The 1,153,433-nt window shown below is 46.0% G+C and overlaps 2 protein-coding genes across 4 annotated transcripts in view; both read left to right on the top strand.

The window, feature by feature from the left end:
* LOC138259678 (cytochrome P450 2G1-like) overlaps nucleotides 1-376,341 on the top strand; it is a 406,140-nt gene extending 29,799 nt beyond the window's left edge. For 2 of the 3 annotated variants that reach the window (XM_069207555.1, XM_069207552.1), the window contains exons 3-9: nucleotides 92,201-92,350; nucleotides 101,664-101,824; nucleotides 201,146-201,322; nucleotides 231,125-231,266; nucleotides 320,927-321,114; nucleotides 326,355-326,496; nucleotides 374,258-376,341. In XM_069207555.1, the coding sequence (XP_069063656.1) occupies nucleotides 92,201-92,350; nucleotides 101,664-101,824; nucleotides 201,146-201,322; nucleotides 231,125-231,266; nucleotides 320,927-321,114; nucleotides 326,355-326,496; nucleotides 374,258-374,439 (1,142 nt within the window). In that variant the 3' untranslated portion in view covers nucleotides 374,440-376,341. The remainder of the gene's footprint in view (nucleotides 1-92,200; nucleotides 92,351-101,663; nucleotides 101,825-201,145; nucleotides 201,323-231,124; nucleotides 231,267-320,926; nucleotides 321,115-326,354; nucleotides 326,497-374,257) is intronic. The other variant, XM_069207554.1, reaches the window with a different exon arrangement.
* Nucleotides 376,342-455,160: 78,819 nt separating this feature from the next.
* LOC138259677 (cytochrome P450 2A4-like) lies at nucleotides 455,161-944,279 on the top strand. The gene is made up of 9 exons (XM_069207551.1): nucleotides 455,161-455,358; nucleotides 572,804-572,966; nucleotides 574,363-574,509; nucleotides 689,193-689,353; nucleotides 701,251-701,427; nucleotides 714,533-714,674; nucleotides 733,511-733,698; nucleotides 794,106-794,247; nucleotides 942,384-944,279. The coding sequence occupies exons 1-9, from the start codon at nucleotides 455,185-455,187 to the stop codon at nucleotides 942,578-942,580; spliced, it is 1,491 nt and encodes a 496-aa protein (XP_069063652.1). The 5' UTR covers nucleotides 455,161-455,184; the 3' UTR covers nucleotides 942,581-944,279.
* The last annotated feature ends 209,154 nt before the right edge of the window (nucleotides 944,280-1,153,433 follow it).

Raw genomic sequence — 1,153,433 nt, 5'->3', positions numbered from 1 at the left:
CAATACTGGTTGACCAAATCTCCTAAATAACCACAATTTAATTAAAGCTTGGACCACTGCACATTCTAAAGTTACAGTACAAATCAATAGCCAGAATACCTGTACAAATGAAATGGCATACATTTAGATTCAGCAAAGAAAAGACATCAACTGTTGTTAATATTTAGCATGCATCGTCAGTGAGTATCATAACTAACCTGATTGGAATATCATGTTTGGGCTTTATGCAAAACAATTTAGTCAACACCAATTTTGGAAAACATCTAACTATGGCTCTATCAAAAGTAGAGGTTGGTACCTAAGGACGAAAGCAAATAAACATAAGAATCAGTAAAATCGTCTTATACCTTGCCTCACTATGGTTCAGCAAGCGGTAACAGTCTTCGTCAATTGGACATCTTGTTCGGTCAGCAAAGCATCGGAATTCAACATTAAAGTTCAATATAGAACTGTCTCAAGAATAGACATAACAGAATGTTGCTACTAGGCAACAAAGTTAAGGAAAGTTAAGCACGTCTCCTCTTGGGACGGTCAAGAAAATAATGGCGTACCTCCTCTCTGTGCAGTCTGGCTAACTTAGATTCCCTAAAACTACTTCCCATGTTGCTATTGATCAAAGAATCGTATGTCAAGCTAAGTCCAATGAAAGTAGAACCTCAAATCTAAGAATTTACTAAACCCAGTGTTCACATGTCAATGATTGGCTCCTCCTCTCCTATTCCAGTCGTTGTGCTCGTCATGTATCAATATTGTATCGGATCATACTCCAGTCAGTGCTTCCATTGTCCGCTCCTAGGAACCTTGCGTTTAAACACTAAGGGGCATATTTATACTCCGTTTGCGCCGACTGTGCGTCCAAAATTTGGACGCACAATCAGCGCAAACGTTGCCCCGTATTTAAACTTTGACGCCCGAGCCCGCGGACGACAGAATTCCGCCGTGTGCGTCAGTTTTTGGATGCGGCAACCTGCCCTGCGTTAATTATATGCAAGGTAGGCGTTCCCGTCCAAAAAATGGCTTAAACGTCTGTGCGTCATATTTATGCTTTCGGGCAAAAATGACGCACGGCCGGGAGGCGGAGCCAGAAAATGACGCACAGCCCGATTTGCGTAAAAAAATAACGCCTGGGTCAGGGCAGGCGTTAAAATAGGCAAACACACCTGCATTTAATCAGAACACACAGAACAAACAGCAGAGCAGCAGACCAGCAACAGGGAGCCATGGAGGTCATTCTAATCCAGCATGCACACAGACGCAGAGCCCAGCAGCAACAACAGCAGCTACAACAACACCAGCAGGGACCCCAAAGGCAGCGCAGAAGGCAGGAGAGGATATTCTGCCCAAGGACAACCCTTCAGGGCCTCAGGGAACACAACATCATACAGAGGTACCGGTTGAACTGGCAGGCCATTCAGCAGCTGCTGCGAAATATCGAACATCAGTTGGCCCCCACTTTGGTGACACCCCACACCATACCAACAGAAACAAAGCTGCTTGCCGTACTTCACATGCTGGCAAGTGGCTCATTTCAAACAACTGGTGCCCTGGTAGGCGGAATATCACAACCATCATTCTCCGCATTTCTGCCCAAAGTACTGGATGCCGTCATTGGACTGACACCCCGCCACATCTGCTTCCCTAACACACTGCAGAAGCAGCAGGAAACTAAACAGGGGTTCTATGCAATCAGTGGCTTCCCACACGTCCTTGGTGCAATCAACTGCACACATGTACGCCTTGTGCCACCTGCTGCAACTGAAAATCTCTACCGCAACAGGTAGCACACACATTCCATCAACGTGCAGGCCATTGTCGATCATCAAGGAATGTTCACCAACATCGTGGCTAAATATCCTCGGAGTGTACATGACTCATACATCTTCCGTCACTGCACCATCAACCAACACTTCCAGGATGGACGGTATGGCAATGGACTACTTGTTGGTAAGTACAAAAACCTACTTATATACACACTGCACAGCAACCCTCTAGGACACACAACACATACACCACAACAGCAACATGTCAACAGGAACACACTGAGGTCCTGACATCACTAGCCATGTTTCTTAGGTCACCATTGAACCTGTCACACATTGTAATTTACTGTACAGCCTAATGTTAAGACATTAATGAGTGTGGTTGCCGAAATGTCACCTTGCAAATTGTAAGTGTCCCAATGACCTTTACATTAATACATTGCATAAGTCTAAAGGTATGGGATGTCCAGGGTACTTTGATATGAACGTGTTAACAACACTTTCAATTTTAACTGTACATGGAACTATCATCTCACCCCAAGTGAAGACACACAGACACCTGTATCACAAGTCACAATGCTAGGGAGGGCACACTGTACTGAAAATCCCAAAACATAGTGATGACAAACGGTTAGCAGACAAACACTTGCTCAGCCAAGGAAACAACACAATGCAGATTGTATAGCCTACAAGTATAGGATGTCACATCAGTACACAAAAGAGTCACAGACAACACAAGACAACTACTGCCATTAAAGGTCTTTTCAATAGTGCTAGCTACATCAACATGATCCCATTCATTTTCTCTTGCAGCTGATCAGGGGTATGGCATCCAGCCATGGATAATGACACCATTTGGCAACCCGAGTACAGCTGCAGAGCGTGCATACAACGACGCCCATAAGAGGACTCGCAGCATTGTCGAGCGGACCTTTGGCATCCTCAAGTCAAGGTTCCGCTGCCTTGACATCACTGGTGGTAGCCTACTATATTCCCCCAAGATGGTCTGCAAGATCATAGTAACATGTTCCATCCTGCACAACATTTGCATCAAAAGGAACATTCCCCTCCTGGAACCAGACCCATACATGCCTGAAGACGAGGAAGAGGAGGATGCTGCCCTGCAACATGAGGGGGAACAACCAAACACGGCTGCTGGAGTGCGTAGGCGCCAACACATTGTGAACAATTTTTTAAAAATATTATCACCATCACCACTTAATGAACTATTGTAAATAAACACTGATAAGAAACACCACATCATGGTCTGGCTAATCATTTCTGCACACCTTTAGCTCTAAATATCAGAAGAAGAGTGTCGCCTCATGGAGCATTGATGATATAACAATCAGGACACAGAAAATACCACTACAAATGTGATGCCTATCATACAACGGTCACATACACACACAATGTAAATGACTGACATCCTGTACAGTTCACCTTTGAAGGGCAATAGCTGAGGACCACACCTATTACACACATACATGTTGGAAACATGGTTCATCGCAGCATATGGCACACAACTAAAACACCATCACTCAACTAGGGGAAAACAGGCCTCATACATCAGGCAGTTGACATGCTTTTGCATCAGGAACAGGAATGTATGACCAGACCCTTGGCAGCAGTAACTCCAACTACATACAATCTTTGCAAAGACTCTCTGTCACTAGATTTACACATAAGCAGAACATACACAGCACAAGTGCCACACATATGACAAGAATCCAGCACATCACATCCCATCTGCATGTCAGCCCTTTTCTAAAAACATGACACACCCAAGCGCCTGGTCACACCCCACCTGTCTGAAGAGGTCCCTGGAATACAAATATGTGTACCCTGAGATTCCCTCATGTACAAACACACACTAACAAGAGTCATCCAGTGTGCCACACCCTTTCCTATGGTATACCATTGTCATAGTACTATCTGACTGCATGGAAGTCAGCTCAAATAATACACTGGCTTGGAGTTTTTAAGGCCTGGTATCACCTGTAGATTGCTTCCCGTGTGAAAGGTACTGTAGGCCATTGAAAGCAATTCTCATCCGACAGGACTTGTGAGACACTGATGGAGGCCACACCAGTGATGCACACCACCCAAATTTACATGCACTGTCCCTGCTGATGCCTCCTACAGCATAGATGTAGTCATTTTGACAATTACACCGTTAAGCATTGCTACTAATGTTGCCGAGTAACACTGTATCTGGGTTCATGTGTCACCTTCAGAACAACACAGTACATGCACAGTTTGACATGTCAACTGTCTACTGCTCCCTCTGACCAGTCTTAGTCAGACCACTGATCATGTCAATTGTGAAAGAGCTGGATCCTGATTGACCCTGCATCCTGTCAGCCTGACCGGCACCTGTCCGTGGGTCACCCTAAAGATACCCGGTGGCCACATATGGACCACACTTGCTGTTCAAAACCTCTCTTTCCTCAGAGGATAATTTGTCATTTGCCTCATCAAAGTATACTCAAATACATTGTGTTGCATCATCTGACTTTTATTGGTATCATATTTGTTACATTGCCCTTGAATAGCTACATCATGGCCCATCCGTTGTCTGGGCATCATTAATGCCTAAACTACAAAATGTGACAGTGTACCTGGGCCATAGCCTTTGATGGTGTACGTGGCCTCCAGCAGAACCAGCAACCTTAGATAATGTCCATGAAAAGTCGACACATTTGAGGACCCTGACAGTTCACACACTGAGTAACATTGTCCAAATAATAGAGATGGCTCGTGTGTGGTGAATTCCGGCCATATTATTCTGCACAGAGGCTATGATGTTCCCAGATGCATTTCCATCCACAGAGGCCAACTTGAGTACAAATGTTGCAATGACACATGCCGGATCCTGACACCTGAGACATTCTCTCACTCAGCACACCAAGATTGCCCAGTTGAAAGTCTCATTACACGTCTTCAGTGACAGGGTGGGACCATCCACGTGTAGGTTACCATGTCCTCAATGACTTTACTCACATTTATCTCCAAAGGATACTCATTAGATACACGATTAGCTGCCACTAACTCATGATGAGACCTGGACGTAACAGTGACAACATACACCTTAACAGTTGATACAGGATCAACATTGGACCACACTCATGTACATGTACCATCCAATCACCAAAGTGGTTGCAAGCAGCCTATCACAGTAGTGTCCCAATTGTAACCTAGCATGAAGATTGAAACATGCCACTAAACCAGGTAATGCATAAAGGGCCACATACATCAAAAACCTATTTGCATTTATGACATAAGGAACTTTGAGATCAATGCTAAATGGTATGTCAGAATTCTCTAAAGAAGTAATAGGGCAAACTTCAAATGGGCAAATGGTATTACAGATTTGCAAAAAGAGAATCATGCTCAATTTGCATCTATGGGCCTGCTGCCAATGGTTTAGCATTACTGAAATTGGGAAAACCGTTGATTAATTCGCAAGTCAGGAACAGCAAATCCCAGGGTGCTGGGGGCCTAAGTCCCCCTCTGTTGCACCCCAATTAAACACTTTTTACGGACATGTGAAGCATACACATGCTTAAGGGGCATGTGTGCGCTACATGTCTATAGTGAAACATATTTTAGCTACAGTAACTCGTAATTAGCACATGGTTACCCCCAAAAATTGTTTAGGCATCAATTGCATTACCTAAATGGCCATTTTGCAATTTGGAATAGCTTGATACATGTGCTCACAAATTAGCTAATAAAGACATCCTGTTAGCTCTTTCATATTTGGAAAGTCGCAATCAGCAATTATCTACATGTGTGCGCAATTATGAGCAATCTCCATTTTGGCCAATCATTACTATTGCACTGTGAATACCTTCCATACATCCTGTAAGGCACATTTGCTTTCGCTAACCCCAGTATTTATCATTTAGCACCGTTTGGTAAAGGAAAATGTCATGTCTCATTTGGACATATAAAATACATATTTGTCATTATGCGTCATATTTTCACGCATACAGCTTGTGCGTCATATTTTTTGACGCACAGGAGTGCAAATAATGCTGAATCAAAATATTTTTAATAATTGGTAAATAATATTTGGATGCGGCTTAATTTTCACCTCTGGAAGTGTAAGTTATGCCGCAACCAAATATTATTTACCAATTATTAAAAATATTTGGATTCATCATTATTTGCACTCCTGTGCATCCAAAAATATGACGCACAAGCTGTATGCGTGAAAATATGATGCATAATGGAAAAAAACTGCGGCCATGTTATGCAGGATGTGATGTAATAGGATATCCTGTTTACAGATTCTGTACAGTGGGTGTACTTTCACTTTCACTTTGCAGTCTGTGATTATTCTAGACTGTGTGGCTGTGTGCAGAGTGTTGTCCTGTGATTGTGTGCTTTTGTGTCCAGAGTGCCATCTTACTTGTTGTTTTGTCATTAATATATTGTTGTAGAATACTGTCTGAGTGTGTGTTGTTTACATTTGTCCAGTCCAGGGTTGTATTTATTGTCTGTGGGAGTCTGTTGTGGGTACTGTTATATAGGGGATAGTTGGGCTCTTCTATTTGTTAAGTTTACTTTGTATTTCCTTACTCCAACTTTCCCCATTTTCCCCTTTCTTCTTTTGTTACCACTACATTTTCCCCTTTTCTGTGCATAAATGTCGGGTAGGCCACGTCTTTCCAGAATGGGTGAGGAGGAATTGGGGGGGTTCATATGGCTGGTGTGCCATTTCCTCCCACTGATGCTGGGGGTAGGGTGATACAGGGGTATCACACTGAGGCACGAAAAGTCCGGTGGGGGAAGGTGCGCCATCACTTGGTGCGTCTTTATGGGAGCCAACGCAATGAGCATCAACTGAAGCACCGCTGGGCTGACCTGATCTCCAGGGAGCAAGATCTGCTGGACCACCTGGGAATCATGAATGGTGGCCATGTTGGTGAGTACAGATCATGTAAATGTGCACAATTAAAAGCTGTGTAGTGACATGAGATGATTGGTACACAATCTGCCAGATAAGTAGCTGACTGTGTGTAATGCTGAGGAAACATACAGGGTAATTGATGCACTATGTGAAGGATGACAAATGCTAGCAGTCAGGCAGCTCATGTTTTGCACACTTACAGGTTGCTTGTTGCTGAATGTAATTTAGTGCCGCCTTTGTGTCAGACAAGCGAAACAATAATGAGGCAATCAGGACTCTACAGGTCACAATTGCTAGTGAAGTATGGATGTACTAACATCATACCTGCATATGTTGACGCTATAGCTAGACTGACATTGGAAGCCCTACATGATGCAGAAAATGAGTATTGCCTTCACGTCAATTGATGATATCAATGTGGCCCAGACATATGTCTCATGTGTGTCTGGTGAGTGTGTAAGGAAAGTGTTCACGGAAGTGATATGCCTGTTAGGGATTAATGTGCTCCTTCATATTTTATTGATACATGCCAGATCTGAACATGAACCATATTTGGAAAGTCAGGTGCCCTCAGCTAACATCTTAGACAGGTTTTTTTTGTTTCTTGTGCCAAAATCCGATTAGGGATGGCAGTCCAAAGGTATGGACTAGGGTACAAACATCTATGTTTGGTGCCAATCACCATTGTTGGGACACATCAATTTATGAAACTTTTACAACATGAGGTATTGCCAAAGTCCCTGCCCCTCTGTACCATGTACCTATCTGTCACAAATGTGTCATGACCACATAGGCTGTTTGACAGGTCATGCAGTCCTCAAGTAACCAGCCTTTGGATGTCTCTCTTGGATGCACATGATGAGAAGAATACACACCAATATTCTTTCTGCTCACTAATGGAGGTGCATGTTTGCCACCACATGACAGTCAGGGCCACTGCATGTGTGTAGAAGTGTGTGTAACTGTAGCAGGAGACCCATCCTATGTAAATGTTGGCCATGAAATATTCCATGCAGTATGAGCATGTCTGAAAGTGTTTCATTACCCATGTCAGCTTACACATTGTATTTTTATTTGAAATTGTTTGTCACTGCACTGATTCTGAGCATATTCTTCCTTCCATGCTTTACAGGTGGACCTGCACTGTAAACAGTGGGAGAGGTGGCTCATTTTGAGGACCCCGACACCTACAGTGAGTGTTGACATGTGTATTATGTTCTGTGTTTGCTGGTGATGTGTGATGGACTCCTGTGTGTTTAACACATTGCAAGGTGTGATGCGCTGCCAAATCATTAGTCTTGTTCCATTAGTGGGATTTCAGTTCTTATAATATTTTGAGTTGACCAATGCTTATCCATTTGTCTGATCTTGGGTTTGTAGGCCATTCCTGTTGGGCCCGCTGTGAGAACTGGGGTGAGTCATGTGGAATACACTAGTTACAATAAGAGTTGCACTGGGACTCGTCTCGGACTAAGTCTGCATGTCAGACTGACATTCTCCCAGATAGCTTATGCAAATGGCTTTTCTGAAGACTGCTGCTTCCCTATTAACTGATGCACTGAGTACACTGTAGGTTGAACCTTCTGGGAGCATGTACTTCCACAAGTTGTACTACAAGTGTGTGGAACTAGAGTGCAAAGGCCTAGGTGTGCATGCTATTCATGTTCATGAGTGTTCTTGCTCCTCTGTGTCTGTTGAAAATTATGCCTCACTGGAAGTATGTGATGTTGACCTAGGTTAGTACATTCTGACATGTGTGGGCTTTGGATAGAGCAAGGTTTAGCTGACTCTATTTTGTTGATAGCCCTTACCGGTGGTGTGTGTGTAGAGCCAAAAATATGTTGAGCTTTCTATACACTCCTGGGTGTGCATGTAGTTTGGAATTGTTTGTTGTTCTTCCCCCCCCCCTTCAAACACAGGCATGGGTTTGTGAATAGGGTACCTAGGACTGAAGCAACCAGTATGTTACACATACTTGTGACTATTTGAAAATTTGTTTTGAACCTAGTGTACACACTCAGGTATGGCACATGAGTACTGTACTAGCAAATCCCATTACAAATCACAGACCTTGAGGTTTGTGATTATCATCGCATACACTGACATATGTAGTCCAGGCAATAGGCGGAGGAGGTGCAGCATGATTGTTAGCTGACAACTGTCAGTACTTTGATGACAAGTTATTGCCAGTTGTTACCCATCATGTAGATTTTGTATGTGCTATGTGTGAGATGACCTTTGTATGCAGGGTTTCCATTTACTTCCTCTGAGACTTTCAATGATCTGTATGGTGATATGAGCTGTTACAAGTACAGTAGATGTATTGTCAGATTGACCACTTGTGCTATTCCACACAATGCAGTTCCTATGGTAAATAGTTGCCCTTTGTCTTCACAGCTGCAAACATGGCACCCGCCCAGAAGCATGAATTTGAGAGGCGGGCCATGAGGTACAGACACATCCTGCAGGTGCAGTCGGGGTTCCGAAGGATGGCCCGTACATACCAGTCTGATCGGGCCTCCGGGGCATGGTGGGCTTCACCACAGGGTGGCCCAAGGTTGCCCACTACAGCCACCACCACCACAACTACCGGTTCTCCCCAGGTGGCCCCACCCACAGCGGGGACAGTTGTCCCTACATCTGCAGCATACCCAGGCCCCAACAGTGTGACAGCTGCAGGACAGTCCAGTGGGCTAGGCTCCACACGGCCACAGAGCACCTCGGCCGGGACACAAACGGCACCAGCACCAACAATCGATCCTGCGGCATTCCCGGCTTTGGAACATAAGATGGACAGAGTTCTTAAGAAGGTGAACAATCTTAGCCAGGATGTCAGCTACATCAAGAAGTGGGTCAAATCGATCAGGCGGACCCTCCGGAGGGCCAACCTCTAGGAATAACTTTTTTCTATGGACATAATTCCCTCCCCTTCCTCCTCTTTCCTTGTTCTCATGATTAGTGGGCTTGGGGGATTAGTGTTAGGTTAGTATAGGTTGTTAGTTTAGTTAGTGTTAGGGAGGGGTTTGGGGGGTCCTGATTCTTTCTACTTTTCCTTATTAAGTGTGTGGGTGGGTGGGTGGGTGGGGGGCAATGTTGGGGTTCCTGTGTGTTTGAAAAAAAGAAAAAAAAAGAAAAATTAAAAAATATAAGAAAAAAAAGAAAAAAATATAAGATTGTTTAGGATAGTATAGTATGTGTGTAGGTTAGTGTGTGTTGTCCTCCATGTGTCCTGTCTCATAATGGTGGGTGGGGGGTTGATGTTTAGAACAATTCGTTATATGTGAAGAGTAAGTTTAGCTTAGGTTAGTTAGGGACAGTTGTGGGTAATGAGTAGTCAGGTTAGATTAGGGTAGGTATGACTTTTCCCTTAGTTGCCTCTGGTGTGATTAGTTTTGAATAAATATATCGATAACTCTTTACATTATGTGTTAACTGCTACTTGATCATGGTCTTGGCATCAGTGTAGATGATTGTTGTTCTATGACATTTGTGTCCTAAGCTACAAACAAATATAAACTGAGGTGTAAAATGGCAGCTACCCCAGTGCTACCTTAGTAAGAATCCACCATTTGTTAGAACCACCAATCGGAGTTGACATGGATCACAAAGGATTTTTGTCGATGAGTATGTTTTCTACATCACAAAGCGTGCTTGCAGACTTGGTATTGTGGGGACAGTTTTAGGTCTGACTGCAGTGTGATGTTCAGGGACACCTTCGAAGATGAGGTCTTGTTAACACTCTTGTCTTCTTGTATTCATAACTGACATAGATCATTTGTGTCAATATTCAGCATGATTACCTATTTGGTTGTTAACTCAGAAAGATTGATTCATGCTCTGTTTTGTAGTGTTTGCTTAGATTAGACTGCACAGTTCAATGTGTTAGTATTGCATGGTGACAACATTTATCAGCCACTATTAGTTGACTTTGATATCTCTTGAGGAAGAATGATTCTGTCCAACACAGCATGATGGTGTGTGGTTTCTCACTTCATCAGTTATTCTCATCAGGATGGGCAGGCTATGGTGCAATCCTGGCCACTGTGCAGATGGTTCTGACTACATGATGTCAGAACAGTTGTATTGTCAAGCTACATGATTGGCACACAGGCACCTTTGTGTTATCTACTGCACAGTTGATGTGTCAAATTACACAGAGACATATTTGTTGTGCAAGTGCGATTTATTGATAGGTGCTGTAGTGCAATATGTACATTGTCCATGTTTGCTGAGTCCGTTCTAGTGAAATCTTACATGGTGATCCTACAGAAGGGGTGTAGGTAATGCTACTGACATGCTGGGGTGATGTTACAGACAGTGCAGAGGGACAGGATTTGCCGATTAGTAGGAGAGAGACATTAACTGGGCATGCTGACAAGTTATACAGTGGTTAGCAGAATAGTCATTGAGTATAGTTGTTGTAAGACTGGCATTTGACAAAACGTTGGACCTTGGTCAAAGTAGGCCATGGTGCAGGAACTAGTGCTTCCGGGTACTCTTCCGTGTGAATGTGATCTGTTCCATGTCTTCTTCTTCTGATGTGTGTGTTGCCTGCTTCGTCCTTGTTGTTGTTGGTTGTGAAGGGGCAACACACACCTCAGTGTTAGAAGACGTGGAGTCAGACATCCCGGTCGCTGCTCCCTGTGAAGGTCTTAAGGGCAGTACTGCAGCAAGGAGGGTCTGCTGGTTTTTGAGAATAGCAGCCACATCACGATGGTAGGCAGCCAGGTCGGCCCTGAGGGAGTCATGATTGCAGTCGTGCATGCAGTGGAATGTTTGGGGTGCGAGGTGTTGTGGCAACTCCCTTACTGCAGTGGTGAATTCCTTGACAGTTTCTTGTAGTCCTTGCCGTATGGATGTTAGGGCTTGCATAGCTGCTGCCTGATCTGCAGATGACATCATGCACGAACGCACCCCCTCAAGGCTGGCTGCCATAGTTTGCATCCCCACCCGCACCTCCTTGGCCAGCTCCCGCTGTACTCCAACTACAGTTCTCTCAAAGCTGGTGCCAGTGTCGTCTGAGTCCTCAGCTGATTTGGAGCTGGCAGGTCTTGCAATTGGGGTGGTGGGTGGATCCTCTGCGATGGTTGCTTGTTCTGTGCTCCTCCTTGTGACTGAAGGTGGGGTCTGGAGGCTTTCAAGGAGCTTTTGGATGATCTCCTGGGGAATGTTTATCGGCTCGTCATCCATGTCATCAGGGAAATCTGGGACAGGCATATCGGCAGGAGATCCATCTTCCTCTGCAATGAAACAGGGTACTATTAGTGTGTCTGTGTTATGACATTTTTGACGTGACGTGACGTGCCTGCCTTTTGATGAATTCACTTTGTGTTCTTGTTTTGTATTTATATCTGCAGTCCTTCAGATGGGCATTGTTTCAGGCCTATGGCCCACCTGTGTGTCACATGTATGTTATTGAGTTATCTGACTTGTCAGCCTCATCGCCTCTAGGTGTTGATTTACACAAAATAGAGAATTGCCACCTTCTTGTCCTACTCGACCCTCCGTGTATATCCATTTTCATGGTGAGGCCTTTCACTGGCTGTAGGTGTTCTGATGGCCCTGGCAGCATACTTAACTATTAGGACTTGCCCCAATCCCTGATCTTTCACATCGACTTAATTGTACTTGACATGTAGCATATCCTATGCATGGCAATGTTATGATGTGATATAGATGTTGACATTGTTAATGTGTCCTGCTGATGTTGGGTAATGTGTGTTACATTGGATTGCCCTGATAGTCTTATCGGTGTCTTATTTCGTCCTCTGACTGTGCAGGTGTATTTCAGTGACCAGTTCCATGTGTCCCCTCCTCAATGCTGTTGTCTGAGCAGTATGACATTTGTGATGTTGCCTTGTTAGCCAGGCACGGGATGGACCCTGACATATGCAGCATGGGTGTGTCCTTAGTGCTGTGTCACTCCTATTGTTGTTTACATTGGCTGATGTTTGTGACACCTATGGGCATTGACATATGAGTGTACTGGGGCCTTTGTCTTGTTTCAGGAGATTGTTGCAGATGTCATCCTCACCCCCTAATTTAGGTATGTATGTTCCATGGGGAGGTTACTGCCATTGGCTACTTGAGCTGCACACAGAGCAGAGGAGGTAGTGGCAACTGTTGTTGCAGTTACATTGCAGTTGTCGGTTTGGCTGGAGGATTGCTAATAGGGCCCTAGTTAATGTAGGAGATATGTTGGCTGACGAGTGCCAAGATGTAAGTTTGACGTAGTGGCCTTCCCTCCTGTCGAGGCTTTCCCTTTGCTCCATCGTTGGCATGACAGCATGCCCCCATGGGACTGTTGTTGGTGTAGTGTAATGTTGTGCCCCAGCTTATGTTTGTGCAGGCCATGCCCCCATGCAGTGCCCCTTTACCCATGCCACTCCATGTATATGATTACTTACATGCAATGTGTAGTAGGTATTTTTGCATTATAATTCGACCATGCGACTTACCCTGCATGTGCGTTGTCTCCTGGTAGTCTGCGCTGTCCTGTCCTTGAATCCCTGTGACGATCCCCTCAGGGATGACGGCTGCGACTATCTCCTCCATGTGGTCCAGGGCCTCCTGGTGTGCTGGACTCCCACCTCCAGTCTGCAGTGCTGCCTTCCTGTTCCTGGCCATCTTTTCCTTGGTCCTGCGTTTGCAGTCATGCCAGCGTTTCTTACACTCAGTGACTGTTCTGCATACTTCAGCCACACTGTTAATCTTGTCAACAATTTGTTGCCATATGGCCTTTCTCCTGCTGATTGGCAACTTTGAGGTGATAAACAGTTGGTGCTGGTGTTCCGTCACCTCTTTAACCAGGATTTCCTGCTCCTCTGCACTGAAGCGACACTTTCTTTTCTTTCTATAAGTGTCCTGGTTCTTGTATGGATCGTCCTGGCTGGTTCCTGGTCTGCTGTCATCTTCCTGGGGTCTGTAGTGGCATATGGGATCCATTTTGGCTCTCCTCTGGTGCACTTGCAGTGTTCGCGTTTTTTTTTTATGCTATTGCGCCAAAAAACGGCGCATATCTGGGTTGCGGTGTCGTAAATCAACCCACAGTCATTTCCGCTGCGTTAACGTCGTTTTCCTTTACGACTTGACGCCGCGGTGTGCGTCAAAAATAATGACTCCCACCTTTTGATTGCGCCGCCATGCGTCAAAGTATAAATATGACGCCCGCACGGCACACAAAATGTCGTTAGCCGGCGGTAAATTTTTTGACGCAAAACTGCGCCACCGCAGTTTTGCGTCAAAAAGTATAAAGTATAAGTATAAATATAAATATGGGCCTAAGGGGCATATTTATACTCTGCTTGCGCCGAATGTGCTGGTGTTCCGTCACCACATTCAGCGCAAACCCTGCCCCATATTTATACTTTGACACCCGACCCCACGGACGTCAAAATCCCACCATGTGCGTCATTTTTTAGAAGGGAGAACCAGCCTTGCGTTAATTATATGCAAGGTAGGCGTTCCCTTCCAAAAAATGACTTGAAGGCCTGTGCGCCATATTTATACTCTGGCGTCATTTTGACACACAGGAGGGGGTGGGCCTTAAAAAATGGCGCCCAGCCTGATGGGCGCCGTTTTTTAACGCCTGGGTCAGGCCAGGCGTTAAGGGACCTGTGGGCTCAGAAGGAGCCCAGAGGTGCCCTCCCCTGCCCCCAGGGACACCCCCTGCCACCCTTGCCCACCCCAGGAGGACACCCAAGGATGGAGGGACCCATCCGAGGGAAGGAAAGGTAAGTTCTGGTAAGTATTTTTTTTTTTTTTTTTTAAGTGGAATAGGGGGGCCTGATTTGGGCCCCCCTACATGCCACTATCCCCAATGGCCATGCCCAGGGGACAGAAGTCCCCTGGGCATGGCCATTGGGCCAGGGGGCATGACTCCTGTTTTTGCTATGACAGGAGTCATGTCAATGGAGGTTGGCCGTCAAAAAAAATGGCGCAAGTCTGCTGTGAGGCCTGATTTTTGCCTCAGACCTGACTTGCACCATTTTTTGACGCACAACCCCCATTTTCCCATACGCCGGCGCTGCCTGGTGTGAGTCATGTTTTTTTGACTCGTACCAGCCCGCAGCGCCGGCTAACGTCATTCCATAAATAAGGCGGGCGCATGGCGCGTTGGAATGGCGTTAGCCGGCGGTAAAAATGTTGACGCACAACTGCATTGGCGCAGTTGTGCGTCAAAAAGTATAAATATGGCCCTAAATTATACAAAGTATCTATAGCTAGTACAATGTTTTCTAGCATGCAGTTCTCATGGGAAAGAATTTCAGCTACTAGCATTTGGTCAACACAGTGGAAAATCACAATTTAATTCCCTAAGAAGCCATTTTAGAATTCATCTAAGCAATGCAATTTGACATGAGGCCGTGCAACTAGGCTAAAGATCTCGCTAAATTAAGGCATATGAATAATAAAGCAAATACATAATACGTAAGCAATAATATGACATACTACTACATTAATCCAAATATAAGCTCAACATTCTACATTAATAAGCTGCTAATAAGTACACTTTGTGATTATTGGTGGTCACTCAAGTAGGCACATTATCAAACAGGTTTATACATTTTCTATGTTCACTCATTTTCTATGCAGGTTCAATATTTAGAATACATAAATATTTATAAGTAAAATTTGAGCGCTAACAATCCCTCCTCTGATGACTAAATATGTCATCACACTTAAATCTTCCCACATAAATTATTGCTTCAGCTAAAATTTATCAATTTTATCCCTTTTAATCTTCATTCCATCCTTGAATTTTCCCTAAACAAATTTTCCCTTTTCATTTCTTCCGTCCTCTGATCATTTTTCAATTTCCTTGATTTAAACACATGATACACTCCACCTATTTCCCATGCTCCAATTAGGCAAATCACAATAATCAATATCGCTTGTATTATTTTCATTATTATTTATTTCTTAAGGTTGCTGAGTCAATTTGCCACTGAAGCAAATCCCTTACCAACTTTCTCCCAAACACCTGGTTCTTTCAGCTCTTTCAAATCAGTACTATCATTAGTCAGATTAGTAAGTGAGCTTCTACTTTCTTTGCTATTATCAGGAATATAGGAACAGCAATGCTTTGAATTTAGCATTTTGCAAACTCCGCCATCTTTTACTAAAAGAATGCCTAACGAGAGGCGGCTCTGAAGAGTCATATATCTTAGCGCAGCCATTTCTGTATCCATTAGGATCATGGCTCCTGAAAAATTTGTCATTGTGTTATCCACAGTAGTAGACAACTTTCCAATCTTTATAGAATTCAGAACAACTTCCACTGAAGGAATCCAAATCCTTCACACCACTACTACTATACTAGAGGGGGACTCTCGCTTTTGTTTAATGTGATGTAACAGTCATTTTCTGTATTATTTTCAAGTCATCAAGCTGAAATATCTTTGGGAAAACTATCCCCAAGTAACATGTGCCATACCAGCCTCTTCGAAGATGGTAATAAGCATTTAACCCACATAAATTCCAGGAATCGCTGGATCCTGTCCATTCAACATAAATGTCCATTTACTCTGAAACAAAAACACGTCTACATTCACTCGTTCCCATAAACAACGTATCAGTACTAGATTTAGGCCTATATATGCAAAGCTTTCCTACGTGTTGCGCATCTAAAGCTAACCTCCCTTGTGTTTTTGTTTCACTAAATGCATAATAATTTCTAAATGTTCTTTTCTCTAAACCCTTTTCTAATTTCTCCTTTAACATCTTTCTCCTGTCATCTGTCTGATCTAAAAAGCTCTTTTCCAGTAGTGTAAGCAAGCATGTCCTATTGTTTTTGTGCACATAGGCCGTGCCAAAGGTTAATGTAGGTTCAAAGAATCCTCTCACTAATTCTATAGTGTTCTGCTTAGCTACTCCACTGAGGTATTTAATTATAGGAACAAATAAAAACATAACGTCAAAATTGGAGTAGAAATACTGGATGTACTCCTGGTTATAGAATCTTGTTAGTAACAGACTACAACTTATCCCATAAGTGAGGGGCAAACTATGATAAGTAACTCCCTCCCTCTTAGACTGATGAAGGAATCTGCGTGCAAACATAACAACTTCTCGCATCCATCGTCTCAACATACTCTCTCAACAAGCGATAGAAAACATTAGAAGAAAGTTCTCCTTGTGCATTATCCACGTGTAGATACGTCTCATCTAACCTGAACCTTTCTATTTCTGTGAGTGTGGTAGTTGTCTCTAAAGCTAAAGTATGACTCTCGCCAAGAACAGTCATTCCCACAATCAGGCACAATATCACGCATACAATTGCCAAACCAATACCCCAGTATTTACAACACGTATTCTTCCTACCCTGCTGACTAATGTTACTCATGATCTGTAAAGAATCAGAAAGTAGAAGAGAAAAATAATAACTATCCAGCAAAAATCAAAAACAAAATCTTCAATCTTCTTTCAGCAATTATTTACAGCATTCAGTCTTACTTCCAGGATCCTTTTGTCAAAAATTGGAAAATTTGGCAAAAATCGGTTTAGCAGCTTGTCAAATCAAGTTATTTTGTCAAATCAGGTTGTCAAAAGCCTTTTCCGGTTACTTTCAATAGACTCTTTTTCTTTGCACGTCTTTCAGCGTATAGTTTCAACAATTCAGTTCATTTGTTACTTTCAAGTGCCAAAATATTGACCTGAAATGTCTTGATCAAAATAAAAAGACCAAAATTCTCTTTGCCATTCACTTGTTGTTGCATACCCCCATTCAGGACCAGCGTACCTTCCACTTGCAATTCTCTTTCTTTTCAACTTTCGATCCCTGTTTCGCTCTCCTTCACTAAGATCCTCCCTCCTTGTCATCTCCCCTTCCTCCTCAATAATCGTCACTGCAACTGCTTCTCTTCTCTTTTCTTGTGTCTCTGGTCACTTATCTCCTTTCAATGGGCATTTCGTCAATGCTCTTTTCAGTATCAAACTTGTAACATCTTTTTGCTCTGCAGGATTTTCTCTTGACCGACCTGCAACAGGTTCAGGAGGAGTCAGACCACAGTGTCTTTGATCCACATTAATTCCTTCCCCCTTGGAGTCTGTTGTTTGCTCTGTTTGTCTCTCAAGATCCTCAACTTCTGGGAGAGCCCTCCTCTGACTAGATTCTCCTGTCGCCTCAATTGAGATTGGCTCACTTTCACTCTCCTGTAGTATAGGAAAGTACCATCTTGCCTGGCATGTTACCCCATTTTTATTTGTATGTATGTTTGTTTTTGCCTGTGTCACTAGGATCCTGCTAGCCAGGACCCAAGTGCTCATAAAGTGTGCCCTGCATGTGTTCCCTGTGTGGTGCCTAACTGTATCACCGAGGCTAAGCTAACCAGAACCTCAGTGTTTATGCTCTCTCTGCTTTTAAAATTGTCACTTCAGGCTAGTGACTCATTTTACCAATTCTGATTGGCACACTGGAGCACCCTTATAATTCCCTAGTATATGGTACCTAGGAACCCAGGGTATTGGGGTTCCAGGAGATCCCTATAGGGTGCAGCATTTCTTTTGCCACCCACAGGGAGCTCAGACAATTCTTACACAGGACTGCCACTGCAGCCTGAGTGAAATAAGGTCCACATTATTTCACAGCCATTTTACACTGCACTTAAGTAACTTACATGTCACCTATATGTCTAACCCCCACATAGTGAAGGTCAGGTGCAAAGGTACTAAGAGTGAGGGCCCCCTGGCACCAGCCAAGGTGCCCCCACATTGTTCAGGGCAATTTCCCCGGACTTTGTGAGTGCGGGGGCACCATTACACGCGTGCACTACATATAGGTCAATACCTATATGTAGCGTCACAATGGTAACTCGGAACATGGCCATGTAACATGTCTAGGGTCATGGAATTGTCACCCCAATACCATTCTGGTATTCGTGGGACAATTCCATGCATCTCCGGGGCTCCAGCATAGAGCCCGAGTACTGCCAAACTAACTATCTGGGTTTTTCTCTGCGGCTACCGCTGCTGCCAACCCTCAGACAGGTTTCTGCCCCCCTGGGGCCTGGGCAGCCCAGTCCCAGGAAGGCAGAACAAAGGATTTCCTCTGAGAGAGGGTGTTACACCCTCTCCCTTTGGATTAGGTGTTAAGGTCCTGAGAGGAGTAGCCTCTCCTGGCTTCTGGAAATGCTTTGATGGACACAGATGGTGCCCTCCTTGCATAAGCCAGTCTACACCGGTTCAGGGATGCCCCCAACCCTGCTCTGGCGTGAAACTGGACAAAGGAAAGGGGAGTGACCAGTCTCCTGACCAGCATCTCTCCAGGGGAGGTGCCCAGAGCTCCTCCAGTGTGCCCCAGACCTCTGTCATCTTGAATACAGAGGTATGAGGACACAATGGACACCTCTGAGTGGCCAGTGCCAGCAGGTGACGTCAGAGACCCCTCCTGATAGGTGCTTACCTCTCTCTGTAGCCAATCCTCCTCTGAGGGCTTTTTAGGGTCTCTTCTTTGGGTTTCTCATCAGATAACGAATGCCAGAGCTCACCAGAGTTCCTCTGCACTTCTCTCTTCGACTTCTGCCAAGGATCGACCGCTGACTGCTCCAGGACGCCTGCAAAACTGCAACAAAGTAGCAAGAAGACTACCAGCAACATTGTGGTGCCTCATCCTGCCGGCTTTCTCGAATTTTTCCTGGTGGTGCATGCTCTGAGGGCTGTCTGCCTTCACCCTGCACTGGAAGCCAAGAAGAAATCTCCTGTGGGTCAACGGAATCTTCCCCCTGCCAACGCAGGCACCAAACTTCTGCATCACCAGTCCTCTGGGTCCCCTCTCATCCTGACGAGCATGGTCCCTGGAACACAGGAGCTGGGTCCAAGTGTCCCTGACAGTCCAGTGGCCCTTCTGTCCAGATTTGGTGGACGTAAGTCATTGCATCCCCATGTCAGACAGTAATCCTGTTTACTGCATGAACTGCAGCTCCTAGGGCTTCTGTGCACTTTTGCAAGACTTCCTTTGTTCACAGCATGGCCCAGGTCCCCAGCACTCCATCTTGCATTGCCCAACTCGCTGAGTTGGACTCTGACTTTGTGGGACCCTCTTTTGTTGTGCTAAGATGACCGGCAACCTTCTGGTCCTTCCTGGGCCCTGGCAGCACCCAAAATCCTTAACAGTGACTCTTGCAGCTAGCAAGGCTTGTTTGCAATCTTTCTGCGTAGAAACAACTTTGCCTCCTCCAGCACGCCATGGGACATTCTCTGACCAAAGGAGAAGATCCTGGCACCGTCTGTTGTTGCAGAATCTTTGGCTTCTTCCACCCGGAGGCAGCCCTTTTGCACCTTCATCCGAGGTTTAGTGGGCTCCTGCCCCCGCTGGACACTGCTGTGACTCTTGGACTTGGTCGCCTTCCTTTGCAGGTCCTCAGGTCCAGGAATCCGTCTTCAGTGCTTTGCAGTCAGTTGTTGTCTTTGCAGAATCCCCTATCTCGACTTTACTGTCTTTCTGGGGTAGCAGGGTAAATTTACTCCTACTTTTCAGGGTCTTGGGTGGGGTATATTGGACACCCTTAGTGTTTTCTTACACTCCCAGCGACCCTCTATGCACTACACTAGGCCTGGGGTCCATTTGTGGTTCGCATTCCACTTTTGGAGTATATGGTTTGTGTTGCCCCTAGGCCTATTGTCTCCTATTGCATTCTATTGTGTTCTACAGTGTTTGCACTACTTTCCTAACTGTTTACTTACCTGATTTTGGTTTGTGTGTATATTTTGCGTATATTACTTACCTCCTATGGGAGTATATCCTCTGAGATACTTTTGGCATACTGACACTAAAATAAAGTACCTTTATTTTTAGTAACTCTGGTATTGTGTTTTCTTATGAGATAGTGCTAATTGATATAAGTGGTATAGTAGGAGCTTTGCATGTCTTCTAGTTCAGCCTAAGCTGCTCTGCTATAGCTACCTCTATCAGCCTAAGCTGCTAGAACAGTACTAATCTACTCATAAGGGATAACTGGACCTGGCACAAGGTGTAAGTACCACAAGGTACCCTCTATAAGCCAGGTCAGCCTCCTACATATAGGTCTTCTCCTTCATCTCTAACAGGAGTGGCTGAACCGTTCTCAATTTGCTCAGATCCGGTTTCAGTTCCTCTTTCTCCTCTTTCTGGCTCTGAGGTTGGTCTGGTCATTGTTGGTACTTCAACAACTCCTCTTCATTGTCCACAGAACATGCCACATTTCTCGTTTGGCTTGTGTGGATCCAATTCAGTACTCCAGTGCTTTTCATAGCTGTGGTTTTGATCAAAACTACCTGGAAAGGGCCTTTTCACCAAGGCTCAAAACATGTCTTACTCACATGTTTTCTGATCACAACCCAGTCACCGGCTCTCAGGTTGTGTCCTTGATCTTGAGATAGTTGCAGTTTGGTAGCTTCCACCTAATGAGAGAAAGAGCGAACCACATCAGCCAGACCCTTGCAGTAGTCCAACACCATATCATCTGTTATGTTCATAAGAGCATTTGCCGGAACCGCTGGCAGCCTCATTGCTTTGCTCATGAGGATCTCATGCGGTGACAACCTGTCTTCCTATCAGGTGTGTTTCTCATTGTAATCAGAACTAACAGTGCGTCAGGCCATTTCAGTTTAGTAGATGCACAAATTTTCACTATTCTTGATTTCAGGGTACCATTCATCTGTTCCACAAGTCCTAATGCTTCAGGGAAGTAACTAAAATGCAACTTCTGCTCGATGTTTAAGGCTGAACATAGTAAGTTAACTATTTCATTGTTGAAGCGACTCCCTCTATCTGATTCTAAAGAGATTTGAAAACCAAAAAGTGGTATCAGTTCCCTAAGCAGTAATCTCGCTACTGTGAGACTGTCATTTCTTCATGTAGGGTAAGCTTTAATCCAATGAATAAAAATGCAAACAATCACCAACACGTATCTCAATCCTCCAGTGTAGGAGGTCGGCCTGGTTTGCAGTGGGTACCAAAGGTGCTTACACCTTATTAGTGAACTATAGTCAGTGTCTAGAAGCCAGGCTGTCTAGAGGAAGCTGTAGGCAGAGCAGCCAAGGTTGAACTAGGAGACGTGCAAACCTCTTGCAATACCACTGTAGTCACACAGTACTTACACACATGAAAGACAATACTCAGTGTAACAAAAATACAGATACTTTATTTTAGTCACACCATGCCAAAAATACTTTGTGGGCTATACTCTCTTAGGAGGTAAGTAAAACACACAATATATACACTAGTAACCAGAAACAGGTAAGTACACAGTAGGAAAATAGTGCAAATAGTGACCATATGTTGCAATGGGCCTAGGTAGAACACAAACCACATATTAAAATAGTGGAATGTGAAAGTCGGTTTCTCACCTAGGCAAGTGTTCTGTGTAGAGGGGTGCTGGGAGTGTAAGAAGACACCAAAGGTAAGGAGAATACCCACCCCCAGAGCCCATGAAAGCAGAAGTAAAACAGAGCAAGTTTCCTGAAACACACTAGAAGTCATGATAGAAGATAATGCAAGAACCAAAAGGGACTTCAAGACACCAACAATGGATTCCTGGACCTGAAGACCTGTGGAAGAAGGGGACCAAGAAGCACTGAAGAGTCCAAGAAGAACAGGAGGCCCTGCTAACCCAGATGAAGGTGCAAGAATGGAACCACCGGAGAGAAGACAAAGTCAGTATTGCACCAAAGAAGACAGATGCGGGGTCCTGGTTGGTGCAGAAGATGTCCAGCCGGATGGATGAATGCAGTCTGGTTTGTGTCACTGGATTCCGCCAACAAGCATTGGCACCCGCAAAGCTCGTAGTTAGTGGAAATTGACGCTGCCCGGGACTAGGTGGGACCTGGTGGCCTCTACCCAGGTGGGGGAGACAGAGGGGGCTCACAGCAACTCAGAGAGCCCTCAGAAGACCAGGCAGCATGCATAGGAATCCCACAGCATGGGGACAAAGGCGGTGAAAATGGAGGCCCACGCGGAATGACACAAAGGATTCCCATGCCGCTGGAGACCCACTCAGGAAGCTGTGAATCACAGGATGGAGTGCTGGAGGCAAAAGCTGTGCTGTGCAAGAAGAACATTGTGGAAGTCGTACACAAGCCTTAGCAACTGCAAGTCACGAGGTGCATGGGGGTACTGTCTTGCATGGGGAGGCAAGCTCTTACCTCCACCAAAGTTGGACAGCAGGACAGTAGGACTGCCTGAGTCACTTTAGTCCACCACCCATGTTGCTGGATCCACACCTGTCATCAGGAGAGGGGGTCCAAGCCACCAGTTGTCACTGCAGAGAGGTGCCTGTCGAAGATGGGAAGTAACTCTGTCATTCCACAGGAGATTCCTTCAGTTCTTCTGGTGCAGACTGAAGATAGGCAGTCCTCGGAGGATGCACAACCTGGAAACTGTTGCTAGCAGGAGCTGAAGTTACAGGGTTGCAGAAGTCGTCTTTGCTTCTTTGTTGCAGTTTTGTAGAGTTCCTAAGGCAGCCAGCGATTGATCCGTCATTAGAAGATGAAGTAAAATATGCAGAGGATTCCTGCTGAAGTCTTGCAATTCGAATCTTTACACCCAGAGGAGAGACCCTAAATAGCCCTGAGAGGGGGCTTGGGCACCTAACCAGGAGGGGTCTCTGACATCACCTGCTTACACTGGTCACTCAGATGCTCCCAGAGTGCCCCACCACCTGGGAATCCAAGATGGCAAAACCCAGGAACACTCTGGTGGAGCTCTGGGCACCACCCCTGGGCTGATGATGGACAGGGGAGTGGTCACTCCCCTTTCCTTTGTCCAATTTCACGCCAGAGCAGGGGCTGTGGGTCCCTGAACCAGTGTAGACTGGATTATGCAAGGAGGGCACCATCTGTGCCCTTCAAAGCATTTCCAGAGGCTCTGGGAGGCTACCCCTGCCATGCCTGTAACACATATTTCCAAAGAAAGAGGGTGGAACACCCCTCTCCCAAAGAAATGCATTGTTCTACCTCCCTGGGATTGGGTTGTCTAAGCCCTAGGAGGGCAGAAGCCTGTCTGTGAGGTGGCAGCAGCTGGGGCTGCAGGGAAACCCTCAGAAGACTGGTTTGACAGTACTGGGGGTCCATGGTGGAGCCCCCATAGTGCATGGGGTTGTAAAACCAATACTGGAATCAGTATTGGGGTACGATTGCCAGTTGTTGGACACCTTACATGGCCATATTCGGAGTTACCATTGTGAAGCTAAATATAGGTATTGACCTATATGTAGTGCACTCGTAAAATGGCATCCCCGTACTCATGAAGTCTGGGAAAATGGGCCTGGACTATGTGGGAGCACCTCTGCTAGTGCAGGGGTGCCCTCACACACGTACTTAGCACCCAGCCTTCAGGGATGGAGGACCTGATATATAGTTGACTTATAAGTGACATGGTGCAGTGTCTATGGCTGTGAAATAGTGCATGCACTATTTCACACAGGCTGTAATGACAGTCCTGTAGAAGCCTTTGCATTTGCTCCCTATGGGTGGCAAAAGAAATGCTGCAGGCAATAGGGATCCCCTGAAACCCTAATGCCCTGGGTACCTAGGTACCGTATACTAGGGACTTATGAGGGGGGACCAGTATGCCAATTTGGAGTGAAATACTGAGTTACCGGTATGTAGTGACAAATTTAGAAACAGAGAGAGCATGAGCACTGGGGTTCTGATTAGCAGGACTCCAGTGACAATTTAGGAAATAGTGAAACACACTGACAAGCAGGCCATAAACCATAAGCACTGGGGTCTTGACTAGCAGGATCCCAGTGACACAGTGAAAAACACACTGGCATCAGGCAGAAATTGGGGGTCGCATTCCAAAAAGAGGGTACTTTCCTACAGAGACTTTACACTTCGATAGCACTTTATTGTGGCCATTTCTCTTGTGTCCACTTCTTTCACTCAAATCTCTGCTTTGTGCAGTGTAGGCCTTTTCAACTTCATTTTAAAGAAAATATTTTGAGTTATTGGAACAGTTTGATTAGCCGAAATCTATACTTTTGTGGGTCAGAGACATTTTGACCCTATTTAAAGGTTTTTCTTTTGAGGCACGGTGCCTGTTGGACCTGGCCCTCTCTACAGGCTCACCCCTAAAATGTTTGCCTTCCTCCTAATTTATTTCTGAAGTCATTGTTGTGGGCCTTGGGGCTCTGTGCACTTTACCACTGCTAACCAGAGCCAAGGAGCTTGTGCTCACTGTAGGAGGCTGGCCTGGCTTGTAGTGGGTACCAGAGGTATTTACACCTTGTGCCAGGTCCAGTTATCCCTTATTAGTGTAGAAGAGGTGTTTCTAGCAGCTTAGGTTGATAGGAGGTAGCTATGGCAAATCAGCTTAGGCTGAACTAGGAGACATGTAAAGCTCCTACTATACCACTGGTGTCATATGCACAATATCATAAGAAAACCCAATACACAGAGTTACTAAAAATAAAGGTACTTTATTTTTATGACAATATGCCAAAAGTATCTCAGTGAGTACCCTCAGTATGAGGATAAGTTATATACACAAGATATATGTACACACACCAAAATTAGGTAAGTAATAGCAAGAAAAGTAATGCAAACAGTGTAGAATTACAATAGATTGCAATAGGAGCACATAGGTATAGGGGCAACACGAACCATATACTCCAAAAGTGGAATGCGAACCCCGAATTGACCCCAGACCTATGTGACCTTGTAGAGGGTCCATGGGCTGTAAGAAAACAGTGAGGGTTAGAAAAATAGCCCACCCCAAGACCCTGAAAGGTAGGTATAAAGTGCACCTACTACCCCCAGAGAGCACAGAAGTCGTGATAGGGGGATTCTGCAGGAAGAACAAACACCAGCAATGCAACAACAGTGGATTTCTGGACCTGAGTACCTGTAAGACAAGGGGGCCAAGTCCAATAGTCGCGACAGTGTCAAGAGTGGGCAGGAGCCCAGGAAATGCCAGCTGAGGGTACAAGGAAGCTGCCATCTGTTGGAAGAAGCTTGGAGTTCTGCAAGAAAGAAGTGGACTAGGAACTTCTCCTTTGGAGGATACATGTTTCACGTTGCGATGAAGCTTGCAGATGTGTTCCCACACAGAAAGACTGCAAACAAGCCTTGCTAGCTGCAAGGGTTATGGTAAAGGTTTTTGGGTGCTGCTGTGGCCCAGGAGGGACCTAGATGTCGCCACGTGGAGGAGGAGACAGAGGGGGCGCCCAGCAACTTAGGGAGCCCTCACAAAAGCAGGCAACACATGTAAAAGTACCTGAACCGGCACTTGCAAGGAAAGTGAACTGGAGTCCACGCAAAGTCACAAAAGGGAGTCCCACGACACCGGAGGACAACTCAGAAGATTGTACACTGCAGGAAGGAGTGCCAGGGACCCAGGCTTGGCTGTGCATGAAGGAAATCCTGGAAGAGTGCACAGGAGCCGGAGCAGCTGCAAATCACGCGGTACCCAGCAATGCAGTCTAGCGTGGGGAGGCAAGGACTTACCTCCACCAAACTTGGACTAAAGAGTCACTGGACTGTGCGAGTCACTTGGAAAGAGTTGCTGAGTTCCAGGGACCACACTTGTTGTGCTGAGAGGGGACCCAGAGGACCAGTGATGCAGTCTTTTGGTGCCTGCATTAGCAGGGGGAAGATTCCGTCGACCCACAGGAGATTTCTTCGGAGCTTCTGGTGCAGGGTGAAGGCAGGCTACCCCCAGAGCATGCCCCACCTGGAAACAGTCGAGAAAGCCAGCAGGATTAGGCTCTACAATGTTGCTGGTAGTCATCTTGCTGAGCAGCCAGAGGTCGATCCTTTGCTAGAAGGTGAAGAAGGAGATGCAGAGGAACTCTGGTGAGCTCTTGCATTCATCTGAAGAATTCCCCAAAGTAGAGACCCTAAATAGCCAGAAAAGGAGGTTTGACTACCAGGTTAGGAGGATTGGCTACCAAGAGAGGTAAGAGCCTATCAGAAGGAGCCTCTGACGTCACCTGATGGCACTGGCCACTCAGAGCAGTCCAGTGTGCCCCCAACACCTCTGTTTCCAAGATGGCAGAGGTCTGGGACACACTGGAGGAGCTCTTGGCACCTCCCCTGGGAGGTGCAGGTCAGGGGAGTGCTCACTCCCCTTTCCTTTGTCCAGTTTCGCGCCAGAGCAGGGATGGGGGATCCCTGAACTGTTGTAGACTGGCTTATGCAGAGATGGGCACCATTTGTGCCCATCAAAGCATTTCCAGAGGCTGGGGGAGGCTACTCCTCCCCAGCCTTCACACCTATTTCCAAAGGGAGAGGGTGTAACACCCTCTCTCAAAGGAAATCCTTTGTTCTGCCTTCCTGGGCCAGGGATGCCTGGACCCCAGGAGGGCAGAAACCTGTCTGAGGGGTTGGCAGCAGCAGCAGCTGCAATGGAGACCCTGGAAAGGCAGTTTGGCAGTACCCGGGTACTGTGCTAGGAACCCGGGGGATCATGGAATTGTCCCCCCAATACCAGAATGGCTTTGGGGGTGACAATTCCATGATCTTAGACATGTTACATGGCCATGTTCGGAGTTACCATTGTGACGCTATACATAGGTAGTGACCTATGTATAGTGCACGCGTGTAATGGTGTCCCCGCACTCACAAAGTGCGGGGAATTTGCCCTGAACGATGTGGGGGCACCTTGGCTAGTGCCAGGGTGCCCACACACTAAGTAACTTTGCACCCAACCTTCACCAGGTGAAGGTTAGACATATAGGTGACGTATAAGTTACTTAAGTGCAGTGGTAAATGGCTGTGAAATAACGTGGACATCATTTCACTCAGGCTGCACTGGCAGGCCTGTGTAAGAATTGTCAGAGCTCCCTATTGGTAGCAAAAGAAATGCTGCAGCCCATAGTATTCTCCTGGAACACCATTACCCTGTGTACCTCAGTACCATATACTAGGGAATTATATGGGTGTACCAGTATGCCAATGTGAATTGGTAAATTTAGTCACCAGCCTGTTAGTGACAAATTTGGAAAGCAGAGAGAGCATAACCACTGAGGTTCTGGTTAGCGGAGCCTCAGTGAGACAGTTAGGCATCACACAGGGAACACATACAGGGCACATACTTATGAGCACTGGGGCCCTGCCTGGCAGGGTCCCAGTGACACATAGACTAAAATAACATATATACAGTGAAATATGGGGTAACATGCCAGGCAAGATGTTACTTTCCTACACTCACTCCCCTAGACATGGTTTGATTTGCATATACCTAATTAGCATATTTATATTACATAGAAGTCCCTTGTAGCATGGTATACTATAAACCAAGAGACTGTAAATTAAGCCCTACGAGTGGACCTGCAGGACTTATTTTGCAACCCACTTAGGTAGCACCTTAAAACATGTCCCAGGCCTGCCATTTCAGCCTGAATGCAGTGTCACATTGCCATGTCCACTTGATATTTAAAACTGCTTGCCTAGCCATAAACTCCCCTTTTATCGATTATGTCACCCCTAATGTGGGCCTTAGGTAGCCCATAGGGCATGGTGCTGTGTAATTAAAGGGTGGGTCATGTACATTTACATTTTGCATGTCCTGCTGGTGAAAAACTCCCAAATTTGGTTTTCACTACTGTGAAGTCTATCCCTCTGATAGGATAACATTGGAGATTCATTATTACCTCTAATAAGCTGTTATTCCTAATAGAGGGGAGGAAGATATATAGTCCCTCATTATGTCATTGGGGGAAAATGCCGCCTACCGCCACGGTGACGGCTTCCAACATTCCGTCGCCGTGGCTACCGACTGTCCATGCCATTATGACGGTAGACAGATTTCTGCCAGAAGACTGGCGGAATTCTGTCAACGGTCATGGCGGCGGACGGCGGTAAGGTGGCGCTGCTGCCAGCAGCAGTGCCACTCCAGCAAAACACTGCCTTCTGTATCATGTTCCATGATATGGCCTTGTGGTGTTTTGCTGGTGGACGCTGCTGCTGGCAGAAGCGCTGCTTCCCGTGTCCTGCCGGACCCCCCGCATGCAGGTAAGTCGGGTGCTCCAACAGGAGAGGGGGTTGGGGGGGTGTTGTGTGCATGTGTGGGGGTATGTGTGACTGTGTGTGAATGCATGCATGCATGTGTGATGCGTGTGTGCATGAGTGGGTGTGAGTGTACGTGCATGTTGTGAAGTGAGATTGCGTGTGTGCCTTGATGTATTGACGTGAGTATTGCTGTGAGTGTGTGTGAATGTATGAATGTGTAGGTGAATGTGTGTATGTATGTGCGTGTACATGTGTAAATGTGCAGGGGGGTCAGGAGGGGGAGGGGGAGGGTGGGGGAGGCCTCTTGGGTGAGGGAAGGGGAGTGGAAGAGACCCCTATTAATGCCGGGGAAGGAATTCCTCGGAACTGATAGTGCCTACTGCCATGGTTTCAGTGGCGGTACAGAAACCATTGAAACCATGGCGGTGGGCGGAGTCAAAATGCCATGGGCGGCCTAGTGATGGCCGCCGGGCTGGAGCCTGTAGTCTCCAGCTCGGCGGTCGTTACTGCTGTGGCGGTCGGAGTGGTACATTGGGGGAAATAGTGGAGGTAGGTACCGCCATCCTGTTGGCAGTAATGCTTCCACTATACCACTGACCGCCGGGTTTGTAATGACCCCCATAATGTTTGATACCTACTTAATTGCAACTCTCTTTAATGGTAAAGTCAGATTTTTCCTTACAATTTTGAAAATGCCACTTTTAGAAAGTATGCATTTTCCTTCCTTTAGCCCTTTGTTCCTGAAGTTTGTCTTGGGGCAGACCACTGGGTGTAGCTAAAAGCTAGACTTTTTGAATTCCTCCCAGACAGTCATTCAATAGACGAATTAGGTGTGCTTTAACGAGCCATCATCTTGCAGAATGGGGGCGGAGCTGAGCACAGCCCCAGTTGCAGCTGGTTAGCCTGTGTCTTGTCTCACATGAAAGACCTAACAACCCTGTTTTGTCACTGCAGCCAGCTTGGAGCCAGGGCAGGTGATTTGGGAAATTCCATTCTAGAAGAAAGGCACCAGTGTATGAAAATAGCACTGTTAGCTCCACTCTTCAGTTCACTACTGGACCTGCGGAAGGACTCTCAGAGGGCTACATACTGCTATGACCTGCTGTGCACACTGCCAGACTGATGTTGTACCTGGATGAACTGCTTTGCTGCCTGTAGCCTGTCTTGAACCCTCAGAGGTCAGCCCTGCTGTTGAGCCCTGATTTACCCCTGCATTCATGACTACCAGAAGTCACTCCAAGGGCTAGTTTTCTGCCTCCAGTTGAGAGACACAGGGAAATAAGAGTCTCCCACCATCTTGAAAAAGCCTGAGTGAGTCCTGAACCCCCAAGAGGTATCCCACCAGTCCTGGTCCCTTGGTTGTTGTGCTAAAAATACCCAGATGTCCAATTGGCTAAACTGAGGACGCAACCAAAATTTAGCCAAAAAGTGATCAGAGAACAAGGAGGAGACATGGACCAACCTGCTAGCCTACCCCCCTGAAGTGCATTGAAAGTAGGATTGACTTTTCAGCTTCTCCTGCTACATTCACAGCAAATCTATTCCAGCAGTCCTTCGACAAAGGGTATCCGACCTTGTAGATCTGTTATCAGTTACAGCCCTCTGCTTCATCCTGCAGGAGATTTTTGACTTACATTTCAGCACCTAAGTCTGAAGGTAAAGCTCTTCACCTCTGCCCCAATCAACAGCCATCTGACAATGCGCTCCCTCCTCATACACTTCTGCAGCCATGCCCCGATGAATGTCTACCTTCTAAGACATTTTTCTTCAAAAATGTTTTTAAGTCCGAAGGTAAGCGCTGGCCAGGCCCAGTCCACGTCTTGTACCAAGTATGCCCCATCACGGTTGTCCTTAACTTTTGACTTTGACCCTCTCTCGTTTGACTAGATGTCTGCGGTTGGCACTCTGATCTTTTAGGTGCTAGATTTTACTCAAACACTTCAAAAAATCATAACTCTGATTCTTCTTATTGGATTTATATCCTTTGGTGTCAAATAATTTATTAAAATGTACTCTATATTTCAAAATTGGTTTTGGATTTTTCTTGTGTTGTGGTTTCACTTTATTACTGTTTGTGTGCTGCATAAATACTTTACATTGCCTCTAGGTTAAGCCTGACTGCTTTTGTGTGCCAAGCTACCTAGGATAAAGCACAGGTTAATTTAGAGACTTTTTGTGGTTCACCCTGCAAGGGACTGTGGCTGTTGCTTGAGCAGGACTCATACACCAGTCAACCAACAACCCAATTTCTCACAATACTAATTAGGTATATGCCAATCAAACCATTCTAAGGGACTTATCAGAAGCGCATTAGCACTGGTTAGCAGTAGTGAGTGCACAGAGTCCTAACGTCAAATTAAAAGGACTTCAGAAAACAAATTGGAGGAGGAAGGCAAAACATTTGGGAGTGAACCTTCAGAGAGGGCCAGGTCCAACACGACTCATCTTCAGCCTAAAGCCAGGGAGAGTATTCTATACCTTGTTGAACTCCCCTATTTAGGTGATAGGACATGGACACTGGCCCTCTACTGCAGAGGCCTGTGCCAGTTTCATGCCCTTCTGATCTCAGTTGGAAACCTTGTCTACATTCTCCTGAGCCAATGAACTGACCCGTTGGGAGCCCTTCATCTCACATGTGGCCCTCATCTGTGCAGCATCTAACCCTAACTTGATCACAGATGTATCCCAGTGGACAGGTAGTACCACCATGACCAACAAAATGATGTGGACAAAAATCCAACTAGTAGAACTGGAGATATGAATTGTTTAAGTTTAAGGTTCAAAATATTGTCTAAAACATAAGAGCTTGGACATCTGGTTGTGCGAAACACATCCCCCTGCCGTATTGGCAATCTACGCCCTACCTTTGGGTGACATAGGTAATAAAAGGGACATTTAAGGTTTGGCAAGGTGGTTTAAATGTCAAGTCTACATGGCAGCGTGACACTGCATTCAGGCTGCCATGGCAGGCCTGGACAAGTTTTAGAGGGCTACCTAGGTGGGTGGCACAAAACGTGTTGCAGGCCCAATGGTAGAATTTCATTTACAGGCCATGAGTATATTGTATACCACTGTACAAGTGACTTACAAGTAAATTATATATGCCAATTAGGTATGTGCCAATCAAACAATGTTTAGGGCAGTGAGCACAAGCATGTTAGCACTGGTTAGCAAAGATAAAATGCACATAGGTCTAAGGTCAACAGAAGCAAAAACTGGTAAAAAGTGGAGGCAAGTAAGCAAAATGTTTAGGGAAAGACCACCCTAAGGCTGACATGTCAAACAAGCTCATTTAATTTACATATAAGTCCATTGTGGCTTGGTTTACCATACACCCAGGGACAGTAAATTAAATGTTACAACTGGACCTGTAGCACGTATTGTGCCACCCACTTTAGTAGCACCTTAAAACCTGTCTCAGACCTGCCATCACAGCCTGAATTTAGTGCCTCTCTGCCATGTCAGCTCTGATCTTCTACGTGCTAGATTTCACTTAAACACTTGCAAAGTGCATAACACAGGTTTTACTGATTGATGGATGTCGTTTTGGTGTCAAATAATTGTTTAAAATGTACTCAATTTTTCTAAGTTGGTCTGGAATATTTCGTGTGTTGTGGTTTCATTTTATTACTGTTTGTGTGCTGCATAAATACTTTAGACATTGCCTCTAACGTATGTCTGACTGCTTTCTGTGCTTAGCAACCTAGGGCTAAGCCACAGGTTAATTTAGTTACATTTTGTGACTCACCGATATCGCAATATGTGCAATCCCAGATTTCTCCTCTACCATACAAAAAGACAGATTCAAGTGTTGGATGGAGGGGGAATGTAGGGCAATTTCAGATTTGTTCCATCAAGCAGAGACAAAATCCATTGATAAATGCAGAAAAGACAAGGCTTTGACAGAAAAGGGTAGAAAGTAATACTTTCAAATATAACATTGGATTTTGCACTCCTCAATCAAGCAGGGTCTACCTCTATGGCACTAACTCTAATGAAATTGAAAAATGTGTTACAACTCATTTGGGCACCCAGGTAACGATCTCAGGTTTGCGCATACAGGAAACTTCAAATGGGAGTCCAAGTGTGGTGGGCAAAGAGACCTCAGCAGACAGATTCTCAAGGAAGACTGGAATTGGGTGTGGTAAACCATTTGCAAAGAATATAGAGGTATCCTTCATTGAGAGGCTGCATTTAAACTGTTATTTCAATGACATTTTGTGTGTCTGACACCTGGTGGAGATGCAATACTGAAAAGGGCACAATGTTGCACATCTAGTGAGACTAACCCTGCATAGATACTCACTGAAAAGAGCCATGAGTCGGGAAATACCAGCTGACTCTAGTGTCATAGTTTTGGCCCACCAGCGAGACCACGTTAAATTGAACAATTTAAGCAAATCAGCTTTGCTACGGTACACTCTGGTGGTGGCTAGAATCATGATAGTCACCTATTGGGAAAAGAAAAATGCACTGAGTGTGGAACAGTGGTTTGGAAAGCTCTGGCAGCTCTTGGCTTTCAAGAAATGACTTTAATCACACCAAGAAGACATTCACAAATATATGGTCCCCATTGCTGTAAAATCTTTCCAAGACAGACCATCAGCAATTTCAGCTGCCTAGGCTAAGAGCTTTACAGAGGTTTTCTTGATGCAATATTCACATAATTGAAAAATAAGCAGGGAGAGTTACCTGTGAATGAAAAGTGTATAGAAATGTTTGCTCTACACTACTGTGCTATTTTGTTTTTCACTGTATTTGAAATTTCAATAAAAAGATTTGAGTGAAAAAAACTTGAGTGCTCATTGGGGGAGAAGACGTTGTCATGATGGTGTTGGTGAGATATTCTGTGATACTTGTTGATGGATGTTTAGTGGCTTTGGGTAGTGTCTGAGGACTATGGGGCATATTTATACTCCGTTTGCGCAGAATGGGCGTCAAAACTTTTGACGCACATTCAGCGCAAACTTTGCCCCATATTTAAACCCTGACGCCCGATCCGGCGCACAAGGAAAATGGCGCTATGTGCGTCAGTTTCTGGAAGCGGCACCCCGCCCTGCGTTAATGACATGCAGGGTAGGCGTTCCCGTCCAAAAACCGACGCACACAGCGGTGCGTCGTATTTATGCTTCCGGGCAAAAATGACTCCCGCGCGGCAGGCGGCGCAAGAAAATGACGCAAAGCACGAATATCGTGAAATTTTAACGCCTGGGTCAGGGCAGGCGTTAAAATGGGGCAAACACACCTGTACTTAATCAGAACACACAGAACAAACAACAGAGCAGCAGAGCAGCAGAGCAGCAACAGGGAGACATGGAGGTGCTTTTTCTTCAGCGGGCACGTAGACGCAGAGCCCTGCAGCAACAACAGCAGCTACAACAACAACAGCAGGGACCCCAAAGACAGCGCAGAAGGCAGGAGAGGATATTCCGCCCAAGAACAACCCTGCATGGCCTCAGGGAACGAGACATCATCCAGAGGTACCGGTTGAACTGGCAGGCCATTCAGCAGCTGCTGACAAATATTGAACAGCAGTTGGCCCCCACTTTAGTGACTCCCCGCACTATCCCAACTGAAACAAAGCTGCTTGCCGTACTTCACATGCTGGCAAGTGGCTCGTTTCAGACAACTGGTGCCCTGGTTGGTGGAATATCACAACCATCTTTCTCCGCATTCCTGCCTAAAGTACTGGATGCCATCATTCGCCTGACACCCCGCCACATCTGCTTCCCTAACACACTGCAGATGCAGCAGGAAACTAAACAGGGGTTCTACGCCATCAGTGGCTTCCTGCACGTCCTTGGTGCAATCGACTGCTCACACGTACGCCTTGTGCCACCTGCTGCGACTGAACACCTCTACCGCAACAGGAAGCACACACATTCAATCAACGTGCAGGCCATAGTCGATCACCAAGGACTGATCAGCAACATTGTGGCTAAATATCCTGGGAGTGTACATGACGCATTCATCTTCCGTCACTGCACCATCAACCAACACTTCCAGGATGGACGGTATGGCAATGGACTACGTGTTGGTAAGGACAAAAATCTAACTCATATACACACTGCTCAGAAACCCTCTAGGATAAACAACACATACACCACAATAGCAACACCTAGCCAGGAACACACTGAGGTACTAACATCACTAGCCATGTTTCACAAGTCACCATTGAACCTCTCACACATTGGAATTTACTCTAAAGCTTAGTATGAAGACATTAATGACTGTGGTTGCTTAAATGTCACCTTGCAAATTGGAAGTCTCACAATAACCTGTACACTAATACAATGCATAAGTTTAAAGGTATGGGATGGCCTGGGTATGTTCATATGAACGTTTCCAATACACTTTCAAGGTTTCAACTCTACATGGAACTATCATTACACCCCCAGTGAGGACACACGGACACCTGTATCACAAGTCACAATGCAAGGGAGGGCACACTGTACTGGAGAAACCAATACATCCTGCTGACAAACAGTTAGCCAACAAACACTTGCTCAGCCAAGGAAAAAAAATCAATGCAAAAGTTTTCACCAACAACCATAGGTTGTCACATTAGTACACAAAATAGTCACAGACAACACAACACAACTACTGCCATCAAAGATACGTACAACAGTGCCTCCTACATCTAATTGATACCATTCTGTGTTTCTCTTTCAGCTGATCAGGGGTATGGCATCCAGCCTTGGATAATGACACCATATGGGAACCCAAATACTGCTGCTGAGCGGGCATACAATGACGCCCACAAGAGGACACGCAGCATTGTGGAGCGGACCTTTGGGATCCTAAAGTCAAGGTTCCGCTGCCTTGACATAACTGGCGGTAGCCTACTCTATTCCCCAGAGATGGTCTGTAAGATCATACTCACTTGTGCCATATTACACAATATTTGTGTAAAAAGGAACATTCCCCTCCTTGAACCAGACCCAGACATGCCTGAGGATGACGAAGAGGAGGATGCTGGCCTGCAACAGGAGGGGGAACAACCTAACATGGCAGCAGGAGTGCGTAGGCGCCAACAGCTTGTCAATAATTTTTTTTCTTAATATATTATAATAACTTGTATTCCACACTTGTAAATAAACACAGATAACCAACACCACATCATGCTTTGGCCTATGCATTTCTGACCACCTTTATTTTGAAATCGCTGAAGAAGAATGTCGTCTCATTGAGCAAGAATGCTATAACAGTCATCACACCAAAAATAAACGTCACAACTGTATGCACAGAGGGTAGGATGTGACATGATACATTACCATACACAGAGCCCAACAGGAGTACAAATGTGGCAATTACACATGCCGGATCCAAACACCTGAAACAGTCTCTCATCCAGCCCAAAATCTGAGATCATTTGAAAGTCACATCACACGTGTTCAGAGACAGGGTGGGACCATCCATGTGTACGTGACCATGTCATCAATGGCTTCTCTCAAGTGTGTGATATGAGCAATACACAATTGGAACAACATCAGCTGCCACTAACTCAGGAGGAGACCTTGAAGTCACAGTGACAACATACACCCAGACAGGGGATAGTGGATCCACATTCCAACACACATGTACACATATGTCATACAATCAACCTAATATTTGAAAGTATACCATCACAGTTGTGTCCCAGTTTGAACCTAGCAGGAAGAATGTAACATGCCACTAAACCAGTTTATGCAGAAAGGGACACAGACAACAACAAAATTATTCTCATTATCACATCGGGAACGCTGAGAGTCTTGCAAACATAGTCATTGGAAAATGGTATGCAAGTTTGCTCCAATTCATCATTACTGCAAACGTTATATGTGCTAATGAGATGAATGAATGGTCAACAGTCATTCATACCATATGGCCTTTCATTAGCCTGCTGCTGCAGGTTTGCCATGATATAATAAATATACTCAATGGATACAGTAGCTATTCTGGATGGTCAAATCCTAGGGTGCTGGGGGCGTAAGTCCACCTCTACCGCCCCCAAAACATACAAGAATCTTGTACTTGTGAACTAAACACATGCATAAGGCACATGTATGGGCTACATGTCAAAAGTCCAACACAAATCTGAAACACAAAATCATAATGGGACATGGTTAGCCCCATAAAAACTGGAAGTGACTATTGCACTCCCTGTTAGGACTACAGATAAAAGCATCACCATCATAATTGTGGACACATTTTGGAGAAGGAATACATCATGGTATCCCATCCATCATTTCAAAATAGCCATCAGCAATTACTCCAAATATGTTGACAAATAAGGTCAATACATTAGTTAACGTATCCAAAACATTACAGTGTGAATGCCTTCTATACATACAACAACGGACATGTGTCATATCCAAACACAAATGTGTATCACATAGCACCGTTTGAGCATGACAAATCACCTTTCCAAAGTTAAAAACATGAAGACATAAGGAAAAATTTGCTCCAAATTCTATGCATACAGCATGGGCGTCATAATTTGTTCACGTACATGAGTGCACAGAATGCAGAGTCAAATATAAATGTATCCAAAAGTGTCACATATTTAGCCATCAAAGTATAATTTACATCATAATTTTTTTTGACTCAGCATCATGTGCACTACTGTACGTGGAAAAAAATGACGCCCATGATGTATGCGTGGTAAAATTGACACAACATGGACAATATGTTGGTCATCTCATGTACATTAAAAATTATTAATATTCATATCATATTTTTTGACTCAGCATCATGTGCACTACTGTACGTGGAAAAAAATGACGCCCATGATGTATGCGTGGTAAAATTGACGCAACATGGACAATATGTTGGTCATCTCATGTACATTAAAAATTATTAATATTCATATCATATTTTTTGACTCAGCATCATGTGCACTACTGTACGTGGAAAAAAATGACGCCCATGATGTATGCGTGGTAAAATTGACGCAACATGGACAATATGTTGGTCATCTCATGTACATTAAAAATTATTAATATTCATATCATATTTTTTGACTCGGCATCATGTGCAATGTAATGCGTCAAAAAAAAATTACGCACAATTGTGTATGCGTGAAAATATGACGCATAACGGGAAAATAAAAACGCCGGCCATTTTATGCAGGAAGTGATGTAATAGGATATCCTGTTTACAAAATCTGTACTGGGAGTTAACTTTCACTTTCACTTTGCAGTCTCAGATTTTTCTAGACTGTGTGGTTGTGTGAAAGGTGTTGTCCTGTGTTTTACTGCTTTTGTGTCCTGTGTCCCTTGTATTTTGTCTTTTTGTCAATCTATTCTTGTTGTATAACATTGTCTCAGTCTGTTTAGTCTTGTTTTGTCTATTCCTGTGATTGTTTGTATTGTCTGTGGGAGTCTGTTGTGGGTAGCATAGTTTGGGGGGTTAGTTGGGCTATTTTTCTCCTTTTTCATTTTCTTTCACACCTCTACCTTTCCCCATTTCCCACTTTTACTTTCTTATTTCATTTGTCCATTTTTCTAGCTGTCAATATGTCAGGTAGGCCTCGCCTGTCCAGGATGGGTGAAGATGAATTGGGGGGGTTTATATGGCTAGTTAGCCATTTCCTCCCACTGATGCTGGAGGCTGGGGGCCGTGTGATACAGGGGTATCACACGGAGGCTAGGAAAATCCGGTGGGAGAAGGTGCGCCATCACCTGGTCCGGGTCTACTGGAGCATGCGAAATGTCCATCAATTGAAGCACCGCTGGGCAGATCTGATCACCAGGGAACAGGACCTGCTGGACCACCTGGGACTCAGGATTGGTGGCCATGTTGGTGAGTACAAATCAATTACATGGGAATAATAGAACTCTGTGTGGAACATGTGATGATTGTTAGCCAATCTGCTAAATAAGTAGCTGACTGTGTGTAATGCTAGGGAAACCTAGGCCCATGTTTATACACATATATCCCCATTTTTGCAACACATTTTCATGCAATAACAGCAGCAAATTGCAACATCTATCTGTATTTTGCTAATTAGCCCCCTCTCTGCGTCACAAAATGATGCAAATGATGCGCTACAAAGGTATCCATATGTGCCCTAATGTGTATTTGTTGCAGAATGTGTATGAAGACCAATGCTACCAGTCCGATGGCTCATTTTTGCAACACATACTAGATGCCTGTAGCTGTATGTAATGTAGTGTTGCATTTGTGTCAGACAAGCAACACGTGAACGGCTCTATTTGTACTCTAGTGGTTATAATGGCCAGTGAGTAAGTCATGTAGAAACCACATACCTACATATGTAGACGCCATAGCTAGACAGAAAATTAGAAACACATGATGATGCTATACATGTGTGTTGCCTTCACGTCACATGAAGTTAGTTATGTTGTCCACACATATGTCACATGTGTGTGTGGTTGCTGTGTGTTGAACATGTCCACCTAGCCTGTTTGATTGTGAGTGGTCATGCAGTCCTCATGGAACCAGTTTTGGAATGTCTCTCTGGGATGCACATGCTGAGATGTATGGATAACATTATTGTTGGGGCATACTAATGGAGGGTTAACTTGGACGACACATGACTGTCCTGGCCACTGCATGTGTGTAGTAGGGTGTGTCACTGTAGCAGGAGACTCATCCAATGATAATGTTGAATACAAAGTCATCCATGCAGTATGTGCATGTGGGAAAGTCTATCATTACCATGTCATATTCACACAGTGTCATTGTAACAGAAATTATTTGTCAGTTCACCCAGTCTGAGTATATTCTTCCTTTCATGCTTTACAGGTGGACCAGCCCCGTACACCGTGGGAGAGGTGGCACATTTTGACGACCCCGATACCTACAGTGAGTGTCGCCTGAGTGCTATTTTCATTGTTTGGTAATGAAGCATGATGGATTACTGTGTGTTCAAGAGAATTCATGATTTGATGCGCTCGCCGTTCATTGGCATTGTTGTTTTAGTGTGATATCAAATAGGACTTATGTTTCTGTAAAGCAATACCTAGCCATCTCTCAGATTGAGGGGCTGTAGGTCATTCCAGTTGTGCGGCAATGGGGAATGGGATGACTCATTTGGAATACACTGGTCAATGTTAGACTTGGTCAGGGACTTGCCATGAACTGAGTCTGCATATCGGACTGACAGTCTCCCAGATAGCTTAGGCACATGGCTCTGATGACAAGTGCTTCTTCCTAGTTGAGGATGGACTGTGTACACTGTAGGTCGGATCTTCCGGGGGCATGTACTTCCACAAGGTGAACTAGAAGTGTGTGTGACTTGAGTGCAATGGCCTAGGTGTTCTGTCGAATCATGAGAATGGGTGTTCTACCTCCTCTGTGTGTGTTGTAAAACATGCCTCACTGATAGTATGTCATGTTGGCCTAAGTCATATCATTTTGACATGTGTGGACCTGGGATGTGACAATGTTTGGCTGACTACAACGTGTTGCTAGCCCTTCATAGGTGTGGTGTGTGAAGGCACATACTTGTTGAACTTTCTATACACTCCTGGGTGTGCATTGAACATGGGATTGTTGGTTGTTCTTCCCACACCACCCACAAAGACTGGGATGTTACTGTGAAACAGGGTACCTAGGACTGTAGCAACCAGTATGTTACACGTACTTGACACCTTTTGTGACTTGAGTTAGTACCTAGGGCCAGATGTAGCAAACTGTGTACACGTTGCAAATGGCATAAATTTCTGTTTGTGAGTTGCAAACGTCTGTTTCCTATTCCGAAATGTATTTGGTGGTCATGAACATATTAGCTAAATGCTTTTCAAAATGCTAAATATAAAGGGATTTTCCAGACCTACTTGCAACTCAAAGTGGTAGTCAATCCCATTTGCAACCGAGTACGTGGTTTCAAAGTGAGTCGCAGTTATCATCCACTTGAAGTGGATGGTAACCCACTTGCTAACTGGAAGGGGTCCCCATTGTAACCCTTCACCTTTGTGAGTGGACCGAAAAAATCCTGTACAAAACAGCCAGTGGTCTAAGGGACCACTAATTACCGTGAAATATTCCAAGATTGAAGTTGTTGTGATTTTTTACTAATTGCAGCTCATTTTCCTTTCAGGTAAACGGCCTACACTTGGGGATAAATAACCTGCTTTATTTAAAAGCAGTCACGTCCATGGAGGTCTGCTGTTCCCAGCAGGCCTCCATCCCCGTGTGTGCCCATAGTCGCTAAGGTGGCGCAACTTGGAACCCACATCATTGATGTTCATGAGGTGGGTCTTAGCGACCCCATAGCGACTTGCAGACGGTGTCAGAGACACCGTTCTTCATTGCAAATTGCTAGTTGCATTTTCCAAATTCCTGCATCTGGCCCCTAGTGTTGACATTTGATTCTGGCCCATGGGTTCAATCTTAGCACACAACTAATTCCAAATGCCATTGAGTGAGGAGTGTGATTGTTATCACATAGAATGACATATGTAGTGAAGTCAGTATGCAGAAGAGGTGCAGCCCTGATGTCAAATGCCTTAGGTATGATTTGGATGAGTAGTTTAGGGTGATGTCATCCATCATGTAGAGACATGGATATGCTAGGTGTGATATGCCCTTATGTATGCATGTTTCACATGTACTTCCTCTGAGCCTTTCCGTGAACTATGTTGTGACAATTGCTGCAACCAATACATATCTAGTAATGGACAAATGACCCATTGTGGTATTCCACCCAATGCAAATCCAAAGCTAAATATTTGCCTTTTCTTTTCACAGCTGCAAACCTGAGTGCCGCAGATCGCAACCATTTTGAGCGCCGTGCAATGAGATACAGGCACATCCTGCAGATGCAGTGTGGGTATCGGAGGATGGCCCGCAAGTACCATTCAGATCGGGCCTCCGGGGCGTGGTGGGCCACACCACAGGCTCCCCCTACAGTGCCACCAACAACCACCGACACCACATCCACCAGGTCTGCCCAAGTGGACCCAGCAACGGACCAAGCATCTTCCTCCAGACCTGGACCCAGCCGTGTGGTGGTAGCAGGACTGTCCCGTGGCCACACAACTCCTGCCACAACATCCACCTCCGCCGGCACGCAAACCAGCACAGACCCTCCTGTCGACTCAGCTGCCTTCCTGGCATTGTCCCGAAAATTGGACAAGTTGGTTAAAAAGGTGGACAACCTGAGGGAGGACATGAGTTATGTGAAAAAGAAGGTCCGCTCCATCAGGCGCACACTACGGAGGGCAAATCTGTAGTACTTTTGCCCTCCTGAACTTTTACCCCTCCCCTCTCACCTCTTTCCTATTTTATACTGTTAGTTGGGTTTTGGGGGTTAGTTATAGGATAAGTATAGGTAATTAGCTTAGTTAGTGTTAGGGAAGAGGGTGGGGGGTCCTTATTCTTTCTATCTTATATTTTTGTGTGGGTGGGTGGGTGGGGGGCAATGTTGGGATTCCTGTTTAAAAAAAAAAAAATTATTAAAAAAAATTACCAAAAAAATATATGTTTGTTTAGGATAGTATAGTATGTGTGTAGGTTAGTAAGTGTTGTCCTGCATGTGTCTTGTCTCATAATGATGGGTGGGGGGTTGATGTTTAGATCGCTTCGTTACATGTGTAGAGTAAGTTTAGCTTAGGTTAGTTAGGGACAGTTGTGGGTTAGTAGTAGTCAGGTTAGATTAGTGTAGGTTTACCTTTCCCTTAGTTGCCTCTTTTATTACTTCATTGAAATAAAAATTTTGTTAACCCTTTACATGATGCGTTAGGTGCTACATTATCATGGCCTTAACATCAGTGTAGCAGAATGTTTTAGTATGACATTTGTGTCCTATGCTCGCTATCCCCTGGATATTGAGGTTTAACATGCCAGCTACCCGTGTGCTAACTTGGTAAGTATCCACCATGTGGGAGACCCACCATTGGTAGTGTGCATTGATCATCAAGGTTTTGGGTTGGCATGTATCCTACTTCACAAAGAGTGCTTCCAGACTTGTTATTGTGGGTAAATAGATAGGTCGGACAGCAGTGTGAAGTTCATGGAGATCTTTGTAGATGAGGAGTTGTTCACACTCTTGTCTTGTTGCTGTCATTGCTGACCTACATCATGTGTGTACTGATTCAGCATGACTTTCCTTCATGGAAGTATACTCCGTAAGGGTGATTGATGCAGTGTAATTTGTTAATGATTCCTTACATTTTACAGCATTATTTCTTATTTAAGTATTGCATGGTGCCTACATTTCTCAGCCACCATTAGTTGTCTAGAATAGCTATAGATGGTGCATCATTCTGTCCAACACAGCATGATTGTGTGTGCTTAGTCCCTTCATCAGTTGTTTTCCTCAGTATAGTAAGGCTATAATGCATTCCTGGCCACTGCACAGATGTTTCAGTATACATGAAATCAGGACAGTAGTATAGAGAATCAACATGGTTGCCACACAGCCACTTTGGAGTTATGTACTGCACAGTTGAAGTGTGAAATAACACAGAGACACAATAGGTGTGCAAGTGATATTTATTTATAGGTGCTGTAGTGCAAAATGTCCATTCACAATGTTAGCTGAGTCCGTTCTGGTGCATTCTTACATGGTGATCCTACAGACGGGGTGTGGATGATGCTCCTGACATGCGGGGGTGATGTCACAGACAGTGCAGAGGGACAGGAATTGCCAAATAGTAGGAGAGAGACATTCACTGGCAATGGGGACAAGTCATACAGTGGATTGCCAAACAGTCATTGAGTGTAGTTGTAGTGAGACTGGCATTTGTCAAAACGTAGGACGTTGGTCAGAGTAGGCCATGGTGCAGGGACTAGGGCTTCCGGGTACTCTTGCGTGTGAATGTTATCTGTTCCATGTCTTCTTCTTCTGATGTGTGTGTTGCCTGGTATGTCCTTGTTGTTGTTGGTTGTGAAGGGGCAACACACACCTCAGTGTTAGAAGACATGGAGGCAGACATCCAGGGGGCTACTCCCTGTCGAGTTATGAAGGGCAGTACTGCAGCAAGGAGGGCCTGCTGGTTTTTCAGAATGGCAGCCACATCACGATGGTAGGCAGCCAGGTCGGCCCTGAGGGGTTCTATGTTGCATTCGTGCACACGTTGACTGGCTTGCAGTTGGAGTTGTTGTGTCAACTGGATGACAGCTGTGCAGATTTCCTTCTGTGTTTTTAATAGTTCCTCCAAGAGCGATGTTCGGGCTTGCATTGCAGCAGCTAGATCAGCAGTTGACAACATGCACGAACGCACCCCCTCAAGGCTGGCTGCCATAGTTTGCATCCCCACCCGCACCTCCTTGGCCAGATCCCGCTGGACCCCAACGACAGTTTTTTCAAAGCTGGTGCCAGTGTCGTCAGAGTCCTCAGCTGTGTTGGAGCTGGCAGGTCTTACAATTGGGGTGGCGGGAGGTTCTCCTGTGGTGGCTGCTTCTTCTGTGCTCCTCCTTGTGACTGAAGGTGGGGTTTGGAGGCTTTCAAGGACCATTTGAATGGTCTCTTGTGGGAGGTTTATGGGCTCGTCATCCATGTCATCAGGGAACTCATGGACAGGCATATCGGCAGGAGATCCGTGTTCCTCTGCAATGAAACAGGGTACAATTAGTGTGTCTGTGTTGTGACAATTTTGCACTAAAATACAAGCCTTGGGATGCCTTAACTTTGTGCTCTGTGTTTGTCTTGGTATCTGCTGTCCGTCATAGGGCATTGTTGTAGGCCTATGGCCCACCTGTGTGTCACATGTATGATATGGAGCTATCAGACATGTCTGCCAGATCGCCTCTAGGTGTTGCTTTGTAATTATATAGGAATATGCGTGTTTTTGTCCTACTCCTCCCTCGGTGTTTAACTATTGTTATGGAGGGACATTTTGTTGGGTGGGCTCTCATTATCCTACATGTGATTACTGGCTTTCTAGGCAGCAGGATAGCTAATGGTGTGGGGGACTAAGTCTGACCCACTTGTAATTAACTCTGTCACCCTGATATTTCATTTTGCTCAGACTAACTAGCAGTGCCTCTGGTCTCCCACATCAAAGGAATGTTTAGACATCCGAGCGCATGACATCTTTGGAACTTCTCAAGCAAGTCGTGGTCACTCAGATCCTACACAATTATGTCTTTTCCGGTATGTTACCATACACAAATGACATAGACAGTATTAGTTTAATATGAGGTTTCATTGTACAACTGAGTTGTAGAAATTTAGGTGTGAGCCACAATAACCCAAACAATACACACTGTTAGAATTGAAATAGTCCGCAGGAGAGTAATACATTAGTACACAGCTATCATGGTGCCTAACAGTTTCTACTCTCCCTCTGCTTGTTCTATGTATAGCACAGCATGTTAAGTTTGGAGCTTGCCTGTCTGAATCACAGGGGAGACATCATCCCTCATATCAGAGGAATGGGCTGTGATCTGGTTGTGCATCAGCAGCAAGGCAGGCAGCATCTAGTTGTGTTTCTCTGTTTGGAAACTCCCTCTTGCATATCTTGGGACAAGGAAGTGATTTTATAAGTCATATGTCATCGTGATGACAAAGTTTCCCTACGCAGGAATGCCAAACCTTAACCCCTACCACATCTATCAGCAACATACCAGACTGTATCCTTGACTGGGGCACAGAGTGAATATGTTCAGGCAAACTCCAGTGCAGAAGTAGGCAAAACAGTGTGATTTGACTAATTGACAACACCTTAGGACTGGCTATTTGCTAAATTAACTGATAGGAAGGGCAATGAGAATCATTTAGTGCAAAGTGCTCTGAGGCTCTTAGATGTGAGCAAATGAGTATAAGTACATTCGGGGTAAGATGCACAAAGGCCTCCAGCCTGAGGCTAATGCGCAAAGTATACCTTACACTTGCCACAATACACTTTGACTGACTGTGGGTGTTGTGACTGCCCTGCCAGCACACTTGCCTCTCAGGCCCTGCCCCATACACTTTTTATTCACATTGCACGAACTGTACATGTTACGTGGCATTACCTATGCATGTCAATGTTAGGATGTGGTATGGATGTAAACATTGTTGATGTTTGAAGATGATGTTGGGTCATGTGTGTCTTACTGGATTGGCCTGTTTATCGTATGAATGTCCTATTTGTTTGTCCGACTTTGCAGGTGTGTTTCAGTGACCAGTTGCCTGTGTCCCCTTGTAGGAAAGTCCTTTTTTTTTTGCCTGATCACCCCCACTCTTTCTGGATAGGTACTGGTGGTTACTGACTCTTGGCTGTGCCCTGGGTACTGCTTACCAGTCCCAGGGCCAGTGCTCTGTGTAAAATGGATATGCAAATTAGGCTAATTATAATTGGCTAAGTTAACCTACCTATAAGTCCCTAGTATATGGTAGGGCATGTAGGTTTAGGGACCACAGCATAGGTGGTGCACACCTAGGTGCATTGCTGAGGTGCCCAGTGTCATTTTAAAAGCAAGCCTGCCTTGCTGGCTGCTTTTAAATTTAAATTATATGCAAATTCGACTTTGGAATTAAAGGTACTTCCAAAGTCTTAAACTACCTTATTTTTACATATAAGTCACCCCTAAGGTGTGCCCTATGTGCCCCTAGGGCTGGGTGCCATGTAACTATAAGCAGGGACTTTATAAAAATAGATTTATAAGCCCTGGTGAGGTAAAAACAGCCAAATTCGTTTTTCCCTCATTGAAGTAAATGGCCTTCATAGGCTAGAATGGGCAGACTTTATTTAAAATTTTAAAGTCTCCTTAAATGTTACATACCAAGAATTTGGTATCAAATTGATTGTTATAATAAATCCCACAACTTCCAGTTGTTGGATTTAATATAACTAGTGCAGGTAAAAAGTTTAGACTTTACCTAAAAAGTTGCCAATTTCAGCCCTGCATTGTTTTTGCTGCTGTGCTCTGATTGGCCAGCCTGCAGCAGCTTCTGCCAGGCTACTTTAATGAGGTGTGAAGTGGCCTGACTTCACACAAAGGAATGTGCTTGGGGGAGAGAATCTCCCCTCAGCAGATGGTGAGGCAGGAAGGGGGAGGGCTGCCAAACTGGTCTTCAAAGGCAGAGAAGGACATCTGGAGCACCCAGCAACACCCCCACATCCTGCAACCCCAGACAGCTAGGTGCCCCCTTGATTAGATTAGGAGAGGGCAGGAGAGGGGTGTGTTTATGATTTTTAGCCACACCAGTGGGTGGGCTCAGCCAGATCTCTCCTCCAAAAATCAGATTCATGCATTTTGGATTTTTAGAGACTGTTGCCTTCTGGGATGGATTTTTGCCACACTTCTCAGGAAGTGGTCATCACAGGGGGACGACCCTGTCCCTGATTGGAGGACCAGGGCCCCCCTGCTTTTCACCCAGGAGCAAGGATAAAACTGGCAGACCTGCACCCACGCCTCAGATCCCCACCAAATTTCAAGAAGAAAGAACTACAAGGAGAAGAAGGACTGCCCTGCTGGACCCCTGGCCTGCACCTGGACCCTGCACTCAGAAAGACTGCACCAGCTGCACACTTGGGCTTCACCACAAGAAGGACTTTGCCTGGCTTCCACTGGTTCAAGGAGGGACTCCCTGTTTGCTACAGGTGAAAAATTGCTAACCAGAGTCCCCTGCACCAACTCCTGAAAAAGTGACCAGCTGACCACTGTCCAGTGGCCAAAAAGGAGTTTGCGCCAGGTGCATTCTGGGAGTTGAAGTCCGCACTTCCCAAGGACCATCACAGAACTTCTGGACCCTTGGGGTGAGCTGTGGACCCCAAAAGAAGCTTAAAAGAACATCTGGGTGAAGCCCCAGAAGTTTGGAAAAGATTGGAGAAATTTTGGAAAAAAGCTCCATAAAGTGACCGACCCGACGCGGAAATTCTAGCCGGCTTGCCTCAACCGCGACCCGGCCTGACTTCGTGGTTCGTCCCGGTAAAGAAAAACATCCAAAAAAGAGACTAAGTCCGAACGTAAAAAGTTGACCGGGACCTTCCAGCCATCGTATCCGAGAAGGGCTCCACGGACGTCGGATCAAGATCCAGGTTTACCCCGGTCGAAGGATTTTCATCTCGAAAAAACGACTAAGTCCGAAGGTAAAAATCACCACCGAGGAAACCGACTTCGCGTATCCGGACAAGGGCTCCAGGAGGTCGGATCCAACTGGCAGGTTCGTCCCGGTGAAGAAAAACTTCAAAATAAAGACTAAGTCAGAAGGTAACTTTTTAACCGAGGCTTCCCGCGACCTGTAGCCGAGCAGGGCTCCATCGCGGTCGGCCTGAAAGTTTGACTTTGTCCCGGTCCTGGTGCAACCAGATGACCCGATTGGCGCTTTTTGTTTCTATGCGCTAGAAAATAATAATACTTTAAAAATTCATATCTCCGGTTCCCCTGAACCGATTTTAATCGTTTTTGTGTCATTTTAAAGATAAAAATATAAGCTATTTTTATAAATTGGTTTTGGATTTTTAAACTGTTTCCTGTGTTTTATTTAATTACTGTTTTGTGATATTTGAATGCTTTACACTTTGTCTCCTAAGTTAAGCCTTAACGCTCGATGCCAAGCTACCAAGGGTAGAGCTGGGATTAATTTACTGAGACCTAACTGTACTTTTGTGGAGGTTTGTGGCTTGTTGCTAGGTGTAGGTACCTACCTGCCCTACCAGTAACCCATTTTCCAACATAATTGGAAGCAGCGACGGGATCCTGTACTTGTGTTCAATATCACGTTACAGTTTTAGATAAAACAAATTAAAAATCCTTTAAATTGTCCTAGTGCAAAAATTGTTTTTAATTTTTAATTTTTTTTTTTTTTTTTAAATTAATTTGGATTAATTTCAATTATTGAATTTTTGTAATTTTTTCTAAATTCTTGTTTCCAATTTTTGCAAAAAAGTTTTTGTTGACACAAAACTAGGGAACCATGGAGCTTGATCTGGCTAGCCTACCCACACTGACAGTAGTCCAGCTTAGGGGGTTGTGTATTGAGAGGGGGTTGCCTGCAACCCCTGATCTCAGGAAGCAAATCCTGATTAAATCCCTGACAGCATGGGCTGAGGCCCAAGAGGTAGAGACAGAGGAAGCTCCAGAGGAGGAAGAAAAAGAGCAAGATGCTAACTCTAACCACTCAGGGGAGGGAAGGCATCAGACCCCAAGTGAGGAAGAGGAGGAACGGTCCTCACTGGATACAGTCACTAGGCGCAGACCCAAAGCTAGTGGTAGGAAGAGGGTCCTTTCAGGAGAAGAGAACCCATCCATCAGGGAAAGAGAGCTGGAAGCCCAGCTAGCCTACATAGCTTTGGAAGCAGATAAGCTTGCCCTAGAAAAGAAAAAGTGGGCAAGCAAAGAAAAAAAAGATGGAAGCAGCGAGAAAGAAACTGAGGTGTCCCTGGGTGGGGGTTTTGCCCCCAGATTACCCAAAGGGGTGGTTCCTGCCTATGTGGAGGGGGATGACATAGATAAGTGGCTGGGGGCCTTTGAGAGGGCCCTCCAGATGAGGAAAGTCAAGCCTCAGTACTGGGGTTCACTCCTTTGGGAGTTAGTTCCCAACTCTGGGAGGGATAGGCTCCTAACCATGAGTGGGGAGGATGCAGACTCATACCCCAGTATGAAGGGTTGCTTGACTAAAAAGTTTGGTCTAACCCCAGAGCAGTATAGGCTTAAGTTTAGGGACACCCAAAAGACAAGCACCCAGTCCTGGGTGGACTTTGTGGACATTTCAGTAAAAGCACTGGAGGGCTGGATACAGGGCAACAGGGTAAGTACCTTTGAGGGGCTGTACAATTTGATTATGAGGGAGCACCTTCTAACTAATTGTGTCCAAGAGAGGCTCCGCCAGTATCTAGTAGACTCTAGGTTGACCAACCCCAGAGAGCTGGGGGAGGCAGCAGATGACTGGTTAAGAACTAGAGTTAACCAGAGACCCCCAGGGGGTGATCAGAAAAAGGGAGGACATGGTTCTTCTCAGGGGAAGAACCAAGGGAAAGATGACAAAAAACCCAAAGAGTCCTCACAAGAGTCCCCAAAAACTTCTCAGGGAGGGGGAGCCCCGAGCCAATTCACTTTTAAAGGGAAAGGGTATCAGGGAAAGAATTATGACCCTGCTAAGGCAGGAAAGTTTCAGGAGCTTGCTAAGGCCGGCAAGTGTTTTGACTGTTATCAGCCAGGACATAAGAGAGGAGATGCTATCTGCACCAAGAAGCCCCCCACTGGTGGGCAATCCCAGGGGATTGCTAGTGTAGGGTTGGGGGTGGAAGTTGGCCCAGGGGTGGAATCAGGGTACACTGAAGTCACCTTAGTATCCGTGGGTGGGGTGGACATTGCAACTATGGCCACCTTACCTCCCATCATGCAGAGGTATAGGCAGAGGCCTAAAGTCAATGGGACTGAAGTGGAAGCTCTGAGAGATACAGGAGCCAGTGTGACAATGGTCACAGAAAAGCTGGTTTCTCCAGAGCAGGTCTTACCTGGTGTCTTCCACCAGGTGACTTATGCAGATAGCAGAACCAAACTCCATCCCATGGCTATGGTGAGTCTGGAATGGGGAGGTGTGACTGGCCCTAAAAAAGTAGCTGTAGCTCCTGCCCTCCCAGTAGAGTGTCTACTGGGAAATGATCTTGAAGCATCTGAATGGTCAGAAGTGGAGAGAAGGGTCCATGCACAGATGCTGGACCTCCCTGAATGGGTGTGTGCTGTGACCAGGTCACAGGCAGCACAACAGGGAAATGCTGGACACTTGGACCCTGGAACAATGGGCCAAGCCTCCAAGAAGAAGAGAAAGGGCACTGGGTCTGGCTTACCAGCCCCAACAAGTACAGAGGGTCAGGAAGAATCCAACCCTGAGGGGGAGGATCTGAACTCTGAGGGAGGGACACCTTCCCTGCAAACTCTGCCTGACTTGGCAGAACTGCAAGGGGCGGGTGGGCCCACCAGAGAAGATTTGTGCCAGGGACAAAGAGAGTGTCCCACTCTTGAGGGCCTGAGGCAGACTGCTGCCAGGCAAGAACAAGGGGATACCAGTGGTACCCACAAGGTTTACTGGGAGGATGGAGTTCTCTACACTGAGGCTAGGACCCTCAAAGAAGGGGCTACTAGGAGAGTAGTGGTCCCCCAAAAGTATAGAGAATTCCTCCTTACCTTAAGCCATGATATCCCCTTAGCTGGTCATTTGGGACAGACCAAGACCTGGAACAGGCTGGTCAACCATTTTTTTTGGCCTGAAATGTCAGAAAAAGTCAGGGAGTTTTGCAGCTCCTGTGTCACCTGTCAAGCCAGTGGCAAGACAGGGGGCAAGCCAAAGGCTCCCTTAATTCCACTGCCAGTGGTTGGGACTCCCTTTGAGAGGGTGGGGATTGACATTGTTGGTCCCCTAGACCCACCAACTGCTTCAGGTAACAGGTACATTGTGGTGGTAGTGGACCATGCCACCAGGTACCCTGAGGCAATACCCCTCCGGACAATCACTGCACCCACAGTGGCTAGGGCCGTACTTGGTGTGTTCACCAGAGTGGGATTCCCAAAGGAGGTGGTCTCAGATAGGGGCACAAACTTTATGTCAGCCTATCTGAAAGCCATGTGGGAGGAGTGTGGTGTTACTTATAAGTTCAGCACACCCTACCATCCACAGACCAATGGTCTGGTGGAAAGATTCAATAAGACCCTGAAGGGCATGATCATGGGTTTGTCTGACAAACTCAGGAGGAGATGGGATGTCCTCCTCCCATGCCTGCTGTTTGCCTACAGGGAGGTGCCACAGAAGGGGGTTGGATTCAGCCCCTTTGAGTTACTGTTTGGGCACCCTGTAAGAGGCCCATTGTGCTTGGTGAGAGAGTCTTGGGAAAAGCCTCTCAAGGAATCCAAGGAGAATGTGCTGGATTATGTACTAGGCCTGCGGTCTCGCATGGCTGAGTATATGAAGAAGGCAAGCAGAAACCTGGAGGCCAGTCAGGAGCTCATGAAGCTCTGGCATGATCAAAAGGCTACCATGCCTGAGTATCACCCAGGACAGCTGGTGTGGGTTTTGGAGCCCATGGCTCCTAGGGCACTACAGGCCAAATGGACTGGGCCCTATCCAATCCTAGAGAAAAAAGGTGAGGTCACCTACTTGGTGGACCTTGGCACCCCCAGGAATCCTCACAGGATCCTGCATGTTAATAGGATGAAACCCCACCAGGACAGGGCAGACATGACCATGCTGATGGTCACTGATGAAGGGAAGGAGGAGGAGGGTGAACCTCTGCCAGACCTCCTGTCCTCAAAGGAAAAAGATGGGTCAGTGGAGGGAGTGGTACTCTCTCCCAAACTGACAGGTCAGCAACAACAAGACTGTAAGCAAGTCTTGGGACAGTTTGCTAGTCTGTTCTCCCTGACCCCTGGACTCACCAATTGGTGTGTCCATGATGTTGACACTGGTGACAGCTTGCCTGTCAAGAACAAGCTGTACAGGCTGTCTGACCAGGTCAAGGCCAACATCAAAGCTGAAGTGGCTAAGATGTTGGACCTGAAGGTAATTGAGCCCTCTGATAGTCCTTGGTCCAGTCCAGTGGTACTGGTACCCAAAGCTAATCCCCAAGGTGGGAAGAAAGAATTAAGATTCTGTGTGGACTACAGAGGTCTAAATGCAGTCACTAGGACTGATGCTCACCCCATACCTAGAGCTGATGAGCTCATTGACAGGTTGGGGGCTGCCAAATTCCTGAGCACATTTGATCTGACCTCAGGATATTGGCAGATTGCCTTAAGTCCAAGAGCTAAGGAGAGGTCAGCATTTTCCACACCAGAGGGCCACTTTCAGTTCAAGGTGATGCCCTTTGGCATGAAAAATGCTCCTGCCACCTTCCAACGGTTGGTGAATAGAGTCCTATCTGGGTTGGAATCTTTTAGTGCAGCTTATCTGGATGATATAGCTGTATTTAGTTCCACCTGGAGGGACCACCTGGTCCACCTGAAGGAAGTACTTCAGGCCCTGCTTCAAGCAGGCCTGACTATCAAGGCAAGCAAGTGCCAGATAGGGCAAAGTTCTGTTGTGTACCTGGGCCACCTTGTTGGTGGACGCCATGTACAACCTCTCCAGCCCAAGATCCAGACTATCCTGGATTGGGAGGCTCCAAAAACCCAGACTCAGGTCAGGGCCTTTCTTGGCCTGACTGGGTATTACAGGAGGTTTGTTCAAAATTTGGGGACCATAGTGGCCCCTCTAACTGAGCTTACCTCCAAGAAACAACCCAAGAAGGTCATTTGGACCCCAGAGTGTCAAAAAGCTTTTGACACCCTAAAACAGGCTATGTGTTCAGCACCAGTGTTACTGGCCCCTGACTATAGCAAGGAATTTGTAGTGCAAACAGATGCTTCAGAGGAAGGGATTGGGGCAGTGTTAGCACAAGTTAATGAAGAGGGCCATGATCACCCAGTTGCCTTCATCAGCAGGCGACTACTCCCCAGAGAGAAAAAATGGAGTGCCATTGAGAGGGAGGCCTTTGCTGTGGTTTGGTCCCTGAAGAAGTTGAGGCCTTACTTGTTTGGCACTCACTTCCGTGTACAAACTGACCACAGACCTCTCAGATGGTTGATGCAGATGAGGGGGGAGAACCCTAAACTGTTAAGATGGTCCATTTCCCTACAGGGGATGGACTTCACAGTGGAGCACAGACCTGGGACTGCTCATGCCAATGCAGATGGCCTTTCCAGGTTTTTCCACTTAGCTGATGAGGACTACCAGGGTGTAGGTTAGTACCCATCACATTTCATCTGGGGGGGGGCAGTGTAGGAAAGTCCTTTTTTTTTTGCCTGATCACCCCCACTCTTTCTGGATAGGTACTGGTGGTTACTGACTCTTGGCTGTGCCCTGGGTACTGCTTACCAGTCCCAGGGCCAGTGCTCTGTGTAAAATGGATATGCAAATTAGGCTAATTATAATTGGCTAAGTTAACCTACCTATAAGTCCCTAGTATATGGTAGGGCATGTAGGTTTAGGGACCACAGCATAGGTGGTGCACACCTAGGTGCATTGCTGAGGTGCCCAGTGTCATTTTAAAAGCAAGCCTGCCTTGCTGGCTGCTTTTAAATTTAAATTATATGCAAATTCGACTTTGGAATTAAAGGTACTTCCAAAGTCTTAAACTACCTTATTTTTACATATAAGTCACCCTTAAGGTGTGCCCTATGTGCCCCTAGCGCTGGGTGCCATGTAACTATAAGCAGGGACTTTATAAAAATAGATTTATAAGCCCTGGTGAGGTAAAAACAGCCAAATTCGTTTTTCCCTCATTGAAGTAAATGGCCTTCATAGGCTAGAATGGGCAGACTTTATTTAAAATTTTAAAGTCTCCTTAAATGTTACATACCAAGAATTTGGTATCAAATTGATTGTTATAATAAATCCCACAACTTCCAGTTGTTGGATTTAATATAACTAGTGCAGGTAAAAAGTTTAGACTTTACCTAAAAAGTTGCCAATTTCAGCCCTGCATTGTTTTTGCTGCTGTGCTCTGATTGGCCAGCCTGCAGCAGCTTCTGCCAGGCTACTTTAATGAGGTGTGAAGTGGCCTGACTTCACACAAAGGAATGTGCTTGGGGGAGAGAATCTCCCCTCAGCAGATGGTGAGGCAGGAAGGGGGAGGGCTGCCAAACTGGTCTTCAAAGGCAGAGAAGGACATCTGGAGAACCCAGCAACACCCCCACATCCTGCAACCCCAGACAGCTAGGTGCCCCCTTGATTAGATTAGGAGAGGGCAGGAGAGGGGTGTGTTTATGATTTTTAGCCACACCAGTGGGTGGGCTCAGCCAGATCTCTCCTCCAAAAATCAGATTCATCCATTTTGGATTTTTAGAGACTGTTGCCTTCTGGGATGGATTTTTACCACACTTCTCAGGAAGTGGTCATCACAGGGGGACGACCCTGTCCCTGATTGGAGGACCAGGGCCCCCCTGCTTTTCACCCAGGAGCAAGGATAAAACTGGCAGACCTGCACCCACGCCTCAGATCCCCACCAAATTTCAAGAAGAAAGAACTACAAGGAGAAGAAGGACTGCCCTGCTGGACCCCTGGCCTGCACCTGGACCCTGCACTCAGAAAGACTGCACCAGCTGCACACTTGGGCTTCACCACAAGAAGGACTTTGCCTGGCTTCCACTGGTTCAAGGAGGGACTCCCTGTTTGCTACAGGTGAAAAATTGCTAACCAGAGTCCCCTGCACCAACTCCTGAAAAAGTGACCAGCTGACCACTGTCCAGTGGCCAAAAAGGAGTTTGCGCCAGGTGCATTCTGGGAGTTGAAGTCCGCACTTCCCAAGGACCATCACAGAACTTCTGGACCCTTGGGGTGAGCTGTGGACCCCAAAAGAAGCTTAAAAGAACATCTGGGTGAAGCCCCAGAAGTTTGGAAAAGATTGGAGAAATTTTGGAAAAAAGCTCCATAAAGTGACCGACCCGACGCGGAAATTCTAGCCGGCTTGCCTCAACCGCGACCCGGCCTGACTTCGTGGTTCGTCCCGGTAAAGAAAAACATCCAAAAAAGAGACTAAGTCCGAACGTAAAAAGTTGACCGGGACCTTCCAGCCATCGTATCCGAGAAGGGCTCCACGGACGTCGGATCAAGATCCAGGTTTACCCCGGTCGAAGGATTTTCATCTCGAAAAAACGACTAAGTCCGAAGGTAAAAATCACCACCGAGGAAACCGACTTCGCGTATCCGGACAAGGGCTCCAGGAGGTCGGATCCAACTGGCAGGTTCGTCCCGGTGAAGAAAAACTTCAAAATAAAGACTAAGTCAGAAGGTAACTTTTTAACCGAGGCTTCCCGCGACCTGTAGCCGAGCAGGGCTCCATCGCGGTCGGCCTGAAAGTTTGACTTTGTCCCGGTCCTGGTGCAACCAGATGACCCGATTGGCGCTTTTTGTTTCTATGCGCTAGAAAATAATAATACTTTAAAAATTCATATCTCCGGTTCCCCTGAACCGATTTTAATCGTTTTTGTGTCATTTTAAAGATAAAAATATAAGCTATTTTTATAAATTGGTTTTGGATTTTTAAACTGTTTCCTGTGTTTTATTTAATTACTGTTTTGTGATATTTGAATGCTTTACACTTTGTCTCCTAAGTTAAGCCTTAACGCTCGATGCCAAGCTACCAAGGGTAGAGCTGGGATTAATTTACTGAGACCTAACTGTACTTTTGTGGAGGTTTGTGGCTTGTTGCTAGGTGTAGGTACCTACCTGCCCTACCAGTAACCCATTTTCCAACACCCCTCCTCAATGTTGTTGTCTGAGCAGTATGACATTAGTGATGTAGCCTTGTTAGCCAGGCACGTGAGGGACCGTGACGTATGCAGCATGTGTGTGTCGTTAGTGCTGTGTGGCTCCTATTGCTGTTTACTTAGGCTTATGTTTGTGTCAGGTATGGACATTCGGCATTTGAGTGTACTGGTGCCTTTGTCTTATTTCTATGAATAGTTGCGGATGTCATCCTCACACCCTAATTTAGGTATGTATGTTCCATGGGGAGGTTCCTGCCATTTGGTACTATAGCTGCACAGAGATGAGAGGTGTTATTGTCAACTGTTGTGGCAGTTACATTGCAGTTGTTGTTTTGGCTACTGCATTACTGATAGGGACCTAGTTGATGTAGGATAGATTTTGCAATACAAGTGCCTGGATGTGGATTTGTGTTAGTGGCCTCCCCACCTGTCGCTGCTTTCCCTTGGCTCTATTGTTGTCATTACAGGATGTCCCCATGGGACTGTTGTTGTTGCTGTATTTTGTCGTGCCCCAGCTTCGGTCTGTGCTGGGCATGCCCCCCTGCCGTGCCCCTTTACCCATGCCACTTCATATATGTGCTGACTTACATGCATTGTGTAGTAGGTATCCCCCCCTGCTTACAGTCCCCATTATTGCATTTGAATTCCCCATGCGACTTACCCTGCATGTGCGTTGTGTCGTGGTAGTCTGCGCTGTCCAGTCCTTGAATCCCTGTGACGATCTCCTCCGGGATGACGGCTGCGACCATCTCCTCCATGCGGTCCAGGGCCTCCTGTTGTGCTGGACTCCCCCCTCCAGTCTACATTGCTGCCTTCCTGTTCCTGGCCATTTTCTCTTTTGTCCTACGTTTGCAGTCATGCCAGCGTTTCTTACACTCAGTGACTGCGCGGCGTTCTTCAGCCACACTGTTGATCTTGTCCACTATTTGTTTCCATATGGCCTCTCTCCTACTGAGTGGCAATTTAGAGGAGATGAAAAGTTGGTGCTGGTGTTCCGTCACCTCTTTCACCAGGATTTCCTGCTCCTCTTCACTGAAGCGACTCTTTCTTTTTTCTTTTAAAATGTCCTGGTTCCTGTATGGATCCTCCTGGCTGGTTCCTGGTCTGCTCTCATCCTCCTGGGGTCTGTTGTGGCATCTGGGATCCATTTTGGGTCTCCTCTGCTGACAGGGCAGTTTTCGCGCAAAAATGTAACGCAATAGCGTGAAAAAACCCAGTGCTTTACGAATTGCGCTGTCGTAAATCGACCCACAGTGATGTGCGTCGCCTTTACGTTAGTTTCCTTTACGACAGACCGACGCTGTGTGCGTCACGAAATAATGACTCCCACCTGTTGCTTGCGCCGCCGTACGTCAAAGTATAAATTTGACGCCCGCACGGCGCTTCAAAATGGTGTTAGACGGCGCAAATTTTTTTGACGCATAACTGTGTTGGCGCAGTTTTGCGTCAAAAAGTATAAATATGGCCCTATATGTTTCTGTTAATAATAACGTGCATTATTGTGCACGTTGGTAGAAAAGTGCTTGTGTTAATGTGTGTTGTCAGACCCTGTGTTATTAATCTGGGAGGGTGGCAGCCTTATCAAATTAATAAACATAATCTAACTGTTGGAAAATGGGTTATTGGTAGGGCAGGTAGGTACCTACACCTAGCAACAAGCCACTAACCTCCACATAGGTACAGTTAGGTCTCAGTAAATTAATCCCAGCTCAACCCTTGGTAGCTTGGCAACGAGCGTCAAGGCTTAACTTAGGAGACAAAGTGTAAAGCATTCAAATATCACAAAACAGTAATTAAATAAAACACAGGAAACAGTTTAAAAATCCAAAACCAATTTATAAAAATAGTTTATATTTTTATCTTTAAAATGACACAAAAACAATTAAAATCAGTTCAGGGGAACCGGAGATATGAATTTTTAAAGAATTATTACTTTTCTAGCGCTTAGAAACAAAAAGCGCCAATCGGGTCATCTGGTTGCACCTCGACCGGGGCAAAGTCAAACTTTCAGGCCGACCGCGATGGAGCCCTGCTCGGCTACAGGTCGCGGGAGGCCTCGGTTAAAAAGTTACCTTCTGACTTAGTCTTTATTTTGAAGTTTTTCTTCACCGGGACGAACCTGCCAGTTGAATCCGACCTCCTGGAGCCCTTGTCCGGATACGCGATGTGGGTTTCCTCAGTGGAGACTTTTACCTTCGGACTTAGTCGTTTTTTCGAGATGAAAATCCTTCGACCGGGGTAAACCTGGATCTTGATCCGACGTCCATGGAGCCCTTCTCGGATACGATGGCTGGGAGGTCCCGGTCAACTTTTTACGTTCGGACTTAGTCTCTTTTTTGGATGTTTTTCTTTACCGGGACGAACCACGAAGTCAGGCCGGGTCGCGGTTGAGGCAAGCCGGCTAGAATTTCCGTGGCGGGTCGGTCCCTCTCTGGAGCTTTTTTTCAATAATTCTCATATCTTTTCCAAACTTCTGGGGCTTCACCCAGATGTTCTTTTAAGGTTCTTTTGGGGAGCATAGCTCACCCCAAGGGTCCAGAAGTTCTGTGATGGTCCTTGGGGGGTGCGGACTTCAACTCCCAGAATGCACCTGGCGCAAACTCCTTTTTGGCCACTGGACAGTGGTCAGCTGGTCGCTTTCTTCAGGAGTTGGTGCAGGGGACTCTGGTTTAGCAATTTTTCACCTGTAGCAAACAGGGAGTCCCTCCTTGAACCAGTTGAAGCCAGGCAAAGTCCTTCTTGTGGTGAAGCCCAAGTGTGCAGCTGGTGCAGTCCTTCTGAGTGCAGGGTCCAGGTGCAGGCCAGGGGTCCAGCAGGGTAGTCCTTCTTCTTCTTTAGTTCCTTTCTTGTTGAATTCTGGAGGGGATCTGAGGCGTGGGTGCAGGTCTGCCAGTTTTATCCTTGCTCCTGGGTGAAAAGCAGGGGGGCCCTGGTTCTCCAATCAGGGACAGGGTCGTCCCCCTGTGATGACCACTTCCTGGGAAGTGTGGCAAAAATCCATCCCAGAAGGCAACAGTCTCTAAAAATCCAACATGGATGAATCTGATTTTTGGAGGTTACATCTGGCTGAGCCCACCCACTGGTGTGGCTAAAAATCATAAACACACCCCTCTCCTGCCCTTTCCTAATCTAATCAAGGGGGCACCTAGCTGTCTGGGGTTGCAGGATGTGGGGGTGTTGCTGGGTGCTCCAGATGTCCTTCTCTGCCTTTGAAGACCAGTTTGGCAGCCCTCCCCCTTCCTGCCTCACCATCTGCTGAGGGGAGATTCTCTCCCCCAAGCACATTCCTTTGTGTGAAGCCAGGCCACTTCACACCTAATCAAGGCAGCCTGGCAGAAGCTGTTGCAGGCTGGCCAATCAGAGCACAGCAGCAAAAACAATGCAGAGCTGAAATTGGCAACTTTTTAGGTAAAGTCTAAACTTTTTACCTGAACTAGTTATATTAAATCCAACAACTGGAAGTTGTAGGATTTATTACAACAATTAATTTGATACCAAATTCTTGGTGTGTAACATTTAAGGAGACTTTAAAATTTAAAATAAAGTCTGCCCATTCTAGCCTATGAAGGCCATTTACTTCAATGAGGGAAAAACGAATTTGGCTGTTTTTACCTCACCAGGGCTTATAAATCTATTTTTATAAAGTCCCTGCTTATAGTTACATGGCACCCAGCCCTAGGGGCACATAGGGCACACCTTAGGGGTGACTTATATGTAAAAATAAGGTAGTTTAAGACTTTGGAAGTACCTTTAATTCCAAAGTCGAATTTGCATATAACATTAATTTAAAAGCAGCCAGCAAGGCAGGCTTGCTTTTAAAATGACACTGGGCACCTCAGCAATGCACCTAGGTGTGCACCACCTATGCTGTGGTCCCTAAACCTACATGCCCTACCATATACTAGGGACTTATAGGTAGGTTAAATTAGCCAATTATAATTAGCCTAATTTGCATATCCATTTTACACAGAGCACAGGCCCTGGGACTGGTTAGCAGTACCCAGGGCACCATCAGAGTCAGGAAAACACCAGCATAAAGTGGAAAATGGGGGCAAAAAGTTAGGGGGCCTCTGCAATCAGCCCTGTTTTCCCACACAACCCCCCCCCCCAGCCCACACGCCCAGGAGACTCAGCCCAACCCTGGGAGAGTCTTCCTGGCTTGTTAGGCGAGGAAGACAGTGAAGAAAACTGGCTGTCCCTTTGCAGTGCCTACTCTGCCTTACATCCTCCTGTCAGGGTCACTCCCTCTGGGTAGTGAAGCCATCCCAACAGTAAAAGGACCCAATTCAAACTGAAACTTCCCTCTAGGGGGTCTTCCTCCTCTCTCTCTGCCAACTTGGGTAGTGAGGTGCCCACCTCCCCTACTCCAAACTTTGCTAGGGCAACACCTAGCTTACCCAAAGAGGTCACCCAACACTTGAGCAACCCCACCATGACCAATAGGGTCAGGGGGCCTACTTTGCTATTGGCCCTGGGGTCTGCCTCCCAGGCCAAGTACAGTGCTGCCAGGAAGGCTAGCACCCAGCAGAGGCTACTGACAGCTATCAGTACCCAGAACCACACCCTAAGCTCTCCACTGACAGGTGGCTGAGCTGCTTTAGGGGCATCTTTAGGGGCCTGGCACCCCTCTTGCTGTCTAGAGTGGGGGGCTACCACCTCCTGTGGCAGACACCCTCCTTCCACTCTCCCTTCTGTCAGTGCAGGGGCAACACCTTGCATCTGGACAGCTGCCTGACTACTCAGGACTTCCTTGGGGTCAGGTGAGGCTTCACCAGTGCCAACTCTGGGCTCCCCCCCCTACTGGGGCAGAAGGCCCTTGGTCCCTGGAACTCTCTTTAAGAGTGGCCTACCCTTCCTTTTCTTCTTTCCTTTTCTTGGGGACCCCTGTCTCTTAGCTGTAGGGACTGACTCCCCAGGACTTTGGGTTGGGGGGCGCGCTGGGCGACCACCCCATCTGTGACCAGACTCACCTCTGGGAGGTCATTGCCCAGGATACAATCTAGGGGGAGGTCAGCACTGACTACCACCCTAATCCAGTCAAGGATACCCTCCCTCTCTAGGGGCACTATGGCTACAGGTTTGGAGGTGACCTCCCCTGTGGCTATCCTGACTTTCTTTGTCTTTCCTGGGACATACATGTCTGGCGTCACTAACCGGTCACTCACTATAGTGTGACTGGCACAGGTGTCCCTCAGGCCAGTGGTAGGGATCCCATTCACTTGAATGTGGTGGAAGTGCCTACTCCCACCCTCAGGGATCACCAGCTTACCATCTGGTCCTGTCTCCCAGCACAATGCTAGGAGGACTTCATCTTCTGAGGAATCCTCCTCTATGGCTACACTGGACAGCCCAATGCTAACCACCTTCTTTGGACAGGCTGCATCTCCTCTGAAGTGACCTGTCTGCTGACAGTCAAAGCAAGCCCTACTGTCCAAGAGCTTTTTTAACCCTGGGTCTCCCTGTCTCTGCTTGTCAGAGTGGGAGTGGGATTTACTCTCCTCCTTCTTAGGGTTCTGGGGTACAGAGGGAGTCTCTGTGGTGGGCTTACCACCTCCCTCCTTAGGTTTTTGGGGACCTGTCCCCCCCTTCTTGGAGTCTCCCCCCTGGGACTTGACAACCACCCTGGTTCTCAACCACTCATCAGCTGCCTCCCCTAGCTCTCTAGGGTTGGTCTGCTTAGAGTCCACTAGATGCTGGCGTAACCTTTCTTGGATACAATTCGTCAAGATGTGCTCTCTCATGATCAGATTGTATAACCCCTCATAAGTATCTACTTTGTTACCAATAATCCAGCCCTCTAGTGCCTTTAGTGAAATGTCCACAAAGTCAACCCAAGACTGGGTACTGACCTTCTTTGTGTCCCTGAACTTCATTCTATATTGCTCTGGGTTCAGACCAAACTTCTTGGCTAAGCACCTCTTCATACTAGGGTATGAATCTGCCTCCTCCCCCCTTAAGGTCAGAAGCCTATCCCTCCCTGAGTTGGGGACCAACTCCCACAAAAGGGAACCCCAGTATTGAGGCTTAACCCTTCTCATTTGGAGTGCCCTCTCAAAGGCCCCCAGCCACTTATCTATGTCATCCCCCTCTACATAAGCAGGAACCACCCCCTTGGGTAATCTGGGGCAAACTCCCCCACCCATGGACACCTCAGCTTCTTTATCGCTGCTTCCATCTCTTTTCTCTTTGTATGCCCACTTTTTCTTTTCTAGGGCCAGCTTCTCTGCTTCCAAAGCTATGTATGCTAGCTGGGCCTCCAGCTCTCTTTCTCTGATGGATGGGTTCTCTCCTCCTGAAAGGACCCCCTTCCCACCACTAGCTTTGGATCTTCCCCTAGTGACTGTATTTACTGAGGACCGTTCTTCCTCATCCTCACTTGGGCTCAGATGCCTTCCCTCCCCTGAGTGGTTAGAGCTTGCATCCTCCCTTCTTTCTCCCTCCTCTGGAGCTTCTTCTGACTCTACCTCTTGGGCCTCAGCCCATGCTGTCAGGGATGTGATCAGGATTTGCTTCCTGAGATCAGTGGTTGCAGGCAACCCTCTTTCAATACACAACCCCCTAAGCTGGACTACTGTCAGTGTGGGTAGGCTAGCCAGATCAAGCTCCATGGTTCCCTAGTTTTGTGTCAACAAAAACTTTTTGCAAAAATTGGAAACAAGAATTTAGAAAAATTACAAAAATTCAATAATTGAAATTAATCCAAATTAAAAATTAAAAACAATTTTTGCACTAGGACAATTTAAAGGATTTTTAATTTGTTTTACCTAAAACTGTAACGTGATATTGAACACAAGTACAGGATCCCGTCGCTGCTTCCAATTATGTTGGAAAATGGGTTATTGGTAGGGCAGGTAGGTACCTACACCTAGCAACAAGCCACTAACCTCCACATAGGTACAGTTAGGTCTCAGTAAATTAATCCCAGCTCAACCCTTGGTAGCTTGGCAACGAGCGTCAAGGCTTAACTTAGGAGACAAAGTGTAAAGCATTCAAATATCACAAAACAGTAATTAAATAAAACACAGGAAACAGTTTAAAAATCCAAAACCAATTTATAAAAATAGTTTATATTTTTATCTTTAAAATGACACAAAAACGATTAAAATCGGTTCAGGGGAACCGGAGATATGAATTTTTAAAGAATTATTACTTTTCTAGCGCTTAGAAACAAAAAGCGCCAATCGGGTCATCTGGTTGCACCTCGACCGGGGCAAAGTCAAACTTTCAGGCCGACCGCGATGGAGCCCTGCTCGGCTACAGGTCGCAGGAGGCCTCGGTTAAAAAGTTACCTTCTGACTTAGTCTTTATTTTGAAGTTTTTCTTCACCGGGACGAACCTGCCAGTTGAATCCGACCTCTTGGAGCCCTTGTCCGGATACGCGATGTGGGTTTCCTCGGTGGAGACTTTTACCTTCATACTTAGTCGTTTTTTCGAGATGAAAATCCTTCGACCGGGGTAAACCTGGATCTTGATCTGACGTCCATGGAGCCCTTCTCGGATACGATGGCTGGGAGGTCCCGGTCAACTTTTCACGTTCGGACTTAGTCTCTTTTTTGGATGTTTTTCTTTACCGGGACGAACCACGAAGTCAGGCTGGGTCGCGGTTGAGGCAAGCCGGCTAGAATTTCCGCGGCGGGTCGGTCCCTCTCTGGAGCTTTTTTCCAAAAATTCTCAAATCTTTTCCAAACTTCTGGGGCTTCACCCAGATGTTCTTTTAAGGTTCTTTTGGGGTCCACAGCTCACCCCAAGGGTCCAGAAGTTCTGTGATGGTCCTTGGGGGGTGCGGACTTCAACTCCCAGAATGCACCTGGCGCAAACTCCTTTTTGGCCACTGGACAGTGGTCAGCTGGTCGCTTTCTTCAGGAGTTGGTGCAGGGGACTCTGGTTTAGCAATTTTTCACCTGTAGCAAACAGGGAGTCCCTCCTTGAAACAGTTGAAGCCAGGCAAAGTCCTTCTTGTGGTGAAGCCCAAGTGTGCAGCTGGTGCAGTCCTTCTGAGTGCAGGGTCCAGGTGCAGGCCAGGGGTCCAGCAGGGCAGTCCTTCTTCTTCTTTAGTTCCTTTCTTGTTGAATTCTGGAGGGGATCTGAGGCGTGGGTGCAGATCTGCCAGTTTTATCCTTGCTCCTGGGTGAAAAGCAGGGGGGCCCTGGTTCTCCAATCAGGGACAGGGTAGTCTCCCTGTGATGACCACTTCCTGGGAAGTGTGGCAAAAATCCATCCCAGAAGGCAACAGTCTCTAAAAATCCAACATGGATGAATCTGATTTTTGGAGGTTACATCTGGCTGAGCCCACCCACTGGTGTGGCTAAAAATCATAAACACACCCCTCTCCTGCCCTCTCCTAATCTAATCAAGGGGGCACCTAGCTGTCTGGGGTTGCAGGATGTGGGGGTGTTGCTGGGTGCTCCAGATGTCCTTCTCTGCCTTTGAAGACCAGTTTGGCAGCCCTCCCCCTTCCTGCCTCACCATCTGCTGAGGGGAGATTCTCTCCCACAAGCACATTCCTTTGTGTGAAGCCAGGCCACTTCACACCTAATCAAGGCAGCCTGGCTGAAGCTGCTGCAGGCTGGCCAATCAGAGCACAGCAGCAAAAACAATGCAGAGCTGAAATTGGCAACTTTTTAGGTAAAGTCTAAACTTTTTACCTGAACTAGTTATATTAAATCCAACAACTGGAAGTTGTAGGATTTATTACAACAATTAATTTGATACCAAATTCTTGGTATGTAACATTTAAGGAGACTTTAAAATTTAAAATAAAGTCTGCCCATTCTAGCCTATGTAGGCCATTTACTTCAATGAGGGAAAAACGAATTTGGCTGTTTTTACCTCACCAGGGCTTATAAATCTATTTTTATAAAGTCCCTGCTTATAGTTACATGGCACCCAGCCCTAGGGGCACATAGGGCACACCTTAGGGGTGACTTATATGTAAAAATAAGGTAGTTTAAGACTTTGGAAGTACCTTTAATTCCAAAGTCGAATTTGCATATAACTTTAATTTAAAAGCAGCCAGCAAGGCAGGCTTGCTTTTAAAATGACACTGGGCACCTCAGCAATGCACCTAGGTGTGCACCACCTATGCTGTGGTCCCTAAACCTACATGCCCTACCATATACTAGGGACTTATAGGTAGGTTAACTTAGCCAATTATAATTAGCCTAATTTGCATATCCATTTTACACAGAGCACAGGCCCTGGGACTGGTTAGCAGTACCCAGGGCACCATCAGAGTCAGGAAAACACCAGCATAAAGTGGAAAATGGGGGCAAAAAGTTAGGGGGCCTCTGCAATCAGCCCTGTTTTCCCACACTAACTTAGCCAGAACACAGTTCCCACAAGACCTCTGCTCAGCAGCTGGCAGCTCTGGAAAAGCAACAAGCAATCCTCAGAGAAGTGGGCTAAGTTAAAGAAGCATTAACAATTTTAAAGCAATGAAAACAATGCAATAAAATGCAGTAGAGACAAATGTAATGATCAAAAAGAGACCCGAATCATCAAAGTCAAACAAGCATAAATGAAGATATGATTTTTTACATTTCAGGGCAAAAAACACCTAGAAAAAGTAAAGTCCTTTTCAGAAATAATAGTTCACAGTGCAGTCTGACCTGCGCTAAAACCACTCACTTATTTAGCTCAGATATTATCCCTTCTGTGAAAGTCCAAACTGGTTCTCCCTCCTGCTGAGGTTCATATCAATGGGTCCCTGGGTATTGTGGGAGTGAACAAAAGCAGCCCAACCTGACATCTCCAAGTCACAAGAGGTAAAGATAATTCTGCACTTATAGTGGATCCTATTTAGTTTTAATAGGAACCAGGAGTTTAGCTTAGCCTTCTGGCTTGCAGGGCTGTGCCCTGTCACCTAGTGATTTTTAACCTACTTAGCTTACTCTGTCTTAGCCTATTTATTTAATTATTTCTTTCAAAATGGTTTCTGTTTTTACAGTTAGTGAAATATTTTGATTGTATGTTATCAATACCACTCTGTGAAGGCATCACTATCAGCGTCAAAGTTAAGTGAGATGTATAGATATTCATATCATGTCCCTTTCCCACTTATGTGTGACATGAACATAATGTACTTTTGGAGGGCATTGTATATATAACTGCTGCGTCAAGCATGCCTTCTTATCTATTGTTTGGTAACATACCTGCGTCAGAGGTCCTACAAGATCTGTATAAATACATCTCACGCAGACAATGTTATCAGAGAGATTCCTACCAGATGCTATTGACTCCATCTGTGCTGCACATCGCCTTGATACAGACCCAGCCTTTGTGTCACCACGGAGTCTGATCTAGAGACTACATATCAAGGTAACAAGGATTGGGGTCACTACTAATGGACCTGGTACTGGCAGATTAGGTTTATCACACCTAGCTCTTGTTAGGTTAGAGATTAGGTTCTCCATGCTAGTGTTTTAGGGATATTTTACATTTCATGTTTATTGCAAGATGGGTGGGGACTTTGTACTCACAACTCTCATCTTCACATTTCTGCTTCTTGCATCGTTCATTATCCTAATCATTGCTGCTCGTGCATTTTACAGTAGATTGCAGTCTTTTTAATAAACCAAACCTATTGAAGACTTTCCTGCATCTCTCTTTTTCCCTGTGTGTGACTGTGACTTATTACTAATGTGAGAACATCACGTTCTACAGTCCATGCGTAAAGGCTGCTGGAAATCACCTTTGACTGTTTGGGTTTTTCGTGAGGTACTGCTTGTGAGCCGAGAGTGTGGTCCAACAGTTGAGACCTATTGTAGGAGTGACTCATTCACCTACAAACAAAAGTTCTGTCATCCCTAAACCAGCAGTCACGCCTAGGAGCGAGAGTCCAACTACGACACACTTTATTATGCCAGCTGTTTCAGTTTACTCTTAGATGGCTAATCCCTTCTAAGTGGCCAGGTGTTGACAATGTCCTGCCATCCTAGGCCTAGGGGCCAGACTATAGTGCTCTGTAGGGCAAAGGCATTAATTCCAGTGAGAAACGTATTGGCCTCTGGGGGTGAAATGAGTGGTGCAACTGGTTTGAGGCCATTTTTTATTACAGGCAGCATAAAGAATATATTTTAATAGAGTCATTGATAAGCAACATGCCACCTTGGATATAGAGAAACACATATTTGAGACGCTGACATGGCTTACCAATATAGATGAAGCCTCAGAGGGAGAAGAAGCTGGAGCTGGAGCTGGAGCTGGAGCTGGAGAAAGTCAAGGCTAAGAATAAAGACGAAGAAGCTCGCTCACAGAGTTGGAACTTGTGCAACAAGGGGGTACCTGAGACCACCACCAGGAGGCGAGTGGAAGATTATGACTGACTTCAACATGAGGATCCTTCAATATGCTTCTTTCCAGACTTTACCCGAACAGTGCAAGAAACCCCTAGGCAACCCAACCCCGCCAAGAAGAAATTGCGAGAATTGTCCATTCAAAACACCATGCTATACCCCGCCAGATTAAAGTTCACCTTCAAAGGCAAGCCAAGGATATTCACCTCCTCAGAAGAAGATAACTCCTTCGTAGAAAACCTGGCATGGAAAACCGGAAGGAGAGGGTGAAATTCCCTGGGTTCCCCATTTAATAACTTAAATAACGTGGAGAGAAGACTTATGACTTTTAAGAGCATAGGGGATTTAACCAATATGGATACCTATACTCTCCTTACTTGTACATTATATTTTATAGGTGCCCACAAAGCTCTCTGTTGCTGTGAATTTTGAGAATGTAAAGACCGGATAAGTGAACAAGGCTCTCAAGGTCACAACTATTTACGAGAAGACGGCTTGAGATGTGATCGCTTATGCTAACCATAAGCTTTTCTTACTGGCAGATCAGGCCAGATTATGGACTTTAAATTTCTCCTTTGGCCACCCCTAAGGGAGAAACTAACAACTGTAAGTGTTTGACTGCAGTTTCATTAGTTGGTAATATGTTTTGGTTATTTTCATTACGCAGGGGTAGTCATCAAGGAGTTTGGAATCAATGTGGGTTGTAGGACGGGGGGGGGGGGGGGCTATTGAATATAGGCGACCTACGGCTAAAAATGCCAAAGCGTCACATATATGGCTTATATATTTCTAAAGTATGCACAGATCAAACCGAGATAATAGTGATTGTTCAGGATTAGATCATGCCCCTGACGACCTCACGTCCTATAAAATAAAACTTGCAGCATGGAATATGTGAGGGATAAATGACTATCGCAAAGCCAGGCTGGTACTGGCATACTCTAATAGCCACACTATAGGTATCACCTTAATCGAATAAACTCACGTTGCTAACTCGGGGATTCGCAAGTTTACTACCAACTGCTGTGCATACTCATATTTCTCCTCTTCAAGGGGGATAGCAGGTGGGTCCTGCGTGGGGTGCTGTTCAGGCTGCTGGAGACCAAAACGGACGAGCAACGGTGATTTCTACTAGTCAAGGGCCTACTGAGCACAGCCCATATTACTTTGGTGAATGTATGTGGTCCAAACCCAGATGAGCCCGACTATTGGTCCAAACCCAATGAGCCCGACTATTGGTCCAAACCCAGATGAGTCTGATTATTTCACTAAAGTTGGGAAGTGGCTTGCGGATGTTGATCTGCGCACTATAATATAGGTTGGGGAATTTAATACCATATTGTCGTCTGAGTTGAATAGTACTGGCTTCAGCTTGGGGAGGCCAAGCCATGCACGTGATGAAATACACAACATTACTAGACAATTTGAGCTAGTAGACGTGTTTCATACTCTACAGCCAATAACCAGAAACTATTAATTTTACTCTGCAGTGCATAGGTCTCAGTCTAGGATTGACCTCTGGCTGAGCTCCACACATATTGTGGGCTGAATCGAATCTGTATCATATTTGCCTTGACCACACTCAGGCCATTTCCCATTCACCCTTATGCTCATTGACCCCACAGATACCTTTTTACAGGCCTTATGGAGGTTGCGGACCACTGAATTGTTGGATTCAATCTTGAAGGATGAAATTCGACAAGCAATTAAAAAGTATGTTGAGCTAAATCAGGGGTCGATGGGTACTATTGTTTCACTATGGGATCATTCAAGACCATTACAAGATGGGAATACATGTCAAAAAGTGATGATATACTTAAATCAATTTTGACCAAATTAAAAAGGTTAGAAGAGGAAATCAAGATTCTGTGGCAGGAAAAGATAGTCTGCCAGAACCCTACCCTACTGAATGAATTGTACTTAAAGTGGATGGAATACATGAGACTGAGGGCTCAGAGGTAAACATTTTAGGTAAATGTGCAGCCCCTAAAGGTACGGGGAGAGACAGCAGTCGAGTCTCATGCTGCCAGGGCACTTTTGACTAGCACGGGCAACCATTGACATAATAAAGATAAAGGCACCAGTCGGGACACTACACGCTGGCCACGCTGGATGTACTAAAGGACTTTACTAGATATTATGCGGAGTTATACGCAGCAGGGATTCTAACATCCCAAACTGGCATTTGCGAACATCTTAATAGGGAGACCCCAGCTTGGCTTGAACTGCAACAACACGAACCACTATTTGCTCACATCACCAGACAAGATATGCGCAATAGCTCCTCCCCTGGTAGTGATGGGATGCCTAGAAGTTTAAAAACAAATGTGCAGAAGAGCTAGCTCCAGTTCTCCTGAGGGAATATGATAAGACTTTCAAGCATTGTGAGCTACCCCGACATTAACGGAGGCTGTTGTAATTACTCTTCTAATACCAGGCAAACCACCTCATCTATGTGAATCCTACCAACCATTTGTATTAATTACATTTGAAATAAGACCATAGCCAAAATCATCAATAATAGACTGCTTTTGTTACTCCCTAACCTGATTCAACCTGACCAGTCAGGAATTATGCCCAGGCTATCAACATAAAACAACCTCTGTACGCTAGTCCTTCTAACCCATCAGCTAGACACCAATATCCAAGCCGTCCCAGCCTGTTTAATTACATGTAGCAAAAGTGTTTGATTACATAGCATGGCCCTCTCTCCCACAAATGCTTGAGAGGATGAGCAGGACACTGGTGAAATGGATTTCCGTGCTATATATGTAACCTACGGCGAGAATAGGAGTTAATGCCATGGTATTTCGACAAATACTAACCAATAGCGAAATTAGGTGGGACTGCCCCCACAGTCCGCCTATTTTTTCACCAGTATATTAAGGGAATATCAACACTACAAGGGAATTCAGTTTGGTGCATGTAAGATAATACTATCAATGTGAACAGATGATATACGGCTATTAGTGAGTGATCCAGAAACTAACTTGAGCTCTATCACTAAAGAAATTGCGAAAGACGCGGTATGGTCAGCTTTGCAAATTAATCAGAATAAATCATTGCTGATGCTACAGACCAGGTGTACACAAGCCCCTGTACTGAACTTCCATTAAAGTGGCAAGTAGAACATACTCGAAATTTAGGCATTCAAAATCACTGGGACATTGGGGTCATTCTAAGGAAAAACTATGGGAACTGTATGACTAACATTTCCTTTCTTGTTGAGAAATGGATTAAACTACCATTGACAATGGCAGGCAGAATTTCCTTGTGAAAACGATACTCTACTATGTCTCTTTCAAAATATCTCCATCCCACTAACCAAAGCCTTCTTTGAAGAGCTTCAAATGCCAATGATTCAAATGGCATGGGTTGGACAAAAATCTTGAATTGGCTGGGTTATATTACAATGTAGATTTTCTTAGTTATCATGAAGGAAAGTCTTAATTTTATTAAGACATGGAGGTGAGTATTATGCTTCTCAAATCTTGCTTTATTTGAATAGCAACAGTCAAGAACGTTGGATAAACTACAAGTCCCATGAGGCTCAGCAAACAATAAGCCAATTGGATTAAAACACTAAAACTAACATAGTCCAATCAGACCTCTAGAACCCATATAAAACCTACCTTGACTGTGAACACGCCTCTTTTTTGAGTGCAAAGTCATGTAGAAATATGAAACAGGCAAAATGAGAAACACAATGTTAATAGCTAACATAAAGATAAACATGTCTTGAGAAAAGTAAAAAATTCTGAAACTCAGAACAGGCAACTGTGTGTTGGTATGGAAAAGGATTGGAGATCCTGATGACAAGGAAGTGAACTCATTGACATTGGGAAAACGCACAGGTATCCTATGTGGAAGATGATATTGACGGAGTAGACGCTGTAAGGAAAGGAAAACAACATGAGCAACATAACTGTGGTGGAGGGATAATACTCGCCTCCATGTCTTCACTAAAATTAAGACTTTCCTTCATGATTACTGCAAAAAATCTACATTTTAATTAGCTTTTTCCTTTTTTTATGCTTGTTCAAAGCATAGTTATTACTACACAAGAAACAGTCTGAACAGCTTTGCAGTAGAAGGTATGAAAAGTACCTGATCTCAGAATGTCCTCCTGATGAGAAACCGCCCAAAAGGCTTTGGCTGCCATGAAACCCCTAAAAGAGTAAGCACAATAATGGAAGTGTCTGTCACAACCAGGGACATAACCCACCTAACCCAACAGGCAATGGTTGAGCAAGCAACTGGCTCTAGGCATCCTTGTGGAAACAAGGAGTCGAGTGTCTCTGGACGTTCTGAGCTTTTTGGATGTTTGTTCATATGTTTTTAAGCAATTACCCACACATAATATAGGTTGATTTTGAAAGTGTGGGTAAAACATTGTAGTTAGATTTGTTTTTGTGCATTTTCCTATGTAAAAAACAACACCTATAGGAGTGAAAATATGTGAGGTACAATCCAAAGCCTTTACATCAGAAATGAGTTTAATGGATATTACACTAAACAACATTGTTGACATGGCAGAAATAATTTTGAGGGAAAGAGAAACATTATTGGGCCAAGACAAAAATGGTAAAACCAAATTAACAACCCACAACAGAATGTACTTATGAAGAGGAGAATTAGAAAATATTACTCTCATTAACAGACAACACACAAGGATGTTTTCCTAAAGGTTTTCCATTGACATGGAAATGGTTTGCTGAAAATGCTGAACAATATAGAATAACTGTGCAATAGCTCTTGCCCTCACTGGGCTAGTGAAGCTAAGAAATGTACAATTAGGATGATATCTGCTGAAAAGGGATCAATAGATTTTTCCACACACAAGCCCGGCCAAACTGACCAGGCTGACCTGTAGGCCTTGCTAGTACCTGGAGACCAGGATTTGTTGATATATTCTGCAGCTTCTGACAAAATGTTTGGATTAGATTGAGATGACCTTTTACCTTCCAAGCTGAAAGGGTGAGACTGATGTCTAGCACATGATTGTGTCTGCGTCCCTCTGGGTCCGGAAGGAGACTGGGAAAGTAGGGCAACAGACCAGGGAAATCTGTTGATAGCTCCAGAAGAGGACGGTACCATAACATTGATTGCCTAAAAAGAACCTATATGACTAGAGTTGTTTGCTGCTGTCTCAGTTGGGCTAACACCCTGTTGATCATAAAGAAAGGAGGGAAAGCATAGTTGATCCCCTGATACCAGTGGTGAAGAAAATCATCTGTTGCAAGAGCCAACGGATCTGGTCGCCAACTGTAAAATTGTGAAAGCTAAGAATGGAGTCTGGGGGCAAATAACTCTATCTGAAAAGGTCCCCACTTGTGCCAAAGTTTCCTGAAACTAGAGGGATGGAGTCTCAAATTACAGGTTTCATGTAGCTAATGTGAGTTCCAATCTGTGACTGAATTGAGAGCACATGGAAGAAATTCCACTCGGGCAGATTTATTGTGATTGAGATAAAACTCCCAAAAACATTTTGGCATTCTGCTAGAGGATTGGACTTTTTGCCTCTGAGATGGTTGACATATCATACCAATGTGAGAATGTCCATGCATAGAAGAATGGGGAATTTTATCCTGTTTTTTTCTAAACTTTGGATTGCAAAGCAGCCTGCAAGCACCTCTAAACAATCTATATGCAATTTTGACTCCTGAAAAGACCAGTACCTCCAGTTGGGATCTGACAACACTGGGCGCCCCAGCCTGACGGACTTGTATTTGATTCTAAGACAAGATCTGGGTCCCAAGCAAAATTAGTCCTGCCATTCCAGGCACCTAAATGTTCTTCCTGAGATTTGTGATCTAAAGTGATGGTGTCGGAATAGGCTAGGCATTTATGAAGACAGAGTAGAGTTCTATAGTGAAGAGGTCCCGGGAAGATAGCCTGAATTGATGAAGACAGAAGACCTGCAATCCTTGCAGGAGCTCTGAGACAAATGGAAGACATTTGAAGAGTATGGGTGATTTCTGTTTTGTTCGACTTGATTTTGGCAAATGGAGAGTTGCATGCTCCAAATTGAATAAGAAACCCAGAAATTCCATCTGTTTGGAGGAAGTTAGGATTAGGATGTCAATAACCAAATCCAAATCATGTAGTAGAGAACAAGTGCTCTGAAGCTGAGACTTAGGGGACTGGAAGTTCCAGCTCATAGGAAGAATGTCATCTAAATATTTAATTAACCAGATACTCTGAGATCTGTGATGGGGATTACCGACTTTATGATCTTTGTGAAGCACCAAGGTGCAGAAGATATACCAAAAGGAAGGGTGGAAAGCTTTCCCTTGCCACTGAAATTGAAGATACTTCCCGAAATCTGTCTGAATAGGAATTGTGAGAAATGTGTCCTGTAAATCTAACCGGACCATCCAGTCATTTTGTAATAAAGAATTTCTGAGATGATTAATAGTTGAATCTTGAAATTATGATATACGAAAAATGGGTTGAAATCTCTTAGATTTATGAGAGTTCTCATGTTCTTGTTTTTCTTCTGAACTAAGAATAAAGGGGCTGAGGAAACCCGAATGAAGAAGAAGAGTTTTTTAATTGCCTGTCTTTGTAGAAGAGTTACATTGTCTTCGGAGACCAAGCAAGTCATTTCCATTGAAAACGTTATTGGGGGCAGGAAGATCACTCTGAAAAGGAATTTCTTAAAGCTCTATAGAATACCCTTGGACTGCTTTTAAGACCAAAGGATCTGTTGTAAGAAAAATCTTAAACAACCCCCTACAATATGAAACCCAGAAGGAAGACTTATCTGCTGGGTTTGCACCTCTGTGAGTCCTTGGTCCGTGACAGAGAAACCCTCTGCCTCTTTGGGGATAGAATTAAAGCCTAAATTCCTCGTAGTTGTTAGTTGTAGTTGTAGTTGGAGCCTCTGAAGTTTTGATTTCTGTAGGAACAGCCAGCAAAACAGGTCCTGCTTCTCCCGGCTCTAGCAAAAACCTGATTGTAGGAAAGTACCATATTGCCTGGCATGTTACCCCCATTTTCACTCTATGTATGTTTGTTTTTGCCCTTGTAAAAATGGGATCCTGCTAGGCAGGACCCCAGTGCCCATAATGTTTGCCCTGTATGTGTTCCCTGTGTGGTGCCTAACTGTATCACTGAGGCTCTGCTAACCAGAACCTCAGTGTTTATGCTCTCTCTGCTTTGTAAAATTGTCACTGCAGGCTGGTGACTAATTTTACGAATTCTCATTGGCACATTGGTACACCCATATAATGCCCTTGTATATGGTACGTAGGTACCCAGGGTATTGGGGTTCCAGGAGATCCCTATGGGCTGCAGCATTTCTTTTGCCAACCATAGGGAGCTCAGACAATTCTTAAACAGGACTGCCACTGCAGCCTGAGTAAAATAACATCCATGTTATTTCACAGCCATTTTTCACTGCACATATGTAACTTATAAGTCACCTATATGTCTAACGCTCACTTGGTGAAGGTTAGGTACCAAGTTACTTAGTGTGTGGGCACCCTGGCACTAGCCAAGGTGCCCCCACATCGTTCAGGGCAAATTCCCCAACTTTATGAGTGCGGGGACACCATTACACGTGTGCACTACAGAGAGGTTACTACCTATGTGTAGCTTCACAATGGTAACTCCGAACATGGCCATGTAACATGTCTAAGATCATGGAATTGTCACCCCAGTGACATTCTGGTATTGGGGGGACAATTCCATGATCCCCCGGGTCTCTAGCACAGAACCTGTGTACTGCCAAACTGCCTTTCCGGGGTTTCTACTGCAGCTGCTGCTGCTGCCAACCCCTCAGACAGGATTCTGCCCTCCTGAGGTCTGGGCAGCCCAGTCCCAGGAAGGCAGAACAAAGGATTTCCTCTGAGAGAGGGTGTAACACCCTCTCCCTTTGGAAATAGGTGTGAAGGGCTGGGGAGGAGTAGCCTCCCCCAGCCTCTGGAAATGCTTTGATGGGCACAGATGGTGCCCATCTCTGCATAAGCCAGTCTACACCGGTTCAGGAATCCCCCAGCCCTGCTCTGGCACGAAACTGGACAAAGGAAAGGGGAGTGACCACTCCCCTAACCAGTACCTCCCAGGGGAGGTGCCCAGAGCTCCTACAGTGTGTCCCAGACTTCTGCCATCTTGGATTCAGATGTGTTGGGGGCACACTGGACTGCTCTGAGTGTCCAGTGCCAGCAGGTGACGTCAGAGACCCCTCCTGATAGGTTCTTACCTCTCTTGGTAGCCAAACCTCCTTTCTTGGTAGCCAAACCTCCTTTTCTAGCTATTTAGGGTCTCTCCTCTGGGCTATTCCTCAGATAACGAATGCAAGAGCTCACCAGAGTTCCTCTGCACTTCCCTCTTTGACTTCTGCCAAGGATTGACCGCTGACTGCTCCAGGACACCTGCAAAATCGCAACAAAGTAGCAAGACAACTACTGCCGCGCCTCATCCTGCAAGCTTTCTCGACTGTTTCCTGGTGGTGCATGCTCTGAGGGCTGTCTACCTTTACGCTGCACTGGAAGCCAAAAAGAAATCTCCCGTGGGTCGACGGAATCTTTCCCCTGCTAACGCAGGCACCAAAAGACTGCATCACCGGTCCACTGGGTCCCCTCTCATCCTGACAAGCCTGGTCCCTGGAACACAGGAGCTGGGTCCAAGTGTCTCCCACAGTCCAGTGGCCCTTCTGTCCAAATTTGGTGGCGGTAAGTCATTGCCTCCCCACGCCAGACAGCAAACCTGTGTACTGCGTGATTTGCAGCTGCTCTGGCTTCTGAGCACTTCTCCAAGGATTCCTTTGTGCACAGCCTAGTTGGGTCCCCAGCACTCTGTCCTGCAGTGCTCAACCCGCTGAGTTGGACTCCAACGTCGCGGGACCCTCCTTTTGTGACTCTGAGTTCACAGAACTTCCAAGTGCCTGCTCTGGTACTTCTGCGGGTGCTGCTTGCTTCTGGAGGGGCTCTCTGAGTTGCTGAGTGCCCCCCCTGTCTCCTCCTCCAAGGGGCGACATCCTGGTCCTTCCTGGTCCCCAGTAGCACCCAAAAACCTCTACTGCGACCCTTGCAGCTAGCAAGGCTTGTTTTCGGAATTTCTGTGTGGAAACACTTCTGCAACACCCGGCATGCAGTGGGACATCTTCCTTCCAAAGGAGAGGTTCTTAGCCCTTTTCGTTGTTCTAGAATCTTTGGCTTCTTCCACCCAGAGGCAGCCCTTTTGCACCTTCATCTGGGGTTTCCTGGGCTCTTGCCCCCGCGGACCCTATTGTGACTCTTGGACTTGGTCCCCTTCCTTTTCAGGTTCTCAGGTCCAAGAATCTGTCTTCAGTGTTTTGCTGGTGCTTGTAGTTCTTGCAGAATCTCTCTATCACGACTATTGTGTCTTTCTGGGGTGGTGGGGTAACTTTACTCCAACTTTTCAGGGTCTTGGGGTGGGGTATTTTGGACACCATTACTGTTTTCTCACAGTCCCAGCGACCCTCTACAATCTCCCATAGGTCTGAGGTCCATTCGTGATTCGCAATCCACTTTTGGAGTATATGGTTTGTGTTTCCCCTAGATCTATGTTCACCTATTGCATCCTATTGTGATTCTACATTGTTTGCACTACTTTTCTTACTGTTACTTACCTGTTTTGGGTTTGTGTACATATAATTTGTGTATATTACTTACCTCCTAAGTGAGGGTATTCTATGAGATACTTTTGCCATATTGTCACTAAAATAAAGTACCTTTATTTTTAGTAACTCTGAGTATTGTGTTTTCTCATGATATTGTGCGATATGATATAAGTGGTATAGTAGGAGCTTTGCATGTCTCCTAGTTCAGTCTAAGCTGCTTTGCCATAGCTACCTTCTATCAGCCTAAGCTGCTAGAAACACCTCTATTCTACTAATAAGGTATAACTGGACCTGGCAAAGGGTGTAAGTACCACAAGGTACCCACTATGAGCCAGGCCAGCCTCCTACACTGATGAGCAAAACATTTTTGAAAGACTGTTGGGCTTTTTCCAGGGAAGCAAAAGCAGTAACTTAGGGCCAGATGTATCAAGGTTTTTTGCATTCGCAAACGGTGCTAATGCCCGTTTGCGAATGCAAAAAGCCAGTTCATAATGTATGGAGGAGATTCTGAACACAATTTTAAGGAATCGCAAAAATAGCGATTCCTCAAAATTGCGACCCTGTTTAGAGAGTCGCAAATTGTGAGAAATAAGAAATCGCAAATAAGGATTCCTTACTTGCGATTTCTTAGCACATGTATGAAGCCATTCCTAAATGCGATTTGAGCATTTAGGAATCGTTATTTACCACCAGGTTGAACCGGGTGGTAACCATGTGCAAAATTCAAAAATGCATTTAAAATGCATTTTTAAAAGGTACATGTAAAGCACACATGCCTTTTTGGCATGTGTGCACCTTACATGTCCCACATTTTTTTGGGGGGTGCAGCAGTGGGGGCTTTAGGCCCCCAGCACCCTGGGGTTTTGCATTTCCAAAATTGCGATTTCTGGTTAAGAAATCGCAAAAAATTCACAGACATGGGCCAATAGGCCCATAGGTGAGAATGGGGACAGGTTCTCTATTTGCGATTCGGTAATAGCATTTGCGATTTTTAAGAAATCGCTATTACAGAATCGCAAAAATCATACATACCTTTTTGTATTTCTTAAAAATCGCTATTTGAGAATCGCAAATCAGTTGCATGATACATCTGGCCCATATTTCCTTAGTTCTTTGATAAACGAATAACCAAACACTGCTTTGATTCCAGGATCCATAGTAGCCAAGTTTGCCAATTTTGGGTCTAGTTTTAAAACAAGTCCTTTTCTTCTCTTATGAGTGATAGTGGAATTGATGTTCCGCAATAAAAAATCACATGGACAATTTCTCAGCATCATCAAACACGTTTTGTAATATGGCTGTTTCCGCAAACGTCTAAGCTGCATGAGAGGGTACCCACCTTGTCCAGCATTTTACCCTGGCAGGTCACCCAGGCTTTATGAAATTTGGAAAAGAAATTCAACATATTTGGATTGATAGAAGGAATCACAGTAAAAATGGAAGGCAGCAATGGTCCGAGGCATTCAGATTTTAATTTAGCCCCAATTTGCTTCTCTAAAGGTAAATGTAGGTGACTGGATATGTACTCCCTAACGTGGTGAGAAGAAAGCCATTCTGTGGAGTTGGAATGACAAATTATTTTAAGTTCAAACATGGGCTTACCATCTTAATCCAAAACTGTCTGTGAGTTCAAAAGGATGACTTTGAGTGTACCTTCCTTTTCTTTTGTTTGGGTCTCAGCCTATTATCATCAGTATCAGCATAAAACTACTCATTGTCAGTATCCTGAATTTCTGAAATTACGATGTTTTAGTTGTGTTTTTTTTTTATTTGAGTTTGACATCATCCCCTGCATAATAGGAGGCCATGGAGGAAAGTTGTCCTATACCATCTGTGAGAAACTCTCACTGGCCAACAGCACATTTTGTTTTTTTAATAGGCATCTTTTCCACCATGGAAAATGAAGAGTCTTTGGAAAAGAAGATGCTTTAGCTGTCATAGCTTTGCGCTTTCTGCATTCTCCTGAAGAATGGGCAAATTTTCTGATTTAACATTTATAACAGTGTTCTCAATATTGTTTTAAATTTTGTGAGAGAATTGGATACAACCTGATTGGCAGAGAATTGAATAAACCCCTTTAAATTATTATGAAAATCCTCTCCATCACCATCCTCTTAAAAAATGCAGACATATTGTTTGTATCCTTGATAGAAGAAATGTTGAAGAAAAGCTTGAACAAAAAGCTTGAAAAACACAGCTGTAGCTGCAATTATAGCCACAGAGGGGTTAATATTGAAGATGTAGAAGGGGACGACCTTCCCACTCAGAAGTAGGTAGTCCTTGAAGAAATCAGGAAGAGACTGAAGTAGGATATGACTCCTAAGGTGTCGTCCAGAGCACCAGCATCAGTGAGAGACCGTCTGGGGCCACAGAGCAGCGGGAAAGAGGCCGGAATGAGCCATGAGCTGAAACATGCTCCTAAGAGAAATATCGGTAGCAGGATGAGGAGGAACCGCCTTACTGTTGCCATGCATCGCGCTGAACGAGCAGTTGAACTGTCAAAGTGAGAGGAGAGAGCATGGACTCTTGCACACTGGGCAAGAAGCAGGGAGCAAAGAAATTGGTGGTGAAGAAGAGCAATAGAGCGTTTAGGCAAAATGCCAATGAAAACTAGAAGTCCACAAACAATATAAATGTGAATAAAACAATACTGGCAAATTATAACACTTACCTTGACTGCGAGTAGCAAGAAAAGAGTACTGTTCGCAGTCAAGATAGATATGATATGGGTTCTGGAAGTCTGATTGGACAGTGTTAGTTCTAATGTTTTACTCCCATTGGCTTATTGTTTGCTAAGCCTCATGGGACTTTTAGTTTATCCAGCGTTCTTGACTGCTGATATTCAAATAAAGCATGATTTGAGAAGCATAATATGAACCTCTGACCTTACTATAAGATTGATATATGAGCTTGGTTGATGATCTGCCCCCAATTTTGAACTTTATTATCTTGCAGCTCAGGCACTGTTTGCACGACTGACCCCCACCCTACTAGAAGGGGACCACAATGGGACTTGGAGGTGGAGCTGGCAGCCCTTACCTGCATTGTCCCTCCTCTGAAATACATACAACCAGTTGCACAACATGGGTTTGGTCCAAACTAGCCACTATAAACAGAATATATGAACTGTGTTCTCCACATTTGTTATTAATCAACCATCATTACTGCTATCAACTAATGAAGTAGAACTGATTAAGCAGCTTTTGCACTAGGGGTTGGAAACTGTTATGGTTTCATGCACTGTAATTCACTGTGCAGTCGTGTGGGGTTCTAGGGATGGTGAGGTAATAGGTGGAATCCTGTGATGTGGCATTCCACGGTGGACGGTTGAGAGAAGGACGAAGGTGGAAGAGGAGATGAAGATTCATGGGCTACCTAAGGGTGGATGTTTGTTGTACTAGAAGGTATTTATCTACAATAAAATTATTGGAAAAATACATCTTGTCATTGGCGACAAGCTACGAACATCCACCGTTTTCCAAGATTCCACGCGTTGTATATTTATTGTCCTTTTCTGGAGTGTCAAGCGCTGCATCAAAGGAAACAAAGGACACAACTACAACAGAGTTCTCAAGTATGATCTCTTGGGTTTTTCATGAGCCGAAATGCTGTTTTAGAAGACGTGTTCATTTTTCAAAGTAACGCTGTTTCTGATTTACACGTGTAAAACCTTTGCGTATTTGTGGATACAAGCGGATACAAGCGGCAAGCATTTGTCGATGAGAGTTGGCTTTGACGCTTATGCTGCGAGTGAGAAGTTCACGTTTAATCTTCAGAAGAGTTTAATCTGAACCTGTGAGACTACAACTCTAGATTGTACCATTAGTGTACACGCGCTTGACGATCGTGTTGCAACGCTCTTGGCACTGTGTGCGCCTGAATTTCCGATTTCCGTAGTCTAACATACGCTGCAGGAACGCGTATTTCTACGTATGAGTACCTTGAGCAGTTTACCTCGTTCTTGAAAGTGAACCTGTATCAGCACTACCGATCCCGATATTTCTCACAGGAAGTAAGGAAAAAAAAAAACGGAAGGACAATAAAGAGCCAACAACTAGACTGCTGACCTACTTTGAACTATGGAACCCAAACAAGTTTATTAGACAATGTATAAAGAGCTAATAACTAGAGTGCTGACCTATTTTGAACTGTGTTAAGATTCTTAGTCAACGAATATAGTTAAACTATCTTAACTTCTTATATATTTATTACCCCTTATCAACACACATTATGTCGCAGCATTCTCCTCTCAGCATGTCTCAACCACCTCAATTTTTGTCGGAACGCGGTGAACCTGTTTTGCCATGGAAGAAATGGATAAACTTATTTGACTCTTACTTGATCGGTATTGGTGGAGAGAAATTCTCACCAGCAAGAAAACAGTGAATTTTATTGCACAATTTGGGGATTGAGGGACGTAATATTTATGATAGCCTTGATTTTATAAACATTGGTTCTGCTGAAGGTGAACCAAGAGATGTTTATGAAATGTCTCTCATGATGCTTAAAAAACATTTTGATGGTCGCATCAACGTTGTTATGGAAAGACACAATTTTTTATGAGACATCAAGTGAAAGATGAGAGAGTTGGAAATTATATTGCATCACTTAAAACATTGGCTCAGACGTGTGACTTTGCAAATTTAACTGAATCTTTAATACGTGATCAGTTGGTTTATTGCACAAACAGTCCTAGAGTTCAAGAAAAGTTGTTGGCCAAGAATCCTTTGCTAAATGATGCTGTTATAATTGCTGAGAGTATTGAACATGCCATTCTTTGGGTTAAGGAAATAAAAGATGTGGGTCCTATTACTGGTACTCATATAGACTCTGGACAAACAGCTATGTCAGCTGTGATTTCAACTTCAGATGGCATTTGTGAGAATGAGTTAGTACATAAAATTGATGAAAAGATGAGAATCAGTAATGATGTACAGAGAGATTCTAAAATTAGATGTTTTAAGTGTGGAAATGGTGGTCATTTGGCTAACAATCCTAAGTGTTTTGCAAGGAATGTTAATTGCAGGAAGTGTGGGAAGAAAGGACACTTAGCGAAGGTTTGCAGAAGTTCTAAGATAAATATGGTTGGGGAGCCTGTTGATAGTCAGCAAATTGTATTGTGTATTAATAACACGGACACTGTGGATTTGCAATCTAAGGAAATTACATGTGATAAACTTGTTATGCCAAAATGTGATATCGACATTGGGGAGAGAACTGTTTCAGTACTTGCTGATTCTGGATTCCCTTTTACATTGATAGGTGACAGGAATTGGGAAATAATTTTTGGAGACGATAACATCAAATTGATTCCACCTGATATTGCTCCTATTGGGTATGGTGGACAGAAAATGTATTTATTTGGTTACTCCATAATGTCAATTAAATTTAAAGGGCGTGAGACCGTAGGAAAGGTTTATGTTGCTAAGCGTGACAATATTCTTTTGGGGTGGCGTCATCAAAGAGATTTGGGAATAATTTTGAATCCAAATGCTCCTGACCAGGTTCTTTCGGTTTCCAATATGGGTGATGTTGAGGTGTTTGCCACTGAGTTTCCTGAAGTTTTTTGTGACAAATTAGGCTTACTAAAGAATTTTAAACATAAGATCATTTTGAAATCAAGTGCCAAACCGATTGTATACAAAGTAAGGAAAGTTCCCCATTTGATGTTACAACCATTACAGGAAGAACTCATTAGATTGTTGGATTTAGGAGTCATAGAAGAAATTGATTCTTCTGAATGGTTGGTCCCCATAGTTTTGGTCCCTAAAGACAATGGTAAAAAAATAAGATTATGTGTTGACCTTAGCGGTCTTAATCAGTCTATACAGTATGGGTGGACTGTCAATCATTACCAAATATCAGTGAAACTTTGACTTTGCTGAATGGTGCTAAAGTGTTCAGTGTCATGGATCTATCAGCTGCTTATCACCAGATTATGCTTCAAGAGGAGTCAAGACGTCTTACCTCTTTTGTTACTCCTTTGGGAGCGTTCAGATTTCTGAGGATGCCTTTTGGGCTGGCCTCAGCTGCTGCTTGTTTTCAGAGAGTGATGAGAGAGGTACTCAAAGGTCTTGATTCAGTCTTGTTTTTTCAAGATGATATACTTGTATATGGTGAAGATACAGTTATGCATGATGTTGTTCTAAGAACTGTGCTTGATAGACTAAGAAGTAATGGTTTGACTTTGAAGAGGGAAAAATGTTTGTTTAGAGTTAGCACAGTCTCATTCCTTGGTCACACTATGAGGGTCATTCTGACCCTGGCGGGTGGCGGACGCCAAATGGCCGCTAAATGGCCGCTCCGCGGTCAGAAGACCGCGGAGGCCATTCTGACTTTCCCGCTGGGCAGCCATGGAGATTCAGCCCATGCAGGGGAAATCCGGCGGGAAACCGCCGGATTCCCTTTTCTGACCTTTAACGCCGCGGTCAGAATGGGCTGGGAAGCACCGCCAGCCTGTTGGCGGTGCTTCCGTGGTCGTCGACTGCCAGGGTCAGAATGACCCCCTATATCTGGAGATGGCATTAAACCCAAGTTAGAATTGGCCAAATCGATTTTGTCTGCACCAACACCTACTAATAAAGATCAAGTTAGGTCATTTCTTGGTCTTGCAGAGTATTACTCGAAGTTTGTTACGAACTTTGCATGTGTTGTTCAACCTATTAGAATTGTTTTAAAGAAAGGTGTACAAATTGAATGGTCTCCAGAATGTGATGAAGCATTTAAGGCAGTAAAGGAAGACATTGGCAAAATGCCTACGTTAGGTCACTTTGATGTTAAACGCAAAACTATTTTATCTACTAATGTCAGCCTAAAGGGTTTGGGTGCTGTACTCTCTCAACTGGTTGATGGAGAGGAGAGAGTGGTTGCTTTTGCCTCACGTTCCCTTAGGGGAGCGGAAGAACGCTATTCGGTAATAGAGCGCGAAGCACTGGCTTGGACATGGGCGATTAACCATTTCAAGTTTTATCTGTGGGGTTTACCATTTACCCTCAGAAGTGACCATAGACCTTTAGTACAATTGTTTGCATGCAGGAATAATGAGAACACCACACCTAGGATTAGGCGTTGGGTTGAGAGTTTACTGGATTTCAACTTTTCACTGGAGTATTATCCGGGGAAAAAAAATATTACTGCAGATTTTCTTTCTAGAATGGCAGTGATGGATTGTGGTATTGAGGAGCCTACTCCTATATCATGGATTAAAGAGACTGCTCTTGATGCAGAAGAATGGAGTGAGGAATGCAGCAAGGATATTGTTTGTAGTACGGTGATGAACTATGTGGTGCAAGGGTGGCCGTGTTTGAATGAATGTTTGGTAGAAGTTGGTGCGTTCTGGGGTGTTAAAGATGAACTTTGCATCATAGAAGGGAATTTGTACAGGGGATATAGATTAGTTCCACCTATTGGTTTGCATGGGAAATTAATCAATTTGGCCCATGATGGACACTTGGGTAAGAATCTTACCAAAGCTAGTCTTAGAAAGCACTATTGGAGGCCGTGATTAGACAAGCAAGTTGAAGCAGTTGTTAAGGATTGTGTGCAATGTGCTAGTAATGATAAATCTAAAGTGGTACGAACTGCTCCTTTGTCTCCTTTACCGGTTCCGGACGAGCCATGGGTCAAATTAGGCTTAGATTTAGTTGGACCTTTTTAGTTGTTACCGCCTGGTGAGAGGTTTGTAATTGTTCTTGTTGATTACACCTCAAAATGGGTTACTGCTAGCTGTGTAAGTTCCATCACTACAAAGAATGTGATTGAGTTTTTGACTGAAGGTTTTGCGTGTGAGGGCATTCCCAAGATTGTTGTTACAGATAATGGAGTGCAATTTACTTCTTTGGAAATGAGGACATTTCTTAAGGATTTGGCAATTTCTCATCACCGTACTGCTTTATATGCTCCTCAAGCCAATGGTTTGGTGGAGAAGATGAATCAGTTGGTGAGAGCAAGTGTTCAGGTGGCACTTGAGCATAGATTGCCGTTGAAGAGTGTTTTAAGAGAAAGGTTATGGGCTCATAGGAATGCACCTAATGTTATCACAGGAATGTCTCCTTTCCGCATTTTGAAGGGCAGATTGGCAGGTTCCAAGTTGAATCCTTCATGGTTGCATTCTGGATCCCAGAAATTAGAAGATGTACCTGATTTTAAGTCTGTCCGGGCCAGAATTGTTGAGAACCAAAATAGGTGTAAGAAGAGATTTGATGGAAGGATGCGTGTAAAACAAAGGATTTGGTCTAAAGGAGATTTGGTGTATATTAAAAAGCCTGTTTGGTGTCATAAAGGTGTTTCTAAATTTTCTGGACCTAAGAAATTTGTGGAAATAAAAAAAATGTGGTTGTTCTTGAGGATGGAGAAGTTTGGAGTATGTCTCATCTTGCCAAGTGTCTTAATGCAAGGGAATTGAAGGACTCATTTCAACCCGATCCAAATGTGTGTGAGAAAACCAATTGAAGTTGAGGCGGAGTGTAAGGAACAGAGTTTATCCAAAGCATCTCTCAGATTTTGTGAAATATTAGGAAAATTGCATTTTTGTGTAAATGTTTTACACCTTGAAAATGTTATTATGTTCATTGTTTTTATAATGCATACATTGTTGTATTAATTTGCCTATCAAGGTTCTTTATGTAAATGTTGTACTATAGTTATTCTCTTTTACAATGTTTTCTATTGTAATTTATTTAATGGGTTGTAAAGGGGGAGATGTGTTATGGTTTCATGCACTGTAATTCACTGTGCGGTCGTGTGGGGTTCTAGTGATGGTGAGGTAATAGGTGGAATCCTGTGATGTGGCATTCCACGGTGGACGGTTGAGAGAAGAACAAAGATGGAAGAGGAGATGAAGATTCATGGGCTACCTAAGTGTGGATGTTTGTTGTACTAGAAGTTATTTACCTACAATAAAAGTATTGGAAAAATACATCTTGTCAGAAACCTTGGGCTCCATCTTTATTAATAGCCTTCATAATAATTGCAGAGTTTTAACATGACATGACACTGTTCCCAATCCCTTGGAGGTCTTGACATACCAGTGCCTTAGGCATTCACTGAATGAGTTTTACCACAGCTGGCCGTCAGATCCCCCCCACTTGGTAACCCTAGCTCTGCCAAAATAATCACAGCATATACAATAGTATTGTAAAAAGAGATAAGAATAGTGCCTTAGATAGGAAAAGTAAATGGGACATTGGTTCGGGCACCATAGAAAGAATGAACAGTGGTTGTATAGTTGCTGGAAAATCAGACTTCTCGCCCGATGGAAATCATGTACTTATTCATTCAATTGAAATATATCCACCAAGCATATTATATATCAGCTGCCATGCTGCGCTTTGGTCTGTCTGCGGACGGAAACTGCGGGGGATAAAAAGCCCCAGACACAGACTTTCTGCATATGGCCTGGGCTTGCCAGGCAATTAATACATTTTGGCAGAGATTGCTCAGCGAACTTAAACTAATCATCTTTATGAACTTAAGGCAAATCCCTTCGTGGCCCTATTGGGTTTGATAAATAACTCATTTACACGTATAATAAACAGGCTATGATGATGCTTATGCTGGGAAAGCAGAGAGTTGCTATGCATTGGAAGGCTTATAGGTGCTCCTCGCTGTGCATCATGGTCCGAGATCTCCCTACTTGTTCTACACAGCTGAAACATATGGAACTATGCGACTTGAGACAGCTATATTCAAGGATATTTGGGGCCCATTACACACTTATCTTTAAACTACTAGTGTAAGGTTATGAAACTCAGCTTCGCTAAAGTATTATTATTTCTGCTACACTATAACTTGTACCCCCAACTCAACCATACACCTGTTGCACTTTTGAGGCATGCACTCTTACCCAATTGTTTTTGCTGTCTCTGCATCATTGTTATACATATTGAACTGAATGCTGATATTAGGTGAGTTTCTGGGTCCCCTGTACTTGTTATAAAACGTGTATAAGCATTTTAAAAAACTTTTTTTTTATAAATTAAGTCTTCCACTAAATTTATCAAACTCTGATCTCACAATTAAGTTAGCTTTAGAAAACGTTTTAAAATAATTTTGTATGATTTTGCTACCATTTGTCAGGCCGATTCCTGGAGATTGTAGACTGGATCCTACTTAGTGAAAAGAGCTTTGGTGTCTGAAGTCAATGTGAGGACACCTATTTCTAATATGCAGAGTGCCACTTTTCCATACTAGGCACTCTGTCACTTGAGATCACAAGAACACTTTAGGAATGGCTTACTCAAATATAGAAATAGTCACTAAAATCTTTTAAAAATGCAGTCCAACCAGAGCACAGTGGTATTCCTGGCAGACATATATTTTGTCAGATATATGTGGGTGGTGGTGTAAATTCACATTGCAGCCCCCAATATTCATAATATGTCATGGGTGCATTTTCTGCACCATTAAATATAGCACTACAGGAAATTGAACAAAGTCAAAAATGGTAATCCAGTACAAAGTACATGTTTTGATGGAAGCATTGGTGCTATACCACTGTTTAGCAGTGATTTAGTACACGGAAACGCACTATCAGCAAAAAAGGTCAGGGAAAATGGAGGAGAGGGACGGGATAAAACTGGTACCTTTACCTACAGATGTTTACAAAAATACTTTTGAGAGGTAAACTTGGTGTTTGCTGCTATGTAAGTGGACTGTTGGTATTTCATTTTTCAACGTTTATAGCTTTCAGTGTGGTGGGTGGAGTCATACGGTTTTGTCAACAGACATGCCAACCAGTGTAATGAATATGGTGCATCCAAGCTCCATGATAATCATAGCTGTTGTGGGGAGGAGGGGGAGCTAGTGGCAGATTTACATGATCAGTAGGTGAGGAGTCTAAGGCCCATATGTATACTTTTTGACGCAAACCAGTGGCGGCGCTGGTTTGCTTCAAAAAATGTACTGCCGGCTAATGCCATTCCTACACACCATGCGGGCGCCTTATTTAAGGATTGACGTTAGCCGGCGCTGCGGGCTGGTCAGGGTAAAAAATAATGATTCAAACCAGGCAGCGCGGTGTTGGGGTTAAATGGGGGTTGTGCGTCAAAAAATTATTAGCAAAGACAGGAGTCATGCGCCTTGCCCCATTGCCCAATGGCCATGCCCAGGGGACCTCTGTCTCCTGGGCATGGCCATTGGCCACAGTGGCATGTAGGGGGGCCTAGGCCCCCATGCCACTTAAAAAAATTAAAAAATAATACTTACCTCAACTTACCTGTACTTACCTGGTATGGGTCCCCCCATTCATGGGTGTCCTCCTGGGGTGGGTGAGAATGGCAGGGGGTGTCTCTGGGGGCAGGGAAGGGCAACTCTGGACTGCTTCCGTGGTCTGAGACGATGGAAGTGAGCCCACAGGTCCCTTAACGTCTGCCCTCACCCAGGCGTTAAAAAACGGCGCACATCAGGCTGTGCGCCATTTTTTACGGCCTGCCCCCTCCTGTGCATCAAAATGACGCAGGAGTATTAATAAGGCACACAGGCCTTAAAGTAATTTTTTGGACGGGAATGCCTACCTTGCATGTCATTAACCCGAGGCGGTTTCCCACATCCTAAAAATGATGCACACTGAGGTTTTTTGACATCCGCGGGGTCGGTCGTCATAGTTTAAATATGGGGAAAGGTTTGCGCCGAACGTGCGTCAAAATTTGGCGCAAACAGAGTATAAATATGTCCCTAAGTGCACTACGGCCTGCAAACCTCGCACAGGTGAAGAAAACAAAGAGACATACACGGAAATATAATTCTTTTGCGCTGATTAACCCTTATCACCAACAGAGAATGAGCTGGATGTCAAGTGCACTGAACTTAACCTTTTGTTGTGAGTCATGTGGTCAGTTGGCCTGCCGAATGAATTTCCCACCTTTATGGAGGTTGCTCAATTATTTTTTAGAGCACCAATAACCTGAATTACATCCATTTCTAGGCACTGCCTTTGGTTTCAGATAAGAGGCCTAAAACAGAGAGGGATTTTGAGGTCATTCTCTGGGTCCGCAGTACATGTTACTTGGCATATGTCCATGGTGGCTACTGAAGGTTACCATCTGTGATAATTACTAGACAGTATTGTATGTTACTATATGTTGTTGAAATAGCAACCTAAAAATACTACATCCACCACATCACCTATCACTAGGCCATTGAGGTACGTAGATATTTATTATCTCTAACTCTACACAGAGTTACCTAGATCAACCTTGCAAAGTAGTGGTAAGGTTGACAAAAATGAATATAACATCAATATTTTGACCTCAAACGTGTGATAAAGTGGATTCAATATTTTTGTAAGTTAATATTTTGACTTCAAACATGGCAGAACTCTCAGGATAATGTCTTTGGTCATTGCTGTCCTTTACCATTGGTGTCCTAGGGTCTAAGGTACTATTCTATTCCAAATGGAAAACCAAGGTATAACCCTTCTACAGTTGACTCTACAATTGCTGTGATATAAATAAGTCAAGGGCTGCTTACTTTATGGACTATTAAATAAATACCTAGTTTCTTTTTTCAGTTATCCGTTTTCCAGTAGACTATGGGTTAGATTTATGAGCCCCTAGAACCACTTTTGCACTTCCATAGCATAATTTTTTTTAATGCTAAGGCGGCGCTGAAGTGGCATTTGTATGCAGGGGGGGCGTTCCCCCATTAGGGGGGACTGAAAAAAAGGTGCAAGAAAATCTCAGAGATTTCTTTGTGCCATTTTTTATGGCACTTTTAACACCTGCTCAGAGCAGGAGTTAAAAGGGGTTTTGCATTGTTTCTAATGGGTCCCTATGTACTCTGCAGGAGTAGCGCCAACATTTTGGCGCACCTCCTGCAGAGTACATCAATAGTGTAAACAAATGACACTATTGTCCCCTATCCTACGCCATGGTGCACTGTATTTTAAATATAGCGCACACATGTTGGCAGTAGGGGGCACTAAGGGGCGCAAGGAAAGTGGCGCCTCGTTAGGTGCAGCACCACTTTCCTTAAATCTGCCCCTATATTTATGAATTTTGCAAGCACAGGATTCTATTCACATATATTACAATTTAATCATAAATGAATGGTCCACAACCCTTGCAGAGGGTTCTTAGTTACACATCTTAGCCGCATTTCTTTTAGAATGCCAGTCAAGAGGTTGCTAGAACAATGTGGATATGAAAGCCAGTAGTAATTAAGGGCCAGATGTAGGTACAAAACAATTTGCGACTTGCAAATTGCGAGTCCTTCCGACTCGCAAATTGCAACTTGCAAACTGGTATGCAGAAAGGTGTCTCAGACACCTACTGCGACTCGCTATGAGGTCGCAAAGACCCACCTCATGAATATTTATTAGGTGGGTCGCAGTTTGCAACCCCATAGCGAGTCTAGGCACTCACGGGGATGGTGGCCTGCTGGAGACAGCAGACCACCATGTCCGTGACTGCTTTTAAATGAAGCAGTTTTTTTTTTCTCTTTGCAGCCCGTTTTCCTTAAAGGAAAACAAGCTGCAAAAAGAAAAAATACCTTAACCTTTTTGTTTCGGTTTTTTCAGAGTAGGCAGTGGTCCATAGGACCACTGCCTGCTCTGAAAAATATTTTTGTGAGCATTCATAAAGGGGAAGGGGTCCCATGGGGACCCCTTCCCTTTTGCGAATGAGTTACCATCCACTTCAAGTGGATGGTAACTGCGAGTTGGTTTGCGACCGGTTTCGCGGTCACAAAGCAACTCTACATCGTGATGCGGTCGCAAATAGGAAGGGAACACCCCTTCCTATTTGCGAGTCGGAATCACATTGTGCAAGTCGGTAACGACTCAAAATGTGATTCTGCATCCCGTTCAGCCTTTTGCGCCTCGCAAACTGCGTTTTTAGCAGTTTGCGAGGCGCAAAAGGCTTCCTACATCTGTCCCTAAGTCACTTCTAGAGAAGATTTGACAATAACTGCCAATTAAGCTCACAAGTGTTTATAACTACTTGATATTCAGAAGCAAAAAGCATTTGAAAATTTGGTGGTAGCTCTCTGAGCACCAAGGAGAATTACTGAATGGAGAATCTAAGAACAATGGTGAATGCTTCATACTATTTGATAGTTCTTAGATACTTCATTGCACATGCAACACATATGGTCAAATCATGATGGCTTTTGCTGGCTTTGGGAATATTTCTGTGAGGTAGTGCTTTATTTTCTAGAGAGTACATCTCGGAAACAGGGAACAAGATTTACCTCTTTCTGTTTCTGAGGTGCTGTCTAAAATAATGTACTAACAAAGCAAATATGTGTTAAATGAACTGACCTTTAAGCACTGTTAGGTGCATAAAATAGGTGCTCGACTTTGCCCTGCGGCAGCACAGTTCACCTTGATACGGCCGTGACTTTCATTCCTAGGATTACCCTACAAAAAGTGAGTCATGTTAATACAAATTATGTGGTATTTTTTCAGATGCAGGCGGCAACATAAAAGAGATGTTTAATAGGTTTAAGTTGTTAAATAAATGATTAGGAAAGAAACCGCGAGCATAGCCACATGCAAATCAGCAGTAAGAAAACATAAGGGACCGATTCACCATTTGATTGTATTGGAACTGCATTTATACTGCTTTCTAAGCCTTAAGAGATGTTGAGGTTCTTTATGGCAGTTAGCACTCTGCTCTGTAGCCCAAAGTCAGGGTTAATTTAGTGATTCTGAATTACTATTGTACATTTGTTGGTATTGAATTAGTCTTGTGTTCTAAGGAAACTGAAGGCTTTCCTCAGTTTTAACTGAGGATGTATAAAGTTAATAGGCATTAGGTGTAATTCTTAGTCTGAGTTTATACTGGTGGAAAAATTGGGGGGGAGTAAATATGGAGAAGGGCGTTAGATATTATGGGATAGCAAGGAGAGTTTAGAACAGAACGAGAAATTGTGATGTAGGGAAGCAGGATGGTTAGAAAGGTTTTGATATTGAAGGAATGGTTACTCAGAAAAAGGGTTGATAATTTGTAAGGATGAGGCATGGTTAGTTTCCTGCAGTTTAGTGGAGAGCAAGGCAGCAGGCATGTGAAAGGGTAGGGTAAACGCAGAGACACTAAAGCATGCACAGTATGGAGTGTAAGGAGAGTAACATTGAAGCTGAAAGGCAGGAGAGAGAAAAATCCCAAGCTATCAGTCAGGCTAATTTGTATGCAGTTTTTTTTTTCCAAATGGAGTCTGAGGCAGTTAATTGCAAAGATATTGAATACTATTGAAATGTTTTGGCTTTATTGTTTTTAGGGTACTGAGTCCTGTGTCATGTTAGGATAATAGGTTGTCTAGATTTGTTGAAAGTTTGAGCGTAGGCAATCATTGGGGTTTGCATTGATGGTACCATTACGTGTTTGTTTGATACGGATGCATGAGTGTTTCAAGGAGAATCTGGTTCTCCCTGATATGAGGTGCTCTTTGTTAAGGGATTTACTTAAGTAAATGGGAAAGTGTGGATTACATTGGGAATGACCAGGTCTTAACCATTCTCCTGATTACTAAGTGATCCTCAGTGGTTCCGATCTTTGAAGGTAGGGAAGTCTTATGGCATAAACCGAGAAAAAAGTGCCACCAATGGTTTTCACTCTGTGGTGTAAATGTTCTTTTCTTTACTGTTTAGGAGTCATTTTAAGTTCTGGAGAGCACTGGGCTCAGTTGCGACGATTTAGTCTCACAGCCTTAAAAGATTTCGGTATGGGAAAGAGAAGCATTCAAGAGCGCATCACTGAGGAGGCTGAGTTCCTGGCCGAAGATCTCAGGAGCAGAAAAGGTTTGTCAACAGGTGCAATTCACAGGCAATCACTCTATGCCCACAATACAATTAGATTAAATTCGCCAGGGCATCACATATACACTGGTGATGAGGCTATCCTAGTGGAACACTTTCTAGGGCATGGCTTGGTCAAATGTACGTGAATATAGGTTGTCCTTACTTTCATGTACCATGTAATTTGAAACGATTTGCGCAGTAGAGAATACAGAGTTGTTATGCAATTCATAGTCTGTGTAGAATGTGCAGGATGTTCCTGATTCTTTCTTGAAGTCGGGAAAATAATACAGTGAAATATGGAAAGTTTTACCTTATCTGTAAGTAGACTATAGGCCTTATTTGGAAATTGCTATCTCCCAGGGACAAGGTGCATGTGCTCCTGCGTTTTACATCCCTATTGCCATTCACATTATAAAAGTTAGTGCCATAGTGGTGTGGAGTGGAGTAGAGTGGCGTAGGAGCAGTGGCACAGTGGTGCAGAGTACAGTGCAGTTGTTTAGAGTGCATTGGCATAGAATGCAGTGGTTTAGAGTGCAGTGGCATGGAGTGGAATGGGCAGAGTAAAGTGGCTTAGAGTGCAGTGAAATAGAGTGGTATACTATAGAGTGGCAGAGAGTGCAGTAGTATAGAGGGGTGCAGTGGCATAGAGTGCAGAGTAGACTCGCGTGGCAGAGAATGCAGTGGTGTAGAGTGGAGTAGTGTAGAGTAGTGTAGTGCAGAGTAGAGTCTAGTGCTGTAGAGTGCAGTTGCGTAGAATGGCGAGATGCAGAGTAGAGTGGCATAGAGTGCAGTGGCATAGAATGCAGTAGTACAGAGTAGATTGGTGTACAGTACAGTGGCGGAGAGTGCAGTGTTGCAGAGTAGAGTGTCAGTGCAGTAATGAAGAGTAGAGTGGCATGGAGAGCAGTGGTGTAGAGTACAGTGGTGCAGAGTAGAGGGCAGTAGCGTTCAGTGCAGTTGTTTAGAGTGCATTGGTGCAGAGTGCAGTGGCATAGAGTGGCTTGGGGTAGAGTAGCATAGAGTGCAGTGGAGTGGAGTGGCATAGAGTGCAGAGTAGATTCACGTGGCATAGAGTGCAGTAGCATAGAGTGGCGCAGAGTGGAGTATTGTAGAGTGGTGCAGTGCAGAGTAGAGTATAGTGCCTAGTGTGCAGTGGCATAGAGTGCAGTAATACACAGTGCAGTGGCATAGAGTGCAGTAGCATAGAATGCAGTAGTACAGTGTAGAGTGGTGTAGAGTGTAGTGTTGCAGAGTAGAGTGTTAGTGCAATGGTGTAGACTTGAACAGAGAACAGTCGCAGAGAGTACAGTGGTGAAGAGTAAAGAGCAGTGGCATACAGTGCAGTTGTTTAGAATGCACTGGCGTAGAGTGCAGGTGCATAGAGTGGCATGGGACAGAGTAGAGTGACATAGAGTGTATTGGTGCAGAATGTAGTAGTACAGAGTACAGAGTAGAGTGGTGTAGAATATAGTGGCGGCCAATGCAGTATTGCAGAATAGAGTGTCAGTGTTCAGTGGCATAGAGTGCATTGAACTACATTGCAGTGGTCGGAGTGGCATAGAGTGCAGTGGCATAGAATAGATTGTTTCAGAGTAGGGTGCAATTGCATAGAGTGGAGAGGTGCAGGGTAGAGTGCAGTGGCATAGAATGCAGTGGCACAGAGTGCAGTGGTGTAAGGTACATTGTTTCACAGTAGAGTGAAGTAGCGTAGAGTGGAGATGTGCAGGGTAGAGTGGAGTTGCATAGAGAGGCATAGAGTGTGATGGCATAGAGTAAAGTGGTGTAGAGTGCCATGGCATAGAGTGCAGAGTAGATTAGAGTGACATAAAGTGTATTGATGTAGAGTGCATTGGCATAGAGTAGAGTGGTACAGAGTAGAGTAGAGAGGCATAGTGTGAAGTAGCATAGAGCGCAGTGGCATAATGTGGAGTGGTTCAGAATGGAGGCGAGTGCAGTGCAGTGCCATGGAGTGGTATAAAGTGGAGTGATACAGAGTAGGGTGCAGTGGTGTGGAGTGGTGCAGAGCAGAGTGGAGTGGAGCATGCACGGTGTGGTAACACACTGCCATTACAGACAACACATTTTTGATTGAAATGCCATTACATTTGCACAGACATACAGTTTTTCAAATCAAACTATACTGCGCACAGATGATGATGTGTGGAAATTACATTACCTAATGCAATGATTTGTTTTAATCATATAAAGGAATTTGGTTCCAGAACAGTTCTGAATTGACAAAAATGTGCTTCATTTGTACTCCTAATTCTGATATATTTTGAAGTTTATTTAAATGTTGTCATGTGATAGAAAAAACTCTTTCCTAACCCCAGTATCCAGCAAGAATGATGCATAAATCCTCTCACTTTGAAGGCAGAGTCAAGTCGCAATTTGGTATGCAGAAAGGTGTCTCAGACACCTTCTGCAACTCGCAATGGGGTCGCAAAGACCCACCTCATTAATATTAATGAGGTGGGTCGCAGTTTGCGACCCCATTGCGAGTATGGGCACTCACGGGGATGGTGGCCTGCTGGAGACAGCAGGCCACGATGTCCATGACTGCTTTTTAATAAAGCAGTTGTTTTTTTTCTAAGTGCAGCCCGTTTTCCTTAAAGGTAAACGAGCTGCACTTTGAAAAAAAAAAACGAAACCTTTAGTTTCGGATTTTTTCAGGGCAGGTTGTGGTCCATTGGACCACTGCCTGCTCTGAAAAAATATATTTTTTACCAGTCACAAAGGGGAAGGGGTCCCATGGGGACCCCTTCCCATTTGCGACTTGGTTACCATCCACTTCAAGTGGATGGTAACTGCGAAAGCGGTCGCAAATTGAATTGAATTGCATTGCGAGTCGCAAATAGGAAGGGAGCACCCCTTCCTATTTGCGAGTCGGAAATGCATTTTGTGAGTCGGATACGACTCGCAAAATGCATTTCTGTATACCGTGAGGCTTTTGCGACTCGCAAACGGCGTTCTCCGCCGCTTGCGACTCGCAAACGCTTTGCTACATCTGGCCCTAAGTTCCCACCAAAGGCAGAGCCTGACATTTGACTTCGTTCTTTGAATGCACAGCAAATGTCATGAGATAAGAACAAGATTTGCAGCCCTGTTTACAGAAAGGAAGCACTCAAAGGATACTGTAAATAAGGTTTGGGCAAGGGAAGGGACGGACTCAAGCTGCATAGCCTAAAACAAATAAAGCCAGCAAATTGAAAGCAACAAAATGTGAGTTACAAACCACAAGGACAATGTCAAGCAATGGGCGGAATGCATTTCCAAGGAAGCTCTATGTATGTACTTATAGTAACAGCCGTGGGATACTTTGTGGGTAAAGTCCAGTATTTTAGTCCAGTCCTTATCTTGCAGAGGTTTGGCCACATCAATCACCCAGGTAGTATGACGAGAAGACCTGGAGTGGTTTCCATGTTTCAGGAAAGGTCTGTACACCAATTCTATCAGTTTGCCACCAGTTCCTATGGTCTAGAGCTTTTGGCACACCTCTTTTAGGGTTAGTGCTAGGTGGCAGACATAAAATAGGGCATTTAATGATTATTTAAAGTGGTTGTACGTAAGGAGTTGGCCGGGGTGAAGATGGTAGTCTGCCACAAGAGTTTGGAAATTTAGTAGCTTGCTGTCCAGAAACAAATCCCCCAATTTTAAGACACTTGTAGCATGCCAATGATGGAGTTGCTCTGAGCACAGCCGTCCTGTGCTAGTGGGAAGGCTTAGAAAAGATAGTGCAGGAGCACAGGGTTTCGTCGTGTCAGTGAGTTTACAGGTTCTAGCAAGGCAAGAGAAAGCTGTGCATGATAACCCCGGATGGTGGTCTGTAGAATGGTCAGTAGGAAACAATGAGCAGTGCATTAAGCCTTTATTAAAAGTCTTTACTGATAAACCCGATCTCATGCAGGGAGGTGAGTAGAAATCTAGTGAGCCACCCATTGGTCCTGTCCAGCTGAATAATAGCATTCTAAGTCCAGAAGACCTAATCCACCCGTAGGCACAGGTAGCTTTACAGTGGAACGAGCTACCCGACGGCGCCACAGCGACCAAATCAGATGTGTGGCATGTCTGAAGAAGGAATGAAGGATGAGCAGGAGAAGGTTTGCAAAATAATACTATCATTGGGGTAGCACACCGTCTTCACTGGTGCCACGTGGCACACTACAGAAAGAAGAGAAGACCAAAAAGCAAACTGGGTTTAGAGGGACCGTGATGCACTGCAGAGATTTCCATCCTGCAAATCAGTGGGCGAATGGTAGATATTAATCACTAGGTATCAAAAGGAAACTGGTTCCCAGTTCAATCTGAGATCTAACTATGTATAAAGGGGAAAACAGTCCCATATGTTAAAGAAACACATTTTAACATTTTTACTTTTTGTTTGTGCAATTTACATCCCAAATATTTAGAAGATTCTGTATGTACTTGATGCTTAGGGATAACCCAGATCACTAGTTTGGCTTTTGCTCAGTTTCAAAACCATTTAAAGACATGGACAAAGTGGGCAATTGCCTTGCACAACCTTGCAAGTGGTCTGGCCCCTGCTTACCCTTCACAAACAAGAACAGCGGACCATTGCACCAGAAGAGTTTGCCAAGATGGATGGGTGTTGCTTGTCCAACCACTTGACAGTGCTGCTTCTGTTTCTCTCATGTGTGCAGAGACAACTCCCCAGGTACCCAATACCTTCCGATAGTCTTGGTGGACCTATAATGTCTGATTTTAGGAATTGTCCCACCTTGTTCTTCTCTTCCTTATTTATCCAGTTCTTAGCAACAACCTTTTGAATCACTTGCTGTGGATCTCCCATTTGATCTCGCTTTCATCCTCTTTTATTATCTTTGATTGGTAGTCTGGGCTCCCATTTCTGAGATAAATGTAGAGTCTCAGACATACACTCTAGTGCTGTGAGACTACAGACAAATTGTGGGTACCTCACATCCTGACATTAGGTGTGAGACTGTCGCCCACACCATCTGCCCTGCCACATTAGTCCATGGGTGGTTGGGGTGAGCCAGGTATTTTTGTTTAATTTGTTTAAGCTAGCATAAGGCTAATTACCTTAATGTTTCCCAAACTGTTTGCAGAGGTTTTAAAATGTCCAGAAACATAATGAAACATTTGCTGTTTCTTTCCCTTCAAGAAATACTGGGTAGATTTGGGTAGGGGTGATGGCCTTGACACAGTGTTGAAGGGCATTAATTTACTACTGAATAAGGACGTAATATGACACTTGAATGTAGCATACCAGGAGGCAATCACAAAAAGACCACAGTGAATAACTAGTGCTATGTTAAAAAAGATTTAAATATACACTGACAACATAGAGAGGCATGGCCTCTCTTGGGTGTGTCTTTAAAACTGACATTTGTTCCTGAATTTTTGTCCTGAATTTTGACCCTTTGTCCTGAATTTTTGTCCTGAATTCTTTACAGTCCTTCCCAGAATTTGGCTCAATGTCATGTTGTCACCCTAATGCTAGTTCAGCTCATTCTGTAACAGGATGTTGAGGGCAAGCATTAAACACATGTGCAATCTCAATAGGCATTCTCTTATTTGCCTGGAGATGTAGGCTAATGCAAATGAAGAATACCTTTGCCCTTGTGCCATTACTGTGACTGGACTGATCCCATGGGAGTATTACTTATGCTGATTTACATTTGGCTGGTGCCTGTCTAAAGTGACACAGTGGGTAAGAAGATAATTGACTTGATTGTAGACAAAGCAATTAACAGTGGCTGTGATTAATTAAAGAATTTGACCCCATACTCTAATGTTTTCTAACTGACCGAGGTGCAGAGGCAAACTTACTCTTCAGAGGCGTACTTAGTAAAGAGAGGAAGATGTAGCCAAATGGCCATTGGTGCCAACTTTAGAACTGAGGAACCAGGTTCAAATTCCAGCCTCCGCTTAAAATCCAGTGATTCTGGGTAAATCACTTAGGGCCAGATGTAGCAATATACAATTTTCAGACCGACTCGCAATTTGCAACTCGTAAAATTGTATGCAGAAAGGTGTCTCAGGCACCTTCTGCGACTCGCTATGGGGTCGCAAAGACCCACCTCATGAATATTCATGAGGTGGGTTGCATTTTGCGAACCCATAGCGAGTCCATGCACTCACAGGGATGGTGGCCTGCTGAAGACAGCAGACCTCCATGTCTGTGACTGCTTTTATAATAAAGCAGTTTTTTTTTTCTTTTTGCAGCCCGTTTTCCTAAAAGGAAAACGAGTTGAAAAAAGAAAAACTTCCGAAAACATTTGGTTTAGTTTTTTTCAGAGTAGGCAGTGGCCCATAGGACCACTGCCTGCTCTGAATTTTTTTTTTTTTCGGCATTCACAAAAGGGAACTGGTCCCATGGGGACCCCTTCCCTTTTGCGAATGAGTTACCACCCTCTTCATGTGGGTGGTAACTGCGAGTTGGTTTGCGACCGCATTCGCGGTCACAAAGCAACTCATCAGGGCGATGCGGTCGCAAATAGGAACCGACTCGCAATTTGAGGTTGTGCATCACGTTCGGCCTTTTGCATGCCTCAAACTGCGTTTTTCGCAGTTTGCGACATGCAAAAGGCTTCCTACATCTGGCCCTAAGTGTCTCATTTAGAGTTTGGAGGATGGGATGCATCATTCACAAATTTGATTAAAAGTTAATTATATCCTATGATACTTACATGGCAGACAGGATATTCATCACGTTTGTGACACAGTTACACATCTGTCCAACACTAAATTGAATCACTAATCTCTCCTTATACAAAAGTAAATAAATAAAAATGTGTTAAGAAATCTTGTGCTCATATAAAGCACTTCAGTGGCCTTGAGCAAAACCCATGCCATGTAAAACTGCAACAATAAATAAGCAGAGCACATTCCGTGTGCCCCCATGGGCATCATTTGGGAGTGGCACCAGGGAGGTGACAAGCATCCCTCCAAAGGAGTGTGGAGACGAAGACTGCATCAACCTATAGGTTACTGGCACCGTTTTCAAAATCAGTTAGTCTCTACCGGAGATGGCAGACAGACCACCAGTTTGAAATGCCCATTCAATTTATTGCTGCAGCAATGTTCTCAGCAAAGGCAGGATGTCTTTTTGCACTGTCTTTCACTTTGCCGAGCAGATCACTTAAGTGTGCACCCAGGCATGGAGCAAGAAAATGGGACCAGTAACTAAAACAGCCTATAGAGTTGTTGTGACGAGGTTTCTCCCTTTAAGGCAGCCAGATGAAATTGCTTTATTGATCGATGTTTATTGTCGTCTAGCACTTCCTTTTCTATATGAATTATGTTATTCGTCTTGGTTGAGTGAAAATAAACAGATGTCCACTTCACACAAAGTTTCAACCTATATTAGAATATGCTTATTTATTACGTATGTGTTTCTTTTTGTTTCTTCACATGTGTGTATGCCACATGAAGCTGCTTTAAAGTGTATAATGAGAGAAAATACATTATACTGCCATCTAGGAAGTCTATCTCGGGAGAGTGGATGGAGCCAAAGACGAAGGAGAAAGTATCTGAATAGTGCTCTCCCTCACCTGTGCCGGTTTGATGGGCACTTGGTGTATGGTAGGATAGTTTGCTCTTCCCAATTCAGCGTTTTCTATTTAAAGACTTTATTTAAAAAATGAAAATAGGCCACTTAATGTTTCGTGGAACTGAATGTGCTAAAGAACACACATAATGCTGATTTGCCACCCTATCTAATATCTATTTAAAGTTTAATATTACCCTAGAACTACTGTGTGAGAAACCAAGCAGAGACTAAGCAAATTCCACTGCTCTAGGGGCAAACATTAAGTTTTGCCTGCGAATATTTGAACTGCTGTATTCAGTGGCAGCTGCCACTGAAAGGGGGTGGTGGGGTGGGGGAATAAAGAAAATAAAAAATAAAAAAAGAACACTTACCTTTTTCGTCAGGAGACAGGCTCTGGCTCTCCTCTGTCCTCCTCTTCCTGACTGCTGGCAGCACACAAGCTCCCAGACTTCCCTAAGCCTATCATGGCACTGCTGTCACCAGCATGACAGCAGCGGCGTGATTGGTCTGAGCAGCCTGGTTCGGCGCTCAGGCAGGGAGTGATAGCCTGTGCATGTTCCCCTCCAGGCTGTGTAATACAGCGGGGCAGAGAAATGCTAAGTGTGCATGTCTGTTTGGCCAGCCCAACACGGCCTGTCAAAGGGCCATGGGCACCTATGGTGCACATACCCCTCCTCCTTGTGACACACCCAGCCCCAGCACACCCTATTCTGGAGTTCAGTGAAAAATAAGATGATAATAACATTGCGTTGTTATCATTTTATTTTTCCTTTTTCTGCACCTCTCAAAGCAGGAGGCGATGCTCCTCTGCCTTAGGGGAGGAGCCGCCGCCTCCCTGTATTTGCAGCTGAAAGATGCAAATAACAATTCTTTAATGTTCCCGCTGGTGGATTCCTAGTGTTCTAGATTCAAGTTTTTATATCTGAATGCAAGACATGTTGGCCTTTGTATTTGCAAATGTAGTTTGCTCTAAGTGGTTTCATGAGATGCACATCCTACCATATTTATCAATCTTTAATAGCTTGTTCGATGATAAAAAAGGTGGTGGGAAAGCCTATTCTGGTAATTTTGTCTTGGAGAATAATTCAAAGTTTGGAGGAGATACCCACTTACTGCCAGTGTAGCAAAAACACAACATTTGCTGTGCCTGCCATCGGTGGAATGACACATTTTGAGTACTTTTATGTGTGGAGTGTGATATTTTCTCCTGAAGAGGCTCTTGCCAGGAAGGCCGTAAATGGACTCCGTGGTGCTGCTCCTTGCAATCCTTCTCATCACTGATGAGAGTCTTGAAAATGATCCATTTCAATAACCGACATGCAAAATGTCTTTGCTGCATTCCCATGGTGAGGGGGGATTAGTGGTACATTTTTCAAAAACAAGCTCCGACTTTGGGAGTTCTTTTTTTTTTAAATGTAAGACTTTGGAAAATGTTTCGAAAACTGACAGGAACCACCATGGCAACAGTTATTTGCAGTGTGTAGAAATACAGTAGAGACGTCCGTGGGATCGCCAGACATCTCTACATTTGGTGGACGGGATGTCTGTTAGCGCAACAAAGTAAAGTTCTCTTTCATGCTGGTGGACATTAAACCGTCCTTCAAACTTTAGTTCATGGCCTAAGTCAGGAAATTATTTTCCACAAATGAGAACTGCAGTGTCACAGATTTCTATAAAATGTCAATCCATAGTGTATGTTTTTTGTACAATAAACTCCCACACTTAAACAGTAGCTTTGATTGTGCCTGTCATTCAACATTCTCTTTTCTATTGACCCAGGAACATTGTTTGACCCCACAACAATCCTCACCCTTGCTTTCTCAAACATCATCTACTCCATCGTGTTCAATGAACGCTTTGACTACCAAGACAAGGAAAGCGCTGAATTAGTCAAAACGGCTAGTGAAATCTTTGAACACGTGAGCTCTCGCTGGGGGCAGGTAAGAAAGACTTTATAAATTCACATAAATATTACTTGTTTGTTTTTTTGAAATGTCAGCTTAAAAAAATCACCCGAAGGCAGCAATATTAGATACTTTAATAGCAGCACAACCATGTGATTTAGGTGGCCCTGTTTTGTTTAGAATCCAAATTATTTCACCTGTTTCATTTAAACTGTTATGTTTCAGTATACTCCACAAGGACTTCTGTAGGAGGCTGGCCAGGTTTGTGGTGGGTACCTAAGGTACTTACACCTTACACCTTATACCAGGCCCAGTTATCCCTTTTTAGTGAAATGTAGTCAGTGTTCTAGCAGCTTAGGCTGTCTAGAGGTAGCTGTAACAGAGAAGCTTAGGATGAACTAGGAGACATGCAAAGCTCTTGCAATACGACTATAGTTACACAGTACTTATACAAAATAAAAGACAATACTCAGTGTTACCAAAAATAAAGGTACTTTTTTTCAGTGACACAAGGCCAAATATATCTTAGAGGAAATACTCCTTATGGAGGTAAGTATTCTATACACTAGTAAACAGTAAGTAAATAGTTATAGAATAGTGCAGGCAGTAGAAAATACAATAGATTGCAATGGTCCTAGGGCCAACACAAACCATGTACTAAAATAGTGGAATGCGAATCACGAATTCCCCCCTAGGCAAGTGTAGTGTGTAGAGGGGCACTGGGAGTGTAGGAAAACACCAAAGGTAAGTAAAGTACCCCACCCAGAGCCCAGGAAAGCAGTAGTAAAGTACAGCAAGTTTCACCGGGACACACTACAAGTCGTGATAAGAGATTTTGCAAGCAACAAACAATGAATTCCTGGACCTGAAGACCGGTGGAGAGAGGAGACCAAGCCCAGAAGTCGAAGAAGAGTCCAGGAAGGACAGGAGCACCTACCAACTTAGAAGATGGTGCAAAAGTGGATTCTCTGGTAAGAAGAACAGTACAGAAGAGCACCAAAGAAGATGGCTGCGGGTTTCTGCTTGGTGCAGGTAATGTCCCTCGTCAAGTTGTTGGATGCAGCTGTTTGCGTTGCTGGATTCCGCCAACAAGCCTTGGTTCAAGCAAGTACGCAGTTTGCGTCAAAGAGGAACTGCCTGGACCCAGGAGGGACCTGGGGGTCTCATCTCGGACTGAGGAAATAGAGGGGGCTATCAGCACTTCAGAGAGCCCTCAGAAGACCAGGCAGCACCCATGGGAGTCCCAGAACACGGGACAAAGAAGATGCAAAGCGGGGTAATCCCAGCACTACACTGGAGGGTCCCATGCTGCCAGAGAACAAGTCAGGGGGCTGTGTGTTGCAGAATGGAGTGCTGGGTACCTGGGCTACACTGTGCATGAAGAACATTTGGAAGAAGTGCACAGAAGCCCAAGGAGCTTCAGAAGAGGCAGTGCACAGGGGCACTGTCGCAGCAGGGGGAGGCAAGCTCTCACCTTCACCAAATTTGTACAGCTGGACCTTTGGACAGTCTGGGTCACTTTGGTCCACCACCTGTGTTCAAGGGAGCATGCTCGTTGTCAGGAGAGGTGTCCCAGGGGACTGGTAGTTGTCGCAGAAGGGTGCCTGCAGAAGCAGGGAAGTGACTCTGTCACTCCACTGGAGATTCCTTCGGTTCTTCTGGTGCAGGGTGAAGACAGGCAGTCCTAAGAGTGTGCAGACCTCGGAAACTGTTTCAAAAGCTGGCTGGAGCTGAAGTTGCAGGACACAAGAGTTGTCCTGGATACTTTGTTGCAGTTACAACGGTTCCTGGAGCAGTCTGTGGTTGATCCGATGGTCAGAAGCTGAAGCAGAGGATGCAGAGGAATCCTGGAGGAATCTTGCAAACCGAATCTGAGGAAACACCCAGAGGAGAGACCCTAAATAGCCCTGAGAGGGGATTGGCTACCTACCCAGGTATGCACCTATCAGGAGGGGTCTGTGATGTCACCTGCTGGCACTGGCCACTCAGAGGTCTTCAGAGGGCCCCCACACCTTGGAATCCAAGAGGCTAAAACAAGGGACACTCTGGAGGAGCTCTGGGCTCTGGGGTGGTGATGAACAGGGGAGTGGTCACTCCCCTTTCCTTTGTCCATTTTCGTGCCAGAGCAGGGATTGGGGGTCCCTGAACCAGTGTAGACTGGCTTATGCAAGGAGGGCACCATCTGTTCCCTTCAAAGCATTTCCAAAGGCTCTGGGAGGCTACCCTTCCCAAGCCTGTAACACCTATTTCCAAAGGGAGAGGGTGTAACACCACCCTCCCAAAGGAAATGCATTGTTCTGCCTTTCTGGGATTGAGCTGCTCAGTCCCCAGGAGAGTAGAAACCTGTATGTGAGGTGGCAGCAGCTGGGACTGCAGTGGAAACATCAGAGAGCTGGTTTGGCAGTACTGGGGGTCCATGGTGGAGCCCCCAGGGTGCCTGGGATTGCCCCCCCCAATACCAGATTCGGAATGGGGGGACAATTCCATGATTTTAGACACCTCACATGGCTATATTCGGAGTTACCATTGTGAAGCTACATATATGTATTGGCATATATGTAATCCACGTGTATAATGGTATCCCCGCACTCACAAATTCTGGGGAATTGGCCCTGGACAATGTGGGAGCACCTTTGCTAGTGCAAGAGTGCCCTCACACACAGTAACTTTGCAGCTAGCCTCCAGTAAATGTAGGTTAGACATATAGGTGACTTATAAGTTACCTTAGTGCAGTGAAAATAAATGGCAGTAAAATAGTGTGTGCACTATTTCACACAGGCTGTAGTGGCAGTCCTGAAGAAAAGTTTGTCTGAGCTCCTTATAGGTGGCAAAATAAATGCTGCAGCCCATTAGGATCTCCTGGAACCCCAATGCCCTGGGTACCTAGTACCATATACTAGGGACTTATAAGAGGGGTCCAGTGTGCCAGTCAGAATTGGAATATGGAGTCAATAAACTATAGTGACAAATTTGGTAAGTAGAGACAGCATAAGGAGTGGAGTTCTGGTTAGCAGAACTTCAGTGACACAGTTAAGCATACTGACAGCACACATAGGCCACAAACTATGAAAACTGGTTTCCTGGCTAGCAGGACCCTAGTGAGACAGGCGAAACACGTTGCCAAATAGGGTTTTAACTAAGAGCACTGGGGTCTGGGCTAGCAGGATCCCAGTGAGACGGTAAAAACACACTGATAGACACTCACAAACAGGCCAGAAATGGGGGTAAACATGCTAAAAAGAGGCTACTTTCTCACAACTTCTGTAATGCTCTAAGGTAATGGAATACACTTCTACCCACTGGCACCCAGTGGTACACCAGCCCTGCACAAATGCAAATCGAAACTTGTTTTCTTCCACTAGCCTACATGCACACCAGCAGTCAAACAATAAGACTACCTCAACAACATTAATCAACCTGACAACTAGGTAACTGAAATGTATTTACATCAAACCAATGCCAGTAATACAGACAAACCTTTTACATATACCAATCAAAACTCATTCTTAGTCTTATGCCACGAGCAAGAAGTTAGAATAACCAGTCTAAGCATCTTGATCATGAGTTGAAATTAGTCTAATGTTTTTAGAATCCCTCCAACCAGTTGTTCCAGGGTACGAGCCACAAACACAATTGTAAATCTGTATGTTCACGTAAACATCCTAGCAAACACAAACACATTTGTGGTCTGTCTCTTTCCCCTCTCCCTACACAAGTACGCCCATCATAAAAAGGATTCATTTTCTTATTCATGAAAATATAAGCCAGAGTATAAATAACAGAGAGAGCGGGAGAGAGAAAGAGAGAGAGAGCGAGAGTGAGAGAGGAGGTCAGTTGGAAAGTGTGTGAGTCACTCCACAAGTCTGCAACCTTCTTCTTAGCAGTAACCATAACCTCTTGTTAGTACTTGACTTTCAGGGTAGTTTCACAGACCAGGACATCTGGGGCACTCCTTTGCCCTCTGACAATATTTTCCATTATACGACAGGATATGTTTTGCGGTAGGGGGTGCCGCGGGGCCCCTGGGGGTCCCTGCAGTGCCCATGCCAATGGCATGGGCACTGCAGGGGCCCCTGTAAGAGGGCCCCACAAAGTATTTCAGTGTCTGCTTTGCAGACACTGAAATACGCGACGGGTGCAACTGCACCCGTCGCACCCCTGCAACTACGCCGGCTCAATTCTGAGCCGGCGTCCACGTTGCAGGGGCATTTCCGCTGGGCCGGCGGGCGCTCTTTTGGAGAGCGCCCGCCGGCCCAGCGGAAATGTTTGAATGGCCGCCGCGGTCTTTTGACCGCGGTGCGGTCATTTGTCGGCGGTACCTTGGCGGACGGCCTCCGCCGTCCGCCAAGGTCTGAATGACCCCCTATGCTCTCTGCCAGCTCCCTCATGTCTGGTTTAAAAGGGCTGGCACAGGACCCAGCATTTCTTTTCTTTCCCACCCATGGTTAGCACAGGTGACTTGCTGTGCTGTACCACTGTGCTCCCGACAGACATGTGCATGGGGTGCGGAGGAGGCACAGGTCAATGCTCCTGGGGCTCTGTGTAGGAGGCTGGCCTGGCTTGTAGTGGCTTCCAATGGTACTTACACCTTGTGCCAGGTCCAGTTATCCCTTATTAGTAGAGTAGTAGTGTTCTAGCAGCTTTGGCTGATAGAGGTAGCTATAGCAGAGCAGCCAAGGCTGGACTAAGGGCCAGATGTAGGTAGGTTTCCGTTTGCGAGTTGCAAATTACGAGTCCCAGCGACTCGCAATTTGCAACTCACAAAAGGAAATGCAGAAAGGTGTCTCAGACACCTTCTGCAACTCGCTATGGGGTCGCAAAGACCCACCTCATGAATATTCATGAGGTGGGTCGCAGTTTGCGACCCCATAGCGAGTCTAGGCACTCACGGGGATGGTGGCCTGCTGGAGACAGCAGACCACCATGTCCATGACTGCTTTCTGAATAAAGCAGTTTTTTTCTTTTCTTTTTGCAGCCCGTTTTCCTTAAAGGAAAACAAGCTGCAAACAGAAAAAATACTGAAACCATTAGTTTCGTTTTTTTCAGAGTAGGCAGTGGTCCATAGGACCACTGCCTGCTCTGAAAAAATATTTTTTGGGGCATCCACAAAGGGGAAGGGGTCCCATGGGGACCCCTTCCCGTTTGCGAATGAGTTACCATCCACTTCAAGTGGATGGTAACTGTGAGTTGATTTGCGACCGCTTTCGCGGTCACAAATCAACTCTACATCGCGATGCGGTCACAAATAGGAAGGGAACACCCCTTCCTATTTGTGAGTCGGAATCACATTTTGCGAGTCGGTACCGACTCGCAAAATGTGTTTCTGCATCGCGTGAGGCCTTTTGCGCCTCGCAAACGGCGTTTTTCGCCGTTTGCAAGCACAAAAGGCTACCTACATCTGGCCCCAGGAGACTTGCAAAGCTCATGCAATACCACTTACATCATATAGGTACTATACCAGACAATATTGAGTGTTACCAAAAAGAAAGATACTTTATTTTAGTGACAATATGCCAAAAGTATCTCAGAGGATATACTCCCTTAGGAGGCAAGTAAAATGCACAAAATATACACAGAAAACCAAATCAGGTAAGTAAAACAGTCAGAAAGTAGTGCAAACACTGTGGAATACAATAGGATGCAATAGGCCTAGGGGCAACACAAACCATATAATAAGAAAGTTGAATGTGAACCACAAATGGACCCCTAGGCTAGTGTAGTGTGTAGAGGGTCGCTGGGAGTGTAAGAAAACACTAAGGATGTCCAAGATACCCCACCCCAAGACCCTGGAAAGTAGGAGTAAAGTACTACTATTTCCACAGAAACACACTGGAGTCGTGATAATGGATTTTGCAAAGACCACAACAGACTGCAAAGCACTGAAGACGGATTCGTGGACCTGAGGACCTGCAAAGAAAAGGGACTAAGTCCAAAAGTCGCGAAAGTCTCCAGGGGGGACAGGAGCCCACTAAACCCCGGATGAAAGTGCCAAATGGCTGCTTCCAGATGGAAGAAGCTGAAGATTCTGCAAAAATGAAAGGTGCTAGGAACTTCTCCTTGGTGCAGAAGATGTCCCACGGCATGCTAGAGGATGCAGAGTTCTTTTCTTGGCAAAAAACTGTAAACAAGCCTTGCTAGCTGCAGGAGTCATGGTTGAGGTTGAAGAAAAAGGGTGCTGCCCGGGCCCAGGAAGGACCAGGATGTCGCCACTTGGGAGAGGAGACAGGAGGGGCCCTCAGCAAAGTAGAGAGCCCATGCACAAGAAGGTAGCGCCCGTAGAAGTCCTTGAACATGGGTTCAAGTAGTCTGAACACAACGGTCATCTCAACACTGCAAAAGGAGGTCCCACGACACCGGAGATCAACTCAGGGAGCTGAGCATCCCAGGACAGAGTGCTGGGGACCGAGGCTCAGCTGTGCATGCAGGATTTTGTAGAAATGTGCACAGAAGCCCTTGTAGCTGCAGATCACGCGGTGCACAGGATTACTGTCTGGAGAGGGGAGGCCATTCTTACCTCCTCCAAATTTGGACAGTTGGACCACTGGACAGTCTGGGTCACTTGGGTCCACCACTTGTGTTCCAGGGGCCACGCTCGTTACGATGAGGGGGGTGCCAGAGTACCGGTGAAGCTGAAGTTTGATACCTGCTGGAGCAGGGGGAAGATTCCGTCGACCCACTGGAGATTTCTTCATGGCTTCCAGTGCAGGGTGAAGGCAGGCAGCCCCCAGAGCATGCACCACCAGGAAACAGTCAAGAAAGCCGGTAGGATTAGGCATTACAATGTTGCTGGTAGTCTTCTTGCTACTTTGTAGCAGTTTTGCAGGCGTCCTGGAGCAGTCAGCAGCTGATCCTTGGCAGAAGTCGAAGAGAGAGCTGCAGAGGAACTCTGGTGAATTCTTGCAAGTCGTTATCTGAGGAAAAGCCCACTGGAGAGACCCAAAAAAGCCCTCAGAGGAGGATTGGCCACCTAGTCAGGTAAGCACCTATCAGGAGGGGTCTCTGATGTCACCTGCTGGCACTGGCCACTCAGAGGCCTCCAGAGTGCCCTTACACCTCTGGAAACAAGATGGCAGAGGTCTGAGACACACTGGAGGAGCTCTGGGCACCACCCTCCTGGGGTGGTGATGGACAGGGGAGTGGTCACTCCCCTTTCCTTTGTCCACTTGCGTGCCAGAGCAGGGACTGGGGGTTCCCTAAACCGGTGTCGACTGGCTTATGCAAGGAGGGCACCATATGTGCCCTTCTGAGCATTTCCAACGGCTGGGAGAGGCTACCCCTCCCCAGCCTTTAACACCTGTTTCCAAAGGGAGAGGGTGTAACACCCTCTCTAAGAGGAAATTCTTTGTTCTGCCTCCCTGGGACTGGGCTGCCCAGACCCCAAGAGGGCAGAACCCTGTCTGTGGGGTGGCAGCAGCAGTAGCTGCAGAGAAAACTCCAGAGAGCTGGTTTGGCTGTACCCGGGGTCCATAGTGGAGCCCTGGGGATGCATGGAATTGGCTCCCCAATACCAGATTTGGCATGGGGGGAAATTCCATGATCGTAGACATGTTACATTGTCATGTTCGGAGTTACCATTGTGAAGCTACATATAGGTATTGACCTATATGTAATGCACACGTGTAATGGTGTCCTCGCAATCACAAAGTCCGGGGAAATGGCCCTGAACTATGTGGGGGGCACCTTTGCTAGTGCAAGGGTGCCCGCACACTAAGGGCCATATTTATACTTTTTGATGCAAACTAGCACCAGTGCGTCCCCTGGGCATGGTCAGTGGGCATAGTGGCAAGTAGCACCAGCTCTCTGATGCTTGCACTGCAGCTACAGCTGCTGCCACCTCACCGACAGGGTTCTGCCCTCCTGGTGTCTGAGCAGCTTACTCCCAGGAAGGCAGAACAAAGCATTTCCTCTGAGAGCAGGGTGTTACACCCTCTCCCTTTGGAAATAGGTGTTACAGGCTGGGGAGGGGTAGCCTCCTCCAGCATCTGGAAATGCTTTGAAGGGCACAGATGGTGCCCTCCTTACATAAACCAGTCAACACTGGTTCAGGGATGCCTTTTCCGCTGCTCTGGCATGAAACTGGACAAAGGAAAGAGGAGTGACCACTCCCCTGTCCATCACCACACCAGGGGTGGGGCCCAGAGCTCATCCAGTGTGTCCCGGACTTCAGCCATCTTCCTGTGCAAGGTGTGGGGCACTCTGGAGGGCTCTGAGTGGCCAGTACCAGCAGATGATGTCAGAGACCCCTCCTGATAGGTCTGTAGTGAATCCTAGTTCGTTTTAATGAGATAGCAGGCGTTAGCTTAGCCGCTGGCTTGTAGACTCGTGCCCCCGTCACCTAGTGACTTTTAACCCACTTAGCTTGCTCTGTTTTAGCCCATTTAATTATCTATTTCTTCTAAGATGGCTGACTTGTTTATAGTTAGGCCACTTGTTATGAGTTTCATTATCAGTGTCACCGCGCCAAGGCGTCAAGATCAAGCACAAAAGACAAACAAACAGTAGGTGTTCACACTTAGAGATTTTCCCTCTCTATACTTTTGAGGGATTGTTGATATTAATTGCCGTCCCAAGCATGCCTGTTACCTATTGTTTTAGAATACACCTACATCAGGGGACCTTGTAGATCTGTACAAATACATCACACTTTAGACAGATAATCAGAGGGATTCCGACCAGAGGGCATCGCCACCATCGCTGATACCGATGCTGAGTCATCTTGACACTGACCCAGTCTTCGTGTCCCTGCGGAGTCTGAGATAGAGAACTCATTCCAAGGTAACAAGGGTTGGGGGCTCCTCTCATGGATATGGCTTTGGTAGATTAGGTTTAGCAAACTCAGCGCTCTCCTTTAGGTAGGAGGTTAGGCCTATTTTCATTAGGGTATTAGGGCATATTCCATCTTATATATATATATCTCTTTCATGTATTACAAAATGGTGGTGGTCTGCATAACAATGACTCTCTTCTTCACAATATTGTTACTTGCTATATTTATTATCCTAATCATTCCAGTTCATGCAACTTATCGCAAATTGCAGTTATGTTAAATAAAAACTATTATAACTTCACTGCATCTGTGTTATTGCCTTTGTTTGTATGAGACATAATATATCTGTGAGAAAAGGGTAATCTTCATTTAACCACGACATTCCCTGAGATATCTTGTTTTCGAGTCCATGCGTAAACGACTGCCATAAATCACCTTTTACTATAGTGTTCCTGGTGAGGTACTGTCAGTGAGCCAGTAAGGTTGGGACAACAGTTGCGACTTGTTGTAGGAAAGACTCAGTCACCTACAAACAAAAGTACTGTCATCCTTAGACCAGCAGTCTTGCTCAGAGCAAGAATCCACACTACGACAGGTCCATACCTGATAAGGTAGCCTACCCCCTCTCAGGGCTATTTAGGGTCTCTCCTGTGGGTTCTTTTTCAGATTCTGCTTGCAAGTTTCCTTCAGGACTCCTCTGCAACAACTTCAGCATCCTCTGACCTCAGATCAACCGCAGCCTGCTCCAAGAAACGCTGTAACTGCAACAAAGTGTCTACAAGAGATACTTTTCTTCAGCAACCTCAGCCCCAAGTCAACAACTGCAACAGTTTTGACGGTGTGCACACTCTGAGGACTCCCTGTCTTCATCCTGCACCAGAGGGGTGAAGAAATTTCCTGTGGAGTGACGGAGTCACTCCCCTGCTCCAAGCAGGTCACCTTCCAAGATGACGACCGGTACCCTTGGACTCCTCTCACACCGACAGCCTGCTCCTAAGAACACAGAGGGTGGACAACATCGACATAGACTGTCCTGAGGTCCTGCTGACGCAATTTGGAGGAGGTGAGACCTTGCCTTCCTGAGAGCGAGAGTACCCCTGTGTACTGCGTCTTCTTCACCTCCTGAGGCCTCTGGTCACTGTTTGCAAAATTCCTTCGAGCACAGACTAGCCCAGGTCCCTGCACTCAATCCTGTGACGCTCAACTCGCTGAGTTGTTCTCCGGCAGCGTGGGTCTGTGCTGCATCAAATAGGTTTTGCACCTCCTTTGGACACAGACCCTGTGACTCCTAAGTGTTCTGGCTGGTATCCTGAGGGCTCTCTAAAGTGCTGAGAGTCCCCTCTTCCACCTAACACAGAGTTGAGGCCCCAGGTCCCTCCTAGGTCCAACCAGTGCCATTTCGATACAAAATGCACTTTTGCTGTAGCCAAGGCTTGTTGATGACTCCCAACACGAAATCACATCTGCAACGATCTTCACATTGTGGGACATCCTTTGCATCATGCAGGAACCCATTGGCATCTTCCTAGGGTGCATTCCTGCAGTCTTCGACTAGCCGGGGACTCTTCTTTTGCACCCTCTTCTGGGTTGGCAGGGCCTCCTGTCCTTCCTGGAGCTTCTTTCGACTTCTGGACTTGGTCCCCTTCCTTTTAAGGTCTTCAGGTCCAGGAATCCAGCAGTTGTTCTTTGCAGACTTGGTTGGCTGCTGTAAAATCCCAGTCACGAGGTGTAGTGTATCCTAAGGAAACTTGCAGTACTTTACTCCTGATTTTCGGGGCTCTGGGGTGGGGTAATTTACTTACCTTTACTGGATTCTTACTCTCCCAGCGATTCTGCACACACTACACTTGTCCAGGGGGGAATTTCTGATTCGCTTTCCACTTTCTTAGTATATGGTTTGTGTTGCCCCTAGACGTATTTTCTCCCATCGCATTCTACAGCATTTCCTATTGTTTGCATTGTTCTATGACTATTTACTTGTCTAATTTTGGTGACTATTGTATATATTGAGTATAATACTTAACAGCAGAAGGAGTATTGTCTCTAAGATATTTTTGGTGCTTTGTCACCCAAATAAATATCTTTATTTTTGGTAACACTGAGTATTTTCTTTACTTGTGTATAAGTACTGTGTAACTATAAGTGGTAATGCATGAGCTTTGCGTGTCTCCTAGTTCAGCCTGAGCTGCTCTGCTATAGCTACCTCTATCAGCCTAAGCTGCTAGAACACTACTACTTCACTAATAAGGGACAACTGGACCTGGTATAAGGTGTAAGTACCCAAGGTACCCACTACAAACCAGGCCAGCCTCCTACATTGGTGGTGCAGCGGTGGGATAAGTACTTGCAATTGCTTTACCACTTTGTTACCTGTGCTTTTCACAAGAAAAGCTTGCTGCAATACTTAGAGCATACATATTATATACCTAGAAACAATTTTCTAACTTTCTTAAAAGTTCTTTAAACTTTGCAAAAAACGTTTTTTCTTTCAATATATCTTCCATAGATGCTACTCCTAGAGTTGTGAAAACAACATATGAAAATCTTAACTTTAAACGTTTGAGGGGACTCTGTATTGAAAGAAATTTAGGGATTGGGAAGAACCCCAATAAGGAGTTCCTCTTAAATCTTTTCCTCCAAGATGACCAGGGACCACATCAGACAGGGGAAGAGGTAGAGGATGACTCCAACCAGGAAGGCTCAGAGGAGCAAGATGGCAATCCTGGGGAGGGTCCTTCCACAGACCTATCTGTCAATAAGCCCCCTCGTATAACTGGTAGTGGGAAGGGTTCACACACAAGTAGGGCTCCCTTTACCCCTAGAGGGCAGGTGGCTCCTATTAGAGATAGGTCTGCCTCTGCACACTCTCATGCTACCTCTGTTTCAGAGGCTTCACATAATTCTAACCCTGAGGAACAGTCCCTACATAGAGAACTCAGAAAGCTGAGGTTAGTGGAGGCCAGACTGAGGCCAATGCAGCAACAGTTGGCCTTAGACAGGGAATCCCTGGGTGTGGAGAAAGAGAGGTCGGGTTTGGGGTTAGTTCCCCATGGTACCAGTAGCAGTTTTAGAAATAGAAATGTTAGGGAACCTTCATTTGATTCTAGAAATCTGCACAAAGTTGTACGTCCTTACAAGGATGGTGATGACATCATAGAGTGGTTTGCTGCACTTGAGAGGGCCTGTAAAGTTCAGAGGACCTCTCATGTACAGTGGGCTGGTATGCTTTTGTTATCCTTCTCTGGCAAGGGGAGAGACAGACTTCTTATTGTTAGAGAGGAGGATACAGATAATTACCAAGTTCTTAAAAATGCATTCTTGGATGGTCTGGGCTTAACCACTGAACAGTATACACTTCAGGGAGACCAGAAAGGAGTCATCACAGGACTGGATAGACTTTGTAGACTGTTCAGTGAAGGCCCTTGAAGTTTGGTTACATGGCAGTAAGGTGACTGATTATGAAAGCCTATATAACTTGATTCTGAGAGAGCATATCTTGAATAAGTGTGTGTCTGACTTGTTGCATAATTTCTTGTGGACTCAGATCTGACCTCTCCTCAAAAATTGGGAAAGAAGGCAGACAAATGGGTCAGAACAAGGGTGAACAGAAAGGTTCATACAGGGAGCGACAAGGATGGCAAGAAGAGGGATGGTAAGTCATATGACAACGGTGGGGACAAAGATAAAAAATCATCAGAGTATTCATCATGCCCACAAAAATCCTCTTGGGGTGGTGGGTCTAAATCCTCTTCTCACAAAGATAAACACCTTGATGTTATGTGTGTAGAGTCAAAGGCCATTGGGCAACTGACAGTCATTGTCCAAAGAAAAACACCAAACCTCCCACCACCAAAACCCCAACTGCAACCACTAGTGCCCCTAGTAATAGCAGTGGTGGTGGGAAAACACTACTAATACCCAATCTAAGGGTGTAGCTGGGCTCATCATTGGTAAAGTAGTTGGGGCTGGTCTAGTTAGGGAGATCACTGAGGCTGTTTTAGTCTCTGATGGTGGCATTGACCCAGCCACTTTAGTTGCTTGTTCCCTTAACATGGATAAGTACAAGCAGCTACCACTGAGTAATGGTGTTCAGGTTGAGGCCTGCAGGGACACAGGTGCCAGTGTCACAATTGTGATGGACAAACTGGTTGCACCTGAGCAACACCTACTTGGTCACCAGTACCAAGTGACAGACGCCCATAGCAACACTGTAAGCCACCGTAGAAGGCTGGCCTAGCTTATAGTGGGTACCTTGTGGTACTTACACGCTGTGCCAGGTCCAGTTATCCCTTGTTAGTAGAATAGAGGTGTTTCTAGCAGCTTAGGCTGATAGAAGGTAGCTATGGCAAAGCAGCTTAGGCTGAACTAGGAGAAATGCAAAGCTCCTACGATACCACTTATATCATATAGCACAATATCATAAGAAAACACAATGCTCAGAGTTACTAAAAATAAAGGTACTTTATTTTTATGACAATATGCCACAAGTTATCTCAGTGAGTACCCTCAGTTAGAAGGTAAGTAATATACACAAGTTATATGTACACAAACCCAAAACAGGTAAGTAATAGTAAGAACAGTAATGCAAATAGTGTAGAATTACAATGGGATGCAATAGGTGAACATAGGTCTAGGGGCAACACAAACCATATACTCCAAAAGTGGAATGCGAATCACGAATGGACCACAGACCTATGGGAGATTGTAGAGGGTCGCTGGGAGTGTAAGAAAACAGTCAGGGTGTCCAAGATACCCCACCACAAGACCCTGAAAAGTAGGAGTAAAGTTCCCCTACTACCCCAATAGGACACAATAGTCGTGATAGGGGGATTCTGCAAGAACCACAAACACCAGCAAAGCACTGAAGATGGATTCCTGGACCTGAGGACCTGCAAGGCAAGGGGACCAAATCCAAGAGTCGCGATAGTGTCCGGGGGGGGCAGGAGCCCAGGAAACCCCGGATGAAGGTGCAAACAGGCTGCCTCTGGGTTGAAGAAGCCAAGGATTCTGCAACAACGAAAAGGACTATGAACTTCTCCTTTGGAATGAAGATGTCCCAAGGTGTGTTAGATGTTGCAGAAGTGTTTCCACACAGAAATACCGCAAACAAGCCTTGCTAGCTGCAAGGGTCTCAATAGAGGTTTTTGGGTGCTGCTGGGGACCAGGAAGGACCAGGATGTTGCCCCTTGGAGGAGGAGACAGAGGGGGGGGACACTCAGCAACTTATAGAGACCACACAGAAGCAGGCAGCACCCGCAGAAGTACCAGAGCAGGCACTTAGAAGATTTGTGAACCTGAGTCAACTCAGAGTCACAAAGGAGGGTCCCATGATGTCGGAGTCCAACTCAGAGGGTTGAGCGCTACAGGACAGAGTGCTGGGGACCCAGGCTTGGCTGTGCACCAAGGAATCCTTGGAGAAGTGCACAGAAGCTGGAGCAGCTGCAAATCAAGCAGTTCACAGGTTTGCAGTCTAGCGTGGTGAGGCAAGAAATTACCTACACCAAACTTGGACTGAACGATCACTGGACTGTGGGGGTCACTGAGATATAGCTCCTGTGTTCCAGGGAGCACGTTCGTCGAGATGAGAAGGGACCCAGAGGACTGGTGATGCAGAATTTTGGTGCCTGCGTTAGCAGGGGGAAGACTCTGTCAACCCACTGGAGATTTCTTCGGGATTTCCAGTGCAGGGTGAAGGCAGACAACCCGCAGAGCATGCACCACCAGGAAGCAGTCGAGAAAGCCGGCAGGATTAGGCTCTACAATGTTGCTGCTAGTCGTCTTGCTACTTTGTTGCGGTTTTGTAGGCGTCCTGGAGCAGTCAGCGGTCGATCCTTGGCAAAAGTCAAAGAGGGAAGTGCAGAGAAACTCTGGTGAGCTCTTGCATTCCTTATCTGAAGAATACCACAGAGGAGAGACCCTAAATAGCCAGAAAAGGAGGTTTGGCTACCAAGAAAGGAGGCTTGGCTACCAAGAGAGGTAAGAACCTTTCAGGATGGGTCTCTGACGTCACCTGCTGGCACTGGCCACTCAGAGCAGTCCAGTGTGCCCCTAACACCTCTGAATCCAAGATGGCAGAGGTCTGGGACACACTGGAGGAGCTCTGGACACCTCCCCGGGGAGGTACTGGTCAGGGGAGTGGTCACTCCCCTTTCCTTTGTCCAGTTTTGTGCCAGAGCAGGGCTGGGGGATCCCTGAACCGGTGTAGACTGGCTTATGCAATGATGGGCACCATGTGTGCCCATCATAGCATTTCCTGTGGCTGGGGGAGGCTACTCCTCCCCAGTCCTTCACACCTATTTCCAAAGGGAGAGGGTGTAACACCCTCTCACAGAGGAAATCCTTTGTTCTGCTTTCCTGGGCCGGGGCTGCCCAGACCCCAGGAGGGCAGAATCCTGTCTGAGGGGTTGGCAGTAGCAGCAGCTGCAGTGGAAACCCCAGAAAGGCAGTTTGGCAGTACCCGGGGTCTGTGCTAGAGACCCGGGGGATCATGGAATTGTCCCCCCAATACCAAACTGGTATTGGGGTGACAATTCTATGATCTTAGACATGTTACATGGCCATGTTCGGAGTTACCATTGTGACGCTACACATAGGTAGTGACCTATGTGCAGTGCACACGTGTAATGGTCTCCCTGCACTCACAAAGTTCGAGGAAATTGCCCTGAACAATGTGGGGGCACCTTGGCTAGTGCCAGGGTGCCCACACACTAAGTAACTTGCCACCCAACCTTCACCAAGTGAGGGTTAGACATATAGGTGACTTATAAGTTACTTATGTGCAGTGAAAAATGGCTGTGAAATAACGTGGACGTTATTTCACTCAGGCTGCAGTGGCAGGCCTGTGTAAGAATTGTCTGAACTCCCTATGGGTGGCAAAAGAAATGCAGCTCATAGGGATCTCCTGGAACCCCAATGCCCTGGGTACCTAAGTACCATATACAAGGGAATTATATGGGTGTACCAGTGTGTCAATGAGAATTGGTAAAATTAGTCACTAGCCTGCAGTGACACATTTAGAAAGCAGAGATAGCATAAACACTGAGGTTCTGGTTAGCAGAGTCTCAGTGATACAGTTAGGCACCACACAGGGAACACATAGAGGCCACAAACTTATGAGCACTGGGGTCGTGGCTAGCAGGATCCCAGTGACACATATGAAACACACTGACAACATAGGGTTTTCACTATGAGCACTGGGCCCTGGCTAGCAGGATCTCAGTGAGACAGTAAAAACACCCTGACATATACTTACAAACAGGCCAAAAGTGGGGGTAACAAGGGTAGAAAGAGGCTACCTTCCTACACAGTGCCACTGCGCTAAGGCGCCACTATCAAGTGACAAAGATAAACAAACTGTAGGTATTCACATTTGGTACTTTCCCTCTTCACGCCTTCAAGGGAATTGTTTACATAAATTTCTGTCCCAAGCATGTCTTGCTATCTATTGTTTGGGAACAGACCTACGTCAGGGGTCCGAGTAGATCTGTGTAAATGCACCTCACTTAGACAGATAGTCAGAGGGATTCCAACCAGATGCCATCACTGCTATCGATGCAGCACATCACCTCGACGCTGACCCAGTTTTTATGTCCCTATGGAGTCAGAGCTAAAGACCTCATTCCAAGGTAAGGGGGGCTCTTCTCATGGACATGGGATTGGCAGATTAGGTTTAATACACCTAGCTCTCTTTTGGGTTAGATATTGGGTTCATCAGGCTAGGGTATTAGGACATATTTCACATCTCATGTCACTTCATGTTCTTACAAGATGGTGGGGGTCTTTGTATTAATGACTTTCGTCTTTACTATTCTGTTTCTTGCATTGTTCATTATCCTTATCATTGCAGCCCATGCAACTTATTCTAGATTGCAGTTTTGTTAATAAAACCTATTGAAAACTTTACTGCATCTCCTTCATTGCCTGTGTTTGATGGAGACATGTTGGTAATGTGAGAAAGGGGTCATCTCCGTTAAACCACAACACTCCCTGAGATATTGCACTCTTGAGTCCATGCGTAAAGGCTGACACAAATCACCTTTTACTGTTTGGGTTTTTGGTGAGGTGCTGCTTGTGAGCCGGGAGGGTTGGGATGACAGTTGTGACTTGTTGTAGAATAGGCATAGTTGCCTGCAAACATAAGTACTGTCATCCTTAAACCAGCAGTCTTGCCTAGAGCAAGAGTCAAACTATGACAATGCAGTCACTCACTCAGGCATACATGCACTCACTCACTTACCAATACATACAATGACAGACTCACTCACTCACACATATATATGCAATCATGCACTCTCTCAGTGACCTGTACAGCCAGTAATGCATCGACTCACTCACTTGCTCACTCTATAGAGCCATTCATGCACCTACTCACTCATATATATATATATATACACTCATACATTCACTTAGTCACCTATACATGCACTCATACACTCACTCACTTACCCATGCATACACTCATAGGCTCACTCACTCATACATACTTTCACTTATGCACTAAGGCAACCACTCATATACACACTCATGCACTCACTCACTCATACATGGACTTGTGCACTCACTTACTCACCCAAACATGCACTAATTCACTTATTGTTGCACTCATATATACACTCACACAGTCAGTAAATCACCCATGCACCACTCATACACTCAGTCACTAACCCGTACAATAGTCATACACTCACTCACCCACCCAGCACTGATACACTCAGTCACAAATACAAACACTTGCACTTAGTCACCTATACATGCTCTCATGCACTCACTTATTCAACCATAAATGCTCTTGTGCACTCACTTAGTGACCCATACATGCACCCATTCACTCACTCTCCCATAGAACCAGTCATGTACCCACTTACCCAATACATGCATTCATGTGCCCACTCAGTGCTCCATACAGGCACTCCTGCAAACAATTACTCACCCATACATGCACACTATCACTCAATCACTTTCACATATATGCACTCATACACTCATTCACCCATCAATATGTACACTTATGTACTCACCCAATAACCTATACACAGACATATGCAGTCACTCACTCACCCATACAACAACGTATGCACTCACTTACCCACAAATGCACTGATGCACTCACTCACTTATACATGCAGTGATGCACTTACTCACTGGTAAATGCACTCATGCACTCACTTAGTCACCCATACAGTCTGTAATGTATCCACTCACTCATTCAATAGAGCTATTCATACACCCACCCACTCACTCATCCATACATACCCTCATACATTCAATTACCCATATATCTACTTAAAGTCGCGCTCACTTATGCATACATGCACTCATGTACTCTCTCTCACCCATACATGCACTTATGCACCCAGTGAATCACTCATACACATACTAATGCATTCACTCACTCACTCACCTATACATGCACTCACTCAGTCACACATATGTGCACTTATGTGCTCACTTACTCACTCACCCGTACTTGCACTCACACAATCAGTAAATCACCCATACACCACTCATACACTCAGACACTCCCGTACAATAGTCATACACTCACTCAGTCAGCCACACAGCACGATACACACAGTCACAAATGCACACAGTTGCACTCAGTCACCTATGAGTGCACTTATACACTCACTCATTCACCTATACATGATCTTGTTCTGTCACCCATACATGCACCCATGCACTCACTAACTCATACATACATTCAAACACTCACGCACATACAGTATACAACAAGTCATGAACCAAATCACTCACTCAATAGAGCATTCATACGGGCAGTCACTGCTCCATACATGCACTCATAAGACAGTTACTCATAAATGCATTTATGCACTCACTCACTTACCCATACCATGCACTCATACACTCACTCAATCACCCGTACACCACTCATACATTCACTTAGTCACCCATACAGCACTCATGCACTCAGTCATCCATACACCACCCTTACACTCACTCACTCCTACATGCACACATTCACTCACTTCATCACCAGTAGTCACTCACTTTTCTTTACATGCATTCATACACACAGTCAATTACTCATCCACTAATTATGCATTCTGTTACTCACTGACACACTACTGATACATTCATTCAGTATTCAATAATATTAATAAGGTGAAGAATTTTTGTTATTTAGGTATGCATGTGAGCTCTTCCATGTCATGGAATACTCACCTTAATTTTAAGACCCAGCAAATGGCAAGGAATATCAAATCGATTTTCCGTTTTACTCGTAAATTGGGTCGTAGACCTCCCTCTCAGATCATACGCTCAATAACTCCAAGTGTGTTTCAGCAGCCCTATATGGGGCAGGTGTTTGGGGCTACAATAAAGTACCCACTCTCCAAAGCGTTGAAAATACATTTATGCGTAGGTTGCTGATGGTACCCAAGTGCATAGCAAACACCATTAGCCACTAGGAGGTGGGTCAATCTTTATTAGAGGATATGGTCTCTATTGCCCCTCTCATGCTGTTTGATTAGATGTTGGATGAATCCAGCTGCAAGTCTTGTGCAGGATTGTATTTCTGAATGTTTACAGTTGGCCAATTCAAATAGGATTCCCTGGCTCACATATCTGCGAAAATCCTTTGAAAAGCTGGGGCTTAGGTATATGTTTGAAGAACCTCAATCGTTAACCTCAAATTCAAGGTCACTTTTGAAACTACGTCACTCTGAGTATATTTCAGATTTAAGATTTTATAGTTCTCTGAAACTGAAATCTTTTGATTTCTATATTCAGATTGTTACGGCCTCACACATGGAACCCTATTTGACTTGGTTCTCATGTCCTAAAATATATTCTCTTTTAACTTTTTTAGATTGAATTTGATTCATTTTAAGGTGGCCTTTCCTAAACAGTGTATTTGGCAAAAAGACATTCCACCTTGCCCTTGTGATCTAAGATCAAAGCAGAGTACTTCTCATTTTTTTATTTTCTGTTCTCTTTATGCCACCCCTAGAAATGTTTTTATTCTACCTATTTTACGTAAATTAAGACCCATTCAATATAAGGAAGCTTTGTTATACTTTCAGAAACTGCCAGAAATTCAAATCTGTTGTCATGTATTACATTTTATAAGATCCTCTATTGCTATTAGGAACCAATATTATTATTTTGTAAATTATGTACGTTGTTTCCCATATTTCTTTTTTAAATTTTATATGATTATAATAGTTTTTGTTTTTTTACATGGACCAAGGATTTTTATCATTTTTAGGTTACCAATTTTTTTTTCCTGATATTACATTTTAATGTATTTTGATATCAGTAAATGTTTTGTATAAGAATTTTTGTAAATTTGCACATCTCTATGCGGCATCAAACCACACTTTGGGCCGCCCGCCAAAACTTAAACCGCCAATTGGCCGCTCTGCGGTCAAAAGACCGCGGAGGCCATTCTGACTTTCCCGCTGGGCCGGCGGGCGCCCGCCAAAGGAGCACCCGCCGGCATAGCGGGAAAGGACCTGCAACACAGAAGCCGGCTCCGAATGGAGCCGGCGGTGTTGCAGGTGTGCGACGGGTGCAGTTGCACCCGTCGTGCTTTTCACTGTCTGCTAAGCAGACAGTGAAAAGCATACTGGGGCCCTGTTAGGGGGCCCCTGCACTGCCCATGCAAGTGGCATGGGCAGAGCAGGGGCCCCCAGGGGCCCCAGGACACCCGTTCCCGCCATCCCGCCAGAAACAGGCTGGCGGGAAGGGGGTCGGAATCCCCATGGCGGCGGTGTTTGCAACGCCGCCATGGAGGATTCTCCCAGCCGGGGCTAATCCGGCGGGAAACCGCCGGACCCGGTTTTCTGACCGCGGCTGTCGGAATGGGCACTGAAGCACCGCCAGCCTGTTGGCGGTGCTTCCGTTGCCTGCGTAGGAATGAGGGCCTTAGTATATCTCTCTCCTGTTTGTAAAGGGGAATCTGGATTAGATGAATTTGGGCTGTTTAGTTAATTTATCCTATGGTATCTGAGTTGTGTCTTTTAAATTATTTCTCATCCTGTTGTTCTGTAATATGTGACTCTGGGGGTCATTCTGACTTCGGCGGGCGGCGGACGCCGCCCGCCGAAGTTCCCCCGTCAAAATACCGCTCCGCGGTCCAAAGACCGCTGACGGTATTTTGAGGTTTGCCCTGGGCTGGCGGGCGGCCGCCAAAAGGCTGCCCGCCAGCCCAGGGCAAACCAACCTTCCCACGAGGACGCCGGCTCCGAATGGAGCCGGCGTAGTGGGAAGGTGCGACGGGTGCAGTGGCACCCGTCGCGTATTTCAGTGTCTGCACAGCAGACACTGAAATACTTTGCGGGGCCCTCTTACGGGGGCCCCTGCAGTGCCCATGCCATTGGCATGGGCACTGCAGGGGCCCCCAGGGGCCCCGCGGCACCCCCTACCGCCATCCTGTTCATGGCGGGTTTCCCGCCATGAACAGGATGGCGGTAGGGGGTGTCTGAATCCCCATGGCGGCGGAGCGCGCTCCGCCGCCATGGAGGATTCAACAGGGCAGGGGAAAACCGGCGGGAGACCGCCGGTTTTCCTTGTCTGACCGCGGCCGAACCGCCGCGGTCAGAATGCCCTGCGGGGCACCGCCGGTCTGTCGGCGGTGCTACCGCCGACCCTGGCCCCGGCGGTCCATGACCGCCGGGGTCAGAATGACCCCCTCTGTTTGTACTTTTATGGCAATTGCCGAATAAAGATGTTTTTTTTTAACTTACTTTTGACATTCATTCAGTCATCAATTCATCTCTCATATATTCTTTCACTCATTCACACAGAATAGGCATACTTCTAGCCTTGTGCTTATTGAATCATTCATTACTCCTCTTTAAATATAAACACACACATACATTATCTTGTTTTTAACCATTAAAGGTGGTTCTAAAAATAACTTTTCTTTTTAATTTTGGAACTGCTTTTTATTTTTTTAAATTTTCCTACAGTTTTTAACTTTTTTGTGTTTTTCGTGTCATCAAAATGGCATAAAACTTGAAAAAGCTCTCTCAACAAAAAGAAAGAACTCCAAAAACACTGGAGTGAATTATGAATAAAACAAAAAAAATAACAAGTGGTGTTTGTCACTGCCACCAAAATCAGGTCAAAGGATAGCTCTCCAATTGGGAGGCTAGCACTACACTTCAAACAGTTAGGCCTATATTTATACTCTGCTTGCGCCGGATTTGTGTCTTTTTTTAAGCAAATTTGGTGCAAAACTAAGACCATATTTATACTTTGTGTGTCATTTTCTGGATGTGTGAAACCGCCTTGCTTTAATGACATGCAAACTAGGCGTTCCCGTCCAAAAAATGACTTACACACCTGTGCGCCATACTTAGCCATCCGGGCAAAAATGGCGCACGGCTGGTAGGCGGAGCCTGGAAATTACATAAATCCCAATTTCCGTCAAAAATTAACACCTCGGTCAGGGCAGGCGTTAAGGGACCTGTGGGCTCATTTCCATGGTGGGAGACCATGGAAGCACGCAGGGACACCCCTGCCACACTGGCCCACCCCTGGAGGACACCCATGGATGGGGGGACCCATCCACGGTGAGTGCAGGTAAGTATATATATATATATTTTTTTAGAGTGCCAAAGGGGGTCCTAACTTGGGCCCCCCTACATGCCACTGTGCCCAATGGCCATGCCCAGGGGACAGAAGTCCCCTGGGCTTGGCCATAGGGCAGGGGGGCATGACTCCTGTCTTTGCTAAGACAGGAGTCATTTCCATGGGGGTTGTGCGTCAACAAATGACACAAGTCAGGTTGGAGCCAATATTTTTTACTCTAACCTGACTTTCACCATTCTTTGACGCACAACCCCCAGTCTTCCCTTCGCCTCCGCTGCCCGGTTTGAGTCATTTATTTTGACGTAAACCAGGCCGCAGCACCGGCTAAAGTCTTGCCATAAACAAGGCGCCCGGCTGGCACCTTGGAATGGCTTTAGTCGGCGGTAAACTTTTTGACGCAAATCTGCCCTGACGCTGAATTGCGTCAAAAAGTATAAATATGGGCCTAAGTTCCAGCATCACACAGCTCAGGGTGGTGATCAGGCCTTTGTGACTGGACCTCTCTGGACACTTTCTTTCCAGGAGCAGCTACTGTCTGACTAGAAGATGTACCTTCACCAGCTCAAGTAGACTTTGCCCTCTCAAGGTGTCTTTGATGGTACGTTCTTAGGTGGTAAAGCATGCTGGTCGTCCCCCATGAATAATTTTTCTAAGTCCCTCTTGAGAGGGTTTTATCGCACAAAGTGAATTTGACTAGTTTTGCAACAGTTTTACTTTCACCAGAAGGGATTGTGAAGAAATCCCATGCTAGGCTCTGCTCACGTGGTGGTGGCCTTTCTTCACCAGACTCCTCTTGCTTTTCCACAAGGCAGCTGGTGGTGGTTGTTCTGAAAGCACCTGCACTTCTTCCTCTTCTGTCTCCTAGAGCACCTCACAATTTGTATTCCCTCCACTTGCCATTTTGGTAAACAATAAGAGCAAAAAGAGTTCAATCCTGCTAACAAAACATAACTTAATGCTACAGAACCTTCATGAACAGGTGGGTACTTCACTTAAAACTGTATGAAAAATGTCTCCTCTAATAATAAAATTTGTTTTAAGATCATATGATAATCTTGACGACGTTGGTCGCCGTGACAGCACGCAAAATTCTCTTGGAAAGTGGATTATAATAAAAACAATTACAAAACATTAGTTTTCATTTTACATTAGAGAACAGCTGTTCTCAAACATCATGTTCAATATGTATAAATAACAGTTTTACACTTTCAAAAACACCCAGTATCCGCAACTTAATCGCGAAACCAGAACAAACGTATCCGCATGTTCGCGATCATCGCAAATAGGAAAATCATGTTAAAAAACATTTCTGATCACTGTTGTTTCCGTTCTCCTTGTTTCTTACCAATTCTTTGAGCCACTCTGTGTATTTATTAAAGGTTATTTACTTTGTGCCTTTTTCTTACTGTTTAATCATTTTATATTCCTCTTTAATGATTTTTATTACATTCCCTAACCTCTGTTTACATTTGTCTTTACATTTGTTATATATACTTCTACATCTCTACTAGTCTTCTAACTCTTTCTTGTTGTCATTATTTACACATATCTAAATTTTTTATCTTGTAGTTAATCATTACAGCTCTTTGTTACTCATTATGTATAGTCTATTTCAGTGTTGCTACTCATTTGTTCTCTTCTCTTTCGATGCTTGTTCCCATTTTCTGCTGATTTGTTTACTTCTACTTGTACCTCTATTTCAGTGCTTGCTTCCTCTTTCTACCTTGTATCTGTATTGTACTGATTCCTTGCCCTCTGTTTCTCCATTTCTCATCTCACATTGCACTTTCATATATATCCTTTGAGTCAATTTCCTCCTGACTTGGTCTGCCTGTTTGACTCTCTCTGACGTCTCTTTACATCTGTTTCTAGACGTGTCTTTTTGGTTTGCTTATTGTCTTCTTCTTCACCATTCTTCTGTGTTTCTTTCATGTATTTTGTAATTTTCTTCTTGTGTTAATGGTGATAGCTTAACTTATGTTTTTTGTCTTTCCACACTTTTTTTACACTCTGCTTCTGCATTTCTACACATTTTCTGGTCCTTAACTGCACTCCATTAATATATCTCTACTCATTTTGTAACTTCTGCTTCTGACTTTTATCTCATTTTACCTTTGTTTTTTAAATTCACTAAGTGAGTGAATTGCGCACTTATGAATTCAATCAAACACGTCTTAACTTACATACACAGTTACACAGTCTTTTGTACCCTCATAAATCCACAGAAACACTCATACACATTTTGATATACTACCTCAGATGCTGAGACAACCATAGAGAGACTAACGCTCATCTTCTACCTTTTTAGATTAATAAATACAATTCACAACAGCACACGCAATGTCTAATAAAACCAAAGGTTACAGGTACTTTATATTTGGGAAATGTATTTAAAAATAACCTTAGAAATTCACTGCAAAAAATAGAGGTTACATGGAAATTAAAGTTAGGAAATATAATTTAAAAAAACATATAAAATCAGCAAAAAACAAAGGTCACAGGAAGGCTATAACTGGAAAATGTATTTTAAAAACTTTAGAAACTCACTGAAAAAGCTAAAGATTACAGGGACTTTATAATTAGGAAATAGAATTTAAAAAAACATAGAAATTCACATAAAAAAACAAAGGTTGTCAGAAATACAGAATGTTAGCAAGCTAGTTGTTCATTAGAATACTGTGGGAAGGCGGCAGAGGTTAGGGGCACAGACTTGGATAATTGAGGGCATGGAGGAGGGTGCAGAGGCCACAAATTTAGCACCCTGGGTAGGTGGGAGGGGCAATGGCAGCACAATGCATCATGTAGGGCAGGGGAAAGGTGGCAGGGTCAACAAACCAACCATGCGCGCAGGCAAGAGAAGCTGTGGCAATATAACAGACCATTGAGGACAGTAGAAAGAGGCAGTGGCAGTACAACCATACATGCCAACAGACCTGATTCAGGTAGTGGACTCTCAATGTTTTAAAGCCAAAAAGAGCTTTATTTTATCTGCCTCCTACCTAAAATCTCCTCTTTTTCAATGTTAGTCAACAGGGAAATCAATTCCCTAGGGTTTTGTTTTCAAAACCCCCCTCTTACCAAGTTCAAAATGCTGGCAAGTATGGTACATTGGATCACGGAGGGCAGGAGGAATGAGGTAGGGACATGGACTTGGATAACAAAGGATGGGAAAGAGATGGGCAAGCTCACCAAAATTACCTTATAGTGTAGGGATCAGGTGTTTCAGCAGCACAATCAATCACACAGGGCAAGCGGGATGGCAGTGCAGCACAACGGACCATGGAGCACAATAGGGAGGGGACTGGGCCATGTACATGGTCAATGGAGAGCAGAGAGGAAAGAGGCAAGGACAGCAAGCTGATCATACAGGATGGACAGGCGAGACAGTTGCAGCATAACGGACCATGAAGGGCAGAAGGGAGGGGGCAATGAAAGCACAATGGACCATGCAGGAGGGAGGGGACTGGTGCATGGTCGCAGACAACTGAGGATAGGGAGGAGGTGAATGGGGGAATGGGGTAGCAAGCTAACCGTTCAGGGTAGACGGAAAGGGCAGTGGCAGAAAAACAGCTACACAGTGCTGTAATGAGGGGTCAGGGGCACGGACATGTACAATGGATGGTAAGGAGGAGGGCGGGAGAAGCAGCAAGCTTTATAGTTAGGTTCTGAATTCACATGCACAAAACCATAGAAATTCAGCTGTTACAGATAGTTATTTCAAGTAACTATAACTCATGCCCCAAGATAACTATAACTCGTGCCCTCACCTTGTACAGCTAATTGCCCCAGATATTACATCACTCATGACATCTTCTATGACATCATTGTTAATATCACTGTAACATTTGCAGTAAAATTATTGATGAGAAAACTGTGCTTGGTGAGGGTGTGAGTTGTCACTACCTTAAGGCACGAGTTATAGTTACTTGTAAATTCAGAACCTTACACTAACGTCCCTATAACCTTCTTTCTTTTCAGTGAATTTACAGATAGTTGTCAGTAGTTTTAAAGCTTATGTTTTACAGAAAGGATGTAATGAGGTCCGGGAATTATTTCTGGTAATACACAGTGCTGTTTTTATTTGCAGGCTACTTAGCCTCCCTAAACAAATAAAAAAAGTTAAATAAAACTTTTTGTGTTTTTTCAGTGCTAGTTAGAACACTTTCCTAATGACAGTGTTGCTCTTAGAACATGATCAGCACATCTGCCAAGCTCACTCTTGCAAACACATCCTTGATGCAAGTATATACTGATAAATCCTCCCTAGTCTGTGAAAATAAGCTTTAAAAAATGCAGAACCCTATCAGCAAAATGGTACACTGTTCCACATTCACTTTAATGCATCACTGAATGTATTAACAACAGCTATCACAATAATGAAGAGGCCACTTTACCTGAAAAGATCAAGTTCCAGAACTACGAAGAGATTGCTGGACTGTTAGGCCAGACAATGATTGAGGTCTCCCATAGGCCATCGGCTCAGTGAGTAAACAGCATATAATACTAACGTTATGAGAAAAAGAGAGGATAGAATCATAACACGTTGGTAAACTTAAAAGTCGCAAATGCGCCTATTGAATTAATGGGCTTCCAACATTGAGTTAAAATAGAAGAGGATGACGCTTTCAGAAGGATATCACCATAGCATTCAAACATCAAGATGCACTAGGTATGTTCAAAAGTTCCAGCCATCAATGTTAAAAATCAATGAAAGCAATCAGAAAAGAGAACAGCACACAACATAGGCCATAGAGAATGAGGGGTTGGTGACCGAGCTGGAAGGGCAGAAATATAATGGCAAGAAGTAGCAGAATTTAGGAGGCTGGCCTGGTTTGTAGTGGGTACCTTGGGTACTTACACCTTACACCAGGTCCAGTTATCCCTTTTTAGTGAAATGCAGTAGTGTTCTAGCAGCTTAGGCTGTTAGAGGTAGCTCTAGCAGAGCAGCTTAGGCTGAACTAGGAGACATGCAAAGCTCCTGCAATACCACTTATAGTTACACAGTACTTATACACAAGTAAAGACAATACTCAGTGTTACCAAAAATAAAGGTAGTTTATTTGGATGACTGTAGGAAAGAACCATCTTGCCTGGCATGTTACCCCATATTTCACTGTATGTATGTTGTTTTAGCCCTTGTGTCAGTGGGATCCTACCAGGCAGGACCCAAGTGCTCATAGTCTGTGCCCTGTATGTGTTCCCTGTGTGGTGCCTAACTGTATCACTGAGACTCTGCTAACCAGAACCTCAGTGTTTATGCTCTCTCTGCTTTCTAAATTTGTCACTGCAGGCTATTGACAAAATGTACCAATTCTCATTGGCACACTGGTACACCCATATAATTCCCTTGTATATGGTACTGAGACACCCAGGGTATTGGGGTTCCAGAGAGATCCCTAGGGGCTGCAGCATTTCTTTTGCCACCCACAGGGAACTCTAACAACTCTTACACAGGCCTGCCACTGCAGCCTGAGTGAAATAACATACACGTTATTTCACAGCCATTTTTCACTGCACATAAGTAACTTACAAGTCACCTATATGTCTAACCTTCACCTGGTGAAGGTTGGGTGCCAAGTTACTTAGTGTGTGGGCACCCTGGCACTAGCCAAGGTGCCCCCACATTGTTCAGGGCAAATTCCCCGGATTTTGTGAGTGCGGGGACACCATTATACATGTGCACTATACATAGGTCACTACCTATGTATAGCATCACAATGGTAACTCCGAACATGGCCATGTAACATGTCTAAGATCACGGAATTGTCACCCCAATACCATTCTGGTATTGGGGGGACAATTCCGTGATCCCCAGGGTCTCTAGCACAGAACCTGGGTCCTGCCAAACTGCCTTTCCGGGGTTTCCACTGCAGCTGCTGCTGCTGCCAACCCCTCAGACAGGTTTCTGCCCTCCTGGAGTCCAGGCAGCCCTGGCCCAGGAAGGCAGAACAAAGTATTTCCTCTGAGAGAGGGTGTTACACCCTCTCCCTTTGGAAATAGGTGTGAAGGGCTGGGGAGTAGTAGCTTCCCCCAGCCTCTGGAAATGCTTTGATGGGCACAGATGGTGCCCATCTCTGCAAAAGCCAGTCTACACCCGTTCAGAGATCCCCCAACCCTGCTCTGGTGCGAAACTGGACAAAGGAAAGGGGAGTGACCACTCCCCTGACCTGCACCTCCCAGGGGAGGTGCCCAGAGCTTCTCCAGTGTGTCTCAGACCTCTGCCATCTTGGAAACAGAGGTGTTTGTGGCACACTGGGCTGCTCTGAGTGGCCAGTGCCAGCAGGTGACGTCAGAGGCTCCTTCTGATAGGCTCTTACCTCTCTTGGTAGCCAATCCTCCTTCCTAGGTAGCCAAACCTCCTTTTCTGGCTATTTAGGGTCTCTGCTTTGGGGATCTCACAAGATAACAAATGCAAGAGCTCATCAGAGTTCCTCTGCATCTCCCTCTTCACCTTCTGCCAAAGGATCGACCGCTGACTGCTCAGGACGCCTGAAAAACCACAGCAAAGTAGCAAGACGACTACTAGCAACCTTGTATCGCTTCATCCTGCCGCCTTTCTCAACTGTTTCCAGGTGGTGCATGCTCTGGGGGTAGCCTGCCTCCTCCCTGCACCAGGAGCTCTGAAGAAATCTCCCATGGGTCGACAGAATCTTCCCCCTGCAACCTCAGGTACCAAAAGACTGCATCACTGGTCCTCTAGGTCCCCTCTCAGCATGACGAGCGTGGTCCCTGGAACTCAGCAACTCTGTCCAAGTGACTCCCACAGTCCAGTGACTCTTCAGTCCAAGTTTGGTGGAGGTAAGTCCTTGCCTCCCCACGGTAGACTGCATTGCTGGGTACCGTGTGATTTGCAGCTGCTCCGGCTCCTGTGCACTATTCCAGGATTTCCTTTGTGCACAGCCAAGCCTGGTTCCCCGGCACTCTAACCTGCAGTGCACAACCTTCTGAGTTGTCCTCCGGCGTCGTGGGACTCCCTTTTGTGACTTCACATGGACTCCAGTTCACTATTCTTCCAAGTGCCTGTTCAGGTACTTCTGTGGGTGCTGCCTGCTTCTGTGAGGGCTCCCTGACTTGCTAGGTGCCCCCTCTGTCTCCTTATCCAAGTGGCGACATCCTGGTCCCTCCTGGTCCACAGCAGCATCCAAAAACCTTAATCGCAATCCTTGCAACTAGCAAGGCTTGTTTGCGGTCTTTCTGTGTGGGAACACCTCTGCAAGCTTCATCGCGACATGGGACATTAATCCTCCGAAGGGGAAGTTCCTAGTCCTCTTCTTTCTTGCAGAACTCCAAGCTTCTTCCAACAGGTGGCAGCTTCCTTGCACCCTCAGCTGGCATCTCCTGGGCTCCTGCCCACTCTCTACACTGTCGCGACTATTGGACTTGGTACCCTTGCTTTGCAGGTCCTCAGCTCCAGGAATCAATTTTCAGTGCATTGCTGGTGTTTGTTGTTCTTGCAGAATCCCCCTATCACGACTATTGTGCTCTTTTGGGGTAGCACTCTATCTTGTGACCCTCAACTCGCTGAGTTGTTATCCGGTGGCGTGGGACCTTCCTTTGTAATGCTGCAGCAACCTCAATTTGCTCCTTCTTTGTCCCTGTGTTCTGGGACCTCCGTGGGTGCTGCCTGGTCCTCTGTGGGTTCCCTCCAGTGTTGGGAGCCCCCTCTGCCTCCTCAGTCTGAGTTGAGGCCCCCAGGTCCCTCCTGGGTCCAGGCAGTGCCATTTTGATGCAATCAGTGACATTGCTTGAACCAAGGCTTGTTGGATGAATCCAGCACTGCAACTCACCTGCATCCAACATCTGTATGTGGGACATCCTTTGCATCATGCAGGAACCCGCAGCCATCTTCTTTGGTGCTCTTCTGCAGGCTTCTTCCAACCGGAGAATCCTCTTTTGCACCATCTTCTAGGTTCACAGGGGCTCCTGTCCTTCCTGGAATCTTCTGAGACTTCTGGACTTGGTCTCCTCTCTTTACAGGTCTTCAGGTCCAGGAATCCACCATTTGTTGCTTGCAGTCTTGCTTGGTTCTTGCAATAACGACTTGTAGTGTGTCCTAAGGAAACTTGCAGTACTTTACTTCTACTTTCCTGGGCTCTGGGGTAGGGTATTTTACTCACCTTTGTGGTATTGTTACTCCCCCAGCAATTCTCTACACACTACACTTGTCTAGGGGGGAATTTGTGATTTGCATTCCACTTACTTAGTATATGGGTTGTGTTGCCCCAAGACCTATTTTCTCCCACTGCATTCTATAGCATTTCCTATTGTTTGCACTATCCTATGTCTAATTACTTACCTTATCTTGGTGTCCAGTGTATATATTGTGTATAATACTTACCTCCAGAAGGAGTATTGCCTCTAAGATATTTTTGGCCTTGTGTCACTGTAGGAGGCTGGCCTGGCTTATAGTGGGTACCATGTGGTACTTACACCCTGTGCCAGGTCCAGTTATCCCTTATTAGTAAAATAGAGGTGTTTCTAGCAGCTTAGGCTGATAGAAGGTAGCTATGGCAAAGCAGCTTAGGCTGAACTAGGAGACATGCAAAGCTCCTACTATACCACTTATATCATATGCACAATATCATAAGAAAACACAATACACAGAGTTACTAAAAATAAAGGTACTTTATTTTAATGACAATATGCAACAAGTATTTCAGTGAATACCCTCAGCAAGAAGGTAAGTAATATACACAAGTTATATGTACACAAACCCAAAACAGGTAAGTAAGAGTCAGAAAAGTAATGCAAACAGTGTAGAATTACAAACCTATGGGAGCTTGTAGATGGTCGCTGGGACTGTAAGAAAACAGCCAGGGTGTCCAAGATACCCCACCCCAAGACCCTGAAAATTAGGAGTAAAGTTACCCTACTACCCCAGAAAGACAGTATAGTCGAGACAGGGTATTCTGCAAGAACCACAACCACCAGCAAAACACTGAAGACGGATTCCTGGACCTGAGGACCTATAAAGGAAGGGGACCAAGTCCAAGAGTCACGCAAGTGTCCAGGGGGGCAGGAGCCCACTAAACCCCAGATGAAGGTGCAAAAGGGCTGCCTCCGGGTGGAAGAAGCCAAAGATTATGCAACAATAGAAGGGGCCAGGAACCCCCCATCTTTTCAGGCTCTGGCCTCCTCTTGGATGGCAGCCAGTTTCCCTGGCCATTCCGTCCCCCCTCCAACCTCCTCTACCCCTTTCAGCACCCCACTCCCTTCACCCGTCCAAAGCACACTATCAGACTCGCTTACAGGAACATCAACACACAAGAAGCACACTTCCAAACACAAGCACCACACCTCCAACCACAAGAATTCACACAGCCAACAGACACCTGCACACACAACAACGCCCACTTCCCCCAGTGTTCCCGCCTCTTCCGCCTCCCTGTCTGTCCCCTCTACATCCACACCCTCATGCACTGTACCTTCACTCACTGTTACTTCTCCTCTTCCTGCACTCACCACAATAGCAGACAGCCATACATGCAACCCATACACCACACCTGCACTCACCACCTCTACTGTAGTTGACACATACATCCACACTAGCTGTCTGTCTTCTCCCACTGTGTCCACCCGCCACCTCCCAAAACACTCAAACGCACCAAGACACCAACTCATCAGACATCCACCACACTACAGCATACTGAGCAGTCACCTGCACCCACTACACGTACACCTACACCCCATACATCAATTCCCTCTGCCTCCACTCCCACCCCCTCATCCACGCCAACCCCAATTGCTCCCAAGAAACTTTTCCTCTCCCGTGGAGACCTGTTTCAATCCACTGGCCCACCCCCTCTTGTCCCAAAACGTGCCCACCTCCTTGCCCTTTCCGCTCCTTCCACATCACAGCCCACCCCGGTCCAGCCTTCCCATTCCTGTGCCCCTTCTTGGTGAAGAAGAAGGCCTGCTCAGAGCCTAAGGCATCCAGTTCCACCCGAGCCAAACAGCCCCCACCCCCTTCAAAGGAGAAGCCCACCCCCCCACCCTCCTCACGGAAGTCTAAGTCCCACCCCCATCGGAAATCCCCACCCCCCACCCCCTTCCTTGAGGTGCCTGGATCCACATATGGTGCCCCGTTCAGGGGAGTACCCAGCACTTGTGGGAGTCAGGTGTGGCCAGTTGTGGCCAAGGACCATTAGTTTTTTAAGGACTGGCCATTGGCCCTGTTGGCACTTTTTTGCTTAGTGAGCTACAAATTAAAGTTTCTGTGTGGCCTCTATTTGGGCTGCACGCAGTTCCACCCTGGTGTTTGTTTTTATTTTTTATTGGTGTGGAGCTATTCCATGTACTATGGTCAAGTTGCAGTGGCCTTCAGTCGGGTAGGTCCCTCTTGGTGTGGGGTGTCTGACTTGTGCTGCTGGGAAGGCTTGGGGGGGTGTTGCAGAGTGGGTGGAGTGGGTGGGTATGTAACTTTGCCCTTTCCTCCCTTGTGTCGTAGGTTGCGGTACTTACCGTCGTCGTCTTCGTCGGCAGTCTCGGTCGTGTAGATATATGGCAAGGAGAAAGGCTGGCATGATCAGCAGCTCTCTGTCCATGGCTGCCGCTGCACGTTTTGTGGAACTCCGGTGAGTCTTTCCTTCTATTTGTGTCTTTTCTGCCTGGCTTTGTGTGGCGGTGGTTCCCGCCCCGGAACTGGCGGCGGAATGGTGGTTCATAATTTGATGGGCGGGTTGGGCCTTTCCGGCGGTCTGTGGGCGGACTCTACCGTCATCAGCGGGACTCCTTTCCTGGCGGTGGGTGGTGCGCGGGATGCGTGTGTTTCGTTTGGTTCATTATTTGGCGGTCCGGCCCGCTCCTCTGTTGGTGGTTTCTATCACCACCGCCGGCGGAACGGAATGGACCGCCATATTCATAATGAGGGCCAAAGCCTCTAATATATCTAGGTAGTTAATCAGTCTAGGGACACAAGCTCTTTTGGTTTAGAGAGTCTTCTCATTTATGAAAAAACTGTCCTTTAACACAATAATACAGAGCTGTTCTCCCCGTGGAGCAAAATCTAGCAAAATATACAATTTCAGTAAAAAAATATTTTTAATTTCAAGCGATGCCATTTCATATTACCCAGGCAATCTATATAAATATTTTGGAAGGTGATGTCTTTCTTTTGCTGGTGTGGATTCGTACTGCATTATTGAAGAATAATTTGTTGTATTGCACTTTGGTTTTTTTGTTTTGTTTTGTTTTAACTATTTTGCTGTGCACGTAAAAGTTAATGTTACTGTTACATGACCAAACCTCCAATATACCTAGGGTCACATTTATCAACATTGTGAGTCACCCTTGTCCCACACTAGGCAAAGCTGTGTGACACACACCTAGATTCAGAGTTACCAAGCTATGCAAGGCCACCTTGAGTGGCCCTGTGTTGCTTGACAAATCTGGAGAAATGCAAGGCAGCAAAGTCACTGCTTTGTGTTCCACTACATTGTGCTGAATGGGTGGAGTGTGGGTGTTTCCACGCATCCACACATGTATTCTGACGCATTCCCACATTTGCCAATATTGATAGACCTGGGAATGTGTCAGAAGTGTATACCTTTCCACCAGAGGTTCAGCGAAGAGAAATATCTTTATTAGAAAGAGGAAAATGGCTTACAGGGTTGTTTTTGTGCAGGAGGGGGCTCCTTCCTGCACAAAACAATCCTGCCTACCTTGCACCATTGCGCAAGGCAGCCATCATTGGCACAAGGCAGAAGGTTGTGGCCCAGCCCAAGGAGAGAACAGAGATGCACCATAAATAAGGTTCGTTCCTGCCCTCTCCCTTTCAATCATCACAGCAAAATGTATTTCTGTACTGCGTGAAACATTGTTAAATCATCGACCTTATGTACTAAGAGATGTAGTTAGTTAATCATGTGAAGGACACCAGCTATGTTGGCTTAGAGATTACTCCTAGAGCAAAATGTATAAAAATTAACAATTTCTGTCATTTATACTTTTTGATGCAAAACGGTGCAAAGTTTGGCGCTGGCTTGCGCCATTTCTCAACACCACCCATGTGTCATATCAATACTATGATGCACGATGGTGCTAAGAAAAGTTTAGAGTCAAAACTTTTGAAGTAAACCCTTGTGCCCTGTCATAAGGCAAACTGACGTCAATGCTGCAAAATTGTCTCTAACCCGTTTTGCGGGAAGTAAACATGTCGCAAACAGATTTGCCCCACTTTAACACCGCATTTGCATCAACTTTAGATGCACAAGCAGAAAAGAGTGAAATTTAAAGGGAAGATGAAAACAGCAGGCCAGGAGAGACCCCAGGGTGACCCCATACATCCAGGAACCAGCCAGGAGGATACACAGAAGTCCCAGGAGAAGGAAAAGAAAAAATGCAAGTATTGGTTCAGTGAGGAGGAACATGACATCCTTGTCAGAGAGGTTATGGAGCACCAACACCAGCTCTTCATCACCTCCAAATTGCCAATTGGTAAAAGAGACGCTATCTGACAGCAAATAGTAGAGAAAATAAACAGTGTGGCAGAGGTGAAGCGGACTGTCACGGAGTGCAAGAAGCAGTGGCATGATTGTAAGCTTAGAACTAAAGAGAAAATGGCCAGGAACAGAAAGGCAGCACTGCAAACTGGAGGTGGAGGTCCAGCACCACAGGAGGACCTGGATGAGATGGAGGAAATGGTTGCAGCGGACATCCCAGAAGAGCTGGTCATAGAAATACAAGGACAGGACAGTGCAGACTTTCAATAACCACCACAAATGCAGTGTAAGTTGCATGGGGAAGATAACTGCCAATTTTGCTACTGCCAGAAGGGGGAGGCATATAGGACACACTCCATTCATGCTAAAGGACTGCAGAGGGACACATTGCCCGTGAATCAAGGTGCACTATTTACACATAAGCAACACATGTATACACGGCTTGGTTGTGCAAGGCACCACAACATATACACAACCTGAACATACGTCAATCACCAGGGTTACACATCAATATGTACATATGCAGCACATTGGATGGAAGGCACGTCTAATTACTGTGCCTGTGTCATCACAAAACCTCTTGCAAGTAGTTAAACCTACTCTTCCTACACAACTGAGACATCAGAGACGATGAAGAAAGTCAATACCACTCCTGGGGTTACGTCATGGTGATGTCTCTTGCAGAAACACTTCGCTACTGCAAATCCCATTGCCAAAACACGTCTGCTGCATCTTACAGTGCACAGTAGAATGGCACCTTAGCTAACATTACTTGTACATGCACAGGAAGCAACACCACACAGCACATTAACAAGACATCCCCACAAGGCAGCCACTTCATCATCATGCTGCATCAATGCCTGTCTGGGTGCAGGGAGAACTAATCAGATGCTGGGGGAATTGCAGGGTGGTCCTGTATCACAGTAAACATGGCACTACCCTGCGTAACTAACCTGGAGCAGTGTTGGGCCACACATGTTGATGCTGATCAGAACTGTGGCACTAGAGAAGAATTTGCACTACAGATTGCAATCTGTAGAACACAACACATATAGGCTGACCCCACAACAACTCTGACACAACCATGTGAGCCACATAGGAATGGGAACACAATCACACAAACACAACATATGGTGTATGTCTGTGAACATCATGGTACGTATTATCACATTGATGGGTAAGGGATGGCGCGTGGAGAAGTCTGGCGGTGGTAAGACTGTCAGTGCGGTCTTCCCTCCGCGATTCACATTATGAGTTTCACGGTGGGATGGTGGGTGGAAATCTGTGTCCTCAAGTCAGCTCTTTGTGGAAGTTACCACAACATTGTTGCTGGATCAAATAGAGCCAGCGCCAATCTTGGGGTATATTGGGTGACGACAGCACATGCTGCACTTGTCACTGCAAATCAGGAAGGGCCTGGGCATAGGGGGCCCTGCATGCCCATGCCAGGTGCATGGGCAGTGCAGGGGCACCTAGGAGCACACCACACCACATTACCACCAACCTGTGCTTGACGGTTGGACTGCCATGCAAAGGCTGGTGGAAAAGCAGGATCATAATCTGGAGGGTAGCGCTGATCGTAAAGCTGTGCTGGTGTCACAAGACAGGTGGCATTGCCAGTCTGTTGGCTGGCAGCAACCTGCCAGGGCATTGGCCCGTGGGGCTTTCCCCACAATCAAAATGTGCCAGTTCCACCTGTGCTGTTGGCGGTGGTCATATTGCCAGTGGCAGACTGGTGGTCATAGGACTGCCAGACTTGTAATGAGGGTCCATGTGTGCACTAATACAGCTAGCTGCAATATCTCCATCAAACTAGCTAGAGGCCCTGATCAAAGTTGAAAATAAGTCAACTAGCTATGTCCATAATTTAGTGGCATCAGGCACTGTCGTACAAAATGCTGTTCATTTCAATAAAGGGTACCCATGCCGGCCATCCCTGGGTCCACCCCTGTTCCAGTGGTAAATTAGCTGCCCTTTCACAATGCTGCATCGCTTGCACCATAATGCAAGCTTGGCTGTGTTGAGGGGGGGATCATAGTTGTGTAGGAACACTTTCCAGTACAACCAGAAACTGAAATGGCAATATGCTAGGTCCACGTGTGCTGTGGAATGCCGCACACATACATAAACTTAAACATGATGAGCAATCAAAGTAAACTTCAACATTGTGCATTGGTAACGCCATCCGTGGGGTGGTGTAAGATATTGGTGCCGCCTCAGGTGTATGAAAACACGTAAAACTAGGACAGGGGCAAAATGCAATGTGTGTTGGTGTGGCTTGACGCAACAGCCATTGCAAGATCCTCCCCTGCAAGCTGATGCATGGGAAGGGGCCATAATAACAAGGTGGTGTCAAGCCACTATAAGGGAATACATCACACCTTGCAAATATGATGCGGCCTATTGCGCCACCTGAGCTTCCCTTTACGGGGAATGCTGATAAATAGGACCCATAATGTATAAGAACTATGTTTGGTTTGTAAGTTGTCACTGAGCCTCCAATAGCAATTCAATGATATGTCCTATCAACTGCTACAACATAGAAAGATTGATTTTACACCATCTCATTGCAGAGGATGATAGCTCTCCTGCTGATCTTCCTGTCCTGGAGTTCACCGATGACCTGGATGGCCAGCTAACAACCATCAGCCAACAGCCTCTCCAGGATATCCTGGGATCACTCCAGACACCACCTCCAGGTGCAAGGAAGAAAATCAATGTTGCAATCTCCCCAGATTACCCACCCAACACCCAAAATATACTACCTGCCAGTACAAACACAGCTCAGGACTCTGAGGACCCAGAGACAAGCTTCAAGAGGACAGTGGTAGGAGCCCAGCGGGAGCTGGCCAAGCAGGTGTGGGTGGGCATTGAGACAGTGGAAGGCAGACCAGAGGGAGTTGAGAGAAAGTAGCCCCTTTCTAGCATGGTTATCCCTATTTCTGGCCTGTTTGTCATTGTGTTATTACTGCCTTACTGGGATCCTGCTGGTCAGGACACCAGTGCTCATAGTTTGTGGCCTACATGTCAGTATGTTGTACTGTTTTGTAAGTATGCTTAACTGTGTACTGGAGTCCTGCTAACCAGAATTCCAGTGCTTATGCTTTCCCTGGTTCCAAATTTGTACTTATATACTGGTAACCCAGTATTCCACTCCAAATTGGCATACTGGATTCCTCCCCCCTTATAAGTCCCTAGTATATGGTACCTATTTACCCAGGGCATTGGGGTTCCAGGAGATCCTTATGGACTGCAGCACTTTTTTTGCCACCCATAAGGAGCTCATACAAACACTTCTTCAAGACTGCCATTGCAGCCTGAGTGAAGTAGTGTAAGCACTATTTCAGAGCCATTATTACTGCACAAGGTAACTTATAAGTCACCTATATCTCTTACCTTCAGTTCCTGAAGGCCAGGTGCAAAGTTACTGTGTGTGAGTGCAACCCTGCACTAGCAAAGGTGCCCCCACGTTATCCAGGACCAATGTCCCGGACTTTCTGAATGCGGGGACGCCATTATAAGTGTGCACTGCATATAGGTCAATATATATATGTAGCTTCACAATGGAAACCCTGAACATGGCCATGTGAGGTGTCTAAGATTGTGAAATTGTACACCCAATCTGATTCTGGTATTGGGGGGCCAATTCCATGCACCCTGGGGGCTCCACCATTGACCCCCAGTACTGCCAAACCTGCTCTCTGAGCCCCAGCTGCTGTCACCTCACCAACAGATTTATACCCTCCTGGGGCTTGAGCAGCTCAATCCCAGGAAGGCAGAACAATGTTTCCTTTGGGACAGGGGTGTCACACCCTCTCCCTTTGGAAATAGGTGTTACAGTCATGGGAGGGGTATCCTCCCAGAGCCTCTGGAAATGCTTTGAAGGTCACAAATGGTGCCCTCCTTGCATTACCCAGTCTACACCGGTTCAGGGACCCCCCGTCCCTGCTCTGGCGCAAAACTGGACAAAGGAAAGGGGAGTGGCCACTCCCCTGTTCTGTCCACCACTACCCCAGGGGTGGTGCCCAGAGCTCCTCCAGAGTGTCTCTGGGTTCTGCCATCTTGTTTTCAAGATGGTCCTGGAACTCTGGGAGCACCTGAGTGGCCAGTGCCAGCCGGTGACGTCAGAGACCCCTCCTGATAGGTGCTTTCCTGGTTAGGTGACCAATCCCTCTCAGGGCTATTTAGGGTCTCTCCTCTGGGCGTTCCTCCGATTCGGTTTTGTAAGATTCCAGCAGGACTCCTCTGCAACCTCTGCTTCACCTTTGACCATCAGATCAACTGCAGAACTTCTCCAGGAACTCTACAACTGCAACAAAGTATCCAAGAAGACTACTGCAACTCTGTAACTCCAGCTCCTGCCAGCAACTGCAACAGTTTTCAGGTTGTGCACCCTCTGAGGACTTCCTGTCTTCATCCTGCACTAGAAGGACCGAAGGAATCTCCCATGGAGTGATGAAGTCACTTTTCTGCTTCAGCAGGCATCTCTCTGCAGCGACAACTCTTACTCTGGGACTCCTCTCCTGTCAATGAGCGTGATCCCTGGAACAAAGGTGGTAGACCGAAGTGATCCTGACTGTCCAAAGTTCCAGCTGTCAAAATTTAGTGGAGGTAAGGGCTTGCCTCCCCGAGCCAGACAGTACCCCTGTGCACCATGTGTTTTGCAGCTCCTAGGGCTTCAGTGCACATCTCCAAGACATCCTTCGTGCACAGCGTAGCCCAGGTCCCCAGCACTCTATCCAGTGACGCTCAGCTCCCTCAGTTTTTCTTCGGTGGTATGGGATCTCTTTGTGTAGTGCTGTGATGATGGTGATTTGCAACTCCTTTGTCCCCATGTCCTGGGACTCCTGTAGGTGCCACCTGGTCGTATGAGGGCTCTCTGAATTGCTGAGAGCCCCCTCTGTCTCCTCAGTCTGAGTTGAGACCCCCAGGTCCATCTTGGGCCAGGTAGCGCTTTCTCTCACCAACCACGACATTTGCGTGAGCCAAGGCGTGTTTGCGAAATCCAACAATGAAAAACCGCCTGCATCCAACGACTCGACATGTGACATCTTTTGCACCAAGCAAGAACTGGCAACTGTCTTCTTTGGTGCATTTCTGACTTTTTCTTCCAACTGGAGAATTCACTTTTGCACCTTCTTCCGGGTTAGCAGGGGCTCCTGTTCTTCCTGGACTGTTAATCTGTTCTTGGACTTGGTCTCCTCTCTTCATCTTCACAGGTCTTCAGGTCCAGGAATCCATCACTGGCATCTTGCGGTCTTGCTTTGTTTTTGCATAATACTTCATCACAACTCCTGCTTTGTTCTGAGAAAACTTGATGTACTTTACTCCTGTTTTCCTGGGCTCTGGGGAGGGGTACTTTACTTACCTTTGGTGTTTTCTTACACTCCCAGCTCCCCTCTACACACTACTCTTGCAGAGGTGGGGAACCGACTTTCGCATTCCACTATTTTAGTGTATGGTTTGTGTTGCCCCTAGGCCCATTCTAGCCTATGGAGATTTTCACTATTTGCATTATTTTGTGACTGTGTACTTACCTGATTTTGATTACTAGTGTATATTTTATGTGTATTGCTTACCTCCTAAGGGAGTAAGGGCCAGATGTAGGAAACAGTTTGCGAGTCGCAAACGGCAAAATTTGCCGTTTGCGAGTCGCAAACCGGAGTTTCCTATGCAGAAATGCATTTTGCGAGTCAGACCCAATCGCAAAATGCATTTCCGACTCGCAAATAGGAAGGGGTGTTCCCTTCCTATTTGCGAGTCTGAGTGGTATGCAATACCATTTGCGACCGCGTACGCGGTCGCAAATCGTATCGCGGTTACCATCCACTTCAAGTGGATGGAACCCACTCGCAAATTGGAAGGGGTCCCCATGGGACCCCTTCCACTTTGTGAATGGACCCAAAAATATTTTTTCAGGGCAGGGAGTGGTCCCAGGGACCACTCCCTGCCCTGAAAAAATACCGAAACTAAAGGTTTCGTTTTTTTTTTTAAGTGCAGCTCGTTTTCCTTTAAGGAAAACGGGCTACACTTAAAAAAAAAAAAACTGCTTTATTGAAAGCAGTCACGAACATGGAGGTCTGCTGACTACAGCAGGCCTCCATGTTTGCGAGTGCCTATACTCGCTATGGGGCTGCAATTTGCGACCCACCTCATGAATATTCATGAGGTGGGTCATTGCGAACCCATAGCGAGTCGCAGTCGGTGTCTGAGACACCGTACTGCATTGCAAATTGCGACTTGCAATTTGCGAGTCGGATGGACTCGCAAATTGCAAGTTGCAATTTGCAATATTGCTACATCTGGCCCTATATTCTCTAAGATATTTTTGGCCTTGTGTCACAAAAGTTAAGGACCTTTATTTTTGGTAACACTGAGTATTGTCTTTCTTGTGTGTAAGTACTGTGTGACAACAGTGGTATTGCTAGAGCTTTGCATTTCTCCTAGTTCAGCCTTGGCTGCTCTGCCTACAGCTTCCTCTAGACAGCCTTACTTCTAGACACTGCCTACATTTTACTAATAAGGTTTAACTGGACCTGGTCTAAGGTGTAACTACTACAGGGACCCACTACAAACCAGGCCAGCCTCCTACAGGAGTGCACACATGAACATACAGCTGCCATCCAAGGCCATCCAAGGCATACCCCTCCCACTGCGTGGAGTCGCGCAGTGTCTGGTGGACATAGCTGATGCCATGAGGGAGAAGCCACAACAACTGCCCTCCCAAACTGGCAGCAGCATGATAGAGAACAAGCTGGACACCATTCAACGCGAAGTGGCCTCCCCCAAGGAAGACATGGCTGCATACCACCAGGATGTTGCAGCCATTTTAAAAAATCAGCAGTTCCTCTATGCTGCAGTGATGCCATATGTCAAACCACAAATGGCAGCTGTCTGGAGTTTTGACTCCACAACTTCAACCTCTCTAGTGTGTGTGGCCCCCTCTACCGCTCCACCACTACCAATGGCACCAAAGCCACCACACACATCAGAGGATAAAGATGTGGAACAAATTACTTTTACACTGAAAAGTACCCGGTAGCACCAAGGGTAGTTTTCGCCTTAGTTCTTGGCTGAAAGATCATGCCAGTGTTGCCACAGCAGGATATGTGCACTCTTCACCCACCCACTGTTGACCTCTCTGCTATGGACTGTCAGTGTCTCCCACTTACCAATTGGCAATTTTTGTTACTCCACACTTATCAACACTACTCTGAAGCATGTCTCATGACATGTTCCTCAACCCTGAACTTGTATCGTGTCACAAGTATCTGGATTTCACAAATGGGGTCACTGACCTGGATATTGTAAATATCTCACTACCACAATTTCACAGGTAAACAAACAACTTGAACACATTTAGTATATCTGCGTCTATTGTGATCCATAGACTCAGCTAAATGATTGTAAAGTGTGAATCCATGTCATTGGACACAGAGGGGCATATTTATACTCTGTTTGCGCTGGAATTGCGTCGTTTTTTTTGACGCAATTCCGACGCAAAACTAACTCCATATTTATACTTTGGCGTTGGAAGCGTCTAGCGCCAAAGTCCATGGAATTTGCGTCATTTTTTAGCGTGGACACCTACTTTGCGTTAATGATATGCAAGGTAGGCGTTCCCGTCTAAAAAATTGACTCCGAGGCATGTGCGCCGTATTTACACTCCTGGGCAAATTTCACGCCCGGGAGTGGGAGGGTAAAAAAAAATGACGTCCAGCCGCTTTTTTAGCGCCTGGTCAGGGCAGGCGTTAAGGGACCTGTGGGCTCGGAAGGAGCCCAGAGGTGCCCTCCCCTGCCCCCAGGGACACCCCCTGCCACCCTTGCCCACCCCAGGAGGACACCCAAGGCTGGAGGGACCCATCCCAGGGACATTAAGGTAACTTCAGGTAAGTTTTTTTTTGTTTTTTTTTATGTGGCATAGGGGGGCCTGATTTGTGCCCCCCTACATGCCACTATGCCCAATGACCATGCCCAGGGGACAGAAGTCCCCAGGGCATGGCCATTGGGCAAGGGGGCATGACTCCTGTCTTTGCTAAGACAGGAGTCCTTTCAATGGGGGTTGGGAGTCGAAAAAAATGGCGCAAATCGGGTTGAGGCGATAATTTTGCCTCAGCCTGACTTGCCCCATTTTTTGGCGCCCAAGCTCCATATTCCCCTACGCCGGCGCTGCCTGGTGTACGTCATTTTTTTTCACGCCCACCAGGCAGCGCCGGCGGCTAACGCCGGCTAACGTCATTGCATAAATACAGCGCCCGCATGGCGCTTCAGAATGGCGTTAGCCGGCGCTCATTTTTTTGACGCAAAACTGCATTAGTGCAGTTTTGCGTCAAAAAGTATAAATATGGCCCAGAGTATCACTACATGAGTGCAGGACTGTGGGGGCACAAAGCTACATACAGGGATGCTAACATGACAAATGTGTATGTGGGTCTCATCACCTACAAGCAATTCATTGAGTATATTATAAATGAAGGACACATATATGGTTTCCTCATCATATACAGTAGGTATGGCTGAAAAGCAAGTCTAGGGCAAAATCATCACCTGGGAGTACCAGAAGAACTCATTGATGTGATACAGTGGTGGCTAACCTCATTAGTAATGGCCACTGGTCAGTCTTGCAGGATAGAGTTCCAATTGTGACTGCTGTCAGATGTGTCACAGTTCCAAGCATTGTTGCTTCAGGACCCCGACACTGACAGATGAATTACCAGACTTACCTGTCCAATACAAAGTTTACATAGTCATCATGAATGGTGGGTATACCGGATGACAGAATCATGGACTAGTAGATGTGATGCTGCAGTCAATATGATAGCTCTGTTGTCAATAGGGGTAGCACATGGTAAATGAATGTTTTTGAAGGCAAGAAGGATTTCCTGGGCCTTTTCCCCACTTTGCCCAGTGCACTCCTGGGGAAAACCCTGAGGCTCACACTAATTACACAAACTATGCAATTATAATAAGATATTATTATTAAAATGATCTTCCTAAAAACTACTAAAACCTACCCTATCCTAAACTGACCTATACTAACTATACCTATCATACAACTACATCTTTCTAAACTATGTTAAACTTAACTTACACATACAACACCACACTTTAAACATTGGCCCCTCACCCCCTTAAGAAACAAGAAACAAGTAGGACAAAAATTACTACAACTACACATGTACAAACTAGTCCTGTATCCAAAACAAATATATATATATATATATTTTTTTTTCATATATAAACCCACTCATAAAAACATAAGAATAGTAACCCACCCCCCAACTACACTTATCCTAACTAATGGCTACACTACACTAACCGACCACTAATTACATAAAACCCAAACTGAGATATGATACAACTTTAAAAGGGAGGAGAAGTGTAGGAGGATGGCCTGGTTTGTACTGGGTACCTTGGGTACTTACACCTTATGCTAGGTCCAGTTACCCCCTTATTAGTGAAGAAGTAGTGTTCTAGCAGCTTAGGCTGATAGAGGTAGCTATAGCAGAGCAGCTTAGGCTGAACTAGGAGACATGCACAGCTCATGAAATACCACTTATAGTTATACAGTACTTATACACAAGTAAAGACAATATACAGTGTTACCAAAAATAAAGGTATTTATTTGGGTGACTCAGTACCAAAAATATCTTAGAGACAATACTTCTTCTGGAGGTAAGTATTATACACAATATAAACATTAGACACCATAATTAGACAAATAAATAGTCATAAAACAATGCAAACAGTAGGAAATCCTATAGAATGCAATGGGAGAAAATAGGTCTACAGGCAAACATCCCATATACTAAGACAGTGCAATGCGAATCACAAATTCCCCTCTAGACAAGTGTAGTGTGTGCAGAATCACTGGGAGAGTGAGAATAAGGTAAAGGTAAGTAAATTACCCCATCCCAGAGTCCAGAAAAGCAGAAGTAAAGTACTGCAAGTTTCCTTAGGACACAGTACACCTTGTTTTGGGGATTTTGAAGCAGCCAACCAAGTCTGCAAAGAACAACTGTTGGATTATTGGACCTGAAGACCTGCAAAGGAAAGGGATCAAGTCCAGAAGTCGAAAGAAGTTCCAGGAAGGACAGGAGCCCCTGCCAACCCAGAAGAGGGCACAAAAGAAGAGTCCCTGGTTAGTCAAAGACTGCAGGAATTCACCCTAGGAAGATGCCAGCGGGTTCCTTCATGATGCAAAAGATGTCCCACGGCGTGAAGATCGTTGCAGATGAGATTTTGTGTTGGAAGGCACCAACAAGCCTTGGCTATGACAAAAGTGTGTTTTGCATCAAAATTGTGCTGGATGGATCGGGAGGAACATGGGGGCCTCAACTCTGTGTGAGGAGGAAGAGGGGGCTCTCAGCATTTTAGAGAGCCCTCAGGATACCAGCCAGAACCCCTAGGAGTCACAGAGTTTGGGTTCAAAGGAGGTGCAAAACGCAGTTGATGCAGCACAACAAAAGAAGGTCTCACGTCACAGGAAAACAACTCAGCAAGTTGGGCATTGCAGGATGGAGTGCTGGGCATTTGTGCCAGGCTGTGCATAAAGGAATTTTGCAAAGAGTGCACAGAGGCCTCAGGAGGCAAAGAAGATGCAGTTCACAGGGGCATCATCGCTCTCAGGGAAGGCAAGGTCTTACCTCCTCCAAATTGCATCAGCAGGACCTCAGGACAGTTTACGTCGATGATGTCTACCCTGTGTGGCCTTAGGAGCACATTCGTCACTGTGAGAGGAGTCCCAGGGTACCAGTCATCGTCTTGGAAGGTGCCTGCTTGGAGCAGGGGAGTGACTCCATCACTCCACGGGAGATTTCTTCAGTCCTTCTGGTGCAGGATGAAGACAGGGAGTCCCCAGAGCATGCACACCGTGGAAACTGTTGCAGTTGCTGACTTGGAGCTGAGGTTGCTGAAGAAACGTGTTTCTTGTAGACACTTTGTTGCAGTTACAGCATTTCTTGGAGCAGGCTGCGGTTGATCCGAGGTCAGAAGAGTCTGAAGTTGTTGCAGAGGATTCCTGAAGAAAACTTGCAAGCAGAATCTGGAGAGAACCCATAGGAGAGACCCTAAATAGCCCTGAGAGTGGGATTGGGTACCTTATCAGGTATAGACATATCAGGAGGGGTCTCTGACATCACCTGCTGGCACTGGCCACTCAGAGCCCTCCAGAGTGCCCCCACGCCTTGCAAAGCAAGATGGCTAAAGTCTGGGACACACTGGAGGAGCTCTGGGCACCACCTCTGGGGTGGTGATGGACAGGGGAGTTGTCACTCCCCTTTCCTTTGTCCAGTTTCACTCCAGAGCAGGGGAGAAGGGGTCCCTGAACCGGTGTAGACTGGTTTATGCAAGGAGGGCACCATCTGTGCCCTTCAAAGCATTCCCATAGGCTGGGAGAGGCTACCCCTCCCAGCCTGTAACACCTATTTCCAAAGGGAGAGGGTGTAACACCCTGCTTTCAGAGGAAATGCTTTGTTCTGCCTTCCTGGGACTGGGCTGTCCAGACCCCAGGGGGGCAGAACCCTGTCTGTGAGGTGGCAGCAGCTGTAGCTGCAGTGCAAGCCTCAGAGAGGTGGTTTGGAATTACTGGGGGTCCATGGTGGAGCCCCCAGGATGCATGGAATTGGCTTCCCAATACCAGATTTGGAATGGGGGACAATTCCATGATCTTAGACAAGTTACATGGCTATATTCAGAGTTACCATTGTGAAGCTACATATAGGTATTGACCGATATGTTGTGCACGCGTGTTGTGGCATCCCCGCACTCACAAAGTCAGGGGAAATGGCCCTGAACTATTTGGGGGCACCTTTGCTAGTGCAAGGGTACCGTCACACTTAGTAACTTTGCACATAACCTTCAGCAAGTGAAGGTTAGACATATAGCTGACTTATAAGTTACTTAAGTGCAGTGAAAATGGCTGTGAAATAGTGAGTGCACTATTTCAAGCAGGCTGCATTGGCAGTTCTGAGTAATGGTTTGTCCGAGCTCCCTATTGGTGGCAAAAGAAATGCTGCAGCCCATATGGATCTCCTGGAACCCCAATGTCCTGGGTTCCTAGGTACCATATACTAGGGACTTATAATGGGGGTCCAGTGTGCCAATTGAAATTGGTAAATGAAGTCACTGGCCTACAGTGACAAATTTAAAAGCAGAGAGAGCATAAGCACTGAGATTCAGATTAGCAGAGCCTCAGTGACACAGTTAGGCACCACACAGGCATACACAGAAGGCCATATATAGGAGGACTGGGGTCCTGACCAGCAGGATCCCAGTGAGACAGGCAAAAACATAATGACATACAGGTAGAAATTGGGGGTAACATGCCAAGGAAGATGGTACTTTCCTACAGGAAGGAACTGGGAGGTAGTCCATTGCTGTACAAGTTCATTTCCTGGACTACTTGACCTTCTTCTTTATGTACTTTAACAGTTTGCAGTCCCCTGCCAATTCTTCTTCCAACTTGTCTAAGTTCCTGAGGATCAGGTTGATGTCCCGACGAAGGTCAAGTTCAAATCGGGATGGCCCAGTGGCTGGTGGTGGCAAAAGTGGTGTTTGTGTTGCAATTGGTGCTACAGATGGTGATGGGGTGGGTGCAGCTGGGTTGATATGCCTGCTCCATCCTTTGTCTTGGGTGGCTGAGTGGGTCCCCTGTGTAGGAATGCTCACCATTCCCCAGAAGCTTTTTCAGCCCAGAAACGGCGTGCCATGCAGCAGTATCCTATGTGCACCTCCAGGATGTGGCAGTTGCGTTCGGATTTCCAGTTGAACTGGCGCCTTTAATCATTGGTCATGTTGGTGTAGGAAAGTACCATCTTGCCTGCCATGTTACCCCCATTTTTACTGTATGTATGTTTGTTTTTGCCTTTGTCACTGGGATCCTGCTAGCCAGGGCCTCAGTGCTCATAAAATATGCCCTCTATGTGTTCCCTGTGTGGTGCCTAACTGTATCACTGAGGCTCAGCTAACCAGAACCTCAGTATTTATGCTCTCTCTGCTTTTAAAATTGTCACTGCAGGCTAGTGACTAATTTTGCCAATTCTCATTGGCACACTGGAACACCCTTATAATTCCCTTGTATATGGTACCTAGGTACCCAAGGAATTGGGGTTCCAGGAGATCCCTATGGGCTGCAGCAATTCTTTTGCCACCCATAGGGAGCTCTGACAATACTTTGACAGGACTGCCACTGCAGCCTGAGTGAAATAACGTCCACGTTATTTCACAGCCTTTTTACACTGCACTTAAGTAACTTATAAGTCACCTATAGGTCCAACCCTCACTTGGTGAAGGTTAGGTGCAAAGTTACTTAGTGTGTTGGCACCCTGACACTAGCCAATGTGCCCCCACATTGCTCAGGGCAAATTCCCAGGACTTTCTGAGTGCGGGGACACCATTACACGCGTGCACTACATATAGGTCAATACCTATATGTAGCGTCACAATGGTAACTCCGAACATGGCCATGTAACATGTCTAGGATCATGGAATTGTCACCCCAATACCATTCTGGTATTGGGGGGACAATTCCATGCATCCCCGGGTCTCCAGCATAGAGCCCGGGTACTGCCAAACTAACTTTCTGGGGTCTCCTCTGCAGCTACCGCTGATGCCAACCCCTCAGACAGGTTTCTGCCCCCCTGGGGCCTGGGCAGCCCAGTCCCAGTTCCAGGAAGGCAGAACAAAGGATTTCCTCTGAGAGAGGGTGTTAGACCCTCTCCTTTTGGAAATAGGTGTGAATGGCTGGGGAGGAGCAGCCTCCCCAAGCCTCTGGAAATGCTTTGATGGGCACAGAAGGTGCCCATGTCTGCATAAGCCACTCTACACCGGTTCAGGGAATACCCCAGCCCTGCTCTGGTGCGAAACTGGACAAAGGAAAGGGGAGTGACCACTCCCCTGACCAGCACCTCCCAGGGGAGGTGCCCAGAGCTCCTCCAGTGTGTCCCAGACCTCTGCCATCTTGGATGCAGAGGTGTGAGGGCACAATGGACAGCTCTGAGTGGCCAGTGCCAGCAGGTGACGTCAGAGACCCCTCCTGATAGGTGCTTACCTTTCTCTGTAGCCACTCCTCCTCTGTGGGCTATTTAGGGTCTCTCCTGTGGGTATCTCACCAGATAACTAATGCAAGAGCTCACCAGAGTTCCTCTGCACTTCCCTCTATGACTTCTGCCAAGGATCGACCGCTGACTGTTTCAGGACGCCTGCATAACCGCAACAAAGTAGCAAGAAGACTACCAGCAACATTATAGCCCCTCATCCTGACGGCTTTCTCAACTGTTTCCTGGTGGTGCATGCTCTGAGGACTGTCTGCCTTCACCCTGCACTGGAAGCCAAGAAGAAATCTCCTGTGGGTCAACGGAATCTTCCCCCTGCCAACGCAGGCACCAAACCTCTGCATCACTGGTCCTCTGGGTCCCCTCTCATCCTGACGAGCCTGGTCCCTGGAACACAGGAGCTGGGTCCAAGTGTCTTCGACAGTCCAGTGGCCCTTCTGTCCAAATTTGGTGGAGGTAAGTCCTTGCCTCCCCACGCCAGACAGTAATCCTGTGTACTGCGTGAACTGAAGCTGCTCGGGCTTCTGTGCCCTTTTTCAAGACTTCCTTTGTGCACAGCCTAGCCCAGGTCCCCAGCACTTAGTCCTGCATTGCCCAACTCGCTGAGTTGGACTCCAAAGTCGTGGGACTCTCTTTTGTTGTTCTGAGTCGACGGTCATCCTCAGATCTTCTAAGTGCACGTTCAGGTGCTTCTGCGGGTGCTGCCTGCTTCTACATGGGCTCTACGTATTGCTGATCGCCCCCTCTGTCTTCTCCTCCAAGGGGCGACCTCCTGGTCCTTCCTGGGCCCTGGCAGCACCCAAAACCCTCAACCATGACTTTTGCAGCTAGCAAGGCTTGTTTGCAGTCTTTCTACATGGAAACACCTCTGCTTCCTCCAGCGTGCCGTGAGTTATCTTCTGACCAAAGGAGAAGTTCCTGGCACCTTCCTTTGTTGCTGAATCTTTGGCTTCTTCCACCCAGAGGCAGCCCTTTTGCACCTTCATCTGGGGTTTAGTGGGCTCCTGCCCCCCCTGGAGACTTGCGTGTCTCTTGGACTTGGTCCCCTTCCTTTACAGGTCCTGAGGTCCAGGAATCCGTCTTCAGTGTTTTGCAGTCAGTTGTTGTCCTTGCAGAATCCCCTATCTCGACTTTACTGTCTCTCTGGGGTAGTAGAGTAGCTTTACTCCTACTTTTCAGGGTCTTGGGGTGGGGTATCTTGGACACCCTTAATGTTTTATTACACTCCCAGCGACCCTCTACATACTACAATAGGCCTGGGGTCCATTCGTGGTTTGCATTCCACTTTTGGAGTATATGGTTTGTGTTGCCCCTAGGCCCATTTCTCCCTATTGCATTCTATTGTGTTCTACAGTGTTTACACTACTTTTCTAACTGTTACTTCCCTGATTTTGGTTTGTGTGTATATATTTTGTGTATAGTACTTACCTCCTAAGGGAGTATATACTCTGAGATACTTTTGGCATATTGTCACTAAAATAAAGTACCTTTATTTTTAGTAACTCTGAATATTGTGTTTTCTTATGATATAGTGCTGAGTGATGTAAGTGGTATAGTAGGAGCTTTGCATGTCTCCTAGTTCAGCCTAAGCTGCTCTGTTATAGCTACCTCTATTAGCCTAAGCTGCTAGAACACCTCTAATCTACTAATAAGGGATAACTGGACCTGGCACAAGTGTAAGTACCACAAGGTACCCACTATAAGCCAGGCCAGCCTCCTACAGTTGGCAGCTGTAAAATGAGGACAAGCAACCATCAGTATCAGCATTGGGTGGAGTATGTACAGATTTGTAACTTGCACTGCTACAGCTGATTACACATGCAGTCCTAAACACATTCCTCATAAAAAGGATTTGCTCCTCATCTGCATCTATATCCAACCATACATCACCAGTATCTTGCACATCAGCGGGATGACGTAAATCTATTGTAAATCAAGAGGGGCCACAGCTGATAGGGACTAACAATGGACTGCTCAAAATCACTCACATCTATACTGTGAGCAACACGTCTCAACAAGTTTGGATTTCCTGTCTCCCTGCACAGAAGGGAGGTTGGACATACAATCCATCAGCTCAACACCCCTTGTGATGCACCAAGGCCTGAGCACTCATCATGGGGTGAAGGAGTAGGTCAATTGTCAGGGGGCTGCTAACTAAAAAGCTGATATTCTATGTTGTAGTACATCTACATTCATGTGTCCCGGCGCAAAACGTGGCCTAAGCTCACATTGCTAGGGTCCAGCTGCATTTGCCATGCTGTGGCCAAATGTACAACTGATGCTATCTTGCCATGAGAGAGGTTCGGCAAACCCTGACCTGCACATCACTGTTGTCAGGACCTGACAGCACTGGAGCCCCCTCCCTGTGCCATGCAGTCCTACATGTGTTAAATAGCGCACACATGGTGGCTGTGTCGATGCCCTGAAGGCCACAGTATTTGTGTCACAGCTTTGGTGCTGCAACTGTATCCAGTAGTGTCTTACATCATTACCAGGTGCATGTCAGATATCCTCACAGCACCAGCTACACACACAGCATTGCTTTCTTATGCATCTGTGATGTGACCTACATCAGTCACAATTTAAAGGGCTCACATATCGTTTAATTCTTCTTTGAACTCGTTTCCACTTCATCAATATTTTCCATAGAATTAAAATTTTCATCAAAGAAATCACATCTTCGCCCATCCCGCCAACACGTGTTTCGTCTAGGGAGTGCCCATTGACTTCTTCAGGACTACCTATAATAACATTTAAATTTGATATAAATTAACATATGTTGTTGGTAACTTATTAACTACCCTCAACCACTTTAATAGATCTCTCATTAAACATGCTTAGATGTGGCAACCGTTAGAATCAAAATCCAACATTTATGGAAATGTGCCCTTATCAACTGTGATCATAGTTCACATTTATTATTGACCCAAATTAATTATTTGCCAACTGGAGTCTCTCATGTTAGTCCCAACTGATCGTGTTCTTGTGAGAAATTTGTGAAATAAGTATTAAGAAATATGTGGACTATGTAGTGTTTATAAAGAGGTGCCCACCAAATGAATGATCCATAATGTGTGATGAAGGTGTCAGAGTATCCCTATTGCACACCTGTGCACAAGCTCGCTCACCCAATGCATACCTGCAATTTCAAAGACTCAATGTATTTCCTCTTGGTTCTCGACAATTTTATTTGTTAAAACGTCCCCGTTTTCGGATGCCGGTAATTAGCATTCACCCGGCGTATCCTGTCAATAGATAAAAGTTAATGGTTCTCATGTACTTCAAAAGTTTAACAAAAGTTGAAATGTGACACGCAAAGAAAGAATTTTATCGTACATTATCCTGAGTTTCTCAAAAGTCTTACCTCACATCGAGCATCTAGCCGCAAGTACGTCGAAAACGCTAGTGGAGAAAGCCGTTGTTTCCTATGGCCGCCAGGGGATTCTGACCCACTTCCCGCCAGCCTGTTTCTGGCGGTTTACACTGCCAGGAAGAGGCTGACGGGAACGGGTGTCCTGGGTCCCCTGGGGGCCCCTCACTGCCCAAGCCCCTGGCATGGGCAGTGCAGGGGCCCCCTAACAGGGCCCCAGTCTGCTTTTCACTGTCTGCCTAGCAGACAGTGAAAAGCGCGACGGGTGCAACTGCACCCGTCGCACACCTGCAACACAGCCGGCTCAATTCAGAGCTGGCTTCAATGTTGCAGGCCCCCTTCCCGCTGGCCCAGCGGGAAGGTCGGAATGCCGCCAGCAGTCTTTTGACCGCGGAGCGGTCAAATGGCGGTTCCCGCCAGGTGGAGGGTGACCGCCGCCCGCCGGGGTCAGAATGAACCCCTGAGTCTTTGAAATTGCAGGTATGCATTGGGTGAGCGAGCTTGTGCACAGGTGTGCAATAGGGATACTCTGACACCTTCATCACACATTATGGATCATTCATTTGGTGGGCACCTCTTTATAAACACTACATAGTCCACATATTTCTTAATACTTATTTCACAAATTTCTCACAAGAACACGATCAGTTGGGACTAACATGAGAGACTCCAGTTGGCAAATAATTAATTTGGGTCAATAATAAATGTGAACTATGATCACAGTTGATAAGGGCACATTTCCATAAATGTTGGATTTTGATTCTATTGGTTGCCACATCTAAGCATGTTTAATGAGAGATCTATTAAAGTGGTTGAGGGTAGTTAATAAGTTACCAACAACATATGTTAATTTATATCAAATTTAAACCTCAGTTATCGTATAGGGCTCAATTGGGGGTGTAGTCCTAACATAGCAGCACCGGTGATTTTTATAAGCACAAATATTGTGATATAGAGCACCAGGTACTCCTTATCACCCCTACTTATATAGGTTTTCACACTTAAAGGGCTGCTGCATCATATTGGTTACACTGCTGACATCTGGTGTTAGGAGATTAATAGACTTTAACCTGAAACATTTTGAGTGGAGTTGTCCACACATTATGTACACTGATTACTGCAGTTCTGGACAATATGACTCCACTACCTCATCATCTCTGGAGGGAACTGTGGCACCTGTGGTGTGTATATGTTTCCTACTGCATCCCCCTAGAGAATAATGCAGTAGGAACCCTACATCTGTGCCATCTTGTCAACAAGTGTGAGCTAAGTGTGGGACACACTGCTGATTATGATGCTGTAACAAGGTTGTTTACAACAGGCATGTACATATAGAGCTGGCCTATGACCTATGATGGCAGATATCCATGAATATAAGGTCAGCCATTACTATTCCTTTTACACACAGTTCCATGCCAGCACACATTGCCCTTAGAACTACATGCAAGCCACCCTCATTGCACAACCCCACAACATACATGTTGGGAATGTGAAGGAGCACTATGCTTATGGACAATTGACAGCAACAGCAACACCCATTGCACACTCCTTCCACGCAAAGTACTGCATGGGAAGGGCCCGTATTGACAAGTTAATGTAAAGCCACAAATAGGGGGTTATTACAACTTTGGAGGAGGTGTTAATCCATCCCAAAAGTGATGGTAAAGTGACGGATATACCACCAGCCGTATTACGAGTCCATTATATCATATGGAACTCGTAATATGGCTGGTGGTATATCCGTCACTTTACTGCCACTTTTGGGACGGATTAACACCTCCTCCAAAGTTGTAATAACCCCCATAGTGTCCTAAGCCCACCTTGTATACATTGTGCACGTTATAGCATCCCCGGAGCCTCACAAATATTTAAGCTCTGGTGGTGCTTCGGCCACTTACACATGCCCCATGACGTCATTATCCATCCTCCTATGATTTCTGATCATTGGTCCAGAAAACTACATCACTCATTGCATTCCACACTTCTGACTGACTCACATCAAGCCCTGGAGTAGCTGATATGAGACACAATATGACACATCCTGGATGCATCGGGGTCTTCAAATCTCACCACCTCTCCGATGGTGTATGTGGCAGGTCCACCTGTAAGACATGAATGTTAAACATTGCTTAGTAGAAATCCTAGTGAATGCAAATGGACAACATAGTTCAGTGTAAACTTGTTAGGATGTGTGAGGAAGTCATCCTAATGGAAGACCAGTAGATATGACAGATTTTAAGATCTCTCAATCATACATACTCTCTGATGAGGTAGACCCACACATCTACAAACCATCCCTGTCCATGACACTCCTGTGGTGCATTTCGCTGCACCATGTCTACATGGCATTGCCATGCAGCTGTCTGTTAGCACAACACCTCCATGACGATTTGGGACAGCTTGAACGTGGATATCCCATCTGAAGGCCATCCTAAGGGTGTAGCAGTGGCTGGCCCATTATCACAACCATAGCAGGTCAGCCTGCATCAGATGTGGTATACATCTATGTCATGATCACAGCAAACTGATAAACTGCTACCCTGGGGTTGTATGGGTTTTCCAAGGTGTTGAGAATTGACATTAAACATCCTTCAGTGAATTAAGTGAAATGTGTGCACACTCACAAGACAGTCACACTATGAAAAATGCAATGGCAGTGGACTTGTGAAGACAGTTGTAACTACCTGCACATTGACTGATCTGAAACATGGATGTATTGCCAATGGTGTGTGCCCTGTCATTGTTGCCAGGGTATACCATTGTTGAACCCGTGAGGGATGAGTACATGGGAATTGGAATATGGCTCAACACAGACACACTTGCTCAGTGGTCAGGTGATGCATCAGGTGTTGCAGGTCAGTGAGTGATGTGCCAATGATAGAGCTGAAGCAGTGCAGCCCCATACTGTCTGTGAGGAGCAGTAGGCCAGTGGAATAGACCCAGCACATGTGTGTGGTCATGGACACCGTATAGGCTGACCCTGATAAACAATGCACAGGTCAAATGGAACTGCCAGTGGTCTGAATCCAGTGCATGGTTAGGCTCCCTAACATGGCCTTGCATAATGACATTAAAAGGCCTATAGGACAACAGTATTGCAGCACCTATTGTATCTATATTTTCCTTGTGGGCCTTAGTGCACCCCTTACTCACATCCATGTGTGTGCATAGTCATAATCAAGTCACAGCATGATGGCAGTGTGGTCCAACATCATGTATACACGTGAAGGCCAAATGATGCACTCAGCAGGTGATGCTACAGATCATGGAAACTTCTGCTGAGTACATAGGGGCCCCTCTCAAGCATATTTATGCCAGAATTTCACACCTTCACTCAGCAGCCCTACAGTGTGTTTGGAATTCATACATAGGAAAATTTGTGGTGACTCTGTAGTTTGGAGTTTGGCCTCCCTAACTATTTTTCACATACCCTTTCATGCCTGTTTCATGGCACAGGCGTCATTCCAGCTGTTTATTTAAAAATGTAACTGTGCATGCATCACTACACTTGGGGCCATATATATAAAAGTGGCACAGCACTTGTTGAAGTGTGGCCCCTAGCGCACTCCTGATACCACCATGTGTGTGCCGTCTCCAATAGACTGCCCACCATGGTAGTAGTTAGGGGCAGTAGGGTCAAAATTGTTTGGCAGTAGTCTGGCGCTTTGCAGGATTAGTGTCAGACTTTTTTTCCCTAGTCCTGCTAATCATGATGGGAGCAAAGAGCAGGCGTTATGAAATCTACCAAAAATGGGGTGCATCAATCTCATTGACTTCTTTTTTCTTAATTTGGAGGCCCCTTTCCACCAGAATGCCCCCCTTGCAAACATTGTAGCTGGCATAGCCATGATTTGTGCCAAGACTTCCCAAAGTGGTGCAATGCATGCATTGCGCCACTTTCTAAAGACTACATGGGGTAAATGGCAGGTTAATGCCGCCTTACCATCAATAATATGACACTATGGCAGCACAAAGGTTGCTCTAGGGGCTCTTATATATGCCCCTTCATGATGGTTATGCAGGGTTCATCATACATGTGTCCTATATTGGCTGAATTGTTCTACATTTGAACTGCAGGCCTCAACTGGCACAGTGACTCTTCATACAGGTTGCATAGAACATGTTCACTTATCTGCAATTGTCAGTCAAATGCTAAATGCAGCCGATTGTCTGCAAATGGGAGACTTCCCAACAGTTTCGCCGATTTTTACTCTCAAATGATCCAGCAGATCCTGCTCCCTTGCCACCAGATAGGCGCATAGATGCTGGATCTGGTGCTCATTGCATTCTGTCTTGAAAATTCTTGACAGGTGGTATACGACCTTGCCCCACTGCAGCCACCTTGCCTCTATGGGATAGCCCAGGATCACCAGGCCACCCAGTTGCAGCATCAGGGACAGGTAATGGGCCACCAACCATATGAAAACCCCCAGTTCACCAGACAACATTCTCCCCATCCTTCCCTTCCCTGACATTTCAAAAAGGGAAAGAATGTCACCCAAAATAATATAAGAAAGGAAACGTGAACCAAACACCTAGCCCAAACTCCCCAACCTACCCAAACAACTAAACTACGCTAGACAGACACCCCGCAATACAATGACAAAAACAGTATACTATCAATACAATTACAAGTAAATAGACAATTCAGACACCAAAAACACAGGACATAGCACAAGGGACCCAACAAGACCTCCAAGCACACTACAAATCGACCAGCACCTCCAAAACACAACCACACACAGTCACCAGGGAACAGGCTGTGAAGTGAAACTGAAACTACACTTACTGTACCATGCTTGCAGGCAGGATATCCTGGTACACCCGTTCCTGGGTGTGTGCGTTGCGTTTTTAACGTCATGCATGTTGCTTTTTTAACACATGAGAGTCATACTTCAATTTTTCTCAATGGTGCTCTGAGAGTAGTGGTAATGTTGAATTGCCGCTCAGGGCCCAGGTATTATTTTCTCAACGTTGCTGTGTGGTGTTGATGCACTTGCATCATATTTTTTTACGTGTATCTGAATATTGTTATTTATTTCCATTGTAGTCCCTGAATGCACCCTGACTCATTTCACATGTTACATGGACTGTTCTATTATGTGGTATATGTTTTTTGGCTACATGTGCAGGTCTGTGCATGAATATCATTATGTTGTCATTGGTATGTGCAACCAATACGTGTATTCATGACTCAGCTGTAGGCACTCACTCTTACTTTATTCATATGTGCTTATGTCCTACACTGCGTCCACATGTATGTTGGCACAGGTGTGCTATGTGTCTACATATGTGTATAACTAGTGAGTAGCAGGCGTAGTACATAGTTATGTTTGTGAGCAATATATGTCTACATACCTACAAACATATTTGTATGTAGGCCCTGTGTCAAACACATGCTAAGACATGTGTCATTCATTACATTTTGGACTCAGAGTATGCAGTGGACTGGGATTGCATTGACATCACGTACCCCCTATCAAGTTGAGTGAGCATGTGTGTCTACTCACTGGTTACTTATCATATTTAACTAGTTATAGGTCAGCTACACATGTGCCATGGAGTTTCCCATGCATCTTAGTTGCTGCAGATGTTATGGACACGTGTGTTGGTGAACAATTTTACATGCCATGTGTCTGTATAGACATGTGTTGTGTCATTTGTGTCATACATCACGGCATTGCTGTGTCAAGGGGATGTGTAAGCTCACATTGACATCTTCCTGCATAGACAGAAGTTGTCTTTTTTACTATTGCCTGTGTAGTCACATCACTGGCACCTATGTTCCGTATGTCACTACACAATTGATGAGAATATTTTTACTGTCACAGGTTTTGTGACACCTATGCCATTATTTTGCTGCTAGGTTAGCTTTTGTACTGAATCCATTCACATTACCATGGCTGGCCTGTGATGGTGGTACATGTGTGCAGAGATCTTTGGGATATGTGTGTCTACCTCCAAATGTATTTTCAGATCTGCCAACATCATGTTAGTCATGACTGTCACATACAGTGTAGTACCACTGTGTTGCAGTGTGGCATAGTTGGCAGGCTTACCCATCTTCATCAACGTGTGAGTTTGTGTGGCAACACAAACACATGATTGCATGTGAAGGTGTAGGTTAATGGTGTGCCACTTCACTGTGCCCCTTGTCCCAATGCATCAAGCATCTGACATTATCATGCGTTGATGTTGTCAGAGCAGTGGTGCATGGGTTTATTGAGCTGGGATCGCTACCATTTATAATAGCTAGTTTCCAGCCTGTGCACACTCCCTAGTAGATGGAGACATGCACAAATGTAGTCATACAGACCTGGTTGTAATGAATTCCAATGCAGTACTTGATGTCAGCCTTCTCTGCTCAGGTACAGAGGTCATGTGCTTAGACATGTAGGACATGTATGGATGTTTTGGAGTCCAAAGTTGTGTCCATGTTCAGCCTGCTTAGGGGTTGTAAACTGTTGTGATGTAAAGGTTGGACAAATGACATAGTACAGATGGAGTTGTATGTGACTATCTCCTGTTCTGGTACCATGCGAAGGGGAAATACCCTGGTATGTAGTGGCAAACATGTCAGGGTCATGTACTAACGTGCCCACCCTCTCTGTGCATCAGTTAAAGTTAAAGTTTGACATGTAGACATTGGGTTCTTAAAGTGTCTGTTTTGGTGTTTGGTCATTATCCCTTTTTTTCTGCCATAACTGGTGAGGTATGTTGTGTCCTCCATTGCTCCAAGTTTTTTGTCTGCTACCACCTTGTACACATCTACAGCAACATTGTCAGGTGATATAGTGACAGGATACAACATGTGACTTGTGTAATGTGGACATATTCCCTTCTCCTACAACTGTCAACTGTCAATGTCCCATTGGCGATATTAGTGAGATGTAATGAGTGCCAGGCATGTTACACATGCCACAGCACTTGAGTAGTCCCCACGCGACATGGCGTGTTGAATCAGCAAGAATTTGTGACAGAGCTGTACATCCACATCCACCGTTGAACATGGCAATGCAATTCTCACCGCATGCCACAACCTAGTTGACTCTTACCATGACTGACTGATATTGAGGTGTATTAACTTCTTAGTGCTGTATTTATCCTTTGCCAGATGCTAACAACATGGCTGTGTCTAATCCCACTCAGTGTGATGCGGGTCACTGACAGTATAGGACAATGCTGTACATGTTCACACATGCCACACATGATTGTGATATTGGAGGCCAGTACATGTATGAGCTGTTTAGTTACATTTTGTAGCATTCAGTGGATCTGTCATGTAAGTGACAATGAGTGGTTTGTATTGATATGTGCTGTGTAATGTTGTTATACGGGACATACTGTGTAGACATGCAGACACAGGTCAATCATTGTGGATAATAGCATACCTTTTGCTACTTAGGATGGACACCCATACATTTGTCTTCGTATATTTCTCATTATTGGCAGTAGGCATGTGCGAATCAAGCCAATTTGTGTGACAGGTGTGCCTCCAATGTAGACACGGTGTATTACACACTCTGCATACATTCCAGCCAGACTATCATTTGGCTGATGAATTCTCCCATTAAAAACCATAGACCATACATCATTTACATGTTTGTTTATGGATTCAACACCCCTAGTGCTTTATGTCACTGACAAGCCATTGGCCATTCCCCAGGCAATATATTTTTGTGCCATACATAATTTACAGTCCTCTGTGTGTCAGGGATGTGGTTGATTGCAGTGCCAAAACATATTCCTATGGACACACTATGCAGGCTCAGCTTCCAACATTGACTAAATTCCATTGGCAATTACTGAAGAAGCATTAATATCTATAATGTCCCCTCCTTGACACACATGTATGGTACAGGCAAAGGTACAATCACACAGAGTAGTGGCAGTGTTCAGTTCTAACATTACTTAACATCCATTTCTTGACAGCCCTTACCTCATGTGTGACCCCTTGCGTGCAACCTGTTAGGCATGGTGTTGTGGTGGTGAATGGCCTATGAAATTACACATTGCCCACATGATGTAACAATATATGCAGTGGTGCATGGATCTTGGCCTTCAGGAGCCACATGCCAGGGATTTGGGTGTCACTGATATGTGAGATGGAGTCTGTAGAACCCCCTACATAACCAAAGATGTGTGTATCATACGTGTTGCTTTGGTGTTTCTGACACACTCTCTGTGGTTAGATTCACATTCCAATGGTATATGTATTAGACAATGATTAGGCCAAGGAATATGTTGTTAAACAAAATTTATTGGATGTATTTACAAAGTACTTTTTTGGTTGACTAGGTATAAAAGTTCTCAACAATAGTCTGCCTCCTGTGAACCCCTGCCGCTGTGTTTGTTTGTTCCCCCTCAAGGTCCTCAGCCCCATCAGCCTCCTTCTCCTCATTGTGGACATCTACTTGTCCATCCCAGGGAACATTGTTTCTGACACACATACCAGTATAATCTTGCATACCAGCTGGGGAGCATATAGGAGACTTGCTCCTGTCATGTCCAGGCACCTAAACCTGGATTTGAGAAGACCAAAGGTCCTCTCTACCACATTGCGTGTCTTCCGCTGTGCCTCATTGTAGGCACGATGTTCATTGGTTGTTGGATTTGGAAATGGGGCCATGACCCACGGCTGTATGCCATAACCTTGGTCAGCTGCAAAGATAAGAGGAAGAAATTAGTGAAGAGTTGAGAGGGATCTGGTATATTCCATGGCAGTAGATGGTTGCAGTTTGAGTGGTGAATCAGAGGTGATTGTGGTGTGTGTATGTTCCAGGTCTTGTAATAAGGTTCAATTTGACTGTGTTGATGTACATGACATTCTTGAGTACTGACTCAAGGATCTGTATATGACCATCAGGATTCCAATACGTATGCTCATCATGTATGTAACATGTTTTGTGTAGTGTGTTTTAGTAGCAGTGTCCTTCTATAAGACAGAGGCTACCACCTCCTTGCAGCACAGATGTGTAGCCAGCATAGTTGCCCTACAAAGCCAGCCTATTCCATCATTGTTGACATGTGGCATTACTCATGCAGTACAAAACTTAGTGGGCCTTAGTGGCAGATGGTGGTTGCGTCAACCATCTTGGCTCTTATTACAAATCTGGCGGTCTCAAGAATGGCAAGCTCACAGTGGCAGTTGGACCACCACATTATGACCGTGGTGGACTCACCACGGTTGGGCCGCCAACATTTCCAGGTTACCACCATCCAGCTGCTTGGCAGTCCTAGCCATCTTAATCCGCCAGGGCAATGCTGCAAGCAGCACTGCCCTCTGGATTTTGACTCCCAAATCTGCCAGCTGGCAAAATGGGGGTGTCAGGTGCCCCCTGGAGTCCCCTTCACCGGCCATGCACTTGGCATGGGCAGTGTGAGGCCCCCATGGACAAACCTGTAGCGCTTTCCAATGCACGAATTACATGCTGTAGAAAGCACAACCAGTGCTGCTGCACCAGCCCCAATGCCACATTGCAGCGGGATCAATTACGAACCGGCTGCCCTGTTTTGGCCCTCTTCCCAACTGGGCTGTCAGATGGAAACATTTTTTCCACCCACAGGCCCAGCAATGAACTCCTAATAGGGCCGGCAGGGTTTAGACCACCATGGTAGTCCAACAGCTGTGGTAGTTTGCCAAGCAGCCTCCTCCTGACAACAAACTCATAATGAGTGTCCAGGTGTCCAAGGGTGTGTATCACGTATTAGTATGATGATCACATTTGGTACAGGTGTATGTCCTAGCTTCTTAGTAATTGGATTTTCAGCCAGACTTACTACACATGCAAAGTGCAGACCTTGGGAGGGGACCCAACTATGTTTATGAAGTGTCACTTAATACAGTGCATGTATGGTTAGTCATGTCCTCCATACTCCTACAGGGGCCTACTATGTACATTACAGCTACATTACAGTTTAGCAGTGAATCAGCACCCTTGTGTATTATTGTTAGTCTACAGTAAAGGCATGATGGTGTTAGGGGGAGCTAAGTGGGTCATGTGAGGTGTCAGTTGAGTAGTTGTGGCACCATTTCTCATGATTCTGCCCCATTGTCTTTAATACTGGCATACATTAGTCTTCCCATGTGTGCAATACAATGCATTCGACAGATGTATGTGCAGTCTACAGGTATGTTAGACATGTGTAGATGGGATGTAGTTCTTGTTGGCACCACTTGGGTGGCACTTGATGTAGATTGTGCCTGAGGCTTGCACAACATGAATGAGGTGGGGATGTGCTAAGATGTGACTTTCTTTACATGCCCATGCCATTGGCCATTGACATGGTGGAGTTATTGTTGGTTTGGTCTAATGTGTGGGAAGTATACTTAGTAGTCAACCAGTGGACACTTGTAGTGGTTTGTGGTCTTCTTCTGTATTCAAAGGGGACAGAGCTCTACCTGTCCTTCACGTGGTGTTGCTGTAAGTTTGTGGCTGTGTCTGGTACATGTGAGTGCCTGCGTTTGTGATGTCCAATCATTGCGGTATCTGCAGCATGTTGCATATGTGTTGTTGCCAGCACAACTGCTGTCCCATGCCCATGCCTCTTTGTTGTGGTGTATATGTTATTTGTCCTACAGGGTTAGTGTGTTGTGTGTGTGTTGATTGGTTGGTGGACTTACCAACAAGTAGGCCATTGCCATATTGTCCATCCTGGAACAGCTCGTTGATGGTGGAGTGCCGGAATATGTAAGCATCACGGATGCTGCCGGGGTACTTGGCCGAGATGTCCGTAAAGAACCCACTGTGGTCCACAATGGTCTACACATTAATGGAATGTGTGTGCTTACGGTTCATGTATAGGTGTTCCATAGCTGCAGGTGGCACCAGTTGTACATGGGTGCAGTCCATTGCACCCAGCACATGCCGAAACCCAGCAACTAGATAGAATCCTTGCTTGTCTTGCTTGCTGCAGTTGCTGGGTGTTTGGGAAGCAGATGTGGTGGGGTGTGAGGCAGATGATGGCATCCAGAACCTTAGGCAGGAAAACTGATGTGGATGGCTGGGAGACACCAGCCACTAGTGCCTCTGTTATATGAAAGGATCCAGAAGCCAGCATGTGCAGAACAGTGAGGAGCTTTGTGATGGGTGGTATGCTGTAAGGAGTTTGCAGCCTTGCTGTAATGTTAGGTGCAATCTGGTTCAGCAGGCATAGAATGGACTCCCAGTTGAGACGGTAAGTCCTGATGATGTCTTGCTCCCTGTGGCCAAGAAGGGTTGCCCTCTGCTGAAGTGTCCTCTCCTGCCTTCTGCGTTGCCTTTGTTGGTGCTGTGGTGGTGTTTTGGGTTGCTGTTGTGGAGGTGGAGGGAGCAACTGTCGTTGTGGACGTCTGCGGTCTGTGCCTAGTTGGAGCAGTATGACTTCCATGTTGCCCTGGAGGTAGCAAATGTTCCTTCTGTGATTTTTCCTTAAGTAGTGGTGTATGTGCCTCATTTTAATGCATGGTCAGAACCATGCTTTAAAATTTGATGCAAAACGTGGTTAATGTTATTTTTTGGGTCCACTTCCCACCCATGCGTCATTTTAGCACTGGGGATAAATATGGTGCTAAAGGCTTAGAGTAATTTTTTGGACGGGAGCACCTACCTTGCATCTCATTGATGCACAGTAAGTTCATGCGTCTGAAAAATTAAGTTAACTCATATATTTTTATGATAGACGTTTCTATCATCAAGATATAAATATGGAGTTAAGTTTGAGCCAAATTTGCATTTAAAAAAATGACGCAGATTTGGCCAAATAGAGTATAAATATGCCTCTCACTGTATGGACCGTTTACTAACATGCCATACATAAATTTTCACTATCATTTTTAAAACAATGCCCTTGATTTTAATAACTGATAGTTTGATGTCACTGAAAAAAGTGTTGACTGCATTCATTATTGCCCATTATAATCATGCTCCTGTGAGGCTGGCAAGCACTTTGTCATCGGGATACTATAAGAATGGAAATGAATTGTCATGTAATTTAAGTTAAAAATAACTGCTGAGTTTAAGTATGAACCAAGGACCAAGGTATGTAAATTAATTAGCAGCCAAGCAAGCACACACCCCTGCTTTAGGCCACAATTAATGTAGGTCTTTTGTGAAATAAATAGATCTGCCTGTGACCACCTTAACCCATTAGATAGATAGATGGTTTTATATATATATATATATATATATATATATATATATACACATAAACATATATATTCACTGAAAAAAACAAAGGTTATAGGGACGTTATAGTTAGGTTTTGAATTTACTCATACAAAACCATAGAAATTCAGCAGTTATAGTTCTTTCAAGTAACTATAACTCACAACCTTGCCATGCACAGTTTTCTTATCAATAATGTTATTGCAAACATTGCTGTGATATCAAAGGTGCCATAAAAGATCTCATCAATGACATATGTGGAGTAATTAGCTGCTCATGGCAAATATTTTTGATTTAATTTTGTGGCCGGAGTTGCGGTGGAGTCGCGGAGCTGCCATAAAATCCAAAAAAAATGCCTGCGCTTCATTTTTATAAAGCCCCCGGATAGGCCAAGTTCAGGGGGCATTTGATTAAAAATACTGGGGGCTCTTGGCCCCCTCCCACTGCCCCTGGGACCTCCACCTGCCCAAGGCAAAATTTAAATCATGTGCTGTACATGCGGCTTGGGGATCACCAGCTCCCAAGGGTGACTTTTTTTTTGGTGTGCAGGAGGCCCATCAACCTCTCCCTCAGCCCGGGGACCGCAAACTCCCCGGGGCTTTAATTACTTACTAACCAGCGGGGACATCTGCCCCCCACTGACCCAAGGATAGCCACCTCCTGAGGGCTTTAGCAGTATCTAGTGTGGGGGTGCATGCCTCCCCGCTGCCCCGGGGAGCACCTCCTCCCAGGGTCATAGATTAACAAATAGTGAAGGGTACCCATTTTGGATCCCCTTTAGCCCCGGGAACCACCACCTCCTTGGGCGCTATGATTGTTCGAGGTGGGCAACGCAGCCCCACTCATGGAGCCACAGATGGCCCTGGGGACCGCCACCCCCTCCCCAGGCCGACTCCTGCTATGTCCCGGGGTGCCGCAGGCCAAGTCTTGCTGGCAACCTCCACTGCGCACAGGCAAAGGCCGTGTATGGTGCAAGGGTGGTTGCTTATAGGAGGTTGGCCTCGGGTCTGTGGCCAACCACCACCGGACGGTGGTTGGAGTAACATGCAGTAATGAGAATTACTGTATGTTAAAAAAACTATAGATACTCACTGAAAAAAACAAAGGTTACAGGGGCATTATAGATAGGCTCACATTTTAAACTTACAAAACAATAGAAATTCACCAGTTAAAATTAGAGTTGCCTCAAGTAACTATCATTTGTGCCCTAAGGTAACTATAACTCACCCCATCGCAATGCACTGCTAATGACCCCACAAATTACGGCACTCATTAAATTTTTTATGAAAAAGCTGTGCATGTCAGGGGAGTGATGGTTGGCTCCAGGACATAGCTGTTTGCTCTGACGTGGCAGGAGCTTTGACAGCCCTCGAAAAATCAGAGCAAACAGCAGAAAGTGAAGCTTCCATTTGTTTCCCTGCAAATATGTGTGCTACTTAAAGCAGCTCCCTGCTTGTGAGAGCAATGCTATCTCACGTAGGAAATGGGGAGCCAGATAGGACCGTTGGGGGCTTGCGGCTCCCACCGCGGCCCTGTCACACACACACAATCTCTCTCTCTCTCTCTCATCCATCCCATAATCATAATGGGATGGAAGAGAGAGAGAGAGAGATTGTCATTGGAACGGACTCCATAAAGATGTTGCGGCAGACTAGCAAGATGTTTGATACGAATGTTAATTACATTTGGATGCAGAGTGGAACATAGTCACTTCTGGCCTAATGGTCAAGGTCTTCTGCTGTCACTCAGTAGGCTGAACGTTCAAGTCCTAGTATCGCTTGGCACTGTGTTTGTTTATTCATTAGTGTTTTGACTGTTAAACCTTCCTAGTGATGGAACATTCATGTCTCCTTCCAATCACATGCATGAGCTGGCTGTCATAGGTATGTCTGGAAGTAACATGGTAAGAAGTCACCTCTGGCCTAAAGGTTAAGGTCAAAGACCCTCACACTGAAAATTGAGGGTTCTACTCCAGGTGTGTCCGTGGTCATTTTACTTCTTTAATTTCTTTTAAACTTCAGAAGTTTAAGGTTCATACTGAAAGGTGATCTCATGCGTTTACTGCTCTCCCTTTCTTTACCTCTTAAATTCTCTCTGTCAATGTTTTTATCTTAATTTCTCTTCCTCTCTCTTCCTCTTTCAAATTTTAACTGTGTCTCTCTCTTTCTCTTCCATCTCCAAAACATTTTGCTTTTCAATGAGTCCAGAAATATCACATTTTAAGTATATCATTCATGAAAGCCTAAATCTCTCTCTCTCTCTATCTCTCACCTTCTCTCTCTCTCTCTCCCAGCTTTGGGTGGTTAGTGGGGTTGGCCCCAGGGACTGGCCACTGGCTAGGCCCTGCCTCCAACTGCCGCCGTGCATAGGCAAAGGCTGTGTGCAGCTGTGGTTGGATTAACGTATATTAATGAAAATTACTTTATGTAAGAAAACAAAACATAGAAATGCACTGAAAAAAACAAAGGTTACAGGGATGTTAAAGTTAGAAAATAGAGATTAAAAAAACACAGAAAAAAAACAAAGACTGTATGTATGTTATAGTTAGGCTTGCATTTTAACCGTACAAAACCATTGAAATTCACCTGTTATAGTTAGAGTTATCTCAAGTAACTATAACTCGTGCTCTAATGTAACTGTAACTCATGCCCTCGCCAGGCACTGCTAATTACCCCACAAACTACAACACTCATGACATCTTTGATAACATTATTGATAATATCAATGTAATATGTGCAGTAACATTTTTTACGAAAAATCTGTGCATGACAGAGGGGCGAGTTATTGTTACTTAGGGACAGGTTTATGGAAAGTCTCGCTGCACCAAGTGCAGCACCACTTTTACTGCACCCTCTAGCACCTGCCTACCACAACCATGTGAGCGCTGTATTTAAAATACAGCGCACCATGGCGCAGGGTAGGGGCCAATAGTGTCATTTTTCATGATGCTATTTATGTACTCTGCAGAGCTTTCAGTAATGAAAAAAGTTATAAACAAATACAATTTTTATCACAGTTTTTGCATTTGTCTTAGTGATATTCCATTTTTCCTATTTTTTTGTGTCTTCAAAGCACTTTCAGTTTGTGGTAGAAAGAGATGTAAAAACCAGGGGTGAACCTGGGAAATTATACATTTCTGAAATTCGAAATTCAGCCAGGGGTTATTTGTGAAGATCATTCATGGGTTTCTTGAAGAAACTAATAGTTGAAATAGAAAAAAATGGAAAGAAAAAATTGGAACAGATATTTCATCTGTAATTTTTTGCCCCATTGGACTATTTATAAAAGTAGTGTAACATTATGTCCATCAGACCCTTCTAATCGCAGAGACATATAATGTTTGTGGGATGCCTAAAAGCTTGCAATTTGCAGAGCCAACAACTGAGCTGCAGCTATATGATTGTATGTCGACCAGGCATGTTACTCCTCGGAAACCCGCAATCTCATCTGTGGAGTGACTCAAGGTTCATAGCTCAGCCCCACCCTCTTCAACCCTTGCATGATCTCTCTGACCATCATCATCTGTGCACACAACATTAATATCCTCACCTATGCCGATGACATGCAACTCTTACTTTCCCACTCAGACAGACCCACAACATAAGAAACAAGTTCCCCACCTCCATGACTGAAGTTTCTAACAGGATTGAAGCCAATTGTCTCAAGCTCATCATTGACAAGAAAGAAGTAGTTATCTCAGGCAAGGACACCTCACCATGGGACTCCAATTCATGGTCGGCACCCATGCCCAGAACCCAGGCCAATTAATATTCATTGAGAACAAATTGGACGTGACCACATGAGTCAACGCTGTCACTGAATCCTGATTCCACACCCTGAAGGTGCAAAGGAAGATCTTCAATTGGCACCCAAGTAACACTAGAAAAACTGACTCATGCCTTAGACACCACCAAGCTGGACTACAGGAACACACTCTAAGCCAGGAATACAAAGCAACTCACTAGAAGACAACAAACCTTCCAGAACTCTGTAGCCAGACTCATCATCAAACTACCACACAGAACTCACATCACACCACACCTTAGGGAGCTGCACTGCTTCCCCATACAATAGACTCTCATTTCACACTCCTTACACACACATCTCAGGTACTACACAACTTAGACCCTACCTACCTGAACAGTTACATCTCCTTCCACAAACCATCCAGCCACCTCTGCTCCACACGGCTCCTACTTGCACACATTTCACACATACACAGTACCAGATCGGGAGAACAGGCGTTCCATTATATAACTTTTATAGCACAGATCTGCCTCCCATTCCTCATCAGTGCCTCCTCCTCTCTTCTTGAATTCTGCAAGAAGCTGAAAACCTAGCTTTTCAATTAAAAAATCTAACATAGGCATGGCTAGGCACATATATGTGTTCAACACCGAAATAGCCACAAGGGCGATGCAGCATTTACAAAATCAAAATGGTGTGGCTGAGCCTACTGCCTGCAACAGGAATAGATAAAACCTGTGACTCTATGAGGTCAATACACTAATTTGCAAGGTCCCTGCTTTGATCAAAACCTGTTGCGGGCAATATGCAGAGCCACGCAAGTGTACACTTGCATTCAAAGCAATCCTGTAAAGCAGGTCTAACATCTGTAGATTATTAAACCAGCATCATAGGTGCTACAGTGTTATCCAATATGCCTCAAAAGAGCGAATCCAGACTAAAACTTTGAGATTAAGATATTACCATCAGACTATGTTTTCATATTATTTTCAAGCAAAACACATAGGGGCATATTTATACTCTGTTTGTACCGAATTAGTGTCATTTTTTTTACTCTAATTCAGTGCAAAACTAACTCCATATTTATACTTTGGTGCTAGACCCCTCTAGCGCCAAATTTATGGAGTTAAAGTCATATTTTGAAAGTGGAGACCTCCCTTGCCTTAATGAGATGCAAGGTAGGCGTTCCCATGCATAAAATGACACTATGGCCTTAACGCCATATTTAGGGGCATATTTATACTCTGCAGCATATTTATACTTTGTTTGCACCGAATTAGTGTCATTTTTTTTACTCTAATTCGGTGCAAATCTAACTCCATATTTATACTTTGGTGCTAGACCCGTCTAGCACCAAGGCCCTGATTTATACTTTTTTTGCGCTGCATTAACGTCATTTTTTGGCGCAAACGTGGCTCAAACTTACCAAATATTGGCCCTTATTTATACTTTTTGCTGCAAAACTGCACTAACTCAGTTTTGCACCAAAAAGTTTAGCACCGGCTTGCACCATTTCTGTGCACCAGCCGGGCACCATATTTATGGAATGGTGCAAGTCGGTGCAAAGGGTAGGCTAGAGTAAAAAAAATGACTTTAGTCGGGTGGGGCTGGCAGTATAGAAGAAGAGGGTTTAGCACCAAAAAATGACTTTTGGCAGGTTAGAGTCAAATAAATGACTCTAACCAGATTAGCGTCATTTTATGGTGCTAAACCTACCCTGCCACATGACTCCTGCCTTAGAAAAGGCAGGAGTCATGCCCACCACCCCAATGGCCAGCACAGAGGACAGGGGTCACCTGGGCATGGCCATTGCACCCTGTGCCATGTATGGGGGCCCATTTCAGGGCCCCCCTATGGCACTTAAAAAAAAAAAAAAATTAAATGCAAACTTACCTGTACTTACCTGGGATAGGGTCCCCCATCCTCCGCAGTCCCTCTGGTGTGGGAGGGGGTGCCCCTGGGGCCTGGGGAGGGCACCTGTGGGCTTATTCCATGGTGTTCCACCATGGAAATAGGCCCACAGGTCCCCTAACGCCTGCCCTGACCCAGGCTTTAAAAAATGGGGCAAAGCAGGCTTTGCCCCATTTTTTGACCCCTCCTCCCTCCCTTGCACCATTTTTGCATGGGAGTATAAATATGGCGTTAAGGCCATAGAGTCATTTTTTACACGGGAACGCCTACCTTGCATCTCATTAAGGCAAGGTAGGTTTCCACTTCCAAAAAATGACTTTAACTCCATAACTTTGGCGCTAGATGGGTCTAGCACCAAAGTATAAATATGGAGTTAGTTTTGCACTGAATTAGAGTTAAAAAAAAATGACGCTAATTCAGTGCAAACAGAGTATAAATAAGCCCCTTAGCGTCAAAAAATGATGCTAATCTGGTCAGAATCATTTATTTTGATACAAACCTGCCTAATGTCATATTTTTTTAAGCTAGCCTACCCTTTGCACAAGCTTGCACCATTCCATAAATATGGTGTCCAGCTGGTGCTAAAAAATGGTGCAAGCCAGTGCAAAACTTTTTGGTGCAAAACTGCGTTAGTGCAGTTTTGCATCAAAAAGTATAAATAAGGCCCATAGACTTTGGCTTTTATATCCAGTAATGTGATCATTTGACAGTTATTTGGAATCGTAGGTTCACTTTTTTGGAACAAATGGCCCCTAAATGGAACCCTTCTGTGAATCAGAGATAGCTGATGAGTCTAGCCATGACCTGTATAATGGTATTAAATAGTGAAATCAAAATGTGCTTTATTTAAACAGTGCAGTTGGCAGACAGGGCATGGGGTCCCAGTGCCTCTTCTATCAGTTGTACTTTAACTAGTATTTAATATGTGATAGCCACCATTGCTTTGCAAGGCAGTACTCAGAGAATTACTGTGCTCTCACTCTTTATATCTATGACTGATATATGGCATTGCCAGAGTTCCACTACAGTGCACTTCAACAGTTGTTTAATAGCTCCAAGTGTATTGACAAATTTCCAAAATCTGGGATAGTGGTGCCACTTTCAGATCTCAAACAGATTAATCAATTTTTTTGCATAATATTCATTTTTAGCTGCATCCACTATTTTTTGTATTGCTTTTATGAGGGCAGTCTGTATCAGATCTCCCTCTGCTGATGCTTACTTTATTAATTCCCTCTGTCTTCTGTTCATTATGCATAATTTTCATCTTAAGTTACCTATAACTTAGCTGAAAGTACTTTAGTCAGTTAAATTTTTTTAAACTTTGGCCTTGGTAATAAATGACATAGGCCCTCATTACAACTTTGGCGGGCAGCAGAGGCCGCCCGCCAAAGTTGCACGTCGTGAATACCGCACCGCGGTCGGAAGACCGCGGCGGGTATTCAGAGTTTTCCCCTGGGCTGGCGGGCGGCCGCCGAAAGGCCGCCCGCCAGCCCAGGGGAAAACGACCTTCCCACCATGAAGCCGGCTCGTAATCGAGCCGGCGGAGTGGGAAGGTGCGACGGGTGCTACTGCACCCGTCGCGTATTTCACTGTCTGCTATGCAGACAGTGAAATATATTTTGGGGCCCTCCTACGGGGGCCCCTGCAGTGCCCATGCCGTTGGCATGGGCACTGCAGGGGCCCCCAGGGGCCCCGCGACTCCCCCTCCCGCCATCCGGTTCCTGGCGGGAGAACCGCCAGGAACTGGATGGCGGGAGGGGGAGTCGGAATCCCCAAGCCGGCGCAGCAAGCTGCGCCGGCTTGGAGGATTCCTTGGGGGCAGCGGGAAACCGGCAGGAGACCGCCGGTTTCCCTTCTCTGACCGCGGCTAAGCCGCCGCGGTCAGAATGCCCCGCGGGGCACCGCCGGCCTGTCGGCGGTGCTCCCGCGTGCCGCGGCCCTGGCGGTTCTATACCGCCAGGGTCGTAATGAGGGCCATAGTGACTAAAGTAGACTATTGACAACTTCTCCCAAAACTATGGGTGTGTTGAGCTCACATATTTTGACTCAGTGGGATTCATTGGAGTTACATAACAAATTCATAAGATTCTGTGGAATTCTGTCAAAGGGCAGAAGTAGGCATGCTTTGCTACTTGTGCTGTGATTTAGCGATGGTAGCGTATTCAACACACAAAAAATCAGCTTGAACAAGACCACACAGTGTGCCAAATGGCACAGCTATTGGAGTTGATTTTAGTGCCACTCAAGCAGATTTTCTACTCGACTGGCAGCCTTCTGACCATGAACGGTCGCAACATCCCTTGTTAGAAAAATCTTGCCAGATATCCTCCTAGTGACTGAAAATTGAGCTAGGAGATGCCAAATCTTGCTTGTGCACACCAACTTACAGATATGGAGCTGTATACATGAAAATGTTTCACCATGAGGCAATTTGTTGAATTTGGCCGGAACTCTGTGTTATAATAGTAACGCAAAGTCACTAAAATTCTTCCAGTTCTGTGGGTGGAACTGAATACTCTACCCACCCTTACCCAAAACAATCACAACCAGATGTCAGACTCCTTCTCCCACCAAATGCTGGTTGCCATTTGTTAAAAATAATTCAGTGTCTCTATAGGTGAGGGTCATTCAATTTATTTATTTTTCACAGCCCCTGCAAGTCAGCCACAGATAATAGTTACGGCGGGAAGCGCATTGCTGGTGCCGGGGGCGGAGCCACTTATCTCAGGGCAGGAGCCCTTTAAAATATTCATTGCGCTCCCGCCGTCGCGGGAAGCGCATTGCTGGTGCCTGGGACGGCGCCACTTATCTCAGGGCAGGAGCCCTTTAAAAGATTCATTGCGCTTCCGCCGTCGCGGGAAGCGCATTGATGGTGCTGGGGGCGGAGCCACTTATCTCAGGGCAGGAGCCCTTTAAAAGATTCATCGCGCTCCCGCCGTCGCAGGAAGCGCATTGCTGGTGCCGGGGGCGGAGCCACTCATCTCAGGACAGGAGCCCTTTAAAAGATTCATTGCGCTCCCGCCGTCGAGGGACACGCGCGGGCGGCGCCCGGGCAAAGCCCGGGCCAAGGGCAGGCCCGTCCTTCGCCTGTCAGCGCCCGGAAGAGGCTGGGCTGGGCCATACCCCTTAATCTTTTGGTTTTTGTGCTGCGTCGACCAGCGGGGACCTACGGTGCTGAGTAAGTTTCCTTCTTTTATCTCTTCCCCATTCTCTATTCAGCATGGGAAAACGCAAGGTTCGCTCTAGTCCTGACCTGGCTACAGCCAAATCCAAAAGCTCTAAATCTAACAGGGCAATGCAATTCCACTCCAATTGCGTTTCTAGAGAAATTGATAACTTAATTGAGGAAGTGGAATCCATCCTCAAAGAAAAAGAGGGCAACGCCTGTAAGAAACTGAAATCAGGATCCTTACTTCCATTTCTAACGACTAGCTCCATTAAACCTACTGACATTCAGCCAAAGAAAACTTTAGCCCAAGTTGCTGACACTCCCAGCACGTCTGGTCTGGCTAATTCCTCGCTTTCGCCTGGCACTAGTCCTAATTTGGACGTATACCAGTCTGTTCCCATTGTCAATGGGATTCCATGCACAAATCGGTTTACGGTCTTGGACCATCCAGAATTTGCAAGTGCCATACAGCCTTCGCTCCCTGTGCCTGTGGCTTTTAAACCCACTTTTGATCTTCCTAGTGATGATGTCTTAGCTCTGGTATCCAGTCTAAAGTGTGAAGTCGGGGAATTGAAGAGTCTCTTATTTGAGGTCCTTAAATTACTCAAAAAACCTGACCTAACTCCTCAGTTTATCCCGAACTCAGCCACTGTACAGGCTTCTCGGCCATTGCCTCCTGTTGCTCTGCCAGTTGACTCCCCATTGCCACGGGAAACGGTCAAGGGTTCTAGTTATAGTCATCATCATGGAAATCACTTGACTTCTGCTCAAGTGAATGTGCCATTCTTTCCTCTTAATCCGGGCCAATTGGTGGCCCATTCTACTCATACGCCCAATCGAAACTGCATCGACATGTGTAACGTCCCTCGACTTCCATCTCATACGAGGGAAGACACTTCTCTTATTAACAAGGTGTTGTATTGGATTCGTCACACTAGGGGCTGTGGCTCTATCATCCACACGGACATTGCCTTTGCGTCTCATGTGCGAGGCCCTGGTGGGCGTGACACTATCAAACTTCATCTTGCCAGCCCCGCTTTAGTTAAAGGGATCTTGCAGATGGAAGTTCGTAATTTATCAAGATCTGACTCTGATATTTTTTTTAGAGAAAGTTTGCCTGCTATGGGTCACAAGATCTCGTCCTTGCGTCCACCTGGAGCCATCCCAATTCCCCGAATTGTCTCTGTTTCAACTGTCTCCCCTGGCTTGTTGCCTTTTCCAGGCGACGGGGCTGCTATGGTCTGCAACAATAAAGGTACCTTGATACAAGACCCCGTCACCACAGGGGATACATCGGATGTGGATTGACTATGTCATTCTAATTCTTGCAAACATAATGTTACACATGTCTGGGCAACAACACTTACAAGATCTCCACTCGGTCTGGGTGACAATACTATAAGGGCTTTACCCTGCACCATTAATGGGACTTCAAACTCTGCTCTCGATGCCGACTCCTGTATGTCAGCTTGTAGTATTACAAAAAGGAAAATATTGTCTTGGAATGTGGCTGGCATCAAGAGCAAATTATCTGATCCAGACTGGGGGGCTTATGTCGAATCTTTTTCCATATTTATGTTTCAGGAAACTTGGGCTATGGATTGTGCGTATAGGCAAGGCTATTGTTGTTTCACTAAAAAGGCGACTCCGTCCACCAGGGGAAGGGCGATTGTGGGTCTATGTACGTGGGTCAAGTTGACTGAAGTGGGCAGGGTAAAGGAAATCACTATTGACTCCTGTGACATCCTTGCAATAGCAATATGGCCTATCACAGGCACTCCGGTGTTATGTATTAACATTTATAATAGGCAAGGTCCATCTAACCACCAGTCTGGTACTATTCATCTGTTGCACAAATTTTTAACCGATCTTTATTCTAAATATAGTGTTATTATTGCAGGTGACCTCAATGCCCAAATTGAATTCGATTCAGATTTTGTCGAGTCTACCCAGGCCGAAAATGAAGTATGGAATCTTCCCCCGCTTTCAATCCAACCAGTGTCATGTACTCCTCCCCTTAGGGTCATGCAGATAATAGACCTTGTAGTAACTCATGGCCTGCGTTTTGGAAATGGACGTTTTTTAAGTGACAACTCTAGACCCACCTTCTACAGAGGACACTACAGCAGCACTCTGGATTACGTTATTTTTGATCTACAAGTTTGGCACTTTATAATCAATGTTGAGGTTGGTTCTCGGTACACTAGCGACCATGCCCCCTTACAAACTGAATTTAATGCAACCCTTTTTTCAGGGCTCACTCCACCTTATGTTCTGGATGCTCCCAATGATTGGCTGGAATTACCCAGCAATAGGCGTGTGGTGAGATGGTCTTCGTTTTTTTATTCTAACCTGCTTAATGACAAGCTTTATGACCTAGTCTCTTGCCACCAGCTTTTTGATGACTCTATTGTTTTATCTCCCTCAGATGTTATGTCCTCTCATGCGACTCTTTTTTTGGATCTCAAGGAGCTTTTTACTAAAACCCCCTCAACTCAAAACAACTCCTCCTTGCCCATTTGTAAGTGGTTTGATAAGGAGTGTCGGGAGGCTAGGAGCCTTTTGTCCAAAGCTCTAAAGCTAAAGAGCCGGGATGCTATCATACACGCAAGAAGGAACTATGCTTCTATTTGTAAGTCATCTAAACTTAAATATGAAGATAAATTGTGGGAGTATCTGCTGGAGGCAGCTAGTGCCTGTGATCTTAAACTTTTTTGGACCCTGGTCTCACGTAGAGACCCCGCCCTTCCATCTACCCCTGAATGTCATATTGATGCAGAATCCTGGCTCTCCCATTTTCGGGAACTTTATGGGTCTTGCCCCATTCTGAACAACTCTCCTATTGATTCTTCACTGTGCTTTTCCCCTATGCCACCCTTTACCCTAAAAGAAACTGAGTTGGCAATCCGTGCTCAACGAACAGGGAAGGCTCCCGGCTTAGACAGTGTCCCTTCGGACCTGTATAAATCAGATTTATCTATTTGGACCCGGTACATTAATAGGCTATCGAATACTGTTTTGATAACTCGTTCTTACCCAGATACGTGGAAGGTGGCTATTATCGTCCCTATACATAAAAAAGGAGATAAGAGCTCCCCTGGGAACTACAGACCGATTAGTCTATTAGATAACCTGCAAAAAATATCCTCTTTCCAGTTGTTGTCCAGATTAAAACACTGGATAACAAAAAATCAGGTTTTAAGCCATCTCCAGGCTGGTTTCTGGGAAAAGGTCAGTACCATCGATCAGGTCTTCCGATTCACTACCATCAAGTGGAAGACCGTAGACGCCGACAAAGGCCATTTATTTGTGGCCTTTGTCGATTTGAAATCTGCGTTTGACCTTGTCCCGCGTGCCAAGCTCTGGGAGGTCTTGAGCAACATTGGACTCCCGGGTTCTTTGATTAATGTTATCCAAGATCTTTACTCTGACAATTATGCCAGAGTGCGCTGGGGTTTGGCTGGTAGGTTGACCCCAGCTTTTTCTACAATGCGAGGTGTGAGGCAGGGGTGCGTTCTCGCACCCACCCTATTCCTATTGTTTATTAACGCTTGCATCCCATACCTGTTAGATTGCTATGGTGATGCCCCGAATTTGGGTGGCCAGAAGTTCCCCTGTCTACTGTTCGCAGACAACACCCTGTTACTCTCGCGAACTGCCATGGGCCTTTCCAGATTGCTATCATGATTTTTGGAGTTTTGCAAAGACCATGGGTTGGAAATCAACTCAGCAAAAACAAAGTATATGGTCTTTGGGGACAGTAGGTGCAAAATGAAGAGACCAGTATACCTAGATGGTGCTCCCTTGGAATGAGTGGGCACCTTTGACTATTTAGGTATCAAACTGGAAGACTCACATCTTTGGCATGCACACCGCCAGAAATCTCTATTGTGCTTGAAGCAAAGGGCGGGTGGCATTGTAAGATTCGCTTCTAGATCTCCCAAGTTTGCAATGTCTCCCGCCCTTGAAATATATAAATCCCAAGCCCGCGGGGGCCTTATATGTTGCTGAACTTTGGGGCCATTGTAACCTGGTGGATTTGGAAAGGGCGGAAAATCAATTTCTGAAATCATTGTTAAAAGTTCCTTCTAGCACTCCATCTCTGCCCATCCGTATGGATCTAAATCTTTTTTCTATTTCACAGATTGCTGCTTTAAGGCCCTTGCTCTATTGGATCCGGCTCTGGATAACAGATGCCCTGTCTCCATTTCGTTGTGGGCTTCTCAAACTGGTGGGCAGTAACACTATCAGTAAAACGAAATGGTGTACTTATGTCAAAGATTCCTTATTCCATCTAGGTTTTGGGTCCTATTGGTCAGACCCTTCTTCTATTCCTAAAAATGCTGTGCAGCTATTGAAGGATGCTTTCTGGCACAACGCTCAGATTGTGCAATTTACTGAGATTGTTCCGTTGTCAATGTGCGATAATTATTTATCACTCAAATGCTACTATGAATTTGAGCCTTATATGGATATAGCATTATCTCCATTTGCGCGAGCTCTTTTTGTTAGACTCAGAATAGGTTCCCTCCCCTTGTGTTCCCTAACGTACAATTGGCATTGTTCTACTAATAGTTCCAAGCTCTGCCCGATGGGCTGCCAACGTGAACAGTCTATTTCACATGTTCTCTATTATTGTCACGCATATCGCAAACAAAGAGCTTGCTGGATTATCCCGCTCTGCAAATCTATAGGCGCCAGGTCTCATTTGTTTGCTGAGAGAATTTTTAAATCTGATCCATCTCCCGAGGTAGTTTTACCGGTGGCAAAATTCCTCGAATCAATCAAGCGCCTTAGACTAGCAATTTTAAAGAAGAAGACTGGATAGCTAATTTTAAGATCTGTGTATGCACTTTAATTGACCTTTTGATGTCTGATTTTAGTATTTAATTTTTAATATTAAGATACTGTTTTATTGCATTATTGAATTCCCATGGGCATAGGGAATAGGGTCCTTGTAGTGTGGTACACTCTAAATTTAGGAGATATATATTGTGATCATTCTGTTCGAATTTTAATTTTCTACTATCTCTTTTACATTTTTACTGTCTTTATATTTTTAAGTGTTTTACCAATTTCCAAAATTAACAATTTATGATGCTTGTATTGTACTTTTATGGTATGTTTTTACTTACCAAAATAAAGTTAAATGAATACTGGGATTGTTTTTGTTTGAGGTCTGAAGGTAGGTGGCAAAGGTAGGTTCTCACTCTCTGTCTGCATGGGGAAGTACCAAACTGTGGAGGAGCAGTTGTACATAATATAATCAAGCACTGTATTTCTTTGAGAGGAGGCATGTTTTAATTGAGAGGTGAGCTTAGGGGAAACAACCATTAACAATTAATACATGGGGAGTATAGATAATAGCTGCACTCCTAACATTTCAGTGTATATTTCTGGACTATAGGGAAATGGGTTGTCCCAAATTAGGCTTAATTGGTCAAACCAATTATCATATTGTGATGTCATAGGAGTACGGTTACAGCTCACAGCTAAAAATAATGCAATGTCCAGAAAAGCCTCACAGAACTTTTGAAATATTAGGCACAGTTTGTTGGTTAAGGCTTTTCTTAATTTCAGTTGTTGGTCAATGTAAATGTTTTATTCCCATGGGTTCTCACCAAGGCTTCCAGAGATTTGACCAACAATATAGAAATAGAATTGTTAGGTGGAGAGGGAGAGGAGAAATGTCTGGACGGTATATTTGAGATTAAGAGAGCAGGGTCACTAATTGTATTTCCCTTTTGTTTGTATGTGATGCTGGCAAAAAGAAACCTTCAAATCTCTACCAAAGCATATTATGTTTGGCCCAAGTCTCCTGCAGACAAATTACATCATATTTCGGAAAGAATCCAGGCAGTAATGGTTCTTAAAGATGTAAATAAAGCTTCCTATATTCATGACAATATTTTACATGTTGTCACCTTTCTTGGGAGAGATGTTTGTGGCTGTAACGAGTGGATCCACAAATGGGCGATCAAAGATTAAACCCATTTCCAATCCGAGGCGTCGCTCCAGGAACTGTTGTTTGTTATTGTTTGATGAGCCTCGTTCACCTCATGGAATGAGGCTAAATTTAATTTAAATCACTAGTCCCTACCATCTTATTACTTGACCCAACTTTCCTTTAAAAAATTTAGTTAAAATGTTTATATTTAGTGAACCTGTTTTTTATCGCGCCCCCCTCCCACATTTATTTGCTTAACCATAAAGGGAGAAAGATATTTTGCATAGGAAACTACTTGTATTTCAATAATCCAATTTAATATGCAATATTTGTAGTGAACAACTTTAGTTGGTTCTCTAAAAAAAAACAAATTATTTTATTATTCATCTTTTATTTAGCATTCGTTGATGTAATAAATATCATAATTAATCAGATATTTGAATTAGTTACTGGTAGAAAATGAAATGATGTTAGCCCTCTTCACTGTACCTTGTTGGGCCTGGTGACTCAACACACAATTGGGAATGGAATAAGAATTAACTTTGAATGAAACTTTCTTGCTCTCATGGCCCGTACAATGTAAGGTATCAGTAGTAATCTGTAAAGAGTCAACAATAGTGATGATTACAGGCTGATGTTCTTTCTTAGCTGAGTTAGCCTGGAATAAACAAGCGATCATTAAACATAGCTGAGCTGCACCTTGGTTAATAATAGATTATGTGGGATTGCAGTGCAATGTGGATCAATCATGAGTGGATGTGAATGGAGCTAGTATCCTGATCGATATAAAGCATAAAATACTCTTTGGAACATTGCCTAGGGTTTTAGATGGACCCGTTCTCTTTGGTTTGAGTTGTCTCTGTAAGATGAAAAGAGCGGAATGCAGGTTTAATTTGTCACTTGTTAGTTGCTGGGTGGGACTCTTGTGTGCACTGCTCAGTGAAACCCATGGGCAATACTCTTAAATACGTTTGACAAATACTGCACTAAACAGACACAATTCTCCATCACCTCAGGTGAATCTGGTGTCAACAAATCTGCTATTTAGTAGTACCTGTGACAAGTTTAAACCATAGGATAGTTTTTTTAAAGTCTCATTCCTTTAACAGGCACAGGTCCAAAAGAGTTTAAAAAAGAGACCTTCTTATCAGTTGCATAAGCTTTTTAATGTTTATCAATTTCTCCTCAATAAAGGGAGGCCCTGTGGAAAAAAGAGTCTTCATAGGCCCATTATTGTGGAACACATGGTATCTGAAGGGCAGGGTAAGGGAGCTACCATCTTTCCCTCACCTGACATAGTTTCCTGAAAGTTATTGTGCATTATGGTTGAATATTGACTGACCAATGCCCTACAGGTTCCCCTTGCCATCTCCCTCAGGCTCCATGTTGCTTTCCCCACAAACATTGATTTTCTTTGGTGCTGTCCCAAAAGTGTTTTTGAGGGTTTTACCCATCACACTAGTACCTGTTGATGACTGACATTTAAAATCATCTACTGGAGAAAAAAGCATGTGTGGCAGGGCCTTTAATGCTACCCTTCAATGGAATATCAATAAAAAAGTCAGGTTTTGCTCACTTAATGCAACATGGGATGCAACAATTGTCAACTTGTCAGATTGCCAAGGCAAGTGCCCGAACTGCTGCAGCCAGTAAGTTGTTGGGAATAATAATTAGATCTGGATAAGTGAAAAATTGAGAGGAAGACAATGAAGGATATCATTTCATGGCCTAGATGTAGTATTGGTGAACACTAAATTTAAAAGAAGCACTACTCCAATCACAGCAGTGCTACTTTTAAACATGACTTGACTTGATTTTCTTCACAGTCCCGTCAATGCCTCTAGAAAAGGTGGCAGCGGGCTTAAAGATGGAACATGTAGAACAAGAGGTAGGTTGAAATAGTTTAAACTTAAATTTGGTGTTGGCCTGGATCTCAGGGAAACTCATTCCAAAGAAGAAGATCAGGAAGTTAGAGAGAGGAGAATCTGGATACTGCACAAGGTGCTTTGGGTTTGAAGAGTAAGTTTTGTTTGGCTTTCCATACATATCTGGCGGGTTTGTAGCATATCACCATCTTTGTAACACTGGTTACCATGCTCTGTCTTGTTTGCTTAATAATCGCAGCTCATGTTTTTTTGTGCAAGAAAAAGGCTCTTGCAATAAATGCTCTAAATTACATTTTCACATTTTTCTTGTGTCTCGCCTTGGGTACTCTAAGCGACAATAAAAGTGTAGATCTGTTTCCATGATTTACTTGGGAATCTGATTAGTTATGTTTGAGGTTGTGAAACCCACTTGGTACCCTGGTTTGTTTAGGGGTTTAGATGGGGCCCTGTGAACTAGCTAGGGACCACATCAACATTTGCCGATGGTATATTGTGAGAAGGTAGCCTCTTTCTAGCCTTGTTACCCCCACTTTTGGCCTGTTTGTGAGTGTATGTCAGGGTGTTTGTCACTGTTTTCACTGTCTCACTGGGATCCTGATAGCCAGGCCTCAGTGCTCATAGTGAAAACACTATGTTTTCAGTATGGTTGTTATGTGTCACTGGGATCCTGCTGGTCAGGACCCCAGTGCTCATAGGTTTGTGGCCTATATGTATGTGTCACTGGGACCCTGTCACACAGGGCCCCAGTGCTCATAGGTGTGCATGTATATGTTCCCTGTGTGGTGCCTAACTGTCTCACTGAGGCTCTGCTAACCAGAACCTCAGTGGTTATGCTCTCTCATTACTTTCAAATTGTCACTAACAGGCTAGTGACCAATTTTACCAATTTACATTGGCTTACTGGAACTCCCTTATAATTCCCTAGTATATGGTACTGAGGTACCCAGGGTATTGGGGTTCCAGGAGATCCCTATGGGCTGCAGCATTTCTTTTGCCACCCATAGGGAGCTCTGACAATTCTTACAAAGGCCTGCCACTGCAGCCTGAGTGAAATAACGTCCACGTTATTTCACAGCCATTTTACACTGCACTTAAGTAACTTATAAGTCACCTATATGTCTAACCTTTACCTGGTAAAGGTTAGGTGCAAAGTTACTTAGTGTGAGGGCACCCTGGCACTAGCCAAGGTGCCCCCACATTGTTCAGAGCCAATTCCCTGAACTTTGTGAGTGCGGGGACACCATTTCACGCGTGCACTACATATAGGTCACTACCTATATGTAGCTTCACAATGGTAACTCCGAATATGGCCATGTAACATGTCTATGATCATGGAATTGCCCCCTCTATGCCATCCTGGCATAGTTGGCACAATCCCATGATCCCAGTGGTCTGTAGCACAGACCCTGGTACTGCCAAACTGCCCTTCCTGGGGTTTCACTGCAGCTGCTGCTGCTGCCAACCCCTCAGACAGGCATCTGCCCTCCTGGGGTCCAGCCAGGCCTGGCCCAGGATGGCAGAACAAAGAACTTCCTCTGAGAGAGGGTGTGACACCCTCTCCCTTTGGAAAATGGTGTGAAGGCAGGGGAGGAGTAGCCTCCCCCAGCCTCTGGAAATGCTTTGTTGGGCACAGATGTGCCCAATTCTGCATAAGCCAGTCTACACCGGTTCAGGGACCCCTTAGCCCCTGCTCTGGCGCGAAACTGGACAAAGGAAAGGGGAGTGACCACTCCCCTGACCTGCACCTCCCCTGGGAGGTGTCCAGAGCTCCTCCAGTGTGCTCCAGACCTCTGCCATCTTGGAAACAGAGGTGCTGCTGGCACACTGGACTGCTCTGAGTGGCCAGTGCCACCAGGTGACGTCAGAGACTCCTTGTGATAGGCTCCTTCAGGTGTTAGTAGCCTTTCCTCTCTCCTAGGTAGCCAAACCCTCTTTTCTGGCTATTTAGGGTCTCTGTCTCTGGGGAAACTTTAGATAACGAATGCATGAGCTCAGCCGAGTTCCTCTGCATCTCCCTCTTCACCTTCTGATAAGGAATCGACCGCTGACCGCGCTGGAAGCCTGCAAACCTGCAACATAGTAGCAAAGACGACTACTGCAACTCTGTAACGCTGATCCTGCCGCCTTCTCGACTGTTTTCCTGCTTGTGCATGCTGTGGGGGAAGTCTGCCTCCTCTCTGCACCAGAAGCTCCGAAGAAATCTCCCGTGGGTCGACGGAATCGTCCCCCTGCAACCGCAGGCACCAAAAAGCTGCATTACCGGTCCCTTGGGTCTCCTCTCAGCACGACGAGCGAGGTCCCTCGAATCCAGCGACACCGTCCAAGTGACCCCCACAGTCCAGTGACTCTTCAGCCCAAGTTTGGTGGAGGTAAGTCCTTGCCTCACCTCGCTGGGCTGCATTGCTGGGAACCGCGACTTTGCAAGCTTCTCCGGCCCCTGTGCACTTCCGGCGGAAATCCTTCGTGCACAGCCAAGCCTGGGTCCACGGCACTCTAACCTGCATTGCACGACTTTCTAAGTTGGTCTCCGGCGACGTGGGACTCCTTTGTGCAACTTCGGCGAGCACCACTTCACGCATCCTCGTAGTGCCTGTTTCTGGCACTTCTCCGGGTGCTACCTGCTTTAGTGAGGGCTCTTTGTCTTGCTCGACGTCCCCTCTCTCTGCAGGTCCAATTTGCGACCTCCTGGTCCCTCCTGGGCCCCAGCAGCGTCCAAAAACGCCAAACGCACGATTTGCGTGTAGCAAGGCTTGTTGGCGTCCATCCGGCGGGAAAACACTTCTGCACGACTCTCCAAGGCGTGGGGGATCCATCCTCCAAAGGGAAAGTCTCTAGCCCTTGTCGTTCTTGCAGTATTCACAGTTCTTCAGCCTAGTAAGAGCTTCTTTGCACCAACCGCTGGCATTTCTTGGGCATCTGCCCATCTCCGAGCTGCTTGTGACTTTTGGACTTGGTCCCCTTGTTCCACAGGTACCCTCAGTCAGGAATCCATCGTTGTTGCATTGCTGATTTGTGTTTTCCTTGCATTCTCCCTCTAACACGACTATTTTGTCCTTAGGGGAACTTTAGTGCACTTTGCACTCACTTTTCAGGGTCTTGGGGAGGGTTATTTTTCTAACTCTCACTATTTTCTAATAGTCCCAGCGACCCTCTACAAGGTCACATAGGTTTGGGGTCCATTCGTGGTTCGCATTCCACTTCTGGAGTATATGGTTTGTGTTGCCCCTATCCCTATGTTTCCCCATTGCATCCTATTGTAACTATACATTGTTTGCACTGTTTTCTAAGACTATACTGCATATTTTTGCTATTGTGTATATATATCTTGTGTATATTTCCTATCCTCTCACTGAGGGTACACTCTAAGATACTTTGGCATATTGTCATAAAAATAAAGTACCTTTATTTTTAGTATAACTGTGTATTGTGTTTTCTTATGATATTGTGCATATGACACTAAGTGGTACTGTAGTAGCTTCACACGTCTCCTAGTTCAGCCTGAGCTGCTTTGCTAAGCTACCATTATCTATCAGCCTAAGCTGCTAGACACCCTATACACTAATAAGGGATAACTGGGCCTGGTGCAAGGTGCAAGTACCCCTTGGTACTCACTACAAGCCAGTCCAGCCTCCTACATTGGTTGTGCAGCGGTGGGATAAGTGCTTTGAGACTACTTACCACTCTTGTCATTGTACTTTTCATAAGAGAAAAATATACAAAACAAGGTCAGTGTATATACACATAGCCAAAAAGTTTTGCATTTCCTCTTTTCACTCTTTTCTAAGTGCTGAAAAGTACTTCTAAACTTTCAAAAAGTTCTTAAAAGTTTAAAAAGTTTTTTCTGTCTTTCCAAAAAGTTCTGAAAACTTTTTTCTCTTTTTCTATCACTTTAACTCTCTCTGAAAATGTCTGGCACAGGAAAAAATGTTGAACTGTCCAATCTTGCATATGATCACCTTAGCTGGAAAGGAGCAAGGAGTCTCTGCATAGAGAGAGGTTTGAGTGTAGGGAATAATCCTTCCTTAGAACTGTTAATTAACATGCTTAGAGTACAGGATAAGGCCATAAGTGCCCAATCTGGTGAAAAAGTAGCTAATGGTTCTCAATCTGATCCAGGGACTCCCCCAGGAAAAGGTTCAGGAAAGAAACTTCTCAGCCTGCCCATTACTAGACAGTCTAGCATAGTTGGTACAGAGGTTGAATCACATCATACTGATGATGTGCTCTCACATTATGCTGGTAGCCAAGCTGTTAGGGTGCCCCTTATAAGGGACAGGTCTCCTTCTGTTCATTCCCATCATACCTCTGTATCTAGAAATGTCCCTCCCACCCACCCTGATGACAGATTGTTAGAAAGGGAGCTCAATAGATTGAGAGTGGAGCAAACCAGACTGAAGCTCAAGAAGCAACAGCTGGATTTGGATAGACAGTCTTTAGAAATAGAGAGGGAAAGACAGAAGATGGGTTTAGATACCCATGGTGGCAGCAGCAGTATTCCCCATAGTCATCCTGCAAAAGAGCATGATTCCAGGAATCTGCATAAGATAGTTCCCCCTTACAAGGAGGGGGATGACATTAACAAGTGGTTTGCTGCACTTGAGAGGGCCTGTGCTGTACAGGATGTCCCTCAAAAGCAGTGGGCTGCTATCCTATGGCTATCATTTACTGGAAAAGGTAGGGATAGGCTCCTTACTGTAAAAGAAAATGATGCTAACAATTTCCAAGTTCTTAAGAATGCACTCCTGGATGGTTATGGCTTAACCACTGAACAGTACAGGATAAAGTTCAGAGATACCAAAAAGGAGTCTTCACAAGACTGGGTTGATTTCATTGACCAGGCAGTGAAGGCCTTGGAGGGGTGGTTACATGGCAGTAAAGTTACTGATTATGACAGCCTGTATAACTTGATCCTGAGAGAGCATATTCTTAATAATTGTGTGTCTGATTTGTTGCACCAGTACCTGGTAGACTCTGATCTGACCTCTCCCCAAGAATTGGGAAAGAAGGCAGACAAATGGGTCAGAACAAGGGTGAACAGAAAAGTTCATACAGGGGGTGACAAAGATGGCAATAAGAAGAAAGATGGTGAAAAATCTCAAGATAAGCATGGGGATAAGGGTAAAACCAAAGATCCCACTTCAAATCTTAAACACTCTTCAGAGGGTGGGGATAAAACAAATTCTTCCTCTTCTTCCCAACCTGCACACATTAAAAAGCCTTGGTGCTTTGTGTGTAAAAACAGAGGCCATAGGCCAGGGGATAAGTCCTGTCCAGGTAAACCCCCTGAGCCTACCACCACTAATACATCAAGCTCTAGTGCCCCTAGCAGTAATGGTACTAGTGGTGGGACTGCTGGCAACAGTCAAGCAAAGGGTGTAGTTGGGTTCACTTATGGGTCCATAGTGGAAACTGATGTCATCAGTCCCAAGACAGTTTCTGTCACACCTAGTGGCACTGGCCTTGCCACACTGGCTGCTTGTCCCCTTACAATGGATAAGTACAAGCAGACAGTTACAATAAATGGTGTTGAGGCCTTGGCCTACAGGGACACAGGTGCCAGTTTCACTTTGGTGACTGAAAACCTAGTGCACCCTGATCAACACATCATTGGACAACAGTATAAGATTATTGATGTCCATAACTCCACTAAGTTTCTTCCCTTAGCTATAATTCAGTTTAGTTGGGGTGGAGTTACTGGCCCTAAGCAGGTGGTGGTATCACCTAGCTTACCTGTAGACTGTCTCTTAGGTAATGACCTAGAGGCCTCAGGTTGGGCTGATGTAGAGTTTTATGCCCATGCAGCCATGCTGGGCATCCCTGAGGAATTGCTCCCTCTCATTTCTACTGAAATGAAAAAGCAAAGGAGAGAAGGCCTGAAAACTCAGGAACCCTCTCCATCAACAGGTAAAAAGGGTATCACAGTATCCCCTAACCACCCTACCATTCAGGATACCATTCCTGTGGTGGGAGAAACCTCTCCTGGGGTGGCACCTGTTCCAAGGGAATCATCAGTTGGCAAAACTGTACTCCCTGAGGTGGAAGTACCTCTCTGTGGGATAACTAACATTGGTGAGAAAAAGAGCACCATTTTAGTTAACATGGAGCATCCCTCCAACCCTCCCAGAGAAACTTTAGTGCAGAAACTCTGCACTGCCTCACAACGCTTAGGACAGCATCCCTGCCCTAGTGTGGAGCTGATAGGACAGCATCCCTGCCCTGCTCCAACCCAAGAGAAACAGCATCCCTGTTCTCTCTTCCAGCCATATGGACAAAGTTTTTGCCCAGCTATGGCTTTTCTGAGACAGCATCCCTGTCTGGCATTTCCATCACTACAAATAGGTTCAGTGGACAATTCCCACTGCTCTAAACTAAATCTTACTGATAGAAACTCTGAAAATACATCTTCACATTGTTGCTTAGCTAAAAAACTTCAAACAGGGTGGTTTACATCCTCACAGGGAAGTAACCATATAGTGGATGATAAAGGGAGTAACCAGTCTATTGCAGAGCTACTCTCTACTTATCACCACTTAGACAATAAAGTCTCAACTGGCCAAGGTTAGCCTTATTGTCCTTCGTTTGGGGGGGGGTTGTGTGAGAAGGTAGCCTCTTTCTAGCCTTGTTACCCCCACTTTTGGCCTGTTTGTGAGTGTATGTCAGGGTGTTTGTCACTGTTTTCACTGTCTCACTGGGATCCTGATAGCCAGGCCTCAGTGCTCATAGTGAAAACACTATGTTTTCAGTATGGTTGTTATGTGTCACTGGGATCCTGCTGGTCAGGACCCCAGTGCTCATAGGTTTGTGGCCTATATGTATGTGTCACTGGGACCCTGTCACACAGGGCCCCAGTGCTCATAGGTGTGCATGTATATGTTCCCTGTGTGGTGCCTAACTGTCTCACTGAGGCTCTGCTAACCAGAACCTCAGTGGTTATGCTCTCTCATTACTTTCAAATTGTCACTAACAGGCTATTGACCAATTTTACCAATTTACATTGGCTTACTGGAACTCCCTTATAATTCCCTAGTATATGGTACTGAGGTACCCAGGGTATTGGGGTTCCAGGAGATCCCTATGGGCTGCAGCATTTCTTTTGCCACCCATAGGGAGCTCTGACAATTCTTACACAGGCCTGCCACTGCAGCCTGAGTGAAATAACGTCCACGTTATTTCACAGCCATTTTACACTGCACTTAAGTAACTTATAAGTCACCTATATGTCTAACCTTTACCTGGTAAAGGTTAGGTGCAAAGTTACTTAGTGTGAGGGCACCCTAGCACTAGCCAAGGTGCCCCCACATTGTTCAGAGCCAATTCCCTGAACTTTGTGAGTGCGGGGACACCATTTCACGCGTGCACTACATATAGGTCACTACCTATATGTAGCTTCACAATGGTAACTCCGAATATGGCCATGTAACATGTCTATGATCATGGAATTGCCCCCTCTATGCCATCCTGGCATAGTTGGCACAATCCCATGATCCCAGTGGTCTGTAGCACAGACCCTGGTACTGCCAAACTGCCCTTCCTGGGGTTTCACTGCAGCTGCTGCTGCTGCCAACCCCTCAGACAGGCATCTGCCCTCCTGGGGTCCAGCCAGGCCTGGCCCAGGATGGCAGAACAAAGAACTTCCTCTGAGAGAGGGTGTGACACCCTCTCCCTTTGGAAAATGGTGTGAAGGCAGGGGAGGAGTAGCCTCCCCCAGCCTCTGGAAATGCTTTGTTGGGCACAGATGTGCCCAATTCTGCATAAGCCAGTCTACACCGGTTCAGGGACCCCTTAGCCCCTGCTCTGGCGCGAAACTGGACAAAGGAAAGGGGAGTGACCACTCCCCTGACCTGCACCTCCCCTGGGAGGTGTCCAGAGCTCCTCCAGTGTGCTCCAGACCTCTGCCATCTTGGAAACAGAGGTGCTGCTGGCACACTGGACTGCTCTGAGTGGCCAGTGCCACCAGGTGACGTCAGAGACTCCTTGTGATAGGCTCCTTCAGGTGTTAGTAGCCTTTCCTCTCTCCTAGGTAGCCAAACCCTCTTTTCTGGCTATTTAGGGTCTCTGTCTCTGGGGAAACTTTAGATAACGAATGCATGAGCTCAGCCGAGTTCCTCTGCATCTCCCTCTTCACCTTCTGATAAGGAATCGACCGCTGACCGCGCTGGAAGCCTGCAAACCTGCAACATAGTAGCAAAGACGACTACTGCAACTCTGTAACGCTGATCCTGCCGCCTTCTCGACTGTTTTCCTGCTTGTGCATGCTGTGGGGGTAGTCTGCCTCCTCTCTGCACCAGAAGCTCCGAAGAAATCTCCCGTGGGTCGACGGAATCGTCCCCCTGCAACCGCAGGCACCAAAAAGCTGCATTACCGGTCCCTTGGGTCTCCTCTCAGCACGACGAGCGAGGTCCCTCGAATCCAGCGACACCGTCCAAGTGACCCCCACAGTCCAGTGACTCTTCAGCCCAAGTTTGGTGGAGGTAAGTCCTTGCCTCACCTCGCTGGGCTGCATTGCTGGGAACCGCGACTTTGCAAGCTTCTCCGGCCCCTGTGCACTTCCGGCGGAAATCCTTCGTGCACAGCCAAGCCTGGGTCCACGGCACTTTAACCTGCATTGCACGACTTTCTAAGTTGGTCTCCGGCGACGTGGGACTCCTTTGTGCAACTTCGGCGAGCACCATTTCACGCATCCTCGTAGTGCCTGTTTCTGGCACTTCTCCGGGTGCTACCTGCTTCAGTGAGGGCTCTTTGTCTTGCTCGACGTCCCCTCTCTCTGCAGGTCCAATTTGCGACCTCCTGGTCCCTCCTGGGCCCCAGCAGCGTCCAAAAACGCCAAACGCACGATTTGCGTGTAGCAAGGCTTGTTGGCGTTCATCCGGCGGGAAAACACTTTTGCACGACTCTCCAAGGCGTGGGGGATCCATCCTCCAAAGGGGAAGTCTCTAGCCCTTGTCGTTCCTGCAGTATTCACAGTTCTTCAGCCTAGTAAGAGCTTCTTTGCACCAACCGCTGGCATTTCTTGGGCATCTGCCCATCTCCGAGCTGCTTGTGACTTTTGGACTTGGTCCCCTTGTTCCACAGGTACCCTCAGTCAGGAATCCATCGTTGTTGCATTGCTGATTTGTGTTTTCCTTGCATTCTCCCTCTAACACGACTATTTTGTCCTTAGGGGAACTTTAGTGCACTTTGCACTCACTTTTCAGGGTCTTGGGGAGGGTTATTTTTCTAACTCTCACTATTTTCTAATAGTCCCAGCGACCCTCTATAAGGTCACATAGGTTTGGGGTCCATTCGTGGTTCGCATTCCACTTCTGGAGTATATGGTTTGTGTTGCCCCTATCCCTATGTTTCCCCATTGCATCCTATTGTAACTATACATTGTTTGCACTGTTTTCTAAGACTATACTGCATATTTTTGCTATTGTGTATATATATCTTGTGTATATTTCCTATCCTCTCACTGAGGGTACACTCTAAGATACTTTGGCATATTGTCATAAAAATAAAGTACCTTTATTTTTAGTATAACTGTGTATTGTGTTTTCTTATGATATTGTGCATATGACACTAAGTGGTACTGTAGTAGCTTCACACGTCTCCTAGTTCAGCCTGAGCTGCTTTGCTAAGCTACCATTATCTATCAGCCTAAGCTGCTAGACACCCTATACACTAATAAGGGATAACTGGGCCTGGTGCAAGGTGCAAGTACCCCTTGGTACTCACTACAAGCCAGTCCAGCCTCCTACTTATATGTGGGCTGAGTCCCTATTCCCTGACATTTATGTTGACCAGATACACATCCCTACTTGATTCCTAGTAATCATATCGTGAAGGTGATAGGAAAAGCTAAAGCAAATAATGCTACCAAAGATTGTAATGTCTAGGAGAATAAGAGTTGGCCTAGCTCTGACTGAGCCTACTAGCAGAGGGTTATAAGGTGACCTGTCAGACCCCCATATCACTTAGAAGGAGCAGACTGATAAATATAAGGAAAACTATTGCAAATCAGTGTCTATGATACCAATGAGAATGAAGTAAGTAATGTAGGGGACTCAACAGTGGCAAATGCTGCAAATAGAACATTAGGAATGATGGCAAAATAGAGGTGAATGCGGCAAGCAGAGGATATATTGTTGCCAACATGAGAAAGTACTGTTTCAATTGAGTGACCAGTGTGGGACCTTAAATGGAATAGATTTAAGGGGTTGTTGAAAGATGTATAGGTTATTGAAAGGTTAAAACAAAAACAGGTGTTATAATACCTTGATGAAGAATGTGTTTTGGGATCCTGAGCAATGGTTCAAAGTATAGGTAAGGGCAGCATTAGTTATTTCGTTAACATTTTAAAAAGTCCACTTGAGAGGAATTACAGAATAGGGTGAAGAATCATGAGAGGCAGAGCTATGGATTTAATTGACTATGTCCCAAAACCGTAAGGTAGGGCTCATGAAGTGTTAGAGGATATTTTTATGAGGATGTGCTCAATAGGGAAAGTAGGAGGTCACTGACAATAGAAGGGTGCACATTGGGGAGTTGAAGGGAATGAAAGATGGGTGTGATGGAGCAATAAGCAATGTCAGGAGGGTTTCACTACTTAAAAGGTCCAATATGTCAGATATGTAGATGAGAAATATGCTGGTTACATAGTGGATTATCCATTAACTCCATCTAATTTTGTGAAGGATCCAACTATCATGAATATTATGGGGGTCATTACGACCCTGGCGGTCGGTGGTAAAGCGGTGGTAAGACCGCAAATAGGCCAGCGAAAAAAAAAATTTGAATTATGGTCATCCGCCACTTCACCATTCCGACCGCCATGGTGGTGAAGACCGCTGGGCTGGAGATTGCGGTCTCCAGCCCGGCGGTCGTCACTAGACCGCCGACGGTATCAGGACCCTGCATACTGCCATGGATCTCGGGTGGTTGGGAACCGCCATGAGATCAATGGCGGTAGGCACTATCAGTGCCAGGGAATTCCTTCCCTGGCACTGATAGGGGTCTCACCCACCCCTCGCCACCTCCCACGAATCCTCCAACCACGCCCCCCACCCCCCTGTCACCCCCCAAATGTGGCACAGCCCCCCGCCCCACCCGACCCCGAACATGCACATATACACACCCCTACATGCACACACCCCCAACATGCACATTTACACACCCCTACACACACACATACACCCCGACAACACATACCGGCACACATACAAACAGACATGCACACCGTCCGACCCGCAGACATTTCCCATACACGCATACACTCACTCACTCACCCCCTCTACACTCTCACACGCACACCCCCATGCACGCACACAACACACAACACCACCCCACCCCCTTCCCTAACAGACGATCAACTTACCTTGTCTGTTGATCCTCTGGGAGGGGATGGGATCCATAGGGACAGCTCTGCCACCAGAACACCGTCACCAGAACACCGCCACACAGAATCGTGGGACGTGATTCAGCGGGCGGTGTTCTGTTTACGTGGGGGTGGAGGTTGAGCAACCTCCACTTTCCCGCCGTCCGCCAGTATGGCTGCTGGCGGCTTTCCGTACGAAAAAGGACGGCGGTCTGCCAGCGGTCATAATTCGCAGCGGGAGACCGCCACCACTGGCGGTCTTTAGCACGGCGGTACCTCGGCGGTCTTCAGAAAAGACCACCGATGTCGTAATGACCGCCTATGTCTTTTCTCCCCAGGGGATTTCTCTTTTTTGAATTACATGTGCTAATCATTCAATCAAAAGTAAATACATGTGATTAATGGAATGCACACATGGTGGTTTATGGTGTTCTGTTAACGAACATGATAAATATGCTTGAATATATTTGCAGCATTTAATTTAGAAGAAGCAGACTGCCTTGTTTTAAACTATTTGCTATTGATTTCTTGCTAACTACCTGTGTCATGTATTGTTGTCAAAAGGACACATCCATGCAGAATGAAAATAAAGAAAAGGGCATCAGGGCGCTTTTTGATGTTTTTCAAAAACTTTGAAATAATGTTGAAATGTTATACAAGCGAATTGCAAGTAGTGAGGGGTTCGGAGTGAACCTTGACTCCACCAGACAACACCGGAGAACGAGGCACTTAGCATTTGTTTACTGAGTGTATAAGTGTTACTGGACTGGCACGACAAGAATAGCAAGCATTCCAATTATCTTGAAAGCAAGCCTTATTATTTAAACAGGTGTGTGGGCTTAAACCATTTCCAAAAATGTAAATAGGCTTTTATTTCTTGCCCTGCTAGGAATAGCTTAGTACTTAAAGAAGCAGCATGGGGAAGAATTTATATAAACATATAACAACAATTATATGTGAATTTTTCCTTTTATATAAATAAGTATTGCTGATTGTAGGAAAGTACCCTCTTTTGGCATGTTACCCCTAATTTCTGCCTGATGTCAGTGTGTTTTTGACTGTGTCACTGGGATCCTGCTAGTCAGGACCCCAGTGCTCATGCTCTCTCTGTTTCTGAATTTGTTACTACATACTGGTAAGATAGTATTTCACTCCAAATTGGCATACTGGACCCCCCTTATAAGTCCCTAGTATGTGGTACCTAGGTACCCAGGGCATTGAGGTTCTAGGAGATCCTTATGGGCTTCAGCATTTCATTTGCCGCCTATAGGTAGCCCATGCAAAGGCTTATACAGGACTGCCATTGCAGCCTGCGTGAATTAGTGCATGCTCTATTTCACAGCTATTTTCACTGCACCAGGTCACTTATAAGTCACCTACCTATCAGGTCTTCAAACCCTGAAGGCTGGGTGAAAAGTACCTGTGTGTGAGGGCACCCCTGCACTAGAAGAGGTGCCCCCACGTCGTCCAGGCCCATTTTCTCGGACTTCGTGAGTATGGGGACGTCATTTTAAGTGTGCACTGGACATAGGTCAATACCTATGTACAGCTTCACAATGGTAACTCCGAATATGGCCAAGTAAGGTGTCTAACAACTGGGAATTGTGCCTCAATACTGATTCTGGTATTGGTTACACAATCCCATGCACTCTGGGTGCTCCACAGTGGACCCCCTTACTGCCATACCAGCCATCTGAGGTTTTCCAGGCAGCCCTAGCTGCAGCCACCTCACAGACAGGTGTCTGCTCTCCTGGGGCTTGAGCAGCTCAATCCCAGGAAGGCAGAACAATGCATTTCCTTTAGGAGAGGGGTGTTACACCCTCTCCCTTCGGAAATAGGTGTTACAGGCATTGGAGGTATAGCCTCCCAGAGCCTCTGGAAATGCTTGGAAGGGCAAAGATAGTACCCTCCTGCATAATCCAGTCTACACCGGTTCAGGGACCCCCAGTCCCTGCTCTGGTGCACAACTTGACAGAGGTAAAGGGAGTGACCACTCCCCTGTCCATGACCACCCCAGAGCTTCTCCAGTGTGTCCATGGGTTTAGCCATCTTGGATTCCAAGGTGGCGGGGCACTCTGGGAGCATCTGAGTGGCCAGTGCCAGCAGGTGACTTCAGAGGCCTCTCCTGAAAGGACTGTAAGGAAATGCCTCCTTGGCATGGTTACCCCCTGACCTTTTGCCTTTGCTGATGCCAAGTTATGATTTGAAAGTGTGCTGAGGCCTGCTAATCAGGCCCCAGCACCAGTGTTCTTTCCCTAACCTGTACCTTTGTCTCCACAATTGGCACACCCTGGCATCCAGGTAAGTCCCTTGTAACTGGTACCCCTGGTACCAAGGGCCCTGATGCCAGGGAAGGTCTCTAAGGGCTGCAGCAAGTCTTATGCCACCCTGGGGACCCCTCACTCAGCACAGACACACTGCTTGCCAGCTTGTGTGTGCTGGTGGGGAGAAAATGACTAAGTCGACATGGCACTCCCTCAGGGTGCCATGCCAACCTCACACTGCCTATGGCATAGATAAGTCACCCCTCTAGCAGGCCTTATAGCCCTAAGGTAGGGTGCACTATACCATAGGTGAGGGCATAGGTGCATGAGCACTCTGCCCCTACAGTGTCTAAGCAAAACCTTAGACATTGTAAGTGCAGGGTAGCCATAACAGTATATGGTCTGGGAGTCTGTCAAACATGAACTCCACAGCACTATAATGGCTACACTGAAAACTGGGAAGTTTGGTATCAAACATCTCAGCACAATAGATGCCAGTGTACATTTTATTGTGAAATACACCCAGAGGGCATCTTAGAGATGCCCCCTGAAAACCTACCCGACTTCCAGTGTGGGCTGACTAGTTTTACCAGCCTGCCACACACCATACATGTTGCTGGCCACATGGGGAGTGTGCCTTTGTCACTCTGGGGCTAGGAACAAAGCCTGTACTGGGTGGAGGTGCTTCTCACCTCCCCCTGCAGGAACTGTAACACCTGACTGTGAGCCTCAAAGGCTCACCCCCTTTGTTACAGCGCCACAGGGCATCCCAGCTAGTGGAGATGCCCGCCCCCTCCGGCCATGGCCCCACTTTTGGCGGTAAGGCAGGAGGAGATAATGAGTAAAACAAGGAGGAGTCACTGGCCAGTCAGGACAACCCCTAAGGTGTCCTGAGCTGAGGTGACTCTGACTTTTAGAAATCCTCCATTTTGCAGATGGAGGATTCCCCCAATAGGATTAGGGATGTGCCCCCCTCCCCTCAGGGAGGAGGCACAAAGAGGGTGTAGCCACCCTCAGGGCTAGTAGCCATTGGCTACTAACCTCCCAGACCTAAACACACCCCTAAATTGGGGATTTAGGGGCCCCCAGAACTAGGAAGATAGATTCCTGCAACCTGAAGACGAAGAAGGACTGCTGAACTGAAGCCCTGCAGAGAAGACGGAGACACCAACTGCTTTGGCCCCAGCCCTACCGGCCTGTCTCCCCACTTCAAGAAAAACTGCAACAGCGACGCGTCCCCCAGGGTCCAGCGACCTCTGAAGCCTCAGAGGACTGCCCTGCATCTAAAAGGACCAAGAACTCCTGAGGACAGTGGCCCTGTTCCACAAAGACTGAAACTTGCAACAAAGAAACAACTTTTAAAGACCACACATTTCCCACCGGAAGCGTGAGACTTTCCACTCTGCACCCGACACTCCTGGCTCGACCTGCGGAAAACCAACACTACAGGGAGGACTCCCCGGCGACTGCGAGCCTGTGAGTAGCCATAGTTGACCCCCCTGAGCCCCCACAGCAACGTCTGCAGAGGGAATCCAGAAGCTTCCCCTAACCGCGACTGCCAGCTTCAAAGAACCCAACGCCTGGTAAAGACAATGCACCCGCAGCCCCCAGGACCTGAAGGATCTGACCTCCAGTGCAGGAGCGATCCCCAGGTGGCTCTCTCCCTTGCCCAGGTGGTGGCTACCCCAAGGAGCCCCCCCTTGTCTGCCTGCTTCGCTGAAGAGACCCCTGGGTCTCCCATTGAAACCAATTGTAAACCCGACGCCTGTTTGCACTCTGCATCCGGCCGCCCCTGTGCCGCTGCAGGTGTACTTTCTGTGCTGACTTGTGTTCCCCCGGTGCCCTACAAAACCCCCCTGGTCTGCCCTCCCAAGTCGCGGGTACTTACCTGCTGGCAGACTGGAACCAGGGCACCCCCTTTTCTATTGAAGCCTATGTGTTTTGGGCACCACTTTGAACTCTGCACCTGGCCGGCCCTGAGCTGCTGGTGTGGTAACTTTGGGGTTGCCCTGAACCCCCAACGGTCGGCTACCTTGGATCCAACTTTGAACCCTGTTGGTGCTTTACTTACCTGCAAAACCAACCCAGACCTACCTCCCCCAGGAACTGTTGAATTTTGCAGTGTCCAATTTTAAAATAGTTTATTGCCATTTTTGCCAAAACTGTACATGCTATTGTGATGATTCAAAGTTCCTAAGATACCTGAGTGAAATACCTTTCATTTAAAGTATTGTTTGTAAATCTTGAACCTGTGGTTCTTAAAATAAACTAAGAAAATATATTTTTCTATAAAAAAAAACGATTGGCCTGGAATTGTCTTTGAGTGTGTGTTCCTCATTTATTGCCTGTGTGTGTACAACAAATGCTTAACACTACCCTCTGATAAGCCTACTGCTCGACCACGCTACCACAAAATAGAGCATTAGAATTATCTCTTTTTGCCACTATCTTACCTCTAAGGGGAACCCTTGGACTCCGTGCATGCTATTTCTTACTTTGAAATAGTACATACAGAGCCAACTTCCAACAGTGACCAATTCTTCTCTCAGGGCTATTTAGGGTCTCTCCTGTGGGTGTTTCTTCAAATTCGGATTGCAAGACTCCTGCAGGAATCCTCTGCATTCTTTACTTTATCTTCTACCCACGGATCAACTGCTGTCTGCTCCAGGAACTCTATAAAACTGCAACAAAGAAGCAAAGATTACTTCTGCAACATTGTATCTTCAGCTGCCGCCAGCAACTGCAACAGTTTCCAGGTTGTGCATCCTCTGAGGACTGCCTGTCTTCAGCCTGCAGCAGAAGAACCAAAGGAATGTCCCGTGGAGTGAGGGAGTCACTTCCCTGCTTCAGCAGGCACCCCTCTGCAGCGATGACTTGTGGATTGGGTCCCCTCTCCAGACGACAGGCATCGATCCAGCCACACGGGTGGTAGACTAAAGTGACTCTGACAGTCCCAACGTCCAGCTGTCCAACTTTGGTGGAGGTAATAGCTTGCCTCTCCACGCAAGACAGTACCCCCGTGCACCGCAGTTGCCAAGGCTTGTGTGCGGAATCCAGCATCGCAAACCAGACTGCATTCATCCATACAGTGTGGGACATCTTCTGCACAAACCAGGAACCCGAATCTGTCTTCTTTGGAGCAATACTGACTTTGTCTTCTCACTGGTGGTTCTTCTTTTGCACCTTCATCAGGGTTATCGGGGCTCCTGTTCTCCCTGGACTCTTCAGTTCTTCTTGGACTCAGTCCCCTTCTTCCTCAGGTCTTCAGGTCCAAGAATCCATTGTTGGTGTCTTGCAGTCTCGTCTGGTTATGCATTATCTTCTATCACGACTTCTAGTGTGTTTTAGGAAACTTGCTGTGTTTTACTCCTGCTTTCCTGAGCTCTGGGGGGGGTATATTACTTACCTTTGTTGCTTTCTTACACTCCCAGCGCCCGTCTACACACTACACTCACCTATGTGGGAAAGCAACTTTCGCATTCCACTATTTTAGTATATGGTTTGTGTCTCCCCTAGGCCCATTGCAAACTATTGTAATTTTCACTATTTGCACTGTTTTCCTACTGTGTACTTACCTGTTTTTGGTTACTAGTGTATATATTGTGTAATTTACTTACCTCCTAAAGGGGTATAGCCTCCAAAGTATTTTTTTTTCTTTCATGTGTGTGAGTACTGTGTAATTACAGTGGTATTGCAAGTGCTTTGCATGTCTCCTAGTTCAGCCTTCGCTGCTCTGCCTACAGCTACCTCTAAACAGCCTGGCTTCTAGACACAGACTACATTTCACTAATAAGGCATAACTGGACCTGTTAGAAGGTGTAAGTACCTTTGGTACCCACTACAAACCAAGCCAGCCTCCTACACTGATGGCATTTTGTTTGTCTTTACTGTAGTAACAATCCACATTGTGCACACTAGAATACAGTGTGGATTTTAAAATGCTTCTTTAAAGTTTGTTGTTCATTTTCTATTGCAGTGGTTCCCAACCTTTTGACTTATGTGGACCCCCACTTCATCATTACTGGCACCCGGGGACCCCTAATGAATCATTGTTGGAATATGGGGACCCCCCCAACTGTCATTACTGAATGCTGGGGACCTAATCTGTTTATATTTCTTATATTTCTAAGAAGTCACGGACCCCCTGAGGAGGCTTTGCGGACCCCCAGGGGTCCCAAGACCACAAGTTGGGAACCACTGTTCTCCAGTGTGCTATTCACTAATGAAAGAGAGTTTGGGGTTCCAATAGGTATCCCTGAAATATCTCTTGGGATTGACTGTTACCTGAAACATATTTCACCCAGATAATTCTCAGTAGAGTGTATGATTGTTGCAGTCTTACATGCTTTCCATCTCAAGTTGGCACATTGTCTGAGTCCATAGTTTCAGGGGTCTAGAAAGAACTCTGACTCCCTATTGAGTTTATGAAGCATAATTACCTCTGTCATAAAGCATTTTAGTTGCCAACCCTCTAACATTTTCTGGAGTATACCTGTTGTTTTCCCTCTGTAGACCTCTATATGAACCAAAAGAAGGCTCAAGCCTACTTCTTTGATATATGTCAATAGAACATAAACCAAAATATTAATTGTACCTTGTATTTTATTTGTTTGTTTTTAGAACAGCTCCTTTTCTCAAAAGCTAATACCATGGGCATCAAAATATGTGACGCCTTTTAACTTATGGTTCTCTCAATAAAACTATAGTTCTATTTCTCACATGTTATTGTCACCATTTTTCCAGATGCTGGACATATTTCCAACGCTCATGAAATACATACCTGGACGCCACCAAAAAATAATTCCACTCTTCCTTCAGCGTCAAGACTTCATTGCAGAGAAAGTGAAAAAGCACCAGCAAACTTTAGACCTAACTTCTCCTCATGACTATATTGACTGCTTTCTCATCCAGATGGAGAAGGTTTGAAAGTATTCCTCAGGATGCAATCATTGATGTTTTTTTCTGTTCCAATATGCAACTTATATTCTGGGGTGAAATGCTGTATTTCTTTACTGCAAAACTGAAGATGTGAGATAGTTACCCGAGGGTCAATTCATGATGATATAACTTATTTTTAATCAGACTGAAAATAACTGTGAAATAAGGGAAAAGAAGAAAACTGGATCAAATCACAACCAAGTGATATATGAAAGTTCTTTCATAAAAAGTGACAGAGCTATACTTAAACCTTATTGAGGTAATAACAAAGTGTCAGGTGAAAATGATTGACCCAGAGGGCCTGATTCAGAGTTTATCAAACACGTCACTTGTTAATAACTTGACAGAATATCCCATCCGTGTTTCTATGGGTGCCATTGCATATAATGCACGTTTTTGACGATGTATCCGTACCCCAAACTAAAAATCAGGCATAATCTTATTAGCCATTAGGATTAATGAGGGAAAGGAAGGGACAGAGTGCAGGTAAATAAGTCTTTGCCACAGTCCAATGCATAAGTTAAGAAATGAATTCTAGGAAACATTCACTCTACATGGAAATCCAAGCAACATCCTATGTGCTTCAGCCATATTTTGCCTCATCTTTCTAGTGTGCAGTGGGCTAAGGAAGCAAATGCAGACACCACTCCTACTTAGGGGAACGTACTGGGACAAAAAACGCTGATGAAAGGAAATTCTTCAGCAGCCCTTCTTAATCAGTAGGACTTTATTAGCATAGTTTCATTTCTATCACTGTTTAGCTATTCTTCCTATTTACATTGAAAAAGCAATTATACTCCCGAGCGGCTTGCAGGGCTTTGTTGGGGGTGGTACGGGGAGGTGGGGGGGTGTGGGGGCAAATTCCTAAAACAAAAGAAAAATCAAATCACTTACCTGCTTGGCTCCTGCGCCGTGCTGCTCCTCTCCTGTTGCTGCAGTCAGGCACAGGTTCCCAGCCTTCCCTGCGGCCAATCCTGACACTGCTAAGAGCAACATCAGGATTGGCTGGGAGTGCCCAGCCAGGGTGCTCCCAGGCAGGCTGGGAGCCTGTGCATGCTCTCTCCAGCCCAGAAAATATGTTGCCGAGATGGCCGGCCAAACATACATGTGCAGTAAAGGGAGTGCACAGTGCACTCCCCTCATCTTGTCATCCCCATTACCCCGCCCCTTTAACGAATGAAAAGATAATAAACATGGTTTCTTTTATTTTTGTTTGTTAAAGGTACCTTTCAACTGCTGCTGCTGGCAGGGGGGCGATGCTCCTCCACCCTAACGGAGGAGCCGCGCCTGATTATATGAACATTAGCTCTTACCATGCCATATTTTTACCAGTTTGCTTGAATGGTATCAAATGTGACAGCGTGAAAATGTGCCCTATTGATTTTTTGCTTTAGCCCCGTTAACTACCTATACGTTCCTCCAATATTTTGTTTCAGCATTGTAGGAGGCTGGCCTGCCTTATAGTGGGTACCTTGTGGTACTTACACCTTGTGTCAGGTACAGTTATCCCTTATTAGTAGATTAGTAGTGTTCTAATAGCTTAGGCTGATAGAGGTAGCTATAGCAGAGCAGCTTAGGCTGAACTAGGAGACATGCAAAGCTCCTACTATACCACTTATATCATATAGGACTATATCACAAGAAAACACAATAATCAGAGTTACTAAAAATAAAGGTACTTTATTTTAGTGACAATATGCCAAAAGTGGGTTCTCCCAGGTCTGTGTTCCACTGTAGGGATATGGACCACCTCAACAATTTAGGGTTTTCACCTTTCATTTGTTTTAGCCAAAGTAGAGGTTTGTGGTCTGTCTGAACACTAAAGTGAGTACCAAACAGGTATGGTCTCAACTTTTTCAGTGCCCAGACCACAGCAAAGGCCTCCCTCTCTATGGTAGACCAACACTTTTCTCTAGGGGTCAACCTCCTACTGATATAAGCAACAGGTTGATCCTGGCCCTCAGTATTAAGCTGTGATAGCACTGCCCCAACCCCCAATTCAGAAGCATCAGTCTGGACTATGAACGTTTTGGAGTAGCCAGGGCTTTTTAGGACAGGTGCAGAGCACATGGCCTGTTTGAGCTCCTCAAAAGCTTTTTATCAGCTAGCTGTCCACAATATCTTTTTAGGCATCTTCTTACAAGTGAGGTCAGTAAGAGGAGCTGCAATGGAGCTATAATTCTTAATAAACCTAATATAGTACCCTGTGAGGCCTAGAAAGGCTCTCACCTGGGTTTGAGTAGTAGGGGGAGCCCATTCTATAATGGTCTGGACCTTCCCCTGCAGTGGTGCAATCTGTTCCCCACCTACCAGGTGGCCCAGTTAAACCACTTTCCCCTGCCCTATCTGGCACTTTGAGGCCTGGATAGTGAGGCCTGCCTTTTGCAGGGCCTCCCAAACTTTCCACAGATGGACCTGGTGATCCTCCCAGGTGGAGCTAGAGACAGCTATATCGTCCAGATATGCTGCACTGAAAGCTTCCAACCCTTACAGGACTGTGTTCACCAACCTTTGAAAAGTGGCAGGTGCATTCTTCAGACCAAAGGGCATCATAGTGAATTGATAGTGCCCTCCAATGGTTGAAAATGCAGTCTTGGATTTAGCATCTTCTGATAATTTAATCTGCCAATACCCTGCAGTTAAATCAAAAGTGCTCAGATACTTGGCAGAAGCCAGTGTATTTATCAGCTCATCTGCCCTGGGTATAGGGTGAGCATCTGTCTTGGTTACTTGGTTGAGCACTCTATAGTCAATACAAAACCTCATCTCTCTTTTACCATCCGTACTGTGGGGTTTTGGCACAAGCATCACCATGGGCTTTCTGAAGGCTCAATCACTCCTAAATCTAACATTTTCTGAACCTCTTGTTTTATGCAGTCCCTGACATGGTCAGGCTGCCTATAAATCTTACTTTTGACAGGTAAACTGTCTCCAGTGTTGACTGTATGCTCACACCAAGTAGTTGTACCTGGTATCAGTGAGAAGAGTTCAGAAAACTGACTTAAGAGATTTACACAGTTGTCCTTCAGCTCTGCAGAAAGGTAATCTGCAAGTACTACTCCCTCCACTAAGCCATCAGCTTCAGTGGTGGAGAAGAGATCAGGGAGAGGGTCACTCTCTTCTTCCTGTCCCTCATCAGTTGCCATGAGCACGGTGAGATCAGCCCTGTCATAGTAGGGTTTTAAGCGGCTGACATGGAGCACTCTAAGGGGACTCCTGGCAGTGCCCAGGTCTACCAAGTAGGTAACCTCATCCTTTTTCTCAACAATTAGATGGGGTCCACTCCATTTGCCTTGTAATGCTCTTGAGGCTACAGGCTCCAATGCCTACACCTTCTGGTACTGGGTCAGGACAGCCTTCTGGTCATGCCATTGCTTTTGCAGATCCTGGCTGGCCTGAAGGTTTTCACTGGCCTTTTTCAAGTACATAATCCACAATGTCCTGTTTAGGAGCTTTTAAAGGTTGTTCCCAACCCTCCTTCACAAGTGGAAGGGGACCTCTCACAGGGTGCCCAAAGAGGAGTTCAAAGGGGTTAAAGCCCACTCCTTTTTGGGATACCTCCCTGTAAGCAAAAAGGAGGCAAGGTAACAGGACAATTCCATCTCTTTCTGAGTTTCTCAGGGAGTCCCATTATCATACCTTTGAGAGTTTTATGAAACCTCTCAACCAGACCATTTGTTTGTGTATGGTAAGGAGTAGTGAACTTGTATGTTACACCACACTTCTTCCACATTGCTTTGAGGTATGCAGACATGAAGTTACTACCCATGTCCGACACCACTTCCTTAGGGAAGTCCACCCTGGAAAAGATTCCCAGGAGGGCCTTTGCCACTGCAGGAGCTGTAGTGGTCCTTAAGGGGATAGCTTCAGGATACCTAGTGGCATGGTCCACTATCACAAGGATAAACCTATTGCCTAAAGCTGTAGGAGGGTGAAGGGGGCCAACTATATCAACCCCTACCCTTTCAAAGGGCACCCCAACCACAGGAAGTGGAATTAAGGGGGCCTTTGGAGTGCCACCAGTCTTGCCACTGGCTTGGCAGGTCACACAAGAGCAACAAAACTCTTTAGTGTCCTCTGACATTTGAGGCCAGTGAAACAAGCCTGTCCCAAGTTTTACTTTGGCCCAAATGCCCAGCCAAAGGAATGTCATGTGCCAAGGTAAGAAGAAACTATCTGTATTGCAAAGGGATGACCAATCTCCTGGCAGCTCCAGGTTTAGGGCCCCTTGATTCAGTATACAGGAGGTTGTCTTCCCAATACACCTTATGGCTCTCACTGACATCTCCATTCTGCTGTTTGACAGCTTGCTGTCTCAAACCCTCTAGTGTGGGACAGGTCTGCTGTGCCACACTCAGTTCTTCCCTAGCAGGCCCCCCACACCCAAAAGCTCAGCAGTGTCTGCTGCCAGCTCATCTGGTGTAGGATCTGCACAGGTAGAGGATTCCTCTTCATCAAAAGGGGAATCTTCTGGTGAGGGAGGGATAGTGGGCAAGGATTTACACTTCCTACCCCTAGCTTTTGGGAGCACTTGGTTCATTGTTCCAGGATCCAAGTTTCCCTGTCCTTTTTGCTTTTGGGCCTGAGCCCTTCTCAAAGCAAAAATATGCGCAGGAATGCCCAGCATTGCTCGATGAGCCTAAAACTCCACTTCAGCCCAAGCTGATGTCTCCAAATCATTGCCTAGAAAGCAATCTACAGGTAATTCAGTGGCTACCACAACTTTCTTTGGACCAGTAACCCCCCACCAGTTGAGATTCACAACAGCCATGGGGTGGCTAAGTGTGTTATTGTGAGCATCAGTCACTTGGTACTGCTGACCAAGTAGGTGTTGATCAGGGTGAACCAGTTTCTCTATAACCATAGTTACACTGGCTCCTGTGTCCCTGTAGGCCTCAACCTCAACACTAATAATTAGGGGTAGTTGCTTGTACTTACCCACATTAAGGGGACAAGCAACCAAGGTGGCAATGTCAATACCACCATCAGAGACTAAAACAGCCTCTGTGGTCTCCCTAACAAGACCAACCCCAACTACACTGCCAATAGTGAGCCCAGCTACACCCGTGGATTGGCTATTTGTAGAAGACTTCCCACCACCACTGCTATTACTAGGGGCACGAGAGGTTGCAGTTGGGGGTGTGGTAGTGGAAGCCTTGGTGTTTTTCTTTGGGCAAGTGGCATCACTTGCCCAATGGCCTTTTACTTTACATATATAACACCATGGCTTTTTCTGATTGTGAGGAGAGATTTTGGACCCACCACACCCAGAGGATTTTGGTGGGCCTGATGAAGACTCAGAATAATTGTTCTCTTTGTCTCCACCCTTGTCAGAAGACTTACCATCCTTCTTCTTGCCATCCTTGTCACCCCCTGTATGAACGTTTCTGTTCACTCTTGTTCTGACCCATTTGTCTGCCTTCTTTCCCAGTTCTTGGGGAGAGGTCAGATCTGAGTCTACCAAGTACTGGTGCAACAAATCAGACACACAATTGTTCAAACTATGCTCTCTCAGGATTAGATTATACAGGTTTTCATAGTCAGTCACCTTATTGCCATGTAACCAACCATCCAAGGCCTTCCCTGAACAGTCTACAAAGTCTGTCCAGCCTTGAGAGTTCTCTTTCCTGGTGTCTCTGAACTTAATCCTGTATTGTTCAGTGGTTAAGCCAAATCCATCCAATAGTACATCCTTCAAAACTTTGTAATTGTTAGCATAACTTTCTCTGACAGTAAGGAGCCTATCCCTACCCTTACCAGTGAAAGATACCCACAAGATAGCAGCCCACTGCCTTTGAGGGACCAACTGTACCATACAGGCCCTCTCAAGTGCAGCAAACACTTGTTAATGTCACCCCCTCCTTGTAAGGGGGGACTATCTTATGCAGGTTTCTGGAATCTTGCTCTCTAACAGGATTGCTATCAAAAACATTGCTGCTGCCACCATGGGGAACTAACCCCAACCTCTGCCTTTCCCTTTCCACATCCAGAGATTCCCTGTCTAAGGCCAGCTGCTGCTGTTTAAGCTTCAGCAGCCTGGCCTCTTCTAACCTCAGCTTTCTGAATTCCCTTTCCATTAAGTTATCCTCAGGGTGGGAGGCTTGGGAATTGTGAGACACAGAAGAAATATGGGAATTGGCAGAGAGAGACCTGTCCCTAACTGGCTGGTCTCTAGTAACTTGGACTTTAGGAGTGAAAGGTGCCCTACTAGTGTGTGACCCCCTCCCACTGCCAGTGTCACTAGATGGCCTGTTAGCTGATTGGACCTTGGAAGAACCCTCCCCAGCATCCTCAGGAGACTCCTCTGAGTCTGGATGGGTACCCCCCTCCTCCACCTCTTGATCCTGGGATGGGCCAGGCTGGTTCTGGTCACTTTCTAGGAGAAGGCTAAGGAGAAGATATTTTGTAAGATTCTTACCAATTACTAAACCTCTTTCAATGCAGAGACCCCTCAAGCTTTTAAAGTTTAAATTCATATATGTTGCCTGGACAACTGTGGGAGTAAGCTTTACTGCAGACATGACAGAAAAGGTTTAAGACAGCGAGAGAAAAACTTTTTTGGAACTTTTAAAAGAACTGTGAAAAACTTTATCAAACTTTATCAAACTTTTGAAAGTTTTCAGAAACTTTTTAGGAAGGTTTAGAGAAGGAAAGTAAAACTGTTTAGGTCACTGTGTACATTCTGAAGTATTTGATATATGTTTTTCTTATGAAAAGCACCAATGACAGAGTGGTAAAGCAGTTACAAGTACTTATCCCACCGCTACACCACCAATGTAGGAGGCTGGCTTGTCTTATAGTGGGTACCTTGTGGTACATATACCTTGTGCCAGGTCCAGTTATCCCCTATTAGTACATTAGTAGTGTTCTAGCAGCTTAGGCTGATAGACGTAGCTATAGCAGAGCAGCTTAGGCTGAACTAGGAGACATGCAAAGCTCCTACTAAACCACTTATATCATATAGCATAATATCACAGGAAAACACAATACTCAGAGTTACTAAAAATAAAGGTACTTTATTTTAGTGACAATATGCCAAAAGTATCTCAGAGGATATACTCCCTTAGGAGGTAAGTAATATACACAAAATATACACACAAACAAAAATCAGGTAAGTAAAACACTTAGAAAAGTAGTGCAAACACTGTAGAACACAATAGAATGCAATAGGAGAAAATAGGCCTGGGACAACACAAACCATATACACCAAAAGTGGAATGCAAACCACGAATGGACCCCAGGCCTAGTGTAGTGTGTAGAGGGTTGCTGGGAGTGTAATAAAACACTAAGGGTGTCCAAGATACCCCACCCCAAGACCCTGAAAAGTAGGAGTAAAGTTACCCTACTACCGCAGAAAGACAGTAAAGTCGAGATAGGGGATTCTGCAAAGACAACAACTGACTGCAAAGCACTGAAGACGGATTCCTGGACCTGAGGACCTGCAAAGGAGGGGGACCAAGTTCAAGAGTCACGCAAGTGTTCAGGGGGGGCAGGAGCCCACTAAACCGCGGATGAAGGTGCAAAACGGCTGCCTCCGGGTGGAATAAGCTAAAGATTCTGCAACAACAGAAGGTGGCAGGAACTTCTCCTTTGGTCAGAAGATGTCCCACGGCGTGCTGGAGGATGCAGAGTTGTTTCGACACAAAAAGACTCAAACAAGCCTTGTTAGCTGCAAGAGTCGTGGTTGAAGATTTTGGGTGCTGCCAGGGCCCAGGAAAGACCAGGAGGTCGTCCCCTTGGAGGAGGAGACAGAGGGGGTGCTCAGCATTAGAGAGCCCACACAGAAGCAGGCAGCACCTGCAGAAGCACCTGAACAGGCATTAAGAAAATCTGCACACGGCAGTCGTCTCAGCACAACAAAAGAGGGTCCCACGAAGCCGGAGTCCAACTCAGCGATTTGGGCAATGCAGGACGGAGTGCTGGGGGCATGGGCTGTGCTGTGCACAAAGGAAGTCTTGCAAAAGTGCACAGAAGCCCTAGCAGCTGCAGTTCATGCAGTACACAGGATTACTGTCTGGCGTGGGGAGGCAAGGACTTACCTCCACCAAATTTGGACAGAAGGACCACTGGATGTTTGGGGTCACTTGGATCCAGATCCTGTGTTCCAGGTACCACGCTTGTCAAGATGAGAGGGGAACCAGTGGACCGGTGATGCAGAAGTTTGGTGCCTGCGTTAGGAGGGGGAAGATTCCGTTGACCCACGGGAGATTTCTTCTCAGCTTCCAGTGCAGGGTGAAGGCAGACAGTTCTCAAAGCATGCACCACCAGGAAACAGTCGAGAAAGCCGTCAGGATTAGGTGCTACAATGTTGCTGGTAGTCTTCTTGCTATTCTGTTGTGGTTTTGCAGGCATCCTGGAGCAGTAAGCGGTCGATCCTTGGCAGAAGTCAAAGAGAGAAGTGCAGAGGAACTCTGGTGAGCTCTTCCATTTGTTATCTGAAGAGACACCCACAGGAGAGACCCTAAATAGTCCTCAGAGGAGGATTGGCTACCTAGCCAGTTAAGAGCCTATCAGGAGGGGTCTCTGGGGTCACCTTCTGGCACTGGCCACTCAGAGGTCTCCATTGTGCCCTCACACCTCTGCATTCAAGATGGCAGAGGTCTGGGACACACTGGAGGTGCTCTGGGCACCACCCATGGGGTGGTGATGGACAGGGGAGTGGTCACTCCCCTTTCCTTTGTCCAGTTTTGCACCAGAGAAGGGGCTGGGGGCTCCCTGAACCAGTGCAGACTGGCTTATGCAAGGAGGGCACCATCTGTGCCCTTCAAAGCATTTCCAGAGGCCGGGGGAGGCTACTCCTCCCTAGCCCTTAACACCTATTTCCAAAGGGAGAGGGTGTAACACCCTCTCTCAGAGGAAATCCTTTGTTCTGCCTTCCTGGGACTGGGCTTCCCAGAATGGTATTGGGGGGACAATTCCATGATCTTAGACATGTTACATGGTCATCTTCAGAGTTACCATTGTGACGTTACACATAGGTATTGACCTATATGTAGTTCACAGCTGTAATGGTGTCCCCGCACTCACAGAGTCTGGTGAAATTGCCCTGAACAATGTGGGGGCACCTTGGCTAGTGCCAGGATTCCCTCACACTTAGTAACTTTGCACCTAACCTTCACTAAGTGAGGGTTAGACATATAGGTGACTTATATGCTACCTAAGTGCAGTGTAAAATGGCTGTGAAATAACGTGGACGTTATTTCACTCAGGCTGCAGTGGCAGTCCTGTGTAATAATTGTCTGAGCTCCCTATAGGTGGCAAAAGAATTGCTGCAGCCCATAGGGATCTCCTGGAACCCCAATACCCTGGGTACCTAGGTACCATATACTAGGGAATTATAAGGGTGTTCCAGTGTGCCAACCAGAACTGGTAAAATTAGTCACTAGCCTGCAGTGACAATTTTAAAAGCAGAGAGAGCATAAACACTGAGGTTCTGGTTAGCAGAGCCTCAGTGATACAGTTAGGCACCTCACAAGGAACACATACAGGGCACAATTTATGAGCACTGGGGTCCTGACTAGCAGGATCACAGTGACACAGGGAAAAACAAACATACTTACAAGTAAAAATGGGGGTAACATGACTAGCAAGATGGTACTTTCCTACAGGCATCACAAATTGAAAACCATACCTAATACATCTGTGTTAGAAATGGGGTCTTTGGTTGACAGTCAGGTTACCCCCTGTTCAAGCAAGGACCCTCACTCTAGTCAGGGTAAAAGAGAATCACCCTCAGCTAACCCCTGCTTACCCCCTTGATAGCTTGGCAGAGCAGTAGGCTTAACTTCAGAGCGCTAGGTGTAAAGTATTTGTACCAACACACACAGTAACTTCATGAAAACACTACAAAATGACACAACACCGGTTTAGAAAAATAGGAAATATTTATCTAAACAAAACAAGACCAAAACGACAAAAATCCGACATACACAAGTCAAGTTATGAATTTTTAAAGATTAAACTCAAAAATAGCGCTTAGAAACAAAAATGCTTCAATGAGATGTTAACACGGCGTCGTGACGGAGTCCTTCCCAACAAGCCGACACCAGCGGCGCCGGACACGGAGTCGTGTAGACCCCCAAGTACAGTACCTTTGGTGAAGAATGAAAACAAGCTGGTGCGCGAAGTCGGGAATCGCGGCGTCCTTGCGAAACGTTGAATCCGTGCACTTCGAGCGGCGTCGGTCACGATGTGGTGCGGCGACTTCCACGGAGTCGGGGACTTCAGCGGGGCTGCTGCGGCGTCAGGCCTGCGAAGAGCGTCGCGTTCCAGCGAAGGTCACGCCGTCAGGTGCAGGCGGCGTTACCGGATTCAGCAGCGGCGTCGGTCCGAAGTCGTCCGAAGTCGAGTTCCTTGGATTTACACCAGCTTTCCTTTCAAGGGCCCAGGGACTGGATAGGGCACCACTTGTCGGGGCAGGAGTCTCTCCAGAGACTCCAGGTGCTGGCAGAGAGAAGTCTTTGCTGTCCCTGAGACTTCAAACAACAGGAGGCAAGCTCTAACTCAAGCCCTTGGAGATTTCTTCACAAGATGGAAGGCACACAAAGTCAAGTCTTTGCCCTCTTACTCTGGCAGAAGCAGCACTGCAGGAAAGCTCCACAAAGCACAGTCACAGGCAGGGCAGCACTTCTTCCTCAGCTATCAGCTCTTCTCCAGGCAGAGGTTCCTCTTGGTTCCAGAAGTGTTTCTAAAGTCTGTAGATTTGGGTGCCCTTCTTATACCCATTTTAGTCTTTGAAGTCACCTTTCTTCAAAGGGGACTCACACCTACTTGTGAAATCCTGCCTTGCCCAGGTAAGGCATCAGACACACAGCAGGGGGTTGGAGCTGGCATTGTCAGAGGCAGGCACAGTCCTTTCAGATGAGAGTGACCACTCCACCCCTCCCTCCTAGCAGAGATGGTTAATCAGGAAATGCAGGTTACACCCCAGCCCCCTTTGTGTCACTGTCTAGTGCGAGGTGAAAAACAACCCAACTGTCAAACTGACCCAGACAGGGAATCCACAAACAAGGCAGAGTCACAAAATGGTTTAAGCAAGAAAATGCTCACTTTCTAAAAGTGTCATTTTCAAACGAACAATCTCAAAATCAACTTTACTAAAAGATGTATTTTTAAATTGTGAGTTTAGGGACCCCAAACTCCACATCTCCATCTACTCTCTAGGGGAATCTACGCTTTAATCATATTTAAAGGTAGCCCCCATATTATCCATATTATCCTATGAGAGAGACAGTCCTTGCAACAGTGAAAAACGAATTTAACAATATTTCACTGTCAGGACATATAAACCACATTACTATGGGCCTGATTCTGACCCTGGCTGCCGGTGACCGCCAGGGTCACCGGCCACGGGAGCACCGCCGACAGGCTGGCGGTGCTCCGAAGGGCATTCTGACCGCGGCGGTTCAGCCGCGGTCAGAAAGGGTAAACCGGCGGTCACCCGCCGGTTTACCGCTGCCCTTCTGAATCCTCCATGGCGGCGGAGCGCGCTCCGCCGCCATGGGGATTCAGACACCCCCTACCGCCATCCTGTTCATGGCGGGAAACCCGCCATAAACAGGATGGCGGTAGGGGGTGCCGCGGGGCCCCTGGGGGCCCCTGCAGTGCCCATGCTGTGAGAAGGTAGCCTCTTTCTAGCCTTGTTACCCCCACTTTTGGCCTGTTTGTGAGTGTATGTCAGGGTGTTTGTCACTGTTTTCACTGTCTCACTGGGATCCTGATAGCCAGGCCTCAGTGCTCATAGTGAAAACACCATGTTTTCAGTATGGTTGTTATGTGTTACTGGGATCCTGCTGGTCAGGACCCCAGTGCTCATAGGTTTGTGGCCTATATGTATGTGTCACTGGGACCCTGTCACACAGGGCCCCAGTGCTCATAGGTGTGCATGTATATGTTCCCTGTGTGGTGCCTAACTGTCTCACTGAGGCTCTGCTAACCAGAACCTCAGTGGTTATGCTCTCTCATTACTTTCAAATTGTCACTAACAGGCTAGTGACCAATTTTACCAATTTACATTGGCTTACTGGAACACCCTTATAATTCCCTAGTATATGGTACTGAGGTACCCAGGGTATTGGGGTTCCAGGAGATCCCTATGGGCTGCAGCATTTCTTTTGCCACCCATAGGGAGCTCTGGCAATTCTTACACAGGCCTGCCACTGCAGCCTGAGTGAAATAACGTCCACGTTATTTCACAGCCATTTTACACTGCACTTAAGTAACTTATAAGTCACCTATATGTCTAACCTTTACCTGGTAAAGGTTAGGTGCAAAGTTACTTAGTGTGAGGGCACCCTGGCACTAGCCAAGGTGCCCCCACATTGTTCAGAGCCAATTCACTGAACTTTGTGAGTGCGGGGACACCATTACACGCGTGCACTACATATAGGTCACTACCTATATGTAGCTTCACCATGGTAACTCCGAATATGGCCATGTAACATGTCTATGATCATGGAATTGACCCCTCTATGCCATCCTGGCATTGTTGGTACAATTCCATGATCCCAGTGGTCTGTAGCACAGACCCTGGTACTGCCAGACTGCCCTTCCTGGGGTTTCACTGCAGCTGCTGCTGCTACCAACCCCTCAGACAGGCAGCTGCCCTCCTGGGGTCCAGCCAGGCCTGGCCCAGGATGGCAGAACAAAGAACTTCCTCTGAGAGAGGGTGTGACATCCTCTCCCTTTGGAAAATGGTGTGAAGGCAGGGGAGGAGTAGCCTCCCCCAGCCTCTGGAAATGCTTTGTTGGGCACAGATGTGCCCAATTCTGCATAAGCCAGTCTACACCGGTTCAGGGACCCCTTAGCCCCTGCTCTGGCGCGAAACTGGACAAAGGAAAGGGGAGTGACCACTCCCCTGACCTGCACCTCCCCTGGGAGGTGTCCAGAGCTCCTCCAGTGTGCTCCAGACCTCTGCCATCTTGGAAACAGAGGTGCTGCTGGCACACTGGACTGCTCTGAGTGGCCAGTGCCACCAGGTGACGTCAGAGACTCCTTGTGATAGGCTCCTTCAGGTGTTAGTAGCCTTTCCTCTCTCCTAGGTAGCCAAACCCTCTTTTCTGGCTATTTAGGGTCTCTGTCTCTGGGGAAACTTCAGATAACGAATGCATGAGCTCAGCCGAGTTCCTCTGCATCTCCCTCTTCACCTTCTGATAAGGAATCGACCGCTGACCGCGCTGGAAGCCTGCAAACCTGCAACATAGTAGCAAAGACGACTACTGCAACTCTGTAACGCTGATCCTGCCGCCTTCTCGACTGTTTTCCTGCTTGTGCATGCTGTGGGGGTAGCCTGCCTCCTCTCTGCACCAGAAGCTCCGAAGAAATCTCCCGTGGGTCGACGGAATCTTCCCCCTGCAACCGCAGGCACCAAAAAGCTGCATTTCCGGTCCCTTGGGTCTCCTCTCAGCACGACGAGCGAGGTCCCTCGAATCCAGCGACGCTGTCCAAGTGACCCCCACAGTCCAGTGACTCTTCAGCCCAAGTTTGGTGGAGGTAAGTCCTTGCCTCACCTCGCTGGGCTGCATTGCTGGGAACCGTGACTTTGCAAGCTACTCCCGCCCCTGTGCACTTCCGGCGGAAATCCTTCGTGCACAGCCAAGCCTGGGTCCACGGCACTCTAACCTGCATTGCACGACTTTCTAAGTTGGTCTCCGGCGACGTGGGACTCCTTTGTGCAACTTCGGCGAGCACCGTTTCACGCATCCTCGTAGTGCCTGTTTCTGGCACTTCTCCGGGTGCTACCTGCTTCAGTGAGGGCTCTTTGTCTTGCTCGACGTCCCTTCCCTCTGCAGATCTAATTTGCGACCTCCTGGTCCCTCCTGGGCCCCAGCAGCGTCCAAAAACGCCAAACGCATGATTTGCGTGTAGCAAGGCTTGTTGGCGTCCATCCGGCGGAAAAACACTTCTGCACGACTCTCCAAGGCGTGGGGGATCCATTCTCCAAAGGGGAAGTCTCTAGCCCTTGTCGTTCCTGCAGTATTCACAGTTCTTCAGCCTAGTAAGAGCTTCTTTGCACCAACCGCTGGCATTTCTTGGGCATCTGCCCATCTCCGAGCTGCTTGTGACTTTTGGACTTGGTCCCCTTGTTCCACAGGTACCCTCAGACAGGAATCCATCGTTGTTGCATTGCTGATTTGTGTTTTCCTTGCATTTTCCCTCTAACACGACTATTTTGTCCTTAGGGGAACTTTAGTGCACTTTGCACTCACTTTTCAGGGTCTTGGGGAGGGTTATTTTTCTAACTCTCACTATTTTCTGATAGTCCCAGCGACCCTCTACAAGGTCACATAGGTTTGGGGTCCATTCGTGGTTCACATTCCACTTTTGGAGTATATGGTTTGTGTTGCCCCTATCCCTATGTTTCCCCATTGCATCCTATTGTAACTATACATTGTTTGCACTGTTTTCTAAGACTATACTGCATATTTTTGCTATTGTGTATATATATCTTGTGTATATTTCCTATCCTCTCACTGAGGGTACACTCTAAGATACTTTGGCATATTGTCATAAAAATAAAGTACCTTTATTTTTAGTATAACTGTGTATTGTGTTTTCTTATGATATTGTGCATATGACACTAAGTGGTACTGTAGTAGCTTCACACGTCTCCTAGTTCAGCCTGAGCTGCTTTGCTAAGCTACCATTATCTATCAGCCTAAGCTGCTAGACACCCTATACACTAATAAGGGATAACTGGGCCTGGTGCAAGGTGCAAGTACTCCTTGGTACTCACTACAAGCCAGTCCAGCCTCCTACATTGGTTGTGCAGCGGTGGGATAAGTGCTTTGAGACTACTTACCACTCTTGTCATTGTACTTTTCATAAGAGAAAAATATACAAAACAAGGTCAGTGTATATACACATAGCCAAAAAGTTTTGCATTTCCTCTTTTCACTCTTTTCTAAGTGCTGAAAAGTACTTCTAAACTTTCAAAAAGTTCTTAAAAGTTTAAAAAGTTTTTTCTGTCTTTCCAAAAAGTTCTGAAAACTTTTTTCTCTTTGTCTATCCCTTTAACTCTCTCTAAAAAATGTCTGGCACAGGCCAAAAAGTTGAACTGTCCAAACTTGCATATGATCACCTTAGCTGGAAAGGAGCAAGGAGTCTCTGCATAGAGAGAGGTTTGAGTGTAGGGAAGAATCCTTCCTTAGAACTGTTAATTAATATGCTTAGAGTACAGGATAAGGCCATAAGTGCCCAATCTGTAGAAAAAGTAGCTAATGGTTCTCAATCTGATCCAGGGACTCCCCCAGGAAAAGGTTCAGGAAAGAAACTTCTCAGCCTGCCCATTACTAGACAGTCTAGCATAGTTGGTACAGAGGTTGAATCACATCATACTGATGATGTGCTCTCACATTATGCTGGTAGCCAAGCTGTTAGGGTGCCCTTGGTAAGGGACAGGTCTCCTTCTGTTCATTCCCATCATACCTCTGTATCTAGAAATGTCCCTCCCACCCACCCTGATGACAGATTGTTAGAAAGGGAGCTCAATAGATTGAGAGTGGAGCAAACCAGACTGAAGCTCAAGAAGCAACAGCTGGATTTGGATAGACAGTCTTTAGAAATAGAGAGGGAAAGACAGAAGATGGGTTTAGATACCCATGGTGGCAGCAGCAGTATTCCCCATAGTCATCCTGCAAAAGAGCATGATTCCAGGAATCTGCATAAGATAGTTCCCCCTTACAAGGAGGGGGATGACATTAACAAGTGGTTTGCTGCACTTGAGAGGGCCTGTGCTGTACAGGATGTCCCTCAAAAGCAGTGGGCTGCTATCCTATGGCTATCATTTACTGGAAAGGGTAGGGATAGACTCCTTACTGTGAAAGAAAGTGATGCCAATAATTTTACAGTTCTTAAGAATGCACTCCTGGATGGTTATGGCTTAACCACTGAACAGTACAGGATAAAGTTCAGAGAGACCAAAAAGGAGTCTTCACAAGACTGGGTTGATTTCATTGACCATTCAGTGAAGGCCTTGGAGGGGTGGTTACATGGCAGTAAAGTTACTGATTATGAAAGCCTGTATAACACAATCCTGAGAGAGCATATACTTAATAATTGTGTGTCTGATTTGTTGCACCAGTACCTGGTAGACTCTGATCTGACCTCTCCCCAAGAATTGGGAAAGAAGGCAGACAAATGGGTCAGAACAAGGGTGAACAGAAAAGTTCATACAGGGGGTGACAAAGATGGCAATAAGAAGAAAGATGGTGAAAAATCTCAAGATAAGCATGGGGATAAGGGTAAAACCAAAGATCCCACTTCAAATCTTAAACACTCTTCAGAGGGTGGGGATAAAACAAATTCTTCCTCTTCTTCCCAACCTGCACACATTAAAAAGCCTTGGTGCTTTGTGTGTAAAAACAGAGGCCATAGGCCAGGGGATAAGTCCTGTCCAGGTAAACCTCCTGAGCCTACCACCACTAATACATCAAGCTCTAGTGCCCCTAGCAGTAGTGGTACTAGTGGTGGGACTGCTGGCAACAGTCAAGCAAAGGGTGTAGTTGGGTTCACTTATGGGTCCATAGTGGAAACTGATGTAATCAGTCCCAAGACAGTTTCTGTCACACCTAGTGGCATTGGCCTTGCCACACTGGCTGCTTGTCCCCTTACAATGGATAAGTACAGGCAGACAGTTTCAATAAATGGTGTTGAGGCCTTGGCCTACAGGGACACAGGTGCCAGTTTCACTTTGGTGACTGAAAACCTAGTGCCTCCTGAACAACACATCATTGGACAACAGTATAAGATTATTGATGTCCATAACTCCACTAAGTTTCTTCCCTTAGCTATAATTCAGTTTAGTTGGGGTGGAGTTACTGGCCCTAAGCAGGTGGTGGTATCACCTAGCTTACCTGTAGACTGTCTCTTAGGTAATGACCTAGAGGCCTCAGGTTGGGCTGATGTAGAGTTTTATGCCCATGCAGCCATGCTGGGCATCCCTGAGGAATTGTTCCCTCTCATTTCTACTGAAATGAAAAAGCAAAGGAGAGAAGGCCTGAAAACTCAGGATCCCTCTCCATCAACAGGTAAAAAGGGTATCACAGTATCCCCTAACCACCCTACCATTCAGGATACCATTCCTGTGGTGGGAGAAACCTCTCCTGGGGTGGCACCTGTTCCAAGGGAATCATCAGCTGGCATAGCTGGACTCCCTGAGGTAGAAGTACCTCTCTGTGGGATAACTAACATTGGTGACAAAAAGAGCACCATTTTAGTTAACATGGAGCATCCCTCCAACCCTCCCAGAGAAACTTTAGTGCAGAAACTCTGCACTGCCTCACAACACTTAGGACAGCATCCCTGCCCTAGTGTGGAGCGGATAGGACAGCATCCCTGCCCTGCTCCAACCCAAGAGAAACAGCATCCCTGTTCTCTCTTCCAGCCATATGGACAAAGTTTTTGCCCAGCTATGGCTTTTCTGAGACAGCATCCCTGTCTGGCATTTCCATCACTACAAATAGGTTCAGTGGACAATTCCCACTGCTCTAAACTAAAACTTACTGATAGAAACTCTGAAAATACATCTTCACATTGTTACTTAGCTAAAAAACTTCAAACAGGGTGGTTTACATCCCCACAGGGAAGTAACCATATAGTGGATGATAAAGGGAGTAACCAGTCTATTGCAGAGCTACTCTCTACTTATCACCACTTAGACAATAAAGTCTCAACTGGCCAAGGTTAGCCTTATTGTCCTTCGTTTGGGGGGGGGGTTGTGTGAGAAGGTAGCCTCTTTCTAGCCTTGTTACCCCCACTTTTGGCCTGTTTGTGAGTGTATGTCAGGGTGTTTGTCACTGTTTTCACTGTCTCACTGGGATCCTGATAGCCAGGCCTCAGTGCTCATAGTGAAAACACCATGTTTTCAGTATGGTTGTTATGTGTTACTGGGATCCTGCTGGTCAGGACCCCAGTGCTCATAGGTTTGTGGCCTATATGTATGTGTCACTGGGACCCTGTCACACAGGGCCCCAGTGCTCATAGGTGTGCATGTATATGTTCCCTGTGTGGTGCCTAACTGTCTCACTGAGGCTCTGCTAACCAGAACCTCAGTGGTTATGCTCTCTCATTACTTTCAAATTGTCACTAACAGGCTAGTGACCAATTTTACCAATTTACATTGGCTTACTGGAACACCCTTATAATTCCCTAGTATATGGTACTGAGGTACCCAGGGTATTGGGGTTCCAGGAGATCCCTATGGGCTGCAGCATTTCTTTTGCCACCCATAGGGAGCTCTGGCAATTCTTACACAGGCCTGCCACTGCAGCCTGAGTGAAATAACGTCCACGTTATTTCACAGCCATTTTACACTGCACTTAAGTAACTTATAAGTCACCTATATGTCTAACCTTTACCTGGTAAAGGTTAGGTGCAAAGTTACTTAGTGTGAGGGCACCCTGGCACTAGCCAAGGTGCCCCCACATTGTTCAGAGCCAATTCACTGAACTTTGTGAGTGCGGGGACACCATTACACGCGTGCACTACATATAGGTCACTACCTATATGTAGCTTCACCATGGTAACTCCGAATATGGCCATGTAACATGTCTATGATCATGGAATTGACCCCTCTATGCCATCCTGGCATTGTTGGTACAATTCCATGATCCCAGTGGTCTGTAGCACAGACCCTGGTACTGCCAGACTGCCCTTCCTGGGGTTTCACTGCAGCTGCTGCTGCTACCAACCCCTCAGACAGGCAGCTGCCCTCCTGGGGTCCAGCCAGGCCTGGCCCAGGATGGCAGAACAAAGAACTTCCTCTGAGAGAGGGTGTGACATCCTCTCCCTTTGGAAAATGGTGTGAAGGCAGGGGAGGAGTAGCCTCCCCCAGCCTCTGGAAATGCTTTGTTGGGCACAGATGTGCCCAATTCTGCATAAGCCAGTCTACACCGGTTCAGGGACCCCTTAGCCCCTGCTCTGGCGCGAAACTGGACAAAGGAAAGGGGAGTGACCACTCCCCTGACCTGCACCTCCCCTGGGAGGTGTCCAGAGCTCCTCCAGTGTGCTCCAGACCTCTGCCATCTTGGAAACAGAGGTGCTGCTGGCACACTGGACTGCTCTGAGTGGCCAGTGCCACCAGGTGACGTCAGAGACTCCTTGTGATAGGCTCCTTCAGGTGTTAGTAGCCTTTCCTCTCTCCTAGGTAGCCAAACCCTCTTTTCTGGCTATTTAGGGTCTCTGTCTCTGGGGAAACTTCAGATAACGAATGCATGAGCTCAGCCGAGTTCCTCTGCATCTCCCTCTTCACCTTCTGATAAGGAATCGACCGCTGACCGCGCTGGAAGCCTGCAAACCTGCAACATAGTAGCAAAGACGACTACTGCAACTCTGTAACGCTGATCCTGCCGCCTTCTCGACTGTTTTCCTGCTTGTGCATGCTGTGGGGGTAGCCTGCCTCCTCTCTGCACCAGAAGCTCCGAAGAAATCTCCCGTGGGTCGACGGAATCTTCCCCCTGCAACCGCAGGCACCAAAAAGCTGCATTTCCGGTCCCTTGGGTCTCCTCTCAGCACGACGAGCGAGGTCCCTCGAATCCAGCGACGCTGTCCAAGTGACCCCCACAGTCCAGTGACTCTTCAGCCCAAGTTTGGTGGAGGTAAGTCCTTGCCTCACCTCGCTGGGCTGCATTGCTGGGAACCGTGACTTTGCAAGCTACTCCCGCCCCTGTGCACTTCCGGCGGAAATCCTTCGTGCACAGCCAAGCCTGGGTCCACGGCACTCTAACCTGCATTGCACGACTTTCTAAGTTGGTCTCCGGCGACGTGGGACTCCTTTGTGCAACTTCGGCGAGCACCGTTTCACGCATCCTCGTAGTGCCTGTTTCTGGCACTTCTCCGGGTGCTACCTGCTTCAGTGAGGGCTCTTTGTCTTGCTCGACGTCCCTTCCCTCTGCAGATCTAATTTGCGACCTCCTGGTCCCTCCTGGGCCCCAGCAGCGTCCAAAAACGCCAAACGCATGATTTGCGTGTAGCAAGGCTTGTTGGCGTCCATCCGGCGGGAAAACACTTCTGCACGACTCTCCAAGGCGTGGGGGATCCATCCTCCAAAGGGGAAGTCTCTAGCCCTTGTCGTTCCTGCAGTATTCACAGTTCTTCAGCCTAGTAAGAGCTTCTTTGCACCAACCGCTGGCATTTCTTGGGCATCTGCCCATCTCCGAGCTGCTTGTGACTTTTGGACTTGGTCCCCTTGTTCCACAGGTACCCTCAGACAGGAATCAATCGTTGTTGCATTGCTGATTTGTGTTTTCCTTGCATTTTCCCTCTAACACGACTATTTTGTCCTTAGGGGAACTTTAGTGCACTTTGCACTCACTTTTCAGGGTCTTGGGGAGGGTTATTTTTCTAACTCTCACTATTTTCTGATAGTCCCAGCGACCCTCTACAAGGTCACATAGGTTTGGGGTCCATTCGTGGTTCACATTCCACTTTTGGAGTATATGGTTTGTGTTGCCCCTATCCCTATGTTTCCCCATTGCATCCTATTGTAACTATACATTGTTTGCACTGTTTTCTAAGACTATACTGCATATTTTTGCTATTGTGTATATATATCTTGTGTATATTTCCTATCCTCTCACTGAGGGTACACTCTAAGATACTTTGGCATATTGTCATAAAAATAAAGTACCTTTATTTTTAGTATAACTGTGTATTGTGTTTTCTTATGATATTGTGCATATGACACTAAGTGGTACTGTAGTAGCTTCACACGTCTCCTAGTTCAGCCTGAGCTGCTTTGCTAAGCTACCATTATCTATCAGCCTAAGCTGCTAGACACCCTATACACTAATAAGGGATAACTGGGCCTGGTGCAAGGTGCAAGTACTCCTTGGTACTCACTACAAGCCAGTCCAGCCTCCTACACATGCCAATGGCATGGGCACTGCAGGGGCCCCCGTAAGAGGGCCCCGCAAAGTATTTCAGTGTCTGCTATGCAGACACTGAAATACGCGACGGGTGCCACTGGGCAAATCTCAGAATCACCGCAGCGGTCTTTCGACCGCGGTGCGGTGTTCTGACGGGGTTACTTTGGCGGGCGGCCTCTGCCGCCCGCCAAAGTAAGAATGACCCCCTATATGTCCTACCTTAACCATACACTGCACCCTGCCCTTGGGGCTACCTAGGGCCTACCTTAGGGGTGCCTTACATATAAGAAAAGGGAAGGTTTAGGCCTGGCAAGTGGGTACACTTGCCAAGTCGAATTTACAGAGTAAAAATACACACACAGACACTGCAGTGACAGGTCTGAGACATGATTACAGGCCCACTAGTAACATTTGATTTACAGGCCCTGGGCACCTCTAGTGCACTTTACTAGGAACTTAACAGTAAAACAAATATGCCAATCATGGAGAACCAATTACATACATATTTTAAACAGGAGCCCTTGCACTTTAGCACTGGTTAGCGGCGGTAAAGTGCCCAGAGTAACAAAAACAGTAAAATCAGAGTCCAGCACACATCAACAACCTGGGGAACAGAGGCAAAAAGTTAAGGGAGACCACGCCAAGGATGAAAAGTCTAACATGTGTCCCCCCCCAGCTAAAAGTGGGGAGCAACTACCCAACCTCATGGGAGTTCTCATCACTACGGCGGAAGAACCTGGACAGACCATCAGCATTGGTGTGCTCTGTACCAGGACGGTGTTCCACCATAAAGTACATCCCCTGTAGGGAAATGGACCACCTCAACAGTTTTGGATTCTCATCCCTCATCTGCATTAACCATCTGAGGGGCCTGTGGTCGGTCTGAACTCGGAAGTGAGTCCCAAACAAGTAGGGTCTTAGCTTCTTCAGTGCCCAAACCACAGCAAATGCTTCACGTTCTATGGCACTCCACCTACGTTCCCTGGGTAGTAACCTCCTGCTAATGAAGGCTACGTGTTGATCTAGGCCCTCTTCATTAAGCTGTGAGAGTACTGCTCCAATACCATGCTCTGAGGCGTCTGTTTGCACTACAAACTCCTTGGAGTAGTCAGGTGTCTTCAGCACAGGTGCTGTGCACATGGCAGCCTTCAGGGCATCAAAAGCGCTCTGGCAAGCCTCTGTCCAGATCATTTTCTTGGGTTGCTTCTTAGAAGTCAACTCAGTTAAGGGGGTAACAATGGTACCATATCCCTTAACAAACCTCCTGTAATATCCTGTGAGACCTAAAAAGGCTCTCACTTCAGTCTGGGGCTTGGGAGGCTCCCAAGCCAGAATCGTGTCAATCTTAGGCTGTAGGAGTGCCACCTGGCCACTCCCCACCTGGTGTCCTAAGTACACCACAGAACCCTGCCCTATTTGGCACTTGCCCGCCTTAATAGTGAGGCCTGCCTTCTGCAGGGCCTCTAACACTCTCCAGAGGTGTTGCAGGTGTTCCTCCCATGTGGAACTAAACACAGCAATGTCATCCAGGTAGGCAGCACTGAACTCATCCAGTCCTGCCAACACCTGGTTGACCAACCTCTGAAAGGTGGCAGGGGCATTCTTCATCCTAAAGGGCATCACGTTGAAGTGGAAGTGCCCATCTGGGGTAGAGAATGCTGACCTCTCCTTTGCCCCCTCAGTTAAGGCAATCTGCCAGTACCCAGATGTTAAATCAAACGTACTGAGGTACTTGGCAGCTCCTAACCGATCAATGAGCTCATCAGCTCGGGGGATGGGGTGTGCGTCAGTCTTGCTGACTGCATTGAGACCCCGGTAGTCCACACAGAACCTAAGTTCTGGAGTGGCACCAGGAGCAGCAGCCTTTGGGACCAATACCACTGGGCTGGCCCAAGGACTGCTGGAGTGCTCAATAACCCCTAGGGTTAACATTTTGGAGACTTCCTCCTTAATGCAAGCCCTGACCCTGTCAGTCACTCTGTAAACCTTATGTTTAACAGGTGTACTGTCCCCATTGTCCACATCATGTGTGCACAGGTGTGTGACTCCTGGGATCAGGGAAAACAGCGAGGCGAACTGTCCCAACACGTGGCGACAGTCCCTCTGCTGTTCCTCAGTCAGGGAGGGGGAGAGGATCACTCCCTCCACAGACCCATCTTTCTCTCCTGCAGACAGGAGGTCAGGAAGAGGCTCACTCTCTTCCTCCACCCCGTCATCTGTCGCTAGGAGCATGGATAGCTCAGTTCGCTCAAAGTGTGGTTTGAGGCGGTTGACATGTAGGACCCTCAAAGGGTTCCTGGGGGATTGCAAGTCTACCAGATAGGTGACCTCGCTCTTTCTTTCCACCACCTCAAAAGGCCCAGTCCACTTATCTTGGAGAGCCCTAGGCTCCACTGGTGCCATGACCCACACTTTTTGTCCAGGCTGAAACTCAACCAGAGTGGCATTCTGGTCGTACCACCGTTTCATATCCTCCTGGCTTGCTTCCAGGTTCTCCTGAGCGAGACTCCTGAAGCGGGCAGTCTGGTTTCTTAGTGCCAGCATGTAGCTAAATACATCCTGGGGTGGTTTACTAGGAGCTTTCTCCAAAGCCTCCTTCACCAGACTGAGCGGTCCCCTCACAGGGTGGCCATAGATGAGCTCAAAGGGGCTAAAGCCAAGTCCCTTTTGAGGCACCTCCCTGTAAGCGAACAGAAGGCATGGCAAGAGGACGTCCCATTTACGCCTCAAGGGCTCTGACAGGTCCTGAATCATGCCTTTCAAGGTGCGGTTGAATCTCTCAACCAGACCATTACTTTGGGGGTGGTAAGGTGTGGTGAACTTGTACGTTACCCCACACACCTTCCACAGAGACTTCATATAAGTGGATATGAAGTTTGTACCTCTATCGGATACCACTTCCTTGGGGAACCCCATGCGGGTAAAAACTCCCATCAAGGCACGTCCCACCACAGGGGCAGTGACCGTCCTTAGAGGAATGGCTTCTGGGTACCGAGTGGCATGGTCCACCAAGACCAGGATGAACCTGTTGCCCATGGCTGTCTTGGGATCCAGAGGCCCCACAATGTCAATTCCTACCCTTTCAAAGGGAGTACTGACTACAGGTAAAGGTTGGAGGGGAGCTTTGCATTTCCCCCCACTCTTGCCACTTGCCTGACAAGTCTGACAAGACCTACAATAAGCAGCTGACTGCTTGTGCATCAAGTGCCAGTAAAAGTGGGAGACAAGCCTCTTATAGGTCTTGTCCTGCCCTAGATGTCCTGCCAAAGGCACATCATGAGCCAAACCCAGTAGGAAGGCCCTGAAGCACTGGGGTACCACCAGCATACGAGCTGACCTAGGCTCAGGAACCTTAGGCTCACTATACAGGAGGCCATCCTCCCAATATATCAGGTGAGTACCTGGTGCCTCGCTAGCCGCCTGGGGTGCAGCCTGCTGCCGCAGCCCCTCAAGAGTAGGGCACTCCTTCTGCGCTGTGAAGAATGCTTCCCTGGTGGGTCCCCCTTCCTGCTGCCACTGTGACAGCTCAGGGACCTCCCCCAGTTCAGCCACCTGCTCCCCTGTAGGTTCCGGGGCATCACCCTCAGGGTCCGCCTCCTCCCGGACCGTGGGAACCTCGGGCCGGTTTCCCGCACCCCCTGCCCTTCCTCTTCTTGGCGGTCCCCTGGGCCACTGTTTCAGGCTCCAGGGGCTCTTGACTACCCTGATTGGCTGCCATAGACCGGGTGGATACGCATACCCACCCAGGCAGACCCAACATCTCCAAGTGAGACCTGTGTTCCACCTCCTTCCAAGGGGAATCCTCCAGGTCGTTACTTAGCAAACAATCAACAGGCATGGTTGGACTCACAGCTACTTTCCAGGCACCTGAGACCCCCCCCCATTCAAAGGGAACCTGTGCCACTCTGCAGAGGCGCTCAGAGTTGTCTACCGCAACTACTTGGGGAAGTACCCGGGGATCAATCTGCTCCTCAGACACCAGGTGACTCCTCACTGTAGTCACACTGGCTCCTGTGTCTCTCAGAGCCTCCACCCTCTGTCCATTGATGGTCACCCATTGCCTGTACTTCTTAGTGTTATCAGGCACTAGGTTTCTCTGGACCATCTCACTGTCCCCTAGTGAGACAAGGGTCATTTCTGCTGGTTCCCACCCACCTGAAACCAACTCCTCTCCAAGCGCTACACTGGCCAAACCCTGGGACGGTGCACCAGTGGGTGCCGGTGTACTTTTGGGGCATTTGGGGTCCCCCCTCACATGACCCACCTGGTCACATGCATAGCACTTACGTGGGGGACCACCTGCCACTGGCTTCCCTTTGGACAACCATGGCTTCTTTCCACTGGGGGGTTTGGAATCCTTACCCTGGGAATCAGTTTGGGGCCCTTTAGAGAACTCCCCCTGTTTGCCCTTACTCCCCCCTTTCTTTTGAGAGGGACCCTGCCCACCCTTGGCGTGGTCTCCCCCATACCTCTTTTGGACCCTGGTGCTCTCCCAGCGGTCCGCTTCCTGTGCAAGCGTCCTGGGGTCAGTCAGCTTGCTGTCAATGAGGTGCTGGCGCAGCTCTGGAAAACATAAACTGTACAAGTGCTCCCAAGCAATTAAATTGTAAAGCCCCTCATACTTGTTTACCTTACTGCCCTTCACCCAACCATCCAGTGACCTGCAAAAAGAATCAACACATTCCAACCATGTTTGGGATTCCTTTCTCTTGTAGGATCTAATCTTCTCCTTGTACTGCTCAGGGGTGAGACCATACCGGGTGAGTAAGGCCTCCTTCATGACAGGGTAGGTGAGATCCTGAGCATCCCCTAAGGCTGTCAGTGTGTCCCTCCCCTCTGCCTCAAAATGATTCCACAGGGCTGCCCCCCAATGAGCTTCAGGGACCAGGTTCATGTGGGAGCTGACTCATAACCCTTGAACCACAAGTAGATATCATCCTCCCTCTTATAATCCCTCACAAGGTCTTTTGGGATGTGTACCCTTCTCTCAGGCTGCACTGTAGGATTGCTGCCACCATCTCTACTGGACTGGCTTCTATGATCCATCTCTCTCAAGCTAAGCTCATGAGCCATTGCTAACTTCCTCTCCTCAAGGGCTAGCCTCCTCTGCTCCAATTGGTACTCTCTTTCTGCCTGTCTGTCCTGTAACTCCTCAGGTGTCAGACCCTTGGATGAGACACTGCTACCTGCCCTGGAGACCTTCTCCCTGGACATAACAGGCCCACCCACAATACCATTGTGTACTGAACACTCTTCCTCATCCTCCTCATCTCCCTCATCCTCTGTGTGCCCTTCAGTGCTCTTGGCTGTCACCCAGGCCCTCAGCGCCTTTTGCAGCTCCTCCTTCCAGGATGAGCTCTTAATGGGACAGTCAAAACTTTTACAGAACTGCTTCAACTGAGCTTTGGTATAACTCTCCAATTTCTCAAGGTCAAAGTCAGCTCCAACTGATGCATCTCCAAGTAGAGACATGATGAAAGGTAAAAAGAGTGCAAAGTTCCAAATGCAGAAACAAGTTCCCAAATGAAGTTCCAGAAAAGTCAATCACAGGATCAGCGAAAAAAGAAACTGAATGCAGAGCAAAAACAGTCCAAATAGAAAAAAACAAAAATCAACAGACTAGTAGTATGTGGTCACGTAGTGGTCTGAACTCAAACAGTAGTGTACACTTAATTACTGTATGTCAAGTACAAATACAAGTCCAAATCCCAACCGCTGATCACCAATGTTAGAAATGGGGTCTTTGGTTGACAGTCAGGTTACCCCCTGTTCAAGCAAGGACCCTCACTCTAGTCAGGGTAAAAGAGAATCACCCTCAGCTAACCCCTGCTTACCCCCTTGATAGCTTGGCAGAGCAGTAGGCTTAACTTCAGAGTGCTAGGTGTAAAGTATTTGTACCAACACACACAGTAACTTCATGAAAACACTACAAAATGACACAACACTTGTTTAGAAAAATAGGAAATATTTATCTAAACAAAACAAGACCAAAATGACAAAAATCCGACATACACAAGTCAAGTTATGAATTTTTAAAGATTAAACTCAAAAATAGCGCTTGGAAACAAAAATGCTTCAATGAGATGTTAACACGGCGTCGTGACGGAGTCGTTCCCAACAAGCCGACACCAGCGGCGCCGGACACGGAGTCGTGTAGACCCCCAAGTACAGTACCTTTGGTGAAGAATGAAAACAAGCCCATGCGCGAAGTCAGGAATCGCGGCGTCTGTGCGAAACGTTGAATCCGTGCACTTCGAGCGGCGTCGGTCATGACGTGGTGCGGCGACTTCCACGGAGTCGCGGACTTCAGCAGGGCTGCTGCGGCGTCAGGCCTGCGAAGAGCATCGCGTTCCAGCGAAGGTCACGGCGTCAGGTGCAGGCGACGTTACCGGATTCAGCAACGGCGGCGGTCCGAAGTCGTCCGAAGTCGATTTCCTTGGATTTCCACCACCTTTCCTTTCAAGGGCCCAGGGACTGGATATGGCACCACTTGTCGGGGCAGGAGTCTCTCCAGAGACTCCAGGTGCTGGCAGAGAGAAGTCTTTGCTGTCCCTGAGACTTCAAACAACAGGAGGCAAGCTCTAACTCAAGCCCTTGGAGATTTCTTCACAAGATGGAAGGCACACAAAGTCCAGTCTTTGCCCTCTTACTCTGGCAGAAGCAGCACTGCAGGAAAGCTCCACAAAGCACAGTCACAGGCAGGGCAGCACTTCTTCCTCAGCTATCAGCTCTTCTCCAGGCAGAGGTTCCTCTTGGTTCCAGAAGTGTTTCTAAAGTCTGTAGATTTGGGTGCCCTTCTTATACCCATTTTAGTCTTTGAAGTCGCCTTTCTTCAAAGGGGACTCACACCTACTTGTGAAATCCTGCCTTGCCCAGGCAAGGCATCAGACACACAGCAGGGGGTTGGAGCCGGCATTGTCAGAGGCAGGCACAGTCCTTTCAGATGAGAGTGACCACTCCACCCCTCCCTCCTAGCAGAGATGGCTAATCAGGAAATGCAGGTTACACCCCAGCCCCCTTTGTGTCACTGTCTAGTGCGAGGTGAAAAACAACCCAACTGTCAAACTGACCCAGACAGGGAATCCACAAACAAGGCAGAGTCGCAAAATGGTTTAAGCAAGAAAATGCTCACTTTCTAAAAGTGTCATTTTCAAACGCACAATCTCAAACCAACTTTACTAAAAGATGTATTTTTAAATTGTGAGTTCAGGGACCCCAAACTCCACATGTCCATCTACTCTCTAGGGGAATCTACGCTTTAATCATATTTAAAGGTAGCCCCCATATTATCCTATGAGAGAGACAGTCCTTGCAAAAGTGAAAAATGAATTTAACAATATTTCACTGTCAGGACATATAAACCTCATTACTATATGTCCTACCTTAACCATACACTGCACCCTGCCCTTGGGGCTACCTAGGGCCTACCTTAGGGGTGCCTTACATGTAAGAAAAGGGAAGGTTTAGGCCTGGCAAGTGGGTACACTTGCCAAGTCGAATTTACAGAGTAAAAATACACACACAGACACTGCAGTGGCAGGTCTGAGACATGATTATAGGGTTACTTGTGTGGGTGGCACTACCAGTGCTGCAGGCCCACTAGTAACATTTGATTTACAGGCCCTGGGCACCTCTAGTGCACTTTACTAGGGACTTAACAGTAAAACGAATATGCCAATCATGGAGAACCAATTACGTACATATTTTAAACAGGAGCCCTTGCACTTTAGCACTGGTTAGCAGCAGTAAAGTGCCCAGAGTAACAAAAAAAGTAAAATCAGAGTCCAGCACACATCAACAACCTGGGGAACAGAGGCAAAAAGTTAAGGGAGACCACGCCAAGGATGAAAAGTCTAACAATCTGCTACCAGCTTTTGTGGGAGCACATGTAAATCATGAAGCCAAAATGGCTGGCCTCTGATTTCTAAAATGGATCTATTTGTATAGCTATGAATATGTGTTATTCTTCTCATTTGGCTGCTTGAGGCACCATTGTAAACAAACTACAATCCGCATGAGGTATCATTCATTTTGTTTGGGACATCATCAGTATATTCATCTTCTAAGTTTGTTTACAATTCTTAATTTTTGTTTTTACCAAGCAGTTCATGTTCACACAACTTTGCGAACCTTGGGCCTTCAGCCATGTCTTTCTGTCCAAATTCTCTCCTCCTTATCCTTCATGACAATCAATCTACCAGATTTCTACTGAGCTTTACAGTCAGCCTTCCACCACTACTGCCTATTCTGCATGATTTCAAGATCTTCAACTTTGCAAAACTGATCCTAATTTGAAACTTCTTATTTTCTCTTGTGACCCTCCCACAATAGAAATCAAATCAAGGCTCCTATCTATCTATCTATCTATCTATCTATCTATCTATCTATCTATCTATCTATCTATCTATCATTATGTATATATACATATGTATATATATGTATATATACATATGTATAAATATATGTATGTATATATATATGTATGTATATATATATACATATATATATATACATATATATATATATATATATATATATATATATATATATATATATATATATATATATATATATATATATGTATAAAGCCTCTTTTTGCATGATACTCAGATGCCCATTCCCTACCAGCTCAATCACCCATAAATCTGGGTCATCAATTGGCTATAAACATGCCTGAAGAAACTGGTTCCGATGACTCTTTTTCTTTGAACCATTTTTTTATACATTTTCTTTAAGAAGAGCTTTCAGGGAATTGATTAAACCAATCTGGTGAACGCCGCTATTGGGAAAAAATATTTTTCTGTGTCAGCTCTATTTGAAATAAACGCTATGTGGCTGTGAGAAAATACTCATTGTATAGATTCAGTATATTAGGCAGCCACCAGTTTTTGTTTCTTATTTGTAACTCTTTTTTTTACAGGAAAAGAACAACCTTGCATCAGTGTTTAACATGAAGAACCTGTTGACGTCAGTAGAAAACCTGTTCTTTGCTGGCACAGAGACAGCCAGCACAACTATAAGAAGTGGACTTTTGGTTCTATTGAAGTACCCAGAAATCGAAGGTAGTAGCAATATTCGTGTCATCTTTCACTATTAAATAACAGAGCTGCATTAAGTGTATAGATTTCTAACATGGGATTTTAAAAAAAAGATTCAACTTAAAGTTCATGGATACATTTTTCCATCACGTAAATGGTGCTCTAAGAAAATACAAGAGAGGAAAAAATAGTATACCTAGTAATCAAATTAGAGTAAAAAAGATGATGCATAGGATAGAGGAAGTTGACCAAGCAAAAACATTAAGGGCCATATGTAAAAACACATTTTCCCATAGACACAGAATAGATAAAACCGTTTGGTACATCTGGCCCTAAGCCTCATAATATTCTAGTTGGGACGCTATCCTTACAGAAAGGTAAAGCAAATAACAACAATTTTTGCAGATCATTTATAGCTTTTCGTGTATTTTCTAGATGCTATGTTTCATGTCATTAGTTGTAGTTCTTTAATTTGGTCATATTCTGTCCGACTGAGGAGCCTATATGCACATCCTAAAATAACTAACCAGGTATCTAAAACACACTGCTTAGTCTATATTTAAAAGAAAATGACAGAGCGCGATGCTGCGCCAAAATTGGCAGCACCGCACTCCGTCATTTTCACAACGCAGGGATGCACCGTATTTAATTGAACACTGTGTGGTCCACTGCGCTGGTGATAAATTGAGCTGCATAGCGCCAACGCAGACTTGCTCCATCGTGCATGGATGTCTGCGTTGAGGAGTTTGATTGTTTATGTGTGGGAAGGTGTCCCTTCCTGCACATAAACAATCACTAATAGCACTTTGGCACTCCTTGTGTGCTGCAGAATGCAGCACACACAGAATTGCCAAAACATCATTTTGAAATGATTGTTTATGTGCAGGAAGGGGCACCTTCCTGCACATAGATAGTCATGTCTGGAAAAAGCAAAAAACAAGGAGAAATAAAAGTATAAATCTCGTAAATCTGAGGCACCGTCAAAATGCAATGGGTGTTGCTTTGGCACGCCCACAGCAACACCCATTGCATGCCCCTTCCCCTTAAAGGGATGCATATGAAGGGACCATATTTACAAGGTGGCGTTAAGCCACAAAAAGTGCCTTAACGCTACCTTGTAAATACGGCAAAGGGCATAGTGCTACCAGAGCATCACTAAATGTGACGAACCGGTGGCAATAGGGGCTCTTAAATATGCCCCTATGAGTGCACAACAAACGTTTCCTAAGGGTAAGGTTCCAGTGGTAAACAAATCCCTTAAATACAGACCAGCAAACTACGAATACTAAAATCAAAATCTCTCTTGGCCTTTAGCAAATCACAGAATTGTATCTGGTTATTTAAAGTTAGGCTTCTGCCTTTGTCAATGGTGTATACAGGGTTGTAAATCAGGGGTACAGACTTGATGATGCATATAATGTTTCAACCATAGGCTTTATCACAACAATTTCTCAACTATACATTTCACCAAACTATGGGTTTTTACACATATTCCCCTACAAAATTTAGCATTTAAATCAGAATGAATAGTTCTTGTGTTTGAAAGTGCGTCATTAGTTGTGTTGCCTACACAAGTAATTGGTCTGCACACGACCACCACTGGGAACCAAACACCCCATTGTAGCGCTTGACTCTCATAGGGTAGCGTTGCAGAGCAGTCCAAAGCTCACTCAAGGGAGGTGGTGTGGGCTAGTAATCGCCATTCACAGGCACAGAAGAATAACACTCAATAACTGATTGTCCAGTTTATGCTTTAACTTTTGATAAAGTAAAAGTACATTTATTTCACACACACTACTCAATACCATGCACGCAACAATTTACAAAAATACACAACTTGATGGAATTACTCTTGGATGACATAGTGTAATCTCTCATGTTTTCCCCGAGGGGAAATATAATCCAACAACCCATCTGGCAAAACCATCCCCGGTATCCAAATGCGACATGTGACGGTAGTGTAAAGTGAGTGCACCTAAATATGGCTATTAAGGGGCATATTTATACTCCGTTTGCGCCGAATTTGCGTCGTTTTTTCGACACAAATTCGACGCAAAACTAACTCCATATTTATACTTTGGCGTTAGACGCGTCTAGCGCCAAAGTTCATGGAGTTAGCGTCATTTTTTTGCGTGAACACCTTCCTTGCGTTAATGATATGCAAGGTAGGCGTTCCCGTCTTAAAAAATGACTGCGATGCATATGCGTCGTATTTATACTCCCGGGCAAAAATGACGCCCGGGAGTGGGCGGGACTAAAAAACCTGCATTTGTGCCGGATTTTAGCGCCTGGGTCAGGGCAGGCGTTAAGGGACCTGTGGGCTCAGAATGAGCCCAGAGGTGCCCTCCCAAGCCCCCAGGGACACCCCCTGCCACCCTTGCCCACCCCAGTGGGACACCCAAGGATGGAGGGACCCACCCCAGGGAAGAAAAGGTAAGTTGTGGTAAGTATTTTTTTTAAAACAATTTGTGGCATATGGGGGCCTGATTTGTGCCCCCCCCTACTTGCCACTATGCCCAATGACCATGCCCAGGGGACATAAGTCACCTGGGCATGGCCATTGGGCAAGGGGGCATGACTCCTGTCTTTGCTAAGACAGGAGTCATGTTAATGGCGTCTGGGCGCCCAAAAAAAATGGCGCAAATCGGGTTAAGACGATTTTTTTGCCTCAGCCTGACTTGCCCCATTTTGGGATGCCCAAACGCCATTTTTCCCTACGCCGGCGCTGCCTGGTGTACGTCGTTTTTTTTCACGCACACCTGGCAGCGCCGGTCGGCTAACGCCATTCAATAAATACGGCGCCCGCATGGCGCTTCAGAATGGCGTTAGCCGGCGCTAATTTTTTGGGCGCAAAACTGCGTTAGCGCAGTTTTGCGTCAAAAAGTATAAATATGGCCCTAAATACATTTACTTTGCAAAGAGGTGGATGTCAGTTTCATTACTCAAATCAGCATCAACAAGGAACATGTAGAAACATGTTTAAGCTACTTAAAGTTTAGGATTACTTTTGGATTGCTCTTGATTAACATTCAGATTACTCTTGAATAACATTGTGTAATACCATCTGACCCCCTTAAAGGACACAGTCTCACAAGCAAAGAACAAAAGTCCACTCAAGCTTGTGCTTCATCTTGCGTTGGAACCCTTGGGGGGGGAGGGGGTTACAGTTCTTTTGTCCCACCCAACCTAGGGTGAGACCACAAACTGCATTGGTGGAAGGCTGCACTGCTCCTGCAGTTCCCCCGGTCCATGGGCACTTGTTTGGTGGTGGCCCCATCTTCCTAGGGGCCTAAACTAATCCTGTTGCCCCGCAAGGCATTATGGGGAGGGACTCATATGTAATGAGTGGCTCTCCCGCTGTGCTGGGGAGAGACGTGATGCCGCCAGCGTTGATGTACTGCCTTGGGGGTGCCCGGTCCCACCCGGACACCCCCACACCAGGTATGTGCTTCCCTCATGGGGGGGGGCACAGGGAGCCCACCCCTAGCCGCCCCACTGGCTCCCTGCACGCCCTGCACACCCAGCACCTCCATTGACTGCCACAGGAGCTGGCCATTCCTGTGGTGCCTGCCCGCTCCTGCAGGCAGATGCGTGCAGTGGCTGTGGCCAGACTGGCCACCTCGGGGGGTGTGATGGCACTCCCCCTCCTCCTTTGCATCTTCGGGCCCCATCACATTAAGGCTGGTTCACCGAAATGTGGAAAATTACAACACAAATGAAAAGAAATGTATGTAGAGTACACTAAAGCATTGATATGAGTTCTTGACCCGCAAATTGATATGCAAGGACAATTCAATGAGTCTTCTACAATGTGTCAAATATATGTTTCATTTCATACACACTCCCTTTCAAACAATAAAGATTTAAATTTATCCTAACTAATTTCAAAGTTACTATTTGGAATTCCAATTGACTTAAAATGCCTTAGCAGGGCACAACCCATGGGGTATGCATCACTGCAATGCACACAGTCCCTGGCGTAAATATTAGACTGATTCAGATGAGAAGTCCATTGTTTAACTTTTACTCATGTTACTTTTTAAATGGTACGATGGAATAATTAATCAGCAGTTTTCATGTGTGAAGGTTGACTTAAAAATGAACGGCCATAGAGAAGAAAATAAAATGTGGGATAAGTGGAATAAAAATGTATGATTTTATGATGAATGTACACACCTAAAAAACAATAAGAAAACAGGAAATATAAAGTTCTTCTAGAACAACTCCGAACTCTGTGCAGTAAGAAGAGAGTATAAACGTTTAATAACAAACAAGAAACAGACTCACCATAATAAATGTTGGTAAACTATTCACAAAGTATTTGAGTCACAGAATATCACAAAATGTTGGGACCTGGCACAACATGGGAAAGAGAAGGATTAGGGGATGCTGAGGTGCTTGGTAGGGAAAGAAACATATGTGACATATTTGGAGAGAACCTATAACAATGAGTTCACAAACATGCAACATGCAGATACTCTTAATAAAGAAAAATAGCTAATGGGACAGTTCTCTCTAGGGGATATAAAATAGACCATAACATAATTAAAATTGACAAGAATGGCCAGCACCAATAGTTTACCAGCAATAGTTATTAAAACAAATGAAGTTTGGGGTCTAAGTTGTTTGGCTTACTATTCAAGAACATTTTAAAGACAGGAATTGTCCCTTATAGTTAGAAGGGTGCAGTTATCAAACCAATTTACACAAAAGGTGATTTGTTATGCCACCAAAATTATATGCAGACTAACACTTTTTCACATGGGAGGAAAAAAGTCTCTAAAATTGTTGTGGGAATTCTGAAAAAGTGCACAGAGATTAAAATAATGGCCCATAGCCCAAAAATCTTTGAAGTTAAAAGGAAATTTGCATTGCTTCTTTGTAGACTTTCGCTCGACAGTCGATTCAGTAGACGGCGTACTGCTCTGGGAAACATTAAGAGATTATGAGATACCAGTTGTTCTCCTGATATTATGAGAAGTGCATAAAGAAAACTGGGCACCAATGGAAATAAATATTCAAGGTGCAATCTCACATAGAATACAAATCAAGAATGGTTTAAAGCAAGGATGTGTTATAGCTCCACTTTTAATTTCAATATTGTTAGCAGTTTTACCTAAACTCTTAGTAACAGCAAATAGTTTTAGCCCAAAAATGAATGGTACACATATCAGTTGCCTCCTATATGCAGATGATTTGGTCATTATGGACATGACAGAAATCAACCTGCAGAGAAAACTAGACATGTTTTCAAAATACTGTAAAAAGAAAAAAATGATCATAAATCTGGACAAAAGTAAAGTTCTGCCTTTCAGAAAAAGGAAATCGAAAGCTAGGTGGTACCTAGACAAGTTAGAAGTGAAGGTTGTTAACCGGTATAACTATTTAGGGATGTGGTTTGGGTAACGATTGTAAAATAAAGGCCATATTGATGCACTACAGGCAAAGGCACTCAAATCTGTTAGTGGACTTAAGACATTTAGCAAAGAGTAAGGAGGGTCTTCTTATGGCCCTATCTTGGCAGACTTTCAAGCAATGATCCATCCTCAATTCCAAAAGGGTGTTTAGGTGCTCATTCTAACTGGTAATATCTCTTGGGATCTTAGGAGGATAGATGTTTTAAAATTATTTGTCCTTACTACCCTCCACCATAATCCAAGTCATAAGTGTGGAAGCAGGCCTAACTGCATGGAGTTACCTAGCCTTTGCTAAGGTGAGCAGATTATGGAATCATATAGAGCAGGGAAGCTACTTAAAACTCTCTATTCTATGTCGAAAGGAGATTGTGCATAGTGAATTAATGGGCTAAATCGGTTAGAAAAATGCATTTTGGAATCTGTAATACATCTTCAATAATAGTAAATGTAAATCAAATACCAAGGGTTAGCAAAGGTTAACTCTGGATATTAATGAAAGACTTCCAGGGAAAATTAAATGAGATATGTGGAAGGCAAGAGACCCATTCAACTCATTACACAGTCTTGATGAATACTGAAGAATTTCCTTACTTAGGTACCATCCTCAACAAAGCCCTAAGACTTGCACTGTTAAAATTATGATACAGCATGTACCCGGTTTTGTCTGGCTTCACTCTTAGAGAGTTATTTGAGATGGGAATAATATGTGGAACTGTGGTTTGAACATGAAATGTAATGCCAGTCATGTTTTTATTGAGACTTTTGAGACCAATACTAATGAAATATGGAGTTGGGGACAGGAGGTAAGTAGCTATCTTTTAAATGGATAAAAGGTACCTTGAGGTTACATGAACACATTGGAGATTCTTGTTGTGGTATCATAAATATCATGCATGCTAAGGCCCTCAAGGTCCTCTGTGGACTCTAGATAGGAAGTTCATAATCGGATGGGAGGCGTTAAGATGTGGTTACAAAAGTTCTGACAAAATGCATGCTGTTGCAGAGCTCCGTGTATGGTGTGTTGATTTTACATGCTCCCGGTCTGGAACGATGATACAACTGGCGATGAGGATGAGATACATGCCTTGAAGAAACAAATCTGCTCTCCCAGAGAGTTTGCAAAAGTGCAGCAAACTGCTTGTGTGTGCTACCTGCACCCCAAAATCGATGCAAAGGGATCTGTGATTAGTGTATGTGGAGTTAAAGCCCCACTCCAGCCCATTCACAGTCATTCAAGAAGATGAAGACCCTGCAGAGGAGCACATTCAAAAGCCTGCTAAAAACCTGTTGGTAAGGCTGAAAAAAGAAATACTACGCTCCGCCATAACTCAGAGCCATCATCAATACAAAGCAAATGCTAAAGCAATAGTGACTAGGTAGGAAAACAGAAACTGACTTACCGGCACACAAGTGAAGTGCTATCAGACCTCAAAAATAGGGCGTGCTGGCCAGGCCCAAGCACCGTAGGTAGTGTGGAGATGTTGCCAGTCCTGCTTTTTAAGATGAACGCTGATTGAACAGCACATTACTCTTGATGTCAAAAGAAAGAAGTGAAAAGTACGATGCAGCTACATTCCTGTAGCTACCACCTTGTTTGAGACCTAATGAGTCAGAACATTGGTACCTGGTGAAATTAATGCATTGAAACATTCAATGGCTTCATGAATGCCCTAGGAGATGACAATAAAAAGAAAACAATATTATTTATATTTGCTTTTGATGGAGTGAAAGAAGTGCTAAAGAAAGCCGATGCAACATCAGACCAAAAGATAAAGGATGTCAAGTGCAATCCGATGCCAAATGTCGACTGCGAAAGGTACAATATCAACCAAGCACAACAACAAGCTGTTGAAATGATGGATGAATTTGTTGAGAGACTTGATGCACTTCTCAAACACTGTAAGTTCAATGAATTTAATGATAAAGAAGCCACACGCCTCTGAGTCATTGATCGGCACCTTTTAGATTCCATCAGAAGACGCATATTGAAAGAGCCACTCAGTTTGGAGAAAATGATAATGGCTGCAAGGGCAGAAGAGCAAGCATATTGACAAGTCTCTAATATGGAAGCAGGAACAGCGTGTAATGAATCAGCATTCATCATGAGAAGCAAGCAAAAGCAAAAAAACACATGCACACAAGTTGATACCTCAGAAGAAAAAAAAGTTATTCTTACGATGTTGGGTTTTATTTCCCCATGAAGGTAAATGTCCAGTCATAGGACAGACGTGCAAAGGAAGCAGGAAAGAAAATCACTTCATAAACAGTCTGCAAAGCAAAAGAGAAACCAAATGTATCACACCAAGAAGAAGAAATGGCTGCCAGACGGTTGCAGAAGCATTCTCGCCAGGCTCACAGGGCCAAAAGGAAACACCAGTTACGACAAGAAGAAACCAAGCACAGTTGATCATCGGCAAGTTAATTGCGAAAAGGCTCTGTAACTTCATTATCAAGCACTAATGAAGAACAGATGTGCGATGATGATGCCGACTAAGGGACGACATGCACATGCAGGATTAGTTGCTTGCAAAGAAGCTCAAAAGTCATGAGAGAATCACAAAACGAAGCAACAAAATTCATTTGGTTATTGTTCTAAAATCACATTAAAACAGTTGCCCCAAAAACCTTCTTTATAGACAGTGGTGAGTCCATTGACATAATGCAAGAAGAGAAAATCAACAACTTTTCTCCTTTGCTATGCCTTACTTCATCAAACGCGAAGGTATACACGTGGGCTGCTTCACAACCATTACAGAGTCAAGGGACTTTTGCGACACAAAACAACTTCAGTGCTAGCAACAATTCATATTCTTCAAGGAGCTTCAAGTGCATGCTTGCTTAGCTTTGTTGTTTCATGGGCTAGAAAGACTCAAAAAGATGAATGTGCAACTTCATATTGATAAGGACATTCACCCTGTTGCTCAATGGCTTTGAAGAGTCACTTTTCACTTACGCTGAGAAAGAACAAAAAACACTGTTAAAACATGGCTTCATTGAATGCTCTACTAGTCCTGTAAGGTGGGTTTCACCCTTAGTCATGGTGCCAAAAAAGGAAAGTGGAGGTGCGGGGTGGGTTTGTATTAATATGCGCTGGCAATCAAGAGATAAAGGTATCCTAGTCCCCACATAGCAGACATGTAGGTAAATTGCTACTTTTTCTACTCATGTTAGTTTGTTCGGATAAATATAACTGAGTTTTGCAGTAGCTTCAGCTGCAAAGACATTTCAGGATGTTATTCACCAAATTATTCAAGCTGTTACGAATGCTTTCAGTTACAGTGATGACATACTGACATGGCTCTTAACCAAGTGTGTCAATAACTTGCTGTTGCAGGTCTCACTCTGAATGCAGCAAAGTGTGAGTTTTTACAAAATCAAATTTATATTCTTTGGGTACATATTCTTTGATGGGTGATGACTCCTTACCTGGATAAGGTGTAAGCACTGTCATCTACCTGCCCCCCCACAAGATGTAACCATGCTATGATACTTCTTAGACATGGCCAGTTATTGCTTAAGGTACATTTGTGACTTTGCTATAGTGAGTGTCCCATTGAGGGACTTAACAAAATAGAATGTCCCATTTCAGTGGTGTCAGGAATGCAATCACAGTTTCAAAGAAGTAAAAATTGAGACTGGAAATGCAACTGAAATGGCCAATTTTGACCCCAATCTTCATATATAGATCACAGTAGATGCGAGCCCGCTGGGGCTGGGGGCAATCCTTGCTCAGCACAATGGCCATCCCAATGCCTAGAGCCACATTATAGACTATGCTAGTAAAAGCTTGTTTGAAACAGAATGTGCCTATTCTTAGCCGCAGAAGGAGAGTCTGGCTGTAGAGCGGGCCTACAAACATTTTCATGTGTTTTTATAAAGGAAATGTTTCACTATCATCACTGACCACCAGGCATTGCTCAATATTTTTGGAAATCCAAAAGCTAAAATAGCCCCTCACATCGACAGGTGGAGGTTGCTAATACAAGACTATGACTAAGTGCACACATACCGGGTAAAGACAAAAACCTGGCAGATTATTTTTCATGAGTGACTTTGCATCGCCACAATTTGACATCCACAGAGGCTGAAGAGTGTCTCAGTTTCATTGTGAGTTCCAGCACGCCAGCAGTTTTAGCCATTGAACAGATTATTGCTGCTACCAAAGCAGATAAGGACATGCTTATCCTCAAAGACCTCATTACAACTTTGAAGACAAGAGTTCGACCTTTTGCTGATGATGCTGAATTCTAAATATTTTAAAATGTACAGGATTAGCTATCCGACACTCAAGAGGATATCATATTGAGAGGCTTAAGAATGGTCATACCTCAGAGCCTGAGACAACAAGTCATTGAGCTAGCCCATGAAGGACATGGTGGTATTGTAGCCACCAAAAGAGCCCTAAGAGACCGAGTGTGGTTCCCTTGCCTAGTCAAACAAGTTGAGAGAGAGTTAAAAGCATACCATCTTTGTAACTGTTTATCCGCCAAAGTGACACAGCATCCAGTGATAATGTCTGACCGTCCTGTGCCTGCCTGGAAGAGAGTTGCAGTTGATTTCTTTGTGCCTCTAGAAAATTGTCATCATCTCATGGTAGTCATTGAGAATACTTGTGTTTTCCTTTGGTGGAAGACTTATCATCGATAACTTGTGATAAAGACTTCAAGAGACTTGATGAAATCTTTGCAGCAGGGGTTATCCCTGCTTTTCCCAAATCTGACAGTGGCCTGCCTTTCAATAGCAAAGAATTCAAGAAGTTTCTTGATCGATTTAATGTTAAGAACCAAAAGAGTACATCTCCATGGCCCCAAAACAATGGTGTTGGTGAAGGATTTATGGGCCCCTCAAGAGGGTAATTTAATGGATGTCAGTGGACGGAATCAATCTAAATCAAGCCCTGTTCCCAGCACTTTGAGCCTATCAATTAACTCCTCACTCCACAACTGATGGGAGTTTTGCCACCTTGCTATTTGGGAGAGCCATCAGAACCAAAATACTACAATAGACTTTGAACTGATCAGTGAATGTCAATAAAGTTCATGTCACGGACAAGTCTCAAAAGTGCCAGATGAAAACATATGCCAATCAGTGCCAATGTGCCCAGGAAATAGTATTTTAGAAAAGGGATGTGGTACTGGTTAACCAGAAACTGAAGCATAAAACAGTCACTCCATTTGCAGTTGACCATTGGAGGGCTGTGACGTGCAAAGGACACATGGTGACAGCGCATTGTCTGGAAAAATCCATCACCTCGAACTCGTTGCACATTACAACACCTACCTCGATGTACGTCAACTCCTGGAATCACAAGCAGGCAACTCCGTCTGAACGTCCAGATCGCACATCTGAGCCTTTGCCCTCAATGCATGATGATGGTGCATCTCAACTACATCATATCACCAGATCCAGAAAACTAGTTCACACGCCTCAATGGCTAATTGAGGAAATGTAATGCTAATGGTGTTCGTGCCTTTTTTTTAACAAGGTGGGGTGTAGTGTCTTTGATATCATGCACGCTGTGGCCCTTGAGATCCTGGGTGGATTCTAGACAGGATTTACGTAATCGGATGGGAGGCGTTAAGTTGGAATTAAAAAAGTTATGACACAATGCGTATAGTGCATGATAGTAAGTGAAAGAATAAGGACATCTGTTGAAGAGCTCTGTGCATTGCATGTTCATTTACATTATCCTGGGCAGTGTAGAATGTTACACTTACTAGCATGAAAGAAGTTTTAAAGGATTTTTTTGGAGTATGAGAAAAGTTAACTTAATTCATTACTTCTATCAATTGTTAGTTGTATCAAATTCAATGTATATTTATATTATTTGTTTTAATATTGAAATTGTTTAATGGCTAAGGCCATAAACATATTAGTTGACTGACCGAAATAATCATTGGTTAAGTATCAGTTTTCTTTTAAAAGTGCAGATCACTGAGTAAGTTTTTTTGTTGTTGTATAATTCTCTACTGACTCTAAAGAGTTTAGGAATTACTGCCAGAATTTTTAGGATTTCAAAACTGGAAGGATTCCTATGGTGAAGCAAGCCATTTTGGAAGTCCCTGCTATATAGTTGAGTACCATCAGTATGTTGGTGTAAGTTCATACTATTGGACAAGCTGATTAACCAAGGTTTTTTTTAAATGTTAAAATGTGACAGAGAAAGGATAGTAGTGCTTTAGTTGTAAAAGAATGAGTGTTGGTTACCAAAATTCTGCTCGGAGACTAGTGTCCAGTGCTATTAAATATCAGTGCTTCAAAAACCAAGGCTGCATACCTTTGAATCCATACCATGCCTTTAATCATTTAGGGGGTCATTCTGACCCTGGCGGTAAATACCGCCAGGGCGGGGGTTGGCGGTAGCACCGCCAACAGGCTGGCGGTGCTCCGCCGGGCATTCTGACCGCGGCGGTACAGCCGCGGCCAGAAGCGGAAAGCCGGCGTTGTACCGCCGACTTTCCGCTGCCCATGGGAATCCGCCTGCGCCGCCATGGGGATTCTGACACCCCATACCGCCATCCTGTTCCTGGCGGGTCGCCCGCCAGGAACAGGATGGCGGTATGGGGTGTCGTGGGGCCCATGGGGGCCCCTGCAGTGCCCATGCCAATGGCATGGGCACTGCAGGGGCCCCCGTAAGAGGGCCCCACAAGGAATTTCAGTGTCTGCTTTGCAGACACTGAAATTCGCGACAGGTGCAACTGCACCCGTCGCACCTTCCCACTCCGCCGGCTCCATTCGGAGCCGGCTTCCTCGTGGGAAGGGGGTTTCCCACTGGGCTGGCGGGCGGACTTTTGGCGGTCGCCCGCCAGCCCAGTGGGAAACCCAGAATGACCGCCGCGGTCTTTTGACCGCGGGACGGTCTTCTGGCGGTTCCCGCTTGGCGGGCGGCTCCCGCCGCCCACCAAGCTTAGAATCAGGCCCTTAATCTCATATTTGAGGGTTCCTGCTTTCTCCCACTGTGGCATTTTTTTCATCTTTCTTTTTCTGAAAAATCACTGCTGGTCCCCAAAAATGGCGGACCCAACTGGGAACTAACCGCTCAAGTTAAGGACTGAAGAACTGGAATCTGAAATTTTCAATTTGGTGGATTTTGAGTCTCAAGTTTTGATATGGTTCTGTGGGAAGAATAAAAGACTCATGACATTCCATGATTTTTTCTTAAGACACAAAACTCCTATGTAGGTCCACATGACATAATACAGTAATAAACAAAGATACAAAATAGGTAATAAATCCAAAAAATGAAAAAAGGAGAAATAATATAAACCTCCAAGGATTTACAAATATCAACTCAAATGACAATAATATTCCTGTGTAAAATGACAACACACTAACACAGCAAGAGAATAAAATATATACCTGCAGCTGTGTGCATACAAGCACAAGAATATATCATCGAGCAACATAGTAAGAATAATATAAAAGATAAATCACATGACACTAAAAGCAATATGCACACACTTAGGGCCAGATGTAGCAAAGGGTTTGCGCCGCGCAAACAGCGAAAATCGCTGTTTGCGAGGCGCAAAAGCCTCTTTGCTATTCAGAAATGCATATTGCGAGTCGGGACCGACTCGCAATATGCATTTCAGAATCACAAATAGGAAGGGGTGTTCCCTTCCTATTTGCGATTCGGAGTGGAATGCAATTCCATTTGCGACCGCATATGCGGTCGCAAATGGAGTCGCAGTTACCATCCACTTGAAGTGGATGGGAACCCACTCGCAAATTGGAAGGGGTCCCCATGGGACCCCTTCCACTTTGTGAATGGACCCACAAATATTTTTTCAGGGCAGGGAGTGGTCCAATGGACCACTCCCTGCCCTGAAAAAATACCGAAACTAAAGGTTTCGGTTTTATTTTTAAGTGCAGCTCGTTTTCCTTTAAGGAAAACGGGATACACTTAAAAAAAAAAAAACTGCTTTATTTAAAGCAGTCACGAACATGGAGGTCTGCTGACGACAGCAGGCCTCCATGTTTGCGAGTACCTAGACTCGCTATGGGGCCGCAATTAGCGACCCACCTCATGAATATTAATGAGGTGGGTCATTGCGACCCCATATCGAGTCGCAGTCGGTGTCTGAGACACCGTACTGCATACCAATTTGAGAGTTGCAAATTGCGAGTCGCAGGGACTCCCAATTTGCAAGTCGCAAATTGGCGTTTTGCTACATCTGGCCCTATCTTTCTTCACACGCCTTCGCCCCACCCCCTCTCCCTTCTATGTTGGTAATGTTGCCAAAAAGACATGCGGCAGTGGGCGATTATGTTTGTTGCCCTCCACGCTGCTGAAGGGCCACCTGTTGTCCCTCCTTGTCCTTTGAGCCATCAACAAAACATGGATGTTTAAAGCTCCACTGAGCGCGCCAGCAACAAGCAAGAGCTTCACATGGCCGGCAGCGAGTCGAGCTCCCAGCTGCTTGAGGCCTGACGCTATTTGGAATACGTTGGGGGGGACCGCATTCCACATCGCAACGCTCCCTGACACTTGTAAATAAGAGCAGGCGGTGTTCAGCCATAAATCTGAATTAAAGCTAGGGGATGGAGCGCCGAGCCCTGGTCTGATGCGGGTTACTCCTGTCCTTGTCCTGCAGCTCTCCCACCCCCACCCCCACCCTAACTTCGACACTCGCCATCAACAAAACAAAACGTATTTTCTGCCTGGTCTGGGCAGGGCACAGCAGATTTCCTGAAAACTGCAAGAACGGGTGAAGCCAAGGTTAGCCTCCCCTCCCTTCCACGCACGATAATTTAGGAGAGATTAGGGGCCAGATGTAGCAAACAGATTGCGAGTCGTTTGCGAGGCGCAAATGCCTCTTTGCTATGTAGAAACGCATTTTGCGAGTCGGATCCGACTCGCAAAATGCATTTCCGACTCGCAAATAGGAAGGGGTGTTCCCTTCCTATTTGCGACTCGCAATACTATTCATTTTCATTTGCGGCCGCGAAAGCGGTCGCAAATGAAAGTGCAGTTACCATCCACTTGAAGTGGATGGTAACCCAGGCGCAAATGGGAAGGGGTCCCAATGGACCACTACCTGCCCTGAAAAATACCGAAACTAAAGGTTTCGGTTTTTTTCTAAGTGCAGCTCGTTTTCCTTTAAGGAAAACGGGCTGCAGATAGAAAAAAAAAAAAAACTGCTTTATTAAAAAGCAGTTACGGACATGGTGGTCTGCTGTCTCCAGCAGGCCACCATCCCCGTGAGTGCCCCTACTCGCAATGGGGTCGCAAACTGCGACCCACCTCATTAATATTAATGAGGTGGGTCTTTGCGACCCCATTGCGAGTTGCAGAAGGTGTCTGAGACACCTTTCTGCATTCCAAATTGCGACTTGCAATTTGCGAGTCGCAGGGACTCGCAAATTGCAAGTCGCAATTTGGAATCATCCTCCATCTGGACCTTATTCACAACCACACAAAGGAGAACTCCAAAAAGGAATTAAAAGAACCATATCATACTAGAAGGCTAACCAATAACCTCATTTTCAAGTCTCTAAAAAGTGCAACATGCATAGTGCAGTATGTAGAGCGCAAATGGCGTTAGATGCATTCTTAAATGAGCAAACTTAACATACAATCTTAGCATAGCAGCATACTTAAACAAAGATAAGATACCAGTAATTATATGATTATTGCCCAGACTCATCCCCTGATTGGCTTATTCAAAAGAGATATTGCATTAGCTTTACACCCCTTCATAGGCTACACCGGAGCCCAAAGGGAAATTCTTCAAAAATTGGGCCCCAAAAGATAGTCAAAAAAGATTTACAAAATTGATAGAGATGATTGCATGTCATTTCACTCAGAGGAGACAGTACACATTTGAGAGCCTCCCAAGCAGAATGTACATTATATTTAATAAACATGGGCCTTAAAAAATGTCGATGTACATTCCGCAACCCAGAACACACAAATAATATGTGGTTGTGATCCTGACATATAGCTGACACAACTCACATTTTCTATCCCTTTTAGGAATTTTATCCCAGAGGCCCGGAAGCAACCCGTTGGTGTATCAGATCCAATCTCAGCAGTAGGATCAATCTTCTGATCCCATGGGACATATTCCATGATAAAGAAGGCTGGTGTTTATTTCCTAGAGTACTCTGGGACACCGTCTGATTGCTCTGATTTGCCTGACTCAAGGAGACATCTCTGGTAAAACTTATTTTGAGCAAAGAGCCCTTCATTAAGTTTTTCAAAGCGGCCTTAAGCATATAAAAATCTATTTTCAAAATACTCTCAAAAATGTCATTAGCCTGCCTAAAAGACATAAAGATCGTGCTACGTTCTTTCAACTGGAGAAAAATGTTGACCCTCAAAGCTGCCCATAGTGTTCTCTCCTCCCCACACAGAAGAGAGTTCCCCCACCTCAAGACGGCAGCAGCGACATGGCAAAAGAACATAATAAACCAAATTCCAAGCGCATCACGTGGGGGGCAGCGAAAGTATTCAAACTGCACAGCTGAGGAAAAATTCGACCCTCAGTCCCCTCAAAAGAGTGCCAATAACAAATATCAACCGCTTCACACGAGTAATACAAGGAAGGGAGGGATTGGGGCCCTATAAAAAGACAGGAAATGCCCAAAATGATGGTTCCCATACGTTTTATAAAATCTGAGCAAGGCATTATCCTGCAAAAGGGCCCTTTTAGTATAAAACGTCATGTGATTCAAATCGCACCTGTTCTTGGAGCAAACGTTTCCCAAGATATAGATATAAGTTCACTGTTTCAAGTTTATCATTACCCATGTAACATTTCAGATTCCTCTTCAATCCAAAACCATTCATTCTAAAGATCAAATCTTTGCTTTTGGCCATCAGCATACCTTGTCAATGCAACAAGACGACATTGCAAGCCCATGGGAGTAAGATCCATTATGGCTACATTGTCAGCATAAAGTATTGGCCATTGCACCAATTCAGGGAGGGTCGCCTCTCACTTGGTTAAGAGCGCCTGGAAGATCAAAAATGTAAAAGGAAAACAAAAAAGGGCCAAACAGAAAGCCTTGCCTAAAACCATTATGTTTTTTAACCTTACAGGGTGAACCCTGCATCTCTCCCATCAAGATTTGACACCAAGGCCCATATTTATGAAAAGTTTGTGCCGCCTTTGCCTCATTGTTTTTTTTTTACACAAAAGCGGTGCAAACCTACCACCATATTAATATTTTGACGCTGGCATCAGTTGGCATTTCTTTCCAAAAAATGACGCTAGCCCTCCAGTGCAACATTTACCCCCGACGCAAAAAAGACTCACAGAAAGGAAGAGAACCCAAAACATTATGCAAAAGCCAATTTGCATCAAATGTTACCGCTTGGTCAGACCAGGCGTTCAAAAGAGGCCCACACACCACCACTTAGGGAAAACAGACAGAAGAAGCATTGGCAACCTCCAGGACAACATGGAATTGTTATTGCTCCAGCTTGGCACAGACATCTGCGATGACAACAGGTCCCCCCCCCACCACCACTGCAGCAACCCCAAACACTACTACAGCAGCCACAACAGCCACAAAGGCAGTGCAGAAGGAGAGAGAGGATATTTTGACAGCATATAACCATCCTTGGGCTCAGTAAACAAGATGTTATCAGGAATTACCGTCTGTACGGGTCCATAGTATGTCTGCTGCACCACATTGCGCCAAACTCCTCACTGTCCTCCATATGCTGGCGTCCGGATCTTTTCCGACAATGGGTGCAGAAGTGTCTGGTATCTCCCTGCCATCCTTTTCGGTATTCCTTCAAAAAGTTCTGGATGCAGAAATGCACCTCACACCCCACCACATCTGCTTCCCCAACACTCAATAACTGCAGCAGGAGACCAAGAAAGGTTTCTATCTAATTGCTGGGTTCCCGCATGTTATGGGTGCAATGTACTGCACCCATGTCCAACTGGTGCCACATGCAGCAACAGAACACCTGTACAGAAACCACAAGCACACTCATTCCATAAATGTGCAGGCCATTGTGGACCACCGTGGGATCTTCTCAAACATCCTTGCCAAATACCCCGGCAGGGCACATAATGCCTACATATTCCAGCATTCCACCATCAACGAGCAGTTCCAGGATGGGCAATATGGAAATGGCCTACTTGTAGGCAAGCCACCATACCAATCAGTACACAGACAGCACACCTACCATGTAGGACAAACAAGACATACACCACACTAAACAAACATAGGCAGGGGAACACATTTGTACAGGCAACAACACATATGCCACATGCCACACTACACGGCAATCATTGGACATCACACACACATATACACCCACATGTACAACAAAAACAGCCACAACCTGACTGGCACACCATATGAGGACAGGTGGAGCTATGTTCCCTTTGCATACAGATCTGGGCCCAAACCACTACAAGTGTCCACTGGTTGACACCTAAATACAGATCTAACACATAATATACCTAATAATGTATAGCTCAGCAATGTGAATGGCATAAGCATGTCAATGTAACGAATGTCACACATAAGCACAGCCCCACATCAGTCATGGGGTTCAAGCATCTGGCAGTACCATTATCAAATGCCACCCAAGTGTTGCCATGACCAACTACATATCACCTACAAATACCTGACATACTGGTAGTGTGCACATTCATCTGTCTGCTGCATTGTGTGGCACACATAGGAATACAACATTACCTGCCATGAAAGACCATGGGGCAGAATGAAGAAAAGTCATGCAGCACCTAGTCCAGTGCCACCTCACATGCACCCCTTAGCATCCCCTAATACCACCATTTGTGTGCTGTATACAAGAAATTGACCGCCATGGTACAGAGTTTGTGCAATACTATAAAGATCATGGATGCCATACTAGGACTCTGCAGGAGTATAGAGGACATACCTGATCTTTCATGCACCGTGCATAGGGACCCATGTAAAAGAATAATGTGCCCCCTAACAACTCCAGCAATGTGCATGTGTTGAAAGTGTCTGGGAAAAATCATGTATAGGGATTCCACTGTTCAACTTTTGTTCATCCTCCTATTGTGTGATTCACATCCTAGTACACTTGATGGCTGGCACAACCCTCATCTGCCACAAAGGGTCACTATGTGTCGCACTGCATGCATAGTGCCACATTTCAACATGGAGGCCAGAGTTTGGCTTTGTAGGGCTACCATGGTGTCCCTACATATGACACCACTGTGGCGCAAGGAGGTGGAAGTTTGCACCAACAATAGGACACTGGCACAAATATGGACCATACAACACATATTTGCAATGGCTGAAACATCAGTTTGGATTTAATATTATAATCCCCGGGTCCCTGAGCCACAACCCAAGAAGCAAGTCTGAGTCACCACTCCACCTAAAACTAACAACTGCCAAGGTACAAACCAAACCACTATCAAGCATTACCAAGACATCTTCTCTCATTTATTTGCAGCCAACCAATGTTACGGCATACAGCCATGAGTGTTGACTCCGTTTGGCAATCCCACAATGGTGGAAGAGCATGCATATAATGAGGAGCACAATGTTGTGGAGAGGACATTTGGGCTTCTGAAGTCAAGGTTCAGGTGCCTGGCCCTGACAGGAGGAAGCCTGTTGTATGTTCTACCACTGGTATGTAAGATGATACTAGTATGTGCAATCTTGCATAATATATGTATACAGACCAATGTTCCCTTTGATGAACAGGTAGATGTCCCCGAAGAGGAGGAGGATGACAATGGTGCAGCACATTTGGATGGGGAACTACAAAACACTGCTGCAGTAGTTCACAGGAGAATTCAAATTGTACAGAACTTCTACACATAGTCACTGCACAAATATAATCACTTTGTAAATATCACCAGTAGATTACTTGGCACCTGAATCTCCATGTTCTACTCATTCTCCACTATATGTACCATTGAAATGTAACTCGTACCTCAGAGAGCAGGAAAGAAACACAACAGTTGCAAGTATGGTTGCAACATAGTTTGTGATGTAAGAGGGTCTAGTGCCTCCAGGTCACACCTCAGTGTCACATAACTCACAGGCATGTGTCTCTTGAAGGCCTGGGTCCATGCTCCACAAAATATAAAGTCCTGTTAAGTGGGCAATGTGCAAACTCCTAGCCCTTTCCCCACATCATCGCCACACCTGGCAGGGTGTATGCAAGGGGGGGGAAAAAGGTAGGGGATGTTATCAAATGGTGTGTAAGTAATGTAGGAACTGAACAGTGGCACATCTCAGGCGGATCACTGCTACGCCAGCACTGTGCATGTGTGGCAAGGGGGGACACCATTAATAACTATGGACCTTCATTTACTGTTCAGGATTAGTAACCAACGCTGGAGCCAGAGCCTGCACTGTATATTAATGGGCTTATGTCCTGGCACTGGCATTGGCCCAACCCTGCTACATGGTGCGCAGTACCTAACTTATGGCATACAATCTTCGACTGTGTAGCGCGCTATGGATTGCCAGACAACCTAAGCAGCAATGTGTGCTGAACCACTATCCAAATATATGGCCCATTGTCAGGATTTAAGAATAAAATTGGACAATGCACCACCAAATTAATGTCTGGGTGGAATGTAGGCAGAGTGTGTTCCACTCCGTATGTACATTCTGTACACACTTGTCAAATAAATCTGCTGTCTTGAAACATGCCTGCATGCCTATCTAATTAAGATATACATGTGAAGACTGATGTACAGGTGTATGGCCTAGGTAGGAAAGGGTTTGCAATTGCCAACAATGGGTGACATGTGTCAGTAAGGTAAACTAGTATAGTCTGTATTACACCATCACACAGCACATATCAATACACACCACTCATTGTCACTCACATGGCAGACCAAGAGAAAGTTACCAACAGTAAAAAAAATCCCTAATATGTCTAGGTCTCCAACATGCCAATCAGGTGTGTCCAAACATGTCACAGACCCATCTAAAAATGAATGGAACTGGAAGTAGACAGAGATGTTGCATTTGGCTAATAAAAAAAAACAGCACTGAGATGATTTCACACACTAACATCATACACTCATTGGAAGAGTGACTTAGGTTGTGGAATGCAGAAATAAATGCATACCCATGTTCAACGAATGATGGCTGGACAGCTGAGAGATACCCACAGATACTTGGAGAGACAACATGGAAGTTCACTTGGAGACGACTCAAGTGCTGTGGCAGGTGTTATGTTGTGTGTGTGGAAGTCATGTAATCTCACAAAGCCAGGCAATGGGACGGTAACTATCATGTAGCCAGTAATAGAATATGTGTACACCTACAATTTACACAAGTCACACGTTGCATCCTGTACATGTATAACAGGACAATGTTGCTGTAGAAGATGTGTACAAAGTGTAAGCAGGCTAAAGTTTGGCAGCAATGTAGGACACAATCTATTCCTGACAAGTTATGTGGTAAAAGGTGGAGAAGGTACACACATTGACCAATATTGACTGTGTAACACATCAATGTCAACATGTGATCACCCAACATATGTACAGACAGGATGGCTAGGCCAGTACATAACCAACTCATGTTTGACACTACAATAACCTGTCAGTTGCCCATCACATACCAACATGACAGGAGGCAATGACAAATTACACCATCTGTCCCCTGGCACGTTCCTAAATTAGAAGTTACAACAGAGATACAACCCCTAACCATGCCAAATGAGACATATCGTCCACATGCAAGTAGGCAGTCCTCAGTACATGATAGGGGAAGGCTTACATCAAGTACCCCAGAGGAAGAATTATATCCCAGTCCTTTTGACTACAATGGTACATGTGTCTGTCTGCAGGGGGCAGTGCATTGTTCTGCTGGACAGGGATCTCGCCTCTTATGAAGAGGCGAGATCCCTGTCAAAAACACCCTAACACCACTACTCAGGCTACATAGACTATTGACATTGTCAGGGGCCTGATGCATGTGTAGAGTGGATTGAGAAGTGTGGAGCTCTGTGAACCTGTGCCTAAACATGAAACCATGGGTCTGTGAGGGCATAAAAACTCTCACAGTAGTGATGATGAGTAAGCTGCCATCTTTGTCAGACTGCAACACTACTTCACAGTGGTATGCCATTGTATGTGACAGTCATAACAAACATGATGAGATTGATTGTGAATACCTAGTTGGTGGCATGCACACAAATGCCAGATATCTCTACACACGTGTATCACTTAAATGGCACAGGCCTGGTAATGTGTATTGAAGTCTGAACAAAAGGCAACTTTCCACTAATTTAAGTGCAAATGTATCACAAGATCATTGACAGAATAAAATGACCTTCACATGTTTTCCAACATACGGAAACATAGGTGGCACTGATATGACTACACAAACATTTGTCAAAGTCCAACATGTGTCCATGCAGGAAGATAGATATGTGAGGGTTCATGTCCCATGAACACACCACTGTGGTCATATGTTACTGAAGTGCCACTACACATGTCTTTCTACGCCACAGCACATACCAACCTTCATTGACACATGTGTGTACACCATCCCCTGCAACTAAGATGCACGGGAACTAAATGTCACACGTGTAACAGAGTATGATGTAGGCTGAACCCAACAACACACCAAAGAGTGCACACACATGCATTCACCTTGCCTGAGTTAACGTTATTTCAACCCAGCCGTAGTCCACTGCATCCTCTGAGTACAGTTTGTCATGGCTGTCACATGCTTTACTATGTATTGGACATAGCCCATCATATCTATTGTGTTGTTGTTATAAGTACATTTGTAAATCAGACATTACAATGTGATATACCCACAAATATGTGTTAGAACACATATGTACACTAAGAGTACACATGTGCTGACATCTATGTGGACACGGTCTAGCTACACATGCACATATGCACACAGTATCAGTCATCGTATGCATCACACACATATACAAACATATAGGTAAAACGTACTGATGTCACCATCAAGATATGAACGGACATGCACACACATAGCCATACCATACTACTACATAAATGCATAGCCCCTGTGACATGGTATGTGAATCTGGGTGCACTGTAAGCCTTTCAAGATAATTTCCACATATTTTCCGTCATGCTTCAAAACATTTTGACGCAAACAGCTGAATTCCATACTCCGCAAGCCCAGAAAAATGACGCTTGATCCCTGCACCTCAATCGCACAGCATCACACACATATACAAACATATAGGTAAAACGTACTGATGTCACCATCAAGATATGAACGGACATGCACACACATAGCCATACCATACTACTACATAAATGCATAGCCCCTGTGACATGGTATGTGAATCTGGGTGCACTGTAAGCCTTTCAAGATAATTTCCACATATTTTCCGTCATGCTTCAAAACATTTTGACGCAAACAGCTGAATTCCATACTCCGCAAGCCCAGAAAAATGACGCTTGATCCCTGCACATCAATCGCACAGCTACAGGCCTTGTCAGGCTGTATGGGAGGAATACCACAAATGACCATCATGGGTAAAAAATGTAGATGCAAACGCCAAAACTTCATCTTTTCCTATGCAAAAAATGGCGCCTAGCCCCTGAGCATTAATTGCAAGTCCACAGGACTTGTCAGGCATAATGGGGAAAATTTGACACATGACCGTCATGCGTAAAAAAAACCAACACATATCTGAAAACGTGAGGCACAGGCCCAGGAAGTGATGAAACAGGACATCCTGTCTGCATACATGGTACAGTGAGTTAAATTTTACTTCATAGTGTTATTGTCTGTGACTGTGCGAGGGTGTGCGGAGCTGGTATTGTTGATGGTTTTTAGAGTGTTTTTCTGCTGTGCCCTGTTTCTGTTGTGTCATATTTGTCTTTTCATCAGTCTTTTGTAGTGTTTTGTACTGTATCTGTCACTGTATTTTGGGGTGTTTTCTAGGGGTAGTATAGTTTGTTGGATATTTGGGGTAGCCAGGGTAGGTTTATATTTACTTTATTTATGTGCTGTTGCATTTACAGTATACAAAAACTGCATTATGTCTGGGAAAGGGAGGATGTCAAAGATGACGGCTGATGAACTGGGAGGCTTTATATGGCTCATGCAGCATTACCTACCAATGATGCTGGTTTTGGGCGGGTGCACTATCCAGGGCTACCCCACAAAGGCTAGGAAGCTGGGGTGGGCCTAGATGCTCCACCAACTAACCAGAATTTTTGGAGGAGGACGCAATGACCACCAATTGAAACACTGTTGGGCTGACCTGGTCTCAAGGGAGCAAGACCTACTGGATCACCTAGGTATTCAGATTGGTGGAGCAGGTGGTAAGTATCCCATTTGCATAGCAACACCATTATTTGCATATGAATGACAGGCGAAGAGAATGTCAAATGCAGCATGTTTTCTCAAGGGATCTAGACAGGTTGTTTTGGGCCTGTATTAAGAGACCCAGCGCCACCTTAGGGCTGTCATTGTGATTTTCATTATTGAAGCAGAGCCTGGGCAGAAGTGCCATCTTCCCTGCACCATAATAACAAAGTGGTGCAATGCATGCATGCAGTTTAGACCAGCACAACATGAGGCTTGCCCCAGGCATCATGTATGGGAGGGGGGCCCTACCCCTGTATAGGGGCTAAATTACATGGGTCTGGGAAATATGATAGTTTTCCTATTTCCATATTTCCTGCACTTCGAATGGCTGCTCAGTACAGGTCTTAAAAGGGGGCATTTCATTGTATATGATGGGCCCCTATGTACTCAGCAGAAATGGTGCTAATCTTTTTACTGCTACTCATGCTGAGTACATAATTTGCATCCATATAAATTGACACAATTGCCACCTCCTGCACCATGCTGTGGCATATGTTTCATAAGGCACACACATGGAGGGGAAAGGGGTGCACTGAGGCCCACAAGGGCTGTAGTGTTGTACTTGGTGCAGCACCACTTTCCTTAAATCTGCCCCTTTGTGTCATTGGCCAACGCCATTTAAGGTAGCTTGTCTATGCACTCCATCCACACTTACTAGCACTTTCCTCTTCCTGTACATTGTGTATCACATACACCCCAAAATGTGTCTATTACCATACACACATGTGCTGAATTTGTACCACAGTCCAGCTGCGTCTTACAGACAGTATGGGGAAGGCCTGCATCTGCAGCAGCACTAGTACATTACTCAGAAACCTGCACCAAGATAGGCATCTTCGGATCACAGAGCAGAGGTGTCTGTATTGAGGGGAATGTCTATGCGCATGTTGGTATCCCTTCCTAGAGAATAAATTGTATACCATGGCAGCAATGGCTGGCCACACAGCATTGCAAGACATCAGTAATGTCATTCAGTTAATGTGTAGGTAGGATCAACTAAATGAAAATAAGTAAAGTGTCATGGCATAGTAGCTCAAGTGTGTGTGACTTGTTATGGCGCACACGTATTAGAAACAAGAAACAAGGATGTATCAATGCATTCCTCAATACTTTGTAATACCCACACCACCCCTGGGCAGTTGTCCATCTTCTAGCAGTGATAATGAGTTAGATGTCTTCAAAATCTGGGCAGGGTCAAAAGCTATGGGTGTCACAATGGGATGTGCACTGCAACAACAATTGCATGCCCCTCAGATGCAGACTACTATGTTATGCAGCCCCATATAGTCATAGAGGTGGAAAGCAACAAAACACCTGCTTGAAAATTCCATGTATGTATGGTGTTGTTAAATACACCACAGGAGTGTCAGGGAAAGTGATGCTTTGTAGGTGCCAGGGTCTCCATTATCTGACCCTATGTCTGACTTATAGATTGTAGATGTTTGACAGTTGTTCTGGTCTACCACTAGGTTGACTTGCTCATTCAGCTTCACAAGTTGATTTTAGAACTGTTGCCCATGCACAGAAATGTCCAAATATCACAAAGCTATGTTTTCTTTTCATGTATTGCAGGTGGGCCTCCACCCGACAGCAGTAGAGAGGTGTCCAGATTTGAAGACCCGAATGCTGCCAGTAACTGCACCTTGTGCGTCACTTGTGGCATTAAAGGGTTTGCTGTGAGGCAGTCATATGTGTGCAATGCAATGATTAAAAGTGTTGTGTGACCAATGCTATGAAATCATCTGAATTAGGAGGTCGATATCATGTGCGGGGTGCTCCGCTCCGCTTGTGGAGCTAACAGAGTTTTTGGAACTCACCCAGTGCCTGCTGCAGCCCAGTTGGGCTGCACAGTGCAAGCGCAGTCTGCACTTTCGCTGTGCAGCCCATAACTGGGCTGTAGCGCGCACTGGAGTAGAGGACAGAGGCAGCCGCTGGAGAGGAGGACCCCCCGGGAAGGCCCAGGTAAGTCCCCTACTCCCTCCTCCTCCTTTTTTGGTCATTGTTTGTGCACACTGGTGCACAAACAAGGACTGAAATGGCAGCTTTCTTTCACTTCCTATGGCCCTGGCCTGAATTCAGGCCAGGGCCGTAGGCAGTGAAAGCTGCTGTTTCGGTCCTCTTGTGCACCAGCCTGTCCTGTGTGCACTGCATATGGAACAGGCTGGTGCACAAGAGGCCTAAAACGGCAGGCTTCACTGCCAAGGCCCTCTCCTAATTGTCCACAATCTCTGAAGCACTAAGGAGCGTTGGGCCTGGCTGACCAGGCCCGACCCTGCTTAGCGCTTCTGAGATCAGGCACATTCAGGACTCTGGGGGTCACGGAACGCATCCTCCGCAGAATCCCACAGAATTTTCTTTCAACTCTGCAGAATTCCGCCAAGTCGGACTCCGTGAACTCATCCAGGCCGTGTGGCAACATGTGCTGCTATGGAATTGTGGGCGTTAGGAAATGGAAAGCATGCTCACACATACATTGATGTCAATCATGATAGGTGTCAGAGCTGCTGATTATGTGATTGCCTTTTGCCAACAATGTTTTCACAGCACTTTTGTCAGCACTGTGTTCCACACGTAGCTTACAGTTATTCACAAAATGGTACAGATGAAGGTAATATATAGAGGTCTCTAGGGGGCTTATGTAGAAGACACTTGCACCACTAGTGCCTCAGTACTGTTCAGATTTAAATTGAGGCTGCAGTCATGCAAGAAGCCATATTGTGCTGGGCAACTCAGCAGAGTACACAATTAGGATACAACTCAACTCCAGATGGTTGCGGGAAATGTCTATGGATTGTAGCAAGCTAGATCTCAGCAGATTTACCAACATAGTCACATGTGTTACATGTCCACATAACATGCATGCTGAGTGTGTACCTGGTACTTCGGTGATGTCTGATATGCATGTGCACATGTGATTCAATAGATAGGAATACTGTAGATGCACCCACTGCAGTACCAATCTTACTTTGGGGCACCCATAGAGCCACCATGTGTGTGCCGCACTACATATGTTGCACAACATAGCACAAGGTAGGGTGCCATAGTTATGAAAACTGTAGACAACTTTGATGTGCTGTTCAGGCTTTGCCCAAACTATATTGGAACTTTTCATTAATTGTAAATTTGGGCACATCATGAGCAAAGTTGTGCCCCCTTGTAAGGTATGCTCAGAGCAAGTCTTAACCCAGGACTCATGAATGAAGCTTTATCTAACCTTAAAATAGCCTGTGGGAAGTTTACAGCCCCCCTATCAGATGACCCCTACCTTGCATCCATGATGCATAGGCAAGGCTTGATGTGGCACCAGGGGTGACAAAGTGGTGTATTGCATACCAAGCGATGCATATTGATAATGGCACCGGGAATCTAGATTTGTTGGACCACTTGATCCTCATTAGTTCGTTAACACAAATGTTGAGCAAGGAGGCAGTAGTCCACTCACCTCTGGGCCCTGATGGTCAACAATGGACAGCTGTTATCCCAGTGGCATGTACATGATACGGGAGATGGCTGGTAGGAAATAGTTATAGATTATGAGTCATTCATTGTTGTGGAATGTGTGGTGGACTGCATGTGTCATCTGGGGGTCCTGTGTACATTGCACGTCTGTCCTACATCCACCTAATGCTGCATTTAATGCTTTATTCTCCTCATAATTCAGCTGCCAATAAGACCCCAGCAGAACAACATGCTTTCCACAAGTGGGCAGAGAGGTACAAGTACATATTGGAGGTGAATTCTGGGTACCAAAGGATGGAGAGGAGATTTCAGAAAGAAAAGGACACAGGGACATGGCGTGCATTCTCTCATGGGGGACTTCTGCAATAGTCACAAACAAAGCAGGTCACATTAGGAAATAAATCTGGGGTTCAGGGGGCCTCAGCGGGTCCTTCACATCAGCTGCACCTGTCTCAAGCCAGGCACCCTTACAGCCATCTGCTCCAGTCACAACATCAAACTTTGAGTCTGACTAGAGACGGGACATGGCTGCCATGATGAAGAGATTGGAACGGCTGGAAAAGTAGAATGCCAAAAATCCCAAGTTGCTAAAGTACTTTGAAAAAAATGTGAAGTATCAGTGCCACAACTTTTCAGTTCCTTCCCTCTCCCTTTTACAGTTATTAGATATTTATAGTGGGTTTTAGGTGGGTAGTGTTAGGTTAATGAAATAGTGTGGGGTGGGCATAGGTTAGAGTAAGTATAGTTTGGGGGTGGGTTTTAGTGGAGTTTCTATTTTGGAGGGTTTGGGTGGGGGTTTATGTTGGGGATTATATGTATAAAAAAATAATAAACTTTAAGAAATATATATTTGTTTAGGACATAATGTAGGTTAGTACATGTGTGGGCTTAGTTTATGTTGTCCTACTTGTATCTTGTCTCTTAAAGGGGGTGGGGGGACAATGTTTAGCGTGTGGTGTTACATGTGTAAGATTAGCTTAGAATAAGTTAGGTAGGTGTAGGTGTAAGTTAAGATAAGTTAGTTTAGTGTAGGGTAGTTTTTAGGATAGGCTCAGACATGAAGTTTTACATATTTTAAAATAACGCCTGTCTTTATTGGACTATTTTTCTCCATGTTGATTGAGTGTCAGGGTGTTCTCATGTGTGCGCTGGCCAAGTAGGAGGAATGGCTAAGGGTATGCTTCCTGTCTTTATTTCCATGGATTAACATGGGCATCCCCTATGACCAAGGAGCTGTCAGATTGGCTGCTAAATAACATCAACTAGTCAATACATGCGTCATCTACAGTTCCAGCCATTCACATTGTGTATGTATACGTTATCTTGGACAGGTAAGTATGGAACTTCAACTTTCATTGATGGGGTCTAGCAGTATCATTGTTGGAACGTGTGGCACATATGACAATAGCCAAATCTGGGACTGTATCCTGCAACACCTACAGCTGCCCGTCACTGATTAGATTATCCTCTTCTGAACCACATATGCTAGTTGTACTGGTGTTCCCATCTGGGTAAATTCCCATAGACTTGGTTCAAACACATACATCCCAAATGTCAACTTCCAAGGATTTCTGTTCAATACATGTATTGTTGACTCTGTAAGTTGGTTGTAGCCCACAACACCATCATTCACCTTTTTCATGTAAGGATCCTAGTGTGTGGCTTTGTGTCTGACAGTAATGCACTCATGTAATTATGCTCTATACTCATTGACATGGCTCCACATAATGCATTCATTTAGCTGAGTTGATGGATCACAGTAAATATAGAAATGTTACATGTGAACAAGGTGCTTTATTTACAGGTGCACGTGTATTTTCCAATGCTTTACAATGTCTAGTTCCCAGACCCCATGAGAGTTTGTTAGCCATTTGTTGTACAAAGTGAGTCTAGGGGTGGGGTACGTAATGAGACATGTTTAGGAGAAGTGTGCATTAGTAAGGAGGTGTCCAAATTGCTATTAGGTAAGATTTGAAACAATGACAGTAGATAGCAGACAAGTCAACAGTGGTTGAGTGAAGAGGGCATATTGGTTGCTGTCACAATGCTGGCATGCTCATAAGCACAGAATTAAGGAGATACTGTCCATGTGGCACAGACTGGTGCTATTGGGTGGTTTTACTTATGAATGTTGTTCCTTCCACATCTTCATCCTCTGATGTGTGTGGTTCCTCCTCTGTCATGGGTGGTGCTGTTGTTGAGGTTGAGGAGGCTACACATACATCATGGGATAGAGATGTGGAGACAAAGGTCCCTGCAGCTCCCATTTGTGGGAACACATAAGGCATCACTGCAGCAAGGAGGAACTGCTGATTTCCCAACACTGCTGCAACATCACGGTGGTAGGCAGCCATGTTTTCTCTGAAGGGATACCACTTCCCACTGTATGTACTCCATGATATCCTGTATAGCCCCTAGTCTGTTGTCTATCATGCTGCTGCCACTTTGTGAAGGCAATTGTTGAAACATCTGCCTCATGACAGCAGCAATGTCGGCCAGGGACTGATGGAGTCCATGTAGTGGGGAGTGGGTGCCTTTGATGGCAGCTGAGTTGTCCTAATTTAACTGAGGCACCTCTGCACTCCCTCTAGGCTGCCTGCCATGGCCTCCATCCCCACCCACATCTGTTTGGCCAGCTCCCGCTGGACTCCTACTACTGTCCTCTGGAAGGTGATGTCTGGTTCCTCGGAGTCCAGGGCTGTGTCATGACTGGCTGGTGCTGTGTGTTGGCAGCTGGGTGGTTCATGTGGAGACCCTGTAATGCTGTGTGCCCTCCCTGTGACTGGAGGTGGTACCTGGAGAAAACCTAGGACATCCCGGAGAGTCTCTGCATAGATGATCAGGAGCTGGTCCTCCATGTCATCTGTAAACTCCAGGACAGGCATCATCCTCTGCAATGAGATAGTGAAATGTCATTCTTGGATAGTGAAAGCTGTTGACATGGAACATCATTTGCTTGTTACTGGAGGCTCAGTGACATGTTACAGACCTAAGATTGTAGTTGTATATTATGTGCAACATTGTGCATCACACCTGGGACAAGCTCACAAGGTATTTTGGAGCATATTTAGGAGCCTATAGTGCACTGGAGCAACTCTTTTTGTGACGCTCCGGTGACACAATGCCCTGCAGCGGATTTACAAGGTGGCACTAAGCGACTTATTGTGGCTTAACGCCACCTTGTAAAAAGGGCCCCTTCACACGCAGCACATTGCGTGTTAGGGGCGTGCAATGGATGTTTCTGATGGCGTGCCACAGCAACACCCATTTCATTTTGACAGTGCCTCAGATTTACGAGTTTTAGTAAACCAGAGGCATTGACAACATATAACACCACCCCAGGGGTGGCATTGGCATGGCACAACAAAGTTAAATGCCATCTTTTCTCTTCTCTTTTTTACTTTTACTATGTGTGCTGCATTTTGCAACACACATAGACAGAGCTAAGGGCCTTTTATGAATGTTTGTGGGCAGAAAGCTGTCCCTCCTGCAAAAAAACAATCCCCCTCTCAATGCAGCCATCCTTGCACTATGGTGGAAGGGTTGCTGCGTTGGCCCACATCAGCTAATTTACTGCTGGGAGTAACACAGGGGTGTCTCGTATTTTAGTAAATACTGCGCATCCTTGAGTTTTACAAATGATGGTGCAAACGCTGCCAAATTTGAGGAAGCGCGGCACACCATCATTTACCATTCCATTTGGCCTTTTGTGCCTTGATCCCAGACCACCTACTTCCTTGTAGCGCTCCTTGTCCCTGCCACTGATACAATGGTGGCATGTAACTAGCCTTCCTATTCACCATTGTGGAGTTTCCAGAGTAGTGCAATGTGTGCTGTCACTCTTTTGGTGCGATGATGCATTGGCACCATGGATGATGGGACTAGTGCAGCATAGCACAGGTAGGTCCATTGCATACAATGCTTTTGTTATATTCTCATCTGCTTATAGAAGGTCCCACACAAGTGCTAATTGGAAGAGACAGTGCAACCATTATGGATTTTCTGCCTGTAGGAGGTTGGCCTGGCTTATAGTGGGTACCTTGTGGCACATACACCTTGTGCCAGGTCCAGGTTTCCCTTATTAGTAGAATGGAGGTTTTCTAGCAGCTTAGTCTGATAGAGGTACCTATAGCAGAGCAGCTTAGGCTGAACTAGGAGACATGCAAAGCTCCTACTATACCACTTATATCATATAGCACTATATCATGAGAAAACACAATACTCAGAGTTACTAAAAATAAAGGTACTTTATTTTAGTGACAATATGCCAAAAGTATCTCAGAGGATATACTCCCTTAGGAGGTAAGTAAAATGCACAAACTATATAGACACAAACCAAAATCAGGTAAGTAACAGTTAGAAAAGCAGTGCAAACAATGTAGTACACAATAGAATGCAATAGGAAGAAATAGGCCTGGGGCAACACAAACCATATACTCCAAAAGTGGAATGCGAACCACAAATGGACCCCAGGCCTAGTGTAGTGTGTAGAGGGTCGCTGGGAGTGTAATAAAACACTAAGGGTGTCCAAGATACCCCACCCCAAGACCCTGAAAAGTAGGAGTAAGTTTACCCCACTACCCCAGAAAGACAGTAAAGTTGAGAGAGGGGATTCTGCAAGGACAACAACTGACTGCAAAACACTGAAGACGGATTCCTGGACCTGAGGACCTGTAAAGGAAGGGGACCAAGTCCAAGAGTCATGCAAGTGTCTGGGGGGGCAGGAGCCCACTAAACCCCCAGATGAAGGTGCAAAAGGGCTGCCGCCGGGTGGAAGAAGCCAAAGATTCTGCAACAATGGAAGGTGCCAGGAAATTCTCCTTTGGTCAGAAGATATCCCACGGCGTGCTGGAGGATGCAGAGTTGTTTCCATGCAGAAAGACCGCAAACAAACCTTGCTAGCTGCAAGAGTCGCGGTTGAGGATTTTGGGTGCTGCCAGGGCCCAGGAAGGACCAGGAGGTCACCCCTTGGAGGAGGAGACGGAGGGGGTGCTCAGCAACACAGAGAGCCCACGCAGAAGCAGGCAGCACCCGCAGAAGCACCTGAACAGGCACTTAGAAGATCTGAGGACAGCGGTCGACTCAGAGTCACAAAAGAGGGTCCCACGATGTGCAGGACGGAGCGCTAGGGACCTAGGCTAGGCTGTGCATTAAGGAAGTCTTGGAAAAGTGCACAGAAGCCCGAGAAGCTGCAGTTCAGGCAGTACACAGGATTAATTTCTGGCATGGGGAGGCAAGGACTTACCTGCACCAAATTTGGACAGAAGCGCCACTGGACTGTCAAAGATACTTGGACCCAGCTCCTGTGATCCAGGGACCACGCTCGTCAGGATGAAAGGGGACCCAGAGGACCGGTGATGCAGAAGTTTGGTACCTGCGTTAGCAGGAGGAAGATTCTGTCGACCCACGGGAGATTTCTTCTTGGCTTCCAGTGCAGAGTGAAGGCAGACATCCCTCAGAGCACGCACCACCAGGAAACAGTCGAGAAAGCCGGCAGGATGAGGAGCTACAATGTTGCTGGTAGTCTTCTTGCTACTTTGTTGCTGTTATGCACGCGTCCTGGAGCAGTCAGCGGTCTTTCCTTGGCAGAAGTCGAAGAGGGAAGTGCAGAGGAACTCTGGTGAGCTCTTGCATTTGTTATCTGTGAGATACCCACAGGAGAGACCCTAAATAGTCCACAGAGGAGGATTGGCAACTGAGAAAGGTAGGCACCTATCAGGAGGGGTCTCTGACGTCACCTGCTGGCACTGGCCACTCAGAGCTGTCCATTGTGCCCTCACACCTCTGCATCCAAGATGGCAGAGGTCTGGGACACACTGGAGGAGATCTGGGCACCTCCCCTGAGGGGTGCTGGTCAGGGGAGTGGTCACTCCATTTTCCTTTGTCCAGTTTTGCGCCAGAGCAGTGCTGGGGGGATCCCTGAGCCGGTGTGGACTGGCTAATGCAAGGAGGTCACCATTTGTGCCCTTCAAAGCATTTCCAGAGGCCAGGAGAGGCTACCCCTCCCAGACCCTTCACACCTATTTCCAAAGGGAAAGGGTGTAACACTCTCTCTCAGAAGAAATCCTTTGTTCTGCCTTCCTTGGACCAGGCTGCCCAGGCCCCAGGGGGGCAAAAACCTGTCTGAGGGGTTGGCGGGAAGTTAGTTTGGCAGTACCCGGGCTCTATGATGGAGACCCAGGGATGCATGGAATGGTATTGGGGGTGACACTTCCATGATCCTAGACATGTTACATGGCCATGTTCGGAGTTACCATTGTGACGCTACATTTAGGTGGTGACCTATATGTAGTGCACGTGTGTAATGGCGTCCCGGCACTCACAACGTCGGGGGAATTTGCCTCGAACAATGTGGGGGCACCTTGGCTAGTGCCAGGGTGCCCACACACTAAGTAACTTTGCACCTAACCTTCACCAAGTGAGGGTTAGACATATAGGTGACTTATAAGTTACTTAAGTGCAGTGTAAAATGGCTGTGAAATAACGTGGATGTTATTTCACTCAGGCTGCAGTGGCAGTCCTGTGTAAGAATTGTCTGAGCTCCCTATGGGTGGCAAAATAAATGCTGTAGCCCATAGGGATCTCCTGGAACCCCAATACCCTGGGTACCTAGGTACCATATACAAGGGAATTATAAGGGTGTTCCAGTGTGCCAATGAGAATTGGTAAAATTAGTCCCTAGCCTGCAGTGACAATTTTAAAAGCAGAGAGAGCATAAACACTGAGGTTCTGGTTAGCAGAGCCTCAGTGATACAGTTAGGCATCACACAGGGAACACATACAGGGCATACTTTATGAGCACTGGGGTCCTGACTAGCAGGATCCCAGTGACACATAGGCAAAAACAAACATACATACAGTAAAAATGGGGGTATCATGCCAGGCAAGATGGTACTTTCCTACACTCCCCCATTAGATTGTCCCTCTCTAAATTTGCAACGTTTTCTTGCACATAACATATCAGCAACAGGCATGTGTTGGAGTAAGGATGTTGAATGTGGATCAATGCATGCATTTTTTGACTTTGTTGATGTGGCACAAGGGGCACACGTGGACTACTATTTGAATGATGGTACAGTTGCATTACGGTCTAATGACATTGTGCCGGTAGTGCAACATTGATGCCACTTATACCAGTTCTTACACATGTTGATTGTGCCATTAAGCAGTACACCAACCATTCACACTACGCACTCTATCTTGTCAGATTGCGAGATTGCAGCTACTTGTAAAGCTGCATACATGATGTTCACAGACATGCCCCATGTGTTGTGTGTGTTGACTTTTTTGTCCATTCCCAAATGGCGCATGGAGTAGTGTGAGAGTTGTTTTTGGTTCACCCTGTGCGGTTTGCATTCCACAAGTTGCACACTTTAGGCCTGATTCTTTCACAAGTGACAGAGCTCAGTACAGCAGCAATATGTGTTACATGATGCTACACAGTTTAGAAAAGCAGGAATGTGCCATGTTTACTGGAATACGATACACCCCTGCAATTCCCCCTGCGTGTGCGCAGATTTGTTCTCCCTGCACCAACGAAGGCATTGTTGCAGCATGATGAAGGGGTGTCTGCATTGAGGGGATACATTGTTTATGTGCAGGGAGGTGTCTCTTCCTGCACAATTACAAGCTATTTTTGAAAGATGGTATTTCAATGTGTGCTGCAGGATTCAGCACATATGAGAAGGGCAATGACACAAGGAGGAAGGGAAGCATTTTGCTCTGTTACGCAATCCTGACACCTCCCCTGGGACGGTATTGACTTCAGGCTCAGTCACTGATGTATAAGTTGTGTTGGATCAGAGGTTATGACAATATGCATTGGGTGTTGTCGTGGCACAGCCACAGCCAAACTAATCGCACGTCACTACCAGAATATTTTTCAACTACCATTTGGGGGAACTGCAATATTATCCAATGTTCTATGGTTCCTCCTAAAGCCAGCTCTTTCCACACAATATTCTGATCATGAGCACACTGCTGTAAATAACAGAGTATGCTCTTGGCAAATAATTTGCCAGAGGCATCCAACAGAACCATCTGTCTAAAACTTGCTGGGGAGTTTTTGGGACCTTTCTTGTACAGCACTACCTTTCCATGACAAAGGAATTTTCCCAGAGTAGTACTAAAAAATAAATAATGGGGCAAGAAACAAACCTCAAGCTACAGCCTCCTTTTTAAGAACCATGATGGGGACCTCGTCTGGCCGCAAACCACTATAGGCGATGGCATTCTTTATAAACTGGCTATCTCATCCACGAAGGGGGCACCGTACATTAGAAGGAAATCCTCATCCATACAAATATTCCAGGGCAAGTCTATCTCAATATTACTCTCAATCAACTGGGAAATATAATTCACTCAAGTATTTTCAGCAATCGGAATTGCCTGCACCTTCACCCTCGAGTCACAATATTTGGTGATCAGACGCCAATACTTCCAGGAATCTTTAGCCCTTGTGGCCTCTCTTAAATTAATCCCTTTTTGATCACAAACCATTCTACTTCAAGACATTTACGCTGGGTTCTTAACCGTTCTAATCAGTCAATTTCACACTTGCGGCCCAAGGAAAACATTAAGGGGCATACTTATAATGCCCTAGTGCTACCTTTCACCACAATAACATCATTATTTTTTACGTTGATGTGGTCCATCAACACTGAAATCTCCACGCCGTATTTACAGAATGGCGCAATGCATGCATTGTGCCACTCTGTAACCCTTTGCGCTACATTATGCCTGCGCCAGGCACAGTGCATGTAAAGGGGGCATTCCCCCGTTAGGGGAGCCGGAAAAAATGGAGTTAGGAAATCTCTGAGATTTCCTTTTGCCATTTTTTACAACACTTTTAACGTCTGCTCAAGAGCAGGCTTTAAAAGGGGGCATCCTTTCTCTAGAATGGGTCTCTCTGTACTCTCTAGGAATATTTTGGTTCTATCTCTGCATAGTACATCAATAGCGTAATGAGAAATGACGCTATTGCCCCCTACCCTGCGCCATGGTGGATAGTATTTTAAATACGGCACACACATGGTGGCAGTTTGGGGGTGCTAAGGGGTGCAGGGAAAGTGGTGCTGCACTTGGTGCAGCGCACCTTTCAATAAATTTCCCCCCAAATGCTGTTTTGGTATTAATGGATTTATTGCCAGATTTAACTCCTTTAATGGGGATTTACACTTTTTCAACACTCAAACACGAAGGGAAAACATTCCCCACTACCATCACCCAGAAAAGCCAACTTCAAACATACACACAAACTTGAGGGGTGAATATAAACTACATGCTTTCAATTAATGACTGGGATTCCGAATCTGTGCATCGCAGCACCCAAAGTGCACCATCAAAACTAGCCTGGGGTGCCAGAAACAGATACAAACTGGCACTGTTATGACATAAGTCCAAAATTTTTACCAAGAAGAACGAAGGGGCACACATTCCTTGTTATCTCATGCCTATCACAGCAATGGATGTAATCTGTAAAAGATGTACCTAGTAGGTGGCAGGATGGACATACAAATGTATGAGAAACAAAGGTGGTGGCTCTTTTTCTGAACATAATGGCACTAATTCACATAGTAATTTGAATTGCAAAGAATTTACAATGGGGTGGTAAATCGTTTTACTCCCAGAGAATATTACGTCACACATTTTTTAAAAACATGTTTTATTGGTTTTCAATGAAGCAAAAGGCCCGGCTTGGCTCATATTTACATCATCATTTACGTACATAGGGAAAGGTAGCAGTATCATGAGTATACATTTCAAACTAGGTAGACATAATCTTATTATTGTATCCACTACAATTGACCTTCAGCAACCATCAACAAGAACAACCCCCACCCATCCCTTCCTCCCTCTCTCGATTTCATCTAATGTAAGATTTTAGAACGGTTGTATCTCACATGGGTCCCAGGCTGCACAGTGTGTTCGGTGTCCAAGTGACATTCATGATAGTTCCATTAGGATCCAACTGGAGTGAGGATAGGAAAGCCAGCGATTCCCTACTCCCAGAAAGGAAACCCCAAGCTAGTATGAGCCATGGCCAGGTAAAAATTATTAAGGTGATACTGTATTATCACCCCCAAAGTGAACTCCAAAGTCAGCTATTATGGCATCCCATGCTTTTGTGTTTTCCAGGCACCCAATCCCCCTATTTACCTCCCTTAATAACACTTCATTCTCTATTGTTGCCAATTTTTCCAATTCTCAGTGCCATCTCGACAGCTGGGGCCCTCTGCTGTTTTCCAAAAATCGTTTTTTCACTCTTCGCTAGTAGGAAAGCCAAGTCCTGAAACTTACTGGTAACTTTTTCAAAGCGTGAAAGAACCAACTCAACAGCCAGTGCCCAAGCGTACATAGGATGTTCTCATCTAGTACAGTAGCCAGTTGCTCTGTGATCCCCTGCGATATTGATGCAGCTGAGGGCAGCTCCCGAACATGTGGAGCAGCCACACCCCATTCTCTCCACATCTGGGATAGCCTGCCTCCGCCCCCCGAAAGTATTGCTGTATGGGCTCAGGAGTCAAATATGCTCTTTGTAGCACGTTGAAATTAATCAATTTCAAAGAAGCGTTTCGTGAGGCATTGGGCATTCTATCAAGTACTGTGCCCCAGGCTGCCTCTGATACCGGGGTACCCAAATCGTCCCCCCAATTATCCTTCAATTTTTCAAGCGCTCGGCAGCAATCTCCCCCTATGGTCTTGTACAGACCAGATACTACTTTAATAGTACCTGAGGAGACGGTCATATATCTACAACTGCCGATCATTGGCAGCTCAACTGTACCATTTCTCCAATGGTGACGAATTGCCGTGGTAATCGCTCTATACAAGAGAAAGTGCCCCATAGGGGTGTCATAGTCCACCCTAAGATCCTCATATATGAGCAATTCCACATCCCTATTGTCAGGATCTTACAGAGGATCCTTGTTGACAAAGCTCTAATGGCCAGTGTAGTGTCAACCAAAATCAAAAGTAGGAAACAAGTAGGAAAACAAACAAACTGGAAAAAGAACTGGCATTGCTGGAAACTCAAGATGGCTGCCAGCTCAGTTTTCTCTGCAGCGCACTAGTTGTTCTCTCCTCCAAGCACAAATGGAATGTGAAGCACGCGCTATCTAAAGAATGTGCACTTCACTGAAGATTTTCCTCAGAGAACAGCCTCCTCCAGAGCCTCAGTCAGGAAAGCTAGTTAAGGTAGAGGTGCCATTATTTTAGCATTGTTTTAGTGTCTCAGTTTTAGAATTCTTGTGCCAGCAGCCTGGATTAGAAAGGTAAACATTTAGGGCCAGATGTACCATCACGGCCCATTGCGATTTGGTAATAGCGATTTTTAAGAAATCGCTATTACCGACTCGCAAAGGGCCATGTATCACATTTGCGAATCGGTAAGAGCGATTTCTTAAAAATCGCAAATGCTATTACCAAATCGCAAATTGCGCTACCGGCCCCATTCGCAGCTATGGGCCTGTCGCAATTTTAGCCATTTCTACTTTGTGGTCTGCGAATGCCTTTCATGCATTGCAGACCACTATTTTGCACTCGCAAACGGCCGAATTTACCGTTTGCGAGTGCAAAATATTTTCATACATCTTTTTTCCATTGAGTCAGGAAGGTCTTTCCACTGTGTTTTCTTTTTTAATGCCTTCCTTTCTTTCTGTTTTGATAAAAATTGTACCTCGAGTGGTTCAATGCTAGACATAACCTTTAAACCATAAATTCCCAGGAAACAAAAACTTGTCTGTCAGAGAGAGAGTTTCTAGTAAACAGAACATTATTTCCTTCATGGCATTTAAGTGAACTGGCTTGACCTTGAATTCAACAATTACTCTCAATTTAGCAGTGTGCTTTTAACATTCAGTTCATCCAAAGGTCAGCAGTTTTCAAGAGATAAGAAAAGGAAATTAAAACTACAGAATCTGTGAAGATAAAGTTATACTCTTTTCTCATGGGCCTTGTTCTTTGTGGAGATGGTAAGTACTTCCTATACGAAAAAGACAATTAATGAAAGCTCAATATATATTTATATATTAAAAGGAACAGAAAACCAGTTGGCAAGTTGTGAACAATTCTGAGTAAAAAAGCAAAGGAGTGGAACAAGAAGGTTATCAATATAGACAGGAGTACAATCATCAACTTTCTAAAACAACATCTAATTCTTATAAATAACATCATACACATAGAAGAAGAGCAATAGCGTTAGTCATATTAGGTATGTAAAAGTTGTAGAGTTTTTAAACAAAAAGTTTAATTAGCAAAATAGGTAATGACTGTGAGAAAGTAGCCTCTCTCTAGCATGGTTACCCACATGTTTGGCCTGTTGGTGAGTGTTTGTCAGTTTGTTTTTACTGTCTCATTGGGATCCTGCTAGCCAGGGCCCCAGTGCTCATAGTTAAAACACTATTTGTAAGTGTGTTTTGCCTGTCTCACTAGGATGCTGCTAGCCAGGACCCCAGTGTTCATAGTTTGTGGTCTATGTGTGTTGTCAGTGTGCTTAACTGTGTCACTGAAGTTTTGCAACCACAACTTCAGTGCTTATGCTCTCTCTACTTAACAAAGTTGTCGCTACACTTAAGTTACTCTGAATTCCAATTTTGATTGGCACACTGGACCCCCCTTATAAGTCCCTAGTATATGGTACCTAGGTACCCAGGGCATTGGGGTTCCAGAAGATCCTTATGGGCTGCAGCTTTTCTTTTGCCACACATAAGGAGCTCATACAAACCTTTCATCAGGACTGCCACTGTAGCCTGAGTGAAATAGTGCACACACTATTTCACAGCCATTTTCACTGCACTCAGGTAACTTACAAGTCACCTATATGTCTAACCTTAATTTACTGATGGCTAGGTGCAAAGTTACTGTGTGTGAGGGCACCCTTGCACTGGCAAAGGTGCCCCCATGTTGTTCAGGGCCGATTCCCCAGACCTCGTGAGTGCGGGGACACCATTATAAGCGTGCACTACATGTATGTCAATACATATATGTAGCTTCACAATGGTAAGTCCGAATATGGCCATGAGTGGTGTCTAAGATCATGGAATTGTCCCCTCAATCCAAATCTGGTATTGGGGGGCCAATCCCATGCACGCTGGGGGCTCCACCATGGACCCCAAGTATTGCCAAACTAGCTCTCTGGAGTTTCCACTGCAGCACCAGCTGCTGCCACCTCACAGACAGGTTTCTGCCCTCTTGGGGACTGAGCAGCTGAATCCCAGGAAGGCAGAAAAATGCATTTCCTTTGGGAGGAGGGTGTTGCACCCTCTCCCTTTGGAAATAGCTGTTACAGGCTTGGGAGAGGTAGCCTCCCAGGGCCTCTACAAATGTTTTAAAGGGCACAAACGGTGCAGTCCTTGCATAATCCAGTCTACACCAGTTCAGGGACCACCAGTCCCTGCTCTGGCGTGAAACTGGACAAAGGACAGGTGAGTGCCACTCCCCTGTCCATCACCACCCCAGGGGTGGTGCCCAGAGCTCCTCCAGGGAGTCCCTGGCATTAGCCATCTTGGATTCCAAGGTGTGGAGACCCTCTGGAGACCTCTGAGTGGCCAGTGCCAGCAGGTGACGTCAGAGACCCCTCCTGATAGGTGCATACCTAGGTAGGTAGCCAATCCCCCTCTCAGGGCTATTTAGGGTCTTTCCTCTGGGTGTTTCCTCAGATTCGGTTTGCAATATTCCTCCAGGACTCCTCTGCATCCTCTGCTTCAACTTCTGACCGTCGGCTGAACCGTAGACTGCTCCAGGAACCGCTGTAATTGCAACAAAGTATCCAGGACGACTCCTGTTATCTGCAACTTCAGCTGCAGCCAGCATTTGCAACCGTTTCCAAGGTGTGCATGCTCTGAGGACTGCCTGTCTTCACACTGCACCAATAGAAGCACAGAAATCTCCCATGGAGTGACAGAGTAACTTCCCAGCTTTTTGCAGGCACCCTTCTGCGATGACAACCTGTACTCTGGGACTCCTCTCCTGATGACGAGTATGCTCTCTGGAACACAGGTGGTGGACCGAAGTGATCCAGACAGCCCAAAGGTCCAGGTGTCCAAATTTGGAGGAGGTAAGAGCTTGCTTCCCCATGCTGTGACAGTACCCCTGTGCACTACGTCTTCTGCAGCTTCTTGGGCTTCTGTGCAATTCTTCCAAGAATCCTTTGAGCACAGCATAGCCCAGGTCCCCAGCACTCCATCCTGCGATGCACAGCTCCCTGAGTTGTTCTCCGGTGGCGTGGGGCCTTCCAGTGTAGTGCTGCGATGACTGCACTTTGCATCTTCTTTGTCCCCATGTTCTGGGACTCTCATTGGTGCTGCCTGGTCTTCTGAGGGCTCTCTGAAGTGCTGAGAGCCCCCTCTGTTTCCTCAGTCTGAGTTGACACCCCCAGTTCCCTCCTGAGTCCAGGCAGCTTCTTTTTGATGCAAACCGCGGACTTGCTTGAACCAAGGCTTGTTGACGGAATCTAGTGGCGCAAACAGCTTGCATCCAACAACTCGACATGGGACATCACCTGCACCAAGCAGGAACCCACAACCATATGCTTTGTTGCTCTTCTGTTCTTTTCTTCTGACGAGAGAATCCACTTTTGCACCTTCTTCGAAGCTGGCAGGGGCTCCTGTCCTTCCTGGACTCTTCTTCAACTTCTGGACTTGGTCTCCTCTCTCCACAGGTCTTCAGGTCCAGGAATCCATTGTTTGTTGCATGCAGTCTTATTTGGTTCTTGCAAAATCTCTTAACACAACTTGTAGTGTGTTCTGAGGAAACTTTCTGTACTTTACTCTTGCTTTCCTGGGCTCTGGATTGGGGTACTTACTTACCTTTGGTGTTTTCCTACACTCCCAGCGCCCCTCTACACAATACACTTGTCTAGGGAAGAATTTGTTATTCACATTCCACTATTTTAGTATATGGTTTGTGTTGTGTTGCCACTAGGCCTATTGCATCCTATTGTATTTTCTACTGTTTGCACTATTCTATGACTATTTACTTACCTGATTTTGGTTACTAGTGTATATATTGTGTATAATTCTTACCTCCAGAAGGAGTATTGCCTCTAAGATATTTTTCACCTTGTGTCACTAAAATGGAGAACCTTTATTTTTGGTAACACTGAGCATTATCTTTTATTGTGTATAAGTACTGTGCAACTATTGCAGGAGCTTTGCGTGTCTTCTAGTTCAGCCTAAGCTGCTCAGCTACAGCTACCTCTAGACAGCCTAAGCTGCTAGAACACTGCCTACATTTCACTAAAAAGGGATAACTGGACCTGGTATAAGGAGGAAGTACCTTAGGTATCCACTACAAACCGGGCCACCCTCCTACAATGAATGTGATAATGGTTGTTTTTCTTTTGCAGATCCTAAAACTCCACAAATAAGAAAACTAATTAGCAGTATTACACACTCTTTACATAGAAGATAGAAAACACATAGAAGAGAAGGAACCAGTGGCTATAAGGCTGTCTCTTCTTGTCTTCCCCATCCCGTTTCCCCCCTTAGAGTGCTTCTGTTGTTCAGTTTCATTTGAGATGAGGCAGTGCTCTCGGATGGGAATTGGGAACAGTCTTCGCATCTGCTCCAGTGCAAGCAATTGGTAAGAGCCTTCTGACAGAGTGAAGTGCCCATGTTGTTAACGTGCACTTAAGCAGAATGGCAGAAAGATTAGACTTTAAAAATCTAGAAGAAATCTTGGAATGTATCCAAAAGGAGTTAGTGACAGTGAGGAAAGATAACAAAACCTTGAGACAAGAGATTGTACTTTCCAGAAGAGAAATCTCTGAGTTAACAGCAAGGATAAATGGGATAATGTCAGGGCCTAGTTCAAAAACTCCTTTATTAGAAGCTTGTAGTTCAACTGCAAGATTCACATCACCCACATCCACACAAGTCATTCACTCCTTATCTCCTGTTATACCCTTAGCATCCCCTAAGCGTTTTAGTAGGGACCCTCAAAAGGCTCAAATATTTTCTAACACAATGTTTCCTGCACTTTTATGTGTTGTTCAATGATTTTCCCAGATGCACAGTCTTGAGTAGCCTTTATTTTGCCATATCTTAGTGGTGATGCAGCATCTTTGTCCATGCCTTTGGTGACTTGAGATGACCCAATCTTATACAACTTTGAGGAATCTAAGAAAGAGTTTCTCTGAATTTTAGACAGAAGAAAGGCCTCACAAGCAACTGATAATGAGCTTCTAGAGTTGAAGCAAGGAAACAGAGAGCTAGTAGCCTACCTGGCCCAATTTAATAAACTGTTAGTGTAAACAGAGTGGCCAGAAAATGAAAGAACAGCAGTCTTTTACTGAGGTCTAAAGCATTAATTAAAAGATGCATTAGCACAAATACGTAATAGACCAACTGGAATCTCAGTATTAGTGGATTTGGTATTGGATATAGATTTTCAGCAGAATGAGAGGAGAGGAGAAAAGAAATGGGAATTCTGTTCGAGTGTACCAAGGTTTGATAGAATGAAAACGGAAAATACAAAAATGACAGAAAGCTCATCAGGTGTGGAGCCAATGTAAATAGGCACAATCCGAGGACCACTATCTAAAGAAGAAAAGGAGGAACAGAGGAAGAATAATCTATGCTTAAATTGTGGAGTAAGTTGGTATTTTCTGAAAGCCTGCCCAAAGAAGCCTAAGTTACTTTTAAAGGAAAACTTGCAGCACCACCAGTAAGAGGAGTTGGACTGGTGAGTGCAGATCAGGAAACAACTCCAAGAAACCATCAGTTAGCAAACACATTGCAGGCATCATCACCTCATCTAGTCCTTTCAGTGACATTAGAGTTTTGACACTTTGACCCTGATTTATACTTTTTGGTGCAAAACTGCACCAACTCAGTTTTGCACCAAAAAGTTTTGCACCGGCTGTAGGAGGCTTGCCTGGCTTATAGTGGGTACCCTGTGGTACTTACACCCTGTGCCAGGTCCAATTATCCCTTCTTAGTAGAATAGAGGTGTTCCTAGCAGCTTAGGCTGATAGAAGGTAGCTATGGCAAAGCAGCTTAAGCTGAACTAGGAGACATTCAAAGCTCCTACTATACCACTTATATCATATGCACAATATCAAAAGAAAACACAATACACAGAGTTACTAAAAATAAAGGTACTTTATTTTTATGACAATATGCCACAAGTATCTCAGTGAGTACCCTCAATAAGAAGGTAAGTAATGTACACAAGTTATATGTACACAAACCCAAAACAGGTAAGTAAGAGTCAGAAAAGTAATGCAAACAGTGTAGAATTACAATAGGTTGCAATTTGCAGACATAGGTCTAGGGGCAACACAAACCATATACTCCAAAAGTGGAATGCGAATCACGAATGGACCCCAGACCTATGGGAGTTTGTAGAGGGTTGCTGGGAATGTAAGAAACAGTCAGGGTGTCCAAGATACCCCACCCCAAGACCCTGAAAAGTGGGAGTAAAGTACACCTACTACCCCAAAAGAGCATAATAGTCGTGATAGGGGGATTCTGCAAGAACAACAAACACCAGCAAGGCACTGAAGGTGGATTCCTGTACCTGAAGACCTGCAAGGGAAGGGGACCAAGTTCAAGAGTCGCGATAGTGTCCAGGGGGGACAGGAGCCCAGAAAACCCTGGATGAAGGTGCAAAGAAGCTGTCTCTGGGTGGAAGAAGTTTGGAGTTCTGCAACAACGAATAGGACTAGGAACTTCTCCTTCTGATGGAAGATGTGCCACGTGGCGATTAAGGTTGCAGAAGTGTTCCCACACAGAAATACCGCAAACAAGCCTTGCTAGCTGCAAGTGTTGCAGTAGAGGTTTTTGGGTGCTGCTGGGGTCCAGGAAGGACCAGAATGTCGCCCCTTGGAGGAGGAGACAGAGGGGGCGTTCAGCAACTCAGAGAGCCCCCAAAGAAGCAGGCAGCACCTGCAGAAGAACCGGAGCAGGCACTTGGAAGTTCTGTGAACTCAGAGTCACAAAAGGAGGGTCCCACAACGTCGGAGTCCAACTCAGCGGGTTGAGCACTGCAGGACGGAGTGCTGGGGACACAGGTTAGGTTGTACACAAAGAAATCCTTGGAGAAGTGCACAGAAGCCGGAGCAGCTGCAAGTCACACAGCACACAGGTTTTCTGTCTGGCGTGGGGAGGCAAGGACTTACCTCCACCAAATTTGGACAGAAGGGCCACTGGACTGTGGGAGACACTTGGACCCAGCTCCTGTGTTCCAGGGACCACGCTCGTCAGGATGAGAGGGGACCCAGAGGACCGGTGATGCAGTCTTTTGGTGCCTGCGTTAGCAGGGGGAATATTCCGTCAACCCACAGGAGATTTCTTCTTGTCTTCCAGTGCAGGGTGAAGGCAGACAGCCCTCAGAGCATGCACCACCAGGAAACAGTCGAGAAAGCCGGCAGGATGAGGTGCTACAATGTTGCTGATAGTCTTCTTGCTACTTTGCTGCAGTTTTGCAGGCGTTCTGGAGCATTCAGCAGTCGATCCTTGGCAGAAGTCGAAGACGGAAGTGCAGAGGAACTCTGGTAAGCTCTTGCATTCGTTATCTGAGGAATAGCCCAGAGGAGAGACCCTAAGTATCCCAAAAAGGAGGACTGGCTACTGAGAAAGGAGGCTTGGCTACTGAGAGAGGTAAGCACCTATCAGGAGGGGTCTCTGACATCACCTGCAGGCACCGGCCACTCAGAGCTGTCCATTGTGCCCCAACACCTCTGAATCCAAGATGGTAGAGGTCTGGGACACACTGGAGGAGCTCTGGGCACCTCCCCTGGGAGGTACTTGTCAGGGGAGTGGTCACTCCCCTTTCCTTTGTCCAGTTTCGCACCAGAGCAGGGCTGGGGGATCACTGAACCGGTGTAGAATGTGTTATGCAGAGATGGGCACCATCTGTGCCCATCAAAGCATTTCCAGAGGCTACTCCTCCACAGCCCTTCACACCTATTTCCAAAGGGAGAGGGTGTAACACCCTCTCTCAGAGGAAATCCTTTGTTCTGCCTTCTTGGGACTGGGCCGCCCAGACCCCAGGAGGGCAGCCCAGGCTATTTAGGGTCTCTGCTTTGGGGATCTCACCAGATAACGAATGCAAGACCTCATCAGAGTTCCTCTGCATCTCCCTCTTCACCTTCTGCTAAAGGATCGACTGCTGACTGCTCAGGACACCTGCAAAACCGCAACCAATTAGAAAGGCGACTACTAGCAACCTTGTATCGCTTCATCCTGCCGGCTTTCTCCACTGTTTCCAGGTGGTGCATGCTCTGGGGGTAGCCTGCCTCCTCTCTGCACCAGGAGCTCTGAAGAAATCTCCCGTGGGTCGATGGAATCTTCCCCCTGCAACCGCAGGCACCAAAAGACTGCATCACCGGTTTTCTGGGTCCCCTCTCAGCACGACGAGCGTGGTCCCTGGAAATCAGCAACTCTGTCTAAGTGACTCCCACAGTCCAGTGACTCTTCAGTCAAAGTTTGGTGGAGGTAAGTCATTGCCTCCCCACGCTAGACTGCATTGCTGGGTACCATGTGATTTGCAGCTGCACCGGATCCTGTGCACTCTTCCAGGATTTCCTTTGTGCACAGCCAAGCCTGGGTCCCTGACACTCCTTCCTGCAGTGCACAACCTTCTGAGTTGTCCTCCGGCGCCTTGGGACTCCCCTTTGTGACTTTGTGTGAACTCCAGTTCACTCTTCTTCCAAGTGCCTGTTCAGGTACTTCTGTGGGTGCTGCCTGCTTCTGTGAGGGCTCCCTGACTTGCTGGGCGCCCCCTCTGTCTCCTCATCCAAGTGGCAACATTCTGGTCCCTCCTGGGCCACAGCAGCATCCAAAAACCCTAACCGTATCCTTGCAGCTAGCAAGGCTTGTTTGCGGTCTTTCTGTGTGGGAACACCTCTGCAAGCTTCTTCACGACGTGGTACATCTATCCTCCGAAGGGGAAGTTCCTAGTCCTCTTCGTTCTTGCAGAACTCCAAGCTTCTTCCAACAGGTGGCAGCTTCCTTGCACCCTTAGCTAGCATTTCCTGTGCTCCTGCCCACACTCGACACTGTCGCGACTATTGGACTTGATCCCCTTGTCTTACAGGTACTCAGGTCCGGAAATCCACTGTTGTTGCATTGAAGGTGTTTGTTCTTCCTGCAGAATCCCCCTTCCACGACTTCTGTGCTCTCTGGGGGTAGTAGGTGCACTTTACACCTACCTTTCAGGGTCTTGGGGTGGGCTATTTTTCTAACCCTCACTGTATTCTTACAGCCCCAGCGACCCTCTAGAAGCTCACATAGGTTTGGGGTCCATTCGTGGTTTGCATTCCACTTTTGGAGTATATGGTTTGTGTTGCCCCTATATCTATGTGCTCCTATTGCAATCTACTGTAACTCTACATTGCTTGCATTACTTCCTTTTGCTATTACCTGCATAATTTTGATTTGTGTACATATATCTTGTGTACGGCCAATGCCACCAGGTGTGACAGAAACTGTCTTGGGACTGATTACCCCATTTTCTATGATGGACCCATAAGTGAACCCAACTACACCCTTATATTGACTGTTGCCAGCAGTCCCACCACTATTACCACTACTTCTAGGGGCACTAGAGTTTGATGTATTAGTGGTGGTAGGCTCAGGGGGTTTACCCAGGCAGGACTTATCCCCTGGCCTATGGCCTTTATTTTTACACACATAGCACCAAGGCTTTTTAATGTGTGTGGGTTGTGAAGAAGAGGATGAAGATGATTTGTCCCTACCCCCTGAAGAGTGTTTAGGATTTGAAGAAGGATCTTTCGTTTTACCCTTATCCCCATGCTTATCCTGAGATTTCTCACCATCTTTCTTCTTGCCATCCTTGTCACCTCCTGTATGAACCTTTTTGTTCACTCTTGTTCTGACCCATTTGTCTGCCTTCTTTCCCAATTCTTGGGGAGAGGTCAGATCTGAGTCTACCAAGTACTGGTGCAACAAATCAGACACAAAACTGTTAAGAATATGCTCTCTCAGGATCAGATTATACAAGCTTTCATAGTCAGTCACCTTACTGCCATGCAACCAAACCTCCAAGGCCTTCACGGAACAGTCTACAAAGTCTGTCCAGTCTTGAGAGCACTCTTTTCTGGTGTCTCTGAACTTAATCCTGTTTTGTTCAGTGGTTAAGCCAAATCCATCCAAGAGTGCAACCTTCAAAACTTTGTAATTATTAGCATCACTTTCTCTGACAGTAAGGAGCCTATCCCTACTCTTACCAGTGAAAGATAGGCACAAGATAGCAGCCCACTGCCTTTGAGGGACCAACTGTACCATACAGGCCCTCTCAAGTGCAGCAAACCACTTGTTAATGTCATCCCCCTCCTTGTAAGGGGGGACTATCTAATGCAGGTTTCTGGAATCTTGCTCTCTAACAAGATTGCTATCAGAAACACTGCTGCTGCCATCATGGGGAACTAACCCCAATCTATGTCTTTCCCTCTCTACATCCAGGGATTCCCTGTCTAAGGCCAGCTGCTGCTGTTTAAGCTTCAGCCTGGCCTCTTCCAACCTCAGCTTTCTGAGTTCCCTTTCCATTAAGTTATCCTCAGGGTGGGAGGCTTGGGAATGTTTAGATACACAGGAGATTTGGGAATTGGCAGAGAGAGACCTGTCCCTAACTGGCTGGACCCTAGTAACCTGGTCTTTAGGAGTAAAAGATGCCCTACTAATGTGTCACCCTCTCCCACTACCAGTGTCACTAGGTGGCCTGCTAGATGGCAGGTCTTTGTAAGAACCCTCCCCAATCTCTTTAGGGAACTCCTCTGAGTCTGACTGGGCACCCTCCCTTCCTACCTCCTGTCCCTGGGATGGACCAGACTGGTTCTGGTCATTCTCTAGGAGAAGGTTGAAGAAAAAGTATTTGGTAGGATTCAGACCAATGCTTCAACCTCTTTCTATGCAGAAACCACTCAAACTTTTAAAGTTTAAACTCTCATAGGTTGCCTGAACAATTTTGGGAGTGAGATCTAATGCAGACATGATAGAAAAGGTTTAGGAAAGAGAGAGAAAAAGTTTTAGAACTTTTGAAAGTACAGAGAAAAATACTTGTTCAAACTTTTTGAAAACCTTCAAAAGTTTTCAGAACTTTTCATAAACTTTTTAGAAAGTTTTAGAGCAGAACAGTAAACTGTCTTAGTTCAATGTGTAAATATTGAAATATTTGGTATATGTTTTTCTCATGAAAAGTACCAATGACAAAGTGGTAGAGCAGTTACAAGTACTTATCCCACTGCTGCACCACCAATGTAGGAGGCTGGCCTGGCTTATAGTGGGAACCTTGTGGTACTTACACCTTGTGCCAGGTCTAGTTATCCCTTATTAGTAGAATAGAGGTGTTCCAGCAGCTTAGGCTGATAGAGGTAGCTATGGCAGAGCAGCTTAGGCTGACCTAGGAGACATGCAAAGCTCCTATTATACCAATTACATCATATAGCACTTTATCATAAGAAAACACAATACTCAGAGTTACTAAAAATAAAGGTACTTTATTTTAGTGACAATATGCCAAAAGTATATCAGAGGATATACTCCCTCAGGAAGTAAGTAATATACACAAATTATATGCACACAAACCAAAATCAGGTAAGTAACAGTTAGAAGAGTAGTGCAAACAATGTAGAACACAATAGAATGCAATAGGGAGAAATAGGCCTAGGGGCAACACAAACCATATACTCCAAAAGTCGAATGCGAACCACAAATGGACCCCAGGCCTAGTGTAGTGTGTAGAGGGTCGCTTGGAGTGTAAGAAAACACTAAGGGTGTCCAAGATACCCCACCCCAAGACCCTGAAAAGTAGAAGTAAAGTTACCTTACTACCCCAGAAAGACAATAAAGTCGAGATAGGGGATTCTGCAAGGACAACAACTGACTGCAAAACACTGAAGACGGATTCCTGGACCTCAGGACCTGTAAAGGAAAGGACCAAGTCCAAGAGTCACGCAAGTATCCGGGGGAGGGGCAGGAGCCCACAAAACCCCGGATGAAAGTGCAAAAGGGCTGCCTCGGGTGGGAGAAGCCAAAGATTCTGCAACAACGAAGGTGCCAGGAACTTCTCCTTTGGTCAGAAGATGTCCCACCGCGTGCTGGAGGATGCAGAGTTGTTTCCACTCAGAAAGACCGCAAACAAGCCTTGCTAGCTGCCAGGGCCCAGGAAGGACCAGGAGGTCGCCCCTTGGAGGAGGAGACAGGGGGGGGGCTCAGCAACACAGAGGACCCACGCAGAAGCAGACAGCACCCGCAGAAGCACCTGAACAGGCGTTCAGAAGATCTGAGCACAACGGTTGACTCAGCACAGCAAAAGGGAGTCCTACGAAGTCGGAGTCCAACTCAGCGAGTGGGGCAATGCAGGACGGAGTGCTGGGGACCTGGGCTAGGCTGTGCACAAAGGAAGTCTTGCAAAAGTGCACAGAAGCCCTAGAAGCTGCAGTTCACGCAGTACACAGGATTATTGTATGGCGTGGGGAGGCAAGGACTTACCTCCACCAAATTTGGACAGAAGGGCCACTAGACTGTTGGGGACACTTGAATCCAACTCCTGTGTTCCAGGGACCACGCTCGTCAAGATGAGAGGGGACCCAGTGGACCGGTGATGCAGAAGTTTGGTGCCTGCATTGGCAGGTGGAAGATTCCGTCGACCCACGGGAGATTTCTTCTTGGCTTCCAGTGCAGGGTGAAGGCAGACAGCCCTCAGAGCGTGCACCACCAGGAAACAGTCGAGAAGGCCGGCAGGAAGAGGCGCTACAATGTTGCTGGTAGTCTTCTTGCCACTTTGTTGCGGTTTTGCAGGCGTCCTGGAGCAGTCAGTGGTTGATCCTTGGCAGAGGTTGAAGAGGGAAGTGCAGAGAAATGCTGGTGAGCTCTTGCATTCGTTATGTGGTGAGATACCCAATGGAGATACCCTAAATAGCCCTCGGAGGAGGATTGGCTACAGAGAAAGGTGAGCACCTATCAGGAGGGGTCTCTGACTTCACCTGCTGGCACTGGCCACTCAGAGGTGTCCATTGTGCCCTCACACCTCTTCGTCCAAGATGGCAGAGGTCTGGGACACACTGGAGGAGCTCTGGGCACCTCCCCTGGGAGGTGCTGGTCAGGGGAGTGGTCACTCTCCTTTCCTTTGTCCAGTTTCGCGCCAGAGCAGGGCTGGGGGATCCCTGAACCAGTGTTTACTGGCTTATGCAAGGAGGGCACCATCTGTGCCCTTCAAAACATTTCCAGAGGTCAGGAGAGGCTATTCCTCTCAGGTGTTTCACACCTATTTCCAAAGGGAGAGGGTGTAACACCCTCTCTCAGATGAAATCCTTTGTTCTGCCTTCCTGGGACTGGGCTGCCCAGGCCCCAGGGGGGCAGAAACTTGTCTGAGGGTTGGCAGCAGCGGTATCTGCAGAGAAAACCCCGGAAAGTTAGTTTGGCAGTACCCGGGCTTTATGCTGGAGACCAGGGAATGCATGGAATTGTCCCCCCAATACCAGAATGGTACTGTGGGACAATTCCATGATCTTAGACATGTTACCTGGCCATGTTCGGAGTTACCATGGTGACGCTACATATAGGTATTGCACGCGTGTAATGGTGTCCCCACACTCAGAAAGTCTGGGGAAATTGCCCTGAACAATGTGGGGGCACCTTGGCTAGTGCCAGGGTGTCCTCACACTAAGTAACTTTGCACCTAACCTTCACTAAGTGAATGTTAGACATATAGGTGACTTAGAAGTTACTTAACTGTAGTGTAAAATGGCTGAGAAATAAAGTGGACGTTATTACACTCAGGCTGCAGTGGCAGTCCTGTGTAAGAATTGTCTGAGCTCCCTATGGGTGGCAAAAGAAATTCTGCTGCCCATAGGGATCTCCTGGAACCCCAAACCCCTGGGTACCTCAGTACCATATACTAGGGAATTATAAGGGTGTTCCAGTGTGCCAATCAGAATTGGTCAAATTAGTCACTAGCCTGCAGTGACAATTTCAAAAGCAGAGAGAGCATAAACACTGAGGTTCTGGTTAGTAGAGCCTCAGTGATACAGTTAGGCACCACACAGGGAACACATACAGAGCACACTTTATGAGCACTGGGGTCCTGGCTAGCAGGATCCCAGTGACACAGGCAACAACATACATGTATACAGTAAAAATCAGGGTAACATGCCAGGCAAGATGGTACTTTCCTACAAATGGGATGTCCTCCTGCCATGCCTCCTTTTGCCTACAGAGAGGTACCCAAAAATAAGTGTGCTACAGCCCCTTTGAACTCCTTTTTGGTGACCCTTTAAGTGTTCCACTTGGACTTGTCAAAGAGGGGTGGGAACAATCCTATAAGCCCCCTAAACAAGACATTGTGGATCATGTGCTTGGCCTGAGATCTAGAATGGCTGAGTACATGAAAAAGGCCACTAAAATCCTTCAGGCCAGCCAAGAGCTTCAAAGGCGATGGCATGACCAGGAGGCTGTCCTGACTGAGTACCACCCTGGACAGAAGGTGTGGGTATTGGAGCCGGTGACACCAAGAGTACTCCAAGACAAATGGAGTGGTCCATATCTCATATTGGAAAAGAAGGGTAAGGTCACTTATCTGGTGAACCCAGGCACTCCAAGAAGTCCCCTAAAGGTACTCATGTGAAGCACCTGAAACCTTACTATGATAGGGCAGACTTGACCCTACTCATGGCCACTGATGAGGGGCAGGAAGAAGAGAGTGACCCTCTCCCTGACCTCTTCTCCAACACCGCAGCTGATGGCTTAGTGGAGGGGGTTGTCCTTGCAGACTGCCTTACAGCAGAGCAAAAGGAGGACTGCAAGAACCTCCTAGGCCAATTTTCTGAACTCTTTTTATTCACACCTGGTCAGACTACTCGGAGTGCACATACTAATGGTACTGGAGACAGTTTGCCTGACAAAATTAAGATCTATAGGCAGTCTGACCATGTCAGAGACTGTTAAATCGGAGGTTCAGAAGATGTTGGATGTAGGAGTAATTGAGCACTCAGACAGCCCCTGGGCCAGCCCAGTGGTGCTTGTCCCCAAACCTCATACTCAAAATGGAAAAAGGGAAATGAGGTTTTGTGTAGAGTACAGAGGGCTCAATACAGTTACGAAAAATAGATGCCCACCCTATATCCAAGGCAGATGAGCTGATAGATACGCTGGCATATGCCAAGTATCTGAGCACCTTTAACTTGACTGCAGGGTATTGGCAAATCAAGCTATCAGAGGATGCTAAACCAAAAACAGCATTTTCAACCATTGGAGGGCATTATCAATTTACAGTTATGCCCTTTGGTGTGAAAAATACACCTGCCACTTTGCAAAAGCTGGTGAATACAGTCCTCCAAGGTCTGAAAGCATTCAGTGCAGCATATCTAGATGATATTGCTGTATTTAGCTCCACCTGGGATGACCACCTGTTCCACATATGGAAAGTGTTAGAGGCCCTGCAAAAGGCAGGCCTCACTATCAAGGCTTCTAAATGCCAGATAGGGCAGGGAAAAGTGGTTTATCTGGGACACCTAGTTAGAGAGAACAGACTGAACCACTACAGGGGAAGATCCAGACTATTTTAGAATGGGCTCCCCCTACTACTCAGACCCAGGTCAGAGCCTTTCTTAGTCTCACTGGGTATTACAGGAGGTTCATTAAGAACTATGGCTCCATTGTTGCCGCTCTTAATGACCTTACCTCTAAGAAAATGCCCAATAAGGTATTATGGACAGCCAGCTGTCAAAAAGCTTTTGAGGAGCTTAAGCAGGCTATGTGTACTGCACCGGTCCTAAAAAGCCCAAATTACTCTAAAAAGTTAATTGTCCAGACAGATGCTTCTGAACTGGGGGTTGAGGCAGTGTATCACAACTAAACTCAGAGGGCCAGGATCAACCTGTTGCTTTTATCAGTAGTAGGTTGACCCCTAGAGAAAAGCATTGGTCAGCCATAGAGAGGGAGGCCTTTGTTGTGGTCTTGGCCCTGAAGAAGCTGAGACCATACTTATTTGGGACTCATTACAAAGTTCAGACAGACCACACACCTCTGTTACAGTTAAAACAGATGAAAGGAGAAAACCCTAAATTGTTGAGGTGGTTCATTTCCCTACAGGGGATGGACTTTACAGTGGAACAGAGACCTTGGAGAAACCACTCCAATGCAGATGGACTCTCCAGATATTTCCACTTAGAAAATGAAGACTCATATGGGCAAGGTTAGCCACCTCACAGACAGGCTTCTGCCCTCCTGGGGCTTGAGCAGCTCAATCCCAGGAAGACAGAACAATGCACTTCCTTTAGGAGAGGGGTGTTACACCCTATCCCTTTGGAAATAGGTGTTACAGGCATGGGAGGGGTATCCTTCCAGAGCCTCTGGAAATGCTTTGAAGGGCACAAATGGTGCCCTCCTTGCGTAATCCATTCTACACTGGTTGAGGGACCACCAGTCCCTGCTCTGGCATGAAACTGGACAAAGGAAAGGGGAGTGACCACTCCTCTGTGCATCAACACCCCTGGGTTGGTGCCCAGAGCTCCTCCAGAGTATCCCTGGGTTCTGCCATTTTGTTTTTAGGATGGTCAGGGAACTCTAGGAGCATCGGAGAGGCCAGTACCAGCAGATGACGTGAGGGACCCCTCCTGATATGTGCTTACGTGGTTAGATGAGCAATCCCCATCTCAGGGCTATTTAGGGTCTCTTCTCTGGGTGGTATCTCAGATTCGGATTGTAGACTCAAGCAGGAATCCTCTGCAACCTCTGCTTCACCTTCTACCATCGGATCAACCACAGAACTGCTCCAGGAACTCTACAACTGCAACAAAGTATCCAAGAAGGCTACTGCAACTCTGTAACTTCAGCTCCTGCCAGCAACTGCAACAGTTTCCAGGTCTTGTATGCTCCAAGGACTGCCTGTCTTCATCCTGCACCAGAAGGACCGAAGCAATCTGCCATGGAGTGAGGGAGTCTCTTTGCAGCAATGACCGGTACTTTGGGTTCCCTCTCCTATCAACGAGCGTGGATTCTTGAACACAGGCGGTAGACCAAAGTGACTCTGATTGCCCAAAGGTCCAACTTTCCAAATTTGGTGGAGGTAAGAGGTTGCCTCCCTGAGCCAGACAGTACCCCTGTACACTGTATGTTTTGTAGCTCGTAGGGCCTGTGCGCTTCTCCAAGGAATCCTTCATGCACAGTGTAGTCCAGGTCCCCAGCACTCTATCCTGTGACGCTCAGCTCCCTGAGTTGTTCTCTGGCGGCGTGGGATCTCTTTGTGTAGTGCTGCAATGACCGCCATTTGCAACTCATTTGTCCCCATGTCCTGGGACTCCTGTGGGTGCTGCCTCGTCTTCTGAGGGCTCTCTGAGGGCTCTCTGTCTCCTCAGTCCGAGTTGAGACCCCCAGGTCCCTCCTGGGTCCAGGTAGTGCCTTTTCCCGCCAAACACGTCTTTTGCGTAAGCCAAGGCTTGTTGGCAGAGTCCAACGACGAAAAACAGCCTGCAGCCATCTATTCAACGTGGGGCATCTCTTGCACCAATCAGGAACCCACAGCTTTCTTCTTTGGTGCATCTCTGACTTTTTCTTCCAACCGGAGGTTTCTTCTTTTACACTTTCATCCGGGGTAGCATGGGCTCCTGTTACTCCTGGACTCTTCAACTGATCTTGGACTTGGGCTCCTCTCTCCGCAGGTCTTCAGGTCTAGGAATCAATTGTTGGTGTCTTGCAGTCTTGCTTGGTTTTTGCATTATTCTTTATCACGACTTCTAGTGTGTTCTGAGGAAACTTGCTGCACTTTACTCCTGCTTCACTGGGCTCTGGGGTGGGGTACTTTACTTACCTTTGGTGTTTTCTTACACTCCCAGCGCCCCTCTACACACTACTCTTGCCTAGGTGGGAGACCGACATTCGCATTCCACTATTTCAGTATATGGTTTGTGTTACCCCTAGGCCCATTGTAACCTGTGGTGATTTTCACTATTTGCACTATTTTATGACTGGTTACTTGGCTGATTTTGGTTACTAGTGCATATTTTATGTATAATACTTACCTTCATAGGAAATATAGCCTCTGAGACATTTTTGGCCTTGTGTCACTAACATAAAGTACCTTTATTTTTGGTAACACTGAGTATTGTCTTTCTTGTGTGTAAGTACTGTGTGACTACAGTGGTATTGCAAGAGCTTTGCATGTCTCCTAGTTCAGCCTTGGCTGCTCTGCCTACAGCTACCTCTAGACAGCCTGGCTTCTAGACACTGCCTACATTTCACTAATAAGGGATAAATGGCCCTGCTATAAGGTGTAAGTACCTTAGGTACCCACTCACTACAATCCAGGCCAGCCTCCTACATTGAAACCATGGCTTAAGGTAATCTTTCAGTTAAGAGTTTTAAACAATACTATGAACACTATTTGAAAAATATAAGGCTGTCGCCATCCACTGTTTTGCTGTGGCTGAAAGAATTACTTTTTAATAGAGCACAAAATTCCATTTTGAGAAGTGGCTTTGCCTAAATTAATTTTAAATTTAGTGTCCTGTCTGTAGGTAAAAATGTTTGTGAACTAGCTGGAATGGGTTTTAGACATAGAGGTTGGGGGCTCTGTTCCCTTCTTGTCCAAGATAAAGTCAGAGTTTATATAGTAGCTTCATCAGCTTCATCCCAATAATTTTCAGGGAGAAAAATGGAAGGTTTACAGAGGCTGGGTTTACATCTCCCCACCTGCCAAAAAAAAAGTAACATAGTTCGGAGCCCCGGCCAACAGCCAATAGGTAAAGGGAGCCATGGGTCAAAAATATTTGGGAACCACTGAGTTAATCATATTCTTGAGCAAGTTCACCACCCCTCATCTAGCAAGGCCCCTTTCAGAGCTCCTTGCCTTAAGGGTGAATGCAAAACAGCCACTTGCAATCAAACTTTGTACATGACCAGATTTCTTGCAGGCACATAATCAGGGGATTAAACAATTTAAGGAAATTCAATTTACCCTCATCTTGCCCCAGCCCAGCCACATTCCAAGACATACGTAGTTCATCGATGCTACCTCAAAAGCTGATTGATCCTAGTTGGAGGGCAGCCATTGTTCAAACCACCTGCCACCCAGCCCCAATCTGAGGGCTCGTACTTTAAAACAGTAGCTCAGAAATAAGGTTTGGGGCCCGCCACCACAGTGATTACTCAGCCCTCTTGCCCTAGAGATATAATTATATCTTTGGGATTCCCATATCTAAAACTAAAATCTGACTCCACTGATTCGATCACCATTGGCTTGGATACCCTTGAACTGTTTGACTGTTGTAATGGGGATTCAGGGCACTGGGCAACCGGGACAACATCAATCCCTCACTTTAAAAAAAATACTCACAATTCTGAACTATCAAATGTGCAATAGCAAAGGAGCCAAACGTGACTCTGGAAAATGGAAATGGACTAGGTGAATGAACTGTAACATTGGTAATATCACCACTTTTTACCAACTTTAAAGCATCAATCTAAAAAAAAAAAATAAGGCTAAAACTTATACTTACCAGAAGAAATGCATTGTCAAATAGGAAGATAAAATGTCAGAAGACAATGCTCTCCATTCCACCAAGAAATAACCTCCAGGGATCCATGATCTTAATTTCTCCCATACAGCAGGTTTAGGCCCAATAAAGCCCTTTTTTATCCCTCCAAAAGTGTGAACATTCAACGCAGGACCACCCATCTGATGTACTAATATCACTGTGACCTGACTACGGGAGGAGTACCCCACTACCTAGTCACCCCCCCCCCCACACTGAGAGGCCCCAGCAGGATCCACATACTAGAGATTCTGGCCTTCATTATGACATTCGCGATAAATGCCACTTACCGCCACGCTGACTGCTGCCAACATACTGCCACGCGGTGGATATCCGTTCACCATATTATGACACACACACTAATCCATCACTATTCAGCCACACACACAAATCCGCCACAGCAAAGGTCAGTGATAAACTGGTGGTATCAAAACCCACACTGTTATGCCAACAGAACTACACCCACCCACGAATCACGACGACGGACATTCAATGGTGGTACATACTGCTGCGCTCAAAACACACACACATACAAAACAAAATTACATTGGTCAATTTAAATAACACACCCCTGTCACCCATACACACACCACACCCACACACATCACTATAAAACACACACCCACATTACCTACAACCCTTTACAAACAACAATTACTGGCAGGAGATTGACACCACGACCACAGACAAAACCAGAGCCGCACACTACCTACACCTATACACCACCCACACACCCCTCATCACACAGCCCAACACATCACCCTACACACCCTCACCTACACACCTCACACAACACCCATGGCACCACAAAGACACCCCAGATTCTCAGAGGAGGAGCTAAGGGTCATGGTGGAGGAAATCATCAGGGTAGAGCCACAACTATTTGGAGCATAGGTGCAGAAGATATTGATAGCTAGGAAGATGGAGCTATAGCGGAGAATTGTGGACAGGGTCAACGCCGTGGGACAGCACCCAAGAACCAGGGACGACATCAGGAAGAGGTGGAACGACCTACGGGGGAAGGTATGTTCCATTGCAGCAAGACATCAACTTGCTGTACAGAGGACTGGCGGTGGACCTCCACCTCCCCCCCCACAACTAACAACATGGGAGGAGCAAGTCTTGGCAATCATGCATCCTGAGGGCCTGGCCAGAGTAGAAGGAGAACTGGACTCTGGTAAGTCAACTCTATACTACTACTACCCCCCTACCTGCATGCCATCACATACCCCACCCTCACGCCCAGCACTCCACCACTTCCCACACACCCCATCACCACATCTCACTCATCCCAATGCCAATCCCTGCAGTGCATGGACACCACTCACAGACCAGCACCTACACCTATCAACAAAGCATGCACACTAGAGAGAATCAGCTACCTGGCCACATACCAACTTACACAGCTGAAAGCCGCCAGGGCAAATACAACCAAAGAGGGCAAGCCACAGATGCACAATATGTCAGACACAGAAACTATAACACAGCATTTACATCCCTACAGGTATCCCAGCCAATGTCAGTGGAGAGGAGGTGCCAGCAATATCCAGTACCCCCACAGAAGAGGCCCACAGTGATGACAGCAACTCTGGTCATCTGGATGACCAGCCTGGCCCATCAGGGACCTCTGGACAGTCGGTTACCCAAGCCCAGTCACAGACAACCACAGAGCCTTCCCCATCTGGAAACACCACCACAGCACCCACCCAGCGTACCCACACCTCTGTCCCCAGGACACGTCAATCAGCAGTGTGTCCACTGCTACAGGGACCCCAGGGCACACCTCAAACCCATGACAATCAGGGACCTGGGGACAGAGGCACAGGACAACAGGGAAACTGGGAAGAGTGCTGTGCGCCAGGGGGAGGACAAGCCCAGGGAACCGACTCTCCAGGAGGCACTTGCAGAGATCCTGGGAGCATATCAACATTCCCAGGACACGATGGGCCAGGTATTGGACAATGAGCAGGAGAACAGGTGGCTGCAGGAGGGACAGTACCATCAACAGCACCCTGGTCTCCATAGCAGGGGTGCTAGCAGACATGGCCAACATTATGAGGGAGGCACTCTCACAACAGCAGGCCCCTGCCATTTGCCAGACACCTGAACTGCCTTCCACCTCTACTGCCGCTGGTGGCCAGGAGGCCCTGCCACAGGACTCACAGGCCACCAGCACCCCTCCCCCTGCACAAGTAGAACCAACCCTCATACGTTCCCTGCGATCCAGACAGAAGTCAGAGGCTATTGCCAAGATCCCCGCCAGGAAATTAGACTCTCCTGATTGTAACCCTTGTGTCCCACTCTGTCACCCTGTCCACCTTGAACTGCCATTGCTCCCTTTCCTATGTCCCCTTGGACAATGCACCTGTGCTACAAACAGACTGGAACAATACCCTGAAATTTCCTCGGTCATCACCCCATTCCATTGCAATTGCCTCTCAATATCTTAGCACTTAAATAAACACCCTTGAAACAAATAGAAGCATGGAGTATGTCACATTGTTTAAGTATGTATACGTTTAACCATGTACAAACATTGCAATTCAACTGTACAGTAAATGAGCACATATGAAAGACCTGTAGTTGGCTGCAGTGATCACACCAGGAGCTATTGTGAGGCACCGACATCTGTAAAATGAATTGCTAAAGGGTACAGTAAGTGCGCATAGAAGTGGTAAATAACAGCATGCCTGTGCCACTTTTTTTTAAAATAATGACAATGAAATGTGAGGTAACACTGTCTTACCTGTGTGCCATTGGATATATTGTCTGATCACTGCTGTTCTGTTGTCCTTATCCTCATCCTCTGCCTCCTCATCCTCACTATCCACAGGGTCCACTGCTGCCACACGGGCATCTCCAGCCTCCTCCTCCTTCAGAAATAGTACATGGCGTCTCAGGGCAAGGTTGTGCAACATGCAGCATGCCCCTAGTATCTGGCAGACTTTCTTGGGAGAGTAGCACAGGGATCCACCTGTCACATGGAGGCACCGAAACCTGGCCTTCAGGAGGCCAAAGATCCTTTCAATTATACTTCAGGTTCACCCATGTGCCTCATTATAACATGTTCTGCCCTTGTCCTGGCATTCCTCACAGGTGTCAGTAGCCATGATATGTTGGGGTAACCAGAGTCACCCTCAAATATTGAGGGACAACATTTAGCCACACACTATCCCATATGGCCCACACCATACCCCAACATCTACTGGGTGGGAACCAGGGCTCACCTATTAGCCACACCTTGTCCCTCTGTAGTTGGGCTATCACATTTGGGATGCTGCTATTCCTCAGGACAAAGGCATCATGCACCGACCCAGGATACTTAGCATTGACATAGGAGATGTACTGGTCCACCAAGCACACCATCTGGACATTTATTGAGTGAAAACTCCTGCGATTTCTTTACACCTGTTCATTTTGACGGGGGGACAAATGCAATATGTGTTCCATCAATCGCACCAATTATGATGGGATATGTAGAAGTCAGCCTTCACTGTGGCCAAATCTTCCACCTGGGAAATACAATGTAGCTGCACATGTGTTTAATCAGGGCAGACAACAGTCTGGTCAGCACAATTGAGAACATTGGCTGTGACATTCCTGCTGCCAAGCCCACTGTCACTTGGAAAGAACCAGTTGCCAGGAAATGGAGAACTGATAGAACTTGCACCAGAGTGGGGATCCCAGTTGGGTGACTGATAGAAGATATCAGGTCAGGCTCCAATTGGGCACACAGCTCTGTGACTGTGGCCCTGCCAAGTCTATTGGTGAGGATGATGTGCCTGTCCTCCATTGTTGCCAAGTCCACCAGGGGTCTGTACACGGGGGTATGTCTCCATCTCCTATTCATCCACAGCGGTAGGAATCTAAGGGACAAAAGAGTGAGTAGTCGGTCACAAACTGAACAATGGGGCTACAACAGTACAGTGCATGCTGTCAAATTGTAATGGGTCAGTGAAAATTGTCCTGTATGTCCAAAATTAAATAGTGACGCAGTAATTATCCAGGGCCCCCACCCCATGAAATGGCGTCCGCCTGTCCTGAGTGCAGGGACAGGTGGAAGTGAGGTAATTCTGCTGATGATGTGCGCTGTTGCGGGAGGCGGTCGGGATCCGCTGTGCAACTCCTCATTGGTTATAATTGGGCCCTATGGGTTACAGTGGCCAATGGTGATGTACGCTGGTGGTGACGGTATGCACTGCCGCAGAAGTGACTGCCATTTTCTATCTAATTCCTCACTTGCTACCTGACCTTCAACAGGAGAGGACCTATACTGCATGTGCTGCTGTGACCTGTGTCTGGAACCTACCATGGCCCATGTGACTGGGAAAAGGGCCTCTGCCTTCACTTCGGCGGAGTTGGAGAGACTGGTGGATGGGGTCCTACCCCAGTACGGACTGCTGTATGGGTCTCCAGACCAACAGGTGAGTATACTGTGGGCACAATGCACATGACATGAATGCATGGAGTGGGGTGTGAAGGCATCATGTAAGGGAGGTGGGTGGATGTCCTCTGGGTGGCGTACAGGTTGTGTGCTGGGCCATGTGTGTGTAAATTGTTATGTGAATGGGTATGGTGGGCCATAAGTTTAACAGGCAGGACTGTCTGACTAATACTATTTCCCTGTATGTATTCCCTCTGCTGGTCAGCGCCCACCAAAAGAAGGCTATATGGCGTGCCATCGCCAAGGAAGTGCGGACCCTGGGGGTCTACGGCAGGCGGAGCACCCACTGTTGGAAACGGTGGGAGGACCTGAGACGCTGGGCACGGAAGACGGCGGAGGCCCAGCTGGGGATGGCCTCCCAACGCGGAAGGGGTGCCAGGCGAACCCTGACCCCCCTGATGGCCTGCATGCTGGCGGTGGCCTATCCTGAGCTGGATGGGCGCTTGAGGGCATCACAGCAGCCACAAGGGGGTGAGTACAGTGCCCATCATTATAACTTATGCATGGTAGGGTGGTATCCGGGTGGGGGGTGTGTGTCAGTGGTGCCCCCTAGGCCAGGCCTGACATTGCAGCATAGGTCCCCTGGTTTCAAAGGTCAAGAAGGGATAGTCCTGCTACCTTGCTCGTAGGCATCCACTACTGGTCAAGGCTGCGTGTGTCCCAGGTGTGCTGGATTTGGCGGTGTGTGCCCCTCACCATGCCTTTTTGGCTAGTAATACCACTGGTAGTGCAAGGCATAGTGCTTAGGCCTGTCCCCTGTGTGTGAGTGTGCTGGGTACGTCAACGGTGGTGTTGGTGCAGCCATTGACCAAGTGTACCCTTTGTCTCTCCCCCCTTTTTGTTTTGTCACCCTGTCCTTATGTGCATTAGCATCATTTGGAGGTAGAGCAGAGGCACCGGCGATGGAGGGAGCTGCATCCCACAGGACCCAGGAGGCAGAGTCCACCGACGCTGAGGGGACCAGTGGGACAGAGGGGGAGGGGAGCACCACGGCGGAGACAGGAGTGGACAGTTCATACTCTGATACCTCCTCCGATGGAAGCTCGCTGGTGGTGGCGGACACCTCTGACCACCCCAGCTACAGGTACCAATGCCACCCCCCTACCAGCACCGCCCTCCCAGCAGCCCCTCATCGAGTTGCCCGTGCCCACTCACCCAGGAGGGTGGGCATCTCTATCGCCCAAGGCACCTCAGGCCATGCCCCAGTGAGCCCTGCTGCCCTGAGCGAGGAGGCTATTGACCTCCTGAGATCCATCTCTGTAGGGCAGTCAACCATTGTGAATGCCATCCAGGGGCTGGCAGCCCAGATTAAACAGACTAATGCATTCCTGGAGGGCTTTCTCACTGGCTTGGCAGCCCAACAGAGATCAATCCAGGCTCTGGCCTCCTCTCTGATGGCAGCCATTGTCCCTGTTTCCACCCTCCCCTCTCCAACTCACTCTTCCCAATCTCATTCCCCTCAACCCCAACATATCCCAAGAACACAGGCAGACAAGCATGTACACAAGACAATACACAAGAGTGGCACAGGCAAACACAAGCACCACACGTCATCCCACAGGCACAGACACAAACACCATCCAGAAGCAGACATACCAACAACCACAATTTCCACTGTCTTCCCATCCTCCCCGTCCTCCACCTCCCACCAGCTCCGTCTACACTCACACCTGCATGCACTACAGCCTCATCCCCTACCAGCATCACCACTACACCTAGCAGAACACACACCTCACTGGCAGACACCTCCACAACAGCCATGCACACATCCCCTGTGTCCTCTCCCACCGTGTATGTCCCCCCTCCTAAAGTACACAAACACAAGCACTCAGACACCCAACAGCCATCCACCTCACAATAGCATCCAGCCCATGCACCTGCACCCAAAATCAGCAGACATAAACCTCCTACAACCACTCCCTCTTCCCCCACTCCCATTTCTTCTCAGTCTTCCTACCCCAATGTCCCTAAAAAGCTTTTCCTATCCACCATTGACCTCTTCCCTCCCCCTACCCCCCATCCTGCACATCTGCCCAGGCTATCACGAAACCAGCCAAGCACCTCAGCCACCCAATCCCCGAGACCACTAGTCACCACACCCACTTGTGGTGGGAAAGGATCCAGGGCACATGTCCTGAGGGTGAAGGAGCCTGCACCAGGTAGCCTCAAGGGTAAGGAGCCTGCCCCAGCTGCTGTCAGGAAAAGCAAGGATCCTGCCCCAGCTGCTGCAAGGAAAAGCAAGGAGCCTGCCTCAGCTGCTGCCAGGAAGACCAAGGAGCCTGCCCCAGCGGGTGCCAGGAAGTTCCAGGAGCCAGCCCCAGCTGCTGCCAGCAAGACCAAGGAGCCTGCCCCAGAGGCCTCCAGCAAGGCCAAGGATCCAGCACCAGCAGGCAGGAAGGGCCCGGGGCAGGATCTCTGACGGAGTCCCCACCACCAACCATGGTTGTGGAACCATCCGAGGCTGCAGGGGATGGGCTGGAGCTTCCCTCCACCAGCAACAGCACCACCACCACCAGTCGGCAGCCATCCAAGGCTGCTTGGGATGGGCTGGAGGTTCCCCCCAGCAGCAGCAGCACCACCACCAGGAGGCAGCAGCACCACCAGTGGGCAGCCATCTGAGGCTGCAGGGGATGGGCTGGAGCTCCCCCCCACCAGCAGCAGCAGCACCACCACCACCAGTGGGCAGCCATCTGAGGCTGCAGGGGATGGGCTGGAGCCTCCCCCCACCAGTGGCTGCAACAGCACCACTTCCACCACTGAGCAGCCGTCACCACCGGCAGACGGTATGTAGTCCTGCCTCCATGGGCTGCTGTGTGGCCTGCTCTTTGAAAATCCTGTGGGTATGACACTCACCTGAGAGACTTTGGCCTTGCACTCCCCAGATCAAGAGCACAGGGCACACTGCCCCCTCCAGAACCGGTGGGTAAGACACCCACCAATCCCAGCCTCCCCAGAATCAAGAGCACAGGGCACAATGCCCCCTCCAGAACCAGTGGGGAAGACACCCACTTGAGAGACTATGGCTTTGCGCTCCCCAGGATCAGGCACAGGGCATGTTGTCCCCTTCAGAGCATGTGGGCAAGTCACCCACTTGAGAGACTGTGGCCTTGCAATCCACAGGATCAGGCACAGGGCATGTTGTCCCCTCCAGAGCATGTGGGAATGTCACCCACTTGAAAGACTGTGGCCTTGCACTCCCCAGGATCAAGCACAGGGCATGTTGCCCCCTCCAGAGCATGTGGGCTAGTTACCCACTTGAGAGACTGTGGCCTTGCACTCCCCAGGATCAAGCACAGGGCATGTTGCCCCCTCCAGAGCATGTGGGCAAGTCACCCACTTGATAGACTGTGGCCTTACACTCCCCAGGATAATGCACAGGGCATGTTGCCCCCTCCAGAACCAGTGGTGTTGTTCCATCTCCTGGCTGAGGTGCCCCCCCATCTCCGTCCCCCTGAGGTGCCTGCCTATTTACCAACTTATGCCCCTGCAGTGTTCTCTCCGTGTTGATGCAGGTGACAAGTGGAGCCTTGGACTTTGCCCTGTGGCCATGTGGGCCACGTAAACTGAGGACTGGGCAGTGTCCCTTAAACTGTACATTTGTAAATATCTGTAAAATTGGCTAAGTTATTTTTATACTGTGTTGATCTTATACACTCAATTTAGTAAATTCCTTTTGTCCTTGCATTATTCAGCCGATTTAGGGGGGTTAACTTGTATTCTTGTGCATTTTGTTGTGTGTATGGTGTTGGGGTGTGTGTGTGTGTTGTGCGTGTCATTGCCCTGTTCCTACCTCCCTTATGTGCTGGGCAGCTGTACTCACCATCGTTGTATTCACCGTCGTTGGTGTTCGTGGTGGAGCAGCACGTAGAAGAGCATGGGGAAGAAGTACAGCTCGGGCTCCATGGTGGTGTGGTTGTTGCCTGTGTCTCCAATGGTGAGTCGTTCTACTTCTGTGCTCTGTTTCCGCCAGGCTTTTGATGTAATCGGTACAGCCCCGGAAAAGGTGGCAGATTACAGGGTCTTAATATGGTGGGCGGAACATTGACTTCCGCCTGGCTGTAGGCGGCTACCGCTGTGGTGCCTGTTGTTTCCACCCTGGCGGTCGGTGTGGTAAAGTGGCTGTCTATCTGAGATCTTTCCGCCATGGTCATAATTTGGTGGTATTACTGGCACTTTAGCACCAACCGCCAGGTTTGTAATGAGGGCCTCTGTGTACTAATTGTGAACCAGGCACTGCCTTCCGGAAAAGGTTTCATCAAGCAGTTATTTTGGTTTCTGTTTAGGGAATCTTCTAGTTCTTTTATTTTTCCTTCTCGTGGACAAACCCTTCTGACTCTTTACAGAGGACTCTGCCTTACACATCATTAGAGTCCTAATAGGCTCAACACTAGGCTCAAGAACAATCTGATCTTCTGCAAATACTGTACTGATAATTACAGATTTCCCTTCCTACCCCACTTCTGACTGCAGGGCAGATTCATTTCATTTCACATTTTTTTAGTACCCTTTTTAAGGCCTTTTTGAATGTTGTGAGTAACTCTGCCTCAGCTTTACCTAAGGAGGAACACTTTTCCAAATCCCAAAGCAACACGTTTAAACATAGCTGTTCATTATCAAAATCATTTTCATGTTTGCAAACTGACATACAGCGTCATGGAATACTAGCTTGAACTGAAGCACCTTTTAACCCTTGGGGCCAACCATGTTAAACTTTTGTTTTACATAGTTATCCTTCGAAGGGATCTTGATAGAATTTGATACTGATTTTGACATAGATGGGCCACGATTGTTTACAATTTACACTTCAAGCAGAACTGCAGACATTATTTCCAAAGCATGATCAGAACTTCACACTTTTTTCCCCAATAAAGGCAATATGGAATTTAAAATCGTTTTAATCCAAAATAGTTTATCAGATGGAACACTCTCCCCTCCATTGTCTGTATTCAGTTGCTTACTAAGCAAAACATGTAATGATCTAGTTCAGAGAGTGAGCCCTTCAAGGGAGGAGAACTACAAAACAAAGGAGGTAAAGATGGGCACAGGTAACAAGGGGGGGGTAAGTTAGCTAAATCCCCTTCATCCAACATATTTTGGGAGGAAACCCCCTTGTCTACTATATTCTTATCAATATCAATGTCTGGGAGAGTAAAGTCTTCACCAATCACCACCTCTTTACAGTAAGATTAGGTCACAACATCACCGTTTCACTTCTCTGATGCTCTTCTGAAGCTTGGACTACACAAAGCCCCTCAGAGTAACCAACTCCCACGGATTAATATGGTGGACAGCTGTCTCTCAATACACTGTTGGGGGGATTGAAGCGTATGGATTAGGCATCTAACAGTGACTCCTCTACAGATGCTAACAGAATGTTGGAAGGTGAGGGGGGCATACCCACCAAAACATTGCACTCCAATAAAGACACTCTGTCCTCAGCGGCCTTCTCAAGAAGACCATGGACCAAAGGAGAAGACAAATTCAAGGCTGGTAAGAGAGTAGGGCCATGACAATGCTAACAGAATGCTACATGGGCCACTTTGGGCATTTTCCATAAGAACCCAGTAATAACAGAGTAAGAAGGAGTTGCTGAGTACTTCTAGCACAGTGGGTAAACTTCTTTACTATTGTTTTTTTTAGAAGGAGAAGGAATTACTCGACCAGAGTGCAATTTCTTCAAAGTCTTCATCGAAGACTCAAAAGCACTCAGCAACTACGTCTACTATACAAGGGCCAAAAAGCACAATAGTACTAGTCCCATTAGGTCTTAATCCCTTTCCAAAAAACTGGACAATCCGAGGGCAACAGGTCACACCCAAATCCGGGCACCCAGGAGGCCAAAAATGATACCAATCAAAGCAGTCAATTACAACCTTAAAATGTGTGTGCAAAAAGCAGGCTCGACACAAAGAGGCACAAAACTGGATCGACCTACTGCCGACCTCCTCCGCACCACCTATGGGGTCTGTGGCCTAAGCCACAACAGCACACTAATAGGCAACAGTAGCACAAAATCACAAAGTTCAATGCCCAGGACCTCCACCTCCTTGGCCTGCCCACACTATTGCCTGACACCTGTCTCCAACCTTACGAAATGGTAACAGAAAATTTAACAAAAATATATGGTTCAGTGTCCAAAGTCAATTGAGGCCACTCTAAGGGGCTGCTCTACTTCCAGGCTATTAAGGCACAAAATCAAAGTGCCCGGATCCCCTCCACTGCCTCTACCTATCAGCATTACACTGCTGCCTGCCACCAGTCTCCGGACTTACAAGGTGAAAACATGGAGGAATTTTATAAAAATATGAGGTCCGATATCATTTGGCTCCCTTTGGTGACCCAGTGTGCTTTTGAGCTTAATTACTGCTGAGTTAAAAAAAAGAACGTCATCCTTTTTTCCCTGTTAGAAAAGGGGGGGAAAGGAGAGGCTGACGTGGGGGCTGGAGCTCACCCTTGGCCCCAAGGTACACCCGACCCAAACGGGGCAGCTTCCATGACTAAGGGGCTCTACAAAGTGTGAGGGCACCAACCTCTACTCCCTCCTCTGCTGGCCGGGTACTCTCTCTTCCCCTTAACTTCCAGTCTAAGCTCCAGAAATCAAGCAAACCAGACAGCTGCCTTTTAAACACGCTCAGCTTTTATTTCCATCCACACTTGGCATTTCACTTGGTCTTTCCTTGATGTTTCCCCAATGACTCCGCAGGCCGCCAACCTGCAGCACCCGCAAGCCGTCAGAAATTTGGCAAAAAGAAGCAGCAGAGGAACCTGGTAAAGGGGCTGCCACTCACCCCGCTTTCTACTTGCATAAGTTCTTGTGAGGGGCAGGCTTTAGCCCTATTGAGCTTGGTCGTACACATCTTTATTGCTCTACGTGTAACTGCAACTCAACATTCTAACATATAATCTGTTCACCGTGCCCAAGACATGTAAAACCAAGCTCAATAGAGCTGAAGCCGGTTAATGCCAATGCCCAGGTAGCAGATAGCAGGCGTCAGGCAGTGGGCGGTGTGTATTGGGAGACTGGTGACTAGAGGCGGCCAGGTTACTCCTGGGGGCCTCACTCCCTCACCATATCGTCTGCAGCTGTGGCTGTCTGCTCAGCCAAGCTGCAGCTCCCTGCCGGCTCCTCCGCTCGCCGATTCGCCTTCACCTTCACTCTGCCATGCTCCTGCTCTGTGAGTACATATGGCACACTCATGGATCCAAGATCGCTCTGGGATTTGGGTTGGGTAGTAGAAGACTCGATTCACAAGGGATAACATCCTGAATGATAAACAGAACTTTCATTAGAATGTTTGAAAATGGATGGGGTGCAGTGTGTGTGTTGTCACGTGAGGGCTGAGTTTAGAGGGACTGAGTACTGTATAGAATTGACTCATCGACTGAGGCCTGAAAGTGATTTAACTGGTCATTTTTTTGCGTTTCTGGGTGGGAATTTTTTTCTCTAAATCAAAAAGACTGCATTTGTGTGTTGGTAAAGTTTCCTCCAATTAATGAAAGTTAATGTGCTCTCTTTGTTATCATAAGATCAGGGCTGCTTTTAGGGGGGTGCGACTGGTGAGGCTGCATCAGGCGCTGACCTGGAACGGTGGGTGCTGACCTGGGGGGAGTGAGGTGTTGAGAAATAACTTTTAATTTTAAAAAGACTGTTGCAGAGTTCCTTTTGCATCCAGCTTTCAGGCAGCCATAAAAGTGCCAAGAAATCTCTTGTGCTTAATGTTCCTGCAATTGAGAGAGATCACAGTTTTGTCTGGTGGCAGTTTTCACGCCAGAAACTCGTTCAGAGAGTTACCATACCTGCTGAAAGGAACATATCTATATTTTATGTGGTTGCTGAGTCAATTAGTAAGGCCAGGATTTACCTGTGCTTTAAAACAAATTAAATGTATGTGAGACGGGGCTATGGAGAGATGAGGGGCACTTTTGCCGGGTTGTAGTGAAGGAATCCGAGGAGTAAGTCATTGGAGAGGGGCACCAAACAAGACTTTTGCACCAATCGCAACCACCGCATAAGCTAGCCTTGCATGCGATAATGTGTTTTCTTTATTTGAGATGCAGCATGAGCTTATCAAAGATATTACTTTTCATGCCATTTTAAAATAAATTGTGCATAAATATTATTTTTAAGTAATGTTTATGTGTGCAACAACATTAATTGTTGCTAGAACTCTAATGGGCTTTGTAGAGGGATAAAAAGGCTGGGGAATGTGGAGAAAAGTAGAATGATTTCTAAACTGAAACTCAATATCCCCAACCCTTGGCCCATATTTGTTTCCTGCATGTCTTCTTGTATAGTAGAGAAAGGCATTTAGGGCTGGAGTAGAACATCTGCAGATAAAAGTTGCATAACTAAACATTTTCCTAACCCACTGTGCAAATTACATGTGGTAGCAATGTGCTTGCAAATTTGTTATTACAAAGATATGTATATTTTCTCCATGTTAGAATATTTAGGAGCATATTTAAGAGCCTCTAGCACCTCCTTGCACCACATTAGCGTCATTTTTTCTGATGCTAATGTGGCCCATTATTATTGACAGTGGTGCATCGATAAACATTACGCCTGAGAAAAATACAACAAAGTGTCTCCAGTACCCGTCTCACACTGTCAAAGACTAAAATGTATACATTGGCTGCATTAATGCCTTTAAAGAGTCAAGGTTTATTCATAGCTATTATGAGACACAAAGGTCAAAAGTACAAGCACCCAATCACGTACTTCAAGGTACTTCATCAAATGCCTGCTTACTCAATTTCAGTACTGCTGCAGATATGGGACTGATTTCTGTGAATTACAACATGAATGCTTATCATGAAATAGTAAGTCCGTTCCCATTATTATTCCATGGGCTGGGAAAACTTAAGACCATGAACGTGAAACTACATATCAATGAGAACGTTCGTCCTGCTGCCCAAAGACACAGAAGAATTGCATTTCATCTACAAGAAGCTGGTTCGAAAGAGCTTGAGACATTACTAAAGACTGATATCATTCAGTGATCAACTGGTCCAACTCTGTGGGTTTCACCCATAGTGGTAGTGCCCAAAAAGGACAGTGAAGAAGCTGTTTGCATCTGTGTTGATATGCCTCAAGCTAACATGGCTATTGAAAGAGAACAACATCCTGGTCCCCAGATAACACAGCTAAATGGTGCCAAAATCTTCTCTCTCATTTACTTGAATAAAGGGTTTCATCAATTGGAACTTGAAGAAAGTTGCAGGTACATTACCATTTTCTCTACTTAGTTTCAGTGTGTCATCAGCTGCAGAACTTTTTCAAGATGTCATTCAATGTATCACACAACCTGTCATGAATCAATTACAGTGATGACATGTTTGTTTTCAGAGCTACCCAAAAGGAACATGATAAAGCTCTTACACAAGTGTGTCATTTACTTGCTGATGCAAGTTTAACTCTGAATCCTGAAAAATGTGAGTTTAAGAAAACAAAACTTAAATTCTTAGGCCATATCTTTTCGGATGGGGGTATAACAACAAATCCAGCTAAAGTACAAGCTTTAGCTGGATTTCAGCCGCCAACTCCCCATAAGATGTTAGCACATTACGTTCCTTAGCATGGCCAGTTACTGTTTCTGATACATATATGACTTTGCCACAGTAAGTGCCTCCTTTAGAGACTTAACAAAAGAAATGCTTCAAGTTTTAAGAAACTCACATATGCACTTGAGAATGCCACTGAAATGGCCTACTTTGATTCAAAGCTTCATACAGAGGTTGTTGTTGACGCAAGCCGAATCCAATTAGATGCTATCCTTCTCCAACTCAGTGGACAGCCAAATTCTTGAAGCCATATTGTGGAATATGCAAGCAGAAGTTTGTCACAAACTGAACATGCCTATTCACAACCTGAAAAAGAAAGTTTAGCAGTGACTTGGGCTTGTGAACATTTACATGTGTTCTTATATGGAAAACCTTTCACTCTTGTAACTGGTCAACAAGCATTGCTTTCCATTTACGGCAATCCAAAAGCCAAGATGCCTCCTAGAATTTAGCATTGGGGTTTGTGACTTCAGGAATATGACTACACAATTGCGCATTATCCTGGGAAACATCAAAACGCTACTGACTACTTTTCACAAGTGCCAATACACTGTCATGGTACTCGTTCCAAAGTTGTTGCAGCCTACATTAACTTCATTGGAAAGGCCAATACCATTGCTGCTATTTGTTTGGAACAAATTATTGCTGCATTGTGTAAAGACAGTGACTTGTTGATGCTGAAAGACATTATTGAACATCAATTCAGGAAACAGCAGACTTGACCTCTCACACATGACAGCGAATATCAAAAATTCAAAAATTAAAGATGAACTGTCCGTTACGCAAAAAGGTATTTTTATGAGGTTCAAGAACTATCATATCAGAGAGCCTAAGATAACAAGTAATTGAAGTGGCACACAAAGGACATAGTGGAATAGTTGCCATGAAAAAGCTCTACGAGACAGATTTCGGGTTCCTTATTTCAATGCAAGAGTTGAAAAAGAGTTGAAGGCCTGTCATTTGTGCAAAGCTTATCTCCCAAAATCACTCAACATACCTTGAACATGTTGGATTTACCATAACATGTATCAGAGAGATTTGCTGTTGAACTCTTTGGGCCTCTTGACAATGATAATCACCCGATGGTGATCATCAATGTATTCTTCCTTTTTCCACTAGTAGGAGATCTCACACCTATGACTCAAAAAAGAGTCATTGAGAAGCAAGATGCAATTTTTCCAATGAGGTTTGTTCCTTCAGTTCTGATGTCTGATAATGGCCTGTCTTTCAACAGTCAAGAATTCAGAGATTTTCTTGATCACCTCAATGTGAAGCATCAGAAAAGCACACCTCTTTGGCCACAAGCAAATAGTGTTGTTGAACTCTTTATAAACACACTCAAAAAGACCTCCTGGTGAATCTTGCTATGAAGTCAGCGTGCCCTGCTACTCTTCAAGCTTCTCATTCAACGACAGGTGTAGCCCTTCCCCCCTGATGTTCAGGAGAGTCATGATGTTACCACAATGTACCAACCGAAGATCTACAACACATGGTGAACTTCGTCGAACGGACCTGTATCATTAACAAAAGATGAAAGAGTATACCGACTAGCGTAGATCTGCCATGGACATTGTTATCAATGAAGGAGGTTGAGTATTGATGCAGCAACAGAGAGCATGCTAATCTGAGGCTCCATTGGATGCTGAACCTTTCGAAGTAATAACTATCAAAGGACATATGGTGACTGCTCAACATCATTGCAAGTGCATTACATGAGATTCTCCACACTTCAAGGCATCTGCCTTCTCATTCACCAGCTCCTGATGTAAGAGACTGGCTCAATTGAGACTGGCTCGATTGAACCTGTAGAAAGCACTGTGACTGCAGCTGTCCCTACATCACCTGTGCCAGTCATGGACTACTCTCTTCTCTCTTCCCATCCTCATAGGACATGATCTGGGGGTGTGGTGAGAGCTCCATGATGACTTATTGAGGAGTTGTAATATGTATATATCTGTATCTGTAAAAAATTGTTCTCTTTACTGAACAAGGGGGAGATGTAGTGTATTGTGAGTTAGCAATGTGAAGCCCCTTTTGGTTCCAGATGGGCTCCATAGAACTGTCACTAAGGCCCAAATTTATACTTTTTCTGCGCCACATTTGTGTCATTTTTCAATCCAAAAGCGGCGCAAACTTAGAAAATACAATTGTATTTTGTAAGTTTGCACTGCTTTTATGTAAAAAAGTAGCGCAAATGTGCCGCTAAAGAAGTATAAATATGGGCCTAAGTGTTCGGGTGTGGTGAATAGATTTCCTGCTAAAATGCTGATATTGCGGTTACTAGCAGAGCAATAAAGACGTGTAAGACCCAACTTTGTGTATGGTGCAATCAGTTACGAGTACCCAGGCTGGGGAGGATTCTACAGTCTGGATTCACACAACTTTCAAAGGAACAGGAAGACTTCTTTGTATTCATCTTCAGGAAGTTAGCTAATTCCAGTAGATCAACCAGTATCCTCTGCTCCTTGCACAAAGAAGAAAGATTGATTCCTCATCTCTAACTCCTGTGTTCTGAGCGCACCAGGGAGCCTAGCAAAATCAACACTTGGATGTTCAGACTGCCATCTGCCTCAAATCCAGATATGAAGTGGACAGTATAGGATGCTTCTCATGCCAGATTGCCATTAAACTGTTTAGGGCAGCTTTGGGGTTCCACAGTCAGTTGACCTAGGTCCAGCTGTCACTGTCTCTAAATTATGATGGCTTTGTAGGTAGCTAAGAACATAAGCTTTGACTTTGAGGATGCTCTCTACACCCAAATTAAGAAAGGATGGGCCAGAGACATCACTCTTTGGATGCCCCATTAAAGGAGTGGAAATGTGCTCCAGGGTGGAGGAAAAGTTTAGCAGCTGTAACCACATTGCTGCCTTGAAGAATGTCCACCTGAAAAGATTACTAAGATTGAAGGCAGCAGCATGAGGGAAAACATGATGCACTGGTAAAGTCAGTAAAATATATTATTCATGTACCTTTTGAGGGTTCATCCTCAACACTGAATAAGGAGGATGCAAACACATGTGATTCTTTAAACTCAGAGCTGGCAAGGTTGGCATTTCCTTTCCCTTTACATTGTGAAGAAAGATGATACAGAGTTTCTACAGATGCTTACCTAGTTTACTATCATGAAAACTGAACTACCACACTGAATCAGTATATGAAACAGAAATACAATTGTATTTCATTTTAGGAAAATATAGCAACCATCTGTGCATTTTAACCTTAGATGATGAGGTGCCCTACAATAACTGTACTGAATCTTTTTTTGAGGTGTCAGGTACTTTGTCCATAAACCTTCACAACTTTTTCCACAAAAGGCATTGAGGCAATTTTTTTTTATTTTCCAGTGTGTTTTAGATTCCAAAGGTACCCAGGGTTTGTGGACTTCCCTGGAGGGAAAAGAGAAAAAAGGCAAAACCTAGCACAATTTTGGGGGGTTTGCAAACATGGAAAAAAGTGCTGCGCAAAAAATATTTTTCTTTTTTTTGAAAATTGCATCAAAATGGTTCCTGCTCTAAGATCACCTTTTTGCCTCCTTTTAGGAAGAAGCAGAGTTGTACAAAATATTTTTACAACGATCTTTACATTTTTCTAAATAGTAGTCGATTTTGCTAATTTTGTTGCTTTGACCTTCCTGTAGTTTATGGTGAAAACCGGTGTGAAACTCATGGATGAACATGGACTACTATACATTTCAGAAAAGTTAAAAAAAAAAAAAATCAGCCTGGGGTCGTTTCTGTACATTGGTCATGGGTGTTCATGTAAATTATGTCCATCAGGTGCTTATTGTTGCAGGGATATATAGTTTATGGTGGTTGTCAAAAAGCACTCCATACCCGGAAAAACAAGTGAGCTGCAGCTTATAATGATTTTTCATTGCATACCACCCATACATCAATTTTTATGGTACAATCTAATGAATAAAAACGTACATCCACTTATATTACGCTTGTATGTGATTTTATTGCATAAAAGCAGTGCAATAAAAGCCTGCCTTTCACAGTAAATCGTGAATATGGGAACAAAATTAACATTTGCCTGTGAAATACAGACGCCATCATCGTAATGACAGCCCTCAAACTGGTACGCATAGCTTGTGGAAGAGGGAAAACAGCACCACTACTCCATTTTTGTGAGTAAAAGGCTGCTTTATTGGAACCAGGTGCACTCACAAAACAAATACCCTGGCTTCCAGCCTCACAAAACTAAATACCTCACTATACATAGACTTACCTAACCGAAACACTCCCCCCTTCACTACTCTACCCTCCCCCCTCCCTTCCCTTTAACTTGCAGTTCGTTAATCCAGTCATCCTTTTGTAGCACTTTCCTCTTTGACTCCGTCTATTACCTTAATAGTCAGTTGCTGCTGTCTAACCATTGAACCTGCAAGTCTTTAATGACTCTGGAAACAGCGGTAGTGACGTCAGGTGCAGTAAACATTCTCTCTAAATAACATATTGCTTTTTCAGATAAATTATTAAAAGTCTATTATTCAATTTTAGCAGCTGTAATATAGCCGTGTCGCCAAATCCACTACTGGTGGCCTAATTTGCTTCTCATTGTGATTAATTCCTCACTGTACCATTTATTAGCCTGTGACTAGGTTTAGTATCTTGCACCAATAAGCCATTGGATCGTCTTACCTGTTTATTATGTACACTGTTCTAGGAGCTGATTAGGATCATTTATAGTATCTCTTTTAGCTATTTCATCCACTATTGAGGCTAATCTGTTACATCCATATCGCCACAATTCTTAGATGGCTTCCGTAGAATTTTCTTTTAATTTACTTATGTTCCTGCAGATAATGCATATTCCAACCAAAAGGGATAGTAAAATCGTTTATCCAAGAGACAGAAAAAGCTGGGTTACTAATACATCACAGCAAACCACATCCAACATATGGCCAAATTTCTGTGTTGGGGGATATCTCAGGTAAATTAAGATTAAACAACATTAATGTCTCTAACCTCGAACTGATACGCATCCACAGGATCATCAAAATGCAACTTAAGATCGCCCAGTAGTATATTACATACGTCCACAGATAGTAAAGAACTCCAAAGAGCACTCAAGTGATCAGCGGCCAGGGAACGACTGGGAGGTGTACAGCAAATAGCGAATGGTTAACTCTCATTGGGCCAGATATACAAGAAATTGACGCAGTGCGGAGCTGCAACAAAATCATCCATGCTGCACCAACTTTGAAATGCAGGGATGCACTGTATTTACAAGAATACGGCACAGTCCTGAGTTTCCACCTTCACCGGCGCTAAATTAGGCTACCTGTGCCGCCCCAGTCATCCTTGCACCATAGTGCAAGGGTGTCTGCATTGAAGGAAGTGATTGTTTATGTGCAGGAAGGTGTCCCTCTACAGTGGTGATTTGACACTTCTATGTGTGCTACAGAATGCAGCACACATAGAAGTACCAAAGCGTCATTTTTTAATGATTGTTTATGTGCACAAAGAAACACCTTCCTGCACATAAACAATCATCCATGGTATTTTTCTTCTTCTATGTGTGCTGCAGAACGCAGCACACATAGAAAAAGCAAAAAACAAGGAGGAATAGAAGTATTCCCCCTCTTTTACCATGCTTACGCCAACCCTGGGGTGGAATTAGGTTTTAGTGCTGCCACAGATTTACGATTTCTCTTAAATCTGGGACAGCATCAAAAGCAATGGGTGTTGCGATGATACGCCCACTGCAAAACCCATTACACACCCCTCTGATGCAGAAAACTGTGTCGGACTGACCCATATTTACAAGGAGGCATAAAGCCACAAAACATGGCATTATTCCTCCTTATAAGTATGGAGAAGTGGTTAGCGCCACCGGAGCATCGCAAAAATTTACTCTCCGGTGGAGATAGGGCCCTGTAAATCTGACCTATTGAGTAGACTAGTTCAGACCACTAATACTTCGACTTTCACATAGCTCAGTACATGTTTTGCAACTCATGGCATTCAGCAGCGTGCCTGCAATTTTGATATTTTTAATTTCTTTTAATGGCCACTCTGCTGGCCCCACTTTTTCCTGATTCAAGAAATCCTTTCTACCTATTGCATTCATGCTTGCGTGATTAGCGAAGTATACTAAAAGTCTATTTATTTTGTTACTATTCTGAGCATCCTCATTTGCATTGCCTTAGCGTTACTCAGTTTGACACAAGTGCAACGTAATCCTTAAGCCAAAGTTACCAAGCCACACAAGCCCAACTTGCGTGTGCCTGTTACTCTTCGCTGCGAAGGTGTTACATGGGTGGAGAGTGGATGTTCCAGCGGTTGTTCCCATGCATCCACCCATTTATTTTGCCCTGTCAGTAAAAGTTTGCCCCTCTCAGTGTCTCACAGTTAAGCCACCAGCCGTGTCTGCATGCACTTTAAGTAGATAGTCTTGTTACAAGTAACACACATAGTATCATCAAAATTATATGTTCTTCTTAATATATACTACCATGTGCCCCTGCTAACATATCCAACTGCTGTGCACCTTATTATTTTTCCGTAATGGGCACAGACCTGTCAGAGTGAGCTATGCAACTTTCAGTGCTCTTCTTCATCACTACACCAAGAGTCTCCTGAAAACACATCACCCTGACCTCCAAAAATGCACATCGCTAAGAGTTGAATCTTCCGGTGCCCACCCTCTTTAGATGCATCAACCAGTGATCTCCTGAGGCTAAGCAAAAATAATCAACCATGACACATTACCCTATGCCCCCCATTTTACATCACCAGGCATCTCCTTGTCGCACATCTCTTTAACCCTCACTCGCTTGTGCAACATCTGTTTTGTGCTCTGTTGATGCTTTGTTTCTGTGACACCTGTTATGTTGTGGTGGGTCATCCCATCTGCAACACCATGGGAGGGGAGTTGTATGTTGTACCCCGCCCTGTCTGGACATTATGGTAATGGGCATGACGGCAGCAGGGGAATGTAATAAAAGGGCTGGGGACTCAGACATCGTGGCCAGAAAGTAATTGCATGTGAGTGTCTTTAAGTTATGCCGCACAGTGCTACACAAGCGGGCCACATCAAAATACTCAACAAATTGACGACGAGGAAGGTAGGTGCATCAGCTTGCACCGCCTGACCTGCCACGCTTACCCTGCAGCAGAATGCAGTTCACTGACACAGCCCATGTCCTTTACCACAATTTCCATTCTTCTGCCGGAGAGCAATAACTGCTGCTCCTGGCCATGCTCAAGACACCAGTGAGAGCAGATGGTCATGCCCCAAAGGTGGGCTGCTCCACCCATTGGCGGCCAGGGTGACTGATCTGTCGCTCCCAGCCACACTCAAAACACTGGTGTGAGCAGCTACTGGTGCCATGAAGGCAGTCTGCTCCACCCATCGGCAGCCCTTGGGGACAAGTCTTCAGCAACCCAGTGAGGCCCAAAAACAACAACAAAAAACACCAGCATGCAGGCCACGGCCATCTCTCATGGCTGCGGCCCCGCCCACTAAAAGACTCGGCACGAGGTGGCTCCATTCTCAGGAGAGCACGTTGGTATCCCTTGTTTTCCTTCACAGCCTACAAACGCCGTTAGACAGAATGCTGCTCCTCCTTCTCCAGGAAGCTTGGCACTGAGCCCTTCTCTTCAGCCTGCAGTAAGCCTTCTACCTAAAGAAAAATAAAGAAAACAAAAGAGAATAAAGAAAGTGATAGCACAACAAGTACAGAGATGACTAAGGGGGTCATTCTGACCCTGGCGGTCCAAGACCGCCAGGGCTATAATGACCAAAAGCACCACCAACAGGCTGGCGGTGCTTTCTTCCCTATTCCGACCGTGGAGGTACCGCTGCGGTCGCACCGCCAGGGCCGGCGGTTTTCTGCCATTTCTGCCCCGGCGGTGATAATCCGCCAGGGCAGCCCTGGGGATTATGACCCCCTTACCGCCAGCCTGTTTCTGGTGGTGCTTGGGTGTCCTGGGGCCCCTGGGGGTCCCTGCACTGCCCATGCCACTGGCATGGGCAGTGCAGATGCCCCCTAACAGGGCCCCGGCCAGCTTTTCACTGTCTGCATAGCAGACAGTGAAAAGCGCGACGGGTGCAACTGCACCCGTCGCACGGCCACAACACCACCGGCTCCATTAGAAGCCGGCTCCTGTGTTGCGGCCTCATTCCCGCTGGGCCAAGCAAAACTTGGTTTGCGCCCGCCGGCCCAGCGGGAATGTTGGAATGGGGGCCGCGTGAGTGCGACCGGGTCGGAATGACCCCCTAAGTCACCACAAACTGTGAGTCGGGCCCCTGACATACACTGTGCAATGAAATTACAGCTAGTGAATGTGAATAAAAATGTGTACTAACATGGAGACTTACATGAGCAATAAAATCAGACCTTTAGATTGAAGCCTCCCACCTGCTGCCTACCACTTGCTGAGCACTTCCTGAGTTAAATTGGTGCTTACTGTGACATATATGCGTAGGTGTCCAGTCATCAAACAAACAAATAGGTTCAAAGAGAAGCCGAGCGTGAACCTGGGACCACTGCGTTTGGTTCTGCAGTGGTACTGGACACATTCCTGCTAATCACTGATTAGTACCCAAATGGCTTTCATTCCAGCCCTTCATAGTGGAAGGTGCCCCGTCGGCACAGGCAGCTCAAAGGAAAGACTTGTATAAAGGCTAGAAAACTATTTTGCAGCAGTGGCATTAGACAATGACAGACAACACCCTATGCCCCTACATCTAGGGGACACCACAATTCACAAGCTAGGAAAGTCAGTGTTGGAGGAAGGTCTACACTTCATATACCAGTCACTGAAGAGGTCCCTTAACTGTGCACTTCAAACTTCTTGCAAACACTGACTATAAGCGGTTCCTGCCGCATCAAGCCAGACAACTTCCTGAAGAGTCCATGGACACCTTATATTCAAGATTAGAGGAACTTGCAAGCATGCTTACGTTGCCTGATGAGGATGATGAAATCCATGAGTAGTTTATACAGGGATGTGCCTCGGTCAAGTTGAGAGAAAATATCCTGCAGGTGCCAGGAATGTCCATGGCCAATATTCTTACTATGGGGCGATCAAAGGAACTCTCAAAGGTGTGCGCTGCACACATGGAAGCAGCCCTACAACAGCAAGTAAAAACAGAACCAGTCAACACAGTGACGTTGGTGGGGACAGACAAGAAAAATACTCATCAAAAGCCCTCCACAAGGTCAAGGGCATGTTACATGTGCAGAGGACCATACTCTCATCAAGAGCCATGCCCTGACAAAGGAAAAAGGTGCTCTCACTGCAACAAACTGAATCACTTCGCCATGTATGCCACTCATCTGCACATCAAAAAACACGAGAGCCCCGGACGATGAGGACGACATGGATGATGATAACTATATAGAAGGAACAGTACACATCATGCAGGCCAAGCAGCCCGGAGGACACCCTGACGACACATACCAAACTTCTCCATACTTTTCTCGGGCCACCAGATACCAGCTCTGATCGATATCAGAGTTTCCATAAACATTCTGGTGCAATCAGTACTATAAACTCTCCAGATACTGCCAAATCTGTGTCCCACCACTTCCCAAGGTTACACCTTTGGGTCGTCCACACCACTACCACTGGTGGGAGTATTCACAAAGGAAATCTCACACGAGTTACAGTCAGCATGTGCTAATGTATATGTGACCAAGACTGGGTCCGGAATGCTGCTGAGCTGCCGGATGGTGGGCTCAATCTTGTCTCCTTCAGTGTACTCCTAGGGAATGTAGGCAATTTGCTGGCCGAATTCTCACAACAATTTGAAGGCATTGGTTGTGTGAAGGACTGCCTTATACATCTATACATTGACAAATCGATCCAGTCGCTTGCACTAAAACACCACCATGTGGCATTCTGCCTACGACTGAAAGTGGAAGATGAGCTGAGGAAACTGGAGCAGGCAGACATCATCAAGCAGGTGGAGGGCCCAAAACCCTGGGTATCTCCGATTGTAGTCACTCGCAAACCCAAACAGCCTTGTGAGGTCAGAATCTGCATCAACATGTTCCTGCCTAACCTTGTCATCCAGCGTGAGTGACACCTAATGCCTACGGTCAAGGACATCCTTGCCTAAGTAAGTGGATCGAGTTGGTTCTCCAAAATGGATTTACCGGCTGGGTGCCAACAGCTGCTGATGGCTCCGGAGTTAAGGGCCATTACAAACTTTTCCCCTCATGTTGGTCTGAGAATATATACGCGCCTCAGTTTCGGAGTATCAAGTGTGGCAGAAGTCTTTCAGGACACCATTCAGGGAGTCCTGACTGGACTGCAAGGGCTCATCACATCAGAGATGGCATCCTTTTACATGTTTTTACCACTGAGATACAGCTTGACTGTTTGAAGGCAATGTTCAAGCGACTACAGGAGAGTGGGTTCACTCTACACCAGGAAAATTATGCTTTTCTACAAAAGGAAATTGCTTTTATCGGCTATTAGTTCTCAGAGAATGAAGTTTTGTCGGTTCTGGAAAACGTTCAGAACATTCAATCAGCTCCAGCACCCACTGATGTGTCAGATGTCTGCAGTTTCCTGGTGACGGTCACGTACTGTGGGCAATTTATTCGAAACCACCCCACTTTGAGAACTGACCAAAACTAGTACAGTTTCGGAATCGGACGTTTCAAGCCACCAAAAATGCTACCTTAGTTTATTTTTACAATAACAAGGAATCAGAATTATCAGTGGACAAGAGCCCTATTGGCCGTGGGGGAGTTCAGAAATAAGATGATGGTGAGTGGATTCTGGTAGCGTATTCCAGCCGCGTGCTCACAGACACAAAACAGAGGTACACCCACATCAAAAAAGAGGCCATTGCAGTACACCGGGGCTGCTGCCATTTTTACTTATATCTTTATAGCCAGCCATTCACCGTTCACACAGCTCACAAGCCTCTCATACCCCCTTTCACTGGTTCTTCATCCAAACCATCTCCCAGGATCGAGACGTGGATCCTGCAACTTCAAAACTACCACTTTGTACTGGTGTATCGACCAGGGTCTCAGAACCCAGCTGACTATTTGTCCCAGCATGCAAGACCAACAACGATTAGTGAGACATTTGATGATGAAGATGTGGAAAAATATGTGCAGCTGGTGTTGGAGCAGTCAAGGTCTCAGCCCATCTCCATGGATGACATCAGTGCAGCAACCAAATCTGATGATTGCCTTCAGCTGGTCATATCAGCCATTGCCTCTGGAAATTGGCACCTCCTCACGCACAGTGGGCCTTCTAGGACCGATGAAGCTCACCTTATACTATCCTCAATACACAAAGTCAGGTAGGAACTGGCCACTTCCCCCAAAGGATGTCCCCTGCAGGGTGGTAGACCTGGCCCACTCCTCACACCAAGGAGTCGTGAAGACAAAATAAAGACTTCTGTTCAAAGTGTGGTTCCCTGGATTGGATAATCAAGTTGAACGCACAGTAAGATAATGCTTTATGTGTCAAGCTGTGGGTCCGGCTGAACCGCCTGAACCACTCATCACAGAATCTATTCCTTCAGTCCCCTGGTACAGGGTCACCACATGCTGATTGTAATCAATGATTTTTCAAAGTATCCTGAAGTGGAGATTCTGGACTCCAAAACTGCATCTCAGACCATTCCACCTTAGAGTGTTGGCTCCTCAGACTGTTGGACGAGCTCAGGACAGACAATGGTCCCCCTTTCTCTTGTCAGGAATTTGCTGAATATTTGGCCTCCAAAGGTGTCAGTCATTGAAAAATCACTCCTCATGGGCCACAGACCAATGGTGAGGCAGAACTCTTCATGAGAACACTTAACAGAGTACTGAGAATCTCCTTGGCCAATAATCAGAGTGTAGAGTGCACATTATATACTTTCCATCGTGAACACAGACTCACCCCCTCATGCTACCACTGGAATATTTCCCAGTACATTGTGCATGAACTGGCTGGTGGGGGACACAATTCCCCATGCAGGAGAACCCTCCAAGATCATAAACAAGGCAGCTTTGGCACTGCTGAGGCATGGAGCCAAACATGATTGCATCTCAAGGAGACAGGCCAAGCAATGTCAGGTCTACACTAGTAATTTGGATCTTGTGAAGAACCGACACCCAGGGAGAAAGTTTATGTTGCCATTTAAAAAATAACCATGGAGAGTGAGTGTGTAGGAAGGTAGCTTCTTTCTAGCCTTGTTACCCCCACTTTTGGCCTGTTTGTGAGTACATGTCAGGGTGTTTTCACTGTCTCACTGGGATCCTGCTAGCCAGGGCCCAGTGCTCATAGTGAAAACCCTATGTTGTCAGTGTGTTTGTTATGTGTCACTGGGATCCTGCTAGCCAGGACCCCAGTGCTCATAAGTTTCTGGCCTGTATGTTTTCCCTGTGTGGTGCCTAACTGTATCACTGAGGCTCGGCTAACCAGAACCTCAGTGTTTATGCTCTCTCTGCTTTCTAAACTTGTCACTGCAGGCTAGTGACTACATTTACCAATTCTCATTGGCACACTGGTACACCCATATAATTCCCTTGTATATGGTACTTAGGTACCCAGGGTATTGGGGTTCCAGGAGATCCCTATGGGCTGCAGCATTTCTTTTGCCACCCATAGGGAGCTCAGACAATTCTTACACAGGCCTGCCACTGCAGCCTGAGTGAAATAACGTCCACGTTATTTCACAGCCATTTTTCACTGCACATAAGTAACTTATGAGTCACCTATATGTCTAACCTTCACCTGGTGAAGGTTGGATGCCAAGTTACTTAGTGTGTGGGCACCCTGGCACTAGCCAAGGTGCCCCCACATCGTTCAGGGAAAATTCCACAGACTTTGTGAGTGCGGGACACCATTACACGCGTGCACTATACATAGGTCACTAGCTATGTATAGCGTCATCATGGTAACTCCGATCATGGCCATGTAACATGTCTAAGATCATGGAATTGTCCCCCCAATACCATTCTGGTATTGGGGGGACAATTCCATGATCCCCCGGGTCTCTAGCACAGAACCCGGGTACTGCCAAACTGCCTTTCCGGGGTCTCCACTGCAGGTGCTGCTGCTGCCAACCCCTCAGACAGGATTCTGCCCTCCTGGGGTTCAGGCAGCCCTGGCCCAGGAAGGCAGAACAAAGGATTTCCTCTGAGAGAGGATGTTACACCCTCTCCCTTTGGAAATAGGTGCCTCTGGAAAAGCTTTGATGGGCACAGATGGTGCCCATCTCTGCATAAGCCAGTCTACACCGGTTCAGGGATCCCCCAGCCCTTCTCTGGCGTGAAACTGGACAAAGGAAAGGGGAGTGACCACTCCCCTGACCCGTACCTCCCAGGGGAGGTGCCCAGAGCTCCTCCTGTGTGTCCCAGACCACTGCCATCTTGGATACAGAGGTGTTGGGGGCACACTGGACTGCTCTGAGTGGCCAGTGCCAGCAGGTGACGTCAGAGACCCCCTCTGATAGGCTCTTACCTTTCTTGGTAGCCAGTCCTCCTTTCTTGGTAGCCAAACCTCATTTTCTGGCTATTTAGGGTCTCTCCTCTGGGGTATTCCTCAGATAACGAATGCAAGAGCTCACCAGAATTCCTCTGCATCTCCCTCTTCGACTTCTAACAAGGATCGACCGCTGACTGCTCCAGGACACCTGCAAAACCGCAACAAAGTGGCAAGATGACTACCAGCAACATTGTAGCACCTCATCCTGCCGGTTTTCTCAACTGTTTCCTGGTGGTGCATGCTCTGAGGGTCACCTGCCTTCACCCTGCACTGGAAGCCAAGAAGAAATCTCCCCTGGGTCAACGGAATCTTCCCCCTGCTAGCGCAGGCACCAAAAGACTGCATCACCGGTCCTCTGGGTCCCCTCTCATCTTGACCAGCGTGGTCCCTGGAACACAGGAACTCTATCCCAGTGACTCCCACAGTCAAGTGATCCTTCAGTCTAAGTTTGGTAGAGGTAAGTCCTTGCCTCCCCACGCTAGACTGCAAACCTGTGTACTGCGTGATTTGCAGCTGCTCCAGTTCTTGTGCACTCTTCCAGGATTTCCTTTGTGCACAGTCTAGCCTGGGTCCCCAGCACTCCGTCCTGCAGCGCTCAACCCTCTGAGTTGGCCTCTGGCGTCGTGGGACCCTCCTTTGTGACTCTGAGCCAGCTCCAGTTCACAAATCTTTTAAGTGCCTGTTTGGGTACTTCTGTGGGTGCTGCCTGCTTTTTTGGGGGCTCTCTGAGTTGCTGAGTGCCCCCTCTGTCTCCTCCTCCAAGGGGTGACATCCTGGTCCTTCCTGGTCCCCAGTAGCACCCAAAAACCTTTACGGCAACCCTTGCAGGTAGCAAGGCTTGTTTGTGGTATTTCTGCATGGGAACACTTCTGCAACCTTCATCGCGACACGGGACATCTTCCACCCAAAGGAGAAGTTCCTAGTCCTCTTTGTTGTTGCAGAACTCCAAGCTTCTTCCACCCAGAGGCAGCTTCCTAGCACCTTCATCTGGGGTTTTCTGGGCTCCTGCCCCCCCTGGACACTATCGCGACTCTTGGACTTGGTCCCCTTGCTTTGCAGGTCCTCAGGTCTAGGAATCCACCTTCAGTGCCTTGCTGGTGTTTGTTGTTCTTGCAGAATCCTCCTATTACGACTATTGTGCCCTTTTGGGGTAGTAGGTGTACTTTACTCCTACTTTTCAGGGTCTTGGGGTGGGGTATCTTGGACACCCTGACTGTTTTCTTACAGTACCAGCAACCCTCTACAAGCTCCCATAGGTCTGGGGTCCATTCGTGATTCGCATTCCACTTTAGGAGTATATGGTTTGTGTTGCCCCTAGACCTATGTCTGCCTATTGCAACCTATCGTAATTCTACACTGTTTGCATTACTTTTCTGACTCTTACTTACCTGTTTTGGGTTTGTGTATATATAACTTGTGCATATTACTTACCTTCTTACTGAAGGTACTCACTGAGATACTTGTGGCATAATGTCATAAAAATAAAGTACCTTTATTTTTAGTAACTCTGTGTATTGTGTTTTCTTATGATATTGTGCACATGATATAGTAGGAGTTTTGCATGACTCCTAGTTCAGCCTAAGCTGCTTTGCCATAGCTACCTTCTATCAGTCTAAGCTGCTAGAAACACCTCTATTCTACTAATAAGGGTTAACTGGACTTGGCACAGGGTGTAAGTACCACAGGGTACCCCGTATAAGCCAGGCCAGCCTCCTACATTGGTGGTGCAGCGATGGGATAAGTACTTGTAACTGCTTTCCCAATTTGTCATTTTGTAATTTTCATAAGGGAATCATATACAAAACAGTTCAGTGTATGTACACTTAACCCAAAAAGTTTACTTTTCTATCCTAAAACTTTTTACAAAGTTCTGAAAAGTTTCTTAAAACTTCTAAATGTTTTCTAAAAGTTAGAAAGTGTTTTTCTCTGTGCTTTCAAAAAGTTCTAAAACTTTTTCTCTCTTCTCACTATCCTTAATCCTATACTATCATGTCTGATGTAGATTCCACTCTCAAAACTGTTAATGCAACCTATGAGAGTTTGAACTACAAGAGTTTAAGGGGTCTCTGTCTGGATAAAGGTTTTTGTATAGGAAAGAACCCTACGAAAGAGTTTCTCTTTAATATGCTTATTGTGGATGACCAGAACCAGTCTGGACCATCAAATGAGATATTAGAAAAGGGAGAAGCTTCCCAGTCTGATTCAGAGGAGTCCCCTGAAGAAGCTGGGGAGGGTTCTGACAAAGGTCTGCCCCCTAGCAGGGCACCTAGTGATGCTGGTAGTGAGAAAGGTTCCCATCACAGTAGGGCATCCTTTTTCCCTAGAGGCCAGGTTACCAGGGTCCAGACAGTTAGGGACAGGCCCCCTCTGTAACTTTTCAGATTTCATCTGTGTCAAAGCATTTCCAACCCACCCACCCTGAGGATAACTTGTTAGAAAGGGAACTCAAAATGTTGAGGGTTGAAGAGACCAGACTGAAGCTTAAAGAGCAACAGCTCGCCTTAGATAGGGAATCCCTAGACATTGAGAGGGAAAGACAGAGGTTGGGGTTAGTTCCCCATGGTGACAGCAGTATTCCTGATAGCAATCCTGTTAGAGAGCAAGATTCCAGGAATCTGCACAAGATAGTCACCCCTTACAAGGAGGGGGATGACTTTAATAAGTGGTTTGCTGCACTTGAGAGGGCCTGTATGGTACAGTTGGTCCCTCAAAGGCAGTGGGCTGCTATTTTGTGGCTATCTTTCACTGGAAAGGGTAGGGATAGTCTCCTTACTGTTAGAGAAAGTGAAGCCAATAACTACAAAGTTTTGAAAGATGCACTCTTGGATGGATTTGGCTTAACCACTGAACAATACAGGATTAAGTTCAAAGACACCAGAAAAGAGTCTTCTCAAGACTGGACAGACTTTGTGGACTGTTCAGTGAAGGCCTTGGAAGGGTGGTTGCACGGCAGTAACGTTTCTGACTATAAAAGCCTGTACAATCTTATTCTGAGAGAGCATATTCTTAACAATTGTGTGTCCGATTTGTTACACCAGTACTTGATAGACTCAGATCTGACCTCTCCCCAAGAATTGGGAAAGAAGGCAGACAAATGGGTCAGAACAAGAGTGAACAGAAAAGTTCATACAGGAGGTGACAAGGATGGGATAAGGGATAACTGGACCTGGCACAGGGAGTAAGTACCACAGGGTACCCGCTATAAGCCAGGCCAGCCTCTTACAGAGTGCCATGAAAGGAACTATGGTCACGGCCTGGAAGGTGTTGAAACAATGTCAAGGAACATCTCATTCTTAAAACTGTACCGGCTGCCTGATCTTGAGACAAGGGATATTGACAGTACGCAAAAGAATGGTTAGTGTGAAAATAATGAGGACAGTGTAAGTGACCTGCATGTAGGGGGTACCAGAATCACAACCTTTATCACATGGGGAAGTGGATAGCCAACACAAGCCAAAAGTGTCACCTGAGATGTCATAGGGTGGTCGGAGTGAGGAGGCTGACTGTCAAGGTAGTGAAACAGTGAGAGATGACCCAGGGTCTCGGAGACAGGGCATGGAGAGATACAATTTGCGTCCTCGGCCAGCGACATCTACGAAGTTAAAGATTTTGTACTGAAATGAGCACAGTCATATTTCTTATTACAGTTAATTATTGCCACAGAACCTATGCAGCCCATGGGTTTTGTCATGATGGCAGTAATTAGACAACCACCTAGCTAGGTGCTTTGTTTATACAGAACTTGTATTTTAAGGTCCAGAAAAGCCCCCCACCCCCAACGTTTTGTTTTGGAATGTTTTTGTTTTGTGGTGTGTCAGCTAATCTGGAGCACCACGGGAGGGGAGTTGTATGTTGTACCCTGCCTCATCTAGACATTATGGTAATGGCCATGACGGAGGCAGGGGCCTTGTGACTAGGACCTCGTGGCCAGAACGTAACCGCATGTGAGTGTGTTTATGTTATGCTGTGCAATGTTACACAATCAGGCAATATCACAATACTCAACAACACCCTTGTTAAAGGTTAGGTATGACTGTTGGTCTGTTTGCATTGTTCCATACATGTGTATCTGTGTGCATAATTGCCTTCACCTCTTTGGACTTCGTGAAAATGTGTTTCTGCAGATGTGTAGGGATGTATGCATGTGTATGATCTAAGTGTACCATTACATTGTGTGCCTCTTTGTACTTGTACCACACTACAGTGGCATAACAAAGACCCCTGCAACCCCCACAGTGCTGGGGGCCACCTCAGCACAGTATCCTGGCCTGAGAACTCTTGAGTGAGTATTGCCTTCATGTACTTTGCAGGGGAGCCCCCTTCAGTTTCGTTACACCACTGACACACTAAAGCCACACCAATCAACTTTACCAGTGTGGTCTTTGGTTGAGGAATTCCCCCACTTTTGTGGCTAAAGTACTACCAGGAGATAAATGTCTTTAATAGGGATTCAGTGAAGGTTTTCTCAGATCATCATCGCCTAATTTAACTTGTTAGTTGAGATTTGCTAAATTGAGGCAAATTTGTTTTGTTTTTTTACTTTCATGTTCATCCTCCAGAAAAGATTCATGAGGAGATTGATCGTGTGATTGGCCCGAACCGCTCCGCGGTCTATGAGGACAGGAGCCAGATGCCTTATACAGAGGCTGTGCTCCATGAAATGCAGAGATTTGCTGACGTTCTTCCAATGAACCTCCCGCACCAGGTGATGCAAGACATTACCTTTCGGGGTTACTTTATTCCTAAGGTAAGGATTAGTGTTATGTGTTCTCATTTGTTTTATATCCATTCCATAAAATGCAAAATCCAATGGCACTCTTAAAGTAATGATGCATGTCACATCTGCTTGTTGGGTATACATAACTCTGCCTTCAAAATTAAAAATCAATTCAAAAGCAGCTTTATTCGACTTTCTTAAAACGAAATCATAAAAGCAAACAGAACAAAAACTGCATTCATATTATCACAAAAGTGTTAAAACTCGAGTTAAAAATCGATTTTACATTTTGCTACAAATCATTCAGGCTTTTCCTTATTCGATCACAGAGCATAACAAGCAAGCAAACTTACAGCAAATTGCTAAGGAGTCAAGTTCTTGTCGACAATGTCTAAAATTCTCCTCCCGAAGGCTAGGTTAAATATAGCGCATACATGGCAAGACATAAAAGGGACAAAAAAACATGAAGTGCAAGGTGCATTGAACCGAGAGGCCACCACAAGGACAGTTTTTTTAAAGTTGTAGACCAATCATTAATTGAAGGAAAACTAATTAACCACTAAACTATGTCAAGCTTAAAATGTGTTGAAACACACCTGTGGCGAGAGTTATGAACGTGGCTGTTCCCCTTCTCTGATCAGTGCCAGTTGATTCATAATGACACTAGATTTGGCCATTTTCCTAAGGCACCTTTGGTCGCTAAAATAGGATAATGATAGTTTTTTTTAAATCTTTTCTTCCAACGTTAGATGAAACATCAGGCATGTCAAAGAATTCAGGGTGCCCGAGATTTGCATACAAGGGTTTCACAAAACTGAGCCATTGGAAGATACCATAAAAAAGTTACCTTTATACAGTCAGCCAAAATCATGAGATTCAAGGCAGTGAAAAAACTGGTCCAAATCTCGTGCCACAGTAGTGAGGGTTGGATATTGATCAGGTCGACTAAGAAAGGTGCTCTTAATTCAGTGTGGCTGACATAGCTAGAGCAGCAACTGGGGAAAGCCAAGAGATTCCTAAAGAAAGCATTCTCTAGATTCTGGAGTCCATGGATGCACATTAGGAATTATAGATTGTTAACATTTCTCTGACCGGTTTGGCCCAAGCTTTTTAGGAAACTTAAATAGAGCACAGATAGATTTATTAAAATACTGTGACCTAGACAGGAGTCCATGAGCCACGTTCATTAAATAAAATACCAAGGTAGAAAAGGGTTGAAGTAACACTTAATTTGACATTATCAGTTCTAAAATCACTGCACTTTTGCTTAAGCCTGCCTCATTTCAAAAGTTTCCCCTATGTTGATAGATAGGCCAAGATCAGTCATAAAGGTTGCAAACCCGCTGAGTAGCTGTTGCAGACCCTGAGGGGTACGAGATAGAAGCACATTATCATCAGTTTAAAGCAAACAAGGTATGGGTCCGCTAACGACCTGAGGGTCACAACAAATATTACACAAGGTGGCCTCCAAGCTATTAACATATAGTGTAAATAAGAGCGGTGCCAAGACACAACCTTGCCTTACCCCCGCCCTAATTTAGAAGTGCTAGTGCAAGCTCCTTTGGTACCATATTGTACTCTGGCCTTACCATTGGAATATAGTGCTCCAAGAAAAGCAGTGATCTGGGGGTCCACTCCCAGGGTCTTCACTCCCAGGGTCTGCAAGTAAATCAATAATTTGTGATGTATGACACTATTGAAAGCACTTTCAAGATCTACAAAAGCTAAAAACAGTCTCCCCCATTCATAGCCATATATTTGCTGATAAGTACATTTAAATTAAGACTATGCTCAGTGGTCCCTAAGCCTTTCCAAAAACCGTATTGGGTATTGGAAAGTACATTATTGTGTTCTTCCCACTCCCTCAACCAGCTCAGTAAAATGTTTCCAATCACCTTGTTTGCAGAATCAAGGAGTGAGGTAGGGCAGTAGCAGGCAGGATCTGAGCGGTCACTCTTCTTAAAAAACTGGAACTATCATGGCCTCTGACCAAGTGGCAATAAAACCAGCATGACAAAAGGTCTGCAGTACTCCAGTAATAATAGGGCCCCACAGTAAAATATTGGTTTTAAATAAGTTGATCGGAATTCCATCCCGATCCGGGGCTTTACCGCCCTTGCTATCCATGACTGTCCTAATGACTTTGTCCAAAGTAAAGTTTAGACAGCTGAAGTCAGAGTACACTCTGCCCAAAGAGATGGTATCAGAGACTAGAAGACAACAAGATTGAGTTAGAACACATCCTGGAAAAATGGGTAACCCATTTCATTTTATTGATTGCTACCTCAGGCTAGGTGTTAACTCATCCTAAGATGGGGACCATTTATGACCTTCCAGAAAGCGCAGATATCCCTAGATGCACTAGCTTCAATCAAAGAATTCCAAGCCTCAGTTCCTAGTTTCTTTCTTCTATTATTCAGGGCTATCTTGTATGTTGATGTATATCATCTTACTTCCAAAGGACAAAATATGCAGGGCTAATAGCTGTCTACGTGTTCATGAACAATTGGTATCAAACAAACAGGACTTTTTTATTTATTAGTTTTAATTGGTGGTTTGGTGAGGGCTGTTTTGATACTATTTGATATTATTAAAAAAGCAAATCTAACATCATTTTCCACGGAGGAAATATCAAAATATGTCTCAAAAGCATCCTTGTGGAAAGTAACTACTTTTACAAAAAAGTTATCTGATTTCACCCAGGAGCCTTTGAACAAACCTTTTGAGTTTCAAGCAGTCAGTTAGAGGTTCCGCTTAGGTGTCACGACTTCTAAGCTCCAACATGAGTAATATGGACTGGGAAAAATGGTCACATGTCTGGTATGTTTTAAAGTCCACTAAAATAGGTTGACAATTATTAGATGACAAGCTGAAATCAATGATGGAAGAGTAACCTCCCTGGCAAAAGGTGGGTTTAAACGGAACACATGGGTAACACAATTCATTGGAAAAGCCAAGGTTGAATTTCAGCAGTAGAATATTCAGCAACAAACCATACCTGCAATGAGTAAAATAAGTTAAATCATCATTATGAAAATTAGTCATGCCACGGATTGATCTGTCTGGATGAGGACAAAGACGGATGTGAAAATTGCCACCCCATACCAAATAAAAATCCTTCCTCTCTTTGCTGCAGATTTTTTCTAGATCTAATTCAAACTGCAGCAGGACCGAGTTAATATTAGAGAAAGGTATATTTTGATAAATATTAACAACAAATAGGCTGATATTAGAATGAATATCACAGGCAATAACCAATTAGTAGTATGAAGAAGAGTCAAAACTAACAATGTTGTAGGGGAAACAGTTGGACCCGGGCTATGGGCATGCCAGCTAAATCCAGGGTGGCTGTTGAATGAAAGGTCTTAAAGCCATTTAAATGAATATGGTCCAAGGACCATGTCTCCTGAAAACAGAGAAACAGAAAATGTGACACAAATTCCATCCAAGGAGAAAAAAGCAGCTTGGCACATAGGCCCTCCACATTCCTAAAAAGAATGTTGTAATCAGGAGGCTGTTCAGTAGTTGATGACTCTACGATGACAGCTGGAAATTAGGATCAGTAAGAACTGCAAGAGTGGCTGCAAGTGAATTAAATCAAAGTATAACAGATTTAAAGCCTAAAACAGAATTATGTTAAATTAACCAGTTTTACTTAAGAACAAATACCACACAAAATTGCAGTTTCATGCCACCCTTATCTCTCCCTCTCTCTCACCAGCTTCAAAGAGTCATTGATAAAAAAAGAGAAAACAGTATTTTTTTTTAATGACCTACCAGCAGTAGTGCTGGGACAATTTTTTTCACTACGGTAGGAAAGTGAACAATCTGTGTTAGGGTGCAGCAAAGCACAGCAAGTGACTTGTTTTTAAGGGAGGGATAAACAATATAGCAAATTCCATACAGCATCCTACGATTGTTAGCCCACTGCACATCAGCTGCAGGAAGCTTTAGCATGCCCATCAGAAATAAACAAAACTCTTTGCTTCAACGTTTTTCAATAGTAGACTTATCCCCCACCTAGCAAGACAAGGAACATTAGTGGTATCACTCATCCTAAATATGGCTAGAGGACAAAATTATCTCCATTGAGAAAACTGAACTTGGGTAAAAAAGACATAATGACCTAAGAAATATAGTGATACAATAATTCACAGCCATCACAAAACAACAAGACGTATCAACTAACTCTTATTAAAGTTCAAGGACAAGATGAAGGAAGCAGTTTTATGATTTCAAACACTCAAGTCGCCGACTGCAAAAATTATTTTTTCAATAAACCAATCTCATCTTAGCAGTTGGTAAACTTTAACCTTAAAATGGGATTGCGACCCATAATAATTCAGTGCTTGCAAGACGCACTCAAAGGGTATGTGATGTATCAATGTTTTGATACCATACACTGGTCACAAAACATAGAAAGAATTACTGACTTTTAATGCAGTGGCGATCGCGGAGGGAAAAGGACAGGGCGGCGCATGGCGGGGTGGCGACCCAAAAAAAAAAAGTATAATAAAAAAAGTTTTAAACTTACCTGCCATGCCGCTCCGGTCCTCGGTCCTCCACTGCAGGCACAGACTCCCAGCCTGCCCTGTATCCAATCCTAACGCTGCTTTCATGCTGCCTGCAGCATGAAAGCAGCTTTAGAACTGGACCGCGCCCAGACAGGGTGCTCCAAGGCAGAGTGGAAATCTCTGCCTGCTCTCTCCAACCCAGCAATGCAGTGCCGGGTTGGAGAGAGCCTAGTGCACATATGTGTTTGGCCGGGCAGAGACGGCCGTCCAGAACACTGAGGGGGAATGCTGTGCACTCCCCCTCCGTCCCTGACATCACCCATGCCCCTGCCCCTTTTACAAGAAAACAATAATAAACATAGCTTTTTTACCTGTTTTTTTGTAGCCCCCTTGAGGAACAAGGGCTGTATCTAGTCCAAAATGTGTCCTGTTTATGAAATGGAGTACCTCAGTCACTTTCAGGCCACCACTCGTTCATTTGTAGGTAATCAATGGCGATCACAAATACCGACCTAGCTGGTTAATATTCTTTAGGCAGGTTGCTTTGAGACCCCTTGCACAAGGGAATTTTTACAATGTGGCCTATTATTACATAGGTCAAGCGCAAACTGCATCCCTGCTCACAAATCAGTTGGGGTGTAATTTGTACATCCTGGTTTGTGAACAGAGTAGTGCATTCCTCAAGCCTGTAGAGAGGGAGAAGAAAAACATTGGTACTATTTTAAAATGGTGACTTTTACTCATTTCATATTCTAGGGAACTGATGTGATGCCTCTGCTTTGCTCTGTGTTACGAGATTCAAAGGTCTATAAGGACCCAGAAAATTTCCATCCTGAACACTTCTTGGATGAAAATGGTGGTTTTAAGAAGAACAGAGCATTTATGCCATTCTCTGCAGGTAACATTTATTTTCCTGCCCATAATAAATGAAATGTGTGGTCACTGTAGTACAGGATATTGAAGAGCAATACAATGTACAAAAACAATACAGAAACACAGCAAGATGAAACAGTTAACTCTCTTGGGAAATGCAACATAAAGCATAATGAGAAAAAAAAGAGGGACAAAATCACTGACACATGTTCCCTTAACGTTTTTAACATTCATTGTTTGCAAATCAGTCCATGGTTTGGCATTAATGTTAAGGGCATGGAGATAGGGCCAGTTCTAACACCATACAACAGATAACTGCCTTTCCTGTAAGCACATATATCTCACTTTGAGCTTGACTCGGATATTTGGATAAACTTAGCAAGAGAAATCAGAACCCTGCTTGTCTTTTGGAACAATTTATTGGGGAACAAATTTAGCAGCTCCACTTCTGGAGGGGGTAGTGATCTGCAGCCAGGGCCTGGGGTGTCACAGTGGTGGAGGTTAAGGTGACAAGGCTCACAGCATAATATAAATATCTCAAGATTAGAATTATGACACTTACCATTACCGAAGACAAGGCACCAAGTTACACATGTTTGTATTCACTCCTACTGTGCGACAAATGGGAAAGGGTGGGGTCTATGAGTTTGAATGATGGATGGCTGCCCTCATGCAAGATGAAGACTCCAACATCGAAAACCATGATGCTAAAAGCGTCACTGGCCTACAGTGGATACCAATATAGCCCACAATGGAAACTAAGGGCTTTTGAAAGCTAAGAGTCATGAGACACAGTGAAGAAAAGTTGATTCACTGCCTGGCTTCCGTCTCCTACTTCAAAGCATGGCAGGGCAGGCAGGCAGCCTAGGAATGACAGCCCAGAGTTAGACACATTGATTTGTTTGGAAATACAATCATATCTCCAAACAAACTGATCTATTTAATATTTTTTAATGTAGCTGTGCAGGAATTTCAGAGTGGCGCACCCCCTCATCCCTAAAGGAGAAACCGTTCCTGATCTTTTCATAAAAAACATGAGTGATTACATGGGAGTGCCCATGTTCCATACACAGTGCAACTCCTTGACTCAAGTAGCACCAAAAAGTGCATAGCTTTACTTTGCGTTGTTAGGGATACTTTCAAGCACAAAAGAGCAAATCCCAATTCAACACCAACATCACTTTCTTGGTGCAAATTCAGCACAAAATTTTAGTAAAGATGAACCCTTGATTTCTAAGTTTTGAGCTTACTAGTGTCTTAGAAAGTTGAAGGATTGGAGCAATTGTATGTTTCCACTGTAGACACTGGTGAATGTTATTTGTCACTGTAACTTGATAGGATTTTGTGAGGTCACAAAATTGTGTAGTAATGAAAAACAAAGGAAAATAATAACTGTGGAAAATGGCCATTTTTGCAGGAAAAGCCCCAAACTTTTCGGCTTCTGACCTCCTGTTCATGACCCTGTGCTGAATTTTGATTTTGCTGGCTTTAGGACTCCAGGCACTTTACCACTGCTGACCAGTGCTAACTTGCAAGTGCACTCTATCTAAATGGTATTGGTGATCGGTTTATCCATGATTGCCATATTTGATGTACTAGTAAGTCTCTAGTATAGTGCACCAAGTGTACCCAGGGCTGTAACTCAAATGCTACTGGTGTGCCACCCACATGAGTAGCCCTGTAAACATGTCTCAGGCCTCCCATTGCAGTTTATGCATTCAGTTTTAAACTGCCATTTCGACCTGACAAGTGCACCTACTTGCCCGGCCCAACCCTTCCCTTTTACTACATGTAGTTCACCCCTAAGGTAGGCCCAAGGCAGCCCTAAGGGCAGGGTAAAGTGTATTTGTGTACTTAAAAGGCAGGACATGTACTGGTGTAGTTGTACTTATCCTGACAGTGAAATGCAGCTGAATCAGTTTTTCACAATTGCAAGGCCTATCTCTCCCATAGGACAACATGTGGATTGCCTTGAAATATCTTTCAAGTGTAGTTTCCTATTGGGAGCAGATTGAGATGTGGAGTTTGGAGTCTCTGAACTCACAATTAAAATTTTTATTTTTGGGGAAAGTTGTTTTTTAAATTGTAAGTATGAAAATGCAGTTTTTAGAAACTGGGCATTTTCTTGCTTAACCATTCTGTGCCTTTGCCTGGCTGTGGCATATATGTCTGGGTCAGGATGACAGTTGGGCTGGTTGTGGATTCACTCTAGACAGTTGCACAAAGGGAGCTGGGTTGTGCCCTGCATATCCTGATGGGTCTCCCTGGTCTAGAGTGGTGGGAGTAGCTGGCACTTGCACCTGAATAGGGCTGTGCCTGTACTTACACAAAGCAGTCTCCACCCCCCTGGAGTGTGCCTGGGGTCAGGGCAGGAAAGGCAGGGTCTTGTGCACTACAAAGACTTTTCTTTGAAGTTTGCCTACTTCAAAGGCAGAAATGGTTATAAGTACTGGACCTCTGACCCCACAAAGTTAAAACACTTCTGGACTGAGGATATTCTGTCAAGAAGAAGAGCTGGATGCCATGGGCGGAACTGCCACTCTGCCAGTTGCTTTGTTGTGCTGGCCTGCTGCTTCTATCCTGGGAGTGAAAGCACTATGCCTTGCTTTCTACATCCTGCTTTCCAAGGCTCTCCAAGGGCTTGAACTGAGCTTGCCTCCTGATAGAAGTCCCAGGGACATCAAAGACTTCATCTGCCAGAGCCTGGACTCTTCTTTTGATGGGTGGTCATTACAACCCTGGCGGTCGGTGTTAAAGCGGCGGTAAAACCGCCAACAGGCCGGCGGTAAAAAAAATGGAATTACGACCGTGGCGGAAACTGCCAACATAGACAACCACTTTAACATTCCGACCGCCAAGGCGGTACAAACAAACAACGTGGCGGTAACCGCCAACAGACAAGCGGAGGACAATGTACCGCCCACAGAATTACAACAGTCCAATCCGTCACCTTTTCGGGGCAGATTCACAGCGCACAAAAACACGGCGGAAACAGGACTTGGGACGGAAAACGCTCACCTCTACACATCCCACGAGGAACCAGGACGCATGGAACCGGAACTTCAGATTCCTCCAGCCTTTATCTTCCTGCTCCTCTACCTGGAGCACGAACGCCAGCGGCGAAGACCACGGTGAGTACTGCACCTACGACACAGGGAAGGGGGGAGGGAAAAAACAGTGACACACACACTCAACACCCAACACCCCCACCCCCACCCTCACTCACTACAACACACACACTAATACAGCATCATACATCACAGTTACATCCCCCAATCCCCCCGGAAGAATGCAAGGACCAAAGGAAATGAGTTGAATAATTGTAATATATTAAAATGCAGTAATCAAAAATATATACAAATATAAAGATATGTACACTATAAACAATTATATACACCAAGAACACAAGTCCAAGGGCTTCCACCATCATAGTCCGTGGACCACTGGGCCCAAAAGGCATGGCCGAGGCCCACACTCAATACCCGAACAAGACGGAGAGAACACTGCAAGGGCATCAGATAGAAATAAAACAGGCACCTCAGGGGGAAAGGAAGGGGGGGCACCTCAGCCGGATGAGTGCACAACGCCAGATCCACGAGGGGGCTCCATGCCCACTGTTCAATCCTGGGGAGTGCAAAGCCACAGTCTCTCAAGTCTTTACGGTGGGTGGTTTGCCCACTGTTCAATCCTGGGGAGTGCAAAGCCACAGTCTCTCAAGTCTTTACAGTGGGTGGTTTGCCCACTGTGCAATCCTGGGGAGTGCAAAGCCACAGTCTCTCAAGTGGATAACAGTCTCCACTGGTTTTGGAGGGGGCTTTGTGCCCAGAGTGGTTCATCCTGCCAGGGACTGAGGTAGTGGATGTGATACTCCACTGGTTCTGGAGGGGGCTTTGTGCCCAGAGTGCTTCATCCTGCCAAGGACTGAGGTAGGGGATGTGATACTCCACTGGCTCTGGAGGGGGCTTTGTGCCCAAAGTGCTTCATCCTGCCCGTGGCGGCCTCAGTAGCATTGTAATCATTGGCGCTCACTGTCCTGCGGTCTTGTCCTGGCGGTCTTGTCCTGGGCAGCGGGGCTGCTAGTGGCGGTCTTGTCCTGGGGAGCGGGGCTGCTGGTGGCAGTCTTGTCCTGGGCAGCGGGGCTGCTGCTGGCGGTCTTGTCCTGGGCAGCGGGGTTGCTGGTGGCGGTCTTGTCCTGGGCAGCGGGGCTGCTGCTGGCGGTCTTGTCCTGGTCAGTGGGGTTGCTGGTGGCGGTCTTGTCCTGGCAGTCTTGTCCTGGGCAGCGGGGCTGCTGGTGGCGGTCTTGTCCTAGGCAGCGGGGCTGCTGGTGGCGGTCTTGTCCTGGGCAGCGGGGCTGCTGGTGGCGGTCTTGTCCTGGGCAGCGAGGCTGGTGGCGGTCTTGTCCTGGGCAGCGGGGCTGGTGGCGGTTCTGTCCGCCGTGCTGATCTTCCCAGACTTGCCGGTTTTACTGTGCCCCTTCCCCACTTTGGATGGTGTCACAGCTGTCTCCAAACTCCCAACTGTACCCCTGGGAGCGGCTTTGGTGGCTTGTTTCTTTCCCCTCTCCTGCCGGGCACTGGCCAACTTTTTATGCTTTACAGGTGGGGGACTGTCCGTGCTCTGGCTCCTTGCCACACTGGCTGCTCTGCTGCCTGGTGCACTCCAGAATCCTGTGAGTACTGGCACCACTGGTCCCGCCGATGTTGTGGCTGAGGTGCTAGGTTGGGACCTGGAGAGTCAGGCCCTAGGAGACTGAAGGGGTGGGGGAGGTGAGGGAAAGAGGTCAAACTTGGACAGGAAAAGTTTCTTAGGAACACTGGGACGGGTAGCTGGAGTGGGTCTGAGAGTGGAGGAAGAGGTAGTGGTTGTACGTTTGGTGACTTTGGGTGAAGGTGCATGGGCTGTAGGCTGTCATGAGGTGGATGGCTGTTGGGTGGGTGTGTGGCTGCGTTTGTATACCTTGGGAGGTGGCCTCACAGACACACTGGGAGAGGACACAGGGGATGTGTGAATGGTAGTTGGGGTGGTGACTGCACGTGAGCGGGGTGTGGTGATGGGTGTGCAGGTGATGGACATGGTGGCTGAGGATGTAGTGCATGCAGGTGTGAGTGGAGATGAGACAGGGAGGGAGGAGGGAGACGAGGAGGAGGGGGACACAGTGGAGGCAGTGGATGTTGGTGTGTCTGCATGTGTATGATGCTTGCGTGAGTGCCTGTGGGATGTGTGGTGCTTATGTTTGCCAGAGCTTCCCTTGTGTGTTGAGGTGTGCGCATACTGGGCTGATGGTGTGCTTGGGATAGGCTGAGGTACAGGGGTGTGGGTCTGGGTGGAGGAAGTAGGAGGGGGAGGCTAGAGACAGGGACAATGGCTGCCATCAGTGCTGAGGCTAGAGTCTGAAAAGCTCGCTGAAGGGCTGCCTGACCAGAGTGAATGCCGTCCAAGTATGCATTGGTTTGTTGCAACTGCCTCTCCACACCCTGGATGGCATTCAAAATGGTAGACTGCCCAACAGTGAGGGACCTGAGGAGGTCAATGGCCTCCTCACTGAGGGCAGCAGGGGTGACAGGGGCAGGGGCTGAGGTGCCTGGGGCGAAGGTGATGCCCACCCTCCTGGGTGAGCGGGCACGGGGCACACGCTGAGGGGCTGCTGGGAGGGCGTTGCTGGTAGGTGGGTGGCGGCTGTACCTGTAGATGCAAGGGAGCTCCCATCAGAGTAGGAGTCTGTATCGTTGGTGTCAGCTCCTGTCCCTGCCGTGGAGCTCCCCTCGCCCTCCGTCCCACTGGTGAATTCAGACTCCATAGTGTCGCCCTCCAGGGCCATGTGGGATGCAGCTCCCTCCTGCTCTGGTGCCGCTGCTCCTCCGCCTGATGATGCTATTGCACACAAGAACAGGGAGACCACAAAAAGGGGGGGAAGACAGGAGAAAGACATGTTGAGTGCATGCAATACCACTACCGTTGGCGGATACTACAGACACAGATGCCCCCTGCACTACGCCGCGCACTTGGAGTCCACTATTCAATCCCAGGGACATGGGTTACAAGGCTATGCCCGATTTCTGCACACATGGGTGTCACAGGAGCCTGACTAGGTGTAGTTGGAACTGTACACAGGTGGGGTGGGGTGCCATAGGGCCTGCCATAAGAAGGGTCCTTGCCTACTAAACTCACCCTGGCCTAGGGGAACCCACAGCCCACCTCCCCCACCCAAACACCTAAAATGTGCGCTGAATCAGCAGAATGAGAGTGTATTCACCCCCTTGTGTCTGCTGTGATGCCCTCAAGTGCCCATCCAACTCCGGGTACGCCACCGCCAGGATCCTGAACATCAGGGGGGTCATGGTGCGATGGGCACCCCTCCCACGTTGGGAGGCCATCCCCAGCTGGGCCTCCGCCGTCTTCTTGCTCCAGCGGCTAATGCCCTCCCATCTTTTCCTGCAGTGGGTGCTCCATTTGTGGTATACCCCCAGGGTCCGGACTTCCTTGGCGATGGCACGCCAAATGTCCTTCTTCTGGTGGGTGCTGACCTACAGGAATTGTACAGGGGAAGAAGAGAAGTAATTACCATCTGCACCGTCACTGTCATTGGCCCGCATCTCTACCCTTGCCATTACGTAAATGCACTCACCGTTGTTTCATGCACGCCTCATTCTCACCCCCGTATCTTTCATCCACACTACTCCACACAGGCATTGCCCATACAGCATGCTCACAGTGTACTTACATGTTTGTCTGGAGGATCGTAGAGTAGCGTGTACTGGGGGAGGACCCCATCCACGAGTTTCTCCAACTCCTCTGTGCTGAAGGCAGGGGCCCTTTCCCCAGACACATGAGCCATCGTCGCTTCCAGACACAGATCGCACCAGCACTTGCAGTGTAGGTCCTCTCCTGTCGAAGATCAGGTATCAAGTGATTGAACAGAGAGAAAATGGTGGTCACGTCCGCGGTGGTGCGGACCAATGTTAACCAATGCAGGATTGCGCCGCGGTCTTCGTTCGCCTACCGTGACGGTGTACAGCGCCAGCGTAGTTACCTCATATCCCCCTGTCCCACTTTACAGGTCAGGCAGCCGCCATTTAATGGGCCCACATGGCATTTATTTGGACTGCGTCACACATATCTAGACCTTGCCTAAACACTCATACAGACAAATTTCGATTTGCTAATATTTTCAGAGTAAGCTGTGTTTACGTACCTCATAGTTGGTTGACTCGCTGTTCTCCTCCATAGGCACCGTCCGCTGGGGCAGGTGAGGAGATGGCGCCATCCTCCGGTGTACAGACCGCTGGTGGACCTGTCGACAATGGAGGAAAGAAGTTTGATCATCACCTACAGGTTTGACCGTGCCACAATCCAGGAACTCTGTACCCAGTTGGAGCCTGACCTGATGTCAGCAATCCGCCATCTCACAGGAATCCCCCCTCAAGTGCAGGTGCTATCAGTGCTCCATTTCCTGACAAGTGAGTCTTTTCAAACTACAGTGGCCATAGCATCAGGGATGTTCCAGCATATGTTTTCCAACGTGTTGTCCAGAGTGTTGTCTGCCCTGCTGAAACACATGCGAAGCTACATCGTATTCCCTCAGATGGAGGATTTGCCTACAGTGAAAGGTGATTTCTATGCCCTGGGACATATCCCCAACATCATATGTGTCATTGATGGGACACATGTGGCCTTGGTCCCCCCCCCGCAGGAGTGAACAGGTGTACAGAAACCGGAAGAGTTTCCATTCCATGAATGTGCAGATGATGTGTTTGGCAGACCAGTACATCTCCCATGTTAATACTAAATTCCCTGGCTCAGTGCATGACGCCGACATTCTGCGGAATAGCAGCATCCCTTATGTGATGGGGCAACTCCAGAGGCACTGTGTGTGGCTATTAGGTGAGGACATGGGCCCAATACAGTGGGAATAGTTGTCTGGGTCTGTGGATGTCCCTATGAGTTAGTGTGTGTCTAACAGTTGTCCCTCGCCATTTGCAGGTGACTCTGGTTACCCCAACCTGCCATGGCTACTGACCCCAGTGAGGAATCCCAGGACAAGGGCAGAGGAACGCTACAATGAGGCCCATGGGCGAACTAGGAGGTTTATAGAGAGGACCTTCAGCCTCCTGAAGGCCAGGTTCCGGTGCCTCCATATGACAGGTGGATCCCTATTCTACTCACCAAAGAAGGTATGCCAGATAATTGTGGCCTGCTGTATGCTTCACAATTTGGCTTAGCGACGACAGGTGCCTTTTCTGCAGGAGAATGGTCCAGATGGAGGTCTCGTGGAAGCTGTGGAGCCTGTGGACAGTGAAGACGAGGAAGCAGAAGAAGAGGACATAGACAACAGGAACACGGTGATCCTGCAATACTTCCAGTGAGACACAGGTAAGAAGACAACACTGCCTGCTACATCTGATCTAATTCTACTACCTCTCTACTGTCTGTCATTTACACCCAGTGTATGGTCACTGAGTTGTCACTTTCCCTTACGATTTCACAGATGTGTGAAATCTGCTTTGTTTCCTCATGGACTAGAGCTGTGTGACATAGGTATGTTGACATTACATTTGATCTAGCATTTTGCCACTGTAATTGCTAATACACTATTTCAAAATCACAGACAGACTCCTGATTGTTTTGTGATTTAAGGGTGTTTATTTAAGTGCTCAACATTGGAGGGGGTTGTAAAATGGTGAGGGGTGATGGTGGATGAATGTCCATGGCAGATACAAGTCTATTAGTCTCCAAGGTGCATTGCCCAAAGGGGCATAGGAAGTGGACCTGGGGCAGTTTAAGGATGGACAGGGTGACAAGGTGGGACATAAGGATAACAATCAGGGTGGTCTCATTTCTTGGCGGGGGTCGTGGCATTGTTCACTGTCTTTGTCCTGGATCTCAGGACCGTTTGCGTGGTGGTTCTCCCTCTGCAGGGGGTAGGGTGCTGGTGTGGTGGTACTGTGGCGGGGCCTCCTGTCCACTAGCGCCGGCGGAGGTGGTGGGCAGTTCATCATTGAGGCTAGTGTCAGGGGCTCCTTGTTGTGCCACAGTGTCCCTCCTGGTGTTGACAAGTTCTTTCAGCACCCCTACAATGGTGCCCAGGGTGGAATTGATGGATTTGAGTTCCTCCCTGAACCCCAAATACTGTTCCTCCTGCAGCCGCTGGGTCTCCTGAAACTTGGCCAGTGCCGTTGCCATCGTCTCCTGGGAATGGTGGTAGGCTCCCATGATGTTGGAGAGGGCCTCGTGGAGAGTGGGTTCCCTGGGCCTGTCCCCCGTCACACAGGAGCCCTCCCAGTTCCCCTGTGTTCCTGGGCCTATGTCCCCTGAACTGTGTGCCCACTGCCACTGCCCCCAGGTCTCTGTTGTTGTTGGGGTGATGGTTTGGCCTGGGCTCCCTGTAGTGGTGGACACATTGCTGCTTGACGTGTCCTCGGGACAGAGGTCTGGGCCCGCTGGGTGGGTGCTGTGCTGGTGTTTCCAGAGGGGGAAGCTCTGTAGTGGCTTGTGCCAGTGTGAGGGTAACCGACTGTCCTGAGGTCCCAGATGGGCTGGGCTGGTCATCTAGATCCAGTTGGACAGAGCTGATGTCATCACTGTGGGCCTCTTCTGTGGGTGGGGTGGACATATCTGGACCCTCCTGTCCGGTGACTTTGGGTAGGGGAACTGCAGGGGTGTAAAAGCATGATTATTGCATCTGTGTGTGGCATGGTGTGCAATGGGTGGGTGACCGTGTACCCCAGTGCTTGCATTCCTGTGTAGGACCTTGTGTGATGATGGTTATGGTGGTGTATGGGTATGTGCAGTGGCCATGCTTTGGTGATGGGTGTCCATGCTTTGGTGTTGCATGCAGGGCTTGGGTTTGGGATGTGTGGTTTGTGATATTGGGACATGTGTGAGGAGTTGGAGTGATGGGGGTGAGGGCGAGGGTGGGGGTATGTGATGGCTAGCAGGTTGGGTGGGGGATGAAATAGTGAGAGATTGGACTTACCAGAGTCCATTCCTCCAGCTACTTCTGCGAGGCCATCAGGATGCAGCATAGCCAAGACCTGCTCCTCCCATGTAGTGAGTTCTGGAGGAGGAGGTGTGGGTCCGCTACCAGTCCTCTGAACCGCGATGTGGTGTCTTGAGACCACGGAACGCACCTTCCCCGTAGGTCGTTCCACCTCTTCCTGATGTCATCCCTAGTTCTTGGGTGCAGTCCCACTGTGTTGACCCTGTCCACGATTTTTCGCCATGGCTCCATCTTCCTAGCTATGGTGGTGTGCTGCACCTGTGATCCGAATAGCTGTGGCTCTACCCGGATGATTTCCTCCACCATGACCCTGAGCTCCTCCTCAGAGAACCTGGTGTGTCTTTGCAGTGCCATGGGGTGGTGTGGGTGATGTGTGGGGTGGTGTGTGTTGTGATGTGTGGGGTGATATGTAGAGGTGTGTTGTGTGAGGTGCATGGATGTTATGTGAGTGAAGGTGTTGTGTGCCTGTGGATGCTAGTGTTGTTGATGGTGGTGTCTCTCTCTGCCCTTCTTTCGGAATTTTTGGTCGTATGGGTTTGTGGGTATTGTGAGTGTGTGTTTTATATTGTTTTGGGTGTGTGGGAGTGGTATGTGTATGTGTATCAGGTGTGTGTATTTCCATTTGTCCAAAGTGGATGTGTTTTGTAAGTGTATGTGTATTTTGAGCGCTGTGGTGTGTACCGCCAATGGAATACCGCGGTTGAAAGACCGCCGCGTGGACTCGTGGGTCATGATAGTGTGGGCGTATTCCTGTTGGCGTGACTGTGTCAGTTTTGTTATTGCCAGTTTATCACTGACCTTTGGTGTGGCGGACTTGTGTGGGTGTCTAGATTTTGGCGGATTCCGGGCTTTGGGTCATAATGACCGTGCCGGTATTCCGTGGCCGCGGCGGTGTGTTGGCGCTCTTCTGCACGGCAGTAAGCAGGATTTACCGCCAATGTTGTAATGATGGCCAAAATGTCTTCTGCATCTTCAAAACACAGTTAAGCACTATTGACTTTGGCAAAGTACATGTTGCATGCACATTTCTCTGCATTCACATAATAGGCACCTTACCTAACTTGTGGTAAAAAGTGCACAGCATAAAATATATTCAGTGTATACTTTACCATCCTTCTCCAGATGATGCCACATAATCAATGTGATACAGGGTAGCTTGTTTTTTGTTTGCTGGCATGGCTCGGCATGCTCTCATATTCTAGTGCTAATAAAGGAGTATTGTGGGTCATATCTTAACAATGGGAAGGATCAGCAGGAGAGGGCCAACTTTCTAGGACTGAGTGAGGCTAGCCTGAGACATTGTGTCACGGCCTGGGTGAAAAACTCTGTTCTGCTCACCAAGTTTGTGGAATTTGGCAACTCCACGTTCCACGGAGAACATAGAACTACTGATAGACTCTGCACTCTGCAGCGGAGCAGAGTTTTTCCCCCATTGGTGCGCACTTTGGCCCTCATTACAACCCTGGCGGTCGGTGATAAAGCGGCGGTAATACTGCCAACACGCCGGCGGTAATAAATATGAAATTATGACCACGGCGGAAACCGCTCAGACAGACAGCCACTTTAACACACTGACCACCAGGGCGAAATCAACAGGCACAACGGCGGTAACCGCATACAGCCAGGCAGAAGACAATGTTCTGCCCACTGTATTATGATACACCAATCCGCCATCTTTTCCGGGGCAGTACCAATGACATCAAAAGCCTGGCAGAAACACTGCACAGAAGAGAAACAACTCACCTTTGGACACTCCAGGAAGAACCATGCCGCCATGGAGCCCGAGTTGCATGTGTTCCCCATGCTCTTCTACCTTCTGGTCCACTATGAACACCAATGCCGGCGAAGACAACCTCGGTGAGTACTGCCGCCTAGCACACAGGGGAGGGGGGAGGAAAAAGAGAATGACACACACACACAAAACCCCCACCCCCAATACCATACACACAAGTAGATGCAGTAACATTACATATTCACCCCATAACCCTCAGGAATAATGCAAGGACAATATGAATTGATTAAAGTGAGTGTAATAAGATAAAATACTATAAATATGTGCATCCAAATCAACAAGTATATACATATTTACAAATGTAGGGACACTGCCCAGCCCTCAATGTTCGTGGGCCACAGGGCCACATCACATAGTCCAAGGCCCAACCTCACTCCTGCAACAACACAGAGAGAACACTGCAGGGGCATCAGGTCGAAAATAGACAGGCACCTCAGGGGGATGGGGAATGGGGGGGAACCTCAGCCGGAAGATGGTACAACGCCACTGGTCCTGGAGAGGGCAACATGCCCATTACTCTGTCCTAGGGAGTGCAAGGCCACAGTCTCTCAAGTGGGTGACCTGCCCACTGGCTCTTGGGGGGGGGGGCAACATGCCCTGTGCTTGGTCCTGGGGAGTGCAAGGCCACAGTCTCTCAAGTGGGTGATTTGCCCACTGGTTCTGGAGGGGGCATTGTGCCCAGTGAGCTTCATCCTGTGGAGGATGGTGTGAGTGGATGGCTTCTTCAACTGGTTCTGGAGGGAGCATTGTGCCCAGTGAGCTTCATCCTGTGGAGGATGGGGTGAGTGGATGGCTTCTTCCACTTGTTCTGGAGGGGGCATTGTGCAAAGTGAGCTTCATCCTGTGGAGGATGGGGTGAGTGGATGATTCTTCCACTGGTTCTGGAGGGGACATTGTGCCCTGTGATGCAGATCTTGGGGAGTGCAAGGTCACAGTCTCACAGCTGGGTGTCAGACCCACAGGATTTTCTGGGACCAGACCGCACAACAGCCCATGGAGGCAGGACTACATGCTGTCTGCCGGCGGTGACAGCTGCACAGTAGTGGTAGTGTTGGTGCTGCTGGTGGAGGTGGCAGTGGTGGGGGGAGGCTCCAGCCCTTCCCCTGCAGCCTCGAACAGCTGCCCACTGGGGCTGCTGCTGCTGGTGGCGGTGCTGGCAGTGGTGGGGGGAGGCACCAGCCCATCCCCTGCAGCCTCGGATGGCAGCCCACTGGGGCTGCTTCTGCTGGTGGCGGTGTTGGTGGCGGTGCTGGAAGTGGTGGGGGGAGGCTCCAGCCCATCCCCTGCAGCCTCGGACGGCTGCCCACTGGGGCTGCTGCTGCTGGTGGCGGTACAGGTGGTGGTGCTGGCAGTGGTGAGGGAAGGTTCAAACCCATCCCCTGCAGCCTCAGATGGCTGCCCACTGTTGCTGCTGCTGCTGGCAGTGGTGCAGGTGGCGGTGCTGGCAGTGCTGGGGGGAGGCTCCAGCCCATCCCCTGCAGCCTCAGATGGCTGCCCACTGGGGCTGCTGCTGGTGGCGGTGCAGGTGGCGGTGCTGGCAGTGGTGGGGGGAGGCTCCAGCCCATCCCCTGCAGCCTCGGACAGCTGCCCACTGGGGCTGGTGGTGGCGGTGCTTGCAGTGGTGGGGGGAGGCTCGAACCCATCCCCTGCAGCCTCGGACGGCTGCCCACTATTGCTGCTGCTGGTGGCAGTGGTGCTGGTGGCGGTGCAGGTGGCGGTACTGGCAGTGGTGGGGGAGGCTCCCCTTCCCTCGGACGGCTGCACCACTATAGTTGGTGGTGGGGGCTCCAACTGAGTCCCTGCACCAGGCTCCTTGCCTCTACTGCCTGCTGTTGCAGGCCCCTTGCCCCTCCTTCCTGCAGCTGGTGCTGCCTCCTTGCCCTTCCGTCCTGCAGCTGGGGCTGCCTCCTTGCCCTTCCGTCCTACAGCTGGGGCTGCCTCCTTACCCTTTTGTCCTGCAGCTGGTGCTGCCTCCTTGCCCTTCTGCCCTGCAGCTGGTGCTGCCTCCTTGCCCTTCCATCCTGCAGCTGGGGCTGACTTCTTGCCCTTACTCAACGCACTCGTGGCTGGCATCCTATCCGTATGCCTGGCTGGTGGACAGGATCCTTTCCCACCTGGAGCAGTTGGGGACACTACTGTGCCCGTGGACTCTGTGGGTGAGGTGCTTGCCTGGGTTTTGGCCGCCCTGGCCTGACGTGAGGGACGGGGGATAGGGAAGAGGTCAATGGTGGAGAGGAAAAGCTTCTTAGGGACATTGGGGCGGGAAGAGGGAGATGGTTTGGGAGTGGAGGAAGAGGGAGTGGTGCTAGGAGGTGTCTGTCTGCTGTGTTTGGGTGCAGGTGCATGGGCTGGATGCTGTTGTAAGGTGGATGGCTGTTGGGTGTCTGAGTGCTTGCATTTTTGTACTTTGGGAGGAGGGGGCACAGACACAGTGGGAGAGGACACAGGGGACGTGTGCATGGAAGTGGGGGTGGTGACTGCCAGTGAGGGGCGTGTGCTGTTAGGTGTGCTGGTGATGGGTGTAGTGGATGAGGATGTAGTGCATGCAGGTGTGAATGGAGACGAAACTGGGAGGGAGGTGGAGGAGGAGGAGGAGGGGGCCACTGTGGAGGCAGTGGATATTGGTATGTCTGCTTCTGGATGGTGTTTGTGTGAGTGCCTGTGGGATGAAGTGTGGTGCTTGTGTTTGCCATTTCCACTCTTGTGTGTTGACCTGGGTGCATGCTGGTCTGACTGTGTGCTTGGGATAGGTTGGGATTGAGGGATATGGGATTGGGAAGAGGACGTTGGAGAGGGGAGGCTGGAAACAGAGACAATAGCTGCCATCAGAGAGGAGGCCAGAGCCTGGATTGATCTATGTTGGGGCGCCAAGCCAGTGTGAATGCCCTCCAGGAATGCATTTGTCTGTTGCATTTGAGGTGCAATCCCCTGGATGGCATTCATAATGGTTGACTGCTCAACAGAGATGGATCGCAGGAGGTCAATAGGCTCCTCACTCAGGGCAACAGGGCCAACTGGGGCAGGGCCTGAGGTGTCTAGGGCGAAGGAGATGCCCACCCTCCTGGGTGAGCGGGCATGGGAAACTCGCTAAGGGGCTGCTGGGAGGGCGGTGCTGGTACAAGGGTGGCGGCTGTACCTGAAGCTGGGGTGGTTCCAGAAGTGTCCATCACCACCAAGGAGCTCCCCATCGGAGGAGGTATCCATGTCTGAACTGTCCCCTCCTGTCCCCTCCTGTCTCCTCAGTGGTGCTCCCCTCGCCCTCCGTCCCACTGGTACCCTCACCTTCGGTGAATTCGGCCTCCTGGGTCCTTTAGGGTGCAGCTCCCTCCATCGCCGGTGCCTCTGCTCCTCCGCAAGATGATGCTAATGCACATAAGGACAGGGTGACAAAACAAAAAAGGGGGGGAAGACACAAAGGATACACTTGGTCAATGGTACCAACAACACCACCGTTGGCATACAGGACACACTCACACACAGGGAACAGCCCTACGCGCTAGGCAATGCACTACCAGTCACAATGGTAGTCAACAGGCCATAGATAGGGACACCTAACACCAATTGCAGCATACCTGAGACCCACAGACCCCTGCCCAGTAGTGGATGCCTACTAGCTTGGTTGGAATACTTTCACATCAGAACCCTGCCCACCATGGGACCTACCCTGCAATGCCAGGCCTAGCCTAGGGGCACCAACTGGGCCCACTACCCCCACTCGGATACCACCTCACCAGGTGCAAGTTGTATATTGGGGCACTGTACTCACCCCCTTGTGGCTGCTGTGATGCCCCCAAGTGCCCATCCAGCTCCGGATAGGCCACCGCTAGTATGTGGACCATGAGGGGGATATTCAGGGTTCGACGGGCACCCCTTCCTCGTTGGGAGGCCATCCCCAGCTGGGCCTCCGCGGCCTTCTGTGCTCAGCATCTCAGGTCCTCCCACCATTTCCGACAGCGGGTGCTCTGCCTGCTGTAGACCCCCAGGGTCCACATGTCCTTGGCGATGGCACGCCATAAACCCTTCTTTTGATGGGCGCTGACCTGCAGGGAAATAGACACAGTGAAAGGAATTAGTCCGGCAGTCCTACCTGTTACACTCATGGCCCACCATGCCCCTTCCCATCCCCATTAGCACAGACATGGCCGACAATACATGCTGCACGCTGCCCAGGGCCCATTCACCACCCACCCCCTACTTGAGGCCTTCACACACAGCACTCCATGCATTCACGCACCATGCATTGTACTCACTTTGTACTCAGTTAGTATGGAAGCCCATACAGCATTCGGTACTGGGGTAGGACCCCATTCACCAGTCGCACCAACTCCGCCGAGGTGAAGGCAGGGGCCCTTTCCCTAGTCACGCTAGCCATGGTCAGTTCCAGACAAAGGTCACAGCAATACATGCAGTGTAGGTCCTCTCCTGTTGAAGGTCGGGTAGCAAGTGAGGAATTAGATGGAAAATGGCAGTGACGCCCACAGCAGTGCATACTGTCACCGCCGGCATACATCACTATTGGCCATTGTACCCCATAGGGCCCAATGTTAACCAATGAGGAGTTGCACGGCGGTTCTCGACTGCCTCCCGCAACGGTGCACAACGTCAGCGGAATTACCTCATTTCCACCTGTCCCTCCACACAGGACAGGCGGTCGCCATTTCGGAGGGGGGGGCAGGCCATGGATCCTAACTGTGTCACATTACACAAATTCACCATTTGGACATCTCCAACACAATAGTGTTACAATCACAATATGCATTGAACTGTAGTGGTTGGAATTAAGAGATAATGACCAGGTGCTCACTATTTTACCCCATAATTTGCAACCGCTGCGGATGAATAGGAGATAGAGATGGTGGACTTGGCAACAATGGAGGACAGGCACATTATGCTCACCTATAGACTTGACAGGGCCACAATCACGGAGCTGTGTGCCCAATTGGAGACTGACCTAATTTCTGCTACCCGTCATCCCACCAGCAACCACCCTCTTGTGCAAGTGCTATCAGTGCTCCATTTCCTGGCAACTGGCTCCTTCCAAGTGACAGTGGGCTTGGCAGCAGGAATGCCTCAGCCAATGTTCTCAATAGTGCTGACCACAGTGTTGCCTGCCCTGATTGAACACATGTGCAGCTACATCGTTTTCCCCCAGGTGGAGGATTTGGGGCCATAGTGAAAGCTGATTTCTATGCAATGGGACATATCCCCAACATAATGTGTGGGGCCATTGATGAAACACATATTGAATTTGTCCCCCCGGGCAAAATGAACAGGTGTTCAGAAATCGAAAGAGCTTTCACTCCATGAATGTGCAGATGGTGTGCCTGGCGGACCAGTACATTTCCCACGTCAATGCAAAGTATTGTGGGTCTGTGCATGATGCCTTTATCCTGAGGAATAGCAGCATCCCAAATGTGATGGCTCAACTCCAGAGGCACAGGGTGTGGCTAATAGGTGAGCCCTGGTTCCCACCTAGTATATGTTGGTGTATAAGTATGGTGTAGGCCCTAACGGTTAGTGTGTGGTTAACAGTTGTCCCTCAATATTTGCAGGTGACTCTGGTTACCCCAACCTCTCAAGGCTGTGAGGAATGCCAGGACAAGGGCAGAGGAACATTACAATTAGAAGAATTATAGAGAGGACCTTTGGCCTCCTGAAGGCCAGGTTTCGTTGCCTCCATCTAACAGGTGGATCCCTGTGCTACTCACCCAAGAAGGTCTGCCAGATCATCGTGGCATGCTGTATGTTGCACAACCTTACCTCGAGATGGCATGTGCCTTTTCTGCAGGAGGAGGAGGCTGGAGATGGCCGTGTGGCAGCAGTGGACCCTGTGGACAGTGACAAAGAGGAGGCAGAGGAAGAGGATGTGGACAACAGAACTACACTAATTCAACAGTACTTCCACTTACACATAGGTAAGACACTGTAACTTCACCTTCCATTGCAGTTTTGTGTTGGACATTGGACATGGCAGCCTGAATTTCCTATTTCCATGGCCACTTACTGTACCCTTTGGCATCTCTATTTTCAGATCTGTGTGCCCCACTCTGGCTCCTGGTGTGTTTACCGATGCCCAATATAGGTCATACCTATGTAAATATTATGGTACATTTGAACTGTACTGTTTACAGTTTGTTAAAATAATACATATTTCAAATAATTGACAGACTCCATACTTGTAATAGTTCCAAGGGTGTTTATTTCAGTGCTGAAAAGTAAATGGGGATATGCAATTGCAGGAGGCTGGCCTGGTTTGTAGTGGGTACCAAGGGGTCCTTACACTCTGTACCAGGTCCAGTTATCCCTTATCGGTTTAGAAGAGGTGTTTCTAGCAGCTTAGGCTGATAGAAGGTAGCTATAGCAGAGCAGCTTAGGCTGAACTAGGAGACATGCAAAGCTCCTACTATACCACTGGAGTCATATGTACAATATCATAAGAAAACACAATACACAGATATACTAAAAATAAAGAAACTTTATTTTTATGACAATATGCCAAAAGTATCTCAGTGAGTACCCTCAGTATGAGGATGCGAAATATACACAAGATATATGTACACAATACCAAAAATATGCAGTAATAGCAAAAGGAAGTAATGCAAGCAATGTAAAGTTACAGTAGATTGCAATAGGAGCACATAGGTATAGGGGCAACACAAACCATATACTCCAAAAGTGGAATGCGAACCACAAATGGACCACAAACCTATGTGAGCTTGTAGAGGGTCGCTGGGACTATAAGAAAACAGTGAGGGTTAGAAAAATAGCCCACCCCAAGACCCTGAAAAGTAGGTGTAAAGTGCACCTATAACCCCCAGAGAGCACAGAGGTCGTGATAGGGGGTTTCTGCAAGGAAGACCAACACCAGCAAAGCAACAACAGTGGATTTCCGGACCTGAGTACCTGTGAAACAAGGGGACCAAGTCCAAGAGTCGCGACAATGTTGAGAGTGGGAAGATGCCCAGGAAATGCCAGCTGAGGGTGCAAAGAAGCTGCCACCGGATGGTAGAAGCTGTGGATTCTGCAAGAACGAAGAGGGCTAGAAACTTCCCCTTTGGAGGATGGATGTCCCACGTCGTGAAAAAGCTTGCAGAGGTGTTCCCATGCAGAAAGACCGCAAACAAGCCTTGCTAGCTGCAAGGATCGCAGTTAGGGTTTTTGGATGCTGCTGTGGCCCAGGAGGGACCAGGATGTTGACACTTGGATGAGGAGACAGAGGGGTGCCCAGCAAGTCAGGGAGCCCTTACAGAAGCAGGCAGCACCCGCAGAAGTACCAGAACAGGCACTTGGAAGAGGAGTGAACCGAAGTCCAACCGAAGTCAGAAAAGGGAGTCCCACGATGCCGGAGGACTACTCAGGAGGTTGTGCACTGCAGGTTAGAGTGCCAAGGACCCAGGCTTGGCTGTGCACGAAGGAAATCCTGGAAGAGTGCACAGGAGCCGGAGCGGCTGCAAATCACGCGGTACCCAGCAATGTAGTCTAGCGTGGGGAGGCAAGGACTTACCTACACCAAACTTGGACTGAAGAGTTACTGGACTGTGGGAGTCACTTGGACAGAGTTGCTGAGTTCCAGGGACCACACTCGTCATGCTGAGAGGGGACCCAGAGGACTGGTGATGCAGTCTTTTGTTGCCTGCGGTTGCAGGGGGAGGATTCCGACGTCCCACAGGAGATTTCTTCAGAGCTTCTGGTGCAAGAAGGAGGCAGGCTACCCCCAGAGCATGCACCACCTGGAAACAGGCGAGAAAGCGGCAGGATCAGCGATACAAGGTTGCAGTAGTCGTCTTTGCTACTTTGTTGCGGTTTTTGCAGACGTCCTGAGCAGTCAGCGGTCGATCCTTTGGCAGAAGGTGAAGAGAGAGATGCAGAGGAACTCGGATGAGCACTTGCATTTGTTATCTAAAGAATTCCCCAAAGCAAAGACCCTAAATAGCCAGAAAAGGAGATTTGGCTACCTAGGAAGGGGGATAGGCTAGTAACACAGGTAAAGAGCCTATCAGAAAGTCTCTGACGTCACCTGATGGCACTGGCCACTCAGAGCAGTCCAGTGTGCCAGCAGCACCTCTGTTTCCAAGATGGCAGAGGTCTGGAGCACACTGGAGGAGCTCTGGGCACCTCCCCTGGGAGGTGCAGGTCAGGGGAGTGGTCACTCCCCTTTCCTTTGTCCAGTTTCGCGCCAGAGCAGGGCTGGGGGATCCCTGAACCGGTGTAGACTGGCTTATGCAGAGATGGGCACCATCTGTGCCCATCAGAGCATTCCCAGAGGCTGGGGGAGGCTACTCCTCCCCAGCCCTGACACCTTTTTTCAAAGGGAGAGGGTGTAACACCCTCTCTCTGAGGACGTCCTTTGTTCTGCCTTCCTGGGCCAAGCCTGGCTGGACCCCAGGAGGGCAGAAACCTGTCTGAGGGGTTGGCAGCACCAGCAGCTGCAGTGAAACCCCGGGAAAGGTAGTTTGGCAGTACCCGGGTCTGTGCTAGAGACTCGGGGGATAATGGAATTTTCATGGAATTTTCTCCCCAATGCCAGAATGGCATTGGGGTGACAATTCCATGATCTTAGACATGTTACATGGCCATGTTCGGAGTTACCATTGTGACGCTATACATAGGTAGTGACCTATGTATAGTTCACGTGTGAAATGGTGTCCCCGCACTCACAAAGTCCGGGGACTTTGCCTTGAACGATGTGGGGGCACCTTGGCTAGTGCCAGGGTGCCCACACACTAAGTAACTTAGCACCCAACCTTCACCAGTTGAAGGTTAGACATATAGGTGACTTATAAGTTACTTAAGTGCAGTGGTAAATGGCTGTGAAATAACGTGGACGTTATTTCACTCAGGCTGCAGTGGCAGGTCTGTGTAAGAATTGTCAGAGCTCTCTATGGGTGGCGAAAGAAATGCTGCAGCCCATAGGGATCTCCTGGAACCCCAATACCCTGGGTACCTCAGTACCATAGATTAGGGAATTATAAGGGTGTTCCAGTATGCCAATGTGAATTGATGGAATTGGTCACTAGCCTGTTAGTGACAATTTAGAAAGCAGAGAGAGCATAACCCCTGAGGTTCTGGTTAGCAGAGCCTCAGTGAGACAGTTAGTCATCACACAGGGAACACATACAGGGCACACTTATGAGCACTGGGGCCCTGGCTGGCAGGGTCCCAGTGACACATACACTAAAACAACATATATACAGTGAAATATGGGGGTAACATGCCAGGCAAGATGGTACTTTCCCACAGCAATGGGCTGGGTTGATGATGGAGGAAAGTCCAGGATAGAGTCCAGTCTATTTGTATCACAGGTGCATTGTCCAGGGAGCCATAGGAAGTGGAGCAATGGCAGTTCAAGATGGACGGGGTGACACAGTGGGACATAAGGGTGACAATCAGGTGAGTCTTATTTCCTGGCGGGGGTCTTGGCAATGTTCTCTGCCTTCTGCCTGGATCACAGGGACAGTTTGCGGGGCGGTTCTCGATCTGCAGGGGGTGGGGTGCTGGTGGCCTGTTGTTCCTATGGCAGGGCCTCCTGTCCACTAGCGTCAGCGGAGGTGGAGGGCTGTTCTTTGGTGTGGCTGGTGTCAGGGGCCCGTTGGTGTGCCACTGCCTCCCTCATGATGTTGACCATGTCTGCCAGCACCCCTGCAATGGTGACCAGGGCGGTGTGGGTGTCCCTCAGGTCCTCCCTGATCCCCGGGTGTTGTCCCTCCTGCAGCCACATGGTCTCCTGCAACGTGGCCAGTATCTGGCCCATGGTCTCCTGGGAATGGTGGTATGCTCCCAGGATGTTGATGAGTGCCTCGTGGAGAGTCGGTGCCTTGGGCCTGTCCTCCCCCTGTCACACAGCAGTCCTCCCAGCTTCCCTGTAGTCATGTGCCTCTGTCCCCTGAACCGTTTGCCCACTGCCACTGACCCCAGGTCCCTGATCGTCCTGTGTTTGTGGGTTTGCCTGGGGTCCCTGTGGTGGTGGACACACTGCTGACGGACGTGTCCTGGGGACAGAGGTATGGGCACGCTGGGTGGGTGCTGTGGTGGGGTTTCCTGAGGGTGGAGGCTCTGTGGTGGGTTGGGAATGTGCCTGGGTAACCAACTGTCCAGAGGTCCCTGATGGGCCAGGTTGGTCATCCTGATCCAGGCGTGCAGAGGTGCTGTCATCACTGTGGGCCTCTTCTGTGGGGGGGGGACTGGAGGTGACATTGAGTGGGGGTCCTGTGGGGATGCAGTGTTTTTTTTCTGCGTGTGCCATCTTGTGCATGGGTATGTTTCCCTCTATGGTTGTTATTACCAAGGCAGCTTTGGCTTGAGTGAGTTGTGATTCGGTTGGCTAAGTGATTGTCACTAGTGTGCATGCTGTTGTGATGTGTGTTCATACAGGTATGTGATGGGGGTCCATGCATTGGTGTTGCATGCAGGGCTTGGTATTGGGATGGGTGGGTTGTGAGGGTGGGGTATATGTGAGGTGGTGGGGTGATGGTGGCTAGGGTAGGTCTTTGTGGTGACATGCAGGTAGGGTGGGGGATAAAGTAGTAAAGATTTGACTTACCAGAGTCTAGTCCTCCTCCTACTCCTGCCAGGCCCTCAGGATGCAGTATTGCCAAGACTTGCCCCTCCCATGTTGTTAGTTGTGGGGGAGGAGGTTGGGGTCCACCGCCAGTCCTCTGTACTGCTATTTGGTGTCTTGCTACCAAGGAACACACCTTCCCCCATAGGTCGTTCCAACTCTTCCTGATGTCATCCCTTCTTCTGGGATGCTGTCCCACGGCATTGACCCTGTCCACGACTCTCCACCATAGCTCCATCTTCCTTGCAATGGACGTCTGCTGCAGCTGTGATCCGAGTAGCTGTGGCTCTACGCGAATGATTTCCTCCACCATGACCTTTAGCTCCTCCTCTGTGAACCTGGGGTGTATTTTTGGTGCCATGGGTGTAGTGTGAGTGGTGTGTGTGAGGGTGTGTGGGGTGATGTGTTGGGGTGTGTGCTGTGAGGTGCGTGGATGGTGTATGGGTAATGGTGTTTTGTGGGACAGATTCATTGGGTGCTCCTGGCTCGTCTCTCTCTCACTTGCCAAAATCTTTGGGTCGTAAAGGGTTGTGGGTAGTGTGTGTGTGTGTGTTTTATAGTGGTGTGGGTGTGGTGTGTGTATGTGTGTCAGGTGTGTGTATTTTGATTTGTCCAATGTGGTGTAGTTTTGTTAGTGTGTGTGTATTTTGAGCGCAGTGGTATGTACCACCAATGGTTTACCACGGTTGAATGACCGCCGCGGTGATTTGTGGGTCATGAGGCTGTGGGCGTATTTCTGTTGGCGTAACGTGTGGGTTTTGGTACCACCATTTTATCACTGACCTTTGGGGTGGCGGACTTGCATGGGTGTCTGTATAGTGGCAGATTTCTATGTGTGGGTCATAATACCCATAGCGGTATACCGCTGGGGTCACTGTATGTTGGCGGCAGTCAGCATGGCTGTAAGCAGCACTTACCGCCAATGTCATAATGAGGGCCAAACATTACATCTGTTCCACAATTTGTGACCCACGGTACAAGCAATTACTGACCACTTTCATTCCTTTTTCTGATGGGGATGTTTCAACCTACAGGACATGGATTGCTGAGCAAGCCAGCGAGCTAGAAAATGAACGGCTGGGAATTAGAGGTCCACTCATGGTTCTAGGGTACAGCCTACAACTTCCATACAGCCTACGAACAGTGCTTTTGGCCCACAGCAGCTAAAACCAACACCTGCAACAACAAAAGGAACAGGAACACCAGCCCCCAAATCTGCATTTGACTGGTTTCTAAAGGCAGGGCTTAAATCCACTGCAGAGGCAAAGGCAAATGAGGTTGTGCAAGGTGGAGCACCAATGACTATTGAGAGGATGGTCCAGGCATACCTGGATGACCAAACAGAGGTCTATCTGGATCAAAACCCATTGGTGTATTGGTATAGGAAGAGGTGCCAATGGCCAGTGCTCAGCAGGCTGTCAATAAAGTATCTGGCTTGCCCTGCAGCCAGTGTATCTGCTGAGCATGTGTTCAGTGAAGCTGGTGCAGTTGTCACGTGAGAAGGGCCAGTCTCTCGCCCCAAAACATCAAGAGATTGACCATGATCAAAATGAATCAGCACTTTATGCCCTCAAATTACAGCATACCTGAAGTACAGCAGAAGGTGGAGGAGAATGATTAGTCAGACTCAGGTCATCGGAGTGTGTTAGCTGACCAACTTATGGGCAAACCACCAGAGTTTGAAGATGAACTCTATTTGCCTGACTACTGAGTAGACCTGGGCCACCGTAGAACTTTCTTCTTTCAATCAACAAACTGCTTAGAGAAAAAAAAGGATATAGCTAGTTGGGGGAACATTATTATTTTGTTTGTGTCTCACTGACTAATGAACCGCCACCATTTTAGACACAAATATGGCCACATTGGAGTTGGACCAGTGTGCAGTGAAGAAGTCCCCCTGCCCACCCCCAAAATCCCTTCAAGGACATTGGAGAGACAATGCCTGCCTCCATCCCGTGCCTAGCTTTCCTTTTATCCCCTAGAAGGACTGCACCAGATATTTGATTTACAACTTACTGGCCAATGTGTGTTTTGTTTTGTGAATCAAAGAGGTTCAGCAATGTACCACCATGCTTGATTGGAACAGGTAAGCAATGCTATGCCCCAACAAGGGATATGAGTGATTCTTGATTCAATCTTGAGGTGGTTCAAGTCATGTGGTGGCAGATAGTGAAAGTGGATGTTTATTGTTTAACTATAATTATTACATTTGATTGTGTTTGTTTAGTGATTGGTTCACAATGTTGGTGGCCTAATGGGTGATCATATTTTTTCCTTCCCCCTTGACACTTAGCTAGATTTATTTGCCAGTTTCTCACTGCTTTGTTTTCTGGTTCACATTCCTCAAAGACCTGACCAGTACATTTAGCTAACAAACACAAATCTAGTCTACACAAAAAAACTGCTCAATATTTGTCTTGTTGTTAAACAGAGCTCTGCATTACAGGTCGCTCTATCTCACTTGGGTTGGGAGACTGGAACCTTCGGGAGGAGTTGGTACAGAGTTAGACATAATCTTTATTCAGATTCAGGAGAATGATGGAAAGACTCAGAGTACGAATTGACAACTTCAACAACTGCCAGAAGAAGGAAGTTATCAACTTCATGGAAATCAACATCGATGAGGCCTACTCAACACTGTGGACTGGTGAGAAGTGCATTGATTACTTGATTTGGAAAATTAAATGCTGCTGCATATGTGTGCTGGCTGGCTCAATTTTGAAACTATGTGGTTGGGTGGAGGGCCTGTTGTAGGTAACTGGAGGAGAAAGACATGTGATGGATGATATCACATCATCACATAATGCATGTGCTCTAGGCTAAATGCTATTATAAGGATGATGATGATCCTGACAGTTGTGAGTTTGATCATTCTGATCTACATGAAGCCACTTGTCTGTGATTGTTGGTTGTTGTAATTGCTCTCACTTAATTGATCTCACATCAGTCATGAAATGAATGATTGCAAAGGACTCAGCTCTTGCTCTGCTTCCTGGGAGTCTTCTTGGTAAACAACTCCTCATGAAGCTTACCTTCCTTTCTATCCATCTTGATTCTAAAATATCATGATAATCATTTTTGTTTACCTTTAGAATCCACAGGCCTTCTCTTCTCCTGAACAAAAGACAAAAGCACCATAACACTCATGCTTACCTTATTGGACCGCTTCAGCCAGGCAGGCACTCAAGATTGATGGGGCAATCCAATAGGAATGCAGATACACTACCAAATTTGGAACTAGAGACTAGTATAATTTTTCTTTTAATATTCTTTTAATAATCTTTTTTAGAACTGTGTGTGTTAGCTTCACTCCAACATTATTTTTATTTACTATTTTGCAAACCTAGGTGACAGAACATTTAGATATATATTATAATAATGTTGGTCTCTCTGGGGCTGATGGAATGTTTGCAATCCATTTAAGTTAACTGTGTCATACTCATTCAGTTCTATTCCTCCCACAACAGGCTGCTGATCATTGCTCAGGTGAATATTGTGTTTGTCTTGTGTTTGTTTTTAGTAACACCTTTCCCTAAATCATTGTTCCCATCCATTCATCAAATCCAGCATCCTTGTGCCCCGGGCTGTGCGATTAATTGAGGTGTGACTTAATAATGTACACCATTAATTAATCATACACTTGGTGGTTCGAATGTGGTGGAAGCAACACCAACTCCATGTGCAGGATCTTCATTTGAGTTAACCTAGGTGGGAGTGGGACCTCGCTTCCGATGCCTACACTGTTAGTGTGCTACCATGCTACTACTACCACCACCATGGCACCTTCGAAAATTATACAGCCCTCACTTTGTCTATTCAGATAAGAGAACTATGGAGCATTGTTGTACTTTTAGGCAACATAAAAGGCAATAGCAAATCTCCCCCCCCCCACTCCTCACAGTCAAAAATAGTTTCAGGCTACAGTGCAGATACTAAGAGAGTAGTAGGACAAGGGTACCTAATCGCATAACTAATTGTTATACACTACCAGCAGATTTTTAAAACATGCTGCGCTAATAGGCAGCAATGCAAAGTAAAACTGCCCCAAAAAAGATTTGAGGCATAAGTCACATTAAAAACATATTTATTAACCCTAACAAGAAGAATATAAACCATCCACAACTAGCCCACCCCTCTCCCCAAGCAAATTTCCCTGTCCCCAACCAATGTCCAAAAAAACTCTACTGTCCATGAATAAAAGAAAACAAAGTCCACTAGTCCCAGACCCGGTCCCAAAAACCCATTCCCACCCTCTCCACCCACAACAAGTCCCACCAACCAAAACAAAGGTTAAAGAAGGGGCAGAAGAGGGCACTAAGAGTTGTTTGAGGATCCTCTGCATGTGTGCCTGCCTGGCTTATATTTGCGCTAGCCTTCAAAGGATGCAGCACCTAAAAGCGGTGACAGGGGTGGGGAGGTGACAGCAGTGATGTAATGGCGGGTGGTGGCTGCCAACGAACTGTGGCACTGGTGTTGAGAGTGAGATGCTGGGGGTGCTGGGTGCCTCCTCCTCCTCCTCCAGGACCACCAGCCTCTGATATTCAGCCCTGATGGCCTCCAGCTTCTGCTGCCACGGCCGGGCTGCTATAAACAATGCTCTGTGCAAAACACTTGTTTAAAACCATGTAGTAGCTCAGTAGGAGTACATTTTCTTGTCACCTCAGGCCATTCGATTTTGATGTGATTAGGGTCACAGCCATTATGCACTATGGAGTACAAGTATTCTTCCCTCTCCTGATATGCTAAATTAATGGAGGCATGCTAGCTCAGCTAGCGCCCTAGCTGTACTTTTTACTGTCTGCCGCTGAGACAGCTGTAATAGACAATTATCTTATTCCAATGGCCCTGTTCTTCTCCAAAATACCTTTCAATTTTACCCTGACTACAAGGCAGATGAATACCAGGAATGATACATGCCAAGTACCATAATAAAATGAATCATGCAGACATCCTGTCTGCTGTAAGTAGACGGTAGGAAAAGTGATGTACTGCAGTATAGGGATAGGATTAAGGAAGCGGATGTATAGATTGTATTTGGCACGTTCGTCACAGACTATCCCATCCACAAAAGTCAAGTCACTTACTTAGTTCCACTTTACTCCATGTCCTCATCACCCTCTTCCACAACACTTTGTAATAATCACTTTTTCCCAACAAAATACATTGGGTTGGCAGCAAGGAAAGGAATCTTAACTTACTCTACTGCAGGGTAAATTAGATGGGATTATGCTTGGTAGGCAGAGTAGACGCTTTACTGATCAATTCATCATCATCTTCATGTGCCTAAGGTTTGCTTAGTAGTGTGAGTCACTGTGGTGTGTGGTTATCAAATGTTGAAAGGGAAATCTTTGAACAGACGTAAATCCGTTATGGAAGTCATAATGAAATATATCACTTGGCTAGAAAAATGTGGCGCAAGCAAAGAATGGATTTTTCAAATTATTCGGAAGGCTGGGACAGAACTTAAAAAAGATTAAAGGAGTGAAGTACTATTAACTGACTGAGGTAGTGGGCCCTGTGATGGAAGGGAAACACACCTTCCTTTTGCAATGTCATGTATTAAAAACTTTGAACATAAATGACACATTAAATTAATTGAACCTGACGCACATTGAACAACCAGCATTGCAGTGCTGAGTCTGCTGAATTGAACCATGCAGCTGTTAGTTCATCATGGGTGGCATTGGTGAAATGCCATAGGTGGGGATGGAGGTGAAGATTAATGATGATGGGATACATATTATCTGCCTCGCTTGAAAAATACTGTGAGTCAAGGGAATAGCCATAAATACCACCCAACCGTTTGGTCAAAGCTTCGATAAAACCATTCAAAGCAAGTAAAGTAGGTGAGAAGAACACCCCTGTCCAGAAGAGCTGCCTTGTTTCTTCATTCCAACCATTGATCCATTCATCATTGCATTGTTCTTCTAGTATTCCTATTCTTCACCCTTGGCTTCGATACACATCATTTAAGCTTTACATTCTTTCATCCATTCTTTCACCATTAAAAAGCATCAAAATTCCAAACATGGCTCTCAATGAACCTTTCACCAATATCCATTTACCCAATACCCACCCATGCATCCTTTCACCCATTCACCCACACAAGATCCAAGCCTCCAGTGGATTCCTTCCACCCATCCAGGCAGAAATCCTTTGACCCATACCCTTTCACCCACCTGGGCAGGCATCCGTTCACCAGTATACCCTTTCATCCATCCTTCACACCCACCCATGCATCACCCACCTACATGATTGTTATGCACCCTTTTGCCTAACCAAAAACTTTTTGTAATGGAGGGCCAGACATGTTGATAAATCTGAGTTTTTGAAGAGAAAAAAAGGTGTAAGAATTGGTCCATTTAGGACGCATGGTCTTAGGTTGGCAAATGCAATGGGGCCGTCCTCCTCATACTTCCAACCATGGTGCACGTTCATCAACTGCTGCTATACTATAATAATAATAATATAATACATACACAACATTGGAGGGTCCAATTACATGACCATATCCAAACACTTCATTTTTTACTGATTGAGCTAGAGTAAGAAAAAGAAAGCCTTCTCAACAAACATGTATATAATACCTTACTTGGACATGCAATATTCACAGTAGAGTACATAGGTTCTCTGAGCCTTACAGTACCAGCAGTTCACAATATAGAAAGTTTATTGACAAAGCCGAAGAAAGGAAGCTAGTACATACAGACTAGAACAGACAGACAGTTTGAAGTAAAATAGAGAAACTTGAAATATAGAAAATAAGTAAATAGGATAATGCAGGAATAAGAGAAATTTAGGAAACAGACAAATCGGAGAGGAGTTGGAAAAAGTTAGGAGACAGGCACAGTAAAAAGGTAAAAATATAATTCTAAATGTGGAGCGGTAAAAGTTAGGGAAATAAATATTAATATTAACTACAAGAGGACTTACTGGGGCTCGCAGAGCCATCTGCCCTGACACTTGGAGGGCATGTCCAGCTTCCTCACCCGCCTGACCAGCACTCTTCTTGCCCCTGAATGATGAATGATGTAAGAAATAAAGAAAAAAAAAAGATTAGTGGTACAGTTGATAGTAATCTCTCCAAAACATTTTTTGAAATGCCTGTATGATATTAGTATTGTGGACCATCCTACTCCAAATTTTTTAACCCTATTTCAAATTTCCTAAACTACATTTTGGAATTACTAATAAATTGCAATGAATGATTTTTGTTTCTCATCTAATTTTCAATCTCTTAACACCCTTTGAAGGGCCAACTTAATTTGCATTTTTTAATGCATAGATGGATGGATGCATGCAGAACTACATATCACCAGGAAATTGCTTGGCACTGTACGAGCTAGAAAAATAAAGGCACAGAGAAGTGAGAGAACGTGCTTTTGCTAATTCACTAATACTAATATCACTATCTTAGTGCCAGGACAGAAGAGGAGTCTCTGCATTATTTTCTTAATAAATCAGACCAAGTGAGCACCAACAACAAGTTTAGGCAGCGCTGAGCACCTGTCTAGATGACAATCACATAATATTTGTAACATAAGGTTTACTAACCTGCGTGTGGGCCACATGCTTGGTACTTAGGAAAAAATATTAGCATAGAACACAACTAATAATTAATTATTACTCACTGAGCCCTGGAATCTCCACACCTAGCAGGTCGAGAAGGTCCAGCAGGTCCACCTCCTGATCCAGGATTTTGGCCCCCAGTGCATAACTTAAAAAGTACAAAAGTCACGAAAAGACTCAAACGAAATTTGAACAAAACATAAAATATAAAAAAGTGTAGGATTGAAGAGATTGAAAAGAGATAAAAGTAGGCCCCAGCACCATAAAAAAGCAAAAATCAAGATGGCCACTCCTATGTGAACCGCGTGGTACCATTTGCGTGACATTCCAGTGCGAGAACGGACTACAGGATGCCAGTGATGTTAAAAGAACGGGCGTGGAAAGAAATTCCGCCCCCTCCCGTAACTCAGCGTAGCCAAGCAGAGTTTCTTTGTCACTTCGCATAGCTCCACGTAGCACGACTAGGCGAACTCCACCCAGGTCTTATTGCGACAAGCCTTAAGAAAGGTATGCTTGCAAGACTCAGCAAACATGCATGTTCTACTACTGTTAAAATTTGATTTTGGGTCATATCTCTGAAATAAGAAGGGTTGGAAGAATGGCATCAAACACCCAGGAACCAGCAAGGCGAGCCTAACCCATTATTGCCACCATTAGGCCAATATTTATACTTTTTGATGCAAAACTGCGCAAACGCAGTTTTGCGTCAAAGAGTATAGTACCGGCTTGTGTCATTCGCTACATTTATGTAATCCCGTAAACCGGCGCAAAGGGTGGGCTAACGTCTGGGAAAATGACATTAGCCGGGTGGGGGTGGCGGTATGGTGGAAGGAGGTTTTGCACCAAAAAATAACGCTAGGCTGGTTAGAGGCAAAAAAATGCCTTTAACCAGCCTGTCATCATTCCCTGACGCAAAACTATCCATACCACATGACACCTGTCTTATAAAAGCCCAGTGGCCAGCACAGGGGACAAGGGTCCCCTGGGCATGGCCATTGCACACAGTGACATGGAGGGGGGGCCATTTCAGGGCCCCCAAAGGCACTTTAATTTTTTTTTAAATACTTACCTCTACTTACATGGGATGGAGTCCCCCCCATCCTCTGGTGTGGGTGGGGGTGTTCCTGGGGCTTGGGTTGGGCACCTGTGAGCTCTTTCCATGGTGTTTGACCATGGAAGTGTGTCCACAGGTCCCCTAATGCCTGCTCTGACCCAGGTGTTAAATAATGGCGCTTACCAGGCTTAGCGCCATTATTTAGGCCTGCTTCTCACACGTGTAGCATTTTTGCACAGGAAGATAAATACAACACTAGGGGCTTAGAGTCATTTTTCGGACGAGAATGCCTACCTTGCATCTAATTGACGCTAGCTGGCTTCACATATCCAAAAAACGACTTTAACTCCAATATTTTGATGCTAGACGGGTCTAACGTCAAAATATCAATATGGAGTTAAGTTTGCGCTGAGTTAGTGTAAAAAACAAATTATGCTAATTCAGCGCAAAGAAAGTATAAATATGCCCTTAACGCGGCAGGGTATGCTGGCAGGGTTCAGCACGTGCATTGTCTAGTGCTGATAAGAGCAGGCGTGGTCATACATCTGCAATACAAAGGGTCAGCATGATGGGACAGAGGGCCCAGAAATCACCAAGGCTAACAACCAACCTTAAAGTATTACAGGGTAGTTCTGAATTTTACCTGCAATGTGCCTGTATGGCCCTCATTGAATGAACAAGGTAGGCAAAGGCTCTGCATTCCTAGAGCAGAGCTAAGTTGCAGTGCCTTATAGAGTAGACTCATTCAACATATTCTGCTGGCTGGAGTCAGAATTTAGAGGGGTCTAATTTTGAGTTGTCCAGGACTGTATATAACATATATTGGCTACTATTGATTGAGTTCAAAGGCCTTTTGCTAGATGTGAAAGGAGAATAAATGGGTTGGAGGGGGTACAGTGGGAATAGAACCAACAAAAGTGGTTGGAAGGGAATGCAAACTTTACTGTGGCTCAAAGTCAAGTGTATTAATAAATAAAAATCAACTACATTGCATACAATTCATTACAATCATATGAAAATATATCAAATACACATATCATTAAATAATGTATTTAAAGATATGTATGCAGAGACATGAAAATAACCCCCCCACCTCAGACCATAAAGATCGATTAGACGCACCTCTTACGAATGCACCAAGCCATAAACATGAACCTAGATACGGCAAAAACAATTGGTTGCTGAAGATTGTTTTTCAAAATTCTAAGCACCTTTAGATGTTGCATTATACCTAGGATTCTACATAATGCGACCAACCATTTAGACCTTGGGTGCTTACAGGCTTTGCAAAAGAAAAAAAGGTGAGCCTCTGTTTCGTCCACCAGACATCATGCAGGGCAGAGCATACTTGATCCATTGCTGCCTTTCCCCCACTTGTTAGTCAGCGTACAAAGGGGCAGAGATCCATGTCTGAGCTGTAGATACAGCTTTCTTGCTAACACCAGCTGCACCTCATCTAAAAAGGATTGAAATCCATGTTAATCCTTAAAATCGAAGAGTGATAAAACCAACCTCAGAGTTCGTCGAATGTACAGACAAATTAAAGAGCTTATACGGCATGGCTAAATCATTCTTTGAAATCGTTTGGCAAGCCACCTCAGACTGCTCCCACAAGCTAGCCCTGCCCATGCTTTTCAAAGTATCCCTAGTGTGCCGACGCCACTGCAATTTTCTAGCACTTAAAGGGCTAATAATCTCCTCCAACCCCTTTCTATAAGACATTGATTCAGGGATAACCCATACTCTTCTTCAGAAGAGGAGAGGCCTCAGGCCCAATTCCTCTACAATCGACCTGAAACCCAGATCAAGCCTCAGGGGTGTTAGTGGAGTACTCAGGGGAAGATTTAATAGTTGTTTAAAAAATACATTCTCTACCTTTGAAATAATGCTAGTCCTTTTATGCCCCCACAATTCCGCCCCATACATAACCGCCCCAAGGTTTGGGACCTATATAGGTTGCACACCGGACTGACTGACAAAGTATGAGCCTTTAAAGGCTCTCACCAGACCACTGGTAAAGTGAGCCAATTTAAGTTTTTGTTTGTCGATGTGCAATAAACAGTCCATGTGCTCATTTAATCAAATTTCCAAATAATCAAACACCTTGACCCTATCCAAAGGAACTCCGTTTATTTTGGGGGCTGGCCTGGTAGATGGTGAGGGATTGAAGACCATGTACTTAGTTTTTCCAACATTGATTTCCAGCCCCCTCACCCGATAAAAGTCATCAGATCTATCTAGAATCCTTTGTAGGCCCATCGGGGACTTTGAGAACAGCAGAGTGTCATCTGTGAACATCAACGCAGGAACCTTAAGTGAGGCTAATCTAGATGCGTTGCTGGTAACGTTAATCAGGGCTTCAATCAACCTACTGATGCACAGTGAAAATGATGTAGGGGCCAAAACACAACCCTGCCTGACACCATTTCTGACAGGAAAGGGTTCACTCACTCAAGTCACTTTATTCGGTAAGAACATTTTCAACCATAAGAACATAAATAAACAACACACAAAAACAATTAAAAAGACAATTACATTCAAAATTACAATACTCATTTGATAAATCCATAAAAGAATAAAAATGTATATAAACACTAGCAAAAATTAAAAGTTAACACTATTCCTCCAAGTTATAGCTCTGTTTAAAAAGGAACCTATCCCTTGCCACACCAACACATTAGAAGTCATACACAACCACATAAAGGCTGGGCGGTATTGCACAAAACCCCTGTCCCTCAGAAGAGGGACTAAATAGCGTTTCCTAAAAGGTGCATAAAACTCACAAAACATGGTAAAATGAATTAAGGTCTGTGGGGCTACACAATCACACGGACACAATTTTTATGGAATGTTGGTCAAGCTGCCCTAGCGGAAAACACAAATTACTTCTACTTGCTCCCAGACAGAATTGCGTGATAAGGGTCCTTTCCCATACATTTGTAACCTCCTGGAGGTAGGTCTCTGGACCCACCACCACCTTTATCATCATAAAGTCCCTCACTGATTTTTTCCTTAACTCTACCTCCTCCCTCTTGGCCCCTAGAATTTTTAGGAAGTTCTCCTTCACCCACCATCTGTCCAAGCTGGTTACACCCTCTGGTGCATCAAATATATCTGCACACCTCACAACACTGGCTACCTTCCTTATATAAGCCAGCCAGGGAATTTCCTTTGCGTGATCGCATAGCAGACAATCCTGCAGGATTTCCCTGTTGAGGGATGCAAACTCATTAGTCCAGATTGAAATCCACAATAGAAGGGGAGCTATTTTAATGGCATCTTCTATAAAATCCAGATCCAGCTCAACATGCAAGCAAAACCCAAGAATACTTTGGCCCACCCCTAGTAACCTTCTACAAAACCGATTTTCCTCAATCGCAGGGGCCCTATTATTCGTATAGCCCCAAAGTGGGGCCCCATACATCAGAAATGGCAGGCATTTACGCCTATAGACCTCACGCAAGGGCTTAATAGGTTCATTGCCCACCCTGGCAGCAAACTCAAACGTGGCACCGGCAGTGGAGTTAAAAATCCTCCCACTCGTAGCGATACATGGTTTCCAGGAGCTCTTATCATCAAAGTTCACCCCTAGGTAAGGGAAATCCTGTACTTTACCAATTACCGGCTCCTTTATTTGCAGCGCACCCACCCTACTCAATGGCTTACCAAAAACCATAAAATGTGATTTGCTGCAATTTATCTCTAAGTCTAGGGCTGACATAAATATTTCATAATCTTTAACTGCCTCACATAGTCCATTCACGGTGTGGGCCGTAAGAACTGCATCGTCAGCGTAGATCAGTACTGGAATACTTTTGCCATTGATTTTGGGAGTGTCCTTACATCTTTCAGCTAAAAAATCATACAACCCATTAGTATATAATAAAAAAAGGAGAGGGGCCAAAATACACTCCTTTCGCATGCCCCTGTTTAGTTCAAACAATTCAGAGCTTTTCCCATGCTTCCCAACCCTCACATTTGCATTGGTTCCTGAATGGAGATAACGAAGCAGCTCCAGAATGTGGGAATCCATGCCCAACCGGGTTAGCCGGGACAGGAGCTTGCTACGATTAACTTTATCAAAGGCACAACTTAAATCCATAAAAGCGAGATACAGGGTACCCCTCTTAGCTTGTGTATATTTGCCAGTCAGCAGAAGCAGGTTTAGGCACTGCTCTAAAGTGCCCAACCCTTCCCTAAAGCCGTACTGAACCCTACTCAAAATTGTATTTTCAGACATCCACTCCTCAATTCGTCTTACGATAATCCGACCCAAAATTTTTGCTGAGGAATCAAATAGTGAGATCGGAAGGTACGACTTCGGGTCATTACAATTGCCCTTTTTATAGACAGGTACTATACAAGCCGACCTCCAAGTAGCCGGGATTCCTACACTAACTGCTGCTTTGAGGATATTTAGCAAGAAAGAAGCCCAAAGCTGTGGGCAATATTTGTATATATCCACAGGGACAGTATCAGGGCCTGGGGCTTTATGACTAGCGCTACGTTGCAGCGCCTCCTATACCTCCTCAAGGTTAAATCTAATGGCTAAGTCAGGGGAGTATCCGTGCCAATTGCCCTTTTGGTCTCCTATAAGGCCCCCCGAATAGATCCCACAAAAGTGTGCCACCCAAGTCTCAGGGGTGATATTACAGCCCAAATCCTCAGTGGTTTCTGTCTCAAAAGAGCCCCTGTTGACCACCTTCCAGAACACGCCTGGGTTCTTATATAACGATGCTCGTTCCAGATCCTCCCAGACCCGCTCCTTAAGATGTTGTTTCCTGGCCCCCAAGACAGATTTATAAAGTTCCCTTGCATCTCTCACAAGAGCTGTGTCTCTCGGTTTTTCCTTTAATGCTTTCCTCAGAGATTTCTTAGCCTCATAGCAGGACTTACTGAACCAACCACCCTGTTGCTTACACAAAGGCTGGACAGCTACGGTCATCCCTTCTTTAATAGCCTTGTTAACTTTAGATATGGCATCCATCACTTCCCCTGCACTGGAGGAGTCTGGCAAGAGAGTGCCTAAAATCAGATTAAAAGTTTTTCCTACCACCTTCTCTGTTACTTGCTGAATGTTTACCTGTTTCCAGCCAAGTTGTCTACCCTGATCTTTGGGTCTCACCAGGACTGGCCCACCCCACACTGATTTCCACATTATCTCGGGAAAATTAAAAGAATTCCTAAGGGGATTATGATCACTAAAATACTGCACTACTACTTCACCATCCTTAAACATGTTCCTTATAGGTGGGGAAACAAAATATAGTCAATTGTTGTTCCAGCCCCCCTACCTACAAATGTAGGGGCCTGAAGTGCACCCACCGCTTCCAGGTCACAGATGTTCAAAAGACCCACCTCCTTAGACCCTTGATCAGGGCCCCACCCCTCACATCGTGTGATCCCTCATCTGAGTGTATCTCATGATCCTGCTCAAAAGGGTTCATTGTGGTGCTGTAGCTCCCTAGTTTAGCATTAAAATCCCCTGCCACCACAGCACAAAACTCCAGCCCAAATCCCTCCAATCTAAACTTCAATTTCTGCAAGACAGAAAAAAGGACCACTATTTGGCAACCAGAGTCCAAAACGGCATTGTAAAAGTTAACCAATACAATATTAAATTTATTTGAGAAAACTACCCATGTGACTAAGAAGCCCTGATGTTTACAGGTAATTTGATAGGCTCTCGCTATTTTGGAAAATCAAATTAGGGTGAGTAGGCCCCCTTTAGGGCGACCACCTTGAGACTTTACGGCTGGGACTGCAAATCTTTGAAAACCATCCCACTCAGCCAACCCATCCGACCAGGTATCTTGAAGTAGGATGAAATCATAGTGTGCCACAAACTTCAGCCAATTGCTGTCAGAAAGCTTAGAATCATACCCTGCTACATTCCAGGAAATAAGGCAACACTTCGCATATGAACCATCCCGACCTTCAGTGATCAGGGCATTTAAAGGAGATTCCATCACACCCCCTTCGTATCTCTGCACATAGTGTCAATCGACCCTCTCCAAGTCTGGGGAGGTAGAAAAATCATGACTCATACTATTTGGCTGTAAGGCACCCTGCCCTGGGTTAGAATTCCTAATTGAGATAACATCACTCAACTTAGTATGATTATAGAAAAAACCCAAAGGGATCATACCAATCTTACTCTTCAGCTTGAGTGCCAAACGTTGTGACAAAAGGATCCTCTGGGCCAGACCTGGATATCTACAACTTACAATTACACAATCCCCATTACCATCCTTTGCCCAATGCTCTACCCAGTCAATTCTTCTGACGAACAGAATATCCTCAAAATCCCTTCTAACAAAATCACAGTTTTTACTCAGCCAATGACAGATATTATTCTTCATTTGGGCAGTGGATTCGCTAATGCCCAACGCTAAGGGGGGAACATCGGTAAGCACCACCACATAGGGTGCACAGGCTGGAGGAAGCTCTAAACAGACAAGTGGGGGCCCTTTCCCCAAACATTGTTTTTAATTTTGAGTCTCACTTCTATCTTGTACCACTCCCACTTTGTCCATATACCTGTTACTAAGTGTCTGACCATCCACCCTCCCTTGGTTTATCCCAGCGGTTGCTGAGAAGACACCCGTAGCAGTTTCCACACAGTGTCCAGCAGCCCTCAGAATGGGACAGCTTAGACGTTGTTGGGTCTCTCTCAACCAGGGGCGAGGATTTTCCTCTTGTTGAAGCACCCCCTCCGTTAAACTCCTTTAACACCTGGTGTCCAAGAGGCTCCCTGTAACGGAAGCCAACCTTGGCCTCTCTTTACCGCTCATCCGGGAAACTGCAGTTTCAACACCTGCAGTGTCTCCACAACCAGGGCCAAACAGGACTCAATCATGACCTTAAGTTTTGCCAATAGATTTTCCGAACAGGGACCTGGGCATTGATCCACAGAACCCAGGGAAGTCGAGTTAGGGTTTGCGGATGGGGGCAATTTAGTTCTTTTCCCCAAGTTTTTTTTTAGTCTTGTTCTTTTCAAAGGGGGGCTGCCACTACCAGGAGGAGAAGCCATCAGAAGCCTCTTGCTCCTTCTTATACCTCCCTCCAGGCCCTTTGTCCCTGGTGCCCCTGAGGCCCCTGTTTCTACTTGCACTGGCGTTTTGGGTAGATCCCCTTGGCCAATCTTAGGGTGTCCGTCCTCCACCTCAAAGATCCCCAGATTCCCATCTTCTGTGGAAACTTGTTGCCAGTCACCCCTCTCCAATGAGAGTCTCCTCTCTGCCAGGTCGATCTCCCTCGTAACTAACCCAACAGCATGCACAAGAAAGGAATCCAATGTTGAATTTGTTTTCCCCTTTTCCCCTATGCTCTGGTCCCCACTCAACAATGTCCTTCTCCTGCCCATCCTCACAAATTACCACCGGGGGCCTCTCAGGACTGTCACAAAGTCAGACAGCACCCACAAGGTAGATTTCTACTAACTCAGAAGAAAGGACTTCTCTCCACCCTGAGGATTAGGCTAGAAAAAGAATTGTGCACAAAATCCATATGACGTCTTAAGTCTTAAACCGAACACTTACCCCCTATGCCGGGACTAAAAGGGGTGGCCCAGCCCGGCCTCTTCCGGCCAATGACGGGCAAGGGACGGGCCTGCCCTTTGTCCCGGGCTTTGCCCGGGCTCGTCCAGTGCAGCGGTACTGTGGTGGCGCATTAACAGCGCTTCCTGACTCCGGTTCCGCCCCCTCCTTACAGGCCTTCTGGGACACAGAGTCCCGTAGCTGGATATGCACGTCCCGCGCAGTGGTACTGTGGCGGTGCTTTAACAGCTCTTCCTGACTCCGGCTCCTCCCCCTCCTTGCAGGCCTCCTGGGACACAGAGTCCCATGGCTGGATATGAGCGAAAGGGTTCAGTAAGTTCTCCCAATTTACCAAACCAAACCTGGGCAAAGTTCCCTTCAAGGAGACTCCGTATGATGCTACACAAATTGGTAGGGACCACCATGCTAACCAAAACCTGCTATAGGGTGTCTCTTGGAACCAGATCAAATGCTGCCAGTAGATCCATATATATTACATAGAGACTGGCACCCTCCAACACCACCGTTTTCCAATAAATAAGTTGGAGACAAAATACTTGGTCAATTGTGGTGGTGCATTGCCTAATCCCAGCCTGAAGGGGACTAAGAACATTATTTGCTTCCATTCAACCCTTCGGTCTCCCTAAAACCACTTGTGCAAACAGCTTTTGCATTGTATCAATTAAGCTGATAGGTCTATTGTTCACTGGGAGTAATGGGGAGCCTTTTTTTATAGATAGGTATTATTTCAGCACCAGCCCACGATGGTGGAATGGTCATCCCTCCAAATATCATTAAAACCAACCCCAAGATAAGGTGCCCGAATTTTGGGTACAGAACAATATAAATCCTCTAGAATTTTACCTAGGCCAGGAGCCTTTCCAGGAGCAATTCTAATAATGGAGTTACGCACCTCCTCAATAGCAATCATAGGACAGGCCTCTTGCTTTTCGGGGGTTGACGCTTCACCTACACTTTTACCCAAGAAATTGTCACCATTGGATTGGAGGTCATACAGGGACCGAAAGTGCTCGGACCAATGTTCCGCAGAGCTGTTGTTCTCAATAAAGACCCTGGACTCTTGATTCCTTGAGGCAACAATCCTCCAAAATGTTTTGAAGTACTTATCACTCACAGCAAACTGCACAGACTCCCATCTTTGAGTTACCCACTCTCTCATTGCAGAGGCTAAGCTACTTTTATAGTGGCTTCTGGCAGTTTGTACTAATCCAGAATCTTTCACTCTAATAGCCTTTAAAAGATTCATTTTTGTCAGGCTGCACTGCTTGTTAAACCATGTGGCAGGGGTTTTCCTAGTCCTACCCTCCTGGAATTCTACAAAAAAACAAATTTCTAATTTCCCCAACAAACTTTCTGTATATGGACGTGACACTGCACCACTGGTTAGTGCTCACCTGCACATCATCGATCTTACCTAGCTTTTCCAAGGCCAAGCCAATAGCAACATAAAGCTGGCTAGAGGATTTAGGGGACCAGGCAATTTAATTCCACTTGATTCTACACCTGATAGGTGCCAACATAAGCCTGGCATCCAGTGTAGATGCTCCTTCAGTATCACCCCTCTGACATGGGATCCCAAATTCAAGTGAAAGTGCGTTGTGATCACTATCATGCCTCATGATAATTTTCATGACGTATATCCACAATTTGACATCGACAAAAATATAGGCTATCAATGAGGTCCTACCTAATCGATTGTACATGTGAGACCCATGCCTGTCAGATTTAGTGCGCCCATTGCATGTACGTATAGAGTTATTCAATGCAAGCGCATTAATTGGTAAACCCAAAGGGGTACGCTTCTTCACTAGAGGGGTCTTCAACAAATACAAATTCATCTGCGCAGACACTAAGAGGCACAAAGCAACACTTAAAATCTCCTCCAATCACTTTAAAAGCTCTCTCTTGAAGTTGGGATAAAAAGTCAGACAAAATCTCCACCACCAAGGACTCTAGGCCAGTACTAAATGGCCTGGAATAAACATTGATCATAAACAAATCAATGGTTCCCAAAGAAGTGGGTGAGTGACATAAAGCATCCCTATTGACTGTCTCCATAATCCTGACTGAGCAGCCCAAGAAAGAGGCTACCCCTGGGTTCTCCTCAGATTCTGCTTGCAAGTTTCCTTCAGGAATCCTCTGCAACTACTACTTCATCCTCTGACCTCAGATCAACCGCAGCCTGCTCCAGGAACCGCTGTAACAGCAACAAAGTATCCACAAGGGATACTTTTCCTCTGCAACGTCAGCTCTAGATAGCAACTGCAACAGTTTCCACGGTGTGCACACTCTGAAGACTCCCTGTCTTCATCCTGCACCAGAAGGACTGAAGAAATCTCCTGTGGGGTGACGGAGTCACTCCCCTGCTCAAGCAGGCACCTTCCAAGATGACGACTGGTACCCTTGGACTCCTCTCACAGTGAAAAGCGTGCTCCTAAGGACACAGAGGGTGGGCCCCATCGACATAGACTGTCCTGAGGTCCTGCTGACACAATTTGGAGGAGGTAAGCCCTTGCCTTCGCTGAGAGCAATGGTACCCCTGTATACTGCATCTTCTTCAACTCCTGAGGCCTCTGTGCACTATTTGCAAAATTCCTTAATTCACAGCCTGGCCCACATCCCCAGCACACCATCCTGTGACGCTCAACTTGCTGAGTTGTTCTTCGGCGGCGGCGGACCTTCCTTTGTTGTGCTGCACCAACCGCGTTTTGCACCTCCTTTGTACCTGTTTCTTGGGACCCTTGTGGGTGCTGCCTGGCATCCTGAGGGCTCTCTAAAGTGCTGAGAGCCCCCTCTTCCTCCTCACACAGAGTTGAGGCCCACAGGCCCCTCCTAGGTGCAGCCAGTGCCATTCGGACGCAAAACACATATTTGTCGTAACCAAGGCTTGTTGGCGACTTCCAACACAAAATCACATCTGCATCCATCTTCACATCATGGGACATCTTCTGCAACATGCAGGAACACGCTGGCATCTTCCTAGGGTGCATTCCTGCAGTCTTCATCCAACTGGGGACTCATCTTTTGCACCCTCTTCTGGGTTGGCAGGGGCTCCTGCCCTTCCTGGAACTTCTTTTGACTTCTGGACTTGCTCCCCTTCTTTTGCAGGTCTTCAGGTCCAGGAATCCAGCAGTTGTTGTTTGCAGACTTGGTTTGTAACTGCAATATCCCAATCACGAGGTGTAGTGTGTCCTAAGGAAACTTGCAGTACTTTACTCTTGCTTTTCTGGGCTCCGGGGTGGGTTAATTTACTTACCTTTACTGTATTCTTACTCTCCCAGCAATTCTGTACACACTACACTTGTCTAGGGGAGAATTCGTGATTCGCATTCCACTTTCTTAGTATATAGTTTGTGTTGCCCCTAGACCTATTTTCTCTTGCATTCTATAGCATTTCCTATTGTTTGCACTATCCTATGTCTAATTACGTACCTTATTTTGGTGTCTAGTGTATACATTGTGTATAATACTTACCTCCAGAAGGAGTATTGCCTCTAAACTATTTTTGGTACTGTGTCACCCAAATAAACTACCTTTATTTTTTATAACACTGTGTATTGTCTTTACTTGTGTATTAGTACTGTGTAACTATAAGTGGTATTGCATGAGCTTTGCATGTCTCCTAGTTCAGCCTAAGTTGCTCTGCTATAGCTACCTCTATCAGCCTAAGCTGCTAGAACACTACTACTTCACTAATAAGGGATGACTGGACCTGGTATAAGGTGTAAGTACCCAAGGTACCCACTACAAACCAGGCCAGCCTCCTACAATATAGAGTTACTTGGGGCCATCTCTGGCATGTTAATTTGAGACATCGGCCCTACAATCATAACCATCAGATCCCTTGCTGCTTTGAATACCAAGAACATCCCATTTGAGAAAAACTACTATTCGCTTGACTATCCATATCTTACTCCGGAGAAGAATCATTCCTCAAAGCCATGCCAAGCAACTCTTCTGGTGTATCTATTATCGAATAACCCTTGCATCCAAATATACCATTCTCAAAGTGGACCTCGTTAATAGGACCGCATAAGCAACTCCGTATCTGAGAGTCATTGAGCCTCAATGCTTGCCCATTGCTACAGGGTTTGAGAAAGGATTTGGAAAAACCTTGAGCTTCATGTTCCCCAACAGCCCTATGTCAATCCACCTCCTCCAAAGTATCAGAGGTATTAGCAATAGTTGCCCTAACACTGTGACCATTATAGTCCTGTGTCACAGTGTTATGTTAGTGGGCAGTAGAATTCCACATATTAGGGGCTTGTCTTCCGGGTGTAACAAAGTAGGAGGGTTTGTAAAAATAGCCCAGTGGTAAAATCATTATACGCGAGCTGGCACTTTGGGCATAAGGTTCTCTTTGCAAGAGGATATGAGCTATTTGGGCATTTCACACAATCGTCTAAACGATCATTTGGGCTTTTGCCTATTCAACTTACTCTTGTGGTAAGAAGTATATTACCTGCCAAGGTGGGGGAGGATTCCCATAGCGCAAAAACCAGTGTAAGCATTTGTTGATTAGTTCTTCCTGCGATTCCCTCTGTCCCAACTTGAGCTCGGGAACCCCAGAGAGCACCACAACATAAAGATACGAGGAAGGGGGATAAGGTAATCACAGGAAACCTCAAACTATCATCAGTGACAGAAGCTGAAACTTCCACTGCCTCACTAAGTGAATAATTTATTCTCCCCAGATTCTGACTTGAACTTGGTCCATCCCTGTGCAACCCTGTTGACCTTAAACAATCATCATTCATAGCTTGACTGTTAGAAATGAGGGTCCCTGGTTGGGAGTCAGTCTGCACTCTGTCCAAGCAGGGACTCTCACTCTAGACAGGGTAGTGGAGATACACACCTAGGATAACCCCTGCTCACCATCTTGGTAGCGTGGCACAAACAGTCAGGCTAATCTCAGAGGCAATGTGTAAAGTATTTGTACCAACATTCACAGTAATATAGTGAAAACACTACAAAATGGATGCCACACTAGTTTAGAAAAATAGGTAGTATTTATCTAAATCATACAAGACCAAAACGACAAACATCCAACATACACAAGTCAAAATATGAATTTTCAATAGAATAAGAGTCTTACTCTAAAGAAAACAATGGAAAGGTTGTTGTTACACAAAGTACTTGGTTAGTGTAAAAAAATAAAGCCGGGGTGTCCTTACTCCAAGTGAGGCTGTGTGTCGTTTCTTCTCCGGTTGGGTCGGCGAGGCATCGTTTTTCTCCCCCCCATGAAAGCAATGCGTCGATTTCTGGACAGGGCACCTCAGATCCGCACAGGTTCAAAATGACTTTGAAGACCAGGGATGATACATGAGAAATCCGGTCGCACGGTGTTGGAAAAACACGCTGCGTGGGGTTTGCGTAATTATCAGCAGCCACAAGCAGCACTAGGGCATTAGCCTTATGATTACTAAATCTGATAGCCTCCTCTCCCCTCAAGCCCTTCTGATTTTGCACTGACTTGGATTTCATCTTCTTCAATATATTGGTATCGACACTCCTAAGTTTGGGCAGAGGGTGCAGGGAAATCCTAAGTGCACCTCCTGTCACCAAATGTGATTAGACAACCTTCTTTGGCCTCAGGCCCGCCGGGAACTGTAGTTTAGTGCCCCTCAGCAGCAGCACAGCATCCTACGCAGTGCATGTGTCGAAATCCTTAAGTGCGCCTCCTCCTGCGAAATGTGATCAGGCAACCTCCTCTGGCCTAAGGCTTGCCGGGATCTGTAGTTTAGGGCCCCTCAGCAGCAGTACAGCGTCCTGCACAGCGGGTTTTGGAAATACCTTAAGTGCACCTCTTGGCACCAAATGAGATCAGGCGACCTCCTTCGGACTCAGGCCTCCCAGAAACTGTACACTATCATCAAGTGGGGGTGTATTCTTCGGGGAGAATTGGCGCACCAAGTGTCGTACACTATATTTGTTACAAACCAACTATCTGCAATGGTGCACTGCAGTGGGGAATACACCCAAAACCCCAACAATAAATGGACTAGTCCATCAATTAAGTCAAAATCTAAGCTGCGGCACTCTTTGAACTCATGTAAATTAACAGTAGTGTTACTCACAACCTCCTATAGTTTCAGATGCTGTACAGCCATGCAATATAATTAGACTAGAGAAAGGTAATAATTTATAGATTATCAAAACTCAAATATTCACACTTGATATCATAATTGACCCAAATGTTCATTCATTAACTTCTGCAATAGAATCTGTGGGGTTGCAACAAAATATATTTTTCCAATGTTATTCAATGCACTTAAATCAAAGCAAAATTCCTCTCCTAAATTACATTGCTCATTATCATAATCCCCCGTCAGCACCATTACAATTCCCAGTCAAAAATAAAATACATTGAATCCAGATACTAGTCCTCTATTAGTCTGTTTTCATCAATGAGTTTTTCAGTATTAATCCATCACTTCCATTCGAAAAAGGTTAGTTTGTTTTCCATCCTTGTTCATAATGACGTCACAGCCCATTGATGAAAGCAGACTAATAGAGGACTACTATTTGAATAAAATATATTTTGTTGCAACCCCACAGATTCTATTGCAGAAGTTAATGAATGAACATTTGGGTCAATTATGACTTCAAGTGTGAATATTTGTGTTTTGTTAATCTATAAATTATTACCTTTCTCTAGTCGTATTATATTGCATGGCTGTACAGCATCTGAAACTATAGGAGATTGTGAGTAACACTACTGTTAATTTACATGAGTTCAACGACTCCCAGAAGCTGTAGTTTAGGGCCCTCAAGCAGCAGCACAAGGAAGGGAAGTTAAATTGTGGATGCATATATAAAAATTGTTTTAATAAGGCTCACAGATCAGAGTACAACAGTGCTTCGATTAAGCACACTGAGATCTATCAAAGTAATCCCAACTTGCTATCCTAGCTGAAATAACTGAAACAGAGTACGTCTCCTGTCACTACATCATATGTTTTTTGTACCCTGAAATGCTATTCACTAGTAACAATGAAAGTTGAAGCACTTCTGGGACGATACCTTATTACATAAACTAGAAAAAACAAGGGTCTCCGGGTTCCACAAAAAGGACTGGATGAACATGGAGGGCTGGGGACAGTAGGGTAACACAAATCAAGTCAATTTGCATTTTTGCTCTCTGGGCAACAGCCTATAAAGCACTTCATCTCTCACACTTGCATGTGCAGGGTGCCCCCTAGCTGGGATCTGAGCTACAAACAACTAGAGCTTGTCTGACTGGTGCTCGCTTGTCTTTGAAAGCCTTCAAGAATCTAAAAGCGGTTTGGGCGTGAATGCCTGCTCAAATATTGGCTTTCTTCAGTATAGCAGGAGTAGGTGGAATCTGGCTCTTTTAATGTTTGAGTAGTTGCTGCATCGTTTGCCAGCCTTGATTGCCCTTCCGCATCCTTCCTCCTTCATAGAGAGTATTTGTTCAGTAGCAGACAGTATAAAATGACCTAAATTAAATGCATTAAATGGTGCAAGGCTACTGTTTTGTCACTAATTCCCATTCTTGCCTTTTTGGCCTCCTCTAATCATTTGAGTTATCTGACTGAGTCTGGTGCATGTCACTGTATGGATTACAGGGTCTTCTCTGATTACCCCCATTTCGATGTATGGGTACACAGCATGCTACTGCCCCCGCAGCTATGTGGATTAGTCATTATTCTAATAGTAATTTGTGTGTCTATCTCTCACACACTCATCCATCACACGACTAGGAGCTGAGTCTCATTACATTATAACCCCACCTCTGTGGTCATCACGCACAACATTGAAATACGTCCCATATAGGCTCAAAACTAAAACAACACCCTCCCAATGACACATTGTACAATGTGTAGCTTGTTGTCTCTGTGGGAGAGCGTTTCAGCTCTCCATATAGCAGGGGTGGGCCTCAAGTGATCCCGGTGGCGGGGGGCACCAGGCTCTGGCCAGAAGAAGCATTACACAGATAACAGTGTTTTGATTAAATCAGAAACATGTTATTGCATTTTTAAAAAGGTAACAGTACTTAACTACAATGTTTAAATACGTCTAGACATATTTAAACATTGCCATCTTTATAAAATATTTGTGAACAATTATGAGGGGAGACCCAATGATTATTTTTCAACTGGGGACGTGGCAGTAAAAAGTTTGGAGATATAGAAATATATATATAGAGAGAGAGAGAGAGAGAGAGAGAGAGAGAGAGAGAGAGAGAGAGAGAGAGAGAGAGAGAGAGAGAGAGAGAGAGAGAGAGAGAGAGAGAGAGAGAGAGAGAGAGAGAGAGAGAGAGAGAGAGAGAGAGAGAGAGATAGCAATATAGAAATAGTAAGCTCTGTGCAAATGCTACAATATAATAAAGTACAACTGAAACATACAAACTACCCTAAACAAGTTGATACAAAAATATCGAAAGTGACTAGCAGTAGCAAGACAGAGTTTGTCTTTTTAAGGTAACACTAATATACATTACGAAAGAGTACCCTGTTCCCAAACCCTCGGTCCACCTGCCTCATTTAGAGATGGGCAGACTTTAGGTTTTCCGTTGATGGAGAACCTGTTGGTACCCCTGACGGAATGATTCTTCCAATGGCCCAACAGAGTAGGAGCTGTCAGAGGAAGGACATTACATAACAAGTGAAGGGTATACATAGTGCATAATGAAATGGAGGTTGACTAAGTACTGTTAACTTATCTTTGCCGATCCAAGCTTGCTTTTTTGACTTCTACACTTCAGGCTCCAAATTACTTTGTAAATACTAGGGGCATGCGAAATCTGTCTAATTTGCATAATTGCACTACATTTTGAGAAAATGATGTGGAATAAGGCGAAATACAACATCGGCTTATGACAATATAGTTCAGAGTGAAGTGTATTCTGACATCCATTTTGGACACAGGATGCATTTTGAACTGAAAAAATTGTGCAACCACAGGCACAGCAAACAGCAGCTTCTCGTGCTCGTTGTTCACGTTGTTCCAGTGTGCTTGTGCAATAATGTTGCCGCAAATATAATTATGCAATTCGGCATGGTCGCTTAATTTGGGAATTTTGTGTAAATAGTGTAATGCGAAATTACGACATTGCGTTATTACACCTTGGATTTTGCGAGAATACGCTGTCATAAAAGAGACATCACCTAGCCCTAGGACATAAATACATGAGTAATACAACCAGATTATTATTCTCTGCCTGATTCAGTTTATCAGTCATAATCCTGCAAGCAACCATCTTGACTGCTCACGTACCTCTATTTTCTCCTTAGGAAAACGATTATGTCTTGGAGATGTTATGGCTAAAATGGAACTCTTTCTGTTTCTCGTCGCGATCCTCCAGAACTTCAGTCTTCATTCTCCTGTCGATCCAAAAGATATTGATATCAATCCAAGAATGACGGGCTTTGCAAACCAACCATTGCCTTACGAGATCTCTTTCGTCCCTCGCTAAAGAAACCGACACAAGTCAAAAACGCCTTAAGGATCGGCCAGTTGGTCGACTGTATTATGACATCCAAACTAGTTGATTAGTGCTGCGTTATTTTATTAATCTCCCGAATAGGCCAGATGATTTAAAGTGCACCAATACCTTGTAATTTTGCACTTATTTTGGGCCCTATCACACTAGGGCTGGGAAAATGTGTAGCTACAATTGCACTAGCGATCAATGCGAAAACAACATTTTAACTGATTTCCCACTGTGAAAACAAGATTTTGTACTAGCTGGTTGTTGAAAATGTCATCTTAAATCTAGACCCAGGGAAACTGGTACAAAGCTGAATTTACTATTATTGGTACAGTTTACATAATCGGGTTCACGTTATTCATCAGGCAGACCTTGATTTAGGCCCTCCTTACAAGCGGCTCAGTTTTATGTGTGATTGGCATCGCACGCAATTAAGACCGACAGCAGGGTACACAGAATCTATTGCGGAAGATAATTATGGCCTAATACGATGGATGTTTGTCCCTTTAAAGGGGCATAAAAGGAAACTTATTGAAACAAAAACAGCACGCCCCAATACATAACATGTATTTTTTACTTGAAAAATATCTGCACCTCTGACCTGCCAAAAGTTATCTAGTGGGGTGGGGGGATTGGCCGGGGCAGTTTTTTTAATCACACCCTTGTACCCAGCAAAACACATAGGGGGTAATTACGACTCCCGCCGGACGCGGTGACCGCGCGCCTGGCGGGAGCCGCCAAAATACCGTACCGCGGTCGCAAGACCGCGGCGGGTATTTTCAGTTTTCCCCTGGGCTGGCGGGCGGCCGCCAAAAGGCCGCCCGCCAGCCCAGGGGAAAACGACCTTCCCACGATGAAGCCGGCTCGTAATCGAGCCGGCGGAGTGGGAAGGTGCGACGGGTGCTGTAGCACCCGTCGCGTATTTCACTGTCTGCAATGCAGACAGTGAAATACTGAGCGGGGCCCTCTTACGGGGGCCCCTGCAGTGCCCATGCCATTGGCATGGGCACTGCAGGGGCCCCCAGGGGCCCCGCGACACCCCCTACCGCTATCCTGTTCCTGGCGGGCGAACCGCCAGGAACAGGATGGCGGTAGGGGGTGTCAGAATCCCCTCGGCGGCGCAGCAAGCTGCGCCGCCTTGGAGGATTCAATGGGGCAGCGGGAAACTGGCGGGAGACCGCCAGTTTCCCTCTTCTGACCGCGGCCAAAGCGCCGCGGTCAGAATGCCCTGCGGGGCACCGCCAGGCTGTCGGCGGTGCTCCCGCCGACCGCGGGCCTGGCGGTCATAGACCGCCAGGCTCGTAATGAGGGCCATAATTCTGATATGGTCTATTACAGGAATTACCGCCCATATCAGATGATATCAGGGCACTCCTAATAAGAACCAGTTGGTAATATGACCAGCAGACAGTATCACACCTTTTTCAAAACTAGACCATAAAACGTTATGTTCCCAACACCGAATCAAAACAAAACATCACATATCCAATTTTTTTAATTAAGAAATGTACAATATATTGCACAAGCTTGAGATCCTGTCTGTTCACTGCTCAATATAATGAAGTAATGCTACACTTGGGCAAAGATTTACAGTGAATGGGTTACAAAATAATTGAGAATGATTTCTGCAAGCAAGAAAGTGAGTGTATATAATGTTAGAACACATTACTTCCTGTGTATTTCTTGAAAACGCCTTATTACTGCTTGAGTGTGTTACTAATAGCTTTCCACTTAAACTATAAACCCTGTGGTATGCAATATATTTTTTATCACAATGTTGCAACAACGTTATCGCGAAAAGTCTCTGCAGTGATGCTACATCACTTTGTGGTTACCGATGGCACAACACTGCTTACAATCTTGAAATATTAAAAACATTAAAAACTGCTTCATACTTTAAGGCATTAATATGTTCAACAGCTACTCTAATGTGCAAAATTTACAGTGCAACAACTTCAGGTCCTTTAAAGTGTGTGCCTGTCCAGTGTCATGCACAGCAGCAGCATCAACTTTGGAAAAAAATACTCTAACCAGGCTTCGGAAAAAACCCACAGCTGTAAGCTACAATCAGTCATATAGAAATATCTGCAGACAGGACTTTAAGGGACAAGAAAAAACTGGGGGCTCTCTTAAAAGGGAACATGTGAAATACATTTCTGTGATTTTCATACTGTGCCATCCGACTGGTATTTTAGTTTTTCTCTGAGATGTTGCGCATCCAGATGTATAAACCAGCTGACATACACCTAAAACCCTAAAACCTGTCTGCATGATTGGCTTTTTCAATGGTTGTTAGTTGTTTAAGATAACTTAGTAACATCAATGATTTCTTATAAATAATTAACATTGGAGATATTTCAATTCTGAAATTGTGAGACTGTGAATTAAATATGAGTGAGGCCTGTGCAAGGAGTATTGGCCTTCAGTTATCTGTGCTTTATTTAGATATCCATGCCCTTTTCACTGCTTATCTCATGTATCTGCACATTTTTAACTCTCTTTCCTCTTCAGCACCCTCTTTGCACTCTACCCCAAAAGCAAGTGCTCGCATTTCTCTTATCTTACCACACACAAGCATACACTGCACTCACTCACTCACATTCAAGCACTGTATTTCTTTTTTGCTTTTGCCTTGTAGATATTTTGACATGTATGTGTCCCCTTAACACACAAAGCTGAAAATTATCCAGGAATGTAGTTCCGAGACAGTCATAATGAAGGCCATGGTCTCCAACTTAACTGAAACATCATAGAGAAGAAAATAGGACACTGCATGGAATAATCTATCTTGGCGCATGGGGGCATGGAAACACATGGAGCATTAACCTTCAGACTTGATGAATGCCACAACGTTAATGTGAGAATATTGCAAACCATTGAAAAATCTTAACTGTATTTTAATATCTATAATGATCAGCTTGGAAAAAGATATGGACAATAATGCAGACCTATCAATGCAACGTAGATAAAAATGCGATCCAACTTCTCTACAAATCTTGACCTGTCAACATTGAACCAAAGCATGCTTGTTTTCGCGTTAAGTAGAGCACACAGAAATGCGTCAATAAAGCCTAAATCTTCAATCCCTAGATAAAAACACATGAAATCATCCACATATATAGATCACGCACTGCTACATTGGAAACACTGTCTGGTATGTGATAAAGCACCTCTGCTCCTAACAGAGGAGCACAACATTAAAATCTCATATGATGCTGAAACAAACAGCATTTTAATGGCCGTTTGAAAAGGAAAAGAATGAGGCCCTTTTAAGGACCTCATTCTGAATGCCACGGTAATCCCGATAAGACTGATAAATGAAGTTGCCGCCCATTCTGAATAACAATTAAAGCCAACACATCGCAGGTGTGGCGCTTCTACCCCAAACTGCATGGGAAATTGTTAGCAAAAACACATACAGGAATCGGTATGGGAACACCAAATTTACAGAATGTTTAATTCTAAAGCTCTTGGTGTTTGTTACAGGTCATAATTTAAACAAACGTTGGCACCACAGTATAAAAAAGGATTTTCAGCGCTCATTTGTTTTTTAAATCACTCCTTGGATAGATGTCACTTTCATTTAGCGGCCTGATGCCGCGTCCATGCTGAAAATGGGTCCGGGCACAAAAAAAATGGACAACCAGTGCATCGTTCACAAAATGAAAGCGCTGAAATGCAACAGAGTGATCGTACTGTTCAAAAGGCACTAAAAGACAAAAAAAGGCAAAGATAATGCACAGCAGGAGACATGAAGCTGCCCACGCACACACAACAAAGATGTTTTGTTGATTGCCTGCACAGTGCTTAATGCTTGTGTCCAGTGGGATAGGCCAGCAGCCCCTCATCTGATCCACGCTTGAGAGTGTTTACCCCCACTGGAGGGAAGACAGAAAGAGAAAGGGTGAATGAGTCAATAAGGCGCTGTTTTCCACGACGAAGTCTGCTCTGAGATGCATGCAGCTAATTAAAGTGCACACAATCATTTTTTTTAATATTCAAACTTGCAACTGATTTCGGTTTTGAGCTGGGCCAGGTTGAGTGTTTGAATGTATATAGAAAAATGAGATTCTCCCATTTTAAAGGGTGCACATTTTTAAATGATTCAGTTAAGTACAAAGAACACGGAGTGGTGATGCTACGAATTACACAATCACATGTCTAATTAAACAATAGTACATACCAACAGTGTTCCACAAATCTGTCCAGGGTCACACCAAGTGTGCGCTGTGATTTGGGATTTTGTCACATAAAACACGCCATGCAATACATGCTCCAATGTACAAGAAGAGAAACGTGTGAACAAAACAATATTGTCTAAAACAGTGCGGTAGTGAGCAGCTGAAGGGAGGCGTCTGATTGGCAACAAGCAGACCAGGAAGGCCAGCAAAGAGCAGAAGAGGGAAGGACATGGATATCAAGGAGAGGGGGCAATCTATGCTTTAGTAGTACCTCTAGGTACATGGCAGGCTACACATACCAGAGCAAGCGGGGGTGAACTCAGGAACTACACTCACTGTCAGGTCTTTCCCTCAGGACTGAACATGCAGTCGCAGCATTTATCTTTGCCTCAGGCCTCGGGCTCCACTGCAGTCTGATCATGACTGACTCCAGCATGCCGCAAGTTGAATGATCTCAACTCACCTTGCTCCCTCAGGTCCGGTCCCACCTCCATTACTCCAGCAGCGTGAGGATTGGCTGGGGAAGGGGCTGCCAATGCTCATTTGGAACATAGGGGACTGTGGTAACAATCCCCTGGCTTCTACATTGCAGATCCTGGCGAGGGTTCAAGTGTTCATGTTGGGCTGGTCGGAACAAGGCACCCGTCCAAACTGACATGCGCATTTCACCTCAAGGAGACCAGGCACCTGCCAATCAGTAAGTAGGCTTGGAACGGAGGCTCCCCACCACATGTAACTTCTTTGCCCTGGCATGCCGCGCACTGCTGACTGCACACACATGGTTATTGTTATTGTTCTCTTAGATTCACTGTGTGTGGTGTTCCAAGTCCAAAGAAGAGCACCATTACAGCCTAGGGACATCCTGGCATTACCAAAATATAAGGAGGCAGTTTTTCAAAACGTTTATGCTGCTCTAAGGTCTTGCAAAGTGGCAAAAAGCCCTGAAATCGTATTTTTACTGCAGAAAAGTAACTTTTAGTGAAATTAGCGCATTACACTACTTTATGCGGCTTCACCTCATAAAGCATTACATTGGTGGTATTTAGGTATTCAAGAGCAAGCACTGAAATGATTTGAAACAAGCTCTAACTAATAAACTTGTTAGACTGATCTTTGCATACAAAATAGCACAACCTTGAGGCAAGCTCAAAGTTGGTGAATTTAAATATAGTTATTTGTCCAAATGGTTCACATATTACATGTACGCTGAACTGTGAAGCACACATCGAATGTGTGAACTGTTTTAAAATTTGTATACTTCCCAATAACAAAGCAAGCATTTGCAATGCAATAGGTCTTGCATTTGCTTGAGTTGGAGCTATTGGTATTGTTAATTCATAACTGGACTTTTCTTGCCACATAAATTGGTCAACCCTGCCTCATAATTTCAAATTTTACTGCCATAAAATTCCAGTGACCCTGATTCTTCCACTATCTTTAGCAAAAAAGAAAATGTTGACATGTAGCATCCTAATTTAAATCTGCCATACTAATTCTAATAGAATACCACTTTCACCACCCCACCATCAGAGTTGCTGACTGGATAACACAATCCCCCCAAAAAAAGCCACAGAGGAGAAATAAACAAGAAGGGTCACCCAAACATTTTAAGAGTGTTCAAACAGTCATCGCGTAACAAAGATGTTAAGTTTGCCTGAATCATGATCATATCTGTAATAAGGAGAGCTCATTAAAACATGTACAATTATCATATAAACCTTTATCTGAAATTAACTTTTGGCATTAGACTGTAATGCCCAAAACATCCCCTAGAGAGCACCATAACAAAAATATCATTTGGAAGAAACATGGTCATGTAACCATTTTGTTAGCCCCTAGAGGGCATAACCCATGAAAAAAACAGAAGTAATGCAGTGTAACCACATACCCAGCCCCTGGAGGGCGTTTTTAGGTCTAGCAGGCCTACTGCAATGATATTACAAATAAGGTCTTTAAAAAAAAACTTCTCTTAGCTGTAAAACAAAGGTTCTAGCCATGAGAAAGCTTAAAAGACACAGAATGGTAGGAGGGGGTTATTATTTTGGGGTCCACCCTAACATAGTATGGGGACCCAGAGATGATGTAGACAGAGCGTTTTGAAGGTGATTCCATTGTCCCAGGACCACCACAAGCTGAGTTATGAGCAAAAATGTTTTGTAAAAGTAATGCCGTACAAAGCATTATGGAATACGTTTTTGTGCCTCACATATTATAGAGTGTTGACAGCAATTCTCAGAACAGCTCCTAGAGAACACCACAATAAAAATAGCATTTGGAAGAAACATGGTCATGTAACCATACAGTCAGCCCTAAGAGAGCATAACCACATGAACAAAAAATGGAAAAAGTAATGCAATGCAACCACATATGTAGCCACTAAAGGGTATAGTGCATTACACATTTCAAGGCTAGCAGACCTATTATAATAATTTTACAAACAAGACCAATTAAACATACCTTCTCTCAACTGTAAAATATAAGTTCCAGCTATGAGCAAACTTAAAACGATGATAAATGGTGGTAGGGGTTATTATTTTGGAGTCCCCAGTAACATAGTGTGGGGACCCAGAGACTACAAAGAGCACATTGTAGTCAATGCTTTGAAGGTGGTCCCATTGACCTAGGACCACCACAGGTTGAGTTATGAGCAGAAATGTTTTGTAAAAATAATGCCCTGCATTATGAGGCAAGTTTCTGTGTTGCGAATATTTTAGTATGTTGATATGACTGCAATGTTTAGAACAGTCCCTAGAGGAGACCACAATTAAAATAGCGTTTGCAAGAAATATGGCCATGTAACTATATAGTTAGCCCCTAGAGGGCATAACCACACAAAACGAAAATGGCAGAAAGTAATGCACTGTCTCCATATATTTACCCCATAGAAAATGTAGTACATTACACATTTTCAGGGCTGAAAAGCCTACTGCAACAATATTACAAACAAAACCTTTAAAACGTTAACTGCTCTCAGCTGTAAAATAAAAGTTCCACCCAAGAAAGCTTAAAAATACACTGACTGGTGGGAGGGGTTATTAATTTGGGGTCCCCACTGTGGGAAAGTAGCCTCATTCTAGCATGGTTACCCCCATTTTTGGCCTGTTTGTCAGTGTGTTTTGACTGTGTCACTGGGATCCTGCTAGTCAGGATGACATTGCTTATGGTTTGTGCCCTACATGCCAGTATGTTTCACTGTTTTTTGTCAGTGTGATTGACTGTGTCACTGGAGTCCTGATAATCAGAACTCCAGTGCTTATGCTCTCTCTGGTTTCAAATTTGTACATACATACTGGTAACCCAGTATTCCACTTGAAATTGGCATACTGGACCCCCCCTTATAAATCCCTAGTATATGGTACCTAGGTACCCAGGGCATTGGGGTTCTAGGAGATCCTTTTGGGCTGCAGCATTTCTTTTGCCACCTATAAGGAGCTCATACAAACACTCTTTCAGGATTGCCACTGCAGCCGGAGTGAAATAGTGTACGCACTTTTTCACAGCCATTTTCACTGCACCAGGTCACTTATAAGTCATCTATATGTCTAACCTTCAGACACTGATGGCTAAGTGCAAAGTAACTGTATGTGAGGGCACCCCTGCACTAGCAGAGATGCCCCCATGGCGTCCAGACCCATTTTCACAGACTTCGTGAGTGCAGGGACGCCATTTTAAGTGTGCACTATACACAGGTCAATACCTAGGTGTAGCTTCACAATGGTAAATCCGAATATGGCCATGTAAGGTGTATAACAGCTGGGAATTGTACCACAATACTGACTCTAGTATTGGTTGCACAGCCCATGCACTCTGGGGGCTCCACAGTGGACCCCCAGTACTGACATACCAACCTTCTGAGGTTTTCACTGCAGCCACAGCTGCTGCCCCCATACAGACAGGCTTTTGCCCTCCGGGGGCTTAAGCAGCTCAGTCCCAGGAAGGCAGAACAATGCATTTCCTTTAGGAGAGGGGTGTTACACCCTCTCCCTTTGGAAATAGGTGATACAGGCTTGGGAGGGGTATCCTCTCAGAGCCTCTGGAACTGTTTTGAAGGGCAGTGATAGTACCCTCCTTGCATAATGCAGTCTACACCGGTTCAGGGACCCCCAGTCCCTGCTCTGGCGCGAAACTGGACAAAGGAAAAGTGAGTGACCACATCCCTGTCCATCACCACCCCAAGGGTGGTACCCAGAGCTCCTCCAGAGTGTCCCTGGGTTCTGCCATCTGGCTGGTCAGGGAACTCTGGGAGCATCTGAGTGGCCAGTGCCAGCAGGTGATGTCAGAGACCTCTCCTGATATGTCCTTACCGGGTTAGGTGACCAATCCCTCTCTCAGGGCTATTTAGGGTCTCTCCTCTGGGTGTTTCCTCAGATTTGGATTGCAAGACTCCAGAAGGAATTCTCTGCATCCTTTACTTCATCTTCTACCAACGGATCAACTGCTGACTGCTCCAGGAACTCTACAAAACTGCAACAAAGAAGCTAAGACAACTTCTGCAACACTGTAACTTCAAATCCTGCCAGCAACTGCAACAGTTTCCAGGTTGTGCATCCTCCGAGGACTCCCTGTCTTCAGCCTTCACCAGAAGAACTGAAGAATTCTTCCGTGGAGTGACAGAGGCACCTCTCCGCAGCGACGACTGGTGGCTTTGGTCCCCTCTCCAGATGACAGGCACGGATCTAGAAACACAGGTGGTGGGCTTAAGTGACTCCGACATCCCCAACGTCCAGCTGTCCAACTTTGGTGGAGGTAAGAGCTTGCCTCCTCACGCAAGACAGTGCCCCCATGCACCACGTGACTTGCAGTTGCCAAGGCTTGTGTGCGACCTTCCAAGAAGTTCTTCATGCACAGCACAGCTTGGGCCCCCAGCACTCCATCCTATGATGCACAGCTTCCTGAGTGGTTCTTCGCCAGCGTGGGAATCCGTTGTGCTGTGCTGCTTGGGCCTCCAATTGCACCTCCTTTGTTCCTGTGGTGTGGGACTCCTGTGCATGATGGCTGCTCTTCTGAGGGCTCACTGAGTTGCTGAGAGCCCCCTCTGTCTCCCCCTCTTGGGTAGAGGACACCAGGTCCCACCAGGTCCCAGGCAGCTCCATTTTCCGCTAACCGCAAGCTTTGCGGATGCCAAGGCTTGGTGGCGGAATCCAGTGACGCAAACCAGACCGCATTCATCCATCCGGCGTGGGACATCTTCTGCACCAATCAGGAACCCGCATCTGACTTCTTTGGTGCAATACTGATGATGTCTTCTCACTGGTGGTTTTTAGCACCTTCATCCGGGTTAGCAGGGGCTCCTGTTCCCCTGGACTCTTCAGTGCTTCTTAGACTTGTTCCCCTTCTTCCACAGGTCTTCAGGTCCAGGAATCCACTGTTGGTGTCTTGCAGTCTCTTCTGGTTCTAAGCATTATTTTCTATCGCGATTTCTAGTATGTTTCAGAAAACTTGCTGTATTTGACTCCTGCTTTCCTGGGCTCTGGGATGGGGTATTTTACTTACCTTTGGTGTTTTCTTACACTTCCAGCGCCCCTCTACACACTACACTTGCCTAGGTGTGAAACTGACTTTCTAATTCCACTATTTTAGTGTATGGTTTGTGTTCCCCCTATGCCCTTTGCAACCTATTGTGATTTTCACTATTTGTACTGTTTCCCTACTGTGTACTTACCTGTTTTTGGTTACTTGTGTATATATTGTGCAATTTACCTACCTCCTAAGGGAGTGTAGTTTCCAAAGTACTTTTGGGATTGTGTGACTAAAATAATGTACCTTTATTTTTGTAACACTGAGTAATGTCTTTCATGTGTATAAGTACTGTGTGACTACAGTGGTATTGCAAGAGCTTTGCATGTCACCAAGTTCAGCCTTGGCTGCTCTGCCTACAGCTACCTCTAGACAGCCTGGCTTCCAGACACAGACTACATTTCACTAATAAGGGATAATTGGACCTGGTGTAAGTACCTTTGGCACCCACTAAAACCAGGCCAGCCTCCTACACCCACTAACCTAGTGTGGGGACCCAGAGATGATCTAAAGAGAAAGAGGGTGTCATGCTGACTATTTTGGTAGTGGTTCAATCGTCCTAGGACCACCACAGGCTGAGTTATGAGCAACAATGTTTTGTAAAAGTAATACTTTCCAAAGCATTATGGGGTGATTTCCCGGCGTGCAGTGAATATTGTATTATCGGCTCTCCCACTGTACTGGGAGAGCCGCTTTCGCTTTTAGGATTTCTGTTTTAAACAAAGCATACAAATTTCAAGTGTTTTAGGGGAGAGCCATAAGAAATTAATCTAATTAGGTAACTGTGAACAATGTGACAAGCGCTCCAATACCGCAGATCGAGTTAAAGCTGTTGTGCCTGTTTGAGCTGTGAGCACCATCGCCGCCATGCAGCGCGAAGGGGAGAGACAAAAGAAAAAAAATAGTTCATCCACGCTGAAGTATATGGGCAGTCATGCAATAATCCCTATAATAGGCAGTTTGCAAGGCAAGGCAAAGAAAGCCTCAAGGCTAGACAAACGTAAAGCATTTACCAAAGACATTAAGTGATTTTTGAAAGGCAGGCCCAAGAACGAATTAAAGTGTTGGACATGAGATGGGTGTGGTTAAAAGCCCACGATACTTACAACAGGTCAAAGTGCTTGCTCGCTCGACCTAAAAGGGAGGTGCATGAGAGGAAAGACCAACTTACATCCTCCCTAAGCAATATCGAACAAATCTCAACTGTGAGGCTCCAAAAAAGAATCCTAAGTGATCACACTTGGGCCTCAGGACTTGTCACTAAACTGATGTGAACCCTACAGAATTTCCTAGGCTGAACTAAATGCAAATTGGAAAAAAATAAAATTAACTAAAGCTATCCGAATTAATTTTAATATCATTAGATGTCCTTGTTAAGATTAAAAACAGAGAGTAGAATCCTAGGAGGAGTAGTGTTCCCTGAGTTCAATTGAAGGTCCACATGTTTCTTGACTATGTATACCTGCCTGGCAATTCTCCAGCACCCAAATCAGTGTAATTCCTCATCTCCCTAATTTGAGACCCCAATATTGTATTATTGATACTCACCCACAATTTAACATTCATGACTGGGTTTCCTAATTAGAAGCATACTGGTCATACTTGTATAACGTCATTGTATGAGGCTGGCCTGGCTTATAGTGGGTACAAGATGGTACTTACACCTTGTGCCAGGTCAAGTTATCCCTTATTAGAAGATTAGTAGTGTTCTGGCACGTTAGGCTGATAGAGGTAGCTATAGCAGAGCAGCTTACGCTGAACTAGGAGACATGCAAAGCTCCTACTATACCACTTATATCATATAGCACTATATCATAAGAAACACAATACTCAGAGTTACTAAAAAGAAAAGGTACTTTATTTTAGTGACAATATGCCAAAAGTATCTCAGAGGATATACTCCCTTAGGAGGTAAGTAAAATACACAAAATAAACACACAGACCAAAATCAGGTAAGTAAAACACTTAGAAAAGTAGTGCAAACACTGTGACGCCAGCCCTAGTGTAGTGTGTAGAGGGTCGCTGGGAGTGTAAGAAAACACTAAGGGTGTCCAAGATTCCCCACTCCAAGACCCTGAAAAGTAGGAGTAAAGTTACCCTGCTACCCCAGAAAGACAGTAAAGTCGAGATAGGGGATTCTGCAAAGACAACAAGTGACTGCAAAGCACTGAAGATGGATTCCTGGACCTGAGGACCAGTAAAGGAAGAGGACCAAGTCCAAGAGTCACACAAGTGTCCAGGGGGGCAAGAGCCCACTAAACCCTGGATGAAAGTGCAAAAGGGCTACCTCTGTGTGGAAGAAGCCAAAGATTCTGCAACAACGGAAGATGCCAGGGACTTCTCCTTACACAGAAGATGTCCCATGGCGTGCTGGAGGATGCAGAGTTGTTTCCATGCAGAAAGACTGCAAACAAGCCTTGCTAGCTGCAAGAGTTGCAGCTGAAGGTTTTGGGTGCTGCCAGGACCCAGGAAAGACAAGCAGGTTGCCCCTTGGAGGAGGAGACAGAGGGGGCGCTCAGCAACAGAAAGAGCCCCCACAGAAGCAGGCAGCACCTGCAGAAGTACCTGAACAGGTGTTCAAGAAATCTGAGCACGGTGCTCATCTCAGCACAACAAAAGAGGGTCCCACGAAGTCGGAGGTCAACTTTGAGCAATGCAGGACGGAGTGCTGGGGACCTGGGCTGTGCTATGCACGAAGGAAGTCTTGCAAAAGTGCACAGAAGCCCGAGCAGCTGCAGATCACACAGTCCACAGGATCACTGTCTGGCGTGGGGAGGCAAGTACTTACCTCCACCAAATTTGGACAGAAGGACCACTGAACTGTCGGGGTCACTTGGATCCAGGGACCATGCTCATCAAGATGAGAGGGGACCCAGTGGACTGTTGATGCAGAAGTTTGGTGCCTGCGTTAGCAGGGGGAAGATTCCATCGACCCACAGGAGATTTCTTCTTGGCTTCCAGTGCAGGCTGAAGGTAGACAGCCCTCAGAGCATGCATCACCAGGAAACAGTCAAGAAAGCCGGCAGGATTAGGCACTACAAACTTGCTAGTAGTCATCTTGCCACTTTGTTGTGGTTTTGCAGGCGTCCTGGAGCAGTCAGGGGTCGATCCTTGGCAGAAGTTGAAGAGAGAAGTGCAGAGGAACTCTGATGAGCTCTTGCATTCGTTATCTGATGAGAAGCCCACAGGAGTGACCCTAAATAGCCCTCCGAGGAGGATTGGCTACCTAACCAGGTAAGAGCCTATCAGGAGGGGTCTCTGACGTCACCTGCTGGCACTGGCCACTCAGAGGTTTTCATTGTGCCCTCACACCTCTGCATTCAAGATGGCAGAGGTCTGGGACACACTGGAGGAGCTCTGGGCACCACCCCTGGGGTGGTGATGGACAAGGGAGTGGTCACTCCCCTTTCCTTTGTCCAGTTTCGCACCAGAGCAGGGGCTGGGGGATCCCTGAACTGGTGTAGACTGGTTTATGCAAGGAGGGCACCATCTGTGCCCTTCAAAGCATTTCCAGAGGCCAGGAGAGGCTACTCCTCGCAGGCCCTTAACACCTATTTCCAAAGGGAGAGGGTGTTACACCCTCTCTCAGAGGAAATCCTTTGTTCTGCCTTCCTGGGACTGGGCTGCCCAGGCCCCAGGGGGGTAGAAACCTGTCTGAGGGTTGGCAGCAGCAGTAGCTGCAGAGAAAACCCCAGAGAGCTACTTTGGCAGTACCCGGGGTCCTTGCTGGAGCCCTGGGGATGCATGGGATTGGCACCCCAATACCAGATTTGGCTTGAGAGGTCAGTTCCATGATCTTAGACATGTTACATGGCCATGTTCGGAGTTACCATTGTGAAGCTACACATAGATATTGACCTATATGAAGTTCACACGTGTAATGCTGTCCCTGTACTCACAAAGTCCAGGGAAATTGCCCTGAACAATATGGGGTCACCTTGGCTAGTGCCAGGGTGGCCTCAAACTTAGTAACTTTGCACCTAACCTTTACTAAGTGAGGGTTAGACATATAGGTGACTTATAAGTTACTTAAGTGCAGTGTAAAATGGCTGTGAAATAACGTGGACGTAATTTCACTCAGGCTGCAGTGGCAGTCCTGTGTAAGAATTTTCTGAGCTCCCTATGGGTGGCAAAATAAATGCTGTAGCCCATAGGGAATACCCTGGGTATCTAGGTACCATATATAAGGGAATTATAAGGGTGTTCCAGTGTGCCAATGAGAATTGGTAAAATTAGTCACTAGCCTGCAGTGACAATTTTAAAAGCAGAGAGAGCATAAACACTGTGGTTCTGGTTAGCAGAGCCTCAGTGATACAGTTAGGCACCAGACAGGGGACACATACAGGGCACAACTTATGAGCACTGGGGTCCTGGCTAGCAGGATCCCTGTGACACAGGCAAAAACAAACATACATACAAGTAAAAAATGGGGGTAACATGCCAGGCAAAATGGTACTTTCCTACAGTCATAACGTTTCATATTAAAGTACTGTTATTACAACTGCTTGTGGCCTGTAAGGACAAATAAAACATGAAAAATAGCCATAAGTCATAAGCATATTGTTGTAATAGAGATGATGACCTTCTATTTTAAATAATCCTTTGTGACAGTCATAAATAGTAGCACACCTCTCATCTCTTCATGCAAGCGCTTACTTTATGTGAGCATAAACACAGCACACCGTAATACCCCCACACACCATAACACCCTACACAAAATGTCTTAAAAAGTGTCTTCCAAATTTATTGGCTAGACTGTTTGACTTAGCCATCACCCACTTAAACGGGCCTTAACTTTATATGGAGATGAAAGTTCCAACATGTTGAGGCATTTGAGGGTAGTTTATACAGTTTAGGTGGATTTACCCACCTACCCAAAACATGTTGGCAGAACGGTTCCATTAAAACACACAATAAGAAGCACTTACTTGCCAGCATCAGAATTCCCTCGGTTGACCAACCCCTCTTCATGGACTCGAAAGTGAATATCTGTATTGCATGTCAGGACCGGAGGCTTGGGATCATGTTTCTCCTTCTTTGCTGTTTATTATTGCAAAACTTACAGCAGCCAGTCAAATAAAACCTTTTTATTGAACCCCATTTCGCATAAATCCCAACATGATATCACAGGGCATATTTATACTCTCTTTGCGCCGGAATTGCGTTGACGCAAATCCGACGCAAAGATAACTCCATATTTATACTTTGGCGTTAGACCCGTCTAGCGCCAAAGATCTTGGAGTTTGCGTCATTTTTTAGCGTGGACACCTACCTTGCGTTAATGATATGCAAGGTAGGCGTTCCCGTCTAAAAAATGACTCCAAGGCATGTGCGCCTTATTAAAACTCCCGTGCAAAAATGACGCAAGGGAGTGGGCGGGTCCCAAAAAATGACGTCCAGCCACTTTAGCGTCATTTTTTAACGCCTGGTCAGGGCAGGCGTTAAGGGACCTGTGGGCTCGGAAGGAGCCAAGAGGTGCCCTCCCATGCCCCCAGGGACACCCCCTGCCACCCTTGCCCACCCCAGGAGGACACCCAAGGATGGAGGGACCCATCCCAGGTAACTTAAGGTAAGTTCAGGTAAGTAATTTTTTGAAAAAAAAATTGTGGCATAGGTTGGCCTGATTTGTGCCCCCCTACATGCCACTATGCCCAATGACCGTGCCCAGGGGACATAAGTCCCCTGGGCATGGCCATTGGGCAAGGGGGCATGACTCCTGTCTGTGCTAAGACAGGAGTCATTTCAATGGGGGTTGGAAGTAAAAAAAAATGGCGCAAATCGGGTTGAGGCCAATATTTTGCCTCAGCCCTGACTTGCCCCATTTTTTGACGCCCAAGCTCCATTTTCTCCTACGCCGGCGCTGCCTGGTGTGGGTCATTTTTTTTTTACGCACACCAGTCAGCTGCGCCGGCTAACGTCATTCCATAAATAAGGCGCCCGCATGGCGCTTTGGAATGGCGTTAGCCGGCGTTAACCTTTTTGACGCACAACTGCGTTGGCGCAGTTGTGCGTCAAAAAGTATAAATATGGCCCCACGTCTCTTGCACCAGTCATGGTGCGTCTGGCCATACAAAACATATCAGCGGCATTTTAGGTTTCTCTTTTTTTGATGCTTCTTCGACAGCTCAGCAATTTTTTGCCTACTCTTATTGTCATTATAATCTTTTTGCCTACACTTATATTCATTATAATCTTGACTTTCCCCGCTCTATATTGCATGAGCGAGTCCCTACTCTTGTTGTGGCTGTGATATTTGGTACCCGCAGGGGGTGCTAGGAGGCGGGGAGGCAGAGTGCTTCAGCACGAGGATCTGCCACTACTCTCTCAATCTTCTTTCCTATATGCGCCCAACGCACAACAGGATCCCCGAACTGGATCCCGAACTGGATCTGGTAATGTGAGCTACTTGACAATTTTAAATCCAGTTTGGTGACACCACAGCGGAAGGCAAAGGGAGAATGGACTCCGATGGGGGAGTTTACAGATATATCCGAACTGGGGGTTCGTAGAGTGAAGGAGGTGTGGTATTTTTTTTGTTTATTAATTCTTTATTGATTAAGCATAGATACAAAAGTACTCAACGGCAGAATCTGCAAAATAATAGGACATCACAGCATGGTGCATTGTATGTAGGTAACTAACTAAGACAAGAGGGGAAATGGGAGAGAGAAGTGGAGAAGGATAGCGATGGGGGAGCTGCGCCTGGTCAAAGATCATTAGTTGGGATCGCTGGTGTGTGCGTGGAGTCTCGATGTTTGAGGTGAGGGAGTGGGTGTCTCCCAGTCAATAGGGTGTTGTAGAGCAGCAAAATAGTAGGGCAGTGGAGTCATATGGATTGGTATGGTGTAGTATAGTATAATTTGGAATAGTATGGAAGAATGTAAAGTAATATGGAATAATATGGCTGCTCTGAAAGGTTGTGTAGGGCCAGTACGGGTTTGTAAGGTGGGAGGAGAGGAGAGAGAGAAGAGGGGAAGGAGATGAAGTATCAGAGATCCGTCAACTGCGCATATCAGACAGTAAGAGTGACACTGTGTGTACTTTGACAGGGATCTTCCTGAGGGAATGGTGCCAATACCTGCAAGAATATTGCTGTCTGATCCTGTAGGTTATGAATGACACGTTTATGGGCTGCTGTCTGGATCATTGCCACCAGCCAGTCGTCCGATGAGGGTGGAGTAGGGGACCGCCACTGCAAAGAATGCAGATTTTAGCGGTAGCAGTTGTTTGTGCAGGAGGTGCTTTTGGGGATGGGAAAGGTCTGTGGAGTCTCCTGTATCATGGAGGAGTGTTAGAATGTGTGTCAGGGACATTGTCAATAGTATCATATTCTTCAGGATGGTCCCAACTGTTTGCCAGAAAGGTTGGACCGTGGGGCATTCGCAAAGTATGTGGGTTAGGTGACAACAGGAGGGTGGGTATCTCCAGCAATTTGCAGGCGGCAGCAGGCCTGCCCTTTGCAGTTTAGCTGAGGTCCTGTGCCAGTCATGGAGCATCTTAAAAACACAGAAATTCATTGAGCTTCCCGTGTGCCCCTGTCCAGAGCTTCCATGATGGCAGACCAGGTCTCCTCCTCTATGTCAGCCTGGAGTCGGATCTGCCTTTTGGTATGCAGATTGGAGAGAAAGGATTGTGATTAAAGATGGCAAGTTAGGAGTTCATAAAAGCCTGACATTAGGTAATTAAAGCTGCCCCGTGTCCTAAAGGAGGACCCTACTGGGGAGGCTTGCAGGGTCCACGGTCTTGGTTCCAGGCCCTGCAGTAAGCAATGTTGCAACTGGAGACTCTGCCATTGCTGGTAGGGCAGTAGGCCAAAGTCTTCCTGTAATTGTCCAAATAGTTTGAGATCCCAATCGGCCAGGACTTCATCTAGACAGATGATCCCCGCTGTGTGCCATTGGTCCCATTGAAGGGTCTTCCCTTCAAAGCATAGGCTACTATTATCCCATAAGGGGGCACATTTGTGTAGGCGTGGGGGTACACCAAGGAGTTGGTGAGCTTTACTCCAGGCTTTGTGCATGGCAAGGAGTATTGGGTTTTTAAGGTGCGAATGGGAACCGGTCTTCCTTATATAAAGACCCGAGGCCGGGACCGCATGAAAGGATTAATTGTTCAGTGATGGCCTACTGGGGTTGGTCCATTGTTCCAGGCAGAAGGTATGACAGCTGTGAGAGGTGGAGGGCCAGGGCGTAGTGTTTCATCAAAGAGAGCCCCAAGCCCCTACAGTGAACAGTGAGCTAAGAGTTTGGCGTGGCCCAGGCTTGGTCAAGAGGAAGCCCCATATAAAGGTTTATATCTGCACGTGAATGTGATGTAGCATCGATAAAAAAACTTGGAGGGGGATCAAGCCAAACACATACGTAAAACATGGAAGTGTGACCAGTCTCACTGCTTGAATCCTGCCCCACATGGAGAGCCCCAGGTGCTACCATTTGGCAAAGTCTGTCACCATGCGGGCAAGGTTGTCAGCAATCATGCGCTCTAAGCCCTGGTTGACTAAGACTCCTAGATAGTTGAGGTGAGATGGTACCCACCGGAAGGGTTAATCCTGCACAGTAGCTCATGTGGTGATAGGGGCAGGACTTCAGTCTTGCATCATTTCACCTTATCGCCAGACAGAACTGCAAAATTGTCAATGATCTCCATTAAGGCTGGCAGTGAGCGGGGCAGGTCCGTCAATGTTAAGAGAATGTCATCCACATAGAAATAAATCTTGGACTCTCCTCCCTAAAGGGGTATCCCTGTTAGATTTGGTGAATGGCGAATCATAGCCGCCAGGGTTTCCAATGCTAGTAACAATAGAGGTGGCGAAAGTGGGCAACCCTGTTGGGTTGCCCACTGGATCAGAAATTGATCAGCTAGGAAGCCTCTGCAGTTGACCTGATAAATGGGATTGTCGTACAACAAGCGTACCTAAGCAATAAACTGCTCTCCAATTCCAAATCTCCATAAGGCTAAAAGAGATATTCCATTCAATGCAGTAAAATGCCTTTTCAGCATCAAGGGACAGGGCCAAGGCTTCTTCCGGATTATCCTTAGCAGCCCATAGAGCATGGGCTAGGGTGCAGAGATGATTCCTAGAGGTGCGCCCTAGTACAAGTCTCACTTGCGTATTGTCTTTCAAGGATGGGAAAACTTTGCTCAGGTGTGCCACCAGTACACTGGCAAGTATCTTAATGTCCAAATTAGGGAGTGAGATTGGCATGCAGTTACCGCACTGGAGGGAATCTCTCCCCAGTTTGGGAATAACTGCAACTACTGCCCTGTTCGAAATTGAGCATAAGGAGCATGACTACTAGGCCTCTTGAAATGCAAGCATGAAGGGTATCCACTATCTCCTCTTTTGCCCATTTATAAAACTCCGCAGGGAAGCCACCTCCCAATCAGAGCTTTGTGGTATGGCAGCCTAGATATCGCCTGTGTTATTAATTTGATCTTGCTAATTTCGCCATCCAGGAGGGTTCGTCCCACGTGCTTCAGGTGGGGGAAATGTACACTGTCCAGCAAGGCTTCCATACTGTCAGTGTCAGCTATTGATTCAGGGGTGTATAATGTCTTACAGAAAGTTCCAAATTCATTGACTATTTCGTGTGGTCTGGTAATGACCCTGCCGCCTGAAGAATGGATGTGGGGAACCGTTTGTGCATCTTCAAGCTATCGTAGTTGCGCTGCTAAAAGACGCCCAGCCTTCTCACCTTGTTCGTAGTGGCTTCCTTTGACGCATTGCAGTGCATATTCCACTTTGGATGTATATAAAGTGTTAGGGGCCACACATGCCGTTTCTAGTCAGCATCATACTGGGGGTGACAGGTTTGTCGTATACTGATGGGTAAGGGAGGTTATGTCACTCTCCAGCTCTTTATGGCGGGCTGCACTGTGTATAGTTGTGGGAGGCTGGCCTGGTTTGTAGTGGGTACCAAAGGTACTTACACCTTATACCAGTTCTAGTTATCCCATACTAGTGAAATGTAGTCAGTGTCTTGAAGCCAGGCTGTCTAGAGTGAGCTGTAGGCAGAGCAGCCAAGGCTGAACAAGGAGATATGCAAAGCTCTTGCAATACCACTGTAGCCACACAGTACTCACACACATGAAAGACAATACTCAGTGTTACAAAACTAAAGGTACTTTATTTTAGTGACACAAGTACAAAAATACTTTGGAGACTATACTCCCTTAGGAGGTAAGTAAATTACACAATATAAACACTAGCAACCAAAAACAGGTAAGTAAATAGTCAGAAAAAAGTACAAACTGAAAATCACAATAGGTTGCAAAGGGCGTTGGGGGAACACAAACCATATACTAAAATAGTGGAATGTGAAAGTTGGTCTCCCACCTAGGCAAATATAGTGTGTAGAGGGGAACCTGGAGTGTAAGAAAAAAACAAAGGTAAGTAATAGACCCCACCCCAGAGCCCTGGAAAACAGGGGTAAATCACAGTAAGTTTCCTAAAACACTCAAGAAGTCATGATAGAAGATTATGCAAGAACCAGAAGAGACTACAAGACACCAACAATGGATTCCTGGAGCTGAACACCTGTGGAAGAAGGGGGACGCAGTACAAGAAGCACTGAAGAGTCCAGGGAGAACAGGACCCCCTGCTAACCTGGATGAAGGTGCAAAAGAAGAATCACCGGTGAGATGACAAAGTCAGTATTGCACCAAAGAAGACAGATGCGGGTTCCTGGTTGATGCAGAAGATGGCTCACGCAGAAACGATGAATGCAGTCTGGTTTGCAGCACTGGTTTCCGCCAACAAGCTTTGGCACACACAAAGCTTGCGGTTAGCAGAAAATGGGGCTGCCCAGGACCAGAAGGGACCTGGTGGCCTCAACCCTGGAAGGGGAGACAGAGGGGGCTTTAAGCCACTCAGAGAGCCCTCAGAAGACCAGACAGCATGTACAGGAGTCCCACAGCATGGGGATAAAGAAGGTGCAAATGGCGGCCCAAACAGCATGACACAAAGGATTCCCATGCCGCCGGAGAACCACTCAAGAAGCTGTGTGTCGCAGCATGGAGTGCTGGGAGCCTAAGCTGTGCTCTGCACGAAGAACTTCTTGAAAGGTCGCACACAGGCCTTGCCAACTGCAAGTCACGCGGTGCACAGGGGTACTGTCTTGTGTGGGAAGGCAACCTCTTACCTCCGCCAAAGTTGGACAGCTGGACGCTGGGACTGTTGGAGTCACTTTAGTCACTTTAGTCCACCACCCATGTTGCAGAGAGGTGCCTGCAGAAGCACTTACCTTCTTAGGTTCTTCTGGAAACAGTTGCAGTTGCCGGCAGGAGCTGAAGATACAATATTGCAGAAGTCATCTTAGCTTCTTTGCTGCAGTTTTGTAGAGTTCCTGGAGCGGTCAGCGGTTGATCCGTTGGTAGAAGATGAAGTAAAGGATGCAGAGGATTCCTGCTGGAGTCTTGCAATCCGAATCTGAAGAAACACCCAGAGGAGAGACCCTAAATAGCCCTGAGAGGGGGATTGGTCACCTAACCAGGTAAGGACCTATCAGGAGGGGTCTTTAACGTCACCTGCTGGCACTGGCCACTCAGATGCTCTCAGAGTGCACCACCCCCTTGGAATTCAAGATGACAAAACCCAGGGACACTCTGGAGGAGCTCTGGGCACCACCCCTGGGCTGATGATGGACAGGGGAGTGGCCACTCCCCTTTCCTTTGTCCGGTTTCGCACCAGAGCAAGGACTGCGGGTCCCTGAGCCAGGGTAGACTGGATTATGCAAGGAGGGCACCATCTGTGCCCTTCAAAGCACTTCCAAAGGTTCTAGGAGGATAGCCCTCCCATGCCTGTAACACCTATTACCAAAGGGAGAGGGTGTAACACCCCTCTTCTAAAGGAAATGCGTTGTTCTGCCTTCCTGGGATTGAGCTGCTCAAGCCCCAGGAGGGCAGAAGCCTGTCTGTGAGGTGGCAGCAGCTGGGGCTGCCTAGAAAATCTCAGAAGGCTGGTATGGCAGTACTGGGGGTCCACTGTGGAGCCCCCAGAGTGCATGGGATTATGCAACCTATACTGGAATCTGTATTGTGGTACAATTCCCAGTTGTTAGACACCTTACATGGCCATATTGGGGTTACCATTGTGAAGCTGGACATAGGTATTGACCTATGTCCAGTGCACGCGTAAAATGGCATACCTGCACTCACGAAGTCCAGGAAAATGGGCCTGGACAACGTGGGGGTACCTCTGCTGGTGCAGGGGTGCCCTCACAAACAGGTACTTTGTACCCAGCCTTCAGGGTTGGAAGACCTGATATGTAGGTGACTTACAAGTGACCTGGTGCAGGGAAAATGCCTGTGAAATAGTGTATGCACTATTTCACACAGGCTGCAATGGCAGTCCTGGAGAAGCCTTTGCATGGGCTCCCTATGAGTGGCAAAAGAAATGCTGCAGTCTATAGGGATACCCTGGAACCCCAATGCCCGTCTACCTAGGTACCATATACTAGGGACTTATAAAGGGGGAATAGTATGCCAATTTGGAGTGAAATACTGAGTTACCAGTATGTGGTAACACATTTGGAAACAGAGAGATCATGAGCACTGTGGTCCTAATTAGGAGGACTCCAGTGACAATTTCGAAAACAGTGAAACACACTGACAAGCAGGCCATAAACCATAAGCACTGGCATCCTGACCAGCAGGATCCCAGTGGCACAGTGAAAACGCACTAAGATCAGGCAGAAATTGGTAGTAACATGCCAAAAGAGGGTACTTTCCTACAATAGTGCATATCGCTGCATCTTGCATCATCTGCCCCCGAATGGTTGCCTTCGCAGCTGCCCAGAGTACTCTTTGGGATGCCACTGAGCCCTTGTTATCCTCCATGTAAGTAGAAACATGGGAGCACAGGAGTGATTCTCCCTGAGGGGTACAGTACCCATGTATGGCTAGGTGCCATGGTTTTTGGCCCGGTGAGACAAGGCCCACCTCTATGGTGAATAGGACAGGGGCATGATAAGATAGACCTGCCTCCAGTATTCAGGAGTCCTGACCTTGTACCACCGCTCCCTGTGAAACCAGAAAGTAATCTAGCCGTGACTGAATGCCATGAGCCAGGGAGAGGAAGGTATATTCTCTGTCCGTGTGATGGGGAGCCTCCAATGGTCCACCAATCCATGGTCTTCCATCAAGTCTCCAAATATGGCCCTATCAGAGATGTTGTCCATGTCTAGGGGCCCAGTCCTATCCAGAATGGCATCCTGAGTGATGTTCCAGTCTCCACGTATCAAATACAGTGAGGCCCCCATCTCTGTCATGAGTGGATTGAGATAAAAGAGAAAGGTGTGTTTGGAGCCCGAAGGAGCATACACCGAGCCCAAACTGTAGGAGGCTGGCCTGGCTTGTAGTGGGTACCAGAGGTACTTACACCTTGTGCCAGGTCCAGTTATACCTTATTAGTGTAGAAGAGGTGTTTCTAGCAGCTTAGGCTGATAGAAGGTAGCTATGGCAAAGCAGCTTAGGCTGAACTAGGAGACATGTAAAGCTCCTACTATACCACTGGTGTCATATGCACAATATCATAAGAAAACACAATACACAGATATACTAAAAATAAAGGTACTTTATTTTTATGACAATATGCCAAAAAGTACCTCAGTGAGTACCCTCAGTATGAGGATAAGAAATATACACAAGATATATGTACACAAACCAAAATTATGCAGGTTATAGCAAGAAAAGTAATGCAAGCAGTATAAAGTTACAATAGATTGCAATAGGAGCACATAGGTATAGGGGCAACACAAACCATATACTCCGAAAGTGGAATGCGAACCACGAATGGACCCCAAACCTATGTGAGCTTGGAGAGGGTCGCTGGGACTGTAAGAAAACAGTGAGGGTTGGAAAAATAGCCAGCCCAAGACCCTGAAAGGTAGGTGTAAAGTGCACCTATAACCCCCAGAGAGCACTGAAGTCGTGATAGGGGGATTCTACAAGGAAAACAAACACCAGCAATGCAACAGCAGTGGATTTCCGTACCTGAGTACCTGTAAGACAAGGGGACCAAGTCCAAGAGTCGCAACAGTGTCGAGAGTGGGCAGGAGCCCAGGAAATGCCAGCTGAGGGTGCAAGGAAGCTGCCACCAGATGGAAGAAGCTTGGTGTTTTGCAAGAACGAAGAGGACTAGGAACTTCCCCTTTGGAGGATGGATGTCCCACGTTGTGAAGAAGCTTGCAGAGGTATTCCCACACAGAAAGACTGCAAACAAGCCTTGCTAGCTGCAAGGGTTGTGGTTAGGGTTTTTGGATGCTGCTGTGGCCCAGGAGGGACCAGGATGTCGCCACTTGGATGAGAAGACAGAGGGGGCGCCCAGCAAGTCAGGGAGCACTCACAGAAGCAGGCAGCACCCGGAGAAGTACCTGAACAGGCACTTAGAAGAAAAGTGAACCGGAGTCCACCCGAAGTCACAAAAGGGAGTCCCACGACGCCGGAGGACAACTCAGAAGGTTGTGCACTGCAGGTTAGAGTGTCAGGGACCCAGGCTTGGCTGTGCATGAAGGAAATCCTGGAAGAGTACACAGAAGCCGGAGCAGCTGCAAATCACGTGGTACCCAGCAATGCAGTCTAGCGTAGGGAGGCAAGGACTTACCTCCACCAAACTTGGACTGAAGAGTCACTGGACTGTGGGAGTCACTTGGACAGAGTTGCTGAGTTCCAGGGACCACGCTCGTCATGCTGAGAGGGGACCCAGAGGACCCGTGATGCAGTCTTTTGTTGCCTGCGGTTGCAGGGGGAAGATTCCGTCAACCCACGGGAGATTTCTTCAGAGCTCCTGGTGCAGAGAGGAGGCAGGCTACCCCCAGAGCATGCACTACCTGGAAACAGTCGAGAAAGCCGGCAGGATGAAGCGATACAAGGTTGCTAGTAGTCGTCTTGCTACTTTGTTGCGGTTTTGCAGGCGTCCTGAGCAGTCAGCGTCGATCCTTTGGCAGAAGGTGAAGAGGGAGATGCAGAGGAACTCTGGGGAGCTCTTGCATTAGTTATCTGAAGAATTCCCTAAAGCAGAGACCCTAAATAGCCAGAAAAGGAGGTTTGGCTACCCAGGAAGGAGGATTGGCTACCAAGAGAGGTGAGAGCCTATCAGAAGGAGCCTCTGACGTCACCTGCTGGCACTGGCCACTCAGAGCAGTCCAGTGTGCCACAGACACCTCTGTTTCCAAGATGGCAGAGGTCTGGGACACACTGGAGGAGCTCTGGGCACATCCCCTGGGAGGTGCAGGTCAGGGGAGTGGTCACTCCCCTTTCCTTTGTCCAGTTTTGCGCCAGAGCAGGGCTGGGGGATCCCTAAACCGGTGAGGACTGGCTTATGCTGAGATGGGCACCATCTGTGCCCATCAAAGCATTTCCAGAGGCTGGGGGAGGCTACTCCTTCCCATCCTTCACACCTATTTCCAAAGGGAGAGGGTGTTACACCCTCTCTCAGAGGAAATCCTTTGTTCTGCCTTCCTGGGCCAGGGCTTCCTGGACCCCAGGAGGGCAAAAACCTGTCTGAGGGGTTGGCAGCAGCAGCAGCAGCAGCTGCAGTGGAGACCCCGGAAAGGCAGTTTGGCAGTACCCGGGTTCTGTGCTAGAGACCCGGGGGATCATGGAATTGTCCCCCCAATGCCAGAATGGCATTGGGGTGACAATTCCATGATCTTAGACATGTTACATGGCCATGTTCAGAGTTACCATTGTGACGCTATACATAGGTAGTGACCTATGTATAGTGCACGTGTGTAATGGTGTCCCCGCACTCACAAAGTCCGGGGAATTTGCCCTGAATGATGTGGGGGCACCTTGGCTAGTGCCAGGATGCCCACACACTAAGTAACTTTGCACCCAACCTTCACCAGGTGAAGGTTAGAGTTATAGGTGACTTATAAGTTAATTAAGTGCAGTGGTAAATGGCTGTGAAATGACGTGGACCTTATTTCACTCAGGCTGCACTGGCAGGCCTGTGTAAGAATTGTCAGATCTTCCTATGGGTGGCAAAAGAAATGCTGCAGCCCACAGGGATCTCCTGCAACCCCAGTACCCTGGGTACCTCTGTAATATATACTAGGGGATTATATGGGTGTACCAGTATGCCAATGTGAATTGGTGAAATTGGTCACTAGCCTGTTAGTGACAATTTGGAAAGCAGAGAGAGCATAACCACTGAGGTTCTGGTTAGCAGAGCCTCAGTGAGACAGTTAGGCATCACACAGGGAACACATACAGGGCACATACTTATGAGCACTGGGGCCCTGCCTTGGCAGGGTCCCAGTGACACATAGACTAAAACAACATATATACAGTGAAATATGGGGGTAACATGCCAGGCAAGATGGTACTTTCCTACACTCAGTGACACAGTTAGTCACTACACAGGGACACACATTCAGGCCACAAACTATGAGCACTGGGGCGCTGGCTCGCAGGATCCCAGTGAGACAGGCAAAACAAAGTGACATACAAGTAAAAATGGGGGCAACATGCCAGGTAAGATGGTACTTTCCTACAATGACTTTGGTTGGCTTTCTTTCTGTCTGGCAAGGAAAGCCCTCCGCACCCTAGAATTCCCGTCTGGCCCCACCCACTGCCCTTTTGACTAGGCTGGCAGCAAAGAGCCTCAGCAGAGATCTTCTGAAAAGAACACAGTTCTTTCAGCTAAATGGAGCATGCTGTCTGGAATCTGCTTGTGTAGAATTGTATTATTGTTGCTTTGTTTTTTTTCATGAAAGCTGAAAACAGACTGCACTCTAGCCTTCTTGAGACTTTGAACGGCCTATTCTAAGGACACAGACATAATTTATGATTGGGGACATTGATGAGGGTTGTATAACAGATTTAGTGTGGGGGCCTTGACAACTTTTATTTTGTAACTGATAACGGTGATAGAACTTCACTATCCTCCGCTTGTTTATTTTTTGTACTAATAGTGATTACACAATTCAGTGCTAGGATTACTTTATGTGTGAGCTTATTTGCTTTTGGTTTTGCAATTCATTTAATGTTAATAGTGATTTTGCAATTCAGTGCCAGGAATACTCTGTATGTGAGTTGTCTTGCTTTTGGTTTTGCAACTCGTTTTATGTTGGAGTTTTACCATAGAAAACCTAATGCGAAAGTGCAGATCCACGAAATAGACTTGCAGAACTTCCTAATTTGTTTAGAGACATCCAGATATTGTCACCTTTTGTATATATTAATCCACGAGAAGAGAGAGAGGGCCAAGTTGCTGATATTACCAGGTTAATGTGCTGTGATAACCAAATTAGACAAAATTAATGAGGTAAGTGCATGCCTTTTTGAATGCTGTTTAATGAGAGCAGTGCATGCTTTATTGAATGTTGTGAAACAGTCTCTTAATAGCACATAGCTTCACCAATACCATAATTCATCACAGAAAGGCAGCTTCCAGGGGCTCCACTTTCAGTCATCCATAATCCGTAGAACCACACCTGGCTATACCGGGTGAAAAGGAGTGTAGTGTTCTTTCTCTCTTCTTCCAAATCCCCTTCCCTTTTGGGGCGCCTGCTGGGGCTCCTGGTGCAATCAGAAGCACCAAGAGGTCCCTCAGGAGGTCGGGAGAACAGACATCGCCCCTGCAGACAGCCTGGTTTTTAGGTTAGTGGCCGCGCCACAAGATATGGAAAGTAAAGTTGGGAAAAAGATGAAAAAGGGGGAAATACAAGCATTGTCCTCATTGTCAAGTTAGTCATTTAAGAATCAGCCGAAATTCTTTTGTCAGGGTAGAAGGCACTATAGATAGGGCAAGTATAATTTGGCAGGAGACAGATTTTTCAGCAGGGGAGTGCAGGGACCTTTTTAGTGGTCAAAGGTGGATTTGCTCTGATCAAACCCAGCTCACTTGGTGGGTAGCATTTGTCACCAGGAAAAACACAGGCATAGATACCGAGAATTTTCAAACAGATTGTTCAGACAGGTTGGGTGTAGGGGGTTGTCTCCCAGGCACTTTAAGTTTACATGTGGGAGTTTTTACAGTCTGAACTGTGATGATATCTCCTCTCTATATGATATAGGTGAGATTCTGTTGGATTTTCCTCCCAACATTGTGACGGGGAGGGGACTTCAATGTTTGCTTGTATGCAGCCTTATATAATCACAAAGGCAGTTGCAGGGCACACTAAAGAAAGAAAGTCTCTGAGGAACTTCATGTTAATTTTAATCTTTGCTACGTGTCTTAAGAAGGCTGGGGTTACAAGAATACACTTTCTTGAATAATAAATGTAAGAGCTTTGCCAGGATTGATTTCTTAATGGATAAGGCATTTCTTAATAAAGTTAAGGAGGTTAGAAACATCCCGGTACAAGGTTTAGATCACGCAGCAGTAAGGTTTAGGGGTGAGTTTTCCTAACGTTCAGTCTAGCTGTAGGTTGAGGCTGGATAGGCTACTGTTGTTGGACTCTGGTATAATACATATGGTATTATTTTAGCATTACTCTTGGTCAACCCCACTGAGGATAGTTTGGGATTCATACAAGGCAGTGGCCCAAGAAATCCTGCGCAAGCAGGGTCTATTAAGTTGTGGAAGCTGAAGCTATGGGAAGAGGATAAGATATATTTGCAAGAGATAGGGGCAATGGAAAAAGATCTGGGGTGTCCTCCGCGGAAGTAGGGGTGGAGGTAGTCCAAAGGATGCTAGCTGAGAGATGAGCATCCTATATTCGGATTACCAAGAGCAAGATCAGAGCAAGATGGTATGCTAGCAAGCTGATCCACTTTGACTATGGAGACAGTAGTGGTAAGCTGTTGGCTTGGAAGGCAAGATTGGACAGAGGCCAGAATTATATGAAGAGTTTGATAGTGACAGGTAATGGCAAGATATCAGAAGAAGGGGATGAGATTGCGGAGTGCTTTCACAAAACGTTGGAAGATCTATAGACAGAGAAAAGCACTTTTAGGACAACAGATGCTAGGGAATGGCTAGCGGGGACACAGTTACCGGCCCTGTCCAACATCGAACAACAAGACATTAGGGAGAACATCACAGGGGAGGAAATTATTTTTAAAACTGATAAATCCCAAAATGAGAAGCAGCAGGACTGGACACTCTCCTGGGGGAATTTTATAAGAGTATGAAAGAAATAATAGTACCAGTATGGAAGGAGTTGTTTAATCTACTATTAGTTGTAGGCTCAGAAATTCTCCCATCCTGGGATGGCGCCTGACAGCCTTGTTCCTCAAACCAAATAAAGACCCACAAGAAAGCGGATTTATATCTCCTTAGTCTTAGTAAATTTTGATTTTAAACTTTTGGCTGGCATTCTAGCTAGTAGGCTCTCCCTAATCATTGGCAAGGTAGAAGATCTAGATTAGAAGGGTTTTGTGCCGGTTGGGGATCTGCATGATTTAACACACAAGTTGATACATGCAATTAATATGGCAATGGTGAATTTAAACCCATTAGCTAGTGTTACCATTGGCACTGCAAAGACATTCAACAGGGTGTGTGGTCTTATCTGTGGAAGATCTTACTGGCTTTCAGACTCTCGTCAGATTTCATTGTTGCAATAAAGGCTCTTTATACGGCAGTGGAAGTTCAGATTTTGGTCAAAAAATGGCTGACAAGAAATGTTAATATCTCAAGGGGAACATGTCAATGTTGCCCGCAGGCTTCCCTACTTTTTGATGTATATATAGAGCTGTTAGTGCAGGCCTTTAAGGCAGATGAGGTAATTGGACATTTTGAATCACAGAAGTTAAATATTAAGTTGAGCCTCTATGTAGATGTTATCATTTTGTAAACAAGGGATCCATGGAAAACAGTGGAATGTATGGAGGATACAACTCAAACGTTTGGGGCCTTTTTGGTCCACTCAATAAATAAGGAAAAAACAGAGTTGATTTTGTGGAATATAGCAAGTACATGCGGTTTACCAAGAACAGATCAGGTTGATAAGTTACTGGAGCTAAACTGTTTTGCATAGGTTGGAAGAGATGCCAGAGTATAATTTGAGGAGGGTGAGGAAGGAAATTGAGGCACTGTTATCTAGATGGACCCAACTCCCTTTGACCCTTTATGGTAGCGCAAATTAAGAGAAGATAACAAGCCTCCCTAAGTTGCCTTATCATTTTGACAATATTCCACCCCCCTTTTCTAAAGGCAGTCTAGATACCATCCAAGGGGTGACAGAGAGCTTTACATGGGCCTCTAAAAGTTCCAGACTCAGTTGGAAGAAACTGAGGAGAGAGCTGGTTAGGGAAGGGATGGCATTGCCAGATGTCTCCCTCTACTTTCTCACCTTTCAATTTAGAGACAGCAGAATGATTCTGGCGAGCCCGAATGATTCAAGCAGGAAAAGACCATATGCCAGACTGTTGAATTCAATTAGGCACAATGATTTCCTATGTAAGTTTGGTGACCGGAAGTATTTAAAAAAAGTTTTGTTGAAAGTATTGATTGGCTTTGGAATCGCACACTATACAAAGTTTGCCCCAGTCTGGAGTTCTCCAGGTACGCCCTCTTTTTTGATGGATAAGCTGAGTATCCTGCTCATTAGTCTGGGTATTAATAGATGGGGTTAACTGCGGAAAGGCATTGTGGTAATCTCATGGGAAGAGTGAAGGGCAGAAACCAAGGGCACACTGTTGTGGTTCAAATACTTGCAACTGGCTTTTTGGAGGTCTGGGCATGAATGGGATGGAACGGATGGATGGAAATTCGAGAACAGGTTACAGGACACAAAGACAATAAAAAAGGAAATCTCTGTTTGTTATTGAGAGTTGGTGAAGGCTGATGATGAGAGATATAACATAGCTGTCTATCCTTGGGATAGATATTAGCCGGTTGATGAACATCCCGATATTTGTCAATCTTCTTTACACTTCCTTTATTCTATTGTTAATCAGAACTGCTCAGGAAAAAACATATTTTTATATGGCATAGGATATATCTTACCCTGAAGAAACAGGCAAAATTTGCTGTAGGTACCCCACCTTGTTGTAATAAGTGCGGAATGGAAATGGCGGATGATATCCCTATGTTTGGGTTAGCTTTTGGGAAAGTGTGATGAGGATGGTTTCTGGAGTTTTGGGAGAATAAATCATAGGATGCCCTCCCTGATTTTGTTTGATATAAATATTCAACCAGGCTTGTGCATATCACACAGACAGAAATGTCTGCTCTCCTATCTCATTCTGTTGGCAAGGAGAGAGATCTGTATTAATAGGCTGAAGCCCACCTTACCCGCTCTTGAAATCTGGGTGAAATCAGTGGATAGAGTCTGTAGACTGGACTTGGACTGCAAGAGTAGCAGTAGGATGAAAGATTTTTGGTCAGCTTACATTCAATGGAGAGACAGCAATTCCAACATTCTGTCATGCTATGATTAAGCTTAATTCGCTGATGTGAAGTGATGCATGTGGGCTCTTCTGTCACATCCACTTTTTGTGTCTCGCCCACTTCTAAGATTTGGTAGTGATAATGGCAGACTGTTAATGGACAACTTTTGGTGTGGCACAATGGGTTTGTTGGCATGTGAGGACAAAACAATATTAATTATATGTACATTATGTAATACTGATTGATTTTAGTTATATTTTAGGTGTTGTTGCTAGGTTTGTAGGGGTATAGGGTGGGAAGATTATTATGGGATAATGAATTACCAATTAATAATTCATTAATTGTTGAATTGATTTTTAATTATGTAAATTGTTTATTAATCATGTATTTTAGTCATATTTTAAGTGTTGGCTGCTAAGTTTGTCGCGATGATGGGAAGTTAATTAATCATTAATTAACAATTATTCATTTATTAGTAAATATTTAATGTATTACCAATTATGTACATTATGTAATACTGATTTATTTTAGTTATCTTTTAGTTGTTGGTTGCTAGGTTTGTAGGGGTTATAGGGTGGGAAGGTTACTAACTCATAAATTATTAATTTGCTAATAATTTTTTTATATATTAATTATATAAATTGTGCATTATTTACACAGTTTAGTGATATTTTAGGTGTGGGCTGCAGGGTTTGTAGGGGTGTAGGTTGGGAAGGTAATTAAATAATAATTATGTAGTTGATTATCAATTATGTAATTTGTGATACACATATTTGGTAATATTTAAATACTTGTAATTGATAATTTTGGAATTATATATATATATATATATATATATATATATATATATATATATATCAGAAGAAAAACCCGACTTATCGAGGCTCATGTGCGGTGGTCTTGACATGGGATCGGGAATCCCATCAATATTAAAGCAATATATCTCACCCAATTAGGACAAGAAATCAAGACACAAAAACGGACTGTTCCAAAATATATTAAAGGAAAGAAAATTGGTCCTCCTCCCAACGCGTTTCAGCCGTAGCCTTGTTCACGGATGGGGGAATACTACATACAACAGACATAAATACAAATACATAGACACAAAAGAAGGACTTAAATCAACATACAAATGTATATCCAAGTACAAGAATGAGCACCATCTTGTAACGGTTACATAAACCATAGTATCAAAAGTATATCCATACTATAATGTAGTTACCTTAAATATATACAACTGCTGCAAGTTACATGTTCAATTCCTCAATTATTAACTGTGTAACCTTAGATATTGTACTTGACAATCCTACTATATTTCATATCTCTAACAAATTTAAATATGGTGAAATCACAAACCCCCACATAAAACTTCCTATCAAAAATTAGAACCAATAGTTTTTTTGCAAAGCTAATACATGAATATCAAAAAAAGAGCTCGAAAAGAAAACAAAAATTCCAGTAAATAGCCATTTAACTGCCAAGATGAGTATTCATCTCTTCACTTAAATTTAACCCATTGGGAGACAGAGTCATAAATTTAATGATGTATTTTGATTCAAGAACCCGTAACATCTTCTGTCTATCACCACCTCGTGAATTAAGTTTGATCTGGTCACAGACCAGATATGTAAGTTGTTTTTCATCACCTTGATGTACTTCATGAAAGTGTCGTGCTACAGGGTAATTGCGATCAAAATTACGTATGGCTCTTACATGCTCCAGCATTCTCTTTTTTGCTTTATGGATTGTACTGCCCACATATATTTTATTACATGGACAACGTAGGCAGTATACACAGAAATCTGTGTTACATGTAAAGAAACCCTTGATGGCATATTCACCTTGACCAGCACCCCATATTACATTTTTAGAATCCTTACTGTATTTACAGGCTTTACATTGATGACAACAGTAAAATCCTGAGATTACAGAACTCACACTCTCAGACTTAGTGCTACTAAGTACCATATTGGGGATAAGATTGTCTCTAAGTGACCTGCCCTTACGGAAAGTTAGTGCAGGACTATTGCACACATATTCCTGTAAATCTGGGTCTGTTTGAAGGATATGCCAGCTTCTGGTAAGTGCTCGCCTCAAATTAAATGTTTGATTGGAATAGGTCGTAATAAACCTAATCTTCTCATCAGATGTTTTATTTTGTTGTGCATGATATAGTATTTCTGATCTTACTACTCCCTCAACTTTCTGTACAGCTTGTCGAATTGTGTTATCATTATAACCTCTTTCACTAAATCTTGCACACATAACCCTACATTCTTGTTGATACTTTTCATCAGTGCAACATATGCGTCTTGCTCTTAGGAGTTCACCATATGGTATACTTCTAATCAAATTAGAAGGATGAGCACTTTTAGCATTTAACAGGCTGTTACCTACTGTTTTTTTTCCTATAGAGTCTGGTCTGTACCACATTATTTTCAACACTTACTTCAACATCAAGGAACTGGATAGATTTACTGCTATGTTGCTCACTCAGTTTGAGATTATACTGGTTATCATTTAAAGTCGTCACAAAGCTGAGTGCCGAATCAACATCACCTCTGCAGATGATGAAAATATCGTCTATATATCGGCACCACAGCACCACATTGTCATCATAGTTGGCTATATTGGAGGACACCTGGTCCTCCCACCAACCCATGAATAAATTTGCGTAGCTCGGGGCAAAGCATGTACCCATCGCAGTTCCCTGGATCTGCTTATATATTTGGTTGTCAAATAGAAAGAAATTATTGGTAAGACAGTACCATATCATGTCACAAATCATTTCAGTGTGCATGAGGTACGATAAAGATCTTGCTCTCAAATAATGTCTAACTGCTTTGAGGCCCAATTCGTGTTGTATACAGGTATATAAACTGGTTACATCCAAGGTCAGAAATAGGAAATCTTCCTCCCAACCCAAACCATCCATCATCCTTACAAATTGTGTGGTATCCTTCACATAGGAAGGTAGGCACTCAACAAAAGTTCTGAGAAAGAAATCAATATATCGTGAAGTGTTTTCCAACAGTGAATCAATTGCTGACGCAATCAGTCTACCAGGAGGATTTTGTTTGTCTTTATGCAATTTAGGCAAGAGGTATAATACTGGGATTTTCGGATGATCACATTTTAAAAAACGATATTCATCCCATTCCAATAGACCCCTATCTCTCCAATCAACTAGTTTCCCATGATATTGAAGACTGGACATTTTCAACTCTACCTGATTAGCATAGACATAACAATTGTGATCACTCAACTGGCGTATTCCTTCCCCCAAATATTGCATCTTACTGAGAACTACTACATTGTCCCCTTTATCAGATTGCCGGATAACAATATCTGGGTCTTTCCTCAAGCTGTTCAAAGCTATCTTTTGTTTTTTGGAAAGATTGTCATATTCAACATTTTTAGAACCATATCTCATTTTTTTGAATTGGCTTATCATATCTTTCTCAAATACTTGAATAGCTTCATTCTGAATAGCAGGTAAGATGATGGATTTTGGTCTAAATGGGCTAGGGCATGACAGCTCTGTTTCTATACCCACATTAAGTAAATTTACATATGGATCATCATGCGCAATGGTACTATCATCCAACACAGACAATGTATGTAACAAATCAATGTCCGAAATACACAATTTACTGATATTATTGGTTCTTTCCGAACCGGTTTCAGCCGTTACTTTGTTTTTGTACCATTTCTTCAACTTTAATTTCCTTGTAAAATGAAAGAGGTCGATCCGGGTCTGTACATAATCAAAATTATTAGTGGGACAGAAAGCCAGGCCTAGGGCTAGGAGACTTTGCTCCTCATTAGTTAATATTCTATTGGACAGATTAACTACAGTCATTGTGGAACTCTGCGTGCTCTTGTAGTCATTGCTGTTGTTGTAAGAGCTTCTTTTCTTTCTTCGTGCCTTCGCTGCACAGTTCCTCTTCCTCTGCCTCTCTGTCCCCGTCCCCTGCCCCTGGGTTGGAAATCCTTCCTTTGTTCTGTCCTTCCTTGATTTAAAAGGCGAAACTGCTTTAAAAAATGAGATCTACTAGTACTGGTATCCACATCCAGATTTTTCTCAGCTGTAATCTCTGGTACATCTGAAAGATTCTCATCAGATACATCACTTTCCTCTGTCAATCCCAAATTCATATCTGGGCTGCCTACAGCAGCCACAGGTGTCGGATCCTTATAATCTTCTGTGTACATGTGATCGTATTTATGATGGAAGGTGAGGATCCTCCCTGACTGATAATCTTTAAAATCACGTATTAATTTTCTCTGTTTTTTCATAGTAATCTCTTCCTCAAATTTGGAAAGTTTTTTATCCAAGTTACCCTTCACTTACTCATAGGCACTTTGCGATACCACAGTAAGAATAGATTTGATGGTTTTATCAATCTCCTCCATGATTTTTCCCCGGTCTCTCGATGCATACTTAATCAAAATCCTCATCATATTGAGGGTGCTAGTTTTAGAGTTTTCAGCCCATTCCTCCAATAATTCCGGGTCAGGATCTTCATACGAGGGAATTGTATAAATACGCAAGCCTCTTGGAACACGTTCAACCTCAATGTATTGTTGAAGGGACTCAATCTCCCACCATTATGAAAGTTCTTTCCTCATGAGTTTCTCCAATTTATCATACATGAGTTGTATTTGTAAACCTGAGCCAGCATTAGATCCCCCTTGTGCGTAAAAAACAACCTACTGGATTTTTCTTTTCTTAGAGCTTCTAATGAGGAGGCCATTATTCTTTTTGAATTGCCAGGTCTGGATTTACAGGAATATGTGTGCAATAGTCCTGCACTAACTTTCCGTAAGGGCAGGTCACTTAGAGACAATCTTAGCCCCAATATGGTACTTAGTAGCACTAAGTCTGAGAGTGTGAGTTCTGTAATCTCAGGATTTTACTGTTGTCATCAATGTAAAGCCTGTAAATACAGTAAGGATTCTAAAAATGTAATATGGGGTGCTGGTCAAGGTGAATATGCCATCAAGGGTTTCTTTACATGTAACACAGATTTCTGTGTATACTGCCTACGTTGTCCATGTAATAAAATATATGTGGGCAGTACAATCCATAAAGCAAAAAAGAGAATGCTGGAGCATGTAAGAGCCATACGTAATTTTGACTGCAATTACCCTGTAGCACGACACTTTCATGAAGTACATCAAGGTGATGAAAAACAACTTACATATCTGGTCTGTGACCAGATCAAACTTAATTCACGAGGTGGTGATAGACAGAAGATGTTACGGGTTCTTGAATCAAAATACATCATTAAATTTATGACTCTGTCTCCCAATGGGTTAAATTTAAGTGAAGAGATGAATACTCATCTTGGCAGTTAAATGGCTATTTACTGGAATTTTTGTTTTCTTTTCGAGCTCTTTTTTTGATATTCATGTATTAGCTTTGCAAAAAAACTATTGGTTCTAATTTTTGATAGGAAGTTTTATGTGGGGGTTTGTGATTTCACCATATTTAAATTTGTTAGAGATATGAAATATAGTAGGATTGTCAAGTACAATATCTAAGGTTACACAGTTAATAATTGAGGAATTGAACATGTAACTTGCAGCAGTTGTATATATTTAAGGTAATTACATTATAGTATGGATATACTTTTGATACTATGGTTTATGTAACCGTTACAAGATGGTGCTCATTCTTGTACTTGGATATACATTTGTATGTTGATTTAAGTCCTTCTTTTGTGTCTATGTATTTGTATTTATGTCTGTTGTATGTAGTATTCCCCCATCCGTGAACAAGGCTACGGCTGAAACGCGTTGGGAGGAGGACCAATTTTCTTTCCTTTAATATATTTTGAAACAGTCCGTTTTTGTGTCTTGATTTCTTGTCCTAATTGGGTGAGATATATTGCTTTAATATATATATATATATATATATATATATGATAGTACGTGAGCAAGGCTACGCCTGAAACGCGTTGTACTGGGAGGATGTATTGGTGAATGCATTGTGAAATATATATATATATATATATATATAGATTAATAATATTTGCATTCATAATTTTATATTTTTTCCTAAATTAATAGGATTATTCAAATATGTAACGTGTTTGAAGTGAAGTGATTTCCCTACTGTTGCTTAGACTGGAATGGGAATGGTAAATGTTTCCGCTGTGAAGTCCAAAATACTAAATCTTACCCCTCTGAAGTCCAACCCTTTTTCCTACTGCTGTGCTGTTTGGAGTGGGAATGATAAATGTAACCCCTCCGAAGACCTACAATTTCCCCACCATTGCACTATTGCATAAACTTGAGTGGGAATAGTATATTCCCAGACTCTAATAGTGAAATATATATTTAATTATTTTATTTTTTATTTTTTTGAAATGTTATAATATTTGTTTGCATTTAATTTTTTTTAATTTTTTCTTAAAATGTAGAATGTTTTTTGTAAATGTTTTTAATTGTTTTATATTTTGATTTGGAAATTTAGTTATTGTTTTGTAATTGAACTGTTCATATTTTTATGTTTCAATTAAAACAAAATGATAAATGATATATATATATATACATATATATATATATATATATATATATATATATATATATATATATATATATATATGTACACATATATATTTATATCTCATGTCCATTAATTTGCAGGCTTTCCTGGCCACTTGATAGCGGCCGACCACGGATGGGGTTGCAAACTCCCAATTATCAGAATGATCATCATCTCTGGATCCTTTAGCAAAGATAGAATTATGTACCTTTGTTTTTAAATGTTTTAACAGTGTGGGCTTGTATTTTTATGCCATGTAACTTACATAAATCACTGCTGGCAAGGAGGTTTGGACTACAGCTGTTTTTTCATAAGTCCCCGGACCATGGGGGGCTTCTGAAGAAGAGCCTATGGTTTAAGATATGTATCATTCCATGTTGGGTCCCAGAAACCCACATAAATATACTCCTCACATCTTCCAGTCAGAAATACCCTGGAAACCACCTTGCTGCAATGCGTATTTTATTCACCCAGTTCAGTCCAAACTGACGCGTTTCAGCAGTAGTCTTGATCACGCTAGTTTGAGACAGGAAATTACGCGATACATGCGTATGAGTGTAGAACTAACATCAAAAACGGACTAAGCCAAAAAAATTGTAACCACAACACTGTTAATGGTCGCCATGTTATAAACATTAAATTTGCAACTATAATACTGAGCATTGCACATCGTATCAGTAATATTTCTGCAAAACTGTGCCGGTGTATACAGCTAGTCACATAAATCAATCTAATATACAATGTCTCACACACTGCCCTACTGATAAACCGGCATTTACAACAGTCTCAATTTGAAGTGGAACGTATCCACAGATTCCACCTGCAAGATGAACGTAATCATTTTTTTAAACCCCTTCTGTGCAGCGGACGTAATGGTTATGTCCTGCGCCACAGTGCTCCTGTGCCGAGGACGCAACCATTACGTCCTCGGCCTGGAGCTTCCCTCCCACCCCCCCCAAGGCAGGGATGGAAGGGGAAGCCCTTCCCCTTCTGCCCCGACCCCCCCAGTGACGTCTGATGACGTCAACGCGCATTTGCGTGCTGACCTCATCGGAGGCCACTTTCCCATCGTGCTGGAAGCTCAGCTTTCAGCGTGATCGGAAGAGAAATGCTAGGCATTTCTCTTCCAATCATGTGATGGGGACCTGAGAGGCTTCAAAGGGAAGAAAAGGAATTTCCTTCCCTTTGAAGTCTCTCAGAGCATTTCAAAAGCGATCCGGCTTTTGAAATGCCCAATAGACACCAGGGATTAATTTTTCTATGGAAACTGGCAGGAGGGGTGCGACCCCTTGGGCAAGGGTTGCTCCCCAGGTCGGCAATATTTTTCAAGGCCTTTTCTGCCCTTGGGGGCAGAATCCACTAGGCGCCAGGGATCATTTTTTTTTTGTTGGGGAGCCACCCCTTAGGCAAGGGTTGCTCCCTAGGGGGCAAATTATATTTAGGCCATTTCTGGCCCCCTTGGGGGCAGACTGGCTAGACACCAGGGAGTTTTTTTTGTTTTTTACGCCAAATTCACGGAAGGGAACTGACCCCTTAGGTAAGGGTCGCTCCCCGGGGGTGGCAAATTTATCTTAGGCCATTTATGCCCCCCTTGGGGGAAGATCGGCCTATTGTTATTAGGCCGATCTGCCCACAGGGGGGGGCAAAAACCTCGAGGCACCAGGGATAAATTGTTTTTTTTTTTGTTTGTTTGTTTTGTTTTTTAGAGGTGGGGAGCGACCCTTTATTTTAGGCCATTTGCAAATTTATTTTAGCCTTTTCTGCCCCCCCCCCGGGGGAAGATCGGCCTATTGTTATTAGGCCGATCTGCCCCCGGGGGGCTGAAACCTCTTGGCGTCAGGGATTTTTTTTTTTAGGGGGGGTTCTTTTTTTTAGAGGTGGAGAGCGACCCCTTAGTCAAGGGTCACTCCCGTGGGGGGCACATTGTATTTATACCATTTCTGCCCCCCTTAGAGGCAGATCGGGCGATTTTTGTTAGGCCATCTGCCCTCAACGGGGGCAAAAACCACCAGGCACCAGGGATCTTTTTTTTTGGGCCAATTTCACGCAAGAGGAGCAACCCTTGGGCAAGCGTTGCTCCCCGGAGGAGGGGGGGCAAATTTATTTTAGGCCTTTTCTACCCCCGGGGGCAGATAGGCCTATTGTTATTAGGCCGATCTGCCCCCAGGTGTGGCAGAAACCTCTAGGCGCCAGGGATACAAAAAAATTGGGTTTTTCTTTTTTTGTTTTGTTTTTTAGAGGTGGGGAGCGACCACTTAGTCAAGGGTCACTCCCATGAGGGGCAAATTGTATTTAGACCATTTCTGCCCCGCTTAGGGGCAGATCAGCTGATTTTTGTTAGGTCAATCTGCCCCGAAGGGGGCAGAAACCACTTAGGCACCAGGGGTTGGTGTGTGTATGTATGTGTGTGTTTTCTTTAGGGGGGCAGCCCCTTGGGTAAGGGTCGCTCCCCATGGGGGCACATTACTGTTGGCTATATCTGTCCCCCTTGGAGGCAGATGGGCCTATTTTTGGAAGGCCCATATGCCCCCAAGGGGGGGGGGGGGCTGAAAGCCAACCAGAGGCCAGGGAATGTTTTTTTCAAAAATAAGAGGGTGGAGGTATGGCCATACCCCCACCCCAAATAAATGGGGCCAAAGTTGTTCTGCCCACCAGTGGGCTGATGGGCCAATTAACCCTGATCCACACCTGGGGGGCAGAAAGCCTACTAGATGCTAGGGAATAAAAAAAATATATATATATATATATATTGGGGTGGTGGCTACAAACCAATATGGGCCTGGTTATGCCCCCACCCAACTGAAGGGGGTAACAGTCTTTCAACTCTCCCCCGCACTCTAAAACATCTTATCCCACAGCAAGCAAGAAGACATTTGATTATTTTGGGTTTTATGTTTTACATTTGGGCCATGAGAGCTTGGCTAACTCTCAAAATCGTACCACTTGGAATGGTGAGGGCTGCACTTTATGGACTTTGGGACGAAGCCATGTAGAAAAATCCACAAGACCTAGACACATCTGAAAACTAAACATCTGGGTGATTCCAGGGTGGTGTGTTTCACATGCACCCAGCACCATTTTCATACCCACAATCCCCTGCAAACCTCCAACTTTGCTGGAAATCACATATTTTTCCCACATTTTTATGATGGAACCTTCCGGAATCTGCAGGAATCCACAAAATTCCTACCACCCAACATTGTCTCATCTATACCGATAAAAATGCTGCTGCACTTGTCAGCCTAAAAATGTTTTTTTTGCAAACTGCCCTTTTGGACCCCCTTTGGCTCCCCCTCAATATTGACATGTTTTTGGCTCTTCCCTTTCACAAGCACTTGGCCAACCTACACAAATGAGGCATCATTTTTACCGGGAGACTGTGGGGAACATTAGGTGGTATGAACTTTGTCCCACTGCGGTGATCCCACGCAGAAATGTGGGGAAAATTTGATTTTTTTTTGCTAAATTTGAGGTTTGCTGAGGATTCTGGGTAAGAAAACATTGGGGGATCCACGCAAGTCAGATCTCACTGGATTCCCTCGGGGTCTAGTTTTCAGAAATGTCTGGGTTTGGTAGGTTTCCCTAGAAGGCTGCAGAGCCCACAACCAAAAACGCAGGTGCCCCCCGCAAAAACAGGTAGTTTTGTATTTCATAATTTTGATGCGTCCAGATAGTGTTTTGGGGCATTTCCTTTCGCGGGCAGTAGGCCCACCCACAAAAGTGAGGTATAATTTTTATCCGTAGATTCGGGGGAACGCTAGGTGGAAGGAAATTTGTGGCTCCTCTCTGATTCCAGAACTTTCTGTCACCGAAATGAGAGGAAAAAGTGTTTTTTTGGCCAAATTTTGAGGTTTGCAAAGGATTCTGGGTAACAGAACTTGGTCAGAGTCCCACACGTCGCCCCATCTTGGATTCCCCTTGGTGTCTAGTTTTCAGAACTGCGCAGGTTTGCTAGGCTTCCCTAGGTGCCGGCTGAGCTAGAGTCCAAAATCCACAGCTAGGTGCTTTGCAAAAAACAGCTCTGTTTTCTTTGTGAAAATGTGATGTGTCCATGTTGTGTTTTGGGGCTTTTTCCTTTGCGGGCGCTAGGCCTAGCCCCACAAGTGAGGTACCATTTTTATCGTCAGACATGGGGAAACACAGAATAGCAAAACAATTGTTATTGCCCCTTGTCTTTCATTTTTTTCTTCCAAATGTAAGACAGTGTGTAAAAAAGACGTCTATTTGAGAAATGCCCTGTAATTCACATGCTAGTATTGGCACCCCGGAATTCAGAAATGTGAAAATAACCACTGCTTCTCAACACCTTATCTTGTGGCCATTTTGGAAATACAAAGGTTTTTTTGATACCTATTTTTCATTTTTATTTCAGCAAATGAATTGCTGTATATCCGGTGTAGAATGAAAACCCATTGCAAGGTGCAACTCATTTTTTGGCTCTTGGTACCTAGGGTTCACGATGAACCTACAAGCCCTATATATCCCCGCAACCAGAAGAGTCCACCTGACGTAACAGTATATTGCTTTCAAAAATCTGACATTGCAGGAAAAAGTTACAGAGTAAAACGTGGAGAAAAATGGCTGGTTTTTACCTCAATTTCAATATTCTTTTATTTAAGCTGTTATTTCTGTAGGAAACACTTGTAGAATCTACACAAATGACCCCTTGCTGAATTCAGAATGTTGTTTCCTTTTCAGAAATGTTTAGCTTTCTGGAATCCAGCAATGGTTTCTCACCCATTTCGGTCACTAACGGGAAGGAGGCGAAAAGCACAAAAAATAGTAAAAATGGGGTATATCCCAGTAAAATGTCAAAATTGTGTTGAAAAATTGGGTTTTCTAATTCAAGTCTGCCTGTTCCTGAAAGCTGGGAAGATGGTGATTTTACCACTGCAAACCCTTTGTTGATGCCATTTTCAGGGGAAAAAACACGAGCCTTCTTCTGCAGCCCTTTTTCCCTATATTTTTAAAAAAACAAACTTTTTGCTGTATTTTGGCTAATTTCTTGGTCTCCTTCAGGGGAACCCACAAAATCTGGGTACCTGTAGAGTCCCTAGGATGTTGGAAAAAAAGGACGCAAATTTGGCGTGGCTAGATTATGTGAACAAAAAGTTATGACGGCCTAAGCATGAACTGCCCCCAATAGCCAAAAAAAGGCTCCGCTCAGGAGGAGAAAAGGCCTGGCAGCAAAGGGGTTAATATCGGACACTCAGAATGTATTGTGTTCATTCACCATGATGATAATACTGATTAAATACACTTTGAAATAACGTAAAAAGTTGCTTGAAGAACATGACAGAGTTAGTCAAGAACAGACTCTGATGTCAAAAGGAGCACATGGGGAATTTAGATCTCAACTTGAAGAGCGCCTTACGAAGTGCGAGGAAGAAATTACTGCTAAGAAATAACACACATTTCTGAGAGATTTCTATGATTACCAAGCAGGAAGAACATTAACTTTTCACAAGAAATATGATCATCTGTTTATGTATACCATCCCGATCAGTGCTTAATTTGTAAATAAAAACGTGGCGGTGCTCAAAGCCCTCCTCTTAAACACACGCTGCTGCAATTAAATGTGTGAACGCGGAATACTGAGGCAGGGTAATCCTGAAGCCGTCTCGGGCCTCTTTAATCCATTTACAGCCACTCCCTGCCCCTCCAGCCCCTCCAGATCACACTTGCAGCTGTCTTCTTTCTCCCATTGTGACGCTTTTTCGTTTTTCTCGTCCTCCGTCTTTCCCATGTGTATCTTTTGCTCGCAGTAAATGCTTGAGAGAGAAAAATAAGTGTCGGCCCTCAAAAATAAGTGTTGGTACTCCGCACTGGAAACAAAAACACAAATTAAGCACTGGGTCCCATGCTCTAAACAAAGCCAGTATGGTTCAGCACCTGTCAGTAGACCCCGATGAAAGTGATGCTTCGGATAGCAATATTTCTGATGTATCGGTGACGATGTTGAATCAAGGTCCACAGGCTAATACTAGTACCAACAAGAGTAATCGTTTTTTAAGACAACTTCAATTGTTAAATTTGGAAAGGACAGAACAGCAGGGGAAGAGGTTGAGGTGCAAGGAAGAGCTAAAGAAAACACCAAGACAAGAGCAAAAAAAAAAGAAAGAACAATGCCTGTGGGAATGTCAACAAGGGCAAGAAAAATTCAGAAATGAATTTTTTTAATGTGTCTGAACGTGAGTTGACCAAGGGTGAAGTTGATCTCTTGGCATTAGGATTATTGCTGTGTCCTTTCAGTAACCTTGATTATGTTCAAACATGAATTGACCTGTAAAAAATGGGATTCCTGGCTAGGTAGGGTAGGCACCTCAGCTGGGCGGGGACCACCACTGTAGTCAGGGTAAGGGAGCTACCAACCCAAGATAACTCGCTCTCACCCCCTTGGTAGCTTGGCATGAACAGTCAGGCTTATCCCAGAGGTAATGTGTAAAGCGTTTGCACAATACTCACACCAGTGACACAATAAATACACCACAAAGGAAATGCTACAACAAGTTATATGAAAATAAACTGTGTTGCACATAATCATTAGACCAAACACAACAAGAATCAGTAATACTCTGCTACACAAGAAGTTTTCAGAACATCACTGTAAGTACCATCTGTCTTGGCATGTTACCCCCATTTTTACCTGTATGTCAGTATGTTTTGCCTGTCTCACTGGGTTCCTGCTGGTCAGGACCCCAGTGCTCATAGTTTATGGCCTAATGGGTGTGTCTGTATAGTGCTTGACTGTGTCACTGAGGCTCTGCTAATCAGAACCTCAGTGCTTATGCTCTCTCTGCTTTTAAATTTGTCACTATAGGCGAGTGACTTAATTTACCAATTTCAGTTGGCACACTAGACCACCCTTATAAGTCCCTAGTATATGGTACCTAGGTACCCAGGGCATTGGGGTTTCCGAGATCCTTATGGGCTGCAGCATTTCTTTTGCCACCTATGAGGAGCTCAGACAAACCCTTCCACAGGCCTGTGTAGGAAAGTACCATCTTGCCTGGCATGTTACCCCATATTTCACTGTATATATGTTGTTTTAGTTGTATGTGTCACTGGGACCCTGCCAGCCAGGGCCCCAGTGCTCATAAGTGTGCCCTGTATGTGTTACCTGTGTTATGACTAACTGTCTCACTGAGGCTCTGCTATCCAGAACCTCAATGGTTATGCTCTCTCATTTCTTTCCAAATTGTCACTAACAGGCTAGTGACTAATTTTACCAATTTACATTGGCATACTGGAACACCCTTATAATTCCCTAGTATATGGTACTGAGGTACCCAGGGCATTGGGGTTCCAGGAGATCCCTATAGGCTGCAGCATTTCTTTTGCCACCCATAGGGAGCTCTGGCAATTCTTACACAGGCCTGCCACTGCAGCCTGAGTGAAATAATGTCCACGTTATTTCACAGCCATTTACCACTGCACTTAAGTAACTTATAAGTCACCTATATGTCTAACCTTTACCTGGTAAAGGTTGGGTGCTAAGTTACTTAGTGTGTGGGCACCCTGGCACTAGCCAAGGTGCCCCCACATTGTGCAGGGCAAATTCCCCGGACTTTGTGAGTGCGGCGACACCATTACACGTGTGCACTATACATAGGTCACTACCTATGTATAGCTTCACAATGGTAACTCCGAATATGGCCATGTAACATGTCTATGATCATGGAATTGCCCCCTCAATGCCATCCTGGCATTGTTGGCACAATCCCATGATCCCACAGGTCTCTAGCACAGACCCGGGTACTGCCAAACTGCCTTTTCAGGGGTTTCACTGCAGCTGCTGCTGCTGCCAACCCCTCAGACAGGTTTCTGCCCTCCTGGGGTCCAGCCAGGCTTGGCCCAGGAAGGCAGAACAAAGGACTTCCTCAGAGAGAGGGTGTTACACCCTCTCCCTTTGGAAAAAGGTGTTAAGGCAGGGGAAGAGTAGCCTCCCCCAGCCTCTGGAAATGTTTTCATGGGCACAGATGGTGCCCATTTCTGCATAAGCCAGTCTACACTGGTTCAGGGACCCCTCAGCCCTGCTCTGGCGCGAAACTGGACAAAGGAAAGGGGAGTGACCACTCCCCTGACCTGCACCTCCCCTGGGAGGTGCCCAGAGCTCCTCCAGTGTGCTCCAGACCTCTGCCATCTTGGAAACAGAGGTGCTGCTGGCACACTGGACTGCTCTGAGTGGCCAGGGCCAGCAGGTGATGTCAGAGACTCCTTCTGATAGGCTCCTTCGGGTGTTGCTAGCCTATCCTCTCTCCTAAGTAGCCAAACCCACTTTTCTGGCTATTTAGGGTCTCTGCTTTGGGAAATTCCTTAGATAACGAATGCAAGAGCTCATCGGAGTTCCTCTGCATCTCTATCTTCACCTTCTGCCAAGGAATCGACTGCTGACCGTGCTGGAAGCCTGCAAAACTGCAACAAAGTAGCAAAGATGACCACTGCGACCTTGTAACGCTGATCCTGCCGCCTTCTCGACTGTTTTCCTGGTGGTGCATGCTGTGGGGGTAGTCTGCCTCCTCTCTGCACTAGAATCTCCGAAGAAATCTCCCGTGGGTCGACGGAATCTTCCCCCGCAACCGCAGGCACCAAAGAACTGCATTACCGGTCCTCTGGGTCTCCTTTCAGCACGACGAGCGAGGTCCCTTGAACTCAGCAACTCTGTCCAAGTGACTCCCACAGTCCAGTGACTCTTCAGTCCAAGTTTGGTGGAGGTAAGTCCTTGCCTCCCCACGCCAGACTGCATTGCTGGGAACCGCGTCTTTTGCAGCTACTCCGGCTCCTGTGCACTTTTCCAGGATTTCCTTTGTGCACAGCCAAGCCTGGGTCCACGGCACTCTAACCTGCATTGCACGGCCTCCTGAGTTGCCCTCCGGCGGCGTGGGACTCTCTTGTGCAACTTCGGGTGAGCACCGTTTCACTCCACTTCGTAGTGCCTGTTCCGGCACTTCTGCAGGTGCTGCTTGCTTCTGAGAGGGCTCCTTGTCTTGCTGGGTGCCCCCTCTGTCCCCTCACGCAATTGGCGACATCCTGGTCCCTCCTGGGCCACAGCAGCATCCAAAAACCCTAACCGCGATCTTTGCAGCTAGCAAGGCTTGTTTGTGGTCTTTCTGCGGGAAAACACTTTTGCACAACTCTTCACGACGTGGGACATCCATCCTCCAAAGGGGAAGTTTCTAGCCCTTGTCGTTCTTGCAGAATCCTCAGCTTCTACCATCCGGTGGCAGCTTCTTTGCACCCACAGCTGGCATTTCCTGGGCATCTGCCCACGCCCGACTTGATCGTGACTTTTTGACTTGGTCCCCTTGTTCCACAGGTACTCTCGTCTGGAAATCCATCGTTGTTGCATTGCTGGTGTTGGTCTTTCCTGCAGAATTCCCCTATCACGACTTATGTGCTCTTTGGGGAACTTCAGTGCACTTTGCACTGTTTTCTTACAGTCCCAGCGACCCTCTACAAGGTCAAATAGGTTTGGGGTCCATTCGTGGTTCGCATTCCACTTCTAGAGTATATGGTTTGTGTTGCCCCTATCCCTATGTGCCCCCATTGCATTCTATTGTGACTATACATTGTTTGCACTGTTTTCTATTGCTATTACTGCATATTTTGGTATTGTGTACATATATCTTGTGTATATTTGCTATCCTCATACTGAGGGTACTCACTGAGATACTTTGGCATATTGTCATAAAAATAAAGTACCTTTATTTTGAGTATATCTGTGTATTGTGTTTTCTTATGATATTGTGCATTTGACACTAGTGGTACTGTAGGAGCTTCACTCGTCTCCTAGTTCAGCCTAAGCTGCTCTGCTAAGCTACCTTTTCTATCAGCCTAAGCTGCTAGACACCCCTCTACACTAATAAGGGATACCTGGGCCTGGTGCAAGGTGTAAGTACCCCTTGGTACTCACTACAAGCCAGTCCAGCCCCCTACAGCCTGCCATTGCAACTTGCGTGAAATAGTGCACACACTCTTTCACAGCCATTTTCACTGAACTTAAGTAACTTATAAGTCACCAATATGTCTACACTTTATTTACTGAAGGTTAGGTGCAAAGTTACTAAGTGTGAGGGCACCCTTGCACTAGCAAAGGTGCCCCCACATAGTTCAGGGCCAACTCCCGGGCCTTTGTGAGTGTGGGGATGCCATTACATGTGTGCACTACATATAGGTCAATACCTATATATAGCTTCACAATGGTAACTTCGAATATGGCCATGTAAGGTGTCTAAGATCATGGAATTGTCCCCCCATTCCAAATCTGGTATTGGGGAAGCAATTCCATGCTTTCTGGGGCTCCACTGTAAACCCCCAGTACTGTCAAACCAGCTCTCTGAGGCTTGCACTGCAGCTACAGCTGCTGCCACCTCACAGACAGGGTTCTGCCCTCCTGGGGTCTGAGCACCTCAGTCCCAGGAAGGCAGAACAAAGCATTTCCTTGGGGAGCAGGGTGTTACACCCTCTCCCTTAGGAAATAGGTGTTACAGGCTGGGGAGGGGTAGCCTCCCCCAGCCTCTGGAAATGCTTTGAAGGGCACAGATAGTGTCCTCCTTACATAAGCCAGTGTACACCGGTTCAGGGATCCCCAGTCCCTGCTCTGGTGTGAAACTGGACAAAGGAAAGGGGAGTGACCACTCCTCTGTCCATCACTACCCCAGTGGTGGTGCCCAGAGCTCCTCCAGTGTGTCCCAGACTTCAGCCATCTTGTTTTCCAAGATATGGGGACACTCTGGAGGCCTCTGAGTGGCCGGTGCCAGCAGGTGATGTCAGAGACCTCTCCTGATAGGTCCATACCTGATAAGGTAGCCAATCCCCCTCTCAGGGCTATTTAGGGTCTCTCCTGTGGGTTTCTCTTCAGATTCTGCTTGCAAGTTTCCATCAGGATTCTTCTACAACTACTACTTCACCCTCTGACCTCGGATTGACTGCAGACTGCTTCAGGAACCGCTGTAACTGCAACAAAGTATCCAGAAGGGCTGTGCGTGTGCATGTTCTGGGGACTCCCTGTCTTCACCCTGCACCAGAAGGATCGAAGAAATCTCCTGTGAAGTGACAGAGTCACTTCCCTGCTTATGCAGGCACCTTCTAAGTCAACGACCGGTTCTCTTGGACCCCTCTCCTGGCACGTGCCTGCTCCTTGGAACAGAGGTGGTGGACCCCTTCGACACAGACTGTCCTGAGGTCCTGCGGTCCCAATTTGGAGGAGGTAAGACCTTGACTTTCCTGAGAACAGCAGTACCCTTGTACACCACATCTTCTTCACCTCCTGAAGCCTCTGTGCACTATTTGCTAAATTCCTTCGTGCACAGCCTGGCCCAGGTCCCCAGCACGCTATCCTGTGATGCTCAACTTGCTGAGTTAAACTCCAGCGGCGTGGGACCCTCCTTTGTAGTGCTGCACCAATTGCACTTTGCACCTCCTTTATCCCCGTGTTCTGCGACTCCCATGGGTGCTGTCTGATCTTCTGAGGGCTCTTTGAAGTGCTGAGAGCCCCCTCTTCCTGCTCACACAGTTCCTCCCTCCTGGGTCCAGACAGCACCACTTTGACACAAAACGCGACTTTGCCAGAACCAAGGCTTGTTGGAGGAATCCAGTGCCAAAACGCGCCTGCATCCAGCTTCTCTTTATCAGACATCCAGTGCATCATGCAGGAACCCGCTGACATCTTCCTTGGGTGCATTTCTGCAGTCTTCGTCCAACTGGGGACTCTTCTTTGGCACCCTCTTCTGGGTTGGCAGGGGCTCCTGCCCTTCCTGGAACTTCTTTCGACTTCTGGACTTGGCCTCCTTCCTTTGTAGGTCTTCAGGTCCATGAATCCACCATTTGTTGTTTGCAGTCTTGCTTGGTTCTTGCAATAACTCTAATCACGACTTGTAGTGTGTCCTAAGGAAACTTGCAGTACTTTACTCCTGCTTTTCTGGGCTCCGGGGTGGGGTATTTTACTTACCTTTACTGTATTCTTACTCTCCCAGCGATTCTCTACACACTACACTTGTCTAGGGGGGAATTTGTGATTTGCATTCTACTTTCTTAGTATATGGTTTCTGTTGCCCCTAGAGCTATTTTCTCCCACTACATTCTATAGCATTTCCTATTGTTTGCATTTTTGGCCTTGTGTCACCCAAATAAACTACCTTTATTTTTGGTAACACTGAGTATTGTCTTTACTTGTGTATAGGTACTGTGTAACTATAAGTGGTATTGCAGGAGCTTTGCATGTCTCCTAGTTACGCCTAAACTGCTCTGCTATAGCTACCTCTATCAGTCTACGCTGCTAGAACACTACTACATTTCACTTGTAAGGGATAACTGGACCTGGTGTAAGGTGTAAGTACCCAAGGTACCCACTACAATCCAGGCCAGCCTCCTACAATCACCCAGGTTTCTTGTACTCTGTAAAAGCAAGCATTAGTCAGGTGAACACATAGGTTACTACTACTCTGCAACACAAGCAGTAGTCAGGTCATCATTATCGCCAAAAATGCACATCAGGATAAACATATTGTCAGAAATGTTAAGACATCATCATGAATGTACATAAAATGAAACATTCCTAGCTGGCACATGTCAGTAGAAAAACATCAGGGAAGGAATACTCCTGCATAAGTCATTGCTTAAGGTTAACACATCCCTCCGTAATTGTTGTAGCACCAACCGCCCTCGTAACAAGCTAATTATTGTGCACCTGCACGTCTATTAGTGGTCATGAGCAGGTCCACTGCATGTCTAAGAAGTCCTGGACACCTACAATTGGGAATACAGTATTCCCCTCCACACAGGAGCAACTAAGCTCCTCTTCTATAAAATACAGTATTTTCCAAAATAAACCTAACAGGATCAGGGACCTCTATCAAGGTTTCCGTCCTGCCCTGTGTACGGTGGAGGAAACCAGAAGTGCCCCCAAAGATGTGCCGCTGCTAGGGGGAGGCACACACCCTACTCTCTCAGCGGGAAAATATTCCTGGGCCCTCGTGTAGAATGGATCGCTTGGAAGCCACCTGCATTGGTGCGATGCAGTTACCCACAGTTGTGGCTTCCTCCTGAGCCTCCTTACCCCTGTGTAGCACATCCGGAGCCCTCCAGGGCCTCCTGACATGCAACCATTAGTGACACCGAAGCTGCTACAGGTGGCTAGCAGGATCCCAGTGAGACAGGCAAAACACACTGACAAACAAGCAGAAATTGGGGTAACATGCCAAGAAAAATGGTACTTTCCCACACTGTCAGCGGCTCCTCCGTGCTTCATTCATCCTCCTCTGGCAACACCACGGACAGGCGGGGGAAAACAGCAGCCCTCACCTGGCGCTAGCCTTTAGGGTAGCTCTTAACATGCTCTATCCACCAGCGCGTTTTTCTCATACCTACCAGGGTGCTCTTCTAGAGCTACTGCTAAAGAATAGATCGCACACCCCGTACCGCGTAGAAACCATGTAGAAACAGGGGGAAAGGGGGCAGACCACCCAGCCCCTGGGGAACACTGTGGAAAAGTCAAAGAAACAGCAACTAAATTAATAAAGCGAGCAGTGGGCCAGCACATTAGCTTCCTTGGTGCAAAGCAGCAGTCCTTCTTGTGACCCAGCAAGCCACTAGTTAGTGTCGTCAGTAGGGGGGAAACAAGCGATTTGTGTGAGGCCAGGACACAGCCTTTACAGATGCAGGTGTGCCCAACCTCTACCTCTCCCAGCCCAGGAAGAACATTCAGTATTCAGATGTCCTCTCGATACACCTCCACCTTCCCTGTGTCCTGGCTATCTGAAAATATGCACAAAGCCCAGCTGTCACTCTACCCTAGACGTGTATTGGAGTCAGGCTGGAAAAGCACCAGAGTTAGAAGCACAGAGAAATGCCCAATTTCTAAAAATTGTATTTCTCCAATGGTAATAAAAATCCATCTACACTAGTAACAGCATTGTTTCACTACCATTTCAACCATACCACAAATATCTACTCCATCCCTCATAGATTAGATAATACCACTTAGCCATATGAAAGGGGCATTTCCAATGCAGTCCTGCAGGAAAGGCAGCACTCACAGTAGTGAGAAACCAAATAAGCTGTTTGGCACTACTAGGACAGTCCACACAACCAGGCACATGTCTTACCTTTTACATACACATCATCCTGCCCATTGGGCTGCCTGGGACCTCCTTTAGGGGTGACTTATATGAAGTAAAAAGGGAGTTCCAGGCCTGGCAAGTAACTTTAGATGCCATGCCCATGTGGCAGTAAACTGCACATGCAAGTTCTGCAGTGGCAGCCTGAGACATGTTTGAAAGGCTACTTCTGTGGGTGGCGCAATCTGCACTGCAGGCCCACTAGTAGCATTTAATTTACAGGCGCTGTGGATATGGGATACCACTTTACAAGGGACTTACAGGTAAATTAAATAAACCAAACAGGTGTAAACCAATCATATCAAGTTTAGAAGTGAGAGCGCATGCACGTTAGCACTGAACAGCAGTGATAAAGTTCTCAGAGTCTTAAAGCCAACAAAAATAGGTCAGAAAATTAGGAGGAGGAAGGCAAAGGTTTTGGGGATGCCAATGCAAAAAGGCCAGGTCCAACATTACCTATTTTGTTTTCTTAGAAAGTTAAAATTGAAGAAGTGGTTTAGCCTCAAACCACTTATGAAGCTCAATAAGGACCACCCTCCATGATTTGAGTAATTTGTTGATTGAGGACAATAATGTTTTTCATTCTGTGGCTGAGCTGGATGCTGATAATGTACATCATCCAGATCCCTATCTGAATCTAGATAACTTTAACATTTGTGTTGACATGCCATGCACTACTACATCACACCCAAATCAGTTTTACTACCTACAAAACAGTGTGATTCTATTGAGGTCTTTGAAAGATGAAGTGTTAAAGAATTCAAAAGGTTGAGATACAGGACCAAGAATCATATGTGCAACAATTTAACACAAGTTCAACTTGTAGCATTGTTGTCTCTCCAGAATGGTCCATCCATTGTCATCCGGCAATCGGGTAAGGGTGGGAATGTGATGGTTATGAGCAAGACACAGTACTTAAGGGAAGGCCTTAGACAGATCAGTGATACAATATGTTATACTGTGACTAGCAGGTCTGAATTGACATATCCAAAAACACTTATTGGGGTATGCTGGAGGATTGGAAAGACAGTAGGCTCTTTGAATGGGAGGAATTCATCTACCTCAAGTGTAATCACCCCAATGTACCTGTACTTTATCTCTTACCCAAGTTACATAAGAACCCGATAAATCCCCCAGGGAAGCCAATTGTTTCAGCTATTGTTTCCCTATTAGAGAACACCTCAAAATACATAAATTATTTCTAGAGATCAGTTGTGACTGCTTTACTAGCTTACATTAAGGATACAACACACTTCCTGACACCTATTGAAAACATCAAAAGGAGAAAGAGTAAATTTCACCATGGATGGGGGAGCCTGTACACGTGCATCAAACATGATGTAGGCATTCAGGCACTGAGATATTTTCTTAGAACATGCTCCATTTCACTATTGTGCACACTGAGATGCTGCTGAGCATGATCTTGTGTTGCTTGACCAGCAATTTCTTTATGTTTAATAACCAGGTGTACAAACAACTGCAGGGTACAGTGATAGGCATCTGATTCGCCCCAAGCGATGCAAATTTGTTCATGGACTGGTGGGAGGAACAGGCATTCTTGCAGATGGAAGAGTTTGAAGAGTATGTCATTGTGTGGATAAGGTACACAGATGACATAATTGGCAACTGGAGGGGTGATGTAGATTTGGCTTCCAATTTTATTACTGAGTTGAACAAGAACCCTTACAACATTCAGCTTACTGCACACATCAATAAATCAAAAATTTTATTTTTAGATGTTGCAGTAGAAGCTAAGGGTGGTCAAATGTATTCTAAGCTTCACCACAAGTCTACTACAGGGAACAGTTTGATAAACTCTGGGAGTGCTCACCCTGCTAGCTTGATACAGAGTATTCCCTTTGGGGAGCTCTTATGAACTAATCAGAATTGTAGCACAACAGAAGCCTTTGAGTGTGAGAAATTGATCATGTGTGATAGATTCTTGAAAAGAGGATACAGTAAGATAGTTATCAATCACGAAGTACAGAAGGCAGAGGGGATCTCTAGAATTGACCTATTGCATCTCAAACCAGGGTTGGGCAAGGAAGATCCTGATAAAATCAGATTCATTATTACCTTTTCCAAACAAGCCCATGATATCATAAAACCTTTTCAGAAGAATTGGCACATTCTCCAGAATGATGCCACACTTGAAAAGTTTCTGAATCCTATACCACAAATTACGTTTAGGAAAAGTTATTCCCTTAAAGACAAGCTCAGTCACAACATGCTCACTGATAACTCTCCCCACAGAAATGCAAGATGTTCTATGGGTTTCTTTTGCTGTGGGGCAGGCAAAGCTTGCACTAAAAGTGGTAACTGCAACAGGCTGAGCATTCCAAACACTAGGAGGACTTCATCTTATTAGCCACAATTACAATTGTAACACTAAATATTGTGTCTATTGTTTGATTTGCCCTTGCAACATATTGTATGTGGGTAGCACCATTCACAGAGCAAAAAAACGAGTATTGGAGCACAAACGTGCTATCAGGAATAATGACCCATTATATCTTGTGGCAAGACAATTTTCTGATTTTCACTTTGGTAAAGAGAAGTTACTTACGGGTGTTGTAATTGATGCTATCACCCCAAAAATGAGAGGGGGACAGGGAACACAAGTTGCGGTTGTTAGAATCACAGTACATTTTGGACTTCGATACTCTAGTGCCAACTGGCTTCAATTCCAGTGAAGAAATGACAGTACATTTATATTAGTCATTTTTCTCTTCTGTGCTTTAGAGTTTGTTTTGGTATGACAGCTATGTTTTTAATATGTGAGATATTTTTAGTAGGTTGATTTTACCCATTATTTTTTTTTTTTTTTTTTTATGTCACACAGGGATGTTGCACTTTTTGATTTGCAGCAGAGCTGAACTTTGCACAGCAGTGCATGATGGCACCAAGATTAGTGAGGACAATTGCCCACATGGGCGAGATTCTCTTCACATCACGGGCCGCATATGGTATATTTCTATCATCCACTTGTCCGGTGTGAATTAGTTGAGGAGTAAGATGCACTATCAGCATGGAATCTCTTCTCTTCTAGGTTGAGCCATTCTATATCCATGGGCATGCATGGTTGGGCCTGTTTACTGATGCGGATGCTGTACGCATATGGTTGGTATAGTCGCTTTTGAGACAAATGGTTCTAAGCATGCATTATAAACATCAGGATATTCATGAAATTAATTCAGATTTCAAGAAACTAGCATGCATTGTGGCACACCCCTTGTGAATGATTCGACTTGTGATTTGCACTACATCACACACAATGCATTTTGAGTGTCCAATATTAAACCGAAGATTACACTCATTATGCAGGAGGAATCTGTTGATAAATTCCACTTTGGCGTGTGTTGTGGCTCATTAATACAAAAGTGGGACTGTTGTCAATGTCGGTTCATCAGTATGGCAGTGTGGGGGACATTGTATATTACAGTGATTTATGTGAATGGCTTATACACTGGCACAGTTTTGCAAAAATATTACTGGTACGATGTGAAATGGTCAGTATTATAGTTGCAGATTTGACCTTTTTATCATGGTGACCATTTACAGGGTTGCGGTTACTATTTGTTTGCTTAGTCCGTTTTTGATACCTCTACACTCATATGTAAATATCACGTAATTTCTTGTGATCAAGGCTATGGCCAAAACGCATCGGTTTAGACTGAACAGGGTGAATAAAATGCACATTGCAGCAAGATGGTGTTCATGGCATCTCTGACTGGTGGATGTTATACACACATACACACACATGTGTGTTTTTATAAGTATATGTTTATATATAGAATTGAATAATAGTGACTTTTTAAATGTATGTTATATTGGTAATATGTATTAATATTAAACTATTTAAGATTTACCACTTGAATTTATATATATTAATGTGGGAAAACAGGGCTGATTGCAGAGGCCCCCGAACTTTTTGCCCCCATTTTCCACTTTTTGATAGTGTTTCCCTGACTCTGATTGTGCCCTGGGTACTGCTAACCAGTCCAAGGGGGCTGTGCTCTGTGTAACATGAGTATGCAAATTAGGCTAATTATAATTGACTATGTCAACCTACCTATAGGTCCCTAGTATATGGTAGGGCCTGGAGGTTTAGGGACCCCAGCATAGGTTGTGCGCTCATAGGTGCACTGCTGAGGTGCCCATTGTCATTTTAAAAGCAGGACTGCTTTGCTGGCTGCTTTTAAATTAAAGTTATAGGCAAATTCAACTCCAGAATTGAAAGTACTTCCAAAGTCTTAAACTACCTTAATTTTACATATGTCACCCCTAAGATGTGGCCTATGGGTACCATGTAAATATAATCAGGACCTTATAAAAATTGTTTTATAAGCCCTGATGAGGTAAAATAGCCAAGTTTGCTTTTCCTTCACTGTAGCAAATGGCCTCCATAGGCTAAAATGGGAAGGCTTTATTTTAATTAACAAAGTCCCCATAAGTGCCAGATACCTTGAGTTTGGTGTCAGGTTAATTGTTACAATAAATCATACAACTTGCCATTATTGGATTTAATATATCTAGTTGGGGTAAAGAGTTTTAAAACTCTACCTGAAAGCTGCCAACTTCAGCTGTGTAGTGACCTTCTCTGATTGGCTGGCCTCTGGCAGCCTGGCCAGGTTGCCTTGATGAGGTGTGAAGTGGCCTGGGCTAAACACAAAGGATGTGTCTTGGGGAGGAGATCTGCCTCAGCAGATGGTGAAACAGGCTGGGGAAGAGCAGCCAAACTGGTCTTCAAAGCCAGAGAAGGACATTTGGAACAGCTCAGGACCTCCCCCATTTCCTGCAACCCCAGACAATTAGGTGCCGTCTTGATTAGAGTAGGAAAGGGGTGTGTGTTTAGGATTTTTAGCCACACCACTGGGTGGGCTCAGCCAGATCTAACCTCCAAAAAATCAGTTTCAGCCATGTTGGATTTTTGAAGAATGTTGATCCCTGGGGTTGATTTTTGCCACACTTCCCAGGAAGTGGTCATCAGAGGGGGAAGGATCCTGCCTCTGATTGGACAGCCGGACCCCCTTGCTTACCACCCCCAGAGCAAGGATAAAGATGGCAGAGCTGTACTCACACCTCAGATCCCTACAAAGAACAAGACAAAGAAGAAGAAGGATTACACTGCTGGACCCCTGACCTGCACCTGGACACTGCACCATGAAGGACTGTACCAGGTGCACACTTGGGCTTCACCTGTCTTCTACTGCTTGAAGAAGGCACTCCCTGTTTGCTACAGGTACAAAGGAGCTGCCGAGAGTCCCCTGCATCAAGTACTGCAAGAAGAGCCCAGCTGACCAGCGTCCAATGGCAATTTGAGGACTCTGACCAGGGGCATTCTGGGAATTGTAGTCCAAACTCTCAAGCAGAAACTCAGAGCTTCTGGAAACTTGGATCAAGTTGTGGACACTTCAAGGACCCAAAAAGACCTCTGGAAGAAGATCCAGAAGTTTGGAGACGTTTGGAGCAACTCCATAAGTTGATGAGGTGCATTGTGGGAGTTGTAGTCCCATACCCCAAGAGGAAAACCAGAGCCTCTGAACCCTTGGCTGGTGCTGTGAACCACTTTCCTGAATCAAGAATCACCTTTGAAAGTAAGTGTAACAATGTTACCTTATGGGTGGCCTGAACTCTGGACTTTGTCCCTGTCCAGGGTGACCTTTTTTAACCCCTCGAGCGTTTGTTGCTTCTATGTGCTAGAAAACATCAATTCTTTAAAAATTCATATCTCCGGTTCCCCTTATTCGATTGTAATTGTTTTGGTGTCATTTTAAAGACAAAAATAGAATCTATTTTTATGAATTGGTGTTGGATTTCTAATGTGTTTTGTCTTTTACTTATTTAATGTTTTGTGATTTTTAAATGCTTTACACGCTTGTCTCCTACATTAAGCCTTGCCCCTCGTTGCCAAGCTACCAAGGGTTGAGTGGGGATTAATTTATTGAGACATGACTGCGTGTAGGTAGTGTAGGTACTTACCTGCCCTTACTAATACTCCACTTTCCAGCAATAAAAAACAATATTTTATATATTTTTAAACAATATTATTGTGAAACAATATATTATTATCAATATTTTTGTACTTACCTTTATAAATATAGGGACACAATATTTTTGTTAAGCGATACATTTGACAGAATATCAAACTATATTGTTGACATTGATATTGTCAGTGAACCATGACCTAGTGCATATTTCCACAGAGGGTGTAATTCCCAGGGGACATAATCTTACCACATGGCATAAACTAACCTCAAGCCTAATCCCTGGAAATATAGGGTAATGTGAAGCATGTACAAACATAAAACTGGAAAATTATTGAAGAACTTGGCAGCTGCTCATCGTTGCTTTGAACCTCCAATAACTGTGTACAGGGTAAAAACATCAACAGCATGCCTAGGTAATATACTTTTATTGAAGAACCTTCTAGAATGTGAGATCGTGTGACACTGAGTGGGGACGTCCATCTTGGATGTGGAGGCTATATCATCCACACCCAAAGTCATGCCCATATGCTTGACCTTGACTGGCTGTCCAATGTCATTGAGCTCACCTCTGTCTCCATTCTTGGAAAGAAAATTCAGTGCAAACCTGAATCCTCAGCAGAGTGTTGGACTTCTGCTTAAAAACACTTGTTCCTGCTTTCTAACATCAAAATTAACCAGAAGGAAGGTCCAGGTTAGTTTTAGGAAAAATACATTACTTTGTTTTACCAAAAAGCAGATCATGCAGATGACACTCCACTGGCTCCCCTTGCCAGGTCATACCATTTTCCAAAGCAACCAGCCTCATATACAAAGGTATCATGACCAGCTTCTCTGCTTAGCTTGCAGACAGGCCTTCCATATCTGGTGGATCTGGAATAACATTCCTGTATTCATCAGGACCACCCAAACCTTGATCCAATTTAGGTAAGAGTTGAAGACTCACCACTTTTGAGAACATTACATCACAATGCATTAACTTCCATAATCTAGCTTCCTGTTACTCCTTGAATTTATGCTTGTCTTTGGCCATGTACAGTGCTCCCCTGCTTTTCCGCTAGGTTTGCGCAATAGAAATTCCATATACATTTCATACATACATACAGAGCTGTGTAAAAATAAAAATTCATTGTTTACATTATTTCAGCAAGCACAGAGTTGTAAAGGAAGGAAAATACAGTGTTTATTTCGCTTCAACAAGCTCAGAGTTGTGTAAGAATGGTAAGACAAATATTTTAATTTTGCATAAACAAGTATAGAGTCGTAAAAAGAGAAATGCAACTAGTGTTCGAGTGAAAAGGAAAAGGTATTTTTGCTAAAAGAACTGAATGCACTGTGCAACATGACACAGGTAGAAGGAGAGTGAGAGCAAGAGGAAGGAGGGAAACCGAATGTATGAGAGGGAGTGCACTGAGTGGGAAATCATTGGGAGACCTTGCGGGCGAGCCCATGCATAAATGTGGAAATATGCATGGGCACCATGCTGCGCTCCACACATGGAGAGATTGGCTGAGGCCTATGGCCCTCTACCCTGAGAGTACACCGGATGCCATGCCCTGACGCCTCAGAATTTGCCTTATCTACTACAGCTGCCAATGTTTTGGTGTACCTATATTTGTGCTATTTCACTGCCTACTTGGTTAGCCGTTTGATGACTGTCATGCCTGCCTTAAAAAAATGATAAGGAATGTTTTTTTTTTTTTAAAGGACCTGAATAAAATAGAAAAGGGTGGAAAGTTCTGTTTCCTAAACTCAAGTTTTACAAGAGGTGCATTAACCCAAGATAACACGATAACCAAAGTATGTGAAAGAATATTTTGTGTGAACACTTCAGAGTAATGCAGTGCACCTAATGTTTACCTTTATGAGATTTTAGAATCATTACAAGTATTGTTCCTTTCTTTGACAGAACATGACAATGCTAGGGGCGGGAACAAAGAGAGGAAAAGGTATATAAATAAGATTAGTGAACAATAAGCATTGCCACCGAATAATAGCAGTGAAATCATATATATATATATATATATATATATATATATGCAGGGATGCAATGTGCGGCGGTGGTTGGATAAATGTTAAGTAATTAAAATTAGTTTACGTTAAAAAAGCCATAGCAATTCACTGAAAAAAAACAAAGGTTACAGGGATGTTATAGTTTGGTTCTAAATTTACTCGTACAAAACCATAGAAATTCAACAGTTTTAGTTAGAGTTATTTGAAGTAACTATAACTCGCACCCTAAGCTCACTATAACTCGTGCCCTCGCCATGCACAGTTTTCTTATCAATAATTTGATTGCAAATGCTGCAGCGATAATATCAAAGATGCCATAGAAAATGCCATCAATGATGTAATATGTGGAGTAATTAGCTGTGCATGGCAAAGGTGCAAGTTATAGTTACCCAAGGGTGCCAGTTATAGTTACCTGAAATAACTCTAACTATACTTGCTGAATTTCTATGGTTTTGTGTGAGTAAATTCAGAACCAAACTATAACATCCCTGTAGCCTTTGTTTTTTTCATTGAATTGCTATGGCTTTTTTAACGTAAGCTAATTTTAATTACTATACATTTATCCAACCACCGCAGCCCACTGCCTGCACCCAAGCCCTTATAACCACCCAACCCTGCGTAGCGCATAGCTTCTGGCGGCTGGCGTTGGCCACAGGGCCTGTCTCTGTCAGTGGATCTGTGAGTGGGTACTTGAGTGTCTGGGTCTGAAAGTGGGTGAGTCAATGACTGCATCTGAGTGGGTGCATGAGTGTCTGAATGGGTATGTGAGTGAACGAATTAGTGTATGAATGAGCCTGTGATTTTTTTTGCATATTCTTGAAAATTCTCAAATATCCTCAAATATTTGAGGATATTTGAGAATATCGCTCATGGTGAAGAAAAATCCTTTTAAACCCACATTTTGATCCTCAAACACCCCTATATCGAACCCCTGGGATCAGGGTACCTCCACCCTGACCCTTTATACCACCTATCATTTCTTTTTACAGCCCCGGGGACCTTTTCCCATGACATTAAAATGGCGGCCACAACATTTTAGTCAGGTTGTGACCAGCCAATTACAGCGCTTCTATTTGTGCGTGCATTAGTGAATCTTCACAATTTATTCGGGCCAGAGTTATAAAAATTTGGATTTTCCTTAGTTTCTTGTAAACTACTGAATGGATGTACACCAAATATTCAAAAGCGTTATCTGCATACTGAAAGCTACCTTTCTGCCCAGCAGTTTGGGCTGTAATCGTGTTCAAAACTCCTATGGGAATTAACATGGAAAATGCATGTTTTTTGCCCCCCCCCCCTTTTTCTCATCCCCCGCTTGTCACATCACCCCCAAACTTTCCATGCGCAACAAGAATCATCTGCACACTTTTTTGGGAAATGTTCGTAAAGTTTTGTCAAATGGCGCCAAAGATATAGGCAAGTCAAAAAACGCTTTCTCTATGGAAACATGGTCCTAACTATAAGTACACGACTGCCAGTAGGTAATACACTATATATATATATATATATATATATATATATATATATATATATATAGTGAGTGTTTCTATTGCGTGAAGCTACCCAAACAGCAGTGGAGTGGTGTACATGGGCAAAGATGACTGTAAAGTCAATGAGTAATAGGAGAGGAAGCTGGGTTGTAGACGTTTAATGCTTTGTGATGTAGTGCCCTTCAAAGGTGTAAGTCTTCAGCTTTTTCATAAATTAGAGCAGTATTGTGGGGTCCTCATGGATAATGGGATGTTGTTCCAAATCCTGGGTGCATACACGGAAAAGGCCTACTGTCTTGTTTTTTTTTGTTTTTTCACCCTTTTTGGTCTGCATACTGATGGTTTCTGTGGCTGTAGGTGTGCAGGGAACTACCAGAGATAGTGAACTTGTCTGAAATATAACAAAGGTGCTGGCCAGGATGGCTTTGTAAATGGCATCAAAGGTAGCATCCAATACAGGGCATAGTCTGAACCTAGCATGTTATGGATGAGAAATAGATATCTAATGTCGGTTAAAGCCCATTCTACCAAAGAAACTGTCACCACAGCACTAGTTACAAAGTGTCATTTAAATCATGAAAAGGTCCTTGTTGTTCTACTTAGCAGACTTATATGGAATTGATCACAAAGGTCCTCTTTACGCTCTCTTCAATCATGAAAATAGGCAAAATGTTCCTAAACCAATCATCATGATTCTTATTGGATAAATAACATTTCATTTCAGATTTAATACTTTAGGAACACCCTTTCCATATCAGGAAAATCCCTCCAGGGCTTTAGACTATCCCTATGTTATATATCCTTCAAATGGAGCCCTTCTATTAATCACTTCTACTGACGCCCTGTATTGCTACACAATATAGTGATATGGGTAAGTGCATGAAAAATGTTGAAGCATGGCATGCATCACTAGCAGATCGACATTGCAGTTTTGTAATGGAGGAAGTTACAGCTAGACTCTGTCTTTGAAAACTGATGAGTTCTAGAAAAGTTGCTTTCCACATTGCTCTGGAGAAAAAAAGACACTGGTTAATATAGTGATTCATGCATGGATGGGGCTTGTGCTTGGGATGTAGGAAGGCATATGTGACAATAATATGCAATACACTGTATTAAATTAAGCTACAGAAGCAGATCTGGGTCATTCTGTTAATGTAAGAATGGGAAAGAAATAGGACAGGCTTTGTGACCCACATATTGTGTCTCTAGCAGATAAAAACAAAACCATAGCAAGTTGTTCCCAATATACAAACATAGCACATGCACATAAACTTAAAAGGAGTGACGAGTGCAAAAGACAATGTTTCAGTAGTATTAGACCTAAGATTTGTTACTACACTACCCATCAAGATCCCCATTACCTCTCAAGTAGTATCAGTAGCAGCGTTTTCTGATCTGGGGCTGAACACAAGACACCAGAAATGTGACCTGTCCCCTGTGCTGCAATTATCAGCTGTGAAATAAACACACTTCAATCACAAAACAACCTGGAGTCAGTCTGTGCTTTCACAAATGTGTAATTGCAATATCTATGGAATATAGCAATGTCAATTTATTTGTTCACATACCAATGTAACACAGCTGTAGGCTACCTCCTCCCCCACAACTAACAACATGGGAGGAGCAAGTCTTAGCCATACTGCATCCTGAGGGCCTCACAGGAGTAGCAGGAGGACTGGACTCTGGTAAGACATATCTTTACTACTTTATCCCCACACCCCACCTACATGCCATCACATACCGCCACCCTTACCCTCACAACCATCACCACAACAACCCACAGATACCCCACTAACACAATCCACACATCCCAAAACCAAGCCCTGCATGTAACACAAATGCATGGTCACCCATCACCAAAGCATGTCCAGTACAGAGACTCACTCATGCCCCAAATTCACCAATCACTCAAGGACCAAGCCAATAATGCAAGCACAGGAGTAGAGGGTCACACACCCATTGCACAAGATGGCACACACAGATACAATAACTATGCATTTACACCCCTACAGGACCCATACCCAACGTCACCGGACAGGAGGTGCCATACATATCCAGTCCCCCCACAGAAGAGACCCAAAGTGATGACAGCAGCTCTGCAAGCCTGGATAAAGATGACCAGCCCGGCCCATCAGGGACCTCGGGACAGTCGGTTCCCCTGACACTTTCACAAACCACCACTGAACCTCCCCCCTCAGGAAACACCACCACAGCACCCACCCGGTGGGCCCATCCCTCTGTCCCCAGGACACGTCAATCAGCAGTGTGTCCACCACTACAGGGAACCCAGGCAACCCCACTAACACAGGACGAACAGGGACCTGGGGCAGTGGGCACACAGTTCAGGGGACAGAGGCACAGGATAACAGGGAAGCTAGGAGGACTGCTGTGCGACAGGGGGAGGACAGGCCCAGGGAACCCACTCTCCACTAGGCACTCTCAACATCATGGGAGCTTACCACCATTCCCAAGACCATGGGCACAGTACTGGCCAAGATTCAGGGAGGACTTGAAGTCCATCAACACCACCCTTGTCACCATTGCAGGGGTGCTGGCAGACCTTCTCAACACCAGGAGGGACACAGTGGCACACCAATGGGTCCCTGACACTATCCTGCATGATGAACAGCCCTCCACCTCCGTCAGCACTAGTAGACAGGAGGCACCGCCACATGAACAACAGGTCACCAGCACCCAACCCCCTGCAGATGGAGAACCACCCCACAAACGGTCCCTGAGATCCAGGAACAAGACAAAGAACATTGCCAAGCCCCCACCGGGAAATAAGACCCCCCTGAATGTCTCCCTTCTGTCCCACTATGTACCCTGTCCACCTTAAACTGCCATTGCTCCACTTCCTATGCCCCTTTGGACAATGCGCCTGTGAAACAAATAGACTGGACTTTGGCATGGACATACCTCCACCATCACCCCAGCCCATTTTAAAAACCCCTCCACCTATTTGCACAGAAATAAACACACTTCAATCACAAAACAATCTGGAGTCAGTCTGTGCTTTCACAAATGTGTAATTGCAATATCTATGGAATATAGCAATGTCAATTTACTTGTTCACATACCAATGTAACACAGCTGTAGGCCAGGAGTAAACATAGCAGAGGGCACAAAATGGGACCCCGATCTGTGAAATGGAAAGGCAAAATGACAAGTCAGTGTCCATACACTGAGTGAAAATGACAGACTTATGCTAGCTCCAACAATAGTATGAGCTGTGGGAAGCAGTGACATCTTCTTACCTGTGTCTCACTGGATGTATTGCAAGATGATGTTGTTTCGGTTGTTGATATCCTCTTCTTCTGCCTCCACTTCTTCACTGTCCACAGGCTCCACAGCTGCCACAAGACCACCATCTGGCCCATCCTCCTGCAGAAAAGGTACCTGGCGTCACAAAGCCAGGTTGTGCAGCATACAGCAGGCCACGATTATCTGGCACACCTTTTTCAGTGATTAGTATAGGGACCCAGATGGAGGCACCGGAATCTGGCCTTTAGGAGGCCGAAGGTGCGTTCTATTATCCTCCTTGTTCTCCCATGTGCCTCATTGTAACGTTCATCTGCCCTTGTCCTGGCATTCCTCACTGGGGTCAGTAGCCATGACAGGTTGGGGTAACCAGAGTCACCTGCAAATGTTGAGGGACAACTGTTAGACACACACTAACCCTTAGGTTCAACCACATACCCAGACACCTATGTCAACTATAGTGGGACCTTGGCCTCACCTATTAGCCACACACAGTGCCTCGGGAGTTGGCCCATCACATAAGGGATGCTGCTATTCCTCAAAAAGTAAGCGTCATGCACAGAGCCAGGATACTTGGCATTCACATGGGAGATGGACTGGTCTGCCAAACACACCATCTGCACATTCATCGAATGGTAGCTTTTCCGGTTTCTGTACACCTGTTCATTCCTGTGGGGGGGGGAACAAATGCCACATGTGTACCATCAATGGCACCGATGATGTTGGGGATATGTCCCAGGGCATAGAAGTCACCTTTCACTGTGGGAAAATCCTCCACCTGAGGGAAAACGATGTAGCTGCGCATGTGTTTCAGCAGGGCAGACAACACTCTGGACAACACGTTAGAGAACATTGGCTGGGACATCCCTAATGCCATGGCCACTGTTGTTTGAAAAGACCCACTGGCCAGGAAATGGAGTACAGACACGACCTGCACTAGACGGGGTATCCCTGTGGGATGGCGGATAGCTGACATAAGGTCTGGCTCCAACTGGGCACACAGTTCCTGGAATGTTGCACGATCAAGTCTGTATGTGATTATGATGTGTCTCTCTTCCATTGTCGACAGGTCCACCAGGGGTCTGTACACCGGACGATGCCGCCATCTCATCACCTGCCCCAGCAGACGTGCCCTATGGAGGAGAACAGCGAGCAGAGAGTGACCCCCTGAAATGGCGGCTGCCTGACCTGTAAGGTGGGACAAGGGGATATGAGGTAACTGCGCTGGCGTTGTACACCGTCGCGGTGGGCGGTCGAAGACCGCGGCACAATTCTGCATTGGCTAACATTGGGCCCTATGGGTCCCAGGAGAAAATGACAATGCACGTCAGCGGTGACGGTACGCACCGCAGCGGACGTGACCGCCATTTTCTGTCTGTTCACTCACTTGATACCTGACCTTCAACAGGAGAGGGCCTACACTGCAAGTGCTGCTGTGACCTGTGTCTGGAAGCGACAATGGCTACAGTGTCTGGGGAAAGGGCCCCTGCCTTCACTTTGGAGGAGTTGGAGAAACTAGTGGATGGGGTCCTTCCCCAGTACACGCAACTGTACGGTCCTCCAGACAAACAGGTGAGTACACTGTGAGCATGCTGCATGGGAAATGCTTGCTTTGAGTGGTGTGGATGGAAGATACATGGGGGGCTGAGGTCTGCATGTGCTGATGGTGAGTGTATGTGCATCAGGGCATGGATGGGAACTGGTGGGCAATGAGTATGATGGTCCAGACGGGTGAGTAATTTCCTTTCCCCCTGTACCATTCCTCTAGGTCAGCACCCACCAGAAAAAGGGTATTTGGCGTGCCATCGCCAAGGACGTCCGGACCCTCGGGGTCTACCACAGACGGAGCACCCACTGCCGTAAAAGATGGGAGGACCTGCGCCGCTGGAGCAAGAAGATGGCGGAGGACCAGCTGGGGATTGCCTCCCAACGTGGAAGGGGTGCCAGTCACACCATGACCCCCTGATGTCCCGGATCCTGGCAGTGGCATATCAGGAGTTGGATGGGTGCTTGAGGGCATCACAGCAGCCACAAGGGGGTGAGTACACTCTCATTCAGCTGACTCTGCACGCATTACGAGGTGTCTGGGTGGGGGAGGTGGGCAGTGGGTTCCCCTAGGCCAGGGCAAACTTGGTAGCCAAGGTCCCTTGTGAGGCAGGCTATGTGGCTCCACAACCCCACTAGTGGTAAGAGCCATCTACACCTAGTCAGGCTCCTGTGACTTCCAGGTGTGCAGCAATTGGGCTTAGGCCTCGTACCCCATGGTCAGGTGAATTTTCTAGGAACTGTTAGTGCATGGCGTAGTGCTGAGGGCTGCTCCCTGTGTATTGTGTCCGCCAACGGTAGTGGTGTTGCATGCACTGAACATGTTTTTCTTCTGTCTCCCCCCCCCTTTTTGTGGTCTACCTGTTCTTGTGTGCAACAGCATCCAGTCCCCAATAAAATGCAGGAGTAAAGAAGTGCTGAGGACGAAGAACTGCAACCTGATGTAATCTGAGTGCCTGAGCCCAAATAAACTTGGTTAGCAGGATCCAAGGAGTTGGATTGAGACCTGTGCCAAATTCTAAGCTTCTGCTCCCCACCAAACGACCTCCAGCCACCAGAAAGCTCGTGGACTACCCCTGCAGCTACCAAGGCTTGTTTGTTGCCTGTACGGAACCCGATGGCCATTCGACTTTCACCAACTCCAGAGCACCCCCACTCCACATCAGGTGGAGGAGCAGTGGCACCGGAGCAGGAGAGAGCTGCAACCCACTTGGCCCTGGAGGGTGAAGCAACGGAGTCTGAAGCCACCAGAGGGACGAAGGGCGAGGGGAGCTCCACGGCGGGGACAGGAGCAGACACCAGTGTCAGCGACTCCTCCTCTGATGGGAGCTCCCTTGCGGTGGTAGGCACCTCTGTGCCCACCGCATCTACAGGTACAGCTGCCACCCTCCCTACCACCACTGCCCTCCCAGCAGCCCCTCAGCATGTGTCCTGTGCCGGCACACCCAGGACCTCAGCCTATCTCAAGCACACCATCAGACCAGCATCCACACTCATCAACAAACAAGAATGGCCATGGCAAACATAAGCACACATCCACACATCCCACCGGCAATCACACAAGCACCATCCCCATGCAGACACTGCAACATCCACTGCCTCCACTGTGTCCCCCTCCTCCACGTCCTCCTCCTCCCTCCCTGTCTCGTCTCCACTCACACCTGCATGCACTACATACTCAGCCACTACCTCCATCACCAGCACGCCCATCACCACACACCACTCACGTGTAATCACCACCCCCACTACCATTCACACATCCCCAGTGACCTCTCCCAGTGTGTCTGTGAGCCCTCATCCCAAAGTACACAAACGCAGGCACACACCCACCCAACAGCCATTCACCTCACAACAACCTCCGGCCCATGCACCTTCACCCAAATTCAGCAGCCGTACACATCCTACAACCACTACCTCTTCCTCCACTCCCAAATCCCCTCCATCTTCCCGTCCCAGTGTGTATAAAAAACTCTTCCTGGCTAACAAAGACCTCTTCCCTACACCTCCTCCACCCCTTCCTTCCCCTAGGGCCAGGGTTTCCAGGTCCCAGCCCAGCACCTCAGCCACCAAATCCCCAGGCACAGTGGTGCCAGCAACTGCGGGGTGTAGGAAAGTACCATCTTGCCTGGCATGTTACCCCCATATTTCACTGTATATGTATATGATCACTGTATGATCCCCAGAGTCTCTGGCATTGGGGAGACAATTCCATGATCCCCCGAGTCTCTAGCACAGACCCGGGTACTGCCAAACTGCCTTTCCCCGGGTTTCACTGCAGCTGCTGCCAACCCCTCAGACAGGTTTCTGCCCTCCTGGGGTCCAGCCAGGCCTGGCCCAGGAAGGCAGAACAAAGGACTTCCTCAGAGAGAGGGTGTTACACCCTCTCCCTTTGGAAAAAGGTGTCAGGGCTGGGGAGGAGTAGCCTCCCCCAGCCTCTGGAAATGCATTGATGGGCACAGATGGTGCCCATCACTGCATAAGCCAGTCTACACTGGTTCAGGGATCCCCCCAGCCCTGCTCTGGCACGAAAATGGACAAAGGAAAGGGGAGTGACCACTCCCCTGACCTGCACCTCCCAGGGGAGGTGCTCAGAGCTACTCCAGCGTGCCCTAGACCTCAGCCATCTTGGATTCAGAGGTGTGCTGGCACACTGGACTGCTCTGAGTGGCCAGGGACAGCAGGTGACGTCAGAGACTCCTTCTGATAGGCTCTTACCTGTGTTACTAGCCTATCCTCCTTCCTAGGTAGACAAACCTCCTTTTCTGGCTATTTAGGGTCTCTGCTTTGGGGAATTCTTCAGATACCGAATGCAAGAGCTCACCAGAGTTCCTCTGCATCTCTCTCTTCAGCTTCTGCCAAAGGATCAACCACTGACTGCTCAGGACACCTGCAAAACCGCAACAAAGTAGCAAAGACGACTACTGCAACCTTGTATCGCTTCATCCTGCCGGCTTTCTCTCATGCTCTGGGGTAGCCTGCCTCCTTCTTGCACCAGGAGCTCTGAAGAAATCTCCAATGGGTCGACGGAATCTTCCCCCTGCAACTGCAGGCAACAAAAGACTTCATCACCGGTCCTCTGGGTCCCCTCTCAGCACAACGAGCGTGGTCCCTGGAACTCAGCAACTCTGTCCAAGTGACTCATACAGTCCAGTGACTCTTCAGTCCAAGTTTGGTGGAGGTAAGTCCTTGCCTCCCAACGCTAGACTGCATTGCTGGGTACCACGTGATTTGCAGCTGCTCCGGCTCCTGTGCACTCTTCCAGGATTTCCTTTGTGCACAGCCAAGCCTGGGTCCCCGACACACTAACCTGCAGTACACAACCTTCTGAGTTGTCCTCCGGCGTCGTGGGACTCCCTTTTCTGACTTCGGGTGGACTCCGGTTCACTACTCTTCCAAGTGCCTGTTCTGGTACTTCTGCGGGTGCTGCCTGCTTCTGTGAGAGCTCCCTGACTTGCTGGGCGCCCCCTCTGTCTCCTCATCCAAATGGCGACATCTTGGTCCCTCCTGGGCCACAGCAGCACCCAAAAATCGTAACCGTGACCCTTGCAGCTAGCAAGGCTTGTTTGCGGTCTTTCTGCGTGGGAACACCTCTGCATGCTTCTTCACGACGTGGGACATCCATCCTCCAAAGGGGAAGTTGCTAGTCCTCTTCGTTCTTGAAGAAACCAAAGCTTCTTCCATCCGGTGGCAGCTTCTTTGCACCCTCAGCTGGCATTCCCTGGGCATCTGCCCAATCTCGACATTGTCGCGACTCTTGGACTTGGTCCCCTTGTTTCACAGGTACTCAGGTCCGTAAATCCACTGTTGTTGCTTTGCTGGTGTTGGTCTTCCTTGCAGAAACCCCCTATCACGACTTCTGTGCTCTCTGGGGGTTATAGGTGCACTTTAAATCCCTCTTTTCAGGGTCTTGGGGTGGGCTATTTTTCTAACCCTCACTGTTTTCTTACAGTCCCAGCGACCCTCTACAAGCTCACATAGGTTTGGGGTCCATTCGTGGTTCGCATTCCACTTTTGTAAAATGTAAATGTAAATTAGCACTTGTATAGCGCACTACTCACCCGTTAGGGTCTCAAGGCGCTGTACTCATACCGCTATGGAACCCCTCCTGGCTTTTCCCTGTGAGGCGCCCACTCCTGAGCACCCCCAAGGTGAAGCCAGGCATCCAAGCGCTGTTGGGGCCGTTGTGGAGATTAAGCAAGCTATTGCCCAGAGTTGCAGAGTGGGACCCATGAATTAGATTAGGCACCGAGGCGAGAATTATCTGGTCAAGGGGAATTGAGCCCAAGACCTGCCGAAGCGGGACTTGAACCCTGGTCTTGAGCCAGATCTCTGCTTCAGGGTCTGCCACTCTAACCATTGAGCCACACTTCTCCACTTTTGGAGTATATGGTTTGTGTTGCCCCTATACCTATGTGCTCCTATTGCAATCTACTGTAACTTTACATTGCTTGCATTACTTCCTTTTGCTATTACTGCATAATTTTGGTATTGTGTACATATATCTTGTGTATATTTGGCATCCTCATACTGAGGGTACTCACTGAGATACTTTTGGCATATTGTCATAAAAATAAAGTACCTTTATTTTTAGTATATCTGTGTATTGTGTTTTCTTATGATATTGTGCATATGACACCAGTGGTATAGTAGGAGCTTTGCATGTCTCCTAGTTCAGCCTAGCTGCTCTGCTATAGCTACCTTCTATCAGCCTAAGCTGCTAGAAACAACTCTTCTACACTAATAAGGGATAACTGGACCTGGTACAGAGTGTAAGTACCCCTTGGTACCCACTACAAGCCAGGCCAGCCTCCTACACAGGGTCATCGAGTGCACCACCCATCAGTGCTGCCAGTGTGCCACGTAGCGAGGTCAAGGACATTCTGCCTCCTGCCAAGGTGAAAAAGGTGCCCACATCCCGGAGGGAGAAGCCGCACCTACCAGCCACCAAGGGCTCAGCAAAAACAAAAGGGGACAGTGGCAAGACAACTGCGGCACCATCAAAGGTGGGGAAGGGACAAAAGCACAAGAGCAGGTCAGGAGAGGGCACGGTGGGACCGACTGAGGGACCAGTGTCACACCTTCTGTCCACGACCACACCAAGCTGTACGGTGGCGAAAATCGCAAGCTGCCCTGCCACCAGCACCGCCACCTGCACCACCACCTGCACCTCCACCTGCACAGCCACCGGCACATCTACAGCCTCAGCGACAGTCCCCAGCCTCTTCCCCAGTGGGCAACCGTCCGAGGCTGCAGGAGACGTCCTGCTGTGTCCCTCAGCAGGTGCTGACCCATGTACCACCACTGCCACAGACACCGCCGCAAGCACCGCCACCAGTCTCTCGATGTGCTCAGACAGTGGCACCACCGCTGACATGGCTACTATCCCCAGTGGTCAGTCGTCCGAGGCTGGAGGAGACTTCCTGGACCCTGGCCAGCTTCCATGAGGCATGACTTCCATCACTGTTTGCACCTGCAGGTGGAATGCGAAGCTGCAGCAGTGTGGGGTATGTCACTGCCTCTATGGCGTATCATGCTACCTGTACCTCAGCAATCTCGTGCAACACACACCCAGGTGAGAGAATTGTACCGGCCACACTGAACGTGGAGCACTCTGGGCACCATGCCTCCTCCAGAACCAGTGGAGAGATACATCCACTACCTCAGTCCTTGGCAGGATGAAGCACTCTGGGCACCAGGCCCCCTCCAGAACCAGTGGAGAGATACATCCACTACCTCAGTCCTTGGCAGGATGAAGCACTCTGGGCACCATGCCCCCTCCAGAACCAGTGGAGAGGTACATCCACTACCTCTGTCCTTAGCAGGATGAAGCACTCTGAGCACAAAGCCCCCTTCAGAACCAGCAGAGATTGACATACACTTGAGACACTGTGGCTTTGCACTACCCAGGATAAAGCAGTGGGTAAACCACCCACTGCAGAGACTTGAGAGACTGTGACTTTGCACTCCCCAGGATAAAGCAGTGGGCAACCCACCCACTGGAGAGACTTGAGAGACTGTGGCTTTGCACTCCCCAGGATAAAGCAGTAGGCAAACCACCCACTGCAGAGACTTGAGAGACTGTGGCTTTGCACTCCCCAGGATAAAGCAGTGGGCAACCGACCCACTGGAGAGACTTGAGAGACTGTGGCTTTGCACTCTCCAGGATACAGCAATGGGCATGGAGCCCTCTCGTGCTGCAGTGGCGTCGTGCGTTCATCTGGCTGAGGTGCACCCCCCTCCCCCTGAGGTGCCTGTATATTTTCGACCTGATGCCCCAGCAGTGTTTTCCCCGTTTCCAGTCAGGTATCTAGTGTGGGCTTCGCCCATGTATTTTGGGACCAGTGGTCCACGGACAATGATTGGTACACTATTCGGACTTGTGTAGTTGGTGTACATATTTGTATATACTGAATTTTGATTTTTGACTATCAGATTTTTCATGATTACAATCGTTACAATAATTTCCTTTTGTCCTTGCGTTCTTCCAGGGGGTGAGGGGTTGTATATGTAATGTTGTTGCATGTATTTGTGTGTATGGTGTTGTGGGTGAGGGTGGGGTTGGGGGTATTGCGTGTTGCATGTGTGTGTCACTCTCTTTTCCCTCCCCACTTCCCCTGTGTTTTAGGTGCAGTACTCATCGTGGTCGTAGACAGCGTCTGTCCTGCTCCTGATAGAGCAGGAGGAAGAGCAGCATAGGCAGGACCTGTAGTTCGGGCTCCATGGCGTCCTGGTTCCTCGTGGGGTGTCGAGAGGTGAGTGGTTTCCCTTCTGTGTACTGTTTCAGCCATGCTTTTGATAGCGTTGGTTCCGCCCAGGAAAAGGTGGCGGATAGGCCTCTTGTAATACAGTGGGCGGTACTTTGTCCTCCGCCTGTCTGTTGGCAGTTACCGCCGCAGTGTTTGTTTCTACCGCTGTGGCGGTCTGAGTGTTAAAGTGGCTGTCTATGTTGGCGGTTTCTGCCATGGTCGTGATTCCATTTTTTTTCCACCGGCCTGTTGGCGGAATTACCGCTGCTTTAACACCGACCGACAGGGTTGTAATGAGGGCCTACGTTTTTTAAAAAATGCGGGCTCAAAGCTGCCAAGTTTCCTAGGTCTATGTGTGATGTGCTGCTCCAGTCCAGGTTTTTTCCTTTGAATTCTGGGATTGAAGTCATGTTTTATAATGGGATAAACAAGACTACAAGTACCAGAATTCGAATAAAAATCCTGGACTAGAGCAGCACTTCCCGCATGGACCTGAGAAACTTGGCAGGGCTGTGGTCAGAATTTCAAAATTCAGCGCTCTCGCATTAGGGATACTACCTGACTAATTTTCTATCTGCGCCACTGGTACAAAAATAAACAAAATCATCTAAAGCTGTATTTTTGTCCTCTATTACTACATACTTCTAACAGAAAATATAAAAACAAAGCATTTTTATGGTTCAAATTTCGTTATTGAGTTTCAACAGGCAATAGAAACAAGGGCGGAGTTATGCCCTTCAAAAGGTAGAGATACAAAAGGAGAAGAAACCGGCCTCAGCCAGTATCCCCCCCAACCCCCAACCCCTCCCCCACACACACCCCAAGGTGCCTCTATGGCAATTGAGCTATGAAGAGTGTATGCAATACTATTATGGTGTCCTACTGTTTATCGTTTCTCTGGGGAGTGTCGTCTTCAGTTAGACGTAGGAGTCTTAAGTAGTTAGGGCAGGTCAGCTCTCGAAATTCCCCAGCAGGTAGAGTCAGAAAGGGGCGTCATAGTTCTCTATATGAGTGGCCCTGTGCCTTAAGGGTAAGAGTGAGCCGTTCCATCCCGAGGATCTGCCATAGCCGATGTAGCCAACCCAGCTGTGTGTGGACTTGTGGGGATCCCCAATGTGTCAAGATATTCTGCAGTGCTGCGCCTAGTTCAAGGCTAATCTGGCGTCCCTTTATTGATTTGAGTGGAAATGTCAAGGGGTTCGGAAGGCCCAGGACAATGTAGGCCAGAAATCTCAGAAGTTGAGTGTTCACATGACGATCAATTTCATCCAAAATACCCTCCCAGTATAGGGCAAGCTTTGAACATTCCCAGAGGTGGTGTGTCAGCGTACCTGGGTCTCCGCACCCTCTCCAGCACAGAGATGAATGTCAGCTGTCGCTCCTGAGGAGCCGGGCTGGTGTGAGGTACCAATATGTGACTATTTTCAATGCCGTCTCTGTACCTGCCGTGCTGTGTGCCATGTGTCTGGTCCTGTAGTAAATCGCTTCCCACTCTGCAGGTGTGAAATGTCTCCCCAATTCTGTCTCCCATCTCACCTGGCTCTGAATTCTAGATTGCGGGGCTTCGGTCTGTAGCAGATCATACAGGTCAGAGATTATTTGTTTATCTGTTGTCTTAGTCAATAACCATCTTTCAAACTTCAGAAGGGGTTGAGATGATCCGTCATGCGTTGTTGGGTTCATCACCCAGTGAGGTATCTGGAGATATCGCAATCTCTCGGTCTCAGGTAATAAAGGTGCCTTCCTTAAGCTTTCAAAGGACATTACGCCTTCTACGTCAAACAGGTGTCCGATGGAGCGACATTGTGGGGTGGACCATTACCGGTAGGAACCTGACTCAGGCCCGGTGTGAATTCCAGCTTCCCCACCATGGGGGTCAGAGGAGAAGGGAAGGTAGTAAGATCTTTAGTGTGGGCCACTTGGTCCCATACCTTCATTGTTGCTCTGGTGATAGGGGAGGAGTACAAACCCCATGGTCTATGGCAACGCAGTAAAAAGGGGATCTTCCAGAGAATGGTCCCGCGATTGCTCGATCCATCAAGAGCCATCGGATTCTGGCCAGGACCACTCTATCAGGTATTGAAGTTGGGCCTCCATGAAGTATTGCTGAAGATCAGGGATGCCCAGTCTGCCCCTCAGCGGAGATTGAGAAGATAGGTGTCTGGCCATTCTAGGCCTCCCACCGGCCCATATAAAGTAGCTAATATTGCGCTGTAGTGCTTGGAGGGAGCCGGGCGGGGGATCTGCCGGGAGCACCTGAAGGAGGAATAGCACCCTGGGCAAGACTGACATTTTTATGGTGGCTATTCTGCCCAGCCATGAGATGGGATGGGTTCTTCACCGGGCCAGATCTCGTTTGACACTCTAGAGGAGGTGCTGATAATTAAAACGTGAGGGCTCTGCAATTATCCTAGCTATCTGAATGCCTAAATATGGAATAGGGTGCAGTTGTCAGTGAAACGAATACTGCTGGGCCATCAACTCCACTGTTTCCTTTGGGAGCGTGAGGCTAAGAGCCTGCCATTTTAAGAGGTTTATCTTAAAACTAGACACCTCCCCAAAGGTCTCCACCTCCTTCAGAAAAGCCGGCATCACCCTCAGTGGATCATCCAGAGCCACCACTACATCGTCCACGTAAAATGCTATCACGTGTTCTTCCCCTCTGCAAGTAGCCCCCGTGATCTCTGGATTGTCCCTCATTCGCTGCGCGAAGGTCTCCATGTAGAGAGCGAACAGCAGGGGGGGAAACGAGCACCTCTGCCTAGTCCCCCGGCCCACCGGGAATGAGACAGATGCTATCCCGTTGACTCTGAGGCCTGCAGATGGCTATACACACTAGCAATCCATGCTCGGAACCTGGGCCCCAAACCAAAGTGCTCCAGGGTTGCCTGTAGATGTGACCAATGGACCCAGTCGAATGTCTTCTCAGCATCAATGCTGAGCAGCATTTGTTCTCTCCCCAAGGGCTGAGGTTTGTCTATGATGTGCATGATCCGTTTGTTATTGTGCCCGCACTGTCTGTGTGGAATGAAGCCTACCGGATCCAGATCCACCAGGCCGGGCATCAGCGGGTTCAGGCGGAAAGCCAGGATGCCCATGAGCAATTTAATGTCTATGTTGCATAGGGAAATGGGTCTGTAAGACCCACAATGTGTGGGGTCTTTCCCAGGTTTTGGGATGACCATGATGGATGCATCTAACAGGGATGTTGGTATTATGGCCAGTCCTGAGATACCATTAAAAAGGCGAGTCAATATCGAGAGAAGGATTTATAGCACAGACCTGGGAAGCCATCTGCTCCCGGGGACTTCAGAGCATCCAGCCTGGCTATTGCTGATATAACCTCCTCTATTCACATGGGAGCCTCAAGCGGGGCTGCATCAACCTCCGAGAGATGTGTCGTGCGGGCTTCATTGAGATACTGCCGGGTGGCATCAGTATTGGTCCGTTGGGGAGTGTACAGGTCCCGGTAGAAGTCCTGGAATGCCGCAGCTATCTGTGTGTCACTGACTGCCTCTGTACTATCCCCTGACCTCACTGTCTGCATCAACGTGGATTGCCTCTGGACACGGAGTCTGTTGTCCAAGAGGCATCCGCTTTTGTTTCCCCCCAGGCAGAAGGAATGTCGCAGTCGAAGAGCTGTGCACTCTGCCCTATCAATGTCTAGACGTGCTAGCTGAGCCCTGGCTGCACTTAGCTTTCTCCAGACCCTCGAGTCCTAGTTTGTTTGTGAATCCTCTGGAGTTCTGTCACCTCCAGCTGTAACTGGGCCCTCTTCTCTCGTCGATTCTTGTTGTCTGCTGCTGAAATCGCAATGAACTTGCCTCTCATGACCACCTTCAATATTTCCCACAACAGGTAGATCGGAGTATCCACTGTGACGTTAATATCTAAAAAGCTAGAGATGGCCTTCTGTATCTGGGTCACTACCTTGGGCCTCGACAAGAGAGTGGTCCTGTGCCGCCAAGGTCGACAGACCCTGGGTTGGGGAGGAATGGTCAGGGTGAGGGAGACAGCTGCGTGATCCGACAGGCCACATGGTTCTAGGTCTATCTCCTTCAAAGTCTGTTGGGCGTCTCTACTACCCAAGAAGAAGTCGATGCGGGCGTAGGTTTTATGAGCGCGGAAGTAGAAGGTGTAGTCCCCGGTTGTGGAGTGTCTATTCCTCCACAAGTCACTCAAGCCTAACTCCTATACTCTTTGCAGTCCACTCGGTAACATAGCTCCCGGCCCCGCGTATCTAGAGGACGACCTGTCACAGTCATTGTTAAGGACAATATTAAAGTCGCCCCTTATAAGTGCCTGTCTGTCCTACGTAGTCATGACCTCGCCCAGCGCACGACATATGAACCCCTCCTGCTTCTCATTGGGCGCATATATAGATGCCACAAAGCCTTTGAAGTTCCTTAGGGGTATCCTGAAGGCTAATAGCCAACCTGGTATTTCCGCGATTTTGTCTGCCGCCTTCCCTTGGAAAGATCGTGAAACTAGAAGTGCCACTCCTGCAACTTTGTTCTCTTGTGAGGAAAAGTGCTGTATTGGGAAGGCCCGCGATCGTAGCTTATGATGATCTACAGGACGTAGATGTGACTCCTGCAAAATACACAAGTCCGTCCTGGTGCTTTCCAGGTAGGAAAGGACGGCTCAGTGCTTGGTTGGGTTGTTCAGACCCTTAACATTAAGCATTACTACTTTAAAGATGTTTGGGGTTATGCAGGCGTCAAGTCATGGGCCAGTAGGCCACCACCCATTCACTAGGTCCCTCTCCCCTGATGTGGCTAATGCGTTTGGGGGCCGCTCTCCGACCATTGAGATTTGTATGCCTGTGTGCGAGCTTTGTGGCACCTTCCCCAGAAAAAAACACCTTAAACAACAACAACATTCTTAACAACCCCATCAGGAGGAGCCGGCTTCTCCAGCATAGTCCAGAAAGATGGTCCGTGGTCTGTGAGTAGAGCTCCCCGTTTGTCATTCCGCCACCAAGCATCCCCCCCGCCCCGCCCTGTCACTCAGTGTCTTGATGCCCTGAAGGCCACTCATTCTCCCCCCCAATCAATTGTCGCTGAGTCCCCGGTGAGGGACTCCAGGACCGCCCTTCGCTCTGAGACTGTTGTCTCTGGGTCCGGCTTGGTGCTCCTCGATGGGACTTTCTGCCATCACTTGCACTTCCGGCACCTGTGATCGGGTCTCGGCGAGTGCATCTCCAGTTGCAACAAACTACAGGCCCCCCTCAGGGAACACATTTGGTGAAGCTTGCCTTTCCATCGAATGACCAGACGAAAGGAGTGGCCCCAGGATTAGGAAACCCCTTTGTCCCTGAGATATGAGGTGATCAGCCTGAAGTCTCTCCTCTTTTGTAGGGTAATAGCTGCCAAGTCCTGATAGAGGAGCAGCGAATGGCCCGAAACCTCAGTGGGTGTTGCTCCCTCGCTAGCCAGAGAATACGCTCTTTAAGGGGGAAATCGTGGACCGGTCTTGGTGGGCCCACTCTGTGTACTCTGTCCATTCGTACCTCCTTATCCAAGTCCTCCCCTAGAATCTGGCAAAAGAGGGAGCCGACGTATTAAGTCGTCCTCCTCGGCCCCCGTTGGAGACTCCTGGATGCAAATGTTATTCCACCTCGAGCAGTTCTCCAAGTCCTCCATGTGTGCTTGGAGCATGATTTGTTGCTCCTGTAGGAGGAGGATTTCTTGCTGGAGTTTTTTTATCTCCGCATCGTGGTTGTGCTAATGCTCCTCTAGGGTGGCCACTCTCTCTCCAACTGCTTCTAGCTCGTGTCTCAACTCCTTCAGGTCCAGGGACAAGTTGTGCTTTACCACCTGTAGGTCTTCTTTCAGAGATAGGAATAGCGGTTTGAGGAAGGACCGCATTATTGTGCCTTCTTCATCGGCATCGCCCTCTCTCCAAGCCATGGTGGCATAGTGGGGGTGGTGGTGTCTCCCTCCAAGTTACACTTCACGGTCTTGGCCAGCATGTCTTTAAGTGATCTGTCTTTTTTGGGGCGTGCTAAGGCCATTGCTCCCCTCTCCCTTCGTCAGGTGTCGGCGCCCCCCCTCCCTCTGATGTCTCCTCCCTGCGCTCGCACAAGACCCCCAAGGGCGACTCACCACTGGTCTGGTGTTGTATTGTGTTTCCCCCTCCCTCGCCGCCGTTCTCGGGCTCTGGTGGAATCTGGGCCAGTAACCTGGTTGCTCCCGAGTCTCGGTAGGTCTCCCGTGTAGGGTGTTCTATGGGGTGGGAAAAGTCCCAGGACCTGAAGACTACCTCTCCCGTCCCCGGCAGCTCTCTCTGTGGTTAGTTTGTGGCTTCCTCTCACGCCCCAGATGGGGCCTCCTTCGGTGCTTCGCCGCCCAGCCTCGGTCTTCTCACCCTCCAAGGGGGTCCACTGCCAAGACTCAGGCCGCCTCTAAGTCTCTCGAGGGTGGCCTCTGTCAGGCTCGATTCCCTGTGGTCTCTGCGTGGCTTTAGCTAGTCAGAGTCTCTGTGAGGCCTCCGTGGTCAGCAGATTAGGGGACCCCAGAGCCCTTCCTTTCCTGAGGACCCACCCCCCGTCTCGTGTCCTTGTGGCATCTTTGGCGCCCGCTGGTCCAGCTTTAAGGTAGGGGAGCCCCAGTCAGCACTCCCCCATCCACCATGCCACTCCACCCGTGTGCCCATGTGGGCTCTGGTACTCGGGAGGGTCCTCAGCATCCCCCCAGGACATCGCCGGGCTCCGCTGCGCTTCTCATCATGCGCATTCCAGGCGGGCTCCCCCTCTCTCTCTGTGAGGCCCGGGCTTCAACTCCCCAGGCCTGAGGCCTCCTCCTACCGCGACCACCAGCTCACGCCTGAGCTCCGATGGGTGCCGCCATCTAGGGAGCCGCGCGATCGGGGGCCAGCAGGCTCACCTCCGTCCGCTATCTGGGTCCCGCTGCTGTCCGTCGAGCCTCTCTCTGGCTGCTGTTCCTCTCTTTCCCCTTGGGCCGGGGGTCGTGCTTCTACCACCACCGGGGGGGCCTGCTATCGGCGGGTACCGTGTGGGGAAGGCAGAGAGACACTCAAGTCGGTCTTACCTGCCCGCCATCTTGGGGCGTGTCTCAAGAAAGCACTTTTAAAGATGTCTTAGAGTTGCGCTAATGATCCATGACAGACAGAAAACAATATGTTCTCAGGCTGTATGTAATTTTCAAAATGGAAAAACATATAATTTACGGTTCTTGTCAGTAACACCATGCTGTCCTTCATGGATTTGAAGCCAATAGCTGTGGAGGTACAAGTATGAGGAGTTGAAATACCCGAATAGATTTCCATAAACACAGGCATATTTTAGCATACATTTGTATATAATGCTACTACTTATCTGTAGGTGCAGTATTTTTTTATAGTTGGCTGCTTAATTTGCTAAAATTCTACAGGCATCAAGGCATGAGTGCATGCTTGACAGCTAAATAAATGTGTAAATATACATTATTACACAAGGTCACACTCATTTTGTGGGCATGGGGAGATTAAGTGCTTTGCCCAGAATCACAGGATGGTGAGCGGACATCGAATGTGCAACCTGGTTATCCACTTTCGAAGTCGGCAGCAGTAGCCTAACGTCACATTCTCTGCCCAGCTTACTCCCTGAGCCCAGGCCAGCCGTGCTCAATAAACAGGCTACAGCATCACGCGAAGCATTTTTTACTAAACACGTGTTAGAGTCCCTAAACTACTTGATAGTTCCAGGGCAGCTAATAAGGTTTAATGTTGCAGCAGTGGCCAATGAGAGTAGAATTTCGGCCAATCAGACAGAGCTCACTCTGCGCGGGGGCTGACGAGTCTCCTGAGGCAAATGTTGGGAGATACCGGAATGCGCTGCTGTTGCTGCTTTGTTGCCAATCTTCTAACATTTGAGGCGACTGGAAACAGTCTTTGTGTATGATGCCAAAGTTCACTCGTTGCGCAAGGTTTAAAAAAACCTGAAATTGTGCCAAAGAGCACGGCCTTTGCTTAGTGCAAAAAAGAACCACCAAATCAAGCAGACGACTTCCTTGTTCGGCCATTACGTTTTACAAAATGGATTTTGCTAGCACTTCAGTTTTATGTCTGATTGGATTATCGACGTTGATTTTCATTTATGTATGGAAACACTTAAACAAAAGAGCATGTATGCCTCCAGGGCCGTTTCCCCTTCCAGTCATTGGTAATCTGCTACAGATGAACAGTGGGATGCCACAGTCTCTAAAGGAGGTGAGAGTCTTCCACACAGCTGCTCTGGCACGTGTTAGCTATTGCTTAAACATCAGGCCATTATTTACTAAAGTTGAAAAGAGGGTTTCAAGATTGCCGTAAGCCTGGAAAGAAAGCATTGATTTACAAAATCACCTTTTCTAGTTTAATGCTGTATCAGACGTGCCTGCTTTTGGGGCACAGGGCAAGACCTATTTTGGATTATTGTTTGAAATGTAATTTGTTATCCATTTTCAGGTAAATCGAGCCGATGTGACGCCAGATAACATTCAGTTACATGTTAAACTTTCAGAATCGACGGTGGCATATTAAACGAGCATTGGAAAAGTCAGTAGGCCTGACATATGGAGCTATTTATTGTCTTTGGTACTGGCTTGTAGCTATGCCGTACTTATAAGCAGCTGCCTTGCAGCGGGGCTAAAAGTAAATAGAGTTTAAAAAACCAATATGACGTGGTCAGGGCTTACGCACTTTTTTAAAGTTCAGAACCAATGGCTACTTATAACACTTTTTAAAATATGATTTAGACATCCTGCATAGCAGCCACTTTGCTGTACTTCATGGCCACAAGTCATTGCCAAAGTCAGCAATGTTCATGTTGTACAACATGAACAAAAGGCATCGGCAGTGCCAATATGTCTCAAAGGTGAGGCCTGTTAACTTTGCCGATGCTTGCTTGTTCTTGCGGAGCTCTGGCAGCCAGTCTGTCCCTTCAGGGGCCGTGACCGGCAGAAGCACGTGGACCCGAAGCAGCTAGCTTTGAATTTTGATACAGAGTAGCAGATGCAATGCAAAAGGTATTGAAAAATTGCAGAAACACAATAGGTGGTTATGTATATATTAAAGTGCTATTGTTGGTTTGCATACCGATCCTTTTACGGTGAAATTTCAAAATGATTTTAAAACCTCTGATAAAGTTCAACTCAAGACGAAATGTAATCCCATTCTCTGTACAAAGTATACGGCACAGATGGCAGTAGGATAGAGGCTTCCCCGATGGTTTATGCACCTACTATAGAGATGTGCATGCGACCTAAACGTGCATCTCGAAAAGCACAACTGTGATCTGCTCTGTGACTCTTCGCCCACATTCGTCACAGTGTCCAGGACAGGGAGGGTGCGAAAGGTTTTTATGCCCAGTGCAATCAGCATGGGTGTGGGGGTGCAGACCCCCTCCGACTCTGAGAGGCTGTGCACTCTCCTTTCTCACTCCTCTCCACAGACTCAACATCTTCCGCCTCGCCATATATCAATCACTGAGTTCTTAAATTCCTCATATCCACGCATGAGAAGTTCAGTCAAGCATATTTATAATCTGATTCCTTTGTAAACAAAGTATGAGTCACTCCTGAGCCTGCCCATGCCAACAGTCCAAAGTGGTGTGCTTAGTGTTCTTAGTCAATGTTTGCTTGCCTAGCTTAGTCGAAGCCTAATCTCATGTGTGTCCCCTTTAGCCAATTTTGGCTTTTGCGGCTGTATTACGTTGCATATTGGGATTAAAGTGTTAAGTTTTAATACTTACAGTATGGGCTAAAAAACATGTGGTACAAATTGCTGGTAACAGAAACAGGACATCTTGAGGGTGTCACAGGTTAGCCACTCTGCTTTAGCAGGGCACAAACAGGGTGTGTTAATTAAAAAATGTGCAGGTACTGTTTGTAAAATCTTGCTTCTGGCAATATGTATGCTGATTTCCGGCCTTACACTGTGAGGGGAACAAACGGGTGTGCTAGTTGTCCTTCAAAATGCTTGCAGATATGCTCGTTTTGGCTTTAATGAGAAAGGTAGTTTGAGTGAGTATTTTTTTGTAAATAGCAACGTCCCTGAATTAGCCGGAACATGACACAATAGATATCTATTAAAACAGCTTCATAAAGACATTTATTTCAGACTGCCATCCTGCAAACGAGCAAAACTATGCCATCTACAGGGAAGGCTGGCCTAGTCCCACCAGTCGTGACCGACTATTGACAAAGTTGTGCACTTTCTAAACTGCACGTCTATTGAATGACACTTGTTCTATGGAAACGTGGAATTATGAACTAGGTTCACGTTCTCATGCCGCTCTGACGTTAGTGTCCCCATTGAGATAAACAGTCATTGGCAATATCAAAAGGTCTTGTTTTAAGGACCTATTGACCTTTCTAATTATAACGGGTCTGGGAAGGGGGTGAAGCAACGAGGAGGGTGTAGAGAAGCAGGACGAAATGAGAACTGTGGAGAAAAGTGGGTGTGCAGAGAATATGTCCTTAGAGCCAGCGCTGCCAGGCTGCACATCACGTATTCTCCCGGTGCCTAAAACATTAATGTGATATATATATATATAGATTTCACTGAAATAAAACTAAGTTTACAATAACGTTATACTTAGGTGAAATATTCTTTTTTAAACTTTAAACACCAGGGAATTCACCACTTACAGTTAGTCATCTAAAGTAACTATGGGGGTCATTCTAACATTGGCGGGCGGCGGAGGCCGCCCGCCAATGTTCCCCCTCTAAAATACTGCTCCGCGGTCGCAAGACCGCTGAGGGTATTTTGGGATTTGCCCTGGGCTGGCGGGCGGCCGCCCGCCAGCCCAGGGCAAATCAACCTTCCCACTAGGACGCCGGCTCAGAATTGAGCCGGCGGAGTGGGAAGGTGCGACGGGTGCTGTTGCACCCGTCGCGTATTTCAGTGTCTGCAAAGCAGACACTGAAATACTAAGTGGGGCCCTCTTACGGGGGCCCCTGCAGTGCCCATGCCATTGGCATGGGCACTGCAGGGGCCCCCAGGGGCCCCGCAGCACCCCCTACCGCCATCCTGTTCCTGGCGGGAGACCCGCCAGGAACAGGATGGCGGTAGGGGGTGTCAGAATCCCCATGGCAGCGGAGCGCGCTCCGCTGCCATGGAGGATTCCCCCGAGCAGCGGAAAGTCGGCGGGAGACCGCCGACTTTCCGTTTCTGACCGGGGCTGAACCGCCGCGGTCAGAATGCTCGAGGGAGCACCGCCAGCCTGTTGGCGGTGCTCCCGTGGTCGGTGACCCTGGCGGTCACCGGCCGCCAGGGTCAGAATGACCCCCTATAACTCGTGCCCCCGCCATGCACAGTGATTATCACTTAAGTCAAAGAAGATGTCATGAGGGATATAAAATGTAAGGTAATCAGCAGTACATGGCGATGGCACGAGTTGTAATTACCTTAGGGTATGAGTCATAGTTGTTTGAGATCTCTGGCGAATTTTAGTGGTTTTGAGAGCTTAAAACTGAACATTTCACTTGACTGAAACAGTACTTTAACCTTTGGTTTTTTTCTGTGAATTTATAGTTTTTTCTTTTTTTTTTAAACGTAAAGTAGAAATTGATAACCACACATTAATCCAACCTCCCGCCCTGCATGGCCTCCAGCTGTGCACAGCAGGGATTTGGCTGCAGGACTAGGGCCTGTGGCCAAACTCCCTTAAGCTAGCCAACTGGCTGGGGGTTGGCCACAAAGCCTGTCCCTGGGGACCCAAGGGCATTTTTTTCTTACATTTTTAAAGAAGAGTGTGGGTGCTTGGTCCCCAAACATATTATTGCCCTGGGCCCCCTAACCCCCAGGGCCATATATATTTCAAAGGAGAGGGGCCCATGTGGCCCCTTCCCTGAGCCTCCTTAGGCCTTGGGAACCCAATCCTCTAAGACCACTGCTAAAATTAAAGGGGGGGGGGCACATGGCCCCTCTCCCCTAGCATTGTTAGGCTCAGATGACCCCATCTCCAGGGGCCCAGTGCATTTTTCTGGAGAAAGGGGGCACACTGCCCCACCCCCCACAAGCCACTTTTGACCTCAGGGGCACCAGCCTTGAGGCCATGTGTATTTGTTTGAGGGAGGGGGCAGTGGGGCCCCCTTCCCAAAGTAAATTTTAGCCAACCTCAGGAACCCCATCCCCTTGGGCGGCCAGACAACAAATGGGGGGTGCCCTAGTTCCCACCCAAGGCACCCACCACATTATCATATGGGGCTGCAGGAGAGCCACAAGGCATTGTGGCCCCATCAAGCTCCCTGCATTCCAGAGGGAGCCAGCATTGCTTCTCCCACAGGGAGCAGCTAAAACATGCTGTTCCCTGCGGGCAGGAGCAATATTTCAATTTGTTTCCCTGCCTACATCACTGTCAGGAGAGAAACAAATCTGAAGTTTGCTCCCAGCGGGTGGGAGCACTTTTCAAGATCCAGCCTGCTGGGAGTGAACTTGGTGTTTGCTCCTGCTTGGCGGGAGATCTGAAATTGCCCCCGCCCAGTAAGAGCAAATGCAGGTTTGGGGGTCATTACAACCCTGGCGGACGGTGTTAAAGCTACGGTAATACCGCAAACAGGCTGGCGGACAAAAAAAGGAAATCATGACCGTGGCGGAAAGCGCCAACATAGACAGCCACTTTAACACTCCGACCGCCACAGCAGTACAGATAAACAGCGCAGCGGTCACCGCCAATAGACAGGCGGAAGACAATGTACCACCCACAGTATTGCCAATCCGCCACCTTTTCCGGGGCGGATTCACCGTGGATAAAAACACGGCGGAAACAGCTTTTGCAATGGGAAAACGCTCACCTTCTACACACTCCATGGAGCGAGAATTACAAATCCTACCTGCCCTTGTCTTCCTGCTCATTTATGAACACCAGCAACGGCGGCGGCAAAGACAACGGTGAGTACTGCACCTACGACATAGGGGAGGCAAAAGTCAGGGGGACACACACGAAACACCCCCACCCTCGCACATTATAACATACACAGCTATGCATGTCAAAACATCACAGTAACAACCCACAATCCCCCTGGAAGAATGCAAAGACCAAAGGAAATCAGTCGAAAAATTGTAATGTATCAAAATACAGTTACCAAATATATACAGATATATATATACACATTCAAAAGTATATACATTGCGAGAAGCAGTGCAGGTATGCACATATCAATGTCCGTGCAACACTGGTCCAAAAATGCATGGGGGAGGCCCACAATAGATACCTGTCCACAAACGGAGAGAACACTGCTGGGGCATCAGATAGAAATACAACAGGCACCTCAGGGGGAAGGGAAGGGGGGGCACCTCAGCCGGATTACAGCACTACGCCAGATCCACGACGGGGCTCCATGCCCATTGATGTCTCTCAAGTCTCTACAGTGGGTGGGTTGCCCACTGTACCATCCTGGGGAGTGCAAAGCCACAGTCTCTCAAGTCTCTACAGTGGGTGGTTTGCCCACTGTACCATCCTGGGAGTGCAAAACCACAGTCTCTCAAATCTCTACAGTGGGTGGGTTGCCCACTGTACCATCCTGGGGAGTGCAAATCCACAGTCTCTCAAGTCTCTACAGTGGGTGGTTTGCCCACTGTACCATCCTGGGGAGTGCAAAGCCACAGTCTCTCAAGTGGATAACAGTCTCCACTGGTTCTGGAGGGGGAATGGTGCCCACACTGCATTTAGCTCCCCGTGACGGTTCCTGTACCGTTACAGTCCCAGCTGTACTTAGGATAACAATGCTTGATGTGGCGGTGTTTCCTTTTTCAGTGGTGCTTTGCCATGGCAGTCTCTGATCTGTTCAGCGGTTCTCTGCCCTGTTTAGCGGTGCTGTGCCCTGTTCAGCGGTCTTCACCATGGGGGTGATTCCCTTGTTCAGCCGGGCTTTGCCATGGCGGTCTCTCATCTGTTCAGCGGTTCTCTGCCCTGTTCAGCGGTGCTGTGCCCTGTTCAGTGGTCTTCACCATGGCGGTGATTCCCTTGTTCAGCGGGGCTTTGCCATGGCGGGCTCTGACCTGTGCATTGGTGTGTGGCATGACGGTCCCTCATTTTCCAGCGGGGCTGTGGCAGCCGGGGCCCTCCTGGGCACTGACTCCGGCGGTGGTCTCCTGACCAGTGACGATACTCGTGCCCTCCTGGGCAATGCTGACCAGTGACGATACTCGTGCCCTCCTGGGCAATGACTCTGGCGGTGGTCTCCTGACCAGTGACGATACTTGTGCCCTCCTGGGCAATGACTCTGGCGGTGGTCTCCTGACCAGTGACGACGGTGCTGGCGGTAGCGTCCCGGCCGCCAGGGAGGATGGCGCCCTTCTCCACCGTGCTGCTCTCACCAGACTGTGCAGACTTCCTCCGGCCCTTCACCACCTTTGGAGGAGTCACAGTTGACTCTGCAGTCCCCCTGGGACCCTTGTGAGCAGTTTTGCCGCCAGGAGTCTTCACCCTGTCCTGTCGGCCACTTTCCAACTTTAGATGCTTTACAGGGGGTGGACTGGCAGTGCTTTGGCTCCGTGTCACACTGCCTGCCCTAGTGGCCGGTGCACTCCACACACCTGTTACACGCACCACTGGTACTGGAGTCTTTTTGGCTGAGGCGCTACTACGGGACTTATGAATTGGAGGGGTGGGGATGGGGGCAAAGAGGTCAACGTTGCTGAGGGAGAGTTTATGACGAACACTGGGATGGGTCACTGGAGGGGGTCTGGGAGTGGAGGAAGAGGAAGTGGTTGTATGAGGTGTCACTTTAGGTGTTTTGGGTGCAGGTGCAGGTACTGGAGGCTGTCGTGAGGTGGATGGATGTTGGGTGGTGGGTACCCGCGTTTGTGTACTTTGGGAGGGGGCGTCACAGACACACTGGGAGAGGACACAGGGGACGTGTAAATGGGAGTGGGGTTGGTGAGTGCAGGTGAGCGGGGTGTAGTGCTGGGTGTTCTGGTGCAAGTCCTAGTGCCTGTAGATGTAGTGCATGCAGGTGAGAGTGTAGACGACACTGGGAGGGAGGAGGGAGATGATGAGGAGGGGTACACAGTGGAGGCAGTGGATGTTGCTGTGTCTGTATGTGTCTGATGCTTGTGTGAGTGCCTGTGGGATGTGTGTTGCCTATGTTTGCTGAGCTACTTTTGTGTGTTGAGGTGTGTGCATGCTTGTCTGTTGGTGTGCTTGGGATAGGCTGGGGTACAGGGGACTGGGTCTGGGTGGAGGAAGTTGGAGGGGGGAGGCTAGAGACAGGGACAATGGCTGCCATCAGTGCTGAGGCCAAAGATTGCAGGGTTCGATGAAGGGCAGCCTGACCAGAATGAATGCCCTCCAGGAATGCATTACCGTGTTGCAACTCCCTTTCTAAACCCAGGATGGCATTCACAATGGTAGACTGCCCAACAGTGAGTGACCTGAGAAGGTCAATGGCCTCCTCACTGAGGGCAGCAGAGGTGACAGGGGCAGGGCCTGAGGTGCCTGGGGCAAAGGTGTTGCCCACCCTCCTGGGTGAGTGGGCACGGGGCGAACGCTGAGGGGCTGCTGGGAGGGCGGTGCTGGTAGGGGAGCTGGCAGCTGTACCTGTAGAAGTGTGGGGCACAGATGGTGCCGCCACCACAAGGGAGCTCCCATCGGCGGACGAGTCCGTGTCGCTGGTTGGTGATCCGGTGCCCGATGTGAAGCTCCACTCGCCCTCCGACCCACTGGTGCATTCTGAGCCCATGGTGTGGCCCTCCATGGCCATGTGGGATGCAGCTCCCTCATGCTCTGGTGCCACTGTACCTCCGCCTGATGATGCTGATGCACAAAAAAACAGGGAGAGCAGAAAAGGGGGGGAGGGGGCGACAGAAGAAAGACAGGTTGAGTGCATGGCATATCGCTACCGTTGGTGGACAATACAGACACAGCAGCCCCCTGCACTACGCCGTGCTCCTGGCCTCTACAGATGCAATTCCTGGGATATGGCCTACATCGCTATGGTGGACATCTGCACACATGGAAGCCACAGGGGCATGTATACCTGTACTTGGCACTCTACTGCGGTGGAGTGGAATGCCACATGGCCTGCATTACGGAGGGGCCTAGCCTATGGAAGTCGCCCTGGCCTAGGGAAACCCACAGCCCTCCTCCCACACCTAGACCCCTCAACTGCGCGCAAAGTCCCCAGAATGATTGTGTACTCACCCCCTTGTGTCTGCTGTGATGCACTCAAGCGCCCATCCAACTCAGGGTAGGCCACCGCCAGGATCCGGAACATCAGGGGGGTCATGGGGCGACTGGCACCCCTCCCACGTTGGGAGGCCATCCCCAGCTGAGTCTCCGCCGTCTTCTTGCTCCAGCGGTGAATGTCCTCCCTTTTTTTACGGCAGTGGGTGCCCCGTCTCTGGTGGACCCCCAGGGTCCGGATGTCCTTGGCGATGGCACGCCAAATGTCCTTCTTCTGGTGGGTGCTGACCTACATGACATGCACAGGGGAAGAAGAGAAGTCATTAGCAAGAGCACCATCGAAGTGAGTGGCCCCCATCCCTGCCCTTGCCATTTGGCACATGCATTCACAGTCCTTCATGTTCACTGCACTCTGCCCCCTTCCCTCTTACAACCAGCCCTCTCCACCCAGGCATAGCCCATACAACGTGCTCCCTGTGTACTTACCTGTTGGTCTGGAGGACCGTAGAGTAGCGTGTACTGGGGGAGGACCCCATCCACAAGCTTCTCCAACTCCTGAGCAGTGAAGGTAGGGGCCCTTTCCCCAGACGCAGCAGCCATTGTCGCTTCCAGACCGAGGTCACAGCAGCACTTGCAGTGTAGGTCCTCTCCTGTCGAAGATCAGGTATCAAGTGATTGAACAGATAGAAAATGGCGGTCACGTCCACGGCGTGACGTCCGCGGCAGTGCGTATCATCACTGCCGGCGCACTTCATCATTGGCTCCTGGGACCCATAGGGTCCAATGTTAACCAATGCAGCATTGCGTCACGGTCTACGACCGCCTGCCGCGACGGTGTACAACGCCAGCGCAGTTACCTCACATCCCACTGTCCCAGTTTAGAGGTCAGGCAGCCGCCATTTCAGGGTTCCACATGGCTTAATTTGCAACTGCGTCACACATACCTGGGCCTACACTCGACACACATACAAGAAGAATTTTTGTCTTTGGTGTCGTGTTCTGTGTATCTGTGGATATATACCTGGGATCTTGTTGACTCTGTGGTCACTGTTGTCCTTCCTAGGCACTGTCAGCTTGGACGTTTGAGAAGATGGCAGAATCCTCCAGTGTACCGACCGCTGGTGGACCTGTTGACAATGGAGGAGCGACATTTACTCATCACCTACAGGTTTGACCGTGCCACTATCCAGGAACTATGTACCCAGTTAGAGCCAGACCTGATGTCACCAATCCGCCATCCTACAGGAATCCCCCCTGACGTGAAGGTGCTGTCAGTGCTCCATTTCCTTGCAAGTGGGTCATTTCAGACAACAGTGGCCATGGCATTAGGGATGTCCAGCCTATGTTTTCCAACGTGTTGTCCAGAGTGTTGTCTGCCCTGCTGAAACACGTAAGGAGCTACATAGTTTTCCCTCAGGTGGAGGATTTGCCAACAGTGAAAGGTGACTTCTATGCCCTTGGACATATCCCCAACATCATAGGTGCTATTGATGGCACCCATGTAGCTCTGCCCCCCTCCCCACAGGAGTGAACAGGTGTACAGGAACAAGAAGAGTTATCATTCCATGAATGTATAGATGGTATGTTTGGCAAACCAGTACATCCTCCAGGTAAATGCTATGTTCCCTGGATCAGTGCATGACGCCTACATCCTGCGCAATAGCAGCATCCCTTACATGATGGGTCAACTCCAGAGGCACCGGCTGTGGCTACTGGGGGACTCTGGTTACCCCAACCTGTCCTGGCTGTTGACCCCAGTGAGGAATCCCAGGACCAGGGCCGAGAAACGCTACAATGAGGCCCATGGGCGGACTAGGAGGGTGATCGAACGCACCTTCGGCCTCCTGAAGGCCAGGTTCAGGTGCCTGCATATGACAGGTGGTTCCCTATTCTACTCACCAAGGAAGGTGTGCCAGATCATCATCGCCTGCTCGATGCTTCACAATCTTGCTTTGCAACGCCAGGTGCCTTTTCTGCAGGAGGATGGTCCAGATGACGGTGTTGTGGCAGCTGTGGAGCCTGTGGAGCCTGTGGCCAGTGATGAGGAGGACACTGAGGAAGAAGACATAGACAACAGGGAGTCAGTCATACGGCAATATTTCCAGTGACACGCAGGTGAGAACAGTTTTCTTTTTTTTACATTACATTCACTTTCACATTTCTACCTCTATCCTGTCGGTCATTTCATAGCAGTATTTGATCACTGAGTTGTACCTTTCCATTACGGTTTCACAGGTGTGGTTAGCCATGTGTGTCATCTGCTTGCATCCTTCAAGGACTTGTGATGTGTGACATAGGTATGTTGGCTATAAAATTAGAAAGCATGTTGACACTGTCATTGATTATACATATTTACCAAATCACAGACTGACTCCAGATTGTTTTGTGGTTCAAGGGTGTTTATTTCAGTGCTCAAAAATGGAGGGGGATAGTGATATGGTGATGGGGGACGGTGGAGGAATGTCCATGGCAGAGTCCAGTCCATTAGTCACACAGGTGCACTGCCCATATGGGCATAGGAAGTGGAGATGGGGCAGTTCCAATCGGGACAGGGTAACAAAGTGGGACAGTGGGAGGACAATCAGGGTGGTCTCATTTCCTGGCGGGGGTCATGCCATCTTGCTCTGTCCTGTTCCTGATCTCAGGGACCGCTTGCGGGGTGGTTGTCTGTCTGCAGGGGGTGGGGTGCTGGTGTGGTGGTCCTGTGACGGGGCGTCCTGTCCACTTGCGCCGGCGGAGGTAGTGGGCAGTTCATCGTCCATGCTAGTGTCAGGGGCCCCTTGGAGTGCCACGGTGTCCCTCATGGTCTTTTGTATGTCCTTCAGCACCCCTACGATGGTGCCCAGGGTGGAGCTGATGGTTCTGAGCTCCTCCCTGAACCCCAAATACAGTTCGTCCTGCAGGCGCTGGGTCTCCTGAAACTTGGCCAGTACCGTGGCCATCGTCTCATGGGAGTGGTGGTATGCTCCCATGATGGAGGAGAGGGCCTCGTGGAGAGTGGGTTCCCTTGGCCTGTCCTCCCCCTGTCGCACGGCAGCCCTCCCAGTTCCCCTGTGTCCCTGTGCCTCCGTCCCCTGGACCGTGTGCCCACTACCACTGCCCCCAGGTCCCTGGTGTTGTTGGGGTGGTGGGTTATCCTGGGTTCCCTGTAGTGGTGGACACACCGCTGATTGACGTGTCCTGGGTACGGAGGTATGGGCCCGCTGGGTGGGTGCTGTGCTGGTGTTACCAGAGGGTGGAAGGTCAGTGTTGGGGTGTGCCTGTGCAAGGGGAAACAACTGTCCCGAGGCCCACGATGGTCCGGGCTGGTCATCAGGATCCAGTAGGGCAGAGCTGCTGTTGTCACCATGGGCCTCTTCTGTGGGTGGAGTGGAGATGTCTGGACCCTCCGGTGAGGTGACGTTCAGTATTGGTCCTGCATGGATATAAGAGCATGATTAGTGCATGTGTGTGAGTAATGGTGTGCAATGGGTGGGTGTTTGTGTACCCCATTGCAAGCATTCCTGTGTGTGGGTTTATGTGATGATGGTTAAGGGGTTGTTATGGGTATGTGCAGTGAGCATGCTTTGGTGAGGGCTGACCATGCTTTGTTTTTGCATGCGGGGCTTTGTGTTGGGATGGGTGGTTTGTGTTATTAGTACATTAGTGAGGAGTTGGAGTGATAGGGGAGGGGGTGAGGGTGGGGGTGTGTGATAGCATGCAGGTAGGGTGGGGGATATGATAGTTAAGATTTGATTCAACAGTGTCCATTCCTCCACCGACTCCTCCGAGGCCCTCTGGATGCATGATGGTCAAGACTTGCTCCCATGTTGTTAGTTGTGGGGGAGGAGGTGGGGGTCCGCTGCCAGTCCGCTGTACCGCGATGTTGTGCCTGGATACCACAGAACGCACCTTCCCCCGTAGGTCATTCCACCTCTTCCTGATGTCCTCCCGATTTCTTGGATGCTGTCCCACAGCGTTGACCCTGTCCATGATTCTTTGCCATAGCTCCATCTTCCTGGCTATGGAGGTGTGCTGCACCTGTGAGCCAAATAGCTGTGGCTCTACCCGTAGAATTTCCTCCACGATGACCCTGAGCTCCTCCTCGGAAAACCTGGGGTGTCTTTGGCGTGACATGAGGTGGTGTGGGTGATGTGTGGGGTGGTGTAAGTGTTGATGTGTGTGGTGATGTGTAGTGGTGTGTGGTATATTGTGCATGTAATGTTGTATGGATCATGGTGTTGTGTGCCTCTGTGTGGTGGGGTTCTCAGTTGCTGTGCTCTCTGTCTATCTGGCCTTCGTCTCTAATTGTTTGTCGTAGGGGTTTGTGGGTGATGTGGGTGTGTGTTTTATATTGTGTTGGGTGTGTGGGAGTGGTGTTTGTATGTGTATCAGGTGTGTGTATTTGGAATTGTCCAATGTGGCGGTGTTTTAGAGATGTGTGTGTATTTTGAGCGCTGCAGTGTGTACCGCCAAAGGAATACCGCGGTTGAAAGACCGCCGCGTGGATTTGTGTGTCGTGATAACATGGGCGTGTTTCTGTTGGCGTAACGGTGGAGGTTTTGTTTTCGCCAGTTTATCACTGACCTTTGGTGTGGCGGTCTTGTGTGGGTGTCTGAGTTTCGGCGGTTTCCGAGATGTGGGTCATAATAGCTGTGGTGAAATTCCGCGGCCGCAGCGGTGTTTTGGCGGACTTCTGCACGGCGGTAAACGCCTTTTACCGCCAATGTTGTAATGAGGGACTATGGGGGTCATTCCAACCCTGATGGTCATCGACCGCCAGGGTGGATGGCCACGGAAGCACCGCCAACAGGCTGCCGGTGCTTCATTTGGGATTCCAACCGCGGCTGTAAAGCCGCGGTTGCCCAGCCGGGTCCGGCGGTTTCCCGCCGGATTTCCCCCGGCTGGGAGAATCCTCCATGGCGGCGCTGCAAGCAGCGCCGCCATGGGGATTCCGACCCCCTTCCCGCCAGCCTGTTTCTGGTGGTTTTTCCCGCCAGGAACAGGATGGCGGGAACGGGTGTCCTGGGGCCCCTGGGGGCCCCTGCACTGCCCATGCCAGTGGCATGGGCAGTGCAGGGGCCCCCTAACAGGGCCCCAGCATGATTTTCACTGTCTGCATAGTAGACAGTGAAAATCGCGACGGGTGCAACTGCAACCGTCGCACCCCTGCAACACCGCCGACTCCATTCGGAGCCGGCTACTGTGTTGCAGGGCCTTTTCCGCTGGGCCGGCGGGCGCTCCCTTGGCGGGCACCCGCCGGGCCAGCAGAAAAGTCTGAATGGCCCCCGCGGTCTTCTGACCGCGGAGCGGTCATTTGACGGGGTAAGTTTGGCGGGCGGCAACCGCCGCCCGCCAAACTTGGAATGACCCCCTATGTCTCAGGGCAGGGCACCCCGGGACATAGCATATGAAACAGGCCTCAGGAATGGGGTCTTCAGTGCCATTAATGTCTGAGGGAGGAGGTCTGTGCGGTCGCCCTCCCATATGCACATATAAGCTGTCTTGTGGGATGGGATCCCCAGGGCCAAATTCTGCTGGGGTTGGGGGGCTGTGTGCCTCCCCACCCCTTTACTACATGGTCAGGCCCTGGGGAATGGGAATCCCAGGGCTGGAATCGGCTCGGGAAGGGGGGGCTGCATTCCCCCCCTTTTTACTTTGTGGCCGAGCCATGGAGGATGGGGTTTTTTTGGGGCCAAAAATGGCCTGTGGAGGGAGCGCAATGCCCCCTCCCCAAAATATAAAAAAATTATTCCACCGGGATGTGGCCCACCCGTGGGGCTTTAAAAGAAACAAGCGCGGTCAGTTAAAATGTTGCATTTTAAACTCAAACTTCTAATATTCACCAGTTATAGTTAACTGAAGTAACTATACCTAGCTCTTCCCATGCACGTTTTGCCATCAATGATGCTATGTCGCATTGATGATGTTAATGATGTCGTACAGTATGTCATGAGTGATGTAAAGTGAGATGATAAGCAGTATATGGCAAGGGATCCAGTAACAGCTGCTTCAGAAACTGGGAAATTTCAGTTGTTTTTAGAGTTTAAAATGTAACATTTTAACTGACAGTTTCAACTAACTATAACATCACTTCAACCTTTGTATTTTTTCTGGCCCCCTACTTGACGGACCACCACAAAATCTTTCATTAAGGAGCTAAATCGGCGTAACTATTTTGTGGAAAGATTTGGGAAGATTGGTCAAACTGCGTCTGTTATTAGCAAACCAAAAAGTCATTTTTCTATGGTAATCCGGTCCGAACTATTATTACATAGTGTCAACTGCTGCTACATAATACATAAAGAAGCACGTAGAGAGAGAGCAATATGGATGAAACACTAATGTGCAGGATGGGAATTTCACCAAAGCACATTGTGCTTGAGAACAAATTGGTGGGATGAGAAACATATAAGGGAGACAGATGGATAAAACATACAGTTTCATGGAGTGCTTCAGGAAAAATAAATAAGCATTTGCAATACAATGGGTCTTGCGTTTGCTCGTGTTAGAGCTATTAGCGTTGTAAATTCCTAACTGGACTTTTCTTGCAAACACAAACTAAAAATAACAAGTATTTGCAATGCAATGGGTCTTGCGTTTGCTCGAGTTAGACCTATTAGCATTGTAAACTCCTAACTGGACGTTTTTGCCACATAATCTGAAAATGAAAAGTAATACAATTTCATATAAAGGAGACGATGTAAAGCGCCACGCCATGAGCGTGAAGGTGACTAATCAGAACAAAAAGACTGGTCTGGTTTCGCCTTTACATAGAAAAAAAAAAAGAGCGCCATCACACTGTGCAAAACGCTGAATTTGCAAAGAAGCACTAGAATAAACAATAGAATTTAACTGGTATTTATGAAAAGCAATCGATTACTGCCCAGCGAGATCGTGCTGCCTAAGAAATAAAGAGAAAAAGTAGTCCAGAAACCATACGGAAAACATCGAGCCTCGTATGTTTTCAGTAGTTGGCCTGTGCTCTTGAGGAGGGCTAAACACCAGTAGAGGCATGAGGTATGCATGACTTTCACTAATGAAGTCAAGCAAATTTTAAAAGGCAAGCCCAGGAACTGATGAAACTGATGGGCATGACATTGGCGTGGTTAAAAGCCCACAGAGAGATTAAAAGAGGGGCAGAGAGCTTGCGTGCTCGACCCTACAAAAGAAGAGGATAGACAGCTCTTCTGCCAGACGCTGAGAAACACTTCAAACATGCTGAGAGATTGCCACTTCCGGCTTCGGACCTGCACATCAGTAGTAAAGGTTGGAGTGTGCCATCCCAAGCAGTCACTTGACAAACAGAAATTTGAGTATTAGCAGCATTTTTTATTTAAAACCAAAATACATATTTCCTCTTGTTAATGTGCAATATAAATCTGCTTACAAAACATTTGCACTACCCGCTCATGCGCTTGTATTTACAAGTTACAGATATTGGATGCCTGCACTTCAAACAGTTGTAAGATGAGGACTTTGTCCTTCTCCGCATCATGTGATGCCCCTTTCATAGTCACCATAACACGATCTGCCAAGCTGGCTATACAGTAACGAAGGACTGCTCTCAGACAAGTTTCAAATGAGCAGGGAAAGAGTGGGTTACTGTGTATCAGACTTACAATTGAAATTATTTTGGTTCTGTCATAAACCAACTTGCTAACAGAGTCTTCCCAATAGCAGCACAATCGTCAAAGTCACAAAACAGCAATAAAAATGCAAGCATGTTAAAATATATGAATGTGTTGAATTGAAGATTTTATGTAGCGCCCTTTACTCCTGGTAAGATGCGAATACACTGTAGATTAATAATAATTATTTAAAAATCACATGCTTTCATTGCCAGGCACTTCTTTCTGTGTGCGAGGCCTCGGTCAGGAAAAGCAAGTCTACGTTGGTCCATAGTGGTGGGGGGCACTTGCGACATATCATAACAATGCATGTTGAGAATCTGTTCAGGGAAGCCCAAAATCACAGAAACAAGTAACTCAGTATAAGATAAAATAGTGCCTCTCTTAAACATATCGACATATAACTGCAAACGTTTATTATACAGCGCCTGGAACATAATGGGGCATATTTATACTTTTTGTCACAAAACTGTACTAACGCAGTTTTGTGGCAAAATCCTTAGCGCTGGCTGCCGCTATTCCATAGCAGCAGCTGTGCACCATATCTATGGAATGGTACACAGCGGCGCTAAGGATAGGCTAGCGTCCAAAACAAAGACATTAGCCGGGGGATGGCTGTAGGGTGAAAGGTGATAGTGGGTCAGAAATTATGCTAGGCTGGACAGCAGCAATAAATATGCTGCTAACCAGCCAACCGTCATTTTCTGACACACTAGCACCCAAAAATTACACCTGTCTTAGTAAAGACAGGAGTCATGCCCACCATCCTAATGGCCAACACAGGGGACCAGTGTCCCTTGGGCATGGCCATTAGACCCAGTACCATGAAGGGGGGCCCATGTAAGGTGCCCCCAATGGCACCGAAAAAAATACTTACCTATACTTACCCAGGATGGGGTCCTCCTTTATGTGTGGGAGGAGGTGTTCCTGGGATTTGGGGTGGGCATCTGTGGGCCCCTTTCATGGTGTGTGGCCATGGAAATGGGTCCATAGGTCCCCTAACGCCTGGTCTGGCTCAGGCGTTAAATAATGGTGCTGAGCAGGTTTAGCTCCATTATTTGGGTCCGCCTCCTCTGTGCATGTCATTTCTGCGCAAATTATAAATAAGGCAGTAGGGGGTTAGCATCATGTTGAGGATGGAAACACCTACCTAGCATCTAATTAGCACAAGGTAGTTTGCAGCATCCACAACGTGACGCTAACTCCAATATTTTGACGCTAGACAATACTAGCATCAATTTATAAATATGGAGTTAGCTCAGTGCCATTTTAGCATCAAAATTGTTTACGCTAAAAACGCGCAAGCAAAGTTTAACTATGCACCTATATTTTTTAACCGCTACTGAATAACCACAAATAAAAGAGACCCATAGTCTAATCGGTTCACACCGTGAATTATTGATGGTAAAACTGCTCTCATTTCAGGGAAGAGGTGGGTTAGCCCTGTACTGCCAAGTTCACGTTGTTCATGTTGTGTTTAAAATTCTGCTTTTGTCCCCCAGAGCTAATTTACACCCATCAATAAGCTGGGGACCTGTAAGTACAGGTGTAACATGTGGGCTGTCATAGGCAAGTAGGCTTGTATTTAGATCGGCAAGAAGACCCACATGTTCCCATGTAACACACGCTGGAGAAATAAACAGATGACTATTTAGTGCCTGGCATGCTCCAGTAGGGCTTCTCTGAAGTTTCCCATGGCCTGGGGCCTCTGCTATTTAACTATGATGGGAAAGGGCAGAGACTCACACCTCTGGGCATGTACATAGGATCCCTCTAACAGTGCTTAATTTGTAAATAAAAATGTGCCGGGCCCAAAGTCCTCCTCTTAAAAACGTGGCTGCTGCAATTAAACGTGCGAACATGGAATACTGATGCAGAGTAATCCTGAAGCCATCTCGGACATCTTCATAAAATTTACAGCCACTCCTCGCCCCTCCAGCTCACTCCTGCAGCTTTCTGATTTCTCCCATTGTGATGCTTTTTCATTTTTGTCTTCCTCCGTCTTTCCCATATTTGTGTTTTGCTCGCAGTAAATGCTTGAGGTAGAAAAATAAGTGCCGGCCCTCAAAAATAAGAGCCGGTGCTCTGCACTGGAAACCACAATCACAAATTAAGCACTGCCGTCTAAGGAGTAAGCATGAGACAGAAGGCTAGCTCGGCAGTGTAGGAGGCTGGCCTGGCTTGTAGTGGGTACCAAGGGGTACTTATACTCTGTACCAGGTCCAGTTATCCCTTATTAGTGTAGAAGAGGTGTTTCTAGCAGCTTAGGCTGATAGAAGGTAGCTATAGCAGAGCAGCTTAGGCTGAACTAGGAGACATGCAAAGCTCCTACTATACCACTGGTGTCATATGCACAATATCATAAGAAAACACAACACACAGATATACTAAAAATAAAGGTACTTTATTTTTATGACAATATGCCAAAAGTATCTCAGTGAGTATCCTCAGTATGAGGATGCCAAATATACACAAGATATATGTACACAATACCAAAAATATGCAGTAATAGCAAAAGGAAGTAATACAAGCAATGTAAAGTTACAGTAGATTGCAATAGGAGCACGTAGGTATAGGGGCAACACAAACCATATACTCCAAAAGTGGAATGCGAACCACGAATGGACCCCAAACCTATGTGAGCTTGTAGAGGGTCGTTGGGACTGTAAGAAAACAGTGAGTGTTTGAACAATAGCCCACCCCAAGACCCTGAAAAGTAGGTGTAAAGTGCACCTATAACCCCCAGAGAGCACAGAAGTAGTGATAGGGGGTTTCTGCAAGGAAGACCAACACCAGCAAAGCAACAACAGTGGATTTCCGGACCTGAGTACCTGTGAAACAAGGGGACCAAGTCCAAGAGTCGCGACAATGTCGAGAGTGGGCAGATGCCCAGGAAATGCCAGCTGAGGGTGCAAAGAGGCTGCCACCGGATGGAAGAAGCTTTGGTTTCTGCAAGAACGAAGAGGACTAGGAACTTCCGCTTTGGAAGATGGATGTCCCACGTCGTGAAGAAGCTTGCAGAGGTGTTCCCACGCAGAAAGACCGCAAACAAGTCTTGCTAGCTGCAAAGGGTCGCGGTTAGGGTTTTTGGATGCTGCTGTGGCCCAGGAGGGACCAGGATGTCGCCACTTGGATGAGGTGACAGAGGGGGCGCCCAGCAAGTCAGGGAGACCTCACAGAAGCAGGCAGCACCCGCAGAAGTACCAGAACAGGCACTTAGAAGAGGACTGAACCGGAGTCCACCCGAAGACACAAAAGGGAGTCCCACGACGCCGGAGGACAACTAAGATGGTAGTGCACTGCAGGTTGGAGTGTCGGGGACCCAGGCTTGGGTGTGCATGAAGGAAATCCTGGAAGAGTGCACAGGAGCCGGAGCAGCTGCAAATTACGTGTTACCCAGCAATGCAGTCTAGCGTGGGGAGGCAGGGACTTACCTCCACCAAACTTGGACTGAAGAGTCACTGGACTGTGGGAGTCACTTGGACAGAGTTGCTGAGTTCCAGGGACCACGCTCGTTGTGCTGAGAGGGGACCCAGAGGACCGGTGATGCAGTCTTTTGTTGCCTGCAGTTGCAGGGGGAAGATTCCGTCGACCCACAGGAGATTTCCTCAGTGCTCCTGGTGTAAGAAGGAGGCAGGCTACCCCCAGAGCATGCACCACCAGGAAACAGTCAAGAAGGCGGCAGGATAAGTGATGCAAGGTTGCAGTAGTCATCTTTGCTACTTTGTTGCAGTTTTGCAGGCGTCCTGAGCAGTCAGCGGTCGTTGCTTTGGCAGAAGGTGAAGAGAGGGAGATGCAGAGGAACTCTGGTGAGCTCTTGCATTCGGTATCTGACGAATTCCCCAAAGCAGAGACCCTAAATAGCCAGAAAAGGAGGTTTGGCTACCTAGGAAGGAGGATAGGCTAGTAACACAGGTAAGAGCCTATCAGAAGGAGTCTCTGCAGTCACCTGCTGACCCTGGCCACTCAGAGCAGTCCAGTGTGCCAGCACACCTCTGAATCCAAGATGGCAGAGGTCTGGGGCACGCTGGAGGAGCTCTGGGCACCTCCCCTGGGAGGTGCAGGTCAGGGGAGTGGTCACTCCCCTTTCCTTTGTCCAGTTTCGTGCCAGAGCAGGGCTGGGGGATTCCTGAACCGGTGTAGACTGGCTTATGCAGAGATGGGCACCATCTGTGCCCATCAAAGCATTTCCAGAGGCTGGGGGAGGCTACTCGTCCCCAGCCCTGCCACCTTTTTCCAAAGGGAGAGGGTGTAACACCCTCTCTCTGAGGAAGTCCTTTGTTCTGCCTTCCTGGGCCAGGCCTGGCTGGACCCCAGGAGGGCAGAAACCTGTCTGAGGGGTTGGCAGCAGCAGCAGCTGCAGTGAAACCCCGGTAAAGGCAGTATGGCAGTACCCGGGTCTGTGCTAGAGACTCGGGGATCATGGAATTGTCTCCCCAATGCCAGAATGGCATTGGGGTGACAATTCCATGATCTTAGACATGTTACATGGCCATGTTCGGAGTTACCATTGTGACGCTATACATAGGTAGTGACCTATGTATAGTGCACGCGTGTAATGGTGTCCCCGCACTCACAAAGTCCAGGGAATTTGCCCTGAACAATGTGGGGGCACCTTGGCTAGTGCCAGGGTGCCCACACACTAAGTAACTTAGCACCCAACCTTCACCAGGTGAAGGTTAGAAATATAGGTGACTTATGAGTTACTTAAGTGCAGTGGTAAATGGCTGTGAAATAACGTGGATGTTATTTCACTCAGGCTGCAGTGACAGGCCTGTGTAAGAATTGTCAGAGCTCCCTATGGGTGGCAAAAGAAATGCTGCAGCCCATAGGGATCTCCTGGAACCCCAATACCCTGGGTACCTCAGTACCATATACTAGGGAATTATAAGGGTGTTCCAGTATGCTAATGTGAATTGGTGAAATTGGTCACTAGCCTGTTAGTGACAATTTAGAAAGCAGAGAGAGCATAACCACTGAGGTTCTGGTTAGCAGAGCCTCAGTGAGACAGTTAGTCATCACAAAGGGAACACATACAGGGCATACTTATAAGCACTGGGGCCCTGGCTGGCAGGGTCCCAGTGACACATACACTAAAACAACATATATACAGTGAAATATGGGGGTAACATGCCAGGCATGATGGTACTTTCCTACAAGCAGTCTGCCACAGAGAAAATGGAGCACCGAACCTTGTAGATATGAATTGTACGATGTGTCGAATGTAGAGAAGATATTTTAATTAACTGAGTGAAAAATGTAATTTGAATTATCTATGTGAGAATGGTTATCCAAATTAAAATAAGCATTCGGCCACTCGACTGTGACCTGTGAGCTTGTGTTTCACGGCAGTGATTATTGTGCAATCAGTCTTGTTAAAGGCTGTAGAAAACTGACTGTTCGCTGCTGTTTGCACAACACACGGATGACTTGTCTTCCAATAAGTGTGCATTGTGGAGTGAGCCGTGGCTGGTTTCGTAGAAACAGAGCCCAGGCTGCAGGCAGCCTCCAGAAATTGCTGAATGACTGCTGGTGCAAAGGCCGCTCCTGCAGGGGGCATAGAGGGCCGGCGCCTTAATGGCCGCTTTGGCCCGGAAGGGACCGGTTAAACCGGTTTGGGGAGGGCGCGCACAAAGTAGGTGCCATCGCGCCCCCACCGCTGTGAAGACCAACAGGTGGGATTGGCCAACCGGTAAATAACCAATTGGGGGGGTTTGCTGTGTTTCAAACCCCCCAATGGTATCAAGTATTGGGGGGGGATACATGGGACAATGGTATGGAATATAAGGCGCGTGGTCTGAACTGCAGGGTAACCAGACCAGGACAACGTGCTCGATGAACGGCTGCAGGATGAAAATAAGGAGTCCAGCATATCCAGGTATTCGGGAGAAAGAAAGCCAGGAGTTCAGCATGGATTCGGGAGGCCGCCGGAGGGTCCTGTTTACCCTCACCCCTTAAAGAACCACCATCTATTGCCCACTCCCAACTGCTGCGAGGGACTGCTTTTTAAAGCGACGTGACCCCGCAGCCAAGTATCCCTCGGAAGCCTGCCCCAGAGCACCGCGGTTTGTGTTGCTGGCACTGGGCACCTTCGGCTGGTAAAGACTTCATTGTGTGAGGGGGACCGCTTTGTTTGAAGCGACACAACCCCGCACGTTAAGCGAAACCACAAGGGCCAGCTACGAGCCCGACTCTCCTGACCTGCATCTGCGGGGGACCGCTTAGAGCAAGCGACGCGACCCCGCAGTGAACTCAGCCAACCGCAGGCGTTCGGCCGGTAGAGAATCCATCAGGTGCGGGGGACCGCTCTGCTGTTGAAGCGACGCGACCCCGCATGTGAAACGAAACCACAAGGGCCAACTACGAGCCCGTCTCTCCTGACCAGCAGCTGCGGGGGACCGCTTAGAGCAAGCGACCTGACCCCGCAGCGAACTCAGCCAACCTCAGCCTGCGTGGGACCGCGTGGAACAAGCGACGCACCCCCCATGGCGAACAAGCAGGAGCAAACACATTGTCACACTCGACTCACCTTTGTTGCAGTGAAGGCAGGAAGCCTCAGCCGGCGGGGGACTGCTTGAACTAGGCGACGCGCCCCCCCAGCTAACACCCGACAACGAGCTCTGCGGCGTGCCCGACCCACCAGCAGCAGCTGACTTTTACAACCCCCGTCCTCTGGGAACAGCAGTGCGCACGTGACGCACAACGGGGATGGCACTCCAGGAAGTAAACTGACGCTACGGAGAAAAACCCCACAGCGCCCCCCTGCCACCAAACAAACGACTCGCCTCGCCGGCAGCAGCTGATTTCTACAACCCCCGTCCCTTGGGAACAGCAGCGCGCACGTGACACGCCACGTGGACGGCATTCCAATAAGAAAACAGACGCTACGGAGATAAACCCCACAGCATCTTTAGAGACACCAGCTGCGGGGGACTGCTTTATGAGCGACGCGACCCCAAAGCGACCTGCACCCTGAACTAAAACGTGCAGAAAAGGGCCAGCAGCAAGATTTTTCACCCCTGAGCTGCAGTTAAAGCAGGGTAATCCCAATTTGGTACAGCTTGACCAGACAGCAGGCAGACCTTGCCTCTCAAGCGCCAAACTACTTACCAGGGGTGGCATAAGACTATGGAGGAGGATCAAGTGGTCGAGCAACAAGACGACCTGGAAAGAATGATCGCGCACATGAGAGCGGAGGCTCTAAAACGCAGCAAGGACTGGCTGCGGTCAAAGATGGAGGACAAAGGGGCTGACTTAGAAGGCAACGAGGATACACCAACAGCCCACCTGAACGTGACGGACAACGCAGGAGCTCCAGAGCATACTGCGGCCACACCACAGAAGGCATCCAAGCGACAGAGGTCCGATGTGAAGACTACAAGGAAACCGGCCAAGAGGGCTAAAGTCGTGGCACAGGACACTGAGGAGGATGCTGCAGCAACACCAGAGGCCAGCAGACCACAAGCGCCAGCAGAGGGTGAGCATATAAGCGCGTTGATTAAGGAATGCATTAAATTACTGGCGCCGCTGCTGATGAGGGGCGAGGGGGCTGGGCTAGGTACAGAGGGAAGTACACCCACAAGCAAACAAGCAAGCACAGTGACAGTTAATGGAGATCGCCATTCCCTAGGGGATCCCTCACCGGCCTGGGGTGCAACCACCAAGGGGGGAGATACAATTACAAACAGAGGTAATCCACCCGAGTCCTACACACGCCCATCCCTGGGTCCCCCCTCCATGACAGCCAGAGCCGCCGGCCTAGCAACAGCCATCCCCCTGACAGTAAAAGAGAGAATTTGGAGAAAATAATTCATAGATATCTTCACACTGTTAGAAATCCATCTAGAAGGTTTAGACCTTACTGTGTGTGATAAAAAAGATGATGACAGAAGGGAGAGGAAGAGGGCAAGAAAAGAGAGGAACTTTGAAAACTGGCTAGATGCATTTAGAATTATGGCATGCGTCATAGTGGAGAAATGTCCTCACTGTGCCGCTGACCTCTGGCTATACGAGTCTAAAATACATGAAGCACACCGTCAATTGCCGGGGGATGCATGGCTAGAGTACGACAAGAGCTTCAGACTAAAAATGCAAGAGCACCCAGAAATGGAGTGGAACCAAGAGGATGTCTCTAGCTACATACACAAAATGATGGTAGCAAAAGAGGTTAGCTCATGGGCAGGTAAGGGGGACCAGTCCTTTCGGAGCACACATCACAAAGGGAGGCAGGAGAAATACAATACACAATATAGACACAAGCCCTGGCATAGCGGCAAAGCACAGGGGGACAAGGCACCCCAGGCCATATGCTGGAAGTTCGAGACAGATGAGTGCACCTGGGGGCAGAATTGTAAATTTAGACACTCCTGCTCCTCGTGTGGGGGCGATCACCCAGCATCAGCATGTAGAAAACACAAGCATAAGTCAGAGAGAAAAGACAAGAAGAAAAAGCAGTAGACCCGCCTCTCCAGGGAACCCCATAACCAACAAATTGAATATAAAACTGGCCAAATCCCCAATCAATAAAAAAGTGTTGAGAAAACTAGCTAACGAATACCATAACAAAAAGGATGCAATCACACTAGTGAAAGGTTTTGAGGAAGGTTTCATTATCCCAGTGAAAGGGAGGGTAACTGGAGGGACCCACAAGAATTTAAGATCAGCCACAGAATACCCAGACGTAGTTCAGGAAAAAATCAATAAGGAACTAAAACTAGGTCGCATCGAGGCCCCCCTCACAGTACCCCTGCCTTCAGACCTAATCATCTCCCCACTTGGGGTGGTTCCCAAAAAGGAACCTGGCCAATTCAGACTAATACACCACCTATCGTTCCCCGAGGGCACATCAGTGAACGATAGCATACCAGAAGAAGCATGTACAGTGGGTTATGCCACACTGGACGATGCAATAGACATGATCAAAGCCGCGGGCAGAGGGGCGCTGCTAGCAAAGGCAGACATTGAGTCGGTGTTCTGCCTATTGCTGGTACATCCTGATAGTTACCACCTACTGGGTTTCCAACACAATGTGCAGGTTTTCATGGACAAGGCCATGCCAATGGGGTGCGCTATAGAATGCGCATACGTTGAGCAATTCAGCACATTTCTGGAATGGGCATTACACAAGAAGCATCCCGGGGGGGGGGAAGATGCACTACTTGGACGATTTCCTATTCATAGGGGGAGCTGAGGATGGGACATGTGCCAGCCTTCTAAAAGCTTTCCAGTCATTGACAGAAGAAATGGGGGTCCCCCTGGCAAATGAAAAAACAATAGGTCCCGCCACCGCATTAACATTTCTAGGCATAGAGCTAGACTCAGTTGCCGGCACATCCAGATTACCAACCGATAAAGTGGCGGATATGAGGGCAGACATTGAATATCTGTTAGGTAAGCAGAAGGCAACCCTCAGGGAATTGCAGAGCATGGCGGGCAAACTTAACTTTGCAACTAGAGTGATCCCAGCAGGCAGGGTCTTCGCCAGGCGTTTAAGCAGGCTGACAGCAGGATTGCGGAAAAAGCATCACCATGTAAGGCTAGGCAGTGGGGTCAAAAGAGACCTCGCTATGTGGCACGCCTTTCTAAAGGATTTCAATGGCCGACTCATTTGGAGAGACGGCTGGTTGTCTGCCAATGAGATCTCGCTCTACACGGAAGCCGCAGGGGGTTGCGGTTTTGGAGCCATTCTAGGCCAGGAATGGTGTGCAGGAAAATGGCAGTCTAAATGGCATGAGTCAGGGATCATGAAGAACATTACATTTCTGGAGCTATTCCCCATTGTTGTGGCCCTGAGTATATGGACAACACAGTTACAAAACTTAAAAATGACCCTGTGGTCTGAAGACTTAGGGGTGGTCATGGCCATTAACAGAGGGTCCGCTGCATGTCCCAACACATTGAGGCTACTAAGGCGCCTTGTGCTCATCCAGCTTAAAAACAACCTGGACATCAGGGCTAGGCATGTCCACGGCATTAAGAACTCACTGGCAGACTCCCTTTCTCGTTTCCAGTTGGGCAGATTCAAGATGCTCGCACCAGAAGCAAGCAACAAGATGACACCCTTCCCACCAGAGCTAGGGGACCTAGCGGAGCAGAACTGTCCTTACTAGTACAGAATGCATTTACAACTGAGACACAACGTAGATATGCTAAATATGCCAAAGTTCTCATGGACATTGGGGGGGTGGAGTCGCTAAGCGACCCAGCCGCGACCAGAGTAGCAGCAGAACACTTCATATTGTGGGCCTTCAAGCAGGGAAAATCAAAATCATGGGCCCAAGAACACCTGGCGGCAGTGGACCCTACCGCCTCCCATTACATCAAGACGGCAATGAAAGGCTGGAAACGCATCAAAGGTCCCAATAAAGACACAAGACACCCCATAGATTTTAACAAACTGACACGGTTAACAGACTCGCTTCAATCTATCGCGGTCAGCAGGCACGAGCTATTTGTTTTTCCAGCAGCATTCGTCACAGCTTTCTTTGGGGCACTCAGAGTGAGTGAAGTAGTTGCAGCAGCCAAAACACAGGGGGCAGCAACTGTCTACAAATAGAGGACTGCCGGTTAGAGGCCGACGGGGTGCGCCTCACACTAAGACGTTCCAAGACAGACCAGCTGGGCAAGGGCACCGACATTGTACTAAAATGCATAGAGCAGGCGAAGTATTGCCCAGTGTGCAGCATAAGAGAGTACATAGAGGTACGCCCAGCGGGCTCAGGCCCCCTCTTCAAACACGTCAATGGCGACCACCTGAGCAGATTCCAATTTACTGCAGTCATGCGGAAAGCAATAGGGAAGGGGGGGCTGGCTCCCATCAAATTTTAGTGCTCATTCTTTTCGCATTGGGGCAGCCACCACAGCCGCCAGTTTGGGGTTAGACACAGACGCAGTCAAAGCAGTTGGCAGATGGCGTTCCAAAGCTTATAAAGGATACATTCGCCCACACCTTCTATGATGGTATTTTGTCATTACAGTAGCAGGCGCACCCACAAAACACGTGTGGATCATAGGCAACTCATTCATATCCAGGCTGCAAACATGGTGGAAACAAAACAACAGACACGGCACAAGAGGAAGACCAGTGACTGAGATTAGATGGTGTGGAGTCCCGGGAATGAAATGGTCACAGCTCCAATTGACAATACAATGCATAGCAAGGAAAACCCAAGGGCAACCAGACACCATTATTGTGCACCTGGGCGGGAACGATTTGGCAACACTAGAAGAAAAGTACTCCTGAACAACATCAGGGAGACACTTTGGAGTTTTACCAGGCTGCTTGGTAATACTACCATCATATGGTCGAAAATAATCCCCAGAATCACATGGCGTGGGGAAACGTCAGACAGAGCAATAGATAACTCCAGGAGGAAGCTGAACATTGCAGTCGCCAAGTACTGTAAGTTCAATGGATTCGAAAGCATCCGCCATGGATTGATCCGTCCCAGACGACCAGAGCTTTACGCGCCAGACGGTGTCCATTTGTCAGCAGAAGGGATGAACATCTTTTGGTCCAACCTGGCAGCAGCAATGAGCTAAAAAAAAAAAAAAAAAAGGAAGAAAGAAAGGGGGGAGCAGCCAGGAAACATGAGCCTCTCTGGCTGCGTGGCGGAAGGTAACAAGGTTTTACCAAAGAATGGATTGGAAGACACATCTAGTAAGGGGGTGTGCGAGCAAAACCACACACCTAGGGATGCCTTACGGCAGGGTGTAAGGTGGCCAAGTAAGGGGAGTAAGCAGAATACGGCACTCGCAGCCCAGACCCGCCACTTCGGATGGCAGGGCTTAGGATACCCCAGGTAGCGAGTTGGGCCTAATGCAAAGAACTGGAAGCTACCCCCTGAAACAACACAAACATGGTAAAACAAACTTTATTGGAGTTACCCCCTCCAAAATCAAAGGTGGTACTGCCTGGAAATCAAAGGGCAAAAGGAGGCACGACAAATGGAGGCCAGGACTTGAAGGCCCACCAGTCACTCACTGTAATCTGTGAAAAACAAAACTGTAATGTATCAAATGAACAATATGAATATCTCATTATCATAAGTGAAAGTTTTTATTAACAGTGAAGTGGCCTCAGGCACAAATAGCTCGTAGCACTGGGCAGTCACACGCTTGTTCATGTTAATAAAGCAGCCAACAGTTATCCACTATGTAAAAGGTGTCAAAGTCTTTCTGTTGCATGCATGCATGGCGGTACAATGCATAACATGATCTGTAAATTGTCAGCATTCCAGCTCTATAGTGTGACAAGTGCGGGAGTTAGTGCAAAGGCTGCCCCCGCAGGGGTATAGAGGGTTGGCGCCTTAACGGCCGCCTTGGCCCGGAAGGGACCGGTTAAGCCGGTTTGGGGAGGGCACGCACCAAGTAGGTGCCATCGCGCCCCCACCCCGTGAAGACCAACAGGTGGGATTGGCCAACCGGTAAATAACCGATTGGGGGGGTTTGCTGTGTTTCAAACCCCCCAATGGTATCAAGTATTGGGGGGTACACGGGACAATGGTATGGAATATAAGGCGCTTGGTCTGAACTGCAGGGTAACCAGACCAGGACAACGCGCTTGCTACACGGCTGCAGGACGAAAATACCACCCTCCCACCCCAACGAGAAGGCATTCAGTTGCGATGCCAGAAGGACAAAAGGACGGAAGGTAACAAGGTTTTACCAAAGAATTCATTGGAAGACACACCTAGTAAGGGGGTGTGCGAGCAAAACCACACACCTGGGGATGCCTTACGGCAGGGTGTAAGGTGGCCAAGTAAGGGGAGTAAGCAGAACACGGCACTCGCAGCCCAGACCCGCCACTTCGGATGGCAGGGCTTAGGATACGCCAGGTAGCGAGTTGGGCCTAATGCAAAGAACTGGAAGCTACCCCCTGAAACAACACAAACATGGTAAAACAAACTTTATTGGAGTGACCCCCTCCAAAATCGAAGGTGGGACTGCCTAGAAATCAAAGGGCAAAAGGAGGCACGGCAAATGGAGGCCAGGACTTGAAGGCCCACCAGTCACTCACTGTAATCTGTGAAAAACAAAACCGTAATGTATCAAATGAACAATATGAATATCTCATTATCATAAGTGAAAGTTTTTATTAACAGTGAGGTGGCCTCAGGCACAAATAGCTCATAGCAGTGGGCAGTCACACGCTTGTTCATGTTAATAAAGCAGCCAACAGTTATACACTATGTAAAAGGTGTCAAAGTCTTTCTGTTGCATGCATGCATGGCGGTACAATGCATAACATGATCTGTAAATTGTCAGCATTCCAGCTCTGTAGTGTGACAAGTGCAGGAGTTATGAGCCACATCATGCGGCGGCCAGTCTGCTGTGAGGCTTGAGGGGGCTAATGGCCCAGAAAGTTACCTCCATGGCAATACCACCGTGCGCTAAGGAGAGGACTGGGCGCTGCGCGTGTAACAATGAACTAAGGAGATGCACTTTAGGGGGGGGGTGTCTTTGAACCAAAGAAAACAAAGTGGGAAATATTGCTTTCAGGGAAGAAAGTGAAAGACCTCGCAACGGAGCGCTACACGTCTGCTGAAGGCCACAGATTCCAAAGAGCCGCAGTAGTTCTACATAGCACCGTGTGGAAGGGCGCCACGAAAACTGTCCCGAGGCGCTGGATGGCTAAGAGGGCAGCGCGTATTGTGAACACAGATGAGGGGGTTGCCCAGAAGGGGTAGCGTGGGCACTGTCTGCTCCAATCACCAGCCCCAGACACCGCAATTTCTTAATAACTCCCGCACCTGGAAACTCCAGTCCCCTTCTGTTGCACTAGTGCTTTCAATAGGAAACCTTCCAAGGTGCATTTGGGCTGTAAAAGGCACAATTTTATTAAGCATGCATGATTACCAACACAATCATTACTTGCCGAAATTAGTGAGTAATTAAAGGATCAACGCGGCCTCTGCCCTTTAATCAGCTCCTTTGGCAGGCCTTCTCGCTTCATTTGTGACGCAATGTGTGTGAACCCCCATATAGCGCCTTCCCTCCTTTGACACACGCGGGCAGTGGGTGCTTATAGTGCCTTCAATCAAAAGAGACATGTTGGAGGGTCTCAGATACAAATGGACTCTACCTCCCCCTCAACCGCAATTATAGCTGTGGCTCTTTACTAGGGTCTGGCAGGAAGGAACAGCTGGCATGCTTATTGTGAAGTTGTAGTTCGGGCGGGGGGGGCTGGGAGGTGACCTCTAACTTCGGCAGCTACACCAAACAAGTGCAGAGTCCTAGAAGTTGAACTGCCCCTGCGCAGCTTTAAGCCCCAGAGCACCGGAAATGACTGCTCGAATGCTGCCGGGATGACACATGTGGGTTCTGGTACAGAGATTAAAATGTAATTGATGGAGAAAATGTTCCAGATGCACGAAAATAAAGTGATTTTTCTTAGGGGTAGTTGTAGAAACTGACATCAGCAGAGACTGTGGTTAGGGGTGTGACAGTTTGGGTCCCAGTGAAATGTTTCAGAATCCCACCCACTGTTTTCAGAGATCAGCAAGGGGATGGGAGGCCTGGGCAGTCGAGCTGACACACCATTAGCTGACCTCCCGTCTGTCCTTTACTGCATGCTGGTTATTACTACAGGCGTAAGTGAGGGAAGGGGGGTCCCGTCATACATACTGTAGAACACTCAGCTTGTTTTAGTCACAGATCATTAAATGAGTTAGAGCTATTGTAAAGAAAAAAAAACGCAGTGCGATCGCGCTGAGTAGAAAATACACAGATAAAGTAGTCCGGACCCCAGGCTGAAAACGTCGAGCTTCGTATGTTTTTAGTAATTTACCATTGCTGTGTAGGTGGGCTCAACACCAGAAAAGGCATGAGGTATGCATGCCTTTCACAAATGAAAGCAAGCGGATTTTAAAAGGCAAGCCCATGAACCAATGTAGGTGACTGACGTGACAAGGGTGTGGTTTGTAGCCCAAAGAGAGATTACAGAATGGACAGAGCGCTTTGCGCTCGCCCATAAAAATTAAAACAGTTGACATAAATGAGCCATTTCAAAGTGCCACTGCCGCCATGAGCGTGAGCGCAAAGGAGAGACACAAAGGAAAAAAGTTTGCTCGCAGTAAAAGTTATCAGCAAAATTGCATTTATCCATGTAACAGGGTTACCAATGATGACAAAGGATTTTTTAAATGCTAGTCCATGAACACGTACTAGTGATGGTCGTGCAGTGGGCGTGGTTAAAAGCCCACCTAGATACCAACAAGTTGGAAAAGCAGCACCTGCGCACTGCTATGCTCAACCTAAACAGGGGTCCCTGGACGAATGGGTCAGAAGTTACTAAACATTGTGCACAGGAGCGGCACAGTGCTTAACACTATGGTGGTCTTATTCCAGCCACTGATTAATGACTTCAACCCACTGAAGTACTGGTCCCAGCTTTAAAAGTGCCTTCATTACCAGGAAACAAAATGTTTAAATATATGAGAGTAATTTATTGTCGCAAACGTGTCTTACTGCAGTACTCATTTATTTCCGTTCACAAAGGTTGTTCTCGGTGCAGTAGTCAGTCGGGCTTAACCAGCGTAGAAAGAGCTCACAGGGTTTTACATCTGTTTTCTGTTATAGTGCCCCTTGAGGCGCTGTAAAGGCTGTGATGCTGAAACCGAAGACGAATGTGGAAATATGTCATATGCACATAATAAAGAAATGCCCTTTTACCACAAGTGCGTACCTGAGTGTTTGTTTTCTGCAATATTTTTTTTTACTAAGGGGTCAGTGTTAATAGAATGGTACATCTGTGCTCAGATTAAAGACATATTTATTCATTGTGGATGAACAGCATTTTGAATAAAATGTGGTGAATGCATGCAACGTTTTTTCCGTGATACACCTGCGCGTTATCTTAAGCCGCTTTGAAGCCTTGTGTGTTAAAATGCCAGAATTGCTAGGCCCTATTTACCCTATAGGGTGCACATTATGTTGCTTTATTTTGCATAACATGGCACATAATGTGACTGATATACCGCAGGATTTGTGTTTCTTTGCTGAATAATCCAGCCCCTCCCCCAATGTTCCGTGCTAGAAAGCGCTTTGTCGTGTTCGGTTTAAACCACTGTCGAACTCCCGAAAGTTTTATTTCCATGACCTCAGACTCCAAATAATTGGTAATCAGTACAGCAATGTCAAATGACTTATCCTTTTAAACAGTGGGAGGTAACCGGTGCAACAATCACGGCTTAACAGCTTGCTCTTATGTGGGCTCTTGTCGCTTTCATCAGCCAGAGTATGTCAGTTAAACAGTGTCTTGCGCTCGACCAACAGGCAGAATGGCTTATTTTAACACACATGATGTTGCATAAAAAGAACGTGAAACAGAAAAGACTTCTGCCAAGCAAGATCGCGCTGTGAAAAAAGATAAAAAGTAGTCCACCAACCAGACGGAAAACAAACAGCGAGCCTCGCATGTTTTCAGTACTTTGTTGCTGTGCTCGAGGAGGGCTAACCAATGGAAAAGGCATGACGTATGCATGCCTTCCACTAATGATAGCAAGCTGATTTTAACAGGCAAGCCCACAAACCAATAAAAGACACGGACGTGACATGGACGGGGTTCCGAGCCCTTTTCTAACTACTTAAGCGTATCGCAAGTGAAACGCATGCACAAGTGCATGCAACGCAGGCTCGACCCTAAAAAGAGTTCCTGAAAGTAAGCATCCTTAGAAGACAGGAAGAAGCCAACCAGAGAGGTTTTAAAGAAGACATGCTATAGAAAAGAAACAAAGATGTGCTGGATAGGCTATATCAAATAGAAAGAAAGAAACTGTGAGTGATAAAACAAAAAAACACAACAATAAGCAGTGGGATAGAATGCATTATAAGGAAGATTTCGAAATGCCCCCCAATATGCCTTTGCAACTGGACAGCTGCAATGTCTTGTAGGCTTCGACCTAACTAAAAACTCAAGCTGCCCAAAGGCTGCCTGAAAATAGTGCTAAAAAGTAGTTTCAACAACGGCTGACCAAGCCATATATAATTGTATCTGCCTAGCAACATCATTTTATGTGGAATCCAGTCACTAATCAGACTGTTTCTCCTGCTGTAAAATGTATAATAAGGGGTACTTGATGGATGTTTAGCAGACTAATCCATAATACTGAATTAGGACAGATGCAAATAGTACTTTAAATTGTAGCTTACAATGCAAGATTATCTGTAAACAGAAATACATTTCTCTTCACAACTGCAATTTCGTTGAGGATTTTCACCATTCCATCAGGTGAAATATGATCACTTTTTCTCATTAATCCTCTTCCTTGTCCCTTCTCTTCTGTATATGTACAGTTTTCAGACCAGACATTGACCACTGACTGTTTTGTAAGAGAAATAGAAGGGGTGTAACACAGGAGAAAGTTACATAAAAATAAGGGTTAGGAGTGTGAGGCCATGAACGGGGAAAATGAGATAGCGATAAAGATTGGTGTGGTAGGGACTGTTATAAGGTTAACAGCCAAAGGAGACAGGCCAGAAAGAAAGATAGAGAATGTAGAGCTAGAAAAGGACAGACATAGGTGGAGAAAGAGACTTTAGTGAGGGTTTAGGGTGAAGTAGAAAGGTAAAGATAGCTAGGGACAAGTACATGTAGAGAAAGAAGGGTATGTGGGGTACATCAAGGAGTGAGGTAAAGAGACATGTAAGGGAGAACGTGTGTTAGAGAGGAGTAGGGGAATATATCTGTAAACCTAGCCAGATGGAAAAGAGAGGTAGTGGGAGAAGTATAGAGAGATGCAAGGTGGAGAGGCTATAGTGAGATAAAGAGAGAAATAAAATGTGAAAAGTTATTGTTAGACCTGCCAGCGTTTAGGTGGTCACCCCCAACTTTTTGCCTGCCTCCTGCCACTTTTTGACACTGTTGTTGCTGGTTTTAGAACTCTGCGCACTTCACCACTGCTAACCAGTGCTAAATTGCATATGCCCTCTCCCTTAAATCAAGGTAACATTGGTTCATATCCAATTGGCATATTTGATCTACTGGTAAGTGCAACTAGTAGGCATGGAGCACTGGTTGTGCCACCCACATAAGTAGCACCTTAAGCATGTCCCAAGCCTGCTGCCATTGCAAGGCCTGTGTATGCAGTTTCACTGCCACTTCGACTTGACATTTAAAAGTACTTGTCAAGCTTAGTTACCCCTAAGGCAGGCCCTAGGTAACCCAGAGGGCAGGGTGCTGTGTGGGTAAAACGCAGGACATATATCTATGTGTTTTATATGTCCTGGTAGTGGAAAACTCCTAAATTCATTTTCCACTGTGGTGATGCCTGCTCCTTTCATAGGCCAACATTAAGGCTACCCTCATAAAATGTTTGAGTGGTAGATTCTGATTAGAAAGGGGGAATAAGGTCATATTTAGAATGGCCAGAATGGTGATATAAAATCCTGCTGACTGGTGAAGTTGGATTTTATATTACTATTTCAGAAATGCCACTTTTAGAAAGTAAGCATTTCTCGCACTTAAATCCTTCTCTGCCTGACAATTCACGTCTGAGTTGGGCTGGTTGACAGCTCCCTTCTGCATTTCACCCAGACAACTACACATGCTGCTCAGTCACACCTGCACGCATCTGCATACTTAATGGGTCTTCCTGGGCTAGAAGGATGGAGGGCCTGACACTTACATTTCAAAGGACAGTGCCTGCCCTCACACAATGGACTGTCAAACTCCCTACTGGGACCCTGGCAGACAGGATTGTACTGAAAGGGGACACTGTGCACTTCTAAGCCACTCTTTGAAGTCTCCCCCAAATAAAACGCACATTTGAGTATATAAACTGGGTCCCCGAGCCTACTAACTCAGACACTTCATGGGAAAGAAACTCAGAACCAGAACCTGCAACCTGCTAAGAGAAGCTGCCTGGCTGCCCAAATGACTCACCTGGACTGCTGTACTGTAAAGGACTGCTGCCTTGCTGGCCTCTGGCTCTGCTGAGAACTGCTCTCCAAGGGCTTGGATTGAGCTTGCCTCCTGTTTCCTGAAGTCTCAGGGCCAAAAAGACCTCATCTCTGCAAAGAACTCCTTGTGCGGTAAAAGATTGACGCACATCCTGCTGGAAACAACGCACAGCCTGCTTAGCAGGGAAAAAATCACAGAACAACGCAGCCTGGCACCCTGAGTGGAGATTGACGCAGCGCCAACAGTGTGACTGGAACTTCGACGCATAGCCCACTGGATCAACGCATCGCCGAGTTGGAACGACACAGCCCAACTTCCTGCGAGAAGAACTGACGCAGCGCCTGCTGTGTGACAGAAACCCCGGTGCAACACCCACCGGATCGATGCAGCACCTGTGACTTTGTCCTGTGCGCTCCGGATTTCCATGCATCGTTCCTGGATGTCAAAAGACTCCGCATCGCAAAGAGGATTCAAGTCTGCATGCCGGAATTCGATGCAAATCCCTTGTCGCGTGGAAAAGAATCAACGATTCGTCTGTGTGTGCACGGAAATCTGACGCACACCTACCTTTTTCAACGAATCTCTCTTCCGTGGGCTTCGTGCGTGTAATTGTGATGCAAATCAGGTACCATTGTTACTTTTAAGAACTTAAAACTCATCTTATCATTACAAAAGTGATATTTCTACTTGTATTTATCAAATGTTGATCATTTTGACCTTAATCTACTCAGATGAATATTCTAAATTTTTCTAAACCTGGTGGTGTATTTTTGTGGTGTTTTCACTGTGTTATTGCATGATTTATTGCACACATACTTTACACATTGCCTTCTAAGTTAAGCCTGACTGCTCAGTGCCAAGCTAGCAGAGTGTGGGCACAGGATAATTTGTATTGTGTGTGACTTACCCTGACTAAAGTAAGGGTCCTTGCTTGGACGGGGGTAACCTGATTGTCAACCAAAGACCCCATTTCCAACAATTATATAAAGAAGTTTCAGGGTTATTAAGGTTGGGAGGCAGTCAGAGAGAGTTAAAAGGGAGAAAAGAGAGTTGAGGTTGAGAGATAAGAGTTGACAAAGGGAGTCAGAGGTGATGTTGATTCAGGAGTAGAAATAGAAGGTGAGTGTTGGACTTGGCCCTTTCCACACAGTCATCACCAGACTTCTTGCCATTTCCCTCTACTTTTTGTTGAATTCATTTTTGTTGACCTTGGGACTCTGCACCCTGTACTAAGTACTAAAGTGCTTGTGCTGTCTGCTCCAAACATGGTGACATTAACTCATACACAATTGGCTTAATTAATGTACTTATAAGACCCTAGTAAAGTGGCACTACATGTGCCTAGGTCCTGTATATTAAATGCCACTGGTGGATCTGCAATACCGATTGTGCCACCCACTTAAGTAACCCATTAAACATGTCTCAGGCCTGCCGTTGAGTCTGTGTGTGTTCAGTTTTAAATTGCCATGTTGAACTAGCAAAATAGACCTCCTGCCAAGCCCAAACTTTCCTTTTTATACTTATGTCATCCCTAGGGTAAGCCCCGGACAGCCCAGAGTGCAGGGTGCACTGTATTTAAAACGCATGACATGCACTTTTAAGTTTTACATGTCCTGATTGTAAAAAAAACAATGATTTGTTTGACCAGGGCTCACACATCAGTTAACCAGTAGCCCAATTCCTCACAGTGATTCACAGACAAAGTTGTATGGTCGAGACCATGAGATATGGCAGAGAGATTTTCCTTTAAGAAAGAAAGAGAGGTCAAGTGTAAAGGATGAATTGAAACAGGAGGCTTCCACCAAATGATCCAGAGCACCAAACATGCAGCTCTGGTGGATCGAATCAATACCAGCAGATGCAAAGAAATCTTCACCATTGTGAAAGATTTGACTTCACTAACTGCTGCTTCCAACTCAACCCCTCTCACTCAGGACTGGTGCAACAAGTTTTTAATTCTTCAGAAATAAAATCAATGTCATTTACAGTAACTTCAACCTGCACCTGGACACCACAGTCCTTACGAAACACCTCTGATCTTATCTATAAAACCAGTGCTAACCACATGATCTGCCATCACCCCAGAAGTAACCTCCACCACATGAAGTCCATCCACTCATGACCCAATCGGACCCCTGCCCACCAATGCTAGTCCAGAGGACTGCAACCCATCAGTGCCATGCTTACACACATTGTGAACGTCTCCATCTCTTTATGACTTTCCCAGATTCTTGGGAACATGCAACTGTCTACCCTTTGCTGCAGAAACCCTCTACAAACCCTTCAACGCTCACCAGCTACAGACCAATCTCTATGTAACCATTCCTGCCCAAGGTTTTATTGAAAATCATTAAGACACCTCACTGAATACTTCAATGACCCCCAACTCCTCAACACCTATCGGTCTGGTTTCAGACCCAACAACAGCATGGGAACTACCCTCTTTGCCGCCATTGATGACCTCAGCATGACTCTGGACAGAGGAGACATGGCTGTCCTCATCCTCCTGAACCTCTCATCAGCATTTGATGTAGTCTTCCACCCCATCCTCATTCAAGGCCTACACCAAATTGGAATCTGAGGACATATGTTGGTTGGATCTGCTCCTTCCTGACTGGAGAGACCCAGTCAGTCAGCTTGGCATCGTCCACCTCCGCCACCCATGACCACCTCTGTGGAGTTCTACACAGATCCTTCCTGAGCCTGACCCTCTTCAATGCAAACATGATCCCTCTAGCCAGCATCATCCACTCTAATTAAATGAACGTCCTCTCCTATCCTGACAATATACAACTTATTTCATCCCTCATGGGCAAGATGTCAGTAAGCAGATTAATTTCAGTACCTGCATGACTAAAGTCACCGACTGGATAATGACAAACACTCTAAAGCTAAATGCCAACAAGACAGAAATTGTGATATTTGGCAAGAACACATCACTGTGGGACTCCACCTGGTGGCCATCATAGCCAGGACCGACACCCACCCCCACCACCCATGCCAAGAGCATTGAGATTGTCATCAACAGCAAACTTAACATTAATTCCTGAGTCAGTACTGTCACCACCTCACGCTTCCATACCCTGAAAATGCTGAGGAAGATATTCAGACGGCCCCCAATCAGCACCCAGTAGACCATCACACATGCCATGGTCACAAGTAAGCTGGACTACTGGAACACCTTATGAACAGGGATCAACAAAAAAAAAAAAAAAAACAGAAGGCTACGGACCATTCAAAGTTCAGCAGCTACAATCTCAGCCTCCTGCGCCGCACTCACATCAAGCCACACCTGAAGGAACTTCCTTGCCTCCCCAATTCACAAATGAGCACAATTCAAACTCCTTATCCACACGTTCAAGGTAATACATAACACTGGCCAATCATACCTCAACAATTGCATCTGCTTTCACAATCTTCCCAGACACCTTTGCTTGTCCAGACTCCTACTTGCAGAGATCCTATGCATATGGAAAACTAGATCTAGTGGTAAAGCCTTCTCCTATATCACTCCTAAAGCGTGGAATGACCTGCCACTACACATAAGAACCTCCTCCTTACTTTTTGAATTCAGCAAGAAGCTGAACGACTGAAGTTCTCCTGTGTTCTGAAATAACTCAAAGCCATCTCAGTGGAGCCTGCTGAAGCTACCCTTTCTGCCTGAGGACTCTGACCCAACCAACGTACAGAGGGCTTGCACCCTTCTCTCTGACTGTGTTGCTGTTGCTTCAGCTCATCTGTGCGTGTGGTGAGCCCCCACCTCTCTCCTGAGATGAGGGTGTTTCCCGAGCCTGGATTCTGGGAGAAACTACACCTGTGAGCATGCTCCACCTCCAGAGCCCGTCCGGGGCATCCATCTGGCCATCCCACCTGCTGGAGGGCCTTGCGCACCCGACACTGCAGCCCCAGAATCAAAAGCCTTGCTGAGTGTTTATCTGACACTGCTCCTTACACTGCCCAGATTTGCTGGTACTGATATTTGGACATCCTGAACTCAAGGAGCACTGAATGGTTAGTGGCACTTCTCACACCAGTCAGCAGTACTGTTTCTGGGTCATACTAAAGGGAGTTCATGCTGCGCCCCACACAGCTAAACGCTAGTGGCTACCTTACCTAGATCAGACCCGAGTGTCCCCAAGGCCCCGGTCTTGAGCTCACCACAGTAAAAGTTGTAATTTCTCTAATACCCCAAAGTATCTTCATAGGAACTCACTGATCTCCAGAATTACCATATTGTAAGGACCTAAACCTGTTCGCAGAATATTCCTAATTTGAAGAAACCCATAACTCAGCCGGTATTTATTGGATTTTTATCGTTGTGGTCTTGTTTTATTCAGATAAATATTCTTTATTTTCCCTTTTTGTGGTGTTTTCATTGTGTTACTAGGTGTGCACTGAACAAATACTTTAACCAATACCTTTTAAGGTAAGCCTGCCTGCTCTGTGACAAACTACCAGAGGGTGAGCACAGGGTAATTTAATGTGTGTGTCTGATTTACCCTGAGTACGATTGTTGTCCCTACTTGGACATGATGCGTACATCTCCCAACTAGGTACCCAATTTCTAACAGTAGGTAATAATGGAATTTCAGTAGATTTTATCTAAAAATGAAAATTTATAATCACTCTATTGAAATCTCATCTTTATTAATATCAATCAAACCTACTTTAAATGGATGATTTGCCAGTAACACAGCTGTGAATCATCTCAAAGTATTATCCTGCTCTTGGCCTGCCCTTGTTCAAATAGAAAGGGGCCGAAAAGAGTGGATGATGATGTATGGCTGTGGGGCCAGATGGGCTGCAGACAAAATGTTGCAGCGGGCGCTAGAGGCTGAAATGGTACTCCCTGTCTCTGGCAGCTGCAGTGCATTAACTGTAGGCCCCAAGCCTGACCAGTAGTGTCTGGTCTGCAGATGGTAGGCTTGATTAGAGAGAAGATGGAGCGCCCCTGTCTGAGGATCACATAGGACCCAATGCACCCACTGCCACATGACATTCAGTCACCTCTTTTTAGGTTTCTCGGGCAAGGGATCAAGAAGGTTGTTGAAGTTGTGCAGCAGATGAGTTGGCCCTAAGTGACCAACAAATGGAGTCAGCTGAGGTTTCCCTTCCTCTGCTCCAAAATGTCATCTGTACATTGTGAATCAACCCATCTGTGGGCCCTTATATTGAGATACCCTGACTACTTTGTCTGCAGTGCCGCTGGTGTCTGTGAGTTGTGCAGCACCTGTTGGAAGCCCATGGTACCTTGCAAGCTCTGCTGTAAAAGAACATTGATTAAATCCCTACAATCACAAGGCTAGCATGGAGGTCAGACTTTTATGCCTAGATACGTGCAAAGCTCACTAAGTCTCAGTAAGTGAACGACTGCTAAGAAGCGCACACAGAAGTACATCATTCACTGCCTTTGCACCGCTAAAGAGAAGCCTTTGGTGTACGAAAGTACTACCCCCAAATTCTGCCTGATTGTCAGTGCGTTTTGACTGTGTCACTGGGATCCTGCTAGTCAGGACCCCAGTGCTTATGGTTTGTGGATTGCTTGTTAGTGTGTTTCACAGTTTTCTAAATTGTCACTGGAGTACTGCTAATCAGAACTCCAGTGCTCATGATCTCTCTGTTTCAAATTTTATCACTATATATTGGTAACTTAGAATTTCACTCTAAATTGGCATAATGGACCCCCTTTATAAGTCCCTAGTATATGGTACTTAGGTACCAAGAGCATTGGGGACCCAGGGGATCCACATGGGCTTCAGCATTTCTTTTTCCTCCCATAGGGAGCCCGTACAAATACGTCTTCAGGACTGCCATTGCAGCCTGTGTGAAATAATGCATGCACTATTTCATAGCCATTTTCACTGCACCAGGTCACTTACAAGTCACCTATAAGTCTAACCTTCTGACCCTGAAGGCTAGATGCAAAGTAATTGTGTGTGAGGGCACCTGCACTAGCAGAGATGACCCCACGTTGTCCAGGCCCATTTTCCCAGACTTCGTGAGTGCGAGGACGCCATTATAAATGTGCACTACATATAGGTCAAAACCTATATGTAGCTTGACAATGTTAACTCCGAATATGGTCATGTAAGGTGTTTAACAACTGGGAATTATACCCCAATACTGCTCCTAGTATTGGTGAGCCAATTCCATGCACCCTGGAGGCTCCACTAATGACCCCCAGTACTGCTATACCAGACTTCTGAGGTTTTCACTGCAGCCACAGCTGCTGCCACCTCACAGACAGGCTTCTGCCCACTTGGGGCTTGAGCAGCTCAATCCCAGGAAGGCAGAACAATGCATTTCCTTTGGGACAGGGGTGTCACCCCCTCTCCCTTTGGAAATAGGCGTTACAGGCATGGAAGGGTATCCTCCCAGAGCCTCTGGAAATGCTTTGAAGGGCACAGATGGTGCCCTCCTTGCATAATCCAGTCTACACCGGTTCAGGGACCCGCAGTCCCTGCTCTGGCATGAAAATGGACAAAGGAAAAGGGAGTGGCCGCTCTCCTGTCCATCACCACCCCAGGGGCGGTGTGCAGAGCTCATCCAGAGTGTCCCTGGGTTTTGCCATCTTGGATTCCAAGGTGGTGGGATACTCTGGGAGCATCTGAGTGGACAGTGCCATTAGGTGATGTTGGAGATCCTTCCTGATCGGTCCTTACCTGATAAGGTAGCCAATCCACCTCCGAGGGTTATTTATGGTCTCTCCTCTGGGTGTTTCCTCAGATTCGGATTGCAAGACTCCACCAGGAATCCTCTGCATCCTTTGCTTCACCATCTACCATCAGATCAACAGCAGAACTGCTCCAGGAACTCTACAACTTGCAACAAAGCATCCAAGATGACTACTGCAGCTCTGTAACTCCAGCTCCTACCCGCAACTGCAACAGTTTCCATGTTGTGCATCCACAGAGGACTGCCTGTTTTCAGCCTGTACCAAACAAGTTGAAGGAATCTCCTGTGGAGTGACGGAGTCACTTCCCTGCTTCAGCAGGCATGTCTCTGCAGTGACAACCGGTCCTCTGGGTCCCCTCTCCTGATGACGAGTGTAGATCCTGGAACACAGGATGGTGAACTAAAGTGACCCTGACTTTCCAAAGGTCCACTTTTCCAAATTTGGTGGAGGTAAGAGCTTGCCTCCCTGTGCCAGACAGTACCCCCGTGCTCTGTGTGTTTTGCAGCTGCTAGGGCTCCTGTGTGACTTTCAAGAAGTTCTTCATGCACACCACAGCCCAGGTCCCCAGCACTGTATCCTGCGAGGCACAACTGCCTGAGTTGTTCTCCGGCGGCGTGGGATCCCTTTGTGTAGTGCTGTGTCAACCGGCATTTGCACCTCCTTTCTCACCATGCTGTGGGACTCCTGTGGGTGCTGCCTGGTCTTCTGAGGGCTCCCTGAGTCACTGAGAGCCCCCTCTGTCTCCTATCCTGAGTTGAAATACCCAGGTCCCTACCGGCCCGAGGAGCACCTTTTCCCAGCAAAAGCGTATCTTGCATGAGCCGAGGCCTGTTTGCGGAATCCAGTGACGAAGACCAACCTGCATCATCTACTAGATGTGGGACATCTCCTGTACCAACCAGGACCCGCAGCTGTCTTCTCTGGTGCATTTCTGACTTTTTCTTCCAACCGGAGGTTCCACTTTTGCACCTTCTTCCGGGTTAGCAGGGGCTCCTGTTCTCCCTGGACTCTTCAGTGATTCTTGTATTTGGCCCCCTCTCTCCACAGGTCATCAATTCCAGGAATCCATTGTTAGTGTCTTGCAGTCTAGTCTGTTTTTTGCATAATCTTCTATCGCAACTTCTAGTGTGTTTCAGGAAACGTATTGTACTTTACTCCTATTTTCCTGGGATCTGGGGTGGGGTATTTTACTTACCTTTGGTGTTTTCTTACACTCCCAGTGCCCCTCTACACACTACACTTGCCTGGGTGGGAAACCAACTTTCGCATTCCACTATTTTAGTATATGGTTTGTGTTCCCCCTCAGCCGATTTTCACAGTTTGAACTATTTTCTGACTGTTTACTTACCTGATTTTAGTTACTAGTGTATATTTTGTGTATAATATTTGCCTTCTAAGGGAGTATAGCCTCTAAGATATATTTAGCATTTTGTCACTAAAATAAAGTACCTTTATTTTTGGTAACACTGAGTATTGTCTTGTGTGAGTACAGTGTGACTACAGGTGTTTTGCAAGAGCTTTGCATGTCTCCTAGTTAAGCCTTGGCTGACCTGCCTACAGTTACCACTAGACAGCCTGGCTTCTAGACACTGACTACATTTCACTGATAAGGGATAACTGGACCTGGTATAAGGTGCAAGTACCTGTGGTACCCACTACAAACCAGGCCAACCTCCTACATTTGGCTACAGTGGTGGAAACTTCAAAAACTGAGAATGACTTTTGACTCCCAAATTGAGCATATGCAGCATAATGTTAACTAGGTAGATTAGATTAGTGGTAGTTAGCTGAAGTGTGTAGGGCAACCACTAAACATCATTTGGATGCTGGGAAGACACACCTGAAGGCAGATTTGCCAAAAAAAAAGAGGAGCTGTGAAAAGATCATCCAGGGAGAGGATCTGCTGCAGGCTGTGATTTTCCAAGATATCTCAGGTGTCTATACAGAGATGCTCTACATTCAAACTAATTACTGAGGGAATGTGATCTGAAAAAGTATGCTATAGAATCAAACCCTGTTTTTGGACTGGCATTAACCAAGACCTTTTGACCCTTGACAGAATCTGAAGCCACATGGAGGCAGATTGGTTGCAACACTAGTGGATGTGCACCCTGATGCTGGCCTCATATGATTTCTAGTAAGGAAGGCAACGTAATGTTTTATTTATCTTCCTTTACAACGTCTGACTGGAATGTCTGATAATTTTATGATCACAGTAGGATGAGTAGGATGTTGGGGACATAGTGCTTGACCCCTCTAGGTTCAGTCTAGGCAGCAGCCTCAATTGTGCGGTGATGTCTGGTGTGTTTGGGATTGATGGGGTTCATTTTAAACAAGGATCTCTCCTTGTAGTGTTACCTGTGTTACTATGGTTATCATTGAGCATGATAGCTAAGACAAGCAGCATTTTGGCAGCATGAGCTAGTGCTTAGTGTAGGTTTTGTCAAGTTGATAGGTATATATAGGAAATCCACCTTTTCTGTGTGGCCTTTTTCTGAACCCTATATTTTGTTAGATTTGGAGTTCTGTGCTCCTTATTCCTGCTAACCATACGTAAAGTGCATGTGCTTCCCCTTCAAAAACATTTGAGGTGGAATACTCCTAAAATGTATATTTAACTTATCTACCTGTCCCCAGTATATGGTGCAAAAGGTATACAGGGCCTCAAAGTTAACTACAGTGGTAGTGCAAAAATGGCTTCAGGCCTACACTATGCTGGTGATTGTGGCAGTGTAAACCCGCAGCTCCACCTGTTGGCGAATGTAGGAGGCTGGCCTGGCTTATAGTGGGTACCTTGTGGTACTTACAACCTATGCCCGGTCCAGTTATCCCTTATTACTAGAATAGAGGTGTTTCTAGAAGCTTAGGCTGATAGAGGTAGCTATAGCAGAGCAGCTTAGGCTGAACTAGGAGACATGCAAAGCTCCTACTATACCACTTATATCATATAGCACTATATCACAAGAAAACACAATACTCAGAGTTACTAACAATAAAGGTACTTTATTTTTGTGACAATATGCCAAAGTATCTCAGAGGATATACTTCCTTAGGAGGTAAATAATATACACAAATTATATGCACACAAACCAAAATCAGGTAAGTAACAGTTAGAAAAGTAGTGCAAACAATGTAGAATCACAATAGAATGCAATAGGGAGAAATAGGCTTTGGGGCAACACAAACCATATGCTCCAAAAGTGGAATGCGAACCACAAATGGACCCCAGGCCTAGTGTAGTGTGTAGAGGGTCGCTGGAAGTTTAAGAAAACACTAAGGGTGTCCAAAATACCACACCCCAAGACCCTGAAAAGTAGGAGTAAAGCTACCCTACTACCCCAGAAAGACAGTAAAGTCGGGATAGGGGATTCTGCAAGGACAACAAATGACTGCAAAGCGCTACAGACGGATTCCTGGACCTGTGGACCTGTAAAGGAAGGGGACCAAGTGCAAGAGTCACGCAAGTGTCCGGGGGGGCAGGAGCCCACTAAACCCTGGATGAAGGTGCAAAAGGGCTGCCTCCCGGTGGAAGAAGCCAAAGATTCTGCAACGACGGAAGGTACCAGGAACGTCTCCTTTGGTCAGAAGATGTCCCATGGCGTGCTGGAGGAAGCAGAGTTATTTCTCGCAGAAAGACAGCAAACAAGCCTTGTTAGCTGCAAGAGTTGCAGATGAGGATTTTGGGTGCTGCTGGGGCCCAGGAAGGATCAGGAGGTCGCCCCTTGGAGGAGGGGGCAGAGGGGGCGCTCAGCAACTTAGAGAGCCCTGCAGAAACAGGCAGCACCCACAGCAGTACCTGAACAGGCACTTAGAAGATAAGAGGACAGTGGTCGACTCAGAGTCACAAAGGAGCGTCCCACGACGTCGGAGTCCAACTCAGCGAGTTGGGCAATGCAGGACGGAGTGCTGGGGACCTGGGCTAGGCTGTGCGCAAAGGAAGTCTTGCAAAAGTGCACAGAAGCCTGAGCAGCTTCATTTCACTTATTACACAGGATTACTGTCTGGCGTGGGGAGGCAAGGACTTACCTCCACCAAATTTGGACAGAACGGCCACTGGACTGTGGGAGATACTTGGACCCAGCACCTGTGTTCCAGGGACCACGCTCGTCAGGATGAGAGGAGACCCAGAGGACCGGTGATGCTGAAGGTTGGTGCCTGCATTAGCAAGAGGAAGATTCCGTTGACCCACTGGAGATTTCTTCTTGGCTTCCAGTGCAGGGTGAAGGTAGACAGCCCTCAGAGCATGCACCACCAGGAAACAGTTGAGAAAGCCGGCAGGATGAGGCGCTACAATGTTGCTGGTAGTCTTCTTGCTACTTTGTTGCGGTTATGCAGGCGTCCTGGAGCAGTCAGCGGTCGATCCTTGGCAGAAGTCGAAGAGGGAAGTGCAGAGAAACTCTGGTGAGCTCTTGTATTCGTTATCTGGTGAGATGCCCACAGGAGAGACCCTAAATAGCCCACAGAGGAGGATTGGCTACTGAGAAAGGTAAGCACCTATCAGGAGGGGTCTCTGACATCACTTGCTGGCACTGGCCACTCAGAGCTGTCCATTGTGTCCTCACACCTCTGTATCCAAGATGGCAGAGGTCTGGGACACACTGGAGGAGCTCTGGGCACCTCCCCTGGGAGGTGCTGGTCAGGGGAGTGGTCACTCCCCTTTCCTTTGTCCAGTTTCGTGCCAGAGCAGGGTTGGGGGGATCCCTGAACTGGTGTAGACTGGCTTATGCAGAAAGGACACCATCTGTGCCCTTCAAAGCATTTCCAGAGACCAGGGGAGGCTACTCCTCCCAGGCTCTTCACACCTATTTCCAAAGGGAGAGGGTGTAACACCCTCTCTCAGAGGAAATCCTTTGTTCTGCCTTCCTGGGACCAGCCTGCCCAGGCCCCAGGGGGGAAGCAACCTGTCTGTGGGTTTGGCAGCAGCATTAGCTGCAGTGGAGACCCCTGAAAGTTAGTTTGGTAGTACCCAGTGTCTATGCTGGAGACCTGGGGATGCATGGAATTGTCCCCCCAATACCAAAATGGTATTGGGGGGACAATTCCATAATCCTAGACATGTTACATGGCCATGTTCGGAGTTACCATTGTGACGCTACATATAGGTAGTGACCTATATGTAGTGCACACGTGTAATGGTGTCCCCGCACTCACAAAGTCCGGCGACTTTGCCCTGAACAATGTGGGAGCACCTTGGTTAGTGCCAGGGTGCCCACACACTAAATAACTTTGCACCTAACCTTCACCAGGTGAGGGTTAGACATATAGGTGACTTATAAGTTATTTAAGTGCAGTGTAAAATGGCTGTGAAATAACGTGGACGTTATTTCACTCAGGCTGCAGTGGCAGTCCTGTGTAAGAATTGTCTGAGCTCCCTATGGGTGGCAAAAGAAATGCTGCAGCCCACAGGGATCTCCTGGAACCCCAATACCCTTGGTACCTAGGTACCATATATAAGGGAATTATAAGGGTGCTCCAGTGTGCCAATGAGAATTGGTAAAATTAGTCACTAGCCTGCAGTGACAAATTTAAAAGCAGAGAGAACATAAACACTGAGGTTCTATTTAGCAGAGCCTCAGTGATACAGTTAGGCACCACACAGGGAACACATATAGGTCACAAACCTTTGAGCACTGGGGTCCTGGCTAGCAGGATCCCAGTGACACATATCAAACATACTGACAACATAGGGTTTTGACTATGAGCACTGGGCCCTGGCTAGCAGAATCCCAGTGAGACAGTAAAAACACCCTGACACATGCTCACAAACAGGCCAAAAGTGGGTGTAACAAGGCTAGAAAGAGGCTACCTTCCTACAGAGAAGTAAACTCTTATGACATGACAAAACCTTCTTATTAATAAGTTAGCAGTGTAGGCTTTGTGGCCTACAAGCAGAGCACATGATATTTAAAACAAGGACATGTATAAATGTAATATGAACTTGTTCTTATGACTAGCAATGAGAAGCTGTTTTTCTCTGTGGCAGTACTAGCTATCCTATGTAGAAAACCAGAGAATAGGTTAAAATCCTACTTCTGGATCTCTGGAATGGGATTAGCTAGGCAAGTAACTTTTAGAACGCTACCTTTCCGTTGCCTAAAGTTCCTTATGGCTAATTTGAAGTTGATTTAAACTTCTCCCAGCCAGGGATAAGCATTTCAATAGGTGTGAAAAGGTATGAAATGCCTCCCAGGAGCAAACAGTGGACTGGCCTGAATAGGCAGAGATAGCTCCTCTGAACCTCTCAAAATATGTGTTGTGGGGACTGTAAGTATCCTTTTTCACATTATAGTGTCAAGTATAACACTGGGGGTCACACTTGGAAGCAAGTAAACAGAAAGCCAAAACAGTTCTTGTGTATACATTGTCTGGTTGCTGGAACACTCTGCCTTTGTTCTACTGGACCTTATGTGTTTATTGGGGATACAGTGGCTGCGGTAGACTGGAATTTGGTGTTAGATGTTTCGAGGACACTAGGATTACCGCAGTACACTCCCCAAACACACTCATCCCTCAAAGGCCAAGTTTAGTGTGGCTGAAGACTTTCAACATCTTGAAACTTCCTAAAGTGGGTAAAGGTGGCCCTGAGAAGTTTTACCCCATTGGTTAGAGTATCCCCAGGAGTCATTCCCATTCACTAGACCATGCCAGGCATAAATACATAATCTCCAGCCATCCATTTAGTATCATCCCTGGACCTGAGGAAGAACAGAAGTCTCGACTTGCTGTCTTTGACCTGAGAAGAACTCTGAAGGGCTGAGCCTGTTCACTCTTGTACCTAGGATAAAGAAAAAATCTCAAAGGGTCATAGAACCCACTTCCGGTTCAAGTTACAGAAGCAAACAACAGAACATGGGAAGCTAAACCTGGACTGGACCGTGCTCTTAGACTATCACTGACACCCTGTCAGTCACTGAGTTCCTCACCTGAGATCCTGGCAAGCTTTAGAAGTGTACTCCTGTGGTGGATTGGGAATTAATGGACTAAGAAGGTAAAATCTTTACCCTTGACAAACATGGTTATATGTCCAATCCATGCTGCTTAATGGTCAGCCTCAAATTGTTTCTAGGACCCGGTTTACTGTGAACATTGACTCTTATTGGCCCATTATGATTTTTGACATTATTCCTTCTTAAAACGCTCAAAATTCACATCTCTTATCCCACTATTGAACTTTTGTCACGTTGATGTCATTTGTTTTTTTAAATTTTTCTCTATTTTTCTAATTCACTTTGGAACTTTGGAAGTGTTTTGCAATTCAGCTTTATTACTGTTTTGATACTGCATACCCATTTTTATGCATTGCTTTAAGTTAAGCCTGTTTGCTATGTGCCGTAGCTTTGAGGTGCTATGATTCTAATTCAGCTAATTTTTCTGATATACTACTCATGCACACAATATGACTTTCTATGCATTTACTTTTAGGTATTAGATTTGACTTTTTAAAGTTTCCTAAACTGGTCCTGCTGGTTTCTGGCTTTACCTTTTCTTGGTATGTTGTGTAGTGATTTGCTTTCAACTTGTCATTGGATAACTTGTAAAGCTGATACATTGTAAATTTGCAAAGAGTGCTTGCTATTAGATTTTCTATGTGTCTCATAACTGCTAGAAACCAGTGTTTCAAAATCTAGCATTATATTTTTGGGACCGAAAAGTCCTTCTGCATGGTAATGGAAGTCTGTTGCTGCCTTGAGTTCCATAGCTGCTGTGATACCTGGATCCTTTACTATAATTTTTTGATCATGACTGAAACAAATCAAACCTAGACTGTCTCACAGATATGGAGTCTAGCTAAAATTAGTAGGCACGCTGGAATCGTTTTCCTCGGGTGGTGGAAGGCTACTGCCTTCACCAGGAGTTAATCCTTTTAGGTGCAGTGGTGAAAGCATACAGAGTTGCCAGTAATATTAATCAATAGAGTGAACAAGCCTTTTTACCTGTGCTATGAGTTTTGTCCTGCACTGAATTGTATGCAGCATCGGACAGTGCATGCTGGGGATTTATGTGTGCCTGTAAAGGATTACAGCACATGGGAATCAGCGTGTGATTGCATATGTGCACTGGGATTTATGTGTGCCTGTAATGTGGTAAGATGGTCAGGAATCAGCATGTGTGGTTCAGCAGGGATAAGTTTGCTTGTGAAGGGAACAATAAAGGTCTGTGGCTTCCATCTTAGGAGACTCTGGTCTTGCTGTTATAGCTTGTGGAGGTAGCAAAGCCCCCAGACAGATTTGAGGATTGGTGCATTCCTGAGAGCTGGGCAGGACAACCACTAGAAGAAGGAGGAGCCAGGCTCATCTGTATACTTGAAAAGGGGTTTGTTTGATTTTAAAGAGAGGTCACTGGTCAAAGGGGCCTGGGTACATCTCAGGAAGGAGCTCATATGGGAATCACAGAGTAGTGCTGATGGTCTTAGTAACCCTTCAATACACATTGCTAGAGCTTACCTTCAGGTGTGAACCTCTAGTCCCTCCCACGTGCTATTGGAGCAGTCATATTTGGAGACACTCATGCTGTGATAGACTGCTATGTGCAGGATGAGGAAGATAGAAGAATAGACACTTCACAGTAGGCAACCCCCAGAACACAAAATTCAAAACCAAACGTTTTTAACTCAGTTTAGTTTGTTCTTAATTTGTTGCCTCAGATACATTAAGTTGATTTGTATAGTCTTTTTAGGGTGTTGAAACAAATACAATAGCATTTAGAAACTAACTGCAAAATTCTGGCTCTTAGAAAGTGTTCGGTGACAGAAAGTTATTAACTTACTAGGAAATAACACAACTGTTTTTAAATGAATATCAATTGTGCAACAAGGTCTAATTAGGTATGTAGGTGTGTGCTATTTCTATAGCAAAAACATAGCCAAAAGGCAGCGGAGCACTGTCCAGGGTAAAAGACCTGAATCAAGTCATTAAGTGATAGGGGCGGTAGCTGGCTTGTGAACTGTGAAGAGGAGTCTTCAACTCTTTTTTAAGTTGGAACAGTCCTGATATATACAGGCATTTGGGAGAGGTAAACAGTGTAACTGAAGCAGGCAACACAACTTTTCAAAGAGAATTAGACAAATTGATGAACAAGAAAAGTGAACTCCTGTCAAAACTTACATTTTAATTAAAAAATATTTGATTTCACATTTGCTTTGAAATGAAAAGGGGATTTGGATTGCAGTTTAATATATTCAAAAAGCTGGACCCTACAAGTTCAAGGGATAATGGAACATGCTTGGTTGCGCACGCATTGAAGGAAATCAAGGAAAAGGCATGGAAGATGTAATATTCCCTTAGGTTATTTTACTGCAGAAAAAGGGAGAAGAGAAAGTGGTGAATCACTTTGTGGGTACCTCAGTTCATCCAGCGAAGAATTCAGGTAGGTAGACAATGAACAGGACATATGCCAATTAGAGGTCTGTTCTGACAAATGTCATGTACATCCTGCTGCTGGAAAGCATATATATATAACAATGGACCTTTAAAATATTGGATTACGCATTAGATTGTACTATAATGATATATTTGAGGACAGCTGTAGCCAAAATAACTATCTTTTCTTGGGAAAGCAAGAGTCTTACCACTATGTTAGCCGGGGTAGTGTATTATTTAGAACCATTGGAGAGGGACATAATGGAATTTGAGAGCAAAGCTTTGACGGGTAGTAGCCAAACAGAGTGAAAACGAAAAAAGGCAGGGTGTCTTTTGGCAGCTTAACTTGAGAAACCGTAGAGCATCTTGCAGGCTGCCTTTTCCTTTGTTGGGCAAGTATAGAGGATTCCACAGTGTATTCTATTTCAGCCGTCTGAAACCAGACAGAGTTTATATGACAGGACAGGTTTGGATCAAAAAAGGGTACGAAAAGGAGAAGAATAGTTTTCTTTTGGGAGGTTTCAAGGAAGTATCACTCACTATATCATACAAAGTTCCATGGGCAAGACATCTGAAATTATCAAGACTGCATCCCCAGGACAATCTTCCAGGACAGTATGGACTAGGAACATGCTTAATGAAGAGTGGCAGGTTGATTACATGCCCTACATTTCCTTCCCTTAAGTTGTCTCACTTGTGCCCGGTTTCAAAGAAAGGTGAAAAGCCCTACAAGATGATACACCATTTGCCCTAACCAGTAGATACATTGTTGAACCACTACTTGGATAGAGAAGTTTCTCACATGTTTGGCACTTTTCTTGACAAGTATGGGGATGCACTGAGACGCTGCCTTGCCCCGTCACTGCCGGTACCTGTTGTTGCTCCCTGCTGGGGGTGGAACTATGCCCTCCAGCTGGCTCTGTCCAGGAAGGAGAAGGCACCACAAGCAATAGAAGCACCTCATCTGCACCGCGGCGCAGGACACCCCGTGACTTTTGTTGGAGTGTGTCTTTTAAAAGCAATATTAACATGAAAAGCTTGCAGTATATTGAGTGATAAAGCTGCATAAAAAATGTGTTAACATAGAAAATAATGCACACGTTTGAAATGTGCCCACGGCGAGTGGCTGCCAATGTATACGAAGACTTATGAAAAGCTTGTTAATTCTGAATTATTATGCAATAATGTTTTGAATTTGTATTAGTATATCGTAATTAGAGTTATGTATTAAGAGTTTGCTTTATTAAAATTAGAGGGCCTTACCTTAGCGAGGGTCTGGGCCTAGCTGCCTGGCCTCATATTAAACTACATTTTCTAACGTGTAATGTGCTGTTCTTCTGAAGGACACAAAGCTTTACTTTTCCAGAAGTTATGTGTGTGTGTAGCCATAGTAAATTCTTTCTCACGAGAACCGACTTGCTCAAGGTGATGTTCTTGCTGAATGCAACAGTGTAATTCGTAACAGGTGCAAGGCTAACTGTAGTAGTAGAAGACAACAGAGACACTGACTGGAGCGCAAAGTGTAACTTTTCCCATATGACTTTCCAACCGTAGAAGACGTCAATAATATGGACCAATCCGCGACATGAGAACTGTGGTTTGTGGAAAATTCTGGCAAGAAGCTTGAAAAATTATTGGACAGAGATAACGATGCACCACTTATTATCCAATGAGGAGTTAAGGGCTAATTAGACAGTTTTGATTTAACGGCGTGACCCAAGAAGAAACCGACTCACAGAGACTTTCTCACTCACTCTTGCTCACTTACCAGAGGGCTTCCTACTATTCGTTTAGTGTTTTGTCCTGATACTCTAAACCATTCTCTACCCATTCTTGCCTGATACTTACTTCTCCTCCATATGAGGGAAGGGTCCTATTCCTTAGCTATGCTATATTGAGACTTTGCCCGGTCCTATCTTTGCTGATGGTGAATGGACTGATGTCCTGAGGACGAAGACTGACGTTGTTTGCTGATCTGTTGGATTGGTAACTATCTGCTGCAAAATTGTAATTGTCTGTTTGCCTTTTCTTTCTAGGTACCAACTGCTAATTTGATAGAGGCCATAGTTTAGATGTTTTCTAAATTTGTGTTTGCTAAAATGTTTTGCATGAAGCCCAACATGCTAATGCTGATTTGAGGTTAGTTAAGGTGTTCACAATTATCTTATGCAAATAGACAAATGACTGAATTCTTGCTTTGTTGAATCATGTATTACTGAGACTTTGCTAAATTTCTTCAGATTAATGATGTGCCTAATACTGAATGAATATTCTCTATGCAGTGATTAATTGCGTTCTAATTGCTAATTAGAAGAGTTTCTAATGGGGTTTATCGCTAATAAGATTAAAGGAGATGATATTAGATTGTAACCAATAGGGAAATAAATATCCTAACACTTAACTAAATTGGTGTGGTTATTCATGACTGAAAGGTCATGGTGTGTTCAACTTATTGATTCTTACTAAATGTTATTGATTTGTTTGTTGATTAGTTATTGCAATTATTGATTGGTTTATTGATTTATTGATTTGTGATGCCAAGAAGACATCTCGTACTGGGAAGTCCCTGAACGTGGTACAAAGGTTTATCGACCTAAACGCGTCTCCTTGTAAGTTTACTTATTAAGGCTCTGACGCGCTAACAGTTTTCGGTAGCAGTGCGGATGGTTTGGGCCTTTGGGGCCTCAGTGCAAGGAACTACGGTTTGATAGTGTTGATGGTCCAAAAAACTACAGTTTGGTAGAAAGGCATTGGTTTCTGGTAGAGATTGATGGGCGTGGTTTGGAGGTAAACCAGGTGTATCTGAAAAATTGGGTTTTGGGAGAATTGTGTTTTTCAATGATGCAAATTGGAGAGATGATGTTCCCCTAAGTCCCAAATTACTTTCCCGGAATCTCGGAGCTTGCTGAAGGGAGTTTGAGTATGTTCTTGGCGTTCTAGGGATAGTGTGGATGAAGTAGATTTTGCGCTTGCACAGCTTATGCATACCTAAGGTGAATTGTGAAGTTTGTGAGGATTTAGGCCAGATGATGATGTTTTAGTAGGAGTGTGCATACTCCGCAGTATGAGAGTAAGGAAGTCGGTGAACTTCATGTGAGTGTAGCGCTTTGTGCTCAATTTTTTTTCCATGTGGTTGTTTATGATGTAGGGACCCTGCGTGGTCTAAGACTCCGGAGTATATTGATAAGTGTATGGGACACTTGGTTTATGTTGTAATTTGTGCGGTTTAATAGGTCGATGGTGAAGTCGACGAGTCTAGTTTGAGTCACAGTGAGTGAATGAAAACTTTGATGGAGATTTGGTGAGTTCTAAAGTGCACTAGAACAATAATCCATTGACAAGTCGAGAGTAAAATTTGAGGGTCAAATTTTGCTTGCGAGTGTGGGATCTGAGAAGGAGAGAGAAGCGGCCGAGGCTAAGCGAAGTCTCTGTAAAGTTCTGAAGCGATTGTGTTACCCTTTCCTGTAGTAAACCGGCAAATTTGGAGTTTGTTTTTGTTGCTGCTCGCAATATACTGCATTCGTTTTGTGTGAATCGAGAGTGGGAAGACAAGCTGCAAGACTTTGTCAGCCGTAGTGTGTGAGTGTGACATCATTGGAGCCACTCTGGGATAGGTTGGTTAGTGAGAAGGGTCTCACACGGATTGGCAGCCGTCCGTGAGAGACAATTGGTTAAGAAGGGAGGGGAAGAGAGTTCTGGGAATTAAAGTCACTTCCTGATTTGATTGTGAATCAAACAAAAGACGTAAAGATAACATTTTTCAAGGCTTTAAAGTGCGCTTTGAGGGGAGACATATATATTAGTGTGAGTGTAGGGGAGGTTACACCACCAGAGGATACACCGGATTATACTGTAATAGAGGAAAACGGTGTTGTTCCATGTCTTTGGCTAAAGCAATGGTGCAAAGCTACAGAGACAGAAAGGTGCTTGGCATTTCCGTAGCACGGAACGTTCAATTTGCGGACTTTCGGAGAATTTGCGGAGGGTGCTAAATGTGCTAAAGCCACCTCTGAGGCCAGCACAGTTTGAGGCGTTAGCAATTTGGGAACTGATGGCAATACGACAACAGCAACAGAAATTTGAGAAGAGAATGTGGAAAGCAGAAAAGACACTAGCGGAGGCTAGGTGTAGTGCACAGAGAGTTTGGAGGAGAGAAACAATAGATGGAGTCAGGCTGTTCCCAGCAATAGCTCAATCAGGTGAAGACAAAGGGGGGAAAGCTACTTGTAAGACTGACAAAAGTCCTTCCAAAGACAAAGAGGCTAGGAAGCCCTGGTCAGAGGTAGGTGACTCATACGATGATGAGTTCCTTAATCAGTTACTAAATGATCGACCACCGCCATATGCGATAGATGACAATAGACCGAGTACCAGTACATGGACCGCAGGTTTGACCCAAGAGAAGGTGGCAACAAATCCGATACAGGTTAGTCCTGCTCAACACCAGTTCCGGTGCAGAGTAGTTTTAGCGTGTCCACTTCCCACAGTATGCAAGCTCAGCTGCAACCACCACAGGTTCAGAGAATTTACCCTGATGTCCCAATTTTAGAGACTACCACAAATCTGATGATGCTGACAGAGAAGGTATATGGAAGACCAAAGATGATTCAGACTGAGCTAACTCCACCTTTACTGTCCCAGGTGCAGCAGCAAATGATTCCGAATTATACTTTGGTCACGGGGCCGCAGTCAAACATGGCACCAGTGATGAACCAGAATATGGGAGTTAGTCTCCACAGGTTTTGGGGGACAGACAGATGCCATCCGCCATATCTTTGCCTGTTACAGTTGGTCCACTAGTACCATTGTATGCGCAGGCTAAGCCTAGTGTATGCGATCAAGGGGTAATGACTCAAGATATGACAAGTGGAGGTTCGCAGGAAGCTCCCAAGGAATGACTCCAGTGGAACCAACATTTGAAGGATCTAGATCCCTGTTAGACTTCAGTCTGATTGGGGCTCCTCCAGAGGCCATGAGAGAGACAGGTTCGAGACTGTTAACTCCGCAGATCTCGAGTGAGAATATACCACTGACACCTTTAGCGCAGGCTGGGACTATCTCATTACAAGGTTTAACAGCACAACGGCTGACCGATTGGTTAGATAAGCTTAATACTCCACAGACTGCTCCAGTAGCTGCAGGGAGAGCGGAAGGAGAAGAACACCTGAATTTTGTGAGGTTGGGCATGGAGGCAAATGAACTTGTTGAAAGGAGCATGTGTGTGAACAGGTTAGAGTCATACACGGAATCAGAATTGAGATACTTGTGTCCAAAGATAACTAGAGAAGTGAGCAGGGTGAACCAGAGGTTGGCAAATTTGGCAGACAAGTATGGCGTAGATTTAGAAAATACCAAACACCTGAAGAGGAGTTACAGGTTAGATTTTGAGCCCAAGGATTTTGAACACATGAGGTCTACTGGAATGAAAGCACACCTCAAGGAGATACTGCAGAGTGCACAAGTTTGGGGAGCCTTAGAAAAGTGGGAAGGTAGATGGGCGAAGAAAAGAGACAAGAGGAAGAGCGATTGCAGAGAACAGCCAGCAAGAGCATTACCGGACACCAGTACGGTAAAGATGTTATCAGTGAGAGAGACTACCGGAGGGGTTCTCGTCCATGTACCATGGACTAGAGGTGATATTCTGTCATTTACGAATTATTTCCCCAGGCTGAGGGAGAAGCCAATAGAGTGGCATCAGCAGATGGACAAGTTTGTGAAACTTGCGAAATGTCTTTGGGAAGACCTGAATACTCTCTTTGAGATCATAGTTCCAGCTGATTTGTGGCCTGAGTGCAAAAGGAGCATGGATTGGCCGACCGAGGAACCGGCAAGGGACAGAATTACAGGAGCGCCGTCTCCTGAGGTGATGAAGTATTACTATAAGGTGATTGGGTCTCTGAAATCGAGAGTTTCGCCGAAGAATATTGATTGGCAAAGGATTGATCGACTGGCTCAGGAAGTCAAGGAGTCAATACATGCCTATAATGAGAGGTTGTTGAAGGCGTTTAAGCACTACAGCGGTACAGAGGTTGTTGAGGCGAAGGACATGAATCACATTGTGTTTAGATTTGTTGAAGGGTTGAGACCTGAGATTAGCCAGATGATTAAGAGTCACTTGATTTGCTGGCAAGCAAAGCCAATTGATGAGGTGTTGCAGTATGCGAAATACTGTGGTGATGAGATTGAGTTAAAGCAGAGAAAGTTGAAGGAGAAAGCGATGGTGATGCAAATTAAGGCAGCACAGTCAGGGATGCAGGGAGGTTGTCTACGGCAGATGGTGCAACAGCAGCAAGGAAACGGTATGTTTCAGGTGCAAGTGAGAGGTAGAGGTTGAGGAGGTTTTGTGAACCAAAGTCCAGACTTGAACTCTGTAGTAGTTCAAAATTACGCGCAGGGAATGAAGAAGATGTTACCTTGTCATGCTTGCGGGGTCGTTGGACACTGGAAGCGGGAGTGCCCTATGATGGTGCAGGAGGGTGTTGTTCAACAAAGCAATGATGTCAGTACATTCCAAAGTGTGAGAGGACCGATATTGAGAGGTCTAAATCCAAATTGACAAAAAAATGTGAATCAAATGCAGGGTTTTCAATCCATGCAGCAGGTGCAGATGCCGCATAGACAACCAATGCAGTTACAACAACTGCAACAGCAGGTTCCCATGGAACCTAGACAGCAAATGCAAGTGCCTTTAGTGCCAATGGAACAGCAACAGGTGATGCTTCCTCAACAGGTCACAGATCAATGAATGAGTCAAAATAACACCTTGGAACAGTACCCATTTCGTGGTGAGAATGGTATAAACGATGAATGGTTGGATGAAAGTTCAGATAGTGAAGAATGTAGGCTTGCAGCGTCCTTAGAGGTAGACCAGAAAGGACCCTATGTTCAGGGGAAGGTAATGGGTCACAAGATTTCATTTTTGGTTGACACGAGAGCTACACGCTCTACAGTCAGAAGCACAGAGATTCCGAAAATGCCTCTTTCGGGACGTACAGTTAAGGTAGTAGGAGTAGCAAACCAACTCTTGACTAACCCGATCACAGATCCGGTTCAGGTTGAGCTTGGCACTTTCCAAGGATTGCACAGATTTGTGGTTTGCGATTCTAGTCCTGTGTCCTTACTGGGAAAAGACTTACTGTGCAAGACGAGATGTTCAATCACCTGTTCCAATGAGAGAATTGAGGTCCAGACAAACAGCAATGATGAAGGGGAGGAACAGGTCTCAGAGCCTGAAACTGAGACCACAGACAAGGAATACCCTCTGATTAATTTCTTTCCGATGTTCACAGTGGCTGATCTCCCGACAGACTTGCAGGGAACAGTTCAAGAGAAGGTGTGGAACTTGACAGGGAAAGAAGTAGGACTGATAAAAGGAGTAGAGCCAGTTAAAGTCAGTGTGAAGTCAAATGCTGCGTTTCCCCAGATACTGCAGTATCATATGGCGCAAGATGTCCTTATAAAGGTTACCCAATTAATAGCAGATTTTGTGAAACAGGGGGTCTTGAAAGAAGTGATGAGCAGTCCATGTAATTCACCGATAATGGGACTGAGAAAGCCTTGTGGGAAGGTTCGGATTGTCCAAGATTTGAGGAAGATCAATGACATAGTGGTGAAATGCTGCCCAGTGGTGCTAAATCCAGCTGTGATTATGTTTCAGATTCCATGAGATGCAGAATGGTTCACAGTAATTGATCTGTCCCAATCGTTCTTTTCTGTGCCTCTTCATGAGGACAGACAATTTCTATTCAGTTTAAAATTCCTGGACAAGGTTTACAATTAGTGTCGAATTCGTCAAGGGTTTTCGGAATCACCTTCCATATTGAATCAGATATTGAAGAAGGATTTGGAGTCATTGGAGCTGCCTTTTCAATCGACTCTAGTGCAGTAAATTGATGATTTGTTGATCGCATCCAAAACGAGGGATGAGTGCAAGTATGATTTGATTGCCTTACTGAATCACTTGGGAAAGAATGGGCACAAGGTGTCCCCAAAGAAATTGCATTATTGCCAGAAAGAGGTGAAGTACTTGGGTCATCAAACTGAGAAAGTTATCCTGGGAAAGAGTAACTGCACTGTTACAGATGAATCCCCCAACGACACGGAGAGATGTTAGGATGTTTCTAGAAATGGTGGGTTACTGTTGTCAGTGGATCCCAAATTTCTCAGTCATCTCCAAGCCATTGGTGAGACTGACGGTCAAAGAGGGGCCGGATGTCATAGTGTTGGGAGAAAAGGAAATGAAAGCGTTCACCAAGTTAAGAGAGAGCATGTGCAGGGCTCCAGATTTAGGTATGCCTGATTACATGAAGCTTTTTGTTCTGTTTTGTCATGAACAGGATGCATGTTCTTTGTCTGTCCTGATACGGGTCCATGGAGGTATAAACCGACAGTAGGATATTTTTTAGCTACTTTGGACCCAGGTGCAGCAGCCTTACCGGGTTGTCTGCGTGCAGTAGCAGCAGTTGGACAAAGCCTCACACAGTGTGAAGGCATAGTGATGGGACATCCTATAACAGTCATGGTCCTTCACTCAGTTGAAATCCTGTTTACCTGTACTAAAACGCAGCACATGACAAATGCAAGATTGACTAAATATGAAACGATTATATTGGGGTCACCAAATTTAACGTTAAAAAGATGTACAGTGTTGCACCCGGCAACTTTGCTTCCAAGTGAAAATACAGAGGTTGAAAATGTGGAAGATGTAGAACATGATTGTCTTGAGGCAACAGAAATGTGCACCAAACCGAGGCCTGATATTAAAGATACCCAATTGGAAGAAAATGACCAAAAAAAAGAAAATTGTTTTTGTCGATGGCTCATGTTTGAGAGACTCAGTAGGAGTGCTGAGAGCCAAATATGCTGTATGGACGATTTCTGGTATCCTGGAAAGAGCTTGCCATGTCTCTGCTCAGATGAGAGTGACTATCTATACCGATAGTTGATACAGATTCGGAATTGTCCATGATTTTGGCCAGTTGTGGTCACAGAGGGGTTATTTGACCTTTTCTGGTTCGCCAGTGAAAAATGGTGAGAGAATTAAGGAGTTGTTGCATGCGATTCAGTTACCTCATGAAATTGCCATGGTGAAATGCAGTGCACACCTGAAGTCACAAGACTTTGTTTCAATGGGAAATGGAAATGCGGATCAAGTCGCAAGGTTTTGTGCATTGAATTATATATCGTTTAAGGATCAATGGGAATTGTTGCCTGAAAAAGAAAATGAGGCATGCACAGGTTACGCATTAAGGGCGATTGATACGCTAGAAGAGTTAAGATTGTTGCAGGGTCGTGCCAGCAAAGATGAGAAGCGTTCTTGGGTTAGGATGCAATGCGTACAAAGGCCAGATGATTTGTGGGTTTCAGATGAAGGGAAAATGGTCTTGCCGAACAGTCTTTTGTCATAATTTGCAAGGTTTTACCATGGTCAAGCACATTTTGGGAGGGATGCCATGATCAGGTTGTTAAAAATTGACTGGTTTAACCCGAATTTCAAACAAGCAGCAGAAGTGATTTGCCATCGGTGTGTCATCTGCCAACAGATGAATGCGGGAAAAGGGACAGTGGTGAATTTGAGCCACACTGGGAGAGCTGGAGGTCCATTTAACAGAATGCAATCGGGTTTTATTGAGATGCCTGTGTGTGGAGGTTTGATATATGTGTTGGTGATTGTGTGTATCTTTAGCCATTGGATTGAAGCGTATCCTTCACACAGGAATGACAGCCTCACAGTAGCGAAGCTGCTGCTTAGGGAATTGATACCACGTTTCGGTTTTCTGATCTCTTTAGAGTCAGACTGGGGAAGTCACTTCAACAACGAGGTGGTTAAGTTACTATGTGCAGCATTGAACATTGAGCAGAAGTTGCATTGTAGTTACAGACCTGAAGCATCAGCACTAGTGGAACTGATGAACGGTACCCTAAAGTCTAGAATGGCTCAAATGTGTGCAGCCATGAATTTGAAATGGCCAGATGCATTACCTTTGGTGTTAATGTCAATGTGAAGTACACCTAACAAGAAAACAGGACTGTCCCCTCATGAGATTCTCATGGGTCAAGCTATGAGACTGCCTGCAGTGCCTGTGAATGCTCTTGTGAATATCACAGATGATATGGTGTTGGAATAGTGCAAGGGTCTGGCTGATGTGGTCCGCTCTTTTTCTCACCAGGTGGAAGCTACCACTCTGCCACCGATAAATGATCCAGGACACAACCTGAGACCTGGTGTCTGGGTTATCATCAAGAAACACGTAAGGAAGACGTGCTTGGAGCCACATTGGAAGGGACCATATCAAGTGATACTAACAACTACTACTGCTGTGAAGTGTGCGGGAATTCCAAACTGGATCCATGCCAGGCACACGAAAAAGGTGACTTGTCCAACTGATGAGGAAGTTGAGTTGTTGAAAGTACCAACAACAGAAATGGATGTCTCAGGGCCGGAGAGTGATCGAAGGGGAACTGAGACAGAAGGAGAGCCCGTTGAGGACGGCTTGGTCACTCCAGGAAGAGACGAAGGAGAAGAGGTCCAGAGGGTTGACGGTGAGCCTAACTGAGGCAGCAGGAGAGCCAAATCAGAGGGAGGTTCTCCCAGAAGCAGACGAGTATAAGAATGAGTTAGAGCATTTGACAGACCCAGATGGCGAAGGAGTTGAGGTGGAAGAGAGTCAAGAGTGTCCAAACTCCTGAGCAGATTGCAGGTCCATCAAGAGAAAACACCATAGAGTCAAGAGAGGGCGAAGGGTTGCCACAGGAAAGATCAAAGACCAGAGAGATACTGAAAGGAGACAAGTGGCCAGAGTTGCAAGTGAAAAGGGGAGAAGTGGTTGTTGAAGATGCAATAGAGGAAGAAGTTGATACAACAAGGAGAGAAGATCTAAGTGAAGGAGAGTTGCAAGGTGATCGCAAGTTGAAAAGAAAAAGAGTAGCGAACAGAAGGTACGCAGGTCCTGAATGGGCATATGCAATGACAGCTTAATGGCAACAAGAGTTCTTGGCATTTTGCTTTGATCAAGTGATTCCAGGTCAATACTTTGGCACCTCAGGCTAACTCAGTGTACTCTCTGCCATCTAAGTTCTCGGTGTCTACCTCTGGCAGATTTGATGCTTTTTCAAAATCTGAATCAAACAAATTGACTCCCTGAGCATGCTGCCAAGGCGTGATACGATGCTCAAGCAGGGACGATGGGCCTGCAAGGCTTGACCCAAGGCTAATTCCACTACATGCTCGGAGGTTACCAGATCCACTGGCTGTGACACTTTGTCAGGGCAGACGGGGTCTGTTATTTCTAATCTGGTCTCATGTGTGGCTGACTCTGTTTTTATGGATGGTTTTGCTACTTCGTTTACTCCAGCCTCTCTGTGTTCTATGGGCAGGGCTAAGGGTGGGCTCATCACTTTTGTGTCTTTAGTACTCCATGCCATGATCCCATGGTCAAGTTGCACTTTTGTGTTTTATGAGCTCATTCTGTTGCAATATGCAAATACTTTACTGTTACATATCAATGTCTATATTAATGTACATGACACTTCTAAGGTGGTCTTGGCAAGCAGGTTGTTAGCGGACATCAATAACTGTGTTGGTAAAATCCAGGGGGGTTGTGCACTGATACTCTTGGGTTATTTTAATCTGTGCCTCTGTCAGTACTCTGCACCTAATGTTTGTTGGATGATGGTTTCCTCCGGGGAACCCATTTCTCATTTTGTGCACAGCCCCCTCAGAGATGAGTTCAACGTTCTATTGGGTGAATATAATTTATTCTTACACCATGACTCCTTAAACTCCATTCCAGTTGATACACCCACTTTTGTTGAAAGAGGCACTCCTAGCTATATTGATTTCATATTTTTTTCACAAGCTCTGAGGGTCTGGGGATTGAATTATTATCTTGCCTGCTCATCCCTTAGTGACCATAGGTGGTTGGCTCTCTCTATTAAAGCTTCTCTCTTTTTCAAGAGATCTAGTGAGAACAAAACTGTCCATTTATAATTTTCCAAGAACAGCAGGGTGATTATGAAATGGTCCAGGGCCGATGCCTAATTCTTCTTAAAAAATGTGGTGGCTGCTTCACACCTTGACCTCCTGAGGTGCTTTGTTGATTACTTTAAGCAGGGGCAGGGCCAGGAGCTTATAAATAGTTTTGATAGGATATGCTACTTGGCTCATAATCTGCTAATGACCCCATTAAAGCAGGGGGCACTACATCTGGCAAGTGGTTTGGTGGCAATTGCGTTAAGGCCCACAACCAACTTGGGGAGTCCCTCAAGCAGTCTCCAAGGGACCTGGAGTTGGTGTGTGCCTATAGAGCTTATATAACAATGCCCTAAGGGTTTAAAATGGAGTTATCCAGGAAGAGGCTTATTCTTCCCTACAACAGGCTAATGAACTCGGAGACAGCAGAGCGTTTTGGCAGACAGTGAACTGTAACTACTTTGAGGTCCCAAAGGATTCGGGCATTGATACTGTGATCCCTCCTGAGATCTGGGTCTCTCACTTCTCAAAGCTGTATGTTGCCCTTGATGCTGTGGTCATTGTTCCTCGTGGCAATGCCCACCGCACCCTCCAGTCCTGGCCTCTAGCTTCTGCTTATCCAGCCCCAGAGCTCGAGCTGAGTGAGGATTTGCAAGCAGTAGCTAGTTGTCCGGCAGAGTGAGCTCTGGGTCCAGATGGGATTCCTTTGGACCTGTTCAAGTCTAATATTATGCTATGGGCTTCATTTCTAACTTATTTTTTTAATGTTATCCTTACCAAAGGTCCTCCCAAACAGCTGGTCTCATGCTGTGATTGTACCTGTTTTTAAGAAGGGTTCCAAGGGCGACCCCCATTGCTACTGCCCCATCTCCTTAATTAATTTAATGGCCGAAATCATGGTGCGCATCTTGCTGAAGTGTTTGCAGTCCTAGGCCAATGATTTCAATGTTCTCTCAGAAGTACAATTTGGGTTCCAACCTGGAGTTGGTATGGTAGAATAGTCACTTAATCTGTGTCTTTTGATTAGCAAATACACCATGGCCAAGACGGGCAAGCTCTACTTGGCTTTTATGGACTGGAGCTCCTCTTTTGATTCAGTCAATAGGGCCAAACTGTGGAGCATCCTGTTGGATATGGGGGTGGATCAGTACATCATCACCTTAAGGCTAAAAAAACAAAGAGGAGGGACCTGGGAGATTAGTGGTCCAGTGTACAGTCTCCCATATATAATGATAAGAAAAGAAGGGTACACTGTTCCAAACAAAGAGAGGATAGGACTTATTTCTACAGGAGCGAGAACCCTCAAGCATCACATTGGATGATTAGTTTCATCATTGGGAAAGCTCCTCGTTAGGCCGGTGCTGCAATGCCTAACGGGCTCCACTGAGACATTTATGAAAAGGAATACCCAGATAATAACATGTTGGGACAGAACTAAGTTTGCTACTGTTGACTGTAAAAACAACATTAGCATCCCTCTTGGAGCAAAAAATCATGACATGCATCTTAGTCTGATTCATCCTCAGGTTCAGACCCTCAATGAACTTAGAGATGGTCTAACAGATGCTGGAGCCCAATGGAAGTCTCAGCAATGATAGACAGTATCATCAGCATAAATCAGAGTTGGTGTGCAGCAATCCCCAACATGGGAGCAATCCGCCCTGAGCTCCAAGAGGTCTGCCTTAATGTAATTGTCTTGTGGGCAATTCAGATGATGGCTGGTCAGGATAATATTGAGGAGTAACTAATGTTAGAATTATGGAAAAAGTTGATAAGATTCCTCAAAACGGAGGTCTATAAGATCGACAGTTGATATATATCAGTTGCCGGCAAGTTGATAAGGTTTATCTGAAAGTAAGTGAGGACCATGGAATTTCATCATTGAGTCCCCGTATCGAGGTACCCACCCTAAAAATCCAACGTTGCTCAATTCTAAAATGGGAATGAGCGTCATTCTGTCTGGTTCTAGGGGCTTCCAAAATCACCCACCGTAACTCATCTGGGGTATGAGGAAAATCTATGAAATGTGCGCAGAGTTTAGTAGTTACTCGGCGACATCTAATATTGCTCCTGTGTTCGTTGATGCGTATCTTGACAGGGTGTGTTGTCATGCCTATGTAGCGTAGTCTGCAGGGGCACGTGATCATGTAAATACAAGTCTTGGAATTGCAGTTTGTATGTTTTCTTAGGAACCATCTCCCAATGGGATCAAGGCCCAATGACATTGTTTGATTAGTCAATGCACACACATTGCAATTACCGCAAGGGTAGTGACCTTCAACTGGGGGCAGGTCCCATAGTGTTCTTTGTGTGGGGGTGTCATGAGATACACGTGGACGGATGTGAACCACTATGTCCTTAATGTTGGAAGTTCGTCTAAAGGCAAAAAGGGGTTTTGGCATTGGAATACCTCCACTTTCCAATATCGACCAACGTTTATTGACCAGTTTCTTAATGTCATTGGAAAGAGGAGTGAACATCGAGACGCAAGTTATGAATGTCTGAGGAACCTTCTCTTAATGTTCTAGTAAACTTTCCCTATGATTGTTTCTGGCTCTCTTACGAGCCAGGTTGACAATTTTAGGTGGGTAATGGCGTTCATAAAGTTTGGCCTGTAGTGTGCTTGCTTGTTGATCAAACTCTGTTAGTGAACTACAGTTCCGTCTGAGCCGTAGGAATTGGCCAACAGGTAAATTATCTCTTAAAGCTTTGGGGTGGTAACTCTCATATAAGAGAAGACTATTCCGATCCGTGGGTTTTTGATATGTGCTAGTTGATAATCGACCTTTGTCTATAGTGATTATCAAGTCAAGGAAAGGTAAATGAGTCGATGATATTGTGGCGGTGAATTTCAGATAGGGGTCGAGGGAATGAATCCAGGTTGTGATCTCCTCTGCTACAGTTAGCGGTCCTTGCCATATGACCAATATGCCGTCTATATAGCATTTCCATAATTTGATGTCACTCTGAAAGGGATTGTCTGATGTCAAAATAAATGTCTTCTCAAAGTCGTACATATATAGACAGGCAAGACTAGGCGCAAATGTGCTGCCCATCGATGTACCTCTGATCTGGTGGAAAAATTGATCTTCGAATTTAAAATAATTCTCAGTGAGGGCCAGGGTCGCACATTGCATAATGAAGGATATAGGTGTAGAGAAGGAGGCAGAGTGATTCAGAAGTGCTGTTTCTACTACATGTAGAGTGGCCTCCTGGGGGATGTTCGTATAGAGTGCTTCAACATCCAAGGTGATCAGGCCCTGTATTTCCCCAATCTGACTAACAGTTTCAATTAGATAGAGGACATCCTTGGTGTCCTGCAAGTAGGTGGAAGAATTTTTCACTAGGGGCTGTAAAGAGGGATCACAAAAAATTGACAGTGGTTCAAGGACAGAACCTATACCTGACACAATCAGTTGGCCCGGGGGGGGGGTCGTATGTGTTTGTGAATTTTTGGTAAGCAATAGAAATAGGGTACTCTAGGGTCGACTGTGTCAAGAAATTCAGCCTCCTTGGCAGAGATCCATGCATTACTTTTAGCTTCCTCAAGGAGACTTCTGATCTGCATCTGTAATCTCTTGGTGGGGTCAGTGGTGATCTTCGAATAATAAGTGGTATCATCCAGCAGACGTAAACATTCATGTCTATAGTCTTCTGTGTCCATGATCACAATTGCACCACCTTTGTCGGCCTGTTTGATAATGATGTTGGGATCAGTTGCTAAAGTTTGTAAAGCCTGTTTCTCCTTCTTAGGAATATTGATGTAAGGGTGTTTAGGTTGTAAACGGGATATACCAGCTAGTACAGCTTTTTCAAAAGTCATTACCTCGCTAGGCATCACAGATGATGCTGGTGCAAAGGTTGATGGTTTTTTAAGACCTGAGTCCCGAATTTGGGGTTCCTTAGGTTTGTCTTTGAAAAAAACATGAAGACGGATCTTGCGGAAAAATTGAGCCAATTCGATCTGTAGGCGAAAAAAGTCCTCATCAGGGGTGGGGACAAAACCGAGGCCTCTGTTCAGAACCCTTGATTCATCTGTTGATAATTGTCTCTTGGACAGATTGACAACTAGGTTCTCGGTGTGGGGCTCTTGGTTTGGCTCCTGGTCACCATTTGCGGTTCTTCCCTTGACCATCGGACATGCCTGCCTCTTCCTCTTCTCTGCCTCTGCCCCGGCCGTGGCCTAAAAAAGGCACAAATGGCATCAAGGGGCGGGGTTGGAAAAATGGATAAGGTGGTTGCCAGGCCATTGAATGGCTGACAGGGTAAGTAGGATAATTATAGAAAGGTCGTGGGGTATTCTCATCAGTGCTCCAGCCATCTGATGTTGAGCCACTGTTAGAGTTCCGTGTTTTTTTGTATGAAGAAGTTGATTCGTCGGAGGAACGCGATTGATTATCTATGTCGTAATCCTCCTTGATGTATGGATACACCTTCTCCCTGCTGAACTTGACTATGTCCTTCTGAAGTTTGGTGATCTTTTGTTGAGTTAAAAACTCTTTTGTCTCGTTTAGTTCAGCAGTAATTTCGGCAAGGCGGTTCTTAAAGGCTGTTACCGAGACTGTGGTTTTAAGGGTATTCTCCATGGTGTTAATTTGGATAATAATTGAATCTGCAATGCGTTTGGAAGTGTTGATGATTAGAACTAACCAGTCCCTGGTACACTTCCACGCAATTTGTGCCCAGTCTCTCCTGAAGGCTAGATCTTGTAGAAAGATTCTCGGTATATTGGACACCAACAGTCCGTTTGGAGCTATATTAGCGTGCAAGTATTCCGTCATGATGGTCCCATGCATGACTGTTTTTATTAATTCTCGTTTCAAGATTGATAATTTGTTCCAGTCTTCCTTAAGACTCCTTGATGGAGCTGATCCATCATTCCCGAGGATCGAAGGTGCCTGTAAGATGGCTGATACCATCTCATCATCGTAGCTCAAACCCTGGAAATCCTCCATTCTGGGGATTTCAACAGGGAACAAGAAAATGAGAGGAGCGGACAACAATTAACTGATAACTGCTTATAACGGTCCCACAGCAAAGCTGCTGTACATAAAGCTAAAAAAACAAAGAGGAGGGACCTGGGAGATTAGTGGTCCAGTGTACAGTCTCCCATGTATAATGATAAGAAAAGAAGGGTACACTGTTCCAAACAAAGAGAGGATAGAACTTATTTCTACAGGAGCGAGAACCCTCAAGCATCACATTGGATGACTAGTTTCATCATTGGGAAAGCTCCTCGTTAGGCCGGTGCTGCAATGCCTAACAGGCTCCACTGAGGGGGCTCTTAACCGTTTTAGCTCTACTGATAGTTAGAGGAAAATAATCAGTCTGATAGGATACCTGATTGTAAGGTACCTGAGCAATGAAGGAGAGAAAATATAACAAAAATAAAATTGGTTATCCATCAACAATAAATAATCATTATTTTAATCAGTAATAATGTGATGGAGACCAAAGTTAAAAACAAAATGGGAGTAAAAAGTGAGTGGTAATGCTCGTCTACTCGCACAAAAATATATATAAGAGGGTTAACCCAAATGTGGCTCCTCTTGAAGAAAGGGTCTACACGTTTCGCGTCTGGTGGTCCATACGGATCACTTGACGCTTCATCAGGACCAAAGAAAAAATAACTTCTCCAAATAAATTTCCAAATAGGAGCAAAAGTAAGGAAGAACAGTCACTTACTGTAAGATTGTTCTTTATGTCTAACAAGGTCGCCCTAAAAATAAAGCAACAGCATGTAGAAAATAAAGTCCCAGTCAATTGCCCACATAAACATAATAGTTTAGTACATCATGCGCAAAAGAAATGTAAAAATTAGATTATATAAAAATTGTTAAGGCTTACCATCCCCGGTATGTGGATAGAGCTCCTGGGAATCAAAAATCAGGAACCGGAACTAACAATCTGTGTCATAATAGTGTAAAAGAAAAGTAGGAGGTAATGACAAGTACAGTCAAATGTCACGTACCACAATCGTATATATCGTAACAATTGTGGGTAAAAGATCTAGAAAGATTCGGACAGTGCTTGTTAGTTATGACTAAGTCCGATTACACATATCAATAATCGTCAAAAACGTGCAGAAAAACAAATAGCTAATGTCTCCCATGGTGTCAGCATATCAAAAATACGAGGGCGGTGGCAGAAAGGTGAAATAATCAAAGTCCTAAACTTTATGTGTTGCCTTGACCAAGTTAAATACCCCCGATCCTTCATATTGACTAGCGGTAGAAAAACAAATATAGCTTACTTGTGTTAGAGGTCCGTAGGGCATTGCACCTACCCTTCTGATAGCGTCCCCGCAAGACAAAAGCCGGGCGCTTTCGGGACAACTAAAATATGCGATATCGAACCCGGAAGTGCAATCAGGTTCGCGCGTGTCAAGCCTTCAGGTAGAATGCATGGAAATAAACAACGGACTCATTCTCCGTCGCCATATTAGGAGAGGGAAACGGACTCGTGGCTATGGAATCGAATGAGGGAAAAACCCGACATCCACAAAAGTCCGCCACACCAAAGGTCAGCGAAAAACTGGCGATGACCAAACCTCCACCGTCACGCCAACAGAAATACGCCCATGCCATTACGAGCCACGAATCCACGCGGCAGTCTTTCAACTGCGGTATTCCATTGGCGGTAAACACCGCCGCGGTCAAAATACACACACCCTTACAAAACACAACCACATTGGACAATTTGAAACACACACACCTGATACACATACAAACAACACTCCCACACACCCAATACAATATAAAATACACACCCACATCACCCACAACCCCCTTCGAAAAAAATAAAATCGACAGAAAGCCTGAGATAGACAGCACTGCTTAGACAACACCATCACACAGAGGCAAACCACACCATCACCCATCTTCGGGACACAGGTGCAGCACACCACCATTGCCAGGAAGATGGAGCTATGGCAAAGGATAGTCGACAGGGTCAACGCTGTGGGACAGCATCCACGAAATCGGGATGACATCAGGAAGCGCTGGAACGACCTACGGGGGAAGGTGCGTTCCATGGTATCAAGGCACAACATTGCGGTGCAGAAGACTGGCGGCGGACCCCCACCTACTCCCCCAGAATTTACAGCATGGGAGGAGGAAGTCTTGCACATCCTGCATCCTGAGGGCCTCGCAGGAGTATCTGGAGAAATGGACTCTGGTAAGTCTAATCTTAACTACTTCTTCCCACCCCCACCCCACCTGCATGCCAGCACATACCCCCACCCTCACCCCCCCACACACCTACTCCCTGCAAATGGCTCACCATCACAAGCCACCCATCCCAACACCAAGACCTGCATGCGTCCACAAAGCATGGACACCCATCACCAAAGCATGCCCACTGCACATACACATCTCCCCCACAAGCCACCCTCACAAAAGCCCCCACACAGGAATGCCAGCCCTGGGGTACACGGGCACCCACCCATTGACCGATATGGAACATACTGAAGCAATAACCATACCTCTATACCCCTGCAGGACCCGAACGCCACCACACCGCCCAGGAGGGTCCAGAAATGTCCATCCCACCCCCAGAAGAGGCCCCCAGTGATGACAGCAGCTCTGTCTCCCTGGACCCGGATGACCAGCCCGGACCATCGGGGACCTCGGGACAGTCAGTTCCCCTCACACAGCCACAGGCCACAGCAGACCCAACCCCCTCTGGGAACACCAGCACAGCTCCCACCCAGCGGGCCCATGCCTCTGTGTCCAGGACACGTCAATCAGCGGTGTGTCCACCACTACAGGGCACCCAGGGTAACCCACCACCCCAACAACAACAGGGACCTGGGGGCAGTGGTAGTGGGCACACCGTCCAGGGGACGGAGGCACCTGGAAACAGGGGAACTGGGAGGGCTGCTGTGCGACAGGGGGGGGACAGGCCCAGGGAACCCACTCTCCACGAGGTCCTCACCTCCATCATGGGAGCATACCACCACTCCCAGGAGACGATGGCGACGGTACTGGCCAGTTTCCAGGAGATCCAGGTCATGCAGGAGCAACAGTACATGGGGTTCAGGGAAGAACTTAGAAGCATCAGTTCCGCAATGGGCACCGTCGTAGGGGCACTCAACCTGATTGTCACCACATTGCGGGACCATGTGGCACCACAAAGGGCCCCTGACACTAGCATGGACCAAGAACAGGCAACCACCTCCGCCCGCGCTAGTGGAGAGGAGGCCCCCACACAACAACAGGCCACCAGAACCCCACCTCCTGCAGAAGAAGAACCACCCCGCAAGCGAGGCCTGAGATCTCGTAAGAAGACAGAGTAGGATGTCAAGACCCCCGCCAGCAATGGATACCCCCTGATGTCATCCCACTGTCCCACATTGTCACCCTGTCCAACCTTTACATGCCCCTGCTCCACCTTCCACAGGCTTATGGACAATGCACCTGTGAGACTGAAAAGCTGGACTCTGCCATGGACATTCCTCCACCATCACCCATCACCGATTTCCCACCATGTCCCCAAATTCAGATTTTTAATAAAAACACTTATTGCACAAAAACAAACTGGAGTCTGCCTGTATTGTGAACAAATGTATTGAACATAATGCTGCCAAAATGTCCAGTTACACAGTGATGAAAACATACCAATGTCACAGCTGTAGTCCATGGGGAAACAAAGCAGAGGTCACGCAGTGGGGGCCACATCGCTGAAATTGGAAGGGAAAGTCACAACTCAGTTAACATACATTGGGGGAATAGGCCAGACAGTAGAGAGGCAGGAGATTGTAAGTAATTGTAAAATGCCGGTGTTGAATCTTACCTGTGTGTTATTGAAAATACTGTAGTATCACTCTGTCCCTGTTGTCTGTGTCGTCCCCGTCGTCTTCCTCCTTTTCACTCTCCACAGGTTCCACCGTTGCCACAACACCACCATCTGGACCATCCTCCTGCAGGAAAGGCACCTGGCGTCGCAAAGCCAGGTTGTGAAGCATACAGCAGGCCACGATGATATGACACACCTTCTTTGGTGAGTACATTAGGGATCCACCTGTCATATGCAGGCACCTAAACCTGGCCTTCAGGAGGCCGAAGGTCCGCTCAATCACCCTCCTAGTACGCCCATGGGCCTCATTGTACCGTTCCTCTGCCCTGGTACTGGGATTCCTCTCTGGGGTCAGTAGCCACGACAGGTTGGGGTAACCAGAGTCACCTATTAGCCACACACGGTGTCTCTGAAGTAGTTCCATCACGTAAGGGATGCTGCTATTTCGCATGATGTACGCATCATGCACTAACCCCGGGTACTTGGCATTTACATGGGAGATGTACTGGTCTGCCAAACAGACCACCTGGACATTCATCGAATGATAACTTTTTCTGTTCCTGTACACCTGTTCACTTCCTCTGGGGGGTACCAAAGCCACATGGGTCCCATCAATGGCACCAATGACGTTGGGAATATGTCCAAGGGTATAGAAATCACCCTTCACTGTAGCCAAATCCTCCACCTCAGGGAAAACAATGTAGCTCCGCATGTATTTCATCAGGGCAGACAACACTCTGGACAACACCTTTGAAAACATAGGCTGAGACATCCCTGATGAAATGGCCACTATTGATTGAAATGACCCACTTGCCAAAAAATGGAGTACTGACAGAACCTGCACTAGAGGGGGGATCCCTGTGGGTTGGCGGATGGGTGACATCAGGTCTGGCTCCAGATGGGCACACAGTTCCTGTATAGTGGCACGGTCAAGTCTGTATGTCAGTATGACATGTCGTTCTTCCATTGTCGACAGGTCCACCAGCGGTCTGTACACGGGAACAGCCCTCCATCTCCTCACAAGTTCCTGTGGATGGTGCCTAGGAAGGACAACATGGAGCACAGAGTCAATCAACCCACAGGTACGTTCACACAGCTTGCACTGTACACGATTCTCTATGCATTGAATGGCTTGTATGAGTGGCAATGCAAGGCCTAGGCCTGTGTGTCGCAGTAGAAATTAAGCCATGTGGGCCTTTGAAATGGCGGCTGCCTGACCTGTGAAGTGTGACAATGTGATGTGAGGTCATTGCGCTGGCGTGGCACACCGTGGCGGTAGGCGGTCGAAGACCGCGGTGCAAAGCCGCATTGGTTAACATTGAACCCTATGGGTTTCAGGAGCCAATGAGGATGTGCGCCGGCGGTCGTGGTACGCACCGCCGCGGTATGCACCGCCGCGGGCGTGACCGCCATTTTCTATCTGATTAATCACTCGAGACCTGATCATCCACAGGAGAGGACCTATACTGCAAGTCATGCTGTGACCTCGGTCTGGAAGTGACAATGGCTACTGCGACTGGGGAAAGGGCCCCTGCCTTCACTTCAGAAGAGTTGGAGACACTCGTGGATGGGGTTCTCCCCCAGTATGCGCTACTCTACGGTCCTCCAGACCAACAGGTGAGTACAGTGGGACCATGCTTAGTGGGCAATGGCTGGGTTGAGTGGGGTGAATGAAGGATGGTGGTGAGGGGAGCGAATGAGGAATGCATCGCACAACAGATGAGAGCATGTGCCACATGGCAAGGTTGGGGAGGGGGGGCCACTCACATCGACCATGCAGAAAAGTGATGATGTTTCTTTTCCCACCCTGTACATGTCACATAGGTCAGCGCCCATCAGAAGATCGAGATTTGGCGTGCCATCGCCAAGGACGTCCGGGCCCTGGGGGTCCACAACAGACGGGGCACCCACTGCCGCAAGAGGTGGGAGGACATCCGCCGCGGGAGCAGAAAGACCGCTGAGGCTCTGCTGGGGATGGCCTCCCAACGTAGGAGGGGTGCCAGTCGTACCTTGACCCCCCTGATGTCCCGGATCCTGGCGGTGGCCTACCCCGATTTGGATGGGCGCGTGAGGACATCACAGCAGACACAAGGGGGTGAGTAGCAGCACATTCTGCTATCTTTGCGCGCAGTGGAGGTGCCTGGGTGGGGGAGGAGGGCTGTGGGTATCCCTAGGCCAGGGCGATTTCTGTAGGCTAGGTCCCTCCGTGAGGCATGGCCCTGTGCCCCCGCCCCCCACCTCTGTAGGGTACCTAGTACAGCTATTCATGGCCCTGTGTCATCTATGTGTGCAGTTGTCGTCCATAGGCTTGTAGGCCATGTCCCAGTGATTGAGTAGTGAACCCCAAGTGCGCGGCGTAGTGCAGTGGGCTTCTGTGTCTGTCCTCTCCGACAACGGTGTCGCCAATGCATGCACTCAACATGTCTTTCTTTCTTCTCCCCCCCTTTTTTTTGGTCTTCCTGTTCATGTGTGCATTAGCATCATCAGGCGGAGGAGAAGTGGCATCGGCGCACGAGGGAGCTGCATCTCACATGGCCCCGGAGGGCCATGCAACCGACTCCGAGTACACCAGTGAGACGGAGGGCGAGGGGAGCTCCACAACGGGGACTCGTGGAGACGTCAGCGACACAGACACGTCCTCGGAAGGGAGCTCCCTTGGGGTGGCGGCAACATCCGTGCCCACCACTACAACAGGTACAGCCGCCACCCAGCGCACCAGCTCCGCCCTCCCAGCAGCCCCTCAGCGTTCGCCCCGTGCCCGCTCGGCCAGGAAGCCGGCCATCTCCTTCGCCCCAGGCACCTCAGGCCCTGCCCCAGTTACCCCTGCTGCCCTCAGTGAGGAGGTCATTGACCTCCTGAGGACCATCATTGTTGGGCAGTATACCCTTTTGAATGCCATCCAGGGTCTAGAAAGGGAGGTGCATCGGAGCAATGCATACCTGGAGGGCATTCATTCGGGTCAGGCTGCCCATCAGCGATCGTTCAACGCTCTGGCCTCAACGCTGACGGCAGCCATTGTCCCTGTCTCCAACCTCCCTCCTCCAACTCCCTCCACCCAGTCCCACTCCCCTGTTCCTCTGCCTATCCCATCCACACCTACAGACCAGCCTGCACACACCTCAACACCCAAGGGCAGCTCATCCAGACATAAGCACCACACATCCCACAAGCATTCACCCAAGCAACATCCACATGCAGACATGCCAACAGCCACTGCCTCCTCTGTGTCCCCCTCCTCCTCGTCTCCCTCCTCCCTCCCTGTGACGTCTCCACTCACACCTGCATGCACACCACCATCAACCAGTACGTCCATCACCAGCACACCCTCCAGAACAGTCCGCACACGTGCAGTCACCACCCCCACTGCCATTTACACGTCCCCTGTGTCCTCTCCCAGTGTGTCTGTCACCCCCTCTTCCAAACCACACAAACGCAGGCAGCCACCCACCCAACAGCCATCCACCTCACGACAGCCTCCGTCACAAGCACCTGCACCCAACGACAGCACACTTGACTCTCCTACAACCACATCCTCTTCCTCCACTCCCATACCCAGTACACCTACCCGTCCCTCTCTTTCAAAATTGCTTTTCCTTTCCAACCTTGACCTCTTTCCAACAACTGACCCACCCCCTCCATCTTGTAAGAGTCCAAAGAGCACCTCAGCCACCACCAGCCCTGCATCTACTAGGACCATAGTTCAGGGCTATTGGAGTCCACCAGCTCCTAGGGCAGAAACATCGGCCAGCAGCAAGGGGACAGCCAGCCCACCCCCTGGGAAGAGGACCAAAAAAGTGAAGGCCCGGCGTGACAGGCCTGAGACGGCTGCCCCCAAGGACACTAGCCTTGCCCCGTCACCTGGCACATCCACAAAGGGAGGCAAGGGCCCCAGAGATTCTGCCAAGGAGGGCAAGGGCAGCAGGGTGGACAAGTCCGGCAGCAGGCGAGCTGCCCAGGAGGGCCCCACCAGCCCCATTCCGGGTGTGACGGAGGACACCTACAGGCCCAGGACTCCAACACAGGAGGGCCCCGCAAGCGAAAGGTCGGATGGCGACTGAGCGGGAAATATTGGCCAGGTCTGGTTCCCTAGGAACACAAGACAAGCACCGCTGAACAGGGCCCGCCGTGAGAAGCACCGCTGAACAGGGCCCCGCCAAGACAAGCACCGCTGAACAGGGCCCCGCCAAGACAAGCACCGCTGAACAGGGCCCGCCGTGAGAAGCACCGCTGAACAGGGCCCCGCCAAGACAAGCACCGCTGAACAGGGCCTCGCCAAGACAAGCACCGCTGAACAGGGCCTCGCCAAGACAAGCACCGCTGAACAGGGCCCGCCGTGAGAAGCACCGCTGAACAGGGCCCCGCCAAGACAAGCACCGCTGAACAGGGCCCGCCAAGACAAGCACCGCTGAACAGGGCCCTGCCGTGAGAAGCACCGCTGAACAGGGCCCCGCCAAGACAAGCACCGCTGAACAGGGCCCCGCCAAGACCAGCACCGCTGAACAGGGCCCCGCCGTGAGAAGCACCGCTGAACAGGGCCCCGCCAAGACAAGCACCGCTGAACAGAGCCCCGCCAAGACAAGCACCGCTGAACAGGGCCCCGCCGTGAGAAGCACCGCTCCGCTGGGCCCTTCCTGTCAAGCACCGCTCCGCTGGGCCCTTCCTGTCAAGCACCGCTCCGCTGGGCCTTTCCTGTCAAGCACCGCTCAGCTGGGCCCTTCCTGTCAAGCACCGCTCCGCTGGGCCCTTCCTGTCAAGCACCGCTCCGCTGGGCCCTTCCTGTCATGCACCGCTCCGCTGGGCCCTTCCTGTCAAGCACTGCTCCGCTGGGCACCGCCGTCTCTGAACTGCTCCGCTGGCCCTTCCTGTCAAGCACCGCTCCGCTGGGCACCGCCGTCTCTGAACTGCTCTGCTGGGCCCTTCCTGTCAAGCACCGCTCCGCTGGGCCCTTCCTGTCAAGCACCGCTCCGCTGGGCCCTTCATCTCAAGCACCGCTCCGCTGGGTATCGCCGTCTCTGAACTGCTCTGCTGGGCCCTTCATCTCAAGCACCGCTCCGCTGGGCCCTTCCTGTCAAGCACCTCTCCGTTGGGCCCTTCCTGTCAAGCACCGCTCCGCTGGGCCCTTCATCTCAAGCACTGCTGGCCCATTGGCAGGGCCAGATCTGTGTCGGGCAGGGCTTCACGAAGCACTCTGGCCACCATGCCTCCTCCATGACCAGTGGAGTCTGTTATCCACCTGATGGACTGTGGCTTTTGCACTTCCCAGGATGGTCCAGTGGGCAAGCCACCCACTGTAGAGACTTGAGAGACTGTGGCTTTGCACTTCCCAGGATGTAACAGTGGGCAACCCACCCACTGTAGAGACTTGTGAGACTGTGGCTTTGCACTCCCCAGGATGGTACAGTGGGCATGGAGCCCCCTCGTGGATCTGGCGTTGTGGACTCATGTGGCTGAGGTGCCCCCCCTTCCCTTCCCCCTGAGGTGCCTGTAGTTTTGCTATCTGATGCCCCAGCAGTGTTCTCTCCAATGGAATCTGGTCTTGTGTGTGGGCTTTGCCCATGTGTTTATGCACATTGGCCCACGAACAATGGAAGGTTGCCAAAATGTGCCGGACTTTTGCCCGATGTATATATTGTAAATGATGTGATTTAGTTTATTTATATATTTCATAATTCACATTACTTAAAATTTGCTATAATATACTTCAATTTTAATGATCATTTTATTTTGTCTTTGCATTATTCCGTGGGGTTTGGGGGGTGTCACTCTGACTTGTTGCTCTGCATTGGTGTGTAGGGATTTGGGGGGCGGGGGGGTGTGTCGCGAATGTGTGTGCCCGTAACCTTTCCTCCTCCCCCCTCCCCTGTGTCGTAGGTGCAGTACTCACCGTTGTCGTCTGCGCCGGCGTTCGTGCTGCTGTCCAGATTCCTCGTGGAGTGTATAGAGGTGAGCGTTTTCCCGTTCGTAGTCTGTTTCCGCCGTGTTTTTATCGGCGGGGCTCCCGCCCCGGAAAAGGTGGCGGATTGGTGAGTTGTGATAGGGTGAGCGGTACATTGTCTGCCGTCTGCCTGTTGGGGGTGACCGCCGCGCTGTTTGTTTGTCCCGCCGCGGTGGTCAGAGTGTTAAAGTGGCGGGCTGTGTTGGCGGTTCCCGCCAGGGTCAGAATTCCATTTTTTTGACCGCCTGCCTGTTGGCGGGTTGGCCGCCGCTTTATCACCGACCGCCAGGGTTGGAATGACCCCCTTAATATTTGTCATATGTTTACTTGATAATGGAATCGCCCTCTCCTTTTTACTGCCTTACATTTTTCTTTGACATCCGGGGATGGGGTCAAAGATGTGGCACTCTATAATTAGGAGTCGGTCTTGCTATTGTGGGCATGGGTTTGGCCAATCGTGATTTTCAGGAGTGATGCAGTGAAGTGAAATGCCTGTGTAAGATTGACAGGTGTCTTGCTATGACCAGCCAGACATGCGTACTTTAGCCACCTGCAACCCATGCTATGTTAAGGAGCCGGGTGAACGGAGCCCCCGGGCGCTGATAGAGCGTTGGGTTACTGTTTAATATTTATTACCATAGCAGTAGTATAGTTTCAGAATTGTGTAAGAAGGGTGGGCTGCGGTGATAGGCAATGCCATTGTTTGGATTTATTTTAAAGCCACGCAGTGATTATCCATAACAATTCCCTTCTTGCAGAGCGCCCTTGATAAACCATGTACAAAGATGTGGAGGTGACATGAAGCACTGAGCCGTCCATGTCCTCTTGACTGTAGCCCACTCCTGCCTGTTGTATGCTGCTAATCTGGCTGACTGATTACCCCAGGTCTTAATGTCCACTTGGTCACTACTGAAATTGTTAACATGGCTGTCTAATGCTTTGTTTCAAAGAGTTCATTGCTGTTCACCAAACATCTGTTTAGAAATGGCCATAAAACAAATATGAACAGCTGCCTGGACTCAGGGTAGCACAGTCGGGCCAACAGCACCAAAATAAACTCAAATCCATATTCTAATCTGCTCCAGTTTTCACATTCTTTACTTCTGTGATGAGCAGCGTTGTAAGCCTGTCCAGTCTAAAATAGCTCGTGTGCCTGGCCAGAGTGATGCTTAGGAGCCCCTTACTTTAGGATATCATGTTGAATGTCCAATCGGCTGGTTTGCACTTATGTGACAAACAGAACTCTAGTGAAAGCATTGTACACCCTTACAGACACACACTACTAGTACTGTATTTTCAAACTATGAAAGGAGAGCGTATCTAAACTATGTAGAGTGATACTGAATTCAGTAGGCTAGCAATACCAGGGTTGAGTGGTAGAAACACCGTCAACGCCCTTCTTTAAGAGTTTGTAAATAGAAATAAAAGGAGTTTTAAAGAACAACTGATGAGACTGGAAGAAAAGCAGAAAGACATGTTGGGGGCAAAAAAGGTGAGAGGGGCTCTAAAACCACTAGAGAATAAGGATAGAGATGAGGTTTGGGACGTAAATTGGTAGATAACAGGCAAAGGCTAAAAGAAAAAATGGTCCTTACAACTGCCTTTCCCTTTTTGATACATTTACCAGGAAGGAGTCCTCCGGAAGGTTAAGGGGGAGTCCCAGAACCTACAAGAAGCGAAGCACATCCACTAATCTATGTTGGCCCACAGACACACAAATGTACATCTCAACAACACTGTTCAATTTCCCTTCTTTCGCTTGGCCACACAACCTTCAGGCCATCTTAATTCCGTTCTGTTGTCCCCGTGCCAGTTCATCTTGTATCCAAATTTCTGTTATGTTTTTCTCCGAGACTTGACTGGTTGATGTTCCCAGGTATATAGTACTATTTCTACGCAAATACAATAGGACCTATTCACATAGACAACTACGCTTGACTGCTTTCCATAAAAGTATACCTGGCATATGTAAATGGTTTTAGTATTGTGTATCTTCTACTGCTAGTTTATAGAATTAAGTAGTAAACCCCAGATAGGACGTTGAGAGTAAGCAGATGAAGGCGTAGTGGTATTGCTAGTTTATGTACACCCACAAACATGTGAATTCATCACTGTTCCAAACTCTTATTCAACACTTTTCTACCCTGGAAATGGTCATTTTTGCTTCAGCAAATGTCAAGAGTAACTTTAGACCGGTAACGGGAGTACAGAACCACAAAGGTGAGTGGGATATCTTCTTGAAGAAAAATGTGAAGGAAAAATTTTATAAAAAGAAAAGAATGTACATTCACAATTTTTTCTTTTTGTTTTTAGATCAAAATTTCCTGACATATGACCAGTTTACTCTCTATTATATAAATGTTTTTTGGGGGTAAAATACTCACCCCCTCCCAACACCTACTCTACCTCCTGCCATTTTTAAGTGAGCTTAGGTGCTAATGTATTTTAAGGCAATGTCAGTCACGAGAAATGTGAGGAACTGGTGCAGATAGAGCCTTCTTCTTGAGGCATTGGAAAGAGGCTCTAGGTAGAAGAGATTAGTCCAACACACTACGCCACCACCAAGATGGCCAAGGACCCTACATGGTGGCACAAATTGTGCTGATGTAACATAGGGACAGGGCCTTTTCCCAATAAAAGGTGGTGAAAATACTTCAGAATTTTAGAACTTTCGGAGGCAAGCACCACTGTTTTCAGGAATCAAGTATAATAGGAAGCTGCCCTTTATGAAAATTATCTATATTCTTCAGACCACCTACCTTATAATAAAACATCAAATCTTGACACACTGAGCATTTCACATGACCACACCAACTGTGTCTGGACAAATCAAGGCAATAGTGAAAAACAAAGACACATACACATTGATTTAGAAATATGTCAGGCACAACAGAGGAGAGATCACACAATTTGACCATCTGCAAATGGGTGACCTTTTCCCCCAATTGGACTGATTAGGTTTTTACACCCTACTATCCTGTTCTATAAAATGACCTATATCTTTGGAGGAAGGCTGAATGAATGTGCCATTGAATACAATTGAGTCACCATGGGAATACATATATTGAAAGCTCTGGCCCCCACATGTCCAGAGAATTGGGTCAACATCCACTCTGTATGCTGTACGAGGAGATGGTCATACTGTACCGCAGTGCTTCTCAAACCCCTGTATCTACCTTCTGATTTCACAAAGCCAAAAACCATTGACAAAGCTGATAGGTTTTGCATATGCAAAATCTATTGGGTTTGTTAATGTTGCTTTACTTGTTGCAGAGCATTTGAGCTGCTCTGCAGCATGGTTTAGACTGGAAACAAAACTGCTATGAATTGGGCAATGCTGGTCATATCATGTGAGAAGGTAGCCTCTTTCTAGCCTTGTTACCCCCACTTTTGGCCTGTTTGTGAGTGTATGTCAGGGTGTTTGTCACTGTTTTCACTGTCTCACTGGGATCCTGATAGTCAGGCCTCAGTGCTCATAGTGAAAACACCATGTTTTCAGTATGGTTGGTATGTGTCACTGGGATCCTGCTGGTCAGGACCCCAGTGCTCATAGGTTTGTGGCCTATATGTATGTGTCACTGGGACCCTGTCACACAGGGCCCCAGTGCTCATAGGTGTGCATGTATATGTTCCCTGTGTGGTGCCTAACTGTCTCACTGAGGCTCTGCTAACCAGAACCTCAGTGGTTATGCTCTCTCATTACTTTCAAATTGTCACTAACAGGCTAGTGACCATTTTTACCAATTTACATTGGCTTACTGGAACACCCTTATAATTCCCTAGTATATGGTACTGAGGTACCCAGGGTATTGGGGTTCCAGGAGATCCCTATGGGCTGCAGCATTCCTTTTGCCACCCATAGGGAGCTCTGACAATTCTTACACAGGCCTGCCACTGCAGCCTGAGTGAAATAACGTCTACGTTATTTCACAGCCATTTTACACTGCACTTAAGTAACTTATAAGTCACCTATATGTCTAACCTTTACCTGGTAAAGGTTAGGTGCAAAGTTACTTAGTATGAGGGCACCCTGGCACTAGCCAAGGTGCCCCCACATTGTTCAGAGCCAATTCACTGAACTTTGTGAGTGCGGGGACACCATTACACGCGTGCACTACATATAGGTCACTACCTATATGTAGCTTCACCATGGTAACTCCGAATATGGCCATGTAACATGTCTATGATCATGGAATTGCCCCCTCTATGCCATCCTGGCATTGTTGGTACAATTCCATGATCCCAGTGGTCTGTAGCACAGACCCTGGTACTGCCAGACTGCCCTTCCTGGGGTTTCACTGCAGCTGCTGCTGCTGCCAACCCCTCAGACAGGCAGCTGCCCTCCTGGGGTCCAGCCAGGCCTGGCCCAGGATGGCAGAACAAAGAACTTCCTCTGAGAGAGGGTGTGACACCCTCTCCCTTTGGAAAATGGTGTGAAGGCAGGGGAGGAGTAGCCTCCCCCAGCCTCTGGAAATGCTTTGTTGGGCACAGAGGTGCCCAATTCTGCATAAGCCAGTCTACACCGGTTCAGGGACCCCTTAGCCCCTGCTCTGGCGCGAAACTGGACAAAGGAAAGGGGAGTGACCACTTCCCTGACCTGCACCTCCCCTGGGAGGTGTCCAGAGCTCCTCCAGTGTGCTCCAGACCTCTGCCATCTTGGAAACAGAGGTGCTGCTGGCACACTGGACTGCTCTGAGTGGCCAGTGCCACCAGGTGACGTCAGAGACTCCTGCTGATAGGCTCCTTCAGGTGTTAGTAGCCTTTCCTCTCTCCTAGGTAGCCAAACCCTCTTTTCTGGCTATTTAGGGTCTCTGTCTCTGGGGAAACTTCAGATAACGAATGCATGAGCTCAGCCGAGTTCCTCTGCATCTCTCTCTTCACCTTCTGATAAGGAAACGACCGCTGACCGCGCTGGAAGCCTGCAAACCTGCAACATAGTAGCAAAGACGACTACTGCAACTCTGTAACGCTGATCCTGCCGCCTTCTCGACTGTTTTCCTGCTTGTGCATGCTGTGGGGGTAGTCTGCCTCCTCTCTGCACCAGAAGCTCTGAAGAAATCTCCCGTGGGTCGACGGAATCTTCCCCCTGCAACCGCAGGCACCAAAAAGCTGCATTTCTGGTCCCTTGGGTCTCCTCTCAGCACGACGAGCGAGGTCCCTCGAATCCAGCGACACCGTCCAAGTGACCCCCACAGTCCAGTGACTCTTCAGCCCAAGTTTGGTGGAGGTAAGTCCTTGCCTCACCTCGCTGGGCTGCATTGCTGGGAACCGCGACTTTGCAAGCTACTCCGGCCCCTGTGCACTTTCGGCGGAAATCCTTCGTGCACAGCCAAGCCTGGGTCCACGGCACTCTAACCTGCATTGCACGACTTTCTAAGTTGGTCTCCGGCGACGTGGGACTCCTTTGTGCAACTTCGGCGAGCACCGTTTCACGCATCCTTGTAGTGCCTGTTTCTGGCACTTTGCCGGATGCTACCTGCTTCAGTGAGGGCTTTTTGTCTTGCTCGACGTCCCCTCTCTCTGCAGGTCCAATTTGCGACCTCCTGGTCCCTCCTGGGCCCCAGCAGCGTCCAAAAACGCCAAACGCACGATTTGCGTGTAGCAAGGCTTGTTGGCGTCCATCCGGCGGGAAAATACTTCTGCACAACTCTCCAAGGCGTGGGGGATCCATCCTCCAAAGGGGAAGTCTCTAGCCCTTGTCGTTCCTGCAGTATTCACAGTTCTTCAGCCTAGTAAGAGCTTCTTTGCACCAACCGCTGGCATTTCTTGGGCATCTGCCCATCTCCGAGTTGCTTGTGACTTTTGGACTTGGTCCCCTTGTTTCACAGGTACCCTCAGTCAGGAATCCATCGTTGTTGCATTGCTGATTTGTGTTTTCCTTGCATTTTCCCTCTAACACGACTATTTTGTCCTTAGGGGAACTTTAGTGCACTTTGCACTCACTTTTCAGGGTCTTGGGGAGGGTTATTTTGCTAACTCTCACTATTTTCTAATAGTCCCAGCGACCCTCTACAAGGTCACATAGGTTTGGGGTCCATTCGTTGTTCGCATTCCACTTCTGGAGTATATGGTTTGTGTTGCCCCTATCCCTATGTTTCCCCATTGCATCCTATTGTAACTATACATTGTTTGCACTGTTTTCTAAGACTATACTGCATATTTTTGCTATTGTGTATATATATCTTGTGTATATTTCCTATCCTCTCACTGAGGGTACACTCTAAGATACTTTGGCATATTGTCATAAAAATAAAGTACCTTTATTTTTAGTATAACTGTGTATTGTGTTTTCTTATGATATTGTGCATATGACACTAAGTGGTACTGTAGTAGCTTCACACGTCTCCTAGTTCAGCCTAAGCTGCTCTGCTAAGCTACCATTATCTATCAGCCTAAGCTGCTAGACACCCTATACACTAATAAGGGATAACTGGGCCTGGTGCAAGGTGCAAGTACCCCTTGGTACTCACTACAAGCCAGTCCAGCCTCCTACATTGGTTGTGCAGTGGTGGGATAAGTGCTTGAGACTACTTACCACTCTTGTCATTGTACTTTTCATAAGAGAAAAATATACAAAACAAGGTCAGTGTATATACACATAGCCAAAAAGTTTTGCATTTCCTCTTTTCACTCTTTTCTAAGTGCTGAAAAGTACTTCTAAACTTTCAAAAAGTTCTTAAAAGTTTAAAAAGTTTTTTCTGTCTTTCCAAAAAGTTCTGAAAACTTTTTTCTTTTTTTCTATCACTTTAACTCTCTCTAAAAAATGTCTGGCACAGGAAAAAATGTTGAACTGTCCAAACTTGCATATGATCACCTTAGCTGGAAAGGAGCAAGGAGTCTCTGCATAGAGAGAGGTTTGAGTGTAGGGAAGAATCCTTCCTTAGAACTGTTAATTAATATGCTTAGAGTACAGGATAAGGCCATAAGTGCCCAATCTGTAGAAAAAGTAGCTAATGGTTCTCAATCTGATCCAGGGACTCCCCCAGGAAAAGGTTCAGGAAAGAAACTTCTCAGCCTGCCCATTACTAGACAGTCTAGCATAGTTGGTACAGAGGTTGAATCACACCATACTGATGATGTGATCTCACATTATGCTGGTAGCCAAGCTGTTAGGGTGCCCTCTGTAAGGGACAGGTCTCCTTCTGTTCATTCCCATCATACCTCTGTATCTAGAAATGTCCCTCCCACCCACCCTGATGACAGATTGTTAGAAAGGGAGCTCAATAGATTGAGAGTGGAACAAACCAGACTGAAGCTCAAGAAGCAACAGCTGGATTTGGATAGACAGTCTTTAGAAATAGAGAGGGAAAGACAGAAGTTGGGTTTAGATACCCATGGTGGCAGCAGCAGTATTCCCCATAGTCATCCTGCAAAAGAGCATGATTCCAGGAATCTGCACAAGATAGTTCCCCCTTATAAGGAGGGGGATGACATTAACAAGTGGTTTGCTGCACTTGAGAGGGCCTGTGCTGTACAGGATGTCCCTCAAAAGCAGTGGGCTGCTATCCTATGGCTATCATTTAGTGGAAAAGGTAGGGATAGGCTCCTTACAGTGAAAGAAAATGATGCCAATAATTTTACAGTTCTTAAGAATGCACTCCTGGATGGTTATGGCTTAACCACTGAACAATACAGGATAAAGTTCAGAGAGACCAAAAAGGAGTCTTCACAAGACTGGGTTGATTTCATTGACCATTCAGTGAAGGCCTTGGAGGGGTGGTTACATGGCAGTAAAGTTACTGATTATGAAAGCCTGTATAACACAATCCTGAGAGAGCATATACTTAATAATTGTGTGTCTGATTTGTTGCACCAGTACCTGGTAGACTCTGATCTGACCTCTCCCCAAGAATTGGGAAAGAAGGCAGACAAATGGGTCAGAACAAGGGTGAACAGAAAAGTTCATACAGGGGGTGACAAAGATGGCAATAAGAAGAAAGATGGTGAAAAATCTCAAGATAAGCATGGGGATAAGGGTAAAACCAAAGATCCCACTTCAAATCTTAAACACTCTTCAGAGGGTGGGGATAAAACAAATTCTTCCTCTTCTTCCCAACCTGCACACATTAAAAAGCCTTGGTGCTTTGTGTGTAAAAACAGAGGCCATAGGCCAGGGGATAAGTCCTGTCCAGGTAAACCCCCTGAGCCTACCACCACTAATACATCAAGCTCTAGTGCCCCTAGCAGTAGTGGTACTAGTGGTGGGACTGCTGGCAACAGTCAAGCAAAGGGTGTAGTTGGGTTCACTTATGGGTCCATAGTGGAAACTGATGTAATCAGTCCCAAGACAGTTTCTGTCACACCTAGTGGCATTGGCCTTGCCACACTGGCTGCTTGTCCCCTTACAATGGATAAGTACAGGCAGACAGTTTCAATAAATGGTGTTGAGGCCTTGGCCTACAGGGACACAGGTGCCAGTTTCACTTTGGTGACTGAAAACCTAGTGCCTCCTGAACAACACATCATTGGACAACAGTATAAGATTATTGATGTCCATAACTCCACTAAGTTTCTTCCCTTAGCTATAATTCAGTTTAGTTGGGGTGGAGTTACTGGCCCTAAGCAGGTGGTGGTATCACCTAGCTTACCTGTAGACTGTCTCTTAGGTAATGACCTAGAGGCCTCAGGTTGGGCTGATGTAGAGTTTTATGCCCATGCAGCCATGCTGGGCATCCCTGAGGAATTGTTCCCTCTCATTTCAAGTGAAATGAAAAAGCAAAGGAGAGAAGGCCTGAAAACTCAGGATCCCTCTCCATCAACAGGTAAAAAGGGTATCACAGTATCCCCTAACCACCCTACCATTCAGGATACTATTCCTGTGGTGGGAGAAACCTCTCCTGGGGTGGCACCTGTTCCAAGGGAATCATCAGCTGGCAAAGCTGGACTCCCTGAGGTGGAAGTACCTCTCTGTGGGATAACTAACATTGGTGAGAAAAACAGCACCATTTTAGTTAACATGGAGCATCCCTCCAACCCTCCCAGAGAAACTTTAGTGCAGAAACCCTGCACTACCTCACAACACTTAGGACAGCATCCCTGCCCTAGTGTGGAGCTCATAGGACAGCATCCCTGCCCTGCTCCAACTCAAGAGAAACAGCATCCCTGTTCTCTCTTCCAGCCAGATGGACAAAGTTTTTGCCCAGCTATGGCTTTTCTGAGACAGCATCCCTGTCTGGCATTTCCATCACTACAAATAGGTTCAGTGGACAATTCCCACTGCTCTAAACTAAAACTTACTGATAGAAACTCTGAAAATACATCTTCACATTGTTGCTTAGCTAAAAAACTTCAAACAGGGTGGTTTACATCCCCACAGGGAAGTAACCATATAGTGGATGATAAAGGGAGTAACCAGTCTATTGCAGAGCTACTCTCTACTTATCACCACTTAGACAATAAAGTCTCAACTGGCCAAGGTTAGCCTTATTGTCCTTCGTTTGGGGGGGGGTTGTGTGAGAAGGTAGCCTCTTTCTAGCCTTGTTACCCCCACTTTTGGCCTGTTTGTGAGTGTATGTCAGGGTGTTTGTCACTGTTTTCACTGTCTCACTGGGATCCTGATAGCCAGGCCTCAGTGCTCATAGTGAAAACACCATGTTTTCAGTATGGTTGGTATGTGTCACTGGGATCCTGCTGGTCAGGACCCCAGTGCTCATAGGTTTGTGGCCTATATGTATGTGTCACTGGGACCCTGTCACACAGGGCCCCAGTGCTCATAGGTGTGCATGTATATGTTCCCTGTGTGGTGCCTAACTGTCTCACTGAGGCTCTGCTAACCAGAACCTCAGTGGTTATGCTCTCTCATTACTTTCAAATTGTCACTAACAGGCTAGTGACCATTTTTACCAATTTACATTGGCTTACTATAACACCCTTATAATTCCCTAGTATATGGTACTGAGGTACCCAGGGTATTGGGGTTCCAGGAGATCCCTATGGGCTGCAGCATTCCTTTTGCCACCCATAGGGAGCTCTGACAATTCTTACACAGGCCTGCCAATGCAGCCTGAGTGAAATAACGTCCACGTTATTTCACAGCCATTTTACACTGCACTTAAGTAACTTATAAGTCACCTATATGTCTAACCTTTACCTGGTAAAGGTTAGGTGCAAAGTTACTTAGTGTGAGGGCACCCTGGCACTAGCCAAGGTGCCCCCACATTGTTCAGAGCCAATTCACTGAACTTTGTGAGTGCGGGGACACCATTACACGCGTGCACTACATATAGGTCACTACCTATATGTAGCTTCACCATGGTAACTCCGAATATGGCCATGTAACATGTCTATGATCATGGAATTGCCCCCTCTATGCCATCCTGGCATTGTTGGTACAATTCCATGATCCCAGTGGTCTGTAGCACAGACCCTGGTACTGCCAGACTGCCCTTCCTGGGGTTTCACTGCAGCTGCTGCTGCTGCCAACCCCTCAGACAGGCAGCTGCCCTCCTGGGGTCCAGCCAGGCCTGGCCCAGGATGGCAGAACAAAGAACTTCCTCTGAGAGAGGGTGTGACACCCTCTCCCTTTGGAAAATGGTGTGAAGGCAGGGGAGGAGTAGCCTCCCCCAGCCTCTGGAAATGCTTTGTTGGGCACAGAGGTGCCCAATTCTGCATAAGCCAGTCTACACCGGTTCAGGGACCCCTTAGCCCCTGCTCTGGCGCGAAACTGGACAAAGGAAAGGGGAGTGACCACTCCCCTGACCTGCACCTCCCCTGGGAAGTGTCCAGAGCTCCTCCAGTGTGCTCCAGACCTCTGCCATCTTGGAAACAGAGGTGCTGCTGGCACACTGGACTGCTCTGAGTGGCCAGTGCCACCAGGTGACGTCAGAGACTCCTGCTGATAGGCTCCTTCAGGTGTTAGTAGCCTTTCCTCTCTCCTAGGTAGCCAAACCCTCTTTTCTGGCTATTTAGGGTCTCTGTCTCTGGGGAAACTTCAGATAACGAATGCATGAGCTCAGCCGAGTTCCTCTGCATCTCTCTCTTCACCTTCTGATAAGGAAACGACCGCTGACCGCGCTGGAAGCCTGCAAACCTGCAACATAGTAGCAAAGACGACTACTGCAACTCTGTAACGCTGATCCTGCCGCCTTCTCGACTGTTTTCCTGCTTGTGCATGCTGTGGGGGTAGTCTGCCTCCTCTCTGCACCAGAAGCTCTGAAGAAATCTCCCGTGGGTCGACGGAATCTTCCCCCTGCAACCGCAGGCACCAAAAAGCTGCATTTCCGGTCCCTTGGGTCTCCTCTCAGCACGACGAGCGAGGTCCCTCGAATCCAGCGACACCGTCCAAGTGACCCCCACAGTCCAGTGACTCTTCAGCCTAAGTTTGGTGGAGGTAAGTCCTTGCCTCACCTCGCTGGGCTGCATTGCTGGGAACCGCGACTTTGCAAGCTACTCCGGCCCCTGTGCACTTCCGGCGGAAATCCTTCGTGCACAGCCAAGCCTGGGTCTACTGCACTCTAACCTGCATTGCACGACTTTCTAAGTTGGTCTCCGGCGACGTGGGACTCCTTTGTGCAACTTCGGCGAGCACCGTTTCACGCATCCTTGTAGTGCCTGTTTCTGGCACTTCGCCGGGTGCTACCTGCTTCAGTGAGGGCTCTTTGTCTTGCTCGACGTCCCCTCTCTCTGCAGGTCCAATTTGCGACCTCCTGGTCCCTCCTGGGCCCCAGCAGCGTCCAAAAACGCCAAACGCACGATTTGCGTGTAGCAAGGCTTGTTGGCGTCCATCCGGCGGGAAAATACTTCTGCACGACTCTCCAAGGCGTGGGGGATCCATCCTCCAAAGGGGAAGTCTCTAGCCCTTGTCGTTCCTGCAGTATTCACAGTTCTTCGGCCTAGTAAGAGCTTCTTTGCACCAACCGCTGGCATTTCTTGGGCATCTGCCCATCTCCGAGTTGCTTGTGACTTTTGGACTTGGTCCCCTTGTTTCACAGGTACCCTCAGTCAGGAATCCATCGTTGTTGCATTGCTGATTTGTGTTTTCCTTGCATTTTCCCTCTAACACGACTATTTTGTCCTTAGGGGAACTTTAGTGCACTTTGCACTCACTTTTCAGGGTCTTGGGGAGGGTTATTTTGCTAACTCTCACTATTTTCTAATAGTCCCAGCGACCCTCTACAAGGTCACATAGGTTTGGGGTCCATTCGTGGTTCGCATTCCACTTCTGGAGTATATGGTTTGTGTTGCCCCTATCCCTATGTTTCCCCATTGCATCCTATTGTAACTATACATTGTTTGCACTGTTTTCTAAGACTATACTGCATATTTTTGCTATTGTGTATATATATCTTGTGTATATTTCCTATCCTCTCACTGAGGGTACACTCTAAGATACTTTGGCATATTGTCATAAAAATAAAGTACCTTTATTTTTAGTATAACTGTGTATTGTGTTTTCTTATGATATTGTGCATATGACACTAAGTGGTACTGTAGTAGCTTCACACGTCTCCTAGTTCAGCCTAAGCTGCTCTGCTAAGCTACCATTATCTATCAGCCTAAGCTGCTAGACACCCTATACACTAATAAGGGATAACTGGGCCTGGTGCAAGGTGCAAGTACCCCTTGGTACTCACTACAAGCCAGTCCAGCCTCCTACATATCATAATGCTTTTATTTTTTTGTTTTCTTTTTTTTACTTTAAGCCAAGTTGCAGAGCAGTTCAACTACTGTGCAACATGCAAAAACAAAATTGATATTGGCAATAAATGTTGCTTAGGCGAAACTTGTTGGCTTTGCCAATGCTTGTTGTACTTGATCTAGACACAGTTTTGGTAAACAGTGTTACTTCTGATGCAATAGGCCATGGCAGGCTTAAGAGACCAGTACAATTCTGTGAGAGCTGAAAAATTGGGCAAACTGTCTACATTATAAACCCCCAAAATATATTTTCATATCTACTCAGTCAGTTTATCATTTATGCTGACACAGATACTGTAAGGACATGCCTCATTTTGTGGACTGATGCTGCTGGTTTTTCGACTCAATAGAGTGCACTGAGGCCTACTAACTAGATCTCAGTACTGGTGTTTTACCCCATACAAATGACATGTCGAATTGAATACACATAATTTGAAAGGGCTGACATATACTACGTCCCTAGTATATGGTACCAAGGACATGTAAGACAGTGTGGCCAATCACTACTGCAGCACTGTTTGTGCCACCCTTCGTGTGACAGGATACAAAATGTCCCCAGCCTGCCACTGCATACTGGAAGGACAGTGTTCTTTCTCTGCCATTTCGACTTTGCCATTTGCAAAGGCACCCTATCTCTTAATATTATAAACATCTCCCCTAAGAAAGACCTTTGGAGTCCTATGGCAGGGAGGTGTATTTTGTTAAGTAATACATATGCTTTTTGATATGTCTTAACAGCAACACTTTCAAATTGTCGGTTTTGCTATCGATAAAGCTAGCTCCCCACCTGGCTAACTTTCAATTGAGGCTACCAAACTGGGTCATGTAAGGTATCAAATTAATCATGGCATTAAAATTACCTGATTTCCAGGTAAAAAATAATGTAACTATTAAAGGTAGGCAACTTTTATAAAGTTGCTACTCTGTGCTGTGCTAGTCCAACAGCCTCACAAAGGCATACACACTAACAGACCACATTTTGACCTTCTGGCGAGACGTGGGAATGACTCCCACGCCCAGGAGCAATGCCAGTGCAGCAGCAATGAGGTGTCACCTCCTGTAGGAAGTTGGCTCTGTATATACTATTTCAAAGTAAGAAATAGTGTGCACAGAGTCCAAGGGTTCCCCTTAGAGGTAAGATAGTGGCAAAAAGAGATAATTCTAATGCTCTACTGTATTTTGTGGTAGTGTGGTCGAGCAGTAGGCTTATCAGAGGGTAGTGTTAAGCATTTGTTGTACACACACAGGCAATAAATGAGGAACACACACTCAAAGACAATTCCAGGCCAATAGGTTTTTGTATAGAAAAATATATTTTCTTAGTTTATTTTAAGAACCACAGGTTCAAGATTTACAAACAATACTTTAAATGAAAGGTATTTCACTCAGGTATTCTATGAACTTTGAATAATCACAATAGCATGTAGAGTGGTGACAAAAATGACAATAAGCTATTTTAAAAGTGGACACTGCAAAAATTAACAGTTCCTGGGGGAGGTAAGTAAATGTTAAGTTCACAGGTAAGTAAAACACTTACAGGGTTCAAAGTTGGGTCCAAGGTAGCCCACCGCTGGGGGTTCAAGGCAACCCCAAAGTTACCACACCAGCAGCTCAGGGCCGGTCAGGTGCAGAGGTCAAAGTGGTGCCCAAAACACATAGGCTTCAATGGAAATAGGGGTGCCCCAGTTCCAGTCTGCCAGCAGGTAAGTACCCGCGATTTCTTTTTTAGGGCACCGGGGGGACACAAGCAGGTACAGAAAGTACACCCTCAGCGGCACAGGGGTGGCCGGGTGCAGAGTGCAAACAGGAATCAGCTTTTCAATAGGAATCAATGGGGAGACCCGGGGGTCTCTTCAACGATGCAGGCAGGCAGGTACGGGGGTGGCGCTCCTCGGGGTAGCCACCACCTGGGCTAGGCAGAGGGTTGCCTGGGGGGTCGCTCATGCATTAGAGTTCAGTTCCTTCAGGTCCTGGGGGCTGCAGGTGCAGTGTAGTTTCCAGGCGTCGGTTCCTTGAAGCAGGCAGTTGCGGTCAGGGGGAGCCTCTGGATTCCCTCTGCAGGCGTCGCTGTGGGTGCTTAGGGGGGTCAACTCTAACTACTCGCGGGCTCGCAGTCGCCGGGGAGTCCTCCCTGTAGTGTTAGTTTTCCGCAGGTCGTGCCGGGGGTGTCGGGTGCAGAGTGGAAAGTCTCACACTTCCGGCAGGAAACGTGTGGTCTTTAAAAGTTGCTTCTTTGTTTCCAAAAGTTGCAGTTTCTTGAACAGAGCTGCTGTTCTCGGAAGCTTCTTGGTTCTTTAGATGCAGGGTAGTCCTCTGAGGCTTCAGAGGTCGCTGGACCCTGTTGGATGCGTCGCTGTTGCAGTGTCCTTCGAAATAGGGAGACAGGCCGGTGGGGCTGGGGCCAAATCAGTTGTCGTCTCCGTCTTCACTGCAGGGCTTCAGGTCAGCAGTCCTTCTTCTTTAGGTTGCAGGAATCTATCTTCCTCGGTTCTGGGAGCCCCTAAATACTCAATTTAGGGGTGGGTTTAGGTCTGGGAGGGCAGTAGCCAATGGCTACTGGCCCTGAGAGTGGCTACACCCTCTTTGTGCCTCCTCCCTGTGGGGAGGGGGGCACATCCCTAATCCTATTGGGGGAATCCTCCTTCCACAAGATGGAGGATTTCTAAAAGTAAGAGTCACCTCAGCTCAGGACACCTTACGGGCTGTCCTGACTGGGGGGTGACTCCTCGTTTTTCTCATTATCTCCTCCAGCCTTGCCGCCAAAAGTGGGGGCAGTGGCTGGAGGGGCGGGCATCTCCACTAGCTGGGATGCCCTGTGGCGCTGTAACAAAGGGGGTGAGCCTTTGAGGCTCACCGCCAGGTGTTACAGTTCCTGCAGGGGGAGGTGAGAAGCACCTCCACCCAGTACAGGCTTTGTTCCTGGCCACAGAGTGACAAAGGCCCTCTCCCCATGTGGCCAGCAACATGTCTGGTGTGGGGCAGGCTGGCAAAAACTAGTCTGCCCACACTCGAGTCGGGTATGTTTTCAGGGGCATCTCTAAGATGCCCCCTGGGTGTATTTTTACAATAAAGTGCACACTGGCATCAGTGTGCATTTATTGTGCTGAGAAGTTTTATACCAAACTTCCCAGTTTTCAGTGTAGCCATTATGGTGCTGTGGAGTTCATGTTTGACAGACTCCCGGACCATATACTCTTATGGCTACCCTGCACTTACAATGTCTAAGGTTTTGCTTAGACACTGTAGGGGCATAGTGCTCATGCACCTGTGCCCTCACCGGTATAGTGCACCCTGGCTTAGGGCTGTAAGGCCTGCTAGAGGGGTGACTTATCTATGCCATGGGCAGTGTGAGGTTGGCATGGCACCCTGAGGGGAGTGCCATGTCGACTTAGTCATTTTCTCCCCACCAGCACACACAAGCTGGCAAGCAGTGTGTATGTGCTGAGTGAGGGGTCCCCAGGGTGGCATAAGACATGCTGCAGCCCTTAGAGACCTTCCCTGGCATCAGGGCCCTTGGTACCAGGGGTACCAGTTACAAGTGACTTACCTAAATGCCAGGGTTGTGCCAATTGTGGAGACAAATGTACAGTTTAGGGAAAGAACACTGGTGCTGGGGCCTGGTTAGCAGGGTCCCAGCACACTTTCAAATCATAACTTGGCATCAGCAAAGACAAAAAGTCAGGGGGTAACCATGCCAAGGAGGCATTTCCTTACACCTCCTCTGCCAGGATGGCCTTCGGGGGTTAGCCTGAAGGCATGCTTCAAAGGAGAAGCTATCTTTGATGGGTCACCTGGACCAACGCCCCTGAGAAGAATGCATTTGTTCCTGCAGACATCCTGGAGATGGGGCAAGAAAGGGGAAGCTCACTCTCAAACTTGTTTTACGGTGTGCAGGCTACCTTGTTCCTTGCAATCGAGGAAGGGTCATGCTAAAATGTTAAGGGGGTCAAGAAGGCGGCATTTTGGGACAGCCATACACCAGGCATCACAGCATCTTCGTCACTAGGTAGGAGGGACCCAGTAGCCCAATGAATAGTGTCCGCATGGTCCCCTCAGGGCAAGTTCCTGGGATAAATATGGCACCCCTGGCACGACCCTCAGTACTCACTGGACTTGGAAGGAGAATGACAAGACCACTTTGAAGCCCATTGGAAGTGCACAAAGAAAGGCTGCAATGCTGGACAGACTGCACCTGCTGCACTTCGGGCTACTAAAGTTTGGACCCTGTTCTGTGTGCCTGGCTTGCAAGAAAATCTCATTCCCGGCTCCAATCTGAAGAAGAGACTCCAAGGGCCAGTTGGGTGACCTCCCAGAATGTCACTGGGGACGATAAAGCTAAAAGAGGTCAAGCCCCATCTCTGGTAGCCACTGCACAGGTTTTCCCACTACCAAACCAAAGGCACCCCCAAGGGCAGTTCAGAGATAGCCAAAAGGTGAATCTGTGTCGGCTGGACCCGTGAGTGTTGGTTGTGACCACATTCGTCACCCAAGAGGTACACCAGCTCCCACCAAAGGTTTGCACCATGACCACTGTGTTGCAAAAAGCACAAGGTGTGCATCGGCAATCCTTTAAAACCTGCAAAGAAAACTTTGTGGGACACCGAAATCCATAGACAGAGTAACCCCCGCTCACCTGTGGACCAGAGACTCGACCGGACTTCACCCCTGTGCAGTTGATGGCAAAAATATTTATTGCTTTAGAAATCTGAATCTCTGGCAACCTCTGGTGTGCGTTGATGCTTAAGGTCTTAAAAATGTCATAAAAATCCAATATATTTTTCTAAATTGGTGTCTTGTTTCTTTTGTGTTGTGATTTTTTTTTTTTATTCTATTGTTTGGTGCTGTTAAATTCTTTATACATCTTTCCTCTGCTAAGACTGTTTGCAGCCGCAGCTACCCAGCGTTGAGCTTAGGGTTAAGTAAACGTACCTCACTGGACCAAAGATGGTATTTACTAGTGTACTTCACTGTAGGGCTTCCCTGCCATACCATAGAGTAAACCCAAATCCTCACAGATATCCACACATATATCCAATAATCCTTCCACTTGGGGATCCATCAACCAAATCTTCATGTATGCATAGTGAATGTGTTTTGTATTTGGCTCTGTGTTGGCGGCTGTATGTGTATTATTTGCATGTATGTGTGTGTTATTGAGGGCTGTTTAGGTACTGGAATCAATGCATGTGTGCGTCATATCTGTCCATGTATGCCTGTAGCTCCGTGTGCATGTTTGTGTTTTTGTGTTGCATTGTCTGCAATACTTCTTGTATGCATGTTGCCAGTTTGCAGATGGATGTCTGTAGATGTACTGCTCTGTCTGCGGGCCTGCAGGTCTGTGTGTAGTTATCCCCTGTGTTACATGCTTTTGCCCGCATTCACTACATGAAATCCAAACTGAAGGTTTTTCTCAGTGCTTGAAAGCTGTCTCGGTTGTACCTGTAGATGCGACCTGTCGCAATGTATTATTTTAATTCCTAAGTACATCATTACTCACCCCTAATTTTTATTAAACAAAAGGGCCTATCAGTAGGGTAACCTATTAAAGATGTAGGGATAGATGACGAATGAATGCTCGTCAGATTTCATGTTTGCACCCAGACCTTTTTAGATGCCTTCAGTTGACAAAGGTGCCAATACCACTACATAATATTATTACATCTCTCAAATCACAGCGCACAGCCACATAAATATTTAAAGGGGGAATTAAATGGATTTAACTGCTTACAGAGTATTTAGCATGAAATGCCGACAGTGTTATTAGAGCTTATCTAGTAGCTTGTAGACAAAGGTGCACAGAACACACACTTGGTTTAGGCTAGAAGCCATTTGGAGTCCATGGAAAAACAAGCGGTTTGCGTGAAAAGAATGCAACCATTGCAGTTGCAGCGCAAGTGCTCACAGCTCCATAGTGTAGCTGGTTTATGTTGCCATTCCTGGGACCTGAGAGAGGGCAGTGTTAATGGCATTTTTCCTGAAAGAAAAGTGTGTTGTTTGCTGCGAAGCATAACTACAAAAGAAACAGATGTGCAGAGGAGGAGGGAGAGTGTAGGCACAACCTAATAATAATAATAATAATAATCATTGACAAAGCCAGTAAGTCTGGCCTGTGCAAGAGCTATTGGCTTTTCCAATGTGTTTTAACCATGTTGTTCACCAGTATGGTTGCTGTTCAGCACTGCTAAAAGTTAATGTAATAGAGGGGAGTGGCGTGGAGTGTTGTAAATAAAATAGAGAATGGGAGTAAAATGTTGTTCAGTAGAGTGTGGCTTGGATTGGTGTGGCATAGTATGGACTCGGTAGAGTGACATACACTGGAGTGGCGTAGAGTGGACTGGCATAGTATAGTGGTGTAAAGTGCAGTGGCACCTAATTCAGCGGCGCACAATGCAGCACCGTAGAATTGAGTAGCATAGATTAGAGTGGTGCATAGTAGAATGTAGTGGCTCAGTGGAGTAGAACAGAGTAGAGTGGCATAGACTGCAGTGGCGTAGAATGGAGTGGCATGGAGTGCAGTGTTGTAGATTGGTGCAGAGTAGAGAGTGCAGTGGCATAGAGTGGAGTAGTGCAGGGTAGAGTGGCGTTGAGTTTACTGGAAAAAGGTGCAGTGTTGCAGAGTAGATTGTCAGAGTGCATGGTATAGAGTGGTGTAGAGTGCAGTAACATAGAGGGCAATTGTGTGAAGTGCATTGTAATAGAGTGCAGTGGTAAGAGTAGAGTGGAGTGGCATAGAGTAGATTGTTTGAAAGTAGAGTGAAGTGGTGCAGGGTAGAGTGCAGTTGTGTAGAGTGGCATACAGTGTAATGGCATAAAGAGGCCTAGAGTGCAGTGGCATGGAGTGCAGTGGTGCAGAGTAGATTAGAATGGCAGACAGGGATTGGCATAGAGTACAGTGGCGTGGAATGGTCAAAGTAGGTTGGTGTGGTCTAGGCTGGAGTGGTGTACAGTGCAGTGGTGAAAAGTGCAGTGGTGTAGAGTGACGAAGAGCGCATTGCCATTGATAACAGTGGTGCAGGGTGGAGTAAGGGGGTGTAACGTGAAGTGGTGTAGAGTGCAGTGATGCACAGTGCAGCAGAGTTGTGTAAAGTGGTGTAGTATACAGTAGAGTGGAGTGGCATTGAATGGAGTATTCATGAAATGGTAGCACACTACCATTACAGGCAACACATTTTCAACTGAAATGAGCATTACATTTGCACAGATATACCGTTTTACTAACAAAAGTTATACTGTGTACAGATAATGTGTGAAAATTGCTTCACCTAGTTTAAAATGATTCGTTTTGCTGATTTTAACGTATTTATTATCAACACACTTCAGAAATAACAAAAAAGTTGCTTTATTTGTTCCTAATTCTGATATATTCTGAAATGCTCACACAGTTCATTTAAATGTTGTTGTGTGCTAGAAAAAAAAAACTCTTTCCTACATCCAAATATTCAGCAAGATTGCCATATAAATCCTCTCACTTTGAATTCTGGGAAAGGAAATTAAACCAGCGCCATTGGAAGACAGCGCCTGACGTTTCCCCTTAGTCTTTGAATGAACAGCAAATGTGAAGAGATAATAACAAGATTTAAATGCTTGTTAATAGAAAGGAGGTTTGTGGAAGGGTCTAAAAAACATGGTTTAGGCAGCTGAACCTGGAGAGACTAAAGCAAATGAAGCCTGGAAATGGAAAGCCAGAAATACAGTAGATTTCGCACACGCTGTGCAGACGAAACTTAAAAATTGCTCTTGATCTCACCGGCTGTCATTAGATTCTGGTGGCATTGCTTTCCTGATAGTTGAATTCCAGTCGCGAATGTGTGTGCCCGTAACCTTTCCTCCTCCCCCCTCCCCTGTGTCGTAGGTGCAGTACTCACCGTTGTCGTCTGCGCCGGCGTTCGTGCTCCTGGTAGAGGAGCAGGTAGACAATAGCTGGTAGGATGTTTAATTCGGGTTCCATGCTGTCCAGATTCCTCGTGGAGTGTATAGAGGTGAGCGTTTTCCCGTTCGTAGTCTGTTTCCGCCGTGTTTTTATCGGCGGGGCCCCCGCCCCGGAAAAGGTGGCGGATTGGTGAGTTGTGATAGGGTGAGCGGTACATTGTCTGCCGTCTGCCTGTTGGGGTTGACCGCCGCGCTGTTTGTTTGTCCCGCCGCGGTGGTCAGAGTGTTAAAGTGGCGGACTGTGTTGGCGGTTCCCGCCAGGGTCAGAATTCCATTTTTTTGACCGCCTGCCTGTTGTGGGGTTGGCCGCCGCTTTATCACCGACCGCCAGGGTTGGAATGACCCCCTTAATATTTGTCATATGTTTACTTGATAATGGAATCGCCCTCTCCTTTTTACTGCCTTACATTTTTCTTTGACATCCGGGGATGGGGTCAAAGATGTGGCACTCTATAATTAGGAGTCGGTCTTGCTATTGTGGGCATGGGTTTGGCCAATCGTGATTTTCAGGAGTGATGCAGTGAAGTGAAATGCCTGTGTAAGATTGACAGGTGTCTTGCTATGACCAGCCAGACATGCGTACTTTAGCCACCTGCAACCCATGCTATGTTAAGGAGCCGGGTGAACGGAGCCCCCGGGCGCTGATAGAGCGTTGGGTTACTGTTTAATATTTATTACCATAGCAGTAGTATAGTTTCAGAATTGTGTAAGAAGGGTGGGCTGCGGTGATAGGCAATGCCATTGTTTGGATTTATTTTAAAGCCACGCAGTGATTATCCATAGCAATTCCCTTCTTGCAGAGCGCCCTTGATAAACCATGTACAAAGATGTGGAGGTGACATGAAGCACTGAGCCGTCCATGTCCTCTTGACTGTAGCCCACTCCTGCCTGTTGTATGCTGCTAATCTGGCTGACTGATTACCCCAGGTCTTAATGTCCACTTGGTCACTACTGAAATTGTTAACATGGCTGTCTAATGCTTTGTTTCAAAGAGTTCATTGCTGTTCACCAAACATCTGTTTAGAAATGGCCATAAAACAAATATGAACAGCTGCCTGGACTCAGGGTAGCACAGTCGGGCCAACAGCACTAAAATAAACTCAAATCCATATTCTAATCTGCTCCAGTTTTCACATTCTTTACTTCTGTGATGAGCAGCGTTGTAAGCCTGTCCAGTCTAAAATAGCTCGTGTGCCTGGCCAGAGTGATGCTTAGGAGCCCCTTACTTTAGGATATCATGTTGAATGTCCAATCGGCTGGTTTGCACTTATGTGACAAACAGAACTCTAGTGAAAGCATTGTACACCCTTACAGACACACACTACTAGTACTGTATTTTCAAACTATAAAAGGAGAGCGTATCTAAACTATGTAGAGTGATACTGAATTCAGTAGGCTAGCAATACCAGGGCTGAGTGGTAGAAACACCGTCAACGCCCTTCTTTAAGAGTTTGTAAATAGAAATAAAAGGAGTTTTAAAGAACAACTGATGAGACTGGAAGAAAAGCAGAAAGACATGTTGGGGGCAAAAAAGGTGAGAGGGGCTCTAAAACCACTAGAGAATAAGGATAGAGATGAGGTTTGGGACGTAAATTGGTAGATAACAGGCAAAGGCTAAAAGAAAAAATGGTCCTTACAACTGCCTTTCCCTTTTTGATACATTTACCAGGAAGGAGTCCTCCGGAAGGTTAAGGGGGAGTCCCAGAACCTACAAGAAGCGAAGCACATCCACTAATCTATGTTGGCCCACAGACACACAAATGTACATCTCAACAACACTGTTCAATTTCCCTTCTTTCGCTTGGCCACACAACCTTCAGGCCATCTTAATTCCGTTCTGTTGTCCCCGTGCCAGTTCATCTTGTATCCAAATTTCTGTTATGTTTTTCTCCGAGACTTGACTGGTTGATGTTCCCAGGTATATAGTACTATTTCTACGCAAATACAATAGGACCTATTCACATAGACAACTACGCTTGACTGCTTTCCATAAAAGTATACCTGGCATATGTAAATGGTTTTAGTATTGTGTATCTTCTACTGCTAGTTTATAGAATTAAGTAGTAAACCCCAGATAGGACGTTGAGAGTAAGCAGATGAAGGCGTAGTGGTATTGCTAGTTTATGTACACCCACAAACATGTGAATTCATCACTGTTCCAAACTCTTATTCAACCCTTTTCTACCCTGGAAATGGTCATTTTTGCTTCAGCAAATGTCAAGAGTAACTTTAGACCGGTAACGGGAGTACAGAACCACAAAGGTGAGTGGGATATCTTCTTGAAGAAAAATGTGAAGGAAAAATTTTATAAAAAGAAAAGAATGTACATTCACAATTTTTTCTTTTTGTTTTTAGATCAAAATTTCCTGACATATGACCAGTTTACTCTCTATTATATAAATGTTTTTTGGGGGTAAAATACTCACCCCCTCCCAACACCTACTCTACCTGCTGCCATTTTTAAGTGAGCTTAGGTGCTAATGTATTTTAAGGCAATGTCAGTCACGAGAAATGTGAGGAACTGGTGCAGATAGAGCCTTCTTCTTGAGGCATTGGAAAGAGGCTCTAGGTAGAAGAGATTAGTCCAACACACTACGCCACCACCAAGATGGCCAAGGACCCTACATGGTGGCACAAATTGTGCTGATGTAACATAGGGACAGGGCCTTTTCCCAATAAAAGGTGGTGAAAATACTTCAGAATTTTAGAACTTTCGGAGGCAAGCACCACTGTTTTCAGGAATCAAGTATAATAGGAAGCTGCCCTTTATGAAAATTATCTATATTCTTCAGACCACCTACCTTATAATAAAACATCAAATCTTGACACATTGAGCATTTCACATGACCACACCAACTGTGTCTGGACAAATCAAGGCAATAGTGAAAAACAAAGACACATACACATTGATTTAGAAATATGTCAGGCACAACAGAGGAGAGATCACACAATTTGACCATCTGCAAATGGGTGACCTTTTCCCCCAATTGGACTGATTAGGTTTTTACACCCTACTATCCTGTTCTATAAAATGACCTATATCTTTGGAGGAAGACTGAATGAATGTGCCATTGAATACAATTGAGTCACCATGGGAATACATATATTGAAAGCTCTGGCCCCCACATGTCCAGAGAATTGGGTCAACATCCACTCTGTATGCTGTACGAGGAGATGGTCATACTGTACCGCAGTGCTTCTCAAACCCCTGTATCTACCTTCTGATTTCACAAAGCCAAAAACCATTGACAAAGCTGATAGGTTTTGCATATGCAAAATCTATTGGGTTTGTTAATGTTGCTTTACTTGTTGCAGAGCATTTGAGCTGCTCTGCAGCATGGTTTAGACTGGAAACAAAACTGCTATGAATTGGGCAATGCTGGTCATATCATAATGCTTTTATTTTTTTGTTTTCTTTTTTTTACTTTAAGCCAAGTTGCAGAGCAGTTCAACTACTGTGCAACATGCAAAAACAAAATTGATATTGGCAATAAATGTTGCTTAGGCGAAACTTGTTGGCTTTGCCAATGCTTGTTGTACTTGATCTAGACACAGTTTTGGTAAACAGTGTTACTTCTGATGCAATAGGCCATGGCAGGCTTAAGAGACCAGTACAATTCTGTGAGAGCTGAAAAATTGGTCAAACTGTCTACATTATAAACCCCCAAAATATATTTTCATATCTACTCAGTCAGTTTATCATTTATGCTGACACAGATACTGTAAGGACATGCCTCATTTTGTGGACTGATGCTGCTGGTTTTTCGACTCAATAGAGTGCACTGAGGCCTACTAACTAGATCTCAGTACTGGTGTTTTACCCCATACAAATGACATGTCGAATTGAATACACATAATTTGCAAGGGCTGACATATACTACGTCCCTAGTATATGGTACCAAGGACATGTAAGACAGTGTGGCCAATCACTACTGCAGCACTGTTTGTGCCACCCTTCGTGTGACAGGATACAAAATGTCCCCAGCCTGCCACTGCATACTGGAAGGACAGTGTTCTTTCTCTGCCATTTCGACTTTGCCATTTGCAAAGGCACCCTATCTCTTAATATTATAAACATCTCCCCTAAGAAAGACCTTTGGAGTCCTATGGCAGGGAGGTGTATTTTGTTAAGTAATACATATGCTTTTTGATATGTCTTAACAGCAACACTTTCAAATTGTCGGTTTTGCTATCGATAAAGCTAGCTCCCCACCTGGCTAACTTTCAATTGGGGCTACCAAACTGGGTCATGTAAGGTATCAAATTAATCATGGCATTAAAATTACCTGATTTCCAGGTAAAAAATAATGTAACTATTAAAGGTAGGCAACTTTTATAAAGTTGCTACTCTGTGCTGTGCTAGTCCAACAGCCTCACAAAGGCATACACACTAACAGACCACATTTTGACCTTCTGGCGAGACGTGGGAATGACTCCCACGCCCAGGAGCAATGCCAGTGCAGCAGCAATGAGGTGTCACCTCCTGTAGGAAGTTGGCTCTGTATATACTATTTCAAAGTAAGAAATAGTGTGCACAGAGTCCAAGGGTTCCCCTTAGAGGTAAGATAGTGGCAAAAAGAGATAATTCTAATGCTCTATTTTGTGGTAGTGTGGTCGAGCAGTAGGCTTATCAGAGGGTAGTGTTAAGCATTTGTTGTACACACACAGGCAATAAATGAGGAACACACACTCAAAGACAATTCCAGGCCAATAGGTTTTTGTATAGAAAAATATATTTTCTTAGTTTATTTTAAGAACCACAGGTTCAAGATTTACAAACAATACTTTAAATGAAAGGTATTTCACTCAGGTATTCTATGAACTTTGAATAATCACAATAGCATGTAGAGTGGTGACAAAAATGACAATAAGCTATTTTAAAAGTGGACACTGCAAAAATTAACAGTTCCTGGGGGAGGTAAGTAAATGTTAAGTTCACAGGTAAGTAAAACACTTACAGGGTTCAAAGTTGGGTCCAAGGTAGCCCACCGCTGGGGGTTCAAGGCAACCCCAAAGTTACCACACCAGCAGCTCAGGGCCGGTCAGGTGCAGAGGTCAAAGTGGTGCCCAAAACACATAGGCTTCAATGGAAATAGGGGTGCCCCAGTTCCAGTCTGCCAGCAGGTAAGTACCCGCGATTTCTTTTTTAGGGCACCGGGGGGACACAAGCAGGTACAGAAAGTACACCCTCAGCGGCACAGGGGTGGCCGGGTGCAGAGTGCAAACAGGAATCAGCTTTTCAATAGGAATCAATGGGGAGACCCGGGGGTCTCTTCAACGATGCAGGCAGGCAGGTACGGGGGTGGCGCTCCTCGGGGTAGCCACCACCTGGGCTAGGCAGAGGGTTGCCTGGGGGGTCGCTCATGCATTAGAGTTCAGTTCCTTCAGGTCCTGGGGGCTGCAGGTGCAGTGTAGTTTCCAGGCATCGGTTCCTTGAAGCAGGCAGTTGCGGTCAGGGGGAGCCTCTGGATTCCCTCTGCAGGCGTCGCTGTGGGTGCTTAGGGGGGTCAACTCTAACTACTCGCGGGCTCGCAGTCGCCGGGGAGTCCTCCCTGTAGTGTTAGTTTTCCGCAGGTCGAGCCGGGGGTGTCGGGTGCAGAGTGGAAAGTCTCACACTTCCGGCGGGAAACGTGTGGTCTTTAAAAGTTGCTTCTTTGTTTCCAAAAGTTGCAGTTTCTTGAACAGAGCTGCTGTTCTCGGAAGCTTCTTGGTTCTTTAGATGCAGGGTAGTCCTCTGAGGCTTCAGAGGTCGCTGGACCCTGTTGGATGCGTCGCTGTTGCAGTGTCCTTCGAAATAGGGAGACAGGCCGGTGGGGCTGGGGCCAAATCAGTTGTCGTCTCCGTCTTCACTGCAGGGCTTCAGGTCAGCAGTCCTTCTTCTTCTTTAGGTTGCAGGAATCTATCTTCCTCGGTTCTGGGAGCCCCTAAATACTCAATTTAGGGGTGGGTTTAGGTCTGGGAGGGCAGTAGCCAATGGCTACTGGCCCTGAGAGTGGCTACACCCTCTTTGTGCCTCCTCCCTGTGGGGAGGGGGGCACATCCCTAATCCTATTGGGGGAATCCTCCTTCCACAAGATGGAGGATTTCTAAAAGTAAGAGTCACCTCAGCTCAGGACACCTTACGGGCTGTCCTGACTGGGGGGTGACTCCTCGTTTTTCTCATTATCTCCTCCAGCCTTGCCGCCAAAAGTGGGGGCAGTGGCTGGAGGGGCGGGCATCTCCACTAGCTGGGATGCCCTGTGGCGCTGTAACAAAGGGGGTGAGCCTTTGAGGCTCACCGCCAGGTGTTACAGTTCCTGCAGGGGGAGGTGAGAAGCACCTCCACCCAGTACAGGCTTTGTTCCTGGCCACAGAGTGACAAAGGCCCTCTCCCCATGTGGCCAGCAACATGTCTGGTGTGGGGCAGGCTGGCAAAAACTAGTCTGCCCACACTCGAGTCGGGTATGTTTTCAGGGGCATCTCTAAGATGCCCCCTTGGTGTATTTTTACAATAAAGTGCACACTGGCATCAGTGTGCATTTATTGTGCTGAGAAGTTTTATACCAAACTTCCCAGTTTTCAGTGTAGCCATTATGGTGCTGTGGAGTTCATGTTTGACAGACTCCCGGACCATATACTCTTATGGCTACCCTGCACTTACAATGTCTAAGGTTTTGCTTAGACACTGTAGGGGCATAGTGCTCATGCACCTGTGCCCTCACCGGTATAGTGCACCCTGGCTTAGGGCTGTAAGGCCTGCTAGAGGGGTGACTTATCTATGCCATGGGCAGTGTGAGGTTGGCATGGCACCCTGAGGGGAGTGCCATGTCGACTTAGTCATTTTCTCCCCACCAGCACACACAAGCTGGCAAGCAGTGTGTATGTGCTGAGTGAGGGGTCCCCAGGGTGGCATAAGACATGCTGCAGCCCTTAGAGACCTTCCCTGGCATCAGGGCCCTTGGTACCAGGGGTACCAGTTACAAGTGACTTACCTAAATGCCAGGGTTGTGCCAATTGTGGAGACAAAGGTACAGTTTAGGGAAAGAACACTGGTGCTGGGGCCTGGTTAGCAGGGTCCCAGCACACTTTCAAATCATAACTTGGCATCAGCAAAGCCAAAAAGTCAGGGGGTAACCATGCCAAGGAGGCATTTCCTTACACCTCCTCTGCCAGGATGGCCTTCGGGGGTTAGCCTGAAGGCATGCTTCAAAGGAGAAGCTATCTTTGATGGGTCACCTGGACCAACGCCCCTGAGAAGAATGCATTTGTTCCTGCAGACATCCTGGAGATGGGGCAAGAAAGGGGAAGCTCACTCTCAAACTTGTTTTACGGTGTGCAGGCTACCTTGTTCCTTGCAATCGAGGAAGGGTCATGCTAAAATGTTAAGGGGGTCAAGAAGGCGGCATTTTGGGACAGCCATACACCAGGCATCACAGCATCTTCGTCACTAGGTAGGAGGGACCCAGTAGCCCAATGAATAGTGTCCGCCTGGTCCCCTCAGGGCAAGTTCCTGGGATAAATATGGCACCCCTGGCACGACCCTCAGTACTCACTGGACTTGGAAGGAGAATGACAAGACCACTTTGAAGCCCATTGGAAGTGCACAAAGAAAGGCTGCAATGCTGGACAGACTGCACCTGCTGCACTTCGGGCTACTAAAGTTTGGACCCTGTTCTGTGTGCCTGGCTTGCGAGAAAATCTCATTCCCGGCTCCAATCTGAAGAAGAGACTCCAAGGGCCAGTTGGGTGACCTCCCAGAATGTCACTGGGGACGATAAAGCTAAAAGAGGTCAAGCCCCATCTCTGGTAGCCACTGCACAGGTTTTCCCACTACCAAACCAAAGGCACCCCCAAGGGCAGTTCAGAGATAGCCAAAAGGTGAATCTGTGTCGGCTGGACCCGTGAGTGTTGGTTGTGACCACATTCGTCACCCAAGAGGTACACCAGCTCCCACCAAAGGTTTGCACCATGACCACTGTGTTGCAAAAAGCACAAGGTGTGCATCGGCAATCCTTTAAAACCTGCAAAGAAAACTTTGTGGGACACCGAAATCCATGGACAGAGTAACCCCCGCTCACCTGTGGACCAGAGACTCGACCGGACTTCACCCCTGTGCAGTTGATGGCAAAAATATTTATTGCTTTAGAAATCTGAATCTCTGGCAACCTCTGGTGTGCGTTGATGCTTAAGGTCTTAAAAATGTCATAAAAATCCAATATATTTTTCTAAATTGGTGTCTTGTTTCTTTTGTGTTGTGATTTTTTTTTTTTATTCTATTGTTTGGTGCTGTTAAATTCTTTATACATCTTTCCTCTGCTAAGACTGTTTGCAGCCGCAGCTACCCAGCGTTGAGCTTAGGGTTAAGTAAACGTACCTCACTGGACCAAAGATGGTATTTACTAGTGTACTTCACTGTAGGGCTTCCCTGCCATACCATAGAGTAAACCCAAATCCTCACAGATATCCACACATATATCCATTAATCCTTCCACTTGGGGATCCATCAACCAAATCTTCATGTATGCATAGTGAATGTGTTTTGTATTTGGCTCTGTGTTGGCGGCTGTATGTGTATTATTTGCATGTATGTGTGTGTTATTGAGGGCTGTTTAGGTACTGGAATCAATGCATGTGTGCGTCATATCTGTCCATGTATGCCTGTAGCTCCGTGTGCATGTTTGTGTTTTTGTGTTGCATTGTCTGCAATACTTCTTGTATGCATGTTGCCAGTTTGCAGATGGATGTCTGTAGATGTACTGCTCTGTCTGCGGGCCTGCAGGTCTGTGTGTAGTTATCCCCTGTGTTACATGCTTTTGCCCGCATTCACTACATGAAATCCAAACTGAAGGTTTTTCTCAGTGCTTGAAAGCTGTCTCGGTTGTACCTGTAGATGCGACCTGTCGCAATGTATTATTTTAATTCCTAAGTACATCATTACTCACCCCTAATTTTTATTAAACAAAAGGGCCTATCAGTAGGGTAACCTATTAAAGATGTAGGGATAGATGACGAATGTATGCTCGTCAGATTTCATGTTTGCACCCAGACCTTTTTAGATGCCTTCAGTTGACAAAGGTGCCAATACCACTACATAATATTATTACATCTCTCAAATCACAGCGCACAGCCACATAAATATTTAAAGGGGGAATTAAATGGATTTAACTGCTTACAGAGTATTTAGCATGAAATGCCGACAGTGTTATTAGAGCTTATCTAGTAGCTTGTAGACAAAGGTGCACAGAACACACACTTGGTTTAGGCTAGAAGCCATTTGGAGTCCATGGAAAAACAATCGGTTTGCGTGAAAAGAATGCAACCATTGCAGTTGCAGCGCAAGTGCTCACAGCTCCATAGTGTAGCTGGTTTATGTTGCCATTCCTGGGACCTGAGAGAGGGCAGTGTTAATGGCATTTTTCCTGAAAGAAAAGTGTGTTGTTTGCTGCGAAGCATAACTACAAAAGAAACAGATGTGCAGAGGAGGAGGGAGAGTGTAGGCACAACCTAATAATAATAATAATAATAATCATTGACAAAGCCAGTAAGTCTGGCCTGTGCAAGAGCTATTGGCTTTTCCAATGTGTTTTAACCATGTTGTTCACCAGTATGGTTGCTGTTCAGCACTGCTAAAAGTTAATGTAATAGAGGGGAGTGGCGTGGAGTGTTGTAAATAAAATAGAGAATGGGAGTAAAATGTTGTTCAGTAGAGTGTGGCTTGGATTGGTGTGGCATAGTATGGACTCGGTAGAGTGACATACACTGGAGTGGCGTAGAGTGGACTGGCATAGTATAGTGGTGTAAAGTGCAGTGGCACCTAATTCAGCGGCGCACAATGCAGCACCGTAGAATGGAGTAGCATAGATTAGAGTGGTGCATAGTAGAATGTAGTGGCTCAGTGGAGTAGAACAGAGTAGAGTGGCATAGACTGCAGTGGCGTAGAATGGAGTGGCATGGAGTGCAGTGTTGTAGATTGGTGCAGAGTAGAGAGTGCAGTGGCATAGAGTGGAGTAGTGCAGGGTAGAGTGGCGTTGAGTTTACTGGAAAAAGGTGCAGTGTTGCAGAGTAGATTGTCAGAGTGCATGGTATAGAGTGGTGTAGAGTGCAGTAACATAGAGGGCAATTGTGTGAAGTGCATTGTAATAGAGTGCAGTGGTAAGAGTAGAGTGGAGTGGCATAGAGTAGATTGTTTGAAAGTAGAGTGAAGTGGTGCAGGGTAGAGTGCAGTTGTGTAGAGTGGCATACAGTGTAATGGCATAAAGAGGCCTAGAGTGCAGTGGCATGGAGTGCAGTGGTGCAGAGTAGATTAGAATGGCAGACAGGGATTGGCATAGAGTACAGTGGCGTGGAATGGTCAAAGTAGGTTGGTGTGGTCTAGGCTGGAGTGGTGTACAGTGCAGTGGTGAAGAGTGCAGTGGTGTAGAGTGACGAAGAGCGCATTGCCATTGATAACAGTGGTGCAGGGTGGAGTAAGGGGGTGTAACGTGAAGTGGTGTAGAGTGCAGTGATGCACAGTGCAGCAGAGTTGTGTAAAGTGGTGTAGTGTACAGTAGAGTGGAGTGGCATTGAATGGAGTATTCATGAAATGGTAGCACACTACCATTACAGGCAACACATTTTCAACTGAAATGAGCATTACATTTGCACAGATATACCGTTTTACTAACAAAAGTTATACTGTGTACAGATAATGTGTGAAAATTGCTTCACCTAGTTTAATGATTCGTTTTGCTGATTTTAACGTATTTATTATCAACACACTTCAGAAATAACAAAAAAGTTGCTTTATTTGTTCCTAATTCTGATATATTCTGAAATGCTCACACAGTTCATTTAAATGTTGTTGTGTGCTAGAAAAAAAAAACTCTTTCCTACATCCAAATATTCAGCAAGATTGCCATATAAATCCTCTCACTTTGAATTCTGGGAAAGGAAATTAAACCAGCGCCATTGGAAGACAGCGCCTGACGTTTCCCCTTAGTCTTTGAATGAACAGCAAATGTGAAGAGATAATAACAAGATTTAAATGCTTGTTAATAGAAAGGAGGTTTGTGGAAGGGTCTAAAAAACATGGTTTAGGCAGCTGAACCTGGAGAGACTAAAGCAAATGAAGCCTGGAAATGGAAAGCCAGAAATACAGTAGATTTCGCACACGCTGTGCAGACGAAACTTAAAAATTGCTCTTGATCTCACCGGCTGTCATTAGATTCTGGTGGCATTGCTTTCCTGATAGTTGAATTCCAGTTAAACAATCACCCAGCTGCAGATGAACACTACAGAATCTAAGCACTCAGCTGTCTAATAAAAGCACAATATTTTGGCGACATTCTAAGTTTGTTGCTTCATGTAAAAGTGTTGCTATCAGTATTCATGTATGAGGTTAAGAGTCTTCTATAGATGGCATTACTCCAGTGAACCATGTAAGGATTGCAAGTCTACCAAAGTTGTTACTGGGGCTGCCCCCTTTACAAATCACCTTGTAAGCCTTTAAAGTCTGTAACCAACCTGCAAAGAAGTAGGGGTATAGCACATTGTTGCAGCAGGTGCAGTGACACCGGGGCCCATAGTCCTCAGGGGCCTACTAATCCCAGTCAAACCTGTATTTTACTACCCCATCAGAGGTTAACATTTCTATTTTCTTGCTGGCACCAGAGGTCATGCCATCCTTGCTTCGGTACTGCAAAGAAGGTTCTCTGACTTGACTGGAGAAAACTCCCAACATGTTATAAAACGTGTCATATCGGTATTGGAAAGTTATCCTTGAATTGGAAATGTATCACTAATTCAGACATTGATTATGGCATTTTAATCCATGACCAGACATATATATCCGCCAGCCCTAAAGAGCTAGAGCTTGACCCCAACTAATTCACGCTGGACGAAAAGCTACCATACATCTTTTTCTTTGCAGTTGCATAATTTCTATTAAAAGGGCATGACTCCTCATTATCATTGGTGTGCGTTTTCATCAAATTGTTCCTCATGGGGACAGGGATTTTCTTGTTTATGATTGTTAACACACCAGGTGTTCATATAAAAGAAGACTTATAGTTTATATTCATGTGAAAGAGTGATGACGATAAAGAAGAAGCAATACCCAACCCTGGCACCTGTTTTATGGTATGGGCCTCATAGAGAGGTATGTTTAATAAAACAAAAAAAAGTTATGAAACTGCTAAACAGAGCTGAAGTTTACTTCTCTGTTACACCGTTGAATGTGTAGCTGAAGACAAGGGTACCATATAATCCCGCGAATAGCTCCTACAGAGCCCACTGGGAATAAGAAACCCGTGATGACAGAAATAGCCCACTACAGGAACATCAGCTATCTGTAAATGCAGTGTCCTAACCTCTATTCTTATATGGTAGGCAGTTATTTTGCCATATGCTTGATTGCAGGGTCCGGGGACAACAGTCTATATGGTCCACTAGTTGTCAACCTTCCATCTTTCCCCATGGGTTATTATTTTTTTATTTAAAACAACAATCACAATTTGCATAATCACTCAATATTGGGCAACTGAGGGCGTGTCATTTTTCTCTATTCCTTACAGTTAAGCAGACTACTTAAGTTTATCTCGCAGAAGTTTGTGTAGAAATAGCATGCACCAGTGCACAGTTGAAAGGGAAAGGTACATGAGATCCATTTTTATGTCTAACAAAGAAAAAGGGTTTAAGTATCACAAAAATCCAGATTTTGCATGTGAACACCCTCAGCGTAAAGAAGTTTAAGACCTGAAGTTCTAACAAGAATAATGAAGAAGCTATGCATCTTCACTCATCCTTTGTATTGCAATGTAGGCCTGAAAATGAGATGTGTGAGAAAGTCCAGCTCTTTTGATTTAGTCACATAGGGTGTATAGCGTGTATCGTGGAGCTTCGAGCAGTATGTACATTTGTCTGGTTAATTAAACTTTTATGGTCAAGCCTACAAACTCATTATTTATATTCCACTATAAAACTAAATATGTGGAGTTTCTGGAGGCCTACTCGTGGGTAAATTTATCCCTGCACCTAGGTGTACAAATTCACTTCTGATAAAGACTTCTAGCTGCAGATTCTTCACCTTCCGATATTCCACAGGCTTCAGACTGGATCTGGGTTAAGTCCAAGACAGGGGAAGGCAACTTCAATATTCAAAATATCATCTCCTATTCAAACAAACGTAAAACCATGAATCATATAATGACAACAGGAGTCATTCCACAATCAATTTGTCAAAATGAATGAAATGTCCCAGCCAAAGACATTTTCAGACTGGATCTGGAAACATTTCAGCTGTGCCCCTGCACTCTGGAAGGTGGTGCCTAACAGTTCCCCACTGACGCCATTGCACTCTGCAAATGACATGCAGTACATATATAGGTGCCCTCATGCGCACTGGTTTAAATTCTTTCTTTCCATGCCACCAGATGATCTGGAGCTCCCTCATCTTCTCTTTGAGACTTGTACCTCAAAATGTTACCAGTGTGTAAGGGATGTCAGCCTCCAACACTATAGGCTTCAAGCCCTCTTGGGACTGTCACAAACAGATATCTGTGAAGGTATGCTTGTGGTAGCTGGGGTGGAGTCACAACTCCAAGGCCTGCACCAACTGCACATTGCTGAACCTCAAGGCCATCGAGGAATTCGAGGTGAAACTCTACGTTGCCAAGCATAAGAAGACTTGGCGCTGGGTTCGCTTCAAGTTGCATTCTGCATCCAAGGTTCATTCCTATTTCTGGAGTTGTTGGTGCGGATTCAGAGGCTGGTGTTCAGTGTACTTCAAATCTTTAGGTAAATCTAAAAAGAAACTCAAGGACCTAAAACAGGAATCTGCTCCCTTGTGCCACTCGCATTCTTCTGAGCAGGTGCTGGGCCAGCACCTCTTGATCTTGCTGCTGATGTCTGCCGACTTTGGAGATGATCCCGTTACTTTTGCAGCCACCACCCGAGTTTCCGGGCTGATTACCACTCCATGTTAGACCGAAGAGTTCCACGCAGCCAAGTTCTGATCCCTTCCAACTAACATGCCTTTGGGCCCTAAGAAGCTGTGAGTTCATGTGAGGCGGGTTTGCTCTTGGTACCAGTTGGATCCACTGAACCCATTCTTCCTCCAGCTCCACTTTCGACCCCAAGACTTTTGTCTGTCCTGGGTTCCTCACACCCATGCCGACACCTTTGACACTTGAAGAGGAACCAATCATAATCTCTAGCATCTCATATATTGATTCCTGCTTATATCAACAACATCTTGTGCATTTCTTTTGCCTATCTAATCACTGACCACACAACAAACAAAATATGTGATATTTTGAACCATGTTGTGCAACTAGTCAATTCTGTAAGCCTTTTGGTGTGAGAACTTTTAAGAAAAGAGGTGGCAGTAGACATCTCTGCATAGAAATGGCAGGAGGCAAGGAAGTCAAGGTTTTCGTTCTTAGGGTTATGAAGAACCTTTTGTAGAATGTGAGTGGTACTTCTGTAGCACTACTTGACATAGTAAAAAAAAAAGCAGTTCATGAGAAGAACCCTCAATATTTTGCTACATCACATAGCACAATGAAAGAAATAACCTAAGTTTAGATCCTCAATGAACAGATGTTGTCTGAAAAGGCCTACTCAGAAATTAGAAATCATTTTGTAGAAGAAAAACTTCTAGGTTAACAACCTCAATAATAAAATAGAATGTTGACTCCAAGTAGTCCTGAGTCAGTTATTCAGTCAAACATATATTTATTTAGACCGTAGTCTTTAAAACAATTTCTAAAAACAAAACACACATGATTCCAATCAATTAAATAAAATGAACATAGCTTTAAAACAGTAAAATATGAACATTTTAAGTATAAAATCTATATTTTCTAAAACATCGCAGCTTCATAAAAGGAGGGCTCCACACTAATAAATTAGCTCATCGAAGTTTGACTGTAATGGTTTACCACAGACATTAACAATCGCACAAGGCGCACGTCACTACAAAATATCTCATTTCATGCAATAATGTAATAGCTTGTCCCCTTTTCTTACTATCATATTTTAAAAACATAGATTTTTTTAAAAGATCTTCCTTTGGACTATAAACCATAGACAATCCATCAGGACGTGTGTTGAGTTCCCACTTATGTTGAGACCACATTGGCATACTTTCTCCTTGTTTAGGATAATACCTTGATTCCCTGATATTACAACTTGATTTAATGCACATTCATATCTGAGCAGACTGCGGCGCATCTTGATATTTGGCAATCTCTCTAAGTAGGGGAAGGTCTCTCCATTTGTCCATGAACTTAATAAATGAGAATATGATTGCTTTTTCCCAAGGTAAGTGAGATCCGCATCCCTTGAAACCCACTGTATGACTTTTTTCAACCCTGTCTTACTCACCCCTAGCTGGTTGATGCCCTCTACAACACTTATTTTTAGTTTTCAGGCACATATTTCAATCCTAGCTCTAAAGGCGTGGGCCCAATGCAATTCATTGTGCAATATATTTTTTTGCGTAGCTGGGAGATTTTAGGATGTTCCATATTATCAATTCTTGACCAAAATGTTATTACCTTGGCCTGTGCTTTAAACATCCACCCTAGTAAACCCGTTTCCAATCTAACTGCCTGTAACATGTGGTGGGGGAGAGTAACTTTTTAAGGCACCTTTCTTCCTCAAGGTCCCATCTCTCTTTACCCCCCAGACGGGTCACCTCAGCGCCATACAGAAACTGGGGCCTTAACATGGCTTTGTAGGCCTTTAACACTGGGTGGCACTAGGGCCCCCCATATAGGTTATCAAATTCCTTTAGACCCCTTACTGTTGTAAGTGCTTTGATTTGTGTCGCGGCAAAATGATCCTTCCACCCTAAATTATGGGAGAACCATACCCATAAATATTTGCATTTATTAACTCTTTCCAACTTAATCTTGTTAATTACCCAGCTCATTCTTTCCCTTTGCTTCCCTATCTGGAGCACTTTAGTTTTCTCCTTGTTTATTTTTAGTTGTTTCCCATGGCAGTAATCCCCCAAAACATCTAATTTCCTTTAAAGTCCAGTTCCTGTCAAATCAAAAATCACTAAGTCACCTGCATACAAAAGACAACTAATGTGTTTACCATTCATTTTGGGGCTAAACGCATTTGATTGGCTTAAGGCCTTAGGGAGATCTTCAAGGAACAGGGAAAACAGTGTTGGTGCCAACACTCTCCCTTGCCTTGGACCATTTCTTATTTTTATTCGCTTTGAGATGGATCCTTCACTATCCAGTTCAACTTGGGCCCAATTATCCCTGTGGAGTTCCTGCAAAATTAAAAGCGGATAATCAGGGATCACATATTCTTTCAATATATTCCACAACAATGCTTGATCAACAGAGTCAAAAGCAAAGCTAAAATCAACAAAACAGCAATAAAGCACTCCACCCTGCTCTATGGCTTTTTTTGCACTGGCCCACATGACGAAACAATGGTCAATCGTTGAGGTATTCTCCTTAAAACCACCCTGTTTCTGAATTATAATAGCATTTCCTACAGCCCACTCTTTTAATCTCCCCAGCAAAGGTTTTGAGAAGACCTGACCACTTACATCCAGCAGATTGATTTGCAGATAATTCTCAGGTAGGACATGCTTCTCTTTTATGTAGCTAGGTTTACTCCCTGCTCCCTTCCAGCTGTCTGGGAATCTACTCGACAAGAGTATCCTCTGGAAGAGGCTAAAAAGCAGGCTGGATCATTACTGCAGCCTTTGTGAGCTTTAGCATCTCAATTGTTTTACTAATTACTGACACAGAGAACCTCTCCTTTGTCACCCTTTTCACAAAAAATCGAGTTGGTCGCTGAGCAACAGTGGTATTACTATTACAAATCTCCTCTAAATACTTCACCCACGCATCTTCGCTCACATGGCGTGATGACTGTCTCTGGGGGTTTCCTGTCTCACTCTGCACCAACTTCCAAAATTTCTTTAAACCATGGACCCTATCATGGCTGCCCAGCACTTTGTATTTGGTTCCAGTTTCTTTCTTGCCACCAGATTTTCAAATTCTTTCTTTAAGTTAAGAAGGCGCAAATCCCCATTTTTTTTTCTTCTGTGTCTTAAGTGTCTTTCATGTTTCTGGATATCTATTTTTAATATTTTACATTCTTTATCTTACCATCCATTCCTGGCATACTTCATAAATGTAATTTTACTTTCAATAGACCTAAAAAACATAACTTCTTTTTTAAAACACACAACCACCTTTTTTATTATTTTTTCATACCATGCAAGGATCCCTGGCTGCTTTCCCTGACTTCATTCCTCCTTCAGTAACTCTACATGTTTCTCTGAGAGCCTTGTTCTTAGGTGTTTAAGACAACCTACTTTTAAAGGTAAGTTCCTCGTCTGCATGGGAACCAAATCCATTTTAAGTTTTGTACATAACGGGTAATGATCACTCCCCTCCAACTGTACGACCTCAAATTGATCTATTTGGGCAAAAGCCCAAAGGGAAACACAGACATAATCAATTGGATAATTCTGTTTGCCATACGGAAATATTTTCCTATCAAGGGTGTCTTCCGGCACTTGCCCATTTAGACTCACCAAACCATTTAATAAGAGGAAATCCAGCAAGGCAACATCTCTCCCTGAAACCGCATTAGAAGGCACGCAAACATGTTTCATATTGAAGGCGGTTAAGCAGTCCTTATATTTCCTATTGGCTGTCTCATATAGCAGTTTGTGATTAAAGTCTCCCATCATGATCATCAGTTTATTGGGATACAAAGCAACTATATTAGGCACATCCTCATTAAACAGTTCAATATTTACCTTCTAATCACAGGTACTTCTTGCATGAATATATACATTTAGGACAATAATACATTGCTGTTTCCTGTCTCCATTCGGCAATTGCACCTCACAAGTCAAAATTCACTTCCATAATTTTTTTAACCTGCCAAACCCTAGAAGCGATTTTCGAGGCTACTAACATTAACAATCCCCCAGAGGGCCTACCTGAGACATTTCGTTCTGCCTTTGAATAAAAACCAATAAAGCTGACTATTTGTGAGGGCTCTCTGCTCAGCCAAGTCTCCTGGAAACATAAAATAGAGCACTGCTTAACTAAATCTTTAAACCCCTGCAACCTCAGTCCTGAGTCAATCCGTTCTCTATTAACATGACATTTAGGGGGTTATTACAACTTTGGAGGAGGTGTTAATCCGTCCCAAAAGTGACAGTAAAGTGACGGATATACCACCAGCCGTATTACGAGTTCCATAGGATATAATGGACTTGTAATACGGCTGGTGGTATATCCGTCACTTTACTGTCACTTTTGGGACGGATTAACACCTCCTCCAAAGTTGTAATAACCCCCTTAGTCTTTTCATACCTGTGATGCACTGGGGGATTTCTTTAAAATCAAAATCTTTGGTTTCACACTGACTTTATGACGATGTAAAATCTCCAATAAAGGAAAGTTGGTCCTCCCTTACTGCTGCACCCTCTTGTAAAATACTTCATTTCATTTCAAAGATGTCTCCAGCACTGTATCTTTCTTCAATTATTGTTCTATACACTAACAGAATCTTGGAACAATCCCTTTCCTGACTAGGTGATGCCATTTTGAGCATAATGAATATTATCCCTTTGTCAGGGGTCAAACCATATGCCACAGATGGGATCATATCCTGGTCATTGTAGTAGGGACTTGTTTAATCCACTTTTTAAGAAATAGTAGATAGATAACTCCACTCTGCTCATTTACAACCAACTAATATCCTATTTTGGCTTCTAAACTGCATGAGAAGAAATCCACGCTGCAATTTCAAGACTATCTAGCTACACAGACATTTGTCCATCAGATTTGTGTCTAACTCTGTGCCCTCTCATCAGAAAGAGAGAAATGAGATCCCTGTGCACGGGATAGTGTGATGACTATTTATTTCAGAAGTAAACTTCTTCGGTTGTAAAGGACTTGTCCACTGTTTGATTTTCGTTTTCCCTTCCAGTATCAGGCCAGAAGGGTAGCTATTCTACATAGTAAGTAATTTTCAATCTTTTTTACCAAAGGAGTATGTGACAAATATGCTCATTGCAAACCACTCCTACTTGCGTGGCACCACTGGAGTTGTCCTTCACCCTTTTCATTCTTCATTCCTTCTGAAGAGGGAGGCAATCCATTGGGAGGTATATTGTTTGAAATCTCAATGATTAGTACAATAGACTACGAAGTCTTGTCTGAATGAGGTGTGGTGTCATTCAGGGGAACTACAGTGTGGTACAGAGTGATGATACAGTGGCTAAGTAAATAGGATCATATATGTTGAATACACATGGTGGAAATTGGGTTTAAAATGACTTGAGTGATATTTACCAGACATTACTTTATTGACACATCATAAACGTATAGAAGATATTTTGATAAATACTCCAACTGCATCTTCAGTTAGAAATTTAAGTATGACTATCAATTGTCATTTCACAAGAGATACATTCGGCAAGATTTATGGATTTTTGGCATAGGTATTTAGAATATACTGCACCCAAAATCAGGATTTCGTAACATTTTCCAAAAAGCTAAAAGACTGTTGTCCTTATATCTGGGATCAGGACTTTTCTTTGTCCTTATATGCGGTGGCCTCTTTGTTCAGGTGGATGTACATCATGAAGTTCAAAACCAGTGGTTTGAGATAACTATTTCTTTGAAAAAGTAGTTCATAAATGTTTGATTAATGTTCAGTACTGATAAATGTTAGATACTGCTCCAGATGAGAATTATGATTTTCTTTTGATTCACAGCTGAGTAAAACTTATGGCCCTGTATACACTGTGTATCTAGGCCTAAAACCAGTGGTAGTGTTGTATGGATATGATGCGGTAAAAGAAGCCCTTGAAGATCATGGAGAAGAATTCAGTGGAAGAGGGTCCTCACCCATATTTGATAAAGTTCTAGAAGACTTTGGTGAGTAATGAAACCTAACTTAGCTCTTTAAGCAGAGCCAAAGACTATAATATGCTGCATGCACCACATTAAAATCAACGCATAAGAATTACGTGTAAATGGTGTTTTTGTAGTATCTACTCACACATTTTGGGCTCTACCTCTTTCCCGGCATCTGTTATACCTGTAGCTATACTTGTATTTAATCTGCCCTGCATTTCCATCTTACTGTGTACTTATTCAGTTTACTCTGACTTTTGGTGCTTTCAGTTATTCTAATTGAGTTGAGGACATTTCGTTTTCCTTGACTGAATGTTGGACACCTTGGTTTTTCAGTGTTTATATTTATTCATAGTATTTCATTTTATAACAAATCATTTCTCAATTCAGACCATTATTTTTTTTAACTTAGATCTTTTATAATAATACAGTTTGTCTTCTACTTCATTAGAATTCTATATTCTTGTCCATGTTACGTTTTAGGATTTGAGGATGTGCAGGATCAATCAAGGTGTCTGGTGCAATAATACGTTTTAGCTAAATTTGTTTTCGTTTGCCACTGAGAGGTGATTTATAGTCTCATATTTCAAAATGAAGGCTCTGATTTTAAAAATATCACAGTCCGATGTCTAAGACCAACTTTGCTTTCTCCACTCATATTTCTCACAAATATTGCACTTCTTGAGGACTTTGTCATCATCTGGGGACATATTTTAGCAGGGGTACCTACCCGCATTCTACATCCTACCAGTTCTTAATCTAGCTTCCCAGTACCAGGTTCCTCTATATGTAATATGTTCTTATCTCTTATATATACCCTTTCCACTCATGGTATTTGGACGCTACTTTATAGGGTAGAGTGTTTTGTAGTGTTTTTGTACTCCCATGTTAGAGTATAACCTCTTTATTTTGTTAAATTATTTTCATGTGCATCATCTTGGTATAGGTCGTTCATCTGCTCCTCGTTCTTCCGGTTATAATAACTAAGCATTTTTTTTTAGTAGATAACATTTGGCAACTATCAACATTGCATTATGTTAGTGATATCTATGAATGCGAGGTTATATTGGTTTAAGATTTTAATATATTAATTCCTGCTTGTGCCAACCTCATCTGGGGCATCGCTTTTGCCCCTTATAGGGGGGTCAAACAGCATTCATCTTAGGTAAATTCATGTCCTGAAAGATAAGCGTGAGTTAAGATAGATTTCTAGGGTTGACTGGAATCTAGTCACTGTCCATACTAAGAACAGAATTCGTGATATTTTTAACCATGGTTTGCAACTAGTCAGTCTTATAAACCAGTTGCTGTGGGAACTGTTGAGAATTCAAAGAGAGGTTTCTGTATAAACAAAAGGAACTGGAGTTAACCCACTGCAACAGAGGAGATTAATACTGTCTACTAATAATTTTTGCAGGTTTTTCAAGCAGTGGCGAGAGGTGGAAACAGATTCGTCGATTCTCAGTCATGACTTTGAGGAATTTCGGGATGGGGAAAAGGAGTATTGAGCAGCGAATACAGGAAGAAGCCGAGTTCCTTGTGAAAGAGCTCAGAAAAACCAATGGTTTGAAATATATTTCATGTTCGTTTTCTCCTATAGTTAGAAGCCCATAGGATAGTTGGGTGCAATGCAAAGTATATAAAAGGGATCCTTTAATATGCTATGCGAAAGTTTGGGAACACACGGACCAAGATTCAGTCGTAAAATAACTCTGTTCTAAGTAATCTGTTTCGAAAAAGTATGCAAACTAGTTTGTATTAGAAGCATATTTGTACATTTAGCAGTTAATAGCACTTCGATAAATGAACATCCTGTTTAGAAGAAGGTGAATAGAACTTGCCGATGGCAAATTCCCTCAGAGGTCATTTAGAGATTGTACAAGAGCTTAGGAAAATGTAACGCAGGGTAAATTGTATCTAAAAGCCCGTTGGAAACAGTTGTGACCTTTTTCAATTTGGCCGTTGAAAAAAGAGCAGAGGTTCAAGGCAAAAATTCTAAAGAATTGTCAACTGAAGCACATGTGGCAAATCGGGTGGTGTGGATGATAATTAAGTTGATATACATTTACTAATACGAGTCAGTATTCTAAGAGTAAGAAAGAAAACATATATACAGTATACAAAACAAGGATGTCTTTATACACCTCTACTTCAAATCACAGCCGAAAGGTAAGTTACGGATCTACACATTCTTATGCACTTGTGCGCCTATGGAATGGTGGATTTCTCAAACCAGCAGCCCAGCCAAAGACAAAGTGTGGCCTCTTTTTTTAGTGTCCATTTTTTGGAGCCAGGAGATATGTTTGAGTCCTATCGCTGTCTCCTGAAATCTGCGTTTTTTCAAATAAAAACGGAAATGGACCCCAGGATATGAGGACCATTTTAACTAGTGCCTAAGGTCCAAATGCAAGATTCTGTAGGCCTAGTGACGCTTTCTGAAGAGCAGCTGTGTTTCTTTCTTTTGTTCGACTTTAAGGTTTATCGGAAGGGCTCGAGTGTGAAACAAGGGTTGTTGGAAGTCTCTGGGAAAATACCAATGTTCTAGAGGGGGTGTCTGAGTGAGTGTTTAGACCAGCTGGGAATGGCAGGCGGTAGGCTTGGGTCATCTTGTGGATATGTTGGAGGTATTGGAGAGCACGCCAGTGCTCATTGAGGGACAATTTGGGGTCGCTTAATAATAACTCTGGGCTAGGCATTGAGGGTCTCTGAGAGCATTGCATTGTTTATAAGGCGTATTAAAGGTATTTGGGAATGCACATTGGTTATCTAAGAGGACACCTTTGTTGTTAAAATATCAGATGGCAGTGTCTAAAGGCAGGCTAATAAATAGCTGGGCCACCTGGTTGGAAGTATCTCAGGGCATGCCAAGTGTCTCTTAGGGCAAAATTAGGATGTTAGATATAGAACTGTGGGCTACTGTGAGTGAAATTACACTTTTGGAGGAATAGCTGCAGGGGAAAGGTTTCAGTTGGGGTTCTCTAAATCACTTAAAAGGCAGGCTGGGGTGTCGGTCAAACAGCTGTAACTGTCTGAAAGGAAGCTAGGAATCCTTGATAGTCTGTGGGGAGTGATACAGTCCGGTGGAGCGTGTCTGAGAGAGAGTTTAGGAGCCTTTTGGAGGTGTCAATGTTCCATTTGGGGATGCTCTCTGGAGGTTCCTGGCGGCACACCAAAAGTTTCTGAAGGCAGACCAGTGGAGGTTAAGTAACATCTGTTGACTAGAAGTGGGTAATGTGGTGGTCTCTAATGATGTGCTGAGGGTCTCCGAGGACTAAATGGAGGTGCATAAGAGCAAGGTGAAAATATCTAAATGAGGCAAAGACGCAAAAGGACTCTAAATGTCAGTCTGAATGGTTCCTAAGAACCAGCTAACAGTAACCTGAAAGAGGGTTACGAGTCTGTTGTTGTGCAAGGACCATCCGGAAGTAGTCCAGGGAGGGTGGGGGTTGACAAAGTATAGAATGATCAACTAGGTTGTCAGAGTGGGGGTCTGAAGACTTCCTGAGATTTTCCTATGGACACTATATGGCATCCAATGACTAGATCATGGCGTTTGAAAGTAGATTGATGGCTGGCTGAGTTACCTAATATCCAAGTCAAGGTCTTTGAATATTGGCTAAGCCTTAACGTCTTACAGAGTTGGTTTGGGGAGTCTGTGGTTGGGCCAGAGGTGTTTGAAAGACGGTTAGAGGTGTTGGAAAGCAAGCAAAGGATCACTAAGTCATGACTGGGGGTTAACCACTGGTTTTTGGCTAAGGGTCTTTTAACTTAAATGCTATGCAGCATAGCAGGGCCAATTGGGTGCATCTATAGACAACAAAGGGTTTCTAATGGAGAGTCTCGGAGGCTGGCTTGAGGTGACTGAGAGCCACTTGAGTGTTGTGTACCTCTCTGAGGGGAGGAGACTAGCAGTTTTTAATGAGGGGGTGTCTGAAGCAGTACATTTACAAGGGGCAGGGTAGCTAAATCATTTTCTCCAGGCCACGCACATTTAAAGGCTCAGGCCTGTACATAGTTTCTAGATGCAAAAGAGCAGAATGAGATTAAAAACAAAAAAACACCCTTCTCCAAAATTGGGCATGGGCTGAAAAGGGAATAAGAAAAACAAATGTTTAAAATGTATCTGGGCCTAGCCAAAGCCTAGGTGCTACCAGGAAATTCCACTGCTACTCCTCTGAGACATATTTGTGACTTTCCATCGTACTCCCAATTTCCTCTTTGTTTGATATGTAATTTTATTTATAGTAGAGAACTGTTTCACTGAGGGTACAGACTGTACCTGTAAGTTACTTGTGTAGTTCAGTTTGTAGTTTTACAAATTTTGCATTATACCTCTTGCTTGGTGATTTTGATAATGTGTTTACGTTTCTTCTCTGTTAGCTTTCTATTTCTCACATTGATAGGACTGGAAAGACTTGCCAACATGCCCAATTTAACTCGGAGTAAAAATAGGCTGCCGGTGGATTGTCCTCATAGAACCTGCCGTTAAGGGCTCTGAAACTTAGGTGTTCTAAGTCTTCCAGTAGTTGTCTTCATTTTGTTGATTTTCCCATGGCCAGTTCTGCCTAGAGGAGGCAGGCCCCAGAGTGAGGATTGGGCTGAGACAACGTCGTCCACAGAGGAGCCTGAAACATGTAAGTTGAAGTCGCCTGACTCTCTGTGCCTTAGCTGATCCTCCAACAGCTATCTTGAGGCCTTTGACTTGCCTTTAGGGTGATTGTAAATGTTTATGATTTTGACATTGGGTTCAACATTGTGATCCTGTGTTATAATCTTTATTGCATTAACTGCTGGTGAGTTTTAATGCAATGCCCTAGCAGGAACTGATAACGCGTCCCTTTATGATTAATTTATTCACTTTGGGACTCGTTTTAGGCCAATGAATCTTTTGACCCTGATTGAAGACACCTTAGGACGAGCTAGTTAATCAACATGTCAATCAATACGTCAACAACGTCATCAATATTATTAAAACAATGCAATTCACCTTAGTCAATGACATTTAATGAAACTCAGGAAACACCATGACCTTTCAGTCATGAATAACTACACCAGAATAATATGATTTTGTATAGTTTATTCCCTATTGATTACAATTCTACTATCAAGTTTATTAGTCTCAAAACCAAGAAACACATTAGCATAGTCACAATATGGCAACTCTGATAAGATTTCATCAAAGCAAAAATCACAAACATTAGAATATAACACGGCGTCAGCATAGGTTATTTTAGCAGAGTATCATCATCACCAAGTTATTCAACAAAGCATAGATTCAGTCATTTGTCTATTTGCGTCAGTTTAGTGAACCCCTCTCCTAACCTCAAATTAGCATTAGCATGTTGGGCTTCTTGCAAAACAATTTAGTAACACCAATTTGGAAAACATCTAACTATGGTCTCTGTCAAAAGAAGCAGTTGGTACCTAGAAAGGAAAAGCAAACGGACAATCACAATTTCACTGTCATATAGTTACCCTCCGTCTGGGTCAGCACTCAGGTTCGGTCTTCGTCCTCAGGACATCAGCTGGTTCGCCATTAGGAATTCAGCTCCAGTAAAAGGGGGCACTTCCCTCATAAGGAGGTAAAGTGTAAACGGGCAATCTAAGGGCAAGGATGGTTCTAAGTAAAATTAGCAAGTCATTGAGCAAAGTGACAAAGTGTCTGGATCATAGCAAATCACATCAGCATCTCCCCTCGCTCTATCTAGTTCTAATTTACTTCGTGGTGTCAAGGGTTTTTATCTCCTTTTCGTTGTACATTCCCCTAAAACTTGGTTGGACGAGGGGTTGCACCCCACTATCTTTAACCAATTAACTTCACATTAGCTCATCAAATTTGTCACCCCATAACAGTTCTCACGTATTTTATTGGTCCTTATGATTGACGTCTTTAGCGGTTGGAATGTCCGGTATGATTTCATAGTCTTGTGGTTCTTTGCACATCTTCGGTCAGTGGCTCCATTGTCTGTACCGGTTCAGGTGACCTTGTACCTACGACTGGTCTACAGTGTTGCATTTGGCTAAAATGTTTCTAAAAGCAAGTCGAATTTAATGAGAACTGATCTACTACAGTTCCATTCAGCTTCTAGTTTTGAGGAAAAAAAACAAGAGTTCATGTCCTTCAACAAGTCAGCACACTGCACGTTAGAAAAACACATTTAATATGAGAGTCAGGCAGCTAGGCCTCGACTCATGCTAACTAAGGCCTAGTGATTTATTAGCAAAACCTTTACATATATCTATTATTATTACTGTAAAATCATATCATAACATAACATTTCAACATTACTAGTCAGTTTTATTAGTCCCCGTATATATTGGCGGCCACTCCCCGTGGGCACATTTCAAGCGCACGTTTTAGCAAAATACATGAATACAGTTTCTATGCGGCAGTATTATACATTAGTTCATAAACATTTCATGTTAATATAGATTATATAAGCTACGCTCTCTCAGTCCCTCCTCTGATGACACTTGTCATCACACAAACCTTTCCCTTCTTAACCTTTCACTTTCCGCATAATGCACATTTCAACATCTTGCCCTTTGTGTGAGCTTTCCCAAATTTCATTAAACATTTTCTCCCTTTCACTTTCTTCATTTCTTTTGTTTTGCTTTGTCAACTTTCTTTTAATTCTTTCATTAACTTTGCATGATAACCATAATCCCAATAAGCAAATCAGGACAATTAATAGACCCCCCCTAATATTTTTGCAACAACCCCATTCCAAATATTACTAAACCAATTCCCTACTCTGGTAATTCCTTTCCCAACTTTCTCCCAAACTCCAGGTTCCTTCAGCTCCTTCAAATCTGCACCATCTCTTGTTAGGTTAGTAAGCATACCTCTAATCTTTTTGCTGTTATCTGGTATTAACCCACAACAATGGCGCTCATTAGGCATCTTACAGACTCCGCCCCTCTTCGCTAAAAGAATGTCTAAAGCAAGCCGGTTTTGAAGAGTCCTAGCTCTTTCCGCAGCAAGTTCAGTATCCATCAGGAGTATAGCCCCTGTGAAGTTTGCCAGCATGTTATCCACAATAGTAGACAACTTTCTGATCTTTATGGAGTTTAAGATAACCCCTACTGAAGGAATTATGGCTCCAAATATGTCACCAACGACAGCAGCCACTGTCTCTTTTGTCTAGTGTGTTGTAATTCAGACATTTTAGGAATTTGCTTTAAGTCATCAATCTGGTAAATCTTTGGGAAAACTATTCCCAAATAACATGTCCCATACCATCCCTTCGGAAGGCGGTAATAAGCATTGAGTCCACATATATGATAGATCCCCGGGATCGCTGGATCCTGTCCATTTAACATTAATGTCCATTTACTCCGTAACAAAAACACATGCCTGCATTCACTTGTTCCCACAAATAAAGTGTCATGCTCAGATTTCGGCCTATATATACAAAGCCTACCTACATGTAATGCATCTATGGCTAACTTGCCCTGTGTCTTTATTGCAGTGTAAGCATAATCATTTGCAAGTGTGCCTTTTTCCAATCCCTTTTCTAGCCTTTCCTTTAATGCCTTTCGTTTATCATCAGTGTGATCTAAGAAGCTCTTCTCTACAGGTGTTAGTAAGCAGGTTAGGTTATTGCGATGCGCATAAGATGTCCCAAATGTCAGTGTCGGCTCAAAGAAACCCCAAGCTAATTTGATGCTGTGTTCTTTAGCTAATTTATTTAAAAACTCAATCACAGGCACAAAAGAAAACACTACATCTAAGTTAGAATAGAAGTATTGCACATGCTCTTGATCATAGAACCTTGTTAACAGCAAACTACAGCTTATCCCGTAAGTTAGCGGCAAGCTATGATAAGTAACCCCTTCTTGTACTGACAAAGGAATCTTTGTGCACACATAACAATTCTTTGCATCCATTATGTCAACATACTCATTCAACAGGCGATAGAAGACATTAGTAGATAGTTCCCCTTTTGAATTGGTTCCCTCATGCAAGTATTTTGCATCCTGCTCAAACTTCTCCCACGGTGTTAGTGTAGCAGTCTCAGGTTTTGAAGCATTGTTAGTCACTTTCTTATCCATCCATGGCATTCCTACAATCACACCTATAATTATTATTGCACATACAATACCTAGATTAGCACTCAACCAACTCTTACTTTTGGTATAACTCATGATCTGTAAAGAATCAGATAGCAGAATAATATAAAGCAAACATTCAACTTGAGGATGATATAAAAGGTCCTTTTTTTTTTTTTTTTTCTTGTGCGAAGTCTCTCTCTCTCTGCGAGTATTTACAGCGTTTCACTCACTCCAGGACCCCTTTGTCAAATCAGGTTTAGCAGCTAGTCATAATCGGTTTTCAGAGTCAATACAGGTTATCAGTGTCACATCCAGTAATTTATCAGTCTCTTTTCTCAGCTTTTCAGCTCTCAATTTTAATTTTAATATTTTAACACAGTCTCTTTCTAGAGTTGAATTCAGGTGCCGTAGTACTGACCTGGTACCTCTCGATCAAAACAGAACGCCAAGAATTCTTGTTGCCATTCAGCTGTTGTTGCATATGCCCATTCAGGACCTGCGTACCTTCTGTTTGCGACTCTTTTTCTTTTTAGTCTGCGTTCACTTTGTAACTCTCTTTCACTGAGATCCTCTTTTCTGGTTGTGTCAACTTCTTCCTCTATTGTATCACAAGGGACCACTTTCTCTCCTGTAGCTTGTTGCTCTGGCCAGTTATCTCCTTTATTCGTTTTCTTCTTGCTTGGCCTTTCAGTACGTTGAACAGCGCTCTCCTCTTGTGCTATGGTGTTTTCTCTTGATGGACCTGCAACCAGCTCAGGAGGAGTCAGTTCACTTTGACCTCCTTCTGCTTCTTCCCCCTCGCCTTCAGGGTCTGTCACGGGCTCAACTTCAAACCTGAATCCGTCTGCTTCTGAGAGAACCTCTCTTTGTGTTGGTTCCCCTGTTACCTCAGCTGAGATAGGCTCACTGTCACCTCTCTGGAACTCACTTTGAGTGACTGAGCCGTCCTCAGTGGGCTCTCCTTCAGTCTCAGTTCCCCTTTGAATACTCTCCAGTCCTGAGACTTCCTTTTCTGCGACTGTTGTTTTGGATACTTCAAGTTCCTCATCAGTTGGACACGTCACCCTCTTTGTGTGACTGGCATGTATCCAATTCAGAACACCTGCACATTTCACAGCAGTAGTGGTTGTCAGTATTACTTGATATGGCCCCTTCCAACGCGGCTCCAAACACGACCTCCTTACGTGTTTCTTGACAACAACCCAGTCACCGGCTTTCAGGGTGTGAGCTGGATCACTGATCGGTGGCAATGTGTTAGCCTCCACCTGGTGAGAAGAAGAGCGGACCACATCAGCCAGACCCTTGCAGTAGTCCAACACCATATCATCCGCGATATTCACAAGATCATTTGCAGGTACTGCGGGTAATCGCATAGCTCGACCCATCAGTATCTCATGAGGAGATAGTCCTGTTTTCTTGTCTGGTGTGTTTCTCATTGACATCAGCACTAAGGGAAATGCATCTGGCCATTTCAGATTGGGAGCTGTGCACATTTTTGCCATTCCTGACTTCAAGGTACCATTCATCTGTTCCACTAGTCCTGATGCTTCAGGGCGATAGCTACAATGCAGCTTCTGCTCAATGTTCAGTGCGGCACACAAGAGCTTAATCACCTCATTTTCGATGTGTCTGCCCCTATCTGATTCTAAAGAGATCGGGAATCCAAAACGTGGTATTAACTCCCTAAGCAACAGCTTTGCTACTGTGAGGCTGTCATTTCTACGTGTAGGGTATGCTTCAATCCAATGGCTGAAAACACACACAATCACCAACACATATCTCAGTCCTCCACACATAGGCATCTCAATGAAGTCCATCTGCATCCTGCTAAATGGACCGCCAGCTCTCCCAACGTGGCTCATGTTCACCACCGTCCCTTTTCCTGCATTCATCTGTTGACAGATGATGCACCTGTGACAGATAACCTCTGCAGCTTGTCTGAATTTTGGATTGAACCAATCGATTTTGAACGACCTGATCATTGCATCTCTCCCTATATGGGCTTGGCCATGATAGAACCTCTCAAAGTTTGACAAAAGACTGTTTGGTAAAACCATTTTCCCCTCATCTGAGACCCATATGTCATCAGCTCTTTGTACACAGTGCATTCTCTGCGAGGAGCATTTGTCTTCTTTGCCAGCACATCCCTGCAGTAATTTTAGCTCATCTAATGTGTCAACCACCCTTAATGCAAAATTCAAACATGTTTCATTCTCAGTTTCAGGTAACAATTCCCACTGATCTCGGAACGAAATACAGTTCAATGCGCAAAACCTTGCGACTTGATCTGCATAGCCGTTTCCCATTGACATAATGTCTTGTGACTTAACATGAGCATTGCATTTCACCACAGCAATTTCAAGAGGTAACTGAATCGCATGCAACAAATCCTTAATCTTTTCGCCATTTTTCACTGGTGAACCAGAAGAAGTCATGAAACCCCTCTGTGACCATAATTGGCCAAAATCATGTACAATTCCGAATCAGTACCTGCTGTCAGTATAGATACTGACCTTCAGGTTTTCAGCTGCGTGGCATGCCTTACTAAGGGCAATTAATTCAGCCACTTGTGCAGAGTACACTCTTTCGAGCCAGGAGGCTTCTAAAATACCAGTGTTTGTGCACATGGCATACCCAGCTCTCAGTACTCCCACTGAGTCTCTCAAGCATGAACCATCAACAAACAAAATGTAATCATTTTCTTCTAACTGACTATCTTTGATGTCAGGTCTTGGCTTGGTGCACAGTTCTGTTAGCTCAAGACAATCATGTTCCACTTCCTCAGCATCATTAATGTCTGCATTTTCAATAGGAAGTAAAGTTGCCGGGTTCAATACAGTACATCTCTTGAGGGAAACATTCGGAGACCCCAGTATAACGGTCTCGTATCTAGTTAACCTAGCATTTGTCATATACTGTGTCTTGGTTCGGGTTAGCAGAATTTCAACTGAATGAGGAACCATTATTGTTAAGGGATGTCCCATCACTATGCCTTCACACTGTGTGAGGCTTTGACCAACTGCTGCAACTGCACGCAAACAACCCGGTAAGGCTGCTGCGACTGGGTCCAAAGTAGCTGAAAAATATGCTACTGGGCGGTTTGCACCTCCATGGACCTGTGTTAAGACAGACAAAGAGCAGGCATCACGTTCATGACAAAACAGTAGAAAAGGCTTCGTGTAATCAGGCATACCTAAAGCTGGTGCCCTGCACATACATTCTCTCAACTCCATGAATGCCTCCATCTCTTTTTCGGACAAGATTATGTTACCCGGGTCATTCTGAACTTCCTTGCCTGTCAGTTTTAACAATGTTTAGAAATAATCGTGAAATTGGGAATCCACTGACGACAATAGCTCACCATTCCCAAAAACATTCTGACATCTCTTTTGGTTGTCGGGGGATTCATCTGCAGTATGGCTGTCACTCTCTCTTTGGATATTTTTCTCGACCCTTTCTCAATCAGGTGACCTAAGTACTTCACCTCTCTCTGACAGTATTGCAGTTTCTTTGGGGACACTTTATGTCCGTTCTTTCCCAATTGGTTCAGTAAGGCAATTGTGTCATACCTGCAGTCGTCTTTTGTTCTGGAAGCAATTAACAGATCATCAATGTACTGTACTAGAGTTGAACTGAAAGGCAGTTCTAATGATTTCAAGTCCTTCTTCAGTATCTGATTGAAGATGGAAGGTGACTCAGAAAACCCTTGAGGATTTCAACACCAACTGTATACCTTATCCAGGAATTTGAAGCTGAAAAGAAATTGTCTGTCCTCATGAAGAGGCACCGAAAAGAATGCTTGAGACAAGTCCACAACTGTGAACCACTCGGCATCACACGGAACCTGAAACATGATTACTGCTGGATTTGGCAATATGGGGCAACATTTTACCACAATCTTGTTTATTTTCCTAAAGTCTTGCACAATTCTAACCTTCCCACAAGGCTTTTTCAGACCCATTATTGGTGAATTACACGGGCTGCTCATCACTTCTTTCAGAAACCCTTGCTTCACAAAGTCCGCAATTATCTGCGCTACCTGAATGAGGACATCTTGTGTCATGTGATACTGCGGTACTTGCGGAAACACTGCATTTGGCTTTACCTGTACTTTGACCAGTTCTACACCTTTTATCAGTCCTACTTCTTTTCCTGTCAGGTCCCACACTTTCTCTGTTACTGTTCCCTGCAACTCGGGTGGCAAGTCAAGTACTGTAAGCATCGGGAATAAAGTTATCAGAGGGTATTCTTCATTTTCAGTCTCTGTCTCTGACTCTGAAAACTGCCCATCTTCCCCTCATCATCACTGTTTGTCTGGACTTCAATCCCTTCATTGGAACTGGTAATGGAACATCTTGTTTTGCACAGCAAGTCTCTTCCCAGTAGGGATACTGGACTAGAATCACAGACTACACATTTGTGCATTCCCTGGAAGTTGCCAGTTTCAACTTGGGCAGGGTCTGTAATCGGATTTGTCAGAAACTGATTTGCTACTCCTACCACCCTTACGGTACGCCCTGAAAGTGGTAATTTCGGAACCTCTGCACTTCTTACTGTAGAGCGTGTAGCTCCTGTGTCAACTAGGAATGAAACCTCATGACCCATCACCTTCCCTTCTACATAGGGACCCCTCTGATCTACTTCTAGGTATGCTGCAAGCCTGCACTCCTCACTGTCTGAACAATCATCCACCCATTCATAATTTATTCCATCCTCACCACGCAATGGGAATTGTTGTACTGTGTTATTTTGACTCATCGTCTGGCCTGTGACCTGTTGAGGAAGCATCACCTGTTGCTGTCCCATTGGAGCTAATGGTAATTGCATTTGCTGTCTAGGTACCATGGGAACCTGCTGTTCTACCTGCTGCATTTGTGCTGATTGAACATGCGGCATTTCTATTTGCTGCACGGGCTGTAACCCCTGCATTTGTACCATGTTATTCTGAAAGTTCTGATTTTGACCCCTTATTTTTGGACCCCTCACATTTTGAAAGGTACCAACATCATTGCTTTGTTGAACACCATCCTGCACCACCATTGGGCATTCCCGCTTCCAGTGCCCCACACCCCCGCATGCGTGACATGGTGACACCTTTTTCATCCCCTGCACGTCATTTTGAACAACCACAGTATTCAAGTCTGGACGACGGTTCACAAAACCTCGACCTCGACCTCTCGGTTGTGCCTGAAACATGCCATTCCCTTGTGGTTCTTGCTGTATCACCTGCTGTACTGCATTTCCCTGCACCCCTGCTTACGCTTCCTCAATCTGCATCACCATCACCTTTTCTTTCAACTTTCTCTGCTTCAACTCAATCTTGTCACTACAGTATTTCGCATACTGCAACACCTCATCAATCTGCTTTGCTTGCCAACAGATCAAATGATTCTTAATCATCTGGCTAATCTCTGGTCTCAGCCCTTCAACAAACCTGAACACAAGATAATTCATGTATTTCGGCTCAATGACCTCAGTGCCACTGTAATGTTTGAATGCCTTCAACAATATCTCATAGTAAGCATGAATTGACTCTTTGGCCTCCTGTGAGGTTCGATCGATTTTCTGCCAATTAGTCACTTTCGGCAACACTTTTTGCTTCAAAATCTCAATCACTTTACGATAGTACTTCATACCTCCTCAGATGGTGCTCCAGTCACCTTATCCCTTGCCGGTTCCTGTGTCGGCCAATCCACACCTCTCTTGCACTCAAGCCATAAGTCAGGTGGAACAGGGTATTCAAGTCCTCCCAGAGACATTTTGCCAACTTCACAAACCTGTCCATCTGTTGGTACCATTCTATTGGCTTCTCCCTCAACCTGGGATAATCATTTGTGAGTGACAGGTTGTCTCCCCTAGACCACGGTACATGGACTAGCACCCCTCCAGCTGTCTCTCTCATTGGTAACATTTTTATTGTACCCGTGTCCGGTGCGGCTTTAGCCTGCTTTGGTTCCAGATCATCGCTTTTCTCTTTATCTCTTTTCTTTGCCCATCAGCCTTCCCATTTCTCTAAGGCTTCCCAAATCTGCGCACTTTGCAGTATTTCTTTAAGATGCGCTTTCATTCCGGTGGACCTCATGTGATCAAAAGCTTTAGAATCGAAGTCTAATCTGTAGCTTCTTTTCAAATGTTTAGTATTCTCAATATCAATGTTGTATTTGTCTGACAGGTTTGCCAACCTCTGGTGCACCTTGCCCGCTACTTTTATGATTTTGGGGCACAGATCCCTCAATTCTGCTTCTGTGTATGACTCTAATCTGTTCACTCCCATTGTTCCTTCCACTAGTTCCGCAGATTCCACACCCAGTCTGACAAAATTTAAGTATTCATCCCTTTCTGACCTCTCTGTGGTCACTGTAGTAGTTTGTGAAGCGTTGATCTTTTCTAACCACTCATTCAACTGTTGCACAGAAAAGCCTTGCAACAAAATGTTTCCTGACTGCATCAATTGTAACTGTGTCGTATTTGTACTCAGTGTCTGTGGGGCTAGCACACTTAGCCCTGCTTGGCTCATTGCCTCTAAAGGAGCCCCAATTGGATGGAGGTCTAGCAAATACCTGAGTCCTTCTGCTGCTTGTTCTCTTGGTGTCATTGGTTGAGGCGTTCCTGTGAACCCTCCTCTTATTGCCTCTTGGGTCCTCACTCCCTGATCTCACACGCCAGGCTTACCCTGCGAATACAGCGGTACTGGAGGACCAACAGTAATTGGTAATGATATGGCAGCTGGTGTCTGACCAAGTCCCAAACCCTGTGGAGCATTAACTCCCAAAGCTTGACTCATCGTGGTTGTTGCAGGTACTGACTGCGGTCTTGCCACTGGATTGTAACCCAGAATCAACTGTTGCTACGGCTGTGGCAGCAATTGCGGAGTTGGCTCAATCTGCACTAGCTTTGATCTCGTATATATCGGATCAGGCGGCACCATCAGACTCATATTTGTCTCTAGTACTGGGACATCTGGATAAATCCTTTGAATCTGTGGCGGAGGTTGCAACTGTGTCTGCATGTCTGGTGCAGTGGGTACACTGACACCATTTTGTATCAAAACTGTATCACTTGTCTGCACTGTACTTGTAACTCCCTTACTCTGTGTCGAGTCCCCAGGACCCGCACTAGTGCTCGGTGCAGTGTCATTTATAGCATATGGTGGCGGGCGATCATGTAACAACTGATTAAGAAACTCATCATCATCTGAATTATCTTCATCTACCCAAGACCTCTGAGTCTCTTTTGACTTGTTAGAGCCCTTGTCTGTCTTACAGGTGGCTTTCTTTCCCTGTGTCTCATCTTCCTGGGTTATTGCCGGAAACAATTTAACTCCGTCAACTATTCCCCTTCTCCACATCCTGCTCTCATTGTCCCATCTAGCCTCAGCTAAAGTTTTCTCTGCCCTTTTTTATTCTCCCTTCAAGTTTCTGCTGCCCTTGTCCTATGGCCATTAAATCCCAGAGCTGGTCTCGATGGCGGCTTTTGCACACTTAACATCCACGCCAAGTTCTCTAAAATTCTTGTATTCAATGTTCCATGCTCCGGAAACGCTAAACATCCCTCCTTCTCTGTTAATTTGCGCCACTGCTTCATCCAAAGACATGGCGCGACTCCCTTTTCCTTCATTATAATATAAGCTGGAGTACCCTCAGGCGGTGTAGACTCCCCTTCACTCGACCTAATATATGTATCTCCTTTCCAGGCACTCTTTAAAGCCTTGAAAAACTTCATTTTCGCGTTTTTTATTTTGTTTCGAATCTGATCAGAAAGTGGCTTTAATTCCCAGAACACTCTTCACCCACCTTTCTCAACCTTTTGCCTCTCACTGACGGCTGCCAATCCGTGTGCGACCCCTCTCAGCAACTGACCTATCCCAGCGCGGCACTACTGACGTCACACCCACACACACACTGCGGTTGACAAAGTCTTGCGTGTTGTCCTTGTCACACAAACTTAATGCGATATATTGCGAGCACCTAATAAAACCCAAATTTGCCGGTTTACTACAGAAAGGTAACACAATCGCTTCAGAACTTTACAGAGATTTCACTTGAAGCCTCGGCCGCTACGCTCTCCTTCTCAGCTCCCGCACTCGCAAGCAGAATTCAACCGCAAATCCTACTCTCGACTTGTCAATGATTCGTTCTATTGCACTTTAGAACTTGCCAAATCTCCATCGAAGATTTCACTTACACAACTTGACTCAAACTTGACTTGTCAACCACGCCCGATTGACCTATTAAACCACACAAATTACAACATAAACCCAAGTGTCTCCTACACTTGTCAATATACTCCGGAGTCTTAGACCACGACGGGTCCGTACATCACCAACAACAACCATGTGGATAATTTTGAGCACAAAGCGCCACACTCACATGAAGTTTGCCGACTTCCCTACTCTCATACTGCGGAGTACGCCCACTCCTACTAAAACAACATTACCTGACCAAGATCCACACAAACTTCACAAATCACCTGCAATATGCATAAGCTGAGCAAGTGCAAATTCTACACCACACATACTAAAACGCTGAGAACATACCCAACTCACTTAGGCAGGCTCCGAGATTCCAGAAAGTCATGGGGAATTTAGAAACGCATCATACCTCCAATTTGCATTATCTCGAAAAATAATTTAAAACAATAATCCTCCGTCCTAGGGCCCCAAAGGGCCTATACCGTCGCTCTGCTACCAGAACTGATAACGCGTCCCTTTATGATTAATTTATTCACTTTGGGACTCGTTTTAGGCCAGTGAATCTTTTGACCCTGATTGAAGACACCTTAGGGCGAGATAGTTAATCAACAAGTCAATCAATACGTCAAAAAGTCATCAATATTATTAAAACAATGCAATTCACCTTAGTCAATGACATTTAATGAAACTCAGGAAACACCATGACCTTTCAGTCATGAATAACCACACCAGAATAATATGATTTTGTGAAGTTTATTCCCTATTGATTACAATTCTACTATCAAGTTTATTAGTCTCAAAACCAAGAAACACATTAGCATAGTCACAATATGGCAACTCTGATAAGATTTCATCAAAGCAAGAATCACAAACATTAGAATATAACACAGCATCAGCATAGGTTATTTTAGCTGAGTATCATCATCACCAAGTTATTCAACAAAGCATAGATTCAGTCATTTGTCTATTTGCGTCAGTTTAGTGAATCCCTCTCCTAACCTCGAATTAGCATTAGCATGTTGGGCTTCATGCAAAACAATTTAGTAACACCAATTTGGAAAACATCTAACTATGGTCTCTGTCAAAAGAAGCAGTTGGTACCTAGAAAGGAAAAGCAAACGGACAATCACAATTTCACTGTCATATAGTTACCCTCCGTCTGGGTCAGCACTCAGGTTCGGTCTTCGTCCTCAGGACATCAGCTGGTTCGCCATCAGGAATTCAGCTCCAGTACAAGGGGGCACTTCCCACATAAGGAGGTAAAGTGTAAACGGGCAATCTAAGGGCAAGGATGGTTCTAAGTAAAATTAGCAAGTCATTAAGCAAAGTGACAAAGGGGGTCATTACAACCCTGGCGGACGGTGTTAAAGTAGCGGAAATACCGCAAACAGGCCGGCGGACAAAAAAGTGAATTATGACCCTCGCGGAAACCGCCAACAAAGACAGCCACTTTAACACTTCGCCCGCCACAGCGATACAGACAAGCAGCGCGGCGGTCACCGCCAACAGACAGGCGGGAGACAATGTACCGCCCACAGTATTACAAACCACCAATCCGCCACCTTTTCCGGGGCGGATTCACCGTGGATAAAAACACGGCAGAAACAGCTTTTGCTATGGGAAAACGCTCACCTGAACATATCCCACGAGGAAGGAGGAATCCATGGAGCCGGAACTCGAAATACTCCCTGCCCTTGTCTTTTTGCTCCTCTATGACCAACAGCTACGTAGGCGCCGAAGACAACGGTGAGTACTGCACCTACGACACGGGGGAGGGGGGAGGCAAAAGTTAGGGGGACACCCACCAAACACCCCCACCCTCACATATTACAGCATACACACCAATGCATTCACAAAAAATCACAGTAACAACCCACAATCCCCCCGGAAGAATGAAAACACAAAGCGAAAATCGGTCAAACAATGTAATGTGCCAATATACATGTCATACAAAAATATACAGATATATATTAGAAAATCAGTCATAATTATATACAATACGAGAAGTAGTGCAGATATGTACATAACAATGTCCGTGCACCATCAGTCCAAAAATGCATGGGCGAGGCCCACAAACGATCCCTGACCACAATCGGAGAGAACACTACCGGGGCATCAGATAGAAATACTACAGGCACCTCAGGGGGAAGGGAAGGGGGGGCACCTCAGCCAGGTGAATGCAAAGCCAGATCCACGACGGGGCTCCATGCCCATTTATGCCATCCTGGGGATTGCAAAGCCACAGTCTCTCAAGTCTATACATTGGGTGGTTTGCCCACTGTCCCATCCTGGGGAGTGCAAAACCACAGTTTCTCAAGTCTATACAGTGGGTGGTTTGCCCACTGTGCCATCCTGGGGAGTGCAAAGCCACAGTCTCTCAAGTCTATACAGTGGGTGGTTTGCCCACTGTGCCATCCTGGGGAGTGCAAAGCCACAGTCTCTCAAGTTGATGTAGGTCTCTACTGGTACTGGGGGGGACTGGTGCCCAGACTGGATGAGTCTACCCGTGAAAGGTCGTGTCCTGTCACTGTCCCAGCTGCACATGGGATAAGGATGCCTGATGTGGCGGTCCATTCATTCCTACCCGGTGCATTGCCCTGTTCAGCGGTGCTTTGCCATGGCGGTCTTTGCCCTGTTCAGCGGTGCTTTGCCATGGCGGTCTTTGCCCTGTTCAGCGGTGCTTTGACATGGCGGTCTTTGCCCTGTTCAGCGGTGCTTTGCCATGGCTGTTCAGGACTGTTCAGCGGTGCTTTGCCATGGCAGTCTTTTCCCTGTTCAGCGGTGCTTTGCCATGGCGGTTCAGGACTGTTCAGCGGTGCTTTGCCATGGCGGTCTTTGCCCTGTTCAGCGGTGCTTTGCCATGGCGGTCTTTGCCCTGTTCAGCGGTGCTTTGACATGGCGGTTCTGATAAGGACATTGGTGTGTGGCATGACGTTCTCTACACTGGACATTGGTGTGTGGCATGACGTCTTCTACACTGGACATTGGTGTGTGGCATGACGTTTCATCATTGCCTAGCGGGGCTGTGGCAGCCGGGGCCCTCCAGGGCACTGACTCCGGCGGAGGCGGTGGTCTCCTGACCTGTGACGATACTTGGGCCCTCCTGGGCTGTGACTCCGGCGGTGGTTTCATGACCAGTGACGATACTTGGGCCCTCCTGGGCACTGACTCTGGCGGTGGTCTCCTGACCAGTGACGATACTTGGGCCCTCCTGGGCAATGACTCTGGCGGTGGTCTCCTGACCAGTGACGATACTTGGGCCCTCCTGGGCACTGACTCTGGCGGTGGTCTCCTGACCAGTGATGATACTTGGGCCCTCCTGGGCACTGACTCCGGCGGTGGTCTCCTTACCAGTGACGATACTTGGGCCCTCCTGGGCTTTGACTCTGGCGGTGGTCTCTGGACCAGTGACAATACTTGTGCCCTCCTGGGCTGTGACTCTGGCGGTGGTCTCTGGACCAGTGACGATACTTGGGCCCTCCTGGGCACTGACTCTGGCGGTGGTCTCTGAACCAGTGACAATACTTGGGCCCTCCTGGGCTGTGACTCTGGCGGTGGTCTCTGGACCAGTGACGATACTTGGGCCCTCCTGGGCTGTGACTCCGGCGGTGGTCTCCTGACCAGTGATGATACTTGGGCCCTCCTGGGCTGTGACTCTGGCGGTGGTCTCCTGACCAGTGACGATACCTGGGCCCTCCTGGGCTGTGAATCCGGCGGTGGTCTCCTGACCAGTGAGGATACTTGGGCCCTCCTGGGCACTGACTCTGGCGGTAGTCTCCTGACCAGTGACGATACTTGGGCCCTCCTGGGCACTGACTCCGGTGGTGGTCTCCTGACCAGTGACGATACTTGGGCCCTCCTGGGCTGTGACTCTGGCGCTGGTCTCTGGACCAGTGACAATACTTGGGCCCTCCTGGGCTGTGACTCTGGCGGTGGTCTCTGGACCAGTGACGATACTTGGGCCCTCCTGGGCTGTGACTCCGGCGGTGGTCTCCTGACCAGTGACGATACTTGGGCCCTCCTGGGCTGTGACTCTGGCGGTGGTCTCGTGACTAGTGACGATACTTGGGCCCTCCTGGGCTCTGACTCCGGCAGTGGTCTCCTGACCAATGACGATACTTGGGCCCTCCTGGGCTCTGACTCCGGCAGTGGTCTCCTGACCAGTGACGATACTTGGGTCCTCCTGGGCTGTGACTCTGGCGGTGGTCTCTGGACCAGTGACGATACTTGGGCCCTCCTGGGCTGTGACTCTGGCGGTGGTCTCCTGACCAGTGACGATACTTGGGCCCTCCTGGGCTGTGACTTTGGCGGTGGTCTCCTGACCAGTGACGATACTTGAGCCCTCCTGGGCACTGACTCTGGCAGTGGTCTCCTGACCAGTGACAATACTTGGGCCCTCCTGGGCACTGACTCTGGCGGTTGTCTCTGGACCAGTAACGACGGTGCTGGCGGTTGTGTCTCGACCGCCGGAAATGATGGCGCACTTCTCCGCCGTGACACTCACAACAGGCTGGGGAGACTTCCTCTGGCCCTTCCCCACCTTTGGTGGAGTCACAGCTGACTCTCCAATCCCCTTGGAACCCATGTCAGTTGTTTTCCCACCAGGAGTCTTAACACGGTCCCGTTGTCCACTCTCCAATTTTAGAGCCTTTACAGGAGGTGGGCTGCCAGTGCCTTGGCTCCGGGTCCTACTGCCTGCCCTGGTGGCCGGTGCACTCCAAAAACCTTGAACAGGCACCACTGGTATTGGAGGCTTTTTGGCTGAGGCGCTACGATGGGACTGATGAATTGGAGGGGGGGTGGGGGCAAAAAGGTCAACTTTACAGAGGGACAGTTTCTGATGAACACTGGGATGGGTAGCTGAAGGGGGTATGGGAGTGGAGGAAGAGGAGGTGGTTGTCGGAGGTGTCACTTTAGCTGATTTGGGTGCAGGTGCAGGTACTGGAGGCTGTCGTGAGGTGGATGGATGTTGGGTGAGTGATTGCCGGCGTTTGTGTAATTTGGGAGGGGGCGTCACAGACACACTGGGAGAGGACACAGGGGACGTGTAAATGGCAGTGGAGGTGGTGAGTGCAGGTGAGCGGCTTGTGGTGCTGGGTGTCCTGGTGCGATTCATGGTGCCTGGAGATGGGGTGCATGCAGGTGTGTGTGTAGACGAGACTGGGAGGGAGGAGGGAGAAGAGGAGGAGGGGGACACAGTGGAGGCAGTGGATGTTGCTGTGTCTGTATGTGGGTGAGGCTTGCGTGAGTGCCTGTGGTGTGTGTGGTGCCTAAGTTTGCTTGAGCTACTTGTGTGTGTTGACTTGTGTGCATGCTGGTCTGTAGGTGTGCTTGGGATGGGCTGGGGTACAGGAGATTGGGTCTGGGTGGAGGAAGTTGGAGGGGGAGGCTAGACACAGGGACAATGGCTGCCATCAGTGCTGAGGCCAGAGATTGCAGTGTTCGCTGAAGGACAGCCTGACCAGAATGAATGCCCTCCAGGAATGCATTACTGTGTTGCAACTCTCGTTCTACACCCTGGATGGCATTCACAATGGTAGACTGCCCAACAGTGAGTGACCTGAGGAGGTCAATGGCCTCCTCACTGAGGGCAGCAGGGGTGACTGGGGCAGGGCCTGAGGTGCCTGGGGCGAAGGTGATGCCCACCCTCCTGGGTGAGCGGGCACAGGGCGAATGCTGAGGGGCTGCTGGGAGGGCGGTGCTGGTAGGGGAGGTGGCGGCTGTACCTGTAGAGGTGGGGGTCACAGATGGTGCCGCCACCGCAAGGGAGCCCACATCGTCGAACGAGTCCGTGTCGCTGCTTGGTGATCCGGTGGCCGACGTGAAGCTCCCCTCGCCTTCCGTCCCACTGGTGCATTCAGACTCTGTGGTGTGGCCCTCCATGGCCATGTGGGATGCAGCTCCCTCGTGCTCCGGTGCTACTGTACCTCCGCCTGTTGATGCTGATGTACAAAAGGACATGGAGAGCAGAAAAAGGGGGGGAGACAGAAGAAAGAGAGTTTTAGTGCATGGCATACCGCTACCGTTGGCGGACAACACAAACGCAGCTGCCCCCTGCATTACGTCGTGCTCCTGCCCTTTGCACATGCAATTTCTGGGATATGGCCTATATGGCAATGGTGGACATCTGCACACATGGATGCCACAGGGGCAACCATACCTTGACTTGGCACTCTGCTGAGGTGGGGTAGAGTTCCACATGGCCTACATTACGGAGGGGCCTTGCCTACCTAACTCGCCCTGGCCTAGGGACACCCACAGCCCATCCTCCCCCACCCAGACACCTCCACTGCACGCAAAGTCCGCAGAATGAGAGTGTACTCACCCCCTTGTGTCTGCTGTGATGCCCTCAAGCGCCCATCCAACTCCGGGTAGGCCACCACCAGGATCCGGAACATCAGGGGGGTCATGGTGCGACGGGCACCCCTCCCACGTTGGGAGGCCATCCCCAGCTGAGCCTCCGCCGTCTTCTTGCTGCAGCGGCGAATGTCCTCCCATCTCTTCCGGCAGTGGGTGCCCCGTCTCTGGTGGGCCCCCAGGGTCCGGACCTCCTTGGCGATGGCATGCCAGATGTCCCTCTTCTGGTGGGCGCTGACCTACATGACATGCACAAGGGAAGAGGAACAGTCATTACCAAGTACACCGTCGTTGTGAGTGGCCCCCTCCCTACTCTGGCCATTTGGCCCATTCATTCACATGCATTAATGTTCTATGAACTCTGCCCCCTTCCCTCTTCCAACCAGCCCTCTCCACCCAGGCCTAGCCCATACAACGTGCTCCCTGTGTACTAACCTGTTGGTCTGGAGGACCGTAGAGTAGCGTGTACTGGGGGAGGACCCCGTCTACTAGTTTCTCCAACTCCTGTGCAGTGAAGGCAGGGGCCCTTTCCCCAGACGCAGCAGCCATCGTGGCTTCCAGACTGAGGTCACAGCAGCACTTGCAGTGTAGGTCCTCTCCTGTCGAAGGTCAGGTATCTCGTGATTGAACAGATAGAAAATGGCGGTGACGTCCGCGGCGGTGATGTCCACGGTGGTGCGCATCATCACCGCCAGCGCACCTGTTCATTGGCTCCTGGGACCCATAGGGTCCAATGTTAACCAATGCAGCATTGTGCCGCGGTCTACGACCGCCTACCGCAACGGTGTCCAACGCCAGCGCAGTTACCCCACAATCCCATTGTCCCAGTTTAGAGGTCAGGCAGCCGCCATTTCAGGGGCCCACATGGCTTCATTTACTACTGCGTCACACATAGCTAGGCCTACACTCAACACACATACAGGAAGGGTTTTGTGAGTGGTGTAGTCTTGTGTGTGACTGTGGGTACATACCTGGAGGAATAATGACTGGTTCTTCGCTGTTGTCCTTCGTAGGCACCGTCTGCTGGGACATATGAGAAGATGGCAGAATCCTCCGGTGTACCGACTGCTGTGTGGTTCTAAAAATTCTGGACCCATGTAATTTACTTTGCCACAGCAGTCCGATTTTAGTATCAAAAGACCGATAATGACTAGTACACTAAGCATGAGCATTTTCGCTCAATTCCAGCAGCGTTTTCACCTCGAAATCGCCATTTTCGTCCTGCACTCGTGGCTCCCATTTTATACACGGCAGCCATTTTTAAAAGTTGCCCTCACATAGGCTTATAATACAGTCAGATTTGATTCCAAGGACACGTACACCTTGATTGACTTTTCTCTGACCTGGGCAAGCCGGAACCATTGCCTCCCCCAGTGGCCGAATCAGATAGCATCAAGGCACACCATGCCATAAAACCCTTATTATCGCTCACACACCCTGCCTAATCTTGCTCACACCTGCACCTGCTCTTTTCTTCTTCTTACTTTACGAGGGGGAGGTGCCCGTTTTTATTGGGGGTCCACACTTATCTGATGTAAAATACTAGGCCTTGCCGGGTAATTTATTATGGGTTGGATGACATGAAATATTAGGTTTCATCATGACACTGTTTTTTCCTTTGTAGTGAAAACATGTGAATGACCAACCAAAATGTCAAGAATGTTTGCCTGAAGCTTAAAAAACTGTATATAAGGAAACCTGACTTTGCATTGAAACACAGTCTCCTGAGAACATACAAACCGTGCTGTTGTACTTCTAGGACGCTTGTTACTTGGCTGCAGCCAATAAATTCGATCTTTGACTTCACCTAGAAGACTCTGAGTTTCTGTGGTCTGAATCAGGAAAGTACCCGAGGTCTTTGGGTGTACCCTGGCACCGCTGGGTTACCGGATCAGTACCGGTTCTGAAAAACCCAGTACCTCAGTTGGCGCCCAACGTGGGGCGATACCAGCGGTACCGGTCCAAGCCTGAGGTCCGTGGGGAGCTTCGTGTGAAAATTCTGGAGGAAGGCCGCCACTTCATCGACCCCTGCATGTCGACGTGGTCCGAAAGTCTTTGCTGCGAGGTTCCCCGCTTCCCGACGGCTACGAAGGACTGCTGCCCTGGCTATCGCCCTGATTTGGACCCTTGATGTTTGGTAGAGCGAAACGATAAGACGAGTCTTCTGGTGACGTCATCGATATTTTCAGTTAAGTATAAGTGGAGCGTCTCCCAGTCCTTAGTTGGACACTTGGTTTGGTCCTTAGTTGGACATTTGGTTTGGTATCCCCTCGGGATCACTTTGATTTGGAACTTGCAAGTACCAAAGCGAAGGACTCGTGTATTCACGAGACTATCGTAAACGATAATCCTTTGAAGTTTGAAGCTAGACTAGTGAGCGAAGATGCCTGGTCTTAGCAGACTTGGAAATTTGTTTTGTCTTGGTTGTAAAAGGGATTCCCGGTTGGAGGACTCATGTCCGGTTCCTCCAATTGGAACTCCAACCTATGAACTATATGTGAAGCACGGAGTAGGCCCCATCACATTTAATAAAGTATGGGTCCGCTATTCTTGGAAATAATTGAGAAAAGTTTTCTTTTTTTTCTTGTAAATATGACTTACAACTAGGATCTGCAAACGGTTCTGTAAGTAAATTGCAACGGCGCTATTTATGAAAAATGGCTAAAGCGCGCTGTATTGTGTGTACTGAGTGTTTTCTGTTTATATCTAAAATGAGCTCAATGTGTGTTTGTGGGTCTTCTTGATGTTTACAGTTTGTTAAGTAAAATGTTGGTTAATTAATATTAAGTAGAAACTTAGAAAAAATCCAGAAATGAACCATGTGATGTGCTAACATAGCTATATGTTGCTCTTTAATTTATAGAATGAGCAATTGTGCACATATACAAAACTGCCGTTAAATGCTTAATAAATTAGAAAACACATTCAATAGATATAAATAGGGCCCCCAAAAAAAAAAAAAATTATCTATTTTTGCAAAAATAAATAAATACATTTACAGCATTTTTCTTAGATGCATTGTATTAGATGTTCACAGGCAAACTTTTCAGCTGCAGTATATTTGATAGGAATGTTCAATTCAGCCAGCACTTTCCCAGTTAAACATGGGTGGAATTTTGCATAACCTTCCTTTTAAATGAAAGTGGCGCAAAAATGTGACGCATTTCAAGTTAGGCTTATGCGCTTAGGCTTGTGAGTTAATGTATCCCAAATAATAGGCAACGGATGCAGCTTGCTTTTATATGTGGAATTATCACCCAAAAAAAGAATAATTGGGTTTTTATTTTTTTAAAAAAAGAAAATTATTAATTATGGAAAAATTATTTTAAAAATAAGTGCCTTTCAAAATCGTTTTTTAATAATTATAAAGCTTAATACCTATACTATGACCTCCTAACATTAAAATTTAATTTAAGTTATGTTGCACCGCTAAAATGACATTTGTATGTGCAATTTTCCTTTGGCGCAGGAGCAAACAAGCTCATTTCTATAAAGTATAAGTTAATATTTTCAATGGCTGACTCATGGATTGTGTAATAGATATTCTGGTAATGCATATTATGCAAGAAAATTGTAGGATATTGATTTTTTAATGCCTAAAATATCAAAGTCGATTTTGGGCAAAAGCACTGTTTAAACTGCATTTTCTTTCATTCAGAGTACTTTTTAAAGTGTCTCAGGCTTCAGTAAATGCATACATTTAGGTTTGATATATATTTGCAGGTGTGCCTTCTTATGATTCAATGAGTCAATGTGCCAGTACAAAGGCTTCTAACTTCAGCTGGGCCTACTGAGACGTTTATTCATTCGAGGTTGATGAAATATGTACCATTGCATGGGATTGCAACAAGCATTTATTCTAACAACTGGTATGTGTGTTATTAAGGTTTGTGAATTATTCACAGTAAATGTAGTTTAATAATCTGGAAATAGAGATAATTTTTTTAGCGCCTAAAAAGGAAAATTTTTTTTTTTTTAAATAGAGTGAATTATTGCAGGTTAGAAGGAAAATAGGAAGGCCTACTGTCTTTGACAGATTCAGAGTGGCAGAAGCTAGGAGAGCTACAGAGGCTGGCTCAAGTCACGCTGCTGAGATGCTATCTTTAGTTTTCCCATAAACAATGGAGGAGGCTGTCATGTTGACACTTGTGACCTTTTAAATTAGGGCCTTGTCTCTGTGAAATGCAGAATGACCCTACGGGCCTCTAAAAGTGGGATTTCTGGTTTCTCCAGGAGAACATCAATACAATTAAAGAACTTAATTCCAAAGGGAAAATATAAAAAAAAGGGGTTTCTTCGAAAGTCCCAACATCATGTTAAATGCTCTGCAGAACTGATACATTTGTGTCTCCGCTCTAAAAAAATAAAATGATGCCTGCTAGTTGCTTTTATTTGACAGAAAACGAAGTGTTGCATTAAGTCTTAGACAGAAAATAAGATGCAGCCCTTTTCCAAAAGTTTGAAGGCTACATGCCTTAATGAGAACGATTTGCCAATTAAGACTTATTTTTCACAGTGGAAATTGTAGGTGCCAAATTAATATGCAGTGTCAGTGTAACAATTTTTACTTTTAGAAAGGTAAAACTAAGGTGGCTTGATGTTGCGAAGTAACTGACAAGAGGGTAACAGTTAAGTAATGGAAATTTATTTTCATGTATTTGGTCCTATCATGAATTGTTCTTGCTGGTCCTGTATGTTAGAAGAGAAACAGTAAAGTTATATTTGACAGCAGATTTCCATTGCCTGGTGATCTACTGTCAAAAGGAGGGTAAGGATTTTAAACCTGACAAATTAAACAGGCCCAAATATTGGGTTTTGGGCTGCAGGTTTACAGTGCATAAAGTACATGACATGGTGTTGTGTGTCACCGCTTATTCACACATGCTATTGTTTTGTCTATGCTTTTTGTGCTTGATACACAGCAAGTATATCTGATGGCTTGACGTTTTGTGCGTTTTTATTATTTTTTATTTGTTTTTTGCATGTTTGTTGCTGCTTTTGATACTATTACAAACTCCCGTGTGTTGTGAGGGGTTGGTCATGACGATGCCCATCGCTACGCAACAGGTGGTTGAACTTGTTCTGGTTACTAAATTCCACAGATAATGATATTTCATGCTGTGAACATAAAAGACAACACTTCACCAGTGCATGTCTATTTGGCTATAATGGTATTGAAGGAAAATAAAAAGAGATATACAGGATCAAAGTGTGTCACCTGTAGTTAGTCACGTTACTGCCCCTTCCCTTAAAGGAACAGGCAGCCCTACATTTATATAGCCTTGATTGGACCTAAGGATGAAATTATAGATCTGTGACTCAAGGTGGCCTAATTTCTATATTACATTAGTTAATGATGTTCTGTTTCCTAAGTAGCATATGGCTTTCGTTCCTAAAAAGAAAACCAGGTTTTCATTTTTTCCTGAAGAAGGAACTGAAACATTAGCTAGGAGTACAGTATATGGTGTAGTCGCCAACGGTAGACTTAAAATTTGTGTAACTTTGGCCTTTGTGTATCACCCGTACTCTCGGTGTTGTGTCACATGCCTGACTATCACCCAAATAAATTTTTTTGTTCTTCCTATAGATTTTTTCTTTTGTTACTTCCCCTGACCAATGTCGCATCATGCTTAGTTATTGAGATTTTAGCTATGTCCTAGTCCCATTTCTCTTTTTCGAATTCCTTTCACCAGTCAGCCCTTTTATTATTATTGATGTATTGTTCAGGTTCACATTTCCAGACTGCAGTGATGTACCAGGGACCCCCATGTTATGTATAATTCCCTTTGGTATGACCAGACTGGTTTTCAAGAATTTGCCTTAGGCCTGCTTCAATGTTTTCCAGCCTGACTGTCAGGGTAGCGATAGACTGGTTAACTGACTCAATATTATAGTAAGACAAGTTTTCCATTTCAATAGGAGATATCTTATGTTTACCTTTTTGAACATGACGAATTTTCAATGTCTATTTTAATTTGGTTTTCGGTTCCCTTCTGTTCCTGCTACTTTAATTTTTGGTGGGATCAGATGTGTCCTAATCATGCAAATATCAGGACCCTCTAATTCTTGTCTTTTTGTTTGCACATTTGACTATTAGCCTGTGTATTGCATAGTGCACCTGATGCACAGTTTTTAAAGGAAGGTTTCTACATGTCCCTGATAATCGGTATCATGTGATTTCTCTATTGAGATGTTCTAAGGTAAGGAGGAACACCTAGACTTAATCATTGAGGAAAATATGTGTTTACCCCATTAGACAATGCCACTGTGTGAGGAAATCCATTCAGATAGAATTCTCATGTAGCTATAGATGGCAGAGAATAATGGAGAGAACCCAATTAAAGATGCTAGAGACCCTGTTTTGCCCTTCTGCCTTTGTCTTTGTATTTTATGCCCATGGTGTATGGCTACTCCTTTGAAGATTGCAGACCACCTGCTTGCAGTCCCCTTGCTAAAAACCATGAACTGTTTTTTTTACTAAATTGAAGGAAACTAACAACTGTGGCACATTTCCTACGTCACTAGATTCTGCGGGTATCAAGTCATAATAACCTGCAGGACATTGATTTAAGCCTAATTCCCATCAGTGACAGCTACAGATGAAAGACGGACGTCTTGGCCCTACAGTCTCAGCACCCAGAAAGTAGCAAAGCTGGACAGTGATCGCCAGCGCATGGTATCGTACTTGCTCCATCAGACGGCGTTGGACATCGCAGAGCCAAAGGATTCCTGTTGTTGATGGCAGAGCTGTTTTGAGGTTTCATTTCTCTACCTGTCATGTGCTGGTAACCTCTGACAGTGTGCAATCCCTTGAGCCCCATGGCCTGAGTTTTGGCCACACCCCCCCTTTTCATTGCTCCAACGGAAGAAGGGCAGTGCACCGGAGATTTCAAGTTTGGAAAAAGGCACTATATTGTGGTGCCCATGAAAGAGCAGCTTGAGCGTCCTCTGACACTAAATAATGAGTGTTGGAGTCTGAAAGTGCTGCTGAGCTTGAGCTATTTCCCAATTAATGGTGCTTGGGTCTGCACAAGATGATTTGTGCCCTTGATCAATGAAGAGCACATTGTTTGTAGTGTCTGCCACAGAGGAGAGACACTGGTGCATTGCTTTAAGACATTGAGACTTTCGAGTGAGCTGTGGGTGTTTGCCAGGAGGGCACTCCAACTAAGCAGTACTTTTCTCACGAAGAGGCCTGAATTGAGAGGCCCATGCGAAAGAAAACAACAAAAGAAAATTTGATGGACAATAGAAGCCTGCCGGAGAGGCTTTTTGAACGGACTCTGGGCATAGTTGGTTTCACAAGAGGTTTCCGTGTGATTGTATAGACTAGGTGTTAGGAGACTGATTGTTTTGCTGGCATTGTTTTAAAGTACTATTCTGTTTAGTAAAAGCAGAATAAAGTCCATTTTCTGTGGAAAGAGTACCCCCTTTTCACCTTAGAGCATTGATGAGAGTCACCACTGTTCCACCTGAACATACAAAAATTACTGAAATGCAGAGGAGCCCTAAAAATGTTACTAGATAATTTTAGGATTTGCTTTTTGGTTAGGGTTGTGAAAAATTATTATTTCATTTGTAATAGTGGTCACTACTTTCTCCCGTTGTCTATATGTTCTTAATAACGTGTTTTCTAGTGTCTTTTAAACATGACGTTGTCATTTATGGGTGGGATTGTTTTTCTCTACTCAATTGACTTCTGCACCCACTTCCCAACCTATGTCTTTTCCTACTATTGTTTCTTTGCACTCTTTTCACCCTTTTCCTGAACATGAGCAGGTTAGAAGATCAGAATTCGTAAGCAATTCTTTTGTACAGCTTCTGCATCAACACTAGTTAGTAGTGAACATCACTAATTGTTGGGTGTGTGATCTTATGCCACCTACTGCAGATAGAGGTATTCCTTATTTTGTCCTGCCATATGTGGCCTTTTGTGCTACTTCATGTTCGAGGAGACCTGTCCAGAGAGAGTTACCAAGTACTAGAATTTTGCTCCAGCAACATCTCCATGGCCTTATAAACATAGACCTGGACTCAGGTTAGCATGAGAATAGGTTTATTGCCTATGTAAGGGCAAAAGGAGGGTTTGTGGTTCTAAAAATTCTGGACCCATGTAATTTACTTTGCCACAGCAGTACGATTTTAGTATCAAAAGACCGATAATGACTAGTACACTAAGCATGAGCATTTTCGCTCAATTCCAGCAGCGTTTTCACCTCGAAATCGCCATTTTCGTCCTGCACTCGTGGCTCCCATTTTATACACGGCAGCCATTTTTAAAAGTTGCCCTCACATAGGCTTATAATACAGTCAGATTTGATTCCAAGGACACGTACACCTTGATTGACTTTTCTCTGACCTGGGCAAGCTGGAACCATTGCCTCAGGCCAAACCTGTTTGGTCAGTCCCTCCCCCAGTGGCCGAATCAGATAGCATCAAGGCACACCATGCCATAAAACCCTTATTATCGCTCACACACCCTGCCTAATCTTGCTCACACCTGCACCTGCTCTTTTCTTCTTCTTACTTTACGAGGGGGAGGTGCCCGTTTTTATTGGGGGTCCACACTTATCTGATGTAAAATACTAGGCCTTGCCCGGTAATTTATTATGGGTTGGATGACATGAAATATTAGGTTTCATCATGACACTGTTTTTTCCTTTGTAGTGAAAACATGTGAATGACCAACCAAAATGTCAAGAATGTTTGCCTGAAGCTTAAAAAACTATATAAGGAAACCTGACTTTGCATTGAAACACAGTCTCCTGAGAACATACAAACCGTGCTGTTGTACTTCTAGGACGCTTGTTACTTGGCTGCAGCCAATAAATTCGATCTTTGACTTCACCTAGAAGACTCTGAGTTTCTGTGGTCTGAATCAGGAAAGTACCCGAGGTCTTTGGGTGTACCCTGGCACCGCTGGGTTACCGGATCAGTACCGGTTCTGAAAAACCCATTACCTCAGCTGGTGGAGCTGTTGACAATGGAAGAGAGACATGTCATCGTAACCTACCGGTTTGACCGTGCCACAATCCAGGAACTATGTACTCAGTTGGAGCCAGACCTGATGTCACCAATCCGCCATCCGACTGGAATCCCCCCTGACGTGCAGGTGCTGTCAGTGCTCCATTTCCTTGCAAGTGGGTCATTTCAAACAACTGTGGCCATGGCATCAGGGATGTCCCAGCCTATGTTTTCCAACGTGTTGTCCAGAGTGTTGTCTGCCCTGCTGAAACACGTAAGGAGATACATCATTTTCCCTGAGGTGGAGGATTTGCCTACAGTGAAAGGTGACTTCTATGCCCTTGGACATATCCCCAACGTCATAGGTGCTATTGATGGGACCCATGTAGCTCTGGTCCCCCCGCAGGAGTGAACAGGTGTACAGGAACTGGAAGAGTTATCATTCGATGAATGTCCAGATGGTCTGTTTGGCAGACCAGTACATCTTGCAGGTAAATGCTATGTTCCCTGGCTCAGTGCATGATGCCTACATCCTGCGGAATAGCAGCATCCCTGATATGATGGGTCAACTCCAGAGGCACCGTGTATGGCTATTGGGGGACTCTGGTTACCCCAACCTGTCCTGGCTATTGACCCCAGTGAGGAATACCAGGACCAGGGAAGAGGAACGCTACAATGAGGCCCATCGGCGGACTAGGAGGGTGATCGAACGCACCTTCGGCCTCCTGAAGGCCAGGTTCAGGTGCCTCTATATGAGAGGTGGATCCCTATTCTACTCACGAAGAAGGTGTGCGACATCATCATCGCCTGCTCCATGGTTCATAATTTTTTCTTTGCGACGCCAGGTGCCTTTTCTGCAGGAGGATGATCCCGATAACGGTGTTGTAGCAGCTGTGGAGCCTGTTGACAGTGATGAGGATGAAGCTGATGAAGAAGACAACGACAAGAGGGAGTCAGTCATACAGCAATATTTCCAGTGACACACAGGTGAGAACATTTTCATTTTTAGCATTACATTAACTTTCACACGTCTACCTCTATCCTGTTTTTTGATTTAAATCACTATTTGAAAACTGAGTTGTACCCTTCCATTACGGTTTCACAGGTGTGGTTACCTACGTGTTAACTGCTTGCATCCTTCAAGGGCTTGTGATGTGTGACATAGGTATGTTAGCTTTACAATGGTACACCCATTATGGCACTGTCATTCATTATACATTTTTACTAAATCACAGACTGACTCCAGATTGTTTTGTGTTTCAAGGGTGTTTATTTAAGTGCTCAGAAATGGGAGGGGGTTGTAAAATGAGGATGGGTGATGGTGGAGGAATGTCCATGGCAGAGTCCAGTCTATTAGTCTCACAGGTGCACTGCCCATCTGGGCATAGGAAGTGGAGCTGGGGCAGTTTAAGTATGGACAGGGTAACAAAGTGGGACAGTGGGAGGACAATCAGGGTGGTCTCATTTCCTGGCGGGGGTCTTGCCATCTTGCTCTGTCCTGTTCCTGGATCTCAGGGACCGCTTGCTTGGTGGTTGTCCGTCTGCAGGGGGTGGGGTGCTGGTTTGTTGGTCCTGTGGCGGGGCGTCCTGTCCACTAGCGCCAGCGGTGGTGGTGGGCAGTTCATCGTCCTGGCTAGTGTCAGGGGCCCCTTGGACTGCCACGGTGTCCCTCAAGGTCTGCTGTATGTCCTTCAGCACCCCTACGACGGTGCCCAGGGCGGAGCTGATGGTCCTGAGCTCCTCCCTGAAGCCCAAATACAGTTCGTCCTGCAGGCGCAGGGTCTCCTGCAACTTGTCCAGGACCGTCGCCATCGTCTCCTGGGCGTGGTGGTATGCTCCCATGATCCAGGAGAGGGCCTTGTGGAGAGTGGGTTCCCTTGGCCTGTCCGCCCCCTGTCGCACAGCAGCCCTCCCAGTTCCCCTGTGTTCCTGTGCCTCCGTCCCCTGGACTGTGTGCCCACTGCCACTGCCCCCAGGTTCCTGTTGTTGTTGGGGTGGTGGGTTACCCTGGGTGCCCTGTAGTGGTGGACACACCGCTGATTGACCTGTCCTGGGTAGGGAGGTTTGGGCCCGCTGGGTGGGTGCTGTGCTGGTGTTACCAGGGGGTGGAAGGTCGGTGTTGGGCTGTGCCTGTGCAAGGGGAACCGACTGTCCAGGGGCCCACGATGGTCCGGGCTGGTCGTCAGGATCCAGTAGGGCAGAGCTGCTCTCGTCACTGTGGGCCTCTTCTGGGGGTGGAGTGGTGTTGTCTTAACCCTCTGGTGTGGTGACGGTCCTTCGGGTTCCTGCAGGGGCATAGGAGCTAGATTATTGCATGTGTGTGTGTAATGGTGTGCAATGGGTGAGTGTTTGTGTACCCCAGTGTAAGCATTCCTGTGTGTGGGGTTGTGTGGTGATGGTTGGGGGGTATACTGGGTATGTGCAGTGGGCGTGCTTTAGTGAGGGGTGTCCATGCTTAGTTGTGTCATGCAGGGCTTGGTGTTGGGATGGGTGGTTGGTGTCATGGGTACATTAGTGAGGAGTTGTAGTGATAGGGGAGGGGGTGTGTGATAGCATGCAGGTAGGGTGGGGGATATGATAGTTAAGATTAGACTTACCAGTGTCCCATCCTCCACCGACTCCTGCGAGGCCCTCAGGATGCAAGATGGTCAAGACGTGCTCCTCCCATGTTGTTAGTTGTGGGGGAGGAGGTGGGGGTCTGCCGCCAGTCCGCTGTACTGTGATGTTGTGCCTGGAGACCGTTGAACGCACCTTCCCCCGTAGGTCATTCCACCTCTTCCTGATGTCCTCCCTATTTCTTGGGTGCTCTCCCACGGCATTGACCCTGTCCACTATTCTGCGCCATAACTCCATCTTCCTGGCTATTGATGTGTGCTGTACCTGTGAGCCAAATAGCTGTGTCTCTACCCGGACGATTTCCTCCACCATGACCCTGAGCTCCTACTCGGAGAAGCGGGGGTGTCTTTGGCGTGCCAATGGGTGGTGTGGGTGATGTGTGGGGTGGTGTATGTGGTGATGGCTGTGGTGAGTGTAGTGGTGTGTGGTGTTTTGTGCATGGATGTTGTGTGGGTGATGGTGTTGTGTGCCTCTGTGTAGTGGGGTTGTCTATTCTGTGCTCTCTCTCTGTCACCTTCATCTATAATGTTTGGTCGTAGGGTTTTGTGGGTGATGTGGGTGTGTGTTTTATATTGTATTGGGTGTGTGGGAGTAGTGTGTGTATGTGTATCAGGTGTGTGTATTTGTAATTGTCCAATGTGGCGGTGTTTTGGAGATGTGTGTGTATTTTGAGCGCAGCGGTGTGTACCGCCAATGGAATACCGCGGTTCAAAGACCGCAGCGTGGATTCGTGGGTCGTGATAGCATGGGCGTGTTTCTGTTGGCGTGGAGGTGGAGGATTTGTTTCCGCCAGTTTATCACTGACCTTTGATGTGGCGGTGTTGTGTGGGTGTCTGAATTTCAGCGGATTCGAAGATGTGTGTCATAATAGCTGTGACGGAATGCCTCCGCCGCGGCGGTGTGTTGGCGGTCTTCTGCACGGTGGTAAGCGCCTTTTACTGCCAATGTTGTAATGACCCCCAAAGTGTCTGGATCATAGCAACTCGCATCAGCATCTCCCCTCGCTCTGTCTAGTTCTAATTTACTTCCTGGTGTCAAGGTTTTTTTTTCCCCTTTTCATTGTACAGTCCCCTAAAATTTGGTTGGACAATTAACCCCACTATCTTTAAACAATTAACTTCACATTAGCTCATCGAATTTGTCACCCCATAACAGTTCTCACGTATTTTATTGGTGCTTTTGACATCTTTAGCGGGTGGAATGTCTGGTATGATTTCATAGTCTTGTGGTTCTTTGCACATCTTCGGTCAGTGGCTCCATTGTCTGTACCGGTTCAGGCGACCTTGTACCTACGACTGGTCTACAGTGTTGCATTCGGCTAAAATGTTTCTACAAGCAAGTCGAATTTCATGAGAACTGATCTACTACAGTTACATTCAGTTTCTAGTTTGGAGGAAAAAAACAAGAGTTCATGTCCTTCAACAAGTCAGCACACTGCACGTTAGAAAAACACATTTAATATGAGAGTCAGGCAGCTAGGCCTAGTGATTTATTAGCAAAACCATTACATATATCTATTATTATTAGTGTAAAATCATATCATAACATAACATTTCAACATTATTAATTAGTTTTCTGAGTCCCCGTATATATTGGCGGCCACTCCCCGTGGGCACATTTCAAGTGCACGTTTTAGCAAAATACATTAATACAGTTTCTATGCAGCATTATTATACATTAGTTCATAAACATTTCATGTTAATATAGATTATATAAGCTACGCTCTCTCAATACAATGCTTGTTATGGAAATGTAGGTTGCCAGGCAGCCCAGTCAATGTCAGTACTTGACCTCTTTCCTGCCTGGGGTGTAAAATATCAGCAAGCCCTGCAGGTGAAATGGTTCAGCAAGCCATGTTCCCTGGAAAAGGATGATGTTGAAGGATTGGACGTACTGGAGGAACTCAGGATGACATTTTTCTGGCAAGGCCATTGACATTCCAGGACCAAAGCTGAAGCTTTCCTTGGGGGTCCCTAAATGTTGCTGTGTCATCCAAGGTTTGGCATGGTCTCTGAGATGAGACATTTATTGCTCTTGAGAACCATCTTGTGTCGAAGTCCAGTGCCCCAGGTTACTTACGATTCCTGCTGCCTTGAACACTAGGTGCTGAAGGCATCATTTGTGAGTTTCCCAGAGCCCCCCCCCCGAGCACTGGGCAGGAGGGCTTATGTGGGTGTTCTGTTGCTCTTGTTCTGTCGAAGTGAAGTAGAGGTAAAGGATAGCCAGGTTCTTTGTTGGGGGTTAAAATAATTGCCCATTTCTTCAAAGTCAGACATCCAGAGAGCCTTTTCTGGGCCATCACAGGCAAATTCCAAGTGGCCTTGTTGACTTCACTTTATGAGGAGATTCCTACATGCACAAGTTCAATTGACAGGAGGTTCACTGACCTTGCGTCTACTAGGTTTTGGATGGATGATTATAACTGCAGTTACTGCCTCTGTTTAGGATATCCCAGTTGCCTTTGGATTTGTATTCTAGTTTGAAGATTGATATTTCAGTGTCTTCTGATGCGTCTGGTGGTTCCTATGAGGCTTGTACGTCCTTCCCAAGGTGCTGACTAGGTGGAGAATGGAACGTGTGTCCCAATAAACCCATTTTCACACGTTCAGTGGGCCATCTAGTGAGGACCCAAGGCCAGTTGGCCCTGTTTCTCCCATATGCTTGCACAGTGCTAAGTCCCCCCCACCCTGACTAGAAGACCTTATAGCTTTGGAAGAGTTGTCTCCTATGTTACCTGGCTGTGCGCTGCTAAGAGAGGCACTTAGCTGAGTTATTTCTCCAGCTTCTGGACCACAAACTCTTCTACAGAGTTGCAGTGCCGACCCTAAATAATGAGTGATTACTTATTCTGGCTTCATTATTAGACCGACCCGCGTTCACTTGCTTCTGATTCCACCAAGGAAACGTGCAGGCAGAATCTGAAGAGAACCCGCAGGAGAGACCCTAAATAGCCCTGAGAGGGGGATTGGCTACCTTATCAGGTATGGACCTATCAGGAGTGGTCTCTGACGTCACCTGCTGGCACTGGCCACTCAGAGCCCTCCAGAGTGCCCCCACATCTTGCAAAGCAAGATGGCTGAAGTCTGGGACACACTGGAGGAGCTCTGGGCACCACCCCTAGGGTGGTGATGGACAGGGGATTGGTCACTCCCCTTTCTTTTGTCCAGTTTCGTGCCAGAACAGGGGAGAAGAGGTCCCTGAACCGGTGTAGACTGGTTTATGCAAGAAGGGCACCATCTGCATTTCCAGAGGCTGGGGGAGGCTACCCCTCCCCAGCCCGTAACACTGATTTCCAAAGGGAGAGGGTGTAACACCCTGCTCTCAGAGGAAATACTTTGTTCTGCCTTCCAGGGACTGGGCTGCCCAGGCCCCAGGAGGGCAGAACCCTGCCTGTGAGGTGGCAGCAGCTGTAGCTACAGTGCAAGCCTCAGAGAGCTGGTTTGGCAGTACTGGGGGTCCATTGTGAAGCCCCCAGGATGCATGGAATTGGCTCCCCAATACCAGATTTGGAATGGGGGAATATTCCATGATCTTAGACATGTTACATGGCCATATTCGGAGTTATCATTGTGAAGCTACATATAGGTATTGACCTATATGTAGTGCACACGTGTAATGGCGTCCCCGCACTCACAAAGTCCGGGGAAATGGCCTTGAACTATGTGGAGGCACCTTTGCTAGTGCAAGGGTGCCTTCACACTCGGTAACTTTGCACCTAACCTTTAGCAAGTGAAGGTTAGACATTTAGGTGACTTATAAGTTACTTAAGTGCAGTGAAAATGTCTGTGAAATAACATGTGCACTATTTCCCGCAGGCTGCAATGGCAGTCCTGTGTAAGGGTTTGTCTGAGCTCCCCATGGGTGGCCAAAGAAATGCTGCTGCCCATATGACCCCAATGCCCTAGGCACCTAGGTACCATATACGAGGGACTTATAAGGGGGGGGGGTCCAGTGTGCCAATTGAAATTGGTAAATGAAGTCACTGGCCTACAGTAACAAATTTAAAAGCAGAGAGAGCATAAACACTGAGGTTCTGATTAGCAGAGTCTCAGTGACACAGTTGGGCACTACACAGGCATACACATTAGGCCACAAACTATGAACACTGGGGCCCTGGCTAGCAGGATCCCAGTGAGACAGGCAAAACACACTGACACACACTCACAATCAGGCCAAAAGTGGGGGTACCCATGCTAGAAAGAGGCTACTTTCTCACACAGTGTTTCTTTTATTCCAGCCTTTCCTTGTTTGTCTTCATTTCCTGAGGCCTCTGTGCACTCTTTGCAAAATTCCTTCATGCACAGCCTGGCCCATATCCCCAGCACTCCATCTTGCAACGCTCAACTCGCTGAGTTGTTCTCCGGCGGTGTAGGACCTTCTTTTGTTGTGCTACATCAACTGCATTTTCCACCTACTTTGTCCCCAGATCCTGCAACTCTTGGGGGTTCTGGCTCACATCCTGAGGGCTCTCTGAAGTGCTGAGAGACCCCTCTTCCTCCTCACACAGAGTTGAGGCCCCCAGGTCCCTCCTGGGTCCATCCAGCACCATTTTGATGCATAATGCACTTTGGTCGTAGCCCTGGCTTGTTGACAACTTCCAACACGAAGTCACATCTGCAACGATCTTCACATCGTGAGACATCCTGTGCATCATGCAGGAACCCACTGGCATCTTCCTAGGGTGCATTCCTGCAGTCTTTGACTAACCAGGGACTCTTGTTTTGCACCCTCTTCTGGGTTGGCATGGGCTCCTGTCCTTCCTGGAACTTCTTTTGACTTCTGGATTTGGTCCCCTTCCTTTGCAGGTCTTCAGGTCCAGGAATCCAGCAGTTGTTCGTTGCAGACTTGGTTGGTTGCTGCAAAATCCCAATCACAAGGTGTAGTGTGTCCTAAGGAAACTTCAGTACTTTACTCCTGCTTTTCTGGGCTCTGGGGTGGGGTAATTTAGTTACCTTTACTGTATTCTTACTCTTCCAGCGATTCTGCACACACTACACTTGTCTAGGGGGGAATTCGTGATTCACATTCCAATTTCTTAGTACATTGTTTGTGTTGCCCCTAGACCTATTTTCTCCCAATACATTCTATAGGATTTGGTACTGTTTGCATTGTTCTATGACTATTTACTTGTCTAATTGTGGTGTCTAGTGTATATATTGTGTATAATACTTACTTCAGGAAGGAGTATTGTCTCTAAGATATTTTTTGTACTGTGTCACCCAAATAAATACCTTTATTTTTGGTAACCCTGATTATTATATTTACTTGTGTATAAGTACTGTGTAACTATAAGTGGTATTGCATGAGCTTTAAATGTCTCCTAGTTCAGTCTAAGCTGCTCTGCTATAGCTACCTCTATCAGCCTAAGCTGCTAGAACACTACTACATTTCACTAATAAGGGATAACTGGACCTGGTATAAGGTGTAAGTACCCAAGGTACCCACTACAAACCAGGCCAGCCTCCTACATCCTGCCCGCAAGCCGCACCCAAACCTATTTGGGCTACTTCTGTGGGCTGTGGCCCAACCTGCATACTGTGGTATCTGCTGCCTCACTGTGTCTCTCTCCACTGCCCCACTCTTCCCCTCTTACTGGGGCTCAAATGGGTGTTCAGGGATTTGCCAGAGGTTGTTGGGGTTTGTGGGCTTGTGACTGGCCCCCAGGTGCTGAGCAGTATCTTTCGGGGCCCAGTGACGAAGACTTGGCAAGTCTATTGCATCAGCTGCTTAGTGCTTAGCTGCTTAGGCTCCCAGCTGCACTTCAGCTGCCCCACGTGGTGTGACTAGGCAGTGCTGATGGGGGGTGAGAGCAGGATGGGAGCATTCAAGATGAGGGCGTGAGTTATAGTTACTTAAAACAACTCTAGCTATAACTGCTGAATGTATATGGTTTTGTATGTGTAACATCCGTGTAACTTTTGTTTTTTTTAGGTGAGTTTCTATGTTTTTTTTTTAATTCTATTTCCTAACTCTAACGTCCCTGTAACCTTCGTTTTTTTCAGTGAATTTCAAATGTTTTTTTTTTTACATAAAGTAATTTTGATTACTAAAAGTTAATCTAACCACCACCACGCATCGCCTTTGGCTGTGTGGGGTGGCAGTTGGTTGCAGAGCTTAGCATGTGACCAGTCCCTCCGGCCAACCCTGCACAGCCCCCCTCACAGGCCGTTCTTGGCCACGGGGACCCTGTCCCCCAGGGCACAGACTTATTTTTTTTTTTTTTTTTGGTGGGGGTAGAGGAACCGCACAGCTCCTCCTCCCCGGGCCTATGTTGGCCACAGGGACACCATCCCCTGGGTCTGGGAATGTTACCTGGATGCCCTGGGGAAGCCTGAAGGCCCCCACAGTCCCAGCTGGCTCCCCACCTCCTGGGGAAACAAGCATTGCTAAAGCAGCTCCCTCTCTGTGAGAGCTTTTATTTCCTCCATCTCCCTGCCTGCTGCTCCGCAGACAGGGAGACAAAGGAAACTTCTGCTAGTGGAGAGGGAGAGCTGTTTTACAGCTGTCCCTCACTGAAAACAGAGTGTTTGCTCTGGCTTAACCACAGCTGTAAAGTTGCAGCCAAGCCCGAGCAAACAGCTATGTCCCAGGGTGGGTGGCCCCTGGGGGGTAGTGGTCCCCAGGGCCATTATTGGCTCCACAAGTGAGGCCACGTGGCACCTTCCCTTGAAAGCGATGCAAACATAATGCAGCACCATTTTCCATTGCCGCAGAGCCAGATTTCCCATTCATCATCCCCGGGCGTCAAAGTCATCATGAACCTGCATGGATCCGAGGTGCCCTGTCCGGAAATCAACGCATCACTCTCTTACGGGAGGGGAAAATGACGCATTGCCTACCTGACCGGAGAAGAAACGACTTATAGCCTCACTTGCGAGTAAGGAAGCAACTCATTGCTGACTTTTCCGATGCACGTTCGCCCATGTGGCTTTATTTTTTATTCAAACCAGGTACTTTGCGTAACAACATTTCCGTTGATTTCTATGGAGTTAGATTCTATTATTTTGAAAATTCATACCTTGAACTGTGTATGTTGGATTTTTGTCATTTTTGTTTTGTTTGCTTTAGATAAATATTGCCTATTTTTTTTAAACTGATGTGGTGTCCATTTTGTAGTGTTTTCACAGTATTACTGTGTGTGTTTGTATAAATACTTTACACATTTCCTTTGGGATAAGCCTCCTGCTTCTGCCAATCTACCCAGGAGGTGAGCCGGGGTTATCTAATTGTATATCTCCATTGCTCTGACTAGAGTGAGGGCCCCTGCTTGGACAGAGTGGAAACTGACTGCCAACCACAGACCCCATTTCTAACAGTGACCTAGCCGTGATGGTGGCAGACGAAATAGGAAAATAATTGTACAGGGATATATTGGCATACTCCCTGCTGTCAGCAAGCCACAGAGCTTGGTACATCCATACATTTGAACCCCAGCATAGAAGAGACTGGGCAGATGCATAGATGAGAGATTCACATGCATGGCAGTTTGGATTGGACCCTGGTGGCTCCCTTTGTAAGTTATTCTCAAGTCCTTTACCACCCGCAGGCCAATATTAAAAAATTTGTGAAAACTCTGTCCACCACCCTGTGGTCAAGTGTTCAGTTTATAACTGTTATTAGTTTACCCTCTTGTTGGATTGTCAACTGAGGCGAAGGGGACAAGCTGTGAAACACTAATTATTTATACACCATGTAATACTGCAGTGGACATGTTTTGAAGAACTACTAATTTTGGTTGATACAGGAATCTACAGACATGCGAAGAAGTGCTTTATTGATTGGCCAGTACACTTTCATGCTTATGAATAGGCAGCTTCACAGCAGACCAGAAAAGGCAGTATAGAGAGGAGAAGAGGTAGGAGTAAGGGATGGAAGTGGGATGGTGAGAGGACATTTGCAATAAGAAAGAACAAACAGAAATATATCAGATAGCCAAGCTGTAATTACTACTGTCTCCTATTTCACTGTAGGCAGCATGGAGTTCCATCAGGCTTTTACCTACACAGCAAAGCCTGCAAGAGCTGCATGCAGCGAGGAGCAAATGTGAAAGACCTTAAGTTCCTAGGTGGAATGTGTGTATGTATACAGTTTTGAAGGTGCAATGTTGGCCCAGCAAGGAGCCCAGTATGAGAGTACATGAGGCGCTTGGTTGAACAGTGTGTCTGTATCTGGTTTTGAAGGTGTTGGGATATAGGCACACCAAGTAGTGTGGTGTGACGGCAGTAACGCCCCCAGAGTGAAGTTTCAGAGAGGCACATATTGGGCCAGAGGTAAAAATGCTGGGAACACAGTAAGGAACACAGTAGGGAATACAGTAGGCAGCTATAGTTAGGACCTAGTTTCCATAGACAGAGTGTTCTTTTTTTGCTAACAACATTGGTGATGTTTGATGACTCTTCATGAAACTTTCCAACCTAGTACGTCAGTGAGTCCAGCTGCTGTCTGGAAAGTTTTGGGTTGATTTGTCAAGTGGGGGCTGGGAAAAAAGGGGGCCCAAAATGCATTTTCCCCATGCAGTTTTCCATAGTGACTTTGAACAGAACTGGTGGTGGGGGTCTCAGAACGTTCTTTATTTTTATTTTTTATGAATCCGTGGTGGCTCAGCAAATCCATGGCAAAAATGTAAATTAAAAAAAGTGGGGTCTTTTGGCTTTTTTTTTATTTTTTTTTAAAGCCCGCACCCCCCAGGTCGGCCAGATCCCCGGGGGAAATAGTTAGATATTGTGGGAGAGGGGGGTCACACGAACCATTCCCCCAGCCACTCTTGGCCCAGAGGACTTCCACCAGTCAAACGTAAGTATCAAGAGGGATGAGGGCCACATGGCCCCATTCCACAGGTTGATTTCAGCCCCAGGGCCCCATTCCCTGAGGCCCAGCCTTATGAAATATTAGGAGGGAGGTCACAGCCCCCCACCTGGGGTTGTTTTTGGCCCTAGGGACGCATCTCCCAGGGCCCAATCTAAAAAGAATACTCAGAGGGTGGCACACTGTTTCCCCCTGCCATTTTTGGCCCCGGGGATGCCAATCCTAGGGACCCACCATGTTAAAAAATTAAAGGGAGGCCCCCCACCTAGAGCCTTTAATGGCCCTGGGGACCCCATCCCCGAGGGCCAGCTCAGCTATGTCCCAGGGTTGCCACCTTCCATTGAAGCAGGAAGGTGAACAAATAAAAAAATTGCCCGAGCCAGAAGGGAGCAGCATTTTTAGCTCAGTCTGCGCTCAGTATGTTTCATGATGCTGCAAGACGGTAAACATGGAGTACAGCACCGGACAATCTGTCATCTGTTGTGGTGAAAAAAGTGCCAATCTTCAAGCGTTGTCAGAGTGCATAATGATGACATCACTTCCCAGCTCCAGAACACATGTGTATCTCTGGCGATGGGAGGTAGTGCTTTCTGGATGCTGATGCCCTGGGCTCTAGGGGGTTTACAGGTCACTAGACTTAAAAAAATATCCTGTCTGGCTGTGAGTGGAATGTTCTACATGATCGCCGCTCGTGCTGTGGATCAAAGGCGCTACTTTAAGTATGGTGGTGGTAGGTCAGTGCGCAGCAAGTAAAAGAAAGCTGCAGACCACTGCCTCAGTCATGTTCAGCTATTTGCCAATCCCACCTGAGTGATTACAGACTGGGGAACAGTCACCATTTTAGGAAATAATACAGGGAATGTGCTGTTTCCAGTGTCACACACCCACTGTTGGGTGATTGTATATTTAAGTAGTGCATACATAAAGAACCACACGCTACATAGATCCCCGGGCACTAGCTCAGCTATTTCATTCATAATTGTAGCAGAAACTTTGGCACATTACCTGTCAACTTAATTGGAAATCATTCTCTGCACATGCTAGTAGTGATCACTGATTATTAAAATAATATATTCTAGTTTGGAGCACTCACTGACAGTGCAAGTTGCAGCACTACAGTAGAGTACACCCAGGATTTCCCATAGAGCCTTAAGATGCGTAACTAATATTTTTTTGTATGGTGATGCTAACACCAGCACTAAAATGCCTTACTCTAACCCCTGATACAAGGTATTTGGCAGGAATGGTTGTGACTATTTAGTGTGTTTTATTGAGCAGTAAAAGAATGTTGCCATTAATTAAATTCTATATGCAACTAGTATAGTAACCCAGGTACCAAAGTCTTTTGTAAACTCATTTCATAACTTTAAATATTTTGAAAACAAAATATATTTTTTGATAGTTTCTTCGGATTTGCAGATCTGGATCCACAAACTGTCCAGATGTGTACTTCGTGGGGGATCTGTGGATCCAGTGTGATTTTCAACAATACTTAAAAACATAAAAGAAGACTGTAATGTTATGCAGTTGCTACTTTCGTAATAGAACTGAGTATTTAGGATTGCAGAACAGTAAAGTGTGGGAGACTAAGTCTATCCACGCAGCTAGTAAATGACAGCCTAACTTCTGGCTAGCTCCCAGTGCCTCACCCAAACCTCCAACCCCACTGGGGTAAAAGGTGGTTATAGCAAGCAGAACATGACACTCTGACTCCCCAGGGAAGCCGTGGAAACAGATCCTAAACCTCGTACTAATACTCATGCATGCCAAAGTGAGACAAAAAGATGACATAATTTTTCAATACATTTATTGAAACAATCACAATCTACCATATAAAGAGTGAGCTACAATAATTAGGCAGATGAAACAAAGCAAGGTAATCAGCATTAAGAACATGGTAAAGGAAGTGAACAATCCGACCTTGATGTATGTGGTTCTAGGTGTGCTAGAGGTTCCTACCTAACCCTATGTCTATTCTGAGAGCATAGTGGTTGTAACTCTGTGCATGGCCTGATCTAAGGGACTAGTCTTAAACCCGTACCTGGTAAGAGTGTATGGAATTGGCCTTTGGTGTAGATGACAATCCTGTCAGGAAGCCTGCAGATCAGAGCCAGCTGACTGTATTTCACACTGTGTGCATCCCAGGATCCTTGTGGCCATAATGCCCCCTGCCCTCCTTGGGTCATTGCACCATATAAATAATAAACCAAGCTACATCGAAAATGAAGTTTCAATACAATACTGTGTCTAGGTGATAGAAGCTTTCTCGTGAATGGGCAACACAGGCTAATAAATAGTGTACAGTGTTCCATAGCCTTGTACAGAAAGTACTGGTTATGAGTTATGCAAAGGCACACTAAATGAGCAGCGTATCCTTGCTTTCCTAGATTGAAAGCAAACTGTTAAAATGTGTAAAAGCCATTGCTAAAAAGCCTTACTAAAATGAATGAAATGTGAAAAAAACATGAACCTCCAACCCTGGTCCCAGAGGGCCTTCCAATACCTTTTCTTTAACAGTCATAGAAGACAGATTCTAAAGACCAGTCCTAAGATACTAACAACAGTAACATGTCTAGACTTCTAAAACTGGTTCAAAGTTCACACCAATGAGCAGAGCAAACAAGAAATATGAACCAATTAAAAATAAACAATTTGTGTAAAATGAAGACCGAATTTTAAGTAATCGGAGGCACTCATAATGTTATCCAATAATGATGGTAGCACTCCAAAAACAGTCTGCAAAATACTGACAAGCCAAACCTGATCATCTTAAAAAAGTGGTGTTGGAAGTGTTAAAAATGCAGCTCGCAAGTTCACTGATGTGCCTTAGAAATGTTTCATGGGTAGATGTAAGCATCACATGCTTTTTGGAACAAAAGTGCTTTCAGTCAGCTCATCTTCTCGAAGTTAACATTAAAGGTAGGAGTGGAAGGCCACAAACAAACCTGCTACCCTAATCTCATGCGTGGGAGGGGGGGGGGGTTGAGCCCATCTCCACATCAGGTCACTATTTGAGAAACCAAAATCAAATTTGGCACACCTGCTCTCATCCCACAGCAGCGTTGATCTTGCAAAAGTAGGTAATTTTCATTTGAAAGTAACAAACACTGGGTGAATCAGAGGGAACGGGAACTTCCTTCAAGTAACATGCTAAATTAGCCGTCAATGCGTTACAGACTCCATGCAGTGTCACTTGTTGACAAATCATTGAGTGACTTACGGAAGTTTCACAACCCCTACCACTGATTTTAATGCCTTTTCCCCACTAATACATTGATAATCGAAAGGCAGATCCCCCACACACCATGTTAAAAAAAAAAAAAAAACTGTTCCCTAAAGCTTTGGATATACCCACTGGAAAATGTTTGAAACACAATGTGAATTGAAAAGTCAATATTGGCAGGGAAATTAACCAACGTATAAACCACATTGATGAGGGTGTTTCAGCTCCCGTAAAAGGCAACTTTTCTAACTTTTCTGTATTAAGCATTGTGCATGTTGCATCCTTATTCATCATTATCTGTTGTTTGCTTGTTAGGTTAAGTGGTGAAACTAATTATTTCAAGTTCACATGCTTCCATGGCATGCAGTTTGAATTCAAATCCTGTAAAATCCAACTAAGCTGCATGATGAACCTAAGCTGACTCTGTCCATTATGTAAAAACATGTTGTTTTGCATAATATCTATTGCAAACATTTATTGTGTAAATGCGAGTGTATTACATGTTCATATCAGTATCAACAATGGCTAATGCTTTCTCCAAGTTTGCCTGATCTGTTTTCCTTAAACAAGCAGATTCCATTTGAGAAATATTAATTATTTCATTGTATATTGCATACAATGCAATATAGGAGAGAGATGTGTTTTTACTGCTGTCATTGTGGAAAAATCTAACCATTTCTGGGATAATTTACCCACGCGGTATGTAGTGACAATACCTGCATGTTGTGCCTCGACATAACAAGGGTCCAGTCTGCTTGATTTAAAACACTGTTTAGAGTTTGTAAACACGTGCATGACAAACCTTTGTGTCCACTGGCCACGATAACCACCCGTTGGGACCTGAAAGTGAAGAAATAAATGTACCATTTCTAACCAAACTATTGAGCTGATCTACAGTGTAATTTACTTAATTTAGCCAATTGTCAAACTGTGCAATTTAATTGATACTGGGCAAATTTGTATCTCTGACTGTTGCTAGACTTGGGTAAGTTGTCTGTTGAATAGTGTTGTTCAGAAAAATCATCTGTAATGGAATCAGTCATGCTCTAAATAAAGCATTCATGTCATGTACTTGCTGATATTTTGTTCCTCAAGCTGATTTCAAATCAATTGTTTCTTTCCAATAATCATAGCCCTTGATAACTAATTGGGAAACTAATTAATTTGAATACATTAATATAGTAGTAGTTAGCATGTTTTTTTTTCTTGCTTTTGTTCCTGGTATTTTGAAATAATATGAAATGGGATCAATAGTATCATGCCCAAAAAAATATGCAAGTTTGTCTAAATCTTTTCTTGAACTACCTACTGGGGGAGTTGGACAGCGTTCCGGTTGTCTGTAATTAAAAACTGTATGTTAGGTGTTAGCTCTATGTCAGCAATGGTCTCCATAAAAATGATAACAATGCATTTCACCATAATTTGCAGAGTTCATCTACATATCTTCACTTTCATATACAATATAAAATTCAAGCTCAGAGAGCAATGACTCAATCATGGAAATTGAATAGTCTCTGAACGGCCAAATGTATTATATGGAACTTTGTCCCAAACAATCCCATCAGGAACCGGAACAGCAGAAATGTTTACAAGGAATAAATCACTTTGCATTTTGTGGGAAGACAATTGGAGCTTCAATACCTGATCTACCAGTTCATTAGAGGAGCGATAGAGGCAATAGTGGGCATGTATAAGCAGGAAGAAAACAATCATGAATCCAATTCACAAAAATAAAGCAAACATTGTAAGTATAATCCACAAATAGAACCATAAGTGTGCTTAACCCTTTTGCTGCTACACCCCGTGCTAACCTTTTTTTCAGCTACTTGCGGTAATTTGTGTTTAGGCCCCATAACTTTTTGTCCACATAAGGTATCCACACCACATTTGTGTCTTTTTTTTCCAAACATCCTGGGGTTCCCAGAGATACTCAGGGTTTGTGGGTTAACATAGTGGGGACTGAGAAATTAGCCAAAATACTGCTAAAGTTTGTTTTTTCTTTGAGAAAAATGTAAATAGGTACTGCAGAAGGAAGTGTCTGTTTTTTTTTCCTTGAAAAGGCATCAACAAAGGGTTTGTGATGCTGAAATCACCATCTTCCCAGCTTTCAGGAACAAGCAGACTTGAATCAGAAAACCATATTTTTCAACACAGTTTTGGCATTTTACTAGGACATTTCCCATTTTTCCGTTTTTTTTTTTTGTGTGCTTTCAACCTCTTTTCTAGTTAGTGACAGAAACGGAGTGAAAGCAGCTGTGGATCCCAGAAAGCTATACATTTTTGAAAATTAAACAAAATTATAAATTCAGTAAGGGGTCATTTCTGTATATATTTCAGGGTTTTCCCAAAGACAGTAACCAATCAAATAAAAACATATTGAAATTGAGTAGATTGTGTCTACATCTGCATCTGTAACTTGTTCCAGCTATGGTAGATTTTTTTAAACAATATACTGTTATGTAAGTTGGACTCTTCTGGTTGCAGGGACATATAGGGCTTATATGTTCACCAAGAACCCTAGATACCCAGAGGCAATAACTGAGCTGCACCTTTCAATGGTTTTCATTGTGCACCAGGTATACAGTAATTCATTTAATAAAATATAAAAACTGAAAAATAGGTATCAAGCAATCTTATGTATTTCCAGCAAGGGCCACAAGATACAGAATTTAGAAGCTGTGGCTCTTTGCACATCTCCAAATTTGAACGTTCCCATATCAGTATGTGAATTAGAGGGCATTCCTCAAAATTACGACTCTTATACACTGTCTTAATTTTATAAGGCACAAACGAAGAGAGAGAAAATTGGTAATAACACTTGTTATACTATTATGTGTTTCCCCAAGTCTCCTAATAAAAATGATACCTCACTTGTGTGGGTATGCCTAGTGCCCAGCCAGGAAATGACCAAAATGCAGAAAGGCCAGATCACATTTTTCCACTGAAAACTGACCCCTTTTTTGCAATGTGTCTATATTAGGATATTAGGCCATAGCTCAGAGAGCACCTAGGGAAACCTAGGATACCTGTATATTTTTAAAAACTAGAAATCTAGAGGAATTTAGGATGAGTTGGCTAGTAAGGCTTTTACCAGGATCTATTAGCCATAATTCCTAGCAAACCTCAAAATGTGTCTAAAAACCCATTTTCCTGATATTTTTGGGAGGGAAAGTTCTGGAATCTGAAGGTAGCCACAAATTTACTTCAACCAAGCATTATCCCAAGTCTCCTGATAAAAAATGATACCTCACTTGTGTGGGTAGGTCTAGTGCCCGTGACAGGAAGCAGCTCAAAACGCAACATGGAAACACAACATTTTTCCTCCCAAAATGGACCCCTTTTTTGCAATGTGCCTAGTTGTGTATTTTGGGTCCTAGCTCAGCCGACACCTGGCTGAAGCCTAGGAAGCTTGTACATTTTTTAAAACTAGACACCCAGAGAAATCTAGGACGGTGTGACTTGTGTGGCTGTGATCAGGTTCCGTTACCCAGAATCATGTGTAAACATCAAAGTTTGTTTAAAAAACACACATTTACCTTAAATTTATGTTATTGAAAGTTCTGGAATCTGAGGGGAGCCACAAATTTCCTACAACCTATTATTACCCCATGTCTCCTGACAAAAATGCTGCCTCGCTTGTGTGGGTGGGCCGAGTGCCTGCAAAAGAGAACGGCCCAAAATGTATTTTGGACACATCAATATTATCTATCACAAAACATGTTTTTGCAAGGGGGGCACCTGCGTTTTTGGGCCCTGGCTCAGTGTCAATCTTTGGAAACCTACCAAACCCAGAAATCTCAAAAAATCAGGCAACTGGGGAGTTCCGGGAGGTGTGGTTTTGCATGTATCCCCTAATTTTCTTTTTCCCAGAATCCCATGCAAACCTCAAATTTAGCTACAAAAATCACATTTTACTCACATTTGTGTGTGGGATCACAACACACATTTCCTACTACTCTGCGTTCCCTTTAGTGTCCTGATAAAAATGATACCTCACTTATGTGGGTGGGCCAAGTGACTGTGACAGGGAAGTGCCAAAAACATGTAGAAATTGAGGAGGAACTAAAAGGAGGTCCAAAAGGGCAGGTTTTTTCCCTTCATTTTTAGCCTGACTCCTCCTTAGGCACCCACACAAATGGGGCAGAGTTATTATCTGTACAGATGGGGCAATACTGGGTGGTAGGAATTTTGTGGATTCCAAACGTTTCCATCACAGAAATGTAGGGAAAATATGTGATTTCAGACAAAGTTGGAGGTTTGCAGGATACTGTGGGTAAGAAAATGGTGTGGGGTGCATGTGAAGCACACCAATCTGGATTCTGCCAGATGTTTAGTTTTCAGAAGTGTCTGTATCTGGTAGTTTTCTAGGTGGCCCAATACCCAACGCCAAAAAGTGCAGCCGCTCACCATTGCAAGAGGGACGATATTGGGAGTTAACCAAGCTCATTTGGTCCATATGTAAAATCAAAACCCAAAAAAGCCAAATATTCTTTGCTTGACATTGGGATGAAATGCTCATGGTTGTGGGCAGCCCACACCACTCTGTTTTAAAAAAAATTCTCCCTGGTGTCTAGTGGGCTTTCTACCTGTCCTGTGGGGCAGAACTGGGGTAATAATCCTCATCTGCCTCCCGGGTAGGCAGAAAGACAGTGCTCCTTTATTTATGGGGGTATGTGGTGTAGGAAAGTACCATCTTGCCTGGCAAGTTACCCCCATTTTTTACTTATATGTCAGTTTGTTGTTGCCTGTCTCACTGGGATCCTGCTAGCCAGGACCCCAGTGCTCATAGTTTGTGGCCTGAATGTGTGTCCCTGTGTAGTGACTAACTGTGTCACTGAGGCTCTGCTAATCATAACATCAGTGCTTATGCTCTCTCTGCCTTTCAAATTGTATAGCCTAGTGACCATTTTCACCAATTCTAATTGGCACACTGGAACACGCTTATAATTCCATAGTATATGGTACCTAGGAACCCAGGGTATTGGGGTTCCAGGAGATCCCTATGGGCTGCAGCCTTTCTTTGCCACCCATAGGGTGCTCAGACAAATCTTACACAGGACTGCCACTGCAGCCTGAGTGAAATAATGTCCACATTATTTCACAGCCATTTTACACTGCACTTAAGTAACTTATAAGTCACCTATATGTCTAACCCTCACTTAGTGAAGGTTAGGTGCAAAGTTACTAAGTGTGAGGGCACCCTGGCACTAGCCAAGGTGCTCCCACATAGTTCGGGGCAATTTCCCCGGACTTTGTGAGTGCGGGGACACCATTACACACGTGCACTACATATAGGTCAATACCTATATGTTGCTTCACAATGGTAACTCCTTATATGGCCATGTAACATGTCTAAGATCATGGAATTGTCCCCCCATGTCAAATCTGGTATTGGGGTGCCAATCCCATCTATCCCCCGGGGCTCCAGCATGGACCCCGGGTACTGCCAAACCAGCTCTCTGGGGTTTTCACTGCAGCTACTGCTGCTGCCAACCCACAGACAGGCTTCTGTCCTCCTGGGGTCTGGGCAGCCCAGTCCCAGGAAGGCAGAACAAGGAATTTCCTCTGAGAGAGGGTGTTACACCCTCTCCCTTTGGAAATAGGTGTTAAGGGCTGGGGAGGAGTAGCCTCCTCCAGCCTCTGGAAATGCTTTGAAGGGCACAGATGATGCCCTCCTTGCATAAGCCAGTCTATACCGGTTCAGGAAACCCCCAGTCCCTGCTCTGGCATGAAACTGGACAAAGAAAAGGGGAGTTACCACTCCCCTGTCCCTCACCACCCCAGGGGTGGTGCCCAGAGCTCCTCCAGTGTGTCCCAGACCTCTGCCATCTTGAATCGAGAGGTGTGAGGGCACAATGGAGGTCTCTGTGTGGCCAGTACCAGCAGGTGACTTCAGAGACGCCTCCTGATAGGTGCTTACCTGTCTAGGTGGCCAATCCTCCTCTGAGAGCTATTTAGGGTCTCTCCTGTGGGCTTTTCCTCAGATAACGACGTGCAAGATTTCATCAGAGTTCCTCTGCATCTCCCTCTTCGACGTCTGCCAAGGATCGACTCTGACTGCTCCAGGACACCTGCAAAACTGCAACAAAGTAGGATGACGACTACCAGTGACATTGTAGCACCTAATCCTGCTGGCTTTCTCAACAGTTTCCTGGTGTTGCATGTTCTGAGGGCTGTCTGCCTTCTCCCTGCACCAGAAGCCAAGAAGAAATCTCTGGTGGGTTGACGGAGTGTTCCCCCTGCTAACGCAGGCACTAAACTTCATCTTCACCGGTCCTCTGGGTCCCCTCCCATTGTGACGAGTGTGGTCCCTGGAACAGAGGTGGTGGATCCAAGTGACCACGACAGTCCAATGGTCCATCTGTCCTAATTTGGCAGAGGTAAGTCCTTGCCTTCCCTTGCCAGACAGTAATCCTATGTACCGCGTGAACTGCAGCTGCTAGGGCTTCTGTGCACTTTTGCAAGGAATTCTTCATGCACAGCACAGCCCAGGTTCCCAGCACTCCGTCTTGCATTGCTCAACTCACTGAGTTGACCACCGGATTTGTGGGACCCTCCTTTGTAGTGTTGAGACGACCGCCATGCTCAGTTTTCTTGAACCCGTGTTCAAGTACTTCTGCGGGTGCTTCCTTCTTGTGCATGGGCTCCCTGTGTTGCTGAGGGCCCCCCCTCTGTCTCCTCTTCCAAGGGGTGACCACCTGGTCCTTCCTGGGCCCGGGCAGCACCCTTTTTCTTCAACCGCAACCTTTGCAGCTAGCAAGGCCTGTTTGCGATCTTTCTGCAAAGAAGCAACTCTGCATACTCCATCTGTGCAAAGGAGAAGTTACTGGCACCTTCCGTTGTTGCAGAATCTTCAGCTTCTTCCACCCGGAGGCAGCCATTTTGCACCTTCATCCGGGGTTTAGTGGGCTCCTGCCCTCCCTGGACACTTTCACGACTCTTGGACTTGGACCCCTTTCTTTACAGGTCCTCAGGTCCAGGAATCTGTCTTCAGTGCTTTGCAGTCAGTTGTGGTCATTGCAGAATCTCCTATCACAAATTTAGTGTGTTTCTGGGGAAGTAAGGTCACTTTACTCCTACTTTTCAGGGTCTTGGGGTGGGGTATCTTGGACACCCTTAGTGTCTTCTTACACTCCCAGCGACCCTGTACACACTACACTAGGCCATGGGTCCCTAAGTGGTTCACATTCTACTTTCTTAGTATATGGTTTGTGTTGCCCCTAGGCCTATTGCATCCTATTGTATTCTACGGTGTTTGCACTACTTTTCTAACTGTTCACTTAACTGATTTCGGTTTATGTGTATATTTTGTGTATTTTACTTACCTCCTAAGGGAGTATATCCTCTGAGATATTTTTGGCACATTGTCACTAAAATAAAGTACCTTTATTTTTAGTAACTCTGAGTATTGTGATTCTAATGATATAGTGCTATATGATATAAGTGGTATAGTAGGAGCTTTGCATGTCTCCTAGTTCAGCCTAAGCTGCTCTGCTAAAGCTACCTCTATCAGCCTAAGCTGCTAGAACACTGCTAATCTGCTAATGAGGGATAACTGGACCTGGCACAAGGTGTAAGTACCATCAGGTACCCACTATAAGTCAGGCCAGCCTCTTACATGTGGCCAGCCTCTTACATGTGGGCTAAGCTGTCCGCCACTCTGGGCAGCCACTACCCCTACACTACCCAAAATAAATTTTGGGGAGGGGTGTGGTGTTGCAATGCCCATTTTTGGCAGCCCCACCTCTAGATGAATTAAAACAAAATCCGTGGTGCCTAGTGGGTTTTCTATCCATCTCCAGGCATGTTAGCAGAGGAGTGAGTATCAGGGTTGGGGTGTGTGAGTGGAGGAGTGAGTATCAATAAAGTCATGAGTTGCAGTGGTTCATGTTCACAAAAAGTGTAGACAAAATTATGTTGTAATTGTCTGCTAAGTTTTGTGGTGCTTGTCATGAGACGTTGTCAATGGCACAGTTAAGATAGGGCCATTTATATTTGTGTGAATGAGAGGTGTGGTTGGTATAGTGGGTCCTCATGTGCAGGGTGAATCTATATCAATCTGAATGATACCTTGCAAGTTGAGGTTTTATTTGAAGTGTTTGACTCTTGTGTGATTGAATACTGTAATTTTTTTAGTGGGGCAGATGAGCATTATTTGTCCTGTATTTTGTTGTTTGTTAGATGTTGAGAAGACTGCATGCAGATTGATTGGAGGGTGAGCTGCTGAAAGGAGCGAGATTGACGTCACTGTGTGCTGCATTACTATTAGTCAGTTGGTGTAGTGCCCTGCACATATTGGTTGTTTACTTCACAAGGGATCGCACTAGGATTGTTTTTTGCTGCTGAACAAGAACATTGGACAAAGTTGTTTCCTGGTTTGGAACAAAATTCTATATGTGATTATCAATATTATGGTTGAAAAATGAATTGCTTTAAAGTCATACAAGATTTGTTTAGAGGACTTGTGACTGTGCCTATTAGAGAGGGAGAAGAAGAGGGAGAAGAGGCACCACCTGAAGATACCCCAGGTCACTATATGACAATAAATGTAGAGGGTATATTGAGTTTTCCATGTGATATCCCATTTAAGCTGAGAATTGTTTAAAACTTGAGGAAGGAATTATGAAATTAAACCAGGCCCTAGAATAGCACAGTATGAGAAGTTAAATGCTTGGGAACTTTTGCTCATGCTAGAGAAAAAAAGAGTATCAGGAGAAGCTTGAAAAGCAGTGCGCATATACACCAATGCTAGTTGGGATGCTGAACAAAGGAAGTGGAGATCTGATATGATACAGGGAGTTAGATTAAACCCAGCCTTAACAAGTGAAGCATTTAAATAGAGATGGAAAGGAAAAACAATGCAGAATCAAATTAGGGAAAGTGAAAGGAGGCAGATGATATGAGTGAGATCAGTGACAGCGATTCTGGTGATAGCCTTTTAGATGCTTTGTCAGAACTTCCGCGTCCGTACAATAAGACTCAAGGGGAGGGTGGAAAAAGTACTAATGTTATTGGGAATATTGAATTAGCTACTGCCCCAATAAATGTGAATCCTGATTCAGTGGGGATTACTTTGGTGAATGTACATCATGAACCAATGGGAGAAGGTTCAGGAATTTGTGTTCCTGCTAGCCCTACTATCTCAAACACTGCTGTTGCTCTTATTGTCCCAGTCACTATTGGTTGTGTGGTCCACATGTAGAAGTCTGAGTTTCCTTGAAAGACAGCTTATAATTTGGCTGTCCCTAGAGCAGCAAGTGCTTTAGGTAATGCTGCTGTGAGTCCTGATAGGGAGGATTTATTCCTCTAGTCCCAGCAAATACAAGCTCGTCATGTGTGGGGAGTCGTGATTTGACTTTGAATCATACAGTGTGTGGTCCCATGGGAACACTGCAGAGGATACTAATTTCTGGTACACCTGTATGGGAACTGCCTCAAAATTCTAGTAGTGGTACCCATGGAGATTGGAATATGCCTAAGGGCTCTGTGGTGTCACAGAGTCCTAGTGCTAAAGTAATAGATGAGTGGGTGAAAGCTTTTAATTCTCTTTTGAGTGATAGTGTGAGCTCCAAACTGAGTCAAGGAATGATTCAGTCACTTGTGAGAGTGAACTTGGTGGATAAACTGAAGTTAGAATTGGACGAGATTAGTGGAAATCTTGAAATTGCTCGTTTAGATACTTACTAAGAGAATAAGCTTGTATTCATGTGTAAGAATGTCACCAGGTGTGCAGGACAAGTTTATGACAAACTATCTGAATTGGCTCAAAAATATGAGATCAACATACACAAGACCAATGCCTTGATGAGGAGTTATCGTATGTGTGAAGACATTCTTAAAGTCAAAGGTGTCACCCAAAAATATTGTTTGGATCAAAATTTTCAGGACGATTTGTGAACCTAAAGAGCCCACCCTTGCTTATTGTGAGAGGTTGTTGGAGGCATTCAAGCAATACAGTGGAATGGAGATGCTTAAACCGAATTATATGGGGCATTTTGTGTCAAGGTTTGTGACAGGATTATGACCTGAGATTAGCATGATTCAGCAGGATTAGATTTGTTGGCAGAATAAATCAGTTGACAAGATTTTGAAGTACTGCAGTGATAAATTAGAGATGAAACAGAAGAAAGTTAAGGAGAAGCTAATGGTTGCACAGGTGAAGGCTGTTCTGAGAAGTAGTCAGATCCAGCCTTTTGTAGGGAACGTTGGACTCTATGAAAAGAATCTATCAGTAAGGAGCACCTGCGATGCATGGTAGTGGTGTCCCAGTTGTTCCCAGTACAGGTCGTCTGAAGTAGACAAACCATTGTCATTATTGCAACAAGTTGGGGAATTGGAAGCAGGAGTATTATTTTAATCTAGCTAATCAAATCCAAAATTCAGGGTTTGTACAGCCCCAGTCTAGCAACTCTGTACAGATGCAAAACGTGCAGACAAGAGTGCTGGATTTGAATGTACCATAAGCTCCAGTGATGCAAGTTCCACAACCGCAATGCCACAGCAAAATGTGAGCAGCCCTAAACTGAATTCCAACTAAGTTCCAAATGTGAATTTGAATGCATTTCAAGATAATAACCCTTTCAACAGTACCCCATGTTTGCGAAATCCAAGAACAATGGCTCAGATCAGTCAGCGTGACGGTGCCTGAGAGGGGGAGGAAGTTTGAATAGTTGACTCAGTCTTGGAGGTGGACTAGAGTGGTCCATTCGTAAATGGTGAAGTGAGTGGCTACCCTGAGTTGTTCTTGGTTGACATTAGTGCTACCTTTCTACTGTGAGAACAGTAGAAGTCCCAAACCTACCCCTCGGGAAAATGACTTAAATTATAGGAGTTGCGAATAAAGAAATGCCAACCACAAAAACAACAGAAGTACCTGTACAAATAGGATTCTTTAAGGAGAAGCACCAATTTGTGATGTGTGATTCTAGTCCAGTGAGTCTTTTGGGAAGAGACCGCCTTTGCAAGTTCAACTGTGTCATCTATTGTGTGCCGAAAGATATAAAAATGCAATCTCATGAAGAGGGTGTTGCCTTCGAATTGGTGAATGATGGTTGCATTGTATACCATGATGACCATTGGTCCGAGGGTTGGGATTTTTCATGAAAGAATATCAAGTTGATCAAAGGTGCTGAACCTTTCCGAATCACAGTGAAGCCAAATGTTGAATACCAAAGGACACCCCAATATATTTTGACACCTAAACCGATTGCCAGGATTATTCCGGTAATTAAATCCGTGATCCAACAAGGTATCTTGAGGGAGATTATGGGGAGTACATGCAATTCACCCAAGATTGGCAGACTCGCAGTGGTGGTCTGACCGCCGTGGCGGTCTGACTGCCACATTACGACCCTGGGGGTCTGATCGCCAGGGGACCGCCATTTCTACCAGGATCTCTGATCCCAGCAGGATGAAGGCAGTCTTGGTTGTGATCAGTCCGGGCGAAGCTGAAGTCAGCAGCACCCTGATGATTGCAACCTTGTTCTACGCCAGCCTTTTCATTGAGGTCTGACCACCATGAAAAGGCTGGTGTAGAACAAGTGCAGGGGGCCACAAGGGGGCCCTGCACTGCCCATGCCACTGCACTGGCATGGGCAGTGCAGGGGTCCCCCTGCCCAGCACCCTTGAAATGAGCAATATCTGCAGGGCAAAGAGTGCATGTTTCAAGGGTGCTGGTGCACCCTGCCTAGGGAAGTATTGCCACCAGCTCAATTATGAGCCTGGAACGATGCTGCAGCACCTTTCTCACTGGGCTGATGGGTCAGAACCTTGGTTCCCGCTAGCCAGCCCAGTGGGAAAGTTGTAATGGTGCCAGTTGGGAGACCACCAGCACCGTGGTGGTCTTCTTGTTGGGAGTTTGGTGGTCAAATGTTTCCAACCGCCAAACTCGGAATGACCCCTTGAGTCACATAGGAAGATCAGGTGGTCCCTTCCGCAGAATGCAGTTGGGCTTTATTGAGTTGCCTGTGTGTAACTGACTGAGGTATGTCCTGGTGGCCATGTGCATCTTCTCTCATTGGGTTGAAGCTTACCCAGCCAGAAAATATGTCTCTCTCTAGAGTCAGACCAAGAGACTTATTTCAATAATGAGATCCTGAGACTGTTGTGCCCAGCACTACAAGTGGAACATCGACTGCATCGCAGCTGAAGACCTTAGGTTTTGGGTCTTGCCAAACAGGAATGGAACACCGAAATCCAGATTGGTGAAAGTGTGTGTGCTTTGTCCCTTGTGTTGATAAGTCTTGGCATTGTATCTCATCGGAAGACGGGATTGGCTCCACATGAGATGATCATGGACAGGGCAATGAGATTACCAGCTATTCCTGCAAATGCACTTGTAAACATTACAGATTATATGATCCTTGATTATTGAAAAGGGTTAGCTGAATTGGTGTATTCTGTGTCACCAGGTCAGAGCACCCACAGCTCGCCACATCAGAAACAGTGCCGTGATCTCAGTAACAGCAACTGGGTATTGGTGAAGAAACACGTAAGTAAGATGTGTTTGGAGCCTCGTTGCTGTGGGCCATTTCAAGTCATCTTGGTGAAGATGACAGCTGTTAAATGTGGAGGTTTCCCTAACTGGATATAATCTTACCCTGCTCGCTGAGTTGGCGGGGCGCTTAATGTGACAGCACCTGTCCCAGAAGTACAGGTGGTAACAGAGACAACAGGAACAGGTTAATCAAGCTGTTGGGGATCAAAGAGAGCCTGAAACAGCACATGCTCAGTCTGAGGAAGAACTCGAGAGAGATCCACAGTTGAAGCTGAGATGTTAAAGTCTCATCCTATAGTGGCAAATGAGTCTAATTCAGATGAAGTACCTAGTGCTGTTAGAAAGTGAGTGGAAGCTTGAGAATGTTGCCCCAGAAGACAAGAAAGAGAAACTGAATCTACCCAAGAAGCATGCGCCTTAAAAAATTCTAGCATGTAGATGTTAGTGAATCCCTCATTCCCAAAATGGCGGCATGTGTAGTACAACATTCATCTTAAATTGCTGTAATTCCTTCAAGATAGTGAGACATTCACTTACGTCAAAGGGAGTTTCAGCTGCCACTCTGTAGGCACAGTCAGGATCTGGAACAAACATTGGAATGCCGAACAAGGCTTCATATGGGATATGGTCAACCAAAGATCTTCTAGGTAGATTATTTAATGCTCTCTTGGCCCATGTATGTGATGGAACCAACTACAACCTGAACCTAAAACTCTAGCCTTTACGTATTGCCTTAAGTGTCAGTGGGAAAAAAACAATCCGATTTCTCTCACAATGATAGGGGGACGATTATGGACTGCTACACCCAGGGTTCCCATGGTATTCCTATAAGCTTTTAAGGCAAAAGCAGGGCCTTGGTCTAAGTGGAATGCAGCAACTCAACATATTCCGATGGAGACTTCCGGTGGAGTATCTCCTCTTCCTTACAGGGATGAGGTGGAGCGGTCAGTGTAGGCAAAGTAATAGACTTCTCTATGTCGAACAGGGTATCTACCTTTGGCAAGAAGGATGCTCTGGCATGAAGGACCACCTTGTCTGGGGAGGGTGGGGGGGGAAAGAGATGTATGGAGGCTTGGATGACAGCGCCTGCAGTTGACTGATCCCCCTGGCAGGTGTAGTTGCCACCAGAAAGGCAGTCTTAAGGACGAAAACCCTAAGAGGAGAGGTAGGAAGTGCCTAAAAGGGAGTACACATTTGAAAGGTAACAACCAAGTTAAGATCCCCTTGAGGCATAATGAAAGGAGCTGGAGGAAACAAGTGTTGTAACACTTTAAGGATTCTATTTACAATTGGGGACTTGAAGTTGTGCAGTGCAATCCCCAAGGGACTGCGTAGAGGTCTGTTGAGGGTGGAAATCTCTATCCCTCATTACTGCAAAAAAAGCTGTGTCCGCTACTGAGTATTGAAGTTTAATACCCAGAGCAGGTTGAGCTGAATCGTCAGTGTAAATATATTTATACTGATAAAGAGACATAGGCCCTCATTACAACATTGGCGGTAAAAGCCGCTTACCGCCGTACAGAAGACCGCCAACACACCGCCGCGTCCGCGGAATTCCGCCACAGCAATTACGACGCACTGCTCGGAATCCGCCAAAATTGAGACACCCACAGAAGTCTGCCACACCAAAGGTCAGTGATAAACTGGCTAAAACAAAACTCCACCGCCACGCCAATATAAATACGCCCACACTATCACGACCCATGAATCCACGTGGCGGTCTTTCAACCGCAGTATTCCATTGGCGGTACAAACCGCCGCGCTCAAAATACACACACTCTTAAAAAAACACAGCCACATTGGACAATTCAAAATACACACACCTGATACACATACACACACCACTCCCACACACCCAAAACAATATAAAACACACACCCACATTACCCACAAACCCCTACGACCAAAATATCGAAAGAAGGCCAGAGAGAGACACTACAAACTACTACCAAACATCCACAGGCACACAATACCATCACCCACATAACTTCCACGCGCCTCACACAACACATCACTAAATATCACCCCACTTATCACAACACACACCACCCCATACATCACTCACACCACCCCATGGCACGGCAAAGACACCGCAGGTTCTCTGTGGAGGAGCTCAGGGTCATGGTGGAGGAAATCGTCCGTGTAGAGCCACAGCTATTCGTAGCGCAGATGCAGCACACCTCCATAGCTAGGAAGATGGAGCTATGGTGAAGAATAGTAGACAGGGTCAACGCAGTGGGACAGCACCCAAGAAGTAGGGATGACATCAGGAAGAGGTAGAACGACCTACGGGGGAAGGTGCGTTCCGGGGTCTCAAGACACCACATCGCGGTTCAGAGGACTGGCGGCGGACCCCCACCTCCTCCCCCACAACTAACGACATGGGAGGAGCAAGTCTTGGTGATTCTGCATCCTGAGGGCCTCGCAGGAGTAGATGGAGTAATGGACTCTGGTAAGTCAATTCTTAACTATTACATCCCCCACCCTACCTGCATGCTATCACATACCCCAACCCTCGCCCTCACCCCCATCACTCCAACTCCTCACAAATGCGCCAATATCACAAACGACACATCCCAACACCAAGCCCTGCATGCAACAACAAAGCATGGACACCCATCACCAATGCATGGCCACTGCACATACCCATACACCCCCCTTAAACCACCATCACACAAGGTCCCACACAGGAATGCAAGCACTGAGGTACACAGTCACCCACCCATTGCACACCATGGCACACACAGATGCAATAAACATCCATTTATACCCCTGCAGGACAGGAGGGTCCACACATGTCCACACCACTAACAGAAGAGGCCCACAGTGATGACAGCAGCTCTGTCCAACTGGATCTAGACGACCAGCCCGGCCCATCTGGGACCTCGGGATAGTCAGTTCCCCTCACACTGGCAAAGGCCACCACAGAGCTTCCCCCCTCTGGAAACACCAGCACAGCACCCACCCAGCGGGCCCATACCTCTGTACCCAGGACACGTCAATCAGCAGTGTGTCCACCACTACAGGGAACCCAGGCTAACCCACCACCCCAACAACAGCAGGGACCTGGGGGCAGTGGCAGTGGGCACACAGTCCAGGAGACAGAGGAACAGGAACACAGGGGAACTAGGAGGGCTGCTGTGCGACAGGGGGAGGACAGGCCCAGGGAACCCACTCTCCAGGAGGCCCTCTCCAACATCATGGGAGCCTACCACCATTCCCAGGAGACGATGGCAACGGTACTGACCAAGTTTCAGGAGACCCAGCGGCTGCAGGAGGAACAGTATTTGGTCTTCAGGGATGAACTCAGATCCATCAATTCCACCCTGGGCACCATCATAGGGGTGCTGAATGAAGTCCTCAACACCAGGAGGGACACTGTGGCACAACAAGGGGCCCCTGACACTAGCCTGGACGATGAACTGCCCACCACCTCTGCCGGCGCTAGTGGACAGGAGGCACCACCACAGGACCACCACACCAGCACCCCACCCCCTGCAGAGGGAGAACCACCCCGCAAACGGTCCCTGAGATCCAGGACAAAGACAGAGAACAATGTCAAGACCCCCGCCAAGAAATGACAACGCCCTGATTGTCATCCTTCTGTCCCACCTTGTCACCCTGTCCATCCTCAATCAGCCCCAGCTCCACTTCCTATGCCCATTTGGGCAATGCACCAGTGAGACTAATAGACTGGACTCTGCCATGGACATTCCTCCACCATCACCCCTCACCATTTTACAGCACCCTCCAATATTGAGCACTTAAAGAAACACCCTTAAAGCACAAGACAATCTGGAGTCTGTTTGTGATTACGAATTAGTGTATTAGCAATTATAATGTCAAAATGCTCTTTCAATTGTATTGTCAACAAACCTATGTCACACAGCTCTAGTCCATGAGGAAACAAAGCAGATATCACACAGTGGGACCCACATCTGTGAAATCGTAAGGAAAAGTGACAACTTAGTGACCATACACTGGGTGAAAACGACAGTAGAGAGGTAGTAGTGTTAAAGTACATGTAGTAGGCAGGTTTGTATTCTTACCTGTGTCTCACTGGAAGTATTGTAGGATCACCGAGTTCCTGTTGTCGATGTCCTCTTCTTCTGCTTCCTCGTCTTCACTGTCCACAGGCTCCGCAGCTGCCACAACACCTCCATCTGGACCTTCCTCCTGCAGAAAAGGCACCAGTCGTCGCAAAGCTAAGTTGTGAAGCATACAGCAGGCCACGATGATCTGGCACACCTTCTTTGGTGAGTAGAATAGGGATCCACCTGTCATATGGAGGCACCTGAAACTGTCCTTCAGGAGGCCGAAGGTCCGCTCTATAATCCTCCGAGTTCGCCCATGGGCCTCATTGTAGCATTCCTCTGCTCTTGTCCTGGGATTCCTCACTGGGGTCAGTAGCCATGACATTTTGAGGTAACCAGAGTCACCTGCAAATGGCGAGGGACAACTGTTAGACACACACTAACCTGTAGGGATACCACCAGACACAGTCAACCATTCCCAATGACTTGCTTTCAGGTGCTCACCTAATAGACACACACTGTGCCTCTGGAGTTGCCCCATCACATAAGGGATGCTGCTATTCCGCAGGATGTAAGCGTCATGCACTGAGCCAGGGAATTTGGCATTCACATGGGAGATGTACTGGTCGGCCAAACACACCATCTGCACATTCATCGAATGATAACTCTTCCGGTTTCTGTACACCTGTTCACTCCTGCGGGGGGGGTACCAAAACCACATGTGTCCCATCAATGGCACCAATGATGTTGGGGATATGTACCAGGGCATAGAAATCATCTTTCACTGTAGGCAAATCCTCCACCTGAGGAAAAACGATGTAGCTCCGCATGTGTTTCAGCAGGGCAGACAACACTCTGGACAACACGTTGGAAAACATAGGCTGGGACATCCCTGATGCTATGGCCACTTTTGTTTGAAATGACCCACTTGCAAGGAAATGGAGTACTGACAGCACCTGCACTAGAGGGGGGATTCCTGTGGGATGGCGGATAGCTGACATCAGGTCTGGCTCCAACTGGGCACACAGTTCCAGGATTGTGGCACGATCAAGCCTGTAGGTGATGATCACATGTCTTTCCTCCATTGTCGACAGGTCCACCAGCGGTCTGTACACCGGGGGATGCCGCCATCTCCTCACATGTCCCAGCAGACGCTGCCTATGAAAGACAACAGCGAGCACAGAGTCAACCAACTCAGAGGTACGTACACACAGCTTACACAGAACACGATTCATAATCCGAAATTTGCATGTATGAGGGTTGAGGCAAGGCCTAGGTATGTGTGACGCAGTTAAAAATTAAGCCATGTGGGCCCCTGAAATGGCGGCTGCCTGACCTGTAAAGTGGGACAATGGGATGTGAGGTAACTGCGCTGGTGTTTTACACCATCACGGTAGGCGGTCGAAGACCGCAGCGCAATTCTGCATTGGTTAACATTGGACCCTATGGGTCCCAGGAGCCAATGACGATGTACGCCGGTGGTGACGGTACGCACCGCCGCGGACGTGACCGCCATATCTGTTCAATCACTCGATACCTGATCTTCGACAGGAGAGCACCTACACTGCAAGTGCTGCTGTGACTTCAGTCTGGAAGAGACAATGGCTCGTGCGTCTGGGGAAAGGGCCCCTGCCTTCACATCAGAGGAGTTGGAGAAACTCGTGGATGGGGTCCTCCCCCAGTACACGCTACTCTACGGTCCTCCAGACAAATAGGTAAGTAGACTGGGAGCATGCTGTATGGGCTATGCCTGTGTGGAGTGGGGTGGATGAAAGATGGGGGGATGGGAGATTGAGGCGTTCATGAAACGACGGTGAGTGCATGTGCCACATGGCAAGGGTAGGGATGGGGGCCAATGACTGTGATGGGTAATAACTTTTCTTTTTCCCCTGTACAATTCCTGTAGGTCAGCGCCCACCAGAAGAAGGATGTTTGGCGTGCCATCGCCAAGGACGTCAGGAACCTGGGGGTCTATCACAGACGGAGCACCCACTGCCATAAGAGATGGGAGGACATTCACCACTGGAGCAAGAAGACGGTGGAGGCCCAGCTGGGGATGTCCTCCCAACGTGGGAGCGGTGCCCGCCGCACCATGACCCCCCTGATGTTCAGGATCCTGGCAGTGGCGTACCCGGAGTTTGATGGGCACTTGAGGGCATCACAGTAGCCACAAGGTGGTGAGTACACTTCCATTCAGCTGATTCAGCGCGCAGTGGAGGTGTCTGGGTGGGGGAGGTGGGCTGTGGGTTCCTCTGGGCCAGGGCGAGTGTGCTAGTTAGGTCCCCTTCTTCTGGCAGACCCTGTGGCACCCCACCCCACCTGTGTACAGTGCCAACTACACCTAGTCAGGCTCCTGTGACATCCATGTGTGCAGTGGTCGGCCATAGCCTTGTAGGCCATGTCCCAGGGATTGAACAGTGGACCCCAAGTGCGCGGCGTAGTGCAAGGGGCTTCTATGTCTGTTGTGTACGCCAACGGTAGTGGTAATGCATGCACTCAACATGTCTTTCTTCTGTCATCCCCCACCTTTTTGTGGTCTCCCTGTTATTGTGTGCATTAGCATCATCAGGTGGAGGAGCAGTGGCACTGGAGCAGGAGGGAGTTGCATCCCACATGGCCCTAGAGGGTGACACTACGGACTCGGAATTCACCAGGGGGACGGAGGGCAAGGGGAGTTCCACAGCAGGGATAGGAGCTGAGACCAGTGATACTGACTCGTCCTCTGATGAGAGCTCCCTTGTGGTGGCGGCCACATCTGTGCCCCCCGCATCTACAGGTACAGCCGCCACGCCCCCTCCCAGCAGCCCCTCAGCCTTTGCCCCGTGCCCGCTCACCCAGGAGGGTGGGCATCACCTTCGCCCCAGGCACCTCAGGCCCTGCCCCAGTCACCCCTGCTGCCTCAGTGAGGAGGCCATTGACCTCCTCAGGGCCCTCACTGTTGGGCAGTCTACCATTTTAAATGCCATCCAGGGTGTAGAGAGGCAGTTGCAACAAACAAGTGCATTCCTGGAGGGTATTCATTCTGGTCAGGCAGCCCTAGAGCGAGCTTTTCAGACTCTGGCCTCAGCACTGATGGCAGCTATTGTCCCTGTCTCTAGCCTCCCCCTCCAACTACCTCCACCCAGACCCACACCCCTGTAGCTCAGCCTACCCCAAGCACATAATCAGACCAGCATGCACACACGTCAACACACAAGGGAAGCTCAGGCAAACATAAGCACCACACATCCCACAGGTACTCACGCAAGCATCACACACATGTAGACACACCAACATCCACTGCCTCCACTGTGTCCCCCTCCTCCTCGTCTCCCTCCTCCCTCCCAGCCTCGTCTCTTCTCACACCTGCATGCACTACATCTACAGCCACTACTTCCATCACCAGCACACACACCACCACAGCCCGTTCACGTGCTGTCACCACCCCCACTACCATTCACACGTCCCCTGTGTCCTCTCCCAGTGTGTCTGTGACGCCCCCTCCCAAGATACACAAACGCAGACACACACACACCCAACAGAATCCACCTCACGACAGCCTCCAGCACATGCACCTTCACCCAAAGTCACTAAACGAACACATCCTACAACCACAACCTCTTCCTCCACTCCCAAACCCCCTCCAGCTACCCGTCCCAGTGTTCCCAAGAAACTATTCCTGTCCACCCTTGACCTCTTTCCCTCACCTTCCCCACCCCATAAGTCTCCTAGGACCCGACTCTCCAGGTCCCAACCTAGCACCTCAGCCACAACATCTCCGGACCAGTGGTGCCAGTAGTCACCGGATTCTGGAGTGCACCAGGCAGCAGGGCAGCCAGTGTGGAAAGGAGCCACAGCACGGACAGTCCCCCACCTGTCAAGCATCAAAAGTTGGCCAGTGCCTGGCGGGAGAGGGGGAAGACTCCAGCCACCAAAGCCGCTCCCAGGGGTACAGGTGGCCGTGTGGAGTCAGCTACGACACCTTCCAAGGTGGGGAAGGGGCACAAGAAACTCAGCAAGTCTGGGAAGAGCAGCACGGCGGAGAAGACCGTCATCAGCCGCGCTGCCCAGGAGGCAACCGCCATCATCCCTGCTGCCCAGGAGGCAACCGCCATCATCCCCGCTGTCCAGGAGGCAACCATCATCATCCCCGCTGCCCAGGAGGCCACCGCCATCCCAAGCCGCTGGACCACAAAGAACCGCCAGCACCAGCCCCACTGGGCCAGAAAGGACCGCCAGCACCAGCCCCACTGGGCCAAACAGGGCCGGGCATCAGCCCCGTTAGGCCAGAAAGGACCACCAGCACCAGCCCCGCTTGGCCAGAAAGGACTGCCAGCACCAGCCCCGCTGTGCCAGAAAGGACCGCCATCCCCGCTGGGCCAGAAAGGACAGCCGTCAGCCCCGCTGGGCCAGACAGGACCGCCAGCAGCTGACTCGCTGCCAAGGACCCCCGCCGCAAAAAGCACAGCTGAACAGGACACCGCCGCCACAAGCACCGCTAAACAGGATACCGCCGCCACAAGCACCGCTGAACAGGACACCGCCGCCACAAGCACTGCTGCCAAGGACACCACCGCTACAAGCACTGCTGCCAAGGACACCGCCACCACAAGCACCATTGCCAAGGACCCCGCCGCAACAAGCACCGCTGAACAGGACACCGCCACCACAAGCACCGCTGCCAAGGACACCGCTGCTACAAGCACCGCTGAACAGGACACCGCCGCCACAAGCACTGCTGCCAAGGACACCGCCGCCACACGCACCGCTGCCAAGGACACCGCCGCCACAAGCACCGCTGGCCCATGAGCGCCAAGTTCACTGACGCTACTGTGTCCGCCACAAGCAGGATGAAGCACTCTGGGCACAAAGCCCCCTCCAGAATCAGTGGAGAAAGGCATCCACTACCTCTGTCCTTGGCAGGATGAAGCACTCTGGGCACAAAGCCCCCTCCAGAACCAGTGGAGATTTACATCCACTACCTCAGTCCTTGGCAGGATGAAGCACTCTGGGCACAAAGCCCCCTCCAGAACCAGTGGAAAAAGGCATCCACTACCTCAGTCCTTGGCAGGATGAAGCACTTTGGGCACAAAGCCCCCTCCAGAACCAGTGGAGATTTACATCCACTACCTCTGTCCTTGGCAGGATGAAGCACTCTGGGCACAAAGCCCCCTCCAGAACCAGTGGAGAAAGGCATCCACTACCTCAGTCCTTGGCAGGATGAAGCACTCTGGGCACAAAGCCCCCTCCAGAACCAGTGGAGACTGTTATCCACTTGAGAGACTGTGGCTTTGCACTCCCCAGGATTGAACAGTGGGCAAACCACCCACTGTAGAGACTTGAGAGACTGTGGCTTTGCACTCCCCAGGATTGCACAGTGGGCATGAGGCCCCCTCGTGGATTTGGCGTCGTGCACTCAACTGGCTGAGGTGTCCCCCCTTTCCCTTCCCCCTGAGGTGCCTGTTTTATTGCTATCTGATGCCCCTGCAGTGTTCTCTCCGTCATGTTTGGGTATTGAGCGTGGGCCTCGCCCATGCCGTGTGGGCCCAGTGTTCCACAGACTTCAATGGAACAATACCTGGACTACTATTCTTTGTGTATATATTTGTTAATAGTCTATATATATTTTTGTGTACTGGATTTTAACATATTACAATGGTTACATTCATTTCCTTTTGTCTTTGCATTCTTCCGGGGGGTTTGGGGGTGTAACTGTAATGTATCATGCTGTATTAGTGTGTGTGTTGTAGTGGGTGAGGGTGGGGGTGTTGTGTGTTGCGTGTAGGTGTCCCTGTTTTTCCCCTCCCCCTCCCTGTGTCGTAGGTGCAGTACTCACGTGGTCTTTGCCGCCGGCGTTCGTGCTCCTGGTAGAGGAGCAAGAAGATAAGGGCAGGGAAAATGTGCAGCTCTGGTTCCATGGCATCCTGGTTCTTCGTGGGGTGTGTAGAGGTGAGCGTTTTCCCTTCGAAGTCCTGTTTCCGCAGTGTTTTTGTTTGCGGTGAATCCGCCCCGGAAAAGGTGGCGGATTGGTAGGTTGTGATACTGTGGGTGGTACATTGTCCTCCGCCTGTCTGTTGGTGGTGACTGCCATGCTGTTTGTTTGTACTGCCGTGGCGGTCTTAGTGTTAAAGTGGCTGTCTTTGTTGGCGGTTTCTGCCACAGTCGTAATTCCATTTTTTTTTCCGCCGGCATGTTGGCGTTCTTACCGCCGCTTTAACACCGTCCGCCTGGGTTGTAATGACCACCATAGTGTTAGTGGGCATGGGGTATTCCACTTTGTTTTGGAGAAACTCTTGAGTTTGCAACTTTGGGTCAAAACCATAATCTACATCATTGTCAGACAGGAAAATGGCCAATTGCATCCATCTATGATGCAAGGCTTTTGCATTTGGAATGCTAGCCTTTATAAATGCTTCTTAGACAGGTGCCAGGGTTACAACAATAATGTGCTTTGCCTGGGTCAGGGGTCTCTCCTTAATGACAGCCATCTGAACTACAGTTAGTATTTTCTCAGTGGATGCAAAACACATTTTACATTGGAATATAAATGTGATTTATATGCAATCAGCACCATGTCACCTTCATTGAATGTGACCCAGGTAAAGCCAGTGGCACCAGGAATTATGCTGATGAACAAATTTGCTTTGCTTTAACATGTGTTTTGCCTCAAGCATGTCAGTTTGTAATGATATACATGTTTGTGTGTGTTCTGCTGTCCAGTGTTCACAGGAAAAATCTGGTTGAATCAAGTCATAAAGTGCTTTTAGGCACTGTGCATAATCTGGTATATATGCTCTGACAAAACTGAAGAATCCTAGTATAGGTTGTGGTTTTTTAATGGTATTTTGTGATGACAGCTGTGTACACCTCAAGGAAATGTGGTGCCAGACCCTTTCCGCCACCCCCCATTTGAAACCTGAAATCCCAGAAATAGGTCAATAAGAAAAGCAATTTTTGTTTTCTTAAAGTTGAGTTTATTGCCATGTTCAGCAAATCCCAATACAAGCGATCTACTATGGCTAAATGTGTGTTCAGGTCATCATCCATTAGATATGTATCATCTACATGGGACAATGCATCGGCATCAGTATTATACAATATTGATGCCACAGTGGCCGAGAACAGCCCTGGACAGTTATACTCTATTGGAAGTTGGCACAATTGGTGCTGTGAGTTAAGCATTAAGAAAGCAGCCAGATTCCTGCTTTCAGATGCTATATTTTGGCAGAAAAAAACACTGGAAAACTCCAATGTTGTTTTGTATTTTCTCCAGACAATATTGTACATTAGTGCTGCATTGTGTGAACTTTGAATAGCAAAGGCACGTCTGACTATCTAAATATATGAAATCTAAGACTTTTCTATAGGAATGATCCTGTTTAGCTGCAGGGAAACAAAGGGATGTTGATTGGTGTTAGAAATGGGGTTTCTGGTTGGCTAGGGTCTGCACCTCAGCCAGAAAGAACCCACCACTCTAGTCAGGGCAAATAAGTTACATCCCAAAGATAACGTACTCACCCTCAGTAGCTTGGCACAGAGTAGTCAGGCTTATCCCCAGAGGTCATGTGTACAGCATCTGCACAACTGTATGAGGCTGGCCTGGTTTGTAGTTGGTACCTTGGGTACTTACACCTTATACCACGTTCAGTTATCCCTTATTAGTGAAGTAGTATTCTAGCAGCTAAGGCTGATAGAGGTAGCTATAGCAGAGCAGCTTAGGCTGAACTAGGAGACATGTAACGCTCATGCAATACCACTTATAGTTACACAGTACTTATAAACAAGTAAAGACAATAGTCAGTATTACCAAAAATAAAGGTATTTATTTTGGTGACACAGTACCAAAAATATCTTAGAGACAATACTCCTTCTGGAGTTAAGTATTATACACTGGACACCAATATAAGGCAAGTAATTAGACATAGGATAGCACAAACAGTAGGAAATACTATAGAATGCAATGGGAGAAAATAGGTCTAGGGGCAACACAAACCATATACTAAAAGTGGAATGCGAATCACAAATTCCCCCCTAGACAAGTGTAGTGTGTGCAGAATCGCTGGGAGAGTAAGAATAGAGTAATGGTAAGTAAATTATTTCACCCCAGAGCCCAAAAAAGCAGGAGTAAAGAACTGCAAGTTTCCTAAGAACACACTACACCTCGAGATATGGATTATTGCAGTAACCAACCAAGTCTGCAAACAACAACTGCTGGATTCCTGGACCTGAACACCTGCAAAAGAAGGGGACCAAGTCCAGGAGTCAAAAGAAGTTCCAGGAAGGATAGGAGCCCCTGCCAACCCAGAACATGGTGCAAAAGAAGAGTCCCTGGTTGGACAAAGACTGCAGGAATGCACCCTAGGAAGATGCCAGTGGGTTCCTGCATGATGCAAAGGATGTCCCACGACGTGAAGGTAGATGCAGATGTGATTTCGTGTTGGAAGTCACCAACAAGCCTTAGTTACGACAAAGTTGTGTTTTGTGTCAAAGTGGCGCTGGCTGGACCCAGGAGGGGCATGGGGACCTCAACTCTGTGTGAGGAGGAAGAGGGGACTCTTAGCACTTTAGAGAGCCGTCAGGATGCCAGACAGCACCCACGAGAGTCCCAGGACACGGGGACAAAGGAGGTGCAAAACGCAGTTGGTGCAGCACTACAAAGAAGGGTCCCACACCGCCAGAGATCAACTCAGTGAGTTGAGCGTCACAGGATAGAGTGCTGGGGACCTGGGCCAGGCTTTGCATGAATGAATTTTGCAAATAGTGCACAGAGGCCTCAGGAAGTGAAGAAGACGCAGTGCACAGGGGTACTGTTGCTCTCAGGGAAGGCAAGGTCTTACCTCCTCCAAATTGCATCGGCAGGACCTGAGGACAGTCTGTGTCGATGGGGTCCATGCTCTGTGTTTCTAGGAGCACGCTTGTTGCTGTGAGAGGAGTCCAGGAGTACTGGTCGTCAACTTGGAAGGTGCCTGTGTAAGCAGGGGAGTGACTCCATCACCCCACAGGAGATTTCTTTGGTCCTTCTTGTGCAGGGTGAAGGGAGCCCTTAGAGCGTGCACAGCATGGAAACTGTTGCAGTTGCTGGCTGGAGCTGAAGTTGCAGAAGAAAAGTATCCGTTGTGGATAGTTTATTGCTGTTACATCGATTCCTGGAGCAGGCTGCGGTTGATCCGAGGTCAGAGGATGAAGTAGTAGTTGCAGAGGATTCTTGCTGGAAACTTGCAAGTAGAATCTGAAGAGACCCCACAGGAGAGACCCTAAATAGCCCCTCTCCAGCCTGTAACACCTATTTCCAAAGGGAGAGGGTGTCACACCCTGCTCTCAGAGGAAATACTTTGTTCTGCCTACCTGGGACTGAGCTGCTCAGACCCCAGAAGGGCAAAACCTTGTCTGTGAAGTGGCAGCAGCTGTAGCTGCAGTGCAAGCCTCAGAGAACTGGTTCAGCAGTACTGAGGGTCCATGCTGGAGCCCTCATGATGCTTGGAATTTGCTCCCCAATGCCAGATTTGGAATGGGGGTACAATTCTATGACCTTAAACATTTTACATGGCCATATTTGGAGTTACCATTGTGAAGCTACATATAGATATTGACATATATATAGTGCACATGTGTAATGGCGTCCCCGCACTCACAAAGTCCCGGGAACTGGCCCTGAACTATGTGGGGGCACATTTGCTAGTGCAAGGGTGCCGTCACACTTAGTAACTTTGTACCTAACCTTCAGCAAGTGAGGGTTAGACATATAGGTGACTTATAAGTTACTTAAGTGCAGTGAAAATGGCTGTGAAATAGTGTGTGCATTATTTCACTCAGGCTGCAATGGCAGGCCTGTGGAAGGGTTTTTCTGAGCTCTTATGGGTGGCAAAAGAAATGCTGCAGCCCATAAGGATCTCCTAGAACCCCAATGTCTTGGGTACCTAGGTACCAAATACTAGGGACCTATAAGGGGGTCCAATGTGCCAATTGAAATTGGTAAAGGAAGTCACTAGCCTACAGTGACAAATTTAAAAGCGGAGAGAGCATAAGCACTAGGTTCTGATTAGCAGCGCCTCACTGACACAGTCAAGCACTATGCAGGCATACACATTAGGCCATAAACTATGAGCACTCGGGTCATGACCAGCAGGATCCCAGTGAGACATGCAAAAACATACTCACATACACGTAAAATTGGGTTCACATGCCAAGAAAGATGGTACTTTCCTACAGCAACACACTCAAACCAGTGACACAATAAATATACCACAATGGGGACTTCACACACGGTATATATGAATGCAGAATGACTGTGCACATTTTGCAGATACTGAATTGGTACTCATGATTTCGAATGAAACAATAATCAGAATGATATGCACCGCAGTATTGGGCCATAAAAGTGCAATAGTTGGTTGGGAGGAGGAACATAATTTCCCACTTAGCAGTACCTAATTTGCAGGATATCTCCTCAGAACATAGGAGATAGCTTACCTGCCCTCCTATTATAAATTATTTGGGAATTAGAGGTTCTGTAAAATGCAGCTACTAACATGGGTTAGGAATGTGGTCCCTCTTATCCCAAAATCGACATAGCTCCCAAACCTTTAATAAATCCCTGGGGCATGAAAACAAAGGTGTACATGGGTCCACAAAGTAAGGTAGACTGGCTTTGTGACCTGACACCTGAAGCCTTTCTGGATGCCACTGTTATATTTGGGTAATCATGTAGGATGCAGGCGCATCTCCCCACTACAGTAACTTGGACAACAGACCATATGCTGCAGGAGCCCTGCACTCCTCTGGGCTTCACTGATGGCACGTTTCTCAGTACCTCACAGGGGCCTAAGAGGAGGTCTCACCCTGTAGGAATGAAGCAACTCCTAGTGTCCCCACCAGGTACTGTTCAATGTTGAGGAAACAGGGGACTTTATACACAGACACACACACACTGTAGGCAGGAATGGGTAGACCCTCCTGGGTCCTCCCCCCTGCAGAGTTGAGACACGGCTGCCTTTAAGCATGGGGTATAGCAGTGACAGGAGACCAGCTATGGGTGATCGCTATGGCTTGTGGAGCACTACAGGCCTGGCCCTTGTCCTCTCTCAAAGTGTTCTTCTTCTTCCCGAGCACTCTTTCCTCCTGGGTGCCACTGGAGGGAGAAAGTGCCTTCAGTGTAACCAGTGGCCTTTGGGCCAGCTGCTTCCTGAGCTCTCAGATGGGGCCGGGTGGTCTTCTGAGCGCTCCTGGTTGTCCAGAAAATGCAATGGGGCGGTCATGCTGAGGGGTACTGCGGCGACCGAAGTTGCCCAGGAGTACAACGTCACTCCTCCTTGAGGAGCTGGCGACATCCTCTGGTTCTGACCCCTCACTCTGGAACCCAACAGCTTGGGCTTCCCCCTTGGCATGGTGGCACCAGCAAAAGGGAAAACACTGAGCTGCGATCGGTCCCCAGCACTTGATCTCTGTTCGTATGGTGCAATGCCTGATCGCCTACAACTGCCAGCAACAGCGCTCACCACCTGCTCAGTTTCAAAGCACTCTCCTCACATTGGCGAAGAAAACAATGGCACCATAAGTGGCAGTCCCCACGCGTTGGTTGGTGACAGTGCAGGGCAGGCGACCAAGCCCTGGGGGACTCTTGGGGGTGGGGTAGAAGATTGACGGCAAAGTCCATTCCTTCTCCTGGCAAGGTAGACCCAGGAGGCAGCAGGCCAACACACAGAGCAACAACAAGGTGACAGTGCCTCCTACCAGTCAGCACACAGCAGCAGTAGGCCAACACAGCATTGTAGTGCATAGTGGTAGTCCCTCCTGACAGCACAACCGTCATTCTTCCTGGGAGAATGTCCTTTTCCCCGCAGAGTTCCAAAACTACTCTAATAATCATGGGGTCAGAGCCCCTGTACTTATATTCCAGATGCCCTACTTCTGGAAGGAAGGAGGCATTTCTAGCCAGGTCTGACCAGTTCCAGGAGTCTCCCTTCTCCCCTACTTTGGCTCCAGCCATCAGTAGGGGATAAACAAGCCCTTTCTGTGAGGGCAAGACTCAGCCTATACAAGTGTAAAGTGTCCTGCCTCCCTGTCTCCCAAGCCAGAAAGACCACCAGTATGTAGATGAATGCAGATGTAACCCTGTCATACCTAACCCGCCCTGATTGATGGTGTCTGGAGCGTATGCACAAAAGGGGGCTGTCACTCTGCCCCAGATGTGGATTTAAGTCATACCACAAAGCACTAAAGTTATAAGCACAGAGAAAAGCCCAATTCCTAAAAGTGGCACTTCTTAAATAGTATTGTAAAGTTCACCCACACCAGTAAGCAGGATTTCTCACTACCATTCCAAACATACCAAACATGCCCACACTACCCCTTAAGATAGGAAATTACCACTTAGACATATATAAGGAGATTCCCAATACAAACCTATGAAAAGAGCAGCACTTAAAATAGTGAAGAACGAAATAGGCTGTTTGTCACTACTAGGGCATGTGACACATAAAGATATATGACCTACCTTGTATACACACTGCACCCTGCCCAGAGGCCTATCCAAGGCCCACCTTAGGGGTGATGTAAGTGTAGTAAAATGGAGTTTAGGCCCTGGCAAGTAGTTTGACGTGCCAAGTCAGTGTGGCAGTAAAATGCATGAAGGCACTGCAGTGACAGGCCTGAGACAAGTTTGAAAGGCTACTTCTGTGGGTGGCGCAATCTGTACTGCAAGCCGACTAGTAGCACTTTATCTACAGGACCTGGGTATATGGTATATAACTTTACAAGGGACGTACAGGGAAATTAAATAAGCCAAACGGGTATAAGCCAATGATACCAAGTTTTAGAAGATAGAGAACATACACTTTATCACTGATTAGCAGTGATAAAGTGCTCAGAGTTCCAAAACCAACAAAAAGGGGATCAGAAAAATAGCATAAGAAAGGAAAAAAGTTTGGGGATAACCCTGCAGAAAGCGCCATTTCCAACAATTGGAGATATTCAGAACTCAATGACTCTCTGGTACTTCAGCTGTGAGAGAATCTTCCTCACTGGACCTTTTGCTTCATGTTTTATGGGGTATTTTGGTTACACTTGCAGGCTGGACCTTATGGCTATTACATGACATGGAGAATCAAGTTATAATGCAGTGGCTTGTGCAAGAGGCCAGTCAACAGCATAAGCTTGCTTTGTTTTGTCTCGAACAAGGACTGAGAAGGATGGCAGAATCACATCTTTCCCTTGCGAGAAGGTTCTAACTAACTGTGGTGGCCCATTTTTTTCTTCTTTTTTCTTGCAAGAGAATGTCATAGCTATGTGTTATTCTTTCCCAGAAAATTACTTTAATTTTGCGCATTATGCCCCCCTCAATCTGATTGTTCGACTTATACACTCGGTCGGGAGGGGCCACTCACCTGTCTGGGGTTTCCTCCTTTAGATAGTCGTTCATTACACTGACATCCAGAAACTTGTGAAGATTCGGGTGAGCTATTGTGACTTCTGCTGCACTGTTAAGCATAGTCACGGCACATGTCCTGTTCCTCTGCAATGTTCTCAGTATGTGTGGCATATTTTTCTAAAATTCCTGAAAACTTCTTTTTGAATTGGGGTTTTTGTTGAGGACGTTTCTCTTCCGTCTTCATTATGATGTCAGACAAGCATTGTTTGCTCTCTGACTGCCCGATCTCTCAGTTCATGTTTCTGATGAGTCCTGAAAAAAAAGGGTGTTGGACCTGGCTCTTTTGGAGGGTTCAACCACAGACTTTTTGCCTCCTTCCTCCAATTTTTCTGACCTCTTGCTGGTGGCTCTAGGACTCTGAGCGCTTTATCACTACCGATCAGTGCTAAAGTGCAGGTGCTCTCCCTTCTAAAGTTGGTATAATTGGCTTACACCTATTTGACACATTGAATTTACCTGTAAGTCACTTGTACAGTGGTATCCCTTTACCCAGGGCCTGTAAATTAAATGCTACTAGTGGGCCTGCAGCGCTGCTTGCACCGCCCACAGAAGTAGCCTTTCAAACCTGTCTCAGGCCTACTAGTGTGGGGCCTGCATGCGCAGTTTTCAGCCACAGGGGCATGGCATATAAATTTACTTGCCAGGCCCAGAACTCCCCTTTTACTACATGTAATTCACCCCTTGCATAGGCCCAAGCTAGCCCTCTGGGCAGGGTGCTATATATTTAAAAGGCAGGACATGTGTCTGGTTGCGGGGCCTGTCCTGCTAGTGACAAACAGCCTATTTGGTTTCTCACTGCTGTGAGTTCTGCCTTCTCATAGGATTGCATTTGAAATGCTGTGCCTTTTTATTAGAGGGTATTGTCTGATTTATGAGGGGTAGCATAGGCATGTTTGGTATGGTTGTAATGGTAGTGAGAAATGTTGCTTACTGGTGTAGGTGGATTTTTTTATTACCATTACACAAATGCCACTTCTAGAAAGTGAACATTTCTCTGTGCTTATGACTCTGGTGTTTTGCAGCTTGGCCCCAATCTCTATCTGGGCAGAGTGACAGGTGGGCTTTGTGAATACTTTTCATGCAGCCTGTAAAAAGGGATGGTGGAGGTATCCCAGAGGTGTATCTACATTTGGAATGGTCTTCCTGGGCCAAGGGAAGGGGAGAAGGGAAACAATTGCATTTGTAAAGGCTGTGCCCTGACCTCACACAAAGGGCTTGTTTACCCCTAACTGATTTCTGGAACCTGTGCTGGAGGAGACAGGGACACTCCTAGAACCAGTTGTAACTGGTTAGGCTATCCTCTCCCCCTCTTTGTTAGTGTTGTGCAAAACTGAGTATAAGTACAGGGGATTTCCGCATGAAAGAGAGACTCTGAAGAGACTTAAGATATGGACACAGAATGCTGCTGGAGGGACTCACCAGAAACAGCCTTGGACTGCTGCTGATGTGCTGACCTGTTGCTGGACCCTGCGCCCTGTGCTCCACCTTGGTGTCCCCAGAGGCTGGGTTCTGTGGCCTCTGCCCTCTGCAACATTCTCAATTTCATTTCCAAAGCGCATGAGGAGCGCTTCATCTTTGTAGCATAGCGCCAGGTGAGCGCTCCACTTAACTGGCCTAAGGCACCTGGAGAATGCCTTACTTTATTTGCTGAAACACCTGGGGAGCACATTCTTTTTATAGGCCTCATGCTTTGGGAAGCAGGAAACACCACTGCGACCCGGGTATTTTGAGATCGAGCGCATCAAAAGCTCACTGTCCAACATGCCCCCGGGGCACGAGAAAGAAGAAGGTGGGAGCAGGAGCGCTTCTGGTGGTGCCCCTGGAGCGTGGGAGGCTGTCAAGAGGCATCCCCGGGGCACAAGCAGACATCCACTTCTGGTGTCTTTGGTCGAGTGCGGCCGTGTCTCAACCGCGGAGGAAGCGGGCTCCCGGCGAAGGAGCCAGTGAAGAAGGCAGGAGGATCTCCCTGCAGGAGTCCTCCACTCCCCAGACCGGTGAGCTGAATTCTGAACTGGGCGGGGTCCTGAGCTAGAAGGCTCAACCCCACCTCGCGTGCTGGGACCCAGAACGTGTGGTCCCTGGCCCCCATAGTGAGACGGGGCTAGCTGGAGCCGCCCTTATCGCCCCACACTGCACTCCCCTGCCGGCGAGCCTGGGGGAAAGGAGAATGGACCTGAGGTGAGGGTCCCAGTTTAGGCTAGCATTGTGGTGCTTTTTCTTTCCCTCCACCTGGCACATTTGAGGATCGCGAGCGGGGCCTTGATTGTTGGGAGCACCTTATTGCGGGACGGATGGAGGTCTCATCGGAAGCCCCATCCCACCAAAGGCCATTTTTGGGCCCCACAGCAATCTGAGTGCAGGAGTTCCTAGGTAACACTGTGTGGAAGAGTTGTAATCTCCCCTGGAACCACAAAACAGGTGCATTCAGCCCTGCATATAGGCTGCATGGTTCAGGGATCTGGCCATCTAGGGTGATATGACTTGCCCTGGGGTCGTTGATGTCCCTGCTATATGCATGCTTAATGGCATGTTTATTATGACCCATGCATTTATGCAGATGTTCCTTGTACAGGCATTCTGGGTATTGTATGCTAACCTGACTTGCCATGTGTTTCCTGATGTTCCTAGTATGGGCATTTATGATGATGTTATGGCATGTGAATTATTGTAGTAATATTTTCCTGACTACTGCTTATGTTGCAGAATATTGAGGAACCCATATGTTATATGTGACTACTGCTGGTTTTTGCAGAGTAATCGTATTGTGCAATGTTCTGACAACTGTTTGAGTAGCATGGTATTACTGACATGTTGTGGTTGGTCTAATGATGGGGATAGTGCATCACGTATGTTGTGTGTGTTGTGCAAATGCTTTACACATTGCCTCTGAGATAGGCCTCACTGCTCATGCCAAGTTACCAAGGGGGTGAGCAGGGGTTATTTTGGAAGTGTAAATCCCTCTCCCTGACTAGGGTGGGTTGGTTCTGCCTGGCTTAGGTGCATACCCTAGCCAACCAGAAACTCCATTTCTAACAAAGGGCATACATTAGTATACTTTTAACAATCAGGCTGTTTTAAATTGTCATGGTTACGCAGGTTGTAGCGCTTTTCAGAGGTCTCCATCTGTAGAGATTCGCCCTGTGATTTTGTTTTTTCTTTATTACATTTTTGTTTGTCCCAGCATTTTTTAGAAGACTCCTGTGTTTGCTTAGTATTCTATTTTTTCAGAATTACCATTAAGATATGGCTTATTTGGTCTGGTCCCTGAATTTTCCCTAGCCACACATGTGTAAGTCTATTATTTTTGGTAGCTTGCATTCCTGATCTGTTAAAGGAACCTGTGGCAACTGATAGTATACAGGCAAAGCTACTGCTTCCCTTTTTATATTTCTTAAAACAATTGAGGATACTGTGGCAAAGTTGGCAATTCATTTCATCTCCAATTTCAAGGCAGGTCCAGCCTCGTATTCATTTTGAATTTGTGTAAACACCTACAGCAAAAGTTCAAGAGATGGGGTTCAATGTTCTGTTGCATGTATTGCAGAAAACACTGTCTCCAAAGTAGCACAATCATCAATGGAAGGTTCCATAGCAAGTGTCAAGCACATTGTACGAATTCTATGTTTATCTTGGGGTCCCCTACTGGGAAGCACTGCTTCCAGCTGATTCATTTTTTGAGCAATCCAAAACAGAATTTCCTTCCGTTTTATGGGTACTTTACCCATAAAAGCATAAATAGTTACTAGGTTACTCCCCGGTGCAGCCAATTGTTGTTGGACAGCTGGATCAGCCCTTCCTGGGGGAGCACTTAATGTTTGCATTATGAATTGTGTTAAGAATCTGAATAATCTTACTATATTATATAATGGGCATAGATCTGCAGTCCGTAAATGTTGTATGTCTAGATGTGAAGTGCAGGCAGCTAGAATTAGCCATATAGCCCCTTCATTAGTGAGGGAACCCAGAATAATGTGTGCAATAACGTGTTGTAGGGCACCCTGGAACTAATTTTGATTTTCCTGACATGTTTGAGGTATAATAGTGAAATGCTCTATATCGTGCTTGTGTTTTAGCTACCCTATATGTGTGAAATGTATTTGATTTTGCATTAAATGCAGGAAAACTGCCCCACTAATAAAATGTTTGTTTTTTGTACGCTTTGTGTGCCTCAACCATACACGTAATATCTCTACCCCTATTTGGTAGTCCGTCTAAAAGTACATGTTGTGTGACAGCACATCTACAATTTACTAAAATAACTACTGGATTTGCCATTTTTAGAAAATAGTATTCAGAGACGGAAACACCAAATGGGGCATCTTTTTAAATGTTCAAGCTTGAACAACCTACAGAGAAATATAGTTGATACTCCTAAAGCTGAGGAGGATATTACCCTCACACAACAAACATCTCCATGTAAAGGTGAATAGGGCATCTCAGGCATAAAAGGGAAAATGAACTGCCTACTTTTATTATAACATAAATCAGGTACTTATTTAACAAGTCTCCTAAGTAGTTTTCTTATATGCCTGAGTAGCTGTATAGATGTGTGGGTGTGTGAGTGGCTGTGACAGTGGGTGGCTGTGTGTGTGAGTGGCTGTATCAGAAGGTTGCTGGGTTTGTGAGTGGCAGTATTGGTGTGTGCCTGGGAGTATGAGATGGTGTATTGGTGGGTGAGTGGGTGCATGACTAGATGTATCAGTATGTGGCTCAGTGTGTGAGTGGCTCTATCAAAATGTGCCTGGATGTTTGAGTGGTTGTAATGGTGGACATGTGGGTGTGTAAGTGAGTGTATGGCTTGGTGTGCAACTTGGTATATCGGTGTGTGAGTGGCTGTATCAGTGTGGGAGTGGGTGTGTTAGTGTCTGTATGGGCCTCTGCGTGGCTATGTGAGTGCCTATACTGGTATGTGGCTGGATGTGTGAATGTACATATCAGTGTGTGAGCGCTGTGTGAGTGGCTTTATTGGTATGTGGCTGGGTTTCTGAGTGCCTGTGTTGATATGTGCCTGGGTGCATGAATGGCTGTACCAGTCTGAGGCTGGGTGTATGAGTGACTTTATCAATGTATGCCTGGGTGTTTGAGTGGCTGTATTGGTGTGTGAGTTGGTGTATTGCTGTGTGAGTGGGTATATGAGTGGTTGTATGAGTGTGTGTGTGTGGCTGTATCAGTGTGTGGCTGGCTGTGTGAGTAGTTGTATCTGTGTGTGGCAGGGTAGGGTATGTGAATCGCTGTATTGATGTGTGGCTGGATGCGTGAATGGCTGTATCAGTGTGTGGATGGGTGTGTGCGTCTATATCTGTATGTGAGTGTCTGTGTGGGTGTGTAAGTGGGTTTGTGAGTGTCTGTGTCAATTTAATCTATGGAACAACACTGAAAGAACCTATTAGAAAACCACATTATTATTCTGAAAGATGAAGGCATTCCTCTGTATGACAAGAAAAAAACATATATGAATTAGTATTACAATATATAATATAATAAGTTAAACTAGACATTTTAACTACGCATACCTTCATAACTGGAACAAATCACTACACTTTTCTCATGCTGTAATGCTATGTTATAATAAAAATAGGCAGTTCATTTTCCCTTTTTTATTTTTTTACTGGTCTGAGCTGCTATACTAAAATACACCATCGCCTTACCTATATAAAGAATCATACTTGAACAGTGGGGGGAAAACATTCAAATATATTGTAGAACAAAAATCCCAGAACTGCACACTGTCACTGTAATTACTCAACACTTTGCGTTGCATTTACTACAATTTTCTAAATGATCATTTTACCTATACTTGCTTTACTAATCTAAAGAAACATCTGCTGAAAAGGACCTTCATGATTAGAACTACTACTAGATATGTAAGGCAAACCAGCATATGGAAACCCTAATAAAGACATCACCCCTGGTAGGGTGTATGATGTCATAAATACTGCTAATGCAGCTACTTCAATTCCAATTTTAGAACTGTAATCCTCTATAGAACTTTGGAACCAGAACAAAACATAAGAATCTGGTAATTTATAAAGCAATCTTAGCTTGGATCTTAGGTTGCTTTCATTACATTCTGTCCATCCACTTCTACTTTTTAGATAGACTGTGTAGTGGCTAGATGTAACTCTAACTCCTTCATGAAATATGATGGCAATAGTACTATATGTTTTTCCAGCTTTAAAGTTTATAATCTCGGTTTCTAATTTACTCCCATGTGATCTGCATCATTGTAGCATCAAAATAACATACTTGCCACTTCTTCCTACATGTAAAGTTGACACAAGATCTGTTTGACAATTTGGACATATTTTGCTTTGTGTAGCTTGTTTCAGAAATCTGTCAAAGGTCACACGTTTATAATCTTGTAATGCTAAATATATGAAACACTCCAAATCTATTTCTTTAATTGATCTGTGTGTGCAATCTTCACGTTCATGGTTCCATGAGTAAGTAAGTCCAAATACATCAATAGGTATTTCCTCTTCTTTTAAAACAGCAAACATCACCCTTAAAAACTTCTGTGCATCCCGTTGAGTATTTCTAGTCAACTGTACAGATCCCCAACATATATCTACAAGGTCCTGAATGTGTGATGCATAATGTGTTTAGCTCTATCACTATGAAGCTGCAGCCACGAAACACAGAGTGCAGAAGGCCATGCCCTCTGTTGTTTCTGTTCAATTGCATGGACAACACAAGGTAATGCAAACAGTATGTTTAGAACAACATTAGCATAGCAGTCGACACCAGAGGGGTTTGACAACTGGTAACCAACAATATCTCCATCATTTAAAAAAAAATTTTTTAACAACTTCCTTTTTCTCTTTTATTTTCTTCTTTTCAAAAACATCACTACACTGCTTTGAACGTTTTCGCTTCGGAGAGATGGAGTGTTTTTCATAAACTGGATAATGTCCTAAATAAGGAGTGTGAAGACTTCTTAATCTGTGTTTTTTTTTTGCACGACTTGGATTTGCATTTACTTTGCTGTCATCAAATGCAACTAGATACAAACCGGACAGTGTTTAACTCAAGACAAGGCTACATATGCTATACTTTCCATAAACTCTGAACTACCAATAATAATAAATGCTGCATCTGCACTTAAACCTTGAGATTTATAATAGTAATGGTGTATGCCAGAGTAATTGGAAACTGTTCACATCAAACATATAAATCTTTCACAAGCGAAAAACATACAATAGAACTTAGTCTGTTTTGCGCTATCAATCTGATCAAATTTAACCACTAGGTATTCCACCTCATTCCTATTTGGAAAACAGTGAAATCAACAACTTTACCCATTGAACAACCTTCTTCAACATTTACATTTTGATGCAAAATCACTCTATAATTCTTGTAAGCATGTACATATTTCTCCAGTCCTCCAGTTCAGATTTTTCCGATGAATCCAGTTTTGAATGTAACTTTTCATTTAGCAATACTGTTACACCCTTGTGTTCCCTTTGCTTTCATTAACAAAATGTCTTCTTTCTGCAATTCCAGCAATACTTTGTTGAAAGAGGCACACTCCTCCATTGTAGGCATTATGCACACAATAGGTGTTCCTTCTTGAATGAAAGTAAACATTAGTTCTACATCTACATCATTGGAAACAGTCTTTCATGTAGGCAACTTTCTAGAGCACTCCTTCCCTCTTTCGAAGAGTACCTACGCTAATGCCTTTCAAAATAATTCCATGCTCATAGTCTAATGGTTTTCACATATTCCTATTTAATTCTTTGTATTTGAAATATAACCAAATATTCACATTTCCAATGCTTCCCAAATAACTCCTAGTTTTATCATGAATCAGTGTTTTGAACGTATGCTATCCTTTCAAAGGTGTGAGTTGCAGTAGGTCTCTGAAAATAATCAAATCTTTTCATACAAATAGGACATTGCAATCGGTTCTGAGAATATGTAGCCTTCTCAAATGTACAAAGGCAAGCTTTAAGTTTGAGACCAAGCTGATCTCATCGGTGATTAAAAGTTATACATTTCTTAACACTCTGGACAATTCATGGCAAGCCTCACCAAATAACGTTTTGTTTTACAGTTTGATGTCATGTTCAACAGGCAGCATTAAAAGTTGAAGTAATACCTTTGATATTGTGTGCAACTAATCCAGTAGGTGCTTTACCAACACATGACAACCTGGTCTGTAGTCTTCTGTAGGAAAGCAATGAGAATGTGTATTAGGAAACTTTTACCAGTACCAGCTTGACCTCTGACACACAGCAGTTAAGTCCTAAATGTTGAGAATACACACTCTTTCCTATCATGAAGCAATCCATGCTTAACTGTGACTTTCACCTCCAAATATATTTCCTTTTTCTCATCATTTAGTTGCCAAACCAATCTGCCAAATTAATTGTTTCCTGTCTTGCTTGTTTCATTGCAGTCTCCAGTCATTGCAATAGGAGCTTAACTTTTAATTATTGACTGTACAAGTGGATCTTGACTTTGAGGTCCTGAAACTTTGCTGCTTTATGATCCCTCCTTAGCTACCCCAGCAGAAATTGTTTCTTTCTGTTCAGTTTCATCATTTATTATTTTCAAGTAGTCTGGAAATACTGAACACTCAATTCTATCCTTTGCAGCATTGAAAAGAGTCTTCATAGCAGTCATACTCCTAGTAAATCTGACTCAGAACACCAATGTTTAAACAGCTCCAAAAGTGGCAAATAGAAAAACTCTCTTTTTTCAGCCGTCTGACATCTACATTTTCTATGATTAATTAGACTGCCTTTGCAGTGCCGTATCAAACAACCATCACTCTAACTACTGCAAATGTACCTCCATCTATGTGTTCTGTTACATTAGTTCTGTATGTGGAGTTTTGGGTATTTCATAAAGGCAAATATTTTCCAGATGTACACTCCTTTTTGGATAGTAATAGTCTAACATGTTTGTTTTTACAATGTCTGTATTCTCTGGCTCAAATTCGTCAAAATAGTGAATTTCTAGAAAAGACTTTAAACCCCACTTCGAGTTGATGCTAGCCCTAGACTCACCCAAAAGCTCCTCTTGACTTAGAATATAAACGAGATGAAAACAACTGATCAGAGCATTCATAGGATTCAAGTCCCCTGTGTGAAAGCACCTTTAAACTGAAGCTGTACAATTTGTTTGTTAGAGGCTTTTCAGCAGAAATCTTTTCCCACACATCTTTCATCTCCAACAGCTATAGAGTTGTTTGCCAGAATCTGAAAATCCATATTGGCATTTCACTTTTTCATTAGACATTAACATATTTGAATCATCTGTTCTCCTCCGGTTATTAATGTTTTTGGATGATTTACGAGTGAGTAACTGCAGACAAAAAAAAGTTCACTCTTCCTTTTGAAAAATACAGTTTCTTGGAAATCCAAAACACTTTTTGTTAAATTTTCCTTTTGCTATACTTCAGACATCTATGTGATTTGAAATGCAGGCTGTGATGCTTTTGTCCTTTTTTCTCAGTGTCTTTTGGGATGCTACATGTAACATACTGTTTAAAGAAGAAAAGTACAGACACATTTCTGTCTGTTCCAAATGTTGTTGCATCTTTTATCCACAATAGCATATGAATATGAGGAGCACCTCTGGCTTGGTACTCTATATACAAAAGAAATCAATAACTTTTCTAGAGGTAGATTTTTGTTGCAAGGACAGCATGGTTTAAAATCAGTGGTGAAAATACCTGCAAGCATATGCAAGATCCTGATGTCTTTAATTTGATGATGTTTTTATTGCTAGAGTGTGCTTCTCTCAAAAAGTCATGTAAGTCTCCCCATGCATACTCTGATCTACTCAGGGTCACAAACTAAGTTGGTGCACCTAAATTGCAAAGCATACACTTCAGATCAGAATGGGGATGGGAGCACACTACCTCACATCACAGAACAGTTTGCCCCTTTCATTGTGGCAAGTGAAGAACAAACTTTGCACTTACTTGAATATTAGCTGTAGTATTCCACCAGTGTTGGTGCAGATAGTGCTGTCCATCTCCAGACACATGTTTCTGGATTTCATCCTTCACCAGTAGAGATCAGAAAACACATTTTAATCTGGGGTTGCTGAGAATGATGGCACAGTCATCCCAAGTCTCAGTACCTCTCACTGGCACTCAAGGGTGTCTCCAAAAGCTTGTCAACTTGTTGGCTCAAGTTAGCCTTATTAAATAGAATACACTTCTGATCACCATGATGACATATTTTGTAGATTAAAATTATGGTTAACAGTGTATGACAGTTCTGACACATCACTTTCAAATAGCAGATGGAATATATATGGAATACATTCTTGAAACTTTGGGTCCTCGGAATATAATCTTGGTGACTTATACCCAGATGCAAGTATTTGCACAGGGCGGTCATCGTACCTTCCACCTTATTCCCCCACACACTCATTAGAAATCCTTTACCTTGTTTCATCTGATACAGTTCAGTGTCATCCCCCATAATCTCTCTGGAATGCAATGAATGGATACTATTCTGTACATATGTTTCTTCACATCTACTTTTATCCACTTTTTCCAACTCCATGCAACCTCTATGTGCAACAACATCTACATCTTTGCAATACACATTATTCTGTTTGAGATGGAATATAACATTCACCACCTTATTCATATCCACTAGTTCCTGACAGATTTTTTTTGTTTTGTGTGGGCACGCCATTCACTAGTCTAACAAGTGGTTCTTCCAAATCTCTTTGTAAACCCACAGTTTCAATATTGTGTTTAAAATGTAACTTTACCCTTAAGGCCTTCCTGTAGTTCATTCATTGGTAGGTTTCCCTCTTTGGTTCCATACAAACTATTGCTTGAAAAAGGTGCATAGATTTTAGCAGTACGGTTTCATAAACATTTTTATGTCAAAGTTCCCCTGGAATTTGAACCAACTCTAACTTATTAGGTATTGGCTCTGGCAGGTATTTTCTTGTCCTCTAATTCATCATAGCAGTACTTGCTGATGATCTGGTGTATTGGCAAATCGAAACTCTTTCACAAATAAGTACAATGCAAATTCTAGCCACTTTTCTCCATTTTCCTGCTCAGTTTTCAATAACACATCAACATATAAAATTTGACCTTTGTAGCGAGTGGTCCGAAAACAAATAGAAAAAAAGTTTGCTTTCTCAGTAGACACTGCATTGCACTTTAGTATTTCTGGTGCAAACTTAATACTACTGTGTTCTGCTCCTCTACACCTGAACATACCAACTCCTGATTTTGCCCAGACTCGACATCAGTGGCCAAAGAAACCTAGCTCAATAGCTTCACAAACATTTTCAACCTCTGATAATACACCATACAAAAGTGTTTTGCTCATCCCTCCTAAATACAATACAGGATGTTTTACAAAGTAAAGTCCTCTTACTGAATTTCACATTTTTGAATGCTGAACAGCTAACGTTCTAAAATGATGAAAGTCGCTTTTGCACACTTTCCTGGGTAGACATGCCAAAAAGTGTCCTTGTAAAAAAATATATTTCCTCACTTTTGCATGGGTCTAATCCGGGAAGTTCTCAATATATCAATTGATTCTTGGTGAACATTACAAAGACTACTGCAGTCCCATTTATACACAGGGGCATGTCTATGCCTTTGTTGTTCCCCTTCAGCTGTTTCTTCTTCTATATTTCTAGGAACCATCTCCTCCTTTGCAATGAGAGTACCATCTTTTACCTCTTAGCATGTCAGTTGTTTAAACTACATGCATTAATATGTTCTCTAGACATATACTTTCATAAACCTTTGAACATTTTGCAAAAATTATAGTCATTAATAAGTCTTTTTTGGCTTTTTCTCTTCATAGCCAACAGTGCTTCATCCATTATTCTCATTCTGTTCAGAATCAATATAAATATTTTATATGCTTCAGGGCAAATGCTTTATCAACTACAGTCTCAATATGTTGTTTTTGTTGTTACGCTCCATAATGCTTCATACCGAATTCTGTATTACCCTACTTCAAAACATTCTCACTCATATGTCTTAAAGTTGTTTCCATCTCCTTGTTCAACTAGCTGTTTTCTGATAACATTTTTTACTTTCAGTGCTACTCACGTCTTATCATTTCTGACTTGATTTCAAACCTTGCTTTTTATTTGTAAGTTTTTTCAAATTTTGCATTTTTCCACATACTATTCTAAGAAACTTCTTAGTTCTCTTACCAGAAGTTATTTTTTTGCTGAAGCACATTCTCCACATCATGTCCCTTTTCACTCTGAGTTTTGAGCAGATAGTACTCTTTCTTCTGTTTTTTTCGTCTTTCTGTCTTTTTCGGGACTGTAAATCTTCCTTTGTAAACAAAGTCGATGTCTGAAAATAAAATAAGGAATACATCTACCTTTATATAGTATTAAATTACATTTTATAAGCAAGTAAGTAGCTAAATAGGTGGTTATGTCAGTGTATAACTGTAGGAGGCTAGCCTAGCTTGTAGTGGGCACCAAAGGTACTTACACCTTGTACCAGGTCCAGTTATCCCATATTAGTAGAATAGAGGTGTTTCTAGCAGCTTAGGCTGATAGAAGGTAGCTATGGAAAAGCAGCTTAGGCTGAACTAGGAGACATGCAAAGCTCCTACAATACCACTTATATCATATGCACAATATCATAAGAAAACACAATACACAGAGTTACTAAAAATAAAGGTACTTTATTTTATGACAATATGCCACAAGTAACTCAGTGAGTACCCTCAGTAAGAAGGTAAGTATTATACACAAGTTATATGTACACAAACCACAAATAGGTAAGTAAGAGTCAGAAAAGTAATGCAAACAGTGTAGAATTACAATAGGTTGCAATAGGCAAGCATAGGTCTAGGGGCAACACAAACCATATACTCCAAACGTAGAATGCGAATCACGAATGGAACCCAGGCCAATGGGAGCTTGTAGAGAGTCGCTGGGACTGTAAGAAAACAGTCAGGGTGTCCAAGATACCCCACCCCAAGACCCTGAAAAGTAGGAGTACAGTACACCTACTACCCCAAAAGAGCACAATAGTCGTGATAGGGGGATTCTGCAAGAACCACAAACACCAGCAGTGCACTGAAAACGAATTCCTGGACCTGAGGACCAGCAAAGCAAGGGGACCAAGTCCAATAGTCGCGACAGTGTCCAGGGGGGCAGGAGCCCAGGAAACCCCAGATGAAGGTGCAAGGAAGCTGTCTCCGAATGGAAGAAGCTTGGAATTCTGCAAGAACGAAGAGGACTAGGAACGTCTCCTGTGGGTGGAAGATGTCCCACATCACGTTGAAGGTTGCAGAAGTGTTCCAACGCAGAAATACAGCAAACAAGCCTTGCTAGCTGCAAGGGTCGCGGTAGAGGTTTTTGGGTGCTGCTGACAACCAGGAAGGACCAGGATGTCGCCTCTTAGAGGAGGAGACAGAGGGGGCACTCAGCAACTCAGAGAGCCCTCACAGAAGCAGGCAGCACCCGCAGAAGTACCTGAACAGGCGCTTGGAAGATTTGTGAACCGGAGTCCATGCAGAGTTACAAAAGAGGGTCCCACGGCGTCGGAGGCCAACTCAGTGGGTTGAGCACTGCAGGATGGAGTGCTGGGGATCCAGGCTAGGGTGTGTATGAAGGAAATCCTGGAAAAGTGCAGAGAAGCTGGAGCAGCTGCAAATCACACAGTACACAGGTTTGCACTCTAGCGTGGAAAGGCAAGGACTTACCTCCACCAAACTTGGACTGAAGGGCCACTGGACTGTGGGAGTCACTTGGGTAGAGTTCCTGTGTTCCAGGGACCAAGCTCGTCAGGATGAGAGGGGATCCAGAGGACCAGTGATGCAGTCTTTTGGTGCCTGGGTTAGCAGGGGGAAGAATCCGTCGACCCACGGGAGATTTCTTCTGAGCTTCTGGTGCAGGGTGAAGGCAGGCGACCCCCAGAGAATGCACCACCAGGAAACAGTTGAGAAAGCCGGCAGGATGAGGCGCTACAATGTTGCTGGTAGTCGTCTTTCTACTTTGTTGCAGTTTTGCAGGCGTCCTGGAGCAGTCAGGGGTCGATCCTTGGTAGAAGTCGAAAAGGGAGATGCAGAGGAACTCTGGTGAGCTCTTGCATTTGTTATCTGAAGAATTCCCCAAAGCAGAGACCCTAAATAGCCAGAAAAGGAGGTTTGGCTACCAAGAAAGGAGGATTGGCTACCAAGAAAGGAGGATTGGCTACCAAGAAAGGTAAGAGCCTATCAGAGGGGGTCTCTGACGTCACCTGCTGGCACTGGCCACTCAGAGCAGTCCAGTGTGCCCCCAACACCTCTGTTTCCAAGATAGCAGAGGTCTGGGACACACTGGAGGAGCTCTTGGCACCTCCCCTGGGAGGTACTGGTCAGGGTAGTGGTCACTCCCCTATCCTTTGTCCAGTTTCGCGCCAGAGCAGGGCTGGGGGATCCCTGAACCGGTGTAGACTGGCTTATGCAGAGATGGGCACCATCTGTGCCCATCAAAGCATTTCCAGAGGCTGGGGGAGGCTACTCTTCCCCAGCCCTTCACACCTATTTCCAAATGGAGAGGGTGTAACACCCTCTCTCAGAGGAAATCCTTTGTTCTGCCTCCCTGGGCCAGGGCTGCCTGGACCCCAGGAGGGCAGAAACCTGTCTGAGTGGTTGGCAGCAGCAGCTGCAGTGGAAACCCCAGTAAGGCAGTTTGGCAGTACCTGGGTTCTGTGTTAGAGACCCGGGGGATCATGGAATTGTCACCCCAATACCAGAATAGTATTGGGGTGACAATTCCATGATCTTAGACATGTTACATGGCCATGTTCGGATTTACCATTGTGACACTATACATAGGTAGTGACCTATGTATAGTGCACACGTGTAATGGTGTCCCTGCACTCACAAAGTCTGGGGAATTTGCCCTGAACGATGTGGGGGCACCTTGGCTAGTGCCAGGGTGCCCACACACTAAGTAACTTGGCACCCAACCTTCACTAAGTGAAGGTTAGACATATAGGTGACTTATAAGTTACTTATGTCCAGTGAAAAATGGCTGTGAAATAACGTCAACGTTATTTCACTAAGGCTGCAGTGGCAGGCCTGTGTAGGAATTGTCTGAGCTCCCTATGGGTGGCAAAAGAAATGCTACAGCCCATAGGGATCTCCTGGAACCCCAATATCCTGGGTACCTTAGTACCATATACAAGGGAATTATAAGGGTGTACCAGTGTGCCAATGAGAATTGGTAAATTTAGTCACTAGCCTGCAGTGACAAATTTAGAAAGCAGAGAGAGCATAAACACTGAGGTTCTGGTTAGCAGAGCCTCAGTGATACAGTTAGGCACCACACAGGTAACACATATAGGCCACAAACCTATGAGCACCGGGTTCCTGGCTAGCAGGATCCCAGTGACACATATCAAACACACTGACATGTACTCACAAACAGGCCAAAAGTGGGGGTAACAAGGCTAGAAAGAGGCTACCTTCCTACAATAACAGGCTGTGTAGATCTGTCAGTATAGATATATAAATGTGTAGATGAGTTACTGTACGGATGGTTGACTAAGTGTGTAAGTATTTGAGTACATATCTGAATGAGTGTATTAGTGCCGCTGGGTAGGTAAGTAACTATGTTGGTGTATGACTGACTGTCTTTGTAACACTATTGGTGTCTAAATGGGTATGTAAGTGGCTGAATGAATTGTTTACTGGCTGTACTAATGAGTGTTGGGGTATGTAAGTGTGCGTGCAAGTGAGTCTGTTAATGCAGGATACATATGTGCTGTGGGAGTACGTGAGTGGATGTGTAAGTTCCTCTGTCACTAGCTGATTGGGTGTGTGAGTGACTCTATGGTTTTGTAAATAGGTATGTGAGTGGCTATATAGGTGGGCGACTCTGTGTAACTGGGTGTATGGATGTGTCTGTCTGTCTGTAACTGAGTGCTGGGTACATGAATGGCTGTATGTGTGTCTGTGTGGATCTGACAGTGCCTGTATAGGTGTGTGAATGACTATGTAAGTGAATGTATAGGTGAGTATATAGGCATGTGAATCATTTTATTGATGTCTTTCTGGGTGTCAGTTACTGCCTGGCTATATCAGTGGCTTTTTTCTTAGGCTGTAACTGGGTGTATGAGTGCCTGCCTGACTGTAAAGGTTACAAATGATATACTATTAAATTATATACTGTAATCAATCACCCACATCTATTTCGAAACACACCCATTCACAGTAGCTTAATAAAATGATATTTCACTATGTCTTTACTTATTAGGTTCATCTACCGTCCTTTTTATTTTTCCTTTTACTGTTTTATAGAACCTAAACATTTTCTTTCAATGTATTCACATATATAACTTTTTATATACATGTACTTTTTAAAAGTACACTCTAATTGAAATACTTGTGAAATACTCTGTGCACTAAAAAATTGGTAGATGCTATCTCCTTGTTTATAATGCATACTTTTTTTCTTTCACAATCAATGTTATTCCTTCATGCTTGCCCAAGCCAACACATATTTTGTCTATTCTGCATGCATAGCAGCAGACTTTCTAAGGGTAGAACAGATAGATCACAAATGCACTTAATTTGCACACATATTCTCTCTAAGCATGATGAGATACCATCATCTCAATGACATCAAAGAGCAGTGGTAGTTCTAAGGAAGGATTGTGAAAAGCATTGATGGTACAGTAAAAAAGTTCCTCACATGCTTTACCCACAGTAATAGAATCAGCCACGTGGAATCAGGAATTCACACTCCATTGTGTATGTTAGTAATAAGTCTACCCCTGTCTTATGCTACAATTACATACCCAAAGGTTGTAGTCTCAATTCTACCGTACCATGGAAGAATATCTGTCAAAGTGACTGCTACCTGTAATCCAGATATGTATATGTTATGGAAAACCCAGGAGGGATGCACCCATAAAAGTTAGTAGGCACCACTTGTCACATCTTACCTACTCTTGCATATTCTGTCCTTCTCGTTTTTCTGTATATCTATTTTAAACTAAGATAGTCAAATAGGATACTCTGCTAATCGCTTCAGTAATCACCATAAAGTATCACTGGTAAATCTTCAAAGTCTAATTCAGCGTCTCTCTATCCTAAAAACTGGTGGCCTTCTACGGCATTGACATTAATAAAATAGGAGCGCTGCTCAAGTGTTTAAAGTTATTAAAATTGGTAACACATGTTACAAATCTCCCAACATCAGCTCCAATTTCCTGTTTTGTCACGTTTCACTGTATCACTATCGTGTGCTACAAATCTCCCAACGTCAGCTGCAATTACTTGTTTTTTCACCCATTTCTGTCTGTCATAAATTAACTTGTAATCGTGCTCTTATACATTGCACATATGATGCAAGTGGTCCTGTGCTCTATTTCCTCCATTACAAACATTACAATCTCCCTTGTAACAAACAAAAATATAATCTAGCCGAAATATCCTACCTTGGAGATTACTCCTGTCTAGCACAGCGTCTTGCCCAAAGTTAGCACAGTACTTCAGTGCCATCTTGGAATTGCTATTTATTAGCAGTGCGATGCCTAGTGCAGTGACATCGAAATAAGACTAAGTAAAATAACCTCACAGTCATAAATAGAATTGAAGTAGGACTGACTGATAATAGCGACAGTTCCATCTTAAACTCTCAAGTGCGTGAATAAGGCATCTTTTATCAATAATACATGTTTGGCAAGCCCCACTTAGTCTTAAGCAAATGCGATTTCTCATGTACTGGAAAGTATCCTTATAAGTTCTAATAAGTCATTTCTGAGTGGCACAGTCATTCCCAATCATTGTAAAGTCCACTGTTTTACTGCAACATAAATAGAACCCAAGGGGGAAAAGAAATGGAAAAAGAAGTGTATAAGGAAAAGTGATACCACAGATTAAGCAAAGTGCCATCCACTGCCCAATACTCATGGCTATTTTAATAAAAACTGTTCACTACAGGTCCTGCAGCTCCGTTATGTTATAACCAACCATTATCAATCTATAGATTACTGACTCATATCACTACAATGTGAATATGATTTTTCTCATAATATACATATGTTTTAACACCATCTTGAAATTCTGTCAATTGCAGATATTAAGATACGGGCTGTCCACTATGGTCTTCTAATACAATCATATTAGTTGCCCACGATATATTAAATCAACAGTGTATCAATCCAACATATTCTAGTTTCCCACATTCTTTGCATAAATTTCAACACTATGACGAAGTTATAATTATTATCATGACAATCAATCTAGTGTCTAACCATGGCAGCAATATACTATCCAGATATCCTAATGGTTGATCTATGGAGTGCTAAATGCCAATATGTGATGTTAGTACTCATGCTACATACAGTGTTGGGTGGATAATATAGTCTCTTGGGCTAATCAACTGTATAAATTCATATTAAATATAACTGTTAATAAATACTTTTACCTTCTACCTCACTAGCCCAAAAAAAAATGCAATTCATAATCAGCATTCAGGCCCTTATCTACAGCCTTAATCCTCGATATCCATAATGTCTCATGGCGTCTTAATTGTAACTCCTGCTTACCACCTCTTCTATGTAGTTGAGCAGTTTCACTATCATTGTAGTGGAAGTTGTTGTTGAAGTCCTGTTTGAGCAAAGGGTGATCTCTCATCCTCTTGTTTCACAGCTCTAAAGTGTTCTACAGTTTTTTCCCTGACCGGGCTGATAGTACTTCCTACTTATACTTTATCGTACCTACATCTCAAAACCTAGATCTCAAATTGGGAAGCACAATTAATATTCCCTTTTATCCAGTATGTTAGGCTATTGTTGTTTGTAAATTGAGTCAGCTCTGTGGCAATCCTGCACACGGAACAACCACCACATTTATAAAAGTCCTTGCTTATAGTTAGGTGTCTTTTTCCTTGTGATGTAATGCATAGATAACTCAGACTAATCAAATTCCCGATAGTTATCCCTTTGCAAAATGTTATACTAACATGTTTACTGATGTGGCACAGTCACTTTTTTCATCCAGTAGTAAATTCTAATGTTTATTAAGCACCATACTCATTTATTCAGCATTTTTTTCCATATGTGGAAACCAATCTAATTTTATCAGAGGGTCTGCAGGTCCCAATTCTACCATTAATGAGTTTGGCATCCTCATTCAATTGGAGGGCCTTACTATGTGCTCTTCTTACTATACTTTTATCATATCCTCTAGCAAGAAATCTCTGTTTAATATTCAGGAGGTTATCCATGAATTCATCATCCGAGCTGCAGTTCCTCCTATCCTTAGTCATTTCGTCATAGGGGATGGCCATAATTTAATGTCTAGCATGGGCACTGTCTGCATGTAATACAGCATTGCATGATGTCCCCTTATAATACATGCAACTGCCCAGTTTAGAGCCACTCGCACATAGCTCCACATCGAGAAAATGTATAACAGTTTGATCAAAGTTGGCAGTGAGTTTCATGTTATATGTGTTTTTTTTCAGATAGATAATACATGCTTGTAACTCATTCTCTGTCCCTGTCCAAACCATCAGGGTAAGCATGAATGAATAATTGTAATTGTAATTGTAATCGTATTTATATAGCGCTTACTACCCCTGACGAGGCGTCGAAGCGCTTTTCGATGAGTAGCACGCTACTCCGGTACCCAAACAAGAATTAGTGATGGATTAGTATAATTTAATAAAGAGTACAGTTTTTGTATTATTATGAGTTAATTTGAGTTGCGGATATGAGAGTTTGTTAGTTAGATTGACTGGAGTAATGGAGGGGTGGAGGAGGAAAGAAATCCAGAAGTGTTAATTGGGAGTTTATCCTTCATTTACTCAATCCAAAGGCTTGAGATGAATAAAAGGGGGGCGGAGGGGAAAGAGGATGTGGAAGGGTTAGGGAGAGCATATTAGCAGGGTGAGATGAATGCAGGAGAATTTAGTAGGGTTGTGTGGGAGGTCACAGAGGTAGAGTGAGGTTTGGTGAGTTAGATGTGGGGGTGGAGGGATGAGCTTAGGCAGAGATATTTAGGAGATGAAAGTGGTCGAAGGGATTTGGGATGAGTCCGAGTGAGAATGGAGGATAGTTTGATAGAGACATGACATAAGAGTGATGAGTAGATAAGTGTGATAAAAAGAGAGCAGAAATTCATAGAAACATGCCAGGCACAGATATGACATATACACATACATACACATATATATATATATTTATACACACACAAACATGACTATACACACACATCTGCACATACAATACATAATTAGAATCATGGGTAAAAAATACTTGGTCGTCCATTCATCATCCTGGTAAAAGGCGGGAACTCCCCCACCTACCTCGAGGGTGGACGGGGCGTGGCCCAGCGGGCGGAGCCCACAGGTGCTCCACAAAGGGAGAAACCCTCCACTCTGTGTCTCCAGCAGAGGAAGACAGAAACCGCGCGTCCCAGTCAGACACAGACCACGTTCCAGCACATCATCAGCTCACCTCCAGGAAGGATTCCAGATCTCCTCCACCATGGGATCTCTGAGCGCACAGCCACGCCCCAGCACACCATCAGTTCACCTCCAGGAAGGACTCCAGATCTTCCTCTGCTATGGGATCTCTGAGCGCACAGCCGTGCTTCATCCTTGCCAGGCCCAAGAGCCAGGGTGGCTTGTCCTTTCCAGAAGCTGAGCTTCGACTGCGGCACCTGCTACGATTATGATTGTAAGTGCTTCCTTTGAGGTTTAGTTTCTGTAAAATGAGCATCGTGGCCTACACAACCGGAGTATTTTCTACGAGTATGTCAGTAAGCGTTACCTAGCATGTTTTATATGCCCCGTTTATATTCTACACTAAGGGTACGTGATGGGCCACGGGGTAAACGTCTCCAGCAACCTTGTGTGCCTTTGGCAATGTTATTGTTACTAGTGCGTCTTTGTGGAGATGTCCGTGCTTCTGCGCATCAACAACGCACCACCGGAAACGGCGGTAAACGCATTGGGGTCGTTTTGGAAAGCTGTCCATCATCCTGGTAAAAGGCGGGAATTCCTTTACCTACTTTGAGGGTGGACGGGGTGTGGTTCAGCGGGCGGAGCTTACAGGTGCTTTATAAAGGGAGAACCTTCTACTCTGTGTCTCCCGGAGAGGAAGATAGAAACCCGCGCGTCACAGTCAGATACTGATTACGCTCCAGTATATCATCAGATTCACCTCCAGGAAGGATTCTAGATCTTTCTGCTATGGGATCTCTGAGCGCACAGCCTTGCTTTATCTTTGCCAAGCCCAAGAGTTAGGGTGGCTTGTCCTTTCCAGAAGGTGAGCTTCAACTGCGGCATCTGCTACGTTTATATTGTACACTAGGGGTATGTGATGGGCCATGGGGTAAACGTTTCCAGCAACCTTGTGTGCCTTTGGCAACGTTATTGTTACTAGTGCGTCTTTGTGGAGATGTCCTCGTGCTTCTGAGCATCAAACACCGCACCACCGGAATCGGCGGTAAACGCAGTGGGGTCGTTTTGGAAAGCTGTCCATCATCCTGGTAAGAGGCGGGAATTCCTTTACCTACTTCGAGGGTGGACGGGCGTGGCTCAGCGGGCGGAGCTTACAGGTGCTTTATATAAAGGGAGATCCTTCTACTCTGTGTCTCCAGGAGATGAAGATAGAACCCGCGCGTCACAGTCAGACACAGACCACGCTCCAGCACACCATCAGTTCACCTCCAGGAAGTACTCCAGATCTTCCTCTGCTATGGGATCTCTGAGCGCACAGCCGTGCTTCATCCTTGCCAAGCCCAAGAGCCAGGGTGGCTTGTCCTTTCCAGAAGCTGAGCTTCGACTGCGGCACCTACTACGTTTATATTGGTAAGTGCTTCCTGTTGAGGTTTAGTTTCTGTAAAAAGAGCATCGTGGCCTACACAACCGGAGTATTTTCTACGAGTATGTCAGTAAGCGTTACCTAGCATGTTTTATACATCCTGTTTATATTGTACACTAGGGGTACGTGATGGGCCACGGGGTAAACGTCTCCAGCAACCTTGTGTGCCTTTGGCAATGTTATTGTTACTAGTGCGTCTTTGTGTAGATGTCCTCGTGCTTCTGCGCATCAACAACGCACCACCGGAGTCGGCGGTAAACACAGTGGGGTCGTTTTGGAAAGCTGTCCATCATCCTGGTAAAAGGCGGGAATTCCTTTACCTACTTCGAGGGTGGACGGGGCGTGGCTCAGTGGGCGGAGCTTACAGGTGCTTCATAAAGGGAGAACCTTCTACTCTGTGTCTCCAGGAGAGGAAGATAGAACCCGCGCGTCACAGTCAGATACTGATTACGTTCCAGTACATCATCAGTTCACCTCCAGGAAGGATTCTGGATCTTTTTCTGCTATGGGATCTCTGAGCGCACAGCCTTGCTTTATCTTTGCCAAGCCCGAGAGTTAGGGTGGCTTGTCCTTTCCAGAAGCTGAGCTTCAACTGGGGCACCTGCTACGTTTATATTGGTAAGTGCCTCCTGTTGAGGTTTAGTTTCTGTAAAATGAGCATCGTGACCGAACCAACCGGAGTATTTTTCTACGAGTATGTCAGTAAGCGTTACCTAGCATGTTTTATAAGCCCCGTTTATATTGTACACTAGGGGTACCTGATGGGCCACGGGTTAAACGTCTCCAGCAACCTTGTGTGCCTTTGGCAATGTTATTGTTACTGGTGCGTCTGTGGAGATGTCCGTGCTTCTGTGCATCAACAACGCACCACCGGAATCGGCGGTAAACGCAGTGGGGTCGTTTTGGAAAGCTGTCCATCATCCTGGTAAAAGGCGGGAATTCCTTTACCTACTTCGAGGGTGGACGGGGGGTGGCTCAGCGGGCAGAGCTTACAGGTGCTTCATAAAGGGAGAACCTTCTACTCTGTGTCTCCAGGAGAGGAAGATAGAACCCGCGCGTCACAGTCAGATACTGATTACGCTCCAGTACATCATCAGTTCACCTCCAGGAAGGATTCTGGATCTTTTTCAGCTATGGGATCTCTGAGCGCACAGCCTTGCTTTATCTTTGCCAAGCCCGAGAGTTAGGGTGGCTTGTCCTTTCCAGAAGCTGAGCTTCAACTGGGGCACCTGCTACGTTTATATTGGTAAGTGCTTCCTGTTGAGGTTCAGTTTCTGTAAAATGAGCATCGTGACCGAACCAATCGGAGTATTTTCTATGAGTATGTCAGTAAGCGTTACCTAGCATGTTTTATACGCCCCGTTTCTATTGTACACTAGGGGTACCTGATGGGCCACGGGTTAAACGTCTCCAGCAACCTTGTGTGCCTTTGGCAATGTTATTGTTACTAGTGCGTCTGTGGAGATGTCCGTGCTTCTGCGCATCAACAACGCACCACCGGAATCGGCGGTAAACGCAGTGGGGTCGTTTTGGAAAGCTGTCCATCATCCTGGTAAAAGGCGGGAATTCCTTTACCTACTTCGAGGGTGGACGGGGGGTGGCTCAGCGGGCAGAGCTTACAGGTGCTTCATAAAGGGAGAACCTTCTACTCTGTGTCTCCAGGAGAGGAAGATAGAACCCGCGCGTCAAAGTCAGATACTGATTACGCTCCAGTACATCATCAGTTCACCTCCAGGAAGGATTCTGGATCTTTTTCAGCTATGGGATCTCTGAGCGCACAGCCTTGCTTTATCTTTGCCAAGCTCGAGAGTTAGGGTGGCTTGTCCTTTCCAGAAGCTGAGCTTCAACTGGGGCACCTGCTACGTTTATATTGGTAAGTGCTTCCTGTTGAGGTTCAGTTTCTGTAAAATGAGCATCGTGACCGAACCAATCGGAGTATTTTCTATGAGTATGTCAGTAAGCGTTACCTAGCATGTTTTATACGCCCCGTTTCTATTGTACACTAGGGGTACCTGATGGGCCACGGGGTAAACGTCTCCAGCAACCTTGTGTGCCTTTGGCAATGTTATTGTTACTAGTGCGTCTGTGGAGATGTCCGTGCTTCTGCGAATCAACAACGCACCACCGGAATCGGCGGTAAACGCAGTGGGGTCGTTTTGGAAAGCTGTCCATCATCCTGGTAAAAGGCGGGAATTCCTTTACCTACTTCGAGGGTGGACGGGGCGTGGCTCCGCGGGCGGAGCTTACAGGTGCTTCATAAAGGGAGAACCTTCTACTCTGTGTCTCCAGGAGAGGAAGATAGAACCCGCGCGTCACAGTCAGATACTGATTACGCTCCAGTACAACATCAGTTCACCTCCAGGAAGGATTCTGGATCTTTTTCAGCTATGGGATCTCTGAGCGCACAGCCTTGCTTTATCTTTGCCAAGCCCGAGAGTTAGGGTGGCTTGTCCTTTCCAGAAGCTGAGCTTCAACTGGGGCACCTGCTACGTTTATATTGGTAAGTGCTTCCTGTTGAGGTTTAGTTTCTGTAAAATGAGCATCGTGACCGAACCAACCGGAGTATTTTCTACGAGTATGTCAGTAGGCGTTACCTAGCATGTTTTATACGCCCCGTTTATATTGTACACTAGGGGTACCTGATGGGCCACGGGGTAAAACGTCTCCAGCAACCTTGTGTGCCTTTGGCAATGTTATTGTTACTAGTGCGTCTGTGGAGATGTCCGTGCTTCTGCGCATCAACAACGCACCACCGGAATCGGCGGTAAACGAAGTGGGGTCGTTTTGGAAAGCTGTCCATCATCCTGGTAAAAAGGCGGGAATTCCTTTACCTACTTCGAGGGTGGACGGGGCGTGGCTCAGCGGGCGGAGCTTACAGGTGCTTCATAAAGGGAGAACCTTCTACTCTGTGTCTCCAGGAGAGGAAGATAGAACCCGCGCGTCACAGTCAGATACTGATTACGCTCCAGTACAACATCAGTTCACCTCCAGGAAGGATTCTGGATCTTTTTCTGCTATGGGATCTCTGAGCGCACAGCCTTGCTTTATCTTTGCCAAGCCCGAGAGTTAGGGTAGCTTGTCCTTTCCAGAAGCTGAGCTTTGACTGCGGCACCTGCTACGTTTATATTGGTAAGTGCTTCCTGTTGAGGTTTAGTTTCTGTAAAATGAGCATCGTGACCGAACCAACCGGAGTATTTTCTACGAGTATGTCAGTAAGCGTTACCTAGCATGTTTTATACGCCCCGTTTATATTGTATACTAGGGGTATCTGATGGGCCACGGGGTAAACGTCTCCAGCAACCTTGTGTGCCTTTGGCAATGTTATTGTTACTAGTGCGTCTGTGGAGATGTCCGTGCTTCTGCGCATCAACAACGCACCACCGGAATCGGCGGTAAACGCAGTGGGGTCGTTTTGGAAAGCTGTCCATCATCCTAGTAAAAGGCGGGAATTCCTTTACCTACTTCGAGGGTGGACGGGGCGTGGCTCAGCGGGCGGAGCGTACAGGTGCTTCATATAGGGAGAACCTTCTACTCTGTGTCTCCAGGAGAGGAAGATAGAACCCGCGCGTCACAGTCAGATACTGATTACGCTCCAGTACATCATCAGTTCACCTCCAGGAAGGATTCTAGATCTTTTCTGCTATGGGATCTCTGAGCGCAGAGCCTTCCTTCATCTTTGCCCAGCCCAAGAGTTACGGTGGCTTGTCCTTTCCAGAAGCTGAGCTTCAACTGCGGCACCTGCTACGTTTATATTTGGAAGTGCTTCTTTTGAGGTTTAGTTTCTGTAAAATGAGCATCGTGACCGAACCAACCGGAGTATTTTATACGAGTATGTCAGTAAGCGTTACCTAGCATGTTTTATACGCCCCGTTTATATTGTATACTAGGGGTATCTGATGGGCCACGGGGTAAACGTCTCCAACAACCTTGTGTGCCTTTGGCAATGTTATTGTTACTAGTGCGTCTGTGGAGATGTCCGTGCTTCTGCGCATCAACAACGCACCACCGGAATCGGCGGTAAACGCAGTGGGGTCGTTTTGGAAAGCTGTCCATCATCCTAGTAAAAGGCGGGAATTCCTTTACCTACTTCGAGGGTGGACGGGGCGTGGCTCAGCGGGCGGAGCGTACAGGTGCTTCATATAGGGAGAACCTTCTACTCTGTGTCTCCAGGAGAGGAAGATAGAACCCGCGCGTCACAGTCAGATACTGATTACGCTCCAGTACATCATCAGTTCACCTCCAGGAAGGATTCTAGATCTTTTCTGCTATGGGATCTCTGAGCGCAGAGCCTTCCTTCATCTTTGCCCAGCCCAAGAGTTACGGTGGCTTGTCCTTTCCAGAAGCTGAGCTTCAACTGCGGCACCTGCTACGTTTATATTTGGAAGTGTTTCCTGTTGAGGTTTAGTTTCTGTAAAATGAGCATCGTGACCGAACCAACCGGAGTATTTTTCTACGAGTATGTCAGTAAGCGTTACCTAGCATGTTTTATACGCCCCGTTTATATTGTACACTAGGGGTATCTGATGGGCCACGGGGTAAACGTCTCCAGCAACCTTGTGTGCCTTTGGCAATGTTATTGTTACTAGTGCGTCTGTGGAGATGTCCGTGCTTCTGCGCATCAACAACGCACCACCGGAATCGGCGGTAAACGCAGTGGGGTCGTTTTGGAAAGCTGTCCATCATCCTGGTAAAAGGCGGGAATTCCTTTACCTACTTCGAGGGTGGACGGGGTGTGGCTCAGCGGGCGGAGCTTACAGGTGCTTCATATAGGGAGAACCTTCTACTCTGTGTCTCCAGGAGAGGAAGATAGAAGCCGCGCATCACAGTCAGATACTGATTACGCTCCAGTACATCATCAGTTGACCTCCAGGAAGGATTCTAGATCTTTTCTGCTATGGGATCTCTGAGCGCAGAGCCTTCCTTCATCTTTGCCCAGCCCAAGAGTTACGGTGGCTTGTCCTTTCCAGAAGCTGAGCTTCAACTGCGGCACCTGCTACGTTTATATTTGGAAGTGTTTCCTGTTGAGGTTTAGTTTCTGTAAAATGAGCATCGTGACCGAACCAACCGGAGTATTTTTCTACGAGTATGTCAGTAAGCGTTACCTAGCATGTTTTATACGCCCCGTTTATATTGTACACTAGGGGTACCTGATGGGCCACGGGGTAAACGTCTCCAGCAACCTTGTGTGCCTTTGGCAATGTTATTGTTACTAGTGCGTCTGTGGAGATGTCCGTGCTTCTGCGCATCAACAACGCACCACCGGAATCGGCGGTAAACGCAGTGGGGTCGTTTTGGAAAGCTGTCCATCATCCTGGTAAAAGGCGGGAATTCCTTTACCTACTTCGAGGGTGGACGGGGTGTGGCTCAGCGGGCGGAGCTTACAGGTGCTTCATATAGGGAGAACCTTCTACTCTGTGTCTCCAGGAGAGGAAGATAGAACCCGCGCGTCACAGTCAGATACTGATTACGCTCCAGTACATCATCAGTTGACCTCCAGGAAGGATTCTAGATCTTTTCTGCTATGGGATCTCTGAGCGCAGAGCCTTCCTTCATCTTTGCCCAGCCCAAGAGTTAGAGTGGCTTGTCCTTTCCAGAAGCTGAGCTTCAACTGCGGCACCTGCTACGTTTATATTTGGAAGTGCTTCTTTTGAGTTTTAGTTTCTGTAAAAATGCGCATCGTCGCCTACCCAACCGGGGTATTTTCTACGAGTATGTCAGTAGGCGTTACCTAGCATGTTTTATACGCCCCGTTTATATTGTACACTAAGGTTACGTGATGGGCCACGGGGTAAACGTCTCCAGCAACCTTGTGTGCCTTTGGCAATGTGATTGTTACTAGTGCGTCTTTGTGGAGATGTCCTCGTGCTTCTGCGCATCAACAACGCACCACCGGAATCGGCGGTAAACGCAGTGGGGTCGTTTTGGGAAAGCTGTCCATCATCCTGGTAAGAGGCGGGAATTCCTTTACCTACTTCGAGGGTGGACGGGGCGTGGCTCAGCGGGCGGATATTACAGGTGCTTTATGAAGGGAGAACCTTCTACTCTGTGTCTCCAGGAGAGGAAGATAGAACCCGCGCGTCACAGTCAGATACTGATTACGCTCCAGTACATCATCAGTTCACCTCCAGGAAGGATTCTAGATCATTTCTGCTATGGGATCTCTGAGCGCACAGCCGTGCTTTATCTTTGCCAAGCCCAAGAGTTAGGGTGGCTTGTCCTTTCCTGAAGCTGAGCTTTAACTGCGGCACCTGCTATGATTATAATTGTAAGTGCTTCCTTTGAGGTTTAGCCTCTGTAAAATGAGCATCGTGGCCTACCCAACCAGAGTATTTTCTACGAGTATGTTAGTAAGCGTAACCTAGCATGTTTTATACGCCCAGTTTATATTGTACACTAAGGGTACGTGATGGGCCACGGGGAAAACGTCTCCAGCAACCTTGTGTTCCTTTGGCAATGTGATTGTTACTAGTGCGTCTTTGTGGAGATGTCCTCGTGCTTCTGAGCATTAGCAACGCACCACCGGAATCGGTGGTAAACGCATTGGGGTCGTTTTGGAAAGCTGTCCATCATCCTGGTAAAAGGCGGGAATTCCTTTACCTACTTCGAGGGTGGACGGGCGTGGCTCAGCGGGCGGAGCTTACAGGTGCTTTATAAAGGGAGAACCTTCTACTCTGTGTCTCCAGGAGAGGGAGATAGAACCCGCGCGTCAGATACAGATTACGCTCCAGTACATCATCAGTTCACCTCCAGGAAGGATTCTAGATCTTTTTCTGCTATGGGATCTCTGGGCGCACAGCCTTGCTTTAGTTTCCAAAGAAACTATAAATCAATAGAAATATTCATATAATCTGAAAAAAATAATTATCCCCATAGGCATATGCAGTTCATAGTTGTTTGAAAAAGGTGGTTATGAAGGAAAGAGCCAACTCTTGAGTAGTTTCCTGAAAACAAGAAAGTTATCTGTGGCTCTTATAGTTGGGGGTAATGAATTCCATAGTTTGGCTGCTTGGACGGAGAAGGATGTACCACCTACAGTCTTTTTCTTGTATGGTGGTGTTCTAAGGCGGGGTGCCAGTCTTGAGCGGAAGATTCTTTGTTGGATGTATTTGGTAATTTTCTTTCTGATGAAAAGCGGTCCTGTTCCATGTATAGCTTTGTGGGTGATACAAAGCAGCTTGAAAGTGCATCTTCTGGCAACGGGTAGCCAGTGTAGTGCTCTCAAGGCAGGGGAGATGTGGGCTTGCGGCTTTATATGTAGTAGTAGCCTGGCTGCGGAATTCTGGATACGTTGTAGTTTTTTCATAACAGATAGAGATGATCCATGGTAGAGGCTATTGGCATAATCCAGTTTGGATAATACAAGTGAGATAGTAGCTTGCACCTTGTGTGGAAATCCGAGGTGAGGAAAAATGCGTCGTAAAGTCTTTAAGGTGATGAAGCTTGTGCGTGCTAATTTGTCTACTTGGGCATTCATAGTTAGTTTGGAATCCATGGTGATTCCTAGGTTTTTCACTTCCTTGGATAATTGAGGAGGTGGTCCGAGATCGTCAGGCCAGACGCACAGAGGGTCATAATGTTTCCAGTCACCACATGTGAGTATTTCAGTTTTGGAGGTATTTAGTTTGAGATGGCTCCAGGTCATCCACTGATCAACGGCTCTGAGGCAACTGAAGATTTGAGAGTTTTCAATGTTTTTGGGGTCTTCTAATTGAAGTAGTATTTGTGTGTCATCTGCATAGTTGTAGCATGTGAGATGGAAATCATTGATCAGTTCTGGTAAAGATATCATGTAGATGTTAAAAAGCAAAGGTGAGATGATTGACCCTTGGGGGACCCCTGTTTTTGTGAGGTAGGGTTCGGACGAGAAGGGGGGTGAGTGGATGATATTTGTTCTTTTTTGGAGATAGGAAGTAATCCAGTCGAGCGCAATCCCTTTTATGCCGGCTTCGTGGAGTCTTTGAGTTAGGGTGTCATGGTCAACTGTATCAAAGGCAGCTGAGAGGTGCAAGAGAAGTAGTGCAGCAACTCCATTTCGGTCAACTGTGTTTTTAAGATCGTCCCAGATTGCCATGAGTGCCGATTCAGTGCTTCTTCCTGGGCAGAATCCAGTTTGGAAGTCTGAAAGTATAGAATTGTCTTCAATGAATTGTGACATCTGGGCGAATGCTGCTCTTTCTATCAATTTGCCCAGGAAAGGTCCATTTGTGATACGTCTGTAGTTGTTTGGGTCTTGCGGGTCTAGATTTGGTTTCTTTAATAATGGTCGTATGTATGCCTTTTTCAGGTCTGTAGGAAAAGTTCCTGAAGTTAAAGAGTTGTTGATGATTCTTCTTACAGGTGTGGCAGCGGAAGTAGATAGCAGGATGTTCTTGAAGATCTGTGGTGGGCAAGGGTCAGAAGGGCAACCAGAAGGTCTGCTTGCTTTGACCAAATTCATAAATTCATCCTGGGATATTTGTTTGAAGGACTGTAGAGGTTGGGATGGTTTATTCTTAAAGGGTATTTTTGTAAAGGGGTTGGTGCTGATGGTTTTCTTCTGTTTTAAATAGGAGTCCAGTGTGTCTGCCTTGGTTGTGTAGTGAGTTGCCAATTTGTTTGTGAAATCTTGAGTGGTGGGATGACTTCCTTCCATGCATGTGGGTTTTCGAAATTCATTGAGAATTTTGTAAAATTCCTTGGTTGTAGATTGAGCATTTAGAATTCTGTCTGAGTAGTATCTTTTTTTAGCTTTTTTGATTGATGATTTGTATATCCTGTTAAGTTTGTGTAGCTGCAGTTTGTCTTGACTGTTGTTTGTTTTGAGCCAGGTCCGCTGCAACTTTCTGATTTGTTTTTTAATCTTTTTAAGTTCTGTGTTTCTCCAAGGTGTTGGTTTCCTTTTGTCATGTTTAGTTTTTCTGAGTGGTATTAGGACATCAAAAGCTTCCTGTAGCCACTCATAAAGTTTAGGTACAGAATTGATTGTATCTAGATCTGTCTTTGCTGTTAGTTGTGTTTCTAAGTGATCCAAATTGAGTTTTCTCCATGGTCAATAGGTGTATGTATGTAAGTGGTTGTGGGGTGTGTTGATTTGTGGAGTTGTCTGTCGGAAAGTTATCAGATGGTGGTCTGACCAGGTGGTTGGTGTGATGCTATGAATAGTAACAAGTTCAGGCTTAGCAAAAATGACATCTAGGATGTGACCAGCGATGTGTGTGGGATTGTGTACAATCTGATGTAGATTCAATGCGAGTAGGCCAGTGGTGATAGCTTTTGGATGGGGCATATTGGGTTTGTCAAACCAAATGTTTAGATCCCCAAGAATGCATAGATTGGAGTATAGTGTAATAAGGTTTGAGACTATGTCAAGAAAGGCATCTGGGAAAGTGGAGTTGTTAGGTGGAGGTCTGTAAAGGAGGAGAAAGTTACAGGTGGAATTTGGAGTAGGGTGGCATCTGGTAAGGAGGGCTTCACAACCTTGTATGGAGATGTTGTTTGTTTTACTGAGGTTTATTGCCTGTTTGAATATAATAGCTAGTCCACCTCCTCTCTTGCCTATACGGTTTTGTGTGATGGTTTGATAGCCTGGAGGAAGGGCTTCGTGCAATACTGGTGCCATGTCATCTCCCAACCAGGTTTCCGTAATGAATAGTAAGTCAGGTTGTGTGTCTGTGAGCAGGTCGTAGATGTGGTGCTTGTTTTTTGAGAGTGATCGAGCATTTATGAGCTGGCAGTTTAGATAGGGTGTGGTAGTGTTGTTTTGTTTAGTAGAAGGGTAAGTAGTATAATGTGAGCTTGAAGCAGGAGTGTTGCTAGTTGTGTTGACTGTTTGAGGCTCACAATAGTCTTGCTTTTCAACATAGTGTTCCTCTTCCAGCAGGTTAAGGAGGCATTTTGTTGGGTCTGTGTGTGTGGGTGGTGAACTTGGTGGCTGAGAGAGCCATGAGGAGTGTAGTGTTTTTTGTAGGGTAGTTTTATTATGAAACAAACAAGGGGATGCGAGGTTGCTATGAGTGGCATGTTTTTTATTATGTTTGCGTTTGTTTAGTGTGGAAGGAGTATGGGTTAGGGGTGGTGGAGGAGCATGTGGATCATGATGTAAGGCTCTAAATTGTGCAATGGAGGAGAGGCGATTGAATGAAGGTTGCTGGGATGGGGTGCTTGTGGTAGGTGTTTGTGAAAGAGTGGGGGGGTAGGGGTGGGGATAGGGTGGAATTTGTATCCTGTGTGTAGTCTTGGGGGTGAGAGTGGGTATGATGATGAGTGTAATGTAAGTTTGTGTTGCTTTGATGTGCTGATGTTTGTGGTTGGTATTGTTTTTGTGGAATAATGAGAGGGGTTATTGGTGTAGTTGTTTTTGGTGAGGGACTTGTATGCGATTTAGTGCTGTTAAGTGGAATTTGAGTGTTAGATGGGGTGTTGATGTGTTTTGGAGATGAATGTATGAGGTGTATATGAGGTGATGGATGTGTGTCAGGGAGATAAGTATTAGTTGAGATTACTGGAAGAGGTAATATGTGTGGTGGAGTGAAATGTGGGAATTGTATGGTTGTGTGTAATTGGTGAGCAGAGGGGAAGAGTGTGTGTAGATGATGTGTTTGAAGGCAGGGTTTTGGCATTGTTATGAGTTCAGGCGGTCTGTGTGAAGCGAACAGCGGATAGTGTTTTTGGTTAGTATGTGTAGAGAGTGTGTATCTGGGAGACTGAAACTGAGAGAGTTGTATGTTGTAGTTTTGTATTGTGTGGGCGGTGGCAGGTAGTGTTAGTGGGAGGGGATAGAGTAGTGTTTGCTGTGGGTATGAAGGTGTTTGACTGTAATAGTTATGGGGTGTATGTGTATATGTGTTGTATGTAGGGTATTGTGTTGGGTGGTGGGGCAATGCATTATGTCTGTAATTGGTTTGTGATGCATGAGTTGGATATCTTTGCAGATAATGTGTTTGCATGTTGAGGGATGTGTTGGGGCAGAAACCATTTCTGGTGGAATGAGAATGGGAATTGGGCAGCATTTCTGGCCCTAGTCCCTAGTCCCCACCTGTCCTGAACAGACCCAAACAGACAGCTGCCCTTGTCCTCTCCGCCCTTTGCCTCGACGCCCGGGCTCAGACGCCCTGAATCCTAACCTTTTATAGCCCTACTGGCCAATAAGAAGCTGGTACTAACCCTAGCCAATCCGATTTTTTAAACCCTAATTTAGCCAATTAGTGGGAGACCCAGCCCTAATCACCAGTCACAGCCCTATTTCCTGACCCCCAATCACAGCCCCAGCCCTAAAACCAACAGCCAATCAGAATCCCAGCCCTATCCACCAATCACAGCCCTAGAAACCAACAGCCAATCAGAATCCCAGCCCTATCCACCAATCACAGCCCTAGAACCAACAGCCAATCAGAATCCTAGCCCTATCCACCAATTACAGCCCTAGAACCAACAGCCAATCAGAATCCTAGCCCTATCCACCAATCACAGCCCTAGAACCAACAGCCAATCAGAATCCCAGCCCTATCCACCAATCACAGCCCTAGAACCAACAGCCAATCAGAATCCTAGCCCTATCCACCAATTACAGCCCTAGAACCAACAGCCAATCAGAATCCTAGCCCTATCCACCAATCACAGCCCTAGAACCAACAGCCAATCAGAATCCCAGCCCTATCCACCAATCACAGCCCTAGAAACCAACAAGCAATCAGAATCCCAGCCCTATCCACCAATCACAGCCCTAGAACCAACAGCCAATCAGAATCCTAGCCCTATCCACCAATCACAGCCCTAGAACCAACAGCCAATCAGAATCCCAGCCCTATCCACCAATCACAGCCCTAGAAACCAACAGCCAATCAGAATCCCAGCCCTATCCACCAATCATAAATGCATCCCTGGAGCTAGCAACCAATGAAACACCATCTCCCAAAAGAACCTATCATAACAGCATATGCAACAACCACGAGGAACCTATATAAGGAGCAAGTTAACTAAAGTCCAGTCCCTGGGGCCTGGGGGAGGCTACTGGTGCTCTATTCAGTATCTCCTTGGATACAGACAGGCTGAATCCACACTTTCAAGCTAGCAGAGTCTACTTTTCAGGTAAGGGGGAGATTGTTTAAGAGACAAACACTGCAATAGTTCTGGGCGCACACTCTAAAAATCGGGCTTTTTAAGGCAAAAAAGACAGGGGGGCAGACAGCTTTTAAGCACAAATTAAATCACACAAACAGATTAAAAAACAGTCTCCTAAAACCACACTCTGAAAGATCTATGTAGTCTTTTTACTAAGAATAGGGGTGAAAAAAAAGGGGGGCAGGGGGGAGGGGGAGCCACTAAACTAGCAAGGGAATTCACACAGTCACAGCAAAAACGATTTTGAAACAAACACCACTTTAAAAGAGGCCAAGCTGCCTGAAAAACACAGAGAGTCCACAGTAAAACAAACACTGTTTGAACAATTTATACTATTTGACTAGAAAATATCTTTGGGCTCCTTACCTAGGTCTCTTTGCAATCCTTGAACACTGGGCTGTATCAGGACACAGGAGAGAATGCACAGAGGAACACAAAATAAATAAGATTTATTGTGAAAGAAATCTAGTACACATTATTTAAAAAAACAGAGCATCTCCCATGTTTTAAGTGCCCAGAGTATTGTTTAAATTGTGGAGTTATTCTAATTAGGGAAGAATGGGTGGCTCCTCCTCTCCAGGATCATCATAGATGTCTCACTAAACACTTTAATTACATACTGTATGGGTGAGTGCATCGTCAATCCCAGTCACCCTCATTAATCTCCTGTGTATACCTGTGAAATCTCTTTGTTGTTCCCCACTTTTTATCTCAGTATCACTTAGAATCTCGCCAGTGAAAATCTTGAGTCAGAAATATAGCAATGGTATTCCACTCTTGGTAAAAAAATGTACCAAAATGATTACCATCCCTATTGTGCTTTTATTAATACTCCTGTACTGAGCAAAGCATAACTTCCTTTCATATTTTTTTTTTGTTATACTACAACTAAATGCTCAGTATTTTGTTTAACCTTTTCTAAGACACCTATTAAAAAGCCCAATTTGGTACGTATTTTGGACAGATCCATTACAATGCTCAGCACATCCCCCCGTGTAAATGAGCGGTGGATCCATTGATCCACATGGAAGCCCGTAAAAGCATTTAACATTGTACTGTTAATCTTTTGCATCTATATTTCACCATGTAAAACACTACTCAGTTACAAGGCAAACACTCCTTAATAAGCAATGTTTGTCCACCTCTCCGGTTTTGAGTTTCACAATGCAGTCTTACTTTCTGTAAGCAATACACTAGCTTCAAATTAAACAGTAGCAGATGTGTTTGACTGCTTGCAGTTTCAAGCATATCCTTAACAACATCACTTTTTAATTTATTGAAAGCTAATCACAGAGTTAGCTACTTTGGGCCAGATGTAGCTACGTTGCAAATTGCGACTTGCAATTTGCGAGTCCGAGCGACTCGCAAATTGCAACTCGCAATTTGTTATGCAGAAAGGTGTCTCAGACACCTTGTGCGACTCGCAATGGGGTCACAAAGACCCACCTCATTAATATTAATGAGGTGGGTCACAGTTTGCGACCCCATTACGAGTCTGGGCACTCACGGAGATGGTGACCTGCTGGAAACAGCAGACCACCATGTCCGTGACTGCTTTTCAATAAAGCATTTTTTTTTTCCATCTGCAGCCCGTTTTCCTAGGACCACTACCTGCTCTGAAAAAATATTTTTGTGATTATTCACAAAGGGTAAGGGGTCCCATGGGGACCCCTTCCCGTTTGCGAATGAGTTACCATCCACTTCAAGTGGATGGTAACTGCGAGTAGATTTGCGACCGCTTTCGCGGTCGCAAATCAAGTTACATCGCGTTGCGAGTCGCAAATAGGAAGGGCACACCCCTTCCTATTTGCGAGTCGGAAACGCATTTTGCAAGTCGGTTCCGACTCGCAAAATGCGTTTCTGCATCGTGTGTGGGCTTTTGCGCCTCGCAAACGGTGTTTTTCGCCATTTGCGAGGTGCAAAAGCCTTGCTACATCTGGCCCTTAATTTCTTGAAGTCACTACCTAATTTTAGTGCCCTGCACACCTCCACCATCCAGTCAAACATGTCCTTTTCTATTTTACATGCTGTCCTTCGTTTTAATTGCCTTTCCTCTTCAAAACTGCCTCATTCAGCTCCAGCCTTCCCCTGTGTGCTACTCCTGCTTGTCTCCAAAATGGTTAGAGTCTGGCGTGTAGGTCATCATTTTGTGTTTTGGGCCAGAGAGAGTGTTAGAAGGAGTGGCATAGGCAGGGAAATGGGTTTACCTAACATAGGCATTACTTGGGTTGGCCTGAGAGGGTTAAAGTCACATTAAATCGGCAATTGCTGCCTTTGGTTAAAAGCATTGATTATTGGCAGCATCCCGACCTCATGACCGTGCACTGCGGTGGCAATGACCTAGGCTGAATTACTGGGGTAGGTCTGGAAATACTAATGAAGGATACCTTTGGTAAATTAATGTCACTTTATCCATGTACTGCCTGTGTTCTCCAACATTTGCCAAAGGCAGAAATGGAAGTGGTCAACCAAATATTGTCCACAGACCGAGAAATCTAGGAACCTTGTCAATAAAACTGTTTGTGCATTCCTCAGACACCACAACATGGGCCCCCTATACCGCAACAACTTACCCTTTGACATGGGCGGAATATATAGAAATTATTATCATTTCACAGAGAAAGGCGATAGGGTGTTCCTCAACAACATGAAAGCCTGCATCCTATTCTAAGTGTAATAATCATCTACCCATGATAAACACAAAGCCTCTTTTCAGAGCCAACCCTATTCCCAAACGCTAGTTTGTTTTCTTTTTAAGCTCTTTTTTTGCAATTGACTCACTCAGATCCATGAAGCCCAAATCAGTGCACACCTTCAACACAAAAAAAAAACAATATATTTTGGCTCTACAACTGATCCATAGTCTCTTCCCAGCCAAAAGCATTTATGCAAAACAGCACATTTAGTACAGTAGGGGTGTAATTGGCTTTATGTGAAAAGGTATGAGTAGCTGTATGGGCATGTGAGCAGCTCTGTGAGTTGTTTTCTTCATCTGTGAGTGCCTGTACGGCTGTGTGAGTTGGCGTGTCACTGGCAGTGTGGATCTGTGAGTGTTGAAGTGGTTTTGATGTTGTGTGAGTGGGTCTGTGAGTGGCTGTATGGGTCCATGAGTTGGTGTGAGAGTGGCTGTATAGGTCTGTGACTGGGTGTGTGAGTGGCAGTATGGGTCTGTGAGTGGGCGTGGCAGTAGTTTTCAGGGTGTCTGTGTGGATTTTTTTATCCGTTCCCAACCAAAAGCATTCATGCAAAACAACAGCATATTTAATACAGTATGCATATAACTGGCCACATGGCTATATGAGTGGCTGCAAGGGTCAGAGTGTGGATGTGTGAGTAGTTTTCTTGGTCTGTGAGTGGATGTGTAAGAAGGTGTGTGAGTTGTGGTATGGGTCTGTGAGTGTGTAATTGGTTTGAGGGTGTGTGAGCGTGGCTTTATGGTTCTCTGAGTCGGTGTGTGAGTTGCAGTATGGGTCTGAGTGTGTATGTCAATGGCTGCATCACTGTGTGAGTGGCTGTATGGGTCTGTGAGTGGGTGTGTAGGCAGCTGTATGGCTGTGTGAGTGGCAGTATGGGTGTTTGAGTGAGTGGATGTGTGAGTGACTGTATGGGTCTGTGAATGGGTGTGTTTTCTTTGTTTTTTTTTCATTGAGGCGGGATCCACTGATCCATTGAGAATTCACACCGGGGCAGCACCGAGCAGCACAATGGATCTACAAATGTGAATAAAAAATATTTTAAGCCAGTTTCTTGCCTTTCTGGGGTCCCTCTGCAACCCCTCTAATATACCCATGGGGTCAGGGTACCTCTATCCTGACACTTTCAATCACTGTAGACTTATATTTGAGGTCTCAGGACCTTGTGCTGAAATATTAAATGGCAGTCACAACTTTCCAGTCAGTTTACGGTCACAACCATGGCATTACTATTGGTGCGTGGACCCTCAGATCTGCCTTCCTAGATATCTATATGTCTTTTTCCTTTATTAAAAACTACTGAACGGATTTAAACCAAATTCGAAAAAGTGCTCTTTCTGGCCCAAGAGCTAGCTTTCTGCCATATTTGATGTACTTCTGTCCAACGGTTCTGGGTGTAGTCAAGTCTAAAATCCATAGGGTAAATTGCATGAGGAAAACATGTTTTGGGACCCCTCTTTTTCTCTGCCCTGCTTGATGAATCACCCCAAAACTTTATACAAAATAGCTGATGAGACTAGTACCCTACTTTTTAAAATTTCAAGAAGATTTGTCAAACAGTGCCAAAGTTGTTAGTAAAGCAAAAAACGCTTTGTCTGTGGAATCTAGGTCTGGAGTATTACCATTTAGTTGTAAATGCATATGCTAGGTAAAGGCATTGTAAGTGATGTTTCCCACTGCTAACCATTGTGAATAAAAGGGGGGGTCTATCTCTACTTTTACTTGCAAATAACAATGATTTGTGAATTTCAAATTGGTATTTGTGGTTTGAAAAGCCAACTTCAGCTTCACTGACTTTGTAAATGCTCTATACTATGTGCACCCAGCCTCAGGTGCCCAGATTGAAAAAAAGACAGGAAGAACACTGCAAAAAGATGCTTCCTACACAAGTTCATTAGACAGTTATTTTCACTTGCTTTAATTCTTTAGCTCCCTATTTAGAATGGTTAATTTGGAACAGACAGACAATGTTTGATGTTAAGTAATAATGGGTTTATCTGTGGTTTGTTTTACAATAGCTTCAGGTTTAGGGTGATTAGCAGGAAACCATAAGTCTTTTCATCCACTTTTAAAGTGTGCAAAGTTGAAGAAGTGTGTTTCACACATCTTCATCAGTGGAATTCAAACTTCTGAATTAGAAGTAAATGGACAAATTGCCTTTGACATCAGTTATTACCCCCAACAATGTGATGCTCATGGAGTCCCCAGAAGTTTTGCGTTGAGCACAGTTGTCATGTCCCATATAACTTTAAACCCTTCATTGACTGCAATTGTTAATCTATAATTACCAATTTGTAGAGTACTTCCAGAAAAATGAATTGCAACAGGGATGCTATGACAAGAAAATGGCTGCTGCCACCTTTGCTGTCGACCACCCACTACTATAGTTCTGCTAGTTGAGGGCATTTTCAAGTATGGTTTAATGCTATGTTTTAAATTTAAATTGTCGCAAGATGAAACAGCAAAATGGAATCAATGCAAATTGCCGGAACAATACTTCTGCTCGTAGGTCTCTATGCACATGTGTAAATTTACACTTTCAGATGTATTAATTTGTAAAGTTACTCTTGCACTTCGTATTATCTTTACTACTTTTTTGTATTCACCAATTCACAGTGTAAATTTAATATAAAGTGTAGACTTATATGCCCCACCGTCTGAAATCAGGTGGAGCCAAATATACAAGCCTAAAACATTGAACATTACAGCACTACAATCTTAAAAGTATTTTACAAATTAATTTAAATATATTTATTTTGTAATCATTTAGCTAAATATTTTCTTACTTAAAAACAAAACACCTACGACAATGTTTTATGATTTAATAAACATTAACAATTACTAATATGTATTTATAAAATAATACTAATGAGGTTTTTACAAAAGAAATGTTAAATATTTTAATTTTTAATTTGTGCTGTTAAACAATTAAAATAACACATTTTTGTAAATGATTTTTTTAACAGTAAATGTGTGTATTTTTTAAAAGATAAAACAAATGTATTCAACTTAGCTTTATTTCCTATGTGGTTTCATTTTAAGTCTGTGACTCCATTATTTTCTATTGAAGAATATTGCAAATCCAGTACTTGGCCCTGGGTGGTGCTGAACTTACTAGTACTTATGACTCCATTGGGATCTTTTAGATCTTTTAGAAGTGCAGTTTGTGAGTATCAGCAGACTTACTCATTTGTGGATGGATGTTTGTCCCTCCATAAACATCTCTTTAACTTTCCCGAAACCTCTCTTATTTAACAGTAAATGTTTCCCATATTTCATCTACTTCCCCATCCCTTCCACATTTACTAACAAATGTAGGTGCACATGTGCAGAGATATCTGCACAGAAAATATGAAAGCAGTGGAAACAGGAGTCCTTGCACATAAGTCCAACCCAAGGGTGGTGATGACTGGTAACACGATTTAAGAGCATCTGGCTTATAAATTAACCTCAATAGTTATAGGGGGCCGAAATACCATGTGCACTGAGAATTATTTCCTTTTCTATCCCTAGAGTCGCCTTTCGACCCCACCCACATCTTTACTAATGCTGTTTCCAATGTCATCTGTTCCATTGTATTTGGGAAGCGTTTTGAGTATGAAGACAAGGAGTTTGTGAAGCTGCTCAGTATGATGACCGACATCAATCCACTGATGAATTCAAAATCTGGGCAGGTAGTTCCACTTTTCAGCATAATTCATAGATATAATATTCTATTATTCCTTGATTTTTTTTTTCTCCCGTTTTCCAGTTGATAATATGTACTTCATAATCATTCTTCCTTTTTTGAAAATTAGAGTAGGTGGTTTTCTTGGAGGAATTCACACACGTCTTCACACATCTAAGCTCTCAGTCACATGCAGATTGATGTTCCCCACTCATGTGCCTACATTTCTGCCTAAGTACAAATGGAGAATTACTCATTATTCCCTACTCTTGCAGCTATTTCAAAGCTTCATTTACGGCATCACAAAGCCTACTCATGCACGTCACCTCTAATACTGTTCTGCTCACCTGTGCACAACCCTGGCAGGCTATTGTGAGGGGGTGTGCTGTGTTATTATTCCTCAAAACACTGGTGGGACCAAACTAGGAGTGGGAGCAAGCTTACCCTTGACTTGTTCTGGTGATGTGTAAAGACATCTGCTGCATTTCATTGATGTCTGTTGTAGGTCACCACATTGCTACTGTTCCTAGATCTCATGCCCCTGTCACAACACCTTCAGGGGAATACAAGACTCTAGTCTATCATGGCAGACAACGGGTAAATATACAAGCAGAAATGCACAGGTGAGGAAGTAGAGAGCAGGAGAGGAAGGTGGGCAGTTTACTGACTTAACGCCCAAAATGTTTCAGGTAGCCCATAGATCTAAAGATCTGAATTGTAAAAAAAAAACAACAACGTCAGCAGAAATGACTGGAGAGCAGGCCCATTTAATTGTGTTTTTCCCACTTATGACATCAGTTTTCACTAAGGAAGCACTCAGTAAAAAGAACAGGGCAAATTCAGTGAGGCATGGGTTGGAACAGACAGAGCCTGTAAGGGGCATTTTATGGCACAGAATGTATTGCTTCAGATGCTACTGAGCCTGGTACTGGAGCTGAAAGTATAGCAGCTACTGATACCAGGCTTATCTTCTGATGAATTCTTATTACAGTATTTAAATTGTACTAGTTCCAATTAACTGGGACTCACCTTAGTCCAGTATGTTTTATTTTTCACCACTACTCCCAAGAGTCTTGAGTTGGTAATTTGTGTAGTTGCTCCTTTCCTTTAATTCGGTAGTTATTTCTCAGGCAACCTTTGAAATCAGACCCTGGTTCTCCATTATCCACATTCTTCATGGTAGATACAGAAGGTACTGTTTAAACTTTATATGATTGGTATTCAAATGTCTATTACAATAAGGGGACATGTGATTTGCCCAAGGATTATCTAGGGTACTAAAGTGTCCGCGTGAGGTCTGTTTCACAACTTTTTATTCGAAAAAACTGTAGAAACAGTACACATTAATACAGTAACAAGGCCAGGCATGGATACCAACAGGCTGGGAGGAGGGTGGAGTGAGGCAAAGCCCAGCACCACAATGTCATGGTGGATCCACATCAGCAAATGACTTGCAGGGGTATGTGGCTCCTTCTGGCCAAAGTTGTATACTTCCCCGTGAGTGCGTACTAGGCTGAGGGGTATTCTATGTACCAGATATTATGGGGAGGGAGGGGGCATTTGGGGATGGGGAGGGGGTGGGGAGAGGCCCATCTGGTGTGAAAGGGAGAGGTGAGGTGTGACAGTAAGGGGGTGCTAGGCAAGGTGTCTGTTGTCTAGGGACTAGGATATGTAGGCATGGGGCTAGTTTTCATGGCATTCGAAAAGGGGAAGGGGTGGGAGAAGCAGTCCCTGCATTCTGCATCCGGGGCACAGTGCTAGTGATAGCAGGGGGGATCCAGGTCCGGAGCCCGGGCCTTTATGAAGGGTGACCATGTTTGGAGGAAGACTTCTGTCCTGTCTTGCAGGGCATAGATGATATGCTCATAGGAGCCTTCCTGACACATAGCTGTTAGCCATTCCTCATGGGTTGGGGCATAGGGGTGCACCAGTGGCAATGAATATATATTTTTGCAGAAGCAAGGGCTGTGTGTAAAAGGCGGCATCGGGGGCGAGTAAGGTCTAGGGCGTCCCCCGTATTTTGTAAAATGAGAATGGGGCAGGGAAGGGGTGTCCTGAGTGGCATAATTTTATGCAGTGTGGTCCCCACCACATTCCACATTGCAGAGTATATGCAGTAGATCACATCAATCCTCAGGGCAGAAATAGCAGGAGATGGGCCAGTAAGCCTGCAGCTCGTAGCCTTGGAGGAGTCCAGTGCCAATTGTGCAGTGTCTTGAAAAGGCAAACCTTCAGGCCAGCCTCTCATGTTCCTCGGCCTAGGGCTTCTAAGATGTCAGCCCAGTCCCTCTCCTCGTAGTCTATTTGTAACTGATTCTACCATTTAGTGTGGAGGTTAAGGAGGAGGGTGCGTGAAAAGAGGTGTCGGCTGATTAGGCTGTAAAAAACAGACATAACGCCACAGAAACATCCTCCTGTTCTAATGCAGGATGCTACTTGGGAGGGTAGGAGTGTCCAAGGCCACGGGTCAAGGCATCATCGGAGGTAGTGCCGGAGTTGGAGATATCTCCAGTCCTGTTCGGAGGGGCAATCCAAATTCCTCCCAGAGCAATGCAAAGGATTTAAGAGCACTGCCATCCAGTATCTGGTGTAGGCTGGTGATGCCTGCCGTTTGGCAGCTGCCCCAGTCTAGATCCCTACCCCCTATGTGGAGGGCCAAGTTCCTCCATAACAGCGCTTGTTCATGGAGGTTAGTGTGTACTTTCAGGAGACGGTGGTCTCAGTGCCAGGATTTCAACATGGTTTGCATGATTGAGTTGGTGGGTGGTGACTGGGGCCCCCCCTCTGCTGTAGATCGGTTGTAAGCCTTTCCCCGGGCCAGTATGTAGCGCTCTGAGGCTTCCCACAAGGTGGGTTCTGGTATTCTGGGGAGCATGCAAGCCAGCTGACAGAGCTGCAGGGTGACAGTGTAAGGCTTGACTGGGTGAAGGCCCATTCCACCGCACGAGCAGTGCGCTAGGAGTTAAGACTAGGCTTCACGAGAGCGATTGGACCCCCAAGCAACAAAGTATACCGGCATCCACTGAGTGTAGCAGGGTCAGCGGGACTAAGAAGGGCAACATGCCTAACACGTAGGTGAACTGTGGTAGAGTCACCATTCGTACTGGCTGCACTCTTCCCCACGAGAGTCCAAGGTGTGACCATTTAACGAAGTTGAGTTTCATGCGGGTTTTTAAAAGGCTATATTATCAGATTCTATGTTTTCATGGCCCCCCTTTATGTAGACCTCTAGATATTTAAGTCGTGATGCTTTCCAGCAGAAGGGGTTTCCTGCTATTGCATCACAAGTTATTGTCCGCGAGGAGGGGGCAATGCTTCACTTTAGGCCCATTTCACCCAATACCCTGAGAGCACTGCAAACCAGGCAATGATATCATTGTGGTAGCTCACCGATGGTGAGTAGTATGTCATCCGCGTACAGTTAGATCTTAGAGGACCCACCTGGTATGAGAACCCCCAAGAGTAGTGAAGACTGGCATATGGTAGCTGCGAGGGATTCCATCGCCAAGAGGAGCAGTAGGGGTTATACCGGGCAGCCCTTTGGGTCCCATGTCTAATCAGGAATGGTTCTGACAGAAAGCTGCCACACTTGACCTGGGCCGTGGGAGAGTCGTATAGCCAGTGGACTTTGGAGGAAAACTCTTCCCCCAGACTAACTGCCTCTAGGTCGCAAAGAAGTAGTCCCACTGTAACCAGTCGAATGCCTTCTCGGCATCCAGAGAGAGTGTAAGCACCTCATCCTGGAGGTCCTTGGCCGCCCAAAGTGTGTGTGCGAGTGATCCGAGATGATTTCACGAGGATGGTCCGGGGACAAAGTCCACCTGTGTATGATGGATCAAGGTCAGGATCACCTTGCGAAGGCAGGCGCGAAGACACTGGCAAGTATTTTAATATGCCCATTTAGTAATGATATGGGCATATAGCTACCATCTGGGAGAGGGTCTTTCCCTAGTTTAGGTTCACTATCACCACCTTGTTGGAGATGGAACGAAGGGAGCCTGTCTGTTCAGCATCGGGAAATATGTCATACACAGTATTGACCACCTCCCTCCTGTCCATTTATAAAACTCTGCGGGGAAACCATCTTTTCTGGGGCTTTATGATAGGCAAGGCCTGAAATAGCTTCCACGATTTTGATCTTGCTGTGCCTGACTCATTAAGTCCAGGAAGGTGGATGGCATTTTAGAAGGCCCCAAGGCAGGTGGGATCAGCTGCCTCCTCTGGGGTGTATAGAGACTGGTAGAAGGTGGCAAATTCGTCAACTGTAGTTTGCAGACAGTTGAGTAAGAGCCATCCGCGGATCATATGGCAGGGTTAGCAAGTGCTGCCTCCTGTTGCTGTAACTGTGCTGCAAAGAAGTGTCCCACCTTCTCGCCCTGTTCATAGTGGCAGCCCTTGAGCCTCTGAATCATATATTCAGCTTTGGTTATGAACAGACTCTGAGTTCCATGTGGGCCTTTTCCAGCCAGTGGCGGGTTGAAGGGGAAGGCTTTGCAGTGTAGAGACGTGTGAGTGCCCTAATATCTGCCTCTAATTATTTCTGTTGGGTTGCCCGTCTTTTTTTTTTCTAGGGCTGCATCTTTCATAAGTTGACAACGTATGGTGGCCTTTGCTGGTGCCCACAAGGTCATGTGGGAGGAGATGAAACCCTTGTTGTCAGAAAGGTACGAGGATCTTCAGGAACAAAATTGTGCTTTCAGGCACCATGGTTTTTGGCCTGGGATGGTTAAAACAAGGTCTAGTATTAGCAGGACTGTGGAGTGGTCACAGCGCCTCCTCTAGATTTCAGGAGTCCTCGGCAAGGTCCACCCTCTGACGAGCGAGCAGCAAGTAGTCTAACCTGGATTGGGTGCCATGCACCATGGATGGGAAAGTGTATTCCGGGTCTGCAGGGCGAGGGAGTCACCAGTGGTTTGTCAGTCTGTGGTTGGAAATCATGTAGATTAGGACGGCTCTGCCTGCACTATTTCCAGTGTCCAAGGGGCCTCTGCAGTCCAGCACCACATCCTGTGCCAGGCTCTAGTCGCCCCCCCAATGAGAATATGAGAGGCACCAATTTCCGTGAGGAGACAGTTGAGGTGTAAGAAGAATGGATATTTGAAACCTGTGGGAGCGTAGACCGATCCGACGCACAGTGTCCGGTTTCTTAGTCTTAGTTTCACAAAGACGTAGTATCTGTCTGGGTCCGACCAGGACTTGAGGACTGTGACAGGAAGGAATTTTCGAATGAGGATCACAACACTTTTTCCTGAGGGGGGTCGGCCCTGGACTCTGACGATTCAGGGTGGCTTCTATGGAGCACATGATCTACCCAGTTCTGACGCAGCTTTTCGGGCTATGAGCTTGAGAGATGGGTTACCAGCAGCAGTGCCTCATCCAACCTTCTGGACTGCAGGTAGGAGAGCACTTTCTCACACTTGATGTAGTGCGTTAGACTGTGAACATTCCAGGAGGTGGTATGTAGGGGAGAAGTAGGTGCATGTAGTTTGGCTGACATCAAGTTTGTGTAGGGGTCATAGAGCATCACTGGATCGTAGCATTTTTAACATGTAGTGCGCTGATGTCAGGAGGGGACTGTAGGGGAAGAGGGAGTAGGGCAGGGTTAGGGGGAGGGACAAGGTACAGTAGGGTTAGGGATTCAGTGTGGGGCCCTCGGGTACAATGTGGGCAGGACTGGCTGGTGTTATGACAAGGATCCTAAACCAACACTAGGACAACGTGGTTCCCAGGGGACTTTTAGATCCGTCAACTGGGGTCTGAGCTTGTAGCGCCAGTGCCTGGGGATGTTGCAGAGAGGCAGCGGGAGGTGCACACGTGTATTGAGGTTGAAAGATAGTGTCATTATAAGGCCATGGGGGGATTTCGATAATGAGTGGGGCCCGGAGGAGGGAGGGAGGTAGACCTGCCGGAATAGGGTGATGAGATCAGGGTGCATTATGAGGGGTTAGCCCAAGTATTATCTAGGGTCACTAAAGTCTCTGAGTGAAGTCTGATAAATGTAGCCTTATGTCAGGACTTGCCGGCATATATTTGCTCTAAAATGACCACAGTTAACCAGGTAACAGGTGGGGAAAGCAGAGGAGGTATAACTTTAATGAGCCATTTACTGTACTGAGTATGTGGGTGCTTGGACAAAATATTGACAAAAACATATTGTGCTATAAAAACATTGTGTCAAGAATATCGAGATGTCAAAAATATAATTGACAGGAATATCCAAGTGACATAAAGCCTTTAAGGTCCAGTTCATCTTAAAGTAGGCCTCAATTCCATCTTGGCTAATGGAGGTCACCCTTTAAAAAATGGAAGTTTCCCTCTTTTCCGATTTATGCAGAATCATGGTCATGTCTGCTACTAGACACAGGTGTCTTCTTGCCTTATTGTTCTAAGAAGTAGAAAAGCATCAAGCCATCTGATTGACATAAGTACATCATTTGATGTAACATTTGGCTCCGTTAAATGTCTACTTTTCACCATGTCAAGGTTAAATAAGAACACATATGAACATAGAAGTAAAATAGTGTAGTCTGAATTGATGTCCTTTTACCTTTTATGTTCATAAAGAAACATCTGGGAGACACACCTTGATGCACATAATCTGTCAGATATTCCTAAACTTATGTCAGAAAATTAGTCCTGATAAAGACCCTTATGTGAGCCCGGAATTGGCCCGTGAGCCAGGGTCGAAAAGTCGACGATATGATTTGAGCTTGGATGTGTCTGTTTAAGAAAAAGAAGGACTTTTAAATGTGAATTTACTACTCTTACTAATATGTGGAACGATTCAATGTGTAACAAGTTTAACCAACAGGCTCCTCTTTACAAATTGTTTTTTATCAGTCCGCTGGGAGATTGTTTTTCTTTTCTTTTCTCTTTTTTACATGAGCACTTACTTTTGACACTTATTCTGTCCTTCTTATAAGTTTGATAGGGGTATTTGAGTTGTGTTAATTAATTTTGTATGTAAATAAAAGAAGTTTTGTTTGATTATTACTTTATGATGCTGCATGTATATATGAATGTTTTTTATGGATGAGTGGGTCCAAGAGTGGGCAATGTAGTTCAGTCACCCTGAAGTATTCACATCTGTGGCATATAACCAAAAACAATCAGCTTAGGGCTTACCTTAATGCTAATGGGAATATGTCACTCAGGACCTTACCAGTCTCTCCCCAAAACTGCTGTACACTAGGACAGGTCACAAACATGTGAATGCTATCAGCATCACTCCGCCCACATTTCTTGTGGAAAGCCTCATCTGACCTTTGCAGCTTGGCTATTCTTCTAGGAGTCCAAAATGCTTTGTGGAGGGAGAATAGATGATTTCTTCTCAGAAAGGCAGGTTTTACCATGCTATAAAGAGTATGCAAAGATACTTGCCATATTTTGTATCCATGACTGTGGCAAGCACACTCCCCACAGTGTCATAGGCAGGCTGAAGTCTCCATTGATGATGTCAAATATTAGCCAATACCATAATGACACCGCCTTCTTTCTCTGAGGCCCTTTCACCAAGCGCTCTTTCAAATCATTTGTGTCACTATTCTTTTCCACCAATGCCTGGGCCCAACTGTTCAGCTGGTAGTACTTAAATTTGGAGATGGATCCCCTACTCAGTGCCTGAAGCTCTTCCCAAGTTTTCCTACCTGGAGTGGTTGACCCCATTCCATACTTCCGGCTTCATTAAGCCTAATGACCATCTTGTCTTTCAAACACTCTGGGGTGCCTGGGGAGTTTCCTACTGGGTCAAACATACTGTATAGGACAATCCTGTGGCTCGTCTAATCTGTGCCCAGAGCAGAGCCTCCATTTGTAAAACATTTTGCCTCACCTTTTTTAAATATCTCATATTTCCAAACTTAAAGAAAAACTTGGACTCTTCTCCTCTTAACTTTGTTCAGCATTACTTTGTACAGATGATTGCCCCCTGAGTTTTCTAAACCTGTCAGAAACCACCTGCAGTTGTTAAGCTTGAAAGCCAGGCATACAATTGGACATCTGGCAGTGCAACACTGCCTTTGCCGTGCTTCCTGAACAGTTTCTTACTTGAAATTCATATTCCCTTGGAAGCCAATGTAAAATAATTTATTCTCCAATGTAATTTCATTAACCAGGTTCTCCTGAAATGTAAGGGGGTTATATTAAATATGCAGGTAAACTTTGGTATGATGGACATTTTTACTAGATTTACTCTACCTTAGTGGTAGATGCACCAGCTCAGTAATAGCCTATTTGTTTTTGCCATTGTCCTATGAAAATTTAGTTCAGCAATCTGATGCAGATTTTAGCTGATTCTAGTGTCCAAATACTCTGTTTTTATTAAACAGTTTTCTTCTTACATATTCCACACTAGACTTTCTGTCTTTGATGGATTTCCCTCATATCCAGATATTTTCCCTGAGTCACATATAAACCGGTCAAAGCTTGCTAGAGTAGGGAGGTAAATCCCTCCTTTAGATCATCACATCATTAGCATATAAGGAGATTTTCTTTCCCAAAGGCTGCTCATGAAGTGATTTATTTTCCTCTCTTCTCTGATCTTACAGTCTAAGGGCTCAATGTGCAGATTAAATAGGAGAGGGGAGAGCGGGCAGCCCTGCCTAGTTCCTCTTGTTATGCTAAAGCTCACAGTTAATTTGCTGTTTATACAAATTAATATTGTAAAATATATAAACAACAAATAAACAAAAATTAAATAATCCCTTTAGGACTAGACAGAGTACACATTCAAAGTATTCAATAGGAGGTACCATTTAAGGTAGTGACAGACAAGATTAGGTACTGGAATTGGATCTGACCTTCTTGCTTGCAAGGAGGTATGCGGCAAACCTACCTAGACTCTAGAGCAAAATTAGAGAGCATCTACGCTGATTGCAGAATTTGTACATCACATGGCTGGGGCACATCACAGCCATAAAGATGAATAAACTTTTATGACTTTTATACACTTTTCAAGGGCTTCCAATCTACATGGTGGAGGAAATCTTTAGAGGCGTACAGAGCTGCTGAATTTGGTTTGACAGGAGACACACTCTAGAGTTCTAACAACATTTGTCTGCTATTAAAGACAGTGCAAGCATTGGCTTCCCCCATGTTGTGGATTGCTATAGATCTACCATTCTTTGAATTTGGCATGAATGGTCCAGAAGAGAATCAGACAAGCACTGGGTACACATGGATAGAGCAGTGGTGGATAGACCTTCGTGGAATCTGGTGGGTTCCCTAAGTCTACGAGTTCTCACAGCGGTTAGAGAACGCACATCACCTACCCTATACTAACAATATGGGACGTGATAGCCACAAAGCACACCATCATTTTCGTTTTCACACCAGGCAGGGAACATACCAGCTTCTCTAAATGGACAGACAGTGAATTCAGGATGATGTCTGACTTGTTTATACCAGTACAAACGTAATCCTTATTTTCGGGCAGGCCATAATTTCATTAACAATCAGAGACATTCTGTTACTACCAAATACAATATTGGGATCTACGACCCAGAATTAAGCCATAAAATCACTGACAGAAGTAAAAAATGCCTCATATGTTATCATGGAACTAAGGAGTAGAAATACATATTGTCAAATATCTGAGCTCACCCACGATGGAGGTTAAATGGACTTACATGGCCTGGTGAGACAAAGATCTCTGATGGGAACTTGTAGATAATAGATTGTACATGGTATGGAGCGATATGGAGAGATATATCCAAATACAGTTAATAAGTTCAGCATAGAGATCCCACACTGAATGACGTAATCTTATATGACCCCCAAAAGCTCAAAAGACATTCCTGGGTACATCTCACAAATTCTGGAGAGTGTGTGGGGAAGAGGGTACGCCTTTGCATGTTTTGGGGCGTGCCCCAGCATAACTAATTATTGGAGAGAGGTACTGAACAACATAAAGCAGAGATCTTCGAACTTTTTTTGCTTTGTACCTACACGGATCGCATTAACAAACTCAGGTTTCACATTCCCAAATATGTTTTTTTGTAGTTTCATATAGCGCAAACTTGACCTGAAGGTTTTGGAGAGCTTTATATGATCATCAGTTACATCACAAAAAGAGATGTTCGTTATTTTGGCACTTGAAATTACGTGATTTTCAAGAGCCATAGGATGTTTAACTTGCATTTAATTTATTTCTCATTTCACTGTGTGGGTTATTTTATATGCAGTTATGTGAAAGCAAAAAAATCAAATATTTACAGAATGTAACAGCCCCTCACCCTTCCTCAGGGCACTCTGGATCACATTTCCCAAACTTATTTTATGCACGTCAAGATCTGTTTATAAATGAAGACAACATAGAAATGCACCAAATAAAAACGGGTTGCACTTCCTGTTGATCTTTTGCATTTGCAGTTCCCTAGGAATGCAGACCTGGACCCCCAGGGGAGCACACCACACATTTTGAAGACATCTGCAAAGGAAGTGATGTGTCCCCATAACTAGGGATCATAGTTTTAGGCTTGCAGCTGCAGCACTCGTAGGATCTAAGGAAGGATCATTGGAAGTTAATGTGCAAACTTTTACTGATTGCTCATCTTATGCTTGCTAGACTTTGGAAACAGGTAGGAGTTCCCACTTGGCCCACATGGACCTGGGGTGTTTGGAAGACCAAATAGCATCAATACACATTAACACATCAACCAAGACTTTCATGAAAACATGGCAGCCAATGTTGTACTATACGTTAGGAGACCACCGAGAACTGAAGTCCACAGAGACTTAGGCTGTTTGATTGAGAGGGGAGGATGCACCCATAATGAGAAAACCATAGACTTGGGAACAGACACTAGTGAACACTAAGGCCCCAATTCCAAAGAGCCGCCGCACTCGTGGTGAAGGCCCCTCAGTTGTCGCAAGATATCTACACTTGTGCTCAGATCTCTGCAGTGAGAAACTGCTGTGTGGAGATCCCTCCCTGAGATCCTGAAGGTTCTTTGTGAATCGGGGTCCCTGAATTGGTAGGCAAAACATGCATAACAAAGTTTGAACTTGTACTGGTGGGGGGTGGAAATCAAATATTACCTTAATGTTTAGTGTTGAAAATAATTGGTGTACTAGAAATATAACGTGCACTTAACTATGTAAATGGCATGGGACGCTGAGGTACCAGCTCAAACGTGTATTATTGATGTATCAATGAATGAATGAATACCAAATTAAGTGTTTGAAAAACAAATCTTGTTTGTATTTGAAAAAGTTTTTGTCATTGAAAATGTCGCTAATTCTACCAGGAAGTCAGTTACAAATTTTGAAGGGTGGCATCTCGTTTAGTGTGTGCCTTTTCTCTTCTATACCCTTCTGTTGCAGTATATGTGTATACAAAGCCTAAATATTGAAGATTAATAAGATGCCGATTTCGCTGTCAGACTCTCTACAATATTTATGAGGAGTATAGGATTTCTAGCAACTGTGGTTGACAAATTAAAATCAAAGGTTAGCAGAAATTAATGGAAGGGACTTGGGTATGATGCCTGCCACATGTAAGATGATCTACTCTTAAGTTGAGATAGGAAAGATGAACAATAGCCTGTTAAAGGTCAAAGCTCTTATTTAAAAGCCACCTTTTAGTACAAGGGCCAGATTCCGTGTGAAACATTAAAATTATTATGTGACAAAGAAAAACTAGCACACTCACTCAAGCACAGGCATCCCCCAAAAACTCCGAAGGAAAAATGCACACCGGTGCAATTCTTCGATACCTATGGCCAGTTGGAAAAATGACCTACTGTAAAGGAAAACTGTACAGAAAGATTAAACCTAACTGACTCTTCCACTGCCAATCCTACTTTTCTTGATTAAAGCCGTTATTGAATTTAAGCAGCTACCGATTTACAGACCAACTGAATAAACACTCGAAGGACTAACCTATTTTGTGTTTGCTTTTTCTAGTTGTACTTCATGATTCCAAAGATCATGGACTACCTACCAGGACCTCACAAAAGAGCACTCGGATGCATTGAGGGGCTTCTAGAGTTTGTTGAAAGGAGAGTAAAAATCAACCTTGAGACATTGGATCCCAGTTCACCCAGAGACTTCATTGACAGTTTTCTCATAAAAATGGAGCAGGTACAGTATGCTCAAAGACAAAAAATTAGATGAAACGTTTACAGGGGAAGGCTTTCATATGAAACGAGTGAGTTGATAATTGTGCTCATATATTATACTGTCATAATGAGGAAATATAAATTAGTCATTGACTTTCTAATCAGAATTTTATGAGGTACTAAACGTAGTATACCAAAGATCTATGGGGTAATGTAGAACAAGGTCAAGATATGGGTAGACGTATATTGATCAGCAGATAGCGCAGAGGGCGGAGGATCAGTGGAAATGAAGGCGATTCAAGAGGAGTTGGGACTTAGGTCCTTTCCTGGTGTCCTGAAATCCTGGAGATAATATAGTCTAAGATGAAAGAAAAGGAAATGTACTTTGAAGATTAGCACTTTTCATTATGTCTTTTCCTGTCTTGTTTTTATAATGTTATTTTTAATGTGTGGTGAAAGCTCATCCTGCCAAAGTGAGTTTTTCAACTAGGCTGTCTGGTTCTTGTCTGGTTCTTTGGTGTGCAGTACTTGCTAGCTGATACTTATGCATAATGATTTGGTTTGTACTGTCTTTATGTTTATGTTTATGTTAATATTAAATGAGTGTAGCCATCATTAGCATGTCATTTAGTTATTTTTTTGGCCTGAAAAAAAACAAAAAACTCAACCTCATACTAGAGAAAACGCCTTGCAATCACAATATGGGATATCCATTTTTAGAATAGCAGTTTAACTAAGAGTCCCTACATGAAGTTAAACTTCAAGCAACATCAGAAGGATGTCATTAATTCAAAATACTACTTTTTGCATACATGAAACCTTAATAGCATGTGGCCAAGGAATCCAGTGCAATATTTTTAAAGTTCTGTTTTCGTATGCAACAAGCGTTCATACTTGGCCTTAATACTATTACTTGTTATTTCTGGATTCTCAACATTTCTGGTAAAGGTTAATGCAACTTAATTTGTTTTACTTCTGCCCTGCTTTTCCTATCTTTTCCAACTTTCACTCTCACCCTACAACCCTGGTTCTCGGACTGTCTCAGAGTCACCCGGCAAATGGTTGCTTTCGGCTCTCATGTGGTGAACATTTCTAAGTTGGAAATTATTGATTTCCCTGCTAGAACTGCACTTACATCTCTTCTACACTATGTAAATTCCCACTGACAGCCCCATTTCATCACTATTGGCTAGAACATTTGGCATGCTTTCCAGTCACACTATGGGGGTCATTTTGACGCCGTCCGCCAAGGTACCGCCGCTGAATGACCGCACCGCGGTCAAAAGACCGCGGCGGCCATTCAGACATTTCCTCTGGGCCGGCGGGCGCTCTCCAAAAGAGCGCCCGCCGGCCCAGAGGAAATGCCCCTGCAACGAGGACGCCGGCTCAGAATTGAGCCGGCGTAGTTGCAGGGGTGCGACGGGTGCAGTTGCACCCGTCGCGTATTTCAGTGTCTGCTTAGCAGACACTGAAATACTTTGCGGGGCCCTCTTACGGGGGCCCCTGCAGTGCCCATGCCATGGGCACTGCAGGGGCCCCCAGGGGCCCCGCGGCACCCCCTACCGCCATCCTGTTCCTGGCGGGAGACCCGCCAGGAACAGGATGGCGGTAGGGGGTGTCAGAATCCCCATGGCTGCGGAGCACGCTCCGCAGCCATGGAGGATTCACAAGGGCAGTGGTAAACCGGCGGGAGACCGCCGGTTTACCCTTTCTGGCCGCGGCTGAACCGGCGCGGTTAGAATGCCCTCGGGAGCACCGCCAGCCTGTTGGCGGTGCTCCCGTGGTCGGTGACCCTGGCGGTCACCGGCCGCCAGGGTCCGAATGACCCCCTATATGTCTGGAGTCCTCCATAACACCTACAGGTACTGCTAGGAGATAACAGTTACAGAAGAAACATAAGATCTGCCTTGATAACTACATCCATAGTGCCAAAACAAAGATCTCTATACTATTCCTGAGTCAACTGAACTGTTGTAGCATTGTATTAGACCCTCTCCCTCTTCATTTTTTCCCTCACTAAATAAGGTAATACAAACTCCCTAGTCATTTCGCTTCTACACACTATCACTGTTGGACCTGGCCCTTTTTACAGGGCCATCCCCAAACTTTTTGCCTCCTTCCTCCTATATTCTCTGACCTCTTGCTGTTGGTTCTAGGATTCTGCGCACTTTATCTCTGCTGATCAGTGGTGAAGTGCAGGTTCTCTCCCTACTAAAGTTGGTATGATTGGCTTACACCTAATTGGCACATTTAATTTACCTGTAAGTCCCTTGTACAGTGGTATCTCTATACCAAGGCCTGCAAATTAAATGCTTCTAGTGGGCTTGCTTGCGCCACCCACAGAAGTAGCCTTTCAAACCTGTCTCAGGCCTGCTAATGCAGGGCCTGCATGCGCAGTTTACTGCCACAGGGACCTGGCTTCTAAATATACCTGCCAGGCCCAGATCGCCCCTTTTACTACATGTAGGTCACCCCTAAGGTAGGCCCAAGGTAGCCCTATTGGCCGGGTGCTATGTATGTATAAGGCAGGACATGTGCTTGGTTGTGTGGTCTGTCCTGCTAGTGAAAAACAGCCTATTTTGACTTCTCACTGCTGTGAGTGCTGCCTTGCTCATAGGATTGCAGTGCAAATGCCATGCCTTATGACTAGGTGGTATTGTCTGATTTATGAGGGGTAGCGTAGGCATGTTTGGTATGGTTGTAATGGTAGTGAGAAATGCTGCTTATTTGTGAAGGTGGATTTTTTATTACCATTATAGAAATGCCACTTCTAGAAAGTGAGCATTTCTCTGTGCTTATGACTCTGGTGTTCTGCAGCTTAACTCCAATCTATGTCTTGGGGGCAGAGTGACAGCTGGGCTTTGGCCATACTTTTCAGACAGCCTGTACACAGGGAAGGTCACAGAGGTGCATCTACATATTGACTGGTCTTCCTGGCCTGCAAAAAGGGGAGGCGGGGCACACCTGCATTTGTAAAGGCTGTGCCCTGGCCTAACACAAAGTGCTCGTTTACCCCCAACTGCTGTCTAGAGCCTGTGCTGGAGGAGAGTTGGACATTCCTAGAACCAGTTGTAACTGGTTGGAACCTCTTCTCCCCCTCTTTGAAATTGCTTTGCAAAACAGAGTATAAGTACAGGGGATTTTCCACATGAAAGACACACAAGAAACATACTTGTAGGAATGGACACAGAATGCTGATGGAGGGACTCACCAGGAACCACCTTGGACTGCTGCTGCTGTGCTGACCTGTGACCTGCTGGGTCACTATGGGAAACTGCCACTGACTGCATACCCCTTGTGCTGGCCTGCTTTTTGAGCCCTGCCGCCCTGTGCTCTACTTGTGTCCTCCAGGGGCAGGGTGCTGTGGCCCCTCCCCCTACAAATACTTGCTTCTTAGAAAGGGGACACTTGATTTCTGTATCAGCCAAGAAGAGAGCTTTATTTTATGAACCAGTGCCTTGAGAGACCATTACTGTGTTGCCGCTGAAAAATCACCACTGCGACCCGGGCAGCTCGTTTTTTTGAAGCCCGTATAAAAATAAAAAAAACACTGTTTGGTGCCCCCGGGGCATGAGAAAATTAAGTCTGGCGTGAGTGTGCCTCTAGAGGTGCCCCTGGGGCAAGGCACATTGAGAAGAGCACCACCGGGGCACCAGCCGGCACTCACTCTTGCCAGGATAAACCACTGTGGTCCGGCAGAGCTACAGGGAGGCTTGTGCACCACGTTGGATGTAGGGTATCGCGGGTGGTAAGGAGTCCTCATTGGAGGTCCCCAAGCTCCACCCGGCACCCATCCTTTTTGTGAGGCTCGCAGGCGGGGTAGGAGCCTCATCGAGACCCCCATGATGCTGAGCCAATCTGTTGTTCACTGGGGCCCCTGTTAACGCTGGGCCCCACTGTAGTGAGGAAATCACAGGTGGGGTAGAAGCCCCATCTGAGGCTCCTCCACGCCGCTGGCCCCCCCCCTCTTTCTCATTGCAGATTGCGAGGGTGGCAGAGGTCTCAGTTCCCCGCTGGACCTCCTCCCGGTTGCTGGTGATGCATAAGCAGGCTGGGGTGGCGACCTTCGACGGAGGTCCCTGGTTCTGCCAATGTCAACCCTGTTTTTGCCACAGGCCCAGAAACCAGAGCGTGGGAGTTCCGAGAGTGGAACACGGACGTCCCTGTTTTACCTACATTGTTTCTTGCAGTGGTGCCTAGCGTGGATTGCAGATCGCACTCACCTGTTGGGGTGCGAATACTGTAAAATTATATGTGCATTTCTTTATAATGCCTGAAATCTACCAGAGGGAAATAGTACATGGGATGTGCCTTTATGATACTGTCTTGGCCTCTGATGATGTGTCTACTGCGCCTTGTGCATTTATGATGATCTGTTTTGATGACTTGCCAAGTATTTTCTGTTGTTCCTGTTATGGGCATTTATGGTATGTTTACTAGGGCAAGTGCATTTTTTGTACCATGTTTACGGTGTGTTAGAAATAGGGTCTTTGGTTGGCAGTCAGTTTACCCCCTGTCCAAGCAAGGACCCTCACTCTAGTCAGGGTAAAGGAGAATCACCCTCAGTTAACCCCAGCTCACCCCCTTAGTAGCTTGGCTAAACTTCAAAACCAATGTGTAAAGTATTTGTACCAACACACACAGTAACACAGTGAAAACACTACAAAATGGATGCCACACCAGATTAGAAAAGTAGGTAATATTTATCTAAATCAAACAAGACCAGAATGACAAAAATCCAACATACATAAGTCAAGATATACATTTTAAAAAGAGTAAGAGTCTTAATCCTTGGAAAATAGTGAGAATGCTGTTATTACACAAAGTATCTGGTTAGCGTAAAAAATAGACGCACGGGCAAGCGTGTATCGTAAAAGGCCTGTGATGCGTTGATTCCTCACTTGCATGCATAACCGTGCATTGTTCCTTTTCTGGTCGGGTGCATCGTTTCTTCTCTCCCCCAAGAGAGCTATGCGTTGATTCCCCAACGGGCACCTCTGGTCCGGGCAGGCTTTGCATTGATTTTTCCCATCCAGCAATGTTGCATTGAAATCCGGTTGCATAGTGTCAGGAAACCGTGTGGAGCTTGCGTTGTTATCAGCAGCCGCTAGCGGGTGTTGCGCATGGTTTCTTCAGCTGTTATGAGTCAATCACCCAGCCACACTACAGGTGGAGTGTTGACTTTAGCTGTGCGGCCCGTGGTGTGATGTTTCCCCGCACAGCGGTTTGTCCATGGACCACCAACTTCACCTTTCAAGAGCCCAGAGACAGGTTAGGGCACCACTTGGCAGGGCAGGAGTCTCAGCTGCAAGTCCAGGTGCTAGCAGAGAGAAGTCTTTGATGTCCCTGAGACTTCAACAACAGGAGGCAAGCTCAGTTCAAGCTCTTGGAGGTTCTTCACCAGTAGAAAGTCACAAAAGTCAGTCTTTGTCCTCTTTCAGGCAGAAGCAGCTACTGCAGGCCAACCCAGCAAAGCATAGTCACAGGCAAAGGGGTAGTACTCCTCCTCAAGCTCTCCACCTCTTGGAACTTGGCAGAAGTTCCTCTTTGTTCCAGAAGTAATCTGATTTTCAGGGGTTTTGTGTCTAATACTTAGACCCCTTTCTGCCTTTGAAGTAGGCCTACTTCAAAGGGAAGTCTCTCTTATTCACAAGATCCTGCCTTGCCCAGGCCAGGCTCCAGGCACACACTAGGGGGTTGGAGACTGCATTGTGAGAGGGGAGGCACAGCCCATTCAGGTGTACGTGACCACACCTCCCTCCACTCTAGCAGAGGTGGCACATCAGGATGTGCAGACTCCACCCCAGCTCCCTTTGTCTCACTGTTTAGAGTGGATTCACAAACAGCCCAACCATCAAACTGACCCTAGAAGGCAATCCACAAACAGGCAGAGTCACACAATGGTTTAAGCAAAAAAATGGCTACTTTCTAAAAGTGGCATTTCCATACTAACAATCTGAAAAGCAACTTAGCTAAAAGATCTATTTTTAAATTGTGAGCTCAGAGACCCTAACCTCCATATTTCTATTTGCTCCCAAAGGGAATCCACACTTTAAAGTTATTTAAAGGCAGCCCCCATGTTAACCTATGAGAGAGATAGGCCTTGCAACAGTGAAAACTGAATTTAGCAGTATTTCACTGTTAGGACATGTAAAACACATCCGTACATGTCCCACCTTTAACATGCACTGCACCCTGCCCATGGGGCTACCTAGGTCCTACCTTAGCGGTGCCTTACATGTAGAAAAAGGGAAGGTTTAGGCCTGGTAAGTGAGTACACTTGCCAGGTCCAATTGGCAGTTTCAAACTGAACACACAGACACTGCAGTGGCAGGTCTGAGCCATGTTCCAGGGCTACACACGTGGGTAGCACAGCCAGTGTTGCAGGCCCACTAGTAGCATTTGATATGAAGTCCCTAGGCACCTCTAGTGCGCTTTACTAGGGACTTACTAGTAAATCAAATATGCCAATCATGGAAAGCCAATTACACATATAATTTACACAGGGAACACTTACACTTTAGCACTGGTCAGCAGTGGTAAAATGCCCAGAGTAAACAAAACAGCAAAAACAGAGTCCAGCACACAGAAACAACCTGGGAAGCAGAGGCAAAAAGTTAGGGGAGAGCACATCAAGGATGCTAAGTCTAACACTGTGATATTATGCCTTTCTGATAATACGTATGGTTACCCTGATATGTGCATTTTGGGAAATGTTTACCCAACTACTGCTTATGTTGCAGGATAACCAGTAACCCATATGTTCCATGTGACTACTGCTGGCTTTCGCAGAGTAATAGTATTGGTTTTGTGTTCCTTTGTGTGGGGATAGTGCATAACGTGTGTTGTGCAAACGCTTTACACATTGCCTCTCGGATAGGTCTGACTGCTCGTACCAAGCTACCAAGGGGGTGAGTAAAGTTTATCTTGGGTGTGTAACTACCTGGCTGTGACAAGAGTGGATGAGTTCTGCCTGGCTTAGCTGCATACCCTAGCCAACTAGAAACCCCATTTCCAGCAAGCACCAAGAGGATGATTGGCTATCTGTCATAAATAAGGCTCTGTATAAACTACTTGTTCTAGTCATCAAACTTTCACCCGACTACCCATTTGAGAACCCGGCAGGATTTCCCCAATTCCTTGATGATTCTCCTCCCATTATACAAAATCTTACCACTATAGCCAAACCATCATGTACATCTCGAAAACTTTGGCTTTAAACTAACTTGGCTGTTATTGCTGAAGCTCATTGCTCACTGGCATGTGCTCCAACTCTTCAAAACTACACTTCTGACATATTGTATTTTTCATCATTGCAACTCCTCACAAGTTTCCATGTACATAAACGTATAGTAAGAGATTTTATTGTATGTAGTATCTTTTAATTTCCGCAGTGTTCTGCATGATCATTCATGGAGCACCACCATTAACACTGTGTTTTGTTTTATCTACCAATCTCATTTTTTTATGCTGTGCACCACACAAAGTGCTGTCTACCTAATTTCCAAAATGCTCTTGTTGTTGGTCTCCCAATAAAAATACTTGTTTTGTGGTAATACTATGGATGCTCATGAGTGTCTGCATTGATATGAGTAGGTTTTAGTATTTTTTGGTACATGCCTGGGTTGATTATCAGAGGATAGTGTACAGACATATTGACTTAAATATTGTGTCTTTAATATTGTTTACACAAATATTTTCTTGTTGGGGCAGATTTTCTACTATTAGCTCAGTAATACCTTCGTAATTGATATTTATATGTAAGGCAATATGGTGGCCACAATATTCTGGTACAGCACCAATAGCCTTCCTCAATATTAAACCATAACCAAGTTAGGGACAAGAGAGGTCTAATTACAGATGTTTGCACACAGTGTTGAACCATTGTCTCCTGATGTAAAAGGATATAAGGAATTGAGTGAGCAGGGCCACAAAGTGACAGTAGTAATTGTTCATTACAGATGGCAAGTGATGACATGCCTGTAAGATCTTGAACCTCCGCTCCATAAAGAGTACTGGTCTCTGTCTTAGCCCGCCAAGCTCCGATTGAGGGCACAAAATGACTCCCACAGTCTGTAATTAACGCTTCACACAGCTTGGGAGCTATTAGATACCCTACGTTTCCCAGGTTTTTAGAGTTGACTTGCAGGTCCAGTGAATCATACACCATGATAATCAAAATTCCCAATTTTCCATTATATAAAATCTCTATCTATATATGTGTGTGATCTACCCTGGGGCTCTCCTCTCACAAGGCACATCCTCCTAAGGTTGGTGGGGAGGGGAATCTTGTTTGTCATATGCGGACAATTTAGTTGTACTAGTTCTGACCCCTAAGGGCTTACAAACAAGGTTAGATTTACTTACAACTTTGCAGGTGATCATTTTTAAAAGTAAAGTTCCAGTTTAATGGCAAGCAATAATTAAAAAAACAAATTATACCTGGTACCTGACCACCGGTAAATTACAGGAGGTGAAGTTACATATATACATATGAAAACTATTTGGCTCTAACTTGTTAGAAAGAAACTACGTAGCTCATTTGTGCCACAAAGCCATAAACTACACCAGTAGGCTGAGAATATTCTATGATGCCCATGACTGGAGGCCTTTTTTTCATTTTACTTCAGCTATATTTTTTAAAATTCCTTCTTGTTTACCTTATTCTTTGGAGGTTGTGTAGATCGATAGATGGTATTTTGTAATAGCCCACTGAAGACAGAATTCTCCACAGATGAGGTAATTTGAACATGTTGGCTCCACCATGGCTCTCCTTTAGAAATGTGCCTGGTAAGCAATCTTGTATTGGTCTAGCAGCAGTTCTATGGTGGGTCTTCTGGATACTCTCTAAAGAGGTTGCTGTGGAGAGAGTTTTTCATTGATGGATGGAACATAGTTCACAACGTACAACATTTGATTATTTTAATTAGATTGCAAATGTTACCATTAAGATGTATTACAGGAGCTTGGGAGAGATTTAGTAAAACAAGTGAATTCGTAACTTATATTTGAATGAAATCCAAGATTTTGACTATTCGAATGTCCTGTAATGAGTTTATTTGTAATGTTTTTTTTTTATGTTGATGAAGCACAAGCACTTTTATACAATCCAGGCAGTGAAGTGAGCCATTTTAAAATATTTATTTTTGTAGTTTCTTAAGTTTTAATGGTTTTGGATTGATTCTAGATTGTCTCTTCTGATGCTCACGAAAAGCAATGATAAGCTATCTGATGTCACAAAAGTAACTTGCATTACCCTGTGAAGTGGTCAGGAGAAAGGGAAGTCTTTGTTGCTCTTTCCTGAAATCTACAGAATTATGAAAGAAGCACAGTAAAAGGATTGGAAATGTTACTAATTAGAGATAAACCTGGTTAAAATGTATAGAAGATTACCAATAAATGGGAGAAGAGATGTATGTTTTAACCAAGTGTTGCCATCCCAAAATTAGACAAAAACAACGTTTGTGCCGTTCTGTTGTCTGTCTGTCTTTTTGGAAAAGAATACCCCACAACCATTATCTTAAATGTGTTCACTTGTAATACCAGTGACTTGCATCTTAAAAAATGCTAAAAGAACAGGGAGTCAGTGGCTCTTTTTTTAATGCAGCACTAAATCTGAAGGCATGCTTTATTTGCACCCATCAGCTTAGGAGACTGGGACAAATTGTGCATGGACTCGTGGTTTTGGTTGCACAGATTTCTTCTGACATTGTCAGAAAGAGTTTTTGGAATAATGCATGACCAGTGTGACACGTTATTCCCTAATCTCTGCTTGGAGAATTGGGCAAAAAATATATAAAATAATACTACCCTCTGGTAATGTTGTTACTCTCTGGTGTTTTTTTGTACTGAGTTGCATTGGCCACATCCCAATGAGGGGCTATTTTGGCAGATTTCCATCCTAAAATCATTTCCATAGAGTAATCAAGTCACATGAATTACATTTTGACTTGGCATGTCTGCCATGTCTGAGGTCGATGGAAAACACCTTTAAGGCATTCAGATAAGGTATTGAATAATGTATTTTACACAATGTGATTTTTCTCTTTAAATTTCACCTCCGCTTTCTTGCAGTGAGATGAGACAATATTTAGAAGGTCCTGTATTGTCTGTTCTGTCTTGTTTTATTGACGTCTTCCTCTAAACCCATTGTATTACACAGTATAGTAAGGAAAGGCCTCCAAATAACCATTTCCTTTAGACTGAACTAAGTAAAAATAGTATTTGGACAAGAAACTTGCCCACCCTTCTGGCATTCTATTTCATATAGGTTTCCATAGGAAAAAGTGGTACACATTACTCATAACTGGTTAGTGCTCACTAACCAGTAGTCATTGGAATTACTGTACTCCAAACTTAAAAAGAAAATCTATTTAAATTTGATATGAATTCACTACTACATGATCGTACCAGGGATCTTTATTCTGCTCATTTATGTCACTACTTGGTTTACTTGTCTTGCATGCTCACCTCAGACCAAAGATTTTGAGTTTTGCGGTATATTGACTCTTAGCTATTTGCGGAGCAAGGTATGGAGTGTGAGTGGTAATGGCAAGAGATTGTCAATGAACAAAGAATATGAGGCACAGTGGAGATAACTTCTCTAAATTGTTCCATCAGACTTTAACCTATTTTTAACCTTCAGAAACTCATAATTTGGGGCCGCATGATGAGTCCCGATATAATTCTGATTTTGGTGAAAACTGAGTAACAAATTGAATCTTGAATCCAGTGCAGTAAACCATGGCAAAACGTCTGAAAGCACATATCTGAGCCAATCTGAAAACTGTGGAGTCAAATTACTGCCTGCATTTCATACCGCTCTTGTAAAGGGCCTGGAAGGGAAATAAGTTATGGAGCCAGAGCCGGCCTTTTCACAAATCAGACTTCACAATTATGTGTTGTGTAGGAGAAGTTAACCAAAGTATAAGTTAAACTTCAGGAAAACAGATTAAAACATTTATTCTTACAAGTGGCCGGGCCAGTCAACTACACAGCCAAAATAAATATTATTTGGCATGTACAGGTCTCTGGAAAACACCTTATACCAACTTGACTCAAATGAAATGAGAATCTCTGCTTTAAAGAGGCATCCCTGCGGCTTTTATAATGAAGTGTTTTGCAGAGTACTTTTCATTTACTAATAGATATATTCAAATTCTGTGTCTATCTATCTTGCTAAACCATTTCCTCTATATATCACAACCTCCCTCCACTGGAGCATGAAATGTTGTAGGTCCTCTTCAGCTCCTCTAATGACTGAAGTCAGTAAATAAGACAGCAGGACATGTAACCTGATGTAGATTATTTTTTTTAAAGGACCGTTAAAATGAGTATTGGGTGAGGATACATTTCAGAATGTGATATTTATAATATGGTTTACAGTAATATAATCTGACATAAATATTGTGTCTTACTAAAGTGTCGCTTTGAGTGTAGAGTTTTGATGAACTTTAATGGGGCATGATTTTTAGAGTGCTATATTTATGGTGTATTATTCTAATTAGATTATTCTGGTAACACAAAGTAACACATTAACATGATACCTTATTGTACATTCCTTAACTGTCGGAAGCCGACTATAATAAATTATTACAGTTCAGTTCTAATGTAATGTCTTTAAATTTCTTTAAAGAAAAAACTGGAGGTGGTTCTTTATCCTGGGATTGCACATTCCCATGTGTTATATGTGGAATGAAGTACCCTCTGCTGTACATTACCTAAGAGTTTCATAACCTTATAAAGGAACTTGACCTTCTGCCACATTCCCCTATATGGTCATGGAACTCTGCTGACTTGCAGTATCCTTATTATGTATGACAGGGGATACAGTGGCCCAAATAATACATGGTCACACCATCTCCTTTTGCATAAAGCAACTCACATTTTTGGTGAGAAGCTCTTTCTTATAAAAGCAGCATGTCTGCAAATTTGAAGAATAAAAATAGAAAACTGCAAAATTAAAGAAATCAAAAACGATATTAGAATCAGTTTAATATAAGTAAGTTTATTTTTATTTTAAATGCTGCAATAACTCGGAATGTGTCAAAATATGCAGAAATATTCTAACTTTTCTATAATTACCTAAGGAGTGCAGAAAATAAACTGGTTGCTATAAATATCTCCTTACTGCCTGTCCCTTTAAGCTAGAAAAAGAGAGCAGAAGAAAGAAAAGCAGCATTTTATTTTCATCCTTTCAACAGTAGCTTTAATTAACCTATGTCACCTGATTTGCCTTTCACCTCAACTGCTAGCTCTAGCAGCAGGCATTATAATATCAGAAATCGACTGTAAGTTATTACAGTTGAGTTCTGATGTCATTGCTTTATAATCAGTCACCTGGTGCATCACTAGTCAAATATTATAAAGAAATTGGCGTCAAGTTTTTGTTCTGCCATTGCCGAATCCCATGTATATTGTCATTTCAGCGTTGTTGAATGGGGTGTAGAATCCAAACCCTGACTAAGATCCATCGTAAGTATGAGGAATACTTAAATGACAATTTGTGTCTAGTAAGTAGCAAAGGCACTCATTTAGCTGCCTGCACACATCTGTAGGTTAATATCTTTAGTAATAACTAGTAGCATATTTCAGCCACATGCTTTTTACGTAACCCGACTGAATTTTAAGGGATTTATCTAATGAGCTTCATGTTGAGTCGCTGGCGGTGTCTGTGGGAAATAGTTAGGTATTCAGGAGTCAAGATTTCAAATTTCTCATCATAGAGAGATGTTATTTATTCTATTGCAATAGGAGAGAGGAGGCGGTCCAACCCTAATATGAAAGCATTTAACTTGAGGTACTTCAAGGAAAACCTTCTTCTAAGAGTATCCCATCAGCATTAATATGCCTAATACGTTGTTACAGATCATGTAATTGAAACAAATGATGGCTCAAGAAAAGCCCTGATGATTGCCTATGCCAAATGAAAAGCTGAAACCATGGTATAGTGGTAGCTGATAATGACACAGAGACCCATACTGACCTGGGAATCTATGGGACCACTCTATGGACGTTTTACAACTAAATTACATAATTTCCTGTTGCTTTCTCGATTCATGTGTATACATCCACAAAAGTTAATATTGTGAAAGGGAATTAATATACTTGTCCACAATCTTTTTTAGGAAAACACAAATCCTGCCTCCGAATTTCACATGAAGAATTTAGTTACAGCTGTGGTTGGACTGTTTTTTGCAGGTACAGAAACCGTCTCAACTACTCTTAGACATGGTGTGCTGTTACTCCTAAAGTACCCAGAAATTGAAGGTATGGCTACTTTTATCAAATGATTCGCTATAAACGTATGTTCAAGAAATTCTGCAAATACAGATGCTTTGTTGCTTGTTGAGGAAATAGAATGGGAGACGCTGATCATGTTTAAAGTACTAGATACACGAGACAGGTGGTTGAAAAGCGATTCTTTGGTATGGGTTTGCTTTTAAGGATCACATGCTGTCTGCAATATCAGCAGCAACAAGAGCGAACCCTGCGATAGCTTTATTTGAATTTCTTAGTTCTGTGGCCTCATATGGACCTACATATTTTCTTCAACATTAGTAAAACATTACGTTTTCGCAATTCAGTGCCTATTAGTACCACTTTTTATACCTTTTGGAAAACAGGAAAGGGTAGTTTTCATGTTATTCAAAAAAATATAGTAATGTTGGAGAACAAAAAGCAGGATCAGAAAAAAAAGCTTCTCCAGTATAGATCTTTCTTTAACATGACTTACTGCTTAAAAAATATTAGCTAGCAGTTAAAGTCCCAGAGTGCGTGGGAAGGCATAAAAAATAATCCTTCTATATGAATGGTGGTTTGAGAATGGTCAAGCCCTCCTGACCAGAAACCCCAGAGTAGGAATATGACAGGGACTTTGCAGAAGGTATGACCTGCTCCATATGTAACTGTCTGACGATATTTCCCGTGAAAATATGTCAACGACATCTTCTCTGGCAGTTTTGCTCCAATTGGAAGCAAGCTTGGTTGATGTTGGGAAGGGTATTAAATACGAATATCCAAAGATCATGATGCTAAGTAATTATCTGCTCCATAGCAGATTCAAGAAACAAAAGGGATTATTTTATCACTCCTAAAGACATTCATCCTCACTCTTAAGACAATAAAAATCGCCTGTGGTACAACCCGTGATTTGAGAATTTGTTTGTGGAGAGAAGTATGGTTATGATAGAATGCTGGCAGCAAGTTAAATGATAGCATCAAATCTAACCTACAAAGTGCTGAATCTTTACATCTAAAGCAAAGCTGCAAGGCTCAATGAAAAACACAAGACCTATCAACCAATGGTCTTTGGAAGAATTAATGGTGTCTGAAAATGATACCTTCACAGTCAAATGGGCGCAGTTTCACCACTATTTTAGTTAATAAGACCTTTAATTACAAAAATGTGGGATGGCATATCTAAATCTCAAACATTTATTCCAGTCAAAAATAGAAACTATAGTAAAAAGGACGAAATAGTCTTTTTTACTTTATGTTTTAGTAACATTCTATGGCTCTCTGATCCCTACGTCACAAAATATACTAATCTTTCACACAAGGCCGTGAAATATCCAAATTAGCTGTGCTGCATTGTGTTGCACAATTGGAATACACAGTTTAGTCATCTACTGCTTTCCTACCCTCTGCTGATGCACAAACAAGCTGTGTTGTGTCATTCAAAGCCACACATCATGGCACATAGATGACTGTGCGCTGTCCGGGGTTGAGATTGTACTGGAAGCATACCCTTCATGTACAGACGCCAGATTGGATGAGTCGTGTGTACTTCAGCACACTTTTTTTTTTTTTTATAATCATATTTTCCCTTGTGTACATCTACTTCAGGTAGGCATTAGGTTCTTGACATAAAACCTTTCTTGGTTGTCTTAGATCAGATTTTGCATCAAAAGCTAGTGGTGTGTGCCTTGATCCGCCACCCAGAAACTCCCCACTAATGCAAAGTAGTTTTGGCATTGTGAAAAGTTCAGTTTTCCAGGAAAAATACCTAGGCCCATATTAGCAAAGGGTTTGCACTACTTTTTAATGCAGACCCAATTAAAAATCCTGTTTGGGCTTTACAAAGTAATGCATATGTCGATTTGTGTTGGTTGGTAACAAAAAGTAACGCAATCCGCTGCCTCGTGTTATTTTGCATTGGGGATGAGTTCTATCGTTGATGCAGGGTCGTTACCCTGCATCCACACATGGATTTTAACTTCAGTCCATATGACATGGATGTATACCAGACTCCTGCCCCAACCTGAGGCTGGAATAAACCAAAGAAATATCTTTATTTCTCCCTATTATTTCCTCTTTGCATGTGTGCTACATTCTGCAGCATTCATACATTCAGGAAATATTCCCAAAGCATAGTTTTTGTGTAGAACAGGTCCCAATAGTATAAGTTTGCACTGTCTTATGGCAACACAAGCTGAAATTCTAAATAAATCTGGCCCTAGAAGTTATGCTGAATTAACGTTTTGTGTGTGCAGTCATTAATCTTCCTTGTTATGAGCCATTTTCTTGAAATGCTTGCATAAATTGAAAAGTATATGCAAATTATGACGTAATTGTTTATTGTTGCTTTCAATCAGCATCAACCTTTATTTATAAACAATATGTATATTCCTGTATTCTGAGTTGTATAGTATGAATTTCACAGTTTTTATTCATTACTTGAGGCAGATTGTGTAATTAATCTTCAAATCAAAAACATACTTTCTATTTGGAGAAATTCATTAAACCCCCCACAATTTTGGGACCAGGGCCATTCATTTCTAGGAAACACTACAATAGACTGAATAGAACCTGCTCATCAACTTGTTTTATGATCTTCACGAAGGAGGTGTTTGCCTTAGCTAGCCATAGTAAAGATATAACTTTATTGGGTAAGAGTATAGATCTTGAAATCAGCAGAAAATCTATTCATCCTTCTCTTGACACACATTAAACTATTAAAGATTTATTCCTTATTTAGCTCTGAAGTGAGTAACACTTAAAAGAGATGCCTTTGAAGTCCGCAAAGTCCCTGCCAGTCCTGCCCTGGCTCCAGAGACACTACAGGGGATTATGCAGCTCTTTGTGTGGGGGAAGGCACAGTCCATTCAGGTGCAAGTGTCAGCTCCTTTCTCCCATCCTGCCCAGGATGACCCATCAAGATGTTAATGGCCTGTTAGGCACACTTAAAGTCCCTTTGTTTGTGGCTGTCAGGAAGAAATGCACATCAAAGAAATCAAAGGACTAAAGTGAGAAGAGTCTTTGGTAACAGACTTCCCAGGGTCCTGGGCAGTCACCATGTAGGCATTGAGTGGAAAGGTCCGGCATCATACGATGCATCAGATTTCCTTCTTCGCATCTGTCAGGCAATCACTAAGGGCCTTATTACAAGGCTAGCGGTCTGAAGCATGCCAGCCTTGGTGGCAGTTAGACCGCCATAGCAGTTCGACCACCATATTACAAGGTTTCCGGGCAGACCTGCCAACCTATCCTAGTCCTCCTCAGGATCAGTGATCCTAACGGGCTGACGTGGTCCAGGTTGTTATCAGCCAGGGTGGCGCTGAATGTAGCAGCGCCCTGCTCCTTACACCCTTTTCATGGCAGTCTGACCACCATGAAAAGGGTGATGGAGAACATGTGCAGGGCGCCACAGGGGGGCTCCTGCACTGCCCATGGGTCTCCCTGGTCAGCACCCTTAAAATGTGCACTGTCTGCTGTGCATTTCAAGGGTGCTTGTGCACTCTGGGTGCAGTAGCATTGCCGCCGGCTCAATTATGAGCGGCAAACTGCCACACCTTTCCCACGGGGCTGAAGGGTGGGAACCTTGGTTTTTACCTAACAGCCCACTGGGAAAGTTGTAATAGGGTTGGTGGGGAGACTGTCATGTCGACTCCGGTCTCCTTACCATGGGTCTGATGGTCGGGTTTTCCAGCAGCCTAACTCTTAATCAGACCCTAAATCTTCTCTCTTCAAAGGGATATTTGCATGTTGCCTGTTGTCCACATAGGCATTAAATTAATGCTTGTTAACCAAGTGTCTTGTACAAATCATGTTCTCACTTCTTTCTCTCTTGTTGGTCCATTGAGGTAACGTGGATGCCATTGCTCTCTCAAACATCAAAGTTGTAGGACTTTCGCCTGTTGTTGAGTGAGGTGTTGAGTGTACTGCTTTCTTTAGTGTACTCATAAAATGCTCAACGAGTCACATTGCCAGCAACCACAGAGGTGTACTCTTTAGATGCTTTATGTTCAGATATCTCTTTGAATTCTCAGCTTAAAAAGCATGCCATTATCAGACTTAAAAATGGTTGGAACACCCCATGTTGCAAAGATGTCATCTAGTCTGTCAATGACTCGTTCATGAATTGTGCATGTATGACCTTCGAATAATGGAAAACATGAGTATCCACCCACAATCACCATCAGGTGATATCAATTATCGAGGGGACTGACAAAGTTGATGGCTATTCTCTCCCACACATGCTTAGGGAGTTATGACATATTCAGAGTATGTTGAGTAGCATTTGTAGAAAGCAGTTGCATAGATGACCAGCCTTGAGTGCCTTTGCAGTTATCTCATCTAAATATAAAGTTCAAACTAAGTCTTGGCGAACTCTTTTCGGGGCAAGCATTCCACGATGTCCTTTGTGAGCCACCTCCATTATTTTCTGTTGCTGACTTTCCGGAATCAGGATGCTCAGTCCTCACAGTATAACTTCCTCCTGAGTTATGTAAAGTTCATCTTTGACATTTCTGTATTTTTTTATATTCACCATCATTGATAAGAGGTTGATTGCATTAGTTCCATGACTGATGTGTAATTATGTCTTATAACTTTAGCAGGCCACTGTCATGGCTTTTGGCAGTGATCATCTGGGCTAAGAAGATAGCAGCTGACATTTTTGATTTTACAGTGAAATTAATGTAGACTTCAGCCGTCTTGGATGGAGGACCTTGATCTTGTGTAGGCACTCTGGGAAATAAGTCAGCAGGGATTTGATCCTTCCCTGGATGATGCACAATAGTGTAATTGTACTCTTGCCATCGTATTCCTCATCATTCAATGCAAGGAGGCATCTTGGCTTTTGGATTGCCAAAGATAATCAGTATAGCTGTATGATCAGTTACCAGCGTAAAAGGCTTTCCGTGCGGAAATACATGGTAATGTTCACAAACCCATACCAGGGCTAAACTTCCTTTCTCACGTTGTGAGTAAGTTGTTTCTGTTTGGGACAAACTTCTACTGGCATATGCCACAGTATGCCTACGACCATTTGAGTGTCCTCTGTACTGTGCTGTACAAGGATAGTATTATTAACCAATAGAACGTTCCACTGAAGCCTACTTTAGAATGTTGTGTCTGTGAGAATTCCAGTTAGTAAGAAAAGAGCAGGTGGTAGAGGAGACGTTGAATGAAGACACTTGTAAGTATTGTTGGTATTGTTTTTTCAACAGGTAGCAGCTCCTAACCCTACTAGGCCAGTGTCAACAATACCTCTGCATGAGACTTCAGATTGAAGCATGCCATTTCAACAGCATTTTCAATGGCTTGTTTTAATCTCTTGAAACGTCTTTCACATTCTACTGACCATTAAAACAAGAAAAGTTTTTTCATCAACCGCAAAATGGTCCTCTTTTCCATCTGTCCAATGGCGGAACATTTACCTTTGTGTGGAAAGGAAAATCCACTTCTGTACAAAACCTTTTTTATGTGTAGACATCACTTTGTCCGTCTGTCTTTTGCTTTGGCCAACATTTCACACTCATGACTGATTCTCTCTGGGCACTTCTGGCCTCCATGCCAGCAGCTTGTCTTTCAGCATGCTCTTCAGCTCTGGCAACCATTAATACTCACTCCAGCCTAAGAGTTTGTCTCCGCTTTCATCATCTGAATAATTCTGACAAGCATACATCAATAACTCTATGAGGCACAGCTTCTTCATCATTAAATTAATTGAACTTAGAGTTTGATGAGTGTTTTGATTTTCTCCTCAAATCCATCAGTGGTTTCACCATCTTTTTGGTGTACTTCGCTGAAAATGTATCTTTTATAATCAATGTTTGATACTGGGTTGAATTCGAGATTCATCGCTTCTTTTATCTAACAGTATGTGCTTTCTTCACCAGTTCTTGGTATTTTATTTGACTTCTTTCATACCATCACAGCAATATCTTTGAGCTACTTGATAATCTTTCTATTATCAGTCTCTTCAAGTGCAATGAAATCATCAGATGTCTTCATCCAAGCAGTCCATATATAGTGGTTTCAGATACATTTTTCCTTCTTATTCCCACAACAAATACCAAGGCCCTCATTACAACCCTGACGGTCAGTGTTAAAGCGGCAGTAATACCGCCAACATGCTGGCGGTAAAAAAAATGGGATTGATCGGTGGCGGAAACTGCCACCATAGACAGCCACTTTAACACTCTGACCGCCACGGCGGTAGCAACAAACACCGCTGCAGAAACTGCCAACAGACAGGCGGAAGACAATGTACTGCCCACACTATTACAACCCGCCAATCCGCCAGCTTTTCCGGGGCGGTACCAATGCCATCAAAAGCACGGCAGAAACAGTCTTTGGAAGGGAAACCACTCACCTCTCGACAATCAACGAAGAACCAGGACGCCATGGAACCCGAGCTGCAGGTCCTGTCGATGCTGGTCTACCTCCTCATACACGAGGAATTTCCAAGGCGGCGGCAATGACCACAGTGAGTACTGCACCTAGCAGACAGTGGAGAGGGGAGGAAAAAGAGTGACACACACACGCAACACCCCCACCCCAACACTCACCCACAACACCATACACACAAACACATGCATCAACATTACATTTACACCCTGTTACCCCCTGGAAGAACTCAAGGCCAAAAGGAACTGAGTTAAATCAGTGATATTTTAGAAATAGGCAGATATACTTAACAAATAAAAAAACAGTACATGCAAATATTTACAATATGTACAGAAGGCTGTACACTGTCCTTTGCAAATGTCTGTGGCCCACTGGGCCAAAAATCATGGGCCAAGCCCACACTTGACTCCTGCCTCAATACGGAAACAACACTGCAGGGGCATCAGGTCATAAACACACAGGCACCCCAGGGGGACGGGGAAGGGAGGGGCACCTCAGCTGGAAGATGTTACTACGCCACTGCTCCTCGAGTGGACTCCATACCCACAGTGATGTCCTGGGGAGTGCAAAGCCGTAGTCTCTCTAGTGGGTGGTTTGGCCACTGCTTGCTCATGGGGAGTGCAAGACCACAGTCTCAAGTGGGTGGCATCACCACTGGTTCTAGAGGGAGCCTTGTGCCCAGTCTGCTTCATCCTGCCAAGGAGAGGGGGAGTGGATGCATTTCTCCACTGGTTCTGGAGGGGGCTTTGTGATCAGTCTGGTTCATCATGCCAAGGATAGGGGTTGTGGATGCATTTCTCCACTGGTTCTGGAGGGGCCTTTGTGCCCAGTCTGCTTCATCCTGCCAAGGATAGGGGTAGTGGATGCATTTCTCTACTGGTTCAGGAGGGGGTTTTGTGCCCAGTCTGCTTCATCCTGCCAAGGATAGGGTAGTGGACGCATTTCTCCACTGGTTCCGGGGGGGCCTTTGTGCCCAGTGAAGCAGCACCTGGGGTGTGGCAGTTCACATTCCCTCACCTGGGTGTCTGAGGCACAAGATTTGCAGGGAACAGGTAGCATGATACTCCATGGAGACAGTGCCAAACTCCATCCTGCGGCGACTAAGGCTGTAAAATGGTGATATTGTTGGTGCTGGTGAGGGTGCTTTCAGTGGTGGTGGGAGGCTCCAGTCCGTCTCCTGCAGTCTCAGACGGCTGCCCACTAGGGATGCTGCTGCTGACAGTTGTTGTGCCAGCAGCAGGGCAGGTGGCGGTGCCTGCAGCAGGGATGCTGGTGGTGCTGGCCGTGGTGCAGGTGCTGGAAGTGGTAGATGGCAGCACCAGCCCGTCGCTTGCCGCGGTACAGGTGGAGGGGCTGTCTGTTCTGATGGTGGGCACCAGGACCTCACTTGGAGCCTCCGAGGCCTGAAGTGCCTTGCCTTGGCTTTTCTGTCCCTTCCTCACCTTGGCAGATGCTGCTGGGACCTTGGCACTGGCAACTGGAGTTTTGGAGGAGGCCTTGCTGGGTGGGTTGTGCTCCTTGGCTGTGCTGCATGCTGGCCCCTTCTTCAACTTGGCAGGTGGCGGAATGGGTTGGTCCTTTGCAGGGGTCGGTAGCACACTGCCTGGCCGGACGGGTGTCCCCTTTGATCCTCCAGGAGTTGCAGGTACCACAGCGTCCGCCAACTTGGTGGCTGAGGTGCTGGCCTGGGATCTGGACACCCTGGCCAGAGGGGAAGGATTGAGGGGGAAGACGTAGGGAAGAGGACAATGTTTGCCAGGAACAGTTTTTTAGACACACTGGGACGGGAAGATCGAGAGGGTTTGGGAGTGGAGGAAGAGGGATTGGTTGTAGGAGGTGTCTGTCTGCTGAGTTTGGGTGAAGGTGCATAGGCTGGATGCTGTTGTGAGGTGGATGCCTGTTGGGTGGGTGGGTGCTTGTGTTTGTATACTTTGGGAAGCCGGGTCACAGACACACTGGGAGAGGACACGGGATGTGTGAATGGTTGTGGGGGGGGGGACTGCTCACGAGGGCTGAGTTTTGATGGGAGTGCGGGTGATGGATGTAGTGGATGAAGATGTAGTGCATGCAGGTGTGAGTGGAGACACTACTGGGAAGGAGGTGGACGATGAGGAGGAGGAGGGCGACACAGTGGAGGCAGTGGAAGTTGGTGTGTTTGCATGGACATGGTGCTTGTGTGAGAGCCTGTGAGATGAAGTGTGGTGCTTATGTTTGCCTGAGCCACTTTTGTGTGGTGATTTGGGTGAGTGGTTGTCTGAAGGTGTGCTTGGGATAGGCTGAGGTTGAGGGGATCAGTCTGGCTAGACGAAGTTGGAGGGGGAGGCTAGACACAGGGACAAGGGCTGCCATCAGTGCTGGGGCCAGAGCCTGAAATGTGCTCTGTTGGGCCGCTACGCCAGAGTGAATGCCCTCCAGGAATGCATTTGTTTGTTGCAAATGCCTCTCGACACCCTGGATGGCATTCAGGATGGTTGACTGCCCAACAGTGAGGGATCTCAGGAGGTCAATAGCCTCCTCACTGAGGGCAGCAGGGCTGACTGGGGCAGGGCCTGAGGTGCCTGTAGCGAAGGAGATGCCCACCCTCCTGGGTGAGCGGGCACAGGACACATGCTGAGGGGCTGCTGGGAGGGCAGTGCTGGTAGGGGGTGGCGCTGTACCTGTTGTTGGGGTGGGCACAGAGGTGTCCGCCACCACCAGGGAGCTTCCATCGGAGGAGAAGTTGCTTTCTGTTGTCTCCCCCCCGTCCCCGTCGTGGTGCTCCCCTCGCCCTCCGTCCCACTGGTGCCTTCACCCTCAGTGGATTCAGCCTCCAGGCCCATGTGGAATGCAGCTCCCTCTGTCTCCGGTGCCTCTGCTCCTCCGCCAGATGTTGCTAATGCACACAAGGACAGGGTGACAAAACAAAAGGGGGGGAGGAGACAGAAGATACACTTAGACAGTGCCAGCAACAACACCACCGTTGGCGTACACTACACACAGGGATCAGCCCTATGCACTAGGCCATGCCCAACCATTTACTGAGACAGTCACCAGCCCATGGGGTACTATGCCTAACGCCAGCATCTGCACACCAGAAGCCCAAAGGACCCTGCCCAGTAGTAGATGGCCAAGTACACCATTGGGGTAGGAGTGCTCCAGAGCCTGCCCAACAAGGGACCTACCCTGCCATGATCGCCCTGGACTAGGGGCACCCATAGCCCACATCCCCCACCCAGGTACCTCCTATACTCACCCCCTTGTGGGTGCTGTGATGCCCTCAAGCGCCCATCCAACTCCAGATGGGCCACAGCCAGGATGGGGAACATCACGGGGGTCATGGTGCGACGGGCACCCCTTCCATGTTGGGAGGCCAGCCCCAGCTGGGCCTCCACCGTCTTCTTTGACCAGCGTCGCAGGTCCTCCCATCTCTTGCGGCAGTGGGTGCTCCGTCTGTGAAAGACCCCCAGGGTCTGCACCTCCTTGGCGATGACACGCCAAATACCCTTTTTCTGGTGGGCGCTGACCTGGAGGGAAAAGACAGCAGAAAAGGAAATTACTCACCAGTCCGGACCATCATACTCATTGCCCACCAGTTCCCACCAATGCCCTTATGCCCATACACTGACCACCTTACATGCTGCACTCTGGCCAGGATGCCTTAGCCCCCCCCAGCATGTGGCTTGCATCCACAGCACTCCATACATTCATGGCCCACGCATCATGCTCACAGTGTACTCCCCCATTTGTCTGGATGACTGTAGAGTAATGTGGGTAGGACCCCATCCACCAGTTTCTCCAACTCCTCCGCAGGGCCCCTTTCCCCAGACACATGAGCCATTGTCGCTTCCAGGAACAGGTTACAGCAGCACTTGCAGTGTAGCTCCTCTCCTGTTGAAGGTCAGGTAGCAAGTGAGTAAATAGTTAGAAAATGGCGGTCACGTCCGCGGCAGTGCATACCGTCACCGCCGGCATACATCACCATTGGCTCCTGGAACCCATAGGGCCCAATAATAACCAATGCGAAGTTGCACAGCGGTCATCGACCGCCTACTGCGACAGCGCACAACCCCAGCATAATTATCTCATTTCCACTTGTCCCTCCTCACAGGTCAGGCAGCCGCCATTTCAGAGGGGTACAGGGCATGGCACCTAACTGCGTCACAGCAGACATTGGCACATCAATTGACTCTCGAGTTCACATACTGCATCTGTAAAGTAAATCAATCAACATTAGTGCAATAGATGTGGATGTATGACCCTCTACTCACCATTCTCTTCCATAGGCTTCAACCACTGAGGCAGAATATGAGATGGTGGCATCCTCCGCTGTACAGACCCCTGGTGGACCTTGCGACAATGGAGGACAGACACATTATCGTCACATACAGACTTGATCGTGCCACAATCCAAGAACTATGTGCCCAATCGGAACCAGACCTGATGTCAGCTATTCGCCAGCCCAAAGGAATCCCCCCTCTAGTGCAGGTCCTGTCAGTGCTCCATTTCCTGGCAAGTGGTTCCTTCCAAACAACAGTGGCCATGGCATCAGGGATGTCTCAGCCAATGTTCTCCAACGTGTTGACCACAGTGTTGTCTGCCCTGCTAAAACACATGTGCAGCTACATCGTGTTCCCCAAAGTGGAGGATTTGGCCACAGTGAAGGCTGACTTTTAGGCTCTGGGACATATCCCCAACATCATTGGTGCCATTGATGGTACACATGTAGCATTTGTCCACCCATAGAATGAACAGGTTTACAGGAATAGAAAAAGCTATCACTCTATGAATGTGCAGATGGGTTTTGGCATTTGGCGGACCAGTGCATCTCCCATGTGAATGCCAAATATCCTGGCTTTGTGCATGATGCCTTTATATTGAGGAATAGCAGCATCACATATGTGATGGGCCAACTCCAGAGGCACCGGGTGTGGCTACTAGGTGAGCCAAAGGTCCCCACCCAGTATATGTTAATGTCTGGGTATGGGATTGCCCCTAAGGGTTAGTGTGTATCCAATAGTGGTCATCCTATATTTGCAGGTGACTCTGGTTATCCCAATCTCTCATGGCTACTGACCCCAGTGAGGAAAGCCAGGACAAGCGCAGAGGAACGTTACAATGAGGCACATGGGTGTACAAGGTGGATTATAAAAATAACCTTTGGCCTCCTGAAGGCCAGGTTCCAGTGCCTCCATCTGACAGGTGGCTCCCTGTACTACTCACCCAAAAAGGTGTGCCAGATCATCGTTGCATGCTGCATGTTGCACAACCTGGTCTTGAGACGCCTGGTGCCTTTTCTGAAGGAGAATGTGCCTGGAGATGGTCTTGTGGCAGTGGTCGAGCCTGTGGACAGTGACAAAGAGGAGGCAGAGAAAGAAGATGTTTCCAACAGAACAAATATAATACAGCAGTACTTTCACTGACACACAGATAAGAGACTGTAACTCCACATAACATTTCAGTAATCTGTTGGACATTGTACAAGGCAGCCTCTTACCCTATGTCTATGGCCACTGACTGTTCCCTTTGGATTCTCTATTTTCAGATCTCTGTGCCACATTCTGGCTCCTGCTATATGTACTGCTGCCCACCAAAGGTCATCCTGTAGTATATTTCACTGTACATATACGTTGCAATGCTTTGATATTGTTGTACTAATACATTTGTGAATCAGACTGACTCCAGATTGGTATTTGTTTTAAGGGTATTTATTTATGTGGGTGCTAATAAGTATAGGGGCATGTGCACGGGGCTGGGGTGATGGTGGAGGAAAGTCCATGGTAGAGTCCAGTCTCTTGGTATCACAGGTGCATTGTCCAAGGGGGCATAGGAAGGGGAGCAATGGCAGTTCAAGGTGGACAGGGTAACAGAGTGGGACAGAAGGATGACTATCAGGAGAGAACTATTTCCTGGCGGGGTCTTGGCAATTTTCTCTGTCTTCTGCATGGATCGCAGGGATCGGGTGTGGGGTGGTTATCCTTCTGCATGCAGTGGGGTGCTGGTGGCCTGTTGGTCCTGTGGCGGGCCTCCTGTCCACTAGTGCCGGCAAATGTGGAAGGCTGTTCCTCGGTTTGGCTAGTGTCAGGCACCCTTTGTTGTGCCACTGCCTCCCTCATGGTCTTGACCATGTCAGCCAGCTCTCCTGCAATGGTGACCAAGATGGTGTATATTTTTGTTAGGTCATCCCTGATCCCCAGGTACTGCCCCTCCTGCAGCCGCTGGGTCTCCTGCATTGTGGCCAGTATCTGGCCCATCGTCTCCTGGGAATGGTGGTATGCTCCCAGGATGTTTGAGAGTGCCTCGTGGAGAGTGGGTTCCCTGGGCCTGTCCTCCCCCTGTCGCACAGCAGTCCTCGCAGCTTCCCTGTTGTCCTGTGTCGCTGTCCCCTGAACCGTGTGCCCACTGCCACTGACCCCAGGTCCCTGATTGTCCTGGGTTTGTGGAGCTGCCTGGGGTCCCTGTAGTGGTGGACACACTGCTGATTGATGTGTCCTGGAGACAGTGGCATGGGCCCGCTGGGTGGGTGCTGTGCTGGTGTTTCCTGAGGGTGAAGGCTCTGTGGTGGGTTGGGACTGTGGCAGGGGAACCAACTGTCCAGAGGCCCCTGATGGGCCAGGTTGGTCATCCTGATCCAGGCGTGCAGAGCTGCTGTTGTCACTGTGGGCCTCTTCAGTGGGGGGATGTAGCTGCCACCTCTTCTCTCATGACGTTGAGTAGGGGTCCTGTTGGGATGCAAATGCATTGTTAATGTATCTGCGTGGGCCATATTTTGCAGGGGTGTGTTTCCATCTACGATTGTGATTTCCTTGTCAGCTTGCCCTTGTGTGAGTGGTGATTTTGTGGGCTGAGTGACTCTCTCTACTGGGCATGCTGGGGTAATAGGTGTCCGTGCAGTTCTGTGATGGGGGTCCATGTATGGGTGTGGCATGCAGGGCTTGGTATTGGGATGTGTGGGTTATGATGGTGGGGTATATGTGAGGTTGTGGAGTGAGGGTAGGGGTAGGAGTTTGTGAAGGCATGCAGGTAGGGCGGGGGATGAGATAGTTCAGATTTGACTTACCAGAGTCCAGTCCTCCTGCTAGTCCTACAAGGCCCTCAGGATGTATGATCGCCAAGACTTGCTCCTCCCATGTTGTTAGTTGTGGGGGAGGAGGTGTGGGTCCACCGCCAGTCCTCTGTACAGCAATCTGCTGTCTTGCTACCACCGAACGGATCTTCCCCCGTAGGTCGTTCCACCTCTTTCTGATGTCATCCCTGGTTCTTGGGTGCTGTCCCACTGCGTTGACCCCGTCCACAATTCTCTGCCATAGCTCCATCTTCCTTGCAATGGACGTCTGCTGCACCTGTGATCCGAATAGCTGTGGCTCTACCCAGATGATTTCCTCCACCATTACCCATAGCTCCTCCTCAGAAAACCTGGGGTGTCTTCGGGGTGCCATGGATGTGGTGTGAGTGATATGTGTGGGGTGATGTGTTGTGGTGTATGCTGTGATGTGTGTTAATGGTGTATGGGTCATGGTTTTCTGTACCTCTGATTGAGTGGGTGCTCCTTGCTGGTCTCTCTCTGCTTGCTATCTTTTTTTTTGCTGTAAGGGGTTGTGGGTGATGTGTGTGTATATTTTATATTGGATTGGGTGTGTGGGTGTGGTGTGTTTGTGTGTCAGGTGTGTATAGTTTGAATTGTCCAATGTGGTGTCGTTTTGTAAGTGTGTGTGTTTTTTTAGCGCGGCGCTATGTACCACCAACAGTTTACCGCAATTGAAAGACCGCTGTGGTGATTCGTGGGTCGTGATACCATGGGGGCATTCTTGGTGGTGTAACGGTGTGGGTTTTGCTATCGCCATTTTATCACTGACCCTTGGTATGGCGGACTTCTGTGGGTGTCGGTTGAGTGGTGGATTTCTATGTATGGATCATGATACCCGTGGCGGATTACCGCAGTGGTCATGGTATGTTGGTGGCCGCCAGCATGGAGGTAGGCGGCATTTATCGCCATGGTTGTAATGAGGGCGATTATATGGTAAAAACAATATGGCTGCCTTTCTTGTTTGTAAAAGCTGTCATTAGACAATAATATTGTTTTGTCATCATCATATACCATGGTATACTGTGAAATTACCACTACTTAATAGATCACTAAGTCTTTGTTCCTTATTACTACAAATCTACTGAACACATTTTCATAAAATAAAAAATGATGTTTTCCACACCATAATCTAAATTTCCTATATATAATCTATATTCCTGATAAATTTCATTAAAATCGATTAAGCAGATGTGCGTCTAATTCTGATACAAAGTCTATAGAAAATAAATTGTGGGGAGAAATGTGTTTTAGGACCCCCTTTATTTCTTTGCACTGTCTTAATTAGTCACCACAATACTTTTCATCATCAGTGAATGTAGGGCAAGCAAAAGGTCTTCAGAGTTTCGTGCAGGTTCGCCAAATTATAGTAAAGTTATTATCAATAAAAAAACAGAGTAATTCCTATCTCTAGCAACCTATTGCACCATTATAACGTAAATGTCAAATCCGTTATTAAATCTTGGGTCATGTATCAAGGTAGGAAATTAAACATCTTTCTTCTCACTTATAAGGGGGAAAAGCATGTAATATGACACTGTCTCAAGATCCTCCCTCCAGAAGGGACTGACAAAATATGCACGTCTGGTGTCTTTGCATGGTGTCTGTTGCTTTTGTTTATCAAGAAGCATCTTGCTTCTTTAATCTCTCCATTCAACACCAGAAACAGTATCTAATGTGGCTTTGTTAGAAATGGGGTCTTTGGTTGGCAGTCAGGTTACCCCCTGTCCAAGCAAAGGCCCTCACTCTAGTCAGGGTAAAAGAGAATCACCCTCAGCTAGCCCCTGCTTACCCCTCTTGGTAGCTTGGCACGAACAGTAGGCTTAACTTCAGAGTGCTAGGTGTAAAGTATTTGTACCAACAAACACAGTAACTTAATGAAAACACTACAAAATGACAAAAATCCACAAGTCAAGTTATCAATTAAAAAGCAAAAAGAGTCTTCTAGTTTTAAACACACACTAACACTGTTAGCGTGAGAATGTACCTTGGGTGCGTCAAAAAAAAAAACCTGCACAGGCGAGTGTGTGTCAAAAAGGGCTTGCGATGCGTCGATTTCACTCACGAGTGAGACCTTGCGTTGTTTCTTCTTTCGTCTGATCGGGGTGCACCGCTTCTTCTCTCCGCAGGAGAGTGATGGGTCAATCTGGTCAGCACTCTCGGGTCCAGGCAGGCCTTTCGTTGTTTTTACACGCCCAGTAGTGTTTGTGTAAGAAATCCAGCCGCACGATGATCCAAAAACCACGCAGCGTGGGTTGAGATCTCCCAGCCTCCGTCAGCAATGCTGTGCGTCATTTCTCCAGCTCAGTGCGTTGATTCTTCGGTCGTGTTTACAGGCGAGCATCGATTTTCAGCCGTGAAGCCGGCAGCGTGTCGATTTCCCAGCTGCATATTGGAGTCGTGTTGATCTTTTCCCTGCAGGGCGTTCTGTGCGTGGATTTTTCCTTATAGGCTGCCAGCTTCTCCTTTCAGGGTCCCAGGAACTGGATGGGCACCACAGGGCAGAGTAGGAGTCTCTCCAGAGACTCCAGGTGCTGGCAGAGAGAAGTCTGTGCTGTCCCTAAAACTTCAAACTTATGGAGGCAAGCTCTAAATCAAGCCCTTGGAGAGCTTCATAAGATGGAAGGCACACAAAGTCCAGTATTTGCCCTCTTACTCTGGCAGAAGCAGCAACTGCAGGATAGCACAAAGCACAGTCACAGGCAGGGCAGCACTTCTTCCTCAGCTCTTCAGCTCTTCTCCAGGCAGAGGTTCCTCTTGGTTTCCAGAAGTGTTCTAAAGCCTGTGGTTTTGGGTGCCCTCCTTATACACAATTTCTCCTTTGAAGTAGGCCTACTTCAAAGAAAAGTCTCTCTTGAATGTGAAATCTTGCCTTGGCCAGGCCGGGCCCCAGGCACTCACCAGGGGGTTGGGAACTGGATTGTGTGAGGGAAGGCACAGCCCTTTCAGGTGTGAGCAACCACTCCTCCCCTCCCTCCTAGCACAGATGGCTCATCAGGAAATGCAGACTACACCCCAGTTCCCTTTGTGTCACTGTCTAGTGTGAGGTGCAACCAGTCCAACTGTCAAACTGACCCAGACAGGGAATCCACAAACAGGCAGAGTCACAGAAATGGTATAAGAAAGAAAATGCCACCTTTCTAAAAGTGGCATTTTCAAACACACAATCTGAAAATCGACTGTACGAAAAGATGTATTTTTAAATTTGTGAGCTCAGAGATCCCAAACTCCACATGTCCATCCGCTCCCAGCGGGAATCTACATTTTAATCAGATTTAAAGGTAGCCCCCATGTTAACCTATGAGAGGGACAGGCCTTGCAATAGTGAAAAACTAATTTAGCAGTACTTCACTGTTAGGACATATAAAACACATTACTATGGGGGTCATTCTGACCCTGGCATGGGCACTGCAGGGGCCCCCGTAAGAGGGCCCCACAAAGTATTTCAGTGTCTGCAAAGCAGACACTGAAATACGCGACGGGTGCACCCGTCGCACCTTCCCACTACGCCGGCTCCATTCGGAGCCGGCGTCCTCGTGGGAAGGTAGATTTGCCCTGGGCTGGCGGGCGGCCTTTTGGCGGCCGCCCGCCAGCCCAGGGCAAATCTCAAAATACCCTCAGCGGTCTTGCGACCGCGGAGCGGTATTTTGTCGGGGGAAGACTGGCGGGCGGCCTCCGCCGCCCGCCAGTCTCAGAATCACCCCCTATATGTCCTACCTTAACCGTACACCGCACCCTGCCCTTGGGGCTACCTAGGGCCTAACCTTGGGGTGTGTGACATGTAAGAAAAGGGGAGGTTTAGGCCTGGCAAGTGGGTACACTTGCCAATTTGAATTTACAGTTAAAACCGCACACACAGACACTGCAATGGCAGGTCTGAGACATGATTACAGAACTACTTAGGTGGGTGTCACAACAAGTGCTGCAGGCCCACTAGTAGCATTTGATTTACAGGCCATGGGCATCTCTAGTGCACTGTACTAGTGACTTACTAATAAATCAAATATGCCAATCATGAATAAGCCAATTACATACACATTTTATACAGGAGCACTTGCACTTTAGCACTGGATAGCAGTGGTAAAGTGCCCAGAGTAACAAAAACAGGAAAAGCAGAGTCCAGCACACATCAACAAACTAGGGAACAGAGGCAAAAAGTTAAGAGAGACAACGCCAAGGATAAAGTCTAACAGGCTTTATTTTGAGTTCCACTGTGCTGCTTCTGGTCTTTAGCTTCTGCACTGTCTAATTTAGTTTATTAAGATTTGCTTTTATTTATGTAGTTGTCTTTCAATTAAATTTTAAGTTGCATTTCCGTGAAAGCAGGTTCACATGGTGGCAGTGTTCTGAGTGATCTTGTTCATGGGACTTTCACTCTCTGCATCCTACTATGTGATACTCTCAAGCTGCTTTTGTATAATGCCTTTCACAGTAATCACTTACCTTTCTGTTAATCAATGGCACTTTCCTCTTTGGCTCAGCTCTACTTTGTAGCTTTAACCTCCTTTTGTCCATCTGCCAATGACATACCAGTTGTCAAATCAGAAAGATAGATGTTCACTTGTAGTCATTTTGAACCATTGATAGTCTTGGTGGCTTTTCATTCAAAGTGGTTCTAGTTTTGTGTACCTGGCTCTGAGAAAATATCCATAAATCTCCCTTAGTTTTAGTGGTTCCAGAGAAAACTGAGAGGATGACCATCTCAAGTGAGGTTAAGGCCTTGCCCAAATCAAGAGTAACTTTTCTGTGACTAGTGATTCCTAGGTGTGTAAACATACTTGTTTGTGTCGCTCATGATGGCCAGGTGAGCTTGAGTGTAGGGAATGTTGAAGGTGCATTGAGGGAGAGTGATTATTTTAAGTATTGGAATCAGTGATTCAATGAGAGGTAAACATGCTTCCATGGTGTGATATCAATTGAACTGAGGCCCATCATCATCGGGATGGTAGTGGATGTAATTGCAACAGATGGTGTCAATGGGATGGGGGATTTAGAAAGTGTAGACTTGCTTGCAGGGGTCAGGGGAGTTCGGGAGTCAGTGCCAGCTCTATAATTAACCTTCTATGGAAGGTGTTTTGATGAAATAGTGCTGCAAGATACAGGTGACATCTGAGACGGGAACACATTCAACATCTGATGATTGATCAAATGACAGCCTCTTACGATTTTGAACATTGGTCTCATCTTCACTGAGCAACAACCATAAACTGACACCCTATCTGCTCTTTACACAAAAGACCGGTTAGCAATAGGAGAAAATAAACTACAACCGAAAAATAGTGCATAACTCATGCCTTTGTTTTTTGCCTAGACATGTTAAGCATGCATTTTAAAGTGGTTTAAAGTATAGCTATTTGTCTTGAATTTCTTTATCAAACTCAATTTGATTATTTAATGTTTCCACTACCAGAAAAAATACATAATGAGATTCAACAGGTAGTTGGGGCAAACCGTACTCCAGCCCTAAGTGACCGCGCCAAGATGCAGTACACAGATGCAGTGATCCATGAAATCCAGCGTTTCAGCGATATCTTGCCCCTGGGTATTCCACATACTACAACTCAAGATGCTTATTTCAGGGGATTCACCATTCCCAAGGTATGATTCCAATGCATTCTGTGATTCTGTTCATTAACTAGAATATTGCCATATCCAATGTCAATACATGTGTGCTTGGCTTCTCCTCCTCTTTCTTTTCTTTTCTTGAGGGTCCTCTTAAACAGTATGAAAATAGATTCTAGCCTCATTCTAAATAAAATGCTTCCTTTTCATTTTTAGATATTTCTATTCATAATAACAATGTATTTCCTATACAACAACACCTTGTACTGAAATTTAGCCATTTCTAATTGCTTTAAAGGACCTTTTTTGTGAGTTGGGCCACCTGCTGGGAGACCTGGTTTTGGGCAGAGGGAGAATAAGGGTTGCACTGAAAAAAAATCAAAGTGCCATCGACATCTGGGGGGCTGGCTGTGTTGGATTTTGAATTGTTTTACTTGTCTGCCCAATGAGTATTTAGATTACTGGAATGTACAGAAACTAGATACTTCCTTATGTGACTGGTGGCGGGTGCACTACAAACATGGCTTCTCCTTCTCTTGGGAATTTCAACACATGAAAGACTTCAGACACATGCCTGTGTTGCGGGAGGTTGCTTAACGAGAGGTTGCAGGTTCACCCCCCCAGAATGAGCACCACTGATTCAACTGAAGTGTTCACAGCTAATGACTACTGTAACTACGACTGAGCATATGGGATAGGCAGAAGTAGGTATCCCTACAGTAGGAGACTTAGTTAGGGATGATAGGCTGTTTACATTTCTGGTCTTGCATAAGGAGACCTGATGTAGAAAGGGCAGTTCTTGTTGCACTGTAGGCTTTTCCTAGCCTTCAAAGCTCTTCAGAGCATACCATGCAAAGAGCTAGCAACAAACACTGTTAGACAAATGATCTGTGCAATGGTGGAGGGGGGGGGAGTAAATTGTCAGCTGGCTCTACCAAACTTTTCCTGGCTGAATTAATGTCACATTAACTCTAGGAAGAAAAGTGGGAATGCGACTTGGGCCAAGTGTTTAATGACAAATATTGGCACAATTTTACTTCCTACACAAGGCTTACCTTACACCTTATACGTTTTGCCTTATTTACACCAGGTATAGCTCCGACTGTGCTCTGCCATATGCCCGTAAGCAGACCTAAGACACTTGTTCTGGGAATTCTCCCCTATTCTTGCCTATTGGGAGGCAGTAACAAATGATTGGTCTCATAGAAAAGGCAGATAGATTTTCTTCCAGATGTCAGATTGTCTATTGGGCATGTTTCTATGCACAATTAAATATAAGGTAATTGAGTTCTTAGGTCTAGGCATGCTGTTAGTCAAACATGAGAGGGTCATGTCATGGAAGACCTCGACCCTGTCTCGTTGGGCAGAGGCAAAACCCAGCCCTGCTATTAGAACAAAGAAGGAGGCTGAGGAAAGTCCTACAGCAATGCAATTGGATGAGCTATTCTTGACCCTTTCTGTTCTTTGAAAAAACAATGACCCATCCCCTTACCCAAATGTAGGAAAGCAATGTAATGATGAAATGAGAGAGTTTAGCCTTGCTGTGTTACATGGCGCACATACACCACTTGACTAAACCAAGTAACGCTAATAGGGGAGGATACTTTGTGCTCGACTCTTACTCAACCACAATATGATTTCTGTTTTATTATGTTTGTTGTGCATTGCCCTGTACTCCTACCCATGTTACTCAGATTTACTTACTGTCTTGTACCATTTGATTTGCCAAATGCTATTCGCTCCCATATACCTGAAGGTGGGTAGGAGAAGGTTTATATGTTATAAGGAAATCAATTGCATGATAGACCCTACAACTCTGCCCTGCCCAACTCAGATTTAAATATTCCATTAACCCAGCTCTATACCCCAGTGAAGGACCCTATAATCAGCTACTTGCACTTTGCTAAAAATGGACCTAATTATATTATTTATAAAATATCCAGAAAGGATACATCAATCTGCACACACAACATTACATATTTCCTTGTCAAGCACATTTTATAACAAAGAAGGTGAATCAAGAGGGCTAACATTTTAGAAGCATACAGATTTTGGACCATGCTGTAACTCATGGAAGTACTGGCAATCATCAATGCTGTTTTCCAAACAAAGGATTCAAATGACTACTACATGAGATGATGGAGAATACTTTTCAGATTTTATCTGGACATAAACTAGGGGAGAAAGATGCTTCGGGCAAGTTGTGATAATTGTTGGCCTTATAATAGATGGTGAAAGGTTCAGCCTGGTCACTGAAGATGCCTGCTTGAAGGTGGATCTTATATGTCTCAGTAGGAGCGCACAATTCCACCAGGTATCCTGTAGAGACAAAATATGTCCCAGATCTTAAGTAAGTAGCTTTATTGCCTTGTGCATGAAGCAGGGACAGAATATCATTTGCTTGCTTCTCTATTGGGACCTTAGAGAGGTTTCTCTCCAGTTACCAGAACATAAGAAATGTATAGAAGAGGGCTAATTGAGAAAATGATAATTTCTCTCAAGCAAAAAAACTGATCAATTGCAATGAGGGCTTCCACATAATGGAGGTACTGTTGCTTTGAAAACTACACTTTAACCACTCTGAAGTCACAAAAATAAAGGAGCACTGTGGACTTGTCAAACCTTCCTAAGGACCGTTAGTAATAAGGGAACTAAAGAGAAAGAATAAAGGAACCTGCTTTCCTCATCAATCATGTGACAATCTCAATCTATTAGAGGGTACTGCCTGTCCAGAAGTGAATAGTCGCACACTACATGTTCAGGTATGCTAAACAGAAAATTGTCTCTGGGTGACCCAAGATATTGATGAAATATGGTAAAGTTTACATTCATAGACTGTGCACAGGCTTCTTCTGAGCCTGTTTTTAAGCATGAGTAATCGCCACAAATAGAAAACCTGCTAGCTAACAAAAGAGTGTGGTGACTTTTTCACTATGTCCTGGAGTGAAGCATAGGGGTTTTGTATTATTAAAAATGCAATAGTTTTACAAGGTTTGATGGAAATGCATGATCTTGAACATAGTGTTTGAGTTTTAACAGTCACAGGATCATGAAAAATATCTAAGTTCCTCCTTTAAAATTCTGGAATAGGCAAGAACCCCTGCTGTTCAAGTATTACTAATGGAAATGTGCAAGCCGTAAAGCAGCATTTACATTTCACTGAATCGTTATTTGGTTTTATTGCCATTGTGTCATAAATAATTCTTCTGCATTCAACTTGAAAAGTGGATTATTGGTAAGAGCAGGTAAGTACCTACACTTAGCAGTAGGCCACTAACCCCCACAATGTCCAGTTAGATTTCTATAAATTAGCCCCAGCTCAACCCCTGGTAGCTTGCCAACAAGCAACAAGGCTTAACTGAGGAGACAAAGTGTGTAAAGCATTCAAATATCACAAAACCGTAATAAAAGTTAAACACAGGAAACAGTTAAATATCCAAAACCAATTTATATCAATAGGGAATATTTTTATCGTTAATTTGACACCAAAACGAATAACGAATAAAATCGAATAAGGGGAACCGCAGATATGATTTTTTGAAGAATTAATGTTTTTTTAGCGTATAGAAACTAAAAGCTCCACTCGGGACATCTGGTCACACCTCGACCGGGGAAAAGTCCACGTTTAAGGCTGATCACGATGGAGCCCTGCTCGGCTACAGTAAGCGGGAGGCCCCCGTCAAAAGATTTTTCTCACTGGGACGAATTCACTAATCCGACCCGACTTCTCTGGTGCCCTCTTTAGATACGCGTCACTGGAGACCTAGGTGAAGAATTCTTCAGACTCACAAGATTTTTCAGGAGGGAAATCTTCACCTGGGCTGAAGTTGAATTTAGAACCAATGTCCCTGGAGCTCGTCTCGGATACGCTGTGCGGGAAGTCACGGTCACCTTTTTTACATTCGGACTTTGTAACTTTTTTGGGAGCTTTTTCTCTACGAAGACGGACAACACTCCACAGGAAGCCGATTCTGAGTTGATGATGTTGGATTGCCTTTCCAGGAGCCCCCAAGGAAATCCTGGACGTCTGGGTCTCCGGAGCTTTTCAGCAGGACGAGCCTGTAAGACAGCCCATGTCCTGGTTGAGGTAAGCTGGCTTGGCTCACAACTTTTGATTGGTCCCTTTATGGAGTTTTTTTCCAAAAGCTCTCCAAACTTCTGGATCTTTTCCAGAAGGTCTTTGATGGTTTTTCAGGAGTCCACAAGTTTCCAGAAGCTCTGAGTTGCTCCTTGAGGGTTAGGACTCCAACTACCAGCATGCACCTGGCTCAAACTCCAAAATGACCACTGGACAGTGGTCATCTTGTCAGTTTCTTCAGGATTAGATGCAGGGGACACTGGTTAGCTATTTGTCACCTGTAGCAAACATGTAGTCCCTTCTTGAAGCCAGGCAAAGTCCTTTTTGTGGTGAAGCCCAAGTAAGCAGCTGTTGCAGTCCTTCGGAGTGCAGTGTCCAGGTGCAGGTAAGGGGTCCAGCAGGGCAGTCCTTCTTCTGTTGTTCCTTGTAGGGATCTGAGGTGTGGGTGCAGCTCTGCCATATTTCTCATTGGTCCTGGAGTGAAAAGCAGGGGGGGGTGAAACTGTCCAATCACAGGCAGGCCACCACCCTCTTGGATGACCACTTCCAGGGAAGTGTGGCAAAAATCTACCCCAAGGAGCAACATTCTTTAAAAATCTAAAATGGAAGAAAACTACATTTTGGAGGTTAGGTCTGGCTGAGTCCACCCACTGGTGAGGCTAAAAATCCTCAACACACTCCTTTCCTGTCCTTTCTTAATTTAATCACAATGGCACCTGGTTGTCTGGGTTTGTGGGAAATCCGGGCGGTCCTGAGCCGCTCTAAATGTACCCTCCCTTGAAGGCCAGTTTGGCTGCTCTCCCCATCCTGTTTCACCATCTGGTGAGGCAGATCACCTCCCCAATCACTGTCTTTGTCTTCAGCCCAGGCAACTTGACATCTCATCAAGGCAGCCTGGCCAGGCTCCCAGAGGCTGGCCAATCGGAGGAGGGCAGTACAGAACTGAAGTTGGCAACTTTCAGGTAGAGTTTTAGCTCTTTCCCTGAATTAGTTATATTAAATTCAACAATGGCAAATTGTTGGATTTATTAGAAAAATAAGTTTGATACCAAACTTGGCATATTTAACTCCTTTTGGGACTTTATTAATTTAAAATAAAGTCTCCTCATTTTAGCCTATGGAGCCCATTCCAAGTCCAAGTAAAAAATATATTGCTGGAGCATTTTACACTTACTCTAGTAAATCCTCTGATGAAGCTGACAACCTTTTTGCCCATCTGGAGGTAAGAGATAGTTAGCATTCACCGGACTATAAACCACATCTCATTTTACAGTATGACCAATGTGTCCACACAAGGAAAACCAAGTGTGAAATAAAAGCTCAAAGATGTTTAATACACACTAATAGTCAAGTAAATGTAAACAATCCTTATAAACAGACTATAAATATACACAACCACCATATAGTGACCTAATCTTTGGAAGAAATTAAGCTTCATCAACATTAAACATACTAGGCACTTAATGTAAGCAACACAAAAGAGTAACATAGGACTTGGTGATCACTGAATACATGTAGACCAACTCTATCAAACATGGAAACAGACTAAACACATCAAGTTAGTGACAGATTAGGGAAATCCTTATCGAAAATGTTACTAGCTGACATGTGCTGGGCAATCAAATTTGGGGACAAAAAGTACAAAGCAAAAATAGGGAAACATTAATTTGAAAGAATGACAGCTTGCCTATCTGAAGACAAACTAAGGCTGGTACAAAAGTAAGTAAAAATAGAAAGCCTCAGCATTTGGAAACTCTGTCAAGAGTTCTCAAATTCTGAGTCAACTCTTCAGCATGGAGGGTGTTTGGGAAAGAAACACAGGCAAATAATTATGTTCCTACAGGCATCCACAAGAAAAGTCCATGCAACAGTCACCAGCAGTAGTGAAAAAAAGGCAATGGAATCCGCAAAGTCTCTGGTCGTCATCAAAAGGGAAATATGGCAAAGTGTCCACGATGAAAGGGCAATGCGTGAGCCAAGCAAAATGGAGTGGACTAACAGAGTTAAAGTGGACTGACTCCCAGGATTGTCATGGGAAGACTGCCACACGTTCATCCGGGAACAGCAAGTTAAAGGCCATAAATTGTTCTGATTGGCTGTTAAGTCCACAATTTAGGATCTAACAATTCCACCATCAAGTCATAATCATCATGTGATGGGCATATGCAACATTGATAGAAATTCACACATCCACCCTGGGAAAGGCATCCATCCTTAGCTTCTCCTGCATATAGTTTGCAACATTTGTAATTTACTTGTCCATAGTTTCTACATGTTTCTCCTTGTAGTGCTTTCCTCTTATCTAGTTTCTAAGCACTAACATAACACACCAGAAATGCACTTCTGAGGTCAAAGAAGACTTTTATTGTTGTTAATTCTTCCCCAACCACAATTTTTATGTATGACGAATTAGTAGCTTTCAAGCCTGCGTTAATCAAACAAAATATATCAGTTTGCAATATACACAGCAGGTTATATTTATAAGATATTGAATGCAAAGCAAAACAAATACTTCACTGTGTGGGAAACTATTTACAGCTTCATCTTTCTAAGGTCTGCAAGCTGATGACCCCTTGTCAGCCGCGAGAAAGAGATTCATCTACCCACACGGGATTGCTGGCAGCTGGCGCCAAGCTCCAGCACGAGGTACGGCAGATTCGAATCTGTCTCTCTGCAGCCTGTTACATTCGTTACAAAGGTGTGCCCCCTCCTCTCAGACCTAGGAAACTGAGCAAGCCCTTTGGAGACTGTCCAGGTCTCCAAGACTACTCCTGTTCCCAAGCTCTAGCGAAGAAAAACAACACCCATGTACTCTCTCTTATCATGTCTAGTCTACTGTGAGAAAAACATCTTGGTTCTCTGGTGCAAAAACACAGCTTGGAAAAATACAGCTTGGATTCTCAACTGCAATGTCTAACTCCACGTTAAAGGCAATAGGCAGCTAACCTAAGTATCAAATGCAATGTCTAGTGTCATGTCAAAGCCAACAGGCATCTGAGCTGAATACAAAATGCAATGTCTTATATTATCATGTCAAAGCCAATAGGCAGCTAAGCTGAATATAAAATGCAATGTATAATATCATGTCAAAGCTAATAGGCAGCTGAGCTGAATATAAAATGCAATGTATATTATCATGTCAAAGCCAATAGGCAGAATATCTAATAGCATGTCAAAGTCAATAGGCAGCTAAACTGAATACATCATGTCAAAGTCAATAGGCATGCAATGTCAAAGCCAATAGGCGGCTAGACTGGATACAGCATGTCAAAGCCAATAGGCAGAATACAGAATGTAATGACTAATGCAATGTCAAAGCCCATAGGCGGCTCAACTGAATACAGAAAGTAATGGCTAATGCCATGTCAAAGCCAATAGGCAGAATACAGAATGTAATGACTAATGCAATGTCAAAGCCCATAGGCGGCTAAACTGAACAAAACATACCATGTGCTACTGGTGAACATTGAGCAACTAATATGCGCAGTGGTGAAACACAAAGTCATTGGTCAAAACAAACTCCATCAAATGGCAGTACATTCCGCCCTTTGACCAATGAATTTTTGTTTCACATATCTCCTGTTTCAAACAAAAACAAAAAAAACCATCAGCACAAAAGAAACATTATCAGCAAGTCAGATTTGAATGATCAAAGCAATCCCTGTAAAGCAATAAAAGTGAATTAACACATTGATCTCATAACTTTTCACATCAGATACATCTACATAGAAAAGACTGAGCAATTTGTACTCTGAATGAGTCCCTAATTCAACAGTGTTAGCAATTTGATGTAGCATGAGTTCTACTCATGTAAAGGTGCACGGTCCACCTGAAAGGTTTGCTGGAAGATAAGCAAAAGTCAGAGTTCCATACGAGAGGGAAAAAAAAAAAAAACACACAGCTTAGTTCCAGTGGAAGAATGCAATCAAACAAGTTGAACTTGAACTGAAGGCGCAGTTTGCGCAAAATGGATCCATGGTGCTGGCACTTTACTCAGCCAGGTTCAGGTTGGGGGTTCGGTCCCTTCCCCGACCCCACACGCACACACCGGAAGGGGGACCACACAGCACACTCAGGGACAGTGGCGAAACGCGGTAGAATCTGCAAAAGAAACAAGTATGACTTTTCTTGCAAATAACATTTTTCATTTAAACTGCACCCTTCCTCTTTCTTTCCCTGTTTTATAATCAGCAGGACGTTTTTGAGGCCCTTTGTTATATTCTCTGCAGGTTCTGGAGGGTCACTTGGGGCTTCAGCCCACACATCAGCACTGAGGTTTTTATCTGCTGCGCCACAGCTTCCCTTTTCTTGCACTGTCAGAAGGGCTGGGGCAGACTCCTTCTTTAACAAACCTCCATTCACTGCACTTTTGCCAATTTGGGCCATTCTGTCTCCAATTTGTTTGAATGAATCAGATTCTTTTCTAGGTATCAGCATAATTTCGATTTTTCCTTGGTAATTTGCAGCAATCACTCTCCCTAAAACCTGATCAATTTGCCATTTCTGTTCTGGTAACTTTCCTCTCCCCAACTGCTCTGTGACTGCTTGCATGACAGATTGCTTTTGTGCGTGCTGCACAGTTTTTATCAAATCTAGGGGAATGTGCATCTCTCTCATCTCTGCCCACCTGTAAGTGGCTTTTTCTCTCAGCTGTTCACATTTCTGGGGCACCCACTTAGCCATCCCCACTAAGGCAGAATTCTGGGTGAACACTTCTCTCTCTGAATTTTTCTCATTAACATCTGCAAGGTAATTGAACCAGTTAGGTGCTAAAACATTAGCAAAATAAACCAAAAATCAGCGTAAAAATGACACATCTCACGTAGCTCTTGCTTTAAAATCTGACACACATTATACAACGCTGTTCCTTCTACTGTGCCAGAAAGCAACATTTCAGTCAATGAATCATTAGTAAAACAAACATGCTTTTTATCTTCAGTGGACACAAATTCAAATGGTGCACACAATTTCATTGGTAATTCTTTTATCTGTGGTACTCTAGCCCTGTCTTGCAAGTACCAGATCCATTGTATGATTCTAGCTAGGGGCACTATTTTCTTTCCTTGTTCTTGAGTTACATGTACATAAGTATTTCCTTCTTGCACTGCGCAGAAACCTAAAGTCTGCATTATTTCATTTGCCAAATCACAAGCGCGCAACTGCATATAATTTTTCACAGTGACCATATACAAAAGTGTTAGGATTTCTCTCAAATGAGGGCTATTCTTTTTCCAAAAATCAAACAAGCTAATGAAACTCGGTGTCTCTTCCTTTAAAACCTTTCTTTTTGCTTCATTCTGCAACAGTAACTCGTAAATCACATTCTGGTCTCTCTCGTCCATGTTATCAGTTAAGGAATGCATTTTGTCTGCAAAAACCCTGGCTCACACGAAAACTCAGTGCAGCTCGGAGCTGTCTTAACCCCCTCATTACTGGAATGGGACAAGAAAGATTCTTCTAAAACAGCCTTTTTATAACTTTCAGTCGGGCTAATTTGCTCACGTAAATTCCTATTTTCATGTTCCAACTTCCTACATTTCTCCTGCATTTCTCTGTAAGCAGATAAAGGTATCCAGACCTTCATGTCATCATTACTTCCAAAACACACGTTTTCTACATATGTACAACAGAAATTATTTCTCAAAACACTATCAGGCATTTTAGCTACACATGCATTTTCAAAAATGGTCTGCTGTGCTTCTGTAATTCTCCAAACAGAAAACAATTCACAGTTTTTCTTAGCACCATCGGGCAGTTTACCAACACATGCATTCTCAGACATGGTCTGCCGTGCTACTGTGATTCTCCAAAAAAAAACAATTTCTGTAATTCTCCAAACAACAAAAACAATTACACTTTTAAAGTGTGCACTTAGAAATCTACCAACTCGTCAACACCCTCTTAATCACCTCTTAATGACCGACCCCACTCCTGGTACCAATTGTAGTGCTTTCCTCTTATCTAGTTTCTAAGCACTAACATAACACACCAGAAATGCACTTCTGAGGTCAAAGAAGACTTTTATTGTTGTTAATTCTTCCCCAACCACAATTTTTATGTATGACGAATTAGTAGCTTTCAAGCCCGCGTTAATCAAACAAAATATATCAGTTTGCAATATACACAGCAGGTTATATTTATAAGATATTGAATGCAAAGCAAAACAAATACTTCACCGTGTGGGAAACTATTTACAGCTTCATCTTTCTAAGGTCTGCAAGCTGATGACCCCTTGTCAGCCGCGAGAAAGAGATTCATCTACCCACACGGGATTGCTGGCAGCTGGCGCCAAGCTCCAGCACGAGGTCCGGCAGATTCGAATCTGTCTCTCTGCAGCCTGTTACATTCGTTACAAAGGTGTGCCCCCTCCTCTCAGACCTGGGAAACTGAGCAAGCCCTTTGGAGACTGGCCAGGTCTCCAAGACTACTCCTGTTCCCAAGCTCTAGCGAAGAAAAACAACACCCATGTACTCTCTCTTATCATGTCTAGTCTACTGTGAGAAAAACATCTTGGTTCTCTGGTGCAAAAACACAGCTTGGAAAAATACAGCTTGGATTCTCAACTGCAATGTCTAACTCCACGTTAAAGGCAATAGGCAGCTAACCTAAGTATCAAATGCAATGTCTAGTGTCATGTCAAAGCCAACAGGCATCTGAGCTGAATACAAAATGCAATGTCTTATATTATCATGTCAAAGCCAATAGGCAGCTAAGCTGAATATAAAATGCAATGTATAATATCATGTCAAAGCCAATAGGCAGCTGAGCTGAATATAAAATGCAATGTATAATATCATGTCAAAGCCAATAGGCAGAATATCTAATAGCATGTCAAAGTCAATAGGCAGCTAAACTGAATACATCATGTCAAAGTCAATAGGCATGCAATGTCAAAGCCAATAGGCGGCAAGACTGGATACAGCATGTCAAAGCCAATAGGCAGAATACAGAATGTAATGACTAATGCAATGTCAAAGCCCATAGGCGGCTCAACTGAATACAGAAAGTAATGGCTAATGCCATGTCAAAGCCAATAGGCAGAATACAGAATGTAATGACTAATGCAATGTCAAAGCCCATAGGCGGCTAAACTGAACAAAACATACCATGTGCTACTGGTGAACATTGAGCAACTAATATGCGCAGTGGTGAAACACAAAGTCATTGGTCAAAACAAACTCCATCAAATGGCAGTACACTCCTCTAAGGGCAACTTCGTATGCTCACGTATAAAATCCTATAGGACACCAGATTCTTAATAAAACATTTGGTGAGAACAAAATTTAAAAACTATAAACTAACAATTCAATGAACAGAACTCTAAAGAAATGTCACACTAGCAAGTAAAATAGCAGCTTCTCACGATATCTGCATTGTTGGAGTCCTTTCAAACTACAATGCCTAGGCTAAGCAAATAGTATTAAATGATACATTTTAATAAGCAATTTAAATATTTTAACATTAAATTAATTCCCTGGTCATTAATTGTTTTTAATGAAGGTTCATGTTTCCTTGCAATTTAGAAGGAAAACAACATAAAAGTCATAGCTGTCACCAAGGAACTACATTGAGCCACAATACATAGGTGGCATTCAAGGGTTAAACACTAAAACTTAATATTGTTTTAATGCAAACTGTTAATTAACATAAGACAAAAAATATCAAAACAGATTTCTAAAAATAAATTTTAATGGCAATTACTTTCATTCATCAATCTACAGTGCATGCACATCAATATGCGTTTCAGTGCACCACTTTGCACTTAAACCGTTGGGCATTAGTACATTAGTGGAATTTATAGTCATGTTTAAGGCTGTATTGTTACAAAAAAGGCAGCCATATCTCTGGTGTTTCAGTTCCACTTCTGATGGCGAATTGAGCCATCACTCTAACTAATTTTTCATTTTGAATTAAATCGATCAAAATCTCCGAGGTTGAGCCATGCAAGATCTTCTGTACACCTCCAACTGCTTTACATGGCTGTAATAGATACTTTGTCTATTTTCAATTTCAATTGCCTCCTTTCGTGTTCTCTTTTTTGCTCTTTTCGCTTTGATATTCTTGAACAACTTGAAGCAACCAAACACCACTAAAGAACACAATGCAATTATCAGTATCGGTCTTAGGAAACAGCTTACAATTCCACTTCACAGATTTACAAACCACTTTCCAGTTGCTGAAAAACCACTACCTGTTGCTTCCCAAGCACCTGTTGCTTCCAAACTCTTTAAATCCTTTTTCAAGTCAGTCATGTTCTTGAAGTACATCTCCAGCTCCTTACTATTACCTGGGATATAAGTCCTACTTTTTTTGGACTTGTAACACCTTGCAGACTCCACCCTCCTTTGCAAGAAGGATGTCTAAATCATAATTTCTGTGTCAACTAACAAGAAGGCAACTGCTGTACTTGTAGATAACTTATCTACAATTGTTGACAACTTTCTTTTATTCAGGTCATTTAGGACTACTCCTGTAGATGGAATCAGGGTGCCAAAAATATCTCCTACTACCTCTGAACCACTACATATCTCTTGACTAGGGCATTCTACATGCTATATCTTTGGAAACACAAGTCCTTGATAGCATGCACCATACCATCCTTTCGGCAACTTGAAATAAGCCTGCTTCCCACAAATAAAATGAACTCCTGGTATAGCGGAGTCTTGTCTACCTGTCATAAGTCCAAACACTTTTAAACAAAAACACTTGTCTACATTCACTAGTTCCTATAAATACTGTGTCAATCTTTCACTTGGGTCTGTATATATGCAATTGCCCTACATGTAGCCAATCTAGGGTCCGGGCTGTTTGTCTCCCTGTGACTGAATGAGCTGTTTCTTCTTTTCCTCAACTTTGAACTCTTGCTCCTCTTTTTGCCTTTTTTTTTCATCCCTCTCCTTCTTTCTTCTACTTGTCCTGTAAACGCCTTTTCTACTGGGGAAGGAATACAGGTCAAATTGTTTTTATAGGCAAAAACTGTACCAAATGTCAGTAGGCTTTGAAAATCCTCCTACTGTTAATTCTTTTAGCTTTTGCGATGCTCAAATGCTTTATGATGGGGACAACTGAAAATACTTAATCATAGTTGGAGTAATAATAGTTGAAATATTCCTGATGTTACAAAGTTAAACTACAGGAAGTTCCATATGTAAGGGTCAAACTATGGTAAGATATTCCCTCTGTAACTGATGCATGTGTCTGTGTGCACAGATAACAGTTCTTCATCTGCAGCGTATCTATATACTCATACAAAAGCTTAGAATACACATTTGTTGACAGATCTCCTGTGGACCCATTTGCAAGTAACTTTCTCATCTATAAATGACTACATGTCTACTACGTGTGCTGTCTCAACTGGTACACTTGTGAATCTAATGTTGAATGTATTGATAAATTCAATCCAATCAATAACACAATCATCATTAGGATAGCAACTACTAATACTCCTACACAAATGTACCTAAACTTAATTATTTTGTTTTTAGTGGGCTCCACGAGTTCTCTAACTTCAGACCAAAAATTAGAAATATAAAATGTACAAGGTGGCAGCAAAAATAACAACTCTCAGTTATTTCATTGTGAGCAATACAATCAACAGATTGTTTTCTAAAATGCAAGTATAGATTGCAAATATCTTCTTGATCTTCTAGAAAGTTAATGAAGTTTTCTACTTAAAGCTCCAAAGTTCTCATCATAAAAAAACAGTTCCAATTCACTAATATCTACTACAAGAATGTAATGTCTCAGTCTATCAACTGGTAATGAATTTTCAAAGTTCGATTCCAACATAGGAATTAACTCAAAAACCTTCAGCTGTACTTGAACTGTTATGACAAAAGGTTGCAAACTTCTCTTGCCATTCATTGGCTGCAAAACATGTCCATTCAAATGCTGCGTACTTTTTAAATGGTATTCTTTTTCTCTTTGATCTCTGAGCTACTGGCCTTTCTGTATCACTGTTATATAGAAAAAGTGCACTGTTCCAAAAAGACAAGAAACCTATTGATTATATTGGAAAATAAGGGCGAAGTTTTGATTAATTTTAGGAGAGCCCTCAAGCACCCAATAGGGTGACAGGTTTCATCATTGGGCGATCTCCTCGTCAGACCGGTGCTGCAATGTCTGGCGGACCACCCGGAAATCAGGGTGGTACTTAACCGTAGGCCAATCACCAAATGGAGGTCTGAAACGAGAACTGACTGAAAAAGAAGAAAAGAGTGAGTGAAGGAGAGTGAGAGTAAAATAAAATTAGCTCTGAACCTAAAACATCACTTTAATTAATCAGAAACAAGGTTCAGGCCAAGATTAAAAATGTAAATAGGGAGTTTTAGTGGGAATAATGTCCCACTATACTCTGTGAAGAAGGAAGGATAGTATGCCTAATCCTGTGTTATGGTCAACATGTTTCACGTCTTTACTTGGTCAATAAATGATCCCGTGACGCTTCTTCAGGACCCAGAAAACTACTTCTCCTATTCAACAAAATTGTTAAGTGCTGGAATGTCACTTACAAATTGAAGACAAAATTTGTCAGATTCAGTTGGTCAATCAGTCGCCCTGCATAAAATTGAAAGACAGGTAACAATTAGTGCCAGCGTGTGAACAGGCATGAAACAAGATGCAATCACAGTGAAAAACACCCCCAACGTGTTACATGTAAAAATAAATAAAGGCTTACCATCCCATATTAGAGACTGAGCTTCCTAGGACTGCGCTAGCCTCAACCAAGGAGGTATTGCTGAGTATGAAAACAATGTAACAAACAGTTGCACATAAAAAAAAATTGTACAAAATAGCAGGTCATAGGGGAGACGCCTGAAGCATCAAGTAGAAATGGTCACATAATTCAAAAAATAATATATGACAATCAATCTTAGCCATCATGAACTGTAGCTTGAAAAAGGTCTAATTCCTAAATGAATACAGTCTCAACATAAAATACAGATATTGAGATCCCTCGAGATGCTCAGGTGTCTGGGTCTGTAATGATATACACCCCAGACAGACAGAAGCAATAAAACAAACAAATTACCAAAAGCATGTGAGTCCCTGGCCAGTAGGGAAGAATACTGCTGTTTAATTATTAAGACAAAAGGGAGGGGAGGCAGAATAAAGCTCCCGCAACCCCGTGCTTACTTTTGTGCTCCTTGGTTCAGCGGGAACACCTACCCCGCGCCGCACGCCTGTAGACACTCAAGTGGTGTCCACAGGTAGTTTAAATACATTCTGAAAGACGCTTCAACTCGCGTCTTTTTCCGGAAGCAACCGGCCGATTGCTCCGGGTCATAGAAATAGAGAAAGGACCCCGCTTCAGGTCCGTCGGCCATCTTTGAATAGGCAGAAGCGTCTATGTCTGTTTTTTCAAGAGGCACATGAGCCCGGTCACAAAAAAGAAGTAGTGGCCCCGATACAAGCTCAGCGGCCATCTTGGACTTCGTAACTTCGTCCACAACGATGTACCAAAGCCATTGAATAGTGCCTGGAGCCAGTGGGAGCATGGTCAATCAGGAGAAAATAATTGTATATACTGTATTACTTATCATGACAAAATAGAGGGTTTGTTTAAATGTGGTGAAAATCGATGAAGGAGGCACAGAGATAGAGAATGGGCACCAATAATACTGTGATGGTGGCCATCTTGCTAGTGGTGGTCGTCTCCAGAAACAATGTTGGCAATACTAAGTTCAAATAGAAAGTCATCCATCCAAAAATAATCATGCTAGTCATGCTAACTAACAACCAATCATTGTTCAACGAAAAGGAATTAATATAATGTTGGATAGTAAGCACGAACTATATACATATAAACATACATATCCAGTCGTTCTAGTGGAACCATAGCACATACTAAGGTGTAAGAGAATTACAAGGAATTTCATAATTTAGACCTTCCTTATGAGTCTTGAGTCTGAAAACCCATCTTTGTTCAATTTTAAATAAAAAATTTGAATCGTTACTGTTGTGTCTTGGTACCTGTAAACAATCCACCACATGTCATCAGGACCATATTTAGCTTCTAAACAATGTGAGCTAAGCTTTGTTGTAATGCGGGAGCATCTAATATTGCTCCGGTGTTCATTGATGCATTGTTTTACCGGGCGCGTTGTCATCCCAACATGTTTCAATTCACACGGACAGGAGATCAAATAAATACATTGACGTGTATTACAATTAGTGTGCTTATTCAAATACCACGTCCCAAAGTGATCAAGGTCTACACAGTCTATGTGCCTAGTGAGGGGACAGACATTGCAAGAACCACACGGGTGATGTCCTTTAACCGGGGGCAAGTTCCACAGGGTGGATTGGTTACGTGAGTCACAAGATGGGCGAGGGTGGTTATGAACAATTAGATCTCGTATATTGGCAGATCTTTTGAAAGCGAACAAGGGTCTTGGAATCCGAATCCCACCACTCTGTAGGATATTCCACCGTTTGTTAATGAGTTTCTTAATAGAGTTGGACAGTGGAGTATACGTGGAAACACATGTCAGTCGATTTTCAGATTCTCTAAGCGCAGGTGCCAGTAGAGCATCTCTATGGTTATTCCGAACTCTTTTGTAGGCAGGATTAATTATCTTTTTGGGATAACGTCAATCTATGAGTTTCTGTTTAAGATCAAGAGACTGAGGGCCTCATTCTGACCCTGGCGGACGGCGGAGGCCGTCCGCCAGGGTACCGCCGCTGAATGACCGCACCGCGGTCAAAAGACCGCGGCGGCCATTCAGACATTTCCTCTGGGCCGGCGGGCGCTCTCCAAAAGAGCGCCCGCCGGCCCAGAGGAAATGCCCCTGCAACGAGGACGCCGGCTCAGAATTGAGCCGGCGTAGTTGCAGGGGTGCGACGGGTGCAGTTGCACCCGTCGCGTATTTCAGTGTCTGCTTAGCATACACTGAAATACTTTTTGGGGCCCTCTTACGGGGGCCCCTGCCGTGCCCATGCCATTGGCATGGGCATGGCAGGGGCCCCCAGGGGCCCCGCGGCACCCCCTACCGCCATCCTGTTCCTGGCGGGCGAACCGCCAGGAACAGGATGGCGGTAGGGGGTGTCAGAATCCCCCATGGCGGCGCAGCAAGCTGCGCCGCCATGGGGGATTCTAAGGGCAGCGGTAAACCGGCGGGAGACCGCCGGTTTGCCTCTTCTGACCGCGGCCGAACCGCCGCGGTCAGAATGCCCTGCGGGGCACCGCCGGCCTGTCGGCGGTGCTCCCGCCGACCCTGGCCCCGGCGGTCTTAGACCGCCGGGGTCAGAATGACCCCCTGAGTGTCAAAAGTTTGGATTGAACTACAGTTACAACGTAACCTTAGAAATTGACCAAAGGGTAAATTGTCCCGCAAGGCTTTTGGATGATAGCTGTCATACAGAAGCAAACTGTTACGATCAGTACTTTTGTGAAAGGTGTTAGTGGTGAGTTTGCCATCGTCTATCTTAATCACATGGTCCAGAAAAGAGACTTGTATCGAAGAAGAGTGGGCAGTAAATCTTAAAAATGGGTCCAAGATGTTGACCCAGTGAGTAAAATTGTCTATTTCCTCGTATGGACCGTTCCAAATAATGAGGATATCATCAATGTATCTCCTCCACAGAGTAATGTTGTCGTAAAAAGGATTGGATGTTTGTAATATAAATAATCTCTCAAAGTTATACATATACAAACAGGCCAAACTAGGTGCAAACGTGCTACCCATTGATGTCCCTTGAATCTGGTGGAACAAGGAATCTTCAAATTGGAAGAAATTCCTTTTCATAGCTAGTGTTGCACATTGCATCACAAAGTGGACCGGGGTTTGAGATGACCATGGACTTGCAAGGAGAGCAGATTCCACCACTTGTAAAATGGCCTCCTGTGGAATACTGGTATATGGCATCCACATCAAGAGTGATGAGGGCTTGTACTTCGGTGTTCGAATTAATATTCTCAATCAGATTCAAGACGTGTGTTGTGTCCTTGAGGAATGTACTTGATTCTTTCACCAGGGGTTGGAGAAAGAATTCACAAAAAACAGAGAGAGGTTCTAGCACTGAGCCAATGCCTGATACAATGGGACGCCTGGGAGGTGGGAAAGTAAATTTGTGTATATTGGGAAGGCAGTAGAAATATGGAGTATGAGGGTGTGTCGTGTCGAGGAACTCAGCTTCCTTAGGGGAGATCCACGAGTTACTCCGAGCTTCTTCAATCATGCTTCTGATTTGTGTTTGCAGATCATCAGTAGGATCACTAGCAAGAGGGGCATAGTGAATTGTGTCACTCAGAAGCCATAAGCACTCCTGCCTATAATCTGAGGTGTTCATAATTACAATTGCGCCTCCCTTATCTGCTGGCTTAATTACTATGGATTGATCCAAAGATAGGTCTTTCAGGGCCTTTCTCTCTGTGGAGGTTAAATTCATAAATGGTCTCTTGGGGCGAATAGATTCAAGATCTGCCATCACAGCTTTCTCAAAAGTCAGAACCTCAATTGAAAGAGAGTGTGAGGGAGGAAAAAAAGTGGAAGGTTTTCTTAGACCAGTGTCATCACTTTCAGATGTCACCGGACGGTCCAAAAAGAAAAAGTGAAGACGTATTTTCCTAAAGAACTGGGCAAGTTCACAGTTCAGAAGGAAAGGATCCTCAGGCGGTGTCGAGACAAAACCCAGGCCTTTGTTCAAGGCTGTTGATTCATGTACTGAGAGTCATCTATCGGATAGATTGACCACTAGGTCCTCGGTGGGGGGTTCTTGCCCAGGCTCCGAGTGACCATCTGTGGTTCTTCTCTGTTCCAATGGACCCGTCTGCCTCTGCCTCTCCTTCTTCCTCTTCCTCTGCCCTGGCTGCAGCCTAACAAAGGCACATAGGGTAGCATAGGGCGAGGTTGAAAGAAGGGGTAAGGTGGTTGCCAAAAGAAAGGTTGGTTAGGAGGGTATTGTGGTTGATTATACTTTCTGTATCACTGTCACTGTGACTGGACTCTTCAGTTTCTTCTCGAACAGTGGAGTATCTGCACTGCTGGCAACATTTGCTTACTTAGCCATGTATCATCAAGAACAACACGCTTGGCTACAGCACTAGATTATTTGCCAGTACCTGAGCTTTGCAATGTCAACTGTTTCCGTCTTGACCCTTCTGTACCAACTCCTGCAGCTGACTCAATCAGTTCGATCTCGGACGGCAATTGTGCCATTTCGGTTGTTTGCTCATCCCTAACAGCTTAACTAACCTGCTCCTTATGACTCACTGTACCCAACCCTTCAGAGGCAGGTTCTCTATCATCAAAGGGACCTAGCACTTTCTAAGTGTCTGCAGTGTACACCCAGTATGAAAGACCAGCACACTTCACAGCTGTTGGTGAGGTCCTTTCCAATGTGGCTCTAGGCAGGATTTCCTCAAATGTTTCTTCACCATGACCCAGTCACCAGGAAACAGGTCATGGTGCTGTGGCTGAACTATAGCTTCTCCAATCTGATAGGACACAGAATGTACCACGTCAGCCACTCCTTTGAAATAATCCAGTACCAGGTTTTCTGTAATGTTCACAAGCTTATATGCTTGCACAGCTGATAGTCACATGGTGCTTCCCATGATTATCTCACAAGGTGATAAGCCAATCCTTCTGTTTGGAGTACTGCGCAAATTCATCAAAACACGAGGCAATCCAACAGGCAATCTCAGTGTGGTGGAAGCACAGACCTTCGCCAATCTGGATTTCAACATCCGTTCACCTGTTCCACCAATCTGGAAGGCTCAGGCTTGTAACTGCAATGTAGTTTTTGCTCAACTTGTAATGCCACACACAGTAATCTCAGGACTTCACTATTAAAGTGAGTCCCTTGCTCTGATTCTAGAGAAATCGGCAGTCTGAAATGTGGTGTCAACTCCCTAAGAAAAAGTTTTGTTAGTGTGAGACTGTAATCCCTCTTAGTAGGGTAGGCTTCTAACTTCCAAGAAAAAATATACACAATCACTGAAATGTATCTCAATCCTCTGCATGCTGGCAACTTGATCAAATCAAGCTGCATCCTGTTAAAGGGTCCTCATGGTCTCCCTATTTCACTCAGTGTAACTGTACTTCTTGTGCCTACAGTCATCTGCTGACAAGAAACACACTCATGACAAATGGCTTCAGCCATCAATCCCAGTCTGGGGTTAAACTAATTCTGACAAACAAGCTCACTATTGCATCATGTCCCACATGCCCAGAACCATGGTAGTGCCTAGCCATGGGTGCCAGTAAACTGTTAGGCATCACAACTATTCCATCGCTTGAAAACCAAATATCATCTGCATCTCTTTTGACACGTCCTGCTCGAATCAAACCCTGCTGTTCTTCCTCAGACACTTCTTCCTGCAACGCCTTAACTACTTTCCAAGTATCTGTAGCAGTTAACAAGAGATTGTACTCTGTTTCTGTAGGAGGCTGGCCTGGTTTGTAGTGGTACCTAAGGTACTTACACCTTATCCCAGGTCCAGTTCTCCCTTATTAGTGAAATGTAGTCAGTGTCTATAAGCCAGGCTGTCTAGAGGTAGCTGTAGGCAGAGCAGCCAAGGCTGAACAAGGAGACATGCAAAGCTCTTTCAATACCAATGTAGTCACACAGTACTCACACATAAGAAAGACAATAATCTGTTACCAAAAATAAAGGTATTTTTTTTCAGTGACACAAGGCCAAAAATATCTTAGAGGCTATACTCCCTTAGAAGGTAAGTATTATACACAAAATATACAGTAGTAACCAAAATCAGGTAAGTACACAGTCATAAAAAAGTGCAAACAGTGACAATGACCATAGGCTAAAATGGGCCTGGGGCAACACAAATCATATACTAGAATAGTGGAATGCGAAATTTGGTTACCCCTAGGCAAGTGTAGTGTGTAGAGGGGCGCTGGGAGTGTAAGAAAACACCAAAGGTAAGTAAAGTACCCCACCCCAGAGCCCAGAAAAACAGGAGTAAAGTACAGCAAGTTTCCTTAGAACACACTAGGAGTCGTGGTAAAGGATTATGCAAAAACCAAGCAAGACTGCAACACACCAACAATGGATCCTGGACCTGAAGACCTGTGGAGAGAGGAGATCATTTCCAAGAACAGATGAAGAGTCCAGGAAGAACAGGAGCCCCTGTTAACCCGGATGAAGATACAAATGTGGATTCTCCGGTTGGGAGAAAAAGTCAGAAATGCATCAAAGAAGATAGCTGCGGGTTCCTGCTTGGTGCAAGAGATGTCCCACATCGAATCGTTGGATGCAGTCTGGTTTCCATCATTGGATTCCACCAACAAGCTTTGGCTAATGCAAATGTTGCAGTTGGCAGGAAAAGGCGCTACCAGGGCCAAGGAGGGACCTGGGGGGGTCTCTCCTCATACTGAGGAGACAGAGGGGGCTCTCAGCACTTTAGAGAGCCCTCAGAAGACCAGGCAGCTCCCACAGGAGTCCCAGAACATGGGGACAAAGGAGTTGCAAATCGTAGTCGTCGCAGCACTACACAAAAGGATCCCATGCCACCGGAGAACAACCTAGGGAGCTGAGCATTGCAGGATAGAGTGATGGGGACCTGCACTGTGCTGTGCATGAAAGATGTCTGGAAGAAGTGCACAGAAGCCCTAGGAGCTGCAAAACATGTGGTAGACAGGGGTACTGTCAGGCTCGGGGAGGCAAGCCCTTACCTCCACCAAATTTAGACAGCTGGACCTTTGGACAGTCAGGTTCACTTCAGTCCAGCACCTGTGTTCCAGGGATCACGCTAGTCAACAGGAGAGGAGTCCCAGAGTACTGGTTGTCGCTGCAGAGAGGTGCCTACTGAAGCAGGGAAGTGTCTCCGTCACTCCATGGGAGATTCTTTTGGTTTGTCTAGTACAGGATGAAGACAGGCAGTCCTCAGAGTGTGCACAACCTGGAAACTGTTGCAGTTGCTGGCAGGAGCTGAAGTTACAGAATTGCAGTAGCCTTGTTGGATACTTTGTTGCAGTTGTAGAGTTCCTGGAGCAGTTCTGCAGTTGATCCAAAGGTAGAAGGTGAAGCAGAGGTTGCAGAGGAGTCCTGCTGGAGTCTTGCAAAATCGAATCTGAGTAAACACCCAGAGGAGAGACAATAAATTGCCCTGAGAGGGGGAGTGGTCACCTAACCAGGAAAGCACCTATCAGGAGGGGTCTCTGATGTCACCTGCTGGCATTGGCCACTCAGATGCTCCTGGAGTTTCCTGACCATCCTGAAAACAAGATGACAGAACCCAGGGACACCCTGGAGGAGCTCTGGGCAAAACCACTGGGGTAGTGATGGACAGGGGAATGGTCAATCTATATTCCTTTGTCCAGTTTCACACCAGAGCAGGGACTGGGGGTCCCTGAACCAGTGTAGACTGGATTATGCAAGAAAGGCACCGTTTGTGCCTTTCGCAGCACTTCCAGATGCCCTGGGAGGATACCCCCCATGCCTGTAACACCTATTTCCAAAGGGAGAGGGTGTAACACCCCTTTCCCAAAGGAAATGCATTGTTCTGCCTTCCTGAGATTGAGCTGCTCAATCTCCAGGAGGGCAGAAACCTATCTGTGAGGTGTCAGCAGCTGAGGCTGCAGTGAAAACCTCACAGAGCTGGTTTGGCAGTACTGGGGGTCTATGGTGGGGCCCCCAGGGTGCATGGAATTGGCCCCCAATACCAGAATCGGATTGGGGGTTAAATTTCACAATCCTAGACACCTCACATGGCCATATTCGTGGTTACCATTGTGAAGCTACATATATGTATTGACCTATATGTAGTGCACGCTTATAATGGTGTCCCTGCACTCATGAAGTCTGGGAAATTGGTCCTCTACAACGTGGGGACACCTCTGCCAGTGCAGGGGTGCCCTCACACACAGTAACTTGGCACCTAGCCTTCAGGAACTGAAGGTTAGACATATTGGTGACTTTTAAGTTACCTGGTGCAGTGAAAATGGCTGTGAAATAGTGCTTACACTTTTTCACTCAGGCTGCAATGGCAGTGCCGAAGGAGTGTTTGTATGAGCTCCTTATGGGTGGCAAAAGAAATGCTGTAGCCCATAAGGATCTCTTGGAACCCCAATACCCTGGGTGCCGAGGTACCCTATACTAGGGACTTATAAGGTGATCCAGTGTACCAATCTGGAGTGGAATATGGAGTCACTAGACTATAATGATAAAATTATAAACAGAGAGAGCATGAGCATTGGAGTTCTGGTTAGCAGTACTCCAGTGACACAAATCAAGTATACTGACAACACAGTAAAACATACTGAGATATAGGCCACAAGTTATGAGCACTGGGGTCCTGACTAGCAGGATCCCAGTGAGACAGTAAAAACACACTAACAGGCAGAAATTGGGGGTAACATGCCAAGAAAGACGGTACTTTCCTACAGTTTCATCCTTTACCAACACAAGAGGATGATAGACGGAGTGTAAACACTCATCCCAGTCACAGATCTAGGTTTAATCCATCGTTCTTTTGCTCACTATGCCACCCCAGTTTGGACCTAGCCATATGCAAATCAGTCTTGGGCATGTTCCTCATAGAAACAGTCGAGCCCGAACTGCCAGGCCAGGTCCTCCCTGGACCGGAAACAAGCATCCGGGAACTGGTTTCAGGATATCACCCTTCATCAACCAGGCTAGCTTGAATTCAGTGCCACAGTGAGCACTGTACCCACGTCTGGGCATACTGTTCCCACTTAGGGCAACTTTAGCAACACAAAAGGATGATGGACGGAGTGCTGAACAAAGCAGACACTCACCCCCAGTCACAGATCTGGCTTTAATCCATTGTTCTTTTGCTCACCATGCCACCCCAACCCAGCCATATGCAAACCAGTCTTGACTCTGTTCCTCATGGGAACAGTCCAGCCTGAACTGCCAGGCCAGGTCCTCCCAAGCTAGAAAAGTGTAGAAAAACTGTCTCTCTTCATGCAATGAGATGGAGAAGACTGCCTGCAATTGTCAATCACAGTAAACCACTCAGTTTGACAGGTATTCTTGAATAATATTGCTGCTGGATTCCGTACCTCAGGACAACAAGGAACCATTATCTTGTTTATTTTTCTAAGGTCTTGGACAATGCAGAGCTTTCACTGGGCATCTGTAGTCCTAGAATGAGAGAGTTGCATGGACATCTCATTATTTCCTTTAGAATCCCCTGCTCTATAAGTGACTATCTGCAGGGTGATCGCAGCAATTACATCAGGTGTCATGTTATATGGAGGTATTCTTGGGTACACAGTATTTGGCTTTATAGTTATTCTTGCAGCCTCAAAACCTCTTCAGGAAAAGAAATTGGACTCAAAGTCCCAAACTTCAGGGACAACAGTGTCTTTTAAATATTCTGGCATGTCATTAAAGGTCAACAAAGGGTACAATGTGATAACCTGGATCAGCTCTTCAGTTTTAAATTCTACATCTTCATCATTTATCTGGATAATGATTTCTATGGGTGTGCAGCTAATAGAACAATTTAGCTTACACAACAGGTCACATCCTCACACACTCTCAGCACAAATTGGTGTTCATCCTCAAAGAAACCTATTTTTATGGGGACAGATTTTGTTGCTGAGTTACAACACCTACAACCTGAATTCTTTTTCCAGAAAGGGGCAAATGTGGCACCTCTTCTGTTCTTACAGTAGAGTGTAATGCACCTTTGTTGACAAGGACAAATGGTGACAATTTACATCTCCATTAACATATGGACCTCACTGATCTACTTCCAAGGATGCACCTAGCAAGCATTCCTAGTCATTCAAGCAGCTTGACTGAAAACATTTCAAAATTTCTCATTACTCAAGTTAATTGAGGGAAACTGAGATATTACTCGATGTGAATTTAAGTTTGTAACTTGGTTGAATTTTAGGGGGGCATTAATTTGTTGCTTTTGTAGCACCAGGGCCTGTGGAACCTGCATCTACTGTTTCTGGGACACATTTGAATTTTTCATATAGGGTCTTTGAACTATTTGCATTTGAACCCGATTTCCATCTGAATTTGGACCACTCCATTATTCTGCATCTGATTAGTAACAGCATTTTGGGGACAACCCATTCTCCAATGCCCCAACTTGCTGTACACATGACATTATAAGTTCTCTTCAAAGTCTGCACATCTACAACTCCATTCTGTTCTAGGGAAACACCACATCCTCTGCTTTGTTGCTGAAGACCGTTTCCTCCCTGCATTACCTGAGCTCCCTGCTGATACAGTTCTTGCAATCCACCAAAAGTTCCTGCAACTTGTGGATTTTTATTCCTCTGCATAGCCTTCAGCTGAATTACCATAAGTTTCTCCTTAATTTCTTTCTGCTTCAATTCCAATTCATTGTTGCAGCATTTTGCCTACTGTAGGATCTCATCAACTGGTTTGATCTGCCAACAAATTAAATGACACTGAATCATGTTACTTATGTCTGGTTTCAAACCCTGCACAATCCTTAACACAAAGGTCCCATATCTTTTGCTTCCATGGTCTCAGTAACACTGAAATGCTTGAAAGCCTGAAACAATCTCTAATATTAGAAATCAACTCCTTAGTCTCCCAAGTCATTCTGTCTATTCTCACCTAATCAATATCTTTTGGAAATACTTTGTCTTTCAAAAAGCCAATCACTTTCTGGTACCTTTTCATCACCTTTTCTTTTGATGCTCCTTTAATACGACCTTGTGGAGATTCACTTTCTGGCAAATCAACCATAGCCTTGCAATCAGTCCCAACAAGGTATTCTAATCTTCCCAGAGGCATTTGGAAAGTTTCATAAATGTACTGTCTGCTGTTGGGTTATGCTTAAAAAATTTGCACATTCCACAATGTATTCTTAGGTAATTGGAATGTAGTGATGCCGGGAGTGGAATATGGAGGTGAGGATTCTAGGTGGAGGGAACGGCCGTTGGAGGAGACCTTAGAGGATGAAGTGCTGTTGCTCCCTGCTGACTTTATTTCTAAATAATAGTGGTGATGAGTGACAGCAGGATCTCCCATGCATGTTCCAGAATTCCAGGAACAGGCATCAGGAAATAATTCACTGTTAACCTTTGGAGGTGGCGTTGGTATGAACGTAGATGCAGCGCATGCATCAGTAGTTTGTCCTTCAGGTGGACTTCAGGTACTGTAATTTCTTATTATTTCTGTGTGCTCTGCCACGCACACACCTTCATAACGTTGGAAGCAGCCTTCACTCAGCATCCTTGTCAGCCCTGCGTTGTCAGTAGGCTTACATACTACATTACGCAGCGGCCATTGTGGATCGGGAAAAAAAATCCATTCTCATTCTGCATTCACGGTGATACGCACACTGAATATTGATTAACATAATGTTGCAGCGTGCACTTCAATGGTGGCACGCACATCCATCATTTTCTGGAAACACTATTTTGGCGTATCTTTATATGAACTAATGATACGCATATTTAAAACAATATATTCTATGCATACTGTAACGTGCATATCAACGGTGATACGCACACCAAGTATCGTCAACAAATATTCTCTCTGTGAGCATGTTAAACCAATCGGTGATACGTACACCATTTAGTGGAGTTAGAAGTTTCCTGCAAGGTGCTTGTACATGCACATCCATAGTGAAATTGTTTATAATTTTGTTTAACATACACAAATATTTCCTTTTGGAATACTCATCTTTATTTCTAATCCTGTGACAGTATTCCTTCAGAAAAATGAAATGAATATAGGATAGCTTTTCATCGAAATGTTCTGTATCTTCAGCAAGCTTAAATTCCTTTCAAAATGCATCATTCCATAATGCCACCTCCCGCATTTGCACCAAATCCATCCTCTTCCGACACAGATTGGGAACAATGGAAAAAACATGTGAAGCATATCTAGATGCACTAAAATGAGAGAACTTTACACACAAAAGGAAGTATGCTATATTAAAACACTGTTTAGGTACAGAAGGGCAAGAAATAATAAAACATACACCCAAAGAAGTAGTATTAATTATAGAAGGTGAAGGAAACAGAACTGAAGATACATTTGCAACTGCAATAAAACCTTTAGATGTTCACTTCAAAACATGTAAAAATGTCAACTTAGACAAATTTTATGAGAGAGTACAAGTGGAAGGTGAGTCTGCTTCAAGTTATATAGGCGCACTAAGAATCCTTGCTGTATCTTGTGAAGATAAGGACTTCGAAGAAGAAATAATTCTTCCAATTAGCAGAGAAGTCTAATTATAAAAAAGTTCAAGAGATTCTTTCATCAACACCAAATTTGATTTTACAAAAGGCCCTAGAAATTGCTACAAGAATAGAAAGTACATCATCACATATGGAACAAATTCCCTTAATGGGGAAAAATATGCAATTAAACCACAAAGTGTTCTAACAGTCAAAAGTAAAAATAAAAAACATATTAAAAATGATGATCTGGTGAAACAAAATAAAAGAGATAAAACGGAGAAGAAGCGTTTTCTAAAACCATTAGTAGGTTACAGACATGGAAGCACTTCACATTTAGGAAATACCAAAGTATGTCCAGCTACTGAGAAAACATGTGCTAAATGCATGAAAAAAGGACATTTTGCTAGGGTTTGTAGATCTTCATGGAAATCAAACGTGAACAAGGTAAATAGAATAGAACCATCTAGTCAAATATCATCCAGAGAGGAAGAAGTATTTACAATTAATGAACCCAGTTCAACAATACAAAAAACGAATGCACAAAGAGGTATGGAACAAGGATCAAAAGGACCGTTTTGCCAATTAACTGTTAATGGAGTAAAAATTAGAGTCAAGGCTGACTCAGGATTACCATTCACGATAATAAGTGAAAAGAAATGGGAAGAATCATTCAAAAATCAAGAGGCAACATTAAAACGTTCTAAAATACATCCGCTGGGATATGAAGGAAAATAAATTGATGTGTTGGGAGAGTTTGATGCAGAGTTAAAATTAAAAAATATGGTGACTCAAGGAACAGTATATGTTGCCAAGGATGAAGCATGTCTTTTAGGGTGTTATGACCATGGGAGTCTAGGTATTTTACTTGATCCGAACAAGTTCTATTGAGACACGAGTAGGTGCAGTTTCAACAGTAAAAACAAACAGCTGGGAAGAGTCAAATCCAGAAATATTTAATGAAAAGTCGGGTTTGTTCAAGTGATTTTTGCATGAAATAAAAATGAAAGAAAATGCTCAACCAAACGTTCACAAAGTACGCAGAGTACCGTTGGCCTTAAGAGGAGAACTAAAAAAAGAACTAGACAAATTGTGTAAGAATGATGTAATTGAAGCTATTGAATCCTCTGATTGGGTAGCACCTTTTGTATTAGCTTGGCAAACCAATGGATCTATTGACATGTGTAGATTTACACAATTTAAACAAGCAAATCTGGGTTAATCAATATCGTTTGCCCAACTTAATAGAAATGTTATCAGCTATCAAAAGGGGCAAAGTGTTTAGTTTTCTAGACATGGTGTCAGCATATCATCAAATTAACTTACATCCTGATTCAAGACATTATACAGCATTTATTACTCTAGAAGGATTATTTAAATTTAAACGCATGCCTTTCAGTCTTGCATCAGCTTTTGCTGTATTTCAAAGAACAGTTGAGAGTATGTTTAAAGGCATGTGTGGAGTGAAAGCTTTTCAAGATGATGTATTGGTTATGAGGAAATCAAACTCAGCACGATGAGAGATTAAATCAAGTGTTGGATATACAGTACTGAAAAAAGGTATAACTCTTAGTCTAGAAAAATGCTGCATTAATGTAACATCAATAGACCATTTAGGCTACAAACCATCTGGTGATGGCATAGAAGCTGGTGATGGCATAGAAGCGAAAACCAGTTTAGTAAAAGCAATTGAAGAGTTTACTAGTCCAGAGAACAAAGATCAATTGAGATCCTTTATGTTTCCGATTGAGTTATATGCGAGGTTTATGCCCAAGTATGCTGAGAAAACATTTAACATTAGAAACGTTTTAAAAAAGAACTCTAAATTTGTATGGGATGAATTGTGTAATGAAGAGTTTGATCTCATAAAAAATAATAATATCTAGGGCAATTCCCTTGAAACCTTTTGATACTAAGGATCCTACAATAATCATGACACATGCCAGTCAAATGGGGTTAGGGGCGGTATTTATGCAGAGAAGGGAAAGATGAAGTAGTAGCTTTTGCTTCTAGAGGCCTGAGTGGCGCAGAAGCCACATTTTCAGTAATAGAATGAGAGACACTAGCCTGCTGGTGGGGTGTAATGCATTTCAAACAATATCTATGAGGTTCACGCTTCACAGTACGTATGGTTCATAAACCGTTAGTACAGTTGTTCACAACAAAAGGTGCAGAATAAGCCACATCCAGGACAGCCAAGTGGCAATACATTCTTCAAAAACATAATTTTAAGGTAGAATACGTACCAAAGAAAAAAAGCTGTTAGCAAGACTGGATAGATGCTTGTGAAACAGATCAAGAGATTAAGATGGTTATGCAAGGTGTAACTTTGGGATGGTCGAAATGGAATCTTAGAGATTATTATGGAAGAAAAGATTAAAATGTCTTTGACAAAATATCTATTATGAATAACCTCTTATTTCAGTCTAAATCACTAGTGGTACCTCAAAGAATAAGGTATTGAAGCTAGCACATGAAGTTCACATTGGCATATGTGCCATGAAGAGAAAAATAAGGGAGAGTTTCTGGTGACCAGGTCTGGACAAATGTGTGGAACATTTTGTCAGAGGCTGTATGAATTGTGCCATTAGTGATAAATCTCAAGTATCAATACCCAGTCCTATTGAAGCCATCAAGGTTCCAGAGAAGGCTTGGGGCAAAGTGGCTATAAATATTATAGGACCCATGTGCTTAACTGGAGGAACTCCAGAATGTGGTATAGTACTCACAGACTATGACAGCCGTTGGCCAAATTCAACTAAACAAGAGAATGAATATGAAAGTGGGGGATGAAGTAAGAGTGAAATGTTCAAGAATAAATCCCAAAGGAAAATCTAATTTGTCAGAAAGGAAAAGGATAGATAAGGTAAGAAACAGCGCTGTGAAACTTGATGCATTGTGGTGGAATAAAGATAGAATTTCATTGTCTAAATTTCAGGAACAGAGAGGGAGTAAATGTGAAAATGTGAAGGAGAACAACAGAGAAATTGCAGTTAAATGCAGCCCATCCACCAGAGTAATCCATTTGCCTAACAAATTCAGAGATTACAGTATTTACTAGTTGATTATGTTTGCACTTAATTGTTGTGTATTTCACTTCCAGTTTAGTTATATCTATCACACTATGTCAAGATAGTGTTCTATTCTTACATGTATGTAAATTTGTTATTTATTCAATGTATCATAATGTAGGCAGTAGATATATTTATGTTAATTTGTTATTTTTTTGTTTAAATATAAAGGAGGAGAATATGTTGGGGTATGTTTAAAATGTGTACATTCGACAATGGAGTGTTAGGTTATTGGAATGTAGTGATGTGGGGAGCGGAATGTGGGAGGTGAAGATTCTAGGTGAGGGGAACAGCAGTTAGAGGAGACCTGAGAGGATTAAATCCCTTGCTTCCTGCTATCTATATTTCTATTAAAGAATGTAACTTTCTGAGGTTGTACTTCTTAATATCTTCCTATTCCATTCTAAGGGTTTCTCTCTCAATTTCGAGAAATCATTTGTAAAAGACAAAATTTAACTTCTATTCCAAAGTACAAGAATGTATCCTCCCCAGGGAATTTCTCTCATTGGAAGCATCTTTACATTCCCTTCAGCTTGATTGGCTCCTGTCAGAGGCACATCTATTTTCATTGTCTTCTGATCTCTTTTCTTCCCCATCTTGTTTCCCACTTATCTAATGCACCCCAGTTTTAGGGTAAACATCCTGAACAACTAGGTCTAAACCACTACTTGCCTGAACCACTACTGCTAAACAACTAAAAAGTCTCTACAACTAAGTACTGTAACAACTACTGTCTAAACAACTATTGTGCCTGAATAACAATTGCCTGAACACCTAATTTTAAGGTAAGGTTTTCTTTTTGGTTTTTATGGTTTATTAGTTGTTTAGAATATATATATATATATATATATATATATATATATATATATCAGTTGTTCAGGCAATTGTTATTCAGGCACAATTGTTGTTTAGACAGTAGTTGTTCAGTACTTAGTTGTAGAGACTTTTTAGTTGTTTAGCAGTAGTGGTTTAGGCTATAGTTGTTTAGGACCTAGTTGTTCTGTCAGATATTCCAGTTTTAGATGTATGTAATCAATTCTTTAATGTGCAGTCGTTCCAGGGGACCTTATGTTCAATGTATCGTTTTTGAAGAAATCTACTCTAAGTCTTTTTCAAGGGTTTTGATTTTTTAAATCAATATCATATTTCTGGGCTAATTCAGCATGTTTATCATATGCTTGACATGCACATTTGGTAACGTCTCTGCACACTTACTGCAGTTTGTCTTCACTGTATATTTCCTAATGCTGTGTCTACATTTCCCAATATAATTTCTTTAAATTCTATTTTCAATCTAGTTAATTCACTGATCTATCTCTCTCTGGGGTGTTTTCTGGTCTTACACAGAAATGCATTCCTCCTTTTGCACCTTGTGGACTCAAACTATTCGACTAATCAGTCAACTGTTGGGTAGTGAAACCTCAAAAACGTAGCAGATTATTCTGTAATGGTTCCATTCTTGGATGCTCTACAACTGATAAATTCAGGGTACATTCCATAGGCATTTCTTCTGGAGTAAAAAGGGCCAACCTTCTACTCATGATACTGCAACCATCATTCAGTGACTATTCTGATCTGGGTACAAAATACAGTGAGGATCTCTGTGGAAACCTTGCATCAGCAGGATATCCTCGACTTACTTTTCAATTTCTAACTTTGTTTCTTGATTTTCAGTCCTTTTTCCAGTCTTTGGTCTGGTGTTTTCTCCTTCTTCACTACTAATGCCTGGATACAGCCTAGTTCCCTCCATAATGTCTGCTCTCCAAACATTTTGCTGACTATCCCAGATTGCTTCTGCAACTGTTATTATTAAATTAAATGGTCCATAGCGAGGACATGCTAATGCAACTTCTTTATATGTTATTTTATGGCAATTCTCATGCAGCAAAAAAGCACAAAGACCTTCAGACATAACATAATGTCCTGGAGTACTTTCAGGTAGAGTCTTCTCTGTCTCTCTCTAACTGGAATAAACACATCTCCCCTCAAAGCCATTTTCAATACTTTAAAGGACTTCATTTTAAATTAAGATTTTAAAAATTTCACAAGTTTAACTTTCAATTGCAATTCATGAATTAAATACATTACTACAATTCTCCTCTTGATGTTCTCAGCCAATAATAGCGCAACACTCTTTGTAGTTGTTCATCAATACCATCTCAGCTTCACATCATTCGACCTATATCAGCGCAGCACAATGTGACATCAAACTCACTCCTCTGCAGCAACTCACCCTCCTTTGCAATTGTCTCTCACATAATTTAGCACACACCTATGGGCAAACATTGCAAGCAAAAATCAACATCATCTGTATTGATTTATACTTTTTAATGACTGTTGCTTTCACAACTACACTGAATGAGACTCGTCCAGCAAATCGCACTCTTAGTGATACAGATCCTCCATGTGCACTCAGGATTTACTTAAGACCAATCACTAGTTTTTCTTCAAGGATTACTATTGATACAGTTGATGGCACCTCACAACAACTATCAACTGCAGACAATAAATTAATCAAGTGTCCGGTACACTTGTGCCTTAACCCGAGATCTAGGACCATGATGGACCCATCGGCAACAACAAAAACCATAGACATTTTTTAACAAAAAAACACCACAACCACACAATTGCACAAACCCTGAAAAATACCTCACAATATCACCCTTCACCGCAATTGTTAGCCAAAGCAATGCAAGTGAAATCCTTATTAATACTCACATCCGCTCCAAGGATCGACACTGGAACTCCTTCAATCTGAACAAATAGGAACAAAAACGGGCTAGGGTCAAAATATTCTTCATTGGACTAAACATTACTCCTTAAAACTAGCCCTAGCTCTCTCTACCCCTCTCGTGGGAGTGAACCGGACCACTGCTACTAGATTTGCTGGAGCATTTTACACTTAACTGGGTAAATGCTCTGACAAGGTTGGCAACCTTTTCACCCATCTGGAGGTAAGAGATAGCATTCACAGGACTACAAAGCACATCTCAATTTACAGTATGACCAATGTGGCCACACAAGGAAAGCCAAGATGTTTATTTAAAACTTATACACAAGTAATGTAGACAATCCTTTAAAACAGACTATAAAGATACATGACCACCATAAGGTGACCTAATCTTTAGAAGAAACAAAGCTTTATCAGTCTTAAACATACTAGGCACTCAATGTTAGTGACACAAAAGAGCAACAATAGGACTTGGTGATCACTAAATACATGTAGACCAACTCTATTCAACATGGAAACAAATTGAATGCATTGTTAGTTACAGATTAGGTAAATCCGTATTGAAAATGTCACTAGCTGACATACTGGCCAATCAAATTTGGGGCAAAATGGAAATAGCATTACTATGACAAAAATAATTTGGCATAATGACAATTGGGCCAACTGAAGACTAAGGTGCTCATCATGAGTTTGGCGGTCATTACCGTAGACTGCTGTGCAAACAGCAGCCTATACACCGCCAGCGATGGCGGAGTGAAGTTCGCCACATTATGAGTGACCCACACAAAACTGCCAAAAATAGACCAAAAAAACAACACCGTCAGCCCAAATGGCAGTATGAAGGAGACGGCTGCACCACCACTGCCACGCCGAGAAAATTCCCTGCCAAATTCCGAGGCACAAGTCAGCATCGCGGAAACCAACACAGCGGTAATCCATTGGCCATCCAAACCGCCGCGGGAAAAAAGTTGCCACCACTGCAGCAACACTGCACCAGATGGGATAACACCAATAGCAACACTTGAAACACATACACACACATGTCCAGAGCACTACAAAACACCCCCCCACACACATATCCAGAACCCTTTGCAACTAGAAACCCTGACAGAGCGAGAGAAGAGCACACTGAAAGTAGGCACTCCACCTAGATACCACAGGCACCATCACAGTAAGCACCCATCACACACCACACCACTGCACACAAACACCACAGAGCACACGCACATACCATTACACACATTCACAACTACAAACAGCACACCCACAATCCCTGCACACCATACACCCCCACCTACAACACAACCACCATGGCACCACAAAAAAAACACAGATTCACAGAAGAGGAGCTCAGGGTAATGGTCGACTGTTTGGAGCACTGGTGCCACAGACATCCATAGCCCGGAAGAAAAACTTATGGCAGAGGATAGTCAACAGGGTGAATGCAGTGGGCAAACATCCACGCACAAAGGAGGACATTAGGAAGAGTTGGAATGACCTTAGGGGGAAGGTATGGGCCATGGCTGCCAGGCATCAAGTGGCCGTCATGAGGACTGGTGGAGGACCCTCACCACCTCCCCCAGAAAGGGCATTGTAGGAGGAGATGGTCCTGGCCATACTACATCCAGAAGGGCTGACAGGAACTGCTACTGGACTGGACACTGGTAAGTCCACTGTACTCACTTGCCACCTTGTCCCTGAGCACAGCATGTACCCCCACCACCTTCTCAACCTCTCAAACCACCTGAACATGCACAAACCCAGAATTGGCCCTATACCCACCCTTGCATTCCAGAGCTCCCCGCTGACGCCATTCCCTCACAGCCCCACCAAGTGCATGTATACCTCACACAGCAGAAAGTACCACAATTACCACAATGCAACACTCCCTACCCTTGCCTGACTGCTATGTCCATATCACAACTCTGTAATTGGACGTTAAACCATGTCACTCCCCATCACCAATATGTGGTAGGAATCCAGATCAGTACATGGCAATGGCAGTAGCAGGACAAATGTAAACTGTACCCCAAATTAGGGCCATTGCAACCTTCCACTGATGGGAACACAAGCAGTGAACTGGAAACTGTCATTGCCATTACTGCCCTGCAAATACAGTGAATGAGGGAATACAACCATTTGTGTCACCGCTACAATACCATCATATGACAAAATACCTCACATCCCACAGGTCTCCCAAGTACTGACACACAGCAGAGGAGCCCAGTGACAGGAAGCCCAGGCCTGGATGCAGCATCAATAGGGGAGGATTCACTTGCGAGTCTGGATTCGGACAACGAACCTGGCCCATCAGGCATGAGTGGTGGCTACCATCACCGGCCTCACCCTGCCCACAACTCAAACCTCCTCTCCTGTGGCAGCCAGTGCACAGCAGAGCCCACCTTCCCATACCTGTGTCCCAAGGTCACATCAATCATCAGTGTGCCCCACAGAACATGGGCAGAAGTCAACTGTGCAAACCCAAGACAATGACGGTCCTTGTGTCAGTCGGAGGGGGAACACAGCACCAGGGGCACAGGGAGCAAGGGCCAGTGGGAGGCCAATCTTGGGACAAGGCTGGTACAGGACACTACTGCCCAGGAGGCCGTCTCCAGGGCCCTGGGAGTCTACCAGCAAACCTAGGACCAGTTGGGCCAGATACTCACAACCTTGCAGGGCACACAAAGGATACAGAAGGAATATCACCAGGAGGCCAGGCAGCAGTGGCAGGCACACAATGCCACCATGGCCTCCATATTAGGGGAGTTCAAGGAACTCAACTGCATCCTGCGGACATTCTCCACTCAACAGCAGGCCCCATCCAGTAGTCAGTCAACACCACTGCCCTCAACATCAGCACCTGCTACTGGAATGGAGACACAGCAGGAGGACCCACAGGACACCAGCATCCCTACCCCTGCAGCTGAGGATCCCCCTGTAAAAGAGGTTGCCCTTCCAGACATCCTGCAGGACCTCAGGCCAAGACCAATCCCCCCACCAGGAAGTGATCCCTTTCTGATATGTCACCCTTGTGTGCCACTATTGTCTAATACCAAGGTCACACCATTCTGAGGCAAATGGACACAGGACCCATGAACCTAACAACTGGAGCACCCATTCTGATCATCACCTGAAGCACTACCCTACTCCTCTGGACTGTGAAATTCTACACTAAATAAACACCTATTATCACAAGTCATGGTGCATGTTTCTTCATTGTTGGTATTGCCAAATATGTTGCAGAACAACAAAAGAATACACATGCCTACACAACAAAAATGTCCTTGTTACTGATGTAGTGGGATACTCCAGCAGGTGTGTAAGTACATCCATATTGTTTTAACATCCACTGTCAACTATGCAACAGGAAAATCAGCAGGCAGACTGAAAACCGATATGTCACCTGAAGAGGGATAAATAAATAGAATAAGGTACAATGTTGTATGGAATGTAATCCACAGTCATTCATCAATAGCAGTTGAATACAAACCCAGCAGCTATGTTACACCATATGTAAGGGTCTGCATTGGCATTGACACATGTGTGGGACAGGAATGATGAAACACATGTAATATCGTCAATCGCACAACTCCCTGAGTAGTCAGGAACAGGTACTTGATGTAGGAGGCTGGCCTGGTTTGTAGTGGGTACCTTGGGTACATACGCCTTACACCTGGTCCAGTTATCCCTTATTAGTGAATGTAGTAGTGTTCTAGCAGCTTAGGCTGATAGGGATAGCTATAGCAGAGAAGCTTCTAGCTACACAGCACTTATACACAAGTAAAGACAATACTCAGTGTTACCAAAAATAAAGGTATTTATTTGGGTGACACAGTACCAAATATATCTTAGAGACAATACTCCTTCTGGAGGTAAGTATTATACACAATATATACACTAGACACAAAAATTAGACAAGTAAATAGTCATAGAACAATGCAAACAGTAGGAAATCATATAGAATGAAATGGGAGAAAATAGGTCTAGGGGCAACACAAACCATATACTAAAAAAATGGAATGCGAATCATTAATTCCCCCCCTAGACAAGTGCAGTGTGTGTAGAATTGCTGGGAGAGCAAGATTACAGTAAAGGGCAGTAAATTACCCCACCCCAGAGCCCAAAAAAGCAGGAGTAAAGTACTGCAAGTTTCCTTAGGACACACTACACCTCGTTTTGGGGATTGTGCAGCAGCCAACCCAGTCTGCAAAGAACAACTGCTGGATTATTGGACCTGAAGACCTGCAAAGGAAGGGGACCAAGTTCAGAAGTCGAAAGAAGTTCCAGGAAGGACAGGAGCCCCTGCCAACCCAGAAGAGGGTGCAAAAGAAGAGTCCCTGGTTAGTCGAAGACTGCAGAAATGCACCCTAGGAAGATGCCAGCGGGTTCCTGCATAATGCAAAAGATGTCCCACGGCGTGAAGATCTTTGCAGATGAGATTTCGTGTTGGAAGGCACCAACAAGCCTTGGCTATGACAAAAGTGCATTTTTCATCAAAATGGCGCTGGATGGACCCAGGAGGGACCTTGGGGCCTCAACTCTGTGTGAGAAGAAAGAGGGGGCTCTCAGCACTTAAGAGAGCCCTCAGTATGCCAGGTAGCACCACCAGAAGCCACATAATCCAGGTTCAAAGAAGGTGCAAAACGCAGTTGATGCAGCACAACAAAAGAAGGTTTCAACCATCCGAAGAACAACTCAGCCAGTTGAGGGTTGCAGAGTGGAATGCTGGGGACCTGGGCCAGGCTGTGCATGAAGGAAAATTGCAAAGAGTGAACAGAGGCCTCAGGATGCGAAGAAGACACAATACACAGGGGTACCCTTGTTCCTGGGGAAGGCAAGGTCTTAACTCCTCCAAATTGCATCAGCAGGACCTCAGCACAGTCTATGTTCATGATGTCAACCCTCTGTGTCCTTAGGAGCATGCTCATTGCGTGAGAGGAGCCCCAGGGTACCAGTTGTTGCCTTGGAAGGTGCCTGCTTGGAGCAGGGGAGTGACTCTGTCACTCCACATTAGATTTCTTTGGTTCTTCTGGTGCAGGATGAAGACAGGGAGACCCCAGAGGGTGCACACCGTGGAAACTGTTGCAGCTGCTGACTTGGAGCTGAGGTTTCTGAAGAAAAGTGTCTCTTGTAGACACTTTGTTGGAGTTACAGCATTTCTTTGAGCAGGCTGTGGTTGATCTGAGGTCAGAAGAGTCTGAAGTTGTTGCACAGGATTCCTGAAGGAAACTTGCTAGCAGAATCTGAAGATAACCCACAGGAGAGACCCTAAAAAGCCATGAGAAGGGGATTGGCTACCTATCAGAAGGGGTCTCTGACATCACCTGCTGGCACTGGCCACTCAGAGCCCTCCAGAATGCCCCCACACCTTGCAAAGCAAGATGGCTGAAGTCTGGGACACACTGGAAGAGCTCTGGGCCCCACCCCTGTGGTGGTGATGCACAGGGTAGTGGTCAGTCCCCTTTCCTTTGTCCAGTTTCCTGCCAGAGCAGGAGAGAAGGGGTCCCTGAACTGGTGTAGACTGGTTTATGCAAGGTGGTCACCATCTGTGCCCTTCAAAACATTTCCAGAGGCTGAGGGAGGCTAGCCTGTAACACCTGTTTCCAAAGGGAGAGGATGTAACACCCTGCTCTTAGAGGAAATGCTTTGCTCTGCCTTCCTGGGACTGGGCTTCCCAGACCCCAGGAGGGCAGAACCCTGTCTGTGAGGTGGCAGCAGCTGTAGCTGCAGTGCAAGTCTCAGCAAGCTGGTTTGGCAGTACTGGGGGTCCATGGTGAAGCCCCCAGGATGTATGGAATTCGCCCCCCAATACCAGATTTGGTATGGGGGGGGGGGGACAATTCCATGATCTTAGACATGTTACATGGCCATATTCGGAGTTACCATTGTGAAGCTACATATAGGTATTGACGTATATGTAGTGCACGCATGTAATGACGTCCCCGCACTCACAAATTCCAGGGAAATGGCCCTGAACTATATGGGGGCACCTTTGCTAGTACAAGGGTGCTCTCACACTTAGTAACTTTGCACCTAACCTTCAGCAAGTGAAGGCTAGACATATAGGTGAGTTATAAGTTGCTTAAGTGCAGTGAAAATGGCTGTGAAATAGTGTGTGCACTATTTCACGCATGCTGCAGTGTTAGTCCTGTGTAAGGGTTTGTCTGAGGTCCCTATGGGTGGCAAAAGAAATGCTGCAGCCCATATGAATCTCTTGGAACCACAATGCCCTGGGTACCTAGGTACCATATACTAGGGCCTTATAAGGGGGGTTGAGGGTGCCAATTGAAATTGGTAAATGAAGTCACTGGCCTACAGTGACAAATTTAAAAGCAGAGAGAGCATAAGCACTGAGGTTCTGGTTAGCAGAGCTTCAGTGACACAGTGAGGCACTACACAGGCATACACATTAGGCCACAAACTATGAGCACTGGGGTCCTGGCTAGCAGGATCCCAGTGACACAGTAAAACCACACTGACACACACTCACAAACAGGCCAAAAGTGGAGGTAACCATGCTAGAAAGAGGCTACTTTCCTACACTTGACACACAGCAAATGACAATGCATGACATGCCTATCCAGCAGGACAAGACTGATAAGTCCCCCTAACATATCCCAAAACAGGCAGCCTGATGACCCTAAACCTTTAGTACAACTAGAAGGCTGTACAGCCGTGGCACCAGCATTCCACAAATGAACTTAACAGCTGTGCATTTCCACTACCTCTCATGGTGAGTCACCTACCCTTAAAGGTTGTTAACCAATATGTAAGGTTCTAGTCCCCACACTTACCTTGATGCATGCAAATACTGGCTACAGATTGGCTTCAGCATTACATCTCCCATGTGTAGGTGATATGTAATGCAGACTCTAGGAAAGTAGTGATAAATTATGTCAGTCCTGTTGTCATTTGCCTCATCCTCGTCAGCCTCCCCTTCAGCATCAGAGTTACTGGCCACAAACACTACTCCAGGATTAATGTCCCCCTCCTCCAAAAGTGGGATGTGCCTTCTGAGGGCCAGATTATGGAGCATTCAGCATGCAACAATGATCTTGCATACTTTCCCTGGATTGTACTGTAGGGCACCACCAGACACATGAAGACAGCAAAATCTGGCTTTCAAGAGACCGAAAGTCCGTTCAATCAGATGCCTCGTCCGGCCATGTGCCTTATTGTACCTGTTCTCTCCTAATGTAGTTGGATGTCTCACAGGTGTCAGGATCCAGGGTAGGTTGGGGTATCCAGAGTCACCTGTGTGGGTAAGGAAACATGGCCATAGGTAACATTGCTAGGCGGAGTGCTGACTGTGTCATGAGGGGTATAAACGTCTGACATGGAGAGCAGTGCACATACCTATGACCCAGCCCCTTTCTCCCTGTAGCTGTGGCATCATTGCAGGGACACTGATGTTCCTCAGGATGTAGGAATCATATACTGATCCAGGGATTTTCACGTCCACATGTGTAATGTATTGGTCTGCAAGACACACCACTTGTACTTTGAGTGAATATGTACTTTTCCTGTTTCTGTAGACCTGTTCATTGATCCTCGGAGGTACCAGGGCAATGTGAGTCCCATCATTGGCCCCAATTACATGTGGGACATTTGAGATGTTGTAGAAGGATGCTTTTACAGTGGGACAATCTGGATGTAGTGGGAACCTAATGTACCTGTGCACATGCTTGAGTAGGGCATCCAGCACATCCTGCAACACCTTACAGAACTTGGGCTGCAGCCAGTCCCAGTGTGATCTGAAAAGAGGTACTCGCCAGGAAATGCAGGACTGACAACACCTGGACTGTTGGAGGGATGGCATGGGGATTCCTCAAACCAGGCATGAGGTCTGGCTTCAACTGGGCAACCAGTTTCTTGATTCACAAACCGTTTAGACGATAGGTCATTATGATGTGGCACTCTTCCATGGTTTCAAGATCTACGAGTGGCCGGTAAATTGGTGCATTCCTCATCACTCCATTTTGGCCAAGTCTGTGCGGGGACACAAACAACAATCTGGGAATGTCTCACAATGTAGGCAATTCAGTATGACACACGACAGTCATTAGGTAATGGTCATGCAAGTTGCCTGTCATGTTGTGGGAGTACACATTACTCCACCCTCTGTAACTAACCATATGATAGCACATCATTCCTGTGGGAATGGACGTATACAGGACATGCACACCTACACCTTCCCTGTGTTCCACTATACTGATAAAATATGCTGACAATTGTTGTGCAAGTGTGGAAATGTCACTAGACACACACTACATGTGTCTATATTCACCATGTCAGACCTGAAGAATGTATTTGTGATGACGTGCAGGTAGTTACGCTGTGTAAACTCAGTACAATAATGTCACAGACTAAAATGGCATTGCATGTCCGGCATGCATTGGACTGCTGGAAGTGACCTCGTTCCGCTGGTGGAAGTCGTCATGGTGGAGTGAGGTCAGAACCGCCGTGCAACTCATCATTGGTTAACATGGATGTCAATGGGAGACTGGGACCAATGACAATCACCGCCGGTGGTGACGGTCATGACCACTGCAGTCGTAACTGCCATTTTGTGTGGGACAGCTCACTTGACTCCTGGCATTCGGGATAGACAGACCTCCACTTTGTGTGCTGCTGTGTCCTGTCTTTTGGAGCAACGATGGCATGCACTGCAGGGGAAAGCAATGTTGGACCCGGAAGACCGCAGAGGCCCAGCTGGGGACGGACTCCCAACGTGGGAGGGGTGCAAGTCAGACCCTGCCCCCCCACAATGGCCCACATGCTGATAGTGGCGTACCCTGAGTTGGATGGGTGCTTGAAGGCAGTGCAGCAGCCACAAGGGGGTAAGTGTTGACTGTCCGGTCACTACTGCATGGTTGTGCTCTGTCACCCTCCTTGCACTTGGAATGAACATAGTCAGATGTGATTTAGGGGAATTACAGTCCTGGTTGCCACACTCATCGAGTAGGAGTGTGTGACGGTATGTTGAGCCATGTAGGATAAGAAGTGGTGGTACTGTGACACATGTTCAGCTGTAGGTATGGGTCTCAAGTCTGCTATCATGTCAATGGCTGCATCCTCCATCTCTGCGTGTACTGTAGTAGTATGAAGTGGTCATGATGGCACTGTATATGGGTAATGACAGGCATGTTACGTGAAGGTTGCAGTTGCATCACTTCCTACAGAAATGGATCCTCTGTACCACATGTACTCCTTACATTCCTGTCTGTTAGTTAGTGTCCTGCGTCCCTCTCTGCTTAGATTAGTATCATCCTGTAATGGATGACATGCGGTTGGGTATAGTCCTGGGCTTGATTCTAGGAGTAGTCAATGAGCATGTAGTTGTCTTCATGCAGGAGTTTGGTCTGCAGCGTTGAGATGGGTTTGGGCGTAGCTTGCATGACTCTATTTAGGAATAATTGCTAATTGGTCTATTGTTTCGCATCCAGGGACTGTTATCTGCATTGTTTGTATGTGAAGTCGATGTGTGGGTTCTAATATTTTCCTTCCTTTGTTTCTGCCACCTTCATTTTCTCTCTCCTTCTCTGTCTATCTGTGCATTTGCATCATCTGGCGAGGGAGGAAGGGCACCAGTGGGTGAGGATGCAGCAGCCCAAGGGACCCAGGAGGCGGTCAGGAGTGAAGCTGAGGGGACCAATGGGACTGAGGGTGAGGGTGAGGGAGCAGTGGCAGACCTTTCTAGTACCACACCAACACCATTGTTGTCTGCCACCCCCCTTACCTGCACCGTCCTCCCTGTTGCACCCCACCCAGTTGCCTGTGCCTGCTCACCCAGGAGGGTGGGCATCTCCTTCGCCGCAGGCACCTCTGCCCCTGCCCCAGTCAGCGCTGCTGCCCTCACAGAGGAGGCTATTGATCTCCTAAGAACCATCTATGTGGGGCAGACAACGATCGTTAATGACATCCAGGGAATGGCATCCCAGATGCACCAGACAAATGCGTTCCTGGAAGACATTCACAGTGCCTTGTCTGGTCTACAGAGATTGTTTCAGGCTCTGGCCTCCTCATTGACGGCAGCCAGTGTCTCTTCATCTTCTGTCCCCCCTCCAGCTACCTGTTCCCAATCCACAAGCCCCCTCCCTACACCCATTCATGGCACACCAACACACAGGCATACACCCACCACAACAGACAAGGTGCGCAAAGACAGACATGGGCATCACAAACGTTCACACAGGAATGCACACACACAACACACATCTGCAGACACAACAACAGACATTTCTCCAACCACCTCTTCCCGTACAGTCACATCTCCACTCATACCTGCCAGAACTGCATCATCACACACTGGTCCTGCTGTCATTCCTGTCTCCCCTCAATCATCACAACAGCAGACTCAGTCACACACCACATCTGCACTCACCATGACTACCGTCTCTGCCACCTGCAGCACATCCACCTCACATGCACACACCACCACAACATTCACTCACACATCACCCATTCCCTCTTCCTGCATCTCTGCCCCCTCTCAAAAAATGCATACGTACCCACTCACCTACCCAACATTCAACCACCACAAACATCCAGACACTGTACAGACCAGCATCCACGTACAGCACATAGATACATCAGACGAGCACTCCCTCTACCTCCACTCCCAACCTTCAATCATGTGACTGACTCCGTGTACCTAAGAATTTTCCTTGCCGCCCTTGACCGCTTCCCTACTCCTCTCCCACCCCGTCTTCCCAGTACATATTGTGTCCCCCACCCCCTCTCAGGCCCTTCCACCTCCCATTCCTTGTGTACCCCCTCTGGTGTTTCTTCTGCTCCTCCACCCAGTAAAAATCCACCCCTCCCAGTGCCAATGTCACCCCTCCCAAGCCCAAGCCAAAATGTGCCCCTTCCACATCCAAGCCTCCCCCCCCACCCCCACACCCCTGAGGTGCCTCCCTGTCCCATTGCTGCCCCTATGAAGTGGAGGCCTATTTTCAATCAGGAGTCAAGTTTTGTCATATTAATGGACAATGTCTCCTGCTGAAGTGGACAATGGACTTCCCATTGGCACATTTTGTATATAGGTTATTTATTGTTTGAATACATCTGCCCACATTGTTGTCCCTGAGGAAGTACATGGCAGGCCAGACTACAAAGGTAACATCACACAAAGCAAATCCATAACCTACAAGATGGGTAACAACTGGCTTTGACTTGCAATCTGAGTTCTGCCAGTTATCAGCTAAGAATCATGCTGCATATCCTCCGCCAAGACCGGGGCTACAAATGTCAGTGTACGGAAAGCAAAACTAAAGCCACATGTTCTGCAAGTTGTAACTGGACTTGCCAGTATAGTACCAAGTGCCAATCCTGAGTGTGTATACTAGTTTGCAACCAAACCGTCACTTATTCACATGTATGTGTAACATACTGGTACCATCAGTACTAGGTACCCCATTCACAAACCCATGGCTGTGTTTGGGGGGGTTGGATACACAACTATAATTTGCCAACAACATGTACACCGAGGAGCGTATAGGAAACTCCACACATGTTTGTCTCTACAGACACACCAAAGGTAAGGTCTATCTACAATTAGGAGTCACCAAACCCTAGAGCACTCATAAGGTCAGACATGTCAGGAAATGCAGAACTTGGTACACAACATATACTTCCAGTGAGGCCTGACTTACATCAGACACAGAGTTGCTAGAGCACCCATGATCATGAATTGCATGCACACCTAGGCCATTGCACTCAGGTTCCACAGACTTGTAGCACTACATGTGGAAGTACATGCTGCTAGGAGGTTCTACCTACTGTTTCAAAATAACGTAGGTAAATAGGGAAGCAGATCTCTATTGGAAAGCTATTTGCTGTACCAATTTTAGAGAATGTGGGTCTGACAGGCTGACTAAATTGGGGCTGACTTCCATTGCGACTCTTGGTGGTACAAGTGTCATACACATGACTAACCCCTGTACTCACAGTGGGGCCTACAGGAATGGCCTACAATCCCTACATGATACCATTTGATACGCATTGGCCAACTCAAAACATGTGAGAAATGCATTCCCACTCATGGAACAAGAGAAAAGCTTGCCCAACGCATCACACCTTGCTATGCATCCAACTCGCACAAGTCCATAACCAGCAAACACAACACATAACAGACATGTCAACACTTACTGGAGTGGTCGGGGTCCTCAAATGTCGCCACCTCTCCCACAGTGTAGGGTGCCAGTCCACCTGTAAGGTATGGAAGGAAGAAATGTGCTCAAAATCTGTGCACAGTGCAACAAATTCATAAACATATACAATGTGTAGGCTGAATAAGGAAATGGCAGCCATTCAGACATGATTGTACTGCATCTGATATATCACGGCCAACTTGTACATAGCATGGGTCTCCTGTGACAGTTACACACATATCTGCAAACATACATTGGCCCTAACTATCATGTGGTTGCAAACATGCCCCGTAATTGGTGAGCAGTAAAAAATATAGAGTGTAATCGTCTCATCATGTGCATCCAAGAGAGACATTCAAAGCCTGGTTACTTGAGGACTGCATTACCAGTCAAACATGCCTTGTGGCCATGACGCATTTATTGCACATATGTCCAATGTACAGAGGGAGGGGCAGGGACGTTTGTAAACCATACTGTTGTTACAGTTTATTCAATTTGTGTGGCCCAGCTATGGTGATTTGCACCAACCATGGAGATGTGAGGCCATTTGCATACACTTGGACTGCCATCCATATTTGGATTGTGGCACAACTAATTCCAACAAACATTTTAATATGTTAGCTGAGGGCACCTTACCCCTTTTCACAATGTTATCAGATCCAGAACTGACATGTATCAAAAAAGATCAAGAAACACAATAATCCCACACATTCATAGTACTTCCGCGAACGCTTTCCTTCCACACTCACCAGACTCACATGAGAAATATGTCTGAGCCACTTTGCTATTATCAATTGACGTGAAGGCAGCACTCATTTTCTGCATCATATAGTGATTCTAAAGTCCGTCTAGCAATTGCGTCAACGAAGTTGGCCTAAATGTTGGTACATCTGTACTTCTCTGTCAATAGTACCCTATATAGACATGATTGGCTCCTATTTTGTTAGCTTTTCTGACAAAAAGGCCACACCAATTTCCTTCATGGAAAAGTAACCTGTAAGTTTGCTGAGCACGTGCTACCTGACAGCTAGCAATTGTGATCCTTGCCATAGTGCATCAATGATCCCCTTATATTTCCCCAGCATTACACACAGTCAGCAAGTTAGCTGGCAGACATTGTACTAATCCCCTTATATCACTACAGAGCATTTAATCGTGCACATTAACATAATTCGTACTGACCAACAGTGCCACCAATCATGATTCCCAGGTGGTCCAAGAGATCCTGCTCCCTGGTGATGAGGTCAGCCCACCGGTGCTTCAGCTGATGGTCACTCCTCTGGCTGGCATACACACGCTGCAGGTGATGCAGCACCTTTCCCCAACGGATATTGCGCGCCTCTGTTGGATAACCATATATCACCCTGCCCCCTGCCTGGATCATGAGCGGCAAGAAATGCGTCACAAGCCAGATGAACCCCCCCAACTCCTCTTCCCCCATTCTGCCAAGACGTGGCCTACCAGACATACTTGGAAGTGAAATGGAATAGGGGTAAAAGAAATAGAAAGGGGAAAAGGGGGAAGTAGAGGTACAAAGACAGAAAAAAAGTAAACCTAAACACTAACAGAGCCCAACTAAAACTAACACTACCCACAACAGACTCCCACAAACAACAAAAACACAAGATAAATGGACAAATGTAGACAAAACACAGTAGTACAGTATACACCAACAATATTTATTTCACAAATTGACAATACAGATAGCACACAGGACAAAAACAGCACAAAGTCTCAGGACAACACTCTCTACGCAGCCACACAGTCTAGAAGGATCATAGACTGCAAAGTGAAAGTGAAAGTACAACCACTGTACATGATCTGTAAACAGGATATCCTATTGCATCACTTCCTGTATGAAAAGTCCCACCTTTTTCACGTTATGCGTGATTTTTTGGTTACCAAAACTGTATTTGCGTATTTTTTTTTGACGCACAGAAGTTAAAAATTAACCTGCATCCACATAATAGTACATGGACTGTACAAATATCTAGATGCAGGCTAAATTTCACTCCTGTGCGTCCAAAAAATGACACAAATACAGTTTTGGTAAACAAAAAATGACGCATAACGCTAGGGACGTCAAAATTACAGTGCATTAACTGGTTTTGGCAATTTTTACTTGTTTTTTGGTTATGTTACATTTGGGACACATCAGAGATAGGCTGATTGAAGACAGTATGGTGTTGATGGTGTTTGTTCACATGTGTGACATCATATTGCAGCGGAACATGATCCACTACTCCCTTCACAGTATTTTTACAGTTGGCTGATGCAATAGATGGTCATAAGTGGGGCCTACATATATGTGTTGCACAAATTGGGCATGTTTGGCATAAGGAGAGGATAGCAATGTGACGCACATATGTACAATACCTAAATGCCTTTGGCTCAAATTGTGTGCTTTGGCAACTAATGTGTTTGTTGACCAAGTGTGTGTGTATCACATGAAGCATAATTATACATATGTTGTATGAATGTGACGTCCATGTGTCCAATCCTTAAATGCAAGTCATATTGGAAATGAGCGAGGGCATGAGTTAGTCATACATGTAACAACACCCATAAAGTGTACTTCCAAGTTTTAGGGTCACGTAGACACCACATGTGACATAGCATGCACCAGATGGATGGCAGATGCTTGTTCATGTCAATGGTCCACATTTTCTACATCCTATGTCCTACAGTATTGGTAAGAGCTTCCTAGGCACTAGTTGGTGAATCCCACAGTGAGTCATACACATGCATTGAGGAAGTAGGTAGCATGTTGTTTGCACGGGCAGACAAGGGTGAATTTCAAATGTATGATGACACCACAGTTGAGGCCATAGAAGTGAGCCCCAACTATCAAGTGGCTGTGGTGGACCAGCATACAAGACAGTATGTGTCCACTTATTTCCAGTGATCAATTGCACATAGGTGTCTTGTTCATGTGTGTGGTCCAATGATGATCCTGTATATTTTGTGGGGTGTAATTTGTCACAGTTCGGTCCATGAATCATGAGTCAGTGGCAGCTATTCCTGTATCTACTGAGTATCTTTGGTTGATCAATGTGAATAAAGTGGATGTGGACATGTGAACCAACATGTGGATGGTCCCACCCTGTCACTAAAGACGTGTAATGAGACAGTCAACAGGGCAACCTTGGTGTGCTGAGTGAGATAATGTCTCAGGTGTCATGTTCCGGCAGGTGTCATTACAACATTTGTACACAGGTTGGCCTCAGCACTTCCCACTGCGTCTGGGAACATCATAACCTCTGTGCTGATTATTCTCGCAGCTATTCACCACACTCGGCCCATCACTATGTTGTGCACACTGTGATTCTGTGTGTGAAATGTCATGGTCCTGACATTTGTGTATTATTCATGGACATTATCAGTGGTTGCTGGTTGTGCTGAAAGCCCCGTACCCAGTCCCTGCCTACGGCCCTGGGACACTGTCACACTTTGTCATTCATGCATAAATGCAACCCAGACAAGGGATGGGCCATGAATTTTGCTTTTCCAAGAGGATGTAACTCAAATGGTACAGTTAAAAGGCAGATGATGCTATACAATGTATTTGTGTATGCATGGAAGAAGCCCATGCCCAATGAATGCCCCCTGATGAATGAGAGGTTTGCTAACGCAAGTGTGGTACATCTGTAGACACAGGGATACTTTAGTGTGACGCAGAGACAGTTGCCAGTCAAGCTGACAGAATGCAAGGTGATTCAGGATCCAACTACTTGACAAGTTACGTAATCAGTGGTCTGACTGAGACTGTTTGGAGGACAAACTAGACAGTTGACATGTAAAACTGTGTATGTCCTGTGTTTTTGAAGGTGACAAATGAACCCAGTGGCCGTGTTACACGGCTTAATTAGTATCAATGCTTAACGGTGTATTTGACATAATGGCAACTCCTATGCTGTTCCAGGCATCATCAGGGGAAGTGCTTTTTGAAATGGGTGGTGTGCATGGAGGTGATCACAGGTGTGGGCTGCATCTGTTTCCCACTAGTCATGTAGGTGAGACTTGCATTCTAAGGGCCAGCAGACATTTTCACAGGGGAAGCAATCTACATGTGCTAACAGGGCTTTGAAACTAAAAGACAGTGTATAAATTGACCTGACGTCCTTGCAGTCAGATGTTCTATGACAATGGCATACAATAGGAAGGGGTGTAGCACACTGGTTTGCTAATGTTGGTCTGTGTGTGTAGAGGAGGAAATATCAGGGTACACATCTTAGTATTCCAGGGACCTCTTCCGACAGGTGGGTTGTGACCAGGTGCATGGGTGTGTCAGGAGTTAGGAAATGGGCTGACATGTACATGGAATGTCATGTGTGCAATGCTCCTCATATGTGTGGCACTTGTGCTGTCTATGTTCTGCTTCTATGGGACTCTGGTCACAGATAGTCCTTGCAAATATTGGATGCAGTTGGACTTACTGCTGTCAAGGGCCTGGTCAGGCATTCCTGTTACTGATGCCAAAGCACATTTACTGCCTAATGAATGAGGCTTGTTTTCCCCTTATTGAGTGATGGTGTCTTAGTTGTGTGCCATATGCTGCGTTGGACCTTGATTTCAACATGTATGTGTGAAATGGTTGTGGTCCTCTGCTATTGGCTTTCAAAGGAGAAATGTACATGATATATGTCATTAAGAGTGTGTGTGTATGTGACCATTGTATGTTAGGTATCACATTAGCTCTGGGATGTTCTGTGTCTAGAGATGAAGGTGTGCAAAAAGGAATAGCCAGACCATGATATGGTGATTAGAATAGGTGTTTATTTAAATTAGTTAACTAAAGTGAAGGTGATCATATTAAAAAGAAATTGTTGACTTTATGTTGCCGCCTGCGTATACCAGCAGCCGTGTTCTGTAGTTCCCCCTCCTGTTGCAGGCCAGCATCCTCCTCTTCCTCCTCTTCAGGCATGTGTGGCTCTGTTTCCAGGAGGGGAATGTTTCTTTTGATACAAATGTTGTGCAATATTTCACATGTGAGGATGATCCTACAGACCATCTTCGGGGAATATAGGAGGCTACCACCAGTGATGTTGAGGCACCGGAACCTTGACTTGAGGATGCCGAAGGTCCTCTCGACAATGCTGCGTGTCCTCCTATGGGCGTCGTTGTAGGCACGCTCTGCAGCAGTACTCGGGTTGCCAAATGGTGTCATAATCCATGGCTGGATGCCATACCCCTGATCAGCTGCAAGAGAAAATGATTGGGATCATGTTGATGTAGCTGGCACTATTGACCTTTCATGGCAGTAGTTGTCTTGTGTTGTCTGTGACTCTTTTGTGTAATAATGTGGCATCCTATGCTTGTAGGATGTACCATCTGCATTGTGTTGTTTCCTTGGCAGAACGAGTGTTTGTCTGCTAACCATTTGTCAGCAGTATGTTTTGGGATTTTCAGTACAGTGTGCCCTCCCTAGCATTGTGACTTGTGAGACAGGTGTCCGTGTGTCTTCATTGGGGGTGAGATGATGATTCCATGCACAGTTAAAATTGACAGTGTTGTTAACACGTTCATATCAATGTACCCTGGACATCCCATACCTTTTGACTTAGGCAATTGATTAATGTAAAGGTCATTGGGACACTTACATTTTGCAAGGTGACATTTGGGCAACCCACTCCACACGTTGTGATCTTTGACGTCTTAACATTAGACTGTACAGTAATTTCCGATGTGTGACAGGTTCAATGGTGACCTAAGAAACATGGCTAGCGATGTCACGACCTCAGTGTGTTCCTGTTCACATGTTGCTGTTGTGGTGTATGTGTTGTGTGTCCTAGAGGGTTGCTGTGCAGTGTGGATATAAGTAGGTTTTTGTTCTTACCAACAAGTAGTCCATTGCCATACCGTCCATCCTGGAAGTGTTCATTGATGGTGCAGTGACAGAAGATGTATGAGTCATGTACACTCCCAGGATATTTAGCCACGATGTTGGTGATCAATCCCTGGTGATCGACTATGGCCTGCACATTGATGGAATGTGTGTGCTTCCTGTTGCGGTAGAGGTGTTCAGTTGCAGGTGGTGGCACAAGGCGTACATGTGTGCAGTCGATTGCACCAAGGACGTGTGGGAAGCCACTGATGAGGTAAAACCCCTGTTTTGTTTCCTGCTGCTTCTGCAGTGTGTTAGGGAAGCAGATGTGGCGGGGTGTCAGTCCAAAGATGGCATCCAGTACTTTGGGCAAAAAGGCGGAGAATGATGGTTGTGATATTCCGCCAACCAGGGCACCAGTTGTTTGGAAAGAGCCACTTGCCAGTATATGAAGTGCGGCAAGCAGCTTTGTTTCTGTTAGGATGGTGCTGGGTGTCACCAAAGTGGGGGCCAACTGCTGTTCAATGTTGTGCAGCAGCTGCTGAATGGCCTGCCAGTTCAACCGGTACCTCTGGATGATGTTGTGTTCCCTGAGGCCCTGAAGGGTGGTTCTTGGGCGGAATATCCTCTCCTGCCTTCTGCGCTGCCTTTGGGGTCCCTGCTGGTGTTGTTGTAGCTGCTGTTGTTGCTGCTGGGCTCTGCGTCTGCGTGCACGCTGGATTAGTATCACCTCCATGGCTCCCTGTTACTGCTCTGCTGCTCTGCTGTTTGTTCTGTGTGTTCTGATTAAATACAGGTGTGTTTGCCCCATTTTAACGGCTGCCCTGACCCAGGCGTTAATTTTTTGACGCAAATCGGGCTGTGCGTCATTTTCTGGCTCCGCTTCCTGGCTGTGCGTCATTTTTGCCCAAAAGCATAAATACGACGCAAGGCCGTTTAAGCAATTTTTTGGACGGGAACGCCTACCTTGCATATAATTAACGCAAGGCGGGTTGCCACATCCCAAAAATGCCGCACACTGCGGAATTTTGTCATCCGCGGGCGTCAAAGTTTAAATACAGGGCAACGTTTGCACTGATTGTGCATCAAAAATTTTGACGCACAATCGGCGCAGACGGAGTATAAATATGCCCCCATGGATCTTATGAAAAGATACTTCTGGTGGCCTTCTTCTTCTAAAGATGTTAAATCATTTATACAAGCATGTGAAGTCTGTGCTCGTTGTAAAAACATACATGGCAAACCAAAAAGATTATTAATTCCCTTACCAACACCAAGTTACCCGTGGGAACATATTAGTATGGATTTCATTACTGGTCTCCCACAAGTTGATCATTTGAATACCATTCTAGTAGTCAGACAGTCTCACGAAATATGCACACTTCATTGCCTGCAAAGGATTACCAACATCCAGTGAATTAGCTAAGCTTATCCTTCAAAACATTGTCCGTCTTCATGGAAGTCCCAAAAATATCCTATCCGACAGAGGAACACAATTTTCTGCTCATTTTTGGCAAACATGGTGTCAAGCATTGCAGATAAATTCTACCTTATCCACTAGTTAAGAGATGGTCCAACGGAGAGACTCAATCAATCATTAAAACAATATCTCCGATGTTACGCTTCTGATACCCCAACCACATGGCCTAATCTCCTCTGGCTCGCTGAATTGGCATATAATAACTTATATCATTCATCCATTAAAGAAACTCCTTTTTATGGATTATATGGTCGACACCCAGAAATGTTGCCAGTAACCCTACCAAACCACAATTCAAAAATTGCCAGCAGTACAAGATGCTATATCCCATATGCAAAAAATTCACTCACGATTACAAGCTAATCTACAAAAGGCAAAAATAGCTTACAAACTACAATTTGATAAAAAACATCAAATTGGTCCAATCTACAAGGAAAAAGACAAAGTATTGCTTTCCACCAAGAACTTTAAGTTTAAAGATCACAACACGTTTAATCTGAAATTCATCGGACCATATGAAGTCGTATGACAAATAATCCAGTAACATCCAAATTAAAATTACCCTCCTATTTAAAAATACTCCCTGTGTTTCATACTTCGTTGTTAAAACCAGCTACGTCCTCCAGTATTTCCCGGCGTCCCCATTATTGGTACAAGGACAATGGGAATATGAGGTACGAGCCGTCTTAGATTCACAACGTCGAGGCTCTTCATTATGGTACTTAGTAGCATGGAAACGATATGGACCTGAAGAGAATTCCTGGGAACCTGCTGCAAACATACACGTACCCCGTTTGATACGACGGTTTCATCTCCTTAATCCCTCGAAACCTAACATTCGACAGCGCTCGGGGAGGGGGTGTACTGTCAGAAATTGGAAGCGCGCCCATTCTGTTAAGTGTTTGCGCACTTGGCGCGGTCTCAATCCGCTTTCCAACCGTATGATATGCGGCAAGATTAATCTGTTTAGAGGTGGTGCTAAATGGTGGCTTCATTGCCCCCATTCCACACCCGTTCCACACCCATTACATCATTAGGACTTCATGTCCCAGCAATCCTCAGGAGGAGCCATCTTTAGGGTGTGGCTTCTCTATAAAAGCCAGCCACACCCAAGCCCCAGTGCTCACTATTCTGGAATCCAGTCCTCGAGCGGTTGGTCCCTGGAGTCTTCCAGCCTAAGGAGTTTGAAGGCAGGTGAGTGTTCGTACTCGCGCTTGGTAAGCCCGTTCTGACGGGGTTCTTTCCCCGCCGGTGTTTATTTTATAACAACTTAGGCTACAGTGTTTCTATTTTTAGGATCAATAGAAATTCGAGCGTTCGCTCGCTACTGAGTTTTGAAAGAGTATTTCTAAGCCAAGCGTTTATGAATATAATTGCTACTTTGTTTCTTTCAGAACAGTCTAGTAGCGCGTTCTGAAGGATTCTTTAGATATCGTGCAACATTTTAACAATCTTGCTGAAAAGGTCACAAACGGAACATTGAATGTGACATTTTATGTTTATTGACGAACGTTTAATTACGAATGTGAATTCTGTTCAGGTTATACTCTGAGCTCCTGGCATATGCTCGTTTTTGATGAACATTATATCTATGGAAGATTATTCCCATTGAATCACTTTGAGCTCCTGGCATACGCTCATCTGTTGGGGCAAATTTGAATATTGAAGAGTTACTTCTCATTGAGTTATAATTTAAGCTGCTGGCATATGCTCTCTAATTTTGGTTTTTGGTCTGGAGTGCCAATTTGTGAATGTGCATCACTTTGAGAATATTTTCTAGAAAAGAAGAAATGCAAGATATAATATCAGGACATGTCTGATTAATGATTAATGTTCTTAATGACAGTTCTTGCTTCTAACCTTTTCTTTTTCAGATCTCCCTCCAAGTTGTTCCTACCCTATTCACCCTTCCCCCAGCCTGGCCACTCCAACTAACAGTGTTATTTTAATATCACTGAGTTGGTGCTGCCTGGAGGTGGGCCTCTAATCAGCAACACACAGATCCCGAGGATTTGGGCCCTGACAGTTACACAGTGGCCCAATTGAAACAGTTCTGTAAGGATCTTGCCTGCCCCATTAAGAGCTCCACCAGGAAGGAGGAGCTGCAAAAGGCACTGAGGGAGCACACAGAAGATGAGGAGGAGGGTGAGGAGGAGGAGGAGGAGGAGGTGCAGAGTATTCACAGTGGTATTGTGGGTGGGCCTGTTCTGTCTGGGGGGAGGATCTCCAAGGCAGGTAGCAGTGTCTCATCTAAGGGTCTGACTCCTGAAGAGTTGCAGGACAGACAGGCAGAGAGGGCTCACCAGCTGGAGTTGGAGAAAATGAGGATGGTCATACTGTTGGTTCATGAGCTCAGCTTGAGGGAGCTGGATCAGAGGAGACAGTCTAGTAGGGATGGTGGCAGCCACATCACAGTGCAGCCTGAGAGGAGGGTGCACATTCCTAAGGACCTTGTGAAGGATTACAAAAGGGAGAATGACATACTGCTGTGGTGTAAGGGGTATGAGTCTGCTCTCTATATGAATCTGGTCCCTGAAGCTCATTGGGGGGTGGGTCTGTGGAAGCACTTTGAGATAGAGGGAAGGGACACTCTGACATCCTTAGGGGATCCCCAGGGGCTCACCTACCCTATCATGAAGGACACCCTGATAACAAGGTATGGTCTCACCCCCTTATCAGTAGAAAGACAAGTTTAGGTCCTATAAGAAGAAGGAATCTCAAACATGGTTGGAATGTGTTGATTCATTCTGCAGGTCACTGGATGGTTGGGTGAAGGTCAGTAAGGTGACAATGTATGAGGGGCTTTACAATCTGATTGCTTGGGAGCACTTGTACAGCTTTTTTTCCAGAGCTGTGCCATTACCTGGTTGACAGCAAGCTGACTGACCTCAGGAAGCTTGCACAGGAAGCAGACTGCTAGGAGAGCACCAGGGTTCAAAGAGGTATTGGGGAGACCACGCCAAGGATGGGCAGGGTTCCTCTCAGAAGAAAGGGGGGTAAGGGAAAACAGGGGGGGTTCTCTAAAGGGCCCCAATCTGCTTTCCAGGGTAAGGATTCCCAGCCACCCAGTGAGAAGAAGCCATGGTTCTCCAAAGGGAAACCTGTGGCAGGCGGTCCCCCACGTAAGTGCTATGCATGGGACAAAGTGGGTCATGTGAGGGGGGACCTCAAATGCCCCAAGAGTATACCAGCACCCACTGGTGCTCAGCCTCAGGGTTCGGCTAGTGTAGCGCTTGGGGAGGAGTTTGTTCCAGGTGAGTGGGAGCCAGCTGAGATGACCCTTGTCTCACTAGGGGACAGGTAGATGGTCCAGAGAACTCTCGTGCCTGAGAACACTAAAAAGTACAGGGAGTGGGTGACCATCAATGGACAGAGGGTGGAAGCTCTGAGAGACACAGGACCCAGTGTGACTACAGTGAGTAGTCACCTGGTGCCTGAAGAGCTGAAAGATCCCCGGGTACTTCACCAAGTCGTTGCAGTAGACAACGCAGAGCACCTGTGCAGAGTGGCGTAGGTTCCCTTTGAATGGGGTGGTCTTGGGTTCCTTGAAGGTAGCTGTGAGTCCAACCATGCCAGTAGATTGTTTGCTCGACAATGACCTGGAGGATTCCCCTTGGAAGGAGGTGAAACACGGTCACACTTGGAGATGTTGGGTCTGCCTGGGTGGGTATGCGTATCCACCAGGTCTATGGCAGCCTGTCAGGGTAATCAGGAGACCCTGGAGCCTGAAAGAGTGGCCCAGGTGTCTGCCAGAAGGAGGAAGGGCAAGGGGCATAGGAAACCGGCCCCAGAAGTTCCCATGGTCCAGGAGGAGGCTAAACCTGAGGGGGAGGCCTTCGAGCCTACAGGGGAACAGGTGGCTGAATAGGGTGAGGTCCCTGAGTTCTCAAAGTGGCAGCAGGAAGGGGGGCCCACCAGGGAACCATTCTGTGAGGCACAGAAGTCATGCCCTACTCTGGAGGGTTTGCGGCAGCAGGCTGGCAAGGAGCCTGGATCACATTTGATTTACTGTGAGGATGGCCTCCTATATAGTTGGTCTAAGGTTCCTAAGCCTGGGTCAGCTTGTGTGCTGGTGGTACCCCAGTGCATCAGAGCTGTCCTACTGAGTCACCCCCTGTCCAAGCAAGGACCCTCACTCTAGTCAGGGTAAAGGAGACTTTGGAAAAAGCTCCTAGTAAACCCCCCCAGGATGTATTCAGTTACATGCTGGCTCTGAAAAACTAGACTGCCCTCTTCAGAAGTCTTACACAGGAGAACCTAGAAGCAAGCCAGGAGGATGTGAAACAGTGGTATGACCAGAATGCCACTCTTGTCGTTTCAACCTGGTCAGAAAGTGGGGGCGATGGCACTAGTGGGGCCTTGAGCGCTCCAGGACAAGTGGACTGGGCTGTTTGAGGTGGTGGAGCGCAAGAGTGAAATCACCTACCTGGTGGACTTGCAGACTCCCAGGAACCCTTTAAGGGTCCTGCATGTTAACCGGCTCAAGCCACACTTTGAGCGGACAGAGTTGTCCTTGCTCCTAGCGATAGATGACGGGGTAGAAGAGGAGAGTGAGCCTCTTCCTGACCTCCTGCCTGCAGGAGAGAAAGATGGGTCTGTGGAGGGAGTGTACCTCTCCCCTTCCCTGACTGTTGAGCAGCAGAGGGACTGTTACCAGGTGTTGGGATGGTTCGCCTCACTGTTCTCCTTGATCCCAGAGGTCACACACTTGTGCATCCATGATGTGGACACTGGGGACAGTACAGCCAATAAACAAGCTGATGTTCTCCTAGATCGGTTAGGAGCTGTCAAATACCTCAGCACGTTTGACTTAACGCCTGGGTACTGGCAGATTGGGATGTAAAGTACCCCTGCCACCTTTCAGAGGTTGGTCAACCAGGTGTTGGCTGGGCTGGATGAGTTCAGTGCCACCTACCTGGATGACATTTCTGTCTTCAGTCACACATGGGATGAAAACCTGCAACACCTCTGTAAAGTGTTCGAGGCCCCGCAAAAGGCAGGCCTCACTATTAAGGCAAGCAGTTGCCAAATAGGGAAGGGTTCCGTGGTGTACTTGGGACACCAGGTGGGGAGCAGCCAGGTGGCACACCCACAGCCAAAGATTGATTCCATTCTGGCTTGGGAGCCTCCCAAGACCCAGACTGAAGTGAGAGCCTTTTAGGTCTCACAGGATACTATAGGAAGTTTTTCAAGGGATATGGCACAATTGTTGCTCCCTTGACTGAGTTGACCTCCAAAAAGCAGCCCAGAAAGGTGATCTGGACTGAGTCTTGCCAGACTGCTTTTGATGCCCCGAAGGCTGCCATGTGCAAAGCACCTGTGCTGAAGGCACCTGACTACTCCAAGGAGTTTGTTGTGCAAACAGATGCCTCAGAGCATGGTATTGGATCAGTACTCTCACAGCTTAATGAAGAGGGCCTAGATCAACCTGTAGCCTTCATGGGCAGGAGGTTACTTCCCAGGGAACATAGGTGGAGTGCCACAGAGCGTGAAGCTTTTGCTGTGGTCTGGGCGCTGAAGAAGCTAAGACCCTACTTGTTTGGGACTCACTTCCGGGTTCAGACTGACCACAGTCCCCTCATATGGTTAATGCAGACGAGGGGTGAGAATCCAAAACTGTTGAGGTTGTCCATTTCCCTACAGAGGATGGACTTTACGGTGGAACACCGACCTGGTACAGAACACGCCAATACTGATGGTCTATCCAGATTCTTCTGCTTTAGTGATGAGAACTCCCATGAGGTTGGGTAGTTGCTCCCCCCTTTCAGCTGGGTGGTCGCAAAGCAATTCGCAGTTACCACCAGTGTGACACTGGTGGTAACTGCGAATTGCTTTGCGACCGCGTTCGCAAACGCAAAAGGACACCCCTTCCTATTTGCGAGTCGCATTCACATTTTGCGAGTCGGTATCGACTCGCAAAATGTGAATGTGCATCGCGATGAGCATTTTGCATGGCGCAAACTGCGATTTTCGCAGTTTGCACCATGCAAAATGCTTACCACATCTGGCCCATACTGATGTGTTTTATATGTCCTGACAGTGAAATACTGCCAAATTCAGGTTTCACTGTTGCAAGGCCTATCTCTCTCAACGGTTAACATGGGGCTACCTTTAAAAATTATTAAAGCGTAGATTTCCTTTGGGAGCAGATATACATGTGGAGCTTGGGGGTTTCTGAGCTTACAATTTAAAAATACATCTTTTGGTAAAGTTGATTTTAAGATTGTGTGTTTGAAAATGCCACTTTTAGAAAGTGGGCATGTTCTTGCTTAAACCATAATGTGACTCTACATGTTTGTGGATTCCTTGTCTGGGTTAGTTTGACAGTTGGGCTGTTTGCACCTCTCTAGACAGTGACACAAAGGGAGCTGGGGTGTAGCCTGCATATCCTGATGAGCCATCTGTGCTAGGAGGGAGAGGAGGAGTGGTCACTTACACCTGAAAGGGCTGTGCCTTCCCTCACACAATGCAAAGCCCAACCCCCTGGTGTGTGTCTGGGGCCTGGCCTGGGCAAGGCAGGATTTCCCAAACCAGAGAAACTTTCTATTGAAGTAAGCCTACTTCAAAGGCCAAAATGGTTATAAAATGGGCACCCAAAACCACAGACTTAAGAGCACTTCTGGACATCAAGAGGAACCTCTGTCTGGAGAAGAGCTGAAGAGCTGAGGAGAAGTGCTGCCCTGCCTGTGACTGTGCTTTGTGGAGCTATCCTGCAGCTGCTGCTTCTGTCTCGTGAAAGGGGAAAAAGACTGGACATTGTGCATTCCTGCTTGTGAAGAAATCTCCAAGGGCTTGTCCTGCGCTTGCCTCCTGCTGTTGAAGTCTCACGGCCAACAAAGACTTCTCCTGCCAGCACCTGGACTCTCTGTTGAGACTCCTGCCCTGCCAAGTAGGGCCCTATCCAGTTCCTGGGGCCTTGGAAGTTGAAGTTGGCAGATAAAGACAGAAAATCCACGCACAGACCACCGTGCGGGGAAAATATCGATGCACCATCAGAGACGTGGCTGAAAAACGATGAGTCGCCGGCTTAGCAGCAGAAATCTCCACTCCACCGGCATCGGGCTGGAAGATCGACACACGCAGCTAGAGAAACGGCGCACAACACCCGATGACCGAGGCTGATAACGTCGCAACCCACATTGATGGTTTTGCTGATACTGAGCGACAGGATTTTCAGCGCAAACCTTGCTGGGTGTGGAAAAACTACGCAACGCCTTCCCGGACCCGAGTGCTGCCCGGACTGATGCATCGCACCCCTGTGGAGAGGAAAACCGACGCATGCCAATCTGACCGGAGGAGGAGAAACGATGCACGGCCTTGCTTGCGGGTGAGAAATTGACGCATTGCTAACCTTTTTTGACACACATTCACCTGTGCGTGTTTTTTTGATGCTACCCAGGTACATTTCAACGCTAACAGTGTTTTTACTGTTTACTAAAGGATTTAAGACTCTTTGCTTTTTAATTAATAACTTGACTTGTGTATGTTGGATTTTTGTTTTTTGTTTAGATAAATATTACCCATTTTTCCAAACCTGTGTTGTGCCATTTTGTAGTGTTTTCACTGAGTTACTGTGTGTATTGGTAAAAATACTTTACACCTAGACTCTGAAGTTAAGACTGCCTGTTTTTGCAAAGCTACCAATGGGGTAAGCGGGGGTTTACTGAGGGTGATTCTCCTTTACCCTGACTAGAGTGAGGGTCCTTGCTTGGATAGGGGGTAACCTGACTGTCAACCAAAGACCCCATTTCTAATCCTTATGTATTGTGAAGTGTGTGGCAGTGTGGCCTGTTTTAGATGCTTAAAAGCTGTCAAGTAAATGTTATCTTATTCTAGTGTCTCAGACTGTGAAGAGCAATGGTGTATTCACTTGATAAGTTTTACATGTCGAAAAAAGAAAGCGCTATAATGATCTACAAAGAGTTGCCACCATTCCCGCCGAAATATGTAAACTACACAATTTTCCTCAATTAAATTTGCTTAAATCATTTTCTTTCAGGGTACCGATGTGCTACCAATACTGTCTTCAGTACTGCACGACTCAACACAATTTCCAAACCCTGAACAATTCAACCCTGAACGCTTCTTGAGTGACAGTGGTGGCTTTAAGAAGAATCTTGCTTTTGTCCCATTTTCTACAGGTAGAAAAAACTACAATTTTCATTCAGTGGATTGAAAAACGTAAATGTATTAATTGTCATTTTTTTATCATATGCTGTGTTCATGATGGAGGTAGGTTAATGAAGAGGTGGAATGAATAACAGTACAGAGGAAAACAAAAGAGCGATTACTGGAATACTTTAATTAATATTAGATCTGGTAATACTTGTGGCTGTATTCCAATACATATTTTTTTTGGCCACTGTGCCACCTCAGACAGAAAACCGCAATATACAGAGCATCCTTGCTATTGCTCCACTAGGAATAGCTTAACTTTAACCACCAGGCTAGGTCCTCATTGAACCAGAACCCAAGCAACCCTGAACGGTTTTGGCCTATTTGGGCTTTGTCGTTCCAATGCAGCCTGGTTGCAGTGGCACATCGAACACTGGACCCAGTTCTGGACACACTTGTTGCACTTACGGAGTCACACTGAGTAAACAAAAAAGCCATAGGTGGAATGGTTAAATTAATCTATCAACTGGTAGCAGGACACATCTTTTCTATTTGTTCAATTCTGTTTTATTACAGTTTAAATTAATAAATGGAACAGAACTTACTGGTTTAAGTTACAACGCAGCTCAGTTAAGATACACATTGCTTGAACAGAGCATTTATGTGCACTATTGGGGAAATTAGAGCATCGCCATTAAAAAAAAATATATATATATTATGCATTTTTCATTTTCTTGCTGAACAAAACACGGACAAACAGTATAGGAATTTAATTAGAGTTTGTCTGATGTCCTTCTGTCCTGTCTGTCCTATCTTGAGCAGACACATGGGTTTGCCACCTCCTTTCGCACCTCTTCCCAGCCTGGACTAAGTAATAGATTTATTTCGGTAAAAGCACTGGTGGAAATCCCTATTGACAGTGGAAACTGGAAAAAAATACTTATAAACTTATTTGAGGTGTAGGGGATGTGGTTCCACCACAGAGGTATCATGATTTTAATCATGGAGAATAAAACAAGGACATTTGGACTACTGTCGGTGCTGGGATTGCTGGATGTGCGACCCGTGTGCCACACCCTGAAAGTTACCTTCAGTTGGTGAACACCAAGGGTGCTTATTGCTGCAGACTGCTATCTGCACTGTGGATGGTAGGGGTGTGGCAATGGAGATTAAGGACAGGGCCAGGGCTACGCCAGAGCCAGTAGCATGTGGCTTCACCCCCTCCACCATTATTTGTCTGGTCCACTCCATTTTAGATCAGTGGTTTGGATCTTTGAGTGTGGGACTCAGAGAAGTGGCCCTCATGCAATGTGAGAAGGGCGTATTCACCAAGAGGTCGTGCTGAGAGGCCGTGCATATTGAGAAGCAGTGGAGCCGATGTGAGTAGGTGCCCAGAGGCTCTGTGAGGCACCGCCAAGGAAGCTGCAGAAATCAAGGAAGAAGAGATTATGGGCCAGATGTATTAAGGGTTTTACCCATTTTGTGTCAATGGGAAAATGAGTTCATGCATATTGCCCTATATAAGGAGAGGAGTCGGTGATTGGTGGTAATTGGCCAGGATTGCCAAGGAGTCAAGGTCCTAGTGTGGGGAGTGTGGAAAATGCTTCAGCTCACCGTTTGAGAGCCGCAGCCGATCTGGAGGGCTGAAAATTAGATAGTGGCCCTCAAAGGAGAAGAGGTGGAAACAAAGTAGTGAGAAGCAGAGTGAAGTAGTAAGGCAGTGAAGGCAGAGTTAGAGGGGTAAGTAGAGAAGATGCAAGGAGTGCAAGAGACATTGCCACTCCTGGGAAATTACTCAATGTGCGGGGCTGGTATTGTTATAGCTGGCTGGCCTAGTGAGCAGTGAACTGTGAACACGAGCTTCTTGCCACTACCTCCATTACTTATTTACCACTCTACCACTCTTCCACGTATTGTTCTTGCACTCTAATACCTCTCCTGCCATCCCCCACTACCAATGCTGCCACTATTATTGCACCATTATTGTCGTCACTGCCACCACTCTTTACTCTCTACTACTTTGTTACTCCATATAGCTTCTGTAATTATTAGCACTACCGCCAACATTACCTCCATCATTGCTGCTGACTGCCTGGGGCACTTTTGGACCACAGACTATAGAGCAACAGTGCTGCAGTGCATTTCGGCAGGGGCACTTTGTTCTCACCATACCACCAATGGCTTTGTAGTGCCCATGGCATTTCTCTGACATTTTTCTTTGACATTTGCAGCTACCAGCCACTCACATTTCCTACCCATCAGACATTTGCTATCTATCAGAAATTTGCAAATTTGATTGTGCTGAGGGGCTTTTTTGTTTGCACTTTGCACCTTACACCTGTAATTTGTACTTTATTCTTGTGTCTTTGAACCTCTGCACTTGTTGTTCTTTGTTGTTGCACTTCTTGCGCCATTTTGTTGCTCTGGTGCACTTGTTGATGATCTCTGTTTTGCACTGCTGCTTCACCACTCCTATTTGTGGTCTTGGTCTGTGAAGGGGTGCAATAGGCGTTCACAGTGCTGGTACCCTGGACGCGAAGGCAACCTCTCTAGAGAGTAGGTGTAGCTTGTGTTCAGGCAACTGCTGTGTACCCTCCTAGTCCCACCGTGTTTGTGGTTGACTAGTTGGATTGGTGCTGCTTTTGGCTGCCCAACCTCTGCCAGTCAATACGGTAATGATCAATATTTAGTAATATTTAATATCATTTAATACTGCTTCCTTATATCATTTTTAATGATGGATGAGCGCATACTTAGACCAAGAGGAAGGATAAGTGGGACTGCTCACCAAAGTAGGGGAGAAAAAAATGTAGTTAACAAATGTATTGGGTTGGGGTATAGTGCACTTGTTAGGGCTCTTGAATTGACTCCCTGTTCCAGCACGTACAAACACCACCTGTACCCTCGTCAACACTACCGCCCACACCTCTACCATGGCAGATAATACATGGTTGCCGGTCAAGGGAATGGTGGGTCCTTCGTTCCAGGGGGTTCTGGGGGTTTTCCAATCAGAGAAGCCTGATGAATCCGTTGGGGGGGGTCGTTGACACTAAGAGGGGGTTGACGTTGACATTGTCTGCCCTCTTTCTATACTCTCCTCAAAAATAGAGATGCTGGAAGGTGTAGAGGTGCCATCATAGATTGGGCTGTCTGGGGTCACGAGAGGGGTATGGCAACCTACTCAAATCCGGGTCCGACAAGTGTTTATAATAATTCCTTTACTCGGTTAAATCAGGGTCATCAAGTCCTCCCGAATGGGTCCACAGGGGGAGTTAACTATTGGACTTGGCAGCAAGTATGCTCACCATTGAGACTTCCTCAATCCCTAAGTCCCCTGTAGCCACCACTTCTGTTATGACCGTTGCAGCCTCTGACATTGTCCCCTCTAGGACAAAAAAAGCTTAGCCCCCGGGGCACGGGTAGAAATCTATTAGTTTGGTAGCAGGGTTACCATCATCCTTACAGGACTTTGTCACATAGCATTTCAAAGTCAGACGTCTGATGCTCAATCAGAGTGAAGGGAGGAGTAATTTGGTGGGGTTAATTGCTATGCTGAGCCTAACTCTGACCTTAGATCTGTTAGTGTGGAGGGGTTGTGCTGTTCTGGTGGGTTATGTGAGTTAGAAGGTGGACCTCTTGGGAATGAAGACCCTTTAGTTAGGTCTCCTCCTTTTAACAAACTGGCAAAGATGCAGTCCTTAAAAGGTACTTACCCTTTGGGTAACACTAGTTGTGATACCGGAGTAGGCAGAATTGTTGCTTTTTCAAAGAGCAAAGGAGAGGAGGAGCTTGATGTTGATTGCCACAATTTACCTTTGATGCGTGCCAGGCAAGACCTGGGGGAGCTGGAGCTGTCAAGCCTTTCAAATCTAATAGTGGGAGCTAAACCCCTGAAGGGGGTGGCTTGGGAGGTAGGCCCCCACATTCTTCATCTTCCCCAATAGCTGGGAGGAGAGTTGGGTCAAATATAGCCATTATTGAACTGTTATGCGGTGAACCAACTTCCAGCGCACAACATAAAAGTTTCCCCGTTAGTGAGCATGAAGACCATGAGGAGCCGGTTGTGGGTCAAATGAGGAGCACCTCTGATAACACGAATAACACTAATTCACTGGGAAATGCCTCAGACTTTGCCCAAGATATGTCAATGTTGAATCTCCTTTCTCTAATGCAAATAATCTTTCAGGGGAGGTTGAAGGCGGTAGTACTGAATAACACTTAAAATGTCAAGTTATCCAACTGCTTGAAACAATTATTGAATAATTGCAAGATGAGGTGAGGGCGGCGACTGGCCCTCGTCTGGCCATCCTAGTGGGGGCTCATCTGGTTGTTAGTAACAAGAAGGATGGAACCTTTGTTTCAAAAATTCCCTATTTGGTTCTTAAAAGGGGAGTGTTTTTGTGAAGCAACGGGTGCTATCCAAATTCAGTATCAGCATGATGTCAAGATCAGCGAGATGTAAGAGAGTGCAAGACGGAAGAGTAAGGTCAAAGAATTTGGTTTGAGCCAAGCAGGGTGGAGGGGTTCCCTTAGCCAACTTCTAAAGTCTTTTACCCCACCAGTGTCCTCTAATCCTTTTGTTTAGGGAACTTGACTAGTTGATGGAAAGTATTGTATCTTAGTTTAGTTGAAAAAAAATACCTTTGCTAATTATTGGTCACAATTTCAAGATATGGTTGCAAGCCTTTTTTTTTATTAACAGAGGCAGGTGTGCAATGACACCTTCTTTACCAGATTCAACTTTAAATCTCTATACCGCAAATATGTTCAGGAACAGGGATTTAAACTATCTTTACTGATATCAGAAAAACAGTCTGGACCATTGCTAAATTGTACTCTATCGTGACACATTGAGATTTCATACATCTTAGCCAGGGAATATTCTGTACTGTGGCCAAGGTCAAACAATCTTTTCAAAATAAACTGTTAACGCAGCTATGTCCTGCGTACAAATCCGGTGCAGGGCCAGACTGGCCATAGCGGGCATCAGGTGTTTTCCTGGGAGGCTGGAAGGGTGAGGGCCGGTTTTGCAGCCTTAGGGGCCCGGTTTTGGCACTGGGGGCATGTTTTAGATCAGTGCCTCCAGCATCAAAAGCAGCAGTGCTTCAAATTTGCAGCCTCTCCCCCCCCCCCCCACACACACACACAAGGGGCTGATCCGATAAAATTGCCAGGGCTGCTTTGGGGTCTCAGTCCATCCCTGATCCTGTGCCATAGTAAGAGTGGTCTTATTCTCAGACCAGCCCACTGGCTCAACTTTATGGTAGATAAATGTAGTGTAGGTTGTTGGTTCTGCAAGCATTCTTCGCAGACATTCATTTTCAACTAACTCCAGAGTCTTGATGTTGGTATAACCCCAAATATCTGCCCCATAAGCGGTCATCGGGATGCACTTGGAGCAGTAACTTATACTAATTTTCCTTAGACGCTTCATTGCTAGTTTTGTTGAAAAATAAAATACGCCTGTTATAGCTTTCTCAAATTCTAGTTTCTGATTTCTGCATTTAAGTAACCGTTTCCAAAATCCTCAGACATCAACCATTTAATACTTTCTTATAGTTCTGCCTTAAGAGGGATGCATCAGTTTTGTCTCTTGACCTGCTATGGGGCCTTCCTCAGGGATCTGTGTGCCCTGGAACAGTTACCATAAAAACAACCTTGTAATTTCTGTAAATGCATTAATTATGGTTGATTCAGACTCAATTTACGAGGTAGGTCTAACACTATCTGTTATTGTCCATGATGTGTTTAGCTAAAAGTCCCTCAGGATTGACATTACTCAATTTTATTGCTACCTAATTTGATCTAAACAACTTAGGGCCTGATTTAGAACTTGGCAAACAGGTTCCTCTGTCACAACGTTGACAGATGTCCCATCCGCCAAAATCTAAATCCATTTGGATATAATGGGACTTAGATTTCGGTGGACAGCATATCTGTCACCGTTGTGATGGAGTAACCTGTCCGCCGAGATCTAAATCAGGCCCTTCGTGGCTTTCATATAGTCGGCTGGTGGTTCTCTGATACCCTTTCTATCACAAATAAGGTCTATACTAATCATTGTGATCACAGATGCATTTAATGTGTTCTGAAATTTGAATTGTAACTGCCTAGACCTTAAATAACCAAAATGTAAACTATAGTAAACTCAGCACATCTTCCTATAAATGTATGTGCAAACATAAGAGGAATGGAACAAGATTAATTTAAAAAAATTAGGTAATTCTTTATGAGAATGGAGTTCAAGGCCTCACCCCATGCATTACGCATAAAGTGTTTTTGGCCCGGCCCTCTCACATCTAAAAAACCCACAGACTTCCCTTGGTGGTAACGAGCATAAGTAAGCTTTGAAGGCGCCCCCCCCCACCCCCATATCACATGCCTGTCCAGTTCAGTCTCCATCCCCCAGACTCTCCATTCATTTGCTGAGTGATCCAATTACCTCAATACTCTCCCCACCAGGTAGGTAGCTTGTTATAAAAATTCTCAACAGAGAAACAGAGAATGCATCCTGAAACTATCAACTTGGTTGTAGGGAGAAAGTAACCTTCTCTTAATCAAGGTCCCACAAAATAATGCTGACTCAAAAATAGAAGAACACTCTTTGTCTTTGATAGAAAGGAAAGAAACAGCAGAGGGTATGGTATGAGCTAAAACCCAGTTAAATACAGTCTTTCAGCTGTGAGACAGACCATAAGGTAATCCGCAATAAAACGGGCCCAGTCTGAACTTTGCTGTTTGCTTTTCAAACCCTCCACATTCCATAATAAGAACTGATTTTAGATTCAATGGAAGCTGCAATCAAGAATACATCCTTATCAACGGTAAGGTAAGTCCCAACAATTGTACCTCTACCTGATTATTCATTCAGTGGTATAAATACTCTAAAGTTCGTCCCCTTTCTAGTTTCAGTGTTGTTTGTTGGGTCAGCGGCCTTTCTGTCAATTAGAAGGCTGATATATCCCATCCTTTAATAGCATTCGAGTGGCTGTTTTTTCCAGTCCAACTTAGACGTTCAGTGTGACCCGGCGAGTTCCCGGGGGTCACTTTAATGCTAGAGTGTATCTCTTTCGGTCATTCTGTACCATCTATGCATTGAGAGTGAAAAAAATGGTTTGTTGTTGCAATGTTAAACTTATCATTTAACATCAGTCATTGCCTCGAAACCTTCGTCTATTTGCCCTGTGACAATTTATGACGGTTTATAGAAGAAACCCAGAGGTACAGTAAAAAGATTTGTGAAGGCCTAAACCTGTCACCACTCAATCTGGCTGACAGCAATTTCATCAGTTTTCAAAATTCAGAATAACAGTCAACAAAACAAGTTTTTGGGCCTCTGCCCACACACGTATCTGTCCTGTTCCTTTTCCTATCCAATGTAGTGCCTTATGTCTGAGGTCCTCCTAATTTCTCTCCTGGATGGTGCGAAGGGTGGTACATTTGCAAGTACCAGAACATAGGGGTTTACCTCGGGGAGGGGAGTGTCAATAATGGGCTGGTAACCCACACCGCTATAAAGCGGTCTCTTTCTGTCCTCTTAGGCCCTAAGGTCAATGCCTCAGCTGCTTCTTTATTGTTCGTAATCATTTGGGGCTGGCCATTACTTTAGTGAGCTGACGCACTTGAAGGTATACAGCCTGCAGGTTCATGCCACAAGATCGGATCAATTGCTCAGAGAGGCTAGAGAGGCCTGAATTCTCTGACAGCTATTTATTAATCAACTGTGCTGGCTTCTACCTCTTTAAGCCTGTATGGCAGTAGATTAAACGTGTTTTTTCACTAAACCTTATAAGGCAGTTATCAAGTCCTGGATTTGATCCTTTACCGCCTTTTGTGAGGGCACAGAATCTACATTATTTGTGCGAGGCCCAGTGACCCAATTGGATTTCCGTATTGGCAAGTGCTTAAGGACCGAGCAAGTACTGTGTTGGCGAAGTGGTAGACCTGGACTCTTTGGTGTGGTCATTCCCAGAAATGTTTACCTTTACCTTTCCTGTTTACTGAATTTGGTTTTGTTTGTATTAGGACTATGTGCACTTTACCACTGTTAACCAGTGCTAAAGTGTTTGTGATTTCTCCCTAAAACATGGTAAAAGTGGCCTACACTTGTTTGGCACATTTAATTTACTCGTAGGTCCCTAGTATAGAGTACTACCTGGTACTCCGGGCCTGTAAACTAAATGCTACGAGTAGGCCTGTAGCACTCATTATGCCACCCACTACAGCAGCACTTTGAATCCTATCTCAGGCCTACCACTGTTGCATGTAATGCAGTTTTAAACTGCTATTTTGACCTGGTGAAAAAATTGTTTTGCCATGCCTAAGCTTTCCTATTTAATACATATAATACAACCCTAAGGTAGTTCCCAAAGGCCCATGTGGCTTGTGGCATTGTATTTGAAAAGTAGGACATATGAATTTAAGTTTTATATGTGGTGGTAATAGAAAACTCCTATTATCTCTCCCATTGGATAATATTGGGTTACCTTATTACTACTAATAGGTGGCAAAATTGATTGAGAAAGAATACTAATATTGTGTTTGGCCTTGAATTATCATTTAAAATCCTCTTTAATGGTAGAGTCACAATTCTGAAAATGGCACTTAAAGAGAGCTGGCATTTCCCATCCGATTCATTTTTGTGCCTCTGCTAGTGCCCTGTGTCACACAACTGTGAATGACTCTGATGTGGGGCTTTGTGCACTCCTCTCAGACAGTGACACAAAAGGGATTAGGCTGGATCAGATGGACCATCCTGCCAGAATGCCTGGGAGCAGAATTGTTCCCTTCCTGTAGGAGGATGGCCTGGTTTGTAGTGGGTACCTTGGGTACTTACACCTTATACCAGGTCCTGTTGTCCCTTATTAGTGAAATGTAGTAGTGTTCTAGCTGCTTAGGCTGATAGAAGTAGCTATAGCAGAGCAGTTTAGGCTGAAATAGGAGACATGCAAAGCTCCTGCAATACCACTTCTAGCTACACAGTACTTATACACATACACAAGTAAAGACAATACTCAGTGTTACCAAAAATAAAGGTATTTATTTGGGTGACACAGTACCAAAAATATCTTAGAGACAATACTCCTGGAGGTAAGTATTATAAACAATATTTACACTAGACACCAAAATTAGGCAAGTAAATAGTCATAGAACAATGCGAACAGTAGAACATGCTATAGAATGCAATGGGAGAAAATAGGTCTAGGGGCAACACAAACCATATACTAAGAAAGTGGAATGCGAATCACAAATTCCCCCCTAGACAAGTGTAGTGTGTGCAGAATCGCTGGGAGAGTAAGAATACAGTAAAGGTAAGTAAATTACCAGAGCCCAGAAAAGCAGGAGTAAAGTACTTAGGACACACTATACCTCGTTTTTGGGATTTTGCAGCAGCCAACCAAGTCTGCAAAGAACAACTGCTGGATTATTGGACCTAAAGACCTGCAAAGGAAGGGGACAAAGTCCAGAAGTCAAAAGAAATTCCAGGAAGGTCAGGAGCCCCTGCCAACCTAGAAGAGGGTGCACAAGAAGAGTCCACAGTTAGTCGAAGACTGCAGAAATGCACCCTAGGAAGATGCCAGCAAGTTCCTGCATAATGCAAAAGATGTCCCACGGTGTGAAGATTGTTGCAGATGAGTTTTCATGTTGTAAGTTTCCAACAAGCCTTAGCTACAACAAAAGTGTGTTTTGCATCAAAATGGTGCTGGATGGACCCAGGAGGGATCTGGGGGCCTCAACTCCGTGTGAGGAGGAAGAGAGGGATCTCAGCACTTTAGAGAGCCCTCAGGATGCCAGCCAGCACCCCCTGGATTCACAGGATCTGGGTTCAAAGGAGGTGCAAAACACGGTTGATGCAGTACAACAAAAGAAGGCCCCCGCCGCCGGAGAACAAGTCAGCGAGTTGAGCGTCACAGGATGGTGTGCTGGGGACCTGGGCCAGGCTGTGCCTGAAGGAATATTGCAAAGAGTGCACAGAGGCCTCAGGAGGTGAAGACGACGCATTACACAGGGGTACCATCGCTCTCGGGGAAGGCACGGTCTTACCTCCTCCGAATTGCATTAGCAGGACCGCAGTACAGTCTATGTTGATGATGTCCACCCTGTGTCCTTAGGAGCATGCTCGTCATTGTGAGAGGAGTCCCAGGGTACCGGTCATCATCTTGGAAGAATTGGGAGGTTTCTTTGGTCCTTCTGGTGCAGGATGAAGACAGGGAGTCCCCAGAGCATGTACACCGTGGAAACTGTTGCATTTGCAGACTTGGAGCTGAGGTTGCTGAAGAAAAGTGTCTCTTGTGGACACTTTGTTGCAGTTACAGCATTTCTTGGAGCAGGCTGCGGTTGATCCGAGGTCAGAAGAGCCTGAAGTTGTTGCAGAGGATTCCTGAAGGAAACATGCAAGCAGAATCTGAAGAGAACTCACAGGAGAGACCCTAAATAGCCCTGAGAGGCGGATTGGCTACCTTATCAGCTAAGGACCTATCAGGAGGGGTTTGTGACATCACCTGTTGGCATTGGCCACTCAGAGGCCTCCAGTGTGCCCCCAGGCTTTGCAAAGCAAGATGGCTGAAGTCTGGGACACACTGGAGGAGATCTGGGCACCACCCCTAGGGTGGTGATGGAAAGGGGAGTGGTCACTCCCCTTTCCATTTTCCAGTTTCGTACCAGATCATGGGAAAAAGGGTCCCTGAACGAGTGAAGACTGGTTTATGCAAGGAGGGCACCATCTGTGCCCTTCAAAGCTTTTCCAGAGGCTGGGGGAGACATCCCCTCCCCAGCATGTAACACCTATTTCCAGAGGGAGAGGGAGAGGGTGTAACACCCTGCTCTCAGAGGGAATGCTTTGTTCTGCCTTCCTGGGACTGGGCTGCCCAGACCCTAGTAGGGCAGAACCCTGTCTGTGAGGTGACAGCAGCTGTAGCTGCAGTGCAAGCCTCAGAGAGCTGGTTTGGCGGTACTGGGGGTCCATGTTAGAGCCCCCATGATGCATGGAATTGGCTCCCCAATACCAGATTTGGAATGGGGGGACAATTACATGACCTTAAACATGTTACATGGCCATATTTGGAGTTACCGTTGTGAAGCTACATATAGGTATTGACCTATATGTAGTGCACACATGCAATAGTGTCCCCGCACTCACAAAGTCCAGGGAAATGGCCCTGAACTATGTGGGGCACCTTTGCTAGTGCAAGGGTGCCCTCACACTTAGTAACTGTGCACCTAACCTTCAGCAAGTAAAGGTTAGACATATAGGTGACTTATAAGTTATTTAAGTGCAGTGAAAATGGCTGTGAAATAGTGTGTGCACTATTTCACGCAGGCTGCAGTGGCAGCCCTGTGTAAGGGTTTGTCTAAGCTCCTTATGGGTGGCAAAAGAAATGCTGCAGCCCATATGGATCTCCTGGAACCCCAGTGCCTTGGGTACCTAGGTACCATATACTAGGGACTTATAAAGGGAGTCCATTATGCCAATTAAAATTGGTATATGAAGTCACTGGCCTACAGTGACAAAAGTGAAAGCAGAGAGCGCATAAGCACTGAGGTTCTGATTAGCAGAGCCTCCGTGACACAGTTAGGCACCACTCAGGCATACACATTAGGCCATAAACTATGAGCACTGGGGTCCTGACCAGCAGGATCCCAGTGAGACAGGCAAAAACATACTGACATACATGTGAGAAATGGGGGTAACATGCCAAGGAAAATGGCACTTTCGTACATTGCCCAGCATACACTTCAAAGGGGCTTGTCTCCAGCACATGCAAAGGAACGTGACACTAGTCCTTTGTCAGCCCAGACTTCTTGCAACCTTGAGGGAGGAGGGGAAGATCTTCTCAGAGCCAGTTGCGGGGATAGCCCAGAATATCCAGCCCATCTTAAAAACCTGCTTTTGAAAAGTGGTTTGTTAGTAAGAGCAGGTAGGTACCTACAGTTAGTAATAAGGCCACAATCTCAAATAAGGTCTAGCAAAGGTCTCAATAAATTAATTATTTCTCAACCCTTAATAGCTGGGCCCACAAGCAGTGGGTTTAAGCATTTAATATCAACAAACCAGCAAATAAGTAAAACAGAAAACAGAAAGAAAATCCAAAATCAATGTATAAAAATAGGAAATAGTTATGTCATCAAAATGACACCAAAATGACGAAAAGTCCAATGTAGGGAACCAGAGAGATTATTTGTTAAAGGTTACATGTAAAAAATGTGCTTTCTAGTGCCTAAAGGCAAAAAAGCCCCATCCGCAGACATCTGGTTGTGCTTGACCTGGACAAGGTTTTAGGCCGACCGCGATGGAGCCCAAGTTGGATACACTGAGCAGGAGGCCTCAGTCAAATGTTTACTTTCAGACTTAGGCCCTCAGTACAACCCTGGCAGTCGTTGATAAAGCAGTGGTAATACCGCCAACAGGTCGGCGGTAATAAGTACGAAATAATGGCAATGGCGATAAACGCTCAGACAGACAGCCACTTTAACACACCGACCGCCAGGGCGAAATCAATAGCCACCACTGCAGTAACCTCCAACAGCCAGGCTGAAGACAATGTACCGTACACTGTAAAATGACACATCTATCCGCCACCTTTTCCGGGGCGGTACCAACAACATCAAAAGCCTGGCGGAAACACTGCACAGAAGTGAAACGACTCACCTCTGCACACTCAAGGAAGAACCACACCGCCATGGAGCCCAAGTTGCATGTCTTCCCCATGCTCTTCTACCTTCTGCTTCATTACAAACACCAGCGCCAGCGAAGACGACCACTATGAGTACAGCCGCCAATCACACAGTGGAGTGTGGCAGTCAAAAGAGTGACACACACACACAACACCCCACCCCCAAATCCACACACAACCAGATGCAGTAACAGAACATATACACCCCGTACCCCTCAGGAATAATTCAAGGACAACTACTATAGTGTAAAAAGGCTGTAATAAGATAAATATAGGTGACATTTGTACATTCAAACCAAAAAATATATACATTTTTACAATGCAAGGGACATTGCCCAGTTCTCAATGTCCGTGGGCCACAGGGCCACATCACAAAGTCCAGGGCCTAACCTCACTCCTGCAACAACACGGGAGAACACTACAGGGGCATCAGGTCAAAAATAGACAGGCACCTCAGGGGGACGGGGATGGGGAATGGGGGGGGCACCTCAGCCGGAAGATGGTACAACACCACTGGTCCTGGAGGGGGCAACATGCCCATCACTCTGTCCTGGGGAGTGCAAGGCCACAGTCTCTCAAGTGGGTGACTTGCCCTCATGCTCTGGAGGGGACAACATGTCCTGTGCTTGGTCCTGGGGAGTGCAAGGCCACAGTAGCTCTAGTGGGTGACTACTTCCACTGTTTCTGGAGAAGGCATTGTGCCCAGTATGCTTCTTCCTGGGAAGGATGGGGTGAGTGGATGGCTGCCCCTTCTGGTTCTGGAGGGGGCATTGTGCCCAGTATGCTTCTTCCTGGGACGGATGGGATGAGCGGATGGCTTCTTCATTGGTTCTGGAGGGGGCATTGTGCCCAGTGTGCTTCTTCCTGGGAAGGATGGGGTGAGTGGATGGCTTCTCTACTGGTTCTGGAGGGGGCATCGTGCCCTGTGGTGCAGGTCTTGGGTAGTGCAAGGTCACAGTCTCTCAGCTGGGTGTCAGACCCACAGGATTTGCAGGGGCCAGCAGCTGGGGATGGCTCCTTGCTCCTTTTGGCAGAAACTGGGGACTGCTCCTTGTCCTTCCTCTCAGCAGCTGGGGATTGCTCCTTGCCCTTCCTTTTACCAGCTGGGGGTGCCTCCTTGCCCTTCCTTGTAGCTCTTGGTGCAGGCACCCTATCAGTGTGGCTGCCTGGTGCTCGGTATCCTCTCCTACCTGGTGTAGCCGTGGACACCACTGTGCCCCTGGACTGGGTGGCTGAGGTGCTGGGTTGGGTTCGGACCACCCTGGCCTGACGTGAGGGACGGGGGGAGGGCTAGGGAAGAGGTCAAAGGTAGAGAGGAAAAGCTTCTTAGGGACATTGGGGCGGGAAGAGGGAGATGGTTTGGGAGTGGAGTTAGAGGGAGTGGTTGTAGGAGGTGTCTGCTGTGTTTGGGTGCAGGTTCATGGGCTGGATGCAGTTGTGAGGTGGATGGCTGTTGGGTGTCTGAGTGCTTGCGTTTGTGTACTTTGGGAGGAGAGGGCACAGACACAGTGGGTGAGGACACAGGGTACGTGTGAATGGAAGTGGGGGTGGTGACTGCCTATGAGGGGCGTATGCTGATAGGTGTGCTGGTGATAGGTGCAGTGGATGAGGATGTAGTGCATGCAGGTGTGAGTGTAGACGCAACTGGGAGGGAGGTGGACGAGGAGGAGGAGGGGGCCACAGTGGAGGCAGTGGATGTTGGTATGTCTGCATCTGGATGGTGTTTGTGTGAGTGCCTGTGGGATGAAGTGTGGTGCTTGTGTTTGCTATGTCCACTCTTGTGTGTTGTCATGGGTGCCTGCTCATCTGACTGTGTGTTGGGGATAGGTTGGGGTTAAGGGGAATGGGATTGGGTAGAGGAAGTTGGAGGGGGAGGCTAGAAACAGGGACAAAAGCTGCCATCAGAGAGGAGGCCAGATCCTAGATTGATCTCTGTTGGGCTGTTATGCCAGTGTTAATGCCCTCCAGGAATGCATTTGTCTATTGCATTTGGGCTGCCAGCCCCTGGATGGATTCACAATGGTTGACTGCCCAACCGAGATGGATCACAGGAGGTCAATCGCCTCCTCACTCAGGGCAGCAGGGCTCACTGGGGCAGGGCCTGAGGTGCCTGGGGCGAAGAAGACACCCACCCTCCTGGGTGAGCGAGCACGGGAAGCACACTGAGGGGCTGCTGGGAGGGCAGTGCTGGTACAGGGGTGGCGGATGTACCTGTAGCTGGGGTGGGCACAGAGGTGTCCACCGCCACCAGGGAGTTTCCATCAGGGGTGGAATCAATGTCCAAACTGTCCCCTCCTGTCTCCGCCGTGGTGTTCCCCTCACCCTTTCTCCCACTGGTGCCCTCACTATCTGTTGGTGGATTCGGCCTCTTGGGCCCTGTGGGATGCAGCTCCCTCCATCGCCGATGCCTCATGTCCTCCGCCAGATGATGCTAGTGCACATAAGGACAGAATGACAAAACAAAAAGGGGGGAGACAAAGGATACACTTGGTCAATGGCTGCAACAACACCACCGTGGGCGTACAACACACACACACACCCTACTCACTAGGCAATGCACTACCAGTCACAATGCTAGTCACCAGCCCATGGATAGGGCCACCTAACGCCAATTGCAGCATACCTGAGACCCACAGACCCCTGCCCAGTAGTGGATGCCTACTAGCTTGGTTGGAGGTATTTTACATCAGAACCCTGCCCAACATAGGACCTACTCAGCTATGTCAGGCCTGGTCTAGGGGCACCAACAGGCCCACATCCCCCACCCGGATACTACCCCACCAGGCGCAAGTTGTATATTGGGGCACTGTACTCACCTCCTTGTGGCTGCTATGATGCCCCCAAGCGCCCATCCAGCTCCGGATAGGCCACCGCCAGTATGTAGGCCATCAGGGGTTCAGGGTTCGACGGGCACCCTTCCTCGTTGGGAGGCCATCCCCAGCTGGGCCTCCACGGTCTTCCGTGTCCAGCGTCTCGGGTCCTCTCATCGTTTGTGACAATGGGTGCTCCGCCTGCTGTAGACCCCCAGGGTCCGCACGTCTTTGGCGATGGCACCCCATATAACCTTTTTGTGATGGGTGCTAACCTGCAGAGAAATACACATAGGAAAAAGTATCAGTCAGACCGTCCTGCCTGTTACACTCATGGCCTACCATAGCCCTTCACAGCCCCTTACGTACAGACATGGCCCACCATACATGCAACACACTGCCCAGGGCCCTTCCACCCCCCCACACGAGGCCTTCACACACACCACTCCATGCATTCATGCCCCATGCATCGTACTCATGGTGTACTCACCTGTTGGTACGGAGGTCCATACAGCATTCGGTACTGGGGTAGGACCCCATCCACCAGTCTCTCCAACTCCACCACAGTGAATGCAGGGGGCCTTGCCCCAGTGACACGAGCCATAGTCGGTTCCACATACAGGTCACAGCAGCACATGCAGTGTAGGTCTTCTCCTGTTGAAGGTCAGGTAGCAAGTGAGTGAACAGATAGAAAATGTCGGTCACATCCACGGCGGTGCGTACCGTCACCGCCGGCATACATCACCATTGGCCACTGTAACCCATAGGGCCCAGTGATAACCAATGATAACCAGTTCTCGACTGCCTCCTGCAACGGCGCACAGTGTCAGCGGAATTACCTCATTTCCACATGTCCCTCCTAACAGGACAGGCGGATGCCATTTAAGGGGGGGAGCAAGCCATGGCACCTAACTGCGTCACAGTACACATGAGCCCCATTTGGGCCTATCCAACAATATACTGTTACAATCACAACATGCAACGAAGTGTAGTGTTTGGAAATATGGGACACTCACCAGCTGCTCACCGTTTTGCCCCATAGATTGCAGCCGCTGCGGATGAATAGAAGATGGTGACATCCCCCCCATGTACAGGCCCCTGGTGGACTTGGAAACAATGGAGGACAGGCACATTATCCTCACCTATAGACTGGACAGGCCCACAATCACAGAGCTGTGTTCCCAATTGGAGCCTGACCTGATATCTGCTATCCGTCACCCCACCGGGATCCCCCCTCTTGTGCATGTCCTATCTGTGCTCCATTTCCTGGCAACTGGCTCCTTTCAGGTGACAGTGGGCTTGGCAGCAGAAATGTCACAGCCAGTGTTCTCAATAGTGCTCACCAGAGTGTTGTCTGCCCTGATTGAACACATGCGCAGCTACATCGTTTTCCCCCAGGTGGAGTATTTGGCCACAGTGAAAGCTGATTTCTATGCAATGGGACATATCCCAAACATTATTGGGGCTATTGATGGTACACATATTGCATTTGTCCCCCCTCCCCCCGAAAAAATGAACAGGTGTTCAGAAATCAAAAGAGCTTTCACTCAATAATTGCGCAGATAGTGTGCCTGGTCGACCAGTACATCTACAAAGTCAATGCAAAGTATTCTGGGTCTGTGCTTGATGCCTTTATCCTGAGGAATAGCAGCTTCCCATATGTGATGGCTCAACTCCAGAGGCACTGGGTGTGGCTAATAGGTGAGCCCTTGTTCACACCCAGTGGATGTTGGTGTATGGGTATGGTGTGGGCCCTAAGGGTTAGTGTGTGTCTAACAGTTGTCCTTCGATATTTGCAGGTGACTCTGATTACCCCAACCTCTCATGGCTACTGACCGCTGTGAGTAATCCCAGGACAAGGGCAGAGGAACGTTACAATGAGGCACATGGGCGAACAAGAAGAATCATAGAGAGGATATTAGGCCTACTGAAGGCTAGGTTTTTTTGCCTCCATCTGACAGGTGGTGTTCCCTGTGCTACTCACCCAAGAAGGTCTGCCAGATCATCATGGCATGCTGTATGTTGCACAACCTTGTCTTACTTAGCCAGGTGCCTTTTCTACAGGAGGATGAGGCTGGAGATGGCCGTGTGGCAGCAGTTAACCCTATGGACAGTGAAGATGAGGAGGCAGAGGATGATGACGAGGACAACAGAAGTGCAATAATTTGTCAATACTTCCAATGACACACAGGTAAAACAGTGTTACTTCACATTTAATTGACAGTTTTGTCTTTGACATTGTCACTGGCAGGCTGATTTTCCCACTTCTATGGTCACTCACTGTAGCCTTTGGCATCTCTATTTGCAGATATTTGTGCCCCACTATCGCTCCTGGTGTGTTAACTGCAGCCAACTACAGGTCATTCCTATGTATACATTTCGGTACAGTTCATTTTCATTGTTTAAACCTTGTTAAATTCATACTTAAATCATTTGACATACTCCATACTTGTATTTTTTTCAAAGGGTGTTTATTTAAGTACTAAGAGGTAAAGGGGGGTGTGCAATGGGCTGGGGGGATGATGGAGAAAAATCCAGGTTGGAGTCCAGTCTATTTATATCACAGGTGCATTGTCCAAGGGGCCATAGGAAGGTGAGGAATGGCAGTTCAAGGTGGACAGGGTGACAATCAGGAGAGTCTTATTTCCTGGCGGGGTCTTGGCAATAGTCTTTGGCTTCTGCCTGGATCGCAGGGAACATTTGCGGGGTGGTTCACCTTCTGCAGGGGGAGGGGTGCTAGTGGCCTGTGGTTCCTGTGGTGGGGCCTTCTGTCCAGTAGCGGCAGCGTAGGTGGAGGGCTGTTCATTGGTTTGGCTAGTGCCAGAAGTCCGGTGGGGTGCCACTGCCTCCTTCATAGTTTTGGCCATGTCTGACAGCACTCCTGCAATGGAGACCAGGGTGGTGTTGATGTTCTTCAAGTCCTCCCTGATCCCCAGGTACTGTCCCTCCTGCAGCCGCATGTTCTCCTGCAGCTTGTCCAGTATCTGGCCCACCGTTTCCTGGGAATGGTGGTATGCTCTCAGGATCATGGTGAGTGCCTCCTGGAGAGTCGGTTCCCTGGGCCTGTCCGACAGCAGTCCTCCCAGCTTACCTGTTGTCCTGTGCCTCTGTCCCCTGAACTGTGTGCCCGCTGCCACTGACCCCATTTCCCTGATCGTCCTGTGTTTGTGGGGTGGCCTGGTGTCCCTGTAGTGGTGGGGACACTGCTGATTGACGTGTCCTGGGGACAGAGGTATGGACCCGCTGGGTGGGTGCTGGGGTGGTGTTTCCTGAAGGGGGAGGCTCTGTGGTGATGTGAGAGTGTGCCTGAATAACCGACTGTCCGGAGGTCCCTGATGGGCCCGGTTGGTCATCCAGATCCAGGCAAGCAGGGTTGTGGCTAGTGTGGGTGGGTGTTTTATAGTGGTGTGGGTGTGTGGGTATGGTGTGTGTATGAGTGTCAGGTGTGTGTAGTTTTAATTGTCCATTGTGGTGTAGTTTTGTTAGAGTGCATGTAAACCCATGGTTTACTGACATTGAATGTCCTCCGTGGTGATTTGTGGTTCATAATGTTGTGGGCGTAGTTCGGTTGGCTTGATGGTGTGGGTTTGGATACCACCACAGCAGCGTTATGTTGGCTGCAGTCGGCATGGTGGTAAGCGGGATTTACCAACAAGGTCATAATGAGGGCCTTAGTCTCTTTTATGGAGCTTTTTCTCTCATTCTCAAGCAAGGCTTCTCTCCAGGCTGATTTTTGGTGTGACGGCGGCTTGGCTCTGCGTGAAGTCCCAGTCAACTCATGGAAGTTTCGTCCACAGGTAAAAGTTTCAGAACTTCAGTGGGACAAACCTGAAATTGAGGCCGGTTCGCGGTTTATGTCGCTTGCCTGACTTTAGTCAATGAGTCTGGCACCTTATGGAGCTTTTTTTACCAAAGTTGTTCCAAACTTATCCGAACATCTGAATCTTCGTTTATGGAAGTCTTGTCCACAGGGATAAGTTCCAGAGCTTCAGAGGGACAAGCCTGAAATTCAGGCCAGTTCACGGTTTGACGTTGCTTGCCTGTCTCTTGTCAATGAGTCAGTCACCTTATGGAGCTTTTTCACCAAAGTAGCTCTAAACTTATCCGAACTTCTGAATCTTCTTTTAGAAGTCCTTTTTGGGGTCTTGCAGTGTCCACAAACTTGGCCCAGGGTCCCTGAAGCTGTGAGTTGCTCCTTGGGTGTTGGGACTACAGTTCTCAGAATGCACCTAGTCAAATCATTAAGTCGTCTGCAGGGAACTCTTGGTAGCTGCTTTTTACCTGTTGCTTACAGTGAATCCACCCTTGGATCTTTATAAGCAAGGCAAAGACCTTTTTGTGGTGAAGCTTAGTGTGAGCACTGAGGCAGTCCTTGTGGGGATGGAGTCCTTCAGTTGCAGACCAGAGGTTCAGCAAGGTAGTCCTTCTTCTGATTTTCCTCCAGCAGGGATCTGAATTGCTGGACAGGTCTTCAGCTTTTATACAGGATTCTGGACTGGAAAGCGGGAGGGCACCCCTGACCAATAGGGTGCAGGGTACCACCTTCTGTGATAACCACTTCCTGCAATATGTGGTACATTTCAATCCCAGAAAGTGCTGGTTCTCAAAAATTCAAGACAGAAAAAAACTTTCCTGGAGGGTTAGGTGTGGCTAAACCCTTCCACTGGTGTGGCTAACCTTCACTAACACTCCCCTTCTAGCCCCTCTCCTATTTTAATTACTGGAGCTCCCATCTGTAGGATGCTGGCCTGGTTCGTAGTGGGTACCTTGGGTACTTAGACCTTACACAAGGTCCTGTTATCCCTTATTAGTGAAATGTAGTAGTGTTCTAGCAGCTTAGTCTGATAGAGGTAGCTATAGCAGAGCAGCTTAGGCTGAACTATGAGACATGTAAAGCTCCTGCAATACCACTTGAATTCCCCCTAGACAAGTGTAGTGTGTAGAGAATCGCTGGGAGAGTAAGAATACAGTAAAGGTAAGTAAAATACCCCATCCCAGAGCCCAGAAAAGCAGGAGTAAAGTACTGCAAGTTTCCTTAGGACACAGTACAAGTCATGATTAGAGCTATTCCAGGAACTAAGCAAGACTGCAAACAACAAATCGTGGATTCCTGGACCTGAAGACCTGCAAAGGAGGGAGATCAAGTCCTGAAGTCAAAAGAAGTTCCAGGAAGGACAGGAGCCCCTTCCAACCCAGAAGAGGGTGCAATAGAAGAGTCCCCGATTAGACAAAGACTGCAGAAATGCACCCAAGGAAGATGTCAGTAGGTTCCTGCATGATGCACTGGATGTCCCACGAAGACAAGTTGGATGCAGGCGAGTTTTGGTGCTGGATCCCTCCAACAAGTCTTGGTTCCGGCAAAGTCGCGTTTTGCATCAAGTTGGCATTATCTGGATCCAGGAGGGACCTGTGAGGAGGAAGGCGGGGGCTCTCAGCACTTCAGAGAGCCCTCAGAATACCACATAGCACCCACAGGAGTCCCAGGACAGGAGGACAAAGGAGGTGCAAAATGTAATTGGTGTAGCACTAAAAAAGGAAGGTCCCACGCTGCCGGAGAACAACTCAGCGAGTTGAGCGTCACAGGATGAAGTGCTGGGGACCTGGGCCAGGCTGTGCATGAAGGAATTTTGCAAATAGTGCACAAAGGCCTCAGGAGGTGAAGAAAACGTGGTGCACAGGGGTACTGTCATTCTCGGAGAAGGCAAGGTCTTGCCTCCTCCAAATTGGGACAGCAGGACCTCAGGACAGTTTGTGTCGACGGGGTCCACCCTCTGTGTTCCAAGGGCACGCTCATCACCAGGAAAGGAGTCCAAGAGAACCGGTTGTCGACTTTGAAGGTGCCTGCTTCAGCAGGGGAGTGACTCAGTCACTCCACTGAAGATTTCTTCGGTCCTTCTGGTGCAGGGTGATGACAGGGAGTCCCCAGAGCGTGCACACCATGAGGGAAACTGTGCAGTTGCTGGCTGGAGCTGAAGTTGCAGAGGAAAAGTAGCCCTTCTGGATACTTTGTTGCTGTTACAGCGGTTCCTGGAGCAGTCTGACCAATCAGGAAAGGCTACTACAAGACTGATTTTAGGTAACTTTTAGAAAGAGTTCTAAAACTCTTTCTCTGTAAATGTAACACTGGCAATGTGTTGGATGTATTCTATATCATCTTAAATGACATTTTTAGCTCACTCCTATCAAAAGTAGGACTTTATAAATTTAAAATAAATCCTTCTCATGTTAGTCTGTGCAGCTAATATACTACCATTTAGAAAAAACAAAATTGGCAGATTTTTTCCCTCACCAGGACTTGTAAAACAACTTTTAGAATGTCCCTGGTTATACTTACACTGCACCCTACACGTGGGGCACCTAGGATAGATGTTAGGGGTGACATTTTTAAAATTAAGGTAGTTTAAGACTTTTGAAGTACTTTTAATTCCAAAGTTGAATTCGGGGCTTAATTTTATTTTAAAAGCAGCCAGCAAGGCAAGCCTGCCTTTAAAATGACACCATAGCAGTGCACCAATTGGTATCCTAACTCCACGGAGGTCCCTAAAAGTACATGCCCAACCATATACTAGGGACATACAGGTAGATTGTCAGAACCAATTATAATTATGCCTAATTAGCATATAGCTTTTAAACAGAGCACTGGCCTGGGCCTAGTTAGCAGAGCCCAGGGCACAGTTGGGGGAGGGGCGGGGGTTAGTTAAAAAATATATCAGACGGTATCAGTCAAAAAATGGAGGTGATTAGGGCCAAAAGGATAACATTCTTACAGCTGGCACCATGTATGACTATTGAACCCTAAGAACACAACTTCAGTAAACTCCAGGACCTCTGGAAGGTTTCTGAAGAACTACCTTGTAGCTGCTGCTACCTGAGCATCCTCCATGCTGCTTTAAGGCCTGTCTTGCTGCTTAGTAGAGAACCATCTCCCTGAACCCAAAACACCAGGAGCGACTGCAAGGGCTAGTTTGCTGGCCTCCTGTATGAGCCTAAGGGATAGAGCAAGCTCCTGAGCCCTTTACCCTGCACCTGTCCTCTGTTGGTGTGAGTACTAACCCCCATGTGGTGCACCCCAGGTCCTTGACCCTTGGTTGTGGTGTTGGCTGTACTTCTCCAAAAGCCCGGACTTTGAACATTTTTCACTGAAAAGTGCCCTTGTATCTGACAGAAGACGGGGGCCTACCTGCCAACTGTTCTGCCCAAGCTGCATCACCAGTCAGTCTGACTTCACAGCAGCTCCCACTACATTCTTCTTTGCATCAGCACATACTGTTCAGTGGTAACTCTTGGTGAAGATATGTGGCCTCGTGGAGTAGTCATCGGCTAAAGCCTGCAACTTTATCCCAGTAGAGATTTTCAGCTTCCCAAAAAAGTGACAGTCTGAAGGTACTAATCTTCACCACAACTTTGTTCAGCGGCTTCCGGACAATGGTGCCTCTTCCTTGTACACTGCATGTTGCTTCTCCTGGATGAACTTCTACCTTCCCAGGAGATTTTCTTCAAAATGTCTTCTAAATCCAAAGGTAAGCCGGGACTGGAGCTAATCCTTCTTATATATATGACCCATGATCCATTGTAGTCAGCCTTAACTTTTGACTTTGCCCTGGTCTTACGTGACCAGATACCTGCTGTTAGTGCTTTGACCATTTAGGCTCTAGTTTGCACTAAAATCTTTACAAATTCACAACTCCATTTCTACTGATTGGATCTAATTTATTTTGGTGTTATTTTTTTCCTTGGAATGTATTATGTTTTACTAGGTCAGTTTGGGATTTTTCTTGGATTATGTTTTCACTTTATTACTGTTTGTGTGCTGAATAAACACTTTACACATTACCGCTAAGCTTTTGTGCCAAGCTACTGGAGGGTTAAGCACACATTAATTTAGTGACTTTTGGGGTTTTCCCTGATGAGGATTGTGGATGTTGCTTGAGTGGGGCTTCCACCCCCTTCAACCAATAGACTATTTTCTTGCAGCCAGTCTTCTTTGTCCTACTTGGAGGTGGGCACTTTTTGTGTGAGAAGGGTGACCATAAAGGTGGTGTCTCAGTAATTATCAATAGTTCTAGGAAAATAAAAGTATTTCCACATTCCCTTCTAGGAACTCCAATTACCGTTTGGCATGTTACCCATGCTCCTAACACATTAGGAGTATCATGTAATTAATTGAGAGATCACTGTGGTATCACTAGCTTGTCCTGCACAACAGAGATTTACTTGTTAATGACACACATTGCATTGTTGAAAACGTTTGGTATTGAGACAGTAACTTTACTGGCACTCCCTTTGGCACCAGTTTTCAGCTTCCTTTTTACCATCGCTGCCAAGATCTGTTGCCGAGCGTCTTGGCTGTGACTGACGCTGACAGGCCCACTCTTGGCCACAGCTTCATCCGGGCCCATCAGTGTTCTTATGTAGCACCCAGTAGTCTTGATTGTCCCTTCTCTACCAAGGGCATGTATGATATGGGCAATGTGATCCTAAAATGCAATTTGGCCACAACCAGTTAGTTGTGGTAATATTGTCCACTTGTAATACCTGTGTGGCTGCTTATAGCTTACTTGGCACCGTGAATTGCAGCCACCAAAGTCCCCTTCTGCCTTGAGAGGCCTTAGTTTATTACTGGTAATGCTTCATTTACATTCCTTAAAGCTTAGGATCTGAGGCACAATCCGAACTAGTGCCACCCAGACCTGTAGGTGCACTAGACCATCTTCACTGCCGTGGTTATGCCCGCCCTGACTCCCTGTGCCTCCCCCATACATGCCAACACTCCCAATTCAGCTGGGAGACTACTGATTCAAAGGCATGTCTCCTGCCTCCTGACATCCTGGATCCAGAAACCCAATTCAGAGTTTGTTATACTGTCAAAAATAACATTTTAATGTAGATACCTGTCACACATGCTCCACTCTTCTCCTACAAGAATTATTTCTGGCCTCAATGTCTTAATTCTTGGAGGGGAGATTAGAGCATGTGACAGGCCTCATCATTTTTTTTTGGCAGTTTTACACAGTGCAAACAAAAACAGAGTTTAGAACTCTGGTTTTGTTTGTGCTGTGTAATTAAACTGCCAAAAATGAAATGGTGATTCTCTATCACCTTACATATCAAGAGGCCCGATTCAGGCAGATTGCCTCTCCTTTAATATGTCAGCAGAAAAAATACTTTCTCCTGACTATTATTTTAAAATCTCCCACTTCCCTGCTCTAAAATGTTGTCATGTGTGCTCCCTTACCTCACGACTACTAAATTAGGTTAAGTGAGACCTTGGGACCAGGTTGATCCCAATACTTGGTGACAGATTAAGCTGCCCAATGCCACAAGGTCCAGAACACATGAAATGCCCCTTTGGTATCTCTGTGGCATCTGCAACCCTCCTGGCCTCCTGCCAAGGCCGGACTCGCAATACCAGGTATCGGGTATTTCCCTGGGAAGCAGGAAGGGTGGGGGCAACTTTTGTTATTGGGTGGCCGGCATTGTAGCTGTGCCTCAGTTTTAAAAGCTCTACAGATTTCAGGTAACTATGAAAGTGCCAAGAATGCCAGGTGATTAATGTGCCTGCTGGAGAGAGCTCAACATGTTGCCTAGTGGCAGTTTTGACTCATCTAAGATAGTGCAGATGGTTAATATGGCTGCTGCACAGAACCTGCACTATGCGTATCTCAGAACAGTATTTTATTTGCATAGCTAATTAGGATACTGCCTTTGTCACATGCTTCTTATGTTACTGTGCAGTTCATAAATTACAATCATATTCTAGTACAGTAAGCTGTGAAGTGCCATCAAAGAACTGCATGTAAACTGCAGGGTGCAGGTTAGAAGGTTTGGTTTTACCCTCACCTTTGATTATCCTAATTTTGATAAAAGGGGGTTGTTTGGGCAGAAATAAACTTATTAGTAGTAAAGTCAACCCTAAACACTGTTACATTCTGGATCCTGAGTTTATGCTTCCCCAGACCAAGTACTGTTTAAAAAAAAACATGCGTGCCAGTATGGATGAGACGTGAATCCTACAATCTGTAGCCACATTTGTCTTAAGTAACATTTTCTGTACACTGATTTACACACATGATTCATTGTATTTGTGTGTGTGTGTGTGTGTGACATAAAGTGCTCCAACACCCTACCCTGGTAAACGAAGCGCTATAAAACAAATGAAACATGTGTGAAAGAGAGGGGCTATGGAGAGATGAGAGGCACTGTAGGAAGGTAGCCTCTTTCTAGCCTTGTTACCCCCACTTTTGGCCTGTTTGTGAGTATGTGTCAGGGCATTTTTACTGTCTCACTGGGATCCTGCTAGCCAGGGCCCAGTGCTCATAGTGAAAACCTTATGTTGTCAGTATGTTTAATATGTGTCACTGGGATCCTGCTAGCCAGGACCCCAGTGCTCATAAGTTTGTGGCCTATATGTGTTCCCTGTGTGGTGCCTAACTGTATCACTGAGGCTCTGCTAACCAGAACCTCTGTGTTTATGCTCTCTCTGCTTTTAAAATTGTCACTGCAGGCTAGTGACTAATTTTACTAATTCTTATTGACAAACTGGAACACCCTTATAATTCCCTAGTATATGGTACGTAGGTACCCAGGGTATTGGGGTTCCAGGAGATCCCTATTGGCTGCAGCATCTTTTATCACCCATAGGGAGCCCAGACAATTCTTACGCAGGACTGCCACAGCAGCCTGAGTGAAATAACGTCCACGTTATTTCACAGCCATTTTACACTGCACTTAAGTAACTTATAAGTCACCTATATGTCTAACCCTCACTTAGTGAAGGTTAGGTGCAAAGTTACTTAGTGTGTGGGCACCCTGGTACTAGCCAAGGTGCCCCCACATTGTTCAGGGCAAATTCCCTGGACTTTGTGAGTACCTATATGTAGCGTCACAATGGTAACTCCGAAAATGGCCATGTAACATGTCTAGAATCATGGAATTGTCACCCCAATACCATTGTGGTATTGCGGGAACAATTCCAAGCATCCCTAGGTCTCCAGCATAGAGCCCGGGTACTGGCAAACTAACTTTCCGGGGTTTTCTCTGCAGCTACCGCTGCTGCCAACCCTCAGACAAGTTTCTGCCCCCCTGGGGCCTGGTCAGCCCAGTCCCAGGAAGGCAGAACAAAGGATTTCCTCTGAGAGAGGGTGTGTGTTACACCCTCTCCCTTTGGAAATTGGTTTGAAGGCCTGGGAGTAGTAGCCTCTCCTGTCCTCTGGAAATGCTTTGAAGGGCACAGATGGTGCCCTCCTTGCATAAGCCAGTCTACACCGTTTCAGGAATCCCCACATCTCTGCTCTGGCGCGAAACTGGACAAAGGAAAGGGGAGTGACCACTCCCCTGACCAGCACCTCCCAGGGGAGGTGCCCAGAGCTCCTCCAGTGTGTCCCAGACCTCTGCCATCTTGGATGCAGAGGTGTGAGGGCACAATGGACAGCTCTGAGTGGCCAGTGCCAGCAGGTGACATCAGAGACCCCTACTGATAGGTGCTTACCTTTCTCTGTAGCCGATCCTCCTCTGAGGGCTATTTAGGGTCTCTCCTTTGGGTATCCCACCAGATAACGAATGCAAGAGCTCACCAGAGTTCCTCTGCACTTCCCTCTTCGACTTCTACCAAGGATCGGCCGCTGACTTCTCCAGGACGCCTGCAAAACTGCAACAAAGTAGCAAGAAGACTATCAGCAACATTGTAGCGCCTCATCCTGCCGGCTTTCTCAACTGTTTCCTGGTGGTGCATGCTCTGAGGGCTGTCTGCCTTCACCCTGCACTGGAAGCCAATAAGAAATCTCCTGTGGGTCGATGGACTCTTCCCCCTGCCAATGCAGGCACCAAATTTCTGCATCACCGGCCCTCTGGGTCCCCTCTCATCCTGACAAGCGTGGTCCCTGGAACACAGGAGCTGGGTCCAATAGCCCCGACAGTCCAGTGGCCCTTCTGTCCAAATTTGGTGGAGGTAAGTCCTTGCCTCCCCACACCAGACAGTAATCCTGTGCACTGCGTGAATTGCAGCTGCCAGGGCGTCTGTGCACTTTTGCAAGTCTTCTTTTGTGCACAGCCTAGTCCAGGTCCCCAGCACTCCTTTCTGCAATGGCCAACTCGCTGAGTTGGACTCCGACTTCGTGGGGCTCTCTGTTGTTGTGCTGAGTTGACCGTTGTGCTCAGATCTTCTGAATGCCTGTTCAGGTGCTTCTGCGGGTGCTGTCTGCTTCTACGTGGGCTCTCCGTGTTGCTGAGCACCCCCTCTGTCTCCTCCTCCAAGGGGCGATATCCTGGTCCTTCCTGGGCCCTGGCAGCACCCAACACCTTTAACTGCGACTCTTGCAGCTAGCTAGGCTTGTTTACCGTCTTTCTGTGTGGAAACAATTATGCATCCTCCAGCACGCCGTGGGACATCTTCTGACCAAAGGAGAAGTTCCTGGCACTTTCGATTGGTGCAGAACCTTCAGCTTCTTCCACCCAGAGGCAGCCCTTTTGCACCTTCTTCTGGGTTTTAGTGGGCTCCTGCCCCCCCCGGGCACTTGCGTGACTCTTGGACTTCGTCCCCTTCCTTTGCAAGTCCTCAGGTCCAGGAATCCATCTTCAGTGCTTTGCAGTCAGTTGTTGTTCTTGCAGAATCCCCTATCTCGACTTTACTGTCTTTCTGGGGCAGTAGGGGTAACTTTACTCCTACTGTTCAGGGTTTTGGGGTGGGGTGTCTTGGACACCCTAAAGTATGCTGAATAGGAGAAACCAGCTGCCAAGACACGTTGTAAGTGGAACAAAGCGTTGTTTATTTTCTTCCTTCAGCCACAGCATAAACTCAAAATGTCCAAACAATCACCCCAGCGCCGCGCCGCAGATGTCTCGCCTTCAGCTCCACCAACTGCCGTCTTCTCGGCGTCCTCGATCCCTCGCACCCCCACACGTGCGTCAGGAACACCGAGAAAATGGCTTGTGCAAGCGGCGGAGCCGCGCGTGTAGTTTAGTTGCACACGCGCGGCAGACACTACATTTAGTTTTCCTTTTTTTTTTTTTAAACAAAACCAAACAAGACCAACCCTCCCATGAATACAAACATTAAACCTTTACCCCTAAACATTGGAAAACAAACAAAAAAAATACATCAGGTAATAATACATATTTCACTAGACACTTCTAAATGTAGGTAATGATACATCTTACGCTTTACATTTCCAAACTTCACATTTTGCATTTCTTGAGAGAAATTAAAACTTGAGCAAAGCTGGAAAACCTCACTTAACGGTACCTCATCGGTAATTTGTGGACTCTACAACTTTTCCTAACAGGCAACAGTTCGGAGCAAGCGTCCCCTTCCTTAGGATTTAATGGTTCAAGTACAATCACGGACTCCTTCACCCTTCCATTCAGCTCCAACGGGTTACTAAGCGACAAAGGAACATCTCTTGGTAAAACTTTTACCACTTTTTCCACATTCCACCAATTACGCCCACCAACCCGAACAGCATTACCGCACACTTTGTCAACTCTCAAAGGTTCAGAAAACTTTGAGTCACCCTTCTTGACAAAACTAGATAGTTTGATCCGCACCCAATCTCCAACCACAAACCGTAACTCTTTTACACTCCTTTTTTGTCATAGTAAGTTTTTTGTTTCTCTTGAGCTCTCCTCATACCCAAACGAACCTTGACGTCAATGTGTTCTTTACACATAGAATGTTTGAAAAATTTGGACAACCAAGCTGGTCTAAATAACGTGGCAGGCCTCCTCCCTCTCAGCGCTTCAAACGGAGACACCCCCGTGCTAGTATGAGGCGTTGTTCTGTAGAACCAGAGCATACTCTTTACAGCTGCATCAACCACACACCCATTGGCTAAAGCCCACTGGACACATTCAACAACCACTCTATTAAAGCGTTCAACCAAACCATTTGTTTGTGGTTGGTAAAGAGAACTTTTCAAATATTTGACAGCACAATCACTCAGAAAACGTTCAACTTCATTTGAAACAAATTGGACCCCATTATCACACACAAGTTCTTTGGGAAACCCTTCTTCCAAAAATATATCTTTCAGAAAGGACACAACCGATGTAGAATCAGCATGACTTACAAACTTCACATATGGCCACTTAGAAAAGTAGTCAACAGCAACATAAGCGTAACACAATTTAGATGGAAGTGAGTTGAACGGCCCTAACAAATCAATACCAATCTTTTCCCAGGGACCTGACGGACATTCAATAGGCTTAAGCGGAGGGGTTGATGTTTTGAGGGTCTTATCACTATTGGAACAGACGTGACAATCTTTGACTAATGTTTCAATGTTTCTGTCCATTTGCGGCCACCAATAGTATTCTCTCACTCTTTTCTTTGTAAGGGTAGAACCCAAATGACCTTCATTTGCTTTTTCCAGAATCATAGATCTTATAGTTTCCGGAGGTACAATTTTATCATTTCTCAGTAACACGCCATCTTCAATTGGCAGCTCATCAGATACCTTAAAAAATGGTTGAAAACTAAAATCCAAATTTTTCTCATGTGGCCACCCTTCCTCGACATACTTCAGGACTTTAGTGAGTACAGAATCATTTGTCGATGCTTCCTTCCAGCACTTTTCGGAAAATGACCCAGTACGTTCCAATTCGATGGCTGCAATGAAACAATTTTCATCCTGAACATCCTCTTTCCCACCAGCACCTTCAGTGATGGGATACCTAGAGAGGTAATCTGCTCTCACATTCCTTCCTCCAAAAATGTGCACAACGGAAAAATCAAATTGTAACAACCTGGCTGCAAATCTTGCGATTCTTGGTGTGCTACTCCTGACGTTAGTGCCATTCAAAATAGAAACTAAAGGTTTATGGTCTGTCTGGAGTAAAAAATGTCTTCCCCACAGATAAGGTTTAAACTTCTCTATACCCCACCAACATGCTAATAATTATTTTTCTATTACAGAATAGTGTAATTCATTTGGTCTGAGCACTCTTGACGCAAATCCAATAGTATGCTCCAGTTTTCCACTGATCTGCGTCAAAACAGCTCCAACCCCAAACTTGCTGGCATCCACAGTCAAACAACACTCCAAATTATGATCATATGATTGTAACACACCAACAGCACCCAATCTTTGTTTGATATCTTCAAATGCTTCAGCACATTCAGCATTCCACACAAACTCTGTTTTTGTTTTGAGCAGATTCGAAATAGGTCTGGTTATAGTGGCAAAATTCTCAATAAACCTAGAATAGAACTCACAAAGTCCTCAAAAAGATTTTACACCAATTTTGTCCTGAGGTGCAGGTGCTTTCACAATTGCTTCTACCAGACCTGGTCTGGGATAAACACCTTCTGGAGTCAAGACATGCCCCAAATATTCAACAGACGTTTGGAGAAACTGACATTTTTCTCTTTTCAACACAATTCCAGCACTATTGAACCTTCTCAGTACGTGCATCAAAATTTCATCATGTTCACGTCGATCAGCCGCATGGATCAGCACATCATCCTGAAACACACATACCTTCATTATATCCTTGAGCAGTGTAGACATTATCCTCTGAAACACTGAAGCCGCCAATGCCAGACCGAACGGCATGCGACAATATTGGTACGTCCCCCAAGGGGAAACAAAGGCATTGAAGTGACGAGAATCTGGTGTCAGTTCTACCTGGTGATAAGCAGCAGCAAGGTCAAGTTTTTTAAAGAGTTTAGCTCCAGAAATGCAAGAGAGCATCTCACTGATCTTTGGCAGAGGATGGGAGTCCACCCAGATCTCTCTGTTAAGAGCCCTCAAGTCAACACATACTCTTAGTTCACCATTTTTTTTCTTTGCGACAACTAAAGGTGACAACCATAACGAAGAATCAACCGGTTCAATGATTCCTTTCATTCGTAAACTCTCCAACTCTTTTTCTAATTCATCCCTGATACTAAATGGTACACCTCTCAATTTATGCTTAATTGGAACAGCATTATCTTTGACTTTTATTTTATGTGTAAATCCTCTAATTCTACCTAATTCACCTGAAAAGACTTTAGGAAACTAATTAAGCAGATTTTCTATATCTGCAGAATCTCTTATAACAGTTACCTGATCACCAGTACCTGGACGCAAAACCATGCCAAACAACCTTTGATGAAACTACCCCAAAATGTTCAATCCTTTTACAGCTCCATACACCTTCCCAAAAATGTGTCGGCCTTTGAAAATCAAAACATCTTCAAAGTACCCCCTTAAATCAATCCTCCTACCTTCGTACGACACTGGTGACCTGTCTGGTGGAAACAATGTTCGTGTTCCCCAATTTTGTTCAAATACCTCCTGAGTTATCATAGTGATTCTGGCGCCAGAATCAGCTAACAACTTTAAATGTTTGTCACCAACCTGTCTTAAAATGTAAGGATCAATGCAGTGATCAGGATTCCACTTTTTATGTCATGGTCACCTACAGCCAAAATCATTTCTTGAATTTCATTCATCAACTCACACATTTTGTCATCACCATCACCAGCGATAAGATTGACCTTAGTATTGTCACTTTTGCTACTTTGTCACACTTTAGCAAAATGTCCTATTTTGCAACATAATCTGCACTGAACATTTTTTGCTGGACAGATCTTCCCTCCTTTTAGATGTGATGGATAACCACACCTAAAGCATATGTTTGTTTGAAGAAACTATTGTGTTTGGCCACCTATCCTTTGGTGGAAGACGGAATGTTCATCTTGCGTCTGTCGTCAGATCTCTGGACTACATTAATTTGTTCAACTTGTGCCCGTTCTAATTCCTTGGCTGATTTGATCGCCGTTTCAATGCTTTTCGCAATCCTGATCGAATCCGATAAAGACGGATCACCCAAGGACAGCATAGACTTATCTGAACTGTGAAAAATGAATTGGTCACGGATTAACTGATCAGTAAATGTTTCGAACCGACAATCTGAAGCAAGTTTCCTCAATGGCGAAATATAGGTATTGACGTCTTCTCCATTTTTATGTTCCCTTTTGAAAAACTTATGTCTCGCTATGACTAAACTGGGTGGTGTATCAAATCTGGTAACAAGTTTCTTAAGAGCTTCTTCAAATGTATCCAGTTCTTCGCCTTCTTCTAGCTGAAGATCAGGTAAGTGTTTAAACACAGTCTTCCCTCGAACCCTAAGGAATGCAGCAGCAAGCATTTTTTTCTTTCAGGTCTGAATCTTGACGCACCAATAGCCCCCAAATACGTTTCAAAAGCATCATACCACTGTTTCCATGGTATAACCGGCTCTCCAGGTGTCTCCAAAAATGGCGGTGGAGGGTTAACAGATTGCATGACAGCTGGATGGACGTTAAGACAGTGTAAAAACAATATAGTAAAGTCTTTACTAACTTACTAGCTCCGCCGTAAGTTGTGAACTGAAAAAAAAATATAGAGTCCCTGCTAAAATTACAGTTTAAAGATGGCTGCCACGCTTTCTTAAGGATCTAGGCTTCCTGTAGATACACCCCTTTGACTAGAGAGTTATGGGAGACACAGCAGGAAGTATCTGTTAAGTTTCCTGCATTAACCTTTGATCCAAGGATTAAAGTCTAGAAGAACAACAAGCACACGCGGGTTACTGATATTCTGGGGTGATTCAATCCACAGCTCGTCGCCACATAAAGTATGCTGAATAGGAGAAACCAGCTGCCAAGACACGTTGTAAGTCGAACAAAGCGTCGTTTATTTTCTTGCTTCAGCCACAGCATAAACTCAAAATGTCCAAATTATCACCCCAGCGCCGCGCCGCAGATGTCTCCCCTTCAGCTCCACCAACTGCGTCTTCTCGGCGTCCTCGATCCCTCGCGCCCCAACACGCGCGTCAGGAACACCGAGAAAACGGCTTGTGCTAGCGGCGGAGCCGCGCGTGTAGTTTAGTTGCACATGCGCGGCAGACACTACACACCCTTAGTGTTTTCTTACACTCCCAGCGACCCTCTACACACTACATTAGGCCTGGGGTCCATTTGTGGTTCGCATTCCACTTTTGGAGTATATGGTTTGTGTTGCCCCTAGGCCTATTTTCTCCTATTGCATTCTATTGTGTTCTACAGTATTTGCACTACTTTTCTAACTGTTTACTTACCTGATTTTGGTGTGTGAGCATATATTTTGTGTATATAACTTATCTCCTAAGGGAGTATATCCTCTGAGATACATTTGGCATATTGTCACTAAAATAAAGTACCTTTATTTTTAGTAACTCTGAGTATTGTGTTTTCTTATGATATAGTGCTAAGTGATATAAGTGGTATAGTAGGAGCTTTGCATGTCTCCTAGTTCAGCCTAAGCTGCTCTGCTATAGCTGCCTCTATCAGCTTAAGCTGCTAGAACACCTCTAATCTACTAATAAGTGATAACTGGACCTGGCACAAGGTGTAAGTACCACAAGGTAGCCTCCTACAGGCACTGTTAGAGGGGGATGAAGAAATCATTGAAGAACCCCAATAAAGATTGGCGGATCCTGGTGTACTGTATGGTCATCATTTACTTTGCTTTAAAAACTAATACAATTTAATATATACTGAAAAATGTGTGTAGAATGCACCATCTGTCATTTTTTTCTCAACATCCCCCCCTTCAAACCTCCGTCCCACCCCCATCCCAAAGGCTCAGGCTCGCTCGCTCGCTATATATTACCTTCTCCGTACAGGCTTGACCAGTGGGTGCTGGCAGAGACAGGAACCAGATGCGACCCTGCCCAGACTACAGTGAACCTCGGGCTAGACTCCACTGCCATGTTAGAGAGCGCAGCCTGGGGAATGGCCCCTGCTGTAGCTTCTCCGCCGTAAATCAAACAGTGTCAAGCGAACAATGTCTACGGCTGCAGTTTTGGATTATTCAGCATTGGACAAACGAAACACCATTTAGCCGAAGCTAACGAAAAAATGTTCCGTTGATACCCCGATCCCACACAGCCAGGCTAGAGCAGTCTATCAGCGCAAAGACTCAGCATCTGCATCTCATGCGAGTGTGTTTGAGGCGACCACAGAGTATGTCTTCTCTCAACTTGTTGTTTTAATTACAGGTGATAATTTATATTACAATTCCATTATTCACACTTGAGAGTGAAAGGGAGCAGCTGCATCCCGTTCCTGTCTGTTGCCTAGGATAGGCCGATGATAATTTGCTGTCTATTCTGCCGCCCTCCTACAAGAAAGAAATAGTTTCCATAAATAAGGTGTACCTCTGAGGCAGTCTCTACCACTTATTCTAAAAAATAGAATCAGACTTTCTAAAATGCAGGAGGTCGTTAAGCAAACATCTCTTCAAGATGTCGATTTTCCTCCTTGCACCTCAGGCTTATTTGTTAGCGTTTAAAACTGGCTTTCACCCCCTACGGCCTTATAACTTCAAATTCTGTTGACTCTTCTACACGACTTTACCTTTGTTATGTCAATCCGCATGATTGGTGGATTTCACCAGCTGTCTATTTTATTTCGACTGAAGTCTGCTGCGTCCACAATTCACCTTCTATGTATCCAATACAAAGTAATCTTAAAATACTGCAAGTTTTTTTAAGAGCTGTACAAAATCACCAGTTAACATTATTAAATGTATTGCTAGCTTATCCTACAAATTTCACCGCTCCTTTCAGGTGGGACAGTATGATAGTATTAAGGTGGTGCATGTTTTCACTGTTATCTGATCCTAATTCCAGTGAGACTCTACTTCGTAATCTACTCTGTTTCTACAATGCTGGTCCAGTTATACAATTTTCAAACTACCCCGACCTATGCTTATCTCAAACAAAATTTTAAAATGCAAGTAGCTCAGTCACTGTTTCCTTATTCCCTTATACGGAGAACAGAGTTTGTTTTTACTGTAACTCTGCTCTCCCTTGACATTTTGGTCTTCTCCTGTCACAATCCTGGGTGTACGTGTCTTGAGTTTGATTCTTTCGCTCAGTTCCATAAGGAGTACCGACAAGCAGCTTGCCATGTGGATGTAAGTGTGAACATGTCTGTTGTTAGGGCACATATCCTACTCAAATACAGGAGTAGTCTCTAAGATTTGTCTTCATGCATGACAGTGAAATCTAATAGAATGACCTGAATGGAAAACAAATCTCACCTCGAGTAGTTTCAGGGATTAATACTTTGGGGGTGATTCTAACCCTGGCGGTCGGTGATAAAGCGGCGGCCAACCCGCCAACAGGCCGGCGGTTGAAAAAATGGAATTCTGACCCTGGCGGGAACCGCCAACACAGCCCGCCACATTAACACTCCGACCGCCGCGGCGGTGCAGACAAACATCGTGGTGGTCACCGCCAACAGGCAGGCGGCAGACAATGTACCGCCCACAGTATCACAACTCACCAATCCGCCACCTTTTCCGGGGCGGGAGCCCCGCCGATAAAAACACGGCGGAAACAGACTACGAACGGGAAAACGCGCACCAAAACACACTCCACGAGGAAGGAGGACAGCATGGAACCCGAATTAAACATCCTACCTGCTCTCGTCTACCTTCTCATCTACCACGAGTACGAACTCCGGCGCAGACGACAACGGTGAGTACTGCACCTACGACACACGGGAGGGGGGAGGAGTGAAGCTTACGGCACACACATATGCGACCCCCACCCCCCCAAACTATGTACACACTAATGCAGAGCAACAATGCACAGTGACACCACCCAAACCCCCCTTAAAAATGCAAAGACAGAATTAAATTGGGACGAAAATTTTATTTAAAAAATAGACTCTGATATGGAGCGGTCAACTATGCAAAATATCCATAACAAAATGATACTATATACACTGCCATGGAGAACCGAGGCAATTAGTCCTGTACATGAAAGTTAAATGGAACAGTCCGTGGGCTACAGTGTAGCGACACAAGGGCAAAGCCCACACAGGAGACCTGAGTCCTTTGGAGAGAACACTGCAGGGGCATCTGATGAAAAAACTACAGGCACCTCAGGGGGAAGGGAAGGGGGAGGCACCACAGCCACATGAGTCCACGACGCCAGATCCACGAAGGGGCCACCATGCCCATTGATGTATCCTGGGGAGTGCAAAGCCACAGTCTCTCAAGTCTCTACAGTGGGTGGGTTGCCCACTTTACCATCCTGGGGAGTGCAAAGCCACAGTCTCTCAAGTCTCTACAGTGGGTGGGTTGCCCACTGTACCATCCTGGGGAGTGCAAAGCCACAGTCTCACAAGTCTCTACAGTGGGTGGGTTGCCCACTTCACCATCCTGGGGAGTGCAAAGCCACAGTCTCTCAAGTCTCTACAGTGGGTGGGTTGCCCACTGTTCCATCCTGGGGAGTGCAAAGCCACAGTCTCTCAAGTCTCTACAGTGGGTGGGTTGCCCACTGTACCATCCTGGGGAGTGCAAAGCCACAGTCTCACAAGTCTCTACAGTGGGTGGGTTGCCCACTTCACCATCCTGGGGAGTGCAAATCCACAGTCTCTCAAGTCTCTACAGTGGGTGGCTTGCCCACTGTACCATCCTGGGGAGTGCAAAGCCACAGTCCATCTGGTGGATGACAGTCTCCACTGCTCAAGGAGGAGGCATGGTGGGCACAGTGAACCATAAACAGTGCTTGACAGGAAGGGCCCAGCGGAGCGGTGCTTGAGACGGCAGTGCCCAGCGGAGCAGTGCTTGAGATGAAGGGCCCAGCGGAGCGGTGCTTGACAGGAAGGGCCCAGCGGAGCGGTGCTTGAGACGGCGGGGCCCAGCGGAGCGGTGCTTGAGATGAAGGGCCCAGCGGAGCGGTGCTTGAGACGGCGGGCCCAGCGGAGCGGTGCTTGAGACGGCGGGGCCCAGCGGAGCGGTGCTTGACAGGAAGGGCCCAGCGGAGCAGTGCTTGAGACGGCGGTGCCCAGCGGAGCAGTGCTTGAGATGAAGGGCCCAGCGGAGCGGTGCTTGAGACGGCGGGGCCCAGCGGAGCGGTGCTTGAGACGGCGGTGCCCAGCGGAGCGGTGCTTGAGACGGCGGGGCCCAGCGGAGCAGTGCTTGACAGGAAGGGCCCAGCGGAGCGGTGCTTGAGACGGCGGTGCCCAGCGGAGCGGTGCTTGAGATGAAGGACCCAGCGGAACGGTGCTTGAGACTGCGGTGCCCAGCGGAGCGGTGCTTGAGACGGCGGTGCCCAGAGGAGCAGCGCTTGAGATGGCGGGGCCCAGCGGAGCGGTGCTTGAGAGGAAGGGCCCAGCAGAGCGGTGCTTGAGACGGCGGGGCCCAGCGGAGCGGTGCTTGAGACGGCGGGGCCCAGCGGAGCGGTGCTTGACAGGAAGGGCCCAGCGGAGCGGTGCTTGAGAGGGCGGTGCCCAGCGGAGCGGTGCTTGAGATGAAGGGCCCAGCGGAGCGGTGCTTGAGACGGCGGGGCCCAGCGGAGCGGTGCTTGAGACGGCGGTGCCCAGCGGAGCGGTGCTTGAGACGGCGGGGCCCAGCGGAGCGGTGCTTGAGATGAAGGGCCCAGCTGAGCGGTGCTTGAGACGGCGGGGCCCAGCGGAGCGGTGCTTGAGATGAAGGGCTCAGCGGAGCGGTGCTTGAGACGGCGGGGCCCAGCGGAGCGGTGCTTGAGATGAAGGGCCCAGCGGAGCGGTCCTCTTCTGTACGGCGGGCCCTGTTCAGCGGTGCTCTTCTGCACGGCGGGCCCTGTTCAGCGGTGCTCTTCTGCACGGCGGGCCCTGTTCAGCGGTGCTCTTCTGCACGGCGGGCCCTGTTCAGCGGTGCCTATCTTCACGGCGGGCCCTGTTCAGCGGTGCCTATCTTCACGGCGGGGCCCAGCGGAGCGGTCCTCTTCTGCACGGCGGGCCCTGTTCAGCGGTGCTCTTCTGCACGGCGGGCCCTGTTCAGAGGTGCTCTTCTGCACGGCGGGCCCTGTTCAGAGGTGCCTATCTTCACGGTGGGCCCTGTTCAGCGGTGCCTATCTTCACGGCGGGGCCCAGCGGAGCGGTCCTCTTCTGCACGGCGGGCCCTGTTCAGCGGTCCTCTTCTGCACGGCGGGCCCTGTTCAGCGGTGCTCTTCTGCACGGCGGGCCCTGTTCAGCGGTGCTCTTCTGCACGGCGGGCCCTGTTCAGCGGTGCTCTTCTGCACGGCGGGCCCTGTTCAGCAGTGCACATCCAGTAGGTCAAGGGAGCCAGACCTGGCCTGGACTCCCTGCTCAGTCGCCCTCCGACCGTGATGCTTCTGGACCCTTCGGGGACGGAGTCCTGGGCCCTTTGGTGTCCTCCTTTCCAGCTGGGATGTGGCATGTGGGGCCCACCTGCTCCGCGCTCCTGCTGCCTGACTTCTCCGCCCTGCTGCCCTTACGCTCCATAGATGGGGCTCTCGGGCCCTTGCCTCCCCTAGATGATGTGGCTGGTGAAGTGGGCGAACTTTGCTCCTTGGGGGCAGCCGTGTCAGTCCTCGCACGGCGGCCCTTGTGTTTCCTGGTCCTCTTGCCGGGGGGGGGGGGCTGGATGTGTCCTTGCTGCTGATTGAGGTGTCACTGCTGGCAAAGGGTGGACTCCAGAACCCATGCACAACAGTGACACCCGAAGCTGGGCTGGTGGTGGCTGTGGTGCTCTTGGGACTCTTTGCAGATGGAGGGGGTAGGTCATCGGAGGGAAAGAGGTCAAGATTAGCCAGGAAAAGTTTTTCAGGGCCAAGGTAAAGAGTAGGAGAAGTGGTGATGGGAGTGGAGGAAGAGGATGTGGTTGTAGGAGAGTCAGGTGTGCTGTCATTGGGTGAAGGTGCTGGTGCTGTAGGCTGTCGTGAGGTGGATGTCTGTTGGGTGGGTGGCTGCCTGCGTTTGTGTGTCTTGGAAGAGGGGGTGACAGACACAGTGGGAGAGGACACAGGGGACGTGTAAATGGCAGTGGGGGTGGTGACTGCACGCGTGCGGACTGTACAGGAGGGTGTGGTGGTGATGGAAGCACTGGCTGATGTTGGTGTGCATGCAGGTGTGAATGTAGACGTCACAGGGAGGGAGGAGGGAGACGAGGAGGAGGGGGACACAGGGGTGGCAGTGACTGTTGGAATGTCTGCATCTGGGTGTTGCTTGGGTGAGTGTTCGTGGGATCTGTGGTGCTTGTGTCTGGATGAGCTGCCCTTGGGTGTTGAGGTGTGTGCAGGCTGGTCAGATGGTGTGGATGGGATAGGCTGAGGAACAGGAGACAGAGACAGGCTGGAGGCAGTCAGAAGAGGGAGGCTGGAAACAGGGACAATGGCTGCCGTCAGTGCTGAGGCCAGAGCAGTGAACGATCGTTGATGGGCAGCCTGACCCGAATTAATGCCCTCCAGGTAGGCATTGCTCCGATGCACCTCCCTTTCTACCCCCTGGATGGCATTCAAAAGGGTAGTCTGCCCAACAATGAGCGTCCTCACAAGGTCAATGAGCTCCGCACTGAGGGCAGCAGGGGTGACAGGGGCAGGGGCTGAGGTGCCTGGGGCGAAGGAGACGCCCGCCTTCCTGGGCGAGCGGGCACGGAGCGTAGGCTGAGGGGCTGCATGTAGGGCGGGGCTGGTGCGCTGGGTGGCGGCTGTACCTGTAGAGGCGGGGGACCCGGATGTTGCCGCCACCGCTAGGGAGCACCCATCCGAGGACGTGTCTGTGTCGCTGCTCTCACCACCGGTCCCCGTTGTGGTGCTCCCCTCGCCCTCCGGATCACTGGTGCCCTCGGTGTCTGTTCCTGGGCCCACCGGGGCCTTGTGACTTGCAGCTCCCTCGTGCTCCGATGCCAAATCTCCTCCGCCTGATGATGCTAATGCACACATGCACAAGAAGATGAAGAAGAAGGGTGGGGGAGAAAAAAGAAGACCAGGTTGAGTGCATGCAATGTCAACACCGTTGGCGGAGAGGACAGACACAGGAGCCTCATGCACTAAGCCGCGCATTCGGGGTACACTACTCAGTACTTCTGACTAAGAAAACAGGTCAAGAGACGACAAACGCGCACATGTGTGAGGCTGGACCATCAATAGCTGTACTTGTCACCCTACAGAGGTGGGGGCCGGGAGCACAGGGCCATGCCTAAGGGAGAGGACTACACTACAGAAAGCGCCCTGGCCTAATGTCACCCACAACCCTCCTCCCCCACCCAGACGCCTCCACTGCGCAGAAAGATAGCAGAATGTGCTGATACTCACCCCCTTGTGTCTGCTGTGATGCTCTCAAGCGCCCATCCAAATCAGGGTAGGCCACCGCCAGGATCCGGGACATCAGGGGGGTCAGGGTACGACTAGCACCCCTCCTAGGTTGGGAGGCCATCCCCAGCAGTGACTCGGCGGTCTTCCTGGTTCAGCGGCGGATGTCCTCCCACCTCTTGCGGCAGTGGGTACCCCGTCTGACGTGGACCCCCAGGGCCCGGACTTCCTTGGCGATGGCACGCCAAATCTCGACATTCTGATGGGCGCTGACCTATGTGACATGTACAGGGTGGGAAGGAAACATTCATCAATTTACTGCATGTTAGATGTGATTGGCCCCCCCTCCCCAACCTTGCCATAAGGCACATGCTCTCATCTGTCGTGCGTTGCACTCCTCATTCGCCCCCCACCCCACCAACTTACATCCACCCCACTCCACACAGGCATCGCCCATTCCATGTGCACCCGGTGTACTTACCTGTTGGTCTGGAGGACCGTAGAGTAACGCATACTGGGGGAGGACCCCATCCACGAGCTTCTCCAACTCTTCAGACGTGAAGGCAGGGGCCCTTTCCCCAGTCGCAGCAGCCATTGTCACTTCCAGACCGAGGTCACAGCAGCACTTGCAGTATAGGTCCTCTCCTGTGGATGATCAGGTCTTGAGTGATTAGGCAGATAGAAAATGGCGGTCACGCCCGCGGCGGTGCGTACCGTCATCGTCATTGGCTCCTGAAACCCATAGGCTTCAATGTTAACCAATGCGGCTCCGTGTAGCGGTCTTCGACCGCCTACCGCCACGGTGTGCTCCGCCAGCGCATTGACCTCACATCCCATTGTCCCACTTCACAGGTCAGGCAGCCGCCATTTCAAGGGCCCACATGGCATAATTTCTACTGCGACACACAGGCCTAGGCCTTGCATTGCCACACATACACGCCTTTCAAAACATAGATAAACGTGTGCTATGCAAGCTGTGGTGAACGTACAAGTGATTAGCTTGACTCTGTGCTCCATGTTGTCATTCCTAGGCACCGTCCGCTGGGACTTGCGAGGAGAAGGATGAATCCTCGCGTGTACCGACCGCTGGTGGACCTGTCGACAATGGAAGAACGCCACATCATACTACGATACCGACTTGACCGTGCCACTATCCATGAACTGTGTGCCCAGCTGGAGCCAGCCCTGATGTCCCCCATCCGCCAACCCACAGGAATTCCCCCTCTGGTGCAGGTTCTGTCAGTCCTCCATTTTCTTGCAAGTGGCTCATTCCAGACAACAGTGGCCATGTCATCTGGAATGTCTCAGCCTATGTTTTCAAAAGTTTTGTCTAGAGTGTTGTCTGCCCTGACGAAACACATGCGGAGTTACATTATATTCCCTGAGGAGGTCGATTTAGCCACTGTGAAGGGTGATTTTTATGCCCTTGGACATATTCCCAACATCATTGGTGCCATTGATGGGACCCATGTAGCCTTAGTCCCCCCAAAAGACGATGAGCAGGTGTACAGAAACAGGAAAAGTTACCATTCTATGAACGTCCAGGTGGTCTGTTTGGCTGACCAGTACATCTCCCATGTGAATGCCATGTTCCCTGGGTCAGTGCATGACGCGTATGTGATGCGTAATAGCAGCATCCCTTATGTGATGGAACAGCTACAGAGACAACGTGTGTGGCTAATAGGTGACTCTGGTTACCCCAACCTGCCTTGGCTATTGACCCCAGTGAGGAATCCCCGGACCAGGGCTGAGGAACGGTACAATGAGGCCCATGGGCGAACTAGGAGGATCATAGAAAGGACCTTTGGCCTCCTGAAGGCCAGGTTTAGGTGCCTGCATCTGACAGGGGGATCCCTGATGTACTCACCAAAGAAGGTGTGCCAGATCATCGTGGCCTGCTGTATGCTTCACAATCTGGCATTGCGACGTCAGGTGCCTTTCCTGCAGGAGGATGGTCCAGATGGTGGTGTTGAAGCAGCTGTGGAGCCTGCGGAGAGTGAAGAGGAGGAAGACTCAGAGGACGACACAGACAACAGGGACAGAGTTATCCAACAGTATTTTCAGTAGCACACAGGTAAGAATCACCCACGCCATTTTACTTTTCCTGAAAGCCTCCTGCTTCTCAACTTTGTCTATGACCCCCCAGTTCTTTTAAACTGATGTTTGATTTTCCCTTCCCTTTTCAGTGCTGTATGACCCACTGCGTGACTTCTGCTTGGTTAGCCCATGGACTGATGCTTATTGATCTCGGTATGTGTTCAGCACAAAGTTAACAGAACATAATTGATCGGTAATGTGTTATACATTTGTAAATAATACAGCCTGACTCCTGTTTGATTTCAGTGCATTGAGTGATTTATTTTTTGTGCTAGATAATGGTACATGATATAAACACGGTGATGGGTGGGGGTGGAGTAATGGCCATGGCAGAGTCCAGTTCTCAGTCTCACAGGTGCATTGTCCATATGCCTGTGGAAGGATGGAGCAGGGGCAGTTCAAGGTTGGACAGGGTGGCAATGTGGGACAGTGGGATGACTTCAGGGGGTATCTCATGCTGGCGGGGGTCTTGACATCCTACTCTGTCGATTTTTTTGATCTCAGGCTCCTCTTGCGGGGTGGTTGTTCTTCAGCAGGAGGTGGGGTTCTGGTGGCCTGTCGTTGTGGTGGGGCCTCCTGTCCACTAGCGCCGGCGGAGGTGGTAGGCTGTTCCTGGCTAGTGACAGGGGCCCTGTGTGGTGCCACATGGTCCCGCAACGTGTCTTCTATCCGGTTGAGGGCCTGGACTATGCTCCCCATAGCGGTAGAGATGTTGGTGAGTTGATTGGTGAACCTCATGTAGCGTTCCTCCTGCTGTGCCTGGATCTCCTGGAACCTGGCCAGTACCGTCGCCATCGTCTCTTGGGAGTGGTGGTAGGCTGCCATGATGGTGGTGAGGGCCTCTTGGAGAGTGGGTTCCCTGGGCCTCTCCTCCCCCCCCTGTCGCACAGCAGCCCTCCGAGTTGCCCTGTTTCCCCCGGCCTGGACGGTGTGCCCACTACCACTGCCCCCAGGTCCCTGTTGTTGTTGGGGTGGTGGGTTAGCCTGGGTGCCCTGTAGTGGCAGACACACCGCTGATTGACCTGTCCTAGAGACAGAGGCATGGGCCCGCTGGGTGGGAGCTGTGCTGTTGGTCCCAGAGGGGGTTGGGTCTGCTGTGGCCTGTGTGTGGGGAACCGACTGTCCAGAGGTCCCCGATGGTCCGGGCTGGTCATCAGGTTCCAGGTCGACAGAGCTGCTGTCATCACTGGGGGCCTCTTCCGGGGGGGGATGGACATTTCTGGACCCTCCTGGCCGGTGTGTTGGCGTTCGGGTCCTGCATGGGGTAAGAGAGTATGGTTATTGTTTCTGTGTGTGCTATTGTGTGCCATTTATGGGTGCCCTTGTCCCCCAGTGCTGTCATTCCCTTGGGGGAGGTGTTGTGGGGGTGTTTTGGGGGGGGGGGGTATGTGCAGTGGTCATGCTTAGGTGATGGGTGTCCATAGTTTGTGGTGGCATGCAGGGGTTGGTGTTGGGTGGGTTGTGCTGGAGAGACATTCTCAGGGAGGATGTGTGATGGGGGGTTGGGGGTGAGGGTGGTGGTGGGGGTTAGCATGCTGGGGGGGGTGAAGTAGTTGAGATTGTACTTACCAGAGTCCATTCCTCTGTGTACTCCAGCGAAGCCATCAGGATGCAGGATGTTTAGTACCTCTTGCTCCCATGCTGTGAATTCGGGTGGAGTGGGTGGGGGTCCCCCGCCAGTCTTCTGCACTGCGATGTTGTGTCGCGAGACCATTGAGCGCACCTTTCCCCTTAAGTCGTTCCAGCGTTTGCGGATGTCGTCTCGATTTCTGGGATGTTGACCCTGTCCACGATCCGCTGCCATAGCTCCGCCTTCCTGGCTATAGTGGTGTGCTGCACCTGTGAGCCGAAGAGCTGGGGTTCAACTCTTATGATTTCCTCCACCATGACCCGGAGTTCTTGGTCCGAAAAGCGTGGGTGCCTTTGGGGTGCCATGGGGTGGTGTGGATGAGGTGTGGGGTGGTGTATATGGTGATGAGTGTGTTGGTGTGTGGTGCTTTGTGCTTCTATGTGGTGTGTGTGATGGTGTAGTGTGCCTCTGTGTGATGCAGCTCTCTATTCTGTGATGTGTCTCTCTCTCCTTCGTCTCTGATCTTCGGTCGTAGGGGTTTGTGGGTGATGTGGGTGTGTGTTTTATAGTTGTATGGATGTGTGGGAGTGTTGTTGGTATGTGTGTCAGGTGTGTGTATTTCAAATTGTCCAATGTGGCAGTGTTTTGGAGCTGTGTGTGTATTTTGAGCGCCGCGGTGTGTACTGCCAATGGAATACCGCGGTTGAAAGACCGCCGCGTGGATTCGTGGGTCAGAATGGCATGGGCGTGTTTGTGTTGGCGTGGCGGTGGAGGTTTGGTCATCTCCAGTTTTCTGCGGCCCGCTGATGAGGCGGCCTTCCTTGGATGTCGGGTTTTTGGCGGATTCACAGTTGGTGGTCAGAATGACCGTGGCGGTTTACCGCGGCTGCGGCGGTAGTATGGCGGAGTTCTGACCGGCGGTATAGGCCTTTTACCGCCAAGGTCAGAATGACCCCCTTTATGTTTTACAATTATGTATTTGAACAAAATGCAATGAATTGTGCCATAAGGCCGAGGTACTTCACCGGTGCTCCGCCTATTGCAGATGCATTCAGTAATACATTCTTCTATTTCTCTGCCACAATCATTTTTCTACCACAATTGGCAGCATTTTCCCTTCTGTTTCTGAAATGTAACCAAGTTAGTCCTTAGTAATAAGAGATCTTAGTATGATTTATTTTTCCAGTGACCTGGATGTCCTAAAGGCCACCTCTGTGGTACGCTAAAGATGAACAGCAGTAAAACAGACTCTTCGTCCCTTCATTGCAGCCCTTTGTTGGCTTTACCGTGTTGGTGCAAGTCTTCATATAGGAAATCTAACGTCTGGGAACATTTACACTAAAGTACTTGGGCCCTAAGCAGTTTCCAAATAAACCCCACAAGGAATTCCCATTTCATATGATAATGTGAAAGTTATGACAGCTGCTTCATATTCACTCTTACAATTATTAAGGTTGAAGTAGACTTCAATATACACATTGGGTCTGAATTAGGAGATGTCCTGCCTCAAGAATTAAATGCCACTCAGCTAAAGGGGCTATACCTTTAGTATTCACACCTGAGCCATGACTGCTACTCTACCTGGAGTCATCAAAAGATGTTGGCAGGAATGCTTGCAAACAGTATACATCACCGGCAGTTGCTCTGGGTAGCACTCCAAGCACCTTTTTCACACACTATGCCACTTTGAAAAGAGGCCTTCCTTTTGTAATTTTGTACTGACCTTACTCCTCCTGAGAATAATCTATCTAGAACTGCCAGTTGAGGCCATTTCCTGACGGGGGCCCAAATTAAACCTCGTCAGTAAGTTATAACTTGGATCCTGTGAAACACCAAGCAAGGGACCCACCTTTGCATACCTTTGGCCACCGAGAATGTTACATCAAAAACAAAAGGTGATCAGAGGAATGCTTGCAAATAGTCTAAACAAATTGCAATTGCTCTGGTTAGCATTCCAACGCATCAGCTTTTGACGTTGTGCCACACTAGATAGAGGCTCACTGTTGGAAAGTGGAGTATTTTGTAGTGAGGCTGGGTAGGTCTCACTATGCAATACTCACAATACCCCAAACTGGGTTGTTTGGATTCATACTCATAAATTCCTAGCTCAGTCCTGGTAGTGTGGCAAAGAGCAGTCAAACTTTACCAGAAGAACACGTGTTAAGCATTTCAAAGTACCAACATGGACAATAACTTTGAAAAAAAAAAAGTTATGTAAATGACACAACTGAAGTCCCTGCAGTTCGGAGACAGGGGTCCCCAAGAAAAGGGAAAAAGAAAAGGAAGGAAAGGCCACTCTTTAGGAGAGGTCCAGTGAGCCAAAGGCCTTCTGCCCCAGTGTGGAGGGAGGGGGGGAGCCCAGAGTTGGCACTGGTGTGGTCTCACCTGACCATGAGCAGATTTGGCCAATTTTACCTGGCTCATGGGTTCTGGATGCAGAGATGCCCTGGCTGTACTTAGTGCTGAATGTGGGATCCACGAATGCTGCAAAAAAATCACACTTGTGACACTTGGTCAAGTTTGAGGAGCCCACTCAGGTAAGCTTGTGTGGACCCTTGGACCAATGTTCACTAGGCAGAACAACTCTACCTAGCTTGCCCGTCTCAGGTGGAAAGGTGTGCTTGGCTATCCTTGATGCTAAACGGGAGCTGTGGGTGTTGACTTTACCACTGAGACAGTGCTGGAAACTGGTGCAAAAGCTTGACAACAAAGCCACTGTGGTGGGTAGTTGAAGTTACAGGGGTTTTCTCTTGAGATGGAGCATCGAACAAAGAGGTCAAGTAGCAGGACTGACCACCAACAAACCCTTGCAGGGGCAAACAGTGCTTTGAGACTTAAGCATCCTGGCATCCGAGGAAAAGCGTTAGTATGCTGAAACCTGCTGGAGGTCAGGACTATGTTTTCCAGAAGCCACTAGGCCATTTACTTTTGGGCAATATTTCAGTGGGCCAGATTACCAGTACCTTCATGGTTCCAGGAGTGCAGTTTCTACCCTCAGGCTACAGGGGACTAGAAAATCTAGCCCAAGGGACTTCTGTTGATGCCTTTCGGTTGCAGATGGGTTCTCCCTCCTTTTGGATCCGGTCTCTGGTCTGGGACGAGTCATAGTTGTGCAGGTGCAGGGTGGCAGCCACAAGTGCAGAGTTTTGTACCCTTTTCTTTGTCGAGTCCTAGAGATGGAGATACAGGTCTGTTCTTTGTCCTTGGTTGCAGTTCAGAGCAGATCTGATGTACTGGTGTCAGGGATGCCTTTTAACTCCTAGATTTAGGGGTGCTATGGGTGTGAGGCCTACTGATCCCTGCAGCGCATCCACCCCTGAGGTGACCACAACCTGGGATGTGTTTCACCTTTCCTACCCAGAACCCTTTATTTTGCCACTATTCAAGGTAGCAGAACCCATCTTCTGCCATACAGACCAGGTAGCCCGCCCTAGAAGTGTTGCTAGCCTTCTGGGGATGTATGCCTCCTGGCTACTTATTTTCTTGCCTGCCCAGGTGTAAATGTGCTTGAGGGCAGGGGGATGGCTTTTTTCTTCTCTGGGGGATAACCTACTTGCATATCAGAGGGGGTGTGCCCTTTGAAGCTCACCGCCTTGATGTGCCACTTCACTAGCCTTCCTACCAGTAAAGGAGGTGACCCCTCCCACCCAGGCATCCCTTTGTTTCTGTCTCCTGGGAGTTTTCTCTCCTACTTGCAGAAGATCGGCACCTTGTTTTGGTGGCAGCAGCTGCAGGCTGTCAGCTGGGGCACAGGGAATGCTCGGGCAACCAGGTGGACAACCTCTATGGTAGCCACTCAGGTGCATGTCACATTAAATCCAACTTTGAGTTTCAGTTAGGTTGAATGAGACAAATTATTTGACACCAACGATGACAAACATCAGCTGGACTATAATGGAGTTGGCATCCCAGGGTGTGCCAAGTGCCAACCCATGTTATCCTGTGGACCGCTGATCACTTTTAGTAGCCTTTAATTTAAAAAGCTACTAGAGGGACTGTAGGAAAGTGGCTTCTTTTTTTTGTGTAATGTTAGCCCCTATTTCTGCCTGATGTCAGTTTGTTTTTGACTGTCACTAGGATCCTGCTAGTCAGGACCACAGTGCTTATGGTTTATGGCCTGCTTGTCAGTGTGTTTCACTGTTGTCTAAATTGTCACTGGTGTTGTGATAATCAAAACTCGAGTGCTCATGCTCTCTCTGTTTCTAAATTCATCGCTATATACTAGTGACTCTGTATTGCATTCCAAATTGGCATACTGGACCCCTCTTATAAGACCCTAGTGTATGGTACATAGGTACCCAGGGCATTGGGGTTCCATGGGGTCCTTATGGGCTTCAGCATTTCTTTTGCCACCCATAAGGAGCCCATACGAAGGCTTCTACGTGACTGTCATTGCAGCCTGTGTGAAGTAGTGCATGCACTGTTTCACAGCTATTTTCACTGCACCAGGCCACTTATAAGTCACCGATATATCTGGTCTTCCAACCCTGAAGGTTGGGTGCAAAGTACCTGTGTGTGAAGCCACCCATGAGCTAGCAGAGATGCCCCCACGTCATGGTAGCATCTGAGTGCCCAGTGCCAGCAGGCGATGTCAGAGACCCCTCCTGAAAGGTGCTTACCTGGTTAGGTGACTAACCCCCCTCTCAGGGCTATTTAGGGTCTCTCCTCTGGGTGTTTCTTCAGATTCTGATTACAAGACTCCAGTAGGAATCCTCTGCATCCTTTACTTCATCTTCTACTGACGGATAAATCGCTGATTGCTCCAGGAACTCTACAAAACTGCAACAAAGAAGCTAAGACAACTTCTGCAACATTGTATCTTCAGCTCCTGCCAGCAACTGCAACAGTTTCCAGGTTGTGCATCCTCCGAGGACTGCCTGTCTTCAGCCTGCACCAGAAGAACCGAAGGAATCTCCAGTGGAGTGATTGGCACCTCTCTGCAGCGACGACCGGTGGCTTGGACCCTCTCTCCAGATGACAGGCATGGATCCAGCAACACGGGTGGTGGACTAAAGTGACTCCGGCAGTCCCACTGTCCAGCTTTGGTGGAGGTAAGGGCTTGCCTCCCTACGCAAGACAGTATCCCTGTGTACCACGTGATTTGCAGTTACTAGAGCTTGTGTGTGACCTTCCAAGAGGTTCTTTGTGCACAGCACAGCTTAGGCCACCCAGCACTCCATCCTGCGACGCACAGCTTTATGAGTGGTTCTCTGGCGGAGTGGGAATCCTTTGTGTCGTGCTGCGTGGGCCTCTATTTTCACCTCCTTTGTCCCCGTGCTGTGGGACTCCTGTGCGCGCTTCCAGGTCTTCTGAGGGCTCTCATAGTTGCTGAGAGCCCCCTCTGTCGCCCCCTCCTGGGTAGAGGCCACCAGATCCCGTCTGGTCTCAGGCAGGGCCATTTTCCGCTAACCGTATGCTTCGTGTGTGCCAAGGCTTGTTGGCAGAATCCAGCAATGCAAACCAGACTGCATTCATCCATCCAGCGAGGGAATTATGCACCAACCAGGAACCCGCATCTGCCTTGTTTGGTGCAATACTGACTTCTTACCGGTGGTTCCACTTTTGCACCTTCTCCGGGTTAGCAGGGGCTCCTGTTCTCCCTGGACTCTTCAGTGCTTCTTGGACTTGGTCCCCTTCTTCCACAGGTCTTCAGGTCTAGGAATCCATTGTTGGTGTCTTGCAGTCTCTTCTGGTTCTTACATTATCTTCTATCACAACTTCTAGTGTGTTTTAGGAAACTTGCTGTGTTTTTCTCCAGCTTTCCTGGGCTCTGGGGTGGAGTATATTACTTACCTTTGGTGTTTTCTTACACTCCCAGCACCCTCTACACACTACACTTGCCTAGTTGGGAAACCGACTTTCGCATTCCACTATTTTATTATATGGTTTGTGTTCCCCCTAGGCCCATTGCAAACTATTGTGATTTTCACTATTTGCACTGTTTTCCTATTGTGTACTTGCCTGTTTCTGGTTACTCGTGTATATATTGTGTGATTTACTTACCTCCTAAGGGAGTATAGCCTACAAAGTATTTTTGGCATTGTGTTACTAACATAAAGTACCTTTATTTTTGTAACACTGAGTATTCTCTTTCATGTGTGTAAGTACTGTGTGACTACAGTGGTATTGCAAAAGCTTTGCAAGTCTCCTAATTCAGCCTTGGCTGCTCTGCCCACAGCTATCTCGACAGCCTGGCTTCTAGACAATGACTACATTTCACTAATAAGGGATAACTGGACCTGGTATAAGGTCCTTTGGTACCCACTACAAACCAGGCCAGCCTCCTACAGGGACTTATATGCTTGCACATATATGTCCACACCTTTAATATAATGCAACATGCCTCCTTGGCTTAGGAGTGGGCAATGTTGACTTTGAGGAGTTAAGACTGTTCCTTCATTCTGGATGGCAGGCCTTCAGACGTGTTTACTTGGGTCACTCTGGGTTTCACAATCAGTGCTTCAGACTGGTGACCCCTTTAACACCCATGCCCTGGGTACCATTGGTACCATATACTAGCCAATTATAAGGGGTTTAAAGTGTCTGCCAGTTGGAGATACCAATTTAACCATATCAGATTTAAGGATAGAGCACTGGCACTGGGGCCTGGTTGCAGGCTCCAGTGCACTTTGAGTCATAACCAAAATTATTGGGGCAAAAAGTGCGAGTGTGACCATACAAAAAGGGAACTTTCCTACACCTATCTTATGCAAGTCAGTACTTACCCTGCTTCTCTTGAGAACAGTCCATCCCAAACTCTCAAGCAAGGCCACCCCCAGCAGTGAAACAGAAACAACCTTAGGACAGTTTTGCCTTGTTAGGCCTTGTAAGAGAGGTATAACTTGGAACCAGTTACATAGTGAGCAAGGCACCCACACCTGGGCACAGCCTTGGCCACTGAATGGATTACATCAAACCACAAAAAGAGATGCCTGAGTTCATTTCAATAAATTACTATGTCGGTACTCCTGAGCAAAGGGCCCCATTACAGGTTTGGAGGAGGGAATTACTCCATCACAAACATGGCAGATATCCCATCCGCTGCATTACAAGTTCCATTATGTCCAATAAAACTTGTAACTTTGTGATGGAGTACTCCCTTCCGCCAAACTCGTAATGAGGCCAAAAGTGTGCTGGGCCTGTTTGTGACTATGTCACTGGAAGCAGTAGTCTGTCTTTTTCAGGATGGAAGCAGTCACCCATCACCAGATGGGTGAGGGCTTCCTAAACAACCCAGTGTCTTGACCCTATTTTTCCCTAAAATGTTGTTTTTGAAAATAATTGAAGCAATACATTTATCACTTTTTTGTCCCCAGTGCCACACTCTAAGTGTGATAAGATTGCTCAGATGTGGGCGCATCGTCCACTGTGCTGATTGGAGAAGGACCATGGATACTTGGCATACAGTTAATTCCTGTCTGAGGTGACCTGCAGAGGAAAAAATGGATTGGCTTGCGGCCAAAAGTAATCACCAGTGGTCGAGATTGATTCAAGTGGTCATTCCATCACTTTTCCCTGTTGTCCTCAGTGCTACTCTAACTGAGCCAGTCTGGGCAATGTTCCCCATGAACCCAGATGCTCAAAGTAATCCCAAAGGTTCACTGGAAACATTAATAGTCCAGGATCTACCTTTCATCTATTCTAGTTTTATGGCGAGTAGCGTCTGGCTATGTCTGTCTCACCTTGCTATGCAAGGAGAAGACCATAGAGCTCTATATCATTTGTCTGCGGTCATGTGCAAGTTTGACTAAAGCTCCTATCAACTTGGTTGCTCAACACAGCTGCTCTTTCTTCCAACACCAGCCACCAGTAAAGTGTGAGCAGCAATAATGTAGAAAAGAAAATGCTCCCATTCATTTAAAGTGACTCATATAGTGCTCAACTTGGCCACGTTTGATATCGGTGCAGTACGCAGGGTTGTAATAGGATTGCAGTCCTACAGGTTGCTCGTAATCTTTCTACACATGGGGTTGAGAGCTTTTAACATTTTTGTAGGTGCTATCAGGTGCCTACCAAAATATGGTTCATCCTAATAGACCTAAGACTACTCTGTGGAATAGCATGCTGTAATCTCTGTGTTATCAAATGTTAAAGAAAATAAAAAAAACCTACATTCCTTACATTGTGGGCAGACCAAAATATTCTATATTCATTAGCATTTTCTGTTCATTTATGTTAGCTCTGCACGGAACCTTTCTATCACATCCAGTGGGTGTGTTAATATGCGATATGTGTTTCCTTTACTGAATAAAACCACATCTGTAATTTCCTTATTAAAGTGACCTTTGACACATCAAATCTCCTGTGATAAAGAAATGCAGTAGCCACAATATCTGCTGCAGCAGCCAGCAGCAAGAGCAAAGGTATTGCTTGACTGTGAATTTACCTTTCAAAAAACAAAAGGCAAAATGTGTTTGTCAAGAATGTGTACAGTTGTCATGGAGTCATAAATAAGGTCCTGATAATAAATGCAGGTGGGCGTCGACCCTGCATGGACACCGTGTGCACCATTTGGGAACATTTCCAGATGTCCGGCTTGACGGGCACGTGATCACTGTAAGTTACTGTGTGTGCTGTGTTCTGATTGGTTGTGTGGTCCTAACTTCATGTGGCATCTGAGTTTATGGTGTTTGGGAATGTGCACTGTAGGATGCTGGCCTGGTTTGTAGTGGGTACCTAAGGTACTTACACCTTATACCAGGTCCAGTTATCCCTTATTAGTGAAATGTAGTAGTGTTATAACAGCTTAGGCTGATAGAGGTAGCTGTAGCAGAGCAGCTTAGGCTGAACTAGGAGACATGCAAAGCTCTTGCAATACCACTATAGTTACACAGTACTTATACACAATAAAAGACAATACTCAGTGTTACTGAAAGTAAAGGTACTTTATTTTAGTGACACAAGGCCAAAAATATATTGGAGGCAATACTCTTTCTGGAAAGTAAGTATTATACAGAATATATACACTAGAGACCAAAATCAGGTAAGTACACAGACATAAAATAGTGCTAACGGTAGAAAATGCAATAGAATGCAATAGGCCTAGGGGCAACACAAACCATATACTAAGAAAGCGGAAAGCGAATAACAAATTCCCCCTTAGACAAGTGTAGTGTGTAGAGGGGCACTGGGAGTGTAAGAAAACACCAAAGATAAGTAAAATACCCCGCCCCAGAGCCCAGGAAAGTAGGAGTAAAGTACTACAAGTTTCCTCAGGACACACAAGTCATGATAAGAGATTTTGTAAGAACAAAGGAAGACTGCAATCAATCAAATGATGGATTCCTGGACCTGAAGACCTGTGAAGAGGGAGACCAAATACAGAAGTCGCAGAGGATTTTAGAAAGGACAGGAACCCCAGCCAACCTAGAAGATGGTGCAAAAGGGAATTCTCTGGTTGGAAGAAGACTGCAGAAAAGCACAAAAGAAGATGGCGGCGGGTTCCTGCCTCATGCCGGAGGTGTCACACGTCGAGTTGTTGGATGCAGGGAAGTTTTGTCACCGGATTCATCCAGCAAGCCTTGGTTCAAGAGGAGTCGCGTTGTGCATCAAAATGGCGCTGCCTGGACGTAGGAGGGTCCTGGGTGCAAGCAATAACAACATATGAGGCACTCACTAATGTAAAGCGTAAGTTGCAAGATGACTTTCAGGACCAAGTAAAACACATTTTTTAAGGTCTGTAAAAGAGAGTCAAATAAGTATTAATTAATTAATATAGCCTAATGTCTCAATCTTTACATGGAATCCAACAAGATACGGGAAGAAGGAACCATATTGAGTCTTTAGTGTGATCCATATTCTTCATGATTTATTCCATCCGATTCATGATTTATTCTCCAATGTACATTAATCACTGTTGTTCCATTACAACACTGTGTCACTCTGTCACAGCCCAATATTGAAATCTTATAGCCTTCTGTTACAGCAAAGCAGCTTGTTATAGCAGAACATCCAACATGTGATTCATCTTGGGGAGGACCCCAACGACTTCCTCTGGGCTGAAATTGCATCAAAATAACTCCATATGAGCATGATATTGCATGATCATAAACTGGAGTAAATCTACACCTAAACCAGGTGGGAGCAGAGACCAAAACCACAAACTATAAACCCATAAGCCTTATAACCAGTCACCACATGATGTGGTAGTCACAAAAATAATGAACAAATAAACTATACTCCAAGGAATTCCGTGAAGTGAATTCAAATAGTGATGTGTCCGAACACACATCAGATGAAGTGTAGGAGACAAGAAACCAAGATATGTAGAAATGATATGGAATAATTAAGGATAATAGTAAGAAAACACCCTAGTCAACAGCCATGCTGACATGCTTTACAAGTGACCCAAACAAAATTAATGGAAAACTATATTACCTGAATGGTCACAATATTGCACGTATTTCTTAATTAAAATATCACAAACGTAGTCATCCGCACAATCTATGTGCTGCACAGTGGTCAAATAGCACAACTCAATATCAGCTAACCAGATTCATAATGGCATGTAAATCTATCAAATAAAATGAAGAATAAGCACTTATTTTGTTGGAAGTATCAATTACAAAATATTGATTAAAAATATCTTGCAAAAGACCGACAAAGTAGAACTACACAATTACTATGAAGCCGCAAGGCGCAAAGGCTCACCTGCATGTCCATAATATAAACATTAAAAAGAAAATCCATGCCAGGTAAGTGACGGTCATGAGAATGCTAAATGATAAGAACCTGGAAATGCCTGAATTTAAAGAAACCGTAATCATAGAAAGAGGACTCCCGCGCTTTGACCGTTAAATAGTATGGTGCGAGTCAATGACCCGAATAATCTCTATAAAAGAATTTATATGAAATCGCTATTATTACTTGTTGACTCAAAACTGAAAACATCTTCCAACATCATCTAAACAAAAGGTAATGCTATAACATTACAGTAACAAAACTATTAAAACAAAGGAAGGACAGAGGCAGTACACTAATCTGCAAGAACCTGGAAGTGCCTGTATTTAAAAAACCATAATCATAGAAAGTGGAATGCTGCGCTTCGAGTATCTTAAAGTGCGGTATGAACCAATAATCCAAGAGCCCTCTAAGATAAACTTATTCCCAAATCACTATTATTACTTGTGGAACCAAAATTCAAAACTCCAAACATCTTTCTACCACATTCAGACAAAAGGATAATAACACTATAATGTTATAGTGACCAATCCATTAAAATAGAGGAAGGACAGAGACAGCAATGCCACATAATTTCTAACCCGAACTGTCAATTAGTCCTAAATCAATGTAACAAAAGATCACAAAGGAGGTGGGTCCCAAACTATTATATCAAAAGTAAAAGGTCTCTAATTAAGAAACCAATGTCAAAATCTGTACCAATCATCAAATAAAATAAACACTCTAATATTGAAAGCTATTTATTGCAAATCATTCTACTATCACTACTACAATTAAAAAAGGGAACCTAGTGGTGAGATCCCGAAACCCAATGCATAAGATCAATTATTACAGAGACAGTACTCATAGTCATACAATCATTTTGATGAAATATTAACCGAACATAAAATATAAGTAATAATAAACAGGAATCATACAGATATATAAAATAAAAATGTGGATAGCGACCACGGGTCAATATAAGCCTAAAAAATAAATATTCAAGAAAGCATAATCATGGTGGGTATGCCACCCAATAGGTCCATATGAATAACAGAGAAAATAACAAAATGTATACAACATATTGACATATCAATCCCCCAAAAAATATTCCAATTCACGATCAGTATTGAGACCATCTTCTACTGCTCTAAGGCCCATTATCCATAACGCATCCTTTCTCCGTAAAGCGAGTTCCCTATTACCACCTCTGGGGTCTTTTGATATGTGTTCAAAGCCGTAGAACTCAAATGCCTTGTGAGTGCCCTGTGCTTTACAAGTTTTCATATGTGCCAGTATCAGATATCTCTCATCTTCATGTATAAGTGCTCTGGCATGTTCACTGATCCTGATTCTAAGAGAGCGAATAGTACTCCCCACATAGGGGTACACTTACGGTAAATAATGTAGATAACATATGATGTATTGCAATTTATATTTGACTTAATTTTAAAAGATCGATTCACTGTACTAGAAAACTCTTTTTTACCATGACAGGCCCATTTACACATCCCACATTGTCCACACTTAAAAAAGCCTACTCTGTGAGAAGATAACCAGTCATTTCTTGATTTATCAATTGGAAAACTGGGACTAAGGATGCTCTTTAAAGATTTGCCTTTCCGGTATGTGATCTCTGGTCTATTGGAAATAAAATCTCTTAGGGTTTCGTCCTGGTAAAGGATGTTCCAATGTCTATTAATAATCTTCCTCAGTGCCAATGAAGTTCTGGCGTAGTTTGTCACAAGCCTCACTTTGTTGGCCTCCTTATTGGATTCAAGATGGTCCCTAGATTTGAGCATGTCACTCCTAGGAATATTTCTGACTCTGCATTGTGCCTTTTCAATAACTCCTATTGGGTAACCTCGTTGTGTAAAACGTTGACCCATCTCCTTAATGCATTTAACAAAATCATCTTCTTTGCTACAATTACGTCTTGCTCTCATCATTTCGCCAAAGGGTATAGTTGTGATTTGGTGTCTCAGGTGTGCACTCTTTGCATGTTGGATAGAATTGCATGCCGTTGTTTTTTTAAATAACCTGCTGTGTAACCTGTTGTCTTCTATGAATAGTTCCATGTCTAAGAATTCAATAACTTTAGAACTATAGTGATATGTAAACTTGACATTCATTTCATTGGAATTTAAAAATTCACAAAATTCAATCAATTGTTTAACATAACCCGTCCAGATCATAAAGCAGTCATCAATCTAACGTCCCCAATAAAGTGCTTGCCATTGTGTGGACTCTGGACCCCAGACCCATCTATCTTCAAACCAACCCATAGAAAGATTAGCATATGAAGGAGAAAATCTGGAGCCCATTGCTACTCACTGTTTTTGTCTGTACCAATTCTTGTTGAATAGAAAGAAATTATTGCTGAGAATAATATCTATTATTTCAATCAGCATTCCTGTGTGCTCCCATAGACTCTCGTATCTTTTGTTAAGAAAATATCATGTTGCTTGTAGACCTAAATCATGATCTATGCATGTATAAAGCGAGACAACATCCAATGTCACCAGTAACATACCAGTCTCCCATTCCACATCAGTTAAAATACTGAGGATATGTGTAGTATTTTTAATGAAGGAGGGAAGATTGTTGACAAATGGCTGTAAAAAGAGGTCCACATATTCGAATCGCTTTTCAGTTGGTCCAGCGATGCCAGACACAATTGGCCGCCCTGGTGGAAAAGGTAGTTTCTTAAGAATTTTTGTGTATAAACAGGGAAACCTTGGGCGATCAACTTTTAGGTATAGAAATTAATCTTCATTGAGTAAACCATATTGATACCATGTCTTTAATCTACTGTTGATTTTATTGGTTAATCCAAAAGTCAGGTTAAGCGTAATGTGCTCATACCAAATATCATCATTCAATTGTGTACAGATCTCATTATCGTAATCAATCCTATTCATAATCACAAAAATATTTCCACCCTTATTTTGCCTGCCTGATGATATCATCTTTTTGTTGAAGTATTTTAAGTGCTTTTTGTTCGCCATGGCTCAAGTTATGACTGAGCAGGAAGAGGGGGCTCTCAGCACTTCAGAGAGCCCTCACTCAACCAGGCAGCACCCACGGCAGTCCCAGGGCACGGGGGCAAAGGAAGTGCAAAATGCGGTTGGTGCAGCACAACAAAAGAAGGTCCCACGTCACCGGAGAACAACTCAGAGGGGTGGAGTGCTGGGGACCTGGGCCACGCTGTGCACAAAGGATTCTTGCGAATAGTGCACAGAGGCCTCAAAAGCTAGAGATGATGCAGTGCTCCGTCACTCCATGGGAGATTTCTTCAGTCCTTCTGGTGCAGGGTGAAGACAGGGAGTCCTCAAAGTATGCATACCTTGGAAACTGTTGCAGTTGCTGGCTGGAGCTGAAGTTTCAGAGTCACAGTAGCCTTCTTGGATACTTTGTTGCAGTTACAGTGGATCCTGGAGCAGTCTGCAGTTGAGCCGATGGTCAGAGGATGAAGCAGGAGTTGCAGAGGATTCCTGATGGAAACTTGCAAGCTGAATCCGAAGAGGAACCCACTGGAGAGAACCTAAATAGCCCTGAGAGGGGGATTGGCTACCTACCCAGGTATGCACCTATCGGAAGGGGTCTCTCACGTCACCTGTTGGTACTGGCCACTCAGAGGCCTCCAGTGTGTCCCCACACCTTGGAAAACAAGATGGCTAACACCAGGGCAGACTGGAGGAGCTCTGGGCACCACCCAGGTCTAGTTTTTTAATGGGAGAAATTTAAAGTGCAGGAAAATGTTCCATATTATGAACATTTTTGAACTTTCAATTTCTTCCATTTGAAAAATTGGCTGTTTGTTTTATACATGTAACAGTGCCACATATGGTGAAATGTATATCCTGTGCCACAAGAACATATGACATGGACTCTCAGGCCCTGATTTATAATTTTTGACGCAAAACTGCGCTAACACAGCTTTGCGTCAAAGTTTAGCGCTGACTAGCGAAATTTTTTAACACCACAAGGCATTATGGGGGTGATTCTGACCGCAGCGGACGGCGGTCACCGCCCGCCAAGCGGTTCCCGCCGAAAGACCGCTCCGCGGTCAAAAGACCGCGGCGGTCATTCCGGCTTTCCCACTGGGCCGGCGGGCGACCGCCGAAAGTCCGCCCGCCAGCCCAGCGGGAAACACCCTTCCCACGAGGATGCCGGCTCAGAATGGAGCCGGCGGAGTGGGAAGGTGCGACGGGTGCAGTTGCAAAGCAGACACTGAAATTCTTCGTGGGGCCCTCTTACGGGGGCCCCTGCAGTGCCCATGCCATTGGCATGGGCACTGCAGGGGCCCCCAGGGGCGGGAGAACCGCCAGGAACCGGATGGCGGTAGGGGGTGTCAGAATCCCCATGGCGGCGGAGCGCGCTCCGCCGCCATGGAGGATTCTCAAGGGCAACGGGAAGTCGGCGGTACACCGCCGACTTTCCGTTTCTGGCCGCGGCTGAACCGCCGCGGTCAGAATGCCCAGCGGTGCACCGCCAGCCTGTTGGCGGTGCTACCGCCGACCTCCGCCATGGCGGTAATTACCGCCAGGGTCAGAATGACCCCCTATATGTATACTATGAGGCTGGGTGGCACTAAAAATCGGTTAGAGTATTTTTTTCCTACAACCATTGTAAGGCAAAATGACGTTAAAGGAGGAAAAATTACTCTAATCCGTTTAATGCACCATTTTTGCCCGCAATACCATCAAATACAGATGCTAATCGAGACAAAAGTGCAAAGGAGAGGCAAAATGGACCCAGGAAGCCAGTAGAGACCCTAGGGAGACCCCATTCAGCCAGGAACCAGCCAAGAGGACACAGACAAGACCCAGTGGAGGGAGAAGAAAAAGAGAAAGTGTTGTTTCAGCTCAGAGAAGCACGAAATACTGGTGAGAAAGGTGACGGAGCATCAAAATCCTCTCTTCGTCACCTCAAAATTTCCAATTGGAAGGACAGAGGCAATTTGGCAGTAGACAGTGGATAAGATTAACAGTGTGGCAGAGGTCAGGAGAACTGTAACTAAGTGCAAGAAATGCTAGCATGACTCCAAGAGATGGGCAAAGTTAAAAATGGCAAGGAACAGGAAGGCAGCACTGCAAACTGGAGGTAGGAATCCAGCACCACAATAAGACTTGGCTGAGGTGGTTGCAGCGGTCATCTCGGAGGAAATCATCCCAGGAATCGCAGGACAGGACAGCGCAGACTACTAGGAAAACCACAAATGTGTAGGGTAAGTTGCATAGGGGGAAAATAATGCTAAAATGTCAAGTGAAAGAAGGGTGGAGGCACATAGGACTCACACAATGCATGTAATAGGAGCACAGAGGGACACAATGCACATTAAGCAAGTTGCACCATGCTGATGTAAGCTACACATGTACCTACGCCTTGGTAGTGCCATGCACCATAACACATACTCAACCTAAACATATGTTGAACACCAGGCCTAAATACATGTACATATGCAGCACATGGGATGGATGGCATGTATAATCACTGTGCCACTTGTTGTGTCATCACAACAACCCTTGAATGTACACTACCAACATGACCAAGACCACTGAGACTAGGCAGTCAGTCAATACCATTCCTGGGGGTTACGTAATAGTGGTGTCCCTTGCAGTAACACCTTGCAACTGCGTTGCCTCATTGCCCAAATGCATGTGTGCTGCATCTCACAGCACACAACTCACTGCAACTGTCCCAACAGTACCCAGACATGAGCCGGCAGCACCACCACACCGCACATTGACAACACATCCACATGAGGCACCCACCACTCCATCATGCAGTCAGTGTGCCCTCCGGGTGCAGAGAACAATGAACTTAATTGGCGCTGGGTGAACAGCAGGCTGGTTCTGTATCATTGGTAAAATGCCAATACCCAGACCAACTAAACTGCAGTAGTGTTGAACCACACATCTTGATGCTGAACTAAAATGTGCCAGTACAGAAAATATGTACCACAGATAGCAAACAGTAGGTCACAACAGTCACAGGCTTAGCCCACAACTACTCTGACACAACCATGTCAGATACATGTGAATGGGGAAATAAACACACACTTACAACACATGGGGTATGACTGTGAACATAATGGCGGATAATTCCACATCGACGGGCGGCGGATGGTGCATGGGCAAGTCCGGTGTTGGTAAGACTGCCAGTGCAGTGTACCCTTTGCAGTTGCCAGTATGAGTCACACGTTGGGATGGCGGCTGGAAATCTGTCTGCTCATTGGATGTGAAAGGACACGTTGCACTCAGCCCTGCAAATCAGGCAGTGGAAAGGGCAAAGGGCCAGGGCATGGTACCACCTGCACTGCCCATGTCAAGTGCATGGGCTGTGGAGGGGCACCCAGGGCCACACCACACCACATCACCAACAACCTTTGCATGGGGGTTTCACCGCCATGCAAAGGCTGATGGAAATACGAAAACAGACCTGGAGGGTAGTGTTGAACGTAATACTGATTTAGTGTCACAGGACAGCTGGCATTGCAAGTCCGTAGGCTGCTGGAAACCTGCCAGTGCCAGGCCATCGGCCCATGTGGCATGGCACATTGACAACAGATTCCACTACTACCTGTGCTGTTGGTGGTGGTCATATAGACAATGGTAGTCAGGTGCCCACAGGACTGACACACTTAAAATGAGGGACCAGTATGACTACTTGCAGAATCAGCTCAAAGTAGCTTCAGGCCCTGACCTAAGTACAATTCCTGTTAACCGGTTATGTCCATAGACTCATTTACCATCAGACACTGTCACATACATAATGATGTACACAACAGAAATGTCATACCCATGCTGGCCATCCCTGGGTCTTACCCTGTGCTTGTGTCAAATTAGCTGCACTGCCACCATGCTGCACTCATGTATCATAGTGCAAGGGGGGCTGCATTGAGGGGGAGGACACAGGTGTGTAGGAAGGCAAACAAACCTTCACAGACAGAAGATGAAATTTAACTCTGCCAGGTCCATGAGTGCCATGCAAAGTAGCACACATTCACAAACAACATGAGGAGTCATCAATGGTAACAAGAGCATAGTGTCCTGGCAATGCCATCCGTGGGTTGGTGCAAGGTCTCAGCACTGCATGGGTGTTTGTGTAACATGTAAGACTGTGACAGGTGAAAATTGCCATGTGTGGTGCTGTGGCATGAGCACAGCAACACCCATTGCAAGGGCCTCACCATGCAAATGGATGCATAGGGAGGGTGGACAACAACAAGATGGTGTCAAGCCACAAAAAGGATGAACATCACACCTAGAAGATATGACGCAGCCAATTGCGCCATCTGGGCTTGCCTTCATGTGACACGCAGGTGGGTCATAGGGCTGTAGACTGCAGCCATGGTTTACTGGAACAATGTTGTGGAACTAAGGGGCGTATTTATAGGCCCCTAGCCTCACAGGAGCATCACTTTTAGTGACGCTCCTGTGGCGCTAAGCGCTGCGCCGTATTTACAAGGTGGCGTTAAGCCACTTTTTGCATTGAAGGGTTGTGCAATAGGTGTTGCTGTGGGTGTGCCACAGCAACACCCATTCCATTTTGACGCTGCCTCAGATTTATGAAATTGAGTAAACATGAGGCAGTGCCAAAATCTACCTCCAACCCCCATGGGTGGCTTTAGCAGGGTCCAACAAGGACAAATACTTTAATTCCTCCTCATTTTTTGCAGTTCTGCTTTGCTATTTTTGGCAGAATGCAGCAAACATAGAAAGAGCAAAATGCCAGAAATGATTGTATTTGTGTGGGAAGGTGACCCTTCCTGCGCATAAACAATCATTTGAAAATGACGCTTTGGCACTCCTTTGTGTGCTGCATTCTACAGCTCACACAGACGTGCCAAAGCGCCATTAGTGATTGTTTCACAATGGTGCAAGGATGCCTATGTTGGCACTGGCAGATGAATTTAGCACCAGTGCAGGGGACAACACAGGGGTGCGCCGTATTCACTTAAATATGGTGCATCCCTGTGTTTCTAAAGTGAGGCAGCATGGCGCTGCCAATTTTGGGGCAGCACCGCACTGCGCCACTTTTCCATTAATCTGGCCCTAAGATGACAATGAGCCTCAAATATCAAGACAGTGACGTGACATATCAACTGCCACAACACAGACTGATTTTACACCATCTCATTGCAGAGGATGATGGCTCTCCTGCGGATGTGCCTGTCCTGCCTTAGCTCCCCAATAATACGACCTGCCAGCACCGACACAGCTGAGGACTCTGAGGACCCATGGACCAGCTTTGAGTGGACAGTGGTAGGAGTCCAGCAGGAGCTGGCCAAAGAGGTGTTGGTGGGGATACATACTATAGCAGCCAGCCTGGAGGGTATGCGCACATGAACTTGTACGGCTACTGAACACACTGCAGCCAACTGAGGCACACACTCTCCAATGCATGAGCCCAGGAGTGTCTGAGGGACATATCTGCTGCCATGAGGGAGAGGCCACAACAACTGCCCTCCCAAACTGGCATCAACATGCTTGAGGACAAGATGGACTCCATGCACCAGGAAATGGTCTCCCTCAGGGCAGACATGGCTGCCTACCACAGGGATGTTGCTGCTCTACTAAAAAATCAGCAGTTCCTCCTTGCTGCAGTGATGCCATATGTAGTACCACAGATGGTAGCTGCTGGGACTTGGGAGCCTACATCTCCAACTACTGAAGTGTATGTGTCCCCCTTTACCTCCCCACTACCACCATCAAGGGCAGAGGAGACACTACACACAGTGGAGGATGAAGATGTGGAACAGATCATCTTTACCCATAGGAGTTCCAGGTAGCACCAGCCCATGGCACATGGGGCAGTGTTTTCCTGTGTCCTGTGCTTGGCATCAAGCCAATGTTAGCATAGTTGGAGCTATACACTCTTCACCACCACACTGTTGACCTTTCTGCTATGGACTGCAATTGTATCTCACTTTTCAATTGGCAAATTATGTTCCCCTGCACTGAAAGACACTGTACTCAAGCATGTCCTATGACATGTCCCCAACCCTGGAATTGTGTTGTGTCCCAATTGAATGGATTTCACAAATGCGGTCCCAAACGTGGACATTGTAAATATTGTACTACAACACTTGAAATTAAACACCACCTACACAACCAGCATGTCTTTGTGTATTGTGACACATCTACTTCGCTTAGGAATTTTGATGTGTGTAACATGTCTTTAGTCACAGAGTGTCAGTACAAGAGTGCAGGAATTTGGGGCCAAATATCTACGCATAAGGTACCACAGGATGAACGTTGATGCTGGTCTCATCTCCTACAAGAAATTCACTGAGTATGTCAAAAATGTTGGACACATGTACGATTCACTCACTTCATATGGCAGGAATGGCTATGAAACAGTTCTCGTTCAACATCGTCAGCTGGGAGTACCAGTAGAACACATTGGTGTGAAATAGAGGTACTTAACTTCATCTGTAATTGCCACTGGTCAGTTTAGCAGTATAGATATGAAACGTAGGCTATTGTCAGATGTCCCACAGTGCCCAATATTCTGACACAGGTCCCAAACAATGACAGCTGAATTACCACACCTACATGTACATTACATGGTTAACATAGTGAGTGGTGGGTACTCTGGATGGCAGATGCATAGACAAGTAGATGTGTTGTAGCTGCTAATGTGACAGCTCAGTTGTGAGAAGGTGATGAACATATCAAGAGAGGGATCTGGAGGCAGGACGGATTCCCTAAGCCAACACACAATTTTCACTGTACACTCATTGGAAGACCATGAGAACCAAGCACTTCACATATGAAGTAAGGGATTACCTAAAGATTTTTAATTAGAATCAAACTAAACTAAAAAGAATGAAGAACACCTATCCTAATTATACATAACCAACAACTGACCCTAACTATCCTATGCTAAACTTACCTAATACATTTAACAACACACTCTAAACATTGGCCTCCCACCCCCCTTCTATCACGAGACACATGCAGGACAAAATATGCTAAACTACACATATACTACCTACATGTAAACAAATATATATTTTTGGGTATTTGTTTTGAAATTATATATATATATATATATACACATATATATATATATATATATTTATAGAGCACAGAAATGTCCTAACATCACCCCCCCACCCACAAAGTGTAAACATGTAAAGAGTAGAAAACCCACCCCAAACCTACTTATCCTAACTAAACTACTAACCTAATCTAACCTGACACTAACCCCCTAAAACCCACTATAAAACAATAAAATAAATGAGGAGGGAGGGAACTGATCTGGGGGTGACAGTCATTAAACCAGTAACAGATTAGCCCTCTTGAGTTTCCTCTTGATGAAATTTAGTGTCTTGGTATCCTTCTCCACCTCCTTCCCAGGAGTGTCCAACTTTTTGAGGACCAATGCCACATCCCTCTGTAGGTCCTTAATTGCACTCATGTCCATGCTAGCAGGTGGGCTGGTCTGTGGCACAGACATTGAGGGTATAGCAGCTGGGGCTGTTGTGATGGTGACAGCTGTGCACCCCCCTGCGCAGCTGTGGTGCTTGGTCCTGTCTGTGTGGCCAGTGTGGGACCCCCTTGGGTGAATGCCCGCCATTCCCCGGTGGATCTCTCCCTTTGATAGTGGTGTGCCAGCCTCCGGAACCCAGATTCCACTGCCAGGATGTGCCTAAAGCGGACTGCCCTCTTCTGAAAAGTCCGCAGTACCTCATTGTTCATGTTGGCAGCTGTTAGAATGTAACAGGCAACCATCAGTGTGAGCATCGTGTGGAATATGTACAGATTTTTAGCTTACACGCTACATCTAATTGCACATGGACTCCAACTCACATTCCAGATAAAACAATGGCCCTGATGAATAGGATGGCAATGCTGCCTTACCATCATTTAATTGACCCCAAAGTGACGCACAACAAGATTAGGAACCAAACCAAAGTAGGTGTGCATTGATTTTTATGCCATGTGCAACAATGCAAAGACAGAGTCAACTTCACATAGATCAGGGCCACTATTCCTCATCATTTGTGTCAATATTCAACCATACATCACCAGTAACTTTATCCTGTGTTTGGGAGTATGGGATGCAGTTGGAATCCATAAGGGGTCAGGGTTGATAGGTACACATGCAAGGCTGATCAAAATGACTGTCACCTATGCTGTGAGCATCACATCTACCTACAGATTTGTTGTTCCTCACACCCTGTGCCTCAGGGGGGATGGCCATGCAATCCATCATCTCAACTGTCCAGGTCGTCTACCAGGGCATGCCCACTCCTACATGGAGTCCGGGAGTGAACCATATGTTAGGAGGGTTGCCAGCTAGGAAGCTGGTATCCCTAGCACATCTACATTCATCTGTCCAGCTGTAGACACCCATCAATACCTGTTCTGCCAATACTATTTCTCACACACTCATATCCATGCCGGCACATGTCTGGCCTTGACCTGCATGCATGCCTATCACATTCCAAATACATGTCATGTAAATGGAGTACAAAATATGGGGCACCATGCTGGAGGACAATTGCCCACCCCGTCCTACATGTACATTACAATACAGGGATGTACCAATTGTTTTCAAAATGGTGCATCACTGTGTTGTGAGAATGACAGTGTGTCCCAGTGCCAATATTCTCACAGCGGTGCGCTTCTAAGTCACATATGGGCCAATATGTGGCTTGTCATCACCTTGTTTACACAATGCTGCCCATTAAGCACCACAAGCCTCACAAGATATGATTCTCTGCTTGTGCATGGGGAACCCTTAAATGGGACACTATGTCACCATCCAGCCTACTTTGATATCGGATCATTTGACAGCTCATCACTTCTAGCATTGTGTGCAACACACATGACTCACTCACACAAAAGCCTCAATCACTACACAGGACAGACATTATCACACTTACTGGATACATCTAGGCCCTCAAATCTTGCCTCTTCACTGATGGTGTAGGGGGCAGGTCCACCTGTAATATATGGATGGAAAACCATGCTTAGTGTCATATCACTATCACTATTACTGGACAACATATTGCTGTGTGACTATTTTAGAGGAGTGAGCTAATTATCCTGGTTGAAGACACTGCAACAGACCCACCACTACAAACTCACAAGGACACTGACACTCAGGTGAGTGAGAGCCACACATCTGCGCACTTACACTGGGCCTGAGTCTCATGTAGTGCTACACCCTGCAACAACCATATGTGGACAATCTATAGAAGATGGAACTGCATGGTATGCGAGGGAGTTGGGTGACAAATACATGACACTACCATGGTGCCCTGCAAGACAACTGACTCAGGTATCCTGGCTTGTGCTGCAAGGCACACAGAGGCACTTTGTGATGGACAAGTGGCTACATTTTTAGTCTGCAATGATCGTGCGTTGAGTGATCCATGACTGATCGGTCAAAGTTGTTTGATGGTATCAAATGCCCCATTGCCAGTCCCCCCAAAGGCAGGTATGCACCCTTTGCTAACATAATGGTAGGGATCGTGTGTGTGAAATGACGATGTAGCGCTATACATGGATTGCCCTACTTTATTGTCATAATCCAGTTAAATATAGTATGCTGGCAGTGTCTTTGCTTATCATACATGACACTATGCTGGGGCACAGGTGATGCCATGGCCCCTGAAATGGGTGACTTAGTGATTGCTGTGCATTACTCACCAAACATTTGACCTGCATTGGTAAAAAGGTAGGACATGTGAACTTCATGTCTAGACTGGCGAAGTTACACTTCATTCTGGTTGCATGCAACCTGTCCACAAGCATTGCATGCAGCACGCCAACACATCTTCTACTGTCATTCAAGAGCGGTGAACAGTAAATAGTATGCCAATGGGAGGCTCGCCAACAGGGCCACCGATCACAACACCAAGATGGTCAAGCAGATCCTGCTCCCTGGCCACCAGATCTGTCCAGAGATGCTTCAGCTGGTGCTCGCTGCGGCTGCTGTGGAACACCCTGTTCAGGTGGTGGAGCACCTTGCCCCACTGCAGCTGCCTCACCTCTGTCTGGTAGCCCTGAATCACACTCCCCCCACACATCTCCAACAGTAATGGCAGGTAGTGGGCTACCAGCCACACAAAACCTCCCAGCTCCTCCTCCCCCATCCTTGTCAACCTCCCCCTACCAGACATATCTCTCAGGTACTGGGTGACAACAATAATGTATATGAACCAAATGAAAATAAAGGAACCTTAAGGCCCACAAAAATAATCCCAGCTTAACAACTATCCCGGACAGACACCACACAGTACAAGTACAATGATAGATACAAAAAGCACACAAATTCACAAACACTGGGACAAAGTACAGTCAAAAATACAAAAAACACAACAGGAGGGACACCACAAGATACAATACAGAGCAAGAACACACCACCAACTCCAGGACAAAACCACACAATCAAAAGAGGCACAGACTATAAATAGAAAGTGAAAGTACACCAATTGTATACAGGATTTATTAGTACATCACTTATTGTCCCTGTGCGTCACGTTTTCTGTTATGCGTGTATTTATTTGACGCATATGATATTTGCATGAGTATTTCAGATACATGACCTACATGCTTCATTCATTTTGAGACATTACTTTTATGCGTTGGATTGACAGGAAACAGCATTGAGGTGAATGCAAAGGTGGAATTCAAGCTAATGGCCCATGGGTCATATACTTTGCGTTTGCGGATGTCTATGATGCATTTGCATACTTTTTTTGACTCTACTCCTGATTGCATGATTTTGTTCTTTTGTCTATGGATGTACCCTGTATCAACAGACAACTGGAATGGGCTGGGCTGCAGTATGACATTTTGTGTAAGGTCACATGTGGCAGTCTGTGCAACAATGTGATTTGGGTGTGATTGGTCTGTTACACCAATGTGTGTGTTACGGAATCAACAGCATGCAAATATTTGCATGTCATGCATGTGTATGCATGTTTGACAACAGTGCATCCACATATGCACAGCAGTCAGTACTATTCAACAGTTATGGTATGTGATCGTGAATTGTGTTTACTTCTGTAATGTGTGTAGTTTCTTACAGACCATAATATTTTAGATGACATACACAGCTCGGGTATTGTTGATGATGGCTGAATGCTATCTAGGAATTGTATCCAACAACGGTCTCTATGTTTATCTTGAGTTTATGGTGACTTGTGTATGGACTACACATACGTTTGACGTGTACATATTTGGTACATACTGTGATTGACACACAAAACCTACATTCCACTCATATCATGTTTTGAACACAATAGTCAGACCAAACTCATTGCATTTAGCAAAGGTTGTTGTTTTTGTGTGGTGGACCTGCATCCGTAGCTGCACATGTTCTCAGCCACTCTGATGTGCATTCCACAGATGTGTCCGTGCAAAGTGTGAGGTCATGTGTACCCTGTGTCAGGAGTGGGCCCCATGGCATTGGCAGGACTGATTTCCATTGTTGTACTGCACAGGCCCAACTTCTTCCATTGCTTGTCATACCTGGGCTACTCATGATGACCATTGTCAACAATGATGTCCCCCCCTTGTCACACATGCTCCATGCAGCCCTTGCAACTCTTACACTGAGTTCTGTCAGTGGTCTGTTGAAACATTGCAGTCTCACCAAATTTTGACATCCACTGCCTCATATGTGGGACCCTTGTTTACCTCCTATTTGGAGATGTTGTAGTTGTGTGTGATGAGCTATAGTTGTACAGGTTGGCAACGTGGATGTAATCAATATGTTTTGGTCCATAGATTGTGTCCTTCAGTTGTCACATTCAAGTGATGAGGCTATTTTTGATGTGTGTGATGGTAGCAGTTCAATTTTACTCATCACATGTGATGTTGCTACAGTACTCTCCAGATTAGTGTTTATTACATGCTCCCTGAGGTTAGACTCACAATCCTGAGGTATATGTTGTGGAGATTGAAGAGACCAATGCCAGATTGTGTGAATAAGTGAGGTGTTTATTGACAAAATGTACAAGGTGAGTTACGTGATTATTTAGTGAAGAAGTTCTCAACGATGTGCAGTCTGCAGTGTATACCAGCAGCTGTTTTGGGCTGTTCACCCACATATTCTTCTCCACCATCCTCCTCCTCAGGAAGGTCATCAACCTGCTCATATAAGGGGACATTCATCCATACACATATGCTGTGCAGGAAAGCATATGTCATTATAATCTTGCAGACGATATGTGGGGCTTATAGCAGGCTGCCTCCTGTGATGTCCAGGCACCTGAATCTGGACTTCAGGATGCCAAATGCCCTCTCCACAATAGTCTGTGTTCTCCGATGTCCCTCATCATATGCACACTCTCCTGCTGTGCTTGGGTTGGGAAATGGGGTCATAATCCATGGCTGTATGCCATAACCCTGATCCGCTGCAAAATATTGAAGGAGTAAATTGTTGTTAAGGCATGAAACATTTGTCATGTAGCATTGCAGTTGATACTTTGAGTTGGTTGTTACTCATGTGTTTGTAGTATGCTGTCAGTTCCTATCCTTGTGTAATGTCTCCTCAGCACTGGGTTGTTGGGCATGACAATCTTGTGTTTAGCTCAAGGGCCTGGGACATGATTTGGATTCCAAACTGATGGTCATAATGTATGTACCATTCGTTGTGTAGTGCACCTTTGTATCAGTGTGATATCACTAGAGGGGACATAACACATCCTCACAACACAATGGGGTCAGATGCGGTGGCAACATAGTAACACTACAGAGCCTGGACATCCCATCAATTTTGACATGCGTCATTGCAGATGATGTACAACACTTAGGGCCTTTGAAATTGGTAAGTGACAATACACAATACATCTCCAAATTTGGCTGCACTGTCCTGCAACATTTAGACCATGCAAGAATGCCCCACGTGTGACATGTTACCAGGCAACCCTTTGTTTTCCCCTGTGCCAGGTGCCCATATGCAGCCGTACACCTAAACTACCTACCTTGTAAAAGGGTACTTGGCTAGCTGCCTTGTAGAGGTGGATGTATCTGTGCAGGAAGGGACACCGCTTTATACATCTGCTGTTTTGATGGCCAATGGGTTCTTTCTGTGTGTGCAGCAGTATGCAGCATGCATTGGTGGCACTATCATCTGAGTTCAAAGCACAGTTCACTTCCTTATTACAACCTGCATACTGCACCCCTGGGGTGGTGTTTGTTATTGGCACTGCCTCAGGTTTTAGGTGACAGCTACATCTGAGGCAGCATCATCATGATATGTATCTTGTGGTGACAGACCTGCAGCGACACACATTGCACACCGCTTCCACACTACATACAGCATGGGAGGGTGGCAGATTTACAATGTTGCTTGAAGTCATTATGAAATGGTCATCTGCCAAGTTGTACATACAGTGCAGGTCATGACAATGGCACTGTGGACTTTTACATAGGTCCCTTGGTGATCCAGAGTAACAGCTAACATTTGTGGCAGCCATGAGGTGTCCAAGGGTGTGTATCCCATTGTTAGAGGATGATAAACATAACTATCAGTGTCTCTCCTATCTTCCAACAAATAAATCAGCATTTATACTGTTGACACTTGCATAGTGCAGGCTATGGAATGGAGCTCAGCTACTTAGCAAATGTGTCCCTTGGCACAGTGCATGTGAAGTCAGTGATGTCCTGTTTTCTCTTAGAGGGTGCCACTATGGCATTCATGATCTTCACTGTCTGACTTTGACTCTGCCCCATGGTGGGCCATTTATTGTATCTGGTACAGACATGATGGTGTTGTGAGTCAGTAAGTGTTGCATGTGAGGTGGCACTACATTAGGTGTGGTACCACTTATCACACATCTGGCACATGGGATGTGATTGGCATTGATTTTGTATTCCTATGTGTGTGAGCCAATGCGTCAGGCAGATGTCTCTGCACACTACAGGTAAGTCAGGTATGTGTTGATGAGATGTAGTTGGTAATGGCAGCAGTTGTCTGGTATTTGATGTTTGTTCTGGCAGTGATTTGCACGGCATGACTTGAGGGATCTGTGCCTACATGGTACTTACATGAAATGGGCATGGTGTATGCCATTGACATGGCTGTGCTATTCTTTGTTTGATGTACTGTGTGTGAAGTGTGCATAGTAGGCAACCTGTGGGCACTTGTAGTGGTCTGTTTAGTTCTTCTGTGGACAAAGGGTACATGTCTGCACCTGTCTTTCATGTGGCATGCCTGTCAAGTTGTGGGTGTGTTACATACATGCGGGTGTATGTGTTTGTGGTGTGCCCTGATTGTGCTGTACTGCAGCATGGTGCAAATGTGTTGTTACCTGCACATATGTGTTACCCTGGCCATGTGTTAATGCAGTGGTGCATGTCTTGTGTGTCCTACAGGGTTGGTGTGTTGTGTGTGTATATTACTAGGTTTGTTGACTTAACCACAAGTAGGCCATTTCCATATTGTCCATCCTGGAATTGTTCAATAATCCTGCTGTACCGGAATATGAAGGGATCATGGACACTCCCAGGATACTTGGCTAAAATGTTTATGAATAGTCCCTGGAGGTCAACTATGGCCTGCTCATTAATGGAATGCGTGTGCTTGCAATTCCGGTATAAAAGTGCTCGGTTGCTGCAGGTGGTATGAGCCGGACATGGGTGCAGTCAATTTCCCCGAGCATATGCGGGAAGCCATGGTTTGGTAGTACCCCTGTTTTGTCTTCTACTGCTTTTGCTGGGTGTTGGGGAAGCTGATGTGGTAGAGTGTCAGGGAGCTAATAGCGTCTAACACCTTTGGCAGGAATACAGAGAAGGACGGCTGTGAGACACCAGCTACCAGGGCTACCACTTGCCAGCTTGTGCAGGACAGCTAGCAGGTGGTATGTTGTGTGGGTTCTGCAGGCTAGCTGTGATTTGTGGTTCAATGTGGTGCAGCAGGAATAGTATGGCTTGCCGGTTCAATCTGTAGGCCCTAATGATGTCCTGATCCCTGAGGCCAAGAAGGGTTGTCCTAGTTCTGAATATCCTCTCCTTGCCTTTGTGGGCTGCATTGTAGTGGTGGTGATTGTTGTAGTTGTTGCTGTCCTCTGTGTTGTCTCGCAAGCTGGATCAGTATCATCTTTATCTTCTCCTGTGGTTTGGTAATGTTGCTTATGTGTGTTCTCCTTAAGTAGTGATGAGTTTGCCTCATTTTAACACCTGTCCTGACCCAGGCATTAAATTGTGATGCAAATTGGTGTTAACGTTATTTTTGGGGTCCGCCCGCCAACTACCCCCTGGTTCTTTGGTGGATCGTGCAGCCAGAAAGCATTCAACCACTCGCGGAACAAGTGATGGCACGCCTCTCGACCAAAAGAGCAATGAAATTGATGTGGGGGAAAGATAGTGTCAGCACAGTCCACATCCCATTGTCGAATTGCAATTTAATTGCCTTGCTCTTCCGGTATTGACCATGCATGCAGGGACCAAATGGCTGACTTGGTAGAGCAGCTCCCAGAGCAGTACTGTAAGAGGTGGCAACAGTTAGTGACAGAAAAGATGATCAACTCTAACACTAGCATCCCCTGTGATGGGTAAAGAACCCTTTAATTGGTGCTTATATCAGCCCATCTCATTAATGAACTCTGATGCCAAGATATATACCTGTGTGCTTATTAATCACCATTTGTCATTTCTACCTTGGTGGTATGGATGTTTAAAATAATAAGGCATAAGGCAGTTAGATTTCTAACGCATCTATTGTACAACACCTGCGAAGAGACAGGTGCCTATGAGGACCTGCTCAAAATGCAGAAGTTAATTGTGCTTTACATTGATTGTAGAGATGTTGCCCAAATAATACACAACCAGTGGGGCATTCCTCTGCGTAGGTACTTTCCAAACATATATCTAATCATTAATCTATATTCAATGAGGGCCCATATATAAACATGAAGCTAAAGCAAGCTTGCATGAGGCATAGCAACAATTTGTCACATATACTGGTAACTTGGTCATTTTTGAAGGCCATGTTGTTACAGCAAAAGTAGAGAACTTCATAAACAATGGTGGTGTAATAAGTCAGTCTGCAGCTGAAGTTGTGAAAAAGTGCAGGAACAGAACAAACAGGCCAGCAACTTTGACACATTCTAAAGGTGTCTGTTTCCGATGCCATAAATCTTTTTTCTCTTCATTTATCATTGTTGACCATTCTTCACCCAGGGCTGCTCCTCTTTTCCCTGTCCATGGAACCTGGTAGATAGCATTCATCTCTATATACTGACCTATAGGTTGTCTTGGACAACATAACTGGGCAGTAATGGCATAGCAAATTGCAGGAACCTCTGTTAGCACTACACAAAGGAGTGCCAGGATGCTCAGACCAATCAATACTGCTTCCAATATCAATGTACCCCATCCCCCAAACCTTGAGGCTAAAGAATTCCATAGCCCCTCTTTGTGGATGTCATGTGATTCTCTTGCTATATCATGTATACAGTCTATGGCGCCCCAAATGTCACTACTGTTGTCAGGAATGTAAGGGGAGCATGTTTGTTGTACCACCTGATGGACCCCTCCTTCCTTGGCAAGGATGACATCTAGAGCCATTCAATTTTGAATCATGACAACTTCTTATGACTACTGTCTCATCTGTAATGTTTTCCACTGCCACTGTAGTCATTTCTGACAGGTCTTCTATCAGTTCAGCTAATTCATTTATGTGATAGCTATTATCGGCTATTTTGAAAGGTGCTACTATTACCCTGAAAATTGTCAGCACTTTATTATCCCAGCCAGCCACCCTTTTCAACCTTATTCCTGCCTCTGTTAGTTGTTTCACATGAAACTTCAGGTCATGACAAAAGACAGATGAAAGCTGCTGTACCATTTCTAGGGTAGATAAAAATAGGCCCATTGCCCGCAAATAAAAAATATGTTCTCATACTCCATTGCTGTACGGAAAACCATTACTTACCACCCATGTTCAGTGCTAGAAGATGGCAAATCAATTAGATGGTTTATGATGCGATTGCTGCCGTTTTGCACTGAGAATCTGATTATTGGTGTGTTTCGGTCACATAAGCGGCCCATTACTTCTTGTTCCATTCTTTAATACATCAGTATTGGTTTCCCGTCCTTTGGTTTTAAAGTATTATTGCCAAAGCCAACTATAATATTCCTATCATAGTAAGTAATGAGCTGCACTTCTTCTGTTATGATATTCTGAATGATACAAATATCAAGTTGTCCTGTTTCTGATTTCTTATATGGGACCTAGTTCTTGATAACGGAGGAATATAACCTGCTATTATACAACATTTCATATAGGAAAGCACATTCTACAGATATAGTCAGTGGTACTACACTATAAGACATGGCAATCTGAGCACTAGTAAGTGGATGTCTGCAAACATAACACTCTGAAACATTTAGTATGGAAACATTTCTTACCATCAAATTGAGATTATTTCCTTTATGTCGGGCCTTAGTTTTGACCGATCCTCAGCTGGATCAACAGAGGCGGGTCCTGTGTGTCTTTGTCATTGAATCATTAAAAGTGCCTTGCTCGCCCTTAGTCTCTCAAATCCATATATGTTCTCTTCAGATGATGAGCAAAACTGTTATTATTAGTGCTGGTACCAAGTTGCAGGAAACAGCCACAATCCAAGGCCATTTAAAAAAGAATTCCTGGTGATTTCAGCCATTAAGCTTGAAGAGGTCCCCAGTGCCTCACTGGCCCTTGCTGTGTGTAGGAGGCTAGCCTGGCTTATAGTGGGTACCAAGGGGTACTTACACTCTGTACCAGGTCCAGTTATCCCTTATTAGTGTAGAAGAGGTGTTTCTAGCAGCTTAGGCTGATAGAAGGTAGCTATAGCAGAGCAGCTTAGGCTGAACTAGGAGACATGCAAAGCTCCTACTATACCACTGGTGTCATATGCACAATATCATAAGAAAACACAATACACAGATATACTAAAAATAAAGGTACTTTAATTTTATGACAATATGCCAAAAGTATCTCAGTGAGTACCCTCAATATGAGGATGCCAAATATACACAAGATATATGTACACAATACCAAAATTATGCAGTAATAGCAAAAGAAAGTATTGCAAGCAGTGTAAAGTTACAGTAGATTGCAATAGGAGCACATAGGTATAGGGGCAACACAAACCATATACTCCAAAAGTGGAATGCGAACCACGAATGGACCCCAAACCTCTGTGAGCTTGTAGAGGGTCGCTGGGACTGTAAGAAAACCGTGAGGGTTAGAAAAATAGCCCACCCCAAGACCCTGAAAAGTGGGTGCAAAGTGCGCCTAAGTTCCCCAGAGAGCACAGAAGTCGTGATAGGGGAATTCTGCAAGGAAGACCAACACCAGCAATGCAACAATGATGGATTTCCAGACGAGAGTACCTGTGGAACAAGTGGACCAAGTCCAAGAGTCACGATCAAGTCGGGATTGGGCAGATGCCCAGGAAATGCCAGCTGTGGGTGCAAAGAAGCTGCCACTGGATGGTAGAAGCTGTGGATTCTGCAAGAACGAAGAGGGCTAGAAACTTCCCCTTTGGAGGATGGATGTCCCACGTCGTGAAGAAGCTTGCAGAGGTGTTTCCGTGCAGAAAGGCAGCAAACAAGCCTTGCTAGCTGCAAGGGTCACAATTAGGGTTATTGGGTGCTGCTGTGGCCCAGGAGGGATCAGGATGTCGCCAATTGCGTGAGGAGACAGAGGGGGCGTCCAGCAAGACAAAGAGCCCACTCAGAAGCAAGCAGCACCCGCAGAAGTGCCAGAACAGGCACTACAAAGAAGAGTAAACCAGAGCTCACCTGAAGTCACAAAAGAAGGTCCCACGATGCCGGAGGACAACTCAGGAGGTCGTGCACTGCAGGTTAGAGTGTCGGGGACCCAGGCTTGGCTGTGCACAAAGGAAATCCTGGAAGAGTGCACAGGAGCCGGAGCAGCTGCAAATCACGCGGTACCCAGAAATGCAGTCTAGTGTGGGGAGGCAAGGACTTACCTCCACCAAGCTTGGACTGAAGAGTCACTGGACTGTGCGAGTCACTTCGACAGAGTTGCTGAGTTCCAGGGACCACGCTCGTCGTGCTGAGAGGGGACCCAGAGGACGGGTGAAGCAGTTCTTTGGTGCCTGCGGTTGCAAGGGGAAGATTCCATCGACCCACTGGAGATTTCTTCAGAGCTTCTAGTGCAGAGAGGAGGCAGACTACCCCCACAGCATGCACCACCAGGAAAACAGTCGAGAAGGGGGCAGGATCAGCGATACAAGGTTGCATTAGTCGTCTTAGCTACTTTGTTGCGGTTTTGCAGGCTTCCAGCGCAGTCAGCGGTCGATTCCTTGGCAGAAGGTGAAGAGAGAGATGCAGAGGAACTCTGATGAGCTCTTGCATTCGTTATCTAAAAAATTCCCCAAAGCAGAGACCCTAAATAGCCAGAAAAGGAGGTTTGGCGACCTAGGGAGGAGGGTAGGCTAGCAACACAGGTAAGAGCCTATCAGAATGAGTCTCTGACGTCACCTACTGGCCCTGGCCACTCAGAGCAGTCCAGTGTGCCAGCAGCACCTCTGTTTCCAAGATGGCAGAGGTCTGGAGCACACTGGAGGAGCTCTGGGCACCTCCCAGGGGAGGTGCAGGTCAGGGGAGTGGTCACCCCCCTTTCCTTTGTCCAGTTTCACGTCAGAGCAGGGTTGGGGGATCCCTGAACCGGTGTAGACAGGCTTATGCAGAGATGGGCACCATCTGTGCCCATCAAAGCATGTCCAGAGGCTGGGGGAGGCTACTCCTCCCCAGCCCTGACACCTTTTTCCAAAGGGAGAGGGTGTAACACCCTCTCTCTGAGGAAGTCCTTTGTTCTGCCTTCCTGGGCCAAGCCTGGCTGGACCCCAGGAGGGCAAAAACCTGTCTGAGGGGTTGGCAGCAGCAGCAGCTGCAGTGAAACCCCGGGAAAGGTAGTTTGGCAGTACCCGGGTCTGTGCCAGAGACTCGGGGGATCATGGAATTTTCTCCCCAATGCCAGAATGGCATTGGGGTGACAATTCCATGATCTTAGACATGTTACATGGCCATGTTCGGAGTTACCGTTGTGACGCTGTACATAGGTAGTGGCCTATGTACAGTGCACGCGTGTAATGGTGTCGCCGCACTCACAAAGTCCGGGGAATTTGCCCTGAACGATGTGGGGGCACCTTGGCTAGTGCCAGGGTGCCCACAAACTAAGTAACTTAGCACCCAGTCTTTACCAGGTAAAGGTTAGACATATAGGTGACTTATAAGTTACTTAAATGCAGTGGTAAATGGCTGTGAAATAACGTGGACGTTATTTCACTCAGGCTGCAGTGGCAGGCCTGTGTAAGAATTGTCAGAGCTCCCTATGGGTGGCAAAAGAAATGCTGCAGCCCATAGGGATCTCCTGGAACCCCAATACCCTGGGTACCTCAGTACCATATACTAGGGAATTATAAGGGTGTTCCAGTATGCCAATGTGAATTGGTGAAATTGGTCACTAGCCTGTTAGTGACAATTTGTAAAGAGAGAGCATAACCACTGAGGTTCTGGTTAGCAGAGCCTCAGAGAGACAGTTAGGCATCACACAGGGAACACATACATATAGGTCACAAACTTATGAGCACTGGGGTCCTGGCTAGCAGGGTCCCAGTGACACATAACAAACATACTGAAAACATAGGGTTTTCACTATGAGCACTGGGCCCTGGCTAGCAGGATCCCAGTGAGACAGTGAAAACACCCTGACATACACTCACAAACAGGCCAAAACTGGCGGTAACAAGGCTAGAAAGAGGCTACTTTCTCACACTACCCCAGTTTCTATCATGGACCCATAAGTGAACCCAACTACACCTTTAGTTTGACGGTTGCCAGCAGTCCCACCACTATTACCACTACTGCTAGGGGCACTAGAGTTTGATGTATTAGTGGTGGTAGGCTCAGGGGGTTTACCTGCACAGTACTTATCCCCTGGCCTATGGCCTTTATTATTACACACAAACTACCAAGGCTTTTTAATGTGTGTATGTTGTGAAGAAGAGGAAGAATTTGATTTATCCCCACCCCCTGAAGAGTGTTTAGGATTTGAAGAAGGATCTTTGGTTTTACCCTTATCTCCCTGCTTATCCTGAGATTTCTCATCATCTTTCTTCTTGCCATCCTTGTCACCCCCTGTATGAACCTTTCTGTTCACTCTTGTTCTGACCCATTTATCTGCCTTCTTTCCCAATTCTTCGGGAGAGGTCAGATCTGAGTCCACTAGATATTGGTGTAACAAGTCAGACACACAGGTATTCAGAATATGCTCTCTCAGAATTAAATTGTACAGGATTTCATAGTCAGAAACTTTACTGCCATGTAACCACCCCTCCAAGGCCTTCGCTTAACAGTCAACAAAGTCTATCCAGTCTTGTGAGGACTCTTTTCTGGTGTCTCTGAACTTAATCCTGTATTGTTCAGTGGTTAAGCCAAATCCATCCAAGAGTGCATCCTTCAAAAACGAAAAATGATTGGCATTACTTTCTCTAACAGTAAGGAGCCTATCCCTACCCTTTCCATTGAAAGATAGCCATAGAATAGCAGCCCACTGCCTTTGAGGGACCCCCTGTACCATACAGGCCCTCTCAAGTGCAGCAAACCACTTGTTAATGTCATCCCCCTCCTTGTAAGGGGGAACTATCTTGTGCAGATTCCTGGATTCATGCTCTCTCACAGGATTGCTATCAGGGGAATACTGCAGCTGCCACCATGGGGTCCAAACCCCAATCTCTGTCTCTCCTTCTCCAGGTCTAGGGATTCCCTGTCTAGAGCCAGCTGTTGCTGTTTAAGCTTCAGCCTGGTCTCTTCCACTCTCAACTTTTTGAGTTCCCTTTCTAACATGTTGTCTTCAGGGTGGGTGGGTTGAGAATGCTTGGACACTGAGGATATGTTGGAATTAACAGAGGGAGATCTGTCCCTAACAGTTTGGACTCTAACAACCTGGCCTTCAGGAACAAAAACATCCCTACTGTGATGGGAGCTTTTATTACTACCAGCATTGCTAGGAGGTCTGCTAAGGGGCAGATTTCAAAGAGAACCCTGTACACCTCCCTCAAGAGGCTCCCCTGAGTCAAAGTGTGAGCTATCTACTAACTTCTCAGATGAAGTGCCACCTAGGGACTTATCATTCTCAATGAGCATGTTAAACAGACATTCTCTAAAAGGGTTCTTTCCTACCACTAAACCTCTATCAATGCAGAGACTCCTTAGGCTCTTAAAGTTAAGATTGTCATATGTTGTATTGACCATTTTAAGAGAAGTTCCTACATCAGACATGATAGAAGAAGGTTTAGGGACATTGAGAAGAGAGAAAATGTTTCAGGACTTTTTAAAGAACAGGAAAAAAAAAACTTTTTCAAACTTTTTGAACTCTTAGAAAGTTTAGGAGTACTTTTCAGCACTTAGCAGAAAGAGTAAGAGAAGAAAAGCAAAACGTTTTGGTTAGGTGTACATACACTGAACTTGTTTTGTACATTTTTCTCTTACGAAATGTACAATATGACAAAGTGGCAAGTAGTTACAAATACTTATCCCACCGCTGCACAACCAATGTAGGAGGCTGGCCTGGCTTGTAGTGGGTACCAAGGGGTACTTACACTCTGTACCAGGTCCAGTTATCCCTTAGTAGTGTAGAAGAGGTGTTTCTAGCTGATTAGGCTGATAGAAGGTAACTATAGCAGAGCAGATTAGGCTGAACTAGGAGACATGCAAAGCTCCTACTCTACCACTGGTGTCATATGCACAATATCATAACAAAACACAATACACTGATATACTAAAAATAAAGGTACTTTTTTTTTATGACAATATGCCAACAGTATCTCAGTGAGTACCCTCAGTATGAGGATGCCAAATATACACAAGATATATGTACACAATACCAAAATTATGCAGTAATAGCAAAAGGAAGTAATGCAAGCAGTGTAAAATTACAATAGATTGCAATAGGCGCACATAGGTATAGGGGCAACACAAACCATATACTCCAAAAGTGGAATGCGAACCACGAATGGACCCCAAACCTCTGTGAGCTTGTAGAGGGTCGGTGAGACTGTAAGAAAACAGTGAGGGTTAATAAAATAGCCCACCCCAAGACCCTGTAAGGTAGGTGTAAAGTGCACCTACAACCCCCAGAGAGCACAGAAGTCGTGATAGGGGGATTCTGGAAGGAAAACCAACACCAGAAATGCAACAACAGTAGATTTCCGGACCTGAGTACCTGTAAGACAAGGGGACCAAGTCCAAGAGTCGCGGCAGTGTCGAGAGTGGGCAGGAGCCCAGGAAATGCCAGCTGAGGGTGCAAGGAAGCTGCCATCGGATGGAAGAACCACTTGTTTTGCAAGAACGAAGAGGACTAGGAACTTCCCCTTTGGAGGATGGATGTCCCACATCATGAAGAAGCTTGCAGAGGTGCTCCCATGCAGAAAGACCGCAAACAAGCCTTGCTAGCTGCAAGGGTCGCGGTTAGGGTTTTTGGATGCTGCTGTAGCCCAGGAGGGACCAGGATGTCGCCACTTGGATGAGGAGACAGAGGGGGCGCCCAGCAAGTCAGGGAGCCCTCACAGAAGCAGGCAGCACCCGCAGAAGTACAAGATCAGGCACTTAGAAAAGGATTGAACTGGAGTCCACCCGAAGTCACAAAAGGGAGTCCCACGACGCCGGACGACAACTCAGAAGGTTGTGCACTGCAGGTTAGAGTGACGGGGACCCAGGCTTGGCTGTGAACAAAGAAAATCATGGAAGAGTGCACAGGAGCCGGAGCAGCTGCAAATCACACGGTACCCAGCAATGCAGTCTAGCGTGGGGAGGCAAGGACTTACCTCCACCAAACTTGGACTGAAGAGTCACTGGACTGTGGGAGTCACTTGGACAGAGTTGCTGAGTTCCAGGGACCACGCTTGTCATGCTGAGAGGGGACCCAGAGGACCGGTGATGCAGTCTTTTGTTGCCTGCGGTTGCAGGTGGAAGATTCCGTCGACCCACAGGAGATTTCTTCAGAGCTCCTGGTGCAGAAAGGAGACAGGCTACCCCCAGAGCAAGCACCACCAGGAAACAGTCAAGAAAGCCGGCAGGATGAAGCGATACAAGGTTGCAGTAGTCGTCTTTGCTACTTTGTTGCAGTTTTGCAGGCGTCCTGAGCAGTCAGCGGTCGATCCTTTGGCATAGTTGAAGAGGGAGATGCAGAGGAACTCTGGTGAGCTCTTGCATTTGGAATCTGAAGAATTCCCCAAAGCAGAGACCCTAAATAGCCAGAAAATTAGGTTTGGCTACCTAGGAAGGAGGATAGGCTAGTAAGAAAGGTAAGAGCCTATCAGTAGGAGTCTCTGATGTCACCTGATGGCACAGGCCACTCAGAGCAGTCCAGTGTGCCAGCAACACCTCTGTTTCCAAGATAGCAGAGGTCTGGGGCACACTGGAGGAGCTCTGGGCACCTCCACTGGGAGGTGCAGGTCAGGGGAGTGGTCACTCCCCTTTCCTTTGTCCAGTTTCGCATCAGAGCAGGGTTGGGGGATCCCTAAACCTGTGTAGACTGGCTTATGCAGAGATGGGCAGCATCTGTGCCCATCAAAGCATTTCCAGAGGCTGGGGGAGGCTACTCCTCCCCAGCCATCACACCTATTTCCAAAGGGAGAGGGTGTCACACCCTCTCTCAGGGAAAAATCCTTTGTTCTGCCTTCCTGGGCCAGGGCTGCCTGGACCCCAGGAGGGCAGAAACCTGTCTGAGTGGTTGGCAGCAGCAGCAGCTGCAGTGGAGACCCCGGAAAGGCAGTTTGGCAGTACCCGGGTTCTGTGCTAGAGACCCGGGGGATCATGATCTTAGACATGTTACATGGCTGTTCGGAGTTACCATTGTGACGCTATACATAGGTAGTGACCTATGTATAGTGCACGCGTGAAATGGTGTCCCCGCACTCACAAGGTCTGGGGAATTTGCCCTGAACAATGTGGGGGCACCTTGGCTAGTGCCAGGGTGCCCACACACTAAGTAACTTTACACCCAACCTGCACCAGGTGAAGGTTAGACATATAGGTGACTTATAAGTTACTTAAGTGCAGTGGTAAATGGCTGTGAAATAACATGGACGTTATTTCACTCAGGCTGCACTGGCAGGCCTGTGTAAGAATTATCATATCTCCCTATGGGTGGCAAAAGAAATGCTGCAGCCCATAGGGATCTCCTGGAACCCCAATACCCTGGGTACCTCAGTACCATATACTAGGGAATTATATGGGTAGACCAGTATGCCAATGTGAATTGGTGAAATTGGTCACTAGCCTGTTAGTGACAATTTGGAAAGCAGAGAGAGCATAACCACTGAGGTTCTGGTTAGCAGAGCCTCAGTGAGACAGTTAGGCATCACACAGGGAACACATACATATAGGCCACAAACTTATGAGCACTGGGGTCCTGGCTAGCAGGGTCCCAGTGACACATAACAAACATACTGACAACATAGGGTTTTCACTATGAGCACTGGGCCCTGGCTAGCAGGATCCCAGTGAGACAGAGAAAAGACCCTGACATATACTCACAAACAGGCCAAAAGTGGGAGTAACAAGGCTAGAAAGAGGCTACTTTCTCACACAACCCCCCCAAACGATGGACAATAAGGCTAACCTTGGCCAGTTGAGACTTTATTGTCTAAGTGGTGATAAGTGGAGAGTAGCTCTGCAATAGACTGGTTACTCCCTTTATCATCCACTATATGGTTACTTCCCTGTGGGGATGTAAACCACCCTGTTTGACGTTTTTTTTAGCTAACCAACAATATGAAGATATATTTTCAGAGTTTCTATCAGTAAGTTTTAGTTTAGAACAGTGGGAATTGTCCACTGGACCTATTTCTAGTGATGAGAATGCCAGACAGGGATGCTGTCTCAGTAAAGCCATAGCTGGGCAAAAACTTTGTCCATATGGCTGTAAGAGAGAAGAGGGATGCTGTTTCTCTTGAGTTGGAGCAGGGCAGGGATGCTGTCCTATGAGCTCCACACTAGGGCAGGGCTGCTGTCCTAAGTGTTGTGAGGCAGTGCAGGGTTTCTGCACTAAAGTTTCTCTGGGGGGGTTGGAGGGATGCTCCATGTTAACTAAAATGGTGCTCTTTTTCTCACTAATATTAGTTATTCCACAGAGAGGTACTTCCACCTCAGGGAGTACAGCTATGCCAGCTGATGATTCCCTTGGTACAAGTGCCACCCCAGGAGAGGTTTCTCCCACCACAGGAATGGTATCCTGAATGGCATGGTGGTTAGGGGATGCTGTGATACCCTTTTTACCTGTTGATGGAGAGGGATCCTGAGTTTTCAGGCCTTTTTCTCTCTTTGAGAGGTAACAATTCCTCAGGGATACCCAGCATGGCTGCATGGGTATAAAACTCTATCTCAGCCCAACCTGAGGTCTCTAGGTCATTACCTAAGAGACAGTCTACAGGTAAGCTAGGTAACACTACCACCTGCTTAGGGCCAGTAACTCTACCCCAACTAAGCTGAACTATAGCTAAGGGAAGAAACTTGGTGGAGTTATGGACATCAATAATCTTGTACTGTTGTCCAATGATGTGTTGTTCAGGAGCCACTAGGTTTTCAGTCACCAAAGTGATACTGGCACCTCTGTCCATGTAGGCCTGGGCCTCAACACCATTTATTGAAACTGTCTGCCGTACTTATCCATTGTAAGGGGACAAGCTGCCAGTGTGGCAAGGCCAATGCCACTAGGTGTGACAGAAACTGTCTTGGGACTGACTACCCCAATTTCTATGATGGACCCATAAGTGAACCCAACTACACGCTTACTTTGACTGTTGCCAGCAGTCCCACCTCTATTACCACTACTGCTAGGCGCACTAGAGTTTGATGTATTTTAGTGGTGGTAGGCTCAGGGGGTTTACCTGGACAGGACTTACCCCCTGGCCTATGGCCTTTATTTTTACACACAAAGCACCAAGGCTTTTTAATGTGTGTATGTTGTGAAGAAGAGGAAGAATTTGATTTATCCCCACCCCCTGAAGAGTGTTTAGGATTTGAAGAAGGATCTTTGGTTTTACCATTATCCCCATGCTTATCCTGAGATTTCTCTCCATCTTTCTTCTTGCCATCCTTGTCACCCCCTGCATGAACTTTTCTGTTAACTCTTGTTCTGACCCATTTGTCTGCCTTCTTTCCTAATTCTTGGGGAGAGGTCAGATCTGAGTCCACTAGATATTGGTGTAACAAGTCAGACACACAGTTATTCAGAATATGCTCTTTCAGAATTAGATTGTACAGGCTTTCATAGTCAGAAACTTTACTGCCATGTAACCACCCCTCCAAGGCCTTCACTGAACAGTCAACAAATTCTATCCAGTCTTGTGAGGACTCTTTTCTGGTGTCTCTGAACTTAATCCTGTATTGTTCAGTGGTTAAGCCAAATCCATCCAAGAGAGCATCCTTCAAAACTGAAAAATGATTGGCATCACTTTCTCTAACAGTAAGGAGCCTATCCCTACCCTTTCCATTGAAAGATAGCCATAGGATAGCAGCCCACTGCCTTTGAGGGACCCCCTGTACCATACAGGCCCTCTCAAGTGCAGCAAACCACTTGTTAATGTCATCCCCCTCCTTGTAAGGGGGAACTATCTTGTGCAGATTCCTGGAATCATGCTCTCTCCCAGGATTGCTATCAGGAATACTGCTGCTGCCACCATGGGGTCCAAACCCCAATCTCTGTCTCTCCTTCTCCAGGTCTAGGGATTCCCTGTCTAGAGCCAGCTGTTGCTGTTTAAGCTTCAGCCTGGTCTCTTCCACTCTCAACTTTTTGAGTTCCCTTTCTAACATGTTGTCTTCAGGGTGGGTGGGTTGGAAATGCTTGGACACTGAGGATATGTTGGAATTAACAGAGGGAGATCTGTCCCTAACAGTTTGGACTCTAACAACCTGGCCTTCAGAAACAAAAACATCCCTACTGTGATGGGAGCTTCTATTACTACCAGCATTGCTAGGAGGTCTGCTAAGGGGCAGATTTGGAAGAGAACCCTGTACACATCCCTCAAGGGGCTCCCCTGAGTCAGAGTGTGAGCTATCTACTAACTTCTCAGATGAATTGCCACCTAGGGACTTATCATTCTCAATGAGCATGTTAAACAGACATTCTCTAGAAGGGTTCTTTCCTACCACTAAACCTCTATCAATGCAGAGACTCCTTCGGCTCTTAAAGTTAAGATTGTCATATGTTGTATTGACCATTTTAAGAGAAGTTCCTACATCAGACATGATAGAAGAAGGTTTAGGGACAGTGAGAAGAGAGAAAAAGTTTCAGGACTTTTTAAAGAACAGGAAAAAACTACTTTTTCAAACTTTTTGAACTTTTAGAAAGTTTAGGAGTACTTTTCAGCACTTCGCAGAAAGTGTAAGAGAAGAAAAGCAACACTTTTTGGTTAGGTGTACATACACTGAACTTGTTTTGTATATTTTTCTCTTATGAAAAGTACAATATGACAAAGTGGCAAGTAGTTACAAGTACTTATCCCACCGCTGCACAACCAATGTAGGAGGCTGGCCTGGCTTGTAGTGGGTACCAAGGGGTACTTACACTCAGTACCAGGTCCAGTTATCACTTAGTAGTGTAGAAGAGGTGTTTCTAGCAGCTTAGGCTGATAGAAGGTAGCTATAGCAGAGCAGCTTAGGCTGAACTAGGAGACATGCAAAGCTCATACTATACCACAGGTGTCATATGCACAATATCATAAGAAAACACAATACACAGATATACTAAAAATAAAGGTACTTTATTTTTATGACAATATGCCAAAAGTATCTCCGTTAGTACCCTCAGTATGAGGATGCCAAATATACACAAGATATATGTACACAATACCAAAATTATGCAGTAATAGCAAAAGGAAGTAATGCAAGCAGTGTAAAGTTACAATAGATTGCAATAGGAGCACATAGGTATAGGGGCAACACAAACCATATACTCCAAAAGTGGAATGCGAACCACGAATGGACCCCAAACCTCTGTGAGCTTGTAGAGGGTTGCTGGGACTGTAAGAAAACAGTGAGGGTTAGAAAAATAGCCCACCCCAAGACCCTGTAAGGTAGGTGTAAAATGCACCTACAACCCCCAGAGAGCACAGAAGTCGTGATAGGGGGATTCTGCAAGGAAAACCAACACCAGAAATGCAACAACAGTAGATTTCCAGACCTGAGTACCTGTAAGACAAGGGGACCAAGTCCAAGAGTCGCTGCAGTGTCGAGAGTGGGCAGGAGCCCAAGAAATGATAGCTGAGGGTGCAAGGAAGCTGCCACCGGATGGAAGAAGCACGTGTTTTGCAAGAACGAAGAGGACTCGGAACTTCCCCTTTGGAGGATGGATGTCCCACGTCGTGAAGAAGCTTGCAGAGGTGTTCCCATGCAGAAAGACCACAAACAAGCCTTGCTAGCTGCAAGGGTCGCGGTTACGGTTTTTGGATGCTGCTGTGGCCCAGGAGGGACCAGGATGTCGCCACTTGGATGAGGAGACAGAGGGGGCGCCCAGCACGTCAGGGAGCCCTCACAGAAGCAGGCAGCACCCGCAGAAGTACCAGATCAGGCACTTAGAAGAGGATTGAACTGGAGTCCACCCGAAGTCACAAAAGGGAGTCCCACGACGCCGGACGACAAACTCAGAAGGTTGTGCACTGCAGGTTAGAGTGTCGGAGACCCAGGCTTGGCTGTGCACAAAGGAAATCCTGGAAGAGTGCACAGGAGCCGGAGCAGCTGCAAATCACACGGTACCCAGCAATGCAGTCTAGCGTGGGGAGGCAAGGACTTACCTCCACCAAACTTGGACTGAAGTGTCACTGGACTATGGGAGTCACTTGGACAGAGTTGCTGAGTTCCAGGGACCACGCTTGTCGTGCTAAGAGGGGACCCAGAGGACCGGTGATGCAGTCTTTTGTTGCCTGCGGTTGCAGGGGGAAGATTCCGTCGACCCACAGGAGATTTCTTCAGAGCTCCTGGTGCAGAAAGGAGGCAGGCTACCCCCAGAGCAAGCACCACCAGGAAACAGTCAAGAAAGCCGGCAGGATGAAGCAATACAAGGTTGCAGTAGTCGTCTTTGCTACTTTGTTGCGGTTTTGCAGGCGTCCTGAGCAGTCAGCGGTCGATCCTTTGGCAGAAGGTGAAGAGGGAGATGCAGAGGAACTCTGGTGAGCTCTTGCATTTGGAATCTGAAGAATTCCCCAAAGCAGAGACCTTAAATAGCCAGAAAATTAAATTTGGCTACCTAGGAAGGAAGATAGGCTAGTAAGAAAGATAAGAGCCTATCAGAAGGAGTCTCTGACGTCACCTGATGGCACTGGCCACTCAGAGCAGTCCAGTGTGCCAGCAACACCTCTGTTTCCAAGATGGCAGAGGTCTGGGGCACACTGGAGGAGCTCTGGGCACCTCCTCTGGGAGGTGCAGGTCAGGGGAGTGGTCACTCCCCTTTCCTTTGTCCAGTTTTGCGTCAGAGCAGGGTTGGGGGATCCCTAAACCTGTGTAGACTGGCTTATGCAGAGATGGGCAGCATCTGTGCCCATCAAAGCATTTCCAGAGGCTGGGGGAGGCTACTGCTCCCCAGCCATCACACCTATTTCCAAAGGGAGAGGGTGTCACACCCTCTCTCAGAGGAAATCTTTTGTTCTGCCTTCCTGGGCCAGGGCTGCCTGGACCCCAGGAGGGCAGAAACCTGTCTGAGGGGTTGGCAGCAGCAGCAGCTGCAGTGGAGACCCCGGAAAGGCAGTTTGGCAGTACCGGGGTTCTGTGCTAGAGACCCGGGGGATCATGATCTTAGACATGTTACATGGCTGTTCGGAGTTACCATTGTGACGCTATACATAGGTAGTGACCTATGTATAGTGCACACGTGAAATGGTGTCCCCGCACTCACAAGGTCCGGGGAATTTGCCCTGAACAATGTGGGGGCACCTTGGCTAGTGCCAGGGTGCCCACACACTAAGTAACTTTACACCCAACATGCACCAGGTGAAGGTTAGACATATAGGTGACTTATAAGTTACTTAAGTGCAGTGGTAAATGGCTGTGAAATAACATGGACGTTATTTCACTCAGGCTCCACTGGCAGGCCTGTGTAAGAATTGTCATATCTCCCTATGGGTGGCAAAAGAAATGCTGCAGCCCATAGGGATCTCCTGGAACCCCAATACCCTGGGTACCTCAGTACCATATACTAGGGAATTATATGGGTAGACCAGTATGCCAATGTGAATTGGTGAAATTGGTCACTAGCCTGTTAGTGACAATTTGGAAAGCAGAGAGAGCATAACCACTGAGGTTCTGGTTAGCAGAGCCTCAGTGAGACAGTTAGGCATCACACAGGGAACACATACATATAGGCCACAAACTTATGAGCACTGGGGTCCTGGCTAGCAGGGTCCCAGTGACACATAACAAACATACTGACAACATAGGGTTTTCACTATGAGCACTGAGCCCTGGCTAGCAGGATCCCAGTGAGACAGAGAAAACACCCTGACATATACTCACAAACAGGCCAAAAGTGGGGGTAACAAGGCTAGAAAGAGGCTACTTTCTCACACAACCCCCCCAAACGATGGACAATAAGGCTAACCTTGGCCAGTTGAGACTTTATTGTCTAAGTGTTGATAAGTGGAGAGTAGCTCTGCAATAGACTGGTTACTCCCTTTATCATCCACTATATGGTTACTTAACTGTGGGGATGTAAACCACGCTGTTTGACGTTTTTTAGCTAACCAACAATATGAAGATATATTTTCAGAGTTTCTATCAGTAAGTTTTAGTTTAGAACAGTGGGAATTGTCCACTGTACCTAATTCTAGTGATGAGAATGCCAGACAGGGATGCCGTCTCAGTAAAGCCATAGCTGGGCAAAAACTTTGTCCATATGGCTGTAAGAGAGAACAGGGATGCAGTTTCTCTTGAGTTGGAGCAGGGCAGGGATGCTGTCCTATGAGCTCCACACTAGGGCAGGGCTGCTGTCCTAAGTGTTGTGAGGCAGTGCAGGGTTTCTGCACTAAAGTTTCTCTGGGAGGGTTGGAGGGATGCTCCATGTTAACTAAAATGGTGCTCTTTTTCTCACCAATATTAGTTATTCCACAGAGAGGTACTTCCACCTCAGGGAGTACAGCTATGCCAGCTGATGATTCCCTTGGTACAAGTGCCACCCCAGGAGAGGTTTCTCCCACCACAGGAATGGTATCCTGAATGGCATGGTGGTTAGGGGATGCTGTGATACCCTTTTTACCTGTTGATGGAGAGGGATCCTGAGTTTTCAGGCCTTTTTCTCTCCTTGAGAGGTAACAATTCCTCAGGGAGACCCAGCATGGCTGCATGGGTATTAAACTCTATCTCAGCCCAACCTGAGGCCTCTAGGTTAATACCTAAGAGACAGTCTACAGGTAATCTAGGTAACACTACCACCTGCTTAGGGCCAGTAACTCTACCCCAACTAAGCTGAACTATAGCTAAGGGAAGAAACTTGGTGGAGTTATGGACATCAATAATCTTGTACTGTTGTCCAATGATGTGTTGTTCAGGAGCCACTAGGTTTTCAGTCACCAAAGTGATACTGGCACCTCTGTCCCTGTAGGCCTGGGCCTCAACACCATTTATTGAAACTGTCTGCCTGTACTTATCCATTGTAAGGGGACAAGCTGCCAGTGTGGCGAGGCCAATGCCACTAGGTGTGACAGAAACTGTCTTGGGACTGACTACCCCAGTTTCTAAGATGGACCCAACTACACCCTTACTTTGACTGTTGCCAGCAGTCCCACCGCTATTACCACTACTGCTAGGGGCACTAGAGTTTGATGTATTTTAGTGGTGGTAGGCTCAGGGGGTTTACCTGGACAGGACTTATCCCCTGGCCTATGGCCTTTATTTTTACACACAAAGCACCAAGGCTTTTTAATGTGTGTATGTTGTGAAGAAGAGGAAGAATTTGATTTATCCCCACCCCCTGAAGAGTGTTTAGGATTTGAAGAAGGATCTTTGGTTTTACCATTATCCCCATGCTTATCCTGAGATTTCTCACCATCTTTCTTCTTGCCATCCTTGTCACCCCCTGCATGAACTTTTCTGTTCACTCTTGTTCTGACCCATTTGTCTGCCTTCTTTCCTAATTCTTGGGGAGAGGTCAGATCTGAGTCCAGTAGATATTGGTGTAACAAGTCAGACACACAGTTATTCAGAATATGCTCTTTCAGAATTATATTGTACAGGCTTTCATAGTCAGAAACTTTACTGCCATGTAACCACCCCTCCAAGGCCTTCACTGAACAGTCAACAAATTCTATCCAGTCTTGTGAGGACTCTTTTCTGGTGTCTCTGAAATTAATCCTGTATTGTTCAGTGGTTAAGCCAAATCCATCCAAGAGTGCATCCTTCAAAACTGAAAAATGATTGGCATCACTTTCTCTAACAGTAAGGAGCCTATCCCTACCCTTTCCATTGAAAGATAGCCATAGGATAGCAGCCCACTGCCTTTGAGGGACCCCCTGTACCATACAGGCCCTCTCAAGTGCAGCAAACCACTTGTTAATGTCATCCCCCTCCTTGTAAGGGGGAACTATCTTGTGCAGATTCGTGGAATCATGCTCTCTCACAGGATTGCTATCCGGAATACTGCTGCTGCCACCATGGGGTCCAAACCCCAATCTCTGTCTCTCCTTCTCCAGGTCTAGGGATTCCCTGTCTAGAGCCAGCTGTTGCTGTTTAAGCTTCAGCCTGGTCTCTTCCACTCTCAACTTTTTGAGTTCCCTTTCTAACATGTCTTCAGGGTGGGTGGGTTGGGAATGCTTGGACACTGAGGATATGTTGGAATTAACAGAGGGAGATCTGTCCCTAACAGTTTGGACTCTAACAACCTGGCCTTCAGGAACAAAAACATCCTTACTGTGATGGGAGCTTCTATTACTACCAGCATTGCTAGGAGGTCTGCTAAGGGGCAGATTTGGAAGAGTACCCTGTACACCTCCCTCAAGGGGCTCCCCTGAGTCAGAGTGTGAGCTATCTACTAACTTCTCAGATGAAGTGCCACCTAGGGACTTATCATTCTCAATGAGCATGTTAAACAGACATTCTCTAGAAGGGTTCTTTTCTACCACTAAACGTCTATCAATGCAGAGACTCCTTCGGCTCTTAAAGTTAAGATTGTCATATGTTGTATTGACCATTTTAAGAGAAGTTCCTACATCAGACATGATAGAAGAAGGTTTAGGGACAGTGAGAAGAGAGAAAAAGTTTCAGGACTTTTTAAAGAACAGAAAAAAAAAACTTTTTCAAACTTTTTGAACTCTTAGAAAGTTTAGGAGTACTTTTCAGCACTTAGCAGAAAGTGTAAGAGAAGAAAAGCAACACTTTTTGGTTAGGTGTACATATACTGAACTTGTTTTGTATATTTTTCTCTTATGAAAAGTACAATATGACAAAGTGGCAAGTAGTTACAAGTACTTATCCCACTGCTGCACAACCAATGTAGGAGGCTGGCCTGGCTTGTAGTGGGTACCAAGGGGTACTTACACTCTGTACCAGGTCCAGTTATCCCTTAGTAGTGTAGAAGAGGTGTTTCTAGCAGCTTAGGCTGATAGAAGGTAGCTATAGCAGAGCAGCTTAGGCTGAACTAGGAGACATGCAAAGCTCGTACTATACCACTGGTGTCATATGCACAATATCATAACAAAACACAATACACAGATATACTAAAAATAAAGGTACTTTATTTTTTATGACAATATGCCAAAAGTATCTCAGTGAGTACCCTCAGTATGAGGATGCCAAATATACACAAGATATATGTACACAATACCAAAATTATGCAGTAATAGCAAAAGGAAGTAATGCAAGCAGTGTAAAATTACAATAGATTGCAATAGGAGAACATAGGTATAGGGGCAACACAAACCATATACTCCAAAAGTGGAATACGAACCACGAATGGACCCCAAACCTCTGTGAGCTTGTAGAGGGTCGCTGAGACTGTAAGAAAACAGTGAGGGTTAATGAAATAGCCCACCCCAAGACCCTGTAAGGTAGGTGTAAAGTGCACCTACAACCCCTAGAGAGCACAGAAGTCGTGATAGGGCGATTCTGCAAGGAAAACCAACACCAGAAATGCAACAACAGTAGATTTCCGGACCTGAGTACCTGTAAGACAAGGGGACCAAGTCGAAGAGTCGCGGCAGTGTCTAGAGTGGGCAGGAGCCCAGGAAATGCCAGCTGAGGGTGCAAGAAAGCTGCCACCAGATGGAAGAAGCATGTGTTTTGCAAGAACGAAGAGGACTAGGAACTTCCCCTTTGGAGGATGGATGTCCCACGTCGTGAAGAAGCTGGCAGAGGTGTTCCCATGCAGAAAGACCACAAACAAGCCTTGCTAGCTGCAAGGGTCGCGGTTAGGGTTTTTGGATGCTGCTGTGGCCCAGGAGGGACCAGGATGTCGCCACTTGGATGAGGAGACAGAGGGGGCGCCCAGCACATCAGGGAACCCTCACAGAAGCAGGCAGTACCCGCAGAAGTACCAGATCAGGCACTTAGAAGAGGATTGAACTGGAGTCCACCCGAAGTCACAAAAGGGAGTCCCACGACGCCGGACGACAACTCAGAAGGTTGTGCACTGCAGGTTAGAGTGTCGGGGACCCAGGCTTGGCTGTGCCCGAAGGAAATCCTGGAAGAGTGCACAGGAGCCGGAGCAGCTGCAAATCACACGTTACCCAGCAATGCAGTCTAGCGTGGGGAGGCAAGGACTTACCTCCACCAAACTTGGACTGAAGAGTCACTGGACTGTGGAAGTCACTTGGACAGAGTTGCTGAGTTCCAGGGACCACGCTTGTTGTGCTGAGAGGGGACCCAGAGGACCGGTGATGCAGTCTTTTGTTGCCTGCGGTTGCAGGGGGAAGATTCCGTCGACCCACAGGAGATTTCTTCAGAGCTACTGGTGCAGAAAGGAGGCAGGCTACCCCCAGAGCAAGCACCACCAGGAAACAGTCAAGAAAGCCGGCAGGATGAAGCGATATAAGGTTGCCGTAGTCGTCTTTGCTACTTTGTTGCGGTTTTGCAGGCGTCCTGAGCAGTCAGCGGTCGATCCTTTGGCAGAAGGTGAAGAGGGAGATGCAGAGGAACTCTGGTGAGCTCTTGCATTTGGAATCTGAAGAATTCCCCAAAGCAGAGACCCTAAATAGCCAGAAAATTAGGTTTGGCTACCTAGGAAGGAGGATAGGCTAGTAAGAAAGGTAAGAGCCTATCAGAAGGAGTCTCTGACGTCACCTGATGGCACTGGCCACTCAGAGCAGTCCAGTGTGCCAGCAACACCTCTGTTTCCAAGATGGCAGAGGTCTGGGGCACACTGGAGGAGCTCTGGGCACCTCCACTGGGAGGTGCAGGTCAGGGGAGTGGTCACTCCCCTTTCCTTTGTCCAGTTTCGCGTCAGAGCAGGGTTGGGGGATCCCTAAACCTGTGTAGACTGGCTTATGCAGAGATGGGCAGCATCTGTGCCCATCAAAGCATTTCCAGAGGCTGGGGGAGGCTACTCCTCCCCAGCCATCACACCTATTTCCAAAGGGAGAGAGTGTCACACCCTCTCTCAGTGGAAATCCTTTGTTCTGCCTTCCTGGGCCAGGGCTGCCTGGACCCCAGGAGGGCAGAAACCTGTCTGAGGGGTTGGCAGCAGCAGCAGCTGCAGTGGAGACCCCGGAAAGGCAGTTTGGCAGTACCCCTGTTCTGTGCTAGAGACCCGGGGGATCATGATCTTAGACATGTTACATGGCTGTTCGGAGTTACCATTGTGACGCTATACATAGGTAGTGACCTATGTATAGTGCACGCGTGAAATGGTGTCCCCGCACTCACAAGGTCCGGGGAATTTGCCCTGAACAATGTGGGGGCACCTTGGCTAGTGCCAGCGTGCCCACACACTAAGTAACTTTATACCCAACCTGCACCAGGTGAAGGTTAGACATATAGGTGACTTATAAGTTACTTAAGTGCAGTGGTAAATGGCTGTGAAATAACATGGACGTTATTTCACTCAGGCTGCACTGGCAGGCCTGTGTAAAAATTGTCGTATCTCCCTATGGGTGGCAAAAGAAATGCTGCAGCCCATAGGGATCTCCTGGAACCCCAATACCCTGGGTACCTCAGTACCATATACTAGGGAATTATATGGGTAGACCAGTATGCCAATGTGAATTGGTGAAATTGGTCACTAGCCTGTTAGTGACAATTTGGAAAGCAGAGAGAGCATAACCACTGAGGTTCTGGTTAGCAGAGCCTCAGTGAGACAGTTAGGCATCACACAGGGAACACATACATATAGGCCACAAACTTATGAGCACTGGGGTCCTGGCTAGCAGGGTCCCAGTGACACATAACAAACATACTGACAACATAGGGTTTTCACTATGAGCACTGGGCCCTGGCTAGCAGGATCCCAGTGAGACAGAGAAAACACCCTGACATATACTCACAAACAGGCCAAAAGTGGGGGTAACAAGGCTAGAAAGAGGCTACTTTCTCACACAACCCCCCCAAACGATGGACAATAGGGCTAACCTTGGCCAGTTGAGACTTTATTGTCTAAGTGGTGATAAGTGGAGAGTAGCTCTGCAATAGACTGGTTACTCCCTTTATCATCCACTATATGGTTACTTAACTGTGGGGATGTAAACCACCCTGTTTGACGTTTTTTAGCTCACCAACAATATGAAGATATATTTTCAGAGTTTCTATCAGTAAGTGTTAGTTGAGAACAGTGGGAATTGTCCACTGGACCTAATTCTAGTGATGAGAATGCCAGACAGGGATGCTGTCTCAGTAAAGCCATAGCTGGGCAAAAACTTTGTCCATATGGCTGTAAGAGAGAACAGGGATGCAGTTTCTCTTGAGTTGGAGCAGGACAGGGATGCTGTCCTATGAGCTCCACACTAGGGCAGGGCTGCTGTCCTAAGTGTTGTGAGGCAGTGCAGGGTTTCTGCACTAAAGTTTCTCTGGGAGGGTTGGAGGGATGCTCCATGTTAACTAAAATGATGCTCTTTTTCTCACCAATATTAGTTATTCCACAGAGAGGTACTTCCACCTCAGGGAGCTATGCCAGCTGATGATTCCCTTGGTACAAGTGCCACCCAAGGAGAGGTTTCTCCCACCACAGGAATGGTATCCTGAATGGCATGGTGGTTAGGGGATGCTGTGATACCCTTTTTACCTGTTGATGGAGAGGGATCCTGAGTTTTCAGGCCTTTTTCTCTCCTTGAGAGGTAACAATTCCTCAGGGATACCCTGCATGGCTGCATCGGTATAAAACTCTATCTCAGTCCAACCTGAGGTCTCTAGGTCATTACCTAAGAGACAGTCTACAGGTAAGCTAGGTAACACTACCACCTGCTTAGGGTCAGTAACTCTACCCCAACTAAGCTGAACTATAGCTAAGGGAAGAAACTTGGTGGAGTTATGGACATCAATAATCTTGTACTGTTGTCCAATGATGTGTTGTTCAGGAGCCACTAGGTTTTCAGTCACCAAAGTGATACTGGCACCTCTGTCCCTGTAGGCCTGGGCCTCAACACCATTTATTGAAACTGTCTGCCTGTACTTATCCATTGTAAGGGGACAAGCTGCCAGTGTGGCAAGGCCAATGCCACTAGTTGTGACAGAAACTGTCTTGGGACTGACTACCCCAGTTTCTATGATGGACCCATAAGTGAACCCAACTATACCCTTACTTTGACTGTTGCCAGCAGTCCCACCACTATTACCACTACTGCTAGGGGCACTAGAGTTTGATGTATTTTAGTGGTGGTAGGCTCAGGGGGTTTACCTGGACAGGACTTATCCCCTGGCCTATGGCCTTTATTTTTACACACAAAGCAGCAAGGCTTTTTAATGTGTGTATGTTGTGAAGAAGAGGAAGAATTTGATTTATCCCCACCCCCTGAAGAGTGTTTAGGATTTGAAGAGGGATCTTTGGTTTTACCATTAACCCCATGCTTATCCTGAGATTTCTCACCATCTTTCTTCTTGCCATCCTTGTCACCCCCTGCATGAACTTTTCTGTTAACTCTTGTTCTGACCCATTTGTCTGCCTTCTTTCCTAATTCTTGGGGAGAGGTCAGATCTGAGTCCACTAGATATTGGTGTAACAAGACAGACACACAGTTATTCAGAATATGCTCTTTCAGAATTAGATTGTACAGGCTTTCATAGTCAGAGACTTTACTGCCATGTAACCACCCCTCCAAGGCCTTCACTGAACAGTCAACAAATTCTATCCAGTCTTGTGAGGACTCTTTTCTGGTGTCTCTGAACTTAATCCTGTATTGTTCAGTGGTTAAGCCAAATCCATCCAAGAGTGCATCCTTCAAAACTGAAAAATGATTGGCATCACTTTCTCTAACAGTAAGGAGCCTATCCCTACCCTTTCCATTGAAAGATAGCCATAGGATAGCAGCCCCCTGCCTTTGAGGGACCCCGTGTACCATACAGGCCCTCTCAAGTGCAGCAAACCACTTGTTAATGTCATCCCCCTCCTTGTAAGGGGGAACTATCTTGTGCAGATTCCTGGAATCATGCTCTCTCACAGGATTGCTATCCGGAATACTGCTGCTGCCACCATGGGGTCCAAACCCCAATCTCTGTCTCTCCTTCTCCAGGTCTAGGGATTCCCTGTCTAGAGCCAGCTGTTGCTGTTTAAGCTTCAGCCTGGTCTCTTCCACTCTCAACTTTTTGAGTTCCCTTTCTAACATGTTGTCTTCAGGGTGGGTGGATTGGGAATGCTTGGACACTGAGGATATGCTGGAATTAACAGAGGGAGATCTGTCCCTAACAGTTTGGACTCTAACAACCTGGCCTTCAGGAACAAAAACATCCTTACTGTGATGGGAGCTTCTATTACTACCAGCATTGCTAGGAGGTCTGCTAAGGGGCAGATTTGGAAGAGAACCCTGTACACCTCCCTCAAGGGGCTCCCCTGAGTCAGAGTGTGAGCTATCTACTAACTTCTCAGATGAAGTGCCACCTAGGGACTTATCATTCTCAATGAGCATGTTAAACAGACATTCTCTAGAAGGGTTCTTTCCTACCACTAAACCTCTATCAATGCAGAGACTCCTTCGGCTCTTAAAGTTAAGATTGTCATATGTTGTATTGACCATTTTAAGAGAAGTTCCTACATCAGACATGATAGAAGAAGGTTTAGGGACAGTGAGAAGAGAGAAAAAGTTTCAGGGCTTTTTAAAGAACAGAAAAAAAAAACTTTTTCAAACTTTTGAACTTTTAGAAAGTTTAGGAGTACTTTTCAGCACTTAGCAGAAAGTGTAAGAGAAGAAAAGCAACACTTTTTGGTTAGGTGTACATACACTGAACTTGTTTTGTATATTTTTCTCTTATGAAAAGTACAATATGACAAAGTGGCAAGTAGTTACAAGTACTTATCCCACTGCTGCACAACCAATGTAGGAGGCTGGCCTGGCTTGTAGTGGGTACCAAGAGGTACTTACACTCTGTACCAGGTCCAGTTATCCCTTAGTAGTGTAAAAGAGGTGTTTCTAGCAGCTTAGGCTGATAGAAGGTAGCTATAGCAGAGCAGCTTAGGCTGAACTAGGAGACATGCAAAGCTCGTACTATACCACTGGTGTCATATGCACAATATCATAAGAAAACACAATACACAGATATACTAAAAATAAAGGTACTTTATTTTTATGACAATATGCCAAAAGTATCTCAGTGAGTACCCTCAGTATGAGGATGCCAAATATACAGAAGATATATGTACACAATACCAAAATTATGCAGTAATAGCAAAAGGAAGTAATGCAAGCAGTGTAAAATTACAATAGATTGCAATAGGAGCACATAGGTATAGGGGCAACACAAACCATATACTCCAAAAGTGGAATGCGAACCACGAATGGACCCCAAACCTCTGTGAGCTTGTAGAGGGTCGCTGAGACTGTAAGAAAACAGTGAGGGTTAATAAAATAGCCCACCCCAAGACCCTGTAAGGTAGGTGTAAAGTGCACCTACAACCCCCAGAGAGCACAGAAGTCGTGATAGGGGGATTCTGCAAGGAAAACCAACACCAGAAATGCAACAACAGTAGATTTCCGGACCGGAGTACCTGTAAGACAAGGGGACCAAGTCCAAGAGTCGCGGCAGTGTCGAGAGTGGGCAGGAGCCCAGGAAATGCCAGCTGAGGGTGCAAGGAAGCTGCCACCGGATGGAAGAAGCACGTGTCTTGCAAGAACGAAGAGGACTAGGAACTTCCCCTTTGGAGGATGGATGTCCCACGTCGTGAAGAAGCTTGCAGAGGTGTTCCCATGCAGAAAGACCACAAACAAGCCTTGCTAGCTGCAAGGGTCGCGGTTAGGGTTTTTGGATGCTGCTGTGGCCCAGGAGGGACCAGGATGTCGCCACTTGGATGAGGAGACAGAGGGGGCGCCCAGCACATCAGGGAGCCCTCACAGAAGCAGGCAGCACCCGCAGAAGTACCAGATGAGGCACTTAGAAGAGGATTGAACTGGAGTCCACCCGAAGTCACAAAAGGGAGTCCCACGACGCCGGACGACAACTCAGAAGGTTGTGCACTGCAGGTTAGAGTGTCGGAGACCCAGGCTTGGCTGTGCACGAAGGAAATCCTGGAAGAGTGCACAGGAGCCGGAGCAGCTGCAAATCACACGGTACCCAGCAATGCAGTCTAGCGTGGGGAGGCAAGGACTTACCTCCACCAAACTTGGACTGAGGAGTCACTGGACTGTGGGAGTCACTTGGACAGAGTTGCTGAGTTCCAGGGACCACGCTTGTCATGCTGAGAGGGGACCCAGAGGACTGGTGATGCAGTCTTTTGTTGCCTGCGGTTGCAGGGGGGAGATTCAGTCGACCCACATGAGATTTCTTCAGAGCTCCTGGTGCAGAAAGGAGGCAGGCTACCCCCAGAGCAAGCACCACCAGGAAACAGTCAAGAAAGCCGGCAGGATGAAGCGATACAAGGTTGCCGTAGTCTTCTTTGCTACTTTGTTGCGGTTTTGCAGGCGTCCTGAGCAGTCAGCGGTTGATCCTTTGGCAGAAGGTGAAGAGGGAGATGCAGAGGAACTCTGGTGAGCTCTTGCATTTGGAATCTGAAGAATTCCCCAAAGCAGAGACCCTAAATAGCCAGAAAATTAGGTTTGGCTACCTAGGAAGGAGGATAGGCTAGTAAGAAAGGTAAGAGCCTATCAGAAGGAGTCTCTGACGTCACCTGATGGCACTGGCCACTCAGAGCAGTCCAGTGTGCCAGCAACACCTCTGTTTCCAAGATGGCAGAGGTCTGGGGCACACTGGAGGAGCTCTGGGCACCTCCACTGGGAGGTGCAGGTCAGGGGAGTGGTCACTCCCCTTTCCTTTGTCTAGTTTTGCGTCAGAGTAAATCCTTTGTTCTGCCTTCCTGGGCCAGGGCTGCCTGGACCCCAGGAGGGCAGAAACCTGTCTGAGGGGTTGGCAGCAGCAGCAGCTGCAGTGGAGACCCCGGAAAGGCAGTTTGGCAGTACCCGGGTTCTGTGCTAGAGACCCGGGGGATCATGATCTTAGACATGTTACATGGCTGTTCGGAGTTACCATTGTGACGCTATACATAGGTAGTGACCTATGTATAGTGCACGCGTGAATGGTGTCCCCGCACTCACAAGGTCCGGGGAATTTGCCCTGAACAATGTGGGGGCACCTTGGCTTGTGCCAGGGTGCCCACACACTAAGTAACTTTACACCCAACCTGCACCAGGTGAAGGTTAGACATATAGGTGACTTATAAGTTACTTAAGTGCAGTGGTAAATGGCTGTGAAATAACATGGACGTTATTTCACTCAGGCTGCACTGGCAGGCCTGTGTAAGAATTGTCATATCTCCCTATGGGTGGCAAAAGAAATGCTGCAGCCCATTGGGATCTCCTGGAACCCCAATACCCTGGGTACCTCAGTACCATATACTAGGGAATTATATGGGTAGACCAGTATGCCAATGTGAATTGGTGAAATTGGTCACTAGCCTGTTAGTGACAATTTGGAAAGCAGAGAGAGCATAACCACTGAGGTTCTGGTTAGCAGAGCCTCAGTGAGACAGTTAGGCATCACACAGGGAACACATACATATAGGCCACAAACTTATGAGCACTGGGGTCCTGGCTAGCAGGGTCCCAGTGACACATAACAAACATACTGACAACATAGGGTTTTCACTATGAGCAGTGGGCCCTGGCTAGCAGGATCCCAGTGAGACAGAGAAAACACCCTGACATATACTCACAAACAGGCCAAAAGTGGGGGTAACAAGGCTAGAAAGAGGCTACTTTCTCACACAACCCCCACAAACGATGGACAATAAGGCTAACCTTGGCCAGTTGAGACTTTATTGTCTAAGTGGTGATAATTGGAGAGTAGCTCTGCAATAGACTGGTTACTCCCTTTATCATCCACTGTATGGTTACTTCCCTGTGGTGATGTAAACCAGGGTGGTTTACGTTTTTAGCTAACCAACAATATGAAGATATATTTTCAGAGTTTCTATCAGTAAGTTTTAGTTTAGAACAGTGGGAATTGTCCACTGGACCTATTTCTAGTGATGAGAATGCCAGACAGGGATGCTGTCTCAGTAAAGCCATAGCTGGGCAACAACTTTGTCCATATGGCTGTAAGAGAGAACAGGGATGCTGTTTCTCTTGAGTTGGAGCAGGGCAGGGATGCTGTCCTATGAGCTCCACACTAGGGCTGCTGTCCTAAGTGTTGTGAGGCAGTGCAGGGTTTCTGCACTAAAGTTTCTCTGGGAGGGTTGGAGGGATGCTCCATGTTAACTAAAATGGTGCTCTTTTTCTCACCAATATTAGTTATTCCACAGAGAGGTACTTCCACCTCGGGGAGTACAGCTATGCCAGCTAATGATTCCCTTGGTACAAGTGCCACCCCAGGAGAGGTTTCTCCAACCACAGGAATGGTATCCTGAATGGCATGGTGGTTAGGGGATGCTGTGATACCCTTTTTACCTGTTGATGGAGAGGGATCCTGAGTTTTCAGGCCTTTTTCTCTCCTTGAGAGGTAACAATTCCTCAGGGATACCCAGCATGGCTGCATGGGTATAAAACTCTATCTCAGCCCAACCTGAGGTCTCTAGGTCATTACCTAAGAGACAGTCTACAGGTAAGCTAGGTAACACTACCACCTGCTTAGGGCCAGTAACTCTACCCCAACTAAGCTGAACTATAGCTAAGGGAAGAAACTTGGTGGAGTTATGGACATCAATAATCTTGTACTGTTGTCCAATGATGTGTTGTTCAGGAGCCACTAGGTTTTCAGTCACCAAAGTGATACTGGCACCTCTGTCCCTGTAGGCCTGGGCGTCAACACCATTTATTGAAACTGTCTGCCTGTACTTATCCATTGTAAGGGGACAAGCTGCCAGTGTGGCAAGGCCAATGCCACTAGGTGTGACAGAAACTGTCTTGGGACTGACTACCCCAGTTTCTATGATGGACCCATAAGTGAACCCAACTACACCCTTACTTTGACTGTTGCCAGCAGTCCCACCACTATTACCACTACTGCTAGGGGCACTAGAATTTGATGTATTTTAGTGGTGGTAGGCTCAGGGGGTTTACCTGGACAGGACTTATCCCCTGGCCTATGGCCTTTATTTTTACACACAAAGCACCAAGGCTTTTTAATGTGTGTATGTTGTGAAGAAGAGGAAGAATTTGATTTATCCCAACCCCCTGAAGAGTGTTTAGGATTTGAAGAAGGATCTTTGGTTTTACCATTATCCCCATGCTTATCCTGAGATTTCTCACCATCTTTCTTCTTGCCATCCTTGTCACCCCCTGCATGAACTTTTCTGTTCACTCTTGTTCTGACCCATTTGTCTGCCTTCTTTCCTAATTCTTGGGGAGAGGTCAGATCTGAGTCCACTAGATATTGGTGTAACAATTCAGACACACAGTTATTCAGAATATGTTCTTTCAGAATTAGATTGTACAGGCTTTCATAGTCAGAAACTTTACTGCCATGTAACCACCCCTCCAAGGCCTTCACTGAACAGTCAACACATTCTATCCAGTCTTGTGAGGACTCTTTTCTGGTGTCTCTGATCTTAATCCTGTATTGTTCAGTGGTTAAGCCAAATCCATCCAAGAGTGCATCCTTCAAAACTGAAAAATGATTGCCATCACTTTCTCTAACAGTAAGGAGCTTATCCCTACCCTTTCCATTGAAAGATAGCCATAGGATAGCAGCCCACTGCCGTTGAGGGACCCCCTGTACCATACAGGCCCTCTCAAGTGCAGCAAACCACTTGTTAATGTCATCCCCATCCTTGTAAGGGGGAACTATCTTGTGCAGATTCATGGAATCATGCTCTCTCACAGGATTGCTATCCGGAATACTGCTGCTGCCACCATGGGGTCCAAACCCCAATCTCTGTCTCTCCTTCTCCAGGTCTAGGGATTCCCTGTCTAGAGCCAGTTGTTGCTGTTTAAGCTTCAGCCTGGTCTCTTCCAGTCTCAACTTTTTGAGTTCCCTTTCTAACATGTTGTCTTCAGGGTGGGTGGGTTGGGAATGCTTGGACACTGAGGATATGTTGGAATTAACAGAGGGAGATCTGTCCCTAACAGTTTGGACTCTAACAACCTGGCCTTCAGGAACAAAAACATCCTTACTGTGATGGGAGCTTCTATTACTACCAGCATTGCTAGGAGGTCTGCTAAGGGGCAGATTTGGAAGAGAACCCTGTACACCTCCCTCAAGGGGCTCCCCTGAGTCAGAGTGTGAGCTATCTACTAACTTCTCAGATGAAGTGCCACCTAGGGACTTATCATTCTCAATGAGCATGTTAAACAGACATTCTCTAGAAGGATTCTTTCCTACCACTAAACCTCTATCAATGCAGAGACTCCTTCGGCTCTTAAAGTTAAGATTGTCATATGTTGTATTGACCATTTTAAGAGAAGTTCCTACATCAGACATTTAGAAGAAGGTTTAGGGACAGTGAGAAGAGAGAAAAAGTTTCAGGACTTTTTAAAGAACAGAAACAAAAAACTTTTTCAAACTTTTTGAACTCTTCGAAAATGTAGGAGTACTTTTCAGCACTTAGCAGAAAGTGTAAGAGAAGAAAAGCAACACTTTTTGGTTAGGTGTACATACACTGAACTTGTTTTGTATCTTTTTCTCTTATGAAAAGTACAATATGACAAAGTGGCAAGTAGTTACAAGTACTTATCCCACTGCTGCACAACCAATGTAGGAGGCTGGCCTGGCTTGTAGTGGGTACCAAGGGGTACTTACACTCTGTACCAGGTCCAGTTATCCCTTAGTAGTGTAGAAGAGGTGTTTCTAGCAGCTTAGGCTGATAGAAGGTAGCTATAGCAGAGCAGCTTAGGCTGAACTAGGAGACATGCAAAGCTCATACTATACCACTGGTGTCATATGCACAATATCATAAGAAAACACAATACACAGATATACTAAAAATAAAGGTACTTTATTTTTATGACAATATGCCAAAAGTATCTCAGTGAGTACCCTCAGTATGAGGATGCCAAATATACACAAGATATATGTACACAATACCAAAATTATGCAGTAATAGCAAAAGGAACTAATGCAAGCAGTGTAAAATTACAATAGATTGCAATAGGAGCACATAGGTATAGGGGCAACACAAACCATATACTCCAAAAGTGGAATGCGAACCACGAATGGACCCCAAACCTCTGTGAGCTTGTAGAGGGTCGCTGAGACTGTAAGAAAACAGTGAGGGTTAATTAAATAGCCCACCCCAAGACCCTGTAAGGTAGGTGTAAAGTGCACCTACAACCCACAGAGAGCACAGAAGTCGTGATAGGGGGATTCTGCAAGGAAAACCAACACCAGAAATGCAACAACAGTAGATTTCCGGACCTGAGTACCTGTAAGACAAGGGGACCAAGTCCAAGAGTCGCGGCAGTGTCGAGAGTGGGCAGGAGCCCAGGAAATGCCAGCTGAGGGTGCAAGGAAGCTGCCACCGGATGGAAGAAGCACGTGTTTTGCAAGAACGAAGAGGACTAGGAACTTCCCCTTTGGAGGATGGATGTCCCACGTCGTGAAGAAGCTTGCAGAGGTCTTCCCATGCAGAAAGACCACAAACAAGCCTTGCTAGCTGCAAGGGTCGCGGTTAGGGTTTTTGGATGCTGCTGTGGCCCAGGAGGGACCAGGATGTCGCTACTTGGATGAGGAGACAGAGGGGGCACCCAGCACATCTGGGAGCCCTCACAGAAGCAGGCAGCACCCACAGAAGTACCAGATCAGGCACTTAGAAGAGGATTGAACTGGAGTCCACCCGAAGTCACAAAAGGGAGTCCCACGATGCCGGATGACAACTCAGAAGGTTGTGCACTGCAGGTTAGAGTGTCGGGGACGCAGGCTTGGCTGTGCACGAAGGAAATCCTGGAAGAGTGCACAGGAGCCGGAGCAGCTGCAAATCACACGGTACCCAGCAATGCATTCTAGCGTGGGGAGGCAAGGACTTACCTCCACCAAACTTGGACTGCAGAGTCACTGGACTGTGGGAGTCACTTGGACAGAGTTGCTGAGTTCCAGGGACCACGCTTGTCGTGCTGAGAGGGGACCCAGACGACCGGTGATGCAGTCTTTTGTTGCCTGCGGTTGCAGGGGCAAGATTCCGTCGACCCACAGGAGATTTCTTCAGGGCTCCTGGTGCAGAAAGGAGGCAGGCTACCCCCAGAGCAAGCACCACCAGGAAACAGTCAAGAAAGCCGGCAGGATGAAGCGATACAAGGTTGCCGTAGTCGCCTTTGCTACTTTGTTGCGGTTTTGCAGGCGTCCTGAGCAGTCAGCGGTCGATCCTTTGCCAGAAGGTGAAGAGGGAGATGCAGAGGAACTCTGGTGAGCTCTTGCATTTGGAATCTGAAGAATTCCCCAAAGCAGAGACCCTAAATAGCCAGAAAATTAGGTTTGGCTACCTAGGAAGGAGGATAGGCTAGTAAGAAAGGTAAGAGCCTATCAGAAGGAGTCTCTGATGCCACCTGATGGCACTGGCCACTCAGAGCAGTCCAGTGTGCCAGCAACACCTCTGTTTCCAAGATGGCAGAGGTCTTGGGCACACTGGAGGAGCTCTGGGCACCTCCACTGGGAGGTGCAGGTCAGGGGAGTGGTCACTCCCCTTTCCTTTGTCCAGTTTCGCGTCAGAGCAGGGTTGGGGGATCCCTAAACCTGTATAGACTGGCTTATGCAGAGATGGGCAGCGTCTGTGCCCATCAAAGCATTTCCAGAGGCTGGGGGAGGCTACTCCTCCCCAGCCATCACACCTATTTCCAAAGGGAGAGGGTGTCACACCCTCTCTCAGAGGAAATCCTTTGTTCTGCCTTCCTGGGCCAGGGCTGCCTGGACCGCAGGAGGGCAGAAACCTGTCTGAGGGGTTGGCAGCAGCAGCAGCTGCAGTGGAGACCCTGGAAAGGCAGTTTGGCAGTACCCGGGTTCTGTGCTAGAGACCCGGGGGATCATGATCTTAGACATGTTACATGGCTGTTCGGAGTTACCATTGTGACGCTATACATAGGTAGTGACCTATGTATAGTGCACGCGTGAAATGGTGTCCCCGCACTCACAAGGTCCGGGGAATTTGCCATGAACAATGTGGGGGCACCTTGGCTAGTGCCAGGGTGCCCACACACTAAGTAACTTTACACCCAACCTGCACCAGGTGAAGGTTAGACATATAGGTGACTTATAAGTTACTTAAGTGCAGTGGTAAATGGCTGTGAAATAACGTGGATGTTATTTCACTCAGGCTGCACTGGCAGGCCTGTGTAAGAATTGTCATATCTCCCTATGGGTGGCAAAAGAAATGCTGCAGCCCATAGGGATCTCCTGGAACCCCAATACCCTGGGTACCTCAGTACCATATACTGGGGAATTATATGGGTAGACCAGTATGCCAATGTGAATTGGTGAAATTGGTCACTAGCCTGTTAGTGACAATTTGGAAAGCAGAGAGAGCATAACCACTGAGGTTCTGGTTAGCAGAGCCTCAGTGAGACAGTTAGGCATCACACAGGGAACACATACATATAGGCCACAAACTTATGAGCACTGGGGTCCTGGCTAGCAGGGTCCCAGTGACACATAACAAACATACTGACAACATAGGGTTTTCACTAGGAGCACTGGGCCCTGGCTAGCAGGATCCCAGTGAGACAGAGAAAACACCCTGACATATACTCACACACAGGCCAAAAGTGGGGGTAACAAGGCTAGAAAGAGGCTACTTTCTCACACAACCCCCCCAAACGATGGACAATAAGGCTAACCTTGGCCAGTTGAGACTTTATTGTCTGAGTGGTGATAAGTGGAGAGTAGCTCTGCAATAGACTGGTTACTCCCTTTATCATCCACTGTATGGTTACTTCCCTGTGGGGATGTAAACCACCCTGTTTGACGTTTTTTAGCTAACCAACAATGTGAAGATATATTTTCAGAGTTTCTATAAGTAAGTTTTAGTTTAGAACAGTGGGAATTGTCCACTGGACCTATTTCTAGTGATGAGAATGCCAGACAGGGATGCTGTCTCAGTAAAGCCATAGCTGGGCAAAAACTTTGTCCATATGGCTGTAAGAGAGAACAGGGATGCTGTTTCTCTTGAGTTGGAGCAGGGCAGGGATGCTGTCCTATGAGCTCCACACTAGGGCAGGGCTGCTGTCCTAAGTGTTGTGAGGCAGTGCAGGGTTTCTGCACTAAAGTTTCTCTGGGAGTGTTGGAGGGATGCTCCATGTTAACTAAAATGGTGCTCTTTTTCTCACCAATATTAGTTATTCCACAGAGAGGTACTTCCACCTCAGGGAGTACAGCTATGCTAGCTGATGATTCCCTTGGTACAAGTGCCACCCCAGGAGAGGTTTCTCCCACCACAGGAATGGTTTCCTGAATGGCATGGTGGTTAGGGGATGCTGTGATACCCTTTTTACCTGTTGTTGGAGAGGGATCCTGAGTTTTCAGGCCTTTTTCTCTCCTTGAGAGGTAACAATTCCTCAGGGATACCCAGCATGGCTGCATGGGTATAAAACTCTATCTCAGCCCAACCTGAGGTCTCTAGGTCATTACCTAAGAGACAGTCTACAGGTAAGCTAGGTAACACTACCACCTGCTTAGGGCCAGTAACTCTACCCCAACTAAGCTGAACTACAGCTAAGGGAAGAAACTTGGTGGAGTTATGGACATCAATAATCTTGTACTGTTGTCCAATGATATGTTGTTCAGGAGCCACTAGGTTTTCAGTCACCAAAGTGATACTGGCACCTCTGTCCCTGTAGGCCTGGGCCTCAACACCATTTATTGAAACTGTCTGCCTTTACTTATCCATTGTAAGGGGGAAAGCTGCCAGTGTGGCAAGGCCAATGCCACTAGGTGTGACAGAAACTGTCTTGGGACTGACTACCCCAGTTTCTATGATGGACCCATAAGTGAACCCAACTACACCTTTACTTTGACTGTTGCCAGCAGTCCCACCACTATTACCACTACTGCTAGGGGCACTAGAGTTTGATGTATTTTAGTGGTGGTAGACTCAGGGGGTTTACCTGGACAGGACTTATCCCCTGGCCTATGGCCTTTACTTTTACTCACAAAGCACCAAGGCTTTTTAATGTGTGTATGTTGTGAAGAAGAGGAAGAATTTGATTTATCCCCACCCCCTGAAGAGTGTTTAGGATTTGAAGAAGGATCATTGGTTTTACCATTATCCCCATGCTTATCCTGAGATTTCTCACCATCTTTCTTCTTGCCATCCTTGTCACCCCCTGCATGAACCTTTCTGTTCACTCTTGTTCTGACCCATTTGTCTGCCTTCTTTCCTAATTCTTGGGGAGAGGTCAGATCTGAGTCCACTAGATATTGGTGTAACAAGTCAGACACACAGTTATTCAGAATATGCTCTTTCAGAATTAGATTGTACAGGCTTTCATAGTCAGAAACTTTACTGCCATGTAACCACCCCTCCAAGGCCTTCACTGAACAGTCAACAAATTCTATCCAGTCTTGTGAGGATTCTTTTCTGGTGTCTCTGAACTTAATCCTGTATTGTTCAGTGGTTAAGCCAAATCCATCCAAGAGTGCATCCTTCAAAACTGAAAAATGATTGGCATCACTTTCTCTAACAGTAAGGAGCCTATCCCTACCCTTTCCATTGAAAGATAGCCATAGGATAGCAGCCCACTGCCATTGAGGGACCCCCTGTACCATACAGGCCCTCTCAAGTGCAGCAAACCACTTGTTAATGTCATCCCCCTCCTTGTAAGGGGGAACTATCTTGTGCAGATTCCTGGAATCATGCTCTCTCACAGGATTGCTATCAGGAATACTGCAGCTGCCACCATGGGGTCCAAACCCCAATCTCTGTCTCTCCTTCTCCAGGTCTAGGGATTCCCTGTCTAGAGCCAGCTGTTGCTGTTTAAGCTTCAGCCTGGTCTCTTCCACTCTCAACTTTTTGAGTTCCCTTTCTAACATGTTGTCTTCAGGGTGGGTGGGTTGGGAATGCTTGGACACTGAGGATATGTTGGAATTAACAGAGGGAGATCTGTCCCTATCAGTTTGGACTCTAACAACCTGACCTTCAGGAACAAAAACATCCCTACTGTGGATGGGAGCTTCTATTACTACCAGCATTGCTAGGAGGTCTGCTAAGGGGCAGATTTGGAAGAGAACCCTGTACACCTCCCTCAAGGGGCTCCCCTGAGTCAGAGTGTGAGCTATCTACTGACTTCTCAGATAAAGTGCCACCTAGGGACTTATCATTCTCAATGATCATGTTAAACAGACATTCTCTAGAAGGGTTCTTTCCTACCACTAAACCTCTATCAATGCAGAGACTCCTTCGGCTCTTAAAGTTAAGATTGTCATATGTTGTATTGACCATTTTAAGAGAAGTTCCTACATCAGACATGATAGAAGAAGGTTTAGGGACAGTGAGAAGAGAGAAAAAGTTTCAGGACTTTTTAAAGAACAGGAAAAAACAACTTTTTCAAACTTTTTGAACTTTTAGAAAGTTTAGGAGTACTTTTCAGCACTTAGCAGAAAGTGTACGAGAAGAAAAGCAACACTTTTTGGTTAGGTGTACATACACTGAACTTGTTTTGTATATTTTTCTCTTATGAAAAGTACAATATGACAAAGTGGCAAGTAGTTACAAGTACTTATCCCACCGCTGCACAACCAATGTAGGAGGCTGGCTTGTAGTGGGTACCAAGGGGTACTTACACTCTGTACCAGGTCCAGTTATCCCTTAGTAGTGTAGAAGAGGTGTTTCTAGCAGCTTAGGCTGATAGATGGTAGCTATAGCAGAGCAACTTAGGCTGAACTAGGACACATGCAAAGCTCGTACTATACCACTGGTGTCATATGCACAATATCATAAGAAAACACAATACACAGATATACTAAAAATAAAGGTACTTTATTTTTATGACAATATGCCAAAAGTATCTCAGTGAGTACCCTCAGTATGAGGATGCCAAATATACACAAGATATATGTACACAATACCAAAATTATGCAGTAATAGCAAAAGGAAGTAATGCAAGCAGTGTAAAGTTACAATAGATTGCAATAGGAGCACATAGGTATAGGGGAAACACAAACCATATACTCCAAAAGTGGAATGCAAACCACGAATGGACCCCAAACCTCTGTGAGCTTGTAGAGGGTTGCTGGGACTGTAAGAAAACAGTGAGGGTTAGAAAAATAGCCCACCCCAAGACCCTGTAAGGTAGGTGTAAAGTGCACCTACAACCCCCAGAGAGCACAGAAGTCGTGATAGGGGGATTCTGCAAGGAAAACCAACACCAGAAATGCAACAACAGTAGATTTCCGGACCTGAGTACCTGTAAGACAAGGGGACCAAGTCCAAGAGTCGCGGCAGTGTCGAGAGTGGGCAGGAGCCCAGGAAATGCCAGCTGAGGGTGCAAGGAAGCTGCCACCGGATGGAAGAAGCACGTGTTTTGCAAGAACAAAGAGGACTAGGAACTTCCCCTTTGGAGGATGGATGTCCCACGTCGTGAAGAAGCTTGCAGAGGTGTTCCCATGCAGAAAGACCACAAAAAAGCCTTGCTAGCTGCAAGGGTCGCGGTTAGGGTTTTTGGATGCTGCTGTGGCCCAGGAGGGACCAGGATGTCGCCACTTGGATGAGGAGACAGAGGGGGTGCCCAGCAAGTCAGGGAGCCCTCACAGAAGCAGGCATCACCCGCAGAAGTACCAGATCAGGCACTTAGAAGAGGATTGAACTGGAGTCCACCCGAAGTCACAAAAGGGAGTCCCACGACGCCGGACGACAATTCAGAAGGTTGTGCACTGCAGGTTAGAGTGTCGGGGACCCAGGCATGGCTGTGCACGAAGGAAATCCTGGAAGAGTGCACAGGAGCCGGAGCAGCTGCAAATCACACGGTGCCCAGCAATGCAGTCTAGCGTGGGGAGGCAAGGACTTACCTCCACCAAACTTGGACTGAAGAGTCACTGGACTGTGGGAGTCACTTGGACAGAGTTGCTGAGTTCCAGGGACCACGCTTGTTGTGTTGAGAGGGGACCCAGAGGACCGGTGATGCAGTCTTTTGTTGCCTGCGGTTGCAGGGGGAAGATTCCGTCGACCCACAGGAGATTTCTTCAGAGCTCCTGGTGCAGAAAGGAGGCAGGCTACCCCCAGAGCAAGCACCACCAGGAAACAGTCAAGAAATCCGGCAGGACGAAGCGATTCAAGGTTGCAGTAGTCGTCTTTGATACTTTGTTGCGGTTTTGCAGGCGTCCTGAGCAGTCAGCGGTCGATCCTTTGGCAGAAGGTGAAGAGGGAGATGCAGAGGAACTCTGGTGAGCTCTTGCATTTGGAATCTGAAGAATTCCCCAAAGCAGAGACCCTAAATAGCCAGAAAATTGGGTTTGGCTACCTAGGAAGGAGGACAGGCTAGTAAGAAAGGTAAGAGCCTATCAAAAGGAGTCTCTGACGTCACCTGATGGCACTGGCCACTCAGAGCAGTCCAGTGTGCCAGCAACACCTCTGTTTCCAAGATGGCAGAGGTCTGGGGCACACTGGAGGAGCTCTGGGCTCCTCCCCTGGGAGGTGCAGGTCAGGGGAGTGGTCACTCCCGTTTCCTTTGTCCAGTTTTGCGCCAGAACAAGGCTGGGGGACACCTAAACCAGTGTAGACTGGCTTATGCTGAGATGGGCAGCATCTGTGCCCATCAAAGCATTTCCAGAGGCTGGGGGAGGCTACTCTTCCCCAGCCATCACACCTATTTCCAAAGGGAGAGGGTGTCACACCCTCTCTCAGATGAAATCCTTTGTTCTGCCTTCCTGGGCCAGGGCTGCCTGTACCACAGGATGGCAGAAACCTGTCTGAGGGGTTGGCAGCAGCAGCAGCTGCAGTGGAGACCCCGGAAAGGCAGTACCCGGGTTCTGTGCTAGAGACCCGGGGGATCATGGAATTGTCTCCCCAATGCCATTAATTCTATGATCTTAGACATGTTACATGGCCATGTTCGGAGTTACCATTGTGACACTATACATAGGTAGTGACCTATGTATAGTGCACGTGTGAAATGGTGTCTCCGCACTCACAAAGTCTGGGGAATTTGCCCTGAACAATGTGGGGGCACCTTGGCTAGTGGCAGGGTGCCCACACACTAAGTAACTTTGCACCCAACCTGCACCAGGTGAAGGTTAAACATATAGGTGACATATAAGTTACTTAAGTGCAGTGGTAAATGGCTGTGAAATAACGTGGACGTTATTTCACTCAGGCTGCACTGGCAGGCCTGTGTAAGAATTGTCAGATCTCCCTATGGGTGGCAAAAGAAATGCTGCAGCCCATAGGGATCTCCTGGAACCCCAATACCCTGGGTACCTCAGTACCATATACTAGGGAATTATATGGGTGTACCAGTATGAATTGGTGAAATTGGTCACTAGCCTGTTAGTGACAATTTGGAAAGCAGAGAGAGCATAACCACTGAGGTTCTGGTGAGCAGATCCTCAGTGAGACAGTTAGGCATCACACAGGGAACACATACATATAGGCCACAAACGTATGAGCACTGGGGTTGTGGCTAGCAGGGTCCCAGTGACACATAACAAACATACTGACAACATAGGTTTTTCATTATGAGCACTGGGCCCTGGCTAGCAGGATCCCAGTGAGACAGTGAAAACACCCTGACATATACTCACAAACAGGCCAAAAGTGGGGGTAACAAGGCTAGAAAGAGGCTACTTTCTCACACTGTGGTCTTTCTAGACTGATGGATGTGGACAAGGTGGCTTCCCGTACCATAGTCTGTAACCTGTTGTTGCAGCTAATGGGCAGTGGACTCTTGTTTTGCAAGATCAATCTGTGATGATAGCCCCAGTTGTGCTGCTTTCTTGGTATGGGAGCCATTGGTCCAGATGTCATTTTTGCACCTTTGACAGCCATATTTGTTGTCAACAAAATTTGATACGGCCCCTTCCAACGAGGTTGTAGGCATCGATCTCTAGTGCTGGTTTACCTCCAGGCCTAAGAGACTGTCCTTCAGTTATCAATGGGTTTGGAAGAGCTTGTAACAATTGCTGTTAAAGAGAACACCCTGTTAGCCGTTTACAATATTTCAGTACCAAATCATCAGTTATTGATAGGGGGCAGTAGACATATAGCCAGCTATATTCATAAGAAGTCTCCACAGAATGTTGTGAGGGCTTAATTCAGTATGATGTTCAAAGGTGCTTCTCATTGCCATCAGGTCCAATAATAGTATATCTATCCAGGAGAGTTCAGTGGATGCACATATTATCCCTATCTTGTTTTGTAACACCCCATGTTTCCTTTCCACTGCTCGCTGTGGGTGGGTGCTAGGCACAGTGAAATTTCAACATTATTCACAGACCTTTGAATATTCCTTTTACCACTCGGGAAAAAAGGGCGTGACGTTGTCTGAGCTTAATTGTTTAGATACCCTGAAGTGTGGGATCTGTGCTTTTACTTACTAAACGTGGAAACATGGACCAACACATATTTTTATTTGTTACAAGGGATCATTTCAGTGAAATCCAGTTGCAAACCATCAAATGGTCCTTAGGGGTGGGGGGAAATGTCTGATTCAGTTATTGTACTTTAATAACATACTGTGAACACACTGTAGAACATTTACATAGTCTTTCAGCTTCCTGACGAAATGGGGGATGATACCAATATTGAGAAGGGAATCAGACTTGATCATGTCATCTATCCCCAGATGAGATGATCCATTAAATTTTCTTGCCTTTGATGGAAGAAGAGACATAGGCAGACATATCTTCCCAATGGCTCCTACCCATATACCCTCCTCTGTTTTCACACACCCACATTGAGACCGTAACTGGAATTCCTCACTGGGATCTTGTTTCTAAATGGTTTGTGGAAAAGTACAGAAACAGAACAAACAAACCTGCCACTTTGACACATTCTTCAGACTTCTTCTATTGGGTGTTACAACATGGAACCTGAATAAAATGATTATACAGTGGATCCTATACAGACAGGTTTATGTCCTCACACAACAATTCTGCCCATATTAATCTTGCTACATGTGCCTTAGAAGTTGCGGAAGAACTGCATTCGCCTGCTGGAATCATCTTGTTTGACACTGAAAAAGCATTCAATGGATCCTCTTGGAACTTCTTGTGGGCAGAAGACCAACTGTTAAATGCCTTTATCGCTCTTTGATGGTCCATATTGTGTGTATGGGGAGGCATGTATGCCAAAATTAGCATTGATAGGTGTGCGTGATGGGGCTGTAGTGTAGTGGAAGAACTTTCTGGCATCATAAAGTTTGCATTTGTGCTCATCACACTACCTTTGTAAATCTGTTATTTTCATTAGAATGTTTCTGTATCTTCATGGTTGGCAGAGTGCATATTAAAGGGGGCATAATCTTCTATAGGTGTATGACAATACCACATGTTTGTTCCTTCACCACACACGTTTTTCCAATGCAGATTTTGCAACGCATACCACTACCACTATCTTCATGGTTGGCAGAGCGCATATTAAAGGGGGCATCATCTTCTATAGGTGTATGACAATACCACATGTTCGTTGCTTCACCACACACGTTTTTCCAATGCAGATTTTGCAATGCAAACCACTATCTCTGGCATCATAAAGTTTGCATTTGTGCTCATCACACTTCCTTTGTAAATCTGTTATTTTCATTAGAATGTTTCTGTATCTTCATGGTTGGCAGAGTGCATATTAAAGGGGGCATCATCTTCTATAGGTGTATGACAATACCACATGCTCGTTCCTTCACCACACACGTTTTTCCAATGCATATTTTGCAACGCATACCACTACCACGCATTTACATTCACTCACATGTGAAATACCTTCACCATGCAATCAACTCCCACATACACTTTTACCACACTTACTGTCACAGAAAAATCCAGTCCGTCTAACACTGCCACCTCCTGTTCAAAAATTATACATTCATTCTTAATACATTATTGTTCACAAAATATATATTTAAATAAAATTACATTTATGTCAATTACAGGTATGCTAACATTTTAAAAAGTTTGTATTTTTGAGGGAGCCCCCCTTTTCTAATTACCCTTAAAAATATATAAACTACTGTTTAATATACTTCCTGTAGGATCTCCTGGTCAGTGCCTGCTCGCTCGCCTCAGCGCAGCTCCACCTGTTGCTGCTTCTGCTTCCGCTGTGAATCAAAATGAGATCCTGCCTGATGCTCAGTTCGAGGCTCACCTCCACCCACAGGCACCTGCATACGCCTCATCCCTGGTGACCTAGTGGCCATCTGTCTGTGTCTTTTGCAGTCTGTCATCTATATTTTCTTCCTGTCTCTCTTTCTGTCTAATTTTTCTCCTTTTTCACTTTTGCAACTTTCCCTTTCCCCACCCTCCGTCCCTGCCACTGATGCCCCTGAGGCCCCGCCCCCCTCTTTGTAATGCTCTTTCCTTCCCTCCCACCTCCCAGTTGACCGGATCTTTCTGGCTCCCTCCCCTTCTTAATGGTGGCCACTGCGCAGCTGTGTGAAAGGCAAGCTTGTCTGCGCCCATCTACGCCTGGACCGCACCCAGCACCACGGAATCTGCTCCTCCGACCATCTATTGCTTTCAACCTGGAGACCCTCCATGTGCTGAACATAGGATTCTCACCGCCTGCCATCTCCCTTCACCCGAGACACCCATGTACTTTTCTCTTGCTTCTAATGCCACCACACCCTCACTCTACAACAAAACCAGACCTTACCACCATTGAATCATCGAACACCCACCCTGAGCACCTCAACTGCATCCTCCTCAACGTACCCTTCCTCCACAAACACGTCGTGGAACTCTTGGACCTGCTAAACTCCACCCACCTGGACATCGCCTTTCTCACAGAAACATGGATGAACCCAGTGTCACCACCTGACATCGCCGTCACCATCCCCAGAGACTACAAACTGCTCTGCAAACACCAGCCCTCCAATCCAGATGGTGGCCTGGCCATCATGCACAAATCCACCCTCCCCTGACAACCAACGCAGAAGATCCCTCCCTTCCTCCCTCATGGAGCACCTCTATTTCCAGATCCACGTCACCCTAAAGTCCACCTTCAGTGGCGCTCTCATCTACAGACCACCCAGCCCCCACCCAGCCTTCAGCAACTCCATCATCGACATCATATCTCCCTGCACACTCGCCTCCATGAACTACTTTCTCCTCAGCAACCTCAACTACCACATTGACAAGTGCCACAGCCACAACACTGCTTCCCTGCCCGAGGACATTGCCACAATAGGCCTCAAGCAACTGGTCACCTCACAATCACACATCACACACACTCTCCTCCAGCAACATCACCGTCTACAACAACTCCACGCTGCACTGGACTAACTACTGCTGCATTCATTTCTCCATCACCACACCTACCCTCCACCCCCGTAACCAGATCATTGAGGAACAGCTCACCAACACCCTCAGCAAGTCACCTTCTCCCCTTGCACCAGGTGCAAAAATCTCAGCACGGAACTTCCACCAATTAATCTCCGAATGCGCCAACATCGTAGCACCAATCCCAATGACCTCAGCAAAACACAACCTCAAGAAAACCAGCTGGTTTTTCCCCCGTACTCCAGGCGTACCTGCAGAGGGCTAGCAAAATGATGGAGAAACAGCAAATCCCCGGAAGACCACATGGCCTTCAAATCTGCCACGAAATCCCACCACCATCTCATCAGATCCACTAGGAAAGCCACCGCGCAGGACCCTATCAGCGCCACCACACACAACACCAAAGAGCTATTCGCTGTAGTTAAGGAGTTTGCAAAACCCCAATTGGAAACGGCAAACATCCCTCCATCTTAGGACTTCTGCGACAGACTAGTCACCTTCTTCCAATGAAAAATTAAGGACATAGTTTCAGACCCCAAGATCCTCCAAGCCCACCAACAACCTTCCAGCTCAGATCCTCTGAACCTTCACAGATCCTGCACTGCTGGACCACCCTCACCAAGGATGAGACCCGCTTTATCAGGAGCAGCATACACTCCGGAGCCCCTACTGATCCCTGTCCTCACCACATATTCAACAAAGCCAACACCTCATCACACCCTAGCTCCGCCACACTCTCAACTACTCAATGGAGATGGCTACATTCCCTGAGGGCTGGAAGCACGCAGGTCCACCTGCTCCTGATGAAACCCACAGTCTACTCCCTGGACCACAAGAACTAACGCCCTTTCTCTCTGCTGCATTTCCCAGCCAAGGCCATTGAAAAGGCCATCAATGCACAGCACTGCAAACACATCAAGGATAACAACATCCTGGACATCTCCCAATCAGGCTTCAGGAGCAACCACAGCAAAGAGACTGCCCTCCTTGCTGCTACAGATGACATCTGCTCCCTCTGCCATTGCTTTCAAGCAGCAGCCCTCATCCTACTGGACCTATCTCCCACCTTGCCCACGGTCTCACATCACACTGTCTGCTCCCGGTTCCACGCATCCACGGAACGGCCCTACAGTGGATACGCTCCTTCATGATTGGCAGAACACAGAGTCAGACTCCTGCCATACCTGTCAGAACCTATGGAAATAAGCTGCTGAGTACCTCAGGGCACCTCCTTGAGTCCCACACTCTTCAACATTTACATAGCCCTGCTCACATCTATCATCAGGAGCCACATACTTAACATCATCCCTTATGCCAACAACACCCAGCTGATCATCTCACTGACCGAAAACCCTACAATTGCCCAGAAGAATTTCCACAATGGAATGGAAGACGTCACCGCCAGGATGAAGGAGATCTGCCTCTAGCTCAACTCTGACAAGACCGAGATCCTTATTGTGGGATCTTTCACATCAGCCTGGGATGACTCCTGGTGGCCTCCTACACTCGGCACCCCTCCCGCCCCAACAAATTACGCATGCAACCTCAGGTTCATCCTGGACTCAATGCTCGCCATGAACCGCCAAGTCAACTCTGTCGCATCATCCTGTTTCCACTCTCGGACTTCTCCAGAAGATCTTCAAATGGATCCCTAATGACTGCCGCAATCCATGCCCTGGTTACTAGCAGACTTGACTATGGCAACGCCCTCTACACCAGCGCCACAAAGAAGAACCAGGAGAAACTACAGTACATCTAAAAGGCCTCCGCCACACTCATTCTGGACATCCCCCACTGCAAACGCATCACCAGACAGCTAAGAAATCTCCACCGGTTGTCTGTTGAGAAAAGGATCAACTTCAAACTTCTCGTCCACGCATACAAGGCTCTCAATGACCTATGGCCCACCTGCCTCAACCACTGCGTCACCTTCTACTCCCCCACCAGACCTCCCCGCTCTGTTTAACTGGCACTAGACTTGTGTCCCACATTCAGAAGATCCTTCGCTTACCTCATGGCAAAGAGCTGGAACACATTGCCTCCTCACCTCAGGCAGTCACCATTGTTGCCTCAATTCAGGAACAACCTTAATACCTGGCTCTTCAGCTGAAGCACAAATAACAAACCCCGACAGCGCCTTGAGATGCTTACAGGTGATTAGTGCACTCTACAAATTCTGATTGATTTATTGATACTTACTGTATACTCACGAATACAAACATATGTGCATTGTAAAGACGAGTGATGAAAGTAATTGCAATTTGAAAAATGCATTGTAAGTGCATTTTGTGGTAAAATCCTTGTGGCAAAGGCCGTACTCCATCTCTTATTAGAACAATGTTGCATTGTTACAGATCTGAGGATTCCACGACTGTCACTAGCTATAGCCATTGGTCACTTGCTCATATTTCTCTATGTATGGTGTTATATTTTTATTTATTCACACTAAGTATTCTCCATTGTTCTTCCACAGCCAGAAATGATTGATGGTTTACAAGAATGCACCACTCAACAATTATTTATTCATGCACTTAATCACTTACTTGTGCCTAAATCCATCACCAATTGGTCCATCCAATCAGTTGCTCTTTCTCACTTCTACGCACTCAAGCTGCCATACAACCACATACACACTAACTTACCTATCACATAGGAACAGGTTAGCCTAAAAAATAGCTAGACAATATGTTTTTGTTTTTTTGGTTGAAAGCATCTTCTCACACACTCAAAATAGGAAAAGACTACAAGAGCTTCTGGGTATGTTATCGTTTTACTTCTTCCTACATTCATTTTATGAATGATTGTCCTTTTGCTGTCCCAATATTTTAGGAAATCTCACTATATATTTCTTGTTTTACCCCTTAAACTGAAGATTTGATTCATGTCCACGGGAAAGATTGATTAGTTTTTGGTACATAATTTGATAAAACATCACTCCAGTCCTACAACAAATTAAATATGTCAGAGCTGAATTAATTATATTTTTTTCTTCCTCTGTAGCTAAAGCTTGCATAACTCAATACGGGCCTGATTCACAAACTGTACTTTGTAGTATGTTTGTAGTACTTCAGTAGTACTGCAAACATACAAGGTGCTGTTCACAAACTGAACTTTTGTAGTAAGGCCTTAATTCCATTATTTTCTTTGGAACGATGCTGCAGTGTCAATGTTTGGCCATGTGCTGTTCTTTGCTTTCTACAAAAGTGTATGTTTATTATAAAAGTGTAAGTTAGTACAAAAGTAAAGTTTGTGAATATTGAAAAGTGGTAAACCTACTCAAAAGTATAAACTTACTCAAAAGTGTAAGTCACCACCTTGAATTAGGCCCTTAGTATCTAGGGATCAGTCAGTTAAAAAGTCAGTCTTTTTTTAAACAAAGGTGTTCCTTCGTCATCTCAATTTCTTTATGGAGACCCTCCCAGAGCCCTGATCATTTGAAGCATTTTGGACCCAAATATATCACCTGGCCCTAAAGCACAGTAGCGTCAGAGAAACACTTATCCAAAAATTGACAGCCTCATTGAATGATCAGATTCGGAGTTCAGCACGTATTCTTGCAGTTGTGGGTATGTTTGCCACAGGTGCAAGTAAAGTCGTCACCCATGGCATTTCAGAACCAAAAACCTTGTAACCAAAACTAAATGATCTTATAAGAGAAGAGTGCTCCTTTTGGGGGTACAATTTTGTAGGGAGCTCTTTATCCCCTGCCATTTCTATTCTTCTCATGGACGCAAGCAGAGCCATGGTAATGTTTACTTTTATGCTTAGGGAAATCAGAGGAAAGCCAGACCGTGCCAGAAGGAGATCCATTTCTAAACATCCTCTTGCAATAACAGAACATTTTTAGTTGAACTGTATTTCAAATTGCTCGACATAAAGGCACACCAAGTAAAGGGGAAAAATAGCATCTTCCCGAGTAAAGGATATATATAGCCTGTCCATGAAGGAGTGGAAGCATTTCATTCATGCTGCTGTACTCTTTACAAGCATTAAAGTGCATGAGAAAGTGCCTGCTATTTCAAAGAAATATGCTTAGTCTGCTGTTAACAATGATGCCTGTACATTACAGAAATGTGGTGCCCCACGTCCTGCTTCCAATCTCTTCTGTGTTCAAAGTTGAGGACTTCGGAATGCAAAACTTTGATACATACATTTGCTAAATTTAGGCAAGAAAGGGAAATTCACCTCACCCTTGTGACTATTATATATCAGCAATGCCAAAGGAAAGGTCTGTACCAGGTGAACCATGGTTCTGGGAGCTGTTCCTTTGGTGTATTGTTTGCCACAATGGCAAGAGAATTGGCAGTGTCTTGCTGTTATGGCCAAGCAAAGCAAGAATTATTCACAGGATCAAAACATTGTTTCTTACAAGGCATTGCTTGTAAAATATAAGAGGAAGCCCACATATCCACTCATACTTCGGGTGTCACAAGTGATGGTGAGAATCCCAACAGTATAACTCTAAACCAACATACACTTTCCTTATAAAGGAGGGGCTGTCTGCCTACCCATTTCAGTTTAACAACAATGCCCTTAACTTTGTTAAAAAGCAACAATAGCCCTCATTCAGAGTTTAGAGTACCTGCTACACCAAACTGATAGGCTACCTAGAGTCACAGGGACTGCTATGTATATGCCGGTGGGATCCTTGCAGGCTTTTGCACTAACGGTCTGACTAACCCAGGGTTGTCAGTGTACGTTCATGTGCCCTCCACCCTATTTGGAGTCTTTTTTTTTCTCTTTGGAACCTCCAGGAAAAGTCCAAAAGTGGAAAAATAAAACCTTGACCCCCACACACTGGGAGAGATCTCAAAGAATGTTAGGGTAATTTTTTTGTTTTACAAAACAAACTCCCTCTTTGGAAGTTTGTTTTAATAAACAGAAGCAAATTGCTGCACAGCTGCATGTATCGTGTGGGCTCTCATTATTCTAATGAGGATGCTGGATTTGAATTGTGGGGAACTGAGTCTAATCCCACACCGTGTGACAACTGTCTGCCTAATCTGTTTCAGGCCAACTAGCAGCGCCTCATCTCTGCCCAAAAGCAGATATGATTTATGGCAACTGGGCGCATGAAATAATGACTTCTCAGGGAAATCATGGTGGATTAGATCTCTTTTTTCCTCAGTTACATAAGTCTCAAGCAAGCAAAGACAAACAGAGGCAGGAAATAGTTCAATAAGATTTATTGAATCAGCTGCATCTTAGATAAAATGGCATAACATGCAATAAATAGAATAATGAAACATATTAGAAGCAAATTGGTGACAAGGAATGTGAAACACAGGAAAAGTCCCACCATACCGTCACTATGCACATTATATGCACTTCCTACCTAAGCTGTGTTAGAGCTCAAGCAGGATAAGCCCTAGTTTGCCCTTTAGGATTCCCTCCAGGAAGACATAATCCGCCAGCACCCATATATTATAAGTATTGAAAAAACATATTGTCATTGCTAAATACATTTTATACATCAGTCAAAGGCCAAATGATCTGCCATATTAATTATAATATGTATATGATAAACTATAAAAAAACTTGATCAAATCTTCAAAACATCTCCTAACAGTCAAAACAATGTATATATATCAGTCCCAAAATGGGACAAGAACGCGAAAAGAGGAGGTCAGCTGCTGTATCCTGGGGGCGGGGCTCTGAGCCCTTTAAACTTGGAAAGAGCGTGCCCGCTTCGCGGGTCGCGCGTTCATCTTGCCGGAAAAGAGGAGGTCAGCTGCTGTATCCTGGGGGCGGGGCTCTGAGCCCTTTAAACTTGGAAAGAGCGCGCCCGCTTCGCGGGTCGCGCGTTAATGTTGCCGGAAAACAGGAGGTCAGCTGCTGTATCCTGGGGTGGGGCTCTGAGCCCTTTAAACTTGGAAAGAGTGCGCCCGCATCGCGGGACGCGCCCGGGCGAAGCCCGGGCCAAGGGCGGGCCCGTCCTTTGCCCGTCAGTGGGCTGGGCCACCCCCCTTGGGTTTTATTTTTCTTTTAAAAATTCCTTCCTTGAGCCTCACAAGAGTTTAGTGAGAGCCTTCGGCTTTCCTTATTTTCCTTTCCAAGTATGGTGAAGCGTAAGGCGCGTACTAGTCCTGATGCTGCAGGAGTTAAATCTAAAAACTTAAAACTCAATAGAGTAGCACAAGTCCATTCAAACTGCGTCTCAAGAGAAATTGATAACTTAATTGAGGAGGTGGAATCTATTCTTAAGAAAAAGGAGGGCAAAGCCTGCAAGAGACTGAAATCTGGGACTTTATTTCCGTTCCTAACAGCAGGCCCTAAACCTTCTACTGATGCCCAGCCTTTGAAATCCCCTGTGAAAGTTTCTGCCTTATCTAGCCAGTTGGGGTTGCCTAAATCTTTTACTCCCCCTGGTCTAATGGATAACTTGGATGCTACTTCTCATGATCCTATTCTTAGCGGCATCCCTTGTGCTAATCGGTTTTCTATTTTAGACCAGTCCGATCTGGTGGGTGACAAACAACCTTTGATCTCTCTACCCGCTATCACTCCCTGTGACCCTCCAGGAGAAGACGTGTTAACAATAGTCTCTAGTTTAAAACGTGAAGTCGGGGAGTTAAAGGGATTACTGTTTGAGGTTCTTAATCTTCTTAAAAAAATTGACTCATCTCCTCACCGTTCTTTGATTCCTGTGCCAACACAACCTTCTTGTCCTCTGGGCCCGGTTGCACCGCCTGTTATTTCTTCATCAAGTGGGGACCTTAATAAGGGCCCCTCCAATAAGCCAACCCATGGAAAACAACTGGCTACTTCGACAGTACGTTCGGCATCTTCCTTTCCTGACTTTGGACACGTTGTGGCCCCTTCTACTTATGTGTCTAATTCAAATTGTATTTATTTGTGCAATGTTCCCCCTCTTTCATCTCATATCAGAGAAGATACTCCCTCTCTTGTTAACAAGGTGGCACATTGGATCCGCCACACCAGGGGCTGTGCTTCTATTATTCATTCTGACATTGTCTGTGCTTCTCGGGAGCGTGGTTGTCCCGGTGGACGTGACACCATCAAAATTAACCTCACTAATCCTGATTTAGTTAGGGGACTTTTGCAGATGGAAGCCCGCAATACGTTAAGAACTGACCTTGATATACATTTTAGCGAACGTTTGCCTGCTATTGGTCACAAGATCTTGCCCCCCCATCCTTTTAGGCCCAAGGAAATCCCCTGCAGTGCTCCAGTTCTTGTTGCTAAGTCTGGGTTGTTGCCTTTCCTTGCTGACGGGGCTGCTTTGGCTTACAATCCCAAATATATTGGTACTCAAGACCCCGCTTCCTTAGGGGATACATCTGATGTGGATTGACTACGCTTCTCTAATCCTTGCATACCCTGTGGTCCACTTGTATCACCTCAAAGTCCTTTAATCAGCCCAGGTGGTCCTATTTCAAGTGCTTCACTCCGTATCCCAATAGCAAATCCTAATTTAGTTACGGACACTGATTTTGGTACGCCTATTTGTAATACTCCATCTTCTGGAGGGTATTTGCTGTCCTGGAATGTGGCAGGTATTAAGAGCAAACTGCCTGATCAGGAGTGGGGGTCTTTTGTGGAATCTTATTCTATCTGCATATTCCAGGAAACTTGGGATACGGATGGTGTGTATAGGCAAGGTTACCGTTCCTTTATAAAAAAAGGCAATCCAATCACCTAGGGGAAGGGCGGTCGGGGGTCTATGTACCTGGGTCAAGTCGTCTGAGATGGGCAGGGTCAAGGAAATTGCTGTTGATTCCTGTGATATTTTAGCCATATTAATACAGACTAGGTCTGGTACCCCTGTGCTGTGTATTAATATCTATAACCGTCCAGGTCCTCTTAACCAACAGTCTGATACCATTCATCGCTTGCATAATGTTTTATCAGAATTCCATTCTAATTATCGAGTCATCATTGCTGGTGATCTTAACGCCCAAATTGAACTTGGCTCAGCCTTTGCTGAGTCCACTCAGGATGAGGACTTAGTGTGGAACATCCCCCCACTCCAATTTCACTCTACGCCACGTATTCCTTCCCCTAGGGTGTCTCAGATAATAGATCTTGCACTTTCATACGGCCTCCGTTTTGGAAATGGCCGATTTCCAAACGATAACCCTGCTAGGCCCACTTTTTTTAGAGGTAATTATAGCAGTTGTTTGGATTATGTCATCTTGGATTTGCAAGTTTGGCATCTCATAACTAACGTAGAGGTGGGTCTTCCCCGTACTAGCGACCATGCCCCCCTGCAAATTGCATATAACATAGCCCTGTTTGATCTACCCATTGGTTTGGTTGGTCGAAGTGATCTGTTGAAACTTTCCACTAATAGGCACGCGGTAAAGTGGCCTTCGTTTTTGAAATCCAACATATTGAATCAGAAGCTTGGCATTATGATGTCCTGTCACCAACGTTTTGAGGACTCCATCGTATTATCTTCCTCAGAAATTATGTCTGCCCATGTGGTTTTTTTTGCAGAACTTAAGGAGCTTTTCACGAAACCTTCTAAATCCCAATCAAAATCATCTGCTCCTAGGTGCGAATGGTTTGACAAAGAGTGCCGGGTGGCCAAGCATCTTCTATCTGTAGCCTTAAAGTCAAAGAACCGGGATGACATTATATATGCGAGAAAGAACTAGGTGTCTACTCGCGCGCTATCGAAACTCAAATATGAGGAGCATTTATGGGAGTGTCTGACGGAGGCGGCTAGTTCTCGCGACGCCAAGCTCTTTTGGACTTTGGATGCACGCAGCGACCCAGCCCTGTCATCCACTCCTGAATGTCATATCGACCCAGGAACCTGGTTCCTTTATTTTTGTGAATTGTATGGCTCTCGGGTGGATTTTTATGATACTTCTACAGATTATGCACTGTGCCAGCCCGAAATGCCGCCCTTCACCCTGAAAGAAACAGAGATGGCAATTTGCGCTCAAAAATCTGGTAGGGCCCCTGGCCAAGATGGTATTCCCTCAGATCTGTATAAAACAGATCTACCAGCACGGACCCGATACATCAATAGGGTATCAAACACTGCCATGGCAACTCATTCCTATCCGGTTTCGTGGAAGATGGCGATTATTGTCCCCATCTATAAAAAAGGAGAGAAGAGCTCCCCTGGGAACTATAGACCTATTAGTCTATTAGACAACTTGCAGAATATTTTTCGTACGAGTTGCTAACTAGATTAAAACAATGGATAACGAAAAATCAGGTCTTAAGCCATCTTCAGGCAGGATTTAGGGACAAGATCAGCACCATCGATCAGATCTTCCGATTTACCATCATTAAGTGGAAGACCGTAGACGCAGACGAAGGCCACTTGTTTGTGGCCTTTGTTGATTTGAAATCTGCGTTTGACCTTGTCCCACGTGCCAAGCTTTGGGAGGTTCTTAGCACCACCGGTGTTCCGGGTTCTATGATTAACATCATTAAGGAGCTTTATTCTGATAACTGTGCTTAAGTCCGCTGGGGCGCTATTGGCGATCTGACTCCTGCTTTTCCAACTGTACGGGGTGTGAGGCAAGGCTGCGTCTTGGCGCCCACCTTGTTTCTCTTGTTTATCAATGCTTGTTTGCCATACCTCCTAGACTGTCAAAGCGATGCCCCTAGCCTGGGCGGGCAGAAGATTCCTTGTCTTCTGTTTGCAGATGATACCCTACTGTTATCACGTGCTGCCATGGGCCTTTCTAGGCTGCTCTCCAGATTTCTGGAGTTTTGCACTGACCATGGGCTATCAATTAATTCAACAAAAACAAAATACATGTTTTTTGGAGATATTAGGCAAAAAATTAAGAGGCCTGTATATTTAGATGGTGTCCCCTTGGAAATGGTGGGTACCTTTGATTACCTAGGCACTAAGGTGGAAGACTCGCATCTTTGGCATGCCCAACGCCAAAAATCTTTATTATGCCTGAAGCAGAGGGCGGGTGGCATTGTCAGATTTGCCTCTAGTTCTCCAAAATTTGCAATATCCCCTGCTCTTGAAATATACAAAGCTCAAGCTAGGGGGGGCGCCTTATATGGAGCTGAACTTTGGGGCCACTGTAATTTGGCGAATTTGGCTAGGGCGGAAAATCAGTTCCTAAAAATGATGTTAAAGGTTCCTTCAAGTACCCCATCCTTGCCCATTCGCCTGGACCTAAATCTTTTTTTCAATTTCACAGATTGCTGCCTTAAGGCCCCTGCTGTTTTGGATTTGGTTGTGGACAACAGATGCCCTAACCCCTTTTCGTTGTGGCCTTCTCAATGTGGTGGGCCGCGATTCCAGTATTAAAACTAAATGGTGTGTCTTTGTTGAACAATCTTTCTCTCGTCTTGGCTTAGGGTCCTTTTGGCAGGACCCTATTTCTATTCCTAAAAATGCTGCACAGTTGTTAAAGGACGCTTTCTGGCATAATGTTCAGGTTGGCCAATTTGTTAGTTCTATTCCATTGTCTATGTCCGACAATTTTTTACTTGTTAAATGTCATTACGAATTTGAGCCCTTTATGGACGCAAAGTTATCTCCATTTGCTCGTGCCCTTTTTATTAGGTTTAGGATCGGGTCTCTTCCTCTGTGCAGTTTTACGTACAAATGGTCCAGCTCATCTAATAGATCTAAACAGTGCCCGATGGGCTGTAAAAGTGAAGAAACCGTTTCACACGTTTTCTTCCACTGTCAAGCGTATCATAAACAAAGAGCACTTTGGCTCATCCCGCTTTGCAAACAATTAGGGGTTAGATCCTGTCTTCACGCTGAGAGAATTTTAAAATGCGACCCGTCCGTCCGGATAGCTCTACCAGTGGCAAGTTTTCTTGAGTCAATCTGGCGGTTGAGATTAGCAATTTTAAGGAACAAAACCGTGTAGTTAATGTTTAGTTTTATCTATGTATATTTATTTAATTTGGATGTATGATTGTAGTCCTTGTTGTATAGGATATAGACTTTGGTTCGGTTTATTATGGTTTACTTATAGATCTATGAAACTGATCCTTCATTTTATGTTGTGAGAATTTTAAAATGTGATTGATCCACCTAGACAGTTTTACTATTGGTAAAAATGTTTGTATTATTCTGACATCTGAGGTCAGCAATTTTAAGGAGTAAGTTTGGGGAACTAATTTTTAGACTTATTTATGTTTATTTATCAAATTGGATGCATGATTACTCCTCAGGATATAGATATTGGTGCATTATATTCTTAATCATCACTGTTTTATGGAACCAGTTTCCTTATTGAGTACAGCCTTTCATTATATTAAGTGATGCTTATCTGGCTGCTTATTTTTTGCTTGTTTTTAAATTTGTCCTGTTTCTTTTAATTGTGCTTTTCTTTTTCTTTTTAGTACCCTCCTGCTCCTATGAAGCTCTTTTTATCTTTGTTGTGTATTGTACTTTAATGGTTTGTTTTTTACTTACCGAAATAAAGTTAAATGATGATGAAAAAACATATTGTCATTGATAAATACATTTTATACATCAGTCAAAAGCCAAATGATCTGCCATATTAATTATAATATGTATATGATAAACTATAAAAAACTTGATCAAATCTTCAAAACATCTCCTAACAGTCAAAACAATGTATATATCAGTCCTAAAATGGGACAAGAAAAGGCAGTGGCTCGGAACCCTCTAGGACCCTGAAACAACATATTTTTCTATATGAGAAATTATTGAAGAAAGAAATCAATCATTGGTAGGAGACTACATCACTTGATAATTATATTGAGGTAATCAGAGTTCCCAGAGGTTTACGTATTTTGATTACCCCAATTTACCAAAATCCTAATCCAAAATTATTGGAGGAATGGTCAGCTTTGTTAGCCTGCAATGTAAAGGGATGTTAAGCCTTGTGTCCAAATATGCTAAGTTGGAATTGGAGCAAACGTGTGAAGAGATAGCGAAAATAAGACAGTTTTTGGAGCAGCATATTAATCAGGAAGCGATCAAGAAATTTACAACAGGTATAGAACAGAGACTTGTCGAATATGAGCAAGAAATTCCTGCGAGATAAATATGATTATGCTTCAGGTAGAATTCTCACCTTTGGTAGAAAGTATGACAATGCTGTAAGAGTGTTCAGACAAGGAGGTGCACTGAGACAGCAGAAATTGGGTAGATCTGAATCAGGTTCGGAAATGTATTCAGATCTAGAGGAGTCTCCCAGTGTGAGTAATAAAGAGGGGGAACCTTTATCTCCTTTAGATGAATATAATTTTTTATGCCAAAATCGGGGCCTAATAGACAAACCTTGGCCAGGAGGAAAAGACGTAGACAATGGCAAAGGTGGACAACCAGGAGAAGTGGGAAAAAGAAACAACGCAGAATTTCCTCATGGAAAATCAACAAGGTAGACAAAGAAAAGATAATGGATGAACAGACAATGAGGGAGGATGTATTTACTGTATCTCATGAATTAAATTTAGATGAACAGTCCCTCCTGGAATTAGGTCTGTCCTTTTGCCCTGTGGCCAATATGTACTATTGTAGAACTCGTATTGATGTTTTCTTGTTTTGCAGGAAATTGAAATTGTTGAAAATCTTTTTGCAAGAAAAGAATAAGTCAATAAATTCTGTTCAATTTCCTGACATTGGTCATACTTTTGATAATTTATGTTTAAGTGACATAGAAGGACTTAGGGTCTTACATGCTCTAGAATATGGCATTGAGTCTCATCATCAGAAAGGGAATTTTTGGTTGGTCACAAAAAATGGAGAGAGGCTCCAAAATCGACCCTATACCCGAGACAATAGGACGTCATGGAGGAGGGAGCATCCCCTTGTGTATTTTGGGGAGGCAATAAAAGTAAGGCGTACGTGGTTGAGTAATATCCCAAAACTCAGCCTCTCTGTGAGAGATCCAATCATTGATTTGTGCTTCCTGAATCATAGTACTTATCTGGATCTGAAGTCTCTCTGTTGGATCTCTTGTGATGGGAGCATAATAAGTGGAATCAATCTGGAGACGTAAGCATTCCTGTCGGTGTACTGCCATTTGATGGAGTTTGTTTTGACCAATGACTTTGTGTTTCACCACTGCGCATATTAGTTGCTCAATGTTCACCAGTAGCACATGGTATGTTTTGTTCAGTTTAGCCGCCTATGGGCTTTGACATTGCATTAGCCATTGCTTTCTGTATTCAGTCTAGCCGCCTATGGGCTTTGACATTGCATTAGCCATTACATTCTGTATTCTGCCTATTGGCTTTGACATGCTGTATCCAGTCTAGCCGCCTATTGGCTTTGACATTGCATTCCTATTGGCTTTGACATGATGTATTCAATTTATCTGCCTATTGACTTTGACATGCTATTAGATATTCTGCCTATGGGCTTTGACATGATATTATATATTGCATTTTGTATTCAGCTTAACTGCCTATTGGCTTTGACATGATATCATATATTCCTATTGGCTTTGACATGATATTATACATTGCATTTTATATTCAGCTCAGCTGCCTATGGGCTTTGACATGATATTAGACATTGCATTTTGTATTCAGCTCAGCTGCCTATGGGCTTTGACATGATATAAGACATTGCATTTTGTATTCAGCTTAGATGCTTATTGGCTTTGACATGACACTAGACATTGCATTTGATATCTAGGTTAGCTGCCTATTGCCTTTAACGTGGAGTAAGACATTGCAGTTGAGAATCCAAGCTGTATTTTTCCAAGCTGTGTTTTTGCACCAGAGAACCAAGATGTTTTGTTCTCACAGTAGACTAGACATGATAAGAGAGGGTACATGGTGTTGTTCTCTCTGCTTGAGCTTGGGAACAGGAGTAGTCTTGGAGACCTGGCCAGTCTCCAAAAGGCTTGCTCAGTTTCCCAGGTCTGAGAGGAGGGGGCACACCTTTGTAACGAATGACACAGGCTGCAGAGAGTCAGATTCGAATCTGCCGGACCTCGTGCTGGAGCTTGGCGCCAGCTGCCAGCAATCCCGTGTGGGTAGATGAATCTCTTTCTCGCGGCTGACAGGGGTCATCAGCTTGCAGACCTTAGAAAGATGAAGCTGTAGATAGTTCCCACACGGTGAAGTATTTGTTTTGCTTTGCATTCAATATCTTATAAATATAACCTGCTGTGTATATTGCAAACTGATATATTTTGTTTGATTAACGCGGACTTGAAAGCTACTAATTCGTCATTCATAAATATTGTGGTTGGGGAAGAATTAACAACAATAAAAGTCTTCTTTGACCTCAGAAGTGCATTTCTGTTGTGTTATGTTAGTGCTTAGAAACTAGATAAGAGGAAAGCACTACAGTCGGTATTCCTGTGCATTCATGACCACTATGGCCCGCCCTTATCTGCTGGTTTTATAACAATTGTCTGGTCAGATGCTAGACTTCTTAGGGCAGTTATCTCCTGATCACTCACTCAGCTGAAAATACACTCACTGAACCCTTACCTAACTTATATACATTTATTTTTTACCTCATACTATCGTAGATATTACGCCAATCCTATGGTACGCAGCTTCCTATGGAGCCTGGTCCTTAATGTGGGATGGTAAGCTAGTATATCTTAGTATCCCACGTCATCACTGAGCATGATAGCACTTTGGACACTGATTGTCACGCCACTTTTTTTGCACATAATTGTACTGATTTTTTTGTTTCCATTTTGTTTTGTGCTTTTTCCTTCTCCACAGATCTCCCCCATATACTACTAGATTGTCGTATAGGGTCTTTCTATAAGTAAGTGATTGGAGAATTTTGACTTACCACTTCAGTTACATTGTCGTGTCAGGAATAAGGCTGTGCACGGTCCAGGACCCGCCCTGACCTCTGCTTCGCGTCTTTGCAGCACGGCATGTGCGCCGCTTCTCATCCCGCTTGCTCAAGAAGTGGTCATCAGCGTTGCCTGCCCTGTGTTAAAGCTCATGTAGCTGCAGGGTCAGGACATTGGTGGACAAGATGCACTTATCAATGCCATTCTAAGAATGGACAACAACTCCAAAGTTTTTAGAGGCAGCGGCCATCTAGGGGTGTGGCAGGCCTATAAAGCCCAGCCACTCCCATGCACATTGCTCACTATTTTGAAGACTTCGGTGCAGTCGGTCCTTGTGGGGAGTTCCTCTGAAGAAAGAAGATTTCCTGCATGGCAGAGTGGCAGCATGTCAGAGTATCCTTGTTTCCATGGTGAATTAAAAAACAAGTAGGTCGTACTCGTATCGGTAAGGTCTTGATGAGTCAAATCTTGAAGGGGGTTGTTTACTCCCAAAAGTAAAGCGCCCCTTAGCACAACAATCAAAGCACTTCAAGCCATATGAGTAAAGCGCCCCTTAGCACAACGAGAAAATCACTTTAGGCTAAACGAGTAAAGCGCCCTTGGCACGACAATCAAAGCGCTTCAGGCTAAACGAGTAAATCGCCCTTGGCACAATAATCAAAGTGCTTCAGGCCACACGATGAAAGCATCCTTGGCATGACGATCAAAGAGCTTCAGGCCACACAAGTAAAGCGCCTTTGGCATGACAATCAAAGCGCATCAGGCCACACGAGGCATAATGAGTAAAGCGCTTCATGCATGATGATCAAAACGCTTCAAGTTCAATTAGTAAAACTTTTCAGGCCTCAGTTGCAAATGTGAAAGCGCTTCAGGCTAAATGAGTAAAGCGACCTTGGCACGACAATCAAAGTGCTTCAGGCTAAACGAGTAAAGCGCTCTTGGCGCGATAATCAAAGTGCTTCAGGCCACACGATGAAAGCATCCTTGGCACGACAATCAAAGAGCTTCAGGCCACACAAATAAAGCGCCCTTGGCATGACAATCAAAGCGCTTCGGCCACTCGAGTAAGGCGCCCTTGGCACAACGATCAAATCGCTTTAGACAAAACAAGTAGAAGCGCCCCTGCCATAATGAGTAAAGCGCTTCATGCATGACGATCAAAGCACTTCAAGTTCAATTAGTAAAACTTTTCAGGCCTCATTTGCAAATGTGAAAGCGCTTGAGAAAAGCAAGCTGTAGTTTCATTGTTTTTTGGGAAGCACAGTATGTGAGATACATATTTAAATCTTTGTGCATTTCTAGGCTGAGATCAAACGTTTATGTTATGAAAGCATAATTATTGGTTAATATTCAGAGTATGATCATAGTCCAAAGCTCTTGCCTTCTTTAGGTACAGAGATTGCAGTTTGTTCTTGTTCCATGATTCAGAGAAGGGGCTACGCCCAGTTCACAAAGGGTCTCAGTCCGATATCACAGAGACGCCTTTGTTCCAGAGTCTATTGGTGAGTTTATACTGTTATGAAAGAGTATATGCATATTTGTCCTAACCATTTTCTTTTCAGATCTCTCTCCCTGCAGTTCCCTACCCTAGTTCCCTTCCCCCCACCTGGCTTCATCAATACTCTGCGCTCTGATAGCTTTCTGAGTTGGTGACACCGGGAGGTGGGCCTTTTGGTCAGCAGCGTGCAGATCCCGAGGAAAGGGCACTGTGACAGTGGTTTTCTTTTGTAATACTGAGAAGTGTTTTTCTTTGTTAGTTGGTCCTGATGAAGCGTCACTGGATCCGTATTGACCCCTTAGACGTGAAACATGAGGGCCTAGTATAAGGTATGATAGTCACCCCTATATGATAAGTGTTGAGAGAGTGATTGAGCATTATCCCTTTTTCACTTCCATACGATTTTTAATCTTAACCAAGACCCTTTTCTTTACAATAAATTTGTTGTTTATGTGTAGGGTTTTGAGCCAATTTTAACTTATTTTTTCTGCTCTCCTTTTGTCTGCTTATATGTAGGTGGAATTTCTGCCCCATAGGTTACACCACGGCATATAATTCTAATAAAAAAATCTCCGGCAAAGTGCCCCCTCAATGGGGAGCCCTTCAGACATTGCAGCGCCGGTCTGATGAGGAGCAAGCCCTATGATGAAGCATGACATCTGACTCGATGTGTGAGGGCATTTGCTCCTACTTTAGGAGTGCCCCTGTGGACCTATCCTTCCTTGTTCTGGAAAAGGGTACTCTTGTATATAAGACTCATTTAAAACTGCCAGAATGTCTTTATCCCCTTCCCAAATTATAAATATGTTGTCAGTGTATTGGAATCACTGCATAATATTTGTTCTGAAAGAGTTTGAGTTGTTATAGATCCATTTCTTTTCAAAGTAATCTATGATCAGATTAGCTACCTCCGGTGCAAAGCTGCAGAGCAGCAGCCCATAACAGCACCTCTTTAATCTGCAAGTACAAGTTGTCCTTGAACATACAAATGTTGTTTTTCAAGCAAGGGGTGGCTAGAGCTACTAAGAAACCAGTAGGGACATTGTGTGGAAGAGGCCTAGTCTCCAGGGTTGCCTGAATTACCGCAATGGCCTCAACCTGTGGGATGTTGGTATATAAGGCTCCTACATCAAAAGTTACCAAATATTGTTCCTGTTCATTGAAATATGAGCCTTCTACTTTATTAATAGTGTCCATAGAATCTCAGATATATGCTTGTGTATTGATTACTAAAGGTTTAGGAAAAACATCAGCATATTGGGCAAGTGGTTCCAATATGGAGCCCCATGCCGCAATGATTGGTTTTCCGGGAGGGTTTCCTACGTCTGAATTTTGGGAAGTACATATATTAGTGGTATCCTACCCCTCAGTTATTTAAAAAGTCAAACTCTTTTTTACAAATCCAACCATTCTCTGCAGCCTCCAAAGTGAGTTCATTTATTTTTCCGCCCAGGTCCTGGATTGGGTTTTCCTTAATTGAGCGGTAGCGAGAGTTATTGAACTGTCTCATGACTTCCTGTTCATATTTAATGCTGTCCCATATAACTATCCCACCACCTTTGTCTGCAGGGTTGATGGTAATTGTTTTATTAGCCCAGTTGCATATAGTGGCAGCTTTTGATTTAGTGCAGTTTTGTCTAAAAATATTTTTTATGATTAACTTGGTCTATTTCCCATAGTACTATTTCCTCAAAAAAGGGTACCTGTGGAGGCATGCTATTGTTATGAGTGCAAAAAAGTGGACTTATGATTCAAGCCACTAGTATTATCTTCTGTGACATCAGGAACACCTGAAAAGAAGGCTTTCAATCTAATGTTGCATATAAATCTGAGTATTCTCTTTTTAGTTTCCACCAGATCCTGGACTTTAAGGAGTACAAAGGATAACCCTTTACTTTGTACTTGATTTTCAATAGCCATAAGGGGGTATGTAGATATATTGTAAATAGGAATAGGATCCTTAGTCAGCCATAGTTCTCTCTAGCTCTGTATGTTCTTCTCCTCATGAGTATATTTCCCTGTTCTTGATATTAGCCTCTACCTCCCGCCCCTCTCCCTCTGTGGCCACCACTGTTGAAAAAATGTTGGGCATTTGGGTATTGGAAGCTGGCAGTTGGTGGACCTGCCGGCTCCTGATCAGAATCTGAAGACGTATCAGAAAATGTAATGGACCATCTATGTGATCTTGTTTGATATTGCAAATTTAGATTACTTGGACTGTTATTTTTATAAAAATCTTCTTTGAGGTAGGAGTAAACAATCAGAATTATAAATAGCTTTATGTCTCTAAAGACCTTGGTAGTCTTCTAATTAACTGTATGGGATATGAAGTCACCAATGGACTTTATACACTGTCCAGTAATTGCTTTGCATCTTGAATAGTTGCGTCTTTAGCTATTTCTCTTTCTAAATTGTCAGTCTCTCTCAATTCGGTTTCACTGATATGTAAGGCTGTTTCTATAGATAATGCTAGCCAGTCTCTGGAACATTTGCTGCCAACCCCACTTAATTGAGTCAAGTATGTTTTATCAAAGATGAAGACCATCGGTATACTCTTAATCTGTAATCCAAGTGGAATTGTATTAATTTTGAGATTCTCTAATAAAACCTGCATGTGGAGCTATGCTCATATATTCTTGTTTTCCAGCTGTTTTAGCCTCTCTATTTTGTCCAAACTAGAGGGTACTGGGGTAACCTGATCACCACTCAACAAGGATGTTCTAATAGCTTCATGATTCAGGCATCTGTATAACTGACCAAGTGGGGATCTGACACATCTGTTGTGTTTTATTCAACAAGACTACTGAGCGGGATTCCTACTCTATACTTTTGGCTTTAGTAAGCAATACACTATAATTAGAAAACAGACCCATGCACCTTACAAGGTGCAAACCATATAAATATCAAACAAGAGATGTTTTACCCTAGTGACTACACTATACCTACGTAAATGCAATACACAGAAAAGCGGTATGTAGAAGAGAAAAATATTGCTGTCATTGTAACATCAGTGAATACATGAATTAATCACTGGTAATAAGGAAATACAATCCTGCATACATATTTATTATGATTCATCAAAACACACTGTAGTGTTATGCTCAATATACGTAGCACCTAAAATATGAAAAGAATACAACATAAATTGCCACAATTGACTAAAGGCAAAAGTCTCCAAACACAAAGTTCAATTCATTCTGGTCAAACTCCAATCTTACTTATAATTCAGCTTAGTGTGGCTAGTCCTTATTTCGTAGATGAGTCCACCTAGGAGGTATTTGGAAACAGAGAGCACATCAATAGGGTACTCCTACTTCTTTTTAAAAGATGTGTTCCCCAAGTTCATTTATTAAAAAGTAGTATAAATGCACAAATGGTTAGGGTGAAAGGTGGTCACAATGGCAGCAGAAAGATGTGTCTAACCATTATCTTGGATTGAGGAATCCCACCAAATAACATACTATACCAAATCAGAAGCATGTTATAAGATATCTATGTTGAAAATTTACAGTAAAATCTAAATATCTGTCCATGAACTATGTGCTTGAAAATGGTAGATAAGCTATAACAGATGGTCTAACTTATTCTAAGCTCTACTCTTTGTATAACTTGTAAAACAGAGTCTTTACAATCAGGCTGTAAAAACAAATCTGATTTACCAATCTTATTACATGCCAACTTTGCATTTTGTATCCAAAGTATTTTGACACCATGATCCAGTCTCAAGCACTCTAAAATCACGGTGTGTCTAAACAAAGTTTCATATTTTGCCCAGATAGAAATCAATGGCCTAACACTTAAAACTCCTCTAAAAAAGTTTTAATATACCCAAATACCAGCCCCATATGATACTACCATTAGGTATTTACTTGTGTGGATAGATGTGTTATACTGTTTTTTGTTCCTAATATAGATGTGGATCTAAACTGACTTAATTAAGTTCCTAAACTGCATTATCTTCTTAGTATGTTTCCACTTTGTGCGTTATCCAGTGGCACACACAGATACATAAAAGTTGAAACTGTGTAAGTTGGAAAAATATTCATTTTATACTCCCTGGTTTTTGTTATCTTGGGGCCTTGTACAATCACAAATGTGTTAGTTATAATAGTTTTCAATTCTAGTTGGTGGATAAAAGTAACATGCATCCAGGATTTGTTTAGGCCCATAGGGAGTTTTGGCTATAAGCACCACCTCATCTGCTTATAGTAACACAAGAATCAAAACATGTCCCTCCTTATGGGGCATCACAACTGGTTGACTCATCTATATGAAGTGTAACTAAATACTGCCATACTTCTCTTTTTATTTTGAGAACATCTGAACACACCATTTGGCCCATATCTGACACTCTCTTGAGCATTTGAATAAAGAGCTCTATAAAAACTAATTATCTATAAATGGGAAACACCATCGAATGTGGAACCCAATTCCATAAATACCACGTGGTGTGATCCTTCCTTTGCTTCTGTATATTTATCTACTGGCAGATAGTAATTCAAGCACTGTTGTATTGTGCACAAACTGCTCCAAAACCCATATTGTGTGCCCAAAAAGATTAAATGTTATTGTGCCCATGTGTATCTTCATCACAACTCACAAAAAATTTTAAACTGTTGAATTCAATGGAAAGATGGGATGATAACCTTTGGGACCATCTCTACTGACCCTTTTAAAGATAGACACTATGATTTAATTCACCCATGCCCAAAGGGAGCCAGTCTTAATGGTATTGTTTATAAAAACAATTGCGGGTCGGTAGCCACAAATCGGTGTTCTACTTGTAAAGATCCATTGGAATTCCATCATCTGGACCAGGTGCCTTACACCTTGAACTCCTATTTATTGCCTGTATAATTCCTTTAATCCCAAAATACAATACAGAAGAGCAATTTATCCCTTGCTCAAATTCCTTATTGTTAAAAGAGGAGTAGATTTCCCCAAAATTAGAGACTTTTCTCTCTGCCCATAAAGTTGTGGACACCATAAAAGCATCTGTGTCTTTAGAGTTAATGATCTTCATGAATGTTGATTCTCATGCTTTTAATGTTTAGAGAAACGTGATTGTATTAAAAACAAGGATGCTAGCATTATGCATTTATCCTTTTATTCACCACTTCCAAGCAGCACATTTTTAAAGCTCAGTATTAGAATCAACTGCGACAACATAAGCAAAAATAAATTCCAATCCATAAACTCCCCAGCACTCCACACGCCTCTCTTTTGGTGCTGTTCTGATTCTTCAATCCAATCTTCTGTTTAACTCCACCAAATGTTTTCCCAATTATCTAGAAGAAATATTTTGACAAAAAATGTATTTGCATGTGCCTTAATAATTAAAATATACCAAACTTTAATTAACATGTGTCTTAATACCTACAATATGCTAAACAATCATGGCTATAATATTCTCAACAAGTAAATACACCTATTAAATATATATTTTTTACTTACTCCCTCCACAGGGAAGGGGGGGGATGTTAGCCTCCTTGTCTTTAATAAAATCACGATTCTCTAAACATCAAGACTCAGAATCAACATTTTATGTCAAGACAAGAGGCTAGCATTATGCATGTTTAGAACTTCTTAGGAGAGGACTAGACACATTCTCCACGGGCTTGAAGTAATGTTTTCTGAATACTTCAGCGTTAGACCAGTCTGCTGCCTTCAATTTCTCTCCTAATCTTACTCCTGCACAAAAAACTTGAGAAGACATGGCTTTAAATGGTTTCACGTAAGAAAGCAACAACTGAATGACACCATCTGTCAGCCACACAATTTTGGGTTCCTTTAAAGTACTGTATGGGTAAAACACTGATTCTGACATGGTTTTGTTCTCCTATATATCTAAATAAAACTCCTTCTGGTTGATGAAACCTACCTCCAGAATCCAATGCCTGAACATCTGAAACTCTTCTGAAAGAAATCAAAAGCAAATTTACATCCCATAACTTGTTATATCTTGACCTATGATGTCTCTTCAAAGGAACGCCCTTAATTACTATCCACACCACAGTACTCCTACCTACTGAAAAACCCTGAAAAAGTGAATGCCCTGCTGCTATAGCTGATCTATGTTAATTCAAAGTTTTATATGCTAAACCCTTATCAAACAATGCGGCTAAGAAATTGCCCACCTTAACGTCATCTGCTTTCGCAGGATCCAGATTCCGTTCCATGCACCAAAATGCCCAAACCTTAAAGGCTCCCTTGTATCTGTTCTTTTTTCCTGAAGCCCTTCATTTATTGAGTAGTTTTGAAGCCTTAACCGAATGTCCCCTGAATCTTCATGAATCCCAAATATCCTCCAAACTAGAAGTTGATTATACTATCCTCCAGAAGAGAGTGTTCCTTTCTGTCTATACCTTTCAACATTCCTTTGCACCATTCTATTAGAAATGACGCCTCTACTGCAATTTTCAAAGCTGTTGGAAACCAAATTTGTGTATTCCAGAAAGTTGTTACTAGAACCAATTGACAACTCTGTCTTCTCACTTGCAGTAAAACCCTCTAAATCACTACAAACAAAGGGAATGCATTACCTTTCATCTCTGTCCCAGATCAGGACCCCAACTGAAGTAACTCCTCTTTTGGGTAGGTAACTGAGATGCAAATAGGTCTACTTCTAGCAGTTTAGAAAGAATTCTATTTTTAAAAACAATTATTCATTCAACATCCATTCGCTGTATTTTCTTATGTGGCATGAATTCCAATATACTATTGTATTTTCTTTCCCTGGCAAACATTGTGCTGTCAAAGTTATCTCCTGTTCCTGACAGAATGCCTTCAATTCTTTGGCTATCTCTAGTAATCTCTTGGATCTGCTTCCACCCAACTTGTTTATATAAGAATCTGCCACAAGATTGCACATCCTCAGCAGTGCTGAACAACACTGTAACATACCTCGGAAACTGTGCGTGGCAAAAAATACAGCTTTCATCTTTAAGAAATGTTTGCTCTCTTGTTTCTCTGATAAGTTCTACCTTCCTCCTGTCTCCTGACCTTTGCACATCACACCTCATCCAAAGACAATTGCATCCAAATGTAATACATAATCTGGGATTGTTCCAGACACTGCCCTTCTATTACAGGCTTCCAAAGTTTCCAACCATCAGGATAACTCCTCTCTCGCCTCTTCTGTTACTTTCACCTTGTCTCCATCCCATAAGCCCTTTGACAAACCTGAACCCTTTAACCTTTGAAGCACACTGTAGTGTAAAGGACCTGGGAATACTGCCTGACTTGAAGAAGACAAAAGTCCTATCACAAGAGCTACATCGCTTAAAGAAACATCTTGTTACATACATAGCTGATTCATTTATCTTTTTATCAAATTTCCTTTCCAGCAACCTGAGTTGCACCTCTACTGTGTCCACAATAAATCCCAAAATCTCCAATTGCTAAGATGGTTCCGTAATAGATTTCCCCAAATTTACTATAAATCCCAGTCTCTCCAGTGACTTCCTCACTATTTGCAACTGTTTCACTAAAATCTCCATGTTCCGATTCATGATAAAAGTATTGTCCCGGTAAATTACCATCCTTATACCTTGCTCTCTCAACAGACCCACCACAGGTTTTAATATCTTTGTAAAACAATATGGAGCCAAAGAAAGACCCAAAGATAGACATCTGAATTGGTGAAGAATCCCATTCAACCTGAACTGTAGAAATCTTTGACTTCTTGTCCATGGGGATAGTGAAATAAGCATCTTTCAAATCTAACTTCACCATTCAATCATTCTCTTATAAAATATCCCTCAGCATATGTATGTCCTCCATTTTGAAATGATGATAATGTACATACTGATTTACCTGACAGACATTTATGACTGACCCTTTTTTACTAAAATTGGCATGCTTACAAAAAACTTTTCTTCTTCCTTGACTTGAATTATAGCAGGTTTTTCTAATATTCGAATTATCTCTTCTCTTACCATCCTTTCGTGCTCTTCTTTGAACTGTAGTTCTCTGGGCTCTCTGCCCTGAAAAGGAATATTGTCAAACTCTATTTTGAAACCATACATGGCTGTCAGTACCCAACTGTCTTGCGATACCTTTTGCCACTCTCTTGAAAAATCTCAACCTTCCTCCCACCTTTAAAAATGGAAAACCAGAAGTAACCTCCATACTCACCTGTTGAGGAAGACTGTTGTCCTCTCCCTCTAGAAGATCTGCCTCCTCTATCTCTTTGTGGATAGAAATTTGATGTTGCTTGATTTCCTCTGTAATTTGTTCTGCCAAAGCCAAATTGGGTCTTATAATATCCTCAGCTGGAAGGTTGCCCTCTCTTTGCAGCCCTTTGATATAAATTATTTGGATTAAATACTTTACGCATGGAGGATTGTGCTGTGTTCAAAGTTGTGAACGTTGCCACAAACTTCCATAAAGATTTTACCATATCTTCCTCAAAGAGAAGTCCTCTAGTATCCTTTCCACTTTCTGTTTTTGGCTAGATCACCCAAATGTGGGCTGATTCAAAATATAACTGTTTTCTTCCTTTCAGCTACAATGCTAGCATTGTCATTTCCTGGAAAACAAAACACTTGCTGGCTCCAACCTCTGAGGAGCTCTTCATCTGTACTTCCTCCATTAATACATGCATCCTCTACCAAACCAAACACACTGGTTAGAAGACCCAAAACATCCAATAGTTTATCCTCACACTGTTTTAGCGAGTGCTCTAGAACCTTTCTTCGGTCTTGTCCAAGTTTAAACAAATAGGTAATCAGCTCTGGGTCTAAATGTGGGGTCATTGTGACCTTCTCTCCAGTTATAGGCTTTAAATAGTCTGCCTTTATAATATTTCTCTCCTCTTTTTCCAGAGGTTTTTTAATTTTTCTCTTTATATATTTCTCAACTTGACCCATAGGCAAGCATTCAGAACTCCTAGGATGTCTAATTTCATTTGGATCAAACTTTTTCTGACCTAGGGGATCTTTTAAACCTTTCAGGTTTTTTGTGAGCAATTCTTACAGTCTTTAAATTCTGTGTCAGTAATGATATCTCCCTTGTCATAATCCATGTCAAATATATATTCAGCCCATTCTGAATTGATCTCATTCCCTCTTTTTTTCATGATGGAAATCCTTAGCAGCGTTAACCTACTTTGAACTTGTGCCGCTTTAGTTCACCTTTACTTTTGAGTTGCGTTGGACTCCAAACTTTTAAGATACTGAGACCTCTTCTACATTAAATGCTTCTTTTTACATAAACATTTGCCACCTGGACCTTTATTTGAAGAACTGTTTTCTTCAGACATGGCCCAATGCTCTTCTCCATCATCCATTCTCTTTCTTTTCTTATTCTATAAAATATTTCCTAGCAATCTTTCATACTCTCTTTTAATTCCTGTCTAATAATCTCTCTCACTCTCTCCTCCTGAATATCGTTTTCTGTATTTATCTCTGACATTGTCAATAAAATGAATAACACATTTAAATATCTTACTTAAGTATTTATACACTCCAAGCTTTCTCCAAGCCGCGTACAAGTTAAACACTTGTTCAGAACTCGCAATCTCAATTATTGTTATCGCCTAACAAGGCAGGTCTCACAGATTTGTCAAAGAGTTTGTGCAGCGGTTTTGAACCAAGCACATGTTTGTAATGGCTCAGCAACAAGCACTTTGTGAGAAAACAGTGTGCATATTCAGACTTCTACCCCCATACTCATAAGAAGAACAATACTTACCTGACCTAAAACTTCTAAATGTTATTTACTACAAAAACAGTTAAATGTACAGAAAAATTATACTTAAAGTAAAACTTAAGCTTAATAAACTTAACACAGATCCCATAAATTGGGTTCTGACAACTTTCCCTTTAAGAAAGCATTATAGTAAATCCAACAATTAATATTAAACAAAGAAAATGTATAATACGTTATCTAAATGACAAGATACTGGAGATATACTTACTTGCTCAGAAGCAACAAACAGAAGGGGAGTGTGAAGTACTGGGGAGTTTTATTGACTAAAAGTTATTTTTGCTTATGTTGTCATAGTTCATTCTAATATAGAGCTTTCAAGACGTGCTGATTGGAAGTGGCGAATAAAAGGATAAATGCATAATGCTAGCCTCCTGTCTTGACATAAAATGCACAACTGTCTTTGATGGCACTCACTAGCTCCAGTTTATCCTATGCTTGTTCTATAATATTGGCTTTCCTGTCCTTGTTAGTCAATATTATGAGGTTTACTTTACAGGGCGACCATCAACCTTTTATGCGCATAGCAGCAGGAACTGTTAAACCATCCTTTTAATTTCACTACTCAAATTTTTATTGAACCTGTCTGTTTTATAGTCACACACAGCATATTGAAAGAATTCATTAATTGCAAAATAGATGCAGAATCATCTAGGCAGCACAATTTAGCCTTATAACTTGCCGCCATGGGCTATACCAGTTTTTAAAGTCCCTGAGTTCAAGTGCGACAAGGGCCTCTAACGAGGGAAAGGTAAGTACCAACAGGAGCCGTATAATATATTGTGCCCTGGGGGCACAATGGATGTGTGTGTGCCTGCTTTGTGTGTCCCCGGGGCACAATGGTATGACAGGAGGGGCCGCAGATTCCTGTATGTCCCCTTCTGTAAAATTGATACTGCTTGCGCACATGTATTGCTATTGCTATCATGAGAGGGCATTCCCCCATATGCATGGGGGCATGGCATCTGTACTGTGGAACAGGAAGTGGCCTTGTAGCAGCAGCTTTGCATTTCACTTAAATGTGCTGTCCCAAGGGCAACTCAATCTCACGGCTGTCCTGGGGGCATCGCATTCATTTTCGTACAGTACACTGTCCCTGTTTATGCCAAGTGACCATTTGAAAGGTGCACTGTTGCGCAAACAGGGAAAGTGCCCCATATATAGAACACAGCCTATAGTAAAGTCCAAGGCAGAAGGGCTCTAAGGCTATCAGAAGATTCCACCTACTTAGGGTAAAATGTTCTAAGTTAAAAAGAGAGGAACATAAACAAAATCATTGGAATGTAGGAACAGCCATTATTAGCCCTGACCACTTCATTGTCTTCAATGGAGCATTCAGTACTCCAATGTTCTAATAAGTCATTCATTCTCTTACTTAATAAATGTCCCAGCAGAAGGTTGGGATTAACCTGATCCCACTTGAATAACACACTTTATTCTTACTAATTTCCATGAATAAAGTTCTCTTAGTGGGAAATAATATTCCTCTAATTGAATAAACCGGCTTTATGGATTATGGTGTGTACAACTCTCCACCTAAAAGTGTCCAATATCACTAGATAGAAGTATGAATCAAATATTACTATGAGTTTAAGTGTGCACTATAATGGAATATAACATTCAATCCATTGCCTTGTGGATAGTGCCTGAAATGTGATATATCTGATAGGCACATCCAAGACAAAGATGAATGTTAAAATCTCCAGCCCATAAAATGAATGGATTTCCCTGTAGCAATTTTGTAGCAGGCCTTTAAAGATTTTCTGATATTATGTATGGGTACCACATTTTGTGTACTAATGCATTATTATACACCTTATCCACTACTATTTTGTGGCAACCGTTTCTCCTTAAATTTAAGAGCTGAAGGTTTGATAACCCAAATTAGTCTACACTACCTTGTATGGCAATAACACAAATAAAATCAACAATATGTCCTTGACATGTCCTGATCCTGAGCTAATTTCTGGCATGAAATAAGAAATGTTACCATCAATATGGTAAGTGTCAAGCATCAAAGTTTCTTGTAAACAGATAAAATTAAATCGATTAATTCATTCAATCCAGTTAGGTTTATCTAATTTAGTTTTGAGCGCAGCGATATTCCATGACGTGAAATTAAACCTCTCATGTGGCCTTCCTACCCCATCAGTTATAAAATCATTTGCATACGCTACTTCTGTTGTTCTTGTCGCGAAACATGTAATGATTGAACCTGATTGCAGATTGTAGGTTATTTTTAGGTTGTATGTTTGAGTCACTCTATTTATTCTAACTAATCCAGTGGCAAGATCTGCTACGAGTTGGCATGTTATAAAGATGGGAGTGCTGAGAAAACAGTCAGGGCTTATTGTTCCTTCACTGGGGCTAAAAAATCAGTTGGCCTATAAAAGAACCGCATGGGAGTGCCTTGATCCTGCTGCGTAGAGGCATTACATATTGGTGCTTTCTGAATAGATTTCTCACAAGCACTAAGTCTCAAAATGTTGTTACAATGCAGACCCCATTGCCCTGTTTGCACCCTCTACCCACCCATGATATTCTTCTTGTCATTCTATCATCATGATGCTAACAGCACATATCACTGAGCTAATTATACAATCAGTGAGTAACCTTATTTTTAAATTGAAGTAATCCTCTTTGTGAGCGATGTAAAACTGGAGCATCTTTTAAAATAATCATAGGAGGTTGCCTCATTTGGCAATTATAAAGAATCACAGGCAGGAGCAAATTTATTAACATGAGAAATATTCATTATTAAGTTTGCCTAAGACTCTGCAGCTTTGCTCATTGCCCCCTGCTCCTAACTAGATCCCCCTGGAGCTGTTAAGCATCATTAGCATGATTGCCCTATAGTTGATGTTTCACAGCACTGTAATGGATTTTATTCCAAAATGGTAGTGGAGTTACCCTTACAATCAACTGATTTCTGAGAGTTGGGCAATTTAGACAGGTTATCCAGGTATTTGTCCGGTTCAGGTCATTTAGTCATGACGAGCCAAACATTTTCTTTGCATAACTCTCCAAACTGAGTAAGTTAGTCTCAAGTATCCCAAAGTTTTTCCCAAAGTTTAAGACATCTGCCATAATCAGCTGTGGCCTTTCTTTAGCACCCTTTATACTCCTACTAGAACCTAAGCAGGAAAGGAAAGGGCTAGGGTCATGTTTTGTTTTCTTGACACATCTCAAAGGTCATATGTTTTTTTTTTATAGTGGGGGTGATCACTAGTCTACAATAACATTGTATCTTTTTTTGATTGCCAAATGTAGAGTGGAAACATTACAATTAACCATAACGCCCCAAGACCTGTCGCTGATTCCTTTTCTTACATCAGGACTGTGACTGCTTTCACCTTAGAGGTCTATTGGTCCTTCTAGAGCTGACAGTTTTTTTATTTTTATTTCAGATGTTGTACCACATTGACAGTTTCGTGTTTTTTTTACCCCTATGGCTTTTGATAAAAAAATAACAATTGAGGAAAACATTATTGGCTCCTTGGAGTGGTCCCTAGACGTTGACTTTCTTTTCCACATTACAATAGTATAGGTATCAGGTGGACATGAGGGTGGCCTAGACGATCCTCTTCTGGATTTGGCCTGATCTTCATCTCAGTACCACCCAGGCATACCTGCACATGTCCTGTGCAATCTTTTCCTAAAAATAATTTTAAAGCACTACTGCTGCTGATGTATGAGGGTCTTTCCTCTTTCTGACTCCTCTTTCCCCAAATGCAGGCTGGATGTTGTCCACAAACAAAACATCCTCATGTATTTTAATGTGTTGGTACTTGTACTCATGAATTACTTTACTTGGTCTGATAATTGTGATTTGTTGGACTGACAGGCCATGCAGCTGGTTGGGGGCATATAGAGGAGAGGCTACTCTTCTCCATTGGAGGCAGCATGTGGTGTGATCTGGGTCTGATGCTAGGGACAATAGCTACCACCTATGTCTCTATTGTGTAGTTCAACATTGTGGTGAACCACAAAGTTGACCATAATGTCCTTATCAACAGTGAAGTTCCCCCCTGAGGATGATCAACATTTCCAGTGTTCTTCTATTTCCAAACTCACAAATGACAAAGGAGGAAGAGAGATCAGCTTTAAATCTGCCTGTATTTAGTGCTTTAGTTTATGGTTCCTGTCTAGTGTGTGTGTGTGTGTGTGTGTGTGTGTGTGCGTGCACGTGCATGTGTGAGCTTATGGCCAAGTGTGAGCATTTTACCTTCCCCCTATTTGGAATGGTACACAGTATATCTATACATTGCATAGTGTTCTACCTATATGACACACAAATGTAAGCATATACTATGTATTTAATGTTATGTGCAATAACATTACATTTTTAGTTTTAGAGCTTTGAGTGCAGATTTGTATAGTTCAAAGGAGGCATTTTGATGTAGGTTTATTATCTAATGGAAATCTACATGCAATTGTTCTGAACATCATATATAGTACTGTAGTGACAGCACTGCCAGGTGTGAATCCATTTCTGAATGTAACATTCACTTTGAATTTGGGTCCACAGTCATGCCCCATGTGATGACACTGCCCCATACACTTAAAAATATTCTCACCAAAAAATCATTAATGCAGCGTACATTTTTCAGCTTATCTTTTACCAAAAAGGAGCCCAATCTTGTGTATCATTGTGTTAAATTTACCCTTTACTTGTGCTATCTTAAATTGATTTGTAGATTCTAATGAAGAACAGGCTCTGTTACATAGTACTGTTTTGTGTCACACAGTAACTGAGGTGCCAAATCCTCAACACCTTCAAGAATAATGGTCTGATATAAAGTAGGTCAGTAATGGAAAATCTGCCAAGAAAAGGAGAATGTGCCAGCCATCTGTATCTTTGCTTCCTTTGATCAGGAACATGTTCTAGTAGTCATGATCCAACCAGAATCAAGTAATAGCTGGCCAATTTAGAGAATATTTTGCTATGGACTGCTCACTTTAGAGCAGACAGCCACTGTTTCCATTGTTGAGTCTCACATAGAAAAAGGGAGAACACTTAAAAGGGAAATTTTTAACATGGAACATTGAATTTGACCTCCACACTAAAGGCACATTTCTAGGACCCACATTGGTCCAGAGGTAAGGATGTCTGGACATGAGCATGTGGAGTAATGTTAGAAGTAATGACAGAAACTACCACTAGGTGTTTTCCCCACAATGCTTGAAGGAGCTTTTTTGGCCATAGTAGTTCATATGTGGCACAGTGTAGAGCTTCCCCCCAACACCCCTGGTTTAACAGACCAACTACCAAACATTAAGCCTTGACTGTTCTTCCACTGACTTGTCAGAATCAAGAACTAAAAACACATACACAGCAAAAACTGAGCAGAACTAAAGTAGTCATGGCCTTTGAACAACAGGTAGAAGATATTTTCTGGCAGCACTCTAATAAATGCCAAACCCCTCAAGATGTAAAGAAATGATTGTCGTAAATATTTGAATTAAACATATTTTGTAGTAAGAGTTGTTTTTTGTTGTCTATAGGGAAGCGGAGCTGTCCTGGAGAGGGACTGGCTCGGATGGAGCTGTTCCTATTTCTCACCTTGATCCTGCAGAAATTCCACCTAAAATCAGTCACTAATCCAAAGGAAATTGATATAAAACCAAAAAGCAGTAGTTTTGTAAACTTACCAGTGGATTTTGAATTCTGTGTCATTCCTCGTTACAATGTCAGAAAATAATTGGAGCATGTGAAATGTGAAGACAAAAGTCCTTAATAGGATGCAAAGACTCATTGTAGAATATTCAATTCTGTTTTGTTTCAAATTAATCCACCATAAATGTGTATTATCAATACATAAAGAATTGTGTTCCTTGAAAAAGATTAGACTGGATTTGGTTAAACTGCCATTCATTGTTTAGGAAAGCCATGTCTAGGTGTACCAAGTTTAAAGGATGAAGAGTGTGTCATGGGTAGATAAAGTGACTTTCTCTTGTTCTTGGTCATGAAGCTGATTGCCCACAAATCTGCACAATACTTAATCTAATGAAAACTGATATTTTCCTCTACTATGAATAGGTGTACTGCAAGTGAATTCCTTGATTAAGGTAAAACTACCCTGTGATTAATACATTTTGCGCACCCAGAAAGAGTGTCAAAAAGTGTTAATGAAAATATCTTGTTTTCTGTTTTCCTCAGAAGTCCTCATAATGAGAAATAGAACTCAAAAACCTGATATTTAGATTACACCATGGTTTATATTATATTGTCATCAACAAAGATTCTCCAAACAACATATGAAAAATCATTGCACTGAAAAATGCAAAGGTTACAGTGATGTTATAGTTAGATACAGTATTACGATTTTATCTTACATTTAAAAAAAATATAAATTTACACAAATGTTGAAGTGATGCTACAGTTAAGTGTTAAAATAATACATAAACTATCATTTTAAAATCATAAATGCTGAAATTGACCAGCTAATATTTACTGACTTAACTATCACTTGACCCTCACTGCTTTATGACCTCACATATTACATCACAATAGATTACATTGAGGACATCATTGATGACACGTTAAATGACATCACTGATGACAACTCAGATTACATTTTTTATGACATCATCCAAGCTTATGTTTCTTAGATTATTCTATAACTGGCTTGATAATTGCAGGTGGCATAGGGCCCACAATCATGCAGAGTATAGATTGACTGTATGTATATATATATGTGTTGAAGATAGACATAGTGCTACTAACAATTGTAATTCAGTATGGTAAAAAATATGTGGTGCATACCTTAGCTGCCAGTGAAGGTTTAAGCGTAAGCAGTGCTTAATTTATAAAAGGCATTGACTGAGCACAACTTGTGTGAGTTGCTGACATATGTTTGAGATAGACTGTGGTTTATTTTAAAGGCTTGTGGCCAATACATAAGTAAAAATGAAAACCTTCTCCTTACCATACATTGTTCACCTGTGTATTTCCATGCATATACTAATGATAAAGAGTTCTCATGGAGCTAACAACAATTTCTATATGAACTGGAGAAAACATGCAGATATTTATTTCCATAAATTCATTGAAAATTCTAAGACTTTATATATTGTTGTGAAATGTATATTCTTTGAGTTTCTCACAAATCGAACAAGATTATGAGTGCTGTTCTAATGGTCCATGCACTTCTGCTCATTTCAAGAATATGTGTTGGGTACTTTCAAATGCTATGGAGGGTTGTACGTAGGGCCTGGTTATGCATGCCTTATTATTGACTAATGCATAAATGCAAAGGCATTCAGTTAGAATTCTTTGTCAGATGAGTTATTGCACATTTGGTTGGGATAACTCATGACCGTACACTGCTTTAATTGGTGTTCAAGTTTTAATCAATTGCTGATATAATTGTCTTACACCTCAATATCTGTAAAAAGCAAAGATCACAATATCTAATTTTAAAATAAATCTTTTGTTTGACTTTAATAGTTAAAGCATAACAAATGCCTAGAGTAATATGTGTTAGAAATTGTGTTTCTGGTTGGCTACAGTATGCCCCTAAAACAGGCATAATCCACCATTCTAGTCTGGGTGAGTCAGTTGCACACCAAAGATTACTTTGGGTTACCCCCTGTTAGCTTGGTACAGAGCATTCAGGCTTATCCCAGAAGCCATGTGTAAAGCATTTGTGCAACACACTCAAACCAGTGACACAACAAATACACCAAAAAAGTGTCTCTACACCAAAATGTATAAAAACATAACGTATATTATACATAAATCATAGACCAATATAAAGCAAATCAGTGTCTACCTTGCCACTAGGAAATTGACGCAAACATCACAATGAGTGCAACAAGGAAGCTACTATTAGGCTGCAAAACATTGTGGAAGAAAACTAAAGATAGGTGGAACTCACAGAGTTCTAATCCGTGGAATTCCGCGAAGTTAGGAGTTACTTAAAAACTCCCTGTGATTCTGCAGAGTTCTGCCCCACATGGAGCTCCTACTGGGATGCTGCACTCACTCTAAAGCTGTTTGGCAGAGGGAGCCTCAACTGTGCCTTATCTGTGCACACAAATGCATGAGCATGAGAAATTGCAGATCTTGGACACTGCGTTACAAGATCGCAAGGAAGACTTAAAAATATCTCCCACATCTTACTGCTTTCAAAGTAGTGTGCACCTAATATGTAGATGGGCAGCATGTACACGAAATTGGGTCTGTTTTCATGCTGTGGGTTTGCTAAAGGCGACCTGTGCCATGAATGAATGAATCTCACAGCTCACACCACAGACTCATGAAGTGCAGGAAGTTTGGACTCAGATTTTTTTGCAAAGGGTGTGTGGGTGGTGGTGGACTGGTCACATTGTGTGCCCTAAAGAAAGCATTTAGTATGGGCAAGCACTGGCAGTGAAGAAAGGTAATTGGAGTGTAGCAGGCCCCGCTGTCAGATGCTCTAATCAAAACATCTCAGCAGCACACCAAGGACCGCCTCATCTTTCAGACTGTGTCAGTAGCTGTCACCCAGTACCCAGGCACAAACCTTAGCCACATTAGACCTTTGGTGGAAAATTCAATAAAGGACAGGAAATATTGTGCTAAAAGAAACACCACTAACCACGTGTCACTGCTTTAGAACCTGTGGAGTGATTTCCCAGCCAACAGGGCACAAATTTGTCTGTAATGGACTTATGTTGTTTTTAACTTGCTCTAGTCGAGTTACTTGCACCTGCCCGGAAGCTGCGTTGCTGCCATAGTTTACAACACAGAGACTTGGAAAACATTTGCTATCTTGTTTAACCAAGGGCTTGTCCTAGCATTAGTGTCATGTCACTTCATCTCTGCACATGACATCATGTTGCTAACGCATATTTCCAGGTCATGGAGTTCATTTAACACACCAGTGCATTTTTGGGAGTTGTAGTAAAGTTTTACACAAACCAATCAGACTGTACCAGAATACAACGGTTTGCAGAAGGAAAGCACCAGGCTGGAAACATGGCATTCCATTACATGAGCCATGTTGGTAACTCTGGTCTTCTGAGGTCAGTAGAATGTATTCCTGCTCCTTACGTCTCATACATACTTTAGGTTTTCATTTCAGATTTAGCTGCCCGTGCAAGAGGAAAACATTGTTAATTTCATTTATATGGCCACTTTCTCACAACCCACAACTCCTATCTCTCTTCAAATCTCCTCCTCACCTGCAGGTAAAACCAAGGGCTACAATGAGGGTGCAGCTCAGGGTGATGGCCCCACACAACAGCACTGGTCTTTTGGCCTTCTGGGACAGCAGCATCCGCTTGAAGAGAAGCGGGCTCACGCTCTCCATGCCGAGTTTTGCTGCCATCATTCACACATGCCTAGCCGTGCCAGTAGCAGGGGAGGAGTGTCACCTCTGCTGGTGGGCAGGTGAACCTAGGCATGGGGAAGCGATTGTCGGTGTCTCGTGCCACGGACACAAAGAATGGAGAGAAAACCTAAATGCAAAGCCCCACGGAGGTCACCTTAACTTTGACTATTTGCTTTCATTGTCTAGAATGGCACCTGGATGAAGATTGAAGAAAAGGCAGGCACCGGTAAACTCTGCAAAGTGGCGGTGTGCAGAGTTTTTGCTGAACTCCCCACTACAAGCGGAGCATGAAGTTCCAAAAATCCTGCAAACTCCACCGGCGTGGTAGAGTTTACCACCAAGGCCTAAATAAAACATTAATATGCATATTATGCAGTTATCATGATAGACTTGCTATCCTAACAATGCAAGGCACAAAGGTTATAACATCAGGGCATGAAATGCAGGTTATGCCAGTTCTGAAGTATCACTGGTTATCCTGCCAATGGCGGTGACTAAAACGATATACAGTCTGACACGGACTTGAAAATGAAGTAGTTGGGTGAGAGGCACCACACCGGATTAGTGGATAGTCGGAGCATTGAATTGTAACTGAGAGAGCGTAGCTTATATAATCAATATTAAAATGAAATGTTTATGAACTAATGTAGAATAACACCACATAGAAACTGTATTAATATGTTTTTGCTAAAAAGTGCGCTTGAAATGTGCCCAATGGGAGTGGCCGTCAGTATATACGGGGACTAATAAAACAGACTAATAATGTTGAAATGTTATGTTATGATACGATTTTACACTATTAATAATAGGTATATGTAAAGGTTTTGCTAATAAATCATTCGGCTTTAGTTAGCATGAGTCGAGGCCTGGCTGCCTGGCTCTCATATTAAATGTGTTTTTCTAAACGTGCAGTGTGCTGACTTGCTAAAGGACATGAACTCTTGTTTTCTTCAAACTAGAAGCTGAATGTAACTATAGTAGATCCGCTCTCATGAAGTTCACCGCGCTTGTAGAACTGTATTAGCTGAATGCAACAGTGTAGACTACTGTTAAACACAAGGTCGCCCAAACCGGTACAGACAATGGAGCCACTGACTGAAGTTGCGCAGAGAATTACAAAGGGATGAAATCATACTGGACACTCTACCTCTACCCAGTGTACCCAGTGTACCCACTGCACCAGACGCGCAGATACAGTTACATCCTCTGCCACAGATACAGAGGATTTATCCAGACGTCCCAGTACTAGAGACAAGTACAAGTCTGATGGTGCCGCCAGATCCGATATACACGAGGTCAAAGTTAGTGCAGATTGAGCCAATTCCGCAATTGTTGCCCCAGTCGCAGCAACAGCTGATTCCAGGTTACAATCCAATAGCAGGACCGCAGTCACTACCTGCACCAGCCACAGTGAGTCAAGCTTTGGGAGTTACTGCTCCACGGGGTTTGGGACCAGGTCAGACACCAGCTGCGATATCATTACCAATTACTGTTGGTGCGCCAGTACCGCTGTATGCGCAAGGTAAGCCTGGCATATGCGAGCAGGGAGTGAGGACCCAAGAGATAATAAGAGGAGGGTTCACAGGAACCCTCCAGCCCATTCTACCAAGAGAACAAGCAGCAGAAGGACTCAGATCCTTGCTAGACCTCAGTCCGATTGGAGGTCCTTTGGAGGCAATGAGGCAAGCAGGGTTAAGTGTGTTAGCTCCACAGACAATTAATGCAGAGACATCACAGTCACCATTGATGCAGTCAGGGAACATTTCGTTGCAAGGCTTTTCTGTGCAACAATTGAATGAGTGGTTAGAAAAGACTCACACTTCGCAAACTACTGCAGTGACCGCAAAGAGGTCAGAGAGGGATGAATACCTGAACTTTGTGAGATTGGGTGTAGAAGCTGCTGAACTAGTGGAAGGGACAATGGGGGTAAATAGATTAGAGTCATACACAGAAGCAGAATTGAGGTATCTATGCCCTAAAATCAGTAAAGAAGTGGGCAAGGTGCACCAAAGTTGGCAAACCTGGCGGATAAATATAACATCGATATTGAGAATACTAAACATTTGAAAAGAAGCTACAGATTAGACTTTGATTCTAAATATTTTAAGCACATGAGGTCGGCCGGAATGAAAGCGCATCTTAAAGAAGTACTGCAAAGTGCTCAGATCTGGGGTGCCTTAGAGAAATGGGAAGGCAGATGGGCAAAGAAAAGAGATAAAGAAAAGAGTGATAGTCCGGAACCAAAGCAGACTAAACCTGCACCGCACACGGGAACAGTAAAGATGTTACCAATGAGGGAGACAGCTGGAGGGGTGCTAGTCTATGTACCATGGTCTAGGGGTGATATTTTGTCATTTACAAATGATTATCCCAGGTTAAGGGAGAAGCCGATAGAGTGGTACCAGCAGACAGACAGATTTGTAAAGCTTGCGAAATGTCTTTGGGAGGACTTGAATACCCTGTTTGAGATTATCGTTCCACCTGATTTATGGCTTGAGTGCAAAAGAGGTGTGGATTGGCCGACACAGGAACCGGTAAGGGATAAGGTTACTGGAGCACCATCTGAGGAGGTGATGAAATACTATCATAAAGTGATTGAGTTTTTGAAGCAGAAAGTGTTGCCGAAAGTGACTGATTGGCAGAAAATTGATTGATCCTCACAGGAGGCCAAAGAGTCGATTCATGCTTACTATGAGAGATTGTTGAAAGCGTTCAAGCATCACAGTGGCACTGATACCATAGAACCGAAAGATATGAACCATCTTGTGTTCAGGTTTGTTGAAGGACTGAGACCAGAGGTTAGCCAGATCTTAAGAATCATTTGATCTGTTAGCAAGCGAAACCGATTGATGAGGTGTTGCAGTATGCAAAATACTGCAGTGACGAGATTGAGATGAAGCAGAGAAAGTTGAAGGAGAAAGTGATGGTGATGCAGATTAAGGCAGCGCAGGCAGGTTTGCAGGGAAATGGAATCCAGCAGATGTACAGCAGCAACCGCAAGGGAGTGGCATGTTTCAGACGCAACCAAGAGGTCGTGGTCGAGGTTTTGTGAACCGTGGTCCGGATCTGAATACTGTTGTGGTTCAAAATGATGTGCAGGGGATGAAAAAGGTATCACCATGTCACACGTGCGGGGCGTGGGGCATTGGAAGCTCGAATGCCCTATGGTGGTGCAGGATGGTGTTGTTCAACAAAGCAATGATGTCAGTACTTTTTAAAATGTGATGGGTTCAAAGATGAGCGGCCAAAATCAGAACTTCCAGAATAACATGGTTCAGATGCAGGGGTTACAGCCCGTGCAGCAGATGCCGCGTGTCCAACCAGCACAAATGCAGCAGATACAACAGCAGGTTCACATGGTACCTAGACAGCCAATGCAATTGCCATTAGCTCCAATGGGACAGCAACAGGTGATGCTTCCTCAACTGGTCACAGGCCAAATGATGAGTCAAAATAACACAGTACAGCAGTTCCCATTGCGTGGCGAAGATAGAATAAACGATGAATGGTCAGATGATAGTTCAGACAGTGAAGAGTGCAGGCTTGCAGCGTCCCTAGAAGTAGATCAGAGGGGACCCTATGTAGAGGGAAAGGTAATGGGTCACAAGGTTTCTTTCCTGGTTGACACATGAGCTACACGCTCTACAGTCAGAAGTGCAGAGGTTCCAAAATTGCCACTTTCAGGGCGTACCATAAGAGTGGTAGGAGTAGCAAACCAGTACTTGACAAACCCGATTACAGACCCGGTCCAGGTTGAGATTGGAAACTTTCAGGGACTGCATAAGTTTGTAGTCTGTGACTCTAGTCCAGTGTCCCTACTGGGAAGAGACTTACTGTGCAAAACAAAATGTTCGATTACCTGTTCTAATGAGGGAATCGAGGTGCAGACAAACAGTGATGATGAGGGGGATGATGGGCAGTTTTCAGAATTTGAGACAGAGACCGCAAATTAAGAATACCCTCTAATAACCCTATTCCCAAAGCTTACAGTATCTGACTTACCAGCTGAGTTACAGGGAACAGTGACAGAGAAAGTGTGGGACCTGACAGGAAAAGAAGTGGGACTGATAAAAGGAGTAGAACCGGTTAAAGTACAGGTAAAGCCGAATGCACTGTTTCCCCAGGTACCGCAATACCACATGGCACAAGATGTCCTTAGTCAGGTATCACAGATAATTGCTAACTTTGTGAAGCAAGGGGTTCTGAAAGAGATATTGAGCAGCCAGTGTAATTCACCAATAATGGGTCTGAAAAAGCCGTGCGGGAAGGTTTGAATTGTGCAGGGTTTGAGGAAAATAAACAAGATTGTGCGTAAAATGTTGCCCCATAGTGCCAAATGAAGCAGTGATCATGTTTCAGGTTCCGTGTGATGCAGAGTGGTTCACAGTTTTGGACCTGTCTCAAGCATTCTTTCCAGGACCTCTTCATGAGGACAGCCAATTTCTTTTCAGTTTCAAATTCCTGGATAAGGTGTACAGTTGGTGCAGAATTCCTCAAGGGTTTTCTGAGTCACCATCCATCTTCAATTAGATATTGAAGAAGGATTTAGAGTCATTGGAACTGCCTTTCAGTTTGACTCTAGTGCAGTACATCGATGATTTGTTGATTGCATCCAGAACAAAAGACGACTGTAGGTATGCCACAATTGCCTTACTGAACAATTTGGGAAAGAACGGACATAAAGTGTCCCCAAAGAAGCTGCAGTACTGTTAGGAAGAGATGAAGTACCTAGGACACTTTATTGAGAAGGGGTCCAGGAGAATATCAAAAGAAAGGGTGACAGCCATACTGCAGATGAATCCCCTGACAACAAAGAGAGATGTTAGAATGTTTTTGGGAATGGTGGCCTACTGTCGCAGTGGATTCCCAACTTTTCGATTATCTCCAAAACTTTGGTGAAATTGACAGTTAAAGAAGTTAAGGATGACCCGGGTGCCATAATCTTGTCCGAGGAAGAGATTGAGGCATTCATGGAATTGAGAGAAGGCATGTGCAGGGCGCCAGCTTTAGGTATGCCTGATTACACGAAGCCTTTCCTACTGTTTTGTCATGAACGTGATGCCTGCTCTTTGTCTGTCTTAACACAGGTACATGGAGGTGCAACCCGCCCAGTAGCATATTTTTCAGCTACTTTGGACCCAGTCACAGCAACCTTACCGGGTTGTTTGCACGCAGTTGCAGCAGTTGGTCAGAGCCTCACACAGTGTGAAGGCATAGTGATGGGACATCCTTTGACAGTAATGGTTCCACAATCAGTTGAAATTCTGTTAACTTGAACTAAGACTCAGCATATGACAAATGCTAGGCTGACGAGATATGAGACCATCATACTGGGGTCTCCGAATGTTTCATTCAAGAGGTGTACTGTATTGAACCCGGCAACTTTACTTCCTGTTGAAAATGCTGAGATTAGTAATACTGAGGAAGTAGAACATGATTGTCATGAGGTAACAGAACTATGCACCAAACCCAGACCTGACATTAAAGATACACAGTTAGAAGAAAATGATTTCATCATGTTTGTTGATGGTTCATGCTTGAGAGATTCAGTCGGAATACTGAGAGCTGGTTATGCCGTGTGCACAATCACCGGTATTCTAGAAGCTTCCTGGCCCGAAAGAGTGTACTCAGCACAAGTGGCTGAATTAATTGCTCTTACTAAGGAATGCCACGCAGCAGAAAACCTGAAAGTCACTAGCTATACAGACAGCAGATACGGATTCGCAATTGTGCATGACTTTGGCCAATTATGGTCACAGAGGGGTTTCATGACCTCTTCTGGCTCACCAGTGAAAAATGGCTAAAGATTAAGGATTTGTTGCATGCGATTCAGTTACCTCTTGAAATTGCCGTGGTGAAATGCAATGCTCATGTTAAGTCACAAGACTTTGGGCCTGATTACAACTTTGGAGCACGGTGTTAATCTGTCCCAAATGTGACGGATTTACCATCTACCGTATTACGAGTCCATTATATCCTATGGAACTCGTAATACGGTAGGTGGTATATCCGTCACATTTGGGACGGATTAACACCGTCCTCCAAAGTTGTAATCAGGCCCTTTGTGTCAATGGGAAACGGCCTTGCAGATCAAGTCGCAAGGTTTTGCGCATTGAACTGTATATCGTTCAAGGACCAGTGGGAGTTGTTACCTGAAACTGAAAATGAAACATGTTTAAACTTTGCATTAAGAGTGGTTGATACATTAGATGAGCTAAAATCACTGCAGGGCCGTGCTAGCAGAGAGGAAAAACGCTCCTGCCAGGGAATGCAATGTGTACAAAGGTCTGATGACTTGTGGGTCTCAGAGGAGGGGAAATTGGTTTTGCCAAACAGTCTTTTGTCACAGCTTGCAAGGCTTTACCATGGACAGGCACATCTTAGGAGAGACGCAATGATCAGATTATTCAAAATTGATTGGTTCGATCCGAAATTCAGACAAGCTGCAGAGGTTACCTGTCACAGGTGCATCATCTGTCAGCAGATAAATGCAGGAAAAAGGACTGTGGTGCCTTTGAGCCACATAGGGAGAGCTAGAGGTCCATTTAGCAAGATGCAGATGGATTTCATTGAGATGCCTGTATGTGGAGGCTTGAGGTACGTGTTGGTGATTGTGTGTCTTTTCAGTCACTGGACTGAAGCATACCCTACACGTAGAAATTACAGCCTCACAGTAGCAAAGCTGTTGCTTAGAGAGTTAATACCATGTTTTGGATTCCCGATCTCTTTAGAATCAGATAGGGGCAGACACTTCGACAATGAGGTAATTAAGCTCTTGTGTGCTGCATTAAACATTGAACAGAAGCTGCATTGTAGCTACCACCCTGAAGCATCAGGATTAGTGGAACAGATGAATGGTACCTTGAAGTCGAGAGTGGCAAAAATGTGCACAGCTACCAATATGAAATGGCCAGATGCATTGCCCTTAGTGCTGATGTCAATGAGGAACACACCTGATAAGAAGACAGGACTATCCCCCCATGAGATTTTGATGGGCAGAGCTATGAGGTTGCCCGCAGTACCTGCAAATGCTCTTGTGACTATGACAGATGATATGGTGTTGGACTACTGCAAGAGTCTGGCTGATGTGGTCCACCCTTTTTCCCACCAGGTGGAGTCTAACACATTGCCACCGATCAGTGATCCAGGACACACCCTGAAAGCCGGTGACTGGGTGGTTGTCAAGAAACACGTGAGGAAGTCGTGTTTGGAGCCGCGTTGGAAGGGGCCATATCAAGCAATACTGACAACAACCACTGCTGTGAAGTGTGCAGGTGTTCCAAACTGGATACATGTCAGTCACACAAAGAAGGTGACGTGTCCGACTGATGAGGAGCTTGAAGTTTCCAAAACAACAATTGCAGAAAAGGAAGTCTCAGGGCCGGAGAATATTCAAAGGGGAACTGAGACTGAAGGAGAGCCCACTGAGGATGGCTTAGTCCCTCAAACAGTAAACGAGTTCGAGAGAGGTGACAGTGAGCCTATCTCAGTAGAGGCAGCAGGAGAACCAAGACAAGGAGAGGTTCTCCCAGACGTAGACGGATACGGGTTTGAAGTTGAGCCCGTTACAGACCCTGAAGACGAGGGGGAAGGAGCAGAGGGAGGTCAAAGTACACTGATTCCTCCTGAGCCACTTGCAGGTCCGTCCAGAGAACCATAGCACAAGAGGAGGGTGCTGTTCAACGTTCTGAAAGGCCAAGAAGGAAGAAAACCCATAAAGGAGATAACTGTCCGGAGCCGCAAGCTGCAAAAGAGAAGGTGGTGCCTGGAGACACAATAGAGGAAGAAGTTGATACAACCAGAAAAGAGGATCTCAGTGTAGGAGAGTTGCAAAGCGAACGCAGACTGAAAAAAAAAAGAGTTGCAAACAGAATGCACGCAGGTCCTGAATGGGTGTCCTCAACATCAGCTGAATGACAACAAGAGTTCTTGGCGTTCTGTTTTGATCAAGAGGTACCAGGTCAGTACTACGGTACCTGAACTTAACTTTAGAAAGAGTCTGTGTTAAAATTGAAATTGAAATTGAAGGCTGAAAAGCTGAGAAAAGAGACTGATAAATTACTGGATGTGACACTTAAAACCTTAATTGACTTTGAAAAAGATTATGACAAGCTAAACCTGATTTGACAAAAGGGTCCTGGGGTGAGTGAAACGCTGTAAATATTTGCAGAGAGAGAGAGACTTTGCTTAAAGAAGAAAAAAAAAAGAGAGAGCTTTTAAATCGTCCTCAAGTTGATTGTTTGCTTTGTATTTTTTTGCTATCTGACTCTTTACAGATCATGGGTTACACTAAGAGTAGAAAGGGTAGGATGTGTGGTTGGTTGAGTGTCATTCTAGGTATTGTGTATGCAATAATAATTGTAGGTGGGATTGTGGGAATGCCATGGATTGATAAGAAAGTGACTAGCAATGCTTCAAAACCTGAAACTGCTACACTAACACCGTGGGAAAAGTTTGAGCAGGTTGCAAAATATTTGCATGAGGGAACTAACTCAAAAGGGGAACTTTCTACTAATGCCTTCTATCGCTTGCTGAATGAGCATGTTGATACTATGGATGCGAGAAACTGTTATGTGTGCACAAAGATTCCTTCATCAGTACAAGAAGGGGTCACCTATCATAGTTTGCCTCTAACTTACGGGATAAGCTGTAGTTTGCTGCTAACAAGATTCTATGACCAGGAACATTTGCAATATTTTTACTCTAATTTAGATGTAGTGTTTTCCTTTGTGCCTGTGATTGAGTTTCTGAACAAGTTAGCTAAAGAGCATAGTAAAATTAGTCAGGGGTTTCTTTGGGCCGAAACTGACATTTGGGACAGCTTATGCGCACCGCAACAATCTAACATGCTTACTAACGCCTGTAGAGAAGAGCTTCTTAGATCACACTGATGATAGACGCAAAGCACTGAAAGAAAGGCTAGAAAAAGGGTTAGAAAAACGCACAATTGCAAATGATTATGCTTACACCGCAATAAAGACACAAGGCAAATTAGCTATAGATGCATTACATGTAGGTAGGCTTTGTATATATAGGCCAAAATCTGAGCATGACACTTTATTTGTGGGAACGAGTGAATGCAGGCATGCGTTTTTGTTTCAGAGTAAATGGACATTTATGTTAAATGGACAGGATCTAGCGATCCCTGGGATCTATTATATCTGTGGGCTTAATGCGTATTACCGTCTCGCTACGGGATGGCATGGGACATGTTATTTGGGGATAGTTTTCCCAAAGACTTACCAGATTGATGACTTAAAACAAATACCTAAAATGTCTGAATTACAACATACAAGACAGAAGAGAGAGACAGCGGCTGCTGTCGTTGGTGACATATTTGGAGCCATAATTCCTTCAGTAGGGGTTATCTTAAACTCCATAAAGATTCAAAAGTTGTCTACTATTGTGGATAACATGCTGACAAACTTCACAGGGGCTATACTCCTGATAGATACTGAACTTGCTGCGGAAAGAGCTATGACTCTTCAAAACCAGCTTGCTTTAGACATTCTTTTAGCAAAGAGCAGCGGAGTCTGTAAGATGCTTAATGAGCGCCATTGCTGTGCGTTCATTCTTGATAATAGCAAAAAGATTAGAAGTATGCTTACTAACCTAACAAGCGATAGTGCAGATTTGAAGGCGCTGAAGGAACCTGGAGTTTGGGAGAAAGTTGGGAACGGAATTACTAGAGTAGGGAATTGGTTTAGTAATATTTGGAACGAGGTCCTTGCAAAAATAAAAAGGGGGTTTATTGATTGTTCTAATTTGTTTATTAGGTTTATGGGGACCATGCAAAATTAATGAAAGAATGAAAAGAAATTTGACAAAACGAAGCAAAAGAAATGAAGAAAATGAAAGGGAGAAAATGTTTAATGAAATTTGGGAAAGCTCACACAAAGGGCAAGATGTTGAAATGCGCATCATGCGCAAGGTGAAAAATTTAAAGTGAAAGGTTGAAAGGGAAAGGTTTGTGTGATGACAAAGGTTATCAGAGGAGGGACTGAGAGAGCGTAGCTTATATAATCAATATTAACATGGAATGTTTATGAACTAATGTACAATAATGCCACATAGAAACTGTATTAATATGTTTTTGCTAAAACGTGCGCTTGAAATGTGCCCACGGAGAGTGGCCACCAATATATACGGGGACCAATAAAACTGAATAATAATGTTGAAATGTTATGTTATGATATGATTTTACACTAATAATAATAGTTATATGTAGGAAGTTGACTCTGCATGTACTATTTCAAGGTAAGAAATAGTAGGCACAGAGTCCAAGGGTTCCCCTTAGAGGTAAGATAGTGGCAAAAAGAGATAATTCTAATGCTCTATTTTGTGGTAGTGTGGTCGAGCAGTAGGCTTATCAGATGGTAGTGTTAAGCATTTGTTGTACACACACAGGCAATAAATGGAGAACACACAATCAAAGACAATTCCAGGCCAATAGGTTTTTATATAGAAAAATATATTTTCTTAGTTTATTTTAAGAACCACAGGTTCAAGATTTACAAACAATACTTTAAATGAAAGGTATTTCACTTAGGAACTTTAGGAACTTTGAATTAGCAAAATAGCATATACAGTTTTCACACAAATGGCAATAAGCTATTTTAAAACTGGACACTGCAATTTTCAACAGTTCCTGGGGGAGGTAAGTGTTTGTTAGTTTTGCAGGGAAGTAAACCACCTATAGGGTTCAAAGTTGGGTCCAAGGTAGCCCACCGTTAGGGGTTCAGAGCAACCCCAAAGTTACCACACCAGCAGCTCAGGGCCAGCCAGGTGCAGAGGTCAAAGTGGTGCCCAAAACGCAAAGGCTTCAAAGGAGAAGGGGGTGCCCCGGTTCCAGTCTGCCAGCAGGTAAGTACCTGCGTCTTCAGAGGGCAGACCAGGGGGGTTTTGTAGGGCACCAGGGGGGACACAAGTCAGCACAAAAAGTACACCCTCAGCTGCACGGGGGCGGCCGGGTGCAGTGTGCAAACAGGCGTCAGGTTTGCAATGTAATCCAATGGGAGACCAAGGGGTCTCTTCAGCGATGCAGGCAAGGGGGGGCTCCTCAGGATAGCCACCACCTGGGCAAGGGAGAGGGCCACCTGGGGGTCGCTCCTGCACTGGTGGTCGGATCCGTCAGGTCCTGGGGACTGCGGGTGCAGTGTCCTTACCAGGCGTCGGGTCTTTGAAGCAGGCAGTCGCGGTCAGGGGGAGCCTCTGGATTCCCTCTGCAGGCGTCGCTGTGTTTTCCTCTGATATTGTGCTATATGATATAAGTGGTATAGTAGGATCTTTGCATGTCTCCTAGTTCAGCCTAAGCTCCTTTGCCATAGCTACCTTCTATCAGCCTAAGCTGCTAGAAACCCCTCTATTCTACTAATAAGTGATAACCTGACCTGGCACAGGGTGTAAGTACCACAAGGTACCCACTATAAGCCAGGCCAGCCTCCTACAAAGCCTGCGAGCTGTGAATAGTGGGGGGCAACCCCAGAGGGAGCAGGTCCTCGAGATAACTGCATGTTCCGCCCCATGTCAATGCCTGCATAAGAACTTTTTTTAATAAAAAAAAACTCCTCTGCATATATAAGCATCTTCACTGGGCATTTTGGAGTTGGAATGATTAGTACATCAATCAGATTGCAAAAGAAATGCAGTTTGCACACCATTCAGTGTGTGAAAACCATTGACTGGACCGAGACCTAGACTTTTTGTAGATTGGCACCTGTGTCCCTGAAATGGACTGGCAAAATGTAACAATTGGCAGTGGGAACATTATCAAAACGCTAAAGATGACTTTAGTAGCGAAATCTGAAAATGTACCTTAATTGCTGCAAAATATTCAGTGTATAGCCTTGCATACTGGGAACACCATGACAGCAAGCATGTTTGGAGAACGTATGGTTTAGTTCTGGCATGAGCCTACATTGTGTACTCAATCATCATTGAACCACACGTATATGACTGCTGTGATTACCGTCAAAACTCATCGGATTATCGTTGCTCTTTGTAACACAGTAAAGCAGTAGAAATCTCCACACAGAAATCAGCCCTCATTTAATGATGGCAATCCAGTTCTGATAAGTATAAGGAAACAAATATCATCTCTTAGTTGATTACATACCAAAACCTTTGAAGACTTTGGCCCTCACTATGACATTGGCGGTAAATCCCACTTGACTGCCGCCAACATACCACTCCGGCGGAGAATATCCATTCACCATATTATCACACACACACCAATCCGTCACTATTCAGCCCAAAGGTCAGTGATAAACTAGCGGTATCAAAACCCACACCGTTACGCCAACAGAACTACGCCCACCATATTATGACCCACTAATCACCATGGTGGACATTTAATGGCGGTAAACCATTGGCAGTACATACCGCTGTGCTCAAAATACACACACATACAAAACAACACCAGATTGGGCAATTTAAATAACACACACCTGACACCCATACACACACCACACCCACACACCCACACCACTATAAAACACACACCCACATTACCCACAACCACCTTACGAATACAAACCATTGGCACGAGACAGACACCATGACTACAGACAAAACCAGAACTACACACCACCTACACCTATAAACCACACACAAACCCCACATCACACACCCCAACACATTACCCTACACACCCTCACAAACACAACTCACACAACACCCATGGCACCACAAAGACACCCCAGATTCTCAGAGGATGACCTAAGGGTCAATGTGGAGGAAATCATCAGGGTAGAGCCATTGCTATTTGGAGCACAGGTGCAGCAGATAACCATTGCTAGGAAGATTGAGCTATTGCGGAGGATTGTGGACAGGGTCAACGCCGTGGGACAGCACCCCAGAACAGGGGACGACATCAAGAAGAGGTGGAACGACCTACAGGGGAAGGTGCGTTCCATTGCAGCAAGACACAGACTCGCTGTACAGAGGACTGGCGGTGGACCCCCACCTCCTCCCCAACAACTAACAACATTGGGGGAGCAAGTCTTGGCAATCATGCATCCTGAGGGCCTGGCCAGAGTAGCAGGAGGACCGGACTCTGGTAAGTCAACTCTATATTACTATCACCCCCCTACCTGCCTGCCATCACAATCCACCACCCTCACTCCCATCACTCTACCACCTCCCACACCCCCCACCATCACATCTCACTCATCCCAATGCCAAGCCCTGCATGCCATATCAATGCATAGACACCACTCACAGACCTGGGTGGACACCTATCACTAAAGCATGCTCACTAGAGAGAACTAATCATCCCACCGTACACCAACGTACACAAGTGAAAGCTGCCAGGGCAAATACAAACAAAGAGGGCAACCCACTGATGCACAATATGTCACGCACAGAAACAATTATACAGCATTTACATCCCCACTTGTATCCCATCCAATGTCAGCGGAGAAGAGGTGCCAACACTATCCAGTCCACCAACTGAAGAGGCCCACAGTGATGACAGCAACTCTGGTCGCCTGAATCTGGATGACCAACCTGGCCCATCAGGGACCTCTGGACAGTCGGTTACCCAGCCACAGTCACACACCACCACAGAGCCTCCCGCATCTGGAAACACCACCACAGCATGCACCCAGCGTACCCACACCTCTGTCCCCAGGACACATCAATCAGAAGTGTGTCCACCACTACAGGGACTCCAGGGCATACCTCACACCCAAGACAATCAGGGACCTGGGGTCAGTGGCAATGGGCACACGGTTCAGGGGACTGAGGCACAGGACAGCAGGGAAACTGGGAGGAGTGCTGTGCACCAGGGGGAGGACAGGCCCAGGGAACCAACTCTTCAGGAGGCACTTGCAGAGATCCTGGGAGCCTACCAACATTCCCAGGATACGCTGGGCCAGATCCTGGACAACGTGCAGGAGAACAGGCGGCTGCAGGAGGGACAGTACCAGGATATCATGGAGGACTTGCAGACCATCAACACCACCCTGGTCTCCATCGCAGGGGTGCTGGCAGACATAGCCAACATTATGAGGGAGGCAAGCTCACAACAGCGGGCCCCTGCCAATAGCCAGACATCTGAACTGCCTTCCACCTCCGCTGCCGCTAGTGGACAGGAGGCCCCGCCAGAGGATCAACATGCCACCAGCTCTCCTCCCCCTGCAGAAGGTGAACCACCCCACAAACATTCCATGTGATCCAGGCAGAAGCCAGAGACTATTGCCAAGACCCCGCCAGGAAATAAGACTCTCCTGGTTGTCACCCTTGTGTCCCACTCTGTCACCCTGTCCATCTTGAACTGCCATTGCTCCCCTTCCTATGTCCCCTTTGACAATGCACTTGTGCTACAAATAGACTGGAACAATACCCTGGACTTTCCTCTATCATCACACCATCCCAATGCACTTGCCCCTCTTCTTCTTAGCACTTCAATAAACACCCTTTGAAAAAATACAAGTATGGAGTATGTCAAACTTATTTAAGTATGTATTCATTTAACTATGTTCAAACATTGCAATTCAACTGTACAGTAATGTTCACATAGGAAAGACCTGTAGTTGGCTGCAGTGATCACACCAGGAGCGATAGTGGGGCACCAACATCTGCAAAATGAGTTGCGAAAGGGTACAGTGAGTGGGCATAGAAGTGGGAAATAACAGCATGCCAGTGCCAAATATAATCTAAATAATGACAATGAAATGTGAAGTAACACTGTCTTACCTGTGTGTCGTTGGAAGTATTGTCGTATCACTGCTGTTCTGTTGTCCTCATCCTCTGCTTCCTCATCCTCACTGTCCACAGGGTCCACTGCTGCCACACAGCCATCTCCATCCTCCTCCTCCTGCAGAAAAGGCACATGGCGTCAAAAGGCAAGGTTGTGCAACATGCAGCATGCCACAGTTATCTGGAAGACCTATGCAGCATGCCACAATTATCTGGCAGACCTTCTTGGGTGAGTAGCACAGGGATCCCCAAGTTAGACGGAGACACCTGAACCTGGCCTTCAGGAGGCCAAAGGTCTGTTCGATTATCCTTCTTGTTCGCCCATGTGCCTCATTGTAACTTTCTTCTGCCCTTGTCCTGGCATTCCTCACAGAGGTCAGTAGCATGATAGGTTGGGGTAACCAAAGTCACCTGCAAATATCAAGGGACATCATTTAGCCATGCACTATCCTATATGGCCCATACCATTCCCATACACCAATATCTACTGGGTGGGAACCAGGGCTCACCTATTAGCCACACCCAGTGCCTCTGTAGTTGGGCCATCACATTTGGGATGCTGCTATTCCTCAGGATAAACGCATCATGCACCGACCCAGCATACATAGCATTGACATGGGATATGTACTGGTCCGCCATGTTGTCCAGGGCTCTTAAGTGGTAATCCTGCTACCTAGCTCGTAGGCATCCACAAATGGTCAGGGCTGTGTGGGTCCCAGGTGTGCTGCATTTGGTGGTATGTTCCCCTCCCCATGCCTTGGTGGTTAGCATTATAACTGGGAGTACAATGCATAGTGCGTAGGGCTGCTCCATGTGTGTGACGGTGGGGTGTATGCCAACAGTGGTGTTGGTGCATCCATTGACCCAGTGTATCCATTGTCTCTTCCCCCCCTTTTGTTTTGTCACCCTGTCCTTCTGTGCATTAGCATCATCTGGCAGAGGAGCAGAGGCCCCGGTGACGGAGGGAGCTGCATCCCACAGGACCCAGGAGGCAGAGTCCACCGACAGTGAGGGCACCAGTGGGACGGAGGACGAGGAGAGCACCCCGGCGGAGACGGGAGGGGACAGTTCGGACACAGAAACCTCCTCCGATGGAAGCTCCCTGGTGGTGGTGGACACCTCTGTGCACACCCCAGCTACAGGTACAGCCGCCACACCCCATACCAGCACCGCCCTCCCAGCAGCCCCTCATCGAGTTGCCCATGCCCGCTCACCCAGGAGGGTGGGCATCTCCTTCTCCCCAGGCTCCTCAGGCCCTGACCCAGGTAGCCTTGTTGCCCTGAGTGAGGAGGCTATTGACCTCCTGAGATCTATCTCTGTAGGGCAGTCAACCATTGTGAATGCCATTCAGGAGCTGGCAGCCCAGATGCAACAGACTAATGCATTCCTGGAGGGCATTCACACTGGCTTGGCGGCCCAACAGAGATCAGTCCGGGCTCTGGCCTCCTCTCTGATGGCAGCTATTGTCCCTGTTTCCAAACTCCCCCCTCCAACTTCCTTTTCCCAATCCCATTTCCCTCAACCCCAACCTATCCCAAGCACACAGGCAGACGAGCATGCACACAAGACAACACACAAGAGTGGCACAGGCAAACACAAGCACTACACATCATCCCACAGGCACTCACACAAACACCATCCAGATCCAGACACACCAACATCCACTATTTCCACTGTCTCCCCCTCCTCCTCCTCCACCTCCCTTCCAGTTCCGTCTACACTCACACCTGCATGCACTGCATCCTCATCCTCTACCATCATCACCACCACACCTAGCAGAACACACACCTCACTGGCAGACACCTCCAAGACAGCCATGCACAAGTCCCCTGTGTCCTCTCCCACTGTGTCCGTCACCCCCCTCTCCCAAGGTACACAAACGCAAGCACTCAGACACCCAACAGCCATCCACCTCACAACAGCATCCAGCCCATGCACCTGCACCAAAACACAGCAGACAGACACCTCCTACACCCACTCCCTCTGTCTCCACTCCCAAACCTTCTCCCTCTTCCCGTCCCAATGTCCCTAAGAAGTTTTTCCTCTCCACCATTGACCTCTTCCCTTCCCCTCCGCCCGTCCTTCATGTCTGGCCAGGGTGGTAAAAACCCAGGCAAGCACCTCAGCCACCCAGTCCATGGGCTCAGTAGTCTCCACACTCACTAGTGGTGGGAAAAGATCCAGGGCACATGTCCAGAGGTTAAAGGAGCTTGCACCAGGCAGCCTCAAAGAAAGGGTGCCTGCCTCAGCTGTGGGCCGGAAGACCAAGGAGCCTGTCCCAGCTGCTGCCAGGAAGGGCTAGGACCTGCCCCAGCTGCCAGGAAAAACAAGGAGCCAGCCCCTGCTTCTGCCAGGAAGGGCAAAGAGCCAGCCCCAGCGGGTGCCAGGAAGGGCAAGGAGCTAGCTCCAGCTGCTGCCAGGAAGGGTGATTAGCCAGCACCAGAAGTCAGGAAGGACAAGGGGCCTGGTGCAGGGGCTCAGACCGAGCCCCTACCACCAACCATGGTTGTGCAGCCGTCCCAGGCTGCTGTGGATGGGCTGGAGCCTCCCCCCACCACCACCAGCAGCACCGCCACCACCAGTGGGCAGCCATCCAAGGCTGCAGGGGATGGGCTGGAGCCTTCCCCCACCACAACCAGCAGCAGCATCATCACCACTGAGCAGCTGTCACCGACGGCGGATGGTATGTAGTCCTGCCTCCATGGGCTGCTGTGCAGCCTGCCCCCTGCAAATCCAGTGACACCCACCAACCCCAGCCTCCCCAGGATCAGAAGCACAGGGTATGATGTCCCCTCCAGAACCTGTGGCCTTGTTCCATCTGCCAGCTGGGGTACAGGGTAAGTATGTTTTATTACTGCAGCTGATTGTGTGTATGGTGTTGGGGCTGGAGGTGTGTGTGTTGCATGTGTATGTGTCACTCTCTTTTTCCTCCTCCCTCCCCGGTGTGCTAGGCGGCTGTACTCACCGTGCTCGTCTTCTCCGTCTTTGGTGTTCGTGGTGGAGCAGGACGTAGAACATCATTGGAAATATTTGCAGTTCGGGCACCATGGCGGCGTGGTTCTTCCCTGTGTCTCCAAAGGTGAGTCCTTTCCCTTCTGTGCAGTGTTTCTGCCAGGCTTTTGATGCCGTTGGTTCCGCACCGGAAAAGGTGGCGGTTTCCTGTCTCATAATATGGTGGGCGAAACATTGACTTCCGCCTGGCTTTTGGCGGCTACCGCCATTGTGGCTTTTGTTTCCGCCCTGGCAGTTGGTGTGGTAAAGTGACTGTCTATCTGAGTTCTCACCGCCATGGTCATAATTTGGCGGTAGTTACCGCCAGCCTGTTGGCGGTATTACTGCCACTTAATCACCGACCGCCAGGTTTGTAATGAGGGCCTTTGTCAAATGTGGGAAGAGCTCCCCTTACACTAAACTCCTCTGAGTGGTCTATTAGGGCTTCCATCACAGCATCATATCCCCAAAGCACCACCACGCGGCGAGGTCCAATGGATACTGTGAAAACAGGACCATACTTCTCACTCAGCTGCATTGGAGAAAGAAGTAAAAAGATGTTTTCCAATTTGGTTTTTCCATGCACACAATGATGAAGTGGGAACACTTTCTGTAATACTAATGTGTGACAGTGTTGTGCCATGAAGATAAGAAAGGGAATTCATTGCAAACACTATTAATTATTATTATTAAATGATCAGCATACAGGTTCTGATGAGGTCCAACTCACTTAGGAGGAAACGCAAGCTGTGTTTGCATTTAGAAGTGACTTGATGATTTATGAAACCTGGCACTTGTGTAAAATACAAGTTTCATCCTTTAGGGAGATGCTGGATTGATTCAATTGATCTATTTAGAGAATAATAGTATAATTTTGAGACTATTAGCAATGTAATTTTCAAATGTATTTACAGAAGGTAGGGGACATATGAAGGGGTTAACACAATTAAATGTGATTCCTGTTCCTGCGTGATGATGCATGCCTAACATAATAGAGGTGTGATGGCCTAGATTTTTTTGTGTGCCACCAACATATTCAGTTTAAATATCAACTGACCCATGTACCACCTTCAAAATATTGACTTGCCCCAAATATTTAAATAAATAGATGTGCAGTTAGAATAAGGAACCTATACTCCTTCTATGTATGTCAACTTTGACCATCTATGTGCAGGTCTATATTTTTTTGGTTGATATTTTGACATACAATATAATTTTGTATTTTTTTGACTGAGTAAGTGAACGAATGCATGAACAACGTACACAGCACATTGACTTTGCTGGTCTTTTTAAGAAAGAGGGGGCATTGACCAGTTACAAAAATTAGCTTCCAAATGTCTTCTGAAAGCAAGATATTTGGCTTATGATGTCTATTTGGGGTGTGCTTCACACCCCAGATCCTTAGAAGAAAATATGGATGGGCACAGAGACAGAAAACACAGGAAAACTTGTGGTGTGTCTAAATACTGCATGGGAAGGATCTATAAGAAATAATATTATCATGGACATGCAAGGCACCTGAGACAGCCAGATCCATGTATTAAACAAGAACAAAACACAAAGGTATATGAGAAGGCAAGTAAGATGCATGCATAGGGGAAATACCATGTGCGACATTCTGGTGATACACAGTAAAGCCATTCACATTGCACTGCTGTCATATATTGGTTAATTGTTGAATGCATTGTCATATACAGCCTTTCATTTCCATCACATGGAAGTGGTTCACTGAGTGCTTTGTTACTTTTGATAGTTTTATTTGGGATTTACATATCCCATATTCTGTACAAGGCATTGACTATCTTCTGCTATGAGAGGGCTGTCCCCATGCCATTTAATCAGCTGCTAGGACAGCAGCAATTGCCAAAAAAATCCAGGAAGCCACATCCACCACATAAGTGCAAGCATTAAAGAGGAGTATTCCAGTGAGTGGTTGGTAGAGCCATAGACCTTCCAGGCCATCATATATTGGAGCTACTCCCTACTGAACCATGAGTCATAAATACCTACCGCTTTACAATGTCGAGATTTAACAAGCACAAGAGTTGGACAACAACAGTAGTCCATACACTTTCAATGTGAGTGATACGTCCTGCTACCACACATATCATATTGGAATTATGAGTGCAATACTAGGTGCAATGAAATTCACATCCCAGGGATACATTTGCAAGATAAAAGCTGCCAATATTTACCAGGGGAAAATTGCCAAGAAGAAAAACGGAACATGTGGATTTTGATGTAGTAAGCACAGACATCTGAATGTTAAGACACATTTTGTTGGTGGCATTTGTAGTAAGCAATAATCATTAAGCACAATACATTTTGAACACAATTGTATCGTATTTTGTCACATGTGATAATTACAGCACATGGAACTGGGCCACTCATAATCAAGGCCCATATTTGGAGAAGAACCATAGGCGCAGGTTTCTACAGTGGCGAGTATGAGATACAATGAGTAAGTTGATATGGATGAGATAACAACCAAAAAACGTAAGGTGCAAACATCAGTGATCATGACTAAGAGGTCTACATTTCTCAATGACCAAAGGTCCATTACAGTAGATGAAATGCACTGCATGGCAGAAGCTATTGAGAAAGATTTAGAAAGTACTTGCATGTAATATTTAAGGGTTGCATACATGTTGTTCCTATAATACGGAGGGGTTTCATAGGAACACGTTGTGCTATATCATTAGCACACCAGGTGGGCTTGTTAGTGGTGTCACACATCAGCATAGAAGGAGATAATAAAAAAATGACTGGGTTGCAAAGGGCCCATATGAAATGTAAATCAATGGCCAGATTTATCAAGAATTTTCACTGGTTCAGTGTCAGAAAATGTAATGCAAACCATTGCTGTTTTGGTATTTACTTTTTAAACAAATCTTGATTTGCATAGGAAAGCAGTACTGAAGTAGTGCAAATGAGTATTTTGTGCTATTTTACATCAGTGGGGCAATCCATAGTTAATACATGGGCATGCTAATGCAACCATCATTGGGTTTTGATGAAAAAAGCCTTGTTTAATAAAATAGAAAGACAGGGATTTGTGCCATAAATGTATGCCTTCTTGAGGAAGGCATAGCTTTTGAGAAAAGATTTAGGGGCATATTTATACTCCGTTTGCGCCAATTGTGCGTCCAAAATTTTGACGCACCATCAGCGCAAACGTTGCCCCGTATTTAAACTTTGACGCCCGCGGACGACAAAATTCCACTGTGTGCGTCGTTTTTTGGATGCGGCAACCCACCCTGCGTTAATGATATGCAAGGTAGGTGTTCCCGTCCAAAAAATGGCTTAAACGACCGTGCGTCGTATTTATGCTTTCGGGCAAAAATGACTCACTGCCGGGAGGCGGAGCCAGAAAATGACGCACAGCCCGATTTGCGTAAAAAATTAACGCCTGGGTCAGGGCAGGGGTTAAAATGGGGCAAACACACCTGTATTTAATCAGAACACACAGAACAAACAGCAGAGCAGCAGAGCAGCAACAGGGAGCCATGGAGGTAATTCTAATCCAGCATGCACGCAGACGCAGAGCCCAGCAGCAACAACAGCAGCTACAACAACACCAGCAGGGACCCCAAAGGCAGCGCAGACGGCAGGAGAGGATATTCCGCCCAAGAACAACCCTTCAGGGCCTCAGGGATCACAACATCATACAGAGGTATCGGTTGAACTGGCAGGCCATTCAGCAGCTGCTGCGAAATATTGAACAGCAGTCGGCCCCCACTTTGGTGACACCCCACACCATACCAACAGAAACAAAGCTGCTTCCTGTGCTTCACATGCTGGCAAGTGGCTCTTTTCAAACAACTGGTGCCCTGGTAGACGGAATATCACAACCATCATTCTCTGCATTTCTGCCCAAAGTACTGGATGCCATCATTCGACTGACACCTGCCACATCTGCTTCCCTAACACACTGCAGAAGCAGCAGGAAACGAAACAGGGATTCTACGCAATCAGTGGCTTCCCACACGTCCTTGGTGCAATCGACTGCACACATGTACGCCTTGTGCCACCTGCTGCAACTGAACACCTCTACCGCAACAGGAAGCACACACATTCAATCAACGTGCAGGCCATTGTCGATCACCAAGGAATGTTCACCAACATCGTGGCTAAATATCCTGGGAGTGTACATGACTCATTCATCTTCCGTCACTGCACCATCAATCAACACTTCCAGGATGGACGGTATGGCAATGGACTACTTGTTGGTAAGTACAAAAACCTACTTATATATACACTGCATAGCAACCCTCTAGGACACATAACACATACACCACGACAGCAACATGTCAACAGGAACACACTGAGGTCGTGACATCACTAGACATGTTTCTTAACTCACCATTGAACCTGTCACACATCGGAATTTACTGTACAGCCTAATGTTAAGACATTAATGAGTGTTTGCCAAAATGTCACCTTGCAAATTGTAAGTGTCCCAATGACCTTTACATTAATACATTGCATAAGTCTAAAGGTATGAGATGTCCAGGGTACTTTCATATGAACGTGTTAACAACACTTTCAATTTTAACTCTGCATTGAACTATCATCTCACCCCAAGTGAAGACACACGGACATCTGTATCACAAGCCACAATGCTAGGGAGGGCACACTGTACTGAAAATCCCAAAACATACTGATGACAAACGGTTACCAGACAAACACTTGCTCAGCCAAGGAAACAACACAATGCAGATGGTATAGCCTACAAGTATAGGATGTCACATCAGTACGCAAAAGAGTCACAGACAACACAAGACAACTACTGCCATGAAGGGTCTTTTCAATAGTGCCAGCTACATCAACATGATCCCATTCTTTTTCTCTTTCAGCTGATCAGGGCTATGGCATCCAGCCATGGATAATGACACCATTTGGCAACCCAAGTACAGCTGCAGAGCGTGCCTACAACAAGGCCCATAGGAGGAAACGTAGCATTGTCGAGCAGACCTTCGGCATCCTCAAGTCAAGGTTCCGCTGCCTCGACATCACTGGTGGTAGCCTCCTATATTCCCCCGAGATGGTCTGTAAGATCATACTAACATGTTCCATCCTGCACAACATTTGCATAATAAGCAACATTCCCCTCCTGGAACCAGACCCATACATGTCTGAAGACGAGGAAGAGGAGGATGCTGCCCTGCAACATGAGGGAGAACAACCAAACACAGCTGCTGGAGTGCGTAGGCACCAACACATTGTGAACAATTTCTTTTAAATATTATCACCATCACCACTTAATGAACTATTGTAAATAAACACTGATAAGAAACACCACATCATGGTCTGGCTAATCATTTCTGCACACCTTTAGCTCTAAATATCAGAAGAAGAGTGTTGCCTCATGGAGCATTGATGATATAACAATCAGGACACAGAAAATCCCACTACAAATGTGATGCCTATCATACAACGGTCACATACACACACAATGTAAATGACTGACATCCTGTACAGTTCACCTTTGAAGGGCAATAGCTGAGGACCACACCTATTACACACATACATGTTGGAAACATGGTTCATCACAGCATATGTCACACAACTAAAACACCATCACTCAACTAGGGGAAAACAGGCCTCATACATCAGGCAGTTGGCATGCTTTTGCATCAGGAACAGGAATGTATGACCAGACCCTTGACAGCAGTAATTCCAACTACATACAATCTTTGCAAAGACTATCTGTCACTAGAGTTACACATAAGCATTACATACACAGCACAAGTGCCACACATATGACAAGCATCCAGCACATCACATCCCATCTACATATCAGCCCTTTTCTAAAAAGCTGACATACCCATGCGCCTGGTCACACCCCACCTGTCTTAAGAGGTCCCTGGAATACAAATATGTGTACCCTGATATTCCCTCATCTACACACACACACTAACAAGAGTCATCCAGTGTGCCACACCCTTTCCTATGGTATACCATTGTCATAGTACTATCTGACTGCATGGAAGTCAGCTCAAATAATACACTGGCTTGGAGTTTTTAAGGCTTGGTATCACCTGTAGATTGCTTCCCGTGTGAAAGGTACTGTAGGCCATTTGAAAGCAAATCTCATCCGACAGGACTTGTGAGACACTGATGGAGGCCACACCAGTAATCACCTCCATGCACACCACCCACATTTACATGCACTGTCCCTGCTGATGCCTCCTACAGCATAGATGTAGTCCTTTTGGCAATTACACCGTTAAGCATTGCTACTAATGTTGCTGTGTAACACTGTATCTGGGTTCATGTGTCACCTTCAAAACAACACAGGACATATACAGTTTGAGATGTCAACTGTCTACTGCTCCCTCCGACCAGTCTTAGTCAGACCACTGACCATGTCAATTGTGAAAGAGCTAGATCCTGATTGACCCAGCATCTTGTCAGCCTGACTGGCAGCTGTCCGTGGGTCACCCTAAAGATTCCCGATGGTCACATATGGACCACACTTGCTGTTCAAAACCTCTCTTTCCTCAGAGGCTAATTTGTCATTTGCCTTATCAATGTATACTCAAATACATTGTATTGCATCATCTGACTTTTATTTGTATCATATTTGTTACAGTGCCCTTGAATAGCTAAATCATGGCCCATCCATTGTCTGGGCCTCATTAATGCCTAAACTACAAAGTGTGACAATGTACCTGGGCCATAGCCTTTGATGGTGTACATGGCCTCCAGCTGAACCAGCAACCTCAGATAATGTCCATGAAACATCTACACATTTGAGGACCCTGACAGTTCACACGCTCAGTAAAATTGTCCAAATAACAGAGATGGCTCGTGTGTGGTGAATCCCAGCCATATTATTCTTCACAAAGGCTATGATGTTCCCAGATGCATTTCCATCCACAAAGGCCAACTTGAGTACAAATGTTGCAATGACACATGCCAGATCCTGACATTCTCTCACTCAGCACACCAAGGTTGCCCAGTTGAAAGTCTCATTACACGTCTTCAGTGACAGGGTGGGACCATCCACATGTAGGTTACCATGTCCTCAATGACTTTACTCACATTTATCTCCAAAGGATACTCATTAGATACACGATTAGCTGCCACTAACTCATGATGAGACCTGGATGTAACAGTGACAACATACACCTTAACAGTTGATACAGGATCAACATTGGACCACACACATGTACATATACCATCCAATCACCAAAGTGATTGCAAGCAGCCTATCACAGTAGTGTCCCAATTGTAACCTAGCATGAAGATTGAAACATGCCACTAAACCAGGTAATGCTTTAAGGGCCACATGCATCAAAAACCTATTTGCAATTATAACATAAGGAACTTTGAGAATTTGCTATTAAATCTATGCTAAATGGTATGTCTGAATTTTCTAAAGAAGTAATAGGGCAAACTTCAAATGGGCAAATGGTATTACAGATTTGCAAAAAGAGAATCATACTCAATTTGCATCTATGGGCCTGCTGCCAATGGTTTAGCATTACAGAAATTGGGAAAAACGTGGATTAATTCGCAAGTCAGGAACAGCAAATCCCAGGGTGCTGGGGGCCTAAGTCCCCTTCTGCTGCACCCCAATTAAACACTTTTTACGGACACGTGAAGCACACACATGCTTACGGGCATGTGTGCGCTACATGTCTATAGTGAAACATATTTTTGCTACATTAACTTGTAATTAGCACATGGTTACCCCCAAAAATTGTGTAGGCGTCAATTGCATTACCTAAATGGCCATTTTGCAATTTGGAAAAGCTTGATACATGTGATCACAAATTACCTTATAAAGACTTCCTGTTAGCTCTTTCATATTTGGAAAGTCGCAATCAACAATTATCTACATGTGTGCGCAATTATGAGTAATCTCCATTTTGGCCAATCATTACTATTGCACTGTGAATGCCTTCCATACATCCTGTAAGGCACATTTGCTTTCGCTAAGCCCAGTATTTATCATTTAGCACCGTTAGGTAAAGCAAATTTGCATGACTCATTTGGACAAAAAAAATACATATTTGTCATTATGCGTCATATTTTCGCGCATACAGCTTGTGCGTCATATTTTTTGATGCACAGGAGTGCAAATAATGCTGAATCCAAATATTTTTAATAATTGGTAAATACTGTAATATTTGGATGCGTCATAATTTTCACCTCTGGAAGTGTAAATTATGCTGCATCAAAATATATTTACCAATTATTAAAAATATTTGGCTGCAGCATTATTTGCACCCCTGTGCATCAAAAAATATGACGCACAAGCTGTGTGCTTGAAAATATGACGCATAATGGAAAAAAACGGCGGCCATGTTATGCAGGATGTGATGTAATAGGATATCCTGTTTACAGATTCTGTACAGTGGGTGTACTTTCACTTTCACTTTGCAGTCTGTGATTATTCTAGACTGTGTGGCTGTGTGCAGAGTGTTGTCCTGTGATTTTGTGCTTTTGTGTCCAGAGTGCCATCTTACTTGTTGTTTTGTCATTTAAATATTGTTGTAGAATACAGAGTGTGTGTTGTTTACATTTGTCCAGTCCAGTGTTGTATTTATTGTCTGTGGGAGTCTGTTGTGGGTACTGTTATATAGGGGATAGTTGGGTTCTTCTATTTGTTAAGTTTACTTTGTATTTCCTTACTCCTACTTTCCCCATTTTCCCCTTTCTTCTTTTTTTCCACTACATGTTCCCCTTTTCTGTGCATAAATGTCGGGTAGGCCACGTCTTTCCAGGATGGGTGAGGAGGAATTGGGGGGGGTTCATATGGCTGGTGTGCCATTTCCTCCTGCTGATGCTCGAGGCTGGGGGTAGGGTGATACAGGGGTATCACACTGAGGCCCGAAAAGTCAGTTGGGGGAAGGTGCGCCATCACTTGGTGCGTCTGTATGGGAGCCAATGCAATGACCACCAGCTGAAGCACCGCTGGGCTGACCTGATCTCCAGGGAGCAAGATCTGCTGGACCAACTGGGAATCATGATTGGTGGCCATGTTGGTGAGTACAGATCATGTAAATGTGCACAATTAAAAGCTGTGTAGTGACCTGAGATGATTGGTACACAATCTGCCAGATAAGTTGCTGACTGTGTGTAATGCCGAGGAAACATACAGGGTAATTGATGCACCATGTGAAGGATGACAAATGCTAGCAGTCAGACAGCTCATGATTTGCACACTTACATGTTGCTGAATGTAATTTAGTGCCGCCTTTGTGTCAGACAAGCTAAACATTAAAGAGGCAATCATGACTCTACAGGTCACAATTGCCAGTGAAGTATGGATGTACTAACATCATACCTACATATGTTGACGCTATAGCTAGACTGACATTGGAAACCCTACATGATGCAGAAAACGAGTGCTGCCTTCACGTCAATTGATGATAGCAATGTGGCCCAGACATATGTCTCATGTGTGTCTGGTGAGTGTGTAAGGAAAGTGTTCACGGAAGTGCTATGCCTGTTAGGGATTACTGTGCTCCTTCATATTTTATTGATACATGCCAGATCTGAACATGAACCATATTTGGAAAGGAGTCAGGTGCACTAAGGTAACATCTTAGACAGGTATTCTTTGTTTCTTGTGCCAAAATCCGATTAGGGATGGCAGTCCAAAGGTATGGACTAGGGTACAAACATCTATGTTTGGTGCCAATCACCATTGTTGGGACACATCAATTTATGAAACTTTAACAACATGAGGTATTGCCAAAGTCCCTGTCCCTCTGTACCATGTACCTATCTGTCACAAATGTGTCATGACCACATAGGCTGTTTGACAGGTCATGCAGTCCTCAAGTAACCAGCCTTTGGATGTCTCTCTTGTATGCACATGATGAGACGAATACACACCAATATTGTTGCTGCTCACTAATTGAGGTGCATGTTTGCCACCACATGACAGTCAGGGCCACTGCATGTGTGTAGAAGTGTGTGTAACTGTAGCAGGAGACCCATCCTATGTAAATGTTGGCCATGAAATATTCCATGCAGTATGAGCATGTCTGAAAGTGTTTCATTACTCATGTCAGCTTACACATTGTTTTTGTAATTGAAATTGTTTGTCAGTGCACTGATTCTGAGCATATTCTTCCTTCCATGCTTTACAGGTGGACCTGCACCGTACACAGTGGGAGAGGTGGCTCGTTTTGAGGACCCCGAAACCTACAGTGAGTGTTGACATGTGTGTTATGTTTTGTGTTTGCTGGTGATGTGTGATGGACTCCTGTGTGTTGAACACATTGCAATGTGTGATGCGCTGCCCAATCATTAGTCTTGTTCCATTAGTGGGATTTCAGTTCTTAGAAAAATTTTGAGTTGACCAATGCTTATCCATTTGTCTGATCTTGGGTTTGTAGGCCATTCCTGTAGGGCCCGCTATGAGGACTGGGGTGACTCATGTGGAATACACTAGTTACAAAAAGAGTTGCACTGGGACTCGTCTCTGACTGAATCTGCATGTCAGACTCACATTCTCCCAGATAGCTTCTGCAAATGGCTTTTCTGAAGACTGCTGCTTTCCTATTAACCGATGTACTGAGTACACTGTAGGTTGTACCTTCTGGGAGCATGTACTTCCACAAGTTGTACTACAAGTGTGTGGAACTAGAGTGCAAAGGCCTAGGTGTGCATGCTATTCATGATCATGGGTGTTCTTGTTACTCTGTGTCTGTTGCAAATTATGCCTCACTGGAAGTATGTGATGTTGACCTAGGTCAGTACATTCTGACATGTGTGGGCCTTGGATAGGACAAGGTTTAGCTGACTCCAATTTGTTGATAGCCCTTACTGGTGGTGTGTGTGTAGATCCAAACACATGTTGAGCTTTCTATACACTCCTGGGTGTGCATGTAGTTTGGAATTGTTTGTTGTTCTCCCCCCCCCCTCAAACACAGGCATGGGTTTGTGATTAGGGTACCTAGGACTGAAGCAACCAGTATGTTACACATACTTGTGACTATTTGAAAGTTTGTTTTGAACCTAGTGTACACACTAAGGTATAGCACATGAGTACTGTACTAGCAAATCCTATTACGAATCGCAGACCTTGAGGTTTGTGATTATAATCACATACACTGACATATGTAGTCCAGGCAATAGGCGGAGGATGTGCAGCATGATTGTTAGCTGACAACTGTCAGTACTTTGATGACAAGTTATTGCCAGTTGTTACCCATCATGTAGGTTTTGGATGTGCTGTGTGTGAGATGACCTTTGTAGGCAGGCTTTCCATGTACTTCCTCTGAGACTTTCAATGATCTGTATGGTGATATGAGCTGTTACAAGTACAGTAGATGTATTGTCAGATTGACCACCTGTGCTATTTCACACAATGCAGTTCCTATGGTAAATAGTTGCCCTTTGTCTTCACAGCTGCAAACATGACACCCGCTCAGAAGCATGAATTTGAGAGGCGGGCCATGAGATACAGACACTTCCTGCAGGTGCAGTCGGGGTTCCAAAGGATGGCCCGTACATACCAGTCCGTACGGGCCTCCGGAGCATGGTGGGCTTTACCACAGGGTGGCCCGACGTTGCCCATTACAGCCACCACACCACAACCACCGGTTCTCCCCAGGTGGCCCCACCCACAGCGGGGACAGTTGTCCCTACATCTGCAGCACACCCAGGCCCCAGCAGTGTGACAGCTGCAGGACAGTCCAGTGGTCTAGGCTCCACACGGCCACAGAGCACCTCGGCCGGGACACAAACGGCACCAGCACCAACAATTGACCCTGCGGCATTCCTGGCTTTGGAACATAAGATGGACCGAGTTCTAAAGAAGGTGAACAATCTTAGCCAGGATGTCAGCTACATCAAGAAGCGGGTCAAATCGATCAGGCGGACCCTCCGGAGGGAAAACCTCTAGGAATATATTTTTTCTATGGACATAATTCCCTCCCCTCCCTCCTCTTTCCTTGTTCTCTTTATTAGTGGGCTTGGGGGATTAGTGTTAGCTTAGTATAGGTTGTTAGTTTAGTTAGTGTTAGGGAGGGGGGTGGAGGGTCCTGATTCTTTCTACTTTTCCTTATTAAGTGTGTGGGTGGGTGGGTGTATCGGCAATGTTGGGGTTCCTGTGTGTTTCCAAAAAATAAAAAATCAATACATTTTTTTTAAAAAAAATATGAAAAAAAATAACAAAAAAATATATGATTGTTTAGGATAGTATAGTATGTGTGTAGGTTAGTATGTGTTGTTCTCCATGTGTTATGTCTCATAATGGTGGGTGGGGGGTTGATGTTTAGAACGATTCGTTATATTTGATGAGTAAGTTTAGCTTAGGTTAGTTAGGGACAGTTGTGGGTAATGAGTAGTCAGGTTAGATTAGGGTAGGTATGACTTTTCCCTTAGTTTCCTCTGTGTGATTAGTTTTGGATACATATATATATAACCCTTTACATTATGTGTTAACTGCTACTTGATCATGGGCTTGGCATCAGTGTAGATGATTGTAGTTCTACGACATTTGTGTCCTATGCTACAAACAAATGTAAAATGGCAGCTACCCCAGTGCTACCTTGGTAAGAATCCACCATTTGTTTGAACCACCAATAAGAGTTGACATGGATCACAAATGATTTTTGTCGATGAGTATGTTTTCTTCGTCACAAAGTGTGCTTCCAGACTTGGTACTGTGGGGACAGTTTTAGGTCTGACTGCAGTGTGATGTTCAGGGACACCTTCTAAGATGAGGTCTTGTTAACATTCTTGTCTTCTTGTCTTTATAACTGACATAGATCATTTGTGTCAATATTCAGCATGATTACCTATTTGGATGTTAACTCAGAAAGATTGATTTATGCTGTGTTTTGTAGTGTTTGCTTAGATTAGACTGCACAGTTCTATGTGTTAGTATTGCATGGTGACAACATTTATCAGCCACTATTAGTTGACTTTGATATCTCTTGAGGAAGCATTATTCTGTCCAACACAGCATGATGGTGTGTGGTTTCTCACTTCATCAGTTATTCTCCTCAGGATGGGCAGGCTATGATGCAATCCTGGCCACTGTGCAGATGGTTCTGACTACATGATGTCAGGACAGTTGTATTGACAAGCTACATGATTGGAACACAGGCACATTTGTGTTATCTACTGCACAATTGATGTGTCAAATTACACAGAGACATATTTGTTGTGCAAGTGCTATTTATTGAAAAGTGCTGTAGTGAAATATGTACATTGTCCATGTTTGCTGAGTCCGTTCTAGTGAAATCTTACATTGTGATCCTACAGAAGGGGTGTGGGTAATGCTACTGACATGCTGGGGTGATGTTACATACAGTGCAGAGGGACAGGATTTGCCGATTAGTAGGAGAGAGACATTAACTGGGCATGCTGACAAGTTATACAGTGGTTAGCAGAACAGTCATTGAGTATAGTTGTTGTAAGACTGGCATTTGACAAAACTTTGGACCTTGGTCAAAGTAGGCCATGGTGCAGGAACTAGTGCTTCCGGGTACTCTTCCGTGTGAATGTGATCTGTTCCATGTCTTCTTCTTCTGATGTGTGTGTTGCCTTCTTCGTCCTTGTTGTTGTTGGTTGTGAAGGGGCAACACACACCTCAGTGTTAGTAGACGTGGAGTCAGACATCCCGGTCGCTGCTCCCTGTGAAGGTCTTAAGGGCAGTACTCCAGCAAGAAGGATCTTCTGTTTCCTGAGAATAGCAGCCACATCACAATGGTAGGCAGCCAGGTCGGCCCTGAAGGAGTCATGATTGCATTCGTGCATGCAGTGGAAGGTTTGGGGTGCGAGGTGTTGTGGCAACTCCCTTACTGCAGTGGTGAATTCCTTGACAGTTTCTTGTAGTCCTTGAAGTATGGATGTTAGGGCTTGCATAGCTGCTGCCTGATCTGCAGATGACATCATGCACGAGCGCACCCCCTCAAGGCTGGCTGCCATAGTTTGCATCCCCACCCCCACCTCCTTGGCCAGCTCCCGCTGTACTCCAACTACTTTTCTCTCAAAGCTGGTTCCAGTGTCGTCTGAGTCCTCAGCTGTATTGGAGCTGGCAGGTCTTACAATTGGGGTGGTGGGTGGATCCTCTGCGATGGCTGCTTGTTCTGTGCTCCTCCATGTGACTGAAGGTGGGGTCTGGAGGGTTTCAAGGACCTTTTGGATGGTCTCCTGGGGAATGTTTATGGGCTCGTCATCCATGTCATCAGGGAAATCTGGGATAGGCATATCGACAGGAGATCCATCTTCCTCTGCAATTAAACATGGTACAATTAGTGTGGCTGTGTTGTGACAATGTTGACGTGACGTGCCTACCTTTTGATGAATTCACTTTGTGATCTTGTTTTGTATTAATATCTGCAGTCCTTCAGATGGGCATTGTTTCAGGCCTATGGCCCACCTGTGTGTCACATGTATGTTACTGAGTTATCAGACTTGTCAGCCTCATTGCCTCTAGGTGTTGGTTTATGCCAAATAGAGAATAGCCACCTTTTTGTCCTACTTGACTCTCTGTGTACATCCATTCTCATGGTGAGACCTTTCACTGGCTGTGGGTGTTCTGATGGCCCTGGCAGCACATTTAACTATCAGGACCTGCCCCAATCCCTGATCTTTCACATCGACTTAATTGTACTTGACATGTAGCATATCCTATGCATGGCAATGTTATGATGTGATATGGATGTTGACATTGTTGATGTGTCCTGCTGATGTTGGGTAATGTGTGTTACATTGGATTGCCCTGATAGTCTTATCAGTGTCTTATTTTGTTCTCTGACTGTGCAGGTGTATTTCAGTGACCAGTTCCATGTGTCCCCTCCTCAATGCTGTTGTCTGAGCAGTATGACATTTGTGATGTTGCCTTGTTAGCCAGGCACAGGATGGACCCTGACATATGCAGCATGGGTGTGTCCTTAGTGCTGTGTCACTCCTATTGTTGTTTACATTGGCTGATGTTTGTGACACCTATGGGCATTGACATTTGAGTGTACTGGGGCCTTTGTCTTGTTTCTGGAGATTGTTGCGGATGTCATCCTCACCCCCTAATTTAGGTATGTATGTTCCATGGGGGAGGTTACTGCCATTGGCTACTTGAGCTGCACACAGATCAGAGGTGGTAGTGGCAACTGTTGTTGCAGTTACATTGCAGTTGTCGGTTTGGCTAGAGGATTGCTAATAGGGCCCTAGTTAATGTAGGAGATATGTTGGCTGACGAGTGCCAGGATGTAAGTTTGACGTAGTGGCCTTCCCTCCTGTCGAGGCTTTCCCTTTGCTCCATCGTTGGCATGACAGCATGCCCCCATGGGACTGTTGTTGGTGAAGTGTAATGGTGTGCCCCAGCTTATGTTTGTGCAGGCCATGCCCCCCTGCTGTGCCCCTTTACCCATGCCACACCATGTATATGATGACTTACATGCAATGTGTAGTAGGTATTTCCCCCCCTGCTTACAGTTAGCATTAGTGCATTTCACTTCCCCATGCGACTTACCCTGCATGTGCATTGTCTTGTGGTAGTCTGCGCTGTCCTTGAATCCCTGTGACGATCTCCTCAGGGATGACGGCTGTGGCCATCTCCTCCATGTGGTCCAGGGCCTCCTGGTGTGCTGGACTCCCCCCTCCAGTCTGCAGTGCTGCCTTCCTGTTCCTGGCCATCTTTTCCTTGGTCCTGCGTTTGCAGTCATGCCAGCGTTTCTTGCACTCGGTGACTGTTCTGCGTACTTCAGCCACACTGTTAATCTTGTCAACAATTTGTTGCCATATAGCCCCTCTCCTACTGATTGGCAACTTTGAGGTGATAAACAGTTGGTGCTGGTGTTCTGTCACCTCTTTAACCAGGATTCCCTACTCCTCTGCACTGACGCGACACTTTCTTTTCTTTCTATAAGTGTCCTGGTTCTTGTATGGATCGTCCTGGCTGGTTCCTGGTCTGCTGTCATCTTCCTGGGGTCTGTAGTGGCATCTGGGATCCATTTTGGCTCCCCTCTGGTGAACTGGCAGTGTTCGCGTTTTTTTTTTATGCTATTGCGTCAAAAAACGGCGCATATCCGGGTTGCGGTGTCTTAAATCGACCCACGGTAATTTCCGCCACGTTAACGTTGTTTTCCTTTACGACTTGACGCGCGGTGTGTGTCAAAAATAATGACTCCCACCTGTTGATTGCGCCGCCGTGCGCCAAAGTATAAATATGACGCCCGCACGGCGCAACGAAATGGCATTAGCCAGCTGTAATTTTTTTGGCGCAAAACTGCGCCGGCACAGTTTTGCATCAAAAAGTATCAATATGGCCCTTATTTTCCCAAAACTTTTCTAACTTGCACATGTTCCAATGTGTGTTTTACCTCACAAGGGAAACTCAAGAATTGCCATGGGGTAGACAAATGTAATTCACAACAGTGGCCCCTGAACACACAATTATAAACAATAGTGCCAAACAAATTGTCTTTTTTTCAGAACAACAAATATTAAAACTAGTATCCAATGGCGCCGTGGGTATGGGTCAAACAAACATTCTTGGTGCTCTCGCAACATCAGTAATACACATACATGACAATAATAATCAAAGACACATATCTAAAAAGCAAGAATAGCATGGTCAATTATCAACAGATTTGCAATATAGGAAAGGGTCCGCGAGTCAAGCTGTGGTTTTGATCCTCTGAGAAATGACGGATTACCATCAGGACTCTTTTTCGTACACTTGAGCCAGAGATTCATACTGGAATAGAAAAATAAACATAGTCAGGAAAAAGAAAGGAAGAAACGGTGTAAGGTACAGGTACGGGTAAATATTGCTCAAATGACAGCAGGCGCCTATATTTGTACTGCAAGGATAAAGGAAAGAGGGAAATACAAATAATGAGTAAACTTCTATATGAAAACCACAACGTGGAAGATGCCCCAAGTGGTGATCAGTGGTCAATAGTAAATAATAAAATAATAATAAAAAAAAACAGACCTGTTCCTGCCACGCCTATCATTCCTCTACCGATGCACAGGCCCCTCAGACAGTGCCCTGGAGTCTGTGCAGTTTCTCTAACCTGGTTGTGCAACACAGCCGGATGGAAGAAACCTAAGTGAGAATGTCAGTTTGGCTGGCCTAAGACAGCCGACCAAACAAACATGCACACTTAGTGCACTCATTTCACTCCTCCCCACTGCCGTGGCCAGTCCCAACCGCACATGCTGGCTGAGCCAGCAGCTGAAAAATAAAACAATAGTAAAAATTCATTTTATTTTTCAGCTGCTGGCTCAGCCAGTGGGGGGACTCTCCTTCGCCATTGTGTAGGAGCCGCACCTGATTGAAACTCAAAAAAGCGGTCACAGATCAGGTTTTTAAAAATATTTTCTAGCTTGCGTACTCTCCCTGCTTGGTGCAAGATACTCATATTATGTCAGATTTCACATCCACATACTCAAGATTAGATCCAAAAAATCCTAAAAGGGCCTTCATTGTTTTCTAATAAAACTGATGACTCTCCAGCCCCTTCTACAGATATTCCTGATAAAGTTGAGAAATGTTACAAAAATACACACACCTATAATTACTGATTAAGATGATGACAGAATCATTAAAAGCAAATGTGGTGCCACTGGGGATCCAGGTAAAGAATATTACTAGTGTCTACTTGACAGAAGACTGTTATATTAACCGGCCTTACAACAACACTGGGTATAATTATCCCTGGGGTCGGTATCATTGGCAACAAAATTTGGGACATTTTCAGAGACTTCAGAATATTCAGGCGCTAGCTCTGATCAAAGGTGAGGGCTCCAGTGGACCTACAAACTCTAAACATCAGGATATTTTTTAGGGGAAAGTCAAACACAACCAACAACCGGGTCAGAGAGAGTGGGAGGAGTCAGCAAAGGCATAACGCCCCAGGAGACAGGTGGACATTCCAGAAATACTACCAGTGGGGTAGCCAAAAGAGAAACTGGTTGAACCAAACCCCTATCTTTAATAGTTCAACGCATGGGCTTTCATCAGAAACCATTCTCTTACTGAGCAAAGGACTCTTGTTTGTTCCTACAGAGTGTGTTAATTTTCTGGACTTACAGATGGATCTGATGAGATTCTATAAGAAAATGAGACTTAGGGCTTACTTTCGAGAAAGTGAGATCCAGAGTTGCACAAAAGTGTCAGTCCGATGACTACCATCTACCTTCTCTCTTCTTGTCAGTGACATCCCAGTTAAATGATAAGGCCTTCAGCAGAAATATAATTCTACTCTTGGAGTTTGGGGAGTTCGAGTAACTCTGCATTGTGCATGTATCATGGAGTTCCTATCATTTTCTGCATTGGTGCACGTGAGGCTCTGTAAATGCACATGCACAAGAATTGCTGTCCTCTAGCAAATGTCTGGTCACCATAGAGCCTTCCGATGCCATTTTCTGATGCCATTGTGGCTGCTTCCTGAGTAGACTTTCTACTCAATAAGCAGCTAAATCAACTCAAAACTACCTACTTGAATGGATTGTTGAGTTTGTTTTTAGTGTGAAAAGTAATTTTATTTTACTTTTTTTTCAACAGGAAGGAAGTGCCCTTGAGACTCCAACTTCCTCTTCTTGTCCAGAACACTCACCCTAGTGCTTTGGCTTTGTCCATCTCCTGGTCACTTTTCATGTGGAATTTAAGATGAAAGGATCTGCAATTCCTGCTGCATATATACTACTGGATTTGAAGGCCTTTTTTGTGACATCAATACAAGTAAATTCAAAACCATTTTTATAAGCCTGTTGTTTGATAGAGGGCGTGCGCCAATATTTTTATTTTTATTTTTATTCAATGTTTCAATTTGATTGTGGTTGTAATAAGTGGTCTGAAGTTAAATCATGGGCATCATATTTATTTGCATCTAACTTTTTAGCTTTTATAAGGGGAAAGAGTTTTACAGATAACTACATTTTCTCCATGTATGTTAAGTTTGCATTATTAATTTATTTTACCATGTGGTCCAGTCTGCCCATGAGCCAGCCAGCCAGTACTAGTCATTGGTTATTTGAAACAACTATTTCTGTAGTATACGTTGTTTCAAAACATCTATGATTTAGGTCAGGAATGGCATTTTATTAAATGAAAAATGTTTTTTTTTGTATTTCACATTTTTCTGCAAAAAGTGTATTTCTGGTGGGGTAATATGATGCTTTTGTAGGATGTGTGTTGTTGTAAAAAATTTCATAACAGAATTAATTTTTGTTTTTGGCATTGCTGAATTAACTGTAGTGTTTTCTTCATTGTTTGCATTGCTCCCTTTATCTGTCTAGTATGTGTGTGTGTTGTGTTTGCCATAGGCCACCATTTTGTCTTTTTTCTCCATGCCATGTGACCAACGCCATTGTGTGTAGTCAGTATCCATCCATGGGCCTGCATGTGTCTTTGTTGACCATGCCTGCTTGCTTATTGTTGTTTGACCATGCGGCCATTTTGTGCACCCAGTCAGTGTGCTTTCACTATTGGCCTACATGAGGTCTTCGTTTTCCATTGCTCCTTTATAGTTTGACCATGTGGCCGGTGGCTATTTTCTGTTTCAGCCAGTGTGGTTTTGCCATAGGCCTGCAAGAGTTCTTTGTTGTCCATACCTCCTTGCTTGTTGTTTGGCCATGTGGGAAGTGGCCATTTTGTGCAGCCAGTCAGTATGCTTTTGAAATTGGCCTGCATGTACTCTTTGATGTCCATGCGTCCTTGCTTATTGTTGCTATTTGACCTTGTGGCCAATTACCATTTTGCATATTCAACCAGTGTGATTTTGCCATAGGCTTGCATGTGTTCTTTGCTTTCCATTCCTCCTTCCTTGTTATTCGACCATGTGGCCAGAGGTCAATATGTGTAGCCAGTCAGTGTGTTTTTGCCATAGGCCTGCATGTAATCTTTGTTGGCCATGCGTCCTTGCTTGTTGTTGCTGTTTGACCATGTGGCTGGTGGCAATTTTGTGCAGCCAGTTAGTCTGTTTTTATCATAGTTCTAAATGTGTTCTTTCTTGTCAATGCCTCCTTGCTTGGTGTAGCTCCTTGACCATGTAGCAAGAGGCCATTATGTGGATCCATTTAGTGTGTTTTTGCAATAGGCCTGCATGTGTTCATTGTTGTCCATGTCTCCCTGCTTGATGATGTTGTTTGACCATGTGGCCTGCAGCCACTTTGTGTATTCAGCAAGTGTTCTTTTGGCATAGGCCTGCACGTGTTATATGTTGTCCATGACTCCTTGCTTGTTATTGTTGTTTGACCATGTGGCCGGTGGCCATTTTGTGGAGCCAGTGTGTCTTTCCACAGGTGTAGGAAAGTACCATCTTGCCTGGCATGTTACCCCCATATTTCACAGTATATATGTTGTTTTAGTCTATGTGTCACTGGGACCCTGCCAGGCACGGCCCTAGTGCTAATAAGTATGTGCCCTGTATGTGTTCCCTGTGTGATGCCTAACTGTCTCCCCGAGGCTCTCCTAACCAGAACTTCAGTGGTTATGCTCTCTCTGCTTTCCAAATTTGTCACTAACAGGCTAGTGACTAAATTTACCAATCCACATTGGCATACTGGTACACCCATATAATTCCCCAGTATATGGTACTGAGGTACCCAGGGTATTGGGATTCCAGGAGATCCCTATGGGCTGCAGCATTTCTTTTGCCACCGATAGGGAGCTCTGACAATTCTTACACAGGCCTGCCAGTGCAGCCTGAGTGAAATTCACAGCCATTTACCACTGCACTTAAGTACCTTATAAGTCACCTATATGTCTAACCTTCACCTAGTGAAGGTTGGGTGCAAAGTTACTTAGTGTGTGGGCACCCTGGCACTAGCCAAGGTGCCCCCACATCGTTCAGGGCAAATTCCCCGGACTTTGTGAGTGCGGGGACACCATTACACGTGTGCACTGTACATAGGTCACTACCTATGTACAGCGTCACAATGGTAACTCCGAACATGGCCATGTAACATGTCTAAGATCATGGATTTGTCACCCCAATGCCATTCTGGCATTGGGGGGACAATTCCATGATCCACCGGGTCTCTAGCACAGAACCCCCTTACTGCCAAACTGCCTTTCCGGGGTCTCCACTGCAGCTGCTGCCACCACCTCAGACAGGTTTCTGCCCTCCTGGGGTCCAGACAGCCCTGGCCCAGGAAGGCAGAACAAAGGACTTCCTCTGAGAGAGGGTGTAACACCCTCTCCCTTTGGAAATAGGTGTGAGGGCTGGGGAGGAGTAGCCTCCCCCAGCCTCTGGAAATGCTTTGATGGGCACAGATGGTGCCCATCCCTGCATAAGCCAGTCTACACCGGTTCAGGGATCCCCCAGCCCTGCTCTGGCGCGAAACTGGACAAAGGAAAGGGGAGTGACCACTCCCCTGACCTGCACCTCCCTGGGGAGGTGCCCAGAGCTCCTCCAGTGTGTCCCAGACCTCTGCCATCTTGGAAACAGAGGTGTTGGTGGCACACTGGACTGCTCTGAGTGGCCAGTGCCAGCAGGTGACGTCAGAGGCTCCTTCTGATAGGCTCTTACCTCTCTTGGTAGCCAATCCTCCTTCCTAGGTAGCCAAACCTCCTTTTCTGGCTATTTAGGGTCTCTGCTTTGGGGATCTCACCAGATAACGAATGCAAGAGCTTCTCAGAGTTCCTCTGCATCTCCCTCTTCACCTTCTGCCAAAGGATCGACCGCTGACTTCTCAGGACGCCTGCAAAACTGCAACAAAGTAGCAAGACGACTACTAGCAACCTTGTATTGCTTCATCCTGCCAGCTTCATCGACTGTTTCCAGGTGGTGCATGCTCTGGGGGTAGCCTGCCTCCTCTCTGAACCAGGAGCTCTGAAGAAATCTCCTGTGGGTCGACGGAATCTTCCCCCTGCAACCGCAGGCACTAAAAGACTGCATCACTTGTCCTCTGGGTCCCCTCTCAGCACAAAGAGTGTGGTCCCTGGAACTCAGCAACTCTGTCCAAGTGACTCCCACAGTCCAGTGACTCTTCAGTCCAAGTTTGGTGGAGGTAGGTCCTTGCCTCCCTACGCTAGACTACATTACTGGGTACCGTGTGATTTGCAGCTGCTCCGGCTCCTGTGCACTCTTCCAGGATTTCCTTTGTGCACAGCCAAGCCTGGGTCCCCGACACTCCTTCTTGCAGTGCACAACCTTCTGAGTTGTTCTCTGACGTCATGGGACTCCCTTTTGTGACTTAGGGTGGACTCCGGTTCACTTTTCTTCTAAGTGCCTGTTCAGGTACTTCTGCGGGTGCTGCCTGCTTCTCTGAGGGCTCCCTACGTTGCTGGGCACCCCATCTGTCTTGTCTTCCAAGTTGTGACATCCTGGTCCCTCCTGGGCCACAGCAGCACCCAAAAAACTCTACTGTGACCCTTGCAGCTAGCAAGGCTTGTTTGCAGTCTTTCTGCATGGGAACACCTCTGCAAGCTTCATCGCGATGTGGAACATCCATCCTCCAAAGAAGTTCCTAGTCCTCTTCTTTCTTACAGAACTCCAAGCTTCTTGAAACAGGTGGCAGCTTCCTTGCACCCTTAGCTGGCATTTCCTGGGCTCCTGCCCACTCTCGACACTGTCACGACGATTGGACTTGGTCCACTTGTCTTACAGGTACTCAGGTCTGGAAATCCACTGTTGTTGCATTGCTGGTGTTTGTTCTTCCTGCAGAATCCCCCTATCATGACTTCTGTGCTCTCTGGGGGTGGTAGGTGCACTTTACACCTACCTTTCAGGGTCTTGTGGTGGGCTATTTTTCTAACCCTCACTGTTTTCTTACAGTCCCAGCGACCCTCTACAAGCTCACATAGGTTTCGGGTCCATTCGTGGTTCGCATTCCACTTTTGGAGTATATGGTTTGTGTTGCCCCCATACCTATGTGCTCCTATTGCAATCTACTGTAATTCTACACTGCTTGCATACATTTTCTTGCTATTACCTGCATAATTTTGGTTTGTGTACATATATCTTGTGTATATATCTTATCCTCATACTGAGGGTACTCACTGAGATACTTTTGGCATATTGTCATAAAAATAAAGTACCTTTATTTTTAGTTCTTCTGTGTATTGTGTTTTCTTATGATATTGTGCATATGACACCAGTGGTATAGTAGGAGCTTTACATGTCTCCTAGTTCAGCCTAAGCTGCTTTGCCATAACTACTTTCTATCAGCCTAAGCTGCTAGAAACACCTCTTCTACCCTAATAAGGGATAACTGGACCTGGCGCAAGGTGTAAGTACCTCTGGTACCCACTACAAGCCAGGCCAGCCTCCTACAATAGGTCTGTATGTGTTCTTTGCTAACCATTTTGTGCAGCAAGTCAATGGGCTCTTGACATAGGATTGCATGTTTTATTTTTTGTCCATGCCTCCGTGCTTGTTGTGGTTTGGCCATGTTGTATATTCAGCCAGTGTGCTTTTGTCATAGGTCTGCATGTGTTCCTTGTACCTCCCTGCTTGTTGTTGTTTGACCATGTGGCCTGTGGCCATATTGTATATTCAGCCAGTGTGCTTGTCCCATAGGCTTACGTGTGTTTTCTGTGTTGTCCATGTGTTCTTGCTTGTTTTGTAGTTTGATCATGTGGTCGGTGGCCATTTTGTGGAGCCAGTTAGTGTGCTTTTGCCATTGGCCTGAATGTGTTTGTTCTTGTCCATGCGTCCTTGCTTGTTGTTGTTTGACCATGTGGCCTGGTGCCATTTTGTGTATTCAGCCAGTGTGCTTTTGCCATAGGCTTGCACGTGTTCTTTGTTGTCCATTTCTCCTTCCTTGTTATTTGACCATGTGTCCGTTGGCCATTTTGTGTAGCAGGCCAGTGTGCTTTTGTTATAGGCCTGCCTGTATACCTTTTGGGCACGATCTTTGCTTTTTGTTTCTGTTTGACCATGTAGCCAGTGACCATTTTGTGTGGCCAGTGAGCGTGCTTTTGCCACATGTCTGCATATGTTCTTTGTTTGTCCATGACCCCATGCTTTTTATTGTTGTTTGACCATGTGGCCAGTGACTATTCTGTCCAGCCAATTAGTCTCCTTTTACTGTAGTCCTGCATATGTTCTTTGTTGTCCATGCCTCCTTGCTTGTTGTGGTTGTTTGACCATGTAGCTGGTGGCCATTATGTGGAGCCAATCAGTGTGCTTTTGCCATAGGTCTGCATTTGTTCTTTGTCATCCATTTCTCCTTCCTTACTGTTGTTTTTGGTTGTGTGGGTGGCAGCCTTTTTGTGTTGCTTGTCAGTGCGCTTTTGGCGTTGACATGCATGTGTTCTTTGTTGCCCATGCATCCTTGCTTCTTGCTGTTGTTTGCCCATGTGGCCAGCGGCCATTTTGTGTAGCAAGTCAGTTTGCTTTTGCCATAGGCCTCCATGTGTTCTTTGTTGTCCATTACTCCTCGCTTGTTATTGTTGTTTGACCATGTGGCCGGTCACCATTTTGTAGAGCCAGTCAGTGTGTTTTTGCCAAAGGCCTGCATGTGTTAGTTGTTGTTCATGCCTCCTTGCTTCTTGTTGTGTGACCATGTGGCCGGTGACCATTTTGTGTAGCCAGTCATTGTGCTATTGCCACAAGCCTGCATGTTTTCTTTTTTGGTCATGCCTCCTTGCTTATTGTTATTGTTTGACCACGTGTCCGCCAGCCATTTTGTACACCCAGTCACTGTTTTAAATCCCTTTTACTAGTTTTCAAAGCCATATTCTAGGGACATTGATAGAAGAGGACTATGCCTTTTAATTTGTTTTCATCTTTTTGTACTTTTCTCTCTGTTTAAGGTGTTTAAGGATCATTGTAATATATGTAGATAAAGAGTTTATATAATATAATATTTTATGCATTTTTTCCATTTTTTCCTGCACCTCTTTGCATCTCAGTGGATTTCTCATAGTCCCAAGGTATACACCAGCAATTACTATTTATTACATTTTCCCTCCACCCCCTGCCTGCCATAGGTCTCTTCTTATGACTTAAAGCAATTTCATATGTTGGTTGCAGTGTACTTTAAAAAATCTTGCTTGCTAGTGGGAAGTTCTGCCTTTTTCTCCCTCCTCTTTCTGTTTCAGAGCAGTGACCAACTACTGTATTATTTCACTTTGGTTTCTTCATCTGTTGCTGTGATGGACTACTTTTATAATTTCTTTGTTAATCACTTTTCACTGTGGGTGTTTTCGGCTGGTAGCTGCCTGCGTTTTATTGCAGAATTCCATTCCTCCCACCTCCTCCCATGTTGCTATGTCGCTGACGTTTGTTTTGGCTTTATTCCAGTGCTGTCCTCATTTACCTCTGGCTCCTAAAATAAGTCTTTTTTACAAAAGAAACACCCGGTGCCTGAACGTTTAGCTCACTGCTCATGAAAGCCACAATATGCCCTTTCTGGTATAATGTATCTAAAACTAGAAGCAATGATGTGAAACTTGCAGAGCATTGCATCTAGAGTCTCTCTCTCCAAGCCCCCTCCCTGCCAGCCTTCAGACATCCGCACACAGGCCATTTCTTATCTCCTTTATTGGGGCAATAAATCTTCTAATGCTGCTCTGCTATTGTTAACTTTTTTGGAGCTTTGTTGAAATGCGAGACAAGAACGCTTGCAAGACTTTTCATTCTGTTAACATAAAAAGAAAAATACTTTTCCAGCCTTATTTTCCTAATTTTGCTCAGAAGTTTACACAACTCGAGGTAGTGCAGTCATCTTCTCTTCTCTCCCCTAGGACTTGTACTTTCTGATGTTGGTAACCACCAGAGCCCACCAAAACATGGCAGGACAAGATGACATTATGAGGCAGGTTTGACCAATGTATATGGCAAGAAAAGTCCAGGTCTGAATTTACAATGCCAATAGTTCTAAGTCAAGAAAATGTGAGACCTATTGCATTGCAAATTATTTTTTAAGGATGATTCATTTTCTGCTGCACCCCTGCCTGCCATAGGCGCACACCAACATCATTTTATAAGAATCATTCTATTTCTCACTACACCTCCTGCATTCCATAGGCACACACAACATTAATTTTTTAAGGATCATTCCATTTCCCCACATGCCCATGCTTCCACAGGTGATTGTCCTTAGATATACATAAATAAAACAGTTACATTTTATGTTGTTTTCCTGATTGAAATATTATGGTATCCTGTGGATTGTAATGCGTACACTATTGTTGTCAATTACGTGGATAACCTCACTAAATTATATTGTTTGTGCTATGAATAATTCATACTGCAAAAATGCCAAATTTTACTGAATGTTGTTCTTATTTCTTTGCTTTTGGGTGCACAAGAGACATCGCCCTCAGTACTGCCAGACAGAAGGCCAGCACAAAGTGATAGCATACCACACTACCTGAGTTCTTCTCTGCCTGCTTCTGCAGATTAGAGCTAACGAAGTTTGAATATGACCCCAAATAAAAATATGCCTGCCAAGATAGTAGCCAGTGAGGAGGAAAACATTTAGCAGATTGCCACCACTGGCTTTCCAAGCTCCTTCTTTTTAAGGAATTGGGTGTGCCTGCCACAACCTGGGAGCAGCACTCTCACATTAATATTGGCACCAACCAAACCTAAGTCCAAGCCCATGTCTCCCAGCGGGGTAGCCACTGCAATCATGGTGATGAGCAGTGAGTCTAAATTGGATTTGTTTCAGTCTCCAACTAGTATCCAATAGTCAAAGGAAACTGAACAAATTTGATAACTTGTGCTGCAGCCAGTAACAGTTCTTCCTGAAGGAGAAGCAAAACAGGAGGTTGAGCATCCTGCTGAGCAAGATGTACCTTTTCTTGAACCACTGTATTTCTGATCTCTGGCAGGAAAAAGAAAGGATACTCCACCACCTTCTTCTGAGCCTCTGTTTTGATGATACGGACATGGATTGGACCCTGGCTGAGACATGCCACAAGAGATAAGGCAAAAGGAAAGTTCCTGAAAGCTTTAAAATTGGTTGTCAGCATGGAAGCCAGCTCTAAGGACACAGAGATTACCCCTTCTAGTATTCAACCAACTCAGAGGGATATGGAATTAGTTCCACCACTACCACCGCCAGCTCCCATATTTGTTAGGCACCTGCTGAGACCTGCATCCAGCAATACCTCATTTACAATACCCACCTGTCTCCAGTTCTTCAGACATTGGCAGTGTCACTCTAACATTTTTCTCTGCCCCAGTTTAGGACTTTTTTATGATTAGTAGAGAGGAGGTTAACATTGCAGTGTGTTTTATTTTGCCCTGCTAGTGTCAATAGAGGTAAACCTAGTTCACACCATGGTACTGGAGGCAAAATGACACGTGAAAAGTTGGAGAAGTAATTTTTAAAAAAAGCTACTTGTAGTGACGATAGAGGGGAATCAGCTCAAATCACTATGGGAGGGGATGAGGAAGGAAGGGTGGCAGCTTTTCACAAAGCTTCCCTGTCCCTAGCAGTGCACCTGTGTCACCCACATCAACAACCTCCAACTGGCACATGACTCAGATGGATACACCACTGCATACAGTATTCTCCCAAGATGCACATTGAGCCTGCCACCTCCTGGTTCTCTCCAGAAGTCACTTGCAAAAGTGGAACCACAAAAGAAATCAACCAAGCTACTATTACAGGCATGTTTAGGCATTAGGGGCCTTGTGATTGCAACCACCCAATGGCCCATTTGTGGAATTGAAATCTGGCTAAAATGTTAGCCCCGGACAGCCTCTGTTTTTCTTTTGTGGAAGGAGTGGGATTTTTAGAAGTTGTGTTGGCCATCTGCCCAAAATAGAAAGTTCCTAATTAGACCTGTTTGCCAGACTTGTTGTTTCAAAACTCCAGCACAATTAGTGTTGTTCTCACTATCTACCTGACGATAGATATGTGGACCAGTTGTCAAGCAACTTATTACATATGAATTACTGCACACTGAATCTCTTTTGTGGGGGTTGGGCAACAGCTATCAGCAGGTCTCAGAGTAGAGGAAACTTTTAAGGGTGCTTGTCGACATGCAACAGTAGTGATGGTCACTATGGAGGAATCCCATACAGTTGCAAACATCATGGAAGACTTTAAAAGCAAAGCATTTGAATGGCTGTGACCCAGAGGTCTCAGAATTGGATTTGGTGCCACGGACTATGGCAGTAATATAGTCAAGACCACAGCAGATGGTGGCTATTTCAGGGTCCTATGTTTGGTGCTTTGCATCAACCTGGTTGTGTAGGACTTTATGAAAAAAGAAGGCAAAGTGAGCAATTTACTGGCCACCTGCAGAAGAATCTGCAATTATTTCAGCCATTTTTTAAAGCCCACAAGCAGTTATGGATCATTTGGTGTGCTTACAGAGTACAAGTTAAAGACCTCATACAGGAGATGCCAACATGTTGGAATTCAACCTATTACATGTTGCAACATCTGTTTGGGCAGTACAGACTGATCAGTGACTATCTCCTTTGGAGAAGAAGGGATGCAACTGGGAAAAACATGACCCTGGAGATGGACAAATGAGGTCTAAACAAATGCCTGTCACAGATGTTACTTCTTTTTGTGTATTTCACATGGAAAGTCAGCAAGGAGAACATTATGATGAGCTAATCGATCCTGGTGTTGCATCTGCTACATGGCCAGTTACAAAATATATCTCAAACATTCATTGATGTGAGCAAAGAAATCTATGAGTTGGTTGAAAGCTTAACCCTTCACTTGGCTGTTAATCCAAGGCTGCAAAGAGGGATCATGTTCTTCAAAGAGTACACCTATGCCCTAATACTTGATCCACAATACAAAAATAAGCTGGTCACTTTCATTCCTTTTTCAGTAGAGGATGTTTCACAATTCAAAGAAAGGATTGTTGAGCAAAAGACCTGGAAGAAGAACAGCTGCGAGTTAGTGTCCTGGGCAGAGGTTCTGGTTTGCAGCCCTTAAACTCCAGAGAGGGCAGCGCTGGTGTCTCACAGCAGGAAACACCAGCAACACAACACCAGTAACAGAAGAATCTGCCCCTGCTTCTGCAATGACTTGGTTTCCAGTGGCAGGGTTTAAGTCAAGTGGAGAGGCGATGACATAAGAGGTCAAGTGAAAGTGAAAGCACCAATGGCCATTCAGAAGATGGTCCAAGATGGTCCAAGATTATCTGGACAACCTTAAAGAGGTCTACATGGATCAAATCCCATTGGTCTATTGGTATCGGAAGATGCCCTAATGGCCAGACCTCAGCAGGCTGGTAATAAAGTAACTGGCTTCTCCGGTAGCCAGAGAGTCTGCTGAGTATGTATTGAATGCAGGTGGTGCAGTTGTCACAGTCTGAAGGAACAGTCTGTCATCTCAAAACATGGAGAGATTGACCACGTTTAAATGAACACACACTTCCTTTTTTATTTTTTTAAATCACTGGTTTATCCCTGGTTTACTTGGTTTTACTGGGCATCCACACAGTGTTTTACTTTTGGTGCAGATGCAATTTATGTTGAGTGTTCATACGACCAGCCTGTGCGTGGTCTTATTATACATATATTGCTTCTCTTTTTTTTTTATTTTTTTTATTTTATGGACACGCAGCGGTACAAAAAATGTCATCATAGGGAGGGCGTCGTAATTCATACAAGAATCTCAACAATCAGATATAACCATCATTATCATATACAGGATAAACGCAAATTCATTTTTTAACCAGTCCACTCTCGGGCCCTGGAGCCATGAGACCAGGGGTGCCCAAATTTTGAAGCCTTTTTTCCTAGCTGCGGCACCCTTTAATTCATATAAACTATTTTGCAGATGGTATACCGATAGGAGCCGTGAAATCCACTGACTCCAAGACAGAGGATCTGATTCCCGCGAGTCAAATGCTACACATCCACGTAATATAGACATTGCCACAAACAAAAAATATTTCTTACAAACTGAATGGTCGACCCCCAGCAAAACCAATTAAGGTGTTAAGTTAACGTCCTGCCTCATAACTTTCTTCAAAAATTCAGATATTTTATAGATCAATCTTGATAATTTCACACAGTCAACAAACATATGGTAAAGATCTGCCTCCAGACTTCCACATCGCGGGCAGGTATCACCACACACTTCCTACCACAAGATTAAACTGTTCCTGAAACAGCACAGTAGGGGGATGAGGGTAATTGGTCAGACTCAGCACCATTAGCTGACCAGCTTCTGTGCAAGCCCTATGACTTTAGGACAAACACTACTTCCCTGACTGAGAAGGCCACAAAGAACTTTTATATTATTCTCAAACTGCTTTACAAAAAAAAAAAAAAGAATGTATCTAGTGGAACATTATTTATTTGGTGTTTGAATTAGACAACCCCCTAATTTGTTCGCATGTATGGCTGTATTGGTGTTGAACCAGTATGCACAGAAGAAGCCTTCCCATTCGCTTTAAGAAAATGAAGACAATGCCTGCCTCTGTCACAACCCTATCCTTCTTTTTTCATTCCCTAGTTGGGCTGTCTCACTCAAAAACATTAATTTACAAGACTGCTACTGTGTTGGTTCAGAGGGCAAAAAGAGGAGATACAACAATAGACAATTGCGTACCACCATGCTTGTATTGGAACAGGTTACTATTGAAACAATGAAGGTCATTATTGACTGAGTATGAGTGGTGATTATTGATTGTGGTAGCAGACAATGAGGGTGTTGTTCAGCTTATATTTGTAAACTTGAGTTGGATGATTTGCAGTGTTTGGGAGCTGATGGGTGATTCTACCTGAAGGTGAGTGTTGGCCCTTTCTTTCAAGCTTAGCTAGATTTATTTCCACTTGGCTAATTATTATGCCAGTTGTGAGATTCATCAGTGAGGTACATGCAGCTACTTCTCTTGGTTAAGTTGTAAAAATGTTCTTAATTGCATGTGACATGAGTCATCATGTGATGGATAACACTGCAGCAGCTTATGTTCTTTTTCTGCCTCTTGCTGTACTCCTCATAAAGCTTACCTTATCCTTGACTCTACAATATCAACATTCTCTTCTCTTGTCTTCTGCATGAAAGCTTGAAAACTCCTACTTACCCTACCAGTTCAGCCATGCTCTCAAGACAGACATTCCAGTTGAATGAAGATGCACGGCCCAATTTGGAATTTATGGATATTATCATTTTTCTTTTAACAATCATATTTTTTTTAGAAATGTGTGGTTTCACTCTTCCGTGATCTATATTTTTCATATTTAGTTGAAGGAACAATTAGATAAATAACTTGGGTCTCTGGGACTGAAGGACTGTTTACAATGCATTAACTGAAGTGTTTCATTCCTTCATTTCCTTCCACAACAGATTTGATTAAGATAATGTGCTACTCATCGCCTTATGAATATTGTTGTTGTACAGTGTTTGTCTTTGTCACAGCGTTCCCTAACTCCCCATTACCATCCATTCATCAAACCCCTAACACTCTTCACCAGGCTGTGTGATATATATTGATGTGTGACTTACAAATGTACAACATAAATAGATCACCCACTTTGGTGGGGCGGATGTGGAGAAAGTGACACCAACTCACTGTGGCATCTTCTTAGTACTCGCAAGTTACTACTCGGAAAGTTACTGATAGAGAAGTTACTAGTCTTAAACTTACCCTGTAAAAGTTAGTAAAGTAACACAAAAGTCTAAATTACCTTTGTGAATCGGGCTCTCCAATAGTTACAGATTCTATGCAACATGGAGGAATCGAACCATTGCCTCCTGAGTATTGACTCCTGATGCGAGGATTTTGTAAGTTTGGTTGTATTCTTTTTTAATAAATTAGAGACCATTGCATAGGAGCTACTACTGCTAGTTTTTTTAAAAGAGTTGTTGTCATGGTGATCTGATCTCATTCTTTAAAATCCTGCTAATTAAGGGCCTGATTTAAATATCAACGGATGGGTTACTCCATCACAGTGGTGACAGATGGCCCATCCACGAAATCAAAAGCTCATAGAATATAGTAGGATTTATATTTTGATGGATTGGCTAGCCGTCACTACTCTGACAAAGTAACCAGTCCATAGATATCTAAATCAGGTCATAAGTGTTTTCTTTCTTTCTAGTTGCCTGTGATGAATAATCGTTCTCAATAATCCGAAAGTTAAAGTTCACCCCATTAGGAATAGGTGGGAGCGAGCTTTGTGATAAATCCCTTAGCACAAAACCCACCACCATTATCAAGACCCTTTTGAGAAACCTTTCAATAAAGCTTGAGAAGATTGTGAGAGGTACTATTGCTTTATCAATTTAGGTAAGAAGTGAACTTAAAGAACTGGTTGATGACTTAGTAAAGAAGTTTTCCTTTAGAAGGAGAGAGAATAAATACTACATGTTGTATATGCTGACAGACTACTAGGATGAGGGCAATTGCTGTTATACTAACTACTATACACTATAATTGATTGGGGGCTGCAAAACCTCATGAAATGAAAGAGAATTAAATTAAACACTAATCTGTCACTGGACAGTGCCACTCTAGTTGTGGGGCGTAAATTACTGGACAGCAGAAAGGTATAAATAACCTACTGAAGAATAAATACATATCAAGGGAGTTGATGTAGAGAAAGTTTAGGATGACAAGTTGACGTATAAAGTCACTGTGATGATTTCAAAGGGCATCACCCTGTCACACTCTTGTGTCAACAGTAACACTCAAGAATGATATGCAATGCTAACTAACCAAGGGAAGGCAGATAATGATGATGGCAATGCCAAAAAAGTCAAGCCCATTTATTTTAAGAGGCATGATCTCCACCCACAAGTCAACCTGTCTCTTCAAGCTAAAAAATTTCCCAAAGTGTTCAAAGTCCAATATCTACTCTTTCCTCAACTTTTTGTCCTCCCCAACCTCTCCACCCACAACATGCCCTCCCACCAACGTTAAAAAATCAATAAAAAAGGCCCTTGAGGGCATCAATTTCCCGGGCCAAGTTCTGTTGCCAATGCCATAACTATGCCACCTCGTGCCTGAGTTGGGCTGTTTCACCTCTCAGGTGCGCCAGCTCACGTAGGACACGGTGGAGGAGGTGTGGTGTGTATGAATCAGAGGAGGGGGGGAGGCTGGTGATGGTACAGGTGATATTGGACCCTGGCTGCGGTTGGTAGTGGCATGGCCAAGTTTGAGGCAGGCCACTGAACTTAAGGCTTCCTATGCCTCCTCTTCTTCTTCCTCCAGGACCACCAGCCAGTGATTTTCCACTACCAACTGCCTACAACTTACGCTTCTAAGCTGGGTGGCTATCTCCAGTTGCATTGGGACCGGCACCAGTTGTTGGGTGTCCCGAGCAGCAGGAGAAGCCATGGTGATGCTCAGCTCAAACACTGTCTATAGTGGCATAGTACAGTAGCAGAACATTGTTGTTCTCATAGGGCCAATGGAATTTAATTTAGAATTGGATGTGATAATTGATGATATAGTAGTCACACAGCCTGGGCCAACTTTTTCCTGCCCATGCCTCACATCATCATAGCTAGGTAGTGAATCATTGCAATTACTATAAGGAATTATTGAGCCCACCCAGAACACCAACATAATCCATTCAAAAAATGATGTTGGTTTAAAGTATTTCATAGTGAAACTGAAAAGACACTTCATGTGTGTTAAATATGAATTATGTGACATTAATAAGCAAGGTGTATATACATATATCTTATATACTGCACAAATAATACTTGACTATGCTGCATTAACAGAGCCAGCTGGTGGGTCTGCTTACAATTCAGTATGTTCTTGGGGCAGCACAACTGTAGAATGGTATGAAGTTTAAATTCCAATGGCCCTGTTCTTCTTCTCCAACTCCTTTTCCTCCATTCAACTACCTTAAGTACAAACGGAGGCTACAGGCTTAGACTCATCTGACACATGAGACACACTTGGTGGCTTTCTGGGGTTTTGGGTCCATTACTTATACTCTTTTCTGCCTTTGAAGAAGACAAACTTCAAAGGAAAGTCTCTGTTGTTCACAAGATCCTGCCTTGTTCAGGCCTGGCTCCAGACTCACACCTGGGGGTTGGAAACTGCTTTGCGTCAGGGCAAGCACAGCCCATTCAGGTGTAAGTGACCTCTCCTCCCGCCACTCCAGCCTAGATGGCCCACCAGGAAATTCAGGATACACTCAGCTCCCTTTGTGTCACTGTCTAGTGGAGATTCAAAAACAGCCCAACTGGCACTCTGACCCAGACAAGGAATATACAAGCAGGCAGAGTCACAGAATGGTATAACCAAGAAAATGCACACTTTCACAATTTACAAACCAACTTAACCAAAAGATGTATTTTTAAATTGTGAGTTCAGAGAGCCCAAACTCCATATTTCTATCTGCTTCCATTGGGAAATTGAACTCAAAAGATATTTAAAGGTAGTCCCTATGCTACCTATGACAGAGATAGACCTTGCAACAGTAGAAACCACATTTGGCAGTATTTTACTGTCAGGGCATGTAAAACACACCAGTACATGTCCTTCCTTTAACATATACTGCACCCTGCCCATGGGGCTACCGAGGGCCTAGCTTAAGGGTGCCTTACATGTACAAGAAGGGAAGTTTTGGGCCTGGCAATTGGGTACACTTGCCAGGTTGAATTGACAGTTTAAAACCGCACACACAGACACTGCAGTGACAGGACTGATACATGTTTACAGGACTACTCATGAGGGTGGAATAATAAGTGCAGCAGGCCCACAATAGTATTTGAATTACAGGCCCTGGGCACTCTTAGTGCACTTTACTAGGGACTTACTAGTAAATCAAATATGCCAGTCATGTTAAAGCCAATTACAGATACAGCTTACACAGAGAGCATTCACACTTTAGCACTGTTCAGCAGTGGTAAAGTGCCTAGTGTGCCAAAAACCAGCAAAAACAAAGTCCAGCACACAGTCACAACATAGGAAGCAGAGGCAAAAAAGACAGGGGAGACTACGCCAAGAATGCCAGGTCTAACAACAATGAATTTCACTGGCCTGAAAAAGCAGCGTGAACAGTTGGTTGAGCATGCTTCTGCCCCTCAGAGAGTTCCACAGATTCTTGAAGTATTATTTTTGCAACTTTGCAGAATTCTGCAGAGTAAAACTCCATGAGTTCCACTCAGGCCTTCAAATAATTACTTTTGCAAAAATTAGCTATGAATGATATCCTAGCCATACACCAAAAGAAGGTTTTCATCTGTTGCAACATTACCAGACATAAATGCTCTGTTATCAAAACACTGAAAAAAGTCACATCTCCCATAATCAAACCTTCAGGTAAGCGAAGGGGGATAGTTTTTTTCCTTTTGTTAAGTTCTCATTGCACCTCGATTAACCAAGCATCCTGTTGATCCTTCTGCCCCCCTGGCTTGTATCTGGGTCCATATTCAGTCAATGTCAAACCGAGACATTGCCTGGCCTCATTCAACTGAAACTGATGAAGAAGTGTAATCATGGGACATCATAAGCATTCATCCAATTCCAACAAGTTCCAGATTGACCCAGATTCCGCCTTATTCCGCTGACCTTGTTATTCAATTCACCAAAATATCTCACTGAGTTCCACCACTACCGCCCAGATGGGGGTAAAGTTTGACACTACGCTTTACATATCTCTCTCCTTGCCTGAAAAATTAGGTAAGGCTTTGAAGTTTTAATACGCTCCCGAAAACAGATCCTTGCTGCACCAAACCAAAAATAACCAAAGTGGGTCTTACCTCCACATCCCGTCCCAAAAATTCATCCAGAGTGGGTCGGCTAACGAACATGTGAATGTCATCTGCCTCGCGAGATCCACCAGGGCCCAATAGATTCTGCGCAAAGTAAAAAAGTGATTTCACCTTAGAGCAGCAGATTTAGGGGCTCATTATGAACATGGTAAGATTCCCCACTGTCTTCATGCTGGCGGTCTAAACATAGACCGCTAGCCCCTAGAAGACCCCGTCAGCCCTATAATATACATTCTACTGGACCAGGACGTCAATGCCGCAGTGCAGCAGGTGCAGCAGCACCCATCGTGCATATCACTGCCTGTGAATCGGGCAGTGACCTGCATGACTGGGGTGTGCGCGGGGGCCCCTGCACTGCCCAAGCCAAGTGCATGGGCAGTGCAGAAGCCCCCAGGGGGGGGTCCAGAGCATCCTTTCTGCCAGCCTTTCGCCAGGGGAAGGCTGAAGGAACAAGGCTTCTCTAGCCGGATGGCATCACTGCTTGCAGCGCTGCCCTGTCGGATAGAGAAATCCACCATCATCAGGCTGCCTGTCAGTAGAAGCCTGGCGGTGGCGGAGAGCCGCCTGTTGCGGTCTTTGCTTTTTTATTATATGGCAGTCAAGACTGCCATGCCGGTAGCGGCATTTTACGCCACCGCCGGCATGGCGGTCTGGACCGCCTTGTTCATAATGAGGCCCTTAATCACCGAATAAATCATGCTTATAAATACTTGCCATAACTCTTCCAGCTCCACACTAGGCAAACATACTTCCAAGGCCAGATGAGGAGGTTGCATTTTTTCTGCCATAGCTGCCACTATGTATCCATACAAGCATGAGATCTCCTTCTCAGTTGGTTTTGGATCCTGAAGATCCTTCCCCATTGGGTTTACCTTACAATCGACCCCTATTTTCTAAGCCATGCTGATATTTGGTACAACTTAAACCCAGAAAGCTTTCCATCAGTCCGTTCCTACCAGGGATCCCAAGCTAGGACCTCCCCAATTTCTACCACCTGCCCGAGTTTAACATACCGGCCTCCATCAGGGGTTTTGCTAGACTATATAGCAAACACTCCAGACTCCATGGTAAATTCCACATTGGTGACCATCTACTGTAGTATGGTATCCCTAAAAAAGACCAAACCCTGTGCCACATTTTGCCACTGCCCTCAGGAAATTCAGCCGCACTTTCTTGGAAAAGTTAGGAGCTCCAAACTTAAACATTAAACATGTCTCTGGAAAATCGTTCAACATTGTGGTATACATAAGACCCACCAATGAGCAGTCTAGTTGAGATATAAGCATCCTGATGTTTTTCAGTTGGTATGCCCAGGAATACAATTTAAAATCTAGAAGCCCCAGTCCCCCACTCCTTATTTTCTTTCTCAGCTTTTTCCAAGAAAGTCTGACCCCCTTGGTGGCCCAAATAAAAGATGTAATTCTCCCCTGTATTTTCAAAACAGCGTAGAATAGACATCTTAACCCTGCTTATTCTGCTGTACAAGATAAGGGGGAGGTTCAGCTACCTTTTTAAGATCATATCTCCTTCTTTAAAAACCATCTCCACAGTCACCACAGCATCCTTCTCTGGGTAGTGTAATATAGTTAGTCCCAAATACCTCAACTCATTTCAGATGTGAATTGCCTGATAGTCCGGATTCCAGACCATAATCTCAGTTTTACTATCATTTATTTCATAGCCAGACAACTTTCCAAATGATTTCATCTCCTCCATCAAGTTGTCTGCATACAAGGCTATCTTCCTGGAAAAGTTCCCTAATATGAATGGTTTTATTCCACTGTTAGACCTCAAACTTTGCACCAGGAGTTCAATATCAAGGTAGAAAAGAATTGTTGACAAGGGGCAACCCTGTCTAGTCCCCCTATTTATACTGGCTGGGAGGTGAGACTACCATTAACTAAGATCTGGGTCTGTGGAGCAGTGCAAATCTTGTTCAACACATTCCACAATTCATCTCCAATTGCTAGCCTCTTTAGTGTTCCAGACAGAAATTTCCAAAAGCTTTGGCCGTGTCAAGAGTAACTACCACTAAGGGGGCCCCTTGAGTGATAGCAAGATCTTTTGAGTCTATTAAGGTGTGAGTAAAATGTCTCATCTGCCTTCCAGGTAGGACACCCTTCTGGTCTTCATTAATTAGGCCCCCCACAACCTTGAACGGATGAGCTGCGAAGACGCTTGTGAAAAGTTTATAATCACAATTCAGTAGCAAAATTGGCCAATATGACAGGCACTAAATGGGATTCTCACCCATGAATGTGATGACTGCCTCATCCCATGACTCCGGTGAAGGAGATCTTCTCTGTAGAACTGCGTTGAATAATTCCAGCCAGACTGGAATCAGTACCTCTGACATCAATAAATACAACTTATTTGGGATCCCATCCTGGCCTGTGGCTTTCCCACTCTTAGGTTTTTTAACCTCTGTCAAGATTTTGTTTCCTGTACTTTCATTACTCAGGAGTCACAACTGCTCAGAGGAAAGCCTCAGTAGCTCCTTCTTCAGTAACCAATCCTCCAGCTCTCCCTACTGTACCTCAAGTGTTTCAGAATAAAAATCTTTGTAGAACTAAAAAAAAAAGCCCTTTCAATCCCATCCGAGTCCTCCACCACCCTGTCCCCTTCCTCATCCCTGATTTTCCAAACTTGGTTTGACATTCTATCCATCCTAACCTTCCATGCCAGCAGGTTACCACAACTTTTACCCTGCTCGTTCTCTCTCAACTTACTCCCCTCCAACTGCTGTTGAACTTTCTCCTGTAACTTCAGCTTAAACTTCAGTTGTAAATCCTCCAGCTTCCCTTCCATGCTCTTTCTGACCCCCCACTGGTAGGTGGTGATTTCAGTTCAGCCTCCACCTTAATTATCTCTCCATCCTTTCTCTCCCACTCCAAAAGAATTGAGAAACTCATGAGCTCCCCCGAACTAGGCCTTAAATGCATCCCATAATAGGTGAATAGGGCAGAGGCTATATTCCACCTAGAAAAGTCACCTGAGCCTTCCTCAATCTCATGCATAAACCCCTGTTGAATGAATAATCTTCTAATTACAGTCAAACTTCTTAACATTGAACTTGTCGACAATCGCAATTTCAAAACTAAGGCCACATGATCAGATAGGTGGATCAAAAGATATTCTATATCAATGATTTTTTCTAACACTCCTTCATCTATAAAAAAGTAGTCAATTCTTGAGTAATGTCCGTTCTTATTTCTACTGAAAGAATAGCTTCTGCATTTTCCCTCTTCCCTGCGCCACACATCACAGAGGTTCATATTTTCTAGCAGTGACAGAAGATAGGTCCTCATCTTGGGAGAACTAATCTGCAGATGTATTGATGACCTAACTAAGTTAATTATTCAGTAGAATATTAAAGTTCCCCCCCATAATAATCGGGGCTTCAAATTCCATCAATGTGGTCAACAGGGTGCTCAGTGCAAAAATGTCATCCATTATGGAGCTGTAGTAGCTGACTATAGTATACCAACTTAGCTGGACCTTAATCTCTGCTACCATCTATCACCCCCTTCACCTGCATTATAGTTTACCACTTCTACCTCAGCAGTCACCTTAACCAATATGGTAACCCCCTTTTTACAATGTTGCTGATCAGTGGCCACTACATTCTCCACCCACCTTTGCTTTGTGAAGAGACTCATACACTCCAACCATAACAAGTGGGTCTCTTGCACCAGGATGACTTAGCCCTTACCCTCTCTCAAATATTGGATCAACAGGCAATGCCTTCTCTTGACCCGCAATCCATTTACATTCCAGCACAAAATCAAGAGGTAATTATCCCCGGACATATATCCCTTTTCACCCATAATCCTTTACTGGATTCCCCCTACAATTGTGGCCCTAACTAACCTGTATGAGGACATTTGTAATTTTTTTTCTCCCTATGATCCCCACCTTGTGTACACCCTCCCCAGGGAACCCTCCCCCGCCACACTCCTGGCATTCTGTGCCAATTCAACCTCCCTTTCATGGGGGCCTATTGTAATATTTGGTTTCGCTCTATATAATGCTTGTGCAACTACCCCGGGCATATTCTGAGTGACAAAATTATTCACCTATTGCCGTACCAAGAAATTGTGCATTTTATTGGTGCACATGACCTTCAGGTTTTCAGGGACTGCACCACTGCCCTAATTCTTCTAAGCTCCTCCATACACTTTCCTAGCTCCTAAATTGTACCCTTAGTGGTGTGAGAGGTGTCGGACCTGATTGTGATTTCGATATCTTGGACGTGTAGAGACTTTTCTTTCAAAGCCACACCCAGAGTTTTTTCTTTCAGAGTATATGACAAAATATTAACCAGGATCTTCCCAGGCCTCTTGCGCCCTAGATTAATTTTAAAGGGCCCCAATGTACTCTTTGGATCTCTGCTTCTAGATCTAAGGAAGAGGTCACCTGAGGGAGAGCTTTAGTCAGAAGATCCACCACAAACAGCTTTACATCCCCGGCACCTTCCTTAACGTCCTAAACCCTAATGTTGTTCTGATTTGAATTGGTCTCAATCCTTTCTAACTTCTCACTACCTCCTGTGTATTTCCACTCACAGTCAAGCTTAGCTCCTGCACTCTGCTTTCTAGAGCCTCCATCCATTGAGCCAAACGTGACAATGTTTCTTCCAAACTCAAACATGTAGCCTGTATTTCTCTCTGTTTAGCTTCAGAAGTTGAAAAGGGTCCCTTAATCTCTTATGACAGCTGACTAAACATCTCCTGGACTGCCCTGCAGCTAGCCAAGCTGCTACCCCCTCTAGCTGATGCCTGCTCCAGTGGTAAAGGTTGCTGAGAATTGTCTAAACACCCTACTCTTACAATTACTTCATCACTTCCATTCTCACTACCTTGCAGTGAACGTATTCCTTCCATTGGTGTAATTCTATTTTAAGTTAATATGTCTGGATTTATTATGGGGGTACCTTCCATTACATCTTCCATTCCCACTCCTGCCTGCCCTGGAGTCCTATACCCCTTACTCATATCCTGATTCTTCTCTCTTCCATTCTCCCCTGAAGTCCCAACAATACTCATTGCTGTTACCTCAAAATAGGACCTCAGCGAGGGCGTTACTGTAAAACTTCTGGTAGCCATGTCACTGATTCTATCTCTTAACAAAGGGTTCTTCCTTGGTGGAAGTTTATTGACAGGCTTCCTGGTGTGCCCTGGACTAAACCCTGTTGGCTGCTTAGTCAGAAGACTGTCCTTCCCTTTACCAACAGCAGCTCAATGCTCAGACTCTCCTCATAATAATGTCTTTGACCTCAACCTATACCTTTTGTCAAATGCCTCCCCACCCATGGCCGGCCTGCACAAACTGAGACACTTACACTTTCCTGACGCTCCTCCTGGCTCCCCAAATATAGCCTTACTCCCCCAGTGCTGACTTTCAGTTTCCATAGGCTCTGCAGCAACTGCCTTAGTCAGACATATCCCTCTCGTTTGATTTAAAGCAGTAGCACCATGCCTGTTCTGCTCTTGCTCACTGGATAGCATCCTTAATAGCACTGTTCCCTCAGCCTCTCATTTCCAGCAACTTGTGCTGACTACCAGAATTGCTCCAACGTCGGAGGGAGACATGCAGAGCCGCTCTAATGTTGTGGCGCGCGCTCAATGCCAGAAACAACTACAGCCCTAAATGCCTACACATCGACCCATAAAGGAGCTGCCAAAAGGAAAAAAGAAGGGACTGCAGCTCCAGTGAGACCAGTGAGGCCAGGATTACTCCTCTCAAATAGGGGATAAAAAAAAAAAAAACATTTCCAATGCAATGTATGTTGCATTTGCTTGAGTTAGAGCTATTGGTGTTGTAAATTCATAACTGGACTTTTCTTGCCACATGAATTGGTCAATCCTGCCTCAGAATTTGGTATTGTCCTGCCATATAATTCCAGTGGTCCTGCATGTAACTAAAGCACTTCCATTTATCTTCTTTTTCTATCACAAAATGTCAGATATGGACACCCTGCATCAAAGAGAAAGCACTTAATTGAAAAGATTCCTTTTCTTATTTCAGGCATCTGAAACTGCACAAATCTAGCTCTTAGACGCAAAGGAACAATTGAGAACAATGCATTGCAGCTAGATTGTGCTCCTGGCACGCACATGGGTGGCATGGATGTAGGAAAGTACCATTTTGCCTGGCATGTTACCCCCATTTTCATTGTATGTATGTTTGTTTTTGCCCTTGTGTCACTGGGATCCTGCTGGGCAGGGCCCCAGTGCTCATAATGTATGCCCTGTATGTGTTCCCTGTGTGGTGCCTAACTGTATCACTGAGACTCTGCTAAACAGAGCCTCAGTGTTCATGCTCTCTTTGCTTTCTAAAATTGTCACTGCAGGCTAGTGACTAATTTTACCAATTCTCATTGGCACACTGGTACACCCATATAATTCCCTTGTGTATGGTACTTAGGTACCCAGGGTATTGGGGTTTCAGGCGATCCCTAGGGGCTGCAGCATTTATTTTGCCACTCATAGGGAGCTCAGACAATTCTTACACAGGACTGCCACTGCAGCCTGAGTGAAATAACGTCCATGTTATTTCACAGCCATTTTTCACTGCACATAAGTAACTTATAAGTCACCTATATGTCTAACCCTCACTTGGTGAAGGTTAGGTGCCAAGTTACTTAGGGCCAGATGTAGGTACAAAGCAAATTGCGAGTTGCAATTTGCGAGTCCGAGCGACTCGCAGATTGCAACTCGCAATTTGCTATGCAGAAAGGTGTCTCAGACACCTTCTGCAACTCGCAATGTGGTCGCAAAGACCCACTTCATTAATATTAATGGGGTGGGTCAGCAGACCCCCATGTCTGTGACTGCTTTTTAATAAAGCATTTTTTTTTTCTATCTGCAGCCTGTTTTTATAAAAGGAAAACGAGCTGCACTTAGAAAAAAAACGAAACCTATTGTTTCGGTATTTTTCAGAGCAGGCAGTGGTCCATAGGACCACTACCTGCTCTGAAAAATTGTTTTTGTGAACATTCATGGGGACCCCTTCCCGTTTGCGAATGGGTTACCATCCACTTCAAGTGGATGGTAACTGCGAGTTCATTTTCGACCAATTTCGCGGTCGCAAATGAACTTGCATAGCGTTGCGAGTCGCAAATAGGAAGGGAACACCCCTTCCTATTTGCGAGTCGGAAACGCATTTTGCGAGTCAGATCTTACTTGCAAGATGCATTTCTGCATCGCTGAGAGGCTTTTGCGCCTCGCAAACGGCGTTTTTCGCCGTTTGCGAGTCGCAAAACCCTTGCTACATCTGGCCCTTAGTTTGTGGGCACCCTGGCACTAGACAAGGTGCCCCCACATCGTTCAGGGCAAATTCCCCGAACTTTGTGAGTGCGGGGACACCATTACACACGTGCACTGCACATAGGTCACTACCTATGTGTAGCGTCACCATGGTTACTCCGAACATGGCCATGTAACATGTCTAAGATCATGGAATTGTCCCCCCAATACCATTCTGGTATTGGGGGGACAATTCCATGATCCCCCGGGTCTCTAGCACAGAACTCGGGTACTGCCAAACTGCCTTTCCGGGGTTTCCACTGCAGCTGCCACTGCTGCCAACCCCTCAGACAGGATTCTGCCCTCCTGGGGTCTGGGCAGCCCGGCCCAGGAAGGCAGAATAAAGGATTTCCTCTGAGAGAGGGTGTTACACCCTCTCCCTTTGGAAATAGGTGTGAATGGCTGGGGAGGATTAGTCTCTCCCAGTCTCTGGAAATGCTTTGATGGGCACAGATGGTGCCCATCTCTGCATAAGCCAGTCTACACCGGTTCAGGGATCCCCCAGCCCTGCTCTGGCACGAAACTGGACAAAGGAAAGGGGAGTGACCATTCCCCTGACCTGCACCATCCAGGGGAGGTGCCCAGAGCTCCTCCAGTGTGTCCCAGACCTCTGCCATCTTGGATTCAGAGGTGTTGGGGGCACACTGGACTGCTCTGAGTGGCCAGTGCCAGCAGGTGACATCAGAGGCCCCTCCTGATAGGTTCTTACCTCTCTTGGTAGCCAAACCTCCTTTCTTGGTAGCCAAACCTCCTTTTCTGGCTATTTAGGGTCTCTCCTCTGGGCTATTCATCAGATAACGAATGCAAGAGCTCACCAGAGTTTCTCTGCACTTCCCTCGTCGACTTCTGCCAAGGATCGACCGCTGACTGCTCGAGGACGCCTGCAAAACTGCAACAAAGTAGCAAGACAACTACCAGCAACATTGTTGCGCCTCACCCTGCCAGCTTTCTCGAGTGTTTCCTGGTGGTGCATGCTCTGAGGGCTTTCTTCCTTCACCCTGCACTGGAGGCCAAGAAGAAATCTCCTGTGGGTCGACGGAATCTTCCCCCTGCTAACGCAGGCACCAAAAGACTGCATCACCGGTCCTCTGGGTCCCGTCTCATCCTGACGAGCGTGGTCCCTGGAACACAGGAGCTGGATCCAAGTGACCCCCACAGTCCAGTGATCCTTCAGTCCAAGTTTGGTGGAGGTAAGTCCTTGCCTCCCCACACCAGACAGCAAACCTGTGTACTGCGTGATTTGCAGCTGCTCCGGCTTCTGTGCACTTTTCCAAGGATTCCTTTGTGCACAGCCTAGCCTGGGTCCCCAGCACTCCGTCCTGCAGTGCTCAACTCTCTGAGTTGGACTCTGACATCAGGGGACCCTCCTTTTGTGACTCCAGTTTCACAGATCTTCTAAGTGCCTGCTCTGGTACTTCTGCGGGTGCTGCCTGCTTCTGTGGGGGTCTCTGAGTAGCTAAGTGCCCCCTCTGTCTCTTACTCCAAGGGGTGACATCCTGGTCCTTCCTGGTCTCCAGCAGCACCCAAAAACCTCTACTGCGACCCTTGCAGCTAGCAAGGCTTGTTTGCTTTATTTCTGAGTGGAAACACTTCTGCAACATTCAGCACGCCTTGAGACATCTTCCATCCAAAGAAGAAGTTCCCAGCCCTTTTCGTTGTTGCAGAATCTTTGGCTTCTTCCACCCAGAGGCAGCCCTTTTGCACCTTCATCCGGGCTTTCCTGGGCTCCTGCCCCACCTGGACACTATCGCGACTCTTGTACTTGGTCCACTTGCCCTGCAGGTCCTCACGTCCAGGAATCCGTCTTCAGTGTTTTGCTGGTACTTGTGGTTCTTGCAGAATCCCCCTATCACGACTATTGTGTCTTTCTGGGGTAGTAGGGTAACTTTACTCCTACTTTTCAGGGTCTTGGGGTGGGGTATCCTGGACACCCTGACTGTTTTCTTACAGTCCCAGCGACCCTCTACAACCTCCCATAGGTCTGGGGTCCATTCGTCATTCACATTCCACTTTTGGAGTACATGGTTTGTGTTGCCCCTAGACCCATGTTTACCTATTGCATCCTATTGTGATTCTACATTGTTTGCACTACTTTTCCTACTGTTACTTACCTGTTTTGGGTTTGTGTACATATAACTTGTGTATATTACTTACCTCCTAACTGAGGGTATTCTCTGAGATACTTTTGGCATATTGTCATAAAAATAAAGTACCTTTATTTTTAGTAACTCTGAGTATTGTGTTTTCTTATGATATTGTGCATATGATATAAGTGGTATAGTAGGAGCTTTGCATGTCTTTGCAGCCTAAGATGCTTTGCCACAACTATCTTCTATAAGCCTAAGCTGCTAGAAACACCTCTATTCTACTAATAAGGGATAACTGGACCTGGCACAGAGTGTAAGTACCACAAGGTACCCACTATAAGCCAGGTCAGCCTCCTACAATGGACAGAAGCGAACATGCGCTATAATAAAGCCAAAGTTAAAATTGGCCAGAAAACCATAATATTATGAAAGCACACTTCAGATAAAATCGACGGTGGTATTGCACCGCCACGTTTAAAGGCACATAGGGGGTTATTCTAACTTTGGAGGAGGTGTTAATCCGTCCCAAAAGTGACGGTAAAGTGACGGATATACCACCAGCCTTATTACGAGTTCCATAGGATATAATGGACTCGTAATACGGCTGGTGGTAAATCCGTCACTTTTCCGTCACTTTTGGGACGGATTAACACGTCCTGCAAAGTTAGAATAACCCCCATAGTTCTGAATACATTGTAGTTGCACTGATCTTCCCACCAAAAACGCCGCCTCTGCTACAGCATGCAACACATTTTAGTATATGCAAGTAAGTTTTCCATGGGAACAAAAAGGCCCGCCAAAAGGCAAACATAACACTGCTGGCTTTAAAGGCCATTCTAGAACCCGAGCCAACAGTCAAAGGTGACTACTTTACTAACATTTGCTAAAAAAAAAAAATCATCATGCTTTTGTTTTATTTTACAGGACACCAGGCTACATTTCAAGCAAAAACAGTACCCTCTCTCAAAACTTTTCCCCTCAGAAATAACAGTTCCTGTATAGTTATGTATATTTGAAATATAAACCGTAATCATTATAATTTGTAGCTGCATATATAGAAACTACAGAAATGGTAAAAAATAAGGGGGAGTAACAGGAGCTTTCTGAGGCCGGAAAGAGTGACTCACCTAGAAAACATTCAGCCCTGGAGCACGAAGCGAAAGTGAGGTGCAGTTTGCACTTGAAACTGCCATGGCCGCTTGATGCGAAGTAGACAGAAAAAAGCAAAAGTAGTGCACCCACATTAAAGTATATGGGTGATCATGCAATAAGCCATGTAATAGAGACAGTCTGCACGGCGGTAACAAAACAGGCTCAAGATGGGACAAACGTAAGGCATTTACCAACAACATCAGGGATTTATGAAAGGCAAGCCCAAGAACGAATGAAAGTGATGGGTGTGAAGTGGGCGTGGTTAAAGCCAACAGATAGATAATAACACATTGGAAAGCAGCGCTTATGCGCTGCTACGCTCAACCTAAAAAACAGGTTAAATTATGCTTTTCCTACACCGTCCCAAGGATCCTGCAGATGGAGTTCCTGATTCGCTTCTCTAACTGGTCTCCATGTTCCCTGTCACAGCAGTTCTACTTCATACCTCTAACTAATCAAAAGGGCATATCTTTAAAGATGCATAGTTCTACAAATTGAAAATACAATGCCAACTCAGTAATAGGGAAAATTACATCAGACTGGACAGGGACTCAGCTAGAGAAACTCAGGAGGCAATCAGGAGAATTACACCAGACATTAGGGAGAAAAGGTTTCCTAGCAGGATTGAGTTTCTATTTCTAAGTGTGAAGCATCATGTATACCCTACTGAAGGTACTCAAAAAAACGAATGCCCCTCTAAGTAGACCCATTCTCTCTTTTTGTAGCTCAGTAATGGAACCTATTGGAAAATATGTAAACCTTTTCATCAAACTCTTCACTCCACTGACTGTGTTACATATGTCACACCATGGACTTTATTAACTTGATTGAAGACTTAACTTTTTCTCGTATTGACTGCTTGCCGGCAACATTAGATATTGATTCAATTTACACAAATATTTGCATGAATTTGATACAAAACTTACTAGATAACAGACCTAGACCTACCAAATACCCACCAATTTCTTTATGGATTGACTAAATTTGGCACTGACTAAAAACCTTTCAAATTTGGTAACAACTTCTATTTACAAATTAATTGTACTTTCATGGATATACTCCCTCCAGATTTTTCCATTCTGTACAGGGACAACATAGAGTCTATCATGATTCTGCCCCCTACCATCCTCTTTCAACAACATGGCCATCATTACAACACTGGCGGTCGGTGTTAAAGCGGCGGTACTACTGCCAACAGGCCGGCGGTAAAAAAAATGGGATCATGAACACGGCGGAAACCGGCAACACATACAGCCACTTTAACATTCTGACCGCCACGGCGGTAGCAACAAACACCGTGGCAGTAACCGCTAACAAGCAGACGGAAGACAATGTACCGCCCACCCCATTACAACCCGCCCATCCGCCAGCTTTTCCGGGGCTGTACCAAAGCCATCAAAAGCATGGCGGAAACTGTACTTGGAAGGGAAACCACTCTCCTCTCGACACTCAACAAAGAACCAGGATGCCATGGAGCCCGAGCTGCATGTCCTGCCTATGCTGGTGTATCTTCTCATATATCAGGAGCACCAACGGCGGCGACGACAACGACAAGTACAGCACCTAGTAGACAGGTGAGGGGGGAGGAAAAAGAGAGTGACACACACGCAACACGCAACATCCCCACCCTCACCCCCAACACCATACACACAAACACATGTAACAACATTACATATACACCCCTAACCCTCTGGAAGAACGCAAGGACAAAAGGAATTGAGTCAAATTAGTGTAATATGAGAATTCTCGAGTAAGACGTTCATAAATAAATAAACAGTATGTACAATATATACAATATACATAAAATGAGGGACACTGTCCACACAAAAATAGTCCGTGGCCCACTGGGCCATAACACATAGGCCAAGCCCAAACTTGACTCCTGCCTAAAAATGGAGAGAACACTGCAGGGGCATCAGGTCGAAAACACACAGGCACCTCAGGGGGACGGAGAAGGGGGGGCACCTCAGCCGGAAGATGATACAATGCCACTTCTCCTGGAGGGGGCTCCATGCCCACAGCGATGTCCTGGGGAGTGCAAGGCCACAGTCTCTCAAGTCTCTCCAGTGGGTGATTTGCCCACTGCTTGATCTAGGGGAATGCAAGGCCACAGTCTCTCAAGTGGGTGATTTGCCCACTGCCTGGTACTGAGGAGTGCAAAGCCACAGTCTCTAAAGTGGGTGGTTTGCCCACTGCTTGGTCCTGGGGAGATAAGGCCACAGTCTCTCATGTGGGTGGTTTGCCCACTGCCTGGTCCTGGGGAGTGCAAAGCCACAGTCTCTCAAGTGGGTGGTTTGCCCTCTGCTTGGTCCTGGGGAGTGCAAGGCCACAGTCTCTCAAGTGGGTGGTTTGTCCACTGCCTGGTCTGGGGGAGTTCAAGGCCACAGTCGCTCAAGTGGATGGCTTCTTCCACTGGTTCTGGAGACGGCTTTGTGCCCAGTGTGCTTCATCCATCCAAAGATAGGGTGAGTAGATGCCTTTCTCCACTGGTTCTGGAGGGGGCTTTGTGCCCAGTGTGCTTCATCCTGCCAAGGATAGGGTGAGTGGATACCTTTCTTCACTGGTTCTGGAGGGGGCTTGGTGCCCAGTGTGCTTCATCCTGCCAAGGATAGGGTGAGTGGATGCCTTTCTCCACTGGTTCTGGAGGGGGCTTGGTGCCCAGTGATGCAGCACTTGGGGGGTGCCAGGTCACAGTCCCTCACCTGGGTGTCGGACCAACAAGATTTGCAGTGGTAAGGATGCATGATACTTCATGGAGTCAGGGCTACAGTCCATCCGCCGGCGGCTACAGCTGCACAGTGATGGTAGTGCTGGTGCTGGTGGGGGAGCTGCCAGTAGGTGGGGGGAGGCTCCAGCCCTTCTCCTGCAGATCCGGACGGATGCCCACTGGGGCTGCTGCTATTGGCAGTGGTGCTACTGTCAGCAGTGCAGGTGGCAGTCCTTGCGGCGGTGGAGATGCCGGTGCTGCCAGTGGTGGGGGGAGGATCCAGCCCTTTTCCTGCAGCCTCAGACGGCTGCCCACTGGGGCTGCTGCTGCTGACAGTAGTGGTGCTTGCAGCTGTGCATGTGGCGGTGCAGGTGGCGGTGCTTGCGGCGGTGCAGGTGGCGGTGCTGGCCGCGGTGCAGGTGGTGGTGCTGGTGGTTGTGCTGGTAGTTACCAGGCCTTCACCTGCAGACTCGGATGGCTAAGTGCCTTTGGCTGGTGTTTTGTACCCCTTCCTGCCCTTAGCAGATGGTGGTGTCACCTTGGGTCTGGCAGCTGGAGTCTTTGAGGTGGCCTTGCTGGGTGGTTGTGGCTCCTTCCCTTTACTGGATGCTGTCCCTTTCTTTACCTTGCCAGGTTGCAGAATGTTCATTGCCTTGGCAGGGGTTGGTGGTACACTGGCTGGCCTGACCGGTGCACCCTTTGAGCCTCTAATAGCTGCAGGAACCACAACGGACGTGGACGTTGTGGCTGAGGTGCTGGGCTGGGTTTTGGCCACCCTGGCCTGAGGGGAAGGACGGGAGGAGGGGTAGGTTACAGGTCAATGTTGGCTAGGAAAAGCTTCTTAGGGGCATTGGGGCAGCAAGAGGGGGAAGGTTTGGGAGTGGAGGAAGAGGGAGTGGTTGTAGGAGGTGTCAGTCTGCTGTGTTTGGGTGCAGGTGCATGAGCTGGATGCTGTTCTGAGGTGGATGGCTGTTGTGTGGTTGTGTACTTGAGTTTGTTTACTTTGGGAGGAGGGGTCACAGACACAGTGGGAGGGGACACAGGGGACGTGTGCATGGATGTGGGGTTGGTGACTGCTTGTGAGAGGTGTGTAGTGATGGGCGTGCTGGCGATGGAGGGAGTGGATGAGGATGTAGTGCATGCAGGTGTGACTTGAGACGCTACTGGGAGGGAGGTGGACGATGAGGAGGAGAGGGACACAGTGGAGGCAGTGGAAGTTGGTGTGTCTGCATGGGGAAGGTGCTTGTGTGAGTGCCTGTGAGATGAAGTGTGGTGCATGTGTTAGCCTGAGTCACTTTTGTGTGTTGATTTGGGTGCATGCTGGTCTGAAGGTATGCTTGGGATAGGCTGGGGTTGAAGGGATTGGGACTAGGTAGAGGAAATTGGAGGGGGAGGCTGGAGACAGGGACAATGGCTGCCATAAGTGCAGAGGCCAGAGCCTTAAATGCTCTCTGTGGGCCGCCACCCCAGAGTGAAAGCCCTCCAGCTATGAATGTGTTTGTTGCAAATGCCTCTCGACGCCCTGGATGTGTAGGAGGATGGCCTGGCTTATAGTGGGTACCTGATGGTACTTACACCTTGTGCCTGGTCCAGTTATCCCTTATTAGTAGATGAGTGGTGTTCTAGCAGTTTAGGCTGATAGAGGTAGCTATAGCAGAGCAGCTTAGGCTGAACTAGGAGACATGCAAAGCTCCTACTATACCACTTATATCATATAGCACTATATCATAAGAATCACAATACTCAGAGTTACTAAAAATAAAGGTACTTTATTTTAGTGACAATGTACCAAACATATCTCAGAGGATATACTCCCTTAGGAGGTAAGTAAAATACATAAAATATACACACAAACCAAAATCAGGTTATTAAACAGTTAGAAAAGTAGTGCAAACAATGTAGAATACAATAGGATGCAATAGGTCTAGGGGCAACACAAACCATATACTAAGAAAGTGGAATGAGAACCACTTAGGGAACCCAGTTCTAGTGTAGTGTGTAGAGGGTAACTGGGAGTGTAAGAAAACACTAAGGGTGTCCCAGATACCCCACCCCAAGACCTTGAAAAGTAGGAGTAAAGTTACCCTAATTCCCCAGAAACATACTAAAGTTGTGATAGGAGATTCTGCAAAGACAACAACGGACTGCAAAGCACTGAAAATGGATTCCTGGACCTGGGGACCTGTAGAGGAAGGGGACCAAGTCCAAGTATCACAAAAGTGTCCAGGGGGGCAGGAGCCCACTAAACCCTGGATGAAAGTGCAAAATGGCTGCCTCTGGGTGGAAGAAGCTGAAGATTCTGCAACAGCGGAAGGATCCAGGAACTTCTCCTTTGCACAGAAGATGCTGGAGGATGCAGAGTTGTTTCCACGCAGAAAGACCGCAAACAAGCCTTGCTAGCTACAAAGGTCACGGTTGAAGAAAATGGGTGCTGCTTGGGCCCAGGAAGGACCTGGAGGTCGCCCCTTGGAGGAGGAGACAGAGGGGGCACTCAGCAACACAGAGAGCCCACACAGAAGCAGGCAGCACCCGCTGAAGCATTTGAACACGGGTTCAAGAGAACTGAGCATGGCGGTCGTCTCAACACTACAAAGGAGGGTCCCATGAAGCCGGTGGTCAACTCAGCGAGTTGAGCAATGCAGGATGGAGTGCTGGGGACCTGGGCTGTGCTGTGCATGAAGGATTCATTGCAAAAGTGCACAGAAACCCTAACAGCTGCAGTTCTTGCAGTACACAGGATTACTGTCTGGCTTGGGGAGGCAAGGACTTACCTCCACCAAATTTGGACAGATGGACCACGGGTCTGTCGGGGCCACTTGGATCCAGCTCCTGGGTTCCAGGGACCATGCTCGTCAAGATGAGAGGGGACCCAGAGGACCAGTGAAGCAGAGGTTTGGTGCCTGCTGTAGCAGGGTAAAGATTCCGTCAACCCACGGGAGATTTCTTCTTGGCTTCCAGTGCAGGGTGAAGGCAGACAGCCCTCAGAGCATGCACCACCAGCAAACAGTTGAGAAAGCCGGCAGGTTTAGGCGCTACAATCTTGCTGGTAGTCTTCTTGCTACTTTGTTGTGGTTTTGCAGGTGTCCTGGGTCAGTCAGTGGTCGATCCCTGGCAGACGTCGAAGAGGGAGATGCAGAGGAACTCTGGTGAACTCTTGCATTCGTTATCTGAAGAGAAGCCCACTGGAGAGACCCTAAATAGTTCTCAGAGGAGGTTTGGCCACCTAGTCAGGTAAGCACCTATCAGGAGGGGTCTCTGACGTCACCTGCTGGCACTGGCCACTCAGAGGCCTCCCTTGTGTCCCCACACCTCTGTATTCAAGATGGCAGAGGTCTGGGACACACTGGAGGAGCTCTGGGCACCACCCCTGGGGTGGTCCTGGACAGGGGAGTGGTCACTCCTCTTTCCTTTGTCCAGTTTCGCACCTGAGCAGGGCTGGGGGATCCCTAAACCAGTGTATACTGGCTTATGCAGAGATGGGCACCATCTGTGCCCATCAAAGCATTTCCAGAGGCTGGGAGAGGCTACTCCTCGCCACCCCTTAACACCTATTTCCAAAAGGAGAGGGTGTAACACCCTCTCTCAGAGGAAATCCTTTGTTCTGCCTTCCTGGGACTGGGATGCCCAGGCCCCAGGAGGGCAGAAGCCTGTCTGTGGGTTGGCAGCAGCGGTAGCTGCAGTTAAAACCCCAGAGAGCTAGTTTGGCAGTACCCGGGGTCCATGCTGGAGCCCTGGGGATGCATAGGATTGGCACCCCAATACCAGATTTGGCATGGGAGGACAATTTCATGATCTTAGACATGTTACATGGCCATATTCGGAGTTACCATTGTGAAGCTACATATAGGTATTGACCTATATGTAGTGCACGCGTGTAATGGTGTCCCCGCACTCACAAAGTCTGGGGAAATTGCCCTGAACCATGTGGGGCACCTTGGCTAGTGCCAGGGTGCCCTCACACTTAGTAACTTTGCACCTAACCTTCGCTAAGTGAGGGTTAGACATATAGGTGACTTATAAGTTCCTTAATTGCAGTGCATAATGGCTGTGAAATAACATGGACGTTATTTCACTCAGGCTGCAGTGGCAGTCCTGTGTAAGAATGGTCCGAGCTCCCTATGGGTGGCAAAAGAAATGCTGCAGCCCATAGGGATCTCCTGGAACCCCAATACCCTGGGTACCTAGGTACTGTATACTAGGGAATTATAAGGGTGTTCCAGTGTGCCAATCAGAATTGGTAAAAATGGTCACTAGCCTGCTGTGACAATTTTAAAGACAGAGAGAACATAAGCACTGAGGTTCTGGTTAGGAGAGCCCCAGTGACAGAGTTAGGCACAACACAGGGAACACAATCAGGCCACAAACTATAAGCACTGGGGTCCTGGCTAGCAGGATCCCAGAGAGACAGGCAAAAACAAACTGACATACAAGTAAAAATGGGGGTAACATGCCAGGCAAGATTGTACTTTCCTACAGGAGCAATGGCAGTTCAAGGTGGACATGGTGACAGAGTGGGACAGAAGGGTGACAATCAGGAGAGTCTTATTTCCTGGCGGGGGTCTTGGCAATGTTCTCTGGCTTCTGCCTGGATCACAGGAACCGTTTGCTGGGTGGTTCTCCTTCTGCAGGGGGTAGGGTGCTGGTGGCCTGTTGTTCCACTGTCCGCTAGCGCCGGCAGAGGTGGAGGGCTGTTCATCGGTATGGCTAGTGTCAGAGGCCCGTTGTTGTGCCACTGCCTCCCTCATGGTGTTGGCCATGTCAGCCAGCACACATGCAATGGTGACCAGGATGCTATGGATGTGTTTGAGGTCCTCCCTGATCTCCAGGTACTGTCCCTGCTGCAGCCACTGGGTCTCCTGCAACTAGGCCAGTATCTGGCCCAAGTTCTCCTGGGAATGTTGGTACGCTCCCAGGATCCCTGCAAGTGCCTTGTGGAGAGTAGGTTCCCTGGGCCTGTCCCCCCCCTGTCGCACAGCAGTCCTCCCAGCTTCCCTGTGGTCCTGTGCCTCTGTCCCCTGAACCGTGTGCCCACTACCACTGACCCAAGGTCCCTGATTTTCTTGGGTTTGTGGGGTTCCCTGGGTCCTTGTAGTGGTGGACACACTGCTGATTGATGTGTCCTGGGGACAGTGGTATGGGCCCGCTGGGTGGGTGCTGTGCTGGTGTTTCCTGAGGGGGGAAGCTCTGTGTTGGTATTGGACTGTGGCAGGGTAACCGACTGTCCAGAGGTCCCTAATGGGCCAGGTTGGTCATCGTGATCCAGGTGTGCAGAGCTGCTGTTATCACTGTGGGCCTCTTCTGTGGGGTGACTGGATATTGGTGGCACCTCCTCTCCGGTGACATTTAGTGGGGCTCCTGTGGGGATGAAAATGCAGTGTTATTGTATCTGCATGTGCCATCTTGTGCATGGGTGTGTTTCCCTGTACGGTTGTGATTACCCTGTCAGCTTTGACTTGTATGTGTGGGGATTTTGTGGGCTAGGTGATTCTTTCTAATGGGCATGCTTTAGTGATGGGTGTCCATACAGGTCTGTGATGGGTGTCCATGCATAGGTGTTGCATGCAGGCCTTGGTATTGGGATGGGTGTGTTGTGATAGTGGGGTATATATGAGGTGGTGGAGTGATGAGGGTGAGGGTAGGGGTAGGAGTTTGTGATGGCATGCTGGTAGGGTGAGGGATATAGTAGTAAAGATTTGACTTACCAGAGTCCAGTCCTCCTGCTACTCCTGCGAAGCCCTCAGGATGCATGATCGCCAAGACTTGCTCCTCCCATGTTGTTAGTTGTGGGGGAGGAGGTGGGGGTCCACCGCCAGTCCTCTGGATAGCGAGCTGCTGTCTTGCAACCATGGAACGCACCTTCCCCCATAGGTCGTTCTACCTCTTTCTGATGTCATCCCTTCTTCTGGGGTGCTGTCCCACGGCATTAACCCTGTCCACGACTCTCCACCATAGCTCCATCTTCCTTGCAATGGACGTCTGCTGCAACTGTGATCCGAATAGCTGTGGCTGTACCCAGATGTTTTCCTCCACAATGACCCATAGCTCCTCCTCTGAAAACCTGGGGTGTCTTTGGGGTGCCATGTATGTGTTGTGAGTGGTATGTGTAAGGTTGTGTGGGGTGATGTGTGGGGTGATATGTTGTGGTATGTGCTCTGAGGTGCGTGGATGGTGTATGGGTGATGGTGTTCTGTGGCTCAAATTGGGTGGGTGCCCCTGGCTTGTCTCTCTCTCTGTAGGCAGTCTTTTTTTTTGTTGGAAGGGTTGTGGGTAATGTGGGTGTGTGTTTTATAGTGGTAGGAGTGTGGTGTGTGTGTGTGTGTGTGTGTGTGTATCAGGTGTGTGTAGTTTGAATTGTCCAATGTGGTGTAGTTTTGTTAGTGTGTGTGTATTTTGAGCGCAGCAGTGTGTACCGCCAATGGTTTACTGCGGTTGAATGACCGCCGTGCTGATTCGTGGGTCCTGATACTGGGCGTATTACTGTTGTCGTAAAGGTGTGGGTTTTGGTACCGGCATTTTATCACTCACCTTTGGTCTGGCGGACTTGTGTGGGTGTCTGTATAGTGGCGGATTTCTATGTGTGGGTCATAATACCCATAGCGGTATACCGCCACAGTCACGGTATGTTGGCGCCCGTCAGCAAGGCAGTAGGTGGCATTTACTGCCAAGGTTGTAATGAGGGCCCATATTTTACAGTAGAAAAGGTTCACAGATGGCATGTCTTTGATCTGGCAAGGTACTCCTGTCACACTGACTTTATTTAAACAAGCATTTGCAATGCAGTAGATCTCGCATTTTCTTGAGTTACAGCTATTGGCATTGTAAACTCAGAACTGGACTTTTCTTGTCATATAAATTGGTCAACCCTGTCTTATAATTTTGTCTTTTCCTGCTATGTTTTGGTGGTCAGTGGCAGCTACTAATCTCAGAAATCACAAGCCATTGAGGAGAGATGAGAAGATGATTGCACTACCCCCAGTTGTGTAAACATCTGAACAGAAATTGGAAAATGATTTTCTTTTTATTTTAACAGAATAAAAAGTCTTGCAAGCATTGAGAAGATTTACGGCCCCAGTAAAAGAGATAAGCAATGCCCTGTGTATGTCTGAGTGCTGGCAGGAAGGGGCCCTGGAAAGAGAGACTTGGAGATGTGATGCAAGGCTAAGCAAGTTTCACATCATTGCTTCTAGGTTTATCTAGATTCTACCAGAAGGGGCATATTGTGGCTTTTATGAGCAGTGAGCTAAACGACCATGTGTTTCTTTTATGAAATACTCATATTTTAGGAGCCAGAGTTAAACAAGAAGAGCCCTGGAATAAAGCCAAAACAAATGTTAGCAATATGAGAGCAGGTGGGAGAAACTGAATGCTGCAATAAAAGGCAGGCAGCTGCTAGCCTAAAACACCCACAGTAAAAGAGGAGCACCAAAGAAATTAAAAAAATAGTCTGTCACAGCAACAGATAAATAAACCAAAGTGGAAAAATGAAGTAATTGGTCACTGCTCTGAAACAGAAGAAGGAGAGATAAAAAGGCAGAACTGCCCACTAGCGAGCAAGTATTTTTAAAGGACACTGCAACCAACAAATGAAATCGCATTAAGGCGTAAGAAGTATACTAAAAGTTTATATGAGGTCGAACGCTTACGCTCGACCTAAAAATGGCTTAATTCAAATTGTAATGGACTGTCCTTTACCATGACCAGTGGCTGGCAGGAGATTCCTTTTTTAGATATCCTAGAGAAAGTGGACCACAATGTTCTACTTTATACGGAAAACCCACAAAGAGAAACACCTTACTAAAATACTCTAGCTTCCATCTATGCTTGCAACGTGACTCAGTCACTTACAGTCAATTCTTGCAAATCAGAAGTAATTCCAACTAGAAAGGGGCAATCTCTCATGGTTATCCCAGATGTCTGGTGAAATATTCTTTTGTGCCTGGTACTGTCCCTGAAATTCCTGCTGTCACGCCAAACCAGAGATCAAACATCGAAAAGACTAGTTTATGTCACTACTTACTGGTGTCCAATCATGTTACAAACTGCATCAAAAAGCACTGGAAAGTATTCACAGCCAGGGACGTTTCCTTAGAGCCTCCTATGTTTTCTTATAAGAGAGGAAAAACATTTAAAGATGACTTGGCCAGGGCTATCATTTCACCAGGCAGGATACCAGTTACACTAACTGAACGCTGGGAGATTCCTGCTTTGTTAGGTCATTTCAAATGCAGTAATTGCCCTGTATGCCGCTTTCGCATTGAATCAAAATCCTTTGTACATGGAGATACCAAGGTTCAACTATGAGATTTGTCAAACTGTAAAGTAGTATACAGTATACCTTGCCTATGTAACAAACTGTATATAGACCATGCAACACAGAAAGTCAGAATCCGCATATGCCAACTTCGCAGCAGGCTCTGCTTTGAGATCACCACTGCCCCCTTGATGTAACATTTCATGGGGCTGAGACATTCCGACAACGATCTGAGATGGCAAGTAATCCGCTTACTCAAGCCACCATAGAGGGACAGCAACATGGAGCAACTCCTCAGCAAAGAGAAACTGAGATTTGTTTTTAAAATGGACACCATGAACACTGGCTTAAATCTGCAAGAGGATTGGACAGCATTTCTATAGACTTTTTACTGCAGTTTTAAACCTTGTCACATGCTGTCATTTTGGACCTTATTATGTTCCTCTTGTATTGCTTCACTCCTTTCTTAATTTATTTTGTGAACCTTCCATTTTGTGAACCTTCCATTTCCTTCTTCAGTATTTTTATATTATTATTATTATTATTATTATTATTATTATTATTATTATTATTATTATTATTATTATTATTAGCTACCATCAGGTAAATACTTTTGCTTGCCATTTATCATTGTTGCTTATTGTTAGCTAGCATAAGGGAACTACTGTCACTTGCTGCATTCACCAAAAACATTTTCAACTTGATTTTAAAGCCTTAAAAACCTAGAAAACTGTTTGAAAGCTGAATTTGCACAATGTTTATATGTATTTAGGGGAACATGTTTTAAATATACATGCTTCTAATCACAGAATGAAACAGTATCTGCTGCTAGGTGGCGAGAAGAGACTTCAAGTCTTCCTCCACTCAGGAAAATAGTATCGGAAGTGGTCGTGTTCAGTGCCTCACTTGTTACAAATTAGCAGAGTGCAATTTTGGTCAGCTTGTTAGTTGATGAATCCCTAGTTAGTCTACAGCCCAGCCCAGCTACTTAATGCACTCTCGGGACATATGTGCGGATAGAATCATGTATGCTGTCACTTGCTGCTTTTACCGAAAACATTTTAAACTTGATTCTAAAGCCTTGATTTTAAAGCCTTTAAAATCCATGAAAAACAGTTTTAATTTGCACAGTGCTGAAATGGATTTGAAGGGGAACATGTTGAATTAAACAGTACCTGCTTCTAAAATCATCGATATTCAGTGTTGTCAAAGAGCACTAGGTGGGGAGAAGGGACTTCGAGTCTTCCTTCACTCTGGGGAATAGTATCAGGTGTGGCTGTGTTCGGTGCCTCATCTGTTATACAATAGCTGGGTGCCCTTTTGGTTAGTGCACTAGTTGTTGAATCACCAGTTAGTCTACGGTCTAGCTCAGCTGTTTAATGTGCTCTGGAGTGTGGTTGCGCCTGGGCGCTAGTTTTTGAATCGTCCGTTACTCTAGGCCAGGCTCAGCTACTCAGTGTGCTCTGAAGAGTGGACGCGCAACTGGTGCACCAAAGTCAGCCCATCTGCTCCCATCTCCACCTGTCTGCGTCCAGCTTGGATCAGGACACCTGCCCATTTAAACAGAAGTAGGATTAGCTAATCTGCAAAAGAACTTTGGGCGCTCAGCTCAAAGAATGTAGAACATGCATGCATCAAGTCAACTCTAATAACAAAGTTCTTAGCTGTGAAGAATGTAAAGTGATCTTCGTGGGCCTAGATCCTAATGTTGCCACAGACAGACCTAATGTTGCTTCAGATAAACAGAAAAGGGTAATTCTGAAAGCCAATACTGGCTGGTTTATTAAGTTAACTGCAGGGCTCTACCCAAATATAGTTTAGACTTACTTTCCTTCCTAGAGGAAGAGAAAACAGAAGCCATGTTCCTCACTGAAACTTGGCTTTGGGAAGACTCCATACCTGTCATAGCTTTGACCGTTCCCTTGGGCTATACAGCTGTCAGCAGGGACAGAGAAGGAGAAAAAAGAGAGGGGCAGTAGCCATACTCTATAAAGAGGAGAACAAAACTAAATTTGACCCCATACTACTCTCTGGATGTGAAAAGTTTTTATTCTCCAATGAACTATCCCCTATCTTCACTTTCTGTGGGAGAATTATTTACCCACTACAAGGCCTGGCTACTCAATATATACAATCACTCACAGATGTGGCAGAGTATAGTCTGCTGACAGCAAACTTCTCAGTGTTAGGGTACCTTAATCTCCATTTAAAAAACAAAAACTGAAACGACCAACAGCTTTTGGAGGGACCCAGTTGCAGTCAAACTTACACAATGAGTCAAAACCACTACCCACAATCTAGGACACTAACTTGACACCATCCTGTCAAACATACCTGATTGAACCAATATATATTATATGGCAGATCACAAAATAAAACCTTTCCAATTGACCAGATCAAACCTCATAGCTGTGGCATTCATTAATTACAGAATCTGGCAAAACTGGTTAAAAATTGGATATAGGAGTTTGAGAAAATACAACCACCAACTCCATTCCTGAAATGATGGGAGGCATAGCTTTCAGATATAACAGCTTCATGGATTTGGAAAGCCCTAAGCCTCCTGGTGCCTTTAAAACAACAAAAGTCCTCACGACTCAGAGGGAGAGCATCATAGTTCTCAACAGAGCTCCAGGAATTAAAAAAAAAGACTCCAAACGATTTAAAAAGTTATGGAGGGAATGTTAAGAGAACGCAAGTAAAAATGACTATAAAAAGGCTGTAAAAATCCCTCTATGCCATCAAGGAAACTAAGGTTAATTATATTGCTGCTAAAATAGAAAGTGATTTGAATTCATCCAAAGAACTGTACAACTTGGGAAACAGTCTGATGAAACCCACAAACAATGAATCCAAATCCGGCCCCTTTCCTTCAGAGGCACTGTGCGATTTATGGTCAGCATCTTATTGGAAAAGGTCAATGACATACTCTGAACATTGGGAGGAGATGTAGGGGCAACTACACTCTTGGAGCTGGTGCATATAAAACTGAGTACGTTTCTGGAAATGATGGGGGAAGATACACAGGAAAGTCTGTCATCTGTTAACTCAGATTCCCCTCATGACCCCGCTCCCACATATGTTATGTTCAAAGGCGGGATACCAGTTATCTCCACTTTGACTAATATGTTTACCCACTCACTGGAGTCTGGTACAGTTCCTTCAACTTGGAAGCATGCAGTAGTCAAGCCATTATTGACGAAGCCGTCAGCAAATTTGTCACTATGTGAAAATTATCAACTAATTTCTCTCCTACCAGGGCCTAGCAAATCCTGGAAACATTTCTAAATAAAAATCTATTCCTATATGTGGGTCAAATGGAATTTTGGGTCCTTCCAGAAAAAGATGTGGACCTAAATATACTACTTTTAAATTATTTTTGAAAATTCCCAAAGTTATACATTTAGAGGTTTGGTCTACATTTAGACCAAATGTCTAAATTTACCTTTGTGAACTGGGCCATAGGAGTTTGGCTTGATAAAAAATTACAATGGAAATTCAAGTTGAGAAACTGGCAGCCGCCTATTATTGCCTTTCCGGTACTTAAGAAGAATATTAAGGTGATAGTTGCTGGAATTAGCACACAGGGTGGGGGTGCAAGGCCTGGTAATCTTCCAACTTGAGTATGGAAATTCCTTAAAACTTGGGAGTCTTAAGTCAGTCATCGACTGACTGAAGAAGAAAATGCAACATTTTCGATACCTGACGAGCTGAATGATGAGGACATCGTACAGTGAACCAATCGACAACCTGAGAGTGACGAAATATTAGAATTCATAGATTTGAAGGACTGAAAATATTGGGTAGCGTCATATGTGGAGATTAATTAACCAATTAGGAATTAGGGGGATGGACTGAAAAACTCTAATAAAAATATGACAGGGGGCTAAAACTTCAGATGTGAGGGGAGAATTGATGATGTCAGAAGACGCAATTCAAGATTTTGTCATTGGGCTTATGCTCTTGAGAGCCTGATGTTTTGCTGATCGACTAGAGACCTGAAGACGAAGACTGATTTTGTTGCTGATCCATTCTGTGGATAGGTAGCTATGACAATGTGACTGATTAACTTATGTGTCTTTCTTCTAGGTACCAACTGCACTGTAAGTAGTTTTCTCTTAGTTAGATGTTTTGCCAAATTCATGTTCTAAATTGTTTTCGCATGACGTCCCACATGCTAATGCTAATCTAGGTTAGGTAAGGTTACTTTGGGTGACACTGACAGTGGCAAATGATTGACAAACTGATTGCTGAACTCTGCTATTAATGCTGATATATCCATCTTTGTTGGCTTATGTGGAGGCGTTAGAGCATATGCCTTTTCGAGTTATGATCAGATTATGTTATTGGTGGTCACTAATGAATTAATTCACAGATGATTAACCATATTGCGTTAGAATTGTACCTTATAGGGAAATAAAATGTGTTACATTGTATATTAAGTTGTGGTTATTGATGAAATGTTGACAATAATGATTCATAATGAATGTTTTTCCTCAGTGGTTATTTATTGTGTATTGGTTACAGATATACATTGGTCATTATATGGGTAGGATACTCCATGTGACCCACTTACTTACCAAGGACCAGGCCCACTAGCACGAGTCATACAAAATGCCACAGCTTGTAGTCTGTTGAAAATAATCAAATAACAGTCAGCAATGGCAGTACTGGCAACCTTGCACTGACTCCCAGTACCTAACAATTTAGGGGCAGATTTATGGAAAGTGGCGCAGCTCCGAGTGCAGCACCACTTTCCCGGCGTTCCATAGCACCCTCCTACCGCCACCATGTGTGTGCCGTATTTAAAACACAGTGCACCATGGCACAGGGTAGAGAGCAATACCATCATTTCTCATGTCACAATTGATGTACTCTGCAGGAGTAGCGCCAAAATATTGGCGCTACTCCTGCAGAGTTCATAGGGGCCCATTTAAGATAATGGAAGCCCCCTTTTAATGCCTGCTCTTGATCAGGCATCAAATGTGCCATAAAAAATGGCGCAAGGAGATCTCATAGATTTCCTTGCGCCATTTTTCCGGCTTCCCTAATGGGGGAACGCCCCCTTTGCATCCATTATGTCTGGTGCAGGCATAATGTAGCGCAAAGGGTTACAGAGTGGCACAATGCAGGCATTGCACCACTCTGTAAGTACGCCACGGGGATTTCGGCCTCGTTGGGCCACATTCATGTGAAAAATAATTACGTTAATGTGCCGCAAGCACTCTGTAAATACGCCACAGGGATTTCGGCCTTGTTGGGCCACATTCATGTAAAAAATAATGACGTTAATGTGGCTCAAGCTGGCACTAGGGCATTATAAATATACCCCTACATTTTAAGGCACTCTGCCTTGCACATAGAGCTGTGTATAAATAAGCACTAAACCTGATGTACAAACTTCTTACATCGCATAATTCCTTAAGGCTGCTATGCTCCATTAACAGCAGCTGCTAACAGTCCCCAAAATAAAGAAAGCTAGAGCTCGGTGTTGATCCTTTTCTTATATTGGCCTTGAGCTCTGGAATGCTCTCCCACTGTAACTCAGGCCAACTGTGTAGAACATTTAGGAAATTGTTAAAAAACAGGCTTTTTAAATAATTGTCAGCAAGGCTAGAGGACCTGGTTGCTAGCTTAGCAATGTAGGTCCTTCTGGGCAGCCATGTGCTTTAGAAATCCTAGAGAATAAAATAGACTAGGAATATTATTATTATTGTTATTACTGTTATTATTTCATTTTCTCCTTCTTCATGTATTCCTTGCTTATATTGATTTTGGGTGCCTCACAGGACCTTTTTGCTGCCCTTAAATCTATATTTTTATATCAGTAGCCACCATGTTAGGATTGCCCACTGCTCTGATGTCCCTCTTCTCCTCTCATTTCTCATAGTTTTGCATGCATCATTACATTAGATCTATGTGTCAGCCTGGAACAATTTCATATGCTCATGAGATCTGGATTTGGCTAAGAGTTACATACATTTTTCTTTTTAAACACTTTTTTGAATCTCAATACTCCTTTTTGACATTTACCACTATTTAGAGGTGGCCTTCCTGCATTGCTCCTACCTGTCCATCCTCACTTTCTTCACTTATATCTCTTGCCCGCCGCCGTCTATTTCTCATTGTATTCCATGCATCATTTCAGTAGACCTCTGGGTCAGCATGGAACAATATCATATGATCAAGAAGTCTGGAGATGGCTGACAGTTACATACATTCTGCTTTGTAACCCCTTTTTTGAATTTCAATCCTCCTTTTTGACATTTACCATTATATAGGGATAGCTACCCTGCATTGCTGCTACTGTTTTCCCTCCTCATTTTCCTCACTTCTACCTCTTGGCTGCCGCCATCTGCCAGTCCTATTATTATGATGACACACTGAGCAGTCATGCAGCGATCATGCAGAATTTCTTCTTTGGACAGGTGATATGCTGTCATTGTACCAAGCTCATCCCCGCATTTCAGCTTTCTTTCCCAGGGCAGCTGAGATGTTGTCATTGTACTGTGCCCCTCCCTGCATTGCCGCTTTCACATGCCCCATTCTCCTTGGATTCCTGGGGTCATTGGAATGCAGTTCAAGAAACATATCCAATTTTTAGGGTTGAGCCTGCGAGTGCATGCATTAGCGCTTGCGAGACTCAGTTGTGCACAAGAAAGGGATTGGAACCCACCTGTGGTTTACCATTTGTTGGCTTGCATGTCTCTCTTCTTTACAGCCTCATAATTCATCACTAAAGCCTAGGCATCATTTCTGTTCTTCTGTGTGGAGCAGGGACCAAGCACTGATTGATTTAAACTAATCAGTGCCTGTTCGCTGCTCCCAATGTGATTGAGGTACTATTTTGTTCTCTTTAAGCTCCAGTGCCCTGCAAACAGAAGGCTTGTGATTGTCAAAAACATGCTCAGCAAGACATACAAAATTGGAAAGTTGTATTTTTTATAGCAAACTTTCTTTTATTTTGCCCAGTCGTCTTTTTTCACTTTGCACTCATGTATTCTTTTGTTTTTGTTAGTGGGCGCTGTTTTCAAAAGATGACAATTGTATTGTAGTCAATTTTGACATGTGACATTTTTTCTTTATATGTGTAATTTCTAAAATGATGTTTTAACACATAATAATGCAGTCCACCCCACTACAATCTGCCCCACTACAATCCCACCCCAATCCAACCCACCTCACCCCACACCAATCCATCCATTTCAGTCAAAACCACTGACTCCAATTCACTCCAGCCCACCCCACTCCAATCTCCCACCCCAATTTAATCTGCCCCAATCCAGGTCACCCCACTCCAGTCCAAGACAATCTGCCACACTCTGATCCAAAACAGTCTGCCCCATGGCAATCCAAAAAAATGTGTCCGCTCCCATCTGCCCCACTCCAATCTGACCGACTGCAATCCAAAACAATCTGCCCCACTACACCAAAACAATCTGCCTCACTCCAATCTGCCCCAAAGCAAAACAATCTGCCCCACTCAAATTCACCTCACTCCAATCTGCCCCATTTTAATCCAAACCAATCTGCCCACTCCAATGCCTCCTACTCCAATCTGCCTCACTCCAATCCAAAACAGTCTGTCCCACTCAAATCTACCCCATTCCAATCTGCTCCACTCCAACCTGCCCCATTCCAGCTCAAAACAGTAAGCCCCACTCCAATCCAATCCACCTCACCCCAATCCACCCACTCCATCCTATTCACTCCGCTCCAATCCACAGCACTCCCATCCAATCCACCCCACACTAACTCACTCTACCCCACTCCAATCCAATCCACCCTACTCCAATCCACCCTAATCTAATCTGCCCCACTGCAATCCAAAGCAATCGGTGCCACTTTAGTCTTCCCCACTCCAATCCAAAACAATTTTTCACACTCCAATTGACCCACTCCAATCAGCCCCACTCCAATCAATCTTCCCCACTCCAATCCATTTCAAATTGCCCACTCCAATCTGCCCCAACATTAATACAAAACAATCTGCAACACTCCAACCTGCCCCACTCCATCCAACCCCAATCCAGTACCAAACAACCCACTCCAATCCAAAACAATCTACCCCACTCCTATTTGCCCCAAGCCACCACAATCCACCTCACTACAATCCAGCCCTCCCCAACCAATCCAATCCACCACAGTTCAATTCCCCCCACTCTAACCTAAAACACCTCATTCGAAACCAAGCCACCCCACTTTAATCCACTCAAGTCCAATCCAACCCACTCAAGTCCAAACCACCCCACTCCAATCCAACCCACTCAAGTCCAAACCACCCCACTCCAATCCATCCACCCCACTCCAACCCACCCCACTCCAATCCAATTCCACCTACCCTACTCCAATTCAACCCACCGCACTTCAAAAGAATCCAACCCAATCCACTCACTCCAATCCACCCAACTCCAATCAGGTCCACTGCTACCCAGTCCATCTCACTCCAATCCAATCCACCCACACTACCCAATCCATCCCACTCCAATACAATCCACTTTAATCCACCCCTGCAGTCCAAATCTAGTCCACATTAATTCAGCCTACTCCAGTCTAATGCACCCCACTCTAAACTACCTTAATCTACCCCAATTATGTGCACTTTTATGTAGGGTGAATTCGACCCACAGGTACTAGAACACCAGATTTCGATCCACCCACTCCAGTCTAATCCACCCCACTCACTCAGATCCACCACACTCTATCAAAATCCAATCCACCCCACCCCATCACAGTTCACCCCACTCCAATCCAATCCATCCAGCCAACCCAACTCCAATCCACCATTCTCCAATCCAATTCATCCCACTCCAATCCAATCCATCCCACTCCAACCCAGTCCGATCCAATCCAATCCAATCTGCCCACTCCAATCCAATCCACCCCACTCCAGTCCAATCCACCAAACTCCAAACCAGTAAATCCAATCCACCCCTCTCCAGACCTCTCTAGTCCACCCACTCCACCCCAATCCAATCCACCCCACCCATCCTATCACTCCAATCCACACCACCCACCCCAATCCTATCCACCTCACCCCATTTCAATCCACTCCACTTAAATACAATCCACCGCACACCAATCCACCGCACACCAATCCACCCTACTCCAATCAAGCCACCCTACTCTCTCCCAATCAAATCCATACTTCTCTACTCTAATCCAGTCCACCCCACTACCTCAATCCATTTCAATTCACTCCACTATATGATACTCTCTGCCACTGAACCACTGAACTATACTCCCCTCTACTACACTCTACCCCCCCACTCCACTCTACAACACTCCAACAAATCCACTCTATGACACTGTACTCCTCCATTTCACGCCACTAACTTTTAGCCATGCTGAACAGCAGCCATACTTGTGTACAACATTACAAAACACATTGGCAAAGCCAGTAGCTCTTGTATAGGAGAGATATATTTGGCTTTGCCATTGCTTGCTTGACTTCTCTGTCAACCGTTTTACCTTGGTTTCCTGTGATTGTGTGCTTAATTTATTGTCACAAGGAGGAACACCACTCCAGGTATGTTTTCTTTTATTCTCATCCAGTTCCCATTTTCAGGCCCTCATTCAATATGTATATCAATTCCCCTTATTTATGAAAGTTTTTTGGCCCTAGGCTGGTTCCCATCCATATTTTTTCAGGTGAACTTACTTTGATTACCACTTGGGACATCTTCCACGGTGGGATTTTCATATAGAAGGTTCACTAATTCTTTGTATTTCTCTCTTTCCTTTATCCTCCCAGTACATATTTAAGCTCTTCTGTCATATGAGTACTATTGACACTTACCTATACCTTACACCATTTCTTCCCTTTTTTCCTATTTTTGTCTTCTACTCCAGTATGAAACTTAGGCTCAGCTGCACATTAAAGTGTCCTGATGATGAACTTGCTATTTGTCAGGTGATATTGAGAAGGCACCATGCATGTTTGTTTCACTCACACCCACTGTGCCATTGGATATTGCTATAATATTTGTTTTTGTGAATAAATGACAATTTGGTTGTCAATACTGTTGCAAATTGTTTTTACAAAGGCCACTGCTGTGAATTACTGTGATCTAATGTGCAGCAAGTATAGATAGTTAGAAAAGTACTAAGTCATGCCTATGGGCATGATTTAGATCTTGGCAGAGAGGAATACTCCGTCTCAAAAGTGTCAGATAGCCCATCTGCAGTATTACAATCCCATTATGTCCTATGAAGCTGGTAAAACAGCAGACGGGTGTTATAAATGGGAGTGTCTGGTTGTCAGTCAGTTTGCACTCTACCCAAGCAGGGACCCTCACTCTAGTCAGGGCAATAGAGATACACACTTAGGTAACCCCTTCTCACCCTCTTGGTAGCTTGGCACAAGCAGTCAGGCTTATCTCAAAGGTAATGTGTAAAGGTTTTGTACCAACACACATAGCAATACAGCGAAAACACTACAAAATGGACACCACACCAGTTTAAAAAACTAGTCAATATTTATCTAAATCAAACAAGACCAAAACAACAAGATATTAATTTTTTAAATAATAAGAGTCTTACTTCATAGAAAACAGTGGAAACGTTGATGTTACACAAAGTACCTGGTTTTTGTCGAAAATAATGCTGCACGGGTGAGTGTGCATCAAAAGAGTTAGCGATGTATCGATTTCTTACTCACATGTGAGGCCGTACATCATTTCTTCTTCGATCGGGTAGGTGCTGCGTCGTTTTTCTCTCCCACAAGACATAGATGCATTAATTTCCACACAGGTAATTTGGATCCACGAAGGCTTGTGTTGATTTTTAATGCCCAGCAGTGATGCATGAGAAATCTTGGTCGCACGGTGATGGGAAACTGCGCTGCGTGGGGTTTGCGTCTTGTTAAGCAGCCGCAAGCAGGTTTTGCATCGTTTCTCCAGCCATGATGCAGGTAATGCATTGAAATCAGCTGCGAAGCAGGTGGTACATCGTTTTTCAGCTGCGTTGCAGGTGGTGCATCAAAGTTTTCCCTGCATGGCTCCCTGTGCGTGAATTTCTGTCCTTGTTCTACTGGATTCCCCTGCCCAGGGCCCAGGGAGTGGATAGGGCACCACTTGGCAGGGCAGGAGTCTCAGCAGAGAGTTCAGGTGCCAGCAGAGGAAGTCTTTAATGTCCCTGAGTATTCAAAAACAGGAGGCAAGCTCAGTCCAAGCCTTTGGAGATTCTTCACAAGCAGGAATATAACCCAAAGTCCATTATTTGTCCTCTATCAGCCAGAATCAGCAACTGCAGGCCAATCAAGCAAAGCCCAGTCACAGGCAAAGGGCCAGTACTCCTATTCCAGCTCTCTCGCTCTTTTCTTGGCGGAGGTTCCTTTTGGTTCCAGAAGTAATTTGAAAATCTGTGTTTTTGTGTCCACTACTTATACCCCTTATTGCCTTTGAAGTTGGAAAACTTCAAATGAAAGTCTCTGTTGTTTACAGGATCCTGCCTTGCCCAGTCCTGGCCCCAGACACACACCAGGGGTTTGGAGACTGAATTGTGTGAGGGCAGGCACAGCCCTTTCAGGTGTAAGAGACCACTGCTCCCTCCACTGTAGCATAGATGGCCCATCAGGATATGCAGGCTGCACACCAGCTCCCTTTGTGTCACTGTCTAGAGGGGATTCATAAACAGCCCAACTGTCAGTCTGACCCAGACAGGGAATACACAAGCAGGCAGAGACACAGAATGGTTTAAGCAAGAAAATGCCCACATTCTAAAAGTGGCAGTTTCAAACTGATAATTTAAAAACCAACTTTCCCAAAATATGTATTTTTAAATTGAGAGTTCAGGGACACTAAACTCCAGTAATCTATTTGCTCTCAAAGTGAAAGTGACCTTAAAAGATATTTATAGACAGCCTCCATGTTAACCTATGAGAGGGACAGGCCTTGCAACAGAGAAAATCGAATTTGGCAGTACACTCAATTCAACACACAAGCTTTATCCGGTCATATTTCACTGGCAGTATTTCACTGTTAGGACACATAAAACATATAAGTACATGTCCCACCTTTAACATACACTACACCCTGCACCCTGCCCATGGGGCTACCTAGGGCCTACCTTAGGAGTGCCTTACATGTACAAAAGGGAAGGTTTGGGGCTGGCAAGTGGGTACACTTGCCCGGTTGAATTTGCAGTTTAAAACTGCACACAAACACTACAGGTGGCAGGTCTGAGACATGTTTACAGGAATACTTATGAAGGTGGCACAATCAGTGCTACAGGCCCACTAGTGAGCCCTGGGATCAAGGAAAACAATAAGGCAAACTGTCCCAACACCTGGAACAGTCCCTCTGTTGCTCGGGGGTCTGTGAGGGGGAAAGGTTCATACCCTCCACAGACCCATCTTTCTCTTTAGCAGGCAGGAGGCCAGGAAGAGGCTCACTCTCTTCCTCCATCGCATCATCTTTAACTTTGAGAATTGGCATCTCTTTCCTATCAAAGTGAGGCTTGAGGCGGTTCACATGTAGGACCATTAAAGGGTTCCTAGGAGTTTGCAAGTTCACTAGATAGGTGACATCACTCTAGCACTCCACCACCTCCCAGTCCACTTATCCTGGACAGCCCGAGGCTCCACTGGGGCCACCACCCACACTTTTTGGGCAGGCTGAAACTCAACCAGAATAACCTTCTGGTCATACCAGCACTTCATATCTTCCTGTCTTGCTTCTAATTTCTCTTGGGCGAGCTGTCTGGTTTCTAAAACCCAGCATGTAACTAAATACATCCGGGGGGGTTTACTGGAAGCTTTCTCCAAGCCTTCCCTAACCAGACTCAAAGGTCCCCTGACAGGGCGGCCATACAGCAACTCAAAAGGGCTAAATCCAAGACGCTTATGTGGCACCTCCTTATAGGTGAACAGAAGGCATGGCAGGAGGATGTCACACTTACGCCTCAAGAGCTCTGACAGGCTCATGATCATGTCCTTCAAGGTGCAGTTGAATCTCTCAATCAGACCATTTCCTTTGGGATGGGAATGACTGGTAAGCTTGTAGGTTACCCACACCCCTTCCATAGAGACTTCTCATATGTAGATATGAAGTTGGTACCCCTATAGGAGACCACTTCTTTGGGGAACCCCATGTAGTTAAAAACCCCCATCAATGAACGTCCCACCACAAGGGCAGTGATTGATCTTAAAGGAATGGCTTCTGGGCACTGGGAGGCATGGTCCACCAAGACCAGGATAAACCTTTTACGCATGGCTGTCTTGGGACTACACACTCCAACCAAATTTGGGAATCCTTCTTCTTATAGGACCTGAACTTTTCCTTATACTGCTCAGGAGTAAGACCATATCCAGTGAGTAGGGTGTCCTTCTTGATAGAGTGGGTGAGCCCCTGAGGGTCCCCTAAGTGTGTCAGAGTGTCCCTCCCCTCTACCACAAAGTGCTTCCACAGACCCACTCCCCCATTGTGCTGCAGGGACCATGTTCATGTGGAGAGCAGACTCATACCCCTTGAAGAATAGATAGATGTCATCCTCCCTCTTGTAATCCCTTACTAAGTCATTTGGACTGTGTACCCTCATCTTAGGCTGCACTGAGGTACTGCTGCCACAATCTTTGCTAGACTGGCTTGTCTGATCCAGCTCCCCTAAACTGAGCTCATGAGTCAAGAACATCTTTTTCTCTTCAATGGCAAGCCTCCTCTCTTCCATGATGTAGGAGGCTGGATTGGCTTATAGTGGGTACCTTGTGGTACTTACACCTTGTGCCAGGTCCAGTTATCCCTTATTAGTAGATTAGAGGTGTTCTAGCAGCTTAGGCTGTTAGAGATAGCTATAGCAGAGCAGCTTAGGCTGAACTAGGAGACATGCAAAGCTCCGACTATACCACTTATATCATGTAGCACAATATCATAGGAAAACACAATACTCAGAGTTACTAAAAATAAAGGTACTATATTTTACCGACAATATGCCAAAAGTATCTCAGAGGATATACTCCCTTAGGAGGTAAGTAATATACACAAAATATACACACACAAACCAAAATCAGGTAACTAACAGTTAGAAAAGTAGTGCAAACAATGTAGAATCACAATAGAATGCAATAGTGAGAAATAGGCCTAGGGGCAACACAAACCATATACTCCAAAAGTGGAATGCGAACTACGAATGGACCCCAAGCCTAGTGTAGTGTGTAGAGGGTCACTGGGAGTGTAAGAAACCAGTAAGGGTGTCCAAGATACCCCACCCCAAGACCCTGAAAAGTAGGAGTAAAGTTACCCTACTACCCCAGAAATACAGTAAAGTCGAGATAGGGGATTCTGCAAGGACAACAACTGACTGCAAAACACTGAAGACGGATTCCTGGACCTGAGGACCTGTAAAGGAAGAGAACCAAGTCCAAGAGTCACCCAAGTGTCCGGGGGGGCAGGAGCCCACTAAACCCTGGATCAAGGTGCAAAAGGGCTGCCTCTGGGTGTAAGAAGCCAAAGATTCTGCAACAACAGAAGGAGCCAGGAACCTCTCCTTTGGTCAGAAGATGTTGCATGGCGTGCTGGAGGATGCAGAGTTATTTCTACGCAGAAAGACTGCAAACAAGCCTTGCTAGCTGCAAGAATTGCGGTTGAGGATTTTGGGTGCTGCTATGGCCCAGGAAGGACCAGGAGGTCACCGCTTGGAGGAGGAGACAGAGGGGGCGCTCAGCAACAGAGAGAGCCCTCGTAGACGCAGGCAGCACCCGCACAGGCACTTAGAAGGTCTGAGGACGATGGTCAACTCAGAACAACAAAAGAGGGTCCCACGATGTTGGAGTCCAACTCAGTGAGTTGGGCAATGCATGACGGAGTGCTGGGAACCTGGGCTAGGCTGTGCACAAAGGAAGTCTTGCAAAAGTGCACAGAAGCCCAAGCAGCTGCAGTTCACACAGTACACAGGATTACTGTCTGGTGTGGGGATGCAAGGACTTACCTCCACCAAATTTGGTCAGAAGGGCCACTGGACTGTCGAAGACACTTGGACCCAGCTCCTGTGTTCCAGGGACCACGCTCGTCAGAATGAGAGGGGACCCAGAGGACCGGTGATGCGGAAGTTTGGTGCCTGCGTTAGCAGGGGGAAGATTCTGTCGACCCACGGGAGATTTCTTCTTGGCTTCCAGTGCAGGGTGAAGGCAGACAGCCCTCAGAGCATGCACCACCAGGAAACAGTCAAGAAAGCTGACAGAATGAGGCGCTACAATGTTGCTGGTAGTCTTCTTGCTACTTTGTTGCGGTTATGCAGGCGTCCTGGAGCAGTCAGCGGTCGATCCTTGGCAGAAGTCGAAGAGGGAAGTGCAGAGGAACTCTGGTGAGCTCTTGCATTCGATATCTGGTGAGATACCCACAGGAGAGACCCTAAATAGCCCTTGGAGGAGGATTGGCTACAGAGAAAGGTAAGCACCTATCAGGAGGAGTCTCTGACGTCACCTGCTGGCACTGGCTGCTCAGAGCTGTCCATTGTGCCCCCACACCTCTGCATCCAAGATGGCAGAGGTCTGGGACACACTGGAGGAGCTCTGGGCACCTCCCCTGGGAGTTGCTGGTCAGGGGAGTGGTCACTGTCCTTTCCTTTGTGCAGTTTTGCGCCAGAGCAGGGCTGGGGGGATTCCCTGAACTGGTGTAGACTGGCTTATGCAAGGAGGGCACCGTCTGTGCCCTTCAAAGCATTTCCAGGGGCCAGGAGAGGCTACTCCTCCCAGGCCCTTCACACCTATTTCCAAAGTTAGAGGGTGTAACACCCTCTCTCAGAGGATATCCTTTGTTCTGCCTTCCTGGGACCAAGCTTCCCAGGCCCCAGGGGGGCAGAAACCTGTCTGAGGGGTTGGCAGCAGCAGTAGCTGCAGTGGAGACCCCAGAAAGTTAGTTTGGCAGTAATCGGGCTCCATGCTGGAGACCTGGGGATGCATGGAATTGTCACCCCAATACCAGAATGGTATTGGGGTGACAATTCCATGATCCTAGACATGTTACATGGCCATGTTCAGAGTTACCATTGCGAAGCTTCATATAGGTAGCGACCTATATGTAGTGCACGCGTGTAATGGTGTCCCCGCACTCACAAAGTCCAGGGAATTTGCCCTGAACAATGTGGGGGCACCTTGGCTAGTGCCAGGGTGCCCACACACTAAGTAAATGTGCACCTAACCTTCACCAGGTGAGGGTTAGACATATAGGTGACTGATAAGTTACTTAAGTGCAGTGTAAAATGGCTGTGAAATAACGTGGACGTTATTTCACTCAGGCTGCAGTGGCAGTCCTGTGGAGGAATTGTCTGAGCTCCCTATGGGTGGAAAAAGAAAAGCTGCAGCCCATAGGGATCTCCTGGAACCCCAATACCCTGGGTATCGAGGTAACATATACAATGGAACTATAAGGGTGTTCTAGTGTGCCAATGAGAATTGGTAAAATTAGTCACTAGCCTGCAGTGACAATTTTAAAAGCAGAGAGAGCATAAACACTGAGGTTCTGGTTAGAAGAGCCTCAGTGATACAGTTAGGCACCACACAGGGAACACATATAGGCCACAAACCTATGAACACTGGGGTCCTGGCTAGCAGGATCCCAGTGACACATATCAAACATACTGACAACATAGGGTTTTCACTATGAGCAGGATCCCAGTGAGACAGTAAAAACACCCTGACATATACTCACAAACAGGCCAAAAGTGGGGGCAACAAGGCTACAAAGAGGCTACCTTCCCACACATGACCGTCTGCATCTTTAGCTTCTCTGACTCAGACAGGTGCCCCCTTTCTGACTGTCTGTCCTGCAACTCCTCAGTAGTCAGGTACGTAGATGATACACTGCTACCTGCACTGGAGACACTCCCCCGAGGTAGAACAGATACATCCACTACATCACCTGGATTACTCTGCACCTCCTCACCTTCATCCTCCTCCACTGTGTGCCCCCAGCCTCCTTGGCTGCCACCCAGGCCCACAACGCCTTTTGCTGCTCCTCCTTCCTGGAGGAGCACTTGATTGGGCAGGCAAGATTCTTACAAAATTAAACAGCCTTTGTAGACACAGCTGGTGCATCCCCAGATTGAGGTATGTTGGCAAGTAATTACAAGTGCAAAGTTCCAAAGCAGTTCATAAAGTTCCCAATGAGAAGTTAAAGAAAATCACAAAAAATGGAAGCAGAAGAAGTCCAAAAAGAGAAAAAACAAGTAGTATGTGGTCAAGTAATGGTCTGCACTGAAAACAGTAGCGTACACTTAATAACTGTATGTCAAGTGCAAATACAAGTCCAATCCCAACCGGTGCTCACCAGTGTTAGAAATGGGGTTTCTGATTGGCAGTCAGTTTGCACTTTGCCCAAGCAGGGACCCTCATTCTAGTCAGGGCAATGGAGATACACACTTAGATAAACCCTGCTCACCCCATTGGTAGCTTGATACAAGCAGCCAGGCTTATCTCAAAGGCAATGTGTAAAGTGTTTGTACCAACACACACAGTAATACAGTGAAAACACTACAAAATAGACACCGCACCAGTTTAGAAAAATAGCCAATATTTATCTAAATCAAACAAGACTAAAACAACATACAGAAGTGAAGATATGAATTTTCAAAGTAAAAAGTGTCTTACTCCTGTCGTAGTTTGGACTCTTGCTCTGAGCAAGACTGCTGGTCTCAGGATGACAGTACTTTCGTTTGTAGGTGACTAAGTTTCTTCCTACAACTAGTTGTAACTGTTGTCCAAACCTTACCGGCTTACTAGCAGTACCTCACCAGAAACACAATAGTAAAAGGTGATTTGTAGCAGTCGCTTACGCATGGACTCAAAGTAAGATCTCTCAGGGTTGTCGTGGTTAAACGTAAATTACCCTTTTCTCACAGATTTATTATGTCTCATACAAACAAAGGCAATAACATAGATGCAGTGAAGTTATAATAGTTTTTATTCAACATAACTGCAATTTGTGATAAATTGCATGAACTGCAATGATTAGGATAATGAATATACCAAGCAGCAGTATTGTGAAGAGTAGAGTCATTGTTATAAAGACACCCACTATAATGCAATATATGAAAGAAATATATGTATATATATAAAATGGAACAAGCCCTAATACCCTAAGGAGAGTAGGTCTAACCTCCTACCTAAAAAGGAGAGCTGGGTTCGTTAAACCTAATCTGCCAAAGCCGTGTCCATGAGAGGAGCCCCCAACCCTCGTTACCTTCGAATGAGGTCTCTATCTCAGACTCCGCGGGGACACGAAGACTGGGTCAGCGTCAAGATGACTGCAGAATCGGTATCAGCGATGGTGGCGATGCCCTCTGGTCGGAATCCCTCTGATTATCTGTCTAAAAGTGTGTTGTATTTATACAGATCTACAAGGTCCCCTGACATAAGTATTATTCATAACAATAGATAACAGGCATGCTTGAGACGGCAATTAATATCAACAATCCCTCGAAAGTATAGAGAAGGAAAATCCCTAAGTGTGAATGCCTACTGTATGTTTGTCTTTCGTGCTTGATGTTGACGCCTTGGCGCAGTGACACTCATAATAGAACCCATAACAAGTGGCCTAACTATAAACAAGGCCGCCATTTTAAAGGAAATAAATAATTAAATGGACTAAGACAGTGCAAACTAAGTAGGTTAAAAGTCACTGGGTGACGGGGGCACGAGTTTACAAGCCTACGGCTAAGCTAACTCCTGTTATTCCGTTAAAACAAACTAGGATTCACTACACCCTCCCCATTGCCGTAACAGGTATGATGAAGGTAAAGAAACCCAATCGCTAAAAAAGCTGCTACTGAACTAAAAAGACAAAAAATAAATGCTGTGTGTTAAAATTTGTTTAAAAAACATTCAGAGATGTTAATATCAACTATGACAAGTATAGCAAACTTTTAGTATAATCGCTAGTTTTTAAACCGGGAACTGGCAAGCAAATTCATCAAATTATGTGCTATATGCAGGATCTTGAAGAATGTCATCGAAGTCACCATTCAAGGATCTTAAAAATGAGTCAACATCGTCTGAAGTGAAATCGAGAGCTGGACGGACAAACGGATCCACAGAGCAGAAGTGAGCCATATTCATCGGTGTATTGACACTCGCTGCAGCGTCCTCATCCAAGTTAGATCGTATAACAGAAGGCTCATAGGAGGCCTTGCGGAGCAACCTCAGTCTCAAGGGGCATGACCGTGTATGAACCCTCATTGGGGACATCAGCAGTTCGTGGTCCACAGGAGATGTTGGTGCAACAGCAAGACAGACCATAGGCAGATGTTCAAAGAGACACCATATGCAGCGGAACACCGGTTGTACACACCAGAGTAGAGGCCAGAATGACAATGACCAGTCAAATTCCAGTTCCACCAGCAAAGGTGTACCGAAGATCCGAACCATGCGTTCACGGCACAGCGGGGTTGACGGGAGCGGCTCCATTGCTCTGTGTCACTGGAAAAAAACAACCACCGTGAATCAGAAAAAATAGCAGTAGTAGTCCGCCAAATAATGCCAAAATAATTGGAAAGCCACCAAACACACTGGAAAAGAGAGAATGGATGGCTGATGGGATGACTCTGAAGACAGTCTGGAAGATGGACACGAAACCAGACCCGACAGCCTTAAAGAAATGAACAATCCCAGTTGTGCTTGAAGCATTGAATATTCTGGATACCAACTCTCCAAAGTGTTTGAGGAAATCGGTATTTAAAAGGGATTGTATCTCGGCTGATGATCTCGCAATCTGGAGAGCATACGTCTCTTTTGCGGATGTCAAGGCGACCTGTTTTTGAAACAATAGCGCCTTCAGTCTACTCAACTTGTCATAGTTCACATTAATAGTATCAATGTGGGGCCACATTTCAGATACTTGTATCTCTCGTGTGGGGGGAAACAAAACATGGCCACAACACGTAACGACCTTCGTGACTGAGATTGCGAAGGCAATTCCAGGTCGCAAGCCGCAACAGCTGTCATCGCTCAGTAGAACATAACTCCCATTAGAAAGTACATGAAACACTGAACGAATCAAGGGGATGGGAGCACCCTTCAGAAAACAGGCCAAATTTGCGACCCCCGCATTGCAAAGACCGTGAAGAGACACCAGTTTGCATATCATGGAATGACGAACAGTAGTCTCACATTCACTTCCGCTAAGAAAGACCTCCTGTTCGCCATTCAGACATCGATACTCAAAGGGCAACTCCCACTCTTCCTTAATAAAGCTATCTCCGAGCCATTCATATCGTCCCACTGCAAGATGTTTCAGACAGCTTGAGAAACGAAAGGTCGAAAACGGTAAATTAATAATGCCGTGTAAGAGCCAGATAGTTGAAGGACTCTCTGCTACCGTGAAGGGCAACTTATCTAATTTTTCTACTTGAAGCAAGGTGAAATGAGCCTCCCTTTTAGCCATTGTCTCTTGTTCCCTGCAAAAATTAAAAGCCGCAAATAATTCACTCCCATTAATGTATTTCCATGGAATGTGGCCACTTCTCAGCGTCTGCAATGCCCAACTCAGCTGCATGATGGAACGTAGCTGTGTTTGCCCATGATATAACCGGGACAAATCAGTCTGAGTGATATCAAAAGCAGATTACACTATATTCGACAGTGAATAAATCCTGTTGGATAGCGTGTTCATGCCATTGTCGACAACAGCCAATGTTTTTTTCCAAATTCTCCTTATCAAGTTGCCGTAAACGTGCAGCAGCCTCAATTTGAGAAAGTTTCCACATTTCATTATGCATAGCATATAAAAACCGTTTCGAGCGCTGTTTCCTAGGACCTAATAGGAAATCTTGTAATTCTATACTGTCAGAAAGAGTGTTTAGGTGTTGTTTTACCGCAGTTAAAGTGTTCGTCTGCACCCATTGCTGGCACAGCTTACCCACACTGTATGTTGTAATTATACCAGTATGTTGACCTGATAGAAAGCGAGGGTCTGGCCTATGAATGGAAAACCCCCTTGAAGAGTTCAAAAAACGCCTCTGACACTCATCAGTGTCGGTGGGCCATACCAACCATCCCCCGGCACGCGAAAGTGAAGAATTATAAGCATCAGCCTTAACCAATGCATCTAGCCTGTCCTCTGAAACATTAAGAAAGGGTTGCCAATCTCTAAATTTTGTCGGTGTAGGAATATTGGGCGTGTTTAGATCTTTAATTTTTGCTAACCCTAGACATGATGTCTGCTCAACAGTGTCATTCAAAAAAATCATTTGCACAGGAATTAAGCAAGCTCGAAACAAAGCCTCCCTACCCTGTATTTGCCAATCTTGTGTTCCCCATACACTCTTCAAATCGATAGTGTTCCTCCAATATTCATAACCTTCAATCGAGAGTCGGGAAACAAAGGGATCTGAATAAATCAGTTTTGTATCTGTTAGCAAGAGTTTTCTAAATTGTGTTGTTGGTAATTTAAAATAATATGATTCAGCTTTCTTCGTATCATGCCCAGAAAAGTATGTGAATTTGTCACTGTAATACTTTGGACTCCCCACCTGTGGTGTTGAACAGTGTTCCCATTGTGTGTAGTTAAAGAGAGGCCTATATCTAGTTGCACGGTGCAGGTAGTGATGTCCCCAATTATTATAACAGAACATTTCACCATAATTCATTGTATAATCATATACATCATCACTTCCAAAAGCGGAGTAGTCCTTCATTTCAGTTAGCATGGAATCAACTGTTTGGACATCCCAATCATCAGAGACAACATTAGGTGTAATAACATCAGACATAGAAATCTTGAACACGTATGGTACTTGAATTATCTCTGTAGGCCCGTATATATCGAACAGAACTTTGTCCCAAACAATCCCATCAGGAATTGGAATAGCTGTAATATTGACAGGGGACAAATCACGTCGGACCTTATGTGATGAATTATGTGGTGTTAAAATTACATCAACAGTCTCCACTGAGGAGCGATCAGCAATATAGTGACCATTAATTAGTAAAAAGAAAACAGTCACAAAACCAATCCATAAAAATAATGCAATTAATGTCAAACAGAACCAGAGATAGTTCCATGGATATATCAAATAGTTCTTCTTAAGCCATCAATAGAATTTGCTACCTCTGGAAAGTTTGTCAGTCTCAGTTGAGGAGGAATCTGAAGAAAAATCATCAATGTCTACAAAATAGCCAGAGGAATTTTCCGCAAACACAGGACCCATCGAATTCTCATCCACTGCTCGTGGAAGTTATTGATAGACGACGTTACCAGTCGTGGAAGTGTTTGTGTAAAATACAGCCAAATCCTGTAGCGGGGTGTCCTCCGAAGTTGTTACCGGAACCAACAAAAGTTCATTTTCCGCCCTCCCCATGGATGAGGAAGTGTCTGGAACAGCAGCTGACATAGTTGCATAGTCAGTAGTAGCTATGGTCATCCTACTATGTAGAGGGATGTCCTGTTGGGTAGTGAGAGGGGATCGGGAACTACCCAAGGGACCTCCTGGTCTACTGTGAAGAATCGTCCACATGGTGTAATTTGATGTCATCAATGGAGATGAATCTGTTTGATTTGGAACCAGACAACGGTGGAAGGATGACAGTCCTGGTGCCTTGTATTCCCAAGACTGGTACAGGTGCTCTGTATGATGGACCAAACTCTTTTTTCACATCGATCTTCTCATGAACCAGATCCCCAACGTTAGGAATCCAGCCAGTCGAAGTTTTCGCCAAGTCCCTTATTCCCAAGGTGGCAGCACTTGCAGATGATTTATCATCACGGAATTGTTGAAGCTCCTGTAAGACAGCGAGACGTTCTTTTATGTCAAATGGTGTTTCTGCTGCCACCATACTAGGGGCATCAAGATCGGGGACGTACATAGTTGTCCCAAAGAGAACCTCATATGGAGACTTTCCCCCCAAGGACCGTCTTGGCAGATTATTCAGTGCTCTCTGGACCCCATATAGGTGATGTAACCAACTGCGGCCTGAACCTAATACTCGAGCTGTTAAGGACTGCTTTAGATCACGATTCCGCCTCTCCACAACCGAATTTCCCTCGGGATGGTATGGTGAGGAGTAATGGAGTTCAACACCCATCGTCCTCATGGTGTCCCTGAAAGCCTTAGAGGCAAATGCAGGGCCCTGGTCCGAAAGGAATGCTGCAACCGCATATGTACCGATAAAGATCAGCAAATCTTTTATAACAGTCCGGGCGTCAGCCGACCGCTGTGGCCATACCCACAGGAATCTAGAACAGGAATCTACAGCCACTAAAATGTATTTGTATGCACCATCAGGTTGCAAGGGACCACAATGGTCCAGGTACACACAATGGAGCGGCTTGTCTGACACTAAGAGAGATGTCTGCGGAGGGCGTCTGATATTTGAGCCCTTAATCTGCTGACAAATGTCACAGCAAAGGACATACTGTTTAGTCCGTCTGCATAGACCAGGCCACCAGTACCATTGTTGTAGAATGGTGATAGTGGCCTGTAAACCAGCATGTGCAGAAGCAACACCCTCATGTGCAGCTGTAATCAGCCCCAATCTTTGGTCTTCATTTGGGATCACTCGATCACCGACATCAGGAATTGTTGCAAAAGCAACATTCTGTGCACTGATATGATAGGTATAGTTCGTAGGGTATCCTTTCGGAAGGGTCTTGCCTGCAGCCGAGGCTTTAACGGCAATCAGTATTTCATTATCCAACCTCGTCCGAGAACGAGTCACTGCGGCCACAGAAGCCGTAGCTACTGATGCTTTGGCTGCTTCGTCAGCCAATGTATTACCAGCAACATGTATTCCTACACGTTAGTGCCCTAATGTATGAACTACATGGACACATGGCAGCTTATCCTTAAGATCAGCCACCCTTCCCCACAACATTTTGTGTTTAATCGTGTTCCCTTTAGAATCCCTAAACCCGTTCAGTTTCCAATGATTGAGGTATTCATTGTATGACTGGACGCAGTAATACGAATCACAGACGATCAAAGTCTGTGTTCCTGGCTCTGAATGTTCGAGCGCTAGAAGAAGAGCCTTAAGCTCGGCCAACTGGGCTGTGCAGTCCCCTAAGGTCTGAGTGTAGGTATTATGAGGATGGAAAACTCCGTCTTCCATTACCCCCCACACGGCTGCGCAAGCTGCCGAGTATTGATGTTTAGTACCCACAGCCGGTTGTGCCGATCCGTCAGTATAAATGATGGTATCATAACTGTCTATTGGCAATATGTGTAAGGGAGGGGGGTACTCCTGTTCATACTGGAGAAATTCTTGTGTCTGAAGTCTTGGGTCAAACACATAATCAACATCAGTGGCGGTCAGAGACGTTGCCCATTGAATCCAGCGTGGATGCAATGCCTTAGCGTTTGGAACGCTCGCTTTAGTGACAGCCTCTAACGCTGGTACCGGGGAGACAACAATAATGCGCTTCCCCTGGGCAAGTGGCCTCTCCTTTATGATGGCCATCTGAACTGCTGTCAGAATTGTTTTCAGTAGGAGCAAAACGTTTCTCTGCATTGGAGTACAAATGTGATTTGTATGCTATCGGCACCGTGTCACCCTCATTAAAGGTGACATAGGTAAATCCAAGGGCACCAGCTATTATTCTGATGACCAAATTCGTTTTATTGTCACGTGTGTACAAGTGTCTAGCCTCCAGCATGTCCCGTTGTATGTCCCTAAGGATGTGCGTGTGTTCAATTGTCCATCGCCTGCTAGAAAAATTGGGCTGAATTAAGTCATATAGTGGCTTGACGCGTTCAGCATAATCTGGAATGTATGTTCTGCCAAAATTAAAGAAACCCAGTAATGACTGTAATTTATTAAGCGTGTTCGGAGGCTGTAGCTGAGCACACTTTTCTAGGAAGTGCAGGGCCAGGCTCTTCCTCTCGTTTGATAGCTCATATTCTAGGAACAATACACTAAGAAAGGCTATCTTGCTTTTCTTAAAATTAAATTTATATCCGAAGGAAGCAAATCACAGAATTATCCGATCGACCCTTGCAAGATGAATGTCAAGGGTGTCATCAGTGAGATAGATATCATCCACATAGGATAATGCCTCGGAATCAAGCTCGTGCAAGATTGATGTTACACGGGCCGAAAACAGTCCTGGGCTGTTTTTATAGCCTTGACGTAAACAACAAAAGCGTTTCTGAGAGCCAAAGGAAAATGCACTTAGGTCTCTACTTTCATGTGCTAAATTCTGGCAGAAAAATCCATTAGATATATCTAATGTAGTTTTGTAATTTTTACGCACTATATTATTAATCAGCGCTGTGCTGTGTGAATTTTGTATAGCATATGTGCGTGTATGACTATTCAAGTGTCTATAATCAACCACTATTCTATATGAATGATCAGGTTTCGCAACAGGAAATAGCGGATTATTCATTGCCGATGTACAGGGCTCAATTACACCCTGGTATTCAAGTTGTGACAGTATCTCCGTTACCGGAGCTTTTGCTTCATGTTTAACAGGGTATTGTGGCTGCGGGTGTGGTGTAGACCAAACGGGAATAACATGACAAGGAGAGTCCTTGTCCCAACCTACATGATTACGGTATAATGCAGGCGCCTGCGCTAAAGCCCATTCAGCAGCATAGGCTGTTTTGTCTGCCTCCAGAACAAGATCGGAGAAAGAAGGCAAAATGACATCTTCCCCATGCAGGAGCTTGCGGACATGTTCAGGTGGCCAGTCTCTCTCGGCCAACAGGATATCACTAGTAAGTTCATCCCAGAATATTACACTAATAATGCGTTCCACGTCTCCCTCTATCTGAATTGTTAAATCATAAACCCGATCGGGTGGGAGAACGCGGCCATCCGCTGTTTCAACCACGATGTAATCGCTAGTTGCTGTTGCATCCAGATCATCTTTCAGACTCTGGCGACATATCGTGACCTCTGCCTCGCTGTCCAACAGAGTCACTGCCCACCTCTTGTTCCTCAACAGTGTTCTCAATACTACTGGCATTTTTAACGGTCAGTGCTGCCACCTTCTTCTTTTTAAACTGTGGCTTTTGCTGAGGAGTCTTTTCTTCTTTTTTAATGGTAGACTGCGGCGAGTCTTTCTTTTCTTTCACGTATTCCGGACGTCGATCTTGACGGCCCCCTCTCTTGCTACGTCTATCCGGTGCGTCCTGAAAGGAACGAGAAGGACGTGAATCAGTATATCTGTCTGGAGTTCTAATGTTATCCCTATTCCTGAGATTATACCTCCTTTCGGAGTACTCCGGATGTGGAGAATCAGCTCTTTTATTTCTCCTATCTTTGAATACTTTTTGTTTGTCCCAGCGCTTTTTAGAGCCCTCTTGTGCTTGCTTTGTACCTTCCTTATGGGTGGTACTCGGTATGTCCATTTTTCTAGGTTTGGCTCCCAGCCCATCCCGTACTATACTAGTATAGGTATCAGATATTATTTTCGGTAGCTGTCTCTCCTGTTCCACATGTGGAGTTTCCCGGAGACGCTGGCGTATCGCCAGTGCCACTGCTTCCCCTTTAATATTACTTAATATTATCGAGGAGACGGCGTCAAAATTACGCATCAATTTCATCCCCAGATCTAGGGCCGGTGCAGCCCCATGCTCATTTTGTATTTGTTTCAACACTTCCGGTAAATTGGCAAGTGTAGGGTTACCATGTGTGGTAGTATAAACGGCAGCGAAGACTGTACCCCAAGTGCCACATTCATCCACCGAGGGAACCATCCCGAATGGCAAGCACATAGTGAGCAACTATGTTTCTCCTGTGGCCCCGTATTGGGGGAACACAGCTTCCAGCTGATTTGTTTTCTGAGCAATCCAGAACTGTATTTTTTCTCGATCCGAGGGCACTTTACCCATAATGGTATGCACTGTTTGTCGATTAATCCCAGTAGCCAATTGATATCCACCAGCCACTGGCGGTGCTGGACGCGCTGGTGTAGTGTTTAATGTTCGCATTACGAACTGGACCGATCGTTTATATAATGCCACTAATTCATTATATAATATTCTTAAATCTACAATCGGCATAGTCTGTATGCCTGGGTGAGGTGTATATGTGGCAAACATGGGCCATGTAGGCCCTTCATTACTTAAAGGACCTAGCCTCACCCGTCGTAGTACATGTGGTAGGGCGCCTTCAAACCAGTTCTGATGCTCTTGATATGTGAGCGATATTTCATGATACTGGTATGCTTCGTATCTTACGGGTACGTCCGCAATGTCATATGTGTGAAATGTGTGCGTTCGTTGGTCAGCCTCAGGAAAGGCAACCCAACAGTAAAATGTTTCTGTTTGGTAGGCTTCACTCGCTTCTATAATCAGAGTAACATCCACGCCCTCTTCCGTAAGGCCATGCGCTAATAAATGTTGTGTAAGTGCATGTCTAGAATTTGCAGGAATGTCTATGGAATTAGCCATATTTGTTTTAGAGAAACGGAACACCAAAATAGGGGAAGTTTTTCCTTTTGTGAGTTTGAGCTCGAACAACCTACAGCCTAATTAGGTGTTACCTGTTTGGCTGAGGAGGATTCTCCCAAAGACCACGGACGTCTCCTTATAATGGTACTGAGGGTACCTGTTGTCGATGAGACAGTGATAGTCAGGGCATCCGTAAATTAGTGCCTAAACACCATCGTTGGTGGCGCCATGTCGTAGTTTGGACTCTTGCTCTGAGCAAGACTGCTGGTCTCAGGATGACAGTACTTTCGTTTGTAGGTGACTAAGTTTCTTCCTACAACTAGTTGTAACTGTTGTCCAAACCTTACCGGCTTACTAGCAGTACCTCACCAGAAACACAATAGTAAAAGGTGATTTGTAGCAGTCGCTTACGCATGGACTCAAAGTAAGATCTCTCAGGGTTGTCGTGGTTAAACGGAAATTACCCTTTTCTCACAGATTTATTATGTCTCATACAAACAAAGGCAATAACATAGATGCAGTGAAGTTATAATAGTTTTTATTCAACATAACTGCAATTTGTGATAAATTGCATGAACTGCAATGATTAGGATAATGAATATACCAAGCAACAGTATTGTGAAGAGGAGAGTCATTGTTATAAAGACACCCACCATTATGCAATATATGAAAGAAATATATGTATATATATATAAAATGGAATAAGCCCTAATACCCTAAGGAGAGTAGGTCTAACCTCCTACCTAAAAAGGAGAGCTGGGTTAGTTAAACCTAATCTGCCAAAGCCGTGTCCATGAGAGGAGCCCCCAACCCTCGTTACCTTGGAATGAGGTCTCTATCTCAGACTCCGCGGGGACACGAAGACTGGGTCAGCGTCAAGATGACTGCAGCATCGGTATCAGCGATGGTGGCGATGCCCTCTGGTCGGAATCCCTCTGATTATCTGTCTAAAAGTGTGTTGTATTTATACAGATCTACAAGGTCCCCTGACATAAGTGTTATTCATAACAATAGATAACAGGCATGCTTGGGACGGCAATTAATATCAACAATCCCTCGAAAGTATAGAGAGGGAAAATCCCTAAGTGTGAATGCCTACTGTATGTTTGTCTTTCGTGCTTGATCTTGACGCCTTGGCGCAGTGACACTGATAATAGAACCCATAACAAGTGGCCTAACTATAAACAAGGCTGCCATTTTAAAGGAAATAAATAATTAAATGGACTAAGACAGATCAAGCTAAGTAGGTTAAAAGTCACTGGGTGATGGGGGCACGAGTTTACAAGCCTACGGCTAAGCTAACTCCTGTTATCCCGTTAAAACAAACTAGGATTCACTACACTCCATAGAAAACAATGGAAACATTGATGTTACACCAAGTACCTGGTTTGTGTCAAAAATAAAGCTGCACTGGTGAGAGTGCGTCGAAAAAGTCAGCAATGTGTCAATTACTTATTCCTACCTGTCGAGTAGAGTTGAGATGAGATGAGATGAGTCGAGATGAGATGAGTCGAGATGAGTCGAGATGAAATGAGTTGAGATGAGATGAGATTCCTACCTGTCGAGTAAAGTCGAGATGAGATGAGTCGAAATGACATGAGATTCCTACCTGTCCAGTCAAGTCGAGATGAGATGAGTCACGATGAGATGAGTTGAGATAAGATAAGACGAGATTCTTACCTTTTGAGTAGAGTCGAGATGAGATGAGTCAAGATGAGAAGATGAGATGAGATGAGTCGAGATGAGTTGAAATGAGTTGAGATGAGATGAGATTCCTTCATGTCAAGTAGAGTCGAGATGAGATGAGATGAGATGAGTCGAGTTGAGATGAGTCGAGTTGAGATGAGATTCCTACCTGTCAAGTAGAGTTGAGATGAGATGAGTCGAGATGAGATGAGATTCCTACCTGTCCAGTAGAGTCGAGATGAGATGAGATTCCTACCTGTCCAGTAGAGTTGGGATGAGATGAGTAGAGATGAGATGAGTCTAGATGAGATGAGATGAGTCGAGATGAGATAAGTCGAGAAGAGATTCTTAACTGTTGAGTAGAGTTGATATGAGATGAGATTGCTACCTGTCGAGTAGAGTATAGATGAGATGAGATGAGACTCCTACCTGTCCAGGACAGTTGAGATAAGTTGAGATTCCTACCTGTCGAGTAGAGTCACAGAACGGTTAAAGCTTCCTAAAAGTGGCATTTTCAAACTGAAATTTAAAAAGCAACTTTACCAAAAATGTATTTTTAAATTGTGAGTTCAAATACCACAGACTCCTCTAGCTGCTTTCAAAGGGAAACTGCACTTTAAGATTATTTAATGGCAGACCCTATATTAAACTATGAGAGAAATAGCACTTGCAACAGTGAAAAACAAATTTGCAGTATTTCACTGTTAGGACATGTAAAACACATCAATACATGTCCCACCTTTAACATACACTACACCCTACCCATGGGGATACCTAGGGCCTACCTTAGGGGTGCCTTACATGTTAAAAAAAGGGAAGGTTTGGGCCTGGCAAGCAAATCATTGTTTGATGGTATACTTTGGGTAAGGCAGCTCCTGAGGCAGCGATAGGTTGGTACACCTTCTTGAATCTGCTGTAGTTGCCACTTCAGAGCAGGGTGATGTGGCTTAGTTCTGGAGCGAGAGTTGTGGAGCCAGACTGTCCACTAGGTCATCCCCTGCCCTCTCATGCTTGCTAGATATTTCTGTCATATTATTTCTAGAGTTATTAGGCTTGGACCAGACTCCGCAAAGCTACTAATCTCTTGCCTGACTCCGCACAGTAGTCGTATTGTGTTGAGCTGGTTACTTTCTTTGGCTGTGAGTGTATTCAGTGGCATGGGGTGGGCACTCCCTGGCTGCAAGCCATACCCGCATAGGCGGACCACCTACGCAGACCTTGGGGCTCACCTACGACTGTGAGACCTAGCTCACAGTGCCCGCTTGCCTACCAGATCGAGTCAGGCCAGGTCAGTTCAGGTCAGATGTGTAAGGGAACAGGACACAATGAAATACTGCTGGGCTCCCTGCTTCTCCCAACTGCTCATGTGAGCCTAGGCCCTTGGCTGCTCTCCATGGGTTGGGCTGTCGCTGCTGACAGTGCAGAGTGTGGAAGTTGATAGGTTGGTCCTTTGAAGGAGGGCATTTAGGTAGTCAGTCATCTTAGAAACCTCCCGGCACAGCTGTGTTGGTGGTGGAAAGCGTGAAAGTGAAATGGGCACTTAGTGGCAACTTAACAATATCAATTAAAATACAGAAAATATTAAAAATGTGGATATCAGTGTGAATATTGGAGAAAATCATGACAGGCTGTTGGTGGCAGCAAGAGTGATACAAATAAGCGGCAAAAGCTGCCAGTAGCAAACAATAAATAATGGCAGATTACCTGCAGGGGTGAGTTTTCAAGCAGCTGTCTATGGGGCCGGGGCTGGACCGGGAAGTGGGCCAGACTGGTCTGAGAGCCGCCATTGCCCCCTATCATGACAGGGCAAAAAAGCAGGCAAACAAACAGACCAAAAGGGCCAGACAGTGTATCCTGTGGGGTCTTTCCACGTTGCTCTGTACCTCCACATCTCCCTGCTCACCTGCTCATCCATCTGCTGGTCCAGCGCCTCCTTGCCTTTCCTCCTCTTAGTGTAGCATGCAGAGGGTACAGCGTTCATTCAATACTGCTGGGAAACAGCATATGTGAACAACAATGATCCAGCAAAAGGAAGCCTTTCATAATGTAAAAAAAATAAATAAAATACTTCAAGCCCAAATTATAATACCATTCAATTGACATCATAAACATCATAACACCATACTAACAGTGTATCTACTATCTATCTATCATTCTATCTTACACAGTGGTGATCGCCACTGTGTACTTATAGCTAGGTCACAGTTGGCACAGGAAGAACATTTTTGTTTCACTAATTCTTTCGGCCCCACTTGATAAATCTACCTGAAACATTTTTTAAAAAGTTCATCCACTTTGGCTTATTCATGGAAAGTTTCAAGTTAATCAGTAAAGCTGGGGATAGGAAAAAGGGGGGATGCCTCAAAAGTGTGATTTCCCATGGCAATATCCATTACAAATATTGCTCCCTGATAAGGAAAAAATGGCTAAACTGAATTACATTAAATTTGGCAAAAAGTCATAATTTTACTCAGAAAGCAGGCTTTTTTGAAAATGTGTAAATACATTCAGCCGTTCTTGAGGAATTAGGGTTTATAGAGAGACTTGGTTGTGTAACAAGGAGTTAAAATGTTATGTGTATCAGGTCAATATCATTGCAGATATGCTCTAACTGGCCAATATAAAAAGGGAGTAGTCAGTCCTCATTGGCTTGACACAATATGGAGATTATGTTACGGTAATCACTACAGGACTCAAGGACATGGTCCCTGCATCTTGAAAATTAACTTAATTCATAAGGGGGCAGATTGAGCACAGCTTTACCCCTAGGTGCAGGTAGAGGGCCCCCAAAGGGACCTACCTCCTTGATTGGCTAGCCACAACATGGACATCCTGCTGTGGACAGCCATTACAGGACTTTGGATCATGGTACCCATTGAAATGCATTGTAGGGAAAGTTTACTTTTGAGGATCACACATTGGTATACATAAGAAGGGTGAAAACAGATTTTAGTCACAATATAATGATTTATTGGTAGTGTCATACTCTTTTTAAAAATTCTAGTGAATTCTCAGATTATTTTATCATCTGCAAAAATGCTGACCTTCTGATGTGAGTTTCAGAGAAAACTGTTTTCTTTCATTGTATTCCCAAAGAGATTACAAAGGTGTCCCAAAAGCTAAAATGAGAGCACACTATCTTCTTCAGCCATGTGAGAATAAGTTATGATATTCGTAGTGAAGCATGTACTTCCAACAGCAGCAACAGTCAGTTCATTCCTCACTGTTTTACTGAAGTGTTCAAATGAACAACTAGACCTTTAAAATTCGGTATTTATGACACAGAGTGCCACACCTGAATGCCATTGAGAGAGTGTAGTTTAAACGTTACCTATTTAGATGTGAAATGTTCATATTACCGACGTTATATTAACAACATTATTCATAGAATTGTGATTAATACAGAAGTAAATGTATGCATAGACTAATGATGACATAAGAATAATTGTTTGAATTACGATTTTAAAATGTTAACACATACGAAGCTTCCATTTATTAGAATTCATAAGTCTTAAGTTAGCGTGAGTCGAAAAACTGCCTGTGTAACTTTCATATTAAAGCATATTTTTCTGTTTCTTCAGTGTGCTGATTCGTAAAGGCCATGACCCAGCATTTGTTCATTCTTCTCCGCTTAATGCATCATTGACTAATGCTTTCCCATTCGCATGTTAGTTGCTTTTGGTATAAATTGTCGGCTTGTAACAAGAGTACAGATACTTTCAAGGACATTGAATCGCGGTAAAGAGAACTCCTTACCCGAAGAACGTGCCAGAAAATGAAGTAACCCCGGATGTGCCACCTACGAAAAACGTCAATTATGAAGACCAATCAAAGTTTATAAAATTATCATAACATGACAAGTGCATTACTTAATGTATAATTTGATAGGTTATAGATAGTGGGGCGAAGTGATCATCCAATAGAATTTTGGGGGTATGGATTATGAAAAAGGGATAAAAACCCATGACACATAAGATTCGAGAGACCTAGGTAGGGAATGATATCGATTGCATCCAGAAACTCTGTCACTCTGTTTGGTGACTTGAGACTCAATAAATCTCTAGTTGCCCCATCTTACTTTCCTTCTTATGAGGGAAGTGTCCCTGCTCTTATATTAGATAGTTTGATGACAAACTAACTGATGTCCTGAAGACGAAGACTGATCCTGTATGCTGACCTGTCCTGAGGAGGGTAATTATTAGTTGCTATTGAAATGTACTTATTTGCTTTTTCTTTCTAGGTACCAACTGCTGTGTAATTCGACTAGCGACCTTAGCTAGATATTTTCCAAATTGATGTTTGCATGAAGCCCAACATGCAGATGCTAATTAGAGGGTAGACAAGGTATTCGTCTTGACTGACATAACTGACGTGACTGACATTATACCATGCTGAACTAAAACATATATGAGGGTTTATGTTTTAGAAATATCTAATCTTCATGTTTTATTCATGTGTACGTGATCTCTGCGTTAATACTATTGTTACTACTATGCTTCTTCGTTTTGCTTTATGATGAATACGCTTCTATTAGATTGTAATTAATAGGGAATAAAGGGGGTCATTCTAACCCTGGGGGTCATCGACCGCCAGGGCTAAAATGACGGGGGCACCGCCAACAGGCTGGCGGTGCCCCGCAGGGCATTCTGACCGCGGCGGTTCGGCCGCGGTCAGAAGTGGAAAACCGGCGGTCTCCCGACGGTTTTCCGCTGCCCTTTTGAATCCTCCATGGCAGCGCAGCTCACTGCGCCGCCATGGGGATTCAGACACCCCATACCGCCATCCTGTTCCTGGCGGTTCGCCCGCCAGGAACAGGATGGCGGTATGGGGTGTCGCCCGCCAGATTTAGAATCACCCCCAAAATCACTAAACTTCAATCAAGGTGTGGTTATTTATGACTGAAGAGGTCATGGTTGCGTCGAAGGCTTAATTAATGTTTAAGGAGAAATATATTGTGGTAATCTACATTGACAATATTATTGATGTGTTGATTGACTTATTGATCAGCTATCTCGTCTTACGGTGTCTCACCACTGGGTCCAAAGATTCATCGGCCAAAAACGAGTCTCCCGCCGGTTTTCCGCTGCCCTTTTGAATCCTCCATGGCGGCACAGCTCACTGCGCCGCCATGGGGATTCAGACACCCCATACCGCCATCCTGTTCCTGGCGGTTCGCCCGCCAGGAACAGGATGGCGGTATGGGGTGTCGCCCGCCAGATTTAGAATCACCCCCAAAATCACTAAACTTCAATCAAGGTGTGGTTATTTATGACTGAAGAGGTCATGGTTGCGTCGAAGGCTTAATTAATGTTTAAGGAGAAATATATTGTGGTAATCTACATTGAAAATATTATTGATGTGTTGATTGACTTATTGATCAGCTATCTCGTCTTACGGTGTCTCACCACTGGGTCCAAAGATTCATCGGCCAAAAACGAGTCCTAATGTGTATAAATTAACATAAAGGGACGCGTTAACAGTTCTGGTAGCAGAGCGACGGTTTTGGCCCTTGGGGGCCCTAAGACGGAGTTTTATTGTTTAATTTGTTTTTCTGTGAAAATGCAATTTAGAGAGATGATGGGTTGCTAAGTTCGCCATGGCTTTCCCGGGATCTCGGAGCCTGCCTGTATGAGTTGGGAATGTTCTCGGCGCCATAGTATGTATGGTTAGGGATTTTTGCGCTTGCTTTAGCTCATGCATTTTGCAAGTGGTTGTGAAAATTTGTGTGTACTTAGTTCAAATTAAGTGTTGTTTAGCAGGAGTAGGCGTACTCCACAGTTTGAGAGTAGGGAAGTCGGCGTACTTCATGTGAATGTGGCGCTTTTTGCTCAAAATTATCCATGTGGTTGATTATTGTGTATGGACCTATTGAGGTCTGAGACTCCGGAGTATGATGATAAATGTGGTTCATGTTGTAATCTGTGCGGTTTAATAGGTCAATCGGGCGTGGTTGACAAGTCGAGTTTGAGTTATAATGCATGTATGAAAACTTCGATGGAGATTTGACAAATTCTAAAGTGCACTAGAAGGAGTCATTGACAAGTCGAGAGTAGAATTTGCGGGTCGAATTCTGCTTGCGTATGCGGGAACTGAGAAGGAGAGAGTAGCGGCCGAGGCTTCAAGTGAAATCTCTGTAAGGTTCTGAAGCGAATGTGTTACCCTTCTTGTAGTAAACTGACAGATTTGTATTGTCATTTTAAGATGCTTGCAATAATTTGCACTAGTTTGTGTGAATTGTAAGGATTGGTGAGGAGCGGACGAGCCGCAAGACTTTGTCAGCTGCTGTGTGTGTGAGGGTGTGATGTCAGTGGTGCCGCGCTGAGATAGGTCAGATGTCGAGAGGGGTCGCGCACGGATTGGCTGCCGTCCGTGAGAGGCAATAGGTTGAGCAAGGGCAGGTGAAGAGTGTCCTGGGAACTAAGCCATTTCTGATTAAATACGAAATAAGAGAATCGCAAAAATAGAATTTTATTAAAGCATTCAAGAGCGCTCTAAAGGGAGATGTATATATTGTAGCAACCGATGGGGAACCTACACCACCTGAGGGTACTCCAGCTTACACAGTAATGGAGGAAAAAGGTGTTGCGCCTTGCTTATGGATGAAACAGTGGCGCAAATTGACTGAGAAAAAGGGATGTTTAGCGTTTCCAGAACATGGGACGTTCAATCCAAAAGTACTAGAGAATCTAAAGTGGATGTTAAGTACCCAACAACCACCTCCAAGACCGGCACAATACGAGGCTTTAGCGATCTGGGACTTAATGGCTCTTAAACATAGACAGGAAAGGTTTCAAAGAAGGCTGAAAAGGGCAGAAAAATCTTATGCAGACGCTAGGTGGGACAATGAGAGCAAAATGTGGAGAAGGGGAATCGTAGATGGGTTGAAGTGATTCCCAGCAATAACTCAGGGAGAGGAGTCACAGGGAAAGAAAGCTTCTTGCAAAACCGATAAAGACACAGGTAACTCTGAGAGTTTATGGACAGATTGTTACACGATCGCCCGCCACCATATGCAGTGAGCGATAGCGCTCCAAGTACTAGCTTGGATCCTGGGAACCAGACACAGGAGAAGGGAGTTACTGATACAGTACAGACTAGTGATACAGCTTCGACACAAAACGGTGTCAGTGTACCCACTGCACCCGAGACGCCGATACAGTTGCAGCCTCCTCCACAGATAAAAAGAACCTACCCTGATGTTCCCGTGCTTGAAACTACTACAAACTTGATAGTGCCGCCAGACCTGATATACACGAAGTTGAAGTTAATACAAATTGAATCGACTCCAAAACTAATGTCTCAACCCCCACAGTTAATACCAGGGTACAATCCTGTAGCAGGACCACCACTAGAACCTGTTCCGGGAACGTTGGAACAGACCTATGGTGTTGCTGCTCCAAGAAGTCTAGGACCAGGTCAAACACCTGCTGCTATATCGTTGCCTATTACTGTTGGTCCCCCAGTGCCGCTGTATGCGCAGGATAAAACACAGATGTGTGATCAGGGGGTTATGACTCAGGAAGTGATAAGAGGAGGGCCTATGAGAATGCCGCAGATAATGGCCTCGGGAGAACAAGTAAATGAACAAACGAGACCCTTGATGGACTTTAGTCCAGTAGGGGCACCTCTTGAAGCGATGCGTCAAGCAGGACTGGGAGTTTTAACTCCTCAAACCATGAGTACAAATACCTCACTCACCCCAATGACACATGCAGGGAATATCTCACTGCAAGGTTTCACTGTACAGCAGTTAAATGAATGGTTAGAGAAGACTTATACTTCACCGAAGAGTACAGTGACCACCACAGTTGAACCTGAAAAAGAGAAACAAGATGAATACTTGAATCTTGTACGACTAGGGGCAGAAGCTGCCGAGTTAGTAGAAGGAACAATGGGAGTAAATAGATTGGAATCATACACAGAAGCAGAATTAAGATATCTATGTCCCAAAATCACTAAAGAGGTAGGCAAAATACATCAGAGACTAGCGAATTTGGCAGACAGATATAATATCGATATCGGAAATACTAAACATTTGAAAAGAAGTTACAGACTAGATTTTGATTCCAAAGATTTTGAGCACATGAGGTCTGCAGGAATGAAGACACATTTGAAAGATCTGTTGCAGAGTGCACAGATTTAGGGTGCGTTAGAAAAGTGGGAAGGCCGATGGGCAAAGAAAAGAGATAAAGGAAAGGGAAAGAGTCCAGTGTCTAATGAAATTAATACCTCACCTAATCTGGATTCAGTAAAGATCTTGCCTATGAGGGAAACAGCTGGTGGTGTATTGGTACATGTGCCATGGACTAGAGGAGATATTTTGTCATTTACGAATGATTATCCTAGGCTAAGAGAGAAGCCGATCGAGTGGTATCAGCAAACGGATAGATTCGTAAAACTTGCCAAGTGTCTCTGGGAAGAACTAAATACCTTGTTTGAGATTATTGTTCCACCAGATTTGTGGCTTGAGTGTAAAAGAGGGGTAGATTGGCCGACAAAGGAGCCGGCAAGAGATAAGGTGACCGGAGCACCTTCAGAAGAGGTGATGAAATATTATCATAAGGTGAATGAGTTTTTGAAACAAAAGGTGTCGCCGAAGGTGACGGACTGGCAGAAAATCGACCGGACCTCGCAGGAGGTTAAAGAATCAATACATGCCTATTATGAGAGACTGTTGAAAGCGTTCAAACATTACAGTGGTACTGAGACTATTGAGCCGAAGGACCTGAATCATCTTGTGTTCAGATTTGTTGAAGGGCTGAGACCAGAGGTTAGCCAGATGACTAAGAATCATTTAATTTGTTGGCAAGCTAAACCAATAGATGAAGGGCCATATTTATACTTTTTGACGCACAACTGCGCCAACGCAGTTGTGCGTCAAAAAATTTAACGCCGGCTAACGCCATTCCAAAGCGCCATGCGGGCGCCTTATTTATGGAATGACGTTAGCCGGTGGAGCTGACTGGTGTGCGTAAAAAAAATGACCCACACCAGGCAGTGCCGGCGTAGGGGAAAATGGAGCTTGGGCGTCAAAAAATGGGGCAAGTCGGTCTGAGGCAAAAAATCATTTTTTACTCCCAACCTCCATTGAAATGACTCCTGTCTTAGCACAGACAGGAGTCATGCCCCCTTGCCCAATGGCCATGCCCAGGGGACTTATGTCCCCTGGGCATGGTCATTGGGCATAGTGGCATGTAGGGGGGCACAAATCAGGCCCCCCTATGCCACAAAAAAATAAAAAAATATATACTTACCTGCACTTACCTTAATATCCCTGGGGTGGGTCCCTCCATCCTTGGGCGTCCTCCTGGGGTGGGCAAGGGTGGCAGGGGGTGTCCCTGGGGGCATGGTAGGGCACCTCTGGGCTCCTTCCGAGCCCACAGGTCCCTTAATGCCTGCCCTGAGCAGGCGTTAAAAAATGACGCAAACGTGGCTGGACGTCATTTTTTTTGACCCGCCCACTCCTGTGCGTCATTTTTGCACCGGAGTTTAAATAAAGCGCACAGGCCTGGGAGTCATTTTTTAGACGGGAACGCCTACCTTGCATATAATTAACGCAAGGTAGGTGTCCACGCTAAAATATGACGCAAACTACAAGAACCTTGGCGCTAGACGCGTCTAACGACAAAGTATAAATATGGAGTTAGCTTTGCGTCGGATTTGCGTAAAAAAAAACAACGCAAATCCGGCACAAACAGAGTATAAATATGCCCCGAAGTGTTACAGTATGCAAAATACTGTAGTGACGAGATTGAATTGAAGCAGAAAAAGTTGAAGGAGAAACTGATGGTGATGCAGATAAGGGCTGCACAAGCTGGAATGCAGGGAAATGGGGTTCAGCAAATGATACAACAACAACCGCAAGTGAATGGTGTGTTTCAGGCACAGCCGAGAGGCAGAGGTCGAGGGTTTGTGAACCGCGGATTGGATATGAATAATGTTGTCATACATAATGATGGTCAAGGAGTGAAAAAGATGTCACCATGTCACGCGTGCGGAGGTGTAGGGCATTGGAAACGGGATTGTCCAAATATGGTGCAGGATGGTGCAGTTCAGCAGAGCATTAATGCCGATTCATTACCAAATTCACGAGGTTTAAAAATAAGACATCAGAACCAGAATTTTCAGAATAATTCAGTACAAATGCAAGGGGTACAGCCCATGCAGCAGATGCAAATGCCGCGGTTTCAGTCAATACAAATGCAACCAGTACAGCAGCAGATTCCTATGGTGCCTAGACAGCAAATGCAATTACCAATGGCTCCGATAGGACAGCAACAGGTGATGCTTCCTCAGCAGGTCACAGGCCAGGTAACCAGTCAAAATAACACTGTGCAAGAATTCCCTTTGCGAGGTGAAAGTGGCATGAATGAGGAATGGTCAGATGATAGTTCAGATAGTGATGAGTGCAGGCTTGCAGCATCCTTAGAGGTGGATCAAAGAGGCCCATATGTTGAGGGTAAAGTAATGGGCTATAAGGTTTCCTTTTTGGTTGACACAGGAGCTACACGATCTACAGTTCGAAGTGCAGAAGTCCCGAGATTACCTCTCTCAGGGCGCACTATACGAGTAGTTGGGGTAGCAAACCAGTACCTAACTAATCCAATTACTGATCCGGTACAGGTCGAAATTGGCAACTTCCAAGGCCTGCATAGATTCATTGTATGCGATTCAAGTCCAGTATCCTTACTAGGAAGGGACTTACTGTGCAAGACAAAATGTTCAATCACCTGTTCCAATGATGGAATAGAAGTACAGACAAACAGTGATGATGAGGGAGATGAGAGTCAATTTGCAGTGGAAGAAGCAGAAACAAATGAGGATTACCCTTTAATTACCCTATTCCCAATGCATACTTTGATTGATCTACCTATCGATCTACGAGGGACTGTGACAGAGAAAGTGTGGGATTTGACTGGAAAAGAAGTAGGGTTGATAAAAGGGGTGGAACCAGTCAAGGTACAGATAAAGCCAAATGCGGTGTTTCCACAAGTACCACAATACTACATGACCCAGGATGTCCTCATTGAAGTGTCACAAATAATTGCAGACTTTCTCAGACAGGGAGTCTTAAAAGAAGTTTTGAGCAGTCCGTGCAATTCTCCCATAATGGGTTTAAAGAAACCCTGTGGAAAAGTCTGGATTGTACAGGATTTAAGAAAAATAAATGAAATTGTGATAAAATGTTGCCCAGTAGTGCCTAACCCAGCAGTGATAATGTTCCAAGTTCCTTGCAATGCTGAATGGTTTACTGTGGTAGACCTGTCGCAGGCATTCTTTTCAATACCCCTTCATGAAGACAGCCAATTTTTGTTCAGTTTCAAATTCCTGGATAAGGTGTACAGTTGGTGCAGAATTCCCCAAAGTTTTTCTGAGTCACCATCCATCTTTAACCAGATCTTGAAAAAGGATTTGGAACCTCTTGTGCTGCCTTTTAATTCAACTCTTGTGCAGTACATTGATGACTTACTGATCGCATCCAAGACCAGAGACAGTTGTAAATATGATACCATTGCATTGCTGAATCATCTGGGAAAGAATGGACATAAAGTGTCACCCAGAAAATTACAATACTGTCAAAAAGAAGTAAAATACCTAGGACATTTGATTGAGAAGGGATCCCGGAGAATATCAAAGGAAAGAATAACAGCTGTCTTGCAGATGAACCCTCCCACAACAAAAAGAGACGTTAGGATGTTTTTGGGAATGGTGGGTTACTGTCGACAGTGGATGCCCAACTTCTCAATCATCGCAAAGCCCTTAATAAAATTGACAGGAAAGGAAGTAAAAGACGAGCCATACACAATAACATTGAAAAAGGATGAGCTTGAATCATTTGTGGAGCTGAAGGAATGCATGTGCAGGGCACCGGCCTTAGGAATGCCTGATTATGAGAAACCTTTTCTGTTGTTTTGTCATGAACGTGATGCTTGTTCTTTGTCTGTTTTGACACAGGTCCACGGAGATGCAAATCGCCCTGTAGCATATTTTTCAGCTACTTTGGACCCTGTCGCAGCAGCCTTACTGGGTTGTTTGCGAGCAGTTGCAGCAGTTGGTCAAAGCCTTTCACAATGTGAAGGCATAGTCATGGGATACCCTCTGACAGTAATGGTTCCACATTCAGTCGAAATCCTGTTGACCCGAACTAAGACACAACACATGACAAATGCACGACTCACCAAATATGAAACGATTATACTGGGGTCACCAAATGTCACATTAAAGAGATGTACAGTACTGAACCCGCCAACCTTACTTCCGAATGAAAATGCTGAGATCAAAGATGGGGAAGAATTTGAGCATGACTTTCTTGAGGTGACTGAGCTCTGTACCAAACCTCGCCCAGACATACAGGATACCCAGCTAAAAGAAAATGATTGCATTATGTTCGTTGATGGATCCTGTTTAAGAGATTCAGCGGGAACATTGAGAGCTGGTTACGCTGTATGTACTATAACTGGCATTGTCGAAGCCTCCTGGCTCGATAAAGTGTTTTCTGCACAAGTGGCAGAATTAGTGGCTATTACAAAAGCATGCCACGCAACTAATGAAAGTTACTATCTAAACTGACAGCGGATATGGATTTGGAATTGTACATGATTTTGGCCAACTCTGGTCACTGAGGGGTTTCATGACTTCCTCTGGTTCTCCTGTGAAAAATGGTGAACAAATAAGAGATTTGTTACATGCGATTCAGTTACCTCATGAAATTGCCGTGGTGAAATGCAGTGCTCACACCAGATCACAAGATTTTGTATCCATGGGAAATAGCTATGCCGATCAGGTCGCAAGATTTTGTGCATTGAACTGTATATCATTCAAAGAACAGTGGGAATTGTTACCACAACCTGAAAATGACATGAGTTTAAGTCTAGCATTGCGGGTGGTTGATACCTTAGACGAGCTGAAAACATTACAAGGACGTGCTAGCAAGGAAGAAAAACGCTCCTGGCAGAGAATGCAGTGTGTACAAAGAGCAGATGATATATGGGTTTCTGAAGAAGGGAAATTGGTCTTGCCAAATAGTCTTTTATCCCAATTTGCCCGATTATATCATGGACAGGCACATCTGGGAAGAGATGCTATGATCAGATCTTTTAAGATTGATTGGTTTAATCCAAAATTCAGACATGCCGCAGAAATTACTTGCCACAGATGTGTCATCTGTCAACAGATGAACGCTGGAAAGGGAACTGTGGTAACTTTGAGCCACATTGGAAGAGCTGGAGGTCCATTCAACAAAATGCAAATGGATTTTATCGAAATGCCTGTGTGTGGAGGTTTGAAGTACGTATTGGTGATTGTGTGTGTTTTCAGTCATTGGATTGAGGCATATCCCACACGTAGAAACAGTTGCAAAATTACTACTCAGGGAACTGATACCAAGATTCGGGTTTCCGGTTTCTATAGAATCAGACAGGGGAAGACACTTCGACAATGAGGTGATTAAACTTCTGTGTGCCGCACTCAACATTGAACAAAAGCTGCATTGTAGCTATCGCCCTGAAGCATCAGGACTAGTTGAACAGATGAATGGTACCTTAAAATCAAGAATAGCAACGATGTGTGCTGCAACAAACATGAAGTGGCCAGATGCCTTGCCTCTAGTACTGATGTCAAACACCCCAGATAAGAAAACGGGACTATCGCCCCATGAAATCCTCATGGGCAGAGCAATGAGATTACCAGCAGTACCTGCAAATGCACTAGTGAATATTACAGATGATATTTTGTTGGATTACTGCAAAGGTTTGGCTGACGTGATTCGCTCTTTCTCTCACTAGGTGGAAGCTAACACATTGCCACCGATCGGCGAACCAGGTCACTCTCTGCAAGCTGGAGATTGAGTGGTTGTCAAGAAGCACGTGCGAAAATCGTGTTTGGAGCCACGTTGGAAAGGGCTGTATCAAGTAATATTGACGACCACCACTGCTGTGAAGTGTGCCGGGGTTCCCAACTGGATACATGCCAGTCACACGAAAAAGGTAACGTGTCCTGTTGAAGAGGAACTTGAAGTTTTCGGTACAGCAACTTCAGGAAGAGAAATCACAGAGTTCGAGATTAGTCAAAACGAGAGTGAGACTGCTGAAGAGCCCACTGAGAACAGCCTTGTCCCTCAAGCTGTCAATGAGTTCGAGAGAGGTGACAGAGTGCCTATCTCAGTTGAGGCAGCAGGAGAACTAAGTCAAGGAGAAGTTCTCCCAGAAGTAGATGAGTACGGGTTAGAGTCTGAACTCAACATAGAACCAGAAGACAAAAGAGAAGGAGAAACCGTAGATACAAATAGAAGTGTGTTAGAATCTCCCAAACCAGCTGTAGGTCCATCAAGAAAAAACACCATATCACAAGAGGAGGGTGCTGTCCAACGTCCTGAAGGAAATCGCAGAATAAGATCACATAGAAGCGACAATTGGCCAGACAAGTCACATCTTAAATTGAGAGAAGTATCAAATGACACAATAATAGAAGAAAGCGATACCTCACAGGCTGATCTGAGCGAAGGAGAGCAGCAAGGTGAACGAAGGTTAGAGAGAAAAAGAATAGCAAATAGAAGATATACAGGTCCTGAATGGGCATATGCTACCACCTCTGAATGACAACAAGAATTCTTAGCATTCTGCTTTGATCGAGAAGTACCAGGCCAGTATTACGGTACCTGAACAAAAACTTAAAAAAGATTTGGCTAAGTTGAAAATTTGTAAACCAAAGAAGAGACTGTAAAACTACCAAAAGTGACACTAAAACTCGGATTTGACTTAAAAGAACCTAATATTGACAAGCTGCTAAACTGAATTGACAAGAAGGGTCCTGGAAGTGATTGAAGACGCTGTGAAATACGCAAACGTTTTTTTTCTCTTTTTTCTCTTTTTCTCTCCTTAAGTCGATTGTTAAATCAACTGATCTGATTCTATACAAATATGGCTTACAGTAGCAAAGGAAGTAAAGTGTGTGGTTGGTTAGGTCTGATAATAGGTGTTATATGTGCAGTAATAATTGTAGGAGTGATTGTGGGAATGCCATGGAGAGAGAAAGAGACTATTAATACAACTGCAAAACCTGAAACTACCACTACTAATAAACTGTCACCTTGGGAGAAATTTGAGCAGGATGCAAGACATAATCATGAAGGAACTAGTGCAAAAGGGGAACTTTCTACATATGTCTTCTATCGCTTATTAAATGAGTATGTGGAAACTATGGATGCAAAGGACTGTTATGTGTGCACTAAAATTCCTTCATCTGTGCAGGAGGGAGTTACTTATCATAGCCTCCCTCTTACTTATGGAATTAGTTGTAGCTTGCTATTAACAAGATTCTATAATCAAGAGCATGTGCAAAATTTTACTCAAATTTAGACATGTGTTTTCTTTTGTGCCTGTGATTGAATTCCTGAATAAATTAGCTAAGGAACATGATATAAAGATAGTTAGAGGATTTTTTGAGCCTACACTTACATTTGGAACTGCTTATGCACATCGCAATAATCTGACTTGCTTATTATTTTCTGTAGAGAAAAGCTTCTTAGATCACACAGATGATAGACGCAAAGCATTGAAGGAAAGATTAGAAAAAGGACTAGAGAAGCGCACTTATGCAAATGATTATGCTTACACTGCAATCAAAACACAAGGTAAACTAGCTATAGATGCATTACATGTAGGAAGGCTTTGTATATATAGGCCAAAGTCCGATCAAGACAATTTGTTTGTGGGTACAAGTGAATGTAGACATGTGTTTTTGTTTCAGAGTAAAGGGACCTTATGTTAAATGGACAAGACCCAGCGATTCATGGAATCTATTACATTTGTGGATTAAATGCATATTACCGTCTCCCTAAGGGATGGTATGGGACATGTTATTTGGGAATAGTATTCCCAAAGATATACCAGATTGATGACTTAAAACAAATACCGAAAACGTCTGAATTACAACATCCTAGACAAAAACGAGAATCAGTGGCGGCTGTCATTGGTGATATATTTGGAGCTATAATCCCATCAGTAGGGGTTATCTTAAATTCTATGAAAATTCAAAAGTTGTCTACTACAGTGGATAACATGTTGACAAATTTTACAGGAGCCATACTACTAATGGATACTGAACTTGCTGCAGAAAGAGCTATGACTCTTCAAAATCGGCTTGCTTTAGACATTCTTTTAGCAAAGAGTGGAGGTGTCTGCAAGATGCTTAATGAACACCATTGTTGTTCATTTATACCTGATAATAGTAAGAAGATTAGAAGTATGCTTACTAACCTTACTAGAGATAGCACAGACTTGAAAGATCTGAAAGAAACTGGTGTTTGGGAGAAATTTGGGAAAGGAATTGCCCGAGTGGGAAGCTGGTTCACCAACATTTGGAATGGGGTATTGGCAAAAATAATGATGGGTCTATTAATTGTTTTGATTTGTCTATTAGGATTATGGGGGGCATGTAAAATTAATGATAAAGTGAAAAGAAATTGGTCCAAAAGAACCAGAAGAAATGAAGAAAGTGAAAGAGAGAAAATGTTCAATGAAATATGGGAAAGCTCACATAAAGGGCAAGATGTTGAAATGCGCATAATGCGCAAGGTGAAGAATTAAAATTAAAAAAAAAATTGTGTGATGACTTGCGTCATCAGAGGAGGGAGTGAGAGAGTGTAGTTTAAACGTTACCTATTTAGATGTGAAATGTTCATATTACCGACGTTATATTAACAACATTATTCATAGAATCGTGATTAATACAGAAGTAAATGTATGCATAGACTAATGATGACATAAGAATAATTGTTTGAATTACGATTTTAAAATGTTAACACATACGAAGCTTCCATTTATTAGAATTCATAAGTCTTAAGTTAGCGTGAGTCGAAAAACTGGCTGTATAACTTTCATATTAAAGCATATTTTTCTGTTTCTTCAGTGTGCTGATTCGTAAAGGCCATGACCCAGCATTTGTTCCTTCTTCTCCGCTTAATGTATCATTGACTAATGCTTTCCCATTCGCATGTTAGTTGCTTTTGGTATAAATCGTAGGCTTGTAACAAGAGTACAGATACTTTCAAGGACATTGAATCGCGGTAAAGAGAACTCCTGACCCGAAGAACGTGCCAGAAAATGAAGTAACCCCGGATGTGCCACCTACGAAAAACATCAATTATGAAGACCAATCAAAGTTTATAAAATTATCATAACATGACAAGTGCATTACTTAATGTATAATTTGATAGGTTATAGATAGTGGGGCGAAGTGATCATCCAATAGAATTTTGGGGGTATGGATTATGAAAAAGGGATAAAAACCCATGACACATAAGATTCGAGAGACCTAGGTAGGGAATGATATTGATTGCATCCAGAAACTCTGTCACTCTGTTTGGTGACTTGAGACTCAATGAATCTCGAGTTGCCCCATCTTACTTTCCTCCTTATGAGGGAAGTGTCCCTGCTCTTATATTAGATAGTTTGACGACGAACTAACTGATGTCCTGAAGACGAAAACTGATCCTGTATGCTGACCTGTCCTGAGGAGGGTAATTATTAGTTGCTATTGAAATGCACTTATTTGCTTTTTCTTTCTAGGTACCAACTGCTGTGTAATTCGACTAGAGACCTTAGCTAGATGTTTTCCAAATTGATGTTCTAAATTGTTTTTGCATGAAACCCAACATGCAGATGCTAATTAGTGGGTAGACAAGGTATTCGTCTTGACTGACATAACTGACGTGACTGACATTATACCATGCTGAACTAAAACATATATGAGGGTTTATGTATTAGAAATATCTAATCTTCATGTTTTATTCATGTGTATGTGATCTCTGCGTTAATACTATTGCTACTACTATGTTTCTTCGTTTTGCTTTATGATGAATACGCTTCTATTAGATTGTAATTAATAGGGAAAAAAATCACTAAACATCAATCAAGGTGTGGTTATTTATGACTGAAGAGGTCATGGTTGCGTCGAAGGCTTAATGTTTAAGGAGAAATATATTGTGGTAATCTACATTGACAATATTATTGATGTGTTGATTGACTTATTGATCAGCTATCTCGTCTTACGGTGTCTCACCACTGGGTCCAAAGATTCATCGGCCTAAAACGAGTCCTAATGTGTATAAATTAACATAAAGGGACGCGTTAACACCATCTTCATTGAATCGAAGCTGTAAATCTTAAAGTATCTCCTTCAGAAATGAATGTATTTTATCATAGGAATTATGGTTAGTGCTCATGAAATCAAAAAGGAAGACACATTTTCTGATTTCTTAAAAAAAAATCTCATCATGTCAGTAAAGCATGGTGACATGCAGACTGGCGCACTTTCAACACTAGCATTAGTCTGTCAGTTGGCTCCCCAGTGATCGTGTGCAGGTTAACCTCAGAGTTCTGATGAGCAAGTGGAGCACAAACGTTCTATAGGCTTTGCAAAAGTGTTTTGAACCTGAAAGCCATCTTGACAAAAACAAGCCTGTAAGGTTTGAGGTGGGTACTTGCACACATAAACTAATACCTCACTTTCCTACACCTACCTTGTGTGATAATATATCAGAAAGCTGCTGCATCATCTAAGTGAATAGTAACCAGTAGATCCTTACATATGGTTTCTTCCCACTTAGTTTTGCTAGTCATTTAACTTAAAATTCCATATGTACCGCCCTTGCCTAGACAATTTCTTACTTATCATTTTTTCTTAATTGCAATGAAGAACAAACCCTTTTTCTCCCTACATTGTGAATCAACCCATCTACATGTTTTAGTAACCAAATGGTGAAAAGTATGTTCTTTGGTTAAAAAGATTTGATGTGCAATTCAGAAACTAATGCTTTTGTATTAAATGGCAGGCTTAGAGAAACAAGGACCACAGTCGCAGTCCCATGAATACCAGAAAGAGACTTTGGTGATTAATCAATGTCTGACCACTTATCGCTTCTTCTATTAATCAAATAGGGCGGCTCCTTCACTATGGCGAAGGAACGTCACCCCACTGGCTGAGCCAGAAGCTGAAAAATAAAACAATAGTTTACTTTCATTTTATTTTTCTGCATTTGGCACAGCCAGTAGTGCAGGGAGGGACGGGGCTAGGCCACAGGAGGTGGGAGGCAGGGAGAGTGCACCTAAGTGCGCATGTGCACTTGGCTGGCCACCTGAGGCGGGCCAAGCACACATGCGACTTAAGTATCTCCAGTCCAGCGGTGTTTAACAGCCGGGCTGGAGAAACTGCACAGACCCCCACTGCTGTGTCTGAGCACCAGTCCGAGCTGCTCAGACCGATCCTGGTGCTGCTTTCATGCTAGGTTTAGCATGAAACAGCACAAGGATTGCTGGGGAGCCTGTGCTAGTGTCCCAGCTGGGATACCACAAGAGGAGCGACGAGCGAGGCAGCAGGGATGGAGGTAAGATGTGTTTTATTTTTATTTTATTATCACCTCATCTCTGCCCCTCCCCGTGTTATGTGGTGGCCGCCGCTGTATTGGAGACCACAGTAGAACCTGCTCTCAGATTATGGGCTCCTGCCAGATCTTTACCTCTCAACAATAGCACCAGAGGTTTGTGATCGCTCACGGGTCTAACATGCACTACCATGTCAAACATAGATTGCCAAAGGTGAAGGTCCAATACCTCTATAATCAACACTACTGCTTTAGTTACCCCTCTTATAAGACGGACACACCATTTTGTTTGACAGCGAGCACCCGTTACAAGCTTGCCTACAAAGGGTTAATCTCAAAGCGGCTGGCTGAAGAACTGTGCCAAACATTTGATTATGACGGGAGCTGATCAACTGAGAACACCTCAAATTTCATTCTCATAGACTGCGAAAACAATTACTGGACCGAAAGGCTCAACATTTTCTTTGAAATGCTTGCAATTATTGTTTGCCAATTCTCAGTTCTGGAGTTGAGGAGACTGTCTAAGAGACATAGGGGGTTATTCCAACTTTGGAGGAGGTGTTAATCCGTCCCAAAAGTGACGGAAAAGTGACGGATTTACCACCAGCCGTATTACGAGTCCATTATATCCTATGGAACTCGTAATACGGCTGGTGGTATATCCGTCACTTTACTGTCACTTTTGGGACGGATTAACACTCCTCCAAAGTTGGAATAACCCCCATAAAGTCGGAGACTTTTGTTTCGTGGTAGTCCTCTATGGTAATTATTAGTCAACATCAGTGACTTACCTCTTGCTAGTTTAATTCATGTCTGCTTTATTTTGCAAGTAATTGATGACATTACACTTTTAATTATACCACCAGATAACCTACCAGATTTGGGGCGCTGCACCCTAGGATAATTCGTGTAGCTATGAACTTGTGAAGTGCCCCACGTTTCCTGAGAAAGGCAAAACTGAGAATTACTAATAAAGGTTCCACAGTCTATGCTTGCTTATTTAGAGTTAATACCCCCTTATTCCAACTAAGTAGTGTAACTGGTGAGGTTGTTGTTTGTGCAAAAGCAACGTTATTTCCCTTATACTTGTTCTGTTCAAATCTGAAGACATAAGATTCAGAGGTGAGCATTTGAGAAAATCATTTTTTAAATTCTATTGTTTCAGAAACCACTGGAGGATAATGCCCCACTCACTGGGTTAAAAAGTGCACTTAATTGATCTACTGTAGTGTTCGTGTACACCCAATGCTGAGGCAGGGCTAGGAGTCAGTTAATCTCTCCTACCACGGTTTTTTCCTTGTGCACAGAGTTTGAGCTCTCGCTACATTTGGAATCATTCAAATTACTGCTAAAATTGGCGATGACTGTCAATCTTGGGGTGGACCTCGTTTAAACTGGAACAAAAACTAATTAAATACAGTTTGGAAAATTGTGCAAGGTCCTAGCCCTACCAACATCCATAACCAGTTTATGATATTTTTTTGGCTAGCTTTTCTGGACAACTCTGTCAGCACACTGATTTTGTCTGCTGCCTGTACTTCTTTCCTGCTTTTAACTTATACATGGAAATGGACCTTCAAATGAATAAGCCTGCCTCCTGGTGCCCTTCCTCTGCCATTGATCGGCAACTTACATCAGATAAATACCTGCGACATGGTGAAATCACTCACAACTGTGAGTGTTTTCCGCCAATGTTTCATACCATGAGAGAAAGATTATTCTTCGTTTTTATAATACTATTTATTAAGCTCTACCACAATACTGCTTTCACGTTTGCAAAATAGAAGGCTGCAAGCATGGGCCCAAATGTTTTCTTAGGTGCATACAAGCGACGCTGTCGAATGCCGGCATTGCCAAATAACAAAGATGCCTTCTCCTAAATACACTTCATGTGTCGTCCTTCATCCCATCACTCTTCCTGTCCCTTTCTCTCACCCTTGCAGGCACATTTTTGTCCTTCCTATGTCTCTTGGTCACTATTATTCCCCCTTTCTCTTCCTTCCTTCTCACTTTTTCTGTTCACTTTTCCTTAGTCTGAAAATGAAACAAAAGTCCCAGTCTCCAGAAATGAAAGCAAGTGCCAACACCGATCATTTAAGCAACATTGTATTGCGAATTAGGCTTTATGGGGGAAGAAGCAGATTTGAATGGTGTGCACTATGGAGCGAATTGTATTTAAATATTTAAGAGTGCACTAAGGGGAGTATTTAAGAAAAGTGGTGCTGCACCCAGTTCAGCGCCACTTTTCTTGTGCCCCTTTAGCACCCCCATATCGCCACCATGTGTGTGCTGAATTTAAAATACAGTGCACTAAGGCAGTAGTTAGGGGACTAGTTTTACGCTAGTCCGGAGTTCTGCAGGATTAGCATAAAAAATGTTGACGCTGATCCTGCAAAGCCCATTGAGGCCCATTGTAATCTCTGAGCAGGCAATAAAAGTGTCGAAAAAAATGATGCTAAAAAATCTCTTTGGGGCATATTCAAAAGCCCCTAGCACCTCCTTGTGCCACATTAGCATAATTTATTTTACCCTAATGGGGCCCAATGAGGCCAAAATCCCAGCACCATATTTACAAAGTGCATTGTGCCACTTTGTAACCTTTTGCCTACATTATGCCTGTGCCAGGCATAATACAAAGGGGGCATTCCCCCATTAGGGGGGCCCAAAAAATGGCGCACATAAATCTAAGACTTTTATTGCGTCATTTTTTTTCGGCACTTTTGCTGTCAGTTTCCAGTCTTATGCATGTATTACTGTTTTTTAATGCCAGCTCTTCAGCATTTCAGACCATATTTATGTAGAACTACATAACAACAAAAGTTACTATGCTGTGTTGCGTGAAAGGGAGACCACAGGGCAGCGCCATTTCTACTAAAATATGGCACTGCTGTTGACACGCCCTCCAGAGGCATAGTTCAGCTATATGTGTGTGAAGTCTCTCATAGGTCTTGTACTGGAAGGACACTTTCAGTAAAAAATACTATACTTTGGGCCTGATTTAGAATTTGGCGGATGGGTTACACCATCACAAACGTGACAGATATACCATTGTTAGACCTCGCATTCTTGGTGTAGTCTCCCCTATCTTTTTTACCTCTGCTTCCCATGTTTTGACTGTGTTGCTGTTTTTTGTACTCTGGGCGTTTTGCCACTGCTGACCAGTGCTGAAGTGCAAGTGCTCCCTGTGTAAATTGTATGTGTAATTGGCTGTTCCATGATTGGCATATTTGATTTACTAGTAAGTCCCTAGTAGAGTGCACTAGAGGTGCCCAGGGCCCATAAATCAAATGCTAATGGTGGGCTTCCAGCACTGGTTGTGCCATTGACATGAGTAGCCCTGTAAATAAGGCTCAGACCTGCCACTTCAGGGTCTGTGTGTGTAATTGTAAACTGCCAATTCGACCTGACAAGTGTACCCACTTGCCAGACCCAAACCTTCCCTTTTGTTGTACATGTAAGGCACCCCTGAGGCAGGTCCTAGGTAGCCCCATGGGCAGGGTGCAGTGTGTACACCAAGGGGGTGCTAAGGGGGACAAGAAAAGTGGCGCTGAACTGGGTGCAGCACCACTTTTCTTAAATATTCCCCTTAGTGCACTCTTAAATATTTAAATACAATTCACTCCATAGCGCACACCATTCAAATCTGCTTCTTCCCCCATAAAGCCTAATTCACAATACAATGTGCTTAAATGATCGGTGTTGGCACTTGCTTTCATTTCTGGAGATTGGGACTTTTGTTTCATTTTCAGACTGAGGAAAAGTGAGCACAAAAAGTGAGAAGGAAGGAAGAGAAAGGTGGAATAATAGTGACCAAGAGACAAAGGAAGGACGAAAATGTGCCTGCAAGGGTGAGAGAAAGGGACAGGAAGAGTGATGGGATGAAGGACGACACATGAAGTGTATTTAGGAGAAGGCATCTTTGTTATTTGGCAATGCCGGCATTCGACGGCGCCGCTTATAGGCACCTAAGAAAACATTTGGGCCCATTCTTGCAGCCTTCTATTTTGCAAACGTGAAAGCAGTATTGTGGTAGAGCTTAATAAATAGTATTATAAAAACGAAGAATAATCTTTCTCTCATGGTATGAAACATTGGCGGAAAACAGTCACCGTTTTGAGTGATTTCACCATGTCGCAGGTATTTATCTGATGTAAATTGCCGATCAATGGCAGAGGAAGGGCACCAGGAGGCAGGTTTATTATTTTTAAGGTCCATTTCCATGTATAGGTTAAAAGCAGGAAAGAAGTACAGGCAGCAGGAAAAATCAGTGTGCTGACAGAGTTGTCCAGAAAGGCTAGCCAAAAAAATATCGTAAACAGGTTATGGATGTTGGCAGGGCTAGGACCTTGCACAATTTTCCAAACTGTATTTAATTAGTTTTTGTTCCAGTTTAAACGAGGTCCGCCCCAAGGATTGACAGTCATCGCCAATTTTAGCAGTAATTTGAATGATTCCAAATGTAGCGAGAGCTCAAACTGTGTGCTCCAGGGAAAACCCGTGGTAGGAGAGATTAACTGACTCCTAGCCCTGCCTCAGCATTGGGTGTACACGAACACTACAGTAGATCAATTAAGTGCACTTTTTAACCCAGTGAGTGGGGCATTATCCTCCAGTTGTTTCTGAAACAATAGAATTTAAAAAATGATTTTCTCAAATGCTCAACCCCGGAACCTTATGTCTTCAGATTTGAACAGAGCAAGTATAAGGGAAATAACGTTGCTTTTGCACAAACAACAACCCCACCAGTTGCACTACTTAGTTGGAAGATGGGGGTATTAAATCTAAATAAGCAAGCATAGACTGTGAAACCTTTATTAGTAACTCTCAGTTTTGCCTTTCTCAAGGACGTGGGGCACTTCACAAGTTCATAGCTACACGAATTATCCTAGGGTGCAGCGCCCCTAATCTGGTAGGTTATCTGGGGGTATTACTAAATGTGTAATGTCATCAATTACTTGCAAAATAAAGCAGACATGAATTAAACCAGCAAGATGTAAGTCACTGATGTTGATTAATAATTACCATAGAGGACTACCACGAAACAAAAGTCTCGACTTTATGGCCCTCATTCTGACCCTGGCGGTTGGTGATAATGCGGCGGCCAAGCCGCCAACAGGCCGGCGGTCCAAAATATGCAATTCTGACCCTGGCGGGAACCGCCAACACAGCCCGCCGCATTAACACTCCGCCCGCCACGGCGGAACAAACAAACAGCGCGGCGGTCCCCGCCAACAGCCAGGCGGCAGACAATGTACCGCCCACCCTATCACGACCCACCAATCCGCCACCTTTTCCGGGGCGGGAGCACCGCCGATAAAAACACGGCGGAAACAGACTACGAACGGGAAAACGCTCACCTCTACGCACTCCACGCGAGATTCCGGCAGTATGGAACCCGAGTTGCAGGTCATCCCCGCACTCCTATACCTGCTCCTGTACCAGGAGCACGCCCGGCGGCGCGGAAGACATCGGTGAGTACTGCACCTACGACACAGGGGAGGGAAAAGAGTACCCGCACACACCCACCCACCCACACCCACTACAACACACACATCAATGCATTCCCACAGATCACTGTCACAACCCACAACCCCCCCCCTCCGAAATAATGCAAAGACCAAAAGAAGAGATCATAAACGGGCAGATATATTGAAATATGGACACCAGTAATCCCAATAAATAAATAAACTATGTACAAAATATATACAGCTACTAAATGTAGTCCAACCACTGTCCGTGGACCACAGGGGTCCTGTGCAAAGGGGCAAGGCCCAGTCCCACGACAAGAACTCCACGGAGAGAACACTGCAGGGGCATCAGAAAGAAAATAGGACAGGCACCTCAGGGGGAAGGGAAGGGTGGGCACCTCAGCCACTTGAGTACACGACGCCAGATCCACGAGGGGACTCCATGACCACTGGCCCATCCTGGGGAGAGCAAAGCCACAGTCCATACAGTCCATACAGTGGGTGGCCTGCCCACTGGGCCATCCTGGGGAGAGCAAAGCCACAGTCCATACAGTCCATACAGTGGGTGGCCTGCCCACTGGGCCATCCTGGGGAGAGCATAGCCACAGTCCATACAGTGGGTGGCCTGCCCACTGGGCCATCCTGGGGAGAGCAAAGCCACAGTCCATACAGTCCATACAGTGGGTGGCCTGCCCACTGGGCCATCCTGGGGAGTGCAAAGCCACAGTCCATACAGTCCATACAGTGGGTGGCCTGCCCACTGGGCCATCCTGGGGTGTGCAAAGCCACAGTCCATACAGTGGGTGGCCTGCCCACTGGGCCATCCTGGGGAGAGCAAAGCCACAGTCCAAACAGTCCATAACAGACTCCACTGCCACTGGAGGAGGCATGTTGGCCAGAGGACATCCTGCAGCCCTGCCCGAGACAGATCCTGCCCTGCCACGTCTGCCAAAGGGCCAGCGGTTCTTGCCTTGAAGGGCCCAGTTCAGCGCTTCTTGCCTTGAAGGGCCCAGTTCAGCGGTTCTTGAGACGGCGGTCCCCAGCGGAGCTGTGCTGGAGACGGCGGGGCCCAGTTCAGCGGTGCTTGAGACGGCGGGGCCCAGTTCAGCGTTTCTTGAGACGGCGGGGCCCAGTTCAGCGGTGCTTGAGACGGCGGGGCCCAGTTCAGCGTTTCTTGAGACGGCGGGGCCCAGTTCAGCGGTGCTTGAGACGGCGGTCCCCAGCGGAGCGGTGCTGGAGACGGCGGGGCCCAGTTCAGCGGTTCTTGAGACGGCGGGGCCCAGTTCAGCGGTGCTTGAGACGGCGGTCCCCAGCGGAGCGGTGCTGGAGACGGCGGGGCCCAGTTCAGCGGTTCTTGAGACGGCGGTCCCCAGCGGAGCTGTGCTGGAGACGGCGGGGCCCAGTTCAGCGGTGCTTGAGACGGCGGGGCCCAGTTCAGCGTTTCTTGAGACGGCGGGGCCCAGTTCAGCGGTGCTTGAGACGGCGGTCCCCAGCGGAGCGGTGCTGGAGACGGCGGGGCCCAGTTCAGCGGTTCTTGAGACGGCGGTCCCCAGCGGAGCTGTGCTGGAGACGGCGGGGCCCAGTTCAGCGGTGCTTGAGACGGCGGGGCCCAGTTCAGCGTTTCTTGAGACGGCGGGGCCCAGTTCAGCGGTGCTTGAGACGGCGGGGCCCAGTTCAGCGTTTCTTGAGACGGCGGGGCCCAGTTCAGCGGTGCTTGAGACGGCGGGGCCCAGTTCAGCGGTGCTTGAGACGGCGGCCGGTCTATGGCCAACTGCTCATTGCCTGGTGGTGCCCTCCTGGGCAGTGGGGATGGTGCTCCTTCAATGCCCACCTGGGCTGTGGGTGGTGGGGCCCTCCTGGCCAGCTGGGCTGGGTCCTCCCTGGCCAGCGGCTATGGGGGTGGTGGGCTCCTCCTGGGCAGCAGGCCTGCAGCCTGACCTCTCCGACTTGCTGCCCTTGCCCTCCTTAGTCGCGAGTCTGTGGCCCTTTCCTCCCTTTGGAGCTGTGGCTGGTGACTGTGTCTGGGTGGTGTCCGGGGGGGATGTAGAAGCCGGGCTCCTGCGGCGCCCCTTCCGCCTTCTGCTCCTCTTCCCAGGGGGTGGGCTGGCTGTCCCCTTGCTGCTGGGCGAAGATCCAGACATGCGGGCTGGTGGGCTCCAATACCCCTGCACCCTTGTCAAGGGGGCTGCAGGGCTGGTGGTGGCTGAGGTGCTCTTCTTACCCCGACGAGAAGGAGGGGGGGGCTCAGGGTCAGGAAAGAAGTTAGCAGTGGCGAGGAAGAGTTTCTTGGGACAATGGAGAGTGGTAGGTACAGTGGGAATGGGAGTGGAGGGAGAGGATGTGGTTGTAGGTGAGTCACGTTTGCTGTCTTTGGGTGCAGGTGCAGGAGGGATAGGCTGTCGTGAGGTGGATGGCTGTTGGGTGGGTGGGTGGCTGCGTTTGTGTGGTGTGGAAGAGGGGGTGACAGACACAGTGGGAGAGGACACAGGGGACGTGTAAATGGCAGTGGGGGTGGTGACTGCACGTGTGCGGACTGGACTGGAGGGTGTGCTGGTGATGGAAACACTGGCTGATGGTGAGGTGAATGGAGGTGTGAGTGTAGACGTCACAGGGAGGGAGGAGGGAGACGAGGAGGTGGGGGTCACAGAGGTGGTAGGGACTGTTGGCATGTCTGCATCGGAATGTTGCGTGTGTGAATGTCTGCGTGATCTGTGGTGCTTATGTTTGGATGAGCTTCTCTTGGGTGTTGAGGTGTGTGCAGGCTGGTCTGATGGTGTGGGTGGGACAGGCAGAGGAACAGGAGACTGGGAGGAGGGAGTTAGTAGAGGGAGGCAGGAGACAGGGACAATGGCTGCCGTCAGTGCTGAGGCCAGAGCCTGGAACGATCGCTGATGGGCAGCCTGACCCGAATGAATGCCCTCCAGGTACGCATTGCTGCGATGAACCTCCCTCTCCACCCCCTGGATGGCATTCAAAAGGGTAGTCTGCCCAACAATGAGCGTTCGGAGGAGGTCAATGACCTCCTCACTGAGGGCAGCGGGGGTAACAGGGGCAGGGCCTGAGGTGCCTGGGGTGAAGGAGATGCCCGGCTTCCTGGCAGAGCGGGCACGGGGCGAACGCTGAGGGGCTGCTGGGAGGGCGGAGATGGTGCGCTGGGTGGCGGCTGTACCTGTAATGGCGGGGGGCACGGATGGTGCCACCCCCGCAAGGGAGCTCCCTTCCGAGGACGTGTCTGTGTCGCTGCAGGGTCCAGTCGTCCCCGTTGTGGAGCTCCCCTCGCCCTCCGTCTCACTGGTCCAGTCAGACTCTGTGGCATGGCCCTCCTGGGCCATGTGAGATGCAGCTCCCTCCTGCCCCGATGCCACTTCTCCTCCGCCTGATGATGCTGATGCACACAAGCACAGAAAGACAAACAAAAAGGGGGGGGGAGAGAGAAATAAAGGGATATTGAGTACATGGATCTCCGGTACAGTTAGCGGACATGACAGACACAGATGCCCCCTGCACTAAGTTGCGCACTTGGGGTCCGCTACGCATTCCGTGGAACATGCCCTACACGCCTAGAGTTGACAACTGCACCCATGGATGACACGGCCCAGGGATGGCTGTACTGACACACTACTGAGGGTGGTGGCTGGGGACACAGGGGCTTACGGGGGTGCCCAGCCTACAGATATCGCCCTGGCCTAGGGGGACCCACAGCCCTCCTCCCCCACCCAGACACCTCCACTGCGCGACAACAGAGTAGATAATGCTTGGACTCACCCCCTTGTGTCTGCTGTGCTGCCCTCACGCGCCCATCCAAATCAGGGTAGGCCACCGCCAGGATCCGGAACATCAGGGGGGTCAGTTGACGGCAGGCACCCCGCCTACGTTGGGAGGCCATCCCCAGCAGAGACTCAGCGGTCTTCTTGGACCCGCGGCGGATGTCCTCCCACCTCTTGCGGCAGTGGGTGCCCCGTCGATGGTGGACCCCCAGGGTCCGGACTTCCTTGGCGATGGCACGCCAAATCCCGATCTTCTCATGGGCGCGGACCTATGTGACACGTACAGGCAGGGAGAAATACCACGTTCAAGTTTGTCTGCATTTTCGTTGCCAGTGGCCCAACGCCCCCCATCCCCGCCAGGCCCCCCCGCCATGCCCCCCGCCAGGCCCAACATGCCCCCCATCCCCGCCAGGCCCCCCGCCATGCCCCCGCCAGGCCCAACATGCCCCCCATCCCCGCCAGGCCCCCCGCCAGGCCCAACATGCCCCCCATCCCCGCCACGCCCCCCGCCATGCCCCCCGCCAGGCCCAACATGCCCCCATCCCCGCCAGGCCCCCCGCCATGCCCCCCGCCAGGCCCAACATGCCCCCCATCCCCGCCAGGCCCCCCGCCATGCCCCCCGCCAGGCCCAACATGCCCCCCATCCCCGCCAGGCCCCCCGCCATGCCCCCCGCCAGCCCCAACATGCCCCCCCATCCCCGCCAGGCCCCCCGCCAGGCCCAACATGCCCCCATCCCCGCCAGGCCCCCCGCCATGCCCCCCGCCATGCCCCCCGCCAGGCCCAACATGCCCCCCATCCCCGCCAGGCCCCCCGCCAGGCCCCCAAGCCAGCCAGTGGCCCCAAATCCATATTGAATTAAACTCACTTGTTGGTCTGGAGGACCGTAGAGTAGCGCATACTGGGGGAGGACCCCATCCACAAGTTTCTCCAACTCCTCTCCAGTGAAGGCAGGGGCCCTTTCCCCAGTCGCAGCAGCCATTGTCCCTTCCAGACCGAGGTCACAGCAACACTTGCAGTATAGGTCCTCTCCTGTGAAAGTTCAAGTCGCAAGTGGATAAGTAGATAGAAAATGGCGGTCACGTCCGCGGCGGTGCGTACCGCGGCGGTGCGTACCGCCACCGCCGGCGCCCTTCGCCATTGGCTCCTGAAACCCATAGGCTTCAATGTTAACCAATGCGGCTTCGCGCCGCGGTCTTCGACCGCTGACCGCCGCGGTGTGCCACGCCAGCGCATTGACCTCACATCCCATTGTCACACTTCACAGGTCAGGCAGCCGCCATTTCGAGGGTCCACATGGCTCAATTTCAACTGCGTCACACAGGCCTAGGCCTTGCATAGCCACTCAGACACGCCATTCACTGCATAGAGAATCGTTTACTGTGCTAGCTGTGAGTACGTACCTGTGGGTTGCTTGACTGTGTGCTCCATGTTGTCCTTCCTAGGCACCGTCCGCTGGGTTTGGCGAGGAGACGGATGAATCCTCCCGTGTACCGACCGCTGGTGGACCTGTCGACAATGGAAGAACGCCACATTATCCTGACCTACCGTCTTAACCGTGCCACTATACATGAACTGTGTGCCCAGCTGGAGCCCGACCTGATGTCCCCCATCCGCCAACCCACAGGGATTCCCCCTCTGGTGCAGGTCCTGTCAGTACTCCATTTCTTGGCAAGTGGGTCATTTCAGACAACAGTGGGAATTGCTTCTGGGATGTCTCAGCCCATGTTTTCGAAGGTGTTATCCAGAGTGTTGTCTGCCCTGATGAAATACGTGAGGAGCTACATCATTTTCCCTGAGGTGGGCGAATTGGCTGCAGTGAAGGGTGATTTCTATGCCCTTGGACATATTCCCAACGTCATTGGTGCCATTGATGGGACCCATGTGGCTTTGGTTCCCCCAAGAGACAGGGAGCAGGTGTACAGGAACAGAAAAAGTTACCATTCCATGAACATCCAGGTGGTGTGTTTGGCTGACCAGTACATCTCGCATGTAAATGCCAAATTCCCAGGGTCAGTGCATGACGCCTACATCCTGAGGAATAGCAGCATCCCTTACGTGATGGAACAGCTAGAGAGACACCGTGTATGGCTATTGGGGGACTCTGGGTACCCCAACCTGTCGTGGCTACTGACCCCAGTAAGGAATCCCCGGACCAGGGCAGAGGAACGGTACAATGAGGCCCATGGGCGTACTAGGAGGGTGATCGAACGCACCTTTGGCCTCCTAAAGGCCAGGTTTAGGTGCCTGCATATGACAGGTGGATCCCTAATGTACTCACCTAAGAAGGTGTGTCACATCATCGTGGCCTGCTGCATGCTTCACAACCTGGCTTTGCGCCGCCAGGTGCCTTTCCTGCAGGAGGATGGTCGAGACGGTGGTGTTGTGGCAGCGGTGGAACCTGTGGAGAGTGACGAGGAGGAAGACGACGGGGCTGAAACAGACAACAGGGACAGAATCATTGAACAGTACTTCCAATAGGACACAGGTAACAATTCAAAGATAATTTAGTAAATCTGAACTACTCTCCTGCATCTCTGCTGCCTGTCTATTTGCCCCAGTGTATGATGACTGAGTTGTGGCTTTTCCCTCCCTATTTCAGATCTGGGGTCCCCACTACGAGTCCTGTGCTTCGTTTCCCCATGGACTACAGCTTTGTGGCAGCTGTTTGTTGACTTCACTATGTACAAGGACATATTTGCACTGTCATGTCAATTACAATATTTTGAAATCACAGCCAGACTCCAGATAGTTTTGTGCAAAATAGGTGTTTATTTCAGTGCTCAAAATGGGATGGGTGGTTTCAAGTGGGTGGGGGCTATGGTGAAGGAATGTCCATGGCAGAGTCCAGAGTAACAGTCACACAGGTGCATTGTCCAGAGGCCTGTGGAGAGATGGAGCATGGGCAGTTCAAGGATGGACAGGGTGACAATGTGGGACAGTGGGATGACATCAGGTGGTATCCTTTGCTGGCGGGGGTCTTGACATCCTACTCTGTCTTCTTGCGAGATCTCAGGGCCCTCTTGCGGGGTGGTTCTTCTCCTGCAGGAGGTGGGGGTCTGGTGGGCTGCTGTTGTGCGGGGGCCTCCTGTCCACTAGCGCCGGCGGAGGTGGTTGGCTGTTCTTGGTCCAGGCTAGTGGCAGGGGCCCTTTGTTGTTGTTGAGTGTCCGTCCTGGTGTTGATGAGGTCCTGCAGCAGCCCGACCATGGTAACCAGGGTGGAGGTGAGGGCTCTGATGTCCTCCCTGTACCCCCGATAGTGTTCCTCCTGCAGTACCTGGATCTCCTGGAACCGGGCCAGTACCGTCGCCATCGTCTCCTGGGAGCGGTTGTATGCTCCCATGATGGTGGTGAGGGCCTCGTGGAGAGTGGGTTCCCTGGGCCCGTCCCCCCCCTGTCGCACAGCTGCCCTCCGAGTTGCCCTGTTTCCCTGGGCCTCTGCCCCCTGGCCGGTGTGCCCACTACCACTGCCCCCAGGTCCCTGTTGTTGTTGGGGTGGTGGGTTATCCTGGGTGCCCTGTAGTGGTAGACACACCGCAGATTGACGCGCCCTGGAGACAGAGGCATGGGCCCGCTGGGTGGGAGCTGTGCTGGTGTTCCCAGAGGGGTTTGGGTCTGTAGTGGCCTGTGGCTGTCTGAGGGAAACCGACTGTCATCGGTGTCCAGGTCGACAGAGCTGCTGTCATCGCTGACGGCCTCTTGGGTGGGGGGTGTGGAGAATTCTGGGCCCTCCGTGGCGGTGTGTTGGCGGTCGGGTCCTGCAGGAGTATAGAGGTATGGTTATAGTTTCAATGTGTGGCATATGGGTGTATCTGTGGGTTCCCGTGTCCCCAAGTGCTGGCATTCGTGTGTGGGGGCTTTGGTGAGGGTGGCTTGTGGGGGGGATGTGTATATGCATTGGGCATGCTTTGGTGATGGGTGTCCATGCTTAGTGGACGCATGCAGGCCTAGGTTTTGGGATGTGTGGGTTGTGATGGTGAGACATTGGCAGGGAATAGGTGTGCTGGGGTGGGGGTGAGGATGGTGGTGGGGGTGAGGGTGGGGGTGAGGATGGGGGTGGGGGTGAGGGTGGGGTTCGAGGATGGGGGTGAGGGTTGGGGTATGATTTGGCATGCAGGTGGGGGGGAAGCAGTAGTGAAGCTTCAACTTACCAGTATCCATTCCTCTGCCGACTCCTGCGAGGCCGTCAGGATGCAGGATGTTCAAGACTTCCTCCTCCCATGTTGTAAATTGTGGGGGTTGAGGTGGGGGTCCTCCGCCAGTCTTCTGCACGGCGATGTTGTGCCTGGATACCATGGAACGCACCTTCCCCCGTGGGTCGTTCCATCGCTTCCTGATGTCTTCCCGATTTCTGGGGTGCTGTCCCACAGCGTTGACCCTGTCGACAATCCTCTGCCATAGCTCCGTCCTCCGGGCAATGCTGGTGTATTGGATCTGTGTGCCAAACAGCTGGGGCTCTACCCGAACGATTTCCTCCACCATGACCCTGAGTTCTTCGTCTGAGAAGCGGGGGTGTCTTTGGGGTGCCATGGGGTGGTGTGTATGATGTGTGGGGTGGAGTATGTGTAGTTAAGTGTGTTGAGTGTGGTGGTGTGTGTTGTTTTGTGTGTGGATGGTGTGTGGGTGATGGTGTTGAGTGGCTGTGGCTGCTAGTTTGTGGATGGTGGTGTCTCGCTCTGGCCTTCTTTCGGAATTTTTGGTCGTAGGGGTTTGTGGGTGATGTGGGTGTGTGTTTTATATTGTATTGTGTTTGTGGGAGTGGTGTGTGTATGTGTATCAGGTGTGTGGAATTCAAATCGGCCAATGTGGCTGAGTTTTGTTCGTTTGTGTGTATTCTGACCGCGGCAGTGTGTCCCGCCAATGGAAAACCGCGCTGGAAAGACCGCCGCGTGGATTCGTGGGTCGTAATGGCATGGGCGTATTTCTGTTGGCGTGACGGTGGAGGTTTTGTCACCTCCACTTTTCCGCCGACCGCTGGTCTGGCGGTCTGTTGTGGCTGTCGGATTTTCGGAGGTTTGGCTGCTGCGGGTCAGAATGACCGTGGCGGGTTTCCGCGACCGCGGCGGGATTATGGAGGATTTCTGACCGGCGGTAGGCGCCTTTTACCGCCGAGGTCAGAATGACCACCTATGTCTCTTAGACAGTCTCCTCAACTCCAGAACTGAGAATTGGCAAACAATAATTGCAAGCACTTCAATGCAAATTTTGAGCCTTTCGGTCCAGTAATTGGTTTCGCAGTCTATGAGAATGAAATTTTAGGTTTTCTCAGTTAATCAGCTCCCGTCATAATCAAATGGTTGGCACAGTTCTTCAGCCAGCCACTTTGAGATTAACCCTTTGTAGGCAAGCATGTAACGGGTGCTCGCTGTCAAACAAAATGGTGTGTACGTCTTTTAAGAGGGGTAACTATGGCAGTAGTGTTGATTATAGAGGTATTGGGCCTTCACCTTTGGCAATCTATGTTTGACATGGTAGTGCATGTTAGACCCATGAGCGATTACAAACCACTGGTGCTATTGTTGAGAGGTAAAGATCTGGCAGGAGCCCATAATCTGGGTGCAGGTTCTACTGTGGTCTTGAATACAGCGTCGTCCACCACCTAACACGGGGAGGGGCAGAGATGAGGTGATAATAAAATAAAAATAAAACACATCTTACCTCCATCCCTGCTGCCTCGCTTGTCGTTCCTCTTGTGGTATCCCAGCTGGGACATTAGCACAGGCTCCCCAGCAATCCTTGTGCTGCTTTCATGCTAAACCTAGCATGAAAGCAGCACCAGGATTGGTCTGAGCAGCTCGGACTGATGCTCAGACACAGCCCTAGGGTCTGTGCAGTTTCTCCAGTCCGGATGTTAAACACAGCTGGACTGGAGATACTTAAGTGCGCATGTGTGTTTGGCCCGCCTCAGGCGGCCAGCCAAACACACATGCGCACTTAGGTGCACTCTCCCTGCCTCCCACCTCCTGTGGCTTAGCCCCACCCCTCCCTGCACTGCTGGCTGTGCCAGAAGCAGAAATATAAAATGAAAGTAAACTATTGTTTTATTTTTCGGCTTCTGGTTCAGCCAGTGGGGTGACGTTCCTTCACCATAGTGAAGGAGCCGCCCCTATTTGAATAATAGAAGAAGATATACATGGTTAGACATCATTTTACTACCAAAGTCTTTTTCTGGTATTCATGGGACCGCGACTGTTGTCCTTGTTTCCCTAAGCCTGCCATTTAATACAAGTGCATTAGTTTCTGAATTGCACATCAAATCTTTTTAACCAAAGAACATCATTTGCACCATTTGGTTCCTAAAACATATAGATGGGTTGATTCACAGTGTAGGGAGGCAAAGAGTTTGTTCTTCGTTGCAATTAAGAAAAACTGATAAGGGAGATATTGTCTTGGCAAGGGCGGTACCTATGGAATTTTAAATCACTAGCATAACTAAGTGGGAAGAAACAATATGTAAGGATTTACTGGTTACTATTCACTTAGATGATGCAAGAGCTTTCTGATACATTATCACACAAGGTAGGTCTAGGAAATTGAGGTATTAGTTTATGTGTGCAAGTACCCACTGTAGGAAAGTACCATCTTGCCTGGCATGTTACCCCCATTTTTACTTGTGTGTCTGTTTTTACCTGGGTCACTAGGATCCTGCTAGCGAGGACCCCAGTACTCATAGTGTGTGGCCTATATGTGTTCCCTGTGTGGTGCCTAACTGTATCACTGAGGCTCTGCTAACCAGAACCTCAGTGTTTATGCTCTCTCTGCTTTTAAAATTGTCAATGCAGGCTAGTGACTAATGTTACCAGTTCTGATTGGCACACTGGAACACCCTTATAATTCCCTAGTATATGGTACCTAGGTACCCTGGGTATTGGAGTTCCAGGAGATCCCCATGGGCTACAGCATTTCTTTTGCCACCCACAGGGAGCTCAGACAATTCTTACACAGGACTGCCACTGCAGCCTGAGTGAAATAACGTCCACGTTATTTCATAGCCATTTTACACTGCACTTAAGTAACTTATAAGTCACCTATACGACTAACCCTCACTTAGTGAAGGTTAGGTGCAAAGTTACAAAGTGTGAGGGAACCCTGGCACTAGCCAAGGTGCCCCCACATTGTTCAGGGCAATTTCCCTGGACATTGTGAGTGCGGGGTCATCATTACACGTGTGAACTACATATAGGTCAATACCTATGTGTAGCTTCACAATGGTAACTCCGAACATGTCCATGTAACAGGTCTAAGATCATGGAATTGTCCCCCCAAGCCAAATCTGGTACTAGGGTGCCAATCCCATGCATCCCCAGGGCTCCAGCATGGGCCCGGGTACTGCCAAACTAGCTCTCTGGGGTATTCTCTGCAGCTACCGCTGCTGCCAACCCTCAGACAGGTTTCTGCCCTCCTGGGTCTGGGCTGCCCAGTCCCAGGAAGGCAGAGCAAAGGATTTCCTCTGAGAGAGGGTGTTACACCCTCTCCCTTTGGAAATAGGTGTTAAGGGCTAGTTAGGAGTAGCCTCCCCCAGCCTATGGAAATGCTTTGAAGGGCACATATGGTGCCCTCATTGCATGTCCCAGTTTACACCGGTGCAGGGAGCCCCCAGCCCCTGCTCTCGTGCGAACGTGGACAAAGGAAAGGGGAGTGACCACTCCACTGTCCATCACCACCCCAGGGGTGGTGTCCAGAGCTCCTCCAGTGTGTCCCAGACCTCTGCCATCTTGAATGCAGAGGTGTGAGGGCACAATGGAGACCTCTGAGTGGCCAGTGCCAGAAGGTGACATCAGAGACCCCTCCTGATAGGCTCTTACCTGGTTAGGTAGCCAATCCTCCTCTGAGGGCTGTTTAGGATCTCTCCTGTGGGTTTCTCGTCAGATAACAAATGCAAGAGCTCACCAGAGTTCCTCTGCACTTCTCTCTTCAACTTCTGCCAAGGATCGACCGCTGACTGCTCCAGGATGCCAGCAAAACCTCAACAAAGTAGCAAGAAGACTACCAGCAACATTGTAGCACCCAATCCTGCCGGATTTCTTGACTGTTTCCTGGTGGTACATGCTCTGAAGGTTGTCTGCCTTCACCCTACACTGGAAGCCAAGAAGAACTCTCACTTGGGTCGACGGAATCTTCCCCCTGCTAACATAGGCACCAAACTTCTGCATCACCAGTCCTCTGGGTCCCTCCCATCTTGACGAGCGTGGTCCCTGGAACTCAGGAGCTGGATCCAAGTGACCCCGACAGTCTAGTGGTTCTTCTGTACAAATGTGGTGGAGTTAAGTCTTTGCCTCCCCACGCCAGACAGTAATCCTGTGTACTGTGTGATCTGCAGCTGCTAGGGCTTCTGTGCACTCTTGCAAGGATTCCTTCATGAACAGCCTAGTACAGGTCCCCAGCACTCCATCCTGCATTGCTCAACTCGCTGAGCTGACCACCGACTTCGTGGGACCCTCTTTTGATGTGCTGAGATGAACGCCATGCTCAGATTTCTTGAATGCCTGTTCAAGTACTTCTGCAGATGCTGCCTGCTTCTGCATGGGCTCTCTCTGTTGCTGAGTGCCCCCTCTGTCTCCTCCTCCAAGGGGCGTTCTCCTGGTCCTTCCTGGGCCGTGGCAGCACCCAATATCTTCAACCGTGACTCTTGCAGCTAGCAAGGCTTGTTTGTGGTCTTTCTGCGTGGAAACAACTCTGCATCCTCCTGCACGCCATGCTACATCTTCTGACCAAAGGAGAAGTTCCTGGCACCTTTCGTTGTTTCAGAATCTTCAGCTTCTTCCACCAGGAGGCAGCCCTTTTGCACCTTCATCAGGGGTTTGGTGGGCTCCTGCCCCACCTGGACACTTGCATGACTCTTGGACTTGGTCCCCTTCCCTTACAGGTCCTCAGGTCCAGGAATCGGTCTTCAGTGCTTTGCAGTAGGTTGTTGTCTTTGCAGAATCCCCTATATCGATATTACTGTCTTTCTCGGGTAGTAGGGTAACTTTACTCCTACTTTTCATGGTCTTGGGGTGGGGTATCTTGGACACCCCTAGTGTTTTATTACACTCCCACCGACCCTCTACACACTACACTAGGTCGGGGGTCCATTCGTGGTTCGTATTCTACTTTGGAGTATATGGTTTGTGTTGCCCCTAGACCTATTGTCTCCTATTGCATTCTTTGTGTTCTACAGTGTTTGCACTACTTTTCTAAGTGATTTACTTACCTGATTTTGGTTTGTGTGTATATTTTTTGTATATTACTTACCTGCTAAGGGAGTATATCCTCTGAGATACTTTTGGCACATTGTCACTAAAATAAAGTACCTTTATTTTTAGTAACTCTGAGTATTGTGGGGCATATTTATACTCCGTCTACGGCGAATGTGCGTCAAACTTTTTTAAGCACATTCAGCGCAAACGTTGCCCCGTATTTAAACTTTGATGCCCGAGCCTGTGGATGACAAAATTCCGCAGTGTGCTTAATTTTTTGGATGCAGCAACCTGCCCTCCGTTAATGATATGCAAGGTAGGCGTTCCCGTCCAAAAAATGACTTAAACGCCCGTAGGTCGTATTTATGCTTTCAGGCAAAAATGACGCATGGCCGGGAGGCGGAGCCAGAAAATTACGCACAGCCCGATTTGCGTCAAAAATTAACGCCTGAATCAGCGCAGGCGTTGAAATGGGGCAACCACACCTGTATTTAATCAGAACACACAGATGCAGCAGCAGAGCAGCAACAGGGAGACATGGAGGTGATTCTAATCCAGCGTGCACGCAGACGCAGAGCCCAGCAGCAACAACAGCAGCTACAACAACACCAGCAGTGACCCCAAAGGCAGCGCAGAAGGCAGGAGATATTATTCCGACCCAGAACAACCCTTCATGGCCTCAGGGAACACAACATCATCCAGAGGTACAGGTTGAACTGGCAGGCCATTCAGCAGCTGCTGCGAAACATTGAACCGCAGTTGGCACCCACTTTGCTGACACCCCGTACCATCCCAACAGAAACCAAGCTGCTTGCCGTACTTCACATGCTGGCAAGTGGCTCATTTCAAACAACTGGTGCCCTGGTTGCCGAAATTTTACAACCATCATTCTCTGCCTTTTTGCCCAAAGTACTGGATGCCATCATTGGACTTACACCCCGCCACATCTGCTTCCCTAACACACTGCAGAAGCAGCAGGAAACAAAACAGGGGTTCTAACTTATCAGTGGCTTCCCACATGTCCTTGGTGCAATCGTCTGCACACAAGTACAACTTGTGCCACCTGCTGCAACTGAACACCTCTACTGCAACAGGAAGCACACACATTCCATCAATGTGAAGGTCATTGTCAATCACCAAGGATTGATCACCAACATCGTGGCTAAATATCCTGGGAGTTTCCATGACTCATTCATCTTCCGTCACTACACCATCAATGAACACTTCCAGGATGGACGGTATGGCAATGGACTACTTGTTGGTAAGTACAAAAACCTACTTATATACACACTGCACAGCAACCCTCTAGGACACACAACACATACACCACAACAGCGACATGTGAACAGGAACACACTGAGGTCGTGACATCGCTAGCCATGTTTCTTAGGTCTGCAGTGAACCTGTCACACATCTGAAATGAGTGTACAGTCTAATGTTAAGAGGTCAATGATCACAACGTGTGGAGTGGGTTGCCTAAATGTCACCTTGCAAAATGTAAGTGTCCCAATGACGTTTACATTAATCCATTGCATAAGTCTAAAGGTATGGGCTGTCCAGGGTACATTGATATGAACATGTTAACAACACTGTCAATTTTAACCTGTGTATGGATCTATCATCTCACCCCCAGTGAAGACACAGGGACACCTGTATCACAAGTCACAATGCTAAGGAGGGCACACTGTACTGCAAATCCCAAAACATACTGCTGACAAACGGTCAGCAGACAAACACTCGTTCAGCCAAGGAAACAACAAAATGCAGATGGTACATCCTAAAAGCCTAGGATGCAACATTATAACACAAAAGAGTCACAGACAACACAAGACAACTACTGACATGAAAGGTCATTTCAATAGGCCAGCTACATCAACATGATCCCATTCATTTTCTCTTGCAGCTGATCAGGGGTATGGCAACCAGCCATGGATAATGACACCTATTGGCAACCCGAGTACTGCAGCAGAGCGTGCCTACAACGACGCACATAGGAGGACACGCACCATAGTCGAGAGGACCTTCGGCATCCTCAAGTCAAGGTTCCGGTGCCTCGACATCACTGGTGGTAGCCTCCTATATTCCCCAGAGATGGTCTGTAAGATCATCCTAACATGTGCAATATTGCACAACATTTGCATCAAAAGGAACATTCCCCGCCTGGAACCAGAGCCACACATGCCTGAAGAGGAGGAAGAGGAGGATGCTGGCCTGCAACATGAGGGGGAACTACGGAACACGGCCGCTGGTATGCTCAGGCGGCAACATATCGTCAACAATTTTTTTTAAATATAATCACCATCACCACTTTAATGAACTAATTTAAATAAACACCTATAATATTCACCATATCATGGTCTGGATAATCATTTTTGCACACCTTCACTTATCAGAATGAGAGTGTTGCCTCATGGAGCATTGCTGATATACTGATTAGGACACTGAAAATCCCAGAGCTAATGTGATGCCTAACATACAATGGTCAAATACACACACACTGTAAATGACATATATCATGTACATTTCTCCTTTGAAGGCCAATAGCAGAGGACCACACCTATGTCACACATACATGTTGAAATCAAGGTCCAACGCAGCATATGGCACACAACTAAGACACCATCACTCAATAAGGGGAAAACAAGCCTCATACATGAGGCAGTCAATGTGCTTTTGCATCAGTAACAGGAATGTCTGACAAGACTCTTGACAGCAGTAAGCCCAACTGCATCCAATATTTGCAAGGACTATCTGTGACTAGAGTTCCATAGAAGCAGAACATAGACAGCACAAGTGCCACTCATATGAGCAGCATTGCACACATGACATTCCATGTACATGTCAGCCCATTTCCTAACTCCTGACACACCCATGCACCTGATCACAACCCACCTGTCTGAAGAGGTCCCTGGAATACTAAGATGTGTACCCTGATATTACCTCCTCTACACACACAGACTAACAATAGCAATCCAGTGTGCTACACCATTTCCTATGGCATGCCATTGTCATAGAACATCTGACTGCATGGACATCAGGTCAATGTATACACTGTCTTCTAGTTTCTAAGCCCTGTTAGCACCTGTAGATTGCTTCCCGTGTGAAAAAGTATGTTGGCCCTTAGAATGCAACTCTCACCTACAGGACTTGTGAGAAACAGATGCAGCCCACACCTGTGATCACCTCCATGCACACCACCCATTTCAACAAGCACTGCCCCTGCTGATGCCTGGAACAGCATAGGAGTTGCCATTATGTCAAATACACCGTTAAGCATTGATACTAAATAAGCTGTGTAACACAGCCCTTGGGTTCATTTATCACCTTCAAAAACACAGGACATACACAGTTTGACATGTCAACTGTCTAGCTCGTCCTCCAAACAGTCTGAGTCAGACCACTTATTATGTAACTTGTCAAATTGCTGGATCCTGATTCACCCTGCATTCTGTCAGCCTGACTGGCGTCTGTCTGTGCGTCACACAAAAGTATCCCTGTGTCTACATATGTACCACACTTGCGTTAGCAAACCTCTCATTCATCAGGGGGTGTTGGGCATGGGCTTCTTCAATGCATACACAAATACATTGTATAGCATCATCTGCCTTTTAACTGTACCATTTGAGTTAAATCCTCTGTGAAAAGCAAAATTCATGGCCCATCTCTTGTCTGGGTCTCATTTATGCATGAATGACAAAGTGTGACAGTGTCCCAGGGCCGTATGCAGGGATTGGGTACGGGGCCTTCAGCAGAACCAGCAACCTCTGATAATGTCCATGAAAAATCCACACATGTCAGGACCCTGAGAGTTCACACACAGAATCACAGTGCTCACAACATATTGATGGGCTGTGTGTGGTTATTAGCTGCGAGAATAATCAGCAAAGAGGCTATGATGTTCCCAGATGCAGTGAGAATTACAGAGGCTAACCTGTGTACAAATGTTGTAAAGACACCTGCTGGAACATGACACCTGAGACATTATCTCACTCAGCACACCAAGGTTGCCCTGTTGACTGTCTCATTACACGTATTTAGTGACAGGGTGGGACCATCCCCATGTAGGTTCACATGTCCTCATCCACTTTACTCACACTGATCAACCAAGGATACTCAGTAGATACAGGAATAGCTGCCACTGACTTGTGATGAATCCTTGACCGAACTGTGACAAATTACACCCCAAACAATATACAGGAATACAGGATCATCATTGGACTACACACATGAACAAGACACCTATGTGCAATTGATCACTGGAAATATGTGTACACGTGCTGTCTCGTATGCTGGTCCACCACAGCCACTTGAGAGTTGTGGCTCACTTCTATGACCTCAACTGTGGTGTCATCATACGTTTGTGATTCACCCTTGTCTGTCTGTGCAAACAACATGGTACCCACTTCCTCAATGCATGTGTATGACTCACTGTGGGATTCACCAACTAGTGCCTAGGAAGCTGTTACCAAAATTCTAGGACATAGGATGTTGAAAATGTGGACCATTGACATGAACAAGCGTCTGCCATCTATCTGGTGCATGCTTTTTCACATGTGGTGTCTATGTTACCCTAAATCTTGGAAGTCCACATTACGGATGTTGCTACATGTATGACTAACACATGCCCTCTCTCAGTTACACAATGACTTGCATCTAAAGATTGGACACATGGACGTCACATTCACACAAGCATATGTGCAATAATGCTTCTTGGGATACCACACACACTTGGTCAACAAATACATTAGTTGCCAAAGCACACACTTTGAGCCAAAGGCATTTAGGTATTGTACATATGTGCGTCATATTGCTATCCTCTCCTTATGCCAAACATGCCCAATTTGTGCAACACATATATGTAGGCCACACTTTTGACCATCTATTGCGTCATCCAACCTTACAAATACTGTGAAGGGAGTAATGGATCATGGTCCGCTGCAAAAAAATGTCACACATGTGAACATACGCCATCAACACCATAGTGGGTGCAATCAGCCTATCTCTGATGTGTCCCAAATATAACAGAACATAAAAACAGAACAAATGCCCAAAACCAGTTCATGCACTGAAATGTTGTCGTTCCTAGCGTTATGCGTCATTTTTTCCCACCAATACTGTAATTGCATAATTTTTTTTGACGCACAGGAGTGAACATTAGGCCGCATCCAGATATTTGTACAGGCCATGTACTATTATTTGGTTGCGGGCTAATTTTCACTCCTGTGCGTCAAATAAAATGCCGCAAATACAGTAATGGTGGACAAAAAATGACACATAACGCGAAAAAGGGCGGACATTTCATACAGGAAGTGATGTAATAGGATATCCTGTTTACAGATCATGTACAGTGGGTGTACTTTCACTTTGCAGTCTATAATTCTTCTAGACTGTGTGGCTGTGTAGAGAGAGGTGTCCTAAGATTTTGTGCTTTTTTGTCCTGTGTGCCGTCTCTATTGCCAATTTGTGAAATAAATATTGTTGGTCTATACTGTCCTACTGTGTTTTGTGTACATTTGTCCATTTACCTAGTGTTTTTGTTGTTTGTGGGAGTCTGTTGTGGGTAGTGGTAGTTTGGGGATAGTTGGGCTATTTTAGTGGTTAAGTTTACTTTTCTTCTGTATTTGTACCCCTACTTTCCCCCTTTTCCCCTTTCTATTTCTTTACCCCTATTCCCTTTCACATGTCTAATATGTCTGGTAGGCCACGTCTTGGCAGCATGGGTGAAGAGGAGTTGGGGGGCTTCATCTGGCTTGTGTGCCATTTCTTGCCACTGATGATTGAGGCAGGGGGCTGAGTGATACAGGGGTTTCACACAGAGGCGCGCAGAATCCGGTGGCAAAAGGTGCTGCATCACCTGCAGCGTGTGTATGCCAGCCAGAGGAGTGACCACCAGCTGAAGCACCGGTGGGCTGACCTAATCACCAGGGAGCAGGATCTCTTGGACCACCTGGGAATCGTGATTGGTGGCCCTGTTGGTGAGTACTAATCATTTAAATGTGCACGAATAAATGCTCTGTAGTGACATCAGATGATTTGTACAATGTCTGCCAGCTAAGTTGCTGACTGTGTGTAATGCTGGGAAAACATACAGGGATAATTGATGCACTATGGTAAGGATCACAATTGCTAGCTGTCAGGTAGCACGTGCTCAGCAAACATACAGCATACTTTTCCATGAAGTAAATTGGTGCGGCCTTTGTGTCAGACAACCAAATAAAATAGGAGCCAATCATGTCTATATAGGGCACTTTTGCCAGAGAAGTAAAGATGTACCAACATATTGGCTAACTTTGTTGACGCTATAGCTAGACCGACTTTAAAATCACTACATGATGCAGAAAACGAGTGCTGGCTTCAAGTCAATTGATTATAGCAAAGTGGCTCAGACATATGTCTCATGTGAGTCTGGTGAGTGTGGAAGGAAAGTGTTCACGGAAGTACTATGAATGTTTGGGATTATTGGGGTCCTTTATCTTTTTGGATACATGTCAGATCTGGATTTGAAAACATCGTGAAAAGGTGTAAGGTGCCCTCCGCTAACATCTTAGAAGGTTTGTTTGAGTTAGTTGTGCCACATTCCAAATATGGATGGCAGTCCAAAAGTATGCACATGGGTTCACATCTCCATGGTTGGTGCAAATCACCATAGCTGGGCCACATCAATTGAATAAAATGTAACAACAGGAGGGCTTACAAAAGTCCCTGCCCCTCCCTCTGTACATTGTACCTATGTGTAATAAATGTGTCATGGCCACAAGGCATGTTTGACTGGTAATGCAGTCCTCAAGTAACCAGGCTTTGGATGTCTCTCTTGGATGCACATGATGAGACGATTATACTCCATATTTTTTTCTGGTCACCAATTACGGGGCATGTTTGCCACCACATGATAGTTAGGGCCAATGTATGTGTGCAGATATGTGTGTAACTGTCACAGGAGACCCATGCTCTGTACAAGTTGGCCGTGATATATCAGATGCAGTATCATCATGTCTGAATGGCTGCCCTTTCCTTATCCAGCCTACACATTGTATATGTTTATGAAATTGTTGCTCTGTGCACAGATGTTGAGCACATTTCTTCCTTCCATGCCTTACAGGTGGACCGGCACCCTGCACTGTGGGAGAGATGGTGACATTTGAGGACCCCGACCACTCAAGCAAGTGTTGATATGTCTGTTATGTGTTGTGTTTGCTGTTTATGGACTCGTGTGTGTTGAACACATAGCAAGGTGTGATGCCTAGGGCAATCATTTCTCTTGTTCCATTAGTGGGATATCAGTTTCTCAAATGTTTTGAGTTGGCCAATGCATATCCAATGGTATTATCTCGGGATTGCAGGCCATTTCTGTAGGCCCCACTGTGAGTACTGGGGTGAGTCATGTGGATGACACTTGTATCAACGAGTCGCACTGGAAGTCAGCTCCGATTTAGTCAGCCTGTCAGACCCACATTTTCTGACTCCTCATTGTTGATAGACCTTACCTGTGGTGTGTGTGTAGAGCCAAACACGTGTGGAGTTTTCTATACACTCCTCGGTGTACAGGTTGTTGGAAATTGATAGTTGTTTATCCACCCCCCCACCCTCAAACACAGGCATGGGTTTGTGACTGGGGTACCTAGTACTGATGCTACCAGTATTTGGTTGGAACCTAGTATACACACTCAGGTATGGCACTTGGTACTATACTGGCAAGTCCAGTTACAACTTGCAGACCATGTGGCTTCAGTTTAGCATTCCGTACACTGACATTTGTAGCCCAGGTCTTGGCGGAGGATATGCAGCATGATTCTTAGCTGATGACTGGCAGAACTCAGATGGCAAGTCAAAGCCAGTTGTTACCAATCTTGTAGGTTGTGGATGTGCTATGTGTGAGGTGACCATTGTAGGCTGGCCTGCCATGTACTTCCTCAGGGACATTCAGTGATCTGTATTGTGATATGAGCTGTTACAAGTACAGTAGATGTATTGTCTGATTAACTTCTTGTGCCATTTCACACAATGCAGTTACAAATGTAGAATATTTGCATTTGTATTCACAGTTGCAAATATGACTTCAGACCAGGTCTGTGAATTCCAGAGCTGGGCCATGAGATACCAGCATATCCTGCTTGTGGAGTCGGGGTTCAAGAGGATGGCCCGTCGATATCACCAGGAATGGGCCTCCGGGGCATGGAGAGCCTTCCCACAGGGTAGGCCTACTTTGCCCACCACAGCCACCACCAGCACAACCACCACTTCAAGCCAGGTGGCCCCATCCACATGTGGCTCTGTTGTGCCTACATCTGGTGGACTTCCAGGCCCCAGCATTGCTATAGGTGCAGGACAGCCCACTGGCCCTGGCTCCACACACACACAGACCTCCTCCACTGAAACCCAGACTGCCACAGCTCCATCTGTTGACCCTGCAGCCTTCCACAACATCGAACGGAAGATGGACCGTGTGCTGCGCAAGTTAAGCCACCTGAGCGGGGATGTGCGCCACATTAATCGGCGTGTTAAGTCAATCAAGAGGACCCTCCGCAGGGCCAACCTATAGACTGTTTTTGAAATGGATATGATTCCCTCCCCTCCCTCCACTTTCCTTGTTCTTATAGTTAGTGGGCTTAGGGGGCTTAGTGTTAGGTTAGTATAGGCTGTTTGTTTAGTTAGTGTTAGTGGGTGGGGGGTCCTGATTCTTTCTATTTTTACTTATTAAGTGTGTTCGGGCTATGTTGGGGTTCTTGTGTGTTTAAAAAATAAAAAAATAAAAAAAACAAAAAATTAAAAATACAAATACAAAAATATATTTATTTGTTTAGGATAGTATAGTATGTGTTTAGGTTAGTATGTGTTGTCCTCCATGTGTCCCGTCTCATAAGGGGGGTGGAGGTGGATGTTTAGAACATTTTGTTACATGTGATAAGTAAGTGTAGCTTAGGTTAGTTAGGGACAGTTGTGGGTAATGAGTAGTCAGGGTAGATTAGGGTAGGTAAGATTTTTCCCTCAGTTTCCTCTTCTGTGATTAGCATTTAATAAATATTTGGTTAACCCTTAACAGTATGTGTGAAATGGTACTTGATCCTGGGTTTGGAATCAGTGTACATGAATTTTGTACTATTACATTTGTGTCCCATGCTACAAACAAATCCCAACCGAGCTGTACGATTGGCAGCTACCCCAGAGCTACCTTGCAAAGTTTCCAGCCTTCGTTGCAACTACCAATCACAGTTAATATGGATGACAATGTGTTTCTGTTGATAAGTGTGTTTTCTATGTCACAAACTGTGCTTCCAGACTTGGTATTGGGGGAACAGTTTTAGGTCTGACTGCAGTGTGATGATCAAGGACACCCTTATAAGATGAGTTCTCATAGGCACTCTTGTATTCTTGTCTTCATGACTCTCATACGTCATTTGTGACACAGTTCAGCATGATTACCTATTTGTATGTAAACTCAGACACCTTCATTTATGCAGTTTTTGTAGTGTTTGCTTAGATTAGTGTGCACTGTTATATGTGTTAGTATTGCATGGTGACAACATTTTGCGGCCACTATTTGATGACTTAGATATCCCTTGAGGAAGCCTTCTTCTGTCATACACAGCATGATGGTGTATGGTTTCTCACTTCATCAGATATGTCCCTCAGGATGGGCAGAGTATGATGCAATCATGGGCACTGTGCTGATTTATCTGACTACATAATATCAGGACAGTTGTATTGACAAGCTACGTAATTTGAGAGTAGGCACATTTCAGTTATCTACTGCACAGTTGATATGTCACATTACCCAGAGACAGATTTGTTGTGTAAGTGCTATTTATTGAAAGTGCTGTAGTGCTATCTGTACATTGTCCATGATATTGAGTCCATTATAGTGACATCTTACATTTTGATTCTACACAAGGGGTTACGGAAATGCTTTTGACATGCTGGGGTGGATGTTTCAGACAGTGCAGAGGGACAGGATTTGCCAATGAGTAGGATAGAGACAATCACTGGGCAGGCTGACAAGATATACAGTGGTAAGCAGAACAGTCATTAAGTAGAGTTGTTGCAAGACTGGCAAGTTACAAAGCGCAGGACCTTGGTAATAGTTGGCCATGTGGCAGGGACTAGTGCTTCCGGGTACTTTTCCGGGTGAATGTGATCTGTTCCATCTCTTCTTCTTCTGATGTGTGTGTTGCCTCCTCTGTCCTTGTTGGTGGTGGTTGTGAAGGTGCAACACACACCTCAGTGTTAGAAGACGTGGAGTCAGACAACCCGGTCGCTGCTCCCTGTAAAGGTCTTAAGGGCAGTACTGCAGCAAGGAGGATCTGCTGGTTCTTGAGAATAGCAGCCACATCACGATGGTAGGCAGCCAGGTCAGCCCTGAGGGGTTCAATGTTGCATTTGTGCACGCGTTGACAGGATTGCTGTTGTAGGTGTTGGGTCAACTGTATTACAGCTGTGCTGATTTCCTTCTGGGTTTTTTGCAGTTCCTGCAAGATAGATGTTAGTACTTGCATAGCTGCTGCCTGATCTGCAGATGACATCATGCACAAACGCACCCCCTCCAGGCTGGCTGCCATAGTTTGCATCCCCACCGCACCTCCTTGGCCAGCTCCCGCTGTACTCCAAATACAGTTCTCTCAAATCTGGTGCCAGTGTCGTCTGAGTCCTCAGCTGTATTGGAGCTGACAGGTCTTACAATTGGGGTGGTGGGTGGGTCCTCTGTGATGGCTGCTTGTTCTGTGCTCCTCCTTGTGACTGAAGGTGGGGTCTGGAAGGTTTCAAGGACCTTTTGGATAGTCTCCTGGAAAATGTTTATCAGCTCGTCATCCATTTCATCAGGGTAATCTGGGACAGGCATATCCGAAGGAGATCTATCTTCCTCTGCAATGAAACAGGGTACAATTAGTGTGTCTGTGTTGTGGCATGAGTGATGTGACATGCCTGCCTTGTGATGAATTCACATTGTGATCTTGTTTCGTGTTCATTGCTCCAGTCCTTCAGATGGGCATTCTCCCAGGCCTATGTCCCACCTGCATGTCACATGTATGTTATTGAGTTATTATACTTGTCAGCATCATCTCCTCTAGGTGTTGGTATTGGCCAAATAGAGAATTGCCACCTTCTTGTCCTACTCAACCCTCCGCCTACATCCATTCTCATGGTGAGACCTTTCACTGGCTGTGGGTGTTCTAATGGCCCTGGCAGCACACTTAGCAATCTGGACCTGCCCCAATCTCTGATCTTTCAAATCCACTTAAATGTATTTGACATGTGGCATATCCTATGCATAGCAATGTTATGACACAATATGGATGTTGGCATTGTTAATGTGTACTGCTGATGTTGGGGAATGCGTGGTACATTGGATTGCCCTGATAATCGTATCAGTGTCCTATTTCCTCCTCTGACTGTGCAGGTGTATTTCAGTGACCAGTTACATGTGCCCCCCCCTCAATGCTGTTGTCTGAGCAGTATGACTTTGGGATGTTACATTGTGACCCAGGCACAGGATGGACCCTGACATATGCAGCATGGGTGTGTCCTTAGTGCTGTGTAGTTCCTATTGTTGTTTACATTGGCTGAAGTTTGTGACAACTATGGGCATTGACATTTGACAGTACTGGGGCCTTTGTCTTCTTTCAGGGGATTGTTGAAGTTGTCATCCTCAACCCCCTAATTTAGGTGTGTATGATCCATGGGGAGGTTGTTGCCATTGGCTACTTGAGCTGCACACAGAGCGGAGGTGGTAGTGGCAACTGTTGTTGCAGTTACATTCCAGTTGTTGGTATGGCTAGAGGTTGTTAAGAGGGCCCTAGTTAATGTAGGGGGTACGGTGGCTGACGTGTGCCGGCATGTCAGTTTGACGTTGTGGCCTTCCCTCCTGGCGTGGATTTCCCTTTGCTCCATTGTTGGCATGACAGCACGCCCCCATGGGACTGTTGTTGGTATAGTGTAATGGTGTGGCACAGATTATGTTTGTGCAGGCCATGTCCCCATGCCGTGCCCCTTTACCCATGCCACTCCATGTATATCATAACTTGTGTGTTGTCTCCTGGTAGTCTGCGCTGTCCTGTCCTTGAATCCCTGTGACGATCTCCTCAGGGATGACGGCTGCGACCATCTCCTCCATGTGGTCCAGGGCCTCCTGGTGTGCTGGACTCCCCCCTCCAGTCTGCAGTGCTGCCTTCCTGTTCCTGGCCATCTTTCCCTTTGTCCTGCGCTTGCAGTCATGCCAGCGTTTCTTGCACTCGATGACTGTTCTGCGAACTTCTGCCACACTGTTAATCTTGTCGACAATTTGTTGCCATATAGCCTCTCTCCTACTAATTGGAACTTTGAGGTGACAAACAGTTGGTGCTGGTGTTCCGTCACCTCTTTAACTAGAATTTCCTGCTCCTCTGCACTGAAGCGACACTTTCTTTTCTTCTTATAAGTGTCCTGGTTCTTGTGTGGGTCCTCCTGGCTGGTTCCTGGTCTGTTATCATCTTCCTTGGGTCTGTAGTGGCATCTGGGATCCATTTTGTCTCTCGTCTGGTGAAAAGGCAGTGTTTGCGTTTTTTTTTACGCTATTGCGTCAAAAAACGCCGCATATCCGGTTTGCGGGGTCGTAAATCGACCCACAGTCATTTCCGCTGGGTTAACGTCGTTTTGCTTTACGATTTGACGCTGCAGTGTGTGTCAAAAATAATGACTCCCACCTGTGGTTTGCGCCGCCGTGCGTCAAAGTATAAATTTGATGCCCGCACGGCTCACCAAAATGGCGTTAGCCGGCGGTCCTATTTTTGACGCAGTTTTGCGTCAAAACGTATAAATATGGCCCTGTGTTTCTTACGATATAGTGCTATATGATATAAGTGGTATAGTAGGAGCTTTTTCATGTCTCCTAGTTCAGCCTAAGCTGCTCTGCTATAGCTACCTCTATCAGCCTAAGCTGCTGTAACACTTCCAATCTACTAATAAGGGATAACTGGACCTAGCACAAGGTGTAAGTACCACAAGGTGCCCGCTATAAGCCAGGCCAGCCTCCTACATTGGTGGTGCTGCGGTGGGATAAGTGTAGGAGGCTGGCCTGGCTTGTAGTGGGTACTAGAGGTACTTACACCTTGTGCCAGGTCCAGTTATCCCTAATTAGTGTAGAAGAGGTGTTTCTAGCAGCTTAGGCTGATAGAAGGTAGCTATGGCAAAGCAGCTTAGGCTGAACTAGGAGACATGTAAAGCTCCTACTATACCACTGGTGTCATATGCACAATATCATATGAAAACACAATACACAAAGTTACTAAAAATAAAGGTACTTTATTTTTATGACAATATGACAAAAGTATCTCAGTGAGTACACTGAGTATGAGGATAAGTTATATACACAAGATATATGTACACAAACCAAAATTAGGTAAGTAATAGCAAGAAAAGTAATTCAAACAGTGTAGAATTAGAATAGATTGCAATAGGAGCACATAGGTATAGGGGCAACACAAACCATTTACTCCAAAAGTGGAATACGAACCACGAATGGACCCCAAACCTATGTGAGCTTGTAGAGGGTCGCTGGGACTGTAAGAAAACAGTGAGGGTTAGAAAAATAGCCCACCCCAAGACCCTGAAAAGTAGGTGTAAAGTGCACCTACTACCCCTAGAGAGCACAGAAGACATGATAGGGGGATTCTGCAGGAAGAACAAGCACCAGCAATGCAACAACAGTGGATTTCCAGACCTGAGTACCTGTAAGACAAGGGGACCAAGTCCAATAGTCGCAACAGTGTCGAGAGTGGGCAGGAGCCCAGGGAATGCCAGCTTAGGGTACAAGGAAGCTGCCACTGGTTGGAAGATGCCTGGAATTCTGCAAGATAGAAGAGGACTGGAAACTTCTCATTTGCAGGATAGATGTCCACGTCGCGATGAAGGTTGCAGAGGTGTTCCCATGCATAAAGACCGCAAACAAGCCTTGCTAGCTGCAAGGGTCGCAGTAGAGGTTTTTGGGTGCTGCTGTGGCCCAGGAGGGACCAGGACATCGCCACTTGGAGGAGGAGACAGAGAGGGGTCCCAGCAACTCAGTAAGCCCTCACAGAAGAGGCAGCACCCGCAAAAGTACCTGAACAGGCACTTGGAAGAAAAGTGAACCGGAGTCCACGCAAAGTCACAAAAGGGAGTCCCACAACGCTGGAGGACAACTCAGAAGGTTGTGCACTGCAGGAAGGAGTGCCGGGGACCCAGGCTTGGCTGTGCACAAAGGGAATCCTGGAAGAGTGCACAGGAGCCAGAGCAGCTGCAAATCACGCGGTACCCAGCAAAGCAGTCTAGCGTGGGGAGGCAAGGACTTACCTCCACCAAACTTGGACTGAAGAGTCACTGGACTGTGGGAGTCACTTGGACAGAGTTGCTGAGTTCCAGGGACCACGCTCGTCAGGATGAGAGGGGGCCCAGAGGACCGGTGTTGCAGCCTTTTGGTGCCTGCGTTAGCAGGGGGAAGATTCCGTCGACCCACGGGAGAGTTCTTCAGAGCTTCTGGTGCAGGGTGAAGGCAGGCTACCCCCAGAACATGCACCACCTGGAAACAGTCGAGAAAGCCGGCAAGATGAGGCGCTATAATGTTGCTAGTAGTCATCTGGCTACTTTGTGGCAGTTTTGCAGGCGTCCTGAGCAGTCAGCGGGCGATACATTGGTAGAAGGTAAAGAGGGAGATGCAGAGGAACTCTGGTGAGCTCTTGGATTCGTAATCTGAAGAATTCCCCAAAGCAGAGACCCTAAATATCCAGAAAAGGAGGTTTGGCTACCAGGTTAGGAGGATTGGCTACCAAGAGAGGTAAGAACCTATCAGAAGGAGCCTCTGACGTCACCTGCTGGCACTGGCCACTCAGAGCAGTCCAGTGTGCCCCTGACACCTCTGTTTCCAAGATGTCAGAGGTCTGGGACACACTGGAGGAGCTCTGGGCTCCTCCTCTGGGAGGTGCAGGTCAGGGGAGTGGTCACTCCCCTTTCCTTTGTCCAGTTTCGCACCAGAGCAGGGCTGGGGGATCCCTGAACCGGTGTAGACTGGCTTTTGCAGAGATGGGCACCATCTGTGCCCATCAAAGCATTTTCAGAGGCTGGGGGAGGCTACTCTCCCCAGCCCTTCACACCTATTTCCAAAGGGAGAGGGTGTAACACCCTCTCTCAGAGGAGATCCTTTGTTCTGCCTTCCTGGGCCAGGGCTGCCTGGACCCCAGGAGGGCAGAAACCTGTCTGAGGGGTTGGCAGCAGCAGCAACTGCAGTGGAGACCCCGGAAAGGCAGTTTGGCAGTCCGTGGGTACTGTGCTAGAGACCCGGGGATCATGGAATTGTCCCCCCAATACCAGAATGGTATTGGGCTGACAATTCCATGATCTTAGACATGTTACATGGCCATGTTCGGAGTTGCCATTGTGACGCTATACATATGTAGTGACCTATGTATAGTGCATGCGTGTGCTGGTGTCCCCGCACTCACAAAGTCCGGGGAATTTGCCCTGAACTATGTGTGGGCATCTTGGCTAGTGCCAGGGTGCCCACACACTAAGTAACTTTGCACCCAACCTTCACCTGGTGAAGGATAGACATATAGGTGACTTATAAGTTACTTAAGTGCAGTGGTAAATGGCTGTGAAATAACGTGGACGTTATTTCACTAAGGCTGCACTGGCAGGCGTGTGTAAGAATTGTCAGAGCTCCCTATGGGTGGCAAAAGAAATGCTGCAGCCCATATGGATCTCCTGAAACCCCAATACGTTGGGTACCTCAGTACCATATACTAGGGAATTATATGGGTGTACCAGTATGCCAATGTGAATTGGTAAATTTAGTCACTAGCCTGTTAGTGACAAATTTGGAAAGCAGAGAGAGCATAACCACTGAGGTTCTGATTAGCAGAGCCTCAGTGAGACAGTTAGGCATTACACAGGGAACACATACAGGGCACATACTTATGAACACTGGAGACCTGCCTGGCAGGGTCCCAGTGACACATAGACTAAAACAACATATATACAGTGAAATATGGGGGTAACATGCCAGGCAAGATGGTACTTTCCTACACTGCCCTTGAGAGGGCCTGTATGGTACAGCTGGTCCCTCAAAGGCAGTGGTATGGTATCTTGTGGCTATCTTTCACTGGCAAGGGTAGGCATAGGCTCCTTACTGTCAGAGAGAGTGATGCCAACAACTACAAAGTTTTGAAAGATGCACTCTTAGATCGATTTGGCTTAACCACTAAACAACACAGGATACAGTTCAGAGATACCAGAAAAGATTCCTCTCAAGCCTGGACAGACTTTGTAGACTGTTCAGTGAAGGCCTTGGGGGATGGTTACACAGCAGTAAGGTGACTTACTATGAAAGCCTATATAATCTTATTTTGAGAGAGCATATTTTGAATAATTATGTGTCTGACTTGTTACATCAGTACTTGGTAGACTCAGATCTGACCTCTCCCCAACAATTCGGAAAGAAGGCAGACAAATGAGTCAGAACAAGAGTGGGCAGAAAAGCTCATATAGGTGGTGACAATGATGGCAAGAAGAAGGGTGGTAAGTCTTGTGACAAGGGTGGGGACAAAGATAAAAAGCATTCTGAGTCTTCATCAGGCACACAAAAATCCTCTGTGGGAGGTGGGTCCAAATCCTCTATCAACAATCAAAAAAAGCCATGGTGTTATGTGTGTAAAAGTAAAGACCATTGGGCAAGTGATTCCACTTGTCCAAAGAAAAACACCAAGGCTCCCACTACCACAACCCCAACTGCATCCTCTAGTGCCCCTAGTAATAGTGGTAGTGGGAAGAATGCTACAAATAGTCAATCAAAGGGTATAGCTGGGCTTACCATTGGTAATGTAGTTGGGGTTAGTCTTGCTAGGGAGACTATAGAGGCTGTTTTAGTCTCTGATGGTGGTATTACCTTTGTCCCCTTAGTTGCTTGTCTCCTTAAAATGGGTAAGTACAAGAAACTTCCCCTAATAAATGGTGTTGAGGTTGAGGCCTACAGGGACACAGGAGCCAGTGTTACTATGGTGATTGAGAAACTGGTTCACCCAGATCAACACCTACTTGGTCAGCAGTACCAAGTGACTGATGTTCATAACAACACTCTTTGCCACCCCATGGCTGTTGTGAATCTCAACTGAGGGGGGGTTACTGGTCCAATGAAAGTTGTGGTAGCCACTGATTTACATGTAGACTGCTTACTAGGCAATACTTTGGAGACATCAGCTTGGGCTGAAGTGGAGTTGGAGGCTCATGCAGCAATGCTGGGCATTCCGGGGAATATCTTTGCTCTCACAGGGGCTCAGGCCCAGAAGCAAAGAGGACAGGGAAATTTAGACCCTGCAAAAATGGATCAAGTGCTCCCAAAAGCTAGGGATAGAAAGGGTAAATCCTTGTCCACCATCCCTCCCTCTCCAGAAACTTCCCTTTTTGAGGAAGAGGAATCCTCTCCCTGTGCAGAACCTACACCAGATGAGCTGGCAGCAGAAACTGCTGAGCTTTTGGGTGCAGGGGGGCCTGCTAGGGAAGAGCTGAGTGTGGCACAGCAGACCTGTCCCACACTAGAGGGTGTAAGATAGCAAGCTGTCAAACATTAGAATGGGGATATCACTGATAGCCATGAAGTCAATAGGGAAGATAACCTCCTCTACACTGAGTCGAGGGACCCTAAACCTGGAACTGCCAGGAGATTGGTCACCCCTTTGCAGTATAGGGAATTTCTTCTGACATTGGCTCATGATATAACTTTGGCTGGGCATTTGGGCCAGAGTAAAACTTGGGACAGACTTCTTCCATTGTTTCACTGGCCTCATATGTCAGAGGGCACCTAGGGGTTTTGTCGCTCCTGTGTGGCCTGCCAAACCAGTGGGAAAACTGGTGGCACACCTAAGGCCCCCTTAATTCCACTTCCTGTGGTTGGGGTGCCCTTTGAAAGGGTAGGGTTGACATAGTTGGCCCTCTTGACCCTCCAACAGCTTCAGGCAAGGTTTATCCTTGTGGTAGTGGACCATGCCACTAGGTATCCTGAAGCTATACCCTTAAGGACCACTACACCTCCTGCAGTGGCAAAAGCCCTCCTGGGAATCTTTTCCAGAGTGGGGTTCCCTAAGGAAGTGGTGTCAGACAGAGGTAGTAACTTCATGTCTGCATACCTCAAAGCTACGTGGAAGGAGTGTGATATAACTTACAAGTTCAGTACTCCTTATCATCCACAGACAAATGGTCTGGTTGAAAGGTTTAATAAAACTCTCAAAGGCATGATCATGGGACTCCCTGAAAGATTCAGGAGGAGATAGGATGTCCTGTTGCCATGCCTCCTTTTTGCTTATAGGGAGGTAGCCCAAAAAGGAGTGGGCTTTAGCCGCTTTGAACTCTTCTTTGGGCACCCTGTAAGAGGTCCCCTTGCTCTTGTGAAGGAGGGTTGGGAACAACCTTTAAAAGCTCCCAAGCAAGACATTGTGGATTATGTACTTGGCCTAAGATCCAGAATGGCTGAGTACATGACAAAGGCCAGTAAAAACCTTCAGGCCAGCCAAGAGCTCCAGAAGCAATGGCATGACCAGAAGGCTGTCCTGACTCAGTACTACCCAGGACAGAAGGTGTGGGTATTGGAGACTGTGGTCCCAAGAGCCCTCCAAGACAAATGAAGTTAACCCCATCTCATAGTAGAAAAGAAAAGTGAGGTCACCTATCTGGTCGACCTGGGCACTGTCAGGAGTCCCCTTAGGGTGATCCATGTCAATCGCCTGAAAGCTTACTATGACAGGGCTGACTTAACCCTGCTCATGGCAACTGATGAGGGAAAGGAAGAAGAGAGTGACCCTCTCCCTGACCTCTCCTCCACCACTGAAGCAGATGGCTTAGTAGAGGGAGTTGTGCTTGCAGATTGCCTTACTGCTGAGCAGAAGGACAACTGCATAAATCTCCTAGACCAGTTCTCTGACCCTTCTCACTGATCCCGGGTACAACTACCTGGTGTGAGCACACAATCAACACTGGAGACTGTTTACCTGTCAAAAGTAAGATTTATAGGCAGCCTGACCATGTCAGGGATTGCATGAAACAAGAGGTACAGAAAATGTTAGATCTGGGACTGATTGAGCATTCTGAAAGCCCATAGGTTAGCCCAGTGGTGCTTGTCCCCAAACCTCATTCTAAAGATGGTAAAAAGGAAATTAGGTTTTGTGTTGATTATAGAGGTCTCAATCAAGTAACCAAAACTGAAGCTTACGCTATACCCAGGGCAGATGAGGTCATAAATATACTGGTTTCTGCCAAGTGTCTAAGCAATTTTGACCTAACTGCAGGGTATTGGCAGATTAAGTTGTCAGAAGATGCTAAACCTAAAACAGCATTTTCAACCATTGAAGGGCACTATCAGTTCACTGTTAGGCCCTTTGGATTGAATAATGCACCTGCCACTTTTCAGAGGTTGGTGAACACAGTCCTTCAAGGATTGGAAGCCTTTAGTGCAGCATATCTAGATGATATAGCTGTCTTTAGCGCCACCTGGGATGATCACTTGGTCCACCTATGGAAAGTTTTTTTAGGCCCTGGAAAAGACAGGCCTCATTATCAAGGCATCAAAATGCCATATAGGGAAGGGGAAAGTGGTTTATCTGGGCCACCTAGTAGGTGGGGAACAGATTGCACCACTGCAGGGGAAGATCCAGACCATTATGGAATGGGCTCCCTCTACAACTTAAACCCAGGTTAGAACATTCCTAGGCCTCACAGGGCACTATAGGAGGTTCATTAACAACTATGGCTCCATTGCAGCCCCTCTTAATGACCTCACCAGCAAAAAGATGCCTAAAAAGGTATTGTGGACAGCCAGCTGTCAAACGGCTTTTGATGAGCTCAAACAGGCCATGTGCTCTGCACCTGTCCTAAAAAGCCCTTGTTACTCCAAGACATTCATAGTCCAGACTGATGCTTCTCAATTAGGGGTAGGGGCAGTTCTATCACAGCCTAACACTGAGGGCAGGGTCAACCTGTTGCTTTTATCAGCAGGAGGTTGACCCCTAGAGAAAAGCGTTGGTCTGCCATAGAGAGAGAGGCCTTTGCTGTGACCTGGGCACTGAAAAGGTTGAGACCATACCTGTTTGGTAATCACTTTATTGTTCAGACAGACCACAATCCTCTACTTTGGCTAAAACAAATGAAAGGTGAAAATCCTAAATTGTTGAGGTGGCCCATCTCCCTACAGGGAATGGACTATACAGTGGAGCATAGACCTGGGTGTACCCACTCCAATGCAGATGGACTCTCCAGATAATTCCACTTAGACAATGAAGCCTCATCTGGCAAGGTTAGCCTTATTGTCCCTCATTTGGGGGTGGGGGTTGTGTAGGAAAGTACCATCCTGCCTGGCATGTTACCTCCATTTTTACATGTATGTAAGTTTGTTTTTGTCTGTCTCACTGGGATCCTGCTAGCCAGGACCCCAGTGCTCATAGCTGATGGCCTGAATGTGTGTACCTGTAGTGACTAACTGTGTCACTGAGGCTCTGCTAACCAGAACCTCAGTGCTTTTGCTCTCTCTGCCTTTAAAATTGTCACTATAGGCTATTGACCATTTGTACCAATTTCAATTGGCACACTGGAACACATTTATAATTCACTAGTATATGGTACCTAGAGGTACCCAGAGTATTGGGGTTCCAGGAGCTCCCTATGGGCTGCAGCATTTATTTTGCCACCCATAGGGAGCTCAGACAAATCTTACACAGGACTGCCACAGCACCCTGAGTGAAATAACACACACGTTATTTCACAGCCAGTTTTTCACTGCACTTAAGTAACTTATATGTCACCTATATGTCAAGCCTTCACTTGATGACGGTTAGGTGCAAAGTTACTAAGTGTGAGGGCACCCTTGCAGTAGCAAAGGTGCCCCCACATAGTGCAGGGCTATTTCCCCAGACTTTGTGAGTGCAGGGACACCATTACACAATCCCTATATATAGCTTCACAATGGTAATTATGGCCATATAAAATTCCTAAGATCATGGAATTGTTCCCCCATGCCGATTCTATTATTGGGGTGCAAACCCCATGCATCCCCGGGGCTCCACTATGGACCCCGGGTACTGCCAAACAAGCTCTCTGGGGTTTTGTCTGCAGCTACCGCTGCTGCCACCCCTCAGACAGGATTGTGCCCTCCTGGGATCTAGGCAGCCCAGTCCCAGGAAGGCTCAACAAAGAATTTCCTCTGAGAGAGGGTGTTACACCCTCTCCCTTTGGAAATAGGTGTAAAAGGCTGGGAGGGGTAGCCTCTCCCAGACTCTGGAAATGCTTTGAAGGGCACAGATGGAACCCCCTGTCCCTGCTCTGGCACGAAACTGGACAAAGGAAAGGGGAGTGACCACTACCCTGTCCATCACCACCCCAGGGGTGGTCCCGGAGCTCCTCCAGTGTGTCTCAGACCTCTGCCATCTTGAATCCAGAGGTGTGAGGGCACACTGGAGGCCTCTGCGTGGCCAGTGCCAGCAGGTGACGTCAGAGACCCCTCCTGATAGGTGCTTACCTGACTAGATGGCCAGTCCTCCTCTGGGGGGATATTTAGGATCTCTCTAGTGGGCTTTTCCTCAGATAATGACTTGCAAGATTTCACCAGAGTTCCTCTGCACCTCTCTCTTCGACTTCTGCCAAGGATTGACTGCTGACTGCTCCAGGACGCCTGTAAAACTGCAACAAAGTAGCAAGAAGACTACCAGTGACATTGTAGCACCGAATCCTGCTGGCTTTCTTGACTGTTTCCTGGTGGTGCATGCTTTGGGGGCTGCCTGCCTTCCTCCTGCACTGCAAGCCATAAAGAAATCTCCAGTGGGTTGACGGAATCTTCCCCCTGCTCCAGCTGGCACCAAACTTTAGTGTCTCTAGAATACTCTGGGACTCCTCTCATCCTGAAGAGCTTGGCCCCTGGAACACAGGTGGTGGACCCAAGTGACCCAGACTGTCCAGTGGTCCAACTGTCCAAATTTGGAGGAGGTAAGTCCTTGTCTCCCCTCTCCAGATAGTAATCATGTGCACCACTTGAACTGCAGCTATGGCTTCTGTGCACATGTCTCCAAAGAAACAACTCTGTATCCTCCTGCACTCCATGGGACATCGTCTGCACGAAGGAGAAGTTCCTAGCACCTTTTGTTGTTGCAAAATCTTCAGCTTCTTCCATCCATAGGCAGCCATTTTGCACCTTCATCCGGGGTTAGTGGGCTCCTGCCCCCCTGGACACTTTCACGACTCTTGAACTTGGTCCCCTTCCTTTTCAGGTCCTCCGGTCCAGGAATCTGTCTTCAGTGCTTTGCAGCCTGTTGTGGTCTTGGCAGAATCCTCTATCACGAGTTTAGTGTGTTTCTGGGGAAGTAGTAGCACTTTACTCCTACTTTTTAGGGTCTTGGGGTGGGATATCTTGGACACCCTTTGTGTTTTCTTACACTCTCAGCAACCCTCTACACACTATACTAGCCTAGAGGTCCATTCGTGGTTCGCATTCCACTTTCTTAGTATATGGTTCGTGTTGCCCCTCAGCTTTGCATCCCCCATGTTATGCTCCCTTCCCTGGTGAGGAAAGCGAAAACGCGTTCAATGTAGGAAACACACTGTGCGTGGAAAAATACCTGCACCACTGATGTGACACCATTTGAAGCTAAGCTAAGCAGAGAAATGGAGTCAGTGGTCAAGATGAAATCAGTGGTTAAATACAGATAGCACTACAAGAGGCACACTTTTGTTTTTATTTTTATTCCGTTCATATCCTTACAATTTTCTTTTTCTTTCCTCAAATAATTTCTCATGTATTCTAATGAAGGCATCGATGTCTTTTTGTTCAATTAAAATGTATTCACTATAACCTGGCTTTAAAGTTATATCCAGGACTTACTGTTGTTTCAATCCTAAAAATGATGGCCATTATTTTACAACATATACTTGTGAGATGCAACTCCTGTGCTTAAAGTAAAAGTATCCATCCAATACTTACTTAAGTCTAAGTTTCAAACATTGTATTCATCCAGCCTGATGTCACTTGTGTTTAACACTATTTCTAGCCACAGACTTTTCCATATATCTTTTGGTATAATGGTACACAATGAGCCTTCAAGTGCCACTGCTTTGCTAACTGCATTTAGTTCACAAGTTTTTTTTTTATTGTAGTGCATTTTGTTCCTTAGTGACTCCATTCGGAGCCGGCATCCTCGTGGAAAGGGGTTTCCCGCTGGGCGGGCGGGCGGCCTTCTGGCGGTCGCCCGCCCGCCCAGCGGGAAACACAGAATAACCGCGGCGTTCTTCTGACCGCGCAGCGGTATTCTAGCGGCTCCCGCCGGCACCGCGGTTACCGCGGCCGGCAGGAGTCAGAATGACCCCCTTAATGTGGCACAATCCGCTCTAATCAGAAAGGCTATCCGAGAGAGCTTGTCTGTAAAAATCTTGAGAAGGGACAGTGCAGTACCTTGCGGAATGATAAGCTGCTAGCTCTGAAATTTGCAGACAGTAAATGTTTGGTATAAGAAATTAGCAGTTCACCCATTCCACTTGGCAACTTTTAATGCTTTTGTTGTGTTCAAGGATAGATGTCCAGAGTCAAGGATGACATTTGTGAAATTTAAGAAGTCCATCATAGTGAACCTTGTTGTGCAGGCAAGAGTTCCTAGAGAAGCAGTGGTGGAGGATGTGGCTAGATTGAAAGATCATCACTTTGCTGAGCACATTCCTCCCACTGCCCAAAAACACTTTCCCGCTAAGAGATGTAGAGTCTGTGCTCGAAGAGGTATCAGGAAGGAGACTAGGATGTACTGCCCTGATTGTCCTTCAAAGCCTGGGCTGTGTGTGGGTGGCTGTTTTAGGAGCTACCACACACAGAAGAATTATTGGGAAATACAATCAGCGTAAACTGCTGTTTTATATATTAATATGTTCAGTTTCACGGTTGGCATTACTGTCATGTATTCAGTTAGAGCTTTTGTGTTTATAGTTTTGTACTTATTTATAATAAGTGGTTTCTTTGTTGTTTAAAAACAAAAAAAAGTGATGCCAGTGTGCGTGGGGTGGCACTTGGCTGGGGTGTGCGTGGGGTGGTGCTTGGCTGGCAGTGTGTGTGGGGTGGTGCTTGGCTGGCAGTGTGAGTGGGGTGGTGATTGGCTGGCGGTGTAACTGGGGTGGCACTTGGCTGGCAGTGTGAATCGGGTGCTTGGCTGCCGATGTGCGTTGGGTGGCACTTGGTTGGCAGTGTAAATATTGACTTTCTGTTGGCTACTGCATCACACTGCCAGGCAAACGCCAGTCCTCACACTCCCATCAGCTGGTATAATTGCTGCATCAGGCATGAGGTTGTATCAAAGTGATGGGCCCTTGAGTGGCGCTGTCTGTCGATGCAAATCGTCTTGTGCATGTCATGTACGAAAGGTGTGTGAATGGACTGTAAAGCAGTTGGTGCCTAGACACGGCTTTACAGCTCACGAGCTGTGAGTCATTGGTTCCGTTTTTTGGCCTTTCAGTTATTAGCAGTGCAATTCATTGTTCTGAAATCTCTTGTTAATAAAATTTGATCTTCTGAACCATCACTCACCCTTGTGCCAAATCCAACCAGTATGTGTGGTAAAAATTACAAAACCTGCTCCGTTGTAATCGGGAGTCGCAACACACCAGTGACACGCTAAGTGTCTCGGGTGGGACCCCGATGATAAAGCATGCCACTAACTTGCCTGGTGGGTGTGTGGTCTTTTTAACATACCCCTGAGTGCATTTCTTTTCACAATTTTAGTGTTTGGAACATCACATAAGTATGTGGACCCATCAAAATGATCTCTTGCAAAACTACCTGTGTTTGGGGGAGTGACTTATGTTTTTGGTCCCAGGTGCGGCCTTCACCTAGGAAAACCTACCAAACCCAGACATGTTTTAAAACTAGACACCTCAAGGAGTCCATGGAGGTGTGGCTTGCCTGGATCCCCCAAAAGTTTCTTACTCAGACTCCTCTGCAAACCTCAAAATTTGCTTAAAAAAGCATATTTTTCTCACTTTTCTTTGTAGGATGACCGCTCTGGCACAAATTTCGTACCACTCAGCTTTCCCCTCAGTCTCCCAAATAAAATGATACCTCACTTGTGTGGGTCCCCAACGCAGAGTCAGCCTAAAAGATATATAAAAGAAAAATAAGTGCTTATCTACTCGGTGTGCTAACCCCTCAATCTCTATAGGTTATTGCCATTTTTCTGTTGCAGGCACCTGGGCTACCCACACAAGTGAGGTATCATTTTTATCAGGAGACTTGGGGAAACGCTGGGTGGAAGGAAATTTGTGGCTCCTCTCAGATTCCAGAACTTTCTATCACCAAAATATGAGGAAAAGGTGTTTTTTAGCCAAATTTTGAGGTTTGCAAAGGATTCTGGGTAAGAAAACACTGGGGACCCACACAAGTCACACCTCCCGGGACTCCCTCTGGTGTCTAGCTTTGAGAAATGTTTGGGTTTGGTAGGTTTCCCTATATGGCTGCTGAGCCCAGGACCAAAAACGCAGGTGCCCCTCCCCCGCAAAAAACAGTTAATTTTGATTTTGATCATTTTGATGTGTTCACATAGTGTTTTGGGGCATTTCCTGTCGCGGGCACTTAAGACTACCCATACAAGTGAGGTACCATTTTTATCGGGAGACTTGCGTGAATGCTGGGTGGAAGGAAATTTGTGGCTCCTCTCAGATTCCAGAACTTTATGTCACCCAAATATGAGGAAAAATTGTTTTTTTTAGCCAAATTTTGAGGTTTGCAAAGTATTCTGGGAAACATAAACTGATGAGAGCCCCAGAAGTCACCCCATCATGGATTCCGCTAGGTGTCTAGTTTTCAGAAATGCATGGGTTTGGTAGGTTTCCCTAGGTGCCGGCTGAGCTAGAGGCCAAAATCCACAGCTAGGCACTTTGCAAAAAACAGCTCTGTTTTCTTTGGAAAAATGTGATGTGACCACGTTGTGTTTTGGGGTATTTCCTGTCGCGGGCACTAGGCCTACCCACACAAGTGAGGTTCCATTTTTATCGGGGTCTTGGTGCAATGCTGGGTAGAAGGACATTTGTGGCTCCTCTCAGATTACAGAACGTTATGTCACTGAAATGTGTGGAAAAGTTTTTTTTTGGCCCAATTTTGAGGTTTACAAAGAATTCTGGGTAACAGAACCTGGTGAGAGCCCCACAAGTCACCCCATCTTAGATTCTCCAGGGTGTCTAATTTTAAAAAATGTGCAGGTTTGGTAGGTTTCCTGAGGTGCCGGCTGATCTAGAGGCCAAAATCTACAGCTAGGCACTTTCCAAAAAACACATCAGATTTCAATATCAAAATGTAATGTGTCCATGTTGCATTTCCTGTCGCAAGCATTAGGCCTACCCATGCAAGTGAGGTACCATTTTTATCGGGAGACTTGGGGGAACATTTTTTCCTTCCAAATGTAAGACAGTGTGTAAAAAAGACATCTATTTGAGAAATGCCCTGTAATTCACTTGCAAGTATGGGCACATCGGAATTCAGAGATGTGCCAGTAACCACTGCTTCTCAACACCTAGGGGGTGATTCCAACCCTGGCGGTCGGTGATAAAGCGGCGGCCAACCCGCCAACAGGCAGGCGGTCCAAAAAATGGAATTCTGACCCTGGCGGGAACCGCCAACTCAGCCCGCCAATTTAACACTCCGACCGCCACGGCGGGACAGACAAACAGCGCGGCGGTCACCGCCAACAGGCAGGCGGCAGACAATGTACCGCCCACCCTATCACAACTCACCAATCCGCCACCTTTTCCGGAGCGGGACCCCGGCCGATAAAAACACGGCGGAAACAGACTACGAACGGGAAAACGCTTACCTCTACACACTCCACGAGGACGGAGGACAGCATGGAACCCGAATTAAACATCCTACCAGCTCTTGTCTACCTGCTCATCTACCACGAGTACGAACGCCGGCGCAGACGACAACGGTGAGTACTGCACCTACGACACAGGGGAGGGGGGAGGAGGAAAGCTTACGGGCACACACATACGCGACACACCCACCCCCCCACCCCCCCCAAATATCTACACACCAATGCAGAGCAACAACTCAGAGTGACACCCCCCAAACCCCCCGGAAAAATGCAAAGACATAATTAAAATGAGAATTAAAATTTATGCATAAAATAGGTTCATTGAAGTCATGGAAAAATGTCTATATGAAATATAAAAAAAAAAGTATGGACAGTGCGAAAGCTATATACATAGGCAATAAGTCCTGCCATTTTGTTAAAGTTCCTCAGTCCGTGGGCCAATGTCCACAAACACATGGGCAAAGCCCACACAGGAGACCAGATACCGTTGGAGAGAACACTGCTGGGGCATCAGAGGAAAAAACTACAGGCACCTCAGGGGGAAGGGAAGGGGGGGCACCTCAGCCACAGGAGTCCACGACGCCAGATCCACGAGGGGCCTCCATGCCCACTGTACCATCCTGGGCAGTGCAAAGCCACAGTCTCTCAAGTCTCTACAGTGGGTGGATTGCCCACTGTACCATCCTGGGGAGTGCAAAGCCACAGTCCATCAGGTGGATTACAGACTCCACTGGTTATGGAGGAGGCATGTTGGCCAGAGTGCTTCGTGAAGCCCTGCCCGACACAGATCCGGCCCTGCCAATGGGCCAGCGGTGCTTGAGATGAAGGGCCCAGCGGAGCAGTTCAGAGACGGCGGTGCCCAGCGGAGCGGTGCTTGACAGGAAGGGCCCAGCGGAGCAGTGCTTGACAGGAAGGGCCCAGCGGAGCGGTGCTTGACAGGAAGGGCCCAGCGGAGCGGTGCTTGACAGGAAGGGCCCAGTGGAGCGGTGCTTGACAGGAAGGGCCCAGCGGAGCGGTGCTTGAGATGAAGGGCCCAGCGGAGCGGTGCTTGAGATGAAGGGCCCAGCGGAGCGGTGCTTGACAAGAAGGGCCCAGCGGAGCGGTGCTTGAGATGAAGGGCCCAGCGGAGCGGTGCTTGAGTTGAAGGACCCAGCGGAGCGGTGCTTGACAGAAAGGGCCCAGCGGAGCAGTGCTTGACAGGAAGGGCCCAGCGGAGCGGTGCTTGAGACGGCGGGGCCCTGTTCAGCGGTGCTCTTCACGGCGGGGCCCTGTTCAGCGGTGCTCTTCACGGCGGGGCCCTGTTCAGCTGTGCTCTTCACGGCGGGGCCCTGTTCAGCGGTCCTCTTCACGGCGGGGCCCTGTTCAGCGGTGCTCTTCACGGCGGGGCCCTGTTCAGCGGTCCTCTTCACGGCGGGGCCCTGTTCAGCGGTGCTCTTCACGGCGGGGCCCTGTTCAGCGGTGCTCTTCACGGCGGGGCCCTGTTCAGCTGTGCTTGTCCTGTCTTTCAAGGGAGCCAGACCTGGCCAGGACTCCCCGATTAGTCGCCCTCTGACCGTGCGGTTGCTGGCCCCTCCTGTGATGGAGTCCTGGGCCCGTGGGTGTCCTCCGTCACACCCGGTATGGGGCTGGTGGGGCCCTCCTGGTCCGCGCGCCTGCTGGCTGACTTCTCTGCCCTGCTGCCCTTGCCCTCCTTCGATGAAGCTCTCTGGCCCTTGCCTCCCCTTGATGTTGTGGCAGGTGACGGGCCACAACTACGCTCCTTGGTGGCAGCCTTCTCGCGCCGGCCCTTTGTTTTTCGGGTTCTCTTCCCAGGGGGTGGGCTGGCTGTCCCCTTGCTGCTGGCCGATGTATCTGCACTAGGAAAAGGTGGACTGCAATACCCGTGCACAATGGTCGCCCTCGATGCAGGGCTGGTGGTGGCTGAGGTGCTCTTAGGACTCTTAGCAGATGGAGGGGGTGGGTCAGTGTTTGGAAAGAGGTCAAGGTTGGAAAGGAAAATCAATTTTGAAAGACAGGGACGGGTAGGTGTAGCGGTTATGGGAGTGGAGGAAGAGGATGTGGTTGTAGGAGAGTCAGGTGTGCTGTCTTTGGGTGCAGGTGCTTGTGACGGAGGGTGTCGTGAGGTGGATGGCTGTTGGGTGGGTGGCTGCCTGCGTTTGTGTGGTTTGGAAGAGGGGGTGACAGACACACTGGGAGAGGACACAGGGGACGTGTAAATGGCAGTGGGGGTGGTGACTGCACGTGTGCGGACTGTACTGGAGGGTGTGCTGGTGATGGAAGTACTGGCTGATGGTGGTGTGCATGCAGGTGTGAGTGGAGACGTCACAGGGAGGGAGGAGGGAGACGAGGAGGAGGGGGACACAGAGGTGGTAGTGACTGTTGCCATGTCTGCATCTGGATGTTGCTTGGGTGAATGCTTGTGGGATCTGTGGTGCTTATGTCTGGATGAGCTGCCCTTGGGTGTTGAGGTGTGTGCAGGCTGGTCAGATGGTGTGGATGGGATAGGCTGAGGAACAGGAGACTGGGACTGGGTGGAGGCAGTTAGAAGAGGGAGATTGGAAACAGGGACAATGGCTGCCGTCAGTGCTGAGGCCAGAGCATTGAACGATCGTTGATGGGCAGCCTGACCCGAATGAATGCCCTCCAGGTATGCATTGCTCCGATGCACCTCCCTTTCTACACCCTGGATGGCATTCAAAAGGGTAGACTGCCCAACAATGAGTGTCCTGAGGAGGTCAATGACCTCCTCACTGAGGGCAGCAGGGGTAACTGGGGCAGGGCCTGAGGTGCCTGGGGCGAAGGAGATGCCCGCCTTCCTGGGCGAGCGGGCACGGAGCGAAGGCTGAGGGGCTGCTGGGAGGGCGGGGCTGGTGCGCTGGGTGGCGGCTGTACCTGTTGTGGCGGTGGGCACGGATGTTGCCGCCACCGCAAGGGAGCTCCCTTCCGAGGACGTGTCGGTGTCGCTGACGTCTCACCGGGTCCCCGTTGTGGAGCTCCTCTCGCCCTCCGTATCACTGGTGAACTCGGTGTCTGTAGCATGGCCCTCCGGGGCCATGTGAGTTGCAGCTTCCTCTTGCTCCGATGCCAATTCTCCTCCGCCTGATGATGCTAATGCACACATGCACAGGAAGATATAGAAAATGGGTGGGGGGAGAAATAAAGACAGGTTGAGTGCATGCATTGCCAACACCGTTGTCGGAGAGGACAGACACAGAAGCTTCCTGCACTACGCCGCGCGATCGGGGTACACAACTCATGACTTGTGACTAGGCCTACAGGTCTATGCACAACAAATGCACACATGGGTGATGCAGGACCATGGATAACTGTACTTGGCACCCTACAGTGGTGGGGGGCGGGGGCACAGGGCCATGCCTAAAGGAGGGGACTAGCCTACAGAAAGCGCCCTGGCCTAAAGTCACCCACAGCCCTCCTCCCCAACCCAGACACCTCCACTGCGCGCAAAGAAAGCAGAATGTGCTGATACTCACCCCCTTGTGTCTGCTGTGATGTCCTCACGCGCCCATCCAAATCGGGGTAGGCCACCGCCAGGATCCGGGACATCAGGGGGGTCAAGGTACGACTGGCACCCCTCCTACGTTGGGAGGCCATCCCCAGCAGAGACTCGGCGGTCTTCCTGGTCCCGCGGCGGATGTCCTCCCACCTCTTTCGGCACTGGGTGCCCCGTCTGTTGTGGACCCCCAGGGCCCGGACGTCCTTGGCGATGGAACGCCAAATCTCGATCTTCTGATGGGCGCTGACCTATTTGACATGTACAGGGTGGGAAAGGAAATATCATTACTTTTCTGCATGGTAGATGTGAGTGGCCCCCCCTCCCCAACCTTGACATGTGGCACATGCTCTCATCTGTCGTGCGTTGCACTCCTCATTCGCTCCCCTCCCCACCATCTTACATACACCCCACTCAACACAGGCATAGCCCATTCAACGTGCACCCAGTGTACTTACCTGTTGGTCTGGAGGACCGTAGAGTAGCGCATACTGGGGGAGGACCCCATCAACAAGTTTCTCCAACTCTTCTGAAGTGAAGGCAGAGGCCCAGTCGCAGCAGCCATAGTATCTCCCAGACCGAGGTCACAGCAGCACTTGCAGTATAGGTCCTCTCCTGTGGATGATCAGGTCTCGAGTGATTAAGCAACTAGAAAATGGCTGTCACGCCCGCGGCGGTGCGTACCGCGGCGGTGCGTACCGCGACCGCCGGTGCACATCGTCATTGGCTCCTGATACCCATAGGGTTCAATGTTCACCAATGCAGCATCGCACCGCGGTCTTCGACCGCCTACCGCCACAGTGTGCCACGCCAGCGAATTGACCTCACATCCCATTGTCACACTTCACAAGTCAGGCAGCCGCCATTTCAAAGGCCCACATGGCTTAATTTCTACTGCGTCACACAGGCCTAGGCCGTGCATTGCCACTCATACACGCCTTTCACTGCATTGCAATTCATTTACTGTGCAAGCTGTGTGAACGAACCTGTGGCTTGCTTCACTCTGTGCTCCATGTTGTCCTTCCTAGGCACCGTCCGCTGGGACTTGCGAGGAGAAGGATGAATCCTCCCGTGTACCGACCGCTGGTGGACCTGTCGACAATGGAAGAACGACATATTATTCTTCGATACAGACTTGACAGCGCCACTATTCATGAACTGTGTGCCCAGCTGGAGCCAGACCTGATGTCCCCCATCCGCCAACCCACAGGGATTCCCCCTCTGGTGCAGGTTCTGTCAGTACTCCATTTTTTGGCAAGTGGGTCTTTTCAGACAACAGTGGCCATGTCATCAGGGATGTCTCAGCCTATGTTTTCAAAGGTGTTGTCCAGAGTGTTGTCTGCCCTGATGTAATACATGCGGAGCTACATTGTTTTCCCTGAGGAGGATGATTTGGCTACAGTGAAGGGTGATTTCTATGCCCTTGGACATATCCCAAACATCATTGGTGCCATTGATGGGACCCATGTGGCTTTGGTACCCCCCAAAGGCAGTGAGCAGGTGTACAGAAACAGAAAAAGTTATCATTCGATGAATGTCCAGGTGGTCTGTTTGGCAGACCAGTACATCTCCCATGTAAATGCCAAGTTCCCTGGGTCAGTGCATGACGCGTATGTTATGCAAAATAGCAGCATCCCCTATGTGATGGAACAGCTACAGAGACACCGTGTGTGGTTCTTAGGTGACTCTGGTTACCCCAACCTCTCCTGGCTATTGACCCAAGTGAGGAATCCCCGGACCAGGGCAGAGGAACGGTACAATGAGGCCCATGGGCGAACTAGGAGGATAATAGAAAGGACCTTCGGGTCCTGAAGGCCAGGTTTAGGTGCCTGCATATGACAGGTGGATCCCTAATGTACTCACCAAAGAAGGTGTGCCATATCATCGTGGCCTGCTGTATGCTTCACAATCTTGCATTGCGACGCCAGGTGCCTTTCCTGCAGGAGGATGGTGCAGATGGTGGTGTTGCAGCAGCTGTGGAGCCTGTGGAGAGTGAAGAGGAGGAAGACGACGGGGACGACACGGACAACAGGGATACAGTTATACAACAGTATTTTCAGTAGCACACAGGTAAGATTCATCCACGCCATTTTCCATTTACTTCAGGCCTCCGGCGTCTCAACTTTCTGTGTTTCCCCCCATTTCCTTTTAACTGAATTGTGACTTTCCCTTCACTTTTCAGAGCTGTTTGACCAACTGCGTGACTTCTGCTTTGTTTGCCCATGGACTACAGCTTGTTGTCATTGGTATGTTGTCATCACAATGTAACAGAACATAATTGCACCGTTATGTGTGATACATAATAGTAAAATACAAGCAGACTCCTGTTATTGTAAGTGCAATAAGTGATTTTTTTTAAGTGCTACATATAGGTACATGATAGTAAAACGGTGATGGGTGGGGGTGGAGTAATGTCCATGGCAGAGTCCAGTTCTCATTTTCACAGGTGCATTGTCCATATGCCTGTGGAAGGATGGAGCAGGGGCAGTTCAAGGTTGGACAGGGTGACAATGTGGGACAGTGGGATGACATCAGGGGGTATCTTATGCTGGCGGGGGTCTTGCAATCCTACTCTGTCTTCTTGTGTGATCTCAGGTTCCGCTTGCGGGGTGGTTGTTCTTCAGCAGGAGGTGGGGTTCTGGTGGCCTGTCGTTGTGTGGGGGCCTCCTGTCCACTAGCGCCGGCGGAGGTGGTAGGCTGTTCGTGGTCCAGGCTAGTGACAGGGGCCCTTTGGGGTGCCACATGGTCCCGCAATGTGGTGACTATCTGGTTGAGGGCCAGGGCGATGGTCCCCATAGCGGAACCGATGTTCCTCAGTTCCTCTCTGAACCCCATGTACCGTTCCTCCTGCTGTGCCTGGATCTCCTGGAACCTGGCCAGTACTGTCACCATCGTCTCCTGGGAGTGGTGGTATGCTCCCATGATGGTGGTGAGGGCCTCTTGGAGAGTGGGTTCCCTGGGCCTGTCCCCCCCTGTCGCACAGCAGCCCTCCCAGTTCCCCTGTTTCCCTGGGCCTCTGTCCCCTGGACGGTGTGCCCACTACCACTGCCCCCAGGTCCCTGTTGTTGTTGGGGTGGTGGGTCAACCTGGGTGCCCTGTAGTGGCGGACACACCGCTGATTGACATGTCCTGGAGACAGAGGCATGGGCCCGCTGGGTGGGAGCTGTTCTGGTGTTCCCAGAGGGGGTTAGGTCTGGTGTAGCCTGTGGCTGTGTGTGGGGAACCGACTGTCCAGAGGTCCCCGATGGTCCGGGCTGGTCATCTGGGTCCAGGTCGACAGAGCTGCTGTCATCGCTGGGGGCCTCTTCTGGGGGTGGGATGGACATCTCTGTACCCTCCGTGGCCGTGTGGTGGCGTTCGGGTCCTGCAGGGGTATAAGGGTATGGTTATTGGTTCTGTGCGTGGCATTTCGTGTGATGGATAGGTGTCCGTGTACCCAAGTGCAGGCATTCCCTTGTGGGGGATTTTGTGAGGGTGGCTTGTGGGGGTGATGTGTGTGTGCAGTGGGCATGCTTTGGTGATGGGTGTCCATGCTTTGTGGGCGCATGCAGGTCTAGGTGTTGGGATGGGTGGGTTGTGATGGTGGTACATTTGGAAGGAGCTGGTGTGATGGGGGTGGGGGTGAGGGTGGGGGTATGTGCTGGCATGCAGATGGGGTGGGGGTGGGAAGTGGTAGTTAAGATTTGCCTTACCAGAGTCCATTCCTCCGCGTACTCCTGCGAGGCCCTCAGGATGCAGGATGTGCAAGACTTCCTCCTCCCATGCTGTGAATTCTGGGGGAGTAGGTGGGGGTCCGCCGCCAGTCTTCTGCACCACAATGTTGTGCCTTGATACCATGGAACGCACCTTCCCCCGTAGGTCGTTCCATCTCTTCCTGATGTCCTCCCGATTGCGTGGATGCTGTCCCACCGCGTTGACCCTGTCGACTATCCTTTGCCATAGCTCCATCTTCCTAGCAATTGTGGTGTGCTGCACCTGTGCCCCGAATAGCTGGGGCTCTACACAGACTATTTCCTCCACCATGACCCTGAGTTCTGCGTCAGAGAACCTGGGGTGTCTTTGGGGTGCCATGGGGTGGTGTGGATGAGGTGAGGGATGTTGTATGTGTTGTGGAGTGTGATGTGTGTGGTGGTGTATGGTGTTTTGTGCGTGGTAATTGTGTGGGTGATGTTGTGATTTGCCTCTGTGTGATGGTCTACTCTAAGCAGTGCTGTCTCTCTCTGTCCTTGATTCGCAATTGTGGTAGTAAGGGTTTGTGGGTGATGTGGGTGTGTGTTTTATATTGTATTGGGTGTGTGGGAGTGGTGTGTATATGTGTCTCAGGTGTGTGTATTTCAAATTGTCCAATGTGGTTGTGTTTTGTAAGGGTGTGTGTATTTTGACCACGGCGGGGTGTACCGCCAATGGAATACACGTGGATTCGTGGGTCGTAATGGCATGGGCGTATTTCTGTTGGTGTGGCGGTGGAGGTTTAGTCATCGCCATTTTTTCGCTACCCTTTGGTGTGGCGGACTTTTGTGGATGTCGGGTTTTTGGCGGTTTGCCAGTTGCGGGTCAGAATGACCGTGGCGGTTTACCGCGGCGGTGTTTTGGCGGTCTTCTGACCGGCGGTAAGCACCTTTTACCCCCAAGGTCAGAATGACCCCCCTAATCTTGTGCCCATTTTGGAAATACAAAGGTATTCTTGCTACCTATTTTTCACTCTTTATATTTGACCAAATGAATTGTTGTATACCTGGTGTAGAATGAAAACCCATTGCAAGGTGCAGCTCCTTTATTGGCTCTGGGTACGTAGGGTTCTTGATGAACCTACAAGCCCTATATATCCCCGCAACCGGAAGAGTCCATCAGAAATAACAGTATATTGCTTTAAAAAATCTGATATTGCAAGAAAAAGTTACAGAGTAAAACGTGGAGAAAATGGCTGTTTTTTTCTCCTCAATTTCAATATTTTATTTTATTTCAGCTGTTATTTTCTGTAGGAAACCCTTGTAGGATCTACACAAATTACCCCTTGCTAAATTCAAAATATGGTCTACTTTTCGGAAATGTTTAGCTTGCCGGGATACAGCATTGGTTTCACACACATTTCTGTCACTAACTGGAAGGAAGGAGGCTGAAAACACAAAAAATAGTAAAAATGGGATATGTCCCGGTAAATATTGTCTTGCAAAATGTAGTTTTCTGATTGTAGTCTGCCTGTTCCTGAAAGCTGAGAAGACGGTGATTTTAGCTCCGCAAACCCTTTGTTGATGTCATTTTCAGCGAAAAAATCACAAGACTTCTTCTGCAGCCCTTTTTTCCCATTTAAAAAAGAAAACAAACATTTTGCTGTATTTTGCCTATTTTTTTGGTCTCCTTCAGGGGAACCCACAAAGTATGGGTACTGCTAGAATCCCTTGAATGTTGGAAAAAAAGGACGCAAATTTGGCGTGGGTAGCTTATGGGGACAAGAAGTTATGCAGGCTTAAGCGCAAACTGCCCCAAACACCCAAAAAAAAGGCTTGGCACCGGAGGGTGTAAGTATTCATTATTCCTATGATCTTAAATTAACAACTTTTGAATACTATGCATAAATTCATTCCCCTGTACATCATCACATCATACTTCATAGAGTGTTATTTCTGTGCTTATCAAGGTGAAAGAAACTTCACAATATACAATAAATACATTTATCTATGTGAACAGCAGTAGTCTGTGAACAGACTACTGCTGTAGTCTTGAAAATATTCTCAGAAGCAAGATCATCGGTTTGATTAATTCATATTATTTTTCGGTGTTGCAATGAGAGAGATGTGTACACATTTCTTGTCATATATGTCATTTCATGGCCTAAAGTAACTATACTATTTGTTAATTAGCGTTCTCATCTAAACTTTTTTTCAGTTCAGCTACTGGTGCAGGATATGTTCTCAAACACCCTAAATGATTCATCCTGCAAGAGGAATTCCCTCTAGAGGGAAACAAAAAGAAAGCACAAACCATGTTTTTGAACATCTCTATGAGATAATGGTTCTATATCACAAATAGTCCATCTAGTTTTTGCTGTGAATATAACTCACCACCACATGCAAATTCTCTTCTGCCCTTGTTATGTTGTTGCATTTTGAAATGGCCAAAACAGCTGGGGCCCGTGCAACCATTCAGGAGCAGGGCAGAGAAACAGGTAACAGGTTCAAGCTGGAACACCATCCGATAAGGGGTCTGTAACACAAAGGATTCAAACTCCAATGCATGACGAGGATCTTGAGGAAATGGCTGCTTATAAGCAGTTCCAAGCTGCAGAAAACCCCAGGTGGAATCACATGACGGGGCTGCACTGGAGTGGTCTCAGGTGTGTGTAGTTTCAGACACTCACAAGTCCTGGAGGAGAGGATCCGGTGAAAAGGAGCAACTGGATTTCTCCCATAGAAAACAATGTAAAACAGAATCCAGGCTTTCCTGACTACCAGGCTGTGAATTATGGGATTTGCAGTCCCAGGAAGCAAATCTAATTCTACAAAAGCATACCATGGCAAAAAGAGAAACAAACGGGAGTCAGCAAGGGACTCTAGATAAGTGTTGAAGTTGATTCCCAGGCTTACGACAGTCCCCTTAAAGCGCCCCCTAGAAACGGAAAGACAGAGTCATAACACTAACAGGGTAAAATTATTATGAAAACATCTAAAGTTACTTTGAAAAGCTAATCAGCATTATGGGAGCGCATCTTCCATACATTTAAAAGTGAGTGCTTGTCAACGACCATCTGTCAATCTCCATCGTTTATCATTTGAAGTTGAGGATCAAATCCACAATAACAATCCTTTACAAGTGATAGACAATTCTTGATCTTCTTTTCTTCTAATCTCCTTTACAATGGGATCCCTTAAATGAGCTTATTCATATTCAGTCCTCAAGTCACACTCAAAACAAATCAACTCACTTACTTCAACTTTAAACTTCAACTTTAAATCTTCCTCACTTCCCAACACTTCTACTCACCTACTAGCCTATGTCCACCAAGAATGAGTGGATATCAGGACAACACTCCAGACAACTACTTCTTCCTGTGCCTCTTTTAACTTCTGTACAAACCTTCAAATACCCTGCACTCTTGTTTGCTATCCCCCTACTAAAACTTCACCTTGAGGGTTGAACTCTTCAATTTTCTTGTTTGTTCTTGTGGTGGTGCCCCACTCTATCCATTGAAAAGAGATACTATCACACTGTACTCTTTCAAAAGGTTTACCCAGGTCCCACCTCAACTGGTAAATGAGCAGTTCACACATTTTCTGTACAGTTAGTACCATGCCAATGAAAATGGAAGCCCTCCTCTGGGATGTAAGATCACTTGAGACTGATCTCAGAAGCCCCTGCTCTATCATACATTTTCTTGAAGACACCATGAAGATCAAACTATCCTTTACATGACCATCCCCCTTTTTATTGATTGGTCCATGTTAGACCTGACATCCTTAGGGTGGTCACCCCTAACTTTTTGCCTGCCTCCCTCTACTTTTTGGAAACTGTTTTGCTGGTTTTAAGACTCTGCGTACTTTACCACTGCTAACCAGTGCTAAAGTACATATGCTCTCTCCCTTAAAACATGTTGACTTTGGTTCATACCCAATTGGCTTATTTAATCTACTTGTAAGTCCCCAGTAAGGTGTACTACATGTGACCAGGCCCTTTAGACTAAATGCTACTAGTGGGCCTGCAGCACTGATTGTGCCACCCACACAAGTAGACCCTTAACCATGCCTCAGGCATGCCATTGCAAGGCCTGTGTGTGCAGTTTCACTGCCACTTTGACTTGGCATTTAAAAGTAATTGTCAAGCCTTAAACCCCCATTTTTCTACATATAAGTTACCCCTAAGGTAGGCCCTAGGTAACCCATAGGGCAGGGTGCTATGTAGGTAAAAGGCATGACATGTACCTGTGCAGCTTATATGTCCTGGTAGTGTAAAACTCCTAAATTCGTTTTACACTGCTGTGAGGGCTGCTTCTTTCATAGGCTAAAATTAAGGCTACCCTCATATACTGTTTGAGTGGTAGATTCTGATCTAAAATAAGTAAAAAGGTCATATTTAGCATGGCCAGAATGGTAATACAAAATCCTGCTGACTGGTGAAGTTGGATTTCATCTTACTGTTTAAGAAATGCCACTTTTAGAAAGTGAGCTTTTTCTGCACTTAAATCCTTCTGTGCCTTAGAATCCACGTCTGTCTGAGTTAGTTGACAGCTCCCTTGTGTATTTCACTCAGACAACCCCAAACACAGGATGCTCAGTCACTCCTGCACACATCTGCATACTGAATGTGTCTTCATGGGCTGAGAGGGTGGAGGGCCTGGCACTTACATGTCAAAGGACAGTGGCCTGCCGTCACACAATGGACTGCCACACCCCTTACTGGGACCATGGCAGACTGGATGGAACTGAAAGGGGACCTTATGCACTTCTAAGCCACTCTTTGAAGTCTCCTCCACTTCAAAGGCACATTTGACTATTTAAACAGGGCCTCTGACCCTGCCAACTGAGACATTTCTGGACCTAAACCTGCATTCTGTCAAGAAGAATGACTCACCTTACTGCTTCTCTGCAAAGTACAGCTGCCCTGCTGTTGCCCTGCTGCCTTGTTGCCCTCCAACTCTGCTGAGAAGTGCTCTCCAAAGGCTTGGATTGAGCTTGCCTCTTGTTTTCTGAAGTATCATGCCAAAACAACTTCACCTCTGCAAAAGAACTCCGTGTGCTGCAAAAATTGATGCACATCCTGCTGGAATTGAAGCACAGTCTGCACCGCGGTGAGAAAATCACTGCACGCCGAACCGGAACGAGGCAGCCCGGCTCCCATGTGGAGATCAACACAGTGCCAATGTTGCAACCGGAACTTCGACGCATGGCCCACTGGATTGACACATTGCCAAGCCACAATGACGCAGCGCAACTTCTTGCAAAGAGGAATCTATGCAGCACCTGCCATGCGACAGAAACTTGCCCGCATCACCCACCGGATCGATGCAGTTCCTGTGACTTTGTCCTGCATGCCCAGGAGTTCTCCGCATCGTCCACAGGATGTCCAAATACCCTTCAACATAAAGAGCGTCTAAGCCTGCATGCCAGAAATCGTCGCAAAGCCCATGTTGCGTGGAAAAGCATAGACGCATCGTCTGTGTGTGCCTGTAGAAACCGATGCACACCTCCCTGTTTTCCACACATCTCCTCCTGTGCGGTACCTTGTGGATAATTTAGACGCAAACTAGGTACTTTGTGCTTGCAAGAGACACTTATTGCTTTGTAGGAACTAAAGACTTTTTTATCATTTTCTAAAGTGATATTTCAACGTGTACTTGATCGTTTTGACCTGCATTTAACCAGATAAATATTCTATATTTATCTAAACCTGTGTGGTGTATTTTCGTAGTGTTTATACTGTGTTATTGCAAGATTTGTTGCACAAATACTTTATACATTGCCTTCTAAGTTAAGCCTGACTGCTCAGTGCCAAGCTACCAGAGGGTGGGCACAGGATAATTTGGATTGTTTGTGACTTACCCTGACTAGAGAGAGGGTCCTTGCTTAAACAGGAGGTAACCTGACTTCCAACCAAAGACCCCATTTCTAACATTGGTGGCAGCAGTGGGATAGGACTTGTGTTTGTGCAGTGACATACAATAGCTCATGTACACTACCTACCCACAGTTGAAGGTCAACTTTATTTGTTTATTTTTTTCTGCAATGTCGTTTTCTCACTGACATTTTAACTTAAATCCTCATTCAACATGTCTCTGGCTAGGTCTCAAGGAGGATCTGAAGGTTTTTTTTATTTTTATTCTTTTTGTTAACTGACAAAACAGCCACTGCAGTTTGTAACATGCAACCATTAATAGCCCCTCTTTTAAGAGTAAATCGAAGTGGGGGAAACAAACAGTGTAGTATCACATTAACAACATAAACAGACATCCCCTTATTAACATACAACAATAGAGCAACCACTCACTGTTCGCGCCCTACTGTAGCCAAGCTGCCACCAGATCAATCCCTTCCCGTGTAGGCCCACCCCCCGTTCCAGATTTTCACCATTTTTTCGGGGACCCCCTACTTTCATATACTACTTTTTTGGAGCTGCGACACCAGTCAAGGTCTGACCTCCACTCCTGAATATTGGGCGCGGGGACTCCACGCCCCACATCCGCGCTATATTCGGTTAGGCAATTCTAGCCGCTATTGCTAACCACGTGGCCTGCTGTCTCGTCCAATGTTCCTCCCATTCTATATTTAAGAGCAATAGGCCAGGATCTAGTGGGACCGTCCTACCCAGAGCCCAGTTAGCCTCTCCAGTCACATCCTGCCAATAGTTCTGCACCCTGGGGCAAGTCCATAGAATATGTAAAAAGGTGCCCTCCAGCCCGCAACACCTAAGCACCGCGCACTCTGCGTCCGCCCCATCTTATGCATTACCACCCTAGAATAGTATGCCCTGTGAAGGATCCTCAGTTGTATTAGTCTAAGTCGTGTCTTGATTGCCACCACCCCGGGACTCTGCCTCGGCACCCCCAGTCCTCATCAGAAATTGTGCCCAAGTCTGACTCCCATTTTGCCTGTAGGGACATCATCGGGTCTGGCGAGTTGTTCAGTAGTTTCTTATACAACAGGGAGATCGCCTTCGACTCAAGTGGCTGTACCATGAGTCGATCTTCAAGAGGAGCCGCTTCCGGTAGCTGCTCGTGTCTCGGAACATATTGGCTCAGGGAATGCCTCAGCTGTTCTGCTCCCGCCATTTCGTATTTGTGCTGTAGGTCCTCAAATGGTACAATCGCCTGGCCCCTCCATACATCCCCCAGATGTTCAATCCCAACCAATGCCCATTTACGAAATCCACCCAGGGTCCTCAAAACCTTCAACAAGTCACTTCACCACAGGGGGGTCTGTGCCGTCAGGGCAGAGACCCAGCCCAAGTAATGTGTGGCTGCCAGGCCCCCACTACCCTCACGGTGTGGGCCGGCAGTGATCACATACTCTCTCGAGTATAGAGGGCAGACTCATATCCCCCCTCCCCATCACCCATCTGTCCACCTGGAAGGCTGGATCCTCCAGGTCCGCGAATACCCAGTCGTTAATGTTAACCAGTTGTGTCGCCCAATAGTAGCGAATGGGGTCTGGAATGGCCAACCTCCCCTCATACACTCCAAGCTTCAGTTTCGCCAGTGCCACCCGGGAGCGGCCGCCGTCCCATAGTAAACGCCTAATCTCACGGTCTATACTCCTGAATACCTCCAACGGTATCGCATAGGGGGTGTTTTGAAAGACATACAGGAGGCACAGCAATGTCATCGTTTTGAGGAGTGGGGGTCGGCCCATCAGGGAGAGTGGCAAAGCCCTCCAGTGGGCCACATCACGGCGGAGCAAGTCCAGCTGAGGTTGTAGATTTTCCTTCAAAAAACTCTCCGAGTTCCTGGTGACATATATTCCCAGGTACCTGAAACCTGCTGTACAGATTGATACGTCACAGCCCGGGGGCAAAGCAGGCAGGCCCCGACCAAAAGGAACATCAATGACTTCTCCCAGTTAACCGAAATAGTCCCCAAAGGTATAACAAATTTGCATTATCCTGTCAATTGACTGCCTAGGCCGTGTGACATACAGCAGGACGTCATCTGCATATAAAAAAATGCATTCCTCCCATGTTGCTTCCGAGTCTATGCCCCAGATCAGTGGGTCCTGCCGGACCATGGCGTTAGCAGCTCGAGTGCCAGTACAAATATGATGGAGGATAGCGGACACCCTTGACATGTGCCCCTGTTAAGGGAGAAGGGCCGCAACAGTGCCACATTGGCTCCCACCCGTGCCTCTGGGTCCCGATACAGTAATCGAATCCATGACAAAAAACGCGGGCCAACCCCAAATATTTGGAGCACTGCAAAAACATAGGGCCATTCCAGACTATCAAAGGCCATCTGGGCATCTAGGGACAGCAGTGCCCCCTGCTCCCCGCTCTGTCATATGTAAAACGCAGTACAGCCTCCGCAAGTTCAAACGGGTGGACATGGAGGGCATGAGGCGCGATTGGTCTGGATGCACCAGTCTAGTAATAATTACGCTTAATCTGGATGCCAAGACCTTTTCAAGGACTTTAACCTATGTACTTAGTAGGGAGATGGGCCTGTAAGAGGCGCAGTTCTCCAAGGCTTTACCCTTCTTTGGAATCACCACTACCGTTGCCATCCGTTGATCCAGCAGCAGCCGTCCCACCTCCCTCGCTTCTTCAAACATGGTCAACTTATGTTTCGTCACTATACCGCCCATGCACTTAAACAGCTTCACTGGCAATCCATTTGGTCCCGCCGCCTTACCCGACTGCAGCCCCCCTCATCGCATCTGCGAACTCATCCTCCATGAGGTCGGCCTCCAGATCCTGTCTTTCAGATTCCGAGAGTTCCGGCAGCTGAATGTCCAGCAGAAGATCCGAGAAGTCCTCCTCCGTCATCCGAGAGGCCGAGGTGTAAAGACCTCCTCATAGTAGGCAGAAAATGCTTCCACTATCAACTCACTAGATGCATATTCGGTTCCTTCCTTGGTTCGTATAGTCCACACGCGCTCCTGGTCGCATTTGTCTAGCCAGGCTAGCAGCCTGCCCGCCTTATCCCCGACATCATATAAATGCCCTTGGACAGAGCATGCAAATCATATTGCTTGAGTCACAACTGGTGCAAGAGCTCCTCTCCCGCCCCATCCCCTGATGGAGAACAAGCCACTAGGGCTGCTATTTCATGCTCCAAATCCGTGATCTGGAGGTGCTGTTCTTTCCTCCTACCCCCAATTATGGCCTGTACCTGACCCCTAAGAACCGTTTTAAAGGCTTCCCAAATTGTGGCAGCGGAGTCTACCAAACCCAAATTCTCCTCAAAATACTGGGTCGTCCCTTCTCGTACCCCATCTGCAAAGGTTTTATCTCATAGATACCCAGGATCCAGCTGGGGCATATGCGAATACGTCGGTGCGGAGGCCAGTACTGTGACCCCCATGGGTGACTGGTCGGATATCCCTCTCGGATAATGCATAGCCCCTCTGAATCTACCCCTATGGGCCCTGGCTGTCAGCAAGTAATCTAGTCTTGCCGAGCCACCATGGGGGACCGAGGAGAAGGTGAACTGCCTCTGTCCTGGATTCTCCACCCTCCACACATCTATCAGACCAAGGGAGTCCAGAAAGGATTGGAGCATTGTGGAAGTATCTGATGTCCGTACACTTGTAATTCTATCCAGTCCTGGATCCATCACTAGGTTCATGTCTCCCCCCAGAACCAGTAGACCCTCTGGGAAGTTAAGTAATAGCACCCCTAAGTCTGCCAAGGTGGGTCCCTGAAGTCGTGGCGGGGCTTAGATGGAGCATATGTTAAGAGTGTGTCCCTCCCAAATCCCAGAGACTGCAACATATCCTCCGAGTACATCCCACCAGGTGCGTGTTCGGATGAATGGTATCGATTTTTAAAGGAGAATGCCGACACCATGTGATACTGCTGTATAGCCTGAATGTGCAATCAGTTGGTACCCAAACCTGTCTAATTCCCTGTAGAAGTTACCTTTTAGATGTGCTTCCTGTAGTAATACAATGTCAGGGCTATGTCTATGTAGGAGCTGGAGGGCTATGGTTCATTTAATACGACTACCCAGCCCATTAACATTCCATGTCATGACCCTGACGGCGTACGGCTTTAAGCCTGCCATGTAGTGTTCACCACCTCTATAGAGCCGAGTATGTCCTCCCACCCCATGTCACATCTCTTGGTGTCGATATGCATCGCAATGGCTTATGAACTTGATCCAACTGCAAATTAGAAAATAACATCCCCTTGTGAGAACTCCTCCCACCTTGCAACCCCCCATAGCAGGCTCTGAACTGCCTACCCCCACAAACTGCAGAGCGCCTGTCGCCCAAAATGTGAAATACTCTGGTGTGGGTGGACCGGTGCCACCAAGCATGGCCTCCTACCTTTGGTATGTCTGTAGTTAGGTCAGAGCAATCCCCCAGTGTACCACATTATACATCATCCGTCGCGTTTCTTATCAAATCTGATGAGGTAGTAGCCAAACCGCTTACTCCTCCAGTACTATGGTGCTGGCCTATCTGCCAGGCCCTCCTGTCATCCCGCCTGTGAAATCATCTGTTTCCCACTTGTGGGCCCCCTCCTCTCTTTCCGGGGAGCCGGGCGGCCTGCCGTTTTCGACCCTTCAAGCCATTCCCATGCCTCTGCGGTGTGGTGAAATGCCAGGTCTTTCCATCCGCGATGACCCTCAACCACGCTGGGAAGAGCATCATGTACTTTAGTTCCCAGTCCCGCAGGGCCCTTTTGACTTCCAAAAAGCTCTGGCGCTGGACCTGCAGTGTGAAGTCAGGAAAGAAACAAATAGTGGCATTCACGTATTGCAAATCCCCTTGGAGCGGGTGGTTTGAAGGATTGCGTCTCGATCTCTGAAATTTAAGATGCGTGCAATGATGGTCCTGGGGGGACCCCGGACATGGAGGCGGAACAGGCGCCCTATGCGCCCGCTCCACTGTGAAGAATGATGACAGTCTCTTAGGGCACAAGTGGTCAGTGATCAGGGTTTCCACAAGGAGTTCAGAGCTCGGGCCCTCAACGCCCTCCAGTACTCCCACTATCCTTACGTTATTCCTCTGCGCCCTCCCTTCCTGGTCTTCCAGGTACACCGTCGTGAGGAACCGCACTTGCTCCTCCAATGCCTAGGACGTAGATTGTAGATATGCTATGTCTGTTTCCGCGGTTGAGACTTTGTTGCAGACTTTTTTGAAGGTCAGCCCGGAGAAGGCCCACATCTACCGCCACTGCATCTAGTCGTGGCTCCAGGGATTCTTTCAGATCATGAATTGCGGCCATAATCTCGCTCAGCAAGGGTTTGTGCGGGGGTCCTGCTCCTTCCCCCGACCGTGAGTCCCTCCATCGCCTTCCACGACTCCAGGATCACCCGGTCGTCTTGCCACTGCAAATTTATCCATCTTGTTGGTCTGCTGCATGTGTCGACCTTTAGTCCTCACCATACTAAATATGGCCCCCTCAGCCAGTCGCAGGGGTCCCGCCGGGTTGCAGATCCCGAGTTCACCACACAATCCAGACACCGGGCAGGGGGTCAAACCACCCCACCACCAAGCAACGATTCAGCGTAGACACACAGTTCTTCCCACACTGGAGGCTCGATCCAGAGATGTATTGAGCACGTGGGGGGATGTCCCCTTTCACCATCCTCCAGACCTCAGTCCTATGAGGTCACTCTTGTGCAGGCCGTCCGGTCTGTACTTCTGATCGCTGGTCCGGCCCGCATCGTTCAGAGGCCCCCATGTGTCTCTCGCCATCACGGTGCAGCACTCAGGTTGGGGGGATGGGGGGCACCACTCCACCACCCCAATCCCACTCCAACCCACCTCTGGGGGCCCCGGCCAGGAGCTCCGTCGTCCTGCTCTGTAGCCAGTCAGCACCAGGCCCACTCCTGCTGGCCTCCACCTCACCGAACCTCAATCAGTCCTCACCTGCACCATGCGGCCGGGCTTCGGAATCCCCCGCGATTCCCTCTCCAGTGCCAGTGGGAGCAATATCCTGGGGACCCGTCTGGGCACCCCTTCCTCCGCTCTCGCCCCCAGTCTGCCGCTGGCACCCCAGCCATGCTCGGTCCTCGGCTGCCAGGCCCGTGCCGATTTGACCAGCGGCACTCACATCACCGCCCGACTCCTGGACTTACCACACCGCCGCCCTGGACCACTTGGGGGACGCACTTCCTGGGGCCCCCACCTGGCGCCCCATCACCTGTCTGCATGCCCGGGCTGCGATAGGCCTGGCCTCCAGGCCCTTGCCGGCACATGATCAGATTTAGCAGTTGCCGCACCGCTCAGCCTCACAAATCATCTCCGTTCCACTCCCAGCATCCATGGGCTTACATTCCACCCAGATGATGCGGATCTAAAACAGGGTATTTTGGGGATTAGGTTTGTTGTGGTACGGAGCCCCTTCACATGTCGGCCATCTTAGCCAGCGCCTGTCCCAGGAGCTGAAGATTTTGACCTAGCCAAGCTGGAGACATACACTGTTAACCAGCTGAAGGGGCTCTGCAAGGGGATGGGAGTACCTACCAGGGGTGCCTCCAGAAAGGAGGACTATCAAAAGACTCTGCGGGCCTGGGCAGAAGCCAGTTCAGATGAGAATGTTGAGTAGGAGGATCCAGAGGATGGCCCCTCAGAGGATTTTTTGCCATCAGTGGGGTTTGTTATCCCTGTAATTGTTCCCCCTGTTAAACCAGGGAGCAGTGTCTCGAGCCATGGCCTGACCGCAGAGGAGAGGAGGGAAAAGAGGAAATTTCAACTGCAAGTGCCAAGGTTGAAAATTGAAGGTCAACAGGAGGAGAAGTGGGCAGAGAGAGAGAAGCCAAACAGGCTGAAGCTGAGAGAGCAGCCAAGCAAATTGAAGCTGAGAGAGCTGAGGCTGTAGCTGAGAGATCCTTGGCTGGAAAGAAACTTTTGTTGGCTTATGAACTGAGTTTCAAAGAGCTGGATATCAAGGTGAGGCAGTCTGAGTCCAGCAGTGATGGTGGCAGCATACATGCAGGACCTGCTGGGGAAAGGAAGGTTTACATACCCAAAAATATAGTGCCAAGTTATGTGGTGGGAGATGACATTGATAAGTGGTTGGCTGCTTCTGAAGTTGCACTAAGGGCTCATGGGGTTTCTGAAGAGCAATGGGGAGCAGCCTTGTGGTGGTATATACCAGAAGTGGGGAGGGACACACTCCTTGTATTGGATCCAAAGGATCAAAACACACTCACCCATGGAAACTGCTTTACTTGCCAAGTGTGGGCTGACACCTGAGAAATACCGTCAGAGGTTCAGGGTCAGCACCAAACTCTCAAAACATAACTGGATAGACTTTTTTGATTTCTCCAGTAAGGCACTAAATGGATGGGTGTGGGCAGTAAAGTAGATGACTATTTGGGGTTATATAATTTGATCCTGAAAGAGCATATGTTCAGTATTTGCTTTACAGAGTTGTGCCAGCACCTAGTTGACGGTAAGCTGATTGCTCCTAGAGAGCTTGCTGAGGAGGTGGAGCTCTGGGTTAGCACCAGAGTGCCCAAAAAGGTGCCTGGGGGGTCACCCACAAAGGTGGTCAGGGTTCCCACCAGAAGAAAGAGGGGGGAGAAAAACTTAAAAATAAGGAGTTCTCAAAAAGCCCTCAAAACAATTCCCAGGGGAGTGGTGGTACCCAGTCCCAGCCTGAGTCTGAGAAGAGGCCATGATTTTTTAACAAGAAGAAAGGGAAGTTTATCCCCAAATGCTTAGAGTGCTTCATGCATGGGCCCTCTAAGGGTGCTCCCAGTGTCCCAAGAAGGCACAGCCCCCCAATGGGTGGCAGAGACCTAGGTTGGCTAGTGTAGCACTCAGGTGAGGGGGGAGACAGTCCCAGTTAGCTTTGGGGAGCAGATAGAGGTGCCCCTAGTATCCCTGGGAGATAAGGAAATGGTGCCAAAAGCCCACATGCCTGCCAATACTTCCAAGTATAGGCAGTGGGTCACCACTAATGGGCAAAGGATGGAGGCTTTGTGTGACAAAGGAGCCAGTATAACTACTGCAGGGGTCAGCTAGTGTCATCAGAGCAGGTCATCCCTAATACATTCCACCAGGTCATAGTCGCTGACAATAGCAAGAGCCACCTACCGGTAGATCTGGTTTCCTTTGAATTTGGGGGGTCTCTGGTACTCTAAAAGTAGCTGTGAGCCCTGCCATGCCTGTAGATTGTCTGTTAGGCAATGATGTTGAGCATACTACCCGGAAGGAGGCAGAGCTTAGATCCCACCTGGAGATGTTAGGTTTGCCTGGATGGGTCTGCATGGCCACCAGGTCCATGGCTGCTTGAGGAGGGAGTCAAGGGCGTCTGGAGCCTGGACAATGGCCCAGACTGCTGCACAGAGGAAGGGCATGGGGCAAGGGAAACCGTACCCAAGATGGTTGACGGGGTCCCAGAAGACGAGGCCCTGAGCCAACTGGGGAGGATATTGCAGCCCGGATAACTTGCCTGAGCTTGCTGGCTGGCAAGTGGAGGAGGGCCAACCAGGAAGGAATTCTGCAAAGCGCAGAAAGAGTGCCCCACTCTTGAGGGTCTGAGGCAACTGGCCTCCAGACAAGCAGCAGTTGAAGCCTCTGGCAATCATCACATATATTGTCAGAATGATCTCCTCTACAGTGAGCCTAGGGTACTGGCCACTGGGGCAGCATGTGTGATGGTGGTCCCCCAGTGTTACCGGGCCTTCCTCCTGGGCCTGGCTCATGACATCCCCCTGGCAGGACATTTGGAGCAAGACAAGACCTTTGCCAGGCTTGTCACCCACTTTTATTGGCCTTGAAGCGGGTAGCCTCAGATAATTTCTATAGGTCCTGCCCCACCTGCCAGGCTAGTGGGAAGACAGGGAAAAGGCTTGAGCCCCCCTGATCCTCCTCCCCGTCGTTGGCACCCCCTTTTAAAGGGTGGCCATTGACGTCAATGGTACCTTCAACCTCAAAACTGCCCCAGGCAACAGGTTTATCCTTGTTTTGGTGGACCATGCGACCCGCTATCCGGAGGCAATCCCTCTAAGTGCAGTGACTGCACAGGTGGTGACCAGAGCTCTGATGGGGATATTCACCTGTGTGGGGTTCCCAAAGGAGGTTGTGTCTGACAGAGGCACAAACTTCATGTCAGCGTACATGATGTCCATGTTGGTATGAGTGTGGGATAACCACCGGTTTACCACCCCTTACCATCCTCCAACCAATGAGCTTGTTGAAAGGTTCAACAAGACCCTGAAGGGCATGATCACTGTCCTGCCTGAGGCCATGAGGCGTAAGTGGGATGTCCTCTTGCCGTGCCTACTCTTTGGTTATAGGGAGGTACCCCTGAAAGGGCTGGGGTTCAGCCCCTTTGAAGTTCTCTATGGATACCCTGTCAGGGGACCACTAAGCACAGTCAAGGAGGGGTGGGAGAAAACTCCCAAGAAACCTCCCCAGGATGTGGTCAGTTACATGCTGGCCCTCCACAACCAGACACAATGGTGGTCATTCTGACCTCGGCGGTAAAAGGCGCCTACCGCCGGTCAGAAATCCTCCATAATTCCGCCGCGGTCGCGGTAACCCGCCACGGTCATTCTGACCCGCAGCAGCCAAACCTCCGAAAATCCGACAGCCACAACAGACCGCCAGACCAGCGGTCGGCGGAAAAGTGGAGGTGACCAAACCTCCACCGTCAGGCCAACAGAAATACGCCCATGCCATTACGACCCACGAATCCACGCGGCGGTCATTCAAACGCGGTTTTCCATTGGCGGTACACACCGCCGCGGTCAGAATACACACAAACGAACAAAACTCAGCCACATTGGCCGATTTGAATTCCACACACCTGATACACATACACACACCACTCCCACACACACAATACAATATAAAACACACACCCACATCACCCACAAACCCCTACGACAAAAAATTCAGAAAGAAGCACTGACAGACACATCAGCGATCACAGAATACCATCACACAGAGGCACACTACACCATCACCCACACAATATCCACACACAAAACAACACACACCACCACACTCAACACACTTAACTACACATACTCCACCCCACACATCATACACAACACTCCATGGCACCCCAAAGACAGCCCCGCTTCTCAGACGAAGAACTCAGGGTCATGGTGGAGGAAATCGTTCGGGTAGAGCCCCAGCTCTTCGGCGCACAGGTCCAATACACCAGCATTGCCCGGAGGACGGAGCTATGGCAGAGGATTGTCGACAGGGTCAACGCTGTGGGACAGCACCCCACAAATCGGGAAGACATCAGGAAGCGATGGAACGACCTACGGGGGAAGGTGCGTTCCATGGTATCCAGGCACAACATCGCCGTGCAGAAGACTGGCGGAGGACCCCCACCTCAACCCCCACAATTTACAACATGGGAGGAGGAAGTCTTGAACATCCTGCATCCTGACGGCTTCGCAGGAGTCGGGGGAGGAATGGACACTGGTAAGTTGAAGCTTCACTACTGCTTCCCCCCCACCTGCATGCCAAATCATACCCCAACCCTCACCCCCATCCTCGAACCCCACCCTCACCCCCACCCCCATCCTCACCCCCACCCTCACCCTCACCCCCACAACCATCCTCACCCCCACCACCATCCTCACCCCCACCCCAGCACACCTATTCCCTGCCAATGTCTCACCATCACAACCCACACATCCCAAAACCTAGGCCTGCATGCGTCCACTAAGCATGGACACCCATCACCAAAGCATGCCCAATGCATATACACATCCCCCCCACAAGCCACCCTCACCAAAGCCCCCACACACGAATGCCAGCACTTGGGGACACGGGAACCCACAGATACACCCATATGCCACACATTGAAACTATAACCATACCTCTATACTCCTGCAGGACCCGACCGCCAACACACCGCCACGGAGGGCCCAGAATTCTCCACACCCCCCACCCAAGAGGCCGTCAGCGATGACAGCAGCTCTGTCGACCTGGACACCGATGACAGTCGGTTTCCCTCAGACAGCCACAGGCCACTACAGACCCAAACCCCTCTGGGAACACCAGCACAGCTCCCACCCAGCGGGCCCATGCCTCTGTCTCCAGGGCGCGTCAATCTGCGGTGTGTCTACCACTACAGGGCACCCAGGATAACCCACCACCCCAACAACAACAGGGACCTGGGGGCAGTGGTAGTGGGCACACCGGCCAGGGGGCAGAGGCCCAGGGAAACAGGGCAACTCGGAGGGCAGCTGTGCGACAGGGGGGGGACGGGCCCAGGGAACCCACTCTCCACGAGGCCCTCACCACCATCATGGGAGCATACAACCGCTCCCAGGAGACGATGGCGACGGTACTGGCCCGGTTCCAGGAGATCCAGGTACTGCAGGAGGAACACTATCGGGGGTACAGGGAGGACATCAGAGCCCTCACCTCCACCCTGGTTACCATGGTCGGGCTGCTGCAGGACCTCATCAACACCAGGACGGACACTCAACAACAACAAAGGGCCCCTGCCACTAGCCTGGACCAAGAACAGCCAACCACCTCTGCCGGCGCTAGTGGTCAGGAGGCCCCCGCACAACAGCAGCCCACCAGACCCCCACCTCCTGCAGGAGAAGAACCACCCCGCAAGAGGGCCCTGAGATCTCGCAAGAAGACAGAGTAGGATGTCAAGACCCCCGCCAGCAAAGGATACCACCTGATGTCATCCCACTGTCCCACATTGTCACCCTGTCCATCCTTGAACTGCCCATGCTCCATCTCTCCACAGGCCTCTGGACAATGCACCTGTGTGACTGTTACTCTGGACTCTGCCATGGACATTCCTTCACCATAGCCCCCACCCACTTGAAACCACCCATCCCATTTTGAGCACTGAAATAAACACCCATTTAGCACAAAACTATCTGGAGTCTGGCTGTGATTTCAAAATATTGTAATTGACATGACAGTGCAAATATGTCCTTGTACATAGTGAAGTCAACAAACAGCTGCCACAAAGCTGTAGTCCATGGGGAAACGAAGCACAGGACTCGTAGTGGGGACCCCAGATCTGAAATAGGGAGGGAAAAGCCACAACTCAGTCATCATACACTGGGGCAAATAGACAGGCAGCAGAGATGCAGGAGAGTAGTTCACATTCACTAAATTATGTTTGAATTGTTGCCTGTGTCCTATTGGAAGTACTGTTCAATGATTCTGTCCCTGTTGTCTGTTTCAGCCCCGTCGTCTTCCTCCTCGTCACTCTCCACAGGTTCCACAGCTGCCACTACACCACCGTCTCGACCATCCTCCTGCAGGAAAGGCACCTGGCGGCGCAAAGCCAGGTTGTGAAGCATGCAGCAGGCCACGATGATGTGACACACCTTCTTAGGTGAGTACATTAGGGATCCACCTGTCATATGCAGGCACCTAAACCTGGCCTTTAGGAGGCCAAAGGTGCGTTCGATCACCCTCCTAGTACGCCCATGGGCCTCATTGTACCGTTCCTCTGCCCTGGTCCGGGGATTCCTTACTGGGGTCAGTAGCCACGACAGGTTGGGGTACCCAGAGTCCCCCAATAGCCATACACGATGTCTCTCTAGCTGTTCCATCACGTAAGGGATGCTGCTATTCCTCAGGATGTAGGCGGCATGCACTGACCCAGGGAACTTGGCATTTACATGCGAGATGTACTGGTCAGCCAAACACACCACCTGGATGTTCATGGAATGGTAACTTTTTCTGTTCCTGTACACCTGCTCCCTGTCTCTTGGGGGAACCAAAGCCACATGGGTCCCATCAATGGCACCAATGACGTTGGGAATATGTCCAAGGGCGTAGAAATCACCCTTCACTGTAGCCAATTCGCCCACCTCAGGGAAAATGATGTAGCTCCTCACGTATTTCATCAGGGCAGACAACACTCTGGATAACACCTTCAAAAACATGGGCTGAGACATCCCAGAAGCAATTCCCACTGTTGTCTGAAATGACCCACTTGCCAGGAAATGGAGTACTGACAGGACCTGCACCAGAGGGGGAATCCCTGTGGGTTGGCGGATGGGGGACATCAGGTCGGGCTCCAGCTGGGCACACAGTTCATGTATAGTGGCACGGTCAAGCCGGTAGGTCAGGATAATGTGGCGTTCTTCCATTGTCGACAGGTCCACCAGCGGTCGGTACACGCGAGGATTCATCCGTCTCCTCGCCAAACCCAGCGGACGGTGCCTAGGAAGGACAACATGGAGCACAGAGTCAAGCAACCCACAGGTACGTACTCACAGCTTGCACAGTAAACGATTCTCTATGCAGTGAATGGCGTGTCTGAGTGGCTATGCAAGGCCTAGGCCTGTGTGACGCAGTTGAAATTGAGCCATGTGGACCCTCGAAATGGCGGCTGCCTGACCTGTGAAGTGTGACAATGGGATGTGAGGTCAATGCGCTGGCGTGGCACACCGCGGCGGTCGGTGGGCGAAGACCGCGGCGCGAAGCCGCATTGGTTAACATTGAAGCCTATGGGTTTCAGGAGCCAATGGCGAAGGGCGCCGGCGGTGGCGGTACGCCCCGCCGCGGTACGCACCGCCGCGGACGTGACCGCCATTTCCTATCTACTTATCCACTTGCGACTTGAACTTTCACAGGAGAGGACCTATACTGCAAGTGTTTCTGTGACCTCGGTCTGGAAGGGACAATGGCTGCTGCGACTGGGGAAAGGGCCCCTGCCTTCACTGGAGAGGAGTTGGAGAAACTTGTGGATGGGGTCCTCCCCCAGTATGCGCTACTCTACGGTCCTCCAGACAAACAAGTGAGTTTAATTCAATATGGATTTGGGGCCACTGGCTGGCTTGGGGGCCTGGCGGGGGGCCTGGCGGGGATGGGGGGCATGTTGGGGCTGGCGGGGGGCCTGGCGGGGGGCCTGGCGGGGATGGGGGGCATGTTGGGCCTGGCTGGGGGCCTGGCGGGGGGCCTGGCGGGGATGGGGGGCGTTGGGCCACTGGCAACGAAAATGCAGACAAACTTGAACGTGGTATTTCTCCCTCCCTGTACGTGTCACATAGGTCTGCGCCCATGAGAAGATCGAGATTTGGCGTGCCATCGCCAAGGAAGTCCGGACCCTGGGGGTCCACCATCGACGGGGCACCCACTGCCGCAAGAGGTGGGAGGACATCCGCCGCGGGACCAAGAAGACCGCCGAGTCTCTGCTGGGGATGGCCTCCCAACGTAGGCGGGGTGCCTGCCGTCAACTGACCCCCCTGATGTTCCGGATCCTGGCGGTGGCCTACCCTGATTTGGATGGGCGCGTGAGGGCAGCACAGCAGACACAAGGGGGTGAGTACAAGCATCATCTACTCTGTTGTCGCGCAGTGGAGGTGTCTGGGTGGGGGAGGAGGGCTGTGGGTCCCCCTAGGCCAGGGCGATATCTGTAGGCTGGGCACCCCCGTAAGCCCCTGTGTCCCCAGCCACCACCCTCAGTAGTGTGTCAGTACAGCCATCCCTGGGCCGTGTCATCCATGGGTGCAGTTGTCAACTCTAGGCGTGTAGGGCATGTTCCACGGAATGCGTAGCGGACCCCAAGTGCGCAACTTAGTGCTGGGGGCATCTGTGTCTGTCATGTCCGCTAACTGTACCGGTGATCCATGTACTCAAAATCTCTTTATTTCTCTCTCCCCCCCCCCCTTTTTGTTTGTCTTTCTGTGCTTGTGTGCATCAGCATCATCAGGCGGAGGAGAAGTGGCATCGGGGCAGGAGGGAGCTGCATCTCACATGGCCCAGGAGGGCCATGCCACAGAGTCTGACTGGACCAGTGAGACGGAGGGCGAGGGGAGCTCCACAACGGGGACGACTGGACCATGCAGCGACACGGACACGTCCTCGGAAGGGAGCTCCCTTGCGGGGGTGGCACCATCCGTGCCCCCCGCCATTACAGGTACAGCCGCCACCCAGCGCACCATCTCCGCCCTCCCAGCAGCCCCTCAGCGTTCGCCCCGTGCCCGCTCTGCCAGGAAGCCGGGCATCTCCTTCGCCCCAGGCACCTCAGGCCCTGCCCCTGCCCCTGCCCCTGTTACCCCCGCTGCCCTCAGTGAGGAGGTCATTGACCTCCTCCGAACGCTCATTGTTGGGCAGACTACCCTTTTGAATGCCATCCAGGGGGTGGAGAGGGAGGTTCATCGCAGCAATGCGTACCTGGAGGGCATTCATTCGGGTCAGGCTGCCCATCAGCGATCGTTCCAGGCTCTGGCCTCAGCACTGACGGCAGCCATTGTCCCTGTCTCCTGCCTCCCTCTACTAACTCCCTCCTCCCAGTCTCCTGTTCCTCTGCCTGTCCCCCCCACACCATCAGACCAGCCTGCACACACCTCAACACCCAAGAGCAGCTCATCCAAACATAAGCACCACAGATCACGCAGACATTCACACAAGCAACATTCCGATACAGACATGCCAACAGTCACTACCACCTCTGTGACCCCCACCTCCTCGTCTCCCTCCTCCCTCCCTGTGACGTGTACACTCACACCTTCATTCACCTCACCATCAGCCAGTGTTTCCATCACCAGCATACCCTCCACTCCAGTCCGCACACGTGCAGTCACCACCCCCACTGCCATTTACACGTCCCCTGTGTCCTCTCCCACTGTGTCTGTCACCCCCTCTTCCACACCACACAAACGCAGCCACCCACCCACCCAACAGCTATCCACCTCACGACAGCCTCCCGCTCCTGCACCTGCACCCAAAGACAGCAAACTTGTCTCGCCTACAACCACATCCTCTCCCTCCACTCCCATACCCACTGTACCTACCACTCTCCATTGTCCCAAGAAAATCTATCTCTCTACTGCTACCTTCTTTCCTGACCCTGAGCCCCCCCCCTCCTTCTCGTCGGGGTAAAAAGAGCACCTCAGCCACCACCAGCCCTGCAGCCCCCTTGACAAGGGTGCAGAGGTATTGGAGCCCACCAGCCCGCAGGTCTGGATCTTCGCCCAGCAGCAAGGGGACAGCCAGCCCACCCCCTGGGAAGAGGAGCAGAAGGCGGAAGGGCCGCCGCCGGAGCCCGGATTCGATATCCCCCCAGGACACTAGCCAGCCACCGTCAACAGCCACAACTCCAAAGGGAGGAAAGGGCCACAGACTCCCGACTAAGGAGGGCAAGGGCAGCAAGGCGTAGAAGTCAGGCAGCAGGCCTGCTGCCCATGGAGGACCCGTCACAGCTGCCCAGGAGGAGCCCGCAACCCCCATAGCCGCTGCCCCGGGAGGAACCGGCACAGCTGCCCCGGGAGAGCCCACCACCCCCATAGCCGCTGCCCAGGGAGGACCCAGCCCAGCTGGCCAGGAGGGCCCCACCACCCACAGCCCAGGTGGGCATTGAAGGAGCACCATCCCCGCTGCCCAGGAGGGCACCACCAGGCAATGAGCAGTTGGCCATAGAATGGCCGCCGTCTCCAGCACCGCTCCGCTGGGGACCGCCGTCTCAAGAACCGCTGAACTGGGCCCTTCAAGGCAAGAACCGCTGAACTGGGCCCCGCCGTCTCCAGCACCGCTCCGCTGGGGCCCGCTGTCTCAAGAACCGCTGAACTGGGCCCTTCAAGGCAAGAACCGCTGAACTGGGCCCTTCAAGGCAAGAACCACTGAACTGGGCCCTTCAAGGCAAGAACCGCTGAACTGGGCCCTTCAAGGCAAGAACCGTTGAACTGGGCCCCGCCGTCTCCAGCACCGCCCCGCTGGGGCCCGCCGTCTCAAGAACCGCTGAACTGGGCCCTTCAAGGCAAGAACCGCTGAACTGGGCCCTTCAAGGCAAGAACCACTGAACTGGGCCCTTCGAGGCAAGAACCGCTGAACTGGGCCCTTCAAGGCAAGAACCGCTGAACTGGGCCCCGCCGTCTCCAGCACCGCTCCGCTGGGGCCCGCCGTCTCACGAACCGCTGAACTGGGCCCTTCAAGGCAAGAACCGCTGAACTGGGCCCTTCAAGGCAAGAACCACTGAACTGGGCCCTTCGAGGCAAGAACCGCTGAACTGGGCCCTTCAAGGCAAGAACCGCTGAACTGGGCCCCGCCGTCTCCAGCACCGCTCCGCTGGGGCCCGCCGTCTCAAGAACCGCTGAACTGGGCCCTTCAAGGCAAGAACCGCTGAACTGGGCCCTTCAAGGCAAGAACCACTGAACTGGGCCCTTCAAGGCAAGAACCGCTGAACTGGGCCCTTCAAGGCAAGAACCGCTGAACTGGGCCCTTCCAGGCAGGAACCGCTGGCCCTTTGGCAGACGTGGCAGGGCATGATCTGCCTCGGGCAGGGCTGCAGGATGTCCTCTGGCCAACATGCCTCCTCCAGTGGCAGTGGAGTCTGTTATGGACTGTTTGGACTGTGGCTTTGCTCTCCCCAGGATGGCCCAGTGGGCAGGCCACCCACTGTATGGACTGTATGGACTGTGGCTTTGCTCTCCCCAGGATGGCCCAGTGGGCAGGCCACCCACTGTATGGACTGTTTGGACTGTGGCTTGGCTCTCCCCAGGATGGCCCAGTGGGCAGGCCACCCACTGTATGGACTGTTTGGACTGTGGCTTTGCTCTCCCCAGGATGGACCAGTGGGCAGGCCACCCACTGTATGGACTGTATGGACTGTGGCTTTGCTCTCCCCAGGATGGCCCAGTGGGCAGGCCACCCACTGTATGGACTGTTTGGACTGTGGCTTTGCTCTCCCCAGGATGGCCCAGTGGGCAGGCCACCCACTGTATGGACTGTTTGGACTGTGGCTTGGCTCTCCCCAGGATGGCCCAGTGGGCAGGCCACCCACTGTATGGACTGTTTGGACTGTGGCTTGGCTCTCCCCAGGATGGCCCAGTGGGCAGGCCACCCACTGTATGGACTGTTTGGACTGTGGCTTTGCTCTCCCCAGGATGGGCCAGTGGTCATGGAGTCCCCTCGTGGATCTGGCGTCGTGTACTCAAGTGGCTGAGGTGCCCCCCCTTCCCTTCCCCCTGAGGTGCCTGTCCTTTTTTCTTTCTGATGCCCCTGCAGTGTTCTCTCCATGGAGTTCTTGTCGTGGGACTGGGCCTTGCCCCTTTGCTCAGGACCCCTGTGGTCCACGGACAGTGGTTGGACTACATTTAGTAGCTGTATATATTTTGTACATAGTTTATTTATTTATTTGAATTACTGCTGTCCATTTTCCAATATATCTGCCCGTTTGAGATCTCTTCTTTTGGTCTTTGCATTATTTCGGAAGGGGGGGGGTTGTGGGTTGTGACAGTGATCTGTGGGAATGCATTGATGTGTGTGTTGTAGTGGGTGTGGGTGGGTGGGTGTGTGCCGGTAATCTTTTCCCTCCCCTGTGTCGTAGGTGCAGTACTCACCAATGTCTTCCGCGCCGCCGGGCGTGCTCCTGGTACAGGAGCAGGTATAGGAGTGCGGGGATGACCTGCAACTCGGGTTCCATACTGCCGGAATCTCGCGTGGTGTATGTGGAGGTGAGCGTTTTCCCGTTCGTAGTCTGTTTCCGCCGTGTTTTTATCGGCGGTGCTCCCGCCCCGGAAAAGGTGGCGGATTGGTGGGTCGTGATAGGGTGGGCGGTACATTGTCTGCCGCCTGGCTGTTGGCGGGGACCGCCGCGCTGTTTGTTTGTTCCGCCGTGGCGGGCGGAGTGTTAATGCGGCGGGCTGTGTTGGCGGTTCCCGCCAGGGTCAGAATTGCATATTTTGGACCGCTGGCCTGTTGGCGGGTTGGCCGCCGCTTTATCACCGACCGCCAGGGTCAGAATGAGGGCCAATGTTTCTGGAAACAGGCCAAGAGCAACCTCAAGGCCAGTCAAGAGGTGATGAAGGAGTGGTATGACCAGAAGGCCACCCTCGTAGAATTCTCACCTGAAGACTAAGTATGGGTGATGGAGCCAGAAGAGCCTAGAGCTCTCCAGGACCCCTGAACTGGCCCATTCGAAGTTAAGGAGCGAAAGGGGGAGGCCACTCACCTAGTGGACCTCAAGACCCCCAGAAATCCCCTAAGGGTTATCCACCACAACAGAGTGAAGCCTCATTTTGAGAGGTCTGATGTCAGTATGCTTCTTGGGACAGATGAAGGAATGGAAGAGGAGGGTGAGCCTCTCCCCTACCGCCTCTCTGCCAAGGATGGTGATGGGTCAGTGGAGTATGTTAACCTCTCTAAGCAGTTCTCTTCCCTGTTCTCCCTCACTCCTGGGCTCCCACACTTATGTGTCCACAACATTGATAAAGGAGACAGTCTACCTGTAAATAAAATGTACATGGTGTCAGACAAAGTGAGGTTTAGCATCAAAGATGAAGTTGCCAAGATGCTGGCTCTTGGGGTGATAGAGAAGTCCAGCAGTCCCTGGTCCAGCCCAATGGTGTTGGTTCCCAAGGCTGCTGCTCCTGGTGCCAATCCAGAACTTAGGTTCTGCGTGGAATACCGGGGTCTCAACTTTGTCACAATCCGGATGCTCACCCCATCCCCCGAGCTGATGAGCTCGTAGACAGGCTTGGGGCTGCCAAGTTCCTTAGTACCTTTGACCACACATCCAGGTACTGGCAGATCGCCCTGACTACAGGGGCTCAAGAGAGATGCACTTTTTCAACTCCTGAGAGTCATTACCAGTTCAGAGTAATGCCCTTTGGGTAGAACAATGCCCCCACTATCTTCCAACGGTTGGTTAACGGGGTTCTAGCTGGTAATGGTGCATGCTGCACAGCCTACCTAGACGACATTGCTGTCTAAAGTTCTAACTGGGACGAACAACTGCTCCACCTCAAGGAGGTGCTTCAGACCCTGCAATAGGCAGGCCTGACCATCAAGGCCAGTAAGTGGCACATTGGGCAGGGTTCCGTGGTCTACTTTGGACACCTAGTACGTGGTGGCAAGGTGCAGCCCCTCCAGGGCAAGATAGAAACTATCAAGGCCTGGCAACCACCTAGAACGCAAACAGAGGTGAGGATCTTCTTAGGACTCACTGGAGATTACCGCAGATTTTTTAGGGATATGGCACCAAAGGTTCCCCCTTAACAGAACTGACATTAAATAAACAACCTAGGTTGGCGAATTGGACAGAGGATTGTCAGAAAGCCTTTGATCACTTAAAGAAGCCATGTGCATGGACCCCGTGCTCAAGGCACCTGACTACTCCTGAGAATTAAATTGTGCAGACAGACACTTCAGAGCATGGCGTAGAGGTGGTCCTAGCACAGCTGAATGAAAAGGACCTAGACCAACCAGTAGTCTTTCTTAGTAGAAGACTACTACCACGGGAACAGAGGTAGAGTGCTATTGAGAGAGAAGCATTTGCTGTGGTCTGAGCACTGAAGAAGGTTAGACCATACCTATTTAGGACTCACTACCGGGTTCAGACAATCCAAAGGCCCCTCAGATGGCTCATGCAGATGTGGGGTGAGAATCCTAAACTCTTAAGGTGGTCCATTTCCCTACAGGGGATGGACTTTATGGTGGAGCATCGTTGGGGGATTGACCACACCAATGCTGATGTTCTCTCCAGATACTTTCGCCTTAGCAATGACAGCTCCAAGGAGGTTGGGTAGCTCTCCCCACTTTCAGCTGGGGGGGCACATGTTAGACCTGACAGCCTTAGGGTGGTCACCCCTAACTTTTTGCCTGCCTCCCTCTACTTTTTGGAAACTGTTTTTGCTGGTTTTAGGACTTCTAACAAGTGCTTAAGTGCATATGTTCTCTCCCTTAAAACATGGTGACATTGGTTCATACCCAATTAGCTTATTTAATCTACTTGTAAAGCCCCTAGTAAAGTACACTACATGTGCCCAGGGCCTGTAGATTAAATGCCACTAGTGGGCCTGCAGCACTGATTGTGCCACCCACATAAGTAGACCCTTAACCATGCCTCAGGCCTGCCGTTTCACTTCGACTTGGCATTTAAAAGTAATTGCCAAGCCTAAACCCCACTTTTTCTACATAGACGTCACCCCTAAGGTAGGCCCTAGGTAACCCAAAGGCCTAGGTGCTATGTAGGTAAAAGGCAGGACATGTACCGATGTAGTTTATATGTCCTGGTAGTGTAAAACTCCTAAATTCCATTTACACTGCTGTGAGGCTTGCTCCATTCATAGGCTAACATTAGAGCTACTCTCATATACTGTTTGAGTGGTTGATTCTGATCTGAAAGGAGTAACAAGGTCATATTTAGTATGGCCAGAATGGTAATACAAAATCCTGCTGACTGAAGTTGGATTTAATATCACTGTTTAAGAAATGCCACTCTTAGAAAGTGAGCATTTCTCTGCACTTAAATGCTTCTGTCCCTTACAATCCACGTCTGGCTGGGTTAGTTGACAGCTTCCTTGTGCATTTCACTGAGACAGCCCCAAACACAGGATGCTCAGTCACACCTGCACACATCTGCATACTGAATGGGTCTTCCCGGGCTGGGAGGGTGAAGGGCCTGACACTTCCACGTCAAAGGACAGTGGCCTGCCCTCACACAGTGGACTTCCATACCCCCTACTGGGACCCTGGCAGACAGGATGGAACTGAAAGGGGACCTTGTGCACTTCTAAGCCACTCTTTGAAGTCCCCCCAATTCAAAGGCACATTTGAGTATTTAAACAGGGCCTCTGACCCTACCAACTCAGACACTTCTATACCTGAACCTGCAACCTGTCAAGAGGAACTGCCTGGCTGCCCAAAGGCCTCACCTGACTGCTTTTCTGCAAAGAGCTGCTGCTCTGTTGCTGCCTTGATGCCCTCTGCCTCTGCTGAGAAGTGTTCTCCAAGAGCTTGGATTGAGCTTGCCTCCTGTTTTCTGAAGTCTCAGGGCCAAAAAAACTTCACCTCGGCAAAAGACCTCCTTCTGCAACGAAAATCGACAAGCAGCCTGCCAGAATCAATGCATGCTGAACTGGAACGACGCAGCCCCTGAGTGGAACAACAGCGTTGCGACCAGAACTTCAACGCACAGGCCACTGGATCAATGCATTTCCGAGCCATAACGACGCAGCCCGGCTTCCTGTGAAGAGGAATCGACGCAGTGCCTGCTGTGCGACAGAAATTCCTTGCATCACCTACCGGATTGCCGCTGCTCCTGTGACTTCATCCTGCATGCCCAGGATTTCTCTGCATTGTCCCCGGGGCATCCAAATACCCTACAACCAAAAGAGGATCCAAGCCTGCACGCCAGGAAATCTACGCAAAGCCCTTGTTGCGTGGAAAAGCATCAACGCATCGTCTATGTGCGCCCGGAGAAACCTACGCACACCTCCCCGTTTTCCACGCATCTCCTCTTCTGCGGTCCATTGCAGATAATTTAGACTGAAACCAGGTACTTTGTGCTTGCAAGAGACACTTATTGCTTTTTAAGAACTGAAGGCTCTTTTTATAATTTTCTAAAGTGATATTTCAGCGTGTACTTATCAAATCTTGATTGTTTTGACCTGCATTTAACCAGATAAATATTCTATATTTTTCTAACCCTGTGTGGTGCATTTTTGTGGTGTTTATACTGTGTTATTGCATGATTTATTGCACAAATACTTTACACATTGTCTTCTAAGTTAAGCCTGACTGCTCAGTGCCAAGCTACCAGAGGGTGGGCACAGGATAATTTGGATTGTTTGTGACTTACCCTGACTAGAGAGAGGGTCCTTGCTTAAACAGGAGGTAACCTGACTTCCAACCAAAGACCCCATTTCTAACATTGGTGGCAGCAGTGGGATAGGACTTGTGTTTGTGCAGTGACATACAATAGCTCATGTACACTACCTACCCACAGTTGAAGGTCAACTTTACTAGTGAAAGGGTCCTTGCTTGGGCAGGGGATAACCTGACTACCAGCCAAAGACCCCATTTCTAACAGTCCATATCACCAAATTATAAACAGCACACTTGCAGAACAACTACCCAGCTCACCAAGAAATACAATGTGGGCCTTGCACTGCAATATGAACATTGACAGCAAAAGGTAAAGCAATACTCCTTTTACCAGTCATGGTTTGAATTTTACCAACCAGGTATAATTTAAATAGCAATCACCACAATCATCAAATCTGTGCAGTCTCCCCTTAACTGTCACCTGTCTAACAACAGGTGGGCTATGAAGCATAGCCTCGAACAAGCTCATCTGGTCTCCTACAATTTCTTATTTCTCAGTGAATCAAAGCTGAATTCATTCTCTCAGCCAAAAGTTGGAAGTGCTCATTCCCTTAGAGTACGCCATAGTGTGCCTTTAGTGGAAATTAAAAAATTAAAAATGATTAATCAAATTCCCACAAATGTAAAGGTTATCTATCAATTTAAAGTTGACAACATGCCCTTTATGAAGCAATCTATCAAATTCCTAACTAATAACTCAATCTCCTCTTTGGAGACTTAAATTTATGCTGGCAAAATCTAATAAAACAATGTCAATGCACCTTTTTTAACAATAATAAGCATGGGAGTACAAACAAGTGTTTTCTACTTCCACCCACTCTAAAAGTTCTAATCTATGCCTCTAAATTGTAACAGAAGGGAAGGCTTAGACAATGATTCCTAATGATTGGTCACATCCCTTCATTATACATTTCTCTCACTTTTCATCAGAAGTCCTAACTCAGGCGCACCAGGAAGGCACCAATCAGTGGGTCAGGGACATTGGGAACATTAAGCCTGCCATCCTGCCTTTTTCTCTAGATGCCATCCTACCAGACGAGCACTGGCTTATAAATCCTGGCGTCATATTTATAATCTGTTTGCTGATTTGGGCCCCCCTACATGCCACTATGCCCAATGACCATGCCCAGGGGACATAAGTCCCCTGGGCATGGCCATTGGGCAAGGGGGCATGACTTCTGTCATTGGATAGGAGTCATGTCAATGGAGGTTGGGCGTAAAAAAAAATGGCGCAAATCCGGTTTGAGGCCTGAATTTTGCCTCAGACCTGACTTGCCCCATTTTTTGACGCACAACCCCCATTTTCCCATAAGCCGGCGCTGCCTGGTGTGAGTCATAAATAAGGCGCCCGTATGGCGCGTTGGAATGGCGTTAGCCGGCTGTAAAATTTTTGACGCACAACTGCGTTGGCGCAGTTGTGCGTCAAAAAGTATAAATATGGGCCCTAGTCCTCAGAAATTCTGACTCATGGCTGGCCAGAGCAGCCCCAAATAATTATTAATATCTAAAAATGAGGCACTCAGAAATTAAGAAGACTCATGTCAGAAAAATCAGTCCATTGTAATTCTATAAAAACTGAGAGAAAGAAAAAAGAAAGGAAGAAAAACACATTTTCAAACAAAATCTATCTTTTTCAGGATGGAAAGGGACCAAGCTAAAAAACCTACTCTCAAGGATGATATCTACTATGATGGTCTATGAACATTGTGATCTTGCAGAAACCCAACTCTACTAGGTTATCGCTTAACGGCATCTCCCTCTTCAACACTATTAGGAATTACCATCCTTTGCATGGCTTTCCTCCAGATTTTTGTTTTTTGTAGCTGAACCCATTCTCTTTGGCATAAGGACACTGCACACTTTACCTCTGTCAGCCAGCTGTAAAATGCATGTGCTCTCTCCTTTAAAAATTATGAAAGCGGCATCCACCTGATTGTCACTTTTATTTACTTACAAAGGCCCTAGTAAATGGTACCACATGTACTCAGGCCTATAAATTAAATGCTATAAGTGAGCTGCAGCAATCATTGTGCCTCCCACTAAAGTAGCAATGTAAGACGTCTCAGGCCTGCCATTGCAGCCTGTAGTGCAGTTTTACACTGTCATTTTGACCAGGCAAGCCTTTTATCTGTCCCTAACCTTTCTTTTTATTGCTTATAAGTCATCTCACAATAAGCCTTAACACCTCATACAGCAGGGTGCATGGTATGTAAAAAGTAGGACGTGTACTTGAGATTTATATGTCCAGGCAGTGAAAAACTGCCAATGGCATTTTTCATTGAAGCAAGGCTAGCTCTCCCGTAGACTAGCACTGGATTATTGGTTACTTAATAAGTGATAAGTTCAGATTGGAAGCAGGAAGGAAAATACTTCTTCTACTCAATTGAACTTTAATATCCTCTGTAATGGTAATATTACATTTTAAGTTACTATTCTGAAAATGCCACTTTTAGAAAGTTGGCATTTTACTTCCTAAACCAAATGTGCCTTTCTCTCAGTTTCCAGGGTCACATGATTGTAAATGGCTCTCTTGTGATGTCATGTGTACGGCTTTCAGAGAGGGGAAAAAAAGGTTGTGGGGAACGGTGTTCCTCTCCTGAGCAGGATGCCCCGAGGCGTTGTAATAAGCTGTTCCTGAAATTCAGAAGGTAGCCTTCGCAAAAAAAAAAATCTCCCCGTCGACCCCTGCCAACACAAAGTTCCGACTGAGCCTCCTCATCTAGAAATGGACTTAGTAGAAGGTAAACGTTTCACCGGGATGAGCATGGTCCATGTAGCTGACCCATGTTCAATGGTGGTTGGCATAAACATTTGACTTTAACTCAGTCAATCGTGATCAGATACTGTGACTGGTGCATTGTCCTTTTATTTTTTTTAATGTTGTTATTGCATTTTCAATTAACTAAGATGTAAACACAGCTGGTAGTCATTTATTAGTCTTCGAAGCAGTCAGGGGCAATTGGATACTACAGTCTTATTCATCTGCACAGGATCATGGACAACATACAATATGTTTATACTGTGAATCAAGTCTGACAAAGGCATGCAGTAGTCTCCATGAGTTCTTAGTGCTATTTTTACTTAAAACTTTAAAAAGTCATATCTCCGATTCTACTGATTGGACTTTTGTCTGTTTAATGTAATTTTGTTTTCTTAAAGTTTACTCTGTTTTTCCCAATTGATTTGGGCTTTTTCTTGTGTTGTTTTTTCACT

This window comes from Pleurodeles waltl, chromosome 9 (genome assembly GCF_031143425.1).
Source record: "Pleurodeles waltl isolate 20211129_DDA chromosome 9, aPleWal1.hap1.20221129, whole genome shotgun sequence".
Taxonomy (NCBI): domain Eukaryota; kingdom Metazoa; phylum Chordata; class Amphibia; order Caudata; family Salamandridae; genus Pleurodeles; species Pleurodeles waltl.
This window is presented reverse-complemented; position numbering and strand designations above follow the sequence as displayed.

What these genes read in the sequence shown, in the direction of transcription:
- LOC138259677 (XM_069207551.1), top strand. Translation starts at nt 455,185, where the DNA reads ATGGATTTTGCTAGCACTTCAGTTTTATGTCTGATTGGATTATCGACG. An exon ending in TGAATTCAAAATCTGGGCAG is followed by an intron (nt 689,354 to 701,250) that starts GTAGTTCCACTT and finishes TGCTTTTTCTAG; the next exon opens with TTGTACTTCATGATTCCAAA. An exon ending in TTCTCATAAAAATGGAGCAG is followed by an intron (nt 701,428 to 714,532) that starts GTACAGTATGCT and finishes AATCTTTTTTAG; the next exon opens with GAAAACACAAATCCTGCCTC.